Genomic DNA, 1,082,500 nt, shown 5'->3' on the forward strand with positions numbered 1-1,082,500 from the left:
GGTGGTGACCCACAGCTATACGAGCGTCCAGGAGGACGCTCCATGAAAATGGAGCCCGGCCCTCATTCAGAGCGTGCGGCTCTGAATGAGGGCCTAAGTTTATGGACACATTTATACACTAATTGGGCTATTTAAGTATCAGGAAGAGCCAGGTGCCTAGAATGTTGTTTCTTTTTATATATATATATATATATATATATATATATATATATACTGTGTGTGTGTATATGTATGTGTATATAATATATATATATATATATATATATATATGGATATGGAAAAGAGGGTTAAGAAGACATGCGCCTGATAGTGTAGTATTTAAAAGAATAGTACCGAGTGCTCGTAAGAATTAGTGATGAGTGGTTCGGATTCTGAGGAATCCGAACTGCTCCGAACAGGTGGAAACGCAAGTTCGGGTATTCCCGCCTGACTCGCATTCCACCTCGAGGCCGAACGTCACCCGTCAGGCGTCGGATTCTCGCGAGAGCTGGGTGACGTTCGGCCTCTATAAAAAGGCGCGGCACCCGGCAGTCGGCGCCATTTCGCGTGTGACGCCGCGTAGTTAGGTAGTTAGGTAGTGCGCTGTCTGTGCTAGTGTTAGATAGATTAGAGTAGGCAGTGTTCTTGCCGCTGTGACTTTACTGGGCATAAGCCCTTTGTGTGTGCTCTGTGACTGGGCATAATAAGCCCACTGTGTGTATGTGTACTCTACTACTCACTGTATTATACAAGCTCCGTGACAACTGACAGGGCATAGCCCACTGAGTGTATTATACAAGCTCCGTGACGGGGCTTAGCCCACTGAGTGTATTATACAAGCTCCGTGACAGGGCATAAGCCCACTGAGTATTATACAAGCTCTGTGACAGGGCATAAGCCCACTGTGTCTATTATACAAGCTCCGTGACAGGGCATAAGCCCACTGAGTGTATACAAGCTCCGTGACAGGGCATAGCCCACTGAGTGTATTATACAAGCTCCGTGACAGGGCATAAGCCCACTGAGTATTATACAAGCTCCGTGACAGGGCATAGCCTACTGAGTGTATACCAGCTCCGTGACAGGGCATAAGCCCACTGTGTCTATTATACAAGCTCCGTGACAGGGCATAAGCCCACTGTGTCTATTATACAAGCTCCGTGACAGGGCATAAGCCCACTGAGTGTATTATACAAGCTCCGTGACAGGGCATAGCCCACTGAGTATATACAAGCTCCGTGACAGGGCACAGCCCACTGTGTCTATTATACAAGCTCAGTGACAGGGCATAGCCCACTGTGTCTATTATACAAGCTCCGTGACAGGGCATAGCCCACTGTGTCTATTATACAAGCTCCGTGACAGGGCATAAGCCCACTGTGTCTATTATACAAGCTCCGTGACAGGGCATAGCCCACTGTGTGTATTATACAAGCTCCGTGACAGGGCATAGCCCCCTGTGTCTACTATACAAGCTCCGTGACAGGGCATAGCCCACTGTGTCTACTATACAAGCTCCGTGACAGGGCATAGCCCACTGTGTGTATTATACAAGCTCCGTGACAGGGCGTAGCCCACTGTGTCTATTATACAAGCTCCGTGACAGGGCATAAGCCCACTGTGTCTATTATACAAGCTCCGTGACAGGGCATAAGCCCACTGAGTGTATTATACAAGCTCCGTGACAGGGCATAGCCCACTGAGTATTATACAAGCTCAGTGACAGGGCATAAGCCCACTGTGTCTATTATACAAGCTCCGTGACAGGGCATAAGCCCACTGTGTCTATTATACAAGCTCCGTGACAGGGCATAATCCCACTGAGTATTATACAAGCTCCGTGACAGGACATAGCCCACTGAGTGTATTATACAAGCTCCGTGACAGGGCATAGCCCACTGTGTCTATTATACAAGCTCAGTGACAGGGCATAGCCCACTGTGTCTATTATACAAGCTCAGTGACAGGGCATAGCCCACTGTGTCTATTATATGAGCTCCGTGACAGGGCATAAGCCCACTGTGTCTATTATACAAGCTCCGTGACTGGGCTTAGCCCACTGAGTGTATACAAGCTCCGTGACAGGGCATAAGCCCACTGAGTATTATACAAGCTCCGTGACAGGGCATAGCCCACTGTGTGTATTATACAAGCTCCGTGACAGGGTATAAGCCCACTGAGTGTATTATACGAGCTCCGTGACAGGGCATAAGCCCACTGTGTCTATTATACATGCTCCGTGAAAGGGCATAGCCCACTTTGTGTATACAAGCTCCGTGACTCCAGTTCATAGTGATAAAGTAATATGGATCATGAGAATGAACGGAGAGGAGAGCAGAAACAACATGTAAATGCTAGCATTGCAGCGGCTGGAAGTCCATCACTTTCATCTAAAGCTGATGCTCAAGGGCGTAGAGGCTTTAAAAACTTAGGGAACCTGAAATCAAAAAATGTAGATTTCACAGGGGTAAAGAAAAAAAAAAACCCTCTAAAGACTACTACTATTGCAGAGAAACAGAAAATTGGCAACATACCATTCACCACACGTAGCGGCAAGGAAAGACTCAGGCTTTGCCCTTTATTTCTGAGTGGTGGTTCTGCAGCTGTCAGTGAGGCATCTTGTGCCTCTCATGATGATAAAAGACCATTTCAATCAGACTATAGAAGTGTGAAAAAATTTAAAACCAATAAGGCAGTAGAACAAACTGTGTTTTTTGAAACACAAATGTCAGAAATCCCTGAGGAGAGTCTAAGTGGGTCCTCGAGTGGCATTTCTATGTGTAAGCCTGACCTTTCAGAGAAGCCGCCCTCCACAGTTTCTTTTCCATCTGTAGTTGTGGGGATGAGCAGTATTGCCGAGGACATAGAAATTGAGGATGCCACCGTGGAATTGCAAGAGGATGAGAGGAATATATGTGCAGCTGACGCTGGCACTAATGAGGATGTTGAGGATGAGGATATTATTTGTATAAGTCAGGCACCAGTGGAAGCAGCTCTTGGCCAAGATAAGAAGGCCATTGCCATGCCTGGGCATAGAACCAACAAATCCACATCTTTTGTGTGGAATTACTTTTACCCAAACCCTGACAACGTTTGTCAAGCCATTTGTAGCCTCTGTGAGACCACAGTTAATAGAGGTAGGGACGTTAAGCATCTAGGAACCTCTACGCTATTACGTCATCTGCAGCGAGCTCATGACAGGTGTTTGATAACAGAAACTACTGCAAAAAAAATAACAACAAGCAGTCCAGCATTAGCTAGATGCCTTCTATCTACTAAATCCCAGCACCTGCAATCTCCGCCAACAACACCTTCCTCCTCAATGTCCTCAGGAATGATCAGTGGTAGTACAACATCCAATTTGTTAGTGCTAAGTCACGGTGACTCCTCCAATTTCCAGGACACCTCAGAAGAAACTGAATCTTTGAGCGCTAGGCCTGCTGCTGCTGCTGCTGGTGGATCTTCATCCCAGAAGTGGACCAAGAAGACTACTAGTAGTATACCAAAAAAACAATTGACTGTTAAAGAATCTCTTGCAAGGGGAAGCAAGTATGACAGCTCTCACCCTGTCGCACAGCGGATCACTGACGCCATGACAGCTATGCTAATATTAGATCTGCATCCAATATCCTCAATTAATGCAGTGGGATTTACACAGCTTATTGAGGTCATGTGTCCCCGGTACCAAATTCCATCTCTGTTTCATTTTACCCGAAAAACCATTCCTCGGCTGTACCAGGACGCTAAACAGAACCTAATTATTGGTCTGCAAAATGCTATTGTACCCACTGTCCACTTAACCACAGATATGTGGACAAGCGGTAGTGGACAAACTAAAGATTACATGACTGTGACGAACCACTGGGTGGGTGAATCGCCTTCAGCAGCAGCAGTATCTAACAAACAACACCAGCTCATTCAGAGGCAGGTAACTCTGTGCATCACCGGATTCAATAAGAGGCATACCGCTGACAACCTCTTAGAAAATCTAAGATGTCATAGAAACATGGCTTACCCCACTTGGACTCTCCTCAGGATTTGTGATTTCTGACAATGCTACAAATATAGTGAAAGCATTACAGCTGGGTGAATTCCAACACATCCCCTGTTTTGCTCACACAATAAACTTAGTGGTGCAGGGTTTTTTAAAAAACGACAGGGGCGTGCAGGAGATGCTGTCTGTGGCCCGAAAAATTTCGGGACATTTTCGGCATTCAGCAACAGCATGCAGGAGATTGCAGCACCTGCAAGAGCAGTTTAATTTGCCCTGCCATCAACTGAAGCAAGAAGTGGTAACGAGTTGGAACTCAACCCTGTATATTCTTCAGCGGATGGAGGAGCAGCAAAAAGCCATCCATAGCTATACGACAAGCCATGACATTGGGAGAGGAGGGGGAATGTACCTTACCCCAGCACAGTGGAGAGTACTTTCTGTCTTGTGCAAGGTGCTCAAACCATTTGAAGTTGCCACTTGTGAAGTGAGTGCTGACACTGCTAGCTTGAGTAAGGTGATTCCCCTAATTTCGCTTTTGGAAAAGCAGCTGGAGAAATTGAAGGATGAGATTAAACAAAGTGATTCCGCAAAGTATGCTGGACTGATAGATCAAGTCCTTTGTTCGCTTCGCCAGGATCCACGGGTGGCCAAGATCTTGAAATCGGATCATTATATTTTAGCAACCATTCTTGATCCTAGGTTCAAGTCATATGCTGTGTCTTTCTTTACAACTGACCCAGATCTTAAAAGAACCAAAGCGCTCCTGGTGAGCAAGTTGGCAGCTGAAGTGACACATGGCACTACGATGACGTCTCCTCCTTCGGTTTCTCCAGCAGCAGACAGAAAAAAATGCACCTTTTCCAAAAGACCCAGTGGTTATGCAGATAAGTCAAGTCAACATTTTGACATCTGGTCGGGTCTAAAAGATTTGCCCAACACCAGTGACACCTCTACCGCAACTCCATCTAATACGATTACCATCCAAAGAATGGTGGAGGATTATTTTCAGGACACCGTACACATAGACATGTCACAGAGTCCCTTCGAATATTGGAAGAAAAAAAAGGCAATTTGGAGACCCTTGTATAAACTGGCTTTGCATTATTTAAGCTGCCCACCCTCCAGTGTGTACTCGGAGAGAGTTTTCAGTACAGCCTGGAACCTTGTGAGCGAACGACGAAGGAGGCTACTTCCACAAAATGTAGAAAAAATGATGTTCATTAAAATGAACTGGAAATTTCACGAGGAAAACCTTTCCCACCCATCACGTCACAGTACAGATACTTCTGTAATGGTGGATTCCAGCGGGGATGAACTGATATTGTGTGAGGAATCGGATGATGTACACACTGATGAGGGTGAGGATGGCAATGATAGTGACATCATGCCACTGTAGACCTGTTGCCTTTAGTAGATTGGAAGATTTTTTTGTGGGGGCCCAAACAAACCAAGCACTTCAGCCACAAAGTGGCAGTACCTGTCGCTGAAATGCTTCGTTTGTTAAAGTGTGCATGTCCTTTTTAAGATCCAACATAAAGGGTGGGTGGGAGGGCCCAAGGACAATTCCATCTAGCACTACCTTTCATTTCTGCCACTGCTGTGTGGCATAGTTTCATAGATGTGCTTTAAACTGTGGTGTCTGTGCCACTGCGCCGCTGCTCTGACGCTTGGTCACCAGTCAGCTCACTGCAACCTTTGGCCAATAATGGTGAAAACAATAATTTAAGCTGTGAGGTGGTCTAAATTGACTGTAAATGACTGGAAATTAATGTTATTGAGGTAAATAACACTCTAGGAAGAAAAAAAAGCCCAATTTATGTAATTTTAGCTTTTTTTGACAATTTTGGCAAAAAATCCAAATCCAAATCCAAAGCCAGTCACCGCAGTTTGGCAAATCCAAATCCAAATCCAAAGCCGGACGACGATTTAGAACCAAATCCAAATCCGGCAAAAATGGTCCGGCGCACATCCCTAGTAAGAATAAGTGTGCGTACCAAAAATAAACACTTTTAAGCTTATCTGTGTTCCAGGGATGAGTAGTCCACACTGGATAAGTTTAGATGGGATGTCATCAACTTGATCACCTTAGGGGAGCTTATATAAGCTCATGGGAGAGAGAGTATATATAGTGTAGTATATTTTTGCAAATGATGTAGTAATTATAAGTAGAGGCTGCGTACCGGATAATGCTGAGTAAATAGCCTGTAGTATGTTCTCCTCCAGGGACCTCCTAATACCCTCTAGGAATCCCCCTTAGGTGCTTGGATGTTCAGTGTATGAGAGCTGTAGTGATACTTAAAGTCTCCCAATTTTTTGGTGGGCAGCCAGTCTTGGTAAATCTCAAAATAAAGTGTGTTTTAAACAAGTGACCCAGTGAGCTACAGACACAGGGACACACCCTCTGCCGGGCCCTGTGGTGTCAGTGTACGGGATCTCCCAGGTGGGGGTCACTCAGCTTGTGGCTCACTATACGGGTGTATAAGGGGGAGGGGGTCCTTCTCCTCTGGTCGGTTACAGGGCTATCACTGTGGTCACTTCCGGGGTGTCTGGGATCCCGTAGCATGGCTGGGGCCACCCTCCTGTCCTTTCACTCCCGGCTGCCCACCAAAAAATTGGGAGACTTTAGGTATCACTACAGCTCTCATACAGCATTATCTGGTACGCAGCCTCTACTTATAATTATTACATCATTTGCAAAAATATACTACACTATATATACTCTCTCTCCCATGAGCTTATATAAGCTCCCCCTAAGGTGATCAGGCTGATGACATCCCATCTAAACTTATCCAGTGTGGACTACTCATCCCTGGAACACAGATAAGCTGACAAGTGTTTATTTTTGGTACGCACACTTATTCTTACCAGCACTCAGTACCATTATTTTAAATACTACACTATCAGGCGCATGTCTTCTTAAACCTCTTTTCCAGAACCACTTCACCCGCTAGCCAAAACGGACCCCAAGAGGACTGCAGCCTCCTTTTAATTAAGGATCAGTGACTTTGAATCAACTTTTTTACCGTTCACATATTGCACTAGATACACGTTCTTTTGTATTAAGGGAATTATCTTTTACTGAGCGCTACCCTCACACTCCTTTCACTATATATATATATATATATATATATATATATACTTACCATACTACCCCTTTATATCTATATATATAATCTTCCAAGGATGGCACTCCCAATAAAATAAAGGCAAATGTGTGGGTGCCCTCCAATAAGGTCTGATTGTGATCAGCCCAAATACCAATCCAGAGGGGCGGCACTGTAATGAAGAAAACTACAGGAATAAGATTCCATTGTGTCAGAGCTATTTTAATGCCTTGGGGATGGAGCATTAAAATAACTCCGAACGTTGGAATCTTATTCCTGTATTTGGCTGTTTTCTTCATCAGAGTGCCGCCCCGTTGGATTGGTATATATACACACACAGTCCAAAATGCCTGGCACTCCTGTGTAAGCAAAAACAACGTGCCTGGTGCCCCTCCTGAATAGTGTGTACAGACTAGCTAGATGGGCGGACGGCTCTCATGGCCCTAATCATCCGGTAAAAACCACGCTAGGACAAGCGTCTGTCTGTCAAAGTTTCAGAGAATTAGCTCCTTTATCAAGACATACAATATAAAAAGCTTTTACATACCTTTATAGAAAACCCCTCCGTGCATCACCTTCACCAACGCAGCCCCGTGGAGTCCTGATGACGTCATCAGGCTACGCCACAGCGCCCGCTTCTCAGCAGCCAATGAGGACGCGATAACCCATGTGACCCATCACCATGGTTTCATGTAAACACGGACAAAGAACAGATAACACAGATGTTAAAGAAATACATTCTATTACGATAATATGCTATACCTAGCAAACCTAAGTAATCGTTAGAATAGTACGTCTAAATAAAAAGACATGGGGACATTAGAAGCTATAATCTATAACGGACCATCATGCTACTGAGATAAACTATATCTCACACTCACAACTTAAAGTAAAAAAAACTCATTAATTAATGTAGCAGGACAATGAACATTAGTGGAATACAGGAAAAAGTCATAGCTAGGTTAATCGCTTACTCCAGATAATGAAAAGTTTTTTTAAAGACGTCTAAATGAGAGAAAACGGGAAAAAGCAAGTATTTCATTTATACCATTTGGTTGCACCGTGTTGAGTAAATGTATACATTTGGACTCCCTTCTGAGTAAAGCTTTATTACGGTCCCCTCCTCTGAGCTGCGATGGTTCATGGTCTATCATCTCATATCTGATAGTAGACAAACCATGTCTGAAGTCTCAAATGTCTGGTCACTGGCTGCTCAAACTCTTTACCTTCAATAGCTGCTCGTACAGCAGAGCGATGTAAAGCAATTCTCTCTTTGAACTGTGGAGTGGTCTTCCCTATATAAAGTGAGGTGCACAAGCTGTGAAAATAATTGCTCTAAGGACATCTGATGCGGAATCTATATTAATAAAGACCAACTTACAAGAGATGGCAGGAGATGTGTCCTTAGAGCAATTATTTTCACAGCTCGTGCGGCTCAAGAAACGTGAAATTGACTTTTTTCTTCTCGGAGTCACTATTTCAGACTATTTTAGGGATAAAAAGATTCCACGTGGGTTTTGAGTAAAGAATGTGTCTACAATAGGACGTTACAACCCAGAGTTCTGCCGTAAATGGGCAGCTGTGTTAAATAAGCGCTCGTTGGATTTAATGTTGGTGATAGCAGAATCTACAAGAGAATTGGAATTGGTTAAGGAGAAGATTAAATCATTTGAGACAATTAACTTATCTAAGGGCCTGATTCAGACCCGGACGCAAGTGGCCGTTAGCTCGTCCGCCGCACGAGCGGAAATATTTAAATTCAAGCACTCACTCGTATGTTCACTCGCAGCTAATCTTCCGCCCCATAGTCTCCCAACCCCTCCTCTAGCTAGCGAACGTTCAAAATAGCGACCGTCCGTCTCCTCTTTGGTTACAGGGAGCGCTCGCACAAGTCAAATCCGGAAGTGGCCCTGTCAGTTTTCGATTGCCTGCTATTTCATTCTGCAAACATACTTGAATCGATTAATAGCAATCAGTATATATTCATTAGTTTAATTGTTATTCACATCTTTGCAATCCGTTTTTTTTTACAATGTCAATACACTTTATTATTGTTCGTTTGTGTCATTTCTTCCGCAGAATACGTATGTTTGTACCAAGGGGATGGTTTTTCATGTTTTTAAGTTTGTTGGAATGCTACTATTGTTTTGCGTTTGTTTATATGCAGATTATTCATCTTTATTAATAATATTTAAATTAGCTTACGCATGTCACTGCATCAAGCCTATCATAACTCACATTATATTTGTGAGGGTGTAGGTCACATGACTCATACAATAACCAATAGAATGCTTTCTGTTAATTTTCAAAGTACATTAGCCAATCAAATTTTTTCTGGGACCTTTATTAAAACTGTTTTGTGTTGAAATAATCATTGCCATCATGAGAGCCGCAGCATTTTGTCGACGCGAACTCCTGGTCCTCACAGATGTGATGGACCGGAGAATAACAGAGCATTCGGCCCCCATCACTAACCTCCCCAAGCGACAAGCCTATGCAGAGGTGCGGCGCCGGCTGCGTACGTTGGGCTACCGCCGCAATATCGGCCAGCTCGAAAGGCGATGGTCAGATCTACGCCGCAGATCCCTACGCCTTTTGGCCAATTTGCGTCAGCAAATTCTGGAAAGTAAGTGAATTTTTTTTTTACATTTTAAATTAAGCATACCTGCGTGTGCATGTTTTCCGTCTAGCCTAGGACATACCTGCGTGTGCATGTTTCCCGTATAGCTCATTTTTTTTTTTGTACATTTTTTACAAAAATATTAAATATTTACTAATATAAATTTTTATCCATCATTTAGGGGCTGAGCGCAGACTACGACATCAATGACGTCGGCCTCGTCTCCTATCCCCCACTCCCACCCCAACCTCCTCTCCCCAACCTTCCCCAAATTCCCCCTCCACCCCAGACCGTGATGCTCCTCCCTCTCATCACATTCCCATCCCTCCAAATTCACCCTCCCCTCCACCCACCCCTCTTTTCCTCATCCTCAGCTTCCAGCCACATCACCCCTCCTCCATCCGAGCAGCACTGGCCCACCTCTGAGGAGGACGATGTCGGGGCTCCAGGCCCAGTCATCATTATGACCGGTATGTTTCCCTTTTAAACTATGGTTGCTTTTGCATTAATTTGTTTTTGGTTGATGTTGTCCTTTTGCCTGTGCATTTCATATTTTGTTAAGTATTTCTAATGTTTTGGATATATATCTTTGTGAAACAATGTCTAGGATGTTTTCCCCTTACACATATGACACATGTCCAAACACTCATACTTGTATCTTTCTTGTTTACGGTACCAACAAATGTAGTATTTTTGCGTAGTTCTCCCTATTTTTTGTGGTATTTTTATGTTTTGTTTATTTTTTTTAGATACAATCTTTGCGTTTGCCATTACTTTGGTGTTGTTTTTCTTTTCTCTTTTTTTTTTTAAGTATAGTCTGATTTTTAAGTTGTTTGGTAACATATAAATTAAGGTGTCATTTTAGTAATCCACACATTTTTTTAACCCACAGAGGACCAGAGGCGGAACCAAGAAATGGTTGCAGGATTGCAGAGCTTGAGGGGCCATGTAGTAGGCATGCTAGTGGTCCTGGATCATCTGTTGGCACTCCAGCACCACTAATTTTTTTATTTTTTTCTAAAAAAAAAAGTTTAATAAATCAAAATATATATAATTTGTTTTTTAAAGTCTCATTCCTTGTCTGTAAATATTAGATTGTTGAACCTTACATAAGTAGACTATTGTAGCATGAGTTTTTAAGTAATGTAAATTAGATTGTAGAAAGCTCAAGTAAGAAGTATGGAAGCTGTCACATTAAACACCTACCAATACCAATAGGTTTGTAGAATTAACTGCAAAATTTAAAATTATATTTTTGTGGGTAATGTAAAAATGAAATCAAACCTGCTTAGGCCTAGATTAGAAAACATACTGATTCACCGTAATACCTTTGGTGTTTGCTTTTAGCCACAAAGCATGGTAAAATACTTTACAATTTAACACATTACAGGATTAGCCATTAAGCAAGTTTACCTTTTTAGGACCAGGTTACACTTGCTTGTAATTTACCAAGGAAATGTTTGTTTAAAATTAAAAATAAATTTAATACACACAAATAATAAACACAAAGTGAATTGTCACAATCAATTCACACAGTGAAAACACACTCAAAAATACAACCAACACCAAAAAGAAGAAAATAACAACAATCAAGAAATGTTTGAAGAAGTAGCATGCCAACATGAGGCGAAGAAATCATTGTTCCAGAAGTTATATCCAATGTGTCCACATGAAGTAAATTTTTGGGATCAGGTAGTAGGCATCGTGTTTTTTATTTTAATTTTATGGAATAAAACACAAAAATAGAAAAAACACAATTTAAAATTGGCCATTAAAATCTTACATGTCTACATTGTGTCAATTTAACTTTTTTTTTTAAAATAATGACCTAAAATATCTGGCCACCACATCATCGCGTATGGCCCCCCCACATACTGACCTCCGACCAACATCGGGGGGGCCATCCTCAGGCAAGGCATCCTCTGGCTGCATTGGGACACCACTCCTTATGGCGATGTTGTGAAATATCCCACACAGGACCATAATTTTAGAAACCATAGACGACAAATACATGAGGTCGCCACCAGAGTGGTGGAGGCATCTGAATCAGCCTTTTAAAAGGCTGATACAGCGCTCCACCACCTGCCTGGTGGCTGTAAGTGCAGAATTATACTCACTTTGTGGCCCTGGTGTGGGAACCAAATAAGGAGTGAGCAGCCACGGCATGCAAGGGTAGCCACTGTCTCCTGTGAAAATATATAAAAAAAACATCAGGACCATTGTGTAACAAGATTTGCATTGGTTTCAACAGAAGGTTTCAACTTACCCAGAAGCCACGCATCACCAGCTTGGAGGTTGTTTAATTTGTGCCAAATCCCTGATTGCCGGATGACGAAGGAATCATGTGCACTTCTGGGGAATTTGGCATTCAGGGACAGGATCTGGAGGGAGGCATCACATACCACCATTACATTAATCGAATGAAAGTGCTTTCGGTTCCTGAAGTGGTAAGTGAGTGCCATCCACAACCCCTATGATGTGTGGGAAGCCAGCTATTTGGTAAAAATTAGCCTTCGCCACACTAAGGGAACCCATATCCACTGGCATTTTAATAAAATGATGGAGGTGTTTAAAAATGGCCTCCATCACTGCCCTCAGGATCCTTGAAAAGGAGGATTGGGAGATTCCAGCAACTATTCCCACAGTGGTTTGAAAGGATCCTGAGGCACAAAAATGTAACACCGACATTAATTGCATAAGTGGTGGTATTGCTGTAGGACTGACAATTTGCCATTCAAGATCACTCTCTATTAATGAGAGAGTGTCTATGATGATTTGTGGAGGAAGACGGTATCGTCTTAATACCTCCTCATCTGGCATTCCAAAAAGGGTGACACATATTCTATATATCTGGGGCCTTGCACGCCTATGAGGCCTATGCCTGGGACGAAGTTGAGGTTGGTCGGGTTCTGGAACCATGGCCAATATAATTCGGGGTGAGTGGGTTCGGATTTCTGAAATCCGAACCCCCCTGATCTGAGGCCGATCCAAGTCAGGCTCGACTTTTCCCACCTAACTCGGATCTGAAATCGAGACAAAACATCATCATCCCACCTTCTGGGTCTTGCGGGTTTTGGATCCTATATAAGGTACCCGCGTCGGTGCCATTTTCTCACTCGGCTGTGGACAGTGAAGAGGGAGGGTGGGAGTTAGGGCTGGCTGGGCTGTGTAGTGTAGTGCAGTGTAGTGTTGTGCTGTGCTGCACTGCTCTGTGCTGCTGTTGTCCATTGGGGCTGTGTCCACTCCTCCAAAGTCCATAGGGGCTGGCTGTGTTGTGCTTTGCTGCTGTTGTCCATAGGGGCTGTGTCCACTCCTCCAAAGTCCATAGGGGCTGGCTGTGTTGTGCTGTGCTGCTGTTGTCCATAGGGGCTGTGTCCACTCCTCCAAAGTCCATAGGGGCTGGCTGTGTTGTGCTGTGCTGCTGTTGTCCATAGGGGCTGTGTCCACTCCTCCAAAGTCCATAGGGGCTGGCTGGACTGTGTTGTGCAGTCAGTTGTCCATAGGGGCTGTGTCCACTCCAAAGTCCTGTGCAGAGTCCCAGTCCTTCTGTAGTGTTGTCCAGGGGGTGCTCTGTCCATCAGGGGTGCTCCCCGCCAAATGCAAAAAAAAATAAAATATTTTCTGTGTTTGTGAATTGTGTGCGCAGTAGCCGCACGTGCATCAACAAAGTAGTGCCAAGCGTGCACCTATGTCATAAGTAAAGGGCGGGCTGGCTTGACCATTAATGGGTGCGGTAACCCCCAAAGTACACTCCAAACCAAATAAATAAATATTTTCTGTGTTTGTGAATTGTGTGCACTGTGGCTGCACGTGCATCAACAAAGGAGCAGGGCCAAGCGTGCGCCTGTGTCCCATAAGTAAAGGACTGGCTGGCTCATTTCTTAAAGGGTGGTGTAACCCACAAAGTGCACTAGTCTCCAACAAAAATAAAAAATTATTTTCTGTGTTTGTGTGCGCCTTAGCCGCACGTATATATCAATATAACATAAATGGAGTACCAAACTTTCTCCGATAAAAATAAAATAGGGAAAGATCAAGAACCACTTCCTCCTAGTGCTGTTGCTGCTGCTGGGAGTTGTTCATCATCCCAGAGAAGAAGTAGGAACACCACTACTTTTACTAAACAATTAACCCTCCAACAGTCCTTAGCGAGGAGGATGAAGTATGACAGCAGTCATTCTGAAGCAAAACGTATAACTGAGGCCTTGACTGCTATGTTGGTGTTAGACGTGCATCCGGTATCCTCCATTAGTGCAGTGGGATTTAGACAATTGATGGAGGTAGTGTGTCCCCGGTTCCAAATCCCGTCTAGATTCCACTTCACTAGGCAGGCGATACCGAGACTGTCCAGAAACGTCAGAAAAAGTGTCCTCAGTGTCCTGAAAAATGCGGTTGCACCCAATGTCCACTTAACCACGGACATGTGGACAAGTGGAACAGGGCAGACTAAGGAATATATGACTGTGACAGCCCACTGGGTAAATGTATCACCTTACGCAGCAACAACAGCAGCGTCACCAGTAGCTGCATCTCAGAAACACCAGCTCGTTCCAAGGCAGGCTACGCTGTGTATCACCGGTTTCAGTAAGAGGCACACCACCGACAACCTCTTAGAGAAACTGAGGGAAATCATCGCCCAGTGGCTTACCCCACTTAGACTCTCCTGGGGATTTGTGATATCTGACAACGCCACCAATATTGTGCGGGCATTACATCTGGGCAAATTCCAGCACGTCCCATGTTTTGCACACACAATAAACTTGGTGGTACAGAATTTTCTGTAAAGCGACAGGGGCGTGCAGGAGACGCTTTGGGTGGCCCAAAAAATTTCTGGCCACTTTTGCCATTCAGCGACTGCGTGCGCCTGTGTCATAAGTAAAGGGCCGGCTGGCTTGTCTGTTAAAGGGTGCTGTAACCCCCAAAGTACACTCCAAACAAAATAAAAAATTCTTTTTTTTTTCTGTCTTTGTGAAATGTGTGGGCTGTAGCCGCACCTGCATCCTCAAAGCAGCAGCGACAAGCATGCGTCTGTCTGTTAAAGGATTACATCGGTGACAGCATCCAAGTATGCATGTCAGACAGTCCGTACCTGTACTGGCAGGAAAAAGAGGCAATTTGGAGGCCCCTGTACAAACTGGCTCTATTTTACCTGAGTTGCCCCCCCCTCCAGTGTGAACTCCGAAAGAGTGTTTAGTGCAGCCGGGAACCTTGTCAGCGAAGGCGTAGGAGGTTGCTTCCACAAAATGTGGAGAAGATGATGTTCATAAAATGAATTATCAACTCTTCCAGGGAGACCAGCCTCCAGAACGTACAGAGGGACCTGTGGTTCCAGCAGGGACGAATTAATACTCTGTGAGGATGAGGATGCACACAACACTGAAGAGGGTGAGGAATCGATGGATGAGGACGACATCTTGCCTCCGCAGAGCCAGTTTGTGCAGGGACAGATTAATTGCCAGCTTGTTTTGTGGGGGCCCAAATGAACCAATCATTTCTGCCACAGTCGTGTGGCAGACCCTGGCGCTGAAATGATTGGTTTGTTAAAGTGTGCATGTCCTGTTTATACAACATAAGGGTGGGTGGGAGGGCCCAAGGACAATTCCATCTTGCACCTCTTTTTTTTCTTTGCATTATGTACTGTTTGGGGCCTAGTTTTTCAAACTGCCATCCTGTCTGCCACTGCAGTGTCACTCCTAGATGGGTCACGTGTTTGTGCCGCCCACTCGTGTCGCTTAGCATAGTCATCCAGCTACCTCGGTGCAACCCTTTGGACATAAAAACACTATTGTGAGGTGTGAGGTGTTCAGAATAGACTGGAAATCAATGGCAATTAAGGTTATTGAGGTTAATAATAGCATAGGAGCAGATGAACCCACAAATTCTGTGATTTTAGCTGTTATTATGCTTTAAAAAAAAAAAAAATACAGATCCAAAACACAAAACCCAGAACCCAAAACACGCAAGGGTGGTTTTGGCAAAACCAATCCAGATCCAAAACACGAAGAAAGATCCAGATCCAAAACCAAAACACAAACCACGAAAAGTTGCCGGTGCACACCCCTAATTACTACACCAGTAAAATGACTCTTCTCAGCTCTAGACCTTAAACAGAACAAACAGTGTCATGTATTGAATCCATATGGATGGGTGGCAACTCTACTCCAAAGCCCCCTAAGGCATGAATCTTATCAGGGTGGGGTGTCCTCTCATTCCTGTGATTTCATCCTGATGTGGTGCAGCTATTAATGCAGAGAACTTCCCTTTCTGAGCACTTTCATATGTGGACAACATTATGTCATATGCAGAACAACACAAGTTCTTACATTGTCTGATATGCGACTGTGAAGCTGGTAACACACTATAAACTCTCCTGATTTACATGTTTATTTGCTGACAAGTATTATTACAGTTAGTAACACAACAGACATGTGATTATTCTGCACTGTTAGACACAATGATCCGATCTGGAAGCAGAGAACAAGTCCTCACAGATGGGGATCAGGTTCCCTTCCTGCCCTGAGACTGCAGAGAGTAAACATTTCTGCAGCAGCCAGAGGGAAGGGTGGAAGTCAGCGCTGGGGACAGAGATGGAGGAGAAGGAGGAGGTGGGGATCAGATGTTCTGAGGAAGGGAGAGGGAAGGGGAAATACTGCGAGGAGGAGGCGGATTGAACAAATAGTGACTCCAAGGCAAGAATAACACTTATTGGACAATAAATATAAAGTAATGTAAAGAGAGAAGTGCAGGTAACATTATAACTTTTCTAGCTCAGTCTCTGTTCTGCTCCGGTCTAGGTCTCCCCGATGCTGCTTTGTGCCTTGTTCCTGCAGGGAACGTACAGAAACATAAAAATAGTGTAACTATATTACAGACATAGGCGCTCATTTAGAGCTGCTCATAAGCGGCTCGATGGTGCCCCACTGCGCACATGCACCGCATCCTGCGTACGCAAGACCCGTCCAGCAACTGCAGCTCAGTCGCTACGGGGCTTGCTACAAGACAAGGCGGCTGTCAATGGTGAGTGCAGCTCGCCCCATTTTGTAGGCGGGGAGGGGGGGTGGCTGCACAAACACAGGTGTTCTCTTAGGAATGCCTGGCGTTTGTGGGCGGCCCTACTGACATCACTAGTGATGTCAGTAGTGGACATTCTGCTCTATTAGAGCAGGAAGTCCACTCGGCCTTGTGGAAGCCTAGACCCGACCCCAGGGTCTCGTCGCAAGGCCGATGGTCATGATTATATGAGGCTTGCCTACCCTCCCGATTTGGCCGGGAGCCTCCCGATTTTCAGGTGCAGCTCCCGGCCCCCCAGAAAGGCAGGCAAGCCTCCCGGAAGCCTCCGACCCTCCCGTCCTCCTCCCTGAAAAGATTAAAAACCCTCTCTATGATTTAATAATGGATGCCATTTCTGCACTTTACCACATCATTCACAGTTATCACATTCTTCTAAGGATCCATTTAAAGAAGAAAATATAGCCCATAAGGGTCCTGTCCAATCCCCCATATTAGGAGAATATTAATTAGAGTTGGCTTTTGAGTGAAATTCTCAACACAATGACTCGAATCATTTAGATGTTCAAATGATTGACAGAGAGGTGACACATCAATCATTGAGTGACTCCAGACAGACGGAGTTGCTATAGCCGCTGCCTGGGGTGTGTAATTGTGCACTGAGTCAGTACAGAAGGATGATTAGCAGTGAGTGCGGGGCCGGCAGAGGTCAGAGCTGGCGTCTCTCTGAGTCACACTGCTACCATCGGGGATCAGGGTGTGTAATTGTGCACTGAGTCAGTGTAGTAGGATGATTAGCAGTGAGTGCGGGGCCGGCAGGGGTCAGAGCTGGCGCCTCTCTGAGTCACACTGCTACTGCCGGGGATCGGGGTGTGTAATTGTGCACTGAGTCAGTGTAGTAGGATGATTAGCAGTGAGTGCAGGTCTGGCAGGGGTCAGAGCAGGCAGCAACTCTCTGAGTCACACTGCTACTGCCGGGGATCAGGGTGTGTAATTGTGCACTGAGTCAGTGTAGTAGGATGATTAGCAGTGAGTGCGGGGCCGGCAGGGGTCAGAGCAGGCAGCGTCTCTCAGAGTCACACTGCTACTGCCGGGGATCAGGGTGTGTAATTGTGCACTGAGTCAGTACATAAGGATGATTAGCAGTGAGTGCGGGTCTGGGGGGGGGTCAGAGCTGGCAGCATCTCTCTCAGAGTCACACTACTACTGCCGGGGATCGGGGTGTGTAATTGTGCACTGAGTCAGTGTAGTAGGATGATTAGCAGTGAGTGCGGGGCCGGCAGGGGTCAGAGCTGGCAGCGTCTCTCAGAGTCACGCTGCTACTGCCGGGGATCAGGGTGTGTAATTGTGCACTGAGTCAGTGTAGTAGGATGATTAGCAGTGAGTGCGGGGCCGGCAGGGGTCAGAGCTGGCAGCGTCTCTCAGAGTCACACTGCTACTGCCGGGGATCAGGGCGTGTAATTGTGCACTGAGTCAGTGTAGTAGGATGATTAGCAGTGAGTGCAGTAGATGTTGTGACAGCACGCCCCCTTTGGTGGGTGGGTTGGGGGGGGTGGCTGCCCAGATCGAGGTGTTCCCATGGGAATGCCTACCATTTGGGGGCGGCACAACTGACATCACAAGTGATGTCAATGGGAGAGCTTTCGGCTTTGTTTGAGCCGAAAGCTCTATGGGGCTTGCGGCCACGAGACCCTGCCACAAGGGTCTCATCGCAAGCCCGATGGTAGCGATGGTCAAGACCATCGCCACCATCATCCTGGCAACTCTCTCAGAGTCAAACTGCTACTGCCGGGGATCAGGGTGTGTAATTGTGCACTGAGTCAGTGTAGTAGGATGATTACAGTGAGTGCGGGGCTGGCAGGGGTCAGAGCTGGCAGCGTCTCTCAGAGTCACACTGCTACTGCCGGGGATCGGGGTGTGTAATTGTGCACTGAGTCAGTACAGAAGGATGATTAGCAGTGAGTGCGGGGCCGGCAGGGGTCAGAGCAGGCAGCGTCTCTCAGAGTCACACTGCTACTGCCGAGGATCAGGGTGTGTAATTGTGCACTGAGTCAGTGTTGTAGGATGATTAGCAGTGAGTGCGGGGCCGGCAGGGGTCAGAGCTGGCGTCTCTCTCAGAGTCACACTGCTACTGCCGGGGATCAGTGTGTGTAATTGTGCACTGAGTCAGTACAGAAGGATGATTAGCAGTGAGTGCGGGTCTGGGGGGGGGGTCAGAGCTGGCGACTCTCTCGGAGTCACACTGCTACTGCCAGGGATCAGGGTGTGTAATTGTGCACTGAGTCAGTGTGGAAGGATGATTAGCAGTGAGTGCGGGGCCGGCAGGGGTCAGAGCTGGCAGCAACTCTCTGAGTCACACTGCTACTGCCAGGGATCAGTGTGTGTAATTGTGCACTGAGTCAGTACAGAAGGATGATTAGCAGTGAGTGCGGGTCTGGGGGGGGGGGGTCAGAGCTGGCGACTCTCTCAGAGTCACACTGCTACTGCCAGGGATCAGGGTGTGTAATTGTGCACTGAGTCAGTGTAGAAGGATGATTAGCAGTGAGCGCGGGGCCGGCAGGGGTCAGAGCTGGCAGCAACTCTCTGAGTCACACTGCTACTGCCAGGGATCAGGGCGTGTAATTGTGCACTGAGTCAGTGTAGTACGATGATTAGCAGTGAGTGCGGGGCCGGCAGGGGTCAGAGCTGGCAGCGTCTCTGAGTCACACTGCTACTGCCGGGGATCAGGGTGTATAATTGTGCACTGAGTCAGTGTAGTAGGATGATTAGCAGTGAGTGCGGGGCCGGCAGGGGTCAGAGCTGGCAGCGTCTCTGAGTCACACTGCTACTGCCGGGGATCGGGGTGTGTAATTGTGTAGAAGGATGATTAGCAGTGAGTGCGGGTCTGGGGGGGGGTCAGAGCTGGCGTCTCTCTCAGAGTCACGCTGCTACTGCCGGGGATCGGGGTGTGTAATTGTGCACTGAGTCAGTGTAGTACGATGATTAGCAGTGAGTGCGGGGCCGGCAGGGGTCAGAGCTGGCAGCAACTCTCTGAGTCACACTGCTACTGCCGGGAATCAGGGCGTGTAATTGTGCACTGAGTCAGTGTAGTACGATGATTAGCAGTGAGTGCGGGGCCGGCAGGGGTCAGAGCTGGTGTCTCTCAGAGTCACACTGCTACTGCCGGGGATCGGGGTGTGTAATTGTGCACTGAGTCAGTGTAGTACGATGATTAGCAGTGAGTGCGGGGCCGGCAGGGGTCAGAGCTGGCAGCAACTCTCTGAGTCACACTGCTACTGCCGGGAATCAGGGCGTGTAATTGTGCACTGAGTCAGTGTAGTACGATGATTAGCAGTGAGTGCGGGGCCGGCAGGGGTCAGAGCTGGTGTCTCTCAGAGTCACACTGCTACTGCCGGGGATCGGGGTGTGTAATTGTGCTCTGAGTCAGTGTAGTACGATGATTAACAGTGAGTGCGGGGCCGGCAGGGGTCAGAGCTGGCAGCGTCTTTCTGAGTCACACTGCTACTGCCGGGGATCGGGGTGTGTAATTGTGTAGAAGGATGATTAGCAGTGAGTGCAGGTCTGGTGGGGGGTCAGAGCTGGCGTCTCTCTCAGAGTCACGCTGCTACTGTCGGGGATCGGGGTGTGTAATTGTGTAGAAGGATGATTAGCAGAGCAGTCAGTGACTCACTTCAAGTTGGCAGCTCTCCTGCTTGCTACCGCACAATAGCCTCTAAAAGAGCCACATGGCTCAACTCAGTACAATGAATTGCTCTAGTCTAAACTTGGCAAAATTACACAGGGGGTAGTTTACATTACACACCATGGACTCTATTTAGGGATTTGTGACATTTATGAACAACACACAGTTTGTTCTACTGACAAAGGGCTCTATTTACTACAATCCGCATTGGTAATGCAGATAGTAGTGTGATATTACCGACTGAATTCGCATTGCGAATTCAGGCAATATCACAGGTATTTACTACAAATCCCTTGCAGGGACAGAGCTTGCGATAAAGCTCTGTCCCTGTGAATCCCCCTCGGTGCCTTATCACGGTCATTTCGCAAAAAATACCGTGATTAAGTGCCCGCACATGCGCCGACCGGTCGCCGCTCTTAACCACCCTCCAGCCTTAAGCTCCGACCCCCACAATCGCGGTCCCCCCTCCCTTAATAGCACTTACCTGCATGCTCCGGGCCTCCGGTGATATCCTCCATTCCTCCGGTCAGGTGATCTCCCATACTGCACTGGGGCCCGATCACCTGATGACTGGGCCACAGTGCACCTGATGACCGGTCCCTGGAGTCAGGTAAGTAAATTTTTTTTATAGTAATCAGCTTGCGGTCTGTTTAGCAGTGATAAGCTTGCGGTCTGTTTAGCAGTGATCAGCTTGCGGTCTGTTTAGACCACACAGCTGATTACTGGGACCGACTCTTGGCTCTGCTCTCCCCGTTAGAGGTAACCGGGGGAGACCCTGGATAACGCCACCTCCAGGTGGTGGTATTATCACAGGGCTTTCCCCGATATTTTTTTCACATTTATTTTTAGTAACTCTGGTCGGATCACATTTCCCATTACAGTATCTGCTTTACTAAAAATAAGTGATACTTAGGGGTTGGAGTAGAATTTTATGAATTCTACTCCAATTGCCCTATAGTATCTATAGGTGATACTAAAATAATGTGAAAAGGGTGTGAAAACACAAAACAGCCTCTATCACTTTATTTTAGTAAAAATAATGTTAATAAATAGAGTCCCATGTATTTTTTATTTCTTTAATACTTGGTATGTGCTGGTGACTATTTGTTGGTTCTTGTGTGACAGCCCCGCAGTGGGGAGTGCAAACAATGCATCAATTGCTGGTGTGATGCATTGTGGGCTAAATAATTTCCATATATGCAAATTACCTTGTAAATACTGAATTGTGCTTAATGTGGTGTTTGCACCATATTTCTGCATGATTGACTTATGGGAATCGGTGGGTAGTGATAAGTATATGGCGGGTATTTTGGGCGAAGAGATATATTAGAAATAATCCCTCTAATTTTAAATGTTTATGATATAAATGGACATATAAGAAGCCGAACATTCACTAACAAATCAATGGAGGAGACTGGTAAGAGTAGAGGAGGCACTTGACCCCTACTAGATATGCCACTGTGTATATATATATATATATATATATATATATATATATATATATATATATATATATATAATATGTGTGTGTGTATTAGGGGTGAGCGGGTTCGGATTTCTGAAATCCGAACCCCCCCGAGCCCCCCCGATCCGAGTCCGATCCGAGTCAGGCTCGACTTTTCCCGCCTGACTCGGATCTGAAATCGAGGCAAAACGTCATCATCCCGCCTTCCGAGTCTCGCGGGTTTTGGATCCTATATAAGGTACCCGCGTCGGCGCCATTTTCTCACTCGGCTGTGGACAGTGAAGAGGGAGGGTGGGAGTTAGGGCTGTGTAGTGTAGTGTAGTGTAGTGCTGCTGTTGTCCACTACTTCAAAGTCCATAGGGGCTGGCTGTGTTGTGCTGTGCTGCTGTTGTTAATAGGGGCTGTGTCCACTACTTCAAAGTCCATAGGGGCTGGCTGGACTGTGTTGTGCAGTCAGTTCTCCATAGGGGCTGTGTCCACTCCAAAGTCCTGTGCAGTGTCCCAGTCCTAAAGGAGTGCTGTAGTGTTGTCCAGGGGGTGCTCTGTCCATCAGGGGTGCTCCCCCCAAGTGCTAAAAAAATAATATATTTTCTGTGTTTGTGAATTGTGTGCGCAGTAGCCGCACGTGCATCAACAAAGTAGTGCCAAGCGTGCGCCTGTGTCATAAGTAAAGGGCCGGCTGGCTTGACCGTTAAAGGGTGCTGTAACCCCCGAAAGTACACTCCAGTCCAAACCAAAAAAAAATTATTTTCTGTGTTTGTGAATTGTGTGCGCAGTAGCCGCACGTGCATCAACAAAGTAGTGCCAAGCGTGCGCCTGTGTCATAAGTAAAGGGCCGGCTGGCTTGACCGTTAAGGGTGCTGTAACCCCCGAAAGTACACTCCAGTCCAAACCAAAAAAAAAATTATTTTCTGTGTTTGTGAATTGTGTGCGCAGTAGCCGCACGTGCATCAACAAAGTAGTGCCAAGCGTGCACCTGTGTCATAAGTAAAGGGCCGGCTGGCTTGACCGTTAAGGGTGCTGTAACCCCCGAAAGTACACTCCAGTCCAAACCAAAAAAAAAATTATTTTCTGTGTTTGTGAATTGTGTGCGCAGTAGCCGCACGTGCATCAACAAAGTAGTGCCAAGCGTGCACCTGTGTCATAAGTAAAGGGCCGGCTGGCTTGACCGTTAAGGGTGCTGTAACCCCCGAAAGTACACTCCAGTCCAAACCAAAATAAAAATTATTTTCTGTGTTTGTGAATTGTGTGCGCAGTAGCCGCACGTGCATCAACAAAGTAGTGCCAAGCGTGCGCCTGTGTCATAAGTAAAGGGCCAGCTGGCTTGACCGTTAAAGGGTGCTGTAACCCCCAAAGTACACTCCAGTCCAAACCAAAAAAAAAATTATTTTCTGTGTTTGTGAATTGTGTGCGCAGTAGCCGCACGTGCATCAACAAAGTAGTGCCAAGCGTGCGCCTGTGTCATAAGTAAAGGGCCGGCTGGCTTGACCGTTAAAGGGTGCTGTAACCCCCGAAAGTACACTCCAGTCCAAACCAAAAAAAAATTATTTTCTGTGTTTGTGAATTGTGTGCGCAGTAGCCGCACGTGCATCAACAAAGTAGTGCCAAGCGTGCGCCTGTGTCATAAGTAAAGGGCCGGCTGGCTTGACCGTTAAAGGGTGCTGTAACCCCCAAAGTACACTCCAGTCCAAACCAAAAAAAATATTATTTTCTGTGTTTGTGAATTGTGTGCGCAGTAGCCGCACGTGCATCAACAAAGTAGTGCCAAGCGTGCGCCTGTGTCATAAGTAAAGGGCCGGCTGGCTTGACCGTTAAAGGGTGCTGTAACCCCCAAAGTACACTCCAGTCCAAACCAAAAAAAAAATTATTTTCTGTGTTTGTGAATTGTGTGCGCAGTAGCCGCACGTGCATCAACAAAGTAGTGCCAAGCGTGCGCCTGTGTCATAAGTAAAGGGCCGGCTGGCTTGACCGTTAAGGGTGCTGTAACCCCTGAAAGTACACTCCAGTCCAAACCAAAAAAAAAATTATTTTCTGTGTTTGTGAATTGTGTGCGCAGTAGCCGCACGTGCATCAACAAAGTAGTGCCAAGCGTGCGCCTGTGTCATAAGTAAAGGGCCGGCTGGCTTGACCGTTAAAGGGTGCTGTAACCCCCAAAGTACACTCCAGTCCAAACCAAAAACAAAATTATTTTCTGTGTTTGTGAATTGTGTGCGCAGTAGCCGCACGTGCATCAACAAAGTAGTGCCAAGCGTGCACCTGTGTCATAAGTAAAGGGCCGGCTGGCTCGACCGTTAAAGGGTGCTGTAACCCCCGTAAGTACACTCCAGTCCAAACCAAAAAAAAATTATTTTCTGTGTTTGTGAATTGTGTGCGCAGTAGCCGCACGTGCATCAACAAAGTAGTGCCAAGCGTGCGCCTGTGTCATAAGTAAAGGGCCGGCTGGCTTGACCGTTAAAGGGTGCTGTAACCCACAAAGTACACTCCAGTCCAAACCAAAAAAAAAATTATTTTCTGTGTTTAGCCGCACGTATATATCAAATCGATATAACATAAATGGAGGACCAAACTTTCTCCGATAAAAATAAAATATAGAAAGATCAAGAACCACTTCCTCCTAGTGCTGAAGCTGCTGCCACTAGTCATGACATAGACGATAACATGCCATCAACGTCGTCTGCCAAGGCCGATGCCCAATGTCATAGTAGAGGGCACATACAATCCCAAATGGCAAAGTTCAGGAAAATGACCTTGAAAAAGACATTTAAATCAGCTGAAGAGAAACGTAAACTTGCCAATATGCCATTTACGACACGGAGTGGCAAGGAACGGCTAAGGTCGATCCCTAGTATGTTCATGACTAGTGGTTCAGCTTCACATGATGATGGAAGCCCTCCTCCCACTAAAAAAATCAAAAGAGTTAAGCTGGCAAAAGCACAGCGAAGAACTGTGCTTTCTAAGAAGATATCACAAATCCCCAAGGAGAGTCCAAGTGTGGTGGTGGTTGCAATGCCTGACCTTCCCAGCACTGGACGGGAAGAGGTGGCTCTTTCCACCATTTGCACGCCCCCTGCAAGTGCTGAAAGGAGCACCCACAGTCCAATTGCTGATATGCAAATTGAAGATGTCACTGTTGAAGTACAACAGGAAGAGGATACTGGTGTAGCTGGCGCTGAGGAGGAAGTTGGTGAGGAGGATTCTGATGGTGATGTGGTTTGTTTAAATCAGGCTCCGGGGGAGACAGTTGTTGTCCGTGGGATGAAAAAGCCCATCACGGTCATGCCTGGGCAGAAGACCAAACATTCCACCTCTTTGGTCTGGCAATATTTCTATCCAAATCCGGACAACAACTGTCTTGCCATATGTACCATATGTAAAGGTGAAATAAGTAGGGGTAGGGACGTCAACCACCTAGGAACATCCTCCCTTATACGGCACCTGCAGCGCGTTCATAAAAAGTTACTGTCAAGTTCAGAAACTTTGGCTAAGACCGTAAGCAGTCCAGGGACACCTAAATCCCGTTGTCCTGTTGTATCCAAGCGCCTGCAAACCACACCGTCAACTCCCTCCTCATCAATTTCCTCCTTAGTCAGGATCGGAAGTAGTCCTGCAGACCATGTCACTGGCATGACTGACTCTCCTATCCGGGATTCCTCTGGAGGATCCTGCATTGCTACGCCTACTGCTGCCGCTGCTGCTGTTGCTGCTGCTGGGAGTCGTTCATCATCCCAGAGAGGAAGTAGGAACACCACTACTTTACTAAACAATTGACCCTCCAACAGTCCTTAGCGAGGAGGATGAAGTACGACAGCAGTCATCCTGAAGCAAAACGTATAACTGAGGCCTTGACTGCTATGTTGGTGTTAGACGTGCATCCGGTATCCGCCATTAGTGCAGTGGGATTTAGACAATTGATGGAGGTAGTGTGTCCCCGGTTCCAAATCCCATCTAGATTCCACTTCACTAGGCAGGCGATACCGAGACTGTACAGAAACGTCAGAAAAAGTGTCCTCAGTGTCCTGAAAAATGCCGTTGTACACAATGTCCACTTAACCACGGACATGTGGACAAGTGGAACAGGGCAGACTAAGGACTATATGACTGTGACAGCCCACTGGGTAGATGTATCACCTTACGCAGCAACAGCAGCAGCGTCACCAGTAGCAGCATCTCAGAAACGCCAGCTCGTTCCAAGGCAGGCTACGCTGTGTATCACCGGTTTCAGTAAGAGGCACACCGCCGACAACCTCTTAGAGAAACTGAGGGAAATCATCGCCCAGTGGCTTACCCCACTTAGACTCTCCTGGGGATTTGTGATATCTGACAACGCCACCAATATTGTGCGGGCATTACATCTGGGCAAATTCCAGCACGTCCCATGTTTTGCTCACACAATAAACTTGGTGGTGCAGAATTTTCTGAAAAGCGACAGGGGCGTGCAGGAGACGCTTTGGGTGGCCCAAAAAATTTCTGGCCACTTTCGCCATTCAGCGACTGCGTGCCGAAGACTGGAGCGCCAGCAAACACTCTTGAACCTGCCCCGCCATCACCTGAAGCAAGAGGTTGTGACGCGGTGGAACTCAACCCTCTATATGCTTCAGAGGATGGAGGAGCAGCAAAAGGCCATACAAGCCTATACATCCACCTATGACATAGGCAAAGGAGGGGGTATGCACCTGACTCAAGCGCAGTGGAGAATGATTTCCGTGTTGTGCAAGGTTCTCCAGCCCTTTGAACTTGCCACACGTGAAGTCAGTTCAGACACAGCCAGCTTGAGTCAGGTCATTCCCCTCATCAGGCTTTTGCAGAAGCAGCTGGAGAAAGTGAAGGAGGAGCTAAGACGGAGCGATTCCGCTCAGCATGTGGGACTTGTGGATGAAGCCCTTCATTCGCTTTGCCAGGATTCCAGGGTGGTCAATCTGTTGAAATCAGACCACTACATTTTGGCCACCGTGCTTGATCCTAGGTTTAAAGCCTATGTGGTGTCTCTCTTTCCGGCCGACACAAGCCTGCAGAGGTGCAAAGACCTGCTGGTGAACACACTGTCAGCTGAAGCGGAACGTGATACGTCAACGGCTCCTTCTTCATTTTCTCCCGCAACTGGGGCTGCCAGGAAAAAACTTAGGTATCCTAAGCAACCCGCTGGCGGTGATGCAGGGCAGGCAGGACCAAGTTTGGACATCTGGTCCGGACTGAAGGACCTGGCAACAATTTCTGACATGTCTACTGTCACTGCATATGATACTGTCACCATTGACAGAATGGTGGAGGATTACATCGGTGACAGCATCCAAGTAGGCATGTCAGACAGTCCATACCTGTACTGGCAGGAAAAAGAGGCAATTTGGAGGCCCCTGTACAAGCTGGCTCTATTTTACCTGAGTTGCCCCCCCCTCCAGTGTGTACTCCGAAAGAGTGTTTAGTGCAGCCGGGAACCTTGTCAGCGAAAGGCGTAGGAGGTTGCTTCCACAGAATGTGGAGAAGATGATGTTCATCAAAATGAATTATCAGCTCTTCCAGGGAGACCAGCCTCCAGAAGGTACAGAGGGACCTGTGGTGGTGGATTCAAGTGGGGACGAGTTAATACTTTGTGAGGATGAGGATGTACACACTGAAGAGGGTGAGGAATCGGTGGATGAGGAGGATGAGGATGACATCTTGCCTCCGTAGAGCCAGTTTGTGCAGGGACACATTAATTGCCAGCTTGTTTTGTGGGGGCCCAAACGAACCAATCATTTCAGCCACAGTTGTGTGGCAGACCCTGGCGCTGAAATGATTGGTTTGTTAAAGTGTGCATGTCCTGTTTATACAACATAAAGGTGGGTGGGAGGGCCCAAGGACAATTCCATCTTGCACTTCTTTTTTTTCTTTGCATTATGTACAGTTTGGGGCCTAGTTTTACTAACTGCCATCCTGTCTGCCACTGCAGTGTCACTCCTAGATGGGTCACGTGTTTGTGCCGCCCACTCGTGTCGCTTAGCATAGTCATCCAGCTACCTCGGTGCAACCTTTTGGACATAAAAACACTATTTTGAGGTGTGAGGTATTCAGAATAGACTGGAAATGAGTGGAAATTAAGGTTATTGAGGTTAATAATAGCATAGGAGCAGAGAAACCAACAAATTCTGTGATTTTAGCTGTTTTTATGCTTTTTAAAAAAAAAATACAGATCCAAAACACAAAACCCAGAACCCAAAACACGCAAGGGTGGTTTTGGCAAAACCAATCCAGATCCAAAACACGAAGAAAGATCCATATCCAAAACCAAAACACAAAACACGAAAAGTGGCCGGTGCACACCCCTAGTGTGTATATATATTTTAGAGATCTGTATTTTTTTTAAAAAATCATAAAAACAGCTAAAGTCAAATAATTTGGGCCTGTTTTTATTCCCACAGTATTAGTAACCTCAATTACATTCATTTACAGTCATTTCCTGTCAATTTTGACCACCTCAGAGCTCACAATATTGTTTTTACTTTTCATGAATATAGGCCAAAGGCTGCAGCAAGCTGGCCAGCTAAACTAAGCAACAGAGCAGCGGCACAAACGCACGGCAGTGGCAGACAGGATGGCAGTTTACATAATATAAGACATCGCACACAGCAGTGGCAGACAGAATGGCAGTTTACATAATATAAGACATCGCACACAGCAGTGGCAGACAGGATGGCAGTTTACATAATATAAGACATCGCACACAGCAGTGGCAGACAGGATGGCAGTTTACATAATATAAGACATCGCACACAGCAGTGGCAGACAGGATGGCAGTTTACATAATATAAGACATTGCACACAGCAGTGGCAGACAGGATGGCAGTTTACATAATATAAGACATCGCACACAGCAGTGGCAGACAGGATGGCAGCTTACATAATATAAGACATCGCACACAGCAGTGGCAGACAGGATGGCAGCTTACATAATATAAGACATCGCACACAGCAGTGGCAGACAGGATGGCAGTTTACATAATATAAGACATCGCACACAGCAGTGGCAGACAGGATGGCAGTTTACATAATATAAGACATCGCACACAGCAGTGGCAGACAGGATGGCAGCTTAAATAATATAAGACATCGCACACAGCAGTGGCAGACAGGATGGCAGTTTACATAATATAAGACATCGCACACAGCAGTGGCAGACAGGATGGCAGCTTACATAATATAAGACATCGCACACAGCAGTGGCAGACAGGATGGCAGCTTACATAATATAAGACATTGCACACAGCAGTGGCAGACAGGATGGCAGCTTACATAATATAAGACATCGCACACAGCAGTGGCAGACATGATGGCAGCTAACATAATATAAGACATCTATGAAACATCGCACACAGCAGTGGCAGACAGGATGGCAACTTACATAATATAAGAGATCTATGAAACATCACACACAGCAGTGGCAGACAGGATGGTAGTTTACATAATATAAGACATCTATTAAACATTGCATACAGCAGTGGCAGACAGGATGCCTGCTTACATAATATAAGACATCTATGAAACATTGCATACAGCAGTGGCAGACAGGATGGCTGCTTACATAATATAAGACATCTATGAAACATCGCACACAGTAGTGGCAGACAGGATGGCAGTTTACATAATATAAGACATCTATGAAACATCGCACACAGCAGTGGCAGACAGGATGGCAGTTTACATAATATAAGACATCGCACACAGCAGTGGCAGACAGGATGGCAGCTTACATAATATAAGACATCGCACACAGCAGTGGCAGACAGGATGGCAGCTTACATAATATAAGACATCGCACACAGCAGTGGCAGACAGGATGGCAGCTTACATAATATAAGACATTGCACACAGCAGTGGCAGACAGGATGGCAGCTTACATAATATATGACATTGCACACAGCAGTGGCAGACAGGATGGCAGCTTACATAATATAAGACATCGCACACAGCAGTGGCAGACAGGATGGCAGCTTACACAATATAAGACATCGCACACAGCAGTGGCAGACAGGATGGCAGCTTACATAATATAAGACATCGCACATAGCAGTGGCAGACAGGATGGCAGTTTACATAATATAACACATCGCACACAGCAGTGGCAGACAGGATGGCAGCTTACATAATATAAGACATCGCACATAGCAGTGGCAGACAGGATGGCAGGTTACATAATATAAGTCATCGCACACAGCAGTGGCAGACAGGATGGCAGTTTACATAATATAAAACATCTATGAAACATTGCACACAGCAGTGGCAGACAGGATGGCAGTTTACATAATATAAGACATCTATGAAACATTGCACACAGCAGTGGCAGACAGGATGGCAGCTTACATAATATAAGACATCGCACACAGCAGCGGCAGACAGGATGGCAGTTTACATAATATAAGACATCGCACACAGCAGTGGCAGACAGGATGGCAGCTTACATAATATAAGACATCGCACACAGCAGTGGCAGACAGGATGGCAGTTTACATAATATAAGACATCGCACACAGCAGTGGCAGACAGGATGGCAGCTTACATAATATAAGACATCGCACACAGCAGTGGCAGACAGGATGGCAGCTTACATAATATAAGACATTGCACACAGCAGTGGCAGACAGGATGGCAGCTTACATAATATAAGACATCGCACACAGCAGTGGCAGACATGATGGCAGCTAACATAATATAAGACATCTATGAAACATCGCACACAGCAGTGGCAGACAGGATGGCAACTTACATAATATAAGAGATCTATGAAACATCACACACAGCAGTGGCAGACAGGATGGTAATTTACATAATATAAGACATTTATGAAACATTGCATACAGCAGTGGCAGACAGGATGGCTGCTTACATAATATAAGACATCTATGAAACATTGCATACAGCAGTGGCAGACAGGATGGCTGCTTACATAATATAAGACATCTATGAAACATCGCAAACAGTAGTGGCAGACAGGATGGCAGTTTACATAATATAAGACATCTATGAAACATCGCACACAGCAGTGGCAGACAGGATGGCAGTTTACATAATATAAGACATCGCACACAGCAGTGGCAGACAGGATGGCAGCTTACATAATATAAGACATCGCACACAGCAGTGGCAGACAGGATGGCAGCTTACATAATATAAGACATCGCACACAGCAGTGGCAGACAGGATGGCAGCTTACATAATATAAGACATTGCACACAGCAGTGGCAGACAGGATGGCAGCTTACATAATATATGACATTGCACACAGCAGTGGCAGACAGGATGGCAGCTTACATAATATAAGACATCGCACACAGCAGTGGCAGACATGATGGCAGCTTACATAATATAAGACATCGCACACAGCAGTGGCAGACAGGATGGCAGCTTACATAATATAAGACATCGCACACAGCAGTGGCAGACAGGATGGCAGTTTACATAATATTAGACATCGCACACAGCAGTGGCAGACAGGATGGCATTTTACATAATATAAGACATCGCACATAGCAGTTGCAGACAGGATGGCAGTTTACATAATATAAGACATCTATGAAACATTGCACACAGCAGTGGCAGACAGGATGGCAGCTTACATAATATAAGACATCTATGAAACATCGCACACAGCAGTGGCAGACAGGATGGCAACTTACATAATATAAGACATCGCACACAGCAGTGGCAGACAGGATGGCAGCTTACATAATATAAGACATCGCACACAGCAGTGGCAGACAGGATGGCAGCTTACATAATATAAGACATCGCACACAGCAGTGGCAGACAGGATGGCAGTTTACATAATATAAGACATCTATGAAACATTGCATACAGCAGTGGCAGACAGGATGGCTGCTTACATAATATAAGACATCTATGAAACATCGCACACAGTGGTGGCAGACAGGAAGGCAGCTTACATAATATAAGACATTGCACACAGCAGTGGCAGACAGGATGGCAGCTTACACAATATAAGACATCGCACACAGCAGTGGCAGACAGGATGGCAGCTTACATAATATAAGACATCGCACATAGCAGTGGCAGACAGGATGGCAGTTTACATAATATAACACATCGCACACAGCAGTGGCAGACAGGATGGCAGTTTACATAATATAAGACATCGCACATAGCAGTGGCAGACAGGATGGCAGGTTACATAATATAAGTCATCGCACACAGCAGTGGCAGACAGGATGGCAGTTTACATAATATAAAACATCTATGAAACATTGCACACAGCAGTGGCAGACAGGATGGCAGTTTACATAATATAAGACATCTATGAAACATTGCACACAGCAGTGGCAGACAGGATGGCAGCTTACATAATATAAGACATCTATGAAACATTGCACACAGCAGTGGCAGACAGGATGGCAGTTTACATAATATAAGACATCGCACACAGCAGTGGCAGACAGGATGGCAGCTTACATAATATAAGACATTGCATACAGCAGTGGCAGACAGGATGGCAGTTTACATAATATAAGACATCGCACACAGCAGTGGCAGACAGGATGGAAGCTTACATAATATAAGACATCTATGAAACATTGCACACAGCAGTGGCAGACAGGATGGCAGTTTACATAATATAAGACATCTATGAAACATTGCACACAGCAGTGGCAGACAGGATGGCAGCTTACATAATATAAGACATCTATGAAACATTGCACACAGCAGTGGCAGACAGGATGGCAGTTTACATAATATAAGACATCGCACACAGCAGTGGCAGACAGGATGGCAGCTTACATAATATAAGACATTGCATACAGCAGTGGCAGACATGATGGCAGCTTACATAATATAAGACATCGCACACAGCAGTGGCAGACAGGATGGCAGCTTACATAATATAAGACATTGCACACAGCAGTGGCAGACATGGCAGCTTACATAATATAAGACATTGCACATAGCAGTGGCAGACAGGATGGCAGCTTACATAATATAAGACATTGCACATAGCAGTGGCAGACAGGATGGCAGCTTACATAATATAAGACATTGCATATAGCAGTGGCAGACAGGATGGCAGTTACATAATATAAGACATCTGTGAAACATTGCACACAGCAGTGGCAGACAGGATGGCAGTTTACATAATATAAGACATTTATGAAACATTGCACACAGCAGTGGCAGACAGGATGGCAGCTTACATAATATAAGACATCTATGAAACATTGCACACAGCAGTGGCAGACAGGATGGCAGTTTACATAATATAAGACATCGCACACAGCAGTGGCAGACAGGATGGCAGCTTACATAATATAAGACATTGCATACAGCAGTGGCTGACAGGATGGCAGTTTACATAATATAAGACATCGCACACAGCAGTGGCAGACAGGATGGCAGCTTACATAATATAAGACATCTATGTAACATTGCACACAGCAGTGGCAGACAGGATGGCAGTTTACATAATATAAGACATCTATGAAACATTGCACACAGCAGTGGCAGACAGGATGGCAGTTTACATAATATAAGACATTGCACACAGCAGTGGCAGACAGGATGGCAGCTTACATAATATAAGACATTGCATACAGCAGTGGCAGACATGATGGCAGCTTACATAATATAAGACATCGCACACAGCAGTGGCAGACAGGATGGCAGCTTACATAATATAAGACATTGCACACAGCAGTGGCAGACATGGCAGCTTACATAATATAAGACATTGCACATAGCAGTGGCAGACAGGATGGCAGCTTACATAATATAAGACATTGCACATAGCAGTATCAGACAGGATGACAGCTTACATAATATAAGACATTGCATATAGCAGGGGCAGACAGGATGGCAGTTACATAATATAAATGTGAGGATACGGGGTTCACTCAATCACCCAGACACCGAGCAGATGAAACCAACGTGATGGTTTATTTTTCCACAGCACACAGAAATAGATAATATGTCAGGACAAGCAGTAAATCCAGTGAACGGGCAATAAACAGGTAGCAGTCCAGACAGAGGCAGTCCCAGTAGAGTATAATGTCCCAGAACAATTCCACGAAATAGCTAGAGACCCTCAGTCCCCACAGTAGAAACTATCACTGATCATGCAGCAGTGCATAGCGTATGTCCACTCAATCACTTCCAGGACCCCACACGTAGAAACTATCAGAGATCACACAGCAGTGATAGTCCCTGGGTACAATCAAGCATTTCCAGGACCCCATGCAGTAGAAGCTAATCACAGAACACACAGCAATGAATAGCGTATAGGTCCTTGCAGAATTTCCAAGTATAAATCCACAGAACTGGTGATGCGTTCCACTAGCACCTTGGCAGAGCGAGGCCTCTTAGCCAAAGTCAGCGACTAACATGTGGAGTTGCCTTCAGTGACCTGTTTTAAAATCTTCCAATTTCCCACGATATTGTGACCTCCCAGGGGGGGTTGCACCATTTCCTGATTGGTGCGAGTCCCTTATGCTGTCACTTTCTCCTACCTCCTCTGGGTATTACTTCCCTGACGAACACCTGCTGGGATGGTTCCGTTCAGTCTACCAGGTTCACGTGAAGCACAAAACAGGCAAATGGAAGGAGGAGTAAATCCTGAGCGTCCCCTGGGGAGGTGGGAATTAACTTAGAGGGTCTTTTGTTTTGGGAGGTGTCACCTTGCTCTAACACAGACATATGGACCAGGCTAACATCAAGGCTTATCCAGTATTAAACATTTCAATAACTTACATTATTACAGTACATAATATTCATGGTAATGGAAATGTGTGTCCTGAGAATGATCACACATACACTAGGAGACGGGAAGTTGAACACAAAAGGACTAAAAAGTAAATTGATCTCTGCAATGACTGAGATGCTGCCAGTACATTTGTAACACACATCTCATGTCCTCACATTCCTCTCCCACTTTTTAGGCCTTGTTCCCTGGGGTGATCAGGACACATTACAGACTGGGCGAGGTGGGGTGCAGGGTAAAGCATCTTGTGGGTGAGTGTGCCACCAGTGTCCCACAGAGTAATGTAACATAAGACCCAGGATGTAAGAAGCAGCCTAGTTAGACAATCCGCAAGTACAAAATTACAATATAACATGTCCCCTTTTTCCACCAGAGGATTTAGCAATTCCCCCAAGTCAGACGTTCGGTGTTCCCCCTTCACATTATCACACCCCTTTCCCCAAATCATACTAATCGGGCATCCTAACACCCTCACTTCTGGAACACAGGGGCAGTGGGTACCTTCCCCCTCACCACCTTGTACAAGTAACGGTTGCCCAGGGGCAGGCAAATATTGGGTCTCTTTACATGGCACTTCTGAGGCAGTGTCCATTCCTTCCTCCCCCAAACACCAACTGGGGGGCTGACAACTTTCAGTGCAACATGTGGGCTCCTCACGGCTCGGGCCCCAGGATGAACCTTGTATATGGAACAATGCAGTTAGTGGCTGCAGGGGAGCCACCAGGATAGGCTGGTCCTGTCCCAGCCCTCCCCCCTCAAAAGCCAGAGTCTCACCTAGAACTTCTTCTGGACTGTCCTCCTCCTTGGTAACTCCCTCTTCTAGCCCGGTCAGCTGGATAACTGGTTGGGTACCACACCAGGTTTTAACCGCTGAACACTCCAAAATTATCTCCACAAATGCCTCGTGTTCTGTGAGATGCAGGGGGCCGGGTGGTGCAGTGCCTTCTCCCTGGGGTGGGAGAAGGGGTTGCAAGTGCTGTCTCCTGACATCCACCTGGTCTGTATTTGCTGGAATCTTACTAAGGGCAGGCAAATCCCCTGGCACATAGTTACAGTCCACACCACTGTCCGAGTTATTACAGGGTGATAACAAATCCTCTTCTGATTTATGATCTGATGTTAGGTTAACAGTCTTTGCTACCCATGTTCCATTTAAATCACAGGGTACATACCAACATTTTGCCTGCAATTCCTCAGTTTCCAAATAGGGGATCGGGTACAATCCTTCATATCCTTCAGGGGGAGTTAGGATAACAGGACATACACTGGGCATTTTCACCTCAGCCTCCCCTGATGAAATAAAAGAGTCTGCCATTGCCAGTTCATCATGATGGACCTCTCCCAGCTGAGTATGCTGAACCGCCTGGACCACGATGCCATCTGCGACTGGTATGCTTGTGGTTGGGAAGTGAGATGATACTCCCCCAACCTTGGTGATCTCCTCTCGGACACCATCCTCATAGATCCCCTGGCAGCTGGTTAATAGGTCTCCATCTTCCACCTCAGCAAAAGGGAAGGTGTAGTGCGACTCCCCCTGGGGTGCCTGTATTATGGGCACTGCTTCCTTCACTTGGGCGCTAGCCTCTCCCAGTATAGTACACTGGGCAGCTGTGTCCTTTGGGAGTGGGAGAAGCTGTTGCAGGCGGTGCCTTTCTGCATTCACCCTGCAACACTGGTCCCGCCAGCCTGGGGTATCCAGGAGACCACGATCTGAGGCCTCTTCTTCTGCCACAACAAAGCACGACTCCAGACACTCCAGCTGTTCCCCCACACTCATCCGTGGGCCGAGATGGAGGATAAATGTCCGATAATCAGTGAACGCTTTGGTGGGGTCCCCCTCGTCCTGGAGTATACACTGAAGGATTTCCCTGCGCGTGCCGAATAGGCCAGGGATGCCCCGCAGCTGGCATTCTGCTACCAACTCCTCCATGCTCATTTCTTCCAGAGGGCTTAGGGGCCCCCCTGACAATGACCCCGCTCCACTGGTAACAGTTAATTTTGGGGCAACCCCCTCGGTTGTCTGGCCGGGTTGCAGTAGTTCTATTTCGGATCTTTCCTCTGGGTCTGTCCAGGAGGACCATTTATCCTGCACCTGCCCTTCTGTCTTTGTACAGTGGCTTCCTTGTATCATTTGGGCAATTGTAGCCTTCACTTCCTCCGCGAATTCTTCAAACTCTGGATCACCCAACATCTTCCATGTGACTGCTTCACTTCTGCAGTGCATGAAAGCATCTCCCAGATAACACAATTTGTCTGTTAAGCTGGATACTCTCCACCCGCTAATCATCCTCCGAGCATCATTCCAGTATGCCCATATGTACTTCATCCTTATAATAAATAATATATCCGGCTTCCTAGCCTGCCGACATGCCGACATACCTCCATCCACGAGCTTCACTGCCCTTGGAGACTTGAGGCACTGACTTTCTTTCCTTAGCACCATTTTACCTTTTACAGGACTGACGACCAATCAGTTGGCCTGATCCTCTCTTCTCTATTGTGAGTGACTTCACGCTTTCACTGCTCCTTGATTGATGTCTGAATGATCCTACTGTCGCTGCCGCCAAATGTGAGGATATGGGGTTCACTCAATCACCCAGACACCGAGCAGATGAAACCAACGTGATGGTTTATTTTTCCACAGCACACAGAAATAGATAATATGTCAGGACAAGCAGTAAATCCAGTGAACGGGCAATAAACAGGTAGCAGTCCTGACAGAGGCAGTCCCAGTAGAGTATAATGTCCCAGAACAATTCCACGAAATAGCTAGAGACCCTCAGTCCCCACAGTAGAAACTATCACTGATCACGCAGCAGTGCATAGCGTATGTCCACTCAATGACTTCCAGGACCCCACACGTAGAAACTAGGGGTGTGCACCGGCCACTTTTCGTGTTTTGTGTTTTGGTTTTGGATCTGGATCTTTCTTCGTGTTTTGGATCTGGATTGGTTTTGCCAAAACCACCCTTCCGTGTTTTGGGTTCTGGGTTTTGTGTTTTGGATCTGTATTTTTTTGAAAAAAAGCATAAAAACAGCTAAAATCACAGAATTTGTAGGTTTTTCTGCTCCTATGATATTATTAATCTCAATAACCTTAATTTCCACTCATTTCCAGTCTATTCTGAATACCTCACACCTCACAATAGTGTTTTTATGTCCAAAAGGTTGCACCGAGGTAGCTGGATGACTATGCTAAGCGACACGAGTGGGCGGCACAAACACGTGACCCATCTAGGAGTGAAACTGCAGTGGCAGACAGGATGGCATTGAAAAACTAGGCCCCAAACTGTACATAATGCAAAGAAAAAAAAGAGGTGCAAGATGGAATTGTCCTTGGGCCCTCCCACCCACCCTTATGTTGTATAAACAGGACATGCACACTTTAACAAACCAATCATTTCAGCGCCAGGGTCTGCCACACAACTGTGGCTGAAATGATTGGTTCGTTTGGGCCCCCACAAAACAAGCTGGCAATTAATCTGTCCCTGCACAAACTGGCTCTACGGAGGTAAGAAGTCGTCCTCATTTTCCTCATCCACAGATTCCTCACCCTCTTCAGTGTTATGTACATCCTCATCCTCACAGAGTATTAATTCGTCCCTGCTGGAACCACAGGTCCCTCTGTACGTTCTGGAGGCTGGTCTCCCTGGAAGAGTTGATCATTCATTTTATGAACATCATCTTCTCCACATTTTGTGGAAGCAACCTCCTACGCCTTTCGATAACAAGGTTCCCGGCTGCACTAAACACTCTTTCGGAGTACACACTGGAGGGGGGGCAACTCAGGTAAAATAGAGCCAGTTTGTACAGGGACCTCCAAATTGCTTCTTTTTCCTGCCAGTACAGGTACGGACTGTCTGACATGCCTACTTGGATGCTGTCACCGATGTAATCCTTTAACAGGCAGACGCACGCTTGTCGCTGCTGCTTTGAGGATTCAAGTGCGGCTACAGCCCACACAATTCACAAAGACAGAAAAAAAAAAGAATATTTTTATTGTTTGTGGAGCACACTTTGAGGGTTACACCACCCTCTAACAGACAGGCGCACGCTTGTCGCTGCTGCTTTGAGGATGCAAGTGCGGCTACAGCCCACACAATTCACAAAGACAGAAAAAAGAAGAAGAATATTTTTATTCTTTGTGTAGCACACTTTGAGGGTGTCACCACCCTTTAACAGACAGACGCACGCTTGTCGCTGCTGCTTTAAGGATGCAGGTGCGGCTACAGCCCACACATTTCACAAAGACCGAAAAAAAAAGAACAATATTTTAATTGTTTGTGTAGCACACTTTGAGGGTGTCACCACCCTTTAACAGACAGACGCACGCTTGTCGCTGCTGCTTTAAGGATGAAGGTGCGGCTACAGCCCACACAATTCACAAAGACAGAAAAAAGAAGAATATTTTTATTGTTTGTGTAGCACACTTTGAGGGTGTCACCACCCTTTAACAGACAGACGCACGCTTGTCGCTGCTGCTTTGAGGATGCAAGTGCGGCTACATCGCACACAAGTCACAAACACATAAAAAAAATAGTTTTTTATTTTTTGGAGCACTTTGAGAGTTACACCACCCTTTAACAGACAGACGCACGCTTGTCGCTGCTGCTTTAAGGATGCAGGTGCGGCTACAGCCCACACATTTCACAAAGACCGAAAAAAAAGAACAATATTTTAATTGTTTGTGTAGCACACTTTGAGGGTGTCACCACCCTTTAACAGACAGATGCACGCTTGTCGCTGCTGCTTTAAGGATGCAGGTGCGGCTACAGCCCACACAATTCACAAAGACAGAAAAAAGAAGAATATTTTTATTGTTTGTGTAGCACACTTTGAGGGTGTCACCACCCTTTAACAGACAGACGCACGCTTGTCGCTGCTGCTTTAAGGATGCAGGTGCGGCTACAGCCCACACAATTCACATAGACAGATAAAAGAAGACGAATATTTTTATTGTTTGTGTAGCACACTTTGAGGGTGTCACCACCCTTTAACAGACAGACGCACGCTTGTCGCTGCTGCTTTAAGGATGCAGGTGCGGCTCCAGCCCACACATTTCACAAAGACCAAAAAAAAAAGAACAATATTTTAATTGTTTGTGTAGCACACTTTGAGTGTGTCACCACCCTTTAACAGACAGACGCACGCTTGTTGCAGCTGCTTTAAGGATGCAGGTGCGGCTACAGCCCACACAATTCACAAAGACAGAAAAAAGAACAATATTTTAATTGTTTGTGTAGCACACTTTGAGGGTGTCACCACCCTTTAACAGACAGACGCACGCTTGTCGCTGCTGCTTTAAGGATGCAGGTGCGGCTACAGCCCACACAATTCACAAAGACAGAAAAAAGAAGAATATTTTTATTGTTTGTGTAGCACACTTTGAGGGTGTCACCACCCTTTAACAGACAGACGCACACTTGTCGCTGCTGCTTTGAGGATGCAAGTGCGGCTACATCGCACACAAGTCACAAACACATTAAAAAAATAGTTTTTTATTTTTTGGAGCACATTTGTAACACACATCTCATGTCCTCACATTCCTCTCCCACTTTTTAGGCCTTGTTCCCTGGGGTGATCAGGACACATTACAGACTGGGCGAGGTGGGGTGCAGGGTAAAGCATCTTGTGGGTGAGTGTGCCACCAGTGTCCCACAGAGTAATGTAACATAAGACCCAGGATGTAAGAAGCAGCCTAGTTAGACAATCCGCAAGTACAAAATTACAATATAACATGTCCCCTTTTTCCACCAGAGGATTTAGCAATTCCCCCAAGTCAGACGTTCGGTGTTCCCCCTTCACATTATCACACCCCTTTCCCCAAATCATACTAATCGGGCATCCTAACACCCTCACTTCTGGAACACAGGGGCAGTGGGTACCTTCCCCCTCACCACCTTGTACAAGTAACGGTTGCCCAGGGGCAGGCAAATATTGGGTCTCTTTACATGGCACTTCTGAGGCAGTGTCCATTCCTTCCTCCCCCAAACACCAACTGGGGGGCTGACAACTTTCAGTGCAACATGTGGGCTCCTCACGGCTCGGGCCCCAGGATGAACCTTGTATATGGAACAATGCAGTTAGTGGCTGCAGGGGAGCCACCAGGATAGGCTGGTCCTGTCCCAGCCCTCCCCCCTCAAAAGCCAGAGTCTCACCTGGAACTTCTTCTGGACTGTCCTCCTCCTTGGTAACTCCCTCTTCTAGCCCGGTCAGCTGGATAACTGGTTGGGTACCACACCAGGTTTTAACCGCTGAACACTCCAAAATTATCTCCACAAATGCCTCGTGTTCTGTGAGATGCAGGGGGCCGGGTGGTGCAGTGCCTTCTCCCTGGGGTGGGAGAAGGGGTTGCAAGCGCTGTCTCCTGACATCCACCTGGTCTGTATTTGCTGGAATCTTACTAAGGGCAGGCAAATCCCCTGGCACATAGTTACAGTCCACACCACTGTCCGAGTTATTACAGGGTGATAACAAATCCTCTTCTGATTTATGATCTGATGTTAGGTTAACAGTCTTTGCTACCCATGTTCCATTTAAATCACAGGGTACATACCAACATTTTGCCTGCAATTCCTCAGTTTCCAAATAGGGGATCGGGTACAATCCTTCATATCCTTCAGGGGGAGTTAGGATAACAGGACATACACTGGGCATTTTCACCTCAGCCTCCCCTGATGAAATAAAAGAGTCTGCCATTGCCAGTTCATCATGATGGACCTCTCCCAGCTGAGTATGCTGAACCGCCTGGACCACGATGCCATCTGCGACTGGTATGCTTGTGGTTGGGAAGTGAGATGATACTCCCCCAACCTTGGTGATCTCCTCTCGGACACCATCCTCATAGATCCCCTGGCAGCTGGTTAATAGGTCTCCATCTTCCACCTCAGCAAAAGGGAAGGTGTAGTGCGACTCCCCCTGGGGTGCCTGTATTATGGGCACTGCTTCCTTCACTTGGGCGCTAGCCTCTCCCAGTATAGTACACTGGGCAGCTGTGTCCTTTGGGAGTGGGAGAAGCTGTTGCAGGCGGTGCCTTTCTGCATTCACCCTGCAACACTGGTCCCGCCAGCCTGGGGTATCCAGGAGACCACGATCTGAGGCCTCTTCTTCTGCCACAACAAAGCACGACTCCAGACACTCCAGCTGTTCCCCCACACTCATCCGTGGGCCGAGATGGAGGATAAATGTCCGATAATCAGTGAACGCTTTGGTGGGGTCCCCCTCGTCCTGGAGTATACACTGAAGGATTTCCCTGCGCGTGCCGAATAGGCCAGGGATGCCCCGCAGCTGGCATTCTGCTACCAACTCCTCCATGCTCATTTCTTCCAGAGGGCTTAGGGGCCCCCCTGACAATGACCCCGCTCCACTGGTAACAGTTAATTTTGGGGCAACCCCCTCGGTTGTCTGGCCGGGTTGCAGTAGTTCTATTTCGGATCTTTCCTCTGGGTCTGTCCAGGAGGACCACTTATCCTGCACCTGCCCTTCTGTCTTTGTACAGTGGCTTCCTTGTATCATTTGGGCAATTGTAGCCTTCACTTCCTCCGCGAATTCTTCAAACTCTGGATCACCCAACATCTTCCATGTGACTGCTTCACTTCTGCAGTGCATGAAAGCATCTCCCAGATAACACAATTTGTCTGTTAAGCTGGATACTCTCCACCCGCTAATCATCCTCCGAGCATCATTCCAGTATGCCCATATGTACTTCATCCTTATAATAAATAATATATCCGTCCATATTTTATGTCCAAAAGGTTGCACCGAGGTAGCTGGATGACTATGCTAAGCGACACGAGTGGGCGGCACAAACACGTGACCCATCTAGGAGTGAAACTGCAGTGGCAGACAGGATGGCATTGAAAAACTAGGCCCCAAACTGTACATAATGCAAAGAAAAAAAAGAGGTGCAAGATGGAATTGTCCTTGGGCCCTCCCACCCACCCTTATGTTGTATAAACAGGACATGCACACTTTAACAAACCAATCATTTCAGCGCCAGGGTCTGCCACACAACTGTGGCTGAAATGATTGGTTCGTTTGGGCCCCCACAAAACAAGCTGGCAATTAATCTGTCCCTGCACAAACTGGCTCTACGGAGGTAAGAAGTCGTCCTCATTTTCCTCATCCACAGATTCCTCACCCTCTTCAGTGTTATGTACATCCTCATCCTCACAGAGTATTAATTCGTCCCTGCTGGAACCACAGGTCCCTCTGTACGTTCTGGAGGCTGGTCTCCCTGGAAGAGTTGATCATTCATTTTATGAACATCATCTTCTCCACATTTTGTGGAAGCAACCTCCTACGCCTTTCGATAACAAGGTTCCCGGCTGCACTAAACACTCTTTCGGAGTACACACTGGAGGGGGGGCAACTCAGGTAAAATAGAGCCAGTTTGTACAGGGACCTCCAAATTGCTTCTTTTTCCTGCCAGTACAGGTACGGACTGTCTGACATGCCTACTTGGATGCTGTCACCGATGTAATCCTTTAACAGGCAGACGCACGCTTGTCGCTGCTGCTTTGAGGATTCAAGTGCGGCTACAGCCCACACAATTCACAAAGACAGAAAAAAAAAAGAATATTTTTATTGTTTGTGGAGCACACTTTGAGGGTTACACCACCCTCTAACAGACAGGCGCACGCTTGTCGCTGCTGCTTTGAGGATGCAAGTGCGGCTACAGCCCACACAATTCACAAAGACAGAAAAAAGAAGAAGAATATTTTTATTCTTTGTGTAGCACACTTTGAGGGTGTCACCACCCTTTAACAGACAGACGCACGCTTGTCGCTGCTGCTTTAAGGATGCAGGTGCGGCTACAGCCCACACATTTCACAAAGACCGAAAAAAAAAGAACAATATTTTGATTGTTTGTGTAGCACACTTTGAGGGTGTCACCACCCTTTAACAGACAGACGCACGCTTGTCGCTGCTGCTTTAAGGATGAAGGTGCGGCTACAGCCCACACAATTCACAAAGACAGAAAAAAGAAGAATATTTTTATTGTTTGTGTAGCACACTTTGAGGGTGTCACCACCCTTTAACAGACAGACGCACGCTTGTCGCTGCTGCTTTGAGGATGCAAGTGCGGCTACATCGCACACAAGTCACAAACACATAAAAAAAATAGTTTTTTATTTTTTGGAGCACTTTGAGAGTTACACCACCCTTTAACAGACAGACGCACGCTTGTCGCTGCTGCTTTAAGGATGCAGGTGCGGCTACAGCCCACACATTTCACAAAGACCGAAAAAAAAGAACAATATTTTAATTGTTTGTGTAGCACACTTTGAGGGTGTCACCACCCTTTAACAGACAGATGCACGCTTGTCGCTGCTGCTTTAAGGATGCAGGTGCGGCTACAGCCCACACAATTCACAAAGACAGAAAAAAGAAGAATATTTTTATTGTTTGTGTAGCACACTTTGAGGGTGTCACCACCCTTTAACAGACAGACGCACGCTTGTCGCTGCTGCTTTAAGGATGCAGGTGCGGCTACAGCCCACACAATTCACATAGACAGATAAAAGAAGAAGAATATTTTTATTGTTTGTGTAGCACACTTTGAGGGTGTCACCACCCTTTAACAGACAGACGCACGCTTGTCGCTGCTGCTTTAAGGATGCAGGTGCGGCTCCAGCCCACACATTTCACAAAGACCAAAAAAAAAAGAACAATATTTTAATTGTTTGTGTAGCACACTTTGAGTGTGTCACCACCCTTTAACAGACAGACGCACGCTTGTTGCAGCTGCTTTAAGGATGCAGGTGCGGCTACAGCCCACACAATTCACAAAGACAGAAAAAAGAACAATATTTTAATTGTTTGTGTAGCACACTTTGAGGGTGTCACCACCCTTTAACAGACAGACGCACGCTTGTCGCTGCTGCTTTAAGGATGCAGGTGCGGCTACAGCCCACACAATTCACAAAGACAGAAAAAAGAAGAATATTTTTATTGTTTGTGTAGCACACTTTGAGGGTGTCACCACCCTTTAACAGACAGACGCACACTTGTCGCTGCTGCTTTGAGGATGCAAGTGCGGCTACATCGCACACAAGTCACAAACACATTAAAAAAATAGTTTTTTATTTTTTGGAGCACTTCGTGAGTTACACCACCCTTTAACAGACAGACGCACGCTTTTCGCTGCTGCTTTAAGGATGCAGGTGCGGCTACAGCCCACACAATTCACAAAGACAGAAAAAAGAAGAAGAATATTTTTATTATTTGTGGAGCACACTTTGAAGGTGTCACCACCCTTTAACAGACAGACGCACGCTTGTCGCTGCTGCTTTGAGGATGCAAGTGTGGCTACATCGCACACAAGTCACAAACACATTAAAAAAATAGTTTTTTATTTTTTGGAGCACTTTGAGAGTTACACCACCCTTTAACAGACAGACGCACGCTTGTCGCTGCTGGTTTAAGGATGCCGGTGCGGCTACAGCCCACACATTTCACAAAGACCGAAAAAAAAAGAATAATATTTTTATTGTTTGTGTAGCACACTTTGAGGGTGTCACCACCCTTTAACAGACAGACGCACGCTTGTCGCTGCTGGTTTAAGGATGCAGGTGCGGCTACAGCCCACACATTTCACAAAGACCGGAAAAAAAAGAACAATATTTTAATTGTTTGTGTAGCACACTTTGAGGGTGTCACCACCCTTTAACAGACAGACGCACGCTTGTCGCTGCTGCTTTGAAGATGCAGGTGGAATCTAGACGGGATTTGGAACCGAGGACACACTACCTCCATCAATTGTCTAAATCCCACTGCACTAATGTCGGATACCGGACGCACGTCTAACACCAACATAGCAGTCAAGGCCTCAGTTATACGTTTTGCTTCAGGATGACTGCTGTCGTACTTCATCCTCATCGCTAGGGACTGTTGGAGGGTCAATTGTTTAGTAAAAGTAGTGATGTTCCTACTTCCTCTCTGGGATGATGAACAACTCCCAGCAGCAGCAACAGCACTAGGAGGAAGAGGTTCTTGTTCTTTCCCTATTTTATTTTTATCAGAGAAAGTTTGGTCCTCCATTTATGTTATATTGATATATATACGTGCGGCTAAAGCGCACACAAACACAGAAAATATTTTTTTATTTTTGCTGGAGAGTAGTGCACTTTGTGGGTTACACCACCCTTTAAGAAATGAGCCAGTCGGCTCTTTACTTATGGGACACAGGCGCACGCTTGGCGCTGCTCCTTTGTTGATGCACGTGCAGCCACAGTGCACACAAGTCACAAACACAGAAAATATATATTTTTTTGGTTTGGAGTGTACTTTGGGGGTTACAGAACCCTTTAACGGTCAAGCCAGCCGGCCCTTTACTTATGACACAGGCGCACGCTTGGCACTACTTTGTTGATGCACGTGCGGCTACTGCGCACACAATTCACAAACACAGAAAATAATTTTTTTTTTGGTTTGGACTGGAGTGTACTTTCGGGGGTTACAGCACCCTTTAACGGTCAAGCCAGCCGGCCCATTACTTATGACACAGGCGCACACTTGGCACTACTTTGTTGATGCACGTGCGGCTACTGCGCACACAATTCACAAACACAGAAAATAATTTTTTTTCGGTTTGGACTGGAGTGTACTTTGGGGGTTACAGCACCCTTTAACGGTCAAGCCAGCCGGCCCTTTACTTATGACACAGGCACACGCTTGGCACTACTTTGTTGATGCACGTGCGGCTACTGCGCACACAATTCACAAACACAGAAAATAATATTTTTTTTGGTTTGGACTGGAGTGTACTTTCGGGGGTTACAGCACCCTTTAACGGTCAAGCCAGCCGGCCCTTTACTTATGACACAGGCGCACGCTTGGCACTACTTTGTTGATGCACGTGCGGCTACTGCGCACACAATTCACAAACACAGAAAATAATTTTTTTTTTGGTTTGGACTGGAGTGTACTTTGGGGGTTACAGCACCCTTTAACGGTCAAGCCAGCTGGCCCTTTACTTATGACACAGGCGCACGCTTGGCACTACTTTGTTGATGCACATGCGGCTACTGCGCACACAATTCACAAACACAGAAAATAATTTTTTTTTTGGTTTGGACTGGAGTGTACTTTGGGGATTACAGCACCCTTTAACGGTCAAGCCAGCCGGCCCTTTACTTATGACACAGGCGCACGCTTGGCACTACTTTGTTGATGCACGTGCGGCTACTGCGCACACAATTCACAAACACAGAAAATAATTTTTTTTTTGGTTTGGACTGGAGTGTACTTTCGGGGGTTACAGCACCCTTAACGGTCAAGCCAGCCGGCCCTTTACTTTTGACACAGGCGCACGCTTGGCACTACTTTGTTGATGCACGTGCGGCTACTGCGCACACAATTCACAAACACAGAAAATAATTTTTTTTTTGGTTTGGACTGGAGTGTACTTTCAGGGGTTACAGCACCCTTTAACGGTCAAGCCAGCCGGCCCTTTACTTATGACACAGGTGCACGCTTGGCACTACTTTGTTGATGCACTTGTGGCTACTGCGCACACAATTCACAAACACAGAAAATAATTTTTTTTTTGGTTTGGACTGGAGTGTACTTTCGGGGGTTACAGCACCCTTAACGGTCAAGCCAGCCGGCCATTTACTTATGACACAGGCGCACGCTTGGCACTACTTTGTTGATGCACGTGCGGCTACTGCGCACACATTTCACAAACACAGAAAATAATTTTTTTTTGGTTTGGACTGGAGTGTACTTTCGGGGGTTACAGCACCCTTTAACGGTCAAGCCAGCCGGCCCTTTACTTATGACACAGGCGCACGCTTGGCACTACTTTGTTGATGCACGTGCGGCTACTGCGCACACAATTCACAAACACAGAAAATAATTTTTTTTTGGTTTGGACTGGAGTGTACTTTCAGGGGTTACAGCACCCTTTAATGGTCAAGCCAGCCGGCCCTTTACTTATGACACAGGTGCACGCTTGGCACTACTTTGTTGATGCACGTGCGGCTACTGCGCACACAATTCACAAACACAGAAAATATATTATTTTTTTAGCACTTGGGGGGAGCACCCCTGATGGACAGAGCACCCCCTGGACAACACTACAGCACCTCTTTAGGACTGGGACACTGCACAGGACTTTGGAGTGGACACAGCCCCTATGGAGAACTGACTGCACAACACAGTCCAGCCAGCCCCTATGGACTTTGAAGTAGTGGACACAGCCCCTATTAACAACAGCAGCACAGCACAACACAGCCAGCCCCTATGGACTTTGAAGTAGTGGACAACAGCAGCACTACACTACACTACACTACACAGCCCTAACTCCCACCCTCCCTCTTCACTGTCCACAGCCAAGTGAGAAAATGGCGCCGACGTGGGTACCTTATATAGGATCCAAAACCCACGAGACTCGGAAGGCGGGATGATGACGTTTTGCCTCGATTTCAGATCCGAGTCAGGCGGGAAAAGTCGAGCCTGATTCGGATCGGACTCGGATCGGGGGGGCTCGGGGGGGTTCGGATTTCAGAAATCTGAACCCGCTCACCCCTAGTAGAAACTATCAGAGATCACACAGCAGTGATAGTCCCTGGGTACAATCAAGCATTTCCAGGACCCCATGCAGTAGAAGCTAATCACAGAACACACAGCAATGAATAGCGTATAGGTCCTTGCAGAATTTCCAAGTATAAATCCACAGAACTGGTGATGCGTTCCACTAGCACCTTGGCAGAGCGAGGCCTCTTAGCCAAAGTCAGCGACTAACATGTGGAGTTGCCTTCAGTGACCTGTTTTAAAATCTTCCAATTTCCCACGATATTGTGACCTCCCAGGGGGGGTTGCACCGTTTCCTGATTGGTGCGAGTCCCTTATGCTGTCACTTTCTCCTACCTCCTCTGGGTATTACTTCCCTGACGAACACCTGCTGGGATGGTTCCGTTCAGTCTACCAGGTTCACGTGAAGCACAAAACAGGCAAATGGAAGGAGGAGTAAATCCTGAGCGTCCCCTGGGGAGGTGGGAATTAACTTAGAGGGTCTTTTGTTTTGGGAGGTGTCACCTTGCTCTAACACAGACATATGGACCAGGCTAACATCAAGGCTTATCCAGTATTAAACATTTCAATAACTTACATTATTACAGTACATAATATTCATGGTAATGGAAATGTGTGTCCTGAGAATGATCACACATACACTAGGAGACGGGAAGTTGAACACAAAAGGACTAAAAAGTAAATTGATCTCTGCAATGACTGAGATGCTGCCAGTACATTTGTAACACACATCTCATGTCCTCACATTCCTCTCCCACTTTTTAGGCCTTGTTCCCTGGGGTGATCAGGACACATTACAGACTGGGCGAGGTGGGGTGCAGGGTAAAGCATCTTGTGGGTGAGTGTGCCACCAGTGTCCCACAGAGTAATGTAACATAAGACCCAGGATGTAAGAAGCAGCCTAGTTAGACAATCCGCAAGTACAAAATTACAATATAACATGTCCCCTTTTTCCACCAGAGGATTTAGCAATTCCCCCAAGTCAGACGTTCGTTGTTCCCCCTTCACATTATCACACCCCTTTCCCCAAATCATACTAATCGGGCATCCTAACACCCTCACTTCTGGAACACAGGGGCAGTGGGTACCTTCCCCCTCACCACCTTGTACAAGTAACGGTTGCCCAGGGGCAGGCAAATATTGGGTCTCTTTACATGGCACTTCTGAGGCAGTGTCCATTCCTTCCTCCCCCAAACACCAACTGGGGGGCTGACAACTTTCAGTGCAACATGTGGGCTCCTCACGGCTCGGGCCCCAGGATGAACCTTGTATATGGAACAATGCAGTTAGTGGCTGCAGGGGAGCCACCAGGATAGGCTGGTCCTGTCCCAGCCCTCCCCCCTCAAAAGCCAGAGTCTCACCTGGAACTTCTTCTGGACTGTCCTCCTCCTTGGTAACTCCCTCTTCTAGCCCGGTCAGCTGGATAACTGGTTGGGTACCACACCAGGTTTTAACCGCTGAACACTCCAAAATTATCTCCACAAATGCCTCGTGTTCTGTGAGATGCAGGGGGCCGGGTGGTGCAGTGCCTTCTCCCTGGGGTGGGAGAAGGGGTTGCAAGTGCTGTCTCCTGACATCCACCTGGTCTGTATTTGCTGGAATCTTACTAAGGGCAGGCAAATCCCCTGGCACATAGTTACAGTCCACACCACTGTCCGAGTTATTACAGGGTGATAACAAATCCTCTTCTGATTTATGATCTGATGTTAGGTTAACAGTCTTTGCTACCCATGTTCCATTTAAATCACAGGGTACATACCAACATTTTGCCTGCAATTCCTCAGTTTCCAAATAGGGGATCGGGTACAATCCTTCATATCCTTCAGGGGGAGTTAGGATAACAGGACATACACTGGGAATTTTCTCCTCAGCCTCCCCCGATGAAATAAAAGAGTCTGCCATTGCCAGTTCATCATGATGGACCTCTCCCAGCTGAGTATGCTGAACCGCCTGGACCACGATGCCATCTGCGACTGGTATGCTTGTGGTTGGGAAGTGAGATGATACTCCCCCAACCTTGGTGATCTCCTCTTGGACACCATCCTCATAGATCCCCTGGCAGCTGGTTAATAGGTCTCCATCTTCCACCTCAGCAAAAGGGAAGGTGTAGTGCGACTCCCCCTGGGGTGCCTGTATTATGGGCACTGCTTCCTTCACTTGGGCGCTAGCCTCTCCCAGTATAGTACACTGGGCAGCTGTGTCCTTTGGGAGTGGGAGAAGCTGTTGCAGGCGGTGCCTTTCTGAATTCACCCTGCAACACTGGTCCCGCCAGCCTGGGGTATCCAGGAGACCACGATCTGAGGCCTCTTCTTCTGCCACAACAAAGCACGACTCCAGACACTCCAGCTGTTCCCCCACACTCATCCGTGGGCCGAGATGGAGGATAAATGTCCGATAATCAGTGAACGCTTTGGTGGGGTCCCCCTCGTCCTGGAGTTTACACTGAAGGATTTCCCTGCGCATGCCGAATTGGCCAGGGATGCCCCGCAGCTGGCATTCTGCTACCAACTCCTCCATGCTCATTTCTTCCAGAGGGCTTAGGGGCCCCCCTGACAATGACCCCGCTCCACTGGTAACAGTTAATTTTGGGGCAACCCCCTCGGTTGTCTGGCCGGGTTGCAGTAGTTCTATTTCGGATCTTTCCTCTGGGTCTGTCCAGGAGGACCACTTATCCTGCACCTGCCCTTCTGTCTTTGTACAGTGGCTTCCTTGTATCATTTGGGCAATTGTAGCCTTCACTTCCTCCGTGAATTCTTCAAACTCTGGATCACCCAACATCTTCCATGTGACTGCTTCACTTCTGCAGTGCATGAAAGCATCTCCCAGATAACACAATTTGTCTGTTAAGCTGGATACTCTCCACCCGCTAATCATCCTCCGAGCATCATTCCAGTATGCCCATATGTACTTCATCCTTATAATAAATAATATATCCGGCTTCCTAGCCTGCCGACATGCCGACGTACCTCCATCCACGAGCTTCACTGCCCTTGGAGACTTGAGGCACTGACTTTCTTTCCTTAGCACCATTTTACCTTTTACAGGACTGACGACCACTCAGTTGGCCTGATCCTCTCTTCTCTATTGTGAGTGACTTCACGCTTTCACTGCTCCTTGATTGATGTCTGAATGATCCCACTGTCGCTGCTGCCAAATGTGAGGATACGGGGTTCACTCAATCACCCAGACACCGAGCAGATGAAACCAACGTGATGGTTTATTTTTCCACAGCACACAGAAATAGATAATATGTCAGGACAAGCAGTAAATCCAGTGAACGGGCAATAAACAGGTAGCAGTCCAGACAGAGGCAGTCCCAGTAGAGTATAATGTCCCAGAACAATTCCACGAAATAGCTAGAGACCCTCAGTCCCCACAGTAGAAACTATCACTGATCACGCAGCAGTGCATAGCATATGTCCACTCAATCACTTCCAGAACCCCACACGTAGAAACTATCAGAGATCACACAGCAGTGATAGTCCCTGGGTACAATCAAGCATTTCCAGGACCCCATGCAGTAGAAGCTAATCACAGAACACACAGCAATGAATAGCGTATAGGTCCTTGCAGAATTTCCAAGTATAAATCCACAGAACTGGTGATGCGTTCCACTAGCACCTTGGCAGAGCGAGGGCTCTTAGCCAAAGTCAGCGACTAACATGTGGAGTTGCCTTCAGTGACCTGTTTTAAAATCTTCCAATTTCCCACGATATTGTGACCTCCCAGGGAGGGTTGCACCGTTTCCTGATTGGTGCGAGTCCCTTATGCTGTCACTTTCTCCTACCTCCTCTGGGTATTACTTCCCTGATGAACACCTGCTGGGATGGTTCCGTTCAGTCTACCAGGTTCACGTGAAGCACAAAACAGGCAAATGGAAGGAGGAGTAAATCCTGAGTGTCCCCTGGGGAGGTGGGAATTAACTTAGAGGGTCTTTTGTTTTGGGAGGTGTCACCTTGCTCTAACACAGACATATGGACCAGGCTAACATCAAGGCTTATCCAGTATTAAACATTTCAATAACTTACATTATTACAGTACATAATATTCATGGTAATGGAAATGTGTGTCCTGAGAATGATCACACATACACTAGGAGACGGGAAGTTGAACACAAAAGGACTAAAAAGTAAATTGATCTCTGCAATGACTGAGATGCTGCCAGTACATTTGTAACACACATCTCATGTCCTCACAATAAGACATCGCACACAGCAGTGGCAGACAGGATGGCAGCTTACATAATATAAGACATTGCACACAGCAGTGGCAGACAGGATGGCAGCTTACATAATATAAGACATCGCACACAGCAGTGGCAGACAGGATGGCAGCTTACATAATATATGACATTGCACATAGCAGTGGCAGACAGGATGGCAGTTTACATAATATAAGACATCTATGAAACATTGCACACAGCAGTGGCAGACAGGATGGCAGTTTACATAATATAAGACATCTATGAAACATTGCACACAGCAGTGGCAGACAGGATGGCAGCCTACATAATATAAGACATCTATGAAACATTGCACACAGCAGTGGCAGACAGGATGGCAGCTTACATAATATAAGACATCGCACACAGCAGTGGCAGACAGGATGGCAGTTTACATAATATAAGACATTGCACATAGCAGTGGCAGACAGGATGGCAGTTTACATAATATAAGACATCGCACACAGCAGTGGCAGACAGAATGGCAGCTTACATAATATAAGACATTGCATACAGCAGTGGCAGACAGGATGGCAGTTTACATAATATAAGACATAGCACACAGCAGTGGCAGACAGGATGGCAGCTTACATAATATAAGACATTGCATATTTCAGTGGCAGACAGGATGGCAGTTACATAATATAAGACATCGCACACAGCAGTGGCAGACAGGATGGCAGCTTACATAATATAAGACATTGCACACAGCAGTGGCAGACAGGATGGCAGTTTACATAATATAAGACATCGCACACAGCAGTGGCAGACAGGATGGCAGCTTACATAATATAAGACATCGCACACAGCAGTGGCAGACAGGATGGCAGCTTACATAATATAAGACATCGCACACAGCAGTGGCAGACAGGATGGCAGCTTACATAATATAAGACATCGCACACAGCAGTGGCAGACAGGATGGCAGTTTACATAATATAAGACATCTTTGAAACATTGCACACAGCAGTGGCAGACAGGATGGCAGCTTACATAATATAAGACATCTATGAAACATTGCACACAGCAGTGGCAGACAGGATGGCAGTTTACATAATATAAGACATCGCACACAGCAGTGGCAGACAGGATGGCAGCTTACATAATATAAGACATCGCACACAGCAGTGGCAGACAGGATGGCAGCTTACATAATATAAGACATTGCACATAGCAGTGGCAGACAGGATGGCAGTTTACATAATATAAGACATCGCACACAGCAGTGGCAGACAGGATGGCAGCTTACATAATATAAGACATCGCATACAGCTGTGGCAGACAGGATGGCAGTTTACATAATATAAGACATCGCACACAGCAGTGGCAGACAGGATGGCAGCTTACATAATATAAAACATTGCATATAGCAGTGGCAGACAGGATGGCAGTTACATAATATAAGACATCGCACACAGCAGTGGCAGACAGGATGGCAGCTTACATAATATAAGACATCGCACACAGCAGTGGCAGACAGGATGGCAGCTTACATACTATAAGACATCGCACATAGCAGTGGCAGACAGGATGGCAGCTTACATAATATAAGACATCGCACACAGCAGTGGCAGACAGGATGGCAGCTTACATAATATAAGACATTGCACATAGCAGTGGCAGACAGGATGGCAGCTTACATAATATAAGACATTGCACACAGCAGTGGCAGACAGGATGGCAGCTTACATAATATAAGACATTGCACATAGCAGTGGCAGACAGGATGGCAGCTTACATAATATAAGACATCGCACACAGCAGTTGCAGATAGGATGGCAGCTTACATAATATAAGACATTGCACATAGCAGTGGCAGACAGGATGGCAGTTACATAATATAAGACATCGCACACAGCAGTGGCAGACAGGATGGCAGCTTACATAATATAAGACATCGCACATAGCAGTGGCAGACAGGATGGCAGCTTACATAATATAAGACATTGCACATAGCAGTGGCAGACAGGATGGCAGCTTACATAATATAAGACATCGCACATAGCAGTGGCAGACAGGATGGCAGCTTACATAATATAAGACATCGCACACAGCAGTGGCAGACAGGATGGCAGCTTACATAATATAAGACATCGCACACAGCAGTGGCAGACAGGATGGCAGTTTCCATAATATAAGACATTGCATACAGCAGTGGCAGACAGGATGGCAGCTTACATAATATAAGACATCGCACACAGCAGTGGCAGACAGGATGGCAGTTTACATAATATAAGACATCGCACACAGCAGTGGCAGACAGGATGGCAGCTTACATAATATAAGACATTGCACATAGCAGTGGCAGACAGGATGGCAGCTTACATAATATAAGACATTGCACATAGCAGTGGCAGACAGGATGGCAGCTTACATAATATAAGACATCGCACACAGCAGTGGCAGACAGGATGGCAGCTTACATAATATAAGAAATTGCACACAGCAGTGGCTGTCTGGATGGCAGTTTACATAATATAAGACATCGCACACAGCAGTGGCAGACAGGATGGCAGCTTACATAATATAAGACATTGCACATAGCAGTGGCAGACAGGATGGCAGTTTACATAATATAAGACATTGCACATAGCGGCAGACAGGATGGCAGTTACATAATATAAGACATCGCACACAGCAGTGGCAGACAAGATGGCAGTTACATAATATAAGATATTGCACATAGCAGTGGCAGACAGGATGGCAGCTTACATAATATAAGACATCGCACATAGCGGCAGACTTGATGGCTGTTACATAATATAAGACATCGCACACAGCAGTGGCAGACAGGATGGCAGTTACATAATATAAGACATTGCACACAGCAGTGGCAGACAGGATGGCAGTTTACATAATATAAGACATTGCACATAGCAGTGGCAGACAGGATGGCATTTACATAATATAAGACATTGCACATAGCAGTGGCAGACAGGATGGCAGTTACATAATATAAGACATTGCACATAGCGGCAGACAGGATGGCAGTTACATAATATAAGACATTGCACATAGCAGTGGCTGTCTGGATGGCAGTTACATAATATAAGACATCGCACATAGCAGTGGCTTTCTGGATGGCATTTTAATAAACTATAAAAATGTTTGTTGTCTATGCAAAAAGACAGTCTTCAATGCCCTATACACCACATAATGCAAAGAAAGCAAAGAGGTGCCAGATGGAATTGTCCTCCTACCCATCCTTGTGTTGTATTTTAAAACAAACATGCAAAGTTTAACGCAATTCAGTGACAGGGACGGTAACTTTTGTGGCTGAAGTGATTGGTTTGTTTGGGCCGCCACAAAACAAGCTATCAATGGGCAACTGACATTTCTGCCAATGATCTCTACAGAGGCTATTATTATTATCCTCAACCAAATCAGTGTGTACTTAGGACCTCATTCAGGGTCTCTCGCTAGCGTTGTGCGCTCACAAGCGGCCCGATTGTTAGTGTACACGCATGCACACGCATTGTTCTGCGCCTGCGCGATCTACTCTGTGTGATCGCAGGCTGCTCGCTCACCCAGCAAAGACAGCCCAGTGTAATGAGTGACAGGAGAGGCCGTTTGTGGGTGGTAACAGGGGCAGGACACTAATAACGGGGGAGTGGAGGTACGAACACAGGCGTGCCTGAGTGTTTCAACGCCGTTTTAGAGGCGTGCATAATTAACACGCAGCGTCATAGTACATGTCACATGCCTGTTTTTTACACTGAAGTCCTCGCAGTGCTTGCGGAAGGATAAGGCAACCACAAGCGCTGCGATCGCATCCGATGGTGCTCGATGTACCAATGTTTTAATACACTTCCTGGAGATGACGTGTGCTGGTGGGCAGCTCTGCCTGCGTGATTGGGTGTATGCTGGCCGAACGCTAAGACATGGTGGATGTGCTTATGCCTTGGCGAGCGAGCGATCGCTTCCCGTTGCGTCACTTTGACAAATTTGCATACGCTGGGGATGAGCGATCGCATCTAGCGAGAGACTCTGAATGAGGTCCTTAATCTTCACACAATATTAATTCATTCCTGATAGAATCCACCTTTATAGGTGCCTCTGTATTTTGATATAATTGCTGCTACAGATCTTCCTCATGAAATTTGTAGTTTATTTGGTGATCATCACCGATTCCACAATTTGAGGAAAAAGCCCCCTACACCGAATGCTGACAGCCTGTGCTGAGAACTCTTCCTGAGTACACACTAGAGGGGGTGGGCAGCTTAAATAAAGCAAAGGCAGTTTGCACAAGGGCCTCCAATGTTTTCCTCCCAGTTGTTAAAGGGACTGTCTGAAATGCCTATTTGGATACTGTCATTAATATAATCCTAAACCATTCTTTGGATGGTGACCATATGAGATATAGTTGTAATAGAGGTGTCACTAATTTTAGGCAATTCTTTTAGACCCCATCAGAGGTCAAAATGTTGTGCTGACTAATCTGCATCACCATTGAGTATCTGGGGAAAGCTCCGCTTTTTCCTGGCAGTTATGTATATAGCGCACACATATTCCGCAGTGCTTTACAGAGAATATTTTGGCCATTCACATCAGTCCTTGCCCCAGTGGAGTTTACACTCTATGGATCTGATTCAGAGCCGCTCGCTAGATGCAATTGCTTGCATCCAGCATATGCAAATTCGGCACAGTGGCGCCATGACAGGAGCTCGCTTGGAAAGGCATAAGCACGCCCACTTTGACTGTGCGAGCGATCGCTCTGTGTATGCAGACACCCATTTGCATATGTTGAGCCACCCACTAGCGCACGTCATCTCCAGGAAGTGTATTAAAACATTGGTACATCGAGGACCATCGGAAGCTAACGCAGCGCTTATGGTTGCCTTACCCTACCGCAAGCACTGCGTGGACTTCAGTATAAAAAAAACAGGCATGTGACGTGTACTATGACGCTGCCTTTGAAACAGCTTTGAAACCCTCAGGCACGTCTGCGTTCGCTCCTCCACTCCCCCATTATTAGTGTTACCACCCACAAACAGTCTCTCCTGTCACTCATTTCACTGGGCCACTGGGCTGTCTTTGCTGGGCGAGCAAGTGGTTTGTGATTGCACAGAGTAGTTCATACACGTGCAGAATGAAGTGTGCACATGCGCGTTCAGACCATCGGACCGCTTGCGAACACACAGCGCTTGCATCCTGGTCTGAATCAGGTCCTATATTCACTACCGCATGCTCACACAAACTATGGTCAATTTTTGTTGGGAGCCAATTAGCCTACCAGTATATTTTTGGAGTGTCGGAGGAAACTGCAAACACAGGGAGAATATACAAACTCCACATAGTTAGGGCCATGGTGGGAAGTTGCCATTGCAGTTGCCAGAGATGTTGTTGCATCACATGCTGCTTGAGCTAACAACTTGTTCACCAGGAGATCTTTGCATCTCTAATATCTGTGTCGTTGGAACGAAAGACATGATGTACAATTTAAACAAAGCACAGTCGCTGAAATGTATTGATCCTATTTCAAGATGTTGACAACCCATGGATCCCGGTGAAGGGACTAAAGGACTTGATCTACAAGTCCGACATACTTATTTCATCTACTCCTTCTGTTTCTCAAGCTGCTTTTCCTTAATCTAATTGAAGCAATCACTTAACTCAAGCTGGCAGTGTCTGAACTCACTCTACTGGTGACTACTTCAAAGGGTAAAGTAAGGCACCTTGCACAGCACAAAAAGTATTCTCAACTGTGCTGGAGTAAGGTCCATTCTCCCTATGTCATTGCTCATTGTGTAACGTTGGCTGGCTATTTGCTTTTTCTCCATCCACTGAAACATATAAAGGGTGGAATTTCACCTTGTTACTGTTTCTTGCTTCAGTAGGTGGCAGAACAAATTGAACTGTTCTTGCAGGTGCTGTAATCTACATGCAGTTGTGTAATGCCAAAAATGTCCCAAATAAATTATTTCTGGCAACAGACAGCATCTCCTGCATGGCCCTGTCATTTTTTTTAAATTCTGCACCGCCAAATTGATTGTGTGAGCAAAACATGGGACATGCTCTAAATCACTCAGCTGTAATGCCCTCACAATATTTGTAGCATTATCGGAAATCACAAACCCTGAGGATAGTCCAAGTGGGATAAACCATTTTCCAATGACTTCCTTTAGTTTCCCTAAGTTGTTGACACCAGTATGCCTCTTAGTGAAGATGGTGATACAGAGAGTAGCCTACCCATGAATGAGCTGGCATTTGTTACATGCTGCTGTTTGTGCTGCTAATGCAATACACCTACCCAGTGGTCTGTCACAGTCATGTAATCTTTAGTTTGCCATGTCCCCCTTGTCCACATATCTGTTGTTAAGTGGACAGTGGGCACAATGTCATTTTGTAGGCCAATAATAAACATTTTTTAATGTCCATGTAAAGGCAGTGAATTGTTTTTTCTAGTAAAATGGAATCTTACATGGACACATGACCTCAGTTAACTGTCTAAAACACATTGCATTAATTGTGTCATGACCCTGTCTAGTTTTCACCCTTTTGCCTGTAGACTTACCCTTGTCTCATGGATCTGTGGGCCTGATTCAGACCCGGTCACAAGCGCTGAGCGCTAGCAACCGGGTTGATGGTGGCCCAGAGCGCATGCGCACGACTGAGCCGGCTCCGTCGTGCACATGCGTGAGACCGGGATAGCGACGGGCAATCCGTCGCTCTGGTTCTCGCACCAAAGGGGGCATGCTGTAGATGTTGAGTGACAGCATGCACCCTTTGGTGGGTGGGTCGGGGGGTGGCTGCCCAGATCGAGGCATTCCCATGGGAACGCCTACCATTTGGGGGCGGCACCACTGACATCACAAGTGATGTCAATGGGAGAGCTTTCGGCTTTGTTTGAGCCGAAAGCTCTCTGGGGCTTGCGGCCACGAGACCCTACCACAAGGGTCTCATCGCAAGCCCAATGGTCACGATGGTCTTGACCATCGCAACCATCATCCTGGACGCTCGCATTAGCTGTGGGTGGCAACCCACAGCAATGCAAGTGGCCAGGAGGCTGCTCTATTAAAAAAAAAAAAAGATGCCCTGATTCAGAGCGAGCGCTCTGTCAGAGCATCCGGCTCTGAATCAGGCCCTGTGTTTGTAATTTGCCTGGGAGATCATGCTGGGAATGCATTCCTTTCCACAGTGATTACTCACCTGGACCCTCCTCTGTCTGTGAGCACTGCTCGCCTTGATTGGAGTCACAGGTGTTGTTCTGACTCTCAGTACTGCAGAGAAGATCTCTCTCTCTGCATGTTGTGCTCTCCACCACTCAGAGTGCTACTACCAGACCACCTGTCCATATCCACCAATTGCTGCCAGACCCAGGGTCTAAACATCCTCCTCTGATAGCATTCTGGGCCTGAACATCTCATTACTTCCCATGGTGTATGTACAGTGTGTGCTATTTCTGTCTCTCCATGTGCAAGTGTATCCCAGGCTCCTGTTGGCAGTAACCCCTGCTGCATCTGGAAAACCTGCTGGTTCCTAGACCAGTTCAATCTGAAATCCTGCTAACAGCAATACCTGGCAATCCAGAAATCCTGTTTACAGCAATACCTGGCAATCCAGAGATCCTGTTTACAGCAATAACTGGCAATACAGAAATCCTGCTTACAGCAATACCTGGAGCATCCCGAAATCCTGCAAGTTCCCAGGCCAGTGCAACTCGTGTTTCAGCATCAGCTAAAAGTGAGTTCCTGCGCCCCTGACTTTAGTCTTGAGCTCTGCTGCTTGCCCTACTCCTGGTTGGTCCCTGGCTCCCTGCAAACCTGCACCGTGTTACCCTGCCTTGCTTCCTGCTGTGGATCAACTTCTGCTCCTTCTACCTACCCGCTCCCTCCCTGAACCTAAAATTCCCAAACCTACCCATTCCTTCCTGTACCTGTTATTCCCAATTACTGAATCCAGCTCATCACCTGAGACAGGTAACTCACAGACACCAATCGTGACAGAATGTTCAGGCCCAATGATGGTGGTGTATCAAGCACATAATACTGGACCTAATGCTTTCCGTAACCTGGTCGCTTGCTTGGATTCACAGGAGGCGGTACAGCATCAAGTACTACAGCTTTTGCAAATCCTGAATAATCGGCTAGATGGTACTCAAATCACACCTGAACCTCTAACTACCTTCCATCAACTGCTGGAGCAGCTACAGACTTTACTCATCAAAATTTTTCAGATCATTCCCGAGTTTCTTAGAGCTACCCTTGACTCAACTAAAACCTCTGCCTTGGAATCCCTAAGAAACAAGGATTCTTCCATACCAAGTAATGTGAGACATCGTAGTTACCAGCGTCCTAAGCTTTCTGTGGCTGAACGCCAGCGGTGCAAAGAATTACAGCTCTGTCTCTATTGTGGGGGTTCAGACCACTTCATTAAAGACTGTTCCCTTTGCAATTCCAACAGTAATTCCAAGTTTCAACATCTCACTGCCCGTTCCGGCCCCAGCCCGGTTTCTGCCCATTCTGGCCCCAACCCGGTTTCTGCCCGTTCCGGCCCCAGCCCGGATTCTGCCCGTTCTGGCCCCAGCCCGGATTCTGCCCGTTCCGGCCCCAGCCCGGTTTCTGCCCATTCCGGTCCCAGCCTGGATTCTGCCCGTTCCAGCAGAGGACTCCAGTTGGCAACCCCAGGAGGGGTCTTCAAGTCTCGCACCCAAGCAAGGGGTTTCAAGTCTCGCACCCCAGCAAGGGGTTTCAAGTCTTGCACCCCAGCAAGGGGTTTCAAGTCTCGCACCCCAGCAAGGGGTTTCAAGTCTTGTACCCCAGGAGTGGGTTTCAGGTTCCAGTTCCCAGGGAGGAGTGTCGTGTACTACTAATCCTGATCATGGTTCCTGTTCAGCATCTCCTGAAAATATTGTTCCAGAGGACGACAATCTCTGTAGTCTGTTCTCAGCTTTGATTGTTGATGCTACTGTCTCTAGCTCCACAGGACTCCTTCCAGTTCCATCAATAGGTCCGAATTCCAAACATCTGTCAGCTTCAGTTAATTTGACTCCTCAGCATCCTCAAGTTTCCTCCAGCCCTGAACCTGAATGTGCTCCGCAATCCTCGAACACACAGGATTTGTCGGATACTCCAGCATGTATTTATTTTGATGGGGACTTGTCTCAATACTATGCTTTATTGAAACAATTCTTCGCTATGATGAATTCTTCTTTGCCATGTGGAGTCAAGCCTACTAATATTGTAGAGTTTATTATCCCATCTTTTCAAGGTAAAGCTTGGGACTGGGTTGCTCCTATTTACGATTGAAAAGATCCAATGCTTCTAAATATAAAGACTTTCAGTGAAGCTGTTGTCAAAGAATTTGGTCCTGACCCTGTAAAAGAAAATTCTAGCGAAGTTCTCAGTTCTAAAATATTGTCCAAACAGTCTGTTTGTGCTACCAAGAATACGTCCTCCACTTCCCTAAAGTCCAAACAAGGTCAAGTTTTCAAGGGCCGGCATGCTGTATTCCAGGAATCCCAAGAAAGCAGTACTATTGAATCTGGAACCCTGAACATGACTTGTGTGCACACCTCCTTGTCCCTTTTGTACTACTATACCTCCCAAAATTCCGATCCTGTCCTTCCCAGTCACATATTTCCACAGGAGTTACCAGAGATTCCATGCCCGTTGGTTGGCACAAAACGTTCTCGCAGCAAAAAGAAGAATCGGCGAAGGTCTTGAACTATCTCCTTTGTAGACTTTCTACTCCAGATATCCCAACAAATTGAGAAGTGGGAAGAAGTCTGAAGAAAGATATTTTTTTTTGGTGTCCGGAGTCCACCCATAAAGATGGGGGTACTGTCACGACCCTGTCTAGTTTTCACCCTTTTGCCTGTAGACTTACCCCTGCCAGCTGTCTCATGGATCTGTGTTTGTAATTTACCTGGGAGATCATGCTGGGAATGCATTCCTTTATTCACCTGGGCCTCCTCTGTCTGTGAGCACTGCTGGCCTTGATTGGAGTTGCAGGTGTGGTTCTGACTCTCAGTACAGCAGAGAAGATCTCTCCCTCTGCATGCTGTGCTCTCCACCTCTGAGTGCTACTACCAGACCACCTGTCTGTATCCACCAATTGCTGCCAGACCCAGGGTATAAACATCCTCCTCTGATAGCATTCTGGGCCTGAACATCTCCCTACTTCCCATGGTGTACAGAGTGTGCTATTTCTGTCTCTTCATGTGCAAGTTTATCCCAGGCTCCTGCTGGCAATAACCCCTGCTGCATCTGTAAAACCTGCTTGTTCCTAGACCAGTTCAATCTGAAATCCTGTTTACAGCATTACCTGGCAATCCAGAAATCCAGCTTACAGCAATAACTGGCAATCCAGAAGTCCTGCTTACAGCAATACCTGGAGCATCCAGAAATCCTGCTAGTTCCCAGGCCAGTGCAACTCGTGTGTTTCAGCATCAGCTATAAGTGAGTTCCTGCGCTCCTGACCTTGTGCTCTGCTGCTTGCCCTACTCCTGGTTGGTCCCTGGCTCCCTGCAAACCTGCACCGTGTTACCTTGCCTTGCTTCCTGCTGTGCTGTGGATCAACTCCTGCTCCTTCTATCTACCCACTCCCTCCCTGAACCTAAAATTCCCAAACCTACCCATTCCTTCCTGTACCTGTTATTCCCATTTACTGAATCCAGCTCATCACCTGAGACAGGTAACCAATCGTGACAAATGGTAAATATTGGACACATATCTAATACTATCTAATACTAGCATAGCCATCATGGTGTCAGCGATTCACTGTGCCATTACGTGATAGCTGTCATACTTGCTTCCTCTAGCAAAAGATTATTTAACAGTCAAATATTTTTTAACTACTAGTAGACTTCTTGCTACCCTTCTGGGATGAAGATCCACCCCAAGAAGCATTAGCAGCAGCAGTCCTTGTGCTTAAGGATACTTCTGAGAAATCTTGGATAGGGGTGGAGTCAGTTATCTTTATCAAATTGGATTCAGGACTACTTCCAATCATTATTGAGGATATTGATGATGACTGTGTTGGTGGTGGAGATTGCAGGTGCTTGAAACTAGCAGAGATAAGGGAGCTAGCTGACGCTGGACTGCTTGTTATTTTTTTAGCAAAGGTTTCTGATTTTGCCAAAAACTTTTCATGAATGCACTACAAATGATGTAATGGGGAGGAGATTCCCAGATGGTTATGGTCCCTACCTCCACTTACATTGGATTTACAAACACTACATATGGCAAGACAATGGTTTTCAGACTCTAAGTAAAAATAATTCCATATATAAGAGGTGGATTTTTTTATCTTATGCCCAGGCATGACAATAGTCGGGCAAGAACTGCTTCCACTGGTACCTTACTTACACAAACAACATCCTCATTAGTGCCGATGTCAGCTACTTATTAAATCCCCCTCATCCTGTTGCACTCCCACAGTAGCATCATCAATGTCTAGGTCAGCATCTTCTTGATTTGTACTGCACATCCCACATTGGCAGAGTGTGCAGAAATGATAAAAGGAGGCTTCTCTGACTGCAGTATCAGAACACACATAGCACTCACACATAGCACTCACACATAGCACTCACACATAGCACACACACATAGCACACACACATAGCACTCACACATAGCACTCACACATAGCACTCACACATAGCACACACACATAGCACACACACATAGCACACACACATAGCACTCACGAACACACTTAGACTTGCCTCAGGGATTTGTGACATTTATGAACAACACACAGTTTGTTCTACTGACAAAGGGCTCTATTTACTACAATCCGCATTGGTAATGCAGATTTGTAGTGTGATGTTACCGACTGAATTCGCATTGCGAATTCAGGCAATATCACAGGGATTTACTACAAATCCCTTGCAGGGACAGAGCTTGCGATAAAGCTCTGTCCCTGCGAATCCCCTTTGGAGCCTTATCACGGTATTTTCGCAAAAAATACCGTGATTAAGTGCCCACGCATGCGACGACCGGTCACCGCTGCTACCCCCCTCTGGTGCTAAGCCCTGCCCCTGGCACTAAGCACCTCCCCCCATGATCGCGAGCCCTCCGCGACCCCCCCTGCCCCCCCGCAACCCTCCCTCCCTTACTTACACTTGCCTGCATGCCCAAGGCCTCCGGTGATGGTCTCCATTCCTCCAGTCAGGTGATCTCCCATACTGCACTGGGGCCCTATCACCTTATGACCGGGCAGCAGTGCACTGTGGGAGACCAGCTGACAGGAGGGAGGACATCACCAGAGGCCCGATCACCGGTCCCTGGAGTCAGGTAAATATATATATTTTTTTACTAATTTTCTTTTTCTTTTTTTTACAGTAATCAGCTTGCGGTCTGTTTAGACCACACAGCTGATTACAGGGACCGACTCCTGGCTCTGAACTCCCCGTTAGAGCAGGCCAGGAGTCCAGTAACCGGGGGGAGACCCTGGATAATGCCACCTCCAGGTGGCGTTATTATCACAGGGCTTTCCCCGATATTTTTTTCACATTTATTTTTAGTAACTATGGTCGGATCACATTTCCCATTACAGTTATGGGAATTGCGATCTGCATTAACTAAAAATAAGTGATACTTAGGGGTTGGAGTAGAATTTTATGAATTCTACTCTGATTGCCCTATAGTAACTACAGGTGATACTAAAATAATGTGAAAAGGCTGTGAAAACACCCCTTTTCACTTTATTTTAGTAAAAATAATGTTAATAAATAGAGCCCATTGTGTTTTTTTTCACTACTGATATTCAGTGAGAGGCAGCAGAAGATTCCTTACTGACAGTTGCAGAAACGCCACTCATAAATAAAGACCAAGGCCTTAGCCTTTCCTTGCCAGTGCATGTGGTGAGTGGCATGTTGGCAATTTATTTTTTTCTGTACTAAACTTTCTCTGTATCAGAGATGTTTGTTTTATATTTACCACTGTAAAATATAGTTTTTTATTATTTCAGATGCCCTGACTTAAACCCTCTATACCCTTTTTCAATTTGCAGCTCAGCTCACACTGCACAGAGACACAGCACTTTTATATGTACATGAACAAACGCACTGGAGACAGCGCACAGACGTAGTACAAACAATAGAACAATATATATTTTTTAAACTTTTTACAATTTGCAGCTAAGCTCACACTGCATGGAGCCACATTGCGTTTATATTAGGGGTGTGCACCGGCCACTTTTTGTGTTTTGTATCTGGATCTTTCTTCATGTTTTGGATCTGGGTTTTGTGTTTTGGATCTGTATTTTTTTTAAAAAAAGCATAAAAACAGCTAAAATCACAGAATTTGTAGGTTTTTGTGCTCCTATGCTATTATTAACCTCAATAACCTTCATTTCCGCTCATTTCCAGTCTATTCTGAACACCTCACACCTCACAATATTGTTTTTATGGCCAAAAGGTTGCACCGAGGTAGCTGGATGACTATGCTAAGAGATACGAGTGGGCGGCACAAACACGTGGCCCATCTAGGAGTGACACTGCAGTGACAGACAGGATGGCAGCTTGAAAAACTAGGCCCCAAACAGTGCATACTGCAAAGAAAAAAAAGAGGTGCAAGATGGAATTGTCCTTGGGCCTCCCACCCACCCTTATGTTGTATAAATAGGACATGCACACTTTAACAAAGCAATCATTTCAGCGCCAGGGTCTGCCACACGACTGTGGCTGAAATGATTGGTTCGTTTGGGCCCCCACAAAACAAGCTAGCAATTAATCTGTCCCTGCACAAACTGGCTCTATGGAGGCAAGATGTCGTCCTCATCCTCCTCATCCACCGATTCCTTGGATAAAACAGGAAAAAGGGATTTAGGTGACCCTTGCCAGACCAAAGAGGTGGAATGTTTGGTCTTCTGCCCAGGCATGACCGTGATGGGCTTTTTCATCCCACGGACAACAACTGTCTCCCCCGGAGCCTGATTTAAACAAACCACATCACCATCAGAATCCTCCTCGCCAACTTCCTCCTCAGCGCCAGCTACACCAGTATCCTCATCCTGTTGTACTTCAATAGTGACATCTTCAATTTGCTTATCAGCAAGTGGACTGTGGGTACTCCTTTCAGCACTTGCAGGGGGCGTGCAAATGGTGGAAAGAGCCACCTCTTCCCGTCCAGTGCTGGGAAGGTCAGGCATCGCAACCGCCACCACACTTGGACTCTCCTTGGGGATTTGTGATATCTTCTTAGAATGCACAGTTCTTCGCTGTGCTTTTGCCAGCTTAACTCGTTTGATTTTTTTAGCGGGAGGAGGGCTTCCATCATCATGTGAAGCTGAACCACTAGTCATGATCATAGTGAAAGACCTTAGCCGTTCCTTGCCACTCCATGTCGTAAATGGCATATTGGCAAGTTTACGTTTCTCTTCAGATGATTTAAATGTTTTTTTCAAGGTCATTTTCCTGAACTTTGTCATTTGGGATTATATGTGCCCTCTACTATGACATTGGGCATCGGCCTTGGCAGACGACGTTGATGGCATGTTATCGTCTATGTCATGACTAGTGGCAGCAGCTTCAGCACTAGGAGGAAGTGGTTCTTGATCTTTCCCTATTTTATTTTTATCAGAGAAAGTTTGGTCCTCCATTTATGTTATATTGATATATACGTGCGGCTAAGGCGCACACAAACACAGAAAATATTTTTTTATTTTTGTTGGAGACTAGTGCACTTTGTGGGTTACACCACCCTTTAAGAAATGAGCCAGCCGGCCCTTTACTTATGGGACACAGGCGCACGCTTGGCACTACTTTGTTGATGCACGTGCGGCAACTGCACACACAATTCACAAACACAGAAAATATTTTTTTATTTGGTTTGGACTGGAGTGTACTTTGGGGGTTATAGCACCCTTTAACGGTCAAGCCAGGTGGCCCTTTACTTATGACACAGGCGCACGCTTGGCACTACTTTGTTGATGCACGTGCGGCTACTGCACACACAATTCACAAACACAGAAAATAATTTTTTTTTGGTTTGGACTGGAGTGTACTTTGGGGGTTATAGCACCCTTTAACGGTCAAGCCAGGCGGCCCTTTACTTATGACACAGGCGCACGCTTGGCACTACTTTGTTGATGCACGTGCGGCAACTGCGCACACAATTCACAAACACAGAAAATATTTTTTTATTTGGTTTGGACTGGAGTGTACTTTGGGGGTTATAGCACCCTTTAACGGTCAAGCCAGGCGGCCCTTTACTTATGACACAGGCGCACGCTTGGCACTACTTTGTTGATGCACGTGCGGCTACTGCGCACACAATTCACAAACACAGAAAATATTTTTTTATTTGGTTTGGAGTGTACTTTGGGGGTTACAGCACCCTTTAATGGTCAAGCCAGCCGGCCCTTTACTTATGACACAGGCGCACGCTTGGCACTACTTTGTTGATGCACGTGCGGCTACTGCGCACACAATTCACAAACACAGAAAAAATATTTTTTTTTAGCACTTGGGGGGAGCGCCCCTGATGGACAGAGCACCCCCTGGACAACACTACAGCACCCCTTTAGGACTGGGACACTGCACAGGACTTTGGAGTGGACACAGCCCCTATGGACAACTGACTGCACAACACAGTCCAGCCAGCCCCTATGGACTTTGAAGTAGTGGACACATCCCCTATGGACAACAGCAGCACAGCACAGCACAGCACAACACTACACTGCACTACACTACACTACACTACACTACACAGCCTAGCCAGCCCTAACTCCCACCCTCCCTCTTCACTGTCCACAGCTGAGTGAGAAAATGGCGCCGACGCGGGTACCTTATATAGGATCCAAAACCCGCAAGACTCGGAAGGTGGGATGATGACGTTTTGCCTCGATTTCAGAATCCAAGTCAGGCGGGAAAAGTCGAGCCTGACTTGGATCGGACTCGGATCGGGGGGGCTCGGATTTCAGAAATCCGAACCCGCTCACCCCTAGTTTATATGTACTTGAACAAATGCACTGGGGGACAGCGCACACAGGTTGTATAAAAAAACTAAAAATAAACTTTTTAAAAACTTTTTTAACTTCTCTTTTTACTTTTCCTGCAAATTATAACTGCTCAGTCACACTGCTTATATCGCAGTGGGGTATGGACTGTGGAGTCACAGTGCTTATATCGCAGTGGGGTATGGCCTGAGGAGTCATAGTGCTTATATCGCAGTGGGGTATGGATTGTGGAGTCATAGTGCTTATATCGCAGTGGGGTATGGCCTGAGGAGTCACAGTGCTTATATATCGCAGTGGGGTATGGGCTGTGGAGTCACACTGCTTATATCGCAGTGGGGTATGGCCTGTGGAGTCACAGTGCTTATATCACAGTGGGGTATGGCCTGAGGAGTCACAGTGCTTATATCACAGTGGGGTATGGCCTGTGGAGTCACACTGTTTATATCGCAGTGGGGTATGGCGTGAGGAGTCACAGTGCTTATATCGCAGTGGGGTATGGCCTGAGGAGTCACAGTGTTTATATCACAGTGGGGTATGGCCTGTGGAGTCACACTGCTTATATCGCAGTGGGGTATGGCCTGTGGAGTCACACTGTTTATATCGCAGTGGGGTATGGACTCCGGAGTCACAGTGCTTATATCGCAGTGGGGTATGGATTGCGGAGTCATAGTGCTTATATCGCAGTGGGGTATGGACTGTGGAGTCACAGTGCTTATATCGCAGTGGGGTATGGCCTGAGGAGTCATAGTGCTTATATCGCAGTGGGGTATGGATTGTGGAGTCATAGTGCTTATATCGCAGTGGGGTATGGCCTGAGGAGTCACAGTGCTTATATCGCAGTGGGGTATGGACTGTGGAGTCACACTGCTTATATCACAGTGGGGTATGGCCTGTGGAGTCACAGTGCTTATATCGCAGTGGGGTATAGCCTGTGGAGTCACAGTGCTTATATCTCAGTGGGGTATGGCCTGAGGAGTCACAGTGCTTATATCGCAGTGGGGTATGGCCTGAGGAGTCATAGTGCTTATATCACAGTGGGGTATGGCCGGAGGAGTCACAGTGCTTATATCGCAGTGGGGTATGGCCTGTGGAGTCACAGTGTTTATATTGCAGTGGGGTATTGACTGTGGAGTCACACTGCTTATATCGCAGTGGGGTATGGCCTGTGGAGTCACAGTGTTTATATCACAGTGGGGTATGGCCTGAGGAGTCATAGTGTTTATATCACAGTGGGGTATGACCTGTGGAGTCACAGTGTTTATATCACAGTGGGGTATGGCCTGAGGTGTCACAGTGCTTATATCACAGTGGGGTATGGCCTGTGGAGTCATAGTGCTTATATCGCAGTGGGGTATGGCCCGTGGAGTCACAGTGCTTATATCACATTGGGGTATGGCCTGAGGAGTCACAGTGTTTATATCGCAGTGGGTTATGACCTGCAGAGTGACAGTGCTTATATCGCAGTGGGGTATGGCCTGCGGAGTCACAGTGCTTATATCGCAGTGGGGTATGGCCTGTGGAGTCACACTGCTTATATCGCAGTGGGGTATGGCCTGTGGAGTCACACTGCTTATATTGCAGTGGGGTATGGCCTGTGGAGTCACAGTGCTTATATCACAGTGGGGTATGGCCTGTGGAGTCACAGTGCTTATATCGCAGTGGGGTATGGCCTGTGGAGTCACTGTGCTTATATCGCAGTGGGGTATGGCCTGTGGAGTCACAGTGCTTATATCGCAGTGGGGTATGGCCTGTGGAGTCACAGTGCTTATATCGCAGTGGGGTATGGCCTGTGGAGTCACAGTGCTTATATCGCAGTGGGGTATGGCCTGTGGAGTCACAGTGCTTATATCGCAGGCCTGTGGAGTCACAGTGTTTATATTGCAGTGGGGTATTGACTGTGGAGTCACACTGCTTATATCGCAGTGGGGTATGGCCTGTGGAGTCACAGTGTTTATATCACAGTGGGGTATGGCCTGTGAAGTCAGTGTTTATATCGCAGTGGGGTATGGCCTTGATTTGCTATCTGCCTGTTCTGTAAATCTAGCTATGCCAATATTAACACTAAGTGGAGTAGAGTGGACACAGCACAGCAGCCCCTGGAGGTGGAGAGGATGGACATAGCAGCAGTCAGTGGACACAGGGAGTACAGTGGACACAGTACAGAAGCAGTCACTGGAGGTGGAGAAGGTGGCCACAGCACAGCAGCCACTGGACACAAGTTAGCACAGCACAGACTGGAGCCAGTGTGAAATATAGAATCCAAAACCCGGTAGAATCTGACAGCAGGATGATGACGTTTCGCCTCGATTTGGAATGGCAGGAAAACTCGAGCCGCCACTCTGATCCATTTGGATCCCGAAGGTTTTGTGGGGCTCGGCTTTCAGGAAACCGAACCTGCTCATCCCTAGAGAGAACTCGCCAATGACCTAAGCATTTTTTTAAGGAACGCTATTTTGCTTAAGTGGTGTAAGCACCTGTGTAAGCACCTAATCAAGTAGCCAATTAAACTGCAACAATGATGGCTATTGAGATATTTTAATCCCTTCACTAGAGCTTCACAACATCTCTGATGAAGACTGGAAATGGGTGAAGCATGTCAGACGGGAGCCGCCGCCAACATTGCTTTATGCCTTTGTGAGCCCCAGCATGAACACACAAACTGACAGCCTCAAACAGACCGGAGCAGCCAATCAACTGGGTAATACTTCACCAGAGTGAGGAGGAGCCACAACACGAGTGCCACAGAAGCACCAGCAATTCATCGATGATTGTAGCTCTGTTACAGCTATACAGAGAAACTGCAACTCATATCCATGTGAGAACCACACACCTACTAAGCTTACCAGCACAACTACGCGGAAATTACACCACAAAGTGTCCAAGATAGGAGCTGCCTATAAATTTAGCTACTCAAATATTTGAACCAGTATAAAATCAATAAAACCCATAAGAATTTCTGAAGTGTTACCCACAGCGCTGGGGGACGTGTTTTACATATTTATTCACACAAAACAAAAAGTCCTCCACGAGCGCTGCTAGAGTACAATATAGATGTCTTGATTGAGATGTCCTATACTTTCAAAAGATGAAAAACAACAAGGGGATTGTATTATCCAATGTTATATCTCTTTCTCTGGTATATTGAAGATTCCTTTAAACTCGCCCTATATTGCTGAGATGCATTCAGATAAAGGTTTCTTTAATTATCGCTTGTTCACCTCCTCAGAGAATAATTACACACTCCTTTAGAATCACACTCATCTGGGGTATATATCCCTATATGCACAAAAGGGTTTCTTTGTATCCCCATGAATTCAATGGTGTGATATCCACGAAAAAACCAAAGGTGGTACGAATATCCAAAACAGTTCATAACACATTTATTCATGTAACATTAAAAAATATATGTACAAAAAACAAGATACAAATATAAAAAAAAATATATAAAATCACCCAAGTGGAGCATACCATATCGAGCCTTAGGATATAGAGTGGAGCATACCATATCGAGCCTTAGGATATAGAGTGGAGCATACCATATCGAGCCTTAGGATATAGAGTGGAGCATACCATATCGAGCCTTAGGATATAGAGTGGAGCATACCATATCGAGCCTTAGGATATAGAGTGGAGCATACCATATCGAGCCTTAGGATATAGAGTGGAGCATACCATATCGAGCCTTAGGATATAGAGTGGAGCATACCATATCGAGCCTTAGGATATAGAGTGGAGCATACCATATCGAGCCTTAGGATATAGAGTGGAGCATACCATATCGTGCCTTAGGATATAGAGTGGAGCATACCATATCGAGCCTTAGGATATAGAGTGGAGCATACCATATCGAGCCTTAGGATATAGAGTGGAGCATACCATATCGAGCCTTAGGATATAGAGTGGAGCATACCATATCGAGCCTTAGGATATAGAGTGGAGCATACCATATCGAGCCTTAGGATATAGAGTGGAGCATACCATATCGTGCCTTAGGATATAGAGTGGAGCATACCATATCGAGCCTTAGGATATAGAGTGGAGCATACCATATCGAGCCATAGGGTGATTTTATAGATTTTTTTATATTTGTATCTTGTTTTTTGTACATATATTATTTAATGTTATATGAATAAATCTATTTTGGATATTCGTACCACCTTTGTTTTTTTTCGTGGATATCACACCATTGAATACCTGGGGATACAAAGAAACGCTTTTGTGCATATAGGGATATATACCCCAGATGAGTGTGATTCTAAAGGAGTGTGTAATTATTCTCTGAGGAGGTGAACAAGCGATAATTAAAGAAACTTTTATATGAATGCATCTTAGCAATATAGGGCGAGTTTAAAGGAATCTTCAATATACCAGAGAAAGAGATATAACATTGGATAATACAATCCCCTTGTTGTTTTTCATCTTTTGAAAGTATAGGACATCTCAATCAAGACATCTATATTGTACTCTAGCAGCGCTCGTGGAGGACTTTTTGTTTTGTGTGAATAAATGTTATTTGAGAATTGGTGCTAATAGGCGCCAGTTATCCCATCTGTTTTGATCGTATATTGGAGTGTTTTACATATTGACTTCATTTACTGTATTACTGTATGTATCTATGGGTTGTCTCAAGCTATCTAATTCAATATATGTTATACACAGCCACACTGCACTGGACCTGCCCAACCTCATCCAATCGATGCAGTGTTGGGCCTGGTTAGTACTTGGATGGGAGACCACCCGGGAATACCAGCTGCTGTAACCATATTTTTTTTTATTGTGAGTGCATTTTAATTCTATTGTGTCTTATTTTTCTACTTCCTTTTGTTATTCTTTTATATCAAAAATAAATCCTATTTGATATATCTACATGGGGTATTGGGAGTCAAAATATACATACAACCTGTTACCAGTAGGATATATAAAGTATATATACAGAGTGCTACATCTACAGACAAGTATACACTCCATTCAGCAACATTAATACCTCCCCAAAATTGTAGTGGGCTGCAGAGTCACCTGTTAGAGAACAGCGCAGCTATACCGCCCCTCAAACCTCAGATATATGATGATGACATTGGTTATATTACTATGTAAACAGGCATCTTCCAGACAAAGTGATCTCCTACATGAATAGTGAATAAATAACAGGGCGCAAATGGTATCATTATTAGTGCAATAATGAAACTGTTTATTATATACTGATGCTGCTGCGCAGTAGATAAATCTGATAATCAGCTGTTAATATACACAGAAAAATAGGTGAAATAATCACCAATGGGTGCACGTAACCAAAGACTATGAGAAATACAATGATTATATAAAGAATATTGTTTATTACTTAATAAAGTTAGACATAAAGCTCCAAGTTGTATAATAAAATCAATAATGAATAACAGACCTAACACACCAGTCTCATTAAATAGCTTCTACTGAGCACTTGATGGTAACAAGGCAACAGGTCACATCAGAGATGTATCAAAGGTTCTAAGTCAGTAGTTACTATAAATATATCATGTATAATACTGAATGAAGGCTTTGTGCTCACCTCTTTAAATTGAAGATATAGAATACTGTTGTGGACAATTATCAGCTCCCAATTCATTCTAGAGTGCAGCGCGCAATTAATCTGTAACTGGCTCAGCCGGCTAATTCCGTTACTGGTTGTCACTTTTGGGGCTCAGAACATCTTCCATAGATGGTTTAGAAGTCAGGGTGCTAGGTTGGGGAAAGAACTGTAGGTGAGGGGCCTGGATACTGTATATGTCTTCCTCATCCATGAATACCAGATGTTGGCTAGACTTGGCCAAAGGTGCGGAGTCTAACCTACTGGGAGGTGTTCACCAGTGAAACCTCCAATTGGGATATGAGTTTAAGCCGTACCCAGCAAACAGGTCACGGCCCTTTGGTCAGGTATCCGATACAAGTGGAAAATGGAAGAACGTAAATACAGGGAGAGCACAGGAGAATGACATTAGAGTCAATGCGTGGGTGATGTACTGAGGCAGGACTGGTTCAGGACAATGGAACTAGCAGTCCGTACTGAGTACACACACTGTTGAACCAGACACAGGACTAGTACAGGAGAATGGCACTAGGAGTCAGTACTCAGGTGACATACTGAGTACACACACTGTTGATCCAGACACAGAACTGGTACAGGAGAATGGCACTAGGAGTCAGTACTTAGATGACTGTTATGATTCCTAGATGGAATTAAGGCTGAATATACAATAGAGTTAAGGTCTGGGCTAGGATGATGGTTGTGGTGTCCTTTGAGGATAGAAGAATAGATAGTTGATAATTGATATTTGCTAATTGATACTTGATGGTAGATAATTGATACTTGACAATTGATGTTTGATAATTGATACTTGATTATTGATAGTTGACATTTGATATTGCCTCTGGGCAAAGTATTGGTGGAAATCTGAGCTCTGATCTGGAATAGTCCAGCTACAGCCTTGAGGGCTGGAACTCTTGGCAAGTTGTGGCTGTTCAGTCTTGAGGGCTGGGAAATCTTGGCAAGTTGAGGCCTTTGGGCCGTGAAGCAAAATGTGGCCTTTGGGCTGTGTAGCAGCCTTGAGGGCTGAAAACCTTGGCAAGTTGAGATCTTTTGGCCGTGAAGCTGAATGTGGCCTTTGGGCCACATAGCAGCCTTGAGGGCTGAGAACCTTGGCAAGTTGTCGCTGTAGGGCAACAGCAGTTTAAATGATGGTGCACTCTTGATGCTGATGTGCGGCTTCCGCCAAAAGTTTGACAGAGGCAGCAGGTCACTGACTGGTGTATACTTGATGCAGACATGCGACTTGTGCCACTGGGTTGACACAAGAAGCAGTACAAATGATTGTGTACTCTTGACACTGATATTTGCGGCTTGTGTCGCTGGGTTGACAAAAGCGGAAGTACACAGGCTACGTCCACTTGCAACTGCAGGGTGGCTTGCACCGACAGGTTGACACAAACAGTAATAGGCAGGCTACATACACTTGACGCTGTGGTGCGACTTGTGCCACCAAGTTGACACAAGCGGCAGGAGCAAAACAACACAGACTGGAGGAACTGGATACTTGACTGGAACAGGACTCACAGCAGTACCGGAAACACATGAAATGCTATCACTGGCACCAGAGCAAGGCACCAGCAAGGTAGAAAAAGGAAGACTCACCAATCCTGTCTCAGCAAAGATGTCATCTGGATGGGAGGACTTTACACTCTTACAGTGTGGCGTCTCCGTCTCCCAGCAAACGGCCTATGAAAATTGGTATTCAACAGAAGATGACTGCAACATGTGACAGTACCCCCTCCCCTGCCTTGACGACGGGTTAAAAAACCTCTAGCTCCAGGTTTCTCTGGAAAGTCCTTAAAAATTTCCTCACCAAGACAGGAGCATTCAACAATCTTACAGGAACCCAGGACCACTATTCTGGTCCATACCCCTTCCAGTGGATCAGGAATTGAAGACCTCCTCATGAGAACCTGGAATCTAGAATTCTTTCAACAACAAACTGTTGATGTCCTTGGATAAGGACAGGTAAATGTCTTACTGGCTATCTAGAGGTGAACATGAGGGATGAAGACACTGGCTTGAGTAAAGAGCAGTGAAAAGTGTTATTAATCCTGAGGTTAAAGGGCAGCTTCAGGCAGAAGGCCACAGCATTGACTCAGGAGATGATCCTAAACGGCCCAATGAACCTAGGCCCCAATTTCTGTGACTGCTGGTGGATGTTAATATTTCTGGAGGACAGCCACACCAAATCTCCCACTTTAAAGCTGCATGGTCTCCGACTCTTATATGCCCAAGTGTTGCCATGACAGGAAGCTTTAATAAGACATTTGCAAACCTTTCTCCAAACCGACTAGAAAATTATGTGGAGGATGGAATACCAGTAGAGACTGCCTCAAAGGAATTCACTCTAGGGTGCAGCTCAGAGTTGCAGAAGAAAGGGGACACAGATGATGATGAGCAACAGGAATTGTTGAAAGCAAACTCCGCCATGGGAAGAAGAGACACCCAGTAATTTTGGTACTTGGAGATGAAGCATCAAAGGTACTGCTCCAGAGACTAGTTAACCCATTCCATCTGCCCGTTAGACTGTTGGTGGTACCCAGAAGACAGTCAGAAGTTAATACCTAAGGCAGCGCAGAAATTCTTCCAAAACCATGCCACAAACTGAGTCCTTTGGTCAGATACTATATCAACTGGCAAGCCATGGAGACAAAAAATATGAAGCACAAACAGAGAAGACAACTCTTTCGCAGTGCACCATCTTGCTAAAATGGTCAACAATAGTCCAGATAACGGAGCAACGAGAGGAGGATGGAAGGTCTACGAGATAGTTCATGGCAACATGGGTCCAGTGCTTTTCAGGAGTAGGAAGGGGAAGCAGGAGACCAGGAGGAGCGGTGCAAGGAAACTTGTTTCGAGCACAGGTGTCACATGCGAAAACAAATTCATGGACATCTTTACCCATCGACTGTCACCAAACTGAATGGGACAGTAACTGTGTTGTTTTAGTAATGCCCGGAAGCCCAGCTGGTTTGGGAGAGTGAAAGTTTAACAGAACCACCCTCTGAAATCTCTCCGGAACAAACAAGACTTGTGTCATCCCCGCTGGAGCTTCTGACTGACAGGCACAAATGAGATCCACCAGATCTCTGGTCACAGCAAAATTAATGTTGGAAGCAGGAACAATGGTTTCATCCAATGAGCGGTTGGACATGTTGAAAACTACGAGAGAGTGCTTCCACTCTTATACGAGATAATATACAGTAATTGAAGCGGGTGAAGAACAATGCCCACCGAGCCTGTCTGGCATTCAACCTCTTGGCGGTCTTGATATACGACAGATTTTTATGGTCAGTGAGCACCGTGATGACATGTTTTGCTCCTTCCAGCCAGTGCTTCCAATCCTCAAATGCCCACTTGATGGTCTAAAGCTCACAATTCCCCATATCATACTTCCTTTTGGCTGAGGCAAATTTCCAAGAGAAAAAACACAGGGATATAGTTTGCCATTCTCAGGATCTCTCTTTGACAGGACAGTGCCCATGCCGATCTCAGAGGTGTCCACCTCAACCACAAAGGGGAGGTCTGGATTGGGATGTTGGAAGACTGGAGCAGAGGTAAAGGCAGCCTTTAAGGAGTTGAAGGCTTGAAGAGCTTTGGCTGACAAGTTCGCCACATCAGCTCCTTTCCTGGTAAGCTCCACAATAGGCATGACTATGGATGAGGAGTCAATAAATCTTCTGTAATAGTTTGCAAAGCCAAGGAAACTTGTACTGCTTTAAACTGGTTGGTGGAACCCAGTCCAAGATGGCCTTGACCTTGCCTGGGTCCATCGAAAACCCTCGAGAGGAGATAATGTATCCAAGAAATGATACCTCTTGGATTTTGAATTCACATTTCTCTGGTTTATTTTCCAGGAGTTTAAGCAGCACCTGCTTCATGTGCAGATGGTGTTCCTCCAGGGAGTTGGAGTACTGTAGATCAGAATATCGTCAAGGTAGACCACTGCAATTACTCTGAGATATTCCCTCAACACATCGTTGATAAAGTCCCGAAAGATGGCTGGGTCGACAGGCCGAACGGCATCACTAAATATTCATAATGGCCGGAATAGGTGTTAAAGGTTGTCTTCCACTCATCACCTTCCCTGATGCAAACCAGGTTATACGCCCCTCTGAGGTCTATCTTGGTGAAGATGGAGGCTCCCCAGAGCTGGTCAAACAAGACGGAGATCAAGGGCAATGGATAGGAAATCTTCACCGAGATGTTATTCAATCCCTGAAAATCTATGCACAGTCAAAGAGAGCCATCTTTTTTCTGCACAAAAAAGCCTGCTACAACCAGTGATTTAGATGGCCTTTCTTCAAGGCATCCTGGACATATTCCTCCATCGCTTTGCTCTCAGGAAGAGAAAGTGCATACAGTCTGCCTGTGGGCAGTCTTCTCTGAGAAGTAGGTCAATTGAGCAGTCATAAGAGCGATGAGTTGGCAATGTATCTGCCCTCTTCTTAGAAAAGACTTCTGCCAAATCGTGATATGGAGCCGGAATCTTTGAAACCAATTTGGACTGTATGGCAGCTGCCAGACTGACAGGATGAGTGATGCAGGTAGAAGAGCAAGTGTCACCCCATTGGAGAATTTCTCCAGTATGCCAGGGGATGATGGGGTTGTACTTCCTGAGCCATGGAAGACCGAGAACCAGTGTTGCAAGTGGACAGTGGAGCAACAGGAATGTTATTTGCTCTGAATGCAAGGCTCCTATGGACAATCGGATAATGGGTGTCTGAGAGAAAACAGCAATTCTGGATAGTTCTTCACCACTAAGACCAATGACAGAAAGCGGTTGTTATAAAGGCTCGGATGCTAATCCCAGGGTGTTAAAGAACACAATGTCCATAAAATTACCTGCACCATTATCCACAAATGCTGAGACAGGCACTAGATGATCCTCCCTCTGAATTATTGTGGAGATAAGGACTGAGTTTTCAGGAGAGACAGATCCAAGGCCTAGATGTAACTCTCCCAATTGATCTAGACCTTGCCTTTTCCCGATTTGAGTGGACAGTTAAAGGCAGTATGCCCTTTTCCTTGGCAATACAGGCAGAGATCTAGAGAACGTTGTCTCCATTTCTCCTCAGCAAAGAGGCGGTAAGCTACCAATTGCGTGGGTTCTCCTGGATCTGGCGGAGTTACCCATACTGGCGGAATCCCTATCCCGGCAGACCAACAGCACTGAAAATCCAGACAGGGGATTTAGGTAAGTATAACTAACCCTAACCCCCCCTAACCCTCTCATAGGGGTGCCTAACCCTAACCTCCCCACCTAGTGCCTAACCCTAACCCCCCTAAGTGCCTAAACCTAACCCCCCCATCCCTGCAGCCTAAACCTAAGTCTCCCCTGGGACTTAGGAATAACCCAAACCTCCCCCCAGGGGTGCCTAACCCTAACCCCCTCTTCCCCTAGCCTAACCCTAACCCTCCCGGGGGGGTGTCTAATCCTAATCTACACCGGGAGCTCCTAACCTAACCACCCCTCCTGCAGCTGCCTGCGCCTGCTGCCCAGCTTATATTCATTTGGCATGCCAGGCGTCGGGCTCCTGGTGTAGGTATAATGAAAGGCATCAGACTGCTTTTGAGGAAACGGCAATTGCCAAGAAGCATGTCAAGCCTTCCCCTATTGTTGTATGCTGCACAGCTGAACTCTCCGAGGACTGAGATTTATACACTGCACACCACGCTTGGTTGCAGTCTCATGTTACAGGATTTTCCAGCTGAGTCCGCTGAACCTTTTGAGGAAATCAGCTATACACCATGGAATACCACCTTTACTGATGCATACTCTAGAGATCTCTATCCGGATACACCAGCAGGCTCCAACCAGAGCATAGTCGTCATCGTGAGTGTACTTGCAACGGATTGACCCCATAGGACCTGACGACCTGGAGCTTCCTAAACCGGGATAGTAAAGTACCGCACGAGCTAACTAGTAGTGGAATCTTCTACCCGTTACAGCATGTGACTGTTTTAAAGTTTTGAGATCTAACCACATCTCTGGTGATTACTGTACCAAAATTAATGAAATTAATTCAAATCATATATGGAAGCTGCCAACCTTACTATATGCTGGTGATTTCTATATTGAGAAGAAAAACCTAACTAGTGGTGTTTATTTCTGAGGACTTTTTCTCTAATTTTTCCTGCACAATTTAAACTGTTATTTGACCAGAGTGTTCTACAGCATGTGCCTGTTACCTGTTCTATATATGAATAATAACTCTGTGACTGAATATTACTATACACAGTGAAAATTCAGTCAGTTCCCTAGATGATTGTATTAACCCTGCGTCAGGTGCACCTCTGGGACTCCCAGGTTCGGGCGCAGTGCACCTGACAGGCACCTGTAATAAAATCATCATTAGCACCTAATTGACTCAATTCTAACGTTCTTAAAGTGATCAATGACCTTCATTAGGATGTACAAAGAGAGAATATATGTAAATCTGATTCACAAAACCACATTTATTAACCTTAAAGCAAGTAAAACAAAAAATACAAAATTTTAAGAGGCGCAGTGTGCCTAAGAGGCCACCCTGGACAAACCTACATATTTCCACAAAATACCCACAACCTTTGTAATTTTCATTCATAAAATGAGCAAAATACACAAAATTGTGAGAAAATAAAAAGAAATACGTACCCTCAAAAGTCGGACGAGTTCGGGCGCAATGAGCCTAAGAGGCCAGGAAGGTCACTACTGCACTCCACGCAGGCGGCAGGAAAACTGACTAGGGGGGTTTCAAATAGCACCTAGTGATAGGAAGGTACTAGGAGGGGCAGGCCCCTGCGCCCCCTTGCTGCGGAGAGGTGAGCAAGAACAGCTTTGTGGCGCCTGTCAGGCCAGCTGCGCCTGACACATGGTTAAGCACGTAATTGGAGGATTAATTCCCCTACAACATAAACTGGCAACAGTGTTGCATATAACTGATACAAACTGGCAATAGTACCTGGAATAGTGCTAATTCAAGTATTAGTGATATAAAGGTTAATTTAACCACGCAATTTGATATCAAGTGTTTTGCATTTATTTTAATTTATTTTATTTATAATATTTGATGTTTATTTCAACTCTTTGTTTGTATGTAATTTATTGCCATTATTTGTTTATTTCTGTTTTTGTCTGGGTATTACTATTATTATTATGATCATTCCTAATTAATTACTTACTCCTTTTCGTATTGGTATAGCGCTCTCTTTGTACATTTCTTTTTGTCAGGATTTCAACGCCTGTCATTAGTATCCTGCCGGGATTTGACAGTCGGGAAGCCGGCGGTTGGCATTTCGACCATCGGCTTCCTGACCGCATCCCATACTAGTGACCGGGGGGTAAAAGTCAGAAGCTCCTTCTCCAACCTTCGTTCCCGAAGACGGCGATCAATCCGAACGGCCACATTCATGAGGTCATCTAAAGTTTATGGAACAGAGTGCTGCATGAGGATGTCTTTAATGGGATCCAATAGGCCTAAACAAAATTGGCTCTGTAGTGCCGGGTCATTCCACCCAGAGTCAATTGACCACTTTCAGAATTCATCATGGACCGGAGATTAGATTCTGCCAATGCTGCCTTGTCAGGATCATCATAGAGTATATCTAAGGTGGAGAAGAAAGCATCCACTATCTGAAGAGCACTGTGTGTAGAAGGAAGACTGAAGGCCCAGGTCTGGGGATCACCCTGTGTCAGGACTTGATTGGAGTTTGGATCCGGAGTGGACACAGGAGTAGTACGTGGGACCGTTTGCTGGTATTGAAAAGATGCCGGCCTTAATGGGGTGTGTTTCATGAATGGACGCAGGAGGTACAAACTGTGGCAACCGAGGGAGACTAGGTATGTCGGACACTGGAGCTGGAGGCGTACAAGGACACAGAACCCACAGGGACGGCAGGACCCTCTATATGGGAGAGGCGACTGGAGCACACCATACAAACAGGAGTCAGAGGTGGAACGAGCGGGAACACGGACTGAGAGTCACCAGGCTTACCATGATAGACTGCAGCAATACAAGCAAGGGAGCTCAGGAACTAGCACACAGCTAAGCTGTGTAAAACCTTGCACTGGCAATTAAAGAGCCTCTTGACAACTCTTTAATACTCTCAGGTAGTACAGGATAGGTTGCTAGCCCTCCAGCCCAAGCTGCAAGCTGATTGGTCCAATTTGGACATGTGACCTGGATCCAAGATGGCAATACCCAGTGGTCACCAGCACTGCTCAGGAATGCACAGCCTGCTGTTCTGCCAGCCTCTACACCCGATCTCCAGGATCACCTCCAGAAGCCAGGATTCCTGCAGGAAGGACCTTGCCAGAGCGCCCTGAGAGGTAAGGTCCACACCACCCGTGAACCTGCGGTCCTGGTCGTGACACCCTGAAGAAGGGAGATAATATGCCAACTCATTGAATCACTGACCCTGATGACCTAGGTCATAGTCTAAAATGTAACCTAAAGTTTAGGAAGTCCTTACAGCTGCCAGAGAATTGGTCCAGTAAATTTTATTTAGGTTCCGGAGGACCGGCTGGAGCAGAAGCAGCAGGAACCACTCTTGTCTCCTCAACCCAGAGGGAAATTTTCTGGACCTTCTGGGTCAGAACCTGGATCTGTGCTGCAAGAATCTGGGCTGGGTTCTGGTTAGGATCCATATTACAGTTCTGCACAGGGAAATCACTGTAATCAATTTTTTGGGCTGGTGATAATGTTATGATTCCTAGATGGAATCAAGGCTGAATATGCAATAGAGTGAAGGACTGGGCTAGGATGATGGCTGTGGTATCCTTTGAGGATAGAATAATAGATAGTTGATAATTGATGTTTGATAGTAGATGTTTGATAATTAATACTTGATACTTGATAATTGATGGTAGATATTTGATAATTGCTAGTTGATGTTTGATAATTGATAATTGATATTTGATGTTTGATAATTGATACTCGATTATTGATGGTTGATATTTGAAATTGCCTCTGGGCAAAGTATTGATGAAATCAGAGCTCTGATCTGGAATAGTCCTGCTACAGCCTTGAGGGCTGGAACTCTTGGCAAGTTGCGGCCATTCAGCCTTGAGCGCTGGGAAATCTTGGCAAGTTGAGGCCTTTAGGACGTGAAGCAGAATGTGGCCTTTGGGCCATGTAGCAGCCTTGAGGGCTGAGAACCATGACGAGTTGTTGCAGTAGTGTGACTTGTGCCGCCGAGTTGACACAAGCAGCAGTTTAAATGATGGAGCACTCTTGAGGCTGATGTGCGGCTTGTGCCGCAAGGTTGACAGAGGCAGCAGGTTACTGACTGGTGTATACTTGACGCTGATGTGTGACTTGTGCTGCCAGGTTGACAAAAGCAGTGGTACAAATGATTGTGTACTCTCGATGCTGATATGTGGCTTGTGTCGCCGGGTTGACACAAGCGGAAGTACACAGGCTACGTACACTTGTCACTGCAGGGTGGCTTGCACCAAAGGGTTGACTCAAGCGGTAGTAGGCAGGCTACATACACTTGACGCTGTGGTGCGGCTTGTGCTGCCAGGTTAACACAAGTGGCAACCACAGAAAACTAAACACTTGGTGCCGAGGTGCGGCTTGTGCCACCTGGATGACACAAGCGGCAGGAGCAAAACAACACAGACTGGGGGAACTGGATTCTCGACTGGAACAGGAGACTCACAGCAGAACCGGAAACACGTGAAACACTATTACCGGCACCTGAGCAAGGCACCAGCAGGGTAGAAAAAAGGAAGACGCACCAATCCTGTCGCTTACAGCATGGCATCTCTGTCTCCCAGCAACTTGCCTGTGGAGAATCGCTATCCAACAGGAGATGACTGCAGCTTGTGACAGTGACGTACTGAGTACACACACTGTTGATCCATATGCAGGACTGGTACAGGAGAATGGCACTAGGAGTCAGTACTCAGGTGATGTACGTAAATAGAGGGAAAGCCCAGGAAAATGGCACTAGGAGTCAGTAATGAGTACACACACAGTTGATCCAGACGCAGGACTGGTTCAGGACAATGGCACTAGGAGTTAGTACTGAGTACACACACAGTTGATCCAGACGCAGGACTGGTTCAGGACAATGGCACTAGGAGTCAGTACTGAGTACACACACAGTTGATCCAGACGCAGGACTGGTTCAGGACAATGGCACTAGGAGTCAGTACTGGGTACACACACTGTTGATCCAGATGCAGGACTGGTACAGGAGAATGGCACTAGGAGTCACTTGGAATAATACACTAGAAGAAAGGAGCGTGGAACCTGGAATGCTGCAACAGCAAGTAATCACTGGAAGTAGCCAAGTTATTCAGGCAACTTTCTGTTGCCTGGAGCATGGTTAGTAGCGATCAATTGGAGGATAGTGTCAGCTGACAGCAACCAATACTACCATTGGGTAAAGGGCTAATTAGGTGATGTAGACTGCCATGGCTGCGTCCATGATGATAACTGCAGGAATCAAATCACAGAGCGACACATGGATGTCCTAGCAGACCCCAGGAATAATTATCAGCACATCACTCGCTGCCGCATATGGCATCTGACCACACGGGAGGTCAGGGGAAGCCGGCGCTGATGTGACTAACGGCCAAATCTAGGCAACCCGACACTGGTTTCCCGGTGATGTTTCCCAGCTGTCTCCTTGGCAGGTCGGGTAGACAATGAGCTGGTAGGGATCCTTGTTCCACTGTGTGGCTCCTAGGATGTCCCCGGCTTGATACTATCAGGCTGAGTGTCATTTGGCTTGGTGACAATCAGTCTGAATACAAAGTGCCGCTCCAAGCAGAATACAGCGTGACAATACCAGCACTAATGTGACCAGTTATATTACCTATATAAAGTTATTGTTATAATGTTAAATCTCATAGTACATTTTTATGTTTAATTCCCTATATAAATTGAAGTTTATTTTGAAAAATAATATTAGCCATACATTAATATGTCTACACTGATGTAGAAGAATGACCACGTGAGGCTGCAAAAAAGAATTCACAAAAGCAGGTAAGTTAGTAGTGAGGGACCCAAAACCGGAAATCAGGGCCGTAACTAGGATAGTGCAACCAGTGCCACCACACAGGGCACCGCAGGGCAGGGGGCACTGTTCGAGCCTTTCAGTTTTCTGTTTATAATCATTCTCACTTGTAGCTTCATCTTATTTTATCCCCAGCATCTCCTGGCCTCCCCATTTTTCCCTGGCCCTTCCCCATGAGGCCATGCCCCTTTTTTGGCTGTGCGTCTTGTCCCCATTTGAAAAATGGGTGGGTGCCAATGCTCTTTCTGGCACAAGGCACCAAAAAGTCTAGTTACGGCTCTGCCGGAAATAATAGGATGACCGGGAGGTGAGGGAAGGGATTTGTTAATTTTTGGAAGGTGATAATAAGTGGGAATAACCTAATGCATATTAATTGTGAACAAAAATTCTTCTCTAGAGATTACACCTTGGCCAGAGCATCATCCAACAATTGTTTCAACTCTTATGAATAAGAAATAGGAAAAATGTTCCTCCAGCACTCTGCAAAGCACCAGCAATGAGACCTAAATACTACGTCATAATAGAAATACAGAGATCTCAGTTTGCATATATTTAAAAAGCTATTTTTAAGCCACTGGGCCGCATCAAGGTGTCTCTGCACCGGTGTCCCTAACATTACATAATAATAGCACCCACTTTGGCTCATATAATTGTATGCTGTTAGGCTACATGATAACAGCACATACATTAATATATCTAACATGAGAGCCAACTCTCATGTAGGAATCTCCAAATCCTCCAAATGGCACTACAGGAACCAGAACAACCTCCACATGCTGGTCCTATCCATGCGTCTCAGAACAGTAACATAAAATGGTGGTTGCTCAGATCAACTTAACGCCCACTGACAAGAGCACAAAAAGGAGCAGTAAATCTAGACAAGAAAAAGGAGAAATGTTTCCCCAGCACTCTGCATAGTACAAGCAATGAGACTAAGGGCCTGATTCAGAGCCGCTCCTTAGCGGCAGTACGCTCGTTCACCGAACGAGCGAGAAAATTTAAATTCCAGCGCTCGTTCGAAAGTTCGCTCGTAGCTATTCTTCCGCCCCAAAGTCTCCCAACCCCTCCTCTAGCTAACGAGCTAGCAAAATTACGACCGTCCATCTCCCAATTTGGTTGCAGGGAACGCTCGCACAAGTACAAACCGGAAGTGGGCCTGTCAGATTTCGATTACCTGCTCGTTCATTCTGCATACATACTTTAATCGTTTCATGCCAATCAATATATTAATTAGCTTAATTGCTCTTCACATGTTTGCAATCCGTTTTGTTTTTCCTTTTCAATAAACTTTAATCTTGTCCGTGTGTCATTTTTCCCGCAGAATACGTACGGTTTCAACAATGTGTATCATTCTAAAAAAAACATGTTTGAACCAATGATCCTATTGTTTTCCTGTGTTTGTGATAGGCAGATTTTACTTTTTACATTTCTTTATTTAAATTACCTTACGCATGTCACAGCATCAAGCCTATAATAACTCACATTATATTTTTTAGCCTGGAGGACACATGACTCATACACTAACAAATAGAATGGTTCCTGTTAATTTACCAACTACATTAGCCAATCAAATTTTTTCTCTGGCCTTTATTAAAACTGTTTTTTTAAAAACCAACCATTGCCATCATGAGAGCCTCCGCGTTTACCAGGCGGGAGCTTTTGGTACTAACGGAGGTGATGGACCGGCGGATCACCAACCAGCCTCCCCCCATCAGCAACCGCCAGAAGCGATCCGCCTATGCGGAGGTTCGCCGCCGCCTGCGCTCCTTCGGCTCACGCCGACAGATCGGGCAGCTCGAGTGCAGGTGGTCGGATCTGCGCCGCCGCGCGCCACACTTGTTTGCCTGTTTTAGACAGCGGATAGCTGAAAGTATTTGTTTGTTTTCCTTTATTTTTTGCGGCCCTTTCTGCGTGTGCATGTTTTCATTTTCGCCCTGTTGTGATATTTTGGAAAGGCCTGCGTGTGCATGTTTTCATTCTCGCCCTGTTGTAATTTTTTGGATAGGCCTGCGTGTGCATGTTTTACATTTTTAAAATGTTCTAACATTTGTGTAGGTGTTAACTTTTTGCCCCAACCCCCCCACCCCAAAATAAATTATAAAAATTTTCCGCTACTCATTTAGGGGCTGAACGCAGAATCCGCCATCTCCGCAGGCACAGACGCCGGGCTCGGGCCCTCAGTCCAACGCCCAGCACAGCAGACACTCCGCAATTGGCTCCCAATTCCCCCTCCACCCCTGACCGGCCACTTCCTGAGGCACCTCCCTCTGGAATTTGCAGCCCCCCACAAATTCCCGACTCCACTCCCCCCCCTTCTCTTTTCTTCACCCTCCCCTCCCCCCCGACACTTTTCATCGCCATCAACCTGCTCCCAGATCTCCCCTCCATGGAGCCTACGTCACTGTCCCACCTCCGAGGAAGAGGAGGATGTTGGGCCTACAAACCCCCAAATCCCGATGACCGGTAGGTTTCCCTGTTATAAATTTTGCCATTTGTCATGTTGACCTTTTTATTTGGATAGACAATGTATTGTTTTTTTAGCCATGATACATATCACACATGTCCAAACACTCATACTTGGGTAGTTATTGTTTACCCTAACAAGGCTACTTCTTATTGCTTGTGGTTGCCTTTTTGTGTGTTCATTTGTAATTTAGTATTTCTGCCATCTTTGCATTTTCCATTACTTTGTTTTTTTCATCACAACTGGATCTTTGTTTTCACTTTTTATTTGTGTGGAATTGGTTTTTTACACTTCTAATGTAAGGTTTTTGCTTTTTTCTCTTTGTTTTACCAACAGAGGACCAGAGGCGGATGCATTGTATCCAGGAAGGATTGGCCGCCTTGCGTGGCCACATGATAGCCATGTTAGTGGCCGTTGACCACATGGCGGCGGCCCTTCGCCGCTAATTTTTTGTTTTCCATTTTTTCTTGGCCAAAATTATTGTTTGTATAATAAAAATTTTTTGTATTTTAACGAGTCTCATTCATTGTCTGAAACAATTACATTGTTTAGCCTTCCATAAGTCCACTATTTGATTATGTTCTTTAAAGTAAGGTAAATTAGATTGTACAAAGCGCTAGGAAGTATGTAAGCTGCCACATTAAACAGCTCAACATACCAATAGGTTATTACCAAATCAACGTTTTTCTTGTTTTTCTTTGGGTGGGTAATGTTTTTTTTAACATAAAAACAGCTTAGGCCTAGTTTTTTTTAACCTACTGATTCAACATAATACCTTTTGAGGTTTTGGATAAGTCAAAAAACAGGTTCAAACACGGAAACATTTCAGACATTACAGGATTAGGCATTACGAAAGTTGGACTTTTTTGTGCCAGGTTACACGTGACTAGAATTTAGTGAAAAACAGTCTTTTTAATGGCAAACAAACAAATAATACACACCAAACACATACAGAAAGTGAATTGTGTCAAGCAATTCACACAGTGAAAATACAATCCCCAAAAACCCCAACACCAAAATCCAAAAAAAAAAAAAACAATCAAGAACTGATGAAATAAGTAGCAGGACAACATAAAGCCACAAATGAGGCGATGAAATAATTGTTTCCAAAGTAAGATCCAATGTGGCCACATGTACAGAATTTAGTGGAGCAGGTAGTAGGCATCGTTTTGTCGAGGTGTGTAAAGGAAGACAAGAAAAGTTAAATTAAAAATTTAATTTCAAAAAGGAACATTACAATGGTACATGTCGACATTGCGTCAATTAAGTTAATGTTTGTCAATAATTACCTGAAAAAACGGGCCACCACATCATCGCGTATGGCCCCCCCACATACTGACCTCCGACCAACCTTGGGGGGGCCATCCTCAGGCAAGGCATCCTCGGGCTGCATTGGGACACCACTCCTTATGGCGATGTTGTGAAAGATCCCACACAGGACCACAATTTTAGAAACCATAGCCGGCAAATACATGAGTTCGCCTACATGAGTTTGCCTCCGATACAGCGCTCCACCACCTTCCTGGTAGCTGCAGTGTGGAATTATACTCACTTTGTGGCCCTGGTGTGGGAGCCAAATAAGGAGTGAGCAGCAAGGGTGTGCAAAGGTAGCCACTGTCTCCTGTGAAAAAACAAAAACAACAATCAGGATCACTGTGTATCAAGGTTTGCATTGGTTACAACTAAAGGTCTCCACTTACCCAGAAGCCACGTTTCACCAGCTTGTAGGTTGTTTAATTTATGCCAAATCCCTGATTGCCGGATGGGTAATTTTGCATTCAGGGACAGGATCTGGAGGGAGGCATCACATACCACCAATACATTCAGTGAGTGATAGTGCTTTTGGTTCCTAAAAATGGCCTCCAGCCGTACTGGAGGCTGAAGTGGTATGTGAGTACCATTCACAACCCCTATGATGTGTGGGAAGCCAGCTATTTGGTAAAAATTGGCCTTCGCCACACTAAGGGAACCCATATCCAATGGCATGTTAATAAAATGATGGAGGTGCTTGAAAAGGGCCTCCATCACTGCCCTCAGGATCCTTGAAAATGAGGATTGGGAGATTCCGGCCACTATTCCCACCGTGGTTTGAAAGGATCCGGAGGCACAGAAATGTAACACCGCCATTAATTGCGTAAGTGGTGGTATTGCTGTAGGACTGTCAATTTGCCGCTCAAGATCACTCTCTATTAATGAGAGAGTGTCTATGATGATTTGTGGAGGAAGACGGTATCGTCATAAAACCTCATCATCGGGCATTCCAAAAAGGGTGACACGTGTTCTAAATATCTTGGGCCTTGCACGCCTACGATGCCTATGCCTGGGACGAGATTGAGGTTGGTCGGGTTCCGGAAGCATGGCCAAAACAATACGACCAACATCAACCTGAAATGGGAAGCCAGGTAGTTAATGTTTTTGAAAATGTAAAGCCAAAAATATACTTATCTTAGGTGATAAATCCAAAGATGCTTACATGCCGATGTATTGTCATGAGTGCATCAACCTACATTTCCAAAATTGAAATTCAGGTTAGATTTTTGGTGGGCCATATTTGATTCTTTTCAAAATCCAAAAATGCGTTAAAAGATAGGGGGGAGCACACATTATTTAGAAAATGAACCCTACATTGAGAGGACAAACAAGAATGGGCAAATTTATACCCAAACAAACATTAGTGCGCTAAATAGTTCGCATTTTGACATGGAGAATAAGGAAACATTAGTGCGCTAAATAGTTCACATTTTGACATTGAAAAACCAAGGAAATATATTTGCCAAAAACTTACGCTATATTTAGTGTTAATACATGATAGCAAAAAATATAAATAAGACATTAATGTTCAAAATATATGCGAAGACCAACACATCAAATTCATAAAATAATGAAAAAATACAAACTTACCAAAAGTCGAACAATAAGTCACAGTCCAAAAACTTCTATGAGGCCAAGCCAAAATAACTGAAACAAAAACAAAATTAAATATAAAAATGAAGAAATTCGGTTTGTAGATCCCTTATTTTTAAAAGGACTTGTAAAAAATACTTACTCCAAAAAAAACCAACAAACAAAATATCCGCAAGAAAAAAAAACTATCACCAACTCCTCCTCCAAAAATCCGCCTCACAACCACTAATCCCGCCAACAATCCACGACTACACATGATACCTCCAACAATCAACACCCGCCACCTCGACTCGAGTCGCCCATAGCCATAAATAGTCTTTATTTTCCCACTCAAATTAAGGACGGATCATAGGAGCACACAATCGATGATGCGTACCAAAAATAAGGACGCATGTATAAATACGTCACTGAAAATCCCAAACGGTCTGGTGTAGTTCAAGTTGTTTTTATCAAAATGGCTACAGACCAGCAAAACGATGGCCAAGAGACACCCGGTAAGTACTTGTCTCTTTCTGATTAAAGGAATAATTAGAACCCGAATGTAGAGAAAGTTGGACATCTAAATGTAAAAAATGTGTTTTAAAAAAGGTGTGGAGGATGCCATGGAAGAGGCTGCTGGGCCGAGTATGCCAACCAAAGAAACCAAAAAAAAAAGGCAGCCACAATTCACAAGAAAGGAGATGGAGGTTTTGGTACAAATGTGTGTTGACACCCTGCCACAGGCAGATCGGAATATGGGTTCAAGCCAGAAGTGGAAAATGTGGGAGGAGATAGTCAGTGCTGTCAATAGGGTGGGTGAGTTTGAACGTCTAGCCCGGGATGTCAAACGCCGGTACGTAAAAACTACATTTTTAATATAAGTGGTTACAGGCCCAAATACTGCAGGAATAATGCATTTTTTTACACCCACAGATGGACCGATTATAAATATCGGCTGAAACAAAAATTGGCAGAGCGTGCTAGGCATGCATGGGGGACAGGTGGGGGTCCCACCCCTGTGTCATTGAAGCTGAATGACTTGGAAGAGCTGGCACAGGGGTGTGTGCAGTATGAGGAGGTGTTTGGCATGTCCAACATGGATATGGACATGCCAGACTTTGCGGCTCCTCATGTTGTCCCAGGTAAATGTTGTTATGTTACCAACTCAGAAATGTGTTTGTGACAATATGTAGATTGTAATGTTCCTCTTTTCTCATTTTTCTCACAGAGACATAGGCGGATGAGTCTGCTCCAGAGGGGAGCCTTGGCCACAGAATTTCTGCTGGCTCTGCAGGGGAGGAAGCAGTAGATCCGGCTGGGGACCCTGCAGAAGCCAGTCCAGGGCAATCCCCCTCGCAGGCAGTGGCCCTCCTCACGGATCTCAATTTTAAATCAGATCACCACACGGAGATTCTGCTGAGGATGGACGCCAGTCTGCTACGGGTGGCGGAGGCCATGGAGCAAAATGCTGTGGCCAACGTGACCATTGGTCAAGCCCTGGCGGAAAATACCAGGGCCAACATCCGAATTGCCAATGCCCTGGAGCAGCTCGTTCGCCAGCACATGGTGGAGCCGGCCTCCATTCCTGCCGGAACATCAGGATCCTCCACCTCTGGCACAACAACAGCCATCCCTCCAAATGTGCCTAGCCCTCTGCCTAGTCCAGAGGCCACAACATCTGCCTCTGGAGAGGCCAGCCAAAGGACATCCCGGACCCGGTCAGGCTCCCTCCCTCCCCCAGCCAAACGGGGCAAAAAGCGATGACAGCATTGGCTAATTTTCCCACAATCCTTCTGTGCTTGACCCATATTCCTTAATGGCCAAAACTTCCCTCTCCTTTCTTGTGAATTGTTTTTAATGTGTGTTATTTTTTTTTGGCCAAATGCCACTCTTGTTTTTTATTTAATTATGTCATTTTTTGTGACGTTATCCAGACCTGCAAACTGGCAAATGGCCTTGAAAATTAAAAAATGTGTGTAAAAAATAAAAACAATTCAAAATCTTCTCCATTGTATTGTGACATTATTCTAAAAATGGTTTTTAGGTAATCCCAGCCCCAAAACCCCCCCCCAAGAAAAAACAGATTCCAAGGGGTTAAAAACCATTTAGGAGTTTAAAGGAACACTTTTCCATAACAAAATGGATGTGAAATTTCAGGGAATATTAAAAATGTTGCTAAAACACAAACATGAAGACAGTGTTGTTGCAATAACAGAAAACCAAAATAAAATAAAAAAAAAAAAATGGTACGCTAATTGATTGTCTAATCCTGAAATTAGCAGCTGAGTATTTCACCTGCGTACCAAAAAAAAACTAGTTGCTAAACACATTACAAGCAAGTTTTGTAATCAAAGTTGATTGCTTTTCTTGCTAAAATTGAAACATCGATGATACATCGAAGAGGCACAGGGAGGGGGACGAAACCATCGACATTGTGGTAGAGTATACCAGACCACAAGCTGTGCGAGCAGTTTGAACGGAAAGTGGATCAGACAGTGACGTATGACTCGTTCCGATCACATTTGCTGTTCGCATGAGATAATTTAGGGACGCCCACAAAATGCCGCAACACGCCTGCATTTTCCCATCTCCACCCCCATCACCACCCAAAAATGGCCTGTTCTGTCAATCACATTTGACATGTTACTTCCTGTTCGCTATTCGACGAACGACTTAAAAAAAGATCGCATTCAGCCGTACGCACATGCGCTGTGTAACACGGCGCATGTGTGGTTGCACAACATCGGAACGCTACGAGAGTACTGCTGCTAACGAGCGGCTCTGAATGAGGGCCTAAATACAATGTGATAATAAAAATACAGATCTCAGGTATAGCGTATATTTGCAAAGCTATGTTTATGCCACCATGCCTTGTCAATGCTTCACTTGTGAGTTTTTGATAGAAATGGCTATTGTTTAATTGTCTAAAGGTCTCAGGGCCTGATTCAGAGCCACTCGTAAGCGGCCGCTCGTTCGCTCCGAGCGATGTTTGCCCAACTGCGCATGCGTACGGATCGTTATACGCATGCGCAAACCAGTCAGTGTGGCCAAAAATCGTTTGTTCGCTAAATAGCGAATGCCTGCTAATATGAGTGACAGGAGGAGGCGTATGTGGGTGGTAACAGGGGAAGGTGCTTGAAAACGGGGAGTGGAATTCAGAACGCAGGCGTGCTTAAAGGTCAAAACGGGCATTTTAAGGGTGTGCATAATTAATACTGGAGCGTCATTGACCACGTCACTGGGTTATTTTATAGCCAGAACTGCTCGCAAATTTGTGGTAGCAAACACCAGCCACAAGAATAGCGAGCAGCTCAGACCCTGTTCGATGTACTCGATTAATCTAATAAATAGCGGACATGACGTATGATGTGAGCGGCCAGGGTGCGTCTTTTTCAAAATTACAACCGCAAGTTTTGTTCGCTTGTTCAGACATAGAGGCGTCAACAGACCGCAAAGAGCGAATGGTTCATTTGAATAGCCAGCCCCTTTTTGTTGAACGAATGACCGCAAATAGCGACCGGCTCTGAATCAGGCCCTCAGTCAGGTATTCTGTGGTGTCCTGGACGACAGTGTCGCCTCCCTTATCTGTGACCTTATAATGATTGACTTTACACTTCTTTCTTTCATTGTTGTTCCAGTTGTCACATCTAACCTTCTTATTCTTTTGGCATAATTTACGAAAGTCCTTCATAGTGGATGTATAAAATAATTCCATAAAGCTTTTAAATTGGGTTGGATAAAACGTATTATTTTATTGTGTTCCTATATATCAAATAAATGAACGTCATCTTCCACCTGGTTTGTTACATCTCCTTTTACTTTCAGCTCATTGAGGATTTGGAGTCTAACAAAATATGTACACCACCACTGCCTCTCTGGTTCAAGGATTTCTTCATAAAGTATCTTTTACAACGTGGATCTCTATGGAAGGAGACAAACAACTCAGAGATCTGGATTTGAAGCTGTGGTTTTATTTAAGTCTTTTGGCAAATACAGATTTCTTGTGCTATGTCAATGCACAAAATGAAGATTAAAATTATCATTGTGTTTTGGAGGAATTTCTTATATCGTCCCCTGCAACCTCTATGTCTTCATCTTTGAATATCTTGGGTGAATTTAAACTTACAGTAATTGTTCTAATTTTTTGGGTTCTCTCTGAAAATAAATCCTAACTTCTCCCTAACAAATTGCTTTGCTGTGTAGGTGGTCTATGCCCCCTTATCTTTAGGTCTTGCTCCTCTATCTAAATAAGGGTCGTGTGGATTAGAGCAGTGTCTCTGTTTGGAATTTTGTGGGAGCTGAAGATGGCATCTGCCCAGTGAGGCTCAAATTCTTCAGAGGTTCCCTGTTGCAGAGAAACCACCATATAGATAAGAAAAGACGTTTTGAGCTGACTGGCCTGTACCTAGAGTGGAGGAAAAGAGATTGTATCATCCCCCAAGATTTCTGTTGCTACTTCTCTCAGTGGCTTGCCATAGCCCCTCCAGGCCCTATGAGGAGGAATTATCATGCCCTCCCCAAAGACCCCGTCCTCTCAACAGACCCGGCCCCATTAGTGGTGCTACCAGAAATCTCTCAGGCTTGTTTTCTATCTCAATCCCCCCCTGTCTACAGCAGACCTTCATTCAGACCACTCATTATGTCATTTTGTTTCTACTAAACTTTGTGGCCCTGAGAATGCAATATTGGCAAATTCTTCATTATACCTCTTTGGGGTTTACCTTTGTTAAGTCTTGTTGAATTCCTTGTTTGTTGTTGTTTTTCAAGGATTAAAGTCTCATGGATAGAAGTATTGGTATTCACAGGTAGTTCAAGCATATGTCACAGGCTGCCGTCGTGGCTTGTTACCTTCGCGAATTGCGGAAGCTGCCAGCCAACTGGGACGCCGTGTCTGCTAGTTTCAGGGTCTGACAGTCTCTCCAGTCACCAGGCAATGCAGACGCCAAACTTGGACCAAGACGCCAGGTAGCCGCAAGTACTGCTGGGCCTGCCAGATAGACGTGCAATGCTCCAGCTGCTGACAATCTGCTCATTTCTGTACCTGCACACTGATGGGTGGAGTTCCTTCTTATAAGGCAGCCGACCCTGTACCATCTTGCCGGTTATAGTTTATGCCACGTGTGTAAACCCTGGTTCCCATTTGCTGAATCTTTGCCTGCCGGAATGCTGCCAGACCTCACAAACTTGTCCAACTCCTGCTGACCACCAGTTGCTTACAGACTAGCCGCTCTCACCATCCAGAACAGTGGCTCCTGCTGTGGCCTTGTCGCACCTGCAACTTCCACCTCAAGCAGCGACTCTCATCAGCAGCCTAACTGCCACTCAAACTGCCTAAACAGTGGCTTCTACAAGCGAAATTGCCGCATCTGCGACTTCCACTTCTGCTACCTTGGCCGCAGCTTTGTCACCTTTGTCGCACCTCTGCCAGCATTGTCGCACCTCTGCCAGCTCTGTACTGTGACCATAGCCGTGGCCTTACCAGTAATTACTTGTGTTCTGACTCCTAGTCTCCGGTCTTTCCCTGACCCAGTCCAGTCCTTGTCAGTTGTCACCCCCATAGTCTAGCATTCTCCAGACTCTGTCTGACCTCATTTCTGCCACCCACCATCCGCCCCACAACACCCTGCAATCACCTGAACTGCTGTGTAGCCTCTACTGTCTCGAGTTTAAGTCCAGGTGGCAACTTATGTACTGGTGAGTGTATAAAGCTCTAGGGGAACAATGGGGGCTGCTATTGGCAGAAGACCTTGCCACAGTGACTCGAGGTCTTACACAGAGCTACTGAGGTGATCAGAACAGCATTACACATGTCTCAGGCACTTTACAGTTTGACTCATGAAATATGACATCTTGGGATATAACAAGGTTTGGTTAGCAATGTCCCAAAGTCTATGGGCCTGATTCCACAAGGATCGCAGTTGCTTATACACACGCAATTGGGTGATTGTTGCGTTATGTGCATGCATATGCATCGCAGTGCATGTGTGCAAAGTAGCCATTGTGATCAGGACTGAGATCACACAGGCTACGCAGACCCATCTGAAAGTGATTGACAGCAAGTGCTATTTGGGGGTGGTGACGGGGGGTGGTGGTTCGGCGTGCCAGTGTTTGAAAGCTGTTGCATGGGCATGAATAATTAAACCACTGTGTTGGCATAGGAAGCCTGAGGCCTCATAGCGTGCGCTGAAGTGAGCAATTCCTGAGTAAGTTTTGTGCGGTGGTGTTGTGCGCTCCTGGGGATTTAGGTGAAAGGGTAGGGACTCCTGCTGCAGCTTTAGACACAGGTGACTATTCCCGTTGTCACCAAAATAAAGGTATGTAATAATAATGCTTGTGTCTATGTGACAGCGCAGCAAGGAGTTAATGAATCAATGTGCAGTGGAAATATAATTAAAAATATTTATTAATCTAAACACAGTATAGACAAATTAAATAAAATTGGTTAAAATAATCAAAGCAAATGCATATTGTACAGTGACCGTATAGGTCTAATGGTATAGAACAGGTACTTCAGTCTCTGGCATGCAAGGATAGAAATAAGTATTGGGTAACAGAAAGAATTTGCAAATCACAGCTCGTCAGCTGGAAAGATTATATTGTAGCAAAAGTTCCGGATCTTAGTTTGGCAGTTTGCGATGTTGAATACAATGTATCAAAAAGATATAAGTGGATACACGTCTCTCCTACCTTGTCTTCCCAAAGTCCTGAGCTGTTCTGAGTTTATAGTCGCCACACGTCCGTGTGGCTATAGTGCTGTGAATGCCACCCGATCTCTGGCTTACCCTCCTGTCCTCCGCTAGCGTCTTGGGATGTTACGCTTGCTTGGCGGGTGTTTCCGGTGGTGAGCATGCACGCTGATCCCCGTTGGAAAAGACTGAAGACTGGAGTCCGTGAAGCAAGTTGAGAGGGGGGGGGGCATGGCCAACGCGTTTCACCCGCTTGTGCCTGTGCGGGCTTCGTCAGGGATGTGTAGTTTGGTGGGTAATCGGGAGGCCTTTTATTCAGGTGCATAATTGACTCTTCTGTAGCTGATTAATCATTCAGGTGGGTTTGCAGGGTCCAGATTTCTGGTGTATTCATTTATATTTAAATAGAGGACATTGGTTTACCATAATAAATTGCCTTACAAAAATTGCTAACATGTTTTCAATAAATATTTGTAATTATATTTCCACTGCACATTGATTCATTAACTCCTTGCTGCACTGTCACCTAGACACAAGCATTATAGCATTATTATTAAATTCCTGAGTAAGGTCTGACCTGCCTTACCTGTGCATGAGGCACCGATAGTACTCCATTGTACCAATGTTTTCACAGTCTTGCATAACATTATGGATGTGCGTGTACTGTAGGTGAAGGGGGCGTCCTTATGTTGTGCTGCAGGGGGCTTGCGATCGCTATGGATTAGCATACATTCACAGTGAAACTGCGTGCGTACGCAATATAGCATACCACAGTGAATCAGGCCCTATGTCCCTCGCTCTCAAGACGATATACAAGAAAAATATAGTTTTGTGATTTATAGTCTAACTTGTGTCTTCTATTTCTTTTGAACATGTACAGTACATAAGCTTTGCAACCAAATACTCCTAAGTGACTTACGTCAGGATTGTAACCGGTTCACGCTTCAATCAGTGTTTTCCCTTACACTACAACAGTGGGTGCATCGTTCTATAGATAAATGGTCAGGATCATTCAGCATTGCACGGGTTCTTTCCACTATAGTAAGATTTGCAAACTCACTTACACCATTTTATTCTGGTCTATACGATATCGTTACCTGATGCTTGGTCCCATAGATTCTCAAGAAGTTTGAAAAACGTTTGTTTTGATTCTCTCCTCCATTGTCGGATTTTAAAGTCTTTCATTTGTAGCCCATTGAGTCTTTTACTAAATTCTTGTAGTACACAATTTTGTGTATCACTTCACTTTTTGCTCTTAGGAAATACACATGGGTCATCCTTGTAAAATAATCTATTGGTGTCATAAAATACCTGAATTCTCTAAACGATTCATGTTCCATAGGGCCACAAGCATCTGTGTGCACCAAATAGTGATACCTCAGTTCTAGTGCTGATTTCAGGGAGGGACATCGGATTTGCTTAACCTTGATACAACGGTCACACTGTGGATGATCAGGATGGCTTATAATAATCCCTGTCACTATCCCTTCTTGAAGTTTTTGTAGACTCTCATATCTTAAATGTCTCAATCGCCTTTGCCACAGTTTTATAGCTATTCTAGAGTCAGCATCAATCATAACATAACACTGCTCAGTATCTCAGACAGGGTGTTGGTGCCAACTGGTACTGTAGCAGTAGCTGATATTGTTCCTTTCTTATTACACACAGTACAATTGCCTTCTGCATAGTTGATTTTGTAGTTTTTCTTCTCAAGGATACTGATAGAAGTATTGAAGTATACCAAGGTCTGGTACAAATAAAACTTATTAAATATCTGTGACTATAACTTTGCCTTTGATTTTTAGGTTCACTGTAACCAATTTCTCTGACTGACTGTGATGGGTTCACATTCACTCATTGAGTTGAACCATTTTGCATTGCAACTAAAATGTTTAGTTGCCCCCGAGTCCATATACCAGCAGTCTCTCTTATGACTAGTTGCTATGTTCAAAGCTGACTCACTATTGTCAATGCTTTTCCTGCATACCACTTTGGTCTGAAATTTGAAGCCTTGTGGCAAGTAAAGCATTTGTACCTTAGTTTTTAAACTTAGAGGTATATTTACTAAAGTGCAGGTTTTTAGAAGTGGAGCTGTTGCCCATAGCAACCAGAGTCTAGGTATTATCTTCTATAAGGTGCTAGATAAATGTTAAGTAGAATCTGATTGGTTGATATGGGCAACAACTTCTAAAAACCTGCACTTTAATAAATATACCCCTTAGTTGTCCTCAGTATATAAGGCAGATATTCCAGCAATATTGTCCACAAGTATCTGTTCTTGGAATTACAGCAGCTTTCCCTTAGAATATCTGTAATTAATGCACTAGGATTTGACTTCAAAGCCACTAACATAATATTGAATTCTGGGTTCAGGTTCTGCAACATAGCCATAGTAACCTCCTTGTCATCTTCCTTGACTCCAACAGATGACAAATGGGTGATGGACAAAATCTCATCTGTCAGGTTGCGGCCTAGGATTGGCCATTACTCACCTCAGTGCTGGCTTACCCTGATCTCTAGAGCCGTCAGATGCTAGGTGCGGTAGCAAGTGACGCGCTGAGGATTATACATGGGGTCTGCTGGGACATCCATGTGCTCACTCTGTGATGTGGTTTCTGCGGTTACTGTCATGGGCACAGCCATGACAGTCTGTTTTCCCCTGACTAATCCTTTACCCAATGTTAGCATTGGTTGCAGTCAGCTGACAGTGTCCTCCAATGGACTGCTACCTAAGGGTATATAACCGGGCTCTGGACAACAGGAAGTTGCCTGTACAACATTGTTACTTCTAGTGTTAACTTGCTGTTGCAGCATTCCAGGTTCCAAGCTCCATTCATTCTAATGATTTGATCCTAGTGTTTTCCATGGTGTGTGTACTCAGAACATCTTCTAATTACAATCTATTAAGAGTCATCTTCTGTGCTAAGCTCTGTGGCTGTATCCTCAGTGTGTGTACTGAGTTCATCATTCAAGTACCAACTCATGATACCATTCTCCTGTGTCAGTGCTGCGTATAAAGCCACAGTGTGTGTACTTTGGCCCTGATTCAGGGCCGGACGCTCTGAAAGAGCGCTCGCTTAGAATCAGGGTTTTTTTTTTTTGGGATCGGCCTCCTGGCCGCTCGCATAGCTGTGGGTGACCACCCACAGCTAGTGCGAGCGGCCAGGATGATGGTCTCGATGGTCAAGACCATCGTGACCATCGGGCTTGCGACGAGACCCTTGTGGTAGGGTCTCATGGCCTCAAGTCCCAGAGAGCTTCAGGCTCTAATAGAGCCGGAAGCTCTCCCACTGACATCACTGGTGATGTCAGTGGGGCCGCCCACAAACGGCAGGCATTTGCATGGGAACGCCTTCATTTGTGAAGCCACCCCCCCGCCACACCTACAAAATGGGGCGAGCTGTCGATCAACATCGACAGCCACCCCTTTTGTAGCGAGCCACGGAGCAAGTGCTTTTGTGCTCGCTCCAGGGCTCGCGCACGCCGCACATGCGCACTGGGCCACCATCGACCCGCTTGCAAGCGCTATGCGCTTGTAAGCGGGTCTGAATCAGTACACCATCCAAGTACTTGTCCTGTGGTAGTGTTCTTTTTTTTTTCCCACTTGTGCTGGATACCTGACCAAAGGGCCGCAACCTGCCTAATGGGTGCAGCTTAAGCCCAAATCCCGCTTGGAGGGGTCACTGATGAACACCTCCCAGTAGGTTAGACCCCACACCTTTGGTCAGGTCTCACCAACATCTGGTACTGGTGGATGAGGAAGACACTAATCCAGGCCCCTCGCCTCCTGTTCCCTCCTCAACCTGGGTCCACATCTTCTAATCTCGTGATGGAGAATCATCTTAGCCGGAGCGTGACATCATCGATGTATTCATTCATGTTCTTATAGTCACTTAGTATAGTCCCATACAAAATGTCTCTGAGAGATATTCACCTTATAAGACCATTATATTCATAGCTGTTTGCAGGGCTACCCACATTTCCTTTTGTGGATGCCTTCCCACTGATAATGAAATATACTTACTGTTCTGCAGCTAAGCCAGTGGTTCCAATGGCACTATCCACCTCTTCAGGATTTGGGTTGTCTTTTGGATCAATTGTGACCTTCCACAGCTTCTCACACTTTAACTGTATATCAATGGTGAATTGTAATTCAAGTGGAGTAGTTCTCCGAGCCCTTAAATTTTATTAAGCTCATGGTTTCACTTAGAGTATACATTTTTACCTTCAGTATGAAGTTGATATCCCATTGAACGTGTCCTTCACAGCCACAGTTCTAGGCCCATAACCTATTGGCAGATGCCTACAAGGTGGTAGGTGAGTATTGGATGTGTGCAAGGAGGTTAGTCCACATACTGATTCCAAACCAGAGTAGGTTTTAATGAAGATAAAAATGATACAGGCAATAGAAGATAAAAAACAGTCCATATGATAAAGTATTAATCCCTCTTGGCCTAGGTACTGTACAGCACTGTGATGCTCCAATAGCACAGTGACAGGCTTGTTCACATGCAAATTCTTTTATAGAGCCAAGAAAACAAGTGTCAGAACCCGAACTGTATCCCTGTTTAAAGATAAACTACACTTGCCAAGGTTCCGTTGTGGTCGCTGGAGTATCCTTCCGGGCTGCCGGAGTGTATCGCATGGAGTATACAGAGAGTTAAAGTGATCCTCTATTCCTTGGGCGTCGTCTGCTTGCTTGGGTCTGTGATTACTTGGTTTTCTAAACCTGGTTCTGTCTGGGTCACATGCTTTAACACTTCCAATGGATTTCATGCATCTGGTATAAAAGTCTGTTAGTAACTGAGCATTGTTGTCTGTGCAACGTTAACTTCAGGTTCTTCCTTGGACTCCTGCCAGATCCTTGCTGTGCTTGATATATGCTGTGGACTGTCTTTGTCCGGTTCTGCTACAGATGCTTGACAGCACTACAGATCCCAGCACTGCTACTGAACTCTCTGCTGCATTACTAAACCTAACTCTGCTGGTAGTCTCTGCTGTACTACTAACCTAGCTTTGCTGTCATGTCATGGTCTCTTCATGTTTACCTTCAACTAACAGTTATCAACTGCATCATAAAAGTTTCTTCACTCTGGACCTCTGCCTCATCTCAGGGCTCAACCCTGCACCTCTTCACTCCGGACCTCTGCCTCATCTCAGGGCTCAACTCTGCACCTCTTCCTCTGCCTCATCTCAGGGCTCAACTCTGCACCTCTTCCTCTGCCTCATCTCAGGGCTCAACCCTGCACCTCTTCACACCGGACCTCCATCATGTTTTGGGGCTCAACCCCAGCATCTCCTCATACTGGATCTCCTTTGCACCTTGGGGCTCAACTCCATGCCGGATTTCAGTCATGTCCCGGGGCTCAAGCCCGCATCGCTCCATAACGGATTTTCAGTTACATCTCGGGGCTCAACCCCGCACCACTTAATACCGGATCTTTGTCACGTCTTGGGGCTCAGCCCCATACCGGATTTTCATCACCTCACGGTGTTCAACTCCGCACCTGTTAGTTGGTATGATATGAACTTTGTGCTATATGAACTTTAGTTCTTGCGTGGCTTTCATGACACCTGCTTGTTGTGATAATCTGAACTTTGCTTTATGGAGACTTTATGCTTAAGTATCTAAAACTTTTCAGCACAGTCTTGTCTTTGAATAAATCTTGTTTACTTTTAACATTGCGTGCCAGTGCTATTTCATGAGAAGGTCATTCCTTAAACCCCCTCAGTTTGTACCACCTGTTAAGCCAGTTTTTTCTCAGGAGTCTCAAGAGTCTGTAGCCGTGACAACAAGTTTTGCACCTGATAGTCTAATTAGCCTGACCTTTAAGTCTGATGACTCAACATGTGATGTTATTGAGGCTGATGAGTCATGCACAGTAAGACTCAGTTAAAGAGACAGAATGTAGTGATTAATCATTTAACTACATGTCAACTGGTGTACGGGGTTTGAAGCCAGGATATCCCCCAGAGTTCTTGGCTTTAGGAATCCCATAGTAGACTTCCTCTCAGTGCAGAACAATTATAAAAATGAAGGGGGTTAGGGTTAGGCTATGCATTGTTTATAATATATCGTGTCTTGAAAATAATACACCCCTCGGAAACTGTGTTTCTGTTAATAACCAGGAGGAAACCAGGATGACAGAGTTTCTCTGACAACTGTATATTTTTACTAGAAAGGCACATATTGAATTACCTGCAGCACTTGAGTCCAGGAAGTCATGAAGTTGAACAGATGTCCACCTTATTACAACGAAAGATGAGGTTATCAAGGGAGGCAAGTAAATCTCTAGAAGTAAGTTCATGCATAATTCTTTTACTATTCCCCATCCAAAGTTGGCCACCAGAACCACATAGTTTTAATTCACTTCATAGGCTAGATAGCAAATTTTCTAAGGTCCTTGGCTCAATTGCAGAAGGCTGGCAGTTGCTGAAGATATTCAACCAGGCTCATCAAAAAAACTTTCCTGAAACTTTCCAGGAATGCCATTTTGTTTTTTAGGTCAGTAGGTTGTTTTGCTCCCATAAAGGGGATGCAGAAATGGGTAAAGAAATGATAAATGCTTCTTTGGTTTTTTTTGTTGAAAAATTCCTGGGGAGGAATGGAAAATGTATTGAGCACTTGTTGAGGAACCCATTTTGATCTCCATCTAACTTGGGATACTGCTGTACTGCAGATGGTTGTTCCAGTAGAGATGTAGTGCCTGATTCAGATCCAGTAGCTATCTGCGTACGCTCGCTAGATACGTATGCAAATTTTTCAAAGTGACGCCACGGGAAGCAATTGCTCACCAAGGTAGAAGCATGCCCACCATGTCTTAGCGAGCGCTCACTTTGTGTGAGCATATGCCCAATTGCAAATGCAGAGCCGCCCACCAGCACACGTCATCTTTTGGAATTGTATTAAAACATTGGTAGATCGAGCACCATCGTATGCTAACATAGTACTTGCAGTAGCTTCACCCTGCCGCAAGCATTGTGAGGAAATCAGGGTAAAAAAATGGCAAGTGACGTGTAGTATGACGCTGCCTGTTAATTAAGCACGCATCTGAAAACTGCGTTGAAACACTCAGACACGCTTGCATTCACATCTCCATCCCCCGTTATTAGTGTCCTGCCCTTGTTACCACTCACAAACGGCCTCTCCTGTCACTCATTTCACTGGGCTGTCTTTGCTGAGTGGGCTGTGATCGCACAGAGTAGTTCATGCATGCGCAAAACGAAGCATGCGCTTTCGCAAACTATAGGGCTGCATGCGAATGCACAGTGCTAGCGAGTGGGTCTGAATCAGGCCCACAATCTCTACAGGCACAGAATAAGCTGTTTTGGTTGTCTTTCTGATTTTCCACACATGAAGCAGTGTTGGAGCAGGTCTACGCATTTCCAAGCAGAACCCATTTCTTCTTTCTCAAAGTGTACTATCACATGGCAGACAGCCTGTAAATATTATGTTTATCAGTGTAGGGTTGTCTGGTTAGTGTTGATGTTTGGAGTCTAATGGACCATGCTAGTCTTCACCAGGATTTGTATCTTGGCAGAATGGACTTCACTACAGGAAACCCATAAGCCTGGCACTCAAACTGTCCAATAACATGACTAGCTTGTTGGTACCATGGTGTTGTACAGAATCAGACACCAAAGAGACAAAGTGAAGGACAGGGTCACAGGCTTAACTTCATAAATGAAAAACAGGCAGGTGTCAGGGTCACCTGCTTGGATGTGTAAATGGTTAAAAGTCAGGATCTGGTATATGGTAAAGCAAGGCAAAAATTCAGGAGTCCAAAACAGAGATGACAAAAAAATTATAAGGTGAGACAGTGAGCATCACCGAGGAGGAGGTGAAGGTGGGAAGGAAAGGCCAAAGGAAAGGTTATGGTCAGAGAGAGGGAGGAAGAAACTAATGAAATTAGAGATCTCACAGTGGTGAGAAAAGACTAGGCCAAGTGAGTGACCAGTGGATTGGGAAGAGGAGGAGGAGGTCCATTGGGTGAGGTCAGAGGAGAAGTTAAGAGAGAGTGGCTTGGAAGGCAGCAGTTTCCATGGTATTGTCCTTTTGGATATTGAACTCACCCAGGATAAAAGAAGGAAGGTTGGAGAACAGGAAATGGGGAAGCCAGGTGGAAACATTATCAAGGCAATGGGAGGATGTTTCAAGGGTGGTAGATCACTGCTACACAAAGGTGAATAGGGAGGAAGAGGTAGATAGAGTAGAGCTCAAATGAGGAAAAGGAAAGGGAGGATTCAAGGCATAGGATCCATAAGGTACAGCAGAGGAAAATATGTACTCCCACATGATCACCATTTCACTGGGACAAATGGGTGTGAGATATGGAGAAGTCCCAACTGAGATAGCAGGAGGGGAAGTGATATCAGATAGGGATATATGTTTCAGTGATGGCAAGTAGGTGAGAGAGTCAGGGTTATAATGGCCATGGATGAAGGCCAGTCCATTACATACTCATGTGACCTTTCAGGAATGGAGTGATGGTGGATGGGGATGAGGCTGGCAGGTGCACTTAGAAGGTACAGAGGTTAATATTGGGGTTAAAAAAATGGGAAAGAGTTGAGAAAGTTCAGGAAAGAGAATGAGTAAGGAAATGTTGGTTGGGGCTGGAAGAAAGGGAGAGCAAAGTACAGGCAGTGAGAGGACGTAGATGAAGGGACAGTAGTAAGAGGCTTTGAGGACAGTGAGAGAGAAAGAGATGAGGAAAAATAAGGGGCGGTGCAGTGGCAGAGCAAGGGAGACAGCATTGTGAGTGTGGGAGGGATATGGCAGAGCAAGGGAGGCGGCATTGTGAGTGTGGGAGGGATATGGCAGAGCAAGGGAGGCGGCATTGTGAGTGTGGGAGGGATATGGCAGAGCAAGGGAGGCGGCATTGTGAGTGCGGGAGGGCTATGGCAGAGCAAGGGAGGTGGCATTGTGAGTGTGGGAGGGATATGGCAGAGCAAGGGAGGCGGCATTGTGAGTGCGGGAGGGATATGGCAGAGCAAGGGAGGCGGCATTGTGAGTGCGGGAGGGATATGGCAGAGCAAGGGAGGCAGCATTGTGAATGTGGGAGGGATATGGCAGAGCAAGGGAGGCAGCATTGTGAGTGCGGGAGGGATATGGCAGAGCAAGGGAGGCGGCATTGTGAGTGCGGGAGGGCTATGGCAGAGCAAGGGAGGTGGCATTGTGAGTGTGGGAGGGATATGGGAGAGCAAGGGAGGCGGCATTGTGAGTGTGGGAGGATATGGCAGAGCAAGGGAGGTGGCATTGTGAGTGTGGGAGGGATATGGCAGAGCAAGGGAGGCGGCATTGTGAGTGCGGGAGGGATATGGCAGAGCAAGGGAGGCGGCATTGTGAGTGCGGGAGGGATATGGCAGAGCAAGGGAGGCGGCATTGTGAGTGCGGGAGGGATATGGCAGGGCAAGGAAGGCGGCATTGTGAGTGCGGGAGGGATATGGAAGAGCAAGGGAGGCGGCATTGTGAGTGCGGGAGGGCTATGGCAGAGCAAGGGAGGTGGCATTGTGAGTGTGGGAGGGATATGGGAGAGCAAGGGAGGCGGCATTGTGAGTGTGGGAGGGATATGGCAGAGCAAGGGAGGCGGCATTGTGAGTGTGGGAGGGATATGGCAGAGCAAGGGAGGCGGCATTGTGAGTGCGGGAGGGCTATGGCAGAGCAAGGGAGGTGGCATTGTGAGTGTGGGAGGGATATGGCAGAGCAAGGGAGGCGGCATTGTGAGTGCGGGAGGGATATGGCAGAGCAAGGGAGGCGGCATTGTGAGTGCGGGAGGGATATGGCAGAGCAAGGGAGGCAGCATTGTGAATGTGGGAGGGATATGGCAGAGCAAGGGAGGCAGCATTGTGAGTGCGGGAGGGATATGGCAGAGCAAGGGAGGCGGCATTGTGAGTGCGGGAGGGCTATGGCAGAGCAAGGGAGGTGGCATTGTGAGTGTGGGAGGGATATGGGAGAGCAAGGGAGGCGGCATTGTGAGTGTGGGAGGATATGGCAGAGCAAGGGAGGTGGCATTGTGAGTGTGGGAGGGATATGGCAGAGCAAGGGAGGCGGCATTGTGAGTGCGGGAGGGATATGGCAGAGCAAGGGAGGCGGCATTGTGAGTGCGGGAGGGATATGGCAGAGCAAGGGAGGCGGCATTGTGAGTGCGGGAGGGATATGGCAGGGCAAGGAAGGTGGCATTGTGAGTGCGGGAGGGATATGGAAGAGCAAGGGAGGCGGCATTGTGAGTGCGGGAAAGATATGGGAGAGCAAGGGAGGCGGCATTGTGAGTGCGGGAGGGATATGGGAGAGCAAGGGAGGCGGCATTGTGAGTGTGGGAGGGCTATAGCAGAGCAAGGGAGGCGGCATTGTGAGTGCGGGAGGGATATGGCAGAGCAAGGGAGGCAGCATTGTGAGTGCGGGAGGGATATGGGAGAGCAAGGGAGGCAGCATTGTGAGTGTGGGAGGGATATGGGAGAGCAAGGGAGGCGGCATTGTGAGTGCGGGAGGGATATGGCAGAGCAAGGGAGGCGGCATTGTGAGTGCGGGAGGGATATGGGAGAGCAAGGGAGGTGGCATTGTGAGTGCGGGAGGGATATGGGAGAGCAAGGGAGGCGGCATTGTGAGTGTGGGAGGGCTATAGCAGAGCAAGGGAGGTGGCATTGTGAGTGCGGGAGGGCTATGGCAGAGCAAGATGTTAATTGTCGGCATGGAGGTACAGAGTGGGAACAGCATGGCAGGAGATACCCCAATACAACACATGCAAAACAATGCTGGGGATGTGTGCAGACCCCTGAGGTTTTGGTTCTAAATCTTCATTGTGTTTTGGTTTTTGATTTCTTTAAAAATCATAGAAACAGCTAAAATCATGTACAGTAATTTGAACCTGTTTTTGTTCCTACAGAATTATTACCTCTATTATTTGCAATCTTTTCTGACCACCTCACAGCTCTCAGTATTGTGTTCATCAATATTGTCCAAAGGCTGCAGCGAGCTGTCTGGTTAATGTACACTAAGGTGCCCATCCACTAGCTGATTACACTGTACGATTGCACGACTACGACATCGTAATCGGCCGCAAATCGTGCATCCAAATGTCAGAAATGACCCCGCTGGCTCTTTCTGACATCAATCATCGGCCTAACATGCAGACCAATCTGCCGATAACGACAGATTGGCCATGTTCTGAGAAGATGGATGAGCATACACTGAACTATCAATCATTCAGTGTAGGCACTGCACCCCCTAGGGGGACGATGGTACGATTACGATGTCGTAATCATACCATCTTTCCCTGATCTACTAGTGGATGGGCACCTTACCAGAGCAGCGTCAAAACACGCAGCAGCTTAAAATAATATATCACATCTATTAAACATAGGAGCTAATTCAGACCTGCTTGCTAGATGCGTTCGCTCGCTCCCTGCATATGCAAATCCAGCGCATGCCCAGCTAGGCAGGCGATCGCATGGCAAGGAATTAGCACGCCCACTATGCCTTGGTGTGTGATCACTTTGTGTATGCAGATGCCCACCAGCCATTCATAAGACACCCACGTCATCTCCTGTAAGAGCATGAAAACATTGGTACATCGAGCACCATCGGATGCAATCGCAGCACTTTAGGTTGCCTATACCCTGCCGCAAGCACTGCGATCACTTCAGAGTGAAATCCCACCAAGTGACGTGTCCTATGACGCTGCCTGTTATATATGCACGCCTCTGAAATGGCGTTGAGACACTCAGACACGCCTGCATTCGCACCTCCAATCCCCCATTTCCAGTGGTCAGTCCACGTCACCACCCACAAACGGTCTCTCCTGTCACTCACTCTACTGGGCTGTCTATGTCACCACAAACGGTCTCTCCTGTCACTCACTCTACTGGGCTGTCTATGTCACCACAAACGGTCTCTCCTGTCACTCACTCTACTGGGCTGTCTATGTCACCACAAACGGCCTCTCCTGTCACTCACTCTACTGGGCTGTCTATGTCACCACAAACGGTCTCTCCTGTCACTCACTCTACTGGGCAGTCTATGTCACCACAAACGGCCTCTCCTGTCACTCACTTTACTGGGCTGTCTATGTCACCACAAACGGCCTCTCCTGTCACTCACTCTACTGGGCAGTCTATGTCACCACAAATGGTCTCTCCTGTAACTCACTCTACTGGGCAGTCTATATCACCACAAACGGTCTCTCCTGTCACTCACTCTACTGGGCTGTCTATGTCACCACAAACGGCCTCTCCTGTCACTCACTCTACTGGGCTGTCTATGTCACCACAAACGGCCTCTCCTGTCACTCACTCTACTGGGCTGTCTATGCTGAGCGAGCAAATGCATCCCGATCTCTCGCACTGGTTCGCGCACGTGCATTGCGCTGCATACACAGAAAGCGACTATCGGCCAGCTACGAGCATTCGCATCATAGTGACGGGTCTGAATCAGCTCCATAGTGCACAGCAGTGGCAGACACGACGGCAGTATAATAAACTATTTAACCTTATACAATGTTTTCTTTAATCAAGAACTAATAGCCTAAAAGTAAAAGCATAGTAATATAATAATATAATAATATAATACCACCAATAAACTGCTTCAAACAGCAACTCGCTGGCCTCAGTACAGTACAGGTGATTGCTGCTATAGACAACATAATAAAATTCAACAATAAGTTAATATCAAACTTATCCAAAAAGTAACTCACAGGCCCCAGGACATTAGAAGCTAATCAAGCAGAGTAACCAGTAATAGCAGAAAAGAGAATAGAATAATAGACTATAATAGATATTATAATTAGGGGTGTGCACCGGCCACTTTTCTTCATGTTTTGGATCTGGATCTTCGTGTTTTGGATCTGGATTGGTTTTGCCAAAACCACCCTTCCGTGTTTTGGGTTCTGGGTTTTGTGTTTTGGATCTGTATTTTTTTGAAAAAAAGCATAAAAACAGCTAAAATCACAGAATTTGTAGGTTTTTCTGCTCCTATGCTATTATTAACCTCAATAACCTTAATTTCCACTCATTTCCAGTCTATTCTGAATACCTCACACCTCACACCTCACAATAGTGTTTTTATGTCCAAAAGGTTGCACCGCGGTAGCTGGATGACTATGCTAAGCGACACGAGTGGGCGGCACAAACACGTGACCCATCTAGGCGTGAAACTGCAGTGGCAGACAGGATGGCATTGAAAAACTAGGCCCCAAACTGTACATAATGCAAAGAAAAAAAAGAGGTGCAAGATGGAATTGTCCTTGGGCCCTCCCACCCACCCTTATGTTGTATAAACAGGACATGCACACTTTAACAAAGCAATCATTTCAGCGCCAGGGTCTGCCACACAACTGTGGCTGAAATGATTGGTTCGTTTGGGCCCCCACAAAACAAGCTGGCAATTTATCTGTCCCTGCACAAACTGGCTCTACGGAGGCAAGATGTCATCCTCATCCTCCTCATCCACCGATTCCTCACCCTCTTCAGTGTGTACATCCTCATCCTCACAGAGTATTAATTCGTCCCTGCTGGAACCACAGGTCCCTCTGTACGTTCTGGAGGCTGGTCTCCCTGGAAGAGTTGATAATTCATTTTATGAACATCATCTTCTCCACATTTTGTGGAAGCAACCTCCTACGCCTTTCGCTGACAAGGTTCCCGGCTGCACTAAACACTCTTTCGGAGTACACACTGGAGGGGGGGCAACTCAGGTAAAATAGAGCCAGTTTGTACAGGGACCTCCAAATTGCTTCTTTTTCCTGCCAGTACAGGTACGGACTGTCTGACATGCCTACTTGGATGCTGTCACCGATGTAATCCTTTAACAGACAGACGCACATGCTTGTCGCTGCTGCTTTGAGGATTCAAGTGTGGCTACAGCCCACACAATTCACAAAGACAGAAAAAAAAAAGAATATTTTTATTGTTTGTGGAGCACACTTTGAGGGTTACACCACCCTTTAACAGACAGACGCACGCTTGTCGCTGCTGCTTTGAGGATGCAAGTGCGGATACAGCCCACACATTTCACAAAGACAGAAAAAGAAGAAGAATTTTTTTATTGTTTGTGTAGCACACTTTGAGGGTGTCACCACCCTTTAACAGACAGACGCACGCTTGTCGCTGCTGCTTTGAGGATGCAAGTGTGGCTACATCGCACACAAGTCACAAACACATTAAAAAAATAGTTTTTTATTTTTTGGAGCACTTTGAGAGTTACACCACCCTTTAACAGACAGACGCACGCTTGTCGCTGCTGCTTTAAGGATGCAGGTGCGGCTACAGCCCACACATTTCACAAAGACCGAAAAAAAAGGAACAATATTTTAATTGTTTGTGTAGAACACTTTGAGGGTGTCACCACCCTTTAACAGACAGACGCACGCTTGTCGCTGCTGCTTTAAGGATGCAGGTGCGGCTACAGCCCACACAATTCACATAGACAGAAAAAAGAAGAAGAATATTTTTATTGTTTGTGTAGCACACTTTGAGGGTGTCACCACCCTTTAACAGACAGACGCACGCTTGTCGCTGCTGCTTTAAGGATGCAGATGCGGCTACAGCCCACACATTTCACAAAGACCAAAAAAAAAAGAACAATATTTTAATTGTTTGTGTAGCACACTTTGAGGGTGTCACCACCCTTTAACAGACAGACGCACGCTAGTCGCTGCTGCTTTAAGGATGCAGGTGCGGCTACAGCCCACACAATTCACAAAGACAGAAAAAAGAACAATATTTTAATTGTTTGTGTAGCACACTTTGAGGGTGTCACCACCCTTTAACAGACAGACGCACGCTTGTCACTGCTGCTTTAAGGATGCAGGTGCGGCTACAGCCGTCACAATTCACAAAGACAGAAAAAAGAAGAAGAATATTTTTATTGTTTGTGTAGCACACTTTGAGGGTGTCACCACCCTTTAACAGACAGACGCACGCTTGTCGCTGCTGCTTTGAGGATGCAAGTGCGGCTACATCGCACACAAGTCACAAACACATTAAAAAAATAGTTTTTTATTTTTTGGAGCACTTTGAGAGTTACACCACCCTTTAACAGACAGACGCACGCTTGTCGCTGCTGCTTTGAGGATGCAGGTGGAATCTAGACGGGATTTGGAACCGAGGACACACTACCTCCATCAATTGTCTAATTCCCACTGCACTAATGTCGGATACCGGACGCACGTCTAACACCAACATAGCAGTCAAGGCCTCAGTTATACGTTTTGCTTCAGGATGACTGCTGTCGTACTTCATCCTCATCGCTAGGGACTGTTGGAGGGTCAATTGTTTAGTAAAAGTCGTGATGTTCCTACTTCCTCTCTGGGATGATGAACAACTCCCAGCAGCAGCAACAGCACTAGGAGGAAGTGGTTCTTGATCTTTCCCTATTTTATTTTTATCTGAGAAAGTTTGGTCCTCCATTTATGTTATATTGATATATATACGTGCGGCTAAAGTGCACACAAACACAGAAAATATTTTTTTATTTTTGCTGGAGAGTAGTGCACTTTGTGGGTTACACCACCCTTGAAGAAATGAGCCAGCCGGCTCTTTACTTATGGGACACAGGCGCACGCTTGGCGCTGCTCCTTTGTTGATGCACGTGCAGCCACAGTGCACACTAGTCACAAACACAGAAAATATATATTTTTTTGGTTTGGAGTGTACTTTGGGGGTTACAGAACCCTTTAACGGTCAAGCCAGCCGGCCCTTTACTTATGACACAGGCGCACGCTTGGCACTACTTTGTTGATGCACGTGCGGCTACTGCGCACACAATTCACAAACACAGAAAATAATATTTTTTTTGGTTTGGACTGGAGTGTACTTTCGGGGGTTACAGCACCCTTTAATGGTCTAGCCAGCCGGCCCTTTACTTATGACACAGGCGCACGCTTGGCACTACTTTGTTGATGCACGTGCGGCTACTGCGCACACAATTCACAAACACAGAAAATAATTTTTTTTTTGGTTTGGACTGGAGTGTACTTTGGGGGTAACAGCACCCTTTAACGGTCAAGCCAGCCGGCCCTTTACTTATGACACAGGCGCACGCTTGGCACTACTTTGTTGATGCACGTGCGGCTACTGCGCACACAATTCACAAACACAGAAAATAATTTTTTTTTTTATTTGGACTGGACTGTACTTTCGGGGGTTACAGCACCCTTTAACGGTCAAGCCAGCCGGTCCTTTACTTATGACACAGGCGCACACTTGGCACTACTTTGTTGATGCACGTGCGGCTACTGCGCACACAATTCACAAACACAGAAAATAATTTTTTTTTTGGTTTGGACTGGAGTGTATTTTGGGGGTTACAGCACCCTTTAACGGTCAAGCCAGCCGGCCCTTTACTTATGACACAGGCGCACGCTTGGCACTACTTTGTTGATGCACGTGCGGCTACTGCGCACACAATTCACAAACACAGAAAATAATTTTTTTTTTGGTTTGGACTGGAGTGTACTTTCGGGGGTTACAGCACCCTTAACGGTCAAGCCAGCCGGCCCTTTACTTATGACACAGGCGCACGCTTGGCACTACTTTGTTGATGCACGTGCTGCTACTGCGCACACAATTCACAAACACAGAAAATAATTTTTTTTTTGGTTTGGACTGGAGTGTACTTTGGGGGTTACAGCACCCTTTAACGGTCAAGCCAGCCGGCCCTTTACTTATGACACAGGCGCACGCTTGGCACTACTTTGTTGATGCACATGCGGCTACTGCGCACACAATTCACAAACACAGAAAATAATTTTTTTTTTGGTTTGGACTGGAGTGTACTTTCGGGGGTTACAGCACCCTTAATGGTCAAGCCAGCCGGCCCTTTACTTATGACACAGGTGCACGCTTGGCACTACTTTGTTGATGCACGTGCGGCTACTGCGCACACAGTTCACAAACACAGAAAATAATTTTTTTTTTGGTTTGGACTGGAGTGTACTTTCGGGGGTTACAGCACCCTTAACGGTCAAGCCAGCCGGCCCTTTACTTATGACACAGGCGCACGCTTGGCACTACTTTGTTGATGCACGTGCGGCTACTGCGCACACAATTCACAAACACAGAAAATATATTATTTTTTTAGCACTTGGGGGGAGCACCCCTGATGGACAGAGCACCCCCTGGACAACACTACAGCACCCCTTTAGGACTGGGACACTGCACAGGACTTTGGAGTGGACACAGCCCCTATGGAGAACTGACTGCACAACACAGTCCTGCCAGCCCCTATGGACTTTGAAGTAGTGGACACAGCCCCTATTAACAACAGCAGCACAGCACAACACAGTCAGCCCCTAAGGACTTTGAAGTAGTGGACAACAGCAGCACTACACTACACTACACTACACAGCCCTAACTCCCACCCTCCCTCTTCACTGTCCACAGCCGAGTGAGAAAATGGTGCCGACGCGGGTACCTTATATAGGATCCAAAACCCGCGAGACTCGGAAGGCAGGATGATGACGTTTTGCCTTGATTTCAGATCCGAGTCAGGCGGGAAAAGTCGAGCCTGATTCGGATCGGACTCGGATCGGGGGGGCTCTGGGGGGTTTCGGATTTCAGAAATCCAAACCCGCTCACCCCTAATTATAATAGAATAATACAATAGAATATAGTAATAGAAATGGCTAATTGTCGAAAATAGAAATTCATAATTAATGAATAAAGAAGTTTTTTAACACCAGCGAAAATTTTTCTTTTTGGCACTTTTATTTTTGGGTGCATCTGATGAGGACACGTCCACACCAACTAAGTATAGCAATATACACAGACTCTCAAAACAGACACAGGCTGGAAAAAATACTTTTTTAATTTACTTATTTTGAAAGACTTGAAATAGAAACAGAATTTGACAGCAGATAAGAACCACTTGGCCCATCTAGTCTGCCCCATTTTTAAACATACTGTTACCTCAGCCCTTATTGATCCTTACTTCTTCTGAAGAATATCCTTATGTCTATCCCATGCATGTTTACATTGCTCTACTGTCTTACCCTCTACCACCTCTGATGGGGGCTATTCCACCTGTCCACTACCCTTTCTGTGATGTCATTTTTCCTCAAATTTCCCCTGAACCTACCACCCTCCAGTGTCAGAACATGTCCTCGTTTCAATCCGCACGCGGGAGCTCCGTGTCTGACCAGATTATATAACAATTGGTGAGCTAGTTCTGGATGTCTATTTAATATGTGACCTTTATATTTGTCATCTAAGCCCATTTGTTGCCTTTCTGGTTGTTGATTGCATATGTAACAGGCACCACGCAGGTGTTAGTTAATGTAATTACCTTAATCAATGTGATTAGTGTGTGTATTTCTATATTCAGTGTTGTATGTACTTGCATCTTGACAAAGGTCCAAGGACTGGACCGAAACGTCGATGGATGGCTGTACTTATGGCTGTACTTATGGCTGTACTTATGGCTGTACTTATGGCTGTACTTATGGCTGTACTTATGGCTGTACTTTTAAGATGACGTAAATAAAACAAATCTTTTTGATATTTCTATGAAGTCTGGTGAGTGCACCCTCATTTCGTTTGGAGATTGTCTTTGACAACGTATTCACCTTGTTTGGGTCAGCTACCCCAGCATTGGATTCAAGTTAAACGAGAGTGTGGACATTTTGCATTTTATTTTTAATTTATTTATACATGCATATATATATATAAAAGAACAGGAGGGCGCACTGGTGAGTGTCTGTATGTATGTGTGTGTGTGTGTATATGTATATGTGTGTGTATATATATATATATATATATATATGATTTAACAAAAAAAACATGTGGCTCACTTACATCAAAGAAAGTAACAGCAGATACAATGTACAGTTTTTAGTCCCGGCGTCCGTTCTGATACTTCCGGATAGTATCACGGTCCGTCTCCCAGTTCACAAAGCAAACATCTGAACACGCAAGGTGTAATCACACCGGATCAGATTCTCGGGTGCCAGAAAACAGCGTCTGATGTCACCACATCTACGTCCTAGAGGCCACTCCCAACGCGTTTCATCATCAATGGACTTCGTCGAAGTCTATCCGGAAGTATCAGAACGGACCCTGGGACTAAAACTGTACATCGTATCTGCTGTTATTTTCTATGATGTAAGTGAGCTACACATTTTTTAGTAAAATCTTGTATGTGTATATATATATATATATATATATATTGTCGAAGCTGGATAATTGGCTGAGACAAGATTAGCTTAAAATTAGATCGTAACGACGCCATCTTGCGATTGATCGCAAGATGCCATTTTGCGAATGGCCGCCCAAGCTCCATTTTAGACAAACTCACACTTAAGTACATATGGCGATGTTACTATTAGCATAATGCGACTGCATCTTTCACCATTTCTCATTCACACATAAATACGCATAATTGCGCTGTTACTAGCCGCATATTAGCGAATGCATAAGATCCTATATAAAAACGCTGTTAGCTTCATGCGCATGCATCTGCCCCAAGTTAACTAGCGTCTTTATATCAAACCCCAAATACTTACACATTACATACTCACATAAAAGGTTCCATAAGCTTTAAAGTATAAGATTCAAGTTTGTTCACTTATTATAATTGCTGTGAAATAAAGGTTATTTGGTAGCTAAGGTTTAATACATGATAAGTAAGCCGTGTTTGGTGTTATACTGATCTGCACTTTCTCAACAGCTTCCTGGTATCATTGGTGTGAAGATCGCAACAAGCATTCTCAACTTATGGACTGAAGAGATTTAAAGCAGCAAAATGTATTCTTGTGAATGTTTGCATGAGGCAGGAAACCAGAGACAACCAGTTGTTAGAGGCTGGACTGTGTCTATTTGAATCAACCTATTAAATGCTCTGCAAATGATGCATCTGCCTTGGGAACCAATAGCATCAGCAACAAGCATTTCTATAGTGTTGTCTGTTTCTGTGAGGGTATAAATGTGTGTGTTGTGACCCAAGTCTGGGTCTTCTTGCTGAATGCTGATAGATGGGGGTTTCTTGCTGATGCCTACATCTGGTCCAGAAGCGCTGCATATGTATAACTGTACTTGGGTCTGTATAATTCTTTGCGCTAAATTGTACTTAGATCATAGCGTGTAACTGACTGTACTTTTTACTTGAATAATACTTTGTGCTATGGAAACATGTTCCAGGTCTAAGGTTTTTATTTACTGTATGACTGCATACACAAATAAGCGTCAATCTTAGAGGTTTATAGGCAGGCTTTAGAAGGTATAGGTAGGAGTGTATAGAGGTTCAAATTCAGTATCGTTAGTTGGGGGCTCATCGTGTGAGGTCACTTACCTACTCACACGGCACATACGGTTATCGATATCTCACCAAAGGGTGGAGTGGCCACATGCAGGGTTTACCTGCAGCTGCTCGGTACTGAGAGATCGCTACCCATTATCGTGTGAGCAAGGGACGCTGACTAGAATCCAGGGACAAGAGAGAAAAAAGTTTGTTTTCCTTTGTTGATAGAACCTTACGTTTAAAGGGGCGCCGCAGTATTGCGAACGCGGCTGAGTCGCATTTTTGCATGCATAATAAAGATGCACTTTTGTGTACGCAGCTAAAGGTTAAGTCATATGGTTGTGTGGTAGTCGCATTATTGTGTATGCGACTAGTCACACAATAGCGTATACGTATTTCCGGTTGTGCTGCCACGTGTTTAAACAAAGTCGTTGAGGTTTACATTCTTTTCAATCATTTCCAATAACTGGGTTAACGTGTATTTTTCTGCGCAGGAAAAAAGTGTGTAACTGTGTGTTCGTTTAGGGCGTAACTCGGGACCTAAATGTTAAGGGTATCGTAGGACCCTTAAGAGCTAGGCGGCGGATGTTGGCCTAGTGACTCGGTAGCAGCCTACCATTTACATTACACAGAGCAGGTGTATGGGTTGTTATTTTTGTTAGGGTTCAGTAATCAATGTGTGTGATCTATTAGGCTTATTTGAACGTTATAATTGAACCGCATAGTCTTGGTTAGATTGTGATTGTGAGCTGGTGAGAGGGTGGACGAAATCAACTGGAACAAAAAGGGTACTTTGCTGCCCCCTAGCAGTTGAAATGTAGTCAAAAAGGGATTTATTGTATGGGAGCATCTTCCTTCCATAGGTGAGTGAGGGCACCTAGAGGTCCTTCATAGGGTTCGTGAGTACACCCTTTTTCAAAGGCGTCCGCAGGTAAGTGAAAGTATCTTAATTGTCTTTCACCAGTTTAAATCTTTATTGAAAAACGTAGGAGTTGTCTCAGAATGGGGGCCACGCAAACTATAGAGATGTTAGACAATGATGTGCTGCTAATGGAAGCGCCGCTTGGATCGGCCAGTCGTATCATGCATACCAAGTACGGTACTTATGCAGTAAGGTATTGTGATGTATGGTTTAAAATTACGATGAAGAGTGTTAGACCGTTTCCCAGAATTAGTAGTTTTGATAAAGATGTATTAGATAATGTCCGGGATCACATCAGTCTGATGCGGTCCCATGAGAAAAAGGTAAAATATTACGAATGTTTAAAATTGTTTCAGCATGAGGGGGATGTGTGGCTTAAAAATGTGCAAGCGACGCAAACTAGCGTTGTGAGCGCATTGCCAGAAAATACACCCGCGGCGCTAAATTGCAATGCGTGTGAGCCGCAAAATGGCGCACACGTGCGGCAAGGTAGCACTGTGGAGAGTATTGCCAGCAGTTCACGCACACCACCTCCACCTTATGTGGATGGAGGTGTAAGTACAGTTATCAAAAATACCCATAAAAATGTAACAAGCAATTTGTACCCTCCCTTAAGTAACCATAAAGAAAATGTTCATGATGTGGATGATGAGCCTATTGTAATGTCTGCCATTTCCCATGCTGTACAGATGATAGATGCTGCATCACGACAATCACAAGTGGTGCCACCATCTTTATCGGTAACAGCAAGGGAAGCGCTAACACCCTCTGTACCCGTGGAGGAAGTTGTTAATACCATACGTAGCAGCAACAGATTAAACCCCCAGCCAGGTAACAAGGTCAAAGGTAGCAGAGCTGCCGGTCTGCATCCCATTCGTACAATAACCGTTCCAAATGGAAATGCAGATGCAAATGGTGTAGTGCCCACGAGGGAAGTAATAATGCATTGTCCTTGGACAAGGGCAGAACTAAATTCCATCATAAATGATTTCCCCGATCCCAAAAAGGAACTAGCCAAATGTCAAAGATTTTTGAGGAATTTGGGTAGTTCTCATGAACCAACTAATAAAGATTGGCGTGTGGTGTTAAGGGCCTGTCTACCACGCAATACCGATGTGACAAAATTTATCATGGTTTGTGTATTGGATGGTGACATTCCCTTAACAGACCAAGTAACCAAGGTAACATTTCCCGCATTGTAACTCAGTTGGGTATATATTTTCGAGTAGTAGTTAACTGGAACAAAATTTTCACCATAAAGCAAAAGGAGAGTGAATCTGCAGAAGATTATTGCGACCGGGCTCTGCAGGCTATCACCCAGTACACTGGGTTAGAGGATATTAAAGATAGCACTCACCACAGGTGAATGATAATCACTATACTCATGGATGGTCTTAAAGAAAAATCTAAAGACCCGGGTTCAAACCTCACAGCCTGGCTGGAGGGGAGTCACAATAGATACCCTCATAGAATCTGCCATAGAACATGATAAAAACATCTGAAAGAAGAGAGAGTCCACGAGTGAAAAATTAATGTCTGTCAGTATCCAAGCTCTGGAAGGAATGACGGTAACATCACAGCCAGCAGACACACCTGCACCCACACACATACTTACACCTGAACAGTTATACGTCCTCACTAATCCCACAAACAGCAAACACAGCTCTATCCCACTTACCCCACACAACCACAGGTCCCATACTACTCACAAACTTCATACCCCCCACAATACCCTTATCCTCCATATCCCTACCCATATCCACCACCTTTCCCCCCTGCTCAAACCTCACAACAACCCGTGTCTTCATCCGATCCACGAGCATGTTTTAAGTGTAAACAAACATAACACTTAAATAGAAACTGTCCGGTAAAAAGGGTAGGAACCCCAAATCAGGGAAAACCTGCATATCCCCATAAGGGATATGCACAGAGACCAACAAATGTCCAACAGGCACCAGCTCCAATAGTAGCTGTTAATGCTTTATTGGAGAATGGAAGCCAACACTAGTAGTCTTCAGATAGTCAGGTTAATGGGAAGTACTAGGGAAGAACCGGTCATGATGGTTGATGTAGCTGGTACTAAATATCCTTTTCTTGTAGACACAGTGGTGACCAAGTCAGTGATAAAATCTCCCATTAATTTACAGGTGACCAACGAGACAATACCAACAATGTGCGTAACAGGTAAAGTGCAACATTATCCTTTAACAAAATCCACAGAGGTTACTATCGGGCCGCTGCATACCAGGCAGTCTTTCTTTCTGGCTGCTGCGGCTCCTACTAACCTGCTTGGTAGAGATTTGTTATGTAAGATGGGATGTCTCATATATTGTACCCATGATGGTGTAATTCTAGATATCCCAGAGAGAGTTGCGCACGAGGTGCGGGATATGTTAGACACTCCCCAAAGGATAATGTATAACTCTACCAGTTTAAATGAAAATCCATCTCAGGTAGATCAAATGTTGTCCCAAATTCCAGATTCCCTTTGGACTAAGGATGGACAGGACACTGGATTAATGGCAAACGTAAGCCTCGTAATGGTTAATTTAAAAGGTGGTAGGCAAGCTCCAAAAATTCCCCAGTACCCACTAAAACAGGAGGTAGAATTAGGGGTTTTTCCAATAATTGAGCGATTATTACAACAGGGAATTTTAATTCATACAGCTAGTGTAGCCAACACTCCCATCTTTCTTGTGAAAAAGAGTGGTGGGAGGGGTTATAGGCTGGTACAAGACCTTAGAGGTGTTAATAAGGTAGTAGAGAGCCAATTCCCCGTAGTGCCAAATCCAGCTGTCATTCTTACGCAGATCCCTCCAAACGCAACCCATTGCATTGTCATTGACCTCTGTTCTGCTTTCTTCTCTGTGCCTCTCCATCCTGACTGTCAGTATATATTCGCATTCACATACAAAGGTGTACAATACACATGGACACGGTTGTCCTAAGGTTTCATAGACAGCCCCAGTATCTTCTCCCAGGCTTTGCACGACTGTTTACAATCTTTCCAACCTGCCAATGGGTCTGTTCTAATTCAATATGTGGATGATTTATTGCTATGTTCTGATTCGTTTATGTCATGTTTGAATGATACTAAACTTTTGTTGCTTCATCTCTCGCATACAGGACACAAAGTTGCTAAGGACAAACTACAGCCATGCCAATCCAGAGTAAAATATTTGGTACACTGCCTAACTCAGGGGTTATGACATCTCACAAATGACAGAATACAGGCCATACAGAACATGACACTGCCGCAGAACCAGCAGCAAATTCGTACCTTCTTGGGATTGTGTGGATACTTTAGAATGTGGATCCCAGGATTTTCTATTTTAGCCTTGCCTTTACAGGACTTAGGGCCAAATGTAATAGGGTGAGCGTTTAGAAAATGTGAGAGTTTAGCAGTAAACTCTCACATTGGTTGAGTTTCATCTTCCAAATGGAAAAACATCTGAATGAGATTTTAAATCATGAGAGTTTTTTTAAGTCTGAAAAAACATGCAAGTTCACTCTGTTACTTTGTTTTTGGACTCTATTACATTGGCAAAGTTTAAAAAGTGTCAGAAACTCTCACTTTTCTAAACTCTCACCCTATTACATTTGGCCCTTAGTCTCTTCCTCAAAGCCCAATCGTGTCATACACACAGAGGAAACAGAGCAGGCTTTCCTTAATCTTAAGGATAGTCTGACAAAAGCACCTGCATTGGAAATATCTGATTATGAAAAACCTTTTGATTTGTATTGTACGGAAGCCGATGGTTGTGCTGCAGGTGACCTCACACAAAAACATGGTGATGCCAGTAGGCCCGTAGCATACTACAGTGCCCAATTGGACACTGTGGCAAGATCACTCCCCACCTGTTTAAGAAGTGTAGCAGCAACAGTTCTATTGGTGAGTAAAAGTGAGGACATAGTATTGGTTCATGATATGATTGTCTACACTCCCCACGCTGTATCTTCTTTGCTGAACTCTGCCCAAACCAGACATGTTTCTTCAGCTAGGTTTACCAATTGGGAACTAGCTCTAATTGCACCTGCAAACATCACTGTTAAACGTTGCAGCACGCTGAATCCAGCAACGTATTTACCATATGTACAACATGATGTACAAAGGGTGGAAGGAGAAGAGTTGCTGGCGGGAGGTGAGTTCAGCGGACATAATGATGCACATGATTGTATGGAATATCTGAATCAGACCTTTACTGCTAGACCTGACATACGTGACACACCTTTAGAGAATGTAGATGTGACATTTTACATGGATGGGAGTTGTCATAGACAAACAGACACAGGTGAATTATGTACAGGTTATGCTGTTGTAAATGACACAGACATCATAGAAGCTGAACCTCTTGGTCCTCCTCACTCAGCCCAGGTGGCAGAGTTAGTAGCACTAACAAGAGCGTGTGAATGGCAGCAGGCAAATCTGCTAACATACTGGTGTGCACCAGGGTTTTTCTTCACAAGCAGAAAAGAGAGCAATGTCCTGTCTGACCAGCTTGAGAAAGAACATAGGGAAAGCGATCCCTACCAAACCATCCCACATTCCACCGACTGATGGACCTTTTCAGGTGATACAAATTGATTTCATCCAATTACCACCCTGCAGGAATCTCAAATATGTATTGGTGTGCACTGACGTATTTTCTAATTGGGTTGAGGCATACCCAGCGGCCACTAATACTGCTGCATTTACTGCCAAGAAAATAGTTCAGGAATTTGTATGCAGATACGGTATCCCTAAAATCATCGAGAGTGACAGGGGTACTCATTTCACAGGTGATGTTTTTCAAAATATGTGTAAGCTGATGGGTATTAATAGCCGACTTCATACCCCCTACCGACCGCAAGCCAGTGCCAAGGTAGAGCGGATGAATGGGACTATTAAAAATAAGTTAAGTACAATCATGGCAGAGACTGGACTAGGATGGCCAGAAGCATTACCGTTGGTCCTGCATAGTATAAGGACCAATCCTAGACCCCCTCTAAATTTATCCCCCTTTGAAATACTGTTGGATAGAAAACCTCATTTGATTATAAATCCACAGGAAGACTTGAAAGGTAACAACGAGGTAACTGTAAGGTATCTTATATCAATGAGTAAGCAGTTAAAACAGCAGCAGCAGAAACTGAAATTGTTGTCCAATGATATGCCTGAAACTAACTGTCATGATGTTGAACCAGGAGAATATGTTAAGATCAGAAATTTCTTGCGTTCAGGTTGTTTGACTGATCGGTGGGAAGGTCCATACCAGGTGCTGCTGACAAGTAATACATCTTTGAAGGTGGCTGAGAGAGATACCTGAGTCCATTCCACTCACTGCAAAAAGGTCAATCAACCGGTGGAGAAACAAGTCGGAGGCAAGACTGATAGCGTGGACCTGTCAATCGCAAGCTTGTTCCAGGAGGATTGAAAAGGTTGTAGTGAGATACCTGAGCTAAAAGAAATTTGCAGGTCTTGTTGTGGCAATGGACGGGCCTGCTGTGTTCATTTTCATATTCTCTTTTAGAGTGTTCACCGTCCTGGTCAGTTCTGGGATATCCAGTTTCTGTGACGGGGGACCGATTGAGGAGATGGGAGCTGATGGCAGTGCTGATGGAGTGGAGTCAGGAGGAGTGCTATGCCAATCAGGGGAGTGTCTGACCAATCTTAGTACTGTTATTGTTAAGAGAGCTGTTATTCCGGATACTCAGGGACGGTGTGGAAGTTTATGGTCTGAATATTCCTGTATTTGTGAGCTTTGTGGGTCCCTAGTTGATGAGAACTGTATTCAACGGTGCCAACATAAATATAACCCGTACTGGGGTGGGTATCCTTTAGAGGATTATCATGGCATGGTATGCAAAGTATTAAATCAAACTGATTGCTGGGTGTGTTCACATGTGCCACAGGGACAGCATAATGTAGGGTTGGTGCCATTTCCGCTGAATATCACGGAAATTTTAGAATTGCAAAAAGGGAAAACATTGGATGGAAAATTCCTCTCATCCAAACCGCCTCATTTTAAACTCTATCAATTCCAAGTAGATAGATCACTTTTGTGTTTGAACATAACCAACCCCAATAAACCCGGGAGTTGGGAAGTGACAGGGAATAATCAGATGATGACCTCTTCACAGAGAGCTGATAATGAGTCCGTAAATCATGATCTGTTACGTTCTATTAAATCTAATGGGAAACATTTTAGGTACCAGTATACATTGAGTTCCACCAAAGAAATTATTGGTAAGGTACCAGATAGTTATTGTGCTAAAATAATACAACCAGAAACTTGAATATACCAGATGGAAGAGCCTGAGATAGGATTGTTTGCAAGGGAAATGTGTTTAATGATAATGATGCATACCATTCTTTATGTTCTCCCCGATAATGTGTATTTTATATGTGGAAGAAAGGCATATAAGTGGCTCTCCCCGAGTTCCGAAGGTTTGTGTTACCTGGGAAGAGTAGTCCCAGAAGTTATGACCCTCACACATGTTGAAATGCTTGGTATCCATAAAAACATACCATCACCATATCTTCACACACAATATGAACACAGAGGCAAACGAAATATGATACCTGGTGACGTGCATAAAGCCGCTCAGTTAATTAGTGAGACAACCGGCTTCCAAGTTTTAGTCGCACTGGATCCCACCAGGATTTCTCGGGGTACATTAAATTTTAGATATATTCAGGAACTTGCTAAATTGATAGATAATATCACCGAGATGTATGATGACACATTCAGGTATACAGGGAGAGAATTGCAAGTGTACAAGAAAGAGCTGGTGCAACACAGGCTAGTGTTAAATTATTTAACTGCTGTTACTGGAGGGTACTGCGTAACTTTGGCCACCCAATTTGGAGTAAAATGTTGCACCTATGTCACCAATGATACCAGCGACCCCAAGGAGGTGATAGACCGGAAGATGGATGAAATTCTGCAGCTAAAATGGGAGTTTCATAAGAACCATAATGCTTCAGTGGCTGAAGTAGGGGAGAAGATAGAAGGATGGGTCTCATGGCTGAACCCAGTGAAATGGTTCTCAGGTCTAGGGGAATGGGTCCAGGAAGTGATCGCCAGCATAGGCAAGTTCTTGATCCTTATACTGATTGTCATTATAATAATTGGCATATGTGTCCGGTGTGTTCCTATTGTGTTGAAGTGTGGAAAATGTAAAAATAGAGTAAAACAAAAGAATGAAATTATGATGTTGGTCAGTAATGACAATATGAATACCGAGGTAAACATAGAACTGCATTACAACCCTGAACTAGGAAATACCATCATTTAATGTATTATATTTAGACCTGCATAGAATGTATTATTGAAATGTTACATTTAAAACACCTCAGATAATGTAAAGTCTCAATTCCCCTTCAAGACTACCTTTATAGGATTGATGCATCCCCACATCACCCCCATGATCTTCCAAGATCCGCGGTGTGCGTATAATAGTAGTTTTATGTCCCCACTCAGAGACACATTATTGATGGATTAAGAACCACCTCGTGCCATCCCGTATTAACACTAAATAATATATAAATGCAAGCCTAAATTAATTTTTAAAATCAGATTGTGATAGCATGTTGTTCGCTATCAAAGGGTGGACTGTTGAAGCTGGATAATTGGCTGAGACAAGATCAGCTTAAAATTAGATCGTAACGATGCCATCTTGCGATTGATACAGCCTACACCCCCTCCATACACACTCTGGGTGGCCTACACCCTCTCCATACACACTCTGGGTGGCCTACACCCTCTCCATACACACTCTGGGTGGCCTACATTACATAAACTCTCTGGGTGGCCTACACCCTCTCCATACACAATCTAGGTGGCCTACACCCTCTCCATACACTCTCTGGGTGACCTACACCCTCTCCATACACTCTCTGGGAAGCCTACACCCTCTCCATACACTCTCTGGGTGGCCTACATTACATAAACTCTCTGGGTGGCCTACACCCTCTCCATACACAATCTAGGTGGTCTACACCCTCTCCATACACTCTCTGGGTGGCCTACACCCCCTCCATACACTCTCTGGGTTGCCTACACCCCCTCCATACACTCTCTGGGTGGCCTACACCCTCTCCATACACACTCTGGGTGGCCTACACCCTCTCCATACACTATCTGGGTTGCCTACACCCTCTCCATACACTCTCTGGGTGACCTACACCCTCTCCATACACTCTCTGGGTGGCTTACACCCTCTCCATACACTCTCTGGGTGGCCTACACCCTCTCCATACACTCTCTGGGTGGCCTACATTACATAAACTCTCTGGGTGGCCTACACCCTCTCCATACACAATCTAGGTGGTCTACACCCTCTCCATACACTCTCTGGGTGGCCTACACCCCCTCCATACACTCTCTGGGTTGCCTACACCCCCTCCATACACTCTCTGGGTGGCCTACACCCTCTCCATACACACTCTGGGTGGCCTACACCCTCTCCATACACTATCTGGGTTGCCTACACCCTCTCCATACACTCTCTGGGTGACCTACACCCTCTCCATACACTCTCTGGGTGGCTTACACCCTCTCCATACACTCTCTGGGTGGCCTACACCCTCTCCATACACTCTCTGGGTGGCCTACATTACATAAACTCTCTGGGTGGCCTACACCCTCTCCATACACAATATAGGAGGTCTACACCCCCTCCATACACTCTCTGGGTTGTCTACACCCCCTCCATACACTCTCTGGGTGGCCTACACCCCCTCCATACACTCTCTGGGTGGCCTACACCCTCTCCATACACACTCTGGGTGGCCTACACCCTCTCCATACACTCTCTGGGTGGCCTACACCCTCTCCATACACACTCTGGGTGGCCTACACCCTCTCCATACACACTCTGGGTGGCCTACACCCTCTCCATACACACTCTGGGTGGCCTACACCCTCTCCATACACACTCTGGGTGGCCTACACCCTCTCCATACACACTCTGGGTGGCCTACACCCTCTCCATACACACTCTGGGTGGCCTACACCCTCTCCATACACTCTCTGGGTGGCCTACACCCTCTCCATACACACTCTGGGTGAAATATGCGAAATCCAAGATTTCTGAGAAAATTAAGTTTTGCCTTTGCCATCAGAACTTGGTGAGTAGATCTGAGCTGGGACTTGTATCCACTTGTAACCCCAAGTTTGGGTATGTTCATATTTCTATGAACCGAATTTACACATTTCTAATAAAAATATTGTGCAAATATGGCAATTCTGTGCTATGCAATTAATATAATATGATCAAAGCTGTAAATTAAATAATGGACAAAATAGTAGTAAGATGCAAAAGACGGGTGATGAAACACAGAGGGCAAAAACAAAGGCAAAGATGTCATGTAAATAATACATAGGTAAAGGTGTAAGTAATGGTAAAAATAAGTAATAAGTGGATGCTATCAAAATAATAACAATAAGAAATTAAAAATGTTAAGACAAAATTAGTGAGCAGATGGATGGAAAACTAAGTTGGGTTGAGGCAGTTTAGGGCTAAGAGTTAATAGTAAGTATAAGGAGAGGGGAAGTAGGGATCATGTAGTGGAGTCAGTATTATCCAGTAGGTTGGACAGGACTCATATTGGCAATGGAGACTAAAGCTGGCCACACATCTAAAGATTATCTGTCCAACCAGCCAACTAGTTGATTGGTTGCTATGAGAATCTGGTAACGTATGGGAGTAACTGATGATCAGCAATTTGCTCCTAAATGCCAGAAAACAGATGAAAATGACGTCAGACAAGTTTGTTAAATGTTTGATCTAAACAATTTGTTCAAACAACAGTTTTTGTCCATTTTCCGGCGTTTGGGAACAAATTGCTGATCATCAGTTACTCCCATACATTACCAGATTTTCATTCCAACCAATCAACTAGTTGGCTGGTTGGACAGATAATCTTTAGATGTGTGGCCAGCTTAAGTCAGGCTGAAATCCAAGTAGAGGGGAAGAAGCGATGAGGACACGGAGATGCTGGTAATAGATCCAGGACTGGTGATAGATTTAGGAACACTTTTATAAAGGAAAAGTAGAGGTGTTTCCCATAGCAACATATCAAATTCTAGTGATCATCTATCTAGTACAGTCTAGAAAATGATGAGCTTGATGGGTTGCTATGGGTAACACCTCCACTTTTACTTTATGGGTCAATATAAGGAGGGAGGAGCTCAGTAGGGGCACGTGGCAATGCAAGGAGGGAGGAGGGAGGCAGGTGTATGGGTCAATACAAGGAGGGAGGAGCTCAGCAGGGGCACGTGGCAATGCAAGGAGGGAGGAGGGAGGCAGGTGTATGGGTCAATGCAAGGAGTGAGGAGCTCAGCAGGCGTATGAGCAACTTCATTGCAGTCACAGTCTAAGGGCTTGATTCTGATACCTATGTACTAAGGAGCTCATCCTGACCCGCTCGCTAGATGCGTTCGCTTGCTCACTGCGTATGCAAATCCAGCGCACACCCAGCAAGGGAGGTGATCGCACGGCAAGGAATTAGCACACCCACTATGTCTTGGCGTGTGATCACTTTGTGTATAGAGGCTCCCACCAACCATTCATAAGACGCCCACTTGCACACGTCATCTCCTGTAAGAGCATGAAAACATTGGTACATCGAGCACCATTGGATGCGATCGCAGCACTTAAGGTTGCCTATACCCTGCCGCAAGCACTGCGATCACTTCAGAGTGAAATCCCACCAAGTGACGTGTAATATGATGCTGCCTTTTAATTATGCACACCTCTGAAACGGCGTTGAGACACTCAGGTATGCCTGCGTTCACACCTCCAATACCCGATTTCTAGTGGTCAGTCCCTGTCACCACCCACAAACGGCCTCTCCTGTCACTCACTCTACTGGGCTGTCTATGTGCAGCGAGCGAACGCATCCCAATCTCTCGCACTGGTTCGCGCATGTGCATTGCGATGCATGCGCAGACTATCAGCCAGCTATGAGCATTCGCATCATAGCGAACGGGTCTGAATCAGCTCCTAAGTTCCAAAAAGTGCAGCGTTTCGGAGCTTGGTCCCAAAGTTTAAGCATTTTCAGAGGAACTATATCTTGCAATCTCTCTCCTACAGCCTCTGTCTGCTGCCGAGGAGCTTCACAACTGACACAGGACCTGATTCAGACCCGGTCGGTAACTTGCGCTCGCTCGATCTGAGCAGTTTTCGCCCATCTGCGCATGCATATAAACCACAGTGCATGTGCGCAAGCCAGTATTTTACGAGAAAACAAAATCAGATCGCAGCCACTATCAGGTCACTACTTTGAGTGGCAAATAGCACCACTTGTGGGCGGTAACTGGGGAAGGTGCTTGTGAACGGGGGAGTGGTGTTGCGGACGCAGGCGTGTCAGGCCGCCAAAATGCCATTTAAAGGGCGTGCATAATTAGCAAGAAGCGTCACTGTACACGTCACCTGCATGAATTTTAGCCCATACTGATTGCAGTGTTTGCGGCGGGGAAAGGAAACCTCAAGGGCTGCGAGCAGCTCCGATGGCTCTCGATGTTACCGATTAATCCTACAATGCCCGCAGATGACATGTGTTGCGAGTGGAAAAGGGGCGTCTTTCTACACTAACGAGCGCTCATTGTCGTAGCTCGCTAAGACATAGAGGGCGTCCTTATGAGACGCTGTGCGAGTGCTTAATTTAAATATTCGCCCACTTTTTGCCAGCGAGCGGCCGCATCTTGCAAGCGGTTCTCAATGAGCTCCAATGTGCGAATGTTAGTACCTAAATGCCTATTTAATTGTATATTTGTTGTTTTCAGAATTACATAAATGTCCTTGGAAGTGAAGAAAATAATCCTATCAATATAATCATAATGTACTTCAAATATTTAATTGTGGACAGAACTTGTGCCAGTAATTCATAACTAATCATGAATAAACGTGGCTGCAATTGGTACCAACATCTGATACCTGTCCAGATAATATGCCAGAATACAATTCCACTGTATTAATAAAACCTGTAATAAACTTGAACTTTTAACATTAATATAATTGTAGCATATAATGAGCCCAAAGATTTTGTCATAGTTCATCTAGATTATCAAAATCTGAATTTCAGCATAAAACATATTTACTACATTTTATTGTTTTCTTGAAGTCTGATGACCTCATTCGGAGGCACTCGCAAAATGCGAGCGATCGCTCTGAATGAGGGCGGCCGCATCTATTTTCTAAGCCAGCCTCCTGGCCGCTCGCTAGGCTGTGGGTGACCACCCACAGCTTTAACGAGCGGCCAGGTTGATGGTCACGATGGTCAAGACCATTGCGACCAACGGCGCTTGCGAGCGGGTCTGAATGAGACCCTGAGTGTTTCTATTGCCCAAGTCATTGGCAACGCTTGTTTTTGTGGCATAATTTCTCTCCTACAAGTTCAGTTTTCTACCAAATAAACAGGAGGATGCTCTTCACCACCATAGTCCTCAGAAAAAAGAAGGGAGGTGTCTGCGCTGGTGATTAATTATAACATATTAATAGTGAAACAATTGTAAATCGAATTTATTAATAAATATGGACTGCAGTTCAATTAAAAGTACACACACATGACATCATGAAATAACAAGTAATGTTGGGCAAACTAGCTACCGTATAAACCAAATGAATGATACAAATATACAAATAGCTTTGATGGCTGATTGAGAAAAATTGTATCCAAATGTTCCCAACAGCTAGCTAGTATCCAATGAGGCAAAAGTCAAATAGGCAATTGGCAGTGATGTTCGTTTGAGAGAAAATGCCCAATAAATCACAATATCACACTTGAATAAGTAGAGGTAGTCTGGATGGATTGTACTGTTCAATGTGAACGTGGATGGTCAAATAAATTCAGTAGTAGCTGGGAGTAAAATCTCCAGACAAATTCCAATGTCACATTACAGAGGGCTCAGACAATTATCACCATCTGGGGCGGTGGAGATCTGGCCCTCGGCGCAGGTAGAAAGTAAATGGGTATGTGACGGATCAGTGTCACAGGTCACTCTCAGATCCCAAATGTAATGCACGTAGATATGAACTCCTTACCCCGTCATATGCTCACAAGGAGAATAGTTACCAGCAGTGATGTAGAGCTGGGTCACGCCACTCCAGTGGCTCCTATCCGCACTGGGTGGGAAAGCAGATCAGTAAGTGGAGAGTTCACCACGGCATGAAGGCAGTAGTTGTGGAGCTGGATCGCGCCAATGCAGCGGCTCCTGTCCATACTGTGGATGGAAGGGCAACGGTCTGTGTGTGGTGAGTTCACCGTGGCACAAGGGCTGCAGGGGAGAGGGGGAGACCAGCAATGATCTGGCTGCACGCGTCCATCCTGACAGAGGCAGGAACCCGTCAGCTCGTGGATGTCCTGGCAGATGACCGCTGAGAGCTATGAAGCAGAGATCCCAGACAGCTACCACAAAATGTGCAGGATAAGCGGCAAGTGTGTAAGAATTGTCTGCAGTTCACTGGATCCTTGACGCGTTTCTCCCCTATACAGGGGTTTTCTCAAAAGGCAAATGGCATGTCAGTCCTCTACAAGGAGAGCCTTTTTAAACTCTATCTAATTGCACAATTAGTAATCATTAGATCCATCTGTGTGGCTGGCTTAATACAGCCAACCAACACTGATAGACACCTTCCACTCACCACAAGGAAATATATATTGTTTTGTTATATGGACACAATTATCTATTATATACACACAAAAGGAGACAATTAGACATGATAAACATTAAATAACGAATACTAAACGTAATAAACAGTATAAACAAATGAATGAATAAAATATTCAACAAAATCCCTTCAAATAATCAAAAATCTGCAGATATCTAAATGTTTGAAAGGCTGTAGAGGCACCCTAGAAAGGGAGAGTATATATATATCTCTCTCTCGGGGACCCTCATCTCAAACATATGCTAGCTCAACTACAATATATATATATATATGAAACATATTAGTTAATAAATATATCCCTTGAAGAACTATATAGAAACCCTTATAAATGCATGACTGCATGTATAGATGTATATATAAATATACCAGCATATCTATACAAAATATATAGAAAAGGTATATAGAAAATCCCTACCTAACCATATGTACTACATGCAGACAGATGGTCTCAATGTACTAACATCGAACTAAACAACCACAGTGATAAAACAGGTATATATCAAATTATAAATGACCCCACACATTAACCCAAATATGTACTAAAACAACATATTTATTCAAAATCCATGTCTATTGTTTTGTTGAGACCATCTGGGAACATGGTACGCAGTGTAAGTATCCAAAAGGACTCTCGCATACATAATCTGCGGAACCTGTCCCCCCCCCTCGATGTGGGTGCTATATGTTCAATACCCACAATTGTGAGTGACCCTGGATCTTTAGCATGAACTGTGCTAAAATGTCTAGACACACTATGTTTCTAAAAGCCATTAATGATGTTCCTCCTGTGTTCACAGAATCTAATCTTAAGGGGTCTGCTGGTGCGGCCTACATAATAAAGTCGACATGAACACTCTAATAAATAAATAATATATGTACTATTGCAATTGATAAAAGATTTAATTGAAAAAACCCTATCAGAATCTTTGGCTGTAAATGTAGAAATCCTATGTCTAATCGAGTTACATGTGATACGAGTGTGTCCACACTTATAGCACCCAATTAATTTGGGCAATATGTTCAATGAATTGGCGCAAGCAGACATTTTTTTATTTTTGTTTGTATTTTTATTCAAAAAGAAACTAGGAGCTAGTATATTCTTTAAATTGTTTGCTCTTTTAAAAACAACCTTCGGACCTGAATCAACCTGTGAGTTCAAAAAGGGATCCATCTGCAAAATCTTAGAATTTTGTTTAACAATATTTTTAATTTTATGTGCACAACAGTTGAATTTAGAGACAAAAATATTCGATTTATCAAAAACTTTTCCATTGTTTTTAATATTTTTAATCCCTCTATCTACCTGGACTAGTAGATCATTTCTATTAATCTCTGATACTGACTGCATTGCATTTTGTAATATTCTTTCAGGATAATTCTTTTCCTTGAATACTTCCACTAACAAAGCAGATTGTTCATCATAGGACGTATTCCTTGAACAATTGCGACGAATTCGTCGCAACTGTCCAAAAGGAATATTTTTCCAACCAGCTCTTATTGTGATTACTATAATAATCTATGTAATTATAGGAATCAACCTCTTTCCGATAAGTACAAGTCTCTATCCGGTCGTCTATCACATCAAGCTTGATATCCAGGAAGGTAATACTTTTGGGGTGACAAGTGCTCCTAAATGTGAGATTGAAATCATTAGAATTTAAATCCCTCAGAAGTCAGATACAGAGTCATCATCACCATCCCAAATAAAGAATAAATCGTCAATATAGCGACGATAGAGGACCAGGTTCGTACCGAATTCGCCACCCCATACATAAGAGTCCTCAAACCGACCCATATAGAGGTTGGGGAAACTCTGTGCGAACCGGGTCCCCATCGCCGTGCCAGTGCATTGTAAATAAAACTGTGAATTAAACAAAAAGTAATTGTGTTTACGTATAAATGAAATGGATGACAAAATAAACTCACGCTGTCTCCCTGAGACAGCACTATCATGCATTAGCTTCCATTCCTCCCTCATGTGGAATATTAGTATAGAGTGAACTTACATCACAAGTAAGGAACCGATAGTTGGACTTCCATACTATATCGGATAAACAGTTCAATAAATCCGTGGTATTTTTAAGATGTGATCTCAGGGAGGCAGCGTGTGGTTGTAAAAAGTGATCTACATAAAATGATAAATTAGCTGTAAGTGACCCTACACCAGATATAATGGGATGACCCGGTGGACAAAATAAATCTTTATGTACCTTGGGAAGGTGATAATAAGTAGAAATAATAGGGTGAATAGAAAATAAAAAATCTAATTCCTTCCTGGATATCACTCCATCATTCAGTGCTTCATCAAGCAACACCTTAAGCTTTTTCTGAAAGCAGATGGTAGGATCAGAGGGGAGGGTGTGATAGTAGGTCCCATCTGATAGGAGCCGCATAGCCTCTTTTAGATAATCACCTACATCCTGTATCACTACCGCTCCCCCTTTATCTGCCAGTTTAATAATTAGTCCTCAGACAGGACAGCGCCTATACCTACATCTGATGCTTCTGTCTGCACAAGAAATGCTCTTCACCACCTTAGTCCTTAGACAGGACAGCGCCTACACCCACATCTGAGCTTCTGTTTGCACAACAAATGCTCTTCACCACCTTAGTCCTCAGACAGGACAGCACCTACACCCACATCTGAGCTTCTGTCTGCACAACAAATGCTCTTCACCACCTTAGTCCTCAGACAGGACAGCACCTACATCTACATCTGATGCTTCTGTCTGCACAACAAATGCTCTTCACCGCCTTAGTCCTCAGACAGGACAGCGTCTACACCTACATCTGATGCTTCTGTCTGCACTACAAATGCTCTTCACCACCTTAGTCCTCAGACAGGACAGCACCTACACCTACATCTGATGCTTCTGTCTGCTCAACAAATGCTCTTCACTGCCTTAGTCCTCAGACAGGACAGTGCCTATACCTACATCTAAGCTTCTGTCTGCACAACAAACGCTCTTCACCATCTTAGTCTTCAGACAGGACAGCACCTAAACCTCCATCTGATGCTTCTGTCTGCAAAACAAATGCTCTTCACCATCTTAGGCTGCATACACACGTAAAGATTTTCTGTCCAACCATCCAACTAGTTGATTGGTTGAAATTAAAATCTGGTAAGGTATGAAAGCAAATGACAATTAGCAATTTGCTCCCAAATGCAGGAAAATGGAAAAAACTGTTATTTGAACAAATTGTTTAGATCAAACATTTAATAAACTTGTCTAACGACCATTTTAATCTGTTTTCTGGCATTTAGGAGCAAATTGCTGATTGTCAGTTACTCCCATACCTTAACAGTTTTTCATTGGTTTGGACAGAAAATCTTTAAGTGTGTATGCAGATTTAGTCCTTAAACAGGACAGTGCCTATACCTACATCGGATGCTTCTGTCTGCACAACAAATGCTCTTCTAATATCAGGTGTTATCATCACTGGTTGGTTGCACAGTGCCTGAAAATACTTTTTTGTCTCAGGCGTCCACTTCACCATAACTGACTGCCCTTTGTAAGGTCAGTCACTGGGACAGCAATGGTGGCAAATGTGGTTATAAATCTTCTGTAATACACTGTTATCACCAATAAACTTCTCACCTGCTTCTTATTTAAAGGTTGTGTCCATTTCTGTATTGCTTTAATTTTATTAATTTGTGGCTATAGCAAACCCCTGCCCATAGTGTATCCAAGATCTGTCACCTCTTCCTTCCCTAAACAACACTTTTTAGGGTTTTCTGTCAATCCTGCCTGAAGGATTGGGGTCCAACACTGCATGTACCCTGGGTAAGTGAGACTGCGGAACAGGACTATAGATGGCTAAATCATCCGGATAGGCAACAGCATACTGTCTATGGGGTCTTAGAACCCTATCCATCATCTTCTGAAAGGAGGTGGGTGCTCCATGTAACCCAAATGGTAACATCTTGTGTTATAACAGTCCCTCCGGTGCTGAAAGAGCTAGTCTATCCTTCCAGGGTTTTATAAGATTTACATTATAGATCTGTTCAGGCTTGCTTTTCCTAGGCTGGTACACATTATAATTAGAAAAGAATTAGGTCCATCCTTGGTGTTACCCATATTGTACATGGCACCAGCTGTGTGGCAGTATTAATGCCCAGGGCCGTAACTAGGGTAGTGCAACCAGTGCCATGGCACGGGGCACTGCAGGGCAGGGGGTGCTGTTTGGGCAGGTCAATTTTCCTGTTTATTATCATTCTCACTTAGGGGTAAATTTACTAAGATGAGAGTTTGGGCATTTTTTCCCACTCTCAAATTTACTAATATCAAACTCAGGAGAGAGATCTCCTTTGCTATGGGAAAATACTTGAGTTAGCAAACTCTCATCGTCAAAATTCGAGAACCTTTTCACTGGTGAAGAAAGGATTCTGGAATTTGCCAAGCAGAGAGTTTCTAAACTCTCCTGCAAAAACTTGTGAAAAATAAATTCAGCTGCCTGTGATCTGAGAGTTTGGCAGAAACATGCACAGATCATTGAGATCCATGTATCTTTCTGCCTGTAATCTGTGATCCATGTATCTTTCTGCCTGTAATCTGTGATCCATGTATCTTTCTGCCTGTAATCTGTGATCCATGTATCTTTCTGGCTGTAAATATAGAAAATAATGTAAATATCCAAAAAAATGACATAGGGTCACCCCCTCCTAAAGCTTAACCAGCCCCAGGCTTGCCAGCCTGTCCTGGTTTCTAAATTATGGGGAACAAAATGTGTAGGGCTCCCCCGTAATTTAGAAACCAACACCAGGCTGCATGGGCAGTCCTGATTTTAAATATATATTTAAAACCAGCACCAGACCCAAAACGGCCGGGCTGTAATGCCACAGCCTGGAGACCCTTTCACCGGGGTTCCGGGTCCAAAGCATTATCAGCCCAAGCCGGTCAGGCCAAGCCAGGGATCTCAGGGGAGGTGGGGACCCCCCAAGAAGGGGTCCCCCCCAAAAAAAACCCAGTCTTGGAATGAAGCCCGGGGCTCTTCCGTGAAACCCCTGGAGCATTAGGTACAGGGGTAATGAAGTGGGGAAATAGAAGTAAACTATTGTATTTTACAGTGGGACTACAGGTGCCAGTATGTGTGAATGGGTAGGTGTATGTAATAAAGTTATACTTGGCATGGTGTGTGTGTTTTGTCTTTCTTTAACTATTTATTTTACAGTGGGGGTACAGGTGCCACCCCTCTGCTGGCACTTGTAGTTCCACAAGTGCCAAAGGGCAGCAGGGTGCATTGGAGCAGACTGCCCTCGATCTACTGTGGGAGCAGAGAGGCGTGCAGCAAGAGAGGGAGTAGATGCCCAATGGATACAGGGGCAGCATGTGCAGCTGGCGTGAAGGAGCCCCGCATGGGACATCTTGACATATAAGGAACAATGCATGGGCTACTGGGAAAGAGCTTCCTGTGGTGAGGTGACTGGAGTGCTGTGAGGACACCGCAGGAGAGAGCACTGAGAGGTTCCCACAGTAGAGAGAGCTGTGAGGAGAGAGCACTGTGAGGACACCAATGGAGAGAGTGCTGTGAGGACACCGCAGGAGAGAGAACTGTGAGGAGAGAGTGGTGTGAGGGCACCACAGGAGAGAGCGCTGTGAGGACACCACAGGAGAGAGCGCTGTGAGGACACCACAGGAGAGAGCGCTGTGAGGACACCACAGGAGAGAGCACTGTAAGGACACCGCAGGAGAAAGCACTGTGAGGAGAGAGTGCTGTGAGGACAATACAGGAGAGAGTGCTGTGAGGACACCACAGGAGAGAGCACTGTAAGGACACCGCAGGAGAGAGTGCTGTGAGGACACCGCAGGAGAGAGCACTGTGAGGACACCGCAGGAAAGAGCACTGTGAGGAGAGAGCGCTGTGAGGACACCACAGGAGAGAGTGCTGTGAGGACACCGCAGGAGAGAGCACTGTGAGGACACCGTAGGAGAGAGCACTGTGAGGAGAGAGCACTGTGAGGACACCGCAGGAGAGAGCACTGTAAGGACACCGCAGGACAGAGCGCTGTGAGGAGAGAGCGCTGTGAGGAGAGAGCGCTGTGAGGACACCACAGGAGAGAGCACTGTGAGGACACAGCAGGAGAGAGTGCTGTGAGGACACCGCAGGAGAGAGCACTGTGAGGACACCGCAGGAGAGAGCACTGTGAGGAGAGAGCGCTGTGAGGACACCACAGGAGAGAGCGCTGTGAGGACACCGCAGGAGAGAGCACTGTGAGGACACCGCAGGAGAGAGCACTGTGAGGATACCACAGGAAAGAGCACTGTGAGGAGAGAGCGCTGTGAGGACACCGCAGGAGAGAGTGCTGTGAGGACACCGCTGGAGAGAGCACTGTGAGGACACCGCAGGAGAGAGCACTGTGAGGAGAGAGCACTGTGAGGACAACACAGGAGAGAGTGCTGTGAGGACACCACAGGAGAGAGCACTGTGAGGACACTGCAGGAGAGAGCACTGTGAGGAGAGAGCGCTGTGAGGACACCGCAGGAGAGAGCACTGTGAGGACACCACAGGAGAGAGCACTGTAAGGAGAGAGCGCTGTGAGGACACCGCAGGAGAGAGCACTGTGAGGACACTGCAGGAGAGAGTGCTGTGAGGACACCGCAGCAGAGAGTGCTGTGAGGACACTGCAGGAGAGAGTGCTGAGAGGACACCACAGGAGAGAGTGCTGTGAGGACACCACAGGAGAGAGTGCTGTGAGGACACCGCAGGAGAGAGCACTGTGAGGACACCACAGGAGAGAGCACTGTGAGGAGAGAGCACTGTGAGGACACCACAGGAGAGAGTGCTGTGAAGACACCGCAGGAGAGAGCACTGTGTAAACACTGCAGGAGAGAGCACTGTGAGGACACAGCAGGAGTGAGCACTGTGAGGAGAGAGCGCTGTGAGGACACCGCAGGAGAGAGCACTGTGAGGACACCGCAGGAGAGAGCACTGTGAGGACACCGCAGGAGAGAGCACTGTGAGGAGAGAGCACTGTGAGGACACCGCAGGGTAGAGTGCTGTGAGGACACCGCAGGAGAGAGCACTGTGTGGACACCGCAGGAGAGAGCACTGTGAGGTCACTGCAGGAAAGAGCACAGTGAGGAGAGAGCGCTGTGAGGACACCGCAGGAGAGAGCACTGTGAGGACACCGCAGGAGAGAGCACTGTGAGGACACCGCAGGAGAGAGCACTGTGAGGACAGCGCAGGAGAGAGCACTGTGAGGAGAGAGCGCTGTGAGGACACTGCAGGAGAGAGTGCTGTGAGGACACCACAGGAGAGAGTGCTGTGAGGACACCGCAGGAGAGAGTGCTGTGAGGACACCGCAGGAGAGAGCGCTGTGAGGAGAGAGCGCTGTGAGGACACCACAGGAGACAGTGCTGTGAGGTCACCACAGGAGAGAGCACTGTGAGGACACCGCAGGAGAGAGCACTGTGAGGACACCGCAGGAGAGAGCACTGTGAGGACACCGCAGGAGAGAGCACTGTGAGGAGAGAGTGCTGTGAGGACACCGCAGGAGAGAGTGCTGTGAGGACACCGCAGGAGAGAGCACTGTGTGGACACCACAGGAGAGAGCACTGTGAGGACACCGCAGGAGAGAGCACTTTGAGGAGAGAGCGCTGTGAGGACACCGCAGGAGAGAGAATTGTGTGGACACCGCAGGAGAGAGCACTGTGAGGACACCACAGGAGAGAGCACTGTGAGGAGAGAGCACTGTGAGGAGAGAGCACTGTGAGGAGAGTGCTGTGAGGACTCCGCAGGAGAGAGCACTGTGTGGAGCCCGCAGGAGAGAGCACTGTGAGGAGAGAGCACTGTGTGGACACCGCAGGAGAGAGCACTGTGAGGACACCGCAGGAGAGAGCACTGTGAGGAGAGAGCACTGTGAGAACACCGCAGGAGAGAGCACTGTGAGGAGACCACAGGAGAGAGCACTGTGAGGAGAGAGCGCTGTGAGGACACCGCAGGAGAGAGCACTGTGAGTACACCGCAGGAGAGAGCACTGTGAGGAGAGAGCGCTGTTAGGACACCGCAGGAGAGAGTGCAGTGAGGACACCACAGGAGAGAGCACTGTGAGGACACCGCAGGAGAGAGCACTGTGTGGACACCACAGGAGAGAGTGTTGTGAGGACACCGCAGGAGAGAGTACTGTGAGGACACTGCAGGAGAGAGCACTGTGAGGATAGAGCGCTGTGAGGACACCGCAGGAGAGAGTGCTGTGAGGACACTGCAGGAGAGAGTGCTGTGAGGACACTGCAGGAGAGAGTGCTGTGAGGACACCACAGGAGAGAGTGCTGTGAGGACACCGCAGGAGAGAGTGCTGTGAGGACACCGCAGGAGAGAGCGCTGTGAGGAGAGAGCGCTGTTAGGACACCACAGGAGAGAGCACTGTAAGGACACCGCAGGAGAAAGCACTGTGAGGAGAGAGTGCTGTGAGGACAATACAGGAGAGAGTGCTGTGAGGACACCACAGGAGAGAGCACTGTAAGGACACCGCAGGAGAGAGTGCTGTGAGGACACCGCAGGAGAGAGCACTGTGAGGACTCCGCAGGAGAGAGCACTGTGAGGAGAGAGCGCTGTGAGGACACCACAGGAGAGAGTGCTGTGAGGACACCGCAGGAGAGAGCACTGTGAGGACACCGTAGGAGAGAGCACTGTGAGGAGAGAGCACTGTGAGGACACCGCAGGAGAGAGCACTGTAAGGACACCGCAGGACAGAGCGCTGTGAGGAGAGAGCGCTGTGAGGAGAGAGTGCTGTGAGGACACTGCAGGAGAGAGCACTGTGAGGACACCGCAGGAGAGAGCACTGTGAGGAGAGAGCGCTGTGAGGACACCACAGGAGAGAGCGCTGTGAGGACACCACAGGAGAGAGCGCTGTGAGGACACCGCAGGAGAGAGCACTGTGAGGACACCACAGGAGAGAGCACTTTGAGGAGAGAGTGCTGTGAGGACACCGCAGGAGAGAGCACTGTGAGGACACCGCAGGAGAGCGCACTGTGAGGATACCACTGGAAAGAGCACTGTGAGGAGAGAGCGCTGTGAGGACACCGCAGGAGAGAGTGCTGTGAGTACACCGCAGGAGAGAGCACTGTGAGGACACCGCAGGAGAGAGCACTGTGAGGAGAGAGCGCTGTGAAAACACCACAGGAGAGAGAGCTGTGAGGACACCACAGGAGAGAGCACTGTGAGGACACCGCAGGAGAGAGCACTGTAAGGACACCGCAGGACAGAGCGCTGTGAGGAGAGAGCGCTGTGAGGAGAGAGTGCTGTGAGGACACCGCAGGAGAGAGCACTGTGAGGACACCGCAGGAGAGAGCACTGTGAGGAGAGAGCGCTGTGAGGACACCACAGGAGAGAGCGCTGTGAGGACACCACAGGAGAGAGTGCTGTGAGGACACCGCAGGAGAGAGCACTGTGAGGACACCGCAGGAGAGAGCACTGTGAGGATACCACTGGAAAGAGCACTGTGAGGAGAGAGCGCTGTGAGGACACCGCAGGAGAGAGTGCTGTGAGTACACCGCAGGAGAGAGCACTGTGAGGACACCGCAGGAGAGAGCACTGTGAGGAGAGAGCGCTGTGAAAACACCACAGGAGAGAGAGCTGTGAGGACACCACAGGAGAGAGCACTGTGAGGACACCGCAGGAGAGAACACTGTGAGGAGAGAGCACTGTGAGGACAACACAGGAGAGAGTGCTGTGAGGACACCACAGGAGAGAGCACTGTGAGGACACTGCAGGAGAGAGCACTGTGAGGAGAGAGCGCTGTGAGGACACCGCAGGAGAGAGCACTGTGAGGACACCACAGGAGAGAGCACTGTGAGGAGAGAGCGCTGTGAGGACACCGCAGGAGAGAGCACTGTGAGGACACTGCAGGAGAGAGTGCTGTGAGGACACCGCAGCAGAGAGTGCTGTGAGGACACCGCAGCAGAGAGTGCTGTGAGGACACTGCAGGAGAGAGTGCTGAGAGGACACCACAGGAGAGAGTGCTGTGAGGACACCACAGGAGAGAGTACTGTGAGGACACTGCAGGAGAGAGCGCTGTGAGGACACCGCAGGAGAGAGCGCTGTGAGGAGAGAGTGCTGTGAGGACACCACAGGAGAGAGTGCTGTGAGGACACTGCAGGAGAGAGCACTGTGAGGACACCGCAGGAGAGAGCACTGTGAGGACACCGCAGTAGAGAGCACTGTGAGGAGAGAGCACTGTGAGGACACCGCAGGAGAGAATGCTGTGAGGACACTGCAGGAGAGAGTGCTGTGAGGACACCGCAGCAGAGAGTGCTGTGAGGACACTACAGGAGAGAGTGCTGTGAGGACACCACAGGAGAGAGTGCTGTGAGGACACCACAGGAGAGAGTGCTGTGAGGACACCGCAGGAGAGAGCACTGTAAGGACACCGCAAGAGAGAGCACTGTGAGGACACCCTAGGAGAGAGCACTGTGAGGAGAGAGCACTGTGAGGACACCACAGGAGAGAGTGCTGTGAAGACACCGCAGGAGAGAGCACTGTGTAAACACTGCAGGAGAGAGTACTGTGAGGACACAGCAGGAGTGAGCACTGTGAGGAGAGAGCGCTGTGAGGACACCGCAGGAGAGAGCACTGTGAGGACACCGCAGGAGAGAGCACTGTGAGGACACCGCAGGAGAGAGCACTGTGAGGAGAGAGCACTGTGAGGACACCGCAGGGTAGAGTGCTGTGAGGACACCGCAGGAGAGAGCACTGTGTGGACACTGCATGAGAGAGCACTGTGAGGACACTGCAGGAAAGAGCACAGTGAGGAGAGAGCGCTGTGAGGACACCGCAGGAGAGAGCACTGTGAGGACACCGCAGGAGAGAGCACTGTGAGGACACCGCAGTAGAGAGCACTGTGAGGACACCGCAGGAGAGAGCACTGTGAGGAGAGAGCGCTGTGAGGACACTGCAGGAGAGAGTGCTGTGAGGACACCGCAGGAGAGAGTGCTGTGAGGACACCGCAGGAGAGAGTGCTGTGAGGACACCGCAGGAGAGAGCACTGTGTGGACACCGCAGGAGAGAGCACTGTGAGGACACCGCAGGAGAGAGCACTGTGAGGAGAGAGCGCTGTGAGGACACCGCAGGAGAGAGAATTGTGTGGACACCGCAGGAGAGAGCACTGTGAGGACACCGCAGGAGAGAGCACTGTGAGGAGAGAGCACTGTGAGGAGAGAGCACTGTGAGGAGAGTGCTGTGAGGACACCGCAGGAGAGAGCACTGTGTGGACACCGCAGGAGAGAGCACTGTGAGGAGAGAGCACTGTGTGGACACCGCAGGAGAGAGCACTGTGAGGACACCGCAGGAGAGAGCACTGTGAGGAGAGAGCACTGTGAGGACACCGCAGGAGAGAGCACTGTGAGGAGACCGCAGGAGAGAGCACTGTGAGGAGAGAGCGCTGTGAGGACACCGCAGGAGAGAGCACTGTGAGTACACCGCAGGAGAGAGCACTGTGAGGAGAGAGCGCTGTTAGGACACCGCAGGAGAGAGCACTGTGAGGACACCACAGGAGAGAGCACTGTGAGGACACCGCAGGAGAGAGCACTGTGAGGACACCACAGGAGAGAGTGTTGTGAGGACACCATAGGAGAGAGTACTGTGAGGACACTGCAGGAGAGAGTGCTGTGAGGACACTGCAGGAGAGAGTGCTGTGAGGACACCACAGGAGAGAATGCTGTGAGGACACCGCAGGAGAGAGCACTGTGAGGACACCGCAGGAGAGAGCGCTGTGAGGAGAGAGCACTGTGAGGACACCACAGGAGAGAGAGCTGTGAGGACACCGCAGGAGAGAGCACTGTGAGGACTCCGCAGGAGAGAGCACTGTGAGGACTCCGCAGGAGAGAGCACTGTGAGGACACCACAGGAGAGAGCACTGTGAGGAGAGAGCTCTGTGAGGACACCACAGGAGAGAGTGCTCTGAGGACACCGCAGGGGAGAGCACTGTGTGGACACCGCAGGAGAGAGCACTGTGCGGACACCGCACGAGAGAGCACTGTGAGGAGAGAGCGCTGTGAGGACACCGCAGGAGAGAGCACTGTGAGGACAAGGCAGGTGACAGCACTGTGAGGACACCCCAGGAGAGAGCACTGTGAGGACACCGCAGGAGAGAGCACTGTGAGGACACCGCAGGACAGAGCGCTGTGAGGAGAGAGCGCTGTGAGGAGAGAGCGCTGTGAGGACACCACAGCAGAGAGCACTGTGAGGACACAGCAGGAGAGAGTGCTGTGAGGACACCGCAGGAGAGAGCACTGTGAGGACACCGCAGTAGAGAGCATTGTGAGGAGAGAGCGCTGTGAGGACACCACAGGAGAGAACGCTGTGAGGACACCACAGGAGAGAGCGCTGTGAGGACACCGCAGGAGAGAGCACTGTGAGGACACCACAGGAGAGAGCACTGTGAGGAGAGTGCTGTGAGGACACCGCAGGAGAGAGCACTGTGAGGACACCGCAGGAGAGAGCACTGTGAGGATACCACAGGAAAGAGCACTGTGAGGAGAAAGCGCTGTGAGGACACCGCAGGAGAGAGTGCTGTGAGGACACTGCAGGAGAGAGCACTGTGAGGACACCGCAGGAGAGAGCACTGTGAGGAGAGAGAGCTGTGAGGACACCGCAGGAGAGAGAGCTGTGAGGACACCACAGGAGAGAGCACTGTGAGGACACCGCAGGAGAGAGCACTGTGAGGAGAGAGCACTGTGAGGACAACACAGGAGAGAGTGCTGTGAGGACACCACAGGAGAGAGCACTGTGAGGACACCGCAGGAGAGAGCACTGTGAGGAGAGAGCGCTGTGAGGACACCGCAGGAGAGAGCACTGTGAGGACACCACAGGAGAGAGCACTGTGAGGAGAGAGCGCTGTGAGGACACCGCAGGAGAGAGCACTGTGAGGACACTGCAGGAGAGAGTGCTGTGAGGACACCGCAGCAGAGAGTGCTGTGAGGACACTGCAGGAGAGTGCTGAGAGGACACCACAGGAGAGAGTGCTGTGAGGACACCACAGGAGAGAGTGCTGTGAGGACACCGCAGGAGAGAGCGCTGTGAGGACACCGCAGGAAAGAGCGCTGTGAGGAGAGAGCGCTGTGAGGACACCACAGGAGAGAGTGCTGTGAGGACACTGCAGGAGAGAGCACTGTGAGGACACCGCAGGAGAGAGCACTGTGAGGTCACTGCAGTAGAGAGCACTGTGAGGAGAGAGCACTGTGAGGACACCGCTGGAGAGAATGCTGTGAGGACACTGCAGGAGAGAGTGCTGTGAGGACACCGCAGCAGAGAGTGCTGTGAGGACACTACAGGAGAGAGTGCTGTGAGGACACCACAGGAGAGAGTGCTGTGAGGACACCACAGGAGAGAGTGCTGTGAGGACACCGCAGGAGAGAGCACTGTAAGGACACCGCAGGAGAGAACACTGTGAGGACACCACAGGAGAGAGCACTGTGAGGAGAGAGCACTGTGAGGACACCACAGGAGAGAGTGCTGTAAAGACACCGCAGGAGAGAGCACTGTGTAAACACTGCAGGAGAGTGCACTGTGAGGACACAGCAGGAGTGAGCACTGTGAGGAGAGAGCGCTGTGAGGACACCGCAGGAGAGAGCACTGTGAGGACACCGCAGCAGAGAGCACTGTGAGGACAAAGCAGGAGAGAGCACTGTGAGGAGAGAGCACTGTGAGGACACCACAGGGTAGAGTGCTGTGAGGACACCGCAGGAGAGAGCACTGTGTGGACACCGCAGGAGAGAGCACTGTGAGGACACTGCAGGAAAGAGCACAGTGAGGAGAGAGCGCTGTGAGGACACCGCAGGAGAGAGCACTGTGAGGACACCGCAGGAGAGAGCACTTTGAGGAGAGAGAGCTGTGAGGACACCGCAGGAGAGAGAGCTGTGAGGACACCACAGGAGAGAGCACTGTGAGGACATCGCAGGAGAGAGCACTGTGAGGAGAGAGCACTGTGAGGACAACACAGGAGAGAGTGCTGTGAGGACACCACAGGAGAGAGCACTGTGAGGACACCGCAGGAGAGAGCACTGTGAGGAGAGAGCGCTGTGAGGACACCGCAGGAGAGAGCACTGTGAGGACACCACAGGAGAGAGCACTGTGAGGAGAGAGCGCTGTGAGGACACCGCAGGAGAGAGCACTGTGAGGACACTGCAGGAGAGAGTGCTGTGAGGACACCGCAGCAGAGAGTGCTGTGAGGACACTGCAGGAGAGAGTGCTGAGAGGACACCACAGGAGAGAGTGCTGTGAGGACACCACAGGAGAGAGTGCTGTGAGGACACCGCAGGAGAGAGCGCTGTGAGGACACCGCAGGAAAGAGCGCTGTGAGGAGAGAGCGCTGTGAGGACACCACAGGAGAGAGTGCTGTGAGGACACTGCAGGAGAGAGCACTGTGAGGACACCGCAGGATAGAGCACTGTGAGGACACCGCAGTAGAGAGCACTGTGAGGAGAGAGCACTGTGAGGACACCGCTGGAGAGAATGCTGTGAGGACACTGCAGGAGAGAGTGCTGTGAGGACACCGCAGCAGAGAGTGCTGTGAGGACACTACAGGAGAGAGTGCTGTGAGGACACCACAGGAGAGAGTGCTGTGAGGACACCACAGGAGAGAGTGCTGTGAGGACACCGCAGGAGAGAGCACTGTAAGGACACCGCAGGAGAGAACACTGTGAGGACACCACAGGAGAGAGCACTGTGAGGAGAGAGCACTGTGAGGACACCACAGGAGAGAGTGCTGTGAAGACACCGCAGGAGAGAGCACTGTGTAAACACTGCAGGAGAGAGCACTGTGAGGACACAGCAGGAGTGAGCACTGTGAGGAGAGAGCGCTGTGAGGACACCGCAGGAGAGAGCACTGTGAGGACACCGCAGGAGAGAGCACTGTGAGGACACCGCAGGAGAGAGCACTGTGAGGAGAGAGCACTGTGAGGACACCGCAGGGTAGAGTGCTGTGAGGACACCGCAGGAGAGAGCACTGTGTGGACACCGCAGGAGAGAGCACTGTGAGGACACTGCAGGAAAGAGCACAGTGAGGAGAGAGCGCTGTGAGGACACCGCAGGAGAGTGCACTGTGAGGACACCGCAGGAGAGAGCACTGTGAGGACACCGCAGGAGAGAGCACTGTGAGGACACCGCAGGAGAGAGCACTGTGAGGAGAGAGCGCTGTGAGGACACTGCAGGAGAGAGTGCTGTGAGGACACCGCAGGAGAGAGTGCTGTGAGGACACCGCAGGAGAGAGTGCTGTGAGGACACCGCAGGAGAGAGCGCTGTGAGGAGAGAGCGCTGTGAGGACACCACAGGAGAGAGTGCTGTGAGGTCACCACAGGAGAGAGCACTGTGAGGACACCGCAGGAGAGATCACTGTGAGGACACCGCAGGAGAGAGCACTGTGAGGACACCGCAGGAGAGAGCACTGTGAGGAGAGAGTGCTGTGAGGACACCGCAGGAGAGAGTGCTGTGAGGACACCGCAGGAGAGAGCACTGTGTGGACACCGCAGGAGAGAGCACTGTGAGGACACCGCAGGAGAGAGCACTGTGAGGAGAGAGCGCTGTGAGGACACCGCAGGAGAGAGAATTGTGTGGACACCGCAGGAGAGAGCACTGTGAGGACACCGCAGTAGAGAGCACTGTGAGGAGAGAGCACTGTGAGGAGAGAGCACTGTGAGGAGAGTGCTGTGAGGACACCGCAGGAGAGAGCACTGTGTGGACCCCGCAGGAGAGAGCACTGTGAGGAGAGAGCACTGTGTGGACACCGCAGGAGAGAGCACTGTGAGGACACCGCAGGAGAGAGCACTGTGAGGAGAGAGCACTGTGAGGACACCTCAGGAGAGAGCACTGTGAGGAGACCGCAGGAGAGAGCACTGTGAGGAGAGAGCGCTGTGAGGACACCGCAGGAGAGAGCACTGTGAGTACACCGCAGGAGAGAGCACTGTGAGGAGAGAGCGCTGTTAGGACACCGCAGGAGAGAGTGCAGTGAGGACACCACAGGAGAGAGCACTGTGAGGACACCGCAGGAGAGAGCACTGTGTGGACACCACAGGAGAGAGTGTTGTGAGGACACCGCAGGAGAGAGTACTGTGAGGACACTGCAGGAGAGAGCACTGTGAGGATAGAGCGCTGTGAGGACACCGCAGGAGAGAGTGCTGTGAGGACACTGCAGGAGAGAGTGCTGTGAGGACACTGCAGGAGAGAGTGCTGTGAGGACACCACAGGAGAGAGTGCTGTGAGGACACCGCAGGAGAGAGTGCTGTGAGGACACCGCAGGAGAGAGCGCTGTGAGGAGAGAGCGCTGTGAGGACACCACAGGAGAGAGCACTGTAAGGACACCGCAGGAGAAAGCACTGTGAGGAGAGAGTGCTGTGAGGACAATACAGGAGAGAGTGCTGTGAGGACACCACAGGAGAGAGCACTGTAAGGACACCGCAGGAGAGAGTGCTGTGAGGACACCGCAGGAGAGAGCACTGTGAGGACACCGCAGGAGAGAGCACTGTGAGGAGAGAGCGCTGTGAGGACACCACAGGAGAGAGTGCTGTGAGGACACTGCAGGAGAGAGCACTGTGAGGACACCGTAGGAGAGAGCACTGTGAGGAGAGAGCACTGTGAGGACACCGCAGGAGAGAGCACTGTAAGGACACCGCAGGACAGAGCGCTGTGAGGAGAGAGCGCTGTGAGGAGAGAGCGCTGTGAGGACACCACAGGAGAGAGCACTGTGAGGACACAGCAGGAGAGAGTGCTGTGAGGACACCGCAGGAGAGAGCACTGTGAGGACACCGCAGGAGAGAGCACTGTGAGGAGAGAGCGCTGTGAGGACACCACAGGAGAGAGCGCTGTGAGGACACCACAGGAGAGAGCGCTGTGAGGACACCGCAGGAGAGAGCACTGTGAGGACACCACAGGAGAGAGCACTTTGAGGAGAGAGTGCTGTGAGGACACCGCAGGAGAGAGCACTGTGAGGACACCGCAGGAGAGAGCACTGTGAGGATACCACTGGAAAGAGCACTGTGAGGAGAGAGCGCTGTGAGGACACCGCAGGAGAGAGTGCTGTGAGTACACCGCAGGAGAGAGCACTGTGAGGACACCGCAGGAGAGAGCACTGTGAGGAGAGAGAGCTGTGAAAACACCACAGGAGAGAGAGCTGTGAGGACACCACAGGAGAGAGCACTGTGAGGACACCGCAGGAGAGAGCACTGTGAGGAGAGAGCACTGTGAGGACAACACAGGAGAGAGTGCTGTGAGGACACCACAGGAGAGAGCACTGTGAGGACACTGCAGGAGAGAGCACTGTGAGGAGAGAGCGCTGTGAGGACACCGCAGGAGAGAGCACTGTGAGGACACCACAGGAGAGAGCACTGTGAGGAGAGAGCGCTGTGAGGACACCGCAGGAGAGAGCACTGTGAGGACACCGCAGGAGAGAGTGCTGTGATGACACCGCAGCAGAGAGTGCTGTGAGGACACCGCAGCAGAGAGTGCTGTGAGGACACTGCAGGAGAGAGTGCTGAGAGGACACCACAGGAGAGAGTGCTGTGAGGACACCACAGGAGAGAGTGCTGTGAGGACACCGCAGGAGAGAGCGCTGTGAGGACACCGCAGGAGAGAGCGCTGTGAGGAGAGAGCGCTGTGAGGACACCACAGGAGAGAGTGCTGTGAGGACACTGCAGGAGAGAGCACTGTGAGGACACCGCAGGAGAGAGCACTGTGAGGACACCGCAGTAGAGAGCACTGTGAGGAGTGAGCACTGTGAGGACACCGCAGGAGAGAATGCTGTGAGGACACTGCAGGAGAGAGTGCTGTGAGGACACCGCAGCAGAGAGTGCTGTGAGGACACTACAGGAGAGAGTGCTGTGAGGACACCACAGGAGAGAGTGCTGTGAGGACACCACAGGAGAGAGTGCTGTGAGGACACCGCAGGAGAGAGCACTGTAAGGACACCGCAAGAGAGAGCACTGTGAGGACACCCTAGGAGAGAGCACTGTGAGGAGAGAGCACTGTGAGGACACCACAGGAGAGAGTGCTGTGAAGACACCGCAGGAGAGAGCACTGTGTAAACACTGCAGGAGAGAGTACTGTGAGGACACAGCAGGAGTGAGCACTGTGAGGAGAGAGCGCTGTGAGGACACCGCCGGAGAGAGCACTGTGAGGACACCGCAGGAGAGAGCACTGTGAGGACACCGCAGGAGAGAGCACTGGGAGGAGAGAGCACTGTGAGGACACCGCAGGGTAGAGTGCTGTGAGGACACCGCAGGAGAGAGCACTGTGTGGACACCGCAGGAGAGAGCACTGTGAGGACACTGCAGGAAAGAGCACAGTGAGGAGAGAGCGCTGTGAGGACACCGCAGGAGAGAGCACTGTGAGGACACCGCAGGAGAGAGCACTGTGAGGACACCGCAGTAGAGAGCACTGTGAGGACACCGCAGGAGAGAGCACTGTGAGGAGAGAGCGCTGTGAGGACACTGCAGGAGAGAGTGCTGTGAGGACACCGCAGGAGAGAGTGCTGTGAGGACACCGCAGGAGAGAGTGCTGTGAGGACACCGCAGGAGAGAGCGCTGTGAGGAGAGAGCGCTGTGAGGACACCACAGGAGAGAGTGCTGTGAGGTCACCACAGGAGAGAGCACTGTGAGGACACCCCAGGAGAGAGCACTGTGAGGACACCGCAGGAGAGAGCACTGTGAGGAGAGAGTGCTGTGAGGACACCGCAGGAGAGAGTGCTGTGAGGACACCGCAGGAGAGAGCACTGTGTGGACACCACAGGAGAGAGCACTGTGAGGACACCGCAGGAGAGAGCACTGTGAGGAGAGAGTGCTGTGAGGACACCGCAGGAGAGAGTGCTGTGAGGACACCGCAGGAGAGAGCACTGTGTGGACACCACAGGAGAGAGCACTGTGAGGACACCGCAGGAGAGAGCACTGTGAGGAGAGAGCGCTGTGAGGACACCGCAGGAGAGAGAATTGTGTGGACACCGCAGGAGAGAGCACTGTGAGGACACCGCAGGAGAGAGCACTGTGAGGAGAGAGCACTGTGAGGAGAGAGCACTGTGAGGAGAGTGCTGTGAGGACACCGCAGGAGAGAGCACTGTGTGGACACCGCAGGAGAGAGCACTGTGAGGAGAGAGCACTGTGTGGACACCGCAGGAGAGAGCACTGTGAGGACACCGCAGGAGAGAGCACTGTGAGGAGAGAGCACTGTAAGGACACCGCAGGAGAGAGCACTGTGAGGAGACCGCAGGAGAGAGCACTGTGAGGAGAGAGCGCTGTGAGGACACCGCAGGAGAGAGCACTGTGAGTACACCGCAGGAGAGAGCACTGTGAGGAGAGAGCGCTGTTAGGACACCGCAGGAGAGAGCACTGTGAGGACACCACAGGAGAGAGCACTGTGAGGACACCGCAGGAGAGAGCACTGTGAGGACACCACAGGAGAGAGTGTTGTGAGGACACCGCAGGAGAGAGTACTGTGAGGACACTGCAGGAGAGAGTGCTGTGAGGACACTGCAGGAGAGAGTGCTGTGAGGACACCACAGGAGAGAGTGCTGTGAGGACACCGCAGGAGAGAGCGCTGTGAGGACACCGCAGGAGAGAGCGCTGTGAGGAGAGAGCACTGTGAGGACACCACAGGAGAGAGAGCTGTGAGGACACCGCAGGAGAGAGCACTGTGAGGACTCCGCAGGAGAGAGCACTGTGAGGACTCCGCAGGAGAGAGCACTGTGAGGACACCACAGGAGAGAGCACTGTGAGGAGAGAGCTCTGTGAGGACACCACAGGAGAGAGTGCTCTGAGGACACCGCAGGGGAGAGCACTGTGTGGACACCGCAGGAGAGAGCACTGTGCGGACACCGCAGGAGAGAGCACTGTGAGGAGAGAGCGCTGTGAGGACACCGCAGGAGAGAGCACTGTGAGGACAAGGCAGGTGACAGCACTGTGAGGACACCCCAGGAGAGAGCACTGTGAGGACACCGCAGGAGAGAGCACTGTGAGGACACCACAGGACAGAGCGCTGTGAGGAGAGAGCGCTGTGAAGAGAGAGCGCTGTGAGGACACCACAGGAGAGAGCACTGTGAGGACACAGCAGGAGAGAGTGCTGTGAGGACACCGCAGGAGAGAGCACTGTGAGGACACCGCAGGAGAGAGCACTGTGAGGAGAGAGCGCTGTGAGGACACCACAGGAGAGAGCGCTGTGAGGACACCACAGGAGAGAGCGCTGTGAGGACACCGCAGGAGAGAGCACTGTGAGGACACCACAGGAGAGAGCACTGTGAGGAGTGAGTGCTGTGAGGACACCGCAGGAGAGAGCACTGTGAGGACACCGCAGGAGAGAGCACTGTGAGGATACCACAGGAAAGAGCACTGTGAGGAGAAAGCGCTGTGAGGACACCGCAGGAGAGAGTGCTGTGAGGACACCGCAGGAGAGAGCACTGTGAGGACACCGCAGGAGAGAGCACTGTGAGGAGAGAGAGCTGTGAGGACACCGCAGGAGAGAGAGCTGTGAGGACACCACAGGAGAGAGCACTGTGAGGACACCGCAGGAGAGAGCACTGTGAGGAGAGAGCACTGTGAGGACAACACAGGAGAGAGTGCTGTGAGGACACCACAGGAGAGAGCACTGTGAGGACACCGCAGGAGAGAGCACTGTGAGGAGAGAGTTCTGTGAGGACACCGCAGGAGAGAGCACTGTGAGGACACCACAGGAGAGAGCACTGTGAGGAGAGAGCGCTGTGAGGACACCGCAGGAGAGAGCACTGTGAGGAGAGAGAGCTGTGAGGACACCGCAGGAGAGAGAGCTGTGAGGACACCACAGGAGAGAGCACTGTGAGGACACCGCAGGAGAGAGCACTGTGAGGAGAGTGCACTGTGAGGACAACACAGGAGAGAGTGCTGTGAGGACACCACAGGAGAGAGTACTGTGAGGACACCGCAGGAGAGAGCACTGTGAGGAGAGAGCGCTGTGAGGACACCGCAGGAGAGAGAGCTGTGACGAAACCACAGGAGAGAGCACTGTGAGGACACCGCAGGAGAGAGCGCTGTGAGGAGAGAGCGTTGTGAGGACACCACAGGAGAGAGTGCTGTGAGGACACTGCAGGAGAGAGCACTGTGAGGACACCGCAGGAGAGAGCACTGTGAGGACAGCGCAGTAGAGAGCACTGTGAGGAGAGAGCACTGTGAGGACACCGCAGGAGAGAATGCTGTGAGGACACTGCAGGAGAGAGTGCTGTGAGGACACCGCAGCAGAGAGTGCTGTGAGGACACTACAGGAGAGAGTGCTGTGAGGACACCACAGGAGAGAGTGCTGTGAGGACACCACAGGAGAGAGTGCTGTGAGGACACCGCAGGAGAGAGCACTGTAAGGACACCGCAGGAGAGAGCACTGTGAGGAGAGAGCGCTGTGAGGACACCGCAGGAGAGAGCACTGTGAGGACACCACAGGAGAGAGCACTGTGAGGAGAGAGAGCTGTGAGGACACCGCAGGAGAGAGCACTGTGAGGACACTGCAGGAGAGAGTGCTGTGAGGACACCGCAGCAGAGAGTGCTGTGAGGACACCGCAGCAGAGAGTGCTGTGAGGACACTGCAGGAGAGAGTGCTGAGAGGACACCACAGGAGAGAGTGCTGTGAGGACACCACAGGAGAGAGTGCTGTGAGGACACGGCAGGAGAGAGCTCTGTGAGGACACCGCAGGAGAGAGCACTGTGAGGAGAGAGCGCTGTGAGGACACCACAGGAGAGAGTGCTGTGAGGACACTGCAGGAGAGAGCACTGTGAGGACACCGCAGGAGAGAGCACTGTGAGGACACCGCAGGAGAGAGCACTGTGAGGAGAGAGCGCTGTGAGGACACCGCAGGAGAGAGCACTGTGAGGACACCACAGGAGAGAGCACTGTGAGGACACCGCAGGAGAGAGCACTGTGAGGACACCGCAGGAGAGAGCACTGTGAGGAGAGAGCGCTGTGAGGACACCGCAGGAGAGAGCACTGTGAGGACACCGCAGTAGAGAGCACTGTGAGGAGAGAGCACTGTGAGGACACCGCAGGAGAGAATGCTGTGAGGACACTGCAGGAGAGAGTGCTGTGAGGACACCGCAGCAGAGAGTGCTGTGAGGACACTACAGGAGAGAGTGCTGTGAGGACACCACAGGAGAGAGTGCTGTGAGGACACCACAGGAGAGAGTGCTGTGAGGACACCGCAGGAGAGAGCACTGTAAGGACACCGCAAGAGAGAGCACTGTGAGGACACCCTAGGAGAGAGCACTGTGAGGAGAGAGCACTGTGAGGACACCACAGGAGAGAGTGCTGTGAAGACACCACAGGAGAGAGCACTGTGTAAACACTGCAGGAGAGAGTACTGTGAGGACACAGCAGGAGTGAGCACTGTGAGGAGAGAGCGCTGTGAGGACACCGCAGGAGAGAGCACTGTGAGGACACCGCAGGAGAGAGCACTGTGAGGACACCGCAGGAGAGAGCACTGTGAGGAGAGAGCACTGTGAGGACACCGCAGGGTAGAGTGCTGTGAGGACACCGCAGGAGAGAGCACTGTGTGGACACCGCAGGAGAGAGCACTGTGAGGACACTGCAGGAAAGAACACAGTGAGGAGAGAGTGCTGTGAGGACACCGCAGGAGAGAGCACTGTGAGGACACCGCAGGAGAGAGCACTGTGAGGACACCGCAGTAGAGAGCACTGTGAGGACACCGCAGGAGAGAGCACTGTGAGGAGAGAGCGCTGTGAGGACACTGCAGGAGAGAGTGCTGTGAGGACACCGCAGGAGAGAGTGCTGTGAGGACACCGCAGGAGAGAGTGCTGTGAGGACACCGCAGTAGAGAGCACTGTGAGGAGAGAGCACTGTGAGGACACCGCAGGAGAGAATGATGTGAGGACACTGCAGGAGAGAGTGCTGTGAGGACACCGCAGCAGAGAGTGCTGTGAGGACACCACAGGAGAGAGTGCTGTGAGGACACCGCAGGAGAGAGCACTGTAAGGACACCGCAGGAGAGAGCACTGTGAGGAGAGAGCGCTGTGAGGACACCGCAGGAGAGAGTGCTGTGAGGACACCGCAGGAGAGAGCACTGTAAGGACACCGCAGGAGAGAGCACTGTGAGGAGAGAGCGCTGTGAGGACACCGCAGGAGAGAGCACTGTGAGGACACCACAGGAGAGAGCACTGTGAGGAGAGAGCGCTGTGAGGACACCGCAGGAGAGAGCACTGTGAGGACACTGCAGGAGAGAGTGCTGTGAGGACACCGCAGCAGAGAGTGCTGTGAGGACACCGCAGCAGAGAGTGCTGTGAGGACACTGCAGGAGAGAGTGCTGAGAGGACACCACAGGAGAGAGTGCTGTGAGGACACCACAGGAGAGAGTGCTGTGAGGACACCGCAGGAGAGAGCTCTGTGAGGACACCGCAGGAGAGAGCGTTGTGAGGAGAGAGCGCTGTGAGGACACCACAGGAGAGAGTGCTGTGAGGACACTGCAGGAGAGAGCACTGTGAGGACACCGCAGGAGAGAGCACTGTGAGGACACCGCAGTAGAGAGCACTGTGAGGAGAGAGCACTGTGAGGACACCGCAGGAGAGAATGCTGTGAGGACACTGCAGGAGAGAGTGCTGTGAGGACACCACAGGAGAGAGTGCTGTGAGGACACCACAGGAGAGAGTGCTGTGAGGACACCGCAGGAGAGAGCACTGTAAGGACACCGCAAGAGAGAGCACTGTGAGGACACCCTAGGAGAGAGCACTGTGAGGAGAGAGCACTGTGAGGACACCACAGGAGAGAGTGCTGTGAAGACACCGCAGGAGAGAGCACTGTGTAAACACTGCAGGAGAGAGTACTGTGAGGACACAGCAGGAGTGAGCACTGTGAGGAGAGAGCGCTGTGAGGACACCGCAGGAGAGAGCACTGTGAGGACACCGCAGGAGAGAGCACTGTGAGGACACCGCAGGAGAGAGCACTGTGAGGAGAGAGCACTGTGAGGACACCGCAGGGTAGAGTGCTGTGAGGACACCGCAGGACAGAGCACTGTGTGGACACCGCAGGAGAGAGCACTGTGAGGACACTGCAGGAAAGAGCACAGTGAGGAGAGAGCGCTGTGAGGACACCGCAGGAGAGAGCACTGTGAGGACACCGCAGGAGAGAGCACTGTGAGGACACCGCAGTAGAGAGCACTGTGAGGACACCGCAGGAGAGAGCACTGTGAGGAGAGAGCGCTGTGAGGACACTGCAGGAGAGAGTGCTGTGAGGACACCGCAGGAGAGAGTGCTGTGAGGACACCGCAGGAGAGAGTGCTGTGAGGACACCGCAGGAGAGAGCGCTGTGAGGAGAGAGCGCTGTGAGGACACCACAGGAGAGAGTGCTGTGAGGTCACCACAGGAGAGAGCACTGTGAGGACACCGCAGGAGAGAGCACTGTGAGGACACCGCAGGAGAGAGCACTGTGAGGACACCGCAGTAGAGAGCACTGTGAGGAGAGAGTGCTGTGAGGACACCGCAGGAGAGAGTGCTGTGAGGACACCGCAGGAGAGAGCACTGTGTGGACACCGCAGGAGAGAGCACTGTGAGGACTCCGCAGGAGAAAGCACTGTGAGGACTCCGCAGGAGAGAGCACTGTGAGGACTCCGCAGGAGAGAGCACTGTGAGGACACCACAGGAGAGAGCACTGTGAGGACTCCGCAGGAGAGAGCACTGTGAGGACTCCGCAGGAGAGAGCACTGTGAGGACACCACAGGAGAGAGCACTGTGAGGAGAGAGCTCTGTGAGGACACCACAGGAGAGAGTGCTCTGAGGACACCGCAGGGGAGAGCACTGTGTGGACACCGCAGGAGAGAGCACTGTGCGGACACCGCAGGAGAGAGCACTGTGAGGAGAGAGCGCTGTGAGGACACCGCAGGAGAGAGCACTGTGAGGACAAGGCAGGTGACAGCACTGTGAGGACACCCCAGGAGAGAGCACTGTGAGGACACCGCAGGAGAGAGCACTGTGAGGACACCGCAGGACAGAGCGCTGTGAGGAGAGAGCGCTGTGAGGAGAGAGCGCTGTGAGGACACCACAGGAGAGAGCACTGTGAGGACACAGCAGGAGAGAGTGCTGTGAGGACACCGCAGGAGAGAGCACTGTGAGGACACCGCAGGAGAGAGCACTGTGAGGAGAGAGCGCTGTGAGGACACCACAGGAGAGAGCGCTGTGAGGACACCACAGGAGAGAGCGCTGTGAGGACACCGCAGGAGAGAGCACTGTGAGGACACCACAGGAGAGAGCACTGTGAGGAGTGAGTGCTGTGAGGACACCGCAGGAGAGAGCACTGTGAGGACACCGCAGGAGAGAGCACTGTGAGGATACCACAGGAAAGAGCACTGTGAGGAGAAAGCGCTGTGAGGACACCGCAGGAGAGAGTGCTGTGAGGACACCGCAGGAGAGAGCACTGTGAGGACACCGCAGGAGAGAGCACTGTGAGGAGAGAGAGCTGTGAGGACACCGCAGGAGAGAGAGCTGTGAGGACACCACAGGAGAGAGCACTGTGAGGACACCGCAGGAGAGAGCACTGTGAGGAGAGAGCACTGTGAGGACAACACAGGAGAGAGTGCTGTGAGGACACCACAGGAGAGAGCACTGTGAGGAGACCGCAGGAGAGAGCACTGTGAGGAGAGAGCGCTGTGAGGACACCGCAGGAGAGAGCACTGTGAGGACACCACAGGAGAGAGCACTGTGAGGAGAGAGCGCTGTGAGGACACCGCAGGAGAGAGCACTGTGAGGACACTGCAGGAGAGAGTGCTGTGAGGACACCGCAGCAGAGAGTGCTGTGAGGACACCGCAGCAGAGAGTGCTGTGAGGACACTGCAGGAGAGAGTGCTGAGAGGACACCACAGGAGAGAGTGCTGTGAGGACACCACAGGAGAGAGTGCTGTGAGGACACCACAGGAGAGAGTGCTGTGAGGACACTGCAGGAGAGAGCACTGTGAGGACACCGCAGGAGAGAGCACTGTGAGGAGAGAGCACTGTGAGGACACCGCAGGAGAGAATGCTGTGAGGACACTGCAGGAGAGAGTGCTGTGAGGACACCACAGCAGAGAGTGCTGTGAGGACACTACAGGAGAGAGTGCTGTGAGGACACCACAGGAGAGAGCACTGTGAGGAGAGAGAGCTGTGAGGACACCGCAGGAGAGAGAGCTGTGAGGACACCACAGGAGAGAGCACTGTGAGGACACCGCAGGAGAGAGCACTGTGAGGAGAGTGCACTGTGAGGACAACACAGGAGAGAGTGCTGTGAGGACACCACAGGAGAGAGCACTGTGAGGACACCGCAGGAGAGAGCACTGTGAGGAGAGAGCGCTGTGAGGACACCGCAGGAGAGAGAGCTTTGACGAAACCACAGGAGAGAGCACTGTGAGGACACCGCAGGAGAGAGCGCTGTGAGGAGAGAGCGTTGTGAGGACACCACAGGAGAGAGTGCTGTGAGGACACTGCAGGAGAGAGCACTGTGAGGACACCGCAGGAGAGAGCACTGTGAGGACACCGCAGTAGAGAGCACTGTGAGGAGAGAGCACTGTGAGGACACCGCAGGAGAGAATGCTGTGAGGACACTGCAGGAGAGAGTGCTGTGAGGACACCGCAGCAGAGAGTGCTGTGAGGACACTACAGGAGAGAGTGCTGTGAGGACACCACAGGAGAGAGTGCTGTGAGGACACCACAGGAGAGAGTGCTGTGAGGACACCGCAGGAGAGAGCACTGTAAGGACACCGCAGGAGAGAGCACTGTGAGGAGAGAGCGCTGTGAGGACACCGCAGGAGAGAGCACTGTGAGGACACCACAGGAGAGAGCACTGTGAGGAGAGAGCGCTGTGAGGACACTGCAGGAGAGAGCACTGTGAGGACACTGCAGGAGAGAGTGCTGTGAGGACACCGCAGCAGAGAGTGCTGTGAGGACACTGCAGGAGAGAGTGCTGAGAGGACACCACAGGAGAGAGTGCTGTGAGGACACCACAGGAGAGAGTGCTGTGAGGACACCGCAGGAGAGAGCTCTGTGAGGACACCGCAGGAGAGAGCGCTGTGAGGAGAGAGCGCTGTGAGGACACCACAGGAGAGAGTGCTGTGAGGACACTGCAGGAGAGAGCACTGTGAGGACACCGCAGGAGAGAGCACTGTGAGGACACCGCAGGAGAGAGCACTGTGAGGAGAGAGCGCTGTGAGGACACCGCAGGAGAGAGCACTGTGAGGACACCACAGGAGAGAGCACTGTGAGGACACCGCAGGAGAGAGCACTGTGAGGACACCGCAGGAGAGAGCACTGTGAGGAGAGAGCGCTGTGAGGACACCGCAGGAGAGAGCACTGTGAGGACACCGCAGTAGAGAGCACTGTGAGGAGAGAGCACTGTGAGGACACCGCAGGAGAGAATGCTGTGAGGACACTGCAGGAGAGAGTGCTGTGAGGACACCGCAGCAGAGAGTGCTGTGAGGACACTACAGGAGAGAGTGCTGTGAGGACACCACAGGAGAGAGTGCTGTGAGGACACCACAGGAGAGAGTGCTGTGAGGACACCGCAGGAGAGAGCACTGTAAGGACACCGCAAGAGAGAGCACTGTGAGGACACCCTAGGAGAGAGCACTGTGAGGAGAGAGCACTGTGAGGACACCACAGGAGAGAGTGCTGTGAAGACACCGCAGGAGAGAGCACTGTGTAAACACTGCAGGAGAGAGTACTGTGAGGACACAGCAGGAGTGAGCACTGTGAGGAGAGAGTGCTGTGAGGACACCGCAGGAGAGAGCACTGTGAGGACACCGCAGGAGAGAGCACTGTGAGGACACTGCAGGAGAGAGCACTGTGAGGAGAGAGCACTGTGAGGACACCGCAGGGTAGAGTGCTGTGAGGACACCGCAGGAGAGAGCACTGTGTGGACACCGCAGGAGAGAGCACTGTGAGGACACTGCAGGAAAGAGCACAGTGAGGAGAGAGCGCTGTGAGGACACCGCAGGAGAGAGCACTGTGAGGACACCGCAGGAGAGAGCACTGTGAGGACACCGCAGTAGAGAGCACTGTGAGGACACCGCAGGAGAGAGCACTGTGAGGAGAGAGCTCTGTGAGGACACTGCAGGAGAGAGTGCTGTGAGGACACCGCAGGAGAGAGTGCTGTGAGGACACCGCAGGAGAGAGTGCTGTGAGGACACCGCAGTAGAGAGCACTGTGAGGAGAGAGCACTGTGAGGACACCGCAGGAGAGAATGCTGTGAGGACACTGCAGGAGAGAGTGCTGTGAGGACACCGCAGCAGAGAGTGCTGTGAGGACACTACAGGAGAGAGTGCTGTGAGGACACCACAGGAGAGAGTGCTGTGAGGACACCACAGGAGAGAGTGCTGTGAGGACACCGCAGGAGAGAGCACTGTAAGGACACCGCAGGAGAGAGCACTGTGAGGAGAGAGCGCTGTGAGGACACCGCAGGAGAGAGCACTGTGAGGACACCACAGGAGAGAGCACTGTGAGGAGAGAGCGCTGTGAGGACACCGCAGGAGAGAGCACTGTGAGGACACTGCAGGAGAGAGTGCTGTGAGGACACCGCAGCAGAGAGTGCTGTGAGGACACCGCAGCAGAGAGTGCTGTGAGGACACTGCAGGAGAGAGTGCTGAGAGGACACCACAGGAGAGAGTGCTGTGAGGACACCACAGGAGAGAGTGCTGTGAGGACACCGCAGGAGAGAGCTCTGTGAGGACACCGCAGGAGAGAGCACTGTGAGGAGAGAGCGCTGTGAGGACACCACAGGAGAGAGTGCTGTGAGGACACTGCAGGAGAGAGCACTGTGAGGACACCGCAGGAGAGAGCACTGTGAGGACACCGCAGTAGAGAGCACTGTGAGGAGAGAGCACTATGAGGACACCACAGGAGAGAATGCTGTGAGGACACTGCAGGAGAGAGTGCTGTGAGGACACCGCAGCAGAGAGTGCTGTGAGGACACTACAGGAGAGAGTGCTGTGAGGACACCACAGGAGAGAGTGCTGTGAGGACACCACAGGAGAGAGTGCTGTGAGGACACCGCAGGAGAGAGCACTGTAAGGACACCGCAAGAGAGAGCACTGTGAGGACACCCTAGGAGAGAGCACTGTGAGGAGAGAGCACTGTGAGGACACCACAAGAGAGAGTGCTGTGAAGACACCGCAGGAGAGAGCACTGTGTAAACACTGCAGGAGAGAGTACTGTGAGGACACAGCAGGAGTGAGCACTGTGAGGAGAGAGCGCTGTGAGGACACCGCAGGAGAGAGCACTGTGAGGACACCGCAGGAGAGAGCACTGTGAGGACACCGCAGGAGAGAGCACTGTGAGGAGAGAGCACTGTGAGGACACCGCAGGGTAGAGTGCTGTGAGGACACCGCAGGAGAGAGCACTGTGTGGACACCGCAGGAGAGAGCACTGTGAGGACACTGCAGGAAAGAGCACAGTGAGGAGAGAGCGCTGTGAGGACACCGCAGGAGAGAGCACTGTGAGGACACCGCAGGAGAGAGCACTGTGAGGACACCGCAGTAGAGAGCACTGTGAGGACACCGCAGGAGAGAGCACTGTGAGGAGAGAGCGCTGTGAGGACACTGCAGGAGAGAGTGCTGTGAGGACACCGCAGGAGAGAGTGCTGTGAGGACACCGCAGGAGAGAGTGCTGTGAGGACACCGCAGGAGAGAGCGCTGTGAGGAGAGAGCGCTGTGAGGACACCACAGGAGAGAGTGCTGTGAGGTCACCACAGGAGAGAGCACTGTGAGGACACCGCAGGAGAGAGCACTGTGAGGACACCGCAGGAGAGAGCACTGTGAGGACACCGCAGGAGAGAGCACTGTGAGGAGAGAGTGCTGTGAGGACACCGCAGGAGAGAGTGCTGTGAGGACACCGCAGGAGAGAGCACTGTGTGGACACCGCAGGAGAGAGCACTGTGAGGACACCGCAGGAGAGAGCACTGTGAGGAGAGAGCGCTGTGAGGACACCGCAGGAGAGAGAATTGTGTGGACACCGCAGGAGAGAGCACTGTGAGGACACCGCAGGAGAGAGCACTGTGAGGAGAGAGCACTGTGAGGAGAGAGCACTGTGAGGAGAGTGCTGTGAGGACACCGCAGGAGAGAGCACTGTGTGGACACCGCAGGAGAGAGCACTGTGAGGAGAGAGCACTGTGTGGACACCGCAGGAGAGAGCACTGTGAGGACACCGCAGGAGAGAGCACTGTGAGGAGAGAGCACTGTGAGGACACCGCAGGAGAGAGCACTGTGAGGAGACCGCAGGAGAGAGCACTGTGAGGAGAGAGCGCTGTGAGGACACCGCAGGAGAGAGCACTGTGAGTACACCGCAGGAGAGAGCACTGTGAGGAGAGAGCGCTGTTAGGACACCGCAGGAGAGAGCACTGTGAGGACACCACAGGAGAGAGCACTGTGAGGACACCGCAGGAGAGAGCACTGTGAGGACACCACAGGAGAGAGTGTTGTGAGGACACCGCAGGAGAGAGTACTGTGAGGACACTGCAGGAGAGAGTGCTGTGAGGACACTGCAGGAGAGAGTGCTGTGAGGACACCACAGGAGAGAATGCTGTGAGGACACCGCAGGAGAGAGCACTGTGAGGACACCGCAGGAGAGAGCGCTGTGAGGAGAGAGCACTGTGAGGACACCACAGGAGAGAGAGCTGTGAGGACACCGCAGGAGAGAGCACTGTGAGGACTCCGCAGGAGAGAGCACTGTGAGGACTCCGCAGGAGAGAGCACTGTGAGGACACCACAGGAGAGAGCACTGTGAGGAGAGAGCTCTGTGAGGACACCACAGGAGAGAGTGCTCTGAGGACACCGCAGGGGAGAGCACTGTGTGGACACCGCAGGAGAGAGCACTGTGCGGACACCGCAGGAGAGAGCACTGTGAGGAGAGAGCACTGTGAGGACACCGCAGGAGAGAGCACTGTGAGGACAAGGCAGGTGACAGCACTGTGAGGACACCCCAGGAGAGAGCACTGTGAGGACACCGCAGGAGAGAGCACTGTGAGGACACCGCAGGACAGAGCGCTGTGAGGAGAGAGCGCTGTGAGGAGAGAGCGCTGTGAGGACACCACAGGAGAGAGCACTGTGAGGACACAGCAGGAGAGAGTGCTGTGAGGACACCGCAGGAGAGAGCACTGTGAGGACACCGCAGGAGAGAGCACTGTGAGGAGAGAGCGCTGTGAGGACACCACAGGAGAGAGCGCTGTGAGGACACCACAGGAGAGAGCGCTGTGAGGACACCGCAGGAGAGAGCACTGTGAGGACACCACAGGAGAGAGCACTGTGAGGAGAGTGCTGTGAGGACACCGCAGGAGAGAGCACTGTGAGGACACCGCAGGAGAGAGCACTGTGAGGATACCACAGGAAAGAGCACTGTGAGGAGAAAGCGCTGTGAGGACACCGCAGGAGAGAGTGCTGTGAGGACACCGCAGGAGAGAGCACTGTGAGGACACCGCAGGAGAGAGCACTGTGAGGAGAGAGAGCTGTGAGGACACCGCAGGAGAGAGAGCTGTGAGGACACCACAGGAGAGAGCACTGTGAGGACACCGCAGGAGAGAGCACTGTGAGGAGAGAGCACTGTGAGGACAACACAGGAGAGAGTGCTGTGAGGACACCACAGGAGAGAGCACTGTGAGGACACAGCAGGAGAGAGCACTGTGAGGAGAGAGCGCTGTGAGGACACCGCAGGAGAGAGCACTGTGAGGACACCACAGGAGAGAGCACTGTGAGGAGAGAGCGCTGTGAGGACACCGCAGGAGAGAGCACTGTGAGGACACTGCAGGAGAGAGTGCTGTGAGGACACCGCAGCAGAGAGTGCTGTGAGGACACTGCAGGAGAGAGTGCTGAGAGGACACCACAGGAGAGAGTGCTGTGAGGACACCACAGGAGAGAGTGCTGTGAGGACACCGCAGGAGAGAGCGCTGTGAGGACACCGCAGGAGAGAGCGCTGTGAGGAGAGAGCGCTGTGAGGACACCACAGGAGAGAGTGCTGTGAGGACACTGCAGGAGAGAGCACTGTGAGGACACCGCAGGAGAGAGCACTGTGAGGACACTGCAGTAGAGAGCACTGTGAGGAGAGAGCACTGTGAGGACACCGCTGGAGAGAATGCTGTGAGGACACTGCAGGAGAGAGTGCTGTGAGGACACCGCAGCAGAGAGTGCTGTGAGGACACTACAGGAGAGAGTGCTGTGAGGACACCACAGGAGAGAGTGCTGTGAGGACACCACAGGAGAGAGTGCTGTGAGGACACCGCAGGAGAGAGCACTGTAAGGACACCGCAGGAGAGAACACTGTGAGGACACCACAGGAGAGAGCACTGTGAGGAGAGAGCACTGTGAGGACACCACAGGAGAGAGTGCTGTGAAGACACCGCAGGAGAGAGCACTGTGTAAACACTGCAGGAGAGTGCACTGTGAGGACACAGCAGGAGTGAGCACTGTGAGGAGAGAGCGCTGTGAGGACACCGCAGGAGAGAGCACTGTGAGGACACCGCAGCAGAGAGCACTGTGAGGACACCGCAGGAGAGAGCACTCTGAGGAGAGAGCACTGTGAGGATACCGCAGGGTAGAGTGCTGTGAGGACACCGCAGGAGAGAGCACTGTGTGGACACCGCAGGAGAGAGCACTGTGAGGACACTGCAGGAAAGAGCACAGTGAGGAGAGAGCGCTGTGAGGACACCGCAGGAGAGAGCACTGTGAGGACACCGCAGGAGAGAGCACTTTGAGGAGAAAGAGCTGTGAGGACACCGCAGGAGAGAGAGCTGTGAGGACACCACAGGAGAGAGCACTGTGAGGACACCGCAGGAGAGAGCACTGTGAGGAGAGAGCACTGTGAGGACAACACAGGAGAGAGTGCTGTGAGGACACCACAGGAGAGCGCACTGTGAGGACACCGCAGGAGAGAGCACTGTGAGGAGAGAGCGCTGTGAGGACACCGCAGGAGAGAGTGCTGTGAGGACACCGCAGGAGAGAGTGATGTAAGGACACCACAGGAGAGAGTGCTGTGAGGACACCGCAGGAGAGAGTGCTGTGTGGACACCGCAGGAGAGAGTGCTGTGAGGACACCGCAGGAGAGAGTGCTGTGAGGACACTGCAGGAGAGCACTGTGAGGACACCAGAAGAGAGAATGCTGTGAGGACACCACAGGAGAGAGTGCTGTGAGGACACCACAGGAGAGAGTGCTGTGAGGACACCGCAGGAGAGAGTGCTGTGAGGACACTGCAGGAGAGCACTGTGAGGTCACTGCAGGAGAGCACTGTGAGGACACCACAAGAGAGAGTGCTGTGAATACACCGCTGGAGAGAGTGCTGTGAGGAGTCTGCAGGAGAAAGCGCAAGGTGCTGAAATTCCTATTCTTGACCGCTTGGAGCAGGTTTGTCAGCTGCCTAATACCTGTACACTACAACGATTCCTGCAGTAATAGACAAATCAATTAGAGATATTGCAGCTAGGAGCTTCACATCATAATTCAAGAACTGTAAAACCCTGCAGAATTACTCAATAATTCAATAAACACACAAATGTTAATGACAAATAAGCAATCTGCCTTAGTACATTGCTCTCATAGGGAGAAGTGTTTGAAATAGACTGCCAGAGACATTATTGCAATACTAACCTTACCAAATTGCCAGAGAAAGGGAGATATATTCTTAGTCATAAAATCAGCAATTCAGTAATTTGAGGAAGTATAAAACTCTTGCTGACAGAGCAGCATGATAGTAAAGGAGGGTACCAAGTTTATTCCCTTCTGCACAGATAAACAGATATTAAAAAGGAGGTTGAACTCCCTGTTTACAGAGAACATTTAAATAGTTGCACTCTACAAAGATCCATGAATAAAACCACAGGAGTATATCAATAATAGGAAAAGTCAGTCGTCTTCAGGGACAACTACAGCCTACATAAAGGAATTCACAGGCCCAGCCTTGCAACGTTCAAGTGTCAGTGCTAGAGTCAGTACAAGTGTTAACACAAGAGTCAGCACAAGTGCCAGTACCAGTGGCAGCACAAAGAGTCAGTGCAGCTTTCACAACCATCACCCAATATCAGGAAACTATTAAATAAAACTACCACTAATTGAAACGTGCACCAACGAAAAGGGGTACTGGCCAGACTATAAGGGATTTGAGAGTTCCTAAGACAGTTACTTGCATGCAGTAATACTAGCTACAGTAATTGACTTAGTACAAAACCAACGTTGAGTTAGTGTATTTCATGTGCAACTGATGCACGGTGAGTATTATTTGACATGTTGCATATAACTCCTAACACCCTTCTTTTAAGCTTAAAGAAAGAAGTGTTCCAGGTTAATAAAACTCCTTAGGGAACAGAGTGTAGTTACTGTAGTCCTATGTATGTATCTTGCTGTAATTTAAATTATTTACGTGTTCATTTATTCTGCAAATTTGCTCCTTCGTGAGATTGTAAACTGTGAATAAATTCATTCTATTGTTTAATCGTGAGTCAGTGTACCCAATTACCGGAATCTTTACTGCAATTCAGCTGGAGTGAAAGGTTTAGGAAGTTGATTGCCCGGGTAAGGACTCACCTCACTTTACAATACTAGGTTAGTAATTAGATGTATATCAGGACTCCCCACACTACACAATACTGGGTTAGTAATTAGTGGTATATCAGGACTCCCCACACTACACAATACTGGGTTAGTAATTAGTGGTATATCACACAGGCATATCTGCATTTCATGTCAATACACGGGGGTCCTTACCCGAGTAACCTTAAACAGGTGGCGCAACTCTATTATAATGTTTTACATAACTAGGGTACCCCGATCACTTAGGATTTCCATAGGTATTTCCACTCTGCTAAAGGCATGTACTTGTTCTCTAGCAGTTGCCTTTTTTGATGTACTGTACAGTATGTTGCAAAGGTATTAGTTCTGGACAGGGCCGATACAAGGTTTCCAGGCGCCCTAGGCAACATTTTGCCCATCATCCGGCTCCCTCCCATTCATAATATGCCACGCATCAGTGTCCCCAGTTTATAATATGCCACACAGCAGTGTCCCAAATTCATAATATACTATATGGAATTAGGGACATGCACGGACCAACATGTTTTGGTTTTAGATCTGTATTGCCTTCAAGGTTTTGGATCTGGATTTTTCCTAAAAAATTATAAAAAAAACAGCTGAAATCACATAATTTGGGCCTGTTTTTGTTCCTACAGTATTATCCTCAATAACATTTATTTCCAGTCAATTTTGACCACCTCACAGCTCACAATATTGATTTTTTTTCATATAGTTTAGGGACAAAAGCTTGCATTGAGCTAGCTGGCTGACTAAGCTAAGCGACAGCAGTGGCCAGCACTAACATGTGGCAGTTCAGCTTCCAACATGGCACTGCAGTGGCAGACAAGTTTTATAAGCTATAACATTAAAAATGTCAGGCAGCAATGCCCCAAACAGCACATAATGCAAAGAAAAGTGGTGCAAGATGGAATTGTCCTTGGGCCCTTCCACCCACTTTTATGTTGTATATAGTAAACAGGACAGTCACAGTTTAACAAACCAATCACTTCAGCGACAGGGACTGCCAATTGTGGCTGAAGCGATTGGCTTGTTTGGGCCTCCACAAAACAAGCTACCAAGGGGCAGCTGACATTGCTGGCAATGATCTCTCCCTGCACGAACTGGCTTTACAGAGGCAAGATGTTGTCACCATCATCATCATCATCCGAATGCTCACTCTCATCAGTGTGTACATAATTTTCACACAATATTTGTTCGTCAATGCTGGAATCCACCATTACAGTCTCAGGTGCCTCTGTAATTTTTGGACATAATTGGCGGTAAAGATCTTTCTTATGGAATTTGTAGTTCATTTTAATGAACATCATCTTTCCACATTTTGAGGAAGTAGACTCCTACGCCAATCGCTGACAAGGTTCCCGACTGTGCTGAAAACTCTTTCAGAGTACACACTGGAGAGTGAGCAGCTCAAGTAAAGCAAGCCAGTTTGTGCAAGGCCCTCCAAATTGCCTTTTTTCTGCAAGTAGTCAAATGGACTGTCTGATATGCCCGTTTGAACACTATATTAAAATAGTCATCAACCTTTCTTTGAATGGTGACCGTATCAGATGGAGTCAGGGTAGAGGTCTCATTAATTGTAGGCAATTCTTTTAGACCCAACCAGATGTCAAAACTTGGTTGTGTTGACTCATCTGCATCACCAGCGGGTCTTTTTTTGGGAAAGTTTCGTTTTTTCCTGGCAACCACACTTGCTGGAGAAACTGAAGGAGGAGCCATAGCTGCATCATGTGCCACTTGAGCTGACAATTTCCTTACCAACAGCTCTTTGCATCTCTTCAAATCAGTGTCGGCTGGGAAGAAAAACACGACATATGACTTGAACCTAGGATCCAACATGGATGCCAAAATATATCGATCCAATTATAAGATCCTGACAATCCTTGGATTCTGGGGAAGTGAATAAAGGACTTGATCTACAAGTCCAACATACTTAGCGGAATCACTTTGTTTCAGCTCCTCCTTCAGTCTCTCAAGCTGGTTTTCTAACAGTATAATTAGGGGAATTACCTGTGTCAAGCTGGCAGTTTCTGAACTCACTTCACAGGTGACTACTTCGAAGGGTTTCAACACAGAAAATATTTTCCACTGAGCTTTCTTTTATATATATATTTTTATTCAGTCTGGAGCACGAATAAACAAATTGTAAATTATACAATCTTTGGACTAATAAGACAAAGAAATACAATATTCGGCTGAACAGAACTGCCACATAAGTAAGGGGAACACACAGTTTGCATATTTAAAAGTGTATCCTTAATGGTGAAAACAGGCAGGCGAGGTCGGTACAATGCCCAAATTAAACAACAGGAGTTTTTGTAGAAACATTAAATGGAGCATCTCCTAATAATTCTCTAGTTTCATACCATTGTGTAGGATGGGAACATTTATGTAGTTGGGATTTTGTTTCATTATAATGAATCTATAAGTCCCTCCCAGACTTGAAAAAAATTCTCGGTGTGTTCATCCTTGTGTAAAGAAGCTTCCAGCCAATCCATGTGGAATACATAGAATAATTTAACTCAGAAGAGAGACAAGGAGGGGGGGTCACCATGAATCCATTGATGCAGGATACATTACGAGCCACTGCTGACATTATCAACATGAGTTTTTTGCTACCTTGCAGCATTCTAGTAATTGAGGGTATAAATCCCAGGATTGCCCATTCTACCATAAGAGGTAAGTGGTTGAGGAGATAAGTCATAGCAAATCAACAGACCTGCCTCCAGAAGTGGGCTATAAGAGGACAAACCCACATACAATGCATGAAGGTAGCATCTCGGCAATTACACTTTGGACACGCTCCAGTATCGGAAATACCTATTAAATGTCTACGATATGGGGTGAGGTAACCATTGTGAAAAATGTTGTAACACATCTCCCTATACATTGAGGATTACATTACACGAATAGAATAGGAAAAAGTTTTCAATAGACAGACTATATCAATGTGGGGAAAAGTCTGAGTCCAAGGAGAGATCCCTTTCTTGGATTTAGTCAAATCTAAGGGTACATGTAATAGCTGGTAATGAATGAATATGGCCTTCCTACCCATAGTAGAACTAGCTAACATAATGTCAAGTGGATTGGGCCAGTCTAATGGGGAGAAGTGCCTGAATACGGAGAGTAGATCTAGTAGTGACATCCACTAATGACCTGATGTATACTATACCTTTGGAATGCCAGGAGGAGAAGGGCAATGTCGCTTGGCCATTTTGGAATTCAGGGTTAGCAATCAGCGGTAAAAAGATGGAATGGTGGCTATTTAGGCCCCTACTATGTCTGGTGGAGTGCCATACTGACCAGGAGGTCATCAGCAGTGGGTTCTGGGAAACAATAGGGGGAGTTGCTGCTTATGGCAATACAGAAATGAGAGGAGGTATTGATCGGACAAAAATGATTGATCAATATAGTGTATAGATCCAGTAACGGATGTATCGAAAGACATCAGCATGGTTGTATAGCTTCAAATCGGGCAGATTCACACCTCCATTAACAGTGGACTGTTGCTATTTAAGTAAACCCACCTGCTGTATTTTTTTTGCCAAATAAATTTTCTAAAAGCAGTATTTTAAAACTTTTCATCCTCTGCAGATAACAGAACAGGCAACATCTGGAGTGGATAGAAGAGCTTCGGAAAAGCGATCATCTTAAGTAAATGTATTCTTCCCAGATATGATAACATTAAAGGATTCCATTTCTCCAATTCCCCCAACACATCCCTCACAGATTTAGATATATTAAGTCTATATAGATTGTGGATGTTTTCTGGTAGGAATATTCCCAGGTATTTAATAGATGTTGATGCCCACTTAATCTGAAAGTCTATACTCCAGGAAGGGTGCATAGTGGGGCCTAAGAGCATACCTTCAGATTTATCAGGATTAACGTTGAATCCTGAAACCCGACCATATTCTCCTAATTTATGCAGTATGGGAGACAAGGTGTTTTCTGGAGAGGAGATATATAATAATAAATCGTGTGCGAAGGTCATAAGCTTTATATCAAGAGACCCTAGTTTAATACACTGAAAAGTAGGCCAGGATTGCATTATCCTTAAAAGTGGGTCAAGGGCAATTTTAAATAGCAATGGAGATAGAGGGCATCCCTGTCGTGTCCCTCTCGTCATTGTGATAGGAGATCCACGCTCTCTGTGTAGTATCAAGGATGTGGTTGGATTAAAGTACAGATATCTAAAGAATTGAGAAAAGTCATGACCAAAGGCCCTGATTTAAAAAATCCACTGCAGATGACCCCAAGAGGCAGTATCAAATGCTCTCTCAGCATCAAGGCTGAGAAGCATGGCAGGAGAATGGGTTTTATTATGTGATGCTGACACTATCACATCCAGTGCGGTGCGAACCCCTATTACCAAAAACCTCCCATGGGTGAATCCAAGATGGTGTGGAGTTAGGAGATCAGGCAAAATGGATTTTAAACGATCTGCCATGATTTTACATAGTAATGTAAAATCCTGGTTGAGCAGAGTTATGGGTATTTATGATGATACCAACTCTGGATCTCTGCCAGGTTTTGGCAGCATTATTGTGTGGGAGTCAGGGAAATAAGGAAAAGGTGTTTGGCTTTTATGGATTCCTCTAAAAAGCGGTGTGAGAATTGGGACAATATGGGGCTTGAAAAGCCTATAGTATTCCTCAGTGAATCCATCTGGCCTTGGGGATTTCTTGTTAGGAAGTTGAGAAATCACCATGGAGAACTCTATCTCCACGATATCGCTGTTAAGGATTTTCACGGTGGGCTGGAGAGAGTTCTGGTAATTTAGCTTCTACAAGTAAGCGACTATGAAGTTGTGAGTCAGAAGGGGGAGTCTCATAAAGAGAAGTGTAGTATGAATTAAATTTGTATAAAACATCTGTCGTTTTGTGATTACTAACATCAGTGCAGAGTGGTGATTATACAAGTTTTCATGTTTCCATTTGCATTCTTATCTGTGGCTTAAAACCAGGAGCGATATCTTATGAATATATGAACTGAGTCCTTTTAAAAAGCACAGTGTCATTCACATATTAGACTTGGAGATCTCCATGGAATTATAGTGATCATTATAGTTGTTTTATTGGCTGTATGTATTTTTATATGCAGCATTTGCTGGTAATTATGTATGTGTTATATGTCTAAATATTAATGTTTTACATTATGGTTAGTTATATTCTAGTGTGAATAAATATACATTGCATATAAAATATATTAATAGATTTATATGTGTTGTTTAGTGACCCTTTCATTATAATTTTTTTAAATAAATAGTATCTTATTACCACAAATAGACTTTTCTCTTTGTATGTTGTTGTCACACCATATTTTGTGATGGTGCAGGTATGGTTTCACAAGCACACGTCATTTTGCTGCTATTAATTAAAATATTTTGGTCATTAGACTGAAAAAATATATAAATATATACATTTTTTTTTTCATTAGCGCCTAATCTCATGTTTTTGTAACAAACAAGATCCTCATCAACAACATCCTCAACATCAACATCCTTATTAGCATCAGCTACACAAATATCCTCCTCATCCTGGTGCACTTACACAGAAGCATCCTCGAATTCTATGTCAGCATGTTGACTTGTGCTGCTCATCCCCACATTTGCAGAGGACGCACAAGTGGTGGAAGGAGGCTCCTCTTTGAGTACAGTTTTGGAAAAGTCAGGCTCACACATGGCACCCACTGACACACTTAGACTCTCCGCAAGGATTTGTGATATTTCTGAGCGCACAGTTGGTTCCTGTGCCTTAACACAGGGCTCAACAAATCCCGGTTGCCAGGTCGCCATGGTGACCAAGATTTTAGTTCTGGCCCCTAGATTTTATAAATAAACACTAGAATTAAACTAATAAAGCTAACTGTAAAAAAAAACGCTCCTCCGAAGGTGCTTGCAGGAGGAGACGGGGCATGCATGTCACAGGATGAGGAGTGTGTAGCTGCCACATACAATCAGTATGGCTTCGCCTCCTCCCTCCTGCAAGTGTGTGTGTGTAGTAAAGGAAAAGCTGCCCCAACCTCCCAGTAGCGTCAGCAATGTGTAAGGGACGGACGGACAGACTGACTGACTCACGGTCCAAGCCACCACACTGTCATTGCCCATCGGCAGCTGCTGAGCCTGCCCAGCCTGACAGGACTACTTGATAGAGGTCTTCTGCCAGAGGCCTCAGGACCTGAATTACTTGGCTGGCTGCAGGGTGGTGCAGGGGCTGTCATGGCTCCTCATACTCACACCTGCAGGATCAACTTTACAGGGAGCACATGCAGACTGAGTCCAACGGGGAGGAGGAGGACTCCGGCTTTTAAAATAAGTGGTTGATATCCCTCCCAGCTCCCACAGTGTAAGGTAGATAAGCCAGCAATCCTATCCTTGGGCTCTTACAGTGCCTGCTGGTAATTCCCATTCAAATTTCTCAGCTTGTTGCATTGACTTAACTGTCAGGGGAATGTCTCTATGGTGGTATGGGGTAACCTTCTATTAACTCCACTGCAGGTGTTGCTGCTTTGGAGGGGGGGTGCCATTATTTTAAAGGGTGCCCAGTGTATTGTGTATTGCTGTCAGTACGGGGTTTTCTTATTTGTGCCACCCATCAGTAACTACCCCCCCATCATGAATAACTGCCCTTCCAACTGTATAAGTGCTAGTCACCAGTAACTGCCCTTCGCAGAGAATATTCTGGCTCATAAACTTTTAAGCTGACTCCTAGATTTTACAAAGATTTGTCGAGCCCTGCCTTAACAATTTTAATTTTTTTTAAACCTCTACAGGGAGAAGGACTTACATAATCATAAGAGTCATAAATAAAGGCCAACGCCTTAGCCTTTCCTTGCCACTTTGTGTAGTAAAAATCATATTGCCAATCTTTCTGCAGCTAACTATCCCTTTGATGATTTTTTCTTTACCACTGTAAAAGATTGCTTCTTTAGTTTTAGATGCCCTGACTTAAGCCCTGTAGGCCCTTGGGCATCAGCTTTAGCAGATGACGTAGACAGACTAGTATCACCATGACTGGTGGCACTGGCAGCAACTTCAGCACTAGTATGCGGTTCCTGCTATCCTCTCAACTGATTGTGCTCCATATCAACAAACATGAATGAAGTTGAGTACAGCACACACGTAAATTTGTACCAACCTATATTACACTGCGGTATCAATGACCTACAGTGTCACAATATTTTTTATTAATAATACACTGCGCTACTACTTACAGTGTTACAATATTTCTTATGAATAATACACTGCACTACCACCTAGTGTCATATTATTTTTTTATGAATAATACACAGTTTCCACTTAATGGCACAATATTTTTTTGGAATAATACACTGTGCTACCACAGTGTGTCAATATGTTTTATAAATACACTGCGCTGCCACTTACAGTGTCACAATATGTGTTGAATATTACACTGCTCTTCCTGTTACAGTGTTACAATAATTTTTATGAATACACTGCGCTCTCTTACAGTGTCACAATACGTGGTGAATATTACACTGCCTTTCCACTTAGTGTCACAATACGTTTATATTACACTGCGGTTACACTTACAGTGTCATAATACATGTATATTACACTGCGCTATGACTTACAATATGTGTATTAATATTACACTGTGGTCTGACTGGCAGCGACACAGTAAAAAAAAGATTAACATAATACAATGGGGTACAGCACAAAAAAAGTGATATTATTAGCGTTTATCTTTTTTTACACTGGGCACCCTTGGACGGACACTAAGCACCTCTGGATGGACACAGTGTCACGACTCTAGGAAAGTTGGCCTCCTTAAATGAATCAGACTCCGTGGAAGCAAGAACTGAGGAGGTGTCAGATAGCTTTTCCTCATAGGAGAATTAAGACTTGAATTTTAGTAGCTTTTGAAAGAACACAAGATTTATTAAACAAAGAGCGGATAATTGGGAATGATGGGTAGAATCAGAACAAAAGTCCAGAATGATAAGAACATGAACCTGTGACAAGAATACAGCAGCGTAGTAGGAGTGGGATGACTGATATTAGTGCATGAACTCCACAAGCAGGACACTAGTCAGATGGTGCTGAGTTATCCTCCATAGACGGATGCAGGAATCCTGAGTCCAACTCACCGGGGTTCACCCTGTAAGACGAGACAGGAATCCTGGGTCAAAGGTGTAGAGGTTATCGATACCCCTTAATCGCTATACCTTAATGTCGCTATTTAGCGTTTCAAGTCGCTAAATTGAAATAATTGCTTTCCAACCCAATTGTGGTTCCAAAGCACAAACAGTTATATTTTACAAGAAAAAGTATAACGTGCTGTGATCTAAACAATTAGCACAAAAAGCAACTAAATACAAGGTACAAGCCGATACATACGCGTGCGCACTGGTCCCAGTATACAGTCATCAATCCAGAAGCCTGTGGTCATCCAAGGAGAATGGCTGTATACTATACTCAGTACTCAGGTTATATACCTTACAGAGTTCAGCCCTAACTAAGAAACTAGTTGGCAGATTTCCATTGGTTCTTGCTCTTGGACATTCTGGTACGATGCAGGTCATAGGTCAGTTCATACAGTGTCACTAGGGGTATGTCCCAGTTCCTCAGGAGTTTCCGTGTGGTTTTCCTGCCGAAGAACTGGTTTAAACTAGCCAAAGACACTACATACAGAGGTATACATTCTAATCACTAATTCCCTATAATTCATAACTTGCGGATGCGATCTCCTTGCCAATAGAACCGGAGATCTGCGAATAAACAGGGATTTAGAATGGTACCAAACATGACTTGTCTACTAGTTTCTGTACCTTAAATATCATATACATTACATTTCACAACATAAGTATTAGCTAATAAAACCTCTAATATTAAGCTTAATGTGAGGGAACCTTTTTATAAGTGCGTGCATGTGTGAGTGTGAGAATATTGTGTACTTTTGCTAGTATGCGTTGTGTGTATATGTGTTTTTTGCTGATCTGTAGGCTGTGATGTACAGCGCAAATGTGCCTTGTGCATCTTGTATATTTTATATCTATTATCTAATGTGCGTATAGGTTTTGATTGGACTTTCAACAATATGCAGTAGCAAAACAGACTCACGACGCTAATAACAAAGTATAGTGTCGTACACAATTTTATCATGCTGACAACGCAAAATGGCATTGCCAGATATTAATTTATAAAGATTTAGTCTCAGCCAATCATCCGGCTTCGACAAGGTGAAACCAGCTAGACTATAACATCATAGGCTTGCGATGACAGTGAGTCTTGTGTATACAATGTTGCGTCAAACTCCAGATATAGTGTACTGAGATGTGTCACAGTGATATGGACAAACTACACTGATGTGCATCAATGGGTGCTGCAGGTTTTGTACCCAAAGAGGCGTTGTTAGGTGCTGTGGGCTTTGTATCCAAAGTGACGTCTTACGATATGGAGCAGGACATGAGATCAAATTATATCAGGAGCTAAATACTAGGACTTGGGAAGACATTGTATAGGCACTGAATGATCTTCTCGTTGGTTCGATACCCACTATGGCCCTAACTGTGTGGAGTTTGTATATTCTCCCTGTGCGTGCGTGGGTTTCCTCCTGGTACTCCGGTTTCCTCCCACACTCCAAAAATATACTGGTAGGTTAATTGGCTCCTAACAAAATTACCCCTAGTGTGTGTATGTGCATGTGGTAGGGAATATAGATTGTAAGCTCCACTGGGGCAGGGACTGATGTGAATGGCCGAATATTCTCTGTAAAAGCGCTGCGGAATATGTGTGCGCTATATAAATAACTGGTAATAATAATAATAATAATAATAATCTTCCAGGAAGTGTTTTTATATGCAGTGCCTGATTATGATTGGTGATGGAGTCCCAGCTGTCAGGAAACACAGGTAGACTCTGGCTACAACAAGATGGCCATGCCCATGAACTGGAGACTCTGTGGGCAATTTTGGAGGAAGGCATCATACAGCTCTAGGGATGCCAGTCAGCATGGAAGTCCAGCGGCTGCCCAGGCCCATGAAGTGGAGAGCAGAGGTAAGTAAAGCTGCTGGCTGGGCTCTCTGTCGGGACCTGATGTCGGTGTTCTTGACACATAGCAGCTCCTGCCCCTGGATGGACACAGCAGCCCCTGCCCTGCATGGAAACAGCAGCCCCTGGATGAACACAGCAGCCCCTGCTCCTGGATGGACACAGCAGCCCTTGGATGGACACAGCAGCCCTTGGATGGACACAGCAGCCCCTGGATGGACACAGCAGCCACTGCCCCTGGATGGACACAGCAGCCCCTGGATGGATACAGCAGCCCCTGGATGGACACAGCAGCCCCTTCCCTGGATGGAAACAGCAGCCCCTGGATGGACACAGCAGCCCCTGCCCTGGATGGACACAGCAGCCCCTGCCCTGGATGGACACAGCAACCCCTTCCCTGGATGGACACAGCAGTCCCTTCCCTGGATGGACACAGCAACCCCTTCCCTGGATGGACACAGCAGCCCCTGGATGGACAGACACAGCACCCCTGGATGGACACAGCAGCCCCTATATGGACACAGCAGCCCCTGCCCTGGATGGACACAGCAGCCCTTGGATGGACATAGCAGATGCTGCTTTGGAAAGTCACAGCACCCTTGGACAGACACAGCAAGTCTGTTCACTACACTCTTCACAGCCGGAGTAAAATGGTGGAGAAGATCGGGTACCATTTATAGTATCCAAAACCCACAAGAATCCAACAGCGGGATGATGACGTTTTGCCTTGTTTTGGGATCCGAGTCAGGTGAGAAAATCTGAGCCGGACTTGGATCCCACCCAGATTGTGAAGTTCGGGTGGATCATGTGATTAGGGAACCGGACCCGCTCATCTCTATATAGAATATGATACACAGCAGAGCACCAAAATTATAATGAACCTCATAACACTGGCGCAAATTTATAAAATGCCACTCAGCCATGAATTATGCCATTCATTTATGCCTAATGGTAGTTCTTGGTATCTGCTAGTGTATCTGCTAGTATAATCCATCAATGTATTGTTGACCCCTGGCAGACTTTATTAGATGTCCAATCAAATCCATAGCTATTCTCTCAAATGGGACCTCAATAATGGTAAGTGGGACAAGTGGGCGTTCATAATGTGGTCTGACAGCATGGTACTGACACTCAGGACAGGATGCACAGTAGTCAGATCATCTCTATGGATCCCTGGCCTGAAAAAACACTTTAAAAATCTCTAAGGTTTTTTCTACCCCTAGATGTCCTGCAGTTTATTGACCATGAGCTAGGTCCAACACTGTTCTTCTATATGTAAGTACAACACAGTATTAAATAGGCGCTGGGAGGTAGTGATATCTCTGTATACCACTGAAAGCAGCTTCAAATGGGTAGCTAAACTAATATTAAAAAGACAAGGAAAATATAGGCAGCGCTATAGTGTAAATTAATCACAGATACATAGAAGTAAAATACCTTATTTATTAAAAAATATATAAAATATTCACAATAATCAACATATAATCATAAGCATCCTGTACAAAGACTTATTTATACATAAGAATTACATCAACCAGTGTGTATAACAATCTGTGTGCAAAAATATATAAAATCTATTCACAGTTAGCTCAATGATTGTTAAGTTCAGTCCAGAGCAATGTAAGAAAAAAGCCAGAAAGCCGTCTTTGCTAATACAGGTAGAGTCTCCCATATCCAAATATTCTGAAATACGGAATATTTTTAGCATGACTAAGATAGTGCAACCTTTGCTTTCTGATGGTTCAATGTACACAAACTTTGTTTAACGCACAAAATTATTAATATATAGTATAAAATAACCTTCAGACTGTGGGCCTGGTTCAGACCTGCTCGTGAGCGCTCGCAAGCGGGTCGATGTTGCCCAAGTGCGCATGCGCACGATGGAGGCTGCTCCGTCGTGCGCATGAGCGAGACCCGGATAGCGACGGGGAAGCCATCACTCCGGGTCTCGCACCAAAGGGGGCATGCTGTCAATAGTGAGTGACAGCACGCCCCCTTCGGTGGGCGTGCCAGGGGTGTGGCTGCCCAGACGGAGGCGTTCCCATGGGAACGCCTACAGTCTGGGTCCGGCCCCACTGACATTACTAGTGATGTCAGTGGGAGTGTTTTTGGCTCTGATAGAGCCAAAAACACTCCAGGGCTTGCAGCCAACGAGACCCTACCGCAAGGGTCTCGTCGCAAGCCCGATGGTCAAGACCATCGCCACCATCATCATGGACGCTTGCATAAGCTGTGGGTGGTCCCCCACAGCTATGCGAGCGGCCAGGAGGCCCCTCCAATATTAGGTAGGACGGCCCTGATTCAGAGCGAGCACTCTTGTCAGAGCGTCCGGCTCTGAATCAGGCCCTGTGTCTATAAGGTGTATATGAAACATAAATGAATTTCATGTATGAACACAAACTTTTTTTGATGCACAAAATTATTAAAAATATTGTATAAAATTACCTGCAGGCTGTATGTATAAGGTGTATGTAATGAGCTGCAGGCTGTGTCTATAAGGTGTATATAACAGATAAATGCATTCTGTGTTTAGATTTGGGTCCCATTCCCAAGACATTTCATTATGGTATGCAAATTATCCAAAATACAGAATATTCCGTTATCCAAAATACTCCTGGTCCCAAGCATTTTGGATATGGGAGACTCAATCTGTAAATATGTACGTAAAATGATTGATAGAGTCGGCTTGTGACCTGCCGTGTGCTCCAATACAGTCACTCTCCGCCGGTATCCAACCACTGTGGTGTAATAAAGGGGAAAACGGAGCTGGCTTGCGGCCTGCCAGATGACGGTCCTGTGTGATTGTATCCCCTGATACCTCCGGTATACACTCTGCTGGTCTCTAGATATTGAGATGTGTAATAATGAGGGGACAGCGGAGCTGGCTTGTGACCTGCCATATGTGGCTCCGATGTGACTAGGACCCTCCTGGTCTCCTAAATACTGGATTTCCACTGAGCAGAATGTGGTGTAACCTCAGCGGTGCAATGTTGCATTATATATGTACTGTAATACAAATCCCGGTCTTGTATTACAGTACACACTGTATATAATGCAACATTGCTTATATTAATGTTATATTCCTGTTGTATATATTTTACTAGTGGAATTACTTTAGTGGGTTGGAATATATCTAGCCCTTCATGCCCCAGTTTGAAACTGTCCCTAATGTTCATTTTTATTTTCATGTAGTTTGTTGCTACATGCTAAGCACGCCCCTTACCTGGCACGCCCCTTACCTGGCACACTTTGGGGGGGCGCGGTAGCGCACACATGTTCCGGGCATCATGGCTACATGCAACACCATATCACTATCTTGTTCTTTTTGGTACTACTGGGTTTCCATCAACAACTTTTATATTTTTATTTTTAGCTGATAATGTTATTTATTCAAGATCAGGCAAACAGTTGACTGGCTCAACCACATTTCCTACTTCAGGAGGGGGTACATAATTATTCTCCTTGCTACTATTCTCATTATTCTCTGACTCTCCAATCATGCTGGCAAAAGTGAACACTTCAGATACATAATACACTCCACGGCCTCTGTATCAGTAACATTATCAAATGGGTTATTTACTGCCATAAGAAATCTGCTTTCCCACAGCTTCCAGAGTGGGAAAAGTCTCTCCCCAATATCACATTGTGCATCAAATAATGAACCAAACCCACAGTGACCACACTGGGACCACACTGGGACCACACTGTGTTTCTATGTTGCCTTCTCCCCTGGTACAGTCTTACTGGGATTTTGTGGAGATCGCTGTTGCGGAATTAGGGGTCAATGGGGTGTGTTCACCAGTTCCTCAGCTGCCACATATGAGGAACCTCTCAAACCTCTCCCCCATTTACACTTTATCTGCGGTCTTAGAGTCCTCATGGGGTAAACACTTGAACTAAACTGCAGACAGGAACCATAGATATCTGTCCGTACCATCCATTCCTATGACCCTGTTTGAGTCTCTGGCTGTCGCCACTTCTAGGTGAGATGGATGAGGTCATGGATTTGAGTGCGGGAAGGTTTGTCTTCTTGGTGTCCCCAGCAATGCAACTGTTGGGCTCTGACAGAAAGAAGTGTATCCGAGTCTGCGCTAAAAGATTGACACCATAATAAAATGAGACTATTATCTCATGAGCTAATAATTGAGAAATCATTTATTCATAACAAATAATATGTATATCTGACTGCAGGCAAAATAAATGTAACAATGTATCGTCACAATATTATACAATATCCCTTGTAATAAAAATACCAAAACTCTTGTACTTAAGTTTGTATTGTAAAAGTCACACACACATATATATATATATATATATATATATATATATATATATATACATATACAATTACCCGCGGGACTTCTCCCGCGAGTAATTGGGGCTCGAAAGTCCCGTGGCGCGGGGTTAAGCTATTCAATAAAATAGCTTTTTCCCCCGCGCTGGTAAATGTGCCCTCGCTCGCAGGAACACATGGTTTCCGCAAGAAGTGCAGAAACAGTGTGTTTTTCTGACGCGCGCGAGGCTGACAAGGGCGGCTTCATGCAGCTGTTACCTCAAACCTACATGAGGTGCGAGGTAAAGCACGACAGCGGGGGACTCGTGGACACCTGCGCGTGGAGTCCCCATTAATTGACTCACCACCAGCGCAACAATTAGTTGCGAGGTAAACCCCATGGCTAATTGTATATACCCCATTGTGACAGGGACAGCATGCTTTCACATGAGGTTAATGTGGAGCAGCAGGTCTGTGCAGAGATGGAACAATACACAGCATGGTAATGAGGTCCTGTCCAGGTTTCCCTGAAATCAGTTGTAAGCCACAAACAAGGCTAATTAGCAGCACCTGTTATCTGCCTTTAAAGTTGTGTTAGTGCAAATCCACAATGCTTCCGATGGTGAATCAGTCACCCGGACGATAGGCTGGGGTGACGTGGGGTTACGATAGGAAGTCATATGGATGTGTTACCAACTTGCTTGTGAGCTGTAAATTGCCATGCTGTGAAGCCTACCTGCCTAAGAGTAAAGGAACTGATAGAACCTTTTAATCCAGCGTATGTGATCCTTTTCACAATATATATATATATATATATATATATATATAATCTCACCGGAGTGGCATGGATATTCTTGCTGAAAAATATTACCTCTGATAAGAGGATCTGTATATGTCTGAAGGACTAGAGCTCTCACAATACAGGGAGAACCATTATCAGAGCATTATTACTGCCCACTCTCTCCTGCTGGAGTCACAGCAAGTGAGGGAGACGTTGTACCACACACCATTTACCCTGATTTGCTGCCGGAGCCACAAGTCATGACTAGCAGGGGGAGGTGTGTGCTAGCTCGCTGAGATATTAATTACCATGACCAGCTTGATCCCGGCCTGATAGGAAGCCTGTGGGCAGCTCCAGTTACAGTCTCTGCTGGAAACAGGTTTAACCAACAAGACTAATCCAGGGAAATAGGGGGTCATTCAGACCCGGTCGTTAGCGCCGATGCGCTGGGACCGGGTCGATGGCCCCCCACAGAGCATGCGCACGACACCAGCGGCGCCGTCGTACGCATGCGTGAGACCCGCTACGACCGACAGCGCCGGTCGTAGCGGGTCTCGATCCAAAGGGGACGAGCTGTCGATGTTGATTGACAGCTCACCCCGTTTGGAAGGTGGGCCGGGGGGGTGGCAGCCCAAACGGAGGCGTTCCCATGGGAATGCCTACCATTTGGGGGCGGCCCCCACTGACATCACTAGTGATGTCAGTGGGGAGCTTCCGGCTCTGACAGAGCCAGAAGCTCTCCGGGGCTTACGACAAGGGAGACCCTACCCTAGGGTCTCGTTGTAAGCCCCGATGGTCGTTAGAGATGTGGGTGTTAACCCACAGCCTATTGACCGCAACAGAGGCGGGCGGTCAGGATGCAAGTGGCCGCCCAGTTTGTGAGCGACCGCTTGCATCCTCCGACTGCCTCTGAATGAGGCCCATAGTGCAGTCAAACAGGAACTTTGATGCATTTCTCCCCTCTTTCAGGGCTTTTCCCAAAAAGGAAGCAATGGTGTATACAGTATCTATAAGAAATCTCTTTATATACTACTTAAAACAATCAGGAAATTTTTTACATAACACACTTAATTACTAGAGTTTTTGGAGTACAAATTTGTGGACTCTGCTATAAAATAACACAGGTGTATGTACCAATTGAATACTGTATATCTTTTTTATCAACTATGTAGTAATATATTTAATCAATGGTATATTTATTACAAGGGATATTGTGACAATACATGTTATTTGTTATGAATAAATGATTTCTTAATTATTAGCTCATGGGATAATACTTTCATTTTATTATGGAGTCAATCTTTGAGTGCAGACTCGGATACACTTGTTTTCTGTCAGAAATGAAGGTGCAGAACTGTAAATTGGATAATGACAGTTCTGGGTGGTGCATAGACTTGCTGATGGCAGAGTGTACAGTTCTGGAGATGTAATAAACCCGTCTGGTAGGGATAAGATTGATTAATCATAAACACATAGCAGGAGACTAATACACAGTACAGAGGGTAGTGATGGGAGTTGATGTATACAGACAAGGGTAAGGACTAATTCAAAGGAGGGGGCAGAGTGTGGTAGAGGGATGGCGGCATGAGGAAGGATGGGGGGCAGAGGGGGGAGTGCCGATGTATGACAGAGTGGGTAATTGAGTCCAGCTCCTTGATACAACTGGGGGATGGTAATCAATAGTAGCTGGTCCTGTCCTGTAATGTGCAGGATGGCTGTGACTAGTGTTACAATGAAGTAAAGTCCCGGCCAGCTAGTGGTGGAGACTTACAGGGGTATTCAATATGGAGCGAAAACGCCGTTTCTGCGATGTTTTCGCTCAGATGACGTCATTTTCACCGGTTTTACTTTTCGCACCGGCGAAAAGTTTTCAAATTGAATACGGTGTAAAAGTATATTGCATTCGAACATGAGAAAAAGTATCACCAAGGTATGGGTAGCGAAAAAAAGTGCAGAATTGGGGTTTTGGGGTGCAACATTAGGGAAACCACCCTGCACCCTTCAGACAGTCCCCCCCAATTTTTTTTAAAAAAGACCTTAGAACACCCCAAAAAAAGCACTTTAATTTTGGGGGCGATAAAAAAAATTTGGGGATACAAAGTTAAAAACTAGCGAAATAGAATCTAGGGGGGTCCCCAAGTATGCCCCAAGTGTTTTTTTCATTGCAAGTGTTTGCGGCAGGTGGATTTTTCACATTTTTTAAAACTTCTCTTTAGCAACTTTTAAATATGATCACCCCCATTTTCAAGTACCCAAAATTTGCTGGGACTAGTTATTTTCAGCCAAAGAAACTTATAAATACTATTCTTCACCACCTTCCTAAATCCCCAAAATAGCAGCTATCGAGCCTGTTTAAAGACCCCAAAAACCTTCTGCAGGGCTAATCGGGGGTATCCAGAGTGATCCCCCATGTCACAGCATCTTTTGGGGGGTGATTTTCCCGAAAATCAGCGAAGTTTTCGTTGATTTCACTTTCGCCGGGTGCCGTTTTCGACCATCTCAAATTGCATACGGGGATATCGGGAGCGCGCACGATACTTTTTAGCTGAAAAAAACCTCCGATGTGCGGCGAAAACTTAGATGGCGAGGTTAACGTTTCATATTGAATACCCCTCTTAGGGATAAATTTACTAAAAATCGAGTCTGATCGAGTTTTTTTTTTCAACTCAATTAGCATGAGGCTCCTGAAACTCACAAATGTACTAAGAAGTGAGTTTAGCTGAGAGTTGGTTGGCTGACGGTGAAGGAGGTTACTCACCATAGATGGCTGACGGTGAAGGAGGTTACTCACCATAGATGGCTGATGGTGAAGGAGATTACTCACCATAGATGGCTGACGGTGAAGGAGATTACTCACCATAGATGGCTGACGGTGAAGGAGATTACTCACCATAGATGGCTGACGGTGAAGGAGGTTACTCACCATAGATGGCTGACGGTGAAGGAGGTTACTCACCATAGATGGCTGACGGTGAAGGAGATTACTCACCATAGATGGCTGACGGTGAAGGAGATTATTCAACATAGATGGCTGACGGTGAAGGAGATTACTCACCATAGATGGCTGACGGTGAAGGAGATTACTCACCATAGATGGCTGACGGTGGAGATTACTCACCATAGATGGCTGACGGTGAAGGAGGTTACTCACCATAGATGGCTGATGGTGAAGGAGGTTACTCACCATAGATGGCTGACGGTGAAGGAGGTTACTCACCATAGATAGCTGATGGTGAAAGAGGTTACTCACCATAGATGGCTGACGGTGAAGGAGATTACTCACCATAGATGGCTGACGGTGAAGGAGGTTACTCACCATAGATGGCTGACGGTGAAGGAGGTTACTCACCATAGATGGCTGACGGTGAAGGAGGTTACTCACCATAGATGGCTGACGGTGAAGGAGATTACTCACCATAGATGGCTGACGGTGAAGGAGATTATTCACCATAGATGGCTGACGGTGAAGGAGATTACTCACCATAGATGGCTGACGGTGAAGGAGATTACTCACCATAGATGGCTGACGGTGGAGATTACTCACCATAGATGGCTGACGGTGAAGGAGGTTACTCACCATAGATGGCTGACGGTGAAGGAGGTTACTCACCATAGATGGCTGACGGTGAAGGAGGTTACTCACCATAGATAGCTGACGGTGAAAGAGGTTACTCACCATAGATGGCTGACGGTGAAGGAGATTACTCATCATAGATGGCTGACGGTGAAGGAGATTACTCACCATAGATGGCTGACGGTGAAGGAGGTTACTCACCATAGATAGCTGACGGTGAAGGAGGTTACTCACCATAGATGGCTGACGGTGAAGGAGATTACTCACCATAGATGGCTGACGGTGAACGAGATTACTCACCATAGATGGCTGATGGTGAAGGAGATTACTCACCATAGATAATAGTGTTTTCTCTCTGCCTAACTCTCACGAACGTGCAACCTGCACCTATCAGTGAGCTATATCAGTGAGATACGGTATGTGAAGGCTGCTTGTGTGTTATACCTGTAAAAAAAGGGTTACATCTTTAAAAAAAAAATAACATAGGTCCCCCCCCCCAAAAGCATAACCAGCCCCGGACTGCTCAGAAGGTTCTAGTTCCTAAAATTATGGGGGAAAAAATGTGTAGGGTTCCCCCGTATTTTTGGAACCAGCACCCGGATGCAGGGGGGGAATGCATATATTTAAATCCAGCACCGGACCCAAACTGACCGGGGTGCAATGCCACGGCCAGAAGACCCTATCACTGGATCTCCAGGGCCAAAGCATTAACACCCGAAGCTGGTCAGCCAAGCCGAGGATCTCAGGGGAGGTGGTGACCCTCCAAGAAGGGGTCCCCATCTCCTGAAACCCCAGGCTTAGACTGAAGCCCAGGGCTCTTCCCTGTACCCCTGTGCTGTGGGTAGGGGGCTAATAATGTGGAATAAAACTATTGTATTTTACAGTGGAGCTACAGGCTCCAGCAAGCCTGACCTTTTGCACTTCTGGAACTGTAGAGCAGCCAGCCCATGTGGGAACTGTCAGGAGCTGGAGCCAATCAGCGGCCGCTCTAAAGTTAGTGGCCACTGATTGGCTACCGGCTCCTGACAGTTCACACTGAGCAGTCAGGGGCCGGTTACCGGTGTATGTGGTCACACACATACACTGCTAATGGAAGTGTCTGGTCCAGGTTTTGTTTTGTTTTTTGCCAAGTACGGGGATGCTATGGAGAGCGGCACCAGGATGTAGGGGAGTATGGGATCTTTATTCCAGGTACTTCCATTGGATTCTATGAGAGAAGCGGATGTGAACATCTGGCAGCAGGTAAGTATGTGTGAGGTAGGTGTATGTATTAAAGTTTAACTTTAAACGTTGTGTGTACTGTGTTTTTTTAACTATTTAACATTGGGGGTACGGGTGCCGTCCGCCTGCTGACACTTGTAGTTCCACAAGTGCAATAGGGCAGGCATGCTAGCACCTGTAGTTCCACTGTAAAATACAATAGTTTTGAACTATTTTCCACCTTATTATCCCCCCATACCAACAGCCCAGGGGTACGGGAAAGAGCCCTGGGCTTCAGTCTAACCCTGGGGTTTCGGGAGAGGGGGAACCCCTTCTTGGGGTGGTCTCCACTACTCTGAAGATCACCATCTTGGGCTGACCAGCTTGGGGTGTTAATGCTTTGGATCTGGAGACCCGTTGTTATGGTCTCCTGGCTGTGGCATTACACGGTCGGTTTGGGTCTGGTGCTGGATTTAAATATAGGGGGACCCAAACGCATTTTTTTCCCTTATATATAAAACCAGGACTGGCCCTGCAGACAGGTGCTGGTTCCTAAATTACGCGGGAACCCTACACATTTTTTCCCCACGTAATTTTAGGAACCAGGACTGGCTGAGCAGTCTGAGGCTGGTTGTGCTTTTGTGGTGGGGGGACCCTACATTATTTTTTTTTCTAAACTAACCCTTTTTAGACTATTTACAAGCAGAAACATACTTGGATCAAACTGATCTGTGAATGTTTCTGACAAACTCGCAGCTCACAGACAGGTGAAATTATTTCACAAATTTATATAGGAGTATTGTCCATTCTCATGAGAGTTTAGAAACTCTCATCTAGGTAAATTCCCGAATCCCATCTTCACTGGTGAAAAGTTACTCGAGTTTGGCTGATGGTGAAGTGAGGAGAGTTTGCTAACTCTCCAGTATTTTTCCGTGGCAAAGGAGATTTCTCTCCCGAGTTTGTCATTAGTAAATTTGCGAGTGGAAAAAAATGCCCAAACTCTCCAGAGAATGCTAACTCCACCAAACTCAAATCTTAGTACATTTACCCCTTACAGTTTAGAAGCAGGTCTGTCTCCGGCTGCAGAAAGCTGATGGAGCAGTGGCTGATGTAACTGTGATGTTGATCCCATCTGCAGCTCCCCTCATCCGTAATCACTGCATCTTGGGCAGATGGGCTGAGTGGCTCCTTGTGCTCTGCATGGAATCATCTAATCGACAGGTTCTCAAACTCAGTCCTCAGAACCACAAACAGTGCAGGTTTTCCAGATCTCCTCACAGAATCACAAGTGAAATAATTAGCTCAAATTGTAGTTCTTTGAACCTGTGTCAGTGAGTAATGAGCAAGGCCTATCCACTATCCAGTAATACAGCAGCATGGCAAGGCCTATCCACAATCCAGTAATACAGCAGCATGGCAAGGCCTATCCAGTAACATAGCAGAATGGCAAGGCCTATCCAATATCCAGTAATACAGCAGCATGGCAAGGCCTATCCAGTAACATAGCAGAATGGCAAGGCCTATCCAATATCCAGTAATACAGCAGCATGGCAAGGCCTATCCACTATCCAGTAACATAGCAGCATGGCAAGGCCTATCCACTATCCAGTAATATAGTAGCATGGCAAGGCCTATCCACTATCCAGTAACATAGCAGCATGGCAAGGCCTATCCACTATCCAGTAATATAGCAGAATGGCAATACCTATCCAGTAATATGGCAGCATGGCAATGCCTATCCAGTAATATAGCAGCATGGCAAGGCCTATCCAGTAATATAGCAGCATGGCAAGGCCTATCCAGTAATACAGCAGCATGGCAAGGCCTATTCAGTAATATAGCAGCATGGCAAGGCCTATCCAGTAACATAGCAGCATGGCAAGGCCTATCCAGTAATATAGCAGCATGGCAAGGCCTATCCAATAACATAACAGCATGGCAAGGCCTATCCAGTAACATAGCAGCATGGCAAGGCCTATCCAGTAACATAGCAGCATGGCAAGACCTATCCAGTAATACAGCAGCATGGCAAGGCCTATCCAGTAATATAGCAGCATGGCAAGGCCGATCCAGTAATATGGCAGCATGGCAATGCCTATCCAGTAATATAGCAGCATGGCAAGGCCTATCCAATAACATAGCAGCATGGCAAGGCCTATCATGTAATATAGCAGCATGGCAAGGCCTATCCAGTAAAATAGCAGCATGGCAAGGCCTATCCAGTAACATAGCAGCATATCCAGTAATATAGTAGTATGGCAAGGCCTATCCAGTAATATAGCAGCATGGCAAGGCATATCCAGTAACATAGCAGCATGGCAAAGCCTATCCAGTAACATAGCAGCATGGCAAGACCTATCCAGTAATATAGCAGCATGGCAAGGCATAGCCAGTAACATAGCAGCATGGCAAAGCCTATCCAGTAACATAGCAGCATGGCAAGGCCTATCCAGTAATATAGCAGCATGGCAAGGCCTATCCAGTAACATAGCAGCATGGCAAGGCCTATCCAGTAACATAGCAGCATGGCAAGGCCTATCCAGTAACATAGCAGCATGGCAAGGCCTATCCAGTAACATAGCAGCATGGCAAGGCTTATCCAGTAACATAGCAGCATGGCAAGACCTATCCAGTAACATAGCAGCATGGCAAAGCCTATCCAGTAACATAGCAGCATGGCAAGGCCTATCCAGAAACATAGCAGCATGGCAAGGCCTATCCAGTAACATAGCAGCATGGCAAGGCCTATCCAGTAACATAGCAGCATGGCAAGGCCTATCCAGTAACATAGGAGCATGGCAAGGCCTTTCCAGTAACATAGCAGCATGGCAAGGCCTATCCAGTAACATAGCAGCATGGGAATGCCTATCCAGTAACATAGCAGCATGGCAAGGCCTATCCAGTAACATAGCAGCATGGCAAGGCCTATCCAGTAACATAGCAGCATGGCAAGGCCTATCCAGTAACATAGCAGCATGGCAAGGCCTATCCAGTAACATAGCAGCATGGCAAGGCCTATCCAGTAACATAGCAGCATGGCAAGGCCTATCCAGTAACATAGCAGCTTGGCAAAGCCTATCCAGTAACATAGCAGCATGGCAAGGCCTATCCAGTAATATAGCAGCATGGCAAGGCCTATCCAGTAACATAGCAGCATGGCAAGGCCTATCCAGTAACATAGCAGCATGGCAAGGCCTATCCAGTAACATAGCAGCATGGGAATGCCTATCCAGTAACATAGCAGCATGGCAAGGCCTATCCAGTAACATAGCAGCATGGCAAGGCCTATCCAGAAACATAGCAGCATGGCAAGGCCTATCCAGTAACATAGCAGCATGGCAAGGCCTATCCAGTAACATAGCAGCATGGCAAGGCCTATCCAGTAATATAGCAGCATGGCAAGGCCTATCCAGTAATATAGCAGCATGGCAAAGCCTATCCAGTAATATAGCAGCATGGCAAGGCCTATCCAGTATTATATAGCAGCATGGCAAGGCCTATCCAGTAACAGAAGCACGGCAAGGCCTATCCAGTAACATAGCAGCACGGCAAGGCCTATCCAGTAACATAGCAGCACGGCAAGGCCTATCCAGTAACATAGCAGCATGGCAAGGCCTATCCATTAACATAGCAGCAGGGCAAGGCCTATCCAGTAACATAGCAGCACGGCAAGGCCTATCCAGTAACATAGCAGCACGGCAAGGCCTATCCAGTAACATAGCAGCACGGCAAGGCCTATCCAGTAACATAGCAGCACGGCAAGGCCTATCCAGTAATATAGCAGCACGACAAGGCCTATCCAGTAACATAGCAGCACGGCAAGGCCTATCCAATAACATAGCAGCACGGCAAGGCCTTTCCAGTAACATAGCAGCACGGCAAGGCCTATCCAGTAACATAGCAGCACGGCAAGGCCTATCCAGTAATATAGCAGCACGGCAAGGCCTATCCAGTGAGATAGCAGCATGGCAAGGCCTATCCAGTAATATAGCAGCATGGCAAGGCCTATCCACTAACATTGCAGCATGGCAAGGCCTATCCAGTAATATAGCAGCATGGCAAGGCCTATCCAGTAACATAGCAGCATGGCAAGGCCTATCCAGTAACATAGCAGCATGGCAAGGCCTATCCAGTAATATAGCAGCATGGCAAGGCCTATCCAGTAACATTGCAGCATGGTAAGGCCTATCCAGTAACATAGCAGCATGGCAAGGCCTATCCAGTAACATAGCAGCATGGCAAGGCCTATCCAGTAACATAGCAGCATGGCAAGGCCAATCCAGTAACATAGCAGCATGGCAAGGCCTATCCAGTAACATAGCAGCATGGCAAGGCCTATCCAGTAACATAGCAGCATGGCAAGGCCAATCCAGTAACATAGCAGCATGGCAAGGCCTATCCAGTAACATAGCAGCATGGCAAGGCCTATCCAGTAACATAGCAGCATGGCAAGGCCTATCCAGTAACATAGCAGCATGGCAAGTCCTATCCAGTAACATAGCAGCATGGCAAGGCCTATCCAGTAACATAGCAGCATGGCAAGGCCTATCCAGTAACATAGCAGCATGGCAAGGCCTATCCAGTAACATAGCAGCATGGCAAGGCCTATCCAGTAACATAGCAGCATGGCAAGGCCTATCCAGTAACATAGGAGCATGGCAAGGCCTATCCAGTAACATAGCAGCATGGCAAGGCCTATCCAGTAACATAGCAGCATGGGAATGCCTATCCAGTAACATAGCAGCATGGGAATGCCTATCCAGTAACATAGCAGCATGGCAAGGCATAGCCAGTAACATAGCAGCATGGCAAGGCCTATCCAGAAACATAGCAGCATGGCAAGGCCTATCCAGTAACATAGCAGCATGGCAAGGCCTATCCAGAAACATAGGAGCATGGCAAGGCCTATCCAGTAACATAGCAGCATGGCAAGGCATATCCAGTAACATAGCAGCATGGCAAAGCCTATCCAGTAACATAGCAGCATGGCAAGACCTATCCAGTAATATAGAAGCATGGCAAGGCATAGCCAGTAACATAGCAGCATGGCAAAGCCTATCCAATAACATAGCAGCATGGCAAGACCTATCCAGTAATATAGCAGCATGGCAAGGCCTATCCAGTAACATAGCAGCATGGCAAGGCCTATCCAGTAACATAGCAGCATGGCAAGGCCTATCCAGTAACATAGCAGCATGGCAAGGCGTATCCAGTAACATAGCAGCATGGCAAGGCCTATCCAGTAACATAGCAGCATGGCAAGACCTATCCAGTAACATAGCAGCATGGCAAAGCCTATCCAGTAACATAGCAGCATGGCAAGGCCTATCCAGTAACATAGCAGCATGGCAAGGCCTATTCAGTAACATAGCAGCATGGCAAGGCCTATCCAGTAACATAGCAGCATGGCAAGGCCTATCCAGTAACATAGCAGCATGGCAAGGCCTATCCAGTAACATAGGAGCATGGCAAGGCCTATCCAGTAACATAGCAGCATGGGAATGCCTATCCAGTATGGGAATGCCTATCCAGTAACATAGCAGCATGGCAAGGCCTATCCAGTAACATAGCAGCATGGCAAGGCCTATCCAGTAACATAGCAGCATGGCAAGGCCTATCCAGTAACATAGCAGCATGGCAAGGCCTATCCAGTAACATAGCAGCATGGCAAGGCCTATCCAGTAACATAGCAGCATGGCAAAGCCTATCCAGTAACATAGCAGCATGGCAAGGCCTATCCAGTAACATAGCAGCATGGCAAGGCCTATCCAGTAACATAGCAGCATGGCAAGGCCTATCCAGTAACATAGCAGCACGGCAAGGCCTATCCAGTAACATAGCAGCACGGCAAGGCCTATCCAGTAACATAGCAGCACGGCAAGGCCTATCCAGTAATATAGCAGCACGACAAGGCCTATCCAGTAACATAGCAGCACGGCAAGGCCTATCCAATAACATAGCAGCACGGCAAGGCCTTTCCAGTAACATAGCAGCACGGCAAGGCCTATCCAGTAACATAGCAGCACGGCAAGGCCTATCCAGTAATATAGCAGCACGGCAAGGCCTATCCAGTGAGATAGCAGCATGGCAAGGCCTATCCAGTAATATAGCAGCATGGCAAGGCCTATCCACTAACATTGCAGCATGGCAAGGCCTATCCAGTAATATAGCAGCATGGCAAGGCCTATCCAGTAACATAGCAGCATGGCAAGGCCTATCCAGTAACATAGCAGCATGGCAAGGCCTATCCAGTAATATAGCAGCATGGCAAGGCCTATCCAGTAACATTGCAGCATGGTAAGGCCTATCCAGTAACATAGCAGCATGGCAAGGCCTATCCAGTAACATAGCAGCATGGCAAGGCCTATCCAGTAACATAGCAGCATGGCAAGGCCAATCCAGTAACATAGCAGCATGGCAAGGCCTATCCAGTAACATAGCAGCATGGCAAGGCCTATCCAGTAACATAGCAGCATGGCAAGGCCAATCCAGTAACATAGCAGCATGGCAAGGCCTATCCAGTAACATAGCAGCATGGCAAGGCCTATCCAGTAACATAGCAGCATGGCAAGGCCTATCCAGTAACATAGCAGCATGGCAAGTCCTATCCAGTAACATAGCAGCATGGCAAGGCCTATCCAGTAACATAGCAGCATGGCAAGGCCTATCCAGTAACATAGCAGCATGGCAAGGCCTATCCAGTAACATAGCAGCATGGCAAGGCCTATCCAGTAACATAGCAGCATGGCAAGGCCTATCCAGTAACATAGGAGCATGGCAAGGCCTATCCAGTAACATAGCAGCATGGCAAGGCCTATCCAGTAACATAGCAGCATGGGAATGCCTATCCAGTAACATAGCAGCATGGGAATGCCTATCCAGTAACATAGCAGCATGGCAAGGCATAGCCAGTAACATAGCAGCATGGCAAGGCCTATCCAGAAACATAGCAGCATGGCAAGGCCTATCCAGTAACATAGCAGCATGGCAAGGCCTATCCAGAAACATAGGAGCATGGCAAGGCCTATCCAGTAACATAGCAGCATGGCAAGGCATATCCAGTAACATAGCAGCATGGCAAAGCCTATCCAGTAACATAGCAGCATGGCAAGACCTATCCAGTAATATAGCAGCATGGCAAGGCATAGCCAGTAACATAGCAGCATGGCAAAGCCTATCCAATAACATAGCAGCATGGCAAGACCTATCCAGTAATATAGCAGCATGGCAAGGCCTATCCAGTAACATAGCAGCATGGCAAGGCCTATCCAGTAACATAGCAGCATGGCAAGGCCTATCCAGTAACATAGCAGCATGGCAAGGCGTATCCAGTAACATAGCAGCATGGCAAGGCCTATCCAGTAACATAGCAGCATGGCAAGACCTATCCAGTAACATAGCAGCATGGCAAAGCCTATCCAGTAACATAGCAGCATGGCAAGGCCTATCCAGTAACATAGCAGCATGGCAAGGCCTATTCAGTAACATAGCAGCATGGCAAGGCCTATCCAGTAACATAGCAGCATGGCAAGGCCTATCCAGTAACATAGCAGCATGGCAAGGCCTATCCAGTAACATAGGAGCATGGCAAGGCCTATCCAGTAACATAGCAGCATGGGAATGCCTATCCAGTATGGGAATGCCTATCCAGTAACATAGCAGCATGGCAAGGCCTATCCAGTAACATAGCAGCATGGCAAGGCCTATCCAGTAACATAGCAGCATGGCAAGGCCTATCCAGTAACATAGCAGCATGGCAAGGCCTATCCAGTAACATAGCAGCATGGCAAGGCCTATCCAGTAACATAGCAGCATGGCAAAGCCTATCCAGTAACATAGCAGCATGGCAAGGCCTATCCAGTAACATAGCAGCATGGCAAGGCCTATCCAGTAACATAGCAGCATGGCAAGGCCTATCCAGTAACATAGCAGCATGGCAAGGCCTATCCAGTAATATAGCAGCATGGCAAGGCCTATCCAGTAACATAGCAGCATGGCAAGGCCTATCCAGTAACATAGCAGCATGGCAAGGCCTATCCAGTAACATAGCAGCACGGCAAGGCCTATCCAGTAACATAGCAGCACGGCAAGGCCTATCCAGTAACATAGCAGCACGGCAAGGCCTATCCAGTAATATAGCAGCACGGCAAGGCCTATCCAGTAATATAGCAGCACGGCAAAGCCTATCCAGTAATATAGCAGCACGGCAAGGCCTATCCAGTATTATATAGCAGCACGGCAAGGCCTATCCAGTAACAGCAGCACGGCAAGGCCTATCCAGTAACATAGCAGCACGGCAAGGCCTATCCAGTAACATAGCAGCACGGCAAGGCCTATCCAGTAACATAGCAGCATGGCAAGGCCAATCCAGTAACATAGCAGCATGGCAAGGCCTATCCAGTAACATAGCAGCATGGCAAGGCCTATCCAGTAACATAGCAGCATGGCAAGGCCTATCCAGTAACATAGCAGCATGGCAAGTCCTATCCAGTAACATAGCAGCATGGCAAGGCCTATCCAGTAACATAGCAGCATGGCAAGGCCTATCCAGTAACATAGCAGCATGGCAAGGCCTATCCAGTAACATAGCAGCATGGCAAGGCCTATCCAGTAACATAGCAGCATGGCAAGGCCTATCCAGTAACATAGGAGCATGGCAAGGCCTATCCAGTAACATAGCAGCATGGCAAGGCCTATCCAGTAACATAGCAGCATGGGAATGCCTATCCAGTAACATAGCAGCATGGCAAGGCATAGCCAGTAACATAGCAGCATGGCAAGGCCTATCCAGAAACATAGCAGCATGGCAAGGCCTATCCAGTAACATAGCAGCATGGCAAGGCCTATCCAGAAACATAGGAGCATGGCAAGGCCTATCCAGTAACATAGCAGCATGGCAAGGCATATCCAGTAACATAGCAGCATGGCAAAGCCTATCCAGTAACATAGCAGCATGGCAAGACCTATCCAGTAATATAGCAGCATGGCAAGGCATAGCCAGTAACATAGCAGCATGGCAAAGCCTATCCAATAACATAGCAGCATGGCAAGACCTATCCAGTAATATAGCAGCATGGCAAGGCCTATCCAGTAACATAGCAGCATGGCAAGGCCTATCCAGTAACATAGCAGCATGGCAAGGCCTATCCAGAAACATAGGAGCATGGCAAGGCGTATCCAGTAACATAGCAGCATGGCAAGGCCTATCCAGTAACATAGCAGCATGGCAAGACCTATCCAGTAACATAGCAGCATGGCAAAGCCTATCCAGTAACATAGCAGCATGGCAAGGCCTATCCAGTAACATAGCAGCATGGCAAGGCCTATTCAGTAACATAGCAGCATGGCAAGGCCTATCCAGTAACATAGCAGCATGGCAAGGCCTATCCAGTAACATAGCAGCATGGCAAGGCCTATCCAGTAACATAGGAGCATGGCAAGGCCTATCCAGTAACATAGCAGCATGGGAATGCCTATCCAGTATGGGAATGCCTATCCAGTAACATAGCAGCATGGCAAGGCCTATCCAGTAACATAGCAGCATGGCAAGGCCTATCCAGTAACATAGCAGCATGGCAAGGCCTATCCAGTAACATAGCAGCATGGCAAGGCCTATCCAGTAACATAGCAGCATGGCAAGGCCTATCCAGTAACATAGCAGCATGGCAAAGCCTATCCAGTAACATAGCAGCATGGCAAGGCCTATCCAGTAACATAGCAGCATGGCAAGGCCTATCCAGTAACATAGCAGCATGGCAAGGCCTATCCAGTAACATAGCAGCATGGCAAGGCCTATCCAGTAATATAGCAGCATGGCAAGGCCTATCCAGTAACATAGCAGCATGGCAAGGCCTATCCAGTAACATAGCAGCATGGCAAGGCCTATCCAGTAACATAGCAGCATGGCAAGGCCTATCCAGTAACATAGCAGCACGGCAAGGCCTATCCAGTAACATAGCAGCACGGCAAGGCCTATCCAGTAACATAGCAGCACGGCAAGGCCTATCCAGTAACATAGCAGCACGGCAAGGCCTATCCAGTAATATAGCAGCACGGCAATGCCTATCCAGTAATATAGCAGCACGGCAAAGCCTATCCAGTAATATAGCAGCACGGCAAGGCCTATCCAGTATTATATAGCAGCACGGCAAGGCCTATCCAGTAACAGCAGCACGGCAAGGCCTATCCAGTAACATAGCAGCACGGCAAGGCCTATCCAGTAACATAGCAGCACGGCAAGGCCTATCCAGTAACATAGCAGCATGGCAAGGCCTATCCAGTAACATAGCAGCATGGCAAGGCCTATCCAGTAATATAGCAGTATGGCAAGGCCTATCCAGTAACATTGCAGCATGGCAAGGCCTATCCAGTAACATAGCAGCATGGCAAGGCCTATCCAGTAACATAGCAGCATGGCAAGGCCTATCCAGTAACATAGCAGCATGGCAAGGCCAATCCAGTAACATAGCAGCATGGCAAGGCCTATCCAGTAACATAGCAGCATGGCAAGGCCTATTCAGTAACATAGCAGCATGGCAAGGCCTATCCAGTAACATAGCAGCATGGCAAGGCCTATCCAGTAACATAGCAGCATGGCAAAGCCTATCCAGTAACATAGCAGCATGGCAAGGCCTATCCAGTAACATAGCTGCATGGCAAGGCCTATTCAGTAACATAGCAGCATGGCAAGGCCTATCCAGTAACATAGCAGCATGGCAAGGCCTATCCAGTAACATAGCAGCATGGCAAGGCCTATCCAGTAACATAGCAGCATGGCAAGGCCTATCCAGTAACATAGGAGCATGGCAAGGCCTATCCAGTAACATAGCAGCATGGCAAGGCCTATCCAGTAACATAGCAGCATGGGAATGCCTATCCAGTAACATAGCAGCATGGGAATGCCTATCCAGAAACATAGCAGCATGGCAAGGCATATCCAGTAACATAGCAGCATGGCAATGCCTATCCAGTAACATAGCAGCATGGCAAGGCCAATCCAGTAACAAAGCAGCATGGCAAGGCCTATCCAGTAACATAGCAGCATGGCAAGGCCTATCCAGTAACATAGCAGCATGGCAAGGCCTATCCAGTAACATAGCAGCTTGGCAAAGCCTATCCAGTAACATAGCAGCATGGCAAGGCCTATCCAGTAACATAGCAGCATGGCAAAGCCTATCCAGTAACATAGCAGCATGGCAAGGCCTATCCAGTAACATAGCAGCATGGCAAGGCCTATCCAGTAACATAGCAGCATGGCAAGGCCTATCCAGTAACATAGCAGCATGGCAAGGCCTATTCAGTAACATAGCAGCATGGGAAGGCCTATCCAGTAACATAGCAGCATGGCAAGGCCTATCCAGTAACATAGCAGCATGGCAAGGCCTATCCAGTAACATAGCAGCATGGCAAGGCCTATCCAGTAACATAGCAGCATGGCAAGGCCTATCCAGTAACATAGCAGCATGGCAAGGCCTATCCAGTAATATAGCAGCATGGCAAGGCCTATCCAGTAATATAGCAGCATGGCAAAGCCTATCCAGTAACATAGCAGCATGGCAAAGCCTATCCAGTAATATAGCAGCATGGCAAGGCCTATCCAGTATTATATAGCAGCACGGCAAGGCCTATCCAGTAACAGCAGCACGGCAAGGCCTATCCAGTAATATAGCAGAATGGCAAGGCATATCCAGTAATATAGCAGCATGGCAATGCCTATCCAGTATCCTAGCAGCATGGCAAGGCATATCCAGTAACATAGCAGCATGGCAAGGCATATCCAGTAATATAGCAGCATGGCAAGGCCTATCCAGTAATATAGCAGCATGGCAAGGCCTATCCAGTAATATAGCAGCATGGCAAAGCCTATCCAGTAACATAGCAGCATGGCAAGGCCTATCCAGTAACATAGCAGCATGGCAAGGCCAATCCAGTAACATAGCAGCATGGCAAGGCCTATCCAGTAACATAGCAGCACGTCATGGCCTATCCAGTAATATAGCAGCACGGCAAGGCCTATCCAATAACATAGCAGCACGGCAAAGCCTATCCAGTAATATAGCAGCACGGCAAAGCCTATCCAGTAATATAGCAGCACGGCAAGGCCTATCCAATAACATAGCAGCACGGCAAGGCCTTTCCAGTAACATAGCAGCACGGCAAGGCCTATCCAGTAACATAGCTGCACGGCAAGGTCTATCCAGTAATATAGCAGCACGGCAAGGCCTATCCAGTAAGATAGCAGCATGGCAAGGCCTATCCAGTAACATAGCAGCATGGCAAGGCCTATCCAGTAATATAGCAGCATGGCAAGGCCTATCCACTAACATTGCAGCATGGCAAGGCCTATCCAGTAACATAGCAGCATGGCAAGGCCTATCCAGTAACATAGCAGCATGGCAAGGCCTATCCAGTAATATAGCAGTATGGCAAGGCCTATCCAATAACATTGCAGCATGGTAAGGCCTATCCAGTAACATAGCAGCATGGCAAGGCATATCCAGTAACATAGCAGCATGGCAATGCCTATCCAGTAATATAGCAGCATGGCAAGGCCTATCCAGTAATATAGCAGCATGGCAAGGCCTATCCAGTAACATAGCAGCATGGCAAGGCCTATCCAGTAACATAGCAGCATGGCAAGGCCAATCCAGTAACATAGCAGCATGGCAAGGCCTATCCAGTAACATAGCAGCATGGCATGGCCTATCCAGTAATATAGCAGCATGGCAAGGCCTATCCAATAACATAGCAGCATGGCAAGGCCTATCCAATAACATAGCAGCATGGCAAGGCCTATCCAGTAACATAGCAGCATGGCAAGGCCTAACCAGTAACATAGCAGCATGTCAAGGCCTATCCAGTAACATAGCAGCATGGCAAGGCCTATCCAGTAACATAGCAGCATGGCAAGGCCTATCCAGTAACATAGCAGCATGGCAAGGCCTATCCAGTAATATAGCAGCATGGCAAGGCCTATCCAGTAACATAGCAGCATGGCAAGGCCTATCCAGTAACATAGCAGCATGGCAAGGCCTATCCAGTAATATAGCAGTATGGCAAGGCCTATCCAGTAACATAGCAGCATGGCAAGGCCTATCCAGTAACATAGCAGCGTGGCAAGGCCTATCCAGTAACATAGCAGCGTGGCAAGGCCTATCCAGTAATGTAGCAGCATGGCAAGGCCTATCCTATAGCATAGCAGCATGGCAAGACCTATCCAATAACATAGCAGCATGGCAAGGCCTATCCTTTAGCATTGCAGCATGGCAAGGCCTATCCAATAACATAGCAGCATGGCAAAGCCTATCCAGTAATATAGCAGCATGGCAAGGCCTATCCAATAACATAGCAGCATGGCAAAGCCTATCCAGTAATATAGCAGCATGGCAAGGCCTATCCAGTAATATAGCAGCATGGCAAGGCCTATCCAATAACATAGCAGCATGGCAAGGCCTATCCAATAACATAGCAGCATGGCAAGACCTACCCAGTAACATAGCAGCATGGCAAGGCCTATCCAATAACATAGCAGCATGGCAAGGCCTATCCAGTAATATAGCAGCATGGCAAGGCATATCCAGTAATATAGCAGCATGGCAATGCCTATCCAGTAACCTAGCAGCATGGCAAGGCATATCCAGTAACATAGCAGCATGGCAAGGCATATCCAGTAATATAGCAGCATGGCAAGGCATATCCAGTAACATAGCAGCATGGCAAGGCCTATCCAGTAATATAGCAGCATGGCAAGGCCTATCCAGTAATATAGCAGCATGGCAAAGCCTCTCCAGTAACATAGCAGCATAGCAAAGCCTATCCAGTAATTTAGCAGCATAGCAAGGCCTATCCAGTAATATAGCAGCATGGCAAGGCAAGGCCTATCCAGTAACATAGCAACACGGCAAGGCCTATCCAGTAACATAGCAGCACGGCAAGGCCTATCCAGTAACATAGCAGCACGGCAAGGCCTATCCAGTAACATAGCCGCACGGTAAGGCCTATCCAGTAACATAGCAGCACGGCAAGGCCTATCCAGTAATAGAAGAGATGAGAACTGACTAAGTTTAAACCTATATAAGAGTCCTTAGTTTTTTGTAATTGGTTGGAATTTGTCAGTAGTTGCTAGGTAGAGTAGTTTGGGGGGGGGTTGTCATGGTTGGTTGGTCGCTGACCATGTGGGAGCTCGTGGGAGTGGCTTGGTGGACTTTATAGGACTGGGGAACGCCCAGCAACTTCCTTTTCTGGACGGTGTTTGTCCTGGGTGCCATTCTCAGGAACTGTATCCGGTGACATTTATACTTGTATCTCCCTGTCCCTTGTATTCTCCTGTTTTTGTGCTCCTCTTGTCTGTTTGATTCCCCTCTGGTTTTTTCATTTTTCTTTTTCACTCTTCTTCCATTTATCACTTTCCCTTTCACCTCTGCCCACCCCCCCCCCTTTTTTCATGCCTCGCCCAAAACGTTCAGTACCCCCCCCCCCCGCCAATTTATGGATTCTCCAGCCCCCCCCACCTCCTCCTGCTCGGCGCCGCCTGAGTTTGCCATCCATTTTGACCCCGGCAGAAGTCTCAAACGCTGCCTGGGGACTGGCCACGCCCCCCGCCGCCGACTACAGTCTCCCTCCTGCCGGGCCTTATTCCTCCCCGGGCGAGCGGTCCCCGTCTCCTGCGGGGTCACCGCTCGCTCCGGCAACCTCCCTCCAACTGCTCGCGGGCGCGCGGTCACCTCCCGCTTTCAATTTGATAGGTTTCGGGTGTTGGCCCCTGAGGCTAATCCGATTGGGATGACGTGTCCATCTTCTGTCTGGCAGATTGTCGAGCCGGACTAATTGGTCTGGCCCGGAAGTCCCTGGCTCCGTCAACTTTGCGAGTTTACGAGGCAGCTTGGTGCGACTGGGAGGCTTATTGGGTTCGGCATCCTGCGGTGAGTAAGTCTTAGATCAGCGTTTAGTTGAATTTGTGTGGGACCATTATCAGAGGGGCCGATCTAAGGCGGCCATGGCTTCCGCCCTTGCAGGTATTGCTTTTTTCTCTCGCCTTCATGGCGGTCATGATCCCACAAAGTCCTTTGTGCTGTCTAAGGCCCTTAAGGGTTGGGCTAAAGAAAATCCCAGGGTGGCTGATTCTCGCCGGCCGATTGACCTGGCCCTGCTGCAGAGGTTGATAGGGGTAGTTTCATTGATTACATCTTCCGAATTTGAGTCTTTTTTGTTATGTTTAGCGTTTGCGCTTGCTTTTTTTGGCGCGTTTCGGATTAGTGAGCTTGTGGCATCTAGTAAGAGGTCTGCTGATTCAGGGCTATTATTTAAGCATGTGGTAATCCAGGCGGGGGCTATCCTGTGCAAAATTCCACGTTCCAAAACTGATCAGTTAGGGCGTGGGCGTTGGGTTACCATCAAGCCGCATGCTAATTCTGAGATTTGCCCTTTGCGCTTGGCTGGGATATATGCGGGTCTGCGCCCGTCGGTTGGCGCGCAATGGTTATTACATGCTGACTCCTCTCCTTTGACTAAGTGTCAGTTTGCTGCTGTGTTTAAGCGCTGTTTGGGTCAGCTGGGTTTAGATGTTGCGCATTACGGGACGCATTCTTTCCGTATTGGCGCGGCTACTTGTGCAGCAGCTAGCGGATTGCCTCCATCTGCCATTCAAGCAATTGGGAGATGGAGGTCATCCGCCTATAAATCATATGTTAGATGTGATAAGCTTTAAGTTGTGTTTTTCTCACCCAGAAACGTAGTTTACCCGCCAGTTTTTGAATGGCTAGCATTCAAAAATTGAGGGTGTGAAGGGATTTTTAAATTTTTCCACCAAAGAAAAAAGGGCCGTAATTCAATTGGCTTATTATACACGGCTCATGGATCACTAGGACAAAAAGGAGGTTTTTTGGATTTTCTCCTTCGCCTGGGCATTGTTACTAACATTCTCCTCCTAAGTTACCTCTATCCCTTCATATAATGTTTCTTTACTGATGTTTTAGTTCTTTTTGCTCTTTTACAGCTATGTCCGTGTCTTCTGAGCAAGTCTGGCTTGTGGGCCATTCGTTTATTTATTGGGCTGAAAGGCATGCGATGGCAAAAAGGGCATCCCTGTTGTTAGGGGGGCGTCAGGTTCGTTGGTTTGGAGTCAGGGGCATGCGGTGGCCAGCTCTTTTAGAATTCTTGTTTCAGCAGGAGATGCACTGTGGGCGCCCGGCATGGCTGGTGATTCACCTCGGAGGCAATGATGTGGGGCAGTCTAAGGGTATAGATCTGATCTTGCGGATGCAGGCTGATTTGTGCGCCCTTCGGTCCCGGTGGCCGGATGCGCGATTGGTATGGTCGGAAATTATCCCTCGCCATGTATGGAGGGGTTCAAGGGACTTGTTGGCTTTGGATAAGGCTCGCAGGAAGATTAACAAGGCTGTTTCTCGTTTTGTCTCCGGGTCAGGTGGTTTGGTGGTTCGGCACCCAAGTTTACTTTTAGAGCAGGCTCCGTTTTTTCGCCCTGATGGGGTGCATTTATCAGATTTGGGGTTAGGTGTGTTTTTGGGTGATGTTATTTCCTGTTTGGATGCGGTCTAGTGTTTTGGTTTGGGTGGCAGGCTGCGGTTCTTTGGAACCTGGCGGTGGCGGGAAGGTGCTTCAATCCAGCGGCCACGTAAAGTGTAAGAGTATTCGTTGTGGAGCACATATCCTTTAAATGGTCGTAGTATGGCCTACCTCTGCGAGAGGACTTTGGGCGTCAGTCTCTGCGGACACGCTCGTACTATGCAATATCATAGGGGTTGTGAGTCTTCGCAGCTTAGCTTACAATGACCACAGGGGGGGCGTTTTAGTCGCTCCCTAATATTGGTCACAATGGCCACAGGGGGGGCGTATCAGTCGTCCCCTAATATTGGCTAAGATCATATGGCTGGAGCTGGTTGTAGCATCCTTCTTTGCCTCCCAATAAAGTAAATTCAATAATTTAAGTATAATTCAGGGTCATACCTTTAATAAAGAAAGTTATGACCATTTAACCAAAGCAGTCTGTGTCCTGTCTTTATTTTAGTATAAGTTAGTGTAAGCTGTTGTGTTTAATTGCAATAAAGTTATAGACGCCTTATAGCAGCACGGCAAGGCCTATCCAGTAATATAGCAGCACGGCAAGACCTATCCAGTAACATAGCAGCACGGCAAGGCCTATCCAGTAACATAGCAGCACGGCAAGGCCTATCCAGTAACATAGTAGCACGGCAAGGTCTATCCAGTAATATAGCAGCACGGCAAGGCCTATCCAGTAACATAGCAGCATGGCAAGGCCTATCCAGTAACATAGCAGCATGGCAAGGCCTATCCAGTAATATAGCAGCACGGCAAGGCCTATCCAGTAATATAGCAGCACGGCAAAGCCTATCCAGTAATATAGCAGCACGGCAAGGCCTATCCAGTAATATAGCAGCACGGCAAGACCTATCCAGTAACATAGCAGCACGGCAAGGCCTATCCAGTAACATAGCAGCACGGCAAGGCCTATCCAGTAACATAGTAGCACGGCAAGGTCTATCCAGTAATATAGCAGCACGGCAAGGCCTATCCAGTAACATAGCAGCATGGCAAGGCCTATCCAGTAACATAGCAGCACGGCAAGGCCTATCCAGTAATATAGCAGCACGGCAAGGCCTATCCAGTAATATAGCAGCACGGCAAAGCCTATCCAGTAATATAGCAGCACGGCAAGGCCTATCCAATAACATAGCAGCACGGTAAGGTCTATCCAGTAATATAGCAGCACGGCAAGGCCTATCCAGTAACATAGCAGCACGGCAAGGCCTATCCAGTAACATAGCAGCACGGCAAGGCCTATCCAGTAACATAGTAGCACGGCAAGGTCTATCCAGTAATATAGCAGCACGGCAAGGCCTATCCAGTAACATAGCAGCATGGCAAGGCCTATCCAGTAACATAGCAGCACGGCAAGGCCTATCCAGTAATATAGCAGCACGGCAAGGCCTATCCAGTAATATAGCAGCACGGCAAAGCCTATCCAGTAATATAGCAGCACGGCAAGGCCTATCCAATAACATAGCAGCACGGTAAGGTCTATCCAGTAATATAGCAGCACGGCAAGGCCTATCCAGTAACATAGCAGCATGGCAAGGCCTATCCAGTAACATAGCAGCATGGCAAGGCCTATCCAGTAACATAGCAGCATGGCAAGGCCTATCCAATAACATAGCAGCATGGCAAGGCCTATCCAGTAACATAGCAGCATGGCAAGGCCTATCCAGTAACATAGCAGCACGGCAAGGCCTATCCAGTAATATAGGAGCACGGCAAAGCCTATCCAGTAATATAGCAGCACGGCAAGGCCTATCCAGTAATATAGCAGCATGGCAAAGCCTATCCAGTAATATAGCAGCACGGCAAGGCCTATCCAGTAATATAGCAGCATGGCAAGGCCTATCCAGTAACATAGCAGCATGGCAAGGCCTATCCAGTAACATAGCAGCATGGCAAGGCCTATCCAGTAACATAGCAGCATGGCAAGGCCTATCCAATAACATAGCAGCATGGCAAGGCCTATCCAGTAACATAGCAGCATGGCAAGGCCTATCCAGTAACATAGCAGCATGGCAAGGCCTATCCAGTAACATAGCAACATGGCAAGGCCTATCCAGTAACATAGCAGCATGGCAAGGCCTATCCAGTAACATAGCAGCATGGCAAGGCCTATCCAGTAACATAGCAGCATGGCAAGGCCTATCCAGTAACATAGCAGCATGGCAAGGCCTATCCAGTAACATAGCAACATGGCAAGGCCTATCCAGTAACATAGCAGCATGGCAAGGCCTATCCAGTAACATAGCAGCATGGCAAGGCCTATCCAGTAACATAGCAGCATGGCAAGGCCTATCCAATAACATAGCAGCATGGCAAGGCATATCCAATAACATAGCAGCATGGCAAAGCCTATCCAGTAATATAGCAGCATGGCAAGGCCTATCCAGTAATATAGCAGCATGGCAAGATCTACCCAGTAACATAGCAGCATGGCAAGGCCTATCCAATAACATAGCAGCATGGCAAGGCCTATCCAGTAACATAGCAGCATGGCAAGGCCTATCCAATAACATAGCAGCATGGCAAGGCCTATCCAATAACATAGCAGCATGGCAAGGCCTATCCAGTAACATAGCAGCATGGCAAGGCCTATCCAGTAACATAACAGCATGGCAAGGACTATCCAATAACTTAACAGCATGGCAAAGCCTATCCAATAACATAACAGCATGGCAAAGCCTATCCAGTAACATAGCAGCATGGCAAAGCCTATCCAGTAACATAGCAGCATGGCAAGACCTACCCAGTAACATAGCAGCATGGCAAGGTCTATCCAATAACATAGCAGCATGGCAAGGTCAATCCTGTAACAGGTCTGAACTCGGTGTAACTGGCTGTATTATTCATTACCAGCAGTAACCACACAGGGCTGATTCAACAGCAGATGCAATTCTGCAATTTACCCTGATCAGGCGATTATTTGCCATTGCGCATAAAAATTGCACTGCGCACGCGTCATGATCATTTTGAGATTACGTTGGCACATAGGAATCATTCACAAAGTGAAAGTCATGTGGTCAACATTTGGGGGAGGTAATAGGGGGGCCTTAATTAGGTGAATGCAGGCTTGCCTGACACCGTTCTGGGGCCATGCATTAGCCATTGCGATTGCTTTTGCAACATGAGAGCTCTCTGTGTGCGAGTAGAGCTACAGTTTTTGAGACAGGTCAGACCTGCCACAGTGGCCGCATAGCCAGATTTTTTAGCTTTTTCCAAAAACTGCATTAACTGACTGCATATGACGTAAGAGGGTAGAGGTTCCTAGATGGTTAATGTCACTACATCTACTTACAGATGCCATGATAAATGTTGTCAGAATTTGGGTAAAGATAATTCCACACAAAAGAGATGACTTTTTTGGTCTTTTGCCGAGGCATGACAGTGGGCTCGATTCAACTAAAAGCTAATTAAATAGCGCCGGGAAGGAGCTCCCGGAGCGATTCAATTCTCCGCGCTGTTGGGTCAGAGAATGCCCGTTCTCATGCCCCTCGCACCTTAAACATGGTGTTTAGTGGCGAGGACAGGCATTCTTCAACTAAACTGCCCGGTGCGATGCTGTTTTCGCGGCGCTAAGGGCAGAAAGCAGCATAGCGTCTGTACTTTTGTCGGATTTCTGCTCGCACCCCTGGTGGGATGTGAGAAGAAATCCTTAACAGGGCTCAGAATTAAATAGCTGTATGAGCTCCTTCCCAGCGCTATTTAATTCGCGTTCAATTGAATCTAGCCCAATGATCTTTTTATCATGGGCAAAAACTGATGTCACTGGTGGCTGACTTACTTTGACACAAGCAACATTCTCATCATCATCCTCATCAGATACAAATATCCCATTCATCCTGTTTCACTTCCATAGTAGCATCCTCTATTTCTAGGTCTCCATCTTTAGTTGTGCTGCTCTACTTTTGTAGAAAGTGCAGAAATGGTTGAAGGAGGCTTCTCTAAGAGTACAGTTTCAGAAATGTCAGACTCATACATAGCACTTATGGACATACTTGGATTCTCCTCAGGGATTTGTGAACACAGGGCCTGATTCAGAGCCGGATGCTATTTGCGCTCGCTCGTCCAGAAAAAGGGGATGGCTATTTAAATTAACCGTTTGCTATTTGCGGTCTGTTCATGCCTCTATGTCTGAATGAGCGAACAAAACATGCGAATGTAATTTTGAAAAAAACGCCCCCTGGCCGCTCGCATCATACGTCATGTCCGCTATATATTAGATTAATCGAGTACATCGGACGGCGTATGAAGTGCTCACTATTCTTGTGGTTGGTTTTTCCTACCACAATCATGCGAGCAGTTCTAACTATAAAACCAACAAGTGACGTGGTCGAGGACGCTGCTTTAGTAATTATGCACACCCTTAAAACGCCCGTTTTGACCTTTAGGCACGCCTGTGTTCGGATCTCCACTCCCCGTTTTCAAGCACCTTCCCCTGTTACCACCCACATATGCCTCATTCTGTCACTCAAAATAGCAGGCACTCGCTATTTAGCGAGCACACGATTTTCGGCCGCACTGACTGGTTCGCGCATGCGTATTAAAATCCGTACGCATGCGCAGTTGTTTGAACATCGGTCGGAACGAACAAGCGGCCACTTACGAGCGGCTCTGAATCAGGCCCCCAGTTTATTCTTCAGCCTTAATTTTGTTTTGGTGAACTGATTTGCCTATTTTAAAAGTGAAACTTGTAGACTTAGAGTGTTGCTGGTGAGGCTTTAGCAGATGCCTGACTATGTTTGGCCCCGGCTCCTGCAGTAGACAGTCTAGGCCATGGCCTAAGCTGTCCCTTGCCACTGTGTGCAATATATGTACTGTTGGCAATTTGTACATTTTTCGGCACAAATGTTTCACTGTCTAATTAGAGGTGATGTTTTCTTTAATATTGTGAAATATTGTTTAGACTTTAGATACACTTTCTTGAACTTTATTTCTCCTGGATCACCTCTAGTAGATGTTGATATAGTACCATGACTGCTGGCAGTAGCCACAGCACTAGTACTGGGATGTTCCTCCTGCTTTTCTATTGACTGATCCATACAAACTCACAGCACTCCTAGTATAAGGGTGGTACCCTAATGATGATATTTATTTTAAAACACACAAGTTTTATTTTATTTTATTACATTTTTTTAACAATGCCTAAAGGCCCTGAACTAACTGCAAACTGCCTCACAGTGCCCCTATTATAAGCCAGGTGGCACTTGAATAATGACATCATGACATAATGACACACAGGCTTGGTCTGCCACTGTAGCCTGCATCGTAAGCATGCCATCTGAAGCATGGAGGTAGAACCGGAGTCCGAACTTAATTTGGACTTTTGACTACTTCCTAACCAAAATTGAAACAATTTGATGAACACACAGGAATTGCTGCCACTCCACCGTCATTTACACTCCTCTGAGACTGGGTCCGGTGCTGTCTCATGCTGCAGCCAAATCCAACTCCAGAAATTGCTGGATGCGTCAAACCCACACACTCAAGCGAAGGAGACTCTGTGGCTATTTCCAGATCACTCTATAATTTTTTAATTTCTGATTATGTTATACATGGTTTTAACTTAAAATACAGTCACCATTTATTCTTTTTATTTATTCTCCACTTGGACGTTATACTTCCACTACTTACACACCCTGCTAGATGTAACCTACGCAGTGCGCCCCAAATGTAACCTACGCAGTGCGCCCCAGATGGCTGCCTCAGATGGTTAATTTTTGGGCAGGATGAACAAACACATGGATCTATTCATTCAGTGCATTTCATATTTCAAATGTTTCAGTCATCTGTAAATCTCCGAACTGCAGCACTGTATACTGTATTTACTATTCCCTGTTTTGTAAAATGTACTTCCACCCCACTGTATGCTATACTGGAGTGTTATACCTCCACTGTATGTTATACTGGTGTGCTATACCCCCACTGTATGCTATACTGGTGTGCGATACCCCCACTGTATGCAATACTGGTGTGCTATACCTCCACTGTATACTATACTGGTGTGCTATACCTCCACTGTATGCTATACAGGTGTGCTATACCTCCACTGTATGCTATACTGGTGTGCTATACCCCCACTGAATGCTATACTGGTGTGCTATACCTCCACTGTATGATATACTGGTGTGCTATACCCCCACTGTAAGATATACTGGTGTGCTATACCTCCACTGTATGCTATACTGGTGTGCTATACCCCCACTGTATGCTATACTGGTGTGCTATACATCCACTGTATGATATACTAGTGTGCTAAACCTCCACTGTATGATATACTGGTGTGCTACACCTCCACTGTATGCTATACCGGTGTGCTACATCTCTGCTGTATGCTATACCGGTGTGCTATACCCCTGCTGTATGCTATACCTCCACTGTATGCTATACTGGTATGCTATACCTCCACTGTATGCTATACTGGTGTGCTATTCCTCCACAGTATGATATACTGGTGTGCTATACCAGCACTGTATGCTATACTGGTGTGCTATACCCCCCTTGCATACCATACCAGTGTGCTATACCTCCACTGTATGCTATAATGGTGTGCTATACCTCCACTGTATGCTATACGGTGTGCTATACCCCCACTGTATGCTACACCAGAGTGCTATAGCTCCACTATATGATACACCGGTTTGCTATACCCCCACTGTATGCTATACTGGTGTGCTATACCTCCACTGTATGATATACTGGTGTGCTATACCCCCACTGTTTGCTATACTGGTGTGCTATACCCCCACTGTATGCTATACTGGTGTGCAATACCTCCACTGTATGCTATTCTGGTGTGTTATACCCCCACTGTATGCTATACTGGTGTGCAATACCTCCACTGTATGCTATTCTGGTGTGCTATACCTCCACTGTATGCTATACTGGTGTGCTACACCTCCACTGTATGCTATACCAGTGTGCTATACCTCCACTGTAAGCTATACTGGTGTGCTTTACCCCCACTGTATGCTATACTGGTGTGCTATACCTCCACTGTATGCTGTACTGGTGCCTCCACTGTATGCTATACTGGTGTGCTATACCTCCACTGTATGCTATACCGGTGTGCTATACCTCCACTGTATGCTATACCGGTGTGCAATACCTCCACTGTATGCTCTGCTGGTGTGCTATACCTACACTGTATGCTGTATTGGTGTACTATACCCCCACTGTATGTTATACTGGTGTGCTGTACCTCCACTGTATGCTATGCTGGTGTGCTGTACCTCCACTTTATGCTATACTGGTGTGCTATACCTGCACTGTATGCTGTACTGGTGCCTCCACTGTATGCTATACTGGTGTGCTATACCCCCATTGTATGAGATACTGGTGTGCTATACCCCCACTGTATGCAATAGTCTTGTGATATACCTCCACTGTATGCTATACTGGTGTGCTATGCCTCCAGTGTATGCTATACTGGTGTGCTATACTTCCACTGTATGCTGTACTGGTGCCTCCACTGTATGCTATACCGCTGTGCTATTCCTCCACTGTATGCTATACCGGTGTGCTATACCTTCACTGTATGCTATACCGGTGTGGTATACCCCCACTGTATGCTATACCAGTGTGCTATACCTTCACTGTATGCTATACCGGTGTGCTGTACCCCCACTGTATGCTATACCAGTGTGCTGTACCTCCACTGTATGCTATACCGGTGTGCTATACCCCCACTGTATGCTATACCGGTGTGCTATACCCCCACTGTATGCTATACCGGTGTGCTTAACCTCCACTGTATGCTGTAACGGTGTGCTATACCTCCACTGTATGCAATACTGGTGTGCTATACCTCCACTGTATACTATACTGGTGTGCTATACCTCCACTGTATGCTATACAGGTGTGCTATACCTCCACTGTATGCTATACTGGTGTGCTATACCCCCACTGAATGCTATACTGGTGTGCTATACCTCCACTGTATGATATACTGGTGTGCTATACCCCCACTGTAAGATATACTGGTGTGCTATACCTCCACTGTATGCTATACTGGTGTGCTATACCCCCACTGTATGCTATACTGGTGTGCTATACATCCACTGTATGATATACTAGTGTGCTAAACCTCCACTGTATGATATACTGGTGTGCTACACCTCCACTGTATGCTATACCGGTGTGCTACATCTCTGCTGTATGCTATACCGGTGTGCTATACCCCTGCTGTATGCTATACCTCCACTGTATGCTATACTGGTATGCTATACCTCCACTGTATGCTATACTGGTGTGCTATTCCTCCACAGTATGATATACTGGTGTGCTATACCAGCACTGTATGCTATACTGGTGTGCTATACCCCCCTTGCATACCATACCAGTGTGCTATACCTCCACTGTATGCTATAATGGTGTGCTATACCTCCACTGTATGCTATACGGTGTGCTATACCCCCACTGTATGCTACACCAGAGTGCTATAGCTCCACTATATGATACACCGGTTTGCTATACCCCCACTGTATGCTATACTGGTGTGCTATACCTCCACTGTATGATATACTGGTGTGCTATACCCCCACTGTTTGCTATACTGGTGTGCTATACCCCCACTGTATGCTATACTGGTGTGCAATACCTCCACTGTATGCTATTCTGGTGTGTTATACCCCCACTGTATGCTATACTGGTGTGCAATACCTCCACTGTATGCTATTCTGGTGTGCTATACCTCCACTGTATGCTATACTGGTGTGCTACACCTCCACTGTATGCTATACCAGTGTGCTATACCTCCACTGTAAGCTATACTGGTGTGCTATACCCCCACTGTATGCTATACTGGTGTGCTATACCTCCACTGTATGCTGTACTGGTGCCTCCACTGTATGCTATACTGGTGTGCTATACCTCCACTGTATGCTATACCGGTGTGCTATACCTCCACTGTATGCTATACCGGTGTGCAATACCTCCACTGTATGCTCTGCTGGTGTGCTATACCTACACTGTATGCTGTATTGGTGTACTATACCCCCACTGTATGTTATACTGGTGTGCTGTACCTCCACTGTATGCTATGCTGGTGTGCTGTACCTCCACTTTATGCTATACTGGTGTGCTATACCTGCACTGTATGCTGTACTGGTGCCTCCACTGTATGCTATACTGGTGTGCTATACCCCCATTGTATGAGATACTGGTGTGCTATACCCCCACTGTATGCAATAGTCTTGTGATATACCTCCACTGTATGCTATACTGGTGTGCTATGCCTCCAGTGTATGCTATACTGGTGTGCTATACTTCCACTGTATGCTGTACTGGTGCCTCCACTGTATGCTATACCGCTGTGCTATTCCTCCACTGTATGCTATACCGGTGTGCTATACCTTCACTGTATGCTATACCGGTGTGGTATACCCCCACTGTATGCTATACCAGTGTGCTATACCTTCACTGTATGCTATACCGGTGTGCTGTACCCCCACTGTATGCTATACCAGTGTGCTGTACCTCCACTGTATGCTATACCGGTGTGCTATACCCCCACTGTATGCTATACCGGTGTGCTATACCCCCACTGTATGCTATACCGGTGTGCTTAACCTCCACTGTATGCTGTAACGGTGTGCTATACCTCCACTGTATGCTGTACTGGTGTGCTATACCTCCACTGTATGCTGTACTGGTGTGCTATACCCCCACTGTATGCTATACAGGTGTGCTATACCTCCACTGTATGCTATACTGGTGTGCTATACCCCCACTGTATGCTATACTGGTGTGCTATACCCCCACTGTATGATATACTGATGTGCTATACACCCACTGTATGCTATACTGGTGTGCTATACCTCCACTGTATGCTGTACTGGTGCCTCCACTGTATGCTATACTGGTGTGCTATACCTCCTCTGTATGATATACTGGTGTGCTATACCTCCACTGTATGATATACTGGTGTGCTATACCTGCAATGTATGCTATACTGGTGTGCTATACCTATACTGTATGCTATACTGGTGTGCTATACCTCCACTGTATGATATACTGGTGTGTTATACCCCTACTGTATGCTATACTGGTGTGCTATTCCTCCACTGTATGCTATACTGGTGTGCTATACCTCCACTGTATGCTGTACTGTTGCCTCCACTGTATGCTTTACCTCCACTGTATGATATACTGTTGTGCTATACCCCCACTGTATGATATACTGGTGTGCTGTACTTCCACTGTATGCTATACTGGTGTGCTGTACCCCCACTGTATGCTATACCAGTGTGCTATACCCCCACTGTATGCTATACTGGTGTGCTATACCTCCACTGTATGCTATACTGGTGTGCTATACCTCCTCTGTATGCAGTACTGTTGCCTCCACTGTATGCTATACCTCCACTGTATGCTATGCTGGTGTGCTGTACCTCCACTGTATGCTATACTGGTGTGCTATACCTACACTGTATGCTGTACAGGTGCCTCCACTGTATGCTATACTGGTGTGCTATACCCCCATTGTATGAGATACTGGTGTGCTATACCCCCACTGTATGCAATAGTCTTGTGATATACCTCCACTGTATGCTATACTGGTGTGCTATGCCTCCAGTGTATGCTATACTGGTGTGCTATACTTCCACTGTATGCTGTACTGGTGCCTCCACTGTATGCTATACCGCTGTGCTATTCCTCCACTGTATGCTATATCGGTGTGCTATACCTTCACTGTATGCTATACCGGTGTGGTATACCCCCACTGTATGCTATACCAGTGTGCTATACCTCCACTGTATGCTATACCGGTGTGCTGTACCCCCACTGTATGCTATACCAGTGTGCTGTACCCCCACTGTATGCTATACCGGTGTGCTATACCCCCACTGTATGCTATACCGGTGTGCTTAACCTCCACTGTATGCTGTAACGGTGTGCTATACCTCCACTGTATGCTGTACTGGTGTGCTATACCTCCACTGTATGCTGTACTGGTGTGCTATACCCCCACTGTATGCTATACTGCTGTGCTATACCTCCACTGTATGCTATACTGGTGTGCTATACCCCCACTGTATGCTATACTGGTGTGCTATACCCCCACTGTATGATATACTGATGTGCTATACCCCCACTGTATGCTATACTGGTGTGCTATACCTCCACTGTATGCTGTACTGGTGCCTCCACTGTATGCTATACTGGTGTGCTATACCTCCTCTGTATGATATACTGGTGTGCTATACCTCGACTGTATGATATACTGGTGTGCTCTACATGCAATGTATGCTATACTGGTGTGCTATACCTATACTGTATGCTATACTGGTGTGCTATACCTCCACTGTATGATATACTGGTGTGTTATACCCCTACTGTATGCTATACTGGTGTGCTATTCCTCCACTGTATGCTATACTGGTGTGCTATACCTCCACTGTATGCTGTACTGTTGCCTCCACTGTATGCTTTACCTCTACTGTATGATATACTGTTGTGCTATACCCCCACTGTATATTATACTGGTGTGCTGTACTTCCACTGTATGCTATACTGGTGTGCTGTACCCCCACTGTATGCTATACCAGTGTGCTATACCCCCACTGTATGCTATACTGGTGTGCTATACCTCCACTGTATGCTATACTGGTGTGCTATACCTCCTCTGTATGCAGTACTGTTGCCTCCACTGTATGCTATACCTCCACTGTATGATATAGTGTTGTGCTATACCCCCACTGTATGATATACTGGTGTGCTATACCTCCACTGTATGCTATACCGGTGTGCTGTACCCCCACTGTATGCTATACCAGTGTGCTGTACCCCCACTGTATGCTATACCGGTGTGCTATACCCCCACTGTATGCTATACCGGTGTGCTTAACCTCCACTGTATGCTGTAACGGTGTGCTATACCTCCACTGTATGCTGTACTTGTGTGCTATACCTCCACTGTATGCTGTACTGGTGTGCTATACCCCCACTGTATGCTATACTGGTGTGCTATACCTCCACTGTATGCTATACTGGTGTGCTATACCCCCACTGTATGCTATACTGGTGTGCTATACCCCCACTGTATGATATACTGATGTGCTATACCCCCACTGTATGCTATACTGGTGTGCTATACCTCCACTGTATGCTGTACTGGTGCCTCCACTGTATGCTATACTGGTGTGCTATACCTCCTCTGTATGATATACTGGTGTGCTATACCTCCACTGTATGATATACTGGTGTGCTATACCTGCAATGTATGCTATACTTGTGTGCTATACCTATACTGTATGCTATACTGGTGTGCTATACCTCCACTGTATGATATACTGGTGTGTTATACCCCTACTGTATGCTATACTGGTGTGCTATTCCTCCACTGTATGCTATACTGGTGTGCTATACCTCCACTGTATGCTGTACTGTTGCCTCCACTGTATGCTTTACCTCCACTGTATGATATACTGTTGTGCTATACCCCCACTGTATAATATACTGGTGTGCTGTACTTCCACTGTATGCTATACTGGTGTGCTGTACCCCCACTGTATGCTATACCAGTGTGCTATACCCCCACTGTATGCTATACTGGTGTGCTATACCTCCACTGTATGCTATACTGGTGTGCTATACCTCCTCTGTATGCAGTACTGTTGCCTCCACTGTATGCTATACCTCCACTGTATGATATACTGTTGTGCTATACCCCCACTGTATGATATACTGGTGTGCTATACATCCACTGTATGCTATACCGGTGTGGTATACCCCCACTGTATGCTAAACTGGTCTGCTATAACTCCACTGTATGCTATACCGGTGTGCTGTACGTCCACTGTATGCTATACCGTTGTGCTGTACTTCCACTGAATGCTATTCCGGTGTGCTGTACCCCCACTGTATGCTATACCGGTGTGCTATACCTCCACTGTATGCTGTACCGGTGTGCTATACCTCCACTGTATGCTGTACTGGTGTGCTATACCTCCACTGTATGCTGTATTGGTGTGCTATACCCCCACTGTATGCTATACCAGTGTGCTATACCTCCACTGTAAGCTATACTGGTGTGCTGTACCCCCACTGTATGCTATACTGGTGTGCTATACCTCCACTGTATGCTGTACTGGTGCCTCCACTGTATGCTATACTGGTGTGCTATACCTCCACTTTATGATATACTGGTGTGCTATACCTCCACTGTATGTTATACTGGTGTGCTATACCTCCAATGTATCCTATACTGGTGTGCTATACCCCCACTGTATGCTATACTGGTGTGCTATACCTCCACTGTATGATATACTGGTGTGCTATACCCCTACTGTATGCTGTACTGGTGTGCTGTACCTCCACTGTATGATATACTGTTGTGCAATACCCCCACTGTATGAAATACTGCTTTGCTATACCTCCACTGTATGCTATACCTGTGTTCTATACCTCCACTGTATGCTGTACTGGTGTGCTATACCCCCACTGTATGCTGTACTGGTGCCTCCACTGTATGCTATACTGGTGTGCTATACCTCCACTGTATGCTATACTGGTGTGCTATACCTCCACTGTATGCTATACTGGTGTGCTATACCCCCACTGTATGCTATACTGGTGTGCTATACCTCCACTGTATGCTGTACTGGTGCCTCCACTGTATGCTATACTGGTGTGCTATTCCTCCACTGTATGATATACTGGAGTGCTATACCTCCACTGTATGCTATACTGGTGTGTTGTACCCCCACTGTATGCTATACTGGTGTGCTATACCTCCACTGTATGCTGTACTGGTGCCTCCACTGTATGCTATACTGGTGTGCTATACCTCCACTGTATGATATACTGGTGTGCTATACCTCCACTGTATGATATACTGGTGTGCTATACCTCCAATGTATGCTATACTGGTGTGCTATACCCCCACTGTATGCTATACTGGTGTGCTATACCTCCACTGTATGATATACTGGTGTGCTATACCCCTACTGTATGCTGTACTGGTGTGCTATACCTCCACTGTATGATATACTGGTGTGCTATACCTCCACTGTATGATATACTGTTGTGCTATACCCCTACTGTATGCTGTACTGGTGTGCTATACCCCCACTGTATGCTATACTGGCGTGCTACACCTCCACTGTATGCTATACTGGTGTGCTACACCCCCACTGTATGCTATACTGGTGTGCTACACCTCCACTGTATGCTATACTGGTGTGCTACACCCCCACTGTATGCTATACTGGTGTGCTATACCCCCACCGTATGCTGTACTGGTGTGCTATATCTCCACCGTATGCTATACTGGTGTGCTATACCTCCACTGTATGCTGCACCGGTGTGCTATACCTCCACTGTTTGATATACTGGTGTGCTATAACTCCACTGTATGCTATACTGGTGTGCTAAACCTCCACTGTATTATATACTGGTGTGCTATATCTCCACTGTATGATATACTGGTGTGCTATACCTCCACTGTATGCTATACTGGTGTGCTATTCCTCCACTGTATGACATACTGGTGTGCTTTATCTCCACTGTATGCTATACTGGTGTGCTATACCTCCACTGTATGATATACTGGTGTGCTATACCTCCACTGTATGCTATACTGGTGTGCTATACCTCCACTGTATGCTATACTGGTGTGCTATACCTCCACTGTATGCTGTACTGGTGCCTCCACTGTATGCTATACTGGTGTGCTATACCTCCTCTGTATGATATACTGGTGTGCTATACCTCCACTGTATGATATACTGGTGTGCTCTACCTGCAATGTATGCTATACTGGTGTGCTATACCTATACTGTATGCTATACTGGTGTGCTATACCTCCACTGTATGATATACTGGTGTGTTATACCCCTACTGTATGCTATACTGGTGTGCTATTCCTCCACTGTATGCTATACTGGTGTGCTATACCTCCACTGTATGCTGTACTGTTGCCTCCACTGTATGCTTTACCTCCACTGTATGATATACTGTTGTGCTATACCCCCACTGTATGATATACTGGTGTGCTGTACTTCCACTGTATGCTATACTGGTGTGCTGTACCCCCACTGTATGCTATACCAGTGTGCTATACCCCCACTGTATTCTATACTGGTGTGCTATACCTCCACTGTATGCTATACTGGTGTGCTATACCTCCTCTGTATGCAGTACTGTTGCCTCCACTGTATGCTATACCTCCACTGTATGATATACTGTTGTGCTATACCCCCACTGTATGATATACTGGTGTGCTATACATCCACTGTATGCTATACCGGTGTGGTATACCCCCACTGTATGCTAAACTGGTCTGCTATAACTCCACTGTATGCTATACCGGTGTGCTGTACGTCCACTGTATGCTATACCGTTGTGCTGTACTTCCACTGAATGCTATTCCGGTGTGCTGTACCCCCACTGTATGCTATACCGGTGTGCTATACCTCCACTGTATGCTGTACCGGTGTGCTATACCTCCACTGTATGCTGTACTGGTGTGCTATACCTCCACTGTATGCTGTATTGGTGTGCTATACCCCCACTGTATGCTATACCAGTGTGCTATACCTCCACTGTAAGCTATACTGGTGTGCTATACCCCCACTGTATGCTATACTGGTGTGCTATACCTCCACTGTATGCTGTACTGGTGCCTCCACTGTATGCTATACTGGTGTGCTATACCTCCACTTTATGATATACTGGTGTGCTATACCTCCACTGTATGTTATACTGGTGTGCTATACCTCCAATGTATCCTATACTGGTGTGCTATACCCCCACTGTATGCTATACTGGTGTGCTATACCTCCACTGTATGATATACTGGTGTGCTATACCCCTACTGTATGCTGTACTGGTGTGCTGTACCTCCACTGTATGATATACTGTTGTGCAATACCCCCACTGTATGAAATACTGCTTTGCTATACCTCCACTGTATGCTATACCTGTGTTCTATACCTCCACTGTATGCTGTACTGGTGTGCTATACCCCCACTGTATGCTGTACTGGTGCCTCCACTGTATGCTATACTGGTGTGCTATACCTCCACTGTATGCTATACTGGTGTGCTATACCTCCACTGTATGCTATACTGGTGTGCTATACCCCCACTGTATGCTATACTGGTGTGCTATACCTCCACTGTATGCTGTACTGGTGCCTCCACTGTATGCTATACTGGTGTGCTATTCCTCCACTGTATGATATACTGGAGTGCTATACCTCCACTGTATGCTATACTGGTGTGTTGTACCCCCACTGTATGCTATACTGGTGTGCTATACCTCCACTGTATGCTGTACTGGTGCCTCCACTGTATGCTATACTGGTGTGCTATACCTCCACTGTATGATATACTGGTGTGCTATACCTCCACTGTATGATATACTGGTGTGCTATACCTCCAATGTATGCTATACTGGTGTGCTATACCCCCACTGTATGCTATACTGGTGTGCTATACCTCCACTGTATGATATACTGGTGTGCTATACCCCTACTGTATGCTGTACTGGTGTGCTATACCTCCACTGTATGATATACTGGTGTGCTATACCTCCACTGTATGATATACTGTTGTGCTATACCCCTACTGTATGCTGTACTGGTGTGCTATACCCCCACTGTATGCTATACTGGCGTGCTACACCTCCACTGTATGCTATACTGGTGTGCTACACCCCCACTGTATGCTATACTGGTGTGCTACACCTCCACTGTATGCTATACTGGTGTGCTACACCCCCACTGTATGCTATACTGGTGTGCTATACCCCCACCGTATGCTGTACTGGTGTGCTATATCTCCACCGTATGCTATACTGGTGTGCTATACCTCCACTGTATGCTGCACCGGTGTGCTATACCTCCACTGTGATATACTGGTGTGCTATAACTCCACTGTATGCTATACTGGTGTGCTAAACCTCCACTGTATTATATACTGGTGTGCTATATCTCCACTGTATGATATACTGGTGTGCTATACCTCCACTGTATGCTATACTGGTGTGCTATTCCTCCACTGTATGACATACTGGTGTGCTTTATCTCCACTGTATGCTATACTGGTGTGCTATACCTCCACTGTATGATATACTGGTGTGCTATACCTCCACTGTATGCTATACTGGTGTGCTATACCTCCACTGTATGCTATACTGGTGTGCTATACCTCCACTGTATGCTATACTGGTGTGCTATACCTCCACTGTATGCTATACTGGTGCCTCCACTGTATGCTATACTGGTGTGCTATACCTCCACTGTTTGATATACTGGTGTGCTATACCTTCACTGTATGCTGTACTGGTGCCTCCACTGTAAGCTATACTGGTGTGCTATACCCCCACTGTATGCTATACTGGTGTGCTATACCTCCACTGTATGCTATACTGGTGTGCTATACCTCCACTGTATGCTATACTGGTGTGCTATATCTCCACTGTATGCTATACTGGTGTGCTATACCTCCACTGTATGCTATACTGGTGTGCTATTCCTCCACTGTATGACATACTGGTGTGCTTTATCTCCACTGTATGCTATACTGGTGTGCTATACCTCCACTGTATGATATACTGGTGTGCTATACCTCCACTGTATGCTATACTGGTGTGCTATACCTCCACTGTATGCTATACTGGTGTGCTATACCTCCACTGTATGCTATACTGGTGTGCTATACCTCCACTGTATGCTATACTGGTGCCTCCACTGTATGCTATACTGGTGTGCTATACCTCCACTGTTTGATATACTGGTGTGCTATACCTTCACTGTATGCTGTACTGGTGCCTCCACTGTAAGCTATACTGGTGTGCTATACCCCCACTGTATGCTATACTGGTGTGCTATACCTCCACTGTATGCTATACTGGTGTGCTATACCTCCACTGTATGCTATACTGGTGTGCTATATCTCCACTGTATGCTATACTGGTGTGCTATACCCCCACTGTATGATATACTGGTGTGCTATACCTCCACTGTATGCTATACTGGTGTGCTATATCTCCACTGTATGCTATACCGGTGTGCTATATCCCCACTGTATGCTATACTGGTGTGCTATACCCCCACTGTATGCTAAACCGGTGTGCTATACCCCCACTGTATGATATACCGGTGTGCTATACCCCCACTGTATGCTATACTGGTGTGCTATACCCCCACTGTATGCTCTACTGGTGTGCTATACCTCCACTGTATGCTATACTGGTGTGCTATACCCCCACTATATGCTATACTGGTGTGCTATACCCCCACTGTATGCTATACTGGTGTGCTATACTCACACTGTATGCTATACTGGTGTGCTATACCCCCACTGTATGCTATACTGGTGTACTATACCCCCACTGTATGCTATACTGGTGTGCTATACCCCCACTGTATGCTATACTGTTGTGCTATACCTCCACTGTATGATATACTGGTGTGCTATACCTCAACTGTATGATATACTGGTGTGCTATACCCCCACTGTATGCTATACTGGTGTGCTATACCTCCGCTGTATGCTATACTGGTGTGCTATACCTCCACTGAAGTGCATGCTTCATGGGCAGGATGTAGTTCATGTGGACCTAGTCACACAGGGTATATCATACAGCCACCCGTCAGTTTTCCCATAACATCATTGGGCCCTTGTATGGTTCATCACCTACAGTGTAACCTTCGTAGTGCGCCGACCATGGCTGCCTCACCTGGTACACTCGTGGATGGGATTATAAATACATGGATCTGACTATTATGGTGGGACCCTACTCCTATCATCAGGATGCTGCAATCAGCTATTTTGTGTCATCTCTTCTAGGTGTAACCTATTCCTCCCAGGGTAATCCTACGTAGTGCGCCCAAGTCGGCTGCCTCATGTGGTACCTTTGTAGGTGGAAGTTATTTCCCAAAATGTCTGCACCAACCCTGCAATATGCTTTTTGTGCTCTCTAGGTTTCGGTTGATTTTAATTATCTCTGGGCCTGATTCAGAGCCGGACGCTATTTGCGCTCGTTCGTTCAGAAAAAGGGGCTGGTTATTTAAATTAAGCGCTCGCTCTTTGCTGTCTGTTGACGCCTCTATGTCTGAACGAGCGATCGAAACATGCGCTCACTATTTTGGAAAAAACGCCCCCTGGCCGCTCGCATCCTATGTCATCTCCGCTATTTATTAGATTAATCGAGTACATCGAAAGGCGTATGAGCTGCTCGCAGTGCTTGTGGTAGCATTTTCCTACCGCAATCATGCGAGCAGTTCAGACTAAAAGACAACCAAGTGACGTGACCAATGACGCTGCTTTGTTAATTATGCACACCCTTAATTCGCCCGTTTATACCGTTTGGCACGCCTGCGTTCGGATCTCCACTCCCCGTTTTCAAGCACCTTCCCCTGTTACCACCCACAAACGCTTCATCCTGTCACTCAAATTAGCAGGCATTCGCAATTTTGCGAGGACACGATTTTCGACCGCAATGACTGGTTCGCGCATGCGTACTACAATCCATACGCATGCGCTGATGTGCGAACATCGCTCGGAGCGAACGAGCGGCCGCTTACGCGCTCTGAATCAGGCCCTCTGTGTACTTTTCTATGTTTTTTTGCAACACCAAATCCTTGTACAATGTACCATGGCCCTGATTCAGAGCCGGACGCAAGTGGCTGCTCGTTCGCTCCGAGCGATGTTTGCCCAACTGCGCATGCGTACGGATCGTTATACGCATGCGCGAACCACTCAGTGTGGCCAAAATTCATGTGCTCGCAAAATAGCGAATGCCTGATAATTTGAGTGCCAGAATGAGGCGTATGTGGGTGGTAACAGGGGAAGGTGCTTGAAAACGGGGAGTGGAGATCCGATCGCAGGCGTGCTTAAAGGTCAAAACGGGTGTTTTATGGGTGTGCATAATTAATACAGCAGCGTCATTGACCACGTCACTGGGTTCTTTTATAGCCAGAACTGCTCGCAAAATTGTGGTAGCAAAAACCAACCACAAGAATAGCGAGCAGTTCATACCCTGGTCGATGTACTCGATTAATCTAATAAATAGCGGACATGACGTAGGACGCAAGTGGCCAGGGGGCGTATTTTTCCAAAAAACGAACGCAAGTTTTGTTCGCTCGTTCAGACCTAGAGGCGTGAACAGACCGCAAACAGCGAACGGTTCATTTGAATAGCCACACCTTGTTTTAGAACGAACGACCGCAAATAGCGAGTGGCTCTGAATGAGGGCCCATGTTTTCTGATGCCTGTAAAGCGACTTTGAGTCCTATGGGAGAAAAGCGCTATATAAATAAAATTATTATTATTATTATTCTATAACACACAAATTTGATATCAATAGTATAAGGGTGGAACCCTAATAATCTTATCATCGTTTGTTATTTGTTTAATAAAAAAGTGCCCCTGTAGTTTTTTTATTTTGTAACAAACACATTGCTGCGCTCTATGGTTGTTTTTGTGCCTCACACTGCAGAGACACACACTCACAGTGCTGCAGAGACACACGCTCACAGTGCCGCAGAGGCACACGCTCACAGTGCCGCAGAGGCACACGCTCACAGTGCCGCAGAGGCACACGCTCACAGTGCCGCAGAGGCACACGCTCACAGTGCCCCAGAGGCACACCCTCACAGTGCCGCAGAGGCGCACACTCACAGTGCCGCAGAGGCACACACTCACAGTGCCGCCGTGACACACGCTCACAGTACCGCAGAGACACACGCTCACAGTGCCGCCGCAGAGACACACGCTCGCAGTGCTGCAGAGGCACACACTCACAGTGCTGCAGAGGCACACACTCACAGTGCTGCACAGGGACACACTCACAGTGCTGCAGAGGCGCACACTCACAGTGCTGCAGAGGCGCACACTCACAGTGCTGCAGAGGCACACAGTGCCTCCACAGTGCCCCTTTAACACAGTGCTCCTCATCTTTTATTTATTTATTTTAGAGAAAAGTGCCCCAGTAGGGTTTTTTTTTTAAAGTAACACAGTGCAGTAGTCCACGCCTATGGCCTATGGTGTCTTTTGTGCCTCACCGAGTGCTGCAGCCAGCCCACAGTACCCCCACCTTTAACAAAGTTCCTAATTTTTTTCTTGTTATACATAGTGCCCCTATACTCAGATCCTCTCCCTCCGTTCTCCAGTGTGAAATGGCGCTCGATCACGAGAAAAGGACTTAAATATGCAATCCAAAACATGTGAGATCTGTGCCACGATGATGAGGATGAGTTGCCACGTTTTGAGAGCCTAACAAGGCAGGAAGACCCAACTCGAGTTCAGATGTGTTCAGATTCCAGGAATACGAACCCGCACATCTCTGTATATATATTTATTATATATATATATTACATATCCAAGACTCTCTTCTAAGATGCTGCGTTCTCTCCTGCAGGACTAATAATTTTATAGAAAAGCAAATTTTATGTCATAAAAGCAAAATAAGAGACAATGGGCTCTATTTATTAACATTATAATTACTAATATAAAGTGATAGAGGCTGTTTTGTGCTCACACCTTTATCACATTATGTTAGTATCACCTATAGTTATTACAGGGCAATTGGAGTAGAATTCATAAAATTCTACTCCAACCCCTAAGTATCACTTATTTTTAGTAAAGCAGATACTGTAATGGGAAATGTGATCTGACCAGAGTTACTAAAAATAAAATGTGAAAAAATATCGGGGAAAGCCCTGTGATAATAACGCCACCTGGAGGTGGCGTTATCCAGGGTCTCCCCCGGTTACCGGGCTTCTGGCCTGCTCTAACGGGGAGAGCAGAGCCGGGAGTCGGTCCCAGTAATCAGCTGTGTGGTCTAAACAGACCGCAAGCTGATTACAGTAAAAAAAACAAATAATAGTAAAAAAAACTTACTTACCTGACTCCAGGGACCGGTGATCAGGCCTCCGGTGATGTCTCCCCTCCGGTCAGCTGGTCTCCCACAGTGCACTGTGGCCCGGTCATCAGGTGATCGGGCCCCAGTGCAGTATGGGAGATCACCTGACTGGAGGAATGGAGGACATCACCGGAGGCCCGGAGCATGCAGGTAAGTGCTATTAAGGAGGGGGGGTCGCGGGGAGAGGGGGGGTCGCAGGGTTCCAAGATTGCACGGGGTGGGGCTTAGCACCAGGGGTGGGGCTTAGCGCAGTGGGGGGTAGCAGCGGCAACCGGTTGGCGCATGAGCGGGCACTTAATCACGGTATTTTTTCGAAAATACCGTGATAAGGCTCCGAGGAGGATTCGCAGGGATAGAGCTTTATCGCAAGCTCTGTCCCTACAAGGGATTTGTAGTAAATCCCTGTGTTATTCGCAATGCGAATTCAGTCGGTAATTTCACACTACAATCTGCATTACCAATGCGGATTGTAGTAAATAGAGCCCAATATAATAAATGTTACCAAAATAATTTATATTTCATTATTCATGAAGCTCAACGGCATTTGAAAAGTTACTGTCAAAGTAGAGAAAGATTAAATAAAAAGCGTCTTAGAAGAAACTTGTTACAGTACTCCAATAGATAAGATAGAGAAGTTTTGTGACCGGGCTTTGGTCCAGGAAAGTCACTTATAAAGATAGAGCCAGCACTTTCTCACACCTCAGAAGGCAAAGAAATCACCATGAGATTGCTGCTGCTTTTAGTGTCCGTGGCCATTTCACAAAGTTTTGTGCAGTAAGTCAAATTTTATTTTAGGGAAGCTCAAATGTAATGTACAGTTATTCAGTATCATTATATATTATTGTAGATGTATGATGTTCTTCTTTAAACTGTGTCAGTAGCCAGGACAGGTCACACAGCAGCCGGGATATCACACCACTTACTACACACTAATACTCAGGGGTTAGAGCAGGAGACTGGTGTGTGCTCTGTACAGGTCTCTCTCCCCCCTGCACTGTGTCAGTAGCCAGGACAGATCACACAGCAGCCAGGATATCACACCACTTACTACACACTAATACTCAGGGGTTAGAGCAGGAGACTGGTGTGTGCCCTGTACAGGTCTCTCTCCTCCCTGCACGGTGTCAGTAACCAGGACAGGTCACACAGCAGCCGGGATCTCACACCACTTACTACACACTAATACTCAGGGGTTAGAGCAGGAGACTGGTGTGTGCTCTGTACAGGTCTCTCTCCTCCCTGCACTGTGTCAGTAGCCAGGACAGGTCACACAGCAGCCGGGATCTCACACCACTTACTACACACTAATACTCAGGGGTTAGAGCAGGAGACTGGTGTGTGCTCTGTACAGGTCTCTCTCCTCCCTGCACTGTGTCAGTAGCCAGGACAGGTCACACAGCAGCCAGGATATCACACCACTTACTACACACTAATACTAGGGGTTAGAGCAGGAGACTGGTGTGTGCTCTGTACAGGTCTCTCTCCTCCCTGCACTGTGTCAGTAGCCAGGACAGGTCACACAGCAGCCGGGATCTCACACCACTTACTACACACTAATACTCAGGGGTTAGAGCAGGAGACTGGTGTGTGCTCTGTACAGGTCTCTCTCCTCCCTGCACTGTGTCAGTAGCCAGGACAGGTCACACAGCAGCCAGGATCTCACACCACTTACTACACACTAATACTCAGGGGTTAGAGCAGGAGACTGGTGTGTGCCCTGTACAGGTCTCTCTCCTCCCTGCACGGTGTCAGTAACCAGGACAGGTCACACAGCAGCCGGGATCTCACACCACTTACTACACACTAATACTCAGGGGTTAGAGCAGGAGACTGGTGTGTGCTCTGTACAGGTCTCTCTCCTCCCTGCACTGTGTCAGTAGCCAGGACAGGTCACACAGCAGCCGGGATCTCACACCACTTACTACACACTAATACTCAGGGGTTAGAGCAGGAGACTGGTGTGTGCTCTGTACAGGTCTCTCTCCTCCCTGCACTGTGTCAGTAGCCAGGACAGGTCACACAGCAGCCGGGATCTCACACCACTTACTACACACTAATACTCAGGGGTTAGAGCAGGAGACTGGTGTGTGCTCTGTACAGGTCTCTCTCCCCCCTGCACTGTGTCAGTAGCCAGGACAGGTCACACAGCAGCCGGGATCTCACACCACTTACTACACACTAATACTCAGGGGTTAGAGCAGGAGACTGGTGTGTGCTCTGTACAGGTCTCTCTCCTCCCTGCACTGTGTCAGTAGCCAGGACAGGTCACACAGCAGCCGGGATCTCACACCACTTACTACACACTAATACTCAGGGGTTAGAGCAGGAGACTGGTGTGTGCTCTGTACAAGTCTATCCTCCCTGCACTGTGTCAGTAGCCAGGACAGGTCACACAGCAGCCGGGATATCACACCACTTACTACACACTAATACTCAGGGGTTAGAGCAGGAGACTGGTGTGTGCTCTGTACAGGTCTCTCTCCTCCCTGCACTGTGTCAGTAGCCAGGACAGGTCACACAGCAGCCGGGATCTCACACCACTTACTACACACTAATACTCAGGGGTTAGAGCAGGAGACTGGTGTGTGCTCTGTACAAGTCTATCCTCCCTGCACTGTGTCAGTAGCCAGGACAGGTCACACAGCAGCCAGGATCTCACACCACTTACTACACACTAATACTCAGGGGTTAGAGCAGGAGACTGGTGTGTGCTCTGTACAGGTCTCTCTCCTCCCTGCACTGTGTCAGTAGCCAGGACAGGTCACACAGCAGCCGGGATATCACACCACTTACTACACACTAATACTCAGGGGTTAGAGCAGGAGACTGGTGTGTGCTCTGTACAAATCTCTCTCCTCCCTGCACTGTGTCAGTAGCCAGGACAGGTCACACAGCAGCCAGGATATCACACCACTTACTACACACTAATACTCAGGGGTTAGAGCAGGAGACTGGTGTGTGCTCTGTACAGGTCTCTCTCCTACCTGCACTGTGTCAGTAGCCAGGACAGGTCACACAGCAGCCAGGATCTCACACCACTTACTACACACTAATACTCAGGGGTTAGAGCAGGAGACTGGTGTGTGCTCTGTACAGGTCTCTCTCCTCCCTGCACTGTGTCAGTAGCCAGGACAGGTCACACAGCAGCCGGGATATCACACCACTTACAACACACTAATACTCAGGGGTTAGAGCAGGAGACTGGTGTGTGCTCTGTACAGGTCTCTCTCCTCCCTGCACTGTGTCAGTAGCCAGGACAGGTCACACAGCAGCCAGGATCTCACACCACTTACTACACACTAATACTCAGGGGTTAGAGCAGGAGACTGGTGTGTGCTCTGTACAAGTCTCTCCTCCCTGCACTGTGTCAGTAGCCAGGACAGGTCACACAGCAGCCAGGATCTCACACCACTTACTACACACTAATACTCAGGGGTTAGAGCAGGAGACTGGTGTGTGCTCTGTACAAGTCTCTCCTCCCTGCACTGTGTCAGTAGCCAGGACAGGTCACACAGCAGCCGGGATATCACACCACTTACTACACACTAATACTCAGGGGTTAGAGCAGGAGACTGGTGTGTGCTCTGTACAGGTCTCTCTCCTCCCTGCACTGTGTCAGTAGCCAGGACAGGACACACAGCAGCCGGGATCTCACACCACTTACTACACACTAATACTCAGGGGTTAGAGCAGGAGACTGGTGTGTGCTCTGTACAGGTCTCTCTCCTCCCTGCACTGTGTCAGTAGCCAGGACAGGTCACACAGCAGCCGGGATATCACACCACTTACTACACACTAATACTCAGGGGATAGAGCAGGAGACTGGTGTGTGCTCTGTACAGGTCTCTCTCCTCCCTGCACTGTGTCAGTAGCCAGGACAGGTCACACAGCAGCCGGGATATCACACCACTTACTACACACTAATACTCAGGGGTTAGAGCAGGAGACTGGTGTGTGCTCTGTACAGGTCTCTCCTCCTCCCTGCACTGTGTCAGTAGCCAGGACAGGTCACACAGCAGCCAGGATATCACACCACTTACTACACACTAATACTCAGGGGTTAGAGCAGGAGACTGGTGTGTGCTCTGTACAGGTCTCTCTCCTCCCTGCACTGTGTCAGTAGCCAGGACAGGTCACACAGCAGCCGGGATCTCACACCACTTACTACACACTAATACTCAGGGGTTAGAGCAGGAGACTGGTGTGTGCTCTGTACAAGTCTCTCCTCCCTGCACTGTGTCAGTAGCCAGGACAGGTCACACAGCAGCCAGGATCTCACACCACTTACTACACACTAATACTCAGGGGTTAGAGCAGGAGACTGGTGTGTGCTCTGTACAAGTCTCTCTCCTCCCTGCACTGTGTCAGTAGCCAGGACAGGTCACACAGCAGCCGGGATATCACACCACTTACTACACACTAATACTCAGGGGTTAGAGCAGGAGACTGGTGTGTGCTCTGTACAGGTCTCTCTCCTCCCTGCACTGTGTCAGTAGCCAGGACAGGTCACACAGCAGCCGGGATCTCACACCACTTACTACACACTAATACTCAGGGGTTAGAGCAGGAGACTGGTGTGTGCTCTGTACAAGTCTCTCTCCTCCCAGCACGGTGTCAGTAGCCAGGACAGGTCACACAGCAGCCGGGATATCACACCACTTACTACACACTAATACTCAGGGGATAGAGCAGGAGACTGGTGTGTGCTCTGTACAGGTCTCTCTCCCCCCTGCACTGTGTCAGTAGCCAGGACAGGTCACACAGCAGCCGGGATCTCACACCACTTACTATACACTAATACTCAGGGGATAGAGCAGGAGACTGGTGTGTGCTCTGTACAGGTCTCTCTCCCCCCTGCACTGTGTCAGTAGCCAGGACAGGTCACACAGCAGCCAGGATCTCACACCACTTACTACACACTAATACTCAGGGGTTAGAGCAGGAGACTGGTGTGTGCTCTGTACAGGTCTCTCTCCCCCCTGCACTGTGTCAGTAGCCAGGACAGGTCACACAGCAGCCGGGATCTCACACCACTTACTATACACTAATACTCAGGGGATAGAGCAGGAGACTGGTGTGTGCTCTGTACAAGTCTCTCTCCTCCCAGCACTGTGTCAGTAGCCAGGACAGGTCACACAGCAGCCGGGATATCACACCACTTACTACACACTAATACTCAGGGGTTAGAGCAGGAGACTGGTGTGTGCTCTGTACAGGTCTCTCTCCCCCCTGCACTGTGTCAGTAGCCAGGACAGGTCACACAGCAGCCGGGATCTCACACCACTTACTACACACTAATACTCAGGGGTTAGAGCAGGAGACTGGTGTGTGCTCTGTACAGGTCTCTCTCCTCCCTGCACTGTGTCAGTAGCCAGGACAGGTCACACAGCAGCCGGGATCTCACACCACTTACTACACACTAATGCTCAGGGGTTAGAGCAGGAGACTGGTGTGTGCTCTGTACAAGTCTCTCCTCCCTGCACTGTGTCAGTAGCCAGGACAGGTCACACAGCAGCCAGGATCTCACACCACTTACTACACACTAATACTCAGGGGTTAGAGCAGGAGACTGGTTTGTGTCTGTACAGGTCTCTCCCCTCCCTGCACTGTGTCAGTAGCCAGGACAGGTCACACAGCAGCCGGGATATCACACCACTTACTACACACTAATACTCAGGGGATAGAGCAGGAGACTGGTGTGTGCTCTGTACAGGTCTCTCTCCTCCCTGCACTGTGTCAGTAGCCAGGACAGGTCACACAGCAGCCGGGATCTCACACCACTTACTACACACTAATACTCAGGGGTTAGAGCAGGAGACTGGTTTGTGTCTGTACAGGTCTCTCCCCTCCCTGCACTGTGTCAGTAGCCAGGACAGGTCACACAGCAGCCAGGATCTCACACCACTTACTAAACACTAATACTCAGGGGATAGAGCAGGAGACTGGTGTGTGCTCTGTATAGGTCTCTCTCCTCCCTGCACTGTGTCAGTAGCCAGGACAGGTCACACAGCAGCCGGTATCTCACACCACTTACTACACACTAATACTAGGGGTTAGAGCAGGAGACTGGTGTGTGCTCTGTACAGGTCTCTCTCCCCCCTGCACTGTGTCAGTAGCCAGGACAGGTCACACAGCAGCCGGGATATCACACCACTTACTACACACTAATACTCAGGGTTAGAGCAGGAGACTGGTGTGTGCTCTGTACAGGTCTCTCTCCCCCCTGCACTGTGTCAGTAGCCAGGACAGGTCACACAGCAGCCGGGATATCACAACACTTACTACACACTAATACTCAGGGGTTAGAGCAGGAGACTGGTTTGTGTCTGTACAGGTCTCTCTCCTCCCTGCACTGTGTCAGTAGCCAGGACAGGACACACAGCAGCCGGGATCTCACACCACTTACTACACACTAATACTCAGGGGTTAGAGCAGGAGACTGGTGTGTGCTCTGTACAGGTCTCTCTCCTCCCTGCACTGTGTCAGTAGCCAGGACAGGTCACACAGCAGCCGGGATATCACACCACTTACTACACACTAATACTCAGGGGTTACAGCAGGAGACTGGTGTGTGCTCTGTACAGGTCTCTCTCCTCCCTGCACTGTGTCAGTAGCCAGGACAGGTCACACAGCAGCCGGGATATCACACCACTTACTACACACTAATACTCAGGGGTTAGAGCAGGAGACTGGTGTGTGCTCTGTACAAGTCTCTCTCCTCCCTGCACTGTGTCAGTAGCCAGGATAGGTCACACAGCAGCCGGGATCTCACACCACTTACTACACACTAATACTCAGGGGTTAGAGCAGGAGACTGGTGTGTGCTCTGTACAGGTCTCTTTCCTCCCTGCACTGTGTCAGTAGCCAGGACAGGTCACACAGCAGCCGGGATCTCACACCACTTACTACACACTAATACTAGGGGTTAGAGCAGGAGACTGGTGTGGGCTCTGTACAGGTCTCTCTCCTCCCTGCACTGTGTCAGTAGCCAGGACAGGTCACACAGCAGCCGGGATCTCACACCACTTACTACACACTAATACTAGGGGTTACAGCAGGAGACTGGTGTGTGCTCTGTACAGGTCTCTCTCCCCCCTGCACTGTGTCAGTAGCCAGGACAGGTCACACAGCAGCCGGGATATCACACCACTTACTACACACTAATACTCAGGGGTTAGAGCAGGAGACTGGTGTGTGCTCTGTACAGGTCTCTCTCCCCCCTGCACTGTGTCAGTAGCCAGGACAGGTCACACAGCAGCCAGGATATCACACCACTTACTACACACTAATACTCAGGGGATAGAGCAGGAGACTGGTGTGTGCCCTGTACAGGTCTCTCTCCTCCCTACACTGTGTCAGTAGCCAGGACAGGTCACACAGCAGCCGGGATATCACACCACTTACTACACACTAATACTCAGGGGTTACAGCAGGAGACTGGTGTGTGCTCTGTACAGGTCTCTCTCCTCCCTGCACTGTGTCAGTAGCCAGGACAGGTCACACAGCAGCCGGGATATCACACCACTTACTACACACTAATACTCAGGGGTTAGAGCAGGAGACTGGTGTGTTCTCTGTACAGGTCTCTCTCCTCCCTGCACTGTGTCAGTAGCCAGGACAGGTCACACAGCAGCCGGGATCTCACACCACTTACTACACACTAATACTCAGGGGATAGAGCAGGAGACTGGTGTGTGCTCTGTACAGGTCTCTCTCCCCCCTGCACTGTGTCAGTAGCCAGGACAGGTCACACAGCAGCCGGGATATCACACCACTTACTACACACTAATACTCAGGGGTTAGAGCAGGAGACTGGTGTGTGCTCTGTACAGGTCTCTCTCCTCCCTGCACTGTGTCAGTAGCCAGGACAGGTCACACAGCAGCCAGGATATCACACCACTTACTACACACTAATACTCAGGGGTTAGAGCAGGAGACTGGTGTGTGCTCTGTACAGGTCTCTCTCCCCCCTGCACTGTGTCAGTAGCCAGGACAGGTCACACAGCAGCCGGGATATCACACCACTTACTACACACTAATACTCAGGGGTTAGAGCAGGAGACTGGTGTGTGCTCTGTACAGGTCTCTCTCCCCCCTGCACTGTGTCAGTAGCCAGGACAGGTCACACAGCAGCCGGGATATCACACCACTTACTACACACTAATACTCAGGGGTTAGAGCAGGAGACTGGTGTGTGCTCTGTACAGGTCTCTCTCCTCCCTGCACTGTGTCAGTAGCCAGGACAGGTCACACAGCAGCCGGGATCTCACACCACTTACTACACACTAATACTCAGGGGTTAGAGCAGGAGACTGGTGTGTGCTCTGTACAGGTCTCTCTCCCCCCTGCACTGTGTCAGTAGCCAGGACAGGTCACACAGCAGCCGGGATCTCACACCACTTACTACACACTAATACTCAGGGGATAGAGCAGGAGACTGGTGTGTGCTCTGTACAGGTCTCTTTCCTCCCTGCACTGTGTCAGTAGCCAGGACAGGTCACACAGCAGCCGGGATCTCACACCACTTACTACACACTAATACTCAGGGGTTAGAGCAGGAGACTGGTGTGTGCTCTGTACAGGTCTCTTTCCTCCCTGCACTGTGTCAGTAGCCAGGACAGGTCACACAGCAGCCGGGATATCACACCACTTACTACACACTAATACTCAGGGGTTAGAGCAGGAGACTGGTGTGTGCTCTGTACAGGTCTCTATCCTCCCTGCACTGTGTCAGTAGCCAGGACAGGTCACACAGCAGCCGGGATATCACACCACTTACTACACACTAATACTAGGGGTTAGAGCAGGAGACTGGTGTGGGCTCTGTACAGGTCTCTCTCCTCCCTGCACTGTGTCAGTAGCCAGGACAGGTCACACAGCAGCCGGGATCTCACACCACTTACTACACACTAATACTAGGGGTTACAGCAGGAGACTGGTGTGTGCTCTGTACAGGTCTCTCTCCCCCCTGCACTGTGTCAGTAACCAGGACAGGTCACACAGCAGCCGGGATCTCACACCACTTACTACACACTAATACTAGGGGTTAGAGCAGGAGACTGGTGTGTGCTCTGTACAGGTCTCTCTCCTCCCTGCACTGTGTCAGTAGCCAGGACAGGTCACACAGCAGCTGGGATATCACACCACTTACTACACACTAATACTCAGGGGTTAGAGCAGGAGACTGGTGTGTGCTCTGTACAGGTCTCTCTCCTCCCTGCACTGTGTCAGTAGCCAGGACAGGTCACACAGCAGCCGGTATCTCACACCACTTACTACACACTAATACTAGGGGTTAGAGCAGGAGACTGGTGTGTGCTCTGTACAGGTCTCTCTCCCCCCTGCACTGTGTCAGTAGCCAGGACAGGTCACACAGCAGCCGGGATATCACACCACTTACTACACACTAATACTCAGGGTTAGAGCAGGAGACTGGTGTGTGCTCTGTACAGGTCTCTCTCCCCCCTGCACTGTGTCAGTAGCCAGGACAGGTCACACAGCAGCCGGGATATCACACCACTTACTACACACTAATACTCAGGGGTTAGAGCAGGAGACTGGTTTGTGTCTGTACAGGTCTCTCTCCTCCCTGCACTGTGTCAGTAGCCAGGACAGGACACACAGCAGCCGGGATCTCACACCACTTACTACACACTAATACTCAGGGGTTAGAGCAGGAGACTGGTGTGTGCTCTGTACAGGTCTCTCTCCTCCCTGCACTGTGTCAGTAGCCAGGACAGGTCACACAGCAGCCGGGATATCACACCACTTACTACACACTAATACTCAGGGGTTACAGCAGGAGACTGGTGTGTGCTCTGTACAGGTCTCTCTCCTCCCTGCACTGTGTCAGTAGCCAGGACAGGTCACACAGCAGCCGGGATATCACACCACTTACTACACACTAATACTCAGGGGTTAGAGCAGGAGACTGGTGTGTGCTCTGTACAAGTCTCTCTCCTCCCTGCACTGTGTCAGTAGCCAGGATAGGTCACACAGCAGCCGGGATCTCACACCACTTACTACACACTAATTCTCAGGGGTTAGAGCAGGAGACTGGTGTGTGCTCTGTACAGGTCTCTTTCCTCCCTGCACTGTGTCAGTAGCCAGGACAGGTCACACAGCAGCCGGGATCTCACACCACTTACTACACACTAATACTAGGGGTTAGAGCAGGAGACTGGTGTGGGCTCTGTACAGGTCTCTCTCCTCCCTGCACTGTGTCAGTAGCCAGGACAGGTCACACAGCAGCCGGGATCTCACACCACTTACTACACACTAATACTAGGGGTTACAGCAGGAGACTGGTGTGTGCTCTGTACAGGTCTCTCTCCCCCCTGCACTGTGTCAGTAGCCAGGACAGGTCACACAGCAGCCGGGATATCACACCACTTACTACACACTAATACTCAGGGGTTAGAGCAGGAGACTGGTGTGTGCTCTGTACAGGTCTCTCTCCCCCCTGCACTGTGTCAGTAGCCAGGACAGGTCACACAGCAGCCAGGATATCACACCACTTACTACACACTAATACTCAGGGGATAGAGCAGGAGACTGGTGTGTGCCCTGTACAGGTCTCTCTCCTCCCTACACTGTGTCAGTAGCCAGGACAGGTCACACAGCAGCCGGGATATCACACCACTTACTACACACTAATACTCAGGGGTTAGAGCAGGAGACTGGTGTGTTCTCTGTACAGGTCTCTCTCCTCCCTGCACTGTGTCAGTAGCCAGGACAGGTCACACAGCAGCCGGGATCTCACACCACTTACTACACACTAATACTCAGGGGATAGAGCAGGAGACTGGTGTGTGCTCTGTACAGGTCTCTCTCCCCCCTGCACTGTGTCAGTAGCCAGGACAGGTCACACAGCAGCCGGGATATCACACCACTTACTACACACTAATACTCAGGGGTTAGAGCAGGAGACTGGTGTGTGCTCTGTACAGGTCTCTCTCCTCCCTGCACTGTGTCAGTAGCCAGGACAGGTCACACAGCAGCCAGGATATCACACCACTTACTACACACTAATACTCAGGGGTTAGAGCAGGAGACTGGTGTGTGCTCTGTACAGGTCTCTCTCCCCCCTGCACTGTGTCAGTAGCCAGGACAGGTCACACAGCAGCCGGGATATCACACCACTTACTACACACTAATACTCAGGGGTTAGAGCAGGAGACTGGTGTGTGCTCTGTACAGGTCTCTCTCCCCCCTGCACTGTGTCAGTAGCCAGGACAGGTCACACAGCAGCCGGGATCTCACACCACTTACTACACACTAATACTCAGGGGTTAGAGCAGGAGACTGGTGTGTGCTCTGTACAGGTCTCTCTCCCCCCTGCACTGTGTCAGTAGCCAGGACAGGTCACACAGCAGCCGGGATATCACACCACTTACTACACACTAATACTCAGGGGTTAGAGCAGGAGACTGGTGTGTGCTCTGTACAGGTCTCTCTCCTCCCTGCACTGTGTCAGTAGCCAGGACAGGTCACACAGCAGCCGGGATCTCACACCACTTACTACACACTAATACTCAGGGGTTAGAGCAGGAGACTGGTGTGTGCTCTGTACAGGTCTCTCTCCCCCCTGCACTGTGTCAGTAGCCAGGACAGGTCACACAGCAGCCGGGATCTCACACCACTTACTACACACTAATACTCAGGGGATAGAGCAGGAGACTGGTGTGTGCTCTGTACAGGTCTCTTTCCTCCCTGCACTGTGTCAGTAGCCAGGACAGGTCACACAGCAGCCGGGATCTCACACCACTTACTACACACTAATACTCAGGGGTTAGAGCAGGAGACTGGTGTGTGCTCTGTACAGGTCTCTTTCCTCCCTGCACTGTGTCAGTAGCCAGGACAGGTCACACAGCAGCCGGGATATCACACCACTTACTACACACTAATACTCAGGGGTTAGAGCAGGAGACTGGTGTGTGCTCTGTACAGGTCTCTATCCTCCCTGCACTGTGTCAGTAGCCAGGACAGGTCACACAGCAGCCGGGATATCACACCACTTACTACACACTAATACTAGGGGTTAGAGCAGGAGACTGGTGTGGGCTCTGTACAGGTCTCTCTCCTCCCTGCACTGTGTCAGTAGCCAGGACAGGTCACACAGCAGCCGGGATCTCACACCACTTACTACACACTAATACTAGGGGTTACAGCAGGAGACTGGTGTGTGCTCTGTACAGGTCTCTCTCCCCCCTGCACTGTGTCAGTAACCAGGACAGGTCACACAGCAGCCGGGATCTCACACCACTTACTACACACTAATACTAGGGGTTACAGCAGGAGACTGGTGTGTGCTCTGTACAGGTCTCTCTCCCCCCTGCACTGTGTCAGTAGCCAGGACAGGTCACACAGCAGCCGGGATATCACACCACTTACTACACACTAATACTCAGGGGTTAGAGCAGGAGACTGGTGTGTGCTCTGTACAGGTCTCTCTCCTCCCTGCACTGTGTCAGTAGCCAGGACAGGACACACAGAAGCCGGGATATCACACCACTTACTACACACTAATACTCAGGGGTTACAGCAGGAGACTGGTGTGTGCTCTGTAGAGGTCTCTATCCTCCCTGCACTATCAGTAGCCAGGACAGGACACACAGCAGCCGGGATCTCACACCACTTACTACACACTAATACTCAGGGGTTAGAGCAGGAGACTGGTGTGTGCTCTGTACAGGTCTCTCTCCCCCCTGCACTGTGTCAGTAGCCAGGACAGGTCACACAGCAGCCGGGATCTCACACCACTTACTACACACTAATACTCAGGGGTTAGAGCAGGAGACTGGTGTGTGCTCTGTACAGGTCTCTCTCCTCCCTGCACTGTGTCAGTAGCCAGGACAGGTCACACAGCAGCCGGGATATCACACCACTTACTACACACTAATACTCAGGGGATAGAGCAGGAGACTGGTGTGTGCTCTGTACAGGTCTCTCTCCTCCCTGCACTGTGTCAGTAGCCAGGACAGGTCACACAGCAGCCGGGATATCACACCACTTACTACACACTAATACTCAGGGGTTAGAGCAGGAGACTGGTGTGTGCTCTGTACAGGTCTCTCTCCTCCCTGCACTGTGTCAGTAGCCAGGACAGGTCACACAGCAGCCGGGATCTCACACCACTTACTACACACTAATACTCAGGGGTTAGAGCAGGAGACTGGTGTGTGCTCTGTACAGGTCTCTCTCCTCCCTGCACTGTGTCAGTAGCCAGGACAGGTCACACAGCAGCCGGGATATCACACCACTTACTACACACTAATACTCAGGGGTTAGAGCAGGAGACTGGTGTGTGCTCTGTACAAGTCTCTCCTCCCTGCACTGTGTCAGTAGCCAGGACAGGTCACACAGCAGCCAGGATCTCACACCACTTACTACACACTAATACTCAGGGGTTAGAGCAGGAGACTGGTTTGTGTCTGTACAGGTCTCTCCCCTCCCTGCACTGTGTCAGTAGCCAGGACAGGTCACACAGCAGCCGGGATTTCACACCACTTACTACACACTAATACTCAGGGGTTAGAGCAGGAGACTGGTGTGTGCTCTGTACAGGTCTCTCTCCTCCCTGCACTGTGTCAGTAGCCAGGACAGGTCACACAGCAGCCGGGATCTCACACCACTTACTACACACTAATACTCAGGGGATAGAGCAGGAGACTGGTGTGTGCTCTGTACAGGTCTCTCTCCCCCCTGCACTGTGTCAGTAGCCAGGACAGGTCACACAGCAGCCGGGATCTCACACCACTTACTACACACTAATACTCAGGGGTTAGAGCAGGAGACTGGTTTGTGTCTGTACAGGTCTCTCTCCTCCCTGCACTGTGTCAGTAGCCAGGACAGGACACACAGCAGCCGGGATCTCACACCACTTACTACACACTAATACTCAGGGGTTAGAGCAGGAGACTGGTGTGTGCTCTGTACAGGTCTCTCTCCTCCCTGCACTGTGTCAGTAGCCAGGACAGGTCACACAGCAGCCGGGATATCACACCACTTACTACACACTAATACTCAGGGGTTACAGCAGGAGACTGGTGTGTGCTCTGTACAGGTCTCTCTCCTCCCTGCACTGTGTCAGTAGCCAGGACAGGTCACACAGCAGCCGGGATATCACACCACTTACTACACACTAATACTCAGGGGTTAGAGCAGGAGACTGGTGTGTGCTCTGTACAGGTCTCTCTCCTCCCTGCACTGTGTCAGTAGCCAGGATAGGTCACACAGCAGCCGGGATCTCACACCACTTACTACACACTAATACTCAGGGGTTAGAGCAGGAGACTGGTGTGTGCTCTGTACAGGTCTCTTTCCTCCCTGCACTGTGTCAGTAGCCAGGACAGGTCACACAGCAGCCGGGATCTCACACCACTTACTACACACTAATACTAGGGGTTAGAGCAGGAGACTGGTGTGGGCTCTGTACAGGTCTCTCTCCTCCCTGCACTGTGTCAGTAGCCAGGACAGGTCACACAGCAGCCGGGATCTCACACCACTTACTACACACTAATACTAGGGGTTACAGCAGGAGACTGGTGTGTGCTCTGTACAGGTCTCTCTCCCCCCTGCACTGTGTCAGTAGCCAGGACAGGTCACACAGCAGCCGGGATATCACACCACTTACTACACACTAATACTCAGGGGTTAGAGCAGGAGACTGGTGTGTGCTCTGTACAGGTCTCTCTCCCCCCTGCACTGTGTCAGTAGCCAGGACAGGTCACACAGCAGCCAGGATATCACACCACTTACTACACACTAATACTCAGGGGATAGAGCAGGAGACTGGTGTGTGCCCTGTACAGGTCTCTCTCCTCCCTACACTGTGTCAGTAGCCAGGACAGGTCACACAGCAGCCGGGATATCACACCACTTACTACACACTAATACTCAGGGGTTAGAGCAGGAGACTGGTGTGTGCTCTGTATAGGTCTCTCTCCTCCCTGCACTGTGTCAGTAGCCAGGACAGGTCACACAGCAGCCGGGATATCACACCACTTACTACACACTAATACTCAGGGGTTAGAGCAGGAGACTGGTGTGTTCTCTGTACAGGTCTCTCTCCTCCCTGCACTGTGTCAGTAGCCAGGACAGGTCACACAGCAGCCGGGATATCACACCACTTACTACACACTAATACTCAGGGGTTAGAGCAGGAGACTGGTGTGTGCTCTGTACAGGTCTCTCTCCCCCCTGCACTGTGTCAGTAGCCAGGACAGGTCACACAGCAGCCAGGATATCACACCACTTACTACACACTAATACTCAGGGGTTAGAGCAGGAGACTGGTGTGTGCTCTGTACAGGTCTCTCTCCACCCTGCACTGTGTCAGTAGCCAGGACAGGTCACACAGCAGCCGGGATATCACACCACTTACTACACACTAATACTCAGGGGTTAGAGCAGGAGACTGGTGTGTGCTCTGTACAGGTCTCTCTCCCCCCTGCACTGTGTCAGTAGCCAGGACAGGTCACACAGCAGCCGGGATATCACACCACTTACTACACACTAATACTCAGGGGTTAGAGCAGGAGACTGGTGTGTGCTCTGTACAGGTCTCTCTCCTCCCTGCACTGTGTCAGTAGCCAGGACAGGTCACACAGCAGCCGGGATCTCACACCACTTACTACACACTAATACTCAGGGGTTAGAGCAGGAGACTGGTGTGTGCTCTGTACAGGTCTCTCTCCCCCCTGCACTGTGTCAGTAGCCAGGACAGGTCACACAGCAGCCGGGATCTCACACCACTTACTACACACTAATACTCAGGGGATAGAGCAGGAGACTGGTGTGTGCTCTGTACAGGTCTCTTTCCTCCCTGCACTGTGTCAGTAGCCAGGACAGGTCACACAGCAGCCGGGATCTCACACCACTTACTACACACTAATACTCAGGGGTTAGAGCAGGAGACTGGTGTGTGCTCTGTACAGGTCTCTCTCCCCCCTGCACTGTGTCAGTAGCCAGGACAGGTCACACAGCAGCCGGGATATCACACCACTTACTACACACTTATACTAGGGGTTAGAGCAGGAGACTGGTGTGGGCTCTGTACAGGTCTCTCTCCTCCCTGCACTGTGTCAGTAGCCAGGACAGGTCACACAGCAGCCGGGATCTCACACCACTTACTACACACTAATACTAGGGGTTACAGCAGGAGACTGGTGTGTGCTCTGTACAGGTCTCTCTCCCCCCTGCACTGTGTCAGTAGCCAGGACAGGTCACACAGCAGCCGGGATATCACACCACTTACTACACACTAATACTCAGGGGTTAGAGCAGGAGACTGGTGTGTGCTCTGTACAGGTCTCTCTCCTCCCTGCACTGTGTCAGTAGCCAGGACAGGACACACAGAAGCCGGGATATCACACCACTTACTACACACTAATACTCAGGGGTTACAGCAGGAGACTGGTGTGTGCTCTGTAGAGGTCTCTATCCTCCCTGCACTATCAGTAGCCAGGACAGGACACACAGCAGCCGGGATCTCACACCACTTACTACACACTAATACTCAGGGGTTAGAGCAGGAGACTGGTGTGTGCTCTGTACAGGTCTCTCTCCCCCCTGCACTGTGTCAGTAGCCAGGACAGGTCACACAGCAGCCGGGATCTCACACCACTTACTACACACTAATACTCAGGGGTTAGAGCAGGAGACTGGTGTGTGCTCTGTACAGGTCTCTCTCCTCCCTGCACTGTGTCAGTAGCCAGGACAGGTCACACAGCAGCCGGGATATCACACCACTTACTACACACTAATACTCAGGGGTTAGAGCAGGAGACTGGTGTGTGCTCTGTACAGGTCTCTCTCCTCCCTGCACTGTGTCAGTAGCCAGGACAGGTCACACAGCAGCCGGGATCTCACACCACTTACTACACACTAATACTCAGGGGTTAGAGCAGGAGACTGGTGTGTGCTCTGTACAAGTCTCTCCTCCCTGCACTGTGTCAGTAGCCAGGACAGGTCACACAGCAGCCAGGATCTCACACCACTTACTACACACTAATACTCAGGGGATAGAGCAGGAGACTGGTTTGTGTCTGTACAGGTCTCTCCCCTCCCTGCACTGTGTCAGTAGCCAGGACAGGTCACACAGCAGCCGGGATTTCACACCACTTACTACACACTAATACTCAGGGGATAGAGCAGGAGACTGGTGTGTGCTCTGTACAGGTCTCTCTCCCCCCTGCACTGTGTCAGTAGCCAGGACAGGTCACACAGCAGCCGGGATCTCACACCACTTACTACACACTAATACTCAGGGGTTAGAGCAGGAGACTGGTTTGTGTCTGTACAGGTCTCTCCCCTCCCTGCACTGTGTCAGTAGCCAGGACAGGTCACACAGCAGCCAGGATCTCACACCACTTACTACACACTAATACTCAGGGGTTAGAGCAGGAGACTGGTGTGTGCTCTGTACAGGTCTCTCTCCTCCCTGCACTGTGTCAGTAGCCAGGACAGGTCACACAGCAGCCGGGATCTCACACCACTTACTACACACTAATACTCAGGGGTTAGAGCAGGAGACTGGTTTGTGTCTGTACAGGTCTCTCCCCTCCCTGCACTGTGTCAGTAGCCAGGACAGGTCACACAGCAGCCGGGATATCACACCACTTACTACACACTAATACTCAGGGGATAGAGCAGGAGACTGGTGTGTGCTCTGTACAGGTCTCTCTCCTCCCTGCACTGTGACAGTAGCCAGGACAGGTCACACAGCAGCCGGGATCTCACACCACTTACTACACAATAATACTCAGGGTTAGAGCAGGAGACTGGTGTGTGCTCTGTACAGGTCTCTCTCCCCCCTGCACTGTGTCAGTAGCCAGGACAGGTCACACAGCAGCCGGGATATCACACCACTTACTACACACTAATACTCAGGGGTTAGAGCAGGAGACTGGTTTGTGTCTGTACAGGTCTCTCTCCTCCCTGCACTGTGTCAGTAGCCAGGACAGGACACACAGCAGCCGGGATCTCACACCACTTACTACACACTAATACTCAGGGGTTAGAGCAGGAGACTGGTGTGTGCTCTGTACAGGTCTCTCTCCTCCCTGCACTGTGTCAGTAGCCAGGACAGGTCACACAGCAGCCGGGATCTCACACCACTTACTACACACTAATACTCAGGGGTTAGAGCAGGAGACTGGTGTGTGCTCTGTACAGGTCTCTCCTCCCTGCACTGTGTCAGTAGCCAGGACAGGTCACACAGCAGCCAGGATATCACACCAGTTACTACACACTAATGCTCAGGGGTTAGAGCAGGAGACTGGTGTGTGCTCTGTACAGGTCTCTCTCCCCCTGCACTGTGTCAGTAGCCAGGACAGGTCACACAGCAGCCGGGATCTCACACCACTTACTACACACTAATACTCAGGGGTTAGAGCAGGAGACTGGTGTGTGCTCTGTACAGGTCTCTCCTCCCTGCACTGTGTCAGTAGCCAGGACAGGTCACACAGCAGCCAGGATATCACACCAGTTACTACACACTAATGCTCAGGGGTTAGAGCTGGAGACTGGTGTGTGCTCTGTACAGGTCTCTCTCCTCCCTGCACTGTGTCAGTAGCCAGGACAGGTCACACAGCAGCCGGGATCTCACACCACTTACTACACACTAATACTCAGGGGTTAGAGCAGGAGACTGGTGTGTGCTCTGTACAGGTCTCTCTCCCCCTTGCACTGTGTCAGTAGCCAGGACAGGTCACACAGCAGCCAGGATATCACACCACTTACTACACACTAATGCTCAGGGGTTAGAGCAGGAGACTGGTGTGTGCTCTGTACAGGTCTCTCTCCCCCCTGCACTGTGTCAGTAGCCAGGACAGGTCACACAGCAGCCGGGATATCACACCACTTACTACACACTAATACTCAGGGGTTAGAGCAGGAGACTGGTGTGTGCTCTGTACAGGTCTCTCTCCCCCCTGCACTGTGTCAGTAGCCAGGACAGGACACACAGAAGCCGGGATATCACACCACTTACTACACACTAATACTCAGGGGATAGAGCAGGAGACTGGTGTGTGCTCTGTACAGGTCTCTCTCCCCCCTGCACTGTGTCAGTAGCCAGGACAGGTCACACAGCAGCCGGGATATCACACCACTTACTACACACTAATACTCAGGGGTTAGAGCAGGAGACTGGTGTGTGCTCTGTACAGGTCTCTCCCCTCCCTGCACTGTGTCAGTAGCCAGGACAGGTCACACAGCAGCCGGGATCTCACACCACTTACTACACACTAATACTAGGGGTTACAGCAGGAGACTGGTGTGTGCTCTGTACAGGTCTCTCTCCCCCCTGCACTGTGTCAGTAGCCAGGACAGGTCACACAGCAGCCGGGATATCACACCACTTACTACACACTAATACTCAGGGGTTAGAGCAGGAGACTGCTGTGTGCTCTGTACAGGTCTCTCTCCTCCCTGCACTGTGTCAGTAGCCAGGACAGGTCACACAGCAGCCGGGATCTCACACCACTTACTACACACTAATACTCAGGGGATAGAGCAGGAGACTGGTGTGTTCTCTGTACAGGTCTCTCTCCTCCCTGCACTGTGTCAGTAGCCAGGACAGGTCACACAGCAGCCGGGATATCACACCACTTACTACACACTAATACTCAGGGGTTAGAGCAGGAGACTGGTGTGTGCTCTGTACAGGTCTCTCCCCTCCCTGCACTGTGTCAGTAGCCAGGACAGGTCACACAGCAGCCAGGATCTCACACCACTTACTACACACTAATACTCAGGGGTTAGAGCAGGAGACTGGTGTGTGCTCTGTACAGGTCTCTCCCCTCCCTGCACTGTGTCAGTAGCCAGGACAGTACACACAGAAGCCGGGATATCACACCACTTACTACACACTAATACTCAGGGGATAGAGCAGGAGACTGGTGTGTGCTCTGTACAGGTCTCTCTCCCCCCTGCACTGTGTCAGTAGCCAGGACAGGTCACACAGCAGCCGGGATATCACACCACTTACTACACACTAATACTCAGGGGTTAGAGCAGGAGACTGGTGTGTGCTCTGTACAGGTCTCTCCCCTCCCTGCACTGTGTCAGTAGCCAGGACAGGTCACACAGCAGCCGGGATCTCACACCACTTACTACACACTAATACTAGGGGTTACAGCAGGAGACTGGTGTGTGCTCTGTACAGGTCTCTCTCCCCCCTGCACTGTGTCAGTAGCCAGGACAGGTCACACAGCAGCCGGGATATCACACCACTTACTACACACTAATACTCAGGGGTTACAGCAGGAGACTGGTGTGTGCTCTGTACAGGTCTCTCTCCTCCCTGCACTGTGTCAGTAGCCAGGACAGGTCACACAGCAGCCGGGATATCACACCACTTACTACACACTAATACGCAGGGGTTAGAGCAGGAGACTGGTGTGTGCTCTGTATAGGTCTCTCTCCTCCCTGCACTGTGTCAGTAGCCAGGACAGGTCACACAGCAGCCGGGATATCACACCACTTACTACACACTAATACTCAGGGGTTACAGCAGGAGACTGGTGTGTGCTCTGTACAGGTCTCTATCCTCCCTGCACTATCAGTAGCCAGGACAGGACACACAGCAGCCGGGATATCACACCACTTACTACACACTAATACTCAGGGGTTAGAGCAGGAGACTGGTGTGTGCTCTGTACAGGTCTCTCCCCTCCCTGCACTGTGTCAGTAGCCAGGACAGGTCACACAGCAGCCAGGATATCACACCAGTTACTACACACTAATACTCAGGGGTTACAGCAGGAGACTGGTGTGTGCTCTGTACAGGTCTCTCTCCTCCCTGCACTGTGTCAGTAGCCAGGACAGGTCACACAGCAGCCGGGATCTCACACCACTTACTACACACTAATACTCAGGGGTTACAGCTGGAGACTGGTGTGTGCTCTGTACAAATCTCTCTCCTCCCTGCACTGTGTCAGTAGCCAGGACAGGTCACACAGCAGCCGGGATCTCACACCACTTACTACACACTAATACTCAGGGGTTAGAGCAGGAGACTGGTGTGTGCTCTGTACAGGTCTCTCTCCCCCCTGCACTGTGTCAGTAGCCAGGACAGGTCACACAGCAGCCGGGATATCACACCACTTACTACACACTAATGCTCAGGGGTTAGAGCAGGAGACTGGTGTGTGCTCTGTACAGGTCTCTCTCCTCCCTGCACTGTGTCAGTAGCCAGGACAGGTCACACAGCAGCCGGGATATCACACCACTTACTACACACTAATGCTCAGGGGATAGAGCAGGAGACTGGTGTGTGCTCTGTACAAGTCTCTCTCCTCCCAGCACTGTGTCAGTAGCCAGGACAGGTCACACAGCAGCCGGGATATCACACCACTTACTACACACTAATACTAGGGGTTAGAGCAGGAGACTGGTGTGTGCTCTGTACAGGTCTCTCTCCTCCCTGCACTGTGTCAGTAGCCAGGACAGGTCACACAGCAGCCGGGATCTCACACCACTTACTATACACTAATACTCAGGGGATAGAGCAGGAGACTGGTGTGTGCTCTGTACAGGTCTCTCTCCCCCCTGCACTGTGTCAGTAGCCAGGACAGGTCACACAGCAGCCAGGATCTCACACCACTTACTACACACTAATACTCAGGGGTTAGAGCAGGAGACTGGTGTGTGCTCTGTACAGGTCTCTCTCCCCCCTGCACTGTGTCAGTAGCCAGGACAGGTCACACAGCAGCCGGGATCTCACACCACTTACTATACACTAATACTCAGGGGATAGAGCAGGAGACTGGTGTGTGCTCTGTACAAGTCTCTCTCCTCCCAGCACTGTGTCAGTAGCCAGGACAGGTCACACAGCAGCCGGGATATCACACCACTTACTACACACTAATACTCAGGGGTTAGAGCAGGAGACTGGTGTGTGCTCTGTACAGGTCTCTCTCCCCCCTGCACTGTGTCAGTAGCCAGGACAGGTCACACAGCAGCCGGGATCTCACACCACTTACTACACACTAATACTCAGGGGTTAGAGCAGGAGACTGGTGTGTGCTCTGTACAGGTCTCTCTCCTCCCTGCACTGTGTCAGTAGCCAGGACAGGTCACACAGCAGCCGGGATCTCACACCACTTACTACACACTAATACTAGGGGTTACAGCAGGAGACTGGTGTGTGCTCTGTACAGGTCTCTCTCCTCCCTGCACTGTGTCAGTAGCCAGGACAGGTCACACAGCAGCCGGGATCTCACACCACTTACTACACACTAATACTAGGGGTTACAGCAGGAGACTGGTGTGTGCTCTGTACAGGTCTCTCTCCTCCCTGCACTGTGACAGTAGCCAGGACAGGTCACACAGCAGCCGGGATATCACACCACTTACTACACACTAATACTCAGGGGTTAGAGCAGGAGACTGGTTTGTGTCTGTACAGGTCTCTCTCCTCCCTGCACTGTGTCAGTAGCCAGGACAGGTCACACAGCAGCCGGGATATCACACCACTTACTACACACTAATACTCAGGGGTTAGAGCAGGAGACTGGTGTGTGCTCTGTACAGGTCTCTCTCCTCCCTGCACTGTGTCAGTAGCCAGGACAGGACACACAGCAGCCGGGATCTCACACCACTTACTACACACTAATACTCAGGGGTTAGAGCAGGAGACTGGTGTGTGCTCTGTACAGGTCTCTCTCCTCCCTGCACTGTGTCAGTATCCAGGACAGGTCACACAGCAGCCGGGATATCACACCACTTACTACACACTAATACTCAGGGGTTAGAGCAGGAGACTGGTGTGTGCTCTGTACAGGTCTCTCTCCTCCCTGCACTGTGTCAGTAGCCAGGACAGGTCACACAGCAGCCGGGATCTCACACCACTTACTACACACTAATACTCAGGGGTTAGAGCAGGAGACTGGTGTGTGCTCTGTACAGGTCTCTCTCCTCCCTGCACTGTGTCAGTAGCCAGGACAGGTCACACAGCAGCCGGGATCTCACACCACTTACTACACACTAATACTCAGGGGTTAGAGCAGGAGACTGGTGTGTGCCCTGTACAGGTCTCTCTCCTCCCTGCACTGTGTCAGTAGCCAGGACAGGTCACACAGCAGCCGGGATCTCACACCACTTACTACACACTAATACTCAGGGGTTAGAGCAGGAGACTGGTGTGTGCCCTGTACAGGTCTCTCTCCTCCCTGCACTGTGTCAGTAGCCAGGACAGGTCACACAGCAGCCGGGATCTCACACCACTTACTACACACTAATACTCAGGGGTTAGAGCAGGAGACTGGTGTGTGCCCTGTACAGGTCTCTCTCCTCCCTGCACGGTGTCAGTAACCAGGACAGGTCACACAGCAGCCGGGATCTCACACCACTTACTACACACTAATACTAGGGGTTAGAGCAGGAGACTGGTGTGTGCTCTGTACAGGTCTCTCTCCTCCCTGCACTGTGTCAGTAGCCAGGACAGGTCACACAGCAGCCGGGATCTCACACCACTTACTACACACTAATACTCAGGGGTTAGAGCTGGAGACTGGTGTGTGCTCTGTACAGGTCTCTCTCCTCCCTGCACTGTGTCAGTAGCCAGGACAGGACACACAGCAGCCGGGATATCACACCACTTACTACACACTAATGCTCAGGGGTTACAGCAGGAGACTGGTGTGTGCTCTGTACAGGTCTCTCTCCCCCCTGCACTGTGTCAGTAGCCAGGACAGGTCACACAGCAGCCGGGATATCACACCACTTACTACACACTAATACTCAGGGTTAGAGCAGGAGACTGGTGTGTGCTCTGTACAGGTCTCTCCTCCCTGCACTGTGTCAGTAGCCAGGACAGGTCACACAGCAGCCGGGATCTCACACCACTTACTACACACTAATACTCAGGGTTAGAGCAGGAGACTGGTATGTGCTCTGTACAGGTCTCTCTCCTCCCTGCACTGTGTCAGTAGCCAGGACAGGTCACACAGCAGCCGGGATATCACACCACTTACTACACACTAATACTCAGGGTTAGAGCAGGAGACTGGTGTGTGCTCTGTACAGGTCTCTCCTCCCTGCACTGTGTCAGTAGCCAGGACAGGTCACACAGCAGCCGGGATCTCACACCACTTACTACACACTAATACTCAGGGTTAGAGCAGGAGACTGGTATGTGCTCTGTACAGGTCTCTCTCCTCCCTGCACTGTGTCAGTAGCCAGGACAGGTCACACAGCAGCCAGGATCTCACACCACTTACTACACATGCCGGGTAGTATGTTGTATTTGGACATGTCACATTGGGGTGGGAGGAAGTGCCGGGCAGTGCGCCCACAAAAACATTCTGGGGAGAACACTGAAGTTGTATGATTTATAGGGTTACATTTAATTCTTAAAAATTCTCCCAAATATAGTTATTATATTATAGCTAAATTTCACACACAGACCTGATACAATATTGTTACATTTACACACAGATACATTATTGTTACATTTACACACAGACCAGATTATTATTATTATTATCTTTTATTTTTATGGCGCCACAAGGGTTCCGCAGCGCCTTACAATGTACATAAACATTTGAACAAAACAAGAAAACACTGACATACAGTACAAGACATTGCAGGAGAAGTACATGGTTTATAAACATTTGGATATAGAGTAGATAACGATGTAAGTAAATGATGAAAAATACATGAGGTAAGAGGGCCCTGCTCATGAGAGCTTACATTCTAAAGGGGGGGCAGACAGACAGGGGCAACACAGAAGGGGTAGATAGTGAGGAAGGAGCATGGAGCAGTGGGTTAGGATTTTTTTCGCGGAATGTGTAAAAGATGACCTTGTGTTATGTCAAATCGAAGTTCTTCATTCATCTATATGACAAAAATAGATTTTATTTATGTGTTATTTGCATAAGAAATGTACAAAATCAAGTAGTTTGCCCTTTAATTTTTGTCTGTTAAATGTTAGCATCTAAATACATCCAGCTAATATGTGGCTATTATGGGACTGTCCTGCCATCCTAATAGTGAGTACTATAGTCCCGGATGCTGGATGCTATGCCATGCTCCTATGAGTGGGTACTTCTTACATGCTAAGCCCACCCACAGAGAGGTGCAGCCATGCCCAACATGCAGTGGCCATGCCCCCTCCAGGGGGGCACCCCCAGTTTGTTGCTATACTCTGGTCCAGGATTTCTCATGGCAGCCCTAGAGGGGACCAGCAGAGACAGTAGGGAATAAGGCTTAGAGGTGGGATAGGAAGTCCATGGAGGGAGGTAGTTAAGAGTGGAGGAACAGGAAGGGTGGTTGAGAGAAGTAGAGGGTTGTAAGGGAGACTGGTGAGAGAAAAAAAGGGGGAACAGCAAGTGGTGGAGACTAGAGGGGGAGGATAGTGGTGGAAGAAGTAGGTAAAGCAGAGGATTATGTAGACACTGAATAAGGGGGGTGATTGAAGTAAAGGTGTTCATGATGTGGTAATGAGTGAGGTGAAAACTGGAGTGGAGGCTGTGTGATGTAGGGTTAGTGTGATGTGGAGGCTGTGTGATGTAGGGTCAGTGTGATGAAGGGAAGCTGTGTGATGTAGGGTCAGTGTGAAGTAGGGAGGCTGTGTGATGTAGTGTCAGTGTGATGTGGAGGCTGTGTGATGTAGGGAGGCTGTGTGATGTAGGGTCAGTGTGATGTAGGGAGGCTGTGTGATGTAGGGTCAGTGTGATGTAGGGAGGCTGTGTGATGTAGGGTCAGTGTGATGTAGGGAGGCTGTGTGATGTAGGGAGGCTGTGTGATGTAGGGTCAGTGTGATGTAGGGAGGCTGTGTGATGCAGGATCAGTGTGATGTGGAGGCTGTGTGATGTAGGGAGGCTGTGTGATGTAGGGAGGCTGTGTGATGTAGGGTCAGTGTGATGTAGGGAGGCTGTGTGATGTAGGGTCAGTGTGATGTAGGGAGGCTGTGTGATGTAGGGAGGCTGTGTGATGTAGGGTCAGTGTGATGTAGGGAGGCTGTGTGATGTAGGGTCAGTGTGATGTGGAGGCTGTGTGATGTAGGGAGGCTGTGTGATGTAGGGTCAGTGTGATGTAGGGAGGCTGTGTGATGTAGGGTCAGTGTGATGTAGGGAGGCTGTGTTATGTAGGGTCAGTGTGATGTAGGGAGGCTGTGTGATGTAGGGTCAGTGTGATGTGGAGGCTGTGTGATGTAGGATCAGTGTGATGTAGGGAGGCTGTGTCATGTAGGGTCAATGTGATGTAGGGTCAGTATGATGTAGGGAGGCTGTGTGATGTAGGGTCAGTGTGATGTAAGGAGGCTGTGTGATGTAGGGTCAGTGTGATGTAGGGAGGCTGTGTGATGTAGGGTCAGTGTGATGTAGGGAGGCTGTGTGATGTAGGGTCAGTGTGATGTAGGGAGGCTGTGTGATGTAGGGACAGTGTGATGTAGGGAGGCTGTGTGATGTAGGGTCAGTGTGATGTGGATGCTGTGTGATGTAGGGTCAGTGTGATGTAGGGAGGCTGTGTGATGTAGGGTCAATGTGATGTAGGGTCAGTGTGATGTGGAGACTGTGTGATATAGGGTCAGTGTGATGTAGGGAGGCTGTGTGATGTAGGGTCAATGTGATGTAGGGTCAGTGTGATGTAGGGAGGCTGTGTGATGTAGGGTCAGTGTGATGTAGGGAGGCTGTGTGATGTAGGGTCAGTGTGATGTAGGGAGGCTGTGTGATGTAGGGTCAGTGTGATGTAGGGAGGCTGTGTGATGTAGGGTCAGTGTGATGTAGGGAGGCTGTGTGATGTAGGGTCAGTGTGATGTGGATGCTGTGTGATGTAGGGTCAGTGTGATGTAGGGAGGCTGTGTGATGTAGGGACAGTGTGATGTAGGGAGGCTGTGTGATGTAGGGTCAGTGTGATGTAGGGAGGCTGTGTGATGTAGGGTCAGTGTGATGTAGGGAGGCTGTGTGATGTAGGGTCAGTGTGATGTAGGGAGGCTGTGTGATGTAGGGTCAGTGTGATGTGGATGCTGTGTGATGTAGGGTCAGTGTGATGTAGGGAGGCTGTGTGATGTAGGGACAGTGTGATGTAGGGTCAGTGTGATGTAGGGAGGCTGTGTGATGTAGGGACAGTGTTATGTAGGGTCAGTGTGATGTAGGGAGGCTGTGTGATGTAGGGACAGTGTGATGTAGGGTCAGTGTGATGTAGGGACAGTGTGATGTGGATGCTGTGTGATGTAGGGTCAGTGTGATGTAGGGAGGCTGTGTGATGTAGGGACAGTGTGATGTAGGGTCAGTGTGATGTAGGGAGGCTGTGTGATGTAGGGACAGTGTTATGTAGGGTCAGTGTGATGTAGGGAGGCTGTGTGATGTAGGGACAGTGTGATGTAGGGTCAGTGTGATGTAGGGACAGTGTGATGTAGGGACAGTGTGATGTAGGGACAGTGTGATGTAGGGACAGTGTGATGTAGAGACAGTGTGGATAAATGTGGTTAGATGTTCAAAATACAGGTGAAAGAACAGTGCTGCTAATGTATGAGCCCAGCTCCAAAAGTGATATATAAAGAGAAGTATGTGAGTAATGGGTGCAGGGATTAGTTACTAGAATAAGGAATGTAAAAGTAGATAGTAGTGAAGCAGTGGAGAGAGGCCATACAGTACAAACAGGATTCTCAGTAGCATGAAGGCAAAAATTACAATGTACAGAGCCGATCTAGTCAAAGATGTTTTATACAACAAGAGCAATCAGTAAGGGCAGCACCTGCAATGTATAAGCAGGGAGTGTAGTAAGGAGATTCCTGGATATATATATACAGCAGCTGTTAATGACGGGGAACTGGCTTATTCCAATAAGTATGTTTGTTGTCCTTCAGACAGTGTTCTGGGTTTCAGGATGTTCTCTTTCAGTTTTTCTTCAGCATAACTCCGTCATAGTTATTAAATTGTAAGTACACTTATAATCTAACACTTTGAAATTAACACTAACTTTAGCAGCCTGACAGATCACTAATAAGTAAATCTACAGATATGTGTCTGCGTGTTCTCTGATTGGGAACCCTCCCCCAGTACTCAACACACACTAGATTTGGATGCAATAAAGTCTAAGGTAAACACAAATTGAGATGGAAGTAGACCATCACGCATCTGATGAGAACAGAAGTAGTAAATTACCTAAAATAATTACCAGATACATTATTACATTATTGTTACATTTACACACAGACCAGATACATTTGAAGAAACCTGTGCAGTAAGAGCTTGATGGGATTCCCCGGCTGTTTGTACATAAAGTATGGCCGCAGTTTTAAAAAGCAGTGAGGCTGTGATCTAGGTTACCGGGAGAGGGTCTTAACTCTATCTACAAAAAGAGGGGGAGGCTGAGCATGGCACAGTGAGGACTGGCTTCCAAATTACTGCAATTAAATATACTATATATGGATGGTACCTGCTGAATATTTGAAAGACTATACTGGATATTAGTGGACCATTAATTCTGCACAACAAGAATCTGATCTTTGTATAGTAACACCACCAAACTAAGTGCGATATTTTATTTATTTATTTATTAACAGTTTCTTATATAGCGCAGCATATTCCGTTGCGCTTTACAATTGTAAACATTAATAGAACAAAACTGGGTAATAACAGACAGATATATAGGTAGGAAGGCCCTGCTCGCAAGCTTACAATCTATAGGGAAATAGGCATTGATACACAAGGATAGGTGCTACATATTGCATTTTTGTCCAGCCAGAATGCACAGTTTCTTGGTTGGCTGCATGATCCAATCACACTGGAATGTCAACCAAATGTCATGAGGATGTGAGAGAAAGACGATGTGTGAGATTGTGTGTGGACTGTAAAAAGGGGATGTAATTAGATATGGAAGCTATGAAGGTTATGTGGGAGGTTCTGGAATTTGCTAAGCTTGCCTGAAGAGGTGAGTTTTCAGGGATCGCTTGAAGGATTGGAGACTAGAGGAAAGTCTTATTGTGCGAGGTAGTTCATTCCATAGAGTGGGTGCAGCATGAAGAAAGTCCTGTAACCGTGAATGGGAGCAAGTAATGCATGGGGATGAGAGACGCAGATCTTGTGCTGAGCGGAGAGGTCGGGTTGGGAGATATTTTGAGATGAGTGAAGAGATGTATGTTGGTGTGGTTTGGTTAATAGCTTTATGTGTAATTGAAAGTATTTTGTATTGAATACGGTAGAATACTGGCAACCAATGGATGGACTGACAGAGCGGGGCAGCAGAAGAAGAACGTTTTGCAAGGAAGATAAGCCTCGCAGCTGCATTCATAATGGATTGTAATGGTGATAGCCTGTTTTTGGGAAGACCAGTAAGGAGGCTATTGCAATAGTCAATGCGGGAAATAATAAAAAACATATTCAAAATTCGACCATATCTCACACAAGAAACTTGAAAAACTCTTATCCATGCACTTAAGTGTATGTAACATGATTTTGAGACAGATTGAATGTGGGGAACAAAGGACAGTTCAGAGACAAGGATGACACCAAGGCAGCGAGCTTGTGGGGTGGGGTGGATGGTCGAGGTATCAACAGTGATAGAGAGATCAGGTTGGTAACTGTTATTGGCCGGTGGAAATATAATTAATTCTGTTTTAGAAATATTAAGTTTCAGGTGGGGAGATGTCATCCAAGATGAAATGGCAGAAAGACATTCAGTGACACGGACCAATACAGATGGAGGTGAATCTTGAGAGGATTGGTAGATTTGAGTATCATCCGCATACAGATGGTACTGAAATCCAAAAGAGCTGATTAGTTTGCCAAGAGAGGTGGTATAGATTAAGAATAGCAGAGGACCTAAGACAGAGCCTTGCGGTACTCCAACTGATAGAGGTAGCGAAGAGGAGGCAGAATCAGAAAAATGAACAGAAAAAGAGCGATCAGATAGGTAGGAAGAAAACCAAGAAAGAGCTGTGTCCTTAAGACCTATGGATTGTAGTGTTTGTATGAGAAGAGAGTGGTCAACAGTGTCAAAAGCAGCAGAGAGATCTAGAAGAATTAGAAGTGAATAATGGCCTTTAGCCTTGGCAGTGACAAGATCATTTACTACCTTAGTCAGTGTTGTCTCTGTGGAGATTTGGGAACGAAAGCCGGATTGAAGTGGGTCCAATAAGTTGTGTGAGTTAAGAAAGTGTGTGAGGCGGGTGTAGACAAGTCTCTCAAGTAGCTTGGAGAGGCATGGGAGCTGGGAGATAGGACGGTAATTTGAGAGAGTACTAGGGTCAGAATTTTGTTTTTTCAGAATGGGAGTAATCACTGCGTGCTTGAACAGTGATGGAAAGTTGCCAGTAGAGAGAGAGAGATTACAGATTTTAGTTAGGGTTGGGATAAGCACAGGAGACAAAGCTTTACTGATTTGTGAGGGTATAGAATCTAGAGGAGAGGTAATAGAGTAGGAGGATGAGAAGAGTGTAGATACTTCATCTTCGTTTGTGGAATCAAATGAGGAGAATGTGCCAGAGGGTTCAGGTAGGGAATTGAGCAGGTCACTAGCTGAGGAAGAGCCTACTATTTCATTTCGGATCTTATCATTCTTAAAATCCCTAAAATAGGAAGCAAGATCTTGTGCACAGATAGTAGCAGGTGGTTTGGGTGATGGAGGGGTAAGAAACAGTTTAAATGTATTAAAAAGTCGCTTTGGATTAGAAGCTTGAGCAGAGATTAGAGATTGGAAATATGTTTGTTTGGCAGTGTCCAGAGCAGTACGATAAGAGTTGTAGATAGTCTTATATGTGAGGAAGTCACTTGGAGTATTAGACTTTCACCACTGACGTTCAACTTTACGCAAGAGTTTTTGTAGATGCCTTGTTAAGCTAGAATGCCACGGTTGACGTCTAACTCTACGTGGTGTGTGATGGGTAGCTGGAGCTACTTCATCGAGGGCTTTTTCTAGAATCTGGTTTAGGTGTGATGCAGCAGTCTCAGGAGAAGTGAATGTAGAAATTGGCAAAAGCTGTTGTTTTAGAGAGGTAGATAGTTGTTGAAGGTTAATGGCATTAATATTTCTATGGGTTTTGTGTTTAGGTTTGGTTGATTTCAATGATGTTGATGTAATGGAGGAGAGTGTGCAGGTGATAAGGTTATGATCTGAGAGAGGGAAAGGAGCATTAGTGAAATCAGAAACTGAGCATAGTCTGGTGAATACAAGATCAAGACAGTGGCCCTCCTGATGAGTAGAGGAGTCAGTCCATTGGGAGAGGCCAAGAGAGGATGTTAAAGAGAGTAGTTTGGAGGCATGAGGAGATTATGTACTGTCAATGGGGATATTGAAATCACCCATAATGATGGTGGAGATGTCTGAGGATAGGAAGTGAGGGAGCCAGGCAGAAAAGTGTTCCAGAATTTGTTGGGGTGGCCAAGGTGGGCGGTAGATAACAGCAACTCGCAGAGAGAAAGGGGTGAAAGTCCTGATAGAATGCACTTCAAATGATGTAAATGTGAGTGAAGGTACCTGTGGGAGAACTGTGTATGTGAAAGATTGGGAGAGTAATATTCCTACCCCACCTCCTTTACAATTACCAGGCCTGGAGGTGTGTGAGATGTGTAGGTTACCATGTGTAAGTGCAGCAGGGGAGACAGTGTCTGATTGTGTAAGCCATGTTTCTGTTATTGCCAGAAGATTGAGGTTGGTTGAAATAAAGAGGTTGTGGATGGATGTTAGCTTATTGCAGACAGAGCGTGCATTCCATAAGGCACATTTTAGTGACTTGGATGGTGAAGGGAGGTACGCAATGTTTATGAGGTTAGCTGGATTTATAGTTCATTGTGGGTGTGGCATGTGGGTTGGGCCTGGATTTGGTGATATATCACCAGCTAATAGAAGCAGCAGGAGAGAGATATAAATATAATTGTTGGATTTGTCCGATAGTTTTTTATGGCGACAGGTTGTAAATGTTATTTTCAGTGTGTGTAGATAATTTAAAAGCTCTTGTGTGTTCATAAGTGGAGAGTAGATTAAAGAGGCAGCAATATGTACAGAAGGGTGAGCTGCAGGAAGAGTAAAGGATGTAGTAGCCTTAGAGAGTATTCCATGGAGCGAGATTATAAAAAGAAGTTTTTGATACATTGTCTTTTTTGAATTTGGAAAAAATAAAATTTTCTAAGTAATGGGTTTGTAATTACCTGTAATTTGCCGGACCGATATTGTTCAGAGCAAGACTGAATTGCTCCCATTTCATATAACACATACTGTACCTGCTTTGGGACTTGTAGCTGCAACTAGAAGGTCCTTTATATTTGTTTGTGCGATATTTTAATGTATGTAGTTCTTATAATAAAACTACATTTGTGGTACCAGCATATGCAAGCAAATGGTTTACCCCACTTTAATTTTTTTTTATATAAAGGACTGGCCCCCACAGATGTGGGTATATTGTAATATACAGCCCCATTAATTAGGGTGGCAGGACTGGTGAACTCTAGATGACCCCATCTCTCCCCTGGGACACAGAGCCAGCCAGCACCTCAGGGAGCCCGCTGAAAAGGGCCCCATTGATTGGTTCCCAGGGGTTGCAGGGCAGAGGGACCTGTGGGCGGGCTGTTACTGGGGCCCCTGTCCAATGATTTGCCGGACCAAGCTGAGGAGGTGGGCTTGAGTCGGGACTGAGGTTCCAAATTACGGCTCTCAAGTCTCCAGAGCCCACTGGGGGCTAAAGCTGATGCTGCTGCAGAGTGCCAAGGTTACTGCGACCACACGGAGAAGCAAGGCTCCCTCTGCCATGGGTAGGGGGAACTGACCATAGCCAAACTAGATACCCCTGTGCACCCTCTATGCCATGTACCTGCCCTGTTGGAAGACTGCTGGGCTGGAGCAGGGACCAGACCACCGTGGGAGGCATAGCTGCCTACCTGCTGGGTGAAGAGGACTTTAAGACCGAGCAGAGGAGTAGGGAGCTGTCACGCGAGGACCCCAAGAGCCGCGGAGCTGCGTGATAACTGCCTGCCGTTGGGGCCGAGAAGATCTCCTCTGAGTGCAGGAGAGGTGGAGCCTGGCACTGGTGACGAGAACCAGGGGAGTTGCTGCTGCAGAGGAAGAGTCCGGGAGCCACCACGGAGAGGAAGAAGGACCAAGAGGACTGCTGCTGAAGAGCCTGCCACTGGGAGGAGGGAGAAGAGGAGAGATTGGTGACATTACCAGAGTAGCAGCAAGGGAAAGGTCCCAGGGAGCTTATGGATTCGGGCATTGCGGAAAGCATCCCTGCCCAAAGACCCCGCTGATGCGGAGAGCAGGAGCTATGAGGCAGGAAGGAACCCACGACCTCTGTCAGTGTCACCTGCCACTGTTTTATCCACAGCAATCAAGAGGCAGAATCTCCGTTCACAGCCTGCTGCTGGTCCATGAGCTCAGCCCGGTGCAGTGCTCAGCATCCCGGGCTGCGCAGGTGATAAGGACTGTTACTGCCCCTCACCCACCCTCCCCATAGAGCAGGGATGGGGAACCTCAGGCCCGGGGGCTGTATAAGGCCCGCAGAGTCATTTAGTCTGGCCCTCAGAGCTTTTTTTAGGTAACCTCATCTGGCTTTCAAGGTGCCTAGAATGGCACCCTGCAGCCAGAATCTATGCAGCAATGCTACCTGGAGCATCCTTAGGACGCATCAGACGGTCACACCGCTGCACTTACAACTCCCCAGAGCATACCCACGGTGCTCCAGGCATTGCTGTAATCACTGGTGATTGTGGCCCCGCCCCATGTGACTTCACACGGAGGGGACGCTGTCTGCACCAGGCACGCAAATAATGTTATATATATATATATATATATAAAAATGGCCCTCGGCAGAAAAAAGGTTCCCCACCGCTGCCATAGAGCCTTCTAGTGGGTCCTCAATTTCTTTTAGTGGAAGTATAGTGGTGTCTCCATGCCGTAATTACAAATATGATACATTGGTCAGTGTTTGGTGGTTGGGCCCCACTTATCCCTTCATCTGAGTACCAGTCTTGGGGGCCCATTTATCATTGATGTTTGCATTCCAGTAATACCCCTGATCACATTGCAAAAAGTAATCTCTTTGGCCAGATGTATCCTCAAGGACAGCAGGGACACGGCACCGAAAGTGGCCGGCCACTACAGGGGATGGTGCGCATGCACAGTCCCTTAGACTGCACATGCACATCTGCCACAGCCGGAGACGGTTCCCGCGGATCCCTCCACCGGCTAATAGTGCGCGTGTAGCTCATAGGCTACAGCGGCTAATGCCACCTTCAGATGGCATTAGCTGCCGGGGCCAATATCTGGAATGCATCGCATTCCAGATATTCATACATTTGGCAGCATCGCTTCCCCCATAGAAACCTATGGGGGAGGCGGCTGCCATCGGAGATGCCTGCTGTGGTCCCTCCTTAATACATTTGGGGAATACTTCATGTTTGAGGTAAACCCCCGAAAACAGGTGTTTTCAGGGATATTACCTCAAATACATTTTGATAAATGGGCCCCTTGGTTTGGAGCAGGGAAGCAGGGGGGAAGTAGGATTAGTTCACCCCTTTTTCTTATGTCCGTGGCTCATTTGCAAGTTTGATGCAAGGTGTTACTCTGGGTCTCACCAGCTCGTGCTTGGAGGTAGTTAGTTATGCTATATTGCTCCAGCTTATGCTGGGAGGTCCTTAGTTATGCTATATTGCTCCAGCTCATGCTGGGAGGTCCTTAGTTATGCTATATTGCTCCAGCTCATGCCTGATGCAACTGTTTGTATTGGTAAATATTTAAAGTGTTGGTTTCTCTTTAATGCAATGTATGCTCACCTGCTGGTATATCTTTAAATTGCTGGTTTTCTTTAATGCAATGCTGGTATTCATTTAAATGTTCATTTCTCCAAAGGCCTTATATGGATAAGTGTTGGTCTGTGTTGTAATTACTAGGGGTGTGCACCGGCCACTTTTCGTGTTTTGTGTTTTGGTTTTGGATCTGGATCTTTCTTCGTGTTTTGGATCTGGATTGGTTTTGCCAAAACCACCCTTCCGTGTTTTGGGTTCTGGGTTTTGTGTTTTGGATCTGTATTTTTTTTTAAAAAAGCATAAAAACAGCTAAAATCACAGAATTTGTAGGTTTTTCTGCTCCTATGCTATTATTAACCTCAATAACCTTAATTTCCACTCATTTCCAGTCTATTCTGAACACCTCACACCTCACAATAGTGTTTTTATGTCCAAAAGGTTGCACCGAGGTAGCTGGATGACTATGCTAAGCGACATGAGTGGGCGGCACAAACACGTGACCCATCTAGGCGTGAAACTGCAGTGGCAGACAGGATGGCAGTTAGAAAAACTAGGCCCCAAACTGTACATAATGCAAAGAAAAAAAAGAGGTGCAAGATGGAATTGTCCTTGGGCCCTCCCACCCACCCTTATGTTGTATAAACAGGACATGCACACTTTAACAAACCAATCATTTCAGCGCCAGGGTCTGCCACACAACTGTGGCTGAAATGATTGGTTCGTTTGGGCCCCCACAAAACAAGCTGGCAATTAATGTGTCCCTGCACAAACTGGCTCTATGGAGGCAAGATGTCATCCTCATCCTCCTCATCCACCGATTCCTCACCCTCTTCAGTGTGTACATCCTCATCCTCACAAAGTATTAACTCGTCCCCACTTGAATCCACCACCACAGGTCCCTCTGTACCTTCTGGAGGCTGGTCTCCCTGGAAGAGCTGATAATTCATTTTGATGAACATCATCTTCTCCACATTCTGTGGAAGCAACCTCCTACGCCTTTCGCTGACAAGGTTCCCGGCTGCACTAAACACTCTTTCGGAGTACACACTGGAGGGGGGGCAACTCAGGTAAAATAGAGCCAGTTTGTACAGGGGCCTCCAAATTGCCTCTTTTTCCTGCCAGTACAGGTATGGACTGTCTGCCATGCCTACTTGGATGCTGTCACCGATGTAATCCTCCACCATTCTGTCAATGGTGACAGTATCATATGCAGTGACAGTAGACATGTCAGAAATTGTTGCCAGGTCCTTCAGTCCGGACCAGATGTCCAAACTTGGTCCTGCCTGCCCTGCATCACCGCCAGCGGGTTGCTTAGGATACCTAAGTTTTTTCCTGGCAGCCCCAGTTGCAGGAGAAAATGAAGAAGGAGCCGTTGACGTGTCACGTTCCGCTTCAGCTGACAGTGTGTTCACCAGCAGGTCTTTGCACCTCTGCAGGCTTGTGTCGGCCGGAAAGAGAGACACCACATAGGCTTTAAACCTAGGATCGAGCACGGTGGCCAAAACGTAGTGGTCTGATTTCAACAGATTGACCACCCTGGAATCCTGGCAAAGCGAATGAAGGGCTTCATCCACAAGTCCCACATGCCGAGCGGAATCGCTCCGTCTTAGCTCCTCCTTCACTTTCTCCAGCTGCTTCTGCAAAAGCCTGATGAGGGGAATGACCTGACTCAAGCTGGCAGTGTCTGAACTGACTTCACGTGTGGCAAGTTCGAAGGGCTGGAGAACCTTGCACAACACGGAAATCATTCTCCACTGCGCTTGAGTCAGGTGCATACCCCCTCCTTTGCCTATGTCATAGGTGGATGTATAGGCTTGTATGGCCTTTTGCTGCTCCTCCATCCTCTGAAGCATATAGAGGGTTGAGTTCCACCGCGTCACAACCTCTTGCTTCAGGTGATGGCGGGGCAGGTTCAAGAGTGTTTGCTGGCGCTCCAGTCTTCGGCACGCAGTCGCTGAATGGCGAAAGTGGCCAGAAATTTTTCGGGCCACCCAAAGCGTCTCCTGCACGCCCCTGTCGCTTTTCAGAAAATTCTGCACCACCAAGTTTATTGTGTGAGCAAAACATGGGACGTGCTGGAATTTGCCCAGATGTAATGCCCGCACAATATTGGTGGCGTTGTCAGATATCACAAATCCCCAGGAGAGTCTAAGTGGGGTAAGCCACTGGGCGATGATTTCCCTCAGTTTCTCTAAGAGGTTGTCGGCGGTGTGCCTCTTACTGAAACCGGTGATACACAGCGTAGCCTGCCTTGTAACGAGCTGGCGTTTCTGAGATGCTGCTACTGGTGACGCTGCTGCTGTTGCTGCGTAAGGTGATACATCTACCCAGTGGGCTGTCACAGTCATATAGTCCTTAGTCTGCCCTGTTCCACTTGTCCACATGTCCGTGGTTAAGTGGACATTGTGTACAACGGCATTTTTCAGGACAGTGAGGACACTTTTTCTGACGTTTCTGTACAGTCTCGGTATCGCCTGCCTAGTGAAGTGGAATCTAGACGGGATTTGGAACCGGGGACACACTACCTCCATCAATTGTCTAAATCCCACTGCACTAATGGCGGATACCGGACGCACGTCTAACACCAACATAGCAGTCAAGGCCTCAGTTATACGTTTTGCTTCAGGATGACTGCTGTCGTACTTCATCCTCCTCGCTAAGGACTGTTGGAGGGTCAATTGTTTAGTAAAAGTAGTGGTGTTCCTACTTCCTCTCTGGGATGATGAACGACTCCCAGCAGCAGCAGCAACAGCAGCAGCGGCAGCAGTAGGCGTAGCAATGCAGGATCCTCCGGAGGAATCCCGGATAGGAGAGTCAGTCATGCCAGTGATATGGCCTGCAGGACTACTTCCGATCCTGACTAAGGAGGAAATTGACGAGGAGGGAGTTGACGGTGTGGTTTGCAGGCGCTTGGATACAACAGGACAACGGGATTTAGGTGTCCCTGGACTGCTTACGGTCTGAGCCAAAGTTTCTGAACTTGACAGTAACTTTTTATGAACGCGCTGCAGGTGCCGTATAAGGGAGGATGTTCCTAGGTGGTTGACGTCCCTACCCCTACTTATTTCACCTTTACATATGGTACATATGGCAAGACAGTTGTTGTCCGGATTTGGATAGAAATATTGCCAGACCAAAGAGGTGGAATGTTTGGTCTTCTGCCCAGGCATGACCGTGATGGGCTTTTTCATCCCACGGACAACAACTGTCTCCCCCGGAGCCTGATTTAAACAAACCACATCACCATCAGAATCCTCCTCGCCAACTTCCTCCTCAGCGCCAGCTACACCAGTATCCTCATCCTGTTGTACTTCAACAGTGACATCTTCAATTTGCATATCAGCAAGTGGACTGTGGGTGCTCCTTTCAGCACTTGCAGGGGGCGTGCAAATGGTGGAAAGAGCCACCTCTTCCCGTCCAGTGCTGGGAAGGTCAGGCATCGCAACCACCACCACACTTGGACTCTCTTTGGGGATTTGTGATATCTTCTTAGAAAGCACAGTTCTTCGCTGTGCTTTTGCCAGCTTAACTCTTTTGATTTTTTTAGTGGGAGGAGGGCTTCCATCGTCATGTGAAGCTGAACCACTAGTCATGAACATACTAGGGATCGACCTTAGCCGTTCCTTGCCACTCCGTGTCGTAAATGGCATATTGGCAAGTTTACGTTTCTCTTCAGCTGATTTAAATGTCTTTTTCAAGGTCATTTTCCTGAACTTTGCCATTTGGGATTGTATGTGCCCTCTACTATGACATTGGGCATCGGCCTTGGCAGACGACGTTGATGGCATGTTATCGTCTATGTCATGACTAGTGGCAGCAGCTTCAGCACTAGGAGGAAGTGGTTCTTGATCTTTCTCTATTTTATTTTTATCGGAGAAAGTTTGGTCCTCCATTTATGTTATATCGATTTGATATATACGTGCGGCTAAACACAGAAAATAAATTTTTTTTTGGTTCGGACTGGAGTGTACTTTGTGGGTTACAGCACCCTTTAACGGTCAAGCCAGCCGGCCCTTTACTTATGACACAGGCGCACGCTTGGCACTACTTTGTTGATGCACGTGCGGCTACTGCGCACACAATTCACAAACACAGAAAATAATTTTTTTTTTGGTTTGGACTGGAGTGTACTTTCGGGGGTTACAGCACCCTTAACGGTCAAGCCAGCCGGCCCTTTACTTATGACACAGGAGCACGCTTGGCACTACTTTGTTGATGCACGTGCGGCTACTGCGCACACAATTCACAAACACAGAAAATAATTTTTTTTTTGGTTTGGACTGGAGTGTACTTTCGGGGGTTACAGCACCCTTAACGGTCAAGCCAGCCGGCCCTTTACTTATGACACAGGCGCACTCTTGGCACTACTTTGTTGATGCACGTGCGGCTACTGCGCACACAATTCACAAACACAGAAAATAATTTTTTTTTGGTTAGGACTGGAGTGTACTTTCGGGGGTTACAGCACCCTTTAACGGTCAAGCCAGCCGGCCCTTTACTTATGACACAGGCGCACGCTTGGCACTACTTTGTTGATGCACGTGCGGCTACTGCGCACACAATTCACAAACACAGAAAATAATTATTTTTTTGGTTTGGACTGGAGTGTACTTTCGGGGGTTACAGCACCCTTAACGGTCAAGCCAGCCGGCCCTTTACTTATGACACAGGCGCACGCTTGGCACTACTTTGTTGATGCACGTGCGGCTACTGCGCACACAATTCACAAACACAGAAAATAATTTTTTTTTTGGTTTGGACTGGAGTGTACTTTGGGGGTTACAGCACCCTTTAACGGTCAAGCCAGCCGGCCCTTTACTTATGACACAGGCGCACGCTTGGCACTACTTTGTTGATGCACGTGCGACTACTGCGCACACAATTCACAAACACAGAAAATAATATTTTTTTTGGTTTGGACTGGAGTGTACTTTCGGGGGTTACAGCACCCTTAACGGTCAAGCCAGCCGGCCCTTTACTTATGACACAGGCGCACGCTTGGCACTACTTTGTTGATGCACGTGCGGCTACTGCGCACACAATTCACAAACACAGAAAATAATTTTTTTTTTGGTTTGGACTGGAGTGTACTTTCGGGGGTTACAGCACCCTTAACGGTCAAGCCAGCCGGCCCTTTACTTATGACACAGGCGCACGCTTGGCACTACTTTGTTGATGCACGTGCGGCTACTGCGCACACAATTCACAAACACAGAAAATAATTTTTTTTTTGGTTTGGACTGGAGTGTACTTTCGGGGTTTACAGCACCCTTAACGGTCAAGCCAGCCGGCCCTTTACTTATGACACAGGCGCACGCTTGGCACTACTTTGTTGATGCACGTGCGGCTACTGCGCACACAATTCACAAACACAGAAAATAATTTTTTTTTTGGTTTGGACTGGAGTGTACTTTCGGGGGTTACAGCACCCTTAACGGTCAAGCCAGCCGGCCCTTTACTTATGACACAGGCGCACTCTTGGCACTACTTTGTTGATGCACGTGCGGCTACTGCGCACACAATTCACAAACACAGAAAATAATTTTTTTTTGGTTAGGACTGGAGTGTACTTTCGGGGGTTACAGCACCCTTTAACGGTCAAGCCAGCCGGCCCTTTACTTATGACACAGGCGCACGCTTGGCACTACTTTGTTGATGCACGTGCGGCTACTGCGCACACAATTCACAAACACAGAAAATAATTTTTTTTTTGGTTTGGACTGGAGTGTACTTTCGGGGGTTACAGCACCCTTAACGGTCAAGCCAGCCGGCCCTTTACTTATGACACAGGCGCACGCTTGGCACTACTTTGTTGATGCACGTGCGGCTACTGCGCACACAATTCACAAACACAGAAAATAATTTTTTTTTTGGTTTGGACTGGAGTGTACTTTGGGGGTTACAGCACCCTTTAACGGTCAAGCCAGCCGGCCCTTTACTTATGACACAGGCGCACGCTTGGCACTACTTTGTTGATGCACGTGCGACTACTGCGCACACAATTCACAAACACAGAAAATAATATTTTTTTTGGTTTGGACTGGAGTGTACTTTCGGGGGTTACAGCACCCTTAACGGTCAAGCCAGCCGGCCCTTTACTTATGACACAGGCGCACGCTTGGCACTACTTTGTTGATGCACGTGCGGCTACTGCGCACACAATTCACAAACACAGAAAATAATTTTTTTTTTGGTTTGGACTGGAGTGTACTTTCGGGGGTTACAGCACCCTTAACGGTCAAGCCAGCCGGCCCTTTACTTATGACACAGGCGCACGCTTGGCACTACTTTGTTGATGCACGTGCGGCTACTGCGCACACAATTCACAAACACAGAAAATAATTTTTTTTTTGGTTTGGACTGGAGTGTACTTTCGGGGGTTACAGCACCCTTTAACGGTCAAGCCAGCCGGCCCTTTACTTATGACACAGGCGCACGCTTGGCACTACTTTGTTGATGCACGTGCGACTACTGCGCACACAATTCACAAACACAGAAAATAATATTTTTTTTGGTTTGGACTGGAGTGTACTTTCGGGGGTTACAGCACCCTTAATGGTCAAGCCAGCCGGCCCTTTACTTATGACACAGGCGCACGCTTGGCACTACTTTGTTGATGCACGTGCGGCTACTGCGCACACAATTCACAAACACAGAAAATAATTTTTTTTTTGGTTTGGACTGGAGTGTACTTTCGGGGGTTACAGCACCCTTAACGGTCAAGCCAGCCGGCCCTTTACTTATGACACAGGCGCACGCTTGGCACTACTTTGTTGATGCACGTGCGGCTACTGCGCACACAATTCACAAACACAGAAAATAATTTTTTTTTGGTTTGGACTGGAGTGTACTTTCGGGGGTTACAGCACCCTTAACGGTCAAGCCAGCCGGCCCTTTACTTATGACACAGGCGCACGCTTGGCACTACTTTGTTGATGCACGTGCGGCTACTGCGCACACAATTCACAAACACAGAAAATATATTATTTTTTTAGCACTTGGGGGGAGCACCCCTGATGGACAGAGCACCCCCTGGACAACACTACAGCACTCCTTTAGGACTGGGACACTGCACAGGACTTTGGAGTGGACACAGCCCCTATGGAGAACTGACTGCACAACACAGTCCAGCCAGCCCCTATGGACTTTGAAGTAGTGGACACAGCCCCTATTAACAACAGCAGCACAGCACAACACAGCCAGCCCCTATGGACTTTGAAGTAGTGGACAACAGCAGCACTACACTACACTACACTACACAGCCCTAACTCCCACCCTCCCTCTTCACTGTCCACAGCCGAGTGAGAAAATGGCGCCGACGTGTGTACCTTATATAGGATCCAAAACCCGCGAGACTCGGAAGGCGGGAAGATGACGTTTTGCCTCGATTTCAGATCCGAGTCAGGCGGGAAAAGTCGAGCCTGACTCGGATCGGACTCGGATCGGGGGGGCTCGGGGGGGTTCGGATTTCAGAAATCCGAACCCGCTCACCCCTAGTAATTACTAGGTGTGTTATTGTTTCAAAACACCAGTACCAGCTAGCAAGGCATTAAGGGCTCCCCATTACACTCTGACTTCCCCTGTCATCCACTGCCTTCCTCTGTCACCTTCTGCCTTCCCCAACAGTCACTGCCTCCCAATTACCCTCTGCCTTCCCCTGTCACCCTCTACCTTCCTCTGTTACCTTCTGCCTTCCTCAACAGTCACTGCCTCCCCATTACACTCTCCCTTCCCCTGTCACCCTCTGCCTTCCCCTGTCACCCTCTGCCTTCCTCTGCCTTCCCCTGTTACCCTCTGCCTTCCCCTGTCATTCACTGCCTTCCTCTGTCATTCACTGCCTTCCTCTGTCCACCCTCTGCCTTCCCCAACAGCCACTGCCTACCCATTACCCTCAGCCTTCCTCTGTCACCCTCTGCCTTCCCCAACAGTCACTGCCTCCCCATTACCCTTTGCCTTCCCCTGTCACCCTCTGCCTTCCTCTGCCTTCTCCTGTCACCCTCTGCCTTCCTCTGTCACCTTCTGCCTCCCTTTGTCACCCTCTGCCTTTCCCTGTTACCCTCTGCCTTCCCCTGTCACCCTCTGCCTTCCCCAACAGTCACTACCTCCCCATTACCCTCTGCCTTCCTCTGTCACCCTCTGCCTTCCCCTGTTACCCACTGCCTTCCTCTGTCACCCACTGCCTTCCTCTGTCACCTTCTGCATCCCTCAACAGTCACTGCCTCCCCATTACCCTCTCCCTTCCCCTGTCACCCTCTGCCTTCCTCTGCCTTCTCCTGTCACCCTCTGCCTTCCTCTGTCACCTTCTGCCTCCCTTTGGCACCCTCTGCCTTCCCCTGTTACCCTCTGCCTTCCCCTGTTACCCTCTGCCTTCCCCTGTCACCATCTGCCTTCCTCTGTCACCCTCTGCCTTCCCCAACAGTCACTACCTCCCCATTACCCTCTGCCTTCCCCTGTCACCCTCTGCCTTCCTCTGTCACCCTCTGTCTTCCCCAACAGTCACTGCCTCCCCATTACCCTCTGCCTTCCCCAACAGCCACTGCCTTCCCGTTACCCTCAGCCTTCCCCTGTCACCCACTGCCTTCCTCTGTCACCCTCTGCCTTCCCCAACAGTCACTGCCTCCCCATTACCCTCTGCCTTCCCCTGTCACACTTTGCCTTTCTCTGTCACCTTCTGCCTTCCACTGTCACCTTCTGCCTTCCCCTGTCACCCTCTGCCTTCCTCTGTTACCCTCTGCCTTCCTCTGTCACCTTCTGCCTTCCTCAACAGTCACTGCCTCCCCATTACCCTCTCCCTTCCCCTGTCACCCTCTGCCTTCCTCTGCCTTCCCCTGTCATCCACTGCCTTTCCCAACAGCCACTGCCTTCCCGTTACCCTTTGCCTTCCTCTGCCTTCCGCCGTCACCCTCTGCCTTCCTCTGCCTTCCACTGTCACCCACTGCCTTCCTCTGTCACCTTCTGCCTTCCCCAACAGTCACTGCCTCCCCTTACCCTCTGCCTTCCTCTGCCTTGCCCTGTCACCCTCTGCCTTCCCCTGTCACACTCTGCCTTTCTCTGTCACCTTCTGCCTTCCCCTGTCACCCTCTGCCTTTCTGTCACCCTCTGCCTCTTCCGGTCACCCACTGCTTTCCCCAGTCACCCTCTGCCTTTCTCTGTCACCATCTGCACCTTCCTGTCACTCACTGCCTTCCCCTGTTACCCTCTGCCCTCCCCTGTCACCCTCTGCCTTTCTGTCACCCACTGCCTTCCTCTGTCACCTTCTGCCGTCCCCAACAGTCACTGCCTCCCCCATACCCTCTGCCTTCCTCTGCCTTGCCCACTCTGCCTTTCTCTGTCACCTTCTGCCTTCCTCTGCCTTCCCCTGTCACCCTCTGCATTTCTGTCACCCTCTGCCTCTTCCGGTCACCCACTGCTTTCCACAGTCACCCTCTGCCTTTATCTGTCACCATCTGCACCTTCCTGTCACTCACTGCCTTCCTCTTTCACCCTCTGCCTCTTCCTGTCACCCTCTGCCTTCCTCTCTCACCATCTGCCTCTTCCTGTCACCCACTTCCTGCCCATTACCCACTGCCTTCAACTGTGACCCTCTGCCTTCCTCTCTCACCATCTGCCTCTTCCTGTCACCCTCTGCCTTTCCAAACACCCACTGCCTCCGCATTATCCTCTACCTTCCTCTGTCACCCTCTGCCTTCCCCAACAGTCACTGCCTCCCAATTACTCTCTGCCTTCCCTCTGTCACCCTCTACCTTTCTCTGTCACCTTCTGCGTTCCTCTGTCACCTTCTGCCTTCCCCTGTTACCCACTGCCTTCCTCTGTCACCCTCTGCCTTCCTCTGTCATCTTCTGCCTTCCTCTGTCACCTTCTGCCTTCCCCTGTTACCCACTGCCTTCCTCTGTCACCCTCTGCCTTCCCCAACAGCCACTGTCTTCCCATTACCCTCAGCCTTCCTCTGTCACCCTCTGCCTTCCTCTGTCACCTTCTGCCTCCCTTTGTCACCCTCTGCCTTCCTCTGCCTTCCCCTGTTACACTCTGCCTTCGCCTGTCACCCACTGCCTTCCTCTGTCACCCTCTGCCTTCCCCAACAGTCACTGCCTCCCCATTACCCTCTGCCTTCCCCTGTCACCCACTGCCTTCCCCAACAGTCACTGCCTCCCCATTACTCTCTGCCTTCCCCTGTCACCCTCTGCCTTCCCCTGTAACCCACTGCCTTCCCCAACATCCACTGCCTCTGCATTACCCTCTGCCTTCTCTGTCACCCATTGCCTTCCCCAACAGCCACAGCCTCCCATTACCCTCTGACTTCCCCAACAGCCACTGCCTTCCCATTACCCTCTCCCTTCCCCTGTCACACTCTGCCTTCCCTTTACCATCAGCCTTCCCCTGTCACCCTCTGCCTTCCTCTGTCACCCTCTGCCTTCCTCTGTCACACTCTGCCTACCTCTGTTACCCTCTGCCATCCCAAACAGCAACTACCTCCCCGTTACCCTCTGCCTTTCCCTGTCACCCTCTGCCTTTCCCAAAAGCCACTGCCTCCCCATTACCCTCTTCCTTTCTCTGTCACTCTCTGCCTTCCCCAACAGTCACTGCCTCCCCATTACCCTCTGCCTTCCCCTGTCACTGCCTCCCCATTACTCTCTGCCTTCCCCTGTCACCCTCTGCCTTCCCCAACAGTCACTGCCTCCCCATTACCCTTTGCCTTCTCCTGTCACCATCTGCCTTCCTCTGTTACCGTCTGCCTTCCTTTGTCACCCTCTGCCTCTTGCTATCACCCACTGCCTTTATCTGTTACCCTCTGCCTTCCCAAACAGCCACTACCTCCCCGTTACCCTCTTCCTTTCCCTGTCACCCTCTGCCTTCCCCAATAGCCACTGCCTCCCCATTACCCTCTTCCTTTCTCTGTCACCCTCTGCCTTCCCCAACAGTCACTGCCTCCCCTTTATCCTCTGCCTTCCCCTGTCACCCACTGCCTTCCCCAACAGTCACTGCCTCCCCATTACTCTCTGCCTTCCCCTGTCACCCTCTGCCTTCCCCAACAGTCACTGCCTCCCCATTACCCTTTGCCTTCTCCTGTCACCCTCTGCCTTCCTCTGTTACCTTCTGCCTTCCTTTGTCACCCTCTGCCTCTTGCTATCACCCACTGCCTTTATCTGTTACCCTCTGCCTTCCCAAACAGCCACTACCTCCCCGTTACCCTCTGCCTTTCCCTGTCACCCTCTGCCTTCCCCAACAGCCACTGCCTCTGCATTACCCTCTGCCTTCTCTGTCACCCATTGCCTTCCCCAACAGCCACAGCCTCCCGTTACCCTCTGACTTCCCCAACAGCCACTGCCTTCCCATTACCCTCTCCCTTCCCCTGTCACACTCTGCCTTCCCATTACCATCAGCCTTCCCCTGTCACCCCCTGCCTTCCTCTGTCACCCTCTGCCTTCCTCTGTCACCCTCTGCCTACCTCTGACCCTCTGCCTTCCCAAACAGCCACTACCTCCCCGTTACCCTCTGCCTTTCCCTGTCACCCTCTGCCTTCCCCAACAGCCACTGCCTCCCCATTACCCTCTTCCTTTCTCTGTCACCCTCTGCCTTCCCCAACAGTCACTGCCTCCCCATTACCCTCTGCCTTCCCCTGTCACCCTCTGCCTTCCCCAACTGTCACTGCCTCCCCATTACTCTCTGCCTTTCCCTGTCACCCTCTGCCTTTCCCAACAGCCACAGCCTCCCGTTACCCTCTGACTTCCCCAACAGCCACTGCCTTCCCATTACCCTCTCCCTTCCCCTGTCACACTCTGCCTTCCCCAACAGCCACTGCCTTCCCCTGTCACCCTCTGCCTTCCTCTGTCACCCTCTGCCTTCCTCTGTCACCCTCTGCCTTCCCCAACAGCCACTGCCTCCCCATTACCCTCTTCCATCCTCTGTCACCCTCTGCCTTCCCCTGTCACCCTCTGCCTTCCCCAACAGTCACTGCCTCCCCATTACTCTCTGCCTTCCCCTGTCACCCTCTGCCTTCCTCTGTCACCATCTGCCTCTTCCTGTCACCCTCTGCCTTCCCATCACCCTCTGCCTTCCTCTGTCACCCTCTGCCTTCTTCTGTCACCCTCTGCCTTCCTCTGTCACCCTCTCCCTTCCCCTGTCACCCTCTGCCTTCTTCTGTCACCCTCTGCCTTCCTCTGTTACCCTCTGCCTTCCTCTGCCACCCTCTCCCTTCCCCTGTCACCCTCTGCCTTCCTCTGTCACCCTCTGCCTTCCTCTGTCACCCTCTGCCTCTTCCTGTCACCCTCTGCCTTCCTCTGTCACCCTCTGCCTACCTCTGTTACCCTCTGCCTTCCCCTGTCACCCTCTGCCTTCCTCTGTCACCCTCTGCCTTCCTCTGTCACCCTCTCCCTTCCCCTGTCACCCTCTGCCTTCCTCTGTCACCCTCTGCCTTCCTCTGTCACCCTCTGCCTCTTCCTGTCACCCTCTGCCTTCCTTTGTCACCCTCTGCCTTCCTCTCTCACCCTCTGCCTCTTCCTGTCACCCACTGCCTGCCCATTACCCATTGCCTTCCTCTCTCACCCTCTGCCTCTTCCTGTCACCCACTGCCTGCCCATTACCCACTGCCTTCCTCTCTCACCATCTGCCTCTTCCTGTCACCCTTTGCCTGCCCATTACCCTCTGCCTTCCTTTGTCACCCTCTGCCTCCCCGTTACCCTCTGTCTTGCCTCTTCTTGTTTTTCAGCAGACTCTCACCCTGTCTTCTTTTTATAATGCCTCTATCTCTGTCCCTGTCTGTCTGTCATATATGCCCCTAGAAGAAGTCTAATACCCCTTTTACACTTTATCATCAGGTTACCTGTGTGCAGTGTGAATGTCGCCGACCCGGAAATAATCCAGGTCGATGCCGTAGTCTGAATAGGGTATGTCCCGATCTTTCTGATTTGGAGCAATGGGGGATATGTATGAACCGTGGAAGCGGTATCAGGGCATGTTCTGTGCGCTGACACCGCTTCTCCCCATGTATTACTGGGGGGTTGGGTGATAAATGACAGGGCCATCTCTGTCATTATCGGCATTGCTATCTACAAGATAGCAGCGCCGATAACTTGGGCAATGTATGAATGGTCAGTTTGCCTTACAATTCTGACAGCTGCAGCTGGCGAGGCCCTGCCACTGCAGCGGCTGCTTGCTCCGATATGTGCCGCTATAATACATCTCCCCCCATTTTCCAAATACCAGGTCAGACCCAGGACTTTAGTGTAAAAGTGGGCTAGTGACACCACGGACCTGTGTCAGGATGAAATGCATTGGGTTTTGTGACATAGCTTGCTGCTGTCTTCTTAATTTGTTATAGTCTATTAATTGTACATGTGATTCCTATTTGTTTCTGTGATTATATATATATATATATATATAATTAGGGGTGTGCACTGGCCACTTTTCGTGTTTTGGTTTTGGATCTGGATCTTTCTTCGTGTTTTGGATCTGGATTGGTTTTGCCAAAACCACCCTTCCGTGTTTTGGGTTCTGGGTTTTGTGTTTTGGATCTGTATATTTTTTTAAAAAAGCATAAAAACAGCTAAAATCACAGAATGTGTTGATTTTTCTGCTCCTATGCTATTAACCTCAAAAACCTTAATTTCCACTCATTTCCAGTCTATTCTGAACACCTCACAATAGTGTTTTTATGTCCAAAAGGTTGCACCGAGGTAGATGGATGACTATGCTAAGCGACACGAGAGGGCGACACAAACACGTGGCCCATCTAGGCGTGATACTGCAGTGGCAGACAGGATGGCAGTTTGAAAAACTAGGCCCCAAACAGTACATAATGCAAAGAAAAAAAAGAGGTGCAAGATGGAATTGTCCTTGGGCCCTCCCACCTACCCATATGTTGTATAAACAGGACATGCACACTTTAACAAACCAATCATTTCCGCGCCAGGGTCTGCCACACGACTGTGGCTGAAATGATTGGTTCGTTTGGGCCCCACAAAACAAGCTATCAATGAATCTGTCCCTGCACAAACTGGCTCTACGGAGGCAAGATGTCGTCATCATCCTCCTCATCCACCGATTCCTCACCCTCTTCAGTGTTGTGTGCATCCTCATCCTCACAGACTATTAATTCATCCCCGCTGGAATCCACCACCACAGGTCCCTCTATACGTTCTGGAGGCTGGTCTCCATGGAAAAGTTGATAATTCATTTTAATTGAACATCATCTTCTCCACATTTTGTGGAAGCAACCTCCTACGCCTTTTGCTGACAAGGTTCCCGGCTGCACTAAACACTCTTTCGGAGTACACACTGGAGGGGGGGCAACTCAGGTAAAATAGAGCAAGTTTGTACAGGGGCCTCCAAATTGCCTCTTTTTCCTGCCAGTACAGGTACGGACTGTCTGACATGCCTACTTGGATGCTGTCACCGATGTAATCTTTTAACAGACAGATGCACGCTTGTCGCTGCTGCTTTAAGGATGCACGTGCGGCTACAGCCCACATATTTCACAAAGACAGAAAAAAAAGAAGAATTTTTTTATTGTTTGTGGAGCGCACTTTGAGGGTTACACTACCCTTTAACAGACAGACGCACGCTTGTCGCTGCTGCTTTGAGGACAGTATCATATGCAGTGACAGTAGACTTGTCAGAAATTGTTGGCACGTCCTTCAGTCCGGACCAGATGTGCAAACCGGCCCTTGACTTATGACACAGGTGCACGCTTGGCGCTGCTACTGTGTTGATGCACGTGCGGCTACATCGCACACAAGTCACAAACACATAAAAAAATAGTTTTTTATTTTTTGGAGCACTTTGAGGGTTACACCACCCTTTAACAGACAGACGCACGCTTGTCGCTGCTGCTTTGAGGATGCAGGTGGAATCTAGACGGGATTTGGAACCGAGGACACGCTACCTCCATCAATTGTCTAAATCCCACTGCACTAATGTCGGATACCGGACGCACGTCTAACACCAACATAGCAGTCAAGGCCTCAGTTATACGTTTTGCTTCAGGATGACTGCTGTCGTACTTCATCCTCATCGCTAGGGACTGTTGGAGGGTCAATTGTTTAGTAAAAGTAGTGATGTTCCTACTTCCTCTCTGGGATGATGAACAACTCCCAGCAGCAGCAACAGCACTAGGAGGAAGTGGTTCTTGATCTTTCCCTATTTTATTTTTATCGGAGAAAGTTTGGTCCTCCATTTATGTTATATTGATATATATACGTGCGGCTAAGGTGCACACAAACAGAGAAAATATTTTTTTCTTTTTGCTGGAGAGTAATGCACTTTGTGGGTTACACTACCCTTTAAGAAATGAGCCAGCCGGCTCTTTACTTATGGGACACAGGCGCACGCTTGGCGCTGCTCCTTTGTTGATGCACGTGCGGCTACTGCGCACACAATTCACAAACACAGAAAATATTTTTTTATTTTGTTTGGAGTGTACTTTGGGGCTTACAGCACTCTTTAACGGACAAGCCAGCTGGCCCTTTACTTATGGGACACAGGCACACGCTTGGCGCTGCTCCTTTGTTGATGCACGTGCAGCCACAGTGCACACAATTCACAAACACAGAAAATATATATTTTTTTATTTTGTTTGGAGTGTACTTTGGGGGTTACAGCACCCTTTAACGGACAAGCCAGCCGGCCCTTTACTAATGGGACACAAGTGCACGCTTGGCGCTGCTCCTTTGTTGATGCATGTGCAGCCACAGTGCACACAATTCACAAACACAGAAAATATTTTGTTATTAGTTTGGAGTGCCCTTTGGGGGTTACAGCACCCTTTAACGGTCAAGCCAGCCGGCCCTTTACTTATGACACAGGCGCACGCTTGGCACTACTTTGTTGATGCACGTGCGGCTACTGCACACACAATTCACAAACACAGAAAATTTTTTTTTTTTTTTAGCACTTGGGGGGAGCACCCCTGATGGACAGAGCACCCCCTGGACAACACTACAGCACCCCTTTAGGACTGGGACACTGCACAGGACTTTGGAGTGGACACAGCGCGTATGGACAACTGACTGCACAACACAGTCCAGCCAGCCCCTATGGACTTTTAAGTAGTGGACACAGCCCCTATGGACAACAGCAGCACAGCACAGCACAGCACAATACTACACTGCACTAGACTACACTACACAGCCCTAACTCCCACCCTCCCTCTTCACTGTCCACAGCCGAGTGAGAAAATGGCGCCTACGCGGGTACCTTATATAGGTTCCAAAACCCGTGAGACCCGGAAGGTGGGATGATGACGTTTTGCCTCGATTTCAGATCCGAGTCAGGCGGGAAAAGTCGAGCCTGACTCGGATCGGCCTCGGCTCGGGGGGGCTCGGGGGGGTTCGCTCACCCCTAATATATATATATATAGGCAGAAATAGTAATATGCTATGCTTTGTTTATCTCTTGTTTTTGAGTGTCAGTAAAGAAGAATTGCCTAGTAGAGCTGTCTGAGAGGAATTGTGATATCACACAAGCTTTACACATTTACACTGTTTGGAAAGTGACCCCTTTTATCATTTTCTTCTCTTGTAGTGAACTTGATATAATATTGGACTAGTGGGCAGTAGGGACACTTGTTTTCTTTATCTCTGATTATTTATTTAGGTGATTCATACAAAGTCTGCGACCATCCTGTAATGAAGATATTACCAGGCATAACATAGTTTTTAAAATATTTAGGGTATATTTACTAAAGTGCGGGTATATAGAAGTGGAGATGTTGCCCATAGCAACCAATGAGATTCTAGCTATTATCTTCTAGAAGGAGCTAGATAAATGATAAGTAGAATCTGATTGGTTGCTATGGGCAACATCTCCACTTTTAAAAACCCTCAATCTAGTAACTATACCCCTTGGAATCTAGCAGACACTCGGCCGGCCGTTTTCTGTCACTCTGTAACTCTCAGGGGTTACTTTACTAAAGGCTGGTTTTGTGTTTTTGGTTGATTTATCATTGATTTACTATCTGAAGAGCACCGTTCCCACACTCTCAGCCAATCAGAGCTTCACCATTCTTTCCCATGGAAATGACCAGCAGTAACCCTAACATTAAGTGAAGCACTGTGTCTGTGTCCTTGGGGTCTTGTTCGGTTTATTTTTTTTCGGAGACAAATGGACTTTACTGGACCGAAAAAGAGGCCACCCATGGATTTGGTAAGTATGACTTTATTTTTATTTAAACTAACTGAAGTACCTGACATTGCCTGGATTTAAATCTTCAAGTTATTAAGCTTTATTATGTGATGTCGTCCAAATTCATCCAGTGGAAGCTCCAAAACAGGTTCCCAGGGTCACAGTTATGCCCAGCGTACACCAACGAGAGGTCCAGCTGGGACCCTAACCCCCCTAAAATATGTCCAGGATCCAACTGGATCACCTCACATTGGTTTCATCTCAATCTGTACAGGAATGTCCAAATGCATAACCGGACAGAAAGACAGACAAAGAAACAAAGAAACTAACACGTAGACCAATGACTTTTATATATAAGATAAAATACTAATCAATGATTGCTTGCTGTGTCAGAGGTTTGGACATTATGGTTATATGGATCTGCTTGTTACTATGCTTCTGGAGCACACCCACCATACTGTATGTTACATGCAGAGAGTGGTCATGCTGCCCTGCACACTGAGGGGTATAGTTGCTAAAGTGCAGGATTTTAGAAGTGGAGATGTTGCCAATAGCAACCAATCAAATTCTAGCTAGTATCTTCTAAATCGTGCTAGATAAATGATAAGTAGAATCTGATTGGTTGTTATACCCCTGTGCATGTTACTGAGGCTGTTTTTCTCTAGCTGCTCACACGTAGATTGTGTGTTCATGTTGCAGACAGACCATCTCTAACATGGCTATCTCTAACATGACTATCTCTAACATGGCATTCTCTAACATGGCTATCTATTACATGGCTATCTCTAACACGGCTATCTCTAACATGACCATCTCTAACATGGCTATCTCTTACATGGCTATCTCTAACATGGCTATCTCTAACATGGCTATCTCTTACATGGCTATCTCTAACATGGCTATCTCTAACATGGCTAACTCTAACATGATTATCTCTAACATGGCTAACTCTAACATGATTATCTCTAACATGACTATCTCTAACATGACTATCTCTTACATGACTATCTCTTACATGGCTAACTCTAACATGACTATCTCTAACATGGCTATCTCTAACATGGCTATCTCTAACATGGCTATCTCTTACATGGCTATCTCTAACATGGCTATCTCTAACATGACTATCTCTAACATGATTAACTCTAACATGGCTTTCTCTAACATGGCTATCTCTAACATGGCTATCTCTAACATAGCTATCTCTAACATGGCTTTCTCTAACATGGCTTTCTCTAACATGGCTATCTCTAACATGATTATCTCTAACATGATTATCTCTAACTTGATTAACTCTAACATGGCTTTCTCTAACATGGCTTTCTCTAACATGACTATCTCTAACATGATTATCTCTAACGTGATTAACTCTAACATGGCTATCTCTAACATGGTTATCTCTAACATGGCTTTCTCTAACATGGCTTTCTCTCACATGGCTATCTCTAACATGATTATCTCTAACATGATTATCTCTAAAATGATTAACTCTAACATGGCTTTCTCTAACATGGCTTTCTCTAACATGGCTATCTCTAACATGACTATCTCTAACATGATTATCTCTAACATGATTAACTCTAACATGGCTATCTCTAACATGGCTATCTCTAACATGGCTTTCTCTAACATGGCTATCTCTTACATGGCTATCTCTTACATGGCTATCTCTAACATGGCTATCTCTAACATGATTATCTCTAACATGGCTATCTCTAACATGGCTATCTCTTACATGGCTATCTCTAACATGGCTATCTCTTACATGGCTATCTCTTACATGGCTATCTCTAACATGGCTATCTCTTACATGGCTATCTCTAACATGGCTATCTCTTACATGGCTCCCTCTAACATGGCTCTCTCTAACATGGCTCTCTCTAATATGGCTATCTCTTACATGGCTATCTCTTACATGGCTATCTCTAACATGGCAATCTCTAACATGACCATCTCTAACATGGCTATCTCTTACATGGCTATCTCTAACATGGCTGTCTCTAACATGGCTATCTCTAACATGGCTATCTCTTACATGGCTATCTCTAACATGGCTATCTCTAACATGGCTAACTCTAACATGATTATCTCTAACATGGCTAACTCTAACATGATTATCTCTAACATGACTATCTCTTACATGACTATCTCTTACATGGCTAACTCTAACATGACTATCTCTAACATGGCTATCTCTAACATGGCTATCTCTAACATGGCTATCTCTTACATTGCTATCTCTAACATGGCTATCTCTAACATGACTATCTCTAACATGATTAACTCTAACATGGCTTTCTCTAACATGGCTATCTCTAACATGGCTATCTCTAACATGGCTATCTCTAACATGGCTTTCTCTAACATGGCTTTCTCTAACATGGCTATCTCTAACATGATTATCTCTAACATGATTATCTCTAACATGATTAACTCTAACATGGCTTTCTCTAACATGGCTTTCTCTAACATGGCTATCTCTAACATGACTATCTCTAACATGATTATCTCTAACGTGATTAACTCTAACATGGCTATCTCTAACATGGCTATCTCTAACATGGCTTTCTCTAACATGGCTTTCTCTAACATGGCTATCTCTAACATGATTATCTCTAACATGATTATCTCTAACATGATTAACTCTAACATGGCTTTCTCTAACATGGCTTTCTCTAACATGGCTATCTCTAACATGACTATCTCTAACATGATTATCTCTAACATGATTAACTCTAACATGGCTATCTCTAACATGGCTATCTCTAACATGGCTATCTCTAACATGGCTTTCTCTAACATGTCTATCTCTTACATGGCTATCTCTTACATGGCTATCTCTAACATGGCTATCTCTAACATGATTATCTCAAACATGGCTATCTCTAACATGGCTATCTCTTACATGGCTATCTCTAACATGGCTATCTCTTACATGGCTATCTCATACATGGCTATATCTAACATGGCTATCTCTTACATGGCTATCTCTAACATGGCTATCTCTTACATGGCTCCCTCTAACATGGCTCTCTCTAACATGGCTCTCTCGAATATGGCTATCTCTTACATGGCTATCTCTTACATGGCTATCTCTAACATGGCTATCTCTAACATGATTATCTCTAACATGGCTCTCTCTAACATGGCTATCTCTAACATGGCTATCTCTTACATGGCTATCTCTAACATGGCTATCTCTAACATGATTATCTCTAACATGGCTTTCTCTAACATGACTATCTCTAACATGATTATCTCTAACATGACTATCTCTAACATGGCTATCTCTAACATGACTATCTCTAACATGGCTTTCTCTAACATGGCTATCTCTAACATGTCTATCTCTTACATGATTATCTCTAACATGGCTATCTCTAACATGGCTATCTCTAACATGATTATTTCTAACATGATTATCTCTAACATGACTATCTCTAACATGGCTATCTCTAACATGGCTATCTCTAACATGATTATCTCTAACATGGCTATCTCTAACATGATTATCTGTAACATGGCTATCTCTAACATGGCTATCTCTAACATGATTATCTCTAACATGGCTATCTCTAACATGACTATCTCTAACATGATTATCTATAACATGACTATCTCTAACATGGCTATCTCTAACATGACTATCTCTAACATGACTATCTCTAACATAGCTATCTCTAACATGGCTATCTCTAACATGACTATCTCTAACATGGCTATCTCTAACATGACTATCTCTAACATGACTATCTCTAACATGACTATCTCTAACATGGCTATCTCTAACATGGCTATCTCAAGATGGCTCCCTCTAGCATGGCTCCCTCTAGCATGGCTCCCTCTAACATGGCTATCTCTAACATGGCTATCTCTAACATGGCTCCCTCTAACATGGCTATCTCTAACATGGCTATCTCTAACATGACTATCTCTAACATCGCAATCTCTAACATGACTATCTCTAACATGACTATCTCTAACATGATTATCTCTAACATGGCTATCTCTAACATGGCTATCTCTAACATGGCTATCTCTTACATGGCTATCTCTTACATGGCTATCTCTAACATGGCTATCTCTAACATGACTATCTCTTTAGGGTTCCTCTGAGAAGAGGAAAGTCACTGAGGACATCACTACAGGAACATGGGCTCCTTGTTGCACTGCATACACAAGATCTCTCCAGCAAATATTCCTCAGGATTACAGAAAGCTGCCGCAGAGCCTTTAGTCAGCTATATGGATGTGAGTAATAACTAACGATGGGAAAGTCAGAACTGATTGAGGAGTGAAATGTTCATATTTGAAGTAGGAATAAGCTGCATGTGTTTATGTGATGTAAAAACTCTCCAGTAGAAAAGACTAAAGGGGAAATTTACTAATAATCGCGTTTGAAGTCTAAATCAAATCACTGGACATCGTGCCAAACGTCTTTTCGTGCAACATTTTACTTTCAAGTACGTTTTATTGGTAAACTTATGCGACTAGGACACACAAGCAGATTTCGTGTGATTAGCGGCTGTATCTGCATGTGAAATGCTATGTTACAGTGTCAGCAACAGCATTTGGCATGCAGATACTCCCGCAGTCACACACACAGAATATAGGCATGCAGATACACCCGCAGTCACACACACAGAATATAGGCATGCAGATACAGCCGCAGTCACACACAGAATATAGGCATGCAGATACACCCGTAGTCACACACACAGAATATAGGCATGCAGATACACCCACAGTCACACACACAGAATACAGGCATGCAAATACACCCGCAGTCACACACACAGAATATAGGCATGCAGATACACCCGCAGTCACACACAGAATATAGGCATGCAGATACAGCCGCAGTCACACACAGAATATAGGCATGCAGATACACCCGTAGTCACACACACAGAATATAGGCATGCAGATACACCCACAGTCACACACACAGAATACAGGCATGCAAATACACCCGCAGTCACACACACAGAATATAGGCATGCAGATACACCCGCAGTCACAAACAGAATATAGGCATGCAGATACACCCAAAGTCACACACACTGAATATAGGCATGCAGATACAACCGCAGTCACACACAGAATATAGGCATGCAGATACACCCGCAGTCACACACACAGAATACAGGCATGCAGATACACCCGCAGTCACACACACAGAATATAGGCATGCAGATACACCCGCAGTCACACACAGAATACAGGCATGCAGATACATCCGCAGACACACACACAGAATACAGGCATGCAGATACACCCGCAGTCACACACACAGAATATAGGCATGCAGATACAGCCGCAGTCACACACAGAATATAGGCATGCAGATACACCCGTAGTCACACACACAGAATATAGGCATGCAGATACACCCACAGTCACACACACAGAATACAGGCATGCAAATACACCCGCAGTCACACACACAGAATATAGGCATGCAGATACACCCGCAGTCACAAACAGAATATAGGCATGCAGATACACCCATAGTCACACACACTGAATATAGGCATGCAGATACAACCGCAGTCACACACAGAATATAGGCATGCAGATACACCCGCAGTCACACACACAGAATACAGGCATGCAGATACACCCGCAGTCACACACACAGAATATAGGCATGCAGATACACCCGCAGTCACACACAGAATATAGGCATGCAGATACACCCGCTGTCACACACAGAATATAGGCATGCAGATACAGCCGCAGTCACACACAGAATATAGGCATGCAGATACACCCGCTGTCACACACAGAATATAGGCATGCAGATACAGCCGCAGTCACACACAGAATATAGGCATGCAGATACACCCATAGTCACACACACAGAATATAGGCATGCAGATACACCCGCAGTCACACACACAGAATACAGGCATGCAAATACTCCCGCAGTCACACACACAGAATATAGGCTTGCAGATACACCCGCTGTCACACACAGAATATAGGCATGCAGATACAGCCGGAGTCACACACAGAATATAGGCATGCAGATACACCCGTAGTCACACACACAGAATATAGGCATGCAGATACACCCACAGTCACACACACAGAATACAGGCATGCAGATACACCCGCAGTCACACACACAGAATATAGGCATGCAGATACACCCGCAGTCACAAACAGAATATAGGCATGCAGATACACCCATAGACACACACACAGAATATAGGCATGCAGATACACCCGCAGTCACACACAGAATATAGGCATGCAGATACACCCGCAGTCACACACACAGAATACAGACATGCAGATACACCCGCAGTCACACACACAGAATATAGGCATGCAGATACACCCGCAGTCACACACAGAATACAGGCATGCAGATACATCCGCAGACACACACACAGAATACAGGCATGCAGATATACCCGCAGTAACACACACACAGATTATAGGCATGCAGATACACCCGCAGTCACACACAGAATACAGGCAAGCAGATACATCCGCAGTCACACACACAGAATATAGGCATGCAGATACAGCTGCAGTCACACAGACAGAATATAGGCATGCAGATACACCCGCAGTCACACACAGAATATAGGCATGCAGATACACCCGAAGTCACACACAGAATATAGGCATGCAGATACACCCGCAGTCACACACACAGAATACAGGCATGCAGATACACCAGCAGTCACACACACAGAAAATAGGCATGCAGATACACCCGCAGTCACAAACAGAATATAGGCATGCAGATACAGCCGCAGTCACACACAGAATACAGGCATGCAGATACACCCGCAGTCACACACACAGAACATAGGCATGCAGATACACCCGCAGTCACACACAGAATATAGGCATGCAGATACACCCGCAGTCACACACAGAATATAGGCATGCAGATACACCCGCAGTCACACACACAGAATATAGGCATGCAGATACACCCGTAGTCACACACAGAATATAGGCATGCAGATACACACGCAGTCACACACAGAATACAGGCATGCAGATACATCCGCAGTCACACAAACAGAATACAGGCATGCAGATACACCCGCAGTCACACACACAGAATACAGGCATGCAGATACACCCGCAGTCACACACACAGAATATAGGAATGCAGATACACCCGCAGTCACACACAGAATATAGGCTTGCAGATACACCCGTAGTCACACACACAGAATACAGGCATGCAGATACACCCGCAGTCACACACACAGAATATAGGCATGCAGATACACCCGCAGTCACAAACAGAATATAGGCATGCAGATACACCCATAGACACACACACAGAATATAGGCATGCAGATACACCCGCAGTCACACACAGAATATAGGCATGCAGATACACCCGCAGTCACACACACAGAATACAGACATGCAGATACACCCGCAGTCACACACACAGAATATAGGCATGCAGATACACCCGCAGTCACACACAGAATACAGGCATGCAGATACATCCGCAGACACACACACAGAATACAGGCATGCAGATATACCCGCAGTAACACACACACAGATTATAGGCATGCAGATACACCCGCAGTCACACACAGAATACAGGCAAGCAGATACATCCGCAGTCACACACACAGAATATAGGCATGCAGATACAGCTGCAGTCACACAGACAGAATATAGGCATGCAGATACACCCGCAGTCACACACAGAATATAGGCATGCAGATACACCCGAAGTCACACACAGAATATAGGCATGCAGATACACCCGCAGTCACACACACAGAATACAGGCATGCAGATACACCAGCAGTCACACACACAGAAAATAGGCATGCAGATACACCCGCAGTCACAAACAGAATATAGGCATGCAGATACAGCCGCAGTCACACACAGAATACAGGCATGCAGATACACCCGCAGTCACACACACAGAACATAGGCATGCAGATACACCCGCAGTCACACACAGAATATAGGCATGCAGATACACCCGCAGTCACACACAGAATATAGGCATGCAGATACACCCGCAGTCACACACACAGAATATAGGCATGCAGATACACCCGTAGTCACACACAGAATATAGGCATGCAGATACACACGCAGTCACACACAGAATACAGGCATGCAGATACATCCGCAGTCACACAAACAGAATACAGGCATGCAGATACACCCGCAGTCACACACACAGAATACAGGCATGCAGATACACCCGCAGTCACACACACAGAATATAGGAATGCAGATACACCCGCAGTCACACACAGAATATAGGCTTGCAGATACACCCGTAGTCACACACACAGAATATAGGCATGCAGATACACCCGCAGTTCGCAGTCACACCCCCAGAATACAGGCATGCAGATACACCCGCAGTCACACACACAGAATATAGGCATGCAGATAAAGTCGCAGTCACACACACAGAATATAGGCATGCAGATACACCCGCGGTCACACTCACAGAACATATGCAAGCAGATACACCTGCAGTCACACACAGAATATAGGCATGCAGATACACCCGCAGTCACACACAGAATATAGGCATGCAGATACACCCGCAGTCACACACACAGAATATAGGCATGCAGATACACCCATAGTCACACACACAGAATATAGGCATGCAAATACACCCATAGTCACACACACAGAATAGGCATGCAGATACACCCGCAGTCACACGCACAGAATATAGGCATGCATATACATCCGCAGTCTCACACAGAATATCGGAATGCAGACACACCCGCAATCACACACACAGAATATAGGCATGCAGATACACCAACAGTCACACACAGAATATAGGCATGCAGATACACCCGCAGTCACACACAGAATATAGGCTTGCAGATACACCCATAGTCACACACACAGAATATAGGCATGCAGATACACCCGCAGTCACACACACAGAAATTAGGCATGCAGATACACCCGCAGTCACACACACAGAATACAGGCATGCAGATACACCTGCAGTCACACACACAAAATATAGGCATGCAGATACACCCGCAGTCACACACAGAATACAGGCATGCAGATACATCCGCAGTCACACACACAGAATACAGGCATGCAGATACACCCGCAGTCACACACACAGAATATAGGCATGCAGATACACCGCAGTGACACACAGAATACAGGCATGCAGATACATCCGCAGTCACACACACAGAATATAGGCATGCAGATACTCCCGCAGTCACACAGACAGAATATAGGCATGCAGATACACCCGCAGTCACACACAGATTATAGGCATGCAGATACACCCATAGTCACACACAGAATATAGGCATGCAGATACACCCGCAGTCACACTCACAGAATACAGGCATGCAGATACACCTGCAGTCACACACACAGAATATAGGCATGCAGACACACCCGCAGTCACACACAGAATATAGGCATGCAGATACACCCATAGTCACACACACAGAATATAGGCATGTAGATACACCTGCAGTCACACACACAGAATATAGGCATGCAGATACACCCGCAGTCACACACAGAATACAGGCATGCAGATACATCCGCAGTCACACACACAGAAAACAGGCATGCAGATACACCCGCAGTCACACACACAGAATATAATCATGCAGATGCACCCGCAGTCACACACAGAATACAGGCATGCAGATACACCCGCAGTCACACACAGAATACAGGCATGCAGATACACCCGCAGTCACACACAGAATACAGGCATGCAGATACACCCGCAGTCACACACAGAATACAAGCATGCAGATACACCCGCAGTCACACACAGAATACAGGCATGCAGATACACCCGCAGTCACACACAGAATACAGGCATGCAGATACACCCGCAGTCACACACAGAATACAGGCATGCAGATACACCCGCAGTCACACACAGAATATAGGCATGCAGATACACCAGCTGTCACACACAGAATATAGGCATGCAGATACACCCGCAGTCACACTCAGAATACAGGCATGCAGATAAACTCGCAGTCACACACACAGAATATAGGCATGCAGATACACCCGTAGTCACACACACAGAATACAGGCATACAGATACACCCGCAGTCACACACACAGAATATAGGCATGCAGATACACCCGCAGTCACACACAGAATATAGGCATGCAGATACACCCGCAGTCACACACAGAATATAGGCATGCAGATACACCCGCAGTCACACACACAGAAAACAGGCATGCAGATACACCCGCAGTCACACACACAGAATATAGGCATGCAGATACACCCTCAGTCACACACAGAATACAGGCATGCAGATACATCCGCAGTCACACACACAGAATATAGGCATGCAGATACAGCCGCAGTCACACAGACAGAATATAGGCATGCAGATACACCCGCAGTCACACACAGAATATAGGCATGCAGATACACCCGCAGTCACACACAGAATATAGGCATGCAGATACACCCGCAGTCACACACACAGAATACAGGCATGCAGATACACCCGCAGTCACACACACAGAATATAGGCATGCAGATACACCCGTAGTCACACACACAGAATATAGGCATGCAGATACACCCGCAGTCACACACAGAATATAGGCATGCAGATACACACGCAGTCACACACAGAATACAGGCATGCAGATACATCCGCAGTCACACACACAGAATACAGGCATGCAGATACACCCGCAGTCACACACACAGAATACAGGCATGCAGATACACCCGCAGTCACACACACAGTATACAGGAATGCAGATACACCCGCAGTCACACACAGAATATAGGCATGCAGATACACCCGTAGTCACACACACAGAATATAAGCATGCAGATACACCCGCAGTACGCAGTCACACACACAGAATACAGGCATGCAGATACACCCGCAGTCAAACACACAGAATATAGGCATGCAGATACAGTCGCAGTCACACACACAGAATATAGGCATGCAGATATACCCGCAGTCACACACACAGAATATAGGCATGCAGATATACCCGCGGTCACACTCACAGAACATATGCATGCAGATACACCTGCAGTCACACACAGAATATAGGCATGCAGATACACCCGCAGTCACACACAGAATATAGGCATGCAGATACACCCGCAGTCACACACACAGAATATAGGCATGCAGATACACCCATAGTCACACACACAGAATACAGGCATGCAGATACACCCGCAGTCACACACACAGAATACAGGCATGCAGATACACCCGCAGTCACACACACAGAATATAGGAATGCAGATACACCCGCAGTCACACACAGAATATAGGCATGCAGATACACCCGTAGTCACACACACAGAATATAGGCATGCAGATACACCCGCAGTACGCAGTCACACACACAGAATACAGGCATGCAGATACACCCGCAGTCAAACACACAGAATATAGGCATGCAGATACAGTCGCAGTCACACACACAGAATATAGGCATGCAGATATACCCGCAGTCACACACACAGAATATAGGCATGCAGATACACCCGCGGTCACACTCACAGAACATATGCATGCAGATACACCTGCAGTCACACACAGAATATAGGCATGCAGATACACCCGCAGTCACACACAGAATATAGGCATGCAGATACACCAACAGTCACACACAGAATATAGGCATGCAGATACACCCGCAGTCACACACATAATATAGGCTTGCAGATACACCCATAGTCACACACACAGAATATAGGCATGCAGATACACCCGCAGTCACACACAGAATATAGGCATGCAGATACACCCGCAGTCACACACACAGAATACAGGCATGCAGATACACCTGCAGTCACACACACAAAATATAGGCATGCAATTACACCAGCTGTCACACACAGAATATAGGCATGCAGATACATCCGCAGTCACACACACAGAATACAGGCATGCAGATAAACCCGCAGTCACACACACAGAATATAGGCATGCAGATACACCCGCAGTCACACACAGAATATAGGCATGCAGATACACCCATAGTCACACACAGAATATAGGCACGCAGATACACCCGCAGTCACACACACAGAATACAGGCATGCAGATACACCTGCAGTCACACACACAGAATATAGGCTTGCAGATACACCCGCAGTCACACACAGAATATAGGCATGCAGATATACCCATAGTCACACACACAGAATATAGGCATGCAGATACACCTGCAGTCACACACACAGAATATAGGCATGCAGATACACCCGCAGTCACACACAGAATATAGGCATGCAGATACACCCGCAGTCACACACACAGAATACAGGCATGCACATACACCTGCAGTCACACACACAGAATATAGGCATGCAGATACACCCACAGTCACACACAGAATACAGGCATGCAGATACATCCGCAGTCACACACACAGAATACAGGCATGCAGATACACCCGCAGTCACACACACAGAATATAGGCATGCAGATACACCCGCAGTCACACACAGAATACAGGCATGCAGATACATCCGCAGTCACACACACAGAATATAGGCATGCAGATACACCCATAGTCACACACACAGAATATAGACATGCAAATACACCCATAGTCACACACACAGAATAGGCATGCAGATACACCCGCAGTCACACGCACAGAATATAGGCATGCATATACATCCGCAGTCACACACAGAATATCGGAATGCAGACACACCCGCAATCACACACACAGAATATAGGCATGCAGATACACCCGCAGATACACCCGCAGTCACACACAGAATATAGGCATGCAGATACACCCGTAGTCACACACACAGAATATAGGCATGCAGATACACCCGCAGTACGCAGTCACACACACAGAATACAGGCATGCAGATACACCCGCAGTCAAACACACAGAATATAGGCATGCAGATACACCCGCAGTCACACACAGAATATAGGCATGCAGATACACCCATAGTCACACACAGAATATAGGCACGCAGATACACCCACAGTCACACACACAGAATACAGGCATGCAGATACACCTGCAGTCACACACACAGAATATAGGCATGCAGATACACCCGCAGTCACACACAGAATACAGGCATGCAGATACATCCGCAGTCACACACACAGAATATAGGCATGCAGATACACCCGCAGTCACACACAGAATATAGGCATGCAGATACACCCATAGTCACACACAGAATATAGGCATGCAGATACACCCGCAGTACGCAGTCACACACACAGAATATAGGCATGCAGATGCACCCGCAGTCACACACACAGAATATAGGCATGCAGAAACACCCGCAGTCACACACAGAATATAGGCATGCAGATACACACGCAGTCACACACAGAATACAGGCATGCAGATACACCCGCAGTCACACACACAGAATACAGGCATGAGATACACCCGCAGTCACACACACAGCATATAGGAATGCAGATACACCCGCAGTCACACACAGAATATAGGCATGTAGATACACCCGTAGTCACACACACAGAATATAGGCATGCAGATACACCCGCAGTACGCAGTCACACACACAGAATATAGGCATGCAGATACACCCGCAGTCACACACACAGAATATAGGCATGCAGGTACAGTCGCAGTCACACACACAGAATATAGGCATGCAGATACACCCGCAGTCACACACAGAATATAGGCATGCAGATACACACGCAGTCACACACAGAATACAGGCATTCAGATACATCCGCAGTCACACACACAGAATACAGGCATGCAGATACACCCGCAGTCACACACACAGAATACAGGCATGCAGATACACCCGCAGTCACACACACAGAATATAGGCATGCAGATACACCCGTAGTCACACACACAGAATATAGGCATGCAGATACACCCGCAGTCACACACAGAATATAGGCATGCAGATACACACGCAGTCACACACACAGAATACAGGCATGCAGATACACCCGCAGTCACACACACAGAATACAGGCATGCAGATACACCCGCAGTCACACACAGAATATAGGCATGCAGATACACCCGTAGTCACACACACAGAATATAGGCATGCAGATACACCCGCAGTATGCAGTCACACACACAGAATACAGGCATGCAGATACACCCGCAGTCAAACACACAGAATATAGGCATGCAGATACAGTCGCAGTCACACACACAGAATATAGGCATGCAGATATACCCGCAGTCACACACACAGAATATAGGCATGCAGATACACCCGCGGTCACACTCACAGAACATATGCATGCAGATACACCTGCAGTCACACACAGAATATAGGCATGCAGATACACCCGCAGTCACACACAGAATACAGGCATGCAGATACATCCGCAGTCACACACACAGAATATAGGCATGCAGATACACCCGCAGTCACACACAGAATATAGGCATGCAGATACACCCATAGTCACACACAGAATATAGGCATGCAGATACACCCGCAGTACGCAGTCACACACACAGAATATAGGCATGCAGATGCACCCGCAGTCACACACACAGAATATAGGCATGCAGAAACACCCGCAGTCACACACAGAATATAGGCATGCAGATACACACGCAGTCACACACAGAATACAGGCATGCAGATACACCCGCAGTCACACACACAGAATACAGGCATGAGATACACCCGCAGTCACACACACAGCATATAGGAATGCAGATACACCCGCAGTCACACACAGAATATAGGCATGTAGATACACCCGTAGTCACACACACAGAATATAGGCATGCAGATACACCCGCAGTACGCAGTCACACACAGAATATAGGCATGCAGATACACCCGCAGTCACACACACAGAATATAGGCATGCAGGTACAGTCGCAGTCACACACACAGAATATAGGCATGCAGATACACCCGCAGTCACACACAGAATATAGGCATGCAGATACACACGCAGTCACACACAGAATACAGGCATTCAGATACATCCGCAGTCACACACACAGAATACAGGCATGCAGATACACCCGCAGTCACACACACAGAATACAGGCATGCAGATACACCCGCAGTCACACACACAGAATATAGGCATGCAGATACACCTGTAGTCACACTCACAGAATATAGGCATGCAGATACACCCGCAGTCACACACAGAATATAGGCATGCAGATACACACGCAGTCACACACACAGAATACAGGCATGCAGATACACCCGCAGTCACACACACAGAATACAGGCATGCAGATACACCCGCAGTCACACACAGAATATAGGCATGCAGATACACCCGTAGTCACACACACAGAATATAGGCATGCAGATACACCCGCAGTATGCAGTCACACACACAGAATACAGGCATGCAGATACACCCGCAGTCAAACACACAGAATATAGGCATGCAGATACAGTCGCAGTCACACACACAGAATATAGGCATGCAGATATACCCGCAGTCACACACACAGAATATAGGCATGCAGATACACCCGCGGTCACACTCACAGAACATATGCATGCAGATACACCTGCAGTCACACACAGAATATAGGCATGCAGATACACCCGCAGTCACACACAGAATATAGGCATGCAGATACACCCGCAGTCACACACACAGAATATAGGCATGCAGATACACCCATAGTCACACACACAGAATATAGGCATGCAGATACACCCATAGTCACACACACAGAATATAGTCATGCAAATACACCCATAGTCACACACACAGAATAGGCATGCAGATACACCCGCAGTCACATGCACAGAATATAGGCATGCATATACATCCGCAGTCACACACAGAATATCGGAATGCAGACACACCCGCAATCACACACACAGAATATAGGCATGCAGATACACCAACAGTCACACACAGAATATAGGCATGCAGATACACCCGCAGTCACACACATAATATAGGCTTGCAGATACACCCATAGTCACACACACAGAATATAGGCATGCAGATACACCCGCAGTCACACACAGAATATAGGCATGCAGATACACCCGCAGTCACACACACAGAATACAGGCATGCAGATACACCTGCAGTCACACACACAAAATATAGGCATGCAGATACACCCGCAGTCACACACAGAATATAGGCATGCAGATACATCCGCAGTCACACACACAGAATACAGGCATGCAGATAAACTCGCAGTCACACACACAGAATATAGGCATGCAGATACACCCTCAGTCACACACAGAATATAGGCATGCAGATACACCCATAGTCACACACAGAATATAGGCACGCAGATACACCCGCAGTCACACACACAGAATACAGGCATGCAGATACACCTGCAGTCACACACACAGAATATAGGCTTGCAGATACACCCGCAGTCACACACAGAATATAGGCATGCAGATACACCCGCAGTCACACACACAGAATACAGGCATGCAGATACACCTGCAGTCACACACACAGAATATAGGAATGCAGATACACCCACAGTCACACACAGAATACAGGCATGCAGATACATCCGCAGTCACACACACAGAATACAGGCATGCAGATACACCCGCAGTCACACACACAGAATATAGGCATGCAGATACACCCGCAGTCACACACAGAATACAGGCATGCAGATACATCCGCAGTCACACACACAGAATATAGGCATGCAGATACACCCATAGTCACACACACAGAATATAGACATGCAAATACACCCATAGTCACACACACAGAATAGGCATGCAGATACACCCGCAGTCACACGCACAGAATATAGGCATGCATATACATCCGCAGTCACACACAGAATATCGGAATGCAGACACACCCGCAATCACACACACAGAATATAGGCATGCAGACACACCCGCAGATACACCCGCAGTCACACACAGAATATAGGCATGCAGATACACCCGTAGTCACACACACAGAATATAGGCATGCAGATACACCCGCAGTACGCAGTCACACACACAGAATACAGGCATGCAGATACACCCGCAGTCAAACACACAGAATATAGGCATGCAGATACACCCGCAGTCACACACAGAATATAGGCATGCAGATACACCCATAGTCACACACAGAATATAGGCACGCAGATACACCCGCAGTCACACACACAGAATACAGGCATGCAGATACACCTGCAGTCACACACACAGAATATAGGCATGCAGATACACCCGCAGTCACACACAGAATACAGGCATGCAGATACATCCGCAGTCACACACACAGAATATAGGCATGCAGATACACCCGCAGTCACACAGACAGAATATAGGCATGCAGATACACCCGCAGTCACACACAGAATATAGGCATGCAGATACACCCATAGTCACACACAGAATATAGGCATGCAGATACACCCGCAGTCACACACACAGAATACAGGCATGCAGATACACCTGCAGTCACACACACAGAATATAGGCATGCAGATACACCCGCAGTCACACACAGAATATAGGCATGCAGTTACAGCCGCAGTCACACACAGAATACAGGCATGCAGATGCACCCGCAGTCACACACACAGAACATAGGCATGCAGATACACCCGCAGTCACACACAGAATATAGGCATGCAGATACACACGCAGTCACACACAGAATACAGGCATGCAGATACATCCGCAGTCACACACACAGAATACAGGCAAGCAGATACACCCGCAGTCACACACACAGAATACAGGCATGAGATACACCCGCAGTCACACACACAGCATATAGGAATGCAGATACACCCGCAGTCACACACAGAATATAGGCATGTAGATACACCCATAGTCACACACACAGAATATAGGCATGCACATACACCCGCAGTACGCAGTCACACACACAGAATATAGGCATGCAGATACACCCGCAGTCACACACACAGAATAGAGGCATGCAGGTACAGTCGCAGTCACACACACAGAATATAGGCATGCAGATACACCCGCAGTCACACACAGAATATAGGCATGCAGATACACACGCAGTCACACACAGAATACAGGCATGCAGATACATCCGCAGTCACACACACAGAATACAGGCATGCAGATACACCCGCAGTCACACACACAGAATACAGGCATGCAGATACACCCGCAGTCACACACACAGAATATAGGAATGCAGATACACCCGCAGTCACACACAGAATATAGGCATGCAGATACACCCGTAGTCACACACACAGAATATAGGCATGCAGATACACCCGCAGTACGCAGTCACACACACAGAATACAGGCATGCAGATACACCCGCAGTCAAACACACAGAATATAGGCATGCAGATACAGTCGCAGTCACACACACAGAATATAGGCATGCAGATATACCCGCAGTCACACACACAGAATATAGGCATGCAGATACACCCGCGGTCACACTCACAGAACATATGCATGCAGATACACCTGCAGTCACACACAGAATATAGGCATGTAGATACACCCGCAGTCACACACAGAATATAGGCATGCAGATACACCCGCAGTCACATACACAGAATATAGGCATGCAGATACACCCATAGTCACACACACAGAATATAGGCATGCAAATACACCCATAGTCACACACACAGAATAGGCATGCAGATACACCCGCAGTCACACGCACAGAATATAGGCATGCATATACATCCGCAGTCACACACAGAATATCGGAATGCAGACACACCCGCAATCACACACACAGAATATAGGCATGCAGATACACCAACAGTCACACACAGAATATAGGCATGCAGATACACCCGCAGTCACACACATAATATAGGCTTGCAGATACACCCATAGTCACACACACAGAATATAGGCATGCAGATACACCGGCAGTCACACACAGAATATAGGCATGCAGATACACCCGCAGTCACACACACAGAATACAGGCATGCAGATACACCTGCAGTCACACACACAAAATATAGGCATGCAGATACACCCGCAGTCACACACAGAATATAGGCATGCAGATACATCCGCAGTCACACACACAGAATACAGGCATGCAGATAAACCCGCAGTCACACACACAGAATATAGGCATGCAGATACACCCGCAGTCACACACAGAATATAGGCATGCAGATACACCCATAGTCACACACAGAATATAGGCACGCAGATACACCCGCAGTCACACACACAGAATACAGGCATGCAGATACACCTGCAGTCACACACACAGAATATAGGAATGCAGATACACCCGCAGTCACACACAGAATACAGGCATGCAGATACATCCGCAGTCACACACACAGAATACAGGCATGCAGATACACCCGCAGTCACACACACAGAATATAGGCATGTAGATACACCCGCAGTCACACACAGAATACAGGCATGCAGATACATCCGCAGTCACACACACAGAATATAGGCATGCAGATACACCCATAGTCACACACACAGAATATAGACATGCAAATACACCCATAGTCACACACACAGAATAGGCATGCAGATACACCCGCAGTCACACGCACAGAATATAGGCATGCATATACATCCGCAGTCACACACAGAATATCGGAATGCAGACACACCCGCAATCACACACACAGAATATAGGCATGCAGACACACCCGCAGATACACCCGCAGTCACACACAGAATATAGGCATGCAGATACACCCGTAGTCACACACACAGAATATAGGCATGCAGATACACCCGCAGTACGCAGTCACACACACAGAATACAGGCATGCAGATACACCCGCAGTCAAACACACAGAATATAGGCATGCAGATACACCCGCAGTCACACACAGAATATAGGCATGCAGATACACCCATAGTCACACACAGAATATAGGCACGCAGATACACCCGCAGTCACACACAAAGAATACAGGCATGCAGATACACCCGCAGTCACACACAGAATATAGGCATGCAGTCACAGCCGCAGTCACACACAGAATACAGGCATGCAGATGCACCCGCAGTCACACACACAGAACATAGGCATGCAGATACACCCGCAGTCACACACAGAATATAGGCATGCAGATACACACGCAGTCACACACAGAATACAGGCATGCAGATACATCCGCAGTCACACACACAGAATACAGGCAAGCAGATACACCCGCAGTCACACACACAGAATACAGGCATGAGATACACCTGCAGTCACACACACAGCATATAGGAATGCAGATACACCCGCAGTCACACACAGAATATAGGCATGTAGATACACCCGTAGTCACACACACAGAATATAGGCATGCAGATACAACCGCAGTACGCAGTCACACACACAGAATATAGGCATGCAGATACACCCGCAGTCACACACACAGAATATAGGCATGCAGGTACAGTCGCAGTCACACACACAGAATATAGGCATGCAGATACACCCGCGGTCACACTCACAGAACATATGCATGCAGATACACCTGCAGTCACACACAGAATATAGGCATGCAGATACACCCGCGGTCACACTCACAGAACATATGCATGCAGATACACCTGCAGTCACACACAGAATATAGGCATGCAGATACACCCGCAGTCACACACAGAATATAGGCATGCAGATACACCCGCAGTCACATACACAGAATATAGGCATGCAGATACACCCATAGTCACACACACAGAATATAGGCATGCAAATACACCCATAGTCACACACACAGAATAGGCATGCAGATACACCCGCAGTCACACGCACAGAATATAGGCATGCATATACATCCGCAGTCACACACAGAATATCGGAATGCAGACACACCCGCAATCACACACACAGAATATAGGCATGCAGATACACTCGCAGTCACACACACAGAATACAGGCATGAGATACACCCGCAGTCACACAAACAGCATATAGGAATGCAGATACACCCGCAGTCACACACAGAATATAGGCATGTAGATACACCCGTAGTCACACACACAGAATATAGGCATGCAGATACAACCGCAGTACGCAGTCACACACACAGAATATAGGCATGCAGATACACCCGCAGTCACACACACAGAATATAGGCATGCAGGTACAGTCGCAGTCACACACACAGAATATAGGCATGCAGATACACCCGCAATCACACACAGAATATAGGCATGCAGATACACACGCAGTCACACACAGAATACAGGCATGCAGATACATCCGCAGTCACACACACAGAATACAGGCATGCAGATACACCCGCAGTCACACACACAGAATACAGGCATGCAGATACACCCGCAGTCACACACACAGAATATAGGAATGCAGATACACCCGCAGTCACACACAGAATATAGGCATGCAGATACACCCGTAGTCACACACACAGAATATAGGCATGCAGATACACCCGCAGTACGCAGTCACACACACAGAATACAGGCATGCAGATACACCAGCAGTCAAACACACAGAATATAGGCATGCAGATACAGTCGCAGTCACACACACAGAATATAGGCATGCAGATATACCCGCAGTCACACACACAGAATATAGGCATGCAGATACACCCGCGGTTACACTCACAGAACATATGCATGCAGATACACCTGCAGTCACACACAGAATATAGGCATGCAGATACACCCGCAGTCACACACAGAATATAGGCATGCAGATACACCAACAGTCACACACAGAATATAGGCATGCAGATACACCCGCAGTCACACACATAATATAGGCTTGCAGATACACCCATAGTCACACACACAGAATATAGGCATGCAGATACACCCGCAGTCACACACAGAATATAGGCATGCAGATACACCCGCAGTCACACACACAGAATACAGGCATGCAGATACACCTGCAGTCACACACACAAAATATAGGCATGCAATTACACCAGCTGTCACACACAGAATATAGGCATGCAGATACATCCGCAGTCACACACACAGAATACAGGCATGCAGATAAACCCGCAGTCACACACACAGAATATAGGCATGCAGATACACCCATAGTCACACACAGAATATAGGCACGCAGATACACCCGCAGTCACACACACAGAATACAGGCATGCAGATACACCTGCAGTCACACACACAGAATATAGGCTTGCAGATACACCCGCAGTCACACACAGAATATAGGCATGCAGATATACCCATAGTCACACACACAGAATATAGGCATGCAGATACACCTGCAGTCACACACACAGAATATAGGCATGCAGATACACCCGCAGTCACACACAGAATATAGGCATGCAGATACACCCGCAGTCACACACACAGAATACAGGCATGCACATACACCTGCAGTCACACACACAGAATATAGGCATGCAGATACACCCACAGTCACACACAGAATACAGGCATGCAGATACATCCGCAGTCACACACACAGAATACAGGCATGCAGATACACCCGCAGTCACACACACAGAATATAGGCATGCAGATACACCCGCAGTCACACACAGAATACAGGCATGCAGATACATCCGCAGTCACACACACAGAATATAGGCATGCAGATACACCCATAGTCACACACACAGAATATAGACATGCAAATACACCCATAGTCACACACACAGAATAGGCATGCAGATACACCCGCAGTCACACGCACAGAATATAGGCATGCATATACATCCGCAGTCACACACAGAATATCGGAATGCAGACACACCCGCAATCACACACACAGAATATAGGCATGCAGATACACCCGCAGATACACCCGCAGTCACACACAGAATATAGGCATGCAGATACACCCGTAGTCACACACACAAAATATAGGCATGCAGATACACCCGCAGTACGCAGTCACACACACAGAATACAGGCATGCAGATACACCCGCAGTCAAACACACAGAATATAGGCATGCAGATACACCCGCAGTCACACACAGAATATAGGCATGCAGATACACCCATAGTCACACACAGAATATAGGCACGCAGATACACCCACAGTCACACACACAGAATACAGGCATGCAGATACACCTGCAGTCACACACACAGAATATAGGCATGCAGATACACCCGCAGTCACACACAGAATACAGGCATGCAGATACATCCGCAGTCACACACACAGAATATAGGCATGCAGATACACCCGCAGTCACACACAGAATATAGGCATGCAGATACACCCATAGTCACACACAGAATATAGGCATGCAGATACACCCGCAGTACGCAGTCACACACACAGAATATAGGCATGCAGATGCACCCGCAGTCACACACACAGAATATAGGCATGCAGAAACACCCGCAGTCACACACAGAATATAGGCATGCAGATACACACGCAGTCACACACAGAATACAGGCATGCAGATACACCTGCAGTCACACACACAGAATACAGGCATGAGATACACCCGCAGTCACACACACAGCATATAGGAATGCAGATACACCCGCAGTCACACACAGAATATAGGCATGTAGATACACCCGTAGTCACACACACAGAATATAGGCATGCAGATACACCCGCAGTACGCAGTCACACACACAGAATATAGGCATGCAGATACACCCGCAGTCACACACACAGAATATAGGCATGCAGGTACAGTCGCAGTCACACACACAGAATATAGGCATGCAGATACACCCGCAGTCACACACAGAATATAGGCATGCAGATACACACGCAGTCACACACAGAATACAGGCATTCAGATACATCCGCAGTCACACACACAGAATACAGGCATGCAGATACACCCGCAGTCACACACACAGAATACAGGCATGCAGATACACCCGCAGTCACACACACAGAATATAGGCATGCAGATACACCCGTAGTCACACACACAGAATATAGGCATGCAGATACACACGCAGTCACACACACAGAATACAGGCATGCAGATACACCCGCAGTCACACACACAGAATACAGGCATGCAGATACACCCGCAGTCACACACAGAATATAGGCATGCAGATACACCCGTAGTCACACACACAGAATATAGGCATGCAGATACACCCGCAGTATGCAGTCACACACACAGAATACAGGCATGCAGATACACCCGCAGTCAAACACACAGAATATAGGCATGCAGATACAGTCGCAGTCACACACACAGAATATAGGCATGCAGATATACCCGCAGTCACACGCACAGAATATAGGCATGCATATACATCCGCAGTCACACACAGAATATCGGAATGCAGACACACCCGCAATCACACACACAGAATATAGGCATGCAGATACACCCGCAGATACACCCGCAGTCACACACAGAATATAGGCATGCAGATACACCCGTAGTCACACACACAGAATATAGGCATGCAGATACACCCGCAGTACGCAGTCACACACACAGAATACAGGCATGCAGATACACCCGCAGTCAAACACACAGAATATAGGCATGCAGATACACCCGCAGTCACACACAGAATATAGGCATGCAGATACACCCATAGTCACACACAGAATATAGGCACGCAGATACACCCACAGTCACACACACAGAATACAGGCATGCAGATACACCTGCAGTCACACACACAGAATATAGGCATGCAGATACACCCGCAGTCACACACAGAATACAGGCATGCAGATACATCCGCAGTCACACACACAGAATATAGGCATGCAGATACACCCGCAGTCACACACAGAATATAGGCATGCATATACACCCATAGTCACACACAGAATATAGGCATGCAGATACACCCGCAGTACGCAGTCACAGACACAGAATATAGGCATGCAGATGCACCCGCAGTCACACACACAGAATATAGGCATGCAGAAACACCCGCAGTCACACACAGAATATAGGCATGCAGATACACACGCAGTCACACACAGAATACAGGCATGCAGATACACCCGCAGTCACACACACAGAATACAGGCATGCAGATACACCCGCAGTCACACACAGAATATAGGCATGCAGATACACCCGTAGTCACACACACAGAATATAGGCATGCAGATACACCCGCAGTATGCAGTCACACACACAGAATACAGGCATGCAGATACACCCGCAGTCAAACACACAGAATATAGGCATGCAGATACAGTCGCAGTCACACACACAGAATATAGGCATGCAGATATACCCGCAGTCACACACACAGAATATAGGCATGCAGATACACCCGCGGTCACACTCACAGAACATATGCATGCAGATACACCTGCAGTCACACACAGAATATAGGCATGCAGATACACCCGCAGTCACACACAGAATATAGGCATGCAGATACACCCGCAGTCACACACACAGAATATAGGCATGCAGATACACCCATAGTCACACACACAGAATATAGGCATGCAGATACACCCATAATCACACACACAGAATATAGGCATGCAAATACACCCATAGTCACACACACAGAATAGGCATGCAGATACACCCGCAGTCACACGCACAGAATATAGGCATGCATATACATCCGCAGTCACACACAGAATATCGGAATGCAGACACACCCGCAATCACACACACAGAATATAGGCATGCAGATACACCAACAGTCACACACAGAATATAGGCATGCAGATACACCCGCAGTCACACACATAATATAGGCTTGCAGATACACCCATAGTCACACACACAGAATATAGGCATGCAGATACACCCGCAGTCACACACAGAATATAGGCATGCAGATACACCTGCAGTCACACACACAGAATACAGGCATGCAGATACACCTGCAGTCACACACACAAAATATAGGCATGCAGATACACCCGCAGTCACACACAGAATATAGGCATGCAGATACATCCGCAGTCACACACACAGAATACAGGCATGCAGATAAACTCGCAGTCACACACACAGAATATAGGCATGCAGATACACCCGCAGTCACACACAGAATATAGGCATGCAGATACACCCATAGTCACACACAGAATATAGGCACGCAGATACACCCGCAGTCACACACACAGAATACAGGCATGCAGATACACCTGCAGTCACACACACAGAATATAGGCTTGCAGATACACCCGCAGTCACACACAGAATATAGGCATGCAGATACACCCGCAGTCACACACACAGAATACAGGCATGCAGATACACCTGCAGTTACACACACAGAATATAGGAATGCAGATACACCCACAGTCACACACAGAATACAGGCATGCAGATACATCCGCAGTCACACACACAGAATACAGGCATGCAGATACACCCGCAGTCACACACACAGAATATAGGCATGCAGATACACCCGCAGTCACACACAGAATACAGGCATGCAGATACATCCGCAGTCACACACACAGAATATAGGCATGCAGATACACCCATAGTCACACACACAGAATATAGACATGCAAATACACCCATAGTCACACACACAGAATAGGCATGCAGATACACCCGCAGTCACACGCACAGAATATAGGCATGCATATACATCCGCAGTCACACACAGAATATCGGAATGCAGACACACCCGCAATCACACACACAGAATATAGGCATGCAGACACACCCGCAGATACACCCGCAGTCACACACAGAATATAGGCATGCAGATACACCCTTAGTCACACACACAGAATATAGGCATGCAGATACACCCGCAGTACGCAGTCACACACACAGAATACAGGCATGCAGATACACCCGCAGTCAAACACACAGAATATAGGCATGCAGATACACCCGCAGTCACACACAGAATATAGGCATGCAGATACACCCATAGTCACACACAGAATATAGGCACGCAGATACACCCGCAGTCACACACACAGAATACAGGCATGCAGATACACCTGCAGTCACACACACAGAATATAGGCATGCAGATACACCCGCAGTCACACACAGAATACAGGCATGCAGATACATCCGCAGTCACACACACAGAATATAGGCATGCAGATACACCCGCAGTTACACAGACAGAATATAGGCATGCAGATACACCCGCAGTCACACACAGAATATAGGCATGCAGATACACCCATAGTCACACACAGAATATAGGCATGCAGATACACCCGCAGTCACACACACAGAATACAGGCATGCAGATACACCTGCAGTCACACACACAGAATATAGGCATGCAGATACACCCGCAGTCACACACAGAATATAGGCATGCAGTTACAGCCGCAGTCACACACAGAATACAGGCATGCAGATGCACCCGCAGTCACACACACAGAACATAGGCATGCAGATACACCCGCAGTCACACACAGAATATAGGCATGCAGATACACACGCAGTCACACACAGAATACAGGCATGCAGATACATCCGCAGTCACACACACAGAATACAGGCAAGCAGATACACCCGCAGTCACACACACAGAATACAGGCATGAGATACACCCGCAGTCACACACACAGCATATAGGAATGCAGATACACCCGCAGTCACACACAGAATATAGGCATGTAGATACACCCGTAGTCACACACACAGAATATAGGCATGCACATACACCCGCAGTACGCAGTCACACACACAGAATATAGGCATGCAGATACACCCGCAGTCACACACACAGAATAGAGGCATGCAGGTACAGTCGCAGTCACACACACAGAATATAGGCATGCAGATACACCCGCAGTCACACACAGAATATAGGCATGCAGATACACACGCAGTCACACACAGAATACAGGCATGCAGATACATCCGCAGTCACACACACAGAATACAGGCATGCAGATACACCCGCAGTCACACACACAGAATACAGGGATGCAGATACACCCGCAGTCACACACAGAGAATATAGGAATGCAGATACACCCGCAGTCACACACAGAATATAGGCATGCAGATACACCCGTAGTCACACACACAGAATATAGGCATGCAGATACACCCGCAGTACGCAGTCACACACACAGAATACAGGCATGCAGATACACCCGCAGTCAAACACACAGAATATAGGCATGCAGATACAGTCGCAGTCACACACACAGAATATAGGCATGCAGATATACCCGCAGTCACACACACAGAATATAGACATGCAGATACACCCGCGGTCACACTCACAGAACATATGCATGCAGATACACCTGCAGTCACACACAGAATATAGGCATGCAGATACACCCGCAGTCACACACAGAATATAGGCATGCAGATACACCCGCAGTCACATACACAGAATATAGGCATGCAGATACACCCATAGTCACACACACAGAATATAGGCATGCAAATACACCCATAGTCACACACACAGAATAGGCATGCAGATACACCCGCAGTCACACGCACAGAATATAGGCATGCATATACATCCGCAGTCACACACAGAATATCGGAATGCAGACACACCCGCAATCACACACACAGAATATAGGCATGCAGATACACCAACAGTCACACACAGAATATAGGCATGCAGATACACCCGCAGTCACACACATAATATAGGCTTGCAGATACACCCATAGTCACACACACAGAATATAGGCATGCAGATACACCGGCAGTCACACACAGAATATAGGCATGCAGATACACCCGCAGTCACACACACAGAATACAGGCATGCAGATACACCTGCAGTCACACACACAAAATATAGGCATGCAGATACACCCGCAGTCACACACAGAATATAGGCATGCAGATACATCCGCAGTCACACACACAGAATACAGGCATGCAGATAAACCCGCAGTCACACACACAGAATATAGGCATGCAGATACACCCGCAGTCACACACAGAATATAGGCATGCAGATACACCCATAGTCACACACAGAATATAGGCACGCAGATACACCCGCAGTCACACACACAGAATACAGGCATGCAGATACACCTGCAGTCACACACACAGAATATAGGAATGCAGATACACCCGCAGTCACACACAGAATACAGGCATGCAGATACATCCGCAGTCACACACACAGAATACAGGCAAGCAGATACACCCGCAGTCACACACACAGAATATAGGCATGCAGATACACCCGCAGTCACACACAGAATACAGGCATGCAGATACATCCGCAGTCACACACACAGAATATAGGCATGCAGATACACCCATAGTCACACACACAGAATATAGACATGCAAATATACCCATAGTCACACACACAGAATAGGCATGCAGATACACCCGCAGTCACACGCACAGAATATAGGCATGCATATACATCCGCAGTCACACACAGAATATCGGAATGCAGACACACCCGCAATCACACACACAGAATATAGGCATGCAGACACACCCGCAGATACACCCGCAGTCACACACAGAATATAGGCATGCAGATACACCCGTAGTCACACACACAGAATATAGGCATGCAGATACACCCGCAGTACGCAGTCACACACACAGAATACAGGCATGCAGATACACCCGCAGTCAAACACACAGAATATAGGCATGCAGATACACCCGCAGTCACACACAGAATATAGGCATGCAGATACACCCATAGTCACACACAGAATATAGGCACGCAGATACACCCGCAGTCACACACACAGAATACAGGCATGCAGATACACCTGCAGTCACACACACAGAATATAGGCATGCAGATACACCCGCAGTCACACACAGAATACAGGCATGCAGATACATCCGCAGTCACACACACAGAATATAGGCATGCAAATACACCCGCAGTCACACAGACAGAATATAGGCATGCAGATACACCCGCAGTCACACACAGAATATAGGCATGCAGATACACCTGCAGTCACACACAGAATATAGGCATGCAGATACACCCGCAGTCACACACACAGAATACAGGCATGCAGATACACCTGCAGTCACACACACAGAATATAGGCATGCAGATACACCCGCAGTCACACACAGAATATAGGCATGCAGTTACAGCCGCAGTCACACACAGAATACAGGCATGCAGATGCACCCGCAGTCACACACACAGAACATAGGCATGCAGATACACCCGCAGTCACACACAGAATATAGGCATGCAGATACACACGCAGTCACACACAGAATACAGGCATGCAGATACATCCGCAGTCACACACACAGAATACAGGCAAGCAGATACACCCGCAGTCACACACACAGAATACAGGCATGAGATACACCTGCAGTCACACACACAGCATATAGGAATGCAGATACACCCGCAGTCACACACAGAATATAGGCATGTAGATACACCCGTAGTCACACACACAGAATATAGGCATGCAGATACAACCGCAGTACGCAGTCACACACACAGAATATAGGCATGCAGATACACCCGCAGTCACACACACAGAATATAGGCATGCAGGTACAGTCGCAGTCACACACACAGAATATAGGCATGCAGATACACCCGCGGTCACACTCACAGAACATATGCATGCAGATACACCTGCAGTCACACACAGAATATAGGCATGCAGATACACCCGCAGTCACACACAGAATATAGGCATGCAGATACACCCGCAGTCACATACACAGAATATAGGCATGCAGATACACCCATAGTCACACACACAGAATATAGGCATGCAAATACACCCATAGTCACACACACAGAATAGGCATGCAGATACACCCGCAGTCACACGCACAGAATATAGGCATGCATATACATCCGCAGTCACACACAGAATATCGGAATGCAGACACACCCGCAATCACACACACAGAATATAGGCATGCAGATACACTCGCAGTCACACACACAGAATACAGGCATGAGATACACCCGCAGTCACACACACAGCATATAGGAATGCAGATACACCCGCAGTCACACACAGAATATAGGCATGTAGATACACCCGTAGTCACACACACAGAATATAGGCATGCAGATACAACCGCAGTACGCAGTCACACACACAGAATATAGGCATGCAGATACACCCGCAGTCACACACACAGAATATAGGCATGCAGGTACAGTCGCAGTCACACACACAGAATATAGGCATGCAGATACACCCGCAGTCACACACAGAATATAGGCATGCAGATACACACGCAGTAACACACAGAATACAGGCATGCAGATACATCCGCAGTCACACACACAGAATACAGGCATGCAGATACACCCGCAGTCACACACACAGAATACAGGCATGCAGATACACCCGCAGTCACACACACAGAATATAGGAATGCAGATACACCCGCAGTACGCAGTCACACACACAGAATACAGGCATGCAGATACACCCGCAGTCAAACACACAGAATATAGGCATGCAGATACACCCGCAGTCACACACAGAATATAGGCATGCAGATACACCCATAGTCACACACAGAATATAGGCACGCAGATACACCCACAGTCACACACACAGAATACAGGCATGCAGATACACCTGCAGTCACACACACAGAATATAGGCATGCAGATACACCCGCAGTCACACACAGAATACAGGCATGCAGATACATCCGCAGTCACACACACAGAATATAGGCATGCAGATACACCCGCAGTCACACACAGAATATAGGCATGCATATACACCCATAGTCACACACAGAATATAGGCATGCAGATACACCCGCAGTACGCAGTCACACACACAGAATATAGGCATGCAGATGCACCCGCAGTCACACACACAGAATATAGGCATGCAGAAACACCCGCAGTCACACACAGAATATAGGCATGCAGATACACACGCAGTCACACACAGAATACAGGCATGCAGATACACCCGCAGTCACACACACAGAATACAGGCATGAGATACACCCGCAGTCACACACACAGCATATAGGAATGCAGATACACCCGCAGTCACACACAGAATATAGGCATGTAGATACACCCGTAGTCACACACACAGAATATAGGCATGCAGATACACCCGCAGTACGCAGTCACACACACAGAATATAGGCATGCAGATACACCCGCAGTCACACACACAGAATATAGGCATGCAGGTACAGTCGCAGTCACACACACAGAATATAGGCATGCAGATACACCCGCAGTCACACACAGAATATAGGCATGCAGATACACACGCAGTCACACACAGAATACAGGCATTCAGATACATCCGCAGTCACACACACAGAATACAGGCATGCAGATACACCCGCAGTCACACACACAGAATACAGGCATGCAGATACACCCGCAGTCACACACACAGAATATAGGCATGCAGATACACCCGTAGTCACACACACAGAATATAGGCATGCAGATACACACGCAGTCACACACACAGAATACAGGCATGCAGATACACCCGCAGTCACACACACAGAATACAGGCATGCAGATACACCCGCAGTCACACACAGAATATAGGCATGCAGATACACCCGTAGTCACACACACAGAATATAGGCATGCAGATACACCCGCAGTATGCAGTCACACACACAGAATACAGGCATGCAGATACACCCGCAGTCAAACACACAGAATATAGGCATGCAGATACAGTCGCAGTCACACACACAGAATATAGGCATGCAGATATACCCGCAGTCACACGCACAGAATATAGGCATGCATATACATCCGCAGTCACACACAGAATATCGGAATGCAGACACACCCGCAATCACACACACAGAATATAGGCATGCAGATACACTCGCAGTCACACACACAGAATACAGGCATGAGATACACCCGCAGTCACACACACAGCATATAGGAATGCAGATACACCCGCAGTCACACACAGAATATAGGCATGTAGATACACCCGTAGTCACACACACAGAATATAGGCATGCAGATACAACCGCAGTACGCAGTCACACACACAGAATATAGGCATGCAGATACACCCGCAGTCACACACACAGAATATAGGCATGCAGGTACAGTCGCAGTCACACACACAGAATATAGGCATGCAGATACACCCGCAGTCACACACAGAATATAGGCATGCAGATACACACGCAGTAACACACAGAATACAGGCATGCAGATACATCCGCAGTCACACACACAGAATACAGGCATGCAGATACACCCGCAGTCACACACACAGAATACAGGCATGCAGATACACCCGCAGTCACACACACAGAATATAGGAATGCAGATACACCCGCAGTACGCAGTCACACACACAGAATACAGGCATGCAGATACACCCGCAGTCAAACACACAGAATATAGGCATGCAGATACACCCGCAGTCACACACAGAATATAGGCATGCAGATACACCCATAGTCACACACAGAATATAGGCACGCAGATACACCCACAGTCACACACACAGAATACAGGCATGCAGATACACCTGCAGTCACACACACAGAATATAGGCATGCAGATACACCCGCAGTCACACACAGAATACAGGCATGCAGATACATCCGCAGTCACACACACAGAATATAGGCATGCAGATACACCCGCAGTCACACACAGAATATAGGCATGCATATACACCCATAGTCACACACAGAATATAGGCATGCAGATACACCCGCAGTACGCAGTCACACACACAGAATATAGGCATGCAGATGCACCCGCAGTCACACACACAGAATATAGGCATGCAGAAACACCCGCAGTCACACACAGAATATAGGCATGCAGATACACACGCAGTCACACACAGAATACAGGCATGCAGATACACCCGCAGTCACACACACAGAATACAGGCATGAGATACACCCGCAGTCACACACACAGCATATAGGAATGCAGATACACCCGCAGTCACACACAGAATATAGGCATGTAGATACACCCGTAGTCACACACACAGAATATAGGCATGCAGATACACCCGCAGTACGCAGTCACACACACAGAATATAGGCATGCAGATACACCCGCAGTCACACACACAGAATATAGGCATGCAGGTACAGTCGCAGTCACACACACAGAATATAGGCATGCAGATACACCCGCAGTCACACACAGAATATAGGCATGCAGATACACACGCAGTCACACACAGAATACAGGCATTCAGATACATCCGCAGTCACACACACAGAATACAGGCATGCAGATACACCCGCAGTCACACACACAGAATACAGGCATGCAGATACACCCGCAGTCACACACACAGAATATAGGCATGCAGATACACCCGTAGTCACACACACAGAATATAGGCATGCAGATACACACGCAGTCACACACACAGAATACAGGCATGCAGATACACCCGCAGTCACACACACAGAATACAGGCATGCAGATACACCCGCAGTCACACACAGAATATAGGCATGCAGATACACCCGTAGTCACACACACAGAATATAGGCATGCAGATACACCCGCAGTATGCAGTCACACACACAGAATACAGGCATGCAGATACACCCGCAGTCAAACACACAGAATATAGGCATGCAGATACAGTCGCAGTCACACACACAGAATATAGGCATGCAGATATACCCGCAGTCACACACACAGAATATAGGCATGCAGATACACCCGCGGTCACACTCACAGAACATATGCATGCAGATACACCTGCAGTCACACACAGAATATAGGCATGCAGATACACCCGCAGTCACACACAGAATATAGGCATGCAGATACACCCGCAGTCACACACACAGAATATAGGCATGCAGATACACCCATAGTCACACACACAGAATATAGGCATGCAGATACACCCATAATCACACACACAGAATATAGGCATGCAAATACACCCATAGTCACACACACAGAATAGGCATGCAGATACACCCGCAGTCACACGCACAGAATATAGGCATGCATATACATCCGCAGTCACACACAGAATATCGGAATGCAGACACACCCGCAATCACACACACAGAATATAGGCATGCAGATACACCAACAGTCACACACAGAATATAGGCATGCAGATACACCCGCAGTCACACACATAATATAGGCTTGCAGATACACCCATAGTCACACACACAGAATATAGGCATGCAGATACACCCGCAGTCACACACAGAATATAGGCATGCAGATACACCCGCAGTCACACACACAGAATACAGGCATGCAGATACACCTGCAGTCACACACACAAAATATAGGCATGCAGATACACCCGCAGTCACACACAGAATATAGGCATGCAGATACATCCGCAGTCACACACACAGAATGCAGGCATGCAGATAAACTCGCAGTCACACACACAGAATATAGGCATGCAGATACACCCGCAGTCACACACAGAATATAGGCATGCAGATACACCCATAGTCACACACAGAATATAGGCACGCAGATACACCCGCAGTCACACACACAGAATACAGGCATGCAGATACACCTGCAGTCACACACACAGAATATAGGCTTGCAGATACACCCGCAGTCACACACAGAATATAGGCATGCAGATACACCCGCAGTCACACACACAGAATACAGGCATGCAGATACACCTGCAGTTACACACACAGAATATAGGCATGCAGATACACCCGCAGTCACACACACAGAATATAGGCATGCAGATACACCCGCAGTCACACACAGAATACAGGCATGCAGATACATCCGCAGTCACACACACAGAATATAGGCATGCAGATACACCCATAGTCACACACACAGAATATAGACATGCAAATACACCCATAGTCACACACACAGAATAGGCATGCAGATACACCCGCAGTCACACGCACAGAATATAGGCATGCATATACATCCGCAGTCACACACAGAATATCGGAATGCAGACACACCCGCAATCACACACACAGAATATAGGCATGCAGACACACCCGCAGATACACCCGCAGTCACACACAGAATATAGGCATGCAGATACACCCTAAGTCACACACACAGAATATAGGCATGCAGATACACCCGCAGTACGCAGTCACACACACAGAATACAGGCATGCAGATACACCCGCAGTCAAACACACAGAATATAGGCATGCAGATACACCCGCAGTCACACACAGAATATAGGCATGCAGATACACCCATAGTCACACACAGAATATAGGCACGCAGATACACCCGCAGTCACACACACAGAATACAGGCATGCAGATACACCTGCAGTCACACACACAGAATATAGGCATGCAGATACACCCGCAGTCACACACAGAATACAGGCATGCAGATACATCCGCAGTCACACACACAGAATATAGGCATGCAGATACACCCGCAGTTACACAGACAGAATATAGGCATGCAGATACACCCGCAGTCACACACAGAATATAGGCATGCAGATACACCCATAGTCACACACAGAATATAGGCATGCAGATACACCCGCAGTCACACACACAGAATACAGGCATGCAGATACACCTGCAGTCACACACACAGAATATAGGCATGCAGATACACCCGCAGTCACACACAGAATATAGGCATGCAGTTACAGCCGCAGTCACACACAGAATACAGGCATGCAGATGCACCCGCAGTCACACACACAGAACATAGGCATGCAGATACACCCGCAGTCACACACAGAATATAGGCATGCAGATACACACGCAGTCACACACAGAATACAGGCATGCAGATACATCCGCAGTCACACACACAGAATACAGGCAAGCAGATACACCCGCAGTCACACACACAGAATACAGGCATGAGATACACCCGCAGTCACACACACAGCATATAGGAATGCAGATACACCCGCAGTCACACACAGAATATAGGCATGTAGATACACCCGTAGTCACACACACAGAATATAGGCATGCACATACACCCGCAGTACGCAGTCACACACACAGAATATAGGCATGCAGATACACCCGCAGTCACACACACAGAATAGAGGCATGCAGGTACAGTCGCAGTCACACACACAGAATATAGGCATGCAGATACACCCGCAGTCACACACAGAATATAGGCATGCAGATACACACGCAGTCACACACAGAATACAGGCATGCAGATACATCCGCAGTCACACACACAGAATACAGGCATGCAGATACACCCGCAGTCACACACACAGAATACAGGGATGCAGATACACCCGCAGTCACACACACAGAATATAGGAATGCAGATACACCCGCAGTCACACACAGAATATAGGCATGCAGATACACCCGTAGTCACACACACAGAATATAGGCATGCAGATACACCCGCAGTACGCAGTCACACACACAGAATACAGGCATGCAGATACACCCGCAGTCAAACACACAGAATATAGGCATGCAGATACAGTCGCAGTCACACACACAGAATATAGGCATGCAGATATACCCGCAGTCACACACACAGAATATAGACATGCAGATACACCCGCGGTCACACTCACAGAACATATGCATGCAGATACACCTGCAGTCACACACAGAATATAGGCATGCAGATACACCCGCAGTCACACACAGAATATAGGCATGCAGATACACCCGCAGTCACATACACAGAATATAGGCATGCAGATACACCCATAGTCACACACACAGAATATAGGCATGCAAATACACCCATAGTCACACACACAGAATAGGCATGCAGATACACCCGCAGTCACACGCACAGAATATAGGCATGCATATACATCCGCAGTCACACACAGAATATCGGAATGCAGACACACCCGCAATCACACACACAGAATATAGGCATGCAGATACACCAACAGTCACACACAGAATATAGGCATGCAGATACACCCGCAGTCACACACATAATATAGGCTTGCAGATACACCCATAGTCACACACACAGAATATAGGCATGCAGATACACCGGCAGTCACACACAGAATATAGGCATGCAGATACACCCGCAGTCACACACACAGAATACAGGCATGCAGATACACCTGCAGTCACACACACAAAATATAGGCATGCAGATACACCCGCAGTCACACACAGAATATAGGCATGCAGATACATCCGCAGTCACACACACAGAATACAGGCATGCAGATAAACCCGCAGTCACACACACAGAATATAGGCATGCAGATACACCCGCAGTCACACACAGAATATAGGCATGCAGATACACCCATAGTCACACACAGAATATAGGCACGCAGATACACCCGCAGTCACACACACAGAATACAGGCATGCAGATACACCTGCAGTCACACACACAGAATATAGGAATGCAGATACACCCGCAGTCACACACAGAATACAGGCATGCAGATACATCCGCAGTCACACACACAGAATACAGGCAAGCAGATACACCCGCAGTCACACACACAGAATATAGGCATGCAGATACACCCGCAGTCACACACAGAATACAGGCATGCAGATACATCCGCAGTCACACACACAGAATATAGGCATGCAGATACACCCATAGTCACACACACAGAATATAGACATGCAAATACACCCATAGTCACACACACAGAATAGGCATGCAGATACACCCGCAGTCACACGCACAGAATATAGGCATGCATATACATCCGCAGTCACACACAGAATATCGGAATGCAGACACACCCGCAATCACACACACAGAATATAGGCATGCAGACACACCCGCAGATACACCCGCAGTCACACACAGAATATAGGCATGCAGATACACCCGTAGTCACACACACAGAATATAGGCATGCAGATACACCCGCAGTACGCAGTCACACACACAGAATACAGGCATGCAGATACACCCGCAGTCAAACACACAGAATATAGGCATGCAGATACACCCGCAGTCACACACAGAATATAGGCATGCAGATACACCCATAGTCACACACAGAATATAGGCACGCAGATACACCCGCAGTCACACACACAGAATACAGGCATGCAGATACACCTGCAGTCACACACACAGAATATAGGCATGCAGATACACCCGCAGTCACACACAGAATACAGGCATGCAGATACATCCGCAGTCACACACACAGAATATAGGCATGCAAATACACCCGCAGTCACACAGACAGAATATAGGCATGCAGATACACCCGCAGTCACACACAGAATATAGGCATGCAGATACACCTGCAGTCACACACAGAATATAGGCATGCAGATACACCCGCAGTCACACACACAGAATACAGGCATGCAGATACACCTGCAGTCACACACACAGAATATAGGCATGCAGATACACCCGCAGTCACACACAGAATATAGGCATGCAGTTACAGCCGCAGTCACACACAGAATACAGGCATGCAGATGCACCCGCAGTCACACACACAGAACATAGGCATGCAGATACACCCGCAGTCACACACAGAATATAGGCATGCAGATACACACGCAGTCACACACAGAATACAGGCATGCAGATACATCCGCAGTCACACACACAGAATACAGGCAAGCAGATACACCCGCAGTCACACACACAGAATACAGGCATGAGATACACCTGCAGTCACACACACAGCATATAGGAATGCAGATACACCCGCAGTCACACACAGAATATAGGCATGTAGATACACCCGTAGTCACACACACAGAATATAGGCATGCAGATACAACCGCAGTACGCAGTCACACACACAGAATATAGGCATGCAGATACACCCGCAGTCACACACACAGAATATAGGCATGCAGGTACAGTCGCAGTCACACACACAGAATATAGGCATGCAGATACACCCGCGGTCACACTCACAGAACATATGCATGCAGATACACCTGCAGTCACACACAGAATATAGGCATGCAGATACACCCGCAGTCACACACAGAATATAGGCATGCAGATACACCCGCAGTCACATACACAGAATATAGGCATGCAGATACACCCATAGTCACACACACAGAATATAGGCATGCAAATACACCCATAGTCACACACACAGAATAGGCATGCAGATACACCCGCAGTCACACGCACAGAATATAGGCATGCATATACATCCGCAGTCACACACAGAATATCGGAATGCAGACACACCCGCAATCACACACACAGAATATAGGCATGCAGATACACTCGCAGTCACACACACAGAATACAGGCATGAGATACACCCGCAGTCACACACACAGCATATAGGAATGCAGATACACCCGCAGTCACACACAGAATATAGGCATGTAGATACACCCGTAGTCACACACACAGAATATAGGCATGCAGATACAACCGCAGTACGCAGTCACACACACAGAATATAGGCATGCAGATACACCCGCAGTCACACACACAGAATATAGGCATGCAGGTACAGTCGCAGTCACACACACAGAATATAGGCATGCAGATACACCCGCAGTCACACACAGAATATAGGCATGCAGATACACACGCAGTCACACACAGAATACAGGCATGCAGATACATCCGCAGTCACACACACAGAATACAGGCATGCAGATACACCCGCAGTCACACACACAGAATACAGGCATGCAGATACACCCGCAGTCACACACACAGAATATAGGAATGCAGATACACCCGCAGTCACACACAGAATATAGGCATGCAGATACACCCGTAGTCACACACACAGAATATAGGCATGCAGATACACCCGCAGTACGCAGTCACACACACAGGATACAGGCATGCAGATACACCCGCAGTCAAACACACAGAATATAGGCATGCAGATACAGTCGCAGTCACACACACAGAATATAGGCATGCAGATATACCCGCAGTCACACACACAGAATATAGGCATGCAGATACACCCGCGGTCACACTCACAGAACATATGCATGCAGATACACCTGCAGTCACACACAGAATATAGGCATGCAGATACACCCGCAGTCACACACAGAATATAGGCATGCAGATACACCCGCAGTCACACACAGAATATAGGCATGCAGATACACCCGCAGTCACATACACAGAATATAGGCATGCAAATACACCCATAGTCACACACACAGAATAGGCATGCAGATACACCCGCAGTCACACGCACAGAATATAGTCATGCATATACATCCGCAGTCACACACAGAATATCGGAATGCAGACACACCCGCAATCACACACACAGAATATAGGCATGCAGATACACCAACAGTCACACACAGAATATAGGCATGCAGATACACCCGCAGTCACACACATAATATAGGCTTGCAGATACACCCATAGTCACACACACAGAATATAGGCATGCAGATACACCGGCAGTCACACACAGAATATAGGCATGCAGATACACCCGCAGTCACACACACAGAATACAGGCATGCAGATACACCTGCAGTCACACACACAAAATATAGGCATGCAGATACACCCGCAGTCACACACAGAATATAGGCATGCAGATACATCCGCAGTCACACATACAGAATACAGGCATGCAGATAAACCCGCAGTCACACACACAGAATATAGGCATGCAGATACACCCGCAGTCACACACAGAATATAGGCATGCAGATACACCCATAGTCACACACAGAATATAGGCACGCAGATACACCCGCAGTCACACACACAGAATACAGGCATGCAGATACACCTGCAGTCACACACACAGAATATAGGCATGCAGATACACCCGCAGTCACACACACAGAATATAGGCATGCAGATACAGTCGCAGTCACACACAGAATATAGGCATGCAGATACACCCATAGTCACACACAGAATATAGGCACGCAGATACACCCGCAGTCACACACACAGAATACAGGCATGCAGATACACCTGCAGTCACACACACAGAATATAGGCATGCAGATACACCCGCAGTCACACACAGAATATAGGCATGCAGATATACCCATAGTCACACACACAGAATATAGGCATGCAGATACACCTGCAGTCACACACAGAATATAGGCATGCAGATACACCCGCAGTCACACACACAGAATACAGGCATGCATATACACCCGCAGTCACACACACAGAATACAGGCATGCAGATACATCCGCAGTCACATACACAGAATACAGGCATGCATATACACCCGCAGTCACACACACAGAATATAGGCATGCAGATACACCCGCAGTCACACACAGAATACAGGCATGCAGATACATCCGCAGTCACACACACAGAATATAGGCATGCAGATACACCCGCAGTCACACAGACAGAATATAGGCATGCAGATACACCCGCAGTCACACACAGAATATAGGCATGCAGATACACCCGCAGTCACACACACAGAATATAGGCATGCAGATACACCCGCAGTCACACACACAGAATACAGGCATGCAGATACACCTGCAGTCACACACACAGAATATAGGCATGCAGATACACCCGCAGTCACACACACAGAATATAGGCATGCAGATACAGTCACAGTCACACACAGAATATAGGCATGCAGATACACCCATAGTCACACACAGAATATAGGCACGCAGATACACCCGCAGTCACACACACAGAATACAGGCATGCAGATACACCTGCAGTCACACACACAGAATATAGGCATGCAGATACACCCGCAGTCACACACAGAATATAGGCATGCAGATATACCCATAGTCACACACACAGAATATAGGCATGCAGATACACCTGCAGTCACACACAGAATATAGGCATGCAGATACACCCGCAGTCACACACACAGAATACAGGCATGCATATACACCCGCAGTCACACACACAGAATACAGGCATGCAGATACATCCGCAGTCACATACACAGAATACAGGCATGCATATACACCCGCAGTCACACACACAGAATATAGGCATGCAGATACACCCGCAGTCACACACAGAATACAGGCATGCAGATACATCCGCAGTCACACACACAGAATATAGGCATGCAGATACACCCGCAGTCACACATACAGAATATAGGCATGCAGATACACCCGCAGTCACACACAGAATATAGGCATGCAGATACACCCGCAGTCACACACACAGAATATAGGCATGCAGATACACCCGCAGTCACACACACAGAATACAGGCATGCAGATACACCTGCAGTCACACACACAGAATATAGGCATGCAGATACACCCGCAGTCACACACAGAATATAGGCATGCAGTTACAGCCGCAGTCACACACAGAATACAGGCATGCAGATGCACCCGCAGTCACACACACAGAACATAGGCATGCAGATACACCCGCAGTCACACACAGAATATAGGCATGCAGATACACCCGCAGTCACACACAGAATATAGGCATGCAGATACACCCGCAGTCACACACACAGAATATAGGCATGCAGATACACCCGTAGTCACACACACAGAATATAGGCATGCAGATACACCCGCAGTCACACACAGAATATAGGCATGTAGATACACACGCAGTCACACACAGAATACAGGCATGCAGATACATCCGCAGTCACACACACAGAATACAGGCAAGCAGATACACCCGCAGTCACACACACAGAATACAGGCATGAGATACACCCGCAGTCACACACACAGCATTTAGGAATGCAGATACACCCGCAGTCACACACAGAATATAGGCATGTAGATACACCCGTAGTCACACACACAGAATATTGGCATGCAGATACACCCGCAGTACGCAGTCACACACACAGAATATAGGCATGCAGATACACCCGCAGTCACACACACAGAATATAGGCATGCAGGTACAGTCGCAGTCACACACACAGAATATAGGCATGGAGATACACCCGCAGTCACACACAGAATATAGGCATGCAGATACACCCGCAGTCACACACACAGAATACAGGCATGCAGATACACCCGCAGTCACACACACAGAATATAGGCATGCAGATACACCCGCAGTCACACACAGAATACAGGCATGCAGATACATCCGCAGACACACACACAGAATACAGGCATGCAGATACACCCGCAGTCACAAACAGAATATAGGCATGCAGATACAGCCGCAGTCACACACAGAATATAGGCATGCAGATACAGCCGCAGTCACACACAGAATACAGGCATGCAGATACATCCGCAGTCACACACACAGAATACAGGCATGCAGATACACCCGCAGTCACACACACAGAATACAGGCATGCAGATACACCCGCAGTCACACACACAGAATATAGGAATGCAGATACACCCGCAGTCACACACAGAATATAGGCATGCAGATACACCCGTAGTCACACACACAGAATATAGGCATGCAGATACACCCGCAGTACGCAGTCACACACACAGAATACAGGCATGCAGATACACCCGCAGTCACACACACAGAATATAGGCATGCAGATACAGTCGCAGTCACACACACAGAATATAGGCATGCAGATATACCCGCAGTCACACACACAGAACATATGCATGCAGATACACCCGCAGTCACACACAGAATATAGGCATGCAGATACACCCGCAGTCACACACAGAATATAGGCATGCAGATACACCCGCAGTCACACACAGAATATAGGCATGCAAATACACCCATAGTCACACACACAGAATACAGGCATGCAGATACACCCGCAGTCACACACACAGAATATAGGCATGCAGGTACAGTCGCAGTCACACACACAGAATATAGGCATGCAGATACACCCGCAGTCACACACAGAATATAGGCATGCAGATACACCCGCAGTCACACACACAGAATACAGGCATTCCGATACACCCGCAGTCACACACACAGAATATAGGCATGCAGATACACCCGCAGTCACACACAGAATACAGGCATGCAGATACATCCGCAGACACACACACAGTATACAGGCATGCAGATACACCCGCAGTCACAAACAGAATACAGGCATGCAGATACAGCCGCAGTCACACACAGAATACAGGCATGCAGATACATCCGCTGTCACACACACAGAATACAGGCATGCAGATACACCCGCAGTCACACACACAGAATACAGGCATGCAGATACACCCGCAGTCACACACACAGAATATAGGAATGCAGATACACCCGCAGTCACACACAGAATATAGGCATGCAGATACACCCGTAGTCACACACACAGAATATAGGCATGCAGATACAACCGCAGTACGCAGTCACACACACAGAATATAGGCATGCAGATACACCCGCAGTCACACACACAGAATATAGGCATGCAGGTACAGTCGCAGTCACACACACAGAATATAGGCATGCAGATACACCCGCAGTCACACACAGAATATAGGCATGCAGATACACACGCAGTCACACACAGAATACAGGCATGCAGATACATCCGCAGTCACACACACAGAATACAGGCATGCAGATACACCCGCAGTCACACACACAGAATACAGGCATGCAGATACACCCGCAGTCACACACACAGAATATAGGAATGCAGATACACCCGCAGTCACACACAGAATATAGGCATGCAGATACACCCGTAGTCACACACACAGAATATAGGCATGCAGATACACCCGCAGTACGCAGTCACACACACAGGATACAGGCATGCAGATACACCCGCAGTCAAACACACAGAATATAGGCATGCAGATACAGTCGCAGTCACACACACAGAATATAGGCATGCAGATATACCCGCAGTCACACACACAGAATATAGGCATGCAGATACACCCGCGGTCACACTCACAGAACATATGCATGCAGATACACCTGCAGTCACACACAGAATATAGGCATGCAGATACACCCGCAGTCACACACAGAATATAGGCATGCAGATACACCCGCAGTCACACACAGAATATAGGCATGCAGATACACCCGCAGTCACATACACAGAATATAGGCATGCAAATACACCCATAGTCACACACACAGAATAGGCATGCAGATACACCCGCAGTCACACGCACAGAATATAGTCATGCATATACATCCGCAGTCACACACAGAATATCGGAATGCAGACACACCCGCAATCACACACACAGAATATAGGCATGCAGATACACCAACAGTCACACACAGAATATAGGCATGCAGATACACCCGCAGTCACACACATAATATAGGCTTGCAGATACACCCATAGTCACACACACAGAATATAGGCATGCAGATACACCGGCAGTCACACACAGAATATAGGCATGCAGATACACCCGCAGTCACACACACAGAATACAGGCATGCAGATACACCTGCAGTCACACACACAAAATATAGGCATGCAGATACACCCGCAGTCACACACAGAATATAGGCATGCAGATACATCCGCAGTCACACATACAGAATACAGGCATGCAGATAAACCCGCAGTCACACACACAGAATATAGGCATGCAGATACACCCGCAGTCACACACAGAATATAGGCATGCAGATACACCCATAGTCACACACAGAATATAGGCACGCAGATACACCCGCAGTCACACACACAGAATACAGGCATGCAGATACACCTGCAGTCACACACACAGAATATAGGCATGCAGATACACCCGCAGTCACACACACAGAATATAGGCATGCAGATACAGTCGCAGTCACACACAGAATATAGGCATGCAGATACACCCATAGTCACACACAGAATATAGGCACGCAGATACACCCGCAGTCACACACACAGAATACAGGCATGCAGATACACCTGCAGTCACACACACAGAATATAGGCATGCAGATACACCCGCAGTCACACACAGAATATAGGCATGCAGATATACCCATAGTCACACACACAGAATATAGGCATGCAGATACACCTGCAGTCACACACAGAATATAGGCATGCAGATACACCCGCAGTCACACACACAGAATACAGGCATGCATATACACCCGCAGTCACACACACAGAATACAGGCATGCAGATACATCCGCAGTCACATACACAGAATACAGGCATGCATATACACCCGCAGTCACACACACAGAATATAGGCATGCAGATACACCCGCAGTCACACACAGAATACAGGCATGCAGATACATCCGCAGTCACACACACAGAATATAGGCATGCAGATACACCCGCAGTCACACAGACAGAATATAGGCATGCAGATACACCCGCAGTCACACACAGAATATAGGCATGCAGATACACCCGCAGTCACACACACAGAATATAGGCATGCAGATACACCCGCAGTCACACACACAGAATACAGGCATGCAGATACACCTGCAGTCACACACACAGAATATAGGCATGCAGATACACCCGCAGTCACACACACAGAATATAGGCATGCAGATACAGTCACAGTCACACACAGAATATAGGCATGCAGATACACCCATAGTCACACACAGAATATAGGCACGCAGATACACCCGCAGTCACACACACAGAATACAGGCATGCAGATACACCTGCAGTCACACACACAGAATATAGGCATGCAGATACACCCGCAGTCACACACAGAATATAGGCATGCAGATATACCCATAGTCACACACACAGAATATAGGCATGCAGATACACCTGCAGTCACACACAGAATATAGGCATGCAGATACACCCGCAGTCACACACACAGAATACAGGCATGCATATACACCCGCAGTCACACACACAGAATACAGGCATGCAGATACATCCGCAGTCACATACACAGAATACAGGCATGCATATACACCCGCAGTCACACACACAGAATATAGGCATGCAGATACACCCGCAGTCACACACAGAATACAGGCATGCAGATACATCCGCAGTCACACACACAGAATATAGGCATGCAGATACACCCGCAGTCACACATACAGAATATAGGCATGCAGATACACCCGCAGTCACACACAGAATATAGGCATGCAGATACACCCGCAGTCACACACACAGAATATAGGCATGCAGATACACCCGCAGTCACACACACAGAATACAGGCATGCAGATACACCTGCAGTCACACACACAGAATATAGGCATGCAGATACACCCGCAGTCACACACAGAATATAGGCATGCAGTTACAGCCGCAGTCACACACAGAATACAGGCATGCAGATGCACCCGCAGTCACACACACAGAACATAGGCATGCAGATACACCCGCAGTCACACACAGAATATAGGCATGCAGATACACCCGCAGTCACACACAGAATATAGGCATGCAGATACACCCGCAGTCACACACACAGAATATAGGCATGCAGATACACCCGTAGTCACACACACAGAATATAGGCATGCAGATACACCCGCAGTCACACACAGAATATAGGCATGCAGATACACACGCAGTCACACACAGAATACAGGCATGCAGATACATCCGCAGTCACACACACAGAATACAGGCAAGCAGATACACCCGCAGTCACACACACAGAATACAGGCATGAGATACACCCGCAGTCACACACACAGCATATAGGAATGCAGATACACCCGCAGTCACACACAGAATATAGGCATGTAGATACACCCGTAGTCACACACACAGAATATTGGCATGCAGATACACCCGCAGTACGCAGTCACACACACAGAATATAGGCATGCAGATACACCCGCAGTCACACACACAGAATATAGGCATGCAGGTACAGTCGCAGTCACACACACAGAATATAGGCATGGAGATACACCCGCAGTCACACACAGAATATAGGCATGCAGATACACCCGCAGTCACACACACAGAATACAGGCATGCAGATACACCCGCAGTCACACACACAGAATATAGGCATGCAGATACACCCGCAGTCACACACAGAATACAGGCATGCAGATACATCCGCAGACACACACACAGAATACAGGCATGCAGATACACCCGCAGTCACAAACAGAATATAGGCATGCAGATACAGCCGCAGTCACACACAGAATATAGGCATGCAGATACAGCCGCAGTCACACACAGAATACAGGCATGCAGATACATCCGCAGTCACACACACAGAATACAGGCATGCAGATACACCCGCAGTCACACACACAGAATACAGGCATGCAGATACACCCACAGTCACACACACAGAATATAGGAATGCAGATACACCCGCAGTCACACACAGAATATAGGCATGCAGATACACCCGTAGTCACACACACAGAATATAGGCATGCAGATACACCCGCAGTACGCAGTCACACACACAGAATACAGGCATGCAGATACACCCGCAGTCACACACACAGAATATAGGCATGCAGATACAGTCGCAGTCACACACACAGAATATAGGCATGCAGATATACCCGCAGTCACACACACAGAACATATGCATGCAGATACACCCGCAGTCACACACAGAATATAGGCATGCAGATACACCCGCAGTCACACACAGAATATAGGCATGCAGATACACCCGCAGTCACACACAGAATATAGGCATGCAAATACACCCATAGTCACACACACAGAATACAGGCATGCAGATACACCCGCAGTCACACACACAGAATATAGGCATGCTGGTACAGTCGCAGTCACACACACAGAATATAGGCATGCAGATACACCCGCAGTCACACACAGAATATAGGCATGCAGATACACCCGCAGTCACACACACAGAATACAGGCATTCCGATACACCCGCAGTCACACACACAGAATATAGGCATGCAGATACACCCGCAGTCACACACAGAATACAGGCATGCAGATACATCCGCAGACACACACACAGTATACAGGCATGCAGATACACCCGCAGTCACAAACAGAATACAGGCATGCAGATACAGCCGCAGTCACACACAGAATACAGGCATGCAGATACATCCGCTGTCACACACACAGAATACAGGCATGCAGATACACCCGCAGTCACACACACAGAATACAGGCATGCAGATACACCCGCAGTCACACACACAGAATATAGGAATGCAGATACACCCGCAGTCACACACAGAATATAGGCATGCAGATACACCCGTAGTCACACACACAGAATATAGGCATGCAGATACACCCGCAGTACGCAGTCACACACACAGAATACAGGCATGCAGATACACCCGCAGTCACACACACAGAATATAGGCATGCAGATACACCCGCAGTCACACACACAGAATACAGGCATGCAGATACACCCGCAGTCACACACACAGAATATAGGCATGCAGATACACCCGCAGTCACACACAGAATACAGGCATGCAGATACATCCGCAGACACACACACAGAATACAGGCATGCAGATACACCCGCAGTCACAAACAGAATATAGGCATGCAGATACAGCCGCAGTCACACACAGAATACAGGCATGCAGATGCACCCGCAGTCACACACACACAGAACATAGGTATGCAGATACACCCGCAGTCACACACAGAATATAGGCATGCAGATACACCCGCAGTCACACACAGAATATAGGCATGCAGATACACCCGCAGTCACACACACAGAATATAGGCATGCAGATACACCCGTAGTTACACACACAGAATATAGGCATGCAGATACACCCGCAGTCACACACAGAATATAGGCATGCAGATACACACGCAGTCACACACAGAATACAGGCATGCAGATACATCCGCAGTTACACACACAGAATACAGGCATGCAGATACACCCGCAGTCACACACACAGAATACAGGCATGCAGATACACCCACAGTCACACACACAGAATATAGGAATGCAGATACACCCACAGTCACACACAGAATACAGGCATGCAGATACACCCGTAGTCACACACAGAATATAGGCATGCAGATACACCCGCAGTACGCAGTCACACACACAGAATATAGGCATGCAGATACACCCGCAGTCACACACACAGAATATAGGCATGCAGATACAGTCGCAGTCACACACACAGAATATAGGCATGCAGATATACCCGCAGTCACACACACAGAATACAGGCATGCAGATACACCCGCGGTCACACTCACAGAACATATGCATGCAGATACACCCGCAGTCACACCCAGAATATAGGCATGCAGATACACCCGCAGTCACACACAGAATATAGGCATGCAGATACACCCGCAGTCACACACAGAATATAGGCATGCATATTCTCCCATAGTCACACACACAGAATATAGGCATGCAAATACACCCATAGTCACACACACAGAATAGGCATGCTGATACACCCGCAGTCACACACACAGAATATAGGCATGCATATACATCCGCAGTCACACACAGAATATAGGAATGCAGACACACCCGCAATCACACACACAGAATATAGGCATGCAGATACACCCGCAGTCACACACAGAATATAGGCATGCAGGTACATCCGCAGTCACACACACAGAATACAGGCATGCAGATACACCCGCAGTCACACACACAGAATATAGGCATGCAGATACACCCGCAGTCACACACACAGAATATAGGCATGCAGATACACCCGCAGTCACACACAGAATACAGGCATGCAGATACATCCGCAGTCACACAGACAGAATATAGGCATGCAGATACACCCGCAGTCACAAACAGAATATAGGCATGCAGATACACCCATAGTCACACACAGAATATAGGCATGCAGATACACCCGCAGTCACACACACAGAATACAGGCATGCAGATACACCTGCAGTCACACACACAGAATATAGGCATGCAGATACACCCGCAGTTACACACAGAATATAGGCATGCAGATACACCCATAGTCACACACACAGAATATAGGCATGCAGATACACCTGCAGTCACACACACAGAATACAGGCATGCAGATAAACTTGCAGTCACACACACAGAATATAGGCATGCAGATACACCCACAGTCACACACAGAATACAGGCATGCAGATACATCCGCAATCACACACACAGAATACAGGCATGCAGATACACTCGCAGTCACACACACATAATATAGGCATGCAGATACACCCGCAGTCACAAACAGAATATAGGCATGCAGATACAGCCGCAGTCACACACACAGAATATAGGCATGCTGATACACCCACAGTACGCAGTCACACACACAGAATACAGGCATGCAGATACACCTGCAGTCACACACACAGAATATAGGCATGCAGATACAGTCGCAGTCACACACACAGAATATAGGCATGCAGATATACCCGCAGTCACACACACAGAATATAGGCATGCAGATACACCCGCGGTCACACTCACAGAACATATGCATGCAGATACACCTGCAGTCACACACAGAATATAGGCATGCAGATACACCCGCAGTCACACACAGAATATAGGCATGCAGATACACCCGTAGTCACACACACAGAATATAGGCATGCAGATACACCCGCAGTACGCAGTCACACACACAGAATATAGGCATGCAGATACACCCGCAGTCACACACACAGAATATAGGCATGCAGATACAGTCACAGTCACACACACAGAATATAGGCATGCAGATATACCCGCAGTCACACACACAGAATATAGGCATGCAGATACACCCGTGGTCACACTCACAGAACATATGCATGCAGATACACCCGCAGTCACACACAGAATATAGGCATGCAGATACACCCGCAGTCACACACAGAATATAGGCATGCAGATACACCCGCAATCACACCCACAGAATATAGGCATGCAGATTCTCCCATAGTCACACACACAGAATATAGGCATGCAAATACACCCATAGTCACACACACAGAATAGGCATGCAGATACACCCGCAGTCACACACACAGAATATAGGCATGCATATACATCCGCAGTCACACACAGAATATAGGAATGCAGACACACCCACAATCACACACACAGAATATAGGCATGCAGATACACCCGCAGTCACACACAGAATATAGGCATGCAGATACACCCATAGTCACACACATAGAATATAGGCATGCAGATACATCCGCAGTCACACACAGAATATAGGCATGCAGATACACCCGCAGTCACACACACAGAATATAGGCATGCAGATACACCCGTAGTCACACACACATTATATAGGCATGCAGATACACCCGCAGTCACACACAAAATACAGGCATTCAGATACACCCGCAGTCACACACAGAATACAGGCATGCAGATACACCCGCAGTCACACACAGAATATTTATAAATGCAGACACACCCGCAATCACACACACAGAATATAGGCATGCAGATACACACACAGAATATAGGCATGCAGATACACCCGCAGTCACACACACAGAATATAGGAATGCAGACACACCCGCAGTCACACACACAGAATATAGGCATGCAGGTACAGTCGCAGTCAAACACACAGAATATAGGCATGCAGATATACCCGCAGTCACACACACAGAATATAGGCATGCAGATACACCCGCAGTCACACTCACAGAACATAGGCATGCAGATACACCCGCAGTCACACACAGAATATAGGCATGCAGATACACCCGCAGTCACACACAGAATATAGGCATGCAGATACACCCGCAGTCACACACACAGAATATAGGCATGCAGATACACCCATAGTCACACACACAGAATATAGACATGCAGATACACCCATAGTCACACACACAGAATATAGGCATGCAGATACACCCGCAGTCACACACACATTATATAGGCATGCAGATACACCCGCAGTCACACACAGAATATAGGCATTCAGATACACCCGCAGTCACACACAGAATATAGGCATGCAGATACACCTGCAGTCACACTCACAGAACATAGGCATGCAGATACACCCGCAGTCACACACAGAATATAGGCATGCAGATACACCCGCAGTCACACACAGAATATAGGCATGCAGATACACCCGCAGTCACACACACAGAATATAGGCATGCAGATACACCCATAGTCACACACACAGAATATAGACATGCAGATACACCCATAGTCACACACACAGAATATAGGCATGCAGATACACCCGCAGTCACACACACATTATATAGGCATGCAGATACACCCGCAGTCACACACAGAATACAGGCATTCAGATACACCCGCAGTCACACACAGAATACAGGCATGCAGATACACCCGCAGTCACACACAGAATATTTATAAATGCAGACACACCCGCAATCACACACACAGAATATAGGCATGCAGATACACACACAGAATATAGGCATGCAGATACACCCGCAGTCACACACACAGAATATAGGAATGCAGATACACCCGCAGTCACACACAGAATATAGGCATACAGATACACCCGCAGTCACACCCAGAATACAAGCATGCAGATACACCCGCAGTCACACACAGAATATAGGAATGCAGACACACCTGCAGTCACACACAGAATATAGGCATGTGTCCTAGTCGCATCAGTTTGCAAATAAAGTAAAAAGCCACAGAAAAGATGCTCAGCGCTACCTAGTCATGCCACGGGCTACCGAGTCATGCAACGGGTTACCGAGTCACGCCATGGGCTACCGAGTCACGCCACGGCATGGTGTAACTACAACGCACAAGGAAGTAAGATGTATGTGGACACATCTGTACACAGTACAGTTCCCACGTGTTTCTCTGCACTATTGATGGCTAAGAGTTGAAGCCAAACAGCTAGCACTGCCATAGACACTGCCAGCTGATTGGCTGAGAGTGGTCTGACTCTTAGCCAATCAGTGCCATGTGGGAATTGTGTTGTGATTTTAGTGTGATTTTTATTGATATTGACTAACGTGGTTCATGATTTGTATATGAGTCTCTGTAAGTGATACGAAATTTGGTCCCATGGCTTACTGTGATGAATTGGTGAGTTCAGTCATGTTTCACCTGTGATTTGCCATTGATTTAGGGTTCAGTGAATCACTGATTTGCAAAATCACAAGCAAATCACAGAAAAAAACTAAATTGACCAAAAACGAATCTTAGTAATTTTACCCCTAAGGGGCCTATTTATCAAACAATTATGTCCTCAAAATATATGGAAATGGCTGTAAGTAACCCTGACATGTAACAGGATAGAACACTGGGGTCCAACACAAGAAGAATTTTACAATTCTACTCCAATTGCCCTTTAGTAAATTTAGGTGAAACTAAAATTATGTGAAAAGGGTGTGAACACACAAAACAGCCTTTATCACTTTATTTTAGTAAAAATAATGTTAATAATAGAGCCCTATTTGCTACATTGTCTAATTTCTCTCCTTCCTCTTGGGGTGGAGGTTTCGTTCTGAGTACATCACATTCAATTGATATTTTGTGAAGGCTGTCACATAACATTGCAATTATTGCCTTTATTGACCATGTCAAAAGATAAAGGGAAACAGGAGGGGGAGCAGCCTGTTTCCATGTAAGTCATGTACAACTTATGTGTCCTCTCAGAATGTAAAGGATGGTTTGTGTGTTGTCTGTTATAAAGAGTCACCTCACCAATCCAGTTCACCTGTCCCTGGACAAGAACCATCTTGGGTTTCATCTTTGTCCCAGGTTATAATAAAGATTGTGGATCGTATGGATGCTCCTATGATGCCTCCTTGGATGGGGTGGTCACAGTATACTATGTTTGCACTTCCTATGCAACCTTCATGGAAGGATGTTTATGGCCATTCTAGTCAGAGTATGGCATCATCTGATGTTGATAACAGACCAGTAGTTACTAAGGCACCTAAATGCAAGTTATCATTTTGTCAGTCTGCCCACCATATGGACTTGTATGTCATCAGAAAAATCAGATGATGCACAGGGTTCATCTCCAGGATCTAGCTCTGGGGAGGAGGATCATCGATCCACAGTGGATGTTCCTTCTTTGGTAAGGGTGGTTAAATCAGTCCTAGATATTCCAGATGATGAACCAGCTCATAGTAAGAAGACTCCAATGTTTAATCACCACCGGAAGGTGGTCAAAAAAGGAGTTCCCTGAATCTGATCAGCTCATAGAGCTTATCGCGGAGGCATGGGGTAACCTTGATAAACAGTTTTATGTGAGTAAAAGAATAACATAATTGTATCCGTTCCCACCTACTATATGTACTAAATGGGATGTACCTCCTACTGTGGATGCTCATGGCGCACATTTAATCAGAAATGCTACAATGCCTATTCCATCACAATCTTCCCTGAAGGATTCCACAGATTAAAGCCAGTCTTAAAGCAATAATTTCATCATCTGGAGCAGTTACTCGTCCAGTTATGGCTGGGGCCTGGGTAGCCAAAGCTGTTGAAGAATGGATAAGGGTGGGGGATTCACTACCAAATGCTAGCAGAGAACAGATGATGAATATCTCCCACATACGAGAAGCAGCTTCCTATCTGGGAAGGGCTACAGTGGATGCTGGAATTTTAGCTTCTAGGGCATCAGCAGTATCAATAGTGGCTCGTAGGGTCCTTTGGTTAAGATCTTGGAAAGCTGATACAGGATCAAAGAGGGCGCTGGAAGTCTTACCTTTCTATGGAAAGGTACTTTTTGGAGTAGAGTTGGATAATATGATCACTACTCTAGCGGCTTCAAAATCTGCAGGTTTGCCATCTACGTCAAAGACTAGTTCTAGGCAGGTTTCTTTTCAGTCCTTCCATCCTCAGGGATGAGCAAAGGAACAGCCTTCCTCTAGGCCAACTAGTTTCTGCAAGTCTAAGCGACAAACTAAGAGGTCTGTCCCGGCAAGACGTCCAACTTCTAAGCTGGACAACAAGCCTTCGGCCTGATGGAAGGATCCCAGGGTGGGAGGCCGACTTCTTCAGTTTGAGGATTATTGGCATCAGACAACTACAGATGCCTGGGTCCGAGAAGTGGTCTCTCAGGGGAATGCCCTCACTTTCAGGAGAAATCCCCACCAGAAGTTTGTTTGCACAAATCTTCCATCAGATGTGGTCAAGTCCTTGGCCCTTCAGGAAGCCATTCACTCCCTGCTACAGGAAGGGGTTATTATTCCAATCTGTTTCTGGTTCAGAAATTGAATGGGGTTTATCATCCTATACTAAATCTAAAAACCCTCAACAGGTTTATCCATGTATCCAAGTTTCGTATGGAAACCCTCCGGTCAATTATTTTGGCAATGGAGCTGGGGGGGTTACATGGTTTCTCTGGACATTCAGGATGCATATCTGCATGTTCCTATTATACCATCCCACCAACAATTCTTACGGTTTGCTATCCTTTAGTAACACTACCAATTTCAGGCTCTACCCTTTGGCCTATCCACGGCTCCCCGGGTTTTTATCAAAATAATGGCAGTCATGATGGCCTATCTCAGGCATCAGGGAGTCAGAATTCTGCCATATCAGGATGACCTTTTGATATTGGCACAGACTCCGGTTATGTTACAAAACCATCTTCAAATGACCATAGCCTGCCTACAAGGGCACAGCTGGATAATCAATTGGAAGAATTCGTCACTTTATCCTACACAGCAGATGGTACATCTGGGAGCATTTCTGGATTCTCAGGCACAAAGAGTGTTTCTGCCAGAGGACAAGATTGCGGTTATATCATTGCAAATATGCAAGCTGCTACACAAGAGAAGGGTATCCATTTGGTTAGCAATGCAGGTCCTGGGATCAATGGTATCCACATTCGACATGTTGGGGTATGCTCAGTTCCATTCCAGGCCTCTATAAAGATTGATTCTCTCCAAGTGGAACAAATAGCATCATCTTTTAAAGTCTCAGAGGATCCAGAGGTTCATCACTCCGGTGGTGGCTGAAAAAGGATCATCTAAACAAAGGGCGTCCGTTCTGGATTCCAAGTTGGGTGTTTCTCACCATGGCCTTCGCGGATGGGTGGCAGCGACAGGTCATCACACCTTTCTGGGAAGATGGACAAATCAAGAAAGTCATCTGCCCAAAAATATTCTGGAACTACAAGCACATGAACTGTTTCAGGGCAGACCGGCCAAGATCCAGTCTGACAATTTGACTGCAGTGGCCTACCTCAATCATCAGGGAGGCGCAAGAAGTTATGGAGCCATGAAGGAAGTGACAAAGGTTCTGATTTGGGCAGAACGTCATCTTCCAGCCATCTCAGCAATATTCATAACGGGAGTACTCAATTGAGAAGCAGATTTCCTAAGTCGCCAGGACATACATGCTGGAGAGTGGTCTCTCCATCCGGGCGTGCTTCAGCTCCTGGTAAACAACTGGGGAAACCAGAGATAGATCTCAAGGCATCACGCCACAACCACAAAGTCCCCAGGTATGGATCCATGTCCACAGACCCATCAGCAGCTTTCGTGGGAACACTGGCAGTGAGATGTGATTTCAAGCTGGGGTATCTCTTTTCTCCGATTTTTCTACTCCCAAGAATTCTCATAAAATTCGAGTAGGAAGGCGGAACGGTAATATTGGTGGCTCCGGCTTGGCCCAGATGTCAATGGTTGACCGACATCCAGAATCTGTCCATAGACAGTCCATACCCTCTTCCTCTATGGCAGTATCTGTTAACACAGGGTCCCTGCCAACATCGGACTTACCTCGTCTGGCTTTGATGGCATGGCTTTTGAATCTTCCATCCTAAGAGCAAAAGGTTTTTCCAGTTCTGTGATTCAAACAATGATTAGGGCACAGAAGCCTGCCTCTGCCCACATCTATTACGGAGTTTGGTATTTTTTTGGTCTATATAGCATGCAGAGTAAATACTAACTACTTCCACATGTAGCCCATACAGTACATGTTATTCTTATGCTGCAATGTAGATGTAAGACACGCCCCTCCCAATCTGAATCTCTCTGCACACCTTATATCCCCTGACAGTTCAGCCGGTTTTTTGTTGGTCCCAGTGCAAAGTTTATTTATTTATTTATTTACTTTGCTCACAACCACATCAGCCGTTTATGCTATAAGATTCCTAACATAAATACAAGTAGCCTATAGCCTGAGGTCTTGTTCCTAGGGAGAGGGCTGGAACAGCAGGAGAGAGGGCCCTGCCCTCAAGAGCTTACATTCTGAAAGAGAGGGGGGGAGTAGTGGTGGTAAATTTGGTATGGTATTGGAAAGAGATCCGGTAGGCTGGGGTGAATAAGTGAGTTTGATGGAGCGTAAGAAGCTATCGTACACAAAGGAGAAGTGTACAATAAATGGGGGACTTGAACACGTGTAATTCTTTGGAGAGACTGAATGATGATCTCTATAGAAATAATGCATATAATTCTGTGCTTCAAAGGTGTTTGTGCCCTGGACAATAGATATAAACAATACAGATATACCCCATGTATATCAGGAGAAAGGGGTTGTTCTCGCATGAATGTAGCTATTGGCTATTCTGCCTGTAATAATAGGAGCTCTCTTCCTTTAATCTCTCATTTATGTTTCTTTTTATAGAATGAATATTTTGGTACCATTTATATTGGCACTCCCCCCCAAGAGTTCTCCGTAGTGTTTGACACTGGATCCGCTGAGCTGTGGGTCCCATCCGTGTCCTGCTCCAGTGCTGCCTGCAGTAAGTAACTCCTAGTGTTGTAATGGGCAATATGTATAGGGATCTATGTGCACCTTACAGCAGCATGAGCCAGCATATATCACCACGGTGCTGTCAGATTTATACATTTTACACTAATGCTGCGTACACACTAGACGATAAAAGTGAACGATAACAATATCGTTCAACGATTTATCGTTCATATGGTCTAGTGTGTATGGTCTGAATGACCAACGATGCATGTTCCCGCGGGTCATTAATAATATCCCCAGTCGGCTGTACATGCAACCCAATCTGGGGATATTGTGAATACAGCCCCGCTTTCCCCCCCACTGTCATTCGTCGCACACTTGCCGATCCCGGCACCACCGCCAAGCCTGCCATTGACTATGTTGCTGCATACACGCATCATCAAGTGTGCATGTAGCTAAAGACAAAATATAGCTTTGGGAGCATTAATTAAAAATACAATTGTATTCAGTACAAAAGTGCCATCTATGGGGACATAAGTCTCAGCACTGAACATGCCAGGCAACAAGAGGGCAATTGCCCTTACAGAAGAAGCAGATCCAGCTAACGGCATATACATGAGGGCAATTTCAAGCTCTATAACAATCATTGAACTCAAAATCTTCAATCCGTAAATGGGTCATTGCTGGCTATGTCTTGTAGAAAGAAGAGTGACTAAAATGTGTATTGTTACATATAGTGCAGACAGGGCAGAGCCTCCCCTGTTATACTCCTTCCCCTATCGTACTTCCTGTCATGCTCCAGAGTTTTGATATAAAAATGAATAGATTAATACAAAGAAGATATTTATAACTTACACTTCCCCTCTCTCCCCCTAACCCTCCCCACTCACACCCTAACCCTCCCCACTCACACCCTAACCCTTATTGTTAGTTCCTGAACCTAAGTCCCCCTCCTTCGTGCCTAAACCTAACCCCCCTTAGTGCCTACACCTAACCCCCCCAGTGGTGCATGAGCCTACCCTCTGCCCTAGAGGTGCTTAACCCTAACCTCCCCCCAAAAAAACCTAACGGCCTCGGGGCCGCCGGCCTCTTGACAACATCCCGTTTTAAACACTTCCTAGTACACCAATCATATTGCAATTACATTCTGACCCCCAATATCAGTGAAACCAATTGAGAATCAATGGCTTCAACAGGGAGATATGGAAGGAATTTGTAATCTGTAGAAATGGTGATAATTTATATTTTTTATTATGATTGATTGTGTGTTCCACTGGAAGCGGGCCAAGGTAGCATGGGATGAATTTCATGGAGGGTACTCTAAGTCACAGATTGCGAGTAGAAAGCCACACTCAGTCTTCTTGTTTGAGACTTGGAATTGCTCATCGTTTTCGATACCTGGAAGAGGCTTTTAGGAGCGAACCTCCTTTCAATTCTTGGCAAAGCATCAAAGTGTTATATCTGCAGCCGAAACAACATCTGACAGTAGTGGCAAAAACGCATGTACAGTACATGTACCCTTGGATGAAGTCCATAAAATGCAAAGAAAGGCGTGGAATTAGACAAGGAATGGTATTAGTTATTGTTGGAGAACTCTTGGCCTGATTCAGACCCGGTCACAAGTGCTGTGCGCTCGCAACCGGGTCGATGGTGGGCCAGTGCGCATGCACACGACGGAGCCGGCTCCGTCGTGCGCCTGCGCGAGACCCGGATAGCAACGGGCACTCCGTCGCTCCGGGTCTCGTAACAAAGGGGGTGTGCTGTCGATGTTGAGTGACAACACGCCCCCTTTGGTGGGCAGGCCGGGGGAGTGGCTGCCCAAACGGAGGCGTTCCCATGTGAACGCCTCCGTTTGGGGGCGGCCCCACTGACATAACTTGAGAGATTTCAGCTCTGTTAGAGACGAAATCTCTCTGGGGCTTGCGGCAACGAGACCCTACCACAAGGGTCTCGACGCAAGCCCGATGGTTGCGATGGCCTTGAACATCGCGACCATCTTCCTGGCTGCTCGCTATAGCTGTGGGTGGTCACCCACTGCCATGCAAGCGGCCAGGAGGCCGTTCTAAATAAAAAAAAGACCGGCCCTGATTCAGAGCGAGCTCTCTGTCAGAGCGTCCGGCTCTGAATCAGGGCCTCTGGGTCTAATTCAGACCCGCTCGCGAGCATTGTACACTCACAAGAGGGTCGATGGTGCCCAAGTGCGCATGCGCACGACGGAGGGAGCTCCGTCATGCGCATGCGCGATACCCGGCGAGCGACGGGGAAGCCGTCGCTCGGGGTCTCGCACCAAAGGGGGCGTGCTGTCGATGGTGAGTTACTGCACGCCCCCCTTGGTGGGTGTGGCTTTCAGATGGAGGCGTTCCCATGGGAATGCCTACCATCTGGGGCCGGCCCCACTGACATCATTAGTGATGTCAGTGGGAGTGATTTTGGCTCTGATAGAGCCAAAAGCACTCCAGGGCTTGCGGCAACAAGACCCTACCGCAAGGGTCTCATTGCAAGCCTGATGGTCGCGATGGTCTTGACCATCGTGACCATCATCATGGACGCTCGCATAAGCTGTGGGTGGTAACCCACAGCTATGCGAGAGTCCAAGAGGCCGCTCCAATTTTAGGTAGCCTGGCCCTGATTCAGAGCGAGCGCTCTGGTCAGAGCGTCCGGCTCTGAATCAGGTCCTCTGTCCAGGGTAGTAATCAACCCAGTTATCCTGAGAAGAGGAAACCAAGGGGTTAATTTACTAAAGTGAGAGTTTTTAGAAATGGAGATGTTGCCCATAGCAACCAATCAGATTCTACTTAACATTTAACTTCCACTTCTAAAAACTCTCACTTTAGTAAAAATACCCTCTAGAGTCAAATGAAGGTTGCCATATCTTGGTTCACTTTTCAGTCTTACCATTAGTTTGGGGATGATATGAAGCACAGAACACATGCAGTCAAAATTTGCAACGAATTACACTCTTCGATCTGATATAATTTCAGTGAGCAGACTGTGGAGTCTGAAGATTTCCTGGAGGAATAACTGGGCCAACTTTGAAGCAAGGGGTAGTCCTGTAAGTGGTATGAAAAGTGCCATTTTTAAAGCTAGCAGGTCTGTAATAAAGTCCATAGACAGGTGAGTCCAAGGTTGGTGTGGAATGGACAGAGGTTGTAGTTGACCCGTGGGTGCTTGACATTGGATTTTGTGCTGAGCACACAGTGCAAGAGGCCACAATTTCTTGTTTAAGAGTAGGCTGCCAATATGACCTTTGAACAAATTTGGAACCCTGGAGTGTCCAGCGAAATGAGAGACATGTGACAATGAAGTCATTTCTTGTGAAGAGCAGGATTTATTAAAATTTTCCCTGGAGGTGGAGTAAGAGTCAGATTGACACAATGAAAGAGGATCAATAATGAGATGCTTCCTTGTGAGGAGAGAATCTTTATCTTGTACCATGGAACCGGATTGGCACCAGTCTTACACGACCCTGGCAGAAAAATTACTTTAAAGTCAAACCTGGAAAAAAATAAAGCCAATCTTGTTTGACTTCAAATAGAGGAGAATCTTGTGAACGGTGAAAATCGAATATTTAGCTCCCTCCTGTAAATGTCTCCACTACTCTATAGCAAATACAGGTAAGAGCAGTAATAGGTGTCACATGTGTAGAGAAGTCTGTACCCGAAATAATGTATCCTAAGAATGGAATTGAAGATATTTCAAAGATACATTTCTTCAATTTACAGACAAATTGTTTGGAGCAGAGATGGGAGAGAACCTCCTAGACGTGTAGCCGATGGTTCTCTAGATTGTCAGAGAAGTTCAGAATATTATTTAGATATAATACTACACTTTTGTAGAGAAGGTCATGGAAGATCTCATTGACATAGTGTTGACCGCAGCATTACTTAGGCTAAAGGGCATGACAAGATATTTTAAGTGTCCATCTCACTTATTGAAGGTCATTTTCCACTCATCTCCTGTCCATATTCAGATAAAATTGTAAGCTCCCCGCAAATCAATTTTGTAAAATTGTGGCTCCATTGATGCAGTCAAATAGCTCAATAATAAGTGACATGGGGTAGCAATACAATTGTGATTTTATTTAATCCTCTGTAATTGATACAGGGACAGAGACCCCCATGCTTCATCCTCCAAAACCCTACACAGGCAGGATGTATAAAACCCTTTTGTAGGTTTCTTTAATGTGCCTCATCATGGATGGGTTTCGGGAAATAAGTTTGGCCCCTAGGAGGGCTTTTACCTGGAATTAGATCAATGAGGCAATCCCACTAATGATGGGGCAGCAGTGAATAGGCTCTAGCTTTGCTAAAGTCATCTGTAAATTCCTTATAGTCAATAGGAGGAAGATTTTGACTTGGAGTAACCGTGGTTCGAAGAGGAAGTAACTGCTGGATGCAACAATATTTGCAAAAGGGTCCTCAAGAGATAATTTGTGAAGTTGTCCAATCAATTTGAGGGTTATGTTGGCGAAGCCATGGAAGGCCTATCATGAGGGATTGGGATGCCTTGGGTATGACCAAGAGTCTCAAATGTTCCAAATGTAGAACCCCAACCATAACCTTCAGTGGGTGGGTTTGATGAGTGATAATGCAGTCAGAAATATGACTGCTGTCTACAGCCTTGAGATTCATGGGATGAGGTAACTATTCTGTAGGAAGGAGTAGCTCCTGAATCAATGAGGCAGTTATAAAACTCCCAATGGCACCGGAATTTCGATCATGGAACATGCTCCAAAATAGCTTCGATAGTACAATCTGAATTTTGTGGAGAAAGATTAGCTACTCTCAACCTGGCTCTCCACCACAGATTAGGAACGGGAGTTTCCCAAGTTCCAAGCAGATGATCAGGAGCAGCAAAATACAAACAAAGATTTCCCTGAAACCGTCTTTAGCATTATTCCGTAGACAAACTGGAGAGATTTATCTGCATTGGCTTTTCACTGGAGAGTGAAGGCAGATGTGGTCAAAGGAATTTGCAAGCTCTGAAGTGTTCTTTCTTTCCCTTCTCCAAAGCTCATTCCTGGAATCCTAAATCCACTTTGGTACAAAAAGAAACCAGATCGTCAAATTTAGTTGGTAAATCACAGGTAGACAATTGATCCTTTATTCTCAGATAATCGACTCCAGAAGGCTGCAAAAAAAGCTGCTTGTTTCATCTTAATTCAGACACTACTGTTTGAAATCGAACAAGATATTGACCCACTGAACGAGAGCCTTGGCCTAATCGTAGGATGTCCGCTGAAGCAGATTTAGATCTTCTTGGTTCATCAAAGATCTGACAAAAGGCCGAGATGAAATCTGGATAAGTAGAAAGCAGAGGATCCAAGCTTTCCCAGATGGGTGAAGCCCAGGCTAATGGATGCCCCAATAGGAGGGAAATGATGTAAGCCACTTTAGTTCTGTCAGTATGAAAGTTGCTGGACTGCAACTCAAAGTGAATTTCACAAGGTTTCAAAAATCCTCAACAGTTTAAGGTCTCCTTCAAACTTGGCAGGAGTTGGAAGATGAAGGCAAGGTGCTGAAATAGTAACTGAAACTGAGAAAGCTTGAGCAGATCCAAAATATGATTTTGATCTCCATTAGGGCAGTACAAATGGTCATGCCTAAAGGTTTTCCTATATCTCGTCTGGAACGTATTGCCGGAGATGGAGTGGAGGCTACATGAAGGTAGCTAGATGGCTTGATGAAGTTCTTTTGCAAGCTGTATTAGTGGGATTGTCTCAGAGGTAAAATTTCTGAGGAACAACTGATATAGATACTAGCATACCATTATTGGACTGAAACCAGAGTATTGGCTGGGCAGGGAATGGCTAGTATAACTGGACTTTAATCCATATGGAGGCAGGGCTGTAATTGGCAATTATCACTGGGCTGGAACCCACTTGGAGACCAGGCTGGGACTGGTTAGCAATATCTGGACTGAGGAAGGAATAATGGCCAGCTGGGACTGACTAGTATAACTGGGCTGAAACCTGAATGGAGACTGTTCTGGGACCGGCTAGTATCACTGGGCTGAAATTCACTTGGAGACCGGGCTGGAACCATTTAGCAATATTCAAACTGGTACTGGAATAGTGGCTGGGCTGGGACCAGCTAGTATAACTGGACTGGTAACCCACAGCTATGCGAGCGCCCAAAAGGGCGCACTATTAAAAAAAAAACGCCCTGATTCAGAGCGGGCGCTCGTTCAGAGTGTCCGGCTCTGAATCAGGTCCAGATTACCAACCAGGATGAAATACACTTGGCCAGAGTATGTATGATGATAGAACTGTTTGTGTAGTTGATTAGTGCTGGTGGTTCTTAGTCCACACGTGGTAAAGCTTAACTAGTTCTTAAGTTTATTGAACCATGTAGAACAACAAGTAGCATAAGACACGGATATAACAGGTATCACAGCAGTGTAGAAGCAGCCTGGGGCTTCTGGGTATTGCTGGGTGTTGTAATGCACTAGGCGTCTGGCTGGTAAAAGCACCGGCGGATGTGGGCGCTGCTGGTACATCATACTAGGCCGTTCACTGCTAGATATTTACTTAGTACATTCTAAAACTGATCACTGTTTTTACTACAAATGGAAAGAGAAAAGCTTATTCATCATAGTTTTGTACGTAGATGATTTATTACTTGCAGGCCAGGAAAGTCAGACAGTGAAAGTGAAATTGTTGCTGAGTGACAAGTTCAGGCTACATGACCTTGGGATGCACAGAAACTGCTGGGTCTGAGGATTGTACAAAATGTCAGTGCTGGGACTGTTACCATAGACTAACAAGGGTACATTGAAGCAAAGCTTGTCCCGTTTGGAACGGTGAATGGCAAACCAGACAGCACACTAAGGGCCTGATTCAGAGCCGGACGTCTCCTCTTTGGTTGCAGGGAGCGCTCGCACAATTCAATTCCGGAAGTGGCCCTGTCAGTCTTCGATTGCCTGCTATTTCATTCTGCAAACATACTTTCATCGTTTCATGGCAATCATTATATTAATTACCTTAATTGTTATTCACATGTTTTCAATCCTTTTTTTTTTTTTCATTGTCAATAAACTTTATTCTTGTCAGTGTGTGTCATTTGTACCGCAGAATACGTATGGTTTCACCAATGGTCTTTTTTTTCAAAATTGAATGTTTTTAGGAATGATACTATTGTTTTCCGTTGTTTTTTATAGGCATATTTTAGTACTTTAATTTGTTTATTTAAATTAGCTTACGCATGTCACTGCATCAAGCCTATGATAACTCACATTATATTTGTGAGGCTGTAGGTCACATGACTCATACAATAACCAATAGAATGCGTTCTGTTTTTTTCCAAGTACATTAGCAAATCAAATTTTTTTCTGGGGCCTTTATTAAAACTGTTTTTTTTTTTAAAACCAAGGGTTAAAAACCATTTAAGAGTTTTAAATAACACTTATCAAAAAACAAAAGGACGATTGTTTTCTTGGCCCCTAAAAAAAAAAAGTAAAAAAACTAATTTATGAAAAACACGCAAATTTAAAAAACATTAGTTAGCTAATTGATTGTATAACCCAGAAATTAGCAGCTGAGTAGTTCACCTGCGTACGGTTTTTGGCTAATAAAAAAAGGCTATTTGCTATACACCTTACAAGCATTTTTGCAATTCAAAAGTGATTGTTTTTGAGGCCTCAATTGATAAATCGGGAGACCATCGATGAGCCACGGGAGGAACAAAGAGACCATTGTCATTGTGGTAGAGAATACCAGACCACAAGCTGAGCGAGCAGTTTGAATGGAAAGTTGATCAGACAGTGACGTAACACTTTTTCCGTTCACATTGGCTGTTCGCATCAGATAATTTATGTATGCCCAAAAAACGCCTCGCCACGCCTGCGTTTTCCCATCTCCACCCCCGTCACCGCCCCAAAACGGACAGTTCTGTCAATCACATTTGATATGTCACTTCCTGTTCGCTATTCGAAGAACGACTGAAAAAATGATCGCAATCAGCCGTACGCACATGCGCACTGTTACACCGACGAATGCGTGGTTTGACAACATCGGACTGCTACGAGCGTACGACCGCTTACGAGCGGCTCTGAATGAGGGCCTAGGTCTTCTTACTACAAGTCATGGTCAACATTTCATCTGACAACAAAGGTGCCATGGATTTATTGAGCAGCACAGAGCATTATGGCTGCTCTAAGCACATTGGCATAAGACACAGAGAGCTGCTAGATGGTGAATAGAATTATGTGGCATGTGAGGAGAACCTTGCGGGACTGACGTCACATGTGCTAAATGCTCTTCTGCAGACATGTAGACTGGAATGTATTTATATGTCTGACATGTCATGTATTGTGATTATTGTTTAACAGAACTTCCTGTGTACTTGCTGACAGCTAAACATCCAGGGTATGGAAAAGTTTGTTGTGTATCCAGAGACAGGGGGTGTTGGGGGAGAGTGCTCTGCGCGTTCTTTTCTTCGGTTGCTGGGACCCTGTACTGCCTGTCGGTGTGATAATGAGGCCATCGGGTCTGGGATGTAGAGCAATGCCATGATTGTACTAAGGATGCTCTGGACAGCTCCATAGGCTGCAGGATGCCTCTGCAGTAGCGCTACCATTCCAGGCACCCTGCAAGTCACAAACAGGTTCTGCCTCCAAGGGCCCTGTACCATGTAGGATGGCATCACTCACACACCCCTAAAGACGGCCCTGCCTATAGCTTCTGCCAACAGAATGGAGGAAAACAACAGACCAGAGAACAGAAGCAGCCACAAGAGGGAGGCAAAGGCACTAGAACAAGGGAGGCCAGAGGAATAGCAGAAAAGGAGACAACACCGACACATAGCCGGGCAGGGAAGGAGATCAGGGACATAACATTGGGGATGGGCATGGAAAAGGTAAAGGACAGGGAAATGGCAGCTGGGACAGAGAAATGGCAGCTGAGACAGGGAAATGGGGACGGGGATAGGGAAATGGCAGCGGGGACAGGGAAATGGGGACCGGAACAGGGAAATGGCAGCTGGGACAGGGAAATGGGGACAGGGAACAGGGAAATGGCAGCTGGGTCAGAGAAATGGGGACCGGAACAGGGAAATGGCAGCTGGGACAGGAAAATGGCAACTGGGACAGGGAAATGGCTGCTGGGACAGGGAAGTGGCGGCTGGGACAGGAAAATGGGGACCGGAACAGGGAAATGGCAGCTGGAACAGGGAAATGGCAACTGGGACAGGGAAATGGGGACAGGGAACAGGGAAATGGCAGCTGGGTCAGAGAAATGGGGATGGGGAACAGGGAAATGGCAGCTGGGACAGAGAAATGGGGACCGGTACAGGGAAATGGCAGCTGGGACAGAGAAATGGGGACCGGAACAGGGAAATGGCAGCTGGGACAGGGAAATGGGGACGGGGAACAGGGAAATGGCAGCTGGGACAGGAAAATGGCAACTGGGACAGGGAAATGGGGATGGGGAACAGGGAAATGGCAGCTGGGACAGAGAAATGGGGATGGGGAACAGGGAAATGGCAGCTGGGACAGAGAAATGGGGACCGGAACAGGGAAATGGCAGCTGGGACAGAGAAATGGGGACTGGAACAGGGAAATGGCAGCTGGGACAGGGAAATGGGGACGGGGAACAGGGAAATGGCAGCTGGGACAGGAAAATGGCAACTGGGACAGGGAAATGGGGACGGGGAACAGGGAAATGGCAGCTGGGACAGAGAAATGGGGACCGGAACAGGGAAATGGCAGCTGAGACAGAGAAATGGGGACCGGAACAGGGAAATGGCAGCTGGGACAGGGAAATGGGGATGGGGAACAGGGAAATGGCAGCTGGGACAGAGAAATGGGGACCGGAACAGGGAAATGGCAGCTGGGACAGAGAAATGGGGACAGGGAACAGGGAAATGGCAGCTGGGTAAGAGAAATGGGGACGGGGAACAGGGAAATGGCAGCTGGGACAGAGAAATGGGGACGGGGAACAGGGAAATGGCAGCTGGGACAGGAAAATGGCAACTGGGACAGGGTAATGGGGACCGGAACAGGGAAATGGGGACAGGGACAGAGAAATGGCAGCTGGGACAGAGAAATGGCAACTGGGACAGGGAAATAGCAATTTGGACAGGGAAGTAGCGGCTGGGACAGGGAAATGGCAACTGGGATAGGGAAATGGGGACCGGAACAGGGAAATGGCAGCTGGGACAGGGAAATGGGGACAGGGAACAGGGAAATGGCAGCTGGGTCAGAGAAATGGGGACCGGAACAGGGAAATGGCAGCTGGGACAGGAAAATGGCAACTGGGACAGGGAAATGGCTGCTGGGACAGGGAAGTGGCGGCTGGGACAGGAAAATGGGGACCGGAACAGGGAAATGGCAGCTGGAACAGGGAAATGGCAACTGGGACAGGGAAATGGGGACAGGGAACAGGGAAATGGCAGCTGGGTCAGAGAAATGGGGATGGGGAACAGGGAAATGGCAGCTGGGACAGAGAAATGGGGACCGGTACAGGGAAATGGCAGCTGGGACAGAGAAATGGGGACCGGAACAGGGAAATGGCAGCTGGGACAGGGAAATGGGGACGGGGAACAGGGAAATGGCAGCTGGGACAGGAAAATGGCAACTGGGACAGGGAAATGGGGATGGGGAACAGGGAAATGGCAGCTGGGACAGAGAAATGGGGATGGGGAACAGGGAAATGGCAGCTGGGACAGAGAAATGGGGACCGGAACAGGGAAATGGCAGCTGGGACAGAGAAATGGGGACTGGAACAGGGAAATGGCAGCTGGGACAGGGAAATGGGGACGGGGAACAGGGAAATGGCAGCTGGGACAGGAAAATGGCAACTGGGACAGGGAAATGGGGACGGGGAACAGGGAAATGGCAGCTGGGACAGAGAAATGGGGACCGGAACAGGGAAATGGCAGCTGAGACAGAGAAATGGGGACCGGAACAGGGAAATGGCAGCTGGGACAGGGAAATGGGGATGGGGAACAGGGAAATGGCAGCTGGGACAGAGAAATGGGGACCGGAACAGGGAAATGGCAGCTGGGACAGAGAAATGGGGACAGGGAACAGGGAAATGGCAGCTGGGTAAGAGAAATGGGGACGGGGAACAGGGAAATGGCAGCTGGGACAGAGAAATGGGGACGGGGAACAGGGAAATGGCAGCTGGGACAGGAAAATGGCAACTGGGACAGGGTAATGGGGACCGGAACAGGGAAATGGGGACAGGGACAGAGAAATGGCAGCTGGGACAGAGAAATGGCAACTGGGACAGGGAAATAGCAATTTGGACAGGGAAGTAGCGGCTGGGACAGGGAAATGGCAACTGGGATAGGGAAATGGGGACCGGAACAGGGAAATGGCAACTGGGACAGAGAAATGGCGGCTGGGACAGGGAAATGGCAACTGGGACAGGGAAGTGGCGGCTGGGACAGGGAAATGGCAACTGGGATAGGGAAATGGGGACCGGAACAGGGAAATGGCAGCTGGGACAGAGAAATGGGGACCGGAACAGGGAAATGGCAGCTGGGACAGAGAAGTAGCAACTGGGAAAGGGAAATGGCGGCTGGGACAGAGAAATGGCAACTGGGACAGGGAAATGGCAGCTGGGACAGGAAAATGGCGGCTGGGACAGGGAAATGGGGACCGGAACAGGGAAATGCCAGCTGGGACAGAGAAATGGGGACCGGAACAGGGAAATGGCAGCTGGGACAGAAAAATGGGGATGGGGAACAGGGAAATGGCAGCGGGGACAGACAAAAGGGGACCGGAACAGGGAAATGGCAGCTGGGACAGAGAAGTAGCAACTGGGACAGGGAAATGGCAGCTGGGACAGGGAAATGGGGACCGGAACAGGGAAATGGCAGCTGGGACAGAGAAATGGCAACTGGGACAGAGAAATGGCAACTGGGACAGGGAAATGGTGATTGGGACAGGAAAATGGCGGCTGGGACAGGAAAATGGCGGCTGGGACAGGGAAATGGGGACCGGAACAGGGAAATGGAAGCTGGGACAGAGAAATGGGGACTGGAACAGGGAAATGGCAGCTGGGACAGAGAAATGGGGACCGGAACAGGGAAATGGCAGCTGGGACAGGGAAATGGCAACTGGGACAGAGAAATGGCAACTGGGACAGGGAAATGGTGATTGGGACAGGAAAATGGCGGCTGGGACAGGAAAATGGCGGCTGGGACAGGGAAATGGGGACCGGAACAGGGAAATGGCAGCTGGGACAGAGAAATGGGGACGGGGAACAGAGAAATGGCAGCGGGGACAGAGAAATGGCGGCTGGGACAGGGAAATGGCGGCTGGGACAGGGAATGGCAGCAGGGACAGAGAAATGGCGATTGGGACAGGAAAATGGCGGCTGGGACATGGAAATGGCAGCTGGGACGTGGAAATGGCAGCTGGGACAGGGAAATCGCGATTGGGACAGGAAAATGGCAGCTGGGACAGGGAAATGGGGACCGGAACAGGGAAATGGCAACTGGGACATGGAAATGACGGCCGGGACAGGGAAATGGTGATTGGGACAGGGAAATGGCGGCTGGTACAGGGAAATGGCGGCTGGGACAGAGAAATGGGGACCGGAACAGGGAAATGGCAACTGGGACAGGGAAATGGCGGCTGGGATAGGGAAATGGCGATTGGGACAGGGAAATGGGGACCGGAACAGGGAAATGGCAGCTGGGACATGGAAATGTGGACTGGAACAGGGAAATTGCAACTGGGACAGGGAAATGGCGGCTGGGACAGGGAAATGGCGGCTGGGACAGGGAAATCGCAGCTGGGACAGGTAAATGGCAGCTGGGACAGGGAATTGGCAGCTGGGACAGAGAAATGGGGACCGGAACAGGGAAATGGCGACTGGTACTGGGAAATGGGAACAGGGACAGGGAAATGGCGCCTGGGACAGGGAAATGGCGGCTGGGACAGGAAAATGGCGACTGGGACAGGAAAATGGCTATTGGGACAGGAAAATGGCGACTGGGACAGAAAAATGGCAGCTGGGACAGGGAAATGGTGGCTGGGACAGGGAAACGGGGACCGGAACAGGGAAATGGCAACTGGGACAGGGAAATGGCGACTGGGACAGGAAAATGGTGACTGGGACAGGGAAGTGGCGGCTGGGACAGGGAAATGGTGGCTGGGACAGGGAAATGGGGACTGGGACAGAGAAATGGCAGCTGGGACAGGGAAATGAGGACCGGAACAAGGAAATGGCAGCTGGGACAGGGAAATGGCGGCTGGGGCAGGGAAATGGCGACTGGGACAGGGAAATGGCAGCTGGGACATGGAAATGGCAGCTGGGACAGGGAAATGGGGACTGGTACAGGGAAGTGGCGACTGGGACAGAGAAATGGCGATTGGGACAGGGAAATGGCGACTGGGACTGGGAAATGGTGACTGGGACAGGAAAATGGCGACTGGGACAGGAAAATGGCGACTGGGACAGGAAAATGGCAGCTGGGACATGGAAATGGCGGCTGGGACAGGGAAATGGCGGCTGGGACAGGGAAATGGGGACTGGTAAATGGAAATGGGGACTGGGACAGGGAATTGGCGACTGGTATAGGGAAATGGTGACTGGGACAGGGAATTGGCGATTGGGACAGGGAAATGGCGATTGGGACCTGGAAAATGGCGACTGGGACAGGAAAATGGCAGCTGGGACAGGGAAATGGCAGCTGGGACATGGAAATCGGGACTGATAAAGGGAAATGGCAGCTGGGACAGGGTAATGGCGGCTGGGACAGGGAAATGGCGGCTGGGACAGGGAAATGGCGGCTGGTTCATGGAAATGGCGACTGGTACAGAGAAATCGGGACTGGGACAGGGAAATGGCGACTGGTACAGGGAAATGGGGACTGGGACAGGGAAATGGTGACTGGGACAGGAAAATGGCAGCTGGGAAAGGGAAATGGCAGCTGGGACATGGAAATGGCGGCTGGGACAGGGAAATGGGGACTGGTAAATGGAAATGGGGACTGGGACAGGGAAATGGCGACTGGTATAGGGAAATGGTGACTGGGACAGGGAATTGGCGATTGGGACAGGGAAATGGCGATTGGGACCGGAAAATGGCGACTGGGACAGGAAAATGGCAGCTGGGACAGGGAAATGGCAGCTGGGACATGGAAATCGGGACTAATAAAGGGAAATGGAGGCTGGGACAGGGTAATGGCGGCTGGGACAGGGAAATGGCTGCTGGGACAGGGAAATGGCGGCTGGTACATGGAAATGGCGACTGGTACAGAGAAATCGGGACTGGAACAGGGAAATGGCGACTGGTACAGGGAAATGGGGACTGGGACAGGGAAATGGTGACTGGTACAGGAAAATGGCAGCTGGGAAAGGGAAATGGCAGCTGGGACATGGAAATGGCAGCTGGGACATGGAAATGGCAGCTGGGACAGGGAAATGGGGACTGGTACAGGGAAATGGGGACTGGGACAGGGAAATGGCAGCTGGGACATGGAAATGGCGATTGGGACAGGGAAATGGGGACTAGGACAGGGAAATGGTGACTCGTATAGGGAAATGGTGCCTGGGACAGGAAAATGGCGACTGGGACAGGAAAATGGCAGCTGCGACAGGGAAATGGCAGAAGGGACATGGAAATCGGGACTGATAAAGGGAAATGGCAGCTGGGACAGGGTAATGGCGGCTGGGACAGGGAATTGGCAGCTGGGACAGTTAAATGGCGACTGGTACAGGGAAATGGGGACTGGGACAGGGAAATGGCGACTGGTACAGGGAAATGGCAGCTCGGACAGGGAAATGGGGACCAAAACAGGAAAATGGCGACTGATTCAGGGAAATGGGGACTGGGACAGGGAAATGGGGACTGGGACAGGGAAATGGCGACTGGTACAGGGAAATGGCAGCTGGGACAGGGAAATGGCAGCTGGGACAGGGAAATGAGGACTGGGACAGTGAAGTGGCGGCTGGTACAGAGAAATGGTGGCTGGGACAGGAAAATGGCAACTGGGACAGGGAAATGGGGACTGGGACAGAGAAATGGCGGCTGGGACAGGGAAATGGCAGCAAGGACAGGGAAATGGAGGCTGGGACAGGGAAATGGCGGCTGGGACAGGGAAATGGCAGCAAGGACAGGGAAATGGAGGCTGGGAAATGGCGGCAAGGACAGGGAAATGGCGGCTGGGACAGGGAAATGGTGACTGGTACAGGGAAATGGGGACTGTTACAGGGAAATGGGGACTGGGACAGGGAAATTGCAGCTGGGACAGGGAAATGGCAACTGGGACAGGGAAATGGGGACTGGGACAGGGAAATGGAGAATGGGACAGGGAAATGGTGGCAAGGACAGGAAAATGGCAGCTGGGACAGGGAAATGGTGACTGGTACAGGGAAATGGCAGCTGGGACAGGGAATTGGCGGCAAGGACAGGGAAATGGAGGCTGGGACAGGGAAATGGCGGCTGGGACAGGGAAATGGAGGCTGGGACAGGGAAATTGTGGCTGGGACAGGGAAATGGCAGCAAGGACAGGGAAATGGAGGCTGGGACAGGGAAATGGCGATTGGGACAGGGAAATGGCGATTGGGACAGGAAAATGGCAGCTGGGATAGGGAAATGGGGACCGGAACAGGGAAATGGCAGCTGGGACATGGAAATGTGGACTGGAACTGGTAAATGGCAACTGGGACAGGGAAATGGGGACCGGAACAGGGAAAAGGCAGCTGGGACAGGGAAATTGCGGCTGGGACAGGGAAATGGCAGCTGGGACAGAGAAATGGCAGCTGGGACAGGGAAATGGCAGCTGGGACAGGGAAATGGCGGCTGGGACAGGGAAATGGCGGCTGGGACAGGGAAATCGCAGCTGGGACAGGTAAATGGCAGCTGGGACAGGGAATTGGCAGCTGGGACAGAGAAATGGGGACCGGAACAGGGAAATGGCGACTGGTACAGGGAAATGGGGACTGGGACAGGGAAATGGCGGCTGGGACAGGGAAATGGCGGCTGGGACAGGAAAATGGCTATTGGGACAGGAAAATGGCAACTGGGACAGAAAAATGGCAGCTGGGACAGGGAAATGGCGGCTGGGACAGGGAAATCGTCACTGGGACAGGGAAATGGCGGCTGGAACAGGGAAATGGCAGCTGGACAGGAAAATGGTGACTTGGACAGGGAAATGGTGGCTGGGACAGGGAAATGGGGACCGGAACAGGGAAATGGCGACTGGGACAGGGAAATGGCGACTGGGACAGGAAAATGGTGACTGGGACAGGGAAGTGGCGGCTGGGACAGGGAAATGGGGACTGGGACAGAGAAATGGCAGCTGGGACAGGGAAATGAGGTCTGGAACAAGGAAATGGCAGCTGGGACAGGGAAATGGCGGCTGGGACAGGGAAATGGCGACTGGGACAGGGAAATGGCAGCTGGGACATGGAAATGGCAGCTGGGACAGGGAAATGGGGACTGGGACAGGAAAATGGCAGCTGTGACAGGGAAATGGCAGAAGGGACATGGAAATCGGGACTGATAAAGGGAAATGGCAGCTGGGACAGGGTAATGGCAGCTGGGACAGGGAAATGGCAGCTGGGACAGGGAAATGGCGACTGGTACAGGGAAATGGCGGCTGGGACAGGGAAATGGGGACTGGGACAGAGAAATGGCAGCTGGGACAGGGAAATGAGGACCGGAACAAGGAAATGGCAGCTGGGACAGGGAAATGGCGGCTGGGACAGGGAAATGGAGAATGGGATAGGGAAATGGTGGCTGGGACAGGGAAATGGCAGCTGGGTCAGAGAAATGGGGACCAAAACAGGAAAATGGTGACTGGGACAGGGAAATGGCGGCTGGGACAGGGAAATGGCAGCAAGGACAGGGAAATGGAGGCTGGGAAATGGCGGCAAGGACAGGGAAATGGCGGCTGGGACAGGGAAATGGTGACTGGTACAGGGAAATGGTGGCTGGGACAGGGAATTGGCGGCAAGGACTGGGAAATGGAGGCTGGGACAGGGAAATGGCGGCTGGGACAGGGAAATGGAGGCTGGGACAGGGAAATGGTGGCTGGGACAGGGAAATGGCAGCAAGGACAGGGAAATGGAGGCTGGGACAGGGAAATGGCAGCTGGGACAGGGAAATGGCGGCTGGGACAGGGAAATGGCAGCTGGGAAAGGGAAATGGCAGCTGGGACATGGAAATGGCAGCTGGGACAGGGAAATGGGGACTGGTACAGGGAAATGGGGACTGGGACAGGGAAATGGCAGCTGGGACATGGAAATGGCGATTGGGACAGGGAAATGGGGACTAGGACAGGGAAATGGTGACTGGTATAGGGAAATGGTGCCTGGGACAGGAAAATGGCGACTGGGACAGGAAAATGGCAGCTGCGACAGTGAAATGGCAGAAGGGACATGGAAATCGGGACTGATAAAGGGAAATGGCAGCTGGGACAGGGTAATGGCGGCTGGGACAGGGAAATGGCAGCTGGGACAGGGAAATGGCGACTGGTACAGGGAAATGGGGACTGGGACAGGGAAATGGCGACTGGTACAGGGAAATGGCAGCTGGGACAGGGAAATGGGGACCAAAACAGGAAAATGGCGACTGATTCAGGGAAATGGGGACTGGGACAGGGAAATGGGAACTGGAACAGGGAAATGGCGACTGGTACAGGGAAATGGCAGCTGGGACAGGGAAATGGCAGCTGGGACAGGGAAATGAGGACTGGGACAGGGAAGTGGCGGCTGGTACAGAAAAATGGTGGCTGGGACAGGAAAATGGCAACTGGGACAGGGAAATGGGGACTGGGACAGAGAAATGGGGACTGGGACAGGGAAATGGCGGCTGGGTCAGAGAAATGGGGACTGGGACAGGGAAATGGCGATTGGGACAGGGAAATGGCAGCTGGGACATGGAAATGGCGGCTTGGACAGGGAAATGGCGACTGGTACAGGGAAATGGGGACTGTTACAGGGAAATGGGGACTGGGACAGGGAAATTGCAGCTGGGACAGGGAAATGGCAGCTGGGACAGGGAAATGGCAACTGGTACTGGGAAATGGGGACTGGTACTGCGAAATGGGGACCAAAACAGGAAAATGGCAGCTGGGACAGGAAAATGGCAACTGGGACAGGGAAATGGGGACTGGGACAGGGAAATGGAGAATGGGACAGGGAAATGGTGGCAAGGACAGGAAAATGGCGGCTGGGACAGGGAAATGGTGACTGGTACAGGGAAATGGCAGCTGGGACAGGGAATTGGCGGCAAGGACAGGGAAATGGAGGCTGGGACAGGGAAATGGCGGCTGGGACAGGGAAATGGAGGCTGGGACAGGGAAATTGTGGCTGGGACAGGGAAATGGCAGCAAGGACAGGGAAATGGAGGCTGGGACAGGGAAATGGCAGCTGGGACAGGGAAATGGCAGCTGGGACAGGGAAATGGCAGCTGGGACAGAGAAATGGGGACCGGAACAGGGAAATGGCAACTGGGACAGGGAAATGGCGGCTGGGATAGGGAAATGGCGATTGGGACAGGAAAATGGCGATTGGGACAGGAAAATGGCAGCTGGGACAGGGAAATGGGGACCGGAACAGGGAAATGGCAGCTGGGACATGGAAATTGCGGCGGGGACAGGGAAATGGCAGCTGGGACAGAGAAATGGCAGCTGGGACAGGGAATTGGCAGCTGGGACTGGGAAATGGCGGCTGGGACAGGGAAATGGCGACTGGGACAGGGAAATCGCAGCTGGGACAGGTAAATGGCAGCTGGGACACGGAATTGGCAGCTGGGACAGAGAAATGGGGACCGGAACAGGGAAATGGCGACTGGTACAGGGAAATGGGGACTGGGACAGGGAAATGGCGGCTGGGACAGGGAAATGGCGGCTGGGACAGGAAAATGGCTATTGGGACAGGAAAATGGCAGCTGGGACAGGGAAATGGCGGCTGGGACAGGGAAATCGTCACTGGGACAGGGAAATGGCGGCTGGAACAGGGAAATGGCAGCTGGACAGGAAAATGGTGACTTGGACAGGGAAATGGTGGCTGGGACAGGGAAATGGGGACCGGAACAGGGAAATGGTGACTGGGACAGGGAAATGGCGACTGGGACAGGAAAATGGCGACTGGGACAGGGAAGTGGCGGCTGGGACAGGGAAATGGGGACTGGGACAGAGAAATGGCAGCTGGGACAGGGAAATGAGGACCGGAACAAGGAAATGGCAGCTGGGACAGGGAAATGGCGGCTGGGACAGGGAAATGGCGACTGGGACAGGGAAATGGCAGCTGGGACATGGAAATGGCAGCTGGGACAGGGAAATGGGGACTGGGACAGGAAAATGGCAGCTGCGACAGGGAAATGGCAGAAGGGACATGGAAATCGGGACTGATAAAGGGAAATGGCAGCTGGGACAGGGTAATGGCAGCTGGGACAGGGAAATGGCAGCTGGGACAGGGAAATGGCGACTGGTACAGGGAAATGGCGGCTGGGACAGGGAAATGGGGACTGGGACAGAGAAATGGCAGCTGGGACAGGGAAATGAGGACCGGAACAAGGAAATGGCAGCTGGGACAGGGAAATGGCGGCTGGGACAGGGAAATGGCGACTGGGACAGGGAAATGGCAGCTGGGACATGGAAATGGCAGCTGGGACATGGAAATGGCAGCTGGGACAGGGAAATGGGGACTGGTACATGGAAGTGGTGACTGGGACAGGGAAATGGCGTTTGGGACAGGGAAATGGCGACTGGGACAGGGAAATGGTGACTGGGACAGGAAAATGGTGACTGGGACAGGAAAATGGCAGCTGGGAAAGGGAAATGGCAGCTAGGACATGGAAATTGCAGCTGGGACAGGGAAATGGGGACTGGTACAGGGAAATGGGGACTGGGACAGGAAAATGGCAGCTGGGACATGGAAATGGCGGCTGGGACAGGGAAATGGCGGCTGGTATAGGGAAATGGAGACTGGGACAGGGAAATGGGGACTGGTAAATGGAAATGGGGACTGGGACAGGGAAATGGCGACTGGTATAGGGAAATGGTGACTGGGACAGGGAAATGGCGATTGGGACAGGGAAATGGCGATTGGGACCGGAAAATGGCGACTGGGACAGGAAAATGGCAGCTGGGACAGGGAAATGGCAGCTGGGACATGGAAATCGGGACTGATAAAGGGAAATGGCAGCTGGGACAGGGTAATGGTGGCTGGGACAGGGAAATTGGGCTGGGACAGGGAAATGGCGGCTGGGACAGGGAAATGGCGGCTAGTACATGGAAATGGCGACTGGTACAGAGAAATCGGGACTGGGACAGGGAAATGGCGACTGGTACAGGGAAATGGCAGCTGGGACGGGGAAATGGTGACTGGGACAGGAAAATGGCAGCTGGGAAAGGGAAATGGCAGCTGGGACATGGAAATGGCAGCTGGGACAGTGAAATGGGGACTGGTACAGGGAAATGGGGACTGCGACAGGTAAATGGCAGCTGGGACATGGAAATTGTGATTGGGACAGGGAAATGGGGACTAGGACAGGGAAATAGTGACTGGTATAGGGATATGGTGACTGGGACAGGAAAATGGCGACTGGGACAGGAAAATGGCAGCTGCGACAGGGAAATGGCAGAAGGGACATGGAAATCGGGACTGATAAAGGGAAATGGCAGCTGGGACAGGGTAATGGCAGCTGGGACAGGGAAATGGCAGCTGGGACAGGGAAATGGCGACTGGTACAGGGAAATGGGGACTGGGACAGGGAAATGGCGACTGGTACAGGGAAATGGCAGCTGGGACAGGGAAATGGGGACCAAAACAGGAAATTGGCGACTGATACAGGGAAATGGGGACTGGGACAGGGAAATGGGGACTGGGACAGGGAAATGGCGACTGGTAGAGGGAAATGGCAGCTGGGACAGGGAAATGGCAGCTGGGACAGGGAAATGAGGACTGGGACAGGGAAGTGGCAGCTGGTACAGAGAAATGGCGGCTGGGACAGGAAAATGGCAACTGGGACAGGGAAATGGGGACTGGGACAGAGAAATGGGGACTGGGACAGGGAAATGGCGGCTGGGTCAGAGAAATGGGGACTGGGACAGGGAAATGGCGGCTGGGACAGGGAAATGGCAGCTGGGTCAGAGAAATGGGTACCAAAACAGGAAAATGGCGGCTGGGACAGGAAAATGGCGGCAAGGACAGGGAAATGGCGGCTGGGACAGGGAAATGGCGGCTGGGACAGGGAAATGGGGACTGGTACAGGGAAAAAGCGACTGGGACAGGGAAATGGCGACTGGTATAGGGAAATTGCGACTGGGACAGGGAAATGGCAATTGGGACAGGGAAATGGCAGCTGGGACATGGATTTGGCGGCTTGGACAGGGAAATGGCGACTGGTACAGGGAAATGGGGACTGTTACAGGGAAATGGGGACTGTGACAGGGAAATTGCAGCTGGGACAGGGTAATGGCGGCTGGGACAGGGAAATGGCAGCTGGGACAGGGAAATGGCGACTGGTACTGGGAAATGGGGACTGGGACAGCGAAATGGGGACCAAAACAGGAAAATGGCAGCTGGGACAGGAAAATGGCAACTGGGACAGGGAAATGGGGACTGGGACAGGGAAATGGGGAATGGGACAGGGAAATGGTGGCTGGGACAGGGAAATGGCAGCTGGGTCAGAGAAATGGGGACCAAAACAGGAAAATGGCGACTGGGACAGGGAAATGGCGGCTGGGACAGGGAAATGGCAGCAAGGACAGGGAAATGGAGGCTGGGAAATGGCGGCAAGGACAGGGAAATGGCGGCTGGGACAGGGAAATGGTGACTGGTACAGGGAAATGGCGGCTGGGACAGGGAATTGGCAGCAAGGACAGGGAAATGGAGGCTGGGACAGGGAAATGGCGGCTGGGACAGGGAAATGGAGGCTGGGACAGGGAAATGGTGGCTGGGACAGGGAAATGGCGGCAAGGACAGGGAAATGGAGGCTGGGACAGGGAAATGGTGGGGCATTGAAATCCATATGCAAATTATAAATTAATGGATGACAGACAAATAATTATTTAAAGTAGCAAATAATGGCAGTATAGCAGCCATGTCCGGGCACATCAAGCCCTGTGTAATATAATTACTTGTACCCGTATACACGCATATACCCATATATTGTTAAAAATTAGGGTGTGCAGGCAAAGCCCCCTCCCTCTTTCCTCCCATATACATGAGCAATGTTTATGTGTTTATTTTTAGTTTGCTTTATAATCATTTAATGATATGTTTAATAGTGAGACACACCGGTAATACTTGGTACAACAAAGCGGTGTCACACAATATCTAGTACATGTTCCTGGTTTATATACAGAGAGGTAAAGGATACAGCAATAAATATTCCCAATCTGTAATGAGTGGAGCGTTCTCTTTCTATTTATGTGTAAGATGAGGCAAACAACTAAGGAACATAAGATTATGCAATGACAATATATAATTACTACTATACAGCTCGTCTACCAGTGAGATACACTTTAACCTCGGGATGAGCGGGCTCGGATTTATGGAATCCGAACCGCCCGATCCGAGTCGGATCCGAGTCAGGCTCGAGTTTTCACGCCTGACTTGGATCTGAAATCGAGGCAAAACGTCATCATCCCGCTGTTGGATCTCGCGGGTTTTGGATATCTCTAAAAGGTTCCCGCGTCAGTGCCATTTTTCACTCCGGCTGTGGACAGTGAAGAGGGAGGGTGGGAGTTAGGGCTGGCTGGGCTGTGTAGTGCTGCTGTTGTCCGTAAGGGCTGTGTCCACTCCTCCAAAGTCCATAAGGGCTGGTTGGGCTGTGTTGTGCTGCTGTTGTCCATTTGTCCATAGGGGCTGGCTGGGCTGTGTTGTGCTGCTGTTGTCCATAGGGGCTGGCTGGGCTGTGTTGTGCAGTGTCCCATAAAGGCTGTAGTCCTAACGGGGTGCTGTAGTATTGTCCAGGGGGTGATCTGTCCATCAAGGGTGCTCCCCCTAAGTGCACTCCCCCAAAAAATAATTCTTCTTTTCTATGTTTGTGAATTGTGTGCGCTGTAGCCGCACGTGCAGCAACAAAGTAGCAGCACCAAGCGTGCGCCTGTGTCATAAGTAAAGGGCCAGCTGGCTCGCTGTTAAATGGTGGTGTAACCCCCAAAGTGCCGGTAAAAATAATAAAAATATTTCTGTGTTTGTGACTTGTGTGTGCTGTAGCCGCACGTGCATCAACAATGTAGCACCATATGCATATGATACTGTCACCACTGACAGAATGGTGGAGGATTATATCAGTGACAGCATCCAAATAGGCATGTCAGACAGTCCATACCTGTACTGGCAGGAAAAATAGGCAATTTGGAGGCCCCTGGACAAACTGGCTCTATTTTAACTAAGTTGCCCCCCCCCCTCCAGTGTGTACTCCGAAAGAGTGTTTAGTGCAGCCGGGAACCTTGTCAGCGAAAGGCGTAGGAGGTTGCTTCCACAAAATGTGGAGGATGATGTTCATAAAATGAATTATCAACTCTTCCAGGGAGACCAGCCTCCAGAACGTACAGAGGGACCTGTGGTTGTGGATTCCAGCGGGGATGAATTAATACTCTGTGAGGATGAGGATGCACACAACACTGGAGGGTGAGGAATCGGTGGATGAGGAGGATGATGACGACATCTTGCCTCCGTAGAGCCAGTTTGTGCAGGGCCAGATTAATTGCCAGCTTGTTTTGTGGGGGCCCAAACGAACCAATCATTTCAGCCACAGTTGTGTGGCAGACCCTGGCGCTGAAATGATTGGTTTGTTAAAGTGTGCATGTCCTGTTTATACAACATATGGGTGGGTGGGTGGGAGGGCCCAAGGACAATTCCATCTTGCGCCTCTTTTTTTTCTTTGCATTATGTACTGTTTGGGGCCTAGTTTTTCAAACTGCCATCCTGTCTGCCACTGCAGTGTCACTCCTAGATGGGCCACGTGTTTGTGCCGCCCACTCGTGTCGCTTAGCATAGTCATCCAGCTACCTCGGTGCAACCTTTTGGCCTAAAAACACTATTGTGAGGTGTGAGGTGTTCAGAATAGACTGTAAATGAGTGGAAATTAAGGTTATTGAGGTTAATAATAGCATAGGAGCAGAAAAACCCATAAATTCTGTGATTTTAGCTGGTTTTATGATTTTATTTTTTTTTTAAATACAGATCCAAAACACAAAACCCAGAACCCAAAACACGAAAGGGTGGTTTTGTCAAAACCAATCCAGATCCAAAACACGAAGAAAGATCCAGATCCAAAACTAAAACACAAAACACGAAAAGTGGCCGGTGCACACCCCTACTTAAGTTTAAACAAAACAATAATTTCATAATTATACTGGAACGCAGTTTTGGCCAAGGCCTCAGGACTTGGCTGGAATACTGTTGATTTACAAGGGTTAGTGCATTAAACACATCAGATCAGAAAATTGCCTACAATGATAAAGGTGCAATGTACACCAATGCTGTAATGCAGGTATGCACACAACTCGCAGCTAACCCATACTTTCCATCCATTAAATAACTCTGATTTCCCACAGAACTAATTACCAATTTATGCTAGCAGAGTTATTTCAAACTCTGAAAGTGCAGCGCTGTGCTTTCTGTCGGTGCACTAATCGTTGCCCGAGTTACTTGAATTTGAGTAGGCTGAGCTTTCCACTATCCGTTTACTGTCCATTGAGGCTGGAATTTATCCTTTACACCAGTCTATGACTGCACTCAGTTTTATACCTCCGACCAGGGATTTTGGACATGGTTCCAACCCTGGTCAGACCCAGGTCAGACCCATTTACACTGCACCTTTGATCTGGGTTACTCCCAGGTCAGCCCTGTTCACACTGAACTCAGGTCTGCCCTGCTAAACCTGTGAGGTCATAAAAAGTGGGAGTTGACTGCTCCACAACCACCAATCCGCTCATTTTAGGCATGACCCAGGTGAGATAACCCGGGTTGCACCGTTTACACTGCACCATTACCTGGGTCCATCCTGGGTCCAACCCTGGTAGCTACCTGGGTTGGATTGCAGGGTCACTTGACCCAGGTTATTTTTCAGGAACCCTTTTACACTGAGCTGCGACCCGGGTAGACCCAGCAAAAACCCAGGTTTTTACTCTGGTGTAAAAGGGGTATTAGTTGCACTTATGTAGCAAGGATATATTGTATTAATTGTTTCCATTTAACTGCAGTCTCTCCTCACTGCCCTTATTTAGTTATCGCTGGTTTTAGCTGAATTTCTCCCTAATGACCAACTATAGACCATCTATAATTATTAATACTGTATAATAAACACTATCCAGTGCACAAGGAGACCAATATATGTATATATATGTCCAGGGCAGTGCTAGGTTCTGCTGCTGCTTCCCTAGACTCCCGGACTTGCTCCAATGCTCTGTAATGGTGCAAACATCTAATATAAATACATTCAGCTCAGGCAGGATGGCCCTACTGCTGCATCTAATGGCTTATTGTGATCGCTGGTCCTGTATATGCTGGAATTATGACACACAATACACTATGTATGACACATATAATGGATTACTGTGATCACTGGTCCTGTATATGCTGGAATTATGACACACAATACACTATGTATGACTCATATAATGGGTTACTGTGATCACTGGTCCTGTATATGCTGGAATTATGACACACAATACACTATGTATGACACATATAATGGGTTACTGTGATCACTGGTCCTGTATATGCTGGAATTATGACACACAATACACTATATATGACACATATAATGGGTTACTGTGATCACTGGTCCTGTATATGCTGGAATTATGACACACAATACACTATGTATGACACATATAATGGGTTACTGTGATCACTGGTCCTGTATATGCTGGAATTATGACACACAATACACTATGTATGACACATATAATGGGTTACTGTGATCACTGGTCCTGTATATGCTGGAATTATGACACACAATACACTATATATGACACATATAATGGGTTACTGTGATCACTGGTCCTGTATATGCTGGAATTATGACACACAATACACTATGTATGACACATATAATGGATTACTGTGATCACTGGTCCTATATATGCTGGAATTATGACACACAATACACTATGTATGACACATATAATGGGTTACTGTGATCACTGGTCCTGTATATGCTGGAATTATGACACACAATACACTATGTATGACACATATAATGGGTTACTGTGATTGCTGGTCCTGTATATGCTGGAATTATGGCACACAATACACTATGTATGACACATATAATGGGTTACTGTGATCACTGCTCCTGTATATGCTGGAATTATGACACACAATACACTATGTATGACACATATAATGGGTTACTGTGATCACTGGTCCTGTATATGCTGGAATTATGACACACAATACACTATGTATGACACATATAATGGGTTACTGTGATTGCTGGTCCTGTATATGCTGGAATTATGACACACAATACACTATGTATGACACATATAATGTGTTACTGTGATCGCTGGTCCTGTATATGCTGGAATTATGACACACAATACACTATGTATGACACATATAATGGGTTACTGTGATCACTGGTCCTGTATATGCTGGAATTATGACACACAATACACTATATATGACACATATAATGGGTTACTGTGATCACTGGTCCTGTATATGCTGGAATTATGACACACAATACACTATGTATGACACATATAATGGGTTACTGTGATCCCTGGTCCTGTATATGCTGGAATTATGACACACAATACACTATGTATGACACATATACAGGACCAGCAATCACAGTAACCCATTATATGTGTCATACATAGTGTATTGTGTGTCATATATCCAGCATATACAGGACCAGTGATCACAGTAACCCATTATATGTGTCATACATAGTGTATTGTGTCATAATTCCAGCATATACTGGACCAGCGATTACAGTAACCCATTATATGTGTCATGCATAGTGTATTGTGTCATAATTCCAGCATATACAGGACCAGTGATCACAGTAACCCAGTATATGTGTCATACATAGTGTATTGTGTGCCATAATTCCAGCATATACAGGACCAGTGATCACAGTAACCCATTATATGTGTCATACATAGTGTATTGTGTGTCATATATCCAGCATATACAGGACCAGCGATCACAGTAACCCATTATATGAGTCATACATAGTGTATTGTGTGTCATAATTCCAGCATATACAGGACCAGAGATCACAGTAAGCCATTATATGTGTCATACATAGTGTATTGTGTGTCAAAATTCCAGAATATACAGGACCAGCGATCACAGTAACCCATTATGTGTCATAGAAAGTGTATTGTGTGTCATAATATCCAGCATATACAGGACCAGTGATCACTGTAACCCATTATATTCATCATATATAGTGTATTGTGTGTCAAATATCCAGCATATACAGGACCAGCGATCACAGTAACCCATTATATGTGTCATACATAGTGTATTGTGTGTCATAATTCCAGCATATTCAGGAGCAGTGATCACAGTAAGCCATTATATGTGCCATACATAGTGTATTGTGTGTCATAATTCCAGCATATACAGGACCAGTGATCACAGTAAGCCATTATATGTGCCATACATAGTGTATTGTGTGTCATAATTCCAGCATATACAGGACCAGCGATCACAGTAACCATTATATGTGTCATACATAGTGTATTGTGTGTCATAATTCCAGCATATAGAGGATCAGAGATCACAGTAACCCATTATATGTGTCATACATAGTGTATTGTGTGTGATAATTCCAGCATATACAGGACCAGTGATCACAGTAACCCATTATATGTGTCATACATAGTGTATTGTGTGTCATAATTCCAGCATATACAGGATCAGAGATCACAGTAACCCATTATATGTGTCATACATAGTGTATTGTGTGTGTCATAATTCCAGCATATACAGGACCAGTGATCACAGTAACCCATTATATGTGTCATACATAGTGTATTGTGTGTCATAATTCCAACATATACAGGACCAGCGATCACAGTAACCTATTATATGTGTCATACATAGTGTATTGTGTGTCATAATTCCAGCATATAGAGGACCAGTGATCACAGTAACCCATTATATGTGTCATACATAGTGTATTGTGTGTCATAATTCCAGCATATACAGGACCAGCGATCACAGTAACCCATTATATGTGTCATACATAGTGTATTGTGTGTCATAATTCCAGCATATACAGGACCAGCGATCACAGTAACCCATTATGTGTGTCATACATAGTGTATTGTGTGTCATAATTCCAGCATATACAGGACCAGTGATCACAGTAACCCATTATATGTGTCATACATAGTGTATTGTGTGTCATAATTCCAGCATATACAGGACCAGTGATCACAGTAACCCATTATATGTGTCATACATGGAGTATTGTGTGTCATAATTCCAGCATATACAGGAGCAGTGATCACAGTAACCCATTATATGTGTCATACATAGTGTATTGTGTGTCATAATTCCAGCATATACAGGACCAGCGATCACAGTAACCCATTATATGTGTCATACATAGTGTATTGTGTGTCATAATTCCAGCATATACAGGACCAGCAATCACAGTAACCCATTATATGTGTCATACATAGTGTATTGTGTGTCATAATTCCAGCATATACAGGACCAGTGATCACAGTAACCCATTATATGTGTCCTACATAGTGTATTGTGTGCCATAATTCCAGCATATACAGGACCAGCAATCACAGTAACCCATTATATGTGTCATACATAGTGTATTGTGTGTCATAATTCCAGCATATACAGGACCAGGGATCACAGTAACCCATTATATGTGTCATACATAGTGTATTGTGTGTCATAATTACAGCATATACAGGACCAGTGATCACAGTAACCCATTATATGTGTCATATATAGTGTATTGTGTGTCATAATTCCAGCATATACAGGACCAGTGATCACAGTAACCCATTATATGTGTCATACATAGTGTATTGTGTGTCATAATTCCAGCATATACAGGACCAGGGATCAAAGTAACCCATTATATGTGTCATACATAGTGTACTGTGTGTCATAATTCCAGCATATACAGGACCAGTGATCACAGTAACCATTATATGTGTCATACATAGTGTATTGTGTGTCATAATTCCAGCATATACAGGACCAGCAATCACAGTAACCCATTATATGTGTCATACATAGTGTATTGTGTGCCATAATTCCAGCATATACAGGACCAGCAATCACAGTAACCCATTATATGTGTCATACATAGTGTATTGTGTGTCATAATTCCAGCATATACAGGACCAGTGATCACAGTAACCCATTATATGTGTCCTACATAGTGTATTGTGTGCCATAATTCCAGCATATACAGGACCAGCAATCACAGTAACCCATTATATGTGTCATACATAGTGTATTGTGTGTCATAATTCCAGCATATACAGGACCAGGGATCACAGTAACCCATTATATGTGTCATACATAGTGTATTGTGTGTCATAATTACAGCATATACAGGACCAGTGATCACAGTAACCCATTATATGTGTCATATATAGTGTATTGTGTGTCATAATTCCAGCATATACAGGACCAGTGATCACAGTAACCCATTATATGTGTCATACATAGTGTATTGTGTGTCATAATTCCAGCATATACAGGACCAGGGATCACAGTAACCCATTATATGTGTCATACATAGTGTACTGTGTGTCATAATTCCAGCATATACAGGACCAGTGATCACAGTAACCATTATATGTGTCATACATAGTGTATTGTGTGTCATAATTCCAGCATATACAGGACCAGCAATCACAGTAACCCATTATTTGCTGGAATTATGACACATATAATGGTTACTGTGATCACTGGTCCTGTATATGCTGGAATTATGACACACAATACACTATGTATGACTCATATAATGGGTTACTGTGATCCCTGGTCCTGTATATGCTGGAATTATGACACACAATACACTATGTCTGACACATATAATGGGTTTCTGTGATCACTGGTCCTGTATATGCTGGAATTATGACACACAATACACTATATATGACACATATAATGGGTTACTGTGATCACTGGTCCTGTATATGCTGGAATTATGACACACAATACACTATGTATGACACATATAATGGGTTACTGTGATCGCTGGTCCTGTATATGCTGGAATTATGACACACAATTCACTATGTATGACACATATAATGGGTTACTGTGATCACTGGTCCTGTATATGCTGGATATATGACACACAATACACTATGTATGACACATATAATGGCTTACTGTGAACACTGGTCCTGTATATGCTGGATATATGACACACAATACACTATGTATGACACATATAATGGCTTACTGTGATCACTGTTCCTGTATATGCTGGAATTATGACACACAATACACTATGTATGACACATATAATGGGTTACTGTGATCACTGGTCCTGTATATGCTGGAATTATGACACACAATACACTATGTATGACACATATAATGGGTTACTGTGATCACTGCTCCTGTATATGCTGGAATTATGACACACAATACACCATGTATGACACATATAATGGGTTACTGTGATCACTGGTCCTGTATATGCTGGAATTATGACACACAATACACTATGTATGACACATATAATGGGTTACTGTGATCACTGCTCCTGTATATGCTGGAATTATGACACACAATACACCATGTATGACACATATAATGGGTTACTGTGATCACTGGTCCTATATATACTGGAATTATGACACACAATACACTATGTATGACACATATAATAGGTTACTGTGATCGCTGGTCCTGTATATGTTGGAATTATGACACACAATACACTATGTATGACACATATAATGGGTTACTCTGATCACTGGTCCTGTATATGCTGGAATAATGACACACACAATACACTATGTATGACACATATAATGGGTTACTGTGATCTCTAATCCTGTATATGCTGGAATTATGACACACAATACACTATGTATGACACATATAATGAGTTACTGTGATCACTGGTCCTGTATATGCTGGAATTATCACACACAATACACTATGTATGACACATATAATGGGTTACTGTGATCGCTGGTCCTCTATATGCTGGAATTATGACACACAATACACTATGTATGACACATATAATAGGTTACTGTGATCGCTGGTCCTGTATATGCTGGAATTATGACACACAATACACTATGTATGACACATATAATGGGTTACTGTGATCACTGGTCCTGTATATGCTGGAATTATGACACACACAATACTCTATGTATGACACATATAATGGGTTACTGTGATCACTGGTCCTGTATATGCTGGAATTATGACACACAATACACTATGTATGGCACATATAATGGCTTACTGTGATCACTGGTCCTGTATCTGCTGGAATTATGACACACAATACACTATGTATGACACATATAATGAGTTACTGTGATCACTGCTCCTGAATATGCTGGAATTATGACACACAATACACTATGTATGACGCATATAATGCATTACTGTGATCGCTGGTCCTGTATATGCTGGATATTATGACACACAATACACTTTCTATGACACATAATGGGTTACTGTGATCGCTGGTCCTGTATATTCTGGAATTTTGACACACAATACACTAGGTATGACACATATAATGGGTTACTGTGATCTCTGGTCCTGTATATGCTGGAATTATGACACACAATACACTAGGTATGACACATATAATGGGTTACTATGATCACTGGTCCTGTATATGCTGGAATTATGACACACAATACACTATGTATGACTCATATAATGGGTTACTGTGATCGCTGGTCCTGTATATGCTGGATATATGACACACAATACACTATGTATGACACATATAATGGGTTACTGTGATCACTGGTCCTGTATATGCTGGAATTATGGCACACAATACACTATGTATGACACATATACTGGGTTACTGTGATCACTGGTCCTGTATATGCTGGAATTATGACACAATACACTATGCATGACACATATAATGGGTTACTGTAATCGCTGGTCCAGTTAATGCTGGAATTATGACACAATACACTATGTATGACACATATAATGGGTTACTGTGATCACTGGTCCTGTATATGCTGGATATATGACACACAATACACTATGTATGACACATATAATGGGTTACTGTGATCACTGGTCCAGTATATGCTGGAATTATGACACACAATACACTATGTATAACACATATAATGGCTTATTGTGATCACTGGTCCTGTATATGCTGGAATTATGACACACAATACACTATGTATGACACATATAATGGGTTACTGTGATCACTGGTCCTGTATATGCTGGAATTATGACACACAATACACTATGTATGACACATATAATGGTTACTGTGATCACTGGTCCTGTATATGCTGGAATTATGACACACAATACACTATGTATGACACATATAATGGGTTACTGTGATCACTGGTCCTGTATATGCTGGAATTATGACACACAATACACTATGTATGACACATATAATGGTTACTGTGATCACTGGTCCTGTATATGCTGGAATTATGACACACAATACACTATGTATGACACTTATAATGGGTTACTGTGATCACTGGTCCTGTATATGCTGGAATTATGGCACACAATACACTATGTATGACACATATAATGGGCTACTGTGATTGCTGGTCCTGTATATGCTGGAAGTATGACACACAATACACTATGTATGACACATATAATGGTTACTGTGATCACTGGTCCTGTATATGCTGGAATTATGACACACAATACACTATGTATGACACATATAATGGGTTTCTGTGATTGCTGGTCCTGTATATGCTGGAATTATGGCACACAATACACTATGTATGACACATATAATGGGTTACTGTGATCACTGGTCCTGTATATGCTGGAATTATGACACACAATACTCTATGTATGACACATATAATGGGTTACTGTGATTGCTGGTCCTGTATATGCTGGAATTATGACACACAATACACTATGTATGGCACATATAATGGCTTACAGTGATCACTGGTCCTGTATATGCTGGAGTTATGACACACAATACACTATGTATGACACATATAATGGCTTACTGTGATCACTGGTCCTGTATATGCTGGAATTATGACACACAATACACTATGTATGACACATATAATGAGTTACTGTGATCACTGCTCCTGTATATGCTGGAATTATAACACACAATACACTATGTATGACACATATAATGGGTTACTGTGATCGCTGGTCCTGTATATGCTGGATATATGACACACAATACACTATGTATGACACATATAATGGCTTACTGTGATCACTGGTCCTGTATATGCTGGATATATGACACACAATACACTATGTATGACACATATAATGGCTTACTGTGATCACTGGTCCTGTATATGCTTGAGTTATGACACACAATACACTATGTATGACACATATAATGGGTTACTGTGATCGCTGGTCCTGTATATGCTGGAATTATGACACACAATACACTATGTATGACACATATAATGGGTTACTGTGATCACTGGTCCTGTATATGCTGGATATATGACACACAATACACTATGTATGACACATATAATGGCTTACTGTGAACACTGGTCCTGTATATGCTGGATATATGACACACAATACACTATGTATGACACATATAATGGCTTACTGTGATCACTGTTCCTGTATATGCTAGAATTATGACACACAATACACTATGTATGACACATATAATGGGTTACTGTGATCACTGCTCCTGTATATGCTGGAATTATGACACACAATACACCATGTATGACACATATAATGGGTTACTGTGATCACTGGTCCTGTATATGCTGGAATTATAACACACAATACACTATGTATGACACATATAATGGGTTACTGTGATCACTGGTCCTCTATATGCTGGAATTATGACACACAATACACTATGTATGACACATATAATAGGTTACTGTGATCTCTGATCCTGTATATGCTGGAATTATGACACACAATACACTATGTATGACACATATAATGGGTTACTGTGATCACTGGTCCTGTATATGCTGGAATTATCACACACAATACACTATGTATGACACATATAATGGCTTACTGTGATCGCTGGTCCTCTATATGCTGGAATTATGACACACAATACACTATGTATGACACATATAATAGGTTACTGTGATCGCTGGTCCAGTATATGCTGGAATTATGACACACAATACACTAGGTATGACACATATAATGGGTTACTGTGATCACTGGTCCTGTATATGCTGGAATTATGACACACACAATACACTATGTATGACACATATAATGGGTTACTGTGATCACTGGTCCTGTATATGCTGGAATTATGACACACAATACACTATGTATGGCACATATAATGGCTTACTGTGATCACTGGTCCTGTATATGCTGGAATTATGACACACAATACACTATGTATGACAAATATAATGAGTTACTGTGATCACTGCTCCTGAATATGCTGGAATTATGACACACAATACACTATGTATGACGCATATAATGGGTTACTGTGATCGCTGGTCCTGTATATGCTGGATATTTGACACACAATACACTATATATGATGAATATAATGGGTTACAGTGATCACTGGTCCTGTATATGCTGGATATTATGACACACAATACACTTTCTATGACACATAATGGGTTACTGTGATCGCTGGTCCTGTATATTCTGGAATTTTGACACACAATACACTAGGTATGACACATATAATGGCTTACTGTGATCTCTGGTCCTGTATATGCTGGAATTATGACACACAATACACTAGGTATGACACATATAATGGGTTACTGTGATCACCGGTCCTGTATATGCTGGAATTATGACACACAATGCACTATGTATGACACATATAATGGGTTACTGTGATCATTGGTCCTGTATATGCTGGAATTATGGCACACAATACACTATGTATGACTCATATAATGGGTTACTGTGATCGCTGGTCCTGTATATGCTGGATATATGACACACAATACACTATGTATGACACATATAATGGGTTACTGTGATCATTGGTCCTGTATATGCTGGAATTATGGCACACAATACACTATGTATGACACATATACTGGGTTACTGTGATCACTGGTCCTGTATATGCTGCAATTATGACACAATACACTATGCATGACACATATAATGGGTTACTGTAATCGCTGGTCCAGTATATGCTGGAATTATGACACAATACACTATGTATGACACATATAATGGGTTACTGTGATCACTGGTCCTGTATATGCTGGATATATGACACACAATACACTATGTATGACACATATAATGGGTAACTGTGATCGCTGATCCTGTATATGCTGGAATTATGACACACAATACACTATATATGACACATATAATGGGTTACTGTGATCGCTGGTCCTGTATATGCTGGAATTATGACACACAATACACTATGTATGACACATATAATGGTTACTTTGATTACTGGTCCTGTGTATGCTGGAATTATGACACACAATACACTATGTATGACACATATAATGGTTACTGTGATCGCTGGTCCTGTTTATGCTGGATATATGACACACAATACACTATATATGATGAATATAATGAGTTACTGTGATCGCTGGTCCTGTATATGCTGGAATTATGACACAATACACAATGTATAATGGGTTACTGTGATCACTGGTCCTGTATATGCTGGAATTATGACACACAATACACTATGTATGACACATATAATGGTTACTGTGATCGCTGGTCCTGTTTATGCTGGATATATGACTCACAATACACTATATATGATGAATATAATGAGTTACTGTGATCACTGGTCCTGTATATGCTGGAATTATGACACACAATACACTATGTATGACACATATAATGGGTTACTGTGACCGCTGGTCCTGTATATGCTGGAATTATGACACACAATACACTATGTATGACACATATAATGGGTTACTGTGATCGCTGGTCCTGTTTATGCTGGATATATGACACACAATACACTATATATGATGAATATAATGAGTTACTGTGATCGCTGGTCCTGTATATGCTGGAATTATGACACAATACACTATGTATGACACATATAATGGGTTACTGTGATCACTGGTCCTGTATATGCTGGATATATGACACACAATATACTATGTATGACACATATAATGGGTTACTGTGATCTCTGGTCCTGTATATGCTGGAATTATGACACACAATACACTAGGTATGACACATATAATGGGTTACTGTGATCACTGGTCCTGTATATGCTGGAATTATGACACACAATACACTATGTATGATGCATAAAATGGGTTACTGTTATCGCTGGTCCTGTATATGCTGGATATATGACACACAATACACTATGTATGTCACATATAATGGGTTACTGTGATTGCTGGTCCTGTATATGCTGGAATTATGACACACAATACACTATGTATGGCACATATAATGGGTTACTGTGATCACTGGCCCTGTATATGCTGGAATTATGACACACAATACACTATGTATGGCACATATAATGGGTTACTGTGATCACTGGTCCTATATATGCTGGAATTATGACACACTATACACTATGTATGACACATATAATGGGTTACTGTGATCACTGCTCCTGTATATGCTGGAATTATGACACACAATACACTATGTATGACAGATATAATGGGTTACTGTGATCACTGGCCCTGTATATGCTGGAATTATGACACACAATACACTATGTATGACACATATAATGAGTTACTGTGATCACTGGTCCTATATATGCTGGAATTATGACACACTATACACTATGTATGACACATATAATGGGTTACTGTGATCACTGCTCCTGTATATGCTGGAATTATGACACACAATACACTATGTATGACACATATAATGGGTTACTGTGATCGCTGGTCCTGTATATGCTGGAATTATGACACACAATACACTATGTATGACACATATAATGGTTACTGTGATCACTGGTCCTGTATATGCTGGAATTATGACACACAATACAGTATGTATGACATATATAATGAGTTACTGTGATCACTGCTCCTGTATATGCTGGAATTATGACACACAATACACTATGTATGACACATATAATGGTTACTGTGATCACTGGTCCTGTATATGTTGGAATTATGACACACAATACACTATGTATGACATATATAATGAGTTACTGTGATCACTGCTCCTGTATTTGCTGGAATTATGACACACAATACACTATGTATGACATATATAATGAGTTACTGTGATCGCTGGTCCTGTATATGCTGGATATTTGACACACAATACACTATATATGATGAATATAATGGGTTACAGTGATCACTGGTCCTGTATATGCTGGAATTTTGACAAACAATACACTATGTATGACACATATAATGGTTACTGTGATCGCTGGTCCTGTATATGCTTGAATTATGACACACAATACACTATGTATGACACATATAATGGTTACTGTGATCGCTGGTCCTGTATATGCTTGAATTATGACACACAATACACTATGTATGACACATATAATGGGTTACTGTGATCACTGGTCCTGTATATGCTGGAATTATGACACAATACACTATGTATGACACATATAATGGGTTACTGTGATCACTGGTCCTGTATATGCTGGAATTATGACACACAATACACTATCTATGACACATATAATGGTTACTGTGATCACTGGTCCTGTATATGCTGGAATTATGACACACAATACACTATGTATGACACATATAATGGTTACTGTGATCGCTGGTCCTGTATATGCTTGAATTATGACACACAATACACTATGTATGACACATATAATGGGTTACTGTGATCACTGGTCCTGTATATGCTGGAATTATGACACAATACACTATGTATGACACATATAATGGGTTACTGTGATCACTGGTCCTGTATATACTGGAATTATCACACAATACACTATGTATGACACATATAATGGTTACTTTGATCACTGGTCCTGTGTATGCTGGAATTATGACACACAATACACTATGTATGACACATATAATGGTTACTGTGATCGCTGGTCCTGTTTATGCTGGATATATGACACACAATACACTATATATGATGAATATAATGAGTTACTGTGATCGCTGGTCCTGTATATGCTGGAATTATGACACAATACACAATGTATAATGGGTTACTGTGATCACTGGTCCTGTATATGCTGGAATTATGACACACAATACACTATGTATGACACATATAATGGTTACAGTGATCGCTGGTCCTGTTTATGCTGGAATTATGACACACAATACACTATATATGATGAATATAATGAGTTACTGTGATCACTGGTCCTGTATATGCTGGAATTATGACACACAATACACTATGTATGACACATATAATGGGTTACTGTGACCGCTGGTCCTGTATATGCTGGAATTATGACACACAATACACTATGTATGACACATATAATGGGTTACTGTGATCGCTGGTCCTGTTTATGCTGGATATATGACACACAATACACTATATATGATGAATATAATGAGTTACTGTGATCGCTGGTCCTGTATATGCTGGAATTATGACACAATACACTATGTATGACACATATAATGGGTTACTGTGATCACTGGTCCTGTATATGCTGGATATATGACACACAATACACTATGTATGACACATATAATGGGTTACTGTGATCTCTGGTCCTGTATATGCTGGAATTATGACACACAATACACTAGGTATGACACATATAATGGGTTACTGTGATCACTGGTCCTGTATATGCTGGAATTATGACACACAATACACTATGTATGATGCATAAAATGGGTTACTGTTATCGCTGGTCCTGTATATGCTGGATATATGACACACAATACACTATGTATGTCACATATAATGGGTTACTGTGATTGCTGGTCCTGTATATGCTGGAATTATGACACACAATACACTATGTATGGCACATATAATGGGTTACTGTGATCACTGGCCCTGTATATGCTGGAATTATGACACACAATACACTATGTATGGCACATATAATGGGTTACTGTGATCACTGGTCCTATATATGCTGGAATTATGACACACTATACACTATGTATGACACATATAATGGGTTACTGTGATCACTGCTCCTGTATATGCTGGAATTATGACACACAATACACTATGTATGGCACATATAATGGGTTACTGTGATCACTGGCCCTGTATATGCTGGAATTATGACACACAATACACTATGTATGACACATATAATGAGTTACTGTGATCACTGGTCCTATATATGCTGGAATTATGACACACTATACACTATGTATGACACATATAATGGGTTACTGTGATCACTGCTCCTGTATATGCTGGAATTATGACACACAATACACTATGTATGACACATATAATGGGTTACTGTGATCACTGGTCCTGTATATGCTGGAATTATGACACAATACACTATGTATGACACATATAATGGTTACTGTGATCGCTGGTCCTGTATATGCTTGAATTATGACACAATACACTATGTATGACACATATAATGGTTACTGTGATCGCTGGTCCTGTATATGCTTGAATTATGACACAATACACTATGTATGATACATATAATGGGTTACTGTGATCACTGGTCCTGTATATGCTGGAATTATGACACACAATACACTATGTATGACACATATAATGGTTACTGTGATCACTGGTCCTGTATATGCTGGAATTATGACACAATACACTTTCTATGACACATATAATGGGTTACTGTGATCGCTGGTCCTGTATATGCTGGAATTATGACACAATACACTATGTATGACACATATAATGGGTTACTGTGATCGCTGGTCCTGTATATGATGGAATTATGACACACAATACAGTATGTAAGACACATATAATGGATTACTGTGATTGCTGGTCCTGTATATGTTGGAATTATGACACACAATACACTAGGTATGACACATATAATGGGTAACTGTGATCGCTGATCCTGTATATGCTGGAATTATGACACACAATACTAGGGATGAGCGGGTTCGGTTCCCTGAGAACCGAACCCACCCGAACTTCGGGGATCCGGGGCGATCCGAGCCCAAGCTCGGATCTCCCTGTCTGCCCCGGATCCCTCTCCCGAGGCAAAACCTCGAGATCTGCTGTCGGATCTCGAGGTTTTGCCTGGAGCGGCCATTTAAAAAAAAATGCCTTTGCCTTTAATGGGCAAAGTGCTGATTGGCTGACAGAGCCGTCTGTCACGGCTCTCAGCCAATCAGCATTATGGTGCTCATTTGCATGTAGCACGGACTCGTGAGATCCGTGCTACATGCATCTGTGTGATTGACAGTGACACAGAGCACAGATGGGTCAGTGAGACCCGTCTGTGCTGCTGTGTATTTCAATGACACAGATGCACGCACGGACCAGGAGATCCGTGCTACTTGCATCTGTGTCATTGACACAGAGCACTAACGGGTCCGTGAGACCCGTCTGTGCTGCTGTGGTAAATAAAAAAAAAAAAACCTGTGTAAAAAGAGAAAAAAATGGCGTCCTCCCCCCCAAAAAAAGAGCAACCAGCCCCGGGCATTAGTGACCCAGTGCTGGGTGTGCTTAAATACAGGGGACAAACGACATAGGGGTCCCCTGTACTTAAACACAACCAGCACCGGGCTAGTCAGAACCAGAGCTGGTTGCCAAAATACGGGGGACAAACGACGTAGGGGTCCCCCGTATTCTGCGCAACCAGCTCTGGGCTCTGATCCGGTCCTGGTTCTGGAAATACAGGGGAAAAAAATGAGTAGGGTTCCCCTGTATGTTCCAGAACCAGCACTGGACTTTTTCTAGCGGGGGGCTGATGCCACAGCCAGGGGAGCCCTTTCACCGGGCCCCCCAGCCGCAGCATCAGCCCTGACCGCTAGTCAGCCCAGGCCGGGGATCCCTGGAGAGCTGGGGACCCCCCCAATAAAGGGGTCACCCTCTCCAGGGCACCCCAGGCCCAGGCTGATAGCCCGGGGCTATCCCCGCCACCCCTGGTGGCGGTGGGTGGCGGGTTGATTGTGTGGTGTGGTGTAAATAAAGAATATCAAACATTGTCTTTACAAGTAGAACTGCAAGTCCCAGCAAGCCTGCCCCGCATGCTGGTACTTGGAGAACCACAAGTACCAGCATGCAGGGCATTAAGGGCCCACTAGTACCTGTAGTTCACCTGTAAAAAAATGTTTAAAAAAAACACAGGACACACACACCGTGACAGTATAAGTTTATTAAACATACATACACACACACACACACACACACATGTACACATACTCACCTATGTAACCCTGTAGCATCGGTCCACTTGTCCGGTAAAGTATCCCTAGGGGACCTGTGAAAAAAAACATACTCACCATCTCCTATGCGAGGTTCTGTCCTCTTCGTTCCAAAGTAGGCATCCCCGGACTTGGCAAAAAAAAAAAAAACGAAAACGCGATCCACGAACTTAGTACCGTTCTATAGAACGGTACTTCCCGAATGAGAGCTTAGCGGCGGGGTATCACCATGGAAACCCCGCTGCTAAGCGTTCATTGGCTGAGAGAGGCCATCTCCCGTCTCTCTCAGCCAATGAACGGCTCCCTCCATTGTAGTCAATGCTGGGAGCCGCAAGGTTATTAAAGTTTACCCTGCGGTTCCCACCATTGACTACAATGGAGGGAGCCGTTCATTGGCTGAGAGACGGGAGATGACCTCTCTCAGCCAATGAACGCTTAGCAGCGGGGTTTCCATGGTGATACCCCGCCGCTAAGCTCTCATTCGGGAAGTACCGTTCTATAGAACGGTACTAAGTTCGTGGATCGCGTTTTCGTTTTTTTTTTTTTGCCAAGTCCGGGGATGCCTACTTTGGAACGAAGAGGACAGAACCTCGCATAGGAGATGGTGAGTATGTTTTTTTTCACAGGTCCCCTAGGGATACTTTACCGGACAAGTGGACCGATGCTACAGGGTTACATAGGTGAGTATGTGTACATGTGTGTGTGTGTGTGTGTGTGTGTATGTATGTTTAATAAACTTATACTGTCACGGTGTGTGTGTCCTGTGTTTTTTTTAAACATTTTTTTACAGGTGAACTACAGGTACTAGTGGGCCCTTAATGCCCTGCATGCTGGTACTTGTGGTTCTCCAAGTACCAGCATGCGGGGCAGGCTTGCTGGGACTTGCAGTTCTACTTGTAAAGACAATGTTTGATATTCTTTATTTACACCACACCACACAATCAACCCGCCACCCACCGCCACCAGGGGTGGCGGGGATAGCCCCGGGCTATCAGCCTGGGCCTGGGGTGCCCTGGAGAGGGTGACCCCTTTATTGGGGGGGTCCCCAGCTCTCCAGGGATCCCCGGCCTGGGCTGACTAGCGGTCAGGGCTGATGCTGCGGCTGGGGGGCCCGGTGAAAGGGCTCCCCTGGCTGTGGCATCAGCCCCCCGCTAGAAAAAGTCCAGTGCTGGTTCTGGAACATACAGGGGAACCCTACTCATTTTTTTCCCCTGTATTTCCAGAACCAGGACCGGATCAGAGCCCAGAGCTGGTTGCGCAGAATACGGGGGACCCCTACGTCGTTTGTCCCCCGTATTTTGGCAACCAGCTCTGGTTCTGACTAGCCCGGTGCTGGTTGTGTTTAAGTACAGGGGACCCCTATGTCGTTTGTCCCCTGTATTTAAGCACACCCAGCACTGGGTCACTAATGCCCGGGGCTGGTTGCTCTTTTTTTGGGGGGGGGGCACGCCATTTTTTTCTCTTTTTACACAGGTTTTTTTTTTTTTATTTACCACAGCAGCACAGACGGGTCTCACGGACCCGTTAGTGCTCTGTGTCAATGACACAGATGCAAGTAGCACGGATCTCCTGGTCCGTGCGTGCATCTGTGTCATTGAAATACACAGCAGCACAGACGGGTCTCACTGACCCATCTGTGCTCTGTGTCACTGTCAATCACACAGATGCATGTAGCACGGATCTCACGAGTCCGTGCTACATGCAAATGAGCACCATAATGCTGATTGGCTGAGAGCCGTGACAGACGGCTCTGTCAGCCAATCAGCACTTTGCCCATTAAAGGCAAAGGCATTTTTTTTTAAATGGCCGCTCGAGGCAAAACCTCGAGATCCGACAGCAGATCTCGAGGTTTTGCCTCGGGAGAGGGATCCGGGGCAGACAGGGAGATCCGAGCTTGGGCTCGGATCGCCCCGGATCCCCGAAGTTCGGGTGGGTTCGGTTCTCAGGGAACCGAACCCGCTCATCCCTAGAATTATGACACACAATACACTATGTATGACACATATAATGGGTTACTGTGATCACTGGTCCTCTATATGCTGGAATTATGACACACAATACACTATGTATGACACATATAATGGCTTACAGTGATCACTGGTCCTGTATATGCTGGAATTATGACACACAATACACTATGTATGACACATATATTGAGTTACTGTGATCGCTGGTCCTGTATATGCTGGAATTATCACACACAATACACTATGTATAACACATATAATGAGTTGCTGTGATCACTGGTCCTGTATATGCTGGAATTATGACACACAATACACTATGTATGATACATATAATGAGTTACTGTGATCGCTGGTCCTGTATATGCTGGAATTATGACACAATACACTAGGTATGACACATATAATGGGTTACTGTGATCGCTGGTCCTGTATATGCTGGAATTATGACACACAATACACTATGTATGACACATATAATGGGTTACTGTGATCACTGGTCCTGTATATTCTGGAATTATGACACACAATACACTATGTATGACACATATAATGGGTTACTGTGATCGCTGGTCCTGTATATGCTGGAATTATGACACACAATACACTTTCTATGACACATATAATGGGTTACTGTGATCACTGGTCCTGTATATTCTGGAATTATGACACACAATACACTATGTATGACACATATAATGGGTTACTGTGATCACTGGTCCTGTATATGCTGGATATATGACACACAATACACTATGTATGACACATATAATGGGTTACTGTGATCAGTGGTCCTGTATATTCTGGAATTATGACACACAACACACTATGTATGACACATATAATGGCTTAATGTGATCGCTGGTCCTATATATGCTGGAATTATGACACACAATACACTATGTATGACACATATAATGGGTTACTGTGATCACTGGTCCTGTATATGCTGGATATATGACACACAATACACTATGTATGACACATATAATGGGTTACTGTGATCGCTGGTCCTGTATATTCTGGAAGTATGACACACAATACACTATGTATAACACATATAATGGGTTACTGTGATCGCTGGTCCTGTATATGCTGGAATTATGACACACAATACACTTTCTATGACACATATAATGGGTTACTGTGATCACTGGTCCTGTATATTCTGGAATTATGACACACAATACACTATGTATGACACATATAATGGGTTACTGTGATCGCTGGTCTTGTATATGCTGGAATTATGACACACAATACACTATGTATGACACATATAATGGGTTACTGTGATCACTGGTCCTGTATATGCTGGATATATGACACACAATACACTATGTATGACACATATAATGGCTTAATGTGATCGCTGGTCCTGTATATGCTGGAATTATATAACACAATACACTATGTATGACACATATAATGGCTTTCTGTGATCGCTGGTCCTGTATATGCTGGAAATATGACACACAATACACTATGTATGACACATATAATGGCTTACTGTGATCGCTGGTCCTGTATATTCTGGAATTATGACACACAATACACTATGTATGATACATATAATGGGTTACTTTGATCGCTGGTCCTGTATATGCTGGAATTATGACACACAATACACTATGTATGAGACATATAATGGGTTACTTTGATCGCTGGTCCTGTATATGCTGGATATATGACACACAATACACTATGTATGACACATATAATGGGTTACTGTGATCAGTGGTCCTGTATATTCTGGAATTATGACACACAACACACTATGTATGACACATATAATGGCTTAATGTGATCGCTGGTCCTGTATATGCTGGAATTATGACACACAATACACTATGTATGACACATATAATGGGTTACTGTGATCAGTGGTCCTGTATATTCTGGAATTATGACACACAACACACTATGTATGACACATATAATGGCTTAATGTGATCGCTGGTCCTGTATATGCTGGAATTATGACACACAATACACTATGTATGACACATATAATGGGTTACTGTGATCAGTGGTCCTGTATATTCTGGAATTATGACACACAACACACTATGTATGACACATATAATGGGTTACTGTGATCACTGGTCCTATATATGCTGGAATTATGACACACAATACACTATGTATGACACATATAATGGGTTACTGTGATCGCTGGTCCTGTATATGCTGGAATTATGACACACAATACACTATGTATGAGACATATAATGGGTTACTGTGATCGCTGGTCCTGTATATGCTGGATATATGACACACAATACACTATGTATGACACATATAATGGGTTACTGTGATCAGTGGTCCTGTATATTCTGGAATTATGACACACAACACACTATGTATGACACATATAATGGGTTACTGTTATCGCTGGTCCTGTATATGCTGGATATATGACACACAATACACTATATATGATGAATATAATGGGTTACAGTTATCACTGGTCCTGTATATGCTGGAATTATGAAACACAATACACTATGTATGACACATATAATGGGTTACTGTGATCACTGGTCCTCTATATGCTGGAATTATGACACACAATACACTATGTATGACACATATAATGAGTTACTGTGATCGCTGGTCCTGTATATGCTGGAATTATCACACACAATACACTATGTATGACACATATAATGGTTACTGTGATCACTGGTCCTGTATATGCTGGAATTATGACACACAATACACTATATATGATGAATATAATGGGTTACTGTGATTGCTGGTCCTGTATATGCTGGAATTATGACACACAATACACTATGTATGACACATATAATGGTTACTGTGATCGCTGGTCCGGTATATGCTGGAATTATCACACACAATACACTATGTATAACACATATAATGAGTTACTGTGATCACTTGTCCTGTATATGCTGGAATTATGACACACAATACACTATGTATGACACATATAATGGGTTACTGTGATCACTGGTCCTGTATATTCTGGAATTATGACACACAATACACTATGTATGACACATATAATGGGTTACTGTGATCACTGGTCCTGTATATTCTGGAATTATGACACACAATACACTATGTTTGACACATATAATGGGTTACTGTGATCGCTGGTCCTGTATATGCTGGAATTATGACACACAATACATTATGTATGACACATATAATGGGTTACTGTGATCTCTGGTCCTGTATATTCTGGAATTATGACACACAATACACTATGTATGACACATATAATGGGTTACTGTGATCGCTGGTCCTGTATATGCTGGAATTATGACACACAATACACTATGTATGACACATATAGTGGGTTACTGTGATCTCTGGTCCTGTATATGCTGGAATTATGACACAATACACTATGTATGACACATATAATGAGTTACTGTGATCACTGGTCCTATATATGCTGGAATTATGACACACAATACACTATTTATGACACATATACTGGTTACTGTGATCACTGGTCCTGTATATGCTGGAATTATGACACACAATACACTTTCTATGACAAATATAATGGGTTACTGTGATTGCTGGTCCTGTATATGCTGGAATTATGACACACAATACACTATGTATGACACATATAATGGGTTACTGTGATCACTGTTCCTGTATATGCTGGAATTATGACACACAATACACTATGTATGACTCATATAATGGGTTACTGTGATCGCTGGTCCTGTATATGCTGGAATTATTACACACAATACACTATGCATGACACATATAATGGGTTACTGTGATTTCTCTAAATCTATATGCTGGAAGTATGACACACAATACACTATGTATGACACATATAATGGGTTACTGTGATCGCTGGTCCTGTATATTCTGGAATTATGACACACAATACACTATGTATGACACATATAATGGGTTACTGTGATCACTGGTCCTGTATATGCTGGAATTATGACACACAATACACTATGTATGACACATATAATGGGTTACTGTGATCGCTGGTCCTGTATATTTTGGAATTATGACACACAATACACTATGTATGACACATATAATGGGTTACTGTGATAACTGGTCCTCTATATGCTGGATATATGACACACAATACACTATGTATGACACATATAATGGGTTACTGTGATCACTGGTCCTGTCTATGCTGGAATTATGACACACAATACACTATGAATGACACATATAATGGGTTACTGTGATCTCTGGTCCTGTATATGCTGGAAGTATGACACACAATACACTATGTATGACACATATAATGGGTTACTGTGATCGCTGGTCCTGTATATTCTGGAATTATGACACACAATACACTATGTATGACACATATAATGGGTTACTGTGATCACTGGTCCTGTATATGCTGGAATTATGACACACAATACACTATGTATGACACATATAATGGGTTACTGTGATCACTGGTCCTATATATGCTGGAATTATGACACACAATACACTATGTATGACACATATAATGAGTTACTGTGATCGCTGGTCCTGTATATGCTGGAATTATGACACACAATACACTATGTATGACACATATAATGGGTTACTGTGATCACTGGTCCTCTATATGCTGGAATTATGACACACAATAAACTATGTGTGACACATATAATGAGTTACTGTGATCGCTGGTCCTGTATATGCTGGAATTATGACACACAATACACTATGTATGACACATATAATGGGTAACTGTGATCGCTGGTCCTCTATATGCTGGAATTATGACACACAATACACTATGTATGACACATATAATGGGTTACTGTGATCACTGGTCCTGTATATGCTGGAATTATGACACGCAATACACTATGTATGACACATATAATGGGTTACTTTGATCGCTCGTCCTGTATATGCTGGAATTATGACACGCAATACACAATGTATGACACATATAATGGGTTACTTTGATCGCTGGTCCTGTATATGCTGGAATTATGACATATACCTGACTTCCTCTCTACACATATTATAGCTGTTTAAATGACGGACTGGCTCTATCCAGAACACCAGGAGAACGGAATAGCGTTTTGTGCAATTCTGTTGGTCACAGGATGCAGATGCAGTTGAATAGGCAAAGGTGTTTATTGCTCATGGTCTTTAAAAAGACCCTTCTCTCAGCCTTAAGGGGTACAGCATACAGGAATCCTGCAGCAGTCTTGGGGGTAAATTTATCAAAGGTTGATTTGCAGGTCGATTTGAAGAGTGATTTAGCTCTACTCAAACCGACTCAAATCGATTGTTGCAAAACCAGTGATATTTAAAGACAAAAGGAAAAAAAGTAGAGCCAGTCGCTGGGGTACTCTTCTGAATAATTAGATGTTTAATAAAACATAACTTTTAATGTTCATCAATAAAATAGTGGGGCACCATACATTTTATCCACAAAGTATAGATGATACTAAATTAATCATCTATTGTTGTGTAAAGCGGCGAAATATTAATTAAATCTATACATCACATTGGGTACAAAGGTATTGATTATTAAACAATTTAATCAAAAGATATAATAGGTTTTGCTGCTCTGCCTGTGTATAGAAATCTCAATCACCTTCTTTTAACCTTCAGCACCTGGTATTCCCAGGAGGGCTCCCATCCAAGTACTAGCCAGGCCTATCACTGCTTAGCTGCCAAGATCAGACGAGATTGGGCAATCGTGTGATATAAGGCTGTAGGTATAATAATAATAACGGGTTATAACAGCACTAGGTCAGAACAGCAAACCATGAATGTAGGGCTATCTCAGTGCATAGTCCATTTATTGTTTAAATTAGGGGTGTGCACCGGCCACTTTTCGTGTTTTGTGTTTTGGTTTTGGATCTGGATCTTTCTTCGTGTTTTGGATCTGGATTGGTTTTGCCAAAACCACCCTTGCGTGTTTTGGGTTCTGGGTTTTGTGTTTTGGATCTGTATTTTTTTGAAAAAAAGCATAAAAACAGCTAAAATCACAGAATTTGTAGGTTTTTCTGCTCCTATGCTATTATTAACCTCAATAACCTTAATTTCCACTCATTTCCAGTCTATTCTGAATACCTCACACCTCACAATAGTGTTTTTATGTCCAAAAGGTTGCACCGAGGTAGCTGGATGACTATGCTAAGCGACACAAGTGGGCGGCACAAACACGTGACCCATCTAGGCGTGAAACTGCAGTGGCAGACAGGATGGCATTGAAAAACTAGGCCCCAAACTGTACATAATGCAAAGAAAAAAAAGAGGTGCAAGATGGAATTGTCCTTGGGCCCTCCCACCCACCCTTATGTTGTATAAACAGGACATGCACACTTTAACAAACCAATCATTTCAGCGCCAGGGTCTGCCACACAACTGTGGCTGAAATGATTGGTTCGTTTGGGCCCCCACAAAACAAGCTGGCAATTTATCTGTCCCTGCACAAACTGGCTCTACGGAGGCAAGATGTCATCCTCATCCTCCTCATCCACCGATTCCTCACCCTCTTCAGTGTGTACATCCTCATCCTCACAGAGTATTAATTCATCCCTGCTGGAACCACAGGTCCCTCTGTACGTTCTGGAGGCTGGTCTCCCTGGAAGAGTTGATAATTCATTTTATGAACATCATCTTCTCCACATTTTGTGGAAGCAACCTCCTACGCCTTTCGCTGACAAGGTTCCCGGCTGCACTAAACACTCTTTCGGAGTACACACTGGAGGGGGGGCAACTCAGGTAAAATAGAGCCAGTTTGTACAGGGACCTCCAAATTGCTTCTTTTTCCTGCCAGTACAGGTACGGACTGTCTGACATGCCTACTTGGATGCTGTCACCGATGTAATCCTTTAACAGACAGACGCACGCTTGTCGCTGCTGCTTTGAGGATTCAAGTGCGGCTACAGCCCACACAATTCACAAAGACAGAAAAAAAAAAGAATATTTTTATTGTTTGTGGAGCACACTTTGAGGGTTACACCACCCTTTAACAGACAGACGCACGCTTGTCGCTGCTGCTTTGAGGATGCAAGTGCGGCTACAGCCCACACAATTCACAAAGACAGAAAAAAGAAGAAGAATATTTTAATTGTTTGTGTAGAACACTTTGAGGTGTCACCACCCTTTAACAGACAGACGCACGCTTGTCGCTGCTGCTTTAAGGATGCAGGTGCGGCTACAGCCCACACATTTCACAAAGACCAAAAAAAAAAGAACAATATTTTAATTGTTTGTGTAGAACACTTTGAGGTGTCACCACCCTTTAACAGACAGACGCACGCTTGTCGCTGCTGCTTTAAGGATGCAGGTGCGGCTACATCGCACACAAGTCACAAACACATTAAAAAAATAGTTTTTTATTTTTTGGAGCACTTTGAGAGTTACACCACCCTTTAACAGACAGACGCACGCTTGTCGCTGCTGCTTTAAGGATGCAGGTGCGGCTACAGCCCACACATTTCACAAAGACCAAAAAAAAAAAGAACAATATTTTAATTGTTTGTGTAGCACACTTTGAGGGTGTCACCACCCTTTAACAGACAGACGCACGCTTGTCGCTGCTGCTTTAAGGATGCAGGTGCGGCTACAGCCCACACAATTCACAAAGACAGAAAAAAAAGAACAATATTTTAATTGTTTGTGTAGCACACTTTGAGGGTGTCACCACCCTTTAACAGACAGACGCACGCTTGTCGCTGCTGCTTTAAGGATGCAGGTGCGGCTACAGCCCACACATTTCACAAAGACCAAAAAAAAAAGAACAATATTTTAATTGTTTGTGTAGCACACTTTGAGGGTGTCACCACCCTTTAACAGACAGACGCACGCTTGTCGCTGCTGCTTTAAGGATGCAGGTGCGGCTACAGCCCACACATTTCACAAAGACCCAAAAAAAAAGAACAATATTTTAATTGTTTGTGTAGCACACTTTGAGGGTGTCACCACCCTTTAACAGACAGACGCACGCTTGTCGCTGCTGCTTTAAGGATGCAGGTGCGGCTACAGCCCACACAATTCACAAAGACAGAAAAAAAAAGAACAATATTTTAATTGTTTGTGTAGCACACTTTGAGGGTGTCACCACCCTTTAACAGACAGACGCACGCTTGTCGCTGCTGCTTTAAGGATGCAGGTGCGGCTACAGCCCACACAATTCACAAAGACAGAAAAAAAAAGAACAATATTTTAATTGTTTGTGTAGCACACTTTGAGGGTGTCACCACCCTTTAACAGACAGACGCACGCTTGTCGCTGCTGCTTTGAGGATGCAGGTGGAATCTAGACGGGATTTGGAACCGAGGACACACTACCTCCATCATTTGTCTAAATCCCACTGCACTAATGTCGGATACCGGACGCACGTCTAACACCAACATAGCAGTCAAGGCCTCAGTTATACGTTTTGCTTCAGGATGACTGCTGTCGTACTTCATCCTCATCGCTAGGGACTGTTGGAGGGTCAATTGTTTAGTAAAAGTAGTGATGTTCCTACTTCCTCTCTGGGATGATGAACAACTCCCAGCAGCAGCAACAGCACTAGGAGGAAGTGGTTCTTGATCTTTCCCTATTTTATTTTTATCGGAGAAAGTTTGGTCCTCCATTTATGTTATATTGATATATATACGTGCGGCTAAAGCGCACACAAACACAGAAAATATTATTTTATTTTTGCTGGAGAGTAGTGCACTTTGTGGGTTACACCACCCTTTAAGAAATGAGCCAGCCGGCTCTTTACTTATGGGACACAGGCGCACGCTTGGCGCTGCTCCTTTGTTGATGCACGTGCAGCCACAGTGCACACAATTCACAAACACAGAAAATAATTTTTTTTTTGGTTTGGACTGGAGTGTACTTTCGGGGGTTACAGCACCCTTAACGGTCAAGCCAGCCAGCCCTTTACTTATGACACAGGCGCACGCTTGGCACTACTTTGTTGATGCACGTGCGGCTACTGCGCACACAATTCACAAACACAGAAAATAATTTTTTTTTTGGTTTGGACTGGAGTGTACTTTCGGGGGTTACAGCACCCTTAACGGTCAAGCCAGCCGGCCCTTTACTTATGACACAGGCGCACGCTTGGCACTACTTTGTTGATGCACGTGCGGCTACTGCGCACACAATTCACAAACACAGAAAATAATTTTTTTTTTGGTTTGGACTGGAGTGTACTTTCGGGGGTTACAGCACCCTTAACGGTCAAGCCAGCCGGCCCTTTACTTATGACACAGGCGCACGCTTGGCACTACTTTGTTGATGCACGTGCGGCTACTGCGCACACAATTCACAAACACAGAAAATAATTTTTTTTTTGGTTTGGACTGGAGTGTACTTTCGGGGGTTACAGCACCCTTAACGGTCAAGCCAGCCGGCCCTTTACTTATGAAACAGGCGCACGCTTGGCACTACTTTGTTGATGCACGTGCGGCTACTGCGCACACAATTCACAAACACAGAAAATAATTTTTTTTTTGGTTTGGACTGGAGTGTACTTTCGGGGGTTACAGCACCCTTAACGGTCAAGCCAGCCGGCCCTTTACTTATGACACAGGCGCACGCTTGGCACTACTTTGTTGATGCACGTGCGGCTACTGCGCACACAATTCACAAACACAGAAAATAATTTTTTTTTTGGTTTGGACTGGAGTGTACTTTCGGGGGTTACAGCACCCTTAACGGTCAAGCCAGCCGGCCCTTTACTTATGACACAGGCGCACGCTTGGCACTACTTTGTTGATGCACGTGCGGCTACTGCGCACACAATTCACAAACACAGAAAATAATTATTTTTTTGGTTTGGACTGGAGTGTACTTTCGGGGGTTACAGCACCCTTAACGGTCAAGCCAGCCGGCCCTTTACTTATGACACAGGCGCACTCTTGGCACTACTTTGTTGATGCACGTGCGGCTACTGCGCACACAATTCACAAACACAGAAAATAATTTTTTTTTGGTTAGGACTGGAGTGTACTTTCGGGGGTTACAGCACCCTTTAACGGTCAAGCCAGCCGGCCCTTTACTTATGACACAGGCGCACGCTTGGCACTACTTTGTTGATTCACGTGCGGCTACTGCGCACACAATTCACAAACACAGAAAATATTTTTTTTTTTGGTTTGGACTGGAGTGTACTTTCGGGGGTTACAGCACCCTTAACGGTCAAGCCAGCCGGCCCTTTACTTATGACACAGGCGCACGCTTGGCACTACTTTGTTGATGCACGTGCGGCTACTGCGCACACAATTCACAAACACAGAAAATAATTTTTTTTTTGGTTTGGACTGGAGTGTACTTTGGGGGTTACAGCACCCTTTAACGGTCAAGCCAGCCGGCCCTTTACTTATGACACAGGCGCACGCTTGGCACTACTTTGTTGATGCACGTGCGGCTACTGCGCACACAATTCACAAACACAGAAAATAATTTTTTTTTTGGTTTGGACTGGAGTGTACTTTCGGGGGTTACAGCACCCTTAACGGTCAAGCCAGCCGGCCCTTTACTTATGACACAGGCGCACGCTTGGCACTACTTTGTTGATGCATGTGCGGCTACTGCGCACACAATTCACAAACACAGAAAATAATTTTTTTTTTGGTTTGGACTGGAGTGTACTTTCGGGGGTTACAGCACCCTTAATGGTCAAGCCAGCCGGCCCTTTACTTATGACACAGGCGCACGCTTGGCACTACTTTGTTGATGCACGTGCGGCTACTGCGCACACAATTCACAAACACAGAAAATAATTTTTTTTTTGGTTTGGACTGGAGTGTACTTTCGGGGGTTACAGCACCCTTAACGGTCAAGCCAGCCGGCCCTTTACTTATGACACAGGCGCACGCTTGGCACTACTTTGTTGATGCACGTGCGGCTACTGCGCACACAATTCACAAACACAGAAAATATATTATTTTTTTAGCACTTGGGGGGAGCACCCCTGATGGACAGAGCACCCCCTGGACAACACTACAGCACTCCTTTAGGACTGGGACACTGCACAGGACTTTGGAGTGGACACAGCCCCTATGGAGAACTGACTGCACAACACAGTCCAGCCAGCCCCTATGGACTTTGAAGTAGTGGACACAGCCCCTATTAACAACAGCAGCACAGCACAACACAGCCAGCCCCTATGGACTTTGAAGTAGTGGACAACAGCAGCACTACACTACACTACACTACACAGCCCTAACTCCCACCCTCCCTCTTCACTGTCCACAGCCGAGTGAGAAAATGGCGCCGACGTGTGTACCTTATATAGGATCCAAAACCCGCGAGACTCGGAAGGCGGGATGATGACGTTTTGCCTCGATTTCAGATCCGAGTCAGGCGGGAAAAGTCGAGCCTGACTCGGATCGGACTCGGATCGGGGGGGCTCGGGGGGGTTCGGATTTCAGAAATCCGAACCCGCTCACCCCTAGTTTAAATATAGTGTTCAAAGAAAGTGTTGCATAAGCACACCTAATTTGTTACACAGTTGTTACACATTTACAATGATGTAAATGTATACAGTAATGATATATGTGTTGGTATATTTATGAAGAAGAAATTGTTCTGTCCGGAATCGTTTGTTTTTTTTGTCAAACCAGTGATATTGCCAGATTTACTAAACCAAACTGCAAATCCCCGAGAGCATAGAACTGCTTCATACTTTCACTTTCAGCATGAGCGGGTCCTTCTCACACAGATACATGCAGACATCAGTGAGATACCTGCATGTATCTGTAACAAGCAACCAAATAGTTATTGTTATTTTAACAACACCTTGGATGCCTACTGGACAAGGGGACCACTCGAGGTAATATAGGTGAGTATGTGTGAGTGTGTACGTATGTATGTATTAAGGTGCGTACACACACAATGATTTTTTGAACGATTTAACTATAACAACATCGTTATCGTTCAAAAAATCATTCAGTATAAAATGATGAACGATTATCGTTCATGCGCATTCACGTTTGTCGATTGTAGTTTGTAGTTCAGTCAGACTGGCCAACTGAACGATTTTTAATAGAAGTTGCAACATATTTCCTTCAACACACAGAACATCGTTTATTATGTAAAGTAAAACCAAATACTTTGTAAAATGATTTTCATTCACTTTTTCATGTGAAAAACTTAACGAAAATCGTTCAACGAAAATCGTTCATTACTTACATCGTTGTGTGTGTACGCACCTTTAAACTGTGTAAGGTGTGTGTGTGTGTTTCTTTCAATATTTCTTTACAGGTGAACTACAGGTCCTAGTGGGCCCTTAATGCCCCACATGCTGGTACTTGTGGTTCTCCAAGTACCAGCATGCGGGGGGAGGCTTGCTGGGACCTGCAGTTCTACTGTAAATACAATGTTTTTATTCTTCTATTTTTACATTACACTAACACAATCAACCCAATGCCCAGGGGTCGCGCAGATAGCCCCAGGCTATCAGCCTAGGCTAGGGGTGCCCTGGAGAGTGAGACCCCTTTATTGGAGGTATCTCCAACTCCCCAGGGATCCCTGGCCTGGGCTGACTAGCGGTCAGGGCTGATGCTGCGGCTGGGGGGCCCGGTGATAGGGCCCCCCTGGCTGTGGCATCAGTCCCCCATTAGAAAGGGTCCAGGGTTGGTTCTGTGAATTACAGGGAGACCCTACGCACATTTTTCCCTGTGAATCCAGAACCAGCCCTGGTTCCCATAGCCCAGTGCTGGTTGTACTGAGTACAGGGAGACCCTATGTAATTTTTTCCCTGTACTTATTCAACCAGAACTGGGTTTGAACAGTCCGGGGCTGGTTATGTTTTAGGGGGGGACCTCACGTCTTTTTTTTTTTTACTTTTAACTCTTTATTTACTTTTTACAGTCAGATACATGCAGGAATCTCACTGATGTATGCATGTATCTGTGTCAATCCGACCTACTCATGCTCAAATCGAAAGCATGAAGCAGGTCTTTTCATTTGTGGATTTGAAGTTCGATTTGAAGTCTGATTTTGAGGTAGATTTCAAATCGAATGATAGTAAATAAGGGTTTTATGTGTTGGGCTATGTAAAAGTACCAATGTTTTACCGATGTTCGATTTGAGGCCGATTTGACTAAAATTCGATTTGAAATTCGATTTTACATTCGATTTGGCCTTTAGTAAATACCCAAAAGCAAAATCGAATACAAATCGAATGAAAATAGCACCTCAAATCACTCAAAATGCAAAATTGACCTTTAGTAAATTTACCCCATGATGTTCAAAAGATATACAAGGATGTACATATACACAGGCTCACATGCCCTCTATTATGCCACTCCAATACACATTACCACAGGGGGTAAGTCCGCCCTGGGTTCCAGCCAATCAGGCTATCTCACAAAAACATAAATAAACACATCTTACATTTCACAGAAATTAACTAAATTTCCTCGTTACCACCCAAAAACATTTGGCTTTCCTAAAACACACAAACTTAGCATAGACTGTCTCTTAAATGGTAAATATAACATTTCACTGGAACTGATGAATTGCATTTATTCTTGCACATACGAGGAACAATGCATAAAACCAGTTTGGCTTTCCCTGTCTTAGCACCTCCAGTTCTAAGGAAGCTGAAGCCAATAAGAGCTTCTTACACACAAACAAATTGTTTTCCCCAAACTTGCTGGGTATTGTACCCAGAGACACACAGGAGCCTTCCTAGCCCACATTTCATAGGAAAGACTTGTTCAGTCATCACCAACCCTCCACTGCCAGACTAGGGCAATTACCATATCAATCCCTAGGTGAGGATGTCTAACCAGCAGTTTGTCTCCAAATTACATTACTCTAAGTTAGGGGTGAGCGGGTTCGGATTTCTGAAATCCGAACCCCCCCGAGTCCCCCCTATCCGAGGCAGATCCGAGTCAGGCTCGACTTTTCCCGCCTGACTCAGATCTGAAATCGAGGCAAAACGTTATCATCCCGCCTCCCGGGCCTCGCGGGTTTTGGAACCTATATAAGGTACCCGCGTCGGCGCCATTTTCTCACTCGGCTGTGGACAGTGAAGAGGGAGGGTGGGAGTTAGGGCTGGCTGGGCTGTGTAGTGTAGTGTAGTGCAGAGTAGTGTTGTGCTGTGCTGTGCTGCGCTGTGCTGCTGTTGTCCACTACTTCAAAGTCCATAGGGGCTGGCTGTGTTGTGCTGTGCTGCTGTTGTTAATAGGGGCTGTGTCCACTACTTCAAAGTCCATAGGGGCTGGCTGGACTGTGTTGTGCAGTCAGTTCTCCATAGGGGCTGTGTCCACTCCAAAGTCCTGTGCAGTGTCCCAGTCCTAAATGGGTGCTGTAGTGTTGTCCAGGGGGTGCTCTGTCCATCAGGGGTGCTCCCCCCAAGTGCTAAAAAAATTATATTTTTTCTGTGTTTGTGAATTGTGTGCGCAGTAGCCGCACGTGCATCAACAAAGTAGTGCCAAGTGTGCGCCTGTGTCATAAGTAAAGGGCCGGCTGGCTTGACCGTTAAAGGGTGCTGTAACCCCCAAAGTACACTCCAGTCCAAACCAAAAAAAAAATTATTTTCTGTGTTTGTGAATTGTGTGCACAGTAGCCGCACGTGCATCAACAAAGTAGTGCCAAGCGTGCGCCTGTGTCATAAGTAAAGGGCCGGCTGGCTTGACCGTTAAAGGGTGCTGTAACCCCCAAAGTACACTCCAGTCCAAACCAAAAAAAAAAATATTTTCTGTGTTTGTGAATTGTGTGCGCAGTAGCCGCACGTGCATCAACAAAGTAGTGCCAAGCGTGCGCCTGTGTCATAAGTAAAGGGCCGGCTAGCTTGACTGTTAAAGGGTGCTGTAACCCCCAAAGTACACTCCAGTCCAAACCAAAAAAATATATATTTTCTGTGTTTGTGAATTGTGTGCGCAGTAGCCGCACGTGCATCAACAAAGTAGTGCCAAGCGTGCGCCTGTGTCATAAGTAAAGGGCCGGCTGGCTTGACCGTTAAAGGGTGCTGTAACCCCCAAAGTACACTCCAGTCCAAACTAAAAAAATATATATTTTCTGTGTTTGTGAATTGTGTGCACTGTGGCTGCACGTGCATGAACAAAGGAGCAGCGCCAAGCGTGCGCCTGTGTCCCATAAGTAAAGAGCCGGCTGGCTCATTTCTTAAAGGGTGGTGTAACCCACAAAGTGCACTACTCTCCAGCAAAAATAAAAAAATATTTTCTGTGTTTGTGTGCGCTTTAGCCGCACGTATATATCAATATAACATAAATGGAGGACCAAACTTTCTCTGATAAAAATAAAATAGGGAAAGATCAAGAACCACTTCCTACTAGTGCTGTTGCTGCTGCTGGGAGTTGTTCATCATCCCAGAGAGGAAGTAGGAACATCACTACTTTTACTAAACAATTGACCCTCCAACAGTCCCTAGCGATGAGGATGAAGTACGACAGCAGTCATCCTGAAGCAAAACGTATAACTGAGGCCTTGACGGCTATGTTGGTGTTAGACGTGCGTCCGGTATCCGCCATTAGTGCAGTGGGATTTAGACAATTGATGGAGGTAGTGTGTCCCCGGTTCCAAATTCCGTCTAGATTCCACCTGCATCCTCAAAGCAGCAGCGACAAGCGTGCGTCTGTCTGTTAAAGGGTGGTGTAACCCTCAAAGTGCTCCAAAAAATAAAAAACTATTTTTTTTATGTGTTTGTGACTTGTGTGCGATGTAGCCGCACGTGCATCCTTAAAGCAGCAGCGACAAGCGTGCGTCTGTCTGTTAAAGGGTGGTGTAACCCTCAAAGTGTGCTCCACAAACAATAAAAATATTCTTTTTTTTTTCTGTCTTTGTGAATTGTGTGGGCTGTAGCCGCACTTGAATCCTCAAAGCAGCAGCGACAAGCGTGCGTCTGTCTGTTAAAGGATTACATCGGTGACAGCATCCAAGTAGGCATGTCAGACAGTCCGTACTTGTACTGGCAGGAAAAAGAAGCAATTTGGAGGTCCCTGTACAAACTGGCTCTATTTTATCTGAGTTGCCCCCCCTCTAGTGTGTACTCCGAAAGAGTGTTTAGTGCAGCCGGGAACCTTGTCAGCGAAAGGCGTAGGAGGTTGCTTCCACAAAATGTGGAGAAGATGATGTTCATAAAATGAATTATCAACTCTTCCAGGGAGACCAGCCTCCAGAACGTATAGAGGGACCTGTGGTTGTGGATTCCAGCAGGGACGAATTAATACTCTGTGAGGATGAGGATGTACACAACACTGAAGAGGGTGAGGAATCGGTGGAAGAGGAGGATGAGGACGACATCTTGCCTCCGTAGAGCCAGTTTGTGCAGGGACAGATTAATTGCCAGCTTGTTTTGTGGGGGCCCAAACGAACCAATCATTTCAGCCACAGTCGTGTGGCAGACCCTGGCGCTGAAATTATTGGTTTGTTAAAGTGTGCATGTCCTGTTTACACAACATAAGGGTGGGTGGGAGGGCCCAAGAACAATTCCATCTTGCACCTCTTTTTTTTCTTTGCATTATGTACAGTTTGGGGCCTAGTTTTTCAAACTGCCATCCTGTCTGCCACTGCAGTGCCACTCCTAGATGGGTCACGTGTTTGTGCCGCCCACTCGTGTTGCTTAGCATAGTCATCCATCTACCTCGGTGCAACCTTTTGGACATAAAAACACTATTGTGAGGTGTTCAGAATAGACTGGAAATGAGTGGAAATTAAGGTTTTTGAGGTTAATAATAGCATAGGAGCAATAGGAGCAGAAAAATCAACACATTCTGTGATTTTAGCTGTTTTTATGCTTTTTTTAAAAAATATACAGATCCAAAACACAAAACCCAGAACCCAAAACACGGAAGGGTGATTTTGGCAAAACCAATCCAGATCCAAAACACGAAGAAAGATCCAGATCCAAAACCAAAACACAAAAAGTGGCCGGTGCACACCCCTAGAGGCATATCCTGTACAGCCATGGCCAAAAGTTCTGAGAATGACACAAGTATTAGTTTTCACAAAGTTTGCGGTTCAGTGTTTTTAGATCAGATGTTACTATGGTATACTGAAGTAACATTACAGCATTTCATAAGTGTCAAAGTCTTTTATTGACAATTAAATTAAGTTTATGCAAAGAGTCAATATTTGCTGTGTTGACCCTTCTTTTTCAAGACCTCAGCAATTCGCCCTGGCATGCTGTCACTCACCTTCTGGGCCACATACTGACTGATGGCCGCCCATTCTTGCCCAATCAGTGCTTGGAGTTTGTCAGAATTTGTGGGTTTATGTTTGTCCACAAGTTCTCAATGGGATTAAGGTCTGGGGAGTTTCCTGGCCATGGACCCAACATTTTGATGTTTTGTTCCCTGAGCCACTTAGTTATCACTTTTGCCTCATGGCAAGGTGCTCCATCATGCTGGAAAAGGCATTGTTCATCACCAAACTGTTCTTGGATGGTTGGGAGAAGTTGCTCTTGGAGGATGTTTTGGTACCATTCTTTATTCATGGCTGTGTTCACAGGCAAAATTGTGAGTGATCCCACTCCCTTGGCTGAGAAGCAACCCCACACATGAATGGTCTCAGGATGCTTTACTGTTGGCATGACACAGGATTCATCAGAGAAAATAACTTTACCCCAGTCCTCAGCAGTCCAATCCCTGTACCTTTTGCATAATATCAGTCTGTCCCTGATGTTTTTCCTGGAGAGAAGTGGCTTCTTTACTGCCGGACACCAGGCCAACCTCCAAAAGTCTTCATCCTGTGTCATGCCAACAGTAACGCATCCTGAGACCATTCATGTCTCAGCCAAGGGAGTGGGATCACTCACAAATTTGCTAAAGAACACAGCCATGAATAAAGAATGGTAACAAAACATCCCCCAAGAGCAACTTCTCCCAACCATCCAAGAAGTTTGGTGACAAACAATGCCTTTTCCAGCATGATGAAGCTCCTTGCCATACGGCAAAAGTGATAACTAAGTGGCTTGGGGAACAAAACATTTACATTTTGGGTCCATGGGCAGGAAAGTCCCCAGACCTTAATCCCATTGAGAACTTGTGGTGAATCCCCAAGAGGCAGGTGGACAAACAAAAACCCACAAATTCTGATAAACTCCAAGCATTGATTAGGTAAGAATGGGCGGCCATCAGTCAGTATGTGGCCCAGAGGGTGAGTGACAGAATGCCAGGGCGAAATGCAGAGGTCTTGATAAAGAAGGGTCAACACTGCAAATATTGACTCTGCATAAATTTAATGTAATTGTCAATAAAAGCCTCTGACACTTATGAAATGCTTGTAATATTACATGAGTATACCATAGTAACATCTGACACTTATGTAATGCTGTAATGTTACTTCAGTATACCATAGTAACATCTGACACTTATGTAATGCTGTAATGTTACCTCAGTATACCATAGTAACATCTGACACTTATGTAATGCTGTAATGTTACCTCAGTATACCATAGTAACATCTGACACTTATGTAATGCTGTAATGTTACTTCAGTATACCATAGTAACATCTGACACTTATGTAATGCTGTAATGTTACCTCAGTATACCATAGTAACATCTGACACTTATGTAATGCTGTAATGTTACCTCAGTATACCATAGTAACATCTGACATTTATGTAATGCTGTAATGTTACCTCAGTATACCATAGTAACATCTGACACTTATGTAATGCTGTAATGTTACCTCAGTATACCATAGTAACATCTGACACTTATGTAATGTTGTAATGTTACCTCAGTATACCATAGTAACATCTGACACTTATGTAATGCTGTAATGTTACCTCAGTATATCATAGTAACATCTGACACTTATGTAATGTTACCTCAGTATACCATAGTAACATCTGACACTTATGTAATGCTGTAATGTTACCTCAGTATACCATAGTAACATCTGACACTTATGTAATGCTGTAATGTTACCTCAGTATATCATAGTAACATCTGACACTTATGTAATGTTACCTCAGTATACCATAGTAACATCTGACAAAAAGGTCTAATAACACTGAAGCAGCAGACTTTGTGACAGCCAATACTTGTCATTCTCATAACTTTTGGCCATGGCTGTACACTCAAACATGTTTCCCCAATTTCAAAACTGTGCAGCGCACTTTAAATGATAAAATGCAATATCATCCATAAATCTACAGTACATGGCATCCTGTGCCTACATTGTCCCTTTAAAGGTGCCGTGCAATGAGGGTTAACCCCTTCAGTCCCAGGGTGGCGATTTTAGCCACCAGTGGATGGGCTCTGGCCATAGCCGGCTTCTGCAGTTCTCCTCCATCTTCACTGTCACCAATGTCAAACAGTGCAGAGCTGCATGCATGTACATTACATTATATTTAGACACTAGGGCATACTAGCATAAGTGGTACTACCAGTTTCTGGGGTATCACAATAACACTGTATGTGTCCAAACTATGTGGCACTGCCGAGCACTTGGAGGACATCTCAGTAATGCTGAGACTGAGCAACTTGGAAATGTAAACTGAGTATGAGATGAGCAGACACAGTGAGGAGATTAAGGGGCATATTTATTATCTGGATTTAGATCAATAGTTATAATTTCATGTTGTGTCATTAGGAAATGTATAAAGAAACACATCCAGGGACAGAGGATCAGAGCCTGCCCCTATGATGTGTAACGTAAAGAACTGGTGCGATCACTTTACCTTCTGCTGGGGGACCCCCGACACGCTACTGCGCACGCACCATCATCCGACTGCACCTGTCTGAGTGGCAATTACCGGGGGGGGGGGATCCTACCGAATGTACAATGTATGATCTTTAGTCTTTGGGCTACAATGGCTAACGCCCTAAAACATTTCCTGCAAATCTAGTTTAATAACTATTGCACAGAACATTAAAACTACACTAATCATAAACCGTGCTGTGTATTATTTTATGGCCTATATGGCCTTACATCTTTTTATGTATAAAACGGGTAAAAAAAAACTCTCCAGTAACTAAAAGGTTAAAATAACCCATAATATTATATTTTGCTAAAAGATTTCCTAGATATGTGCTATAGAGATTAATACATTTATTCTGCTTTTATTCCCCAGCCAACCACCACAAATTTCACCCTCACTTATCCTCCAGTTTTCAATCATCAACTGAAATGGTTTCAATCTCTTATGGAACAGGAAGTATAAAAGGGGCTTTAGGCTACGATACCGTGCAGGTAAGAGCACCAGAACCACAGATTCACTTATTATACAGGCGAGATAAGTGTCTACTGTCTATTAATGAACTTTTTTCTGCATTGTGTGTGTGTATTACTGTAAATGTCTGTCCCTGGGTGTGTGATTGTGCCCGTTGTGTATCACACACTCACACCAGTAGCTTCCTCACAAGCCGCCATATTCCTGATGAAGTTCCCTGAGCAGTATGAAACGTTGGCAGAACATCACCCCAAGAGAATGACACATCTCCCTTCTACAGTCCCAGAGCACCCAACAGAATGACACATCTCCCTTCTACAGTCCCAGAGCACCCAACAGAATGACACATCTCCTTTCTACAGTCCCAGAGCACCCAACAGAATGACACATCTCCCTTCTACAGTCCCAGAGCACCCAACAGAATGACACATCTCCCTTCTACAGTCCCAGAGCACCCAACAGAATGACACATCTCCCTTCTACAGTCCCAGAGCATCACCCCAACAGAATGACACATCTCCCTTCTGCAGTCCCAGAGCACCCAACAGAATGACACATCTCCCTTCTACAGTCCCAGAGCATCACCCCAACAGAATGACACATCTCCCTTCTGCAGACCCAGAGCACCCAACAGAATGACACATCTCCCTTCTACAGTCCCAGAGCACCCAACAGAATGACACATCTCCCTTCTACAGTCCCAGAGCACCCAACAGAATGACACATCTCCCTTCTGCAGTCCCAGAGCACCCAACAGAATGACACATCTCCCTTCTACAGTTCCAGAGCACCCAAGAGAATGACACATCTCCCTTCTACATTCCCAGAGCATCACCCCAAGAGAATGACACATCTCCCTTCTGCAGTCCCAGAGCACCCAACAGAATGACACATCTCCCTTCTGCAGTCCCAGAGCACCCAACAGAATGACACATCTCCCTTCTACAGTCCCAGAGCACCCAAGAGAATGACACATCTCCCTTCTGCAGTCCCAGAGCACCCAACAGAATGACACATCTCCCTTCTACAGTCCCAGAGCACCCAAGAGAATGACACATCTCCCTTCTACAGTCCCAGAGCATCACCCCAACAGAATGACACATCTCCCTTCTACAGTCCCAGAGCACCCAACAGAATGACACATCTCCCTTCTACAGTCCCAGAGCATCACCCCAACAGAATGACACATCTCCCTTCTACAGTCACAGAGCAATACAAATCCCTCCCCACTGGTCCACAGCTAAGATACCATCAGCGTGCGGAGCTCCTTACTACACGAGGCAGGGCAGCACCAGCGGTGAGATTACTGCATAGCTCAGTGACTGCCCCAATACCTAGCTCAGGACTACCTCCATTAAGGTGAGATGTAACAAGCTATACATCTCGCCACTGTTCTCCTGCATACCAGCATTTATGTTCTCCACTATGCTGAAATAAGTACCCACCAGGACAACACTACGATATACAGCTGTTCTGGGACAGAACTTCCATATTTATGAACCAGTAGTTCAAATGTGCATATGGTGCCATCATCCGGTGCATGATGGTTCCCTCGCCTGTGTTTTTCCATGACAGGAAGCCCTCAGACTTCTTTAGTGGATTTTTAAGTGTGATTTAAGTGTCTGGTGATTGAAAGAGCGCTATTCTACTACTCATGGTGGCAGCTTAAGTAATGCCCACGTCATGACCGCACACCTGCGTCAGGTTAATGTATCCGATAGCAGGTTGGGGGGCAGTGCTATTACAGGCCTCATTAAGAGATGTACACAAAGCCGATGGTATATCATCTCTAGCAGTGCACCTGACTGACAGGCTGTGACCATTTGGGGATGTGGCTCCATTTTCTTGGAGTGCAGAGGCCAGGGTCTCCCTCTTCTGATACAGTCTTCCAGGTCTCGGCTTGCCAGGGTCAATGTCAGTAACCTCAGGGTTACTCAGATTGCCAATGATCTTCCAGATGATCGGATGCTCCATCTTAGGACACAGCACTCAGATCTACAACTGCGACTTTTCTCCTGAAATGCCTCCTGCTGCCTTAGCATAGGTTATCATCGCTGCTGTGTCCATCTATGAATCGGTCCCCAGGGCAACAGTGGACACAAGTGACTTTTAAATATCACTATATGAACCAAACACCAATTTACAAATTACATTAATGTGTACAGTGAACTCCAGCCAATCAGATAGTGCTGTCCCTGGCCAATCATTGTGTCAGGATGTGGCTGCAGGGAGAGTCCTAGGGACAAATGCTGGGTTGTCTGTGCTTCATAAATTAAATTGGGACCCAGGAAGCAGTGAGTAGGGGGCGTGGCCTAATGATGAAATTATATGAAAATCATTTGGTCCCACCCCCTTATTTAAATATGCATTGCTCGTGACAAATTGCCACAAGGGGGTGTGGCTTAATTATGCAACCCATCTGGCCCCGCCCCCAATACCTCCCACCTGCTTCTCCTCCTCTGGCTTCTCCCGGGGAGGTAAGTATGCTCTGCACATTCAGTGGCTCTACTGGAACAAGTACAGCGTTGACCCCTTTTAGAGGGTGAGAGGGACACAGAGGTCAGGGGATGAGAGAGAGAGATGGGGGTGAGAGGGAGAGACAGAGAAGATGGGTAGGGAGACCAGATAAGACAGGTATAGAGAGTGAGAGACACACAGATGTCAGTAAGGAGTGTCCAGGCAGTGCTGAAAGACGGTTCATCAGAGGCGCTTTAAGAGAGAAGATGGCCCATATGCAGGCTCTGATCAGGCCCCCTCCTCTCTGGCATCGCAGTATAGACTCTGGCATGCGTAGGTCTCCGGGAACATGAAGCCCATGTGTGGTACTCCGGTTCTGGGAGTACCACTTCTGAGCCACAAGGTTGAAAACCCCTGTTCATAAGAAATGTATATATTTATTGTATAAGTATTTATGGTGTTATCAGACTGCACTGTTGATGGTATTTATGTCCAGGAATGGCATGTGTATGCCTTATTGTGTTTTAGAGACTGTGCCCTAAATCCCCCCCTGGGATTGTGGACTTACCCCCTGCCTTGAACTACTAAGAATAGCGGGGCACGAGGGGAGGACTTCCCCAATGGACTTGAGAGGGGAGCCCTGCTTACCTTTAGTGCTAACTGACAGCCCCTAGTAACTGTCCTGTACCGCGTGACCCGGAGGGAGCTTATAAATAGAGGACTGCCTAAGTGACAGTTGCTGAGTCCTGAGGTAATGCCAGACAGCGCAGGGTCTGCACACTAACCAGGGAGCCCACCGGAGACCGTGAGCGGGAGCCGCGCAAAGGAGAGAGCTGGTCTGCTGTTCTGGGCATTTCCCCTTGTGTGCTGCAGGAATTCCGGAGGCTGCTGGGAAGAAAGGCAGGCCTGAGTGAGTCATAGGCGGGCTGTGGGAGTCGGCAGGTGTCGGAGGGAAGTCCGGAGGCTGCTGGGAAGAAAGGCGGGCCCGAGCGAGTCATAGGCGGGCTGTGGGAGTCGGCAGGTGTCGGAGGGAAGTCCGGAGGCTGCTGGGAAGAAAGGCGGGCCCGAGTGAGTCATAGGCGGGCTGTGGGAGTCGGCAGGTGTCGGAGGCTGGTCCGGAGGCTGCTGGGAAGAAAGGCAGGCCCGAGTGAGTCATAGGCAGGCTGTGGGAGTCGGCAGGTGTTGGAGGCTGGTCCGGAGGCTGCTGGGAAGAAAGGCGGGCCAGAGTGAGTCATAGGCAGGCTGTAGGAGTCGGCAGGTGTCAGAGGCTGGTCCGGAGGCTGCTGGGAAGAAAGGCGGGCCCGAGTGAGTCATAGGCGGGCTGTGGGAGTCGGCAGGTGTCGGAGGGAAGTCCAGAGGCTGCTGGGAAGAAAGGCGGGCCCGAGTGAGTCATAGGCGGGCTGTGGGAGTCGGCAGGTGTCGGAGGCTGGTCCGGAGGCAGGAGGAAGGTGTCTGATGCGGTGATCTCCTGAGGATACCTCCCATCATGACTAAAGCTGCCAGTAGAGGTCTGTAGTGAAACACAAAGAAATCACCTCACACTATAGCAATACTGCCTTAGTACCAGCACACAAGTGGACACTTAGTTAAAACTAGGGGTGTGCACCGGCCACTTTTCGTGTTTTGTGTTTTGGTTTTGGATCTGGATCTTTCTTCGTGTTTTGGATCTGGATTGGTTTTGCCAAAACCACCCTTCCGTGTTTGGGTTCTGGGTTTTGTGTTTTGGATCTGTATTTTTTTGAAAAAAAGCATAAAAACAGCTAAAATCACAGAATTTGTAGGTTTTTCAGCTCCTATGCTATTATTAACCTCAATAACCTTAATTTCCACTCATTTCCAGTCTATTCTGAACACCTCACACCTCACAATAGTGTTTTTATGTCCAAAAGGTTGCACCGAGGTAGCTGGATGACTATGCTAAGCGACACGAGTGGGCGGCACAAACACGTGACCCATCTAGGAGTGACACTGCAGTGGCAGACAGGGTGGCAGTTAGAAAAACTAGGCCTCAAACTGTACATAATGCAAAGAAAAAAAAGAGGTGCAAGATGGAATTGTCCTTGGGCCCTCCCACCCACCCTTATGTTGTATAAACAGGACATTCACACTTTAACAAATCAATCATTTCAGCGCCAGGGTCTGCCACACAACTGTGGCTGAAATGATTGGTTCGTTTGGGTCCCCACAAAACAAGCTGGCAATTAATGTGTCCCTGCACAAACTGGCTCTACGGAGGCAAGATGTCATCCTCATCCTCCTCATCCACCGATTCCTCACCCTCTTCAGTGTGTACATCCTCATCCTCACAAAGTATTAACTCGTCCCCACTTGAATCCACCACCACAGGTCCCTCTGTACCTTCTGGAGGCTGGTCTCCCTGGAAGAGCTGATAATTCATTTTGATGAACATCATCTTCTCCACATTCTGTTGAAGCAACCTCCTACGCCTTTCGCTGACAAGGTTCCCGGCTGCACTAAACACTCTTTCGGAGTACACACTGGAGGGGGGGCAACTCAGGTAAAATAGAGCCAGTTTGTACAGGGGCCTCCAAATTGCCTTTTTTCCTGCCAGTACAGGTATGGACTGTCTGACATGCCTACTTGGATGCTGTCACCGATGTAATCCTCCACCATTCTGTCAATGGTGACAGTATCATATGCAGTGACAGTAGACATGTCAGAAATTGTTGCCAGGTCCTTCAGTCCGGACCAGATGTCCAAACTTGGTCCTGCCTGCCCTGCATCACCGCCAGCGGGTTGCTTAGGATACCTACGTTTTTTCCTGGCAGCCCCAGTTGCGGGAGAAAATGAAGAAGGAGCCGTTGACGTGTCACGTTCCGCTTCAGCTGACAGTGTGTTCACCAGCAGGTCTTTGCACCTCTGCAGGCTTGTGTCGGCCGGAAAGAGAGACACCACATAGGCTTTAAACCTAGGATCGAGCACGGTGGCCAAAATGTAGTGGTCTGATTTCAACAGATTGACCACCCTGGAATCCTGGCAAAGCGAATGAAGGGCTTCATCCACAAGTCCCACATGCCGAGCGGAATCGCTCCGTCTTAGCTCCTCCTTCACTTTCTCCAGCTGCTTCTGTAAAAGCCTGATGAGGGGAATGACCTGACTCAAGCTGGCAGTGTCTGAACTGACTTCACGTGTGGCAAGTTCGAAGGGCTGGAGAACCTTGCACAACACGGAAATCATTCTCCAGTGCGCTTGAGTCAGGTGCATACCCCCTCCTTTGCCTATGTCATAGGTAGATGTATAGGCTTGTATGGCCTTTTGCTGCTCCTCCATCCTCTGAAGCATATAGAGGGTTGAGTTCCACCGCGTCACAACCTCTTGCTTCAGGTGATGGTGGGGCAGGTTCAAGAGTGTTTGCTGGTGCTCCAGTCTTCGGCATGCAGTCGCTGAATGGCGAAAGTTGCCAGAAATTTTTCGGGCCACCCAAAGCGTCTCCTGCACGCCCCTGTCGCTTTTCAGAAAATTCTGCACCACCAAGTTTATTGTGTGAGCAAAACATGGGACGTGCTGGAATTTGCCCAGATGTAATGCCCGCACAATATTGGTGGCGTTGTCAGATATCACAAATCCCCAGGAGAGTCTAAGTGGGGTAAGCCACTGGGCGATGATTTCCCTCAGTTTCTCTAAGAGGTTGTCGGCGGTGTGCCTCTTACTGAAACCGGTGATACACAGCGTAGCCTGCCTTGTAACGAGCTGGCGTTCCTGAGATGCTGCTACTGGTGACGCTGCTGCTGTTGCTGCGTAAGGTGATACATCTACCCAGTGGGCTGTCACAGTCATATAGTCCTTAGTCTGCCCTGTTCCACTTGTCCACATGTCCGTGGTTAAGTGGACATTGTGTACAACGGCATTTTTCAGGACACTGAGGACACTTTTTCTGACGTTTCTGTACAGTCTCGGTATCGCCTGCCTAGTGAAGTGGAATCTAGACGGGATTTGGAACCGGGGACACACTACCTCCATCAATTGTCTAAATCCCACTGCACTAATGGCGGATACCGGACGCACATCTAACACCAACATAGCAGTCAAGGCCTCAGTTATACGTTTTGCTTCAGGATGACTGCTGTCGTACTTCATCTTCCTCGCTAAGGACTGTTGGAGGGTCAATTGTTTAGTAAAAGTAGTGATGTTCCTACTTCCTCTCTGGGATGATGAATGACTCCCAGCAGCAGCAACAGCAGCAGCGGCAGCAGTAGGCGTAGCAATGCAGGATCCTCCGGAGGAATCCCGGATAGGAGAGTCAGTCATGCCAGTGACATGGCCTGCAGGACTACTTCCGATCCTGACTAAGGAGGAAATTGACGAGGAGGGAGTTGACGGTGTGGTTTGCAGGCGCTTGGATACAACAGGACAACGGGATTTAGGTGTCCCTGGACTGCTTACGGTCTTAGCCAAAGTTTCTGAACTTGACAGTAACTTTTTATGAACGCGCTGCAGGTGCCGTATAAGGGAGGATGTTCCTAGGTGGTTGACGTCCCTACCCCTACTTATTTCACCTTTACATATGGTACATATGGCAAGACAGTTGTTGTCCGGATTTGGATAGAAATATTGCCAGACCAAAGAGGTGGAATGTTTGGTCTTCTGCCCAGGCATGACCGTGATGGGCTTTTTCATCCCACGGACAACAACTGTCTCCCCCGGAGCCTGATTTAAACAAACCACATCACCATCAGAATCCTCCTCGCCAACTTCCTCCTCAGCGCCAGCTACACCAGTATCCTCATCCTGTTGTACTTCAACAGTGACATCTTCAATTTGCATATCAGCAAGTGGACTGTGGGTGCTCCTTTCAGCACTTGCAGGGGGCGTGCAAATGGTGGAAAGAGCCACCTCTTCCCGTCCAGTGCTGGGAAGGTCAGGCATCGCAACCACCACCACACTTGGACTCTCCTTGGGGATTTGTGATATCTTCTTAGAAAGCACAGTTCTTCGCTGTGCTTTTGCCAGCTTAACTCTTTTGATTTTTTTAGTGGGAGGAGGGCTTCCATCGTCATGTGAAGCTGAACCACTAGTCATGGACATACTAGGGATCGACCTTAGCCGTTCCTTGCCACTTCGTGTCGTAAATGGCATATTGGCAAGTTTACGTTTCTCTTCAGCTGATTTAAATGTCTTTTTCAAGGTCATTTTCCTGAACTTTGCCATTTGGGATTGTATGTGCCCTCTACTATGACATTGGGCATCGGCCTTGGCAGACGACGTTGATGGCATGTTATCGTCTATGTCATGACTAGTGGCAGCAGCTTCAGCACTAGGAGGAAGTGGTTCTTGATCTTTCTCTATTTTATTTTTATCGGAGAAAGTTTGGTCCTCCATTTATGTTATATCAATTTGATATATACGTGCGGCTAAACACAGAAAATAATTTTTTTTTTGGTTTGGACTGGAGGGTACTTTCGGGGGTTACAGCACCCTTAACGGTCAAGCCAGCCGGCCCTTTACTTATGACACAGGCGCATGCTTGGCACTACTTTGTTGATGCACGTGCGGCTACTGCGCACACAATTCACAAACACAGAAAATAATTTTTTTTTGGTTTGGACTGGAGTGTACTTTCGGGGGTTACAGCACCCTTAATGGTCAAGACAGCCGGCCCTTTACTTATGACACAGGCGCACGCTTGGCACTACTTTGTTGATGCACGTGCGGCTACTGCGCACACAATTCACAAACACAGAAAATAATTATTTTTTTGGTTTGGACTGGAGTGTACTTTCGGGGGTTACAGCACCCTTAACGGTCAAGCCAGCCGGCCCTTTACTTATGACACAGGCGCATGCTTGGCACTACTTTGTTGATGCACGTGCGGCTACTGCGCACACAATTCACAAACACAGAAAATAATTTTTTTTTGGTTTGGACTGGAGTGTACTTTCGGGGGTTACAGCACCCTTAATGGTCAAGACAGCCGGCCCTTTACTTATGACACAGGCGCACGCTTGGCACTACTTTGTTGATGCACGTGCGGCTACTGCGCACACAATTCACAAACACAGAAAATAATTATTTTTTTGGTTTGGACTGGAGTGTACTTTCGGGGGTTACAGCACCCTTAACGGTCAAGCCAGCCGGCCCTTTACTTATGACACAGGCGCACGCTTGGCACTACTTTGTTGATGCACGTGCGGCTACTGCGCACACAATTCACAAACACAGAAAATAATTTTTTTTTTGGTTTGGACAGGAGTGTACTTTCGGGGGTTACAGCACCCTTAACGGTCAAGCCAGCCGGCCCTTTACTTATGACACAGGCGCACGCTTGGCACTACTTTGTTGATGCACGTGCGGCTACGGCGCACACAATTCACAAACACAGAAAATATTTTTTTTTTTGGTTTGGACTGGAGTGTACTTTGGGGGTTACAGCACACTTTAACGGTCAAGCCAGCCGACCCTTTACTTATGACACAGGCGCACGCTTGGCACTACTTTGTTGATGCACGTGCGGCTATTGCGCACACAATTCACAAACACAGAAAATAATTATTTTTTTGGTTTGGACTGGAGTGTACTTTCGGGGGTTACAGCACCCTTAACGGTCAAGCCAGCCGGCCCTTTACTTATGACACAGGCGCACGCTTGGCACTACTTTGTTGATGCACGTGCGGCTACTGCGCACACAATTCACAAACACAGAAAATATTTTTTTTTTTGGTTTGGACTGGAGTGTACTTTGGGGGTTACAGCACCCTTTAACGGTCAAGCCAGCCGGCCCTTTACTTATGACACAGGCGCACGCTTGGCACTACTTTGTTGATGCACGTGCGGCTACTGCGCACACAATTCACAAACACAGAAGATAATTTTTTTTTGGGTTTGGACTGGAGTGTACTTTCGGGGGTTACAGCACCCTTAACGGTCAAGCCAGCCGGCCCTTTACTTATGACACAGGCTCACGCTTGGCACTACTTTGTTGATGCACGTGCGGCTACTGCGCTCACAATTCAGAAACACAGAAAATAATTTTTTTTTTGGTTTGGACTGGAGTGTACTTTGGTGGTTACAGCACCCTTAACGGTCAAGCCAGCCGGCCCTTTACTTATGACACAGGCGCACGCTTGGCACTACTTTGTTGATGCACGTGCGGCTACTGCGCACACAATTCACAAACACAGAAAATAATTTTTTTTTTGGTTTGGACTGGAGTGTACTTTCGGGGGTTACATCACCCTTAACGGTCAAGCCAGCCGGCCCTTTACTTATGACACAGGCGCACGCTTGGCACTACTTTGTTGATGCACGTGCGGCTACTGCGCACACAATTCACAAACACAGAAAATATTTTTTTTTTTGGTTTGGACTGGAGTGTACTTTGGGGGTTACAGCACCCTTTAACGGTCAAGCCAGCCGGCCCTTTACTTATGACACAGGCGCACGCTTGGCACTACTTTGTTGATGCACGTGCGGCTACTGCGCACACAATTCACAAACACAGAAAATAATTTTTTTTTTGGTTTGGACTGGAGTGTACTTTCGGGGGTTACAGCACCCTTAACGGTCAAGCCAGCCGGCCCTTTACTTATGACACAGGCTCACGCTTGGCACTACTTTGTTGATGCACGTGCGGCTACTGCGCTCACAATTCAGAAACACAGAAAATAATTTTTTTTTTGGTTTGGACTGGAGTGTACTTTGGGGGTTACAGCACCCTTAACGGTCAAGCCAGCCGGCCCTTTACTTATGACACAGGCGCACGCTTGGCACTACTTTGTTGATGCACGTGCGGCTACTGCGCACACAATTCACAAACACAGAAAATAATTTTTTTTTTGGTTTGGACTGGAGTGTACTTTCGGGGGTTACAGCACCCTTAACGGTCAAGCCAGCCGGCCCTTTACTTATGACACAGGCGCACGCTTGGCACTACTTTGTTGATGCACGTGCGGCTACTGCGCACACAATTCACAAACACAGAAAATTATTTTTTTTTTGGTATGGACAGGAGTGTACTTTCGGGGGTTACAGCACCCTTAAAGGTCAAGCCAGCCGGCCCTTTACTTATGACACAGGTGCACGCTTGGCACTACTTTGTTGATGCACGTGTGGCTACGGCGCACACAATTCACAAACACAGAAAATATTTTTTTTTTTGGTTTGGACTGGAGTGTACTTTGGGGGTTACAGCACCCTTTAACGGTCAAGCCAGCCGACCCTTTACTTATGACACAGGCGCACGCTTGGCACTACTTTGTTGATGCACGTGCGGCTATTGCGCACACAATTCACAAACACAGAAAATAATTATTTTTTTGGTTTGGACTGGAGTGTACTTTCGGGGGTTACAGCACCCTTAACGGTCAAGCCAGCCGGCCCTTTACTTATGACACAGGCGCACGCTTGGCACTACTTTGTTGATGCACGTGCGGCTACTGCGCACACAATTCACAAACACAGAAAATATTTTTTTTTTTGGTTTGGACTGGAGTGTACTTTGGGGGTTACAGCACCCTTTAACGGTCAAGCCAGCCGGCCCTTTACTTATGACACAGGCGCACGCTTGGCACTACTTTGTTGATGCACGTGCGGCTACTGCGCACACAATTCACAAACACAGAAAATAATTTTTTTTTTGGTTTGGACTGGAGTGTACTTTCGGGGGTTACAGCACCCTTAACGGTCAAGCCAGCCGGCCCATTACTTATGACACAGGCGCACGCTTGGCACTACTTTGTTGATGCACGTGCGGCTACTGCGCACACAATTCACAAACACAGAAAATAATTTTTTTTTTGGTTTGGACTGGAGTGTACTTTGGGGGTTACAGCACCCTTTAACGGTCAAGCCAGCCGGCCCTTTACTTATGACACAGGCGCACGCTTGGCACTACTTTGTTGATGCACGTGCGGCTACTGCGCACACAATTCACAAACACAGAAAATAATTTTTTTTTTGGTTTGGACTGGAGTGTACTTTGGGGGTTACAGCACCCTTTAACGGTCAAGCCAGCCGGCCCTTTACTTATGACACAGGCGCACGCTTGGCACTACTTTGTTGATGCACGTGCGGCTACTGCGCACACAATTCACAAACACAGAAAATAATTATTTTTTTGGTTTGGACTGGAGTGTACTTTCGGGGGTTACAGCACCCTTAACGGTCAAGCCAGCCGGCCCTTTACTTATGACACAGGCGCACGCTTGGCACTACTTTGTTGATGCACGTGCGGCTACTGCGCACACAATTCACAAACACAGAAAATATTTTTTTTTTTGGTTTGGACTGGAGTGTACTTTGGGGGTTACAGCACCCTTTAACGGTCAAGCCAGCCGGCCCTTTACTTATGACACAGGCGCACGCTTGGCACTACTTTGTTGATGCACGTGCGGCTATTGCGCACACAATTCACAAACACAGAAAATAATTATTTTTTTGGTTTGGACTGGAGTGTACTTTCGGGGGTTACAGCACCCTTAACGGTCAAGCCAGCCGGCCCTTTACTTATGACACAGGCGCACGCTTGGCACTACTTTGTTGATGCACGTGCGGCTACTGCGCACACAATTCACAAACACAGAAAATAATTTTTTTTTTGGTTTGGACTGGAGTGTACTTTCGGGGGTTACAGCACCCTTAACGGTCAAGCCAGCCGGCCCTTTACTTATGACACAGGCGCACGCTTGGCACTACTTTGTTGATGCACGTGCGGCTACTGCGCACACAATTCACAAACACAGAAAATATTTTTTTTTTTGGTTTGGACTGGAGTGTACTTTGGGGGTTACAGCACCCTTTAACGGTCAAGCCAGCCGGCCCTTTACTTATGACACAGGCGCACGCTTGGCACTACTTTGTTGATGCACGTGCGGCTACTGCGCACACAATTCACAAACACAGAAAATATTTTTTTTTTTGGTTTGGACTGGAGTGTACTTTGGGGGTTACAGCACCCTTTAACGGTCAAGCCAGCCGGCCCTTTACTTATGACACAGGCGCACGCTTGGCACTAATTTGTTGATGCACGTGCGGCTACTGCGCACACAATTCACAAACACAGAAAAAATATAATTTTTTTAGCACTTGGGGGGAGCACCCCTGATGGACAGAGCACCCCCTGGACAACACTACAGCACCCATTTAGGACTGGGACACTGCACAGGACTTTGGAGTGGAAACAGCCCCTATGGAGAACTGACTGCACAACACAGTCCAGCCAGCCCCTATGGACTTTGAAGTAGTGGACACAGCCCCTATTAACAACAGCAGCACAGCACAACACAGCCAGCCCCTATGGACTTTGAAGTAGTGGACAACAGCAGCACAGCGCAGCACAGCACAGCACAGCGCAGCACAACACTACACTGCACTACACTACACAGCCCAGCCAGCCCTAACTCCCACCCTCCCTCTTCACTGTCCACAGCCGAGTGAGAAAATGGCGCCGACGCGGGTACCTTATATAGGATCCAAAACCCGCGAGACTCGGAAGGCGGGATGATGACGTTTTGCCTCGATTTCAGATCCGAGTCAGGCGGGAAAAGTCGAGCCTGACTCGGATCGGACTCGGATCGGGGGGGCTCGGGGGGGTTCGGATTTCAGAAATCCGAACCCGCTCACCCCTAGTTAAAACAGAGACTGAAACTGTGCCTGTTAATTCTAATAAAGCAGACTCTAACCAGCATTAAGGCAGGCAGTGATAGCAACCCTCCTTCTTTTAACTTGTCAGCTGTTAGAGTCAGCGCTCAGCATAAAACCTGGCCAGGACTATTTGTCCTTCACAGCAATTTATAGGTGGAACCCGGAGGAGATCATTCGCCCTAAGAGCAGAGACTCATTATTAGGAGCAATTACTGATTCAAGAAGGAGGGCTTAAGTACAGTCACAAGTATAAGCCTATCATTTTGTACTATAACCCATCAGCAGGGTCAGTCGTTATATAGCTCCGCAGTGACACCTAGAGACAATCTCATTGCAAGTTGTTTGTTACTGCACCAAGTTATAATACAGGGATTGCAGCAAGTGTTAGCAGAGCCTATTTAAGCTGCCTCAGAGACTATGGCCCTGATTCAGACCCACTCGCAATTGGGCGTACGTACGTTCGGCGTACGTAAAAAAATAATTAAATTCAGGCACACGCTCGTATTTTCGAACGCATATAAAAATCCGCCCCAAACTCAGACGACCCCTCCTCTAACTAACGAGCGTGCCAAATAGCGAGCGTACATCCCCGAAATGGCTTGAAGGGAACGCACGCACAAGTACAAACCGAAAGTGGGACTGTCAGATGTCGATTACCTGCTCGTTTTTTCAGCCTACCTCCCTCAATCGTATCATGCCAATCAATGTATCAGTTAGCTTAATTGTTTTTTTTTTTTTCAACACAATGCAAGAAACTTTAATCTTGTCCGTGTTTGTGTTTACCCGCAGAATACGTACGGCTTAAACATTCGCTTTTATTGCTCAAAAAACATGTTAGCCCCAATTAAACAATTGTTCTATTTCTTTGGATCCCCGCATATTTCCCGGGGTTCATTTCTTTATTTAAATTTGCAAACGCATGTCACTGCATCAAGCCTATCATAACTCTCAAGAGATTTCTGGCCCTGTCGAACACATGACTCATACACTAACCAATAGAATTGCTCCTGTTAATTTCCCAAATACATTAGCCAATCAGAAAATTTTTTGGCACTTTATCAAAAATGATTTTTAAGAAAAACACCATTGCCATAATGAGAGCCTCCGCATTCACCAGGCGCGAGCTCCTTGTGCTTACGGAGGTCATGGATAGGCGGATCACCAGCCAGCCTCCACCCATCACCAACCAGCAGAAGCATTCCGCTTATGCGGAGGCACGGGCCCGCCTGCACTCCTTCGGCTCATGCCGCAACATCGGCAAGCTGGAGCGCAGGTGGTCGGACCTGCAACGGCGGACGCCCCGCTTGCTGGCATGCTTTCGCATGCAGATCGCAGAAAGTAAGTTTTATGTATTGTGGTTTTCATGTTTGTCTTTGTGGCCCTAACTGCGTGTGCATGTTTTCATGTCTGTCCTATTTATTCATTGTACTCATATCTGCGTGTGCATGTTTTCATGTCTGTCCTATTTATTCATTCTACTCATATCTGCGTGTGCATGTTTTCATGTCTGTCCTATTTATTCATTCTACTCATATCTGCGTGTGCATGTTTTCATGTCTGTCCTATTTATTCATTCTACTCATATCTGCATGGCCATGTTTTCCCTGTATTTCATATTTTTGCATTGTCCTCATATCTGCATGGTTTTTTTTTTTGGGGGGGGGATTTGAAATTGTTTTTTGGCCAGGATTTGTGTTGAAACTAACCACAATTTGTTTAACATCTTTTAGGGGGCCAGCCAAGACTACGCCGTCAACGTCCGGCCAGACGGCGCTCACGGCCACTCTCCCCAACCCCCAGCCAACACTCCACACCCAATAATTCCCCTATTCCCCACTCCTCCCCAGCCTTCCAAGACCCTCTCCCTGAAATGTCGGGCCTCCTTCCCCTTTGTCCCACTTCCCCCTCTCCTCCAACCACCCCTCTTCAAATTACCCCCTCCCCGGAGTCGGTAATTACCCCGCCCCGATCTTTGGTGAATGGAGGCACCTCCGAGGAGGATGATGGAGGGCCTTTCGGAGCTGGCGTTTTTTCTTCCGGTATGTTTTTCTTTAGGCTTTTTTTTAAACACAAACTGTTTGTATGTAATCATGTGTCGTTCCTTTTTTCGGGGTTTTTGGGTAGACTTTTGGTGATTTTGCAGATTGCCTTTACCTGTTACTGCTGATTTCAACATACACATATCACACCTGTGGGAATTTGTACATAGGCCTTGTATTTTTTGCAGCCCCCATTTCAGTTTGCTGTTTTTTTTTTTTTTTTTTTTAATTTATTTGGGTGGTTTCGTTGTGTTTTTTATTTTTTAATGTGGTTTCCCTATTGTTGTATTAATCCACACACTTTTCTCACCAACAGAGGAACAGAGACGTCGGGAAGATTTAGCCGACTGTGTGGTCCGGATGCGCCACAATATCATCGGGGTGCTAGTGGCCCTTGACCGTATGTCGGTCCTCCTTCGTCAATAGTTTTTTTTTTTGTGTTCATTTTATAAATAAATTGTTTTTTTCTAAGTAACGTTCTGGCTCATTCGTTTTTTCAAAAACAAAGATTGTTTACCCTGACATAAGTAGACTGTTCCTGGAAGGATTTCCTTTTTTTTACAGTAAGATTGTGTTTTGTATTTGTATGTAAAACAGCCACAAGAAACACATAACAGTAACAATGTCATTTCCCATTTTTGGTGTAGTGTCAATTAGATATTTCTACATTTTACAGGTTCCTAGTTGGTGTGCAAGCTGCTTAGGCCAATCTTACAAAGCCAAATGATTGTACAGGCTTCTTTTTGGTGTGGGTTTGGAACCTGAAAACAGATTACATTTTAGCTCAACTGGCGTCAGTACTGGATTACCCCTTAGTCAAATGTAACGTGTGTGAACCTGGTTACACTTGCTGGTAACGTCCAAAAAAAGGAAGACCATTTCACTCTCCATACATTTATTCACAACAGAACTGATAAATCAAAGTGGTCACTCACAAAAAAAACACACAGTGATAATCTCAAATACAACACATACCAACAAAACCAAACCAAAAACAACAAATCAAGAACTGGTTGACGAAGGACCATGCCAACATGATTCCACAAACATGGCGTTGCAATATGGGTTCCCGAATATATTCCCAAAATGTCCACATCCAGGTTTTGTAAGGGTAGCAGGAAGTAGTGAGCGTTGGAGTGCCAAAGATTATGTGGAAAAACAGAAGATGGTGAAAAAAACATTAAATAATTAGATGTTCGCAAACAAACCCAAACACATTAGGTATAAACACTGTTGTTTTGTCAAAACTTACCTAAAAAATCTGGCCACCACATCATCGCGTATGGCCCCCCCACATACTGACCTCCGACCAACCTCGGGGGGGCCATCCTCAGGTAAAGCATCCTCTGGCTGCATTGGGACACCACTCCTTATGGCGATGTTGTGAAATATCCCACACAGGACCACAATTTTCGACACCATATCCGGCAAATACATGAGCTCGCCACCAGAGCGGTGGAGGCATCTGAACCGGCCTTTTAAAAGGCCGATACAGTGCTCCACCACTTGCCTGGTGGCTGTAAGTGCGGAATTATACTGACTTTGTGGCCCTGGTGTGGGAGCCAAATAAGGAGTGAGCAGCCAGGACATGCAAGGGTATCCACTGTCTCCTGTGAAAAATAATAGACATCAGGAACACTGTGTATCAAGCTTAACATTGTTATGTACTAAAGGTCTCCACTTACCCAGAAGCCACGCATCACTAGCTTGTAGGTTGGTTAATTTGTGCCATATCCCTGATTGCCGGATGACGAAGGAGTCATGTGCACTTCCTGGTAATTTAGCATTCAGGGACAGGATCTGGAGGGAGGCATCACATACCACCATTACATTCAGGGAGTGATAGTGTTTTTGCTGTTTCGAAATATGGCCTCCAGCCGTGCTGGAGGCTGAAGTGGTATGTGAGTACCATCCACAACCCCTATGATGTGTGGGAAGCCAGCTATTTGGTAAAAATTGGCCTTGGCCACACTAAGGGCACCCATATCCAAAGGCATTTGAATAAAATGATGGAGGGGCTTGAAAAGTGCCTCCATCACTGCCCTCAGGATCCGGGAAAAGGAGGATTGTGAGATGCCCGCCACTATTCCCACCATTGTTTGAAACGATCCTGAGGCACAGAAATGTAACACCACCATAATTTGCGTAAGTGGTGGTATTGCTGTTGGACTGTCAATTTGCCGCTCAAGATCACTCTCTATTAATGAGAGAGTGTCTATGATGATTTTGGGAGGAAGACGGTAGCGTCTTAAAACCTCATCATCGGGCATTCCAAAAAGGGTGACACGTGTTCGAAATATCTGGGGCCTTGCACGCCTACGATGCCTACGCCTGGGACGAGATTGAGGTTGGTCGGCTTCCGGGAGCATGGCCAGAACAATCCGCCCAAGATCAACCTGAAATGGCAAGATTGGAATGTAAGGCTTTGGACCCACCCCAAAAGAAAATTAAGAACAACTTAGCTTGATGATACCATCCATTGCTGCTTACATGCCGGGGTATTGTCATGATACGTCCAAACTGAAATTAATCACAAAAATAATTTGATAAATTTTAGTCTGTGCATTTATGTTTCTAAATTTTGTGCTAGACAAAACTTAAAATATGCGAAACACACATTTGGCCAAAGAGCAAAACGACATTGCACACAGTACATCAAAATGGGTTGAAATGTAAGCCAAAAAAGCGAAAGGGCAACCACAAAAATTTTTACAGGATTAATAAGCATTTAAAAATGCGCTAATTAGTTCGCAAATACAAGTTAATAAACAAACTGAGAAAAATGCGCTAATTAGTTTGCAAATACAAGTCACAATAGTAAGTAGTAAAAATGCGCTAATTAGTTCGCAAATACAAGTCACTATACAAACAGAGAAAAATGCGCTAATTAATTCGCAAATACAAGTCACAATAGTAAGTAGTAAAAATGCGCTAATTAGTTCGCAAATACAAGATAAAAAATGGACTTACCAAGAGCAAATATATAAGATTCCAAATCAAAAGATCTTTGGGTCCGAAATTAAAAAAAGCTAAAAGATATGAAATTAGGGATCAAAAAATTAAAAACAAGAAGAAACACAATGAGACACCAATTGAACCAAAGTTAGACTTCACAAAACTTACCAAAGCAAGAAACGAGGCCAAAAAAAAATATACCAAAAAAGAGAACGGAAAATAAAAACGCAAATCTAGCAAACAAAATAAACTCCAAACGCCAACTCCTTTATCCGCAAACAAGAAACTCCAACCAAGGTAACCTCCAACAATCCAAAAACGCCACCTCGACTCGAGACACACCAAGCCATAAATAGTGTTTCGTTTCCCGCACAAATTAAGGAGGGATCATAGGAACGCACAATCAATGATGCGGCCGCAAAATAAGGACGCATGTATAAATACGTCACAAAAACACATTTAAATTTTTTTTTGGACCTCAGACATGGCTACAGACCAGGGAAACAATGCCCAAGAGTCAGGCGGTAAGTCTTTCATGCATTTTGTATCAATGATTAATTTGAAACATAAGATTGGGCAAGTTGTGAATTTGAGAAATCTGCATATTTACACAAATAGGTGAGGAGGATGACATGGAAGAGGCTGCTGGGCCCAGTATTCCGGCCAAAGCTGCAAAAAAAAAAAGGCAGCCACATTTCACAAGAAAGGAGATGGAGGTTTTGATTCAGAAGTGTGTGGACATCCTGCCACAGGCAGACAGGAATATGAGTACAAGCCAGAAGTGGAGAATGTGGGAAGAGGTAGCCGTTGCTGTCAATAGGGTGGGTGATTATGTCCGTCTAGCCCGGGATGTCAAACGGCGGTAAGTAAACACTTGCCCCCCCTAAAAACAAACACCATTTTAAACAAAAGGATAATGGCTTCCATTTTTTCCCACAGATGGGGCGACTTCAAATATCGCCTAAAGCAAAAACTCGCGGACAGGGCTAGGCATGCAAGGGGGACAGGTGGGGGTCCCACCCCTGTGTCATTGGAGTTGATGGATTTAGAAGAGCTGGCACAGGGGTGTGTGCAGCCTGTGGAGGTGTTTGGCGTGTCCAACATGGATACGGACATGCCAGACTTTGCGGCTCCTCATGTTGGCCCAGGTAAATCTTTTGATGTCACCAACTCTGAAATGTTAGTGGGCCAATATGTAGATTCTAATGTGAGTCTTTTCTCATTTTTCCTAACAGAGACACAGGCGGATGAGTCTGCTCCAGAGGGGAGCCTTGGCCGCCGAATTTCTGCTGGCTCGGCAGGGGAGGAACCAGTACATCCGGCTGAGGACCCTGCAGAAGCCAGTCCAGGGCAATCCCCCTCGCAGGCAGTGGCCCTCCTCACAGAACTCAATTTCAAATCGGATTTCCATACGGAGATTCTGCAGAGGATGGACGCCAGTCTGCTACGGGTGGCTGAGGCCCTGGAGCAAAATGCTGCGGCCAACGTGACCATTGGTCAGGCCCTGGCGGAAAATACCAGGGCCAACATCCGCATCGCCAATGCTCTGGAGCAGCTCGTTAGCCAGCACATGGTGGAGCCGACCTCCCATCCTGCCGGAACATCAGGATCCTCCACCTCTGGCACAACATCAGCCAATCCTCCAAATGTGCCTAGCCCTGTGCCTAGTCCAGAGGCCACAACATCTGCCTCTGGACAGGCCAGCCCGATGACATCCCGGACCCGGTCTGGCGCCCTCCCTCCCCCATCCAAACGGGTGAAAAAACGGTGACAGCAATGGCGACTTTTCCCACACTCCTTCTGTGCTTGGCTCATATTCCTTTCTGGTCAAAACTTCCCTCTCCTTTCTTGTGAAATGTTTTTAATTTTTTGTTGTACGTTTATGTCTACAGTTATGTTGGGCCAATTTGTTTGATTTTGGGAATGATCTTTGCCAAAAAAAGATGTCCCCAAATTTTTTATTATTTTAGTTTTGGTTTGACCAATAAATTTACGCCAAAAATCTGACATTGTATTGTGACATTATTGTACAAATGGGTTACATTTAATCCTGGCCCAAAAGGCAAAAACTTGCAAAAAAAACCAAACAATTTTTTTAAAAAAAGGGCTCTTTAAGGAACGTTTAAAAATTCACATAACGAGGTAAATTCAACAGGCAAAAATAAAAAGGTGAGAAAATTAAAACATGATGACATTATTAATACAATAGGCCCTAACCACCAAATTGAGGCCAAAATAAACCCCCACAAATGTACGCAAATTGATTGTGTAATCCTGACATTAGCAGCTCTGATTTCCACCTGCGTACGCTTTTGTGCTATCCCAAAAAACTGATTTCAAAACACATACCAAGCCGGTTTTCAATCCAACACTAATTGCTTTTCTGACCACCCGCGATTAATCGCAACAACATCGTGGAGTCCCGGGACGGAGGAGAAGGCCATCGCCAATGTGGTCGAGTAATCCAGACCCTAAGCTGTGCGAGCATTTTGAAGGGAAAGAGGATCATCCAGTGACGTATGAGTCGGTCCGAACACATTTTACGCTCGCATCTGCTAATGTATGTACGCCCCAAAAACGCCTCGCCACGCCTGCGTTTTTCCATCTCCACCCCCGTCAACACCCAAAAACGCCCTGTTCTGTCAATCACATTTGACATGTCACTTCCTGTACGCTATTTGACGAACGAGACCAAAAAAACTCGCAATCTGCTGTACGAACATGCGCAGTGTTACACCGACGCATGCGCGGTTAGTCAACATCGGAACGCAACGAGCGTACTGCTGTTTGCGAGTGGCTCTGAATGAGGGCCTATCTTCACACCAGCAAAACCTATTGAACACTAGAAAGGGACTCCTATATCTAGCCAGCAACATCAGTGCCCTTCAGCAGGAGTACAATTAATAACAGTGTAATAAGGGCCTGATTTAGAGCCGGACGCTCTGACCAGAGCGCTCGCTCTGAATCAGGGCCCTCCTCCATGAAAATGGAGCGGCCTCCTGGCCGCTCGCATAGGTGTGGGTGACCACCCACAGCATATGCGAGCAGCCAAAAAGAAGTAGGGTCTCCCTGCCACAAGCCCTAGAGTGATTTTGGCTCTATCAGAGCCAAAATCACTCCCACTGACATCACTAGTGATGTCAGTGGGGCCGGCTTCAGATGGTAGGCCTCCGTCTGGCCGCCACGCCCCCGGCACTCCCACCAAAGGGGGCGTGCTGTCAATCAACATCGACAGCATGCCCCCTTTGGTGCGAGACCCGAAGCGATGGAAAGCCCGTCGCTCTCTGGGTCTCGCGCATGCGCACGACGGAGCTCCCTCCGTCGTGCGCATGCGCAGTGGGGAACATCGACCCACTTGCGAGCGTACTGCTGCTCGCGAGTGGGTCTGAATGACCCCCTAAGTGTTGAACAGTTTTGACTTTTGCCTGGATAGCTCAGGACCAACCTTAATAAGAAACTGCAAAAGTGAGAAAAGGAAGTGACAGGATTTGGTCAGTCTGCTTAAGTGACTGCCGCTTACACCTGTCAGTAAAGGCATGCCCCCAGCAAGTCATCTAAAGTGCACCATCATAAAGGTATAGCTGGCCAGCCATTCATAGACTGTATTGGGTTAAATAGACTTATAGCAAGAGCAGCTGCATAGGAAATGTTCATGCTTAAAGGATAGGTATAGCAGTTGTGAGCATAAATGTGTATATTTGTGCTTTAATCCTTCCTTCATAGCGGAACAGCGTTGACGTCAGGCAGTTCCAGCACAATCAAATACCCACCTGGATACGTGTAATTCTTTGTGTGACAATTGCTATGAAATGTATTACATGTAATGAACAACTATTGATATCTTGTATTTGTTTTAGTTAACATTGATGCTAGAAGTTTCATTGTGAATAAATATAAACTTTCTTCACACCAACTACTCAATGTGTTAAGTGTTAAACAAATAATCTTCTGAGGAAAACTGGAAAAAGTAGTGAATGAATAAGTGTAGAAGGTGAGACTACCTTACGCTCCACCCTCACTATACACTCACATACTCTTAGTGTGGGTTTTACACATGCCGCATTACTGGGACATCTCTACTGCGCATCTGCGAATCACAGGAGAAATGGCTGCGGTGGCCATTTTCTGCAGCACTGCAGCCAGCGTCGGGTGGAAGGAGAGGTAAGTATATTTAATTGGGTGCAGGGTGGGCGATGTGTGGGCCCCCCTGGACCTGTGTGCACTGCACACCTTGCACCCATGATAGATACGCCCCTGAGGCGCATGAGTATGAAGGGGGAGTAACAGGACTCAGAGAAGTGTCTGATGCAGCAGGAGGCAGATGCCCAATGTTTGCTGCAAGTTAGCAGAATGGGTCCTGCTAACTTGCTCACAGACTGGCAGCAGACTGGCAGTGATTGACAGTCTGCTGCCGTTTGTGGGCGGGGAGTGGGCGGAGGCATGTGCCACTGTTGTGCAGAAAGGAAAATGCCGGGATCTCCGTCAGGTGACTGAGATTTCCTGGCCTCTTCCTCTAAACTGTGGCGGCCGGTAGCAGGACCTCATGGGCCACCACAGCCAGCTGGTGGCACACAGATTATTGGTGCTGTGTTGGACAAGGCAGCATGGATAAGTAATGCACAGGATGGCAATTGCAAAGCTGCCTGCATGCATACATCATATATCTATAGCCTGTGTGTATACATCATATCTATAGCCTGTGTGTATACATCATATATCTATAGCCTACATGCATACATCATATATATCTATAGCCTGTGTGTATACATCATATATCTATAGCCTGCGTGTATACATCATATCTATAGCCTGCATGTATACATCATATATCTATAGCCTGCGTGTATACATATATCTATAGCCTGCATGCATACATCATATATATCTATAGCCTGCGTGTATACATCATATATCTATAGCCTGCATGCATACATCATATATATCTATAGCCTGTGTGTATACATCATATATCTATAGCCTGCGTGTATACATCATATCTATAGCCTGCATGTATACATCATATATCTATAGCCTGCGTGTATACATATATCTATAGCCTGCATGCATACATCATATATATCTATAGCCTGCGTGTATACATCATATATCTATAGCCTGCATGCATACATCATATATATCTATAGCCTGCGTGTATACATCATATCTATAGCCTGTGTGTATACATCATATATCTATAGCCTGCGTGTATACATCATATCTATAGCCTGTGTGTATACATCATATCTATAGCCTGCATGTATACATCATATATCTATAGCCTGCATGTATACATCATATCTATAGCCTGTGTGTATACATCATATCTGTAGCCTGCATGTATACATCATATATCTATAGCCTGTGTGCATACATCATATCTATAGCCTGAGTGCATACATCATATATATATAGCATCTGTGCATATATCATATATCTATAGCCTATGTGCATACATCAAATATCTATAGCCTACGTGCATACATCAAAAATCTATAGCCTGCGTGCATACATCATATATCTATAGCCTGTGTGTATACATCATATATCTATAGCCTGTTTGCATACATCATATATCTATAGCCTGTGTGTATACATCATATCTATAGCCTGTGTATACATCATATATCTATAGCCTGCATGCATACATCATATATATCTATAGCCTGCGTGTATACATCATATCTATAGCCTGTGTGCATACATCATATATCTATAGCCTGCGTGTATACATCATATCTATAGCCTGTGTGTATACATCATATCTATAGCCTGCATGTATACATCATATATCTATAGCCTGCGTGTATACATCATATCTATAGCATGTGTGTATACATCATATCTGTAGCCTGCATGTATACATCATATATCTATAGCCTGTGTGCATACATCATATCTATAGCCTGAGTGCATACATCATATATCTATAGCCTGTGTGTATACATCATATCTATAGCCTGTGTGTATACATCATATATCTATAGCCTGCGTGCATACATCATATATCTATAGCCTGTGTGTATACATCATATCTATAGCCTGCGTGTATACATCATATATCTATAGCCTGCATGCATACATCATATATATCTATAGCCTGCGTGTATACATCATATCTATAGCCTGCGTGTACACATCATATATCTATAGCCTGCGTGTATACATCATATCTATAGCCTGTGTGTATACATCATATCTATAGCCTGCATGTATACATCATATATCTATAGCCTGCGTGTATACATCATATCTATAGCCTGTGTGTATACATCATATCTGTAGCCTGCATGTATACATCATATATCTATAGCCTGTGTGCATACTTCATATATATAGCCTGAGTGCATACATCATATATCTATAGCATCTGTGCATATATCATATATCTATAGCCTACGTGCATACATCAAATATCTATAGCCTACGTGCATACATCAAATATCTATAGCCTGCGTGCATACATCATATATCTATAGCCTGTGTAAATACATCATATATCTATAGCCTGTTCGCATACATCATATATCTATAGCCTGTGTGTATACATCATATCTATAGCCTGTGTGTATACATCATATATCTATAGCCTGCATGCATACATCATATATATCTATAGCCTGCGTATATACATCATATCTATAGCCTGTGTGTATACATCATATCTATAGCCTGCATGTATACATCATATATCTATAGCCTGCATGTATACATCATATCTATAGCCTGTGTGTATACATCATATCTGTAGCCTGCATGTATACATCATATATCTATATCCTGTGTGCATACATCATATCTATAGCCTGAGTGCATACATCATATATCTATAGCATCTGTGCATATATCATATATCTATAGCCTACGTGCATACATCAAATATCTATAGCCTACGTGCATACATCAAATATCTATAGCCTGCATGCATACATCATATATCTATAGCCTGTGTGTATACATCATATATCTATAGCCTGTTTGCATACATCATATCTATAGCCTGTGTGTATACATCATATCTATAGCCTGTGTGCATACATCATATATCTATAGCCTGTGTGCATACATCATATCTATAGCCTGTGTGTATACATCATATCTAAAGCCTGTGTGCATACATCATATCTATAGCCTATGTGCATACATCATATCTGTAGCCTGCATGTATACATCATATATCTATAGCCTGTGTGCATACATCATTTCTATAGCCTGTGTGCATACATCATATATCTATAGCATCTTTGCATATATCATATATCTATAGCCTATGTGCATACATCAAATATCTATAGCCTGCAATTATACATCATATATCTATAGCCTGCATGTATACATCATATCTATAGCCTGCGTGCATACATCATATATCTATAGCCTGTGTGTATACATCATATATCTATAGCCTGCGTGCATACATCATATCTATAGCCTGTGTGTATACATCATATCTACAGCCTGTGTGCATACATCATATATCTATAGCCTGTGTGCATACATCATATCTATAGCCTACGTGCATACATCATATATCTATAGCATCTGTGCATATATCTTATATCTATAGCCTATGTGCATACATCAAATATCTATAGCCTATGTGCATACATCAAATATCTATAGCCTGCGTGCATACATCATATCTATAGCCTGCATGCATACATCATATATCTATAGCCTGTGTGTATACATCATATATCTATAGCCTGTGTGCATACATCATATCTATAGCCTGTGTGTATACATCATATCTATAGCCTGTGTGCATACATCATATATCTATAGCCTGTGTGCATACATCATTTCTATAGCCTGTGTGTGTACATCATATCTATAGCCTGTGTGCATACATCATATCTATAGCCTATGTGCATACATCATATCTGTAGCCTGCATGTATACATCATATATCTATAGCCTGTGTGCATACATCATTTCTATAGCCTGTGTGCATACATCATATATCTATAGCATCTTTGCATATATCATATATCTATAGCCTATGTGCATACATCAAATATCTATAGCCTGCAATTATACATCATATATCTATAGCCTGCGTGTATACATCATATCTATAGCCTACGTGCATACATCATATCTATAGCCTGCGTGCATACATCATATATCTATAGCCTGTGTGTATACATCATATATCTATAGCCTGCATGCATACATCATATCTATAGCCTGTGTGTATACATCATATCTACAGCCTGTGTGCATACATCATATATCTATAGCCTGTGTGCATACATCATATCTATAGCCTACGTGCATACATCATATATCTATAGCATCTGTGCATATATCATATATCTATAGCCTATGTGCATACATCAAATATCTATAGCCTATGTGCATACATCAAATATCTATAGCCTGCGTGCATACATCATATCTATAGCCTGCATGCATACATCATATATCTATAGCCTGTGTGTATACATCATATATCTATAGCCTGTGTGCATACATCATATCTATAGCCTGTGTGTATACATCATATCTATAGCCTGTGTGCATACATCATATATCTATAGCCTGTGTGCATACATCATTTCTATAGCCTGTGTGTACATCATATCTATAGCCTGTGAGCATACATCATATCTATAGCCTATGTGCATACATCATATCTGTAGCCTGCATGTATACATCATATATCTATAGCCTGTGTGCATACATCATTTCTATAGCCTGTGTGCATACATCATATATCTATAGCATCTTTGCATATATCATATATCTATAGCCTATGTGCATACATCAAATATCTATAGCCTGCAAGTATACATCATATATCTATAGCCTGCATGTATACATCATATCTATAGCCTACGTGCATACATCATATCTGTAGCCTGCGTGCATACATCATATATCTATAGTCTGTGTGCATACATCATATATCTATAGCCTGCGTGCATACATCATATCTATAGCCTGTGTGTATACATCATATCTATAGCCTGTGTGCATACATCATATATCTATAGCCTGTGAGCTTACATTATATCTATAGCCTGCGTGCATACATCATATATCTATAGCCTGTGTGTATACATCATATATCTATAGCCTGTGTGCATACATCATATCTATAGCCTGTGTGTATACATCATATCTATAGCCTGTGTGCATACATCATATCTTTAGCCTGCATGTATACATCATATATCTATAGCCTGTGTGCATACATCATTTCTATAGCCTGTGTGCATACATCATATATCTATAGCATCTTTGCATATATCATATATCTATAGCCTATGTGCATACATCAAATATCTATAGCCTGCAAGTATACATCATATATCTATAGCCTGCGTGTATACATCATATTTATAGCCTACGTGCATACATCATATCTATAGCCTGCGTGCATACATCATATATCTATAGCCTGTGTGTATACATCATATATCTATAGCCTGCATGCATACATCATATCTATAGCCTGTGTGTATACATCATATGTATAGCCTGTGTGCATACATCATATATCTATAGCCTGTGTGCCTACATCATATCTATAGCCTGTGTGTATACATCATATCTATAGCCTGTGTGCATACATCATATCTATAGCCTATGTGCATACATCATATCTGTAGCCTGTGTGCATACATCATATCTATATCCTGCGTGTATTCATCATATCTATAGCCTGAGTATATACATCCATATATTTGTAGTCTGCGTGCATAAATCATATATCTATAGCCTACATGCATACATCATATATCTATAGCCTACATGCATACATCATATATCTATAGCCTGCGTGTATACATCCATATATTTGTAGTCTGCGTGCATAAATCATATATCTATAGCCTACATGTATACATCATATATCTATAGCCTGCGTGCATCCATCAGGAGAGGGTGTGTGTTGCTGCAGTTCCTGGTTATCGTAGGTGACCAAGTGGGAGGGGGCATTCCCCTGCAAGCTTCCCCAGGCAGGCTGCCTCTGCCTGTGGGAAGTGTGGCCACGGCCCTGGGGCAGCTTATTCGGCTTATAACTGCAGTTTATTCCTGGAGAGAGTGGGGATTTATTTCCCTGTGTGGCCTGGTGGATATACTTGGCTGAGGAGGCATAAGGAAAATGCCAAAAGCCCCTAAGAAGGTGAAAATCCAGGTGCATGCGACTGCAAGTCAGCCCAGAGGTCTGGACACAGCCAGAGGATCATTGGCAACTGAAGTAAAATAGCAGGAGGATCTGACCGCACTGACAGCACCGTCTATGGACAAATCGGAGGGTGAGTCCCCCGTTGTGTGTATGGAGGAGGCGGCATCTTCCGGGAGGGATCCACCGGAAAGGTCTCCGGCTACACGTGACCCGGCGGTAGTGAAAGCGGAAGCACATGGTCCGGAAGGCACTGGACAGGTGACCCCAACTCCAGTGGATCTGCTCCCAGCAGTGAGTGCTGTGGGTGAGGGGGTCCCGGCGGCTTCCTTGCTGGAGCATGTTTAGGTGGATGCTTGGCAGGGGACTCAGGTCACAGAGTCTCCTGCTCAGGTGGATTCAATCCAGGCTATGGAAGTCCCGGTGGAGGTTGGAATGGAGGACCAGCTATTGGCAGCAGGGGTCCTGGCAGGTCAGAAGTTGAATTCCTCTGCAAATGCGGTGCTGGTGACTCATGGCCAGGAGAATCCCTGAGTAGTGTAACTCAGGAGGAGATGCTGGACCCCACCAGTAGTGTAACTCAGGAGGAGATGCTGGACCCCACCAGTAGTGTAACTTAGGAGGAGATGCTGGACCCCACCAGTAGTGTAGCAGAGGGAAGCCTGTTATTAGAGATGGAGGAGATTGGGGAGCAATCCCCTGAAGGAGGTGAGAATGATATTTATGCATCATACAACATTGAAGAAATGCAAAGGGAAATAACAAGAAAAGGAAAATAAATTCCTTCTTTAAATGGGAGCGGCAGGGATTGAAAGACAAAATTGCAGCTTTGTATGTTACACTGGAAAGTGCCAGAGAGAAATTGGTTCTACTGAGGTAAATTAAAAAGGAAGCTGTGGTGAAAGACTTGCTCCCAATTGGTGTAAATAATACAAAAAAGAAGGTGGAACAATTGCAAAAGAGAGAATTGTATAGTGTCTGGCGGTGAATCTGTGATATCATTGGCGCAAGTGGAACCAGCAGTGATGGTGACGGAGCCTCAGATGATGGAGCAGAAGACGGTGTGCGGTGGAAAGGGCGTTCGTGGTGCCGGCTGTTTGGTGATTGACGATGAATGGGGTGCTCGGAAGGTGAAGGGTATAGGTGCTTCATCTATTGTCCTAGAGGCCGCAGTCCCGCAATCAGGAAAGGCAGGTGGCATAGGAGAGCAGGCGGGTGCCAACTCTAAAGGGCAAGCAGAAGCCACAGATATGGAGTTAGTACAGGCGGCTGTACTTGCAGAGAGTAGCATGGAGGGGGGCCCAAAGATAAGTCGGCCATTATTTGTGGTTTACAGGCAGCTGGGGAGACGTCAGGGGCCGGTCCCTGCGAAGTGCAGGGCACTATCGATGTAGGTCTGAGGTTGATGGGTACAGAAAAAAGGGTGCAAGGTATGCCAGTATTAAACATGGACAAGGTCCCTAATGCTGAGAAGGCCATAATAGAGACTATATATGGTGATAAGATGTCTGTCCCGGTAAGGGCGAAGAATGCAGCAGAAGTCATTGCAAAGGGCATTGCATCCAGGACATTGAGATCAGCTAGTGGGAGTAATGCAGTAAATAAAGCAGTGCAGAGTGGGATATCTTATGCTAATATGATGTCTAGACAGAATATTAATGTGCAGCCAATTGTGAATGTGGGGTCTGGGAATGTGGGGAAAAGGCGGAATCTCATCCAGTTTAAATGGGTGGGGGAGGGCCCAAATACTGAGGGATTTTTGAAGATGTTTTTTTGGTATGGGTTTTACTGCTAGTGATCTGTATACACCCAATAAAATCCCCATATTATGATTTAAGTTTTTTATCATATCAGGGTTTACAAGCTTTCTGGGAGGTGTGGCAGGCAGACAGATACAGGAGTCCTTACTGTATAAGAATTTTGTTGCAAGTTTGGTTACTCGTCAAGATAGAGTAAAAATTACCGTTTTGGTAAGAAACGAATCCCTACCGCCGGAAGATATATATCTTTTTGGTTATCAAGGTATTGTGAATTACAATCAAATCTGGTAAAGTCTGGTCATACATTAGGGGTATGGGGAGGGGCTTGGGAGGTTATGGTTAAACTACGGTTGTCAGACTCTGGCATTGTGCATGTTCCCTCGGCTGCCTATATAGGATGTAATAGAGTACAGTGCTTTTATCCTGGGCAGCCGAGGACATGTTTCAAGTGTGAGGATTTAAGGCACCTTAGCGGAGATTGTAATGTGACTAAATGCTCCTTGTGTGGGGAAATTGGGCATGTGTTTAGATCTTGTAATATGGTTAGATGTAACCTGTGTGGCGAGGAAGGACACCCGTATAGCAGGTGTCCTAAGGCTAATCATAATACAGAATTCAGGCAGTCCAGACAGGAAGAGGCAGAAGTAAGTGAAGATGATAATCCAATAGAGATAGTTAAGGAAGTAGTAAAGGAAAAAGAAGATAATGTAGGAGGTAGGGTGAGTAATGTGAATACAGAAGAGCCACCTCTTCAGGTAGTGATGGGGAAAAAGAAAAGGAAGAGTAATGAGGGACAAAAAGTCTTGTCCAATAAATTTGACGTCTTTTCATCAGATGAGGAATGGGAGGTTGTTAGAGATGGAAATGAGTTAGTGCTAGTTAGGAAAAAGTGGAAGGAAAGCAAAAAGGAGGGGGCAAATTAGGGGATATGCAAAATAGTGATCAAGGGAAAAAGAGGAAAAAAGTGGCACAAGAGGTGGAGTGGTTCATTGTAGAAGATCCAGTAAGCCCTTTTTTCCACCCAAAGGAGACAGATCCGATGGATAGTGAGGAGGTTCAGGAGGGTGATGGGGAGGAAGTAGATATAGTAGAAGAGACCCAGATGGAGGAGTCGGAGGGGGGGGTAGAGATTCTTTTCAAGATTCAGTAGTAAGTCCCAGTGAGGTAAGGGGTGAGGTGGTGGTTGGGGCTGGATATCAAAATAGTAAGTGTACAGCTAAGCCCCCAGATCCTAAACCCTTAGTGGTGGGTGTTCCGTCCCAGGGAGGGAAAGAGGGGGTGGTTGTTGGGGTGGTTTTTGGATTTGTGGTTTTTGGTACAAAGGAAAAATAAGCAAGGTCTTGTTTTTTTATAACTTAGAAACATGGATCCCCATCCTATACGATGTGCCACGATTAATGTGGCTTCCGTGATTTCCGAATATGCCCGTAAGTTGGCTTTTATTTTTTCAACACGGTTGATGTTGATTTTTTATTTTTGCAGGAGACCCGGATTAGTAAGTTGGATCTCCTCCCCGGGGGCAAAGCAAGAGTGGAGAAGAGGTCCTTCTTACTGGTCTCTTGCGGCTGAGCCATACGGTGGGGTGGCAGTACTTTTTACTGATATGGTAACCATTCACAAGGTTATAGAATTACAAGTAGCAGATGTATGATTTTGGATCTCAACATAAAGGGACAGGATATTAGGTTAATCAATATTTATGGTTTTTAGTCGCAATGGGAGAGGAAATGTCTCTTCATGGAGATAAAACCTTATCTTTTTACGGCCCAGCAGGTTATCTTTGGTGGTGATTTTAATACCATAATTAGGGCAAAAGATAGAGGAGACTCAAGGAGACCTCTGGGCAATGACTCTAATTTTAGAGTCATTGCCCAGTATGGTTAGACAGGCAGGTCTGGTGGATGTGCATATTCGTCACTCCCCAGACCTCACAGGTTTCACGTTCTTTAGCGGTAGCCATAGGTCTAGGATAGATAGGTTTTTTGTTAAGGAGACTTCTGAAACTTCATCCCTTGGAGTGAGGTTGGTGGAATTCTCCGACCACTGTTTTCTCTCAGTAACTTTGAATACCTCTGAAACCCTTCAGGAAGGGCGGGGCCTTTGGCATTTGAACTCAGAGCTTCTGGAAGAAGAGAGTGTTAGGCAGTCTTTCAGGGTCTTCTTTCAATCTCAGTAGACACTGCTGGAGGCTGGTTGGAGTAGGACGTAGTGGTGGGAGGTAATAAAAAAAGAATCTGTAAGTTTTTCCATGGCCTTGGAGCCAAGAGAAACGTATTAAAGCATAATGTCTACTATAGACTGAGAAAGAAGTTGGATTTCCTGATTTCTGAGAAGGGAGACTGTGGGGAAATCTCCCGATTGAAAGCTTAGATGAGAGAATTTCAATATAACCGATTAGCGTCTTTGGTTTTGGAGAGGGATTATGGTTCATAACACTCACCAGATCCTTACCAGAGCTGTTAGGCATCGGTTGATGCCAAACATGTTAGAGGACTGGTTGACAGACAGCTTGCTCTTCGTAAGGATAAAGAAGGCTTTCTGGATGTAGTGGTGTCCTCTTATTCCGATCTGTTGTCTGAGCAGCCACTTATTAGAGAGATATACAGGGTTAGGTTAGTTCAGCGCTCAGTACTCTACTGGGGTGTTTGTTACAGCTGCAGGACCTCAAGTAGGGAGTAACCAATCCCTATGAATATAAAATCAACAAAAGGTATAGCGGTAGTCCACGCTAATAGTAAATTTACGTAATTGTTGAAATCAAATGCCAACGTGTAGTCTTAGAAATGTAATATATTAATTTATATAGAAAATTAAAATGTCATTAACACTAATCCTGTGGTCTATGAACCGTTCTGCAGTATAAGGATTAAAAGTAACTGAGATCGTATAAAAGTATCAGGTGGGAGATGTTGCTGATTGGAATCCACATAAAGTCTTTATTGACCAGGATATTGGTACTGGATAGTGAAGTGGATAGGTATGGATGGGGGGGGTTGTCCAAAGTCTTAGTTGTTGCAGCAAACAGTGTCTTGTTGTAAAGTTAGGGAACGAGCACTGTGTCTGGTGGGGCGGCATCCCGTATCCCCCAGGTGCACAACTTACCCTCGATGACTTGCTTCACTCTCTTCCTGGAGAGTGGTCCGCTCCGGTCTTCTCCTCCTTGCCGTCTGACCTCCGCTCTGCCTCTGGGTTGCAGCGTGTATCCGATGGTACACGCTGAGGATCACAGCTGACTGCAGACTTGCCACGAGACTTCTGGGATGCCCGTGATCCCGCAAGTTCACGCGGTTCCCGGGTCTCAGGCTGGTCTGACTGCCTGTTTAGCTGTATAGTGGCGTTATAGTATTAAACACTGTGGATGATGTGGATTTGCAGGGTTCCAACGCGTATCGGCCTACCAGGCCTTCCTCAGGGAATAGTGTAGCTCTCTGTCTGATGTGGCTGTGTTTTTATAGGTAAATTCAATGCGCCATCTTGGTTATGGTATATAGCATTAGTGGGCAATACTGTGGTCGCCATTTTGGAAGTGGGATCAAGTGGCTCATGCGATCTCAGTGGCCATCTTGGTTAAGGGATCCATATCTAATGTGTTGTATGTCAAATTCTAAAGTGTTAGATGCAAATCAGCTAGTCAATTATTATGGCTATATGGCCAATGTTTAAACTCAATGGAAATATTATTAATTGTGCTGCTCCCTTATCACAGAAAGGTTGCAGGGTCGCTCAGTAAGCGGTCCTGAGACCCGGGAACCGCGTGACCTTGCGGGATCGCGGGCATCCCGGAAGTCTCGCGGCAAGTCAGCAGTCAGCTGTGATCCTGAGCATGTACCGTCGGATACACGCTGCAACCCAGAGGCAGAGCGGAGGTCAGACGGCGAGGAGGAGAAGACCGGAGCGGACCACTCTCCAGGAGGAGAGTGAAGCAAGTCATCGAGGGTAAGTTGTGCACCTGGGGGATACGGGATGCCGCCCCACCAGGCACAGCGCTCATACCCTAACTTTACAACAAGACACTGTTTGCTGCAACAACCAAGCCTTTGGACAATCCCCCCCCCCCATCCATACCCATCCACTTCACTAGCCAGTACCAATATCCTGGTCAATAAAGACTTTATGTGGATTCCAATCAGCAACATCTCCCACCTGATACTTTTATACGATCTCAGTTACTTTTAATCCTTATACTGCAGAACGGTTCATAGACCACAGGATTAGTGTTAATGACATTTTAATTTTCTATATGAATAAATATATTTCATTTCTAAGACTACACGTTGGCATTTGATTTCAACTTATTAGAGAGAGGATGGTGACATTTCTGAGGGGGACTCATGGTCTGAATCCTCAGGGTACATCTCTTAAATCTTTGGCTTGTGATATAACTGCAGAGGAAGTTAGGAAAGCGATAGTGGGGTTGAATTCCAAAAAAATCACCAGGACCAGATGGTTTAACATCTGAGTTTCATAAAGCCTTTTCAGACCTCCTAGTTCCTCGCCTTGTGGAAGTATTTATTGAGAGCCTAGATGAGGGAATTCTCCCTCCTTCCATGAGGTTGTCTGCACTTATTTTACTATCCAAAGGAAATGATCCATCTCGTATTGAGAATTGGCACCCCATACTCTTTAATAGGCTTTCAGAAATTTCTGAGCTTCTGCTTTCATCTTCTCAGCACTGCACGGTGAAGGGTAGTAGCACATTTAGTGCTGTCCTTGGTGTATGGGAGGCCATTGAGCAGTGCAGGGCTGAGAAGTGGGGAAAGTATCTATTGGCATTGGATCAGTTGTCAAAGTCAAATAATTGGATATGATCGCTTTAAAATTATTATCTGACAATTTAGTAGTCTATAGTATGATGACGTGTTACTAGGACGCTACTTTGCGTTGGTGCAATCCAATGCGAATGCACACATGTATTCACATACACAGACGCACATATGCAAGTGCATACATATAAAATGGTTCCCACACATTATAGTTAATAACCAGAGTTATTAAAGGTATTGTTAGCTAATAATTATGATGTGAGATGTACTTAAAAGAGATCTAAGGTTCAGAATACAGTGGACATGTCATGTTTGGTATCATACTAAATCCCTGTTTATTTGCAGACATCCGTTTCTATCGTCAAAGAAGTCGCATCATGCGTCCGCTAGTTATGGATGATAGGGAGTTATTGAATAGAATGTTATTACTAGTATGCAGTATTGTAGCTAGTTTTAACCAGTTCTTCGGCGGGAAGCTACACAATGTGACTGTTGGAGGACTGATCCATACCCCTGATGACACCGTATGAACTGACCAATGACCAGATTGACCAGAAGCAAGAACCAATGAAAACCTGTCAATTTGTCCCTTTGCTATCTCTGTAACCTGTACCGTATATAGGCTTGTGTCCTGACCCCAGTGTACACACATCTTCTTTGCGACCGCAGACTTCAGGACTGATGACTGTATACTGGGACCAGTGCGCACGCGTATGTATCGGCTGTACTATTTTATTGCTTTTTACTCTAATTGTTAACTCTTACATCGTGTTACCCCTTTTTACATAAATAACTTTTTGTGCTTTGGAACCACACGATTGGACTGGAAAGCAATTCTTTTTTAAGCGACTTGCAGCGCTATATAGTGACTATTTGGCATTCATACAGTCTAAGGCTTTTGACTGGGTAAACCACGAGTACCTTTGGGCTTTACTGGAATGGTATGGTCTTTAAGGGTGGGTGGTTAATTGGTTGGAGACTCTAGATTGACTGGCTAAAAGCTTCCCACTTGTGAATGGCTGGTTGGGTTCTGCCTTTGAGGTATGCTCCGGGGTTCGTCAGGGTTGATCCCTGAGCCCCATTTTATATGTTTTTGTGATTGATCCCTTTATCAGAAGGGTAGAGAGTGGAATTGTAGGAGAGGTGCAGCTGAGTCCGGGGTGTCCCTCGAAGGTAGCAACCTACACAGATGATGCCACAGTGGTTCTGTCTTCTCAGGCAGAGGCCTGTGACATGGAACATCTCATTTGTGAGTATTCTGAAGCCTCGAGTTCCATAGTAAATTGGGAAAAGTGTGAAGTTTCTTGGATGGGGGGATTCCCCCAGGTCAGCGATCAGATTAAAATCCTAGGCATCAAATTTGATCATGGTGATTATGCCTCTCTAAACTGGGTTAAAAGACTGGAAGTTGCTACCAAGAAAGTAGAGTGTTGGAAAAGATGGAAGTTATCTTTTAGGGAAAAAGTCGACCTTTGAAAAACTTACCTGGTCCCTATATTTTTGTATGTCAGTTATGTGTGCTTTCTGCCTCAATCTATGTGGGCTAGATTGAACTCCTTATTCTTCCTGCTGTTGTGGGGGAATAGGACCAATATAGTAAAGAGAAGTATTACCTACAAACCGAGGAAAGACGGGGGTTTAGATATGGTAAACCCTGTGATCTTTTTTGTGACAGTCTTTATACAATTTAACGTTGGGAGTATGTTTTTGGATACTCCCCCTCGGTGGGTAGAGGGATTTAGACCATGGGTATCTCCCTTCCTCAGTCTATGGACAGATAGTGGCCAAGTGAAAAGTTTTCAGATTCGGCATGGTTACCTCCCGATCTACGTCATTCACAGCTTGAAGGTGATGAAACGATATGGTGTGAAGGTGAGTGAAGTCAAAAACTGTTCCAGGAGGGAGTTGGGGAGCAGAATTTTGCAGACTCACTTTCATATCCCACTGTCACTGAGGGATATACTGATTTGGATGGGTCAGCTCTGTTAAATTCACAGAGGATACCGCCAAAGTTTAAAGATATTGCCTGGCTCTATGTTCATGGAAAGCTTTATGTTGGAGGGTACCTCAAGTGGAGGAGTGCCAGTGAACGTGGTTGTCCGTGGAAGGAATGTCCAGGGAGGAGACAATGGACCACATCCTGCTTGAGTGCCCCTTTAATTTAAAAGTTTATGAGGAGGTTTCAAGGGCCATTGGAATCCCGTGCCTTTCGGGTCTTAGTTACCCTGAGTGGGTGTATGGGGTGGTCAGAAGGTATGGTGGATTTTATTTAACTACAATTTTGTTAGTTTAGCAGTTAGATACCACACATGGGGTGCACAGTGTCATGTTTCCATATGGAGAAAGGTCCTCCTCTGTGAAGTGGTGGTGGGTTTGATTGTGAAAGAGGTGAAGAGGATGATGGATCTGGATAAGGGGAGGTTAGACGCTGTCAGCTGGTTCCGTTGGTGGGCTCAGTTGAAGCCCCCTTGAGTGGGTGGTGGATAGCCTCTTTTTGTCCAGTTGGGAGTCTTTTCTTCTTACACACCCCATAGATTTTGTTACTGTCATTATTTTTTATGAGAAGGTTTTGAATACATCTGCCTAGAGGTGGTAGGTAATGGTGGTGGGTAGAGTTAAGTTTGTTAGTTGCGTGTTTTAGACTAGGTGGTGAGTGTTATAAATCCTTGCTTAATTACACATCAACTAACCCCTACAAAGAAAAACTAAGGTGATATTTGTTTGAGGGAGAACAATATGAGGTAATATTGTGCGCAACTAAGTTTTTGTTGTGGTTATGTTTATTATATTCTATATATATTACATTATACTATATATATTTTATTTATGCTATTTATGTATTTTATGTTGCAAGTTTTAAAATAAATGAAGTATTATCATATCTATAGCCTGCGTGTATACATCATATATCTGTAGCCTGTGTGCATACATCATATATCTATAGCCTACATGCATACATCTATGTGTTGCATGTATACATCATACTGTATCTATAGCCTGTGTGTATACATCATATATCTGTAGCCTGCATGCAGCTTTGCAATTACGATCCTTTCAGAATCAGGCCCAGAGTGCACACTAGTCCTCTCATTGCAGTGATTTCGGTTAGAATGTTCTCCCTCTGATCACCTCCTGTTTAATTCTGAAATATGTAATAAAAATCTTACTACAGTACTCGCTAAACTCTATGCACTCTACTCTGTCTTTGCTGCCACCGATTAAGTATGAAGCATTGGTGAGTCCAGGTGCTAAAACATGCTTTGGGTCCCCTCGCTTCTAGGCTGTGTTCAAAATATGGCATATGTAGTGCACCACATGCCTGCCAAACAATAAAAACAGTATTCCAGTGTCTAAATAGTTATCTGTGTCCTCTTTTTTCAAATAATAATTTGAGCTCCCTTTACTGAAATAATTATAATCTTGGCCCCCTTTAATCAATTGATGGGTGATGGAGAGGGGCAGAAGGTGATGGAGAGAGGCAGAAGGTGATGGAGAGAGGCACAGGGTGATGGACAGAGGCAGAGGGTGATGGACAGAGGCAGAGGGTGATGAGGAGAGGCAGAGAGTGATGGGGAGAGGCAGAAAATGATGTAGAGCAGCAGAGGGTGATGGGGAGAGGCAGAAAGTGATGGGGAGAGGCAAAGGGTGATGGAGAGAGGCACATGGTGATGGACAGAGGCAGAGGGTGATGAGGAGAGGCAGAGAGTGATGGGGAGAGGCAGAAAATGATGTAGAGCAGCAGAGGGTGATGGGGAGAGGCAGAAAGTGATGGGGAGAGGCAGAAAGTGATGGGGAGAGGCAGAAAGTGATGGAGAGAGGCAAAGGGTGATGGAGAGAGGCAGAGAGTGATGGAGAGGCAGAGGGTGATTAGGAGAGGCAGAAAATGATGTAGAGAGGCAGAGAGTGATGGAGAGAGGCAGAGGGTGATGAGGAGAGGCAGAGGGTGATGAGGAGAGGCAGAGGGTGATGGGGAGGGGCAGAGGGTGATGGAGAGAGGCAGAGAGTAATGAGAAGAGGCAGAAAGTGATGGGGAGAGGCAAAGGGTGATGGGGAGAGGCAGAGAGTAATGAGAAGAGGCAGAACGTGATGTAGAGTGGCAGAGGGTGATGGTGAGAGGCAGAGAGTGATGAGGAGAGGCAGAGAGTGATGTAGAGAGGCAGAGAGTGATGGTGAGAGGCAGAGAGTGATGGAGAGAGGCAGAAAAGGATGTAGAGAGGCAAAGGGTGATGGGGAGAGGCAGAGGGTGATGGAGAGAGGCAGAGGGTTTTGGAAAGAGGCAGAGGGTGATGGAGAGAGGCAGAGGGTGATGGAGAGGCAGAAAATGATGTAGAGAGGCAGAAAGTGATGGGGAGAGGCAAAGGGTGATGGAGAGAGGCAGAGAGTGGTGGAGAGAGGCAGAGGGTGATGAGGAGAGGCAGAGGGTGATGAGGAGAGGCAAAGGGTGATGAGGAGAGGCAGAGGGTGATGGAGAGAGGCAGAGGGTGATGGAGAGAGGCAGAGGGTGATGGAGAGAGGCAGAGAGTAATGAGAAGAGGCAGAACGTGAAGTAGAGCGGCAGAGGGTGATGGTGAGAGGCAGAGAGTGATGAGGAAAGGCAGAGAGTGATGGTGAGAGGCAGAGGGTGATGGAGAGAGGCAGAGAGTGATGGAGAGAGGCAGAAAAGGATGTAGAGAGGCAAAGGGTGATGGGGAGAGGCAGATGGTGATGAGGAGAGGCAGAGGGTGATGGAGAGAGGCAAAGGATGATGAGGAGAGGCAGAGTGTGATGGGGAGAGGCAAAGGATGATGAGGAGAGGCAGAAAATGATGTAGAGAGGCAAAGGGTGATGGGGAGAGGCAGAGAGTGATGGGTGATGCAGAAAGTGATGTAGAGAGGCAAAGGGTGTTGGAGAGAGGCAGGTAATGGTGGGGAGAGGCAGAGGGTGATGGAGAGAGGCAGAGGGTGATGGAGAGAGGCAGAGGGTGATGGAGAGAGGCAGAGGGTGATGGAGTGAGGCAGAAAAAGATGTAGAGGGGCAGAGGGTAATGGGGAGAGGCAAAGGGTGATGGGGAGAGGCAAAGGGTGATGGAGAGAGGCAAACGGTGATGGAGAGAGGCAGAGGGTGATGTGGAGAGGCAAAGGGTGATGTAAAGAGGCAAAGGGTGATGGAGAGAGGCAGAGAATGATGGGGAAAGGCAGAGAGTGATGGGGAGAGGCAGAGGAAGATGGAGAGAGGCAGAGGGTGATGGAGAGAGGCAGAGAGTGATGGTGAGAGGCAGACAGTGAAGGAGAGAGGCAGAGAGTGATGGAGAGAGGCAGAGGGTGATGAGGAGAGGCAGAGTGTGGCGGAGAGAGAGGCAAAGGGTGATGGAGAGAGGCAGAGTGTGGGAGAAAGAGGCAGAGAGTGATGGGGTGATGAGGAGAGGCAGAGGGTGATGGAGAGAGGCAGAGGGTGATGGGGAGAGGCAGAGGGTGATGGGAAGAGGTAGAGGGTGATGGAGAGAGGCAAAGTGTGATGGAGAGAGCAAATGGTGATGGGGAGAGGCAGAGGGTGATGGGGAGAGGCAGAGGGTAATGGGGAGAGGCAGAGGGTAATGGGGCGAGGCAGAGAGTGATGGAAAGAGGCAGAAAGTGATGTAGAGAGGCAAAGGGTGATGGGGAGAGGCAGAGGGTGATGGAGAGTGGCAGAGGGTGATGGAGAGTGGCAGAGGGTTATGGGGAGAGACAGAGAGATGGAGAGAGGCACAGGGTGATGGAGAGAGGCAGAGGGTGATGGAGAGAGGCAGAGGGTGATATAGAGAGGCAGAGAGTGATGGAGAGAGGCAGAGGGTGATGGAGAGAGGCAGAGGGTCATGGGGAGAGGCAGAGGGTGACACGGAGAGAGGCAGAGGGTGATGGGGAGAGGCAGAGGGTGATGGGGAGAGGCAGAGGGTGATGGGGAGAGAGGCAGAGTGATGGAGAGAGGCAGAGGGTGATGGGGAGAGGCAGAGGGTCATGGGGAGAGGCAGAGGGTGACACGGAGAGAGGCAGAGGGTGATGGGGAGAGGCAGAGGGTGATGGGGAGAGGCAGAGGGTGATGGGGAGAGAGGCAGAGTGATGGAGAGAGGCAGAGGGTGATGGAGAGAGGCAGAGGGTGATGGAGAGAGGCAGAGGGTGACACGGTGAGAGGCAGAGGGTGACGCAGAGAGAGGCAGATTGTGACACAGAGAAAGAGGCAGAGGGTGACGCGGAGAGAGGCAGAGGGTGATGGGGAGAGGCAGAGGGTCATGGGGAGAGGCAGAGGGTGACGCGGAGAGAGGCAGAGGGTGATGGACAAAGGACACACAAAAACATACATAAACAAAGACTGCTGCTTTCACCGAATAAATTCAATTAGTGTTATAAGCAAATTTAATATTAATAAACAAAACAAATGTCATAAAAACATATATTAAAAACACAATACATATAGCATTCATAACATTAAGTCTGCAGGTGATAATGATAATGGTATGTCTTTTCCAGATGATCTTCAGATTCATAACCATATACTTTGTATCTGAGTATCACTCTTTGCATTAAATGGAACTACAGTAAATAATTAAGACTAATAAGTATTTTGCTTTTCAACAAAATTCTTATATCATGTATGTATATAACAAGGAAAAAGGGGTCTGGGATGATGTTGCGTAGGCAAAATTAAATATTATTTCTCACAAATAATAATTATAACAGTGACATATTATAACCACTAGTCCCTTACTAGAGTATCTATAAGGGGAAAACAAATGTTAATTGGAAATTTAATGGTTAGTGGCAGTGCTCACTAGAGATCAGTATAGCACTGGGAATGTAATGGGCAGTGGCGTTGCTCACTAGAGATCAGTATAGTACTGGGAATGTAATGGGTAGTGGCGGTGCTCACTAAAGATCAGTAAAACACTGGGAATGTAAAGGGTAGTGGCGGTGCTCACTAGTGATCAGTATAACACTGGGAATGTAATGGGTAGTGGTTGTGAACACAAGAGATCAGTATAACACTGGGAATGTAATGGGTAGTGGCGGTGATCACTACAGATCAGTATAACACTGGGAATGTAATGGGTAGTGCGGTGCTCACTAGAGATCAGTATTGCACTGGGAATGTAATGGGTAGTGGCGGTGATCACTAGAGATCAGTATAACACTGGGAATGTAATGGGTAGTGGCGGTGATCACTAGAGAACAGTATAACACTGAAAATGTAATGGTTAATGGTGGTGATCACTACAGATCAGTATAACACTGGGAATGTAATGGATAGTGGCGGTGATCACTAGAGATCAGTATAGTACTGGGAATGTAATGGGTAGTGGCGGTGATCACTAGAGAACAGTATAACACTGGGAATGTAATGGGTAGTGGCGGTGATCACTAGTGATCAGTATAACACTGGAAATGTATTGGGTAGTGGCGGTGATCACTAGAGATCAGTATAACACTGGGAATGTAATGGGTAATGGTGGTGATCACTAGTGATCAGTATAACACTGGGAATGTAATGGGTTGTGGTGGTTATCACTACAGATCAGTATAATACTGGGAATGTAATGGGTAGTGGTGGTGATCACTACAGATCAGTATAATACTGGGAATGTCATGGGAAGTGGTGGTGATCACTACAGATCAGTATAACACTGGGAATGTAATGGGTAGTGGCGGTGATCACTAGAGATCAGTATAACACTGGGAATGTAATGGGTATTGGTGGTGATCACTAGAGATCAGTATAACACTGGGAATGTAATGGGTAATGGCGGTGATCACTAGAGATCAGTATAACACTGGGAATGTAATGGGTAATGGTGGTGATCACTAGAGATCAGTATAACACGGGGAATGTAATGGGCAGTGGTGTTGATCACTAGAGATCAGTATAGTACTGGGAATGTAATGGGTAGTGGTGGTGATTACTAGAGATCAGTATAACACTAGGAATGTAATGGGTAGTGGCGGTGATCACTACAGATCAGTATAACACTGGGAATGTAATGGGTAGTGCGGTGCTCACTAGAGATCAGTATAGCACTGGGATTGTAATGGGTAATGGCGGTGATCACTAGAGATCAGTATACACTGGGAATGTAATGGGCAGTGGCATTGCTCACTAGAGATCAGTATAGTACTGGGAATGTAATGGGTAGTGGCGGTCCTCACTAAAGATCAGTAAAACACTGGGAATGTAAAGGGTAGTGGCGGTGCTCACTAGTGATCAGTATAACACTGGGAATGTAATGGGTAGTGGCGGTGATCACTAGAGATCAGTATAACACGGGGAATGTATTGGGTAGTGGTGGTGCTCACTAGTGATCAGTATAACACTGGAAATGTAATGGGTAATGGTGGTGATCACTACAGATCAGTATAACACTGGGAATGTAATGGGTAGTGGCGGTGATCACTAGAGATCAGTATAGTACTGGGAATGTAATGGGTAGTGGCGGAGCTCACTAGAGATCAGTATAACACTGGGAATGTAAAGGGTAATGGTGGTGATCACTAGAGATCAGTATAGTACTAGGAATGTAATGGGTAATGGCGGTGATCACTAGAGATCAGTATAACACTGGGAATGTAATGGGTAATGGTGGTGATCACTAGAGATCAGTATAACACGGGGAATGTAATGGGCAGTGGTGTTGATCACTAGAGATCAGTATAGTACTGGGAATGTAATGGGTAGTGGTGGTGATTACTAGAGATCAGTATAACACTAGGAATGTAATGGGTAGTGGCGGTGATCACTACAGATCAGTATAACACTGGGAATGTAATGGGTAGTGCGGTGCTCACTAGAGATCAGTATAGCACTGGGATTGTAATGGGTAGTGGCGGTGATCACTAGAGATCAGTATAACACTGGAAATGTAATGGGTAGTGGCGGTGATCACTAGAGATCAGTATAACAATGGGAATGTAATGGGTAGTGGTGGTGCTCACTAGAGATCAGTATAAAACTGGGAATGTAATGGGTAGTGGCGGTGCTCACTAGAGATCAGTATAACACTGGAAATGTAATGGGTAGTGGTGGTGCTCACTAGAGATCCGTATAGTACTGGGAATGTAATGGGTAGTGGTGGTGATCACTAGAGATCAGTATAACACTGGGAATGTAATGGGTAATGGTGGTGATCACTAGAGATCAGTATAACACTGGAAATGTAATGGGTAATGGTGGTGATCACTAGAGATCAGTATAACACTGGGAATGTAATAGGTAGTGGCAGTGCTCACTAGAGATCAGTATAGTACTGGGAATGTAATGGGTAATGGTGGTGATCACTAGAGATCAGTATAACACTGGGAATGTAATGGGTAATGGTGGTGATCACTAGAGATCAGTATAACACTGGGCATGTACTGGGTATGGGTGGTTATCACTACAGATCAGTATAACACTGGGAATGTAATGGGTAGTGGTGGTGATCACTAGAGAGCAGTATAACACTAGAAATGTAATGGGTAATGGTGGTGATCACTAGACATCTGTATAACACTGGAAATGTAATGGGTAGTGGTGTTTATCACTAGAGATCAGTATAACACTGGGAATGTAATGGGTAATGGTGGTGATCACTAGAGATCAGTATAGTACTGGGAATGTAATGGGTAATGGTGGTGATCACTAGAGATCAGTATAACACTGGAAATGTAATGGGTAATGGTGGTGATCACTAGAGTTCAGTATAACACTGGGAATGTAATGGGTAATGGTGGTGATCACTAGAGAACAGTATAACACTGGCCATGTAATGGGTAGTGGCAGTGATCACTAGAGATCAGTATAACACTGGGAATGCAATGGGTAGTGGCTGTGATCACTAGTGATCAGTCTATACTGGGAATGTAATGGGTAGTGGTGGTGCTCACTAGTGATCAGTATAACACTGGAAATGTAATTGGTAGTGGCGGTGATCACTAGAGATCCGTATAGTACTGGGAATGTAATGGGTAGTGGTGGTGATCACTAGAGATCAGTATAACACTGGGAATGTAATGGGTAATGGTGGTGATCACTAGACATCTGTATAACACTGGAAATGTAATGGGTAGTGGTGGTTATCACTAGAGATCAGTATAACACTGGGAATGTAATGGGTAATGGTGGTGATCACTAGAGATCAGTATAGTACTGGGAATGTAATGGGTAATGGTGGTGATCACTAGAGATCAGTATAACACTGGAAATGTAATGGGTAATGGTGGTGATCACTAGAGTTCAGTATAACACTGGGAATGCAATGGGTAGTGGCTGTGATCACTAGTGATCAGTCTATACTGGGAATGTAATGGGTAATGGTGGTGATCACTAGAGAACAGTATAACACTGGCCATGTAATGGGTAGTGGCAGTGATCACTAGAGATCAGTATAACACTGGGAATGCAATGGGTAGTGGCTGTGATCACTAGTGATCAGTCTATACTGGGAATGTAATGGGTAGTGGCAGTGCTCACTAGTGATCAGTATAACACTGGGAATGTAGTGGGTAGTGGCGGAGCTCACTAGTGATCAGTATAACACTGGAAATGTAATGGGTAGTGGCGGTGATCACTAGTGATCAGTATACACTGGGTATGTAATGGGTAGTGGCGGTGCTCACTAGTGATCAGTATAACACTGGAAATGTAACTGGTAGTGGCGGTGATCACTAGAGATCAGTATAACACTGGGAATGTAATGGGTATTAGTGGTGATCACTAGAGATCAGTATAACACTGGGAATGTAATGGGTAATGGCGATGATCACTAGAGATCAGTATAACACTTGGAATGTAATGGGCAATGGTGGTGATCACTAGAGATCAGTATACACTGGGAATGTAATGGGTAGTGGCATTGCTCACTAGAGATCAGTATAGTACTGGGAATGTAATGGGTAGTGGCGGTGCTCACTAGAGATCAGTAAAACACTGGGAATGTTATGGGTAGTGGCGGTGCTCACTAGTGATCAGTATAACACTTGGAATGTAATGGGTAGTGGCGGTGATCACTAGAGATCAGTATAACACTGGGAATGTAATGGGAAGTGGTGGTGCTCACTAGTGATAAGTATAACACTGGAAATGTAATGGGTAATGGTGGTGATCACTACAGATCAGTATAACACTGGAAATGTAATGGGTAGTGGTAGTGATCACTAGAGATCAGTTTAACACTGGGAATGTAATGGGTAGTGGCGGTGATCACTAGTGACCAGTATAACACTGGAAATGTATTGGGTAGTGGCGGTGATCACTAGAGATCAGTATAACACTGGAAATGTAATGGGTAATGGTGGTGATCACTAGTGATCAGTATAACACTAGGAATGTAATGGGTTGTGGGGTTTATCACTACAGATCAGTATAATACTGGGAATGTAATGGGTAATGGTGGTGATCACTACAGATCAGTATAATACTGGGAATGTAATGGGTAGTGGAGGTGATCACTACAGATCAGTATAACACTGGGAATGTAATGGGTAATGGCGGTGATCACTAGAGATCAGTATAACACTGGGAATGTAATGGGTATTGGTGGTGATCACTAGAGATCAGTATAACACTGGGAATGTAATGGGTAATGGCGGTGATCACTAGAGATCAGTATAACACAGGGAATGTAATGGGTAATGGCGGTGATCACTAGAGATCAGTATACACTGGGAATGTAATGGGTAGTGGCGTTGCTCACTAGAGATCAGTATAGTACTGGGAATGTAATGGGTAGTGGCGGTGCTCACTAGAGATCAGTAAAACACTGGGAATGTAATGGGTAGTGGCGGTGCTCAGTAGTGATCAGTATAACACTGGGAATGTAATGGGTAGTGGCGGTGATCACTAGATATCAATATAACACTGGGAATGTAAAGAGTAGTGGTGGTGCTCACTAGTGATCAGTATAAAACTGGAAATGCAATGGGTAATGGTGGTGATCACTACAGATCAGTATAACACTGGGAATGTAATGGATAGTGGCGGTGATCCCTAGAGATCAGTATAGTACTGGGAATGTAATGGGTAGTGGCTGTGATCACTAGTGATCAGTATAACACTGGGAATGTAATGGGTTGTGGTGGTTATCACTACAGATCAGTATAACACTGGGAATGTAATGGGTAGTGGTGGTGATCACTACAGATCAGTATAATACTGGGAATGTAATCGGTAGTGGTGGTGATCACTACAGATCAGTATAACACTGGGAATGTAATGGGCAATGGCGGTGATCACTAGATATCAGTATAACACTGGGAATGTAATAGGTATTGGTGGTGATCACTAGAGATCAGTATAACGCTGGGAATGTAATGGGTAATGGCTGTGATCACTAGAGATCAGTATAACACTGGGAATGTAATGGGTAATGGCGGAGATCACTAGAGATCAGTATACACTGGGAATGTAATGGGTAGTCGCGTTGCTCACTAGAGATCAGTATAGTACTGGGAATGTAATGGGTAGTGGCGGTGCTCACTAGATATCAGTAAAACACTGGGAATGTAATGGGCAGTGGTGGTGCTCACTAGTGATCAGTATAACACTGGAAATGTAATGGGTAATGGTGGTGATCACTACAGATCAGAATAACACTGTGAATGTAATGGGTAGTGGCGGTGATCACTAGAGATCAGTATAGTACTGGGAATGTAATGGGTACTGGCGGTGCTCACTAGTGATCAGTATAACACTGGAAATGTAATTGGTTGTGGCGGTGATCACTAGAGATCAGTATAACACTGGGAATGTAATGTGTAATGGTGGTGATCACTAGAGATCAGTATAGTACTGGGAATGTAATGGGTAATGGCGGTGATCACTAGAGATCAGTATAACACTGGGAATGTAATGGGTAAAGGTGGTGAACACTAGAGATCAGTATAACACTGGGAATGTAATGGGTAGTGGTGTTGATCACTAGAGATCAGTATAGTACTGGGAATGTAATGGGTAGTGGTGGTGATCACTAGAGATCAGTATAACACTGGGAATGTAATGGTTAATGGCGGTGATCACTAGAGATCAGTATAACACTGGGAATGTAATGGGTAGTGGCGGTGATCACTAGAGATCAGTATAACACTGGGAATGTAATGGGTAATGGCGGTGATCACGAGAGATCAGTATACACTGGGAATGTAATGGGTAGTGGCGTTGCTCACTAGAGATCAGTATAGTACTCGGAATGTAATGGGTAGTGGCGGTGCTCACTAGAGATCAGTAAAACACTGGGAATGTAAAGGGTAGTGGCGGTGCTCACTAGTGATCAGTATAACACTGGGAATGTAATGGGTAGTGGCAGTGATCACTAGAGATCAGTATAACACGGGGAATGTAATGGGTAGTGGTGGTGCTCACTAGTGATCAGTATAACACTGGAAATGTAATGGGTAATGGTGGTGATCACTACAGATCAGTATAACACTGGGAATGTAATGGGTAGTGGCGGTGATCACTAGAGATCAGTATAGTACTGGGAATGTAATGGGTAGTGGCGGTGCTCACTAGTGATCAGTATAACACTGGAAATGTAATTGGTAGTGGCGGTGATCACTAGAGATCAGTATAACACTGGGAATGTAATGGGTAATGGTGGTGATCACTAGAGATCAGTATAGTACTGGGAATGTAATGGGTAATGGCGGTGATCACTAGAGATCAGTATAACACTGGGAATGTAATGGGTAAAGGTGGTGAACACTAGAGATCAGTATAACACTGGGAATGTAATGGGTAGTGGTGTTGATCACTAGAGATCAGTATAGTACTGGGAATGTAATGGGTAGTGGTGGTGATCACTAGAGATCAGTATAACACTGGGAATGTAATGGTTAATGGCGGTGATCACTAGAGATCAGTATAACACTGGGAATGTAATGGGTAGTGGCGGTGATCACTAGAGATCAGTATAACACTGGGAATGTAATGGGTAATGGCGGTGATCACGAGAGATCAGTATACACTGGGAATGTAATGGGTAGTGGCGTTGCTCACTAGAGATCAGTATAGTACTCGGAATGTAATGGGTAGTGGCGGTGCTCACTAGAGATCAGTAAAACACTGGGAATGTAAAGGGTAGTGGCGGTGCTCACTAGTGATCAGTATAACACTGGGAATGTAATGGGTAGTGGCAGTGATCACTAGAGATCAGTATAACACGGGGAATGTAATGGGTAGTGGTGGTGCTCACTAGTGATCAGTATAACACTGGAAATGTAATGGGTAATGGTGGTGATCACTACAGATCAGTATAACACTGGGAATGTAATGGGTAGTGGCGGTGATCACTAGAGATCAGTATAGTACTGGGAATGTAATGGGTAGTGGCGGTGCTCACTAGTGATCAGTATAACACTGGAAATGTAATTGGTAGTGGCGGTGATCACTAGAGATCAGTATAACACTGGGAATGTAATGGGTAATGGTGGTGATCACTAGAGATCAGTATAGTACTGGGAATGTAATGGGTAATGGCGGTGATCACTAGAGATCAGTATAACACTGGGAATGTAATGGGTAATGGTGGTGATCACTAGAGATCAGTATAACACTGGGAATGTAATGGGTAGTGGTGTTGATCACTAGAGATCAGTATAGTACTGGGAATGTAATCGGTAGTGGTGGTGATCACTAGAGATCAGTATAACACTGGGAATGTAATGGGTAATGGCGGTGATCACTAGAGATCAGTATAACACTGGGAATGTAATGGGTAGTGGCGGTGCTCACTAGAGATCAGTGTAACACTGGAAATGTAATGGGTAGTGGTGGTGATCACTAGAGATCAGTATAACACTGGGAATGTAATGGGTATTGGTGGTGATCACTAGAGATCAGTATAACACTGGGAATGTAATGGGTAATGGCGGTGATCACTAGAGATCAGTATAACACTGGGAATGTAATTAGTAATGGCGGAGAAAACTAGAGATCAGTATACACTGGGAATGTAATGGGTAGTGGCGGTGATCACTAGAGATCAGTATAACACTGGGAATGTAATGGGTAATGGTGGTGATCACTAGAGATCAGTATAACACTGGGAATGTAATGGGTAGTGGTGTTGATAACTAGAGATCAGTATAGTACTGGGAATGTAATGGGTAGTGGTGGTGATCACTAGAGATCAGTATAACACTGGGAATGTAATGGGTAATGGCGGTGACCACTAGAGATCAGTATAACACTAGGAATGTAATGGGTAGTGGCGGTGCTCACTAGCGATCAGTATAACACTGGAAATGTAATGGGTAGTGGTGGTGATCACTAGAGATCAGTATAACATTGGGAATGTAATGGGTATTGGTGGTGATCACTAGAGATCAGTATAACACTGGGAATGTAATGGGTAATGGCGGTGATCACTAGAGATCAGTATAACACTGGGAATGTAATGGGTTAAGGACAGTGATAACTAGAGATCAGTATACACTGGGAATGTAATGGGTAGTGGCGTTGCTCACTAGAGATCAGTAAAACACTGGGAATGTAATGGGTAGTGGCGGTGATCACTAGAGATCAGTATAACACTGGAAATGTAATGGGTAGTGGCGGTGATCACTAGAGATCAGTATAACACTGGGAATGTAATGGGTAGTGGCGGTGATCACTAGAGATCAGTATAGTACTGGGAATATAATGGGTAGTGGCGGTGCTCACTAGAGATCAGCATAACACTGGGAATGTAATGGGTAGTGGCGGTAATCACTAGAGATCAGTATAACACTGGGAATGTAATGGGTAGTGGTGGTGATCACAAGAGATCAGTATAACACTGGGAATGTAATGGGTAGTGGCGGTGCTCACTAGAGAACCGTATAACACTGGGAATGTAATGGGTAATGGTGGTGATCACTAGAGATCAGTATAACACTGGGAATGTAATGGGTAATGGTGGTGATCACTAGAGATCAGTATAGTACTGGGAATGTAATGGGTAGTGGCAGTGCATACTAGAGATCCGTATAGTACTGGAAATGTAATGGGTAGTGGTGGTGATCACTAGAGATCAGTATAACACTGGGAATGTAATGGGTAGTGGTGGTGATCACAAGAGATCAGTATAGTCCTGGGAATGTAATGGGTAGTGGAGGTGATAAATAGAGAACAGTATAACACTGGAAATGTAATGGGTAATGGTGGTGATCACTACAGATCAGTATAACACTGGGAATGTAATGGATAGTGGCGGTGATCACTAGAGATCAGTATAGTACTGGGAATGTAATGGGTAGTGGCGGTGATCACTAGAGATCAGTATACACTGGGAATGTAATGGGTAGTGGCGATGATCACTAGAGATCAGTATAACACTGGGGATGTAATGGGTAATGGTGGTGATCACTAGAGAACAGTATAACACTGGGAATGTAATGGGTAGTGGCGGTGATCACTAGAGATCAGTATAACACTGGGAATGTAATGGGTAGTGGCGGTGCTCACTAGTGATCAGTATAACAATGGGAATGTAATGGGTAGTGGCGGTGCTCACTAGAGATCAGTAAAACACTGGGAATGTAATGGGTAGTGGCGGTGCTCAGTAGTGATCAGTATAACACTGGGAATGTAATGGGTAGTGGTGGTGATCACTAGATATCAATATAACACTGGGAATGTAAAGGGTAGTGGTGGTGCTCACTAGTGATCAGTATAACACTGGAAATGTAATGGGTAATGGTGGTGATCACTACAGATCAGTATAACACTGGGAATGTAATGGATAGTGGCGGTGATCCCTAGTGATCAGTATAGTACTGGGAATGTAATGGGTAGTGGCTGTGATCACTAGAGAACAGTATAACACTGGGAATGTAATGGGTAGTGGCGGTGATCACTAGTGATCAGTATAACACTGGAAATGTATTGGGTAGTGGCGGTGATCACTAGAGATCAGTATAACACTGGGAATGTAATGGGTAATGGTGGTGATCACTAGTGATCAGTATAACACTGGGAATGTAATGGTTTGTGGTGGTTATCACTACAGATCAGTATAACACTGGGAATGTAATGGGTAGTGGTGGTGATCACTACAGATCAGTATAATACTGGGAATGTAATCGGTAGTGGTGGTGATCACTACAGATCAGTATAACACTGGGAATGTAATGGGCAATGGCGGTGATCACTAGAGATCAGTATAACACTGGGAATGTAATGGGTATTGGTGGTTATCACTAGAGATCAGTATAACGCTGGGAATGTAATGGGTAATGGCGGTGATCACTAGAGATCAGTATAACACTGGGAATGTAATGGGTAATGGCGGTGATCACTAGAGATCAGTATACACTGGGAATGTAATGGGTAGTGGCGTTGCTCACTAGAGATCAGTATAGTACTGGGAATGTAATGGGTAGTGGCGGTGCTCACTAGAGATCAGTAAAACACTGGGAATGTAATGGGCAGTGGTGGTGCTCACTAGTGATCAGTATAACACTGGAAATGTAATGGGTAATGGAGGTGATCACTACAGATCAGTATAACACTGGGAATGTAATGGGTAGTGGCGGTGATCACTAGAGATCAGTATAGTACTGGGAATGTAATGGGTAGTGGCGGTGCTCACTAGTGATCAGTATAACACTGGAAATGTAATTGGTAGTGGCGGTGATCACTAGAGATCAGTATAACACTGGGAATGTAATGGGTAATGGTGGTAATCACTAGAGATCAGTATAGTACAGGGAATGTAATGGGTAATGGCGGTGATCAATAGAGATCAGTATAACACTGGGAATGTAATGGGTAATGGCGGTGATAACTAGAGATCAGTATACACTGGGAATGTAATGGGTAGTGGTGGTGATCACTAGAGATCAGTATAACACTGGGAATGTAATGGGTAATGGTGGTGATCACTAGAGATCAGTATAACACTGGGAATGTAATGGGTAGTGGTGTTGATAACTAGAGATCAGTATAGTACTGGGAATGTAATGGGTAGTGGTGGTGATCACTAGAGATCAGTATAACACTGGGAATGTAATGGGTAATGGCGGTGATCACTAGAGATCAGTATAACACTAGGAATGTAATGGGTAGTGGCGGTGCTCACTAGAGATCAGTATAACACTGGAAATGTAATGGGTAGTGGTGGTGATCACTAGAGATCAGTATAACACTGGGAATGTAATGGGTATTGGTGGTGATCACTAGAGATCAGTATAACACTGGGAATGTAATGGGTAATGGCGGTGATCACTAGAGATCAGTATAACACTGGGAATGTAATGGGTTAAGGACGGTGATAACTAGAGATCAGTATACACTGGGAATGTAATGGGTAGTGGCGTTGCTCAATAGAGATCAGTAAAACACTGGGAATGTAATGGGTAGTGGCGGTGATCACTAGAGATCAGTATAACACTGGGAATGTAATGGGTAATGGTGGTGATCACTAGAGATCAGTATAAAACTGACAATGTAATGGGTAATGGTGGTGATCACTAGAGATCAGTATAGTACTGGGAATGTAATGGGTAGTGGCAGTGCATACTAGAGATCCGTATAGTACTGGAAATGTAATGGGTAGTGGTGGTGATCACTAGAGATCAGTATAACACTGGGAATGTAATGGGTAGTGGTGGTGATCACTAGAGATCAGTATAGTCCTGGGAATGTAATGGGTAGTGGAGGTGATCAATAGAGAACAGTATAACACTGGAAATGTAATGGGTCATGGTGGTGATCACTACAGATCAGTATAACACTGGGAATGTAATGGATAGTGGCGGTGATCACTAGAGATCAGTATAGTACTGGGAATGTAATGGGTAGTGGCGGTGATCACTAGAGAACAGTATAACACTGGGAATGTAATGGGTAGTGGCGGTGATCACTAGTGATCAGTATAACACTGGAAATGTATTGGGTAGTGGCGGTGATCACTAGAGATCAGTATAACACTGGGAATGTAATGGGTAATGGTGGTGATCACTAGTGATCAGTATAACACTGGGAATGTAATGGGTAGTGGTGGTTATCACTACAGATCAGTATAATACTGGGAATGTAATGGGTAGTGGTGGTGATCACTACAGATCAGTACAATACTGGGAATGTAATGGGTAGTGGTGCTGATCACTACAGATCAGTATAACACTGGGAATGTAATGCGTAGAGGTGGTGATCACTACAGATCAGTATAACACTGGGAATGTAATGGGTAGTGGTGGTGATCAATAGAGGTCAGTATAATACTGGGAATGTAATGGGTAGTGGCGGTGATCACTAGAGATCAGTATACACTGGGAATGTAATGGGTAGTGGCGATGATCACTAGAGATCACTATAACACTGGGGATGTAATGGGTAATGGTGGTGATCACTAGAGAACAGTATAATACTGGGAATGTAATGGGTAGTGGCGGTGATCACTAGAGATCAGTATAACACTGGGAATGTAATGGGTAGTGGCGTTGCTCACTAGTGATCAGTATAACAATGGAAATGTAATGGGTAGTGTCAGTGCTCACTAGAGATCCATATAACACTGGAAATGTAATGGATAGAGGCGGTGCTCACTAGTGATCAGTATAGTACTGGGAATGTAATGGGTAGTGGTAGTTATCACTAGATATCACTATAACACTGGAAATGTAATAGGTAGTAGCAGTGCTCACTAGAGATCAGTATAACACTGGAAATGTAATGGGTAGTGGCGGTGATCACTAGAGATCAGTATAACACTGGGAATGTAATGGGTAGTGGCGGTGATCACTAGAGATCAGTATAACACTGGAAATGTAATGGGTAATGGTGGTGATCACTAGAGATCAGTATAACACTGGAAGTGTAATGGGTAGTGGCAGTACTCACTAGAAATCAGTATAGCACTATAAATGTAATGGGTAGTGGCAGTGCTCACTAGAGATCAGTAGAACACTGGAAATGTAATGGGTAGTGGGGTGATCACTAGAGATCAGTATAACACTGGGAATGAAAAGGTAGTGGCGGTACTCACTAGAGATCAGTATAACACTGGAAATGTAATGGGTAGTGGGGTGATCATTAGAGATCAGTATAACACTGGAAATGTAATAGGTAGTGGCGGTGATCACTATAGATCAGTATAACACTGGAAATGTAATTGGTAGTGGCGGTGCTCACTAGAAATCAGTATAGCCCTGGAAATGTAATGGGTAGTGGTGGTGATCACTACAGATCAGTATAACACTGGAAATGTAATGGGTAGTGGTGCTGCTCACTAGAGATCAGTATAACACTGGGAATGTAATGGGTAGTGGTGGTGATCACTACAGATCAGTATAACACTGGAAATGTAATGGTTAGAGCGGTGCTCACTAGAGATCAGTATAACACTGGGAATGTAATGGGTAGTGGCGGTGATCACTAGAGATCAGTATGGCACCTGGAATGTAATGGGTAGTGGCGGTGATCACTAGAGATCAGTATAACACTGGAAATGTAATGGGTAGTGGTGGTGATCACTAGAGATCAGTATAACACTGGAAATGTAATGGGTAGTGGTGGTGATCACTAGAGATCAGTATAACACTGGGAATGTAATGGGTAAAGGTGGTGATCACTAGAGATCAGTATACACTGGGAATGTAATGGGTAGTGGCGTTGCTCACTAGAGATCAGTATAGTACTGGGAATGTAATGGGTAGTGGCGGTGCTCACTAGAGATCAGTAAAACACTGGGAATGTAATGGGTAGTGGCGGTGCTCACTAGTGATCAGTATAACACTGGGAATGTAATGGGTAGTGGCGGTGATCACTAGAGATCAGTATAACACTGGGAATGTAATGGGTAGTGGTGGTGCTCACTACAGATCAGTATAACACTGGGAATGTAATGGGTAGTGGCGGTGATCACTAGAGATCAGTATAGTACTGGGAATGTAATGGTAGTAGCGGTGATCACTAGAGATCAGTATAACACTGGAAATGTAATGGATAGTGGCGGTGATCACTAGAGATCAGTATAGTACTAGGAATGTAATGGGTAGTGGCGGTGATCACTAGAGATCAGTATAACACTGGAAATGTAATGGGTAATGGTGGTGATCACTAGAGATCAGTATAACACTGGAAGTGTAATGGGTAGTGGCAGTACTCACTAGAAATCAGTATAGCACTATAAATGTAATGGGTAGTGGCAGTGCTCACTAGAGATCAGTAGAACACTCGAAATGTAATGGGTAGTGGGGTGATCACTAGAGATCAGTATAACACTGGGAATGAAAAGGTAGTGGCGGTACTCACTAGAGATCAGTATAACACTGGAAATGTAATGGGTAGTGGGGTGATCATTAGAGATCAGTATAACACTGCAAATGTAATAGGTAGTGGCGGTGATCACTATAGATCAGTATAACACTGGAAATGTAATTGGTAGTGGCGGTGCTCACTAGAAATCAGTATAGCCCTGGAAATGTAATGGGTAGTGGTGGTGATCACTACAGATCAGTATAACACTGGAAATGTAATGGGTAGTGGTGCTGCTCACTAGAGATCAGTATAACACTGGGAATGTAATGGGTAGTGGTGGTGATCACTACAGATCAGTATAACACTGGAAATGTAATGGTTAGAGCGGTGCTCACTAGAGATCAGTATAACACTGGGAATGTAATGGGTAGTGGCGGTGATCACTAGAGATCAGTATGGCACCTGGAATGTAATGGGTAGTGGCGGTGATCACTAGAGATCAGTATAACACTGGAAATGTAATGGGTAGTGGTGGTGATCACTAGAGATCAGTATAACACTGGAAATGTAATGGGTAGTGGTGGTGATCACTAGAGATCAGTATAACACTGGGAATGTAATGGGTAAAGGTGGTGATCACTAGAGATCAGTATACACTGGGAATGTAATGGGTAGTGGCGTTGCTCACTAGAGATCAGTATAGTACTGGGAATGTAATGGGTAGTGGCGGTGCTCACTAGAGATCAGTAAAACACTGGGAATGTAATGGGTAGTGGCGGTGCTCACTAGTGATCAGTATAACACTGGGAATGTAATGGGTAGTGGCGGTGATCACTAGAGATCAGTATAACACTGGGAATGTAATGGGTAGTGGTGGTGCTCACTACAGATCAGTATAACACTGGGAATGTAATGGGTAGTGGCGGTGATCACTAGAGATCAGTATAGTACTGGGAATGTAATGGTAGTAGCGGTGATCACTAGAGATCAGTATAACACTGGAAATGTAATGGATAGTGGCGGTGATCACTAGAGATCAGTATAGTACTAGGAATGTAATGGGTAGTGGCGGTGATCACTAGAGAACAGTATAACACTGGGAATGTAATGGGTAGTGGCGGTGATCACTAGTGATAAGTATAACACTGGAAATGTAATGGGTAGTGGTGGTGATCACTAGAGATCAGTATAACACTGGAATGTAATGGGTAGTGGCAGTGATCACTAGTGATCAGTATACACTGGGAATGTAATGGGTAGTGGCGGTGATCACTAGTGACCAGTATACACTGTTAATGTAATGGGTAATGGTGGTGATCACTACAGATCAGTATAACACTGGGAATGTAATGGGTAGTGCGGTGCTCACTAGAGATCAGTATAGCACTGGGAATGTAATGGGTAGTGGTGGTGCTCACTAGAGATCAGTATAACACTGGGAATGTAATGGGTAATGGTGGTGATCACTAGAGAACAGTATAACACTGGGTATGTAATGGGTAGTGGCGATGATCACTAGAGATCAGTATAACACTGGGGATGTAATGGGTAATGGTGGTGATCACTAGAGAACAGTATAACACTGGGAATGTAATGGATAGTGGCGGTGATCACTAGAGATCAGTATAACACTTGGAATGTAATGGGTAGTGGCGGTGCTCACTAGTGATCAGTATAACAATGGGAATGTAATGGGTAGTGGTGGTGCTCACTAGAGATCAGTATAACACTGGAAATGTAATGGGTAGTGGCGGTGATCACTAGAGATCAGTGTAACAATGGAAATGTAATGGGTAGTGGCGGTGATCACTAGAGATCAGTGTAACACTGGAAATGTAATGGGTAGTGGCGGTGTTTACTAGAGATCAGTATAACACTGGAAATGTAATGGGTAGTGTCAGTGCTCACTAGAGATCCATATAAAACTGGAAATGTAATGGATAGAGGCGGTGCTCACTAGTGATCAGTATAGTACTGGGAATGTAATGGGTAGTGGCAGTTATCACTAGATATCAGTATAACACTGGAAATGTAATAGGTAGTAGCAGTGCTCACTAGAGATCAGTATAACACTGGAAATGTAATGGGTAGTGGCGTTGATCACTAGAGATCAGTATAACACTGGGAATGTAATGGGTAGTGGCGGTGATCACTAGAGATCAGTATAACACTGGAAATGTAATGGGTAATGGTGGTGATCACTAGAGATCAGTATAACACTGGAAGTGTAATGGGTAGTGGCAGTACTCACTAGAAATCAGTATAGCACTATAAATGTAATGGGTAGTGGCAGTGCTCACTAGAGATCAGTAGAACACTGGAAATGTAATGGGTAGTGGGGTGATCACTAGAGATCAGTATAACACTGGGAATGAAAAGGTAGTGGCGGTACTTACTAGAGATCAGTATAACACTGGAAATGTAATGGGTAGTGGGGTGATCATTAGAGATCAGTATAACACTGGAAATGTAATAGGTAGTGGCGGTGATCACTATAGATCAGTATAACACTGGAAATGTAATTGGTAGTGGCGGTGCTCACTAGAAATCAGTATAGCACTGGAAATGTAATGGGTAGTGGTGGTGATCACTGCAGATAAGTATAACACTGGAAATGTAATGGGTAGTGGTGCTGCTCACTAGAGATCAGTATAACACTGGGAATGTAATGGGTAGTGGTGGTGATCACTACAGATCAGTATAACACTGGAAATGTAATGGGTAGTGCGGTGCTCACTAGAGATCAATATAACACTGGGAATGTAATGGGTAGTGGCGGTGATCACTAGAGATCAGTATGGCACCAGGAATGTAATGGGTAGTGGCGGTGATCACTAGAGATCAGTATAACACTGGAAATGTAATGGGTAGTGGTGGTGATCACTACAGATCAGTATAACACTGGAAATGTAATGGGTAGTGCGGTGCTCACTAGAGATCAGTATAACACTGGGAATGTAATGGGTAGTGGCGGTGATCACTAGAGATCAGTATAACACTGGAAATGTAATGGGTAGTGGTGGTGATCACTAGAGATCAGTATAACACTGGGAATGTAATGGGTAATGGTGGTGATCACTAGAGATCAGTATACACTGGGAATGTAATGGGTAGTGGCGTTGCTCACTAGAGATCAGTATAGTACTGGGAATGTAATGGGTAGTGGCGGTGCTCACTAGAGATCAGTAAAACACTGGGAATGTAATGGGTAGTGGCGGTGCTCACTAGTGATCAGTATAACACTGGGAATGTAATGGGTAGTGGCGGTGATCACTAGAGATCAGTATAACACTGGGAATGTAAAGGGTAGTGGTGGTGCTCACTAGTGATCAGTATAACACTGGAAATGTAATGGGTAATGGTGGTGATCACTACAGATCAGTATAACACTGGGAATGTAATGGGTAGTGGCGGTGATCACTAGAGATCAGTATAGTACTGGGAATGTAATGGTAGTGGCGGTGATCACTAGAGATCAGTATAACACTGGAAATGTAATGGATAGTGGCGGTGATCACTAGAGATCAGTATAGTACTAGGAATGTAATGGGTAGTGGCGGTGATCACTAGAGAACAGTATAACACTGGAAATGTAATGGGTAGTGGTGGTGATCACTAGAGATCAGTATAACACTGGAAATGTAATGGGTAGTGGTGGTGATCACTAGAGATCAGTATAACACTGGGAATGTAATGGGTAATGGTGGTGATCACTAGAGATCAGTATACACTGGGAATGTAATGGGTAGTGGCGTTGCTCACTAGAGATCAGTATAGTACTGGGAATGTAATGGGTAATGGCGGTGCTCACTAGAAATCAGTATAGCACTGGAAATGTAATGGGTAGTGGTGGTGATCACTGCAGATAAGTATAACACTGGAAATGTAATGGGTAGTGGTGCTGCTCACTAGAGATCAGTATAACACTGGGAATGTAATGGGTAGTGGTGGTGATCACTACAGATCAGTATAACACTGGAAATGTAATGGGTAGTGCGGTGCTCACTAGAGATCAATATAACACTGGAAATGTAATAGGTAGTAGCAGTGCTCACTAGAGATCAGTATAACACTGGAAATGTAATGGGTAGTGGCGTTGATCACTAGAGATCAGTATAACACTGGGAATGTAATGGGTAGTGGCGGTGATCACTAGAGATCAGTATAACACTGGAAATGTAATGGGTAATGGTGGTGATCACTAGAGATCAGTATAACACTGGAAGTGTAATGGGTAGTGGCAGTACTCACTAGAAATCAGTATAGCACTATAAATGTAATGGGTAGTGGCAGTGCTCACTAGAGATCAGTAGAACACTGGAAATGTAATGGGTAGTGGGGTGATCACTAGAGATCAGTATAACACTGGGAATGAAAAGGTAGTGGCGGTACTTACTAGAGATCAGTATAACACTGGAAATGTAATGGGTAGTGGGGTGATCATTAGAGATCAGTATAACACTGGAAATGTAATAGGTAGTGGCGGTGATCACTATAGATCAGTATAACACTGGAAATGTAATTGGTAGTGGCGGTGCTCACTAGAAATCAGTATAGCACTGGAAATGTAATGGGTAGTGGTGGTGATCACTGCAGATAAGTATAACACTGGAAATGTAATGGGTAGTGGTGCTGCTCACTAGAGATCAGTATAACACTGGGAATGTAATGGGTAGTGGTGGTGATCACTACAGATCAGTATAACACTGGAAATGTAATGGGTAGTGCGGTGCTCACTAGAGATCAATATAACACTGGGAATGTAATGGGTAGTGGCGGTGATCACTAGAGATCAGTATGGCACCAGGAATGTAATGGGTAGTGGCGGTGATCACTAGAGATCAGTATAACACTGGAAATGTAATGGGTAGTGGTGGTGATCACTACAGATCAGTATAACACTGGAAATGTAATGGGTAGTGCGGTGCTCACTAGAGATCAGTATAACACTGGGAATGTAATGGGTAGTGGCGGTGATCACTAGAGATCAGTATAACACTGGAAATGTAATGGGTAGTGGTGGTGATCACTAGAGATCAGTATAACACTGGGAATGTAATGGGTAATGGTGGTGATCACTAGAGATCAGTATACACTGGGAATGTAATGGGTAGTGGCGTTGCTCACTAGAGATCAGTATAGTACTGGGAATGTAATGGGTAGTGGCGGTGCTCACTAGAGATCAGTAAAACACTGGGAATGTAATGGGTAGTGGCGGTGCTCACTAGTGATCAGTATAACACTGGGAATGTAATGGGTAGTGGCGGTGATCACTAGAGATCAGTATAACACTGGGAATGTAAAGGGTAGTGGTGGTGCTCACTAGTGATCAGTATAACACTGGAAATGTAATGGGTAATGGTGGTGATCACTACAGATCAGTATAACACTGGGAATGTAATGGGTAGTGGCGGTGATCACTAGAGATCAGTATAGTACTGGGAATGTAATGGTAGTGGCGGTGATCACTAGAGATCAGTATAACACTGGAAATGTAATGGATAGTGGCGGTGATCACTAGAGATCAGTATAGTACTAGGAATGTAATGGGTAGTGGCGGTGATCACTAGAGAACAGTATAACACTGGAAATGTAATGGGTAGTGGTGGTGATCACTAGAGATCAGTATAACACTGGAAATGTAATGGGTAGTGGTGGTGATCACTAGAGATCAGTATAACACTGGGAATGTAATGGGTAATGGTGGTGATCACTAGAGATCAGTATACACTGGGAATGTAATGGGTAGTGGCGTTGCTCACTAGAGATCAGTATAGTACTGGGAATGTAATGGGTAATGGCGGTGCTCACTAGAGATCAGTAAAACACTGGGAATGTAATGGGTAGTGGCGGTGCTCACTAGTGATCAGTATAACACTGGGAATGTAATGGGTAGTGGCGGTGATCACTAGAGATCAGTATAACACTGGGAATGTAATGGGTAGTGGTGGTGCTCACTAGTGATCAGTATAAAACTGGAAATGTAATGGGTACTGGTGGTGATCACTACAGATCAGTATAACACTGGGAATGTAATGGGTAGTGGCGGTGATCACTAGAGATCAGAATAGTACTGGGAATGTAATGGTAGTGGCGGTGATCACTAGAGATCAGTATAACACTGGAAATGTAAAGGATAGTGGCGGTGATCACTAGAGATCAGTATAGTACTAGGAATGTAATGGGTAGTGGCGGTGATCACTAGAGAACAGTATAACACTGGGAATGTAATGGGTAGTGGCGGTGATCACTAGTGATCAGTATAACACTGGAAATGTATTGGGTAGTGGCGGTGATTACTAGAGATCAGTATAACACTGGGAATGTAATGGGTAATGGTGGTGATCACTAGTGATCAGTATAACACTGGGAATGTAATGGGTTGTGGTGGTGATCACTACAGATCAGTATAATACTGGGAATGTAATGGGTAGTGGTGGTGATCACTAAAGATCAGTATAATACTGGGAATGTAATGGGTAGTGGTGGAGATCACTACAGATCAGTATAACACTGGGAATGTAATGGGTAGTGGCGGTGATCACTAGTGATAAGTATAACACTGGAAATGTAATAGGTAGTGGCGATGATCACTAGAGATCAGTATAACACTGGGGATGTAATGCATAATGGTGGTGATCACTAGAGATCAGTATACACTGGGAATGTAATGGGTAATGGTGGTGATCACTACAGATCAGTATAACACTGGGAATGTAATGGGTAGTGCAGTGCTCACTAGAGATCAGTATAGCATTGGGAATGTAATGGGTAGTGGCGGTGATCACTAGAGATCAGTGTAACACTGGAAATGTAATGGGTAGTGGCGGTGTTCACTAGAGATCAGTATAACACTGGAAATGTAATGGGTAGTGTCAGTGCTCACTAGAGATCCATATAACACTGGAAATGTAATGGATAGAGGTGGTGCTCACTAGTGATCAGTATAGTACTGGGAATGTAATGGGTAGGGGCAGTTATCAATAGATATCAGTATAACACTGGAAATGTAATAGGTAGTAGCAGAACTCACTAGAGATCAGTATAACACTGGAAATGTAATGGGTAGAGGCGGTGATCACTAGAGATCAGTATAACACTGGGAATGTAATGGGTAGTGGCGGTGATCACTAGAGATCAGTATAACACTGGAAATGTAAAGGGTAATGGTGGTGATCACTAGAGATCAGTATAACACTGGAAGTGTAATGGGTAGTGGCAGTACTCACTAGAAATCAGTATAGCACTATAAATGTAATCGGTAGTGGCAGTGCTCACTAGAGATCAGTAGAACACTGGAAATGTAATGGGTAGTGGGGTGATCACTAGAGATCAGTATAACACTGGGAATGAAAAGGTAGTGGCGGTACTCACTAGAGATCAGTATAACACTGGAAATGTAATGGGTAGTGGGGTGATCATTAGAGATCAGTATAACACTGGAAATGTAATAGGTAGTGGCGGTGATCACTATAGATCAGTATAACACTGGAAATGTAATTGGTAGTGGCGGTGCTCACTAGAAATCAGTATAGCACTGGAAATGTAATTGGTAGTGGCGGTGCTCACTAGAGATCAGTATAACACTGGGAATGTAATGGGTAGTGGTGGTGCTCACTAGTGATCAGTATAACACTGGAAATGTAGTGGGTAATGGTGGTGATCACTACAGATCAGTATAACACTGGGAATGTAATGGGTAGTGGCGGTGATCACTAGAGATCAGTATAGTACTGGGAATGTAATGGTAGTGGCGGTGATCACTAGAGATCAGTATAACACTGGAAATGTAATGGATAGTGGCGGTGATCACTAGAGATCAGTATAGTACTAGGAATGTAATGGGTAGTGGCGGTGATCACTAGAGAACAGTATAACACTGGGAATGTAATGGGTAGTGGCGGTGATCACTAGTGATCAGTATAACACTGGAAATGTATTGGGTAGTGGCGGTGATCACTAGAGATCAGTATAACACTGGGAATGTAATGGGTAATGGTGGTGATCACTAGTGATCAGTATAACACTGGGAATGTAATGGGTTGTGGTGGTGATCACTACAGATCAGTATAATACTGGGAATGTAATGGGTAGTGGTGGTGATCACTACAGATCAGTATAATACTGGGAATGTAATGGGTAGTGGTGGTGATCACTACAGATCAGTATAACACTGGGAATGTAATGGGTAATGGCGGTGATCACTAGAGATCAGTATAACACTGGGAATGTAATGGGTAGTGGCGGTGATCACTAGTGATCAGTGTAACACTGGGAATGTAATGGGTAGTGGCGGTGATCACTAGTGATAAGTATAAAACTGGAAATGTAATGGGTAGTGGTGGTGATCACTAGAGATCAGTATAACACTGGGAATGTAATGGGTAGTGGCGGTGATCACTAGTGATCAGTATACACTGGGAATGTAATGGGTAGTGGCGGTGATCACTAGTGACCAGTATACACTGGGAATGTAATGGGTAATGGTGGTGATCACTACAGATCAGTATAACACTGGGAATGTAATGGGTAGTGCGGTGCTCACTAGAGATCAGTATAGCACTGGGAATGTAATGGGTAGTGGCAGTGATCACTAGAGATCAGTATTACACTGGAAATGTAATGGGTAGTGGCGGTGATCACTAGAGATCAGTAAAACACTGGGAATGTAATGGGTAGTGGTGGTGCTCACTAGAGATCAGTTTAAAACTGGGAATGTAATGGGTAGTGGCGGTGCTCACTAGAGATCAGTAAAACACTGGAAACGTAATGGGTAGTGGTGGTGCTCACTAGAGATCCGTATAGTACTGGGAATGTAATGGGTAGTGGTGGTGGTCACTAGAGATCAGTATAACACTGGGAATGTAATGGGTAATGGTGGTGATCACTAGAGATCAGTATAACACTGGAAATGTAATGGGTAATGGTGGTGATCACTAGAGATCAGTATAACACTGGGAATGTAATAGGTAGTGGCAGTGCTCACTAGAGTTCAGTATAGTACTGGGAATGTAATGGGTAATGGTGGTGATCACTAGAGATCAGTATAACACTGGGAATGTAATGGGTAATGGTGGTGATCACTAGAGATCAGTATACACTGGGAATGTAATGGGTAGTGGCGTTGCTCACTAGAGATCAGTATAGTACTGGGAATGTAATGGGTAGTGGCGGTGCTCACTAGAGATCAGTAAAACACTTGGAATGTAATGGGTAGTGGCGGTGCTCACTAGTGATCAGTATAACACTGGGAATGTAATGGGTAGTGGCGGTGATCACTAGAGATCAGTATAACACTGGGAATGTAATGGGTAGTGGTGGTGCTCACTAGTGATCAGTATAACACTGGAAATGTAATGGGTACTGGTGGTGATCACTACAGATCAGTATAACACTGGGAATGTAATGGGTAGTGGCGGTGATCACTAGAGATCAGAATAGTACTGGGAATGTAATGGTAGTGGCGGTGATCACTAGAGATCAGTATAACACTGGAAATGTAAAGGATAGTGGCGGTGATCACTAGAGATCAGTATAGTACTAGGAATGTAATGGGTAGTGGCGGTGATCACTAGAGAACAGTATAACAATGGGAATGTAATGGGTAGTGGCGGTGATCACTAGTGATCAGTATAACACTGGAAATGTATTGGGTAGTGGCGGTGATTACTAGAGATCAGTATAACACTGGGAATGTAATGGGTAATGGTGGTGATCACTAGTGATCAGTATAACACTGGGAATGTAATGGGTTGTGGTGGTGATCACTACAGATCAGTATAATACTGGGAATGTAATGGGTAGTAGTGGTGATCACTACAGATCAGTATAATACTGGGAATGTAATGGGTAGTGGTGGTGATCACTACAGATCAGTATAACACTGGGAATGTAATGGGTAGTGGCGGTGATCACTAGTGATAAGTATAACACTGGAAATGTAATAGGTAGTGGTGGTGATCACTAGAGTTCAGTATAACACTGGGAATGTAATGGGTAGTGGCGGTGATCACTAGTGATCAGTATACACTGGGAATGTAATGGGTAATGGTGGTGATCACTACAGATCAGTATAACACTGGGAATGTAATGGGTAGTGCGGTGCTCACTAGAGATCAGTATAGCATTGGGAATGTAATGGGTAGTGGCGGTGATCACTAGAGATCAGTATAACACTGGAAATGTAATGGGTAGTGGCGGTGATCACTAGAGATCAGTATAACACTGGGAATGTAATGGGTAGTGGTGGTGCTCACTAGAGATCAGTATAACACTGGGAATGTAATGGGTAGTGGCGGTGCTCACTAGAGATCAGTATAACACTGGAAATGTAATGGGTAGTGGTGGTGCTCACTAGAGATCCGTATAGTACTGGGAATGTAATGGGTAGTGGTGGTGGTCACTAGAGATCAGTATAACACTGGGAATGTAATGGGTAATGGTGGTGATCACTAGAGATCAGTATAACACTGGAAATGTAATGCGTAATGGTGGTGATCACTAGAGATCAGTATAACACTGGGAATGTAATAGGTAGTGGCAGTGCTCACTAGAGTTCAGTATAGTACTGGGAATGTAATGGGTAATGGTGGTGATCACTAGAGATCAGTATAACACTGGGAATGTAATGGGTAATGGTGGTGATCACTAGAGATCAGTATAACACTGGGAATGTAATGGGTAATGGTGGTTATCACTAGAGATCAGTATAACACTGGGAATGTAATGGGTAGTGGTGGTTATAACTAGAGAGCAGTATAACACTAGAAATGTAATGGGTAATGGTGGTGATCACTAGAGATCTGTATAACACTGGAAATGTAATGGGTAGTGGTGGTTATCACTAGAGATCAGTATAACACAGGGAATGTAATGGGTAATGGTGGTGATCACTAGAGATCAGTATAGTACTGGGAATGTAATGGGTAATGGTGGTGATCACTAGAGATCAGTATAACACTGGAAATGTAATGGGTAATGGTGGTGATCACTAGAGATCAGTATAACACTGGGAATGTAATGGGTAATGGTGGTGATCACTAGAGAACAGTATAACACTGGCCATGTAATGGGTAGTGGCGGTGATCACTAGAGATCAGTATAACACTGGGAATGTAATGGGTAGTGGCGGTGATCACTAGTGATCAGTATATACTGGGAATGTAATGGGTAGTGGCAGTGCTCACTAGTGATCAGTATAACACTGGGAATGTAATGGGTAGTGGCGGTGCTCACTAATGATCAGTATAACACTGGCAATGTAATGGGTAATGGTGGTGATCACTAGAGATCAGTATAGTACTGGGAATGTAATAGGTAATGGCAGTGATCATTAGCGATCAGTATAACACTGGGAATGTAATGGGTAATGGTGGTGATCACTAGAGATCAATATAACACTGGGAATGTAATGGGTAGTGGTGGTGATCACTAGAGTTCAGTATAGTACTGGGAATGTAATGGGTAGTGGTGGTGATCACTACAGATCAGTATAACACTGGGAATGTAATGGGTAGTGGTTGTGGTCACTACAGATCAGTATAATACTGGGAATGTAATGGGTAGTGGCGGTGATCACTAGAGATCAGTATACACTGGGAATGTAATGGGTAGTGGTGGTGATCACTAGAGATCAGTATAACACTGGAAATGTAATGGGTAATGGTGGTGATCACTAGAGAACAGTATAACACTGGGTATGTAATGGGTAGTGGCGATGATCACTAGAGATCAGTATAACACTGGGGATGTAATGGGTAATGGTGGTGATCACTAGAGAACAGTATAACACTGGGAATGTAATGGGTAGTGGCGGTGATCACTAGAGATCAGTATAACACTGGAAATGTAATGGGTAGTGGCGGTGATCACTAGAGATCAGTGTAACAATGGAAATGTAATGGGTAGTGGCGGTGATCACTAGAGATCAGTGTAACACTGGAAATGTAATGGGTAGTGGCGGTGTTCACTAGAGATCAGTATAACACTGGAAATGTAATGGGTAGTTTCAGTGCTCACTAGAGATCCATATAACACTGGAAATGTAATGGATAGAGGCGGTGCTCACTAGTTATCAGTATAGTACTGGGAATGTAATGGGTAGGGGCAGTTATCAATAGATATCAGTATAACACTGGAAATGTAATAGGTAGTAGCAGTGCTCACTAGAGATCAGTATAACACTGGAAATGTAATGGGTAGTGGCGGTGATCACTAGAGATCAGTATAACACTGGGAATGTAATGGGTAGTGGCGGTGATCACTAGAGATCAGTATAACACTGGAAATGTAATGGGTAATGGTGGTGATCACTAGAGATCAGTATAACACTGGAAGTGTAATGGGTAGTGGCAGTACTCACTAGAAATCAGTATAGCACTATAAATGTAATGGGTAGTGGCAGTGCTCACTAGAGATCAGTAGAACACTGGAAATGTAATGGGTAGTGGGGTGATCACTAGAGATCAGTATAACACTGGGAATGAAAAGGTAGTGGCGGTACTCACTAGAGATCAGTATAACACTGGAAATGTAATGGGTAGTGGGGTGATCATTAGAGATCAGTATAACACTGGAAATGTAATAGGTAGTGGCGGTGATCACTATAGATCAGTATAACACTGGAAATGTAATTGGTAGTGGCGGTGCTCACTAGAAATCAGTATAGCACTGGAAATGTAATGGGTAGTGGTGGTGATCACTACAGATCAGTATAACACTGGAAATGTAATGGGTAGTGGTGCTGCTCACTAGAGATCAGTATAACACTGGGAATGTAATGGGTAGTGGTGGTGATCACTACAGATCAGTATAACACGGGAAATGTAATGGGTAGTGCGGTGCTCACTAGAGATCAGTATAACACTGGGAATGTAATGGGTAGTGGCGGTGATCACTAGAGATCAGTATGGCACCTGGAATGTAATGGGTAGTGGCGGTGATCACTAGAGATCAGTATAACACTGGAAATGTAATGGGTAGTGGTGGTGATCACTAGAGATCAGTATAACACTGGGAATGTAATGGGTAATGGTGGTGATCACTAGAGATCAGTATACACTGGGAATGTAATGGGTAGTGGCGTTGCTCACTAGAGATCAGTATAGTACTGGGAATGTAATGGGTAGTGGCGGTGCTCACTAGTGATCAGTATAACACTGGAAATGTAATGGGTAATGGTGGTGATCACTACAGATCAGTATAACACTGGGAATGTAATGGGTAGTGGCGGTGATCACTAGAGATCAGTATAGTACTGGGAATGTAATGGTAGTGGCGGTGATCACTAGAGATCAGTATAACACTGGAAATGTAATGGATAGTGGCGGTGATCACTAGAGATCAGTATAGTACTAGGAATGCAATGGGTAGTGGCGGTGATCACTAGAGAACAGTATAACACTGGGAATGTAATGGGTAGTGGCGGTGATCACTAGTGATCAGTATAACACTGGAAATGTATTGGGTAGTGGCGGTGATCACTAGAGATCAGTATAATACTGGGAATGTAATGGGTAGTGGTGGTGATCACTACAGATCAGTATAATACTGGGAATGTAATGGGTAGTGGTGGTGATCACTACAGATCAGTATAACACTGGGAATGTAATGGGTTATGGCGGTGATCACTAGAGATCAGTATAACACTTGGAATGTAATGGGTAGCGGCGGTGATCACTAGTGATCAGTGTAACACTGGGAATGTAATGGGTAGTGGCGGTGATCACTAGTGATAAGTATAACACTGGAAATGTAATGGGTAGTGGTGGTGATCACTAGAGATCAGTATAACACTGGGAATGTAATGGGTGGTGGCGGTGATCACTAGTGATCAGTATACACTGGGAATGTAATGGGTAGTGGCGGTGATCACTAGTGACCAGTATACACTGGGAATGTAATGGGTAATGGTGGTGATCACTAGAGATCAGTATAACACTGGGAATTTAATGGGTTGTGCGGTGCTCACTAGTGATCAGTATAACACTGGGAATGTAATGGGTAATGGTGGTGATCACTAGAGATCAGTATAGTACTGGGAATGTAATAGGTAATGGCAGTGATCATTAGCGATCAGTATAACACTGGGAATGTAATGGGTAATGGTGGTGATCACTAGAGATCAGTATAACACTGGGAATGTAATGGGTAGTGGTGGTGATCACTAGAGATCAGTATAGTACTGGGAATGTAATGGGTAGTGGTGGTTATCACTACAGATCAGTATAACACTGGGAATGTAATGGGTAGTGGTGGTGATCACTACAGATCAGTATAATACTGGGAATGTAATGGGTAGTGGCGGTGATCACTAGAGATCAGTATACACTGGGAATGTAATGGGTAGTGGTGGTGATCACTAGAGATCAGTATAACACTGGAAATGTAATGGGTAATGGTGGTGATCACTAGAGAACAGTATAACACTGGGTATGTAATGGGTAGTGGCGATGATCACTAGAGATCAGTATAACACTGGGGATGTAATGCATAATGGTGGTGATCACTAGAGAACAGTATAACACTGGGAATGTAATGGGTAGTGACGGTGATCACTAGAGATCAGTATAACACTGGGAATGCAATGGGTAGTGGCGGTGCTCACTAGTGATCAGTATAACAATGGGAATGTAATGGGTAGCGGCGGTGCTCACTAGAGATCAGTATAACACTGGAAATGTAATGGGTAGTGGCGGTGATCACTAGAGATCAGTGTAACAATGGAAATGTAATGGGTAGTGGCGGTGATCACTAGAGATCAGTATAACACTGGGAATGTAATGGGTAGTGGCGGTGATCACTAGAGATCAGTATAACACTGGAAATGTAATGGGTAATGGTGGTGATCACTAGAGATCAGTATAACACTGAAAGTGTAATGGGTAGTGGCAGTACTCACTAGAAATCAGTATAGCACTATAGATGTAATGGGTAGTGGCAGTGCTCACTAGAGATCAGTAGAACACTGGAAATGTAATGGGTAGTGGGGTGATCACTAGAGATCAGTATAACACTGGGAATGAAAAGGTAGTGGCGGAACTCACTAGAGATCAGTATAACACTGGAAATGTAATGGGTAGTGGGGTGATCATTAGAGATCTGTATAACACTGGAAATGTAATAGGTAGTGGCGGTGATCACTATAGATAAGTATAACACTGGAAATGTAATTGGTAGTGGCGGTGCTCACTAGAAATCAGTATAGCACTGGAAATGTAATGGGTAGTGGTGGTGATCACTACAGATCAGTATAACACTGGAAATGTAATGGGTAGTGGTGCTGCTCACTAGAGATCAGTATAACACTGGGAATGTAATGGGTAGTGGTGGTGATCACTACAGATCAGTATAACACTGGAAATGTAATGGGTAGTGCGGTGCTCACTAGAGATCAGTATAACACTGGGAATGTAATGGGTAGTGGCGGTGATCACTAGAGATCAGTATGGCACCTGGAATGTAATGGGTAGTGGCGGTGATCACTAGAGATCAGTATAACACTGGAAATGTAATGGGTAGTGGTGGTGATCACTAGAGATCAGTATAACACTGGAAATGTAATGGGTAGTGGTGGTGATCACTAGAGATCAGTATAACACTGGGAATGTAATGGGTAATGGTGGTGATCACTAGAGATCAGTATACACTGGGAATGTAATGGGTAGTGGCGTTGCTCACTAGAGATCAGTATAGTACTGGGAATGTAATGGGTAGTGGCGGTGCTCACTAGAGATCAGTAAGACACTGGGAATGTAATGGGTTGTGGCGGTGCTCACTAGTGATCAGTATAACACTGGGAATGTAATGGGTAGTGGCGGTGATCACTAGAGATCAGTATAACACTGGGAATGTAATGGGTAGTGGTGGTGCTCACTAGTGATCAGTATAACACTGGAAATGTAATGGGTAATGGTGGTGATCACTACAGATCAGTATAAGACTGGGAATGTAATGGGTAGTGGCGGTGATCACTAGAGATCAGTATAGTACTGGGAATGTAATGGTAGTGGCGGTGATCACTAGAGATCAGTATAACACTGGAAATGTAATGGATAGTGGCGGTTATCACTAGAGATCAGTATAGTACTAGGAATGCAATGGGTAGTGGCGGTGATCACTAGAGAACAGTATAACACTGGGAATGTAATGGGTAGTGGCGGTGATCACTAGTGATCAGTATAACACTGGAAATGTATTGGGTAGTGGCGGTGATCACTAGAGATCAGTATAACACTGGGAATGTAATGGGTAATGGTGGTGATCACTAGTGATCAGTATAACACTGGGAATGTAATGGGTTGTGGTGGTGATCACTACAGATCAGTATAATACTGGGAATGTAATGGGTAGTGGTGGTGATCACTACAGATCAGTATAATACTGGGAATGTAATGGGTAGTGGTGGTGATCACTACAGATCAGTATAACACTGGGAATGTAATGGGTAATGGCGGTGATCACTAGAGATCAGTATAACACTGGGAATGTAATGGGTAGCGGCGGTGATCACTAGTGATCAGTGTAACACTGGGAATGTAATGGGTAGTGGCTGTGATCACTAGTGATAAGTATAACACTGGAAATGTAATGGGTAGTGGTGGTGATCACTAGAGATCAGTATAACACTGGGAATGTAATGGGTGGTGGCGGTGATCACTAGTGATCAGTATACACTGGGAATGTAATGGGTAGTGGCGGTGATCACTAGTGACCAGTATACACTGGGAATGTGATGGGTAATGGTGGTGATCACTACAGGTCAGTATAACACTGGGAATGTAATGGGTAGTGCGGTGCTCACTAGTGATCAGTATAAAACTGGGAATGTAATGGGTAATGGTGGTGATCACTAGAGATCAGTATAGTACTGGGAATGTAATAGGTAATGGCAGTGATCATTAGCGATCAGTATAACACTGGGAATGTAATGGGTAATGGTGGTGATCACTAGAGATCAGTATAACACTGGGAATGTAATGGGTAGTGGTGGTGATCACTAGAGATCAGTATAGTACTGGGAATGTAATGGGTAGTGGTGGTTATCACTACAGATCAGTATAACACTGGGAATGTAATGGGTAGTGGTGGTGATCACTACAGATCAGTATAATACTGGGAATGTAATGGGTAGTGGCGGTGATCACTAGAGATCAGTATACACTGGGAATGTAATGGGTAGTGGTGGTGATCACTAGAGATCAGTATAACACTGGAAATGTAATGGGTAATGGTGGTGATCACTAGAGAACAGTATAACACTGGGTATGTAATGGGTAGTGGCGATGATCACTAGAGATCAGTATAACACTGGGGATGTAATGCATAATGGTGGTGATCACTAGAGAACAGTATAACACTGGGAATGTAATGGGTAGTGACGGTGATCACTAGAGATCAGTATAACACTGGGAATGCAATGGGTAGTGGCGGTGCTCACTAGTGATCAGTATAACAATGGGAATGTAATGGGTAGTGGCGATGATCACTAGAGATCAGTATAACACTGGGGATGTAATGCATAATGGTGGTGATCACTAGAGAACAGTATAACACTGGGAATGTAATGGGTAGTGACGGTGATCACTAGAGATCAGTATAACACTGGGAATGCAATGGGTAGTGGCGGTGCTCACTAGTGATCAGTATAACAATGGGAATGTAATGGGTAGCGGCGGTGCTCACTAGAGATCAGTATAACACTGGAAATGTAATGGGTAGTGGCGGTGATCACTAGAGATCAGTGTAACAATGGAAATGTAATGGGTAGTGGCGGTGATCACTAGAGATCAGTGTAACACTGGAAATGTAATGGGTACTGGCGGTGTTCACTAGAGATCAGTATAACACTGGAAATGTAATGGGTAGTGTCAGTGCTCACTAGAGATCCATATAACACTGGAAATGTAATGGATAGAGGCGGTGCTCACTAGTGATCAGTATAGTACTGGGAATGTAATGGGTAGGGGCAGTTATCAATAGATATCAGTATAACACTGGAAATGTAATAGGTAGTAGCAGAGCTCACTAGAGATCAGTATAACACTGGAAATGTAATGGGTAGAGGCTGTGATCACTAGAGATCAGTATAACACTGGGAATGTAATGGGTAGTGGCGGTGATCACTAGAGATCAGTATAACACTGGAAATGTAATGGGTAGTGGCAGTACTCACTAGAAATCAGTATAGCACTATAAATGTAATGGGTAGTGGCAGTGCTCACTAGAGATCAGTAGAACACTGGAAATGTAATGGGTAGTGGGGTGATCACTAGAGATCAGTATAACACTGGGAATGAAAAGGTAGTGGCGGTACTCACTAGAGATCAGTATAACACTGGAAATGTAATGGGTAGTGGGGTGATCATTAGAGATCAGTATAACACTGGAAATGTAATAGGTAGTGGCGGTGATCACTATAGATCAGTATAACACTGGAAATGTAATTGGTAGTGGCGGTGCTCACTAGAAATCAGTATAGCACTGGAAATGTAATGGGTAGTGGGGTGATCACTACAGATCAGTATAACACTGGAAATGTAATGGGTAGTGGTGCTGCTCACTAGAGATCAGTATAACACTGGGAATGTAATGGGTAGTGGTGGTGATCACTACAGATCAGTATAACACTGGAAATGTAATGGGTAGTGCGGTGCTCACTAGAGATCAGTATAACACTGGGAATGTAATGGGTAGTGGCGGTGATCACTAGAGATCAGTATAACACTGGAAATGTAATGGGTAGTGGTGGTGATCACTAGAGATCAGTATAACACTGGGAATGTAATGGGTAATGGTGGTGATCACTAGAGATCAGTATACACTGGGAATGTAATGGGTAGTGGCGTTGCTCACTAGAGATCAGTATAGTACTGGGAATGTAATGGGTAGTGGCGGTGCTCACTAGAGATCAGTAAGACACTGGGAATGTAATGGGTTGTGGCGGTGCTCACTAGTGATCAGTATAACACTGGGAATGTAATGGGTAGTGGCGGTGATCACTAGAGATCAGTATAACACTGGGAATGTAATGGGTAGTGGTGGTGCTCACTAGTGATCAGTATAACACTGGAAATGTAATGGGTAATGGTGGTGATCACTACAGATCAGTATAAGACTGGGAATGTAATGGGTAGTGGCGGTGATCACTAGAGATCAGTATAGTACTGGGAATGTAATGGTAGTGGCGGTGATCACTAGAGATCAGTATAACACTGGAAATGTAATGGATAGTGGCGGTGATCACTAGAGATCAGTATAGTACTAGGAATGCAATGGGTAGTGGCGGTGATCACTAGAGAACAATATAACACTGGGAATGTAATGGGTAGTGGCGGTGATCACTAGTGATCAGTATAACACTGGAAATGTATTGGGTAGTGGCGGTGATCACTAGAGATCAGTATAACACTGGGAATGTAATGGGTAATGGTGGTGATCACTAGTGATCAGTATAACACTGGGAATGTAATGGGTTGTGGTGGTGATCACTACAGATCAGTATAATACTGGGAATGTAATGGGTAGTGGTGGTGATCACTACAGATCAGTATAATACTGGGAATGTAATGGGTAGTGGTGGTGATCACTACAGATCAGTATAACACTGGGAATGTAATGGGTAATGGCGGTGATCACTAGAGATCAGTATAACACTGGGAATGTAATGGGTAGCGGCGGTGATCACTAGTGATCAGTGTAACACTGGGAATGTAATGGGTAGTGGCGGTGATCACTAGTGATAAGTATAACACTGGAAATGTAATGGGTAGTGGTGGTGATCACTAGAGATCAGTATAACACTGGGAATGTAATGGGTGGTGGCGGTGATCACTAGTGATCAGTATACACTGGGAATGTAATGGGTAGTGGCGGTGATCACTAGTGACCAGTATACACTGGGAATGTAATGGGTAATGGTGGTGATCACTACAGGTCAGTATAACACTGGGAATGTAATGGGTAGTGCGGTGCTCACTAGTGATCAGTATAAAACTGGGAATGTAATGGGTAATGGTGGTGATCACTAGAGATCAGTATAGTACTGGGAATGTAATAGGTAATGGCAGTGATCATTAGCGATCAGTATAACACTGGGAATGTAATGGGTAATGGTGGTGATCACTAGAGATCAGTATAACACTGGGAATGTAATGGGTAGTGATGGTGATCACTAGAGATCAGTATAGTACTGGGAATGTAATGGGTAGTGGTGGTTATCACTACAGATCAGTATAACACTGGGAATGTAATGGGTAGTGGTGGTGATCACTACAGATCAGTATAATACTGGGAATGTAATGGGTAGTGGCGGTGATCACTAGAGATCAGTATACACTGGGAATGTAATGGGTAGTGGTGGTGATCACTAGAGATCAGTATAACACTGGAAATGTAATGGGTAATGGTGGTGATCACTAGAGAACAGTATAACACTGGGTATGTAATGGGTAGTGGCGATGATCACTAGAGATCAGTATAACACTGGGGATGTAATGCATAATGGTGGTGATCACTAGAGAACAGTATAACACTGGGAATGTAATGGGTAGTGACGGTGATCACTAGAGATCAGTATAACACTGGGAATGCAATGGGTAGTGGCGGTGCTCACTAGTGATCAGTATAACAATGGGAATGTAATGGGTAGCGGCGGTGCTCACTAGAGATCAGTATAACAGTGGAAATGTAATGGGTAGTGGCGGTGATCACTACAGATCAGTGTAACAATGGAAATGTAATGGGTAGTGGCGGTGATCACTAGAGATCAGTGTAACACTGGAAATTTAATGGGTAGTGGCGGTGATCACTAGAGATCAGTATAACACTGGAAATGTAATGGGTAGTGTCAGTGCTCACTAGAGATCCATATAACACTGGAAATGTAATGGATAGAGGCGGTGCTCACTAGTGATCAGTATAGTACTGGGAATGTAATGGGTAGGGGCAGTTATCAATAGATATCAGTATAACACTGGAAATGTAATAGGTAGTAGCAGAGCTCACTAGAGATCAGTATAACACTGGAAATGTAATGGGTAGAGGCTGTGATCACTAGAGATCAGTATAACACTGGGAATGTAATGGGTAGTGGCGGTGATCACTAGAGATCAGTATAACACTGGAAATGTAATGGGTAGTGGCAGTACTCACTAGAAATCAGTATAGCACTATAAATGTAATGGGTAGTGGCAGTGCTCACTAGAGATCAGTATAACACTGGAAATGTAATGGGTAGTGGGGTGATCATTAGAGATCAGTATAACACTGGAAATGTAATAGGTAGTGGCGGTGATCACTATAGATCAGTATAACACTGGAAATGTAATTGGTAGTGGCGGTGCTCACTAGAAATCAGTATAGCACTGGAAATGTAATGGGTAGTGGGGTGATCACTACAGATCAGTATAACACTGGAAATGTAATGGGTAGTGGTGCTGCTCACTAGAGTTCAGTATAACTGGGAATGTAATGGGTAGTGGTGGTGATCACTACAGATCAGTATAACACTGGAAATGTAATGGGTAGTGCGGTGCTCACTAGAGATCAGTATAACACTGGGAATGTAATCGGTAGTGGCGGTGATCACTAGAGATCAGTATGGCGCCTGGAATGTAATGGGTAGTGGCGGTGATCACTAGAGATCAGTATAACACTGGAAATTTAATGGGTAGTGGTGGTGATCACTAGAGATCAGTATAACACTGGAAATGTAATGGGTAGTGGTGGTGATCACTAGAGATCAGTATAACACTGGGAATGTAATGGGTAATGGTGGTGATCACTAGAGATCAGTATACACTGGGAATGTAATGGGTAGTGGCGTTGCTCACTAGAGATCAGTATAGTACTGGGAATGTAATGGGTAGTGGCGGTGCTCACTAGAGATCAGTAAGACACTGGGAATGTAATGGGTTGTGGCGGTGCTCACTAGTGATCAGTATAACACTGGGAATGTAATGGGTAGTGGCGGTGATCACTAGAGATCAGTATAACACTGCGAATGTAATGGGTAGTGGTGGTGCTCACTGGTGATCAGTATAACACTGGAAATGTAATGTGTAATGGTGGTGATCACTACAGATCAGTATAACACTGGGAATGTAATGGGTAGTGGCGGTGATCACTAGAGATCAGTATAGTACTGGGAATGTAATGGTAGTGGTGGTGATCACTAGAGATCAGTATAACACTGGAAATGTAATGGATAGTGGCGGTGAACACTAGAGATCAGTATAGTACTAGGAATGTAATGGGTAGTGGCGGTGATCACTAGAGAACAGTATAACACTGGGAATGTAATGGGTAGTGGCGGTGATCACTAGTGATCAGTATAACACTGGAAATGTATTGGGTAGTGGCGGTGATCACTAGAGATCAGTATAACACTGGGAATGTAATGGGTAATGGTGGTGATCACTAGTGATCAGTATAACACTGGGAATGTAATGGGTTGTGGTGGTGATCACTACAGATCAGTATAATACTGGGAATGTAATGGGTAGTGGTGGTGATCACTACAGATCAGTATAATACTGGGAATGTAATGGGTAGTGGTGGTGATCACTACAGATCAGTATAACACTGGGAATGTAATGGGTAATGGCGGTGATCACTAGAGATCAGTGTAACACTGGGAATGTAATGGGTAGTGGCGGTGATCACTAGTGATAAGTATAACACTGGAAATGTAATGGGTAGTGGTGGTGATCACTAGAGATCAGTATAACACTGGGAATGTAATGGGTAGTGGCGGTGATCACTAGTGATCAGTATATACTGGGAATGTAATGGGTAGTGGCGGTGATCACTAGTGACCAGTATACACTGGGAATGTAATGGGTAATGGTGGTGATCACTACAGATCAGTATAACACTGGGAATGTAATGGGTAGTGCGGTGCTCACTAGAGATCAGTATAGCACTGGGAATGTAATGGGTAGTGGCGGTGATCACTAGAGATCAGTATAACACTGGAAATGTAATGGGTAGTGGCGGTGATCACTAGAGATCAGTATAACACTGGGAATGTAATGGGTAGTGGTGGTGCTCACTAGAGATCAGTATAACACTGGGAATGTAATGGGTAGTGGCGGTGCTCACTAGAGATCAGTATAACACTGGAAATGTAAGGGGTAGTGGTGGTGCTCACTAGAGATCCGTATAGTACTGGGAATGTAATGGGTAGTGGTGGTGGTCACTAGAGATCAGTATAACACTGGGAATGTAATGGGTAATGGTGGTGATCACAAGAGATCAGTATAACACTGGAAATGTAATGGGTAATGGTGGTGATCACTAGAGATCAGTATAACACTGGGAATGTAATAGGTAGTGGCAGTTCTCACTAGAGATCAGTATAGTACTGGGAATGTAATGGGTAATGGTGGTGATCACTATAGATCAGTATAACACTGGGAATGTAATGGGTAATGGTGGTGATCACTAGAGATCAGTATAACACTGGGAATGTAATGGGTAATGGTGGTTATCACTAGAGATCAGTATAGCACTGGGAATGTAATGGGTAGTGGTGGTGATCACTAGAGAGCAGTATAACACTAGAAATGTAATGGGTAATGGTGGTGATCACTAGAGATCTGTATAACACTGGAAATGTAATGGGTAGTGGTGGTTATCACTAGAGATCAGTATAACACTGGGAATGTAATGGGTTATGGTGGTGATCACTAGAGATCAGTATAGTACTGGGAATGTAATGGGTAATGGTGGTGATCACTAGAGATCAGTATAACACTGGAAATGTAATGGGTAATGGTGGTGATCACTAGAGATCAGTATAACACTGGGAATGTAATGGGTAATGGTGGTGATCACTAGAGAACAGTATAACACTGGCCATGTAATGGGTAGTGGCGGTGATCACTAGAGATCAGTATAACACTGGGAATGTAATGGGTAGTGGCGGTGATCACTAGTGATCAGTATATACTGGGAATGTAATGGGTAGTGGCAGTGCTCAAAAGTGATCAGTATAACACTGGGAATGTAATGGGTAGTGGCGGTGCTCACTAGTGATCAGTATAACACTGGGAATGTAATGGGTAATGGTGGTGATCACTAGAGATCAGTATAGTACTGGGAATGTAATAGGTAATGGCAGTGATCATTAGCGATCAGTATAACACTGGGAATGTAATGGGTAATGGTGGTGATCACTAGAGATCAGTATAACACTGGGAATGTAATGGGTAGTGGTGGTCATCACTAGAGATCAGTATAGTACTGGGAATGTAATGGGTAGTGGTGGTGATCACTACAGATCAGTATAACACTGGGAATGTAATGGGTAGTGGTGGTGATCACTACAGATCAGTATAATACTGGGAATGTAATGGGTAGTGGCGGTGATCACTAGAGATCAGTATACCCTGGGAATGTAATGGGTAGTGGTGGTGATCACTAGAGATCAGTATAACACTGGAAATGTAATGGGTAATGGTGGTGATCACTAGAGATCAGTATAACACTGGAAATGTAATGGGTAGTGGCGGTGATCACTAGAGATCAGTGTAACAATGGAAATGTAATGGGTAGTGGCGGAGATCACTAGAGATCAGTATAACACTGGAAATGTAATGGGTAGTGGCGGTGTTCACTAGAGATCAGTATAACACTGGAAATGTAATGGGTAGTGTCAGTGCTCACTAGAGATCCATATAACACTGGAAATGTAATGGATAGAGGCGGTGCTCACCAGTGATCAGTATAGTACTGGGAATGTAATGGGTAGGGGCAGTTATCAATAGATATCAGTATAACACTGGAAATGTAATAGGTAGTAGCAGTGCTCACTAGAGATCAGTATAACACTGGAAATGTAATGGGTAGTGGCGGTGATCACTAGAGATCAGTATAACACTGGGAATGTAATGGGTAGTGGTGGTGATCACTAGAGATCAGTATAACACTGGAAGTGTAATGGGTAGTGGCAGTACTCACTAGATATCAGTATAGCACTATAAATGTAATGGGTAGTGGCAGTGCTCACTAGAGATCAGTAGAACACTGGAAATGTAATGGGTAGTGGGGTGATCACTAGAGATCAGTATAACACTGGGAATGAAAAGGTAGTGGCGGTACTCACTAGAGATCAGTATAACACTGGAAATGTAATGGGTAGTGGGGTGATCATTAGAGATCAGTATAACACTGGAAATGTAATAGGTAGTGGCGGTGATCACTATAGATCAGTATAACACTGGAAATGTAATTGGTAGTGGCGGTGCTCACTAGAAATCAGTATAGCACTGGAAATGTAATGGGTAGTGGTGGTGATCACTACAGATCAGTATAACATTGGAAATGTAATGGGTAGTGGTGCTGCTCACTATAGATCAGTATAACACTGGGAAAGTAATGGGTAGTGGTGGTGATCACTACAGATCAGTATAACACTGGAAATGTAATGGGTAGTGCGGTGCTCACTAGAGATCAGTATAACACTGGGAATGTAATGGGTAGTGGCGGTGATCACTAGAGATCAGTATGGCACCTGGAATGTAATGGGTAGTGGCGGTGATCACTAGAGATCAGTATAACACTGGAAATGTAATGGGTAGTGGTGGTGATCACTAGAGATCAGTATAACACTGGAAATGTAATGGGTAGTGGTGGTGATCACTAGAGATCAGTATAACACTGGGAATGTAATGGGTAATGGTGGTGATCACTAGAGATCAGTATACACTGGGAATGTAATGGGTAGTGGCGTTGCTCACTAGAGATCAGTATAGTACTGGGAATATAATGGGTAGTGGCGGTGCTCACTAGAGATCAGTAAAACACTGGGAATGTAATGGGTTGTGGCGGTGCTCACTAGTGATCAGTATAACACTGGGAATGTAATGGGTAGTGGTGGTGATCACTAGAGATCAGTATAACACTGGGAATGTAATGGGTTGTGGTGGTGCTCACTAGTGATCAGTATAACACTGGAAATGTAATGGGTAATGGTGGTGATCACTACAGATCAGTATAACACTGGGAATGTAATGGGTAGTGGCGGTGATCACTAGAGATCAGTATAGTACTGGGAATGTAATGGTAGTGGCGGTGATCACTAGAGATCAGTATAACACTGGAAATGTAATGGATAGTGGCAGTGATCACTAGAGATCAGTATAGTACTAGGAATGTAATGGGTAGTGGCGGTGATCACTAGAGAACAGTATAACACTGGGAATGTAATGGGTAGTGGCGGTGATCACTAGTGATCAGTATAACACTGGAAATGTATTGGGTAGTGGCGGTGATCACTAGAGATCAGTATAACACTGGGAATGTAATGGGTAATGGTGGTGATCACTAGTGATCAGTATAACACTGGGAATGTAATGGGTTGTGGTGGTGATCTCTACAGATCAGTATAATACTGGGAATGTAATGGGTAGTGGTGGTGATCACTACAGATCAGTATAATACTGGGAATGTAATGGGTAGTGGTGGTGATCACTACAGATCAGTATAACACTGGGAATGTAATGGGTAATGGCGGTGATCACTAGAGATCAGTATAACACTGGGAATGTAATGGGTAGCGGCGGTGATCACTAGTGATCAGTGTAACACTGGGAATGTAATGGGTAGTGGCGGTGATCACTAGTGATAAGTATAACACTAGAAATGTAATGGGTAGTGGTGGTGATCACTAGAGATCAGTATAACACTGGGAATGTAATGGGTAGTGGCGGTGATCACTAGTGATCAGTATACACTGGGAATGTAATGGGTAGTGGCGGTGATCACTAGTGACCAGTATGCACTGGGAATGTAATGGGTAATGGTGGTGATCACTACAGATCAGTATAACACTGGGAATGTAATGGGTAGTGCGGTGCTCACTAGAGATCAGTATAGCACTGGGAATGTAATGGGTAGTGGCGGTGATCACTAGAGATCAGTATAACACTGGAAATGTAATGGGTAGTGGCGGTGATCACTAGAGATCTGTATAACACAGGGAATGTAATGGGTAGTGGTGGTGCTCACTAGAGATCAGTATAACACTGGGAATGTAATTAGTAGAGGTGGTGCTCACTAGAGATCCGTATAGTACTGGGAATGTAATGGGTAGTGGTGGTGGTCACTAGAGATCAGTATAACACTGGGAATGTAATGGGTTATGGTGGTGATCACTAGAGATCAGTATAACACTGGAAATGTAATGGGTAATGGTGGTGATCACTAGAGATCAGTATAACACTGGGAATGTAATATGTAGTGGCAGTGCTCACTAGAGATCAGTATAGTACTGGGAATGTAATGGGTAATGGTGGTGATCACTAGAGATCAGTATAACACAGGGAATGTAATGGGTAATGGTGGTGATCACTAGAGATCAGTATAACACTGGGAATGTAATGGGTAATGGTGGTCATCACTAGAGATCAGTATAACACTGGGAATGTAATGGGTAGTGGTGGTGATCACTAGAGAACAGTATAACACTAGAAATGTAATGGGTAATGCTGGTGATCACTAGAGATCTGTATAACACTGGAAATGTAATGGGTAGTGGTGGTTATCACTAGAGATCAGTATAACACTGGGAATGTAATGGGTAATGGTGGTGATCACTAGAGATCAGTATAGTACTGGGAATGTAATGGGTAATGGTGGTGATCACTAGAGATCAGTATAACACTGGAAATGTAATGGGTAATGGTGGTGATCACTAGAGATCAGTATAACACTGGGAATGTAATGGGTAATGGTGGTGATCACAAGAGAACAGTATAACACTGGCCATGTAATGGGTAGTGGCGGTGATCACTAGAGATCAGTATAACACTGGGAATGTAATGGGTAGTGGCGGTGATCACTAGTGATCAGTATATACTGGGAATGTAATGGGTAGAGGCAGTGCTCACTAGTGATCAGTATAACACTGGGAATGTAAAGGGTAGTGGCGGTGCTCACTAGTGATCAGTATAACACTGGGAATGTAATGGGTAATGGTGGTGATCACTAGAGATCAGTATAGTACTGGGAATGTAATAGGTAATGGCAGTGATCACTAGCGATCAGTATAACACTGGGAATGTAATGGGTAATGGTGGTGATCACTAGAGATCAGTATAACACTGGGAATGTAATGGGTAGTGGTGGTGATCACTAGAGATCAGTATAGTACTGGGAATGTAATGGGTAGTGGTGGTGATGACTAGAGATCAGTATAACACTTGGAATGTAATGGGTAATGGCGGTGATCACTAGAGATCAGTATAACACTGGGAATGTAATGGGTATTGGTGGTGATCACTAGAGATCAGTATAACACTGGGAATGTAATGGGTAATGGCGATGATCACTAGAGATCAGTATAACACTGGGAATGTAATGGGTAATGGTGGTGATCACTAGAGATCAGTATACACTGGGAATGTAATGGGTAGTGGCGTTGCTCACTAGAGATCAGTATAGTACTGGGAATGTAATGGGTAGTGGCGGTGCTCACTAGAGATCAGTAAAACACTGGGAATGTAATGGGTAGTGGCGGTGCTCACTAGTGATCAGTATAACACTTGGAATGTAATGGGTAGTGGCGGTGATCACTAGAGATCAGTATAACACTGGGAATGTAATGGGTAGTGGTGGTGCTCACTAGTGATCAGTATAACACTGGAAATGTAATGGGTAATGGTGGTGATCACTACAGATCAGTATAACACTGGAAATGTAATGGGTAGTGGTGGTGATCACTAGAGATCAGTATAGTACTGGGAATGTAATGGGTAGTGGCGGTAATCACTAGAGAACAGTATAACACTGGAAATGTAATGGGCAATGGTGGTGATCACTACAGATCAGTATAACACTGAGAATGTAATGGATAGTGGGAGTGATCACTAGAGATCAGTATAGTACTTGGAATGTAATGGGTAGTGGCGGTGATCACTAGAGAACAGTATAACACTGGGAATGTAATGGGTAGTGGCGGTGATCACTAGTGATCAGTATAACACTGGAAATGTATTGGGTAGTGGTGGTGATCACTAGAGATCAGTATAACACTGGGAATGTAATGGGTAATGGTGGTGATCTCTAGTGATCAGTATAACACTGGGAATGTAATTGGTTGTGGTGTTTATCACTACAGATCAGTATAATACTGGGAATGTAATGGGTAGTGGTGGTGATGACTACAGATCAGTATAATACTGGGAATGTAATGGGTAGTGGTGGTGATCACTACAGATCAGAATAACACTGGGAATGTAATGGGTAATGGCGGTGATCACTAGAGATCAGTATAACACTGGGAATGTAATGGGTATTGGTGGTGATCACTAGAGATCAGTATAACACTGGGCATGTAATGGGTAATGGTGGTGATCGCTAGAGATCAGTATAACACTGGGAATGTAATGGGTAATGGCGGTGATCACTAGAGATCAGTATACACTGGGAATGTAATGGGTAGTGGCGTTGCTCACTAGAGATCAGTATAGTACTGGGAATGTAATGGGTAGTGGCGGTGCTCACTAGAGATCAGTAAAACACTGGGAATGTAATGGGTAGTGGCGGTGCTCAGTAGTGATCAGTATAACACGGGGAATGTAATGGGTAGTGGCGGTGATCACTAGATATCAGTATAACACTGGGAATGTAATGGGTAGTGGTGGTGCTCACTAGTGATCAGTATAACACTGGAAATGTAATGGGTAATGGTGGTGATCACTACAGATCAGTATAACACTGGGAATGTAATGGGTAGTGGCGGTGATTACTAGAGATCAGTATAGTACTGGGAATGTAATGGGTAGTGGCGGTGATCACTAGAGAACAGTATAACACTGAAAATGTAATGGGTAATGGTGGTGATCACTACAGATCAGTATAACACTGGGAATGAAATGGATAGTGGCGGTGATCACTAGAGATCAGTATAGTACTGGGAATGTAATGGGTAGTGGCGGTGATCACTAGAGAACCGTATAACACTGGGAATGTAATGGGTAATGGCGGTGATCACTCGAGATCAGTAGAACACTGGGAATGTAATGGGTAATGGTGGTGATCACTAGAGATCAGTATAACACTGGGAATGTAATGGGTAATGGCGGTGATCACTAGAGATCAGTATAACACTGGGAATGTAATGGGTACAGGCGGTGATCACTAGAGATCAGTATACACTGGGAATGTAATGGGTAGTGGCATTGCTCACTAGAGATCAGTATAGTACTGGGAATGTAATGGGTAGTGGCGGTGCACACTAGAGATCAGTAAAACACTGGGAATGTAAAGGGTAGTGGCGGTGCTCACTAGTGATCAGTATAACACTGGGAATGTAATGGGTAGTGGCGGTGATCACTAGAGATCAGTGTAACACGGGGAATGTAATGGGTAGTGGTGGTGCTCACTAGTGATCAGTATAACACTGGAAATGTAATGGGTAATGGTGATGATCAATACAGATCAGTATAACACTGGGAATGTAATGGGTAGTGGCGGTGATCACTAGAGATCAGTATAGTACTGGGAATGTAATGGGTAGTGGCGGTGCTCACTAGTGATCAGTATAACACTGGAAATGTAATTGGTAGTGGCGGTGATCACTAGAGATCAGTATAACACTGGGAATGTAATGGGTAATGGTGGTGATCACTAGGGATCAGTATAACACTGGGAATGTAATGGGTAATGGTGGTGATCACTAGAGATAAGTATAACACTGGGAATGTAATGGGTAGTGGTGTTGATCATTAGATATCAGTATAGTACTGGGAATGTAATGGGTAGTGGTGGTGATCACTAGAAATCAGTATAACACTGGGAATGTAATGGGTAATGGCGGTGATCACTAGAGATCAGTATAACACTGGGAATGTAATGGGTATTGGTGGTGATCTCTAGAGATCAGTATAACACTGGGAATGTAATCGGTAATGGCGGTGATCACTAGAGATCAGTATAACACTGGGAATGTAATGGGTAATGGCGGTGATAACTAGAGATCAGTATACACTGGGAATGTAATGGGTAGTGGTGTTGCTCACTAGAGATCAGTAAAACACTGGGAATGTAATGGGTAGTGGCGGTGATCACTAGAGATCAGTCTAACACTGGAAATGTAATGGGTAGTAGCGGTGATCACTAGAGATCAGTATAACACTGGGAATGTAATGGGTAGTGGCGGTGATCACTAGAGATCAGTATAGTACTGGGAATATAATGGGTAGTGGCGGTGCTCACTAGAGATCAGTATAACACTGGGAATGTAATGGGTAGTGGCGGTAATCACTAGAGATCAGTATAACACTGGGAATGTAATGGGTAGTGGTGGTGATCACTAGAGATCAGAATAACACTGGGAATGTAATGGGTAGTGGCGGTGCTCACTAGAGATCCGTATAACACTGGGAATGTAATGGGTAATGGTGGTGATCTCTAGAGATCAGTATAACACTGGGAATGTAATGGGTAATGGTGGTAATCACTAGAGATCAGTATAGTACTGGGAATGAAATGGGTAGTGGCAGGGCTCCCTAGAGATCAGTATAGTACTGGGAATGTAATGGGTAGTGGCAGTGCATACTAGAGATCCGTATAGTACTTGGAATGTAATGGGTAGTGGTGGTGATCACTAGAGATCAGTATAACACTGGGAATGTAATGGGTAGTGGTGGTGATCACTAGAGATCAGTATAGTACTGGGAATGTAATGGGTAGTGGAGGTGACCAATAGAGAACAGTATAACACTGGAAATGTAATGGGTAATGGTGGTGATCACTACAGATCAGTATAACACTGGGAATGTAATGGATAGTGGCGGTGATCACTAGAGATCAGTATAGTACTGGGAATGTAATGGGTAGTGGCGGTGATCACTAGAGAACAGTATAACACTGGGAATTTAATGGGTAGTGGTGGTGATCACTAGTGATCAGTATAACACTGGAAATGTATTGGGTAGTGGCGGTGATCACTAGAGATCAGTATAACACTGGGAATGTAATGGGTAATGGTGGTGATCACTACAGATCAGTATAACACTTTGAATGTAATGGGTAGTGGCGGTGATTACTAGAGATCAGTATAGTACTGGGAATGTAATGGGTAGTGGCGGTGATCACTAGAGAACAGTATAACACCGAAAATGTAATGGGTAATGGCGGTGATCACTTGAGATCAGTAGAACACTGGGAATGTAATGGGTAATGGTGGTGATCACTAGAGATCAGTATAACACTGGGAATGTAATGGGTAATGGCGGTGATCACTAGAGATCAGTATAACACTGGGAATGTAATGGGTACAGGCGGTGATCACTAGAGATCAGTATACACTGGGAATGTAATGGGTAGTGGCATTGCTCTCTAGAGATCAGTATAGTACTGGGAATGTAATGGGTAGTTGCGGTGCACACTAGAGATCAGTAAAACACTGGGAATGTAAAGGGTAGTGGCGGTGCTCACTAGTGATCATTATAACACTGGGAATGTAATGGGTAGTGGCGGTGATCACTAGAGATCAGTGTAACACGGGGAATGTAATGGGTAGTGGTGGTGCTCACTAGTGATCAGTATAACACTGGAAATGTAATGGGTAATGGTGGTGATCACTACAGATCAGTATAACACTGGGAATGTAATTGGTAGTGGCGGTGATCACTAGAGATCAGTATAGTACTGGGAATGTAATGGGTAGTGGCGGTGCTCACTAGTGATCAGTATAACACTGGAAATGTAATTGGTAGTGGCAGTGATCACTAGAGATCAGTATAACACTGGGAATGTAATGGGTAATGGTGGTGATCACTAGGGATCAGTATAATACTGGGAATGTAATGGGTAATGGTGGTGATCACTAGAGATAAGTATAACACTGGGAATGTAATGGGTAGTGGTGTTGATCACTAGAGATCAGTATAGTACTGGGAATGTAATGGGTAGAGGTGGTGATCACTAGAAATCAGTATAACACTGGGAATGTAATGGGTATTGGTGGTGATCTCTAGAGATCAGTATAACACTGGGAATGTAATGGGTAATGGCGGTGATCACTAGAGATCAGTATAACACTGGGAATGTAATGGGTAATGGCGGTGATAACTAGAGATCAGTATACACTGGGAATGTAATGGGTAGTGGTGTTGCTCACTAGAGATCAGTAAAACACTGGGAATGTAATGGGTAGTGGCGGTGATCACTAGAGATCAGTCTAACACTGGAAATGTAATGGGTAGTAGCGGTGATCACTAGAGATCAGTATAACACTGGGAATGTAATGGGTAGTGGCGGTGATCACTAGAGATCAGTATAGTACTGGGAATATAATGGGTAGTGGCGGTGCTCACTAGAGATCAGTATAACACTGGGAATGTAATGAGTAGTGGCGGTAATAACTAGAGATCAGTATAACACTGGGAATGTAATGGGTAGTGGTGGTGATCACTAGAGATCAGTATAACATTGGGAATGTAATGGGTAGTGGCGGTGCTCACTAGAGATCCGTATAACACTGGGAATGTAATGGGTAATGGTGGTGATCTCTAGAGATCAGTATAACACTGGGAATGTAATTTGTAATGGTGGTGATCACTAGAGATCAGTATAGTACTGTGAATGTAATGGGTAGTGGCAGTGCTCCCTAGAGATCAGTATAACACTGGGAATGTAATGGGTAGTGGTGTTGATCACTAGAGATCAGTATAGTACTGGGAATGTAATGGGTAGTGGTGGTGATCACTAGAAATCAGTATAACACTGGGAATGTAATGGGTAATGGCGGTGATCAATAGAGATCAGTATAACACTGGGAATGTAATGGGTTTTGGTGGTGATCTCTAGAGATCAGTATAACACTGGGAATGTAATGGGTAATGGCGGTGATCACTAGAGATCAGTATAACACTGGGAATGTAATGGGTAATGGCGGTGATAACTAGAGATCAGTATACACTGGGAATGTAATGGGTAGTGGTGTTGCTCACTAGAGATCAGTAAAACACTGGGAATGTAATGGGTAGTGGCGGTGATCACTAGAGATCAGTCTAACACTGGAAATGTAATGGGTAGTAGCGCTGATCACTAGAGATCAGTATAACACTGGGAATGTAATGGGTAGTGGCGGTGATCACTAGAGATCAGTATAGTACTGGGAATATAATGGGTAGTGGCGGTGCTCACTAGAGATCAGTATAACACTGGGAATGTAATGGGTAGTGGCGGTAATCACTAGAGATCAGTATAACACTGGGAATGTAATGGGTAGTGGTGGTGATCACTAGAGATCAGTATAACACTGGGAATGTAATGGGTAGTGACGGTGCTCACTAGAGATCCGTATAACACTGGGAATGTAATTGGTAATGGTGGTGATCTCTAGAGATCAGTATAACACTGGGAATGTAATGGGTAATGGTGGTGATCACTAGAGATCAGTATAGTACTGTGAATGTAATGGGTAGTGGCAGTGCTCCCTAGAGATCAGTATAGTACTGGGAATGTAATGGGTAGTGGCAGTGCATACTAGAGATCCGTATAGTAGTTGGAATGTAATGGGTAGTGGTGGTGATCACTAGAGATCAGTATAACACTGGGAATGTAATGGGTAGTGGTGGTGAGCACTAGAGATCAGTATAGTACTGGGAATGTAATGGGTAGTGGAGGTGACCAATAGAGAACAGTATAACACTGGAAATGTAATGGGTAATGGTGGTGATCACTACAGATCAGTATAACACTGGGAATGTAATGGATAGTGGCGGTGATCACTAGAGATCAGAATAGTACTGGGAATGTAATGGGTAGTGGCGGTGATCACTAGAGAAAAGTATAACACTGGGAATGTAATGGGTAGTGGTGGTGATCACTAGTGATCAGTATAACACTGGAAATGTATTGGGTAGTGGCGGTGATCACTAGAGATCAGTATAACACTGGGAATGTAATGGGTAATGGTGGTGATCACTAGTGATCAGTAAAACACTGGGAATGTAATGGGTAGTGGTGGTTATCACTACAGATCAGTATAATACTGGGAATGTAATGGGTAGTGGTGGTGATCACTACAGATCAGTATAATACTGGGAATGTAATGGGTAGTGGTGGTGATCACTACAGATCAGTATAACACTGGGAATGTAATGGGTAGTGGTGGTGATCACTACAGATCAGTATAATACTGGGAATGTAATGGGTAGTGGCGGTGATCACTAGAGATCAGTTTACACTGGGAATGTAATGGGTAGTGGTGGTGATCACTAGAGATCAGTATAACACTGGAAATGTAATGGGTAATGGTGGTGATCACTAGAGAACAGTATAACACTGGGTATGTAATGGGTAGTGGCGGTGATCACTAGAGATCAGTATAACACTGGGAATGTAATGGGTAGTGGCGGTGCTCACTAGTGATCAGTATAACAATGGGAATGTAATGGGTTGTGGCGGTGCTCACTAGAGATCAGTATAACACTGGAAATGTAATGGGTAGTGGCGGTGTTCACTAGAGATCAGTATAAAACTGGGAATGTAATGGGTAGTGGCGGTGCTCAGTAGTGATCAGTATAACACTGGAAATGTAATGGGTAGTGGCGGTGTTCACTAGAGATCAGTATAACACTGGAAATGTAATGGGTAGTGTCAGTGCTCACTAGAGATCCGTATAACACTGGAATTGTAATGGATAGAGGCGGTGCTCACTAGTGATCAGTATAGTACTGGGAATGTAATGGGTAGTGGCAGTTATCACTAGATATCAGTATAACACTGGAAATGTAATAGGTAGTAGCAGTGCTCACTAGAGATCAGTATAACACTGGAAATGTAATGGGTAGTGGCGGTGATCACTAGAGATCAGTATAACACTGGGAATGTAATGGGTAGTGGCGGTGATCACTAGAGATCAGTATAACACTGGAAATGTAATGGATAATGGTGGTGATCACTAGAGATCAGTATAACACTGGAAGTGTAATGGGTAGTGGCAGTACTCTCTAGAAATCAGTATAGCACTGGAAATGTAATGGGTAGTGGCAGTGCTCACTAGAGATCAGTAGAACACTGGAAATGTAATGGGTAGTGGGGTGATCACTAGAGATCAGTATAACACTGGGAATGAAAAAGGTAGTGGCAGTACTCACTAGAGATCAGTATAACACTGGAAATGTAATGGGTAGTGGGGTGATCATTAGAGATCAGTATAACACTGGAAATGTAATAGGTAGTGGCGGTGATCACTATAGATCAGTATAACACTGGAAATGTAATGGGTAGTGGCCTTGCTCACTAGAAATCAGTATAGCACTGGAAATGTAATGGGTAGTGGTGGTGATCACTACAGATCAGTATAACACTGGAAATGTAAAGGGTAGTGGTGCTGCTCACTAGAGATCAGTATAACACTGGGAATGTAATGGGTAGTGGTGGTGATCGCTAGAGATCAGTATAACACTGGAAATGTAATGGGTAATGGTGGTGATCACTACAGATCAGTATAACACTGGAAATGTAATGGGTAGTGCGGTGCTCACTAGAGATCAGTATAACAATGGGAATGTAATGGGTAGTGGCGGTGATCACTAGAGATCAGTATGGCACCTGGAATGTAATGGGTAGTGGCGGTGATCACTAGAGATCAGTATAACACTGGAAATGTAATGGGTAGTGGTGGTGATCACTAGAGATCAGTATAACACTGGAAATGTAATGGGTAGTGTTGTTGATCACTAGAGATCAGTATAACACTGGAAATGTAGTGGGTAGTGGTGGTGATCACTAGAGATCAGTATAACACTGGAAATGTAATGGGTATTGGTGGTGATCGCTAGAGATCAGTATAACACTGGGAATGTAATAGGTAGTGGGGGTGATCGCTAGAGATCAGTTTAACACTGGGAATGTAATAGGTAGTGGGGGTGATCGCTAGAGATCAGTATAACACTGGGAATGTAATAGGTAGTGGGGTGATCACTAGAGAACAGTATAACACTGGGAATGTAATGGGTAGTGGTGGAGATCACTAGAGATCAGTATAACACTGGGAATGTAATGGGTAGTGGCGGTGATCACTAGTGATAAGTATAACACTGGAAATGTAATGGGTAGTGGTGGTGATCACTAGAGATCAGTATAACACTGGAAATGTAATGGGTAGTGGCGGTGATCACTAATGATCAGTATACACTGGGAATGTAATGGGTAGTGCCGGTGATCACTAGAGACCAGTATACACTGGGAATGTAATGGGTAGTGGCGGTGATCCCTACAGATCAGTATAACACTGGGAATGTAATGGGTAGTGCGGTGCTCACTAGAGATCAGTATAGCCCTGGGGATGTAATGGGTAGTGGCGGTGATCACTAGAGATCAGTATAACACTGGAAATGTAATAGGTAGTAGCAGTGCTCACTAGAGATCAGTATAACACTGGAAATGTAATGGGTAGTGGCGGTGATCACTAGAGATCAGTATAACACTGGGAATGTAATGGGTAGTGGTGGTGATCACTACAGATCAGTATAACACTGGAAATGTAAAGGGTAGTGGTGCTGCTCACTAGAGATCAGTATAACACTGGGAATGTAATGGGTAGTGGTGGTGATCGCTAGAGATCAGTATAACACTGGAAATGTAATGGGTAATGGTGGTGATCACTACAGATCAGTATAACACTGGAAATGTAATGGGTAGTGCGGTGCTCACTAGAGATCAGTATAACAATGGGAATGTAATGGGTAGTGGCGGTGATCACTAGAGATCAGTATGGCACCTGGAATGTAATGGGTAGTGGCGGTGATCACTAGAGATCAGTATAACACTGGAAATGTAATGGGTAGTGGTGGTGATCACTAGAGATCAGTATAACACTGGAAATGTAATGGGTAGTGGTGTTGATCACTAGAGATCAGTATAACACTGGAAATGTAGTGGGTAGTGGTGGTGATCACTATAGATCAGTATAACACTGGAAATGTAATGGGTAGTGGTGGTGATCGCTAGAGATCAGTATAACACTGGGAATGTAATAGGTAGTGGGGGTGATCGCTAGAGATCAGTTTAACACTGGGAATGTAATAGGTAGTGGGGGTGATCGCTAGAGATCAGTATAACACTGGGAATGTAATAGGTAGTGGGGTGATCACTAGAGAACAGTATAACACTGGGAATGTAATGGGTAGTGGTGGAGATCACTAGAGATCAGTATAACACTGGGAATGTAATGGGTAGTGGCGGTGATCACTAGTGATAAGTATAACACTGGAAATGTAATGGGTAGTGGTGGTGATCACTAGAGATCAGTATAACACTGGGAATGTAATGGGTAGTGGCGGTGATCACTAATGATCAGTATACACTTTGAATGTAATGGGTAGTGCCGGTGATCACTAGAGACCAGTATACACTGGGAATGTAATGGGTAGTGGCTGTGATCCCTACAGATCAGTATAACACTGGGAATGTAATGGGTAGTGCGGTGCTCACTAGAGATCAGTATAGCCCTGGGGATGTAATGGGTAGTGGCGGTGATCACTAGAGATCAGTATAACACTGGAAATGTAATAGGTAGTAGCAGTGCTCACTAGAGATCAGTATAACACTGGAAATGTAATGGGTAGTGGCGGTGATCACTAGAGATCAGTATAACACTGGGAATGTAATGGGTAGTGGTGGTGATCACTAGAGATCAGTATAACACTGGAAATGTAATGGGTAATGGTGATGATCACTAGAGATCAGTATAACACTGGAAGTGTAATGGGTAGTGGCAGTACTCACTAGAAATCAGTATAGCACTGGAAATGTAATGGGTAGAGGCAGTGCTCACTAGAGATCAGTAGAACACTGGAAATGTAATGGGTAAAGGGGTGATCACTAGAGATCAGTATAACACTGGGAATTAAAAAGGTAGTGGGGTGATCACTAGAGATCAGTATAACACTGGGAATGTAATGGGTAGTGGCGGTGATCACTAGTGATCAGTGTATCACTGGGAATGTAATGGGTAGTGGCGGTGATCACTAGTGATAAGTATAACACTGGGAATGTAATGGGTAGTGGTGGTGATCACTAGAGATCAGTATAACACTGGGAATGTAATGGGTAGTGGCGGTGATCACTAATGATCAGTATAACACTGGAAATGTATTGGATAGTGCGGTGCTCACTAGAGATCAGTATAGCACTGGGGATGTAATGGGTAGTGGCGGTGATCACTAGAGATCAGTATAACACTGGAAATGAAATAGTTGGTAGCAGTGCTCACTAGAGATCAGTATAACACTGGAAATGTAATGGGTAGGGGCGGTGATCACTAGAGATCAGTATAACACTGGGAATGTAATGGGTAGTGGCGGTGATCACTAGAGATCAGTATAACACTGGAAATGTAATGGGTAATGGTGGTGATCACTAGAGATCAGTATAACACTGGAAGTGTAATGGGTAGTGGCAGTACTCACTAGAAATCAGTATAGCACTGGAAATGTAATGGGTAGTGGCAGTGCTCACTAGAGATCAGTAGAACACTGGAAATGTAATGGGTAGTGGGGTGATCACTAGAGATCAGTATAACACTGGGAATAAAAAAGGAAGTGGCGGTACTCACTAGAGATCAGTATAACACTGGAAATGTAATGGGTAGTGGGGTGATCATTAGAGATCAGTATAACACTGGAAATGTAATAGGTAGTGGCGGTGATCACTATAGATCTGTATAACACTGGAAATGTAATGGGTAGTGGCGGTGCTCACTAGAGATCAGTATAGCACTGGAAATGTAATGGGTAGTGGGGTGATCACTAGAGATCAGTATAACACTGGGAATAAAAAAGGAAGTGGCGGTGATCACTATAGATCTGTATAACACTGGAAATGTAATGGGTAGTGGCGGTGCTCACTAGAGATCAGTATAACACTGGAAATGTAATGGGTAGTGGTGGTGATCACTACAGATCAGTATAACACTGGAAATGTAATGGGTAGTGGTGCTGCTCAATAGAGATCAGTATAACACTGGGAATGTAATAGGTAGTGGTGGTGATCACTACAGATCAGTATAACACTGGAAATGTAATGGGTAGTGCGGTGCACACGAGAGATCAGTATAACACTGGAAATGTAATGGGCAGTGGCGGTGATCACTAGAGATCAGTATGGCACCTGGAATGTAATGGATAGTGGCGGTGATCACTAGAGATCAGTATAACACTGGAAATGTAATGGGTAGTGGTGGTGATCACTAGAGATCAGTATAACACTGGAAATGTAATGGGTAGTGGGGTGATCGCTAGAGATCAGAATAACACTGGGAATGTAATAGGTAGTGGGGTGATCACTAGAGAACAGTTAAACACTGGGAATGTAATGGGTAATGGTGGTGATCACTAGAGATCAGAATAACACTGGGAATGTAATGGGTAGCGGCGGTGATCACTAGTGATCAGTATAACACTGGAAATGTAATAGTTGGTAGCAGTGATCACTAGTGATAAGTATAACACTGGAAATGTAATGGGTAGTGGTGGTGATCACTAGAGATCAGTATAACACTGGGAATGTAATGGGTAGTGGCGGTGATCACTAATGATCAGTATACACTGGGAATGTAATGGGTAGTGGCAGTGATCACTAGTGACCAGTATACACTGGGAATGTAATGGGTAGTGGCGGTGATCACTAGAGATCAGTATAGTACTAGGAATATAATGGGTAGTGGCGGTGCTCACTAGAGATCAGTATAACACAGGGAATGTAATGGGTAGTGGCGGTGATCACTAGAGATCAGTATAACACTGGGAATGTAATGGGTAGTGGTGGTGATCACTAGAGATCAGTATAACACTGGGAAAGTAATGGGTAGTGGCGGTGCTCACTAGAGATCTGTATATCACTGGGAATGTAATGGGTAATGGTGGTGATCACTAGAGATCAGTATAACACTGGGAATGTAATGGGTAGTGGCAGTGCTCACTAGAGATCAGTATAGTCCTGGGAATGTAATGGGTAGTGGCAGTGCATACTAGAGTCCCGTATAGTACTGGGAACGTAATGGGTAGTGGTGGTGATCACTAGAGATCAGAATAACAGTGGGAATGTAATGGGTAGTGGTGGTGATCACTAGAGATCAGTATAACACTGGGAATGTAATGGGTAGTGGGGGTGCTCACTAGAGATCCGTATAACACTGGGAATGTAATAAGTAATGGTGGTGATCACTAGAGATCAGTATAACACTGGGAATGTAATGGGTAGTGGTGGTGATCACTAGAGAGCAGTATAACACTGGGAATGTAATAGGTAATGGTGGTGATCACTAGAGATCAGTATAACACTGGAAATGTAATGGGTAATGGTGGTGATCACTAGAGATCAGTATAACACTGGGAATGTAATGGGTAGTGGCGGTGCTCACTAGAGATCCGTATAACACTGGGAATGTAATGTGTAATGGTGGTGATCACTAGAGATCAGTATAACACTGGCAATGTAATGGGTAGTGGTGGTGATCACTAGAGAGCAGTATAACACTGGGAATTTAATGGGTAATGGTGGTGATCACTAGAGATCAGTATAACACTGGGAATGTAATGGGTTGTGGTGGTTATCTCTACAGATCAGTATAATACTGGGAATGTAATGGGTAGTGGTGGTGATCACTACAGATCAGTATAATACTGGGAATGTAATGGGTAGTGGTGGTGATCACTACAGATCAGTATAACACTGGGAATGTAATGGGTAATGGCGGTGATCACTAGAGATCAGTATAACACTGGGAATGTAATGGGTAGCGGCGGTGATCACTAGTGATCAGTGTAACACTGGGAATGTAATGGGTAGTGGCGGTGATCACTAGTGATAAGTATAACACTAGAAATGTAATGGGTAGTGGTGGTGATCACTAGAGATCAGTATAACACTGGGAATGTAATGGGTAGTGGCGGTGATCACTAGTGATCAGTATACACTGGGAATGTAATGGGTAGTGGCGGTGATCACTAGTGACCAGTATGCACTGGGAATGTAATGGGTAATGGTGGTGATCACTACAGATCAGTATAACACTGGGAATGTAATGGGTAGTGCGGTGCTCACTAGAGATCAGTATAGCACTGGGAATGTAATGGGTAGTGGCGGTGATCACTAGAGATCAGTATAACACTGGAAATGTAATGGGTAGTGGCGGTGATCACTAGAGATCAGTATAACACAGGGAATGTAATGGGTAGTGGTGGTGCTCACTAGAGATCAGTATAACACTGGGAATGTAATGGGTAGTGGCGGTGTTCACTAGAGATCAGTATAACACTGGAAATGTAATTAGTAGAGGTGGTGCTCACTAGAGATCCGTATAGTACTGGGAATGTAATGGGTAGTGGTGGTGGTCACTAGAGATCAGTATAACACTGGGAATGTAATGGGTTATGGTGGTGATCACTAGAGATCAGTATAACACTGGAAATGTAATGGGTAATGGTGGTGATCACTAGAGATCAGTATAACACTGGGAATGTAATATGTAGTGGCAGTGCTCACTAGAGATCAGTATAGTACTGGCAATGTAATGGGTAATGGTGGTGATCACTAGAGATCAGTATAACACAGGGAATGTAATGGGTAATGGTGGTGATCACTAGAGATCAGTATAACACTGGGAATGTAATGGGTAATGGTGGTCATCACTAGAGATCAGTATAACACTGGGAATGTAATGGGTAGTGGTGGTGATCACTAGAGAGCAGTATAACACTAGAAATGTAATGGGTAATGCTGGTGATCACTAGAGATCTGTATAACACTGGAAATGTAATGGGTAGTGGTGGTTATCACTAGAGATCAGTATAACACTGGGAATGTAATGGGTAATGGTGGTGATCACTAGAGATCAGTATAGTACTGGGAATGTAATGGGTAATGGTGGTGATCACTAGAGATCAGTATAACACTGGAAATGTAATGGGTAATGGTGGTGATCACTAGAGATCAGTATAACACTGGGAATGTAATGGGTAATGGTGGTGATCACAAGAGAACAGTATAACACTGGGAATGTAATGGGTAGTGGCGGTGATCACTAGTGATCAGTATATACTGGGAATGTAATGGGTAGAGGCAGTGCTCACTAGTGATCAGTATAACACTGGGAATGTAAAGGGTAGTGGCGGTGCTCACTAGTGATCAGTATAACACTGGGAATGTAATGGGTAATGGTGGTGATCACTAGAGATCAGTATAGTACTGGGAATGTAATAGGTAATGGCAGTGATCACTAGCGATCAGTATAACACTGGGAATGTAATGGGTAATGGTGGTGATCACTAGAGATCAGTATAACACTGGGAATGTAATGGGTAGTGGTGGTGATCACTAGAGATCAGTATAGTACTGGGAATGTAATGGGTAGTGGTGGTGATGACTAGAGATCAGTATAACACTGGGAATGTAATGGGTAATGGCGGTGATCACTAGAGATCAGTATAACACTGGGAATGTAATGGGTATTGGTGGTGATCACTAGAGATCAGTATAACACTGGGAATGTAATGGGTAATGGCGATGATCACTAGAGATCAGTATAACACTGGGAATGTAATGGGTAATGGTGGTGATCACTAGAGATCAGTATACACTGGGAATGTAATGGGTAGTGGCGTTGCTCACTAGAGATCAGTATAGTACTGGGAATGTAATGGGTAGTGGCGGTGCTCACTAGAGATCAGTAAAACACTGGGAATGTAATGGGTAGTGGTGGTGCTCACTAGTGATCAGTATAACACTTGGAATGTAATGGGTAGTGGCGGTGATCACTAGAGATCAGTATAACACTGGGAATGTAATGGGTAGTGGTGGTGCTCACTAGTGATCAGTATAACACTGGAAATGTAATGGGTAATGGTGGTGATCACTACAGATCAGTATAACACTGGAAATGTAATGGGTAGTGGTGGTGATCACTAGAGATCAGTATAGTACTGGGAATGTAATGGGTAGTGGCGGTAATCACTAGAGAACAGTATAACACTGGAAATGTAATGGGTAATGGTGGTGATCACTAGAGATCAGTATAACACTGGGAATGTAATGGGTAGTGGCGGTGCTCACTAGAGATCCGTATAACACTGGGAATGTAATGTGTAATGGTGGTGATCACTAGAGATCAGTATAACACTGGCAATGTAATGGGTAGTGGTGGTGATCACTAGAGAGCAGTATAACACTGGGAATTTAATGGGTAATGGTGGTGATCACTAGAGATCAGTATAACACTGGGAATGTAATGGGTTGTGGTGGTTATCTCTACAGATCAGTATAATACTGGGAATGTAATGGGTAGTGGTGGTGATCACTACAGATCAGTATAATACTGGGAATGTAATGGGTAGTGGTGGTGATCACTACAGATCAGTATAACACTGGGAATGTAATGGGTAATGGCGGTGATCACTAGAGATCAGTATAACACTGGGAATGTAATGGGTAGCGGCGGTGATCACTAGTGATCAGTGTAACACTGGGAATGTAATGGGTAGTGGCGGTGATCACTAGTGATAAGTATAACACTAGAAATGTAATGGGTAGTGGTGGTGATCACTAGAGATCAGTATAACACTGGGAATGTAATGGGTAGTGGCGGTGATCACTAGTGATCAGTATACACTGGGAATGTAATGGGTAGTGGCGGTGATCACTAGTGACCAGTATGCACTGGGAATGTAATGGGTAATGGTGGTGATCACTACAGATCAGTATAACACTGGGAATGTAATGGGTAGTGCGGTGCTCACTAGAGATCAGTATAGCACTGGGAATGTAATGGGTAGTGGCGGTGATCACTAGAGATCAGTATAACACTGGAAATGTAATGGGTAGTGGCGGTGATCACTAGAGATCAGTATAACACAGGGAATGTAATGGGTAGTGGTGGTGATCACTAGAGATCAGTATAACACTGGGAATGTAATGGGTAGTGGCGGTGTTCACTAGAGATCAGTATAACACTGGAAATGTAATTAGTAGAGGTGGTGCTCACTAGAGATCCGTATAGTACTGGGAATGTAATGGGTAGTGGTGGTGGTCACTAGAGATCAGTATAACACTGGGAATGTAATGGGTTATGGTGGTGATCACTAGAGATCAGTATAACACTGGAAATGTAATGGGTAATGGTGGTGATCACTAGAGATCAGTATAACACTGGGAATGTAATATGTAGTGGCAGTGCTCACTAGAGATCAGTATAGTACTGGGAATGTAATGGGTAATGGTGGTGATCACTAGAGATCAGTATAACACAGGGAATGTAATGGGTAATGGTGGTGATCACTAGAGATCAGTATAACACTGGGAATGTAATGGGTAATGGTGGTCATCACTAGAGATCAGTATAACACTGGGAATGTAATGGGTAGTGGTGGTGATCACTAGAGAGCAGTATAACACTAGAAATGTAATGGGTAATGCTGGTGATCACTAGAGATCTGTATAACACTGGAAATGTAATGGGTAGTGGTGGTTATCACTAGAGATCAGTATAACACTGGGAATGTAATGGGTAATGGTGGTGATCACTAGAGATCAGTATAGTACTGGGAATGTAATGGGTAATGGTGGTGATCACTAGAGATCAGTATAACACTGGAAATGTAATGGGTAATGGTGGTGATCACTAGAGATCAGTATAACACTGGGAATGTAATGGGTAATGGTGGTGATCACAAGAGAACAGTATAACACTGGGAATGTAATGGGTAGTGGCGGTGATCACTAGTGATCAGTATATACTGGGAATGTAATGGGTAGAGGCAGTGCTCACTAGTGATCAGTATAACACTGGGAATGTAAAGGGTAGTGGCGGTGCTCACTAGTGATCAGTATAACACTGGGAATGTAATGGGTAATGGTGGTGATCACTAGAGATCAGTATAGTACTGGGAATGTAATAGGTAATGGCAGTGATCACTAGCGATCAGTATAACACTGGGAATGTAATGGGTAATGGTGGTGATCACTAGAGATCAGTATAACACTGGGAATGTAATGGGTAGTGGTGGTGATCACTAGAGATCAGTATAGTACTGGGAATGTAATGGGTAGTGGTGGTGATGACTAGAGATCAGTATAACACTGGGAATGTAATGGGTAATGGCGGTGATCACTAGAGATCAGTATAACACTGGGAATGTAATGGGTATTGGTGGTGATCACTAGAGATCAGTATAATACTGGGAATGTAATGGGTAATGGCGATGATCACTAGAGATCAGTATAACACTGGGAATGTAATGGGTAATGGTGGTGATCACTAGAGATCCGTATAACACTGGGAATGTAATGTGTAATGGTGGTGATCACTAGAGATCAGTATAACACTGGCAATGTAATGGGTAGTGGTGGTGATCACTAGAGAGCAGTATAACACTGGGAATTTAATGGGTAATGGTGGTGATCACTAGAGATCAGTATAACACTGGGAATGTAATGGGTTGTGGTGGTTATCTCTACAGATCAGTATAATACTGGGAATGTAATGGGTAGTGGTGGTGATCACTACAGATCAGTATAATACTGGGAATGTAATGGGTAGTGGTGGTGATCACTACAGATCAGTATAACACTGGGAATGTAATGGGTAATGGCGGTGATCACTAGAGATCAGTATAACACTGGGAATGTAATGGGTAGCGGCGGTGATCACTAGTGATCAGTGTAACACTGGGAATGTAATGGGTAGTGGCGGTGATCACTAGTGATAAGTATAACACTAGAAATGTAATGGGTAGTGGTGGTGATCACTAGAGATCAGTATAACACTGGGAATGTAATGGGTAGTGGCGGTGATCACTAGTGATCAGTATACACTGGGAATGTAATGGGTAGTGGCGGTGATCACTAGTGACCAGTATGCACTGGGAATGTAATGGGTAATGGTGGTGATCACTACAGATCAGTATAACACTGGGAATGTAATGGGTAGTGCGGTGCTCACTAGAGATCAGTATAGCACTGGGAATGTAATGGGTATTGGCGGTGATCACTAGAGATCAGTATAACACTGGAAATGTAATGGGTAGTGGCGGTAATCACTAGAGATCAGTATAACACAGGGAATGTAATGGGTAGTGGTGGTGCTCACTAGAGATCAGTATAACACTGGGAATGTAATGGGTATTGGCGGTGTTCACTAGAGATCAGTATAACACTGGAAATGTAATTAGTAGAGGTGGTGCTCACTAGAGATCCGTATAGTACTGGGAATGTAATGGGTAGTGGTGGTGGTCACTAGAGATCAGTATAACACTGGGAATGTAATGGGTTATGGTGGTGATCACTAGAGATCAGTTTAACACTGGAAATGTAATGGGTAATGGTGGTGATCACTAGAGATCAGTATAACACTGGGAATGTAATATGTAGTGGCAGTGCTCACTAGAGATCAGTATAGTACTGGGAATGTAATGGGTAATGGTGGTGATCACTAGAGATCAGTATAACACAGGGAATGTAATGGGTAATGGTGGTGATCACTAGAGATCAGTATAACACTGGGAATGTAATGGGTAATGGTGGTCATCACTAGAGATCAGTATAACACTGGGAATGTAATGGGTAGTGGTGGTGATCACTAGAGAGCAGTATAACACTAGAAATGTAATGGGTAATGCTGGTGATCACTAGAGATCTGTATAACACTGGAAATGTAATGGGTAGTGGTGGTTATCACTAGAGATCAGTATAACACTGGGAATGTAATGGGTAATGGTGGTGATCACTAGAGATCAGTATAGTACTGGGAATGTAATGGGTAATGGTGGTGATCACTAGAGATCAGTATAACACTGGAAATGTAATGGGTAATGGTGGTGATCACTAGAGATCAGTATAACACTGGGAATGTAATGGGTAATGGTGGTGATCACAAGAGAACAGTATAACACTGGCCATGTAATGGGTAGTGGCGGTGATCACTAGAGATCAGTATAACACTGGGAATGTAATGGGTAGTGGCGGTGATCACTAGTGATCAGTATATACTGGGAATGTAATGGGTAGAGGCAGTGCTCACTAGTGATCAGTATAACACTGGGAATGTAAAGGGTAGTGGCGGTGCTCACTAGTGATCAGTATAACACTGGGAATGTAATGGGTAATGGTGGTGATCACTAGAGATCAGTATAGTACTGGGAATGTAATAGGTAATGGCAGTGATCACTAGCGATCAGTATAACACTGGGAATGTAATGGGTAATGGTGGTGATCACTAGAGATCAGTATAACACTGGGAATGTAATGGGTAGTGGTGGTGATCACTAGAGATCAGTATAGTACTGGGAATGTAATGGGTAGTGGTGGTGATGACTAGAGATCAGTATAACACTGGGAATGTAATGGGTAATGGCGGTGATCACTAGAGATCAGTATAACACTGGGAATGTAATGGGTATTGGTGGTGATCACTAGAGATCAGTATAACACTGGGAATGTAATGGGTAATGGCGATGATCACTAGAGATCAGTATAACACTGGAAATGTAATGGGTAGTGGCGGTGATCACTAATGATCAGTATACACTGGGAATGTAATGGGTAGTGCCGGTGATCACTAGAGACCAGTATACACTGGGAATGTAATGGGTAGTGGCGGTGATCCCTACAGATCAGTATAACACTGGGAATGTAATGGGTAGTGCGGTGCTCACTAGAGATCAGTATAGCCCTGGGGATGTAATGGGTAGTGGCGGTGATCACTAGAGATCAGTATAACACTGGAAATGTAATAGGTAGTAGCAGTGCTCACTAGAGATCAGTATAACACTGGAAATGTAATGGGTAGTGGCGGTGATCACTAGAGATCAGTATAACACTGGGAATGTAATGGGTAGTGGTGGTGATCACTACAGATCAGTATAACACTGGAAATGTAAAGGGTAGTGGTGCTGCTCACTAGAGATCAGTATAACACTGGGAATGTAATGGGTAGTGGTGGTGATCGCTAGAGATCAGTATAACACTGGAAATGTAATGGGTAATGGTGGTGATCACTACAGATCAGTATAACACTGGAAATGTAATGGGTAGTGCGGTGCTCACTAGAGATCAGTATAACAATGGGAATGTAATGGGTAGTGGCGGTGATCACTAGAGATCAGTATGGCACCTGGAATGTAATGGGTAGTGGCGGTGATCACTAGAGATCAGTATAACACTGGAAATGTAATGGGTAGTGGTGGTGATCACTAGAGATCAGTATAACACTGGAAATGTAATGGGTAGTGGTGTTGATCACTAGAGATCAGTATAACACTGGAAATGTAGTGGGTAGTGGTGGTGATCACTATAGATCAGTATAACACTGGAAATGTAATGGGTAGTGGTGGTGATCGCTAGAGATCAGTATAACACTGGGAATGTAATAGGTAGTGGGGGTGATCGCTAGAGATCAGTTTAACACTGGGAATGTAATAGGTAGTGGGGGTGATCGCTAGAGATCAGTATAACACTGGGAATGTAATAGGTAGTGGGGTGATCACTAGAGAACAGTATAACACTGGGAATGTAATGGGTAGTGGTGGAGATCACTAGAGATCAGTATAACACTGGGAATGTAATGGGTAGTGGCGGTGATCACTAGTGATAAGTATAACACTGGAAATGTAATGGGTAGTGGTGGTGATCACTAGAGATCAGTATAACACTGGGAATGTAATGGGTAGTGGCGGTGATCACTAATGATCAGTATACACTTTGAATGTAATGGGTAGTGCCGGTGATCACTAGAGACCAGTATACACTGGGAATGTAATGGGTAGTGGCTGTGATCCCTACAGATCAGTATAACACTGGGAATGTAATGGGTAGTGCGGTGCTCACTAGAGATCAGTATAGCCCTGGGGATGTAATGGGTAGTGGCGGTGATCACTAGAGATCAGTATAACACTGGAAATGTAATAGGTAGTAGCAGTGCTCACTAGAGATCAGTATAACACTGGAAATGTAATGGGTAGTGGCGGTGATCACTAGAGATCAGTATAACACTGGGAATGTAATGGGTAGTGGTGGTGATCACTAGAGATCAGTATAACACTGGAAATGTAATGGGTAATGGTGATGATCACTAGAGATCAGTATAACACTGGAAGTGTAATGGGTAGTGGCAGTACTCACTAGAAATCAGTATAGCACTGGAAATGTAATGGGTAGAGGCAGTGCTCACTAGAGATCAGTAGAACACTGGAAATGTAATGGGTAAAGGGGTGATCACTAGAGATCAGTATAACACTGGGAATTAAAAAGGTAGTGGGGTGATCACTAGAGATCAGTATAACACTGGGAATGTAATGGGTAGTGGCGGTGATCACTAGTGATCAGTGTATCACTGGGAATGTAATGGGTAGTGGCGGTGATCACTAGTGATAAGTATAACACTGGGAATGTAATGGGTAGTGGTGGTGATCACTAGAGATTAGTATAACACTGGGAATGTAATGGGTAGTGGCGGTGATCACTAATGATCAGTATAACACTGGAAATGTATTGGATAGTGCGGTGCTCACTAGAGATCAGTATAGCACTGGGGATGTAATGGGTAGTGGCGGTGATCACTAGAGATCAGTATAACACTGGAAATGAAATAGTTGGTAGCAGTGCTCACTAGAGATCAGTATAACACTGGAAATGTAATGGGTAGGGGCGGTGATCACTAGAGATCAGTATAACACTGGGAATGTAATGGGTAGTGGCGGTGATCACTAGAGATCAGTATAACACTGGAAATGTAATGGGTAATGGTGGTGATCACTAGAGATCAGTATAACACTGGAAGTGTAATGGGTAGTGGCAGTACTCACTAGAAATCAGTATAGCACTGGAAATGTAATGGGTAGTGGCAGTGCTCACTAGAGATCAGTAGAACACTGGAAATGTAATGGGTAGTGGGGTGATCACTAGAGATCAGTATAACACTGGGAATAAAAAAGGAAGTGGCGGTACTCACTAGAGATCAGTATAACACTGGAAATGTAATGGGTAGTGGGGTGATCATTAGAGATCAGTATAACACTGGAAATGTAATAGGTAGTGGCGGTGATCACTATAGATCTGTATAACACTGGAAATGTAATGGGTAGTGGCGGTGCTCACTAGAGATCAGTATAGCACTGGAAATGTAATGGGTAGTGTTGGTGATCACTACAGATCAGTATAACACTGGAAATGTAATGGGTAGTGGTGCTGCTCAATAGAGATCAGTATAACACTGGGAATGTAATAGGTAGTGGTGGTGATCACTACAGATCAGTATAACACTGGAAATGTAATGGGTAGTGCGGTGCACACGAGAGATCAGTATAACACTGGAAATGTAATGGGCAGTGGCGGTGATCACTAGAGATCAGTATGGCACCTGGAATGTAATGGATAGTGGCGGTGATCACTAGAGATCAGTATAACACTGGAAATGTAATGGGTAGTGGTGGTGATCACTAGAGATCAGTATAACACTGGAAATGTAATGGGTAGTGGGGTGATCGCTAGAGATCAGAATAACACTGGGAATGTAATAGGTAGTGGGGTGATCACTAGAGAACAGTTAAACACTGGGAATGTAATGGGTAATGGTGGTGATCACTAGAGATCAGAATAACACTGGGAATGTAATGGGTAGCGGCGGTGATCACTAGTGATCAGTATAACACTGGAAATGTAATAGTTGGTAGCAGTGATCACTAGTGATAAGTATAACACTGGAAATGTAATGGGTAGTGGTGGTGATCACTAGAGATCAGTATAACACTGGGAATGTAATGGGTAGTGGCGGTGATCACTAATGATCAGTATACACTGGGAATGTAATGGGTAGTGGCAGTGATCACTAGTGACCAGTATACACTGGGAATGTAATGGGTAGTGGCGGTGATCACTAGAGATCAGTATAGTACTAGGAATATAATGGGTAGTGGCGGTGCTCACTAGAGATCAGTATAACACTGGGAATGTAATGGGTAGTGGCGGTGATCACTAGAGATCAGTATAACACTGGGAATGTAATGGGTAGTGGTGGTGATCACTAGAGATCAGTATAACACTGGGAAAGTAATGGGTAGTGGCGGTGCTCACTAGAGATCTGTATATCACTGGGAATGTAATGGGTAATGGTGGTGATCACTAGAGATCAGTATAACACTGGGAATGTAATGGGTAGTGGCAGTGCTCACTAGAGATCAGTATAGTCCTGGGAATGTAATGGGTAGTGGCAGTGCATACTAGAGTCCCGTATAGTACTGGGAACGTAATGGGTAGTGGTGGTGATCACTAGAGATCAGTATAACAGTGGGAATGTAATGGGTAGTGGTGGTGATCACTAGAGATCAGTATAACACTGGGAATGTAATGGGTAGTGGGGGTGCTCACTAGAGATCCGTATAACACTGGGAATGTAATAAGTAATGGTGGTGATCACTAGAGATCAGTATAACACTGGGAATGTAATGGGTAGTGGTGGTGATCACTAGAGAGCAGTATAACACTGGGAATGTAATGGGTAGTGGCGGTGCTCACTAGAGATCCGTATAACACTGGGAATGTAATGTGTAATGGTGGTGATCACTAGAGATCAGTATAACACTGGCAATGTAATGGGTAGTGGTGGTGATCACTAGAGAGCAGTATAACACTGGGAATTTAATGGGTAATGGTGGTGATCACTAGAGATCAGTATAACACTGGGAATGTAATGGGTTGTGGTGGTTATCTCTACAGATCAGTATAATACTGGGAATGTAATGGGTAGTGGTGGTGATCACTACAGATCAGTATAATACTGGGAATGTAATGGGTAGTGGTGGTGATCACTACAGATCAGTATAACACTGGGAATGTAATGGGTAATGGCGGTGATCACTAGAGATCAGTATAACACTGGGAATGTAATGGGTAGCGGCGGTGATCACTAGTGATCAGTGTAACACTGGGAATGTAATGGGTAGTGGCGGTGATCACTAGTGATAAGTATAACACTAGAAATGTAATGGGTAGTGGTGGTGATCACTAGAGATCAGTATAACACTGGGAATGTAATGGGTAGTGGCGGTGATCACTAGTGATCAGTATACACTGGGAATGTAATGGGTAGTGGCGGTGATCACTAGTGACCAGTATGCACTGGGAATGTAATGGGTAATGGTGGTGATCACTACAGATCAGTATAACACTGGGAATGTAATGGGTAGTGCGGTGCTCACTAGAGATCAGTATAGCACTGGGAATGTAATGGGTAGTGGCGGTGATCACTAGAGATCAGTATAACACTGGAAATGTAATGGGTAGTGGCGGTGATCACTAGAGATCAGTATAACACAGGGAATGTAATGGGTAGTGGTGGTGCTCACTAGAGATCAGTATAACACTGGGAATGTAATGGGTAGTGGCGGTGTTCACTAGAGATCAGTATAACACTGGAAATGTAATTAGTAGAGGTGGTGCTCACTAGAGATCCGTATAGTACTGGGAATGTAATGGGTAGTGGTGGTGGTCACTAGAGATCAGTATAACACTGGGAATGTAATGGGTTATGGTGGTGATCACTAGAGATCAGTATAACACTGGAAATGTAATGGGTAATGGTGGTGATCACTAGAGATCAGTATAACACTGGGAATGTAATATGTAGTGGCAGTGCTCACTAGAGATCAGTATAGTACTGGGAATGTAATGGGTAATGGTGGTGATCACTAGAGATCAGTATAACACAGGGAATGTAATGGGTAATGGTGGTGATCACTAGAGATCAGTATAACACTGGGAATGTAATGGGTAATGGTGGTCATCACTAGAGATCAGTATAACACTGGGAATGTAATGGGTAGTGGTGGTGATCACTAGAGAGCAGTATAACACTAGAAATGTAATGGGTAATGCTGGTGATCACTAGAGATCTGTATAACACTGGAAATGTAATGGGTAGTGGTGGTTATCACTAGAGATCAGTATAACACTGGGAATGTAATGGGTAATGGTGGTGATCACTAGAGATCAGTATAGTACTGGGAATGTAATGGGTAATGGTGGTGATCACTAGAGATCAGTATAACACTGGAAATGTAATGGGTAATGGTGGTGATCACTAGAGATCAGTATAACACTGGGAATGTAATGGGTAATGGTGGTGATCACAAGAGAACAGTATAACACTGGCCATGTAATGGGTAGTGGCGGTGATCACTAGAGATCAGTATAACACTGGGAATGTAATGGGTAGTGGCGGTGATCACTAGTGATCAGTATATACTGGGAATGTAATGGGTAGAGGCAGTGCTCACTAGTGATCAGTATAACACTGGGAATGTAAAGGGTAGTGGCGGTGCTCACTAGTGATCAGTATAACACTGGGAATGTAATGGGTAATGGTGGTGATCACTAGAGATCAGTATAGTACTGGGAATGTAATAGGTAATGGCAGTGATCACTAGCGATCAGTATAACACTGGGAATGTAATGGGTAATGGTGGTGATCACTAGAGATCAGTATAACACTGGGAATGTAATGGGTAGTGGTGGTGATCACTAGAGATCAGTATAGTACTGGGAATGTAATGGGTAGTGGTGGTGATGACTAGAGATCAGTATAACACTGGGAATGTAATGGGTAATGGCGGTGATCACTAGAGATCAGTATAACACTGGGAATGTAATGGGTATTGGTGGTGATCACTAGAGATCAGTATAACACTGGGAATGTAATGGGTAATGGCGATGATCACTAGAGATCAGTATAACACTGGGAATGTAATGGGTAATGGTGGTGATCACTAGAGATCAGTATACACTGGGAATGTAATGGGTAGTGGCGTTGCTCACTAGAGATCAGTATAGTACTGGGAATGTAATGGGTAGTGGCGGTGCTCACTAGAGATCAGTAAAACACTGGGAATGTAATGGGTAGTGGCGGTGCTCACTAGTGATCAGTATAACACTTGGAATGTAATGGGTAGTGGCGGTGATCACTAGAGATCAGTATAACACTGGGAATGTAATGGGTAGTGGTGGTGCTCACTAGTGATCAGTATAACACTGGAAATGTAATGGGTAATGGTGGTGATCACTACAGATCAGTATAACACTGGAAATGTAATGGGTAGTGGTGGTGATCACTAGAGATCAGTATAGTACTGGGAATGTAATGGGTAGTGGCGGTAATCACTAGAGAACAGTATAACACTGGAAATGTAATGGGCAATGGTGGTGATCACTACAGATCAGTATAACACTGAGAATGTAATGGATAGTGGGAGTGATCACTAGAGATCAGTATAGTACTTGGAATGTAATGGGTAGTGGCGGTGATCACTAGAGAACAGTATAACACTGGGAATGTAATGGGTAGTGGCGGTGATCACTAGAGATCCGTATAACACTGGGAATGTAATGTGTAATGGTGGTGATCACTAGAGATCAGTATAACACTGGCAATGTAATGGGTAGTGGTGGTGATCACTAGAGAGCAGTATAACACTGGGAATTTAATGGGTAATGGTGGTGATCACTAGAGATCAGTATAACACTGGGAATGTAATGGGTTGTGGTGGTTATCTCTACAGATCAGTATAATACTGGGAATGTAATGGGTAGTGGTGGTGATCACTACAGATCAGTATAATACTGGGAATGTAATGGGTAGTGGTGGTGATCACTACAGATCAGTATAACACTGGGAATGTAATGGGTAATGGCGGTGATCACTAGAGATCAGTATAACACTGGGAATGTAATGGGTAGCGGCGGTGATCACTAGTGATCAGTGTAACACTGGGAATGTAATGGGTAGTGGCGGTGATCACTAGTGATAAGTATAACACTAGAAATGTAATGGGTAGTGGTGGTGATCACTAGAGATCAGTATAACACTGGGAATGTAATGGGTAGTGGCGGTGATCACTAGTGATCAGTATACACTGGGAATGTAATGGGTAGTGGCGGTGATCACTAGTGACCAGTATGCACTGGGAATGTAATGGGTAATGGTGGTGATCACTACAGATCAGTATAACACTGGGAATGTAATGGGTAGTGCGGTGCTCACTAGAGATCAGTATAGCACTGGGAATGTAATGGGTAGTGGCGGTGATCACTAGAGATCAGTATAACACTGGAAATGTAATGGGTAGTGGCGGTGATCACTAGAGATCAGTATAACACAGGGAATGTAATGGGTAGTGGTGGTGCTCACTAGAGATCAGTATAACACTGGGAATGTAATGGGTAGTGGCGGTGTTCACTAGAGATCAGTATAACACTGGAAATGTAATTAGTAGAGGTGGTGCTCACTAGAGATCCGTATAGTACTGGGAATGTAATGGGTAGTGGTGGTGGTCACTAGAGATCAGTATAACACTGGGAATGTAATGGGTTATGGTGGTGATCACTAGAGATCAGTATAACACTGGAAATGTAATGGGTAATGGTGGTGATCACTAGAGATCAGTATAACACTGGGAATGTAATATGTAGTGGCAGTGCTCACTAGAGATCAGTATAGTACTGGGAATGTAATGGGTAATGGTGGTGATCACTAGAGATCAGTATAACACAGGGAATGTAATGGGTAATGGTGGTGATCACTAGAGATCAGTATAACACTGGGAATGTAATGGGTAATGGTGGTCATCACTAGAGATCAGTATAACACTGGGAATGTAATGGGTAGTGGTGGTGATCACTAGAGAGCAGTATAACACTAGAAATGTAATGGGTAATGCTGGTGATCACTAGAGATCTGTATAACACTGGAAATGTAATGGGTAGTGGTGGTTATCACTAGAGATCAGTATAACACTGGGAATGTAATGGGTAATGGTGGTGATCACTAGAGATCAGTATAGTACTGGGAATGTAATGGGTAATGGTGGTGATCACTAGAGATCAGTATAACACTGGAAATGTAATGGGTAATGGTGGTGATCACTAGAGATCAGTATAACACTGGGAATGTAATGGGTAATGGTGCTGATCACAAGAGAACAGTATAACACTGGCCATGTAATGGGTAGTGGCGGTGATCACTAGAGATCAGTATAACACTGGGAATGTAATGGGTAGTGGCGGTGATCACTAGTGATCAGTATATACTGGGAATGTAATGGGTAGAGGCAGTGCTCACTAGTGATCAGTATAACACTGGGAATGTAAAGGGTAGTGGCGGTGCTCACTAGTGATCAGTATAACACTGGGAATGTAATGGGTAATGGTGGTGATCACTAGAGATCAGTATAGTACTGGGAATGTAATAGGTAATGGCAGTGATCACTAGCGATCAGTATAACACTGGGAATGTAATGGGTAATGGTGGTGATCACTAGAGATCAGTATAACACTGGGAATGTAATGGGTAGTGGTGGTGATCACTAGAGATCAGTATAGTACTGGGAATGTAATGGGTAGTGGTGGTGATGACTAGAGATCAGTATAACACTGGGAATGTAATGGGTAATGGCGGTGATCACTAGACATCAGTATAACACTGGGAATGTAATGGGTATTGGTGGTGATCACTAGAGATCAGTATAACACTGGGAATGTAATGGGTAATGGCGATGATCACTAGAGATCAGTATAACACTGGGAATGTAATGGGTAATGGTGGTGATCACTAGAGATCAGTATACACTGGGAATGTAATGGGTAGTGGCGTTGCTCACTAGAGATCAGTATAGTACTGGGAATGTAATGGGTAGTGGCGGTGCTCACTAGAGATCAGTAAAACACTGGGAATGTAATGGGTAGTGGCGGTGCTCACTAGTGATCAGTATAACACTTGGAATGTAATGGGTAGTGGCGGTGATCACTAGAGATCAGTATAACACTGGGAATGTAATGGGTAGTGGTGGTGCTCACTAGTGATCAGTATAACACTGGAAATGTAATGGGTAATGGTGGTGATCACTACAGATCAGTATAACACTGGAAATGTAATGGGTAGTGGTGGTGATCACTAGAGATCAGTATAGTACTGGGAATGTAATGGGTAGTGGCGGTAATCACTAGAGAACAGTATAACACTGGAAATGTAATGGGCAATGGTGGTGATCACTACAGATCAGTATAACACTGAGAATGTAATGGATAGTGGGAGTGATCACTAGAGATCAGTATAGTACTTGGAATGTAATGGGTAGTGGCGGTGATCACTAGAGAACAGTATAACACTGGGAATGTAATGGGTAGTGGCGGTGATCACTAGTGATCAGTATAACACTGGAAATGTATTGGGTAGTGGTGGTGATCACTAGAGATCAGTATAACACTGGGAATGTAATGGGTAATGGTGGTGATCTCTAGTGATCAGTATAACACTGGGAATGTAATTGGTTGTGGTGTTTATCACTACAGATCAGTATAATACTGGGAATGTAATGGGTAGTGGTGGTGATGACTACAGATCAGTATAATACTGGGAATGTAATGGGTAGTGGTGGTGATCACTACAGATCAGAATAACACTGGGAATGTAATGGGTAATGGCGGTGATCACTAGAGATCAGTATAACACTGGGAATGTAATGGGTATTGGTGGTGATCACTAGAGATCAGTATAACACTGGGCATGTAATCGGTAATGGTGGTGATCGCTAGAGATCAGTATAACACTGGGAATGTAATGGGTAATGGCGGTGATCACTAGAGATCAGTATACACTGGGAATGTAATGGGTAGTGGCGTTGCTCACTAGAGATCAGTATAGTACTGGGAATGTAATGGGTAGTGGCGGTGCTCACTAGAGATCAGTAAAACACTGGGAATGTAATGGGTAGTGGCGGTGCTCAGTAGTGATCAGTATAACACTGGGAATGTAATGGGTAGTGGCGGTGATCACTAGATATCAGTATAACACTGGGAATGTAATGGGTAGTGGTGGTGCTCACTAGTGATCAGTATAACACTGGAAATGTAATGGGTAATGGTGGTGATCACTACAGATCAGTATAACACTGGGAATGTAATGGGTAGTGGCGGTGATTACTAGAGATCAGTATAGTACTGGGAATGTAATGGGTAGTGGCGGTGATCACTAGAGAACAGTATAACACTGAAAATGTAATGGGTAATGGTGGTGATCACTACAGATCAATATAACACTGGGAATGAAATGGATAGTGGCGGTGATCACTAGAGATCAGTATAGTACTGGGAATGTAATGGGTAGTGGCGGTGATCACTAGAGAACCGTATAACACTGGGAATGTAATGGGTAATGGCGGTGATCACTCGAGATCAGTAGAACACTGGGAATGTAATGGGTAATGGTGGTGATCACTAGAGATCAGTATAACACTGGGAATGTAATGGGTAATGGCGGTGATCACTAGAGATCAGTATAACACTGGGAATGTAATGGGTACAGGCGGTGATCACTAGAGATCAGTATACACTGGGAATGTAATGGGTAGTGGCATTGCTCACTAGAGATCAGTATAGTACTGGGAATGTAATGGGTAGTGGCGGTGCACACTAGAGATCAGTAAAACACTGGGAATGTAAAGGGTAGTGGCGGTGCTCACTAGTGATCAGTATAACACTGGGAATGTAATGGGTAGTGGCGGTGATCACTAGAGATCAGTGTAACACGGGGAATGTAATGGGTAGTGGTGGTGCTCACTAGTGATCAGTATAACACTGGAAATGTAATGGGTAATGGTGGTGATCACTACAGATCAGTATAACACTGGGAATGTAATGGGTAGTGGCGGTGATCACTAGAGATCAGTATAGTACTGGGAATGTAATGGGTAGTGGCGGTGCTCACTAGTGATCAGTATAACACTGGAAATGTAATTGGTAGTGGCGGTGATCACTAGAGATCAGTATAACACTGGGAATGTAATGGGTAATGGTGGTGATCACTAGGGATCAGTATAACACTGGGAATGTAATGGGTAATGGTGGTGATCACTAGAGATAAGTATAACACTGGGAATGTAATGGGTAGTGGTGTTGATCATTAGATATCAGTATAGTACTGGGAATGTAATGGGTAGTGGTGGTGATCACTAGAAATCAGTATAACACTGGGAATGTAATGGGTAATGGCGGTGATCACTAGAGATCAGTATAACACTGGGAATGTAATGGGTATTGGTGGTGATCTCTAGAGATCAGTATAACACTGGGAATGTAATGGGTAATGGCGGTGATCACTAGAGATCAGTATAACACTGGGAATGTAATGGGTAATGGCGGTGATAACTAGAGATCAGTATACACTGGGAATGTAATGGGTAGTGGTGTTGCTCACTAGAGATCAGTAAAACACTGGGAATGTAATGGGTAGTGGCGGTGATCACTAGAGATCAGTCTAACACTGGAAATGTAATGGGTAGTAGCGGTGATCACTAGAGATCAGTATAACACTGGGAATGTAATGGGTAGTGGCGGTGATCAGTAGAGATCAGTATAGTACTGGGAATATAATGGGTAGTGGCGGTGCTCACTAGAGATCAGTATAACACTGGGAATGTAATGGGTAGTGGCGGTAATCACTAGAGATCAGTATAACACTGGGAATGTAATGGGTAGTGGTGGTGATCACTAGAGATCAGAATAACACTGGGAATGTAATGGGTAGTGGCGGTGCTCACTAGAGATCCGTATAACACTGGGAATGTAATGGGTAATGGTGGTGATCTCTAGAGATCAGTATAACACTGGGAATGTAATGGGTAATGGTGGTAATCACTAGAGATCAGTATAGTACTGGGAATGAAATGGGTAGTGGCAGGGCTCCCTAGAGATCAGTATAGTACTGGGAATGTAATGGGTAGTGGCAGTGCATACTAGAGATCCGTATAGTACTTGGAATGTAATGGGTAGTGGTGGTGATCACTAGAGATCAGTATAACACTGGGAATGTAATGGGTAGTGGTGGTGATCACTAGAGATCAGTATAGTACTGGAAATGTAATGGGTAGTGGAGGTGACCAATAGAGAACAGTATAACACTGGAAATGTAATGGGTAATGGTGGTGATCACTACAGATCAGTATAACACTGGGAATGTAATGGATAGTGGCGGTGATCACTAGAGATCAGTATAGTACTGGGAATGTAATGGGTAGTGGCGGTGATCACTAGAGAACAGTATAACACTGGGAATTTAATGGGTAGTGGTGGTGATCACTAGTGATCAGTATAACACTGGAAATGTATTGGGTAGTGGCGGTGATCACTAGAGATCAGTATAACACTGGGAATGTAATGGGTAATGGTGGTGATCACTACAGATCAGTATAACACTGGGAATGTAATGGGTAGTGGCGGTGATTACTAGAGATCAGTATAGTACTGGGAATGTAATGGGTAGTGGCGGTGATCACTAGAGAACAGTATAACACCGAAAATGTAATGGGTAATGGCGGTGATCACTCGAGATCAGTAGAACACTGGGAATGTAATGGGTAATGGTGGTGATCACTAGAGATCAGTATAACACTGGGAATGTAATGGGTAATGGAGGTGATCACTAGAGATCAGTATAACACTGGGAATGTAATGGGTACAGGCGGTGATCACTAGAGATCAGTATACACTGGGAATGTAATGGGTAGTGGCATTGCTCACTAGAGATCAGTATAGTACTGGGAATGTAATGGGTAGTGGCGGTGCACACTAGAGATCAGTAAAACACTGGGAATGTAAAGGGTAGTGGCGGTGCTCACTAGTGATCATTATAACACTGGGAATGTAATGGGTAGTGGCGGTGATCACTAGAGATCAGTGTAACACGGGGAATGTAATGGGTAGTGGTGGTGCTCACGAGTGATCCGTATAACACTGGAAATGTAATGGGTAATGGTGGTGATCACTACAGATCAGTATAACACTGGGAATGTAATTGGTAGTGGCGGTGATCACTAGAGATCAGTATAGTACTGGGAATGTAATGGGTAGTGGCGGTGCTCACTAGTGATCAGTATAACACTGGAAATGTAATTGGTAGTGGCAGTGATCACTAGAGATCAGTATAACACTGGGAATGTAATGGGTAATGGTGGTGATCACTAGGGATCAGTATAATACTGGGAATGTAATGGGTAATGGTGGTGATCACTAGAGATAAGTATAACACTGGGAATGTAATGGGTAGTGGTGTTGATCACTAGAGATCAGTATAGTACTGGGAATGTAATGGGTAGAGGTGGTGATCACTAGAAATCAGTATAACACTGGGAATGTAATGGGTATTGGTGGTGATCTCTAGAGATCAGTATAACACTGGGAATTTAATGGGTAATGGCGGTGATCACTAGAGATCAGTATAACACTGGGAATGTAATGGGTAATGGCCGTGATTACTAGAGATCAGTATACACTGGGAATGTAATGGGTAGTGGTGTTGCTCACTAGAGATCAGTAAAACACTGGGAATGTAATGGGTAGTGGCGGTGATCACTAGAGATCAGTCTAACACTGGAAATGTAATGGGTAGTAGCGGTGATCACTAGAGATCAGTATAACACTGGGAATGTAATGGGTAGTGGCGGTGATCACTAGAGATCAGTATAGTACTGGGAATATAATGGGTAGTGGCGGTGCTCACTAGAGATCAGTATAACACTGGGAATGTAATGAGTAGTGGCGGTAATCACTAGAGATCAGTATAACACTGGGAATGTAATGGGTAGTGGTGGTGATCACTAGAGATCAGTATAACATTGGGAATGTAATGGGTAGTGGCGGTGCTCACTAGAGATCCGTATAACACTGGGAATGTAATGGGTAATGGTGGTGATCTCTAGAGATCAGTATAACACTGGGAATGTAATTTGTAATGGTGGTGATCACTAGAGATCAGTATAGTACTGTGAATGTAATGGGTAGTGGCAGTGCTCCCTAGAGATCAGTATAACACTGGGAATGTAATGGGTAGTGGTGTTGATCACTAGAGATCAGTATAGTACTGGGAATGTAATGGGTAGTGGTGGTGATCACTAGAAATCAGTATAACACTGGGAATGTAATGGGTAATGGCGGTGATCAATAGAGATCAGTATAACACTGGGAATGTAATGGGTTTTGGTGGTGATCTCTAGAGATCAGTATAACACTGGGAATGTAATGGGTAATGGCGGTGATCACTAGAGATCAGTATAACACTGGGAATGTAATGGGTAATGGCGGTGATAACTAGAGATCAGTATACACTGGGAATGAAATGGGTAGTGGTGTTGCTCACTAGAGATCAGTAAAACACTGGGAATGTAATGGGTAGTGGCGGTGATCACTAGAGATCAGTCTAACACTGGAAATGTAATGGGTAGTAGCGCTGATCACTAGAGATCAGTATAACACTGGGAATGTAATGGGTAGTGGCGGTGATCACTAGAGATCAGTATAGTACTGGGAATATAATGGGTAGTGGCGGTGCTCACTAGAGATCAGTATAACACTGGGAATGTAATGGGTAGTGGCGGTAATCACTAGAGATCAGTATAACACTGGGAATGTAATGGGTAGTGGTGGTGATCACTAGAGATCAGTATAACACTGGGAATGTAATGGGTAGTGACGGTGCTCACTAGAGATCCGTATAACACTGGGAATGTAATTGGTAATGGTGGTGATCTCTAGAGATCAGTATAACACTGGGAATGTAATGGGTAATGGTGGTGATCACTAGAGATCAGTATAGTACTGTGAATGTAATGGGTAGTGGCAGTGCTCCCTAGAGATCAGTATAGTACTGGGAATGTAATGGGTAGTGGCAGTGCATACTAGAGATCCGTATAGTAGTTGGAATGTAATGGGTAGTGGTGGTGATCACTAGAGATCAGTATAACACTGGGAATGTAATGGGTAGTGGTGGTGAGCACTAGAGATCAGTATAGTACTGGGAATGTAATGGGTAGTGGAGGTGACCAATAGAGAACAGTATAACACTGGGAATGTAATGGGTAGTGGTGGTGATCACTAGTGATCAGTATAACACTGGAAATGTATTGGGTAGTGGCGGTGATCACTAGAGATCAGTATAACACTGGGAATGTAATGGGTAATGGTGGTGATCACTAGTGATCAGTAAAACACTGGGAATGTAATGGGTAGTGGTGGTTATCACTACAGATCAGTATAATACTGGGAATGTAATGGGTAGTGGTGGTGATCACTACAGATCAGTATAATACTGGGAATGTAATGGGTAGTGGTGGTGATCACTACAGATCAGTATAACACTGGGAATGTAATGGGTAGTGGTGGTGATCACTACAGATCAGTATAATACTGGGAATGTAATGGGTAGTGGCGGTGATCACTAGAGATCAGTTTACACTGGGAATGTAATGGGTAGTGGTGGTGATCACTAGAGATCAGTATAACACTGGAAATGTAATGGGTAATGGTGGTGATCACTAGAGAACAGTATAACACTGGGTATGTAATGGGTAGTGGCGGTGATCACTAGAGATCAGTATAACACTGGGAATGTAATGGGTAGTGGCGGTGCTCACTAGTGATCAGTATAACAATGGGAATGTAATGGGTTGTGGCGGTGCTCACTAGAGATCAGTATAACACTGGAAATGTAATGGGTAGTGGCGGTGTTCACTAGAGATCAGTATAAAACTGGGAATGTAATGGGTAGTGGCGGTGCTCAGTAGTGATCAGTATAACACTGGAAATGTAATGGGTAGTGGCGGTGTTCACTAGAGATCAGTATAACACTGGAAATGTAATGGGTAGTGTCAGTGCTCACTAGAGATCCGTATAACACTGGAATTGTAATGGATAGAGGCGGTGCTCACTAGTGATCAGTATAGTACTGGGAATGTAATGGGTAGTGGCAGTTATCACTAGATATCAGTATAACACTGGAAATGTAATAGGTAGTAGCAGTGCTCACTAGAGATCAGTATAACACTGGAAATGTAATGGGTAGTGGCGGTGATCACTAGAGATCAGTATAACACTGGGAATGTAATGGGTAGTGGCGGTGATCACTAGAGATCAGTATAACACTGGAAATGTAATGGATAATGGTGGTGATCACTAGAGATCAGTATAACACTGGAAGTGTAATGGGTAGTGGCAGTACTCACTAGAAATCAGTATAGCACTGGAAATGTAATGGGTAGTGGCAGTGCTCACTAGAGATCAGTAGAACACTGGAAATGTAATGGGTAGTGGGGTGATCACTAGAGATCAGTATAACACTGGGAATGAAAAAGGTAGTGGCAGTACTCACTAGAGATCAGTATAACACTGGAAATGTAATGGGTAGTGGGGTGATCATTAGAGATCAGTATAACACTGGAAATGTAATAGGTAGTGGCGGTGATCACTATAGATCAGTATAACACTGGAAATGTAATGGGTAGTGGCCTTGCTCACTAGAAATCAGTATAGCACTGGAAATGTAATGGGTAGTGGTGGTGATCACTACAGATCAGTATAACACTGGAAATGTAAAGGGTAGTGGTGCTGCTCACTAGAGATCAGTATAACACTGGGAATGTAATGGGTAGTGGTGGTGATCGCTAGAGATCAGTATAACACTGGAAATGTAATGGGTAATGGTGGTGATCACTACAGATCAGTATAACACTGGAAATGTAATGGGTAGTGCGGTGCTCACTAGAGATCAGTATAACAATGGGAATGTAATGGGTAGTGGCGGTGATCACTAGAGATCAGTATAACACTGGAAATGTAATGGGTAGTGGTGGTGATCACTAGAGATCAGTATAACACTGGAAATGTAATGGGTAGTGTTGTTGATCACTAGAGATCAGTATAACACTGGAAATGTAGTGGGTAGTGGTGGTGATCACTAGAGATCAGTATAACACTGGAAATGTAATGGGTATTGGTGGTGATCGCTAGAGATCAGTATAACACTGGGAATGTAATAGGTAGTGGGGGTGATCGCTAGAGATCAGTTTAACACTGGGAATGTAATAGGTAGTGGGGGTGATCGCTAGAGATCAGTATAACACTGGGAATGTAATAGGTAGTGGGGTGATCACTAGAGAACAGTATAACACTGGGAATGTAATGGGTAGTGTTGGAGATCACTAGAGATCAGTATAACACTGGGAATGTAATGGGTAGTGGCGGTGATCACTAGTGATAAGTATAACACTGGAAATGTAATGGGTAGTGGTGGTGATCACTAGAGATCAGTATAACACTGGAAATGTAATGGGTAGTGGCGGTGATCACTAATGATCAGTATACACTGGGAATGTAATGGGTAGTGCCGGTGATCACTAGAGACCAGTATACACTGGGAATGTAATGGGTAGTGGCGGTGATCCCTACAGATCAGTATAACACTGGGAATGTAATGGGTAGTGCGGTGCTCACTAGAGATCAGTATAGCCCTGGGGATGTAATGGGTAGTGGCGGTGATCACTAGAGATCAGTATAACACTGGAAATGTAATAGGTAGTAGCAGTGCTCACTAGAGATCAGTATAACACTGGAAATGTAATGGGTAGTGGCGGTGATCACTAGAGATCAGTATAACACTGGGAATGTAATGGGTAGTGGTGGTGATCACTACAGATCAGTATAACACTGGAAATGTAAAGGGTAGTGGTGCTGCTCACTAGAGATCAGTATAACACTGGGAATGTAATGGGTAGTGGTGGTGATCGCTAGAGATCAGTATAACACTGGAAATGTAATGGGTAATGGTGGTGATCACTACAGATCAGTATAACACTGGAAATGTAATGGGTAGTGCGGTGCTCACTAGAGATCAGTATAACAATGGGAATGTAATGGGTAGTGGCGGTGATCACTAGAGATCAGTATGGCACCTGGAATGTAATGGGTAGTGGCGCTGATCACTAGAGATCAGTATAACACTGGAAATGTAATGGGTAGTGGTGGTGATCACTAGAGATCAGTATAACACTGGAAATGTAATGGGTAGTGGTGTTGATCACTAGAGATCAGTATAACACTGGAAATGTAGTGGGTAGTGGTGGTGATCACTATAGATCAGTATAACACTGGAAATGTAATGGGTAGTGGTGGTGATCGCTATAGATCAGTATAACACTGGGAATGTAATAGGTAGTGGGGGTGATCGCTAGAGATCAGTTTAACACTGGGAATGTAATAGGTAGTGGGGGTGATCGCTAGAGATCAGTATAACACTGGGAATGTAATAGGTAGTGGGGTGATCACTAGAGAACAGTATAACACTGGGAATGTAATGGGTAGTGGTGGAGATCACTAGAGATCAGTATAACACTGGGAATGTAATGGGTAGTGGCGGTGATCACTAGTGATAAGTATAACACTGGAAATGTAATGGGTAGTGGTGGTGATCACTAGAGATCAGTATAACACTGGGAATGTAATGGGTAGTGGCGGTGATCACTAATGATCAGTATACACTGGGAATGTAATGGGTAGTGCCGGTGATCACTAGAGACCAGTATACACTGGGAATGTAATGGGTAGTGGCTGTGATCCCTACAGATCAGTATAACACTGGGAATGTAATGGGTAGTGCGGTGCTCACTAGAGATCAGTATAGCCCTGGGGATGTAATGGGTAGTGGCGGTGATCACTAGAGATCAGTATAACACTGGAAATGTAATAGGTAGTAGCAGTGCTCACTAGAGATCAGTATAACACTGGAAATGTAATGGGTAGTGGCGGTGATCACTAGAGATCAGTATAACACTGGGAATGTAATGGGTAGTGGTGGTGATCACTAGAGATCAGTATAACACTGGAAATGTAATGGGTAATGGTGATGATCACTAGAGATCAGTATAACACTGGAAGTGTAATGGGTAGTGGCAGTACTCACTAGAAATCAGTATAGCACTGGAAATGTAATGGGTAGAGGCAGTGCTCACTAGAGATCAGTAGAACACTGGAAATGTAATGGGTAAAGGGGTGATCACTAGAGATCAGTATAACACTGGGAATTAAAAAGGTAGTGGGGTGATCACTAGAGATCAGTATAACACTGGGAATGTAATGGGTAGTGGCGGTGATCACTAGTGATCAGTGTATCACTGGGAATGTAATGGGTAGTGGCGGTGATCACTAGTGATAAGTATAACACTGGGAATGTAATGGGTAGTGGTGGTGATCACTAGAGATCAGTATAACACTGGGAATGTAATGGGTAGTGGCGGTGATCACTAATGATCAGTATAACACTGGAAATGTATTGGATAGTGCGGTGCTCACTAGAGATCAGTATAGCACTGGGGATGTAATGGGTAGTGGCGGTGATCACTAGAGATCAGTATAACACTGGAAATGAAATAGTTGGTAGCAGTGCTCACTAGAGATCAGTATAACACTGGAAATGTAATGGGTAGGGGCGGTGATCACTAGAGATCAGTATAACACTGGGAATGTAATGGGTAGTGGCGGTGATCACTAGAGATCAGTATAACACTGGAAATGTAATGGGTAATGGTGGTGATCACTAGAGATCAGTATAACACTGGAAGTGTAATGGGTAGTGGCAGTACTCACTAGAAATCAGTATAGCACTGGAAATGTAATGGGTAGTGGCAGTGCTCACTAGAGATCAGTAGAACACTGGAAATGTAATGGGTAGTGGGGTGATCACTAGAGATCAGTATAACACTGGGAATAAAAAAGGAAGTGGCGGTACTCACTAGAGATCAGTATAACACTGGAAATGTAATGGGTAGTGGGGTGATCATTAGAGATCAGTATAACACTGGAAATGTAATAGGTAGTGGCGGTGATCACTATAGATCTGTATAACACTGGAAATGTAATGGGTAGTGGCGGTGCTCACTAGAGATCAGTATAGCACTGGAAATGTAATGGGTAGTGTTGGTGATCACTACAGATCAGTATAACACTGGAAATGTAATGGGTAGTGGTGCTGTTCACTAGAGATCAGTATAAAACTGGGAATGTAATAGGTAGTGGTGGTGATCACTACAGATCAGTATAACACTGGAAATGTAATGGGTAGTGCGGTGCACACGAGAGATCAGTATAACACTGGGAATGTAATGGGCAGTGGCGGTGATCACTAGAGATCAGTATGGCACCTGGAATGTAATGGATAGTGGCGGTGATCACTAGAGATCAGTATAACACTGGAAATGTAATGGGTAGTGGTGGTGATCACTAGAGATCAGTATAACACTGGAAATGTAATGGGTAGTGGGGTGATCGCTAGAGATCAGAATAACACTGGGAATGTAATAGGTAGTGGGGTGATCACTAGAGAACAGTTAAACACTGGGAATGTAATGGGTAATGGTGGTGATCACTAGAGATCAGAATAACACTGGGAATGTAATGGGTAGCGGCGGTGATCACTAGTGATCAGTATAACACTGGAAATGTAATAGTTGGTAGCAGTGATCACTAGTGATAAGTATAACACTGGAAATGTAATGGGTAGTGGTGGTGATCACTAGAGATCAGTATAACACTGGGAATGTAATGGGTAGTGGCGGTGATCACTAATGATCAGTATACACTGGGAATGTAATGGGTAGTGGCAGTGATCACTAGTGACCAGTATACACTGGGAATGTAATGGGTAGTGGCGGTGATCACTAGAGATCAGTATAGTACTAGGAATATAATGGGTAGTGGCGGTGCTCACTAGAGATCAGTATAACACTGGGAATGTAATGGGTAGTGGCGGTGATCACTAGAGATCAGTATAACACTGGGAATGTAATGGGTAGTGGTGGTGATCACTAGAGATCAGTATAACACTGGGAAAGTAATGGGTAGTGGCGGTGCTCACTAGAGATCCGTATATCACTGGGAATGTAATGGGTAATGGTGGTGATCACTAGAGATCAGTATAACACTGGGAATGTAATGGGTAGTGGCAGTGCTCACTTGAGATCAGTATAGTCCTGGGAATGTAATGGGTAGTGGCAGTGCATACTAGAGTCCCGTATAGTACTGGGAACGTAATGGGTAGTGGTGGTGATCACTAGAGATCAGTATAACAGTGGGAATGTAATGGGTAGTGGTGGTGATCACTAGAGATCAGTATAACACTGGGAATGTAATGGGTAGTGGGGGAGCTCACTAGAGATCCGTATAACACTGGGAATGTAATGGGTAGTGGCGGTGATCACTAATGATCAGTATACACTGGGAATGTAATGGGTAGTGGCAGTGATCACTAGTGACCAGTATACACTGGGAATGTAATGGGTAGTGGCAGTGCATACCCATACTGGGAATGTAATGGGTAGTAATGGTGGTGATCACTAGAGATCAGTATAACACTGGGAATGTAATGGGTAGTGGTGGTGATCACTAGAGAGCAGTATAACACTGGGAATGTAATAGGTAATGGTGGTGATCACTAGAGATCAGTATAACACTGGAAATGTAATGGGTAATGGTGGTGATCACTAGAGATCAGTATAACACTGGGAATGTAATGGGTAGTGGCGGTGCTCACTAGAGATCCGTATAACACTGGGAATGTAATGTGTAATGGTGGTGATCACTAGAGATCAGTATAACACTGGCAATGTAATGGGTAGTGGTGGTGATCACTAGAGACCAGTATAACACTGGGAATTTAATGGGTAATGGTGGTGATCACTAGAGATCAGTATAACACTGGAAATGTAACGGGAAATGGTGGTGATCACTAGTGACCAGTATACACTGGGAATGTAATGGGTAGTGGAGGTGATCATTAGAGATCATTATAACACTGGGAATGTAATGGGTAGTGGAGGTGATCACTAGAGGTCAGTATAACACTGGGAATGTAATGGGTAGTGGCGGTGCTCACTAGAGATCCGTATAACACTGGGAATGTAATGGGTAATGGTGATGATCACTAGAGATCAGTATAACACTGGGAATGTAATGGGTAATGGTGGTGATCACTAGAGATCAGTATAGTACTGGGAATGTAATGGGTAGTGGCGGTGCTCACTAAAGATCCGTATAACACTGTTAATGTAATGGGTAGTGGGGTGATCACTAGAGATCAGTATAACACTGGGAATGAAAAAGGAAGTGGCGGTACTCACTAGAGATAAGTATAACACTGGAAATGTAATGGTAGTGGGGTGATCATTAGAGATCAGTATAACACTGGGAATGTAATGGGTAGTGGCGGGGCTCACTAGAGATCCGTATAACACTGGGAATGTAATGGGTAATGGTGGTGATCACTAGAGATCAGTATAACACTGGGAATGTAATGGGTAATGGTGGTGATCACTAGAGATCAGTATAGTACTGGGAATGTAATGGGTAGTGGCAGTGCTCACTAGAGATCAGTATAGTACTGGGAATGTAATGGGTAGTGGCAGTGCTCTCTAGAGATCAGTATAGTACTGGGAATGTAATGGGTAGTGGCGGTGCTCACTAGAGATCAGTAAAACACTGGGAATGTAATAGGTAGTGGCGGTGCTCACTAGTAATCAGTATAACACTGGGAATGTAATGGGTAGTGGCGGTGATAACTAGAGATCAGTATAACACTGGGAATATAATGGGTAGTGGTGGTGCTCACTAGTGATCAGTATAGTACTGGGAATGTAATGGGTAGTGGCGGTGATCACTACAGAACAGTATAACACTGGAAATGTAATGGGTAATGGTGGTGATCACTAGAGATCAGTATAGTACTGGGAATGTAATGGGTAGTGGCAGTGCTCACTAGAGATCAGTATAGTACTGGGAATGTAATGGGTAGTGGCAGTGCTCTTTAGAGATCAGTATAGTACTGGGAATGTAATGGGTAGTGGCGGTGCTCACTAGAGATCAGTAAAACACTGGGAATGTAATAGGTAGTGGCGGTGCTCACTAGTAATCAGCATAACACTGGGAATGTAATGGGTAGTGGCGGTGACCACTAGAGATCAGTATAACACTGGGAATATAATGGGTAGTGGTGGTGCTCACTACTGATCAGTATAACACTGGAAATGTAATGGGTAATGGTGGTGATCACTACAGATCAGTATAACACTGGGAATGTAATGGGTAGTGGCGGTGATCACTAGAGATCAGCATAGTACTGGGAATGTAATGGGTAGTGGCGGTGATCACTACAGAACAGTATAACACTGGGAATGTAATGGGTAATGGTGGTGATCACTAGAGATCAGTATAGTACTGGGAATGTAATGGGTAGTGGCAGTGCTCACTAGAGATCAGTATAGTACTGGGAATGTAATGGGTAGTGGCAGTGCTCTCTAGAGATCAGTATAGTACTGGGAATGTAATGGGTAGTGGCGGTGCTCACTAGAGATCAGTAAAACACTGGGAATGTAATAGGTAGTGGCGGTGCTCACTAGTAATCAGTATAACACTGGGAATGTAATGGGTAATGGTGGTGATCACTACAGATCAGTATAACACTGGGAATGTAATGGATAGTGGCGGTGATCACTAGAGATCAGTATAGTTCTGGGAATGTAATGGGTAGTGGCGTTGATCACTAGAGAACAGTATAACACTGGGAATGTAATGGGTAGTGGCGGTGATCACTAGTGATCAGTATAATACTGGAAATGTATTGGGTAATGGCGGTGATCACTAGAGATCAGTATAACACAGGGAATGTAATGGGTAATGGTGGTGATCACTAGAGATCAGTATAGTACTGGGAATGTAATGGGTAGTGGCAGTGCTCACTAGAGATCAGTATAGTACTGGGAATGTAATGGGTAGTGGCAGTGCTCTCTAGAGATCAGTATAGTACTGGGAATGTAATGGGTAGTGGCGGTGCTCACTAGAGATCAGTAAAACACTGGGAATGTAATAGGTAGTGGCGGTGCTCACTAGTAATCAGCATAACACTGGGAATGTAATGGGTAGTGGCGGTGACCACTAGAGATCAGTATAACACTGGGAATATAATGGGTAGTGGTGGTGCTCACTACTGATCAGTATAACACTGGAAATGTAATGGGTAATGGTGGTGATCACTACAGATCAGTATAACACTGGGAATGTAATGGGTAGTGGCGGTGATCACTAGAGATCAGTATAGTACTGGGAATGTAATGGGTAGTGGCGGTGATCACTACAGAACAGTATAACACTGGGAATGTAATGGGTAATGGTGGTGATCACTAGAGATCAGTATAGTACTGGGAATGTAATGGGTAGTGGCAGTGCTCACTAGAGATCAGTATAGTACTGGGAATGTAATGGGTAGTGGCAGTGCTCTCTAGAGATCAGTATAGTACTGGGAATGTAATGGGTAGTGGCGGTGCTCACTAGAGATCAGTAAAACACTGGGAATGTAATAGGTAGTGGCGGTGCTCACTAGTAATCAGTATAACACTGGGAATGTAATGGGTAATGGTGGTGATCACTACAGATCAGTATAACACTGGGAATGTAATGGATAGTGGCGGTGATCACTAGAGATCAGTATAGTTCTGGGAATGTAATGGGTAGTGGCGTTGATCACTAGAGAACAGTATAACACTGGGAATGTAATGGGTAGTGGCGGTGATCACTAGTGATCAGTATAATACTGGAAATGTATTGGGTAATGGCGGTGATCACTAGAGATCAGTATAACACAGGGAATGTAATGGGTAATGGTGGTGATCACTAGTGATCAGTATAACACTGGGAATGTAATGGGTAGTGGTGGTTATCACTACAGATCAGTATAATACTGGGTATGTAATGGGTAGTGGTGGTGATCACTACAGATCAGTATAATACTGGGAATGTAATGGGTAGTGGTGGTGATCACTACAGATCAGTATAACACTGGGAATGTAATGGGAAGTGGTGGTGATCACTACAGATCAGTGTAATACTGGGAATGTAATGGGTAGTGTAGGTGATCACTAGAGATCAGTATACACTGGGAATGTTATGGGTAGTGGTGGTGATCACTAGAGATCAGTATAACACTGGAAATGTAATGGGTAATGGTGGTGATCACTAGAGAACAGTATAACACTGGGTATGTAATGGGTAGTGGCGATGATCACTAGTGATCAGTATAAACTGGGAATGTAATGGGTAGTGGCGGTGCTCACTAGTGATCAGTATAACACTGGGAATGTAATGAGTAGTGGCGGTGCTCACTAGTGATCAGTATAACACTGGGAATGTAATGGGTAGTGGCGGTGCTCACTAGTGATTAGTATAACACTGGGAATGTAATGGGTAGTGGCGGTGCTCACTAGAGATAAGTATAGTACTGGAAATGTAATGGGTAGTGGTGGTGATCACTAGTGATTAGTATACACTGGGAAAGTAATTGGTAGTGGCGGTGCTCACTAGTGATCAGTGTAACACTGGGAATGTAATGGGTAGTGGCGGTGCTCACTAGTGATCAGTATAACACTGGGAATGTAATGGGTAATGGTGGTGATCACTAGAGATCAGTATAACACTGGGAATGTAATGGGTAGTGGCGGTGATCACTAGAGATCAGTATAACACTGGGAATATAACGGGTAGTGGCGGTGCTCACTAGTGATCAGTATAACAATGGGAATGTAACGGGTAATGGTGTTGATAACTAGAGATCAGTATAACACTGGGAATGTAATGGGTAATGGCGGTGCTCACTAGTGATCAGTATAACACTGGAATGTAATGGGTAGTGGTGGTGATCACTAGAGATCAGTATAACACAGGGAATGTAATGGGTAGTGGCGGTGCTCACTAGTGATAAGTATAACACTGGGAATGTAATGGGTAATGGTGGTGATCACTAGAGATCAGTATAACACAGGGAATGTAATGGGTAGTGGCGGTGCTCTCTAGTGATCAGTATAACACCGGGAATATAATGGGTAATGGTGGTGATCACTAGAGATAAGTATAACACTGGGAATGTAATGGGTAGTGGCGGTGATCACTAGTGATAAGTATAACACTGGGAATGTAATGGGTAGTGGCGGTGCTCACTAGAGATCAGTATGGCACCTGGAATGTAATGGGTAGTGGCGGTGATCACTAGAGATCAGTATAACACTGGAAATGTAATGGGTAATGGCGGTGCTCACTAGTGATCAGTATAACACTGGGAATCTAATGGGTAGTGGCGGTGCTCACTAGTGATCAGTATAACACTGGGAATGTAATGGGTAGTGGCGGTGCTCACTAGAGATCAGTATAGTACTGGAAATGTAATGGGTAGTGGTGGTGATCACTAGAGATCAGTATAACACTGGACATGTAATGGGTAATGGTGGTGATCACTAGAGATCAGTATTACACTGGACATGTAATGGATAATGGTGGTGATCACTAGAGATCAGTATAACACTGGGAATATAATCGGTAATGGCGGTGATCACTAGAGATCAGTATAACACTGGGAATGTAATGGGTAATGGCGGTGATCACTACAGATCAGAATAGTACTGGAAAAGTAATGGGTAGTGGTGGTGATCAATAGTGATCAGTATACACTGGGAATGTAATGGGTAGTGGCGGTGCTCACTAGTGATCAGTATAACACTGGGAATGTAATGGGTAGTGGCGGTGCTTACTAGTGATCAGTATAACACTGGGAATGTAATGGGTAATGGTGGTGATCACTAGAGATCAGTATAACACTGGGAATGTAATGGGTAGTGGCGGTGATCACTAGAGATCAGTATAACACTGGGAATATAATGGGTAGTGGCGGTGCTCACTAGTGATCAGTATAACAATGGGAATGTAATGGGTAATGGTGTTGATCACTAGAGATCAGTATACACTGGGAATGTAATGGGTAGTGGTGGTGATCACTAGAGATCAGTATAACACTGGGAATGTAATGGGTAGTGGCGGTGCTCACTAGTGATCAGTATAACACTGGGAATGTAATGGGTAATGGTGTTGATAACTAGAGATAAGTATACACTGGGAATGTAATGGGTAGTGGTGGTGATCACTAGAGATCAGTATAACACTGGGAATGTAATGAGTAGTGGTGGTGATCACTAGAGATCAGTATAACACAGGGAATGTAATGGGTAATGGCGGTGCTCACTAGTGATCAGTATAACACTGGGAATGTAATGGGTAAAGGTGGTGATCACTAGAGATCAGTATAACACTGGGAATGTAATGGGTAGTGGCGGTGATCACTAGAGATCAGTATAACACTGGGAATGTAATGGGTAATGGTGGTGATCACTAGAGATCAGTATAACACTGGGAATGTAATGGGTAGTGGTGGTGATCACTAGAGATCAGTATAACACTGGGAATATAATGTGTAGTTGTGGTGCTCACTAGTGATCAGTATAACAATGGGAATGTAATGGGTAATGGTGTTGATAACTAGAGATCAGTATACACTGGGAATGTAATGGGTTGTGGTGGTGATCACTAGAGATCAGTATAACACTGGGAATGTAATGGGTAGTGGTGGTGATCACTAGAGATCAGTATAACACAGGGAATGTAATGGGTAATGGCGGTGCTCACTAGTGATCAGTATAACACTGGGAATGTAATGGGTAATGGTGGTGATCACTAGAGATCAGTATAACACTGGGAATGTAATGGGTAGTGGCGGTGATCACTAGAGATCAGTATAACACTGGGAATATAATGGGTAGTGGCGGTGCTCACTAGTGATCAGTATAACAATGGAAATGTAATGGGTAGTGGTGGTGATCTCTAGAGATCAGTATAACACTGGGAAAGTAATTGGTAGTGGTGGTGATCACTAGAGATCAGTATAACACTGGGAATGTAATGGGTAGTGGTGATGATCACTAGAGATCAGTATAACACAAGGAATGTAATGGGTAATGGCGGTGCTCACTAGTGATCAATATAACACTGGGAATGTAATGGGTAATGGTGGTGATCACTAGAGATCAGTATAACACTCGGAATGTAATGGGTAGTGGCGGTGATCACTAGAGATCAGTATAACACTGGGAATGTAATGGGTAGTGGTGGTGATCACTAGAGATCAGTATAAAACTGGGAATGTAATGGGTAGTGGTGGTGAACACTAGTGATCAGTATAACACTGGGAATGTAATGGGTAGTGGCGGTGCTCACTAGTGATCAGTATAACACTGGGAATGTAATGGGTAATGGTGGTGATCACTAGAGATCAGTATAACACTGGGAATGTAATGGGTAGTGGCGGTGATCACTAGAGATCAGTATAACACTGGGAATATAATGGGTAGTGGCGGTGCTCACTAGTGATCAGTATAACAATGGGAATGTAATGGTTAATGGTGTTGATAACTAGAGATCAGTATACACTAGGAATGTAATGGGTAGTGGTGGTGATCACTAGAGATCAGAATAACACTGGGAATGTAATGGGTAGTGGTGGTGATCACTAGAGATCAGTATAACACAGGGAATGTAATGGGTAGTGGCGGTGCTCACTAGTGATCAGTATAACACTGGGAATGTAATGGGTAATGGTGGTGGTCACTAGAGATAAGTATAGCACTGGAAATGTAATGGGTAGTGGCGGTGCTCACTAGTGATCAGTATAACACTGGGAATGTAATGGGTAGTGGCGGTGCTCACTAGTGATCAGTATAACACTGGGAATGTAATGGGTAGTGGCGGTGCTCACTATTGATCAGTGTAACACTGGGAATGTAATGGGTAGTGGCGGTGCTCACTAGTGATCAGTATAACACTGGGAATGTAATGGGTAATGGTGGTGATCACTAGAGATCAGTCTAACACTGGGAATGTAATGGGTAGTGGCGGTGATCACTAGAGATCAGTATAACACTGGGAATATAATGGGTAGTGGCGGTGCTCACTAGTGATCAGTATAACAATGGGAATGTAATGGGTAATGGCGTTGATAACTAGAGATCAGTGTACACTGGGAATGTAATGGGTAGTGGTGGTGATCACTAGAGATCAGTATAACACTGGGAATGTAATGGGTAGTGGTGGTGATCACTAGAGATCAGTATAACACAGGGAATGTAATGGGTAGTGGCGGTGCTCACTAGTGATCAGTATAACACTGGGAATGTAATGGGTAATGGTGGTGATCACTAGAGATAAGTATAACACTGGGAATGTAATGGGTAGTGGCGGTGCTCTCTAGTGATCAGTATAACACTGGGAATGTAATGGGTAGTGTCGGTGCTCACTAGAGATCAGTATAGTACTGGAAATGTAATGGGTAGTGGTGGTGATCACTAGAGATCAGTATAACACTGGGAATGTAATGGGTAATGGCGGTGCTCACTAGTGATCAGTATAACACTGGAATGTAATGGGTAGTGGTGGTGATCACTAGAGATCAGTATAACACAGGAAATGTAATGGGTAGTGGCGGTGCTCACTAGTGATAAGTATAACTCTGGGAATGTAATGGGTAATGGTGGTGAACACTAGAGATCAGTATAACACAGGGAATGTAATGGGTAGTGGCGGTGCTCACTAGTGATCAGTATAACACTGGGAATGTAATGGGTAATGGTGGTGATCACTAGAGATAAGTATAACACTGGGAATGTAATGGGTAGTGGCGGTGCTCTCTAGTGATCAGTATAACACTGGGAATGTAATGGGTAGTGTCGGTGCTCACTAGAGATCAGTATAGTACTGGAAATGTAATGGGTAGTGGTGGTGATCACTAGAGATCAGTATAACACTGGGAATGTAATGGGTAATGGCGGTGCTCACTAGTGATCAGTATAACACTGGAATGTAATGGGTAGTGGTGGTGATCACTAGAGATCAGTATAACACAGGGAATGTAATGGGTAGTGGCAGTGCTCACTAGTGATAAGTATAACTCTGGGAATGTAATGGGTAATGGTGGTGATCACTAGAGATCAGTATAACACAGGGAATGTAATGGGTAGTGGCGGTGCTCACTAGAGATCAGTATAACACAGGGAATGTAATGGGTAATGGCGGTGCTCACTAGTGATCAGTATAACACTGGGAATGTAATGGGTAATGGTGGTGATCACTAGAGATCAGTATAACACTGGGAATGTAATGGGTAGTGGCGGTGATCACTAGAGATCAGTATAACACTGGGAATATAATGGGTAGTGGCGGTGCTCACTAGTGATCAGTATAACAATGGAAATGTAATGGGTAGTGGTGGTGATCTCTAGAGATCAGTATAACACTGGGAAAGTAATTGGTAGTGGTGGTGATCACTAGAGATCAGTATAACACTGGGAATGTAATGGGTAGTGGTGATGATCACTAGAGATCAGTATAACACAAGGAATGTAATGGGTAATGGCGGTGCTCACTAGTGATCAATATAACACTGGGAATGTAATGGGTAATGGTGGTGATCACTAGAGATCAGTATAACACTCGGAATGTAATGGGTAGTGGCGGTGATCACTAGAGATCAGTATAACACTGGGAATGTAATGGGTAGTGGTGGTGATCACTTGAGATCAGTATAACACTGGGAATGTAATGGGTAATGGTGGTGATCACTAGAGATAAGTTTAACACTGGGAATGTAATGGGTAGTGGCGGTGCTCACTAGTGATCAGTATAACAATGGGAATGTAATGGGTAATGGTGTTGATAACTAGAGATCAGTATACACTGGGAATGTAATGGGTAGTGGTGGTGATCACTAGAGATCAGTATAAAACTGGGAATGTAATGGGTAGTGGTGGTGAACACTAGTGATCAGTATAACACTGGGAATGTAATGGGTAGTGGCGGTGCTCACTAGTGATCAGTATAACACTGGGAATGTAATGGGTAATGGTGGTGATCACTAGAGATCAGTATAACACTGGGAATGTAATGGGTAGTGGCGGTGATCACTAGAGATCAGTATAACACTGGGAATATAATGGGTAGTGGCGGTGCTCACTAGTGATCAGTATAACAATGGGAATGTAATGGTTAATGGTGTTGATAACTAGAGATCAGTATACACTAGGAATGTAATGGGTAGTGGTGGTGATCACTAGAGATCAGAATAACACTGGGAATGTAATGGGTAGTGGTGGTGATCACTAGAGATCAGTATAACACAGGGAATGTAATGGGTAGTGGCGGTGCTCACTAGTGATCAGTATAACACTGGGAATGTAATGGGTAATGGTGGTGGTCACTAGAGATAAGTATAGCACTGGAAATGTAATGGGTAGTGGCGGTGCTCACTAGTGATCAGTATAACACTGGGAATGTAATGGGTAGTGGCGGTGCTCACTAGTGATCAGTATAACACTGGGAATGTAATGGGTAGTGGCGGTGCTCACTAGTGATCAGTGTAACACTGGGAATGTAATGGGTAGTGGCGGTGCTCACTAGTGATCAGTATAACACTGGGAATGTAATGGGTAATGGTGGTGATCACTAGAGATCAGTCTAACACTGGGAATGTAATGGGTAGTGGCGGTGATCACTAGAGATCAGTATAACACTGGGAATATAATGGGTAGTGGCGGTGCTCACTAGTGATCAGTATAACAATGGGAATGTAATGGGTAATGGCGTTGATAACTAGAGATCAGTGTACACTGGGAATGTAATGGGTAGTGGTGGTGATCACTAGAGATCAGTATAACACTGGGAATGTAATGGGTAGTGGTGGTGATCACTAGAGATCAGTATAACACAGGGAATGTAATGGGTAGTGGCGGTGCTCACTAGTGATCAGTATAACACTGGGAATGTAATGGGTAATGGTGGTGATCACTAGAGATAAGTATAACACTGGGAATGTAATGGGTAGTGGCGGTGCTCTCTAGTGATCAGTATAACACTGGGAATGTAATGGGTAGTGTCGGTGCTCACTAGAGATCAGTATAGTACTGGAAATGTAATGGGTAGTGGTGGTGATCACTAGAGATCAGTATAACACTGGGAATGTAATGGGTAATGGCGGTGCTCACTAGTGATCAGTATAACACTGGAATGTAATGGGTAGTGGTGGTGATCACTAGAGATCAGTATAACACAGGAAATGTAATGGGTAGTGGCGGTGCTCACTAGTGATAAGTATAACTCTGGGAATGTAATGGGTAATGGTGGTGATCACTAGAGATCAGTATAACACAGGGAATGTAATGGGTAGTGGCGGTGCTCACTAGTGATCAGTATAACACTGGGAATGTAATGGGTAATGGTGGTGATCACTAGAGATAAGTATAACACTGGGAATGTAATGGGTAGTGGCGGTGCTCTCTAGTGATCAGTATAACACTGGGAATGTAATGGGTAGTGTCGGTGCTCACTAGAGATCAGTATAGTACTGGAAATGTAATGGGTAGTGGTGGTGATCACTAGAGATCAGTATAACACTGGGAATGTAATGGGTAATGGCGGTGCTCACTAGTGATCAGTATAACACTGGAATGTAATGGGTAGTGGTGGTGATCACTAGAGATCAGTATAACACAGGGAATGTAATGGGTAGTGGCAGTGCTCACTAGTGATAAGTATAACTCTGGGAATGTAATGGGTAATGGTGGTGATCACTAGAGATCAGTATAACACAGGGAATGTAATGGGTAGTGGCGGTGCTCACTAGTGATCAGTATAACACTGGGAATGTAATGGGTAATGGTGGTGATCACTAGAGATAAGTATAACACTGGAAATGTAATGGGTAATGGTGGTGATCACTAGAGAACAGTATAACACTGGGTATGTAATGGGTAGTGGCGATGATCACTAGTGATCAGTATAAACTGGGAATGTAATGGGTAGTGGCGGTGCTCACTAGTGATCAGTATAACACTGGGAATGTAATGGGTAGTGGCGGTGCTCACTAGTGATCAGTATAACACTGGGAATGTAATGGGTAGTGGCGGTGCTCACTAGTGATCAGTATAACACTGGGAAAGTAATGGGTAGTGGCGGTGCTCACTAGAGATCAGTATAGTACTGGAAATGAAATGGGTAGTGGTGGTGATCACTAGAGATAAGTATAACACTGGGAATGTAATGGGTAGTGGCGGTGCTCACTAGAGATCAGTATAGTACTGGAAATGTAATGGGTAATGGTGGTGATCACTATAGATAAGTATAACACTGGGAATGTAATGGATAGTGGCGGTGCTCTCTAGTGATCAGTATAACACTGGGAATGTAATGGGTAGTGGCGGTGCTCACTAGAGATCAGTATAGTACTGGAAATGTAATGGGTAGTGGTGGTGATCACTAGAGATCAGTATAACACTGGGAATGTAATGGGTAATGGCGGTGCTCACTAGTGATCAGTATAACACTGGAATGTAATGGGTAGTGGTGGTGATCACTAGAGATCAGTATAACACTGGGAATGTAATGGGTAGTGGCGGTGCTCACTAGTGATAAGTATAACACTGGGAATGTAATGGGTAATGGTGGTGATCACTAGAGATCAGTATAACACAGGGAATGTAATGGGTAGTGGCGATGCTCACTAGTGATCAGTATAACACTGGGAATGTAATGGGTAATGGTGGTGATCACTAGAGATAAGTATAACACTGGGAATGTAATGGGTAGTGGCGGTGCTCAATAGTGATCAGTATAACACTGGGAATGTAATGGGTAGTGGCGGTGCTCACTAGAGATCAGTATGGCACCTGGAATGTAATGGGTAGTGGCGGTGATCACTAGAGATCAGTATAACACTGGAAATGTAATGGGTAGTGGTGGTGCTCACTAGTGATCAGTATAACACTGGGAATGTAATGGGTAGTGGCGGTGCTCACTAGTGATCAGTATAACACTGGGAATGTAATGGGTAGCGGCGGTGCTCACTAGAGATCAGTATAGTACTGGAAATGTAATGGGTAGTGGTGGTGATCACTAGAGATCAGTATAACACTGGACATGTAATGGGTAATGGTGGTGATCACTAGAGATCAGTATAACACTGGACATGTAATGGGTAATGGTGGTGATCACTAGAGATCAGTATAACACTGGGAATATAATGGGTAATGGCGGTGATCACTAGAGATCAGTATAACACTAGGAATGTAATGGGTAATGGCGGTGATCACTACAGATCAGAATAGTACTGGAAAAGTAATGGGTAGTGGTGGTGATCACTAGTGATCAGTATACACTGGGAATGTAATGGGTAGTGGCGGTGCTCACTAGTGATCAGTATAACAATGGGAATGTAATGGGTAATGGTGTTGATAACTAGAGATCAGTATACACTGGGAATGTAATGGGTAGTGGTGGTGATCACTAGAGATCAGTATAACACTGGGAATGTAATGGGTAGTGGTGGTGCTCACTAGTGATCAGTATAACACTGGGAAAGTAATGGGTAATGGTGTTGATAACTAGAGATAAGTATACACTGGGAATATAATGGGTAGTGGTGGTGATCACTAGAGATCAGTATAACACTGGGAATGTAATGGGTAGTGGTGGTGATCACTAGAGATCAGTATAACACAGGGAATGTAATGGGTAATGGCGGTGCTCACTAGTGATCCGTATAACACTGAGAATGTAATGGGTAAAGGTGGTGATCAATAGAGATCAGTATAACACTGAGAATGTAATGGGTAGTGGCGGTGATCTCTAGAGATCATTATAACACTGGGAATGTAATGGGTAATGGTGGTGATCACTAGAGATCAGTATAACACTGGGAATGTAATGGGTAGTGGCGGTGATCACTAGAGATCAGTATAACACTGGGAATATAATGGGTAGCTGTGGTGCTCACTAGTGATCAGTATAACAATGGGAATGTAATGGGTAATGGTGTTGATAACTAGAGATCAGTATACACTGGGAATGTAATGGGTAGTGGTGGTGATCACTAGAGATCAGTATAACACTGGGAATGTAATGGGTAGTGGTGGTGATCACTAGAGATCAGTATAACACAGGGAATGTAATGGGTAGTGGTGGTGATCACTAGTGATCAGTATAACACTGGGAATGTAATGGGTAAAGGTGGTGATCACTAGACATCAGTATAACACTGGGAATGTAATGGGTAGTGGCGGTGATCACTAGAGATCAGTATAACACTGGGAATATAATGGGTAGTGGCGGTGCTCACTAGTGATCAGTATAACAATGGAAATGTAATGGGTAGTGGTGGTGATCACTAGAGATCAGTATAACACTGGAAATGAAAGTGGTAGTGGTGGTGATCACTAGAGATCAGTATAACACTGGGAATGTAATGTGTAGTGGTGGTGATCACTAGAGATCAGTATAACACAGGGAATGTAATGGGTAATGGCGGTGCTCACTAGTGATCAGTATAACACTGGGAATGTAATGGGTAATGGTGGTGATCATTAGAGATCAGTATAACACTGGGAATGTAATGGGTAGTGGCGGTGATCACTAGAGATCAGTATAAAACTGGGAATGTAATGGGTAGTGGTGGTGATCACTTGAGATCAGTATAACACTGGGAATGTAATGGGTAATGGTGGTGATCACTAGAGATAAGTATAACACTGGGAATGTAATGGTTAGTGGCGGTGCTCACTAGTGATCAGTATAACAATGGGAATGTAATGGGTAATGGTGTTGATAACTAGAGATCAGTATACACTGGGAATGTAATGGGTAGTGGTGGTGATCACTAGAGATCAGTATAACACTGGGAATGTAATGGGTAGTGGTGGTGAACACTAGTGATCAGTATAACACTGGGAATGTAATGGGTAGTGGCGGTGCTCACTAGTGATCAGTATAACACTGGGAATGTAATGGGTAATGGTGGTGATCACTAGAGATCAGTATAACACTGGGAATGTCATGGTTAGTGGCGGTGCTCACTAGTGATCAGTATAACAATGGGAAAGTAATGGGTAATGGTGTTGATAACTAGAGATCAGTATACACTGGGAATGTAATAGGTAGTGGTGGTGATCACTAGAGATCAGTATAACACTGGGAATGTAATGGGTAGTGGTGGTGATCACTAGAGATCAGTATAACACAGGGAATGTAATGGGTAGTGGCGGTGCTCACTAGAGATCAGTATAGTACTTGAAATGTAATGGGTAGTGGTGGTGATCACTATAGATAAGTATAACACTGGGAATGTAATGGGTAGTGGCGGTGCTCACTAGAGATCAGTATAGTACTGGAAATGTAATGGGTAATGGTGGTGATCACTATAGATAAGTATAACACTGGGAATGTAATGGGTAGTGGCGGTGCTCTCTAGTGATCAGTATAACACTGGGAATGTAATGGGTAGTGGCGGTGCTCACTAGAGATCAGTATAGTACTGGAAATGTAATGGGTAGTGGTGGTGATCACTAGAGATCAGTATAACACTGGGAATGTAATGGGTAATGGCGGTGCTCACTAGTGATCAGTATAACACTGGAATGTAATGGGTAGTGGTGGTGATCACTAGAGATCAGTATAACACTGGGAATGTAATGGGTAGTGGCGGTGCTCACTAGTGATAAGTATAACACTGGGAATGTAATGGGTAATGGTGGTGATCACTAGAGATCAGTATAACACAGGGAATGTAATGGGTAGTGGCGATGCTCACTAGTGATCAGTATAACACTGGGAATGTAATGGGTAATGGTGGTGATCACTAGAGATAAGTATAACACTGGGAATGTAATGGGTAGTGGCGGTGCTCAATAGTGATCAGTATAACACTGGGAATGTAATGGGTAGTGGCGGTGCTCACTAGAGATCAGTATGGCACCTGGAATGTAATGGGTAGTGGCGGTGATCACTAGAGATCAGTATAACACTGGAAATGTAATGGGTAGTGGCGGTGCTCAATAGTGATCAGTATAACACTGGGAATGTAATGGGTAGTGGCGGTGCTCACTAGTGATCAGTATAACACTGGGAATGTAATGGGTAGTGGCGGTGCTCACTATAGATCAGTATAGTACTGGAAATGTAATGGGTAGTGGTGGTGATCACTAGAGATCAGTATAACACTGGACATGTAATGGGTAATGGTGGTGATCACTAGAGATCAGTATAACACTGGACCTGTAATGGGTAATGGTGGTGATCACTAGAGATCAGTATAACACTGGGAATATAATGGGTAATGGCGGTGATCACTAGAGATCAGTATAACACTAGGAATGTAATGGGTAATGGCGGTGATCACTACAGATCAGAATAGTACTGGAAAAGTAATGGTTAGTGGTGGTGATCACTAGTGATCAGTATACACTGGGAATGTAATGGGTAGTGGCGGTGCTCACTAGTGATCAGTATAACAATGGGAATGTAATGGGTAATGGTGTTGATAACTAGAGATCAGTATACACTGGGAATGTAATGGGTAGTGGTGGTGATCACTAGAGATCAGTATAACACTGGGAATGTAATGGGTAGTGGCGGTGCTCACTAGTGATCAGTATAACACTGGGAAAGTAATGGGTAATGGTGTTGATAACTAGAGATAAGTATACACTGGGAATATAATGGGTAGTGGTGGTGATCACTAGAGATCAGTATAACACTGGGAATGTAATGGGTAGTGGTGGTGATCACTAGAGATCAGTATAACACAGGGAATGTAATGGGTAATGGCGGTGCTCACTAGTGATCCGTATAACACTGAGAATGTAATGGGTAAAGGTGGTGATCAATAGAGATCAGTATAACACTGGGAATGTAATGGGTAGTGGCGGTGATCTCTAGAGATCAGTATAACACTGGGAATGTAATGGGTAATGGTGGTGATCACTAGAGATCAGTATAACACTGGGAATGTAATGGGTAGTTGTGGTGCTCACTAGTGATCAGTATAACAATGGGAATGTAATGGGTAATGGTGTTGATAACTAGAGATCAGTATACACTGGGAATGTAATGGGTAGTGGTGGTGATCACTAGAGATCAGTATAACACTGAGAATGTAATGGGTAGTGGTGGTGATCACTAGAGATCAGTATAACACAGGGAATGTAATGGGTAGTGGCGGTGATCACTAGTGATCAGTATAACACTGGGAATGTAATGGGTAAAGGTGGTGATCACTAGACATCATTATAACACTGGGAATGTAATGGGTAGTGGCGGTGATCACTAGTGATCAGTATAACACTGGGAATATAATGAGTAGTGGCGGTGCTCACTAGTGATCAGTGTAACAATGGGAATGTAATGGGTAGTGGCGGTGATCACTAGAGATCAGTATAACACTGGAAATGTAATGGGTAGTGGCGGTGCTCACTAGTGATCAGTATAACACTGGGAATGTAATGGGTAGTGGCGGTGCTCACTAGTGATCAGTATAACACTGGGAATGTAATGGGTAGTGGCGGTGCTCACTAGAGATCAGTATAGTACTGGAAATGTAATGGGTAGTGGTGGTGATCACTAGAGATCAGTATAACACTGGACATGTAATGGGTAATGGTGGTGATCACTAGAGATCAGTATAACACTGGACATGTAATGGGTAATGGTGGTGATCACTAGAGATCAGTATAACACTGGGAATATAATGGGTAATGGCGGTGATCACTAGAGATCAGTATAACACTAGGAATGTAATGGGTAATGGCGGTGATCACTACAGATCAGAATAGTACTGGAAAAGTAATGGGTAGTGGTGGTGATCACTAGTGATCAGTATACACTGGGAATGTAATGGGTAGTGGCGGTGCTCACTAGTGATCAGTATAACAATGGGAAAGTAATGGGTAATGGTGTTGATAACTAGAGATAAGTATACACTGGGAATATAATGGGTAGTGGTGGTGATCACTAGAGATCAGTATAACACTGGGAATGTAATGGGTAGTGGTGGTGATCACTAGAGATCAGTATAACACAGGGAATGTAATGGGTAATGGCGGTGCTCACTAGTGATCCGTATAACACTGAGAATGTAATGGGTAAAGGTGGTGATCAATAGAGATCAGTATAACACTGGGAATGTAATTGGTAGTGGCGGTGATCTCTAGAGATCAGTATAACACTGGGAATGTAATGGGTAATGGTGGTGATCACTAGAGATCAGTATAACACTGGGAATGTAATGGGTAGTGGCGGTGATCACTAGAGATCAGTATAACACTGGGAATATAATGGGTAGTTGTGGTGCTCACTAGTGATCAGTATAACAATGGGAATGTAATGGGTAATGGTGTTGATAACTAGAGATCAGTATACACTGGGAATGTAATGGGTAGTGGTGGTGATCACTAGAGATCAGTATAACACTGGGAATGTAATGGGTAGTGGTGGTGATCACTAGAGATCAGTATAACACAGGGAATGTAATGGGTAGTGGCGGTGATCACTAGTGATCAGTATAACACTGGGAATGTAATGGGTAAAGGTGGTGATCACTAGACATCAGTATAACACTGGGAATGTAATGGGTAGTGGCGGTGATCACTAGAGATCAGTATAACACTGGGAATATAATGGGTAGTGGCGGTGCTCACTAGTGATCAGTGTAACAATGGAAATGTAATGGGTAGTGGTGGTGATCACTAGAGATCAGTATAATACTGGGAATGAAAGTGGTAGTGGTGGTGATCACTAGAGATCAGTATAACACTGGGAATGTAATGGGTAGTGGTGGTGATCACTAGAGATCAGTATAACACAGGGAATGTAATGGGTAATGGCGGTGCTCACTAGTGATCAGTATAACACTGGGAATGTAATGGGTAATGGTGGTGATCGCTAGAGATCAGTATAACACTGGGAATGTAATGGGTAGTGGCGGTGATCACTAGAGATCAGTATAAAACTGGGAATGTAATGGGTAGTGGTGGTGATCACTTGAGATCAGTATAACACTGGGAATGTAATGGGTAATGGTGGTGATCACTAGAGATAAGTATAACACTGGGAATGTAATGGGTAGTGGCGGTGCTCACTAGTGATCAGTATAACAATGGGAATGTAATGGGTAATGGTGTTGATAACTAGAGATCAGTATACACTGGGAATGTAATGGGTAGTGGTGGTGATCACTAGAGATCAGTATAACACTGGGATTGTAATGGGTAGTGGTGGTGAACACTAGTGATCAGTATAACACTGGGAATGTAATGGGTAGTGGCGGTGCTCACTAGTGATCAGTATAACACTGGGAATGTAATGGGTAATGGTGGTGATCACTAGAGATCAGTATAACACTGGGAATGTAATGGGTAGTTTCGGTGCTCACTAGTGATCAGTATAACAATGGGAAAGTAATGGGTAGTGGCGGTGCTCACTAGAGATCAGTATAGTACTGGAAATGTAATGGGTAGTGGTGGTGATCACTAGAGATCAGTATAACACTGGGAATGTAATGGGTAAAGGCGGTGCTCACTAGTGATCAGTATAACACTGGGAATGTAATGGGTAGTGGTGGTGATCACTAGAGATCAGTATAACACAGGGAATGTAATGGGTAGTGGCGGTGCTCACTAGTGATCAATATAACCCTGGGAATGTAATGGGTAGTGGTGGTGATCACTAGAGATCAGTATAACACAGGGAATGTAATGGGTAGTGGCGGTGCTCACTAGTGATCAGTATAACACTGGGAATGTAATGGGTAATGGTTGTGATCACTAGAGATAAGTATAACACTGGGAATGTAATGGGTAGTGGCGGTGCTCACTAGTGATCAGTATAACACTGGGAATGTAATGGGTAGTGGCGGTGCTCACTAGAGATCAGTATGGCACCTGGAATGTAATGGGTAGTGGCGGTGATCACTAGAGATCAGTATAACACTGGGAATGTAATGGGTAATGGCGGTGCTCACTAGTGATCAGTATAACACTGGGAATGTAATGGGTAGTGGCGGTGCTCACTAGTGATCAGTATAACACTGGGAATGTAATGGGTAGTGGCGGTGCTCACTAGAGATCAGTATAGTACTTGAAATGTAATGGGTAGTGGTGGTGATCACTAGAGATCAGTATAACACTGGACATGTAATGGATAATGGTGGTGATCACTAGAGATCAGTATAACACTGGACATGTAATGGGTAATGGTGGTGATCACTAGAGATCAGTATAACACTGGGAATATAATGGGTAATGGCGGTGATCACTAGAGATCAGTATAACACTGGGAATGTAAAGGGTAAAGGCGGTGATCACTACAGATCAGTATAGTACTGGAAATGTAATGGGTAGTGGTGGTGATCACTAGTGATCAGTATACACTGGGAATGTAATGGGTAGTGGCGGTGCTCACTAGTGATCAGTATAACACTGGGAATGTAATGGGTAGTGGCGGTGCTCACTAGTGATCAGTATAACTCTGGGAATGTATTGGGAAATGGTGGTGATCACTAGAGATCAGTATAACACTGGGAATATAATGGGTAGTGGCGGTGCTCACTAGTGATCAGTATAACAATGGGAATGTAATGGGTATTGGTGTTGATAACTAGAGATCAGTATACACTGGGAATGTAATGGGTAGTGGTGGTGATCACTAGAGATCAGAATAACACTGGGAATGTAATGGGTAGTGGTGGTGATCACTAGAGATCAGTATAACACAGGGAATGTAATGGGTAATGGCGGTGCTCACTAGTGATCAGTAAAACACTGGGAATGTAATGGGTAATGGTGGTGATCACTAGAGATAAGTATAACACTGGGAATGTAATGGGTAGTGGCGGTGCTTTTTAGTGATCAGTATAACACTGGGAATGTAATCGGTAATGGTGGTGATAACTAGAGATCAGTATAACACTGGGAATGTAATGGGTAGTGGCGGTGATCACTAGAGATCAGTATAACACTGGGAATATAATGGGTAGTGGCGGTGCTCACTAGTGATCAGTATAACAATGGGAATGTAATGGGTAATGGTGTTGATAACTAGAGATCAGTATACATTGGGAATGTAATGGGTAGTGGTGGTGATCACTAGAGATCAGTATAACACTGGGAATGTAATGGGTAGTGGTGGTGATCACTAGAGATCAGTATAACACTGGGAATGTAATGGGTAATGGCAGTGCTCACTAGTGATCAGTATAACACTGTGAATGTAATGGGTAATGGTGGTGATCACTAGAGATCAGTATAACACTGGGAATGTAATGGGTAGTGGCGGTGATCACTAGAGATCAGTATAACACTGGGAATGTAATGGGTGGTGGCGGTGCTCACTATTGATCAGTATAACAATGGAAATGTAATGGGCAGTGGTGGTGATCACTAGAGATCAGTATAACACTGGGAATGTAATGGGTAGTGGTGGTGATCACTAGAGATCAGTATAACACTGGGAATGTAATGGGTAGTGGTGGTGATCACTAGAGATCAGTATAACACAGGGAATGTAATGGGAAATGGCGGTGCTCACTAGTGATAAGTATAACACTGGGAATGTAATGGGTAATGGTGGTGATCACTAGAGATCTGTATAACACTGGGAATGTAATGGGTAGTGGCGGTGATCACTAGAGATCAGTATAACACTGGGAATGTAATGGGTAGTGGTGGTGATCACTAGAGATCAGTATAACACTGGGAATGTAATGGGTAATGGTGGTGATCACTAGAGATAAGTATAACACTGGAAATGTAATGGGTAGTGGCGGTGCTCACTAGTGATCAGTATAACACTGGGAATGTAATGGGTAATGGTGGTGATCACTAGAGATCAGTATAACACTGGGAATGTAATGGGTAGTGGCGGTGATCACTAGAGATCAGTATAACACTGGGAATATAATGGGTAGTGGCGGTGCTCACTAGTGATCAGTATAACAATGGGAATGTAATGGGTAATGGTGTTGATAACTAGAGATCAGTATACACTGGGAATGTAATGGGTAGTGGTGGTGATCACTAGAGATCAGTATAACACTGGGAATGTAATGGGTAATGGTGGTGATCACTAGAGATAAGTATAACACTGGAAATGTAATGGGTAGTGGCGGTGCTCACTAGTGATCAGTATAACACTGGGAATGTAATTGGTAATGGTGGTGATCACTAGAGATCAGTATAACACTGGGAATGTAATGGGTAGTGGCGGTGATCACTAGAGATCAGTATAACACTGGGAATATAATGGGTAGTGGCGGTGCTCACTAGTGATCAGTATAACAATGGGAATGTAATGGGTAATGGTGTTGATAACTAGAGATCAGTATACACTGGGAATGTAATGGGTAGTGGTGGTGATCACTAGAGATCAGTATAACACCGGGAATGTAATGGGTAGTGGTGGTGATCACTAGAGATCAGTATAACACAGGGAATGTAATGGGTAATGGCGGTGCTCACTAGTGATCAGTATAACACTGGGAATGTAATGGGTAGTGGTGGTGATCACTAGAGATCAGTATAACACTGGGAATGTAATGGGTAGTGGCGGTGATCACTAGAGATCAGTATAACACTGGGAATATAATGGGTAGTGGCGGTGCTCACTAGTGATCAGTATAACAATGGAAATGTAATGGGTAGTGGTGGTGATCACTAGAGATCAGTATAACACTGGGAATGTAATGGGTAGTGGTGGTGATCACTAGAGATCAGTATAACACTGGTAATGTAATGGGTAGTGGTGGTGATCACTAGAGATCAGTATCACACAGGGAATGTAATGGGTAATGGCGGTGCTCACTAGTGATCAGTATAACACTGGGAATGTAATGGGTAATGGTGGTGATCACTAGAGATCAGTATAACACTGGGAATGTAATGGGTAGTGGCGGTGATCACTAGAGATCAGTATAACACTGGGAATGTAGTGGGTAGTGGTGGTGATCACTAGAGATCAGTATAACACTGGGAATGTAATGGGTAATGTGGTGATCACTAAAGATCAGTATAGTACTGGGAATGTAATCGGTAGTGGCGGTGATCACTAGAGATCAGTATAACACTGGGAATGTAATGGGTAATGGTGGTGATCACTAAAGATCAGTATAGTACTGGGAATGTAATGGGTAGTGGCGGTGATCACTAGAGATCAGTGTAACACTGGGAATAAAGAAGAAGAAAGGAAAACATTGCTCACCAAACAGAGTTTTTCTTCTTATATCCTGTCTCATACACAATCGCTGGAAAATATATATGAATATATGGACCAAATATGCCACTGTCTCATATAGAAAAGTAATACGTGCATGCCTACAATACTATAACATGATCCAAGGCAGTAAATCTGGCACAGTCACTTTCTTGGGTATTGTGTTATTGGAGACGGGGCATGCATGGCTAAGATGGCAGGAGCGGCACTGAAAGGGTTAACCCTTTTGCTCCTGCACCATTTTTATATAGAACAATCAGCGCTATACACCATTTTTATATAGAACAATCAGCGCTATACACCATTTTTATATAGAACAATCAGCGCTATACACCATTTTTATATAGAACAATCAGCGCTATACACCATTTTTATATAGAACAATCAGCGCTATGCACCATTTTTATATAGAACAATCAGCATTATGCACCATTTTTATATAGAACAATCAGCGCTATACACCATTTTTATATAGAACAATCAGCGCTATACACCATTTTTATATAGAACAATCAGCGCTATACACCATTTTTATATAGAACAATCAGCGCTATGCACCATTTTTATATAGAACAATCAGCGCTATACACCATTTTTATATAGAACAATCAGCGCTATGCACCATTTTTATATAGAACAATCAGCGCTATACACCATTTTTATATAGAACAATCAGTGCTATACACCATTTTTATATAGAACAATCAGCGCTATACACCATTTGATTACTGGCACCAGCTGTCATGTGTTTGAAATCGTTTTATCTGCATACCGCAAGTCTGATTAAAGTACAGCAGCTGCGGTGCCCAGCAAGGAGGGGATAGGTCCCCGTGTACTGACTGGTGTTACCGGGACGAGGAGCGCCGCTGCCCAGACCTAATCCAGCAGCTGTACTCTGGGAGTGTAAATGATAAGGCGCTGCAGCTGGGCTGCAGGGCTTCATGCCGACTGCTGGGGACTGAGAGCCTAACCCCAGGGCTGCAGTGCTAAGTGGCCACATGTTAGGTGACTCCGGAGAGCCAACTCATGGTACCCCAGCACAGAGAGGGAGACGGTACAGAGCACCAGCAGCCTTGGCCATTTCCAGTGGCACTTGTGCGGTGAGGCAGTGGATTAACCCCCAGTGCACTGCACAAGCAGTGTAAAAGCTATGAGCTGCCAAACGCTGGTGTCCGGGACTCTAGATCTTGGCGTCCCAGCACTGCAAGAGTTAAGCTAAAGTGATAATTGCTGGGGCTTGGGGATAGCAAAGGTTATTAGCTGTATATATAATAAATCAAATACATTCAAATATATTGTTTTCATGTATAAAGCCTTGTGCGGGGCACCAGGAACAGAGGGCCTGATGCAGACCCGGTCGCAAGTGCTGAGCGCTCGCAACTGGGTCGATGGTGGCCAAGAGCACATGCGCACGACAGAGCCGGCTTCATCATGCGCGAGACCCAGATAGCGACGGGCACTCTGTCGCTCCAGGTCTCGCAACAAAGGGGGCGAGCTATTGATGTTGAGTGACAGCTCGCCCCCTTTGGTAGGCGGGCTGGGGGCGTGGCCGGCCAAATGGAGGCATTCCCGAAGGAACGCCTACCGTTTGGGGGCGGCCCCACTGACATCACAAGTGATGTCAGTGGGAGAGATTTCGGCTCTGTTAGAGCTGAAAGCTCTCTGGGACTTGCGGCCACGAGACCCTACCACAAGGGTCTCGTCGCAAGCCCGATGGTCACGATGGTCTTGACCATCACGACCATCATCATGGCCGCTCGCTATAGCTGTGGGTGGTCACCCACAGCTATGCGAGCGGCCAAGAGGCCATTCTTAAAAGAAAAAAAAATGCCCTGATTCAGAGCGAGCGCTCTGTCAGAGCGTCAGGCTCTGAATCAGAGCCAGGGTACATACTATATATTTCTCAGGGTATGTTTAAATGTATTTATATTTAAGATGTATCTAAATGTATCTTTAAAAATTAGGTTAAATGTATTTAATTAAAATTGTACTTACATCTTTCCTGTGGTTTAGATGGATTTGGAGCCCTCTGTGGGCTGCTAGTTCCCCCAGCCCCTTTACCAGGGAACCGGAATGTCTTCCTTTGCAGCCTTATGGCTCAAATGGAGATGGTGAGGTGCAGAGAAGGCTGGCCAGGACAGCTAGCTAATTGTTTTCCTGGAGATCCAAAGAGCTCACACTCTGGGGCTAGGAAACTGCTGCCTGGGGATTCTTTCTCCAGCCTCTGAAGCCCACATTCATCCAGAGAAGGTGATAAGGTCCCAGGAGAATTCTGGATGTAAGTTTCAGAGGGAGCCATCCTCCCATTTCAGACTTGCAGGTAACTGGGGGTGGTTGGCTGTCAGGGTGGTCTCACGCACAGCAGGGTAACCACTCCCCACTGTCCATTAGGACAACGTTAAACTTGTGCATGCTTGATTGGTTAAAGGACCCAGGCCAGGCTTCCCCCCTGTGGTATGGTGTGTTAGAATTGGATAAAAATAGGGGGCTTGTGAGCCCTTAATGAGTATCCTCTGACTATCAGAGAGAACTGTGACATCTGTATGTTGTGGTTGTTCCAAGCACCTTCCACAAGGTACTCATCTTTTTGAGGAAAAAACATCTTGCCATAAGACACCTGCATCTACTTATACCCTGTGACTACCAGAATAGCACCAAATGCTATTTTGTTCTTTGGCTGTTCTAGATTTAGCCTAGTGTCTCCTAACTGAAAGAATATGCAAACTACTCAGTGCAGACTGATCCATAGTGAGGCACCAGTTAGAACTGACTGACACTAGTCAGGAGGTGTTGCAGCAGTGTGTCCACACATACCCAGAAGTAGGCAGTTAGAGGTTCTGGTGGTAGGGGCCTGGTGGTGGCAGCAAGTTACCCACCCACTATTTATAGGCGTAGTGAAGTAAGCCCACTCAGGTTACTCAGGGTCGAGTAAGCACCCTAAATTCTATCAGTGTCATATATCTGTGATCGTCTGGTGGAGCGAGGTCATCCACTCACAGATATTGGTGGCATAGCAGTAGGATAATCCCAGTTGGCTTTTTGGTTACCAGATTGGAGAAGCTAAATTACTCAGGAAAGGAGTAACTGCAGTAGAGGGCAATAGACATGATGGCTGACTACTGCAGAATGTTCAAAGATGATCTTGAAGTAATGTGCAAAGAAAAGGGTGTTGAAATCCCTTACAACACAACTAATAGTGACATGAATGAGGTTTTCATGAGCTGTGATTATGAGTGACCACACTGAGCCCAACCAGACTAACTATAGCAATGCCATCCTAATACCCCCTGTGGTGTATCCCACCGTAGGAGAGAGAGGGCTGCAATTTAGGGAAGCTCAGCTCTGACTCATCCCTGGAAGTTATTAGGTGCCAAACTGGCAGCAACCTTTCAGTAATGGCTGACCTGGCAGTAAGGGTTAATGTATGGAGTAGATAGGAAGGTAGAAGGGGATAGACCAGACAAGGAACATGCCCAAATGGTTTCCCAAAGTTTTTTCATGCCTAACTTTTGTCAGTTGCCCACAGCTCATGCCTACAGTAACTGGCGTCTGTTACCCACAAAACCCTTTTGGACAGTCACCTGGGGATGTGCCTTACACTAAGGTGCCTGATGCAGATCTTCTCCAGGCCTGGACTGTCAGATGGTGCCCAGAAATACTGTAAGTCCTTAGATGTGTGTTGGTGGCTCGTGCGCTCCAATGTTCATGTTTCTCACAGGTCCTTGCCCACAGTTGAGCCCTTACAGCAAGTGACTATGGACATAGTAGTACTCCTGTCTGTGTCCAGTAGATCATGGAAGATACACAGCCTCCCTGTGGTGTATAACACATGGGATCCAAGGCTGGTGCTCTGTCTGCCATCACTGTGGAACAGGTATCAGATGAGGTGGAAAGGGAAGACCCAGGTGGCAATATAAGTCCCCTGGGCCATAGATTGTTTGAGGAAAACTGGACAGTTCTGACAGTTAGGGCAGACAGATACCAGATAGAAATTCCAGATGTGCAGTGCTTGAGGTATAAAGTGGGAGGTGGCAGGGGTAGGACCAAACTGGTGGAGGTAGAGACAACCAGAACCTGTCCCCAGCTCACAACCCCAAGACAGTTACTGACTTAGTTCTGTAGTGACACTACTTACAGATTGGACTAGGAAGGGTCTGTCCAAGTCAGTGGACTGGACAACCACTTGCAAGTTGGCATTCCAGTAACTGAAGGATCCTATGGTATACCTAGAGTGCTGATGGCAACAAATCATGACTAGGACATTATGGTGTGAACTGATGCATCACTGCACAGACTGGGAGCACTACTGGGCCAGAAAGGACAACATGGGTAGGGACAGCCAATGGTCTGTTTGAGTAAGATACTGTTATGGTGGGAGGTTGGGTATGCCACAACTGGTGGTTGGCAGTCATCTGTGCATTCAACCAACTTTAGATCTATGTGTGCATCTGGCCCTCCACAGCAGTAACTGACCACCATCCTTTTGAGTGGCTGCAACCTACCTTGTGGAACTATACTTGCAAATTAGAATCAATTCTTATGACATTTACCTGACTATTATTATTAACTATTTTGTTACATTTAATGCAAAGCTTGATACTCAGATACAAAGTATATGGTTATGAATATGAAGACCATCTGTAAAAGATATACCATTATCATTATCACCTGCAGAATTAAAGTTGTGCATGTTATAAGTATTGTGTTTATTTAAAATGTTTTTATGACGTGTTTTGTTAATTGATATTAAATTTGCTACAGAGCAGCTTCTCACATTGTTCCTCGACAAACCTTCTTACAGTTGTTATTATCTTTGTTTTTGGGTTGTGAAGAATTATATAAGCGGTTAATTAAAATGATGAATGTGTATAAGTGGCTCAAAGGTAAGAGAGTATTAGAAATCAAAGTGGACACCTTCAGTAGGCTATTGATGTATAAACTTAATACGACTAAAAAGGTGAGTGTGTATATATATATATATAGTATAAGTATTTATGCATTGTTTAGAATTGTATCTGACTAACACTTTCTGTCTATAAGGTGGCGAGCATTGTTGCTGCAAATCAAGGTCTTGTTCTAAGTGAAACAGAGTCCATTTTTCTTTACTACTCGCACTTTGATGGAATATTGGGGTTAGGTTACCCCAGCCTGTCAGTGTCTGGCACTACCCCAGTATTTGACACCATGTGGAATGAAGGCTTAATAAGCCAGGATCTGTTCTCTGTGTATCTGAGCAGGTGAGATAAATACATAGAGCCTGTAAGTCTGAAAGCGGACACATTAGTGAACTTTAGCAAACGGCAAATGTGCTCCACTGTGCATAAGCCCCATGGCGGAGGCTCCATTCATCAGTGGTACTCTCTGCCCAGGATATGGGCACTTCTGGGTGTCAAGTAGACAGAGACCTTGCAAATGCAAAAAAGAGGTACATTACAAGGTGGTGTCATTTCACAGACGCATAGCCAGATATACGTGCTATTATGAGTCACATGTATGATGAAGGAACGTCTATCTCTGATGGATCTTTTGACCCAGCATGGGGTAGGTGTAAGTGCTGATACTAATGATGACAGTTATACACAGCATGGGGTAGGTGTAAGGGCTGATATTAATGAAGACGGCTGCACCCAGCATGGGGTAGGTGTAAGTGCTGATACTAATGATGATGGATGCACCAGCATGGGGTATGTGTAAGTGCTGATACTAATGATGATAGCTGCACCCAGCATGGGCTAGGTGTAAGTGCTGATACTAATGATGACAGTTGCACCGAGCATGGGGTAGGTGTAAGTGCTGATACTAATGATGACACCCAGCATGGGGTAGGTGTAAGTGTTGATACTAATGATGACGGTTGCACCCAGCATGGGGTAGGTGTAAGTGCTGATACTAATGATGATGGCTGCACCCAGCATGGGGTAGGTGTAAGTGCTGATATTAATGATGACGGCTGCACCCAGCATGGGGTATGTGTAAGTGCTGATACTAATGATGACGGTTGCACCCAGCATGGGGTAGGTGTAAGTGCTGATACTAATGATGAGAGCTGCACCCAGCACAGGGTAGGTGTAAGTGCTGATATTAATGATGACGGCTGCACCCAGCATGGGGTAGGTGTAAGTGCTGATACTAATGATGACGGTTCCACCCAGCATGGGGTAGGTGTAAGTGCTGATACTAATGATGATGGTTGCACCCAGCATGGGGTAGGTGTAAGTGCTGATACTAATGATGACGGCTGCACCCAGCATGGGGTAGGTGTAAGTGCTGATACTAATGATGACGGCTGCACTCAGCATAGGGTAGCTGTAAGTGCTGATACTAATGATGATGGATGTACCCAGCATGGGGTAGGTGTAAGTGCTGATACTAATGATGATGGCTGCACCCAGCATGGGGTAGGTGTAAGTGCTGATACTAATAATAATGACAGCTGCACCCAGCATAGGGTAGCTGTAAGGGCTGATACTAATGATGATAGCTGCACCCAGCGTGGGGTAGGTGTAAGTGCTGATACTAATGATGACCCCAGCATGGGGTAGGTGTAAGTGCTGATACTAATAATGATGACACCCTGCATGGGGTAGGTGTAAGTGCTGATACTAATAATGATGGCTGCACCCAGCATGGGGTAGCTGTAAGTGCTGATACTAATAATGATGGCTGCACACAGCATGGGGTAGGTGTAAGTGCTGATACTAATGATGACAGTTGCACCCAGCATGGGGTAGGTGTAAGTGCTGATTCTAATGATGACACCCAGCATGGGGTAGGTGTAACTGCTGATACTAATGATGATGGAGGTACCCAGCATGGGGTAGGTGTAAGTGCTGATACTAATGATAACACTCAGCATGGGGTATGTGTAAGTACTGATACTAATGATGATGGCAGCACCCAGCATGGGTTAGGTGTCAGTGCTGATACTGATTATGATGGATGTACCCAGCATGGGGTAGGTGAAAGTGCTGATACTAATGATGATGGCTGCACACAGTATGGGGTAGGTGTAAGTGCTGATACTTAGGATGACACCCAGCATGGGGTAGGTGTAAGTGCTGATACTAATGATGACGGCTGCACCCAGCATGGGATAGGTGTAAGTACTGATACTAATGATGACGGCTGCACCCAGCATGGGGTAGGTGTAAGTGCTGATACTAATGATGACGGCTGCACCCAGCATGGGGTAAGTGTAAGTGCTGATACTAATGATGATGGCTACACACAGCATGGGGTAGGTGTAAGTGCTGATACTAATGATGATGGATGGACCCAGCATGGGGTAGGTGTAAGTGCTGATTGTAATGATGATGGTTGCATCAAGCATGGGGTGGATGGAAGTACTGATACTAATGATGACAGTTGCACCCAGCATGGGGTAGGTGTAAGTGCTGATACTAATGATAACGGCTGCACCCAGCATGGGTAGGTGTAAGTGTTGATACTAATGATGATGGCTACACACAGCATGGGGTAGGTGTAAGTGCTGATACTAATGATGATGGATGTACCCAGCATGGGGTAGGTGTAAGTGCTGATTCTAATGATGATGGTTGCATCAAGCATGGGGTGGATGGAAGTACTGATACTAATGATGACAGTTGCACCCAGCAGGGTAGGTGTAAGTGCTGATACTAATGATGACGGCTGCACCCAGCATGGGGTAGGTGTAAGTGCTGATACTAATGATCAAGGTTGCACCCAGCATGGGGTAGCTGTATGTGCTGATACTAATGATGATGGATGTACCCAGCATGGGGTAGGAGTAAGTGCTGATACTAATGATGACAGTTGCACCCAGCATTGAGTAGGTGTAAGTGCTGATACTAATGATGACAGTTGCACCGAGCATGGGGTAGGTGTAAGTGCTGATACTAATGATGAAGGTTGCACCCAGCATGGGGTAGCTGTATGTGCTGAATCTAATGATTAAGGTTGCACCCAGCATGGGGTAGGTGTAAGTGCTGATACTAATGATGACGGCTGCACCCAGCATGGGGTAGGTGTAAGTGCTGATACTAATGATGATGGCTGCACACAGAACGGGGTAGGTGTAAGTGCTGATACTAATGATGATGGATGTACCCAGCATGGGGTAGGTGTAAGTGCTGATGCTAATGATGATGGCTGCACCCAGCATGGGGTAGGTGTAAGTGCTGATACTAATGATGATGTTTGCACCCAGCATGGGGTAGGTGTAGGTGCTGATACTAATGATGACGGCTGCACCCAGCATGGGGTAGGTGTAAGTGCTGATACTAATGATGACAGTTGCACCGAGCATGGGGTAGGTGTAAGTGCTGATACTAATGATGACGGAAGTACCCAGCATGGGGTAGGTGTAAGTGCTGAAACTAATGATGACAGTTGCACCCAGCATGGGGTAAGTGTAAGTGCTGATACTAATGATGACGGCTGCACCGAGCATGGGACAGGTGTAAGTACTGATACTAATGATGATGGCTACACCCAGCATGGGGTAGGTGTAAGTGCTGATACTAATGATGACGGCTGCACCCAGCATGGGGTAGTTGTAAGTGCTGATACTAATGATGACAGCTGCACCCAGCATGGGGTAGGTGTAAGTGCTGATACTAATGATGATGGCTGCACCCAGCATGGGGTAGGTGTAAGTGCTGATACTAATGATGACGGCTGCACCCAGCATGGGGTAAGTGTGTGCTGATACTAATGATGACGGCTACACTCAGCATGGGGTAGGTGTAAGTGCTGATAGTAATGATGATGGCTGCTTCCAGCATGTGGTAGGTGTAAGTGCTGATATTAATGATGAGGGATGGGTTAGGTGTTAGTGCTCACACTAATGATGATGGTTGCACCCAGCATGGGGTAGGTGTAAGTGCTGATACTAATGATGACAGTTGCACCGAGCATGGGGTAGGTGTAAGTGCCGATACTAATGATGACAGTTGCACCCAGCATGCAGTATGTGAAAGTGCTGATACTAATGATGATAGTTGCTGCCAGCGTGGGGTAAGTGTAAGTGCTGATACTAATGATGAATGTTGCACCCAGCATGGGGTAGGTGTAATTGCTGATATTAATGATGACGGCTGCACCCAGCATGGGGTAGGTGTAAGTGCTGATATTAATGATCACAGTTGCACTGAGCATGGGGTAGGTGTAAGTGCTGATACTAATGATAACTCTCAGCATGGGGTATGTGTAAGTACTGATACTAATGATGATGGCTGCACCCAGCATGGGTTAGATGTTAGTGCTGATACTGATTATGATGGATGTACCCAGCATGGGGTAGGCGAAAGTGCTGATACTAATGATGATGGCTGCACACACTATGGGGTAGGTGTAAGTGCTGATACTTAGGATGACACCCAGCATGGGGTAGGTGTAAGTGCTGATACTAATGATGAAGGTTGCACCCAGCATGGGGTAGGTGTAATTGCTGATATTATTGATGACGGCTGCACCCAGCATGGGGTGGGTGTAAGTGCTGATACTAATGATGACAGTTGCACCCACCATGGGGTAGGTGAAAGTGCTGATTCTAATGATGATGGTTGCATCAAGCATGGGGTGGATGGAAGTGCTGATACTAATGATGACAGTTGCACCCAGCATGGGGTAGATGTAAGTGCTGATACTAATGATGACGGCTGCACCCATCATGGGGTAGGTGTAAGTGCTGATACTAATGATGACGGGTGCACCCAGCATGGGGTAGGTGTATGTGCTAATACTAATAATGATATTTGCACCCAGCATGGGGTAGGTGTAATTGCTGATACTAATGATGACGGAAGTACCCAGCATGGGGTAGGTGTATGTGCTGATACTAATGATGACAGTTGCACCGAGCATGGGGTAGGTGTAAGTGCTGATACTAATGATGATGGCTGCACACAGTATGGGGTAGGTGTAAGTGCTGATAATTAGGATGACACCCAGCATGGGGTAGGTGTAAGTGCTGATACTAATGATGACGGCTGCACCCAGCATGGGATAGGTGTAAGTACTGATACTAATGTTAACGGCTACACCCAGCATGGGATAGGTGTAAGTGCTGATACTAATGACGACGGCTGCACCCAGCATGGGGTAGGTGTAAGTGCTGATACTAATGATGACGGCTGCACCCAGCATGGGGTAAGTGTAAGTGCTGATACTAATGATGATGGCTACACACAGCATGGGGTAGGTGTAAGTGCTGATACTAATGATGAAGGATGTACCCAGCATGTGGTAGGTGTAAGTGCTGATTCTAATGATGAAGGTTGCATCAAGCATGGGGTGGATGGAAGTGCTGATACTAATGATGACAGTTGCACCCAGCATGGGGTAGGTGTAAGTGCTGATACTAATGATGATGGCTGCAGCCAGCATGGGGTAGGTGTAAGTGCTGATACTAATGATGACAGTTGCACCGAGCATGGGGTAGGTGTAAGTGCTGATACTAATGATGATGGATGTACCCAGCATGGGGTAGGTGTAAGTGCTGATACTAATGATGACAGTTGCACCCAGCATGGGGTAGGTGTAAGTGCTGATACTAATGATGACAGTTGCACCGAGCATGGGGTAGGTGTAAGTGCTGATACTAATGATGAAGGTTGCACCCAGCATGGGGTAGGTGTAAGTGCTGATACTAATGATGAAGGTTGCACCCAGCATGGGGTAGCTGTAAGTGTTGAATCTAATGATAACGGTTGCACCCAGCATGGGGTAGGTGTAAGTGCTGATACTAATGATGACGGCTGCACCCAGCATGGGGTAGGTGTAAGTGCTGATACTAATGATGATGGCTGCACACAGCATGGGGTAGGTGTAAGTGCTGATACTAATGATGATGGATGTACCCAGCATGGGGTAGGTGTAAGTGCTGATGCTAATGATGATGGCTGCACCCAGCATGGGGGAGGTGTAAGTGCTGATACTAATGATGACAGTTGCACCGAGTATGCAGTAGGTGAAAGTGCTGATACTAATGATGATAGTTGCTGCCAGCGTGGGGTAGGTGTAAGTGCTGATACTAATGATGAAGGTTGCACCCAGCATGGGGTAGGTGTAATTGCTGATATTAATGATGACAGCTGCACCCAGCATGGGGTAGGTGTAAGTGCTGATGCTAATGATGACAGTTGCACCAACCATGGGGTAGGTGTAAGTGCTGATACTAATGATGACAGTTGCACCCAGCATGGGGTAGGTGAAAGTGCTGATTCTAATGATGATGGTTGCATCAAGCATGGGGTGGATGGAAGTGCTGATACTAATGATGACAGTTGCACCCAGCATGGGTAGGTGTAAGTGCTGATACTAATGATGATGGCTGCACCCATCATGGGGTAGGTGTAAGTGCTGATACTAATGATGACGGGTGCACCCAGCATGGGGTAGTTGTAAGTGCTGATACTAATGATATTTGCACCCAGCATGGGGTAGGTGTAAGTGCTGATACTAAAGATGACGATTGCACCCAGCATGGGGTAGGTGTAAGTTCTGATACTAATGATGATAGCTGCACCCAGCATGGGGTAGGTGTAAGTGCTGATATTAATGATGACGGCTGCACCCATCATGGGGTAGGTGTAAGTGCTGATACTAATGATGACAGATGCACCCAGCATGGGGTAGGTGTAGGTGCTGATACTAATAATAATGACAGCTGCACCCAGCATGGGGTAGGTGTAAGGGCTGATACTAATGATGATGGATGTACCCAGCATGGGGTAGGTGTAAGTGCTGATACTAATGATGACGGCAGCACCCAGCATGGGGTAGGTGTAAGTGCTGATACTGATGATGGAAGTACCCAGCATGGGGTAGGTGTAAGTACTGATACTAATGTTAACGGCTACACCCAGCATGGGATAGGTGTAAGTACTGAAACTAATGTTAACGGCTACACCCAGCATGGGATAGGTGTAAGTGCTGATACTAATGATGACGGCTGCACCCAGCATGGGGTAGGTGTAAGTGCTGATACTAATGATAATGGCTGTACCCAGCATGGGGTAAGTGTAAGTGCTGATACTAATGATGATGGCTACACACAGCATGGGGTAGTTGTAACTGCTGATACTAATGATGATGGATGTACCCAGCATGGGTAGGTGTAAGTGCTGATACTAATGATGACGGCTGCACCCAGCATGGGGTAAGTGTAAGTGCTGATACTAATGATGATGGCTGTACCCAGCATGGGGTAAGTGTAAGTGCTGATACTAATGATGATGGCTACACACAGCATGGGGTAGTTGTAACTGCTGATAATAATGATGACGGCTGCACCCAGCATGGGGTAGGTGTAAGTGCTGATACTAATGATGACGGCTGCACCCAGCATGGGGTAAGTGTAAGTGCTGATACTAATGATGATGGCTCTACACAGCATGGGGTAGGTGTAAGTGCTGATACTAATGATGATGGATGTACCCAGCATGGGGTAGGTGTAAGTGCTGATTCTAATGATGATGGTTACATCAAGCATGGGGTGGATGGAAGTGCTGATACTAATGATGACAGTTGCACCCAGCATGGGGTAGGTGTAAGTGCTGATACTAATGATGACGGCTGCACCGAGCATGGGGTAGGTGTAAGTGCTGATACTAATGATGATGGATGTACCCAGCATGGGGTAGGTGTAAGTGCTGATACTAATGATGACGGTTGCACCCAGCATGGGGTAGGTGTAAGTGCTGATACTAATGATGATGGATGTACCCAGCATGGGGTAGGTGTAAGTGCTGATTCTAATGATGACACCCAGCATGGGGTAAGTGTAAGTGCTGATACTAATGATGATGGCTACACACAGCATGGGGTAGGTGTAAGTGCTGATACTAATGATGATGGATGTACCCAGCATGGGGTAGGTGTAAGTGCTGATACTAATGATGACAGTTGCACCGAGCATGGGGTAGGTGTAAGTGCTGATACTAATGATGACGGAAGTACCCAGCATGGGGTAGGTGTAAGTGCTGAAACTAATGATGACAGTTGCACCCAGCATGGGGTAAGTGTAAGTGCTGATACTAATGATGACGGCTGCACCGAGCATGGGACAGGTGTAAGTACTGATACTAATGATGATGGCTACACCCAGCATGGGGTAGGTGTAAGTGCTGATACTAATGATGACGGCTGCACCCAGCATGGGGTAGTTGTAAGTGCTGATACTAATGATGACAGCTGCACCCAGCATGGGGTAGGTGTAAGTGCTGATACTAATGATGACGGCTGCACCCAGCATGGGGTAGGTGTAAGTGCTGATACTAATGATGACGGCTGCACCCAGCATGGGGTAAGTGTAAGTGCTGATACTAATGATGACGGCTACACTCAGCATGGGGTAGGTGTAAGTGCTGATAGTAATGATGATGGCTGCTTCCAGCATGTGGTAGGTGTAAGTGCTGATATTAATGATGAGGGATGGGTTAGGTGTTAGTGCTCACACTAATGATGATGGTTGCACCCAGCATGGGGTAGGTGTAAGTGCTGAAACTAATGATGACAGTTGCACCGAGCATGGGGTAGGTGTAAGTGCCGATACTAATGATGACAGTTGCACCCAGCATGCAGTATGTGAAAGTGCTGATACTAATGATGATAGTTGCTGCCAGCTTGGGGTAAGTGTAAGTGCTGATACTAATGATGAATGTTGCACCCAGCATGGGGTAGGTGTAATTGCTGATATTAATGATGACGGCTGCACCCAGCATGGGGTAGGTGTAAGTGCTGATATTAATGATCACAGGTGCACTGAGCATGGGGTAGGTGTAAGTGCTGATACTAATGATAACTCTCAGCATGGGGTATGTGTAAGTACTGATACTAATGATGATGGCTGCACCCAGCATGGGTTAGATGTTAGTGCTGATACTGATTATGATGGATGTACCCAGCATGGGGTAGGCGAAAGTGCTGATACTAATGATGATGGCTGCACACACTATGGGGTAGGTGTAAGTGCTGATACTTAGGATGACACCCAGCATGGGGTAGGTGTAAGTGCTGATACTAATGATGAAGGTTGCACCCAGCATGGGGTAGGTGTAATTGCTGATATTATTGATGACAGCTGCACCCAGCATGGGGTGGGTGTAAGTGCTGATACTAATGATGACAGTTGCACCCACCATGGGGTAGGTGAAAGTGCTGATTCTAATGATGATGGTTGCATCAAGCATGGGGTGGATGGAAGTGCTGATACTAATGATGACAGTTGCACCCAGCATGGGGTAGGTGTAAGTGCTGATACTAATGATGACGGCTGCACCCATCATGGGGTAGGTGTAAGTGCTGATAATAATGATGACGGGTGCACCCAGCATGGGGTAGGTGTATGTGCTAATACTAATAATGATATTTGCACCCAGCATGGGGTAGGTGTAATTGCTGATACTAATGATGACGGAAGTACCCAGCATGGGGTAGGTGTATGTGCTGATACTAATGATGACAGTTGCACCGAGCATGGGGTAGGTGTAAGTGCTGATACTAATGATGATGGCTGCACACAGTATGGGGTAGGTGTAAGTGCTGATACTTAGGATGACACCCAGCATGGGGTAGGTGTAAGTGCTGATACTAATGATGACGGCTGCACCCAGCATGGGATAGGTGTAAGTACTGATACTAATGTTAACGGCTACACCCAGCATGGGATAGGTGTAAGTGCTGATACTAATGACGATGGCTGCACCCAGCATGGGGTAGGTGTAAGTGCTGATACTAATGATGACGGCTGCACCCAGCATGGGGTAAGTGTAAGTGCTGATACTAATGATGATGGCTACACACAGCATGGGGTAGGTGTAAGTGCTGATACTAATGATGAAGGATGTACCCAGCATGGGGTAGGTGTAAGTGCTGATTCTAATGATGAAGGTTGCATCAAGCATGGGGTGGATGGAAGTGCTGATACTAATGATGACAATTGCACCCAGCATGGGGTAGGTGTAAGTGCTGATACTAATGATGATGGCTGCAGCCAGCATGGGGTAGGTGTAAGTGCTGATACTAATGATGACAGTTGCACCGAGCATGGGGTAGGTGTAAGTGCTGATACTAATGATGATGGATGTACCCAGCATGGGGTAGGTGTAAGTGCTGATACTAATGATGACAGTTGCACAAAGCATGGGGTAGGTGTAAGTGCTGATACTAATGATGACAGTTGCACCGAGCATGGGGTAGGTGTAAGTGCTGATACTAATGATGAAGGTTGCACCCAGCATGGGGTAGGTGTAAGTGCTGATACTAATGATGAAGGTTGCACCCAGCATGGGGTAGCTGTAAGTGCTGAATCTAATGATAACGGTTGCACCCAGCATGGGGTAGGTGTAAGTGCTGATACTAATGATGATGGCTGCACCCAGCATGGGGTAGGTGTAAGTGCTGATACTAATGATGATGGCTGCACACAGCATGGGGTAGGTGTAAGTGCTGATACTAATGATGATGGATGTACCCAGCATGGGGTAGGTGTAAGTGCTGATGCTAATGATGATGGCTGCACCCAGCATGGGGGAGGTGAAAGTGCTGATTCTAATGATGATGGTTGCATCAAGCATGGGGTGGATGGAAGTGCTGATACTAATGATGACAGTTGCACCCAGCATGGGTAGGTGTAAGTGCTGATACTAATGATGAAGGTTGCACCCAGCATGGGGTAGGTGTAATTGCTGATATTAATGATGACGGCTGCACCCAGCATGGGGTAGGTGTAAGTGCTGATGCTAATGATGACAGTTGCACCAACCATGGGGTAGGTGTAAGTGCTGATACTAATGATGACAGTTGCACCCAGCATGGGGTAGGTGAAAGTGCTGATTCTAATGATGATGGTTGCATCAAGCATGGGGTGGATGGAAGTGCTGATACTAATGATGACAGTTGCACCCAGCATGGGTAGGTGTAAGTCCTGATACTAATGATGATGGCTGCACCCATCATGGGGTAGGTGTAAGTGCTGATACTAATGATGACGGGTGCACCCAGCATGGGGTAGTTGTAAGTGCTGATACTAATGATATTTGCACCCAGCATGGGGTAGGTGTAAGTGCTGATACTAAAAACGACGGTTGCACCCAGCATGGGGTAGGTGTAAGTTCTGATACTAATGATGATAGCTGCACCCAGCATGGGGTAGGTGTAAGTGCTGATACTAATGATGACGGCTGCACCCAGCATGGGGTAAGTGTAAGTGCTGATACTAATGATGATGGCTACACACAGCATGGGATAGGTGTAAGTGCTGATATTAATGATGATGGATGTACCCAGCATGGGGTAGGTGAAAGTGCTGATTCTAATGATGATGGTTGCATCAATCATGGGGTGGATGGAAGTGCTGATACTAATGATGACAGTTGCACCCAGCATGGGGTAGGTGTAAGTGCTGATACTAATGATGACGGCTGCACCCAGCATGGGGTAGGTGTAAGTGCTGATACTAATGATGACAGTTGCTCCGAGCATGGGGTAGGTGTAAGTGCTGATACTAATGATGATGGATGTACCCAGCATGGGGTAGGTGTAAGTGCTGATACTAATGATGACAGTTGCACCCAGCATTGGGTAGGTGTAAGTGCTGATACTAATGATGACGGTTGCATCAAGCATGGGGTGGATGGAAGTGCTGATACTAATGATGACAGTTGCACCCAGCATGGGTTAGGTGTAAGTGCTGATACTAATGATGACGGCTGCACCCAGCATGGGGTAGGTGTAAGTGCTGATACTAATGATGACAGTTGCACCGAGCATGGGGTAGGTGTAAGTGCTGATACTAATGATGACGGATGTACCCAGCATGGGGTAGGTGTAAGTGCTGATACTAATGATGACAGTTGCACCCAGCATGGGGTAGGTGTAAGTGCTGATACTAATGATGACGGCTGCACCCAGCATAGGGTAGGTGTAAGTACTGATACTAATGATGATGGCTACAACCAGCATGGGGTAGGTGTAAGTGCTGATACTAATGATGATGGCTGCACCCAGCATGGGGTAGGTGTAAGTGCTGATACTAATGATGACGGCTGCCCCCAGCATGGGGTAGGTGTAAGTGCTGATAGTAATGATGATGGCTGCTTCCAGCATGTGGTAGGTGTAAGTGCTGATATTAATGATGAGGGTTTGCTACCAGCATGGGTTAGATGTTAGTGGTCACACTAATGATGATGGTTGCACCCAGCATGGGGTAGGTGTAAGTGCTGATACTAATGATGACGGTTGCACCCAGCATGGGGTAGGTGTAAGTGCTGATACTAATGATGATGGATGTACCCAGCATGGGGTAGGTGTAAGTGCTGATTCTAATGATGACACCCAGCATGGGGTAAGTGTAAGTGCTGATACTAATGATGATGGCTACACACAGCATGGGGTAGGTGTAAGTGCTGATACTAATGATGATGGATGTACCCAGCATGGGGTAGGTGTAAGTGCTGATACTAATGATGACAGTTGCACCGAGCATGGGGTAGGTGTAAGTGCTGATACTAATGATGACGGAAGTACCCAGCATGGGGTAGGTGTAAGTGCTGAAACTAATGATGACAGTTGCACCCAGCATGGGGTAAGTGTAAGTGCTGATACTAATGATGACGGCTGCACCGAGCATGGGACAGGTGTAAGTACTGATACTAATGATGATGGCTACACCCAGCATGGGGTAGGTGTAAGTGCTGATACTAATGATGACGGCTGCACCCAGCATGGGGTAGTTGTAAGTGCTGATACTAATGATGACAGCTGCACCCAGCATGGGGTAGGTGTAAGTGCTGATACTAATGATGACGGCTGCACCCAGCATGGGGTAGGTGTAAGTGCTGATACTAATGATGACGGCTGCACCCAGCATGGGGTAAGTGTAAGTGCTGATACTAATGATGACGGCTACACTCAGCATGGGGTAGGTGTAAGTGCTGATAGTAATGATGATGGCTGCTTCCAGCATGTGGTAGGTGTAAGTGCTGATATTAATGATGAGGGATGGGTTAGGTGTTAGTGCTCACACTAATGATGATGGTTGCACCCAGCATGGGGTAGGTGTAAGTGCTGAAACTAATGATGACAGTTGCACCGAGCATGGGGTAGGTGTAAGTGCCGATACTAATGATGACAGTTGCACCCAGCATGCAGTATGTGAAAGTGCTGATACTAATGATGATAGTTGCTGCCAGCGTGGGGTAAGTGTAAGTGCTGATACTAATGATGAATGTTGCACCCAGCATGGGGTAGGTGTAATTGCTGATATTAATGATGACGGCTGCACCCAGCATGGGGTAGGTGTAAGTGCTGATATTAATGATCACAGGTGCACTGAGCATGGGGTAGGTGTAAGTGCTGATACTAATGATAACTCTCAGCATGGGGTATGTGTAAGTACTGATACTAATGATGATGGCTGCACCCAGCATGGGTTAGATGTTAGTGCTGATACTGATTATGATGGATGTACCCAGCATGGGGTAGGCGAAAGTGCTGATACTAATGATGATGGCTGCACACACTATGGGGTAGGTGTAAGTGCTGATACTTAGGATGACACCCAGCATGGGGTAGGTGTAAGTGCTGATACTAATGATGAAGGTTGCACCCAGCATGGGGTAGGTGTAATTGCTGATATTATTGATGACGGCTGCACCCAGCATGGGGTGGGTGTAAGTGCTGATACTAATGATGACAGTTGCACCCACCATGGGGTAGGTGAAAGTGCTGATTCTAATGATGATGGTTGCATCAAGCATGGGGTGGATGGAAGTGCTGATACTAATGATGACAGTTGCACCCAGCATGGGGTAGGTGTAAGTGCTGATACTAATGATGACGGCTGCACCCATCATGGGGTAGGTGTAAGTGCTGATAATAATGATGACGGGTGCACCCAGCATGGGGTAGGTGTATGTGCTAATACTAATAATGATATTTGCACCCAGCATGGGGTAGGTGTAATTGCTGATACTAATGATGACGGAAGTACCCAGCATGGGGTAGGTGTATGTGCTGATACTAATGATGACAGTTGCACCGAGCATGGGGTAGGTGTAAGTGCTGATACTAATGATGATGGCTGCACACAGTATGGGGTAGGTGTAAGTGCTGATACTTAGGATGACACCCAGCATGGGGTAGGTGTAAGTGCTGATACTAATGATGACGGCTGCACCCAGCATGGGATAGGTGTAAGTACTGATACTAATGTTAACGGCTACACCCAGCATGGGATAGGTGTAAGTGCTGATACTAATGACGATGGCTGCACCCAGCATGGGGTAGGTGTAAGTGCTGATACTAATGATGACGGCTGCACCCAGCATGGGGTAAGTGTAAGTGCTGATACTAATGATGATGGCTACACACAGCATGGGGTAGGTGTAAGTGCTGATACTAATGATGAAGGATGTACCCAGCATGGGGTAGGTGTAAGTGCTGATTCTAATGATGAAGGTTGCATCAAGCATGGGGTGGATGGAAGTGCTGATACTAATGATGACAGTTGCACCCAGCATGGGGTAGGTGTAAGTGCTGATACTAATGATGATGGCTGCAGCCAGCATGGGGTAGGTGTAAGTGCTGATACTAATGATGACAGTTGCACCGAGCATGGGGTAGGTGTAAGTGCTGATACTAATGATGATGGATGTACCCAGCATGGGGTAGGTGTAAGTGCTGATACTAATGATGACAGTTGCACAAAGCATGGGGTAGGTGTAAGTGCTGATACTAATGATGACAGTTGCACCGAGCATGGGGTAGGTGTAAGTGCTGATACTAATGATGAAGGTTGCACCCAGCATGGGGTAGGTGTAAGTGCTGATACTAATGATGAAGGTTGCACCCAGCATGGGGTAGCTGTAAGTGCTGAATCTAATGATAACGGTTGCACCCAGCATGGGGTAGGTGTAAGTGCTGATACTAATGATGATGGCTGCACCCAGCATGGGGTAGGTGTAAGTGCTGATACTAATGATGATGGCTGCACACAGCATGGGGTAGGTGTAAGTGCTGATACTAATGATGATGGATGTACCCAGCATGGGGTAGGTGTAAGTGCTGATGCTAATGATGATGGCTGCACCCAGCATGGGGGAGGTGAAAGTGCTGATTCTAATGATGATGGTTGCATCAAGCATGGGGTGGATGGAAGTGCTGATACTAATGATGACAGTTGCACCCAGCATGGGTAGGTGTAAGTGCTGATACTAATGATGAAGGTTGCACCCAGCATGGGGTAGGTGTAATTGCTGATATTAATGATGACGGCTGCACCCAGCATGGGGTAGGTGTAAGTGCTGATGCTAATGATGACAGTTGCACCAACCATGGGGTAGGTGTAAGTGCTGATACTAATGATGACAGTTGCACCCAGCATGGGGTAGGTGAAAGTGCTGATTCTAATGATGATGGTTGCATCAAGCATGGGGTGGATGGAAGTGCTGATACTAATGATGACAGTTGCACCCAGCATGGGTAGGTGTAAGTCCTGATACTAATGATGATGGCTGCACCCATCATGGGGTAGGTGTAAGTGCTGATACTAATGATGACGGGTGCACCCAGCATGGGGTAGTTGTAAGTGCTGATACTAATGATATTTGCACCCAGCATGGGGTAGGTGTAAGTGCTGATACTAAAAACGACGGTTGCACCCAGCATGGGGTAGGTGTAAGTTCTGATACTAATGATGATAGCTGCACCCAGCATGGGGTAGGTGTAAGTGCTGATACTAATGATGACGGCTGCACCCAGCATGGGGTAAGTGTAAGTGCTGATACTAATGATGATGGCTACACACAGCATGGGATAGGTGTAAGTGCTGATATTAATGATGATGGATGTACCCAGCATGGGGTAGGTGAAAGTGCTGATTCTAATGATGATGGTTGCATCAATCATGGGGTGGATGGAAGTGCTGATACTAATGATGACAGTTGCACCCAGCATGGGGTAGGTGTAAGTGCTGATACTAATGATGACGGCTGCACCCAGCATGGGGTAGGTGTAAGTGCTGATACTAATGATGACAGTTGCTCCGAGCATGGGGTAGGTGTAAGTGCTGATACTAATGATGATGGATGTACCCAGCATGGGGTAGGTGTAAGTGCTGATACTAATGATGACAGTTGCACCCAGCATTGGGTAGGTGTAAGTGCTGATACTAATGATGACGGTTGCATCAAGCATGGGGTGGATGGAAGTGCTGATACTAATGATGACAGTTGCACCCAGCATGGGTTAGGTGTAAGTGCTGATACTAATGATGACGGCTGCACCCAGCATGGGGTAGGTGTAAGTGCTGATACTAATGATGACAGTTGCACCGAGCATGGGGTAGGTGTAAGTGCTGATACTAATGATGACGGATGTACCCAGCATGGGGTAGGTGTAAGTGCTGATACTAATGATGACAGTTGCACCCAGCATGGGGTAGGTGTAAGTGCTGATACTAATGATGACGGCTGCACCCAGCATAGGGTAGGTGTAAGTACTGATACTAATGATGATGGCTACAACCAGCATGGGGTAGGTGTAAGTGCTGATACTAATGATGATGGCTGCACCCAGCATGGGGTAGGTGTAAGTGCTGATACTAATGATGACGGCTGCCCCCAGCATGGGGTAGGTGTAAGTGCTGATAGTAATGATGATGGCTGCTTCCAGCATGTGGTAGGTGTAAGTGCTGATATTAATGATGAGGGTTTGCTACCAGCATGGGTTAGATGTTAGTGGTCACACTAATGATGATGGTTGCACCCAGCATGGGGTAGGTGTAAGTGCTGATACTAATGATGACAGTTGCACCGAGCATGGGGTAGGTGTAAGTGCCGATACTAATGATGACAGTTGCACCCAGCATGCAGTAGGTGAAAGTGCTGATACTAATGATGACAGTTGCTGCCAGCGTGGGGTAGGTGTAAGTGCTGATACTAATGATGAAGGTTGCACCCAGCATGGGGTAGGTGTAATTGCTGATATTAATGATGACGGCTGCACCCAGCATGGGGTAGGTGTAAGTGCTGATACTAATGATGACAGTTGCACCGAGCATGGGGTAGGTGTAAGTGCTGATTCTAATGATGATGGTTGCATCAAGCATGGGGTGGATGGAAGTGCTGATACTAATGATGACAGTTGCACCCAGCGTGGGGTAGGTGTAAGTGCTGATATTAATGATGACGGCTGCATCCATCATGGGGTAGGTGTAAGTGCTGATACTAATGATGACGGGTGCACCAAGCATGGGGTAGGTGTAAGTGCTGATACTAATAATGATATTTGCACCCAGCATGGGGAAGGTGTAAGTGCTGATTCTAATGATGACGGCTGCACCCAGCATGGGGTAGGTGTAAGTGCTGATACTAATGATGACAGTTGCACCGAGCATGGGGTAGGTGTAAGTGCAGATACTAATGATGACGGATGTACCCAGCATGGGGTAGGTGTAAGTGCTGATACTAATGATGACAGTTGCACCCAGCATGGGGTAGGTGTAAGTGCTGATACTAATGATGACGGCTGCACCCAGCGTGGGGTAGGTGTAAGTACTGATACTAATGATGATGGCTACAACCAGCATGGGGTATGTGTAAGTGCTGATACTAATGATGATGGCTGCACCCAGCATGGGGTAGGTGTAAGTGCTGATACTAATGATGACGGCTGCCCCCAGCATGGGGTAGGTGTAAGTGCTGATACTATTGATGACGGCTGCACCCAGCATGGGGTAGGTGTAAGTGCTGATACTAATGATGACGGCTGCACCCAGCATGGGGTAAGTGTAAGTGCTGATACTAATGATGACAGCTACACCCAGCATGGGGTAGGTGTAAGTGCTGATAGTAATGATGATGGCTGCTTCCAGCATGTGGTAGGTGTAAGTGCTGATATTAATGATGAGGGTTTGCTACCAGCATGGGTTAGATGTTAGTGGTCACACTAATGATGATGGTTGCACCCAGCATGGGGTAGGTGTAAGTGCTGATACTAATGATGACAGTTGCACCCAGCATGGGGTAGGTGTAAGTGCCGATACTAATGATGACAGTTGCACCCAGCATGCAGTAGGTGAAAGTGCTGATACTAATGATGACAGTTGCTGCCAGCGTGGGGTAGGTGTAAGTGCTGATACTAATGATGAAGGTTGCACCCAGCATGGGGTAGGTGTAATTGCTGATATTAATGATGACGGCTGCACCCAGCATGGGGTAGGTGTAAGTGCTGATACTAATGATGACAGTTGCACCGAGCATGGGGTAGGTGTAAGTGCTGATTCTAATGATGATGGTTGCATCAAGCATGGGGTGGATGGAAGTGCTGATACTAATGATGACAGTTCCACCCAGCGTGGGGAAGGTGTAAGTGCTGATACTAATGATGACGGCTGCACCCATCATGGGGTAGGTGTAAGTGCTGATACTAATGATGATGGATGTACCCTGCATGAGGTAGCTGTAAGTGCTGATACTAATAATGATGGATGTACCCAGCATGGGGTAGGTGTAAGTGCTGATACTAATGATGATGGCTGCACCCAGCATGGGGTAGGTGTAAGTGCTGATACTAATGATGACGGCTGCACCCAGCATGCGGTAGGTGTAAGTGCTGATACTAATAATAATGACAGCTGCACCCAGCATGTGGTAGCTGTAAGGGCTGATACTAATGATGATGGATGTACCCAGCATGGGGTAGGTGTAAGTGCTGATACTAATGATGATGGCTGCACCCAGCATGCAGTAGGTGTAAGTGCTGATACTAATGATGATGGCTGCACCCAGCATGGGGTAGGTGTAAGTGCTGATACTAATGATAATGGATGTACCCAGCATGGGGTAGGTGTAAGTGCTGATTGTAATGATGATAGCTGCACCCAGCATGGGGTAGGTGTAAGTGTTGATACTAATGATGATGGCTGCACCCAGCATGGGGTATGTGTAAGTGCTGATACTAATGATGACACCCAGCATGGGGTAGGTGTAAGTGCTGATACTAATAATGATGACACCCAGCATGGGGTAGGTGTAAGTGCTGATACTAATAATGATGGCTGCACCCAGCATGGGGTAGCTGTAAGTGCTGATACTAATAATGATGGCTGCACACAGCATGGGGTAGGTGTAAGTGCTGATACTAATGATGACAGTTGCACCCAGCATGGGGTAGGTGTAAGTGCTGATTCTAATGATGACACCCAGCATGGGGTAGGTGTAAGTGCTGATACTAACGATGATGGAAGTACCCAGCATGGGGTAGGTGTAAGTGCTGATACTAATGATAACACTCAGCATGGGGTATGTGTAAGTACTGATACTAATGATGATGGCTGCACCCAGCATGGGTTAGGTGTTAGTGCTGATACTGATTATGATGGATGTGCCCAGCATGGGGTAGGTGAAAGTGCTGATACTAATGATGATGGCTGCACACAGTATGGGGTAGGTGTAAGTGCTGATACTTAGGATGACACCCAGCATGGGGTAGGTGTAAGTGCTGATACTAATGATGATGGCTGCACCCAGCAAGGGATAGGTGTAAGTACTGATACTAATGTTAACGGCTACACCCAGCATGGGATAGGTGTAAGTACTGATACTAATGATGACTGCTGCACCCAGCATGGGGTAGGTGTAAGTGCTGATACTAATGATGAAGGATGTACCCAGCATGGGGTAGGTGTAAGTGCTGATTCTAATGATGAAGGTTGCATCAAGCATGGGGTAGATGGAAGTGCTGATACTAATGATGACAGTTGCACCCAGCATGGGGTAGGTGTAAGTGCTGATACTAAAGATGATGGCTGCACCCAGCATGGGGTAGGTGTAAGTGCTGATACTAATGATGACAGTTGCACCGAGCATGGGGTAGGTGTAAGTGCTGATACTAATGATGATGGATGTACCCAGCATGGGGTAGGTGTAAGTGCTGATACTAATGATGACAGTTGCACCCAGCATGGGGTAGGTGTAAGTGCTGATACTAATGATGACAGTTGCACCGAGCATGGGGTAGGTGTAAGTGCTGATACTAATGATGAAGGTTTCACCCAGCATGGGGTTGGTGTAAGTGCTGATACTAATGATGAAGGTTGCACCCAGCATGGGGTAGCTGTAAGTGCTGAATCTAATGATAACGGTTGCACCCAGCATGGGGTAGGTGTAAGTGCTGATACTAATGATGACGGCTGCACCCAGCATGGGGTAGGTGTAAGTGCTGATACTAATGATGATGGCTGCACACAGCATGGGGTAGGTGTTAGTGCTGATACTAATGATGATGGATGTACCCAGCATGGGGTAGGTGTAAGTGCTGATGCTAATGATGATGGCTGCACCCAGCATGGGGGAGGTGTAAGTGCTGATACTAATGATGACAGTTGCACCCAGTATGCAGTAGGTGAAAGTGCTGATACTAATGATGATAGTTGCTGCCAGCGTGGGGTAGGTGTAAGTGCTGATACTAATGATGAAGGTTGCACCCAGCATGGGGTAGGTGTAATTGCTGATATTAATGATGACGGCTGCACCCAGCATGGGGTAGGTGTAAGTGCTGATACTAATGATGACAGTTGCACCGACCATGGGGTAGGTGTAGTGCTGATACTAATGATGACAGTTGCACCCAGCATGGGGTAGGTGAAAGTGCTGATTCTAATGATGATGGTTGCATCAAGCATGGGGTGGATGGAAGTGCTGATACTAATGATGACAGTTGCACCCAGCATGGGGTAGGTGTAAGTGCTGATACTAATGATGATGGCTGCACCCATCATGGGGTAGGTGTAAGTGCTGATACTAATGATGACGGGTGCACCCAGCATGGGGTATGTGTAAGTGCTGATACTAATGATATTTGCACCCAGCATGGGGTAGGTGTAAGTGCTGATACTAATGATGATAGTTGCACCCAGCATGGGGTAGGTGTAAGTTCTGATACTAATGATGATAGCTGCACCCAGCATGGGGTAGGTGTAAGTGCTGATATTAATGATGACGGCTGCACCCAGCATGGGGTAGGTGTAAGTGCTGATACTAATGATGACGGTTGCACCCAGCATGGGGTAGCTGTAAGTGCTGATACTAATGATGATGGATGTACCCATCATGGGGTAGGTGTAAGTGCTGATACTAATGATGACAGATGCACCCAGCATGGGGTAGGTGTAGGTGCTGATACTATTAATAATGACAGCTGCACCCAGCATGGGTAGGTGTAAGGGCTGATACTAATGATGATGGATGTACCCAGCATGGGGAAGGTGTAAGTGCTGATACTAATGATGACGGCAGCACCCAGCATGGGGTAGGTGTAAGTGCTGATACTGATGATGGAAGTACCCAGCATGGGGTAGGTGTAAGTACTGATACTAATGTTAACGGCTACACCCAGCATGGGATAGGTGTAAGTACTGATACTAATGTTAACGGCTACACCCAGCATGGGATAGGTGTAAGTGCTGATACTAATGATTACGCTACACCCAGCATGGGGTAGGTGTAAGTGCTGATACTAATGATGATGGCTGTACCCAGCATGGGGTAAGTGTAAGTGCTGATACTAATGATGATGGCTACACACAGCATGGGGTAGGTGTAACTGCTGATACTAATGATGATGGATGTACCCAGCATGGGTAGGTGTGAGTGCTGATTCTAATGATGATGGTTGCATCAAGCATGGGGTGGATGGAAGTGCTGATACTAATGATGACAGTTGCACCGAGCATGGGGTAGGTGTAAGTGCTGATACTAATGATGACACCCAGCATGGGGTAGGTGTAAGTGCTGATACTAATGATGACGGCTGCCCCCAGCATGCGGTAGGTGTAAGTGCTGATACTAATATTAATGACAGCTGCTCCCAGCATGTGGTAGCTGTAAGGGCTGATACTAATGATGATGGATGTACCCAGCATGGGGTAGGTGTAAGTGCTGATACTAATGATGACGGCTGCACCCAGCATGGGGTAGGTGTAAGTGCTGATACTAATGATGAAGGCTGCACCCTGCATGGGGTAAGTGTAAGTGCTGATACTAATGATGATGGCTACACACAGCATGGGGTAGGTGTAAGTGCTGATACTAATGATGATGGATGTACCCAGCATGGGGTAGGTGTAAGTGCTGATTCTAATGATGATGGTTGCATCAAGCATGGGGTGGATGGAAGTGCTGATACTAATGATGACAGTTGCACCCTGCATGGGGTAGGTGTAAGTGCTGATACTAATGATGACGGCTGCACCGAGCATGGGGTAGGTGTAAGTGCTGATTCTAATGATGATGGATGTACCCAGCATGGGGTAGGTGTAAGTGCTGATACTAATGATGACGGTTGCACCCAGCATGGGGTAGGTGTAAGTGCTGATACTAATGATGATGGATGTACCCAGCATGGGGTAGGTGTAAGTGCTGATTCTAATGATGACACCCAGCATGGGGTAGGTGTAAGTGCTGATACTGATGATGATGGAAGAACCGAGCATGGGGAAGGTGTAAGTGCTGATACTAATGATAACACTCAGCATGGGGTATGTGTAAGTACTGATACTAATGATGATGGCTGCACCCAGCATGGGTTAGGTGTTAGTGCTGATACTGATTATGATGGATGTACCCAGCATGGGGTAGGTGAAAGTGCTGATACTAATGAAGATGGCTGCACACAGTATGGGGTATGTGTAAGTGCTGATACTAATGATGATGGCTGCACCCAGCATGGGGTAGGTGTAAGTGCTGATACTAATGATGACGGCTGCACCCAGCATGGGGTAAGTGTAAGTGCTGATACTAATGATGATGGCTACACACAGCATGGGGTAGGTGTAAGTGCTGATATTAATGATGATGGATGTACCCAGCATGGGGTAGGTGTAAGTGCTGATTCGAATGATGATGGTTGCATCAAGCATGGGGTGGATGGAAGTGCTGATACTAATGATGACGGCTGCATCCAGCATGGGGTAGGTGTAAGTGCTGATACTAATGATGACAGTTGCTCCGAGCATGGGGTAGGTGTAAGTGCTGATACTAATGATGATGGATGTACCCAGCATGGGGTAGGTGTAAGTGCTGATACTAATGATGACAGTTGCACCCAGCATTGTGTAGGTGTAAGTGCTGATACTAATGATGACGGTTGCATCAAGCATGGGGTGGATGGAAGTGCTGATACTAATGATGACAGTTGCACCCAGCATGGGTTAGGTGTAAGTGCTGATACTAATGATGACGGCTGCACCCAGCATGGGGTAGGTGTAAGTGCTGATACTAATGATGACAGTTGCACCGAGCATGGGGTAGGTGTAAGTGCTGATACTAATGATGACGGATGTACCCAGCATGGGGTAGGTGTAATTGCTGATACTAATGATGACAGTTGCACCCAGCATGGGGTAGGTGTAAGTGCTGATACTAATGATGACGGCTGCACCCAGCATGGGGTAGGTGTAAGTACTGATACTAATGATGATGGCTACAACCAGCATGGGGTAGGTGTAAGTGCTGATACTAATGATGATGGCTGCACCCAGCATGGGGTAGGTGTAAGTGCTGATACTAATGATGACGGCTGCCCCCAGCATGGGGTAGGTGTAAGTGCTGATACTAATGATGACGGCTGCACCCAGCATGGGGTAGGTGTAAGTGCTGATACTAATGATGACGGCTGCACCCAGCATGGGGTAAGTGTAAGTGCTGATACTAATGATGACAGCTACACCCAGCATGGGGTAGGTGTAAGTGCTGATGCTAATGATGATGGCTGCACCCAGCATGGGGGAGGTGAAAGTGCTGATTCTAATGATGATGGTTGCATCAAGCATGGGGTGGATGGAAGTGCTGATACTAATGATGACAGTTGCACCCAGCATGGGTAGGTGTAAGTGCTGATACTAATGATGAAGGTTGCACCCAGCATGGGGTAGGTGTAATTGCTGATATTAATGATGACGGCTGCACCCAGCATGGGGTAGGTGTAAGTGCTGATGCTAATGATGACAGTTGCACCAACCATGGGGTAGGTGTAAGTGCTGATACTAATGATGACAGTTGCACCCAGCATGGGGTAGGTGAAAGTGCTGATTCTAATGATGATGGTTGCATCAAGCATGGGGTGGATGGAAGTGCTGATACTAATGATGACAGTTGCACCCAGCATGGGTAGGTGTAAGTCCTGATACTAATGATGATGGCTGCACCCATCATGGGGTAGGTGTAAGTGCTGATACTAATGATGACGGGTGCACCCAGCATGGGGTAGTTGTAAGTGCTGATACTAATGATATTTGCACCCAGCATGGGGTAGGTGTAAGTGCTGATACTAAAAACGACGGTTGCACCCAGCATGGGGTAGGTGTAAGTTCTGATACTAATGATGATAGCTGCACCCAGCATGGGGTAGGTGTAAGTGCTGATACTAATGATGACGGCTGCACCCAGCATGGGGTAAGTGTAAGTGCTGATACTAATGATGATGGCTACACACAGCATGGGATAGGTGTAAGTGCTGATATTAATGATGATGGATGTACCCAGCATGGGGTAGGTGAAAGTGCTGATTCTAATGATGATGGTTGCATCAATCATGGGGTGGATGGAAGTGCTGATACTAATGATGACAGTTGCACCCAGCATGGGGTAGGTGTAAGTGCTGATACTAATGATGACGGCTGCACCCAGCATGGGGTAGGTGTAAGTGCTGATACTAATGATGACAGTTGCTCCGAGCATGGGGTAGGTGTAAGTGCTGATACTAATGATGATGGATGTACCCAGCATGGGGTAGGTGTAAGTGCTGATACTAATGATGACAGTTGCACCCAGCATTGGGTAGGTGTAAGTGCTGATACTAATGATGACGGTTGCATCAAGCATGGGGTGGATGGAAGTGCTGATACTAATGATGACAGTTGCACCCAGCATGGGTTAGGTGTAAGTGCTGATACTAATGATGACGGCTGCACCCAGCATGGGGTAGGTGTAAGTGCTGATACTAATGATGACAGTTGCACCGAGCATGGGGTAGGTGTAAGTGCTGATACTAATGATGACGGATGTACCCAGCATGGGGTAGGTGTAAGTGCTGATACTAATGATGACAGTTGCACCCAGCATGGGGTAGGTGTAAGTGCTGATACTAATGATGACGGCTGCACCCAGCATAGGGTAGGTGTAAGTACTGATACTAATGATGATGGCTACAACCAGCATGGGGTAGGTGTAAGTGCTGATACTAATGATGATGGCTGCACCCAGCATGGGGTAGGTGTAAGTGCTGATACTAATGATGACGGCTGCCCCCAGCATGGGGTAGGTGTAAGTGCTGATAGTAATGATGATGGCTGCTTCCAGCATGTGGTAGGTGTAAGTGCTGATATTAATGATGAGGGTTTGCTACCAGCATGGGTTAGATGTTAGTGGTCACACTAATGATGATGGTTGCACCCAGCATGGGGTAGGTGTAAGTGCTGATACTAATGATGACAGTTGCACCGAGCATGGGGTAGGTGTAAGTGCCGATACTAATGATGACAGTTGCACCCAGCATGCAGTAGGTGAAAGTGCTGATACTAATGATGACAGTTGCTGCCAGCGTGGGGTAGGTGTAAGTGCTGATACTAATGATGAAGGTTGCACCCAGCATGGGGTAGGTGTAATTGCTGATATTAATGATGACGGCTGCACCCAGCATGGGGTAGGTGTAAGTGCTGATACTAATGATGACAGTTGCACCGAGCATGGGGTAGGTGTAAGTGCTGATTCTAATGATGATGGTTGCATCAAGCATGGGGTGGATGGAAGTGCTGATACTAATGATGACAGTTGCACCCAGCGTGGGGTAGGTGTAAGTGCTGATATTAATGATGACGGCTGCATCCATCATGGGGTAGGTGTAAGTGCTGATACTAATGATGACGGGTGCACCAAGCATGGGGTAGGTGTAAGTGCTGATACTAATAATGATATTTGCACCCAGCATGGGGAAGGTGTAAGTGCTGATTCTAATGATGACGGCTGCACCCAGCATGGGGTAGGTGTAAGTGCTGATACTAATGATGACAGTTGCACCGAGCATGGGGTAGGTGTAAGTGCAGATACTAATGATGACGGATGTACCCAGCATGGGGTAGGTGTAAGTGCTGATACTAATGATGACAGTTGCACCCAGCATGGGGTAGGTGTAAGTGCTGATACTAATGATGACGGCTGCACCCAGCGTGGGGTAGGTGTAAGTACTGATACTAATGATGATGGCTACAACCAGCATGGGGTATGTGTAAGTGCTGATACTAATGATGATGGCTGCACCCAGCATGGGGTAGGTGTAAGTGCTGATACTAATGATGACGGCTGCCCCCAGCATGGGGTAGGTGTAAGTGCTGATACTATTGATGACGGCTGCACCCAGCATGGGGTAGGTGTAAGTGCTGATACTAATGATGACGGCTGCACCCAGCATGGGGTAAGTGTAAGTGCTGATACTAATGATGACAGCTACACCCAGCATGGGGTAGGTGTAAGTGCTGATAGTAATGATGATGGCTGCTTCCAGCATGTGGTAGGTGTAAGTGCTGATATTAATGATGAGGGTTTGCTACCAGCATGGGTTAGATGTTAGTGGTCACACTAATGATGATGGTTGCACCCAGCATGGGGTAGGTGTAAGTGCTGATACTAATGATGACAGTTGCACCCAGCATGGGGTAGGTGTAAGTGCCGATACTAATGATGACAGTTGCACCCAGCATGCAGTAGGTGAAAGTGCTGATACTAATGATGACAGTTGCTGCCAGCGTGGGGTAGGTGTAAGTGCTGATACTAATGATGAAGGTTGCACCCAGCATGGGGTAGGTGTAATTGCTGATATTAATGATGACGGCTGCACCCAGCATGGGGTAGGTGTAAGTGCTGATACTAATGATGACAGTTGCACCGAGCATGGGGTAGGTGTAAGTGCTGATTCTAATGATGATGGTTGCATCAAGCATGGGGTGGATGGAAGTGCTGATACTAATGATGACAGTTCCACCCAGCGTGGGGAAGGTGTAAGTGCTGATACTAATGATGACGGCTGCACCCATCATGGGGTAGGTGTAAGTGCTGATACTAATGATGATGGATGTACCCTGCATGAGGTAGCTGTAAGTGCTGATACTAATAATGATGGATGTACCCAGCATGGGGTAGGTGTAAGTGCTGATACTAATGATGATGGCTGCACCCAGCATGGGGTAGGTGTAAGTGCTGATACTAATGATGACGGCTGCACCCAGCATGCGGTAGGTGTAAGTGCTGATACTAATAATAATGACAGCTGCACCCAGCATGTGGTAGCTGTAAGGGCTGATACTAATGATGATGGATGTACCCAGCATGGGGTAGGTGTAAGTGCTGATACTAATGATGATGGCTGCACCCAGCATGCAGTAGGTGTAAGTGCTGATACTAATGATGATGGCTGCACCCAGCATGGGGTAGGTGTAAGTGCTGATACTAATGATAATGGATGTACCCAGCATGGGGTAGGTGTAAGTGCTGATTGTAATGATGATAGCTGCACCCAGCATGGGGTAGGTGTAAGTGTTGATACTAATGATGATGGCTGCACCCAGCATGGGGTATGTGTAAGTGCTGATACTAATGATGACACCCAGCATGGGGTAGGTGTAAGTGCTGATACTAATAATGATGACACCCAGCATGGGGTAGGTGTAAGTGCTGATACTAATAATGATGGCTGCACCCAGCATGGGGTAGCTGTAAGTGCTGATACTAATAATGATGGCTGCACACAGCATGGGGTAGGTGTAAGTGCTGATACTAATGATGACAGTTGCACCCAGCATGGGGTAGGTGTAAGTGCTGATTCTAATGATGACACCCAGCATGGGGTAGGTGTAAGTGCTGATACTAACGATGATGGAAGTACCCAGCATGGGGTAGGTGTAAGTGCTGATACTAATGATAACACTCAGCATGGGGTATGTGTAAGTACTGATACTAATGATGATGGCTGCACCCAGCATGGGTTAGGTGTTAGTGCTGATACTGATTATGATGGATGTGCCCAGCATGGGGTAGGTGAAAGTGCTGATACTAATGATGATGGCTGCACACAGTATGGGGTAGGTGTAAGTGCTGATACTTAGGATGACACCCAGCATGGGGTAGGTGTAAGTGCTGATACTAATGATGATGGCTGCACCCAGCAAGGGATAGGTGTAAGTACTGATACTAATGTTAACGGCTACACCCAGCATGGGATAGGTGTAAGTACTGATACTAATGATGACTGCTGCACCCAGCATGGGGTAGGTGTAAGTGCTGATACTAATGATGAAGGATGTACCCAGCATGGGGTAGGTGTAAGTGCTGATTCTAATGATGAAGGTTGCATCAAGCATGGGGTAGATGGAAGTGCTGATACTAATGATGACAGTTGCACCCAGCATGGGGTAGGTGTAAGTGCTGATACTAAAGATGATGGCTGCACCCAGCATGGGGTAGGTGTAAGTGCTGATACTAATGATGACAGTTGCACCGAGCATGGGGTAGGTGTAAGTGCTGATACTAATGATGATGGATGTACCCAGCATGGGGTAGGTGTAAGTGCTGATACTAATGATGACAGTTGCACCCAGCATGGGGTAGGTGTAAGTGCTGATACTAATGATGACAGTTGCACCGAGCATGGGGTAGGTGTAAGTGCTGATACTAATGATGAAGGTTTCACCCAGCATGGGGTTGGTGTAAGTGCTGATACTAATGATGAAGGTTGCACCCAGCATGGGGTAGCTGTAAGTGCTGAATCTAATGATAACGGTTGCACCCAGCATGGGGTAGGTGTAAGTGCTGATACTAATGATGACGGCTGCACCCAGCATGGGGTAGGTGTAAGTGCTGATACTAATGATGATGGCTGCACACAGCATGGGGTAGGTGTTAGTGCTGATACTAATGATGATGGATGTACCCAGCATGGGGTAGGTGTAAGTGCTGATGCTAATGATGATGGCTGCACCCAGCATGGGGGAGGTGTAAGTGCTGATACTAATGATGACAGTTGCACCCAGTATGCAGTAGGTGAAAGTGCTGATACTAATGATGATAGTTGCTGCCAGCGTGGGGTAGGTGTAAGTGCTGATACTAATGATGAAGGTTGCACCCAGCATGGGGTAGGTGTAATTGCTGATATTAATGATGACGGCTGCACCCAGCATGGGGTAGGTGTAAGTGCTGATACTAATGATGACAGTTGCACCGACCATGGGGTAGGTGTAGTGCTGATACTAATGATGACAGTTGCACCCAGCATGGGGTAGGTGAAAGTGCTGATTCTAATGATGATGGTTGCATCAAGCATGGGGTGGATGGAAGTGCTGATACTAATGATGACAGTTGCACCCAGCATGGGGTAGGTGTAAGTGCTGATACTAATGATGATGGCTGCACCCATCATGGGGTAGGTGTAAGTGCTGATACTAATGATGACGGGTGCACCCAGCATGGGGTATGTGTAAGTGCTGATACTAATGATATTTGCACCCAGCATGGGGTAGGTGTAAGTGCTGATACTAATGATGATAGTTGCACCCAGCATGGGGTAGGTGTAAGTTCTGATACTAATGATGATAGCTGCACCCAGCATGGGGTAGGTGTAAGTGCTGATATTAATGATGACGGCTGCACCCAGCATGGGGTAGGTGTAAGTGCTGATACTAATGATGACGGTTGCACCCAGCATGGGGTAGCTGTAAGTGCTGATACTAATGATGATGGATGTACCCATCATGGGGTAGGTGTAAGTGCTGATACTAATGATGACAGATGCACCCAGCATGGGGTAGGTGTAGGTGCTGATACTATTAATAATGACAGCTGCACCCAGCATGGGTAGGTGTAAGGGCTGATACTAATGATGATGGATGTACCCAGCATGGGGAAGGTGTAAGTGCTGATACTAATGATGACGGCAGCACCCAGCATGGGGTAGGTGTAAGTGCTGATACTGATGATGGAAGTACCCAGCATGGGGTAGGTGTAAGTACTGATACTAATGTTAACGGCTACACCCAGCATGGGATAGGTGTAAGTACTGATACTAATGTTAACGGCTACACCCAGCATGGGATAGGTGTAAGTGCTGATACTAATGATTACGCTACACCCAGAATGGGGTAGGTGTAAGTGCTGATACTAATGATGATGGCTGTACCCAGCATGGGGTAAGTGTAAGTGCTGATACTAATGATGATGGCTACACACAGCATGGGGTAGGTGTAACTGCTGATACTAATGATGATGGATGTACCCAGCATGGGTAGGTGTGAGTGCTGATTCTAATGATGATGGTTGCATCAAGCATGGGGTGGATGGAAGTGCTGATACTAATGATGACAGTTGCACCGAGCATGGGGTAGGTGTAAGTGCTGATACTAATGATGACACCCAGCATGGGGTAGGTGTAAGTGCTGATACTAATGATGACGGCTGCCCCCAGCATGCGGTAGGTGTAAGTGCTGATACTTATATTAATGACAGCTGCTCCCAGCATGTGGTAGCTGTAAGGGCTGATACTAATGATGATGGATGTACCCAGCATGGGGTAGGTGTAAGTGCTGATACTAATGATGACGGCTGCACCCAGCATGGGGTAGGTGTAAGTGCTGATACTAATGATGAAGGCTGCACCCTGCATGGGGTAAGTGTAAGTGCTGATACTAATGATGATGGCTACACACAGCATGGGGTAGGTGTAAGTGCTGATACTAATGATGATGGATGTACCCAGCATGGGGTAGGTGTAAGTGCTGATTCTAATGATGATGGTTGCATCAAGCATGGGGTGGATGGAAGTGCTGATACTAATGATGACAGTTGCACCCTGCATGGGGTAGGTGTAAGTGCTGATACTAATGATGACGGCTGCACCGAGCATGGGGTAGGTGTAAGTGCTGATTCTAATGATGATGGATGTACCCAGCATGGGGTAGGTGTAAGTGCTGATACTAATGATGACGGTTGCACCCAGCATGGGGTAGGTGTAAGTGCTGATTCTAATGATGACACCCAGCATGGGGTAGGTGTAAGTGCTGATACTGATGATGATGGAAGAACCGAGCATGGGGAAGGTGTAAGTGCTGATACTAATGATAACACTCAGCATGGGGTATGTGTAAGTACTGATACTAATGATGATGGCTGCACCCAGCATGGGTTAGGTGTTAGTGCTGATACTGATTATGATGGATGTACCCAGCATGGGGTAGGTGAAAGTGCTGATACTAATGAAGATGGCTGCACACAGTATGGGGTATGTGTAAGTGCTGATACTAATGATGATGGCTGCACCCAGCATGGGGTAGGTGTAAGTGCTGATACTAATGATGACGGCTGCACCCAGCATGGGGTAAGTGTAAGTGCTGATACTAATGATGATGGCTACACACAGCATGGGGTAGGTGTAAGTGCTGATATTAATGATGATGGATGTACCCAGCATGGGGTAGGTGTAAGTGCTGATTCGAATGATGATGGTTGCATCAAGCATGGGGTGGATGGAAGTGCTGATACTAATGATGACGGCTGCATCCAGCATGGGGTAGGTGTAAGTGCTGATACTAATGATGACAGTTGCTCCGAGCATGGGGTAGGTGTAAGTGCTGATACTAATGATGATGGATGTACCCAGCATGGGGTAGGTGTAAGTGCTGATACTAATGATGACAGTTGCACCCAGCATTGTGTAGGTGTAAGTGCTGATACTAATGATGACGGTTGCATCAAGCATGGGGTGGATGGAAGTGCTGATACTAATGATGACAGTTGCACCCAGCATGGGTTAGGTGTAAGTGCTGATACTAATGATGACGGCTGCACCCAGCATGGGGTAGGTGTAAGTGCTGATACTAATGATGACAGTTGCACCGAGCATGGGGTAGGTGTAAGTGCTGATACTAATGATGACGGATGTACCCAGCATGGGGTAGGTGTAATTGCTGATACTAATGATGACAGTTGCACCCAGCATGGGGTAGGTGTAAGTGCTGATACTAATGATGACGGCTGCACCCAGCATGGGGTAGGTGTAAGTACTGATACTAATGATGATGGCTACAACCAGCATGGGGTAGGTGTAAGTGCTGATACTAATGATGATGGCTGCACCCAGCATGGGGTAGGTGTAAGTGCTGATACTAATGATGACGGCTGCCCCCAGCATGGGGTAGGTGTAAGTGCTGATACTAATGATGACGGCTGCACCCAGCATGGGGTAGGTGTAAGTGCTGATACTAATGATGACGGCTGCACCCAGCATGGGGTAAGTGTAAGTGCTGATACTAATGATGACAGCTACACCCAGCATGGGGTAGGTGTAAGTGCTGATAGTAATGATGATGGCTGCTTCCAGCATGTGGTAGGTGTAAGTGCTGATATTAATGATGAGGGTTTGCTACCAGCATGGGTTAGATGTTAGTGGTCACACTAATGATGATGGTTGCACCCAGCATGGGGTAGGTGTAAGTGCTGATACTAATGATGACAGTTGCACCGAGCATGGGGTAGGTGTAAGTGCCAATACTAATGATGACAGTTGCACCCAGCATGCAGTAGGTGAAAGTGCTGATACTAATGATGACAGTTGCTGCCAGCGTGGGGTTGGTGTAAGTGCTGATACTAATGATGAAGGTTGCACCCAGCATGGGGTAGGTGTAAGTGCTGATACTAATGATGACGGCTGCACCCAGCATGGGGTAGGTGTAAGTACTGATACTAATGATGATGGCTACAACCAGCATGGGGTAGGTGTAAGTGCTGATACTAATGATGATGGCTGCACCCAGCATGGGGTAGGTGTAAGTGCTGATACTAATGATGACGGCTGCCCCCAGCATGGGGTAGGTGTAAGTGCTGATACTATTGATGACGGCTGCACCCAGCATGGGGTAGGTGTAAGTGCTGATACTAATGATGACGGCTGCACCCAGCATGGGGTAAGTGTATGTGCTGATACTAATGATGACAGCTACACCCAGCATGGGGTAGGTGTAAGTGCTGATAGTAATGATGATGGCTGCTTCCAGCATGTGGTAGGTGTAAGTGCTGATATTAATGATGAGGGTTTGCTACCAGCATGGGTTAGATGTTAGTGGTCACACTAATGATGATGGTTGCACCCAGCATGGGGTAGGTGTAAGTGCTGATACTAATGATGACAGTTGCACCCAGCATGGGGTAGGTGTAAGTGCCGATACTAATGATGACAGTTGCACCCAGCATGCAGTAGGTGAAAGTGCTTATACTAATGATGACAGTTGCTGCCAGCGTGGGGTAGGTGTAAGTGCTGATACTAATGATGAAGGTTGCACCCAGCATGGGGTAGGTGTAATTGCTGATATTAATGATGACGGCTGCACCCAGCATGGGGTAGGTGTAAGTGCTGATACTAATGATGACAGTTGCACCGAGCATGGGGTAGGTGTAAGTGCTGATTCTAATGATGATGGTTGCATCAAGCATGGGGTGGATGGAAGTGCTGATACTAATGATGACAGTTCCACCCAGCGTGGGGAAGGTGTAAGTGCTGATACTAATGATGACGGCTGCACCCATCATGGGGTAGGTGTAAGTGCTGATACTAATGATGATGGCTGCACACAGCATGGGGTAGGTGTAAGTGCTGATACTAATGATGATGGATGTACCCAGCATGGGGTAGGTGTAAGTGCTGATGCTAATGATGATGGCTGCACCCAGCATGGGGGAGGTGTAAGTGCTGATACTAATGATGACAGTTGCACCCAGTATGCAGTAGGTGAAAGTGCTGATACTAATGATGATAGTTGCTGCCAGCGTGGGGTAGGTGTAAGTGCTGATACTAATGATGAAGGTTGCACCCAGCATGGGGTAGGTGTAATTGCTGATATTAATGATGATGGCTGCACCCAGCATGGGGTAGGTGTAAGTGCTGATACTAATGATGACAGTTGCACCGACCATGGGGTAGGTGTAGTGCTGATACTAATGATGACAGTTGCACCCAGCATGGGGTAGGTGAAAGTGCTGATTCTAATGATGATGGTTGCATCAAGCATGGGGTGGATGGAAGTGCTGATACTAATGATGACAGTTGCACCCAGCATGGGGTAGGTGTAAGTTCTGATACTAATGATGATAGCTGCACCCAGCATGGGGTAGGTGTAAGTGCTGATATTAATGATGACGGCTGCACCCAGCATGGGGTAGGTGTAAGTGCTGATACTAATGATGACGGTTGCACCCAGCATGGGGTAGCTGTAAGTGCTGATACTAATGATGATGGATGTACCCATCATGGGGTAGGTGTAAGTGCTGATACTAATGATGACAGATGCACCCAGCATGGGGTAGGTGTAGGTGCTGATACTATTAATAATGACAGCTGCACCCAGCATGGGTAGGTGTAAGGGCTGATACTAATGATGATGGATGTACCCAGCATGGGGTAGGTGTAAGTGCTGATACTAATGATGACGGCAGCACCCAGCATGGGGTAGGTGTAAGTGCTGATACTGATGATGGAAGTACCCAGCATGGGGTAGGTGTAAGTACTGATACTAATGTTAACGGCTACACCCAGCATGGGATAGGTGTAAGTACTGATACTAATGTTAACGGCTACACCCAGCATGGGATAGGTGTAAGTGCTGATACTAATGATGACGGCTGCACCCAGCATGGGGTAGGTGTAAGTGCTGATACTAATGATGATGGCTGTACCCAGCATGGGGTAAGTGTAATTGCTGATACTAATGATGATGGCTACACACAGCATGGGGTAGGTGTAACTGCTGATACTAATGATGATGGATGTACCCAGCATGGGTAGGTGTAAGTGCTGATTCTAATGATGATGGTTGCATCAAGCATGGGGTGGATGGAAGTGCTGATACTAATGATGACAGTTGCACCGAGCATGGGGTAGGTGTAAGTGCTGATACTAATGATGATGGATGTACCCAGCATGGGGTAGGTGTAAGTGCTGATACTAATGATGACGGTTGCACCCAGCATGGGGTAGCTGTAAGTGCTGATACTAATGATGACACCCAGCATGGGGTAGGTGTAAGTGCTGATACTAATGATGACGGCTGCCCCCAGCATGCGGTAGGTGTAAGTGCTGATACTAATAATAATGACAGCTGCTCCCAGCATGTGGTAGCTGTAAGGGCTGATACTAATGATGATGGATGTACCCAGCATGGGGTAGGTGTAAGTGCTGATACTAATGATGACGGCTGCACCCAGCATGGGGTAGGTGTAAGTGCTGATACTAATGATGACGGCTGCACCCTGCATGGGGTAAGTGTAAGTGCTGATACTAATGATGATGGCTACACACAGCATGGGGTAGGTGTAAGTGCTGATACTAATGATGATGGATGTACCCAGCATGGGGTAGATGTAAGTGCTGATTCTAATGATGATGGTTGCATCAAGCATGGGGTGGATGGAAGTGCTGATACTAATGATGACAGTTGCACCCTGCATGGGGTAGGTGTAAGTGCTGATACTAATGATGACGGCTGCACCGAGCATGGGGTAGGTGTAAGTGCTGATTCTAATGATGATGGATGTACCTAGCATGGGGTAGGTGTAAGTGCTGATACTAATTATGACGGTTGCACCCAGCATGGGGTAGGTGTAAGTGCTGATACTAATGATGATGGATGTACCCAGCATGGGGTAGGTGTAAGTGCTGATTCTAATGATGACACCCAGCATGGGGTAGGTGTAAGTGCTGATACTAATGATGATGGAAGTACCCAGCATGGGGTAGGTGTAAGTGCTGATACTAATGATAACACTCAGCATGGGATAGGTGTAACTACTGATACTAATGTTAACGGCTACACCCAGCATGGGATAGGTGTAAGTGCTGATACTAATGATGACGGCTGCACCCAGCATGGGGTAGGTGTAAGTGCTGATACTAATGATGACGGCTGCACCCAGCATGGGGTAATTGTAGGTGCTGATACTAATGATGATGGCTACACACAGCATGGGGTAGGTGTAAGTGCTGATACTAATGATGATGGATGTACCCAGCATAGGGTAGGTGTAAGTGCTGATTCTAATGATGATGGTTGCATCAAGCATGGGGTGGATGGAAGTGCTGATACTAATGATGACAGTTGCACCCAGCATGGGGTAGGTGTAAGTGCTGATACTAATGATGACGGCTGCACCCAGCATGGGGTAGGTGTAAGTGCTGATACTAATGATGACAGTTGCACCGAGCATGGGGTAGGTGTAAGTGCTGATACTAATGATGATGGATGTACCCAGCATAGGGTAGGTGTAAGTGCTGATACTAATGATGACAGTTGCACCCAGCATTGGGTAGGTGTAAGTGCTGATACTAATGATGACGGTTCCATCAAGCATGGGGTGAATGGAAGTGCTGATACTAATGATGACAGTTGCACCCAGCATGGGTTAGGTGTTAGTGCTGATACTAATGATGACGGCTGCACCCAGCATGGGGTAGGTGTAAGTGCTGATACTAATGATGACGGATGTACCCAGCATGGGGTAGGTGTAAGTGCTGATACTAATGATGACAGTTGCACCCAGCATGGGGTAGGTGTAAGTGCTTATGCTAATGATGACGGCTGCACCCAGCATGGGGTAGCTGTAAGTACTGATACTAATGATGTTGGCTACACCCAGCATGGGGTAGGTGTAAGTGCTGATACTAATGATGACGGCTGCACCCAGCATGGGGTAGGTGTAAGTGCTGATACTAATGATGACGGCTGCACCCAGCATGGGGTAGGTGTAAGTGCTGATGCTAATGATGACGGCTGCACCCAGCATGGGGTAGGTGTAAGTGCTGATACTAATTATGATGGCTGCACCCAGCATGGGGTAAGTGTAAGTGCTGATACTAATGATGACAGCTACACCCAGCATGGGGTAGGTGTAAGTGCTGATTGTAATGATGATGGCTGCTTCCAGCATGTGGTAGGTGTGAGTGCTGATATTAATGATGAGGGTTTGCTACCAGCATGGGTTAGGTGTTAGTGCTCACACTAATGATGATGGTTGCACCCAGCATGGGGTAGGTGTAAGTGCCGATACTAATGATGACAGTTGCACCCAGCATGCAGTAGGTGAAAGTGCTGATACTAATGATGACTTTTGCTGCCAGCGTGGGGTAGGTGTAAGTGCTGATACTAATGATGAAGGTTGCACCCAGCATGGGGTAGGTGTAATTGCTGATATTAATGATGACGGCTGCACCCAGCATGGGGTAGGTGTAAGTGCTGATACTAATGATGACAGTTGCACCGAGCATGGGGTAGGTGTAAGTGCTGATACTAATGATGACAGTTGCATCAAGCAAGGGGTAGGTGAAAGTGCTGATTCTAATGATGATGGTTGCATCAAGCATGGGGTGGATGGAAGTGCTGATACTAATGATGACAGTTGCACCCAGCATGGGGTAGGTGTAAATGCTGATACTAATGATGACGGCTGCACCCATCATGGGGTAGGTGTAAGTGCTGATACTAATGATGATGGGTGCACCCAGCATGGGGTAGGTGTAAGTGCTGATACTAATAATGATATTTGCACCCAGCATGGGGTAGGTGTAAATGCTGATACTAATGATGACGGTTGCTCCCAGCATGGGGTAGGTGTAAGTGCTGATACTAATGATGATAGCTGCACCCAGCATGGGGTAGGTGTAAGTGCTGATACTAATGATGACGGGTGCACCCAGCATGGGGTAGGTGTAAGTGCTCATACTAATAATGATATTTGCACCCAGCATGGGGTAGGTGTAAGTGCTGATACTAATGATGACGGTTGCTCCCAGCATGGGGTAGGTGTAAGTGCTGATACTAATGATGATAGCTGCACCCAGCATGGGGTAGGTGTAAGTGCTGATATTAATGATGACGGCTGCACCCAACATGGGGTAGGTGTAAGTGCTGATACTAATGATGATGGATGTACCCAGCATAGGGTAGGTGTAAGTGCTGATACTAATGATGACGGCTGCACCCATCATGGGGTAGGTGTAAGTGCTGATACTAATGATGATGGATGTACCCAGCATGAGGTAGCTGTAAGTGCTGATACTAATAATGATGGATGTACCCAGCATGGGGTAGGTGTAAGTGCTGATACTAATGATGATGGCTGCACCCAGCATGGGGTAGGTGTAAGTGCTGATACTAATGATGACGGCTGCACCCAGCATGCGGTAGGTGTAAGTGCTGATACTAATAATAATGACAGCTGCACCCAGCATGTGGTAGCTGTAAGGGCTGATACTAATGATGATGGATGTACCCAGCATGGGGTAGGTGTAAGTGCTGATACTAATGATGATGGCTGCACCCAGCATGCAGTAGGTGTAAGTGCTGATACTAATGATGATGGCTGCACCCAGCATGGGGTAGGTGTAAGTGCTGATACTAATAATAATGACAGCTGCACCCAGCATAGGGTAGCTGTAAGGGCTGATACTAATGATAATGGATGTACCCAGCATGGGGTAGGTGTAAGTGCTGATTGTAATGATGATAGCTGCACCCAGCATGGGGTAGGTGTAAGTGTTGATACTAATGATGATGGCTGCACCCAGCATGGGGTATGTGTAAGTGCTGATACTAATGATGACACCCAGCATGGGGTAGGTGTAAGTGCTGATACTAATAATGATGACACCCAGCATGGGGTAGGTGTAAGTGCTGATACTAATAATGATGGCTGCACCCAGCATGGGGTAGCTGTAAGTGCTGATACTAATAATGATGGCTGCACACAGCATGGGGTAGGTGTAAGTGCTGATACTAATGATGACAGTTGCACCCAGCATGGGGTAGGTGTAAGTGCTGATTCTAATGATGACACCCAGCATGGGGTAGGTGTAAGTGCTGATACTAACGATGATGGAAGTACCCAGCATGGGGTAGGTGTAAGTGCTGATACTAATGATAACACTCAGCATGGGGTATGTGTAAGTACTGATACTAATGATGATGGCTGCACCCAGCATGGGTTAGGTGTTAGTGCTGATACTGATTATGATGGATGTGCCCAGCATGGGGTAGGTGAAAGTGCTGATACTAATGATGATGGCTGCACACAGTATGGGGTAGGTGTAAGTGCTGATACTTAGGATGACACCCAGCATGGGGTAGGTGTAAGTGCTGATACTAATGATGATGGCTGCACCCAGCAAGGGATAGGTGTAAGTACTGATACTAATGTTAACGGCTACACCCAGCATGGGATAGGTGTAAGTACTGATACTAATGATGACTGCTGCACCCAGCATGGGGTAGGTGTAAGTGCTGATACTAATGATGAAGGATGTACCCAGCATGGTGTAAGTGTAAGTGCTGATTCTAATGATGAAGGTTGCATCAAGCATGGGGTGGATGGAAGTGCTGATACTAATGATGACAGTTGCACCCAGCATGGGGTAGGTGTAAGTGCTGATACTAAAGATGATGGCTGCACCCAGCATGGGGTAGGTGTAAGTGCTGATACTAATGATGACAGTTGCACCGAGCATGGGGTAGGTGTAAGTGCTGATACTAATGATGATGGATGTACCCAGCATGGGGTAGGTGTAAGTGCTGATACTAATGATGACAGTTGCACCCAGCATGGGGTAGGTGTAAGTGCTGATACTAATGATGACAGTTGCACCGAGCATGGGGTAGGTGTAAGTGCTGATACTAATGATGAAGGTTTCACCCAGCATGGGGTTGGTGTAAGTGCTGATACTAATGATGAAGGTTGCACCCAGCATGGGGTAGCTGTAAGTGCTGAATCTAATGATAACGGTTGCACCCAGCATGGGGTAGGTGTAAGTGCTGATACTAATGATGACGGCTGCACCCAGCATGGGGTAGGTGTAAGTGCTGATACTAATGATGATGGCTGCACACAGCATGGGGTAGGTGTTAGTGCTGATACTAATGATGATGGATATACCCAGCATGGGGTAGGTGTAAGTGCTGATGCTAATGATGATGGCTGCACCCAGCATGGGGGAGGTGTAAGTGCTGATACTAATGATGACAGTTGCACCCAGTATGCAGTAGGTGAAAGTGCTGATACTAATGATGATAGTTGCTGCCAGCGTGGGGTAGGTGTAAGTGCTGATACTAATGATGAAGGTTGCACCCAGCATGGGGTAGGTGTAATTGCTGATATTAATGATGACGGCTGCACCCAGCATGGGGTAGGTGAAAGTGCTGATTCTAATGATGATGGTTGCATCAAGCATGGGGTGGATGGAAGTGCTGATACTAATGATGACAGTTGCACCCAGCATGGGGTAGGTGTAAGTGCAGATACTAATGATGATGGCTGCACCCATCATGGGGTAGGTGTAAGTGCTGATACTAATGATGACGGGTGCACCCAGCATGGGGTATGTGTAAGTGCTGATACTAATGATATTTGCACCCAGCATGGGGTAGGTGTAAGTGCTGATACTAAAGATGACGGTTGCACCCAGCATGGGGTAGGTGTAAGTTCTGATACTAATGATGATAGCTGCACCCAGCATGGGGTAGGTGTAAGTGCTGATATTAATGATGACGGCTGCACCCAGCATGGGGTAGGTGTAAGTGCTGATACTAATGATGACGGTTGCACCCAGCATGGGGTAGCTGTAAGTGCTGATACTAATGATGATGGATGTACCCATCATGGGGTAGGTGTAAGTGCTGATACTAATGATGACAGATGCACCCAGCATGGGGTAGGTGTAGGTGCTGATACTATTAATAATGACAGCTGCACCCAGCATGGGTAGGTGTAAGGGCTGATACTAATGATGATGGATGTACCCAGCATGGGGAAGGTGTAAGTGCTGATACTAATGATGACGGCAGCACCCAGCATGGGGTAGGTGTAAGTGCTGATACTGATGATGGAAGTACCCAGCATGGGGTAGGTGTAAGTACTGATACTAATGTTAACAGCTACACCCAGCATGGGATAGGTGTAAGTACTGATACTAATGTTAACGGCTACACCCAGCATGGGATAGGTGTAAGTGCTGATACTAATGATTACGCTACACCCAGCATGGGGTAGGTGTAAGTGCTGATACTAATGATGATGGCTGTACCCAGCATGGGGTAAGTGTAAGTGCTGATACTAATGATGATGGCTACACACAGCATGGGGTAGGTGTAACTGCTGATACTAATGATGATGGATGTACCCAGCATGGGTAGGTGTAAGTGCTGATTCTAATGATGATGGTTGCATCAAGCATGGGGTGGATGGAAGTGCTGATACTAATAATGACAGTTGCACCGAGCATGGGGTAGGTGTAAGTGCTGATACTAATGATGACACCCAGCATGGGGTAGGTGTAAGTGCTGATACTAATGATGACGGCTGCCCCCAGCATGCGGTAGGTGTAAGTGCTGATACTAATATTAATGACAGCTGCTCCCAGCATGTGGTAGCTGTAAGGGCTGATACTAATGATGATGGATGTACCCAGCATGGGGTAGGTGTAAGTGCTGATACTAATGATGACGGCTGCACCCAGCATGGGGTAGGTGTAAGTGCTGATACTAATGATGACGGCTGCACCCTGCATGGGGTAAGTGTAAGTGCTGATACTAATGATGATGGCTACACACAGCATGGGGTAGGTGTAAGTGCTGATACTAATGATGATGGATGTACCCAGCATGGGGTAGGTGTAAGTGCTGATTCTAATGATGATGGTTGCATCAAGCATGGGGTGGATGGAAGTGCTGATACTAATGATGACAGTTGCACCCTGCATGGGGTAGGTGTAAGTGCTGATACTAATGATGACGGCTGCACCGAGCATGGAGTAGGTGTAAGTGCTGATTCTAATGATGATGGATGTACCCAGCATGGGGTAGGTGTAAGTGCTGATACTAATGATGACGGTTGCACCCAGCATGGGGTAGGTGTAAGTGCTGATACTAATGATGATGGATGTACCCAGCATGGGGTAGGTGTAAGTGCTGATTCTAATGATGACACCCAGCATGGGGTAGGTGTAAGTGCTGATACTGATGACGATGGAAGAACCGAGCATGGGGAAGGTGTAAGTGCTGATACTAATGATAACACTCAGCATGGGGTATGTGTAAGTACTGATACTAATGATGATGGCTGCACCCAGCATGGGTTAGGTGTTAGTGCTGATACTGATTATGATGGATGTACCCAGCATGGGGTAGGTGAAAGTGCTGATACTAATGAAGATGGCTGCACACAGTATGGGGTATGTGTAAGTGCTGATACTAATGATGACGGCTGCACCCAGCATGGGGTAGGTGTAAGTGCTGATACTAATGATGACGGCTGCACCCAGCATGGGGTAAGTGTAAGTGCTGATACTAATGATGATGGCTACACACAGCATGGGGTAGGTGTAAGTGCTGATATTAATGATGATGGATGTACCCAGCATGGGGTAGGTGTAAGTGCTGATTCGAATGATGATGGTTGCATCAAGCATGGGGTGGATGGAAGTGCTGATACTAATGATGACGGCTGCACCCAGCATGGGGTAGGTGTAAGTGCTGATACTAATGATGACAGTTGCTCCGAGCATGGGGTAGGTGTAAGTGCTGATACTAATGATGATGGATGTACCCAGCATGGGGTAGGTGTAAGTGCTGATACTAATGATGACAGTTGCACCCAGCATTGTGTAGGTGTAAGTGCTGATACTAATGATGACGGTTGCATCAAGCATGGGGTGGATGGAAGTGCTGATACTAATGATGACAGTTGCACCCAGCATGGGTTAGGTGTAAGTGCTGATACTAATGATGACGGCTGCACCCAGCATGGGGTAGGTGTAAGTGCTGATACTAATGATGACAGTTGCACCGAGCATGGGGTAGGTGTAAGTGCTGATACTAATGATGACGGATGTACCCAGCATGGGGTAGGTGTAAGTGCTGATACTAATGATGACAGTTGCACCCAGCATGGGGTAGGTGTAAGTGCTGATACTAATGATGACGGCTGCACCCAGCATGGGGTAGGTGTAAGTACTGATACTAATGATGATGGCTACAACCAGCATGGGGTAGGTGTAAGTGCTGATACTAATGATGATGGCTGCACCCAGCATGGGGTAGGTGTAAGTGCTGATACTAATGATGACGGCTGCCCCCAGCATGGGGTAGGTGTAAGTGCTGATACTAATGATGACGGCTGCACCCAGCATGGGGTAGGTGTAAGTGCTGATACTAATGATGACGGCTGCACCCAGCATGGGGTAAGTGTAAGTGCTGATACTAATGATGACAGCTACACCCAGCATGGGGTAGGTGTAAGTGCTGATAGTAATGATGATGGCTGCTTCCAGCATGTGGTAGGTGTAAGTGCTGATATTAATGATGAGGGTTTGCTACCAGCATGGGTTAGATGTTAGTGGTCACACTAATGATGATGGTTGCACCCAGCATGGGGTAGGTGTAAGTGCTGATACTAATGATGACAGCTGCACCGAGCATGGGGTAGGTGTAAGTGCCGATACTAATGATGACAGTTGCACCCAGCATGCAGTAGGTGAAAGTGCTGATACTAATGATGACAGTTGCTGCCAGCGTGGGGTTGGTGTAAGTGCTGATACTAATGATGAAGGTTGCACCCAGCATGGGGTAGGTGTAAGTGCTGATACTAATGATGACGGCTGCACCCAGCATGGGGTAGGTGTAAGTACTGATACTAATGATGATGGCTACAACCAGCATGGGGTAGGTGTAAGTGCTGATACTAATGATGATGGCTGCACCCAGCATGGGGTAGGTGTAAGTGCTGATACTAATGATGACGGCTGCCCCCAGCATGGGGTAGGTGTAAGTGCTGATACTATTGATGACGGCTGCACCCAGCATGGGGTAGGTGTAAGTGCTGATACTAATGATGACGGCTGCACCCAGCATGGGGTAAGTGTAAGTGCTGATACTAATGATGACAGCTACACCCAGCATGGGGTAGGTGTAAGTGCTGATAGTAATGATGATGGCTGCTTCCAGCATGTGGTAGGTGTAAGTGCTGATATTAATGATGAGGGTTTGCTACCAGCATGGGTTAGATGTTAGTGGTCACACTAATGATGATGGTTGCACCCAGCATGGGGTAGGTGTAAGTGCTGATACTAATGATGACAGTTGCACCCAGCATGGGGTAGGTGTAAGTGCCGATACTAATGATGACAGTTGCACCCAGCATGCAGTAGGTGAAAGTGCTTATACTAATGATGACAGTTGCTGCCAGCGTGGGGTAGGTGTAAGTGCTGATACTAATGATGAAGGTTGCACCCAGCATGGGGTAGGTGTAATTGCTGATATTAATGATGACGGCTGCACCCAGCATGGGGTAGGTGTAAGTGCTGATACTAATGATGACAGTTGCACCGAGCATGGGGTAGGTGTAAGTGCTGATTCTAATGATGATGGTTGCATCAAGCATGGGGTGGATGGAAGTGCTGATACTAATGATGACAGTTCCACCCAGCGTGGGGAAGGTGTAAGTGCTGATACTAATGATGATGGCTGCACCCATCATGGGGTAGGTGTAAGTGCTGATACTAATGATGATGGCTGCACACAGCATGGGGTAGGTGTAAGTGCTGATACTAATGATGATGGATGTACCCAGCATGGGGTAGGTGTAAGTGCTGATGCTAATGATGATGGCTGCACCCAGCATGGGGGAGGTGTAAGTGCTGATACTAATGATGACAGTTGCACCCAGTATGCAGTAGGTGAAAGTGCTGATACTAATGATGATAGTTGCTGCCAGCGTGGGGTAGGTGTAAGTGCTGATACTAATGATGAAGGTTGCACCCAGCATGGGGTAGGTGTAATTGCTGATATTAATGATGACGGCTGCACCCAGCATGGGGTAGGTGTAAGTGCTGATACTAATGATGACAGTTGCACCGACCATGGGGTAGGTGTAGTGCTGATACTAATGATGACAGTTGCACCCAGCATGGGGTAGGTGAAAGTGCTGATTCTAATGATGATGGTTGCATCAAGCATGGGGTGGATGGAAGTGCTGATACTAATGATGACAGTTGCACCCAGCATGGGGTAGGTGTAAGTTCTGATACTAATGATGATAGCTGCACCCAGCATGGGGTAGGTGTAAGTGCTGATATTAATGATGACGGCTGCACCCAGCATGGGGTAGGTGTAAGTGCTGATACTAATGATGACGGTTGCACCCAGCATGGGGTAGCTGTAAGTGCTGATACTAATGATGATGGATGTACCCATCATGGGGTAGGTGTAAGTGCTGATACTAATGATGACAGATGCACCCAGCATGGGGTAGGTGTAGGTGCTGATACTATTAATAATGACAGCTGCACCCAGCATGGGTAGGTGTAAGGGCTGATACTAATGATGATGGATGTACCCAGCATGGGGTAGGTGTAAGTGCTGATACTAATGATGACGGCAGCACCCAGCATGGGGTAGGTGTAAGTGCTGATACTGATGATGGAAGTACCCAGCATGGGGTAGGTGTAAGTACTGATACTAATGTTAACGGCTACACCCAGCATGGGATAGGTGTAAGTACTGATACTAATGTTAACGGCTACACCCAGCATGGGATAGGTGTAAGTGCTGATACTAATGATGACGGCTGCACCCAGCATGGGGTAGGTGTAAGTGCTGATACTAATGATGATGGCTGTACCCAGCATGGGGTAAGTGTAAGTGCTGATACTAATGATGATGGCTACACACAGCATGGGGTAGGTGTAACTGCTGATACTAATGATGATGGATGTACCCAGCATGGGTAGGTGTAAGTGCTGATTCTAATGATGATGGTTGCATCAAGCATGGGGTGGATGGAAGTGCTGATACTAATGATGACAGTTGCACCGAGCATGGGGTAGGTGTAAGTGCTGATACTAATGATGATGGATGTACCCAGCATGGGGTAGGTGTAAGTGCTGATACTAATGATGACGGTTGCACCCAGCATGGGGTAGCTGTAAGTGCTGAGACTAATGATGACACCCAGCATGGGGTAGGTGTAAGTGCTGATACTAATGATGACGGCTGCCCCCAGCATGCGGTAGGTGTAAGTGCTGATACTAATAATAATGACAGCTGCTCCCAGCATGTGGTAGCTGTAAGGGCTGATACTAATGATGATGGATGTACCCAGCATGGGGTAGGTGTAAGTGCTGATACTAATGATGACGGCTGCACCCAGCATGGGGTAGGTGTAAGTGCTGATACTAATGATGACGGCTGCACCCTGCATGGGGTAAGTGTAAGTGCTGATACTAATGATGATGGCTACACACAGCATGGGGTAGGTGTAAGTGCTGATACTAATGATGATGGATGTACCCAGCATGGGGTAGATGTAAGTGCTGATTCTAATGATGATGGTTGCATCAAGCATGGGGTGGATGGAAGTGCTGATACTAATGATGACAGTTGCACCCTGCATGGGGTAGGTGTAAGTGCTGATACTAATGATGACGGCTGCACCGAGCATGGGGTAGGTGTAAGTGCTGATTCTAATGATGATGGATGTACCCAGCATGGGGTAGGTGTAAGTGCTGATACTAATGATGACGGTTGCACCCAGCATGGGGTAGGTGTAAGTGCTGATACTAATGATGATGGATGTACCCAGCATGGGGTAGGTGTAAGTGCTGATTCTAATGATGACACCCAGCATGGGGTAGGTGTAAGTGCTGATACTAATGATGATGGAAGTACCCAGCATGGGGTAGGTGTAAGTGCTGATACTAATGATAACACTCAGCATGGGATAGGTGTAACTACTGATACTAATGTTAACGGCTACACCCAGCATGGGATAGGTGTAAGTGCTGATACTAATGATGATGGCTGCACCCAGCATGGGGTAGGTGTAAGTGCTGATACTAATGATGACGGCTGCACCCAGCATGGGGTAATTGTAGGTGCTGATACTAATGATGATGGCTACACACAGCATGGGGTAGGTGTAAGTGCTGATACTAATGATGATGGATGTACCCAGCATAGGGTAGGTGTAAGTGCTGATTCTAATGATGATGGTTGCATCAAGCATGGGGTGGATGGAAGTGCTGATACTAATGATGACAGTTGCACCCAGCATGGGGTAGGTGTAAGTGCTGATACTAATGATGACGGCTGCACCCAGCATGGGGTAGGTGTAAGTGCTGATACTAATGATGACAGTTGCACCGAGCATGGGGTAGGTGTAAGTGCTGATACTAATGATGATGGATGTACCCAGCATAGGGTAGGTGTAAGTGCTGATACTAATGATGACAGTTGCACCCAGCAATGGGTAGGTGTAAGTGCTGATACTAATGATGACGGTTCCATCAAGCATGGGGTGAATGGAAGTGCTGATACTAATGATGACAGTTGCACCCAGCATGGGTTAGGTGTTAGTGCTGATACTAATGATGACGGCTGCACCCAGCATGGGGTAGGTGTAAGTGCTGATACTAATGATGACGGATGTACCCAGCATGGGGTAGGTGTAAGTGCTGATACTAATGATGACAGTTGCACCCAGCATGGGGTAGGTGTAAGTGCTTATGCTAATGATGACGGCTGAACCCAGCATGGGGTAGGTGTAAGTACTGATACTAATGATGTTGGCTACACCCAGCATGGGGTAGGTGTAAGTGCTGATACTAATGATGATGGCTGCACCCAGCATGGGGTAGGTGTAAGTGCTGATACTAATGATGACGGCTGCACCCAGCATGGGGTAGGTGTAAGTGCTGATGCTAATGATGACGGCTGCACCCAGCATGGGGTAGGTGTAAGTGCTGATACTAATTATGATGGCTGCACCCAGCATGGGGTAAGTGTAAGTGCTGATACTAATGATGACAGCTACACCCAGCATGGGGTAGGTGTAAGTGCTGATTGTAATGATGATGGCTGCTTCCAGCATGTGGTAGGTGTGAGTGCTGATATTAATGATGAGGGTTTGCTACCAGCATGGGTTAGGTGTTAGTGCTCACACTAATGGTGATGGTTGCACCCAGCATGGGGTAGGTGTAAGTGCCGATACTAATGATGACAGTTGCACCCAGCATGCAGTAGGTGAAAGTGCTGATACTAATGATGACTTTTGCTGCCAGCGTGGGGTAGGTGTAAGTGCTGATACTAATGATGAAGGTTGCACCCAGCATGGGGTAGGTGTAATTGCTGATATTAATGATGACGGCTGCACCCAGCATGGGGTAGGTGTAAGTGCTGATACTAATGATGACAGTTGCACCGAGCATGGGGTAGGTGTAAGTGCTGATACTAATGATGACAGTTGCATCAAGCAAGGGGTAGGTGAAAGTGCTGATTCTAATGATGATGGTTGCATCAAGCATGGGGTAGGTGTAAATGCTGATACTAATGATGACGGTTGCTCCCAGCATGGGGTAGGTGTAAGTGCTGATACTAATGATGATAGCTGCACCCAGCATGGGGTAGGTGTAAGTGCTGATACTAATGATGACGGGTGCACCCAGCATGGGGTAGGTGTAAGTGCTCATACTAATAATGATATTTGCACCCAGCATGGGGTAGGTGTAAGTGCTGATACTAATGATGACGGTTGCTCCCAGCATGGGGTAGGTGTAAGTGCTGATACTAATGATGATAGCTGCACCCAGCATGGGGTAGGTGTAAGTGCTGATATTAATGATGACGGCTGCACCCAGCATGGGGTAGGTGTAAGTGCTGATACTAATGATGATGGATGTACCCAGCATAGGGTAGGTGTAAGTGCTGATACTAATGATGACGGTTGCTCCCAGCATGGGGTAGGTGTAAGTGCTGATACTAATGATGATAGCTGCACCCAGCATGGGGTAGGTGTAAGTGCTGATATTAATGATGACGGCTGCACCCAGCATGGGGTAGGTGTAAGTGCTGATACTAATGATGATGGATGTACCCAGCATAGGGTAGGTGTAAGTGCTGATACTAATGATGACAGTTGCACCCAGCATTGGGTAGGTGTAAGTGCTGATACTAATGATGACGGTTCCATCAAGCATGGGGTGGATGGAAGTGCTGATACTAATGATGACAGTTGCACCCAGCATGGGTTAGGTGTAAGTGCTGATACTAATGATGACGGCTGCACCCAGCATGGGGTAGGTGTAAGTGCTGATACTAATGATGACGGATGTACCCAGCATGGGGTAGGTGTAAGTGCTGATACTAATGATGATGGATGTACCCAGCATGGGGTAGGTGTAAGTGCTGATTCTAATGATGATGGTTGCATCAAGCATGGGGTGGATGGAAGTGCTGATACTAATGATGACAGTTGCACCCAGCATGGGGTAGGTGTAAGTGCTGATACTAATGATGACGGCTGCACCCAGCAAGGGGTAGGTGTAAGTGCTGATACTAATGATGACAGTTGCACCGAGCATGGGGTAGGTGTAAGTGCTGATACTAATGATGATGGATGTACCCAGCATAGGGTAGGTGTAAGTGCTGATACTAATGATGACAGTTGCACCCAGCATTGGGTAGGTGTAAGTGCTGATACTAATGATGACGGTTCCATCAAGCATGGGGTGAATGGAAGTGCTGATACTAATGATGACAGTTGCACCCAGCATGGGTTAGGTGTTAGTGCTGATACTAATGATGACGGCTGCACCCAGCATGGGGTAGGTGTAAGTGCTGATACTAATGATGACGGATGTACCCAGCATGGGGTAGGTGTAAGTGCTGATACTAATGATGACAGTTGCACCCAGCATGGGGTAGGTGTAAGTGCTGATGCTAATGATGACGGCTGCACCCAGCATGGGGTAGGTGTAAGTACTGATACTAATGATGTTGGCTACACCCAGGATGGGGTAGGTGTAAGTGCTGATACTAATGATGACGGCTGCACCTAGCATGGGGTAGGTGTAAGTGCTGATACTAATGATGACGGCTTCACCCAGCATGGGGTAGGTGTAAGTGCTGATGCTAATGATGACGGCTGCACCCAGCATGGGGTAGGTGTAAGTGCTGATACTAATTATGACGGCTGCACCCAGCATGGGGTAAGTGTAAGTGCTGATACTAATGATGACAGCTACACCCAGCATGGGGTAGGTGTAAGTGCTGATTGTAATGATGATGGCTGCTTCCAGCATGTGGTAGGTGTAAGTGCTGATATTAATGATGAGGGTTTGCTACCAGCATGGGTTAGGTGTTAGTGCTCACACTAATGATGATGGTTGCACCCAGCATGGGGTAGGTGTAAGTGCCGATACTAATGATGACAGTTGCACCCAGCATGCAGTAGGTGAAAGTGCTGATACTAATGATGACTTTTGCTGCCAGCGTGGTGTAGGTGTAAGTGCTGATACTAATGATGAAGGTTGCACCCAGCATGGGGTAGGTGTAATTGCTGATATTAATGATGACGGCTGCACCCAGCATGGGGTAGGTGTAAGTGCTGATACTAATGATGACAGTTGCAACGAGCATGGGGTAGGTGTAAGTGCTGATACTAATGATGACAGTTGCATCAAGCAAGGGGTAGGTGAAAGTGCTGATTCTAATGATGATGGTTGCATCAAGCATGGGGTGGATGGAAGTGCTGATACTAATGATGACAGTTGCACCGAGCATGGGGTAGGTGTAAGTGCTGATACTAATGATGATGGATGTACCCAGCATGGGGTAGGTGTAAGTGCTGATACTAATGATGACGGTTGCACCCAGCATGGGGTAGCTGTAAGTGCTGATACTAATGATGACACCCAGCATGGGGTAGGTGTAAGTGCTGATACTAATGATGACGGCTGCCCCCAGCATGCGGTAGGTGTAAGTGCTGATACTAATAATAATGACAGCTGCTCCCAGCATGTGGTAGCTGTAAGGGCTGATACTATTGATGATGGATGTACCCAGCATGGGGTAGGTGTAAGTGCTGATACTAATGATGACGGCTGCACCCAGCATGGGGTAGGTGTAAGTGCTGATACTAATGATGACGGCTGCACCCTGCATGGGGTAAGTGTAAGTGCTGATACTAATGATGATGGCTACACACAGCATGGGGTAGGTGTAAGTGCTGATACTAATGATGATGGATGTACCCAGCATGGGGTAGATGTAAGTGCTGATTCTAATGATGATGGTTGCATCAAGCATGGGGTGGATGGAAGTGCTGATACTAATGATGACAGTTGCACCCTGCATGGGGTAGGTGTAAGTGCTGATACTAATGATGACGGCTGCACCGAGCATGGGGTAGGTGTAAGTGCTGATTCTAATGATGATGGATGTACCCAGCATGGGGTAGGTGTAAGTGCTGATACTAATGATGACGGTTGCACCCAGCATGGGGTAGGTGTAAGTGCTGATACTAATGATGATGGATGTACCCAGCATGGGGTAGGTGTAAGTGCTGATTCTAATGATGACACCCAGCATGGGGTAGGTGTAAGTGCTGATACTAATGATGATGGAAGTACCCAGCATGGGGTAGGTGTAAGTGCTGATACTAATGATAACACTCAGCATGGGATAGGTGTAACTACTGATACTAATGTTAACGGCTACACCCAGCATGGGATAGGTGTAAGTGCTGATACTAATGATGACGGCTGCACCCAGCATGGGGTAGGTGTAAGTGCTGATACTAATGATGACGGCTGCACCCAGCATGGGGTAATTGTAGGTGCTGATACTAATGATGATGGCTACACACAGCATGGGGTAGGTGTAAGTGCTGATACTAATGATGATGGATGTACCCAGCATAGGGTAGGTGTAAGTGCTGATTCTAATGATGATGGTTGCATCAAGCATGGGGTGGATGGAAGTGCTGATACTAATGATGACAGTTGCACCCAGCATGGGGTAGGTGTAAGTGCTGATACTAATGATGACGGCTGCACCCAGCATGGGGTAGGTGAAAGTGCTGATACTAATGATGACAGTTGCACCGAGCATGGGGTAGGTGTAAGTGCTGATACTAATGATGATGGATGTACCCAGCATAGGGTAGGTGTAAGTGCTGATACTAATGATGACAGTTGCACCCAGCAATGGGTAGGTGTAAGTGCTGATACTAATGATGACGGTTCCATCAAGCATGGGGTGAATGGAAGTGCTGATACTAATGATGACAGTTGCACCCAGCATGGGTTAGGTGTTAGTGCTGATACTAATGATGACGGCTGCACCCAGCATGGGGTAGGTGTAAGTGCTGATACTAATGATGACGGATGTACCCAGCATGGGGTAGGTGTAAGTGCTGATACTAATGATGACAGTTGCACCCAGCATGGGGTAGGTGTAAGTGCTTATGCTAATGATGACGGCTGCACCCAGCATGGGGTAGGTGTAAGTACTGATACTAATGATGTTGGCTACACCCAGCATGGGGTAGGTGTAAGTGCTGATACTAATGATGATGGCTGCACCCAGCATGGGGTAGGTGTAAGTGCTGATACTAATGATGACGGCTGCACCCAGCATGGGGTAGGTGTAAGTGCTGATGCTAATGATGACGGCTGCACCCAGCATGGGGTAGGTGTAAGTGCTGATACTAATTATGATGGCTGCACCCAGCATGGGGTAAGTGTAAGTGCTGATACTAATGATGACAGCTACACCCAGCATAGGGTAGGTGTAAGTGCTGATTGTAATGATGATGGCTGCTTCCAGCATGTGGTAGGTGTGAGTGCTGATATTAATGATGAGGGTTTGCTACCAGCATGGGTTAGGTGTTAGTGCTCACACTAATGGTGATGGTTGCACCCAGCATGGGGTAGGTGTAAGTGCCGATACTAATGATGACAGTTGCACCCAGCATGCAGTAGGTGAAAGTGCTGATACTAATGATGACTTTTGCTGCCAGCGTGGGGTAGGTGTAAGTGCTTATACTAATGATGAAGGTTGCACCCAGCATGGGGTAGGTGTAATTGCTGATATTAATGATGACGGCTGCACCCAGCATGGGGTAGGTGTAAGTGCTGATACTAATGATGACAGTTGCACCGAGCATGGGGTAGGTGTAAGTGCTGATACTAATGATGACAGTTGCATCAAGCAAGGGGTAGGTGAAAGTGCTGATTCTAATGATGATGGTTGCATCAAGCATGGGGTAGGTGTAAATGCTGATACTAATGATGACGGTTGCTCCCAGCATGGGGTAGGTGTAAGTGCTGATACTAATGATGATAGCTGCACCCAGCATGGGGTAGGTGTAAGTGCTGATACTAATGATGACGGGTGCACCCAGCATGGGGTAGGTGTAAGTGCTCATACTAATAATGATATTTGCACCCAGCATGGGGTAGGTGTAAGTGCTGATACTAATGATGACGGTTGCTCCCAGCATGGGGTAGGTGTAAGTGCTGATACTAATGATGATAGCTGCACCCAGCATGGGATAGGTGTAAGTGCTGATATTAATGATGACGGCTGCACCCAGCATGGGGTAGGTGTAAGTGCTGATACTAATGATGATGGATGTACCCAGCATAGGGTAGGTGTAAGTGCTGATACTAATGATGATGGTTGCTCCCAGCATGGGGTAGGTGTAAGTGCTGATACTAATGATGATAGCTGCACCCAGCATGGGGTAGGTGTAAGTGCTGATATTAATGATGACGGCTGCACCCAGCATGGGGTAGGTGTAAGTGCTGATACTAATGATGATGGATGTACCCAGCATAGGGTAGGTGTAAGTGCTGATACTAATGATGACAGTTGCACCCAGCATTGGGTAGGTGTAAGTGCTGATACTAATGATGACGGTTCCATCAAGCATGGGGTGGATGGAAGTGCTGATACTAATGATGATAGCTGCACCCAGCATGGGGTAGGTGTAAGTGCTGATATTAATGATGACGGCTGCACCCAGCATGGGGTAGGTGTAAGTGCTGATACTAATGATGATGGATGTACCCAGCATAGGGTAGGTGTAAGTGCTGATACTAATGATGACAGTTGCACCCAGCATTGGGTAGGTGTAAGTGCTGATACTAATGATGACGGTTCCATCAAGCATGGGGTGGATGGAAGTGCTGATACTAATGATGACAGTTGCACCCAGCATGGGTTAGGTGTAAGTGCTGATACTAATGATGACGGCTGCACCCAGCATGGGGTAGGTGTAAGTGCTGATACTAATGATGACGGATGTACCCAGCATGGGGTAGGTGTAAGTGCTGATACTAATGATGATGGATGTACCCAGCATGGGGTAGGTGTAAGTGCTGATTCTAATGATGATGGTTGCATCAAGCATGGGGTGGATGGAAGTGCTGATACTAATGATGACAGTTGCACCCAGCATGGGGTAGGTGTAAGTGCTGATACTAATGATGACGGCTGCACCCAGCAAGGGGTAGGTGTAAGTGCTGATACTAATGATGACAGTTGCACCGAGCATGGGGTAGGTGTAAGTGCTGATACTAATGATGATGGATGTACCCAGCATAGGGTAGGTGTAAGTGCTGATACTAATGATGACAGTTGCACCCAGCATTGGGTAGGTGTAAGTGCTGATACTAATGATGACGGTTCCATCAAGCATGGGGTGAATGGAAGTGCTGATACTAATGATGACAGTTGCACCCAGCATGGGTTAGGTGTTAGTGCTGATACTAATGATGACGGCTGCACCCAGCATGGGGTAGGTGTAAGTGCTGATACTAATGATGACGGATGTACCCAGCATGGGGTAGGTGTAAGTGCTGATACTAATGATGACAGTTGCACCCAGCATGGGGTAGGTGTAAGTGCTGATACTAATGATGACGGCTGCACCCAGCATGGGGTAGGTGTAAGTACTGATACTAATGATGTTGGCTACACCCAGGATGGGGTAGGTGTAAGTGCTGATACTAATGATGACGGCTGCACCTAGCATGGGGTAGGTGTAAGTGCTGATACTAATGATGACGGCTTCACCCAGCATGGGGTAGGTGTAAGTGCTGATGCTAATGATGACGGCTGCACCCAGCATGGGGTAGGTGTAAGTGCTGATACTAATTATGACGGCTGCACCCAGCATGGGGTAAGTGTAACTGCTGATACTAATGATGACAGCTACACCCAGCATGGGGTAGGTGTAAGTGCTGATTGTAATGATGATGGCTGCTTCCAGCATGTGGTAGGTGTAAGTGCTGATATTAATGATGAGGGTTTGCTACCAGCATGGGTTAGGTGTTAGTGCTCACACTAATGATGATGGTTGCACCCAGCATGGGGTAGGTGTAAGTGCCGATACTAATGATGACAGTTGCATCAAGCAAGGGGTAGGTGAAAGTGCTGATTCTAATGATGATGGTTGCATCAAGCATGGGGTGGATGGAAGTGCTGATACTAATGATGACAGTTGCACCCAGCATGGGGTAGGTGTAAATGCTGATACTAATGATGATGGCTGCACCCATCATGGGGTAGGTGTAAGTGCTGATACTAATGATGACGGGTGCACCCAGCATGGGGTAGGTGTAAGTGCTGATACTAATAATGATATTTGCACCCAGCATGGGGTAGGTGTAAGTGCTGATACTAATGATGACGGTTGCTCCCAGCATGGGGTAGGTGTAAGTGCTGATACTAATGATGATAGCTGCACCCAGCATGGGGTAGGTGTAAGTGCTGATATTAATGATGACGGCTGCACCCAGCATGGGGTAGGTGTAAGTGCTGATACTAATGATGACGGTTGCACCCAGCATGGGGTAGCTGTAAGTGCTGATACTAATGATGATGGATGTACCCAGCATGGGGTAGGTGTAAGTGCTGATACTAATGATGACAGTTGCACCCAGCATTGGGTAGCTGTAAGGGCTGATACACATGAAGACGGCTGCACCCAGCATGGGGTAGGTGTAAGTGCTGATACTAATGATGATAGCTGCACCCAGCATGGGGTAGGTGTAAGTGTTGATTCTAATGATGATGGCTGCTCCCAGCATGGGGTAGGTGTAAGTGCTGATACTAATGATGATAGCTGCACCCAGCATGGGGTAGGTGTAAGTGCTGATACTAATGATGATGGCTGCACCAAGCATGCGGTAGGTGTAAGTGCTGATACTAATGATGATGGCTGCACCCAGCATGGGGTAGGTGTAAGTGCTGATACTAATAATAATGACAGCTGCACCCAGCATAGGGTAGCTGTAAGGGCTGATACTAATGATGATGGATGTACCCAGCATGGGGTAGGTGTAAGTGCTGATACTAATGATGATAGCTGCACCCAGCATGGGGTAGGTGTAAGTGCTGATACTAATGATGACACCCAGCAAGGGGTAGGTGTAAGTGCTGATACTAATAATGATGACACCCAGCATGGGGTAGGTGTAAGTGCTGATACTAATAATGATGACTGCACCAAGCATGGGGTAGCTGTAAGTGCTGATACTAATAATGATGGCTGCACACAGCATGGGGTAGGTGTAAGTGCTGATACTAATGATGACAGTTGCACCGAGCATGGGGTAGGTGTAAGTGCTGATACTAATGATGACAGTTGCACCCAGCAAGGGGTAGGTGAAAGTGCTGATTCTAATGATGATGGTTGCATCAAGCATGGGGTGGATGGAAGTGCTGATACTAATGATGACAGTTGCACCCAGCATGGGGTAGGTGTAAGTGCTGATACTAATGATGACGGCTGCACCCAGCATGGGGTAGGTGTAAGTGCTGATACTAATGATGACAGTTGCACCGAGCATGGGGTAGGTGTAAGTGCTGATACTAATGATGATGGATGTACCCAGCATAGGGTAGGTGTAAGTGCTGATACTAATGATGACAGTTGCACCCAGCATTGGGTAGGTGTAAGTGCTGATACTAATGATGACGGTTCCATCAAGCATGGGGTGAATGGAAGTGCTGATACTAATAATGACAGTTGCACCCAGCATGGGTTAGGTGTTAGTGCTGATACTAATGATGACGGCTGCACCCAGCATGGGGTAAGTGTAAGTGCTGATACTAATGATGACAGCTACACCCAGCATGGGGTAGGTGTAAGTGCTGATTGTAATGATGATGGCTGCTTCCAGCATGTGGTAGGTGTAAGTGCTGATATTAATGATGAGGGTTTGCTACCAGCATGGGTTAGGTGTTAGTGCTCACACTAATGATGATGGTTGCACCCAGCATGGGGTAGGTGTAAGTGCCGATACTAATGATGACAGTTGCACCCAGCATGCAGTAGGTGAAAGTGCTGATACTAATGATGACTTTTGCTGCCAGCGTGGGGTAGGTGTAAGTGCTGATACTAATAATGATGGCTGCACACAGCATGGGGTAGGTGTAAGTGCTGATACTAATGATGACAGTTGCACCGAGCATGGGGTAGGTGTAAGTGCTGATACTAATGATGACAGTTGCACCCAGCAAGGGGTAGGTGAAAGTGTTGATTCTAATGATGATGGTTGCATCAAGCATGGGGTGGATGGAAGTGCTGATACTAATGATGACAGTTGCACCCAGCATGGGGTAGGTGTAAGTGCTGATACTAATGATGATAGCTGCACCCAGCATGGGGTAGGTGTAAGTGCTGATACTAATGATGATGGCTGCACCAAGCATGCGGTAGGTGTAAGTGCTGATACTAATGATGATGGCTGCACCCAGCATGAGGTAGGTGTAAGTGCTGATACTAATAATAATGACAGCTGCACCCAGCATAGGGTAGCTGTAAGGGCTGATACTAATGATGATGGATGTACCCAGCATGGGGTAGGTGTAAGTGCTGATACTAATGATGATAGCTGCACCCAGCATGGGGTAGGTGTAAGTGCTGATACTAATGATGACACCCAGCATGGGGTAGGTGTAAGTGCTGATACTAATAATGATGACACCCAGCATGGGGTAGGTGTAAGTGCTGATACTAATAATGATGACTGCACCAAGCATGGGGTAGCTGTAAGTGCTGATACTAATAATGATGGCTGCACACAGCATGGGGTAGGTGTAAGTGCTGATACTAATGATGACAGTTGCACCGAGCATGGGGTAGGTGTAAGTGCTGATACTAATGATGACAGTTGCACCCAGCAAGGGGTAGGTGAAAGTGTTGATTCTAATGATGATGGTTGCATCAAGCATGGGGTGGATGGAAGTGCTGATACTAATGATGACAGTTGCACCCAGCATGGGGTAGGTGTAAGTGCTGATACTAATGATGATAGCTGCACCCAGCATGGGGTAGGTGTAAGTGCTGATACTAATGATGATGGCTGCACCAAGCATGCGGTAGGTGTAAGTGCTGATACTAATGATGATGGCTGCACCCAGCATGGGGTAGGTGTAAGTGCTGATACTAATAATAATGACAGCTGCACCCAGCATAGGGTAGCTGTAAGGGCTGATACTAATGATGATGGATGTACCCAGCATGGGGTAGGTGTAAGTGCTGATACTAATGATGATAGCTGCACCCAGCATGGGGTAGGTGTAAGTGCTGATACTAATGATGACACCCAGCATGGGGTAGGTGTAAGTGCTGATACTAATAATGATGACACCCAGCATGGGGTAGGTGTAAGTGCTGATACTAATAATGATGACTGCACCAAGCATGGGGTAGCTGTAAGTGCTGATACTAATAATGATGGCTGCACACAGCATGGGGTAGGTGTAAGTGCTGATACTAATGATGACAGTTGCACCGAGCATGGGGTAGGTGTAAGTGCTGATACTAATGATGACAGTTGCACCCAGCAAGGGGTAGGTGAAAGTGTTGATTCTAATGATGATGGTTGCATCAAGCATGGGGTGGATGGAAGTGCTGATACTAATGATGACAGTTGCACCCAGCATGGGGTTTGGGTAGGTGTAAGTGCTGATACTAATGATGACGGCTGCACCCAGCATGGGGTAGGTGTAAGTGCTGATACTAATGATGACAGTTGCACCGAGCATGGGGTAGGTGTAAGTGCTGATACTAATGATGATGGATGTACCCAGCATAGGGTAGGTTTAAGTGCTGATACTAATGATGACAGTTGCACCCAGCATTGGGTAGGTGTAAGTGCTGATACTAATGATGACGGTTCCATCAAGCATGGGGTGAATGGAAGTGCTGATACTAATGATGACAGTTGCACCCAGCATGGGTTAGGTGTTAGTGCTGATACTAATGATGACGGCTGCACCCAGCATGGGGTAAGTGTAAGTGCTGATACTAATGATGACAGCTACACCCAGCATGGGGTAGGTGTAAGTGCTGATTGTAATGATGATGGCTGCTTCCAGCATGTGGTAGGTGTAAGTGCTGATATTAATGATGAGGGTTTGCTACCAGCATGGGTTAGGTGTTAGTGCTCACACTAATGATGATGGTTGCACCCAGCATGGGGTAGGTGTAAGTGCCGATACTAATGATGACAGTTGCACCCAGCATGCAGTAGTTGAAAGTGCTGATACTAATGATGACTTTTGCTGCAAGCGTGGGGTAGGTGTAAGTGCTGATACTAATGATGAAGGTTGCACCCAGCATGGGGTAGGTGTAATTGCTGATATTAATGATGACGGCTGCACCCAGCATGGGGTAGGTGTAAGTGCTGATACTAATGATGACAGTTGCAACGAGCATGGGGTAGGTGTAAGTGCTGATACTAATGATGACAGTTGCATCAAGCAAGGGGTAGGTGAAAGTGCTGATTCTAATGATGATGGTTGCATCAAGCATGGGGTGGATGGAAGTGCTGATACTAATGATGACAGTTGCACCCAGCATGGGGTAGGTGTAAATGCTGATACTAATGATGACGGCTGCACCCATCATGGGGTAGGTGTAAGTGCTGATACTAATGATGACGGGTGCACCCAGCATGGGGTAGGTGTAAGTGCTGATACTAATAATGATATTTGCACCCAGCATGGGGTAGGTGTAAGTGCTGATACTAATGATGACGGTTGCTCCCAGCATGGGGTAGGTGTAAGTGCTGATACTAATGATGATAGCTGCACCCAGCATGGGGTAGGTGTAAGTGCTGATATTAATGATGACGGCTGCACCCAGCATGGGGTAGGTGTAAGTGCTGATACTAATGATGACGGTTGCACCCAGCATGGGGTAGCTGTAAGTGCTGATACTAATGATGATGGATGTACCCAGCATGGGGTAGGTGTAAGTGCTGATACTAATGTTGACAGTTGCACCCAGCATTGAGTAGCTGTAAGGGCTGATACACATGAAGACGGCTGCACCCAGCATGGGGTAGGTGTAAGTGCTGATACTAATGATGATAGCTGCACCCAGCATGGGGTAGGTGTAAGTGTTGATTCTAATGATGATGGCTGCTCCCAGCATGGGGTAGGTGTAAGTGCTGATACTAATGATGATAGCTGCACCCAGCATGGGGTAGGTGTAAGTGCTGATACTAATGATGATGGCTGCACCAAGCATGCGGTAGGTGTAAGTGCTGATACTAATGATGATGGCTGCACCCAGCATGGGGTAGGTGTAAGTGCTGATACTAATAATAATGACAGCTGCACCCAGCATAGGGTAGCTGTAAGGGCTGATACTAATGATGATGGATGTACCCAGCATGGGGTAGGTGTAAGTGCTGATACTAATGATGATAGCTGCACCCAGCATGGGGTAGGTGTAAGTGCTGATACTAATGATGACACCCAGCATGGGGTAGGTGTAAGTGCTGATACTAATAATGATGACACCCAGCATGGGGTAGGTGTAAGTGCTGATACTAATAATGATGACTGCACCAAGCATGGGGTAGCTGTAAGTGCTGATACTAATAATGATGGCTGCACACAGCATGGGGTAGGTGTAAGTGCTGATACTAATGATGACAGTTGCACCGAGCATGGGGTAGGTGTAAGTGCTGATACTAATGATGACAGTTGCACCCAGCAAGGGGTAGGTGAAAGTGCTGATTCTAATGATGATGGTTGCATCAAGCATGGGGTGGATGGAAGTGCTGATACTAATGATGACAGTTGCACCCAGCATGTTGTAGGTGTAAGTGCTGATACTAATGATGACAGTTGCACCCAGCATGGGGTAGGTGTAAGTGCTGATACTAATAATGATGACTGCACCTAGCATGGGGTAGCTGTAAGTGCTGATACTAATAATGATGGCTGCACACAGCATGGGGTAGGTGTAAGTGCTGATACTAATGATGACAGTTGCACCCAGCATGGGGTAGATGTAAGTGCTGATTCTAATGATGACACCCAGCATGTTGTAGGTGTAAGTGCTGATACTAATGATGATGGAAGTACCCAGCATGGGGTAGGTGTAAGTGCTGATACTAATGATAACACTCAGCATGGGGTATGTGTAAGTACTGATACTAATGATGATGGCTGCACCCAGCATGGGTTAGGTGTTAGTGCTGATACTGATTATGATGGATGTACCCAGCATGGGGTAGGTGTAATTGCTGATACTAATGATGACGGCTGCACCCAGCATGGGATAGGTGTAAGTACTGATAATAATGTTAATGGCTACACCCAGCATGGGATAGGTGTAAGTGCTGATACTAATGATGACGGCTGCACCCAGCATGGGGTAGGTGTAAGTGCTGATACTAATGATGACTGCACCCAGCATGGGGTAAGTGTAAGTGCTGATACTAATGATGATGGCTACACACAGCATGGGGTAGGTGTAAGTGCTGATACTAATGATGATGGATGTACCCAGCATGAGGTAGGTGTAAGTTCTGATTCTAATGATGATGGTTGCATCAAGCATGGGGTGGATGGAAGTGCTGATACTAATGATGACAGTTGCACTAAGCATGGGGTAAGTGTAAGTGCTGATACTAATGATGACGGCTGCACCCAGCATGGGGTAGGTGTAAGTACTGATACTAATGATGACGGATGTACCCAGCATGGGGTAGGTGTAAGTGCTGATACTAATGATGACAGTTGCACCCAGCATGGGGTAGGTATAAGTGCTGATGCTAATGATGACGGCTGCACCCTGCATGGGGTAGGTGTAAGTACTGATACTAATGATATTGGCTACACCCTGCATAGGGTAGGTGTAAGTGCTGATACTAATGATGACGGCTGCACCCAGCATGGGGTAGGTGTAAGTGCTGCTACTAATGATGACGGCTGCTCCCAGCATGGGGTAGGTGTAAGTGCTGATGCTAATGATGACGGCTGCACCCAGCATGGGGTAGGTGTAAGTGCTGATACTAATTATGACGGCTGCACCCAGCATGGGGTAAGTGTAAGTGCTGATACTAATGATGACAACTACACCCAGCATGGGGTAGGTGTAAGTGCTGATTGTAATGATGATGGCTGCTTCCAGCATGTGGTAGGTGTAAGTGCTGATATTAATGATGAGGGTTTGCTACCAGCATGGGGTAGGTGTAAGTGCCGATACTAATGATGACAGTTGCACCAAGCATGCAGTAGGTGAAAGTGCTGATACTAATGATGACTTTTGCTGCCAGCGTGGGGTAGGTGTAAGTGCTGATACTAATGATGAAGGTTGCACCCAGCATGGGGTAGGTGTAATTGCTGATATTAATGATGACGGCTGCACCCAGCATGGGGTAGGTGTAAGTGCTGATACTAATGATGACAGTTGCACCGAGCAAGGGGTAGGTGAAAGTGCTGATTCTAATGATGATGGTTGCATCAAGCATGGGGTGGATGGAAGTGCTGATACTAATGATGACAGTTGCACCCAGCATGGGGTAGGTGTAAGTGCTGATACTAATGATGACGGCTGCACCCATCATGGGGTAGGTGTAAGTGCTGATACTAATGATGACGGGTGCACCCAGCATGGGGTAGGTGTAAGTGCTGATACTAATAATGATATTTGCACCCAGCATGGGGTAGGTGTAAGTGCTGATACTAATGATGACGGTTGCTCCCAGCATGGGGTAGGTGGATGTGCTGATACTAATGATGATAGCTGCACCCAGCATGGGGTAGGTGTAAGTGCTGATATTAATGATGACGGCTGCACCCAGCATGGGGTAGGTGTAAGTGCTGATACTAATGATGACGGTTGCACCCAGCATGGGGTAGCTGTAAGTGCTGATACTAATGATGATGGATGTACCCAGCATGGGGTAGGTGTAAGTGCTGATACTAATGATGACAGTTGCACCCAGCATTGGGTAGCTGTAAGGGCTGATACTAATGAAGACGGCTGCACCCAGCATGGGGTAGGTGTAAGTGCTGATACTAATGAAGACGGCTGCACCCAGCATGGGGTAGGTGTAAGTGCTGATACTAATGATGATAGCTGCACCCAGCATGGGGTAGGTGTAAGTGTTGATACAAATGATGATGGCTGCTCCCAGCATGGGGTAGGTGTAAGTGCTGATACTAATGATGACAGCTGCACCCAGCATGGGGTAGGTGTAAGTGCTGATACTAATGATAATGGCTGCACCCAGCATGCGGTAGGTGTAAGTGCTGATACTAATGATGATGGCTGCACCCAGCATGGGGTAGGTGTAAGTGCTGATACTAATAATAATTACAGCTGCACCCAGCATAGGGTAGCTGTAAGGGCTGATACTAATGATGATGGATGTACCCAGCATGGGGTAGGTGTAAGTGCTGATACTAATGATGATAGCTGCACCCAGCATGGGCTAGGTGTAAGTGCTGATACTAATGATGAAGGTTGCACCCAGCATGGGGTAGGTGTAATTGCTGATATTAATGATGACGGCTGCACTCAGCATGGGGTAGTTGTAAGTGCTGATACTAATGAAGACAGTTGCACCGAGCATGGGGTAGGTGTAAGTGCTGATTCTAATGATGATGGTTGCATCAAGCATGGGGTGGATGGAAGTGCTGATACTAATGATGACAGCTGCACCCAGCGTGGGGTAGGTGTAAGTGCTGATACTAAAGATGACGGCTGCACCCTTCATGGGGTAGGTGTAAGTGCTGATACTAATGATGACGGGTGCACCCAGCATGGGGTAGGTGTAAGTGCTGATACTAATAATGATATTTGCACCCAGCATGGGGAAGGTGTAAGTGCTGATTCTAATGATGATGGTTGCATCAAGCATGGGGTGGATGGAAGTGCTGATACTAATGATGATAGCTGCACCCAGCATGGGGTAGGTGTAAGTGCTGATATTAATGATGACGGCTGCACCCAGCATGGGGTAGGTGTAAGTGCTGATACTAATGATGAGGGATGTACACAGCATGAGGTAGCTGTAAGTGCTGATACTAATGATGATGGATGTACCCAGCATGGGGTAGGTGTAAGTGCTGATACTAATGATGATGGCTGCACCCAGCATGGGGTAGGTGTAAGTGCTGATACTAATGATGACGGCTGCACCCAGCATGCGGTAGGTGTAAGTGCTGATACTAATAATAATGACAGCTGCACCCAGCATGTGGTAGCTGTAAGGGCTGATACTAATGATGATGGATGTACCCAGCATGGGGTAGGTGTAAGTGCTGATACTAATGATGATGGCTGCACCCAGCATGGGGTAGGAGTAAGTGCTGATACTAATGATGATGGCTGCACCCAGCATGCAGTAGGTGTAAGTGCTGATACTAATGATGATGGCTGCACCCAGCATGGGGTAGGTGTAAGTGCTGATACTAATAATAATGACAGCTGCACCCAGCATAGGGTAGCTATAAGGGCTGATACTAATGATGATGGATGTACCCAGCATGGGGTAGGTGAAAGTGCTGATACTAATGATGATGGCTGCACATAGTATGGGGTAGGTGTAAGTGCTGATACTTAGGATGACACCCAGCATGGGGTAGGTGTAAGTGCTGATACTAATGATGACGGCTGCACCCAGCATGGGATAGGTGTAAGTACTGATACTAATGTTAACGGCTACACCCAGCATGGGATAGGTGTAAGTGCTGATACTAATGATGACGGCTGCACCCAGCATGGGGTAGGTGTAAGTGCTGATACTAATGATGATGGCTGCACCCAGCATGGGGTAAGTGTAAGTGCTGATACTAATGATGATGGCTACACACAGCATGGGGTAGGTGTAAGTGCTGATACTAATGATGATGGATGTACCCAGCATGGGGTAGGTGTAAGTGCTGATTCTAATGATGATGGTTGCATCAAGCATGGGGTGGATGGAAGTGCTGATACTAATGATGACAGTTGCACCCAGCATGGGGTAGGTGTAAGTGCTGATACTAATGATGACGGCTGCACCCAGCATGGGGTAGGTGTAAGTGCTGATACTAATGATGACAGTTGCACCGAGCATGGGGTAGGTGTAAGTGCTGATACTAATGATGATGGATGTACCCAGCATAGGGTAGGTGTAAGTGCTGATACTAATGATGACAGTTGCACCCAGCATTGGGTAGGTGTAAGTGCTGATACTAATGATGACGGTTCCATCAGGCATGGGGTGGATGGAAGTGCTGATACTAATGATGACAGTTGCACCCAGCATGGGTTAGGTGTAAGTGCTGATACTAATGATGACGGCTGCACCCAGCAAGGGTTGGTGTAAGTGCTGATACTAATGATGACGGATGTACCCAGCATGGGGTAGGTATAAGTGCTGATACTAATGATGACAGTTGCACCCATCATGGGGTAGGTGTAAGTGCTGATGCTAATGATGACGGCTGCACCCAGCATGGGGTAGGTGTAAGTAGTGATACTAATGATGTTGGCTACACCCAGCATGGGGTAGGTGTAAGTGCTGATACTAATGATGATGGCTGCACCCAGCATGGGGTAGGTGTAAGTGCTGATACTAATAATAATGACAGCTGCACCCAGCATAGGGTAGCTGTAAGGGCTGATACTAATGATGATGGATGTACCCAGCATGGGGTAGGTGTAAGTGCTGATACTAATGATGATAGCTGCACCCAGCATGGGGTAAGTGTAAGTGTTGATACTAATGATGATGGCTGCACCCAGCATGGGGTATGTGTAAGTGCTGATACTAAGGATGACACCCAGCATGGGGTAGGTGTAAGTGCTGATACTAATAATGATGGCTGCACCCAGCATGGGGTAGCTGTATGTGCTGATACTAATAATGATGGCTGCACACAGCATGGGGTAGGTGTAAGTGCTGATACTAATGATGACAGTTGCACCCAGCATGGGGGAGGTGTAAGTGCTGATTCTAATGATGACACCCAGCATGGGGTAGGTGTAAGTGCTGATACTAATGATGATGGAAGTACTCAGCATGGGGTAGGTGTAAGTGCTGATACTAATGATAACACTCAGCATGGGGTATGTGTAAGTACTGATACTAATGATGATGGCTGCACCCAGCATGGGTTAGGTGTTAGTGCTGATACTGATTATGATGGATGTACCCAGCATGGGGTAGGTAAAAGTGCTGATACTAATGATGTTTGCTGCACATAGTATGGGGTAGGTGTAAGTGCTGATACTTTGGATGACACCCAGCATGGGGTAGATGTAAGTGCTGATACTAATGATGACGGCTGCACCCAGCATGGGGTAGGTGTAAGTGCTGATACTAATGATGACGGCTGCACCCAGCATGGGGTAGGTGTAAGTGCTAATGCTAATGATGACGGCTGCACCCAGCATGGGGTAGGTGTAAGTGCTGATACTAATTATGATGGCTGCACCCAGCATGGGGTAAGTGTAAGTGCTGATACTAATGATGACAGCTACACCCAGCATGGGGTAGGTGTAAGTGCTGATTGTAATGATGATGGCTGCTTCCAGCATGTGGTAGGTGTAAGTGCTAATATTAATGATGAAGGTTTGCTACCAGCATGGGTTAGGTGTTAGTGCTCACACTAATGATGATGGTTGCACCAGGCATGGGGTAGGTGTAAGTGCCGATACTAATGATGACAGTTGCACCCAGCATGCAGTAGGTGAAAGTGCTGATACTAATGATGACTTTTGCTGCCAGCGTGGGGTAGGTGTAAGTGCTGATACTAATGATGAAGGTTGCACCCAGCATGGGGTAGGTGTAATTGCTGATATTAATGATGACGGCTGCACCCAGCATGGGGTAGGTGTAAGTGCTGATACTAATGATGACAGTTGCACCCAGCAAGGGGTAGGTGAAAGTGCTGATTCTAATGATGATGGTTGAATCAAGCATGGGGTGGATGGAAGTGCTGATACTAATGATGACAGTTGCACCCAGCATGGGGTAGGTGTAAATGCTGATACTAATGATGACGGCTGCACCCATCATGGGGTAGGTGTAAGTGCTGATACTAATGATGACGGGTGCACCCAGCATGGGGTAGGTGTAAGTGCTGATACTAATAATGATATTTGCACCCAGCATGGGGTAGGTGTAAGTGCTGATACTAATGATGACGGTTGCTCCCAGCATGGGGTAGGTGTAAGTGCTGATACTAATGATGATAGCTGCACCCAGCATGGGGTAGGTGTAAGTGCTGCTATTAATGATGACGGCTGCACCCAGCATGGGGTAGGTGTTAGTGCTGATACTAATGATGACGGTTGCACCCAGAATGGGGTAGCTGTAAGTGCTGATACTAATGATGATGGATGTACCCAGCATGGGGTAGGTGGAAGTGCTGATACTAATGATGACAGTTGCACCCAGCATTGGGTAGCTGTAAGGGCTGATACTAATGAAGACGGCTGCACCCAGCATGGGGTAGGTGTAATTGCTGATACTTATGATGATAGCTGCACCCAGCATTGGGTAGGTGTAAGTGTTGATACTAATGATGATGGCTGCTCCCAGCATGGGGTAGGTGTAAGTGCTGATACTAATGATGATAGATGCACCCAGCATGGGGTAGGTGTAAGTGCTGATACTAATGATGATGGCTGCACCCAGCATGCGGTAGGTGTAAGTGCTGATACTAATGATGATGGCTGCACCCAGCATGGGGTAGGTGTAAGTGTTGATAATAATGATGATGGCTGCTCCCAGCATGGGGTACGTGTAAGTGCTGATACTAATGATGACACCCAGCATGGGGTAGGTGTAAGTGCTGATACTAATAATGATGACACCCAGCATGGGGTAGGTGTAAGTGCTGATACTAATAATGATGACTGCACCTAGCATGGGATAGCTGTAAGTGCTGAAACTAATAATGATGGCTGCACACAGCATGGGGTAGGTGTAAGTGCTGATACTAATGATGACAGTTGCACCGAGCATGGGGTAGGTGTAAGTGCTGATACTAATGATGACAGTTGCACCCAGCAAGGGGTAGGTGAAAGTGCTGATTCTAATGATGATGGTTGCATCAAGCATGGGGTGGATGGAAGTGCTGATACTAATGATGACAGTTGCACCCAGCATGGGGTAGGTGTAAGTGCTGATACTAATGATGACAGTTGCACCCAGCATGGGGTAGGTGTAAGTGCTGATACTAATAATGATGACTGCACCTAGCATGGGGTAGTTGTAAGTGCTGATACTAATAATGATGGCTGCACACAGCATGGGGTAGGTGTAAGTGCTGATACTAATGATGACAGTTGCACCCAGCATGGGGTAGATGTAAGTGCTGATTCTACTGATGACACCCAGCATGGGGTAGGTGTAAGTGCTGATACTAATGATGATGGAAGTACCCAGCATGGGGTAGGTGTAAGTGCTGATACTAATGATAACACTCAGCATGGGGTATGTGTAAGTACTGATACTAATGATGATGGCTGCACCCAGCATGGGGTAGGTGTAAGTGCTGATACTAATAATAATGACAGCTGCACCCAGGATAGCGTAGCTGTAAGGGCTGATACTAATGATGATGGATGTACCCAGCATGGGGTAGGTGTAAGTGCTGATACTAAAGATGATAGCTGCACCCAGCATGGGGTAGGTGTAAGTGTTGATAATAATGATGATGGCTGCTCCCAGCATGGGGTACGTGTAAGTGCTGATACTAATGATGACACCCAGCATGGGGTAGGTGTATGTGCTGATACTAATAATGATGACACCCAGCATGGGGTAGGTGTAAGTGCTGATACTAATAATGATGACTGCACCTAGCATGGGATAGCTGTAAGTGCTGATACTAATAATGATGGCTGCACACAGCATGGGGTAGGTGTAAGTGCTGATACTAATGATGACAGTTGCACCGAGCATGGGGTAGGTGTAAGTGCTGATACTAATGATGACAGTTGCACCCAGCAAGGGGTAGGTGAAAGTGCTGATTCTAATGATGATGGTTGCATCAAGCATGGGGTGGATGGAAGTGCTGATACTAATGATGACAGTTGCACCCAGCATGGGGTAGGTGTAAGTGCTGATACTAATAATGATGACTGCACCTAGCATGGGGTAGTTGTAAGTGCTGATACTAATAATGATGGCTGCACACAGCATGGGGTAGGTGTAAGTGCTGATACTAATGATGACAGTTGCACCCAGCATGGGGTAGATGTAAGTGCTGATTCTAATGATGACACCCAGCATGGGGTAGGTGTAAGTGCTGATACTAATGATGATGGAAGTACCCAGCATGGGGTAGGTGTAAGTGCTGATACTAATGATAACACTCAGCATGGGGTATGTGTAAGTACTGATACTAATGATGATGGCTGCACCCAGCATGGGGTAGGTGTAAATGCTGATACTAATGATGACGGCTGCACCCATCATGGGGTAGGTGTAAGTGCTGATACTAATGATGACGGGTGCACCCAGCATGGGGTAGGTGTAAGTGCTGATACTAATAATGATATTTGCACCCAGCATGGGGTAGGTGTAAGTGCTTATACTAATGATGACGGTTGCTCCCAGCATGGGGTAGGTGTAAGTGCTGATACTAATGATGATAGCTGCACCCAGCATGGGGTACGTGTAAGTGCTGCTATTAATGATGACGGCTGCACCCAGCATGGGGTAGGTGTAAGTGCTGATACTAATGATGACGGTTGCACCCAGAATGGGGTAGCTGTAAGTGCTGATACTAATGATGATGGATGTACCCAGCATGGGGTAGGTGGAAGTGCTGATACTAATGATGACAGTTGCACCCAGCATTGGGTAGCTGTAAGGGCTGATACTAATGAAGACGGCTGCACCCAGCATGGGGTAGGTGTAATTGCTGATACTTATGATGATAGCTGCACCCAGCATTGGGTAGGTGTAAGTGTTGATACTAATGATGATGGCTGCTCCCAGCATGGGGTAGGTGTAAGTGCTGATACTAATGATGATAGCTGCACCCAGCATGGGGTAGGAGTAAGTGCTGATACTAATGATGATGGCTGCACCCAGCATGCGGTAGGTGTAAGTGCTGATACTAATGATGATGGCTGCACCCAGCATGGGGTAGGTGTAAGTGCTTATACTAATAATAATGACAGCTGCACCCAGGATAGCGTAGCTGTAAGGGCTGATACTAATGATGATGGATGTACCCAGCATGGGGTAGGTGTAAGTGCTGATACTAAAGAAGATAGCTGCACCCAGCATGGGGTAGGTGTAAGTGTTGATAATAATGATGATGGCTGCTCCCAGCATGGGGTACGTGTAAGTGCTGATACTAATGATGACACCCAGCATGGGGTAGGTGTAAGTGCTGATACTAATAATGATGACAACCAGCATGGGGTAGGTGTGAGTGCTGATACTAATAATGATGACTGCACCTAGCATGGGATAGCTGTAAGTGCTGATACTAATAATGATGGCTGCACCCAGCATGGGGTAGGTGTAAGTGCTGATACTAATGATGACAGTTGCACCGAGCATGGGGTAGGTGTAAGTGCTGATACTAATGATGATGGATGTACCCAGCATAGGGTAGGTGTAAGTGCTGATACTAATGATGACAGTTGCACCCAGCATTGGGTAGGTGTAAGTGCTGATACTAATGATGACGGTTCCATCAGGCATGGGGTGGATGGAAGTGCTGATACTAATGATGACAGTTGCACCCAGCATGGGTTAGGTGTAAGTGCTGATACTAATGATGACGGCTGCACCCAGCAAGGGTTGGTGTAAGTGCTGATACTAATGATGACGGATGTACCCAGCATGGGGTAGGTATAAGTGCTGATACTAATGATGACAGTTGCACCCAGCATGGGGTAGGTGTAAGTGCTGATGCTAATGATGACGGCTGCACCCAGCATGGGGTAGGTGTAAGTAGTGATACTAATGATGTTGGCTACACCCAGCATGGGGTAGGTGTAAGTGCTGATACTAATGATGATGGCTGCACCCAGCATGGGGTAGGTGTAAGTGCTGATACTAATAATAATGACAGCTGCACCCAGCATAGGGTAGCTGTAAGGGCTGATACTAATGATGATGGATGTACCCAGCATGGGGTAGGTGTAAGTGCTGATACTAATGATGATAGCTGCACCCAGCATGGGGTAAGTGTAAGTGTTGATACTAATGATGATGGCTGCACCCAGCATGGGGTATGTGTAAGTGCTGATACTAATGATGACACCCAGCATGGGGTAGGTGTAAGTGCTGATACTAATAATGATGGCTGCACCCAGCATGGGGTAGCTGTATGTGCTGATACTAATAATGATGGCTGCACACAGCATGGGGTAGGTGTAAGTGCTGATACTAATGATGACAGTTGCACCCAGCATGGGGTAGGTGTAAGTGCTGATTCTAATGATGACACCCAGCATGGGGTAGGTGTAAGTGCTGATACTAATGATGATGGAAGTACTCAGCATGGGGTAGGTGTAAGTGCTGATACTAATGATAACACTCAGCATGGGGTATGTGTAAGTACTGATACTAATGATGATGGCTGCACCCAGCATGGGTTAGGTGTTAGTGCTGATACTGATTATGATGGATGTACCCAGCATGGGGTAGGTGAAAGTGCTGATACTAATGATGTTTGCTGCACATAGTATGGGGTAGGTGTAAGTGCTGATACTTTGGATGACACCCAGCATGGGGTAGATGTAAGTGCTGATACTAATGATGATGGCTGCACCCAGCATGGGGTAGGTGTAAGTGCTGATACTAATGATGACGGCTGCACCCAGCATGGGGTAGGTGTAAGTGCTAATGCTAATGATGACGGCTGCACCCAGCATGGGGTAGGTGTAAGTGCTGATACTAATTATGATGGCTGCACCCAGCATGGGGTAAGTGTAAGTGCTGATACTAATGATGACAGCTACACCCAGCATGGGGTAGGTGTAAGTGCTGATTGTAATGATGATGGCTGCTTCCAGCATGTGGTAGGTGTAAGTGCTGATATTAATGATGAAGGTTTGCTACCAGCATGGGTTAGGTGTTAGTGCTCACACTAATGATGATGGTTGCACCCAGCATGGGGTAGGTGTAAGTGCCGATACTAATGATGACAGTTGCACCCAGCATGCAGTAGGTGAAAGTGCTGATACTAATGATCACTTTTGCTGCCAGCGTGGGGTAGGTGTAAGTGCTGATACTAATGATGAAGGTTGCACCCAGCATGGGGTAGGTGTAATTGCTGATATTAATGATGACGGCTGCACCCAGCATGGGGTAGGTGTAAGTGCTGATACTAATGATGACAGTTGCACCCAGCAAGGGGTAGGTGAAAGTGCTGATTCTAATGATGATGGTTGCATCAAGCATGGGGTGGATGGAAGTGCTGATACTAATGATGACAGTTGCACCCAGCATGGGGTAGGTGTAAATGCTGATACTAATGATGACGGCGGCACCCATCATGGGGTAGGTGTAAGTGCTGATACTAATGATGACGGGTGCACCCAGCATGGGGTAGGTGTAAGTGCTGATACTAATAATGATATTTGCACCCAGCATGGGGTAGGTGTAAGTGCTGATACTAATGATGACGGTTGCTCCCAGCATGGGGTAGGTGTAAGTGCTGATACTAATGATGATAGCTGCACCCAGCATGGGGTAGGTGTAAGTGCTGCTAATAATGCTGACGGCTGCACCCAGCATGGGGTAGGTGTAAGTGCTGATACTAATGATGACGGTTGCACCCAGAATGGGGTAGCTGTAAGTGCTGATACTAATGATGATGGATGTACCCAGCATGGGGTAGGTGGAAGTGCTGATACTAATGATGACAGTTGCACCCAGCATTGGGTAGCTGTAAGGGCTGATACTAATGAAGACGGCTGCACCCAGCATGGGGTAGGTGTAATTGCTGATACTTATGATGATAGCTGCACCCAGCATTGGGTAGGTGTAAGTGTTGATACTAATGATGATGGCTGCTCCCAGCATGGGGTAGGTGTAAGTGCTGATACTAATGATGATAGCTGCACCCAGCATGGGGTAGGTGTAAGTGCTGATACTAATGATGATGGCTGCACCCAGCATGCGGTAGGTGTAAGTGCTGATACTAATGATGATGGCTGCACCCAGCATGGGGTAGGTGTAAGTGCTTATACTAATAATAATGACAGCTGCACCCAGGATAGCGTAGCTGTAAGGGCTGATACTAATGATGATGGATGTACCCAGCATGGGGTAGGTGTAAGTGCTGATACTAAAGATGATAGCTGCACCCAGCATGGGGTAGGTGTAAGTGTTGATAATAATGATGATGGCTGCTCCCAGCATGGGGTACGTGTAAGTGCTGATACTAATGATGACACCCAGCATGGGGTAGGTGTAAGTGCTGATACTAATAATGATGACACCCAGCATGGGGTAGGTGTAAGTGCTGATACTAATAATGATGACTGCACCTAGCATGGGATAGCTGTAAGTGCTGATACTAATAATGATGGCTGCACACAGCATGGGGTAGGTGTAAGTGCTGATACTAATGATGACAGTTGCTCCGAGCATGGGGTAGGTGTAAGTGCTGATACTAATGATGACAGTTGCACCCAGCAAGGGGTAGGTGAAAGTGCTGATTCTAATGATGATGGTTGCATCAAGCATGGGGTGGATGGAAGTGCTGATACTAATGATGACAGTTGCACCCAGCATGGGGTAGGTGTAAGTGCTGATACTAATGATGACAGTTGCACCCAGCATGGGGTAGGTGTAAGTGCTGATACTAATAATGATGACTGCACCTAGCATGGGGTAGTTGTAAGTGCTGATACTAATAATGATGGCTGCACACAGCATGGGGTAGGTGTAAGTGCTGATACTAATGATGACAGTTGCACCCAGCATGGGGTAGATGTAAGTGCTGATTCTAATGATGACACCCAGCATGGGGTAGGTGTAAGTGCTGATACTAATGATGATGGAAGTACCCAGCATGGGGTAGGTGTAAGTGCTGATACTAATGATAACACTCAGCATGGGGTATGTGTAAGTACTGATACTAATGATGATGGCTGCACCCAGCATGGGGTAGGTGTAAGTGCTGATACTAATAATAATGACAGCTGCACCCAGGATAGCGTAGCTGTAAGGGCTGATACTAATGATGATGGATGTACCCAGCATGGGGTAGGTGTAAGTGCTGATACTAAAGATGATAGCTGCACCCAGCATGGGGTAGGTGTAAGTGTTGATAATAATGATGATGGCTGCTCCCAGCATGGGGTACGTGTAAGTGCTGATACTAATGATGACACCCAGCATGGGGTAGGTGTAAGTGCTGATACTAATAATGATGACACCCAGCATGGGGTAGGTGTAAGTGCTGATACTAATAATGATGACTGCACCTAGCATGGGATAGCTGTAAGTGCTGATACTAATAATGATGGCTGCACACAGCATGGGGTAGGTGTAAGTGCTGATACTAATGATGACATTTGCACCGAGCATGGGGTAGGTGTAAGTGCTGATACTTATGATGACAGTTGCACCCAGCAAGGGGTAGGTGAAAGTGCTGATTCTAATGATGATGGTTGCATCAAGCATGGGGTGGATGGAAGTGCTGATACTAATGATGACAGTTGCACCCAGCATGGGGTAGGTGTAAGTGCTGATACTAATGATGACAGTTGCACCCAGCATGAGGTAGGTGTAAGTGCTGATACTAATAATGATGACTGCACCTAGCATGGGGTAGTTGTAAGTGCTGATACTAATAATGATGGCTGCACACAGCATGGGGTAGGTGTAAGTGCTGATACTAATGATGACAGTTGCACCCAGCATGGGGTAGATGTAAGTGCTGATTCTAATGATGACACCCAGCATGGGGTAGGTGTAAGTGCTGATACTAATGATGATGGAAGTACCCAGCATGGGGTAGGTGTAAGTGCTGATACTAATGATAACACACAGCATGGGGTATGTGTAAGTACTGATACTAATGATGATGGCTGCACCCAGCATGGGGTAGGTGTAAATGCTGATACTAATGATGACGGCTGCACCCATCATGGGGTAGGTGTAAGTGCTGATACTAATGATGACGGGTGCACCCAGCATGGGGTAGGTGTAAGTGCTGATACTAATAATGATATTTGCACCCAGCATGGGGTAGGTGTAAGTGCTGATACTAATGATGACGGTTGCTCCCAGCATGGGGTAGGTGTAAGTGCTGATACTAATGATGATAGCTGCACCCAGCATGGGGTAGGTGTAAGTGCTGCTATTAATGATGACGGCTGCACCCAGCATGGGGTAGGTGTAAGTGCTGATACTAATGATGACGGTTGCACCCAGAATGGGGTAGCTGTAAGTGCTGCTACTAATGATGATGGATGTACCCAGCATGGGGTAGGTGGAAGTGCTGATACTAATGATGACAGTTGCACCCAGCATTGGGTAGCTGTAAGGGCTGATACTAATGAAGACGGCTGCACCCAGCATGGGGTAGGTGTAATTGCTGATACTTATGATGATAGCTGCACCCAGCATTGGGTAGGTGTAAGTGTTGATACTAATGATGATGGCTGCTCCCAGCATGGGGTAGGTGTAAGTGCTGATACTAATGATGATAGCTGCACCCAGCATGGGGTAGGTGTAAGTGCTGATACTAATGATGATGGCTGCACCCAGCATGCGGTAGGTGTAAGTGCTGATACTAATGATGATGGCTGCACCCAGCATGGGGTAGGTGTAAGTGCTTATACTAATAATAATGACAGCTGCACCCAGGATAGCGTAGCTGTAAGGGCTGATACTAATGATGATGGATGTACCCAGCATGGGATAGGTGTAAGTGCTGATACTAAAGATGATAGCTGCACCCAGCATGGGGTAGGTGTAAGTGTTGATAATAATGATGATGGCTGCTCCCAGCATGGGGTACGTGTAAGTGCTGATACTAATGATGACACCCAGCATGGGGTAGGTGTAAGTGCTGATACTAATAATGATGACAACCAGCATGGGGTAGGTGTAAGTGCTGATACTAATAATGATGACTGCACCTAGCATGGGATAGCTGTAAGTGCTGATACTAATAATGATGGCTGCACACAGCATGGGGTAGGTGTAAGTGCTGATACAAATGATGACAGTTGCACCCAGCAAGGGGTAGGTGAAAGTGCTGATTCTAATGATGATGGTTGCATCAAGCATGGGGTGGATGGAAGTGCTGATACTAATGATGACAGTTGCACCCAGCATGGGGTAGGTGTAAGTGCTGATACTAATGATGACAGTTGCACCCAGCATGGGGTAGGTGTAAGTGCTGATACTAATAATGATGACTGCACCTAGCATGGGGTAGTTGTAAGTGCTGATACTAATAATGATGGCTGCACACAGCATGGGGTAGGTGTAAGTGCTGATACTAATGATGACAGTTGCACCCAGCATGGGGTAGATGTATGTGCTGATTCTAATGATGACACCCAGCATGGGGTAGGTGTAAGTGCTGATACTAATGATGATGGAAGTACCCAGCATGGGGCAGGTGTAAGTGCTGATACTAATGATAACACTCAGCATGGGGTATGTGTAAGTACTGATACTAATGATGATGGCTGCACCCAGCATGGGGTAGGTGTAAGTGCTGATACTAATAATAATGACAGCTGCACCCAGGATAGCGTAGCTGTAAGGGCTGATACTAATGATGATGGATGTACCCAGCATGGGGTAGGTGTAAGTGCTGATACTAAAGATGATAGCTGCACCCAGCATGGGGTAGGTGTAAGTGTTGATAATAATGATGATGGCTGCTCCCAACATGGGGTACGTGTAAGTGCTGATACTAATGATGACACCCAGCATGGGGTAGGTGTAAGTGCTGATACTAATAATGATGACACCCAGCATGGGGTAGGTGTAAGTGCTGATACTAATAATGATGACTGCACCTAGCATGGGATAGCTGTAAGTGCTGATACTAATAATGATGGCTGCACACAGCATGGGGTAGGTGTAAGTGCTGATACTAATGATGACAGTTGCACCGAGCATGGGGTAGGTGTAAGTGCTGATACTAATGATGACAGTTGCACCCAGCAAGGGGTAGGTGAAAGTGCTGATTCTAATGATGATGGTTGCATCAAGCATGGGGTGGATGGAAGTGCTGATACTAATGATGACAGTTGCACCCAGCATGGGGTAGGTGTAAGTGCTGATACTAATGATGACAGTTGCACCCAGCATGGGGTAGGTGTAAGTGCTGATACTAATAATGATGACTGCACCTAGCATGGGGTAGTTGTAAGTGCTGATACTAATAATGATGGCTGCACACAGCATGGGGTAGGTGTAAGTGCTGCTACTAATGATGACAGTTGCACCCAGCATGGGGTAGATGTAAGTGCTGATTCTAATGATGACACCCAGCATGGGGTAGGTGTAAGTGCTGATACTAATGATGATGGAAGTACCCAGCATGGGGTAGGTGTAAGTGCTGATACTAATGATAACACTCAGCATGGGGTATGTGTAAGTACTGATACTAATGATGATGGCTGCACCCAGCATGGGTTAGGTGTTAGTGCTGATACTGATTATGATGGATGTACCCAGCATGGGGTAGGTGAAAGTGCTGATACTAATGATGATGGCTGCACACAGTATGGGGTAGGTGTAAGTGCTGATACTTAGGATGACACCCAGCATGGGGTAGGTGTAAGTGCTGATACTAATGATGATGGCTGCACCCAGCATGGGATAGGTGTAAGTACTTATACTAATGTTACCGGCTACACCCAGCATGGGATAGGTGTAAGTGCTGATACTAATGATGACGGCTGCACCCAGCATGGGGTAGGTGTAAGTGCTGATACTAATGATGACGGCTGCACCCAGCATGGGGTAAGTGTAAGTGCTGATACTAATGATGATGGCTACACACAGCATGGGGTAGGTGTAAGTGCTGATACTAATGATGATGGATGTACCCAGCATGGGGTAGGTGTAAGTGCTGATTCTAATGATGATGGTTGCATCAAGCATGGGGTGGATGGAAGTGCTGATACTAATGATGACAGTTGCACCAAGCATGGGGTAAGTGTAAGTGCTGATACTAATGATGACGGCTGCACCCAGCATGGGGTAGGTGTAAGTGCTGATACTAATGATGATGGATGTACCCAGCATGGGGTAGGTGTAAGTGCTGATACTAATGATGACAGTTCCAGCCAGCATTGGGTAGGTGTAAGTGCTGATACTAATGATGACGGTTCCATCAAGCATGGGGTGGATGGAAGTGCTGATACTAATGATGACGGCTGCACCGAGCATGGGGTAGGTGTAAGTACTGATACTAATGATGACGGCTGCACCCAGCATGGGGTAGGTGTAAGTGCTGATACTAATGATGACGGCTGCACCGAGCATGGGGTAGGTCTAAGTGCTGATACTAATGATGACGGCTGCACCCAGCATGGGGTAGGTGTAAGTGCTGATACTAATGATGACGGCTGCACCCAGCATGTGGTAAGTCTAAGTGCTGATACTAATGATGATGGCTACACCCAGCATGGGGTAGGTGTAAGTGCTGATACTAATGAAGACGGCTGCACCGAGCATGGGGTAGGTGTAAGTACTGATACTAACGATGACGGCTGCACCCAGCATGGGGTAGGTGTAAGTGCTGATACTAATGATGACGGCTGCACCCAGCATGGGGTAGGTCTAAGTGCTGATACTAATGATGACGGCTGCACCCAGCATGGGGTAGGTGTAAGTGCTGATACTAATGATGACGGTTGCACCCAGCATGTGGTAATTGTAAGTGCTGATACTAATGATGATGGCTACACACAGCATGGGGTAGGTGTAAGTGCTGATACTAATGATGATGGATGTACCCAGCATGGGGTAGGTGTAAGTGCTGATTCTAATGATGATGGTTGCATCAAGCATGGGGTGGATGGAAGTGCTGATACTAATGAAGACAGTTGCACCAAGCATGGGGTAAGTGTAAGTGCTGATACTAATGATGACGGCTGCACCCAGCATGGCGTAGGTGTAAGTGCTGATACTAATGATGACAGTTGCACCGAGCATGGGGTAGGTGTAAGTGCTGATACTAATGATGATGGATGTACCCAGCATGGGGTAGGTGTAAGTGCTGATACTAATGATGACAGTTGCAGCCAGCATTGGGTAGGTGTAAGTGCTGATACTAATGATGACGGTTCCATCAAGCATGGGGTGGATGGAAGTGCTGATACTAATGATGACAGTTGCACCCAGCATGGGTTAGGTGTAAGTGCTGATACTAATGATGACGACTGCACCCAGCATGGGGTAGGTGTAAGTGCTGATACTAATGATGACAGTTGCACCGAGCATGGGGTAGGTGTAAGTGCTGACTCTGATGATGACGGATGTACCCAGCATGGGGTAGGTGTAAGTGCTGATACTAATGATGACTGTAGCACCCAGCATGGGGTAGGTGTAAGTGCTGATACTAATGATGACGACTGCACCGAGCATGGGGTAGGTGTAAGTACTGATACTAATGATGACGGCTGCACCCAGCATGGGGTAGGTGTAAGTGCTGATACTAATGATGACAGTTGCACCGAGCATGGGGTAGGTGTAAGTGCTGATTGCAATGATGATGGCTGCTTCCAGCATGTGGTAGGTGTAAGTGCTGATATTAATGATGAGGGTTTCCTACCAGCATGGGTTAGGTGTTAGTGCTCACACTAATGATGATGGTTGCACCCAGCATGGGGTAGGTGTAAGTGCTGATACTAATGATGACAGTTGCACCGAGCATGGGGTAGGTGTAAGTGCCGATACTAATGATGACAGTTGCACCCAGCATGCAGTAGGTGAAAGTGCTGATACTAATGATGACAGTTGCTGCCAGCGTGGGGTAGGTGTAAGTGCTGATACTAATGATGAAGTTTGCACCCAGCATGGGGTAGGTGTAATTGCTGATATTAATGATGACGGCTGCACCCAGCATGGGGTAGGTGTAAGTGCTGATACTAATGATGACAGTTGCACCGAGCATGGGGTAGGTGTAAGTGCTGATACTAATGATGACAGTTGCACCCAGCATGGGGTAGTCGAAAGTTCTGATTCTAATGATGATGATTGCAACAAGCATGGGGTGGATGGAAGTGCTGATACTAATGATGACAGTTGCACACAGCGTGGGGTAGGAGTAAGTGCTGATACAAATGATGAAGGCTGCACCCATCATGGGGTAGGTGTAAGTGCTGACACTAATGATGACGGGTGCACCCAGCATGGGGTAGGTGTAAGTGCTGATACTAATAATGATATTTGGAACCTGCATGGGGTAGGTGTAAGTGATGATACTAATGATGACGGTTGCACCCTGCATGGGGTAGGTGTAAGTGCTGATACTAATGATGATAGCTGCACCCAGCATGGGGTAGGTGTAAGTGCTGATATTAATGATGACGGCTGCACCCAGCATGGGGTAGGTGTAAGTGCTGATACTAATGATGACGGTTGCACCCAGCATGAGGTAGCTGTAAGTGCTGATACTAATGATGATGGATGTACCCAGCATGGGGTAGGTGTAAGTGCTGATACTAATGATGACGGCTGCACCCAACATGCGGTAGGTGTAAGTGCTGATACTAATGATGACAGATGCACCCAGCATGGGGTAGGTGCTGATACTAATAATAATGACAGTTGCACCCAGCATGGGGTAGGTGTAAGGGCTGATACTAATGATGATGGATGTACCCAGCAAGGGGTAGGTGTAAGTGCTGATACTAATGATGACGGCTGCACCCAGCATTGGGTAGGTGTAAGTGCTGATACTAATGATGATGGAAGTACCCAGCATGGGGCAGGTGTAAGTACTGATACTAATGTTAACGGCGACACACAGCATGGTATAGGTGTAAGTGCTGATACTAATGTTAACGGCTTCACCCAGCAAGGGATAGGTGTAAGTGCTGAAACTAATGTTAACGGCTACACCCAGCATGGGGTAGGTGGAAGTGCTGATACTAATGATGATGGATGTACCCAGCATGGGGTAGGTGTAAGTGCTGATTCTAATGATGATGGTTGCATCAAGCATGGGGTGGATGGAAGTGCTGATACTAATGATGACGGCTGCACCCAGCATGGGGTAGGTGTAAGTGCTGATACTAATGATGACAGTTGCACCGAGCATGGGGTAGGTGTAAGTGCTGATACTAACGATGATGGATGTACCCAGCATGGGGTAGGTGTAAGTGCTGATACTAATGATGACGGCTACACCCAGAATGGGGTAGGTGTAAGTGCTGATACTAATGATGACGGCTGCACCCAGCATGTGGTAAGTGTAAGTGCTGATACTAATGATGACAGCTACACCAAGCATGGGGTAGGTGTAAGTGCTGATTGTAATGATGATGGCTGCTTCCAGCATGTGGTAGGTGTAAGTGCTGATATTAATGATGAGGGTTTGCTACCAGCATGGGTTAGGTGTTAGTGCTCACACTAATGATGATGGTTGCACCCAGCATGGGGTAGGTGTAAGTGCTGATACTAATGATGACAGTTGCACCGAGCATGGGGTAGGTGTAAGTGCCGATACTAATGATGACAGTTGCACCGAGCATGCAGTAGGTGAAAGTGCTGATACTAATGATGACAGTTGCTGCCAGCGTGGGGTAGGTGTAAGTGCTGATACTAATGATGAAGTTTGCACCCAGCATGGGGTAGGTGTAATTGCTGATATTAATGATGACGGCTGCACCCAGCATGGGGTAGGTGTAAGTGCTGATACTAATGATGACAGTTGCACCGAGCATGGGGTAGGTGTAAGTGCTGATACTAATGATGACAGTTGCACCCTGCATGGGGTAGGTGAAAGTTCTGATTCTAATGATGATGATTGCAACAAGCATGGGGTGGATGGAAGTGCTGATACTAATGATGACAGTTGCACCCAGCGTGGGGTAGGTGTAAGTGCTGATACTAATGATGACGGCTGCACACATCATGGGGTAGGTGTAAGTGCTGACACTAATGATGACGGGTGCACCCAGCATGGGGTAGGTGTAAGTGCTGATACTAATAATGATATTTGGAACCTGCATGGGGTAGGTGTAAGTGATGATACTAATGATGACGGTTGCACCCTGCATGGGGTAGGTGTAAGTGCTGATACTAATAATGATATTTGGAACCTGCATGGGGTAGATGTAAGTGCTGATACTAATGATGACGGTTGCACCCTGCATGGGGTAGGTGTAAGTGCTGATACTAATGATGATAGCTGCACCCAGCATGGGGTAGGTGTAAGTACTGATATTAATGATGACGGCTGCACCCAGCATGGGGTAGGTGTAAGTGCTGATACTAATGATGACGGTTGCACCCAGCATGAGGTAGCAGTAAGTGCTGATACTAATGATGATGGATGTACCCAGCATGGGGTAGGTGTAAGTGCTGATACTAATGATGACGGCTGCACCCAACATGCGGTAGGTGTAAGTGCTGATACTAATGATGACGGCTGCACCCAGCATTGGGCTGATACTAATGATGATGGAAGTACCCAGCATGGGGCAGGTGTAAGTACTGATACTAATGTTAACGGAGACACCCAGCATGGTATAGGTGTAAGTGCTGATACTAATGTTAACGGCTACACCCAGCAAGGGATAGGTGTAAGTGCTGATACTAATGTTAACGGCTACGCCCAGCATGGGGTAGGTGGAAGTGCTGATACTAATGATGATGGATGTACCCAGCATGGGGTAGGTGTAAGTGCTGATTCTAATGATGATGGTTGCATCAAGCATGGGGTGGATGGACGTGCTGATACTAATGATGACAGATGCACCCAGCATGGGGTAGGTGTAAGTGCTGATACTAATGATGACGGCTGCACCCAGCATGGGGTAGGTGTAAGTGCTGATACTAATGATGACAGTTGCACCGAGCATGGGGTAGGTGTAAGTGCTGATACTAACGATGATGGATGTACCCAGCATGGGGTAGCTGTAAGTGCTGATACTAATGATGACGGTTGCACCCAGCATGGGGTAGCTGTAAGTGCTGATACTAATGATGACACCCAGTATGCGGTAGGTGTAAGAGCTGATACTAATAATAATGACAGCTGCACCCAGCATGTGGTAGCTGTAAGTGCTGATACTAATGATGATGGATGTACCCAGCATGGGGTAGGTGTAAGTACTGATACTAATGATGATGGCTGCACCCAGCATGCGGTAGGTGTAAGTGCCGATACTAATGATGATGGCTGCACCCAGCATGGGGTAGGTGTAAGTGCTGATACTAATAATAATGACAGCTGCACCCAGCATAGGCTAGCTGTAAGTGCTGATACTAATGATGATGGATGTACCCAGCATGGGGTAGGTGTAAGTGCTGATACAAATGATGATAGCTGCACCCAGCATGGGGTAGGTGTAAGTGTTGATACTAATGATGATGGCTGCACCCAGCATGAGGTATGTGTAAGTGCTTATACTAATGATGACACCCAGCATGGGGTAGGTGTAAGTGCTGATACTAATAATGATGACACCCAGCATGGGGTAGGTGTAAGTGCTGATACTAATAATGATGACACCCAGCATGGGGTAGGTGTAAGTGCTGATACTAATAATGATGGCTGCACCCAGCATGGGGTAGGTGAAAGTGCTGATACTAATGATGACAGTTGCACCCAGCATGGGGTAGGTGTAAGTGCTGATACTAATGATGACAGTTGCACCCAGCATAGGGTAGGTGTAAGTGCTGATACTAATGATGACAGTTGCACCCAGCATGGGGTAGGTGTAAGTGCTGATACTAATAATGATGGCTGCACCCAGCATGGGGTAGGTGAAAGTGCTGATACTAATGATGACAGTTGCACCCAGCATGGGGTAGGTGTAAGTGCTGATACAAATGATGACAGTTGCACCCAGCATGGGGTAAGTGTAAGTGCTGATACTAATGATGACGGCTGCACCCACCATGGGGTAGGTGTAAGTGCTGATACTAATGATGAAAAATGCACCTAGCATGGGGTAGGTGTAAGTGCTGATACTAATGGTGACGGCTGCACCCAGCATGGGGTAGGTGTAAGTGCTGATACTAATGATGACAGTTGCACCCAGCATGGGGTAGGTGTAAGTGCTGATACTAATGATGATGGCTGCACCCTGCATGGGGTAGGTGTAAGTGTTGATATTAATGATGACGAATGCACTCAGCATGGGGTAGGTGTAAGTGATGATACTAATGATGACGGCTGCACCCAGCATGGGGTAGGTGTAAGTGATGATACTAATGATGACAGTTGCACCCAGCATGGGGTAGGTGTAAGTGCTGATACTAATGATGATGGAAGCACCCAGCATGGGGTAGGTGTAAGTGCTGATACCAATTATGACGGCTGCACCCAGCATGGGGTAGATATAAGTGCTGATACTAATGATGATGGCTGCACCCTGCATGGGGTAGGTGTAAGTGTTGATATTAATGATGACGAATGCACTCAGCATGGGGTAGGTGTAAGTGCTGATACTAATGATGACGGCTGCACCCAGCATGGGGTAGGTGTAAGTGCTGATACTATTGATGACAGTTGCACCCAGCATGGGGTAGGAGTAAGTGCTGATACTAATGATGACGGCTGCACCCTGCATGGGGTAGGTGTAAGTGCTGATAATAATTATGACGGCTGCACCCAGCATGGGGTAGGTGTAAGTGCTGATATTAATGATGAGGGTTTGCTACCAGCATGGGTTAGGTGTTAGTGCTCACACTAATGATGATGGTTGCAACCAGCATGGGGCAGGTGTAAGTGCTGATACTAATGATGACAGTTGCACCGAGCATGGGGTAGGTGTAAGTGCTGATACTAATGATGACAGTTGCACCCAGCATGCAGTAGGTGAAAGTGCTGATACTAATGATTACAGTTGCTGCCAGCGTGGGGTAGGTGTAAGTGCTGATACTAATGATGATGGATGTACCCAGCATGGGGTAGGTGTAAGTGCTGATACTAATGATGAAGGTTGCACCCAGCATGGGGTAGGTGTAAGTGCTGATATTAATGATGACGGCTGCACCGAGCATGGGGTAGGTGTAAGTGCTGATACTAATGATGACAGTTGCACCGAGCATGGGGTAGGTGTAAGTGCTGATACTAATGATGACAGTTGCACCCAGCATGGGGTAGGTGAAAGTGCTGATACTAATGATGACAGTTGCACCCAGCATGGGGTATGTGTAAGTGCTGATACAAATGATGACAATTGCACCGAGCATGGGGTAGGTGTAAGTGCTGATACTAATGATGATAACTGCACCGAGCATGGGGTAGGTGTAAGTGCTGATACTAATGATGATGGCTGCACCCAGCATGGGGTATGTGTCAGTGATGATACTAATGATGACACCCAGCATGGGGTAGGTGTAAGTGCTGATACTAATGATGATGGATGTACCCAGCATGGGGTAGGTGTAAATGCTGATATTAATAATGACTGTTGCACCCAACATCGGGTAGGTGTAAGTGCTGATACTAATGATGATGGATGTACCCAGCATGGGGTAGGTGTAAGTGCTGATATTAATGATGATAGCTGCACCAAGCATGGGGTAGGTGTAAGTGTTGATACTAATGATGATGGCTGCACCCAGCATGGGGTAGGTGTCAGTGATGATACTAATGATGACACCCAGCATGGGGTAGGTGTAAGTGCTGATATTAATAATGATGACACCCAGCATGGGGTAGGTGTAAGTGCTGATACTAATAATGATGGCTGCACCCAGCATGGGGTAGGTGTAAGTGCTGATACTAATGATGACAGTTGCACCGAGCATGGGGTAGGTGTAAGTGCTGATACTAACGATGATGGATGTACCCAGCATGGGGTAGGTGTAAGTGCTGATACTAATGATGACGGTTGCACCCAGCATGGGGTAGCTGTAAGTGCTGATACTAATGATGACACCCAGCATGCGGTAGGTGTAAGTGCTGATACTAATAATAATGACAGCTGCACCCAGCTTGTGGTTGCTGTAAGTGCTGATACTAATGATGATGGATGTACCCAGCATGGGGTAGGTGTAAGTGCTGATACTAATGATGATGGCTGCACCCAGCATGCGGTAGGTGTAAGTGCCGATACTAATGATGATGGCTGCACCCAGCATGGGGTAGGTGTAAGTGCTGATACTAATAATAATGACAGCTGCACCCAGCATAGGCTAGCTGTAAGGGCTGATACTAATGATGATGGATGTACCCAGCATGGGGTAGGTGTAAGTGCTGATACAAATGATGATAGCTGCACCCAGCATGGGGTAGGTGTAAGTGTTGATACTAATGATGATGGCTGCACCCAGCATGGGGTAGGTGTAAGTGCTGATACCAATTATGAAGGCTGCACCCAGCATGGGGTAGCAATAAGTGCTGATACTAATGATGATGGCTGCACCCTGCATGGGGTAGGTGTAAGTGTTGATATTAATGATGACGAATGCACTCTGCATGGGGTAGGTGTAAGTGCTGATACTAATGATGACGGCTGCACCCAGTATGGGGTAGGTGTAAGTGCTGATACTAATGATGACAGTTGCACCCAGCATGGGGTAGGTGTAAGTGCTGATACTAATGATGATGGCTGCACCCAGCATGGGGTAGGTGTAAGTGCTGATAATAATTATGACGGCTGCACCCAGCATGGGGTAGGTGTAAGTGCTGATATTAATGATGAGGGTTTGCTACCAGCATGGGTTAGGTGTTAGTGCTCACACTAATGATGATGGTTGCACCCAGCATGGGGTAGGTGTAAGTGCTGATACTAATGATGACAGTTGCACCGAGCATGGGGTAGGTGTAAGTGCTGATACTAATGATGACAGTTGCACCCAGCATGCAGTAGGTGAAAGTGCTGATACTAATGATTACAGTTGCTGCCAGCGTGGGGTAGATGTAAGTGCTGATACTAATGATGATGGATGTACCCAGCATGGGGTAGGTGTAAGTGCTGATACTAATGATGATGGTTGCACCCAGCATGGGGTAGGTGTAAGTGCTGATATTAATGATGACGGCTGCACCGAGCATGGGGTAGGTGTAAGTGCTGATACTAATGATGACAGTTGCACCGAGCATGGGGTAGGTGTAAGTGCTGATACTAATGATGATAACTGCACCGAGCATGGGGTAGGTGTAAGTGCTGATACTAATGATGATGGCTGCACCCAGCATGGGGTATGTGTCAGTGATGATACTAATGATGACACCCAGCATGGGGTAGGTGTAAGTGCTGATACTAATGATGATGGATGTACCCAGCATGGGGTAGGTGTAAATGCTGATATTAATGATGACTGTTGCACCCAACATGGGGTAGGTGTAAGTGCTGATACTAATGATGATGGATGTACCCAGCATGGGGTAGGTGTAAGTGCTGATATTAATGATGATAGCTGCACCAAGCATGGGGTAGGTGTAAGTGTTGATACTAATGATGATGGCTGCACCCAGCATGGGGTAGGTGTCAGTGATGATACTAATGATGACACCCAGCATGGGGTAGGTGTAAGTGCTGATACTAATAATGATGACACCCAGCATGGGGTAGGTGTAAGTGCTGCTACTAATAATGATGGCTGCACCCAGCATGGGGTAGGTGTAAGTGCTGATACTAATGATGACAGTTGCACCGAGCATGGGGTAGGTGTAAGTGCTGATACTAACGATGATGGATGTACCCAGCATGGGGTAGGTGTAAGTGCTGATACTAATGATGACGGTTGCACCCAGCATGGGGTAGCTGTAAGTGCTGATACTAATGATGACACCCAGCATGCGGTAGGTGTAAGTGCTGATACTAATAATAATGACAGCTGCACCCAGCATGTGGTTGCTGTAAGTGCTGATACTAATGATGATGGATGTACCCAGCATGGGGTAGGTGTAAGTGCTGATACTAATGATGATGGCTGCACCCAGCATGCGGTAGGTGTAAGTGCCGATACTAATGATGATGGCTGCACCCAGCATGGGGTAGGTGTAAGTGCTGATACTAATAATAATGACAGCTGCACCCAGCATAGGCTAGCTGTAAGGGCTGATACTAATGATGATGGATGTACCCAGCATGGGGTAGGTGTAAGTGCTGATACAAATGATGATAGCTGCACCCAGCATGGGGTAGGTGTAAGTGTTGATACTAATGATGATGGCTGCACCCAGCATGGGGTAGGTGTAAGTGCTGATACCAATTATGAAGGCTGCACCCAGCATGGGGTAGCAATAAGTGCTGATACTAATGATGATGGCTGCACCCTGCATGGGGTAGGTGTAAGTGTTGATATTAATGATGACGAATGCACTCTGCATGGGGTAGGTGTAAGTGCTGATACTAATGATGACGGCTGCACCCAGCATGGGGTAGGTGTAAGTGCTGATACTAATGATGACAGTTGCACCCAGCATGGGGTAGGTGTAAGTGCTGATACTAATGATGATGGCTGCACCCAGCATGGGGTAGGTGTAAGTGCTGATAATAATTATGACGGCTGCACCCAGCATGGGGTAGGTGTAAGTGCTGATATTAATGATGAGGGTTTGCTACCAGCATGGGTTAGGTTTTAGTGCTCACACTAATGATGATGGTTGCACCCAGCATGGGGTAGGTGTAAGTGCTGATACTAATGATGACAGTTGCACCGAGCATGGGGTAGGTGTAAGTGCTGATACTAATGATGACAGTTGCACCCAGCATGCAGTAGGTGAAAGTGCTGATACTAATGATTACAGTTGCTGCCAGCGTGGGGTAGATGTAAGTGCTGATACTAATGATGATGGATGTACCCAGCATGGGGTAGGTGTAAGTGCTGATACTAATGATGATGGTTGCACCCAGCATGGGGTAGGTGTAAGTGCTGATATTAATGATGACGGCTGCACCGAGCATGGGGTAGGTGTAAGTGCTGATACTAATGATGACAGTTGCACCGAGCATGGGGTAGGTGTAAGTGCTGATACTAATGATGACAGTTGCTCCCAGCATGGGGTAGGTGAAAGTGCTGATACTAATGATGACTGTTGCACCCAGCATGGGGTATGTGTAAGTGCTGATTCTAATGATGACAATTGCACCGAGCATGGGGTAGGTGTAAGTGCTGATACTAATGATGATAACTGCACCGAGCATGGGGTAGGTGTAAGTGCTGATACTAATGATGACTGTTGCACCCAGCATGGGGTAGGTGTAAGTGCTGATACTAATGATGATGGATGTACCCAGCATGGGGTAGGTGTAAGTGCTGATACTAATGATGACGGTTGCACCCAGCATGGGGTAGCTGTAAGTGCTGATACTAATGATGACACCCAGCATGCGGTAGGTGTAAGTGCTGATACTAATAATAATGACAGCTGCACCCAGCATAGGCTAGCTGTAAGGGCTGATACTAATGATGAAGGATGTACCCAGCATGGGGTAGGTGTAAGTGCTGATATTAATGATGATAGCTGCACCCAGCGTGGGGTAGGTGTAAGTGTTGATACTAATGATGATGGCTGCACCCAGCATGGGGTAGGTGTAAGTGCTGATACTAATGATGACAGTTGCACCCAGCATGGGGTAGGTGAAAGTGCTGATACTAATGATGACAGTTGCAAACAGCATGGGGTAGGTGTATGTGCTGATACTAATGATGACAGTTGCACCGAGCATGGGGTAGGTGTAAGTGCTGATACTAATGATGATAACTGCACCGAGCATGGGGTAGGTGTAAGTGCTGATACTAATGATGACTGTTGTACCCAGCATGGGGTAGGTGTAAGTGCTGATACTAATGATGACGGCTGCACCCAGCATGGGGTAGGTGTAAGTGCTGATACTAATGATGATGGTTGCACCCAGCAAGGGGTAGGTGTAAGTGCTGATACTAATGATGAAGGATGCACCCAGCATGGGGTAGGTGTAAGTGCTGATACTAATGATGACAGATGTACCCAGCATGGGGTAGGTGTAAGTGCTGATACTAATGATGACGGATGTACCCAGCATGGGGTAGGTGTAAGTGCTGATATTAATGATGAAAGCTGCACCCAGCGTGGGGTAGGTGTAAGTGTTGATACTAATGATGATGGCTGCACCCAGCATGGGGTATGTGTCAGTGATGATACTAATGATGACACCCAGCATGGGGTAGGTGTAAGTGCTGATACTAATAATGATGACACCCAGCATGGGGTAGGTGTAAGTGCTGATACTAATAATGATGGCTGCACCCAGCATGGGGTAGCTGTAAGTGCTGATACTAATAATGATGGCTGCACCCAGCATGGGGTAGGTGTAAGTGCTGATACTAATGATGACAGTTGCACCCAGCATGGGGTAGGTGTAAGTGCTGATACTAATGATGACGGCTGCACCCACCATGGGGTAGGTGTAAGTGCTGATACTAATGATGACGGCTGCACCCAGCATGGGGTAGGTGTAAGTGCTGATACTAATGATGACAGTTGCACCCAGCATGGGGTAGGTGTAAATGCTGATACTAATGATGATGGCTGCACCCTGCATGGGGTAGGTGTAAGTGTTGATATTAATGATGACAAATGCACTCAGCATGGGGTAGGTGTAAGTGCTGATACTAATGATGACGGCTGCACCCAGCATGGGGTAGGTGTAAGTGTTGATACTAATGATGACAGTTGCACCCAGCATGGGGTAGGTGTAAGTGCTGATACTAATGATGACGGCTGCACCCAGCATGGGGTAGGTGTAAGTGCTGATATTAATGATGAGGGTTTGCTACCAGCATGGGTTAGCTGTTAGTGCTCACACTAATGATGATGGTTGCACCCAGCATGGGGTAGGTGTAAATGCTGATACTAATGATGACAGTTGCACCGAGCATGGGGTAGGTGTAAGTGCTGATACTAATGATGACAGTTGCATCCAGCATGCAGTAGGTGAAAGTGCTGATACTAATGATTACTGTTGCTGCCAGCGTGGGGTAGGTGTAAGTGCTGATACTAATGATGATGGATGTACCCAGCATGGTGTAGGTGTAAGTGCTGATACTAATGATGAAGGTTGCACCCAGCATGGGGTAGGTGTAAGTGCTGATATTAATGATGACGGCTGCACCGAGCATGGGGTAGGTGTAAGTGCTGATACTAATGATGACAGTTGCACCCAGCATGAGGTAACTGAAAGTGCTGATACTAATGATGACAGTTGCACCCAGCATGGGGTAGGTGTATGTGCTGATACTAATGATGACAGTTGCACCTAGCATGGGGTAGGTGTAAGTGCTGATACTAATGATGACAGTTGCACCCAGCATGGGGTAGGTGAAAGTGCTGATACTAATGATGACAGTTGCACCCAGCATGGGGTAGGTGAAAGTGCTGATACTAATGATGACAGTTGCACCCAGCATGGGGTAGGTGAAAGTGCTGATACTAATGATGACGGTTGCACCCAGCATGGGGTAGGTGTATGAGCTGATACTAATGATGACAGTTGCACCGAGCATGGGGTAGGTGTAAGTGCTGATACTAATGATGATAACTGCACCGAGCATGGGGTAGGTGTAAGTGCTGATACTAATGATGACTGTTGTACCCAGCATGGGGTAGGTGTAAGTGCTGATACTAATGATGACGGCTGCAACCAGCATGGGGTAGGTGTAAGTGCTGATACTAATGATGATGGTTGCACCCAGCAAGGGGTAGGTGTAAGTGCTGATACTAATGATGACGGATGCACCCAGCATGGGGTAGGTGAAAGTGCTGATACTAATGATTACAGTTGCTGCCAGCGTGGGGTAGGTGTAAGTGCTGATACTAATGATGATGGATGTACCCAGCATGGTGTAGGTGTAAGTGCTGATACTAATGATGAAGGTTGCACCCAGCATGGGGTAGGTGTAAGTGCTGATATTAATGATGACGGCTGCACCGAGCATGGGGTAGGTGTAAGTGCTGATACTAATGATGACAGTTGCACCGAGCATGGGGAAGGTGTAAGTGCTGATACTAATGATGACAGTTGCACCCAGCATGGGGTAGGTGTAAGTGCTGATACTAATGATGATGGTTGCACTCAGCATGGGGTAGGTGTAAGTGCTGATACTAATGATGACAGATGTACCCAGCATGGGGTAGGTGTAAGTGCTGATACTAATGATGACGGATGCACCCAGCATGGGGTAGGTGTAAGTGCTGATACTAATGATGACAGATGTACCCAGCATGGGGTAGGTGTAAGTGCTGATACTAATGATGACGGATGCACCGAGCATGGGGTAGATGTAAGTGCTGATACTAATGAAGACAGATGTACCCAGCATGGGGTAGGTGTAAGTGCTGATATTAATGATGATAGCTGCACCCAGCGTGGGGTAGGTGTAAGTGTTGATACTAATGATGATGGCTGCACCCAGCATGGGGTATGTGTCAGTGATGATACTAATGATGACACCCAGCATGGGGTAGGTGTAAGTGCTGATACTAATAATGATGACACCCAGCATGGGGTAGGTGTAAGTGCTGATACTAATAATGATGGCTGCACCCAGCATGGGGTAGCTGTAAGTGCTGATACTAATAATGATGGCTGCACCCAGCATGGGGTAGGTGAAAGTCCTGATACTGATGATGACAGTTGCACCCAGCATGGGGTAGGTGTAAGTGCTGATACTAATGATGACAGTTGCACCCAGCATGGGGTAGGTGTAAGTGCTTATACTAATGATGACGGCTGCACCCACCATGGGGTAGGTGTAAGTGCTGATACTAATGATGATGGCTGCACCCAGCATGGGGTAGGTGTAAGTGCTGATACTAATGATGACAGTTGCACCCAGCATGGGGAAGGTGTAAGTGCTGATACTAATGATGATGGCTGCACCCTGCATGTGGTAGGTGTAAGTGTTGATATTAATGATGACAAATGCACTCAGCATGGGGTAGGTGTAAGTGCTGATACTAATGATGACGGCTGCACCCAGCATGGGGTAGGTGTAAGTGCTGATACTAATGATGAAAGTTGCACCCAGCATGGGTAAGGTGTAAGTGCTGATACTAATGATGACGGCTGCACCGAGCATGGGGTAGGTGTAAGTGCTGATACTAATTATGACGGCTGCACCCAGCATGGGGTAGGTGTAAGTGCTGATATTAATGATGAGGGTTTGCTACCAGCATGGGTTAGGTGTTAGTGCTCACACTAATGATGATGGTTGCACCCAGCATGGGGTAGGTGAAAGTGCTGATACTAATGATGACAGTTGCACCCAGCATGCAGTAGGTGAAAGTGCTGATACTAATGATTACAGTTGCTGCCAGCGTGGGGTAGGTGTAAGTGCTGATACTAATGATGATGGATGTACCCAGCATGGTGTAGGTGTAAGTGCTGATACTAATGATGAAGGTTGCACCCAGCATGGGGTAGGTGTAAGTGCTGATATTAATGATGATGGCTGCACCGAGCATGGGGTAGGTGTAAGTGCTGATACTAATGATGACAGTTGCACCCAGCATGGGGTAGGTGAAAGTGCTGATACTAATGATGACAGTTGCACCCAGCATGGGGTAGGTGAAAGTGCTGATACTAATGATGACAGTTGCACCCAGCATGCGGTAGGTGAAAGTGCTGATACTAATGATGACAGTTGCACCCAGCATGGGGTAGGTGTATGTGCTGCTACTAATGATGACAGTTGCACCGAGCATGGGGTAGGTGTAAGTGCTGATACTAATGATGATAACTGCACCGAGCATGGGGTAGGTGTAAGTGCTGATACTAATGATGACTGTTGTACCCAGCATGGGGTAGGTGTAAGTGCTGATACTAATGATGACGGCTGCACCCAGCATGGGTTAGGTGTAAGTGCTGATACTAATGATGATGGTTGCACCCAGCAAGGGGTAGGTGTAAGTGCTGATACTAATGATGACGGATGCACCCAGCATGGGGTAGGTGAAAGTGCTGATACTAATGATTACAGTTGCTGCCAACGTGGGATAGGTGTAAGTGCTGATACTAATGATGATGGATGTACCCAGCATGGTGTAGGTGTAAGTGCTGATACTAATGATGAAGGTTGCACCCAGCATGGGGTAGGTGTAAGTGCTGATATTAATGATGACGGCTGCACCGAGCATGGGGTAGGTGTAAGTGCTGATACTAATGATGACAGTTGCACCGAGCATGGGGAAGGTGTAAGTGCTGATACTAATGATGACAGTTGCACCCAGCATGGGGTAGGTGTAAGTGCTGATACTAATGATGATGGTTGCACTCAGCAAGGGGTAGGTGTAAGTGCTGATACTAATGATGACGGATGCACCCAGCATGGGGTAGGTGTAAGTGCTGATACTAATGATGACAGATGTACCCAGCATGGGGTAGGTGTAAGTGCTGATACTAATGATGACGGATGCACCGAGCATGGGGTAGATGTAAGTGCTGATACTAATGAAGACAGATGTACCCAGCATGGGGTAGGTGTAAGTGCTGATATTAATGATGATAGCTGCACCCAGCGTGGGGTAGGTGTAAGTGTTGATACTAATGATGATGGCTGCACCCAGCATGGGGTATGTGTCAGTGATGATACTAATGATGACACCCAGCATGGGGTAGGTGTAAGTGCTGATACTAATAATGATGACACCCAGCATGGGGTAGGTGTAAGTGCTGATACTAATAATGATGGCTGCACCCAGCATGGGGTAGCTGTAAGTGCTGATACTAATAATGATGGCTGCACCCAGCATGGGGTAGGTGAAAGTCCTGATACTGATGATGACAGTTGCACCCAGCATGGGGTAGGTGTAAGTGCTGATACTAATGATGACAGTTGCACCCAGCATGGGGTAGGTGTAAGTGCTTATACTAATGATGACGGCTGCACCCACCATGGGGTAGGTGTAAGTGCTGATACTAATGATGATGGCTGCACCCAGCATGGGGTAGGTGTAAGTGCTGATACTAATGATGACAGTTGCACCCAGCATGGGGAAGGTGTAAGTGCTGATACTAATGATGATGGCTGCACCCTGCATGTGGTAGGTGTAAGTGTTGATATTAATGATGACAAATGCACTCAGCATGGGGTAGGTGTAAGTGCTGATACTAATGATGACGGCTGCACCCAGCATGGGGTAGGTGTAAGTGCTGATACTAATGATGACAGTTGCACCCAGCATGGGTAAGGTGTAAGTGCTGATACTAATGATGACGGCTGCACCGAGCATGGGGTAGGTGTAAGTGCTGATACTAATTATGACGGCTGCACCCAGCATGGGGTAGGTGTAAGTGCTGATATTAATGATGAGGGTTTGCTACCAGCATGGGTTAGGTGTTAGTGCTCACACTAATGATGATGGTTGCACCCAGCATGGGGTAGGTGAAAGTGCTGATACTAATGATGACAGTTGCACCCAGCATGCAGTAGGTGAAAGTGCTGATACTAATGATTACAGTTGCTGCCAGCGTGGGGTAGGTGTAAGTGCTGATACTAATGATGATGGATGTACCCAGCATGGTGTAGGTGTAAGTGCTGATACTAATGATGAAGGTTGCACCCAGCATGGGGTAGGTGTAAGTGCTGATATTAATGATGATGGCTGCACCGAGCATGGGGTAGGTGTAAGTGCTGATACTAATGATGACAGTTGCACCCAGCATGGGGTAGGTGAAAGTGCTGATACTAATGATGACAGTTGCACCCAGCATGGGGTAGGTGAAAGTGCTGATACTAATGATGACAGTTGCACCCAGCATGCGGTAGGTGAAAGTGCTGATACTAATGATGACAGTTGCACCCAGCATGGGGTAGGTGTATGTGCTGCTACTAATGATGACAGTTGCACCGAGCATGGGGTAGGTGTAAGTGCTGATACTAATGATGATAACTGCACCGAGCATGGGGTAGGTGTAAGTGCTGATACTAATGATGACTGTTGTACCCAGCATGGGGTAGGTGTAAGTGCTGATACTAATGATGACGGCTGCACCCAGCATGGGTTAGGTGTAAGTGCTGATACTAATGATGATGGTTGCACCCAGCAAGGGGTAGGTGTAAGTGCTGATACTAATGATGACGGATGCACCCAGCATGGGGTAGGTGAAAGTGCTGATACTAATGATTACAGTTGCTGCCAACGTGGGATAGGTGTAAGTGCTGATACTAATGATGATGGATGTACCCAGCATGGTGTAGGTGTAAGTGCTGATACTAATGATGAAGGTTGCACCCAGCATGGGGTAGGTGTAAGTGCTGATATTAATGATGACGGCTGCACCGAGCATGGGTAGGTGTAAGTGCTGATACTAATGATGACAGTTGCACCGAGCATGGGCTAGGTGTAAGTGCTGATACTAATGATGACAGTTGCACCCAGCATGGGGTAGGTGAAAGTGCTGATACTAATGATGACAGTTGCACCGAGCATGGGGTAGGTGTATGTGCTGATACTAATGATGACAGTTGCACCGAGCATGGGGTAGGTGTAAGTGCTGATACTAATGATGTTAACTGCACCGAGCATGGGGTAGGTGTAAGTGCTGATACTAATGATGACTGTTGTACCCAGCATGGGGTAGGTGTAAGTGCTGATTCTAATGATGACGGCTGCACCCAGCATGGGGTAGGTGTAAGTGCTGATACTAATGATGATGGTTGCACCAAGCAAGGGGTAGGTGTAAGTGCTGATACTAATGATGACGGATGCACCCAGCATGGGGTAGGTGTAAGTGCTGATACTAATGATGACAGATGTACTCAGCATGGGGTAGGTGTAAGTGCTGATACTAATGATGACGGATGCACCGAGCATGGGGTAGATGTAAGTGCTGATACTAATGATGACAGATGTACCTAGCATGGGGTAGGTGTAAGTGCTGATACTAATGATGATGGTTGCATTTATGTGCTAAATGCACAATTTAATCATTATTTTAATAACGAATTCCTTCTCCCACTACTCACATACCTCTCTTTATATTTCACAAGATCACCACCACATGATGTGAAAATAATAAAAACATCACCACGTGATGTGACAATTATAAGATCATCGCCACATGATGTGACAATTATAAGATCATCGCCACATGATTTGACAATTATAAGATCATCACCACATAATGTGACAATTATAAGATCATCGCCACATGATGTGACAATTATAAGATCATCACCACATTATGTGACAATTATAAGATCATCGCCACATGATGTGACAATTATAAGATCATCACCACATGATGTGACAATTATAAGATTATCACCACATTATGTGACAATTATAAGATCATCACCACATTATGTAACAATTATAAGATCAACACCACATTATGTGACAATTATAAGATCATCACCACATTATGTGACAATTATAAGATCAACACCACATTATGTGACAATTATAAGATCAGCACCACATTATGTGACAATTATAAGATCATCGCCACATGATGTGACAATTATAATGTCACCACATTATGTGACAATTATAAGATCATCGAAACCACATGATGTGACAATTATAAGATCATCACCACATGATGTGACAATTATAAGATCATCACAACCTAATGTGACAATTATAAGATCACCACATGATGTGACAATTATAAGATCACCGCATTATGTGACAATTATAAGATCATCACCACATTATGGGACAATTATAAGATCACCACATAATGTGACAATTATAAGATCATCATGACATTATGTGACAATTATAAGATCACCACATGATGTGACAATTATAAGATCAACACCACATTATGTGACAATTAAAAGATCATCATGACATTATGTGACAATTATAAGATCATCACCACATTATGTGACAATTATAAGATCACCACATTATGTGACAATTATAAGATCATCACAATATTATGTGACAATTATAAGATCATCACCACATTATGTGACAATTATAAGATCATCACCACATTATGTGACAATTATAAGATCACCACATTATGTGACAATTATAAGATCATCACCACATTATGTGACAATTATAAGATCATCACCATATTATGTGACAATTATAAGATCATCACCACATTATGTGACAATTATAAGATCATCACCATATTATGTGACAATTATAAGATCATCACCACATTATGTGACAATTATAAGATCATCGACACCACATGATGTGACAATTATAAGATCATCACCACATGATGTGACAATTATGAGATCATCACCACCTAATGTGACAATTATAAGATCACCACATGATGTGACAATTATAAGATCATCGACACCACATGATGTGACAATTATAAGATCACCACATGATGTGACAATTTTAAGATCATAACCACATGATGTGACAATTATAAGATCAACACCGCATTATGTGACAATTATAAGATCATCACCACATTATGTGACAATTATAAGATCACCACATAATGTGACAATTATAAGATCATCATGACATTATGTGACAATTATAAGATCAACACCACATTATGTGACAATTAAAAGATCATCATGACATTATGTGACAATTATAAGATCATCACCACATTATGTGACAATTATAAGATCACCACATTACGTGACAATTATAAGATCATCACCACATTATGTGACAATTATAAGATCATCACCACATTATGTGACAATTATAAGATCACCACATTATGTGACAATTATAAGATCATCAACACATTATGTGACAATTATAAGATCATCACCACATTATGTGACAATTATAAGATCATCACCATATTATGTGACAATTATAAGATCATCACCACATTATGTGACAATTATAAGATCATCACCACATGATGTGACAATTATAAGATCATCACCACATTATGTGACAATTATAAGATCACCACATGATGTGACAATTATAAGATCACCACATGATGTGACAATTATAAGATCTTCACCACATTATGTGACAATTATAAGATCATCGCCACCTAATGTGACAATTATAAGATCATCGTCACCACATGTTGTGACAATTATAAGATCACCACATTATGTGACAATTATAAGATCATCGCCACCTAATGTGACAATTATAAGATCACCACATTATGTGACAATTATAAGATCATCACCACATTATGTGTCAATTATAAGATCATCACCATATTATGTGACAATTATAAGATCATCACCACATTATGTGACAATTATAAGATCATCACCACCTGATGTGACAATTATAAGATCATCACCACATTATGTGACAATCATAAGATCATCACCATATTATGTGACAATTATAAGATCACCACATTATGTGACAATTATAAGATCATCACCACATTATGTGACAATTATAAGGTCACCACATGATGTGACAATTATAAGATCATCACCACATTATGTGACAATTATAAGATCATCACCATATGTGACAATTATAAGATCACCACATTATGTGACAATTATAAGGTCACCACATGTTGTGACAATTATAAGATCATCACCACATTATGTGACAATTATAAGATCATCATGACATTATGTGACCATTTTAAGATCATCACATTATGTGACAATTATAAGATCAACACCACATTAAGTGACAATTATAGGATCATCACCACATTATGTGACAATTATAAGATCATCGCCACATGATGTGACAATTATAAGATCATCACCACATGATGTGACAATTATAAGATCACCACATTATGTGACAAGTACAAGATCACCACCACATGATGTGACAATTATAAGATCATCACCACATGATGTGACAATTATAAGATCATCACCACATGATGTGACAATTATAAGATCATCACCACATTATGTGACAATTATAAGATCATCACCACATGATGTGACAATTATAAGATCATGACCACCTGATGTGACAATTATAAGATCATCACCACATTATGTGTCAATTATAAGATCATCACATTATGTGACAATTATAAGATCATCACATTATGTGACAATTATAAGATCACCACCTAATGTGACAATTATAAGATCATCACCACATTATGTGACAATTATAAGATCATCACCACATGATGTGACAATTATAAGATCACCACATTATGTGACAAGTACAAGATCACCACCACATGATGTGACAATTATAAGATCATCACCACATGATGTGACAATTATAAGATCATCACCACATTATGTGACAATTATAAGATCATCACCACATGATGTGACAATTATAAGATCATGACCACCTGATGTGACAATTATAAGATCACCACATTATGTGACAATTATAAGATCATCACATTATGTGACAATTATAAGATCACCACATTATGTGACAATTATAAGATCACCACCTAATGTGACAATTATAAGATCATCACCACATTATGTGACAATTATAAGATCATCACCACATGATGTGACAATTATAAGATCATCGCCACCTAATGTGACAATTATAAGATCATCGTCACCACATTATGTGACAATTATAAGATCATCGTCACCACATTGTGTGACAAGTATAATATCATCACCACATGATGTGACAATTATAAGATCATCACCACATGATGTGACAATTATGAGATCATCACCACACGATGTGACAATTATAAGATCATCACCACATTATGTGACAATTATAAGATCATCACCACCTAATGTGACAATTATAAGATCATCACCACATGATGTGACAATTATAAGATCACCACATGATGTGACAATTTTAAGATCATCACCACATGATGTGACAATTTTAAGATCATCACCACCTGATGTGACAATTATAAGATCACCACATTATGTGACAATTATAAGATCATCACATCATGTGACAATTATAAGATCACCACATTATGTGACAAATTTAAGATCACCACCTAATGTGACAATTATAAGATCATCACCACATTATGTGACAATTATAGCCCATGCACCCAGCATGGGGTAGGTGTATGTGCTGCTACTAATGATGACAGTTGCACCGAGCATGGGGTAGGTGTAAGTGCTGATACTAATGATGATAACTGCACCGAGCATGGGGTAGGTGTAAGTGCTGATACTAATGATGACTGTTGTACCCAGCATGGGGTAGGTGTAAGTGCTGATACTAATGATGACGGCTGCACCCAGCATGGGGTAGGTGTAAGTGCTGATACTAATGATGATGGTTGCACCCAGCAAGGGGTAGGTGTAAGTGCTGATACTAATGATGACGGATGCACCCAGCATGGGGTAGGTGAAAGTGCTGATACTAATGATTACAGTTGCTGCCAGCGTGGGGTAGGTGTAAGTGCTGATACTAATGATGATGGATGTACCCAGCATGGTGTAGGTGTAAGTGCTGATACTAATGATTAAGGTTGCACCCAGCATGGGGTAGGTGTAAGTGCTGATATTAATGATGACGGCTGCACCGAGCATGGGTAGGTGTAAGTGCTGATACTAATGATGACAGTTGCACCGAGCATGGGCTAGGTGTAAGTGCTGATACTAATGATGACAGTTGCACCCAGCATGGGGTAGGTGAAAGTGCTGATACTAATGATGACAGTTGCACCGAGCATGGGGTAGGTGTATGTGCTGATACTAATGATGACAGTTGCACCGAGCATGGGGTAGGTGTAAGTGCTGATACTAATGATGTTAACTGCACCGAGCATGGGGTAGGTGTAAGTGCTGATACTAATGATGACTGTTGTACCCAGCATGGGGTAGGTGTAAGTGCTGATTCTAATGATGACGGCTGCACCCAGCATGGAGTAGGTGTAAGTGCTGATACTAATGATGATGGTTGCACCCAGCAAGGGGTAGGTGTAAGTGCTGATACTAATGATGACGGATGCACCCAGCATGGGGTAGGTGTAAGTGCTGATACTAATGATGACAGATGTACTCAGCATGGGGTAGGTGTAAGTGCTGATACTAATGATGACGGATGCACCGAGCATGGGGTAGATGTAAGTGCTGATACTAATGATGACAGATGTACCCAGCATGGGGTAGGTGTAAGTGCTGATACTAATGATGATGGTTGCATTTATGTGCTAAATGCACAATTTAATCATTATTTTAATAACGAATTCCTTCTCCCACTACTCACATACCTCTCTTTATATTTCACAAGATCACCACCACATGATGTGAAAATAATAAAAACATCACCACGTGATGTGACAATTATAAGATCATCGCCACATGATGTGACAATTATAAGATCATCGCCACATGATTTGACAATTATAAGATCATCACCACATAATGTGACAATTATAAGATCATCGCCACATGATGTGACAATTATAAGATCATCACCACATTATGTGACAATTATAAGATCATCGCCACATGATGTGACAATTATAAGATCATCACCACATGATGTGACAATTATAAGATTATCACCACATTATGTGACAATTATAAGATCATCACCACATTATGTAACAATTATAAGATCAACACCACATTATGTGACAATTATAAGATCATCACCACATTATGTGACAATTATAAGATCAACACCACATTATGTGACAAATATAAGATCATCACCACATTATGTGACAATTATAAGATCATCGCCACATGATGTGACAATTATAATGTCACTACATTATGTGACAATTATAAGATCATCGAAACCACATGATGTGACAATTATAAGATCATCACCACATGATGTGACAATTATAAGATCATCACAACCTAATGTGACAATTATAAGATCACCACATGATGTGACAATTATAAGATCACCGCATTATGTGACAATTATAAGATCATCACCACATTATGGGACAATTATAAGATCACCACATAATGTGACAATTATAAGATCATCATGACATTATGTGACAATTATAAGATCACCACATGATGTGACAATTATAAGATCATCATGACATTATGTGACAATTATAAGATCATCACCACATTATGTGACAATTATAAGATCACCACATTATGTGACAATTATAAGATCATCACAAAATTATGTGACAATTATAAGATCATCACCACATTATGTGACAATTATAAGATCATCACCACATTATGTGACAATTATAAGATCACCACATTATGTGACAATTATAAGATCATCAACACATTATGTGACAATTATAAGATCATCACCACATTATGTGACAATTATAAGATCATCACCATATTATGTGACAATTATAAGATCATCACCACATTATGTGACAATTATAAGATCATCGACACCACATGATGTGACAATTATAAGATCATCACCACATGATGTGACAATTATAAGATCATCACCACCTAATGTGACAATTATAAGATCACCACATGATGTGACAATTATAAGATCATCGACACCACATGATGTGACAATTATAAGATCACCACATGATGTGACAAGTTTAAGATCATAACCACATGATGTGACAATTATAAGATCAACACCGCATTATGTGACAATTATAAGATCATCACCACATTATGTGACAATTATAAGATCACCACATAATGTGACAATTATAAGATCATCATGACATTATGTGACAATTATAAGATCAACACCACATTATGTGACAATTAAAAGATCATCATGACATTATGTGACAATTATAAGATCATCACCACATTATGTGACAATTATAAGATCACCACATTACGTGACAATTATAAGATCATCACCACATTATGTGACAATTATAAGATCATCACCACATTATGTGACAATTATAAGATCACCACATTATGTGACAATTATAAGATCATCAACACATTATGTGACAATTATAAGATCATCACCACATTATGTGACAATTATAAGATCATCACCATATTATGTGACAATTATAAGATCATCACCACATTATGTGACAATTATAAGATCATCACCACATGATGTGACAATTATAAGATCATCACCACATTATGTGACAATTATAAGATCACCACATGATGTGACAATTATAAGATCACCACATGATGTGACAATTATAAGATCTTCACCACATTATGTGACAATTATAAGATCATCGCCACCTAATGTGACAATTATAAGATCATCGTCACCACATGATGTGACAATTATAAGATCACCACATTATGTGACAATTATAAGATCATCGCCACCTAATGTGACAATTATAAGATCACCACATTATGTGACAATTATAAGATCATCACCACATTATGTGTCAATTATAAGATCATCACCATATTATGTGACAATTATAAGATCATCACCACATTATGTGACAATTATAAGATCATCACCACCTGATGTGACAATTATAAGATCATCACCACATTATGTGACAATTATAAGATCATCACCATATTATGTGACAATTATAAGATCAACACATTATGTGACAATTATAAGATCATCACCACATTATGTGACAATTATAAGGTCACCACATGATGTGACAATTATAAGATCATCACCACATTATGTGACAATTATAAGATCATCACCATATGTGACAATTATAAGATCACCACATTATGTGACAATTATAAGGTCACCACATGTTGTGACAATTATAAGATCATCACCACATTATGTGACAATTATAAGATCATCATGACATTATGTGACCATTTTAAGATCATCACATTATGTGACAATTATAAGATCAACACCACATTAAGTGACAATTATAGGATCATCACCACATTATGTGACAATTATAAGATCATCGCCACATGATGTGACAATTATAAGATCATCACCACATGATGTGACAATTATAAGATCACCACATTATGTGACAAGTACAAGATCACCACCACATGATGTGACAATTATAAGATCATCACCACATGATGTGACAATTATAAGATCATCACAACATGATGTGACAATTATAAGATCATCACCACATTATGTGACAATTATAAGATCATCACCACATGATGTGACAATTATAAGATCATGACCACCTGATGTGACAATTATAAGATCATCACCACATTATGTGTCAACTATAAGATCATCACATTATGTGACAATTATAAGATCATCACATTATGTGACAATTATAAGATCACCACATAATGTGACAATTATAAGATCATCACCACATTATGTGACAATTATAAGATCATCACCACATGATGTGACAATTATAAGATCACCACATTATGTGACAAGTACAAGATCACCACCACATGATGTGACAATTATAAGATCATCACCACATTATGTGACAATTATAAGATCATCACCACATGATGTGACAATTATAAGATCATCACCACATTATGTGACAATTATAAGATCATCACCACATGATGTGACAATTATAAGATCATGACCACCTGATGTGACAATTATAAGATCACCACATTATGTGACAATTATAAGATCATCACATTATGTGACAATTATAAGATCACCACATTATGTGACAATTATAAGATCACCACCTAATGTGACAATTATAAGATCATCACCACATTATGTGACAATTATAAGATCATCACCACATGATGTGACAATTATAAGATCATCGCCACCTAATGTGACAATTATAAGATCATCGTCACCACATTATGTGACAATTATAAGATCATCGTCACCACATTGTGTGACAAGTATAATATCATCACCACATGATGTGACAATTATAAGATCATCACCACATGATGTGACAATTATGAGATCATCACCACACGATGTGACAATTATAAGATCATCACCACATTATGTGACAATTATAAGATCATCACCACCTAATGTGACAATTATAAGATCATCACCACATGATGTGACAATTATAAGATCACCACATGATGTGACAATTTTAAGATCATCACCACATGATGTGACAATTTTAAGATCATCACCACCTGATGTGACAATTATAAGATCACCACATTATGTGACAATTATAAGATCATCACATCATGTGACAATTATAAGATCACCACATTATGTGACAAATTTAAGATCACCACCTAATGTGACAATTATAAGATCATCACCACATTATGTGACAATTATAAGATCATCACCACATGATGTGACAATTATAAGATCATCGCCACCTAATGTGACAATTATAAGATCATCGTCACCACATTATGTGACAATTATAAGATCATCGTCACCACATTGTGTGACAAGTATAATATCATCACCACATGATGTGACAATTATAAGATCATCACCACATGATGTGACAATTATGAGATCATCACCACACGATGTGACAATTATAAGATCATCACCACATTATGTGACAATTATAAGATCATCACCACCTAATGTGACAATTATAAGATCATCACCACATGATGTGACAATTATAAGATCACCACATGATGTGACAATTTTAAGATCATCACCACATGATGTGACAATTATAAGATCATCACCACATGAAGTGACAATTATAAGATCATCACCACCTGATGTGACAATTATAAGATCATCACCACATTATGTGACAATTATAAGATCACCACATTATGTGACAATTATAAGATCACCACATGATGTGACAATTATAAGATCATCACCATCTAATGTGACAATTATAAGATCATCCCCACATTATGTGACAATTATAAGATCACCGCCACATGATGTGACAATTATAAGATCACCGCCACATGATGTGACAATTATAAGATCATCACCACATTATGTGACAATTATAAGATCATCACCACCTAATGTGACAATTATAAGATCATCCCCACATTATAGTGACAATTATAAGATCATCCCCACATTATAGTGACAATTATAAGATCACCGCCACATGATGTGACAATTATAAGATCAACACCATATGATGTGACAAGTAGAAGATCAACAACATATGATGTGACAATTATAAGATCATCACCACATCATGTGACAATTATAAGATCATCCCCACATTATAGTGACAATTATAAGATCATCACCACATTATGTGACAATTATAAGATCATCACCACATTATGTGACAAGTACAAGCTCATCACAATATTATGTGACAATTATAAGATCACCACATTATGTGACAATTATAAGATCACCACATTATGTGACAATTATAAGATCACCACATTATGTGACAATTATAAGATCATCACCACCTGATGTGACAATTATAAGATCATCACCACATTATGTAACAATTATAAGATCATCACCACATTATGTGACAATTATAAGGTCACCACATGATGTGACAATTATAAGATCATCACCACATTATGTGACAATTATAAGATCATCACCATATTATGTGACAATTATAAGATCATCACCACATTATGTGACAATTATAAGATCATCACCACATTATGTGACAAGTACAAGATCATCACAATATTATGTGACAATTATAAGATCACCACATTATGTGACAATTATAAGATCACCACATTATGTGACCATTATAAGATCACCACATTATGTGACAATTATAAGATCATCACCACCTGATGTGGCAATTATAAGATCATCACCACCTGATGTGACAATTATAAGATCACCACTTATGTGACAATTATAAGATCATCACCACATTATGTGTCAATTATAAGATCATCACCACATTATGTGACAATTATAAGATCATCACCATATTTTGTGACAATTATAAGATCACCACATTATGTGACAATTATAAGATCATCACCACCTGATGTGACAATTATAAGATCACCACATTATGTGACAATTATAAGATCACCACATTATGTGACAATTATAAGATCATCACCATATTATGTGCCAATTATAAGATCATCACCACCTAATGTGACAATTATAAGATCATCACCACATTATGTGACAATTATAAGATCATCACCACATGATGTGACAATTATAAGATCACCACATTATGTGACAATTATAAGATCATCACCACATTATGTGACAATTATAAGATCATCACCATATTATGTGACAATTATAAGATCATCACCACCTAATGTGACATTTATAAGATCATCACCACATTATGTGACAATTATAAGATCATCACCACATGATGTGACAATTATAAGATCACCACATGATGTGACAATTATAAGATCACCACATTATGTGACAATTATACGATCACCACCACATGATGTGACAATTATAAGATTATCGCCACATGATGTGACAATTATAAGATCATCACCACATGATGTGACAATTATAAGATTATCGCCACATGATGTGACAATTATAAGATCATCACCACATGATGTGACAATTATAAGATCACCACATGATGTGACAATTATAAGATCACCACATTATGTGACAATTATAAGATCATCACCACATTATGTGACAAGTACAAGCTCATCACAATATTATGTGACAATTATAAGATCACCACATTATGTGACAATTATAAGATCACCACATTATGTGACAATTATAAGATCACCACATTATGTGACAATTATAAGATCATCACCACCTGATGTGACAATTATAAGATCATCACCACATTATGTGACAATTATAAGATCATCACCACATTATGTGACAATTATAAGGTCACCACATAATGTGACAATTATAAGATCATCACCACATTATGTGACAATTATAAGATCATCACCATATTATGTGACAATTATAAGATCATCATAACATTATGTGACAATTATAAGATCATCACCACATGATGTGACAATTATAAGATCACCGCCAGATGATGTGACAATTATAAGGTCACCACATGATGTGACAATTATAAGATCATCACCACCTGATGTGACAATTATAAGATCACCACATTATGTGACAATTATAAGATCACCACATTATGTGACAATTATAAGATCACCACATTATGTGACAATTATAAGATCATCACCATCTGATGTGACAATTATAAGATCACCACCTAATGTGACAATTATAAGGTCACCACATGATGTGACAATTATAAGATCATCACTACATTATGTGACAATTATAAGATCACCATATTATGTGACAATTATAAGATCATCACCTGTTGTCACACAGTAATTTGGGTTATTGTGCAGAATTGTACAAATTAGGGAACTATGTATTGGAAACGTTATAAGATTTCCCTGTGTTGTTCTGGAATAGTGAGGAATTTCAGGGGCATTGTAACCACTAATTAATGCACTTTGTTTTGTTATTATACCCTAGTGGCAATGGAAGTGTTATTACATTTGGTGGAATTGATGAGTCCCTCTATACTGGAAGTGTGCAGTGGGTACCTGTCACAGAGCAGAAATTCTGGCAGATCACAATAAACAGGTTAGTAGATATGTTTTATATCATTACTGACAGTGTTCTCAGCACGTGATGTCATTACATTTGGGTAAATGAACCAGTTGCATTTAAGGGTTGGGATGCTCCATATGCATCGGGTGATATATTTAGGTGGTATGAGCAGAATAGCACAGAGCCATAGGCTCATTAGATGCGGCCGCTCGCTCCCAACGTATGGAAACTCAGCTAAGTGACGGCAAAGCATCCGCTCGCACAGCAAGACATAGGCATGCCCACTATGTCTTGGCGAGCGATTACTTTGTGTTTATAGATGCCCACCAGCCTGTCTTTAGCTGCCCATTTGCGTACATCATCTCCAGGAAGTATATACAACCATCATAACATCGGGAACCATTGGATCTGACCGCAGCGCTTGACTGTACCCTACCGCAAGCACTGCGGGCAGTTCAGTGTGAAAATCAACCAGGTGACGTGTACTATCAAGCTGCCTGTTAAATATGTACGCCTCTGAAATGGTGTGAAAACACTCTGGCATGCCTGAGTCCGCAACTCCACTCCCCCATTACTACTGCTGTGCCCCTGTTACCACACACAAATGGCCTCTCCTGTCACTCATTCCACTGGGCAGTCATGGCAGGGCGAGCAAGCACATTCCGATTGCTCGTACTAGTTTGTGCATGCGCACTGCGAACTACAGCTGTTTTAATGAGTGAGTAAAATGTTCCATAGTATCCCCCTAACCCTACCCTAACCTTACACTAACCCTACCTCTAAAGATGTACCGCAGCTATAATGGAAAGGGATATATATGATATGATACCAGTGGTGTGTGGTATAATGTAACTGTGGCAGTTGGAATATAATACAGAGAGTAGGCAATGTGATAGCAGCCCCCTGCCCCCCATAGCCCATACACTAACCCTACCTCTATAGATGTACCGCAGCTATAATGGAAAGGGATATATATGAAATCAGTGGAGTGTGGTATAATGTAACTGTGGCAGTTGGAATATAATACAGAGAGTAGGCAATGTGACAGCAGCCCCCTGCTCCCCATAGCCCATATACTAACCCTTCCTCTAATGATGTACCGCAGCTATAATGGAAAGGGATATATATGATATGATACCAGTGGAGTGTGGTATAATGTAACTGTGGCAGTTGGAATATAATACAGAGAGTAGGCAATGTGACAGCAGCCCCCTGCTCCCCATAGCCCATACACTAACCCTTCCTCTAAAGATGTACCGCAGCTATAATGGAAAGGGATATATATGATATGATATGATACCAGTGGAGTGTGGTATAATGTAACTGTGGCAGTTGGAATATAATACAGAGAGTAAGCAATGTGACAGCAGCCCCCTGCCCCCCATAGCCCATACACTAACCCTACCTCTATAGATGTACCGCAGCTATAATGGAAAGAGATATATATGATATCAGTGGAGTGTGGTATAATGTAACTGTGGCAGTTGGAATATAATACAGAGAGTAGGCAATGTGACAGCAGCCCCCTGCCCCCCATAGCCCATACACTAACCCTACCTCTATAGATGTACCGCAGCAATAATGGAATGGGATATATATGATATCAGTGGAGTGTGGTATAATGTAACTGTGGCAGTTGGAATATAATACAGAGAGAAGGCAATGTGACGGTAGCCCCCTGCTCCCCATAGCCCATACACTAACCTTCCTCTATAGATGTACCGCAGCTATAATGGAAAGGGCTATATATGATATCAGTGGAGTGTGGTATAATGTAACTGTGGCAGTTGGAATATAATACAGAGAGTAGGCAATGTGACAGCAGCCCCCTGCTCCCATAGCCCATACACTAACCTTCCTCTATAGATGTACCGCAGCTATAATGGAAAGGGATATATATGATATCAATGGAGTGTGGTATAATGAAACTGTGGCAGTTGGAATATAATACAGAGAGTAGGCAATGTGACAGCAGCCCCCTGCTCCCCATAGCCCATACACTAACCTTCCTCTATAGATGAACCGCAGCTATAATGCAAAGGGATATATATGATATAAGTGGAGTGTGGTATAATGTAACTGTGGCAGTTGGAATATAATACAGAGAGTAGGCAATGTGATAGCAGCCCCCTGCTCCCCATAGCCCATACACTAACCTTCCTCTATAGATGTACCGCAGCTATAATGGAAAGGGTTATATATGATATCAGTGGAGTGTGGTATAATGTATCTGTGGCAGTTGGAATATAATACAGAGAGTAGGCAATGTGATAGCAGCCCCCTGCTCCCCATAGCCCATACACTAACCCTTCCTCTATAGATGTACCGCAGCTATAATGGAAAGGGATATATATGATACCAGTGGAGTGTGGTATAATGTAACTGTGGCAGTTGGAATATAATACAGAGAGTAGGCAATGTGATAGCAGCCCCCTGCTCCCCATAGCCCATACACTAACCCTTCCTCTATAGATGTACCGCAGCTATAATGGAAAGGGATATATATGATATCAGTGGAGTGTGGTATAATGTAACTGTGGCAGTTGGAATATAATACAGAGAGTAGGCAATGTGATAGCAGCCCCCTGCTCCCTATAGCCCATACACTAACCCTTCCTCTATAGATGTACCGCAGCTATAATGGAAAGGGATATATATGATATCAGTGGAGTGTGGTATAATGTATCTATGGCAGTTGGAATATAATACAGAGAGTAGGCAATGTGACAGCAGCCCCCTGCTCCCTATAGCCCATACACTAACCCTTCCTCTATAGATGTACCGCAGCTATAATGGAAAGGGATATATATGATACCAGTGGAGTGTGGTATAATGTAACTGTGGCAGTTGGAATATAATACAGAGAGTAGGCAATGTGATAGCAGCCCCCTGCCCCCCATAGCCCATACACTAACCTTCCTCTATAGATGTACCGCAGCTATAATGGAAAGGGATATATATGATACCAGTGGAGTGTGGTATAATGTAACTGTGGCAGTTGGAATATAATACAGAGAGTAGGCAATGTGACGGCAGCCCCCTGCCCCCCATAGCCCATACACTAACCTTCCTCTATAGATGTACCGCAGCTATAATGGAAAGGGATATATATATGATATCAGTGGAGTGTGGTATAATGTAACTGTGGCAGTTGGAATATAATACAGAGAGTAGGCAATGTGACAGCAGCCCCCTGCTCCCCATAGCCCATACACTAACTGTGACTGGACGCCTTTCGCCGGGGCCGTCCCTGGTCACGGGTTAGCGCTTTTGGACTCCCACTCACCGTCAGTGACCGCCTGTCACTGACTCCACCCACTGCGCCGTGGGCGTTTAACGATGCTGCCACCACCAAACTCTACCATCGGCCTTTGGAACCGCTTACTAGGTACACTCAGGCTCCTGCCTTGGAACCAGGAACCGCTTCTGCTGCGTATGCGTTTGATTAACTGCGGACACACCTCCTGTTTGGTGTCGGCTGTTCCCACCTGATCCCTCGCAATGGACCAGGTCTGCACGGTAGCTTGGCAAAGGGCTTGAACTTGGAGACACGGAGCTCTTACCCAGAACAGCAGGAGAACGGAATAGCGTTTTGGCGCAATTCTGTTGGTCGCAAGATTGAGGCAATTGAAGTAAAGGCAAGCAGTGTTTATTTGCTCAATGTCTTAAAGAAGACCCTCCCTTCCGTCTGAAGGGGAATATCACACAGAAATCAAACAGCAATTCTCCACAAAGGATTTTCAAAGATGTACCACATACAGGAATCTTATCAGCAGGTCTCCTACTCATAGATGTTACAGGGTTGTACACATACAGGGCTCACAGTCCCTCTTTTTATGTCATTCTTACACACAACATCACAGGGGGGCAAATCCACCCTGTGCTCCTTCTAGCCAATCAGGCTATTTCAGAAAACATAAATTAACAACATATTACATTTCAAAGGAGTCTCTCAATATCCTCCTTCCTAATCCACCAACACAAACTGATTTATCATACATTATACTGTCTCCTAAAATGTTGGTATAACATGTCACAGGAAATGGTAAATGACATTCATCCTTATCAGTTTGGCATTTCCAACCTTAACACATTCAGCTTTTAGAAGTGGCATCCAAAAGGATCTTCTTAAAAACAAATTAATTGTCTTTTCAAAAGTAAGTTCTGTACATGAAGTGTTTGGCTATATGACACCATTCACACCTTCACACAGAAACCTTCCAGCCAGAGGTCACTTGGATGCACTTCAAAGAAAGCTTAGTTACACAATGGATCTGACCACTATCATACTGTAGGTCAGGATGATTAACATATCACTTCCTATGTCAGGAGGTGAGAAGGTCTCATAACCATTTCACTTAACTGTTACAGCCTTCTAACACAAACCAACTTATACATTCCTTCTAAGTGCATTTTCTCTACAAAATATACATTTAAACCATATAGTGCATAGCCTATTAAATATACTTTGCATCATGCACTAATGCATTGCAGATCAGCTGCAGTGCATTACAGCAATACATATATACTTTAATACAGTTTATTATAAACCATGTGCAGTGTGCTTTTACACTGTCCTTTTAAAAATGATGGCACAGCACGGGGGTTAACCCCTTCAGTGCTGTGGCAGCCATTAACCCTGTGTGGCCTGCCTCCGGCCACACTTCTCCCCCCCCTCTCAAGCGGGCCACCAGAGGGCCATGTTCCAACGATTTGGCTCCTGGCCCCACAGTCTCTTGGGGGGTACAGGTAATCTACCTGGGGGGCTTCGGCTCCGGCCTAGACAGTTCATCCACATTGCAGTGGGCCTTTCCTTGTCGGTGCACAAGGTCCAAATAGTCACACTGAAGTCCAAGGCTCCACCACAACAGTCTGTCCGTTACCCTTTTGGGGGACCAGTCGCACACATAGTGCTGAAGGTGGTCCAATGCCCAAACAATTGCCAACCACTGTGTTCCAATTGTGGCATACCCCACCTCCCACTGTAGCAGTATCCTGCTCAAACAAGCCACAGGTTGCTCCGGCCCATATGGTTCCTCCTGGCTCTGTACTGCTCCCAGTCCGTGCAATGACGCATTAGTTCGTACCACAATGTCCTGGGCCTGAAATTGCGACAACTGCACTGGAGCTGGTATCAGAGCCTCCTTCAATGACTGGAATGCCAACTCACAAGCGGGTATCCAGTCCACTGACTTGGGAAGTCCCTCCCTGGTTAACTCTGTAAGGGGTGTCACTACAGCACTACAGTCAGGGACAACTTGTCCGTAGGGCCTTACAGTTTCTAAGGTCAGTATCTGTCTTGGGGTTGTGGGCAGGGGACAGTTTCTGGTTGCCTCCACCCCCACTGGTCTGGGCCTACCACTGTCTCCCCCCAGTCTATACCCTGGGCACTGAACCATGGTCATCTCCACCTGGCATCTGTCTGCACTACCTGTCAGACCTGCCCTACCATCCTCCTCCAATGACCTATGACTAGGGGCACCTACCCTGTCACCTAGACCTTTTCTCACCACCTCGTCCACTACCTGTTCCGTAGTGATGGCAGACAGATCACCAGCCTCTGAGCTCCGTGTGGAATCCACCACGGGTAAGCTGCGTGACTTCCCCGATCTACTTGTCACAAGCAGGGGACCTTGCTCCCTAACTAGCCTATCCCCTTCTACCTTCCTGGCTACCCTGTAACTTAACCCTCCCCGCCAGGTCACACTCACTGCCGCTATCCCTGAAAGGCCGCTGCCAGCTTGGCACAATATGCCTTCCAGATATGGGTCAGCAAGCTGAGCTTCCCTGAACTCCTGTCTGGGGCCCTCACTTCCTTCTAAGTAGGGACAGTCTACAGGGGGATATGGGTTGGGATCGCTAGGGTCAGTCTGGTTGAGGTCAGTGAAAGGGAAGTCAGCGTGGTCATTCATACTCACCACCGGAGTTGGCAAACCACTAGGGACAGGAGCATCACTGGGCACCCTCACAGGATCCAACGAGCCGGAACCAACATCATCTGCATTGCTAGGGGATGTAGGCATACCAGAGGCAAAAGGCATGCTGGATAGATGTGCTGATCTAGCCGCTGTAGTCTTTTCCTCTGGGCTGGTTGATGCTGTGGTAAGCTGCGCTGGCAGTTGTCTAGCCGCTGTAGTCTTTTCCTCTGGGCTGGGCTGTGCTGGTGCAGTTGATGTAGACTGTGATCCGGAAACTTGACTCCGGGCGATGGCGTCAGCAAACATGGTAACGATTCCACCACCAAGGTCATTCCCCAGGACCACATTGGTTGGAAGGCCATCCATGACAGCAACATCCCTCAACTCTGGGCCAGCTCCCCAGTCCAGGTAGACTCTCGCCACAGGTACTTCTCGCTCCATTCTGCCTGCCACGGTCACTTTGGCAGTGCGACCTAGCAGTACTGCAGCAGGATCAATTAGGCAGGGGCTTACAACAGTGATTGAGGCTCCAGAGTCTCTTAATCCTTGTCCCTGCAGGGGCCCCACTTGGACCGTCTGCAGGTGCTGCCACATATTTTGGGGTGGCCCCTTGGCCATGCAGGTGACTCTCTCCGTAGAGTCCACCTGACTCTCCCGACACTCCATTGGACTGTCTGGAGTAGGAACAGTCTCTTTGGGCTCACCTTCCCGGGTCAGGCAAGCAAGCCGGGCTCCAGCACTCGGATTTGGGGCACGAGTCTGGGGTGCTTGGGGTGTGGGACAGTTCATCCTCAGATGTCCGATTTTCCCACAGTCATAACACTTCTTGTCCAGTCGGGGCCCCGGTGGTCTCTGATTATTTGCAGGGACAGGGCAGGGCGATTGCTGGCCAAGAGCACCCGGGTTGGAGGATGCCCACTTTGGGGGGTGATGAGCAGAAGAGGGGTGTTCCCCTGGTTGTACAGTCCATTGGGGTCTGCTGCTAGTCGGGCACTTCTGCCCTTGTGGCCGAATTGCCACATACTTGTCCGCTAACTGGGCCGCCATCTTCAAGCTTGGTGGCTCCCGGTCTAGCACCCATTCCTTCACCTCTGGGGCGCACCTGCGGTAAAACTGCTCTTGGCATAGCAGATCAATCAGTGCGTCCCAGGTAGTGGCACCAGATCCCTTCACCCACTTCACCACGTACTGCCTCAGCTGGGTGGTGAACTGCTCATGGAGGCTGTCATGGAGGAGGCTGTCAAACAAAAAAGAAGAACATAATCAATGAGTCAAAATCCACAATATTAAATTTAAGTGGAAAAACGCTCACAAAGGCTCAAACAACTATACTTGAAAAAGGATTAAAATTTGCCCCGCAATCGAAAATAAATAAATTCAATTTATATATAGATGTTCACAAGTTTATTAGAAAATTGACTTTAAAGAAATATTTTTCCAAAGATGCATTAACAAGGACTCAAATTAATTATAACAAACAATTCAAACACACCGATTTCAAGCCACCATCAACCTTCAATCCCACGTTTTGTAAAAGTTCTGAAATTGACACATTCCAGAAGCTGATTGAACAAGAAATAGATCAAATTCTGGAAAAACTAAAAATGAAATATAATATATCAAAAGAAGAAAAGAAAGCGCTAAAAGAGTTAAAGGAAGACAGCTCAATAGTCATCAAGTCAGCGGACAAGGGTGGAGGAGTGGTCATAATGAAAAAGGATGATTACAAAATTGAAGCAGACAGATTATTATCTGACATGAACACCTATGAGTTAATGAGATTTGATCCAACTGAGAATTTCTCAAGAAAACTGGATGATTTTTTGGAAGAAGGTCTAGATATCGGTATAATAAACAAAAAAGAATATGAATTTATAAAAGAAAAGAACCCTAAGATCCCGACCTTCTACTTTTTACCAAAAGTGCATAAGGATATAAACCATCCACCAGGACGCCCGATCATTTCAGGTATAGGATCAATTACAGCACATCTTTCCAAATACATAGATCATTTCCTTCAAGATTTGGTATCACAACAGAAGAGCTACCTGAAAGACACTATTAGCATTCTACAAATATTGGATAACTTAACATGGAAAAAAGAATATTTTCTATGTACAAGTGACGTAAAATCATTATATACCTGCATCCCACACGATCTAGGCTGTGATCATGCCCGATATTATCTTTCAACCCTGACTGAAATTTCAAACGAACAAATCAATTTTGTCATGGAAGGTATTGACTTTATTTTAAAAACAACTATTTCTGGTATGAAAACAATTTTTACCTTCAAAAATGTGGGACGGCGATGGGCACATCATTTGCGCCGAGTTATGCAAATCTCTATGTATCAAAATGGGAAGATGAATGTATATGGAAGAACAATGCTTTTGCAAGCAACATTATATGTTGGAAAAGATACATAGATTACATATTTTTCATTTGGGATGGCCCAGAGGAAGAATTGAAAAACTTCATATCCTACATCAATAACAATACTAAAAATCTGGAATTTACAACGATCACAGACAAAGAGATGGTAGTTTTTCTAGACCTGGAAATATACATTAAAAATGATCTTATACACACAAGAACAGACATAAAAGAAGTGAATGGCAATAACATACTCCCCACTTCCAGCAACCACCATCAGAATTGGAAGAGAAATATTCCCTTTGGTCAGTTTAGACGAGTGCGACGAAATTGCACAGAAAATGAAGTCTATCAAACACAAAGTGAAGAGTTAAAAAGAAACTTCATGGAAAAAGGATATAACAAAATGGAATTAGAGAAACAAATCAAGAAAGCAAACCAATTACAGAGACAAGATCTAGTCCGATATAAAACGAAAGTTAAAGATGACAATCTGGAACCGCTTTTTATCACCCAATTTAACAGCAATTCACAACTCATAAAAAATATGATGGAAAAACACTGGCATATTCTGAAATTGGACAAAGATATAAAGTCTATTATCTCAGATAAACCAAAAATAATTTATAGAAAAGCAAAAAACATTAAACAAGAACTAATAAAAAGTTTTTTATCACTAGAAAATAATATAAGTAAAAACAATAAAAATAAAGGTTATCATTACTGCCTTAACTGTAAAGCCTGTAAGAATCTAGACAAAGTTACCACTAAACCGAAAAAAGAATTCATATCAAATCAAACTGGAAAAATTTATCAGATAAAAGATCACATTACATGTGACACGGATGGAGGCATTTACATGTTGGAATGCCCTTGTGGGTTACAATATATTGGTCAAACAAAAAGAAAACTGAAAATCAGATTATCTGAACACCTATACAATATTAAAAGGGGATTAACTACGCACAGTGTGTCAAACCATTTCTTAGAAGTACACAATAAAAGTCCAACAGGATTAAAGTTTTCAGCCATACAGAAAGTTAACCATAACTGGAGAGGTGGAGATTTAACAAAGAATTTGAAAATGAAAGAATCCGAATGGATATTTAATATGAAGACTTTACAACCTTCCGGACTGAATATTGATTTTGAACTTAATGCTTTTTTATAAAAAAATTTTAATGGAATACATTTTTAACATTACACACATATTGCACATTTTCGCTATTATGTCCTATTTTTCCTTTTCCTTTTTTCTAACTTTTCTGATCCTATTTTTCCTTTTGACACACCTCTTGATAACAAATGTCCATCTCAGATATAGATCCAAGATGGCCTTGTTTCACATGCGGTTACCGCTATTTTTAGTCCCTTCCGGATTTGAACTTCCGTTTTTTAAGTGTAAACAATAAAGTTTTTCTCCTATAAAAGGAGCACTTTTTAGGACATCAAGCCATCCTTGATAAAGTGCGTTTATCGCATGAAATGCGTTGGAGGCTATCAGTGGAGACCACCAGGACATTCTGCACACCTAGCGGAACTCCCCGCATCCACACCGTCACCCGCGGCACCCACCAAGTACATCATCACCCTCCGCAAGGCTGGGCCGGTCACGCCGGGATAGAATGCTGTAAACAACCCACAGCTGCAAGCCGTGAGAGACGCTTTACCACCAGCAGGCAGCAGCGGGAAGGAGCGCGGAGAATAACATCTCAGTACCATCGGCAGGGATCGCATCATCACCGGGACAAGACCAACGGGACTTTACTGCCACTTCCATTCCAGGATAGAGGTAGGGAAAGTCAGTATGTGATCCCTTGTACACCTTTTGGAACTTATCCTAGTAGATCTCCATTGAATTATCTCAAAAGAGCTATAAATCATCTATGGTGTTTGTCAAACTTTTATCCTTTTTTTCTTTTCTTCTCTCTCTTTTTTTCCTTGCTTGGTTTATTTTCTTGGTTTTATTACATCAATAGCGCTCTTATCATTTTTTATCTCGTTATTTATTTCATATAGAGCTGCTTTTCATTTAGCGCGGCTACACAGTATCTGCTATCCAGAACTGCTCATGGGTGCTGGTAGGGTTCTTGGGCAAGTCCCGGAACTTTTTCCTGTAGGACTCAGGAGTGACAAAGTATCGCTGTAGGAGGGCCCTTACAACTTTGTCATAGTCACCGCAGTCCTCGGTGGCCACTCCTCGATAGGCCTCCAGGGCCTCTCCATGCAGTGTGGGCACCAGGTGTCTGACCCACTCCTGCTTGGGTAAATCATGTAGTTTACAAGTCCTTTCAAATACTTGCAAATGTCCATCAATGTCCCCATTGCAGTCTGCAAACTTGGCAAACTGGATACGATCTGATCCCGGTACAGCAGTCTGCAACGGTGCTTGGGGTACCACGGCCCGTGGTGCCCGCTCGTCAGGCCACATCTGAATGATTAGCATACGTTCTTGTTCCGTTGCCCTTTCTCCCAATTCTGCTAGCCGATCCGCTAGGGTATCCATTCGTTGGGATCCCTGCCATGCTGGGGAATGCTGAGAAACATTACTGCTGCAAGAGGTGGCGGGACTTGTTGCTCTCACCACGTTCTGAGGGGCATCCATTGTTACGCTGGCCGCACTTTCCACCTCCGTCTGATGCAACTCCATTCCGCTGTAATCAGTCATCCTGCGCGTTCTCCTGAACTGCAGTTACTCCTCTCCTGAGTAACTCGGCTTCTCTCGTCGGGTGACCGAAAAGCCGCCTGGGATTATCCCACCGCTATGCCACCAGATGTGACCGGACGCCTTTCGCCTGGGCCGTCCCTGGTCACGGGTTAGCGCTTTTGGACTCCCACTCACCGTCAGTGACCGCCTGTCACTGACTCCGCCCACTGCGTCGTGGGGATTTAACGATGCTGCCACCACCAAACTCTACCATCGGCATTTGGAACCACTTATTAGGTACACTCAGGCTCTTGCCTTGGAACCTGGAACCGCTTCTGCTGCGTATGCGTTTGACTAACTGCGGACACACCTCCTGTTTGGTGTCGGCTGTTCCCACCTGATCCCTTGCAATGGACCAGGTCTGCACGGTAGCTTGGCAGAGGGCTTGAACTTGGAGACACGGAGCTCTTACCCAGAACAGCAGGAGAACGGAATAGCGTTTTGGCGCAATTCTGTTGGTCGCAAGATTGAGGCAATTGAAGTAAAGGCAAATGGTGTTTATTTGCTCAATGTCTTAAAGAAGACCCTCCCTTCTGTCTGAAGGGGAATATCACACAGAAATCAAACAGCAATTCTCCACAAAGGATTTCCAAAGATGTACCACATACAGGAATCTTATCAGCAGGTCTCCTCCACACAGAAGTTACAGGGTTGTACACATACAGGGCTCACAGTCCCTCTTTTTATGTCTTTCTTACACACAACATCACAGGGGGGCAAATCCACCCTGTGCTCCTTCTAGCCAATCATTCTAGCTCAGAAAACAAAAATTAACAACATATTACATTTCAAAGGAGTCTCTCAATATCCTCCTTCCTAATCCACCAACACAAACTGATTTATCATACATTATACTGTCTCCTAAAATGTTGGTATAACATGTCACAGGAAATAGTAAATGACATTCATCCTTATCAGTTTGGCATTTCCAACCTTAACACATTCAGCTTTTAGAAGTGGCATCCAAATGGATATTCTTAAAAACAAATTAATTGTCTTTTCAAAAGTAAGTTCTGTACATGAAGTGTTTGGCTATATGACACCATTCACACCTTCACACAGAGAACTTCCAGCCAGAGGTCACTTGGATGCACTTCAAAGAAAGCTTTGTTACACAATGGGTCTGACCACTATCATACTGTAGGTCAGGATGATTAACATATCACTTCCTATGTCAGGAGGTGAGAAGGTCTCATAACCATTTCACTTAACTGTTACAGCCTTCTAAAACAAAACAACTTATACATTCCTTCTAAGTGCATTTTCTCTACAAAATATACATTTAAACCATATAGTGCATAGCCTATTAAATATACTCTGCATCATGCACTAATGCATTGCAGATCAGCTGCAGTGCATTACAGCAATACATATAAACTTTAATACAGTTTATTATAAACCATGTGCAGTGTGCTTTTACACTGTCCTTTTAAAAATGATGGCACAGCACGGGGGTTAACCCCTTCAGTGCTGTGGCAGCCATTAACCCCGTGTGGCCTGCCTCCGGCCACACTAACCTTCCTCTATAGATGTACCGCAGCTATAATGGAAAGGGATATATATGATATCAGTGGAGTGTGGTATAATGTAACTGTGGCAGTTGGAATATAATACAGAGAGTAGGCAATGTGATAGCAGCCCCTGCTCCCTATAGCCCATACAGTAACCTTCTTCTATAGATGTACCACAGCTATAATGAAAAGGGATATATATGATACCAGTGGAGTGTGGTATAATGTAACTGTGGCAGTTGGAATATAATAAAGAGAGTAGGCAATGTGACAGCAGCCCCCTGCTCCCCATAGCCCATACACTAACCTTCCTCTATAGATGTACCGCTGCAATAATGGAAAGGGATATATATGATACCAGTGGAGTGTGGTATAAAGTAACTGTGGCAGTTTGAATATATAAAGAGAGTAGGCAATGTGACAGCAGCCCCTTGCCCCCCATAGCCCATACACTAACCCTACCTCTATAGATGTACCGCAGCTATAATGGAAATGGATATATATGATATCAGTGGAGTGTGGTATAATGTAACTGTGGCAGTTGGAATATAATACAGAGAGTAGGCAATGTGACAGCAGCCCCCTGCTCCCCATAGCCCATATACTAACCTTCCTCTATAGATGTACTGCAGCAATAATGGAAAGGGATATATATGATATCAGTGGAGTGTGGTATAATGTAACTGTGGCAGTTGGAATATAATAAAGAGAGTAGGCAATGTGACAGCAGCCCCCTGCTCCCCATAGCCCATAGACTAACCTACCTCTATAGATGTACCGCAGCTATAATGGAAAGGGATATATATAATATCAGTGGAGTGTGGTATAATGTAACTGTGGCAGTTGGAATATAATACAGAGAGTAGGCAATGTGACGGCAGCCCCCTGCTCCCCATAGCCCATACACTAACCCTTCCTCTAAAGATGTACCACAGCAATAATGGAAAGGGATATATATGATATCAGTTGAGTGTTGTATAATGTAACTGTGGCAGTTGGAATATAATACAGAGAGTAGGCAATGTGATAGCAGCCCCCTGCTCCCCATAGCCCATACACTAACCTTCCTCTATAGATGTACCGCAGCTATAATGGAAAGGGATATATATAATATCAGTGGAGTGTGGTATAATGTAACTGTGGCAGTTGGAATATAATAAAGAGAGTAGGCAATGTGACAGCAGCCCCCTGCTCCCCATAGCCCATATACTAACCTTCCTCTATAGATGTACCGCAGCAATAATGGAAATGGATATATATGATACCAGTGGAGTGTGGTATAATGTAACTGTGGCAGTTGGAATATAATACAGAGAGTAGGCAATGTGACAGCAGCCCCTTGCCCCCAAATACCCCATACACTAACCCTACCTCTATAGATGTACCGCAGCTATAATGGAAAGGGATGTATATGATATCAGTGGAGTGTGGTATAATGTAACTGTGGCAGTTGGAATATAATACAGAGAGTAGGCAATGTGACAGCAGCCCCCTTGACAGCAGCCCCCTGCCCCCCATAGCCCATACACTAACCTTCTTCTATAGATGTACCGCAGCTATAATGGAAAGGGATATATATGATACCAGTGGTGTGTGGTATAATGTAACTGTGGCAGTTGGAATATAATAAAGAGAGTAGGCAATGTGACAGCAGCCCCCTGCTCCCCATAGCCCATACACTACCCTTCCTTTATAGATGTACCCCAGCTATAATGGAAAGGGATATATATGATATCAGTGGAGTGTGGTATAAAGTAACTGTGGCAGTTGGAATATAATACAGAGAGTAGGCAATGTGATAGCAGCCCCCTGCCCCCATAGCCCATACACTAACCCTTCCTCTATAGATGTACCGCAGCTATAATGGAAAGGGATATATATGATATCAGTGGAGTGTGGTATAATGTAACTGTGGCAGTTGGAATATAATACAGAGAGTAGGCAATGTGACAGCAGCCCCCTGCTCCCCATAGCCCATATACTAACCTTCCTCTATAGATGTACAGCAGCAATAATGGAAAGGGATATATATGATACCAGTGGAGTGTGGTATAATGTAACTGTGGCAGTTGGAATATAATAAAGAGAGTAGGCAATGTGACAGCAGCCCCCTGCTCCCCATAGCCCATAGACTAACCTACCTCTATAGATGTACCGCAGCTATAATGGAAAGGGATATATATGATACCAGTGGAGTGTGGTATAATGTAACTGTGGCAGTTGGAATATAATACAGAGAGTAGGCAATGTGACGGCAGCCCCCTGCCCCCCATATCCCATACACTAACCTTCCTCTATAGATGTACCGCAGCTATAATGGAAAGGGATATATATGATCCAAGTGGTGTGTGGTATAATGTAACTGTGGCAGTTGGAATATAATAAAGAGAGTAGGCAATGTGACAGCAGCCCCCTGCTCCCCATAGCCCATACACTAACCTTCCTCTATAGATGTACCGCAGCTATAATGGAAAGGGATATATATGATATCAGTGGAGTGTGGTATAATGTAACTGTGGCAGTTGGATTATAATACAGAGAGTAGGCAATGTGATAGCAGCCCCCTGCTCCCCATAGCCCATACACTAACCTTCCTCTATAGATGTACCCCAGCTATAATGGAAAGGGATATATATGATATCAGTGGAGTGCGGTATAATGTAACTGTGGCAGTTGGAATATAATACAGAGAGTAGGCAATGTGATAGCAGCCCCCTGCTCCCCATAGCCCATACACTAACCTTCCTCTATAGATGTACCGCAGCTATAATGGAAAGGGATATATATAATATCAGTGGAGTGTGGTATAATGTAACTGTGGCAGTTGGAATATAATAAAGAGAGTAGGCAATGTGACAGCAGCCCCCTGCTCCCCATAGCCCATATACTAACCTTCCTCTATAGATGTACCGCAGCAATAATGGAAAGGGATATATATGATACCAGTGGAGTGTGGTATAATGTAACTGTGGCAGTTGGAATATAATACAGAGAGTAGGCAATGTGACAGCAGCCCCCTGCCCCCCATAGCCCATACACTAACCCTACCTCTATGGATGTACCGCAGCTATAATGGAAAGGGATATATATGATATCAGTGGAGTGTGGTATAATGTAACTGTGGCAGTTGGAATATAATACAGAGAGTAGGCAATGTGACAGCAGCCCCCTGCTCCCCATAGCCCATATACTAACCTTCCTCTATAGATGTACCGCAGCAATAATGGAAAGGGATATATATGATACCAGTGGAGTGTGGTATAATGTAACTGTGGCAGTTGGAATATAATAAAGAGAGTAGGCAATGTGACAGCAGCCCCCTGCTCCCCATAGCCCATAGACTAACCTACCTCTATAGATGTACCGCAGCTATAATGGAAAGGGATATATATGATACCAGTGGAGTGTGGTATAATGTAACTGTGGCAGTTTTAATATAATACAGAGAGTAGGCAATGTGACGGCAGCCCCCTGCCCCCCATAACCCATACACTAACCTTCCTCTATAAATGTACCGCAGCTATAATGTAAAGGGATATATATGATCCAAGTGGTGTGTGGTATAATGTAACTGTGGCAGTTGGAATATAATAAAGAGAGTAGGCAATGTGACAGCAGCCCCCTGCTCCCCATAGCCCATATACTAACCTTCCTCTATAGATGTACCGCAGCAATAATGGAAAGGGATATATATGATACCAGTGGAGTGTGGTATAATGTAACTGTGGCAGTTGGAATATAATAAAGAGAGTAGGCAATGTGACAGCAGCCCCCTGCTCCCCATAGCCCATAGACTAACCTACCTCTATAGATGTACCGCAGCTATAATGGAAAGGGACATATATGATACCAGTGGAGTGTGGTATAATGTAACTGTGGCAGTTGGAATATAATACAGAGAGTAGGCAATGTGACGGCAGCCCCCTGCCCCCCATATCCCATACACTAACCTTCCTCTATAGATGTACCGCAGCTATAATGGAAAGAGATATATATGATCCAAGTGGTGTGTGGTATAATGTAACTGTGGCAGTTGGAATATAATAAAGAGAGTAGGCAATGTGACAGCAGCCCCCTGCTCCCCATAGCCCATACACTAACCTTCCTCTATAGATGTACCGCAGCTATAATGGAAAGGGATATATATGATATCAGTGGAGTGTGGTATAATGTAACTGTGGCAGTTGGAATATAATACAGAGAGTATGCAATGTGATAGCAGCCCCCTGCTCCCCATAGCCCATACACTAACCTTCCTCTATAGATGTACCGCAGCTATAATGGAAAGGGATATATATGATATCAGTGGAGTGTGGTATAATGTAACTGTGGCAGTTGGAATATAATACAGAGAGTAGGCAATGTGACAGCAGCCCCCTGCTCCCCATAGCCCATACACTAACCTTCCTCTATAGATGTACCGCAGCAATAATGGAAAGGGATATATATGATATCAGTGGAGTGTGGTATAATGTAACTGTGGCAGTTGGAATATAATACAGAGAGAAGGCAATGTGACGGTAGCCCCCTGCTCCCCATAGCCCATACCCTAACCTTCCTCTATATATGTACCGCAGCTATAATGGAAAGGGATATATATGATATCAGTGGAGTGTGGTATAATGTAACTGTGGCAGTTGGAATATAATACAGAGAGTAGGCAATGTGACAGCAGCCCCCTGCTCCCCATAGCCCATACACTAACCCTTCCTCTATAGATGTACCGCAGCAATAATGGAAAGGGATATATATGATATCAGTGGAGTGTGGTATAATGTAACTGTGGCAGTTGGAATATAATACAGAGAGTAGGCAATGTGACAGCAGCCCCCTGCTCCCCATAGCCCAAACACTAATCTTCCTCTATAGATGTACCGCAGCTATAATGGAAAGGGCTATATATGATATCAGTGGAGTGTGGTATAATGTAACTGTGGCAGTTGGAATATAATACAGAGAGTAGGCAATGTGACAGCAGCCCCCTGCTCCCCATAGACCATACACTAACCTTCCTCTATAGATGTACCGCAGCTATAATGGAAAGGGATATATATGATATCAGTGGAGTGTGGTATAATGTAACTGTGGCAGTTGGAATATAATACAGAGAGTAGGCAATGTGACAGCAGCCCCCTACTCCCCATAGCCCATACACTAACCTTCCTCTATAGATGTACCGCAGCTATAATGGAAAGGGCTATATATGATATCAGTGGAGTGTGGTATAATGTAACTGTGGCAGTTGGAATATAATACAGAGAGTAGGCAATGTGACAGCAGCCCCCTGCTCCCCATAGCCCATACACTAACCTTCCTCTATAGATGTACCGCAGCAATAATGGAAAGGGATATATATGATATCAGTGGAGTGTGGTATAATGTAACTGTGGCAGTTGGAATATAATAAAGAGTAGGCAATGTGACAGCAGCCCCCTGCTCCCCATAGCCCATACACTAATCTTCCTCTATAGATGTACCACAGCTATAATGGAAAGGGATATATATGATACCAGTGGAGTATGGTATAATGTAACTGTGGCAGTTGGAATATAATAAAGAGTAGGCAATGTGACAGCAGCCCCCTGCTCCCTATAGCCCATACACTAACCCTTCCTCTATAGATGTACCGCAGCTATAATGGAAAGGGCTATATATGATATCAGTGGAGTGTGGTATAATGTAACTGTGGCAGTTGGAATATAATACAGAGAGTAGGCAATGTGATAGCAGCCCCCTGCTCCCCATAGACCATACACTAACCTTCCTCTATAGATGTACCGCAGCTATAATGGAAAGGGATATATATGATACCAGTGGTGTGTGGTATAATGTAACTGTGGCAGTTGGAATATAATACAGAGAGTAGGCAATGTGTCAGCAGCCCCCTGCTCCCCATAGCCCATACTCTAAAGAAATCTATCTACTTTATAGCATGCACATTACATATTCTATACATTATTTATAGGAGAGCAATATCCTGAGTGTACTAAGCTTCCCATATCATTCTTACAGCATTACTCTCAATGGTCAGGTCGTAGCATGTCAATATGGATGTGAAGCTATTGTGGATACAGGGACATCAGTTATTGCTGGACACCCAGAGGCAATTAAGGAGTGTGGTATAATTAAGGAGATCCAGAAAGCCATTGGTGCAAAGCCGGACATATATGGACTGGTAATTATGTTATGTTTATAATTTTCAGTTTTTTAGTATTTCATATAGGAATAAAAGGGTTGAATGAGTAGGAATTGCAGAGCATGGGGAATGTCTACTATAGTGTAGAGGGAACAAATGGAGAAAAGGCAGCATAGAAGGAAGCATTTGGGTTTGTTGGTTCTGGTTCTGAATATCCAAAAATATACTGGTAGGTTAATTGGCTCCAAAACATAAAATTAACCCTAGTGTGTATGTGTGTGAGCATGTGATAGGGAACATAGGCCCTCATTCAGAGCCGCTCGTTAGCGGCAGTACGCTCGTTCCGAGCGATGTTTGCACATCTGCGCATGCGTACGCTTTTTAGTAAGCATGCGCGAACCAGTCAGTGCGGCCGAAAATCGTTTGTACGCTATATAGCGAGTGCCTGCTATTTTGAGTGACAGAATGAGGCGTATGTGGGTGGTAACAGGGGAAGGTGCTTGAAAATGGGGAGTGGAGATCCGAACGCAGGCATGCTTAAAGGTCAAAACGGGCGTTTTAGGGGTGTGTATATTTAAAACAGCAGCGTCAATGACCACGTCACTGAGTTATTTTAGAGCCAGAACTGCTCGCAAATTTGTGGTAGCAAACACCAACCACAAGAATAGCGAGCAGTTCATACGCTGGTCGATGTACTCGATTAATCTAATAAATAGCGGACATGACGTATGGTGCGAGCGGCCAGGGGGCGTTTTTAACAAATAAACGAGCGTATGTTTTGCTCGCTCGTTCAGACTTAGAGGTGTGAACAGACTGCAATGTGCGTACGGATCATTTGAATAGCCACCCCTTGTTTTTAAACGAACGACCGCAAATAGCGAACGGCTCTGAATGAGGGCCATAGATTGTAAGCTCCACTGGGGCAGGGACTGATGTGAATGGCCAAGTATTCTCTGTATAGCACTGCGGAATATGTGTGCGCTATATAAATAACTGGTAATAATAATAATAATAATAAATACTGTAAGTAGGAAACAGCTAATACACAAAACAGATGTGTGACACAGGTTTTCACCTCCATATCACTTTCATGTTAAGCTTGTACATACTCTCATGCAGCTGTTAGTAAATACATAACCTCACCAGACATATTCAGGGTGGGGTGCACTAATGTTAGAAATGCAGTCAAGCCCCTGAAAATGCTGTAGGAATATCCAACAAAACAAAGCTTTTATTCTTACTGTTCCATAGTTTGTGTGCTCTCAGAGGCTGTCATCGCACAACACTCCTCTGTCTAGGATATATATATATATATATTATAGTAGCTGACAATAGGTTGCTGTAGCTATCATAGCCCCTCTTTTACTCTGTACAACACAGCTGCCCTCTGTGATCTTGACTCTGTATCCTCTTGTCAATGACACCTTTGGCAATGACATTTGTCCCCAAACATGGCACAAAAAACATATCTTAGATGTCTGGGACTATGTTTTCACCTTTTGATGCTCAGTTATGCCGTGATAGTCCTGACTGTTATAGAATCACACTTGCTCAGTGATGTAAACTATTCTTGATTGCAACAGAAATGCCTTGTGGCTCCTGAGTCTATATACCAGCAATCTCTCCTATGACCATTTGTTACATTTAAAGCTGTTCTTCTTGTCATGCTTCTTTGCTGCACATCTTTTTGCATTTCTCAGTTTGCATCAGAGACTTTATGTCCCATCTTGTGACATATGAAACACTTGTACTTAGGCTTTTTAGACTTAGGGGTAAATTTACTAAAGTGAGAGTTTTTAGAAGTTAGTTTTAGAAGAGATGTTACCCACAGCAACCAATCAGATTCTACTTAACATTTAACTAGCAACTTCTAGAAGACAATAGCTAGAATCTGAGTGGTTGCTATGGGCAACATCTCTTTTAAAACTCACTTCTAAAAACTCTTACTTTAGTAAATTTACCACTTCGGGATAAATTTACTAAGAATTGAGTCTGGGATAGTTTGCTTTTTTTTTTTTTACTCGATTAGCTACGTCGAAACTCAGGTGATTTGAGGCTCCTGAGACTCTCAAATTTACCAAGAAGTGAGTTTAGCTGAGAGTGAGATGCCCGATGGTGAATTAGAACAAGATTTCTCCCCCGAGAAGCAGGTTTTGCAGAAGATTACTCACCCGAGATTGCAGTCTCTTCTCTCTGCAAAACTCTCCCGAGCAAGCAGCCTGCACATATCAGTGAGTTACAGTATGTGAAGGCTGCTTGTGTTCTAGCCTGTAAAAAATTGGTTAAAAGTTGAAAAAAAGTTTTTTATAGGGCCTCCCCTCCTAAAGCTTAACCAGCCCCGCACTTGCCAGCCAGTCCTGGTTTCTAAAATTACGGGGAACAAAATGAGTAGGGTTCCACCGTAATTTACAAACCAACACCAGGCTGCAGGGCCAATCCTGGTTTTAAATATAAGGGGGAAAAATATGCGTAGGGTATCCCCTATACTTAAAACCAGCACCTGACCCAAAACGTCTGGGCTGTAATGCCAAAGCCCGGAGACCCTATTATCGGGTCTCTATGGCCAAAGCGTTATCATCCCAAGCCGCTCAGGCCAAGCCAGGGATCTCAGGGGAAGTGTGGACCCCCCTAAGTAAGGGTCCCCCCCTGAAACCCCAGGCTTGTACTGAAGCCCGGGGCTCTTCCCTGCACCCCTGGAGCATTGGGTACAGGGGTAATAAAGTGAAAAATAGAATTAAACTATTGTATTTTACAGTGGGACTACAGGTGCCAGCATGCCTGCCCTTTGGCACTTGTGGAACTACAAGTGCCAGCAGACGGGCGGCACCTATACCCCCACTGTAAAATAAATAGTTAAATATGAGTATCACTAAGTGTAGATAATATATAACAGTATCTGATATTTTTATTGTACATTATGGTTAGCGTTTAATACCTCTTCTTGCCAGTATCTTACTCAGAAGTTGCTAACCGCATCGCACACAGTGAGTACACAAGCTGCGTATGCCGTCGCAGTGGCTAATTTATGCACACCCATGCAACGGCATTCATACAGACAGGCACGTCGGCGTTTCTATGACCATTCCCCCGTCACCACCCCCAAGTGCTGATGTTTCGTTCCTCTGTCTGCGATGGCTTTGTATTTGCATAGGTGAATGCAGAGCAATTGCAATGCTAACTTGTGCACGCACACTGCACATCCCCCTAGTGCCTAAACCTAAACTCACCCTCCCCGCACCCTAAACCTAACTATCCCCCCTTAGTGCCTAACCCTAACCCTCCCCTTAGTGCCTAACCCAAACCATAGAGCCTAACCCTCCCCATAGTGCCTAACCCTCCCCCTAGTGCCTAACCCTAACCCTCCCCATAGTGCCTAACCCTCCCCCTAGTGCCTAACCCTCCCCCTAGTGCCTAACCCTAACCCTCCCCCTAGTGCCTAACCCTAACCCTCCACTTAGTGCCTAACCCCCCCTTAGTGCCTAACCCTCCCCCTAGTGCCTAACCCTAACCCTCCCCCTGGTGCCTAACCCTAACCATCCCCCTAGTGCCTAACCCTCCCCCTAGTGCCTAACCCTCCCCCTAGTGCCTAACCCTCCCCCTAGTGCCTAACCCCCCCCTTAGTGCCTAACCCTCCCCCTAGTGCCTAACCCTCCCCCAGTGCCTAACCCTCCCCCTAGTGCCTAACCTTAACCCTCCCCCTAGTGCCTAACCCTCCCCCTAGTGCCTAACCCCCCCCTTAGTGCCTAACCCTCCCCCTAGTGCCTAACACTAACCCTACCCCTAGTGCCTAACCCTAACCCTCCCCTAGTGTCTATCCCTCCCCCTAGTGCCTAACCCAAACCCTCCCCCTAGTGCCTAACCCTATCCCTGCCCTTAGTACCTAACCCTCCCCCTAGTGCCTAACCCTCCCCCTAGTGCCTAACCCCCCCTTAGTGCCTAAGCCTCCCCCTAGTGCCTAACCCTCCCCCTAGTGCCTAACCCTAACCATCCCCCTAGTGCCTAACCCTCCCCCTAGTGCCTAACCCTAACCCTCCCCTAGTGCCTAACCCACCCCCTAGTGCCTAACCCCCCCCTTAGTGCCTAACCCTCCCCCTAGTGCCTAACCCTCCCCCTAGTGCCTAACCCTAACCCTAGTGCCTAACCCCCCTTAGTGCCTAACCCTCCCCCTAGTGCCTAACCCTAACCCTCCCCCTAGTGCCTAACCCTCCCCCTAGTGTCTAACCCTAGTGCCTAACCCTAACCCTCCCCATAGTGCCTAACCCTCCCCATAGTGCCTAACCCTCCCCCTAGTGCCTAACCCTAACCCTCCCCCTAGTGCCTAACCCTAACCCTCCCCCTAGTGCCTAACCCAAACCCTCCCCTTAGTGCGTAACCACCCCCTTAGAGCCTATCCCTCCCCATAGTGCCTAACCCTCCCACTAGTGCCTAACCCTCCCCCTAGTGCCTAACCCTCCCCCTAGTGCCTAACCCTCCCCCTAGTGCCTAACCCTAACCCTCCCCCTAGTGCCTAACCCTCCCCTTAGTGACTAACCCCCCCTTAGTGCCTAACCCTCCCCCTAGTGCCTAACCCTCCCCCTAGTGCCAAACCCTAACCCTCCCCCTAGTGTCTAACCCTCCCCCTAGTGTCTAACCCTCCCCCTAGTGCCTAACCCAAATCCTCCCCCTAGTGCCTAACCCTATCCCTGCCCTTAGTACCTAACCCTCCCCCTAGTGCCTAACCCTAACCCTCCCCCTAGTGCCTAACCCTCCCCCTAGTGTCTAACCCTCCCCCTAGTGCCTAACCCTAACCCTCCCCCTAGTGCCTAACCCTCCCCTTAGTGCCTAACCCTAGTGCCTAACCCTCCCCATAGTGCCTAACCCTCCCCATAGTGCCTAACCCTAACCCTCCCCCTAGTGCCTAACCCTAACCCTCCCGCTAGTGCCTAAACTTCCCCTTAGTGCCTAACCCTCCCCATAGAGCCTAACCCTCCCCATAGTGCCTAACCCTCCCCCTAGTGCCTAACCCTCCCCCTAGTGCCTAACCCTCCCCATAGTGCCTAACCCTCCCCCTAGTGCCTAACCCTCCCCCTAGTGCCTAACCCTAACCCTCCCCTTAGTGCCTAACCCCCCCCTTAGTGCCTAACCCTCCCCCTAGTGCCTAACCCTAACCCTCCCCCTAGTGCCTGACCCTAACCCTCCCCCTAGTGCCTAACCCTCCCCATAGTGCCCAACCCTCCCCCTAGTGCCTAACCCTCCCCCTAGTGCCTAACCCTAACCCTCCCCCTAGTGCCTAACGCTAACCCTCCCCCTAGTGCCTAACCCTCCCCCTAGTGCCTAACCCTCCCCCTAGTGCCTAACCCTCCCCCTAGTGCCTAACCCCCCCTTAGTGCCTATCCCTCCCCCTAGTGCCTAACCCTAACCCTCCCCCTAGTGTCTAACCCTCCCCTTAGTGCCTAACCCAAACCCTCCCCCTAGTGCCTAACCCTATCCCTGCCCTTAGTACCTAACCCTCCCCCTAGTGCCTAACCCTCCCCCTAGTGTCTAACCCTCCCCCTAGTGCCTAACCCTCCCCTTAGTGCCTAACCCTAACCCTAGTGCCTAACCCTAACCCTCCACCTAGTGCCTAACCCTCCCCTTAGTGCCTAACCCTCCCCTAGTGCCTAACCCTCCCCCTAGTGTCTAACCCTCCCCCTAGTGCCTAACCCCCCCTTAGTGCCTAACCCTCCCCCTAGTGCCTAACCCTAACCCTCCCCCTAGTGCCTAACCCTCCCCCTAGTGTCTAACCCTCCCCCTAGTGCCTAACCCTCCCCCTAGTGCCTAACCCTATCCCTGCCCTTAGTACCTAACCCTCCCCCTAGTGCCTAACCCTCCCCCTAGTGCCTAACCCTCCCCCTAGTGTCTAACCCTCCCCTAGTGCCTAACCCTCCCCCTAGTGCCTAACCCTCCCCTTAGTGCCTAACCCTAACCCTAGTGCCTAACCCTAACCCTCCCCCTAGTGCCTAACCCTCCCCTTAGTGCCTAACTCTAACCCTAGTGCCTAACCCTCCCCCTAGTGCCTAACCCTCCCCTTAGTGCCTAACCCTAACCCTCCCCCTAGTGCTGACTACATCCCCTCGTGAAGTCTATCCCAGATGATTTGAAGCCTAGTTCTGGGTGGTTTGTATTGATCACAATGATCCCTTTAGCATGCTTAGCAGACTAATATCAAAGTCATTCAATTAAGAGGTCTTTATCTTAACTTTATGAAAAGTCTAAAGGAGCGTACACACGTGACGACTGCACGACAATCAGATAACGATAATTATCATTTTCTGATCGTTCTGCAGGTGTTGGATGATCGTTATCGAACATCCAACACATGCATTAACCTATAACGACCCGTAATTAATGATCGCGGGTCCCTATAGTAAACAGGCTAACATGGTAGATATCGACCATGTTTGCCGGTTTGCCCAGGCGACGGTCGATAACGACCATTCGTGCCCACGCATCAACCATCGTTTGGTCATTTGCAGGGGCCAGAAACTGGACAATTTGAATGATGATAGGATCCTTAACATTATCATTGAAATCGTCCACTTCATCTGACCGTGTGTACGCTGCTTAAGTCTTTGATTGCATTTTGCAAGGAGGATTGCCAGGCTCTGAAGCTCTCAGGGTGATCATTGAACTTTTGTTACTAGCTCTCATCATGCAAGAAGCATTCAGATGGGTCCACATACATCAGCCTCATGGCACATTAACCAGCCCTTCTTCTCGCGCCATGCCGTGGCGTGACTCAGTAGTGCCGAGCATCTTTTCGTGCGTCTTTTTAACCTCAAATGTGTCTTATTCACACAACGATGTGAATAGATAGCACCACAAGCAGCTTCTGCTGAGTAAAATGATATGCAGCATGCCTATGTTCTCTGTGCATTTGCAGGTGTATCTGCATGCAAAACACTACGTTACAGTGTTACAGCCGCTGACACTGTAACGTAGCATATCGCATGCAGATACATCCGCAGTGTTACAGCTGCTGACAGTATAACGTAGCATATCGCATGCAGATATACCCACAGTGTTACAGCCGCTGACACTGTAACGTAGCATATCGCATGCAGATACACCCACAGTGTTACAGCCGCTGACACTGTAACGTAGCATTTTGTATGCAGATACACCCGTAGTGTTACAGCCGCTGACACTGTAATGTAGCATATCGCATGCAGATACACCCGCAGTGTTACAGCCGCTGACAGTATAACGTAGCATATCGCATGCAGATACACCCGCAGTGTTACAGCCGCTCTCACTGTAACGTAGCATATCGCATGCAGATACACCCGCAGTTTTACAGCCGCTGACAGTGTAACATAGCATATCGCATGCAGATACATCCGCAGTGTTACAGCCGCTGACAGTATAACGTAGCATATCGCATGCAGATACACCCGCAGTGTTACAGCCACTGACACTGTAACGTAGCATATCGCATGCAGATACATCCGCAGTGTTACAGCCACTGACACTGTAACGTAGCATATCGCATGCAGATACACCCGCAGTGTTACAGCCGCTGACAGTGTAATGTAGCATATCGCATGCAGATACACCCGCAGTGTTACAGCCGCTGACACTGTAACGTAGCATATCGCATGCAGATACACCCGCAGTGTTACAGCCGCTGACACTGTAACATAGCATTTCGCATGCAGCTACACCAGCACTTGCTCAGAGAACATAGGCATGCTGCATATCATTTTCCTCAGCAGAAGCAGCTTGTGCTATCTAGACACATCACTGTGCAAAGAATATGCATTTAAAGGTAAAATGACGCACAAAAAGACGGTCAGCGCTACAAAGTCACACTGAGCTCCGACGTTATGTGAGGCGCGACTTGTAGTGCTCGGAGGATAGATCTATGTGGATAGATGTATGTAGAGAGCAATGGGCCTGATTCAGACCCACTCGCAAGCTGCTGTCCGCTCGCAAGTGGGTCTATGTTATGGACTGAGCATGCGCACGACGGAGGGAGCTCCGTCGTGCGCATGCGCCAGACGTGACGAGCGAAGGAAAGTCCTTCGCTCGTTGTGTCTGATCAAAGGGGGCGTGCTGTCGATGTTGATTGACAGCACGCCCCCTTTGGTAGGCGTGCCGGGGGCGTGCCTCCCTGACGGGGGCGTTCCCACGGGAACGCCTCCCATCAGAAGCCGGCCCACTGACATCACTAGTGATGTCAGTGGGAGTGATTTTGGCTCTGATAGAGCCAAAATCACTCCGGAGCTTGCGGTTGAAAACCTCAACCGCAGGCTCCGGCTCGCAATTTCGATGGTCACGACCATCGCGTCCATCAAAATGCATGCTCGTGTAGCCTGTGGGTGGTGACCCACAGCTATACGAGCGTCCAGGAGGACGCTCCATTTTCATGGAGGCCGGCCCTCATTCAGGGCGTGCGCTCTGCTCAGAGCGTACGGCTCTGAATGAGGGCCCATGTCTTTTGTATCTTGGTTGGCTCTAGGATATGCTGTTGGTGTACTAACATTGTGAGCAAGTGGTGAACAGTCATAGCTGGTAGAATTCTGATTCAAGCTGGCCTATATCATACCCCTTCTGTGTGCACCTTTGTTGTAGTTTGCAGACTCAAACACCTGGCATGGGGGGGGTTCCTCGTGGGCTCACCTTGTGTACAGCTCTCTTGCTTGTAAATGTGCAGTTTGTTGATGACTTGCGGTTGCACTGCCCAGTGTGTTGGGCTTGTTGGGCTGATGAAGTCTGATTGGATACAATGGTGGAGGGTTACCACTTATTTTGGAGACATGATGACCTTCTCCTATCTTTTTAGGCCTCCAGTTGTGATTTCTCTACTTTTTCTCTGCTTCCAAATGTGATTTATCTATATTCAATTACATTTCTTACTCTGCAAAGTTGCCGTTGTGGCTTCAACTTTTGTGTGAGCAATGATGGTTGTGTTCAGGGGTGCCGAGAGGGGGGCAGGGGGGGGGAGTGGGTACAAATTACCTGGGCCTGGGATTGCTGGAGAGGCCCGGCGGGGTCCGGCACCACTCTGCCCCTCTTACATCACACAGCAGCCCAGCACACGCTGCCCTGAAGACTGCTCCCGGCTGATAAGAAGCAGCCACAGCAGTCTCCTATGCCTGTAGGGGGAGCGATCAAGCTGATTGCGCCCCCCACTGGTTATGCATCGGGCTGATGGGACTCACTGCGCCCCCCTCGCCAGTGAGCGGCGCCACAAAATTTCTTTTTTTTACCTAAGGGGCGTGGTCACACCTCCCGCAATTAGGTCACATCCCCTTTTTCCCGGGGCCTGGCTGTGTTACTGACAGATGAGGATTATCACAGATATGTGACCTTGTTTGTAGGAAGATTTTATTTTCTGTGACATGAACGTGAGATGTAGATGTGGACTGTGACATGAACGTGAGATGTAGATGTGGACTGTGACATGTACGTGAGATGTAGATGTGGACTGTGACATGAACGTGAGATGTAGATGTGGACTGTGACATGAACGTGAGATGTAGATGTGGACTGTGACATGAACGTGAGATGTAGATGTGGACTGTGACATGAACGTGAGATGTAGATGTGGACTGTGACATGAACGTGAGATGTAGATGTGGACTGTGACATGAACGTGAGATGTAGATGTGGACTGTGACATGAACGTGAGATGTAGATGTGGACTGTGACATGAACGTGAGATGTAGATGTGGACTGTGACATGAACGTGAGATGTAGATGTGGACTGTGACATGAACGTGAGATGTAGATGTGGACTGTGACATGAACGTGAGATGTAGATGTGGACTGTGACATGAACGTGAGATGTAGATGTGGACTGTGACATGAACGTGAGATGTAGATGTGGACTGTGACATGAACGTGGGATGTAGATGTGGACTGTGACATGAACGTGAGATGTAGATGTGGACTGACATGAACGTGAGATGTAGATGTGGACTGTGACATGAACGTGAGATGAAGATGTGGACTGTGACATGAACGTGAGATGTAGATGTGGACTGTGACATGAACGTGAGATGTAGATGTGGACTGTGACATGAATGTGAGATGTAGATGTGGACTGTGACAAGAACGTGAGATGTAGATGTGGACTGACATGAACGTGAGATGTAGATGTGGACTGTGACAAGAACATGAGATGTAGATGTGGACTGACATGAACGTGAGATGTAGATGTGGACTGTGACATGAACGTGAGATGTAGATGTGGACTGTGACATGAACGTGAGATGTAGATGTGGACTGTGACATGAACGTGAGATGTAGATGTGGACTGTGACATGAACGTGAGATGTAGATGTGGACTGTGACATGAACGTGAGATGTAGATGTGGACTGTGACATGAACGTGAGATGTAGATGTGGACTGACATGAACGTGAGATGTAGATGTGGACTGTGACATGAACGTGAAATCTAGATGTGGACTGTGACATGAACGTGAGATGTAGATGTGGACTGTGACATGAAAGTGAGATGTAGATGTGGACTGTGACATGAACGTGAGATGTAGATGTGGACTGTGACATGAACGTGAGATGTAGATGTGGACTGACATGAACGTGAGATGTAGATGTGGACTGTGACATGAACGTGAGATGTAGATGTGGACTGTGACATGAACGTGAGATGTAGATGTGGACTGTGACATGAACGTGAGATGTAGATGTGTACTGTGACATGAAAGTGAGATGTAGATGTGGACTGTGACATGAACGTGAGATGTAGATGTGGACTGCGACATGAACGTGAGATGTAGATGTGGACTGCGACATGAACGTGAGATGTAGATGTGGACTGCGACATGAACGTGAGATGTAGATGTGGACTGCGACATGAACGTGAGATGTAGATGTGGACTGCGACATGAACGTGAGATGTAGATGTGGACTGTGACATGAACGTGAGATGTAGATGTGGACTGTGACATGAACGTGAGATGTAGATGTGGACTGTGACATGAACGTGAGATGTAGATGTGGACTGTGACATGAACGTGAGGTGTAGATGTGGACTGTGACATGAACGTGAGATGTAGATGTGGACTGTGACATGAACGTGAGATGTAGATGTGGACTGTGACAAGAACGTGAGATGTAGATGTGGACTGACATGAACGTGAGATGTAGATGTGGACTGTGACATGAACGTGAGATGTAGATGTGGACTGTGACATGAACGTGAGATGTAGATGTGGACTGTGACATGAACGTGAGATGTAGATGTGGACTGTGACATGAACGTGAGATGTAGATGTGGACTGTGACATGAACGTGACATGTAGATGTGGACTGTGACATGAACGTGAGATGTAGATGTGGACTGACATGAACGTGAGATGTAGATGTGGACTGTGACATGAACGTGAGATGTAGATGTGGACTGTGACATGAACGTGAGATGTAGATGTGGACTGTGACATGAAAGTGAGATGTAGATGTGGACTGTGACCTGAACGTGAGATGTAGATGTGGACTGTGACATGAACGTGAGATGTAGATGTGGACTGACATGAATGTGAGATGTAGATGTGGACTGTGACATGAACGTGAGATGTAGATGTGGACTGACATGAATGTGAGATGTAGATGTGGACTGTGACATGAACGTGAGATGTAGATGTGGACTGTGACATGAACGTGAGATGTAGATGTGGACTGTGACATGAACGTGAGATGTAGATGTGGACTGTGACATGAAAGTGAGATGTAGATGTGGACTGTGACATGAACGTGAGATGTAGATGTGGACTGTGACATGAACGTGAGATGTAGATGTGGACTGTGACATGAACGTGAGATGTAGATGTGGACTGCGACTTGAACGTGAGATGTAGATGTGGACTGCGACATGAACGTGAGATGTAGATGTGGACTGCGACATGAACGTGAGATGTAGATGTGGACTGTGACATGAACGTGAAATGTAGATGTGGACTGTGACATGAACGTGAGATGTAGATGTGGACTGTGACATGAACGTGAGATGTAGATGTGGACTGTGACATGAACGTGAGATGTAGATGTGGACTGTGACATGAACGTGAGATGTAGATGTGGACTGACATGAACGTGAGATGTAGATGTGGACTGTGACATGAAAGTGAGATGTAGATGTGGACTGTGACATGAACGTGAGATGTAGATGTGGACTGTGACATGAACGTGAGATGTAGATGTGGACTGTGACATGAACGTGAGATGTAGATGTGGACTGCGACTTGAACGTGAGATGTAGATGTGGACTGCGACATGAACGTGAGATGTAGATGTGGACTGCGACATGAACGTGAGATGTAGATGTGGACTGTGACATGAACGTGAGATGTAGATGTGGACTGTGACATGAACGTGAGATGTAGATGTGGACTGTGACATGAACGTGAGATGTAGATGTGGACTGTGACATGAACGTGAGGTGTAGATGTGGACTGTGACATGAACGTGAGATGTTGATGTGGACTGTGACATGAACGTGAGATGTAGATGTGGACTGACATGAACGTGAGATGTAGATGTGGACTGTGACATGAACGTGAGATGTAGATGTGGACTGTGACATGAACGTGAGATGTAGATGTGGACTGTGACATGAACGTGAGATGTAGATGTGTACTGTGACATGAACGTGAGATGTAGATGTGGACTGTGACATGAACGTGAGATGTAGATGTGGACTGTGACATGAACGTGAGATATAGATGTGGACTGTGACATGAACGTGAGATGTAGATGTGGACTGTGACATGAACGTGAGATGTAGATGTGGACTGACATGAACGTGAGATGTAGATGTGGACTGTGACATGAACGTGAGATGTAGATGTGGACTGTGACATGAACGTGAGATGTAGATGTGGACTGTGACATGAACGTGAGATGTAGATGTGGACTGTGACATGAACGTGAGATATAGATGTGGACTGTGACATGAACGTGAGATGTAGATGTGGACTGTGACATGAACGTGAGATGTAGATTTGGACTGAGGCAAAAATAATGGTTACAGGAAGATGCAATTTCAAAATAGAGGTTCAGAATTGTGCGCAGACGCTACTGGGGGATCACTGCAATAATCCAAGTAGAGGACAAATTAACACAAATTAAAGCAGCGCTTTCTCAATGAGATGACAATTGGGTCTTGGAAATAAAAAAGTTACTTTATTCTACAATAGAACTAGAATGCACAATTATGAATAATATGTGAAATATGCATTTGATTGAAATAAGTCATAATTAGTAAGAGGTGAATTCTATTGCTGCTGCAGCTGCGATTTCCAGCTGTGGATGTGCAAATATAAGCGAATGTGGCTGGGACTTGTAGTGATACGCCCACCTGGAGCCCATTGCAGCAGTCTGCACCTGTGTACATATACACAACATTGGGCGCAGAGCAGGCAAACCGCGACTACACAAGTGAGTCTATGGTCACTCACTATGTTTATATTCAGCGTGAGATCTGGTACCAATGTAAATCCATAGTACTCACATATGATAGAAGAAATTGTCCAGCTTATAATACGGATGCCGGTAATAGAAAGCTGTATCTCCTGGTGATATATTGGAGCTAGGAACGGTCCCGTAAAGTTCATTAGTATTATGTGTACTGTAAGGATCGGTGAAATGGAGCATCCTCAATTGTGCAAAGTGGCTGGTGTGCAGCCGGTGTTTGTAGAGATCTTCTCTCTGACCGTCAGCAGGAGTAGGACGCTCGTCCTGGAAGAGCCGCTAGATCAGAGGTGGGGTACATTTTTTGTGGCGAGGGCAATTTTGATGTTTATAACATTATTCGTGGGCCTGGTGCAGGCCACGGCCCCTCCGTATGATGTCACAAGGGGTGGGGGTCACACTCACCTGTGATTACAGCAATGCCCAGAGCCTCCAGGGAGCTGTAAGGGCAGCGGTGAGACCATATGAAGCATCCTAAGGACACTCCAGGCTGCACTGCTGCATAGATCCTGGCTGCAGGATGTCATTCTAGGCACTGTGCTAGCCAAATGAGGCTAGAAGGAAAAAGCTCCGAGGTCCAGACCAAATGATTCTGAGGGCCGTATATGGCCCCCGGGCCTGAGGTTCCCCATCCCTGCGCTAGATGATAGTAACGGCTGATGAAACTTAGGCTACTTGACCACAGGGACAAATTTTATATATTTAAATTACCATAACCAATATCTTGTCTTATGATATATAAATCATTTATATTTATATATATATATATATATATATATATATATCCATCCTCTGGATACGATTCTGCGCTAATTGCTTTCACAGTACATATCATTATGTTATAGATAGCAGTAAGTTTTTCAAGAATAGTTCAGTATACTGAGCTAAATCTGTGTTGTCTGTTTTGTATACATTATATGAAGAAGACCTTATTCTCGCGCTAATGAGAATATTACTCTCTTCCCTATTTTAAACAAATTGTAATAAACTATAATTTATTCATTTTAAATCCCCATCTTGTGTAAAAGGTTTGAATAAAGATAGGTGAAATCAGAATTGTGATATTTATATTTCTCATATTGAGGATCGTTGGTTTGGCGCAAAGGTGTAACTAGGTATTTGAATGCCCCATAGCAAAAGTGTGTAAGGGCCCCTATGTACCACCCAATGGTAAAAAATATATAACACATGTAAATTTAACAAGGAAGATGCCCCCTCAGCTCTGGGCACCATAACAGCTGCACCCCTTAGACCTATGATAGTTACACCCATGTGACAAGGAAGATGGGCCCCTCAGCTCTGAGCCCTATAGCAGCTGCACCTCTTACACATATGATAGTTACACCCATGTGACAAGGAAGATGGCCCCTCAGCTCTGGGCCCTATAGCAGCTGCACCCCTTACAGCTATGGTAGTTACACCCATGTGACAAGGAAGATGGCCCCTCAGCTCTGGGCCCTATAGCAGCTGCACCCCTTACACCTATGATAGTTACACCCATGTGACAAGGAAGATGGCCCCTCAGCTCTGGGCCCTATAGCAGCTGCACCCCATACACCTATGGTAGTTACACCCATGTGACAGGGAAGATGTCCCCTCAGCTCTGGGCCCTATAGCAGCTGCTCCCCTTACACCTATGATAGTTACACCCATGTGACAGGGAAGATGTCCCCTCAGCTCTGGGCCCTATAGCAGCTGCTCCCCTTACACCTATGGTAGTTACACCCATGTGACAAGGAAGATGGGTCCCCTCAGCTCTGGGCCCTATAGCAGCTGCCCCCTTACACCTATGGTAGTTACACCCATGTGACAAGGAAGATGTCCCCTCAGCTTTGGGCCCTATAGCAGCTGCACCCCTTAAAGCTATTGTAGTTACACACATGTGACAAGGAAGATGGGCCCCTCAGCTCTGGGCCCTATAGCAGCTGCCACCCTTACACCTATGGTAGTTACACCCATGTGACAAGGAAGATGCCCCCGCAGCTCTGGGCCCTATAGCAGCTGCCCCCCTTACACCTATGGTAGTTACACCCATGTGACAAGGAGGACGGTTCCCTCAGCTCTGGGCCCTATAGCAGCTGCCCCCTTTAAACCTATGGTAGTTACACCCATGTGACAAGGAAGATGGCACCCTCAGCTTTGGGGGCTATAGCAGCTGCATCCATTACACCTATGGTAGTTACACCCACATGACAAGGAAGATGGGTCCCCTCAGCTCTGGGCCCTATAGCAGCTGCCCCCCTTACACCTATGGTAGTTACACCCATGTGACAAGGAAGATGCCCCCTCAGCTCTGGGCCCCATAGCAGCTGCACCTCTTACACCTATGGTAGTTACACCCATGTGACAAGGAAGATGGCCCCCTCAGCTCTGGGCCCTATATCAGCTGCACCACTTACACCTATGGTAGTTACACCCATGTGACAAGGAAGATGGGCCCCTCAACTCTGGGCCCTATAGCAGCTGCCCCCCTTACACCTATGGTAGTTACACCCATGTGACAAGGAAGATGGTCCCTCAGCACTGGGCCCCATAGCAGTTGCACCTCTTACACCTATGGTAGTTACACCCATGTGACAAAGAAGATAGGCCCCTCAGCTCTGGGCCCTATAGCAGATGCCCCCTTACACCAATGGTAGTTACACCCATGTGACAAGGAAGATACCCCCTCAGCTCTGGGCCCCATAGCAGCTGCACCTCTTACACCTATGGTAGTTACACCAATGTGACAAGGAAGATGGCCCCCTCAGTTCTGGGCCCTATAGCAGCTGCACCACTAACACCTATGGTAGTTACACCCATGTGGCAAGGAAGATGGCCCCTCAGCTCTGGGCCCTATAGCAGCTGCACCACTTACACCTATGGTAGTTACACCCATGTGACAAGGAAGATGGGCCCCTCAGCTCTGGGCCCTATAGCAGCTGCACACCTTACACCTATGGTAGTTACACCCATGTGGCAAGGAAGATGGCCCCTCAGCTCTGGGCCCTATAGCAGCTGCCCCCCTTACACCTATGGTAGTTAAAACTATGTGACAAGGAAGATGGTCCCTCAGCTCTGGGCCCCAAAGCAGCTGCACCTCTTACACCTATGGTAGTTACACCCATGTGACAAGGAAGATGGGCCCCTCAGCTCTGGGCCCTATAGAAGCTGCACCCCTTACTCCTATGGTAGTTACACCCATGTGACAAGGAAGATGGTCCCTCAGCTCTGGGCCCCATAGCAGCTTCACCGCTTACACCTATGGTAGTTACATCCATGTGACAAGGAAGATGGTCCCTCAGCTCTGGGCCCCAAAGCAGCTGCCCCCCTTACACCTATGGTAGTTACATCCATGTGACAAGGAAGATGGTCCCTCAGCTCTGGGCCCCATAGCACCTGCACCTCTTACACCTATGGTAGTTACACCCATGTGACAAGGAAGATGGGCCCCTCAGCTCTGGGCCCTATAGCAGCTGCACCCCTTACTCCTATGGTAGTTACACCCATGTGACAAGGAAGATGGTCCCTCAGCTCAGGGGCCCCATAGCAGCTGAACTGCTTAAACCTATGATAGTTACACCCATGTGACATGGAAGATGGCCCATCAGCTCTGGGCCCCATAACAGCTGCACCCCTTACACCTATGGTAGTTACACCCATATGACAAGGAAGATGGGTCCCCTCAGCTCTGGGCCCTATAGCAGCTGCCCCCCTTACACCTATGGTAGTTACACCCATGTGACAAGGAAGATGCCCCCTCAGCTCAGGGCCCCATAGCAGCTGCACCTATTACACCTATGGTAGTTACACCCATGTGACAAGGAAGATGGCCCCCTCAGCTCTGGGCCCTATAGCAGCTGCACCACTTACACATATGGTAGTTACACCCATGTGACAAGGAAGATGGGCCCCTCAACTCTGTGCCCTATAGCAGCTGCCCCCCTTACACCTATGGTAGCTACACCCATGTGACAAGGAAGATAGGCCCCTCAGCTCTGGGCCCTATAGCAGCTGCCCCCTTACACCTATGGTAGTTACATCCATGTGACAAGGAAGATGCCCCCTCAGCTCTGGGCCCCATAGCAGCTGCACCTCTTACACCTATGGTAGTTACACCCATGTGACAAGGAAGAAGGCCCCCTCAGCTCTGGGCCCTATAGCAGTTGCACCACTTACACCTATGGTAGTTACAGCCATGTGGCAAGGAAGATGGCCCCTCAGCTCTGGGCCCTACAGCAGCTGCACCACTTACACCTATGGTAGTTACACCCATGTGTCAAGGAAGATGGGCCCCTCAGCTCTGGGCCCTATAGCAGCTGCACACCTTACACCTAAGGTAGTTACACCCACGTGGCAAGGAAGATGGCCCCTCAGCTCTGGGCCCTATAGCAGCTGCCCCCCTTACACCTATGGTAGTTACACCCATGTGACAAGGAAGATGGGCCCCTCAGCTCTGGGCCCTATAGCAGCTGCCCCCCTTACACCTATGGTAGTTACACCCATGTGACAAGGAAGATGGTCCCTCAGCACTGGGCCCCATAGCAGTTGCACCTCTTACACCTATGGTAGTTACAGCCATGTGACAAAGAAGATAGGCCCCTCAGCTCTGGGCCCTATAGCAGCTGCACGCCTTACACCTATGGTAGTTACACCCATGTGGCAAGGAAGATGGCCCCTCAGCTCTGGGCCCTATAGCACCTGCCCCCCTTACACCTATGGTAGTTACATCCATGTGACAAGGAAGATGGTCCCTCAGCTCTGGGCCCCATAGCACCTGCACCTCTTACACCTATGGTAGTTACACCCATGTGACAAGGAAGATGGGGCCCTCAGCTCTGGGCCCTATAGCAGCTGCACACCTTACTCCTATGGTAGTTACACCCATGTGACAAGGAAGATGGTCCCTCAGCTCTGGGCCCCATAGCAGCTGCACCGCTTAAACCTATGGTAGTTACACCCATGTGACATGGAAGATGGCCCATCAGCTCTGGGCCCCATAACAGCTGCACCCCTTACACCTATGGTAGTTACACCAATGTGACAAGGAAGATGGGACCCTCAGCTCTGGGCCCTATAGCAGCTGTACCCCTTACACCTATGGTAGTTACACCCATGTGACAAGGAAGATGGCCCTTCAGCTCTGGGCCCCGTACAAGCTGCCCCCTTACACCTATGGTAGTTACACCCATGTGACAAGGAAGATGGGCCCCTCAGCTCTGGGTCCTACAGCAGCTGCACCCCTTACACCTATGGTAGTTACACCCATGTGAAAAGGAAGATGGGCCCCTCAGCTCTGGGCCCTATAGCAGCTGTACGCCTTACACCTATGGTAGTTACACCCATGAGACAAGGAAGATGGCCCCCTCAGCTCTAGGCGACTTTGCAGCTGCAACCCTTACACCTATGGTAGTTACACCCATGTGACCAGGAAGATGGCCCCTCAGCTCTGGGCCCCATAGCAGCTACCCCCTTACACCTATGGTAGTTACACCCATGTGTCAAGGAAGATGGGCCCCTCAGCTCTGGGTTCTATAGCAGCTGCACCCCTTACACCTATGGTAGTTACACCCATGTGACAAGGAAGATGGGCCCCTCAGCTCTGGGCCCCATAGCAGCTGTACCCCTTAAACCTATGGTAGTTACACCCATGTGACAAGGAAGATGGTCCCTCAGCTCTGGGCCCCATAGGAGCTGCACCCCTTACACCTATGGTAGTTACACCCATGTGAGAAGGAAGATGGGCCCCTCAGCCCTGGGCCCCATAGCAGCTGCACCCCTTACACCTAAGGTAGTTACACCCATGTGACAAGGAAGATGGGCCCCTCAGCTCTGGTTCCTACAGCAGCTGCACCCCTTACACCTATGGTAGTTACACCCATGTGACAAGGAAGATGGGCCCCTCAGCTCTGGGTGCAATAGCAGCTGCACCACTTACATCTATGGTAGTTACACCCATGTGACAAGGATGATGGGCCCTCAGATGTGGGCCCCATAGCAGCTGCACCCCTTACATCTATGGTAGTTACACCCATGTGACCGGGAAGATGGCCCCTCAGCTCTGGGCCCTATAGGAGCTGCACCCCTCACACCTATGGTAGTTACACCGATGTGACAAGGAAGATGGGCCCCTCAGCTCTGGGCCCTATAGCAATTGCACCCCTTACTCCTATGGTAGCTACACCCATGTGACATGGAAGATGGTCCCCTCAGCTCTGGGCCCTATAGCAGTTGTACCCCTTAAACCTATGGTAGTTACACCCATGTGACAAGGAAGATGGCCCCTTCAGCTCTGGGCCCCATAGCAGCTGCAACCCTTACACCTATGGTAGTTACACCCATGTGACAAGGAAGATGGCCCCTCAGCTCTGGGCGCTATAGCAGCTGCACCACTTACACCTATGGTAGTTACACCCATGTGACAAGGAAGATGGCCCCTCAGCTCTGGGCCCTATAGCAGCTGCAACCCTTACAGCTATGGTAGTTACACCCATGTGACAAGGAAGATTGCCCCTCAGCTCTGGGCCCTATAGCAGCTGCACTCCTTACACCTATGATAGTTACACCCATGTGACAAGGTAGATGGCCCCTCAGCTCTGGGCCCTATAGCAGCTGCACCCCTTACAGCTATGGTAGTTACACCCATGTGACAGGGAAGATGGCCCCTCAGCTCTGGGCCCTATAGCAGCTGCACCCCTTACACCAATGATAGTTACACCCATGTGACAGGGAAGATGTCCCCTCAGCTCTGTGCCCTATAGCAGCTGCTCCCCTTACACCTATGGTAGTTACACCCATGTGACAAGGAAGAGGGGTCCCCTCAGCTCTGGGCCCTATAGCAGCTGCCCCCTTACACCTATGGTAGTTACACCCATGTGACAAGGAAGATGTCCCCTCAGCTCTGGGCCCTATAGCAGCTGCACCCCTTAAAGCTATTGTAGTTACACACATGTGACAAGGAAGATTGGCCCCTCAGCTCTGGGCCCTATAGCAGCTGCCCCCCTTACACCTATGGTAGTTACACCCATGTGACAAGGAAGATGCCCCCTCAGCTCTGGGCCGTATAGCAGCTGCTCCGCTTACACCTATGGTAGTTACACCCATGTGACAAGGAGGACGGTTCCCTCAGTTCTGGGCCCTATAGCAGCTGCCCCCCTTAAACCTATGGTAGTTACACTCATGTGACAAGGAAGATGGCACCCTCAGCTTTGGGGGCTATAGCAGCTGCATCCCTTACACCTATGGTAGTTACAACCATATGACAAGGAAGATGGGTCCCCTCAGCTCTGGGCCCTATAGCAGCTGCACCACTTACACCTATGGTAGTTACACCCATGTGACAAGGAAGATGGGCCCCTCAACTCTGGGCCCTATAGCAGCTGCCCCCCTTACACCTATGGTAGTTACACCCATGTGACAAGGAAGATGGTCCCTCAGCACTGGGCCCCATAGCAGTTGCACCTCTTACACCTATGGTAGTTACACCCATGTGACAAAGAAGATAGGCCCCTCAGCTCTGGGCCCTATAGCAGCTGCCCCCTTACACCTATGGTAGTTACACCCATGTGGCAAGGAAGATGGTCCCTCAGCTCAGGGCCCTATAGCAGCTGCACCACTTACACCTATGGTAGTTACACCCATGTGACAAGGAAGATGGGCCCCTCAGCTCTGGGCCCTATAGCAGCTGCACACCTTACACCTATGGTAGTTAAAACCATGTGACAAGGAAGATGGTCCCTCAGCTCTGGGCCCCATAGCAGCTGCACCTCTTACACCTATGGTAGTTACACCCATGTGACAAAGAAGATAGGCCCCTCAGCTCTGGGCCCTATAGCAGCTGCACGACTTACACCTATAGTAGTTACAACCTTGTGGCAAGGAAGATGGCCCCTCAGCTCTGGGCCCTATAGCAGCTGCCCCCCTTACACCTATGGTAGTTACATCCATGTGACAAGGAAGATGGTCCCTCAGCTCTGGGCCCCATACAAGCTGCCCCCTTACACCTATGTTAGTTACACCCATGTGACAAGGAAGATGGGCCCCTCAGCTCTTGGTCCTACAGCAGCTGCACCCCTTACACCTATGGTAGTTACACCCATGTGACAAGGAAGATGGGCCCCTCAGCTCTGGGCCCTATAGCAGCTGTACCCCTTGCACCTATGGTAGTTACACCCATGAGACAAGGAAGATGGCCCCCTCAGCTCTGGGCGACTTTGCAGCTGCAACCCTTACACCTATGGTAGTTACACCCATGTGACCAGGAAGATGGCCCCTCAGCTCTGGGCCCCATAGCAGCTGCACCTCTTACACCTATGGTAGTTACACCCATGTGACAAGGAAGATGGGCCCCTCAGCTCTGGGCCCTATAGCAGCTGCACCCCTTACTCCTATGGTAGTTACACCCATGTGACAAGGAAGATGGTCCCTCAGCTCTGGGCCCCATAGTAGCTGCACCGCTTAAACCTATGGTAGTTACACCCATGTGACATGGAAGATGGCCCATCAGCTCTGGGCCCCATAACAGCTGCACCCCTTACACCTATGGTAGTTACACCCATGTGACAAGGAAGATGGGACCCTCAGCTCTGGGCCCTATAGCAGCTGTACCCCTTACACCTACAGTAGTTACACCCAAGTGACAAGAAAGATGGCCCTTCAGCTCTGGGCCCCGTACAAGCTGCCCCCTTACACCTATGGTAGTTACGCCCATGTGACAAGGAAGATGGGCCCCTCAGCTCTGGGTCCTACAGCAGCTGCACCGCTTACAACTATGCTGGTTACACCCCTGTGACAAGGAAGATGGGCCCCTCAGCTCTGGGCCCTATAGCAGCTGTACCCCTTACACCTATGGTAGTTACACCCATGAGACAAGGAAGATGGCCCCCTCAGCTCTGGGCGACTTTGCAGCTGCAACCCTTACACCTATGGTAGTTACACCCATGTGACCAGGAAGATGACCCCCCAGCTCTGGGCCCCATAGCAGCTACCCCCTTACACCTATGGTAGTTACACCCATGTGACAAGGAAGATGGTCCCCTCAGCTCTGGGTTCTATAGCAGCTGCACCCCTTACACCTATGGTAGTTAAACCCATGTGACAAGGAAAATGGGCCACTCAGCTCTGGGCCCCATAGCAGCTGTACCCCTTACACCTATAGTAGTTACACCCATGTGACAAGGAAGATGGGCCCTCAGCTCTGTGCCCCATAGGAGCTGCACCCCTTACACCTATGGTAGTTACACCCATGTGACAAGGAAGATGGGCCCCTCAGCCCTGGGCCCCATAGCAGCTGCACCCCTTACACCTAAGGTAGTTACACCCATGTGACAAGGAAGATGGGCCCCTCAGCTCTGGGTCCTACAGCAGCTGCACCCCTTACACCTATGGTAGTTACACCCATGTGACAAGGAAGATGGGCCCCTCAGCTCTGGGTGCAATAGCAGCTGCACCACTTACATCTATGGTAGTTACACCCATGTGACAAGGTAGATGGCCCCCCAGCTCTGGGCCCTATAGCAGCTGCACCCCTTACAGTTATGGTAGTTACACCCATGTGACAGGGAAGATGGCCCCTCAGCTCTGGGCCCTATAGCAGCTGCACCCCTTACACCAATGATAGTTACACCCATGTGACAGGGAAGATGTCCCCTCAGCTCTGTGCCCTATAGCAGCTGCTCCCCTTACACCTATGGTAGTTACACCCATGTGACAAGGAAGAGGGGTCCCCTCAGCTCTGGGCCCTATAGCAGCTGCCCCCTTACACCTATGGTAGTTACACCCATGTGACAAGGAAGATGTCCCCTCAGCTCTGGGCCCTATAGCAGCTGCACCCCTTAAAGCTATTGTAGTTACACACATGTGACAAGGAAGATTGGCCCCTCAGCTCTGGGCCCTATAGCAGCTGCCCCCCTTACACCTATGGTAGTTACACCCATGTGACAAGGAAGATGCCCCCTCAGCTCTAGGCCGTATAGCAGCTGCTCCGCTTACACCTATGGTAGTTACACCCATGTGACAAGGAGGACGGTTCCCTCAGTTCTGGGCCCTATAGCAGCTGCCCCCCTTAAACCTATGGTAGTTACACTCATGTGACAAGGAAGATGGCACCCTCAGCTTTGGGGGCTATAGCAGCTGCATCCCTTACACCTATGGTAGTTACAACCATATGACAAGGAAGATGGGTCCCCTCAGCTCTGGGCCCTATAGCAGCTGCACCACTTACACCTATGGTAGTTACACCCATGTGACAAGGAAGATGGGCCCCTCAACTCTGGGCCCTATAGCAGCTGCCCCCCTTACACCTATGGTAGTTACACCCATGTGACAAGGAAGATGGTCCCTCAGCACTGGGCCCCATAGCAGTTGCACCTCTTACACCTATGGTAGTTACACCCATGTGACAAAGAAGATAGGCCCCTCAGCTCTGGGCCCTATAGCAGCTGCCCCCTTACACCTATGGTAGTTACACCCATGTGGCAAGGAAGATGGCCCCTCAGCTCAGGGCCCTATAGCAGCTGCACCACTTACACCTATGGTAGTTACACCCATGTGACAAGGAAGATGGGCCCCTCAGCTCTGGGCCCTATAGCAGCTGCACACCTTACACCTATGGTAGTTAAAACCATGTGACAAGGAAGATGGTCCCTCAGCTCTGGGCCCCATAGCAGCTGCACCTCTTACACCTATGGTAGTTACACCCATGTGACAAAGAAGATAGGCCCCTCAGCTCTGGGCCCTATAGCAGCTGCACGACTTACACCTATAGTAGTTACACCCATGTGACAAGGAAGATGGGCCCCTCAGCTCTGGGCCCTATAGCAGCTGCACACCTTACACCTATGGTAGTTACACCCATGTGGCAAGGAAGATGGCCCCTCAGCTCTGGGCCCTATAGCAGCTGCCCCCCTTACACCTATGGTAGTTAAAACTATGTGACAAGGAAGATGGTCCCTCAGCTCTGGGCCCCAAAGCAGCTGCACCTCTTACACCTATGGTAGTTACACCCATGTGACAAGGAAGATGGGCCCCTCAGCTCTGGGCCCTATAGAAGCTGCACCCCTTACTCCTATGGTAGTTACACCCATGTGACAAGGAAGATGGTCCCTCAGCTCTGGGCCCCATAGCAGCTTCACCGCTTACACCTATGGTAGTTACATCCATGTGACAAGGAAGATGGTCCCTCAGCTCTGGGCCCCAAAGCAGCTGCCCCCCTTACACCTATGGTAGTTACATCCATGTGACAAGGAAGATGGTCCCTCAGCTCTGGGCCCCATAGCACCTGCACCTCTTACACCTATGGTAGTTACACCCATGTGACAAGGAAGATGGGCCCCTCAGCTCTGGGCCCTATAGCAGCTGCACCCCTTACTCCTATGGTAGTTACACCCATGTGACAAGGAAGATGGTCCCTCAGCTCAGGGGCCCCATAGCAGCTGAACTGCTTAAACCTATGATAGTTACACCCATGTGACATGGAAGATGGCCCATCAGCTCTGGGCCCCATAACAGCTGCACCCCTTACACCTATGGTAGTTACACCCATATGACAAGGAAGATGGGTCCCCTCAGCTCTGGGCCCTATAGCAGCTGCCCCCCTTACACCTATGGTAGTTACACCCATGTGACAAGGAAGATGCCCCCTCAGCTCAGGGCCCCATAGCAGCTGCACCTATTACACCTATGGTAGTTACACCCATGTGACAAGGAAGATGGCCCCCTCAGCTCTGGGCCCTATAGCAGCTGCACCACTTACACATATGGTAGTTACACCCATGTGACAAGGAAGATGGGCCCCTCAACTCTGTGCCCTATAGCAGCTGCCCCCCTTACACCTATGGTAGCTACACCCATGTGACAAGGAAGATAGGCCCCTCAGCTCTGGGCCCTATAGCAGCTGCCCCCTTACACCTATGGTAGTTACATCCATGTGACAAGGAAGATGCCCCCTCAGCTCTGGGCCCCATAGCAGCTGCACCTCTTACACCTATGGTAGTTACACCCATGTGACAAGGAAGAAGGCCCCCTCAGCTCTGGGCCCTATAGCAGTTGCACCACTTACACCTATGGTAGTTACAGCCATGTGGCAAGGAAGATGGCCCCTCAGCTCTGGGCCCTACAGCAGCTGCACCACTTACACCTATGGTAGTTACACCCATGTGTCAAGGAAGATGGGCCCCTCAGCTCTGGGCCCTATAGCATCTGCACACCTTACACCTAAGGTAGTTACACCCACGTGGCAAGGAAGATGGCCCCTCAGCTCTGGGCCCTATAGCAGCTGCCCCCCTTACACCTATGGTAGATACACCCATGTGACAAGGAAGATGGGCCCCTCAGCTCTGGGCCCTATAGCAGCTGCCCCCCTTACACCTATGGTAGTTACACCCATGTGACAAGGAAGATGGTCCCTCAGCACTGGGCCCCATAGCAGTTGCACCTCTTACACCTATGGTAGTTACAGCCATGTGACAAAGAAGATAGGCCCCTCAGCTCTGGGCCCTATAGCAGCTGCATGCCTTACACCTATGGTAGTTACACCCATGTGGCAAGGAAGATGGCCCCTCAGCTCTGGGCCCTATAGCACCTGCCCCCCTTACACCTATGGTAGTTACATCCATGTGACAAGGAAGATGGTCCCTCAGCTCTGGGCCCCATAGCACCTGCACCTCTTACACCTATGGTAGTTACACCCATGTGACAAGGAAGATGGGGCCCTCAGCTCTGGGCCCTATAGCAGCTGCACACCTTACTCCTATGGTAGTTACACCCATGTGACAAGGAAGATGGTCCCTCAGCTCTGGGCCCCATAGCAGCTGCACCGCTTAAACCTATGGTAGTTACACCCATGTGACATGGAAGATGGCCCATCAGCTCTGGGCCCCATAACAGCTGCACCCCTTACACCTATGGTAGTTACACCAATGTGACAAGGAAGATGGGACCCTCAGCTCTGGGCCCTATAGCAGCTGTACCCCTTACACCTATGGTAGTTACACCCATGTGACAAGGAAGATGGCCCTTCAGCTCTGGGCCCCGTACAAGCTGCCCCCTTACACCTATGGTAGTTACACCCATGTGACAAGGAAGATGGGCCCCTCAGCTCTGGGTCCTACAGCAGCTGCACCCCTTACACCTATGGTAGTTACACCCATGTGACAAGGAAGATGGGCCCCTCAGCTCTGGGCCCTATAGCAGCTGTACGCCTTACACCTATGGTAGTTACACCCGTGAGACAAGGAAGATGGCCCCCTCAGCTCTAGGCGACTTTGCAGCTGCAACCCTTACACCTATGGTAGTTACACCCATGTGACCAGGAAGATGGCCCCTCAGCTCTGGGCCCCATAGCAGCTACCCCCTTACACCTATGGTAGTTACACCCATGTGTCAAGGAAGATGGGCCCCTCAGCTCTGGGTTCTATAGCAGCTGCACCCCTTACACCTATGGTAGTTACACCCATGTGACAAGGAAGATGGGCCCCTCAGCTCTGGGCCCCATAGCAGCTGTACCCCTTAAACCTATGGTAGTTACACCCATGTGACAAGGAAGATGGTCCCTCAGCTCTGGGCCCCATAGGAGCTGCACCCCTTACACCTATGGTAGTTACACCCATGTGAGAAGGAAGATGGGCCCCTCAGCCCTGGGCCCCATAGCAGCTGCACCCCTTACACCTAAGGTAGTTACACCCATGTGACAAGGAAGATGGGCCCCTCAGCTCTGGTTCCTACAGCAGCTGCACCCCTTACACCTATGGTAGTTACACCCATGTGACAAGGAAGATGGGCCCCTCAGCTCTGGGTGCAATAGCAGCTGCACCACTTACATCTATGGTAGTTACACCCATGTGACAAGGATGATGGGCCCTCAGATGTGGGCCCCATAGCAGCTGCACCCCTTACATCTATGGTAGTTACACCCATGTGACAGGGAAGATGGCCCCTCAGCTCTGGGCCCTATAGGAGCTGCACCCCTCACACCTATGGTAGTTACACCGATGTGACAAGGAAGATGGGCCCCTCAGCTCTGGGCCCTATAGCAATTGCACCCCTTACTCCTATGGTAGCTACACCCATGTGACATGGAAGATGGTCCCCTCAGCTCTGGGCCCTATAGCAGTTGTACCCCTTAAACCTATGGTAGTTACACCCATGTGACAAGGAAGATGGCCCCTTCAGCTCTGGGCCCCATAGCAGCTGCAACCCTTACACCTATGGTAGTTACACCCATGTGACAAGGAAGATGGCCCCTCAGCTCTGGGCGCTATAGCAGCTGCACCACTTACACCTATGGTAGTTACACCCATGTGACAAGGAAGATGGCCCCTCAGCTCTGGGCCCTATAGCAGCTGCAACCCTTACAGCTATGGTAGTTACACCCATGTGACAAGGAAGAAGGCCCCTCAGCTCTGGGCCCTATAGCAGCTGCACTCCTTACACCTATGATAGTTACACCCATGTGACAAGGTAGATGGCCCCTCAGCTCTGGGCCCTATAGCAGCTGCACCCCTTACAGCTATGGTAGTTACACCCATGTGACAGGGAAGATGGCCCCTCAGCTCTGGGCCCTATAGCAGCTGCACCCCTTACACCAATGATAGTTACACCCATGTGACAGGGAAGATGTCCCCTCAGCTCTGTGCCCTATAGCAGCTGCTCCCCTTACACCTATGGTAGTTACACCCATGTGACAAGGAAGAGGGGTCCCCTCAGCTCTGGGCCCTATAGCAGCTGCCCCCTTACACCTATGGTAGTTACACCCATGTGACAAGGAAGATGTCCCCTCAGCTCTGGGCCCTATAGCAGCTGCACCCCTTAAAGCTATTGTAGTTACACACATGTGACAAGGAAGATTGGCCCCTCAGCTCTGGGCCCTATAGCAGCTGCCCCCCTTACACCTATGGTAGTTACACCCATGTGACAAGGAAGATGCCCCCTCAGCTCTGGGCCGTATAGCAGCTGCTCCGCTTACACCTATGGTAGTTACACCCATGTGACAAGGAGGACGGTTCCCTCAGTTCTGGGCCCTATAGCAGCTGCCCCCCTTAAACCTATGGTAGTTACACTCATGTGACAAGGAAGATGGCACCCTCAGCTTTGGGGGCTATAGCAGCTGCATCCCTTACACCTATGGTAGTTACAACCATATGACAAGGAAGATGGGTCCCCTCAGCTCTGGGCCCTATAGCAGCTGCACCACTTACACCTATGGTAGTTACACCCATGTGACAAGGAAGATGGGCCCCTCAACTCTGGGCCCTATAGCAGCTGCCCCCCTTACACCTATGGTAGTTACACCCATGTGACAAGGAAGATGGTCCCTCAGCACTGGGCCCCATAGCAGTTGCACCTCTTACACCTATGGTAGTTACACCCATGTGACAAAGAAGATAGGCCCCTCAGCTCTGGGCCCTATAGCAGCTGCCCCCTTACACCTATGGTAGTTACACCCATGTGGCAAGGAAGATGGTCCCTCAGCTCAGGGCCCTATAGCAGCTGCACCACTTACACCTATGGTAGTTACACCCATGTGACAAGGAAGATGGGCCCCTCAGCTCTGGGCCCTATAGCAGCTGCACACCTTACACCTATGGTAGTTACACCCATGTGACAAGGAAGATGTCCCCTCAGCTCTGGGCCCTATAGCAGCTGCACCCCTTAAAGCTATTGTAGTTACACACATGTGACAAGGAAGATTGGCCCCTCAGCTCTGGGCCCTATAGCAGCTGCCCCCCTTACACCTATGGTAGTTACACCCATGTGACAAGGAAGATGCCCCCTCAGCTCTGGGCCGTATAGCAGCTGCTCCGCTTACACCTATGGTAGTTACACCCATGTGACAAGGAGGACGGTTCCCTCAGTTCTGGGCCCTATAGCAGCTGCCCCCCTTAAACCTATGGTAGTTACACTCATGTGACAAGGAAGATGGCACCCTCAGCTTTGGGGGCTATAGCAGCTGCATCCCTTACACCTATGGTAGTTACAACCATATGACAAGGAAGATGGGTCCCCTCAGCTCTGGGCCCTATAGCAGCTGCACCACTTACACCTATGGTAGTTACACCCATGTGACAAGGAAGATGGGCCCCTCAACTCTGGGCCCTATAGCAGCTGCCCCCCTTACACCTATGGTAGTTACACCCATGTGACAAGGAAGATGGTCCCTCAGCACTGGGCCCCATAGCAGTTGCACCTCTTACACCTATGGTAGTTACACCCATGTGACAAAGAAGATAGGCCCCTCAGCTCTGGGCCCTATAGCAGCTGCCCCCTTACACCTATGGTAGTTACACCCATGTGGCAAGGAAGATGGCCCCTCAGCTCAGGGCCCTATAGCAGCTGCACCACTTACACCTATGGTAGTTACACCCATGTGACAAGGAAGATGGGCCCCTCAGCTCTGGGCCCTATAGCAGCTGCACACCTTACACCTATGGTAGTTAAAACCATGTGACAAGGAAGATGGTCCCTCAGCTCTGGGCCCCATAGCAGCTGCACCTCTTACACCTATGGTAGTTACACCCATGTGACAAAGAAGATAGGCCCCTCAGCTCTGGGCCCTATAGCAGCTGCACGACTTACACCTATAGTAGTTACACCCATGTGACAAGGAAGATGGGCCCCTCAGCTCTGGGCCCTATAGCAGCTGCACACATTACACCTATGGTAGTTACACCCATGTGGCAAGGAAGATGGCCCCTCAGCTCTGGGCCCTATAGCAGCTGCCCCCCTTACACCTATGGTAGTTAAAACTATGTGACAAGGAAGATGGTCCCTCAGCTCTGGGCCCCAAAGCAGCTGCACCTCTTACACCTATGGTAGTTACACCCATGTGACAAGGAAGATGGGCCCCTCAGCTCTGGGCCCTATAGAAGCTGCACCCCTTACTCCTATGGTAGTTACACCCATGTGACAAGGAAGATGGTCCCTCAGCTCTGGGCCCCATAGCAGCTTCACCGCTTACACCTATGGTAGTTACATCCATGTGACAAGGAAGATGGTCCCTCAGCTCTGGGCCCCAAAGCAGCTGCCCCCCTTACACCTATGGTAGTTACATCCATGTGACAAGGAAGATGGTCCCTCAGCTCTGGGCCCCATAGCACCTGCACCTCTTACACCTATGGTAGTTACACCCATGTGACAAGGAAGATGGGCCCCTCAGCTCTGGGCCCTATAGCAGCTGCACCCCTTACTCCTATGGTAGTTACACCCATGTGACAAGGAAGATGGTCCCTCAGCTCAGGGGCCCCATAGCAGCTGAACTGCTTAAACCTATGATAGTTACACCCATGTGACATGGAAGATGGCCCATCAGCTCTGGGCCCCATAACAGCTGCACCCCTTACACCTATGGTAGTTACACCCATATGACAAGGAAGATGGGTCCCCTCAGCTCTGGGCCCTATAGCAGCTGCCCCCCTTACACCTATGGTAGTTACACCCATGTGACAAGGAAGATGCCCCCTCAGCTCAGGGCCCCATAGCAGCTGCACCTATTACACCTATGGTAGTTACACCCATGTGACAAGGAAGATGGCCCCCTCAGCTCTGGGCCCTATAGCAGCTGCACCACTTACACATATGGTAGTTACACCCATGTGACAAGGAAGATGGGCCCCTCAACTCTGTGCCCTATAGCAGCTGCCCCCCTTACACCTATGGTAGCTACACCCATGTGACAAGGAAGATAGGCCCCTCAGCTCTGGGCCCTATAGCAGCTGCCCCCTTACACCTATGGTAGTTACATCCATGTGACAAGGAAGATGCCCCCTCAGCTCTGGGCCCCATAGCAGCTGCACCTCTTACACCTATGGTAGTTACACCCATGTGACAAGGAAGAAGGCCCCCTCAGCTCTGGACCCTATAGCAGTTGCACCACTTACACCTATGGTAGTTACAGCCATGTGGCAAGGAAGATGGCCCCTCAGCTCTGGGCCCTACAGCAGCTGCACCACTTACACCTATGGTAGTTACACCCATGTGTCAAGGAAGATGGGCCCCTCAGCTCTGGGCCCTATAGCAGCTGCACACCTTACACCTAAGGTAGTTACACCCACGTGGCAAGGAAGATGGCCCCTCAGCTCTGGGCCCTATAGCAGCTGCCCCCCTTACACCTATGGTAGTTACACCCATGTGACAAGGAAGATGGGCCCCTCAGCTCTGGGCCCTATAGCAGCTGCCCCCCTTACACCTATGGTAGTTACACCCATGTGACAAGGAAGATGGTCCCTCAGCACTGGGCCCCATAGCAGTTGCACCTCTTACACCTATGGTAGTTACAGCCATGTGACAAAGAAGATAGGCCCCTCAGCTCTGGGCCCTATAGCAGCTGCATGCCTTACACCTATGGTAGTTACACCCATGTGGCAAGGAAGATGGCCCCTCAGCTCTGGGCCCTATAGCACCTGCCCCCCTTACACCTATGGTAGTTACATCCATGTGACAAGGAAGATGGTCCCTCAGCTCTGGGCCCCATAGCACCTGCACCTCTTACACCTATGGTAGTTACACCCATGTGACAAGGAAGATGGGGCCCTCAGCTCTGGGCCCTATAGCAGCTGCACACCTTACTCCTATGGTAGTTACACCCATGTGACAAGGAAGATGGTCCCTCAGCTCTGGGCCCCATAGCAGCTGCACCGCTTAAACCTATGGTAGTTACACCCATGTGACATGGAAGATGGCCCATCAGCTCTGGGCGCCATAACAGCTGCACCCCTTACACCTATGGTAGTTACACCAATGTGACAAGGAAGATGGGACCCTCAGCTCTGGGCCCTATAGCAGCTGTACCCCTTACACCTACGGTAGTTACACCCATGTGACAAGGAAGATGGCCCTTCAGCTCTGGGCCCCGTACAAGCTGCCCCCTTACACCTATGGTAGTTACACCCATGTGACAAGGAAGATGGGCCCCTCAGCTCTGGGTCCTACAGCAGCTGCACCCCTTACACCTATGGTAGTTACACCCATGTGACAAGGAAGATGGGCCCCTCAGCTCTGGGCCCTATAGCAGCTGTACGCCTTACACCTATGGTAGTTACACCCATGAGACAAGGAAGATGGCCCCCTCAGCTCTAGGCGACTTTGCAGCTGCAACCCTTACACCTATGGTAGTTACACCCATGTGACCAGGAAGATGGCCCCTCAGCTCTGGGCCCCATAGCAGCTACCCCCTTACACCTATGGTAGTTACACCCATGTGTCAAGGAAGATGGGCCCCTCAGCTCTGGGTTCTATAGCAGCTGCACCCCTTACACCTATGGTAGTTACACCCATGTGACAAGGAAGATGGGCCCCTCAGCTCTGGGCCCCATAGCAGCTGTACCCCTTAAACCTATGGTAGTTACACCCATGTGACAAGGAAGATGGTCCCTCAGCTCTGGGCCCCATAGGAGCTGCACCCCTTACACCTATGGTAGTTACACCCATGTGAGAAGGAAGATGGGCCCCTCAGCCCTGGGCCCCATAGCAGCTGCACCCCTTACACCTAAGGTAGTTACACCCATGTGACAAGGAAGATGGGCCCCTCAGCTCTGGTTCCTACAGCAGCTGCACCCCTTACACCTATGGTAGTTACACCCATGTGACAAGGAAGATGGGCCCCTCAGCTCTGGGTGCAATAGCAGCTGCACCACTTACATCTATGGTAGTTACACCCATGTGACAAGGATGATGGGCCCTCAGATGTGGGCCCCATAGCAGCTGCACCCCTTACATCTATGGTAGTTACACCCATGTGACAGGGAAGATGGCCCCTCAGCTCTGGGCCCTATAGGAGCTGCACCCCTCACACCTATGGTAGTTACACCGATGTGACAAGGAAGATGGGCCCCTCAGCTCTGGGCCCTATAGCAATTGCACCCCTTACTCCTATGGTAGCTACACCCATGTGACATGGAAGATGGTCCCCTCAGCTCTGGGCCCTATAGCAGTTGTACCCCTTAAACCTATGGAAGTTACACCCATGTGACAAGGAAGATGGCCCCTTCAGCTCTGGGCCCCATAGCAGCTGCAACCCTTACACCTATGGTAGTTACACCCATGTGACAAGGAAGATGGCCCCTCAGCTCTGGGCGCTATAGCAGCTGCACCACTTACACCTATGGTAGTTACACCCATGTGACAAGGAAGATGGCCCCTCAGCTCTGGGCCCTATAGCAGCTGCAACCCTTACAGCTATGGTAGTTACACCCATGTGACAAGGAAGAAGGCCCCTCAGCTCTGGGCCCTATAGCAGCTGCACTCCTTACACCTATGATAGTTACACCCATGTGACAAGGTAGATGGCCCCTCAGCTCTGGGCCCTATAGCAGCTGCACCCCTTACAGCTATGGTAGTTACACCCATGTGACAGGGAAGATGGCCCCTCAGCTCTGGGCCCTATAGCAGCTGCACCCCTTACACCAATGATAGTTACACCCATGTGACAGGGAAGATGTCCCCTCAGCTCTGTGCCCTATAGCAGCTGCTCCCCTTACACCTATGGTAGTTACACCCATGTGACAAGGAAGAGGGGTCCCCTCAGCTCTGGGCCCTATAGCAGCTGCCCCCTTACACCTATGGTAGTTACACCCATGTGACAAGGAAGATGTCCCCTCAGCTCTGGGCCCTATAGCAGCTGCACCCCTTAAAGCTATTGTAGTTACACACATGTGACAAGGAAGATTGGCCCCTCAGCTCTGGGCCCTATAGCAGCTGCCCCCCTTACACCTATGGTAGTTACACCCATGTGACAAGGAAGATGCCCCCTCAGCTCTGGGCCGTATAGCAGCTGCTCCGCTTACACCTATGGTAGTTACACCCATGTGACAAGGAGGACGGTTCCCTCAGTTCTGGGCCCTATAGCAGCTGCCCCCCTTAAACCTATGGTAGTTACACTCATGTGACAAGGAAGATGGCACCCTCAGCTTTGGGGGCTATAGCAGCTGCATCCCTTACACCTATGGTAGTTACAACCATATGACAAGGAAGATGGGTCCCCTCAGCTCTGGGCCCTATAGCAGCTGCACCACTTACACCTATGGTAGTTACACCCATGTGACAAGGAAGATGGGCCCCTCAACTCTGGGCCCTATAGCAGCTGCCCCCCTTACACCTATGGTAGTTACACCCATGTGACAAGGAAGATGGTCCCTCAGCACTGGGCCCCATAGCAGTTGCACCTCTTACACCTATGGTAGTTACACCCATGTGACAAAGAAGATAGGCCCCTCAGCTCTGGGCCCTATAGCAGCTGCCCCCTTACACCTATGGTAGTTACACCCATGTGGCAAGGAAGATGGTCCCTCAGCTCAGGGCCCTATAGCAGCTGCACCACTTACACCTATGGTAGTTACACCCATGTGACAAGGAAGATGGGCCCCTCAGCTCTGGGCCCTATAGCAGCTGCACACCTTACACCTATGGTAGTTGAAACCATGTGACAAGGAAGATGGTCCCTCAGCTCTGGGCCCCATAGCAGCTGCACCTCTTACACCTATGGTAGTTACACCCATGTGACAAAGAAGATAGGCCCCTCAGCTCTGGGCCCTATAGCAGCTGCACGACTTACACCTATAGTAGTTACAACCTTGTGGCAAGGAAGATGGCCCCTCAGCTCTGGGCCCTATAGCAGCTGCCCCCCTTACACCTATGGTAGTTACATCCATGTGACAAGGAAGATGGTCCCTCAGCTCTGGGCCCCATAGCAGCTGCACCTCTTACACCTATGGTAGTTACACCCAAGTGACAAGGAAGATGGCCCTTCAGCTCTGGGCCCCATACAAGCTGCCCCCTTACACCTATGTTAGTTACACCCATGTGACAAGGAAGATGGGCCCCTCAGCTCTTGGTCCTACAGCAGCTGCACCCCTTACACCTATGGTAGTTACACCCATGTGACAAGGAAGATGGGCCCCTCAGCTCTGGGCCCTATAGCAGCTGTACCCCTTGCACCTATGGTAGTTACACCCATGAGACAAGGAAGATGGCCCCCTCAGCTCTGGGCGACTTTGCAGCTGCAACCCTTACACCTATGGTAGTTACACCCATGTGACCAGGAAGATGGCCCCTCAGCTCTGGGCCCCATAGCAGCTGCACCTCTTACACCTATGGTAGTTACACCCATGTGACAAGGAAGATGGGCCCCTCAGCTCTGGGCCCTACAGCAGCTGCACCCCTTACTCCTATGGTAGTTACACCCATGTGACAAGGAAGATGGTCCCTCAGCTCTGGGCCCCATAGTAGCTGCACCGCTTAAACCTATGGTAGTTACACCCATGTGACATGGAAGATGGCCCATCAGCTCTGGGCCCCATAACAGCTGCACCCCTTACACCTATGGTAGTTACACCCATGTGACAAGGAAGATGGGACCCTCAGCTCTGGGCCCTATAGCAGCTGTACCCCTTACACCTACAGTAGTTACACCCAAGTGACAAGAAAGATGGCCCTTCAGCTCTGGGCCCCGTACAAGCTGCCCCCTTACACCTATGGTAGTTACGCCCATGTGACAAGGAAGATGGGCCCCTCAGCTCTGGGTCCTACAGCAGCTGCACCGCTTACAACTATGTTAGTTACACCCCTGTGACAAGGAAGATGGGCCCCTCAGCTCTGGGCCCTATAGCAGCTGTACCCCTTACACCTATGGTAGTTACACCCATGAGACAAGGAAGATGGCCCCCTCAGCTCTGGGCGACTTTGCAGCTGCAACCCTTACACCTATGGTAGTTACACCCATGTGACCAGGAAGATGACCCCCCAGCTCTGGGCCCCATAGCAGCTACCCCCTTACACCTATGGTAGTTACACCCATGTGACAAGGAAGATGGTCCCCTCAGCTCTGGGTTCTATAGCAGCTGCACCCCTTACACCTATGGTAGTTAAACCCATGTGACAAGGAAAATGGGCCACTCAGCTCTGGGCCCCATAGCAGCTGTACCCCTTACACCTATAGTAGTTACACCCATGTGACAAGGAAGATGGGCCCTCAGCTCTGTGCCCCATAGGAGCTGCACCCCTTACACCTATGGTAGTTACACACATGTGACAAGGAAGATGGGCCCCTCAGCCCTGGGCCCCATAGCAGCTGCACCCCTTACACCTAAGGTAGTTACACCCATGTGACAAGGAAGATGGGCCCCTCAGCTCTGGGTCCTACAGCAGCTGCACCCCTTACACCTATGGTAGTTACACCCATGTGACAAGGAAGATGGGCCCCTCAGCTCTGGGTGCAATAGCAGCTGCACCACTTACATCTATGGTAGTTACACCCATGTGACAAGGTAGATGGCCCCTCAGCTCTGGGCCCTATAGCAGCTGCACCCCTTACAGTTATGGTAGTTACACCCATGTGACAGGGAAGATGGCCCCTCAGCTCTGGGCCCTATAGCAGCTGCACCCCTTACACCAATGATAGTTACACCCATGTGACAGGGAAGATGTCCCCTCAGCTCTGTGCCCTATAGCAGCTGCTCCCCTTACACCTATGGTAGTTACACCCATGTGACAAGGAAGAGGGGTCCCCTCAGCTCTGGGCCCTATAGCAGCTGCCCCCTTACACCTATGGTAGTTACACCCATGTGACAAGGAAGATGTCCCCTCAGCTCTGGGCCCTATAGCAGCTGCACCCCTTAAAGCTATTGTAGTTACACACATGTGACAAGGAAGATTGGCCCCTCAGCTCTGGGCCCTATAGCAGCTGCCCCCCTTACACCTATGGTAGTTACACCCATGTGACAAGGAAGATGCCCCCTCAGCTCTGGGCCGTATAGCAGCTGCTCCGCTTACACCTATGGTAGTTACACCCATGTGACAAGGAGGACGGTTCCCTCAGTTCTGGGCCCTATAGCAGCTGCCCCCCTTAAACCTATGGTAGTTACACTCATGTGACAAGGAAGATGGCACCCTCAGCTTTGGGGGCTATAGCAGCTGCATCCCTTACACCTATGGTAGTTACAACCATATGACAAGGAAGATGGGTCCCCTCAGCTCTGGGCCCTATAGCAGCTGCACCACTTACACCTATGGTAGTTACACCCATGTGACAAGGAAGATGGGCCCCTCAGCTCTGGTTCCTACAGCAGCTGCACCCCTTACACCTATGGTAGTTACACCCATGTGACAAGGAAGATGGGCCCCTCAGCTCTGGGCCCCATAGCAGCTGTACCCCTTAAACCTATGGTAGTTACACCCATGTGACAAGGAAGATGGTCCCTCAGCTCTGGGCCCCATAGGAGCTGCACCCCTTACACCTATGGTAGTTACACCCATGTGAGAAGGAAGATGGGCCCCTCAGCCCTGGGCCCCATAGCAGCTGCACCCCTTACACCTAAGGTAGTTACACCCATGTGACAAGGAAGATGGGCCCCTCAGCTCTGGTTCCTACAGCAGCTGCACCCCTTACACCTATGGTAGTTACACCCATGTGACAAGGAAGATGGGCCCCTCAGCTCTGGGTGCAATAGCAGCTGCACCACTTACATCTATGGTAGTTACACCCATGTGACAAGGATGATGGGCCCTCAGATGTGGGCCCCATAGCAGCTGCACCCCTTACATCTATGGTAGTTACACCCATGTGACAGGGAAGATGGCCCCTCAGCTCTGGGCCCTATAGGAGCTGCACCCCTCACACCTATGGTAGTTACACCGATGTGACAAGGAAGATGGGCCCCTCAGCTCTGGGCCCTATAGCAATTGCACCCCTTACTCCTATGGTAGCTACACCCATGTGACATGGAAGATGGTCCCCTCTGCTCTGGGCCCTATAGCAGTTGTACCCCTTAAACCTATGGAAGTTACACCCATGTGACAAGGAAGATGGCCCCTTCAGCTCTGGGCCCCATAGCAGCTGCAACCCTTACACCTATGGTAGTTACACCCATGTGACAAGGAAGATGGCCCCTCAGCTCTGGGCGCTATAGCAGCTGCACCACTTACACCTATGGTAGTTACACCCATGTGACAAGGAAGATGGCCCCTCAGCTCTGGGCCCTATAGCAGCTGCAACCCTTACAGCTATGGTAGTTACACCCATGTGACAAGGAAGAAGGCCCCTCAGCTCTGGGCCCTATAGCAGCTGCACTCCTTACACCTATGATAGTTACACCCATGTGACAAGGTAGATGGACCCTCAGCTCTGGGCCCTATAGCAGCTGCACCCCTTACAGCTATGGTAGTTACACCCATGTGACAGGGAAGATGGCCCCTCAGCTCTGGGCCCTATAGCAGCTGCACCCCTTACACCAATGATAGTTACACCCATGTGACAGGGAAGATGTCCCCTCAGCTTTGTGCCCTATAGCAGCTGCTCCCCTTACACCTATGGTAGTTACACCCATGTGACAAGGAAGAGGGGTCCCCTCAGCTCTGGGCCCTATAGCAGCTGCCCCCTTACACCTATGGTAGTTACACCCATGTGACAAGGAAGATGTCCCCTCAGCTCTGGGCCCTATAGCAGCTGCACCCCTTAAAGCTATTGTAGTTACACACATGTGACAAGGAAGATTGGCCCCTCAGCTCTGGGCCCTATAGCAGCTGCCCCCCTTACACCTATGGTAGTTACACCCATGTGACAAGGAAGATGCCCCCTCAGCTCTGGGCCGTATAGCAGCTGCTCCGCTTACACCTATGGTAGTTACACCCATGTGACAAGGAGGACGGTTCCCTCAGTTCTGGGCCCTATAGCAGCTGCCCCCCTTAAACCTATGGTAGTTACACTCATGTGACAAGGAAGATGGCACCCTCAGTTTTGGGGGCTATAGCAGCTGCATCCCTTACACCTATGGTAGTTACAACCATATGACAAGGAAGATGGGTCCCCTCAGCTCTGGGCCCTATAGCAGCTGCACCACTTACACCTATGGTAGTTACACCCATGTGACAAGGAAGATGGGCCCCTCAACTCTGGGCCCTATAGCAGCTGCCCCCCTTACACCTATGGTAGTTACACCCATGTGACAAGGAAGATGGTCCCTCAGCACTGGGCCCCATAGCAGTTGCACCTCTTACACCTATGGTAGTTACACCCATGTGACAAAGAAGATAGGCCCCTCAGCTCTGGGCCCTATAGCAGCTGCCCCCTTACACCTATGGTAGTTACACCCATGTGGCAAGGAAGATGGTCCCTCAGCTCAGGGCCCTATAGCAGCTGCACCACTTACACCTATGGTAGTTACACCCATGTGACAAGGAAGATGGGCCCCTCAGCTCTGGGCCCTATAGCAGCTGCACACCTTACACCTATGGTAGTTGAAACCATGTGACAAGGAAGATGGTCCCTCAGCTCTGGGCCCCATAGCAGCTGCACCTCTTACACCTATGGTAGTTACACCCATGTGACAAAGAAGATAGGCCCCTCAGCTCTGGGCCCTATAGCAGCTGCACGACTTACACCTATAGTAGTTACAACCTTGTGGCAAGGAAGATGGCCCCTCAGCTCTGGGCCCTATAGCAGCTGCCCCCCTTACACCTATGGTAGTTACATCCATGTGACAAGGAAGATGGTCCCTCAGCTCTGGGCCCCATAGCAGCTGCACCTCTTACACCTATGGTAGTTACACCCAAGTGACAAGGAAGATGGCCCTTCAGCTCTGGGCCCCATACAAGCTGCCCCCTTACACCTATGTTAGTTACACCCATGTGACAAGGAAGATGGGCCCCTCAGCTCTTGGTCCTACAGCAGCTGCACCCCTTACACCTATGGTAGTTACACCCATGTGACAAGGAAGATGGGCCCCTCAGCTCTGGGCCCTATAGCAGCTGTACCCCTTGCACCTATGGTAGTTACACCCATGAGACAAGGAAGATGGCCCCCTCAGCTCTGGGCGACTTTGCAGCTGCAACCCTTACACCTATGGTAGTTACACCCATGTGACCAGGAAGATGGCCCCTCAGCTCTGGGCCCCATAGCAGCTGCACCTCTTACACCTATGGTAGTTACACCCATGTGACAAGGAAGATGGGCCCCTCAGCTCTGGGCCCTATAGCAGCTGCACCCCTTACTCCTATGGTAGTTACACCCATGTGACAAGGAAGATGGTCCCTCAGCTCTGGGCCCCATAGTAGCTGCACCGCTTAAACCTATGGTAGTTACACCCATGTGACATGGAAGATGGCCCATCAGCTCTGGGCCCCATAACAGCTGCACCCCTTACACCTATGGTAGTTACACCCATATGACAAGGAAGATGGGACCCTCAGCTCTGGGCCCTATAGCAGCTGTACCCCTTACACCTACAGTAGTTACACCCAAGTGACAAGAAAGATGGCCCTTCAGCTCTGGGCCCCGTACAAGCTGCCCCCTTACACCTATGGTAGTTACGCCCATGTGACAAGGAAGATGGGCCCCTCAGCTCTGGGTCCTACAGCAGCTGCACCGCTTACAACTATGTTAGTTACACCCCTGTGACAAGGAAGATGGGCCCCTCAGCTCTGGGCCCTATAGCAGCTGTACCCCTTACACCTATGGTAGTTACACCCATGAGACAAGGAAGATGGCCCCCTCAGCTCTGGGCGACTTTGCAGCTGCAACCCTTACACCTATGGTAGTTACACCCATGTGACCAGGAAGATGACCCCCCAGCTCTGGGCCCCATAGCAGCTACCCCCTTACACCTATGGTAGTTACACCCATGTGACAAGGAAGATGGTCCCCTCAGCTCTGGGTTCTATAGCAGCTGCACCCCTTACACCTATGGTAGTTAAACCCATGTGACAAGGAAAATGGGCCACTCAGCTCTGGGCCCCATAGCAGCTGTACCCCTTACACCTATAGTAGTTACACCCATGTGACAAGGAAGATGGGCCCTCAGCTCTGTGCCCCATAGGAGCTGCACCCCTTACACCTATGGTAGTTACACCCATGTGACAAGGAAGATGGGCCCCTCAGCCCTGGGCCCCATAGCAGCTGCACCCCTTACACCTAAGGTAGTTACACCCATGTGACAAGGAAGATGGGCCCCTCAGCTCTGGGTCCTACAGCAGCTGCACCCCTTACACCTATGGTAGTTACACCCATGTGACAAGGAAGATGGGCCCCTCAGCTCTGGGTGCAATAGCAGCTGCACCACTTACATCTATGGTAGTTACACCCATGTGACAAGGTAGATGGCCCCTCAGCTCTGGGCCCTATAGCAGCTGCACCCCTTACAGTTATGGTAGTTACACCCATGTGACAGGGAAGATGGCCCCTCAGCTCTGGGCCCTATAGCAGCTGCACCCCTTACACCAATGATAGTTACACCCATGTGACAGGGAAGATGTCCCCTCAGCTCTGTGCCCTATAGCAGCTGCTCCCCTTACACCTATGGTAGTTACACCCATGTGACAAGGAAGAGGGGTCCCCTCAGCTCTGGGCCCTATAGCAGCTGCCCCCTTACACCTATGGTAGTTACACCCATGTGACAAGGAAGATGTCCCCTCAGCTCTGGGCCCTATAGCAGCTGCACCCCTTAAAGCTATTGTAGTTACACACATGTGACAAGGAAGATTGGCCCCTCAGCTCTGGGCCCTATAGCAGCTGCCCCCCTTACACCTATGGTAGTTACACCCATGTGACAAGGAAGATGCCCCCTCAGCTCTGGGCCGTATAGCAGCTGCTCCGCTTACACCTATGGTAGTTACACCCATGTGACAAGGAGGACGGTTCCCTCAGTTCTGGGCCCTATAGCAGCTGCCCCCCTTAAACCTATGGTAGTTACACTCATGTGACAAGGAAGATGGCACCCTCAGCTTTGGGGGCTATAGCAGCTGCATCCCTTACACCTATGGTAGTTACAACCATATGACAAGGAAGATGGGTCCCCTCAGCTCTGGGCCCTATAGCAGCTGCACCACTTACACCTATGGTAGTTACACCCATGTGACAAGGAAAATGGGCCCCTCAACTCTGGGCCCTATAGCAGCTGCCCCCCTTACACCTATGGTAGTTACACCCATGTGACAAGGAAGATGGTCCCTCAGCACTGGGCCCCATAGCAGTTGCACCTCTTACACCTATGGTAGTTACACCCATGTGACAAAGAAGATAGGCCCCTCAGCTCTGGGCCCTATAGCAGCTGCCCCCTTACACCTATGGTAGTTACACCCATGTGGCAAGGAAGATGGCCCCTCAGCTCAGGGCCCTATAGCAGCTGCACCACTTACACCTATGGTAGTTACACCCATGTGACAAGGAAGATGGGCCCCTCAGCTCTGGGCCCTATAGCAGCTGCACACCTTACACCTATGGTAGTTAAAACCATGTGACAAGGAAGATGGTCCCTCAGCTCTGGGCCCCATAGCAGCTGCACCTCTTACACCTATGGTAGTTACACCCATGTGACAAAGAAGATAGGCCCCTCAGCTCTGGGCCCTATAGCAGCTGCACGACTTACACCTATAGTAGTTACAACCTTGTGGCAAGGAAGATGGCCCCTCAGCTCTGGGCCCTATAGCAGCTGCCCCCCTTACACCTATGGTAGTTACATCCATGTGACAAGGAAGATGGTCCCTCAGCTCTGGGCCCCATAGCAGCTGCACCTCTTACACCTATGGTAGTTACACCCAAGTGACAAGGAAGATGGCCCTTCAGCTCTGGGCCCCATACAAGCTGCCCCCTTACACCTATGTTAGTTACACCCATGTGACAAGGAAGATGGGCCCCTCAGCTCTTGGTCCTACAGCAGCTGCACCCCTTACACCTATGGTAGTTACACCCATGTGACAAGGAAGATGGGCCCCTCAGCTCTGGGCCCTATAGCAGCTGTACCCCTTGCACCTATGGTAGTTACACCCATGAGACAAGGAAGATGGCCCCCTCAGCTCTGGGCGACTTTGCAGCTGCAACCCTTACACCTATGGTAGTTACACCCATGTGACCAGGAAGATGGCCCCTCAGCTCTGGGCCCCATAGCAGCTGTACCTCTTACACCTATGGTAGTTACACCCATGTGACAAGGAAGATGGGCCCCTCAGCTCTGGGCCCTATAGCAGCTGCACCCCTTACTCCTATGGTAGTTACACCCATGTGACAAGGAAGATGGTCCCTCAGCTCTGGGCCCCATAGTAGCTGCACCGCTTAAACCTATGGTAGTTACACCCATGTGACATGGAAGATGGCCCATCAGCTCTGGGCCCCATAACAGCTGCACCCCTTACACCTATGGTAGTTACACCCATGTGACAAGGAAGATGGGACCCTCAGCTCTGGGCCCTATAGCAGCTGTACCCCTTACACCTACAGTAGTTACACCCAAGTGACAAGAAAGATGGCCCTTCAGCTCTGGGCCCCGTACAAGCTGCCCCCTTACACCTATGGTAGTTACGCCCATGTGACAAGGAAGATGGGCCCCTCAGCTCTGGGTCCTACAGCAGCTGCACCGCTTACAACTATGTTAGTTACACCCCTGTGACAAGGAAGATGGGCCCCTCAGCTCTGGGCCCTATAGCAGCTGTACCCCTTACACCTATGGTAGTTACACCCATGAGACAAGGAAGATGGCCCCCTCAGCTCTGGGCGACTTTGCAGCTGCAACCCTTACACCTATGGTAGTTACACCCATGTGACCAGGAAGATGACCCCCCAGCTCTGGGCCCCATAGCAGCTACCCCCTTACACCTATGGTAGTTACACCCATGTGACAAGGAAGATGGTCCCCTCAGCTCTGGGTTCTATAGCAGCTGCACCCCTTACACCTATGGTAGTTAAACCCATGTGACAAGGAAAATGGGCCACTCAGCTCTGGGCCCCATAGCAGCTGTACCCCTTACACCTATAGTAGTTACACCCATGTGACAAGGAAGATGGGCCCTCAGCTCTGTGCCCCATAGGAGCTGCACCCCTTACACCTATGGTAGTTACACCCATGTGACAAGGAAGATGGGCCCCTCAGCCCTGGGCCCCATAGCAGCTGCACCCCTTACACCTAAGGTAGTTACACCCATGTGACAAGGAAGATGGGCCCCTCAGCTCTGGGTCCTACAGCAGCTGCACCCCTTACACCTATGGTAGTTACACCCATGTGACAAGGAAGATGGGCCCCTCAGCTCTGGGTGCAATAGCAGCTGCACCACTTACATCTATGGTAGTTACACCCATGTGACAAGGATGATGGGCCCTCAGATGTGGACCCCATAGCAGCTGCACCCATTACATCTATGGCAGTTACACCCATGTGACAGGGAAGATGGCCCCTCAGCTCTGGGCCCTATAGGAGCTGCACCCCTCACACCTATGGTAGTTACACCGATGTGACAAGGAAGATGGGCCCCTCAGCTCTGGGTCCTACAGCAGCTGCACCCCTTACACCTATGGTAGTTACACCCATGTGACAAGGAAGATGACCCCCCAGCTCTGGGCCCCATAGCAGTTGCACCCCTTACACCTATGGTAGTTACACCCATGTGACAAGGAAGATGGGCCCCTCAGCTCTGGGCCCTATAGCAGCTGTACCCCTTAAACCTATGGTAGTTACACCCATGTGACAAGGAAGATGGCCCCTTCAGTTCTGGGCCCCATAGCAGCTGCAACCCTTACAACTATGGTAGTTACACCCATGTGACAAGGAAGATGGCCCCTCAGCTCTGGGCCCTATAGCAGCTGCACCACTTACACCTATGGTAGTTACACCCATGTGACAAGGAAGATGGGCCCCTCAGCTCTGGGCCCTATAGCAGCTGCCTCCCTTACACCTATGGTAGTTACACCCATGTGACAAGGAAGATGGCCTCTCAGCTCTTGCCCTATAGCAGCTGCACCCCTTATACCAAGTGTAGTTATACCCATGTGACAAGGAAGATGCCCCCTCAGCTCTGTGCCCTATAGCAGCTGCACCCCTTACACCTATGATAGTTACACCCATGTGACAAGGAAGATGGCCCCTCAGCTCTGGGCCCTATAGCAGCTTCCCCCTTATACCTATGGTAGTTACACCCATGTGACAAGGAAGATGGGCCCCTCATCTCTGGGTCCTACAGCAGCTGCACCCCTTACACCTATGGTAGTTACACCCATGTGACAAAGAAGATGGCCCCCCAGCTCTGGGCCCCATAGCAGTTGCACCCCTTACACCTATGGTAGTTACACCCATGTGACAAGGAAGATGGGCCCTCTGCACTGGGCCCCATAGCAGCTGCACCTCTACAGCTATGGTAGTTACACCCATGTGACAAGGAAGATGGGCCCTCAGCACTGGGCCCCATAGCAGCTGCACCTCTTACACCTATGGTAGTTACACCCATGTGACAAAGAAGTAAGGCCCCTCTGCTCTGGGCCCTATAGCAGCTGCACGCCTTACACCTATGGTAGTTATACCCATGTGGCAAGGAAGATGGCCCCTCAGCTCTGGGCCCTATAGCAGCTGCACTCCTTACACCTATGGTAGGTAAACCAATGTGACAAGGAAGATGGTCCCTCAGCTCTGGGCCCCATAGCAGCTGCTCCCCTTACTCCTATGGTAGTTACACCCATGTGACAAGGAAGATGGTCCCTCAGCTCTGGGCCCCATAGCAGCTGCACCCCTTACACCTATGGTAGTTACACCCATGTGACATGGATGATGGCCCATCAGCTCTGGGCCCCATAACAGCTGCACCCCTTACACCTATGGTAGTTACAGCCATGTGACAAGGAAGATGGCCCCTCAGATCTGTGCCCCATAGCAGCTGCCCCCTTACACCTATGGTAGTTACACCCATGTGACAAGGAAGATGGCCCCTCAGCTCTGGGTTCAATAGCAGCTGCACCACTTACACCTAAGGTAGTTACACCCATGTGACAAGAAAGATGGGCACTCAGCTCTGGGCCCTATAGCAGCTGCTCCCCTTACACCTATGGTAGTTAAACCCATGTGACAAGGAAGATGGCCCCTCAGCTCTGGGCCCTATAGGAGCTGCACCCCTCGCACCTATGATAGTTACACCCATGTGACAAGGAAGATGGGCCCCCTCAGCTCTGGGCCCCATTGCAGCTGCAACCCTTACACCTATGATAGTTACACCCATGTGACAAGGAAGATGGCCCCTCAGCTCTGGGCCCCATAGCAGCTGCCCCCTTACACCTATGGTAGTTACACCCATGTGACAAGGAAGATGGACCCCTCAGCTCTGGGTCCTATAGCAGCTGCACCCCTTACACCTATGGTAGTTACACCCATGTGACAAGGAAGATGGGCCCCTCAGCTCTGGGCCCTATAGCAGCTGTACCCCTTACACCTATGGTAGTTACACCAATGTGACAAGGAAGATGGCCCCCTCAGCTCTGGGCCCCATAGCAGCTGCAACCCTTACACCTATGGTAGTTACACCCATGTGACAAGGAAGATGGCCCCTCAGCTCTGGGCCCTATAGCAGCTGCACCACTTACACCTATGGTAGTTACACCCATGTGACAAGGAAGATGGGCCCCTCAGCTCTGGGCCATATAGCAGCTGCACCACTTACACCTATGGTAGTTACACCCATGTCACAAGGAAGATAGCCCCTCAGCTCTGGGCCCTATAGTAGCTGCTCCCCTTACACCTATGGCATTTACACCCATGGAACAAGGAAGATGGCCCCTCAGCTCTGGGCCCTATAGCAGCTGCCCCCCTTACACCTATGGTAGTTACACCCATGTGACAAGGAAGATGGCCCCTCAGCTCTGGCCCTATATCAGCTGCACCCCTTACACCAAGTGTAGTTACACCCATGTGACAAGGAAGATGGCCCCTCAGCTCTGGGCCCTATAGCAGATTCCCCCTTACACCTATGCTAGTTACACCCATGTGACAAGGAAGATGGGTCCCTCAGCTCTGGGTCCTACAGCAGCTACACCCCTTACACCTATGGTAGTTACACCCATGTGACAAGGAAGATGGCCCCCCAGCTCTGGGCCCCATAGCAGTTGCACCCCTTACACCTATGGTAGTTACACCCATTTGACAAGGAAGATGGGCCCTCAGCACTGGGCCCCATAGCAGCTGCACCTCTTACACCTATGGTAGTTACACCCATGTGACAAGGAAGATGGGCCCTCAGCACTGGGCCCCATAGCAGCTGCAACTCTTACACCTATGGTAGTTACACCCATGTGACAAGGAAGATGGGCCCCTCAGCTCTGGGCCCTATAGCAGCTGCATGCCTTACACCTATTGTAGTTATGCCCATGTGGCAAGGAAGATGGCCCCTCAGCTCTGGGCCCTATAGCAGCTGCACCACTTACACCTATGGTAGTTACACCCATGTGACAAGGAAGATGGGCCCCTCAGGTCTGGGCCCTATAGCAGCTGCACGCCTTAAACCTATGGTAGTTACACCCATGTGGCAAGGAAGATGGCCCCTTAGCTCTGGGCCCTATAGCAGCAGCACCTCTGACACCTATGGTAGTTAAACCAATGTGACAAGGAAGATGGTCCCTCAGCTCTGGGCCCCATAGCAGCTGCACCCCTTACTCCTATGGTAGTTACACCCATGTAACAAGGAAGATGGCCCCTCAGCTCTGGGCCCCATAGCAACTGCCCCCTTACACCTATGGTAGTTACACCCATGTGACAAGGAAGATGGACCCCTCAGCTCTGGGTCCTATAGCAGCTGCACCCCTTACACCTATGGTAGTTACACCCATGTGACAAGGAAGATGGGCCCCTCAGCTCTGGGCCCTATAGCAGCTGCACCACTTACACCTATGGTAGTTACACCCATGTGACAAGGAAGATGGGCCCCTCAGCTCTGGGCCCTATAGGAGCTGCACCCCTCACACCTATGATAGTTACACCCATGTGACAAGGAAGATGGCCCCTCAGCTCTGGGCCCTATAGCAGCTGTACCCCTTACACCTATGGTAGTTACACCCATGTGACAAGGAAGATGGGCCCCTCAGCTCTGGGCCCTATAGCAGCTGTACCCCTCGCACCTATGATAGTTACACCCATGTGACAAGGAAGATGGGCCCCTCAGTTCTGGGCCCTATAACAGCTGCACCCCTTACTCCTATGGTAGTTACACCCATGTGACATGAAAGATGGCCCCTCAGCTCTGGGCCCTATAGCAGCTGTACCCCTCGCACCTATGGTGGTTAAGCTCATATTTAGGGAGAATTAGATCACATAAAATTGGATATTACTTTAGAATAGAGTAATTGGCCTATATAAAGTTTATTACTTAGTTATTATGAGGGTTAGTTATTTATATACTATGGTTAGACCATATACCCATTATTCCAGTGGCATCCTCTGATGATGTAGTCTTAGGCAGAGAAACAGGGCAGGGTTTCATGCCACTGACAGCACCAAAAGAGCATACAGATATGCCCAGCTACAGCCTTGCCTGTAGCGCAGCGATTCGCGTGAAGGACTCCTGCGATCAGAGGCGTGCATTTGCATATCCATAGGAATGAATGAGAGACACAATCCCGCAACCAGAGATGCACATTCACATCTCCATAAGACTGAATGGAGATGCGCTCCCGCAATCGGGGAAGCACCATAGCGTATTGTGACGCATAGCGCGATGCACACGCCAATTTGTGGCGTGATCAGGCACAATGAACTTGGGTGCATCTGTACGCTCTATACTTTAACGTGAGTGTAACGACAAAGTGAGCAAAGCACGAGGAAACGTGTCTATCACATAACGGAGACCATATAGCCACACATTGCAGTGAGTTATATAAGAAGCTACCGGCCAGGTAAGTAGATCTACTCACCTTTGTCCTTACTGCTGGGATGAACACGTATCTTCTCTTTCTCTTTTAATTAATATTTATTGGACGTGTTTCATTTATCTCTGTGTATTTTATTTACTAGTGTTTGAGAGAGAGAGAAGTTTTAGTGATTGCATTAATAAATTAATATTTCTCTTCTACATTTCAGTATAATGTGGACTGTAACAATATTAGTTCCTTGCCTGATATCATCATAACACTTGATGGAATAAATTACCCTATACCTGCAAGTGCTTATATCAACCAGGTGAGCGGAAACACTGACTATGAGATATGTTTACTGGAATTAATAAACCTTATGTTAATGTGTCCCTAGGTACTATATAGGTTGGGTACAGGATGACGGTGCTTGGGATCAGAATCCCGACGCCAGCATCCCAACAGGGTTAGGATATTGACAACTGTCGGTAAGTATCCTAACCCTAAACCTAACCCTCCCTCCCCACAGCCTAAGCCTAACCCTCCATCCCCAGTGCCTAACCCTAACCTCCCCTCCAGCAGCCTAACCCTAACCTTTCCCCTAGTGCCTAACCCTAACACTCCCCCTAGTGCCTAACCCTAACCTCCCCTCCAGCAGCCTTACCCTAACCTTTCCCCTAGTGCCTAACCTCCCCTTAGTGCCTAACCCTAACAATCCCCTTACTGCCTAACCCTAACCTCCCCTCAAGCGGAATCAGTATGGAATCCCGGCTGCCGCATGGCCGGCAATTCGATTCCTGTCAGTGGCAGCCCGACATATCAGCAGAGCCCGGCAGCGCTGGAAATTATGTAGAAACTAACCTAACCTAACCCCCTAACCCTCCTTAGGGGAGCCTAACCCTAACCTCCCCCGCAAACGCCTAACCCCCCCCTTCCCCGCTGCCTAAACCTAAGTCCCCCGGGGGGGGTGCCTAACCCTAACCTCCACCCGGGGGTGCCTAACCCCCCCTTCCCCTAGCCTAACCCTCCCGGGGGGTGCCTAACCCTAAGTCCCCCACGGGTGCCCTAAACCTAACCCTACCCCCCCGCGGCTAGATATAGACGCCGGTCATTTATCCCACACCGGGATAAAGCAGCCAGGAAGCCGGCTGTCGGTATTAAGGCAGCCGATTTCCCGACTGCATACCCCTCCAGCAGCCTAACTCTAGCATTACCCCTAGTGCCTAACCCTAACACTCCCCAGAGTGCCAAACCCTAACCTCCCCTCCAGCAGCCTAACCCTCCCCTAGTGCCTAACTCTCCCGCTAGTGCCTAATCATAACCCTCCCCCTAAGTGCCTAACCCTTTCCCTGGTGCCTAACCCTAACCCTCCCCCTAGTGCCTAACCCTAACCCTGCCCCCTAGTGCCTAACCCCTAACCTCCCCCATCCTAGTGCCTAACCCTCCCCCTAACTGCCTAACCCTAACTCTCCCCCCTAGTGCCTAACCCTAACCCTCCCCCTAACTGCCTAACCCTAATCCTCCCCCTAACTGCCTAACCCTGCCCCTAGTGCCTAACCCTAACCCTGCCCCCTAGTGCCTAACCCCTAACCTCCCCCATCCTAGTGCCTAACCCTCCCCCTAACTGCCTAACCCTAACTCTCCCCCCTAGTGCCTAACCCTAACCCTCCCCCTAACTGCCTAACCCTAATCCTCCCCCTAACTGCCTAACCCTGCCCCTAGTGCCTAACCCTAACCCACCCCCTAGTGCCTAACCCTAATCCTCCCCTTAGTACCTAATCTTCCCTATCCAGCAGTCTAACCCTCCCCTAGTGCCTAACCCTAACCTCCCCTCCAGTAGCCTAACCATATCCTTCCCCGTTGTGCCTAATCCTAACCCTTTCCTAGTGCCTAACCCTCCCCCTAGTACCTAACCCTAACCCTCCCCACCAGCAGTCTAACCCTCCCCCTAGTGCCTAACCCACCCCCTAGTGCCTAACCCTAACCTCCCCTCCAGCAGTCTAACCCTAACCCCCCCTAGTATCTAACCCTCCCCTCCAGTAGTCTAACCCTCCCACAAGTGCCTAACCCTCCCCCTTGTGCCTAACCCTCCACCTAGTGTCTAACCCTCCACCTAGTGTCTAACCCTCCCCCTTGTGCCTTACCCTCCCCCTAGTGTCTAACCCTAAACCTGCCCCTAGTCCCTAACCGTCCATCTAGTGTCTAACCCTATACCTGCCCCTAGTCCCTAACCCTCCCCTTAGTGTCTAACCCTATCCCTGCCCCTAGTCCCTAACCCTCCCCCTAATGTCTAATCCTATCCCTTTCCTAGTGCCTAACCCTCCCCCTAGTACCTAACCCTAACCCTCCCCACCAGCAGTCTAACCCTCCCCCTAGTGCCTAACCCACCCCCTAGTGCCTAACCCTAACCTCCCCTCCAGCAGTCTAACCCTAACCCCCCCTAGTATCTAACCCTCCCCTCCAGTAGTCTAACCCTCCCACAAGTGCCTAACCCTCCCCCTTGTGCCTAACCCTCCACCTAGTGTCTAACCCTCCACCTAGTGTCTAACCCTCCCCCTTGTGCCTTACCCTCCCCCTAGTGTCTAACCCTAAACCTGCCCCTAGTCCCTAACCGTCCATCTAGTGTCTAACCCTATCCCTGCCCCTAGTGCCTAACCCTCCCCTTAGTGTCTAACCCTATCCCTGCCCCTAGTCCCTAACCCTCCCCTTAGTGTCTAACCCTATCCCTGCCCCTAGTCCCTAACCCTCCCCCTAATGTCTAATCCTATCCCTGCCCCTAGTCCCTAACCCTCCCCTTAGTGTCTAACCCTATCCCTGCCCCTAGTGCCTAACCCTCCCCTTAGTGTCTAACCCTATCCCTGCCCCTAGTACCTAACCCTCCCCCTAATGTCTTACCCTAACCCTGCCCCTAGTCCCTAACCCTCCCCCTAGTATCTAACCCTCCTTCTAGTGCCTAACCCTAACCTCCCCTCCAGCAGTCTAATCCTAACCCTCCCCCAAGTGCCTAACCCTCAACCTAGTGTCTAACCCTCCCCCTTGTGCCTTACCCTCCCCCTAGTGTCTAACCCTAAACCTGCCCCTAGTCCCTAACCGTCCACCTAGTGTCTAACCCTAACCCTCCCCCTAGTGCCTAACCCTCCCCCTAATGTCTAACCCTATCCCTGCCCCTACTACCTAACCCTCCCCCTAATGTCTAACCCTATCCCTGCCCCTAGTGCCTAACCCTCCCCCTAGTATCTAACCCTCCTCCTAGTGCCTAACCCTAACCTCCCCTCCAGCAGTCTAACCCTAACCCCCCCCTAGTACCTAACCCTCCCCTCCAGTAGTCTAACCCTCCCCCAAGTGCCTAACCCTCCACCTAGTGTCTAACCCTCCCCCTTGTGTCTTACCCTCCCTCTAGTGCCTTACCCTCCCCCTAGTGTCTAACCCTAAACCTGCCCCTAGTCCCTAACCGTCCACCTAGTGTCTAACCCTATCCCTGCCCCTAGTGCCTAACCCTCCCCCTAATGTTTAACCCTATCCCTGCCCCTAGTACCTAACCCTCACCCTAATGTCTAACCCTATCCCTGCCCCTAGTCCGTAGCCCTCCCCCTAATGTATAACCCTATCCTGCCCCTAGTACCTAACCCTCCCCTTAGTGTCTAACCCTATCCCTGCCCCTAGTCCCTAACCCTCCCCCTAATGTCTTACCCTAACCCTGCCCCTAGTCCCTAACCCTCCCCCTAATGTCTTACCCTAACCCTGCCCCTAGTCCCAAACCCTCCCCTTAGTGTCTAACCCTATCCCTGCCCCTAGTGCCTAACCCTTCCCCTAATGTCTAACCCTATCCCTGCCCATAGTCCCTAACCCTCCCCTTAGTGTCTAACCCTATCCCTGCCCATAGTCCCTAACCCTCCCCTTAGTGTCTAACCCTATCCCTGCCCCTAGTCCCTAACCCTCCCCTTAGTGTCTAACCCTATCCCTGCCCCTAGTGCCTAACCCTCCCCCTAATGTCTAACCCTATCCCTGCCCCTAGTGCCTAACCCTCCCTCTAATGTCTTACCCTATCCCTGCCCCTAGTACCTAACCCTCCCCTTAGTGTCTAACCCTATCCCTGCCCCTAGAACCTAACCCTCCCCTTAGTGTCTAACCCTATCCCTGCCCCTAGTGCCTAACCCTCCCCCTAATGTCTTACCCAATCCCTGCCCCTAGTACCTAACCCTCCCCTTAGTGTCTAACCCTATCCCTGCCCCTAGTACCTAACCCTCCCCTTAGTGTCTAACCCTATCCCTGCCCCTAGTGCCTAACCCTCCCCCTAATGTCTAACCCTATCCCTGCCCCTAATCCCTAACCCTCCCCTTAGTGTCTAACCCTATCCCTGCCCCTAGTGCCTAACCCTCCCCCTAATGTCTTACCCTATCCCTGCCCCTAGTACCTAACCCTCCCCTTAGTGTCTAACCCTATCCCTGCCCCTAGAACCTAACCCTCCCCTTAGTGTCTAACCCTATCCCTGCCCCTAGTGCCTAACCCTCCCCCTAATGTCTTACCCTATCCCTGCCCCTAGTACCTAACCCTCCCCTTAGTGTCTAACCCTATCCCTGCCCCTAGTACCTAACCCTTCCCTTAATGTCTAACCCTATCACTGCCCCTAGTGCCTAACCCTTCCCCTAATGTCTAACCCTATCCCTGCCCCTAGTCCCTAACCCTCCCTCTAATGTCTAACCCTATCCCTGCCCCTAGTGCCTAACCCTCCCCTTAGTGTCTAACCCTATCCCTGCCCCTAGTGCCTAACCCTTCCTCTAATGTCTATCCCTACCCCTGCCCATAGTCCCTAACCCTCCCCTTAGTGTCTAACCCTATCCCTGCCCCTAGTGCCTAACCCTCCCCTTAGTGTCTAACCCTATCCCTGCCCCTAGTACCTAACCCTCCCCTTAGTGTCTAACCCTATCCCTGCCCCTAGTACCTAACCCTCCCCTTAGTGCCTGATCCTCCCCCTGCCCCTAGTACCTAACCCTCCCCTTAGTGTCTAACCCTATCCCTGCCCCTAGTACCTAACCCTCCCCTTAGTGCCTGATCCTCCCCCTGCCCCTAGTGTTTAACCCTAATCCTCCCCATAACCCCACTACTTGCCATTGGGATTCCGGCGCAAGTCTCGACAGCCGGGATTGAAACTACATCCTGTACAATACTTGTGTGTCCAGTATAACAATATATATAATAAATGAGCTGCCTGTCGCTGTGTGACATCATAGAATAGGGGAATCTGGGCCTGATTTCACATGTACACACTAATGCCACTATTGCTGCCAGTTTGTGCGCATCAGCTGTGCGAACATATGCAAATGAGACGCCCACCGGCAGCTTCGCAAATCTGAGCAATTGATAGAAAGATGCAGCTTTGGTCGCAGGTCAGTTGAATATGGAAGTTCTGAGTAACCTTATGGTTACGCCAAATGACCGCCAGAGCTGAGACACCGGAGCATTATCAGCTGCCTATGCAATCACGATCACAGTGTGCGACACCTGACTCTGCTGCGTCTGAGCTGCCCCATTACCTCCCACGGCGGCCATGGCCCACGGTAAAGAAACATGATGCATTGCGCAGATCACCGATAATCGCTCCACTGCATACACATCTGCATTTTGTCCATCTCCGAATCAGGCCCTTTGTCACTAACAGTGATGCACACATTAACATATACATCTAGCATTGAATAAACTGATTATGATGCCTACTGTAATATCATTAGCACTATGCAAGATATAGATATAGGGTGATATAAAGCAACAGACACTGGTTCATGTAGCTTAGACATATATTTTCCTATACCCAGCAGATCCCATTGTCTTCAGCAATAGTTATTCCATACTGAGTATAGTTATCTCACATTACATCTGAATCTACTGTAGCTGTCCTGAGAGATGTTCCCATTACAGCCTCCATATACTGTAACTTCCCTGAGAAGGTGCATCATACTAATCACACGTTACCCGGATCATGTAGCAGCGGTCTCTATGACAGCCACAATATAACCTCCCTGAGAAGATGCATCATACTAATCACACGTTACCTGGATCATGTAGCAGCGGTTTCTATTACACCCACAATATAACATCCCTGAGAAGGTGCATCATACTAATCACACGTTACCTGGATCATGCAGCAGCGGTTTCTATTACACCCACAATATAACCTCCCTGAGAAGGTGCATCATACTAATCACACGTTACCTGGATCATGTAGCAGCGGTTTCTATTACACCCACAATGTAACATCCCTGAGAAGGTGCATCATACTAATCACACGTTATCCGGATCATGTATCAGCGGTCTCTATGACAGCCACAATATAACCTCCCTGAGAAGATGCATCATACTAATCACACGTTACCTGGATCATGCAGCAGCGGTTTCTATTACACCCACAATATAACCTCCCTGAGAAGGTGCATCATACTAATCACACGGTACCACGATCATGTAGCAGCGGTTTCTATTACACCCACAATATAACCTCCCTGAGAAGGTGCATCATACTAATCACACGGTACCACGATCATGTAGCAGCGGTTTCTTTTACACCCACAATATAACATCCCTGAGAAGGTGCATCATACTATTCACACGTTACCTGGATCATGCAGCAGCGGTTTCTATTACACCCACAATATAACCTCCCTGAGAAGGTGCATCATACTAATCACACGGTACCACGATCATGTAGCAGCGGTTTCTATTACACCCACAATGTAACATCCCTGAGAAGGTGCATCATACTAATCACACGGTACCACGATCATGTAGCAGCGGTTTCTATTACACCCACAATGTAACATCCCTGAGAAGATGCATCATACTAATCACACGTTACCCGGATCATGTAGCAGCGGTTTCTATTACACCCACAATATAACATCCCTGAGAAGATGCATCATACTAATCACACGGTACCACGATCATGTAGCAGCGGTTTCTATTACACCCACAATATAACATCCCTGAGAAGGTGCATCATACTAATCACACGTTACCCAGATCATGAATCAGTGGTTTCTATTACACCCACAATATAACATCCCTGAGAAGGTGCATCATACTAATCACACGTTACCCGGATCAAGTAGCAGCAGTTTCTATTACACCCACAATATAACATCCCTGAGAAGGTGCATCATACTAATCACACGTTACCCGGATCATGCAGCAGCGGTTTCTATTACACCCACAATATAACATCCCTGAGAAGATGCATCATACTAATCACACGGTACCACGATCATGTAGCAGCGGTCTCTATGACAGCCACAATATAACCTCCCTGAGAAGATGCATCATACTAATCACACGTTACCTGGATCATGTAGCAGCGGTCTCTATGACACCCACAATATAACATCCCTGAGAAGGTGCATCATACTAATCACATGTTACCTGGATCATGTATCAGCGGATTCTATTACACCCACAATATAACCTCCCTGAGAAGATGCATCATACTAATCACACGTTACCCGGATCATGTAGCAGCGGTTTCTATTACACCTACAATATAACATCCCTGAGAAGGTGCATCATACTAATCACACGTTACCCGGATCATGTAGCAGCAGTTTCTATTACACCCACAATATAACATCCCTGAGAAGGTGCATCATACTAATCACTAGGGATGTGCGCCGGACCATTTTTGCCGGATTTGGATTTGGTTCTAATTCGTCGTCTAATTCGTGGATTTGCCAAACTGCGGTGACTGGCTTTGGATTTGGATTTGGATTTGGATTTTTTTACAAAAATTGACAAAAAAAGCTAAAATCACATAAATTGGTCTTTTTTTTCGTCCTAGAGTATTATTAACCTCAATAACATTAATTTCCAGTCAATTTAGACCATATCACAGCTCATAATATTGTTTTCAACATTATTTGCCAAAGGTTGCAGTGAGCTGACTGGTTACTAAGCGACAAAGCAGCGGCACAACGACACATACACCACAGTATAAAGCACATCTATGACACATTGCCACACAGCAGTGGCAGAAATGAAAAGTAGTGCACCCACCCAGTGGGGTACGGCCAGCAGAGTCACAGTACTTGTTTACAAAGTGGGCTACGGCCCTAGGAGTCACAGTGCACAATCTTATTCGCATTACACCGCACATAGGGCCTGATTCACATTACACCATAAAGTAGTGCCTCTTATTTATGTTACGACACACAGTAGTGCCCCTTTTACACAATGCCCACAGTAGTGACCCTTTTACACAATGCCCACAGTAGCGGTGTCCCTTACACAATGTCCCCCAGCAGTGGTGCCCCCTATGCAGTCCCCTTAGTAGTAGGGTCCACTATGCAGTGCCCCCAGTAGAATGCCCCCAGTAGTATGCCCCCCATTAGCAGGCCCCCCCAGTAGTATGCCCCCCATTAGCATGCCACCCAGTAGTATGCCCCCCATTAGCAGGCCCCCCCAGTAGTATGCCCCCCATTAGCATGCCACCCAGTAGTATGGCCCCCCAGTAGTATGGCCCCCCCAGTAGTAGGCTGCCCCAGTAGCAGGCCCCCCCCAGTAGTAGGCTGCCCCCAGTAGTAGCCCCCCTGTAGTATGGGCCCCCCCTGTAGTATGGCCCCCCTGTAGTAGGCTGCCCCAGTAGCAGGCCCCCCCCCCAGTAGTAGTAAGCCCCCCCAGTAGTATGGCCCCCCCAGTAGCAGGCCCCTCAGTAGTATGGCCCTCCCAGTAGCAGACCCCCCCCCCAGTAGTATAGCCCCCCCAGTAGCAGGCCCCTCTGTAGTATGGCCCCCCCAGTAGTATAGCCCCCCCAGTAGCAGACCCCCCCCAGTAGTGCAGACCCCCCCCAGTAGTATGGCCCCCCGCACCCCCAGTAGCAGACCCCCCCCCCAGTAGCGCCCCCGGCCCTTGCACAAATAAAAAAATAAAAACTTACCTGTATCCCCGCTCCCGCGCCGTCCGCTCTGTCACACGCTGAGGAGGGAGCCGGAAGACGGAGCTCATGTGTGAGCTCCAGCCGGCTTCCTCCGTGCAGCAGCCAATGAGAGTCTGTGTGACTCTCATTGGCTGCTGTAACAAACACACAGCTGCCGCTGGCGGCTGTGTGTCTGTGTAGGGCAGAGCGCTATCACTGCTCTCTGCCCTACACGCGAGGAGACCTGATGTCGGATTCTTTAGTGAGAATCCGACATCAGGTGACCGCCGTTCGGCCCCGAACGGGGATCCGAGTCAGGCGGTGAACACCCGAACAGGGTTCGGGTGGACTCGGATCCCCAATGTTCGGAGCGGTTCGGATTCCACAGAATCCGAACCGCTCATCTCTACTAGTCACACGGTACCACGATCATGTAGCAGCGGTCTCTATGGCAGCCACAATATAACCTCCCTGAGAAGATGCAACATACTAATCACACGTTACCCGGATCTTGTAGCAGCAGTTTCTATTACACCCACAATGTAACATCCCTGAGAAGGTGCATCATACTATTCACACGGTACCACGATCATATAGCAGCGGTCTCTATGACAGTCACAATATAACCTCCCTGAGAAGATGCATCATACTAAACACACGTTACCCGGATCATGTAGCAGCGGTTTCTATTACACCCACAATATAACCTCCATGAGAAGGTGCATCATACTAATCACACAATAACCGGATCATGTAGCAGCGGTATCTATTACACCCACAATATAACATCCCTGAGAAGATGCATCATACTAATCACACGTTACCCGGATCATGTACCAGCGGTTTCTACAACAGCCACAGTATAACCTCCCTTAGAAGGTGCATCATACTAATCACACGTTACCCGGATCATGGAGCAGCGGTTTCTATAACAGCCACAATATAACCTCCCTGAGAAGGTGCATCATACTAAACACATGTTTTCCTTATCATGTAGCTGCGGTTTCTATTACAGCCACAATATAACATCCCTGAGACGGTGCATCATACTAATCACACATTACACCATACATGTAGCAGCGGTCTCTATTACAGCCACAATATAACCTCCCTGAGAAGATGCATCATACTAATCACATGTAACCTAGATCATGTACCAGTGGTTTCTATTACACCCACAATATAACCTACCTGAGAAGGAGTATCATACTAATCACACTTTACACCATACATGTAGCAGCGGTTTCTATTATACCAACAATATAACCTCACTGAGAAGGTGCATCATACTAATCACATGTTTCCCAGATCATGTAGCAGCGGTCTCTATTAAACCCACAATATAACCTCACTGAGAAGGTGCATCATACTAATCACATGTAACCCAGATCATGTAGCAGCGGTCTCTATTAAACCCACAATATAACCCTCCTGAGAAGGTGCATCATACTAATCACACGTTACAACAATCATGTAGCAGCGGTTTCTATTACAGCCACAATATAACCTCCCTGAGAAGGTGCATCATACTAATCACATGTTTCCCAGATCATGTAGCAGCGGTTTCTGTTACAGCCACAATATAACCTCCCTGAGAAGGTGCATCATACTAATCACATATTGCCCTTATCATGTAGCAGCGGTATCTATTACAGCCACAATATAACCTCCCTGAGAAGGTGCATCATACTAATCACATGTTTCCCAGATCATGTAGCAGCGGTTTCTATTACAGCCACAATATAACCTCCCTGAAAAGGTGCTCCATACTAATCACACGTTTCCCAGATAATGTAGCAGCGGTTTCTATTATAGCCACAATATAACCCACCCTGAGATGGTGCATCATAATAATTACACGTTACACCATTCATGTAGCAGCGGTCTCTATTACAGCCACACTATAACCTCCCTGAGAAGATGCATCATGCTAATCACATGTAACCTAGATCATGTAGCAGTGGTTTCTATTACACCCACAATATAACCTAACTGAGAAGGTGCATCATACTAATCACACGTTACACCAATCATGTAGCAGCGGTTTCTATTACAGCCACAATATAACAGCCCTGAGAAGGTGCATCATACAAATCACATGTAACCCAGATCATGTAGCAGTGATCTCTATTAATCCCACAATATAACCTTCCTGAGAAGGTGCATCATACTAATCACACGTTACCAGGATCACGTAGCGGCGGTTTCTATTACAGCCACAATAAAACCTCCCTGAGAAGATGCATCATACTAATCACATGTTACCCAGATCATGAAGCAGCGCTATTAATTACACTCACAATATAACCTCCCTGAGAAGGTGCATCATACTAATCACACGTTAACCAGATCATGTAGCAGCGCTCTCTATTACAGCCACACTATAACCTCCCTGAGAAGATGCATCATGCTAATCACATGTAACCTAGATCATGTAGCAGTGGTTTCTATTACACCCACAATATAACCTAACTGAGAAGGTGCATCATACTAATCACACGTTACACCAATCATGTAGCAGCGGTTTCTATTACAGCCACAATATAACATCCCTGAGAAGGTGCATCATACTAATCACACGTTACACCAATCATGTAGCAGCGGTTTCTATTACAGCCACAATATAACAGCCCTGAGAAGGTGCATCATACTAATCACATGTAACCCAGATCATGTAGCAGCGATCTCTATTAATCCCACAATATAACCTTCCTGAGAAGGTGCATCATACTAATCACACGTTACCAGGATCACGTAGCGGCGGTTTCTATTACAGCCACAATACAACCTCCCTGAGAAGATGCATCATACTAATCACATGTTACCCAGATCATGAAGCAGCGCTATTTATTACACTCACAATATAACCTCCCTGAGAAGGTGCATCATACTAATCACACGTTAACCAGATCATGTAGCAGCGCTCTCTATTACAGCCACAATATAACCTCCCTGAGAAGGTGCATCAATCTTATCACATGTTTCCCTTATCATGTAGCAGCGGTTTCTATTAGAGACACAATATAACCTCCCTGAGAAAGTGCATCATACTAAACACATGTTTCCCTTATTATGTAGCTGCAGTTTCTATTACACCCACAATATAACCTCCTTGAGAAGGTGCATCATACTAATCACACGTTACCCAGATCACGTAGCAGTGGTTTCTATTACACCCACAATATAACCTCCCTGAGAAGGTGCATCATACTAATCACACGTTACCCAGATCATGTAGCAGCGGTTTCTATTACACCCACAATATAACATCCCTGAGAAGGTGCATCATACTAATCACACATTACCAGGATCAAGTATCAGCGGTTTCTATTACACCCACAATATTTCCTCCCTGAGAAGGTGCATCATACTAGTCACACGTTACCCGGATCATGCAGCAGCGGTTTCTATTACACCCACAATATATCCTCCCTGAGAAGGTGCATCGTACTAGTCACACGTTACCCGGATCATGCAGCAGCGGTTTCTATTACACCCACAATATAACATCCCAGAGAAGATGCATCATACTAATCACACGTTACCCGGATCATGTAGCAGAGGTATCTATTACACCCACAATATATCCTCCCTGAGAAGGTGCATCATACTAATCACACGTTACCCAGATCATGTAGCAGCGGTTTCTATTACACCCACAATATATCCTCCCTGAGAAGGTGCATCATACTAGTCACACGTTACCCGGATCATGCAGCAGCGGTTTCTATTACACCCACAATATATCATCCCAGAGAAGATGCATCATACTAATCACACGTTACCCGGATCATGTAGCAGAGGTATCTATTACACCCACAATATATCCTCCCTGAGAAGGTGCATCATACTAATCACACGTTACCCAGATCATGTAGCAGCGGTTTTTATTACAGCCACAAAATAACCTCCCTGAGAAGGTGCATCATACTAATCACACGTTACCCAGATCATGCAGCAGCGGTTTCTATTACACCCACAATATAACATCCCTGAGAAGATGCATCATACTAATCACACATTACCCAGATCATGTAGCAGTGGTTTCTATTACACCCACAACATAACCTCCCTGAGAAGGTGCATCATACTAATTACACGTTACCCAGATCATGTAGCAGCGGTTTCTATTACACCCACAATATAACCTCCCAGAGAAGGTGCATCATACTAATCACACGTTACCCAGATCATGCAGCAGCGTTTTCTATTACACCCACAATATAACATCCCTGAGAAGATGCATCATACTAATCACACGTTACCCAGATCATGCAGCAGCGGTTTCTATTACACCCACAATATAACCACCCTGAGAAGGTGCATCATACTAATTACACGTTACCCAGATCATGTAGCAGCAGTTTCTATTACACCCACAATATAACCTCCCTGAGAAGGTGCATCACACTAATCACACGTTACCCGGATCATGTAGCAGCGGTTTCTATTACACCCACAATATAACATCCCTGAGAAGGTGCATCATACTAATCACACGTTACCCGGATCATGTAGCAGCTGTTTCTATTACAGCCACAATATATCCTCCCTGAGAAGGTGCATCATACTAATCACACGTTACCCAGATCATGTATCAGCGGTTTCTATTACAGCCACAATATAACCTCCCTGAGAAGGTGCATCATACTAATCACACGTTACCCAGATCACGTAGCAGTGGTTTCTATTACACCCACAATATAACCTCCCTGAGAAGGTGAATCATACTAATCACACGTTACCCGGATCATGTAGCAGCGGTATCTATTACACTCACAATATATCCTCCCTGAGAAGGTGCATCATTCTAATCACACGTTACCCAGATCATGCAGCAGCGGTTTCTATTACACCCACAATATAACATCCCTGAGAAGATGCATCATACTAATCATACGTTACCCAAATCATGTAGCAGTGGTTTCTATTACACCCACAACATAACCTCCCTGAGAAGGTGCATCATACTAATCACACGTTACCCAGATCATGTAGCAGCGGTATCTATTACACCCACAATATAACCTCCCTGAGATGGTGCATCATACTAATCACACGTTACCCTTATCATGTAGCAGCGGTTTCTATTACACCCACAATATAACCTCCCTGAGAAGGTGCATCATACTAAACACACGTTACCCTTATCATGTAGCAGCGGTATCTATTACACCCACAATATAACATCCCTGAGAAGGTGCATCATACTAATCACATGTTACCCAGATCATGTAGCAGCGGTATCTATTACAGCCATAATAGAACCTCCCTGAGAAGGTGCATCATACTAATCACATGTTTCCCAGATCATGTAGCAGCGGTTTCTATTACAGCCACAATATAACCTCCCTGAAAAGGTGCACCATACTAATCACACGTTTCCCAGATAATGTAGCAGCGGTTTCTATTATAGCCACAATATAACCCACCCTGACATGGTGCATCATAATAATTACACGTTACACCATTCATGTAGCAGCGGTCTCTATTACAGCCACACTATAACCTCCCTGAGAAGATGCATCATGCTAATCACATGTAACCTAGATCATGTAGCAGTGGTTTCTATTACACCCACAATATAACCTAACTGAGAAGGTGCATCATACTAATCACACGTTACACCAATCATGTAGCAGCGGTTTCTATTACAGCCACAATATAACATCCCTGAGAAGGTGCATCATACTAATCACACGTTACACCAATCATGTAGCAGCGGTTTCTATTACAGCCACAATATAACAGCCCTGAGAAGGTGCATCATACAAATCACATGTAACCCAGATCATGTAGCAGCGATCTCTATTAATCCCACAATATAACCTTCCTGAGAAGGTGCATCATACTAATCACACGTTACCAGGATCACGTAGCGGCGGTTTCTATTACAGCCACAATAAAACCTCCCTGAGAAGATGCATCATACTAATCACATGTTACCCAGATCATGAAGCAGCGCTATTAATTACACTCACAATATAACCTCCCTGAGAAGGTGCATCATACTAATCACACGTTAACCAGATCATGTAGCAGCGCTCTCTATTACAGCCACACTATAACCTCCCTGAGAAGATGCATCATGCTAATCACATGTAACCTAGATCATGTAGCAGTGGTTTCTATTACACCCACAATATAACCTAACTGAGAAGGTGCATCATACTAATCACACGTTACACCAATCATGTAGCAGCGGTTTCTATTACAGCCACAATATAACATCCCTGAGAAGGTGCATCATACTAATCACACGTTACACCAATCATGTAGCAGCGGTTTCTATTACAGCCACAATATAACAGCCCTGAGAAGGTGCATCATACTAATCACATGTAACCCAGATCATGTAGCAGCGATCTCTATTAATCCCACAATATAACCTTCCTGAGAAGGTGCATCATACTAATCACACGTTACCAGGATCACGTAGCGGCGGTTTCTATTACAGCCACAATACAACCTCCCTGAGAAGATGCATCATACTAATCACATGTTACCCAGATCATGAAGCAGCGCTATTTATTACACTCACAATATAACCTCCCTGAGAAGGTGCATCATACTAATCACACGTTAACCAGATCATGTAGCAGCGCTCTCTATTACAGCCACAATATAACCTCCCTGAGAAGGTGCATCAATCTTATCACATGTTTCCCTTATCATGTAGCAGCGGTTTCTATTAGAGACACAATATAACCTCCCTGAGAAAGTGCATCATACTAAACACATGTTTCCCTTATTATGTAGCTGCAGTTTCTATTACACCCACAATATAACCTCCTTGAGAAGGTGCATTATACTAATCACACGTTACCCAGATCACGTAGCAGTGGTTTCTATTACACCCACAATATAACCTCCCTGAGAAGGTGCATCATACTAATCACACGTTACCCAGATCATGTAGCAGCGGTTTCTATTACACCCACAATATAACATCCCTGAGAAGGTGCATCATACTAATCACACGTTACCAGGATCAAGTATCAGCGGTTTCTATTACACCCACAATATATCCTCCCTGAGAAGGTGCATCATACTAGTCACACGTTACCCGGATCATGCAGCAGCGGTTTCTATTACACCCACAATATATCCTCCCTGAGAAGGTGCATCATACTAGTCACACGTTACCCGGATCATGCAGCAGCGGTTTCTATTACACCCACAATATAACATCCCAGAGAAGATGCATCATACTAATCACACGTTACCCGGATCATGTAGCAGAGGTATCTATTACACCCACAATATATCCTCCCTGAGAAGGTGCATCATACTAATCACACGTTACCCAGATCATGTAGCAGCGGTTTCTATTACACCCACAATATATCCTCCCTGAGAAGGTGCTCATACTAGTCACACGTTACCCGGATCATGCAGCAGCGGTTTCTATTACACCCACAATATAACATCCCAGAGAAGATGCATCATACTAATCACACGCTACCCGGATCATGTAGCAGAGGTATCTATTACACCCACAATATATCCTCCCTGAGAAGGTGCATCATACTAATCACACGTTACCCAGATCATGTAGCAGCGGTTTTTATTACAGCCACAAAATAACCTCCCTGAGAAGGTGCATCATACTAATCACACGTTACCCAGATCATGCAGCAGCGGTTTCTATTACACCCACAATATAACATCCCTGAGAAGATGCATCATACTAATCACACGTTACCCAGATCATGTAGCAGTGGTTTCTATTACACCCACAACATAACCTCCCTGAGAAGGTGCATCATACTAATTACACGTTACCCAGATCATGTAGCAGCGGTTTCTATTACACCCACAATATAACCTCCCAGAGAAGGTGCATCATACTAATCACACGTTACCCAGATCATGCAGCAGCGGTTTCTATTACACCCACAATATAACATCCCTGAGAAGATGCATCATACTAATCACACGTTACCCAGATCATGTAGCAGTGGTTTCTATTACACCCACAACATAACCTCCCTGAGAAGGTGCATCATACTAATTACACGTTACCCAGATCATGTAGCAGTGGTTTCTATTACACCCACAACATAACCACCCTGAGAAGGTGCATCATACTAATTACACGTTACCCAGATCATGTAGCAGCGGTTTCTATTACACCCACAATATAACCTCCCTGAGAAGGTGCATCATACTAATCACACGTTACCCGGATCATGTAGCAGCGGTTTCTATTACACCCACAATATAACATACCTGAGAAGGTGCATCATACTAATCACACGTTACCCGGATCATGTAGCAGCTGTTTCTATTACAGCCACAATATATCCTCCCTGAGAAGGTGCATCATACTAATCACACGTTACCCAGATCATGTATCAGCGGTTTCTATTACAGCCACAATATAACCTCCCTGAGAAGGTGCATCATACTAATCACACGTTACCCAGATCACGTAGCAGTGGTTTCTATTACACCCACAATATAACCTCCCTGAGAAGGTGAATCATACTAATCACACGTTACCCGGATCATGTAGCAGCGGTATCTATTACACTCACAATATATCCTCCCTGAGAAGGTGCATCATACTAATCACACGTTACCCAGATCATGCAGCAGCGGTTTCTATTACACCCACAATATAACATCCCTGAGAAGATGCATCATACTAATCACACATTACCCAGATCATGTAGCAGTGGTTTCTATTACACCCACAACATAACCTCCCTGAGAAGGTGCATCATACTAATTACACGTTACCCAGATCATGTAGCAGCGGTTTCTATTACACCCACAATATAACCTCCCAGAGAAGGTGCATCATACTAATCACACGTTACCCAGATCATGCAGCAGCGTTTTCTATTACACCCACAATATAACATCCCTGAGAAGATGCATCATACTAATCACACGTTACCCAGATCATGCAGCAGCGGTTTCTATTACACCCACAATATAACCACCCTGAGAAGGTGCATCATACTAATTACACGTTACCCAGATCATGTAGCAGCAGTTTCTATTACACCCACAATATAACCTCCCTGAGAAGGTGCATCACACTAATCACACGTTACCCGGATCATGTAGCAGCGGTTTCTATTACACCCACAATATAACATCCCTGAGAAGGTGCATCATACTAATCACACGTTACCCGGATCATGTAGCAGCTGTTTCTATTACAGCCACAATATATCCTCCCTGAGAAGGTGCATCATACTAATCACACGTTACCCAGATCATGTATCAGCGGTTTCTATTACAGCCACAATATAACCTCCCTGAGAAGGTGCATCATACTAATCACACGTTACCCAGATCACGTAGCAGTGGTTTCTATTACACCCACAATATAACCTCCCTGAGAAGGTGAATCATACTAATCACACGTTACCCGGATCATGTAGCAGCGGTATCTATTACACTCAAAATATATCCTCCCTGAGAAGGTGCATCATTCTAATCACACGTTACCCAGATCATGCAGCAGCGGTTTCTATTACACCCACAATATAACATCCCTGAGAAGATGCATCATACTAATCATACGTTACCCAAATCATGTAGCAGTGGTTTCTATTACACCCACAACATAACCTCCCTGAGAAGGTGCATCATACTAATCACACGTTACCCAGATCATGTAGCAGCGGTATCTATTACACCCACAATATAACCTCCCTGAGATGGTGCATCATACTAATCACACGTTACCCTTATCATGTAGCAGCGGTTTCTATTACACCCACAATATAACCTCCCTGAGAAGGTGCATCATACTAAACACACGTTACCCTTATCATGTAGCAGCGGTATCTATTACACCCACAATATAACATCCCTGAGAAGGTGCATCATACTAATCACATGTTACCCAGATCATGTAGCAGCGGTATCTATTACAGCCATAATAGAACCTCCCTGAGAAGGTGCATCATACTAATCACATGTTTCCCAGATCATGTAGCAGCGGTTTCTATTACAGCCACAATATAACCTCCCTGAAAAGGTGCACCATACTAATCACACGTTTCCCAGATAATGTAGCAGCGGTTTCTATTATAGCCACAATATAACCCACCCTGACATGGTGCATCATAATAATTACACGTTACACCATTCATGTAGCAGCGGTCTCTATTACAGCCACACTATAACCTCCCTGAGAAGATGCATCATGCTAATCACATGTAACCTAGATCATGTAGCAGTGGTTTCTATTACACCCACAATATAACCTAACTGAGAAGGTGCATCATACTAATCACACGTTACACCAATCATGTAGCAGCGGTTTCTATTACAGCCACAATATAACATCCCTGAGAAGGTGCATCATACTAATCACACGTTACACCAATCATGTAGCAGCGGTTTCTATTACAGCCACAATATAACAGCCCTGAGAAGGTGCATCATACAAATCACATGTAACCCAGATCATGTAGCAGCGATCTCTATTAATCCCACAATATAACCTTCCTGAGAAGGTGCATCATACTAATCACACGTTACCAGGATCACGTAGCGGCGGTTTCTATTACAGCCACAATAAAACCTCCCTGAGAAGATGCATCATACTAATCACATGTTACCCAGATCATGAAGCAGCGCTATTAATTACACTCACAATATAACCTCCCTGAGAAGGTGCATCATACTAATCACACGTTAACCAGATCATGTAGCAGCGCTCTCTATTACAGCCACACTATAACCTCCCTGAGAAGATGCATCATGCTAATCACATGTAACCTAGATCATGTAGCAGTGGTTTCTATTACACCCACAATATAACCTAACTGAGAAGGTGCATCATACTAATCACACGTTACACCAATCATGTAGCAGCGGTTTCTATTACAGCCACAATATAACATCCCTGAGAAGGTGCATCATACTAATCACACGTTACACCAATCATGTAGCAGCGGTTTCTATTACAGCCACAATATAACAGCCCTGAGAAGGTGCATCATACTAATCACATGTAACCCAGATCATGTAGCAGCGATCTCTATTAATCCCACAATATAACCTTCCTGAGAAGGTGCATCATACTAATCACACGTTACCAGGATCACGTAGCGGCGGTTTCTATTACAGCCACAATACAACCTCCCTGAGAAGATGCATCATACTAATCACATGTTACCCAGATCATGAAGCAGCGCTATTTATTACACTCACAATATAACCTCCCTGAGAAGGTGCATCATACTAATCACACGTTAACCAGATCATGTAGCAGCGCTCTCTATTACAGCCACAATATAACCTCCCTGAGAAGGTGCATCAATCTTATCACATGTTTCCCTTATCATGTAGCAGCGGTTTCTATTAGAGACACAATATAACCTCCCTGAGAAAGTGCATCATACTAAACACATGTTTCCCTTATTATGTAGCTGCAGTTTCTATTACACCCACAATATAACCTCCTTGAGAAGGTGCATTATACTAATCACACGTTACCCAGATCACGTAGCAGTGGTTTCTATTACACCCACAATATAACCTCCCTGAGAAGGTGCATCATACTAATCACACGTTACCCAGATCATGTAGCAGCGGTTTCTATTACACCCACAATATAACATCCCTGAGAAGGTGCATCATACTAATCACACGTTACCAGGATCAAGTATCAGCGGTTTCTATTACACCCACAATATATCCTCCCTGAGAAGGTGCATCATACTAGTCACACGTTACCCGGATCATGCAGCAGCGGTTTCTATTACACCCACAATATATCCTCCCTGAGAAGGTGCATCATACTAGTCACACGTTACCCGGATCATGCAGCAGCGGTTTCTATTACACCCACAATATAACATCCCAGAGAAGATGCATCATACTAATCACACGTTACCCGGATCATGTAGCAGAGGTATCTATTACACCCACAATATATCCTCCCTGAGAAGGTGCATCATACTAATCACACGTTACCCAGATCATGTAGCAGCGGTTTCTATTACACCCACAATATATCCTCCCTGAGAAGGTGCTCATACTAGTCACACGTTACCCGGATCATGCAGCAGCGGTTTCTATTACACCCACAATATAACATCCCAGAGAAGATGCATCATACTAATCACACGCTACCCGGATCATGTAGCAGAGGTATCTATTACACCCACAATATATCCTCCCTGAGAAGGTGCATCATACTAATCACACGTTACCCAGATCATGTAGCAGCGGTTTTTATTACAGCCACAAAATAACCTCCCTGAGAAGGTGCATCATACTAATCACACGTTACCCAGATCATGCAGCAGCGGTTTCTATTACACCCACAATATAACATCCCTGAGAAGATGCATCATACTAATCACACGTTACCCAGATCATGTAGCAGTGGTTTCTATTACACCCACAACATAACCTCCCTGAGAAGGTGCATCATACTAATTACACGTTACCCAGATCATGTAGCAGCGGTTTCTATTACACCCACAATATAACCTCCCAGAGAAGGTGCATCATACTAATCACACGTTACCCAGATCATGCAGCAGCGGTTTCTATTACACCCACAATATAACATCCCTGAGAAGATGCATCATACTAATCACACGTTACCCAGATCATGTAGCAGTGGTTTCTATTACACCCACAACATAACCTCCCTGAGAAGGTGCATCATACTAATTACACGTTACCCAGATCATGTAGCAGTGGTTTCTATTACACCCACAACATAACCACCCTGAGAAGGTGCATCATACTAATTACACGTTACCCAGATCATGTAGCAGCGGTTTCTATTACACCCACAATATAACCTCCCTGAGAAGGTGCATCATACTAATCACACGTTACCCGGATCATGTAGCAGCGGTTTCTATTACACCCACAATATAACATACCTGAGAAGGTGCATCATACTAATCACACGTTACCCGGATCATGTAGCAGCTGTTTCTATTACAGCCACAATATATCCTCCCTGAGAAGGTGCATCATACTAATCACACGTTACCCAGATCATGTATCAGCGGTTTCTATTACAGCCACAATATAACCTCCCTGAGAAGGTGCATCATACTAATCACACGTTACCCAGATCACGTAGCAGTGGTTTCTATTACACCCACAATATAACCTCCCTGAGAAGGTGAATCATACTAATCACACGTTACCCGGATCATGTAGCAGCGGTATCTATTACACTCACAATATATCCTCCCTGAGAAGGTGCATCATTCTAATCACACGTTACCCGGATCATGCAGCAGCGGTTTCTATTACACCCACAATATAACATCCCTGAGAAGATGCATCATACTAATCATACGTTACCCAAATCATGTAGCAGTGGTTTCTATTACACCCACAACATAACCTCCCTGAGAAGGTGCATCATACTAATCACACGTTACCCAGATCATGTAGCAGCGGTATCTTTTACACCCACAATATAACCTCCCTGAGATGGTGCATCATACTAATCACACGTTACCCTTATCATGTAGCAGCGGTTTCTATTACACCCACAATATAACCTCCCTGAGAAGGTGCATCATACTAAACACACGTTACCCTTATCATGTAGCAGCGGTATCTATTACAACCACAATATAACATCCCTGAGAAGGTGCATCATACTAATCACATGTTACCCAGATCATGTAGCAGTGGTTTCTATTACACCCACAATATAACATCCCTGAGAAGGTGCATCATACTGATCACATGTTACCCAGGTCATGTAGCAGCGGTTTCAACTACACCCACAATATTACATCCCTGAGAAGGTGCATCATACTAATCACGTTACTCAGATCATGTAGCAGCGGTTTCTATTATAGCCACAATATAACATCCCTGAGAAGGTGCATCATACTAATCACACGTTACCCGGATCATGTAGCAGCGGTTTCTATTACACCCACAAAATAATCTCCCTGAGAAGATGCATCATACTAATTACACGTTACCCAGATCATGTATCAGCGGTCTCTATTACACCCACAATATAACATCCCTGAGAAGGTGCATCATACTAATCACACGTTACCCAGATCAAGTAGCAGCGGTTTCTATTACATCGACAATATAACATCCAAGAGAAGGTGCATCATACTAATCACACGTTTCCGGGATCATGTATCAGCGGTCTCTATTACACCCCCAATATAATCTCCCTGAGAAGATGCATCATACTAATCACACATTACCCAGATAATGTAGCAGCACTCTCTATTACACCCACAATATAATCTCCATGAGAAGGTGCATCATACTAATCACACGTTACCCGGATCATGTATCAGCGGTCTCTATTACACCCACAATATAACATCCCTGAGAAGGTGCATCATACTAATCACATGTTTTCTGTGTTGACCAGTTTCCCGGATCATGTAGCAGCGGTTTCTATTACACCCACAATATAACCTCCCTGAGAAGGTGCATCATACTAATCACACGTTACCCAGATCATGTATCAGCGGTCTCTATTACACCCACAATATAACATCCCTGAGAAGGTACATCAGACTAATCACACGTTTCCCAGATCATGTAGCAGTGGTTTCTATTACACCCACAATATAACATCCCTGAGAAGGTGCATCATACTAATCACACGTTACCCGGATCATGTATCAGCGGTCTCTATTACACCCACAATATAACCTCCCTGAGAAGATGCGTCATACTAATCACACGTTATCCGGATCATGTATCAGCGGTCTCTATTATACCCACAATATAACCTCCCTGAGAAGGTGCATCATACTAATCACACGTTACCCGGATCATGTATCAGCGGTCTCTATTATACCCACAATATAACCTCCATGAGAAGGTGCATCATACTAATCACACGTTACCCGGATCATGTAGCAGCGGTTTCTATTACACCCACAATATAACATCCCTGAGAAGGTGCATCATACTAATCACACGTTACCCTGATCATGTATCAGCGGTCTCTATTACACCCACAATATAACATCCCTGAGAAGGTGCATCAGACTAATCACACGTTACCCGGATCATGTAGCAGCTGTTTCTATTACAGCCACAATATATCCTCCCTTAGAAGGTGCGTCATACTAATCACACGTTACCCAGATCATGTAGCAGCGGTTTCTATTACACCCACAATATAACCTCCCTGAGAAGGTGCATCATACTAATCACACGTTACCCGGATCATGTAGCAGCGGTTTCTATTACACCCACAATATAACATACCTGAGAAGGTGCATCATACTAATCACACGTTACCCGGATCATGTAGCAGCGGTTTCTATTACACCCACAATATAACCTCCCTGAGAAGGTGAATCATACTAATCACACGTTACCCGGATCATGTAGCAGCGGTATTTTTTACACTCACAATATATCCTCCCTGAGAAGGTGCATCATTCTAATCACACGTTACCCGGATCATGCAGCAGCGGTTTCTATTACACCCACAATATAACATCCCTGAGAAGATGCATCATACTAATCATACGTTACCCAAATCATGTAGCAGTGGTTTCTATTACACCCACAACATAACCTCCCTGAGAAGGTGCATCATACTAATCACACGTTACCCAGATCATGTAGCAGCGGTATCTATTACACCCACAATATAACCTCCCTGAGATGGTGCATCATACTAATCACACGTTACCCTTATCATGTAGCAGCGGTTTCTATTACACCCACAATATAACCTCCCTGAGAAGGTGCATCATACTAAACACACGTTACCCTTATCATGTAGCAGCGGTATCTATTACACCCACAATATAACATCCCTGAGAAGGTGCATCATACTAATCACATGTTACCCAGATCATGTAGCAGTGGTTTCTATTACACCCACAATATAACATCCCTGAGAAGGTGCATCATACTGATCACATGTTACCCAGGTCATGTAGCAGCGGTTTCAACTACACCCACAATATTACATCCCTGAGAAGGTGCATCATACTAATCACGTTACTCAGATCATGTAGCAGCGGTTTCTATTATAGCCACAATATAACATCCCTGAGAAGGTGCATCATACTAATCACACGTTACCCGGATCATGTAGCAGCGGTTTCTATTACACCCACAAAATAATCTCCCTGAGAAGATGCATCATACTAATTACACGTTACCCAGATCATGTATCAGCGGTCTCTATTACACCCACAATATAACATCCCTGAGAAGGTGCATCATACTAATCACACGTTACCCAGATCAAGTAGCAGCGGTTTCTATTACATCGACAATATAACATCCAAGAGAAGGTGCATCATACTAATCACACGTTTCCGGGATCATGTATCAGCGGTCTCTATTACACCCCCAATATAATCTCCCTGAGAAGATGCATCATACTAATCACACATTACCCAGATAATGTAGCAGCACTCTCTATTACACCCACAATATAATCTCCATGAGAAGGTGCATCATACTAATCACACGTTACCCGGATCATGTATCAGCGGTCTCTATTACACCCACAATATAACATCCCTGAGAAGGTGCATCATACTAATCACATGTTTTCTGTGTTGACCAGTTTCCCGGATCATGTAGCAGCGGTTTCTATTACACCCACAATATAACCTCCCTGAGAAGGTGCATCATACTAATCACACGTTACCCAGATCATGTATCAGCGGTCTCTATTACACCCACAATATAACATCCCTGAGAAGGTACATCAGACTAATCACACGTTTCCCAGATCATGTAGCAGTGGTTTCTATTACACCCACAATATAACATCCCTGAGAAGGTGCATCATACTAATCACACGTTACCCGGATCATGTATCAGCGGTCTCTATTACACCCACAATATAACCTCCCTGAGAAGATACGTCATACTAATCACACGTTATCCGGATCATGTATCAGCGGTCTCTATTATACCCACAATATAACCTCCCTGAGAAGGTGCATCATACTAATCACACGTTACCCGGATCATGTATCAGCGGTCTCTATTATACCCACAATATAACCTCCATGAGAAGGTGCATCATACTAATCACACGTTACCCGGATCATGTAGCAGCGGTTTCTATTACACCCACAATATAACATCCCTGAGAAGGTGCATCATACTAATCACACGTTACCCTGATCATGTATCAGCGGTCTCTATTACACCCACAATATAACATCCCTGAGAAGGTGCATCAGACTAATCACACGTTACCCGGATCATGTAGCAGCTGTTTCTATTACAGCCACAATATATCCTCCCTGAGAAGGTGCATCATACTAATCACACGTTACCCAGATCATGTAGCAGCGGTTTCTATTACAGCCACAATATAACCTCCCTCAGAAGGTGCATCATACTAATCACATGTTACCCAGATCACGTAGCAGTGGTTTCTATTACACCCACAATATAACCTCCCTGAGAAGGTGCATCATATTAATCACACGTTACCCGGATCATGTAGCAGTGGTATCTATTACACTCACAATATATCCTCCCTGAGATGGTGCATCATTCTAATCACACGTTACCCGGATCATGTATCAGCGGCCTCTATTACACCCACAATATAACCTCCCTGAGAAGATGCATCATACTAATCACACGTTATCCAGATCATGTATCAGCGGTCTCTATTATACCCACAATATAACCTCCCTGAGAAGGTGCATCATACTAATCACACGTAACCCGGATCATGTATCAGCGGTCTCTATTACACCCACAATATAACATCCCTGAGAAGGTGCATCATACTAATTACACGTTAACCAGATCATGTAGCAGCGGTATCTATTACACTCACAATATATCCTCCCTGAGAAGGTGCATCATTCTAATCACACGTTACCCGGATCATGCAGCAGCGGTTTCTATTACACCCACAATATAACATCCCTGAGAAGATGCATCATACTAATCATACGTTACCCAGATCATGTAGCAGTGGTTTCTATTACACCCACAACATAACCTCCCTGAGAAGGTGCATCATACTAATCACACGTTACCCAGATCATGTAGCAGCGGTTTCTATTACACCCACAATATAACCTCCATGAGAAGGTGCATCATACTAATCACACTTTACCCTTATCATGTAGCAGCGGTATCTATTACACCCACAATATAACCTCCCTGAGAAGGTGAATCATACTAATCACACGTTACCCGGATCATGTAGCAGCGGTATCTATTACACTCACAATATATCCTCCCTGAGAAGGTGCATCATTCTAATCACACATTACCCGGATCATGCAGCAGCGGTTTCTATTACACCTACAATATAACATCCCTGAGAAGATGCATCATACTAATCATACGTTACACAAATCATGTAGCAGTGGTTTCTATTACACCCACAACATAACCTCCCTGAGAAGGTGCATCATACTAATCACACGTTACCCAGATCATGTAGCAGCGGTTTCTATTACACCCACAATATAACCTCCCTGAGTAGGTGCATCATACTAATCACACGTTACCCTTATCATGTAGCAGCGGTTTCTATTACACCCACAATATAACCTCCCTGAGAAGGTGCATCATACTAAACACACGTTACCCTTATCATGTAGCAGCGGTATCTATTACACCCACAATATAACATCCCTGAGAAGGTGCATCATACTAATCACATGTTACCCAGATCATGTAGCAGTGGTTTCTATTACACCCACAATATAACATCCCAGAGAAGGTGCATCATACTGATCACATGTTACCCTGGTCATGTAGCAGTGGTTTCAACTACACCCACAATATAACATCCCTGAGAAGGTGCATCATACTAATCACGTTACCCAGATCATGTAGCAGCGGTTTCTATTATAGCCACAATATAACATCCCTGAGAAGGTGCATTATACTAATCACACGTTACCCGGATCATGTAGCAGCGGTTTCTATTACACCCACAAAATAATCTCCCTGAGAAGATGCATCATACTAATCACACGTTACCCAGATCATATATCAGCGGTCTCTATTACACCCACAACATAACATCCCTGAGAAGGTGCATCATACTAATCACACGTTACCCAGATCATGTAGCAGCGGTTTCTATTACCCCGACAATATAACATCCCTGAGAAGGTGCATCATACTAATCACACATTTCCCGGATCATGTATCAGCGGTCTCTATTACACCCACAATATAATCTCCCTGAGAAGATGCATCATACTAATCACACGTTACCCAGATCATGTAGCAGCGGTCTCTATTACACCCACAATATAATCTCCATGAGAAGGTGCATCATACTAATCACACGTTACCCGGATCATGTATCAGCGGTCTCTATTACACCCACAATATAACATCCCTGAGAAGGTGCATCATACTAATCACATGTTTTCTGTGTTGACTAGTTTCCCGGATCATGTAGCAGCGGTTTCTATTACACCCACAATATAACCTCCCTGAGAAGGTGCATCATACTAATCACACGTTACCCAGATCATGTATCAGCGGTCTCTATTACACCCACAATATAACATCCCTGAGAAGGTGCATCAGACTAATCACACGTTTCCCAGATCATGTAGCAGCGGTTTCTATTACACCCACAATATAACATCCCTGAGAAGGTGCATCATACTAATCACACGTTTCCCGGATCATGTTTCAGCGGTCTCTATTACACCCACAATATAACCTTCCTGAGAAGATGCATCATACTAATCACACGTTATCCGGATCATGTATCAGCGGTCTCTATTATACCCACAATATAACCTCCCTGAGAAGGTTCATCATACTAATCACACGTTACCCGGATCATGTATCAGCGGTCTCTATTACACCCACAATATAACATCCCTGAGAAGGTGCATCATACTAATTACACGTTACCCAGATCATGTAGCAGCGGTTTCTATTACACCCACAATATAACATCCCTGAGAAGGTGCATCATACTAATCACACGTTACCAGGATCATGTATCAGCGGTCTCTATTACACCCACAATATAACATCCCTGAGAAGGTGCATCAGACTAATCACACGTTACCCGGATCATGTAGCAGCTGTTTCTATTACAGCCACAATATATCCTCCCTGAGAAGGTGCATCATACTAATCACACGTTACCCAGATCATGTAGCAGCGGTTTCTATTACAGCCACAATATAACCTCCCTCAGAAGGTGCATCATACTAATCACACGTTACCCAGATCACGTAGCAGTGGTTTCTATTACACCCACAATATAACCTCCCTGAGAAGGTGCATCATATTAATCACACGTTACCCGGATCATGTAGCAGCGGTATCTATTACACTCACAATATATCCTCCCTGAGATGGTGCATCATTCTAATCACACGTTACCCGGATCATGTATCAGTTGTCTCTATTACTCCCACAATATAACCTCCCTGAGAAGATGCATCATACTAATCACACGTTATCCAGATCATGTATCTGCGGTCTCTATTATATCCACAATATAACCTCCCTGAGAAGGTGCATCATACTAATCACACGTTACCCGGATCATGTATCAGCGGTCTCTATTACACCCACAATATAACCTCCCTGAGAAGGTGCATCATACTAATTACACGTTACCCAGATCATGTAGCAGCGGTATCTATTACACTCACAATATATCCTCCCTGAGAAGGTGCATCATTCTAATCACACGTTACCCGGATCATGCAGCAGCGGTTTCTATTACACCCACAATATAACATCCCTGAGAAGATGCATCATACTAATCATACGTTACCCAGATCATGTAGCAGTGGTTTCTATTACACCCACAACATAACCTCCCTGAGAAGGTGCATCATACTAATCACACTTTACCCTTATCATGTAGCAGCGGTATCTATTACACCCACATTATATCCTCCCTGAGAAGGTGCATCATACTAGTCACACGTTACCCGGATCATGCAGCAGCGGTTTCTATTACACCCACAATATAACATCCCAGAGAAGATGCATCATACTAATCGCACGTTACCCGGATCATGTAGCAGAGGTATCTATTACACCCACAATATATCCTCCCTGAGAAGATGCATCATACTAATCACACGTTACCCGGATCATGTAGCAGCGGTTTATATTACACCCAGAATATAACCTCCCTGAGAAGGTGCATCATACTAATTACACGTTACCCAGATCATGTAGCAGCGGTTTCTATTACACCCACAATATAACCTCCCTGAGAAGGTGCATCATACTAATCACACGTTACCCGGATCATGTAGCAGCGGTATCTATTACACTCACAATATATCCTCCCTGAGAAGGTGCATCATTCTAATCACACGTTACCCGGATCATGCAGCAGCGGTTTCTATTACACCCACAATATAACATCCCTGAGAAGATGCATCATACTAATCATACGTTACCCAGATCATTTAGCAGTGGTTTCTATTACACCCACAACATAACCTCCCTGAGAAGGTGCATCATACTAATCACACGTTACCCAGATCATGTAGCAGCGGTTTCTATTACAGCCACAATATAACCTCCCTCAGAAAGTGCATCATACTAATCACACGTTACCCAGATCACGTAGCAGTGGTTTCTATTACACCCACAATATAACCTCCCTGAGAAGGTGCATCATATTAATCACACGTTACCCGGATCATGTAGCAGCGGTATCTATTACACTCACAATATATCCTCCCTGAGATGGTGCATCATTCTAATCACACGTTACCCGGATCATGTATCAGCGGTCTCTATTACTCCCACAATATAACCTCCCTGAGAAGATGCATCATACTAATCACACGTTATCCAGATCATGTATCTGCGGTCTCTATTATATCCACAATATAACCTCCCTGAGAAGGTGCATCATACTAATCACACGTTACCCGGATCATGTATCAGCGGTCTCTATTACACCCACAATATAACCTCCCTGAGAAGGTGCATCATACTAATTACACGTTACCCAGATCATGTAGCAGCGGTATCTATTACACTCACAATATATCCTCCCTGAGAAGGTGCATCATTCTAATCACACGTTACCCGGATCATGCAGCAGCGGTTTCTATTACACCCACAATATAACATCCCTGAGAAGATGCATCATACTAATCATACGTTACCCAGATCATGTAGCAGTGGTTTCTATTACACCCACAACATAACCTCCCTGAGAAGGTGCATCATACTAATCACACTTTACCCTTATCATGTAGCAGCGGTATCTATTACACCCACTTTATATCCTCCCTGAGAAGGTGCATCATACTAATCACACGTTACCCGGATCATGCAGCAGCGGTTTCTATTACACCCACAATATAACATCCCAGAGAAGATGCATCATACTAATCGCACGTTACCCGGATCATGTAGCAGAGGTATCTATTACACCCACAATATATCCTCCCTGAGAAGATGCATCATACTAATCACACGTTACCCGGATCATGTAGCAGCGGTTTATATTACACCCAGAATATAACATCCCTGAGAAGGTGCATCATACTAATTACACGTTACCCAGATCATGTAGCAGCGGTTTCTATTACACCCACAATATAACCTCCCTGAGAAGGTGCATCATACTAATCACACGTTACCCGGATCATGTAGCAGCGGTTTCTATTACACCCACAATATAACATCCGTGAGAAGGTGCATCATACTAATCACACGTTACCCGGATCATGTAGCAGCTGTTTCTATTACAGCCACAATATATCCTCCCTGAGAAGGTGCATCATACTAATCACACGTTACCCAGATCATGTAGCAGCGGTTTCTATTACAGCCACAATATAACCTCCCTGAGAAGGTGCATCATACTAATCACACGTTACCCAGATCACGTAGCAGTGGTTTCTATTACACCCACAATATAACCTCCCTGAGAAGGTGAATCATACTAATCACACGTTACCCGGATCATGTAGCAGCGGTATCTATTACACTCACAATATATCCTCCCTGAGAAGGTGCATCATTCTAATCACACGTTACCCGGATCATGTAGCAGCGGTTTCTATTACACCCACAATATAATCTCCCTGAGAAGATGCATCATACTAATCACACGTTACCCAGATCATGTATCAGCGGTCTCTATTACACCCACAATATAACATCCCTGAGAAGGTGCATCATACTAATCACACGTTACCCAGATCATGTAGCAGCGGTTTCTATTACACCCACAATATAACATCCCTGAGAAGATGCATCATACTAATCATACGTTACCCAGATCATGTAGCAGTGGTTTCTATTACACCCACAACATAACCTCCCTGAGAAGGTGCATCATACTAATCACACTTTACCCTTATCATGTAGCAGCGGTATCTATTACACCCACATTATATCCTCCCTGAGAAGGTGCATCATACTAATCACACGTTACCCGGATCATGCAGCAGCGGTTTCTATTACACCCACAATATAACATCCCAGAGAAGATGCATCATACTAATCGCACGTTACCCGGATCATGTAGCAGAGGTATCTATTACACCCACAATATATCCTCCCTGAGAAGATGCATCATACTAATCACACGTTACCCGGATCATGTAGCAGCGGTTTATATTACACCCAGAATATAACATCCCTGAGAAGGTGCATCATACTAATTACACGTTACCCAGATCATGTAGCAGCGGTTTCTATTACACCCACAATATAACCTCCCTGAGAAGGTGCATCATACTAATCACACGTTACCCGGATCATGTAGCAGCGGTTTCTATTACACCCACAATATAACATCCCTGAGAAGGTGCATCATACTAATCACACGTTACCCGGATCATGTAGCAGCTGTTTCTATTACAGCCACAATATATCCTCCCTGAGAAGGTGCATCATACTAATCACACGTTACCCAGATCATGTAGCAGCGGTTTCTATTACAGCCACAATATAACCTCCCTGAGAAGGTGCATCATACTAATCACACGTTACCCAGATCACGTAGCAGTGGTTTCTATTACACCCACAATATAACCTCCCTGAGAAGGTGAATCATACTAATCACACGTTACCCGGATCATGTAGCAGCGGTATCTATTACACTCACAATATATCCTCCCTGAGAAGGTGCATCATTCTAATCACACGTTACCCGGATCATGTAGCAGCGGTTTCTATTACACCCACAATATAATCTCCCTGAGAAGATGCATCATACTAATCACACGTTACCCAGATCATGTATCAGCGGTCTCTATTACACCCACAATATAACATCCCTGAGAAGGTGCATCATACTAATCACACGTTACCCAGATCATGTAGCAGCGGTTTCTATTACACCCACAATACAACATCCCTGAGAAGGTGCATCATACTAATCACACGTTTCCCAGATCATGTATCAGCGGTCTCTATTACACCCACAATATAATCTCCCTGAGAAGATGCATCATACTAATCACACGTTACCCAGATCATGTAGCAGCGGTCTCTATTACACCCACAATATAATCTCCATGAGAAGGTGCATCATACTAATCACACGTTACCCGGATCATGTATCAGCGGTCTCTATTATACCCACAATATAACCTCCATGAGAAGGTGCATCATACTAATCACACGTTACCCGGATCATGTAGCAGCGGTTTCTATTACACCCACAATATAACATCCCTGAGAAGGTGCATCATACTAATCACACGTTACCCTGATCATGTATCAGCGGTCTCTATTACACCCACAATATAACATCCCTGAGAAGGTGCATCAGACTAATCACACGTTACCCGGATCATGTAGCAGCTGTTTCTATTACAGCCACAATATATCCTCCCTGAGAAGGTGCATCATACTAATCACACGTTACCCAGATCATGTAGCAGCGGTTTCTATTACAGCCACAATATAACCTCCCTCAGAAGGTGCATCATACTAATCACATGTTACCCAGATCATATAGCAGTGGTTTCTATTACACCCACAATATAACCTCCCTGAGAAGGTGCATCATATTAATCACACGTTACCCGGATCATGTAGCAGCGGTATCTATTACACTCACAATATATCCTCCCTGAGATGGTGCATCATTCTAATCACACGTTACCCGGATCATGTATCAGCGGCCTCTATTACACCCACAATATAACCTCCCTGAGAAGATGCATCATACTAATCACACGTTATCCAGATCATGTATCAGCGGTCTCTATTATACCCACAATATAACCTCCCTGAGAAGGTGCATCATACTAATCACACGTTACCCGGATCATGTATCAGCGGTCTCTATTACACCCACAATATAACATCCCTGAGAAGGTGCATCATACTAATTACACGTTAACCAGATCATGTAGCAGCGGTATCTATTACACTCACAATATATCCTCCCTGAGAAGGTGCATCATTCTAATCACACGTTACCCGGATCATGCAGCAGCGGTTTCTATTACACCCACAATATAACATCCCTGAGAAGATGCATCATACTAATCATACGTTACCCAGATCATGTAGCAGTGGTTTCTATTACACCCACAACATAACCTCCCTGAGAAGGTGCATCATACTAATCACACGTTACCCAGATCATGTAGCAGCGGTTTCTATTACACCCACAATATAACCTCCATGAGAAGGTGCATCATACTAATCACACTTTACCCTTATCATGTAGCAGCGGTATCTATTACACCCACAATATAACCTCCCTGAGAAGGTGAATCATACTAATCACACGTTACCCGGATCATGTAGCAGCGGTATCTATTACACTCACAATATATCCTCCCTGAGAAGGTGCATCATTCTAATCACACGTTACCCGGATCATGCAGCAGCGGTTTCTATTACACCTACAATATAACATCCCTGAGAAGATGAATCATACTAATCATACGTTACACAAATCATGTAGCAGTGGTTTCTATTACACCCACAACATAACCTCCCTGAGAAGGTGAATCATACTAATCACACGTTACCCAGATCATGTAGCAGCGGTTTCTATTACACCCACAATATAACCTCCCTGAGAAGGTGCATCGTACTAATCACACGTTACCCTTATCATGTAGCAGCGGTTTCTATTACACCCACAATATAACCTCCCTGAGAAGGTGCATCATACTAAACACACGTTACCCTTATCATGTAGCAGCGGTATCTATTACACCCACAATATAACATCTCTGAGAAGGTGCATCATACTAATCACATGTTACCCAGATCATGTAGCAGTGGTTTCTATTACACCCACAATATAACATCCCAGAGAAGGTGCATCATACTGATCACATGTTACCCTGGTCATGTAGCAGCGGTTTCAACTACACTCACAATATAACATCCCTGAGAAGGTGCATCATACTAATCACGTTACCCAGATCATGTAGCAGCGGTTTCTATTATAGCCACAATATAACATCCCTGAGAAGGTGCATCATACTAATCACACGTTACCCGGATCATGTAGCAGCGGTTTCTATTACACCCACAAAATAATCTCCCTGAGAAGATGCATCATACTAATCACACGTTACCCAGATCATATATCAGCGGTCTCTATTACACCCACAACATAACATCCCTGAGAAGGTGCATCATACTAATCACACGTTACCCAGATCATGTAGCAGCGGTTTTATTACACCGACAATATAACATCCCTGAGAAGGTGCATCATACTAATCACACATTTCCCGGATCATGTATCAGCGGTCTCTATTACACCCACAATATAATCTCCCTGAGAAGATGCATCATACTAATCACACGTTACCCAGATCATGTAGCAGCGGTCTCTATTACACCCACAATATAATCTCCATGAGAAGGTGCATCATACTAATCACACGTTACCCGGATCATGTATCAGCGGTCTCTATTACACCCACAATATAACATCCCTGAGAAGGTGCATCATACTAATCACATGTTTTCTGTGTTGACCAGTTTCCCGGATCATGTAGCAGCGGTTTCTATTACACCCACAATATAACCTCCCTGAGAAGGTGCATCATACTAATCACACGTTACCCAGATCATGTATCAGCGGTCTCTATTACACCCACAATATAACATCCCTGAGAAGGTGCATCAGACTAATCACACGTTTCCCAGATCATGTAGCAGCGGTTTCTATTACACCCACAATATAACATCCCTGAGAAGGTGCATCATACTAATCACACGTTTCCCGGATCATGTTTCAGCGGTCTCTATTACACCCACAATATAACCTTCCTGAGAAGATGCATCATACTAATCACACGTTATCCGGATCATGTATCAGCGGTCTCTATTATACCCACAATATAACCTCCCTGAGAAGGTGCATCATACTAATCACACGTTACCCGGATCATGTATCAGCGGTCTCTATTACACCCACAATATAACATCCCTGAGAAGGTGCATCATACTAATTACACGTTAACCAGATCATGTAGCAGCGGTATCTATTACACTCACAATATATCCTCCCTGAGAAGGTGCATCATTCTAATCACACGTTACCCGGATCATGCAGCAGCGGTTTCTATTACACCCACAATATAACATCCCTGAGAAGATGCATCATACTAATCATACGTTACCCAGATCATGTAGCAGTGGTTTCTATTACACCCACAATATAACCTCCCTGAGAAGGTGCATCATACTAATCACACGTTACCCAGATCATGTATCAGCGGTCTCTATTACACCCACAATATAACATCCCTGAGAAGGTGCATCAGACTAATCACACGTTTCCCAGATCATGTAGCAGCGGTTTCTATTACACCCACAATATAACATCCCTGAGAAGGTGCATCATACTAATCACACGTTTCCCGGATCATGTTTCAGCGGTCTCTATTACACCCACAATATAACCTTCCTGAGAAGATGCATCATACTAATCACACGTTATCCGGATCATGTATCAGCGGTCTCTATTATACCCACAATATAACCTCCCTGAGAAGGTTCATCATACTAATCACACGTTACCCGGATCATGTATCAGCGGTCTCTATTACACCCACAATATAACATCCCTGAGAAGGTGCATCATACTAATTACACGTTACCCAGATCATGTAGCAGCGGTTTCTATTACACCCACAATATAACATCCCTGAGAAGGTGCATCATACTAATCACACGTTACCAGGATCATGTATCAGCGGTCTCTATTACACCCACAATATAACATCCCTGAGAAGGTGCATCAGACTAATCACACGTTACCCGGATCATGTAGCAGCTGTTTCTATTACAGCCACAATATATCCTCCCTGAGAAGGTGCATCATACTAATCACACGTTACCCAGATCATGTAGCAGCGGTTTCTATTACAGCCACAATATAACCTCCCTCAGAAGGTGCATCATACTAATCACACGTTACCCAGATCACGTAGCAGTGGTTTCTATTACACCCACAATATAACCTCCCTGAGAAGGTGCATCATATTAATCACACGTTACCCGGATCATGTAGCAGCGGTATCTATTACACTCACAATATATCCTCCCTGAGATGGTGCATCATTCTAATCACACGTTACCCGGATCATGTATCAGTTGTCTCTATTACTCCCACAATATAACCTCCCTGAGAAGATGCATCATACTAATCACACGTTATCCAGATCATGTATCTGCGGTCTCTATTATATCCACAATATAACCTCCCTGAGAAGGTGCATCATACTAATCACACGTTACCCGGATCATGTATCAGCGGTCTCTATTACACCCACAATATAACCTCCCTGAGAAGGTGCATCATACTAATTACACGTTACCCAGATCATGTAGCAGCGGTATCTATTACACGCACAATATATCCTCCCTGAGAAGGTGCATCATTCTAATCACACGTTACCCGGATCATGCAGCAGCGGTTTCTATTACACCCACAATATAACATCCCTGAGAAGATGCATCATACTAATCATACGTTACCCAGATCATGTAGCAGTGGTTTCTATTACACCCACAACATAACCTCCCTGAGAAGGTGCATCATACTAATCACACTTTACCCTTATCATGTAGCAGCGGTATCTATTACACCCACATTATATCCTCCCTGAGAAGGTGCATCATACTAGTCACACGTTACCCGGATCATGCAGCAGCGGTTTCTATTACACCCACAATATAACATCCCAGAGAAGATGCATCATACTAATCGCACGTTACCCGGATCATGTAGCAGAGGTATCTATTACACCCACAATATATCCTCCCTGAGAAGATGCATCATACTAATCACACGTTACCCGGATCATGTAGCAGCGGTTTATATTACACCCAGAATATAACCTCCCTGAGAAGGTGCATCATACTAATTACACGTTACCCAGATCATGTAGCAGCGGTTTCTATTACACCCACAATATAACCTCCCTGAGAAGGTGCATCATACTAATCACACGTTACCCGGATCATGTAGCAGCGGTTTCTATTACACCCACAATATAACATCCCTGAGAAGGTGCATCATACTAATCACACGTTACCCGGATCATGTAGCAGCTGTTTCTATTACAGCCACAATATATCCTCCCTGAGAAGGTGCATCATACTAATCACACGTTACCCAGATCATGTAGCAGCGGTTTCTATTACAGCCACAATATAACCTCCCTGAGAAGGTGCATCATACTAATCACACGTTACCCAGATCACGTAGCAGTGGTATCTATTACACCCACAATATAACCTCCCTGAGAAGGTGAATCATACTAATCACACGTTACCCGGATCATGTAGCAGCGGTATCTATTACACTCACAATATATCCTCCCTGAGAAGGTGCATCATTCTTATCACACGTTACCCGGATCAAGTAGCAGCGGTTTCTATTACACCCACAATATAATCTCCCTGAGAAGATGCATCATACTAATCACACGTTACCCAGATCATGTATCAGCGGTCTCTATTACACCCACAATATAACATCCCTGAGAAGGTGCATCATACTAATCACACATTACCCAGATCATGTAGCAGCGGTTTCTATTACACCCACAATATAACATCCCTGAGAAGGTGCATCATACTAATCACACGTTTCCCGGATCATGTATCAGCGGTCTCTATTACACCCACAATATAATCTCCCTGAGAAGATGCATCATACTAATCACACGTTACCCAGATCATGTAGCAGCGGTCTCTATTACACCCACAATATAATCTCCATGAGAAGGTGCATCATACTAATCACACGTTACCCGGATCATGTATCAACGGTCTCTATTACACCCACAATATAACATCCCTGAGAAGGTGCATCATACTAATCACATGTTTTCTGTGTTGACCAGTTTCCCGGATCATGTAGCAGCGGTTTCTATTACACCCACAATATAACCTCCCTGAGAAGGTGCATCATACTAATCACACGTTACCCAGATCATGTATCAGCGGTCTCTATTACACCCACAATATAACATCCCTGAGAAGGTGCATCAGACTAATCACACGTTTCCCAGATCATGTAGCAGCGGTTTCTATTACACCCACAATATAACATCCCTGAGAAGGTGCATCATACTAATCACACGTTTCCCGGATCATGTTTCAGCGGTCTCTATTACACCCACAATATAACCTTCCTGAGAAGATGCATCATACTAATCACACGTTATCCGGATCATGTATCAGCGGTCTCTATTATACCCACAATATAACCTCCCTGAGAAGGTGCATCATAGTAATCACACGTTACCCGGATCATGTATCAGCGGTCTCTATTACACCCACAATATAACATCCCTGAGAAGGTGCATCATACTAATTACACGTTACCCAGATCATGTAGCAGCGGTTTCTATTACACCCACAATATAACATCCCTGAGAAGGTGCATCATACTAATCACACGTTACCAGGATCATGTATCAGCGGTCTCTATTACAGCCACAATATAACATCCCTGAGAAGGTGCATCAGACTAATCACACGTTACCCGGATCATGTAGCAGCTGTTTCTATTACAGCCACAATATATCCTCCCTGAGAAGGTGCATCATACTAATCACACGTTACCCAGATCATGTAGCAGCGGTTTCTATTACAGCCACAATATAACCTCCCTCAGAAGGTGCATCATACTAATCACACGTTACCCAGATCACGTAGCAGTGGTTTCTATTACACCCACAATATAACCTCCCTGAGAAGGTGCATCATATTAATCACACGTTACCCGGATCTTGTAGCAGCGGTATCTATTACACTCACAATATATCCTCCCTGAGATGGTGCATCATTCTAATCACACGTTACCCGGATCATGTATCAGCGGTCTCTATTACTCCCACAATATAACCTCCCTGAGAAGATGCATCATACTAATCACACGTTATCCAGATCATGTATCTGCGGTCTCTATTATATCCACAATATAACCTCCCTGAGAAGGTGCATCATACTAATCACACGTTACCCGGATCATGTATCAGCGGTCTCTATTACACCCACAATATAACCTCCCTGAGAAGGTGCATCATACTAATTACACGTTACCCAGATCATGTAGCAGCGGTATCTATTACACTCACAATATATCCTCCCTGAGAAGGTGCATCATTCTAATCACACGTTACCCGGATCATGCAGCAGCGGTTTCTATTACACCCACAATATAACATCCCTGAGAAGATGCATCATACTAATCATACGTTACCCAGATCATGTAGCAGTGGTTTCTATTACACCCACAACATAACCTCCCTGAGAAGGTGCATCATACTAATCACACTTTACCCAGACCATGTAGCAGCGGTTTCTATTACAGCCACAAAATAACCTCCCTCAGAAGGTGCATCATACTAATCACACGTTACCCAGATCACGTAGCAGTGGTTTCTATTACACCCACAATATAACCTCCCTGAGAAGGTGCATCATATTAATCACACGTTACCCGGATCATGTAGCAGTGGTTTCTATTACACTCACAATATATCCTCCCTGAGATGGTGCATCATTCTAATCACACGTTACCCGGATCATGTATCAGCGGTCTCTATTACTCCCACAATATAACCTCCCTGAGAAGATGCATCATACTAATCACACGTTATCCAGATCATGTATCTGCGGTATCTATTACACCCACAATATAACCTCCCTGAGAAGGTGCATCATACTAATTACACGTTACCCAGATCATGTAGCAGCGGTATCTATTACACTCACAATATATCCTCCCTGAGAAGGTGCATCATTCTAATCACACGTTACCCGGATCATGCAGCAGCGGTTTCTATTACACCCACAATATAACATCCCTGAGAAGATGCATCATACTAATCATACGTTACCCAGATCATGTAGCAGTGGTTTCTATTACACCCACAACATAACCTCCCTGAGAAGGTGCATCATACTAATCACACTTTACACTTATCATGTAGCAGCGGTATCTATTACACCCACATTATATCCTCCCTGAGAAGGTGCATCATACTAATCACACGTTACCCGGATCATGCAGCAGCGGTTTCTATTACACCCACAATATAACATCCCAGAGAAGATGCATCATACTAATCGCACGTTACCTGGATCATGTAGCAGAGGTATCTATTACACCCACAATATATCCTCCCTGAGAAGATGCATCATACTAATCACACGTTACCCGGATCATGTAGCAGCGGTTTATATTACACCCAGAATTTAACATCCCTGAGAAGGTGCATCATACTAATTACACGTTACCCAGATCATGTAGCAGCGGTTTCTATTACACCCACAATATAACCTCCCTGAGAAGGTGCATCATACTAATCACACGTTACCCGGATCATGTAGCAGCGGTTTCTATTACACCCACAATATAACATCCCTGAGAAGGTGCATCATACTAATCACACGTTACCCGGATCATGTAGCAGCTGTTTCTATTACAGCCACAATATATCCTCCCTGAGAAGGTGCATCATACTAATCACACGTTACCCAGATCATGTAGCAGCGGTTTCTATTACAGCCACAATATAACCTCCCTGAGAAGGTGCATCATACTAATCACACGTTACCCAGATCACGTCGCAGTGGTTTCTATTACACCCACAATATAACCTCCCTGAGAAGGTGAATCATACTAATCACACGTTACCCGGATCATGTAGCAGCGGTATCTATTACACTCACAATATATCCTCCCTGAGAAGGTGCATCATTCTAATCACACTTTACCCGGATCATGTAGCAGCGGTTTCTATTACACCCACAATATAATCTCCCTGAGAAGATGCATCATACTAATCACACGTTACCCAGATCATGTATCAGCGGTCTCTATTACACCCACAATATAACATCCCTGAGAAGGTGCATCATACTAATCACACGTTACCCAGATCATGTAGCAGCGGTTTCTATTACACCCACAATATAACATCCCTGAGAAGGTGCATCATACTAATCACACGTTTCCCGGATCATGTATCAGCGGTCTCTATTACACCCACAATATAATCTCCCTGAGAAGATGCATCATACTAATCACACGTTACCCAGATCATGTAGCAGCGGTCTCTATTACACCCACAATATAATCTCCATGAGAAGGTGCATCATACTAATCACACGTTACCCGGATCATGTATCAGCGGTCTCTATTACACCCACAATATAACATCCCTGAGAAGGTGCATCATACTAATCACATGTTTTCTGTGTTGACCAGTTTCCCGGATCATGTAGCAGCGGTTTCTATTACACCCACAATATAACCTCCCTGAGAAGGTGCATCATACTAATCACACGTTACCCAGATCATGTATCAGCGGTCTCTATTACACCCACAATATAACATCCCTGAGAAGGTGCATCAGACTAATCACACGTTTCCCAGATCATGTAGCAGCGGTTTCTATTACACCCACAATATAACATCCCTGAGAAGGTGCATCATACTAATCACACGTTTCCCGGATCATGTTTCAGCGGTCTCTATTACACCCACAATATAACCTTCCTGAGAAGATGCATCATACTAATCACACGTTATCCGGATCATGTATCAGCGGTCTCTATTATACCCACAATATAACCTCCCTGAGAAGGTGCATCATACTAATCACACGTTACCCGGATCATGTATCAGCGGTCTCTATTACACCCACAATATAACATCCCTGAGAAGGTGCATCATACTAATTACACGTTACCCAGATCATGTAGCAGCGGTTTCTATTACACCCACAATATAACATCCCTGAGAAGGTGCATCATACTAATCACACGTTACCAGGATCATGTATCAGCGGTCTCTATTACAGCCACAATATAACATCCCTGAGAAGGTGCATCAGACTAATCACACGTTACCCGGATCATGTAGCAGCTGTTTCTATTACAGCCACAATATATCCTCCCTGAGAAGGTGCATCATACTAATCACACGTTACCCAGATCATGTAGCAGCGGTTTCTATTACAGCCACAATATAACCTCCCTCAGAAGGTGCATCATACTAATCACACGTTACCCAGATCACGTAGCAGTGGTTTCTATTACACCCACAATATAACCTCCCTGAGAAGGTGCATCATATTAATCACACGTTACCCGGATCATGTAGCAGCGGTATCTATTACACTCACAATATATCCTCCCTGAGATGGTGCATCATTCTAATCACACGTTACCCGGATCATGTATCAGCGGTCTCTATTACTCCCACAATATAACCTCCCTGAGAAGATGCATCATACTAATCACACGTTATCCAGATCATGTATCTGCGGTCTCTATTATATCCACAATATAACCTCCCTGAGAAGGTGCATCATACTAATCACACGTTACCCGGATCATGTATCAGCGGTCTCTATTACACCCACAATATAACCTCCCTGAGAAGGTGCATCATACTAATTACACGTTACCCAGATCATGTAGCAGCGGTATCTATTACACTCACAATATATCCTCCCTGAGAAGGTGCATCATTCTAATCACACGTTACCCGGATCATGCAGCAGCGGTTTCTATTACACCCACAATATAACATCCCTGAGAAGATGCATCATACTAATCATACGTTACCCAGATCATGTAGCAGTGGTTTCTATTACACCCACAACATAACCTCCCTGAGAAGGTGCATCATACTAATCACACGTTACCCAGATCATGTAGCAGCGGATTCTATTACACCCACAATATAACCTCCCTGAGAAGGTGCATCATACTAATCACACTTTACCCTTATCATGTAGCAGTGGTATCTATTACACCCACATTATATCCTCCGTGAGAAGGTGCATCATACTAGTCACACGTTACCCGGATCATGCAGCAGCGGTTTCTATTACACCCACAATATAACATCCCAGAGAAGATGCATCATACTAATCGCACGTTACCCGGATCATGTAGCAGAGGTATCTATTACACCCACAATATATCCTCCCTGAGAAGATGCATCATACTAATCACACGTTACCCGGATCATGTAGCAGCGGTTTATATTACACCCAGAATATAACCTCCCTGAGAAGGTGCATCATACTAATTACACGTTACCCAGATCATGTAGCAGCGGTTTCTATTACACCCACAATATAACCTCCCTGAGAAGGTGCATCATACTAATCACACGTTACCCGGATCATGTAGCAGCGGTTTCTATTACACCCACAATATAACATCCCTGAGAAGGTGCATCATACTAATCACACGTTACCCGGATCATGTAGCAGCTGTTTCTATTACAGCCACAATATATCCTCCCTGAGAAGGTGCATCATACTAATCACACGTTACCCAGATCACTTAGAAGTGGTTTCTATTACACCCACAATATAACCTCCCTGAGAAGGTGAATCATACTAATCACATGTTACTCGGATCATGTAGCAGCGGTATCTATTACACTCACAATATATCCTCCCTGAGAAGGTGCATCATTCTAATCATACGTTACCCGGATCATGTAGCAGCGGTTTCTATTACACCCACAATATAATCTCCCTGAGAAGATGCATCATACTAATCACACGTTACCCAGATCATGTATCAGCGGTCTCTATTACACCCACAATATAACATCCCTGAGAAGGTGCATCATACTAATCACACGTTACCCAGATCATGTAGCAGCGGTTTCTATTACACCCACAATATAACATCCCTGAGAAGGTGCATCATACTAATCACACGTTTCCCGGATCATGTATCAGCGGTCTCTATTACACCCACAATATAATCTACCTGAGAAGATGCATCATACTAATCACACGTTACCCAGATCATGTAGCAGCGGTCTCTATTACACCCACAATATAACCTCCCTGAGAAGATGCATCATACTAATCACACGTTATCCAGATCATGTATCTGCGGTCTCTATTATATCCACAATATAACCTCCCTGAGAAGGTGCATCATACTAATCACACGTTACCCGGATCATGTATCAGCGGTCTCTATTACACCCACAATATAACCTCCCTGAGAAGGTGCATCATACTAATTACACGCTACCCAGATCATGTAGCAGCGGTATCTATTACACTCACAATATATCCTCCCTGAGAAGGTGCATCATTCTAATCACACGTTACCCGGATCATGCAGCAGCGGTTTCTATTACACCCACAATATAACATCCCTGAGAAGATGCATCATACTAATCATACGTTACCCAGATCATGTAGCAGTGGTTTCTATTACACCCACAACATAACCTCCCTGAGAAGGTGCATCATACTAATCACACGTTACCCAGATCATGTAGCAGCGGATTCTATTACACCCACAATATAACCTCCCTGAGAAGGTGCATCATACTAATCACACTTTACCCTTATCATGTAGCAGCGGTATCTATTACACCCACATTATATCCTCCGTGAGAAGGTGCATCATACTAGTCAAACGTTACCCGGATCATGCAGCAGCGGTTTCTATTACACCCACAATATAACATCCCAGAGAAGATGCATCATACTAATCGCACGTTACCCGGATCATGTAGCAGAGGTATCTATTACACCCACAATATATCCTCCCTGAGAAGATGCATCATACTAATCACACGTTACCCGGATAATGTAGCAGCGGTTTATATTACACCCAGAATATAACCTCCCTGAGAAGGTGCATCATACTAATTACACGTTACCCAGATCATGTAGCAGCGGTTTCTATTACACCCACAATATAACCTCCCTGAGAAGGTGCATCATACTAATCACACGTTACCCGGATCATGTAGCAGCAGTTTCTATTACACCCACAATATAACATCCCTGAGAAGGTGCATCATACTAATCACACGTTACCCGGATCATGTAGCAGCTGTTTCTATTACAGCCACAATATATCCTCCCTGAGAAGGTGCATCATACTAATCACACGTTACCCAGATCACGTAGCAGTGGTTTCTATTACACCCACAATATAACCTCCCTGAGAAGGTGAATCATACTAATCACATGTTACCCGGATCATGTAGCAGCGGTATCTATTACACTCACAATATATCCTCCCTGAGAAGGTGCATCATTCTAATCACACGTTACCCGGATCATGTAGCAGCGGTTTCTATTACACCCACAATATAATCTCCCTGAGAAGATGCATCATGCTAATCACACGTTACCCAGATCATGTATCAGCGGTCTCTATTACACCCACAATATAACATCCCTGAGAAGGTGCATCATACTAATCACACGTTACCCAGATCATGTAGCAGCGGTTTCTATTACACCCACAATATAACATCCCTGAGAAGGTGCATCATACTAATCACACGTTTCCCGGATCATGTATCAGCGGTCTCTATTACACCCACAATATAATCTCCCTGAGAAGATGCATCATACTAATCACACGTTACCCAGATCATGTAGCAGCGGTCTCTATTACACCCACAATATAATCTCCATGAGAAGGTGCATCATACTAATCACACGTTACCCGGATCATGTATCAGCGGTCTCTATTACACCCACAATATAACATCCCTGAGAAGGTGCATCATACTAATAACATGTTTTCTGTGTTGACCAGTTTCCCGGATCATGTAGCAGCGGTTTCTATTACACCCACAATATAACCTCCCTGAGAAGGTGCATCATACTAATCACACGTTACCCAGATCATGTATCAGCGGTCTCTATTTCACCCACAATATAACATCCCTGAGAAGGTGCATCAGACTAATCACACGTTTCCCAGATCATATAGCAGCGGTTTCTATTACACCCACAATATAACATCCCTGAGAAGGTGCATCATACTAATCACACGTTTCCCGGATCATGTTTCAGCGGTCTCTATTACACCCACAATATAACCTCCCTGAGAAGATGCATCATACTAATGACACGTTATCCGGATCATGTATCAGCGGTCTCTATTATACCCACAATATAACCTCCCTGAGAAGGTGCATCATACTAATCACACGTTACCCGGAACATGTATCAGCGGTCTCTATTACACCCACAATATAACATCCCTGAGAAGGTGCATTATACTAATTACACGTTACCCAGATCATGTAGCAGCGGTTTCTATTACACCCACAATATAACATCCCTGAGAAGGTGCATCATACTAATCACACGTTACCAGGATCATGTATCAGCGGTCTCTATTACACCCACAATATAACATCCCTGAGAAGGTGCATCAGACTAATCACACGTTACCCGGATCATGTAGCAGCTGTTTCTATTACAGCCACAATATATCCTCCCTGAGAAGGTGCATCATACTAATCACACGTTACCCAGATCATGTAGCAGCGGTTTCTATTACAGCCACAATATAACCTCCCTCAGAAGGTGCATCATACTAATCACACGTTACCCAGATCACGTAGCAGCGGTTTCTATTACACCCACAATATAACCTCCCTGAGAAGGTGCATCATATTAATCACACGTTACCCGGATCATGTAGCAGCGGTATCTATTACACTCACAATATATCCTCCCTGAGATGGTGCATCATTCTAATCTCATGTTACCCGGATCATGTATCAGCGGTCTCTATTACTCCCACAATATAACCTCCCTGAGAAGATGCATCATACTAATCACACGTTATCCAGATCATGTATCTGCGGTCTCTATTATACCCACAATATAACCTCCCTGAGAAGGTGCATCATACTAATCACACGTTACCCGGATCATGTATCAGCGGTCTCTATTACACCCACAATATAACCTCCCTGAGAAGGTGCATCATACTAATTACACGTTACCCAGATCATGTAGCAGCGGTATCTATTACACTCACAATATATCCTACCTGAGAAGGTGCATCATTCTAATCACACGTTACCCGGATCATGCAGCAGCGGTTTCTATTACACCCACAATATAACATCCCTGAGAAGATGCATCATACTAATCATACGTTACCCAGATCATGTAGCAGTGGTTTCTATTACACCCACAACATAACCTCCCTGAGAAGGTGCATCATACTAATCACACGTTACCCAGATCATGTAGCAGTGGTTTCTATTACACCCACAATATAACCTCCCTGAGAAGGTGCATCATACTAATCACACTTTACCCTTATCATGTAGCAGCGGTATCTATTACACCCACATTATATCCTCCCTGAGAAGGTGCATCATACTAGTCACACGTTACCCGGATCATGCAGCAGCGGTTTCTATTACACCCACAATATAACATCCCAGAGAAGATGCATCATACTAATCGCACGTTACCCGGATCATGTAGCAGAGGTATCTATTACACCCACAATATATCCTCCCTGAGAAGGTGCATCATACTAATCACACGTTACCCGGATCATGTAGCAGCGGTTTATATTACACCCAGAATATAACCTCCCTGAGAAGGTGCATCATACTAATTACACGTTACCCAGATCATGTAGCAGCGGTTTCTATTACACCCACAATATAACCTCCCTGAGAAGGTGCATCATACTAATCACACGTTACCCGGATCATGTAGCAGCGGTTTCTATTACACCCACAATATAACATCCCTGAGAAGGTGCATCATACTAATCACACGTTACCTGGATCATGTAGCAGCTGTTTCTATTACAGCCACAATATATCCTCCCTGAGAAGGTGCATCATACTAATCACACGTTACCCAGATCATGTAGCAGCGGTTTCTATTACAGCCACAATATAACCTCCCTGAGAAGGTGCATCATACTAATCACACGTTACCCAGATCACGTAGCAGTGGTTTCTATTACACCCACAATATAACCTCCCTGAGAAGGTGAATCATACTAATCACACGTTACCCGGGTCATGTAGCAGCGGTATCTATTACACTCACAATATATCCTCCCTGAGAAGGTGCATCATTCTAATCACACGTTACCCGGATCATGTAGCAGCGGTTTCTATTACACCCACAATATAATCTCCCTGAGAAGATGCATCATACTAATCACACGTTACCCAGATCATGTATCAGCGGTCTCTATTACACCCACAATATAAGATCCCTGAGAAGGTGCATCATACTAATCACACGTTACCCAGATCATGTAGCAGCGGTTTCTATTACACCCACAATATAACATCCCTGAGAAGGTGCATCATACTAATCACACGTTTCCCGGATCATGTATCAGCGGTCTCTATTACAACCACAATATAATCTCCCTGAGAAGATGCATCATACTAATCACACGTTACCCAGATCATGTAGCAGCGGTCTCTATTACACCCACAATATAATCTCCATGAGAAGGTGCATCACACTAATCACACGTTACCCGGATCATGTATCAGCGGTCTCTATTACACCCACAATATAACATCCCTGAGAAGGTGCATCATACTAATCACATGTTTTCTGTGTTGACCAGTTTCCCGGATCAAGTAGCAGCGGTTTCTATTACACCCACAATATAACCTCCCTGAGAAGGTGCATCATACTAATCACACGTTACCCAGATCATGTATCAGCGGTCTCTATTACACCCACAATATAACATCCCTGAGAAGGTGCATCAGACTAATCACACGTTTCCCAGATCATATAGCAGCGGTTTCTATTACACCCACAATATAACATCCCTGAGAAGGTGCATCATACTAATCACACGTTTCCCGGATCATGTTTCAGCGGTCTCTATTACACCCACAATATAACATCCCTGAGAAGATGCATCATACTATTCACACGTTATCCGGATCATGTATCAGCGGTCTCTATTATACCTACAATATAACATCCCTGAGAAGGTGCATCATACTTATTACACGTTACCCAGATCATGTAGCAGCGGTCTCTATTACTCCCACAATATAACCTCCCTGAGAAGATGCATCATACTAATCACACGTTATCCAGATCATGTATCTGCGGTCTCTATTATACCCACAATATAACATCCCTGAGAAGGTGCATCATACTAATCACAGGTTACCCAGATCATGTAGCAGCGGTTTCTATTACACCCACAATATAACATCCCTGAGAAGGTGCATCATACTAATCACACGTTTCCCGGATCATGTATCAGCGGTCTCTATTACACCCACAATATAATCTCCATGAGAAGATGCATCATACTAATCACACGTTACCCAGATCATGTAGCAGCGGTCTCTATTACACCCACAATATAATCTCCATGAGAAGGTGCATCATACTAATCACACGTTACCCGGATCATGTATCAGCGGTCTCTATTACACCCACAATATAACATCCCTGAGAAGGTGCATCAGACTAATCACACGTTTCCCAGATCATATAGCAGCGGTTTCTATTACACCCACAATATAACATCCCTGAGAAGGTGCATCATACTAATCACACGTTTCCCGGATCATGTTTCAGCGGTCTCTATTACACCCACAATATAACCTCCCTGAGAAGATGCATCATACTAATCACACGTTATCCGGATCATGTATCACCGGTCTCTATTATACCCACAATATAACCTCCCTGAGAAGGTGCATCATACTAATCACACGTTACCCGGATCATGTATCAGCGGTCTCTATTACACCCACAATATAACATCCCTGAGAAGGTGCATCATACTAATTACACGTTACCCAGATCATGTAGCAGCGGTTTCTATTACACCCACAATATAACATCCCTGAGAAGGTGCATCATACTAATCACACGTTACCAGGATCATGTATCAGCGGTCTCTATTACACCCACAATATAACATCCCTGAGAAGGTGCATCAGACTAATCACACGTTACCCGGATCATGTAGCAGCTGTTTCTATTACAGCCACAATATATCCTCGCTGAGAAGGTGCATCATACTAATCACACGTTACCCAGATCATGTAGCAGCGGTTTCTATTACACCCACAATATAACCTCCCTGAGAAGGTGCATCATATTAATCACACGTTACCCGGATCATGTAGCAGCGGTATCTATTACACTCACAATATATCCTCCCTGAGATGGTGCATCATTCTAATCACACGTTACCCGGATCATGTATCAGCGGTCTCTATTACTCCCACAATATAACCTCCCTGAGAAGATGCATCATACTAATCACACGTTATCCAGATCATGTATCTGCGGTCTCTATTATACCCACAATATAACCTCCCTGAGAAGGTGCATCATACTAATCACACGTTACCCGGATCATGTATCAGCGGTCTCTATTACACCCACAATATAACATCCCTGAGAAGGTGCATCATACTAATTACACGTTACCCAGATCATGTAGCAGCGGTATCTATTACACTCACAATATATCCTCCCTGAGAAGGTGCATCATTCTAATCACACGTTACCTGGATCATGCAGCAGCGGTTTCTATTACACCCACAATATAACATCCCTGAGAAGATGCATCATACTAATCATACGTTACCCAGATCATGTAGCAGTGGTTTCTATTACACCCACAACATAACCTCCCTGAGAAGGTGCATCATACTAATCACACGTTACACAGATCATGTAGCAGCGGTTTCTATTACACCCACAATATAACCTCCCTGAGAAGGTGCATCATACTAATCACACTTTACCCTTATCATGTAGCAGTGGTATCTATTACACCCACATTATATCCTCCCTGAGAAGGTGCATCATACTAGTCACACGTTACCCGGATCATGCAGCAGCGGTTTCTATTACACCCACAATATAACATCCCAGAGAAGATGCATCATACTAATCGCACGTTACCCGGATCATGTAGCAGAGGTATCTATTACACCCACAATATATCCTATCTGAGAAGGTGCATCATACTAATCACTCGTTACCCGGATCATGTAGCAGCGGTTTATATTACACCCAGAATATAACCTCCCTGAGAAGGTGCATCATACTAATAATACGTTACACAGATCATGTAGCAGCGGTTTCTATTACACCCACAATATAACCTCCCTGAGAAGGTGCATCATACTAATCACACGTTACCCGGATCATGTAGCAGCGGTTTCTATTACACCCACAATATAACATCCCTGAGAAGGTGCATCATACTAATCACACGTTACCCGGATCATGTAGCAGCTGTTTCTATTACAGCCACAATATATCCTCCCTGAGAAGGTGCATCATACTAATCACACGTTACCCAGATCATGTAGCAGCGGTTTCTATTTCGGCCACAATATAACCTCCCTGAGAAGGTGCATCATACTAATCACACGTTACCCAGATCACGTAGCAGTGGTTTCTATTACACCCACAATATAACCTCCCTGAGAAGGTGAATCATACTAATCACACGTTACGCGGATCATGTAGCAGCGGTATCTATTACACTCACAATATATCCTCCCTGAGAAGGTGCATCATTCTAATCACACGTTACCCGGATCATGTAGCAGCGGTTTCTATTACACCCACAATATAATCTCCCTGAGAAGATGCATCATACTAATCACACGTTACCCAGATCATGTATCAGCGGTCTCTATTACACCCACAATATAACATCCCTGAGAAGGTGCATCATACTAATCACACGTTACCCAGATCATGTAGCAGCGGTTTCTATTACACCCACAATATAACATCCCTGAGAAGGTGCATCATACTAATCACACGTTTCCCGGATCATGTATCAGTGGTCTCTATTACACCCACAATATAATCTCCCTGAGAAGATGCATCATACTAATCACACGTTACCCAGATCATGTAGCAGCGGTCTCTATTACACCCACAATATAATCTCCATGAGAAGGTGCATCATACTAATCACACGTTACCCAGATCATGTATCAGCGGTCTCTATTACACCCACAATTTAACATCCCTGAGAAGGTGCATCATACTAATCACATGTTTTCTGTGTTGACCAGTTTCCCGGATCATGTAGCAGCGGTTTCTATTACACCCACAATATAACCTCCCTGAGAAAGTGCATCATACTAATCACACGTTACCCAGATCATGTATCAGCGGTCTCTATTACACCCACAATATAACATCCCTGAGAAGGTGCATCAGACTAATCACACGTTTCCCAGATCATGTAGCAGCGGTTTCTATTACACCCACAATATAACATCCCTGAGAAGGTGCATCATACTAATCACACGTTACCCAGATCATGTATCAGCGGTCTCTATAACACCCACAATATAACCTCGCTGAGAAGATGCATCATACTAATCACACGTTATCCGGATCATGTATCAGCGGTCTCTATTATACCCACAATATAACCTCCCTGAGAAGGTGCATCATACTAATCACACGTTACCCGGATCATGTATCAGCGGTCTCTATTACACCCACAATATAACATCCCTGAGAAGGTGCATCATACTAATTACACGTTACCCAGATCATGTAGCAGCGGTTTCTATTACACCCACAATATAACATCCCTGAGAAGGTGCATCATACTAATCACACGTTACCCGGATCATGTATCAGCGGTCTCTATTACACCCTCAATATAACATCCCTGTGAAGGTGCATCAGACTAGTCACACGTTACCCGGATCATGTAGCAGCTGTTTCTATTACAGCCACAATATATCCTCCCTGAGAAGGTGCATCATACTAATCACACGTTACCCAGATCATGTAGCAGCGGTTTTTATTACAGCCACAATATAACCTCCCTCAGAAGGTGCATCATACTAATCACACGTTACCCAGATCACGTAGCAGTGGTTTCTATTACACCCACAATATAACCTCCCTGAGAAGGTGCATCATATTAATCACACGTTACCCGGATCATGTATCAGCGGTCTCTATTATACCCATAATATAACCTCCCTGAGAAGGTGCATCATACTAATCACACGTTACCCGGATCATGTATCAGCGGTCTCTATTACACCCACAATATAACATCCCTGAGAAGGTGCATCATACTAATTACACATTACCCAGATCATGTAGCAGCGGTTTCTATTACACCCACAATATAACATCCCTGAGAAGGTGCATCATACTAATCAGACATTACCAGGATCATGTAGCAGCGGTTTCTATTACACCCACAATATAACATCCCTGAGAAGGTGCATCATACTAATCACACGTTACCGGGATCATGTAGCAGCTGTTTCTATTACAGCCACAATATATCCTCCCTGAGAAGGTGCATCATACTAATCACACGTTATCCAGATCATGTAGCAGCGGTTTCTATTACAGCCACAATATAACCTCCCTGAGAAGGTGCATCATACTAATCACACGTTACCCAGATCACGTAGCAGTGGTTTCTATTACACCCACAATATAACCTCCCTGAGAAGGTGCATCATACTAATCACACGTTACCCGGATCATGTAGCAGCGGTATCTATTACACTCACAATATATCCTCCCTGAGATGGTGCATCATTCTAATCACACGTTACCCGGATAATGCAGCAGCGGTTTCTATTACACCCACAATATAACATCCCTGAGAAGATGCATCATACTATTCATACGTTACCCAGATCATGTAGCAGTGGTTTCTATTACACCCACAACATAACCTCCCTGAGAAGGTGCATCACACTAATCACACATTACCCAGATCATGTAGCAGCGGTTTCTATTACACCCACAATATAACCTCCCTGAGAAGGTGCATCATACTAATCACACGTTACCCTTATCATGTAGCAGCGGTTTCTATTACACCCACAATATAACATCCCTGAGAAGGTGCATCATACTGATCACATGTTACCCAGATCATGTAGCAGCGGTTTCTATTACACCCACAATATAACCTCCCTGAGAAGGTGCATCATACTGATCACATGTTACCCAGATCATGTAGCAGCGGTTTCAACTACACCCACAATATAACATCCCTGAGAAGGTGCATCATACTAATCACGTTACCCGGATCATGTAGCAGCGGTTTCTATTATAGCCACAATATAACATCCCTGAGAAGGTGCATCATACTAATTACACGTTTCCCAAATCATGTATCAGCGGTCTCTATTACACCCACAATATAAACTCCCAGTGAAGGTTCATCATACTAATCACACGTTACCCAGATCATGTAGCAGCGGTTTCTATTACACCCACAATATAACCTCCCTGAGAAGGTGTATCATACTAATCACACGTTACCCAGATCATGTAGCAGCGGTTTCTATTACACCCACAATATAATCTCCCTGAGAAGATGCATCATACTAATTACACGTTACCCAGATCATGTATCAGCGGTCTCTATTACACCCACAATATAACATCCCTGAGAAGGTGCATCATACTAATCACACATTACCCAGATCATGTAGCAGCGGTTTCTATTACAGCCACAATATAACCTCCCTCAGAAGGTGCATCATACTAATCACACGTTACCCAGATCACGTAGCAGTGGTTTCTATTACACCCACAATATACCTCCCTGAGAAGGTGCATCATATTAATCACACGTTACCCGGATCATGTAGCAGCGGTATCTATTACTCTCACAATATATCCTCCCTGATATGGTGCATCATTCTAATCACACGTTACCCGGATCATGTATCAGCGGTCTCTATTACACCCACAATATAACATCCCTGAGAAGGTGCATCATACTAATCACATGTTTTCTGTGTTGACCAGTTTCCCGGATCATGTAGCAGCGGCTTCTATTACACCCACAATATAACCTCCCTGAGAAGGTGCATCATACTAATAACACGTTACCCAGACCATGTATCAGCGGTCTCTATTACACCCACAATATAACATCCCAGAGAAGGTGCATCAGACTAATCACACGTTTCCCAGATCATGTAGCAGCGGTTTCTATTACACCCACAATATAACATCCCTGAGAAGGTGCATCATACTAATCACACGTTACCCGGATCATGTATCAGAGGTCTCTATTACACCCACAATATAACCTCCCTGAGAAGATGCGTCATACTAATCAAACGTTATCCGGATCATGTATCAGCAGTCTCTATTATACCCACAATATAACCTCCCTGAGAAGGTGCATCTTACTAATCACACGTTACCCGGATCATGTAGCAGCTGTTTCTATTACAGCCACAATATATCCTCCCTGAGAAGGTGCATCATACTAATCACACGTTACCCAGATCATGTAGCAGCGGTTTCTATTACAGCCACAATATAACCTCCCTCAGAAGGTGCATCATACTAATCACACGTTACCCAGATCACGTAGCAGTGGTTTCTATTACACCCACAATATAACCTCCCTGAGAAGGTGCATCATATTAATCACACGTTACCCGGATCATGTAGCAGCGGTATCTATTACTCTCACAATATATCCTCCCTGAGATGGTGCATCATTCTAATCACACGTTACCCGGATCATGTATCAGCGGTCTCTATTACACCCACAATATAACCTCCCTGAGAAGATGCATCATACTAATCACACGTTATCCAGATCATGTATCAGCGGTCTCTATTATACCCACAATATAACCTCCCTGAGAAGGTGCATCATACTAATCACACGTTACCCGGATCATGTATCAGCGGTCTCTATTACACCCGCAATATAACATCCCTGAGAAGGTGCATCATACTAATTACACGTTACCCAGATCATGTAGCAGCGGTATCTATTACACTCACAATATATCCTCCCTGAGAAGGTCCATCATTCTAATCACACATTACCCGGATCATGCAGCAGCGGTTTCTATTACACCCACAATATAACATCCCTGAGAAGATGCATCATACTAATCATACGTTACCCAAATCATGTAGCAGTGGTTTCTATTACACCCACAACATAGCCTCCCTGAGAAGGTGCATCATACTAATCACACGTTACCCAGATCATGTAGCAGCGATTTCTATTACACCCACAATATAACCTCCCTGAGAAGGTGCATCATACTAATCACACGTTACCCTTATCATGTAGCAGCGGTTTCTATTACACCCACAATATAACCTTCCTGAGAAGGTGCATCATACTAAACACATGTTACCCTTATCATGTAGCAGCGGTATCTATTACACCCACAATATAACATCCCTGAGAAGGTGCATCATACTAATCACATGTTACCCAGATCATGTAGCAGTGGTTTCTATTACACCCACAATATAACATCCCAGAGAAGGTGCATCATACTGATCACATGTTACCCAGGTCATGTAGCAGCGGTTTCAACTACACCCACAATATAACATCCCTGAGAAGGTGCATCATGCTAATCACGTTACCCAGATCATGTAGCAGCGGTTTCTATTATAGCCACAATATAACATCCCTGAGAAGGTGCATCATACTAATCACACGTTACCCAGATCATGTAGCAGCGGTCTCTATTACACCCACAATATAATCTCCATGAGAAGGTGCATCATACTAATCACACGTTACCCGGATCATGTATCAGCGGTCTCTATTACACCCACAATATAACATCCCTGAGAAGGTGCATCATACTAATCACATGTTTTCTGTGTTGACCAGTTTCCCGGATCATGTAGCAGCGGTTTCTATTACACCCACAATATAACCTCCCTGAGAAGGTGCATCATACTAAACACACGTTACCCAGATCATGTATCAGCGGTCTCTATTACACCCACAATATAACATCCCTGAGAAGGTGCATCAGACTAATCACACGTTTCCCAGACCATGTAGCAGCGGATTCTATTACACCCACAATATAACATCCCTGAGAAGGTGCATCATACTAATCACACGTTACCCAGATCATGTAGCAGCGGTTTCTATTACAGCCACAATATAACCTCCCTCAGAAGGTGCATCATACTAATCACACGTTACCCAGATCACGTAGCAGTGGTTTCTATTACACCCACAATATAACCTCCCTGAGAAGGTGCATCATATTAATCACACGTTACCCGGATCATGTAGCAGCGGTATCTATTACACTCACAATATATCCTCCCTGAGATGGTGCATCATTCTAATCACACGTTACCCGGATCATGTATCAGCGGTCTCTATTACACCCACAATATAACCTCCCTGAGAAGATGCATCATACTAATCACACGTTATCCAGATCATGTATCAGCGGTCTCTATTATACCCACAATATAACCTCCCTGAGAAGGTGCATCATACTAATCACACATTACCCGGATCATGTATCAGCGGTCTCTATTACACCCACAATATAACATCCCTGAGAAGGTGCATCATACTAATTACACGTTACCCAGATCATGTAGCAGCGGTATCTATTACACTCAAAATTTAACATCCCTGAGAAGATGCATCATACTAATCACACGTTATCCAGATCATGTATCAGCGGTCTCTATTATACCCACAAAATAACCTCCCTGAGAAGGTGCATCATACTAATCACACGTTACCCGGATCATGTATCAGCGGTCTCTATTACACCCACAATATAACATCCCTGAGAAGGTGCATCATTCTAATCACAAGTTACCCGGATCATGCAGCAGCGGTTTCTATTACACCCACAATATAACATCCCTGAGAAGATGCATCATACTAATCATACGTTACCCAGATCATGTAGCAGTGGTTTCTATTACACCCACAACATAACCTCCCTGAGAAGGTGCATCATACTAATCACACGTTACCCAGATCATGTAGCAGCGGTTTCTATTACACCCACAATATAACCTCCCTGAGAAGGTGCATCATACTAATCACACTTTACCCTTATCATGTAGCAGCGGTATCTATTACACCCACATTATATCCTCCCTGAGAAGGTGCATCATACTAGTCACACGTTACCCGGATCATGCAGCAGCGGTTTCTATTACACCCACAATATAACATCCCAGAGAAGATGCATCATACTAATCGCACGATATCCGGATCATGTAGCAGAGGTATCTATTACACCCACAATATATCCTCCCTGAGAAGGTGCATCATACTAATCACACGTTACCCGGATCATGTAGCAGCGGTTTCTATTACACCCAGAATATAACCTCCCTGAGAAGGTGCATCATACTAATTACACGTTACCAAATCATGTAGCAGCGGTTTCTATTACACCCACAATATAACATCCCTGAGAAGGTGCATCATACTAATCACACGTTACCCGGATCATGTAGCAGCTGTTTCTATTACAGCCACAATATATCCTATCTGAGAAGGTGCATCATACTAATCACACGTTACCCAGATCATGTAGCAGCGATTTCTATTACAGCCACAATATAACCTCCCTGAGAAGGTGCATCATACTAATCACACGTTACCCAGATCACGTAGCAGTGGTTTCTATTACACCCACAATATAACCTCCCTGAGAAGGTGAATCATACTAATCACACGTTACCCGGATCATGTAGCAGCGGTATCTATTACACTCACAATATATCCTCCCTGAGAAGGTGCATCATACTAATCACACGTTACCCGGATCATGTAGCAGCGGTTTCTATTACACCCACAATATAATCTCCCTGAGAAGATGCATCATACTAATCACACGTTACCCAGATCATGTATCAGCGGTCTCTATTACACCCACAATATAACATCCCTGAGAAGGTGCATCAAACTAATCACACGTTACCCAGATCATGTAGCAGCGGTTTCTATTACACCGACAATATAACATCCCTGAGAAGGTGCATCATACTAATCACACGTTTCCCAGATCATGTATCAGCGGTCTCTATTACACCCACAATATAATCTCCCTGAGAAGGTGCATCATACTAATCACACGTTACCCAGATCATGTAGCAGCGGTCTCTATTACACCCACAATATAATCTCCATGAGAAGGTGCATCATACTAATCACACGTTACCCGGATCATGTATCAGCGGTCTCTATTACACCCACAATATAACATCCCTGAGAAGGTGCATCATACTAATCACATGTTTTCTGTGTTGACCAGTTTCCCGGATCATGTAGCAGCGGTTTCTATTACACCCACAATATAACCTCCCTGAGAAGGTGCATCATACTAATCACACGTTACCCAGATCATGTATCAGCGGTCTCTATTACACCCACAATATAACATCCCTGAGAAGGTGCATCAGACTAATCACACATTTCCCAGATCATGTAGCAGCGGTTTCTATTACACCCACAATATAACATCCCTGAGAAGGTACATCATACTAATCACACGTTACCCGGATCATGTATCAGCGGTCTCTATTACACCCACAATATAACATCCCTGAGAAGATGCATCATACTAATCACACGTTATCCGGATCATGTACCAGCGGTCTCTATTACACCCACAATATAACCTCCCTGAGAAGGTGCATCATACTAATCACACGTTACCCGGATCATGTACCAGCGGTCTCTATTACACCCACAATATAACATCCCTGAGAAGGTGCATCATACTAATTACACGTTAACCAGATCATGTAGCAGTGGTTTCTATTACACCCACAATATAACATCCCTGAGAAGGTGCATCATACTAATCACACGTTACCCGGATCATGTATCAGCGGTCTCTATTACACCCACAATATAACATCCCTGAGAAGGTGCATCAGACTAATCACACGTTACCCGGATCATGTAGCAGCTGTTTCTATTACAGCCACAATATATCCTCCCTGAGAAGGTGCATCATACTAATCACACGTTACCCAGATCATGTAGCAGCGGTTTCTATTACAGCCACAATATAACCTCCCTCAGAAGGTGCATCATACTATTCACACGTTACCCAGATCACGTAGCAGTGGTTTCTATTACACCCACAATATAACCTCCCTGAGAAGGTGCATCATATTAATCACACGTTACCCGGATCATGTAGCAGCGGTATCTATTACACTCACAATATATCCTCCCTGAGATGGTGCATCATTCTAATCACACGTTACCCGGATCATGTATCAGCGGTCTCTATTACACCCACAATATAACCTCCCTGAGAAGATGCATCATACTAATCACACGTTATCCAGATCATGTATCAGCGGTCTCTATTATACCCACAATATAACCTCCCTGAGAAGGTGCATCATACTAATCATACGTTACCCGGATCATGTATCAGCGGTCTCTATTACACCCACAATATAACATCCCTGAGAAGGTGCATCATACTAATTACACGTTACCCAGATCATGTATCAGCGGTTTCTATTACACCCACAATATAACATCCCTGAGAAGGTGCATCATACTAATCACACGTTACCCAGATCATGTATCAGCGGTCTCTATAACACCCACAATATAACCTCCCTGAGAAGATGCATCATACTAATCACACGTTATCCGGATCATGTATCAGCGGTCTCTATTATACCCACAATATAACCTCCCTGAGAAGGTGCATCATACTAATCACACGTTACCCGGATCATGTATCAGCGGTCTCTATTACACCCACAATATAACATCCCTGAGAAGGTGCATCATACTAATTACACGTTACCCAGATCATGTAGCAGCGGTTTCTATTACACCCACAATATAACATCCCTGAGAAGGTGCATCATACTAATCACACGTTACCCGGATCATGTATCAGCTGTCTCTATTACACCCACAATATAACATCCCTGTGAAGGTGCATCAGACTAATCACACGTTACCCGGATCATGTAGCAGCTGTTTCTATTACAGCCACAATATATCCTCCTTGAGAAGGTGCATCATACTAATCACACGTTACCCAGATCATGTAGCAGCGGTTTCTATTACAGCCACAATATAACCTCCCTCAGAAGGTGCATCATACTAATCACACGTTACCCAGATCACGTAGCAGTGGTTTCTATTACACCCACAATATAACTTCCCTGAGAAGGTGCATCATATTAATCACACGTTACCCGGATCATGTAGCAGCGGTATCTATTACACTCACAATATATCCTCCCTGAGATGGTGCATCATTCTACTCACACGTTACCCGGATCATGTATCAGCGGTCTCTATTACACCCACAATATAACCTCCCTGAGAAGATGCATCATATTAATCACACGTTATCCAGATCATGTATCAGCGGTCTCTATTATACCCACAATATAACCTCCCTGAGAAGGTGCATCATACTAATCACACGTTACCCGGATCATGTATCAGCGGTCTCTATTACACCCACAATATAACATCCCTGAGAAGGTGCATCATACTAATTACACGTTACCCAGATCATGTAGCAGCGGTTTCTATTACACCCACAATATAACATCCCTGAGAAGGTGCATCATACTAATCACACGTTACCAGGATCATGTAGCAGCGGTTTCTATTACACCCACAATATAACATCCCTGAGAAGGTGCATCATACTAATCACACGTTACCCGGATCATGTAGCAGCTGTTTCTATTACAGCCACAATATATCCTCCCTGAGAAGGTGCATCATACTAATCACACGTTATCCAGATCATGTAGCAGCGGTTTCTATTACAGCCACAATATAACCTCCCTGAGAAGGTGCATCATACTAATCACACGTTACCCAGATCACGTAGCAGTGGTTTCTATTACACCCACAATATAACCTCCCTGAGAAGGTGCATCATACTAATCACATGTTACCCGGATCATGTAGCAGCGGTATCTATTAAACTCAAAATATATCCTCCCTGAGATGGTGCATCATTCTAATCACACGTTACCCGGATCATGCAGCAGCGGTTTCTATTACACCCACAATATAACATCCCTGAGAAGATGCATCATACTATTCATACGTTACCCAGATCATGTAGCAGTGGTTTCTATTACACCCACAACATAACCTCCCTGAGAAGGTGCATCATACTAATCACACATTACCCAGATAATGTAGCAGCGGTTTCTGTTACACCCACAATATAACCTCCCTGAGAAGGTGCATCATACTAATCACACGTTACCCAGATCACGTAGCAGTGGTTTCTATTACACCCACAATATAACCTCCCTGAGAAGGTGAATCATACTAATCACACGTTACCCGGATCATGTAGCAGCGGTATCTATTACACTCACAATATATCCTCCCTGAGAAGGTGCATCATACTAATCACACGTTACCCGGATCATGTAGCAGCGGTTTCTATTACACCCACAATATAATCTCCCTGAGAAGATGCATCATACTAATCACACGTTACCCAGATCATGTATCAGCGGTCTCTATTACACCCACAATATAACATCCCTGAGAAGGTGCATCAAACTAATCACACGTTACCCAGATCATGTAGCAGCGGTTTCTATTACACCGACAATATAACATCCCTGAGAAGGTGCATCATACTAATCAGACGTTTCCCGGATCATGTATCAGCGGTCTCTATTACACCCACAATATAATCTCCCTGAGAAGATGCATCATACTAATCACACGTTACCCAGATCATGTAGCAGCGGTCTCTATTACACCCACAATATAATCTCCATGAGAAGGTGCATCATACTAATCACACGTTACCCGGATCATGTATCAGCGGTCTCTATTACAACCACAATATAACATCCCTGAGAAGGTGCATCATACTAATCACATGTTTTCTGTGTTGACCAGTTTCCCGGATCATGTAGCAGCGGTTTCTATTACACCCACAATATAACCTCCCTGAGAAGGTGCATCATACTAATCACACGTTACCCAGATCATGTATCAGCGGTCTCTATTACACCCACAATATAACATCCCTGAGAAGGTGCATCAGACTAATCACACATTTCCCAGATCATGTAGCAGCGGTTTCTATTACACCCACAATATAACCTCCCTGAGAAGGTGCATCATACTAATCACACGTTACCCGGATCATGTATCAGCGGTCTCTATTACACCCACAATATAACATCCCTGAGAAGGTGCATCATACTAATTACACGTTACCCAGATCATGTAGCAGCGGTTTCTATTACACCCACAATATAACATCCCTGAGAAGGTGCATCATACTAATCACACGTTACCCGGATCATGTATCAGCGGTCTCTATTACACCCACAATATAACATCCCTGTGAAGGTGCATCAGACTAATCACATGTTACCCGGATCATGTAGCAGCTGTTTCTATTACAGCCACAATATATCCTCCCTGAGAAGGTGCATCATACTAATCACACGTTACCCAGATCATGTAGCAGCGGTTTCTATTACAGCCACAATATAACCTCCCTCAGAAGGTGCATCATACTAATCACACGTTACCCAGATCACGTAGCAGTGGTTTCTATTACACCCACAATATAACCTCCCTGAGAAGGTGCATCATATTAATCACACATTACCCGGATCATGTAGCAGCGGTATCTATTACACTCACAATATATCCTCCCTGAGATGGTGCATCATTCTACTCACACGTTACCCGGATCATGTATCAGCGGTCTCTATTACACCCACAATATAACCTCCCTGAGAAGATGCATCATACTAATCACACGTTATCCAGATCATGTATCAGCGGTCTCTATTATACCCACAATATAACCTCCCTGAGAAGGTGCATCATACTAATCACACGTTACCCGGATCATGTATCAGCGGTCTCTATTACACCCACAATATAAGATCCCTGAGAAGGTGCATCATACTAATTACACGTTACCCAGATCATGTAGCAGCGGTTTCTATTACACCCACAATATAACATCCCTGAGAAGGTGCATCATACTAATCACACGTTACCAGGATCATGTAGCAGCGGTTTCTATTACACCCACAATATAACATCCCTGAGAAGGTGTATCATACTAATCACACGTTACCCGGATCATGTAGCAGCTGTTTCTATTACAGCCACAATATATCCTCCCTGAGAAGGTGCATCATACTAATCACACGTTATCCAGATCATGTAGCAGCGGTTTCTATTACAGCCACAATATAACCTCCCTGAGAAGGTGCATCATACTAATCACACGTTACCCAGATCACGTAGCAGTGGTTTCTATTACACCCACAATATAACCTCCCTGAGAAGGTGCATCATACTAATCACATGTTACCCTTATCATTTAGCAGCGGTATCTATTACACTCAAAATATATCCTCCCTGAGATGGTGCATCATTCTAATCACACGTTACCCGGATCATGCAGCAGCGGTTTCTATTACACCCACAATATAACATCCCTGAGAAGATGCATCATACTATTCATACGTTACCCAGATCATGTAGCAGTGGTTTCTATTACACCCACAACATAACCTCCCTGAGAAGGTGCATCATACTAATCACACATTACCCAGATCATGTAGCAGAGGTTTCTATTACACCCACAATATAACCTCCCTGAGAAGGTGCATCATACTAATCATACGTTACCCAGATCACGTAGCAGTGGTTTCTATTACACCCACAATATAACCTCCCTGAGAAGGTGAATCATACTAATCACACGTTACCCGGATCATGTAGCAGCGGTATCTATTACACTCACAATATATCCTCCCTGAGAAGGTGCATCATACTAATCACACGTTACCCGGATCATGTAGCAGCGGTTTCTATTACACCCACAATATAATCTCCCTGAGAAGATGCATCATACTAATCACACGTTACCCAGATCATGTATCAGCGGTCTCTATTACACCCACAATATAACATCCCTGAGAAGGTGCATCAAACTAATCACACGTTACCCAGATCATGTAGCAGCGGTTTCTATTACACCGACAATATAACATCCCTGAGAAGGTGCATCATACTAATCACACGTTTCCTGGATCATGTATCAGCGGTCTCTATTACACCCACAATATAATCTCCCTGAGAAGATGCATCATACTAATCACACGTTACCCGGATCATGTATCAGCGGTCTATATTACACCCACAATATAACATCCCTGAGAAGGTGCATCATACTAATCACATGTTTTCTGTGTTGACCAGTTTCCCGGAACATGTAGCAGCGGTTTCTATTACACCCACAATATAACCTCCCTGAGAAGGTGCATCATACTAATCACACGTTACCCAGATCATGTATCAGCGGTCTCTATTACACCCACAATATAACATCCCTGAGAAGGTGCATCAGACTAATCACACATTTCCCAGATCATGTAGCAGCGGTTTCTATTACACCCACAATATAACATCCCTGAGAAGGTGCATCATACTAATCACACGTTACCCGGATCATGTATCAGCGGTCTCTATTACACCCACAATATAACCTCCCTGAGAAGATGCATCATACTAATCACACGTTATCCGGATCATGTACCAGCGGTCTCTATTACACCCACAATATAACCTCCCTGAGAAGGTGCATCATACTAATCACACGTTACCCGGATCATGTACCAGCGGTCTCTATTACACCCACAATATAACATCCCTGAGAAGGTGCATCATACTAATTACACGTTACCCAGATCATGTAGCAGTGGTTTCTATTACACCCACAATATAACATCCCTGAGAAGGTGCATCATACTAATCACACGTTACCCGGATCATGTATCAGCGGTCTCTATTACACCCACAATATATCATCCCTGAGAAGGTGCATCAGACTAATCACACGTTACCCGGATCATGTAGCAGCTGTTTCTATTACAGCCACAATATATCCTCCCTGAGAAGGTGCATCATACTAATCACACGTTACCCAGATCATGTAGCAGCGGTTTCTATTACAGCCACAATATAACCTCCCTCAGAAGGTGCATCATACTAATCACACGTTACCCAAATCACGTAGCAGTGGTTTCTATTACACCCACAATATAACCTCCCTGAGAAGGTGCATCATATTAATCACACGTTACCCGGATCATGTAGCAGCGGTATCTATTACACTCACAATATATCCTCCCTGAGATGGTGCATCATTCTAATCACACGTTACCCGGATCATGTATCAGCGGTCTCTATTACACCCACAATATAACCTCCCTGAGAAGATGCATCATACTAATCACACGTTATCCAGATCATGTATCAGCGGTCTCTATTATACCCACAATATAACCTTCCTGAGAAGGTGCATCATACTAATCATACGTTACCCGGATCATGTATCAGCGGTCTCTATTACACCCACAATATAACATCCCTGAGAAGGTGCATCATACTAATTACACGTTACCCAGATCATGTAGCAGCGGTTTCTATTACACCCACAATATAACATCCCTGAGAAGGTGCATCATACTAATCACACGTTACCCGGATCATGTATCAGCTGTCTCTATTACACCCACAATATAACATCCCTGTGAAGGTGCATCAGACTAATCACACGTTACCCGGATCATGTAGCAGCTGTTTCTATTACAGCCACAATATATCCTCCTTGAGAAGGTGCATCATACTAATCACACGTTACCCAGATCATGTAGCAGCGGTTTCTATTACAGCCACAATATAACCTCCCTCAGAAGGTGCATCATACTAATCACACGTTACCCAGATCACGTAGCAGTGGTTTCTATTACACCCACAATATAACTTCCCTGAGAAGGTGCATCATATTAATCACACGTTACCCGGATCATGTAGCAGCGGTATCTATTACACTCACAATATATCCTCCCTGAGATGGTGCATCATTCTACTCACACGTTACCCGGATCATGTATCAGCGGTCTCTATTACACCCACAATATAACCTCCCTGAGAAGATGCATCATATTAATCACACGTTATCCAGATCATGTATCAGCGGTCTCTATTATACCCACAATATAACCTCCCTGAGAAGGTGCATCATACTAATCACACGTTACCCGGATCATGTATCAGCGGTCTCTATTACACCCACAATATAACATCCCTGAGAAGGTGCATCATACTAATTACACGTTACCCAGATCATGTAGCAGCGGTTTCTATTACACCCACAATATAACATCCCTGAGAAGGTGCATCATACTAATCACACGTTACCAGGATCATGTAGCAGCGGTTTCTATTACACCCACAATATAACATCCCTGAGAAGGTGCATCATACTAATCACACGTTACCCGGATCATGTAGCAGCTGTTTCTATTACAGCCACAATATATCCTCCCTGAGAAGGTGCATCATACTAATCACACGTTATCCAGATCATGTAGCAGCGGTTTCTATTACAGCCACAATATAACCTCCCTGAGAAGGTGCATCATACTAATCACACGTTACCCAGATCACGTAGCAGTGGTTTCTATTACACCCACAATATAACCTCCCTGAGAAGGTGCATCATACTAATCACATGTTACCCGGATCATGTAGCAGCGGTATCTATTAAACTCAAAATATATCCTCCCTGAGATGGTGCATCATTCTAATCACACGTTACCCGGATCATGCAGCAGCGGTTTCTATTACACCCACAATATAACATCCCTGAGAAGATGCATCATACTATTCATACGTTACCCAGATCATGTAGCAGTGGTTTCTATTACACCCACAACATAACCTCCCTGAGAAGGTGCATCATACTAATCACACATTACCCAGATAATGTAGCAGCGGTTTCTGTTACACCCACAATATAACCTCCCTGAGAAGGTGCATCATACTAATCACACGTTACCCAGATCACGTAGCAGTGGTTTCTATTACACCCACAATATAACCTCCCTGAGAAGGTGAATCATACTAATCACACGTTACCCGGATCATGTAGCAGCGGTATCTATTACACTCACAATATATCCTCCCTGAGAAGGTGCATCATACTAATCACACGTTACCCGGATCATGTAGCAGCGGTTTCTATTACACCCACAATATAATCTCCCTGAGAAGATGCATCATACTAATCACACGTTACCCAGATCATGTATCAGCGGTCTCTATTACACCCACAATATAACATCCCTGAGAAGGTGCATCAAACTAATCACACGTTACCCAGATCATGTAGCAGCGGTTTCTATTACACCGACAATATAACATCCCTGAGAAGGTGCATCATACTAATCAGACGTTTCCCGGATCATGTATCAGCGGTCTCTATTACACCCACAATATAATCTCCCTGAGAAGATGCATCATACTAATCACACGTTACCCAGATCATGTAGCAGCGGTCTCTATTACACCCACAATATAATCTCCATGAGAAGGTGCATCATACTAATCACACGTTACCCGGATCATGTATCAGCGGTCTCTATTACAACCACAATATAACATCCCTGAGAAGGTGCATCATACTAATCACATGTTTTCTGTGTTGACCAGTTTCCCGGATCATGTAGCAGCGGTTTCTATTACACCCACAATATAACCTCCCTGAGAAGGTGCATCATACTAATCACACGTTACCCAGATCATGTATCAGCGGTCTCTATTACACCCACAATATAACATCCCTGAGAAGGTGCATCAGACTAATCACACATTTCCCAGATCATGTAGCAGCGGTTTCTATTACACCCACAATATAACCTCCCTGAGAAGGTGCATCATACTAATCACACGTTACCCGGATCATGTATCAGCGGTCTCTATTACACCCACAATATAACATCCCTGAGAAGGTGCATCATACTAATTACACGTTACCCAGATCATGTAGCAGCGGTTTCTATTACACCCACAATATAACATCCCTGAGAAGGTGCATCATACTAATCACACGTTACCCGGATCATGTATCAGCGGTCTCTATTACACCCACAATATAACATCCCTGTGAAGGTGCATCAGACTAATCACATGTTACCCGGATCATGTAGCAGCTGTTTCTATTACAGCCACAATATATCCTCCCTGAGAAGGTGCATCATACTAATCACACGTTACCCAGATCATGTAGCAGCGGTTTCTATTACAGCCACAATATAACCTCCCTCAGAAGGTGCATCATACTAATCACACGTTACCCAGATCACGTAGCAGTGGTTTCTATTACACCCACAATATAACCTCCCTGAGAAGGTGCATCATATTAATCACACATTACCCGGATCATGTAGCAGCGGTATCTATTACACTCACAATATATCCTCCCTGAGATGGTGCATCATTCTACTCACACGTTACCCGGATCATGTATCAGCGGTCTCTATTACACCCACAATATAACCTCCCTGAGAAGATGCATCATACTAATCACACGTTATCCAGATCATGTATCAGCGGTCTCTATTATACCCACAATATAACCTCCCTGAGAAGGTGCATCATACTAATCACACGTTACCCGGATCATGTATCAGCGGTCTCTATTACACCCACAATATAAGATCCCTGAGAAGGTGCATCATACTAATTACACGTTACCCAGATCATGTAGCAGCGGTTTCTATTACACCCACAATATAACATCCCTGAGAAGGTGCATCATACTAATCACACGTTACCAGGATCATGTAGCAGCGGTTTCTATTACACCCACAATATAACATCCCTGAGAAGGTGTATCATACTAATCACACGTTACCCGGATCATGTAGCAGCTGTTTCTATTACAGCCACAATATATCCTCCCTGAGAAGGTGCATCATACTAATCACACGTTATCCAGATCATGTAGCAGCGGTTTCTATTACAGCCACAATATAACCTCCCTGAGAAGGTGCATCATACTAATCACACGTTACCCAGATCACGTAGCAGTGGTTTCTATTACACCCACAATATAACCTCCCTGAGAAGGTGCATCATACTAATCACATGTTACCCTTATCATTTAGCAGCGGTATCTATTACACTCAAAATATATCCTCCCTGAGATGGTGCATCATTCTAATCACACGTTACCCGGATCATGCAGCAGCGGTTTCTATTACACCCACAATATAACATCCCTGAGAAGATGCATCATACTATTCATACGTTACCCAGATCATGTAGCAGTGGTTTCTATTACACCCACAACATAACCTCCCTGAGAAGGTGCATCATACTAATCACACATTACCCAGATCATGTAGCAGAGGTTTCTATTACACCCACAATATAACCTCCCTGAGAAGGTGCATCATACTAATCATACGTTACCCAGATCACGTAGCAGTGGTTTCTATTACACCCACAATATAACCTCCCTGAGAAGGTGAATCATACTAATCACACGTTACCCGGATCATGTAGCAGCGGTATCTATTACACTCACAATATATCCTCCCTGAGAAGGTGCATCATACTAATCACACGTTACCCGGATCATGTAGCAGCGGTTTCTATTACACCCACAATATAATCTCCCTGAGAAGATGCATCATACTAATCACACGTTACCCAGATCATGTATCAGCGGTCTCTATTACACCCACAATATAACATCCCTGAGAAGGTGCATCAAACTAATCACACGTTACCCAGATCATGTAGCAGCGGTTTCTATTACACCGACAATATAACATCCCTGAGAAGGTGCATCATACTAATCACACGTTTCCTGGATCATGTATCAGCGGTCTCTATTACACCCACAATATAATCTCCCTGAGAAGATGCATCATACTAATCACACGTTACCCGGATCATGTATCAGCGGTCTATATTACACCCACAATATAACATCCCTGAGAAGGTGCATCATACTAATCACATGTTTTCTGTGTTGACCAGTTTCCCGGATCATGTAGCAGCGGTTTCTATTACACCCACAATATAACCTCCCTGAGAAGGTGCATCATACTAATCACACGTTACCCAGATCATGTATCAGCGGTCTCTATTACACCCACAATATAACATCCCTGAGAAGGTGCATCAGACTAATCACACATTTCCCAGATCATGTAGCAGCGGTTTCTATTACACCCACAATATAACATCCCTGAGAAGGTGCATCATACTAATCACACGTTACCCGGATCATGTATCAGCGGTCTCTATTACACCCACAATATAACCTCCCTGAGAAGATGCATCATACTAATCACACGTTATCCGGATCATGTACCAGCGGTCTCTATTACACCCACAATATAACCTCCCTGAGAAGGTGCATCATACTAATCACACGTTACCCGGATCATGTACCAGCGGTCTCTATTACACCCACAATATAACATCCCTGAGAAGGTGCATCATACTAATTACACGTTACCCAGATCATGTAGCAGTGGTTTCTATTACACCCACAATATAACATCCCTGAGAAGGTGCATCATACTAATCACACGTTACCCGGATCATGTATCAGCGGTCTCTATTACACCCACAATATATCATCCCTGAGAAGGTGCATCAGACTAATCACACGTTACCCGGATCATGTAGCAGCTGTTTCTATTACAGCCACAATATATCCTCCCTGAGAAGGTGCATCATACTAATCACACGTTACCCAGATCATGTAGCAGCGGTTTCTATTACAGCCACAATATAACCTCCCTCAGAAGGTGCATCATACTAATCACACGTTACCCAAATCACGTAGCAGTGGTTTCTATTACACCCACAATATAACCTCCCTGAGAAGGTGCATCATATTAATCACACGTTACCCGGATCATGTAGCAGCGGTATCTATTACACTCACAATATATCCTCCCTGAGATGGTGCATCATTCTAATCACACGTTACCCGGATCATGTATCAGCGGTCTCTATTACACCCACAATATAACCTCCCTGAGAAGATGCATCATACTAATCACACGTTATCCAGATCATGTATCAGCGGTCTCTATTATACCCACAATATAACCTTCCTGAGAAGGTGCATCATACTAATCATACGTTACCCGGATCATGTATCAGCGGTCTCTATTACACCCACAATATAACATCCCTGAGAAGGTGCATCATACTAATTACACGTTACCCAGATCATGTATCAGCGGTCTCTGTTACACCCACAATATAACATCCCTGAGAAGGTGCATCAGACTAATCACACGTTTCCCAGATCATGTAGCAGCGGTTTCTATTACACCCACAATATAACATCCCTGAGAAGGTGCATCATACTAATCACACGTTACCCAGATCATGTATCAGCGGTCTCTATAACACCCACAATATAACCTCCCTGAGAAGATGCATCATACTAATCACACGTTATCCGGATCATGTATCAGCGGTCTCTATTATACCCACAATATAACCTCCCTGAGAAGGTGCATCATACTAATCACACGTTACCCGGATCATGTATCAGCGGTCTCTATTACACCCACAATATAACATCCCTGAGAAGGTGCATCATACTAATTACACGTTACCCAGATCATGTAGCAGCGGTTTCTATTACAGCCACAATATAACCTCCCTCAGAAGGTGCATCATACTAATCACACGTTACCCAGATCACGTAGCAGTGGTTTCTATTACACCCACAATATAACCTCCCTGAGAAGGTGCATCATATTAATCACACGTTACCCGGATCATGTAGCAGCGGTATCTATTACACTCACAATATATCCTCCCTGAGATGGTGCATCACTCTACTCACACGTTACCCGGATCATGTATCAGCGGTCTCTATTACACCCACAATATAACCTCCCTGAGAAGATGCATCATACTAATCACACGTTATCCAGATAATGTATCAGCGGTCTCTATTATACCCACAATATAACCTCCCTGAGAAGGTGCATCATACTAATCACACGTTACCCGGATCATGTATCAGTGGTCTCTATTACACCCACAATATAACATCCCTGATAAGGTGCATCATACTAATTACACGTTACCCAGATCATGTAGCAGCGGTTTCTATTACAGCCACAATATAACCTCCCTCAGAAGGTGCATCATACTAATCACACGTTACCCAGATCACGTAGCAGTGGTTTCTATTACACCCACAATATAACCTCCCTGAGAAGGTGCATCATATTAATCACACGTTACCCGGATCATGTAGCAGCGGTATCTATTACACTCACAATATATCCTCCCTGAGATGGTGCATCATTCTACTCACACGTTACCCGGATCATGTATCAGCGGTCTCTATTACACCCACAATATAACCTCCCTGAGAAGATGCATCATACTAATCACACGTTATCCAGATCATGTATCAGCGGTCTCTATTATACCCACAATATAACCTCCCTGAGAAGGTGCATCATACTAATCACACGTTACCCGGATCATGTATCAGCGGTCTCTATTACACCCACAATATAACATCCCTGAGAAGGTGCATCATACTAATTACACGTTACCCAGATCATGTAGCAGCGGTTTCTATTACACCCACAATATAACATCCCTGAGAAGGTGCATCATACTAATCACACGTTACCAGGATCATGTAGCAGCGGTTTCTATTACACCCACAATATAACATCCCTGAGAAGGTGTATCATACTAATCACACGTTACCCGGATCATGTAGCAGCTGTTTCTATTACAGCCACAATATATCCTCCCTGAGAAGGTGCATCATACTAATCACACGTTATCCAGATCATGTAGCAGCGGTTTCTATTACAGCCACAATATAACCTCCCTGAGAAGGTGCATCATACTAATCACACGTTACCCAGATCACGTAGCAGTGGTTTCTATTACACCCACAATATAACCTCCCTGAGAAGGTGCATCATACTAATCACATGTTACCCTTATCATTTAGCAGCGGTATCTATTACACTCAAAATATATCCTCCCTGAGATGGTGCATCATTCTAATCACACGTTACCCGGATCATGCAGCAGCGGTTTCTATTACACCCACAATATAACATCCCTGAGAAGATGCATCATACTATTCATACGTTACCCAGATCATGTAGCAGTGGTTTCTATTACACCCACAACATAACCTCCCTGAGAAGGTGCATCATACTAATCACACATTACCCAGATCATGTAGCAGCGGTTTCTATTACACCCACAATATAACCTCCCTGAGAAGGTGCATCATACTAATCATACGTTACCCAGATCACGTAGCAGTGGTTTCTATTACACCCACAATATAACCTCCCTGAGAAGGTGAATCATACTAATCACACGTTACCCGGATCATGTAGCAGCGGTATCTATTACACTCACAATATATCCTCCCTGAGAAGGTGCATCATACTAATCACACGTTACCCGGATCATGTAGCAGCGGTTTCTATTACACCCACAATATAATCTCCCTGAGAAGATGCATCATACTAATCACACGTTACCCAGATCATGTATCAGCGGTCTCTATTACACCCACAATATAACATCCCTGAGAAGGTGCATCAAACTAATCACACGTTACCCAGATCATGTAGCAGCGGTTTCTATTACACCGACAATATAACATCCCTGAGAAGGTGCATCATACTAATCACACGTTTCCTGGATCATGTATCAGCGGTCTCTATTACACCCACAATATAATCTCCCTGAGAAGATGCATCATACTAATCACACGTTACCCGGATCATGTATCAGCGGTCTCTATTACACCCACAATATAACATCCCTGAGAAGGTGCATCATACTAATCACATGTTTTCTGTGTTGACCAGTTTCCCGGATCATGTAGCAGCGGTTTCTATTACACCCACAATATAACCTCCCTGAGAAGGTGCATCATACTAATCACACGTTACCCAGATCATGTATCAGCGGTCTCTATTACACCCACAATATAACATCCCTGAGAAGGTGCATCAGACTAATCACACATTTCCCAGATCATGTAGCAGCGGTTTCTATTACACCCACAATATAACATCCCTGAGAAGGTGCATCATACTAATCACACGTTACCCGGATCATGTATCAGCGGTCTCTATTACACCCACAATATAACCTCCCTGAGAAGATGCATCATACTAATCACACGTTATCCGGATCATGTACCAGCGGTCTCTATTACACCCACAATATAACCTCCCTGAGAAGGTGCATCATACTAATCACACGTTACCCGGATCATGTACCAGCGGTCTCTATTACACCCACAATATAACATCCCTGAGAAGGTGCATCATACTAATTACACGTTACCCAGATCATGTAGCAGTGGTTTCTATTACACCCACAATATAACATCCCTGAGAAGGTGCATCATACTAATCACACGTTACCCGGATCATGTATCAGCGGTCTCTATTACACCCACAATATATCATCCCTGAGAAGGTGCATCAGACTAATCACACGTTACCCGGATCATGTAGCAGCTGTTTCTATTACAGCCACAATATATCCTCCCTGAGAAGGTGCATCATACTAATCACACGTTACCCAGATCATGTAGCAGCGGTTTCTATTACAGCCACAATATAACCTCCCTCAGAAGGTGCATCATACTAATCACACGTTACCCAGATCACGTAGCAGTGGTTTCTATTACACCCACAATATAACCTCCCTGAGAAGGTGCATCATATTAATCACACGTTACCCGGATCATGTAGCAGCGGTATCTATTACACTCACAATATATCCTCCCTGAGATGGTGCATCATTCTACTCACACGTTACCCGGATCATGTATCAGCGGTCTCTATTACACCCACAATATAACCTCCCTGAGAAGATGCATCATACTAATCACACGTTATCCAGATCATGTATCAGCGGTCTCTATTATACCCACAATATAACCTCCCTGAGAAGGTGCATCATACTAATCACACGTTACCCGGATCATGTATCAGCGGTCTCTATTACACCCACAATATAACATCCCTGAGAAGGTGCATCATACTAATTACACGTTACCCAGATCATGTAGCAGCGGTTTCTATTACACCCACAATATAACATCCCTGAGAAGGTGCATCATACTAATCACACGTTACCAGGATCATGTAGCAGCGGTTTCTATTACACCCACAATATAACATCCCTGAGAAGGTGTATCATACTAATCACACGTTACCCGGATCATGTAGCAGCTGTTTCTATTACAGCCACAATATATCCTCCCTGAGAAGGTGCATCATACTAATCACACGTTATCCAGATCATGTAGCAGCGGTTTCTATTACAGCCACAATATAACCTCCCTGAGAAGGTGCATCATACTAATCACACGTTACCCAGATCACGTAGCAGTGGTTTCTATTACACCCACAATATAACCTCCCTGAGAAGGTGCATCATACTAATCACATGTTACCCTTATCATTTAGCAGCGGTATCTATTACACTCAAAATATATCCTCCCTGAGATGGTGCATCATTCTAATCACACGTTACCCGGATCATGCAGCAGCGGTTTCTATTACACCCACAATATAACATCCCTGAGAAGATGCATCATACTATTCATACGTTACCCAGATCATGTAGCAGTGGTTTCTATTACACCCACAACATAACCTCCCTGAGAAGGTGCATCATACTAATCACACATTACCCAGATCATGTAGCAGCGGTTTCTATTACACCCACAATATAACCTCCCTGAGAAGGTGCATCATACTAATCATACGTTACCCAGATCACGTAGCAGTGGTTTCTATTACACCCACAATATAACCTCCCTGAGAAGGTGAATCATACTAATCACACGTTACCCGGATCATGTAGCAGCGGTATCTATTACACTCACAATATATCCTCCCTGAGAAGGTGCATCATACTAATCACACGTTACCCGGATCATGTAGCAGCGGTTTCTATTACACCCACAATATAATCTCCCTGAGAAGATGCATCATACTAATCACACGTTACCCAGATCATGTATCAGCGGTCTCTATTACACCCACAATATAACATCCCTGAGAAGGTGCATCAAACTAATCACACGTTACCCAGATCATGTAGCAGCGGTTTCTATTACACCGACAATATAACATCCCTGAGAAGGTGCATCATACTAATCACACGTTTCCTGGATCATGTATCAGCGGTCTCTATTACACCCACAATATAATCTCCCTGAGAAGATGCATCATACTAATCACACGTTACCCGGATCATGTATCAGCGGTCTCTATTACACCCACAATATAACATCCCTGAGAAGGTGCATCATACTAATCACATGTTTTCTGTGTTGACCAGTTTCCCGGATCATGTAGCAGCGGTTTCTATTACACCCACAATATAACCTCCCTGAGAAGGTGCATCATACTAATCACACGTTACCCAGATCATGTATCAGCGGTCTCTATTACACCCACAATATAACATCCCTGAGAAGGTGCATCAGACTAATCACACATTTCCCAGATCATGTAGCAGCGGTTTCTATTACACCCACAATATAACATCCCTGAGAAGGTGCATCATACTAATCACACGTTACCCGGATCATGTATCAGCGGTCTCTATTACACCCACAATATAACCTCCCTGAGAAGATGCATCATACTAATCACACGTTATCCGGATCATGTACCAGCGGTCTCTATTACACCCACAATATAACCTCCCTGAGAAGGTGCATCATACTAATCACACGTTACCCGGATCATGTACCAGCGGTCTCTATTACACCCACAATATAACATCCCTGAGAAGGTGCATCATACTAATTACACGTTACCCAGATCATGTAGCAGTGGTTTCTATTACACCCACAATATAACATCCCTGAGAAGGTGCATCATACTAATCACACGTTACCCGGATCATGTATCAGCGGTCTCTATTACACCCACAATATATCATCCCTGAGAAGGTGCATCAGACTAATCACACGTTACCCGGATCATGTAGCAGCTGTTTCTATTACAGCCACAATATATCCTCCCTGAGAAGGTGCATCATACTAATCACACGTTACCCAGATCATGTAGCAGCGGTTTCTATTACAGCCACAATATAACCTCCCTCAGAAGGTGCATCATACTAATCACACGTTACCCAGATCACGTAGCAGTGGTTTCTATTACACCCACAATATAACCTCCCTGAGAAGGTGCATCATATTAATCACACGTTACCCGGATCATGTAGCAGCGGTATCTATTACACTCACAATATATCCTCCCTGAGATGGTGCATCATTCTAATCACACGTTACCCGGATCATGTATCAGCGGTCTCTATTACACCCACAATATAACCTCCCTGAGAAGATGCATCATACTAATCACACGTTATCCAGATCATGTATCAGCGGTCTCTATTATACCCACAATATAACCTTCCTGAGAAGGTGCATCATACTAATCATACGTTACCCGGATCATGTATCAGCGGTCTCTATTACACCCACAATATAACATCCCTGAGAAGGTGCATCATACTAATTACACGTTACCCAGATCATGTATCAGCGGTCTCTGTTACACCCACAATATAACATCCCTGAGAAGGTGCATCAGACTAATCACACGTTTCCCAGATCATGTAGCAGCGGTTTCTATTACACCCACAATATAACATCCCTGAGAAGGTGCATCATACTAATCACACGTTACCCAGATCATGTATCAGCGGTCTCTATAACACCCACAATATAACCTCCCTGAGAAGATGCATCATACTAATCACACGTTATCCGGATCATGTATCAGCGGTCTCTATTATACCCACAATATAACCTCCCTGAGAAGGTGCATCATACTAATCACACGTTACCCGGATCATGTATCAGCGGTCTCTATTACACCCACAATATAACATCCCTGAGAAGGTGCATCATACTAATTACACGTTACCCAGATCATGTAGCAGCGGTTTCTATTACAGCCACAATATAACCTCCCTCAGAAGGTGCATCATACTAATCACACGTTACCCAGATCACGTAGCAGTGGTTTCTATTACACCCACAATATAACCTCCCTGAGAAGGTGCATCATATTAATCACACGTTACCCGGATCATGTAGCAGCGGTATCTATTACACTCACAATATATCCTCCCTGAGATGGTGCATCACTCTACTCACACGTTACCCGGATCATGTAGCAGCGGTTTCTATTACAGCCACAATATAACCTCCCTCAGAAGGTGCATCATACTAATCACACGTTACCCAGATCACGTAGCAGTGGTTTCTATTACACCCACAATATAACCTCCCTGAGAAGGTGCATCATATTAATCACACGTTACCCGGATCATGTAGCAGCGGTATCTATTACACTCACAATATATCCTCCCTGAGATGGTGCATCATTCTACTCACACGTTACCCGGATCATGTATCAGCGGTCTCTATTACACCCACAATATAACCTCCCTGAGAAGATGCATCATACTAATCACACGTTATCCAGATCATGTATCAGCGGTCTCTATTATACCCACAATATAACCTCCCTGAGAAGGTGCATCATACTACTCACACGTTACCCGGATCATGTATCAGCGGTCTCTATTACACCCACAATATAACATCCCTGATAAGGTGCATCATACTAATTACACGTTACCCAGATCATGTAGCAGCGGTTTCTATTACACCCACAATATAACATCCCTGAGAAGGTGCATCATACTAATCACACGTTACCAGGATCATGTAGCAGCGGTTTCTATTACAGCCACAATATATCCTCCCTGAGAAGGTGCATCATACTAATCACACGTTATCCAGATCATGTAGCAGCGGTTTCTATTACAGCCACAATATAACCTCCCTGAGAAGGTGCATCATACTAATCACACGTTACCCAGATCACGTAGCAGTGGTTTCTATTACACCCACAATATAACCTCCCTGAGAAGGTGCATCATACTAATCACATGTTACCCGGATCATGTAGCAGCGGTATCTATTACACTCACAAAATATCCTCCCTGAGATGGTGCATCATTCTAATCACACGTTATCCGGATCATGCAGCAGCGGTTTCTATTACACCCACAATATAACATCCCTGAGAAGATGCATCATACTATTCATACGTTACCCAGATCATGTAGCAGTGGTTTCTATTACACCCACAACATAACCTCCCTGAGAAGGTGCATCATACTAATCACACATTACCCAGATCATGTAGCAGCGGTTTCTATTACACCCACAATATAACCTCCCTGAGAAGGTGCATCAAACTAATCACACGTTACCCTTATCATGTAGCAGCGGTTTCTATTACACCCGAAATATAACATCCCTGAGAAGGTGCATCATACTGATCACATGTTACCCAGATCATGTAGCAGCGGTTTCTATTACACCCACAATATAACCTCCCTGAGAAGGTGCATCATACTGATCACATGTTACGCAGATCATGTAGCAGCGGTTTCTATTACACCCACAATATAACATCCCTGAGAAGGTGCATCATACTAATCACGTTACCCAGATCATGTAGCAGCGGTTTCTATTATAGCCACAATATAACATCCCTGAGAAGGTGCATCATACTAATTACACGTTTCCCAAATCATGTATCAGCGGTCTCTATTACACCCAAAATATAAACTCCCAGTGAAGGTTCATCATACTAATCACACGTTACCCAGATCATGTAGCAGCGGTTTCTATTACACCCACAATATAACCTCCCTGAGAAGGTGTATCATACTAATCACACGTTACCCAGATCATGTAGCAGCGGTTTCTATTACACCCACAATATAATTTCCCTGAGAAGATGCATCATACTAATTACACGTTACCCAGATCATGTATCAGCGGTCTCTATTACACCCACAATATAACATCCCTGAGAAGGTGCATCATACTAATCACACGTTACCCAGATCATGTAGCAGCGGTTTCTATTACAGCCACAATATAACCTCCCTCAGAAGGTGCATCATACTAATCACACGTTACCCAGATCACGTAGCAGTGGTTTCTATTACACCCACAATATACCTCCCTGAGAAGGTGCATCATATTAATCACACGTTACCCGGATCATGTAGCAGTGGTATCTATTACACTCACAATATATCCTCCCTGAGATGGTGCATCATTCTAATCACACGTTACCCGGATCATGTATCAGCGGTCTCTATTACACCCACAATATAACATCCCTGAGAAGGTGCATCATACTAATCACATGTTTTCTGTGTTGACCAGTTTCCCGGATCATGTAGCAGCGGCTTCTATTACACCCACAATATAACCTCCCTGAGAAGGTGCATCATACTAATCACACGTTACCCAGACCATGTATCAGCGGTCTCTATTACACCCACAATATAACATCCCAGAGAAGGTGCATCAGACTAATCACATGTTTCCCAGATCATGTAGCAGCGGTTTCTATTACACCCACAATATAACATCCCTGAGAAGGTGCATCATACTAATCACACGTTACCCGGATCACGTAGCAGCGGTCTCTATTACACCCACAATATAACCTCCCTGAGAAGATGCGTCATACTAATCACACGTTATCCGGATCATGTATCAGCGGTCTCTATTATACCCACAATATAACCTCCCTGAGAAGGTGCATCTTACTAATCACACGTTACCCGGATCATGTATCAGCGGTCTCTATTACACCCACAATATAACATCCCTGAGAAGGTGCATCATACTAATTACACGTTACCCAGATCATGTAGCAGCGGTTTCTATTACACCCACAATATAACATCCCTGAGAAGGTGCATCATACTAATCACACGTTACCCGGATCATGTATCAGCGGTCTCTATTACACCCACAATATAACATCCCTGAGAAGGTGCATCAGACTAGTCACACGTTACCCGGATCATGTAGCAGCTGTTTCTATTACAGCCACAATATATCCTCCCTCAGAAGGTGCATCATACTAATCACACGTTACCCAGATCACGTAGCAGTGGTTTCTATTACACCCACAATATAACCTCCCTGAGAAGGTGCATCATATTAATCACACGTTACCCGGATCATGTAGCAGCGGTATCTATTACACTCACAATATATCCTCCCTGAGATGGTGCATCATTCTAATCACACGTTACCCGGATCATGTATCAGCGATCTCTATTACACCCACAATATAACCTCCCTGAGAAGATGCATCATACTAATCACACGTTATTCAGATCATGTATCAGCGGTCTCTATTATACCCACAATATAACCTCCCTGAGAAGGTGCATCATACTAATCACACGTTACCCGGATCATGTATCAGCGGTCTCTATTACACCCGCAATATAACATCCCTGAGAAGGTGCATCATACTAATTACACGTTACCCAGATCATGTAGCAGCGGTATCTATTACACTCACAATATATCCTCCCTGAGAAGGTGCATCATTCTAATCACACATTATCCGGATCATGCAGCAGCGGTTTCTATTACACCCACAATATAACATCCCTGAGAAGATGCATCATACTAATCATATGTTACCCAAATCATGTAGCAGTGGTTTCTATTACACCCACAACATAGCCTCCCTGAGAAGGTGCATCATACTAATCACACATTACCCAGATCATGTAGCAGCGATTTCTATTACACCCACAATATAACCTCCCTGAGAAGGTGCATCATACTAATCACACGTTACCCTTATCATGTAGCAGCGGTTTCTATTACACCCACAATATAACCTCCCTGAGAAGGTGCATCATACTGAACACATGTTACCCTTATCATGTAGCAGCGGTATCTATTACACCCACAATATAACATCCCTGAGAAGGTGCATCATACTAATCACATGTTACCCAGATCATGTAGCAGTGGTTTCTATTACACCCACAATATAACATCCCAGAGAAGGTGCATCATACTGATCACATGTTACCCAGGTCATGTAGCAGCGGTTTCAACTACACCCACAATATAACATCCCTGAGAAGGTGCATCATACTAATCACGTTACCCAGATCATGTAGCAGCGGTTTCTATTATAGCCACAATATAACATCCCTGAGAAGGTGCATCATACTAATCACACGTTACCCGGATCATGTAGCAGCGGTTTCTATTACACCCACAATATAATCTCCCTGAGAAGATGCATCATACTAATCACACGTTACCCAGATCATGTATCAGCGGTCTCTATTACACCCACAATATAACATCCCTGAGAAGGTGCATCATACTAATCACACGTTACCCAGATCATGTAGCAGCGGTTTCTATTACATCGACAATATAACATCCCTGAGAAGGTGCATCATACTAATCACACGTTTCCCGGATCATGTATCAGCGGTCTCTATTACACCCACAATATAATCTCCCTGAGAAGATGCATCATACTAATCACACGTTACCCAGATCATGTAGCAGCGGTCTCTATTACACCCACAATATAATCTCCATGAGAAGGTGCATCATACTAATCACACGTTACCCGGATCATGTATCAGCGGTCTCTATTACACCCACAATATAACATCCCTGAGAAGGTGCATCATACTAATCACATGTTTTCTGTGTTGAGCAGTTTCCCGGATCATGTAGCAGCGGATTCTATTACACCCACAATATAACCTCCCTGAGAAGGTGCATCATACTAATCACACGTTACCCAGATCATGTATCAGCGGTCTCTATTACACCCACAATATAACATCCCTGAGAAGGTGCATCAGACTAATCACACGTTTCCCAGATCATGTAGCAGCGGATTCTATTACACCCACAATATAACATCCCTGAGAAGGTGCATCATACTAATCACACGTTACCCGGATCATGTATCAGCGGTCTCTATTACACCCACAATATAACCTCCCTGAGAAGATGCATCATACTAATCACACGTTATCCGGATCATGTATCAGCGGTCTCTATGATACCCACAATATAACCTCCCTGAGAAGGTGCATCATACTAATCACACGTTACCCGGATCATGTACCAGCGGTCTCTATTACACCCACAATATAACATCCCTGAGAAGGTGCATCATACTAATTACACGTTACCCAGATCATGTAGCAGCGGTTTCTATTACACCCACAATATAACATCCCTGAGAAGGTGCATCATACTAATCACACGTTACCCGGATCATGTATCAGCGGTTTCTATTACACCCACAATATAACATCCCTGAGAAGGTGCATCAGACTAATCACACGTTACCCTGATCATGTAGCAGCTGTTTCTATTACAGCCACAATATATCCTCCCTGAGAAGGTGCATCATACTAATCACACGTTACCCAGATCATGTAGCAGCGGTTTCTATTACAGCCACAATATAACCTCCCTCAGATGGTGCATCATACTAATCACACGTTACCCAGATCACGTAGCAGTGGTTTCTATTACACCCACAATATAACCTCCATGAGAAGGTGCATCATATTAATCACACGTTACCCGGATCATGTATCAGCGGTCTCTATTACACCCACAATATAACATCCCTGAGAAGGTGCATCATACTAATTACACGTTACCCAGATCATGTAGCAGCGGTATCTATTACACTCACAATATAACATCCCTGAGAAGATGCATCATACTAATCACACGTTATCCAGATCATGTATCAGCGGTCTCTATTATACCCACAATATAACCTCCCTGAGAAGGTGCATCATACTAATCACACGTTACCCGGATCATGTATCAGCGGTCTCTATTACACCCACAATATAACATCCCTGAGAAGGTGCATCATTCTAATCACACGTTACCCGGATCATGCAGCAGCGGTTTCTATTACACCCACAATATAACATCCCTGAGAAGATGCATCATACTAATCATACGTTACCCAGATCGTGTAGCAGTGGTTTCTATTACACCCACAACATAACCTCCCTGAGAAGGTGCATCATACTAATCACACGTTACCCAGATCATGTAGCAGCGGTTTCTATTACACCTACAATATAACCTCCCTGAGAAGGTGCATCATACTAATCACACTTTACCCTTATCATGTAGCAGCGGTATCTATTACACCCACATTATATCCTCCCTGAGAAGGTGCATCATACTAGTCACACGTTACCCGGATCATGCAGCAGCGGTTTCTATTACACCCACAATATAACATCCCTGAGAAGATGCATCATACTAATCATACGTTACCCAAATCATGTAGCAGTGGTTTCTATTACACCCACAACATAACCTCCCTGAGAAGGTGCATCATACTAATCACACGTTACCCAGATCATGTAGCAGCGGTTTCTATTACACCCACAATATAACCTCCCTGAGAAGGTGCATCATACTAATCACACGTAACCCTTATCATGTAGCAGCGGTTTCTATTACACCCACAATATAACCTCCCTGAGAAGGTGCATCATACTAAACACAAGTTACCCTTATCATGTAGCAGCGGTATCTATTACACCCACAATATAACATCCCTGAGAAGGTGCATCATACTAATCACGTTACCCAGATCATGTAGCAGCGGTTTCTATTATAGCCACAATATAACATCCCTGAGAAGGTGCATCATACTAATCACACGTTACCCGGATCATGTAGCAGCGGTTTCTATTACACCCACAATATAATCTCCCTGAGAAGATGCATCATACTAATCACACGTTACCCAGATCATGTAGCAGCGGTCTCTATTACACCCACAATATAATCTCCATGAGAAGGTGCATCATACTAATCACACGTTACCCGGATCATGTATCAGCGGTCTCTATTACACCCACAATATAACATCCCTGAGAAGGTGCATCATACTAATCACATGTTTTCTGTGTTGACCAGTTTCCCGGAACATGTAGCAGCGGTATCTATTACACCCACATTATATCCTCCCTGAGAAGGTGCATCATACTAGTCACACGTTACCCGGATCATGCAGCAGCGGTTTCTATTACACCCACAATATAACATCCCTGAGAAGATGCATCATACTAATCATACGTTACCCAAATCATGTAGCAGTGGTTTCTATTACACCCACAACATAACCTCCCTGAGAAGGTGCATCATACTAATCACACGTTACCCAGATCATGTAGCAGCGGTTTCTATTACACCCACAATATAACCTCCCTGAGAAGGTGCATCATACTAATCACACGTTACCCTTATCATGTAGCAGCGGTTTCTATTACACCCACAATATAACCTCCCTGAGAAGGTGCATCATACTAAACACAAGTTAACCTTATCATGTAGCAGCGGTATCTATTACACCCACAATATAACATCCCTGAGAAGGTGCATCATACTAATCACGTTACCCAGATCATGTAGCAGCGGTTTCTATTATAGCCACAATATAACATCCCTGAGAAGGTGCATCATACTAATCACACGTTACATGGATCATGTAGCAGCGGTTTCTATTACACCCACAATATAATCTCCCTGAGAAGATGCATCATACTAATCACACGTTACCCAGATCATGTAGCAGCGGTCTCTATTACACCCACAATATAATCTCCATGAGAAGGTGCATCATACTAATCACACGTTACCCGGATCATGTATCAGCGGTCTCTATTACACCCACAATATAACATCCCTGAGAAGGTGCATCATACTAATCACATGTTTTCTGTGTTGACCAGTTTCCCGGATCATGTAGCAGCGGTTTCTATTACACCCACAATATAACCTCCATGAGACGGTGCATCATACTAATCACACGTTACCCAGATCATGTATTAGCGGTCTCTATTACACCTACAATATAACAACCCTGAGAAGGTGCATCATACTAAACACATGTTACCCTTATCATGTAGCAGCGGTATCTATTACACCCACAATATAACATCCCTGAGAAGGTGCATCATACTAATCACATGTTACCCAGATCATGTAGCAGTGGTTTCTATTACACCCACAATATAACATCCCAGAGAAGGTGCATCATACTGATCACATGTTACCCAGGTCATGTAGCAGCGGTTTCAACTACACCCACAATATAACATCCCTGAGAAGGTGCATCATACTAATCAAGTTACCCTGATCATGTAGCAGCGGTTTCTATTATAGCCACAATATAACATCCCTGAGAAGGTGCATCATACTAATCACACGTTACCCGGATCATGTAGCAGCGGTTTCTATTACACCCACAATATAATCTCCCTGAGAAGATGCATCATACTAATCACACGTTACCCAGATCATGTATCAGCGGTCTCTATTACACCCACAATATAACATCCCTGAGAAGGTGCATCATACTAATCACACGTTACCCAGATCATGTAGCAGCGGTTTCTATTACATCGACAATATAACATCCCTGAGAAGGTGCATCATACTAATCACACGTTTCCCGGATCATGTATCAGCGGTCTCTATTACACCCACAATATAATCTCCCTGAGAAGATGCATCATACCAATCACACGTTACCCAGATCATGTAGCAGCGGTCTCTATTACACCCACAATATAATCTCCATGAGAAGGTGCATCATACTAATCACACGTTACCCGGATCATGTATCAGCGGTCTCTATTACACCCACAATATAACATCCCTGAGAAGGTGCATCATACTAATCACATGTTTTCTGTGTTGAGCAGTTTCCCGGATCATGTAGCAGCGGTTTCTATTACACCCACAATATAACCTCCCTGAGAAGGTGCATCATACTAATCACACGTTACCCAGATCATGTATCAGCGGTCTCTATTACACCCACAATATAACATCCCTGAGAAGGTGCATCAGACTAATCACACGTTTCCCAGATGATGTAGCAGCGGATTCTATTACACCCACAATATAACATCCCTGAGAAGGTGCATCATACTAATCACACGTTACCCGGATCATGTATCAGCGGTCTCTATTACACCCACAATATAACCTCCCTGAGAAGATGCATCATACTAATCACACGTTATCCGGATCATGTATCAGCGGTCTCTATGATACCCACAATATAACCTCCCTGAGAAGGTGCATCATACTAATCACACGTTACCCGGATCATGTACCAGCGGTCTCTATTACACCCACAATATAACATCCCTGAGAAGGTGCATCATACTAATTACACGTTACCCAGATCATGTAGCAGCGGTTTCTATTACACCCACAATATAACATCCCTGAGAAGGTGCATCATACTAATCACACGTTACCCGGATCATGTATCAGCGGTCTCTATTACACCCACAATATAACATCCCTGAGAAGGTGCATCAGACTAATCACACGTTACCCGGATCATGTAGCAGCTGTTTCTATTACAGCCACAATATATCCTCCCTGAGAAGGTGCATCATACTAATCACACGTTACCCAGATCATGTAGCAGCGGTTTCTATTACAGCCACAATATAACCTCAATCAGAAGGTGCATCATACTAATCACACGTTACCCAGATCACGTAGCAGTGGTTTCTATTACACCCACAATATAACCTCCATGAGAAGGTGCATCATATTAATCACATGTTACCCGGATCATGTAGCAGCGGTATCTATTACACTCACAATATATCCTCCCTGAGATGGTGCATCATTCTAATCACACGTTACCCGGATCATGTATCAGCGGTCTCTATTACACCCACAATATAACCTCCCTGAGAAGATGCATCATACTAATCACACGTTATAAAGATCATGTATCAGCGGTCTCTATTATACCCACAATATAACCTCCCTGAGAAGGTGCATCATACTAATCACACGTTACCCGGATCATGTATCAGCGGTCTCTATTACACCCACAATATAACATCCCTGAGAAGGTGCATCATACTAATTACACGTTACCCAGATCATGTAGCAGCGGTATCTATTACACTCACAATATAACATCCCTGAGAAGATGCATCATACTAATCACACGTTATCCAGATCATGTATCAGCGGTCTCTATTATACCCACAATATAACCTCCCTGAGAAGGTGCATCATACTAATCACACGTTACCCGGATCATGTATCAGCGGTCTCTATTACACCCACAATATAACATCCCTGAGAAGGTGCATCATTCTAATCACACGTTACCCGGATCATGCAGCAGCGGTTTCTATTACACCCACAATATAACATCCCTGAGAAGATGCATCATACTAATCATACGTTACCCAGATCATGTAGCAGTGGTTTCTATTACACCCACAACATAACCTCCCTGAGAAGGTGCATCATACTAATCACACGTTACCCAGATCATGTAGCAGCGGTTTCTATTACACCCACAATATAACCTCCCTGAGAAGGTGCATCATACTAATCACACTTTACCCTTATCATGTAGCAGCGGTATCTATTACACCCACATTATATCCTCCCTGAGGAGGTGCATCATACTAGTCACACGTTACCCGGATCATGCAGCAGCGGTTTCTATTACACCCACAATATAACATCCCTGAGAAGATGCATCATACTAATCATACGTTACCCAAATCATGTAGCAGTGGTTTCTATTACACCCACAACATAACCTCCCTGAGAAGGTGCATCATACTAATCACACGTTACCCAGATCATGTAGCAGCGGTTTCTATTACACCCACAATATAACCTCCCTGAGAAGGTGCATCATACTAATCACACGTTACCCTTATCATGTAGCAACGGTTTCTATTACACCCACAATATAACCTCCCTGAGAAGGTGCATCATACTAAACACAAGTTACCCTTATCATGTAGCAGCGGTATCTATTACACCCACAATATAACATCCCTGAGAAGGTGCATCATACTAATCACGTTACCCAGATCATGTAGCAGTGGTTTCTATTATAGCCACAATATAACATCCCTGAGAAGGTGCATCATACTAATCACACGTTACCCGGATCATGTAGCAGCGGTTTCAATTACACCCACAATATAATCTCCCTGAGAAGATGCATCATACTAATCACACGTTACCCGGATCATGTATCAGCGGTCTCTATTACACCCACAATATAACATCCCTGAGAAGGTGCATCATACTAATCACATGTTTTCTGTGTTGACCAGTTTCCCGGATCATGTAGCAGCGGTATCTATTACACCCACATTATATCCTCCCTGAGAAGGTGCATCATACTAGTCACACGTTACCCAGATCATGCAGCAGCGGTTTCTATTACACCCACAATATAACATCCCTGAGAAGATGCATCATACTAATCATACGTTACCCAAATCATGTAGCAGTGGTTTCTATTACACCCACAACATAACCTCCCTGAGAAGGTGCATCATACTAATCACACGTTACCCAGATCATGTAGCAGCGGTTTCTATTACACCCACAATATAACCTCCCTGAGAAGGTGCATCATACTAATCACACGTTACCCTTATCATGTAGCAGCGGTTTCTATTACACCCACAATATAACCTCCCTGAGAAGGTGCATCATACTAAACACAAGTTACCCTTATCATGTAGCAGCGGTATCTATTACACCCACAATATAACATCCCTGAGAAGGTGCATCATACTAATCACGTTACCCAGATCATGTAGCAGCGGTTTCTATTATAGCCACAATATAACATCCCTGAGAAGGTGCATCATACTAATCACACGTTACCCGGATCATGTAGCAGCGGTTTCTATTACACCCACAATATAATCTCCCTGAGAAGATGCATCATACTAATCACACGTTACCCAGATCATGTATCAGCGGTCTCTATTAAACCCACAATATAACATCCCTGAGAAGGTGCATCATACTAATCACATGTTTTCTGTGTTGACCAGTTTCCCGGATCATGTAACAGCGGTTTCTATTACACCCACAATATAACCTCCATGAGACGGTGCATCATACTAATCACACGTTACCCGGATCATGTAGCAGCGGTTTCTATTACACCCACAATATAACATCCCTGAGAAGGTGCATCATACTAATCACACGTTACCCGGATCATGTATCAGCGGTCTCTATTACACCCACAATATAACCTCCCTGAGAAGATGCATCATACTAATCACACGTTATCCGGATCATGTATCAGCGGTCTCTATGATACCCACAATATAACCTCCCTGAGAAGGTGCATCATACTAATCACACGTTACCCGGATCATGTACCAGCGGTCTCTATTACACCTACAATATAACATCCCTGAGAAGGTGCATCATACTAATTACACGTTACCCAGATCATGTAGCAGCGGTTTCTATTACACCCACAATATAACATCCCTGAGAAGGTGCATCATACTAATCACACGTTACCCGGATCATGTATCAGCGGTCTCTATTACACCCACAATATAACATCCCTGAGAAGGTGCATCAGACTAATCACACGTTACCCGGATCATGTAGCAGCTGTTTCTATTACAGCCACAATATATCCTCCCTGAGAAGGTGCATCATACTAATCACACGTTACCCAGATCATGTAGCAGCGGTTTCGATTAAAGCCACAATATAACCTCCCTCAGAAGGTGCATCATACTAATCACACGTTACCCAGATCACGTAGCAGTGGTTTCTATTACACCCACAATATAACCTCCCTGAGAAGGTGCATCATGTTAATCACACGTTACCCGGATCATGTAGCAGCGGTATCTATTACACCCACAATATAACATCCCTGAGAAGGTGCATCATTCTAATCACACGTTACCCGGATCATGCAGCAGCGGTTTCTATTACACCCACAATATAACATCCCTGAGAAGATGCATCATACTAATCATACGTTACCCAGATCATGTAGCAGTGGTTTCTATTACACCCACAACATAACCTCCCTGAGAAGGTGCATCATACTAATCACACGTTACCCAGATCATGTAGCAGCGGTTTCTATTACACCCACAATATAACCTCCCTGAGAAGGTGCATCATACTAATCACACTTTACCCTTATCATGTAGCAGCGGTATCTATTACACCCACATTATATCCTCCCTGAGAAGGTGCATCATACTAGTCACACGTTACCCGGATCATGCAGCAGCGGTTTCTATTACACCCACAATATAACATCCCTGAGAAGATGCATCATACTAATCACACGTTACCCTTATCATGTAGCAGCGGTTTCTATTACACCCACAATATAACCTCCCTGAGAAGGTGCATCATACTAAACACAAGTTACCCTTATCATGTAGCAGCGGTATCTATTACACCCACAATATAACATCCCTGAGAAGGTGCATCATACTAATCACGTTACCCAGATCATGTAGCAGCGGTTTCTATTATAGCCACAATATAACATCCCTGAGAAGGTGCATCATACTAATCACACGTTACCCGGATCATGTAGCAGCGGTTTCTATTACACCCACAATATAATCTCCCTGAGAAGATGCATCATACTAATCACACGTTACCCAGATCATGTAGCAGCGGTCTCTATTACACCCACAATATAATCTCCATGAGAAGGTGCATCATACTAATCACACGTTACCCGGATCATGTATCAGCGGTCTCTATTACACCCACAATATAACATCCCTGAGAAGGTGCATCATACTAATCACATGTTTTCTGTGTTGACCAGTTTCCCGGATCATGTAGCAGCGGTATCTATTACACCCACATTATATCCTCCCTGAGAAGGTGCATCATACTAGTCACACGTTACCCAGATCATGCAGCAGCGGTTTCTATTACACCCACAATATAACATCCCTGAGAAGATGCATCATACTAATCATAAGTTACCCAAATAATGTAGCAGTGGTTTCTATTACACCCAGAACATAACCTCCCTGAGAAGGTGCATCATACTAATCACACGTTACCCAGATCATGTAGCAGCGGTTTCTATTACACCCACAATATAACCTCCCTGAGAAGGTGCACCATACTAAACACACGTTACCCTTATCATGTAGCAGCGGTTTCTATTACACCCACAATATAACCTCCCTGAGAAGGTGCATCATACTAAACACAAGTTACCCTTATCATGTAGCAGCGGTATCTATTACACCCACAATATAACATCCCTGAGAAGGTGCATCATACTAATTACACGTTACCCAGATCATGTAGCAGCGGTATCTATTACACTCACAATATAACATCCCTGAGAAGATGCATCATACTAATCACACGTTATCCAGATCATGTATCAGCGGTCTCTATTATACCCACAATATAACCTCCCTGAGAAGGTGCATCATACTAATCACACGTTACCCGGATCATGTATCAGCGGTCTCTATTACACCCACAATATAACATCCCTGAGAAGGTGCATCATTCTAATCACACGTTACCCGGATCATGCAGCAGCGGTTTCTATTACACCCACAATATAACATCCCTGAGAAGATGCATCATACTAATCATACGTTACCCAGATCATGTAGCAGTGGTTTCTATTACACCCACAACATAACCTCCCTGAGAAGGTGCATCATACTAATCACACGTTACCCAGATCATGTAGCAGCGGTTTCTATTACACCCACAATATAACCTCCCTGAGAAGGTGCATCATACTAATCACACTTTACCCTTATCATGTAGCAGCGGTATCTATTACACCCACATTATATCCTCCCTGAGGAGGTGCATCATACTAGTCACACGTTACCCGGATCATGCAGCAGCGGTTTCTATTACACCCACAATATAACATCCCTGAGAAGATGCATCATACTAATCATACGTTACCCAAATCATGTAGCAGTGGTTTCTATTACACCCACAACATAACCTCCCTGAGAAGGTGCATCATACTAATCACACGTTACCCAGATCATGTAGCAGCGGTTTCTATTACACCCACAATATAACCTCCCTGAGAAGGTGCATCATACTAATCACACGTTACCCTTATCATGTAGCAACGGTTTCTATTACACCCACAATATAACCTCCCTGAGAAGGTGCATCATACTAAACACAAGTTACCCTTATCATGTAGCAGCGGTATCTATTACACCCACAATATAACATCCCTGAGAAGGTGCATCATACTAATCACGTTACCCAGATCATGTAGCAGCGGTTTCTATTATAGCCACAATATAACATCCCTGAGAAGGTGCATCATACTAATCACACGTTACCCGGATCATGTAGCAGCGGTTTCAATTACACCCACAATATAATCTCCCTGAGAAGATGCATCATACTAATCACACGTTACCCGGATCATGTATCAGCGGTCTCTATTACACCCACAATATAACATCCCTGAGAAGGTGCATCATACTAATCACATGTTTTCTGTGTTGACCAGTTTCCCGGATCATGTAGCAGCGGTATCTATTACACCCACATTATATCCTCCCTGAGAAGGTGCATCATACTAGTCACACGTTACCCAGATCATGCAGCAGCGGTTTCTATTACACCCACAATATAACATCCCTGAGAAGATGCATCATACTAATCATACGTTACCCAAATCATGTAGCAGTGGTTTCTATTACACCCACAACATAACCTCCCTGAGAAGGTGCATCATACTAATCACACGTTACCCAGATCATGTAGCAGCGGTTTCTATTACACCCACAATATAACCTCCCTGAGAAGGTGCATCATACTAATCACACGTTACCCTTATCATGTAGCAGCGGTTTCTATTACACCCACAATATAACCTCCCTGAGAAGGTGCATCATACTAAACACAAGTTACCCTTATCATGTAGCAGCGGTATCTATTACACCCACAATATAACATCCCTGAGAAGGTGCATCATACTAATCACGTTACCCAGATCATGTAGCAGCGGTTTCTATTATAGCCACAATATAACATCCCTGAGAAGGTGCATCATACTAATCACACGTTACCCGGATCATGTAGCAGCGGTTTCTATTACACCCACAATATAATCTCCCTGAGAAGATGCATCATACTAATCACACGTTACCCAGATCATGTATCAGCGGTCTCTATTAAACCCACAATATAACATCCCTGAGAAGGTGCATCATACTAATCACATGTTTTCTGTGTTGACCAGTTTCCCGGATCATGTAACAGCGGTTTCTATTACACCCACAATATAACCTCCATGAGACGGTGCATCATACTAATCACACGTTACCCGGATCATGTAGCAGCGGTTTCTATTACACCCACAATATAACATCCCTGAGAAGGTGCATCATACTAATCACACGTTACCCGGATCATGTATCAGCGGTCTCTATTACACCCACAATATAACCTCCCTGAGAAGATGCATCATACTAATCACACGTTATCCGGATCATGTATCAGCGGTCTCTATGATACCCACAATATAACCTCCCTGAGAAGGTGCATCATACTAATCACACGTTACCCGGATCATGTACCAGCGGTCTCTATTACACCCACAATATAACATCCCTGAGAAGGTGCATCATACTAATTACACGTTACCCAGATCATGTAGCAGCGGTTTCTATTACACCCACAATATAACATCCCTGAGAAGGTGCATCATACTAATCACACGTTACCCGGATCATGTATCAGCGGTCTCTATTACACCCACAATATAACATCCCTGAGAAGGTGCATCAGACTAATCACACGTTACCCGGATCATGTAGCAGCTGTTTCTATTACAGCCACAATATATCCTCCCTGAGAAGGTGCATCATACTAATCACACGTTACCCAGATCATGTAGCAGCGGTTTCGATTAAAGCCACAATATAACCTCCCTCAGAAGGTGCATCATACTAATCACACGTTACCCAGATCACGTAGCAGTGGTTTCTATTACACCCACAATATAACCTCCCTGAGAAGGTGCATCATGTTAATCACACGTTACCCGGATCATGTAGCAGCGGTATCTATTACACCCACAATATAACATCCCTGAGAAGGTGCATCATTCTAATCACACGTTACCCGGATCATGCAGCAGCGGTTTCTATTACACCCACAATATAACATCCCTGAGAAGATGCATCATACTAATCATACGTTACCCAGATCATGTAGCAGTGGTTTCTATTACACCCACAACATAACCTCCCTGAGAAGGTGCATCATACTAATCACACGTTACCCAGATCATGTAGCAGCGGTTTCTATTACACCCACAATATAACCTCCCTGAGAAGGTGCATCATACTAATCACACTTTACCCTTATCATGTAGCAGCGGTATCTATTACACCCACATTATATCCTCCCTGAGAAGGTGCATCATACTAGTCACACGTTACCCGGATCATGCAGCAGCGGTTTCTATTACACCCACAATATAACATCCCTGAGAAGATGCATCATACTAATCACACGTTACCCTTATCATGTAGCAGCGGTTTCTATTACACCCACAATATAACCTCCCTGAGAAGGTGCATCATACTAAACACAAGTTACCCTTATCATGTAGCAGCGGTATCTATTACACCCACAATATAACATCCCTGAGAAGGTGCATCATACTAATCACGTTACCCAGATCATGTAGCAGCGGTTTCTATTATAGCCACAATATAACATCCCTGAGAAGGTGCATCATACTAATCACACGTTACCCGGATCATGTAGCAGCGGTTTCTATTACACCCACAATATAATCTCCCTGAGAAGATGCATCATACTAATCACACGTTACCCAGATCATGTAGCAGCGGTCTCTATTACACCCACAATATAATCTCCATGAGAAGGTGCATCATACTAATCACACGTTACCCGGATCATGTATCAGCGGTCTCTATTACACCCACAATATAACATCCCTGAGAAGGTGCATCATACTAATCACATGTTTTCTGTGTTGACCAGTTTCCCGGATCATGTAGCAGCGGTATCTATTACACCCACATTATATCCTCCCTGAGAAGGTGCATCATACTAGTCACACGTTACCCAGATCATGCAGCAGCGGTTTCTATTACACCCACAATATAACATCCCTGAGAAGATGCATCATACTAATCATAAGTTACCCAAATAATGTAGCAGTGGTTTCTATTACACCCAGAACATAACCTCCCTGAGAAGGTGCATCATACTAATCACACGTTACCCAGATCATGTAGCAGCGGTTTCTATTACACCCACAATATAACCTCCCTGAGAAGGTGCACCATACTAAACACACGTTACCCTTATCATGTAGCAGCGGTTTCTATTACACCCACAATATAACCTCCCTGAGAAGGTGCATCATACTAAACACAAGTTACCCTTATCATGTAGCAGCGGTATCTATTACACCCACAATATAACATCGCTGAGAAGGTGCATCATACTAATCACGTTACCCAGATCATGTAGCAGCGGTTTCTATTATAGCCACAATATAACATCCCTGAGAAGGTGCATTATACTAATCACACGTTACTCGGATCATGTAGCAGCGGTTTCTATTACACCCACAATATAATCTCCCTGAGAACATGCATCATACTAATCACACGTTACCCAGATCATGTAGCAGCGGTCTCTATTACACCCACAATATAATCTCCATGAGAAGGTGCATCATACTAATCACACGTTACCCGGATCATGTATCAGCGGTCTCTATTAAACACACAATATAACATCCCTGAGAAGGTGCATCATACTAATCACATGTTTTCTGTGTTGACCAGTTTCCCGGATCATGTAGCAGCGGTTTCTATTACACCCACAATATAACCTCCATGAGACGGTGCATCATACTAATCACACGTTACCCGGATCATGTAGCAGCGGTTTCTATTACACCCACAATATAACATCCCTGAGAAGGTGCATCATACTAATCACACGTTACCCGGATCATGTATCAGCGGTCTCTATTACACCCACAATATAACCTCCCTGAGAAGATGCATCATACTAATCACACGTTATCCGGATCATGTATCAGCAGTCTCTATGATACCCACAATATAACCTCCCTGAGAAGGTGCATCATACTAATCACACGTTACCCGGATCATGTACCAGCGGTCTCTATTACACCCACAATATAACATCCCTGAGAAGGTGCATCATACTAATTACACGTTACCCAGATCATGTAGCAGTGGTTTCTATTACACCCACAATATAACATCCCTGAGAAGGTGCATCATACTAATCACACGTTACCCGGATCATGTATCAGCGGTCTCTATTACACCCACAATATAACATCCCTGAGAAGGTGCATCAGACTAATCACACGTTACCCGGATCATGTAGCAGCTGTTTCTATTACAGCCACAATATATCCTCCCTGAGAAGGTGCATCATACTAATCACACGTTACCCAGATCATGTAGCAGCGGTTTCGATTACAGCCACAATATAACCTCCCTCAGAAGGTGCATCATACTAATCAAACGTTACCCAGATCACGTAGCAGTGGTTTCTATTACACCCACAATATAACCTCCCTGAGAAGGTGCATCATGTTAATCACACGTTACCCGGATCATGTAGCAGTGGTATCTATTACACTCACAATATATCCTCCCTGAGATGGTGCATCATTCTAATCACACGTTACCCGGATCATGTATCAGCGGTCTCTATTACACCCACAATATAACCTCCCTGAGAAGATGCATCATACTAATCACACGTTATCCAGATCATGTATCAGCGGTCTCTATTATACCCACAATATAACCTCCCTGAGAAGGTGCATCATACTAATCACACGTTACCCGGATCATGTATCAGCGGTCTCTATTACACCCACAATATAACATCCCTGAGAAGATGCATCATACTAATCATACGTTACCCAGATCATGTAGCAGTGGTTTCTATTACACCCACAACATAACCTCCCTGAGAAGGTGCATCATACTAATCACACGTTACCCAGATCATGTAGCAGCGGTTTCTATTACACCCACAATATAACCTCCCTGAGAAGGTGCATCATACTAATCACACTTTACCCTTATCATGTAGCAGCGGTATCTATTACACCCACATTATATCCTCCCTGAGAAGGTGCATCATACTAGTCACACGTTACCCGGATCATGCAGCAGCGGTTTCTATTACACTAACAATATAACATCCCAGAGAAGATGCATCATACTAATCGCACGTTACCCGGATCATGTAGCAGAGGTATCTAGTACACCCACAATATATCCTCCCTGAGAAGGTGCATCATACTAATCACACGTTACCCGGATCATGTAGCAGCGGTTTCTATTACACCCAGAATATAACCTCCCTGAGAAGGTGCATCATACTAATTACACGTTACCCAGATCATGTAGTAGCGGTTTCTATTACACCCACAATATAACCTCCCTGAGAAGGTGCATCATACTAATCACATGTTACCCGGATCACGTAGCAGTGGTTTCTATTACACCCACAATATAACCTCCCTGAGAAGGTGAATCATACTAATCACACGTTACCCGGATCATGTAGCAGCGGTATCTATTACACTCACAATATATCCTCCCTGAGAAGGTGCATCATACTAATCACACGTTACCCGGTCATGTAGCAGCGGTTTCTATTACACCCACAATATAATCTCCCTGAGAAGATGCATCATACTAATCACACGTTACCCAGATCATGTATCAGCGGTCTCTATTACACCCACAATATAACATCCCTGAGATGGTGCATCATACTAATCACACGTTACCCAGATCATGTAGCAGCGGTTTCTATTACACCGACAATATAACATCCCTGAGAAGGTGCATCATACTAATCACACGTTTCCCTGATCATGTATCAGCGGTCTCTATTACACCCACAATATAATCTCCCTGAGAAGATGCATCATACTAATCACACGTTATCCAGATCATGTAGCAGCGGTCTCTATTACACCCACAATATAATCTCCATGAGAAGGTGCATCATACTAATCACACGTTACCCGGATAATGTATCAGCGGTCTCTATTACACCCACAATATAACATCCCTGAGAAGGTGCATCATACTAATCACATGTTTTCTGTGTTGACCAGTTTCCCGGATCATGTAGCAGCGGTTTCTATTACACCCACAATATAACCTCCCTGAGAAGGTGCATCATACTAATCACACGTTACCCAGATCATGTATCAGCGGTCTCTATTACACCCACAATATAACATCCCTGAGAAGGTGCATCAGACTAATCACACGATTCCCAGATCATGTAGCAGCGGTTTCTATTACACCCACAATATAACATCCCTGAGAAGGTGCATCATACTAATCACACGTTACCCAGATCATGTATCAGCGGTCTCTATTACACCCACAATATAACCTCCCTGAGAAGATGCATCATACTAATCACACGTTATCCGGATCATGTATCAGCGGTCTCTATGATACCCACAATATAACCTCCCTGAGAAGGTGCATCATACTAATCACACGTTACCCGGATCATGTACCAGCGGTCTCTATTACACCCACAAAATAACATCCCTGAGAAGGTGCATCATACTAATTACACGTTACCCAGATCATGTTGCAGCGGTTTCTATTACACCCACAATATAACATCCCTGAGAAGGTGCATCATACTAATCACACGTAACCCGGATCATGTATCAGCGGTCTCTATTACACCCACAATATAACATCCCTGAGAAGGTGCATCAGACTAATCACATGTTACCCGGATCATGTAGCAGCTGTTTCTATTACAGCCACAATATATCCTCCCTGAGAAGGTGCATCATACTAATCACACGTTACCCAGATCATGTAGCAGCGGTTTCTATTACAGCCACAATATAACCTCCCTCAGAAGGTGCATCATACTAAACACACGTTACCCAGATCACGTAGCAGTGGTTTCTATTACACCCACAATATAACCTCACTGAGAAGGTGCATCATATTAATCACACGTTACCCGGATCATGTAGCAGCGGTATCTATTACACTCACAATATATCCTCCCTGAGATGGTGCTTCATTCTAATCACACGTTACCCGGATCATGTATCAGCGCTCTCTATTACACCCACAATATAACCTCCATGAGAAGATGCATCATACTAATCACACGTTATCCAGATCATGTATCATCGTTCTCTATTATACCCACAATATAACCTCCATGAGAAGGTGCATCATACTAATCACACGTTACCCGGATCATGTATCAGCGGTCTCTATTACACCCACAATATAACATCCCTGAGAAGGTGCATCATACTAATTACACGTTACCCAGATCATGTAGCAGCGGTATCTATTACACTCACAATATATCCTCCCTGAGAAGATGCATCATTCTAATCACACATTACCCGGATCATGCAGCAGCGGTTTCTATTACACCCACAATATAACATCCCTGAGAAGATGCATCATACTAATCATACGTTACCCAGATCATGTAGCAGTGGTTTCTATTACACCCACAACATAACCTCCCTGAGAAGGTGCATCATACTAATCACACGTTACCCAGATCATGTAGCAGCGGTTTCTATTACACCCATAATATAACCTCCCTGAGAAGGTGCATCATACTAATCACACTTTACCCTTATCATGTAGCAGCGGTATCTATTACACCCACATTATATCCTCCCTGAGAAGGTGCATCATACTAGTCACACGTTACCCGGATCATGCAGCAGCGGTTTCTATTACACCCACAATATAACATCCCAGAGAAGATGCATCATACTAATCGCACGTTACCCGGATCATGTAGCAGTGGTATCTATTGCACCCACAATATATCCTCCCTGAGAAGGTGCATCATACTAGTCACACGTTACCCGGATCATGTAGCAGTGGTTTCTATTACACCCAGAATATAACCTCCCTGAGAAGGTGCATCATACTAATTACACGTTACCCGGATCATGTAGCAGCAGTTTCTATTACACCCACAATATTACATCCCTGAGAAGGTGCATCATACTAATCACACGTTACCCGGATCATGTAGCAGCTGTTTCTATTACAGCCACAATAAATCCTCCCTGAGAAGGTGCATCATACTAATCACACGTTACCCAGATCATGTAGCAGCGGTTTCTATTACAGCCACAATATAACCTCCCTGAGAAGGTGCATCATACTAATCACACGTTACCCAGATCACGTAGCAGTGGTTTCTATTACACCCACAATATAACCTCCCTGAGAAGGTGAATCATACTAATCACACGTTACCCGGATCATGTAGCAGCGGTATCTATTACACTCACAATATATCCTCCCTGTGAAGGTGCATCATACTAATCACACGTTACCCGGATCATGTAGCAGCGGTTTCTATTACACCCACAATATAATCTCCCTGAGAAGATGCATCATACTAATCACACGTTACCCAGATCATGTATCAGCGGTCTCTATTACACCCACAATATAACATCCCTGAGAAGGTGCATCATACTAATCACACGTTACCCAGATCATGTAGCAGCGGTTTCTATTACACCCACAATATAACATCCCTGAGAAGGTGCATCATACTAATCACACGTTTCCCGGATCATGTATCAGCGGTCTCTATTACACCCACAATATAATCTCCCTGAGAAGATGCATCATACTAATCACACGTTACCCAGATCATGTAGCAGCGGTCTCTATTACACCCACAATATAATCTCCATGAGAAGGTGCATCATACTAATCACACGTTACCCGGATCATGTATCAGCGGTCTCTATTACACCCACAATTTAACATCCCTGAGAAGGTGCATCATACTAATCACATGTTTTCTGTGTTGACCAGTTTCCCGGATCATGTAGCAGCTGTTTCTATTACACCCACAATATAACCTCCCTGAGAAGGTGCATCATACTAATCACACGTTACCCAGATCATGTATCAGCGGTCTCTATTACACCCACAATATAACATCCCTGAGAAGGTGCATCAGACTAATCACACGTTTCCCAGATCATGTAGCAGCGCTATCTATTACACCCACAATATAACATCCCTGAGAAGGTGCATCATTCTAATCACACGTTACCCAGATCATGTATCAGCGGTCTCTATTACACCCATAATATAACCTCCCTGAGAGGATGCATCATACTAATCACACGTTATCCGGATCATGTATCAGCTGTCTCTATTATACCCACAAAATAACCTCCCTGAGAAGGTGCATCATACTAATCACACGTTACCCGGATCATGTATCAGCAGTCTCTATTACACCCACAATATAACCTCCCTGAGAAGGTGCATCATACTAATTACACGTTACCCAGATCATGTAGCAGCGGTTTCTATTACACCCACAATATAACATCCCTGAGAAGGTGCATCATACTAATCACACGTTACCCGGATCATGTATCAGCAGTCTCTATTACACCCACAATATAACATCCCTGTGAAGGTGCATCAGACTAATCACACGTTACCCGGATCATGTAGCAGCTGTTTCTATTACAGCCACAATATATCCTCCCTGAGAAGGTGCATCATACTAATCACACGTTACCCAGATCATGTAGCAGCGGTTTCTATTACCGCCACAATATAACCTCCCTCAGAAGGTGCATCATACTAATCACACGTTACCCAGATCATATATCAGTGGTTTCTATTCCACCCACAATATAACCTCCCTGAGAAGGTGCATCATATTAATCACACGTTACCCGGATCATGTAGCAGCGGTATCTATTACACTCACAATATATCCTCCCTGAGATGGTGCATCATTCTAATCACACGTTACCCGGATCATGTATCAGCGGTCTCTATTACACCCACAATATAACCTCCCTGAGAAGATGCATCATACTAATCACACGTTATCCAGATCATGTATCAGCGGACTCTATTATACCCACAATATAACCTCCCTGAGAAGATGCATCATACTAATCACACGTTACCCGGATCATGTATCAGCGGTCTCTATTACACCCACAATATAACCTCCCTGAGAAGGTGCATCATACTAATCACATGTTACCCTTATCATGTAGCAGCGGTTTCTATTACACCCACAATATAACATCCCTGAGAAGGTGCATCATACTGATCACATGTTACCCAGATCATGTAGCAGCGGTTTCTATTACACCCACAATATAACCTCCCTGAGAAGGTGCATCATACTGATCACATGTTACCCAGATCATGTAGCAGCGGTTTCAACTACACACACAATATAACATCCCTGAGAAGGTGCATCATACTAATCACGTTACCCAGATCATGTAGCAGCGGTTTCTATTATAGCCACAATATAACATCCCTGAGAAGGTGCATCATACTAATTACACGTTACCCAAATCATGTATCAGCGGTCTCTATTACACCCACAATATAAACTCCCTGAGAAGGTTCATCATACTAATCACACGTTACCCAGATCATGTAGCAGCGGTTTCTATTACACCCACAATATAACCTCCCTGAGAAGGTGCATCATACTAATCACACGTTACCCAGATCATGTATCAGCGGTCTCTATTACACCCACAATATAACATCCCTGAGAAGGTGCATCAGACTAATCACACGTTTCCCAGATCATGTAGCAGCGCTATCTATTACACCCACAATATAACATCCCTGAGAAGGTGCATCATTCTAATCACACGTTACCCAGATCATGTATCAGCGGTCTCTATTACACCCACAATATAACCTCCCTGAGAGGATGCATCATACTAATCACACGTTATCCGGATCATGTATCAGCTGTCTCTATTATACCCACAAAATAACCTCCCTGAGAAGGTGCATCATACTAATCACACGTTACCCGGATCATGTATCAGCAGTCTCTATTACACCCACAATATAACCTCCCTGAGAAGGTGCATCATACTAATTACACGTTACCCAGATCATGTAGCAGCGGTTTCTATTACACCCACAATATAACATCCCTGAGAAGGTGCATCATACTAATCACACGTTACCCGGATCATGTATCAGCAGTCTCTATTACACCCACAATATAACATCCCTGTGAAGGTGCATCAGACTAATCACACGTTACCCGGATCATGTAGCAGCTGTTTCTATTACAGCCACAATATATCCTCCCTGAGAAGGTGCATCATACTAATCACACGTTACCCAGATCATGTAGCAGCGGTTTCTATTACCGCCACAATATAACCTCCCTCAGAAGGTGCATCAAACTAATCACACGTTACCCAGATCATATAGCAGTGGTTTCTATTCCACCCACAATATAACCTCCCTGAGAAGGTGCATCATATTAATCACACGTTACCCGGATCATGTAGCAGCGGTATCTATTACACTCACAATATATCCTCCCTGAGATGGTGCATCATTCTAATCACACGTTACCCGGATCATGTATCAGCGGTCTCTATTACACCCACAATATAACCTCCCTGAGAATATGCATCATACTAATCACACGTTATCCAGATCATGTATCAGCGGACTCTATTATACCCACAATATAACCTCCCTGAGAAGATACATCATACTAATCACACGTTACCCGGATCATGTATCAGCGGTCTCTATTACACCCACAATATAACCTCCCTGAGAAGGTGCATCATACTAATCACATGTTACCCTTATCATGTAGCAGCGGTTTCTATTACACCCACAATATAACATCCCTGAGAAGGTGCATCATACTGATCACATGTTACCCAGATCATGTAGCAGCGGTTTCTATTACACCCACAATATAACCTCCCTGAGAAGGTGCATCATACTGATCACATGTTACCCAGATCATGTAGCAGCGGTTTCAACTACACACACAATATAACATCCCTGAGAAGGTGCATCATACTAATCACGTTACCCAGATCATGTAGCAGCGGTTTCTATTATAGCCACAATATAACATCCCTGAGAAGGTGCATCATACTAATTACACGTTACCCAAATCATGTATCAGCGGTCTCTATTACACCCACAATATAAACTCCCTGAGAAGGTTCATCATACTAATCACACGTTACCCAGATCATGTAGCAGCGGTTTCTATTACACCAACAATATAACATCCCTGAGAAGTTGCATCATACTAATCACACGTTACCCGGATCATGTATCAGCGGTCTCTATTACACCCACAATATAACATCCCTGAGAAGGTGCATCAGACTAATCACACGTTACCCAGATCAAATAGCAGCGGTTTCTATTACACCCACAATATAATCTCCCTGAGAAGATGAATCATACTAATCACACGTTACCCAGATCATGTATCAGCGGTCTCTATTACACCCACAATATAAAATCCCTGAGAAGGTGCATCATACTAATCACATGTTTTCTGTGTTGACCAGTTTCCCGGATCATGTAGCAGCGGTTTCTATTACACCCACAATATAACATCCCTGAGAAGGTGCATCATACTAATCACACGTTTCCCGGATCATGTATCAGCGGTCTCTATTACACCCACAATATAATCTCCATGAGAAGATGCATGATACTAATCACACGTTACCCAGATCATGTAGCAGCGGTCTCTATTACACCCACAATATAATCTCCCTGAGAAGGTGCATCATACTAATCACATGTTATCTGTGTAGACCAGTTTCCCGGATCATGTAGCAGCGGTTTCTATTACACCCAAAATATAACCTCCCTGAGAAGGTGCATCATACTAATCACATGTTACCCAGATCATGTATCAGCGGTCTCTATTACACCCACAATATAACATCCCTGAGAAGGTGCATCAGACTAATCACACGTTACCCAGATCATGTAGCAGCGGTTTCTATTACACCCACAATATTTCATCCCTGAGAAGGTGCATCATACTAATCACACGATACCCGGATCATGTACTCGCGGTCTCTATTACACCCACAATATAACCTCCCTGAGAAGGTGCATCATACTAATCACACGTTACCCGGATCATGTATCAGCGGTCTTTATTGCACCCACAATATAATATCCCTGAGAAGGTGCATCATACTAATTACACGTTACCCAGATCATGTAGCAGCGGTCTCTATTACACCCACAATATAACATCCCTGAGAAGGTGCATCATACTAATCACACGTTACCCGGATCATGTATCAGCCGTCTCTATTACACCACAATATAACATCCCTGAGAAGGTGCATCAGACTAATCACACGTTACCCGGATCATGTAGCAGCTGTTTCTATTACAGACACAATATATCCTCCCTGAGAAGGTGCATCATACAAATCACACGTTACCCAGATCATGTAGAAGCGGTTTCTATTACAGCCACAATATAACCTCCCTGAGAAGGTGCATCATACTAATCACACGTTAACCAGATCACGTAGCAGTGGTTTCTATTACACCCACAATATAACCTCCCTGAGAAGGTGCATCATATTAATCACACGTTATGCGGATCATGTAGCAGCGGTATCTATTACACACACAATATATCCTCCCTGAGATGGTGCATCATTCTAATCACACGTTACCCGGATCATGTATCAGCGGTCTCTATTACACCCACAATATAACCTCCCTGAGAAGATGCATCATACTAATCACACGTTATCCGGATCATGTATCAGCGGTCTCTATTATACCCACAATATAACCTCCCTGAGAAGGTGCATCATACTAATCACACGTTACCCGGATCATGTATCAGCGGTCTCTATTACACCCACAATATAACATCCCTGAGCAGGTGCATCATACTAATTACACGTTACCCAGATCATATAGCAGCGGTTTCTATTACACCCACAATATAACATCCCTGAGAAGGTGCATCATACTAATCACACGTTACCCGGATCATGTAGCAGCGGTTTCTATTACACCCACAATATAACATCCCTGAGAAGGTGCATCATACTAATCACACGTTACCCGGATCATGTAGCAGCTGTTTCTATTACAGCCACAATATATCCTCCCTGAGAAGGTGCATCATACTAATCACACGTTACCCAGATCATGTAGCAGCAGTTTCTATTACAGCCACAATATAACCTCCCTGTGAAGGTGCATCATACTAATCACACTTTACCCAGATCACGTAGCAGTGGTTTCTATTACACCCACAATATAACCTCCCTGAGAAGTGCATCATACTAATCACACGTTACCCGGATCATGTAGCAGCGGTATCTATTACACTCACAGTATATCCTCCCTGAGATGGTGCATCATTCTAATCACACGTTACCCGGATCATGCAGCAGCGGTTTCTATTACACCCACAATATAACATCCCTGAGAAGATGCATCATACTAATCATACGTTACCCAGATCATGTAGCAGCGGTTTCTATTATACCCACAATATAACCTCCCTGAGAAGGTGCATCATACTAATCACATGTTACCCAGATCATGTTGCAGCGGTTTCTATTACACCCACAATATATCCTCCCTGAGAAGGTGCATCATACTGATCACATGTTACCCAGATCATGTAGCAGCGGTTTCAACTACACCCACAATATAACATCCCTGAGAAGGTGCATCATACTAATCACACGTTACCCAGATCATGTTGCAGCGGTTTCTATTATAGCCACAATATAACATCCCTGAGAAGGTGCATCATACTAATTACACAATACCCAAATCATGTATCAGCGGTCTCTATTACACCCACAATATAAACTCCCTGAGAAGGTTCATCATACTAATCACACTTTACCCAGATCATGTAGCAGCGGTTTCTATTACACCCACAATATAACATCCCAGAGAAGGTGTATCATACTAATCACACGTTACCCAGATCATGTAGCAGCGGTTTCTATTACACCCACAATATAACATCCCTGAGAAGGTGCATCATACTAATCACACGTTATCCAGATCATGTATCAGCGGTCTCTATTACACCCACAATATAAACTCCCTGAGAAGGTTCATCATACTAATCACACTTTACCCAGATCATGTAGCAGCGGTTTCTATTACACCCACAATATAACATCCCAGAGAAGGTGTATCATACTAATCACACGTTACCCAGATCATGTAGCAGCGGTTTCTATTACACCCACAATATAACATCCCTGAGAAGGTGCATCATACTAATCACATGTTTTCTGTGTTGACCAGTTTCCCGGATCATGTAGCAGCGGTTTCTATTACACCCACAATATAACCTCACTGAGAAGGTGCATCATACTAATCACACGTTACTCGGAACATGTATCAGCGGTCTCTATTACACCCACAATATAACATCCCTGAGAAGGTGCATTATACTAATCACACGTTACCCAGATCATGTAGCAGCGGTTTCTATTACACCCACAATATAACATCCCTGAGAAGGTGCATCATACTAATCACACGTTATCCAGATCATGTATCAGCGGTCTCTATTATACCCACAATATAACCTCCCTGAGAAGGTGCATCATACTAATCACACGTTACCCGGATCATGTATCAGCGGTCTCTATTACACCCACAATATAACATCCCAGAGAAGGTGCATCATTCTAATCACACGTTACCCGGATCATGCAGCAGCGGTTTCTATTACACCCACAATATAACATCCCTGAGAAGATGCATCATACTAATCATACGTTACCCAGATCATGTAGCAGTGGTTTCTATTACACCCACAACATAACCTCCCTGAGAAGGTGCATCATACTAATCACACGTTACCCAGATCATGTAGCAGCGGTTTCTATTACACCCACAATATAACCTCCCTGAGAAGGTGCATCATACTAATCACACTTTACCCTTATGATGTAGCAGCGGTATCTTTTACACCCACATTATATCCTCCCTGAGAAGGTGCATCATACTAGTCACACGTTACCCGGATCATGCAGCAGCGGTTTCTATTACACCCACAATATAACATCCCTGAGAAGATGCATCATACTAATCATATGTTACATAAATCATGTAGCAGTGGTTTCTATTACACCCACAACATAACCTCCCTGAGAAGGTGCATCATACTAATCACACGTTACCCAGATCATGTAGCAGTGGTTTCTATTACACCCACAATATAACCTCCCTGAGAAGGTGCATCATACTAATCACACGTTACCCTTATCATGTAGCAGCGGTTTCTATTACACCCACAATATAACCTCCCTGAGAAGGTGCATCATACTAAACACAAGTTACCCTTATCATGTAGCAGCGGTATCTATTACACCCACAATATAACATCCCTGAGAAGGTGCATCATACTAATCACGTTACCCAGATCATGTAGCAGCGGTTTCTATTATAGCCACAATATAACATCCCAGAGAAGGTGCATCATACTAATCACACGTTACCCGGATCATGTAGCAGCGGTTTCTATTACACCCACAATATAATCTCCCTGAGAAGATGCATCATACTAATCACACGTTACCCATATCATGTATCAGCGGTCTCTATTACACCCACAATATAACATCTCTGAGAAGGTGCATCATACTAATCACACGTTACCCAGATCATGTAGCAGCGGTTTCTATTACATCGACAATATAACATCCCTGAGAAGGTGCATCATACTAATCACACGTTTCCCGGATCATGTATCAGCGGTCTCTATTACACCCACAATATAATCTCCCTGAGAAGATGCATCATACTAATCACACGTTACCCAGATCATGTAGCAGCGGTCTCTATTACACCCACAATATAATCTCCATGAGAAGGTGCATCATACTAATCACACGTTACCCGGATCATGTATCAGCGGTCTCTATTACACCCACAATATAACATCCCTGAGAAGGTGCATCATACTAATCACATGTTTTCTGTGTTGACCAGTTTCCCGGATCATGTAGCAGCGGTTTCTATTACACCCACAATATAACCTCCATGAGACGGTGCATCATACTAATCACACGTTACCCAGATCATGTATCAGCGGTCTCTATTACACCCACAATATAACAACCCTGAGAAGGTGCATCAGACTAATCACACGTTTCCCAGATCATGTAGCAGCGGTTTCTATTACACCCACAATATAACATCCCTGAGAAGGTGCATCATACTAATCACACGTTACCCGGATCATGTATCAGCGGTCTCTATTACACCCACAATATAACCTCCCTGAGAAGATGCATCATACTAATCACACGTTTTCCGGATCATGTATCAGCGGTCTCTATGATACCCACAATATAACCTCCCTGAGAAGGTGCATCATACTAATCACACGTTACCCGGATCATGTACCAGCGGTCTCTATTACTCCCACAAAATAACATCCCTGAGAAGGTGCATCATACTAATTACACGTTACCCAGATCATGTAGCAGCGGTTTCTATTACACCCACAATATAACATCCCTGAGAAGGTGCATCATACTAGTCACACGTTACCCGGATCATGTATCAGCGGTCTCTATTACACCCACAATATAACATCCGTGAGAAGGTGCATCAGACTAATCACACGTTACCCGGATCATGTAGCAGCTGTTTCTATTACAGCCACAATATATCCTCCCTGAGAAGGTGCATCATACTAATCACACGTTACCCAGATCATGTAGCAGCGGTTTCTATTACAGCCACAATATAACCTCCCTCAGAAGGTGCATCATACTAATCACACGTTACCCAGATCATGTAGCAGTGGTTTCTATTACACCCACAATATAACCTCCCTGAGAAGGTGCATCATGTTAATCACACGTTACCCGGATCATGTAGCAGCGGTATCTATTACACTCACAATATATCCTCCCTGAGATGGTGCATCATTCTAATCACACGTTACCCGGATCATGTATCAGCGGTCTCTATTACACCCACAATATAACCTCCCTGAGAAGATGCATCATACTAATCACACGTTATCCAGATCATGTATCAGCTGTCTCTATTATACCCAAAATATAACCTCCCTGAGAAGGTGCATCATACTAATCACACGTTACCCGGATCATGTATCAGCGGTCTCTATTACACCCACAATATAACATCCCTGAGAAGGTGCATCATACTAATTACACATTACCCAGATCATGTAGCAGCGGTATCTATTACACTCACAATATATCCTCCCTGAGAAGGTGCATCATTCTAATCACACGTTACCCGGATCATGCAGCAGCGGTTTCTATTACACCCACAATATAACATCCCTGAGAAGATGCATCATACTAATCATACGTTACCCAGATCATGTAGCAGTGGTTTCTATTACACCCACAACATAACCGCCCTGAGAAGGTGCATCATACTAATCACACGTTACCCAGATCATGTAGCAGCGGTTTCTATTACACCCACAATATAACCTCCCTGAGAAGGTGCATCATACTAATCACACTTTACCCTTATCATGTAGCAGCGGTATCTATTACACCCACATTATATCCTCCCTGAGAAGGTGCATCATACTAGTCACACGTTACCCGGATCATGCAGCAGCGGTTTCTATTACACCCACAATATAACATCCCAGAGAAGATGCATCATACTAATCACACATTACCCGGATCATGTAGCAGAGGTATCTATTACACCCACAATATATCCTCCCTGAGAAGGTGCATCATACTAATCACACGTTAACCGGATCATGTAGCAGCGGTTTCTATTACACCCAGAATATAACCTCCCTGAGAAGGTGCATCATACTAATTACACGTTACCCAGATCATGTATCAGCGGTCTCTATTACACCCACAATATAAAATCCCTGAGAAGGTGCATCATACTAATCACATGTTTTCTGTGTTGACCAGTTTCCCGGATCATGTAGCAGCGGTTTCTATTACACCCACAATATAACATCCCTGAGAAGGTGCATCATACTAATCACACGTTTCCCGGATCATGTATCAGCGGTCTCTATTACACCCACAATATAATCTCCATGAGAAGATGCATGATACTAATCACACGTTACCCAGATCATGTAGCAGCGGTCTCTATTACACCCACAATATAATCTCCCTGAGAAGGTGCATCATACTAATCACATGTTATCTGTGTAGACCAGTTTCCCGGATCATGTAGCAGCGGTTTCTATTACACCCAAAATATAACCTCCCTGAGAAGGTGCATCATACTAATCACATGTTACCCAGATCATGTATCAGCGGTCTCTATTACACCCACAATATAACATCCCTGAGAAGGTGCATCAGACTAATCACACGTTACCCAGATCATGTAGCAGCGGTTTCTATTACACCCACAATATTTCATCCCTGAGAAGGTGCATCATACTAATCACACGATACCCGGATCATGTACTCGCGGTCTCTATTACACCCACAATATAACCTCCCTGAGAAGGTGCATCATACTAATCACACGTTACCCGGATCATGTATCAGCGGTCTTTATTGCACCCACAATATAATATCCCTGAGAAGGTGCATCATACTAATTACACGTTACCCAGATCATGTAGCAGCGGTCTCTATTACACCCACAATATAACATCCCTGAGAAGGTGCATCATACTAATCACACGTTACCCGGATCATGTATCAGCCGTCTCTATTACACCACAATATAACATCCCTGAGAAGGTGCATCAGACTAATCACACGTTACCCGGATCATGTAGCAGCTGTTTCTATTACAGACACAATATATCCTCCCTGAGAAGGTGCATCATACAAATCACACGTTACCCAGATCATGTAGAAGCGGTTTCTATTACAGCCACAATATAACCTCCATGAGAAGGTGCATCATACTAATCACACGTTAACCAGATCACGTAGCAGTGGTTTCTATTACACCCACAATATAACCTCCCTGAGAAGGTGCATCATATTAATCACACGTTACGCGGATCATGTAGCAGCGGTATCTATTACACACACAATATATCCTCCCTGAGATGGTGCATCATTCTAATCACACGTTACCCGGATCATGTATCAGCGGTCTCTATTACACCCACAATATAACCTCCCTGAGAAGATGCATCATACTAATCACACGTTATCCGGATCATGTATCAGCGGTCTCTATTATACCCACAATATAACCTCCCTGAGAAGGTGCATCATACTAATCACACGTTACCCGGATCATGTATCAGCGGTCTCTATTACACCCACAATATAACATCCCTGAGCAGGTGCATCATACTAATCACACGTTACCCGGATCATGTAGCAGCGGTTTCTATTACACCCACAATATAACATCCCTGAGAAGGTGCATCATACTAATCACACGTTACCCGGATCATGTAGCAGCTGTTTCTATTACAGCCACAATATATCCTCCCTGAGAAGGTGCATCATACTAATCACACGTTACCCAGATCATGTAGCAGCAGTTTCTATTACAGCCACAATATAACCTCCCTGTGAAGGTGCATCATACTAATCACACTTTACCCAGATCACGTAGCAGTGGTTTCTATTACACCCACAATATAACCTCCCTGAGAAGTGCATCATACTAATCACACGTTACCCGGATCATGTAGCAGCGGTATCTATTACACTCACAGTATATCCTCCCTGAGATGGTGCATCATTCTAATCACACGTTACCCGGATCATGCAGCAGCGGTTTCTATTACACCCACAATATAACATCCCTGAGAAGATGCATCATACTAATCATACGTTACCCAGATCATGTAGCAGCGGTTTCTATTATACCCACAATATAAACTCCCTGAGAAGGTGCATCATACTAATCACATGTTACCCAGATCATGTTGCAGCGGTTTCTATTACACCCACAATATAACCTCCCTGAGAAGGTGCATCATACTGATCACATGTTACCCAGATCATGTAGCAGCGGTTTCAACTACACCCACAATATAACATCCCTGAGAAGGTGCATCATACTAATCACACGTTACCCAGATCATGTTGCAGCGGTTTCTATTATAGCCACAATATAACATCCCTGAGAAGGTGCATCATACTAATTACACAATACCCAAATCATGTATCAGCGGTCTCTATTACACCCACAATATAAACTCCCTGAGAAGGTTCATCATACTAATCACACTTTACCCAGATCATGTAGCAGCGGTTTCTATTACACCCACAATATAACATCCCAGAGAAGGTGTATCATACTAATCACACGTTACCCAGATCATGTAGCAGCGGTTTCTATTACACCCACAATATAACATCCCTGAGAAGGTGCATCATACTAATCACAAGTTATCCAGATCATGTATCAGCGGTCTCTATTACACCCACAATATAAACTCCCTGAGAAGGTTCATCATACTAATCACACTTTACCCAGATCATGTAGCAGCGGTTTCTATTACACCCACAATATAACATCCCAGAGAAGGTGTATCATACTAATCACACGTTACCCAGATCATGTAGCAGCGGTTTCTATTACACCCACAATATAACATCCCTGAGAAGGTGCATCATACTAATCACATGTTTTCTGTGTTGACCAGTTTCCCGGATCATGTAGCAGCGGTTTCTATTACACCCACAATATAACCTCACTGAGAAGGTGCATCATACTAATCACACGTTACTCGGAACATGTATCAGCGGTCTCTATTACACCCACAATATAACATCCCTGAGAAGGTGCATTATACTAATCACACGTTACCCAGATCATGTAGCAGCGGTTTCTATTACACCCACAATATAACATCCCTGAGAAGGTGCATCATACTAATCACACGTTATCCAGATCATGTATCAGCGGTCTCTATTATACCCACAATATAACCTCCCTGAGAAGGTGCATCATACTAATCACACGTTACCCGGATCATGTATCAGCGGTCTCTATTACACCCACAATATAACATCCCTGAGAAGGTGCATCATTCTAATCACACGTTACCCGGATCATGCAGCAGCGGTTTCTATTACACCCACAATATAACATCCCTGAGAAGATGCATCATACTAATCATACGTTACCCAGATCATGTAGCAGTGGTTTCTATTACACCCACAACATAACCTCCCTGAGAAGGTGCATCATACTAATCACACGTTACCCAGATCATGTAGCAGCGGTTTCTATTACACCCACAATATAACCTCCCTGAGAAGGTGCATCATACTAATCACACTTTACCCTTATGATGTAGCAGCGGTATCTATTACACCCACATTATATCCTCCCTGAGAAGGTGCATCATACTAGTCACACGTTACCCGGATCATGCAGCAGCGGTTTCTATTACACCCACAATATAACATCCCTGAGAAGATGCATCATACTAATCATACGTTACATAAATCATGTAGCAGTGGTTTCTATTACACCCACAACATAACCTCCCTGAGAAGGTGCATCATACTAATCACACGTTACCCAGATCATGTAGCAGTGGTTTCTATTACACCCACAATATAACCTCCCTGAGAAGGTGCATCATACTAATCACACGTTACCCTTATCATGTAGCAGCGGTTTCTATTACACCCACAATATAACCTCCCTGAGAAGGTGCATCATACTAAACACAAGTTACCCTTATCATGTAGCAGCGGTATCTATTACACCCACAATATAACATCCCTGAGAAGGTGCATCATACTAATCACGTTACCCAGATCATGTAGCAGCGGTTTCTATTATAGCCACAATATAACATCCCAGAGAAGGTGCATCATACTAATCACACGTTACCCGGATCATGTAGCAGCGGTTTCTATTACACCCACAATATAATCTCCCTGAGAAGATGCATCATACTAATCACACGTTACCCATATCATGTATCAGCGGTCTCTATTACACCCACAATATAACATCTCTGAGAAGTTGCATCATACTAATCACACGTTACCCAGATCATGTAGCAGCGGTTTCTATTACATCCACAATATAACATCCCTGAGAAGGTGCATCATACTAATCACACGTTTCCCGGATCATGTATCAGCGGTCTCTATTACACCCACAATATAATCTCCCTGAGAAGATGCATCATACTAATCACACGTTACCCAGATCATGTAGCAGCGGTTTCTATTACACCCACAATATAACCTCCCTGAGAAGGTGCATCATACTGATCACATGTTACCCAGATCATGTAGCAGCGGTTTCAACTACACCCACAATATAACATCCCTGAGAAGGTGCATCATACTAATCACACGTTACCCAGATCATGTTGCAGCGGTTTCTATTATAGCCACAATATAACATCCCTGAGAAGGTGCATCATACTAATTACACAATACCCAAATCATGTATCAGCGGTCTCTATTACACCCACAATATAAACTCCCTGAGAAGGTTCATCATACTAATCACACTTTACCCAGATCATGTAGCAGCGGTTTCTATTACACCCACAATATAACATCCCAGAGAAGGTGTATCATACTAATCACACGTTACCCAGATCATGTAGCAGCGGTTTCTATTACACCCACAATATAACATCCCTGAGAAGGTGCATCATACTAATCACACGTTATCCAGATCATGTATCAGCGGTCTCTATTACACCCACAATATAAACTCCCTGAGAAGGTTCATCATACTAATCACACTTTACCCAGATCATGTAGCAGCGGTTTCTATTACACCCACAATATAACATCCCAGAGAAGGTGTATCATACTAATCACACGTTACCCAGATCATGTAGCAGCGGTTTCTATTACACCCACAATTTAACATCCCTGAGAAGGTGCATCATACTAATCACATGTTTTCTGTGTTGACCAGTTTCCCGGATCATGTAGCAGCGGTTTCTATTACACCCACAATATAACCTCACTGAGAAGGTGCATCATACTAATCACACGTTACTCGGAACATGTATCAGCGGTCTCTATTACACCCACAATATAACATCCCTGAGAAGGTGCATTATACTAATCACACGTTACCCAGATCATGTAGCAGCGGTTTCTATTACACCCACAATATAACATCCCTGAGAAGGTGCATCATACTAATCACACGTTATCCAGATCATGTATCAGCGGTCTCTATTATACCCACAATATAACCTCCCTGAGAAGGTGCATCATACTAATCACACGTTACCCGGATCATGTATCAGCGGTCTCTATTACACCCACAATATAACATCCCTGAGAAGGTGCATAATTCTAATCACACGTTACCCGGATCATGCAGCAGCGGTTTCTATTACACCCACAATATAACATCCCTGAGAAGATGCATCATACTAATCATACGTTACCCAGATCATGTAGCAGTGGTTTCTATTACACCCACAACATAACCTCCCTGAGAAGGTGCATCATACTAATCACACGTTACCCAGATCATGTAGCAGCGGTTTCTATTACACCCACAATATAACCTCCCTGAGAAGGTGCATCATACTAATCACACTTTACCCTTATGATGTAGCAGCGGTATCTATTACACCCACATTATATCCTCCCTGAGAAGGTGCATCATACTAGTCACACGTTACCCGGATCATGCAGCAGCGGTTTCTATTACACCCACAATATAACATCCCTGAGAAGATGCATCATACTAATCATACGTTACATAAATCATGTAGCAGTGGTTTCTATTACACCCACAACATAACCTCCCTGAGAAGGTGCATCATACTAATCACACGTTACCCAGATCATGTAGCAGTGGTTTCTATTACACCCACAATATAACCTCCCTGAGAAGGTGCATCATACTAATCACACGTTACCCTTATCATGTAGCAGCGGTTTCTATTACACCCACAATATAACCTCCCTGAGAAGGTGCATCATACTAAACACAAGTTACCCTTATCATGTAGCAGCGGTATCTATTACACCCACAATATAACATCCCTGAGAAGGTGCATCATACTAATCACGTTACCCAGATCATGTAGCAGCGGTTTCTATTATAACCACAATATAACATCCCAGAGAAGGTGCATCATACTAATCACACGTTACCCGGATCATGTAGCAGCGGTTTCTATTACACCCACAATATAATCTCCCTGAGAAGATGCATCATACTAATCACACGTTACCCATATCATGTATCAGCGGTCTCTATTACACCCACAATATAACATCTCTGAGAAGGTGCATCATACTAATCACACGTTACCCAGATCATGTAGCAGCGGTTTCTATTACATCGACAATATAACATCCCTGAGAAGGTGCATCATACTAATCACACGTTTCCCGGATCATGTATCAGCGGTCTCTATTACACCCACAATATAATCTCCCTGAGAAGATGCATCATACTAATCACACGTTACCCAGATCATGTAGCAGCGGTCTCTATTACACCCACAATATAATCTCCATGAGAAGGTGCATCATACTAATCACACGTTACCCGGATCATGTATCAGCGGTCTCTATTACACCCACAATATAACATCCCTGAGAAGGTGCATCATACTAATCACATGTTTTCTGTGTTGACCAGTTTCCCGGATCATGTAGCAGCGGTTTCTATTACACCCACAATATAACCTCCATGAGACGGTGCATCATACTAATCACACGTTACCCAGATCATGTATCAGCGGTCTCTATTACACCCACAATATAACAACCCTGAGAAGGTGCATCAGACTAATCACACGTTTCCCAGATCATGTAGCAGCGGTTTCTATTACACCCACAATATAACATCCCTGAGAAGGTGCATCATACTAATCACACGTTACCCGGATCATGTATCAGCGGTCTCTATTTCACCCACAATATAACCTCCCTGAGAAGATGCATCATACTAATCACACGTTTTCCGGATCATGTATCAGCGGTCTCTATGATACCCACAATATAACCTCCCTGAGAAGGTGCATCATACTAATCACACGTTACCCGGATCATGTACCAGCGGTCTCTATTACACCCACAAAATAACATCCCTGAGAAGGTGCATCATACTAATTACACGTTACCCAGATCATGTAGCAGCGGTTTCTATTACACCCACAATATAACATCCCTGAGAAGGTGCATCATACTAGTCACACGTTACACGGATCATGTATCAACGGTCTCTATTACACCCACAATATAACATCCGTGAGAAGGTGCATCAGACTAATCACACGTTACCCGGATCATGTAGCAGCTGTTTCTATTACAGCCACAATATATCCTCCCTGAGAAGGTGCATCATACTAATCACACGTTACCCAGATCATGTAGCAGCGGTTTCTATTACAGCCACAATATAACCTCCCTCAGAAGGTGCATCATACTAATCACACGTTACCCAGATCACGTAGCAGTGGTTTCTATTACACCCACAATATAACCTCCCTGAGAAGGTGCATCATGTTAATCACACGTTACCCGGATCATGTAGCAGCGGTATCTATTACACTCACAATATATCCTCCCTGAGATGGTGCATCATTCTAATCACACATTACCCGGATCATGTATCAGCGGTCTCTATTACACCCACAATATAACCTCCCTGAGAAGATGCATCATACTAATCACACGTTATCCAGATCATGTATCAGCTGTCTCTATTATACCCAAAATATAACCTCCCTGAGAAGGTGCATCATACTAATCACACGTTACCCGGATCATGTATCAGCGGTCTCTATTACACCCACAATATAACATCCCTGAGAAGGTGCATCATACTAATTACACATTACCCAGATCATGTAGCAGCGGTATCTATTACACTCACAATATATCCTCCCTGAGAAGGTGCATCATTCTAATCACACGTTACCCGGATCATGCAGCAGCGGTTTCTATTACACCCACAATATAACATCCCTGAGAAGATGCATCATACTAATCATACGTTACCCAGATCATGTAGCAGTGGTTTCTATTACACCCACAACATAACCTCCCTGAGAAGGTGCATCATACTAATCACACGTTACCCAGATCATGTAGCAGCGGTTTCTATTACACCCACAATATAACCTCCCTGAGAAGGTGCATCATACTAATCACACTTTACCCTTATCATGTAGCAGCGGTATCTATTACACCCACATTATATCCTCCCTGAGAAGGTGCATCATACTAGTCACACGTTACCCGGATCATGCAGCAGCGGTTTCTATTACACCCACAATATAACATCCCAGAGAAGATGCATCATACTAATCACACATTACCCGGATCATGTAGCAGAGGTATCTATTACACCCACAATATATCCTCCCTGAGAAGGTGCATCATACTAATCACACGTTAACCGGATCATGTAGCAGCGGTTTCTATTACACCCAGAATATAACCTCCCTGAGAAGGTGCATCATACTAATTACACGTTACCCAGATCATGTAGCAGCGGTTTCTATTACACCCACAATATAACCTCCCTGAGAAGGTGCATTATACTAATCACATGTTACCCGGATCACGTAGCAGTGGTTTCTATTACACCCACAATATAACCTCCCTGAGAAGGTGAATCATACTAATCACACGTTACCCGGATCATGTAGCAGCGGTATCTATTACACTCACAATATATCCTCCCTGAGAAGGTGCATCATACTAATCACACGTTACCCGGATCATGTAGCAGCGGTTTCTATTACACCCACAATATAATCTCCCTGAGAAGATGCATCATACTAATCACACGTTACCCAGATCATGTATCAGCGGTCTCTATTACACCCACAATATAACATCCCTGAGATGGTGCATCATACTAATCACACGTTACCCAGATCATGTAGCAGCGGTTTCTATTACACCGACAATATAACATCCCTGAGAAGGTGCATCATACTAATCACACGTTTCCCGGATCATGTATCAGCGGTCTCTATTACACCCACAATATAATCTCCCTGAGAAGATGCATCATACTAATCACACGTTATCCAGATCATGTAGCAGCGGTCTCTATTACACCCACAATATAATCTCCATGAGAAGGTGCATCATACTAATCACACGTTACCCGGATCATGTATCAGCGGTCTCTATTACACCCACAATATAACATCCCTGAGAAGGTGCATCATACTAATCACATGTTTTCTGTGTTGACCAGTTTCCCGGATCATGTAGCAGCGGTTTCTATTACACCCACAATATAACCTCCCTGAGAAGGTGCATCATACTAATCACACGTTACCCAGATCATGTATCAGCGGTCTCTATGATACCCACAATATAACATCCCTGAGAAGGTGCATCATACTAATCACACGTTACCCGGATCATGTATCAGCGGTCTCTATTACACCCACAATATAACATCCCTGAGAAGGTGCATCAGACTAATCACATGTTACCCGGATCATGTAGCAGCTGTTTCTATTACAGCCACAATATATCCTCCCTGAGAAGGTGCATCATACTAATCACACGTTACCCAGATCATGTAGCAGCGGTTTCTATTACAGCCACAATATAACCTCCCTCAGAAGGTGCAACATACTAATCACACGTTACCCAGATCACGTAGCAGTGGTTTCAATTACACCCACAATATAACCTCCCTGAGAAGGTGCATCATATTAATCACACGTTACCCGGATCATGTAGCAGCGGTATCTATTACACTCACAATATATCCTCCCTGAGATGGTGCATCATTCTAATCACACGTTACCCGGATCATGTATCAGCGGTCTCTATTACACCCACAATATAACCTCCCTGAGAAGATGCATCATACTAATCACACGTTATCCAGATCATGTATCAGCGTTCTCTATTATACCCACAATATAACCTCCATGAGAAGGTGCATCATACTAATCACACGTTACCCGGATCATGTATCAGCGGTCTCTATTACACCCACAATATAACATCCCTGAGAAGGTGCATCATACTAATTACACGTTACCCAGATCATGTAGCAGCGGTATCTATTACACTCACAATATATCCTCCCTGAGAAGATGCATCATTCTAATCACACATTACCCGGATCATGCAGCAGCGGTTTCTATTACACCCACAATATAACATCCCTGAGAAGGTGCATCATACTAATCACATGTTACCCAGATCATGTAGCAGCGGTTTCTATTACACCCATAATATAACCTCCCTGAGAAGGTGCATCATACTAATCACACTTTACCCTTATCATGTAGCAGCGGTATCTATTACACCCACATTATATCCTCCCTGAGAAGGTGCATCATACTAGTCACACGTTACCCGGATCATGCAGCAGCGGTTTCTATTACACCCACAATATAACATCCCAGAGAAGATGCATCATACTAATCGCACATTACCCGGATCATGTAGCAGCGGTATCTATTGCACCCACAATATATCCTCCCTGAGAAGGTGCATCATACTAATCACACGTTACCCGGATCATGTAGCAGTGGTTTCTATTACACCCAGAATATAACCTCCCTGAGAAGGTGCATCATACTAATTACACGTTACCCAGATCATGTAGCAGCGGTTTCTATTACACCCACAATATAACCTCCCTGAGAAGGTGCATCATACTAATCACACGTTACCCGGATTATGTAGCAGCAGTTTCTATTACACCCACAATATTACATCCCTGAGAAGGTGCATCATACTAATCACACGTTACCCAGATCATGTAGCAGCTGTTTCTATTACAGCCACAATATATCCTCCCTGAGAAGGTGCATCATACTAATCACACGTTACCAAGATCATGTAGCAGCGGTTTCTATTACAGACACAATATAACCTCCCTGAGAAGGTGCATCATACTAATCACACGTTACCCAGATCACGTAGCAGTGGTTTCTATTACACCCACAATATAACCTCCCTGAGAAGGTGAATCATACTAATCACACGTTACCCGGATCATGTAGCAGCGGTATCTATTACACTCACAATATATCCTCCCTGTGAAGGTGCATCATACTAATCACACGTTACCCGGATCATGTAGCAGCGGTTTCTCTTACACCCACAATATAATCTCCCTGAGAAGATGCATCATACTAATCACACGATATCCAGATCATGTATCAGCGGTCTCTATTACACCCACAATATAACATCCCTGAGAAGGTGCATCATACTAATCACACGTTACCCAGATCATGTAGCAGCGGTTTTTATTACACCCACAATATAACATCCCTGAGAAGGTGCATCATACTAATCACACGTTTCCCGGATCATGTATCAGCGGTCTCTATTACACCCACAATATAATCTCCCTGAGAAGATGCATCATACTAATCACACGTTACCCAGATCATGTAGCAGCGGTCTCTATTACACCCACAATATAATCTCCATGAGAAGGTGCATCATACTAATCACACGTTACCCGGATCATGTATCAGCGGTCTCTATTACACCCACAAATTAACATCCCTGAGAAGGTGCATCATACTAATCACATGTTTTCTGTGTTGACCAGTTTCCCGGATCATGTAGCAGCGGTTTCTATTACACCCACAATATAACCTCCCTGAGAAGGTGCATCATACTAATCACACGTTACCCAGATCATGTATCAGCGGTCTCTATTACACCCACAATATAACATCCCTGAGAAGGTGCATCAGACTAATCACACGTTTCCCAGATCATGTAGCAGCGCTATCTATTACACCCACAATATAACATCCCTGAGAAGGTGCATCATACTAATCACACGTTACCCAGATCATGTATCAGCGGTCTCTATTACACCCACAATATAACCTCCCTGAGAGGATGCATCATACTAATCACACGTTATCCGGATCATGTATCAGCTGTCTCTATTATACCCACAATATAACCTCCCTGAGAAGGTGCATCATACTAATCACACGTTACCCGGATCATGTATCAGCAGTCTCTATTACACCCACAATATAACCTCCCTGAGAAGGTGCATCATACTAATTACACGTTACCCAGATCATGTAGCAGCAGTTTCTATTACACCCACAATATAACATCCCTGAGAAGGTGCATCATACTAATCACACGTTACCCGGATCATGTATCAGCAGTCTCTATTACACCCACAATATAACATCCCTGTGAAGGTGCATCAGACTAATCACACGTTACCCGGATCATGTAGCAGCTGTTTCTATTACAGCCACAATATATCCTCCTTGAGAAGGTGCATCATACTAATCACACGTTACCCAGATCATGTAGCAGCGGTTTCTATTACCGCCACAATATAACCTCCCTGAGAAGGTGCATCATATTAATCACACGTTACCCGGATCATGTAGCAGCGGTATCTATTACACTCACAATATATCCTCCCTGAGATGGTGCATCATTCTAATCACACGTTACCCGGATCATGTATCAGCGGTCTCTATTACACCCACAATATAACCTCCCTGAGAAGATGCATCATACTAATCACACGTTATCCAGATCATGTATCAGCGGACTCTATTATACCCACAATATAACCTCCCTGAGAAGGTGCATCATACTAATCACATGTTACCCGGATCATGTATCAGCGGTCTCTATTACACCCACAATATAACCTCCCTGAGAAGGTGCATCATACTAATCACACGTTACCCTTATCATGTAGCAGCGGTTTCTATTACACCCACAATATAACATCCCTGAGAAGGTGCATCATACTGATCACATGTTACCCAGATCATGTAGCAGCGGTTTCTATTACACCCACAATATAACGTCCCTGAGAAGGTGCATCATACTGATCACATGTTACCCAGATCATGTAGCAGCGGTTTCAACTACACACACAATATAACATCCCTGAGAAGGTGCATCATACTAATCACGTTACCCAGATCATGTAGCAGCGGTTTCTATTATAGCCACAATATAACATCCCTGAGCAGGTGCATCATACTAATTACACGTTACCCTGATAATATAGCAGCGGTTTCTATTACACCCACAATATAACATCCCCGAGTAGGTGCATCATACTAATCACACGTTACCCGGATCATGTAGCAGCGGTTTCTATTACACCCACAATATAACATCCCTGAGAAGGTGCATCATACTAATCACACGTTAACCGGATCATGTAGCAGCTGTTTCTATTACAGCCACAATATATCCTCCCTGAGAAGGTGCATCATACTAATCACACGTTACCCAGATCATGTAGCAGCAGTTTCTATTAAAGCCACAATATAACCTCCCTGTGAAGGTGCATCATACTAATCACACGTTACCCAGATCACGTCGCAGTGGTTTCTATTACACCCACAATATAACCTCCCTGAGAAGTGCATCATACTAATCACACGTTACCCGGATCATGTAGCAGCGGTATCTATTACACTCACAGTATATCCTCCCTGAGATGGTGCATCATTCTAATCACACGTTACCCGGATCATGCAGCAGCGGTTTCTATTACACCCACAATATAACATCCCTGAGAAGATGCATCATACTAATCATACGTTACCCAGATCATGTAGCAGCGGTTTCTATTATACCCACAATATAACCTCCCTGAGAAGGTGCATCATACTAATTACATGTTACCCTTATCATGTAGCAGCGGTTTCTATTACACCCACAATATAACCTCCCTAAGAACGTGCATCATACTGATCACATGTTACCCAGATCATGTTGCAGCGGTTTCTATTACACCCACAATATAACCTCCCTGAGAAGGTGCATCATACTGATTACATGTTACCCAGATCATGTAGCAGCAGTTTCAACTACACCCACAGTATAACATCCCTGAGAAGGTGCATCATACTAATCACACGTTACCCAGATCATGTTGCAGCGGTTTCTATTATAGCCACAATATAACATCCCTGAGAAGGTGCATCATACTAATTACACGTTACCCAAATCATGTATCAGCGGTCTCTATTACACCCACAATATAAACTCCCTGAGAAGGTTCATCATACTAATCACACGTTACCCAGATCATGTAGCAACGGTTTCTATTACACCCACAATATAACATCCCAGAGAAGGTGTATCATACTAATCACACGTTACCCAGATCATGTAGCAGCGGTTTCTATTACACCCACAATATAACATCCCTGAGAAGTTGCATCATACTAATCACACGTTACCCGGATCATGTATCAGCGGTCTCTATTACACCCACAATATAACATCCCTGAGAAGGTGCATCATACTAATCACACGTTACCCAGATCATGTAGCAGCGGTTTCTATTACACCCACAATATAATCTCCCTGAGAAGATGCATCATACTAATCACACGTTACCCAGATCATGTATCAGCGGTCTCTATTACACCCACAATATAACATCCCTGAGAAGGTGCATCATACTAATCACATGTTTTCTGTGTTGACCAGTTTCCCGGATCATGTAGCAGCGGTTTCTATTACACCCACAATATAACCTCACTGAGAAAGTGCATCATACTAATCACACGTTACTCGGAACATGTATCAGCGGTCTCTATTACACCCACAATATAACATCCCTGAGAAGGTGCATTATACTAATCACACGTTACCCAGATCATGTAGCAGTGGTTTCTTTTACACCCACAATATAACATCCCTGAGAAGGTGCATCATACTAATCACACGTTTCCCGGATCATGTATCAGCGGTCTCTATTACACCCACAATATAATCTCCCTGAGAAGATGCATCATACTAATCACACGTTACCCAGATCATGTAGCAGCGGTCTCTATTACACCCACAATATAATCTCCCTGAGAAGGTGCATCATACTAATCACACGTTACCCGGATCATGTAGCAGCGGTATCTATTACACTCACAATATATCCTCCCTGAGATGGTGCATCATTCTAATCACACGTTACCCGGATCATGCAGCAGCGGTTTCTATTACACCCACAATATAACATCCCTGAGAAGATGCATCATACAAATCATACGTTACCCAGATCATGTAGCAGTGGTTTCTATTACACCCACAACATAACCTCCCTGAGATGGTGCATTATACTAATCACACGTTACCCAGATCATGTAGCAGCGGTTTCTATTACACCCACAATATAACCTCCCTGAGAAGGTGCATCATACTAATCACACGTTACCCTTATCATGTAGCAGCGGTTTCTATTACACCCACAATATAACCTCCCTGAGAAGGTGCATCATACTAATCACATGTTACCCAGATCATGTAGCAGTGGTTTCTATTACACCCACAATATAACATCCCTGAGAAGGTGCATCATACTGATCACATGTTACCCAGATCATGTAGCAGCGGTTTCTATTACACCCACAATATAACCTCCCTGAGAAGATGCATCATACTGATCACATGTTACCCAGATCATGTAGCAGCGGTTTCAACTACACCCACAATATAACATCCCTGAGATGGTGCATCATACTAATCACACGTTACCCAGATTATGTAGCAGCGGTTTCTATTATAGCCACAATATAACATCCCTGAGAAGGTGCATCATACTAATTACACGTTACCCAAATCGTGTATCAGCGGTCTCTATTACACCCACAATATAAACTCCCTGAGAAGGTTCATCATACTAATCACACGTTACCCAGATCATGTAGCAGCGGTTTCTATTACACCCACAATATAACATCCCAGAGAAGGTGTATCATACTAATCACACGTTACCCGGATCATGCAGCAGCGGTTTCTATTACACCCACAATATAACATCCCTGAGAAAATGCATCATACTAATCATACGTTACCCAGATCATGTAGCAGTGGTTTCTATTACACCCACAACATAACCTCCCTGAGAAGGTGCATCATACTAATCACACATTACCCAGATCATGTAGCAGCGGATTCTATTACACCCACAATATAACCTCCCTGAGAAGGTGCATCATACTAATCACACGTTCCCCTTATCATGTAGCAGCGGTTTCTATTACACCCACAATATAACATCCCTGAGAAGGTGCATCATACTGATCACATGTTACCCAGATCATGTAGCAGCGGTTTCTATTACAACCACAATATAACCTCCCTGAGAAGGTGCATCATACTGATCACATGTTACCCAGATCATGTAGCAGCGGTTTCAACTACACCCACAATATAACATCCCTGAGAAGGTGCATCATACTAATCACACGTTACCCGGATCATGCAGCAGTGGTTTCTATTACACCCACAATATAACATCCCTGAGAAGATGCATCATACTAATCATACGTTACCCAGATCATGTAGCAGTGGTTTCTATTACACCCACAATATAACATCCCTGAGAAGGTGCATCATACTAATCACATGTTTTCTGTGTTGACCAGTTTCACGGATCATGTAGCAGCGGTTTCTATTACACCCACAATATAACCTCCCTGAGAAGGTGCATCATACTAATCACACGTTACCCGGATCATGTATCAGCGGTCTCTATAACACACACAATATAACATCCCTGAGAAGGTGCATCATACTAATCACACGTTACCCAGATCATGTAGAGGCGGTTTCTATTACACCCACAATATAACATCCCTGAGAAGGTGCATCATACTAATCACACGATTCCCGGATCATGTATCAGCGGTCTCTATTACACCCACAATATAATCTCCATGAGAAGATGCATCATACTAATCACACGTTACCCAGATCATGTAGCAGCGGTCTCTATTACACCCACAATATAATCTCCCTGAGAAGGTGCATCATACTAATCACATGTTTTCTGTGTTGACCAGTTTCCCGGATCATGTAGCAGCGGTTTCTATTACACCCAAAATATAACCTCCCTGAGAAGGTGCTTCATACTAATCACACGTTACCCAGATCATGTATCAGCGGTCTCTATTACACCCACAATATAACATCCCTGAGAAGGTGCATCAGACTAATCACACGTTACCCAGATCATGTAGCAGCGGTTTCTATTACACCCACAATATTTCATCCCTGAGAAGGTGCATCATACTAATCACACGATACCCGGATCATGTATCAGCGGTCTCTATTACACCCACAATATAACCTCCCTGAGAAGATGCATCATACTAATCACACGTTATCCGGATCATGTATCAGCGGTCTCTATTATACCCACAATATAACCTCCCTGAGAAGGTGCATCATACTAATCACACGTTACCCGGATCATGTATCAGCGGTCTCTATTGCACCCACAATATAACATCCCTGAGAAGGTGCATCATACTAATTACACGTTACCCAGATCATGTAGCAGCGGTTTCTATTACACCCACAATATAACATCCCTGAGAAGGTGCATCATACTAATCACACGTTACCCGGATCATGTATCAGCGGTCTCTATTACACCACAATATAACATCCCTGAGAAGGTGCATCAGACTAATCACACGTTACCCGGATCATGTAGCAGCTGTTTCTATTACAGCAACAATATATCCTCCCTGAGAAGGTGCATCATACTAATCACACGTTACCCAGATCATGTAGCAGCAGTTTCTATTACAGCCACAATATAACCTCCCTGAGAAGGTGCATCATACTAATCACACGTTACCCAGATCACGTAGCAGTGGTTTCTATTACACCCACAATATAACCTCCCTGAGAAGGTGCATCATATTTATCACACGTTACCCGGATCATGTAGCAGCGGTATCTATTACACTCACAATATATCCTCCCTGAGATGGTGCATCATTCTAATCACACGTTACCCGGATCATGTATCAGCGGTCTCTATTACACCCACAATATAACCTCCCTGAGAAGATGCATCATACTAATCACACGTTATCCGGATCATGTATCAGCGGTCTCTATTATACCCACAATATAACCTCCCTGAGAAGGTGCATCATACTAATCACACGTTACCCGGATCATGTATCAGTGGTCTCTATTACACCCACAATATAACATCCCTGAGCAGGTGCATCATACTAATTACACGTTACCCAGATCATGTAGCAGCGGTTTCTATTACACCCACAATATAACCTCCCTGAGAAGGTGCATCATACTAATCACACGTTCCCCTTATCATGTAGCAGCGGTTTCTATTACACCCACAATATAACATCCCTGAGAAGGTGCATCATACTGATCACATGTTACCCAGATCATGTAGCAGAGGTTTCTATTACAAACACAATATAACCTCCCTGAGAAGGTGCATCATACTGATCACATGTTACCCAGATCATGTAGCAGCGGTTTCAACTACACCCACAATATAACATCCCTGAGAAGGTGCATCATACTAATCACACGTTACCCGTATCATGCAGCAGTGGTTTCTATTACACCCACAATATAACATCCCTGAGAAGATGCATCATACTAATCATACGTTACCCAGATCATGTAGCAGTGGTTTCTATTACACCCACAATATAACATCCCTGAGAAGGTGCATCATACTAATCACACCTTACCCAGATCATGTAGCAGCGGTTTCTATTACACACACAATATAACATCCCTGAGAAGGTGCATCATACTAATCACATGTTTTCTGTGTTGACCAGTTTCCCGGATCATGTAGCAGCGGTTTCTATTACACCCACAATATAACCTCCCTGAGAAGGTGCATCATACTAATCACACGTTACCCGGATCATGTATCAGCGGTCTCTATTACACACACAATATAACATCCCTGAGAAGGTGCATCATACTAATCACACGTTACCCAGATCATGTAGCAGCGGTTTCTATTACACCCACAATATAACATCCCTGAGAAGGTGCATCATACTAATCACACGTTTCCCGGATCATGTATCAGCTGTCTCTATTACACCCACAATATAATCTCCATGAGAAGATGCATCATACTAATCACACATTACCCAGATCATGTAGCAGCGGTCTCTATTACACCCACAATATAATCTCCCTGAGTAGGTGCATCATACTAATCACATGTTTTCTGTGTTGACCAGTTTCCCGGATCATGTAGCAGCGGTTTCTATTACACCCAAAATATAACCTCCCTGAGAAGGTGCTTCATACTAATCACACGTTACCCAGATCATGTATCAGCGGTCTCTATTACACCCACAATATAACATCCCTGAGAAGGTGCATCAGACAAATCACACGTTACCCAGATCATGTAGCAGCGGTTTCTATTACACCCACAATATTTCATCCCTGAGAAGGTGCATCATACTAATCACACGATACCCGGATCATGTATCAGCGGTCTCTATTACACCCACAATATAACCTCCCTGAGAAGATGCATCATACTAATCACACGTTATCCGGATCATGTATTAGCGGTCTCTATTATACCCACAATATAACCTCCCTGAGAAGGTGCATCATACTAATCACACGTTACCCGGATCATGTATCAGCGGTCTCTATTGCACCCACAATATAACATCCCTGAGAAGGTGCATCATACTAATTACACGTTACCCAGATCATGTAGCAGCGGTTTCTATTACACCCACAATATAACATCCCTGAGAAGGTGCATCATACTAATCACACGTTACCCGGATCATGTATCAGCGGTCTCTATTACACCACAATATAACATCCCTGAGAAGGTGCATCATACTAATTACACGTTACCCGGATCATGTATCAGCGGTCTCTATTACACCCACAATATAACATCCCTGAGAAGGTGCATCAGACTAATTACACGTTACCCAGATCATGTAGCAGCGGTTTCTATTACACCCACAATATAATCTCCCTGAGAAGATGCATCATACTAATCACACGTTACCCAGATCATGTATCAGCGGTCTCTATTACACCCACAATATAACATCCCTGAGAAGGTGCATCATACTAATCACATGTTTTCTGTGTTGACCAGTTTCCCGGATCATGTAGCAGCGGTTTCTATTACACCCACAATATAACCTCCCTGAGAAGGTGCATCATACTAATCACACGTTACCCGGATCATGTATCAGCGGTCTCTATTACACACACAATATAACATCCCTGAGAAGGTGCATCATACTAATCACACGTTACCCAGATCATGTAGCAGCGGTTTCTATTACACCCACAATATAACATCCCTGAGAAGGTGCATCATACTAATCACACGTTTCCCGGATCATGTATCAGCGGTCTCTATTACACCCACAATATAATCTCCCTGAGAAGATGCATCATACTAATCACACGTTACCCAGATCATGTAGCAGCGGTCTCTATTACACCCACAATATAATCTCCCGGAGAAGGTGCATCATACTATTCACATGTTTTCTGTGTTGACCAGTTTCCCGGATCATGTAGCAGCGGTTTCTATTGCACCCAAAATATAATCTCCCTGAGAAGGTGCATCATACTAATCACACGTTACCAAGATCATGTATCAGCGGTCTCTATTACACCCACAATATAACATCCCTGAGAAGGTGCATCAGACTAATCACACGTTATCCAGATCAAATAGCAGCGGTTTCTATTACACCCACAATATAACATCCCTGAGAAGGTGCATCATACTAATCACACGTTACCCGGATCATGTATCAGCGGTCTCTATTACACCCACAATATAACCTCCCTGAGAAGATGCATCATACTAATCACACGTTATCCGGATCATGTATCAGCGGTCTCTATTATACCCACAATATAACCTCCCTGAGAAGGTGCATCATACTAATCACACGTTACCCGGATCATGTATCAGCGGTCTTTAATGCACCCACAATATAACATCCCTGAGAAGGTGCATCATACTAATTACACGTTACCCAGATCATGTAGCAGTGGTTTCTATTACACCCACAATATAACATCCCTGAGAAGGTGCATCATACTAATCACACGTTACCCGGATCATGTATCAGCGGTCTCTATTACACCCACAATATAACATCCCTGAGAAGGTGCATCAGACTAATCACACGTTACCCGGATCATGTAGCAGCTGTTTCTATTACAGCCACAATATTTCCTCCCTGAGAAGGTGCATCATACTAATCACACGTTACCCAGATCATGTAGCAGCGGTTTCTATTACAGCCACAATATAACCTCCCTGAGAAGGTGCATCATACTAATCACACGTTACCCAGATCACGTAGCAGTGGTTTCTATTACACTCACAATATAACCTCCCTGAGAAGGTGCATCATATTAATAACACGTTACCCGGATCATGTAGCAGCGGTATCTATTACACTCACAATATATCCTCCCTGAGATGGTGCATCATTCTAATCACACGTTACCCGGATCATGTATCATAGGTCTCTATTACACCCACAATATAACCTCCCTGAGAAGATGCATCATACTAATCACACGTTATCCGGATCATGTATCAGCGGCCTCTATTATACCCACAATATAACCTCCCTGAGAAGGTGCATCATACTAATCACACGTTACCCAGATCATGTATCAGCGGTCTCTATTACACCCACATTATAACATTCCTGAGCAGGTGCATCATACTAATTACACGTTACCCAGATCATGTAGCAGCGGTTTCTATTACAGCCACAATATAACCTCCCTGTGAAGGTGCATCATACTAATCACACGTTACCCAGATCACGTAGCAGTGGTTTCTATTACACCCATAAAATAACCTCCCTGAGAAGGTGCATCATACTAATCACACGTTACCCGGATCATGTAGCAGCGGTATCTATTACACTCACAATATATCCTCCCTGAGATGGTGCATCATTCTAATCACACGTTACCCGGATCATGCAGCAGCGGTTTCTATTACACCCACAATATAATATCCCTGAGAAGATGCATCATACTAATCATACGTTACCCAGATCATGTAGCAGTGGTTTCTATTACACCCACAACATAACCTCCCTGAGAAGGTGCATCATACTAATCACACGTTACCCAGATCATGTAGCAGCGGTTTCTATTACACCCACAATATAACCTCCCTGAGAAGGTGCATCATACTAATCACACGTTACCCTTATCATGTAGCAGCGGTTTCTATTACACCCACAATATAACCTCCCTGAGAAGGTGCATCATACTAATCACATGTTACCCAGATCATGTAGCAGTGGTTTCTATTACACCCACAATATAACATCCCTGAGAAGGTGCATCATACTGATCACATGTTACCCAGATCATGTAGCAGCGGTTTCTATTACACCCACAATATAACCTCCCTGAGAAGGTGCATCATACTGATCACATGTTACCCAGATCATGTAGCAGCGGTTTCAACTACACCCACAATATAACATCCCTGAGAAGGTGCATCATACTAATCACACGTTACCCAGATCATGTAGCAGCGGTTTCTATTATAGCCACAATATAACATCCCTGAGAAGGTGCATCATACTAATTACACGTTACCCAAATCATGTATCAGCGGATCATGTATCAGCGGTCTCTATTACACCCACAATATAACATCCCTGAGAAGGTGCATCAGACTAATCACACGTTACCCAGATCATGTAGCAGCGGTTTCTATTACACCCACAATATAATCTCCCTAAGAAGATGCATCATACTAATCACACGTTACCCAGATCATGTATCAGCGGTCTCTATTACACCCACAATATAACATCCCTGAGAAGGTGCATCATACTAATCACATGTTTTCTGTGTTGACAAGTTTCCCGGATCATGTAGCAGCGGTTTCTATTACTCCCACAATATAACCTCCCTGAGAAGGTGCATCATACTAATCACACGTTTCCCGGATCATGTATCAGCGGTCTCTATTACACCCACAATATAATCTCCCTGAGAAGGTGCATCATACTAATCACACGTTACCCGGATCATGTAGCAGCGGTATCTATTACACTCACAATATATCCTCCCTGAGAAGGTGCATCATACTAATCACACGTTACCCAGATCATGTAGCAGCGGTTTCTATTACAGCCACAATATAACCTCCCTGTGAAGGTGCATCATACTAATCACACGTTACCCAGATCACGTAGCAGTGGTTTCTATTACACCCATAATATAACCTCCCTGAGAAGGTGCATCATACTAATCACACGTTACCCGGATCATGTAGCAGCGGTATCTATTACACTCACAATATATCCTCCCTGAGATGGTGCATCATTCTAATCACACGTTACCCGGATCATGCAGCAGCGGTTTCTATTACACCCACAATATAATATCCCTGAGAAGATGCATCATACTAATCATACGTTACCCAGATCATGTAGCAGTGGTTTCTATTACACCCACAACATAACCTCCCTGAGAAGGTGCATCATACTAATCACACGTTACCCAGATCATGTAGCAGCGGTTTCTATTACACCCACAATATAACCTCCCTGAGAAGGTGCATCATACTAATCACACGTTACCCTTATCATGTAGCAGCGGATTCTATTACACCCACAATATAACCTCCCTGAGAAGGTGCATCATACTAATCACATGTTACCCAGATCATGTAGCAGTGGTTTCTATTACACCCACAATATAACATCCCTGAGAAGGTGCATCATACTGATCACATGTTACCCAGATCATGTAGCAGCGGTTTCTATATCACCCACAATATAACCTCCCTGAGAAGGTGCATCATACTGATCACATGTTACCCAGATCATGTAGCAGCGGTTTCAACTACACCCACAATATAACATCCCTGAGAAGGTGCATCATACTAATCACACGTTACCCAGATCATGTAGCAGCGGTTTCTATTATAGCCACAATATAACATCCCTGAGAAGGTGCATCATACTTATTACACGTTACCCAAATCATGTATCAGCGGTCTCTATTACACCCACAATATAAACTCCCTGAGAAGGTTCATCATACTAATCAAACATTACCCAGATCATGTAGCAGCGGTTTCTATTACACCCACAATATAACATCCCAGAGAAGGTGTATCATACTAATCACACGTTACCCAGATCATGTAGCAGCGGTTTCTATTACACCCACAGTATAACATCCCTGAGAAGTTGCATCATACTAATCACACGTTACCCGGATCATGTATCAGCGGTCTCTATTACACCCACAATATAACATCCCTGAGAAGGTGCATCAGACTAATCACACGTTACCCAGATCATGTAGCAGCGGTTTCTATTACACCCACAATATAATCTCCCTGAGAAGATGCATCATACTAATCACACGTTACCCAGATCATGTATCAGCGGTCTCTATTACACCCACAATATAACATCCCTGAGAAGGTGCATCATACTAATCACATGTTTTCTGTGTTGACCAGTTTCCCGGATCATGTAGCAGCGGTTTCTATTACACCCACAATATATCCTCCCTGAGAAGGTGCATCATACTAATCACACGTTTCCCGGATCATGTATCAGCGGTCTCTATTACACCCACAATATAATCTCCCTGAGAAGGTGCATCATACTAATCACACGTTACCCGGATCATGTAGCAGCGGTATCTATTACACTCACAATATATCCTCCCTGAGATGGTGCATCATTCTAATCACACGTTACCCGCATCATGCAGCAGCAGTTTCTATTACACCCACAATATAACATCCCTGAGAAGATGCATCATACAAATCATACGTTACCCAGATCATGTAGCAGTGGTTTCTATTACACCCACAACATAACCTCCCTGAGAAGGTGCATTATACTAATCACACGTTACCCAGATCATGTAGCAGCGGTTTCTATTACACCCACAATATAACCTCCCTGAGAAGGTGCATCATACTAATCACACGTTACCCTTATCATGTAGCAGCGGTTTCTATTACACCCACAATATAACTTCCCTGAGAAGGTGCATCATACTAATCACATGTTACCCAGATCATGTAGCAGTGGTTTCTATTACACCCACAATATAACATCCCTGAGAAGGTGCATCATACTGATCACATGTTACCCAGATCATGTAGCAGCGGTTTCTATTACACCCACAATATAACCTCCCTGAGAAGGTGCATCATACTGATCACATGTTACCCAGATCATGTAGCAGCGGTTTCAACTACACCCACAATATAACATCCCTGAGAAGGTGCATCATACTAATCACACGTTACCCAGATCATGTAGCAGCGGTTTCTATTATAGCCACAATATAACATCCCTGAGAAGGTGCATCATACTAATTACACGTTACCCAAATCATGTATCAGCGGTCTCTATTACACCCACAATATAAACTCCCTGAGAAGGTTCATCATACTAATCACACGTTACCCCGATCATGTAGCAGCGGTTTCTATTACACCCACAATATAACATCCCAGAGAAGGTGTATCATACTAATCACACGTTACCCGGATCATGCAGCAGCGGTTTCTATTACACCCACAATATAACATCCCTGAGAAAATGCATCATACTAATCATACGTTACCCAGATCATGTAGCAGTGGTTTCTATTACACCCACAACATAACCTCCCTGAGAAGGTGCATCATACTAATCACACATTACCCAGATCATGTAGCAGCGGTTTCTATTACACCCACAATATAACCTCCCTGAGAAGGTGCATCATACTAATCACACGTTCCCCTTATCATGTAGCAGCGGTTTCTATTACACCCACAATATAACATCCCTGAGAAGGTGCATCATACTGATCACATGTTACCCAGATCATGTAGCAGCGGTTTCTATTACAACCACAATATAACCTCCCTGAGAAGGTGCATCATACTGATCACATGTTACCCAGATCATGTAGCAGCGGTTTCAACTACACCCACAATATAACATCCCTGAGAAGGTGCATCATACTAATCACACGTTACCCGGATCATGCAGCAGTGGTTTCTATTACACCCACAATATAACATCCCTGAGAAGATGCATCATACTAATCATACGTTACCCAGATCATGTAGCAGTGGTTTCTATTACACCCACAATATAACATCCCTGAGAAGGTGCATCATACTAATCACATGTTTTCTGTGTTGACCAGTTTCCCGGATCATGTAGCAGTGGTTTCTATTACACCCACAATATAACCTCCCTGAGAAGGTGCATCATACTAATCACACGTTACCCGGATCATGTATCAGCGGTCTCTATTACACACACAATATAACATCCCTGAGAAGGTGCATCATACTAATCACACGTTACCCAGATCATGTAGCAGCGGTTTCTATTACACCCACAATATAACATCCCTGAGAAGGTGCATCATACTAATCACACGTTTCCCGGATCATGTATCAGCGGTCTCTATTACACCCACAATATAATCTCCATGAGAAGATGCATCATACTAATCACACGTTACCCAGATCATGTAGCAGCGGTCTCTATTACACCCACAATATAATCTCCCTGAGAAGGTGCATCATACTAATCACATGTTTTCTGTGTTGACCAGTTTCCCGGATCATGTAGCAGCGGTTTCTATTACACCCAAAATATAACCTCCCTGAGAAGGTGCTTCATACTAATCACACGTTACCCAGATCATGTATCAGCGGTCTCTATTACACCCACAATATAACACCCCTGAGAAGGTGCATCAGACTAATCACACGTTACCCAGATCATGTAGCAGCGGTTTCTATTACACCCACAATATAACATCCCTGAGAAGGTGCATCATACTAATCACACGTTACCCGGATCATGTATCAGCGGTCTCTATTACACCCACAATATAACCTCCCTGAGAAGATGCATCATACTAATCACACGTTATCCGGATCATGTATCAGCGGCCTCTATTATACCCACAATATAACCTCCCTGAGAAGGTGCATCATACTAATCACACGTTACCCAGATCATGTATCAGCGGTCTCTATTACACCCACATTATAACATTCCTGAGCAGGTGCATCATACTAATTACACGTTACCCAGATCATGTAGCAGCGGTTTCTATTACAGCCACAATATAACCTCCCTGTGAAGGTGCATCATACTAATCACACGTTACCCAGATCACGTAGCAGTGGTTTCTATTACACCCATAAAATAACCTCCCTGAGAAGGTGCATCATACTAATCACACGTTACCCGGATCATGTAGCAGCGGTATCTATTACACTCACAATATATCCTCCCTGAGATGGTGCATCATTCTAATCACACGTTACCCGGATCATGCAGCAGCGGTTTCTATTACACCCACAATATAATATCCCTGAGAAGATGCATCATACTAATCATACGTTACCCAGATCATGTAGCAGTGGTTTCTATTACACCCACAACATAACCTCCCTGAGAAGGTGCATCATACTAATCACACGTTACCCAGATCATGTAGCAGCGGTTTCTATTACACCCACAATATAACCTCCCTGAGAAGGTGCATCATACTAATCACACGTTACCCTTATCATGTAGCAGCGGTTTCTATTACACCCACAATATAACCTCCCTGAGAAGGTGCATCATACTAATCACATGTTACCCAGATCATGTAGCAGTGGTTTCTATTACACCCACAATATAACATCCCTGAGAAGGTGCATCATACTGATCACATGTTACCCAGATCATGTAGCAGCGGTTTCTATTACACCCACAATATAACCTCCCTGAGAAGGTGCATCATACTGATCACATGTTACCCAGATCATGTAGCAGCGGTTTCAACTACACCCACAATATAACATCCCTGAGAAGGTGCATCATACTAATCACACGTTACCCAGATCATGTAGCAGCGGTTTCTATTATAGCCACAATATAACATCCCTGAGAAGGTGCATCATACTAATTACACGTTACCCAAATCATGTATCAGCGGATCATGTATCAGCGGTCTCTATTACACCCACAATATAACATCCCTGAGAAGGTGCATCAGACTAATCACACGTTACCCAGATCATGTAGCAGCGGTTTCTATTACACCCACAATATAATCTCCCTGAGAAGATGCATCATACTAATCACACGTTACCCAGATCATGTATCAGCGGTCTCTATTACACCCACAATATAACATCCCTGAGAAGGTGCATCATACTAATCACATGTTTTCTGTGTTGACAAGTTTCCCGGATCATGTAGCAGCGGTTTCTATTACACCCACAATATAACCTCCCTGAGAAGGTGCATCATACTAATCACACGTTTCCCGGATCATGTATCAGCGGTCTCTATTACACCCACAATATAATCTCCCTGAGAAGGTGCATCATACTAATCACACGTTACCCGGATCATGTAGCAGCGGTATCTATTACACTCACAATATATCCTCCCTGAGAAGGTGCATCATACTAATCACACGTTACCCAGATCATGTAGCAGCGGTTTCTATTACAGCCACAATATAACCTCCCTGTGAAGGTGCATCATACTAATCACACGTTACCCAGATCACGTAGCAGTGGTTTCTATTACACCCATAATATAACCTCCCTGAGAAGGTGCATCATACTAATCACACGTTACCCGGATCATGTAGCAGCGGTATCTATTACACTCACAATATATCCTCCCTGAGATGGTGCATCATTCTAATCACACGTTACCCGGATCATGCAGCAGCGGTTTCTATTACACCCACAATATAATATCCCTGAGAAGATGCATCATACTAATCATACGTTACCCAGATCATGTAGCAGTGGTTTCTATTACACCCACAACATAACCTCCCTGAGAAGGTGCATCATACTAATCACACGTTACCCAGATCATGTAGCAGCGGTTTCTATTACACCCACAATATAACCTCCCTGAGAAGGTGCATCATACTAATCACACGTTACCCTTATCATGTAGCAGCGGATTCTATTACACCCACAATATAACCTCCCTGAGAAGGTGCATCATACTAATCACATGTTACCCAGATCATGTAGCAGTGGTTTCTATTACACCCACAATATAACATCCCTGAGAAGGTGCATCATACTGATCACATGTTACCCAGATCATGTAGCAGCGGTTTCTATATCACCCACAATATAACCTCCCTGAGAAGGTGCATCATACTGATCACATGTTACCCAGATCATGTAGCAGCGGTTTCAACTACACCCACAATATAACATCCCTGAGAAGGTGCATCATACTAATCACACGTTACCCAGATCATGTAGCAGCGGTTTCTATTATAGCCACAATATAACATCCCTGAGAAGGTGCATCATACTTATTACACGTTACCCAAATCATGTATCAGCGGTCTCTATTACACCCACAATATAAACTCCCTGAGAAGGTTCATCATACTAATCAAACATTACCCAGATCATGTAGCAGCGGTTTCTATTACACCCACAATATAACATCCCAGAGAAGGTGTATCATACTAATCACACGTTACCCAGATCATGTAGCAGCGGTTTCTATTACACCCACAGTATAACATCCCTGAGAAGTTGCATCATACTAATCACACGTTACCCGGATCATGTATCAGCGGTCTCTATTACACCCACAATATAACATCCCTGAGAAGGTGCATCAGACTAATCACACGTTACCCAGATCATGTAGCAGCGGTTTCTATTACACCCACAATATAATCTCCCTGAGAAGATGCATCATACTAATCACACGTTACCCAGATCATGTATCAGCGGTCTCTATTACACCCTCAATATAACATCCCTGAGAAGGTGCATCATACTAATCACATGTTTTCTGTGTTGACCAGTTTCCCGGATCATGTAGCAGCGGTTTCTATTACACCCACAATATATCCTCCCTGAGAAGGTGCATCATACTAATCACACGTTTCCCGGATCATGTATCAGCGGTCTCTATTACACCCACAATATAATCTCCCTGAGAAGGTGCATCATACTAATCACACGTTACCCGGATCATGTAGCAGCGGTATCTATTACACTCACAATATATCCTCCCTGAGATGGTGCATCATTCTAATCACACGTTACCCGGATCATGCAGCAGCAGTTTCTATTACACCCACAATATAACATCCCTGAGAAGATGCATCATACAAATCATACATTACCCAGATCATGTAGCAGTGGTTTCTATTACACCCACAACATAACCTCCCTGAGAAGGTGCATTATACTAATCACACGTTACCCAGATCATGTAGCAGCGGTTTCTATTACACCCACAATATAACCTCCCTGAGAAGGTGCATCATACTAATCACAGGTTACCCTTATCATGTAGCAGCGGTTTCTATTACACCCACAATATAACCTCCCTGAGAAGGTGCATCATACTAATCACATGTTACCCAGATCATGTAGCAGTGGTTTCTATTACACCCACAATATAACATCCCTGAGAAGGTGCATCATACTGATCACATGTTACCCAGATCATGTAGCAGCGGTTTCTATTACACCCACAATATAACCTCCCTGAGAAGGTGCATCATACTGATCACATGTTACCCAGATCATGTAGCAGCGGTTTCAACTACACCCACAATATAACATCCCTGAGAAGGTGCATCATACTAATCACACGTTACCCAGATCATGTAGCAGCGGTTTCTATTATAGCCACAATATAACATCCCTGAGAAGGTGCATCATACTAATTACACGTTACCCAAATCATGTATCAGCGGTCTCTATTACACCCACAATATAAACTCCCTGAGAAGGTTCATCATACTAATCACACGTTACCCCGATCATGTAGCAGCGGTTTCTATTACACCCACAATATAACATCCCAGAGAAGGTGTATCATACTAATCACACGTTACCCGGATCATGCAGCAGCGGTTTCTATTACACCCACAATATAACATCCCTGAGAAAATGCATCATACTAATCATACGTTACCCAGATCATGTAGCAGTGGTTTCTATTACACCCACAACATAACCTCCCTGAGAAGGTGCATCATACTAATCACACATTACCCAGATCATGTAGCAGCGGTTTCTATTACACCCACAATATAACCTCCCTGAGAAGGTGCATCATACTAATCACACGTTCCCCTTATCATGTAGCAGCGGTTTCTATTACACCCACAATATAACATCCCTGAGAAGGTGCATCATACTGATCACATGTTACCCAGATCATGTAGCAGCGGTTTCTATTACAACCACAATATAACCTCCCTGAGAAGGTGCATCATACTGATCACATGTTACCCAGATCATGTAGCAGCGGTTTCAACTACACACACAATATAACATCCCTGAGAAGGTGCATCATACTAATCACACGTTACCCGGATCATGCAGCAGTGGTTTTTATTTCACCCACAATATAACATCCCTGAGAAGATGCATCATACTAATCATACGTTACCCAGATCATGTAGCAGTGGTTTCTATTACACCCACAATATAACATCCCTGAGAAGGTGCATCATACTAATCACATGTTTTCTGTGTTGACCAGTTTCCCGGATCATGTAGCAGCGGTTTCTATTACACCCACAATATAACCTCCCTGAGAAGGTGCATCATACTAATCACACGTTACCCGGATCATGTATCAGCGGTCTCTATTACACACACAATATAACATCCCTGAGAAGGTGCATCATACTAATCACACGTTACCCAGATCATGTAGCAGCGGTTTCTATTACACCCACAATATAACATCCCTGAGAAGGTGCATCATACTAATCACACGTTTCCCGGATCATGTATCAGCGGTCTCTATTACACCCACAATATAATCTCCATGAGAAGATGCATCATACTAATCACACGTTACCCAGATCATGTAGCAGCGGTCTCTATTACACCCACAATATAATCTCCCTGAGAAGGTGCATCATACTAATCACATGTTTTCTGTGTTGACCAGTTTCCCGGATCATGTAGCAGCGGTTTCTATTACACCCAAAATATAACCTCCCTGAGAAGATGCTTCATACTAATCACACGTTACCCAGATCATGTATCAGCGGTCTCTATTACACCCACAATATAACACCCCTGAGAAGGTGCATCAGACTAATCACACATTACCCAGATCATGTAGCAGCGGTTTCTATTACACCCACAATATAACATCCCTGAGAAGGTGCATCATACTAATCACACGTTACCCGGATCATGTATCAGCGGTCTCTATTACACCCACAATATAACCTCCCTGAGAAGATGCATCATACTAATCACACGTTATCCGGATAATGTATCAGCGGTCTCTATTATACCCACAATATAACCTCCCTGAGAAGGTGCATCATACTAATCACACGTTACCCGGATCATGTATCAGCGGTCTTTAATGCACCCACAATATAACATCCCTGAGAAGGTGCATCATACTAATTACACGTTACCCAGATCATGTAGCAGCGGTTTCTATTACACCCACAATATAACATCCCTGAGAAGGTGCATCATACTAATCACACGTTACCCGGATCATGTAGCAGCTGTTTCTATTACAGCCACAATATATCCTCCCTGAGAAGGTGCATCATACTAATCACACGTTACCCGGATCATGTATCAGCGGTCTCTATTACACCCACAATATAACATCCCTGAGAAGGTGCATCAGACTAATCACACGTTACCCGGATCATGTAGCAGCTGTTTCTATTACAGCCACAATATATCCTCCCTGAGAAGGTGCATCATACTAATCACACGTTACCCAGATCATGTAGCAGCGGTTTCTATTACAGCCACAATATAACCTCCCTGAGAAGGTGCATCATACTAATCACACGTTACCCGGATCATGTATCAGCGGTCTCTATTACACCCACAATATAACATCCCTGAGAAGGTGCATCATACTAATCACACGTTACCCAGATCATGTAGCAGCGGTTTCTATTACACCCACAATATAACATCCCTGAGAAGGTGCATCATACTAATCACACGTTTCCCGGATCATGTATCAGCGGTCTCTATTACACCCACAATATAATCTCCATGAGAAGATGCATCATACTAATCACACGTTACCCAGATCATGTAGCAGCGGTCTCTATTACACCCACAATATAATCTCCCTGAGAAGGTGCATCATACTAATCACATGTTTTCTGTGTTGACCAGTTTCCCGGATCATGTAGCAGCGGTTTCTATTACACCCAAAATATAACCTCCCTGAGAAGATGCTTCATACTAATCACACGTTACCCAGATCATGTATCAGCGGTCTCTATTACACCCACAATATAACACCCCTGAGAAGGTGCATCAGACTAATCACACATTACCCAGATCATGTAGCAGCGGTTTCTATTACACCCACAATATAACATCCCTGAGAAGGTGCATCATACTAATCACACGTTACCCGGATCATGTATCAGCGGTCTCTATTACACCCACAATATAACCTCCCTGAGAAGATGCATCATACTAATCACACGTTATCCGGATAATGTATCAGCGGTCTCTATTATACCCACAATATAACCTCCCTGAGAAGGTGCATCATACTAATCACACGTTACCCGGATCATGTATCAGCGGTCTTTAATGCACCCACAATATAACATCCCTGAGAAGGTGCATCATACTAATTACACGTTACCCAGATCATGTAGCAGCGGTTTCTATTACACCCACAATATAACATCCCTGAGAAGGTGCATCATACTAATCACACGTTACCCGGATCATGTAGCAGCTGTTTCTATTACAGCCACAATATATCCTCCCTGAGAAGGTGCATCATACTAATCACACGTTACCCGGATCATGTATCAGCGGTCTCTATTACACCCACAATATAACATCCCTGAGAAGGTGCATCAGACTAATCACACGTTACCCGGATCATGTAGCAGCTGTTTCTATTACAGCCACAATATATCCTCCCTGAGAAGGTGCATCATACTAATCACACGTTACCCAGATCATGTAGCAGCGGTTTCTATTACAGCCACAATATAACCTCCCTGAGAAGGTGCATCATACTAATCACACGTTACCCAGATCACGTAGCAGTGGTTTCTATTACACCCACAATATAACCTCCCTGAGAAGGCGCATCATATTAATAACACGTTACCCAGATCATGTAGCAGCGGTATCTATTACACTCACAATATATCCTCCCTGAGATGGTGCATCATTCTAATCACACGTTACCCGGATCATGTATCAGAGGTCTCTATTACACCCACAATATAACCTCCCTGAGAAGATGCATCATACTAATCACACATTATCCGGATCATGTATCAGCGGCCTCTATTATACCCACAATATAACCTCCCTGAGAAGGTGCATCATACTAATCACACGTTACCCAGATCATGTATCAGCGGTCTCTATTACACCCACAATATAACATTCCTGAGCAGGTGCATCATACTAATTACACGTTACCCAGATCATGTAGCAGCGGTTTCTATTACACCCACAATATAACATCCCTGAGAAGGTGCATCATACTAATCACACGTTACCCGGATCATGTAGCAGCGGTTTCTATTACACCCACAATATGGCATCCCTGAGAAGGTGCATCATACTAATCACACGTTACCCGGATCATGTAGCAGCTGTTTCTATTACAGCCACAATATATCCTCCCTGAGAAGGTGCATCATACTAATCACACGTTACCCAGATCATGTAGCAGCGGTTTCTATTACAGCCACAATATAACCTCCCTGTGAAGGTGCATCATACTAATCACACGTTACCCAGATCACGTAGCAGTGGTTTCTATTACACCCATAATATAACCTCCCTGAGAAGGTGCATCATACTAATCACACGTTACCCGGATCATGTAGCAGCGGTATCTATTACACTCACAATATATCCTCCCTGAGATGGTGCATCATTCTAATCACACGTTACCCGGATCATGCAGCAGCGGTTTCTATTACACCCACAATATAATATCCCTGAGAAGATGCATCATACTAATCATACGTTACCCAGATCATGTAGTAGTGGTTTCTATTACACCCACAACATAACCTCCCTGAGAAGGTGCATCATACTAATCACACATTACCCAGATCATGTAGCAGCGGTTTCTATTACACCCACAATATAACCTCCCTGAGAAGGTGCATCATACTAATCACACGTTACCCTTATCATGTAGCAGCGGTTTCTATTACACCCACAATATAACCTCCCTGAGAAGGTGCATCATACTAATCACATGTTACCCAGATCATGTAGCAGTGGTTTCTATTACACCCACAACATAACCTCCCTGAGAAGGTGCATCATACTAATCACACATTACCCAGATCATGTAGCAGCGGTTTCTATTACACCCACAATATAACCTCCCTGAGAAGGTGCATCATACTAATCACACGTTACCCTTATCATGTAGCAGCGGTTTCTATTACACCCACAATATAACCTCCCTGAGAAGGTGCATCATACTAATCACATGTTACCCAGATCATGTAGCAGTGGTTTCTATTACACCCACAATATAACATCCCTGAGAAGGTGCATCATACTGATCACATGTTACCCAGATCATGTAGCAGCGGTTTCAACTACACCCACAATATAACATCCCTGAGAAGGTGCATCATACTAATCACACGTTACCCAGATCATGTAGCAGCGGTTTCTATTATAGCCACAATATAACATCCCTGAGAAGGTGCATCATACTAATTACACGTTACCCAAATCATGTATCAGCGGTCTCTATTACACCCACAATATAAACTCCCTGAGAAGGTTCATCATACTAATCACACATTACCCAGATCATGTAGCAGCGGTTTCTATTACACCCACAATATAACATCCCAGAGAAGGTGCATCAGACTAATCACACGTTACCCAGATCATGTAGCAGCGGTTTCTATTACACCCACAATATAATCTCCCTGAGAAGATGCATCATACTAATCACACGTTACCCAGATCATGTATCAGCGGTCTCTATTACACCCACAATATAACATCCCTGAGAAGGTGCATCATACTAATCACATGTTTTCTGTGTTGACCAGTTTCCCAGATCATGTAGCAGCGGTTTCTATTACACCCACAATATAACCTCCCTGAGAAGGTGCATCATACTAATCACACGTTTCCCGGATCATGTATCAGCGGTCTCTATTACACCCACAATATAATCTCCCTGAGAAGGTGCATCATACTAATCACACGTTACCCGGATCATGTAGCAGCGGTATCTATTACACTCACAATATATCCTCCCTGAGATGGTGCATCATTCTAATCACACGTTACCCGGATCATGCAGCAGCGGTTTCTATTACACCCACAACATAACCTCCCTGAGAAGGTGCATTATACTAATCACACGTTACCCAGATCATGTAGCAGCGGTTTCTATTACACCCACAATATAACCTCCCTGAGAAGGTGCATCATACTAATCACACGTTACCCTTATCATGTAGCAGCGGTTTCTATTACACCCATAATATAATCTCCCTGAGAAGGTGCATCATACTAATCACACGTTACCCGGATCATGTAGCAGCGGTATCTATTACACTCACAATATATCCTCCCTGAGATGGTGCATCATTCTAATCACACGTTACCCGGATCATGCAGCAGCGGTTTCTATTACACCCACAACATAACCTCCCTGAGAAGGTGCATCATACTAATCACACGTTACCCAGATCATGTAGCAGCGGTTTCTATTACACCCACAATATAACCTCCCTGAGAAGGTGCATCATACTAATCACACGTTACCCTTATCATGTAGCAGCGGTTTCTATTACACCCACAATATAACATCCCTGAGAAGGTGCATCATACTAATCACATGTTTCCTGTGTTGACCAGTTTCCCGGATCATGTAGCAGCGGTTTCCAGTCTACCTCTGGCCCTTGGATTCTTGGAGACATTTTTATCCGCAAATATTTTGTGGTGTTTGACCGGAGCAATAACAGGGTTGGATTTGCCGCAGCTGTCGGGTTATAGTCATCACATATTATAACACAGGACTTCAACTTATGCATCATTTGCAAATAATACAATTTAAATAACAATTAATTGAATATCATTTTACCTGAATGACCTATTTGTAATAATGATTATAATATCACTGCTTCCATATTACCTTTCATGACAATTTTTGCGGCATAAAATCTGAAAAAATAAAGTTTTCTGGTGGAACCGACAATTTTTATGTTTTTCCAGTGTCTGCTCCAGAGCTGCACAGTATACACAGGCTGCACGGTATACACAGGCAACGCACAGAGAGCTGCACAGTATACACACAGGCAACGCACAGAGAGCTGCACAGTATACACACAGGCAACGCACAGAGATCTGCACAGTATACACACAGGCAACGCACAGAGAGCTACACAGTATACACACAGGCAACGCACAGAGAGCTGCACAGTATACACACAGGCAACGCACAGAGAGCTGCACAGTATACACACAGGCAACGCACAGAGAGCTGCACAGTATACACACAGGCAACGCACAGAGAGCTGCACAGTATAAACAGGCAACGCACAGAGAGCTACACAGTATACACACAGGCAACGCACAGAGAGCTGCACAGTATACACACAGGCAATGCACAGAGAGCTGCACAGTATACACAGGCAATGCACAGAGAGCTACACAGTATACACACAGGCAACGCACAGAGAGCTGCACAGTATACACACAGGCAATGCACAGAGAGCTGCACAGTATACACAGGCAACGCACAGAGAGCTACACAGTATACACACAGGCAACGCACAGAGAGCTGCACAGTATACACACAGGCAATGCACAGAGAGCTGCACAGTATACACAGGCAATGCACAGAGAGCTGCACAGTATACACACAGGCAACGCACAGAGAGCTACACGGTATACACACAGGCAACGCACAGAGAGCTGCACAGTATACACACAGGCAACGCACAGAGAGGAGCACAGTATACACACAGGCTGCACGGTATACACAGGCTGCACGGTATACACAGGCAACGCACAGAGAGCTGCACAGTATACACACAGGCTGCACGGTATACACAGGCTGCACGGTATACACAGGCTGCACGGTATACACAGGCAATGCACAGAGAGCTGCACAGTATACACACAGGCTGCACGGTATACACAGGCTGCACGGTATACACAGGCTGCACGGTATACACAGGCAAGGCACAGAGAGCTGCACAGTATACACACAGGCAACGCACAGAGAGCTGCACAGTATACACACAGGCAATGCACAGAGAGCTGCACAGTATACACAGGCAATGCACAGAGAGCTGCACAGTATACACACAGGCAATGCACAGAGAGCTGCACAGTATACGCACAGGTAATGCTCAGAGAGCTGCACAGTATATACACACAGGCAACGCACACAGAGCTGCACAGTATACGCACAGGTAATGCACAGAGAGCTGCACAGTATACACACAGGCAACGCACAGAGAGCTGCACAGTATAAACACAGGCAATGCACAGAGAGCTGCACAGTATACGCACAGGTAATGCTCAGAGAGCTGCACAGTATATACACACAGGCAACGCACAGAGAGCTGCACAGTATACGCACAGGTAATGCACAGAGAGCTGCACAGTATACACACAGGCAATGCACAGAGAGCTGCACAGTATACACAGAGGCAACGCACAGAGAGCTGCACAGTATATACACACAGGCAATGCACACAGAGCTGCACAGTATACGCACAGGTAATGCACAGAGAGCTGCACAGTATACACACAGGCAACGCACAGAGAGCTGCACAGTATACACACAGGCAATGCACAGAGAGCTGCACAGTATACACAGGCAATGCACTGAGAGCTGCACAGTATACACACAGGCAACGCACAGAGAGCTGTACAGTATACACACAGGCAATGCACAGAGAGGAGCACAGTATACACACAGGCAACGCACAGAGAGCTGCACAGTATACACACAGGCAATGCACAGAGAGCTGCACAGTATACACACAGGCAACGCACAGAGAGCTGTACAGTATACACACAGGCAATGCACAGAGAGCTGCACAGTATATACACAGGCAATGCACAGAGAGGAGCACAGTATACACACAGGCAACGCACAGAGAGCTGCACAGTATACACACAGGCAACGCACAGAGAGCTGCACAGTATACACACAAGCAACGCACAGAGAGCTGCACAGTATACACACAGACAACGCACAGAGAGCTGCACAGTATACACAGGCAATGCACAGAGAGCTGCACAGTATACACACAGGCAATGCACAGAGAGCTGCACAGTATACACACAGGTAATGCACAGAGAGCTGCACAGTATACGCACAGGTAATGCACAGAGAGCTGCACAGTATACACACAGGCAAAGCACAGAGAGCTGCACAGTATATGCACAGGCAAAGCACAGAGAGCTGCACAGTATATACAGGCAACGCACAGAGAGCTGCACAGTATATGCACAGGTAATGCACAGAGAGCTGCACAGTATACGCACAGGCAACGCACAGAGAGCTGCTCAGTATACACACAGGCAACGCACAGAGAACTGCACAGTACACACACAGGCAACGCACAGAGAGCTGCACAGTACACACACAGGCAACGCACAGAGAGCTGCACAGTATACACACAGGCTGCACGGTATACACAGGCTGCACGGTATACACAGGCTGCACGGTATACACAGGCAATGCACAGAGAGCTGCACAGTATACACACAGGCAACGCACAGAGAGCTTCACAGTATACACAGGCAACGCACAGAGAGCTGCACAGTATACGCACAGGTAATGCACAGAGAGCTGCACAGTATACACACAGGCAATGCACAGAGAGCTGCACAGTATACACACAGGCAACGCACAGAGAGCTGCACAGTATATACACACAGGCAATGCACAGAGAGCTGCACAGTATACGCACAGGCAACGCACAGAGAGCTGCACGGTATACACACAGGCAACGCACAGAGAGCTGCACGGTATACACACAGGCAACGCACAGAGAGCTGCACGGTATACACACAGGCAACGCACAGAGAGCTGCACAGTATACACACAGGCAACGCACAGAGAGCTGCACGGTATACACACAGGCAACGCACAGAGAGCTGCACAGTATACACAGGCAACGCACAGAGAGCTGCACAGTATACACACAGGCAACGCACAGAGAGCTGCACAGTATAAGCACAGGCAACGGACAGAGAGCTGCACAGTATACGCACAGGCAACGCACAGAGAGGTGCACAGTATACGCACAGGCAACGCACAGAGAGCTGCACAGTATACGCACAGGCAACGCACAGAGAGCTGCACGGTATACACACAGGCAACGCACAGAGAGCTGCACGGTATACACACAGGCAACGCACAGAGAGCTGCACAGTATACACACAGGCAACGCACAGAGAGCTGCACGGTATACACACAGGCAACGCACAGAGAGCTGCACGGTATACACACAGGCAACGCACAGAGAGGAGCACGGTATACACACAGGCAACGCACAGAGAGCTGCACAGTATACACACAGGCAATGCACAGAGAGCTGCGCAGTATACGCAGGCAACGCACAGAGAGATGCACAGTATACGCAGGCTACGCACAGAGAGCTGCACAGTATACACACAGGCAACGCACAGAGAGCTGCACAGAATACACACAGGCAACGCACAGAGAGCTACACAGTATACACACAGGCAACGCACAGAGAGCAGCACAGTATACGCACAGGCAATGCACAGAGAGCTGCACAGTATACACAGGCAATCCACAGAGAGCTGCACAGTATACGCACTGGCAATGCACAGAGAGCTGCACAGTATACGCACAGGCAATGCACAGAGAGCTGCACAGTATACGCACAGGCAATGCCCAGAGAGCCGCACAGTATACACAGGCAACGCACAGAGAGCCGCACAGTATACACACAGGCAACACACAGAGAGCCGCACAGTATACACAGAGGCAATGCACAGAGAGCTGCACAGTATACACACAGGCAGCGCACAGAGAGCTGCGCAGTATACACAGGCAACGCACAGAGAGCTGCACAGTATACAGTATACACACAGAGAGCTGCACACTATACGTACAGGCAACGCACAGAGAGCTGCACTGTATACGCAGGCAACGCACAGAGAGCTGCACAGTATACACAGGCAACGCACAGAGAGCTGCACAGTGTACGCACAGGCAACGCACAGAGAGCTGCACAGTATACGCACAGGCAACGCACAGAGAGCTGCACAGTATATGCACAGGCAACGCACAGAGAGCTGCACAGTATACACAGGCAACGCACAGAGAGCTGCACAGTATACACAGGCAACGCACAGAGAGCTGCACAGTATACACAGGCAACGCACAGAGAGGTGCACAGTATACACAGGCAACGCACAGAGAGCTGCACAGTATACGCACAGGCAACGCACAGAGAGCTGCACAGTATACGCAGGCAATGCACAGAGAGATGCACAGTATATACACAGGCAACGCACAGAGATCTGCACAGTATACACAGGCAACGCAGAGAGAGCTGCACAGTATACACACAGGCAACGCACAGAGAGCTGCACAGTATACACACAGGCAGCGCACAGAGAGCTGCACAGTATACACACAGGCAACGCACAGAGAGCTGCACAGTATACACACAGGCAACGCACAGAGAGCTGCACAGTATACGCACAGGCAACGCACAGAGAGCTGCACAGTATACGCACAGGCAACTCACAGAGAGCTGCACAGTATACGCACAGGCAACGCACAGAGAGCTGCACAGTATACGCACAGGAAACGCACAGAGAGCTGCACAGTATACGCACAGGCAACGCACAGAGAGCTGCACAGTATACGCAGGCAATGCACAGAGAGCTGCACAGTATACGCAGGCAATGCACAGAGAGCTGCACAGTATACGCAGGCAATGCACAGAGAGCTGCACAGTATACGCAGGCAATGCACAGTGAGCTGCACAGTATACGCACAGGCAACGCACATAGAGCTGCACAGTATACACAGGCAATGCACAGAGAGCTGCACAGTATACACACAGGCAACGCACACAGAGCTGCACAGTATACACAGGCAATGCACAGAGAGCTGCACAGTATACACAGGCAACGCCGGTATACGCAGGCAACGCACAGAGAGCTGCACAGTATACGCAGGCAATGCACAGAGAGCTGTACAGTATACACAGGCAATGTCGGTATACGCAGGCAATGCACAGAGAGCTCCACAGTATACACAGGCAACGCACAGAGAGCTGCACAGTATACGCACAGGCAACGCACAGAGAGCTGCACAGTATACACAGGCAATGCACAGAGAGCTGCACAGTATACACACAGGCAACGCACAGACAGCTGCACAGTATACGCACAGGAAACGCACAGAGAGCTGCACAGTATACGCACAGGCAACGCACAGAGAGCTGCACAGTATACGCACAGGCAAAGCACAGAGAGCTGCACAGTATACACAGGCAACGCACAGAGAGCTGCACAGTATACACACAGGCAACGCACAGAAAGCTGCACAGTATACACACAGGTAATGCACAGAGAGCTGCACAGTATACACACAGGCAACGCACAGAGAGCTGCACAGTATACGCACAGGCAACGCACAGAGAGCTGCACAGTATACGCACAGGCAATGCACAGAGAGCTGCACAGTATACACACAGGCAACGCACAGAGAGCTGCACAGTATACACACAGGCAACGCACAGAGAGCTGCACAGAATACACACAGGCAACGCACAGAGAGCTGCACAGAATACACACAGGCAACGCACAGAGAGCTGCACAGTATACACACAGGCAACGCACAGAGAGCATTACAGTATACGCACAGGCAATGCACAGAGAGCTGCACAGTATACACAGGCAATCCACAGAGAGCTGCACAGTATACGCACTGGCAATGCACAGAGAGCTGCACAGTATACGCACAGGCAATGCACAGAGAGCTGCACAGTATACGCACAGGCAATGCCCAGAGAGCCGCACAGTATACACAGGCAACGCACAGAGAGCTGCACAGTATACGCACAGGCAACGCACAGAGAGCTGCACAGTATACGCACAGGAAACGCACAGAGAGCTGCACAGTATACGCACAGGCAACGCACAGAGAGCTGCACAGTATACGCAGGCAATGCACAGAGAGCTGCACAGTATACGCAGGCAATGCACAGAGAGCTGCACAGTATACGCAGGCAATGCACAGAGAGCTGCACAGTATACGCAGGCAATGCACAGTGAGCTGCACAGTATACGCACAGGCAACGCACATAGAGCTGCACAGTATACACAGGCAATGCACAGAGAGCTGCACAGTATACACACAGGCAACGCACACAGAGCTGCACAGTATACACAGGCAATGCACAGAGAGCTGCACAATATACACAGGCAACGCCGGTATACGCAGGCAACGCACAGAGAGCTGCACAGTATACGCAGGCAATGCACAGAGAGCTGTACAGTATACACAGGCAACGTCGGTATACGCAGGCAATGCACAGAGAGCTGCACAGTATACACAGGCAACGCACAGAGAGCTGCACAGTATACGCACAGGCAACGCACAGAGAGCTGCACAGTATACACAGGCAATGCACAGAGAGCAGCACAGTATACACACAGGCAACGCACAGACAGCTGCACAGTATACGCACAGGAAACGCACAGAGAGCTGCACAGTATACGCACAGGCAACGCACAGAGAGCTGCACAGTATACGCACAGGCAAAGCACAGAGAGCTGCACAGTATACACAGGCAACGCACAGAGAGCTGCACAGTATACACACAGGCAACGCACAGAAAGCTGCACAGTATACACACAGGTAATGCACAGAGAGCTGCACAGTATACACACAGGCAACGCACAGAGAGCTGCACAGTATACGCACAGGCAACGCACAGAGAGCTGCACAGTATACGCACAGGCAATGCACAGAGAGCTGCACAGTATACACACAGGCAACGCACAGAGAGCTGCACAGTATACACACAGGCAACGCACAGAGAGCTGCACAGAATACACACAGGCAACGCACAGAGAGCTGCACAGAATACACACAGGCAACGCACAGAGAGCTACACAGTATACACACAGGCAATGCACAGAGAGCATTACAGTATACGCACAGGCAATGCACAGAGAGCTGCACAGTATACACAGGCAATCCACAGAGAGCTGCACAGTATACGCACTGGCAATGCACAGAGAGCTGCACAGTATACGCACAGGCAATGCACAGAGAGCTGCACAGTATACGCACAGGCAATGCCCAGAGAGCCGCACAGTATACACAGGCAACGCACAGAGAGCCGCACAGTATACACACAGGCAACACACAGAGAGCCGCACAGTATACACAGAGGCAATGCACAGAGAGCTGCACAGTATACACACAGGCAGCGCACAGAGAGCTGCGCAGTATACACAGGCAACGCACAGAGAGCTGCACAGTATACAGTATACACACAGAGAGCTGCACAGTATACGTACAGGCAACGCACAGAGAGCTGCACTGTATACGCAGGCAACGCACAGAGAGCTGCACAGTATACACAGGCAACGCACAGAGAGCTGCACAGTGTATGCACAGGCAACGCACAGAGAGCTGCACAGTATACGCACAGGCAACGCACAGAGAGCTGCACAGTATATGCACAGGCAATGCACAGAGAGCTGCACAGTATACACAGGCAACGCACAGAGAGCTGCACAGTATACACAGGCAACGCACAGAGAGCTGCACAGTATACACAGGCAACGCACAGAGAGGTGCACAGTATACACAGGCAACGCACAGAGAGCTGCACAGTATACGCACAGGCAACGCACAGAGAGCTGCACAGTATACACAGGCAACGCACAGAGAGCTGCACAGTATACGCAGGCAACGCACAGAGAGCTGCACAGTATATACACAGGCAACGCACAGAGATCTGCACAGTATACACAGGCAACGCAGAGAGAGCTGCACAGTATACACACAGGCAACGCACAGAGAGCTGCACAGTATACACACAGGCAGCGCACAGAGAGCTGCACAGTATACACACAGGCAACGCACAGAGAGCTGCACAGTATACACACAGGCAACGCACAGAGAGCTGCACAGTATACGCACAGGCAACGCACAGAGAGCTGCACAGTATACGCATAGGCAACTCACAGAGAGCTGCACAGTATACGCACAGGCAACGCACAGAGAGCTGCACAGTATACGCACAGGAAACGCACAGAGAGCTGCACAGTATACGCACAGGCAACGCACAGAGAGCTGCACAGTATACGCAGGCAATGCCCAGAGAGCTGCACAGTATATGCAGGCAATGCACAGAGAGCTGCACAGTATACGCAGGCAATGCACAGTGAGCTGCACAGTATACGCACAGGCAACGCACAGAGAGCTGCACAGTATACACAGGCAATGCACAGAGAGCTGCACAGTATACACACAGGCAACGCACACAGAGCTGCACAGTATACGCAGGCAATGCACAGAGAGCTGCACAGTATACACAGGCAACGCCGGTATACGCAGGCAATGCACAGAGAGCTGCACAGTATACGCAGGCAATGCACAGAGAGCTGTACAGTATACACAGGCAACGTCGGTATACGCAGGCAATGCACAGAGAGCTGCACAGTATACACAGGCAACGCACAGAGAGCTGCACAGTATACGCACAGGCAACGCACAGAGAGCTGCACAGTATACACAGGCAATGCACAGAGAGCTGCACAGTATACACACAGGCAACGCACAGAGAGCTGCACAGTATACGCACAGGAAACGCACAGAGAGCTGCACAGTATACGCACAGGCAACGCACACAGAGCTGCACAGTATACGCACAGGCAACGCACAGAGAGCTGCACAGTATACACAGGCAACGCACAGAGAGCTGCACAGTATACACACAGGCAACGCACAGAAAGCTGCACAGTATACACACAGGTAATGCACAGAGAGCTGCACAGTATACACACAGGAAACGCACAGAGAGCTGCACAGTATATGCACAGGCAACGCACAGAGAGCTGCACAGTATACGCACAGGCAATGCACAGAGAGCTGCACAGTATACGCACAGGCAACGCACAGAGAGCTGCACAGTATACACAGGCAACGCACAGAGAGCTGCACAGTATACACACAGGCAACGCACAGAGAGCTGCACAGTATACACACAGGATACGCACAGAGAGCTGCACGGTATACACACTGGCAATGCAAAGAGAGCTGCACGGTATACACAGGCAACGCACAGAGAGCTGCACGGTATACGCACAGGCAACGCACAGAGAGCTGCACGGTATACGCACAGGCAACGCACAGAGAGCTGCACGGTATACACAGGCAACGCACAGAGAGCTGCACGGTATACACAGGCAACGCACAGAGAGCTGCACGGTATACACAGGGAACGCACAGAGAGCTGCACGGTATACACAGGCAACGCACAGAGAGCTGCACGGTATACAAACAGGCAACGCACAGAGAGCTGCACGGTATACGCAGGCAACGCACAGCGAGCTGCACGGTATACGCAGGCAACGCACAGAGAGCTGCACAGTATACACACAGGCAATGCACAGAGAGCTGCACAGTATACGCACAGGCAACGCAATGAGCTGCACAGTATACGCACAGACAACGCACAGAGAGCTGCACAGTATACGCACAGGCAACGCACAGAGAGCTGCACAGTGTACACACAGGCAACGCACAGAGAGCTGCACAGTGTACACACAGGCAACGCACAGAGAGCTGCACAGTATACACACAGGCAACGCACAGAGAGCTGCTCGGTATACACAGGCAACGCACAGAGAGCTGCACAGTATACACACAGGCAACGCACAGAGAGCTGCACAGTATACACAGGCAACGCACAGAGAGCTGCACAGTATACACACAGGCAACGCACAGAGAGCTGCACAGTATACACACAGGCAACGCACAGAGAGCTGCACAGTATACACACAGGCAACGCACAGAGAGCTGCACGGAATACACACTGGCAACGCAAAGAGAGCTGCACGGTATACACAGGCAACGCACAGAGAGCTGCACGGTATACACAGGCAACGCACAGAGAGCTGCACGGTATACACAGGCAACGCACAGAGAGCTGCACGGTATACACAGGCAACGCACAGAGAGCTGCACGGTATACACAGGCAACGCACAGAGAGCTGCACGGTATACACAGGCAACGCACAGAGAGCTGCATGGTATACAAACAGGCAACGCACAGAGAGCTGCACAGTATACGCACAGGCAACGCACAGAGAGCTGCTCAGTATACACAGGCAACGCACAGAGAGCTGCACAGTATACGCACAGGAATCGCACAGAGAGCTGCACAGTATACACAGGCAACGCACAGAGAGCTGCACAGTATACACACAGGTAATGCACAGAGAGCTGCACAGTATACATACAGGCAACGCACAGAGAGCTGCACAGTATACGCACAGGCAATGCACAGAGAGCTGCACCGTATACGCACAGGTAACGCACAGAGAGCTGCACAGTATACGCACAGGCAACGCACAGAGAGCTGCACAGTATACGCACAGGCAACGCACAGAGAGCTGCACAGTATACGCACAGGCAATGCACAGAGAGCTGCACAGTATACACTAGGGGTGAGCGGGTTCGGATTTCTGAAATCCGAACCCCCCCGAGCCCCCCCGATCCGAGTCCGATCCGAGTCAGGCTCGACTTTTCCCGCCTGACTCGGATCTGAAATCGAGGCAAAACGTCATCTTCCCGCCTTCCGAGTCTCGCGGGTTTTGGATCCTATATAAGGTACACACGTCGGCGCCATTTTCTCACTCGGCTGTGGACAGTGAAGAGGGAGGGTGGGAGTTAGGGCTGTGTAGTGTAGTGTAGTGTAGTGCTGCTGTTGTCCACTACTTCAAAGTCCATAGGGGCTGGCTGTGTTGTGCTGTGCTGCTGTTGTTAATAGGGGCTGTGTCCACTACTTCAAAGTCCATAGGGGCTGGCTGGACTGTGTTGTGCAGTCAGTTCTCCATAGGGGCTGTGTCCACTCCAAAGTCCTGTGCAGTGTCCCAGTCCTAAAGGAGTGCTGTAGTGTTGTCCAGGGGGTGCTCTGTCCATCAGGGGTGCTCCCCCCAAGTGCTAAAAAAATAATATATTTTCTGTGTTTGTGAATTGTGTGCGCAGTAGCCGCACGTGCATCAACAAAGTAGTGCCAAGCGTGCGCCTGTGTCATAAGTAAAGGGCCGGCTGGCTTGACCGTTAAGGGTGCTGTAACCCCCGAAAGTACACTCCAGTCCAAACCAAAAAAAAAATTATTTTCTGTGTTTGTGAATTGTGTGCGCAGTAGCCGCACGTGCATCAACAAAGTAGTGCCAAGCGTGCGCCTGTGTCATAAGTAAAGGGCCGGCTGGCTTGACCGTTAAGGGTGCTGTAACCCCCGAAAGTACACTCCAGTCCAAACCAAAAAAAATATTATTTTCTGTGTTTGTGAATTGTGTGCGCAGTAGTCGCACGTGCATCAACAAAGTAGTGCCAAGCGTGCGCCTGTGTCATAAGTAAAGGGCCGGCTGGCTTGACCGTTAAGGGTGCTGTAACCCCCGAAAGTACACTCCAGTCCAAACCAAAAAAAAATTATTTTCTGTGTTTGTGAATTGTGTGCGCAGTAGCCGCACGTGCATCAACAAAGTAGTGCCAAGCGTGCGCCTGTGTCATAAGTAAAGGGCCGGCTGGCTTGACCGTTAAGGGTGCTGTAACCCCCAAAGTACACTCCAGTCCAAACCAAAAAAAAATTATTTTCTGTGTTTGTGAATTGTGTGCGCAGTAGCCGCACGTGCATCAACAAAGTAGTGCCAAGAGTGCGCCTGTGTCATAAGTAAAGGGCCGGCTGGCTTGACCGTTAAAGGGTGCTGTAACCCACAAAGTACACTCCAGTCCAAACCAAAAAAAAAATTATTTTCTGTGTTTAGCCGCACGTATATATCAAATCGATATAACATAAATGGAGGACCAAACTTTCTCCGATAAAAATAAAATAGAGAAAGATCAAGAACCACTTCCTCCTAGTGCTGAAGCTGCTGCCACTAGTCATGACATAGACGATAACATGCCATCAACGTCGTCTGCCAAGGCCGATGCCCAATGTCATAGTAGAGGGCACATACAATCCCAAATGGCAAAGTTCAGGAAAATGACCTTGAAAAAGACATTTAAATCAGCTGAAGAGAAACGTAAACTTGCCAATATGCCATTTACGACACGGAGTGGCAAGGAACGGCTAAGGTCGATCCCTAGTATGTTCATGACTAGTGGTTCAGCTTCACATGACGATGGAAGCACTCCTCCCACTAAAAAAATCAAAAGAGTTAAGCTGGCAAAAGCACAGCGAAGAACTGTGCTTTCTAAGAAGATATCACAAATCCCCAAGGAGAGTCCAAGTGTGGTGGTGGTTGCGATGCCTGACCTTCCCAGCACTGGACGGGAAGAGGTGGCTCTTTCCACCATTTGCACGCCCCCTGCAAGTGCTGAAAGGAGCACCCACAGTCCACTTGCTGATATGCAAATTGAAGATGTCACTGTTGAAGTACAACAGGATGAGGATACTGGTGTAGCTGGCGCTGAGGAGGAAGTTGGCGAGGAGGATTCTGATGGTGATGTGGTTTGTTTAAATCAGGCTCCGGGGGAGACAGTTGTTGTCCGTGGGATGAAAAAGCCCATCACGGTCATGCCTGGGCAGAAGACCAAACATTCCACTTCTTTGGTCTGGCAATATTTCTATCCAAATCCGGACAACAACTGTCTTGCCATATGTACCATATGTAAAGGTGAAATAAGTAGGGGTAGGGACGTCAACCACCTAGGAACATCCTCCCTTATACGGCACCTGCAGCGCGTTCATAAAAAGTTACTGTCAAGTTCAGAAACTTTGGCTCAGACCGTAAGCAGTCCAGGGACACCTAAATCCCGTTGTCCTGTTGTATCCAAGCGCCTGCAAACCACACCGTCAACTCCCTCCTCGTCAATTTCCTCCTTAGTCAGGATCGGAAGTAGTCCTGCAGGCCATATCACTGGCATGACTGACTCTCCTATCCGGGATTCCTCCGGAGGATCCTGCATTGCTACGCCTACTGCTGCCGCTGCTGCTGTTGCTGCTGCTGCTGGGAGTCGTTCATCATCCCAGAGAGGAAGTAGGAACACCACTACTTTTACTAAACAATTGACCCTCCAACAGTCCTTAGCGAGGAGGATGAAGTACGACAGCAGTCATCCTGAAGCAAAACGTATAACTGAGGCCTTGACTGCTATGTTGGTGTTAGACGTGCGTCCGGTATCCGCCATTAGTGCAGTGGGATTTAGACAATTGATGGAGGTAGTGTGTCCCCGGTTCCAAATCCCGTCTAGATTCCACTTCACTAGGCAGGCGATACCGAGACTGTACAGAAACGTCAGAAAAAGTGTCCTCAGTGTCCTGAAAAATGCCGTTGTACACAATGTCCACTTAACCACGGACATGTGGACAAGTGGAACAGGGCAGACTAAGGACTATATGACTGTGACAGCCCACTGGGTAGATGTATCACCTTACGCAGCAACAGCAGCAGCGTCACCAGTAGCAGCATCTCAGAAACGCCAGCTCGTTACAAGGCAGGCTACGCTGTGTATCACCGGTTTCAGTAAGAGGCACACCGCCGACAACCTCTTAGAGAAACTGAGGGAAATCATCGCCCAGTGGCTTACCCCACTTAGACTCTCCTGGGGATTTGTGATATCTGACAACGCCACCAATATTGTGCGGGCATTACATCTGGGCAAATTCCAGCACGTCCCATGTTTTGCTCACACAATAAACTTGGTGGTGCAGAATTTTCTGAAAAGCGACAGGGGCGTGCAGGAGACGCTTTGGGTGGCCCGAAAAATTTCTGGCCACTTTCGCCATTCAGCGACTGCGTGCCGAAGACTGGAGCGCCAGCAAACACTCTTGAACCTGCCCCGCCATCACCTGAAGCAAGAGGTTGTGACGCGGTGGAACTCAACCCTCTATATGCTTCAGAGGATGGAGGAGCAGCAAAAGGCCATACAAGCCTATACATCCACCTATGACATAGGCAAAGGAGGGGGTATGCACCTGACTCAAGCGCAGTGGAGAATGATTTCCGTGTTGTGCAAGGTTCTCCAGCCCTTCGAACTTGCCACACGTGAAGTCAGTTCAGACACAGCCAGCTTGAGTCAGGTCATTCCCCTCATCAGGCTTTTGCAGAAGCAGCTGGAGAAAGTGAAGGAGGAGCTAAGACGGAGCGATTCCGCTCGGCATGTGGGACTTGTGGATGAAGCCCTTCATTCGCTTTGCCAGGATTCCAGGGTGGTCAATCTGTTGAAATCAGACCACTACATTTTGGCCACCGTGCTCGATCCTAGGTTTAAAGCCTATGTGGTGTCTCTCTTTCCGGCCGACACAAGCCTGCAGAGGTGCAAAGACCTGCTGGTGAACACACTGTCAGCTGAAGCGGAACGTGACACGTCAACGGCTCCTTCTTCATTTTCTCCCGCAACTGGGGCTGCCAGGAAAAAACTTAGGTATCCTAAGCAACCCGCTGGCGGTGATGCAGGGCAGGCAGGACCAAGTTTGGACATCTGGTCCGGACTGAAGGACCTGGCAACAATTTCTGACATGTCTACTGTCACTGCATATGATACTGTCACCATTGACAGAATGGTGGAGGATTACATCGGTGACAGCATCCAAGTAGGCATGTCAGACAGTCCATACCTGTACTGGCAGGAAAAAGAGGCAATTTGGAGGCCCCTGTACAAACTGGCTCTATTTTACCTGAGTTGCCCCCCCTCCAGTGTGTACTCCGAAAGAGTGTTTAGTGCAGCCGGGAACCTTGTCAGCGAAAGGCGTAGGAGGTTGCTTCCACAGAATGTGGAGAAGATGATGTTCATCAAAATGAATTATCAGCTCTTCCAGGGAGACCAGCCTCCAGAACGTACAGAGGGACCTGTGGTGGTGGATTCAAGTGGGGACGAGTTAATACTTTGTGAGGATGAGGATGTACACACTGAAGAGGGTGAGGAATCGGTGGATGAGGAGGATGAGGATGACATCTTGCCTCCGTAGAGCCAGTTTGTGCAGGGACACATTAATTGCCAGCTTGTTTTGTGGGGGCCCAAACGAACCAATCATTTCAGCCACAGTTGTGTGGCAGACCCTGGCGCTGAAATGATTGATTTGTTAAAGTGTGCATGTCCTGTTTATACAACATAAGGGTGGGTGGGAGGGCCCAAGGACAATTCCATCTTGCACCTCTTTTTTTCTTTGCATTATGTACAGTTTGGGGCCTAGTTTTTCTAACTGCCATCCTGTCTGCCACTGCAGTGTCACTCCTAGATGGGTCACGTGTTTGTGCCGCCCACTCGTGTCGCTTAGCATAGTCATCCAGCTACCTCGGTGCAACCTTTTGGACATAAAAACACTATTGTGAGGTGTGAGGTGTTCAGAATAGACTGGAAATGAGTGGAAATTAAGGTTATTGAGGTTAATAATAGCATAGGAGCAGAAAAACCTACAAATTCTGTGATTTTAGCTGTTTTTATGCTTTTTTTCAAAAAAATACAGATCCAAAACACAAAACCCAGAACCCAAAACACGGAAGGGTGGTTTTGGCAAAACCAATCCAGATCCAAAACACGAAGAAAGATCCAGATCCAAAACCAAAACACAAAACACGAAAAGTGGCCGGTGCACACCCCTAGTATACACACAGGCAATGCACAGAGAGCTGCACAGTATACGCACAGGTAATGCACAGAGAGCTGCACGGTATACACAGGCAATGCACAGAGAGCTGCACAGTATACACAGGCAACGCACAGAGAGCTGCACAGTATACGCACAGGCAATGCACAGAGAGCTGCACAGTATACGCAGGCAATGCACAGAGAGCTGCACAGTATACGCACTGGCAGCGCACAGAGAGATGCACAGTATACGCAGCCAACGCACAGCGAGCTGCACAGTATACGCACAGGCAACGCACAGAGAGCTGCACAGTATGCACAGGCAACGCACAGAGAGCTGCACAGTATACACACAGGCAACGCACAGAGAGCTGCACAGTATAAGCACAGGCAACGGACAGAGAGCTGCACAGTATACGCACAGGCAACGCACAGAGAGCTGCACAGTATACGCACAGGCAACGCACAGAGAGCTGCACAGTATACGCACAGGCAACGCACAGAGAGCTGCAGGGTATACACACAGGCAACGCACAGAGAGCTGCACGGTATACACACAGGCAACGCACAGAGAGCTGCACAGTATACACACAGGCAACGCACAGAGAGCTGCATGGTATACACACAGGCAACGCACAGAGAGCTGCACAGTATACACACAGGCAACGCACAGAGAGCTGCACGGTATACACACAGGCAGCGCACAGAGAGGAGCACGGTATACACACAGGCAACGCACAGAGAGCTGCACAGTATACACACAGGCAACGCACAGAGAGCTGCGCAGTATACGCAGGCAACGCACAGAGAGATGCACAGTATACGCAGGCTACGCACAGAGAGCTGCACAGTATACACACAGGCAATGCACAGAGAGCTGCACAGTATACGCAGGCAAAGCACAGAGAGATGCACAGTATACGCAGGCAACGCACAGAGAGCTGCACAGAATACACACAGGCAACGCACAGAGAGCTGCACAGAATACACACAGGCAACGCACAGAGAGCTGCACAGTATACACAGGCAATCCACAGAGAGCTGCACAGTATACGCACTGGCAATGCACAGAGAGCTGCACAGTATACGCACAGGCAATGCACAGAGAGCTGCACAGTATACGCACAGGCAATGCCCAGAGAGCCGCACAGTATACACAGGCAACGCACAGAGAGCCGCACAGTATACACACAGGCAACACACAGAGAGCCGCACAGTATACACAGAGGCAATGCACAGAGAGCTGCACAGTATACACACAGGCAGCGCACAGAGAGCTGCGCAGTATACACAGGCAACGCACAGAGAGCTGCACAGTATACAGTATACACACAGAGAGCTGCACAGTATACGTACAGGCAACGCACAGAGAGCTGCACTGTATACGCAGGCAACGCACAGAGAGCTGCACAGTATACACAGGCAACGCACAGAGAGCTGCACAGTATACGCACAGGCAACGCACAGAGAGCTGCACAGTATATGCACAGGCAACGCACAGAGAGCTGCACAGTATACACAGGCAACGCACAGAGAGCTGCACAGTATACACAGGCAACGCACAGAGAGCTGCACAGTATACACAGGCAACGCACAGAGAGGTGCACAGTATACACATGCAACGCACAGAGAGCTGCACAGTATACGCACAGGCAACGCACAGAGAGCTGCACAGTATACACAGGCAACCCACAGAGAGCTGCACAGTATACGCAGGCAACGCACAGAGAGCTGCACAGTATATACACAGGCAACGCACAGAGATCTGCACAGTATACACAGGCAACGCAGAGAGAGCTGCACAGTATACACACAGGCAACGCACAGAGAGCTGCACAGTATACACACAGGCAGCGCACAGAGAGCTGCACAGTATACACACAGGCAACGCACAGAGAGCTGCACAGTATACACACAGGCAACGCACAGAGAGCTGCACAGTATACGCACAGGCAACGCACAGAGAGCTGCACAGTATACGCACAGGCAACTCACAGAGAGCTGCACAGTATACGCACAGGCAACGCACAGAGAGCTGCACAGTATACGCACAGGAAACGCACAGAGAGCTGCACAGTATACGCACAGGCAACGCACAGAGAGCTGCACAGTATACGCAGGCAATGCACAGAGAGCTGCACAGTATACGCAGGCAATGCACAGAGAGCTGCACAGTATACGCAGGCAATGCACAGAGAGCTGCACAGTATACGCAGGCAATGCACAGTGAGCTGCACAGTATACGCACAGGCAACGCACAGAGAGCTGCACAGTATACACAGGCAATGCACAGAGAGCTGTACAGTATACACACAGGCAACGCACACAGAGCTGCACAGTATACGCAGGCAATGCACAGAGAGCTGCACAGTATACACACAGGCAACGCACAGAGAGCTGCACAGTATACGCACAGGCAATGCACAGAGAGCTGCACAGTATACGCACAGACAACGCACAGAGAGCTGCACAGTATACGCACAGGCAACGCACAGAGAGCTGCACAGTGTACACACAGGCAACGCACCGAGAGCTGCACAGTGTACACACAGGCAACGCACAGAGAGCTGCACAGTATACACACAGGCAACGCACAGAGAGCTGCTCGGTATACACAGGCAACGCACAGAGAGCTGCACAGTATACACACAGGCAACGCACAGAGAGCTGCACATTATACACAGGCAATGCACAGAGAGCTGCACAGTATACACACAGGCAACGCACAGAGAGCTGCACAGTATACACACAGGCAACGCACAGAGAGCTGCACAGTATACACACAGGCAACGCACAGAGAGCTGCACGGTATACACACTGGCAACGCAAAGAGAGCTGCACGGTATACACAGGCAACGCACAGAGAGCTGCACGGTATACACAGGCAACGCACAGAGAGCTGCACGGTATACACAGGCAATGCACAGAGAGCTGCACAGTATACGCACAGGTAATGCACAGAGAGCTGCACAGTATACGCACAGGCAACGCACAGAGAGCTGCACAGTATACACACAGGCAACGCACAGAGAGCTGCACAGTATACACACAGGCAACGCACAGAGAGCTGCACAGTATACACACAGGCAACGCACAGAGAGCTGTACAGTATACACAGGCAATGCACAGAGAGCTGCACAGTATACACACAGGCAATGCACAGAGAGCTGCACAGTATACACACAGGCAACGCACAGAGAGCTGCACAGTATACACACAGGCAACGCACAGAGAGCTGCACAGTATACACAGGCAATGCACAGAGAGCTGCACAGTATACACACAGGCAATGCACAGAGAGCTGCACAGTATACGCACAGGTAATGCACAGAGAGCTGCACAGTATACGCACAGGTAATGCACAGAGAGCTGCACAGTATACGCACAGGCAATGCACAGAGAGCTGCACAGTATACGCACAGGCAACGCGCAATGCACAGAGAGGAGCACAGTATACACACAGGCAACGCACAGAGAGCTGCACAGTATACACACAGGCAACGCACAGAGAGCTGCACAGTATACACACAGGCAACGCACAGAGAGCTGTACAGTATACACAGGCAACGCACAGAGAGCTGCACAGTATACACACAGGCAACGCACAGAGAGCTGCACAGTATACACACAGGCAACGCACAGAGAGCTGCACAGTATACACAGGCAATGCACAGAGAGCTGCACAGTATACGCACAGGTAATGCACAGAGAGCTGCACAGTATACGCACAGGTAATGCACAGAGAGCTGCACAGTATACGCACAGGCAAAGCACAGAGAGCTGCACAGTATACGCACAGGCAAAGCACAGAGAGCTGCACAGTATATGCACAGGCAATGCACAGAGAGCTGCACAGTATACGCACAGGCAATGCACAGAGAGCTGCACAGTATATACAGGCAACGCACAGAGAGCTGCACAGTATACGCACAGGCAACGCACAGAGAGCAGCTCAGTATACACACAGGCAACGCACAGAGAACTGCACAGTACACACACAGGCAACGCACAGAGAGCTGCACAGTACACACACAGGCAACGCACAGAGAGCTGCACAGTATACACACAGGCTGCACGGTATACACAGGCTGCACGGTATACACAGGCTGCACGGTATACACAGGCAATGCACAGAGAGCTGCTCAGTATACACACAGGCTGCACGGTATACACAGGCTGCACGGTATACACAGGCTGCACGGTATACACAGGCTGCACGGTATACACAGGCAACGCACATAGAGCTGCACAGTATACACACAGGCAACGCACAGAGAGCTGCACAGTATACACAGGCAACGCACAGAGAGCTGCACAGTATACGCACAGGTAATGCACAGAGAGCTGCACAGTATACACACAGGCAACGCACAGAGAGCTGCACAGTATATACACACAGGCAATGCACAGAGAGCTGCACAGTATACGCACAGGTAATGCACAGAGAGCTGCACAGTATACACACAGGCAACGCACAGAGAGCTGCACAGTATACACATAGGCAATGCACAGAGAGCTGCACAGTATACGCACAGGTAATGCTCAGAGAGCTGCACAGTATATACACGCAGGCAACGCACAGAGAGCTGCACAGTATACGCACAGGTAATGCACAGAGAGCTGCACAGTATACACAGGCAACGCACAGAGAGCTGCACAGTATATACACACAGGCAATGCACAGAGAGCTGCACAGTATACACACAGGCAACGCACAGAGAGCTGCACAGTATATACACACAGGCAACGCACAGAGAGCTGCACAGTATACACACAGGCAACGCACAGAGAGCTGCACATTATACACAGGCAACGCACAGAGAGCTGCACAGTATACACATAGGCAACGCACAGAGAGCTGCACAGTATACACACAGGCAACGCACAGAGAGCTGCACAGTATACACACAGGCAACGCACAGAGAGCTGCACGGTATACACACTGGCAACGCAAAGAGAGCTGCACGGTATACACAGGCAACGCACAGAGAGCTGCACGGTATACACAGGCAACGCACAGAGAGCTGCACGGTATACACAGGCAACGCACAGAGAGCTGCACGGTATACACAGGCAACGCACAGAGAGCTGCACGGTATACACAGGCAACGCACAGAGAGCTGCACGGTATACAAACAGGCAACGCACAGAGAGCTGCACAGTATACGCACAGGCAACGCACAGAGAGCTGCACAGTATACACACAGGCAACGCACAGAGAGCTGCACAGTATACGCACAGGAAACGCACAGAGAGCTGCACAGTATACACAGGCAACGCACAGAGAGCTGCACAGTATACACACAGGTAATGCACAGAGAGCTGCACAGTATACACACAGGCAACGCACAGAGAGCTGCACAGTATACGCACAGGCAACGCACAGAGAGCTGCACCGTATACGCACAGGTAACGCACAGAGAGCTGCACAGTATACGCACAGGCAACGCACAGAGAGCTGCACAGTATACGCACAGGCAACGCACAGAGAGCTGCACAGTATACGCACAGGCAATGCACAGAGAGCTGCACAGTATACACACAGGCAATGCACAGAGAGCTGCACAGTATACGCACAGGTAATGCACAGAGAGCTGCACAGTATACGCACAGGCAACGCACAGAGAGCTGCACAGTATACACACAGGCAACGCACAGAGAGCTGCACAGTATACACACAGGCAACGCACAGAGAGCTGCACAGTATACGCACAGGTAATGCTCAGAGAGCTGCACAGTATATGCACAGGCAACACACAGAGAGCTGCACAGTATACGCACAGGCAATGCACAGAGAGCTGCACAGTATACAAACAGGCAACGCACAGAGAGTTGCACAGTATACACACAGGCAACGCACAGAGAGCTGCACAGTATACGCACAGGTAATACACAGAGAGCTGCACAGTATACGCACAGGCAACGCACAGAGAGCTGCACAGTATACACACAGGCAACGCACAGAGAGCTGCACAGTATACACACAGGCAACGCACAGAGAGCTGCACAGTATACACACAGGCAACGCACAGAGAGCTGTACAGTATACACAGGCAATGCACAGAGAGCTGCACAGTATACACACAGGCAACGCACAGAGAGCTGCACAGTATACACACAGGCAACGCACAGAGAGCTGCACAGTATACACACAGGCAACGCACAGAGAGCTGCACATTATACACAGGCAATGCACAGAGAGCTGCACAGTATACACACAGGCAATGCACAGAGAGCTGCACAGTATACGCACAGGTAATGCACAGAGAGCTGCACAGTATACGCACAGGTAATGCACAGAGAGCTGCACAGTATACGCACAGGCAATGCACAGAGAGCTGCACAGTATACGCACAGGCAACGCGCAATGCACAGAGAGGAGCACAGTATACACACAGGCAAAGCACAGAGAGCTGCACAGTATACACACAGGCAACGCACAGAGAGCTGCACAGTATACACACAGGCAACGCACAGAGAGCTGTACAGTATACACAGGCAACGCACAGAGAGCTGCACAGTATACACACAGGCAACGCACAGAGAGCTGCACAGTATACACACAGGCAACGCACAGAGAGCTGCACAGTATACACAGGCAATGCACAGAGAGCTGCACAGTATACGCACAGGTAATGCACAGAGAGCTGCACAGTATACGCACAGGTAATGCACAGAGAGCTGCACAGTATACGCACAGGCAAAGCACAGAGAGCTGCACAGTATACGCACAGGCAAAGCACAGAGAGCTGCACAGTATATACACAGGCAATGCACAGAGAGCTGCACAGTATACGCACAGGCAATGCACAGAGAGCTGCACAGTATATACAGGCAACGCACAGAGAGCTGCACAGTATACGCACAGGTAATGCACAGAGAGCTGCACAGTATACGCACAGGCAACGCACAGAGAGCTGCTCAGTATACACACAGGCAACGCACAGAGAACTGCACAGTACACACACAGGCAACGCACAGAGAGCTGCACAGTACACACACAGGCAACGCACAGAGAGCTGCACAGTATACACACAGGCTGCACGGTATACACAGGCTGCACGGTATACACAGGCTGCACGGTATACACAGGCAATGCACAGAGAGCTGCACAGTATACACACAGGCTGCATGGTATACACAGGCTGCACGGTAAACACAGGCTGCACGGTATACACAGGCTGCACGGTATACACAGGCAACGCACAGAGAGCTGCACAGTATACACACAGGCAACGCACAGAGAGCTGCACAGTATACACAGGCAACGCACAGAGAGCTGCACAGTATACGCACAGGTAATGCACAGAGAGCTGCACAGTATACACACAGGCAACGCACAGAGAGCTTCACAGTATATACACACAGGCAATGCACAGAGAGCTGCACAGTATACGCACAGGTAATGCACAGAGAGCTGCACAGTATACACACAGGCAACGCACAGAGAGCTGCACAGTATACACACAGGCAGCGCACAGAGAGCTGCACAGTATACGCACAGGCAATGCACAGAGAGCTGCACAGTATACGCACAGGTAATGCTCAGAGAGCTGCACAGTATATACACGCAGGCAACGCACAGAGAGCTGCACAGTATACGCACAGGTAATGCACAGAGAGCTGTACAGTATACACAGGCAATGCACAGAGAGCTGCACAGTATACACACAGGCAACGCACAGAGAGCTGCACAGTATACACACAGGCAACACACAGAGAGCTGCACAGTATACACACAGGCAACGCACAGAGAGCTGCACAGTATACACAGGCAATGCACAGAGAGCTGCACAGTATACACACAGGCAACGCACAGTATATACACACAGGCAACGCACAGAGAGCTGCACAGTATACGCACAGGTAATGCACAGAGAGCTGCACTGTATACACAGGCAACGCACAGAGAGCTGCACAGTATATACACACAGGCAATGCACAGAGAGCTGCACAGTATACACACAGGCAACGCACAGGAAGCTGCACAGTATACACACAGGCAATGCACAGAGAGCTGCACAGTATACACACAGGCAATGCACAGAGAGCTGCACAGTATATACACAGGCAATGCACAGAGAGGAGCACAGTATACACACAGGCAACGCACAGAGAGCTGCACAGTATACACACAGGCAACGCACAGAGAGCTGCACAGTATACACACAGGCAACGCACAGAGAGCTGCACAGTATACACAGGCAACGCACAGAGAGCTGCACAGTATACACACAGGCAACGCACAGAGAGCTGCACAGTATGCACACAGGCAACGCACAGAGAGCTGCACAGTATACACACAGGCAATGCACAGAGAGCTGCACAGTATACACAGGCAATGCACAGAGAGCTGCACAGTATACACACAGGCAATGCACAGAGAGCTGCACAGTATACGCACAGGTAATGCACAGAGAGCTGCACAGTATACGCACAGGCAACGCACAGAGAGCTGCACAGTATACGCACAGGCAAAGCACAGAGAGCTGCACAGTATACGCACAGGCAACGCACAGAGAGCTGCACAGTATACGCACAGGCAACGCACAGAGAGCTGCACAGTATATACAGGCAACGCACAGAGAGCTGCACAGTATACGCACAGGTAATGCACAGAGAGCTGCACAGTATACGCACAGGTAATGCACAGAGAGCTGCTCAGTATACGCACAGGCAACGCACAGAGAGCTGCTCAGTATACACACAGGCAACGCACAGAGAGCTGCACAGTATACACACAGGCAACGCACAGAGAACTGCACAGTACACACACAGGCAACGCACAGAGAGCTGCACAGTACACACACAGGCAACGCACAGAGAGCTGCACAGTATACACACAGGCAACGCACAGAGAGCTGCACAGTATACACACAGGCAATGCACAGAGAGCTGCACAGTATATACACACAGGCAACGCACAGAGAGCTGCACAGTATATACACACAGGCAACGCACAGAGAGCTGCACAGTATACGCACAGGCAACGCACAGAGAGCTGCACAGTATACGCACAGGCAATGCACAGAGAGCTGCACAGTATACACAGGCAATGCACAGTGAGCTGCACAGTATACACACAGGCAATGCACAGAGAGCTGCACAGTATACGCACAGGTAATGCACAGAGAGCTGCACAGTATACGCACAGGCAACGCACAGAGAGCTGCACAGTATACGCACAGGCAACGCACAGAGAGCTGCACAGTATACGCACAGGCAACGCACAGAGAGCTGCACAGTATACGCACAGGCAACGCACAGAGAGCTGCACAGTATACGCACAGGCAATGCACAGAGAGCTGCACAGTATACGCACAGGCAACGCACAGAGAGCTGCACAGTATACGCACAGGCAACGCACAGAGAGCTGCACAGTATACGCACAGGCAACGCACAGAGAGCTGCACAGTATACGCACAGGCAATGCACAGAGAGCTGCACAGTATACGCACAGGCAATGCACAGAGAGCTGCACAGTATACACAGGCAATGCAAAGAGAGCTGCACAGTATACACACAGGCAATGCACAGAGAGCTGCACAGTATACGCACAGGTAACGCACAGAGAGCTGCACAGTATACGCACAGGCAACGCACAGAGAGCTGCACAGTATACGCACAGGCAACGCACAGAGAGCTGCACAGTATACCCACAGGCAACGCACAGAGAGCTGCACAGTATACACACAGGCAATGCACAGAGAGCTGCACAGTATACACACAGGCAATGCACAGAGAGCTGCACAGTATACACACAGGCGAGAGCTGCACAGTATACGCACAGGCAACGCACAGAGAGCTGCACAGTATACACAGGCAACGCACAGAGAGCTGCACAGTTTACACAGGCAACGCACAGAGAGCTGCACAGTATATGCACAGGCAACGCACAGAGAGCTGCACAGTAAAAGCACAGGCAACGGACAGAGAGCTGCACAGTATATGCACAGGCAACGCACAGAGAGCTGCACAGTATACGCACAGGCAACGCACAGAGAGCTGCACAGTATACGCACAGGCAACGCACAGAGAGCTGCACGGTATACGCACAGGCAACGCACAGAGAGCTGCACGGTATACACACAGGCAACGCACAGAGAGCTGCACGGTATACACACAGGCAACGCACAGAGAGCTGCACGGTATACACACAGGCAACGCACAGAGAGCTGCACGGTATACACACAGGCAACGCACAGAGAGCTGCACGGTATGCACACAGGCAACGCACAGAGAGCTGCGCGGTATACACAGGCAACGCACAGAGAGATGCACGGTATACGCAGGCTACGCACAGAGAGCTGCACAGTATACACACAGGCAATGCACAGAGAGCTGCACAGTATACGCAGGCAACGCACAGAGAGCTGCACAGTATACACAGGCAATCCACAGAGAGCTGCACAGTATACGCACTGGCAATGCACAGAGAGCTGCACAGTATACACAGGCAATCCACAGAGAGCTGCACAGTATACACACAGGCAACGCACAGAGAGCTGCACAGAATACACACAGGCAACGCACAGAGAGCAGCACAGTATACGCACAGGCAATGCACAGAGAGCTGCACAGTATACACAGGCAATCCACAGAGAGCTGCACAGTATACGCACTGGCAATGCACAGAGAGCTGCACAGTATACGCACAGGCAAAGCACAGAGAGCTGCACAGTATACGCACAGGCAACGCCCAGAGAGCCGCACAGTATACACAGGCAACGCACAGAGAGCCGCACAGTATACACACAGGCAACACACAGAGAGCCGCACAGTATACACAGAGGCAATGCACAGAGAGCTGCACAGTATACACACAGGCAGCGCACAGAGAGCTGCGCAGTATACACAGGCAACGCACAGAGAGCTGCACAGTATACAGTATACACACAGAGAGCTGCACAGTATACACACAGGCAACGCACAGAGAGCTGCACAGTGTACACACAGTCAATGCACAGAGAGCTGCACAGTGTACACACAGGCAACGCACAGAGAGCTGCACAGTATACACACAGGCAACTAACAGAGAGCTGCAAAGTAAACGCACTGGTAACGCACAGAGAGCTGCACCGTATACGCACTGGTAACGCACAGAGAGCTGCACAGTATACGCACAGGCAACGCACAGAGAGCTGCACAGTATATACACAGGCAACGCACAGAGAGCTGCACAGTATACACACAGGCAATGCACAGAGAGCTGCACAGTATACGCACTGGTAATGCACAGAGAGCTGCACAGTATACGCACAGGCAACGCACAGAGAGCTGCACAGTATACACAGGCAACGCACAGAGAGCTGCACAGTATACACACAGGCAACGCACAGAGAGCTGCACAGTATACGCACAGGCAACGCACAGAGAGCTGCACAGTATACGCACAGGCAACGCACAGAGAGCTGCACAGTATACGCAGGCAACGCACAGAGAGCTGCACAGTATACACACAGGCAACGCACAGAGAGCTGCACAGTATACACAAAGGCAACGCACAGAGAGCTGCACAGTATACGCACAGGCAACACACAGAGAGCTGCACAGTATACGCAGGCAACACACAGAGAGCTGCACAGTATACGCACAGGCAACGCACAGAGAGCTGCACAGTATACGCACAGGCAACGCACAGAGAGCTGCACAGTATACACATGCAACGCACAGAGAGGTGCACAGTATACACAGGCAACGCACAGAGAGGTGCACAGTATACACAGGCAACGCACAGAGAGCTGCACAGTATACGCACAGGCAACGCACAGAGAGCTGCACAGTATACACAGGCAACGCACAGAGAGCTGCACAGTATACGCAGGCAACGCACAGAGAGCTGCACTGTATATACGCAGGCAACGCACAGAGAGCTGCACAGTATACACAGGCAATGCACAGAGAGCTGCACAGTATACACACAGGCAATGCACAGAGAGCTGCACAGTATACACACAGGCAGCGCACAGAGAGCTGCACAGTATACACACAGGCAACACACAGAGAGCTGCACAGTATACACACAGGCAACGCACAGAGAGCTGCACAGTATACGCACAGGCAACGCACAGAGAGCTGCACAGTATACGCACAGGAAACGCACAGAGAGCTGCACAGTATACACAGGCAACGCACAGAGAGCTGCACAGTATACGCACAGGCAACGCACAGAGAGCTGCACAGTATACGCAGGCAATGCACAGAGAGCTGCACAGTATACGCAGGCAATGCACAGAGAGCTGCAAAGTATACGCAGGCAATGCACAGAGAGCTGCACAGTATACGCAGGCAATGCACAGAGAGCTGCACAGTATACACACAGGCAATGCACAGAGAGCTGCAAAGTATACGCAGGCAACGCACAGAGACCTGCACAGTATACGCAGGCATCGCCGGTATACGCAGGCAATGCACAGAGAGCTGCACAGTATACACAGGCAGCGCACAGAGAGCTGCACAGTATACACACAGGCAACGCACAGAGAGCTGCACAGTATACGCAGGCAACACACAGAGAACTGCACAGTATACGCAGGCAACGCACAGAGAGCTGCACAGTATACGCACAGGCAACGCACAGAGAGCTGCACAGTATACGCACAGGCAACGCACAAAGAGCTGCACAGTATACACAGGCAACGCACAGAGAGGTGCACAGTATACACAGGCAACGCACAGAGAGGTGCACAGTATACACAGGCAACGCACAGAGAGCTGCACAGTATACGCACAGGCAACGCACAGAGAGCTGCACAGTATACACAGGCAACGCACAGAGAGGTGCACAGTATACGCAGGCAACGCACAGAGAGCTGCACTGTATATACGCAGGCAACGCACAGAGAGCTGCACAGTATACGCAGGCAACGCACAGAGAGCTGCACAGTATACACACAGGCAACGCACAGAGAGCTGCACAGTATACACACAGGCAGCGCACAGAGAGCTGCACAGTATACACACAGGCAATGCACAGAGAGCTGCACATTATACACAGGAAACGCACAGAGAGCTGCACAGTATACGCACAGGCAACGCACAGAGAGCTGCACAGAGAGCTGCACAGTATACGCACAGGCAACGCACAGAGAGCTGCACAGTTTACGCACAGGCAACGCACAGAGAGCTGCACGGTATACACAGGCAACGCACAGAGAGCTGCACGGTATACACAGGCAACGCACAGAGAGCTGCACGGTATACACAGTCAACGCACAGAGAGCTGCACGGTATATACTGGCAACGCACAGAGAGCTGCACGGTATACACAGACAACGCACAGAGAGCTGCACGGTATACACAGGCAACGCACAGAGAGCTGCACGGTATACACAGGCAATGCACAGAGAGCTGCACGGTATACAAACAGGCAACGCACAGAGAGCTGCACGGTATACGCAGGCAACGCACAGAGAGCTGCACGGTATACGCAGGCAACGCACAGAGAGCTGCACGGTATACACACAGGCAACGCACAGAGAGCTGCACAGTATAAACACAGACAATGCACAGAGAGCTGCACAGTATACACACAGGCAACGCACAGAGAGCTGCACAGAATACACACAGGCAACGCACAGAGAGCTACACAGTATACACACAGGCAACGCACAGAGAGCAGCACAGTATACGCACAGGCAATGCACAGAGAGCTGCACAGTATACACAGGCAATCCACAGAGAGCTGCACAGTATACGCACTGGCAATGCACAGAGAGCTGCACAGTATACGCACAGGCAATGCACAGAGAGCTGCACAGTATACGCACAGGCAACGCCCAGAGAGCCGCACAGTATACACAGGCAACGCACAGAGAGCCGCACAGTATACACACAGGCAACACACAGAGAGCCGCACAGTATACACAGAGGCAATGCACAGAGAGCTGCACAGTATACACACAGGCAGCGCACAGAGAGCTGCGCAGTATACACAGGCAACGCACAGAGAGCTGCACAGTATACAGTATACACACAGAGAGCTGCACAGTATACGTACAGGCAACGCACAGAGAGCTGCACTGTATACGCAGGCAACGCACAGAGAGCTGCACAGTATACACAGGCAACGCACAGAGAGCTGCACAGTATACGCACAGACAACGCACAGAGAGCTGCACAGTATACGCACAGGCAACGCACAGAGAGCTGCACAGTATACGCACAGGCAACGCACAGAGAGCTGCACAGTATATGCACAGGCAACGCACAGAGAGCTGCACAGTATACACAGGCAACGCACAGAGAGCTGCACAGTATACATAGGCAACGCACAGAGAGGTGCGCAGTATACACAGGCAACGCACAGAGAGCTGCACAGTATACGCACAGGCAACGCACAGAGAGCTGCACAGTATACACAGGCAACGCACAGAGAGCTGCACAGTATACGCAGGCAACGCACAGAGAGCTGCACAGTATATACACAGGCAACGCACAGAGAGCTGCACAGTATACACAGGCAACGCACAGAGAGCTGCACAGTATACACACAGGCAACGCACAGAGAGCTGCACAGTATACACACAGGCAGCGCACAGAGAGCTGCACAGTATACACACAGGCAAGGCACAGAGAGCTGCACAGTATACACACAAGCAATGCACAGAGAGCTGCACAGTATACGCACAGGCAACGCACAGAGAGCTGCACAGTATACGCACAGGCAACGCACAGAGAGCTGCACAGTATACGCAGGCAATGCACAGAGAGCTGCACAGTATACGCAGGCAATGCACAGAGAGCTGCACAGTATACGCAGGCAATGCACAGAGAGCTGCACAGTATACGCATGCAATGCACAGTGAGCTGCACAGTATACGCAGGCAATGCACAGAGAGCTGCACTGTATACACACAGGCAACGCACAGAGAGCTGCACAGTATACACAGGCAATGCACAGAGAGCTGCACAGTATACACACAGGCAACGCACACAGAGCTGCACAGTATACGCAGGCAATGCACAGAGAGCTGCACAGTATACACAGGCAACGCCGGTATACGCAGGCAACGCACAGAGAGCTGCACAGTATACGCAGGCAATGCACAGAGAGCTGCACAGTATACGCACAGGCAACGCACAGAGAGCTGCACAGTATACACACAGGCAATGCACAGAGAGCTGCACAGTATACGCAGGCAACGCACAGAGAGATGCACAGTATACGCAGGCAACGCACAGAGAGCTGCACAGAATACACACAGGCAACGCACAGAGAGCTGCACAGAATACACACAGGCAACGCACAGAGAGCTGCACAGTATACACAGGCAATCCACAGAGAGCTGCACAGTATACGCACTGGCAATGCACAGAGAGCTGCACAGTATACGCACAGGCAATGCACAGAGAGCTGCACAGTATACGCACAGGCAATGCCCAGAGAGCCGCACAGTATACACAGGCAACGCACAGAGAGCCGCACAGTATACACACAGGCAACGCACAGAGAGCCGCACAGTATACACAGAGGCAATGCACAGAGAGCTGCACAGTATACACACAGGCAGCGCACAGAGAGCTGCGCAGTATACACAGGCAACGCACAGAGAGCTGCACAGTATACAGTATACACACAGAGAGCTGCACAGTATACGTACAGGCAACTCACAGAGAGCTGCACTGTATACGCAGGCAACGCACAGAGAGCTGCACAGTATACACAGGCAACGCACAGAGAGCTGCACAGTATACGCACAGGCAACGCACAGAGAGCTGCACAGTATACGCACAGGCAACACACAGAGAGCTGCACAGTATATGCACAGGCAACGCACAGAGAGCTGCACAGTATACACAGGCAACGCACAGAGAGCTGCACAGTATACAAAGGCAATGCACAGAGAGCTGCACAGTATACACAGGCAACGCACAGAGAGGTGCACAGTATACACAGGCAACGCACAGAGAGCTGCACAGTATACGCACAGGCAACGCACAGAGAGCTGCACAGTATACACAGGCAACGCACAGAGAGCTGCACAGTATACGCAGGCAACGCACAGAGAGCTGCACAGTATATACACAGGCAACGCACAGAGATCTGCACAGTATACACAGGCAACGCAGAGAGAGCTGCACAGTATACACACAGGCAACGCACAGAGAGCTGCACAGTATACACACAGGCAGCGCACAGAGAGCTGCACAGTATACACACAGGCAACGCACAGAGAGCTGCACAGTATACACACAGGCAACGCACAGAGAGCTGCACAGTATACGCACAGGCAACGCACAGAGAGCTGCACAGTATACGCACAGGCAACTCACAGAGAGCTGCACAGTATACGCACAGGCAACGCACAGAGAGCTGCACAGTATACGCACAGGAAACGCACAGAGAGCTGCACAGTATACGCACAGGCAACGCACAGAGAGCTGCACAGTATACGCAGGCAATGCACAGAGAGCTGCACAGTATACGCAGGCAATGCACAGAGAGCTGCACAGTATACGCAGGCAATGCACAGTGAGCTGCACAGTATACGCACAGGCAACGCACAGAGAGCTGCACAGTATACACAGGCAATGCACAAGAGCTGTACAGTATACACACAGGCAACGCACACAGAGCTGCACAGTATACGCAGGCAATGCACAGAGAGCTGCACAGTATACACACAGGCAACGCACAGAGAGCTGCACAGTATACGCACAGGCAATGCACAGAGAGCTGCACAGTATACGCACAGACAACGCACAGAGAGCTGCACAGTATACGCACAGGCAACGCACAGAGAGCTGCACAGTGTACACACAGGCAACGCACAGAGAGCTGCACAGTGTACACACAGGCAATGCACAGAGAGCTGCACAGTATACACACAGGCAACGCACAGAGAGCTGCTCGGTATACACAGGCAACGCACAGAGAGCTGCACAGTATACACACAGGCAACGCACAGAGAGCTGCACATTATACACAGGCAACGCACAGAGAGCTGCACAGTATACACACAGGCAACGCACAGAGAGCTGCACAGTATACACACAGGCAACGCACAGAGAGCTGCACAGTATACACACAGGCAACGCACAGAGAGCTGCACGGTATACACACTGGCAACGCAAAGAGAGCTGCACGGTATACACAGGCAACGCACAGAGAGCTGCACGGTATACACAGGCAACGCACAGAGAGCTGCACGGTATACACAGGCAACGCACAGAGAGCTGCACGGTATACACAGGCAACGCACAGAGAGCTGCACGGTATACACAGGCAACGCACAGAGAGCTGCACGGTATACAAACAGGCAACGCACAGAGAGCTGCACAGTATACGCACAGGCAACGCACAGAGAGCTGCACAGTATACACAGGCAACGCACAGAGAGCTGCACAGTATACGCACAGGAAACGCACAGAGAGCTGCACAGTATACACAGGCAACGCACAGAGAGCTGCACAGTATACACACAGGTAATGCACAGAGAGCTGCACAGTATACACACAGGCAACGCACAGAGAGCTGCACAGTATACGCACAGGCAACGCACAGAGAGCTGCACCGTATACGCACAGGTAACGCACAGAGAGCTGCACAGTATACGCACAGGCAACGCACAGAGAGCTGCACAGTATACGCACAGGCAACGCACAGAGAGCTGCACAGTATACGCACAGGCAATGCACAGAGAGCTGCACAGTATACGCACAGGCAATGCACAGAGAGCTGCACAGTATACGCACAGGTAATGCTCAGAGAGCTGCACAGTATATGCACAGGCAACGCACAGAGAGCTGCACAGTATACGCACAGGCAATGCACAGAGAGCTGCACAGTATACAAACAGGCAACGCACAGAGAGTTGCACAGTATACACACAGGCAACGCACAGAGAGCTGCACAGTATACGCACAGGTAATGCACAGAGAGCTGCACAGTATACGCACAGGCAACGCACAGAGAGCTGCACAGTATACACACAGGCAACGCACAGAGAGCTGCACAGTATACACACAGGCAACGCACAGAGAGCTGCACAGTATACACACAGGCAACGCACAGAGAGCTGTACAGTATACACAGGCAATGCACAGAGAGCTGCACAGTATACACACAGGCAACGCACAGAGAGCTGCACAGTATACACACAGGCAACGCACAGAGAGCTGCACAGTATACACACAGGCAACGCACAGAGAGCTGCACAGTATACACAGGCAATGCACAGAGAGCTGCACAGTATACACACAGGCAATGCACAGAGAGCTGCACAGTATACGCACAGGTAATGCACAGAGAGCTGCACAGTATACGCACAGGTAATGCACAGAGAGCTGCACAGTATACGCACAGGCAATGCACAGAGAGCTGCACAGTATACGCACAGGCAACGCGCAATGCACAGAGAGGAGCACAGTATACACACAGGCAACGCACAGAGAGCTGCACAGTATACACACAGGCAACGCACAGAGAGCTGCACAGTATACACACAGGCAACGCACAGAGAGCTGTACAGTATACACAGGCAACGCACAGAGAGCTGCACAGTATACACACAGGCAACGCACAGAGAGCTGCACAGTATACACACAGGCAACGCACAGAGAGCTGCACAGTATACACAGGCAATGCACAGAGAGCTGCACAGTATACGCACAGGTAATGCACAGAGAGCTGCACAGTATACGCACAGGTAACGCACAGAGAGCTGCACAGTATACGCACAGGCAACGCACAGAGAGCTGCACAGTATACGCACAGGCAAAGCACAGAGAGCTGCACAGTATATACACAGGCAATGCACAGAGAGCTGCACAGTATACGCACAGGCAATGCACAGAGAGCTGCACAGTATATACAGGCAACGCACAGAGAGCTGCACAGTATACGCACAGGTAATGCACAGAGAGCTGCACAGTATACGCACAGGCAACGCACAGAGAGCTGCTCAGTATACACACAGGCAACGCACAGAGAACTGCACAGTACACACACAGGCAACGCACAGAGAGCTGCACAGTACACACACAGGCAACGCACAGAGAGCTGCACAGTATACACACAGGCTGCACGGTATACACAGGCTGCACGGTATACACAGGCTGCACGGTATACACAGGCAATGCACAGAGAGCTGCACAGTATACACACAGGCTGCACGGTATACACAGGCTGCACGGTATACACAGGCTGCACGGTATACACAGGCTGCACGGTATACACAGGCAACGCACAGAGAGCTGCACAGTATATACACAGGCAACGCACAGAGAGCTGCACAGTATACACAGGCAACGCACAGAGAGCTGCACAGTATACGCACAGGTAATGCACAGAGAGCTGCACAGTATACACACAGGCAACGCACAGAGAGCTGCACAGTATATACACACAGGCAATGCACAGAGAGCTGCACAGTATACGCACAGGTAATGCACAGAGAGCTGCACAGTATACACACAGGCAACGCACAGAGAGCTGCACAGTATACACATAGGCAATGCACAGAGAGCTGCACAGTATACGCACAGGTAATGCTCAGAGAGCTGCACAGTATATACATGCAGGCAACGCACAGAGAGCTGCACAGTATACGCACAGGTAATGCACAGAGAGCTGTACAGTATACACAGGCAATGCACAGAGAGCTGCACAGTATACACACAGGCAACGCACAGAGAGCTGCACAGTATACACACAGGCAACACACAGAGAGCTGCACAGTATACACACAGGCAACGCACAGAGAGCTGCACAGTATACACAGGCAATGCACAGAGAGCTGCACAGTATACACACAGGCAACGCACAGTATATACACACAGGCAACGCACAGAGAGCTGCACAGTATACACACAGGTAATGCACAGAGAGCTGCACAGTATACACACAGGCAATGCACAGAGAGCTGCACAGTATACACACAGGCAACGCACAGAGAGCTGCACAGTATATACACACAGGCAATGCACAGAGAGCTGCACAGTATACACACAGGCAACGCACAGGAAGCTGCACAGTATACACACAGGCAATGCACAGAGAGCTGCACAGTATACACACAGGCAATGCACAGAGAGCTGCACAGTATATACACAGGCAATGCACAGAGAGGAGCACAGTATACACACAGGCAACGCACAGAGAGCTGCACAGTATACACACAGGCAACGCACAGAGAGCTGCACAGTATACACACAGGCAACGCACAGAGAGCTGCACAGTATACACAGGCAACGCACAGAGAGATGCACAGTATACACACAGGCAACGCACAGAGAGCTGCACAGTATACACACAGGCAACGCACAGAGAGCTGCACAGTATACACAGGCAACGCACAGAGAGCTGCACAGTATACACCCAGGCAACGCACAGAGAGCTGCACAGTATACACACAGGCAACGCACAGAGAGCTGCACAGTATACACACAGGCAATGCACAGAGAGCTGCACAGTATACACAGGCAATGCACAGAGAGCTGCACAGTATACACACAGGCAATGCACAGAGAGCTGCACAGTATACGCACAGGTAATGCACAGAGAGCTGCACAGTATACGCACAGGCAACGCACAGAGAGCTGCACAGTATACGCACAGGCAAAGCACAGAGAGCTGCACAGTATACGCACAGGCAACGCACAGAGAGCTGCACAGTATACGCACAGGCAACGCACAGAGAGCTGCACAGTATATACAGGCAACGCACAGAGAGCTGCACAGTATACGCACAGGTAATGCACAGAGAGCTGCACAGTATACGCACAGGTAATGCACAGAGAGCTGCTCAGTATACGCACAGGCAACGCACAGAGAGCTGCTCAGTATACGCACAGGCAACGCACAGAGAGCTGCACAGTATACGCACAGGCAACGCACAGAGAACTGCACAGTACACACACAGGCAACGCACAGAGAGCTGCACAGTACACACACAGGCAATGCACAGAGAGCTGCACAGTATACACACAGGCAACGCACAGAGAGCTGCACAGTATACACACAGGCAACGCACAGAGAGCTGCACAGTATATACACACAGGCAACGCACAGAGAGCTGCACAGTATATACACACAGGCAACGCACAGAGAGCTGCACAGTATACGCACAGGCAACGCACAGAGAGCTGCACAGTATACGCACAGGCAATGCACAGAGAGCTGCACAGTATACACAGGCAATGCACAGTGAGCTGCACAGTTTACACACAGGCAATGCACAGAGAGCTGCACAGTATACGCACAGGTAACGCACAGAGAGCTGCACAGTATACGCACAGGCAACGCACAGAGAGCTGCACAGTATACGCACAGGCAACGCACAGAGAGCTGCACAGTATACGCACAGGCAACGCACAGAGAGCTGCACAGTATACGCACAGGCAATGCACAGAGAGCTGCACAGTATACGCACAGGCAACGCACAGAGAGCTGCACAGTATACGCACAGGCAACGCACAGAGAGCTGCACAGTATACGCACAGGCAACGCACAGAGAGCTGCACAGTATACGCACAGGCAACGCACAGAGAGCTGCACAGTATACGCACAGGCAATGCACAGAGAGCTGCACAGTATACACAGGCAATGCAAAGAGAGCTGCACAGTATACACACAGGCAATGCACAGAGAGCTGCACAGTATACACACAGGTAACGCACAGAGAGCTGCACAGTATACGCACAGGCAACGCACAGAGAGCTGCACAGTATACGCACAGGCAACGCACAGAGAGCTGCACAGTATACCCACAGGCAACGCACAGAGAGCTGCACAGTATACACACAGGCAATGCACAGAGAGCTGCACAGTATACACACAGGCAATGCACAGAGAGCTGCACAGTATACACACAGGCGAGTGCTGCACAATATACGCACAGGCAACGCACAGAGAGCTGCACAGTATACACAGGCAACGCACAGAGAGCTGCACAGTTTACACAGGCAACGCACAGAGAGCTGCACAGTATATGCACAGGCAACGCACAGAGAGCTGCACAGTAAAAGCACAGGCAACGGACAGAGAGCTGCACAGTATATGCACAGGCAACGCAAAGAGAGCTGCACAGTATACGCACAGGCAACGCACAGAGAGCTGCACAGTATACGCACAGGCAATGCACAGAGAGCTGCACGGTATACACACAGGCAACGCACAGAGAGCTGCACGGTATACACACAGGCAACGCACAGAGAGCTGCACGGTATACACACAGGCAACGCACAGAGAGCTGCACGGTATACACACAGGCAACGCACAGAGAGCTGCACGGTATACACACAGGCAACGCACAGAGAGCTGCACGGTATACACACAGGCAACGCTCAGAGAGCTGCGCGGTATACGCAGGCAACGCACAGAGAGATGCACAGTATACGCAGGCTACGCACAGAGAGCTGCACAGTATACACACAGGCAATGCACAGAGAGCTGCACAGTATACGCAGGCAACGCACAGAGAGATGCACAGTATACACACAGGCAACGCACAGAGAGCTGCACAGAATACACACAGGCAACGCACAGAGAGCTGCACAGAATACACACAGGCAATGCACAGAGAGCTGCACAGTATACACAGGCAATCCACAGAGAGCTGCACAGTATACGCACTGGCAATGCACAGAGAGCTGCACAGTATACACACAGGCAATCCACAGAGAGCTGCACAGTATACACAGGCAATCCACAGAGAGCTGCACAGTATACACACAGGCAACGCACAGAGAGCTGCACAGAATACACACAGGCAATCCACAGAGAGCTGCACAGTATACACAGGCAATCCACAGAGAGCTGCACAGTATACACACAGGCAACACACAGAGAGCTGCACAGAATACACACAGGCAACGCACAGAGAGCAGCACAGTATACGCACAGGCAATGCACAGAGAGCTGCACAGTATACGCACTGGCAATGCACAGAGAGCTGCACAGTATACGCACAGGTAATGCACAGAGAGCCGCACAGTATACACAGGCAACGCACAGAGAGCCGCACAGTATACACACAGGCAACACACAGAGAGCCGCACAGTATACACAGAGGCAATGCACAGAGAGCTGCACAGTATACACACAGGCAGCGCACAGAGAGCTGCGCAGTATACACAGGCAACGCACAGAGAGCTGCACAGTATACAGTATACACACAGAGAGCTGCACAGTATACACACAGGCAACGCACAGAGAGCTGCACAGTGTACACACAGGCAATGCACAGAGAGCTGCACAGTGTACACACAGGCAACGCACAGAGAGCTGCACAGTATACACACAGGCAACTAACAGAGAGCTGCAAAGTAAACGCACAGGTAACGCAAAGAGAGCTGCACCGTATACGCACTGGTAACGCACAGAGAGCTGCACAGTATACGCACAGGCAACGCACAGAGAGCTGCACAGTATATACACAGGCAACGCACAGAGAGCTGCACAGTATACACACAGGCAATGCACAGAGAGCTGCACAGTATACGCACTGGTAATGCACAGAGAGCTGCACAGTATACGCACAGGCAACGCACAGAGAGCTGCACAGTATACGCACAGGCAACGCACAGAGAGCTGCACAGTATACGCAGGCAACGCACAGAGAGCTGCACAGTATACACACAGGCAACGCACAGAGAGCTGCACAGTATACACACAGGCAACGCACAGAGAGCTGCACAGTATACACAGGCAATGCACAGAGAGCTGCACAGTGTACACACAGGCAATGCACAGAGAGCTGCACGGTATACACACAGGCAACGCACAGAGAGCTGCACGGTATACACACAGGCAACGCACAGAGAGCTGCACGGTATACACACAGGCAACGCACAGAGAGCTGCGCGGTATACGCAGGCAACGCACAGAGAGATGCACAGTATACGCAGGCTACGCGCAGAGAGCTGCACAGTATACGCAGGCAACGCACAGAGAGATGCACAGTATACACACAGGCAACGCACAGAGAGCTGCACAGAATACACACAGGCAACGCACAGAGAGCTGCACAGTATACACAGGCAATCCACAGAGAGCTGCACAGTATACGCACTGGCAATCCACAGAGAGCTGCACAGTATACACACAGGCAACGCACAGAGAGCTGCACAGAATACACACAGGCAATGCACAGAGAGCTGCACAGTATACACAGGCAATCCACAGAGAGCTGCACAGTATACACACAGGCAACGCACAGAGAGCTGCACAGAATACACACAGGCAACGCACAGAGAGCAGCACAGTATACGCACTGGTAATGCACAGAGAGCTGCACAGTATACGCACAGGCAACGCACAGACAGCTGCACAGTATACACAGGCAACGCACAGAGAGCTGCACAGTATACACACAGGCAACGCACAGAGAGCTGCACAGTATACGCAGGCAACGCACAGAGAGCTGCACAGTATACGCACAGGCAACGCACAGAGAGCTGCACAGTATACGCAGGCAACGCACAGAGAGCTGCACAGTATACACACAGGCAACGCACAGAGAGCTGCACAGTATACACACAGGCAACGCACAGAGAGCTACACAGTATACGCACAGGCAACGCACAGAGAGCTGCACAGTATACGCAGGCAACGCACAGAGAGCTGCACAGTATACGCACAGGCAACGCACAGAGAGCTGCACAGTATACGCACAGGCAACACACAGAGAGCTGCACAGTATACACATGCAACGCACAGAGAGGTGCACAGTATACACAGGCAACGCACAGAGAGGTGCACAGTATACACAGGCAACGCACAGAGAGCTGCACAGTATACGCACAGGCAACGCACAGAGAGCTGCACAGTATACACAGGCAACGCACAGAGAGCTGCACAGTATACGCAGGCAACGCACAGAGAGCTGCACTGTATATACGCAGGCAACGCACAGAGAGCTGCACAGTATACACAGGCAATGCACAGAGAGCTGCACAGTATACACACAGGCAATGCACAGAGAGCTGCACAGTATACACACAGGCAGCGCACAGAGAGCTGCACAGTATACACACAGGCAACGCACAGAGAGCTGCACAGTATACACACAGGCAATGCACAGAGAGCTGCACAGTATACGCACAGGCAACGCACAGAGAGCTGCACAGTATACGCACAGGAAACGCACAGAGAGCTGCACAGTATACACAGGCAACGCACAGAGAGCTGCACAGTATACGCACAGGCAACGCACAGAGAGCTGCACAGTATACGCAGGCAATGCACAGAGAGCTGCACAGTATACGCAGGCAATGCACAGAGAGCTGCACAGTATACGCAGGCAATGCACAGAGAGCTGCAAAGTATACGCAGGCAATGCACAGAGAGCTGCACAGTATACGCAGGCAATGCACAGAGAGCTGCACAGTATACACACAGGCAATGCACAGAGAGCTGCAAAGTATACGCAGGCAACGCACAGAGACCTGCACAGTATACGCAGGCAACGCCGGTATACGCAGGCAATGCACAGAGAGCTGCACAGTATACACAGGCAACGCACAGAGAGCTGCACAGTATACGCAGGCAACACACAGAGAGCTGCACAGTATACGCAGGCAACGCACAGAGAGCTGCACAGTATACGCACAGGCAACGCACAGAGAGCTGCACAGTATACGCACAGGCAACGCACAAAGAGCTGCACAGTATACACAGGCAACGCACAGAGAGGTGCACAGTATACACAGGCAACGCACAGAGAGGTGCACAGTATACACAGGCAACGCACAGAGAGCTGCACAGTATACGCACAGGCAACGCACAGAGAGCTGCACAGTATACACAGGCAACGCACAGAGAGCTGCACAGTATACGCAGGCAACGCACAGAGAGCTGCACTGTATATACGCAGGCAACGCACAGAGAGCTGCACAGTATACGCAGGCAACGCACAGAGAGCTGCACAGTATACACACAGGCAACGCACAGAGAGCTGCACAGTATACACACAGGCAGCGCACAGAGAGCTGCACTGTATACACACAGGCAATGCACAGAGAGCTGCACATTATACACAGGAAACGCACAGAGAGCTGCACAGTATACGCACAGGCAACGCACAGAGAGCTGCACAGAGAGCTGCACAGTATACGCACAGGCAACGCACAGAGAGCTGCACAGTTTACGCACAGGCAACGCACAGAGAGCTGCACTGTATATACGCAGGCAACGCACAGAGAGCTGCACAGTATACGCAGGCAATGCACAGAGAGCTGCAAAGTATACGCAGGCAATGCACAGAGAGCTGCACAGTATACGCAGGCAATGCACAGAGAGCTGCACAGTATACACACAGGCAATGCACAGAGAGCTGCAAAGTATACGCAGGCAACGCACAGAGACCTGCACAGTATACGCAGGCAACGCCGGTATACGCAGGCAATGCACAGAGAGCTGCACAGTATACACAGGCAACGCACAGAGAGCTGCACAGTATACGCAGGCAACACACAGAGAGCTGCACAGTATACGCAGGCAACGCACAGAGAGCTGCACAGTATACGCACAGGCAACGCACAGAGAGCTGCACAGTATACGCACAGGCAACGCACAAAGAGCTGCACAGTATACACAGGCAACGCACAGAGAGGTGCACAGTATACACAGGCAACGCACAGAGAGGTGCACAGTATACACAGGCAACGCACAGAGAGCTGCACAGTATACGCACAGGCAACGCACAGAGAGCTGCACAGTATACACAGGCAACGCACAGAGAGCTGCACAGTATACGCAGGCAACGCACAGAGAGCTGCACTGTATATACGCAGGCAACGCACAGAGAGCTGCACAGTATACGCAGGCAACGCACAGAGAGCTGCACAGTATACACACAGGCAACGCACAGAGAGCTGCACAGTATACACACAGGCAGCGCACAGAGAGCTGCACTGTATACACACAGGCAATGCACAGAGAGCTGCACATTATACACAGGAAACGCACAGAGAGCTGCACAGTATACGCACAGGCAACGCACAGAGAGCTGCACAGAGAGCTGCACAGTATACGCACAGGCAACGCACAGAGAGCTGCACAGTTTACGCACAGGCAACGCACAGAGAGCTGCACGGTATACACAGGCAACGCACAGAGAGCTGCACGGTATACACAGGCAACGCACAGAGAGCTGCACGGTATACACAGTCAACGCACAGAGAGCTGCACGGTATATACTGGCAACGCACAGAGAGCTGCACGGTATACACAGACAACGCACAGAGAGCTGCACGGTATACACAGGCAACGCACAGAGAGCTGCACGGTATACACAGCCAACGCACAGAGAGCTGCACGGTATACAAACAGGCAACGCACAGAGAGCTGCACGGTATACACAGGCAACGCACAGAGAGCTGCACGGTATACGCAGGCAACGCACAGAGAGCTGCATGGTATACACACAGGCAACGCACAGAGAACTGCACTTATATACGCACAGGCAACGCACAGAGAGCTGCACAGTATAAACACAGACAACGCACAGAGAGCTGCACAGTATACACACAGGCAACGCACAGAGAGCTGCACAGAATACACACAGGCAACGCACAGAGAGCTACACAGTATACACACAGGCAACGCACAGAGAGCAGCACAGTATACGCACAGGCAATGCACAGAGAGCTGCACAGTATACACAGGCAATCCACAGAGAGCTGCACAGTATACGCACTGGCAATGCACAGAGAGCTGCACAGTATACGCACAGGCAATGCACAGAGAGCTGCACAGTATACGCACAGGCAACGCACAGAGAGCCGCACAGTATACACAGGCAACGCACAGAGAGCCGCACAGTATACACACAGGCAACACACAGAGAGCCGCACAGTATACACAGAGGCAATGCACAGAGAGCTGCACAGTATACACACAGGCAGCGCACAGAGAGCTGCGCAGTATACACAGGCAACGCACAGAGAGCTGCACAGTATACAGTATACACACAGAGAGCTGCACAGTATACGTACAGGCAACGCACAGAGAGCTGCACTGTATACGCAGGCAACGCACAGAGAGCTGCACAGTATACACAGGCAACGCACAGAGAGCTGCACAGTATACGCACAGGCAACGCACAGAGAGCTGCACAGTATACGCACAGGCAACGCACAGAGAGCTGCACAGTATATGCACAGGCAACGCACAGAGAGCTGCACAGTATACACAGGCAACGCACAGAGAGCTGCACAGTATACATAGGCAACGCACAGAGAGGTGCGCAGTATACACAGGCAACGCACAGAGAGCTGCACAGTATACGCACTGGCAACGCACAGAGAGCTGCACAGTATACACAGGCAACGCACAGAGAGCTGCACAGTATACGCAGGCAACGCACAGAGAGCTGCACAGTATATACACAGGCAACGCACAGAGAGCTGCACAGTATACACAGGCAACGCACAGAGAGCTGCACAGTATACACACAGGCAACGCACAGAGAGTTGCACAGTATACACACAGGCAGCGCACAGAGAGCTGCACAGTATACACACAGGCAAGGCACAGAGAGCTGCACAGTATACACACAGGCAACGCACAGAGAGCTGCACAGTATACGCACAGGCAACGCACAGAGAGCTGCACAGTATACGCACAGGCAACGCACAGAGAGCTGCACAGTATACGCACAGGCAACGCACAGAGAGCTGCACAGTATACGCACAGGAAACGCACAGAGAGCTGCACAGTATACGCACAGGTAACGCACAGAGAGCTGCACAGTATACGCAGGCAATGCACAGAGAGCTGCACAGTATACGCAGGCAATGCACAGAGAGCTGCACAGTATACGCAGGCAATGCACAGAGAGCTGCACAGTATACGCATGCAATGCACAGTGAGCTGCACAGTATACGCAGGCAATGCACAGAGAGCTGCACTGTATACACACAGGCAACGCACAGAGAGCTGCACAGTATACACAGGCAATGCACAGAGAGCTGCACAGTATACACACAGGCAACGCACACAGAGCTGCACAGTATACGCAGGCAATGCACAGAGAGCTGCACAGTATACACAGGCAACGCCGGTATACGCAGGCAACGCACAGAGAGCTGCACAGTATACGCAGGCAATGCACAGAGAGCTGTACAGTATACACAGGCAACGTCGGTATACGCAGGCAATGCACAGAGAGCTGCACAGTATTCACAGGCAACGCACAGAGAGCTGCACAGTATACGCACAGGCAACGCACAGAGAGCTGCACAGTATACACACAGGCAACGCACAGAGAGCTGCACAGTATACGCACAGGAAATGCACAGAGAGCTGCACAGTATACGCACAGGCAACGCACAGAGAGCTGCACAGTATACGCACAGGCAACTCACAGAGAGCTGCACAGTATACACAGGCAACGCACAGAGATCTGCACAGTATACACACAGGCAATGCACAGAAAGCTGCACAGTATACACACTAGGGGTGAGCGGGTTCGGATTTCTGAAATCCGAACCCCCCCGAGCCCCCCCGATCCGAGTCCGATCCGAGTCAGGCTCGACTTTTCCCGCCTGACTCGGATCTGAAATCGAGGCAAAACGTCATCATCCCGCCTTCCGAGTCTCGCGGGTTTTGGATCCTATATAAGGTACCCGCGTCGGCGCCATTTTCTCACTCGGCTGTGGACAGTGAAGAGGGAGGGTGGGAGTTAGGGCTGTGTAGTGTAGTGTAGTGTAGTGCTGCTGTTGTCCACTACTTCAAAGTCCATAGGGGCTGGCTGTGTTGTGCTGCTGTTGTTAATAGGGGCTGTGTCCACTACTTCAAAGTCCATAGGGGCTGGCTGGACTGTGTTGTGCAGTCAGTTCTCCATAGGGGCTGTGTCCACTCCAAAGTCCTGTGCAGTGTCCCAGTCCTAAAGGATTGCTGTAGTGTTGTCCAGGGGGTGCTCTGTCCATCAGGGGTGCTCCCCCCAAGTGCTAAAAAAATAATATATTTTCTGTGTTTGTGAATTGTGTGCGCAGTAGCCGCACGTGCATCAACAAAGTAGTGCCAAGCGTGCGCCTGTGTCATAAGTAAAGGGCCGGCTGGCTTGACCGTTAAAGGGTGCTGTAACCCCCGAAAGTACACTCCAGTCCAAACCAAAAAAAAATTATTTTCTGTGTTTGTGAATTGTGTGCGCAGTAGCCGCACGTGCATCAACAAAGTAGTGCCAAGCGTGCACCTGTGTCATAAGTAAAGGGCCAGCTGGCTTGACTGTTAAGGGTGCTGTAACCCCCGAAAGTACACTCCAGTCCAAACCAAAAAAAAAATTATTTTCTGTGTTTGTGAATTGTGTGCGCAGTAGCCGCACGTGCATCAACAAAGTAGTGCCAAGCGTGCGCCTGTGTCATAAGTAAAGGGCCGGCTGGCTTGACCGTTAAGGGTGCTGTAACCCCCGAAAGTACACTCCAGTCCAAACCAAAAAAAAAATTATTTTCTGTGTTTGTGAATTGTGTGCGCAGTAGCCGCACGTGCATCAACAAAGTAGTGCCAAGCGTGCACCTGTGTCATAAGTAAAGGGCCGGCTGGCTTGACCGTTAAGGGTGCTGTAACCCCCGAAAGTACACTCCAGTCCAAACCAAAAAAAAAATTATTTTCTGTGTTTGTGAATTGTGTGCGCAGTAGCCGCACGTGCATCAACAAAGTAGTGCCAAGCGTGCGCCTGTGTCATAAATAAAGGGCCGGCTGGCTGGACCGTTAAAGGGTGCTGTAACCCCCGAAAGTACACTCCAGTCCAAACCAAAAAAAAATTATTTTCTGTGTTTGTGAATTGTGTGCGCAGTAGCCGCACGTGCATCAACAAAGTAGTGCCAAGCGTGCGCCTGTGTCATAAGTAAAGGGCCGGCTGGCTTGACCGTTAAGGGTGCTGTAACCCCCGAAAGTACACTCCAGTCCAAACCAAAAAAAAATTATTTTCTGTGTTTGTGAATTGTGTGCGCAGTAGCCGCACGTGCATCAACAAAGTAGTGCCAAGCGTGCGCCTGTGTCATAAGTAAAGGGCCGGCTGGCTTGACCGTTAAGGGTGCTGTAACCCCCGAAAGTACACTCCAGTCCAAACCAAAAAATATATTATTTTCTGTGTTTGTGAATTGTGTGCGCAGTAGCTGCACGTGCATCAACAAAGTAGTGCCAAGCGTGCGCCTGTGTCATAAGTAAAGGGCCGGCTGGCTTGACCGTTAAAGGGTGCTGTAACCCCCTAAGTACACTCCAGTCCAAACCAAAAAAAAAATTATTTTCTGTGTTTGTGAATTGTGTGCGCAGTAGCCGCACGTGCATCAACAAAGTAGTGCCAAGCGTGCGCCTGTGTCATAAGTAAAGGGCCGGCTGGCTTGACCGTTAAGGGTGCTGTAACCCCCGAAAGTACACTCCAGTCCAAACCAAAAAAAAAATTATTTTCTGTGTTTGTGAATTGTGTGCGCAGTAGCCGCACGTGCATCAACAAAGTAGTGCCAAGCGTGCGCCTGTGTCATAAGTAAAGGGCCGGCTGGCTTGACCATTAAAGGGTGCTGTAACCCCCAAAGTACACTCCAGTCCAAACCAAAAAAAAAATTATTTTCTGTGTTTGTGAATTGTGTGCGCAGTAGCCGCACGTGCATCAACAAAGTAGTGCCAAGCGTGCGCCTGTGTCATAAGTAAAGGGCCGGCTGGCTTGACCGTTAAAGGGTGCTGTAACCCCCGAAAGTACACTCCAGTCCAAACCAAAAAAAAATTATTTTCTGTGTTTGTGAATTGTGTGCGCAGTAGCCGCACGTGCATCAACAAAGTAGTGCCAAGCGTGCGCCTGTGTCATAAGTAAAGGGCCGGCTGGCTTGACCGTTAAAGGGTGCTGTAACCCCCGAAAGTACACTCCAGTCCAAACCAAAAAAAAATTATTTTCTGTGTTTGTGAATTGTGTGCGCAGTAGCCGCACGTGCATCAACAAAGTAGTGCCAAGCGTGCGCCTGTGTCATAAGTAAAGGGCCGGCTGGCTTGACCGTTAAAGGGTGCTGTAACCCCCGAAAGTACACTCCAGTCCAAACCCCAAAAAAATTGTTTTCTGTGTTTGTGAATTGTGTGCGCAGTAGCCGCACGTGCATCAACAAAGTAGTGCCAAGCGTGCGCCTGTGTCATAAGTAAAGGGCCGGCTGGCTTGACCGTTAAAGGGTGCTGTAACCCCCTAAGTACACTCCAGTCCAAACCAAAAAAAAAATAATTTTCTGTGTTTGTGAATTGTGTGCGCAGTAGCCGCACGTGCATCAACAAAGTAGTGCCAAGCGTGCGCCTGTGTCATAAGTAAAGGGCCGGCTGGCTTGACCGTTAAAGGGTGCTGTAACCCCCGAAAGTACACTCCAGTCCAAACCAAAAAAAAATTATTTTCTGTGTTTGTGAATTGTGTGCGCAGTAGCCGCACGTGCATCAACAAAGTAGTGCCAAGCGTGCGCCTGTGTCATAAGTAAAGGGCCGGCTGGCTTGACCGTTAAAGGGTGCTGTAACCCCCGAAAGTACACTCCAGTCCAAACCAAAAAAAAATTATTTTCTGTGTTTGTGAATTGTGTGCGCAGTAGCCGCACGTGCATCAACAAAGTAGTGCCAAGCGTGCGCCTGTGTCATAAGTAAAGGGCCGGCTGGCTTGACCGTTAAAGGGTGCTGTAACCCCCGAAAGTACACTCCAGTCCAAACCAAAAAAAAATTATTTTCTGTGTTTGTGAATTGTGTGCGCAGTAGCCGCACGTGCATCAACAAAGTAGTGCCAAGCGTGCGCCTGTGTCATAAGTAAAGGGCCGGCTGGCTTGACCGTTAAGGGTGCTGTAACCCCCGAAAGTACACTCCAGTCCAAACCAAAAAAAAATTATTTTCTGTGTTTGTGAATTGTGTGCGCAGTAGCCGCACGTGCATCAACAAAGTAGTGCCAAGAGTGCGCCTGTGTCATAAGTAAAGGGCCGGCTGGCTTGACCGTTAAAGGGTGCTGTAACCCACAAAGTACACTCCAGTCCAAACCAAAAAAAAAATTATTTTCTGTGTTTAGCCGCACGTATATATCAAATCGATATAACATAAATGGAGGACCAAACTTTCTCCGATAAAAATAAAATAGAGAAAGATCAAGAACCACTTCCTCCTAGTGCTGAAGCTGCTGCCACTAGTCATGACATAGACGATAACATGCCATCAACGTCGTCTGCCAAGGCCGATGCCCAATGTCATAGTAGAGGGCACATACAATCCCAAATGGCAAAGTTCAGGAAAATGACCTTGAAAAAGACATTTAAATCAGCTGAAGAGAAACGTAAACTTGCCAATATGCCATTTACGACACGGAGTGGCAAGGAACGGCTAAGGTCGATCCCTAGTATGTTCATGACTAGTGGTTCAGCTTCACATGACGATGGAAGCCCTCCTCCCACTAAAAAAATCAAAAGAGTTAAGCTGGCAAAAGCACAGCGAAGAACTGTGCTTTCTAAGAAGATATCACAAATCCCCAAGGAGAGTCCAAGTGTGGTGGTGGTTGCGATGCCTGACCTTCCCAGCACTGGACGGGAAGAGGTGGCTCTTTCCACCATTTGCACGCCCCCTGCAAGTGCTGAAAGGAGCACCCACAGTCCACTTGCTGATATGCAAATTGAAGATGTCACTGTTGAAGTACAACAGGATGAGGATACTGGTGTAGCTGGCGCTGAGGAGGAAGTTGGCGAGGAGGATTCTGATGGTGATGTGGTTTGTTTAAATCAGGCTCCGGGGGAGACAGTTGTTGTCCGTGGGATGAAAAAGCCCATCACGGTCATGCCTGGGCAGAAGACCAAACATTCCACCTCTTTGGTCTGGCAATATTTCTATCCAAATCCAGACAACAACTGTCTTGCCATATGTACCATATGTAAAGGTGAAATAAGTAGGGGTAGGGACGTCAACCACCTAGGAACATCCTCCCTTATACGGCACCTGCAGCGCGTTCATAAAAAGTTACTGTCAAGTTCAGAAACTTTGGCTAAGACCGTAAGCAGTCCAGGGACACCTAAATCCCGTTGTCCTGTTGTATCCAAGCGCCTGCAAACCACACCATCAACTCCCTCCTCGTCAATTTCCTCCTTAGTCAGGATCGGAAGTAGTCCTGCAGGCCATGTCACTGGCATGACTGACTCTCCTATCCGGGATTCCTCTGGAGGATCCTGCATTGCTACGCCTACTGCTGCCGCTGCTGCTGTTGCTGCTGCTGGGAGTCGTTCATCATCCCAGAGAGGAAGTAGGAACACCACTACTTTTACTAAACAATTGACCCTCCAACAGTCCTTAGCGAGGAGGATGAAGTACGACAGCAGTCATCCTGAAGCAAAACGTATAACTGAGGCCTTGACTGCTATGTTGGTGTTAGACGTGCGTCCGGTATCCGCCATTAGTGCAGTGGGATTTAGACAATTGATGGAGGTAGTGTGTCCCCGGTTCCAAATCCCGTCTAGATTCCACTTCACTAGGCAGGCGATACCGAGACTGTACAGAAACGTCAGAAAAAGTGTCCTCAGTGTCCTGAAAAATGCCGTTGTACACAATGTCCACTTAACCACGGACATGTGGACAAGTGGAACAGGGCAGACTAAGGACTATATGACTGTGACAGCCCACTGGGTAGATGTATCACCTTACGCAGCAACAGCAGCAGCGTCACCAGTAGCAGCATCTCAGAAACGCCAGCTCGTTACAAGGCAGGCTACGCTGTGTATCACCGGTTTCAGTAAGAGGCACACCGCCGACAACCTCTTAGAGAAACTGAGGGAAATCATCGCCCAGTGGCTTACCCCACTTAGACTCTCCTGGGGATTTGTGATATCTGACAACGCCACCAATATTGTGCGGGCATTACATCTGGGCAAATTCCAGCACGTCCCATGTTTTGCTCACACAATAAACTTGGTGGTGCAGAATTTTCTGAAAAGCGACAGGGGCGTGCAGGAGACGCTTTGGGTGGCCCGAAAAATTTCTGGCCACTTTCGCCATTCAGCGACTGCGTGCCGAAGACTGGAGCGCCAGCAAACACTCTTGAACCTGCCCCGCCATCACCTGAAGCAAGAGGTTGTGACGCGGTGGAACTCAACCCTCTATATGCTTCAGAGGATGGAGGAGCAGCAAAAGGCCATACAAGCCTATACATCCACCTATGACATAGGCAAAGGAGGGGGTATGCACCTGACTCAAGCGCAGTGGAGAATGATTTCCGTGTTGTGCAAGGTTCTCCAGCCCTTCGAACTTGCCACACGTGAAGTCAGTTCAGACACAGCCAGCTTGAGTCAGGTCATTCCCCTCATCAGGCTTTTGCAGAAGCAGCTGGAGAAAGTGAAGGAGGAGCTAAGACGGAGCGATTCCGCTCGGCATGTGGGACTTGTGGATGAAGCCCTTCATTCGCTTTGCCAGGATTCCAGGGTGGTCAATCTGTTGAAATCAGACCACTACATTTTGGCCACCGTGCTTGATCCTAGGTTTAAAGCCTATGTGGTGTCTCTCTTTCCGGCCGACACAAGCCTGCAGAGGTGCAAAGACCTGCTGGTGAACACACTGTCAGCTGAAGCGGAACGTGACACGTCAACGGCTCCTTCTTCATTTTCTCCCGCAACTGGGGCTGCCAGGAAAAAACTTAGGTATCCTAAGCAACCCGCTGGCGGTGATGCAGGGCAGGCAGGACCAAGTTTGGACATCTGGTCCGGACTGAAGGACCTGGCAACAATTTCTGACATGTCTACTGTCACTGCATATGATACTGTCACCATTGACAGAATGGTGGAGGATTACATCGGTGACAGCATCCAAGTAGGCATGTCAGACAGTCCATACCTGTACTGGCAGGAAAAAGAGGCAATTTGGAGGCCCCTGTACAAGCTGGCTCTATTTTACCTGAGTTGCCCCCCCTCCAGTGTGTACTCCGAAAGAGTGTTTAGTGCAGCCGGGAACCTTGTCAGCGAAAGGCGTAGGAGGTTGCTTGCACAGAATGTGGAGAAGATGATGTTCATCAAAATGAATTATCAGCTCTTCCAGGCAGACCAGCCTCCAGAAGGTACAGAGGGACCTGTGGTGGTGGATTCAAGTGGGGACGAGTTAATACTTTGTGAGGATGAGGATGTACACACTGAAGAGGGTGAGGAATCGGTGGATGAGGAGGATGAGGATGACATCTTGCCTCCGTAGAGCCAGTTTGTGCAGGGACACATTAATTGCCAGCTTGTTTTGTGGGGGCCCAAACGAACCAATCATTTCAGCCACAGTTGTGTGGCAGACCCTGGCGCTGAAATGATTGATTTGTTAAAGTGTGCATGTCCTGTTTATACAACATAAGGGTGGGTGGGAGGGCCCAAGGACAATTCCATCTTGCACTTCTTTTTTTTCTTTGCATTATGTACAGTTTGGGGCCTAGTTTTTCTAACTGCCATCCTGTCTGCCACTGCAGTGTCACTCCTAGATGGGTCACGTGTTTGTGCCGCCCACTCGTGTCGCTTAGCATAGTCATCCAGCTACGTCGGTGCAACCTTTTGGACATGAAATCACTATTGTGAGGTGTGAGGTGTTCAGAATAGACTGGAAATGAGTGGAAATTATGGTTATTGAGGTTAATAATAGCATAGGAGCAGAGAAACCAACAAATTCTGTGATTTTAGCTGTTTTTATGCTTTTTTAAAAAAAAATACAGATCCAAAACACAAAACCCAGAACCCAAAACACGGAAGGGTGGTTTTGGCAAAACCAATCCAGATCCAAAACACGAAGAAAGATCCAGATCCAAAACCAAAACACAAAACACGAAAAGTGGCCGGTGCACACCCCTAATACACACAGGTAACGCACAGAGAGCTGCACAGTATACACACAGGCAACGCACAGAGAGCTGCACAGTATACGCACAGGCAAAGCACAGAGAGCTGCACAGTATACGCACAGGCAACACACAGAGAGCTGCACAGTATACGCACAGGCAACGCACAGAGAGCTGCACAGTATACACAGGCAACGCACAGAGAGCTGCACAGTATACACACAGGCAACGCACAGAGAGCTGCACAGTATACACACAGGAAACGCACAGAGAGCTGCACGGTATACACACTGGCAACGCAAAGAGAGCTGCACGGTATACACAGGCAACGCACAGAGAGCTGCACGGTATACGCACAGGCAACGCACAGAGAGCTGCACGGTATACGCACAGGCAACGCACAGAGAGCTGCACGGTATACACAGGCAACGCACAGAGAGCTGCACGGTATACACAGGCAACGCACAGAGAGCTGCACGGTATACACAGGCAACGCACAGAGAGCTGCACGGTATACACAGGCAACGCACAGAGAGCTGCACGGTATACGCAGGCAACGCACAGAGAGCTGCACGGTATACGCAGGCAACGCACAGAGAGCTGCACAGTATACACACAGGCAACGCACAGAGCTGCACAGTATACGCACAGGCAACGCACAGAGAGCTGCACAGTATACGCACAGACAACGCACAGAGAGCTGCACAGTATACGCACAGGCAACGCACAGAGAGCTGCACAGTGTACACACAGGCAACGCACAGAGAGCTGCACAGTGTACACACAGGCAACGCACAGAGAGCTGCACAGTATACACACAGGCAATGCACAGAGAGCTGCTCGGTATACACAGGCAACGCACAGAGAGCTGCACAGTATACACACAGGCAACGCACAGAGAGCTGCACAGTATACACAGGCAACGCACAGAGAGCTGCACAGTATACACATAGGCAACGCACAGAGAGCTGCACAGTATACACACAGGCAACGCACAGAGAGCTGCACAGTATACACACAGGCAACGCACAGAGAGCTGCACGGTATACACACTGGCAACGCAAAGAGAGCTGCACGGTATACACAGGCAACGCACAGAGAGCTGCACGGTATACACAGGCAACGCACAGAGAGCTGCACGGTATACACAGGCAACGCACAGAGAGCTGCACGGTATACACAGGCAACGCACAGAGAGCTGCACGGTATACACAGGCAACGCACAGAGAGCTGCACGGTATACAAACAGGCAACGCACAGAGAGCTGCACGGTATACGCACAGGCAACGCACAGAGAGCTGCACAGTATACACAGGCAACGCACAGAGAGCTGCACAGTATACGCACAGGAAACGCACAGAGAGCTGCACAGTATACACAGGCAACGCACAGAGAGCTGCACAGTATACACACAGGTAATGCACAGAGAGCTGCACGGTATACACACAGGCAACGCACAGAGAGCTGCACAGTATACGCACAGGTAATGCACAGAGAGCTGCACAGTATACGCACAGGCAACGCACAGAGAGCTGCACAGTATACACACAGGCAACGCACAGAGAGCTGCACAGTATACGCACAGGCATCGCACAGAGAGCTGCACGGTGTACACAGGCAACGCACAGAGAGCTGCACAGTATACGCACAGGCAACGCACAGAGAGCTGCACAGTATACGCACAGGCAACGCACAGAGAGCTGCACAGTATACACACAGGTAATGCACAGAGAGCTGCACAGTATACACAGGAAATGCACAGAGAGCTGCACAGTATACGCACAGGCAACGCACAGAGAGCTGCACGGTATACACAGGCAACGCACAGAGAGCTGCACGGTATACACAGGCAACGCACAGAGAGCTGCACGGTATACACAGGCAAAGCACAGAGAGCTGCACGGTATACACAGGCAACGCACAGAGAGCTGCACGGTATACACAGGCAACGCACAGAGAGCTGCACGGCATACACAGGAAACGCACAGAGAGCTGCACGGTATACACAGGCAACGCACAGAGAGCTGCACAGTATACAAACAGGCAACGCACAGAGAGCTGCACAGTATACGCAGGCAACCCACAGAGAGCTGCACAGTATACGCAGGCAACGCACAGAGAGCTGCACAGTATACACACAGGCAACGCACAGAGAGCTGCACAGTATACGCACAGGCAACGCACAGAGAGCTGCACAGTATAAACACAGACAACGCACAGAGAGCTGCACAGTATACACACAGGCAACGCACAGAGAGCTGCACAGTGTACACACAGGCAACGCACAGAGAGCTGCACAGTGTACACACAGGCAATGCACAGAGAGCTGCACAGTATACACACAGGCAACGCACAGAGAGCTGCTCGGTATACACAGGCAATGCACAGAGAGCTGCACAGTATACACACAGGCAACGCACAGAGAGCTGCACAGTACACACACAGACAACGCACAGAGAGCTGCACAGTATACGCACAGGCAACGCACAGAGAGCTGCACAGTATACGCAGGCAACGCACAGAGAGCTCCACAGTTAAGACACAGGCAACTAACAGAGAGCTGCAAAGTAAACGCACTGGTAACGCACAGAGAGCTGCACCGTATACGCACTGGTAACGCACAGAGAGCTGCACATTATACGCACAGGCAACGCACAGAGAGCTGCACAGTATATACACAGGCAACGCACAGAGAGATGCACAGTATATACACAGGCAACGCACAGAGAGCTGCACAGTATACACACAGGCAACGCACAGAGAGCTGCACAGTATACGCACTGGTAATGCACAGAGAGCAGCACAGTATACACAAGCAACGCACAGAGAGCTGCACAGTATACACACAGGCAACGCACAGAGAGCTGCACAGTATACGCAGGCAACACACAGAGAGCTGCACAGTATACGCAGGCAACGCACAGAGAGCTGCACAGTATACGCACAGGCAACGCACAGAGAGCTGCACAGTATACGCACAGGCAACGCACAAAGAGCTGCACAGTATACACAGGCAACGCACAGAGAGGTGCACAGTATACACAGGCAACGCACAGAGAGGTGCACAGTATACACATGCAACGCACAGAGAGCTGCACAGTATACGCACAGGCAACGCACAGAGAGCTGCACAGTATACACAGGCAACGCACAGAGAGCTGCACAGTATACGCAGGCAACGCACAGAGAGCTGCACTGTATATACGCAGGCAACTCACAGAGAGCTGCACAGTATACGCAGGCAACGCACAGAGAGCTGCACAGTATACACACAGGCAACGCACAGAGAGCTGCACAGTAAACACACAGGCAGCGCACAGAGAGCTGCACAGTATACACACAGGCAATGCACAGAGAGCTGCACATTATACACAGGAAACGCACAGAGAGCTGCACAGTATACGTACAGGCAACGCACAGAGAGCTGCACGGTATACACAGGCAACGCATAGAGAGCTGCACGGTATACACAGTCAACGCACAGAGAGCTGCACGGTATACACTGGTAACGCACAGAGAGCTGCACGGTATACACAGGCAACGCACAGAGAGCTGCACGGTATACACAGGCAACGCACAGAGAGCTGCATGGTATACACAGGCAACGCACAGAGAGCTGCACGGTATACAAACAGGCAACGCACAGAGAGCTGCACAGTATACGCAGGCAACGCACAGAGAGCTGCACAGTATACGCAGGCAACGCACAGAGAGCTGCACAGTATACACACAGGCAACGCACAGAGAGCTGCACAGTATACGCACAGGCAACGCACAGAGAGCTGCACAGTATAAACACAGACAACGCACAGAGAGCTGCACAGTATACACACAGGCAACGCACAGAGAGCTGCACAGTGTACACACAGGCAACGCACAGAGAGCTGCACAGTGTACACACAGGCAACGCACAGAGAGCTGCACAGTATACACACAGGCAACTAACAGAGAGCTGCAAAGTAAACGCACTGGTAACGCACAGAGAGCTGCACAGTATATGCACAGGCAACGCACAGAGAGGTGCACAGTATACACAGGCAATGCACAGAGAGCTGCACAGTATACGCACAGGCAACGCACAGAGAGCTGCACAGTATACGCAGACAATGCACAGAGAGCTGCACAGTATACACACAGTCAATGCACAGAGAGCTGCACAGTATACGCAGGCAATGCACAGAGAGCTGTACAGTATACACAGGCAACGCCGGTATACGCAGGCAATGCACAGAGAGCTGCACAGTATACACAGGCAACGCACAGAGAGCTGCACAGTATACGCACAGGCAACGCACAGAGAGCTGCACAGTATACACAGGCAACGCACAGAGAGCTGCACAGTATACACACAGGCAACGCACAGAGAGCTGCACAGTATACGCACAGGAAACGCACAGAGAGCTGCACAGTATACGCACAGGAAATGCACAGAGAGCTGCACAGTATACACAGGCAACGGACAGAGAGCTGCACAGTATACACACAGGCAATGCACAGAGAGCTGCACAGTATACACACAGGCAACGCACAGAGAGCTGCACAGTATACACACAGGCAACGCACAGAGAGCTGCACAGTATATACACAGGCAACGCACAGAGAGCTGCACAGTATACGCACAGGCAACGCACAGAGAGCTGCACAGTATACGCACAGGCTACGCACAGAGAGCTGCACAGTGTACACAGGCAACGCACAGAGAGCTGCACAGTATACGCACAGGCAACGCACAGAGAGCTGCACAGTATACGCACAGGCAACGCACAGAGAGCTGCACAGTATACGCACAGGCAACGCACAGAGAGCTGCACAGTATACGCACAGGCAAGGCACAGAGAGCTGCACAGTATACACAGGCAACGCACAGAGAGCTGCACAGTATACACACAGGCAATGCACAGAGAGCTGCACAGTATACACACAGGCAACGCACAGAGAGCTGCACAGTATACACACAGGCAACGCACAGAGAGCTGCACAGTATACACACAGGCAACGCACAGAGAGCTGCACAGTATACACACAGGGAACGCACAAAGAGCTGCACAGTATACACAGGCAACGCTCAGAGAGCTGCACAGTATACACACAGGCAACCCACAGAGAGCTGCACAGTATACGCACAGGAAACGCACAGAGAGCTGCACAGTATACGCACAGGCAAGGCACAGAGAGCTGCACAGTATACGCACAGGCAACGCACAGAGAGCTGCACAGTATACGCAAGCAATGCACAGAGAGCTGCACAGTATACGCAGGCAATGCACAGAGAGTTGCACAGTATACGCAGGCAATGCACAGAGAGCTGCACAGTATACGCAGGCAATGCACAGTGAGCTGCACAGTATACGCAGGCAATGCACAGAGAGCTGCACAGTATACACACAGGCAACGCACACAGAGCTGCACAGTATACGCAGGCAATGCACAGAGAGCTGCACAGTATACGCAGGCTATGCACAGAGAGCTGTACAGTATACACAGGCAACGCCGGTATATGCAGGCAACGCACAGAGAGCTGCACAGTATACGCAGGCTATGCACAGAGAGCTGTACAGTATACACAGGCAACGCCGGTATACGCAGGCAATGCACAGAGAGCTGCACAGTATACACAGGCAACGCACAGAGAGCTGCACAGTATACACACAGGCAACGCACAGAGAGCTGCACAGTATACGCACAGGAAACGCACAGAGAGCTGCACAGTATACGCACAGGAAATGCACAGAGAGCTGCACAGTATACACAGGCAACGGACAGAGAGCTGCACAGTATACACACAGGCAATGCACAGAGAGCTGCACAGTATACACACAGGCAACGCACAGAGAGCTGCACAGTATACACACAGGCAACGCACAGAGAGCTGCACAGTATATACACAGGCAACGCACAGAGAGCTGCACAGTATACGCACAGGCAACGCACAGAGAGCTGCACAGTATACGCACAGGCTACGCACAGAGAGCTGTACAGTATACACAGGCAACGCCGGTATACGCAGGCAATGCACAGAGAGCTGCACAGTATACACAGGCAACGCACAGAGAGCTGCACAGTATACACACAGGCAACGCACAGAGAGCTGCACAGTATACGCACAGGAAACGCACAGAGAGCTGCACAGTATACGCACAGGAAATGCAAGGAGAGCTGCACAGTATACACAGGCAACGGACAGAGAGCTGCACAGTATACACACAGGCAATGCACAGAGAGCTGCACAGTATACACACAGGCAACGCACAGAGAGCTGCACAGTATACACACAGGCAACGCACAGAGAGCTGCACAGTATATACACAGGCAACGCACAGAGATCTGCACAGTATACGCACAGGCAACGCACAGAGAGCTGCACAGTATACGCACAGGCTACGCACAGAGAGCTGCACAGTGTACACAGGCAACGCACAGAGAGCTGCACAGTATACGCACAGGCAACGCACAGAGAGCTGCACAGTATACGCACAGGCAACGCACAGAGAGCTGCACAGTATACGCACAGGCAACGCACAGAGAGCTGCACAGTATACGCACAGGCAAGGCACAGAGAGCTGCACAGTATACACAGGCAACGCACAGAGAGCTGCACAGTATACACACAGGCAATGCACAGAGAGCTGCACAGTATACACACAGGCAAACCAAAGAGAGCTGCACAGTATACACACAGGCAACGCACAGAGAGCTGCACAGTATACACACAGGCAACACACAGAGAGCTGCACAGTATACACACAGGGAACGCACAAAGAGCTGCACAGTATACACAGGCAACGCTCAGAGAGCTGCACAGTATACACACAGGCAACCCACAGAGAGCTGCACAGTATACGCACAGGAAACGCACAGAGAGCTGCACAGTATACGCACAGGCAACGCACAGAGAGCTGCACAGTATACGCACAGGCAACGCACAGAGAGCTGCACAGTATACGCAAGCAATGCACAGAGAGCTGCACAGTATACGCAGGCAATGCACAGAGAGTTGCACAGTATACGCAGGCAATGCACAGAGAGCTGCACAGTATACGCAGGCAATGCACAGTGAGCTGCACAGTATACGCAGGCAATGCACAGAGAGCTGCACAGTATACACACAGGCAACGCACACAGAGCTGCACAGTATACGCAGGCAATGCACAGAGAGCTGCACAGTATACACAGGCAACGCCGGTATATGCAGGCAACGCACAGAGAGCTGCACAGTATACGCAGGCTATGCACAGAGAGCTGTACAGTATACACAGGCAACGCCGGTATACGCAGGCAATGCACAGAGAGCTGCACAGTATACACAGGCAACGCACAGAGAGCTGCACAGTATACGCACATGCAACGCACAGAGAGCTGCACAGTATACACAGGCAACGCACAGAGAGCTGCACAGTATACACACAGGCAACGCACAGAGAGCTGCACAGTATACGCAGGCAACGCACAGAGAGCTGCACGGTATACACAGGCAACGCACAGAGAGCTGCACAGTATACGCACATGCAACGCACAGAGAGCTGCACAGTATACACAGGCAATGCACAGAGAGCTGCACAGTATACACACAGGCAACGCACAGAGAGCTGCACAGTATACGCAGGCAACGCACAGAGAGCTGCACAGTATACACAGGCAATGCACAGAGAGCTGCACAGTATACGCACATGCAATGCACAGAGAGCTGCACAGTATACACAGGCAACGCACAGAGAGCTGCACAGTATACGCACAGGAAATGCACAGAGAGCTGCACAGTATACGCACAGGAAATGCACAGAGAGCAGCACAGTATAAACTGGCAACGGACAGAGAGCTGCACAGTATACACACAGGCAACGCACAGAGAGCTGCACAGTATACACACAGGTAATGCACAGAGAGCTGCACAGTATACACACAGGCAACGCACAGAGAGCTGCACCATATATGCAGAGGCAACGCACAGAGAGCTGCACCGTATACGCACAGGCAACGCACAGAGAGCTGCACAGTATACGCACAGGCAATGCACAGAGAGCTGCACAGTATACGCACAGGCAACGCACAGAGAGCTGCACAGTATACGCACAGGCAACGCACAGAGAGCAGCACAGTGTACACAGGCAACGCACAGAGAGCTGCACAGTATACTCACAGGCAACGCACAGAGAGCTGCACAGTATACGCACAGGCAACGCACAGAGAGCTGCACAGTATACGCACAGGCAACGCACAGAGAGCTGCACAGTATACACAGGCAACGCAAAGAGAGCTGCACAGTATACACACAGGCAACGCACAGAGAGCTGCACAGTATACACACAGGCAACGCACAGAGAGCTGCACGGTATACACACTGGCAACGCAAAGAGAGCTGCACGGTATACACCGGCAACGCACAGAGAGCTGCACGGTATACACACAGGCAACGCACAGAGAGCTGCACGGTATACGCACAGGCAACGCACAGAGAGCTGCACGGTATACACAGGCAACGCACAGAGAGCTGCACGGTATACACAGGCAACGCACAGAGAGCTGCACGGTATACACAGGCAACGCACAGAGAGCTGCACGGTATACACAGGCAACGCACTGAGAGCTGCACGGTATACACAGGCAATGCACAGAGAGCTGCACGGTATATGCAGGCAACGCACAGAGAGCTGCACGGTATACGCATGCAACGCACAGAGAGCTGCACATTATACGCACAGACAACGCACAGAGAGCTGCACAGTATACGCACAGGCAACGCACAGAGAGCTGCACAGTATACACACAGGCAACGCACAGAGAGCTGCACAGTATACACACAGGCAACGCACAGAGAGCTGCACAGTATACGCAGGCAACGCACAGAGAGCTGCACAGTATACACAGGCAACGCACAGAGAGCTGCACAGTATACACAGGCAACGCACAGAGAGTTGCACAGTATACACACAGGCAACGCACAGAGAGCTGCACAGTATACACACAGGCAACGCACAGAGAGCTGCACAGTATACGCACAGGCAACGCACAGAGAGCTGCACCGTATACGCAGGCAACGCACATAGAGCTCCACATTATAGACACAGGCAAATAACAGAGAGCTGCAAAGTAAACGCAGGCAATGCAAAGAGAGCTGCACCGTATATGCACTGGTAACGCACAGAGAGCTGCACAGTATATGCACAGGCAACGCACAGAGAGCTGCACAGTATACACACAGGCAACGCACAGAGAGCTGCACAGTATACACACAGGCAACGCACAGAGAGCTGCACAGTATATGCACTGGTAACGCACAGAGAGCTGCACAGTATATGCACAGGCAACGCACAGAGAGCTGCACAGTATACACACAGGCAACGCACAGAGAGCTGCACAGTATACACACAGGCAACGCACAGAGAGCTGCACAGTATACGCAGGCAACGCACAGAGAGCTGCACAGTATACGCAGGCAACGCACAGAGAGCTGCACAGTATACACATAGGCAACGCACAGAGAGCTGCACAGTATACGCAGGCAACGCACAGATAGCTGCACTGTATATACACAGGCAACGCACAGAGAGCTGCACAGTATACACAGGCAACGCACAGAGAGCTGCACAGTATACACACAGGCAACGCACAGAGAGCTGCACAGTATACACACAGGCAACGCACAGAGAGCTGCACAGTATACACACAGGCAACGCACAGAGAGCTGCACAGTATACGCACAGGCAACGCACAGAGAGCTGCACAGTATACGCACAGGCAACGCACAGAGAGCTGCACAGTATACGCACAGGAAACGCACAGAGAGCTGCACAGTATACGCACAGGCAACGCACAGAGAGCTGCACAGTATATGCACAGACAACGCACAGAGAGGTGCACAGTATACACAGGCAACGCACAGAGAGCTGCACAGTATACGCACAGGCAACGCACAGAGAGCTGCACAGTATACGCAGACAATGCACAGAGAGCTGCACAGTATACACACAGTCAATGCACAGAGAGCTGCACAGTATACGCAGGCAATGCACAGAGAGCTGTACAGTATACACAGGCAACGCCGGTATACGCAGGCAATGCACAGAGAGCTGCACAGTATACACAGGCAACGCACAGAGAGCTGCACAGTATACGCACAGGCAACGCACAGAGAGCTGCACAGTATACACAGGCAACGCACAGAGAGCTGCACAGTATACACACAGGCAACGCACAGAGAGCTGCACAGTATACGCACAGGAAACGCACAGAGAGCTGCACAGTATACGCACAGGAAATGCACAGAGAGCTGCACAGTATACACAAGCAACGGACAGAGAGCTGCACAGTATACACACAGGCAACGCACAGAGAGCTGCACAGTATACACACAGGCAACGCACAGAGAGCTGCACAGTATATACACAGGCAACGCACAGAGAGCTGCACAGTATACGCACAGGCAACGCACAGAGAGCTGCACAGTATACGCACAGGCTACGCACAGAGAGCTGCACAGTGTACACAGGCAACGCACAGAGAGCTGCACAGTATACGCACAGGCAACGCACAGAGAGCTGCACAGTATACGCACAGGCAACGCACAGAGAGCTGCACAGTATACGCACAGGCAACGCACAGAGAGCTGCCCAGTATACGCACAGGCAAGGCACAGAGAGCTGCACAGTATACACAGGCAACGCACAGAGAGCTGCACAGTATACACACAGGCAACGCACAGAGAGCTGCACAGTATACACACAGGCAACGCACAGAGAGCTGCACAGTATACGCACAGGCAACGCACAGAGAGCTGCACAGTATACACAGGCAACGCACAGAGAGCTGCACAGTATACACACAGGCAACGCACAGAGAGCTGCACAGTATACGCACAGGAAAAGCACAGAGAGCTGCACAGTATACGCACAGGAAATGCACAGGGAGCTGCACAGTATACACAGGCAACGGACAGAGAGCTGCACAGTATACACACAGGCAACGCACAGAGAGCTGCACAGTATACACACAGGCAACGCACAGAGAGCTGCACAGTATATACACAGGCAACGCACAGAGAGCTGCACAGTATACGCACAGGCAACGCACAGAGAGCTGCACAATATTCGCACAGGCAACGCACAGAGAGCTGCACAGTATACGCAGGCAACGCACAGAGAGCTGCACAGTATACACACAGGCAACGCACAGAGAGCTGCACAGTATACACACAGGCAACGCACAGAGAGCTGCACAGTATACACACAGGCAACGCACAGAGAGCTGCACGGTATACACACTGGCAACGCAAAGAGAGCTGCACGGTATACACAGGCAACGCACAGAGAGCTGCACGGTATACACAGGCAACGCACAGAGAGCTGCACGGTATACACAGGCAACGCACAGAGAGCTGCACGGTATACACAGGCAACGCACAGAGAGCTGCACGGTACACACAGGCAACGCACAGAGAGCTGCACAGTATACGCAGAGGCAACACACAGAGAGCTGCACGGTATGCACAGGCAACGCACAGAGAGCTGCACAGTATACGCACAGGCAACGCACAGAGAGCTGCACAGTATACACAGGCAACGCACAGAGAGATGCACAGTATACACAGGCAACGCACAGAGAGCTGCACAGTATACGCACAGGCAACGCACAGAGAGCTGCACAGTATACGCACAGGCAACGCACAGAGAGCTGCACAGTGTACACAGGCACTGCACAGAGAGCTGCACAGTATACGCACAGGCAACGCACAGAGAGCTGCACAGTATACGCACAGGCAACGCACAGAGAGCTGCACAGTATACGCACAGGCAACGCACAGCGAGCTGCACAGTATACGCACAGGCAACGCACAGAGAGCTGCACAGTATACACAGGCAACGCACAGAAAGCTGCACAGTATACACACAGGCAACGCACAGAGAGCTGCACAGTATACGCACAGGCAACGCACAGAGAGCTGCACAGTATACACAGGCAACGCACAGAGAGCTGCACAGTATACACACAGGCAACGCACAGAGAGCTGCACAGTATGCACACAGGCAACGCACAGAGAGCTGCACAGTATACACACAGGCAACGCACAGAGAGCTGCACGGTATACACACTGGCAACGCAAAGAGAGCTGCACGGTATACACAGGCAACGCACAGAGAGCTGCACGGTATACACAGGCAACGCACAGAGAGCTGCACGGTATACACAGGCAACGCACAGAGAGCTGCACGGTATACACAGGCAACGCACAGAGAGCTGCACGGTATACACAGGCAACGCACAGAGAGCTGCACGGTATACACAGGGAACGCACAGAGAGCTGCACAGTATACAGTATGCACACAGGCAATGCACAGAGAGCTGCACAGTATACGCACAGGCAATGCACAGAGAGCTGCACAGTATACACACAGGCAACGCACAGAGAGCTGCACAGTATACGCACAGGCAACACACAGAGAGCTGCACGGTATACACAGGCAACGCACAGAGAGCTGCACAGTATACACAGGCAACGCACAGAGAGCTGCACAGTATACACAGGCAACGCACAGAGAGCTGCACAGTATACACACAGGCAACGCACAGAGAGCTGCACAGTATACACACAGGCAACGCACAGAGAGCTGCACAGTATACACAGGCAACGCACAGAGAGCTGCACAGTATATACACAGGCAACGCACAGAGAGCTGCACAGTATACGCACAGGAAACGCACAGAGAGCTGCACAGTATACGCACAGGAAACGCACAGAGAGCTGCACAGTATACGCACAGGAAACGCACAGAGAGCTGCACAGTATACGCACAGGAAACGCACAGAGAGCTGCACAGTATACACAGGCAACGCACAGAGAGCTGCACAGTATACACAGGCAACGCACAGAGAGCTGCACAGTATACACAGGCAACGCACAGAGAGCTGCACAGTATACACACAGGCAACGCACAGAGAGCTGCACAGTATACACACAGGCAACGCACAGAGAGCTGCACGGTATACACACTGGCAACGCAAAGAGAGCTGCACGGTATACACCGGCAACGCACAGAGAGCTGCACGGTATACACACAGGCAACGCACAGAGAGCTGCACGGTATACGCACAGGCAACGCACAGAGAGCTGCACGGTATACACAGGCAACGCACAGAGAGCTGCACGGTATACACAGGCAACGCACAGAGAGCTGCACGGTATACACAGGCAACGCACAGAGAGCTGCACGGTATACACAGGCAACGCACTGAGAGCTGCACGGTATACACAGGCAACGCACAGAGAGCTGCACGGTATATGCAGGCAACGCACAGAGAGCTGCACGGTATACGCATGCAACGCACAGAGAGCTGCACATTATACGCACAGACAACGCACAGAGAGCTGCACAGTATACGCACAGGCAACGCACAGAGAGCTGCACAGTGTACACACAGGCAACGCACAGAGAGCTGCACAGTATACACACAGGCAACGCACAGAGAGCTGCTCGGTATACACAGGCAACGCACAGAGAGCTGCACAGTATACACACAGGCAACGCACAGAGAGCTGCACAGTATACACACAGGCAACGCACAGAGAGCTGCACAGTATACGCAGGCAACGCACAGAGAGCTGCACAGTATACACAGGCAACGCACAGAGAGCTGCACAGTATACACAGGCAACGCACAGAGAGTTGCACAGTATACACACAGGCAACGCACAGAGAGCTGCACAGTATACACACAGGCAACGCACAGAGAGCTGCACAGTATACGCACAGGCAACGCACAGAGAGCTGCACCGTATACGCAGGCAACGCACATAGAGCTCCACATTATAGACACAGGCAAATAACAGAGAGCTGCAAAGTAAACGCAGGCAATGCAAAGAGAGCTGCACCGTATATGCACTGGTAACGCACAGAGAGCTGCACAGTATATGCACAGGCAACGCACAGAGAGCTGCACAGTATACACACAGGCAACGCACAGAGAGCTGCACAGTATACACACAGGCAACGCACAGAGAGCTGCACAGTATACGCACTGGTAATGCACAGAGAGCTGCACAGTATACGCACAGGCAACGCACAGAGAGCTGCACAGTATACAAAGGCAACGCACAGAGAGCTGCACAGTATACACACAGGCAACGCACAGAGAGCTGCACAGTATACGCAGGCAACGCACAGAGAGCTGCACAGTATACGCAGGCAACGCACAGAGAGCTGCACAGTATACACATAGGCAACGCACAGAGAGCTGCACAGTATACGCAGGCAACGCACAGATAGCTGCACTGTATATACACAGGCAACGCACAGAGAGCTGCACAGTATACACAGGCAACGCACAGAGAGCTGCACAGTATACACACAGGCAACGCACAGAGAGCTGCACAGTATACACACAGGCAACGCACAGAGAGCTGCACAGTATACACACAGGCAACGCACAGAGAGCTGCACAGTATACACACAGGCAACGCACAGAGAGCTGCACAGTATACGCACAGGCAACGCACAGAGAGCTGCACAGTATACGCACAGGCAACGCACAGAGAGCTGCACAGTATACGCACAGGAAACGCACAGAGAGCTGCACAGTATACGCACAGGCAACGCACAGAGAGCTGCACAGTATATGCACAGACAACGCACAGAGAGGTGCACAGTATACACAGGCAACGCACAGAGAGCTGCACAGTATACGCACAGGCAACGCACAGAGAGCTGCACAGTATACGCAGACAATGCACAGAGAGCTGCACAGTATACACACAGTCAATGCACAGAGAGCTGCACAGTATACGCAGGCAATGCACAGAGAGCTGTACAGTATACACAGGCAACGCCGGTATACGCAGGCAATGCACAGAGAGCTGCACAGTATACACAGGCAACGCACAGAGAGCTGCACAGTATACGCACAGGCAACGCACAGAGAGCTGCACAGTATACACAGGCAACGCACAGAGAGCTGCACAGTATACACACAGGCAACGCACAGAGAGCTGCACAGTATACGCACAGGAAACGCACAGAGAGCTGCACAGTATACGCACAGGAAATGCACAGAGAGCTGCACAGTATACACAGGCAACGGACAGAGAGCTGCACAGTATACACACAGGCAACGCACAGAGAGCTGCACAGTATACACACAGGCAACGCACAGAGAGCTGCACAGTATATACACAGGCAACGCACAGAGAGCTGCACAGTATACGCACAGGCAACGCACAGAGAGCTGCACAGTATACGCACAGGCTACGCACAGAGAGCTGCACAGTGTACACAGGCAACGCACAGAGAGCTGCACAGTATACGCACAGGCAACGCACAGAGAGCTGCACAGTATACGCACAGGCAACGCACAGAGAGCTGCACAGTATACGCACAGGCAACGCACAGAGAGCTGCACAGTATACGCACAGGCTAGGCACAGAGAGCTGCACAGTATACACAGGCAACGCACAGAGAGCTGCACAGTATACACACAGGCAACGCACAGAGAGCTGCACAGTATACACACAGGCAACGCACAGAGAGCTGCACAGTATACGCACAGGCAACGCACAGAGAGCTGCACAGTATACACAGGCAACGCACAGAGAGCTGCACAGTATACACACAGGCAACGCACAGAGAGCTGCACAGTATACGCACAGGAAACGCACAGAGAGCTGCACAGTATACGCACAGGAAATGCACAGAGAGCTGCACAGTATACACAGGCAACGGACAGAGAGCTGCACAGTATACACACAGGCAACGCACAGAGAGCTGCACAGTATACACACAGGCAACGCACAGAGAGCTGCACAGTATATACACAGGCAACGCACAGAGAGCTGCACAGTATACGCACAGGCAACGCACAGAGAGCTGCACAATATTCGCACAGGCAACGCACAGAGAGCTGCACAGTATACACACAGGCAACGCACAGAGAGCTGCACAGTATACACACAGGCAACGCACAGAGAGCTGCACGGTATACACACTGGCAACGCAAAGAGAGCTGCACGGTATACACAGGCAACGCACAGAGAGCTGCACGGTATACACAGGCAACGCACAGAGAGCTGCACGGTATACACAGGCAACGCACAGAGAGCTGCACGGTATACACAGGCAACGCACAGAGAGCTGCACGGTATACACAGGCAACGCACAGAGAGCTGCACGGTACACACAGGCAACGCACAGAGAGCTGCACAGTATACGCAGAGGCAACACACAGAGAGCTGCACGGTATGCACAGGCAACGCACAGAGAGCTGCACAGTATACGCACAGGCAACGCACAGAGAGCTGCACAGTATACACAGGCAACGCACAGAGAGATGCACAGTATACACAGGCAACGCACAGAGAGCTGCACAGTATACGCACAGGCAACGCACAGAGAGCTGCACAGTATACGCACAGGCAACGCACAGAGAGCTGCACAGTGTACACAGGCACTGCACAGAGAGCTGCACAGTATACGCACAGGCAACGCACAGAGAGCTGCACAGTATACGCACAGGCAACGCACAGAGAGCTGCACAGTATACGCACAGGCAACGCACAGCGAGCTGCACAGTATACGCACAGGCAACGCACAGAGAGCTGCACAGTATACACAGGCAACGCACAGAAAGCTGCACAGTATACACACAGGCAACGCACAGAGAGCTGCACAGTATACGCACAGGCAACGCACAGAGAGCTGCACAGTATACACAGGCAACGCACAGAGAGCTGCACAGTATACACACAGGCAACGCACAGAGAGCTGCACAGTATGCACACAGGCAACGCACAGAGAGCTGCACAGTATACACACAGGCAACGCACAGAGAGCTGCACGGTATACACACTGGCAACGCAAAGAGAGCTGCACGGTATACACAAGCAACGCACAGAGAGCTGCACGGTATACACAGGCAACGCACAGAGAGCTGCACGGTATACACAGGCAACGCACAGAGAGCTGCACGGTATACACAGGCAACGCACAGAGAGCTGCACGGTATACACAGGCAACGCACAGAGAGCTGCACGGTATACACAGGGAACGCACAGAGAGCTGCACAGTATACAGTATGCACACAGGCAATGCACAGAGAGCTGCACAGTATACGCACAGGCAATGCACAGAGAGCTGCACAGTATACACACAGGCAACGCACAGAGAGCTGCACAGTATACGCACAGGCAACACACAGAGAGCTGCACGGTATACACAGGCAACGCACAGAGAGCTGCACAGTATACACAGGCAACGCACAGAGAGCTGCACAGTATACACAGGCAACGCACAGAGAGCTGCACAGTATACACACAGGCAACGCACAGAGAGCTGCACAGTATACACACAGGCAACGCACAGAGAGCTGCACAGTATACACAGGCAACGCACAGAGAGCTGCACAGTATACACACAGGCAACGCACAGAGAGCTGCACAGTATACGCACAGGAAACGCACAGAGAGCTGCACAGTATACGCACAGGAAACGCACAGAGAGCTGCACAGTATACGCACAGGAAACGCACAGAGAGCTGCACAGTATACGCACAGGAAACGCACAGAGAGCTGCACAGTATACACAGGCAACGCACAGAGAGCTGCACAGTATACACAGGCAACGCACAGAGAGCTGCACAGTATACACAGGCAACGCACAGAGAGCTGCACAGTATACACACAGGCAACGCACAGAGAGCTGCACAGTATACACACAGGCAACGCACAGAGAGCTGCACAGTATACACAGGCAACGCACAGAGAGCTGCACAGTATACACACAGGCAACGCACAGAGAGCTGCACAGTATACGCACAGGAAACGCACAGAGAGCTGCACAGTATACGCACAGGAAACGCACAGAGAGCTGCACAGTATACGCACAGGAAACGCACAGAGAGCTGCACAGTATACGCACAGGAAACGCACAGAGAGCTGCAAAGTATACGCACGGGCAACGCACAGAGAGCTGCACAGTATACGCACAGGCAACGCACAGAGAGCTGCACAGTATACTCACAGGCAACGCACAGAGAGCTGCACAGTATACACATAGGCAATGCACAGAGAACTGCACAGTATACACACAGGCAACGCACAGAGAGCTGCTCAGTATTCACACAGGCAACGCACAGAGAACTGCACAGTATACACACAGGCAACGCACACAAAGCTGCACAGTATACACACAGGCAACGCACAGAGAGCTGCACAGTATACACAGGCAACGCACAGAGAGCTGCACAGTATACACACAGGCAACGCACAGAGAGCTGCACAGTATACACACAGGCAACGCACAGAGAGCTGCACAGTATACACACAGGCAACGCACAGAGAGCTGCACAGTATACACACAGGCAACGCACAGAGAGCTGCACAGTATACACACAGGCAACGCACAGAGAGCTGCACAGTATATGCACAGGCAACGCACAGAGAGCTGCACAGTATACGCACAGGCAACGCACAGAGAGCTGCACAGTATACACACAGGCAACGCACAGAGAGCTGCACAGTATACACAGGTAATGCACAGAGAGCTGCACAGTATACACACAGGCAACGCAGAGAGAGCTGCACAGTATACACAGGCAATGCACAGAGAGCTGCACAGTATACACACAGGCAATGCACAGAGAGCTGCACAGTATACACACAGGCAATGCACAGAGAGCTGCACAGTATACGCACAGACAATGCACAGAGAGCTGCACAGTATACACACAGGCAACGCACAGAGAGCTGCACAGTATACACACAGGCAACGCACAGAGAGCTGCACAGTATACACACAGGCAACGCACAGAGAGCTGCACAGTATACGCACAGGCAACGCTCAGAGAGCTGCACAGTATACAGTATACACACATGCAATGCGCAGAGAGCTGCACAGTATACAGTATACACACAGGCAACGCACAGAGAGCTCCACAGTATACGCACAGGCAACGCACAGAGAGCTGCACAGTATACACACAGGCAATGCACAGAGAGCTGCACAGTATACACACAGGCAACGCACAGAGAGCTGCACAGTATACACACAGGCAATGCACAGAGAGCTGCACAGTATATGCACAGGCAACGCACAGAGAGCTGCACAGTATACGCACAGGCAACGCACAGAGAGCTGCACAGTATACACACAGGCAACGCACAGAGAGCTGCACTGTATACACAGGTAATGCACAGAGAGCTGCACAGTATACACACAGGCAACGCAGAGAGAGCTGCACAGTATACACAGGCAATGCACAGAGAGCTGCACAGTATACACACAGGCAATGCACAGAGAGCTGCACAGTATACACACAGGCAATGCACAGAGAGCTGCACAGTATACGCACAGACAATGCACAGAGAGCTGCACAGTATACGCACAGGCAACACACAGAGAGCTGCACAGTATACACACAGGCAACGCACAGAGAGCTGCACAGTATACACACAGGCAACGCACAGAGAGCTGCACAGTATACACACAGGCAACGCTCAGAGAGCTGCACAGTATACAGTATACACACATGCAATGCGCAGAGAGATGCACAGTATACAGTATACACACAGGCAACGCACAGAGAGCTCCACAGTATACGCACAGGCAACGCACAGAGAGCTGCACAGTATGCACACAGGCAATGCACAGAGAGCTGCACAGTATACGCACAGGCAACGCACAGAGAGCTGCACAGTATACAGTATACACACATGCAATGCACAGAGAGCTGCATAGTATACAGTATACACACAGGCAATGCACAGAGAGCTGCACAGTATACGCACAGGCAATGCACAGAGAGCTGCACAGTATACACACAGGCAACGCACAGAGAGCTGCACAGTATACACAGGCAATGCACAGAGAGCTGCACAGTATACACACAGGCAATGCACAGAGAGCTGCACAGTATACACACAGGCAACGCACAGAGAGCTGCACAGTATACGCACAGGCAACGCACAGAGAGCTGCACAGTATACACCGGCAACGCACAGAGAGCTGCATAGTACACACAGGCAACGCACAGAGAGCTGGACAGTATACACACAGGCAACGCACAGAGAGCTGCACAGTATACACACAGGCAACGCATAGAGAGCGGCACAGTATACACACAGGCAACGCACAGAGAGCTGCACAGTATACACAGGCCACGCACAGAGAGCTGCACAGTATATACACACAGGCAACGCACAGAGAGTTGCACAGTATACACAGGCAATGCACAGAGAGCTGCACAGTATACGCACAGGCAACACACAGAGAGCTGCACGGTATACACAGGCAACGCACAGAGAGCTGCACAGTATACACAGGCAACGCACAGAGAGCTGCACAGTATACACAGGCAACGCACAGAGAGCTGCACAGTATACACACAGGCAACGCACAGAGAGCTGCACAGTATACACACAGGCAACGCACAGAGAGCTGCACAGTATACACAGGCAACGCACAGAGAGCTGCACAGTATATACACAGGCAACGCACAGAGAGCTGCACAGTATACGCACAGGAAACGCACAGAGAGCTGCACAGTATACGCACAGGAAACGCACAGAGAGCTGCACAGTATACGCACAGGAAACGCACAGAGAGCTGCACAGTATACGCACAGGAAACGCACAGAGAGCTGCACAGTATACACAGGCAACGCACAGAGAGCTGCACAGTATACACAGGCAACGCACAGAGAGCTGCACAGTATACACAGGCAACGCACAGAGAGCTGCACAGTATACACACAGGCAACGCACAGAGAGCTGCACAGTATACACACAGGCAACGCACAGAGAGCTGCACAGTATACACAGGCAACGCACAGAGAGCTGCACAGTATACACACAGGCAACGCACAGAGAGCTGCACAGTATACGCACAGGAAACGCACAGAGAGCTGCACAGTATACGCACAGGAAACGCACAGAGAGCTGCACAGTATACGCACAGGAAACGCACAGAGAGCTGCACAGTATACGCACAGGAAACGCACAGAGAGCTGCAAAGTATACGCACGGGCAACGCACAGAGAGCTGCACAGTATACGCACAGGCAACGCACAGAGAGCTGCACAGTATACTCACAGGCAACGCACAGAGAGCTGCACAGTATACACATAGGCAATGCACAGAGAACTGCACAGTATACACACAGGCAACGCACAGAGAGCTGCTCAGTATTCACACAGGCAACGCACAGAGAACTGCACAGTATACACACAGGCAACGCACACAAAGCTGCACAGTATACACACAGGCAACGCACAGAGAGCTGCACAGTATACACAGGCAACGCACAGAGAGCTGCACAGTATACACACAGGCAACGCACAGAGAGCTGCACAGTATACACACAGGCAACGCACAGAGAGCTGCACAGTATACACACAGGCAACGCACAGAGAGCTGCACAGTATACACACAGGCAACGCACAGAGAGCTGCACAGTATACACACAGGCAACGCACAGAGAGCTGCACAGTATATGCACAGGCAACGCACAGAGAGCTGCACAGTATACGCACAGGCAACGCACAGAGAGCTGCACAGTATACACACAGGCAACGCACAGAGAGCTGCACAGTATACACAGGTAATGCACAGAGAGCTGCACAGTATACACACAGGCAACGCAGAGAGAGCTGCACAGTATACACAGGCAATGCACAGAGAGCTGCACAGTATACACACAGGCAATGCACAGAGAGCTGCACAGTATACACACAGGCAATGCACAGAGAGCTGCACAGTATACGCACAGACAATGCACAGAGAGCTGCACAGTATACACACAGGCAACGCACAGAGAGCTGCACAGTATACACACAGGCAACGCACAGAGAGCTGCACAGTATACACACAGGCAACGCACAGAGAGCTGCACAGTATACGCACAGGCAACGCTCAGAGAGCTGCACAGTATACAGTATACACACATGCAATGCGCAGAGAGCTGCACAGTATACAGTATACACACAGGCAACGCACAGAGAGCTCCACAGTATACGCACAGGCAACGCACAGAGAGCTGCACAGTATACACACAGGCAATGCACAGAGAGCTGCACAGTATACACACAGGCAACGCACAGAGAGCTGCACAGTATACACACAGGCAACGCACAGAGAGCTGCACAGTATATGCACAGGCAACGCACAGAGAGCTGCACAGTATACGCACAGGCAACGCACAGAGAGCTGCACAGTATACACACAGGCAACGCACAGAGAGCTGCACTGTATACACAGGTAATGCACAGAGAGCTGCACAGTATACACACAGGCAACGCAGAGAGAGCTGCACAGTATACACAGGCAATGCACAGAGAGCTGCACAGTATACACACAGGCAATGCACAGAGAGCTGCACAGTATACACACAGGCAATGCACAGAGAGCTGCACAGTATACGCACAGACAATGCACAGAGAGCTGCACAGTATACGCACAGGCAACACACAGAGAGCTGCACAGTATACACACAGGCAACGCACAGAGAGCTGCACAGTATACACACAGGCAACGCACAGAGAGCTGCACAGTATACACACAGGCAACGCTCAGAGAGCTGCACAGTATACAGTATACACACATGCAATGCGCAGAGAGATGCACAGTATACAGTATACACACAGGCAACGCACAGAGAGCTCCACAGTATACGCACAGGCAACGCACAGAGAGCTGCACAGTATGCACACAGGCAATGCACAGAGAGCTGCACAGTATACGCACAGGCAACGCACAGAGAGCTGCACAGTATACAGTATACACACATGCAATGCACAGAGAGCTGCATAGTATACAGTATACACACAGGCAATGCACAGAGAGCTGCACAGTATACGCACAGGCAATGCACAGAGAGCTGCACAGTATACACACAGGCAACGCACAGAGAGCTGCACAGTATACACAGGCAATGCACAGAGAGCTGCACAGTATACACACAGGCAATGCACAGAGAGCTGCACAGTATACACACAGGCAACGCACAGAGAGCTGCACAGTATACGCACAGGCAATGCACAGAGAGCTGCACAGTATACACCGGCAACGCACAGAGAGCTGCATAGTACACACAGGCAACGCACAGAGAGCTGGACAGTATACACACAGGCAACGCACAGAGAGCTGCACAGTATACACACAGGCAACGCATAGAGAGCGGCACAGTATACACACAGGCAACGCACAGAGAGCTGCACAGTATACACAGGCCACGCACAGAGAGCTGCACAGTATATACACACAGGCAACGCACAGAGAGTTGCACAGTATACACAGGCAATGCACAGAGAGCTGCACAGTATACACACAGGCAACGCACAGAGAGCTGCACAGTATACACACAGGCAATGCACAGAGAGCTGCACAGTATACACAGGCAACGCACAGAGAGCTACACAGTATACACACAGGCAACGCACAGAGAGCTGCACAGTATACACACAGGCAATGCACAGAGAGCTGCACAGTATACACAGGCAACGCACAGAGAGCTACACAGTATACACACAGGCAACGCACAGAGAGCTGCACAGTATACACACAGGCAATGCACAGAGAGCTGCACAGTATACACAGGCAATGCACAGAGAGCTGCACAGTATACGCACAGGCAACGCACAGAGAGCTGCACACTATACGCACAGGCAACGCACAGAGAGCTGCACAGTATATACACAGGCAACGCACGGAGAGCTGCACAGTATACGCACTGGTAACGCACAGAGAGCTGCACAGTATATGCACAGGCAACGCACAGAGAGCTGCACAGTATATACACACAGGCAATGCACAGAGAGCTGCACAGTATACACAGGCAATGCACAGAGAGCTGCACAGTATACACACAGGCAATGCACAGAGAGCTGCACAGTATACACACAGGCAATGCACAGAGAACTGCACAGTATACAGTATACACACAGGCAACGCACAGAGAGCTGCACAGTATATGCACAGGCAACGCACAGAGAGCTGCACAGTATACAGTATACACACAGGCAATGCACAGAGAGCTGCACAGTATACACACAGGCAATGCACAGAGAGCTGCACAGTATACAGTATACACACAGGCAATGCACAGAGAGCTGCACAGTATACGCACATGCAATGCACAGAGAGCTGCACAGTATACACACAGGCAACGCAAAGAGAGCTGCACAGTATACGCACAGAGAGCTGCACAGTATACACACAGGCAATGCACAGAGAGCTGCACAGTATACAGTATACACACAGGCAATGCACAGAGAGCTGCACAGTATACACACAGGCAATGCACAGAGAGCTGCACAGTATACACAGGCAACGCACAGAGAGCTACACAGTATACACAGGCAACGCACAGAGAGCTACACAGTATACGCACAGGCAACGCACAGAGAGCTGCACAGTATACACACAGGTAACGCACAGAGAGCTGCACAGTATACACACAGGCAACGCTCAGAGAGCTACACAGTATACGCACAGGCAATGCACAGAGAGCTGCACAGTATACACACAGGCAACGCACAGAGAGCTGCACAGAGAGCTGCACACTATAAGCACAGGCAATGCACAGAGAGCTGCACAGTATACGCACAGGCAACGCACAGAGAGCTGCACAGTATACGCACAGGCAACGCACAGAGAGCTGCACAGTATACGCACAGGCAACGCACAGAGAGCTGCACAGTATATGCACAGGCAACGCACAGAGAGCTGCACAGTATACGCACAGGAAAGGCACAGAGAGCTGCACAGTATATGCACAGGCAAGGCACAGAGAGCTGCACAGTGTACACAGGCACGCACAGAGAGCTGCACGGTATACACAAGCAACGCCCAGAGAGCTGCACGGTATACGCACAGGCAACGCACAGAGAGCTGCACGGTATACGCACAGGCAACGCACAGAGAGCTGCACGGTATACGCACAAGCAACGCACAGAGAGCTGCACAGTATACGCACAGGCAAGGCACAGAGAGCTGCACAGTATACGCACAGGCAATGCACAGAGAGCTGCACAGTATACGCACAGGCAATGCACAGAGAGCTGCACAGTATACACAGGCACGCACAGAGAGCTGCACGGTATACACAAGCAACGCCCAGAGAGCTGCACGGTATACGCACAGGCAATGCACAGAGAGCTGCACGGTATACGCACAGGCAACGCACAGAGAGCTGCACGGTATACGCACAAGCAATGCACAGAGAGCTGCACGGTATATGAAAAGGCAACGCACAGAGAGCTGCACGGTATACACACAGGCAACGCACAGAGAGCTGCACGGTATACACAGGCTACGCACAGAGAGCTGCACAGTATACACACTGGCAACGCACAGAGAGCTGCACAGTATACGCACAGGCAACGCACAGAGAGCTGCACAGTATACGCACAGGCAATGCACAGAGAGCTGCACAGTATACGCACAGTCAACGCACAGAGAGCTGCACGGTATACACAGGCAACGCACAGAGAGCTGCGCAGTATACACAGGCAACGCACAGAGAGCTGCACAGTATACACAGGCAACACACAGAGAGCTGCACAGTATACAAACAGGCAACGCACAGAGAGCTGCACAGTATACGCCGGCAACGCACAGAGAGCTGCACAGTATAAGCAGGCAACGCACAGAGAGCTGCACAGTATACACACAGACAACGCACAGAGAGCTGCACAGTATACGCACAGGCAACGCACAGAGAGCTGCACAGTATACGCACAGGCAACGCACAGAGAGCTGCACAGTGTACACACAGGCAACGCACAGAGAGCTGCACAGTATACGCACAGGCAACGCACAGAGAGCTGCTCGGTATACACAGGCAATGCACAGAGAGCTGCACAGTATACACAGGCAACGCACAGAGAGCTGCACAGTATACGCAGGCAACGCACAGAGAGCTGCACAGTATACACACAGGCAACGCACAGAGAGCTGCACAGTATACGCACAGGCAACGCACAGAGAGCTGCACAGTATACGCACAGGCAACGCACAGAGAGCTGCACAGTGTACACACAGGCAACGCACAGAGAGCTGCACAGCATACGCACAGGCAATGCACAGAGAGCTGCTCGGTATACACAGGCAATGCACAGAGAGCTGCACAGTATACACACAGGCAACGCACAGAGAGCTGCACAGTATACACACAGACAACGCACAGAGAGCTGCACAGTATACGCACAGGCAACGCACAGAGAGCTGCACAGTATACACAGGCAAAACACAGAGAGCTGCACAGTATACACACAGGCAATGCACAGAGAGCTGCACAGTATACACAGGCAACGCACAGAGAGTTGCACAGTATACACACAGGCAACGCACAGAGAGCTGCACAGTATACACACAGGCAACGCACAGAGAGCTGCACAGTATACACACAGGCAACGCACAGAGAGCTGCACAGTATACGCACAGGCAACGCACAGAGAGCTGCACGGTATACACACAGGCAACGCACAGAGAGCTGCATGGTATACGCACAGGCAACGCACAGAGAGCTGCATAGTATATGCACAGGCAACGCACAGAGAGCTGCACAGTATACGCAGGCAACGCACAGAGAGCTCCACAGTATAGACACAGGCAACTAACAGAGAGCTGCAAAGTATACGCAGGCAATGCACAGAGAGCTGCACCGTATACGCACTGGTAACGCACAGAGAGCTGCACAGTATACGCACAGGCAACGCACAGAGAGCTGCACAGTATATACACAGGCAACGCACAGAGAGCTGCACAGTATACACACAGGCAACGCACAGAGAGCTGCACAGTATACACACAGGCAACGCACAGAGAGCTGCACAGTATACGCACTGGTCATGCACAGAGAGCTGCACAGTATACGCACAGACAACGCACAGAGAGCTGCACAGTATACGCACAGGCAACGCACAGAGAGCTGCACAGTATACGCACAGGCAACGCACAGAGAGCTGCACAGTATACGCACAGGCAACGCATAGAGAGCTGCACAGTATACGCAGGCAACGCACAGAGAGCTGCACAGTATACGCAGGCAATGCACAGAGAGCTGCACAGTATACACACAGGCAACGCACAGAGAGCTGCACAGTATACGCACAGGCAACGCACAGAGAGCTGCACTGTATACGCACAGGCAACGCACAGAGAGCTGCACAGTATACGCACAGGCAAGGCACAGAGAGCTGCACAGTATACACACAGGCAACGCACAGAGAGGTGCACAGTATACACAGGCAACGCACAGAGAGCTGCACAGTATTCGCACAGGCAACGCACAGAGAGCTGCACAGTATACACAGGCAACGCACAGAGAGCTGCACAGTATACGCAGGCAACGCACAGAGAGCTGCACTGTATATAGACAGGCAAAGCACAGAGAGCTGCACAGTATACACAGGCAATGCACAGAGAGCTGCACAGTATACACACAGGCAACGCACAGAGAGCTGCACAGTATAAACACAGGCAGCGCACAGAGAGCTGCACAGTATACACACAGGCAACGCACAGAGAGCTGCACAGTATTCACACAGGCAACGCACAGAGAGCTGCACAGTATACGCACAGGCAACGCACAGAGAGCTGCACAGTATACGCACAGGCAACGCACAGAGAGCTGCACAGTATACGCACAGGCAACGCACAGAGAGCTGCACAGTATATGCACAGGCAACGCACAGAGAGCTGCACCGTATACACAGGCAATGCACAGAGAGGTGCACAGTATAGACAGGCAACGCACAGAGAGCTGCACAGTATACGCACAGGCAACGCACAGAGAGCTGCACAGTATACGCAGGCAATGCACAGAGAGCTGCACAGTATACGCAGGCAATGCACAGAGAGCTGCACAGTATACGCAGGCAATGCACAGAGAGCTGCAAAGTATACGCAGGCATTGCACAGAGAGCTGCACAGTATACGCAGGCAATGCACAGAGAGCTGCACAGTATACACACAGGCAATGCACAGAGAGCTGCAAAGTATACGCAGGCAACGCACAGAGAGCTGCACAGTATACGCAGGCAATGCACAGAGAGCTGTACAGTATACACAGGCAACGCCGGTATACGCAGGCTATGCACAGAGAGCTGCACAGTATACACAGGCAACGCACAGAGAGCTGCACAGTATACGCACAGGCAACGCACAGAGAGCTGCACAGTATACGAACAGGAAACGCACAGAGAGCTGCACAGTATACGCACTGGAAATGCACAGAGAGCTGCACAGTATACACAGGCAACGGACAGAGAGCTGCACAGTATACACACAGGCAACGCACAGAGAGCTGCACAGTATACACAGAGGCAACGCACAGAGAGCTGCACAGTATACACACAGGCAGCGCACAGAGAGCTGCACAGTATACACACAGGCAACGCACAGAGAGCTGCACAGTATACACACAGGCAACGCACAGTGAGCTGCAGAGTATACGCACAGGCAACACACAGAGAGCTGCACAGTATACGCACAGGCAACGCACAGAGAGCTGCACAGTATACGCACTGGAAACGCACAGAGAGCTGCACAGTATACGCAGGCAATGCACAGAGAGCTGCACAGTATATGCAGGCAATGCACAGAGAGCTGCACAGTATACGCAGGCAATGCACAGAGAGCTGTACAGTATACACAGGCAACGCCGGTATATGCAGGCTATGCACAGAGAGCTGCACAGTATACACAGGCAACGCACAGAGAGCTGCACAGTATACGCACAGGCAACGCACAGAGAGCTGCACAGTATACGAACAGGAAACGCACAGAGAGCTGCACAGTATACGCACTGGAAATGCACAGAGAGCTGCACAGTATACACAGGCAACGGACAGAGAGCTGCACAGTATACACACAGGCAACGCACAGAGAGCTGCACAGTATACACAGAGGCAACGCACAGAGAGCTGCACAGTATACACACAGGCAGCGCACAGAGAGCTGCACAGTATACACACAGGCAACGCACAGAGAGCTGCACAGTATACACACAGGCAACGCACAGTGAGCTGCAGAGTATACGCACAGGCAACACACAGAGAGCTGCACAGTATACGCACAGGCAACGCACAGAGAGCTGCACAGTATACGCACTGGAAACGCACAGAGAGCTGCACAGTATACGCAGGCAATGCACAGAGAGCTGCACAGTATACGCAGGCAATGCACAGAGAGCTGCACAGTATACGCAGGCAATGCACAGAGAGCTGCACAGTATACACACAGGCAACGCACAGAGAGCTGCACAGTATACACAGGCATTGCACAGGGAGCTGCACAGTATACACACAGGCAACGCACACAGAGCTGCACAGTATACGCAGGCAATGCACAGAGAGCTGCACAGTATACACAGGCAATGCACAGAGAGCTGCACAGTATACGCAGGCAATGCACAGAGAGCTGCACAGTATACGCAGGCAATGCACAGAGAGCTGCACAGTATACGCAGACAATGCACAGAGAGCTGCACAGTATACGCACAGGCAACGCACAGAGAGCTGCACAGTATACGCACAGGCAACGCACAGAGAGCTGCACAGTATATGCACAGGCAACGCACAGAGAGCTGCACCGTATACACAGGCAACGCACAGAGAGGTGCACAGTATAGACAGGCAACGCACAGAGAGCTGCACAGTATACGCACAGGCAACGCACAGAGAGCTGCACAGTATACGCAGGCAATGCACAGAGAGCTGCACAGTATACGCAGGCAATGCACAGAGAGCTGCACAGTATACGCAGGCAATGCACAGAGAGCTGCAAAGTATACGCAGGCAATGCACAGAGAGCTGCACAGTATACGCAGGCAATGCACAGAGAGCTGCACAGTATACACACAGGCAATGCACAGAGAGCTGCAAAGTATACGCAGGCAACGCACAGAGAGCTGCACAGTATACGCAGGCAATGCACAGAGAGCTGTACAGTATACACAGGCAACGCCGGTATACGCAGGCTATGCACAGAGAGCTGCACAGTATACACAGGCAACGCACAGAGAGCTGCACAGTATACGCACAGGCAACGCACAGAGAGCTGCACAGTATACGAACAGGAAACGCACAGAGAGCTGCACAGTATAAGCACTGGAAATGCACAGAGAGCTGCACAGTATACACAGGCAACGGACAGAGAGCTGCACAGTATACACACAGGCAACGCACAGAGAGCTGCACAGTATACACAGAGGCAACGCACAGAGAGCTGCACAGTATACACACAGGCAGCGCACAGAGAGCTGCACAGTATACACACAGGCAACGCACAGAGAGCTGCACAGTATACACACAGGCAACGCACAGAGAGCTGCAGAGTATACGCACAGGCAACACACAGAGAGCTGCACAGTATACGCACAGGCAACGCACAGAGAGCTGCACAGTATACGCACTGGAAACGCACAGAGAGCTGCACAGTATACGCACAGGAAACGCACAGTATACGCAGGCAATGCACAGAGAGCTGCACAGTATACGCAGGCAATGCACAGAGAGCTGCACAGTATACGCAGGCAATGCACAGAGAGCTGCACAGTATACACACAGGCAACGCACAGAGAGCTGCACAGTATACACAGGCATTGCACAGGGAGCTGCACAGTATACACACAGGCAACGCACACAGAGCTGCACAGTATATGCAGGCAATGCACAGAGAGCTGCACAGTATACACAGGCAATGCACAGAGAGCTGCACAGTATACGCAGGCAATGCACAGAGAGCTGCACAGTATACGCAGGCAATGCACAGAGAGCTGCACAGTATACGCAGACAATGCACAGAGAGCTGCACAGTATACACACAGTCAATGCACAGAGAGCTGCACAGTATACGCAGGCAATGCACAGAGAGCTGCACAGTATACACACAGGCAACGCACAGAGAGCTGCACAGTATACACACAGGCAAGGCTCAGAAAGCTGCACAGTATACAGTATACACACATGCAATGCGCAGAGAGCTGCACAGTATACAGTATACACACAGGCAACGCACAGAGAGCTCCACAGTATACGCACAGGCAACGCACAGAGAGCTGCACAGTATGCACACAGGCAATGCACAGAGAGCTGCACAGTATACGCACAGGCAACGCACAGAGAGCTGCACAGTATACAGTATACACACATGCAATGCACAGAGAGCTGCATAGTATACAGTATACACACAGGCAATGCACAGAGAGCTGCACAGTATACGCACAGGCAATGCACAGAGAGCTGCACAGTATACACACAGGCAACGCACAGAGAGCTGCACAGTATACACAGGCAATGCACAGAGAGCTGCACAGTATACACACAGGCAATGCACAGAGAGCTGCACAGTATACACACAGGCAACGCACAGAGAGCTGCACAGTATACGCACAGGCAACGCACAGAGAGCTGCACAGTATACACCGGCAACGCACAGAGAGCTGCATAGTACACACAGGCAACGCACAGAGAGCTGGACAGTATACACACAGGCAACGCACAGAGAGCTGCACAGTATACACACAGGCAATGCATAGAGAGCTGCACAGTATACACACAGGCAACGCACAGAGAGCTGCACAGTATACACAGGCAACGCACAGAGAGCTGCACAGTATATACACACAGGCAACGCACAGAGAGCTGCACAGTATACACAGGCAATGCACAGAGAGCTGCACAGTATACACACAGGCAACGCACAGAGAGCTGCACAGTATACACACAGGCAATGCACAGAGAGCTGCACAGTATACACAGGCAACGCACAGAGAGCTACACAGTATACACACAGGCAACGCACAGAGAGCTGCACAGTATACACACAGGCAATGCACAGAGAGCTGCACAGTATACACAGGCAATGCACAGAGAGCTACACAGTATACACACAGGCAACGCACAGAGAGCTGCACAGTATACACACAGGCAATGCACAGAGAGCTGCACAGTATACACAGGCAATGCACAGAGAGCTGCACAGTATACGCACAGGCAACGCACAGAGAGCTGCACACTATACGCACAGGCAACGCACAGAGAGCTGCACAGTATATACACAGGCAACGCACGGAGAGCTGCACAGTATACGCACTGGTAACGCACAGAGAGCTGCACAGTATATGCACAGGCAACGCACAGAGAGCTGCACAGTATATACACACAGGCAATGCACAGAGAGCTGCACAGTATACACAGGCAATGCACAGAGAGCTGCACAGTATACACACAGGCAACGCACAGAGAGCTGCACAGTATACACACAGGCAACGCACAGTGAGCTGCAGAGTATACGCACAGGCAACACACAGAGAGCTGCACAGTATACGCACAGGCAACGCACAGAGAGCTGCACAGTATAAGCACTGGAAATGCACAGAGAGCTGCACAGTATACGCAGGCAATGCACAGAGAGCTGCACAGTATACGCAGGCAATGCACAGAGAGCTGCACAGTATACGCAGGCAATGCACAGAGAGCTGCACAGTATACACACAGGCAACGCACAGAGAGCTGCACAGTATACACAGGCATTGCACAGGGAGCTGCACAGTATACACACAGGCAACGCACACAGAGCTGCACAGTATACGCAGGCAATGCACAGAGAGCTGCACAGCATACACAGGCAATGCACAGAGAGCTGCACAGTATACGCAGGCAATGCACAGAGTGCTGCACAGTATACGCAGGCAATGCACAGAGAGCTGCACAGTATACGCAGACAATGCACAGAGAGCTGCACAGTATACGCACAGGCAACGCACAGAGAGCTGCACAGTATACGCACAGGCAACGCACAGAGAGCTGCACAGTATATGCACAGGCAACGCACAGAGAGCTGCACCGTATACACAGGCAACGCACAGAGAGGTGCACAGTATAGACAGGCAACGCACAGAGAGCTGCACAGTATACGCACAGGCAACGCACAGAGAGCTGCACAGTATACGCAGGCAATGCACAGAGAGCTGCACAGTATACGCAGGCAATGCACAGAGAGCTGCACAGTATACGCAGGCTATGCACAGAGAGCTGCAAAGTATACGCAGGCAATGCACAGAGAGCTGCACAGTATACGCAGGCAATGCACAGAGAGCTGCACAGTATACACACAGGCAATGCACAGAGAGCTGCAAAGTATACGCAGGCAACGCACAGAGAGCTGCACAGTATACGCAGGCAAGGCACAGAGAGCTGTACAGTATACACAGGCAACGCCGGTATACGCAGGCTATGCACAGAGAGCTGCACAGTATACACAGGCAATGCACAGAGAGCTGCACAGTATACGCACAGGCAACGCACAGAGAGCTGCACAGTATACGAACAGGAAACGCACAGAGAGCTGCACAGTATACGCACTGGAAATGCACAGAGAGCTGCACAGTATACACAGGCAACGGACAGAGAGCTGCACAGTATACACACAGGCAACGCACAGAGAGCTGCACAGTATACACAGAGGCAACGCACAGAGAGCTGCACAGTATACACACAGGCAGCGCACAGAGAGCTGCACAGTATACACACAGGCAACGCACAGAGAGCTGCACAGTATACACACAGGCAACGCACAGAGAGCTGCAGAGTATACGCACAGGCAACACACAGAGAGCTGCACAGTATACGCACAGGCAACGCACAGAGAGCTGCACAGTATACGCACTGGAAATGCACAGAGAGCTGCACAGTATACGCACAGGAAACGCACAGTATACGCAGGCAATGCACAGAGAGCTGCACAGTATACGCAGGCAATGCACAGAGAGCTGCACAGTATACGCAGGCAATGCACAGAGAGCTGCACAGTATACACACAGGCAACGCACAGAGAGCTGCACAGTATACACAGGCATTGCACAGGGAGCTGCACAGTATACACACAGGCAACGCACACAGAGCTGCACAGTATACGCAGGCAATGCACAGAGAGCTGCACAGTATACACAGGCAATGCACAGAGAGCTGCACAGTATACGCAGGCAATGCACAGAGAGCTGCACAGTATACGCAGGCAATGCACAGAGAGCTGCACAGTATACGCAGACAATGCACAGAGAGCTGCACAGTATACACACAGTCAATGCACAGAGAGCTGCACAGTATACGCAGGCAATGCACAGAGAGCTGCACAGTATACACACAGGCAACGCACAGAGAGCTGCACAGTATACACACAGGCAACGCTCAGAGAGCTGCACAGTATACAGTATACACACATGCAATGCGCAGAGAGCTGCACAGTATACAGTATACACACAGGCAACGCACAGAGAGCTCCACAGTATACGCACAGGCAACGCACAGAGAGCTGCACAGTATGCACACAGGCAATGCACAGAGAGCTGCACAGTATACACACAGGCAACGCACAGAGAGCTGCACAGTATACAGTATACACACATGCAATGCACAGAGAGCTGCACAGTATACGCACAGGCAATGCACAGAGAGCTGCACAGTATACACACAGGCAACGCACAGAGAGCTGCACAGTATACACAGGCAATGCACAGAGAGCTGCACAGTATACACACAGGCAATGCACAGAGAGCTGCACAGTATACACACAGGCAACGCACAGAGAGCTGCACAGTATACGCACAGGCAACGCACAGAGAGCTGCACAGTATACACCGGCAACGCACAGAGAGCTGCATAGTACACACAGGCAACGCACAGAGAGCTGGACAGTATACACACAGGCAACGCACAGAGAGCTGCACAGTATACACACAGGCAACGCATAGAGAGCTGCACAGTATACACACAGGCAACGCACAGAGAGCTGCACAGTATACACAGGCAACGCACAGAGAGCTGCACAGTATATACACACAGGCAATGCACAGAGAGCTGCACAGTATACACAGGCAATGCACAGAGAGCTGCACAGTATACACACAGGCAATGCACAGAGAGCTGCACAGTATACACACAGGCAATGCACAGAGAGCTGCACAGTATACACACAGGCAATGCACAGAGAGCTGCACAGTATACACACAGGCAACGCACAGAGAGCTGCACAGTATACACACAGGCAATGCACAGAGAGCTGCACAGTATACACAGGCAACGCACAGAGAGCTACACAGTATACACACAGGCAACGCACAGAGAGCTGCACAGTATACACACAGGCAATGCACAGAGAGCTGCACAGTATACACAGGCAACGCACAGAGAGCTACACAGTATACACACAGGCAACGCACAGAGAGCTGCACAGTATACACACAGGCAACGCACAGAGAGCTGCACAGTATACACAGGCAATGCACAGAGAGCTGCACAGTATACACAGGCAATGCACAGAGAGCTGCACAGTATACACAGGCAATGCACAGAGAACTGCACAGTATACAGTATACACACAGGCAACGCACAGAGAGCTGCACAGTATATGCACAGGCAACGCACAGAGAGCTGCACAGTATACAGTATACACACAGGCAATGCACAGAGAGCTGCACAGTATACACACAGGCAACGCACAGAGAGCTGCACAGTATATGCACAGGCAACGCACAGAGAGCTGCACAGTATACAGTATACACACAGGCAACGCACAGAGAGCTGCACAGTATACACAGGCAATGCACAGAGAGCTGCACAGTATACGCACAGGCAACGCACAGAGAGCTGCACACTATATGCACAGGCAACGCACAGAGAGCTGCACAGTATATACACAGGCAACGCACGGAGAGCTGCACAGTATACGCACTGGTAACGCACAGAGAGCTGCACAGTATATGCACAGGCAACGCACAGAGAGCTGCACAGTATATACACACAGCCAATGCACAGAGAGCTGCACAGTATACACAGGCAATACACAGAGAGCTGCACAGTATACACACAGGCAATGCACAGAGAGCTGCACAGTATACACACAGGCAATGCACAGAGAGCTGCACAGTATACAAAGGCAATGCACAGAGAGCTGCACAGTATACACACAGGCAACGCACAGAGAGCTGCACAGTATACACAGGCAATGCACAGAGAACTGCACAGTATACAGTATACACACAGGCAACGCACAGAGAGCTGCACAGTATATGCACAGGCAACGCACAGAGAGCTGCACAGTATACAGTATACACACAGGCAATGCACAGAGAGCTGCACAGTATACACACAGGCAATGCACAGAGAGCTGCACAGTATACAGTATACACACAGGCAATGCACAGAGAGCTGCACAGTATACGCACAGGCAATGCACAGAGAGCTGCACAGTATACACACAGGCAACGCAAAGAGAGCTGCACAGTATACGCACAGAGAGCTGCACAGTATACACACAGGCAATGCACAGAGAGCTGCACAATATACAGTATACACACAGGCAATGCACAGAGAGCTGCACAGTATACACACAGGCAACGCACAGAGAGCTGCACAGTATACACACAGGCAATGCACAGAGAGCTGCACAGTATACACCGTCAACGCACAGAGAGCTACACAGTATACACAGGCAATGCACAGAGAGCTACACAGTATACGCACAGGCAACGCACAGAGAGCTGCACAGTATACACACAGGTAACGCACAGAGAGCTGCACAGTATACACACAGGCAACGCTCAGAGAGCTACACAGTATACGCACGGGCAACGCACAGAGAGCTGCACAGAGAGCTGCACACTATAAGCACAGGCAACGCACAGAGAGCTGCACAGTATACGCACAGGCAACGCACAGAGAGCTGCACAGTATACGCACAGGCAACGCACAGAGAGCTGCACAGTATACGCACAGGCAACGCACAGAGAGCTGCACAGTATATGCACAGGCAACGCACAGAGAGCTGCACAGTATACGCACAGGCAAGGCACAGAGAGCTGCACAGTATATGCACAGGCAAGGCACAGAGAGCTGCACAGTGTACACAGGCACGCACAGAGAGCTGCTCGGTATACACAAGCAACGCCCAGAGAGCTGCACGGTATACGCACAGGCAACGCACAGAGAGCTGCACGGTATACGCACAGGCAACGCACAGAGAGCTGCACGGTATACGCACAAGCAACGCACAGAGAGCTGCACAGTATACGCACAGGCAAGGCACAGAGAGCTGCACAGTATACGCACAGGCAATGCACAGAGAGCTGCACAGTATACGCACAGGCAATGCACAGAGAGCTGCACAGTATACACAGGCACGCACAGAGAGCTGCACGGTATACACAAGCAACGCCCAGAGAGCTGCACGGTATACGCACAGGCAACGCACAGAGAGCTGCACGGTATACGCACAGGCAACGCACAGAGAGCTGCACGGTATACGCACAAGCAATGCACAGAGAGCTGCACGGTATATGAAAAGGCAACGCACAGAGAGCTGCACGGTATACACACAGGCAACACACAGAGAGCTGCACGGTATACACAGGCTACGCACAGAGAGCTGCACAGTATACACACTGGCAACGCACATAGAGCTGCACAGTATACGCACAGGCAACGCACAGAGAGCTGCACAGTATACGCACAGGCAACGCACAGAGAGCTGCACAGTATACGCACAGGCAACGCACAGAGAGCTGCACGGTATACACAGGCAACGCACAGAGAGCTGCACAGTATACACAGGCAACGCACAGAGAGCTGCACAGTATACACAGGCAACGCACAGAGAGCTGCACAGTATACAAACAGGCAACGCACAGAGAGCTGCACAGTATACGCCGGCAACGCACAGAGAGCTGCACAGTATAAGCAGGCAACGCACAGAGAGCTGCACAGTATACACACAGGCAACGCACAGAGAGCTGCACAGTATACGCACAGGCAACGCACAGAGAGCTGCACAGTATACGCACAGGCAACGCACAGAGAGCTGCACAGTGTACACACAGGCAACGCACAGAGAGCTGCACAGTATACGCACAGGCAACGCACAGAGAGCTGCTCGGTATACACAGGCAATGCACAGAGAGCTGCACAGTATACACAGGCAACGCACAGAGAGCTGCACAGTATACGCAGGCAACGCACAGAGAGCTGCACAGTATACACACAGGCAACGCACAGAGAGCTGCACAGTATACGCACAGGCAACGCACAGAGAGCTGCACAGTATACGCACAGGCAACGCACAGAGAGCTGCACAGTATACGCACAGGCAATGCACAGAGAGCTGCTCGGTATACACAGGCAACGCACAGAGAGCTGCACAGTATACACACAGGCAACGCACAGAGAGCTGCACAGTATACACACAGACAACGCACAGAGAGCTGCACAGTATACGCACAGGCAACGCACAGAGAGCTGCACAGTATACACAGGCAAAACACAGAGAGCTGCACAGTATACACACAGGCAATGCACAGAGAGCTGCACAGTATACACAGGCAACGCACAGAGAGTTGCACAGTATACACACAGGCAACGCACAGAGAGCTGCACAGTATACACACAGGCAACGCACACAGAGCTGCACAGTATACGCACAGGCAACGCACAGAGAGCTGCACAGTATACACCGGCAACGCACAGAGAGCTGCATAGTACACACAGGCAACGCACAGAGAGCTGGACAGTATACACACAGGCAACGCACAGAGAGCTGCACAGTATACACACAGGCAACGCATAGAGAGCTGCACAGTATACACACAGGCAACGCACAGAGAGCTGCACAGTATACACAGGCAACGCACAGAGAGCTGCACAGTATATACACACAGGCAACGCACAGAGAGCTGCACAGTATACACAGGCAATGCACAGAGAGCTGCACAGTATACACACAGGCAACGCACAGAGAGCTGCACAGTATACACACAGGCAATGCACAGAGAGCTGCACAGTATACACAGGCAACGCACAGAGAGCTACACAGTATACACACAGGCAACGCACAGAGAGCTGCACAGTATACACATAGGCAATGCACAGAGAGCTGCACAGTATACACAGGCAACGCACAGAGAGCTACACAGTATACACACAGGCAACGCACAGAGAGCTGCACAGTATACACACAGGCAATGCACAGAGAGCTGCACAGTATACACAGGCAATGCACAGAGAGCTGCACAGTATACGCACAGGCAACGCACAGAGAGCTGCACACTATACGCACAGGCAACGCACAGAGAGCTGCACAGTATATACACAGGCAACGCACGGAGAGCTGCACAGTATACGCACTGGTAACGCACAGAGAGCTGCACAGTATATGCACAGGCAATGCACAGAGAGCTGCACAGTATATACACACAGGCAATGCACAGAGAGCTGCACAGTATACACAGGCAATGCACAGAGAGCTGCACAGTATACACACAGGCAACGCACAGAGAGCTGCACAGTATACACACAGGCAACGCACAGTGAGCTGCAGAGTATACGCACAGGCAACACACAGAGAGCTGCACAGTATACGCACAGGCAACGCACAGAGAGCTGCACAGTATAAGCACTGGAAACGCACAGAGAGCTGCACAGTATACGCAGGCAATGCACAGAGAGCTGCACAGTATACGCAGGCAATGCACAGAGAGCTGCACAGTATACGCAGGCAATGCACAGAGAGCTGCACAGTATACACACAGGCAACGCACAGAGAGCTGCACAGTATACACAGGCATTGCACAGGGAGCTGCACAGTATACACACAGGCAACGCACACAGAGCTGCACAGTATACGCAGGCAATGCACAGAGAGCTGCACAGTATACACAGGCAATGCACAGAGAGCTGCACAGTATACGCAGGCAATGCACAGAGTGCTGCACAGTATACGCAGGCAATGCACAGAGAGCTGCACAGTATACGCAGACAATGCACAGAGTGCTGCACAGTATACGCAGGCAATGCACAGAGAGCTGCACAGTATACGCAGACAATGCACAGAGAGCTGCACAGTATACGCACAGGCAACGCACAGAGAGCTGCACAGTATACGCACAGGCAACGCACAGAGAGCTGCACAGTATATGCACAGGCAACGCACAGAGAGCTGCACCGTATACACAGGCAACGCACAGAGAGGTGCACAGTATAGACAGGCAACGCACAGAGAGCTGCACAGTATACGCACAGGCAACGCACAGAGAGCTGCACAGTATACGCAGGCAATGCACAGAGAGCTGCACAGTATACGCAGGCAATGCACAGAGAGCTGCACAGTATACGCAGGCAATGCACAGAGAGCTGCAAAGTATACGCAGGCAATGCACAGAGAGCTGCACAGTATACGCAGGCAATGCACAGAGAGCTGCACAGTATACACACAGGCAATGCACAGAGAGCTGCAAAGTATACGCAGGCAACGCACAGAGAGCTGCACAGTATACGCAGGCAAGGCACAGAGAGCTGTACAGTATACACAGGCAACGCCGGTATACGCAGGCTATGCACAGAGAGCTGCACAGTATACACAGGCAACGCACAGAGAGCTGCACAGTATACGCACAGGCAACGCACAGAGAGCTGCACAGTATACGAACAGGAAACGCACAGAGAGCTGCACAGTATACGCACTGGAAATGCACAGAGAGCTGCACAGTATACACAGGCAACGGACAGAGAGCTGCACAGTATACACACAGGCAACGCACAGAGAGCTGCACAGTATACACAGAGGCAACGCACAGAGAGCTGCACAGTATACACACAGGCAGCGCACAGAGAGCTGCACAGTATACACACAGGCAACGCACAGAGAGCTGCACAGTATACACACAGGCAACGCACAGAGAGCTGCAGAGTATACGCACAGGCAACACACAGAGAGCTGCACAGTATACGCACAGGCAACGCACAGAGAGCTGCACAGTATACGCACTGGAAATGCACAGAGAGCTGCACAGTATACGCACAGGAAACGCACAGTATACGCAGGCAATGCACAGAGAGCTGCACAGTATACGCAGGCAATGCACAGAGAGCTGCACAGTATACGCAGGCAATGCACAGAGAGCTGCACAGTATACACACAGGCAACGCACAGAGAGCTGCACAGTATACACAGGCATTGCACAGGGAGCTGCACAGTATACACACAGGCAACGCACACAGAGCTGCACAGTATACGCAGGCAATGCACAGAGAGCTGCACAGTATACACAGGCAATGCACAGAGAGCTGCACAGTATACGCAGGCAATGCACAGAGAGCTGCACAGTATACGCAGGCAATGCACAGAGAGCTGCACAGTATACGCAGACAATGCACAGAGAGCTGCACAGTATACACACAGGCAACGCACAGAGAGCTGCACAGTATACACACAGGCAACGCTCAGAGAGCTGCACAGTATACAGTATACACACATGCAATGCGCAGAGAGCTGCACAGTATACAGTATACACACAGGCAACGCACAGAGAGCTCCACAGTATACGCACAGGCAACGCACAGAGAGCTGCACAGTATGCACACAGGCAATGCACAGAGAGCTGCACAGTATACGCACAGGCAACGCACAGAGAGCTGCATAGTATACAGTATACACACAGGCAATGCACAGAGAGCTGCACAGTATACGCACAGGCAATGCACAGAGAGCTGCACAGTATACACACAGGCAACGCACAGAGAGCTGCACAGTATACACAGGCAATGCACAGAGAGCTGCACAGTATACACACAGGCAATGCACAGAGAGCTGCACAGTATACACACAGGCAACGCACAGAGAGCTGCACAGTATACGCACAGGCAACGCACAGAGAGCTGCACAGTATACACCGGCAACGCACAGAGAGCTGCATAGTACACACAGGCAACGCACAGAGAGCTGGACAGTATACACACAGGCAACGCACAGAGAGCTGCACAGTATACACACAGGCAACGCATAGAGAGCTGCACAGTATACACACAGGCAACGCACAGAGAGCTGCACAGTATACACAGGCAACGCACAGAGAGCTGCACAGTATATACACACAGGCAACGCACAGAGAGCTGCACAGTATACACAGGCAATGCACAGAGAGCTGCACAGTATACACACAGGCAATGCACAGAGAGCTGCACAGTATACACACAGGCAATGCACAGAGAGCTGCACAGTATACACACAGGCAATGCACAGAGAGCTGCACAGTATACACACAGGCAACGCACAGAGAGCTGCACAGTATACACACAGGCAATGCACAGAGAGCTGCACAGTATACACAGGCAACGCACAGAGAGCTACACAGTATACACACAGGCAACGCACAGAGAGCTGCACAGTATACACACAGGCAATGCACAGAGAGCTGCACAGTATACACAGGCAACGCACAGAGAGCTACACAGTATACACACAGGCAACGCACAGAGAGCTGCACAGTATACACACAGGCAATGCACAGAGAGCTGCACAGTATACACAGGCAATGCACAGAGAGCTGCACAGTATACGCACAGGCAACGCACAGAGAGCTGCACACTATATGCACAGGCAACGCACAGAGAGCTGCACAGTATATACACAGGCAACGCACGGAGAGCTGCACAGTATACGCACTGGTAACGCACAGAGAGCTGCACAGTATATGCACAGGCAACGCACAGAGAGCTGCACAGTATATACACACAGCCAATGCACAGAGAGCTGCACAGTATACACAGGCAATGCACAGAGAGCTGCACAGTATACACACAGGCAATGCACAGAGAGCTGCACAGTATACACACAGGCAATGCACAGAGAGCTGCACAGTATACAAAGGCAATGCACAGAGAGCTGCACAGTATACACACAGGCAACGCACAGAGAGCTGCACAGTATACACAGGCAATGCACAGAGAACTGCACAGTATACAGTATACACACAGGCAACGCACAGAGAGCTGCACAGTATATGCACAGGCAACGCACAGAGAGCTGCACAGTATACAGTATACACACAGGCAATGCACAGAGAGCTGCACAGTATACACACAGGCAATGCACAGAGAGCTGCACAGTATACAGTATACACACAGGCAATGCACAGAGAGCTGCACAGTATACGCACAGGCAATGCACAGAGAGCTGCACAGTATACACACAGGCAACGCAAAGAGAGCTGCACAGTATACGCACAGAGAGCTGCACAGTATACACACAGGCAATGCACAGAGAGCTGCACAATATACAGTATACACACAGGCAATGCACAGAGAGCTGCACAGTATACACACAGGCAACGCACAGAGAGCTGCACAGTATACACACAGGCAATGCACAGAGAGCTGCACAGTATACACAGGTAACGCACAGAGAGCTACACAGTATACACAGGCAACGCACAGAGAGCTACACAGTATACGCACAGGCAACGCACAGAGAGCTGCACAGTATACACACAGGTAACGCACAGAGAGCTGCACAGTATACACACAGGCAACGCTCAGAGAGCTACACAGTATACGCACAGGCAATGCACAGAGAGCTGCACAGTATACACACAGGCAACGCACAGAGAGCTGCACAGAGAGCTGCACACTATAAGCACAGGCAACGCACAGAGAGCTGCACAGTATACGCACAGGCAACGCACAGAGAGCTGCACAGTATACGCACAGGCAACGCACAGAGAGCTGCACAGTATACGCACAGGCAACGCACAGAGAGCTGCACAGTATATGCACAGGCAACGCACAGAGAGCTGCACAGTATACGCACAGGCAAGGCACAGAGAGCTGCACAGTATATGCACAGGCAAGGCACAGAGAGCTGCACAGTGTACACAGGCACGCACAGAGAGCTGCACGGTATACACAAGCAACGCCCAGAGAGCTGCACGGTATACGCACAGGCAACGCACAGAGAGCTGCACGGTATACGCACAGGCAACGCACAGAGAGCTGCACGGTATACGCACAAGCAACGCACAGAGAGCTGCACAGTATACGCACAGGCAAGGCACAGAGAGCTGCACAGTATACGCACAGGCAATGCACAGAGAGCTGCACAGTATACGCACAGGTAATGCACAGAGAGCTGCACAGTATACACAGGCACGCACAGAGAGCTGCACGGTATACACAAGCAACGCCCAGAGAGCAGCACGGTATACGCACAGGCAACGCACAGAGAGCTGCACGGTATACGCACAGGCAACGCACAGAGAGCTGCACGGTATACGCACAAGCAATGCACAGAGAGCTGCACGGTATATGAAAAGGCAACGCACAGAGAGCTGCACGGTATACACAGGCAACGCACAGAGAGCTGCACGGTATACACAGGCTACACACAGAGAGCTGCACAGTATACGCACAGGCAACGCACAGAGAGCTGCACAGTATACGCACAGGCAACGCACAGAGAGCTGCACAGTATACGCACAGGCAACGCACAGAGAGCTGCACAGAGAGCTGCACACTATAAGCACAGGCAACGCACAGAGAGCTGCACAGTATACGCACAGGCAACGCACAGAGAGCTGCACAGTATACGCACAGGCAACGCACAGAGAGCTGCACAGTATACGCACAGGCAACGCACAGAGAGCTGCACAGTATATGCACAGGCAACGCACAGAGAGCTGCACAGTATACGCACAGGCAAGGCACAGAGAGCTGCACAGTATATGCACAGGCAAGGCACAGAGAGCTGCACAGTGTACACAGGCACGCACAGAGAGCTGCACGGTATACACAAGCAACGCCCAGAGAGCTGCACGGTATACGCACAGGCAACGCACAGAGAGCTGCACGGTATACGCACAGGCAACGCACAGAGAGCTGCACGGTATACGCACAAGCAACGCACAGAGAGCTGCACAGTATACGCACAGGCAAGGCACAGAGAGCTGCACAGTATACGCACAGGCAATGCACAGAGAGCTGCACAGTATACACACAGGCAACGCACAGAGAGCTGCACAGTATACGCACAGGCAACGCACAGAGAGCTGCACAGTATACGCACAGGCAACGCACAGAGAGCTGCACAGTGTACACACAGGCAACGCACAGAGAGCTGCACAGTATACGCACAGGCAACGCACAGAGAGCTGCTCGGTATACACAGGCAATGCACAGAGAGCTGCACAGTATACACAGGCAACGCACAGAGAGCTGCACAGTATACGCAGGCAACGCACAGAGAGCTGCACAGTATACACACAGGCAACGCACAGAGAGCTGCACAGTATACGCACAGGCAACGCACAGAGAGCTGCACAGTATACGCACAGGCAACGCACAGAGAGCTGCACAGTGTACACACAGGCAACGCACAGAGAGCTGCACAGTATACGCACAGGCAATGCACAGAGAGCTGCTCGGTATACACAGGCAACGCACAGAGAGCTGCACAGTATACACACAGGCAACGCACAGAGAGCTGCACAGTATACACACAGACAACGCACAGAGAGCTGCACAGTATACGCACAGGCAACGCACAGAGAGCTGCACAGTATACACAGGCAAAACACAGAGAGCTGCACAGTATACACACAGGCAATGCACAGAGAGCTGCACAGTATACACAGGCAACGCACAGAGAGTTGCACAGTATACACACAGGCAACGCACAGAGAGCTGCACAGTATACACACAGGCAACGCACAGAGAGCTGCACAGTATACGCACAGGCAACGCACAGAGAGCTGCACGGTATACACACAGGCAACGCACAGAGAGCTGCATGGTATACGCACAGGCAACGCACAGAGAGCTGCACAGTATATGCACAGGCAACGCACAGAGAGCTCCACAGTATAGACACAGGCAACTAACAGAGAGCTGCAAAGTATACGCAGGCAATGCACAGAGAGCTGCACCGTATACGCACTGGTAACGCACAGAGAGCTGCACAGTATACGCACAGGCAACGCACAGAGAGCTGCACAGTATATGCACAGGCAATGCACAGAGAGCTGCACAGTATACACACAGGCAACGCACAGAGAGCTGCACAGTATACACACAGGCAACGCACAGAGAGCTGCACAGTATACGCACTGGTCATGCACAGAGAGCTGCACAGTATACGCACAGACAACGCACAGAGAGCTGCACAGTATACGCACAGGCAACGCACAGAGAGCTGCACAGTATACGCACAGGCAACGCACAGAGAGCTGCACAGTATACACACAGGCAACGCATAGAGAGCTGCACAGTATACGCAGGCAACGCACAGAGAGCTGCACAGTATACGCAGGCAACGCACAGAGAGCTGCACAGTATACACACAGGCAACGCACAGAGAGCTGCACAGTATACGCACAGGCAACGCACAGAGAGCTGCACTGTATACGCACAGGCAACGCACAGAGAGCTGCTCGGTATACACAGGCAACGCACAGAGAGCTGCACAGTATACACACAGGCAACGCATAGAGAGCTGCACAGTATACGCAGGCAACGCACAGAGAGCTGCACAGTATACGCAGGCAATGCACAGAGAGCTGCACAGTATACACACAGGCAACGCACAGAGAGCTGCACAGTATACGCACAGGCAACGCACAGAGAGCTGCACTGTATACGCACAGGCAACGCACAGAGAGCTGCACAGTATACGCACAGGCAAGGCACAGAGAGCTGCACAGTATACACACAGGCAACGCACAGAGAGGTGCACAGTATACACAGGCAACGCACAGAGAGCTGCACAGTATTCGCACAGGCAACGCACAGAGAGCTGCACAGTATACACAGGCAACGCACAGAGAGCTGCACAGTATACGCAGGCAACGCACAGAGAGCTGCACTGTATATAGACAGGCAAAGCACAGAGAGCTGCACAGTATACACAGGCAACGCACAGAGAGCTGCACAGTATACACACAGGCAACGCACAGAGAGCTGCACAGTATAAACACAGGCAGCGCACAGAGAGCTGCACAGTATACGCACAGGCAACGCACAGAGAGCTGCACAGTATACGCACAGGCAACGCACAGAGAGCTGCACAGTATATGCACAGGCAACGCACAGAGAGCTGCACAGTATTCACACAGGCAACGCACAGAGAGCTGCACAGTATACGCACAGGCAACGCACAGAGAGGTGCACAGTATAGACAGGCAACGCACAGAGAGCTGCACAGTATACGCACAGGCAATGCACAGAGAGCTGCACAGTATACGCAGGCAATGCACAGAGAGCTGCACAGTATACACAGGCAATGCACAGAGAGCTGCACAGTATACGCAGGCAATGCACAGAGAGCTGCAAAGTATACGCAGGCATTGCACAGAGAGCTGCACAGTATACGCAGGCAATGCACAGAGAGCTGCACAGTATACACACAGGCAATGCACAGAGAGCTGCAAAGTATACGCAGGCAACGCACAGAGAGCTGCACAGTATACGCAGGCAATGCACAGAGAGCTGTACAGTATACACAGGCAACGCCGGTATACGCAGGCTATGCACAGAGAGCTGCACAGTATACACAGGCAACGCACAGAGAGCTGCACAGTATACGCACAGGCAACGCACAGAGAGCTGCACAGTATACGAACAGGAAACGCACAGAGAGCTGCACAGTATACGCACTGGAAATGCACAGAGAGCTGCACAGTATACACAGGCAACGGACAGAGAGCTGCACAGTATACACACAGGCAACGCACAGAGAGCTGCACGGTATACACAGAGGCAACACACAGAGAGCTGCACAGTATACACACAGGCAGCGCACAGAGAGCTGCACAGTATACACACAGGCAACGCACAGAGAGCTGCACAGTATACACACAGGCAACGCACAGTGAGCTGCAGAGTATACGCACAGGCAACACACAGAGAGCTGCACAGTATACGCACAGGCAACGCACAGAGAGCTGCACAGTATACGCACTGGAAACGCACAGAGAGCTGCACAGTATACGCAGGCAATGCACAGAGAGCTGCACAGTATACGCAGGCAATGCACAGAGAGCTGCACAGTATACGCAGGCAATGCACAGAGAGCTGTACAGTATACACAGGCAACGCCGGTATATGCAGGCTATGCACAGAGAGCTGCACAGTATACACAGGCAACGCACAGAGAGCTGCACAGTATACGCACAGGCAACGCACAGAGAGCTGCACAGTATACGAACAGGAAACGCACAGAGAGCTGCACAGTATACGCACTGGAAATGCACAGAGAGCTGCACAGTATACACAGGCAACGGACAGAGAGCTGCACAGTATACACACAGGCAACGCACAGAGAGCTGCAGAGTATACGCAGGCAACGCACAGAGAGCTGCACAGTATACGCAGGCAATGCACAGAGAGCTGCACAGTATACACACAGGCAACGCACAGTGAGCTGCAGAGTATACGCACAGGCAACACACAGAGAGCTGCACAGTATACGCACAGGCAACGCACAGAGAGCTGCACAGTATACGCACTGGAAATGCACAGAGAGCTGCACAGTATACGCAGGCAATGCACAGAGAGCTGCACAGTATACGCAGGCAATGCACAGAGAGCTGCACAGTATACGCAGGCAATGCACAGAGAGCTGTACAGTATACACAGGCAACGCCGGTATACGCAGGCTATGCACAGAGAGCTGCACAGTATACACAGGCAACGCACAGAGAGCTGCACAGTATACGCACAGGCAACGCACAGAGAGCTGCACAGTATACGAACAGGAAACGCACAGAGAGCTGCACAGTATACGCACTGGAAATGCACAGAGAGCTGCACAGTATACACAGGCAACGGACAGAGAGCTGCACAGTATACACACAGGCAACGCACAGAGAGCTGCACAGTATACACAGAGGCAACGCACAGAGAGCTGCACAGTATACACACAGGCAGCGCACAGAGAGCTGCACAGTATACACACAGGCAACGCACATAGAGCTGCACAGTATACACACAGGCAACGCACAGTGAGCTGCAGAGTATACGCACAGGCAACACACAGAGAGCTGCACAGTATATGCACAGGCAACGCACAGAGAGCTGCACAGTATACGCACTGGAAACGCACAGAGAGCTGCACAGTATACGCAGGCAATGCACAGAGAGCTGCACAGTATACGCATGCAATGCACAGAGAGCTGCACAGTATACACACAGGCAACGCACAGAGAGCTGCACAGTATACACAGGCATTGCACAGGGAGCTGCACAGTATACACACAGGCAACGCACACAGAGCTGCACAGTATACGCAGGCAATGCACAGAGAGCTGCACAGTATACACAGGCAATGCACAGAGAGCTGCACAGTATACGCAGGCAATGCACAGAGAGCTGCACAGTATACGCAGGCAATGCACAGAGAGCTGCACAGTATACGCAGACAATGCACAGAGAGCTGCACAGTATACGCACAGGCAACGCACAGAGAGCTGCACAGTATACGCACAGGCAATGCACAGAGAGCTGCACAGTATATGCACAGGCAACGCACAGAGAGCTGCACCGTATACACAGGCAACGCACAGAGAGGTGCACAGTATAGACAGGCAACGCACAGAGAGCTGCACAGTATACGCACAGGCAACGCACAGAGAGCTGCACAGTATACGCAGGCAATGCACAGAGAGCTGCACAGTATACGCAGGCAATGCACAGAGAGCTGCACAGTATACGCAGGCAATGCACAGAGAGCTGCAAAGTATACGCAGGCAATGCACAGAGAGCTGCACAGTATACGCAGGCAATGCACAGAGAGCTGCACAGTATACACACAGGCAATGCACAGAGAGCTGCAAAGTATACGCAGGCAACGCACAGAGAGCTGCACAGTATACGCAGGCAATGCACAGAGAGCTGTACAGTATACACAGGCAACGCCGGTATACGCAGGCTATGCACAGAGAGCTGCACAGTATACACAGGCAACGCACAGAGAGCTGCACAGTATACGCACAGGCAACGCACAGAGAGCTGCACAGTATACGAACAGGAAACGCACAGAGAGCTGCACAGTATACGCACTGGAAATGCACAGAGAGCTGCACAGTATACACAGGCAACGGACAGAGAGCTGCACAGTATACACACAGGCAACGCACAGAGAGCTGCACAGTGTACACAGAGGCAACGCACAGAGAGCTGCACAGTATACACACAGGCAGCGCACAGAGAGCTGCACAGTATACACACAGGCAACGCACAGAGAGCTGCACAGTATACACACAGGCAACGCACAGAGAGCTGCAGAGTATACGCACAGGCAACACACAGAGAGCTGCACAGTATATGCACAGGCAACGCACAGAGAGCTGCACAGTATACGCACTGGAAACGCACAGAGAGCTGCACAGTATACGCACAGGAAACGCACAGTATACGCAGGCAATGCACAGAGAGCTGCACAGTATACGCAGGCAATGCACAGAGAGCTGCACAGTATACGCAGGCAATGCACAGAGAGCTGCACAGTATACACACAGGCAACGCACAGAGAGCTGCACAGTATACACAGGCATTGCACAGGGAGCTGCACAGTATACACACATGCAACGCACACAGAGCTGCACAGTATACGCAGGCAATGCACAGAGAGCTGCACAGTATACACAGGCAATGCACAGAGAGCTGCACAGTATACGCAGGCAATGCACAGAGAGCTGCACAGTATACGCAGGCAATGCACAGAGAGCTGCACAGTATACGCAGACAATGCACAGAGAGCTGCACAGTATACACACAGTCAATGCACAGAGAGCTGCTCAGTATACGCAGGCAATGCACAGAGAGCTGTACAGTATACACAGGCAACGTCGGTATACGCAGGCAATGCACAGAGAGCTGCACAGTATACACAGGCAACGCACAGAGAGCTGCACAGTATACGCACAGGCAACGCACAGAGAGCTGCACAGTATACACAGGCAACGCACAGAGAGCTGCACAGTATACACACAGGCAACGCACAGAGAGCTGCACAGTATACGCACAGGAAACGCACAGAGAGCTGCACAGTATACGCACAGGAAATGCACAGAGAGCTGCACAGTATACACAGGCAACGGACAGAGAGCTGCACAGTATACACACAGGCAACGCACAGAGAGCTGCACAGTATACACACAGGCAACGCACAGAGAGCTGCACAGTATACACACAGGCAACGCACAGAGAGCTGCACAGTATACACACAGGCAACGCACAGAGAGCTGCACAGTATACGCACAGGCAACGCACAGAGAGCTGCACAGTATACGCACAGGCTACGCACAGAGAGCTGCACAGTGTACACAGGCAACGCACAGAGAGCTGCACAGTATACGCACAGGCAACGCACAGAGAGCTGCACAGTATACGCACAGGCAACGCACAGAGAACTGCACAGTATACGCACAGGCAATGCACAGAGAGCTGCACAGTATACGCACAGGCAAGGCACAGAGAGCTGCACAGTATACACAGGCAACGCACAGAGAGCTGCACAGTATACACACAGGCAACGCACAGAGAGCTGCACAGTATACACACAGGCAATGCACAGAGAGCTGCACAGTATACACACAGGCAACGCACAGAGAGCTGCACAGTATACGCACAGGCAACACACAGAGAGCTGCACAGTGTACACAGGCAACGCACAGAGAGCTGCACAGTATACGCACAGGCAATGCACAGAGAGCTGCACAGTATACGCACAGGCAACGCACAGAGAGCTGCACAGTATACGCACAGGCAATGCACAGAGAGCTGCACAGTATACGCACAGGCAACGCACAGAGAGCTGCACAGTATACGCACAGGCAACGCACAGAGAGCTGCACAGTATACACACAGGCAATGCACAGAGAGCTGCACAGTATACACACAGGCAACGCACAGAGAGCTGCATGGTATACACACTGGCAACGCAAAGAGAGCTGCACGGTATACACACTGGCAACGCAAAGAGAGCTGCACGGTATACACAGGCAACGCACAGAGAGCTGCACGGTATACACAGGCAACGCACAGAGAGCTGCACGGTATACACAGGCAACGCACAGAGAGCTGCACGGTATACACAGGCAACGCACAGAGAGCTGCACGGTATACACAGGCAACGCACAGAGAGCTGCACAGTATACGCACAGGCAACGCACAGAGAGCTGCACGGTATACACAGGCAACGCACAGAGAGCTGCACAGTATACGCACAGGCAACGCACAGAGATCTGCACAGTATACACAGGCAACGCACAGAGAGATGCACAGTATACACAGGCAACGCACAGAGAGCTGCACAGTATACGCACAGGCAACGCACAGAGAGCTGAACAGTGTACACAGGCAACACACAGAGAGCTGCACAGTATACGCACAGGCAACGCACAGAGAGCTGCACAGTATACGCACAGGCAACGCACAGAGAGCTGCACAGTATACGCACAGGCAACGCACAGAGAGCTGCACAGTTTACACAGGCAACGCACAGAGAGCTGCACAGTATACACACAGGCAACGCACAGAGAGCTGCACAGTATACGCACAGGCAACGCACAGAGAGCTGCACAGTATACACAGGCAACTCACAGAGAGCTGCACAGTATACACACCTGCAACGCACAGAGAGCTGCACAGTATACACAGGCAACGCACAGAGAGCTGCACAGTATACACACAGACAACGCACAGAGAGCTGCACAGTATACGCACAGGAAACGCACAGAGAGCTGCACAGTATACGCACAGGAAACGCACAGAGAGCTGCACAGTATACGCACAGGAAACGCACAGAGAGCTGCACAGTATACACACAGGCAACGCACAGAGAGCTGCACAGTATACACACAGGCAACGCAAAGAGAGCTGCACGGTATACACAGGCAACGCACAGAGAGCTGCACGGTATACACAGGCAACGCACAGAGAGCTGCACGGTATACACAGGCAACGCACAGAGAGCTGCACGGTATACACAGGCAACGCACAGAGAGCTGCACGGTATACACAGGCAATGCACAGAGAGCTGCACAGTATACGCACAGGCAACACACAGAGAGCTGCACGGTATACACAGGCAACGCACAGAGAGCTGCACAGTATAAGCACAGGCAACGCACAGAGAGCTGCACAGTATACACAGGCAACGCACAGAGAGATGCACAGTATACACAGGCAACGCACAGAGAGCTGCACAGTATACGCACAGGCAACGCACAGAGAGCTGCACAGTGTACACAGGCAACGCACAGAGAGCTGCACAGTATACGCACAGGCAACGCACAGAGAGCTGCACAGTATACGCACAGGCAACGCACAGAGAGCTGCACAGTATACGCACAGGCAACGCACAGAGAGCTGCACAGTATACACAGGCAACGCACAGAGAGCTGCACAGTATACACACAGGCAACGCACAGAGAGCTGCACAGTATACGCACAGGCAACGCACAGAGAGCTGCACAGTATACACATGCAACGCACAGAGAGCTGCACAGTATACACACAGGCAACGCACAGAGAGCTGCACAGTATACACACAGGCAATGCACAGAGAGCTGCACAGTATACACACAGGCAACGCACAGAGAGCTGCACAGTATACACACAGGCAACGCACAGAGAGCTGCACAGTATACACATAGGCAATGCACAGAGAACTGCACAGTATACACACAGGCAAAGCACAGAGAGCTGCACAGTATACACACAGGCAACGCACAGAGAACTGCACAGTATACACACAGGCAACGCACAGAAAGCTGCACAGTATACACACAGGCAACGCACAGAGAACTGCACAGTATACACAGGCAACGCACAGAGAGCTGCACAGTATACACACAGGCAACGCACAGAGAGCTGCACAGTATACACACAGGCAACGCACAGAGAGCTGCACAGTATACACACAGGCAACGCACAGAGAGCTGCACAGTATACACACAGGCAACGCACAGAGAGCTGCACAGTATACGCACAGGCAACGCACAGAGAGCTGCACAGTATACGCACAGGCAACGCACAGAGAGCTGCACAGTATACGCACAGGCAACGCACAGAGAGCTGCACAGTATACGCACAGGCAACGCACAGAGAGCTGCACAGTATACACAGGTAATGCACAGAGAGCTGCACAGTATACACACAGGCAACGCAGAGAGAGCTGCACAGTATACACAGGCAATGCACAGAGAGCTGCACAGTATACACTCAGGCAATGCACAGAGAGCTGCACAGTATACACACAGGCAATGCACAGAGAGCTGCACAGTATACGCACAGACAATGCACAGAGAGCTGCACAGTATACACACAGGCAACGCACAGAGAGCTGCACAGTATACACACAGGCAACGCACAGAGAGCTGCACAGTATACACACAGGCAATGCACAGAGAGCTGCACAGTATATACACAGGCAATGCACAGAGAGCTGCACAGTATACAGTATACACACATGCAATGCACAGAGAGCTGCACAGTATACAGTATACACACAGGCAATGCACAGAGAGCTCCACAGTATACGCACAGGCAACGCACAGAGAACTGCACAGTATACAGTATGCACACAGGCAATGCACAGAGAGCTGCACAGTATACGCACAGGCAATGCACAGAGAGCTGCACAGTATACACACAAGCAACGCACAGAGAGCTGCACAGTATACGCAGGCAATGCACAGAGAGCTGCACAGTATGCACACAGGCAATGCACAGAGAGCTGCACAGTATACGCACAGGCAACGCACAGAGAGCTGCACAGTATACAGTATACACACATGCAATGCACAGAGAGCTGCACAGTATACAGTATACACACAGGCAATGCACAGAGAGCTGCACAGTATACGCACAGGCAACGCACAGAGAGCTGCACAGTATACACACAGGCAACGCACAGAGAGCTGCACAGTATACACAGGCAATGCACAGAGAGCTGCACAGTATACACACAGGCAACGCACAGAGAGCTGCACAGTATACGCACAGGCAATGCACAGAGAGCTGCACAGTATACACAGGCAATGCACAGAGAGCTGCATAGTACACACAGGCAACGCACAGAGAGCTGGACAGTATACACACAGGCAACGCACAGAGAGCTGCACAGTATACACACAGGCAACGCACAGAGAGCTGCACAGTATACACACAGGCAACGCACAGAGAGCTGCACAGTATACACAGGCAACGCACAGAGAGCTGCACAGTATATACACACAGGCAACGCACAGAGAGCTGCACAGTATACACAGGCAATGCACAGAGAGCTGCACAGTATACACACAGGCAACGCACAGAGAGCTGCACAGTATACACACAGGCAATGCACAGAGAGCTGCACAGTATACACAGGCAACGCACAGAGAGCTGCACAGTATACACACAGGCAACGCACAGAGAGCTGCACAGTATACACACAGGCAACGCACAGAGAGCTGCACAGTATACACAGGCAACGCACAGAGAGCTGCACAGTATATACACACAGGCAACGCACAGAGAGCTGCACAGTATACACAGGCAATGCACAGAGAGCTGCACAGTATACACACAGGCAACGCACAGAGAGCTGCACAGTATACACACAGGCAATGCACAGAGAGCTGCACAGTATACACAGGCAACGCACCGAGAGCTACACAGTATACACACAGGCAACGCACAGAGAGCTGCACAGTATACACACAGGCAATGCACAGAGAGCTGCACAGTATACACAGGCAACGCACAGAGAGCTACACAGTATACACACAGGCAACGCACAGAGAGCTGCACAGTATACACACAGGCAATGCACAGAGAGCTGCACAGTATACACAGGCAATGCACAGAGAGCTGCACAGTATACGCACAGGCAACGCACAGAGAGCTGCACACTATACGCACAGGCAACGCACAGAGAGCTGCACACTATACGCACAGGCAACGCACAGAGAGCTGCACAGTATACGCACTGGTAACGCACAGAGAGCTGCACAGTATATGCACAGGCAACGCACAGAGAGCTGCACAGTATATACACACAGGCAACGCACAGAGAGCTGCACAGTATACACAGGCAATGCACAGAGAGCTGCACAGTATACACACAGGCAATGCACAGAGAGCTGCACAGTATACACACAGGCAACGCACAGAGAGCTGCACAGTATACACAGGCAATGCACAGAGAACTGCACAGAATACAGTATACACACAGGCAACGCACAGAGAGCTGCACAGTATATGCACAGGCAACGCACAGAGAGCTGCACAGTATACAGTTTACACACAGGCAATGCACAGAGAGCTGCACAGTATACACAGGCAATGCACAGAGAGCTGCACAGTATACACACAGGCAACGCACAGAGAGCTGCACAGTATACGCACAGGCAACGCACAGAGAGCTGCACAGTATACACAGGCAATGCACAGAGAGCTGCATAGTACACACAGGCAACGCACAGAGAGCTGGACAGTATACACACAGGCAACGCACAGAGAGCTGCACAGTATACACACAGGCAACGCACAGAGAGCTGCACAGTATACACACAGGCAACGCACAGAGAGCTGCACAGTATACACAGGCAACGCACAGAGAGCTGCACAGTATATACACACAGGCAACGCACAGAGAGCTGCACAGTATACACAGGCAATGCACAGAGAGCTGCACAGTATACACACAGGCAACGCACAGAGAGCTGCACAGTATACACACAGGCAATGCACAGAGAGCTGCACAGTATACACAGGCAACGCACAGAGAGCTGCACAGTATACACACAGGCAACGCACAGAGAGCTGCACAGTATACACACAGGCAACGCACAGAGAGCTGCACAGTATACACAGGCAACGCACAGAGAGCTGCACAGTATATACACACAGGCAACGCACAGAGAGCTGCACAGTATACACAGGCAATGCACAGAGAGCTGCACAGTATACACACAGGCAACGCACAGAGAGCTGCACAGTATACACACAGGCAATGCACAGAGAGCTGCACAGTATACACAGGCAACGCACAGAGAGCTACACAGTATACACACAGGCAACGCACAGAGAGCTGCACAGTATACACACAGGCAATGCACAGAGAGCTGCACAGTATACACAGGCAACGCACAGAGAGCTACACAGTATACACACAGGCAACGCACAGAGAGCTGCACAGTATACACACAGGCAATGCACAGAGAGCTGCACAGTATACACAGGCAATGCACAGAGAGCTGCACAGTATACGCACAGGCAACGCACAGAGAGCTGCACACTATACGCACAGGCAACGCACAGAGAGCTGCACACTATACGCACAGGCAACGCACAGAGAGCTGCACAGTATACGCACTGGTAACGCACAGAGAGCTGCACAGTATATGCACAGGCAACGCACAGAGAGCTGCACAGTATATACACACAGGCAACGCACAGAGAGCTGCACAGTATACACAGGCAATGCACAGAGAGCTGCACAGTATACACACAGGCAATGCACAGAGAGCTGCACAGTATACACACAGGCAACGCACAGAGAGCTGCACAGTATACACAGGCAATGCACAGAGAACTGCACAGTATACAGTATACACACAGGCAACGCACAGAGAGCTGCACAGTATATGCACAGGCAACGCACAGAGAGCTGCACAGTATACAGTTTACACACAGGCAATGCACAGAGAGCTGCACAGTATACACACAGGCAATGCACAGAGAGCTGCACAGTATACACACAGGCAACGCACAGAGAGCTGCACAGTATACACATAGGCAATGCACAGAGAACTGCACAGTATACACACAGGCAAAGCACAGAGAGCTGCACAGTATACACACAGGCAACGCACAGAGAACTGCACAGTATACACACAGGCAATGCACAGAAAGCTGCACAGTATACACACAGGCAACACACAGAGAACTGCACAGTATACACACAGGCAACGCATAGAGAGCTGCACAGTATACACAGGCAACGCACAGAGAGCTGCACAGTATACACACAGGCAACGCACAGAGAGCTGCACAGTATACACACAGGCAACGCACAGAGAGCTGCACAGTATACACACAGGCAACGCACAGAGAGCTGCACAGTATACACACAGGCAACGCACAGAGAGCTGCACAGTATACGCACAGGCAACGCACAGAGAGCTGCACAGTATACGCACAGGCAACGCACAGAGAGCTGCACAGTATACGCACAGGCAACGCACAGAGAGCTGCACAGTATACACAGGTAATGCACAGAGAGCTGCACAGTATACACACAGGCAACGCAGAGAGAGCTGCACAGTATACACAGGCAATGCACAGAGAGCTGCACAGTATACACACAGGCAATGCACAGAGAGCTGCACAGTATACACACAGGCAATGCACAGAGAGCTGCACAGTATACGCACAGACAATGCACAGAGAGCTGCACAGTATACGCACAGGCAACGCACAGAGAGCTGCACAGTATACACACAGGCAACGCACAGAGAGCTGCACAGTATACACACAGGCAACGCACAGAGAACTGCACAGTATACACACAGGCAATGCACAGAGAGCTGCACAGTATACAGTATACACACATGCAATGCACAGAGAGCTGCACAGTATACAGTATACACACAGGCAATGCACAGAGAGCTCCACAGTATACGCACAGGCAACGCACAGAGAACTGCACAGTATACAGTATGCACACAGGCAATGCACAGAGAGCTGCACAGTATACGCACAGGCAATGCACAGAGAGCTGCACAGTATACACACAGGCAACGCACAGAGAGCTGCACAGTATACGCAGGCAATGCACAGAGAGCTGCACAGTATGCACACAGGCAATGCACAGAGAGCTGCACAGTATACGCACAGGCAACGCACAGAGAGCTGCACAGTATACAGTATACACACATGCAATGCACAGAGAGCTGCACAGTATACAGTATACACACAGGCAATGCACAGAGAGCTGCACAGTATACGCACAGGCAACGCACAGAGAGCTGCACAGTATACACACAGGCAACGCACAGAGAGCTGCACAGTATACACAGGCAATGCACAGAGAGCTGCACAGTATACACACAGGCAATGCACAGAGAGCTGCACAGTATACACACAGGCAACGCACAGAGAGCTGCACAGTATACGCACAGGCAACGCACAGAGAGCTGCACAGTATACACAGGCAATGCACAGAGAGCTGCATAGTACACACAGGCAACGCACAGAGAGCTGGACAGTATACACACAGGCAACGCACAGAGAGCTGCACAGTATACACACAGGCAACGCACAGAGAGCTGCACAGTATACACACAGGCAACGCACAGAGAGCTGCACAGTATACACAGGCAACGCACAGAGACCTGCACAGTATATACACACAGGCAACGCACAGAGAGCTGCACAGTATACACAGGCAATGCACAGAGAGCTGCACAGTATACACACAGGCAACGCACAGAGAGCTGCACAGTATACACACAGGCAATGCACAGAGAGCTGCACAGTATACACAGGCAACGCACAGAGAGCTACACAGTATACACACAGGCAACGCACAGAGAGCTGCACAGTATACACACAGGCAATGCACAGAGAGCTGCACAGTATACACAGGCAACGCACAGAGAGCTACACAGTATACAGACAGGCAACGCACAGAGAGCTGCACAGTATACACACAGGCAATGCACAGAGAGCTGCACAGTATACACAGGCAATGCACAGAGAGCTGCACAGTATACGCACAGGCAACGCACAGAGAGCTGCACACTATACGCACAGGCAACGCACAGAGAGCTGCACAGTATATACACAGGCAACGCACAGAGAGCTGCACAGTATACGCACTGGTAACGCACAGAGAGCTGCACAGTATATACACACAGGCAACGCACAGAGAGCTGCACAGTATACACAGGCAATGCACAGAGAGCTGCACAGTATACACACAGGCAATGCACAGAGAGCTGCACAGTATACACACAGGCAACGCACAGAGAGCTGCACAGTATACACAGGCAATGCACAGAGAACTGCACAGTATACAGTATACACACAGGCAATGCACAGAGAGCTGCACAGTATATGCACAGGCAACGCACAGAGAGCTGCACAGTATACAGTATACACACAGGCAATGCACAGAGAGCTGCACAGTATACACACAGGCAATGCACAGAGAGCTGCACAGTATACAGTATACACACAGGCAATGCACAGAGAGCTGCACAGTATACGCACAGGCAATGCACAGAGAGCTGCACAGTATACACACAGGCAACCCAAAGAGAGCTGCACAGTATACGCACAGAGAGCTGCACAGTATACACACAGGCAATGCACAGAGAGCTGCACAGTATACAGTATACACACAGGCAATGCACAGAGAGCTGCACAGTATACACACAGGCAACGCACAGAGAGCTGCACAGTATACACACAGGCAATGCACAGAGAGCTGCACAGTATACACAGGCAACGCAAAGAGAGCTAAACAGTATACACAAAGGCAATGTACAGAGAGCTGCACAGTATACACACAGGCAACGCACAGAGAGCTGCACAGTATACACACAGGCAATGCACAGAGAGCTGCATAGTATACACAGGCAACGCACAAAGAGCTGCACAGTATATGCACAGGCAATGCACAGAGAGCTGCACAGTATACGCACAGGCAACACACAGAGAGCTGCACAGTATACACACAGGCAACGCACAGAGAGCTGCACAGTATACACACAGGCAATGCACAGAGAGCTGCACAGTATACACAGGCAACGCACAGAGAGCTGCACAGTATATACACACAGGCAACGCACAGAGAGCTGCACAGTATACACAGGCAATGCACAGAGAGCTGCACAGTATACACAGCAACGCACAGAGAGCTACACAGTATACACACAGGCAATGCACAGAGAGCTGCACAGTATACACAGGCAACGCACAGAGAGCTACACAGTATACACACAGGCAATGCACAGAGAGCTGCACAGTATACGCACAGACAATGCACAGAGAGCTGCACAGTATACACACAGGCAATGCACAGAGAGCTGCACAGTATACACACAGGCAACGCACAGAGAGCTACACAGTATACACACAGGCAACGCACAGAGAGCTGCACAGTATACACACAGGCAACGCTCAGAGAGCTGCACAGTATACACACAGGCAATGCACAGAGAGCTGCACAGTATACAGTATACACAAATGCAATGCACAGAGAGCTGCACAGTATACAGTATGCACACAGGCAATGCACAGAGAGCTGCACAGTATACGCAGGCAATGCACAGAGAGCTGCACAGTATGCACACAGGCAATGCACAGAGAGCTGCACAGTATACGCACAGGCAACGCACAGAGAGCTGCACAGTATACAGTATACACACATGCAATGCACAGAGAGCTGCACAGTATACAGTATACACACAGGCAATGCACAGAGAGCTGCACAGTATACGCACAGGCAATGCACAGAGAGCTGCACAGTATACACACAGGCAACGCACAGAGAGCTGCACGGTGTACACAGGCAACGCACAGAGAGCTGCACAGTATACGCACAGGCAACGCACAGAGAGCTGCACAGTATACGCACAGGCAACGCACAGAGAGCTGCACAGTATACGCACAGGCAACGCACAGAGAGCTGCACAGTATACACACAGGCAACGCAAAAAGAGCTGCACAGTATACACACAGGCAACGCACAGAGAGCTGCACAGTATACACACAGGCAACGCACAGAGAGCTGCACGGTATACACACTGGCAACGCAAAGAGAGCTGCACGGTATACACAGGCAACGCACAGAGAGCTGCACGGTATACACAGGCAATGCACAGAGAGCTGCACGGTATACACAGGCAACGCACAGAGAGCTGCACGGTATACACAGGCAACGCACAGAGAGCTGCACGGTATACACAGGCAACGCACAGAGAGCTGCACAGTATACGCACAGGCAACACACAGAGAGCTGCACGGTATACACAGGCAACGCACAGAGAGCTGCACAGTATACGCACAGGCAACGCACAGAGAGCTGCACAGTATACACAAGCAACGCACAGAGAGATGCACAGTATACACAGGCAACGCACAGAGAGCTGCACAGTATACGCACAGGCAACGCACAGAGAGCTGCACAGTGTACACAGGCAACGCACAGAAAGCTGCACAGTATACGCACAGGCAACGCACAGAGAGCTGCACAGTATACGCACAGGCAACGCACAGAGAGCTGCACAGTATACGCACAGGCAACGCACAGAGAGCTGCACAGTATACGCACAGGCAACGCACAGAGAGCTGCACAGTATACACAGGCAACGCACAGAGAGCTGCACAGTATACACACAGGCAACGCACAGAGAGCTGCACAGTATACGCACAGGCAACGCACAGAGAGCTGCACAGTATACACAGGCAACGCACAGAGAGCTGCACAGTATACACACAGGCAACGCACAGAGAGCTGCACAGTATACACACAGGCAACGCACAGAGAGCTGCACAGTATACACACAGGCAACGCACAGAGAGCTGCACAGTATACACACAGGCAACGCACAGAGAGCTGCACAGTATACACACAGGCAACGCACAGAGAGCTGCACAGTATAAACACAGGCAATGCACAGAGAACTGCACAGTATACAACAGGCAATGCACAGAGAGCTGCACAGTATACACACAGGCAACGCACAGAGAACTGCACAGTATACACACAGGCAATGCACAGAGAAGCTGCACAGTATACACACAGGCAATGCACAGAGAGCTGCACAGTATACACAGGCAACGCACAGAGAGCTGCACAGTATACACACAGGCAACGCACAGAGAGCTGCACAGTATACACACAGGCAACGCACAGAGAGCTGCACAGTATACACACAGGCAACGCACAGAGAGCTGCACAGTATACGCACAGGCAACGCACAGAGAGCTGCACAGTATACGCACAGGCAACGGACAGAGAGCTGCACAGTATACACACAGGCAACGCACAGAGAGCTGCACAGTATACACAGGTAATGCACAGAGAGCTGCACAGTATACACACAGGCAACGCAGAGAGAGCTGCACAGTATACACAGGCAATGCACAGAGAGCTGCACAGTATACACACAGGCAATGCACAGAGAGCTGCACAGTATACACACAGGCAATGCACAGAGAGCTGCACAGTATACGCACAGACAATGCACAGAGAGCTGCACAGTATACACACAGGCAATGCACAGAGAGCTGCACAGTATACACACAGGCAACGCACAGAGAGCTGCACAGTATACACACAGGCAACGCACAGAGAGCTGCACAGTATACACACAGGCAACGCTCAGAGAGCTGCACAGTATACACACAGGCAATGCACAGAGAGCTGCACAGTATACAGTATACACACATGCAATGCACAGAGAGCTGCACAGTATACAGTATACACACAGGCAATGCACAGAGAGCTCCACAGTATACGCACAGGCAATGCACAGAGAACTGCACAGTATACAGTATGCACACAGGCAATGCACAGAGAGCTGCACAGTATACGCACAGGCAATGCACAGAGAGCTGCACAGTATACACACAGGCAACGCACAGAGAGCTGCACAGTATACGCAGGCAATGCACAGAGAGCTGCACAGTATGCACACAGGCAATGCACAGAGAGCTGCACAGTATACGCACAGGCAACGCACAGAGAGCTGCACAGTATACAGTATACACACATGCAATGCACAGAGAGCTGCACAGTATACAGTATACACACAGGCAATGCACAGAGAGCTGCACAGTATACGCACAGGCAACGCACAGAGAGCTGCACAGTATACACACAGGCAACGCACAGAGAGCTGCACAGTATACACAGGCAATGCACAGAGAGCTGCACAGTATACACACAGGCAATGCACAGAGAGCTACACAGTATACACACAGGCAACGCACAGAGAGCTGCACAGTATACGCACAGGCAACGCACAGAGAGCTGCACAGTATACACAGGCAATGCACAGAGAGCTGCATAGTACACACAGGCAATGCACAGAGAGCTGGACAGTATACACACAGGCAACGCACAGAGAGCTGCACAGTATACACACAGGCAACGCACAGAGAGCTGCACAGTATACACACAGGCAACGCACAGAGAGCTGCACAGTATACACAGGCAACGCACAGAGAGCTGCACAGTATATACACACAGGCAACGCACAGAGAGCTGCACAGTATACACAGGCAAAGCATAGAGAGCTGCACAGTATACACACAGGCAACGCACAGAGAGCTGCACAGTATACACACAGGCAATGCACAGAGAGCTGCACAGTATACACAGGCAACGCACAGAGAGCTACACAGTATACACACAGGCAACGCACAGAGAGCTGCACAGTATACACACAGGCAATGCACAGAGAGCTGCACAGTATACACAGGCAACGCACAGAGAGCTACACAGTATACACACAGGCAACGCACAGAGAGCTGCACAGTATACACACAGGCAATGCACAGAGAGCTGCACAGTATACACAGGCAATGCACAGAGAGCTGCACAGTATACGCACAGGCAACGCACAGAGAGCTGCACACTATACGCACAGGCAACGCACAGAGAGCTGCACAGTATATACACAGGCAACGCACAGAGAGCTGCACAGTATACGCACTGGTAACGCACAGAGAGCTGCACAGTATATGCACAGGCAACGCACAGAGAGCTGCACAGTATATACACACAGGCAACGCACAGAGAGCTGCACAGTATACACAGGCAATGCACAGAGAGCTGCACAGTATACACACAGGCAATGCACAGAGAGCTGCACAGTATACACACAGGCAATGCACAGAGAGCTGCACAGTATACACAGGCAATGCACAGAGAGCTGCACAGTATACACACAAGCAATGCACAGAGAGCTGCACAGTATACACAGGCAATGCACAGAGAACTGCACAGTATACAGTATACACACAGGCAACGCACAGAGAGCTGCACAGTATATGCACAGGCAACGCACAGAGAGCTGCACAGTATACAGTATACACACAGGCAATGCACAGAGAGCTGCACAGTATACACACAGGCAATGCACAGAGAGCTGCACAGTATACAGTATACACACAGGCAATGCACAGAGAGCTGCACAGTATACGCACAGGCAATGCACAGAGAGCTGCACAGTATACACACAGGCAACCCAAAGAGAGCTGCACAGTATACGCACAGAGAGCTGCACAGTATACACACAGGCAATGCACAGAGAGCTGCACAGTATACAGTATACACACAGGCAATGCACAGAGAGCTGCACAGTATACACACAGGCAACGCACAGAGAGCTGCACAGTATACACACAGGCAATGCACAGAGAGCTGCACAGTATACACAGGCAACGCACAGAGAGCTAAACAGTATACACAAAGGCAATGTACAGAGAGCTGCACAGTATACACACAGGCAACGCACAGAGAGCTGCACAGTATACACACAGGCAATGCACAGAGAGCTGCATAGTATACACAGGCAAAGCACAAAGAGCTGCACAGTATATGCACAGGCAATGCACAGAGAGCTGCACAGTATACGCACAGGCAACGCACAGAGAGCTGCACAGTATACACACAGGCAACGCACAGAGAGCTGCACAGTATACACACAGGCAATGCACAGAGAGCTGCACAGTATACAGTATACACAAATGCAATGCACAGAGAGCTGCACAGTATACAGTATACACACAGGCAATGCACAGAGAGCTCCACAGTATACGCACAGGCAACGCACAGAGAACTGCACAGTATACAGTATGCACACAGGCAATGCACAGAGAGCTGCACAGTATACGCAGGCAATGCACAGAGAGCTGCACAGTATGCACACAGGCAATGCACAGAGAGCTGCACAGTATACGCACAGGCAACGCACAGAGAGCTGCACAGTATACAGTATACACACATGCAATGCACAGAGAGCTGCACAGTATACAGTATACACACAGGCAATGCACAGAGAGCTGCACAGTATACGCACAGGCAATGCACAGAGAGCTGCACAGTATACACACAGGCAACGCACAGAGAGCTGCACGGTGTACACAGGCAACGCACAGAGAGCTGCACAGTATACGCACAGGCAACGCACAGAGAGCTGCACAGTATACGCACAGGCAACGCACAGAGAGCTGCACAGTATACGCACAGGCAACGCACAGAGAGCTGCACAGTATACACCACAGGCAACGCAAAAAGAGCTGCACAGTATACACACAGGCAACGCACAGAGAGCTGCACAGTATACACACAGGCAACGCACAGAGAGCTGCACGGTATACACACTGGCAACGCAAAGAGAGCTGCACGGTATACACAGGCAACGCACAGAGAGCTGCACGGTATACACAGGCAATGCACAGAGAGCTGCACGGTATACACAGGCAACGCACAGAGAGCTGCACGGTATACACAGGCAACGCACAGAGAGCTGCACGGTATACACAGGCAACGCACAGAGAGCTGCACAGTATATGCACAGGCAACACACAGAGAGCTGCACGGTATACACAGGCAACGCACAGAGAGCTGCACAGTATACGCACAGGCAACGCACAGAGAGCTGCACAGTATACACAAGCAACGCACAGAGAGATGCACAGTATACACAGGCAACGCACAGAGAGCTGCACAGTATACGCACAGGCAACGCACAGAGAGCTGCACAGTGTACACAGGCAACGCACAGAAAGCTGCACAGTATACGCACAGGCAACGCACAGAGAGCTGCACAGTATACGCACAGGCAACGCACAGAGAGCTGCACAGTATACGCACAGGCAACGCACAGAGAGCTGCACAGTATACGCACAGGCAACGCACAGAGAGCTGCACAGTATACACAGGCAACGCACAGAGAGCTGCACAGTATACACACAGGCAACGCACAGAGAGCTGCACAGTATACGCACAGGCAACGCACAGAGAGCTGCACAGTATACACAGGCAACGCACAGAGAGCTGCACAGTATACACACAGGCAACGCACAGAGAGCTGCACAGTATACACACAGGCAACGCACAGAGAGCTGCACAGTATACACACAGGCAACGCACAGAGAGCTGCACAGTATACACACAGGCAACGCACAGAGAGCTGCACAGTATACACACAGGCAACGCACAGAGAGCTGCACAGTATAAACACAGGCAATGCACAGAGAACTGCACAGTATACACACAGGCAAAGCACAGAGAGCTGCACAGTATACACACAGGCAACGCACAGAGAGCTGCACAGTATACACACAGGCAATGCACAGAAAGCTGCACAGTATACACACAGGCAATGCACAGAGAGCTGCACAGTATACACAGGCAACGCACAGAGAGCTGCACAGTATACACACAGGCAACGCACAGAGAGCTGCACAGTATACACACAGGCAACGCACAGAGAGCTGCACAGTATACACACAGGCAACGCACAGAGAGCTGCACAGTATACGCACAGGCAACGCACAGAGAGCTGCACAGTATACGCACAGGCAACGGACAGAGAGCTGCACAGTATACACACAGGCAACGCACAGAGAGCTGCACAGTATACACAGGTAATGCACAGAGAGCTGCACAGTATACACACAGGCAACGCAGAGAGAGCTGCACAGTATACACAGGCAATGCACAGAGAGCTCCACAGTATACACACAGGCAATGCACAGAGAGCTGCACAGTATACACACAGGCAATGCACAGAGAGCTGCACAGTATACGCACAGACAATGCACAGAGAGCTGCACAGTATACACACAGGCAACGCACAGAGAGCTGCACAGTATACACACAGGCAACGCACAGAGAGCTGCACAGTATACACACAGGCAACGCACAGAGAGCTGCACAGTATACACACAGGCAACGCTCAGAGAGCTGCACAGTATACACACAGGCAATGCACAGAGAGCTGCACAGTATACAGTATACACACATGCAATGCACAGAGAGCTGCACAGTATACAGTATACACACAGGCAATGCACAGAGAGCTCCACAGTATACGCACAGGCAATGCACAGAGAACTGCACAGTATACAGTATGCACACAGGCAATGCACAGAGAGCTGCACAGTATACGCACAGGCAATGCACAGAGAGCTGCACAGTATACACACAGGCAACGCACAGAGAGCTGCACAGTATACGCAGGCAATGCACAGAGAGCTGCACAGTATGCACACAGGCAATGCACAGAGAGCTGCACAGTATACGCACAGGCAACGCACAGAGAGCTGCACAGTATACAGTATACACACATGCAATGCACAGAGAGCTGCACAGTATACAGTATACACACAGGCAATGCACAGAGAGCTGCACAGTATACGCACAGGCAACGCACAGAGAGCTGCACAGTATACACACAGGCAACGCACAGAGAGCTGCACAGTATACACAGGCAATGCACAGAGAGCTGCACAGTATACACACAGGCAATGCACAGAGAGCTACACAGTATACACACAGGCAACGCACAGAGAGCTGCACAGTATACGCACAGGCAACGCACAGAGAGCTGCACAGTATACACAGGCAATGCACAGAGAGCTGCATAGTACACACAGGCAATGCACAGAGAGCTGGACAGTATACACACAGGCAACGCACAGAGAGCTGCACAGTATACACACAGGCAACGCACAGAGAGCTGCACAGTATACACACAGGCAACGCACAGAGAGCTGCACAGTATACACAGGCAACGCACAGAGAGCTGCACAGTATATACACACAGGCAACGCACAGAGAGCTGCACAGTATACACAGGCAAAGCATAGAGAGCTGCACAGTATACACACAGGCAACGCACAGAGAGCTGCACAGTATACACACAGGCAATGCACAGAGAGCTGCACAGTATACACAGGCAACGCACAGAGAGCTACACAGTATACACACAGGCAACGCACAGAGAGCTGCACAGTATACACACAGGCAATGCACAGAGAGCTGCACAGTATACACAGGCAACGCACAGAGAGCTACACAGTATACACACAGGCAACGCACAGAGAGCTGCACAGTATACACACAGGCAATGCACAGAGAGCTGCACAGTATACACAGGCAATGCACAGAGAGCTGCACAGTATACGCACAGGCAACGCACAGAGAGCTGCACACTATACGCACAGGCAACGCACAGAGAGCTGCACAGTATATACACAGGCAACGCACAGAGAGCTGCACAGTATACGCACTGGTAACGCACAGAGAGCTGCACAGTATATGCACAGGCAACGCACAGAGAGCTGCACAGTATATACACACAGGCAACGCACAGAGAGCTGCACAGTATACACAGGCAATGCACAGAGAGCTGCACAGTATACACACAGGCAATGCACAGAGAGCTGCACAGTATACACACAGGCAATGCACAGAGAGCTGCACAGTATACACAGGCAATGCACAGAGAGCTGCACAGTATACACACAAGCAACGCACAGAGAGCTGCACAGTATACACAGGCAATGCACAGAGAACTGCACAGTATACAGTATACACACAGGCAACGCACAGAGAGCTGCACAGTATATGCACAGGCAACGCACAGAGAGCTGCACAGTATACAGTATACACACAGGCAATGCACAGAGAGCTGCACAGTATACACACAGGCAATGCACAGAGAGCTGCACAGTATACAGTATACACACAGGCAATGCACAGAGAGCTGCACAGTATACGCACAGGCAATGCACAGAGAGCTGCACAGTATACACACAGGCAACCCAAAGAGAGCTGCACAGTATACGCACAGAGAGCTGCACAGTATACACACAGGCAATGCACAGAGAGCTGCACAGTATACAGTATACACACAGGCAATGCACAGAGAGCTGCACAGTATACACACAGGCAACGCACAGAGAGCTGCACAGTATACACACAGGCAATGCACAGAGAGCTGCACAGTATACACAGGCAACGCACAGAGAGCTAAACAGTATACACAAAGGCAATGTACAGAGAGCTGCACAGTATACACACAGGCAACGCACAGAGAGCTGCACAGTATACACACAGGCAATGCACAGAGAGCTGCATAGTATACACAGGCAAAGCACAAAGAGCTGCACAGTATATGCACAGGCAATGCACAGAGAGCTGCACAGTATACGCACAGGCAACGCACAGAGAGCTGCACAGTATACACACAGGCAACGCACAGAGAGCTGCACAGTATACACACAGGCAATGCACAGAGAGCTGCACAGTATACACAGGCAACGCACAGAGAGCTGCACAGTATATACACACAGGCAACGCACAGAGAGCTGCACAGTATACACAGGCAATGCACAGAGAGCTGCACAGTATACACAGGCAACGCACAGAGAGCTACACAGTATACACACAGGCAATGCACAGAGAGCTGCACAGTATACACAGGCAATGCACAGAGAGCTGCACAGTATACACAGGCAACGCACAGAGAGCTACACAGTATACACACAGGCAATGCACAGAGAGCTGCACAGTATACACACAGGCAACGCACAGAGAGCTACACAGTATACACAGGCAACGCACAGAGAGCTACACAGTATACGCACAGGCAACGCACAGAGAGCTGCACAGTATACACACAGGTAACGCACAGAGAGCTGCACAGTATACACACAGGCAACGCACAGAGAGCTACACAGTATACGCACAGGCAATGCACAGAGAGCTGCACAGTATACACACAGGCAACGCACAGAGAGCTGCACAGAGAGCTGCACACTATACGCACAGGCAATGCACAGAGAGCTGCACAGTATACGCACAGGCAACGCACAGAGAGCTGCACAGTATATGCACAGGCAACGCACAGAGAGCTGCACAGTATACGCACAGGCAACGCACAGAGAGCTGCACAGTATATGCACAGGCAACGCACAGAGAGCTGCACAGTATACGCACAGGCAAGGCACAGAGAGCTGCACAGTAGATGCACAGGCAAGGCACAGAGAGCTGCACAGTATACACAGGCACGCACAGAGAGCTGCACGGTATACACAAGCAACGCCCAGAGAGCTGCACGGTATACGCACAGGCAACGCACAGAGAGCTGCACGGTATACGCACAAGCAACGCACAGAGAGCTGCACGGTATACGCACAGGCAAGGCACAGAGAGCTGCACAGTATACGCACAGGCAATGCACAGAGAGCTGCACAGTATACGCACAGGCAATGCACAGAGAGCTGCACAGTATACACAGGCACGCACAGAGAGCTGCACGGTATACACAAGCAACGCCCAGAGAGCTGCACGGTATACGCACAGGCAACGCACAGAGAGCTGCACGGTATACGCACAGGCAACGCACAGAGAGCTGCACGGTATACGCACAAGCAACGCACAGAGAGCTGCACGGTATATACACAGGCAACGCACAGAGAGCTGCACAGTATACACACAGGCAACGCACTGAGAGCTGCACAGTATACACAGGCTACGCACAGAGAGCTGCACAGTATACACACTGGCAACGCACAGAGAGCTGCACAGTATACGCACAGGCAACGCACAGAGAGCTGCACATTATACGCACAGGCAACGCACAGAGAGCTGCACAGTATACGCACAGGCAATGCACAGAGAGCTGCACGGTATACACAGGCAACGCACAGAGAGCTGCACAGTATACACAGGCAACGCACAGAGAGCTGCACAGTATACACAGGCAACGCACAGAGAGCTGCACAGTATACAAACAGGCAACGCACAGAGAGCTGCACAGTATACGCCGGCAACGCACAGAGAGCTGCACAGTATACGCAGGCAACGCACAGAGAGCTGCACAGTATACACACAGGCAACGCACAGAGAGCTGCACAGTATACGCACAGGCAACGCACAGAGAGCTGCACAGTATACGCACAGGCAATGCACAGAGAGCTGCACAGTGTACACACAGGCAACGCACAGAGAGCTGCACAGTATACGCACAGGCAACGCACAGAGAGCTGCTCGGTATACACAGGCAATGCACAGAGAGCTGCACAGTATACACAGGCAACGCACAGAGAGCTGCACAGTATACACACAGGCAACGCACAGAGAGCTGCACAGTATACGCACAGGCAACGCACAGAGAGCTGCACAGTATACGCACAGGCAACGCACAGAGAGCTGCACAGTGTACACACAGGCAACGCACAGAGAGCTGCACAGTATACGCACAGACAACGCACAGAGAGCTGCTCGGTATACACAGTCAACGCACAGAGAGCTGCACAGTATACACACAGGCAACGCACAGAGAGCTGCACAGTATACACACAGACAACGCACAGAGAGCTGCACAGTATACGCACAGGCAACGCACAGAGAGCTGCACAGTATACACAGGCAAAACACAGAGAGCTGCACAGTATACACACAGGCAATGCACAGAGAGCTGCACAGTATACACAGGCAACGCACAGAGAGTTGCACAGTATACACACAGGCAACGCACAGAGAGCTGCACAGTATACACACAGGCAACGCACAGAGAGCTGCACAGTATACACACAGGCAACGCACAGAGAGCTGCACAGTATACGCACAGGCAACGCACAGAGAGCTGCACAGTATACGCACAGGCAACGCACAGAGAGCTGCACGGTATACGCACAGGCAACGCACAGAGAGCTGCACGGTATATGCACAGGCAACGCACAGAGAGCTGCACAGTATACGCAGGCAACGCACAGAGAGCTCCACAGTATAGACACAGGCAACTAACAGAGAGCTGCAAAGTATACGCAGGCAATGCACAGAGAGCTGCACCGTATACGCACTGGTAACGCACAGAGAGCTGCACAGTATACGCACAGGCAACGCACAGAGAGCTGCACAGTATATAAACAGGCAACGCACAGAGAGCTGCACAGTATACACACAGGCAACGCACAGAGAGCTGCACAGTATACACACAGGCAACGCACAGAGAGCTGCACAGTATACGCACTGGTCATGCACAGAGAGCTGCACAGTATACGCACAGACAACGCACAGAGAGCTGCACAGTACACGCACAGGCAACGCACAGAGAGCTGCACAGTATACACACAGGCAACGCACAGAGAGCTGCACAGTATACACACAGGCAACGCACAGAGAGCTGCAGAGTATACGCAGGCAACGCACAGAGAGCTGCACAGTATACGCAGGCAATGCACAGAGAGCTGCCCAGTATACACACAGGCAACGCACAGAGAGCTGCACAGTATACGCACAGGCAACGCACAGAGAGCTGCACTGTATACGCACAGGCAACGCACAGAGAGCTGCACAGTATACGCACAGGCAACGCACAGAGAGCTGCACAGTATACACACAGGCAACGCACAGAGAGGTGCACAGTATACACAGGCAACGCACAGAGAGCTGCACAGTATTCGCACAGGCAACGCACAGAGAGCTGCACAGTATACACAGGCAACGCACAGAGAGCTGCACAGTATACGCACAAGCAACGCACAGAGAGCTGCACAGTATGCGTCTGTCTGTTAAAGGGTGGTGACACCCTCAAAGTGTGCTACACAAACAATAAAAATATTGTTCTTTTTTTTTGGTCTTTGTGAAATGTGTGGGCTGTAGCCGCACCTGCATCCTCAAAGCAGCAGCGACAAGCGTGCGTCTGTCTGTTAAAGGGTGGTGACACCCTCAAAGTGTGCTACACAAACAATTAAAATATTGTTCTTTTTTTTTCGGTCTTTGTGAAATGTGTGGGCTGTAGCCGCACCTGCTTCCTTAAAGCAGCAGCGACAAGCGTGCATCTGTCTGTTAATGGGCGGTGACACCCTCAAAGTGTGCTACACAAACAATAAAAATATTCTTCTTTTTTCTGTCTTTGTGAATTGTGTGAGCTGTAGCCGCACTTGCAACCTAAAAGCAGCAGCGACAAGCGTGCGTCTGTCTGGTAAAGGGTGGTGTAACCCTCAAAGTGCTCCAAAAAATAAAAAACTATTTTTTAATGTGTTTGTGACTTGTGTGCGATGTAGCCGCACTTGCATCTTCAAAGCAGCAGCGACAAGCGTGCATCTGTCTATTAAAGGGTGGTGACACCCTTAAAGTGTGAAACACAAACAATAAAAATATTCTTCATCTTTTTTCTGTCTTTGTGAATTGTGTGGGCTGTAGCCGCAATTGCATCTTCAAAGCAGCAGCGACAAGCGTGCGTCTGTCTGTTAAAGGGTGGTGACACCCTCAAAGTGTGCTACACAAACAATAAAAATATTGTTCTTTTTTTTTCTGTCTTTGTGAAATGTGTGGGCTGTTGCCGAACCTGCATCCTTAATGCAACAGCGACAAACGTGCGTCTGTCTGTTAAAGGGTGGTGACTCCCTCAAAGTGTGCTACACAAACAATAAAAATATTCTTCTTTTTTCTGTCTTTGTGAATTGTGTGGGCTGTAGCTGCACCTGCATCCTTAAAGCAACAGCGACAAGCGTGCGTCTGTCTGTTAAAGGGTGGTGACACCCTCAAAGTGTGCTACACAAACAATTAAAATATTGTTCTTTTTTTTTCGGTCTTTGTGAAATGTGTGGGCTGTAGCCGCACCTGCTTCCTTAAAGCAGCAGCGACAAGCGTGTGTCTGTCTGTTAAAGGGTGGTGACACCCTCAAAGTGTCCTACACAAACAATAAAAATATTGTTCTTCTTTTTTCTGTCTTTGTGAATTGTGCGGGCTGTAGCCGCACCTGCATCCTTAAAGCAGCAGCAACAAGCGTGCGTCTGTCTGTTAAAGGGTGGTGACACCCTCAAAGTGTGCAACACAAACAATTAAAATATTGTTCTTTTTTTTTGGTCTTTGAGAAATGTGTGGGCTGTAGCCGCACCTGCTTCCTTAAAGCAGCAGCGACAAGCGTGCATCTGTCTGTTAAAGGGTGGTGACACCCTCAAAGTGTGCTACACAAACAATAAAAATATTCTTCATCATTTTTCTGTCTTTGTGAATTGTGTGGGCTGTAGCTGCACTTGCATCTTCAAAGCAGCAGCGACAAGCGTGCGTCTGTCTGTTAAAGGGTGGTGACACGCTCAAAGTGTGCTACACAAACAATAAAAATATTGTTCTTTTTTTTTCTGTCTTTGTGAAATGTGTGGGCTGTAGCCGCACTTGCATCCTCAAAGCAGCAGTGACAAGCGTGCGTCTGTCTGTTAAAGGGTGGTGTAACTCTCATAGTGCTCCAAAAAATAAAAAACTATTTTTTTAATATGTTTGTGACTTGTGTGCGATGTAGCCGCACTTGCATCTTCCAAGCAGCAGCGACAAGCGTGCGTCTGTCTGTTAAAGGGTGGTGACTCCCTCAAAGTGTGCTACACAAACTATGAAAATATTCTTCTTCTTTTTTCTGTCTTTGTGAAATGTGTGCGATGTAGCCGCACCTGCATCTTCAAAGCAGCATCGACAAGCGTGCATCTGTCTATTAAAGGGTGGTGACACCCTCAAAGTGTGCTACACAAACAATAAAAATATTGTTCTTTTTTTTTCTGTCTTTGTGAAATGTGTGGGCTGTAGCCGCACCTGCATCCTCAAAGCAGCAGCGACAAGTGTGCGTCTGTCTGTTAAAGGGTGGTGACACGCTCAAAGTGTGCTACACAAACAATAAAAATATTGTTCTTTTTTTTTCTGTCTTTGTGAAATGTGTGGGCTGTAGCCGCACCTGCATCCTTAAAGCAACAGCGACAAGCGTGCGTCTGTCTGTTAAAGGGTGGTGACTCCCTCAAAGTGTGCTACACAAACAATAAAAATATTCTTCTTTTTTCGGTCTTTGTGAAATGTGTGGGCTGTAGCCGCACCTGCTTCCTTAAAGCAGCAGCGACAAGCGTGTGTCTGTCTGTTAAAGGGTGGTGACACGCTCAAAGTGTGCTACACAAACAATAAAAATATTGTTCTTTTTTTTCTGTCTTTGTGAAATGTGTGGGCTGTAGCTGCACCTGCATCATTAAAGCAGCAGCGACAAGCGTGCGTCTGTCTTTTAAAGGGTGGTGTAACTCTCAAAGTGCTCCAAAAAATAAAAAACAATTTTTTAAATGTGTTTGTGACTTGTGTGCGATGTAGCCGCACTTGCATCCTCAAAGCAGCAGCGACAAGTGTGCGTCTGTCTGTTAAAGGGTGGTGACACCCTCAAAGTGTGCTACACAAACAATAAAAATATTCTTCTTCTTTTTTCTGTCTTTGTGAATTGTGTGGGCTGTAGCCGCACCTGCATCCTTAAAGCAGCAGCGACAAGCGTGCGTCTGTCTGTTAAAGGGTGGTGACACCCTCAAAGTGTGCTACACAAACAATAAAAATATTGTTCTTTTTTTTCGGTCTTTGTGAAATGTGTGGGCTGTAGCCGCACCTGCTTCCTTAAAGCAGCAGCGACAAACGTGCGTCTGTCTGTTAAAGGGTGGTGACACCCTCAAAGTGTGTTACACAAACAATAAAAATATTCTTCTTCTATTTTCTGTCTTTGTGAATTGTGTGGGCTGTAGCCGCACTTGCATCCTCAAAGCAGCAGCGACAAGCGTGCATCTGTCTGTTAAAGGGTGGTGTAACCCTCAAAGTGCTCCAAAAAATAAAAAACTATTTTTTTAATGTGTTTGTGACTTGTGTGGTCTGTAGCCGCACTTGCATCTTCAAAGCAGCAGCGACAAGCGTGCGTCTGTCTGTTAAAGGGTGGTGACACCCTCAAAGTGTGCTACACAAACAATAAAAATTTTGTGCTTTTTTTTAGTCTTTGTGAATAGTGTGGGCTGTAGCCGCACTTGCATCCTCAAAGCAGCAGTGACAAGCGTGCGTCTGTCTGTTAAAGGGTGGTGTAACTCTCAAAGTGCTCCAAAAAATAAAAAACTATTTTTTAATGTGTTTGTGACTTGTGTGCGATGTAACCGTACTTGCATCTTCAATGCAGCAGCGACAAGCGTGCATCTTTCTGTTAAAGGGTGGTGACACCCTCAAAGTGTGCTACACAAACATTAAAAATATTCTTCTTTTTTCTGTCTTTTTGAATTGTGTGGGCTGTAGCCGCACTTGCATCTTCAAAGCAGCAGCAACAAGTGTGCGTCTGTCTGTTAAAGGGTGGTGACACCCTCAAAGTGTGCTACACAAACAATAAAAATATTCTTCTTTTTTCTGTCTATGTGAAATGTGTGGGCTGTAGCCGCACCTGCATCCTTAAAGCAGCAGCGACAAGCGTGCGTCTATCTGTTAAAGGGTGGTGACACCCTCAAAGTGTGCTACACAAACAATAAAAATATTGTTCTTTTTTTTCTGTCTTTGTGAAATGTGTGGGCTGCAGCCGCACCTGCATCCTTAAAGCAGCAGCGACAAGTGTGCGTCTGTCTGTTAAAGGGTGGTGACTCCCTCAAAGTGTGCTACACAAACAATAAAAATATTCTTCTTTTTTCTGTCTTTGTGAATTGTGTGGGCTGTAGCCGCACTTGCATCCTCAAAGCAGCAGCGACAAGCGTGCATCTGTCTGTTAAAGGGTGGTGTAACTCTCAAAGTGCTCCAAAAAATAAAAAACTATTTTTTTAATGTGTTTGTGACTTGTGTGCGATGTAGCCTCACTTGCATCCTCAAAGCAGCAGTGACAAGCGTGCGTCTGTCTGTTAAAGGGTGGTGACACCCTCAAAGTGTGCTACACAAACAATAAAAATATTCTTCTTTTTTCTGTCTTTGTGAATTGTGTGGGCTGTAGCCGCACTTGCATCTTCAAAGCAGCAGCGACAAGCGTGCGTCTGTCTGTTAAAGGGTGGTGACACCCTCAAAGTGTGCTACACAAACAATAAAAATATTCTTCTTTTTTCTGTCTTTGTGAAATGTGTGGGCTGTAGCCGCACCTGCATCCTTAAAGCAGCAGCGACAAGCGTGCATCTGTCTGTTAAAAGTTGGTGTAACTCTCATAGTGCTCCAAAAAATAAAAACTATTTTTTTAATGTGTTTGTGACTTGTGTGCGATATAGCCGCACTTGCATCTTCAAAGCAGCAGCGAGAAGCGTGCGTCTATCTGTTAAAGGGTGGTGACACCCTCAAAGTGTGCTTCACAAACAATAAAAATATTGTGCTTTTTTTCTATCTTTGTGAATTGTGTGGGCTGTAGCCGCACTTGCATCCTCAAAGCAGCAGCGACAAGCGTGCGTCTGTCTGTTAAAGGGTGGTGTAACTCTCATAGTGCTCCAAAAAATAAAAAACTATTTTTTTAATGTGTTTTTGACTTGTGTGCGATGTAGCCGCACTTGCATCCTCAAAGCAGCAGTGACAAGCGTGCGTCTGTCTGTTAAAGGGTGGTGACACCCTCAAAGTGTGCTACACAATCAATAAAAATATTCTTCTTCTTTTTTCTGTCTTTGTGAAATGTGTGGGCTGTAGCCGCACTTGCATCCTCAAAGCAGCAGCGACAAGCGTGCGTCTGTCTGTTAAAGGGTGGTGTAACTATCAAAGTGCTCCAAAAAATAAATAACTATTTTTTTAATGTGTTTGTGACTTGTGTGCAATGTAGCCACACTTGCATCCTCAAAGCAGCAGCGACAAGCGTGCGTCTGTCTGTTAAAGGGTGGTGACACCCTCAAAGTGTGCTACACAAACAATAAAAATACTCTTCTTCTTTTTATTGTCTTTGTGAAATGTGTGGGCTGTAGCTGCACTTGCAACCTCAAAGCAGCAGCGACAAGCGTGCGTCTGTCTTTTAAAGGGTGGTGTAACTCTCAAAGTGCTCCAAAAAATAAAAAACTATTTTTTTAATGTGTTTGTGACTTGTGTGCGATGTAGCCGCACTTGCATCCTCAAAGCAGCAGCGACAAGCGAGCGTCTGTCTGTTAAAGGGTGGTGACACCCTCAAAGTGTGCTACACAAACAATAAAAATCTTCTTCTTTTTTCTGTCTTTGTGAATTGTGTGGGCTGTAGCCGCACCTGCATCCTTAAAGCAGCAGCAACAAGCGTGCATCTGTCTGTTAAAGGGTGGTGACACCCTCAAAGTGTGCTACACAAACAATTAAAATATTGTTCTTTTATTTTGGTCTTGTGAAATGTGTGGGCTGTAGCCACACCTGCTTCCTTAAAGCAGCAGCGACAAGCGTGCGTCTGTCTGTTAAAGGGTGGTGACACCCTCAAAGTGTGCTACACAAACAATAAAAATATTCTTCTTCTTTTTTCTGTCTTTCTGAATTGTGTGGGCTGTAGCCGCACTTGCATCCTCAAAGCAGCAGCGACAAGCGTGCGTCTGTCTGTTAAAGGGTGGTGTAACCCTCAAAGTGCTCCAAAAAATAAAAAACAATTTTTTTAATGTGTTTGTGACTTGTGTGCGATATAGCCGCACTTGCATCTTCAAAGCAGCAGCGAGAAGCGTGCGTCTATCTGTTAAAGGGTGGTGACACCCTCAAAGTGTGCTTCACAAACAATAAAAATATTGTGCTTTTTTTCTATCTTTGTGAATTGTGTGGGCTGTAGCCGCACTTGCATCCTCAAAGCAGCAGCGACAAGCGTGCGTCTGTCTGTTAAAGGGTGGTGTAACTCTCATAGTGCTCCAAAAAATAAAAAACTATTTTTTTAATGTGTTTGTGACTTGTGTGCGATGTAGCCGCACTTGCATCTTCAAAGCAGCAGCGACAAGCGTGCGTCTGTCTGTTAAAGGGTGGTGACACCCTCAAAGTGTGAAACACAAACAATAAAAATATTCTTCATCTTTTTTCTGTCTTTGTGAATTGTGTGGGCTGTAGCCGCACTTGCATCTTCAAAGCAGCAGCGACAAGCGTGCATCTGTCTGTTAAAGGGTGGTGACACCCTCAAAGTGTGCTACACAAACAATAAAAATATTGTTCTTTTTTTTCTGTCTTTGTGAAATGTGTGGGCTGTAGCCGCACCTGCATCCTTAAAGCAACAGCGACAAGCGTGCGTCTGTCTGTTAGAGGGTGGTGACTCCCTCAAAGTGTGCTACACAAACAATAAAAATATTCTTCTTTTTTCTGTCTTTGTGAATTGTGTGGGCTGTAGCCGCACTTGCATCCTCAAAGCAGCAGCGACAAGCGTGCATCTGTCTGTTAAAGGGTGGTGACACCCTCAAAGTGTGCTACACAAACAATAAAAATATTCTTCTTTTTTCTGTCTTTGTGAAATGTGTGGGCTGTAGCCGCACTTGCATCTTCAATGCAGCAGCGACAAGCATGCGTCTGTCTGTTAAAGGGTGGTGTAACCCTCAAAGTGCTCCAAAAAATAAAAAAACTGTTTTTTTAATGTGTTTGTGACTTGTGTGCGATGTAGCCGCACTTGCATACTCAAAGCAGAAGCGACAAGCGTGCATCTGTCTGTTAAAGGGTGGTGAAACCCTCAAAGTGTGCTACACAAACAATTAAAATATTGTTCTTTTTTTTTCGGTCTTTGTGAAATGTGTGGGCTGTAGCCGCACCTGCTTCCTTAAAGCAGCAGCGACAAGCGTGCGTCTGTCTGTTAAAGGGTGGTGACACCCTCAAAGTGAGCTACACAAACAATTAAAATATTGTTCTTTTTTTTCTGTCTTTGTGAAATGTGTGGGCTGTAGCCGCACCTGCTTCCTTAACGCAGCAGCGACAAGCGTGCGTCTGTCTGTTAAAGGGTGGTGACACCCTCAAAGTGTGCTACACAAACAATAAAAATATTCTTCTTCTTTTTTCTGTCTTTGTGAATTGTGTGGGCTGTAGCCGCACTTGCATCCTCAAAGCAGCAGCGACAAGCGTGCGTCTGTCTGTTAAAGGGTGGTGTAACTATCAAAGTGCTCCAAAAAATAAATAACTATTTTTTTAATATGTTTTTGTGACTTGTGTGCAATGTAGCCACACTTGCATCCTCAAAGCAGCAGCGACAAGCGTGCGTCTGTCTGTTAAAGGGTGGTGACACCCTCAAAGTGTGCTACACAAACAATAAAAATATTCTTCTTCTTTTTATTGTCTTTGTGAAATGTGTGGGCTGTAGCTGCACTTGCAACCTCAAAGCAGCAGCGACAAGCGTGCGTCTGTCTGTTAAAGGGTGGTGTAACTCTCAAAGTGCTCCAAAAAATAAAAAACTATTTTTTTAATGTGTTTGTGACTTGTGTGCGATGTAGCCGCACTTGCATCCTCAAATCAGCAGCGACAAGCGAGCGTCTGTCTGTTAAAGGGTGGTGACACCCTCAAAGTGTGCTACACAAACAATAAAAATATTCTTCTTTTTTCTGTCTTTGTGAATTGTGTGGGCTGTAGACGCACCTGCATCCTTAAAGCAGCAGCAACAAGCGTGCATCTGTCTGTTAAAGGGTGGTGACACCCTCAAAGTGTGCTACACAAACAATTAAAATATTGTTCTTTTATTTTGGTCTTGTGAAATGTGTGGGCTGTAGCCGCACCTGCTTCCTTAAAGCAGCAGCGACAAGCGTGCGTCTGTCTGTTAAAGGGTGGTGACACCCTCAAAGTGTGCTACACAAACAATAAAAAAATTCTTCTTCTTTTTTCTGTCTTTCTGAATTGTGTGGGCTGTAGCCGCACTTGCATCCTCAAAGCAGCAGCGACAAGCGTGCATCTGTCTGTTAAAAGTTGGTGTAACTCTCATAGTGCTCCAAAAAATAAAAACTATTTTTTTAATGTGTTTGTGACTTGTGTGCGATATAGCCGCACTTGCATCTTCAAAGCAGCAGCGAGAAGCGTGTGTCTATCTGTTAAAGGGTGGTGACACCCTCAAAGTGTGCTTTACAAACAATAAAAATATTGTGCTTTTTTTCTATCTTTGTGAATTGTGTGGGCTGTAGCCGCACTTGCATCCTCAAAGCAGCAGCGACAAGCGTGCGTCTGTCTGTTAAAGGGTGGTGTAACTCTCATAGTGCTCCAAAAAATAAAAAACTATTTTTTTAATGTGTTTGTGACTTGTGTGCGATGTAGCCGCACTTGCATCTTCAAAGCAGCAGCGACAAGCGTGCGTCTGTCTGTTAAAGGGTGGTGACACCCTCAAAGTATGAAACACAAACAATAAAAATATTCTTCTTCTTTTTTCTGTCTTTGTGAATTGTGTGGGATGTAGCCGCACTTGCATCTTCAAAGCAGCAGCGACAAGCGTGCGTCTGTCTGTTAAAGGGTGGTGACACCCTCAAAGTGTGCTACACAAACAATTAAAATATTGTTCTTTTTTTTATGTCTTTGTGAAATGTGTGGGCTGTAGCCGCACCTGCATCCTTAAAGCAACAGCGACAAGCGTGCGTCTGTCTGTTAGAGGGTGGTGACTCCCTCAAAGTGTGCTACACAAACAATAAAAATATTCTTCTTTTTTCTGTCTTTGTGAATTGTGTGGGCTGTAGCCGCACTTGCATCCTCAAAGCAGCAGCGACAAGCGTGCATCTGTCTGTTAAAGGGTGGTGACACCCTCAAAGTGTGCTACACAAACAATAAAAATATTCTTCTTTTTTCTGTCTTTGTGAAATGTGTGGGCTGTAGCCGCACTTGCATCTTCAATGCAGCAGCGACAAGCATGCGTCTGTCTGTTAAAGGGTGGTGTAACCCTCAAAGTGCTCCAAAAAATAAAAAAACTGTTTTTTTAATGTGTTTGTGACTTGTGTGCGATGTAGCCGCACTTGCATACTCAAAGCAGAAGCAACAAGCGTGCGTCTTTCTGTTAAAGGGTGGTGAAACCCTCAAAGTGTGCTACACAAACAATTAAAATATTGTTCTTTTTTTTTCGGTCTTTGTGAAATGTGTGGGCTGTAGCCGCACCTGCTTCCTTAAAGCAGCAGCGACAAGCGTGCGTCTGTCTGTTAAAGGGTGGTGACACACTCAAAGTGAGCTACACAAACAATTAAAATATTGTTCTTTTTTCTGTCTTTGTGAAATGTGTGGGCTGTAGCTGCACCTGCTTCCTTAACGCAGCAGCGACAAGCGTGCGTCTGTCTGTTAAAGGGTGGTGACACCCTCAAAGTGTGCTACACAAACAATAAAAATATTCTTCTTCTTTTTTCTGTCTTTGTGAATTGTGTGGGCTGTAGCCACACTTGCATCCTCAAAGCAGCAGCGACAAGCGTGCATCTGTCTGTTAAAGGGTGGTGTAACACTCAAAGTGCTCCAAAAAATAAAAAACTATTTTTTTAATGTGTTTGTGACTTGTGTGCGATGTAGCCGCACTTGCATCTTCAAAGCAGCAGTGACAAGCGTGCGTCTGTCTGTTAAAGGGTGGTGACACCCTCAAAGTGTGCTACACTAACAATAAAAATATTCTTCATCTTTTTTCTGTCTTTGTGAATTGTGTGGGCTGTAGCCGCACTTGCATCTTCAAAGCAGCAGCGACAAGCGTGCGTCTGTCTGTTAAAGGGTGGTGACACCCTCAAAGTGTGCTACACAAACAATAAAAATATTCTTCATCTTTTTTCTGTCTTTGTGAATTGTGTGGGCTGTAGCCGCACTTGCATCTTCAAAGCAGCAGCGACAAGCATGCGTCTGTCTGTTAAAGGGTGGTGACACGCTCAAAGTGTGCTACACAAACAATAAAAATATTGTGCTTTTTTTCTGTCTTTGTGAATTGTGTGGGCTGTAGCCGCACTTGCATCCTCAAAGCATCAGCGACAAGCTTGCGTCTGTCTGTTAAAGTGTTGTGTAACTCTCATAGTGCTCCAAAAAATAAAAAACTATTTTTTTAATGTGTTTGTGACTTGTGTGCGATGTAGCCGCACTTGCATCTTCAAAGCAGCAGCGACAAGCGTGCATCTGTCTGTTAAAGGGTGGTGACACCCTCAAAGTGTGCTACACAAACAATAAAAATATTCTTCATCTTTTTTCTGTCTTTATGAATTGTGTGGGCTGTAGTCGCACTTGCATCTTCAAAGCAGCAGCGACAAGCGTGCGTCTGTCTGTTAAAGGGTGGTGACACCCTCAAAGTGTGCTACACAAACAATAAAAATATTCTTCATCTTTTTTCTGTCTTTCTGAATTGTGTGGGCTGTAGCCGCACTTGCATCCTCAAAGCAGCAGCGACAAGCGTGCATCTGTCTGTTAATAGTTGGTGTAACTCTCATAGTGCTCCAAAAAATAAAAACTATTTTTTTAATGTGTTTGTGACTTGTGTGCGATATAGCCGCACTTGCATCTTCAAAGCAGCAGCGAGAAGCGTGCGTCTATCTGTTAAAGGGTGGTGACACCCTCAAAGTGTGCTTTACAAACAATAAAAATATTGTGCTTTTTTTCTATCTTTGTGAATTGTGTGGGCTGTAGCCGCACTTGCATCCTCAAAGCAGCAGCGACAAGCGTGCGTCTGTCTGTTAAAGGGTGGTGTAACTCTCATAGTGCTCCAAAAAATAAAAAACTATTTTTTTAATGTGTTTGTGACTTGTGTGCGATGTAGCCGCACTTGCATCTTCAAAGCAGCAGCGACAAGCGTGCGTCTGTCTGTTAAAGGGTGGTGACACCCTCAAAGTATGAAACACAAACAATAAAAATATTCTTCTTCTTTTTTCTGTCTTTGTGAATTGTGTGGGATGTAGCCGCACTTGCATCTTCAAAGCAGCAGCGACAAGCGTGCGTCTGTCTGTTAAAGGGTGGTGACACCCTCAAAGTGTGCTACACAAACAATTAAAATATTGTTCTTTTTTTTATGTCTTTGTGAAATGTGTGGGCTGTAGCCGCACCTGCATCCTTAAAGCAACAGCGACAAGCGTGCGTCTGTCTGTTAGAGGGTGGTGACTCCCTCAAAGTGTGCTACACAAACAATAAAAATATTCTTCTTTTTTCTGTCTTTGTGAATTGTGTGGGCTGTAGCCGCACTTGCATCCTCAAAGCAGCAGCGACAAGCGTGCATCTGTCTGTTAAAGGGTGGTGACACCCTCAAAGTGTGCTACACAAACAATAAAAATATTCTTCTTTTTTCTGTCTTTGTGAAATGTGTGGGCTGTAGCCGCACTTGCATCTTCAATGCAGCAGCGACAAGCATGCGTCTGTCTGTTAAAGGGTGGTGTAACCCTCAAAGTGCTCCAAAAAATAAAAAAACTGTTTTTTTAATGTGTTTGTGACTTGTGTGCGATGTAGCCGCACTTGCATACTCAAAGCAGAAGCAACAAGCGTGCGTCTGTCTGTTAAAGGGTGGTGAAACCCTCAAAGTGTGCTACACAAACAATTAAAATATTGTTCTTTTTTTTTCGGTCTTTGTGAAATGTGTGGGCTGTAGCCGCACCTGCTTCCTTAAAGCAGCAGCGACAAGCGTGCGTCTGTCTGTTAAAGGGTGGTGACACCCTCAAAGTGAGCTACACAAACAATTAAAATATTGTTCTTTTTTTTCTGTCTTTGTGAAATGTGTGGGCTGTAGCTGCACCTGCTTCCTTAACGCAGCAGCGACAAGCGTGCGTCTGTCTGTTAAAGGGTGGTGACACCCTCAAAGTGTGCTACACAAACAATAAAAATATTCTTCTTCTTTTTTCTGTCTTTGTGAATTGTGTGGGCTGTAGCCACACTTGCATCCTCAAAGCAGCAGCGACAAGCGTGCATCTGTCTGTTAAAGGGTGGTGTAACACTCAAAGTGCTCCAAAAAATAAAAAACTATTTTTTTAATGTGTTTGTGACTTGTGTGCGATGTAGCCGCACTTGCATCTTCAAAGCAGCAGTGACAAGCGTGCGTCTGTCTGTTAAAGTGTGGTGACACCCTCAAAGTGTGCTACACTAACAATAAAAATATTCTTCATCTTTTTTCTGTCTTTGTGAATTGTGTGGGCTGTAGCCGCACTTGCATCTTCAAAGCAGCAGCGACAAGCGTGCGTCTGTCTGTTAAAGGGTGGTGACACCCTCAAAGTGTGCTACACAAACAATAAAAATATTCTTCATCTTTTTTCTGTCTTTGTGAATTGTGTGGGCTGTAGCCGCACTTGCATCTTCAAAGCAGCAGCGACAAGCATGCGTCTGTCTGTTAAAGGGTGGTGACACGCTCAAAGTGTGCTACACAAACAATAAAAATATTGTGCTTTTTTTCTGTCTTTGTGAATTGTGTGGGCTGTAGCCGCACTTGCATCCTCAAAGCATCAGCGACAAGCTTGCGTCTGTCTGTTAAAGTGTTGTGTAACTCTCATAGTGCTCCAAAAAATAAAAAACTATTTTTTTAATGTGTTTGTGACTTGTGTGCGATGTAGCCGCACTTGCATCTTCAAAGCAGCAGCGACAAGCGTGCGTCTGTCTGTTAAAGGGTGGTGACACCCTCAAAGTGTGCTACACAAACAATAAAAATATTCTTCATCTTTTTTCTGTCTTTATGAATTGTGTGGGCTGTAGCCGCACTTGCATCTTCAAAGCAGCAGCGACAAGCGTGCGTCTGTCTGTTAAAGGGTGGTGACACCCTCAAAGTGTGCTACACAAACAATTAAAATATTGTTCTTTTTTTTCGGTCTTTGTGAAATGTGTGGGCTGTAGCCGCACCTGCATCCTTAAAGCAACAGCGACAAGCGTGCGTCTGTCTGTTAAAGGGTGGTGACTCCCTCAAAGTGTGCTACACAAACAATAAAAATATTCTTCATTTTTCTGTCTATGTGAAATGTGTGGGCTGTAGCCGCACTTGCATCCTCAAAGCAGCAGCGACAAGCGTGCGTCTGTCTGTTAAAGGGTGATGACACCCACAAAGTGTGCTACACAAACAATAAAAATATTCTTCTTTTTTCTGTCTTTGTGAAATGTGTGGGCTGTAGCCGCACTTGCATCCTCAAAGCAGCAGCGACAAGCGTGCGTCTGTCTGTTAAAGGGTGGTGTAACCCTCAAAGTGCTCCAAAAAATAAAAAACTATTTTTTAATGTGTTTGTGACTTGTGTGCGATGTAGCCGCACTTGCATCCTCAAAGCAGCAGCGACAAGCGTGCGTCTGTCTGTTAAAGGGTGGTGACACCCTCAAAGTGTGCTACACAAACTATGAAGATATTCTTCTTCTTTTTTCTGTCTTTGTGAAATGTGTGCGATGTAGCCGCACCTGCATCTTCAAAGCAGCAACGACAAGCGTGCATCTGTCTGTTAAAGGGTGGTGACACCCTCAAAGTGTGCTACACAAACAATTAAAATATTGTTCTTTTTTTTTCTGTCTTTGTGAAATGTGTGGGCTGTAGCCGCACCTGCATCCTTAAAGCAACAGCGACAAGCGTGCGTCTGTCTATTAAAGGGTGGTGACTCCCTCAAAGTGTGCTACACAAACAATAAAAATATTCTTCTTTTTTCTGTCTTTGTGAATTGTGTGGGCTGTAGCCGCACCTGCATCCTTAAAGCAGCAGCAACAAGCGTGCATCTGTCTGTTAAAGGGTGGTGACACCCTCAAAGTGTGCTACACAAACAATTAAAATATTGTTCTTTTATTTTGGTCTTGTGAAATGTGTGGGCTGTAGCCGCACCTGCTTCCTTAAAGCAGCAGCGACAAGCGTGCGTCTGTCTGTTAAAGGGTGGTGACACCCTCAAAGTGTGCTACACAAACAATAAAAATATTCTTCTTCTTTTTTCTGTCTTTCTGAATTGTGTGGGCTGTAGCCGCACTTGCATCCTCAAAGCAGCAGCGACAAGCGTGCGTCTGTCTGTTAAAGGGTGGTGTAACCCTCAAAGTGCTCCAAAAAATAAAAAACTATTTTTTTAATGTGTTTGTGACTTGTGTGCGATATAGCCGCACTTGCATCTTCAAAGCAGCAGCGAGAAGCGTGCGTCTATCTGTTAAAGGGTGGTGACACCCTCAAAGTGTGCTTCACAAACAATAAAAATATTGTGCTTTTTTTCTGTCTTTGTGAATTGTGTGGGCTGTAGCCGCACTTGCATCCTCAAAGCAGCAGCGACAAGCGTGTGTCTGTCTGTTAAAGGGTGGTGTAACTCTCATAGTGCTCCAAAAAATAAAAAACTATTTTTTTAATGTGTTTGTGACTTGTGTGCGATGTAGCCGCACTTGCATCCTCAAAGCAGCAGCGACAAGCGAGCGTCTGTCTGTTAAAGGGTGGTGACACCCTCAAAGTGTGCTACACAAACAATAAAAATATTCTTCTTTTTTCTGTCTTTGTGAATTGTGTGGGCTGTAGCCGCACCTGCATCCTTAAAGCAGCAGCAACAAGCGTGCATCTGTCTGTTAAAGGGTGGTGACACCCTCAAAGTGTGCTACACAAACAATTAAAATATTGTTCTTTTATTTTGGTCTTGTGAAATGTGTGGGCTGTAGCCGCACCTGCTTCCTTAAAGCAGCAGCGACAAGCGTGCGTCTGTCTGTTAAAGGGTGGTGACACCCTCAAAGTGTGCTACACAAACAATAAAAATATTCTTCTTCTTTTTTCTGTCTTTCTGAATTGTGTGGGCTGTAGCCGCACTTGCATCCTCAAAGCAGCAGCGACAAGCGTGCGTCTGTCTGTTAAAGGGTGGTGTAACCCTCAAAGTGCTCCAAAAAATAAAAAACAATTTTTTTAATGTGTTTGTGACTTGTGTGCGATATAGCCGCACTTGCATCTTCAAAGCAGCAGCGAGAAGCGTGCGTCTATCTGTTAAAGGGTGGTGACACCCTCAAAGTGTGCTTCACAAACAATAAAAATATTGTGCTTTTTTTCTATCTTTGTGAATTGTGTGGGCTGTAGCCGCACTTGCATCCTCAAAGCAGCAGCGACAAGCGTGCGTCTGTCTGTTAAAGGGTGGTGTAACTCTCATAGTGCTCCAAAAAATAAAAAACTATTTTTTTAATGTGTTTGTGACTTGTGTGCGATGTAGCCGCACTTGCATCTTCAAAGCAGCAGCGACAAGCGTGCGTCTGTCTGTTAAAGGGTGGTGACACCCTCAAAGTGTGCTACACAAACAATAAAAATATTCTTCATCTTTTTTCTGTCTTTATGAATTGTGTGGGCTGTAGCCGCACTTGCATCTTCAAAGCAGCAGCGACAAGCGTGCGTCTGTCTGTTAAAGGGTGGTGACACCCTCAAAGTGTGCTACACAAACAATTAAAATATTGTTCTTTTTTTTCGGTCTTTGAGAAATGTGTGGGCTGTAGCCGCACCTGCATCCTTAAAGCAACAGCGACAAGCGTGCGTCTGTCTGTTAAAGGGTGGTGACTCCCTCAAAGTGTGCTACACAAACAATAAAAATATTCTTCATTTTTCTGTCTATGTGAAATGTGTGGGCTGTAGCCGCACTTGCATCCTCAAAGCAGCAGCGACAAGCGTGCGTCTGTCTGTTAAAGGGTGATGACACCCTCAAAGTGTGCTACACAAACAATAAAAATATTCTTCTTTTTTCTGTCTTTGTGAAATGTGTGGGCTGTAGCCGCACTTGCATCCTCAAAGCAGCAGCGACAAGCGTGCATCTGTCTGTTAAAGGGTGGTGTAACCCTCAAAGTGCTCCAAAAAATAAAAAACTATTTTTTAATGTGTTTGTGACTTGTGTGCGATGTAGCCGCACTTGCATCCTCAAAGCAGCAGCGACAAGCGTGCGTCTGTCTGTTAAAGGGTGGTGACACCCTCAAAGTGTGCTACACAAACTATGAAGATATTCTTCTTCTTTTTTCTGTCTTTGTGAAATGTGTGCGATGTAGCCGCACCTGCATCTTCAAAGCAGCAACGACAAGCGTGCATCTGTCTGTTAAAGGGTGGTGACACCCTCAAAGTGTGCTACACAAACAATTAAAATATTGTTCTTTTTTTTTCTGTCTTTGTGAAATGTGTGGGCTGTAGCCGCACCTGCATCCTTAAAGCAACAGCGACAAGCGTGCGTCTGTCTGTTAAAGGGTGGTGACTCCCTCAAAGTGTGCTACACAAACAATAAAAATATTCTTCTTTTTTCTGTCTTTGTGAATTGTGTGGGCTGTAGCCGCACCTGCATCCTTAAAGCAGCAGCAACAAGCGTGCATCTGTCTGTTAAAGGGTGGTGACACCCTCAAAGTGTGCTACACAAACAATTAAAATATTGTTCTTTTATTTTGGTCTTGTGAAATGTGTGGGCTGTAGCCGCACCTGCTTCCTTAAAGCAGCAGCGACAAGCGTGCGTCTGTCTGTTAAAGGGTGGTGACACCCTCAAAGTGTGCTACACAAACAATAAAAATATTCTTCTTCTTTTTTCTGTCTTTCTGAATTGTGTGGGCTGTAGCCGCACTTGCATCCTCAAAGCAGCAGCGACAAGCGTGCGTCTGTCTGTTAAAGAGTGGTGTAACCCTCAAAGTGCTCCAAAAAATAAAAAACTATTTTTTTAATGTGTTTGTGACTTGTGTGCGATATAGCCGCACTTGCATCTTCAAAGCAGCAGCGAGAAGCGTGCGTCTATCTGTTAAAGGGTGGTGACACCCTCAAAGTGTGCTTCACAAACAATAAAAATATTGTGCTTTTTTTCTGTCTTTGTGAATTGTGTGGGCTGTAGCCGCACTTGCATCCTCAAAGCAGCAGCGACAAGCGTGCGTCTGTCTGTTAAAGGGTGGTGTAACTCTCATAGTGCTCCAAAAAATAAAAAACTATTTTTTTAATGTGTTTGTGACTTGTGTGCGATGTAGCCGCACTTGCATCCTCAAAGCAGCAGCGACAAGCGAGCGTCTGTCTGTTAAAGGGTGGTGACACCCTCAAAGTGTGCTACACAAACAATAAAAATATTCTTCTTTTTTCTGTCTTTGTGAATTGTGTGGGCTGTAGCCGCACCTGCATCCTTAAAGCAGCAGCAACAAGCGTGCATCTGTCTGTTAAAGGGTGGTGACACCCTCAAAGTGTGCTACACAAACAATTAAAATATTGTTCTTTTATTTTGGTCTTGTGAAATGTGTGGGCTGTAGCCGCACCTGCTTCCTTAAAGCAGCAGCGACAAGCGTGCGTCTGTCTGTTAAAGGGTGGTGACACCCTCAAAGTGTGCTACACAAACAATAAAAATATTCTTCTTCTTTTTTCTGTCTTTCTGAATTGTGTGGGCTGTAGCCGCACTTGCATCCTCAAAGCAGCAGCGACAAGCGTGCGTCTGTCTGTTAAAGGGTGGTGTAACCCTCAAAGTGCTCCAAAAAATAAAAAACAATTTTTTTAATGTGTTTGTGACTTGTGTGCGATATAGCCGCACTTGCATCTTCAAAGCAGCAGCGAGAAGCGTGCGTCTATCTGTTAAAGGGTGGTGACACCCTCAAAGTGTGCTTCACAAACAATAAAAATATTGTGCTTTTTTTCTATCTTTGTGAATTGTGTGGGCTGTAGCCGCACTTGCATCCTCAAAGCAGCAGCGACAAGCGTGCGTCTGTCTGTTAAAGGGTGGTGTAACTCTCATAGTGCTCCAAAAAATAAAAAACTATTTTTTTAATGTGTTTGTGATTTGTGTGCGATGTAGCCGCACTTGCATCTTCAAAGCAGCAGCGACAAGCGTGCATCTGTCTGTTAAAGGGTGGTGACACCCTCAAAGTGTGAAACACAAACAATAAAAATATTCTTCATCTTTTTTCTGTCTTTGTGAATTGTGTGGGCTGTAGCCGCACTTGCATCTTCAAAGCAGCAGCGACAAGCGTGCGTCTGTCTGTTAAAGGGTGGTGACACCCTCAAAGTGTGCTACACAAACAATAAAAATATTGTTCTTTTTTTTCTGTCTTTGTGAAATGTGTGGGCTGTAGCCGCACCTGCATCCTTAAAGCAACAGCGACAAGCGTGCGTCTGTCTGTTAGAGGGTGGTGACTCCCTCAAAGTGTGCTACACAAACAATAAAAATATTCTTCTTTTTTCTGTCTTTGTGAATTGTGTGGGCTGTAGCCGCACTTGCATCCTCAAAGCAACAGCGACAAGCGTGCGTCTGTCTGTTAGAGGGTGGTGACTCCCTCAAAGTGTGCTACACAAACAATAAAAATATTCTTCTTTTTTCTGTCTTTGTGAAATGTGTGGGCTGTAGCCGCACTTGCATCTTCAATGCAGCAGCGACAAGCATGCGTCTGTCTGTTAAAGGGTGGTGTAACCCTCAAAGTGCTCCAAAAAATAAAAAAACTGTTTTTTTAATGTGTTTGTGACTTGTGTGCGATGTAGCCGCACTTGCATACTCAAAGCAGAAGCGACAAGCGTGCGTCTGTCTGTTAAAGGGTGGTGAAACCCTCAAAGTGTGCTACACAAACAATAAAAATATTGTTCTTTTTTTTTCGGTCTTTGTGAAATGTGTGGGCTGTAGCCGCACCTGCTTCCTTAAAGCAGCAGCGACAAGCGTGCGTCTGTCTGTTAAAGGGTGGTGACACCCTCAAAGTGAGCTACACAAACAATTAAAATATTGTTCTTTTTTTTCTGTCTTTGTGAAATGTGTGGGCTGTAGCCGCACCTGCTTCCTTAACGCAGCAGCGACAAGCGTGCTTCTGTCTGTTAAAGGGTGGTGACACCCTCAAAGTGTGCTACACAAACAATAAAAATATTCTTCTTCTTTTTTCTGTCTTTGTGAATTGTGTGGGCTGTAGCCGCACTTGCATCCTCAAAGCAGCAGCGACAAGCGTGCGTCTGTCTGTTAAAGGGTGGTGTAACTCTCAAAGTGCTCCAAAAAATAAAAAACTTTTTTTTTAATGTGTTTGTGACTTGTGTGCGATGTAGCTGCACTTGCATCCTCAAAGCAGCAGTGACAAGCGTGCGTCTGTCTGTTAAAGGGTGGTGACTCCCTCAAAGTGTGCTACACAAACAATAAAAATATTCTTCTTTTTTCTGTCTTTGTGAATTGTGTGGGCTGTAGCCGCACTTGCATCCTCAAAGCAGCAGCGACAAGCGTGCGTCTGTCTGTTAAAGGGTGGTGACACCCTCAAAGTGTGCTACACAAACAATAAAAATATTCTTCTTTTTTCTGTCTTTGTGAAATGTGTGGGCTGTAGCCGCACTTGCATCCTCAAAGCAGCAGCGACAAGCGTGCGTCTGTCTGTTAAAGGGTGGTGTAACTATCAAAGTGCTCCAAAAAATAAATAACTATTTTTTTAATGTGTTTGTGACTTGTGTGCAATGTAGCCACACTTGCATCCTCAAAGCAGCAGCGACAAGCGTGCGTCTGTCTGTTAAAGGGTGGTGACACCCTCAAAGTGTGCTACACAAACAATAAAAATATTCTTCTTCTTTTTATTGTCTTTGTGAAATGTGTGGGCTGTAGCTGCACTTGCAACCTCAAAGCAGCAGCGACAAGCGTGCGTCTGTCTGTTAAAGGGTGGTGTAACTCTCAAAGTGCTCCATTAAATAAAAAACTATTTTTTTAATGTGTTTGTGACTTGTGTGCGATGTAGCCGCACTTGCATCCTCAAAGCAGCAGCGACAAGCGAGCGTCTGTCTGTTAAAGGGTGGTGACACCCTCAAAGTGTGCTACACAAACAATAAAAATATTCTTCTTTTTTCTGTCTTTGTGAATTGTGTGGGCTGTAGCCGCACCTGCATCCTTAAAGCAGCAGCAACAAGCGTGCATCTGTCTGTTAAAGGGTGGTGACACCCTCAAAGTGTGCTACACAAACAATTAAAATATTGTTCTTTTATTTTGGTCTTGTGAAATGTGTGGGCTGTAGCCGCACCTGCTTCCTTAAAGCAGCAGCAACAAGCGTGCGTCTGTCTGTTAAAGGGTGGTGACACCCTCAAAGTGTGCTACACAAACAATAAAAATATTCTTCTTCTTTTTTCTGTCTTTCTGAATTGTGTGGGCTGTAGCCGCACTTGCATCCTCAAAGCAGCAGCGACAAGCATGCATCTGTCTGTTAAAAGTTGGTGTAACTCTCATAGTGCTCCAAAAAATAAAAACTATTTTTTTAATGTGTTTGTGACTTGTGTGCGATATAGCCGCACTTGCATCTTCAAAGCAGCAGCGAGAAGCGTGCGTCTATCTATTAAAGGGTGGTGACACCCTCAAAGTGTGCTTCACAAACAATAAAAATATTGTGCTTTTTTTCTATCTTTGTGAATTGTGTGGGCTGTAGCCGCACTTGCATCCTCAAAGCAGCAGCGACAAGCGTGCGTCTGTCTGTTAAAGGGTGGTGTAACTCTCATAGTGCTCCAAAAAATAAAAAACTATTTTTTTAATGTGTTTGTGACTTGTGTGCGATGTAGCCGCACTTGCATCCTCAAAGCAGCAGCGACAAGCGTGCGTCTGTCTGTTAAAGGGTGGTGACACCCTCAAAGTGTGAAACACAAACAATAAAAATATTCTTCTTCTTTTTTCTGTCTTTGTGAATTGTGTGGGCTGTAGCCGCACTTGCATCTTCAAAGCAGCAGCGACAAGCGTGCGTCTGTCTGTTAAAGGGTGGTGACACCCTCAAAGTGTGCTACACAAACAATAAAAATATTGTTCTTTTTTTTATGTCTTTGTGAAATGTGTGGGCTGTAGCCGCACCTGCATCCTTAAAGCAACAGCGACAAGCGTGCGTCTGTCTGTTAGAGGGTGGTGACTCCCTCAAAGTGTGCTACACAAACAATAAAAATATTCTTCTTTTTCTGTCTTTGTGAATTGTGTGGGCTGTAGCCGCACTTGCATCCTCAAAGCAGCAGCGACAAGCGTGCATCTGTCTGTTAAAGGGTGGTGACACCCTCAAAGTGTGCTACACAAACAATAAAAATATTCTTCTTTTTTCTGTCTTTGTGAAATGTGTGGGCTGTAGCCGCACTTGCATCTTCAAAGCAGCAGCGACAAGCATGCGTCTGTCTGTTAAAGGGTGGTGTAACCCTCAAAGTGCTCCAAAAAATAAAAAAACTATTTTTTTAATGTGTTTGTGACTTGTGTGCGATGTAGCCGCACTTGCATACTCAAAGCAGAAGCGACAAGCGTGCGTCTGTCTGTTAAAGGGTGGTGAAACCCTCAAAGTGTGCTACACAAACAATTAAAATATTGTTCTTTTTTTTCGGTCTTTATGAAATGTGTGGGCTGTAGCCGCACCTGCTTCCTTAAAGCAGCAGCGACAAGCGTGCGTCTGTCTGTTAAAGGGTGGTGACACCCTCAAAGTGAGCTACACAAACAATTAAAATATTGTTCTTTTTTTTCTGTCTTTGTGAAATGTGTGGGCTGTAGCCGCACCTGCTTCCTTAACGCAGCAGCGACAAGCGTGCGTCTGTCTGTTATAGGGTGGTGACACCCTCAAAGTGTGCTACACAAACAATAAAAATATTCTTCTTCTTTTTTCTTTCTTTGTGAATTGTGTGGGCTGTAGCCACACTTGCATCCTCAAAGCAGCAGCGACAAGCGTGCATCTGTCTGTTAAAGGGTGGTATAACACTCAAAGTGCTCCAAAAAATAAAAAACTATTTTTTTAATGTGTTTGTGACTTGTGTGCGATGTAGCCGCACTTGCATCTTCAAAGCAGCAGCGACAAGCGTGCGTCTGTCTGTTAAAGGGTGGTGACACCCTCAAAGTGTGCTACACAAACAATAAAAATATTCTTCTTTTTTCTGTCTTTGTGAATTGTGTGGGCTGTAGCCGCACCTGCATCCTTAAAGCAGCAGCAACAAGCGTGCATCTATCTGTTAAAGGGTGGTGACACCCTCAAAGTGTGCTACACAAACAATTAAAATATTGTTCTTCTTTTTTCTGTCTTTCTGAATTGTGTGGGCTGTAGCCGCACTTGCATCCTCAAAGCAGCAGCGACAAGCGTGCGTCTGTCTGTTAAAGGGTGGTGTAACCCTCAAAGTGCTCCAAAAAATAAAAAACTATTTTTTTAATGTGTTTGTGACTTGTGTGCGATATAGCCGCACTTGCATCTTCAAAGCAGCAGCGAGAAGCGTGCGTCTATCTGTTAAAGTGTGGTGACACCCTCAAAGTGTGCTTCACAAACAATAAAAATATTGTGCTTTTTTTCTGTCTTTGTGAATTGTGTGGGCTGTAGCCGCACTTGCATCCTCAAAGCAGCAGCGACAAGCGTGCGTCTGTCTGTTAAAGGGTGGTGTAACTCTCATAGTGCTCCAAAAAATAAAAAACTATTTTTTTAATGTGTTTGTTACTTGTGTGCGATGTAGCCGCACTTGCATCTTCAAAGCAGCAGCGACAAGCGTGCGTCTGTCTGTTAAAGGGTGGTGACACCCTCAAAGTGTGAAACACAAACAATAAAAATATTCTTCATCTTTTTTCTGTCTTTGTGAATTGTGTGGGCTGTAGCCGCACTTGCATCTTCAAAGCAGCAGCGACAAGCGTGCGTCTGTCTGTTAAAGGGTGGTGACACCCTCAAAGTGTGCTACACAAACAATAAAAATATTCTTCTTTTTTCTGTCTTTGTGAAATGTGTGGGCTGTAGCCGCACTTGCATCTTCAAAGCAGCAGCGACAAGCATGCGTCTGTCTGTTAAAGGGTGGTGTAACCCTCAAAGTGCTCCAAAAAATAAAAAAACTATTTTTTTAATGTGTTTGTGACTTGTGTGCGATGTAGCCGCACTTGCATACTCAAAGCAGAAGCGACAAGCGTGCGTCTGTCTGTTAAAGGGTGGTGAAACCCTCAAAGTGTGCTACACAAACAATTAAAATATTGTTCTTTTTTTTCGGTCTTTATGAAATGTGTGGGCTGTAGCCGCACCTGCTTCCTTAAAGCAGCAGCGACAAGCGTGCGTCTGTCTGTTAAAGGGTGGTGACACCCTCAAAGTGAGCTACACAAACAATTAAAATATTGTTCTTTTTTTTCTGTCTTTGTGAAATGTGTGGGCTGTAGCCGCACCTGCTTCCTTAACGCAGCAGCGACAAGCGTGCGTCTGTCTGTTAAAGGGTGGTGACACCCTCAAAGTGTGCTACACAAACAATAAAAATATTCTTCTTCTTTTTTCTGTCTTTGTGAATTGTGTGGGCTGTAGCCACACTTGCATCCTCAAAGCAGCAGCGACAAGCGTGCATCTGTCTGTTAAAGGGTGGTATAACACTCAAAGTGCTCCAAAAAATAAAAAACTATTTTTTTAATGTGTTTGTGACTTGTGTGCGATGTAGCCGCACTTGCATCTTCAAAGCAGCAGCGACAAGCGTGCGTCTGTCTGTTAAAGGGTGGTGACACCCTCAAAGTGTGCTACACAAACAATAAAAATATTCTTCTTTTTTCTGTCTTTGTGAATTGTGTGGGCTGTAGCCGCACCTGCATCCTTAAAGCAGCAGCAACAAGCGTGCATCTATCTGTTAAAGGGTGGTGACACCCTCAAAGTGTGCTACACAAACAATTAAAATATTGTTCTTCTTTTTTCTGTCTTTCTGAATTGTGTGGGCTGTAGCCGCACTTGCATCCTCAAAGCAGCAGCGACAAGCGTGCGTCTGTCTGTTAAAGGGTGGTGTAACCCTCAAAGTGCTCCAAAAAATAAAAAACTATTTTTTTAATGTGTTTGTGACTTGTGTGCGATATAGCCGCACTTGCATCTTCAAAGCAGCAGCGAGAAGCGTGCGTCTATCTGTTAAAGGGTGGTGACACCCTCAAAGTGTGCTTCACAAACAATAAAAATATTGTGCTTTTTTTCTGTCTTTGTGAATTGTGTGGGCTGTAGCCGCACTTGCATCCTCAAAGCAGCAGCGACAAGCGTGCGTCTGTCTGTTAAAGGGTGGTGTAACTCTCATAGTGCTCCAAAAAATAAAAAACTATTTTTTTAATGTGTTTGTTACTTGTGTGCGATGTAGCCGCACTTGCATCTTCAAAGCAGCAGCGACAAGCGTGCGTCTGTCTGTTAAAGGGTGGTGACACCCTCAAAGTGTGAAACACAAACAATAAAAATATTCTTCATCTTTTTTCTGTCTTTGTGAATTGTGTGGGCTGTAGCCGCACTTGCATCTTCAAAGCAGCAGCGACAAGCGTGCGTCTGTCTGTTAAAGGGTGGTGACACCCTCAAAGTGTGCTACACAAACAATAAAAATATTGTTCTTTTTTTTCTGTCTTTGTGAAATGTGTGGGCTGTAGCCGCACCTGCATCCTTAAAGCAACAGCGACAAGCGTGCGTCTGTCTGTTAAAGGGTGGTGACTCCCTCAAAGTGTGCTACACAAACAATAAAAATATTCTTCTTTTTTCTGTCTTTGTGAATTGTGTGGGCTGTAGCCGCACTTGCATCCTCAAGGCAGCAGCGACAAGCGTGCATCTGTCTGTTAAAGGGTGGTGACACCCTCAAAGTGTGCTACACAAACAATAAAAATATTCTTCTTTTTTCTGTCTTTGTGAAATGTGTGGGCTGTAGCCGCACTTGCATCTTCAAAGCAGCAGCGACAAGCATGCGTCTGTCTGTTAAAGGGTGGTGTAACCCTCAAAGTGCTCCAAAAAATAAAAAAACTATTTTTTTAATGTGTTTGTGACTTGTGTGCGATGTAGCCGCACTTGCATACTCAAAGCAGAAGCGACAAGCGTGCATCTGTCTGTTAAAGGGTGGTGAAACCCTCAAAGTGTGCTACACAAACAATTAAAATATTGTTCTTTTTTTTTCGGTCTTTGTGAAATGTGTGGGCTGTAGCCGCACCTGCTTCCTTAAAGCAGCAGCAACAAGCGTGCGTCTGTCTGTTAAAGGGTGGTGACACCCTCAAAGTGAGCTACACAAACAATTAAAATATTCTTCTTTTTTTTCTGTCTTTGTGAAATGTGTGGGCTGTAGCCGCACCTGCTTCCTTAACGCAGCAGCGACAAGCGTGCGTCTGTCTGTTAAAGGGTGGTGACACCCTCAAAGTGTGCTACACAAACAATAAAAATATTCTTCTTCTTTTTTCTGTCTTTGTGAATTGTGTGGGCTGTAGCCACACTTGCATCCTCAAAGCAGCAGCGACAAGCGTGCATCTGTCTGTTAAAGGGTGGTGTAACACTCAAAGTGCTCCAAAAAATAAAAAACTATTTTTTTAATGTGTTTGTGACTTGTGTGCGATGTAGCCGCACTTGCATCTTCAAATCAGCAGCGACAAGCGTGCGTCTGTCTGTTAAAGGGTGGTGACACCCTCAAAGTGTGCTACACAAACAATAAAAATATTCTTCTTCTTTTTTCTGTCTTTGTGAATTGTGTGGGCTGTAGCCGCACTTGCATCTTCAAAGCAGCAGCGACAAGCGTGCGTCTGTCTGTTAAAGGGTGGTGACACGCTCAAAGTGTGCTACACAAACAATAAAAATATTGTTCTTTTTTTTCTGTCTTTGTGAAATGTGTGGGCTGTAGCCGCACTTGCATCCTCAAAGCAGCAGCGACAAGCGTGCATCTGTCTGTTAAAGGTTGGTGTAACTCTCATAGTGCTCCAAAAAATAAAAACTATTTTTTTAATGTGTTTGTGACTTGTGTGCGATGTAGCCGCACTTGAATCTTCAAAGCAGCAGTGACAAGCGTGCGTCTGTCTGTTAAAAGGTGGTCACACCCTCAAAGTGTGCTACACTAACAATAAAAATATTCTTCATCTTTTTTCTGTCTTTGTGAATTGTGTGGGCTGTAGCCGCACTTGCATCTTCAAAGCAGCAGCGACAAGCGTGCGTCTGTCTATTAAAGGGTGGTGACACCCTCAAAGTGTGCTACACAAACAATAAAAATATTCTTCATCTTTTTTCTGTCTTTGTGAATTGTGTGGGCTGTAGCCGCACTTGCATCTTCAAAGCAGCAGCGACAAGCATGCGTCTGTCTGTTAAAGGGTGGTGACACGCTCAAAGTGTGCTACACAAACTATAAAAATATTGTGCTTTTTTTCTGTCTTTGTGAATTGTGTGGGCTGTAGCCGCACTTGCATCCTCAAAGCATCAGCGACAAGCTTGCGTCTGTCTGTTAAAGGGTGGTGTAACTCTCATAGTGCTCCAAAAAATAAAAAACTATTTTTTTAATGTGTTTGTGACTTGTGTGTGATGTAGCCGCACTTGCATCTTCAAAGCAGCAGCGACAAGCGTGCGTCTGTCTGTTAAAGGGTGGTGACACCCTCAAAGTGTGCTACACAAACAATAAAAATATTCTTCATCTTTTTTCTGTCTTTATGAATTGTGTGGGCTGTAGCCGCACTTGCATCTTCAAAGCAGCAGCGACAAGCGTGCGTCTGTCTGTTAAAGGGTGGTGACACCCTCAAAGTGTGCTACACAAACAATTAAAATATTGTTCTTTTTTTTCGGTCTTTGTGAAATGTGTGGGCTGTAGCCGCACTTGCATCCTCAAAGCAGCAGCGACAAGCATGCGTCTGTCTGTTAAAGGGTGGTGTAACCCTCAAAGTGCTCCAAAAAATAAAAAACTATTTTTTTTATGTGTTTGTGACTTGTGTGCGATATAGCCGCACTTGCATCTTCAAAGCAGCAGCGAGAAGCGTGCGTCTATCTGTTAAAGGGTGGTGACACCCTCAAAGTGTGCTTCACAAACAATAAAAATATTGTGCTTTTTTTCTGTCTTTGTGAATTGTGTGGGCTGTAGCCGCACTTGCATCCTCAAAGAAGCAGCGACAAGCGTGCGTCTGTCTGTTAAAGGGTGGTGTAACTCTCATAGTGCTCCAAAAAATAAAAAACTATTTTTTTAATGTGTTTGTGACTTGTGTGCGATGTAGCCGCACTTGCATCTTCAAAGCAGCAGCGACAAGCGTGCGTCTGTCTGTTAAAGGGTGGTGACACCCTCAAAGTGTGAAACACAAACAATAAAAATATTCTTCATCTTTTTTCTGTCTTTGTGAATTGTGTGGGCTGTAGCCGCACTTGAATCTTCAAAGCAGCAGCGACAAGCGTGCGTCTGTCTGTTAAAGGGTGGTGACACCCTCAAAGTGTGCTACACAAACAATAAAAATATTGTTCTTTTTTTTCTGTCTTTGTGAAATGTGTGGGCTGTAGCCGCACCTGCATCCTTAAAGCAACAGTGACAAGCGTGCGTCTGTCTGTTAAAGGGTGGTGACTTCCTCAAAGTGTGCTACACAAACAATAAAAATATTGTTCTTTTTTTTCTGTCTTTGTGAAATGTGTGGGCTGTAGCCGCACTTGCATCCTCAAAGCAGCAGCGACAAGCGTGCATCTGTCTGTTAAAGGTTGGTGTAACTCTCATAGTGCTCCAAAAAATAAAAACTATTTTTTTAATGTGTTTGTGACTTGTGTGCGATGTAGCCGCACTTGAATCTTCAAAGCAGCAGTGACAAGCGTGCGTCTGTCTGTTAAAAGGTGGTCACACCCTCAAAGTGTGCTACACTAACAATAAAAATATTCTTCATCTTTTTTCTGTCTTTGTGAATTGTGTGGGCTGTAGCCGCACTTGCATCTTCAAAGCAGCAGCGACAAGCGTGCGTCTGTCTATTAAAGGGTGGTGACACCCTCAAAGTGTGCTACACAAACAATAAAAATATTCTTCATCTTTTTTCTGTCTTTGTGAATTGTGTGGGCTGTAGCCGCACTTGCATCTTCAAAGCAGCAGCGACAAGCATGCGTCTGTCTGTTAAAGGGTGGTGACACGCTCAAAGTGTGCTACACAAACTATAAAAATATTGTGCTTTTTTTCTGTCTTTGTGAATTGTGTGGGCTGTAGCCGCACTTGCATCCTCAAAGCATCAGCGACAAGCTTGCGTCTGTCTGTTAAAGGGTGGTGTAACTCTCATAGTGCTCCAAAAAATAAAAAACTATTTTTTTAATGTGTTTGTGACTTGTGTGTGATGTAGCCGCACTTGCATCTTCAAAGCAGCAGCGACAAGCGTGCGTCTGTCTGTTAAAGGGTGGTGACACCCTCAAAGTGTGCTACACAAACAATAAAAATATTCTTCATCTTTTTTCTGTCTTTATGAATTGTGTGGGCTGTAGCCGCACTTGCATCTTCAAAGCAGCAGCGACAAGCGTGCGTCTGTCTGTTAAAGGGTGGTGACACCCTCAAAGTGTGCTACACAAACAATTAAAATATTGTTCTTTTTTTTCGGTCTTTGTGAAATGTGTGGGCTGTAGCCGCACTTGCATCCTCAAAGCAGCAGCGACAAGCATGCGTCTGTCTGTTAAAGGGTGGTGTAACCCTCAAAGTGCTCCAAAAAATAAAAAACTATTTTTTTTATGTGTTTGTGACTTGTGTGCGATATAGCCGCACTTGCATCTTCAAAGCAGCAGCGAGAAGCGTGCGTCTATCTGTTAAAGGGTGGTGACACCCTCAAAGTGTGCTTCACAAACAATAAAAATATTGTGCTTTTTTTCTGTCTTTGTGAATTGTGTGGGCTGTAGCCGCACTTGCATCCTCAAAGAAGCAGCGACAAGCGTGCGTCTGTCTGTTAAAGGGTGGTGTAACTCTCATAGTGCTCCAAAAAATAAAAAACTATTTTTTTAATGTGTTTGTGACTTGTGTGCGATGTAGCCGCACTTGCATCTTCAAAGCAGCAGCGACAAGCGTGCGTCTGTCTGTTAAAGGGTGGTGACACCCTCAAAGTGTGAAACACAAACAATAAAAATATTCTTCATCTTTTTTCTGTCTTTGTGAATTGTGTGGGCTGTAGCCGCACTTGAATCTTCAAAGCAGCAGCGACAAGCGTGCGTCTGTCTGTTAAAGGGTGGTGACACCCTCAAAGTGTGCTACACAAACAATAAAAATATTGTTCTTTTTTTTCTGTCTTTGTGAAATGTGTGGGCTGTAGCCGCACCTGCATCCTTAAAGCAACAGTGACAAGCGTGCGTCTGTCTGTTAAAGGGTGGTGACTTCCTCAAAGTGTGCTACACAAACAATAAAAATATTCTTCTTTTTTCTGTCTTTGTGAATGGTGTGGGCTGTAGCCGCACTTGCATCCTCAAAGCAGCAGCGACAAGCGTGCATCTGTCTGTTAAAGGGTGGTGACACCCTCAAAGTGTGCTACACAAACAATAAAAATATTCTTCTTTTTTCTGTCTTTGTGAAATGTGTGGGCTGTAGCCGCACTTGCATCTTCAAAGCAGCAGCGACAAGCATGCGTCTGTCTGTTAAATGGTGGTGTAACCCTCAAAGTGCTCCAAAAAATAAAAAAACTATTTTTTTAATGTGTTTGTGAAATGTGTGGGCTGTAGCCGCACCTGCTTCCTTAAAGCAGCAGCGACAAGCGTGCATCTGTCTGTTAAAGGGTGGTGACACCCTCAAAGTGAGCTACACAAACAATTAAAATATTGTTCTTTTTTTTCTGTCTTTGTGAAATGTGTGGGCTGTAGCCGCACCTGCTTCCTTAACGCAGCAGCGACAAGCGTGCGTCTGTCTGTTAAAGGGTGGTGACACCCTCAAAGTGTGCTACACAAACAATAAAAATATTCTTCTTCTTTTTTCTGTCTTTGTGAATTGTGTGGGCTGTAGCCACACTTGCATCCTCAAAGCAGCAGCGACAAGCGTGCATCTGTCTGTTAAAGGGTGGTATAACACTCAAAGTGCTCCAAAAAATAAAAAACTATTTTTTTAATGTGTTTGTGACTTGTGTGCGATGTAGCCGCACTTGCATCTTCAAATCAGCAGTGACAAGCGTGCGTCTGTCTGTTAAAGGGTGGTGACACCCTCAAAGTGTGCTTCACAAACAATAAAAATATTGTGCTTTTTTTCTGTCTTTGTGAATTGTGTGGGCTGTAGCCGCACTTGCATCCTCAAAGCAGCAGCGACAAGCGGGCGTCTGTCTGTTAAAGGGTGGTGTAACTCTCATAGTGCTCCAAAAAATAAAAAACTATTTTTTTAATGTGTTTGTGACTTGTGTGCGATGTAGCCGCACTTGCATCTTCAAAGCAGCAGCGACAAGCGTGCGTCTGTCTGTTAAAGGGTGGTGACACCCTCAAAGTGTGAAACACAAACAATAAAAATATTCTTCATCTTTTTTCTGTCTTTGTGAATTGTGTGGGCTGTAGCCGCACTTGCATCTTCAAAGCAGCAGCGACAAGCGTGCGTCTGTCTGTTAAAGGGTGGTGACACCCTCAAAGTGTGCTACACAAACAATAAAAATATTGTTCTTTTTTTTCTGTCTTTGTGAAATGTGTGGGCTGTAGCCGCACATGCATCCTTAAAGCAACAGCGACAAGCGTGCGTCTGTCTGTTAAAGGGTGGTGACTCCCTCAAAGTGTGCTACACAAACAATAAAAATATTCTTCTTTTTTCTGTCTTTGTGAATTGTGTGGGCTGTAGCCGCACTTGCATCCTCAAGGCAGCAGCGACAAGCGTGCATCTGTCTGTTAAAGGGTGGTGACACCCTCAAAGTGTGCTACACAAACAATAAAAATATTCTTCTTTTTTCTGTCTTTGTGAAATGTGTGGGCTGTAGCCGCACTTGCATCTTCAAAGCAGCAGCGACAAGCATGCGTCTGTCTGTTAAAGGGTGGTGTAACCCTCAAAGTGCTCCAAAAAATAAAAAAACTATTTTTTTAATGTGTTTGTGACTTGTGTGCGATGTAGCCGCACTTGCATACTCAAAGCAGAAGCGACAAGCGTGCGTCTGTCTGTTAAAGGGTGGTGAAACCCTCAAAGTGTGCTACACAAACAATTAAAATATTGTTCTTTTTTTTTCGGTCTTTGTGAAATGTGTGGGCTATAGCCGCACCTGCTTCCTTAAAGCAGCAGCGACAAGCGTGCGTCTGTCTGTTAAAGGGTGGTGACACCCTCAAAGTGAGCTACACAAACAATTAAAATATTGTTCTTTTTTTTCTGTCTTTGTGAAATGTGTGGGCTGTAGCCGCACCTGCTTCCTTAACACAGCAGCGACAAGCGTGCGTCTGTCTGTTAAAGGGTGGTGACACCCTCAAAGTGTGGTACACAAACAATAAAAATATTCTTCTTCTTTTTTCTGTCTTTGTGAATTGTGTGGGCTGTAGCCACACTTGCATCCTCAAAGCAGCAGCGACAAGCGTGCATCTGTCTGTTAAAGGGTGGTGTAACACTCAAAGTGCTCCAAAAAATAAAAAACTATTTTTTTAATGTGTTTGTGACTTGTGTGCGATGTAGCCGCACTTGCATCTTCAAATCAGCAGCGACAAGCGTGCGTCTGTCTGTTAAAGGGTGGTGACACCCTCAAAGTGTGCTACACAAACAATAAAAATATTCTTCTTCTTTTTTCTGTCTTTGTGAATTGTGTGGGCTGTAGCCGCACTTGCATCTTCAAAGCAGCAGCGACAAGCGTGCGTCTGTCTGTTAAAGGGTGGTGACACGCTCAAAGTGTGCTACACAAACAATAAAAATATTGTTCTTTTTTTTTCTGTCTTTGTGAAATGTGTGGGCTGTAGCCGCACTTGCATCCTCAAAGCAGCAGCGACAAGCGTGCATCTGTCTGTTAAAGGTTGGTGTAACTCTCATAGTGCTCCAAAAAATAAAAACTATTTTTTTAATGTGTTTGTGACTTGTGTGCGATGTAGCCGCACTTGCATCTTCAAAGCAGCAGTGACAAGCGTGCGTCTGTCTGTTAAAGGGTGGTCACACCCTCAAAGTGTGCTACACTAACAATAAAAATATTCTTCATCTTATTTCTGTCTTTGTGAATTGTGTGGGCTGTAGCCGCACTTGCATCTTCAAAGCAGCAGCGACAAGCGTGCGTCTGTCTGTTAAAGGGTGGTGACACCCTCAAAGTGTGCTACACAAACAATAAAAATATTCTTCATCTTTTTTCTGTCTTTGTGAATTGTGTGGGCTGTAGCCGCACTTGCATCTTCAAAGCAGCAGCGACAAGCATGCGTCTGTCTGTTAAAGGGTGGTGACACGCTCAAAGTGTGCTACACAAACAATAAAAATATTGTGCTTTTTTTCTGTCTTTGTGAATTGTGTGGGCTGTAGCCGCACTTGCATCCTCAAAGCATCAGCGACAAGCTTGCGTCTGTCTGTTAAAGGGTGGTGTAACTCTCATAGTGCTCCAAAAAATAAAAAACTATTTTTTTAATGTGTTTGTGACTTGTGTGTGATGTAGCCGCACTTGCATCTTCAAAGCAGCAGCGACAAGCGTGCGTCTGTCTGTTAAAGGGTGGTGACACCCTCAAAGTGTGCTACACAAACAATAAAAATATTCTTCATCTTTTTTCTGTCTTTATGAATTGTGTGGGCTGTAGCCGCACTTGCATCTTCAAAGCAGCAGCGACAAGCGTGCGTCTGTCTGTTAAAGGGTGGTGACACCCTCAAAGTGTGCTACACAAACAATTAAAATATTGTTCTTTTTTTTCGGTCTTTGTGAAATGTGTGGGCTGTAGCCGCACTTGCATCCTCAAAGCAGCAGCGACAAGCGTGCGTCTGTCTGTTAAAGGGTGGTGTAACCCTCAAAGTGCTCCAAAAAATAAAAAACTATTTTTTTTATGTGTTTGTGACTTGTGTGCGATATAGCCGCACTTGCATCTTCAAAGCAGCAGCGAGAAGCGTGCGTCTATCTGTTAAAGGGTGGTGACACCCTCAAAGTGTGCTTCACAAACAATAAAAATATTGTGCTTTTTTTCTGTCTTTGTGAATTGTGTGGGCTGTAGCCGCACTTGCATCCTCAAAGAAGCAGCGACAAGCGTGCGTCTGTCTGTTAAAGGGTGGTGTAACTCTCATAGTGCTCCAAAAAATAAAAAACTATTTTTTTAATGTGTTTGTGACTTGTGTGCGATGTAGCCGCACTTGCATCTTCAAAGCAGCAGCGACAAGCGTGCGTCTGTCTGTTAAAGGGTGGTGACACCCTCAAAGTGTGAAACACAAACAATAAAAATATTCTTCATCTTTTTTCTGTCTTTGTGAATTGTGTGGGCTGTAGCCGCACTTGCATCTTCAAAGCAGCAGCGACAAGCGTGCGTCTGTCTGTTAAAGGGTGGTGACACCCTCAAAGTGTGCTACACAAACAATAAAAATATTGTTCTTTTTTTTCTGTCTTTGTGAAATGTGTGGGCTGTAGCCGCACCTGCATCCTTAAAGCAACAGCGACAAGCGTGCGTCTGTCTGTTAAAGGGTGGTGACTCCCTCAAAGTGTGCTACACAAACAATAAAAATATTCTTCTTTTTTCTGTCTTTGTGAATGGTGTGGGCTGTAGCCGCACTTGCATCCTCAAAGCAGCAGCGACAAGCGTGCATCTGTCTGTTAAAGGGTGGTGACACCCTCAAAGTGTGCTACACAAACAATAAAAATATTCTTCTTTTTTCTGTCTTTGTGAAATGTGTGGGCTGTAGCCGCACTTGCATCTTCAAAGCAGCAGCGACAAGCATGCGTCTGTCTGTTAAAGGGTGGTGTAACCCTCAAAGTGCTCCAAAAAATAAAAAAACTATTTTTTTAATGTGTTTGTGAAATGTGTGGGCTGTAGCCGCACCTGCTTCCTTAAAGCAGCAGCGACAAGCGTGCGTCTGTCTGTTAAAGGGTGGTGACACCCTCAAAGTGAGCTACACAAACAATTAAAATATTGTTCTTTTTTTTCTGTCTTTGTGAAATGTGTGGGCTGTAGCCGCACCTGCTTCCTTAACGCAGCAGCGACAAGCGTGCGTCTGTCTGTTAAAGGGTGGTGACACCCTCAAAGTGTGCTACACAAACAATAAAAATATTCTTCTTCTTTTTTCTGTCTTTGTGAATTGTGTGGGCTGTAGCCACACTTGCATCCTCAAAGCAGCAGCGACAAGCGTGCATCTGTCTGTTAAAGGGTGGTATAACACTCAAAGTGCTCCAAAAAATAAAAAACTATTTTTTTAATGTGTTTGTGACTTGTGTGCGATGTAGCCGCACTTGCATCTTCAAATCAGCAGCGACAAGCGTGCGTCTGTCTGTTAAAGGGTGGTGACACCCTCAAAGTGTGCTTCACAAACAATAAAAATATTGTGCTTTTTTTCTGTCTTTGTGAATTGTGTGGGCTGTAGCCGCACTTGCATCCTCAAAGCAGCAGCGACAAGCGTGCGTCTGTCTGTTAAAGGGTGGTGTAACTCTCATAGTGCTCCAAAAAATAAAAAAACTATTTTTTTAATGTGTTTGTGACTTGTGTGCGATGTAGCCGCACTTGCATCTTCAAAGCAGCAGCGACAAGCGTGCGTCTGTCTGTTAAAGGGTGGTGACACCCTCAAAGTGTGAAACACAAACAATAAAAATATTCTTCATCTTTTTTCTGTCTTTGTGAATTGTGTGGGCTGTAGCCGCACTTGCATCTTCAAAGCAGCAGCGACAAGCGTGCGTCTGTCTGTTAAAGGGTGGTGACACCCTCAAAGTGTGCTACACAAACAATAAAAATATTGTTCTTTTTTTTCTGTCTTTGTGAAATGTGTGGGCTGTAGCCGCACCTGCATCCTTAAAGCAACAGCGACAAGCGTGCGTCTGTCTGTTAAAGGGTGGTGACTCCCTCAAAGTGTGCTACACAAACAATAAAAATATTCTTCTTTTTTCTGTCTTTGTGAATTGTGTGGGCTGTAGCCGCACTTGCATCCTCAAGGCAGCAGCGACAAGCGTGCATCTGTCTGTTAAAGGGTGGTGACACCCTCAAAGTGTGCTACACAAACAATAAAAATATTCTTCTTTTTTCTGTCTTTGTGAAATGTGTGGGCTGTAGCCGCACTTGCATCTTCAAAGCAGCAGCGACAAGCATGCGTCTGTCTGTTAAAGGGTGGTGTAACCCTCAAAGTGCTCCAAAAAATAAAAAAACTATTTTTTTAATGTGTTTGTGACTTGTGTGCGATGTAGCCGCACTTGCATACTCAAAGCAGAAGCGACAAGCGTGCGTCTGTCTGTTAAAGGGTGGTGAAACCCTCAAAGTGTGCTACACAAACAATTAAAATATTGTTCTTTTTTTTTCGGTCTTTGTGAAATGTGTGGGCTGTAGCCGCACCTGCTTCCTTAAAGCAGCAGCGACAAGCGTGCGTCTGTCTGTTAAAGGGTGGTGACACCCTCAAAGTGAGCTACACAAACAATTAAAATATTGTTCTTTTTTTTCTGTCTTTGTGAAATGTGTGGGCTGTATATGCACCTGCTTCCTTAACGCAGCAGCGACAAGCGTGCGTCTGTCTGTTAAAGGGTGGTGACACCCTCAAAGTGTGCTACACAAACAATAAAAATATTCTTCTTCTTTTTTCTGTCTTTGTGAATTGTGTGGGCTGTAGCCACACTTGCATCCTCAAAGCAGCAGCGACAAGCGTGCATTTGTCTGTTAAAGGGTGGTGTAACACTCAAAGTGCTCCAAAAAATAAAAAACTATTTTTTTAATGTGTTTGTGACTTGTGTGCGATGTAGCCGCACTTGCATCTTCAAATCAGCAGCGACAAGCGTGCGTCTGTCTGTTAAAGGGTGGTGACACCCTCAAAGTGTGCTACACAAACAATAAAAATATTGTTCTTCTTTTTTCTGTCTTTGTGAATTGTGTGGGCTGTAGCCGCACTTGCATCTTCAAAGCAGCAGCGACAAGCGTACGTCTGTCTGTTAAAAGGTGGTGACACGCTCAAAGTGTGCTACACAAACAATAAAAATATTGTTCTTTTTTTTTCTGTCTTTGTGAAATGTGTGGGCTGTAGCCGCACTTGCATCCTCAAGGCAGCAGCGACAAGCGTGCATCTGTCTGTTAAAGGTTGGTGTAACTCTCATAGTGCTCCAAAAAATAAAAACTATTTTTTTAATGTGTTTGTGACTTGTGTGCGATGTAGCCGCACTTGCATCTTCAAAGCAGCAGTGACAAGCGTGCGTCTGTCTGTTAAAGGGTGGTCACACCCTCAAAGTGTGCTACACTAACAATAAAAATATTCTTCATCTTTTTTCTGTCTTTGTGAATTGTGTGGGCTGTAGCCGCACTTGCATCTTCAAAGCAGCAGCGACAAGCGTGCGTCTGTCTGTTAAAGGGTGGTGACACCCTCAAAGTGTGCTACACAAACAATAAAAATATTCTTCATCTTTTTTCTGTCTTTGTGAATTGTGTGGGCTGTAGCTGCACTTGCATCTTCAAAGCAGCAGCGACAAGCATGCGTCTGTCTGTTAAAGGGTGGTGACAAGCTCAAAGTGTGCTACACAAACAATAAAAATATTGTGCTTTTTTTCTGTCTTTGTGAATTGTGTGGGCTGTAGCCGCACTTGCATCCTCAAAGCATCAGCGACAAGCTTGCGTCTGTCTGTTAAAGGGTGGTGTAACTCTCATAGTGCTCCAAAAAATAAAAAACTATTTTTTAATGTGTTTGTGACTTGTGTGTGATGTAGCCGCACTTTCATCTTCAAAGCAGCAGCGACAAGCGTGCGTCTGTCTGATAAAGGGTGGTGACACCCTCAAAGTGTGAAACACAAACAATAAAAATATTCTTCATCTTTTTTCTGTCTTTGTGAATTGTGTGGGCTGTAGCCGCACTTGCATCTTCAAAGCAGCAGCGACAAGCGTGCGTCTGTCTGTTAAAGGGTGGTGACACCCTCAAAGTGTGCTACACAAACAATAAAAATATTGTTCTTTTTTTTCTGTCTTTGTGAAATGTGTGGGCTGTAGCCGCACCTGCATCCTTAAAGCAACAGCGACAAGCGTGCGTCTGTCTGTTAAAGGGTGGTGACACCCTCAAAGTGTGCTACACAAACAATTAAAATATTGTTCTTTTTTTTCGGTCTTTGTGAAATGTGTGGGCTGTAGCCGCACTTGCATCCTCAAAGCAGCAGCGACAAGCGTGCGTCTGTCTGTTAAAGGGTGGTGTAACCCTCAAAGTGCTCCAAAAAATAAAAAACTATTTTTTTTATGTGTTTGTGACTTGTGTGCGATATAGCCGCACTTGCATCTTCAAAGCAGCAGCGAGAAGCGTGCGTCTATCTGTTAAAGGGTGGTGACACCCTCAAAGTGTGCTTCACAAACAATAAAAATATTGTGCTTTTTTTCTGTCTTTGTGAATTGTGTGGGCTGTAGCCGCACTTGCATCCTCAAAGAAGCAGCGACAAGCGTGCGTCTGTCTGTTAAAGGGTGGTGTAACTCTCATAGTGCTCCAAAAAATAAAAAACTATTTTTTTAATGTGTTTGTGACTTGTGTGCGATGTAGCCGCACTTGCATCTTCAAAGCAGCAGTGACAAGCGTGCGTCTGTCTGTTAAAGGGTGGTGACACCCTCAAAGTGTGAAACACAAACAATAAAAATATTCTTCATCTTTTTTCTGTCTTTGTGAATTGTGTGGGCTGTAGCCGCACTTGCATCTTCAAAGCAGCAGCGACAAGCGTGCGTCTGTCTGTTAAAGGGTGGTGACACCCTCAAAGTGTGCTACACAAACAATAAAAATATTGTTCTTTTTTTTCTGTCTTTGTGAAATGTGTGGGCTGTAGCCGCACCTGCATCCTTAAAGCAACAGCGACAAGCGTGCGTCTGTCTGTTAAAGGGTGGTGACTCCCTCAAAGTGTGCTACACAAACAATAAAAATATTCTTCTTTTTTCTGTCTTTGTGAATGGTGTGGGCTGTAGCCGCACTTGCATCCTCAAAGCAGCAGCGACAAGCGTGCATCTGTCTGTTAAAGGGTGGTGACACCCTCAAAGTGTGCTACACAAACAATAAAAATATTCTTCTTTTTTCTGTCTTTGTGAAATGTGTGGGCTGTAGCCGCACTTGCATCTTCAAAGCAGCAGCGACAAGCATGCGTCTGTCTGTTAAAGGGTGGTGTAACCCTCAAAGTGCTCCAAAAAATAAAAAAACTATTTTTTTAATGTTTGTGAAATGTGTGGGCTGTAGCCGCACCTGCTTCCTTAAAGCAGCAGCGACAAGCGTGCGTCTGTCTGTTAAAGGGTGGTGACACCCTCAAAGTGAGCTACACAAACAATTAAAATATTGTTCTTTTTTTTCTGTCTTTGTGAAATGTGTGGGCTGTAGCCGCACCTGCTTCCTTAACGCAGCAGCGACAAGCGTGCGTCTGTCTGTTAAAGGGTGGTGACACCCTCAAAGTGTGCTACACAAACAATAAAAATATTCTTCTTCTTTTTTCTGTCTTTGTGAATTGTGTGGGCTGAAGCCACACTTGCATCCTCAAAGCAGCAGCGACAAGCGTGCATCTGTCTGTTAAAGGGTGGTATAACACTCAAAGTGCTCCAAAAAATAAAAAACTATTTTTTTAATGTGTTTGTGACTTGTGTGCGATGTAGCCGCACTTGCATCTTCAAATCAGCAGCGACAAGCGTGCGTCTGTCTGTTAAAGGGTGGTGATACCCTCAAAGTGTGCTACACAAACAATAAAAATATTCTTCTTTTTTCTGTCTTTGTGAATTGTGTGGGCTGTAGCCGCACCTGCATCCTTAAAGCAGCAGCAACAAGCGTGCATCTGTCTGTTAAAGGGTGGTGACACCCTCAAAGTGTGCTACACAAACAATTAAAATATTGTTCTTTTATTTTGGTCTTGTGAAATGTGTGGGCTGTAGCCGCACCTGCTTCCTTAAAGCTGCAGCGACAAGCGTGCGTCTGTCTGTTAAAGGGTGGTGACACCCTCAAAGTGTGCTACACAAACAATAAAAATATTCTTCTTCTTTTTTCTGTCTTTCTGAATTGTGTGGGCTGTAGCCGCACTTGCATCCTCAAAGCAGCAGCGACAAGCGTGCGTCTGTCTGTTAAAGGGTGGTGTAACCCTCAAAGTGCTCCAAAAAATAAAAAACTATTTTTTTAATGTGTTTGTGACTTGTGTGCGATATAGCCGCACTTGCATCTTCAAAGCAGCAGCGAGAAGCGTGCGTCTATCTGTTAAAGGGTGGTGACACCCTCAAAGTGTGCTTCACAAACAATAAAAATATTGTGCTTTTTTTCTGTCTTTGTGAATTGTGTGGGCTGTAGCCGCACTTGCATCCTCAAAGCAGCAGCGACAAGCGTGCGTCTGTCTGTTAAAGGGTGGTGTAACTCTCATAGTGCTCCAAAAAATAAAAAACTATTTTTTTAATGTGTTTGTGACTTGTGTGCGATGTAGCCGCACTTGCATCTTCAAAGCAGCAGCGACAAGCGTGCGTCTGTCTGTTAAAGGGTGGTGACACCCTCAAAGTGTGAAACACAAACAATAAAAATATTCTTCATCTTTTTTCTGTCTTTGTGAATTGTGTGGGCTGTAGCCGCACTTGCATCTTCAAAGCAGCAGCGACAAGCGTGCGTCTGTCTGTTAAAGGGTGGTGACACCCTCAAAGTGTGCTACACAAACAATAAAAATATTGTTCTTTTTTTTCTGTCTTTGTGAAATGTGTGGGCTGTAGCCGCACCTCCATCCTTAAAGCAACAGCGACAAGCGTGCGTCTGTCTGTTAAAGGGTGGTGACTCCCTCAAAGTGTGCTACACAAACAATAAAAATATTCTTCTTTTTTCTGTCTTTGTGAATTGTGTGGGCTGTAGCCGCACTTGCATCCTCAAAGCAGCAGCGACAAGCGTGCATCTGTCTGTTAAAGGGTGGTGACACCCTCAAAGTGTGCTACACAAACAATAAAAATATTCTTCTTTTTTCTGTCTTTGTGAAATGTGTGGGCTGTAGCCGCACTTGCATCTTCAAAGCAGCAGCGACAAGCATGCGTCTGTCTGTTAAAGGGTGGTGTAACCCTCAAAGTGCTCCAAAAAATAAAAAAACTATTTTTTTAATGTGTTTGTGACTTGTGTGCGATGTAGCCGCACTTGCATACTCAAAGCAGAAGCGACAAGCGTGCGTCTGTCTGTTAAAGGGTGGTGAAACCCTCAAAGTGTGCTACACAAACAATTAAAATATTGTTCTTTTTTTTTCGGTCTTTGTGAAATGTGTGGGCTGTAGCCGCACCTGCTTCCTTAAAGCAGCAGCGACAAGCGTGCGTCTGTCTGTTAAAGGGTGGTGACACCCTCAAAGTGAGCTACACAAACAATTAAAATATTGTTCTTTTTTTTCTGTCTTTGTGAAATGTGTGGGCTGTAGCCGCACCTGCTTCCTTAACGCAGCAGCGACAAGCGGGCGTCTGTCTGTTAAAGGGTGGTGACACCCTCAAAGTGTGCTACACAAACAATAAAAATATTCTTCTTCTTTTTTCTGTCTTTGTGAATTGTGTGGGCTGTAGCCGCACTTGCATCTTCAAAGCAGCAGCGAGAAGCGTGCGTCTATCTGTTAAAGGGTGGTGACACCCTCAAAGTGTGCTTCACAAACAATAAAAATATTGTGCTTTTTTTCTGTCTTTGTGAATTGTGTGGGCTGTAGCCGCACTTGCATCCTCAAAGAAGCAGCGACAAGCGTGCGTCTGTCTGTTAAAGGGTGGTGTAACTCTCATAGTGCTCCAAAAAATAAAAAACTATTTTTTTAATGTGTTTGTGACTTGTGTGCGATGTAGCCGCACTTGCATCTTCAAAGCAGCAGTGACAAGCGTGCGTCTGTCTGTTAAAGGGTGGTGACACCCTCAAAGTGTGAAACACAAACAATAAAAATATTCTTCATCTTTTTTCTGTCTTTGTGAATTGTGTGGGCAGTAGCCGCACTTGCATCTTCAAAGCAGCAGCGACAAGCGTGCGTCTGTCTGTTAAAGGGTGGTGACACCCTCAAAGTGTGCTACACAAACAATAAAAATATTGTTCTTTTTTTTCTGTCTTTGTGAAATGTGTGGGCTGTAGCCGCACCTGCATCCTTAAAGCAACAGCGACAAGCGTGCGTCTGTCTGTTAAAGGGTGGTGACTCCCTCAAAGTGTGCTACACAAACAATAAAAATATTCTTTTTTCTGTCTTTGTGAATGGTGTGGGCTGTAGCCGCACTTGCATCCTCAAAGCAGCAGCGACAAGCGTGCATCTGTCTGTTAAAGGGTGGTGACACCCTCAAAGTGTGCTACACAAACAATAAAAATATTCTCCTTTTTTCTGTCTTTGTGAAATGTGTGGGCTGTAGCCGCACTTGCATCTTCAAAGCAGCAGCGACAAGCATGCGTCTGTCTGTTAAAGGGTGGTGTAACCCTCAAAGTGCTCCAAAAAATAAAAAAACTATTTTTTTAATGTGTTTGTGAAATGTGTGGGCTGTAGCCGCACCTGCTTCCTTAAAGCAGCAGCGACAAGCGTGCGTCTGTCTGTTAAAGGGTGGTGACACCCTCAAAGTGAGCTACACAAACAATTAAAATATTGTTCTTTTTTTTCTGTCTTTGTGAAATGTGTGGGCTGTAGCCGCACCTGCTTCCTTAACGCAGCAGCGACAAGCGTGCGTCTGTCTGTTAAAGGGTGGTGACACCCTCAAAGTGTGCTACACAAACAATAAAAATATTCTTCTTCTTTTTTCTGTCTTTGTGAATTGTGTGGGCTGTAGCCACACTTGCATCCTCAAAGCAGCAGCGACAAGCGTGCATCTGTCTGTTAAAGGGTGGTATAACACTCAAAGTGCTCCAAAAAATAAAAAACTATTTTTTTAATGTGTTTGTGACTTGTGTGCGATGTAGCCGATCTTGCATCTTCAAATCAGCAGCGACAAGCGTGCGTCTGTCTGTTAAAGGGTGGTGATACCCTCAAAGTGTGCTACACAAACAATAAAAATATTCTTCTTTTTTCTGTCTTTGTGAATTGTGTGGGCTGTAGCCGCACCTGCATCCTTAAAGCAGCAGCAACAAGCGTGCATCTGTCTGTTAAAGGGTGGTGACACCCTCAAAGTGTGCTACACAAACAATTAAAATATTGTTCTTTTATTTTGGTCTTGTGAAATGTGTGGGCTGTAGCCGCACCTGCTTCCTTAAAGCTGCAGCGACAAGCGTGCGTCTGTCTGTTAAAGGGTGGTGACACCCTCAAAGTGTGCTACACAAACAATAAAAATATTCTTCTTCTTTTTTCTGTCTTTCTGAATTGTGTGGGCTGTAGCCGCACTTGCATCCTCAAAGCAGCAGCGACAAGCGTGCGTCTGTCTGTTAAAGGGTGGTGTAACCCTCAAAGTGCTCCAAAAAATAAAAAACTATTTTTTTAATGTGTTTGTGACTTGTGTGCGATATAGCCGCACTTGCATCTTCAAAGCAGCAGCGAGAAGCGTGCGTCTATCTGTTAAAGGGTGGTGACACCCTCAAAGTGTGCTTCACAAACAATAAAAATATTGTGCTTTTTTTCTGTCTTTGTGAATTGTGTGGGCTGTAGCCGCACTTGCATCCTCAAAGCAGCAGCGACAAGCGTGCGTCTGTCTGTTAAAGGGTGGTGTAACTCTCATAGTGCTCCAAAAAATAAAAAACTATTTTTTTAATGTGTTTGTGACTTGTGTGCGATGTAGCCGCACTTGCATCTTCAAAGCAGCAGCGACCAGCGTGCGTCTGTCTGTTAAAGGGTGGTGACACCCTCAAAGTGTGAAACACAAACAATAAAAATATTCTTCATCTTTTTTCTGTCTTTGTGAATTGTGTGGGCTGTAGCCACACTTGCATCTTCAAAGCAGCAGCGACAAGCGTGCGTCTGTCTGTTAAAGGGTGGTGACACCCTCAAAGTGTGCTACACAAACAATAAAAATATTGTTCTTTTTTTTCTGTCTTTGTGAAATGTGTGGGCTGTAGCCGCACCTCCATCCTTAAAGCAACAGCGACAAGCGTGCGTCTGTCTGTTAAAGGGTGGTGACTCCCTCAAAGTGTGCTACACAAACAATAAAAATATTCATCTTTTTTCTGTCTTTGTGAATTGTGTGGGCTGTAGCCGCACTTGCATCCTCAAAGCAGCAGCGACAAGCGTGCATCTGTCTGTTAAAGGGTGGTGACACCCTCAAAGTGTGCTACACAAACAATAAAAATATTCTTCTTTTTTCTGTCTTTGTGAAATGTGTGGGCTGTAGCCGCACTTGCATCTTCAAAGCAGCAGCGACAAGCATTCGTCTGTCTGTTAAAGGGTGGTGTAACCCTCAAAGTGCTCCAAAAAATAAAAAAACTATTTTTTTAATGTGTTTGTGACTTGTGTGCGATGTAGCCGCACTTGCATACTCAAAGCAGAAGCGACAAGCGTGCGTCTGTCTGTTAAAGGGTGGTGAAACCCTCAAAGTGTGCTACACAAACAATTAAAATATTGTTCTTTTTTTTTCGGTCTTTGTGAAATGTGTGGGCTGTAGCCGCACCTGCTTCCTTAAAGCAGCAGCGACAAGCGTGCGTCTGTCTGTTAAAGGGTGGTGACACCCTCAAAGTGAGCTACACAAACAATTAAAATATTGTTCTTTTTTTTCTGTCTTTGTGAAATGTGTGGGCTGTAGCCGCACCTGCTTCCTTAACGCAGCAGCGACAAGCGGGCGTCTGTCTGTTAAAGGGTGGTGACACCCTCAAAGTGTGCTACACAAACAATAAAAATATTCTTCTTCTTTTTTCTGTCTCTGTGAATTGTGTGGGCTGTAGCCACACTTGCATCCTCAAAGCAGCAGCGACAAGCGTGCATCTGTCTGTTAAAGGGTGGTGTAACACTCAAAGTGCTCCAAAAAATAAAAAACTATTTTTTTAATGTGTTTGTGACTTGTGTGCGATGTAGCCGCACTTGCATCTTCAAATCAGCAGCGACAAGTGTGCGTCTGTCTGTTAAAGGGTGGTGACACCCTCAAAGTGTGCTACACAAACAATAAAAATATTCTTCTTCTTTTTTCTGTCTTTGTGAATTGTGTGGGCTGTAGCCGCACTTGCATCTTCAAAGCAGCAGCGACAAGCGTGCGTCTGTCTGTTAAAGGGTGGTGACACGCTCAAAGTGTGCTACACAAACAATAAAAATATTGTTCTTTTTTTTTCTGTCTTTGTGAAATGTGTGGGCTGTAGCCGCACTTGCATCCTCAAAGCAGCAGCGACAAGCGTGCATCTGTCTGTTAAAGGTTGGTGTAACTCTCATAGTGCTCCAAAAAATAAAAACTATTTTTTTAATGTGTTTGTGACTTGTGTGCGATGTAGCCGCACTTGCATCTTCAAAGCAGCAGTGACAAGCGTGCGTCTGTCTGTTAAAGGGTGGTCACACCCTCAAAGTGTGCTACACTAACAATAAAAATATTCTTCATCTTTTTTCTGTCTTTGTGAATTGTGTGGGCTGTAGCCGCACTTGCATCTTCAAAGCAGCAGCGACAAGCATGCGTCTGTCTGTTAAAGGGTGGTGACAAGCTCAAAGTGTGCTACACAAACAATAAAAATATTGTGCTTTTTTTCTGTCTTTGTGAATTGTGTGGGCTGTAGCCGCACTTGCATCCTCAAAGCATCAGCGACAAGCTTGCGTCTGTCTGTTAAAGGGTGGTGTAACTCTCATAGTGCTCCAAAAAATAAAAAACTATTTTTTTAATGTGTTTGTGACTTGTGTGTGATGTAGCCGCACTTTCATCTTCAAAGCAGCAGCGACAAGCGTGCGTCTGTCTGATAAAGGGTGGTGACACCCTCAAAGTGTGAAACACAAACAATAAAAATATTCTTCATCTTTTTTCTGTCTTTGTGAATTGTGTGGGCTGTAGCCGCACTTGCATCTTCAAAGCAGCAGCGACAAGCGTGCGTCTGTCTGTTAAAGGGTGGTGACACCCTCAAAGTGTGCTACACAAACAATAAAAATATTGTTCTTTTTTTTCTGTCTTTGTGAAATGTGTGGGCTGTAGCCGCACCTGCATCCTTAAAGCAACAGCGACAAGCGTGCGTCTGTCTGTTAAAGGGTGGTGACACCCTCAAAGTGTGCTACACAAACAATTAAAATATTGTTCTTTTTTTTCGGTCTTTGTGAAATGTGTGGGCTGTAGCCGCACTTGCATCCTCAAAGCAGCAGCGACAAGCGTGCGTCTGTCTGTTAAAGGGTGGTGTAACCCTCAAAGTGCTCCAAAAAATAAAAAACTATTTTTTAATGTGTTTGTGACTTGTGTGCGATATAGCCGCACTTGCATCTTCAAAGCAGCAGCGAGAAGCGTGCGTCTATCTGTTAAAGGGTGGTGACACCCTCAAAGTGTGCTTCACAAACAATAAAAATATTGTGCTTTTTTTCTGTCTTTGTGAATTGTGTGGGCTGTAGCCGCACTTGCATCCTCAAAGAAGCAGCGACAAGCGTGCGTCTGTCTGTTAAAGGGTGGTGTAACTCTCATAGTGCTCCAAAAAATAAAAAACTATTTTTTTAATGTGTTTGTGACTTGTGTGCGATGTAGCCGCACTTGCATCTTCAAAGCAGCAGTGACAAGTGTGCGTCTGTCTGTTAAAGGGTGGTGACACCCTCAAAGTGTGAAACACAAACAATAAAAATATTCTTCATCTTTTTTCTGTCTTTGTGAATTGTGTGGGCTGTAGCCGCACTTGCATCTTCAAAGCAGCAGCGACAAGCGTGCGTCTGTCTGTTAAAGGGTGGTGACACCCTCAAAGTGTGCTACACAAACAATAAAAATATTGTTCTTTTTTTTCTGTCTTTGTGAAATGTGTGGGCTGTAGCCGCACCTGCATCCTTAAAGCAACAGCGACAAGCGTGCGTCTGTCTGTTAAAGGGTGGTGACTCCCTCAAAGTGTGCTACACAAACAATAAAAATATTCTTCTTTTTTCTGTCTTTGTGAATGGTGTGGGCTGTAGCCGCACTTGCATCCTCAAAGCAGCAGCGACAAGCGTGCATCTGTCTGTTAAAGGGTGGTGACACCCTCAAAGTGTGCTACACAAACAATAAAAATATTCTTCTTTTTTCTGTCTTTGTGAAATGTGTGGGCTGTAGCCGCACTTGCATCTTCAAAGCAGCAGCGACAAGCATGCGTCTGTCTGTTAAAGGGTGGTGTAACCCTCAAAGTGCTCCAAAAAATAAAAAAACTATTTTTTTAATGTGTTTGTGAAATGTGTGGGCTGTAGCCGCACCTGCTTCCTTAAAGCAGCAGCGACAAGCGTGCGTCTGTCTGTTAAAGGGTGGTGACACCCTCAAAGTGAGCTACACAAACAATTAAAATATTGTTCTTTTTTTTCTGTCTTTGTGAAATGTGTGGGCTGTAGCCGCACCTGCTTCCTTAACGCAGCAGCGACAAGCGTGCGTCTGTCTGTTAAAGGGTGGTGACACCCTCAAAGTGTGCTACACAAACAATAAAAATATTCTTCTTCTTTTTTCTGTCTTTGTGAATTGTGTGGGCTGAAGCCACACTTGCATCCTCAAAGCAGCAGCGACAAGCGTGCATCTGTCTGTTAAAGGGTGGTATAACACTCAAAGTGCTCCAAAAAATAAAAAACTATTTTTTTAATGTGTTTGTGACTTGTGTGCGATGTAGCCGCACTTGCATCTTCAAATCAGCAGCGACAAGCGTGCGTCTGTCTGTTAAAGGGTGGTGATACCCTCAAAGTGTGCTACACAAACAATAAAAATATTCTTCTTTTTTCTGTCTTTGTGAATTGTGTGGGCTGTAGCCGCACCTGCATCCTTAAAGCAGCAGCAACAAGCGTGCATCTGTCTGTTAAAGGGTGGTGACACCCTCAAAGTGTGCTACACAAACAATTAAAATATTGTTCTTTTATTTTGGTCTTGTGAAATGTGTGGGCTGTAGCCGCACCTGCTTCCTTAAAGCTGCAGCGACAAGCGTGCGTCTGTCTGTTAAAGGGTGGTGACACCCTCAAAGTGTGCTACACAAACAATAAAAATATTCTTCTTCTTTTTTCTGTCTTTCTGAATTGTGTGGGCTGTAGCCGCACTTGCATCCTCAAAGCAGCAGCGACAAGCGTGCGTCTGTCTGTTAAAGGGTGGTGTAACCCTCAAAGTGCTCCAAAAAATAAAAAACTATTTTTTTAATGTGTTTGTGACTTGTGTGCGATATAGCCGCACTTGCATCTTCAAAGCAGCAGCGAGAAGCGTGCGTCTATCTGTTAAAGGGTGGTGACACCCTCAAAGTGTGCTTCACAAACAATAAAAATATTGTGCTTTTTTTCTGTCTTTGTGAATTGTGTGGGCTGTAGCCGCACTTGCATCCTCAAAGCAGCAGCGACAAGCGTGCGTCTGTCTGTTAAAGGGTGGTGTAACTCTCATAGTGCTCCAAAAAATAAAAAACTATTTTTTTAATGTGTTTGTGACTTGTGTGCGATGTAGCCGCACTTGCATCTTCAAAGCAGCAGCGACAAGCGTGCGTCTGTCTGTTAAAGGGTGGTGACACCCTCAAAGTGTGAAACACAAACAATAAAAATATTCTTCATCTTTTTTCTGTCTTTGTGAATTGTGTGGGCTGTAGCCGCACTTGCATCTTCAAAGCAGCAGCGACAAGCGTGCGTCTGTCTGTTAAAGGGTGGTGACACCCTCAAAGTGTGCTACACAAACAATAAAAATATTGTTCTTTTTTTTCTGTCTTTGTGAAATGTGTGGGCTGTAGCCGCACCTCCATCCTTAAAGCAACAGCGACAAGCGTGCGTCTGTCTGTTAAAGGGTGGTGACTCCCTCAAAGTGTGCTACACAAACAATAAAAATATTCTTCTTTTTTCTGTCTTTGTGAATTGTGTGGGCTGTAGCCGCACTTGCATCCTCAAAGCAGCAGCGACAAGCGTGCATCTGTCTGTTAAAGGGTGGTGACACCCTCAAAGTGTGCTACACAAACAATAAAAATATTCTTCTTTTTTCTGTCTTTGTGAAATGTGTGGGCTGTAGCCGCACTTGCATCTTCAAAGCAGCAGCGACAAGCATGCGTCTGTCTGTTAAAGGGTGGTGTAACCCTCAAAGTGCTCCAAAAAATAAAAAAACTATTTTTTTAATGTGTTTGTGACTTGTGTGCGATGTAGCAGCACTTGCATACTCAAAGCAGAAGCGACAAGCGTGCGTCTGTCTGTTAAAGGGTGGTGAAACCCTCAAAGTGTGCTACACAAACAATTAAAATATTGTTCTTTTTTTTTCGGTCTTTGTGAAATGTGTGGGCTGTAGCCGCACCTGCTTCCTTAAAGCAGCAGCGACAAGCGTGCGTCTGTCTGTTAAAGGGTGGTGACACCCTCAAAGTGAGCTACACAAACAATTAAAATATTGTTCTTTTTTTTCTGTCTTTGTGAAATGTGTGGGCTGTAGCCGCACCTGCTTCCTTAACGCAGCAGCGACAAGCGGGCGTCTGTCTGTTAAAGGGTGGTGACACCCTCAAAGTGTGCTACACAAACAATAAAAATATTCTTCTTCTTTTTTCTGTCTTTGTGAATTGTGTGGGCTGTAGCCACACTTGCATCCTCAAAGCAGCAGCGACAAGCGTGCATCTGTCTGTTAAAGGGTGGTGTAACACTCAAAGTGCTCCAAAAAATAAAAAACTATTTTTTTAATGTGTTTGTGACTTGTGTGCGATGTAGCCGCACTTGCATCTTCAAATCAGCAGCGACAAGCGTGCGTCTGTCTGTTAAAGGGTGGTGACACCCTCAAAGTGTGCTACACAAACAATAAAAATATTCTTCTTCTTTTTTCTGTCTTTGTGAATTGTGTGGGCTGTAGCCGCACTTGCATCTTCAAAGCAGCAGCGACAAGCGTGCGTCTGTCTGTTAAAGGGTGGTGACACGCTCAAAGTGTGCTACACAAACAATAAAAATATTGTTCTTTTTTTTCTGTCTTTGTGAAATGTGTGGGCTGTAGCCGCACTTGCATCCTCAAAGCAGCAGCGACAAGCGTGCATCTGTCTGTTCAAGGTTGGTGTAACTCTCATAGTGCTCCAAAAAATAAAAACTATTTTTTTAATGTGTTTGTGACTTGTGTGCGATGTAGCCGCACTTGCATCTTCAAAGCAGCAGTGACAAGCGTGCGTCTGTCTGTTAAAGGGTGGTGACACCCTCAAAGTGTGCTACACTAACAATAAAAATATTCTTCATCTTTTTTCTGTCTTTGTGAATTGTGTGGGCTGTAGCCGCACTTGCATCTTCAAAGCAGCAGCGACAAGTGTGCGTCTGTCTGTTAAAGGGTGGTGACACCCTCAAAGTGTGCTACACAAACAATAAAAATATTGTGCTTTTTTTCTGTCTTTGTGAATTGTGTGGGCTGTAGCCGCACTTGCATCCTCAAAGCATCAGCGACAAGCTTGCGTCTGTCTGTTAAATGGTGGTGTAGCTCTCATAGTGCTCCAAAAAATAAAAACTATTTTTTTAATGTGTTTGTGACTTGTGTGTGATGTAGCCGCACTTGCATCTTCAAAGCAGCAGCGACAAGCGTGCATCTGTCTGTTAAAGGGTGGTGACACCCTCAAAGTGTGCTACACAAACAATAAAAATATTCTTCATCTTTTTTCTGTCTTTATGAATTGTGTGGGCTGTAGCCGCACTTGCATCTTCAAAGCAGCAGCGACAAGCGTGCGTCTGTCTTTTAAAGGGTGGTGACACCCTCAAAGTGTGCTACACAAACAATTAAAATATTGTTCTTTTTTTTCGGTCTTTGTGAAATGTGTGGGCTGTAGCCGCACTTGCATCTTCAAAGCAGCAGCGACAAGCGTGCGTCTGTCTGTATAAAGGTGGTGACACCCTCAAAGTGTGCTACACAAACAATAAAAATATTGTTCTTTTTTTTCTGTCTTTGTGAAATGTGTGGGCTGTAGCCGCACCTGCATCCTTAAAGCAACAGCGACAAGCGTGCGTCTGTCTGTTAAAGGGTGGTGACTCCCTCAAAGTGTGCTACACAAACAATAAAAATATTCTTCTTTTTTCTGTCTTTGTGAATTGTGTGGGCTGTAGCCGCACTTGCATCCTCAAAGCAGCAGCGACAAGCGTGCATCTGTCTGTTAAAGGGTGGTGACACCCTCAAAGTGTGCTACACAAACAATAAAAATATTCTTCTTTTTTCTGTCTTTGTGAAATGTGTGGGCTGTAGCCGCACTTGCATCTTCAAAGCAGCAGCGACAAGCATGCATCTGTCTGTTAAAGGGTGGTGTAACCCTCAAAGTGCTCCAAAAAATAAAAAAACTATTTTTTTAATGTGTTTGTGACTTGTGTGAGATGTAGCCGCACTTGCATACTCAAAGCAGAAGCGACAAGCGTGTGTCTGTCTGTTAAAGGGTGGTGAAACCCTCAAAGTGTGCTACACAAACAATTAAAATATTGTTCTTTTTTTTTCGGTCTTTGTGATATGTGTGGGCTGTAGCCGCACCTGCTTCCTTAAAGCAGCAGCGACAAGCGTGCGTCTGTCTGTTAAAGGGTGGTGACACCCTCAAAGTGAGCTACACAAACAATTAAAATATTGTTCTTTTTTTTCTGTCTTTGTGAAATGTGTGGGCTGTAGCCGCACCTGCTTCCTTAACGCAGCAGCGACAAGCGTGCGTCTGTCTGTTAAAGGGTGGTGACACCCTCAAAGTGTGCTACACAAACAATAAAAATATTCTTCTTATTTTTTCTGTCTTTGTGAATTGTGTGGGCTGTAGCCACACTTGCATCCTCAAAGCAGCAGCGACAAGCGTGCATCTGTCTGTTAAAGGGTGGTGTAACACTCAAAGTGCTCCAAAAAATAAAAAACTATTTTTTTAATGTGTTTGTGACTTGTGTGCGATGTAGCCGCACTTGCATCTTCAAATCAGCAGCGAAAAGCGTGCGTCTGTCTGTTAAAGGGTGGTGACACCCTCAAAGTGTGCTACACAAACAATAAAAATATTCTTCTTCTTTTTTCTGTCTTTGTGAATTGTGTGGGCTGTAGCCGCACTTGCATCTTCAAAGCAGCAGCGACAAGCGTGCGTCTGTCTGATAAAGGGTGGTGACACGCTCAAAGTGTGCTACACAAACAATAAAAATATTGTTCTTTTTTTTTCTGTCTTTGTGAAATGTGTGGGCTGTAGCCGCACTTGCATCCTCAAAGCAGCAGCGACAAGCGTGCATCTGTCTGTTAAAGGTTGGTGTAACTCTCATAGTGCTCCAAAAAATAAAAACTATTTTTTTAATGTGTTTGTGACTTGTGTGCGATGTAGCCGCACTTGCATCTTCAAAGCAGCAGTGACAAGCGTGCGTCTGTCTGTTAAAGGGTGGTCACACCCTCAAAGTGTGCTACACTAACAATAAAAATATTCTTCATCTTTTTTCTGTCTTTGTGAATTGTGTGGGCTGTAGCCGCACTTGCATCTTCAAAGCAGCAGCGACAAGCGTGCGTCTGTCTGTTAAAGGGTGGTGACACCCTCAAAGTGTGCTACACAAACAATAAAAATATTCTTCATCTTTTTTCTGTCTTTGTGAATTGTGTGGGCTGTAGCCGCACTTGCATCTTCAAAGCAGCAGCGACAAGCATGCGTCTGTCTGTTAAAGGGTGGTGACACGCTCAAAGTGTGCTACACAAACAATAAAAATATTGTGCTTTTTTTCTGTCTTTGTGAATTGTGTGGGCTGTAGCCGCAATTGCATCCTCAAAGCATCAGCGACAAGCTTGCGTCTGTCTGTTAAAGGGTGGTGTAACTCTCATAGTGCTCCAAAAAATAAAAAACTATTTTTTTAATGTGTTTGTGACTTGTGTGTGATGTAGCCGCACTTGCATCTTCAAAGCAGCAGCGACAAGTGTGCGTCTGTCTGTTAAAGGGTGGTGACACCCTCAAAGTGTGCTACACAAACAATAAAAATATTCTTCATCTTTTTTCTGTCTTTATGAATTGTGTGGGCTGTAGCCGCACTTGCATCTTCAAAGCAGCAGCGACAAGCGTGCGTCTGTCTGTTAAAGGGTGGTGACACCCTCAAAGTGTGCTACACAAACAATTAAAATATTGTTCTTTTTTTTCGGTCTTTGTGAAATGTGTGGGCTGTAGCCGCACTTGCATCCTCAAAGCAGCAGCGACAAGCGTGCGTCTGTCTGTTAAAGGGTGGTGTAACCCTCAAAGTGCTCCAAAAAATAAAAAACTATTTTTTTAATGTGTTTGTGACTTGTGTGCGATATAGCCGCACTTGCATCTTCAAAGCAGCAGCGAGAAGCGTGCGTCTATCTGTTAAAGGGTGGTGACACCCTCAAAGTGTGCTTCACAAACAATAAAAATATTGTGCTTTTTTTCTGTCTTTGTGAATTGTGTGGGCTGTAGCCGCACTTGCATCCTCAAAGCAGCAGCGACAAGCGTGCGTCTGTCTGTTAAAGGGTGGTGTAACTCTCATAGTGCTCCAAAAAATAAAAAACTATTTTTTTAATGTGTTTGTGACTTGTGTGCGATGTAGCCGCACTTGCATCTTCAAAGCAGCAGCGACAAGCGTGCGTCTGTCTGTTAAAGGGTGGTGACACCCTCAAAGTGTGAAACACAAACAATAAAAATATTCTTCATTTTTTTAATGTGTTTGTGACTTGTGTGCGATGTAGCCGCACTTGCATCTTCAAAGCAGCAGCGACAAGCGTGCGTCTGTCTGTTAAAGGGTGGTGACACCCTCAAAGTGTGAAACACAAACAATAAAAATATTCTTCATCTTTTTTCTGTCTTTGTGAATTGTGTGGGCTGTAGCCGCACTTGCATCTTCAAAGCAGCAGCGACAAGCGTGCGTCTGTCTGTTAAAGGGTGGTGACACCCTCAAAGTGTGCTACACAAACAATAAAAATATTGTTCTTTTTTTTCTGTCTTTGTGAAATGTGTGGGCTGTAGCCGCACCTGCATCCTTAAAGCAACAGCGACAAGCGTGCGTCTGTCTGTTAAAGGGTGGTGACTCCCTCAAAGTGTGCTACACAAACAATAAAAATATTCTTCTTTTTTCTGTCTTTGTGAATTGTGTGGGCTGTAGCCACACTTGCATCCTCAAAGCAGCAGCGACAAGCGTGCATCTGTCTGTTAAAGGGTGGTGACACCCTCAAAGTGTGCTACACAAACAATTAAAATATTCTTCTTTTTTCTGTCTTTGTGAAATGTGTGGGCTGTAGCCGCACTTGCATCTTCAAAGCAGCAGCGACAAGCATGCGTCTGTCTGTTAAAGGGTGGTGTAACCCTCAAAGTGCTCCAAAAAATAAAAAAACTATTTTTTTAATGTGTTTGTGAAATGTGTGGGCTGTAGCCGCACCTGCTTCCTTAAAGCAGCAGCGACAAGCGTGCGTCTGTCTGTTAAAGGGTGGTGACACCCTCAAAGTGAGCTACACAAACAATTAAAATATTGTTCTTCTTTTTCTGTCTTTGTGAAATGTGTGGGCTGTAGCCGCACCTGCTTCCTTAACGCAGCAGCGACAAGCGTGCGTCTGTCTGTTAAAGGGTGGTGACACCCTCAAAGTGTGCTACACAAACAATAAAAATATTCTTCTTCTTTTTTCTGTCTTTGTGAATTGTGTGGGCTGTAGCCACACTTGCATCCTCAAAGCAGCAGCGACAAGCGTGCGTCTGTCTGTTAAAGGGTGGTGACACGCTCAAAGTGTGCTACACAAACAATAAAAATATTGTTCTTTTTTTTTCTGTCTTTGTGAAATGTGTGGGCTGTAGCCGCACTTGCATCCTCAAAGCAGCAGCGACAAGCGTGCATCTGTCTGTTAAAGGTTGGTGTAACTCTCATAGTGCTCCAAAAAATAAAAACTATTTTTTTAATGTGTTTGTGACTTGTGTGCGATGTAGCCGCACTTGCATCTTCAAAGCAGCAGTGACAAGCGTGCGTCTGTCTGTTAAAGGGTGGTGACACCCTCAAAGTGTGCTACACTAACAATAAAAATATTCTTCATCTTTTTTCTGTCTTTGTGAATTGTGTGGGCTGTAGCCGCACTTGCATCTTCAAAGCAGCAGCGACAAGCGTGCGTCTGTCTGTTAAAGGGTGGTGACACCCTCAAAGTGTGCTACACAAACAATAAAAATATTCTTCATCTTTTTTCTGTCTTTGTGAATTGTGTGGGCTGTAGCCGCACTTGCATCTTCAAAGCAGCAGCGACAAGCATGCGTCTGTCTGTTAAAGGGTGGTGACACGCTCAAAGTGTGCTACACAAACAATAAAAATATTGTGCTTTTTTTCTGTCTTTGTGAATTGTGTGGGCTGTAGCCGCACTTGCATCCTCAAAGCATCAGCGACAAGCTTGCGTCTGTCTGTTAAAGGGTGGTGTAACTCTCATAGTGCTCCAAAAAATAAAAAACTATTTTTTTAATGTGTTTGTGACTTGTGTGTGATGTAGCCGCACTTGCATCTTCAAAGCAGCAGCGACAACTGTGCGTCTGTCTGTTAAAGGGTGGTGACACCCTCAAAGTGTGCTACACAAACAATAAAAATATTCTTCATCTTTTTTCTGTCTTTATGAATTGTGTGGGCTGTAGCCGCACTTGCATCTTCAAAGCAGCAGCGACAAGCGTGCGTCTGTCTGTTAAAGGGTGGTGACACCCTCAAAGTGTGCTACACAAACAATTAAAATATTGTTCTTTTTTTTCGGTCTTTGTGAAATGTGTGGGCTGTAGCCGCACTTGCATCCTCAAAGCAGCAGCGACAAGCGTGCGTCTGTCTGTTAAAGGGTGGTGTAACCCTCAAAGTGCTCCAAAAAAAAAAAAACTATTTTTTTAATGTGTTTGTGACTTGTGTGCGATATAGCCGCACTTGCATCTTCAAAGCAGCAGCGAGAAGCTTGCGTCTATCTGTTAAAGGGTGGTGACACCCTCAAAGTGTGCTTCACAAACAATAAAAATATTGTGCTTTTTTTCTGTCTTTGTGAATTGTGTGGGCTGTAGCCGCACTTGCATCCTCAAAGCAGCAGCGACAAGCGTGCGTCTGTCTGTTAAAGGGTGGTGTAACTCTCATAGTGCTCCAAAAAATAAAAAACTATTTTTTTAATGTGTTTGTGACTTGTGTGCGATGTAGCCGCACTTGCATCTTCAAAGCAGCAGCGACAAGCGTGCGTCTGTCTGTTAAAGGGTGGTGACACCCTCAAAGTGTGAAACACAAACAATAAAAATATTCTTCATTTTTTTAATGTGTTTGTGACTTGTGTGCGATGTAGCCGCACTTGCATCTTCAAAGCAGCAGCGACAAGCGTGCGTCTGTCTGTTAAAGGGTGGTGACACCCTCAAAGTGTGAAACACAAACAATAAAAATATTCTTCATCTTTTTTCTGTCTTTGTGAATTGTGTGGGCTGTAGCCGCACTTGCATCTTCAAAGCAGCAGCGACAAGCGTGCGTCTGTCTGTTAAAGGGTGGTGACACCCTCAAAGTGTGCTACACAAACAATAAAAATATTGTTCTTTTTTTTCTGTCTTTGTGAAATGTGTGGGCTGTAGCCGCACCTGCATCCTTAAAGCAACAGCGACAAGCGTGCGTCTGTCTGTTAAAGGGTGGTGACTCCCTCAAAGTGTGCTACACAAACAATAAAAATATTCTTCTTTTTTCTGTCTTTGTGAATTGTGTGGGCTGTAGCCACACTTGCATCCTCAAAGCAGCAGCGACAAGCGTGCATCTGTCTGTTAAAGGGTGGTGACACCCTCAAAGTGTGCTACACAAACAATTAAAATATTCTTCTTTTTTCTGTCTTTGTGAAATGTGTGGGCTGTAGCCGCACTTGCATCTTCAAAGCAGCAGCGACAAGCATGCGTCTGTCTGTTAAAGGGTGGTGTAACCCTCAAAGTGCTCCAAAAAATAAAAAAACTATTTTTTTAATGTGTTTGTGAAATGTGTGGGCTGTAGCCGCACCTGCTTCCTTAAAGCAGCAGCGACAAGCGTGCGTCTGTCTGTTAAAGGGTGGTGACACCCTCAAAGTGAGCTACACAAACAATTAAAATATTGTTCTTCTTTTTCTGTCTTTGTGAAATGTGTGGGCTGTAGCCGCACCTGCTTCCTTAACGCAGCAGCGACAAGCGTGCGTCTGTCTGTTAAAGGGTGGTGACACCCTCAAAGTGTGCTACACAAACAATAAAAATATTCTTCTTCTTTTTTCTGTCTTTGTGAATTGTGTGGGCTGTAGCCACACTTGCATCCTCAAAGCAGCAGCGACAAGCGTGCATCTGTCTGTTAAAGGGTGGTGTAACACTCAAAGTGCTCCAAAAAATAAAAAACTATTTTTTTAATGTGTTTGTGACTTGTGTGCGATGTAGCCGCACTTGCATCTTCAAAGCAGCAGTGACAAGCGTGCGTCTGTCTGTTAAAGGGTGGTGACACCCTCAAAGTGTGCTACACTAACAATAAAAATATTCTTCATCTTTTTTCTGTCTTTGTGAATTGTGTGGGCTGTAGCCGCACTTGCATCTTCAAAGCAGCAGCGACAAGCGTGCGTCTGTCTGTTAAAGGGTGGTGACACGCTCAAAGTGTGCTACACAAACAATAAAAATATTGTTCTTTTTTTTTCTGTCTTTGTGAAATGTGTGGTCTGTAGCCGCACTTGCATCCTCAAAGCAGCAGCGACTAGCATGCATCTGTCTGTTAAAGGTTGGTGTAACTCTCATAGTGCTCCAAAAAATAAAAACTATTTTTTTAATGTGTTTGTGACTTGTGTGCGATGTAGCCGCACTTGCATCTTCAAAGCAGCAGTGACAAGCGTGCCTCTGTCTGTTAAAGGGTGGTGACACCCTCAAAGTGTGCTACACTAACAATAAAAATATTCTTCATCTTTTTTCTGTCTTTGTGAATTGTGTGGGCTTTAGCCGCACTTGCATCTTCAAAGCAGCAGCGACAAGCGTGCGTCTGTCTGTTAAAGGGTGGTGACACCCTCAAAGTGTGCTACACAAACAATAAAAATATTCTTCATCTTTTTTCTGTCTTTGTGAATTGTGTGGGCTGTAGCCGCACTTGCATCTTCAAAGCAGCAGCGACAAGCATGCATCTGTCTGTTAAAGGGTGGTGACACGCTCAAAGTTTGCTACACAAACAATAAAAATATTGTGCTTTTTTTCTGTCTTTGTGAATTGTGTGGGCTGTAGCCGCACTTGCATCCTCAAAGCATCAGCGACAAGCTTGCGTCTGTCTGTTAAAGGGTGGTGTAACTCTCATAGTGCTCCAAAAAATAAAAAACTATTTTTTTAATGTGTTTGTGACTTGTGTGCGATGTAGCCGCACTTGCATCTTCAAAGCAGCAGCGACAAGCGTGCGTCTGTCTGTTAAAGGGTGGTGACACCCTCAAAGTGTGCTACACAAACAATAAAAATATTCTTCATCTTTTTTCTGTCTTTATGAATTGTGTGGGCTGTAGCCGCACTTGCATCTTCAAAGCAGCAGCGACAAGCGTGCGTCTGTCTGTTAAAGGGTGGTGACACCCTCAAAGTGTGCTACACAAACAATTAAAATATTGTTCTTTTTTTTCGGTCTTTGTGAAATGTGTGGGCTGTAGCCGCACCTGCATCCTTAAAGCAACAGCGACAAGCGTGCGTCTGTCTGTTAAAGGGTGGTGACTCCCTCAAAGTGTGCTACACAAACAATAAAAATATTCTTCATTTTTTTGTCTATGTGAAATGTGTGTGCTGTAGCCGCTCTTGCATCCTCAAAGCAGCAGCGACAAGCGTGCGTCTGTCTGTTAAAGGGTGATGACACCCTCAAAGTGTGCTACACAAACAATAAAAATATTCTTCTTTTTTCTGTCTTTGTGAATTGTGTGGGCTGTAGCCGCACTTGCATCTTCAAAGCAGCAGCGACAAGCGTGCGTCTGTCTGTTAAAGGGTGGTGACACCCTCAAAGTGTGCTACACAAACAATTAAAATATTGTTCTTTTTTTTCGGTCTTTGTGAAATGTGTGGGCTGTAGCCGCACTTGCATCCTCAAAGCAGCAGCGACAAGCGTGCGTCTGTCTGTTAAAGGGTGGTGTAACCCTCAAAGTGCTCCAAAAAATAAAAAACTATTTTTTTTATGTGTTTGTGACTTGTGTGCGATATAGCCGCACTTGCATCTTCAAAGCAGCAGCGAGAAGCGTGCGTCTATCTGTTAAAGGGTGGTGACACCCTCAAAGTGTGCTTCACAAACAATAAAAATATTGTGCTTTTTTTCTGTCTATGTGAATTGTGTGGGCTGTAGCCGCACTTGCATCCTCAAAGAAGCAGCGACAAGCGTGCGTCTGTCTGTTAAAGGGTGGTGTAACTCTCATAGTGCTCCATAAAATAAAAAACTATTTTTTTAATGTGTTTGTGACTTGTGTGCGATGTAGCCGCACTTGCATCTTCAAAGCAGCAGCGACAAGCGTGCGTCTGTCTGTTAAAGGGTGGTGACACCCTCAAAGTGTGAAACACAAACAATAAAAATATTCTTCATCTTTTTTCTGTCTTTGTGAATTGTGTGGGCTGTAGCCGCACTTGCATCTTCAAAGCAGAAGCGACAAGCGTGCATCTGTCTGTTAAACGGTGGTGACACCCTCAAAGTGTGCTACACAAACAATAAAAATATTGTTCTTTTTTTTCTGTCTTTGTGAAATGTGTGGGCTGTAGCCGCACCTGCATCCTTAAAGCAACAGCGACAAGCGTGCGTCTGTCTGTTAAAGGGTGGTGACTCCCTCAAAGTGTGCTACACAAACAATAAAAATATTCTTCTTTTTTCTGTCTTTGTGAATTGTGTGGGCTGTAGCCGCACTTCCATCCTCAAAGCAGCAGCGACAAGCGTGCATCTGTCTGTTAAAGGGTGGTGACACCCTCAAAGTGTGCTACACAAACAATAAAAATATTCTTCTTTTTTCTGTCTTTGTGAAATGTGTGGGCTGTAGCCGCACTTGCATCTTCAAAGCAGCAGCGACAAGCATGCGTCTGTCTGTTAAAGGGTGGTGTAACCCTCAAAGTGCTACAAAAAATAAAAAAACTTTTTTTTTAATGTGTTTGTGAAATGTGTGGGCTGTAGCCGCACCTGCTTCCTTAAAGCAGCAGCGACAAGCGTGCGTCTGTCTGTTAAAGGGTGGTGACACCCTCAAAGTGAGCTACACAAACAATTAAAATATTGTTCTTTTTTTTCTGTCTTTGTGAAATGTGTGGGCTGTAGCCGCACCTGCTTCCTTAACGCAGCAGCGACAAGCGTGCGTCTGTCTGTTAACGGGTGGTGACACCTTCAAAGTGTGCTACACAAACAATAAAAATATTCTTCTTCTTTTTTCTGTCTTTGTGAATTGTGTGGGCTGTAGCCACACTTGCATCCTCAAAGCAGCAGCGACAAGCGTGCATCTGTCTATTAAAGCGTGGTATAACACTCAAAGTGCTCCAAAAAATAAAAAACTATTTTTTTAATGTGTTTGTGACTTGTGTGCGATGTAGCCGCACTTGCATCTTCAAATCAGCAGCGACAAGCGTGCGTCTGTCTGTTAAAGGGTTGTGACACCCTCAAAGTGTGCTACACAAACAATAAAAATATTCTTCTTTTTTCTGTCTTTGTGAATTGTGTGGGCTGTAGCCGCACCTGCATCCTTAAAGCAGCAGCAACAAGCGTGCATCTGTCTGTTAAAGGGTGGTGACACCCTCAAAGTGTGCTACACAAACAATTAAAATATTGTTCTTTTATTTTGGTCTTGTGAAATGTGTGGGCTGTAGCCGCACCTGCTTCCTTAAAGCTGCAGCGACAAGCGTGCGTCTGTCTGTTAAAGGGTGGTGACACCCTCAAAGTGTGCTACACAAACAATAAAAATATTCTTCTTCTTTTTTCTGTCTTTCTGAATTGTGTGGGCTGTAGCCGCACTTGCATCCTCAAAGCAGCAGCGACAAGCGTGCGTCTGTCTGTTAAAGGGTGGTGTAACCCTCAAAGTGCTCCAAAAAATAAAAAACTATTTTTTTAATGTGTTTGTGACTTGTGTGCGATATAGCCGCACTTGCATCTTCAAAGCAGCAGCGAGAAGCGTGCGTCTATCTGTTAAAGGGTGGTGACACCCTCAAAGTGTGCTTCACAAACAATAAAAATATTGTGCTTTTTTTCTGTCTTTGTGAATTGTGTGGGCTGTAGCCGCACTTGCATCCTCAAAGCAGCAGCGACAAGCGTGCATCTGTCTGTTAAAGGGTGGTGTAACTCTCATAGTGCTCCAAAAAATAAAAAACTATTTTTTTAATGTGTTTGTGACTTGTGTGCGATGTAGCCGCACTTGCATCTTCAAAGCAGCAGCGACAAGCGTGCGTCTGTCTGTTAAAGGGTGGTGACACCCTCAAAGTGTGAAACACAAACAATAAAAATATTCTTCATCTTTTTTCTGTCTTTGTGAATTGTGTGGGCTGTAGCCGCACTTGCATCTTCAAAGCAGCAGCGACAAGCGTGCGTCTGTCTGTTAAAGGGTGGTGACACCCTCAAAGTGTGCTACACAAACAATAAAAATATTGTTCTTTTTTTTCTGTCTTTGTGAAATGTGTGGGCTGTAGCCGCACCTGCATCCTTAAAGCAACAGCGACAAGCGTGCGTCTGTCTGTTAAAGGGTGGTGACTCCCTCAAAGTGTGCTACACAAACAATAAAAATATTCTTCTTTTTTCTGTCTTTGTGAATTGTGTGGGCTGTAGCCGCACTTGCATCCTCAAAGCAGCAGCGACAAGCGTGCATCTGTCTGTTAAAGGGTGGTGACACCCTCAAAGTGTGCTACACAAACAATAAAAATATTCTTCTTTTTTCTGTCTTTGTGAAATGTGTGGGCTGTAGCCGCACTTGCATCTTCAAAGCAGCAGTGACAAGCATGCGTCTGTCTGTTAAAGGGTGGTGTAACCCTCAAAGTGCTCCAAAAAATAAAAAAACTATTTTTTTAATGTGTTTGTGACTTGTGTGCGATGTAGCCGCACTTGCATACTCAAAGCAGAAGCGACAAGCGTGCGTCTGTCTGTTAAAGGGTGGTGAAACCCTCAAAGTGTGCTACACAAACAATTAAAATATTGTTCTTTTTTTTTTGGTCTTTGTGAAATGTGTGGGCTGTAGCCGCACCTGCTTCCTTAAAGCAGCAGCGACAAGCGTGCGTCTGTCTGTTAAAGGGTGGTGACACCCTCAAAGTGAGCTACACAAACAATTAAAATATTGTTCTTTTTTTTCTGTCTTTGTGAAATGTGTGGGCTGTAGCCGCACCTGCTTCCTTAACGCAGCAGCGACAAGCGTGCGTCTGTCTGTTAAAGGGTGGTGACACCCTCAAAGTGTGCTACACAAACAATAAAAATATTCTTCTTCTTTTTTCTGTCTTTGTGAATTGTGTGGGCTGTAGCCACACTTGCATCCTCAAAGCAGCAGCGACAAGCGTGCATCTGTCTGTTAAAGGGTGGTGTAACACTCAAAGTGCTCCAAAAAATAAAAAACTATTTTTTTTATGTGTTTGTGACTTGTGTGCGATGTAGCCGCACTTGCATCTTCAAATCAGCAGCGACAAGCGTGCGTCTGTCTGTTAAAGGGTGGTGACACCCTCAAAGAGTGCTACACAAACAATAAAAATATTCTTCTTCTTTTTTCTGTCTTTGTGAATTGTGTGGGCTGTAGCCGCACTTGCATCTTCAAAGCAGCAGCGACAAGCGTGCGTCTGTCTGTTAAAGGGTGGTGACACGCTCAAAGTGTGCTACACAAACAATAAAAATATTGTTCTTTTTTTTTCTGTCTTTGTGAAATGTGTGGGCTGTAGCCGCACTTGCATCCTCAAAGCAGCAGCGACAAGCGTGCATCTGTCTGTTAAAGGTTGGTGTAACTCTCATAGTGCTCCAAAAAATAAAAACTATTTTTTTAATGTGTTTGTGACTTGTGTGCGATGTAGCCGCACTTGCATCTTCAAAGCAGCAGTGACAAGCGTGCGTCTGTCTGTTAAAGGGTGGTGACACCCTCAAAGTGTGCTACACTAACAATAAAAATATTCTTCATCTTTTTTCTGTCTTTGTGAATTGTGTGGGCTGTAGCCGCACTTGCATCTTCAAAGCAGCAGCGACAAGCGTGCGTCTGTCTGTTAAAGGGTGGTGACACCCTCAAAGTGTGCTACACAAACAATAAAAATATTCTTCATCTTTTTTCTGTCTTTGTGAATTGTGTGGGCTGTAGCCACAATTGCATCTTCAAAGCAGCAGCGACAAGCATGCGTCTGTCTGTTAAAGGGTGGTGACACGCTCAAAGTGTGCTACACAAACAATAAAAATATTGTGCTTTTTTTCTGTCTTTGTGAATTGTGTGGGCTGTAGCCGCACTTGCATCCTCAAAGCATCAGCGACAAGCTTGCGTCTGTCTGTTAAAGGGTGGTGTAACTCTCATAGTGCTCCAAAAAATAAAAAACTATTTTTTTAATGTGTTTGTGACTTGTGTGTGATGTAGCCGCACTTGCATCTTCAAAGCAGCAGCGACAAGCGTGCGTCTGTCTGTTAAAGGGTGGTGACACCCTCAAAGTGTGCTACACAAACAATAAAAATATTCTTCATCTTTTTTCTGTCTTTATGAATTGTGTGGGCTGTAGCCGCACTTGCATCTTCAAAGCAGCAGCGACAAGCGTGCGTCTGTCTGTTAAAGGGTGGTGACACCCTCAAAGTGTGCTACACAAACAATTAAAATATTGTTCTTTTTTTTCGGTCTTTGTGAAATGTGTGGGCTGTAGCCGCACTTGCATCTTCAAAGCAGCAGCGACAAGCGTGCGTCTGTCTGTTAAAGGGTGGTGACACCCTCAAAGTGTGCTACACAAACAATAAAAATATTGTTCTTTTTTTTCTGTCTTTGTGAAATGTGTGGGCTGTAGCCGCACCTGCATCCTTAAAGCAACAGCGACAAGCGTGCGTCTGTCAGTTAAAGGGTGGTGACTCCCTCAAAGTGTGCTACACAAACAATAAAAATATTCTTCTTTTTTCTGTCTTTGTGAATTGTGTGGGCTGTAGCCGCACTTGCATCCTCAAAGCAGCAGCGACAAGCGTGCATCTGTCTGTTAAAGGGTGGTGACACCCTCAAAGTGTGCTACACAAACAATAAAAATATTCTTCTTTTTTCTGTCTTTGTGAAATGTGTGGGCTGTAGCCGCACTTGCATCTTCAAAGCAGCAGCGACAAGCATGCGTCTGTCTGTTAAAGGGTGGTGTAACCCTCAAAGTGCTCCAAAAAATAAAAAAACTATTTTTTTAATGTGTTTGTGACTTGTGTGCGATGTAGCCGCACTTGCATCCTCAAAGCAGAAGCGACAAGCGTGCGTCTGTCTGTTAAAGGGTGGTGAAACCCTCAAAGTGTGCTACACAAACAATTAAAATATTGTTCTTTTTTTTTCGGTCTTTGTGAAATGTGTGGGCTGTAGCCGCACCTGCTTCCTTAAAGCAGCAGCGACAAGCGTGCGTCTGTCTGTTAAAGGGTGGTGACACCCTCAAAGTGAGCTACACAAACAATTAAAATATTGTTATTTTTTTCTGTCTTTGTGAAATGTGTGGGCTGTAGCCGCACCTGCTTCCTTAACGCAGCAGCGACAAGCGTGCGTCTGTCTGTTAAAGGGTGGTGACACCCTCAAAGTGTGCTACACAAACAATAAAAATATTCTTCTTCTTTTTTCTGTCTTTGTGAATTGTGTGGGCTGTAGCCACACTTGCATCCTCAAAGCAGCAGCGACAAGCGTGCATCTGTCTGTTAAAGGGTGGTGTAACACTCAAAGTGCTCCAAAAAATAAAAAACTATTTTTTTAATGTGTTTGTGACTTGTGTGCGATGTAGCCGCACTTGCATCTTCAAATCAGCAGCGACAAGCGTGCGTCTGTCTGTTAAAGGGTGGTGACACCCTCAAAGTGTGCTACACAAACAATAAAAATATTCTTCTTCTTTTTTCTGTATTTGTGAATTGTGTGGGCTGTAGCCGCACTTGCATCTTCAAAGCAGCAGCGACAAGCGTGCGTCTGTCTGTTAAAGGGTGGTGACACGCTCAAAGTGTGCTACACAAACAATAAAAATATTGTTCTTTTTTTTTCTGTCTTTGTGAAATGTGTGGGCTGTAGCCGCACTTGCATCCTCAAAGCAGCAGCGACAAGCGTGCATCTGTCTGTTAAAGGTTGGTGTAACTCTCATAGTGCTCCAAAAAATAAAAACTATTTTTTTAATGTGTTTGTGACTTGTGTGCGATGTAGCCGCACTTGCATCTTCAAAGCAGCAGTGACAAGCGTGCGTCTGTCTGTTAAAGGGTGGTGACACCCTCAAAGTGTGCTACACTAACAATAAAAATATTCTTCATCTTTTTTCTGTCTTTGTGAATTGTGTGGGCTGTAGCCGCACTTGCATCTTCAAAGCAGCAGCGACAAGCGTGCGTCTGTCTGTTAAAGGGTGGTGACACCCTCAAAGTGTGCTACACAAACAATAAAAATATTCTTCATCTTTTTTCTGTCTTTGTGAATTGTGTGGGCTGTAGCCGCACTTGCATCTTCAAAGCAGCAGCGACAAGCATGCGTCTGTCTGTTAATGGGTGGTGACACGCTCAAAGTGTGCTACACAAACAATAAAAATATTGTGCTTTTTTTCTGTCTTTGTGAATTGTGTGGGCTGTAGCTGCACTTGCATCCTCAAAGCATCAGCGACAAGCTTGCGTCTGTCTGTTAAAGGGTGGTGTAACTCTCATAGTGCTCCAAAAAATAAAAAACTATTTTTTTAATGTGTTTGTGACTTGTGTGTGATGTAGCCGCACTTGCATCTTCAAAGCAGCAGCGACAAGCGTGCGTCTGTCTGTTAAAGGGTGGTGACACCCTCAAAGTGTGCTACACAAACAATAAAAATATTCTTCATCTTTTTTCTGTCTTTATGAATTGTGTGGGCTGTAGCCGCACTTGCATCTTCAAAGCAGCAGCGACAAGCGTGCGTCTGTCTGTTAAAGGGTGGTGACACCCTCAAAGTGTGCTACACAAACAATTAAAATATTGTTCTTTTTTTTCGGTCTTTGTGAAATGTGTGGGCTGTAGCCGCACTTGCATCCTCAAAGCAGCAGCGACAAGCGTGCGTCTGTCTGTTAAAGGGTGGTGTAACCCTCAAAGTGCTCCAAAAAATAAAAAACTATTTTTTTAATGTGTTTGTGACTTGTGTGCGATATAGCCGCACTTGCATCTTCAAAGCAGCAGCGAGAAGCGTGCGTCTATCTGTTAAAGGGTGGTGACACCCTCAAAGTGTGCTTCACAAACAATAAAAATATTGTGCTTTTTTTCTGTCTTTGTGAATTGTGTGGGCTGTAGCCGCACTTGCATCCTCAAAGCAGCAGCGACAAGCGTGCGTCTGTCTGTTAAAGGGTGGTGTAACTCTCATAGTGCTCCAAAAAATAAAAAACTATTTTTTTAATGTGTTTGTGACTTGTGTGCGATGTAGCAGCACTTGCATCTTCAAAGCAGCAGTGACAAGCGTGCGTCTGTCTGTTAAAGGGTGGTGACACCCTCAAAGTGTGAAACACAAACAATAAAAATATTCTTCATCTTTTTTCTGTCTTTGTGAATTGTGTGGGCTGTAGCCGCACTTGCATCTTCAAAGCAGCAGCGACAAGCGTGCATCTGTCTGTTAAAGGGTGGTGACACCCTCAAAGTGTGCTACACAAACAATAAAAATATTGTTCTTTTTTTTCTGTCTTTGTGAAATGTGTGGGCTGTAGCCGCACCTGCATCCTTAAAGCAACAGCGACAAGCGTGCGTCTGTCTGTTAAAGGGTGGTGACTCCCTCAAAGTGTGCTACACAAACAATAAAAATATTCTTCATTTTTCTGTCTTTGTGAATTGTGTGGGCTGTAGCCGCACTTGCATCTTCAAAGCAGCAGCGACAAGCGTGCGTCTGTCTGTTAAAGGGTGGTGACACCCTCAAAGTGTGCTACACAAACAATAAAAATATTGTTCTTTTTTTTCTGTCTTTGTGAAATGTGTGGGCTGTAGCCGCACCTGCATCCTTAAAGCAACAGCGACAAGCGTGCGTCTGTCTGTTAAAGGGTGGTGACTCCCTCAAAGTGTGCTACACAAACAATAAAAATATTCTTCTTTTTTCTGTCTTTGTGAATTGTGTGGGCTGTAGCCGCACTTGCATCGTCAAAGCAGCAGCGACAAGCGTGCATCTGTCTGTTAAAGGGTGGTGACACCCTCAAAGTGTGCTACACAAACAATAAAAATATTCTTCTTTTTTCTGTCTTTGTGAAATGTGTGGGCTGTAGCCGCACTTGCATCTTCAAAACAGCAGCGACAAGCATGCGTCTGTCTGTTAAAGGGTGGTGTAACCCTCAAAGTGCTCCAAAAAATAAAAAAACTATTTTTTTAATGTGTTTGTGAAATGTGTGGGCTGTAGCCGCACCTGCTTCCTTAAAGCAGCAGCGACAAGCGTGCGTCTGTCTGTTAAAGGGTGGTGACACCCTCAAAGTGAGCTACACAAACAATTAAAATATTGTTCTTTTTTTTCTGTCTTTGTGAAATGTGTGGGCTGTAGCCGCACCTGCTTCCTTAACGCAGCAGCGACAAGCGTGCGTCTGTCTGTTAAAGGGTGGTGACACCCTCAAAGTGTGCTACACAAACAATAAAAATATTCTTCTTCTTTTTTCTGTCTTTGTGAATTGTGTGGGCTGTAGCCACACTTGCATCCTCAAAGCAGCAACGACAAGCGTGCATCTGTCTGTTAAAGGGTGGTGTAACACTCAAAGTGCTCCAAAAAATAAAAAACTATTTTTTTAATGTGTTTGTGACTTGTGTGCGATGTAGCCGCACTTGCATCTTCAAAGCAGCAGTGACAAGCGTGCGTCTGTCTGTTAAAGGGTGGTGACACCCTCAAAGTGTGCTACACTAACAATAAAAATATTCTTCAATTTTTTTCTGTCTTTGTGAATTGTGTGGGCTGTAGCCGCACTTGCATCTTCAAAGCAGCAGCGACAAGCGTGTGTCTGTCTGTTAAAGGGTGGTGACACGCTCAAAGTGTGCTACACAAACAATAAAAATATTGTTCTTTTTTTTTCTGTCTTTGTGAAATGTGTGGGCTGTAGCCGCACTTGCATCCTCAAAGCAGCAGCGACTAGCGTGCATCTGTCTGTTAAAGGTTGGTGTAACTCTCATAGTGCTCCAAAAAATAAAAACTATTTTTTTAATGTGTTTGTGACTTGTGTGCGATGTAGCCGCACTTGCATCTTCAAAGCAGCAGTGACAAGCGTGCGTCTGTCTGTTAAAGGGTGGTGACACCCTCAAAGTGTGCTACACAAACAATAAAAATATTCTTCATCTTTTTTCTGTCTTTGTGAATTGTGTGGGCTGTAGCCGCACTTGCATCTTCAAAGCAGCAGCGACAAGCGTGCGTCTGTCTGTTAAAGGGTGGTGACACCCTCAAAGTGTGCTACACAAACAATAAAAATATTCTTCATCTTTTTTCTGTCTTTGTGAATTGTGTGGGCTGTAGCCGCACTTGCATCTTCAAAGCAGCAGCGACAAGCATGCGTCTGTCTGTTAAAGGGTGGTGACACGCTCAAAGTGTGCTACACAAACAATAAAAATATTGTGCTTTTTTTCTGTCTTTGTGAATTGTGTGGGCTGTAGCCGCACCTGCTTCCTTAACGCAGCAGCGACAAGCGTGCGTCTGTCTGTTAAAGGGTGGTGACACCCTCAAAGTGTGCTACACAAACAATAAAAATATTCTTCTTCTTTTTTCTGTCTTTGTGAATTGTGTGGGCTGTAGCCACACTTGCATCCTCAAAGCAGCAGCGACAAGCGTGCATCTGTCTGTTAAAGGGTGGTGTAACACTCAAAGTGCTCCAAAAAATAAAAAACTATTTTTTTAATGTGTTTGTGACTTGTGTGCGATGTAGCCACACTTGCATCTTCAAAGCAGCAGTGACAAGCGTGCGTCTGTCTGTTAAAGGGTGGTGACACCCTCAAAGTGTGCTACACTAACAATAAAAATATTCTTCATCTTTTTTCTGTCTTTGTGAATTGTGTGGGCTGTAGCCGCACTTGCATCTTCAAAGCAGCAGCGACAAGCGTGCGTCTGTCTGTTAAAGGGTGGTGACACGCTCAAAGTGTGCTACACAAACAATAAAAATATTGTTCTTTTTTTTTCTGTCTTTGTGAAATGTGTGGGCTGTAGCCGCACTTGCATCCTCAAAGCAGCAGCGACTAGCGTGCATCTGTCTGTTAAAGGTTGGTGTAACTCTCATAGTGCTCCAAAAAATAAAAACTAATTTTTTAATGTGTTTGTGACTTGTGTGCGATGTAGCCGCACTTGCATCTTCAAAGCAGCAGTGACAAGCGTGCGTCTGTCTGTTAAAGGGTGGTGACACCCTCAAAGTGTGCTACACTAACAATAAAAATATTCTTCATCTTTTTTCTGTCTTTGTGAATTGTGTGGGCTGTAGCCGCACTTGCATCTTCAAAGCAGCAGCGACAAGCGTGCGTCTGTCTGTTAAAGGGTGGTGACACCCTCAAAGTGTGCTACACAAACAATAAAAATATTCTTCATCTTTTTTCTGTCTTTGTGAATTGTGTGGGATGTAGCCGCACTTGCATCCTCAAAGCATCAGCGACAAGCTTGCGTCTGTCTGTTAAAGGGTGGTGTAACTCTCATAGTGCTCCAAAAAATAAAAAACTATTTTTTTTATGTGTTTGTGACTTGTGTGCGATGTAGCCGCACTTGCATCTTCAAAGCAGCAGCGACAAGCGTGTGTCTGTCTGTTAAAGGGTGGTGACACCCTCAAAGTGTGCTACACAAACAATAAAAATATTCTTCATCTTTTTTCTGTCTTTATGAATTGTGTGGGCTGTAGCCGCACTTGCATCTTCAAAGCAGCAGCGACAAGCGTGCGTCTGTCTGTTAAAGGGTGGTGACACCCTCAAAGTGTGCTACACAAACAATTAAAATATTGTTCTTTTTTTTCGGTCTTTGTGAAATGTGTGGGCTGTAGCCGCACCTGCATCCTTAAAGCAACAGCGACAAGCGTGCGTCTGTCTGTTAAAGGGTGGTGACTCCCTCAAAGTGTGCTACACAAACAATAAAAATATTCTTCATTTTTCTGTCTATGTGAAATGTGTGGGCTGTAGCCGCACTTCCATCCTCAAAGCAGCAGCGACAAGCGTGCGTCTGTCTGTTAAAGGGTGATGACACCCTCAAAGTGTGCTACACAAACAATAAAAATATTCTTCTTTTTTCTGTCTTTGTGAAATGTGTGGGCTGTAGACGCACTTGCATCCTCAAAGCAGCAGCGACAAGCGTGCGTCTGTCTGTTAAAGGGTGGTGTAACCCTCAAAGTGCTCCAAAAAATAAAAAACTATTTTTTAATGTGTTTGTGACTTGTGTGCGATGTAGCCGCACTTGCATCCTCAAAGCAGCAGCGACAAGCGTGCGTCTGTCTGTTAAAGGGTGGTGACACCCTCAAAGTGTGCTACACAAACTATGAAGATATTCTTCTTCTTTTTTCTGTCTTTGTGAAATGTGTGCGATGTAGCCGCACCTGCATCTTCAAAGCAGCAACGACAAGCGTGCGTCTGTCTGTTAAAGGGTGGTGTAACCCTCAAAGTGCTCCAAAAAATAAAAAACTATTTTTTAATGTGTTTGTGACTTGTGTGCGATGTAGCCGCACTTGCATCTTCAAAGCAGCAGCGACAAGCGTGCGTCTGTCTGTTAAAGGGTGGTGACACCCTCAAAGTGTGCTACACAAACAATAAAAATATTCTTCATCTTTTTTCTGTCTTTGTGAATTGTGTGGGCTGTAGCCGCACTTGCATCTTCAAAGCAGCAGCGACAAGCATGCGTCTGTCTGTTAAAGGGTGGTGACACGCTCAAAGTGTGCTACACAAACAATAAAAATATTGTGCTTTTTTTCTGTCTTTGTGAATTGTGTGGGCTGTAGCCGCACCTGCTTCCTTAACGCAGCAGCGACAAGCGTGCGTCTGTCTGTTAAAGGGTGGTGACACCCTCAAAGTGTGCTACACAAACAATAAAAATATTCTTCTTCTTTTTTCTGTCTTTGTGAATTGTGTGGGCTGTAGCCACACTTGCATCCTCAAAGCAGCAGCGACAAGCGTGCATCTGTCTGTTAAAGGGTGGTGTAACACTCAAAGTGCTCCAAAAAATAAAAAACTATTTTTTTAATGTGTTTGTGACTTGTGTGCGATGTAGCCACACTTGCATCTTCAAAGCAGCAGTGACAAGCGTGCGTCTGTCTGTTAAAGGGTGGTGACACCCTCAAAGTGTGCTACACTAACAATAAAAATATTCTTCATCTTTTTTCTGTCTTTGTGAATTGTGTGGGCTGTAGCCGCACTTGCATCTTCAAAGCAGCAGCGACAAGCGTGCGTCTGTCTGTTAAAGGGTGGTGACACGCTCAAAGTGTGCTACACAAACAATAAAAATATTGTTCTTTTTTTTTCTGTCTTTGTGAAATGTGTGGGCTGTAGCCGCACTTGCATCCTCAAAGCAGCAGCGACTAGCGTGCATCTGTCTGTTAAAGCTTGGTGTAACTCTCATAGTGCTCCAAAAAATAAAAACTATTTTTTTAATGTGTTTGTGACTTGTGTGCGATGTAGCCGCACTTGCATCTTCAAAGCAGCAGTGACAAGCGTGCGTCTGTCTGTTAAAGGGTGGTGACACCCTCAAAGTGTGCTACACTAACAATAAAAATATTCTTCATCTTTTTTCTGTCTTTGTGAATTGTGTGGGCTTTAGCCGCACTTGCATCTTCAAAGCAGCAGCGACAAGCGTGCGTCTGTCTGTTAAAGGGTGATGACACCCTCAAAGTGTGCTACACAAACAATAAAAATATTCTTCATCTTTTTTCTGTCTTTGTGAATTGTGTGGGATGTAGCCGCACTTGCATCCTCAAAGCATCAGCGACAAGCTTGCGTCTGTCTGTTAAAGGGTGGTGTAACTCTCATAGTGCTCCAAAAAATAAAAAACTATTTTTTTAATGTGTTTGTGACTTGTGTGCGATGTAGCCGCACTTGCATCTTCAAAGCAGCAGCGACAAGCGTGTGTCTGTCTGTTAAAGGGTGGTGACACCCTCAAAGTGTGCTACACAAACAATAAAAATATTCTTCATCTTTTTTCTGTCTTTATGAATTGTGTGGGCTGTAGCCGCACTTGCATCTTCAAAGCAGCAGCGACAAGCGTGCGTCTGTCTGTTAAAGGGTGGTGACACCCTCAAAGTGTGCTACACAAACAATTAAAATATTGTTCTTTTTTTTCGGTCTTTGTGAAATGTGTGGGCTGTAGCCGCACCTGCATCCTTAAAGCAACAGCGACAAGCGTGCGTCTGTCTGTTAAAGGGTGGTGACTCCCTCAAAGTGTGCTACACAAACAATAAAAATATTCTTCATTTTTCTGTCTATGTGAAATGTGTGCGATGTAGCCGCACCTGCATCCTCAAAGCAGCAGTGACAAGCGTGCGTCTGTCTGTTAAAGGGTGGTGACACCCTCAAAGTGTGCTACACAAACAATTATAATATTGTTCTTTTTTTTTCGGTCTTTGTGAAATGTGTGGGCTGTAGCCGCACCTGCTTCCTTAAAGCAGCAGCGACAAGCGTGCGTCTATCTTTTAAAGGGTGGTGACACCCTCAAAGTGTGCTACACAAACAATAAAAATATTCTTCTTTTTTTTTCGGTCTTTGTGAATTGTGTGGGCTGTAGCCGCACTTGCATCCTCAAAGCAGCAGCGACAAGAGTGCGTCTGTCTGTTAATGGGTGGTGTAACTCTCAAAGTGCTCCAAAAAATAAAAAACTATTTTTTTAATGTGTTTGTTACTTGTGTGCGATGTAGCCGCACTTGCATCCACTAAGCAGCAGCGACAAGCGTGCCTCTGTCTGTAAAAGGTTGGTGACACCTTCAAAGTGTGCTACACAAACAATAAAAATATTCTTCTTCTTTTTTCTGTCTTTGTGAATTGTGTGGGCTGTAGCCGCACCTACATCCTTAAAGCAGCAGCGACAAGCGTGCGTCTGTCTGTTAAAGGGTGGTGACACCCTCAAAGTGTGCTACACAAACAGTAAAAATATTCTTCTTTTTTTTTGGTCTTTGTGAAATGTGTGGGCTGTAGCCGCACCTGCTTCCTTAAAGAAGCAGCGACAAGCGTGCGTCTGTCTGTTAAAGGGTGGTGACACCCTCAAAGTGTGCTACACAAACAATAAAAATATTCTTCTTCTATTTTCTGTCTTTGTGAATTGTGTGGGCTGTAGCCGCACTTGCATCTTCAAAGCAGCAGCGACAAGCGTGCATCTGTCTGTTAAAGGGTGGTGACACGCTCAAAGTGTGCTACACAAACAATAAAAATATTGTTCTTTTTTTTTCTGTCTTTGTGAAATGTGTGGGCTGTAGCTGCACCTGCATCCTTAAAGCAGCAGCGACAAGCGTGCGTCTGTCTGTTAAAGGGTGGTGACACCCTCAAAGTGTGCTACACAAACAATAAAAATATTGTTCTTTTTTTTCTGTCTTTGTGAAATGTGTGGGCTGTAGCTGCACCTGCATCCTTAAAGTAGCAGTGACAAGCGTGCGTCTGTCTGTTAAAGGGTGGTGACACCCTCAAAGTGTGCTACACAAACAATAAAAATATTCTTCATCTTTTTTCTGTCTTTGTGAATTGTGTGGGCTGTAGCCGCACTTGCATCTTCAAAGCAGCAGCGACAAGCGTGCGTCTGTCTGTTAAAGGGTGGTGTAACTCTCAAAGTGCTCCAAAAAATAAAAAACTATTTTTTTAATGTGTTTGTGACTTGTGTGCGATGTAGCCGCACCTGCATCTTCAAAGCAGCAGCGGCAAGCGTGCGTCTGTCTGTTAAAGAGTGGTGACACCCTCAAAGTGTGCTACACAAACATTAAAAATATTCTTCTTTTTTCTGTCTTTGTGAAATGTGTGGGCTGTAGCCGCACTTGCATCTTCAAAGCAGCAGCGACAAGTGTGGGTCTGTCTGTTAAAGGGTGGTGACACCCTCAAAGTGTGCTACACAAACAATAAAAATATTGTTCTTTTTTTTCTGTCTTTGTGAAATGTGTGGGCTGCAGCCGCACCTGCATCCTTAAAGCAGCAGTGACAAGTGTGCGTCTGTCTGTTAAAGGGTGGTGACTCCCTCAAAGTGTGCTACACAAACAATAAAAATATTCTTCTTTTTTCTGTCTTTGTGAATTGTGTGGGCTGTAGCCGCACTTGCATCCTCAAAGCAGCAGCGACAAACGTGCATCTGTCTGTTAAAGGGTGGTGTAACTCTCAAAGTGCTCCAAAAAATAAAAAACTATTTTTTTAATGTGTTTGTGACTTGTGTGCGATGTAGCCGCACTTGCATCCTCAAAGCAGCAGTGACAAGCGTGCGTCTGTCTGTTAAAGGGTGGTGACACCCTCAAAGTGTGCTACACAAACAATAAAAATATTCTTCTTTTTTCTGTCTTTGTGAATTGTGTGGGCTGTAGCCGCACTTGCATCTTCAAAGCAGCAGCGACAAGCGTGCATCTGTCTGTTAAAGGGTGGTGACACCCTCAAAGTGTGCTACACAAACAATAAAAATATTCTTCTTTTTTCTGTCTTTGTGAAATGTGTGGGCTGTAGCCGCACCTGCATCCTTAAAGCAGCTGCGACAAGTGTGCGTCTGTCTGTTAAAGGGTGGTGACACCCTCAAAGTGTGCTACACAAACAATAAAAATATTGTTCTTTTTTATTCTGTCTTTGTGAAATGTGTGGGCTGCAGCCGCACCTGCATCCTTAAAGCAGCAGTGACAAGTGTGCGTCTGTCTGTTAAAGGGTGGTGACTCCCTCAAAGTGTGCTACACAAACAATAAAAATATTCTTCTTTTTTCTGTCTTTGTGAATTGTGTGGGCTGTAGCCGCACTTGCATCCTCAAAGCAGCAGCGACAAACGTGCATCTGTCTGTTAAAGGGTGGTGTAACTCTCAAAGTGCTCCAAAAAATAAAAAACTATTTTTTTAATGTGTTTGTGACTTGTGTGCGATGTAGCCGCACTTGCATCCTCAAAGCAGCAGCGACAAGCAGGCGTCTGTCTGTTATAGGGTGGTGACACCCTCAAAGTGTGCTACACAAAGAATAAAAATATTCTTCTTCTTTTTTCTGTCTTTGTGATTTGTGTGGGCTGTAGCCACACCTGCATCCTTAAAGCAGCAGCGACAAGCGTGCATCTGTCTGTTAAAGGGTGGTGACACACTCAAAGTGTGCTACACAAACAATAAAAATATTCTTCTTTTTTCTGTCTTTGTGCATTGTGTGGGCTGTAGCCGCAGTTGCATCCTCAAAGCAGCAGCGACAAGCGTGCATCTGTCTGTTAAAGGGTGGTGTAACTCTCAAAGTGCTCCAAAAAATAAAAAACTATTTTTTTAATGTGTTTGTGACTTGTGTGCTATGTAGCCGCACTTGCATCCTCAAAGCAGCAGTGACAAGCGTGCGTCTGTCTGTTAAAGGGTGGTGACACCCTCAAAGTGTGCTACACAAACAATAAAAATATTCTTCTTTTTTCTGTCTTTGTGAATTGTGTGGGCTGTAGCCACACTTGCATCTTCAAAGCAGCAGCGACAAGCATGCGTCTGTCTGTTAAAGGGTGGTGACTCCCTCAAAGTGTGCTACACAAACAATAAAAATATTCTTCTTTTTTCTGTCTTTGTGAATTGTGTGGGCTGTAGCCGCACTTGCATCTTCAAAGCAGCAGCGACAAGCGTGCATCTGTCTGTTAAAGGGTGGTGACACCCTCAAAGTGTGCTACAGAAACAATAAAAATATTCTTCTTTTTTCTGTCTTTGTGAAATGTGTGGGCTGTAGCCGCACCTGCATCCTTAAAGCAGCAGCGACAAGTGTGCGTCTGTCTGTTAAAGGGTGGTGACACCCTCAAAGTGTGCTACACAAACAATAAAAATATTGTTCTTTTTTATTCTGTCTTTGTGAAATGTGTGGGCTGTAGCCGCACCTGCATCCTTTAAGCAGCAGCGACAAGCATGCGTCTGTCTGTTAAAGGGTGGTGACTCCCTCAAAGTGTGCTACACAAACATTAAAAATATTCTTCTTTTTTCTGTCTTTGTGAATTGTGTGGGCTGTAGCCGCACTTGCATCCTCAAAGCAGCAGCGACAAGCGTGCGTCTGTCTGTTAAAGGGTGGTGTAACTCTCAAAGTGCTCCAAAAAATAAAAAACTATTTTTTTAATGTGTTTGTGACTTGTGTGCGATGTAGCCGCACTTGCATCCTCAAAGCAGCAGCGACAAGCATGCGTCTGTCTGTTAAAGGGTGGTGATACCCTCAAAGTGTGCTACACAAACAATAAAAATATTCTTCTTCTTTTTTCTGTCTTTGTGAATTGTGTGGGCTGTAGCCGCACCTGCATCCTTAAAGCAGCAGCGACAAGCGTGCATCTGTCTGTTAAAGGGTGGTGACACACTCAAAGTGTGCTACACAAACAATTAAAATATTGTTCTTTTTTTTTTGGTCTTTGTGAAATGTGTGGGCTGTAGCCGCACCTGCATCCTTAAAGCAGCAGCGACAAGTGTGCGTCTGTCTGTTAAAGGGTGGTGACTCCTTCAAAGTGTGCTACACAAACAATAAAAATATTCTTCTTTTTTCTGTCTTTGTGAATTGTGTGGGCTGTAGCCGCACTTGCATCCTCAAAGCAGCAGCGACAAGCGTGCATCTGTCTGTTAAAGGGTGGTGTAACTCTCAAAGTGCTCCAAAAAATAAAAACCTATTTTTTTAATGTGTTTGTGACTTGTGTGCTATGTAGCCGCACTTGCATCCTCAAAGCAGCAGTGACAAGCGTGCGTCTGTCTGTTAAAGGGTGGTGACACCCTCAAAGTGTGCTACACAAACAATAAAAATATTCTTCTTTTTTCTGTCTTTGTGAATTGTGTGGGCTGTAGCCGCACTTGCATCTTCAAAGCAGCAGCGACAAGCGTGCGTCTGTCTGTTAAAGGGTGGTGACACCCTCAAAGTGTGCTACACAAACAATAAAAATATTCTTCTTTTTTCTGTCTTTGTGAAATGTGTGGGCTGTAGCCGCACCTGCATCCTTAAAGCAGCAGTGACAAGTGTGCGTCTGTCTGTTAAAGGGTGGTGACACCCTCAAAGTGTGCTACACAAACAATTAAAATATTGTTCTTTTTTTTCTGTCTTTGTGAAATGTGTGGGCTGTAGCCGCACCTGCATCCTTAAAGCAGCAGCGACAAGCGTGCGTCTGTCTGTTAAAGGGTGGTGACTCCCTCAAAGTGTGCTACACAAACAATAAAAATATTGTTCTTTTTTCTGTCTTTGTGAATTGTGTGGGCTGTAGCCGCACTTGCATCCTCAAAGCAGCAGCGACAAGCGTGCGTCTGTCTGTTAAAGGGTGGTGTAACTCTCAAAGTGCTCCAAAAAATAAAAAACTATTTTTTTAATGTGTTTGTGACTTGTGTGCGATGTAGCCGCACTTGCATCCTCATAGCAGCAGCGACAAGCGTGCGTCTGTCTGTTAAAGGGTGGTGACACCCTCAAAGTGTGCTACACAAACAATAAAAATATTCTTCTTCTTTTTTCTGTCTTTGTGAATTGTGTGGGCTGTAGCCGCACCTGCATCCTTAAAGCAGCAGCGACAAGCGTGCGTCTGTCTGTTAAAGGGTGGTGACACCCTCAAAGTGTGCTACACAAACAATTAAAATATTGTTCTTTTTTTTTGGTCTTTGTGAAATGTGTGGGCTGTAGCCGCACCTGCTTCCTTAAAGCAGCAGCGACAAGCGTGCGTCTGTCTGTTGAAGGGTGGTGACACCCTCAAAGTGTGCTACACAAACAATAAAAATGTTCTTCTTTTTTCTGTCTTTGTGAATTGTGTGGGCTGTAGCCGCACTTGCATCCTCAAAGCAGCAGCGACAAGCGTGCGTCTGTCTGTTAAAGGGTGGTGTAACCCTCAAAGTGCTCCAAAAAATAAAAACCTATTTTTTTAATGTGTTTGTGACTTGTGTGCGATGTAGCCGCACTTGCATCTTCAAACCAGCAGTGACAAGCGTGTGTCTGTCTGTTAAAGGGTGGTGACACCCTCAAAGTGTGCTACACAAACAATAAAAATATTGTGCTTTTTTTTCTTTCTTTGTGAATTGTGTGGGCTGTAGCCGCACTTGCATCCTCAAAGCAGCAGCGACAAGCGTGCGTCTGTCTGTTAAAGGGTGGTGTAACTCTCAAAGGGCTCTATTTATCACAGTCCGCAATTTGATTGCGGTTGTGATGCGATTATAACGAGTAAATTCGCATTGCGAATTCAGCTCTTTTCACCTGGATTTATTAAAATTGTGAAGCCGGGACAGAGTTTGCGAATAAGCTGTTTCCCGGCGAATCCTCCCCAGATGTGTCTCCTTGCATTAT

General features: G+C 46.5%; 2 protein-coding genes across 2 annotated transcripts; both read left to right on the plus strand.

Moving 5' to 3' along the window:
* Nucleotides 1-184,920: 184,920 nt before the first annotated feature.
* Nucleotides 184,921-201,686, plus strand: LOC148477105 (uncharacterized). Its single transcript, XM_088457225.1, has 4 exons — nucleotides 184,921-184,930; nucleotides 185,912-186,022; nucleotides 200,789-200,886; nucleotides 200,922-201,686. Exons 1-4 carry the CDS (start codon nucleotides 184,921-184,923, stop codon nucleotides 201,684-201,686), a joined length of 984 nt encoding a protein of 327 aa, XP_088313351.1.
* A 77,738-nt stretch (nucleotides 201,687-279,424) lies between these two features.
* On the plus strand, nucleotides 279,425-879,702 carry LOC148477106 (pepsin A-like). Its single transcript, XM_088457226.1, has 9 exons — nucleotides 279,425-279,576; nucleotides 280,340-280,484; nucleotides 335,278-335,395; nucleotides 398,693-398,811; nucleotides 552,516-552,712; nucleotides 661,831-661,941; nucleotides 680,433-680,595; nucleotides 729,790-729,888; nucleotides 879,565-879,702. The coding sequence occupies exons 1-9, from the start codon at nucleotides 279,425-279,427 to the stop codon at nucleotides 879,700-879,702; spliced, it is 1,242 nt and encodes a 413-aa protein (XP_088313352.1).
* The last annotated feature ends 202,798 nt before the right edge of the window (nucleotides 879,703-1,082,500 follow it).

This window comes from Taudactylus pleione, unplaced genomic scaffold (assembly GCF_031769625.1).
Source record: "Taudactylus pleione unplaced genomic scaffold, aTauple2 ptg000747l, whole genome shotgun sequence".
Lineage (NCBI taxonomy): Eukaryota > Metazoa > Chordata > Amphibia > Anura > Myobatrachidae > Taudactylus > Taudactylus pleione.

Coding starts and splice junctions, on each gene's coding strand:
- LOC148477105 (XM_088457225.1), top strand. Junction 186,023..200,788: donor ATGTGAACATCTGGCAGCAG/GTAAGTATGTGT, acceptor TCTGTCTGGCAG/ATTGTCGAGCCGGACTAATT. Junction 200,887..200,921: donor GCGACTGGGAGGCTTATTGG/GTTCGGCATCCT, acceptor GTCTTAGATCAG/CGTTTAGTTGAATTTGTGTG.
- LOC148477106 (XM_088457226.1), top strand. CDS start 279,425: ATGGCTATCTCTAACATGATTATCTCTAACATGGCTTTCTCTAACATG. Junction 552,713..661,830: donor TTCTCTGTGTATCTGAGCAG/GTGAGATAAATA, acceptor ATTATACCCTAG/TGGCAATGGAAGTGTTATTA. Junction 661,942..680,432: donor TGGCAGATCACAATAAACAG/GTTAGTAGATAT, acceptor TCATTCTTACAG/CATTACTCTCAATGGTCAGG.